This window comes from Podarcis melisellensis (assembly GCF_964234715.1).
Source record: "Podarcis melisellensis genome assembly, chromosome: 6".
NCBI lineage: Eukaryota > Metazoa > Chordata > Lepidosauria > Squamata > Lacertidae > Podarcis > Podarcis melisellensis.
This window is the reverse complement of record NC_138538.1, coordinates 54922060-56075492: the sequence shown is the minus strand read 5'-3', so window position 1 is coordinate 56075492 and position 1153433 is coordinate 54922060. Positions and strand designations below refer to the sequence as shown.

Below are 1153433 nucleotides of genomic sequence, written 5' to 3'. Positions count from 1 at the left end.
TTGAGATGGGGCAGGTGATTCTCTACCCCAGGGACATAGGCATGCCTGCAGAATACCAAATAATACAAATGTAGCAAAGATAAGAACTTTTCATTTCTTATACAGACATGAAGAGCATGCTACATGTATTTCATTTAACAAATATTTTCCCCATTCTTCATTGCTATTGAAGTGAAACAATTTCCACCTACCACAAAACCTTTAAAAAGAAGACAGTACACATTCCTGCAGAACTAGGATCAAAGATGTTATTACATGTCAATGATTTCCTGACAATTTTATGATGTATCATTTCTTCTTACTTGCACACTGTTTTGACTTTATAAGGGAAGCAGGTGGAAATAGTTTTCAAATAAATAAAGGACCATCACATCGACAAATGTGCAGAATTGGCTTTCACATGCAAACTATAATTGAAATATTGTAAGAGTTGCTACATGGCCAGCATGCTAATCTTGAAATTTTATAAAATGGGCTTTGGTTTTTTTTTAATCAGTGCACTTGGCAATGAATGGCTAATCATTCAGAGACTAAATGCTAGGAAAGAAAATGAGTAAGAACAGCCCAATAATATTAATGTAAGGTTAGCATGAGCATAAAGGTAAAGGTAAAGGTACCCCTGCCCGTACGGGCCAGTCTTGACAGACTCTGGGGTTGTGCGCCCATCTCACTCAAGAGGCCAGGGGCCAGCGCTGTCCGGAGACACTTCCGGGTCACATGGCCAGTGTGACATCGCTGCTCTGGCGAGCCAGAGCTGCACACGGAAACGCCGTTTACCTTCCCGCTGGTAAGCGGTCCCTATTTATCTACTTGCACCCGGAGGTGCTTTCGAACTGCTAGGTTGGCAGGCGCTGGGACCAAGCAACGGGAGCACACCCCGCCACGGGGATTCGAACCGCCGACCTTTCGATCAGCAAGTCCTAGGCGCTGAGGCTTTAACCCACAGCGCCACCTGTGTCCCTAGCATGAGCATACCTTGCTAGAAAAAGCAAGAACATGGCCCCTCCGCCTGCAGACCTATCTTGGTCTATGCTGGTAGATATCTTAAACGAAGATCTCACATGTGGACAAATTATTAATGAAAACTGTAGGGTAACTAAATGAGGCTTATTATGAGTTACTATTCAAGCCCAGTGTCTGCATCAGGCATCCTTGCCAGATATATAATGCTGAAATAATGCAATTGTACCTGCCCATGACTACAAGGGAACCCAGACGCCGAGGTGGTACACAGTCGACCCATGTAAAAGATCCACCTCTCTCATAAGCATGTTTAAGAGTCATGTGTAAAGTGCACACAAAAACAAGTTCCCAGGGACATGCGCAAAACCAGGGAAGATGATGCTTCAAAGGGCTTTGCAATGTGGCCCTTATTTAAAATGGCATCCTCTGTTTTGTAAGAAAGCCCCACATTGATCGAATGTGACGGATAGTTCTTAATTCATAACACCACAGTCCTAAACCACTGTGCATACAACAGTGTTCCAGGGTGAATTTTATTTATTTTTGTTTTGTAAGTGTGAATAATATGCCAGCCCTAAACTTACTGCTTGTGCCTCTTTTATAAACAAGGGGCAAGAAAAGCATCTGCTGGCACAGAGGGAAAAGCAGTGGTACCCACTGTAAATGTCACAAGAGAGGCAGAGAGTGTTGTAGATTAGCCAGATCTCACATGAGCTTTGAAAATAGCCTGCATGCTTTTCTTTATAGCTGCCCAGCATCCTCCTGTGAGCAGAAATTGCAGGTATTGTCTGCATTCCCAGTTGCAAGAATGATAATACAAGGAGCACTTAGTAGTTCTCATGGAGCATGGGTATTCCTTAGGAAGAAACAAATAACACACACATTCTTGATGCCAAAATCAGCTCATTGTTCCTTCCCCAACTTCCGAGGGGGAAGGGGAGCACATTTCTGTGGACTGAAATCTGGATTCAAATAATTTTCTGCTGCATTGGAGGGGGCGGCGGGGAAACAAGGAGGAAACTTTAATATTAGGCTCATTATTGATGGTTATTATTGTATCTACTTGAGCGTGAATTCATCTGCGAAATGGATCATCATGTACTCAAGTGGCTTTGCTAAATGATAGTAATAATGAAATATGAGACTCTGTGCCTGGAGAAAGTTAACTTTGCTTTCTAATGAGCAAACATAGTCGTGTTGGAAAATGGGTTCTGGGTCTTAGTCTCCAGTTTCCAGGTTCTGTTACAAGCAGAATGAAAATGTGGCTTTCATTGGGGATGGCATTAATGGGAACCAGTGTGGGAATGGAAATGCACAAGCACTTGCCAATGAAAAGGTCTGAGTCCAGTTGAAGTCAGCCTACAGGAAGAGGGAAGCAATGGTGAGCAAGCTCAAAGAGGCAAAGGTTAGAAGAGAAGGGTGTAATGTTGGCTGCCCATGCCCTGGACATTGCATCAATCTGGGGCATGGTGGATAGAGGGGCTATGGCAACCACCAGAAGCAGCCACCATGTTTTTGCTTCTATAACTATTTTGAATTTCTCATGTGTCCCAGACTGAGGGAATGTTTACGGCATTATGGACGGTAGGAGCCTTGAGTCTGATCTGCAGAAGGGCTCTACTGCCCCTTACATTATAAACTTAAAAACAACAACACAACAACCCACTCCCTACAAGCGTTACTGAGGACCACTCACAGCTGGAGCTGCCCTTTTACAAATACCTGTTCATAATAATTGGAATATTTTAGCAAGCAGCAGTGGCATTGTGAAAACATATGTACCTCACACAGGGCTGTGACATCTATCTGTTCTCAGATGAAGATGAGAAGTAGCTCAGTGCCTACAAAGGGTGACATAGACAATAATGAGCTAGATGGCCCAGTGGTTTGACTTGGTATAAGGCAGCCTCCCTTATACCAAGGAAGGCTCAAGCAGTATGTGGACCGAGAACTCCCAGAAGTGCAAGCTGGATTTAGAAGAGGCAGAGGAACCAGAGACCAAATTGCAAACATGCGCTGGATTATGGAGAAAGCTAGAGAGTTCCAGAAAGACATCTACTTCTGCTTCATTGACTATGCAAAAGCCTTTGACTGTGTCGACCACGGCAAACTATGGCAAGTTCTTAAAGAAATGGGAGTGCCAGATCACCTCATCTGTCTCCTGAGAAATCTCTATGTGGGACAAGAAGCTACAGTTAGAACTGGATATGGAACAACTGATTGGTTCAAAATTGGGAAAGGAGTACGACAAGGCTGTATTTTGTCTCCCTGCTTATTTAACTTATATGCAGAATTCATCATGCGAAAGGCTGGGCTGGATGAATCCCTAGCCGGAATTAAGATTGCCGGAAGAAATATCAACAACCTCAGATATGCAGATGACACAACCTTGATGGCAGAAAGTGAGGAGGAAATAAAGAACCTTTTAATGAGGGTGAAAGAGGAGAGCGCAAAATATGGTCTGAAGCTCAACATCAAAAAACGAAGATCATGGCCACTGGTCCCATCACCTCCTGGCAAATAGAAGGGGAAGAAATGGAGGTAGTGAGAGATTTTACTTTCTTGGGCTCAATGATCACTGCAGATGGTGACAGCAGCCACGAAATTAAAAGACGCCTGCTTCTTGGGAGAAGGGCAATGACAGGCCTAGACAGCATCTTGAGAAGTAGAGACATCACCTTGCCAACAAAGGTTCGTATAGTTAAAGCTATGGTTTCCCCAGTAGTGATGTATGGAAGTGAGAGCTGGACCATAAAGAAGGCTGATCGCCGAAGAATTGATGCTTTTGAATTATGGTGCTGGAGGAGACTCTTGAGAGTCCCATGGACTGCAAGAAGATCAAACCTCTCCATACTGAAGGAAATCAACCCTGAGTGCTCACTGGAAGGACAGAAGCTGAGGCTCCAGTACTTTGGCCACCTCATGAGAAGAGAAGACTCCCTGGAGAAGACCCTGATGTTGGGAAAGATGGAGGGCACAAGGAGAAGGGGGCGACAGAGGACGAGATGGTTGGATAGTGTTTTCGAGGCTACCAGCATGAGTTTGATCAAACTGCGGGAGGCAGTAGAGGACAGAGGTGCCTGGCGTTCTCTGGTCCATGGGGTCACGAAGAGTCGGACACGACTAAACGACTAAACAACAACAACAACAACAACAACAACAACAAGGCAGCTTCCCATGTTTCTGTTTGCACCAGGTCCATTATATCACCAATGGCCAACATAGTTCTCTCCAGGTGTTGTTGGACTCCAACTCCCATGTGCTCCAGCCAGCATGGCCCGTGGTCAGGGACCAGGGGAGTTGGAGTTCAGCAATATCTGGTTAGCTACATCTGCTTAATATGGAATAAATGCATTTAGATTAGGGCTTGAATCCCCATCTGTCACTGATGTGGTGGCCTCTATTATTATGCCTAAATAAAACTAGGTGTGGTACAAAACACAAACAGGAATGTCAAAAATGGGACTTGCAATATAATTTGGACAGATTAAAACCAAAAAGCAGAGGTGGAAAAATAAAAAAAGAAAGACAAGGGCTAAATGAAATGAATGAACCTCAAATCTTTTTTAGAAAGTGAATCAACTTTATTGGAAACTTTAAAATATGTTAATCATGGAAGGGGGGGATGATCAACTCAGCTTGCTAGCTTTACGAATACCTACCTTCTATTAATGTGTATATATTAACAACGGGGCATTTCCCACTTCTCTTAGGCCTCCAGCATTGGCTCTGGAGACACCAAATGCTTTCCCCTATGCTTGTGTTCCAAGTTGTGCATCTTAGGGTGGGACTCTCTCCAAAGCCCATCAGTTGTGCTTCTTAATTGGATGGAAGGATTGGTGTCCAATGAAGCAAAGCACCCATCTGCCACCTCCCTAAGGATAAGCAGACTGAGCATGCTCATGCAGCTGCCTTTTTTTTTTACATTTAGTCACCTTTTCCCTTTCTGAAGATACAGTTGCACTACAGAAACATCAAACACACCCCTTCCCCCTGCTTCCTGGCACTTTTATTATGGATAACGTCAAAACCTAAAATTCATTGTGAGCGGTTCCCCTATGAACTATCTGCAAACAGGTGTTGAGTCCAGTTCAAAGGTACCCATGGCAACCAGCCTTTATGGAAAAATACAAATTTCTGCACGCCAGACATGGGTTGACTTTCAAAAGAGCAAATGACAAATGTGCTATGGGCTTTATACGAAAAGCTGTGACATATTAATAACATGGCTTTAAAGTTCAGCCCCATGCTACTGTTGATTATCCAGGTGCCATTTACAGAGCGAGGAGTAAGGACAGAATACATGAATATATACAGAGCCTGAAATATTGATTTTTTTTCCCAGCCACTTATTGCTGCAAGTCAGGTACTGCATTCCTCAAAGAACCATTAAAAGCCTGCTAGAAATTCCCACTCAATCTGCACATAGATTAAAGATTATGAAATACATGGTACATAGCCATGTTGGTGGTGGTGATGGTGAAACACCCACTTTTTATTCACTATGAACCTTGGGGACTGCAATGTACAAAAAGTTCTGACTAGTTTTGCCCAGCATAAGCAGCTCTCTGAACTAAACTTACTTACTTCACCAAACCTTTATTAGGCCATCATAAAACATCCATATATAATTTTTTTAAATATACACAAATAAACAGCCATGTAAAATATATAATGACGAGGATATCTGAACTAACCAATAGCATCTGAGGTTAATTTGAACTATTCCCTTTGTTCAGAGAGATATTTAATCTATATTGTAGTAGACAAGTATTTGAACACCACCTGAAAGCCAAATGCCTTTTTTTATACAGAGAGTTTCCCTGCCACCTCTAAAAGGAATTCTTTATAGAATTCTTTATAGAAACATTACATCAAAGCCTTGGCATCACCATTGCAGATGCCCTTGCTCAACTGTACATCAGATGGCAGTGGAAACACAGAATAGAGCTACTTACTTGGCTCTTAGGGAAGTGCCATAGCTCAGGGCGAGAGCATCTGTTTTGCATGCAGAAAGTCCCAGGTTTAACTCTAAGCCTATCCAAGCAGGGCTGGGAGTGTTACCTGCCTGAAGCCCTGCAAAGCCACTGCCTGTCAGTGTGGATAATGCTAAGCTTGATGGACCTATGGTCTGACTCAGTAGTAGGCTTCCGATGTCCCTATGTACTGAAGACCTGTGTGTTTGGTTAGGCTCGTATGGACAGGTGCAGTCCTTTAGATACCGTGGTTCCAAGTTATACAAGACTTTGAACTGCGATCAGAAACACCGTACACAATATAGCTAATGGTATAGTTAGAATCAGACTTACATGATCCCCAAGCAGGCTTCAGTCCAAACTCTAGTCGCTACATTCGGAGCTGCTGACTTTCCAAACACCTTTCAAAGGAAGCCCTGCACTGATCATGGCACAATTTGCCAACTGGGTAGAAGCAACGTTGATTTGCTTTATTGATTTGGTCAATTTATACTCTGTTCTTCATATATTCCACTGATCCCAGGGTGAGACACACACCTTAGCACACTGTCAAACTATACAATTACATTTTGAATAACAAGAGCATGCTAAAATACAGCAGATAATAGTTGGATAATAAGATTGCAGCAGATCATTGCTTACTAGGCCATGGATTATTTGCATTTCAACCTTGCTCTTTCAGTACTCCAGCCTGAGCACTGCATGGAGCTGTCCAGGGTGCTGCCTGATTTCTGAAATCCCACCTCATGTTGTTCCGCCTTTGCCTTGAACTTCCCATTTGAACGGCAACCCCCAGACTTCTGATGGCACTGCTTGGAACAGCACATAAAAGCTGAATGGTTTAAAGAGAAAATAGGGGTGTGGGTGTGTGCGTAATTAAGCACTCAGAGGCACAACTTTGTACTTTTGACCTTGCAATAAGTATCCTTGAATATTTCTGTCACACTTGAAAATATCCGTAGGCATTATCAGGCTCCTCCATGATGTCTCAACACTATTCAGTTCAGTTCATAAGTTTCTTGTTCTGGCCAAAAGCCATGACAAACTTGCTTTAAGCAATAGTATTAATAAAATAATACAAAATATACAACCATAATATAAAAATCTGCAAAAACCTTGCCAAGGTCCTGAGCATTAAAACACAGATGTAGGTGTCCCTTTATATATATATATATATATATATATATATATATATACACACACACACACACACACAGATTTTTATTTTGAAATACAGTTCAAAATGCAACCAACGAAAAAAAATCTATGCATAACACCACCACGAGATCATGGAAAACCTATTTGTCTCAATTTCATGAGAAATACTGCCAAGTATGTGACCATGGGGAAGTGGCTGTTGCCATTCAGAAATATTTTGCTCATCAAATCTAGAGAATATTTGTGCTGTTTATTTATATTTGTTTGGAGAGCTCATTATGAAAATAAAGAAAGAATGGAGTATTATCCTGAAGTCAGATTTATAAGTTAAGCAAGGGGTGAAACACTCTGCTTCTAAACAACAACAACAAAATCTTTGTGGTGGCAGTGCATGGCTAAGAATTAGTCCTAAGACTTAGAATGTATTCCTTAGACTTAATGTAACTAGTCCTACGCCTTACACATACTACGGCCAGGTAGGCCATGAAGTAAAAGATGCAAAATCTTTTAGCGTGGCATAATAAACCTGCCAGCAAAAATAGCCTAAATTAACAAGAACTTATAAATCAGAAGTGAATAATATCAGGCTCAGAGTTACAAATGAGGCACTCCTGGCCTCAGAACTCTCATTAGGCTTCATCCCCTTCTGCCAGGTTACACCATTCACTGGCCCTGCTTCACCCCCTGAGTGTTTTTGCCTGGCTGGAAATTGTCCATCTCTGACAATGCCTCTTGCTTGTCTGGATGTAGGATAGAAAGAAGGGTGTGAGTGTGTGTGGAAACCAGCCTACTGTCCAAAGATCACATTTGTCAAAATTGCAAACCCAAGACTTCATGCAAGGGCAGGGCAACTCGGGCCCAGCAACTATGAGACTCAAGGGCAGCCAGTGGGGCCCAATTTGAAACTCTGGGGCCCAACTTGAATTTTTTTTTGTGGGGCCCCAGTTCACAGCCAAAGTCTGCAGAATCTTAGAGATATAAATATTGCTCCACCCACTTTTTCTGTAGCCCTACCCACCATCAGCATGTGGCCCCAAGAAGGTTGCCCAGAAGCAAATGTGGCCTTCAGGCTGAAGAAGGTTCCCCATTCCTGTTGTATATTATTGGCGTTTTCCATGCTTAACCTTTGCCTCTAGACTGGATGGAAAGACACGGTGACAAAAGCAGAGGAGCCAAACTGTTACAAAGCCTCTCTTGGGAGAACAGCCAAAAAACAAGAAGAGGAAGATAAATGGTGAAGGTAGATGTGCAGAAGTAAGAATCTTTGTTTTGTGTGGCTTTGTGCTCTTACCATGCATTAGCAGATCCCCCCCCCCCAGTTGATACTAATGTTCAATTAGGCACAATAAATCTTTCTGTCCTGCTTGGAACACCATGGCATTTGCAAGCTTGGGGCAGAAAGGTGTCAGCTGAAGTATGTCGGAAGCCAGTCCCAGAGGGGAAGACATGCCCTTATCCATTTATGTTTGTGGGGGTGATGCAAAGAATCAATTCCATTTGACAGGCACAATCACTGTTGGGTTTGTGCTTAAGCGCTGAATATATATAATTATTTTTCATGTCATTTATTTGTGCAGTCAGAAATGCTCAGAAAGGCAACCTTCTAAAATACATGATCCATAAAATAAAATTGTGAAAGTTGTCAAATGTGAGCAGACCTCTGTTGCCTACTCTCTGTTGTTTTTGTTGTTCTGTGGCTAGGGAATTTGTCACATTCACAAGACTGTAATCTGTGGTGATTACAGAAGCATTCATTTCGCAGCACTACATAAAACACCTGAGATGTGGGAAGCATCCATGCAGAAATGGAAGCCATGCAAGTCACTTAATGTAAAACTGGACCAAAATATATATTATGAAAGAGGATGGGACCTTAAGTTTGTTCCATTACATGAACGTGTGTGTGTGTGCACGCTGTGATGAAGTGGACTCTAGTCCATGACAATGTATGCCGCAATAAATTTGTTAAGTCTTGTTAAGCCACAAGATTCTTTGTATTTGCTGCAAAACATGCTAACAACTCTGGAAGTTGTTGCACACCCACAGAAAGCCAGCTAATGTGCTTAGCAGGCATTATCCAGATCTTAGCTGGGTAGAGAGGAAAAGGAGTCTCACCTGCAGTCTGGTAGTGAACGCCAACAGAAAATGCTGAGAGATGGAATTTGTGCATTGGCAGCCTTGTAAAATGCACCTCTGGGGTTCCATTTCTCTGTCAAGCACAAAATCTGCTGAAGCTCTAATTAATCCAGGAATTAAAATTATTTATGGATGGGGATGCCACCATCACAGTTACCTCAAAATGAAGGCTAAACTGGATTCCTCTTCGGCTCTGTGGCCTTGGACTTAAAAGAGGTGTTGGGGTGCCTTTCAATAACAACTGCTTCCCATGGAAACAAAGAATCATAAAGGCATGACATTAAATACAATCTAGATTGAGTAGTGAATGCAGTGTCCTCAAGATGCTGTTGAACTACAGCACCCATCAGTCTCCAACCAGCATGACCAGATGATGAGGCAAAGCCATTCACCATCCTTTTCCTGACTTGTTTTTATACTGACTTGTTTTTAAGAGGTGATTTAATTATTGTTTGATTTTATATCAATGTTTATGTTTGATGTTAGCTGCCCTGAGCCTGGTCTCTAAAGTTGTTGTTGTTGTTGTTTTCTCACAGATGCCTATAGAAAGCAGGACCTGACTGCAACAGCATTCTTGTCACTTGTGATTCCCATTATTGTTCTACAGGGCTCTCAAGTTCTGAAAGCAGGACAGATAACTGCAGTGCAGAGTGGCCATAAATTCAGCAAGACCATCTGTGCAAGTGCTCACAAAAAAACATGAATCTCTTATTCACATGTTAGGAGACAAATCTTTCCATGGTATTGTATCATCCTTTTTGTGCAAATTCTTGTGATGAATGGTTTTATTTGCTCCTTCTGTAGTGAATTCTGACAAGAAAAGCCATCATAAAAACAACGTGGAACTTCACTTTGAGATGAGGAAACAATTTCCTAAAATGATGGCATTCTTAACTGTGGATGGGTAAAAATCCTGTAACTTTTGAACTACTCAGAGAAAATAGTTCAGAGAAAGGAAACTATTGCTTGCAATTTCCTGGGTCATGCGAGAGCCAAAATGGGCATCTCCTTTGAGTTAGCAATCTTCTTTCCAAGCATTCTTGATATGGCTGTTTGGGTGATTTAAGAAGCTGGTGAGGATTTTATATTAATTCATACCATAGAGCTAAAGCTATGCTGTGTATCATTCCTTCTTCTTCCGATGTTCAGGCGCAAGTGTCATTGCCTATGTAGCCAATGCTGTACGTCCCATGCATGAGAGAGAAGTGTCAGCCGACTCTGAGGAACCCTGTGGGTTCCAGAAGTACAAAAAAAGTCTTTGAAAAAGAAACACAAATGAGAAGAAACTCTCCAAATCAACCCAAGGAAGACTGAATGTGCTCAGTCACTGTGCCAATGGATTCTTAGGGAGAGGGCAGAACAGTGTGTTGGGAAGGAAATGGCATGGAGTATCCTGAGGAAAGGCAGTGAGCAGTAATAGTCTGCATTGCAGCGTTTTGTTTCAGGTCCCATAACACCATGCCCCCCATTTTAAAGGGTGTTCCATAGCAGAAGACATTCAGAGGAAGACCTAACAATATTGGAAAACATTAATCTGAAGTAAACATACACCTTTAGCTTGTGGCCTGATCTAAACAGTGCCTTTTCATGTGTTGACACCAGCTGTTGTATGATTTTACAAATATATTCTTACTGGGAATGAAATATAGCATGCTGAGCAGCTTCACAGAGGGTTGCCTCCTCACTGAGAGCCCTTCAGAACACCTGCAGTTTGGGATATTCGGAGGTGTCGGTCCTTCTGATAAACTTCAGAAGCTGTTGCCAAATGTAATATATTACAGTACTGTTTGACCAATTTCAGTTACTGAAAGAGAACTCAAACCTCAATATTTCACAGCATTTTTCATCAGAATAACAGGCGGCAGTTATCCTGTGCATCCCCAATATGTTTACATCCTATGACAGAATGAATCAACTATCTTCCCAAGACGACTGATATGTTTCAGCTTTTATAGTGATGTCTCTGGTTCTGTGCTGTTTTACGCAAACAACCAAGAAAATGTATTCCCTGCCCAATACTGAGAAATATGAAACAAAGTCAGGATGGCCTAGATATATATTTTTTAAATTCTACCACATATAGAGCAACTCAAAATATAGCTTAATAACAAATGCCCAATAAAATTTCCATATGCAATAATATTATCAAACAAGTATATTTCTCTTACAATCCTGGGTATTGTGGGTTTTTAATGGGTGCTGAGACCCCTATTCCCCTGGCAGAGCTACATTTTCCAGAGTGGTTTAGCAGTCATTTCCTCTTCCCAAGTCTAAATGGAACTGAAGAAGGAAAAATGGTCTGGCAACTATGATTCTGTGAGACTCAGTTTATTCAAGATGTATTGAGTTCCTGTATGAAGAGAGTCATTTTCACTTTCAGTCTGATAACGACCAGGATGGAAGAGGTGAGCCCTGGTATCTCTGATGTTATCATCTGCAACATTTGTCAGTACACACATAGAATGCAAAATGTGCTGTGTCTATGTGGGTGCTGCACACACACTGACTTTGAAAGACAATGAGGATTAGAAGATTCATTTATTCAATCGAAGCTCCATTTGATAGATGCAGAAACCCTGAGCTAACTTCCTCCATTGCAATTTTAGTCTTTCATTTCCCAGAGTTTGACAAGACTTTGGCCAAGCTTTAATGGAGTATGTCATTCAGGGAAGTATACAATGGTAAATTACTGGGACACATAAAGCAGGTTATGACAATAATCTAGGGATAAATCTTAGGAATCCCATAGATACAACACTAGAAGACTTTATACACACCCAACCACCATGAGATATCATCTTTCCCCTTTCTCGGTATCATAAATGGTGAACATTTGTCTGAAAAGTTCTGAATGTTTTTGTGTTAGGTGGAAATACCTGCTGTTCAGTTTTATCAAGAAACTGCTAATCTTGTGGCAGTCTGAAGTTCAAACCAGAAGTAACATCATCTTAATGGGTCTCTTAAAAGAAAAAAGGATGAGTCGCTTCTAGAGGGCCAGTTGAGATAAGAGAAATGGAAGAGAGAAGAGGGATAAGAGGAATGCTTAATAGTTTCCATCGCTGTCATCAAAGGGAAGGTCCTTAGCTCAGTAACACAGCAACTGCTTTGCATGCAAAAAGTCCCAGGTTCAATCCCTGGAATCTCCAGGTAGAAATTAACTTCTAGAGACTATCTGATCTCAAATGAACCCACCATAGGGGGGGCAGGAGGCTAGCTGGCCAGGATATCACTAAGAAGTGTGTAGGCCTGAAGGTAAGAGAAGAGATCCCATTGCATGGAAGTGCATAAACCAGTAGGCCTGGAAACAAAGGAGGAAGACCCCCACTTTGGCAAGCCCTCACTAGGAATACTGTATAGTATACAGGTCTGATTGCTTTTTTAAAGGGAAAAATGGGATTCTTGTGCCTTTAACAGTTGTATGGTGAGAAGAAATACAGCAGGTGAAGGCTTTTCTAGAACAGAAACACAACTATAGGAAGAGCTCCACCATAAGAGTACTCTCTCTAATTTTGGTCTCTACCATGAAACCCATGACAGCCATGTTGTGTACTGCCATGGCTGCCATCTTTTGACTGGTGCACACAGCACTCTTTCAGATTTCAAAATGTGTCTACTGGTCCTAAAAGGTTGGTGATGCCTGGTCTAGTGCTAAGCTGGATGGGCCAAGTGTCTGACTCTGCATAAAGTGGCTTCCTATGTGAGTATATTCCTATTCCCACACACTAAGAGCTCACACGGCAGGTTTTTACCTTTGCAGAGGTTGAATTGTGATGGAACCTGGACTGTTTTTAGCTAAAGCCTTGTTCCTTCCTCAAAACTGTATTATTTTCTCCAGTATTTAAAACTTCCTTTTACGAAAACAGCCCACAGGTTTCTTTTTCTCATTAACATATAAGAATCCCTTCTTTAAATTTCCCCAAATGCAACATTTCCCCCTTTGAGACACCTGGCAGCTAGACTGATGGAATAGCCACCAGCTGAGAAGCAAATTTATTTTGTAAATATTCATGAAGCACCAGTTAAAGGCATTAGAATTTTAAAAAACAAACTGGATTTTTTAATTTAATGCTTATAAAACCAAGCTGCTCAGAACCAAGGATATTAAATTTAACCACACAAAAAAAGTGCAAGGAAGCCTGAGGAAAACTTCCCCATGGAGCTGTATAAGTGTGTATTTAATGTCTTCCTGAAATTAGCTGCTGTTGCTGTGCTAATCTAAATCACTGTATACATATTGTGTTGAATAAACTACTGTATTAATTTTCCATTTCTGTACCATTAACTTTTCAGCTGGACATGACAGTATCTCTGTTCATTGCCAGGTATCTGTTTATTTTTCAAACTAACTTCCAGAGATCTTTTAGAGGTATTTCTTGACCCAAAAGAAAAAGGGGCGGGTTAAAAGAGGGTTAACTAGACAACATCCTGAGAGATTTGCTTTGTCACTTTAAAACTACTGAGGAATCTATTTCTCTGCTACAACTGTTTATATCCTGCCTTTCAGGATATAAACATAACCAAGGTAGCTTACAATGAACATCTGAATACAAATTTTAAATAATTTATATGTTTTCAGTGTAAACTGCATCATTTTTAATTGCATGATTTACATATATAGGAATCAGCTGCACCACAATGTTTTATCCAGCATATGCATACTTAGGGGAGGAAACAATACACCCCATTCGCAATTATTTAAGTAGGTATTCTTACTCAAAAAAAGCACAGGGGTATATCATGGCTGTGAGGAAATCTTTGTGCATTTTCACACCCTGCTGATTTTGCCCAGTTATGTGCATTGGCAAGGCAGTTAACTCACCAATAAATTTGCTTTTATGGGGTGATGGTTGCTCTCAAGACCATCTTCCATGGCAAAAGAAATAAATAACTGAGGTATAAAAACATAAAAAGACCATTTATTGTCAGAAAACAAAACCGGTATAAAAAAAATTGCTAATAAAAAGAAAAACAACTATGTACAAGTCTTTCCCTCTAGACCCTTTTTCCAAGTTAGCTTTTACTGGCTGTGGAAAAATGCTCCTAGCTCTGCCTTGTCCCATGTTGCATGCTGCTGTATCAGGGTACTGACCATAGAAAGCTTTCCCTCCCTCAGGCGATCCAATATATACAGAGTAAAATAAAAGGCTGCCCTGAGTCTAGCAATCACATTTTTCAGATCCTAGGTCCAGTCTGCTAGCATCCCAGCAGACTTCTTCCCCTCTCAGCACAGTCAAATGATTGACATCCCAGACTGACAACTCACTGCAGGCTTATACGTCTAAAATGAAGCTAAACACATAATGCCGCTAATTAGGTAGACGCCAAAAGTGTGCATCTGCTGCCATAAGCAGGAGTCAGGTTTTGTCATGTCACTGGGGACATAATTTCTTGAATGATTGTGGTGGCACGTCCAATGCTGAGTTCATGATGAATGCTACGTATGTGGCAGGTGCACCCAGAGCCACATGGCTGTGGGCTTAAGTGGCTGTATGTCAAGTTGCACAGGGTTTCCCATCATGCACTATTGCAGTCCCATGAGCAGGTCTGGAGTTCTCACAGCCAAATTAATGTGCTAAGTTGTGGGTTGAGTGCACTTTTGCTGCCTCTGGAGGACAATTCACTCTACTGCTGGCTGCTTCTTTTCTTCCACCCAGATTCTGCTTCTGAAACATGCCAGCGCAAGGTTTTAAAAAAATCCTCATAGCATATACTTAGAGATGTTTATTTTGAAAGCCCATTTACGGTGCTTGTTCTCTGAGTCATAACTCTTACTAGTTATTTTTTAAAACAGACAGACAGACAAATGCTACCATGGGTGTAAAATCTTTGCCTACCTGGCTTGCACCACACGTCTGTTGAATAGATTCCCTCAAGCCCAAGCCACAATTTTTCAGGCTGCTGAAAAACCTCCATTGAGAAGGTTTCTGGGGACAGGCAATATTATTTTGGGGGCATAAGGTTAATGATTCGGAACACAGGATGCTCGCCTCAGGGCTCCTCCAGACAACCTGTTCAACATTCATCCTGATTTGCTGTTGTTTTTTGTTTTGTTTTGTTTTGTTTTTACAGATCTTCCTGTCAATCAATCATTTCTCACTCACTTTTCAGTGCATTTCCCCCATCACTTTTCAAACAACAAAAAGTTGATTTTGTTAAAAGTGGATTTATAGAGTGACAGAACACTTTGATATACGTGAATGAGAAATGATTGATTGAAAGATAGATCTGTAAAAACACCCTTATCCTGAGTCAGCACACTAGTCTTTTTAGGTCAGTATTGTCTACACTGAGTGGCATCAGCTTTCCAGGTCTTCTGACAGGGAATCTGTCCCAGCTCTACCTGGAAATGACAGGGATTGAACATGGGACCTTCTGCATGCAAAGCAGGTGAGCTAACTACTGAGCTACAGCCCTTCCGATGACTTACACCCAGGGGTGTAAGGAGCCATGGTTTTCCATTCCACTCTGTATTTGTCACATGCACCACTGTTTCTGTTCCACTGCAGTTTGGCTTCTGCCAATGTTGTTCACGTTGCTGACCACTGTGGTTAGATTACATAACTTACATTGCCATTGGATCGTTCCACACAAACACTCATTCATTTAAGTGCAATGGAAGCACAAAGTAAACAGGAGGAGGATGCAGTTTCCACTCCCATTTTTTGCTTTTGTCAAAATTCTCTGACAGCTTATCAAACATTCCGAGATGTGTCTACTCAATGACACTTGCTTCCAAATAAGCTGGTATAGGATTCCATTCTTAGTCTCTTACAATGCAATTCTGTACATAATTTCAATTTTTCCATTACTCCCTGGGAAGTGTGTTTCGAGCTGCAGCCCAAAACCACTATCCAAGTGAAAGAAAAGGGCCTTTTCCCAAGTGCATGATCATAGACTTAACTTGACTGCTTAACTTTTTGCTTCGATTGGTATAGAATACAGCTAAGTAGAAAGGGTGGTGTGAATTGGCCCATCCATATTTTGTAGGAGTTGCATGTTTTGCCATGAAATAGCTCAGACCACTTCCCTGCCATCTACAAGCTGGTTAGATTTTCTTGGCAGATCAATTTCATAAGTTCTGCACGCTCCAGATGGTGCTTGAAAAATATATATCTGACCAGTATTCATAGAGGGGGGGGGGACCACCGAGGAAATTACGGTCCTGTAAACAACGAGTGACAAATCCAAAATGGAAGAAAAACTGCCTAGTTAGCAGCACTAAAACTGGATTTTTAAATAAATAAAATAAAATAAAATAAGGCTTGGAAGCTGCCAATGTGGCATTTGATTATGAGTTTATGTAGCTATGGCTGGCTTTATTTATGGGCATAGTTTCTATTATAGATCCTAGAGACAACTAAGATTTATCACAGTATCTTTTTTTTTGTAAAGAAGAAGAAAAACCCAACCCTAACAACCAAAGGGATCTTCATTGCCCTTCGAAAGCCCATTTACTGTATTTGTTATCTGATTCACTGCTCTGGCTTTTATTAATAAAAATGACATTTATTTCAAATTACATTTAAGCCAATCACCAAATTAATCATGCAGCTACAATTGTATGAAGGGGCCCTTATCTGCTAGGACTGAAGACAGAACCTGCCAGGGGGCAAGAGCTGCCTCCTCTAATAATATCCTGCATTGATCATATCTAGTCTATTCTGGATAATGAAGAAGTATTCTGAATGTGTGTGGGAGGTGTGCTCATGTGAGTAGAGGCTGCTGCTACAATTGGGTGGGGCTGGATACTACCAGAGGAAGGCAACCTCTGTCCTATATTAGTTCTTTTAATTTCTTGCCTGTCATAAGATCCAGAGGTCTTAGCTGAGACCTTGCAAACATTATGTTTGTAGACAGATGACAATCCAATAGGTGCAAAATGATTGATTAAGCATATGTACACATTAGTGGCTTAAAATGCAGCAAGGTCCTCACAGCTCCACCGCCCTCACTGCATTTCAAGTCACAAATGTAGAGAATGCAAAATTTAAACATCGAAAAGATAAAATAACATTGTTGTCTACAACTACCCATCTTGCAATATTATTGCTATATCAATAGCATGGTGAAGACTTGGATTGTACACTTATAATTCTACTCAGAGTAGACCCATTGAAATGAATGAACCTAAATTAGTCATGATCATCCATTTCAAGGGGCTAATCTGAGGAGGAGGAGGAGGAGGAGACTCCTTTAAGGAGTCTCAAAGCGGCTAACATTATCCTTTCCCTTCCTCCCCCACAACAAACACTCTGTGAGGTGACTGGGGCTGTGAGACTTCAAAGAAGTGTGACTGGCCCAAGGTCACCCAGCAGCTGCATGTGGAGGAGCGGAGACGCGAACCCGGTTCCCCAGATTACGAGACTTAACCACTACACCACACAGGTCCTCCATGTAGGAGGACCTACATTGGATGCAACACTCACCCTCCCACTTTGGACAAGATAATACCCCTCTTCTAATTTATCCCTTCAAGTCCCCAAGTGGCCAGAAGGAATTGAATGCAATGTGTGCCAAAGCAGGTGAACATTTACACAGCAACACTTTCAGCTGGGAAAGAAATTTCACCTCACACTGAAATCATGAAGCAAAGTATACAACAGGAAGCAACAAGGAAGCCAAGGGTGCTAAAAACAGGTAATTAGGATGAGAGAACACCAATGTGTAAATGCACGCTAATCAGCTTTTCTTAGGAAAGCATGCCATGGAAAAAAATAGTTATTTCTGTTAACCAGAGTGTTCTCTTATTCATTAAATAATTATTTCATTTCAGTACAAGCATCATTGAACTTATACAAAAATGTGTTGGGATGCCGTAGTAAGGGTAGGCATACAAATAATAACTAAGCATGTTAAGTGGTTATTTTGTGTTAATGTGTTGGGATAAGTCATTAGTACATGACTGGTATCTTTTCCTAATGATGTTTTGTTTTCTAACTGGAGTGGGGGGTGGATAACCATTTTGGGAGTCTGAGCGTACAGCTAGATGTTTCTTTAAAGATTGTCGGTTACATATTAATTTCCACAGGCAATTGTCTGAAAATGGATGGATGCTAATTTATGGATTACTTGAGAGTATCAATTTCAGTCAAACTGAGATTAGATGACTTTTTTAGCAGCTGCAGCTAAATGATCATATTCACATTCAGTCTTATGATTAGGAACTGATGAAGAAGAAGAGGTGAGTTGAATGAATATCTTCTCAGTTCCAAGAGGGACAAAGAAACTTAGTGGTCCAGGGAAAAGCCTTGTTTCCCCCTGTTTCTTTTAATTGTGCAATGGCAACAACCACCTGCAAATTGGGGGGGGGTTTAACTTGGGGTGCTTTTTTCCATCATAAATCTTTTTTTAAAAAAAATTAACAGACATAATGGGTCAGCTGAAAACCTCTCATTCCACTGTACAGTGCTACCTCTGGTTACGAACTTAATTTGTTCCAGAGGTCCTTTCTTAACCTGAAACTGTTCTTAACCTGAGGTACTACTTTAGCTAATGGGGCCTCCCGCTGCCGCTGCACCGCCAGAGCACAATTTCTGTTCTCATCCTGAGGTAAGGTTCTTAACCCGAGGTACTACTTCCGGGTTAGCGCAGTCTGAAATCCAAAGTGTTTGTAACCCAAGGTGTTTGTAACCCGAGGTACCACTGTATTCAGCTGCAATAGATGAGCTCATTCATATGTGAGAATATAGATTTATCTTTACCTTATTGTGCAGCAAATCTAGAGCAAGATCATATAAATAATACAATAAGGAGAATGGGAGATTTTAGCCCGTGTAAGACTATACTCAATCATTGTAGGATTCCCATAAATGCTCTACTCAGCCACTATTCTTATTGAATGTTCAGGACCCTGTACATAATGTGAGCGATAGAATCACTTATCAATGGAAGTGCTGGTGTGATGATAGCAGACGTTTTTTGAACCTTACTCCTGTTATAAAAAAACAAGTTCACGCTATAGGAGCAACACTGTGGTAAATTAGTATTGCAGCATTCTGTGGTGTATCTGTGGCATTATTCAGCTCTTTGTTGTGGATGTTTATATGTTCTATTATTGTAACGGTATTGAAATGGCAAAATGTTGCCAATGCAAAGGTTTTCTACCACATTTGTACTCCTACTCCCAGAGCAGGAATATAGAAACTGAGCCTCCAGATGCTGATGGACTACAACTCCTATCATCCCTGTGCATCCCTATGCTGGCTGTGACTGATGGGAGTTGGAGTCCAACAATATCTGGAGGGCCACAAGTTCTCCATCCTTGAACTAAATGCACTAGAAGGGTCTTTAAACCTCTATAAGAGAGAAAAATGATACTCATTTCCCCAACATACTAAAGAAAAGGACTCTTACACAGTTGTACTCTGACTGACTCAGTGTAGACCCAGATATTTCCTTGTGGAGGGTTAAATACCAGTTACCTTTTACCCTTGAGATAGAAGCAAAACATTTTATTTAATGCAGGTAATTTTTCCGCTGAATTACGAATTCCAAAATAGCATTGAATAACCTTTCAAGCAGCAGACGTGAAGGCCAATTATTTATGTTCACTAATAGCTTCAAGTTTGGCATGATTTTTGTTATTAAAAATACCAGGGAATGAAGGTGTGCAGCATTTGGGAAGATGGATGGTTGCTTTGCATTTAAAATATCACTGTTTTGGAACCCCAGCCTCTTCCATGCCCTGAAATGCTGACCTAAACAAATAATTTCCTAATGTACCGATGAATTTGGGGTACATTTTGTCCATCAGTCTTCAAAATAACCTATTTCCTTTCGGATCTTTTATGGAATCACTAAAAAGATGAGGTCTCTTTTCAATTACCTGCCTCTTGGAATTACTCGTGCTGTATCATGGCAGACATCATTCTTAGTAAGTAGGGATTGCTCACTTGCTTATTTCTGCTGTGATGCTTTTGTTATCGTTGTGGCCATTAATCTGGATACAATATAAATGCTACTCATCCCCATCACTTCGGCAACATGGAGACAAATACTGTCACACTTAAAATTGTGGAATTAATGAACTACCCACAGCTAAAGAAAACAAGGCAAAAGCAAGAGGGAAAAGAGGGATAGCTACATAAACTGGAATGCAAATATTCACTCCTGGGCTTTAACTAAGAAAAGGAAAAGGAAACATTGAACATTGCGTGCCTGAAAATTCTACAGGTTGATAGGAATTGTGTCTATTTATTTATTTTTTAAAAAATTGTTCCATAACTTAGGCCTCTGACATTCAAAATGTATGTTAGAATATATGTCATAAATCAGTGGGTGTTTCAGGATTCTAGGTGGGCGGTAGGGGGTTCTACAGCACAAGCTGAATCCTCCTTCCATCGAGCACTGGTGGGCGGTAAATAAATTTTACCATCAAGAAAGATGCATTTGTGGGCGGTAGGTATAAAAAGGTTGACTACCCCTGCCACAAATAATTAGCACAAGCCAAAATATATCCAAAAGAGTGAAAATTTCAGCCATTTTGATTGAAATCCAATGTGATAGCACAAGCCAGCCTAAAAGGCTATCTGGTTAACTCCCTTTGTTGTAGATCAATTCAGGATTACGACTGTTTAATGAAAATAATTAAGAAGGCTGAACAATTTATAGAAAGTGTAATATTAGGGCTATTATAAAGGGAAATTATAGACCATGATCCTGATCCACCTGCAGTTGCAGTTGCAGACAAGTAGTCATGCATTGCAGGGGGGTGGACTAGATGATCCTCAGGGTCCCTTCCAGCTCGACAATTCTACGATTCTCTGTGTGCATCTGGAGCCGCCAAACGTTTACTCCTTGAAGGACTCCTCCAGATGATCTGTTTGTTGAGCAGTCATCCTGATTTGCTTGCAGAAAGCTTATGCAGAAGTTAATTTATGTCTGGTCTTTATTGAACATTTGTTTGGATTTTTTGCGGGGAGATTATACAACAATGTACATTCATCCTCCTTTACTTACCGTACACAGTGTTCAGATGTGGGGATTATTATGTTGCTTTTCCTGGTTATAATGCTAGCACTTCTGACCCAGTTTCTAACGTTCCTTTTACACTGTATTATTACCTGTTGCATTATGGAATGGTGCCTTTTTTTAATCGATGTCACACTAAATTTCATTCATACCAGTGGGTGTGCTGTGACACAACAGCAAATGTCACTGGACATGTTGCCATCACCTCCGCCCTTTATGTGCACATGCACTTATTTACCACCGTGAAAATGGCAGGAAAGAACTTTATGCGGGCATACCGCCACAAATTTCATCCTAAAATTTTCTGGGTTAACAAGGTTCCAAACAGATACAGGTATTTTCTGTGCACAATCAACACAGAAATGAGCATTAAACTTTCACAAGATTCTGCTAGATTGCCCAAAGTGGCTTTTATGGTGTGTGAAAGATCACACAAAACACAAAAATTATCAGAATTCTTGGGACAGGTAAATTGGTGAAAGTACTGGGATGTCTTAGAGCTTCTCAGCCTTCAGAACAGAAATACAGTCCCCAGGCACAAAATAGAGCAATGGCGGTAATGACTGTTAAACCAATTTTACTCTGTAGTGTAGCTATACCCTATGTGACTTCAACCCTGTGGCATTATATATCCTCTTTGCTACCCAATGGAATTTCTGTCTTCTGGCACAATATTGTGTTGTCATGAGGTAACGCTGAAGGATAGATTCTCTATAGCCCTGTGGTACAGTCCTAATTCAACAGTTGTCATGATAGTTTGGGGGCCTTTCTGTGAAATCTGCAACAATGAGAAAATGTAGGTTTTCCACCTGAGGGAGGTTGTGGGCTGTATACAGCTGTGTCCAAGCTAATAAGTCTACGTGAGGAGAAAATGAAATGATTCCCGCTATAACAGTAAGCTGCACAAATAATTTAAAGGGTACTTTTAAGGGAAGCGTGCTTTTTTATTTTAATACCAGTCCTACAAAAGTAGCTAATACCGTGGTCTTCTTTGCAACATTAAAAACAAAACAAACATGTAAGCAGCAATTGCAGAATGCTAGTGTATTGTTTCATATCTACTCTCATGAAGGTTTTTCATGCTGAGGTTCTGTTTCTAGGCATCTGAGCCAATTTCAGCTGTGTTATTACTTTTATCTTCCTTCATGTATGTGGGAGTTCTCTGCTCATGAGTGAAATATATGCAGCAGACTAGGACTGGTGGGGGCTGAGACACACAGCATTTAGTGGGGCTGTTAGGAGCTCACTGGCAGGCTGGAGGCATGGCCCATGAGGTCATGGGGCCATGATCCACTTGTTACTGTTTTCTCCCCAACTTCCTCCTTTGTAAAAGCACTGTGGACAAAGAGAATGGGAGACTGACAACAAAAATGTCGGCAGGAGCCTTTCCAAATTCAAATGGATAATAGGATGTGTAGTACAGGAAAAAATATGGCTTTGAGATCTCAGAGATTTATTTATTTTTAATGGCTTAACATTTCACTTGCCCTAGGGGCCCTAATAGACCAGCACTGTGAAATGTGTCACAAGGCCCAGTGAGGCCTGCTGCCATGAGGCCTGGCCTCTCAGGATTGATTGGGGGGAGGGCTGTCAGCCCCATCCCAACAGACTCGGGGGGGGGGTGCGCTGAAGACACCTCAGCCCTATGGAGTTTAGTGCCTTTGGCTTCCAGTCTCTTGAATGCCCCAAGAAGAATTCTTCCTAGAGACTGTCAGGTGCAAACTGATCACGAGTTAATTTCAGAATTCATTATGGCTTATTCTGCCAAGAGCTCAAGTTCCTCAGCTTATCAAAGCAGATGACAGCTTGCATAGGATTTTTAAAATTTTTTTAAAGGAAATTGAAATAGTGTTGAATTTGAAAGTGTGAGCTCTAGCAAATTCATATTCATTTGCTGTGTTGCTGTGGACAAGTTATGAGTTCAAAGGTTCTTACTCTCAGGTAAAGTGTGTATGGGATGTTCTATATTACTCCAATAACACCAGATACTGTTTCAGCATAGAGACAGTATAGCTGATACAATCATGTAAATTGTTCTGCACAGTATCAAGAATGAGGTTACACCAAATCTCAGAAGAAACATTTAAATGAGCTTTCCTAGAAGGCAGTCATGTGCTAATCTATATTTTCATATAATCAAAAATTATTCAAATTCTCCCAACAGGGCTTTATGTACATTACAAAAGAAAGACAGCCTTAAGTCATTCCAGTCTGGAGTAGGTCTTTTTGTTTTTCTTCTTTGTTTTCTTTTTGAATTTATGTAATTAAGGAACAGGATCCATTTCTCAAAAAGCATGTCAGCATTTTTGGATTCACACTACCCTTGATCTCAGATAGGACTTGCCAGACAGATTTTTCATTAAAATCAACAGATGGGCAAATGTGACAAAAAGTTGGAGTGTGGTGGCAGTTAAGAGATATATAAATGATTCTCTCTCTGTGTGTGTGTCAGTCCATCTTCTGCCTCTCTGTCACAATGTAGTGTGACATCCAGGATTGGTGTTGCTGATGAAAGGGCAGGACCATATAATTAGAAGGGTAGCTCAGTCCTCAGGCTTTTGTCAGAGCACAGTAATTGGGCCGCAGTAGGGACACTTTGGGGGCTCAAGAGCTAGATGGTCCTAATGCAGCTTTACCCAATTTTTACTTTTAAGAATTATTTTTAAAGGTAGTCAAGCAGGCTAAATCTATCTCTGATGCTTGTGTGCATGCTGATATAGATACGAGAACAATATCCTTTGGTTTCTTCAACATAATGAAATGTGTCGATTTAATGTAAATTGTGGACAAGCCCTGAGACTTAATTATCTTAATGTTTGTTTTTTTCCCCAGCCAGACCTATTTGCATTCTCAGATGGGTCCTCGCTATCAGCTTGCTAGTTTGTCTCTTCCATTTCTCCCTGTCGCCTCTGCCAACATTCTTGTCTGCCATCTATCAGGAGCTTGCTGAGTGTTGTTGCTGCTTTTCCCTAAGCCATGTTTGCATCGAGCACACAAACTTAAATATGGATGAGCCTGGATGGCTTCCAATTTGTCTTTTTCCTTGCACAATTATATGCTTGTCATAAACACTTTCAGGAGGATAGCCATGCTGAAATATTTAAGAGGCAGCTTCATCTTTCTAGGCACATTGATTAAAAGTGGTTAACTCCTTAATACTTTCTGTTGCTTATTTAGGGGCAGTTTATTTACAGGGTTAGTATGCAAATGAAATAAAAACAGAAATTGCAAAGCAGTAATGTTTGGATTCTTTTGCAATTACAGGATGCCTCTCCTGGCAGTGATAGCGAAACAAAACAAAACAAAACAGGGGGGAGACCCCATACCATCAGGAATAGTCTGCATTGTGATGAATACAGTTGGTGTCTCCAGGAGTCTTGAGGTGCATTACTTTCCCCCTAGCTCTGAAGTGTTTCTACCTACTGCTCAGAGACTGGTAAGTATTAAAGTTCAGCACAAGAAAATAACTGAATGTACCAGTGGGAAGGAGTGGCATCAACAATCTGTTTCACCACATCTCTCACATTCTGCCAACTATAAGCAGATAACTGACATGAAGGCAGCAAGGAATTTGGGAAAGCAAGGTCAGAATACATATTCATCCTTCTCATTAGCCACTAGAAGGTCCGTATGGTGATTATCAATGACAGAAACCGTAACGTCTCCAAATAGCCTCTAGTGAAGATGAAATCCTTTCTTCTTAGCATGTCTCTCAGGTTGTCTATGGTTCATCATTGAAGAACACTAAGGCAGATGGACCACAGTTTCCCCAGGTTGCATTGCAGCTTACAGAATAGATCTTTGGTGAAGATCCTAGAAGATTCTGTAACTGAACATCTTTGTATATTTTGGGAATCTTTGAGTCTTGCATTGAATATAAATGACAATCAAGTCATCATGGATTCTGCACACTTAATCTTTCGTTTTCTTGTGTGGGCATTGTACACAATGGATGTGGCATTTTCATTGCCTTGGGGTTGAGAAAGAGTACTTAATGATGCATTCAGAATATGGAATGCCTATGAATGTGAAAAGTAACCAATTATTTGTGACTCCCAATTTTATGTGGTATTCAGTTCAAAGACATCAAGGTTTGTCAGGTTTTGTGGCTGCTGTACTTTGTACTCTCCTGGATGGCTTAGCACATCTAATTAATATCTCCTCACTTGGCGCTGTGTGCCATTTCCTGTTATCTTCCATATGAAAGACGTTTTTCATCTCTTTTGTATTGTGAGATGTATGAATAGGTTTACTTATGAGACAATGGTAGTGACATTTGCTGGTGCTTTGATGGGAGACACACCTGCATTCCTGCTTGCTAAACCAATTTGAAAGTGAACCTTTATGGGTAGATTCCAAAGTCCAAAAGCAATAGATGAGTATTTGTGTGTGTGTGTGTGTGTGTGTGTGGACACGAGAGAGAGAGATGGAGTGATGGGACCGGGGAAGGAGGTGCTGTTACTGTAGCCTAGTGCTTCCTCACTCACTGTACTGTGAAATATATAATTAAACCCTTTGGACCAAGTAATTTCTTCTTTGCATTGTAAGAAGTATTTCTCCCCCCACCCCAACCTATGTTGCTTTTCTATAAATCAGGGGTGGTGATCTAATAGTCCCCCCTTCCTTCTATGCATAAAGACTCTTTTTTGCTTTTATCTTGCTTGTGGTATGATGGTTTTACATGGAATCTTTATAACATTAGTACTGTTTCACATGCTAGTGATGAAACCTCTTTGGATCGGGTACAGCCTGTGAACCATGGGGTTCAGCCACCCCTGTTTGAAAATCATAATGCATTTCAGAAAGGATCGGGGGAAAACATGCGGTCCAACTTTTTCACACTCATAACCAGGACACATGTCTTCTAGGATGCACTCCTGGGTGAGTCACATGACCTACGCCTCACTCTTGATGTGCTTTTGGGGGGTCGAGAACACAGCGTGAAAGTGCAGTGCAAGAGTGCAAGAGATCATGGCACCCAAAGTGGCCGTCACATTCTTGCGCACAAAAACCAGGCTGTCCTGTTTTATCCGGAGCACTTGGCAGGTATGGGAAAGACAAGCTGTTGTATATACAAGACCTTGAAGTATTATTCTAATTTTTGATTCAGCTAGTCAGCTTTTCATCTAGAAAATTAGAATGAAAAGACTGCCAGCAAGCACTTTTTTAATTCTTCATGAACAAATTGTTTCATAATAGAAATCTGGAAATTTATAGTACTTTTTTCAAGCAAGGTTCTCAGGAGAACATAGCAAAGCAGTGCAGCATTACTCTATTGACTCCAGTAAATGTGCTGACAAAGTGCTTTCCAGGAATGCAGCATTAACAATTTGACCTCTAAGCAAGGCCATAACCATACTTGTCTTCTGAGCTAGATGCCTTTATTAGCATGAAGTCAGGAAACAGCAAGATTATGTGCAAGTAGGCAAACAGAAACTTCAGCCCTATGGTGGAATCTGTGACCATCAAGTCCCTTGGCTGCAAGATCATTTTTGCCTGAAACAAGGGCAAATGTTTGTGCTGATGCAGACAGGACCTTGAAAGAGGCCACAAATGTCCATTAGAATTAGAGGAAACATTTTTGTCTGTGACAAGCAGGGGAGAAATCTCTTTTGTTTTGAGTCAAAAAAATCTCGAGTCTGAGATAAAATGTGAGTGCCGAGAAACTTACGTCTATTATTCATTTTTCTGACGCCAGAAGGCAGATTGGCAGTAAATTTTAGGTTGACCTTCAATCAACAGAAGGCTGGAGTGAACAATTCATTTGGAAGGATAACCGTAAAGATAAATGTTATCACAGTTCCTCTGGAGCTAGAGGCCAAAAATGGAAAACAAGGTGCCTCACATATAGCTCGATTCTGTAACAGGAAAATAAGGTTCTACATCTAGGACCCATACAATATTTGAAGGGACAGTGAGTGTCCATGTGCTAGCATCCATCCAAAGCTAGTCTGAATCAACAGGAGCATCTTTCCAGGCAGAGCTAACAATAGCCATTGTATACCAACCCTAGGTCCATCAGAACAACCTCAAGATATCATGTTGGTGTAAAGCTAAGCAGTGCCAGTGCCAGGCTACTTTGCATCCGAAGTAAGGCTAATTACTTGCATGCACACACCCCAAATGAGTAACTTCAATTTTAAAAAACAGATGTACTGCAGGAAAAATAAAAAGCACAAAACTTGAAACTGCTAAATTTGCTTTAGATTACAAGAATAAACAATACAACGTTCTTTGATTATCTTTCTCAAATACAAAAGATGTTTTAGCACACAAATCATTTTGAATAGCCTTACGAACTGTGGTGTTAAAATTGAAATCTTTAAAAAGTTTCAGTTTCAGACACATCAGAATCTCACTCTGCATGGCTTTTCCTTTGCAAGCGTTGTCACTAATTCCTTCAGGTCAAGCGCTGATGCTTGGGCAGGTTCAACTGATATAGCTGCCAAACCATGTCTAAGAGAACATAGTAGAAAGCTTCTTTGAATTTCTGCTTTTGGAACTTGCGGTGCCTCACCTTGGACATCATACTCAAACTGCCACTATTTTCTCCTTTTTTCTAACTTGTATCACAGTTTGGTAGTATATCTAGCTCCTGTGCAATCTCAGTAGCATCTATCATAACTTGTTGAAAACCTCATCACACCTGCAGCCCATAAGGTAATCCTTGGTCGCATGCAATTGGCTCATAGCTCGATTTAAACCAGCTTCCTTATTTTGTAGCAGCTTGCTTCTAAGATTAACTTCAAAAAAGTTGTACCATGTAACAAGAGACACCACACACTTGAATGTACAAATTGCATGAGCAAGGAAGGGCCTTAGCTTCAATTCAGGGAGTATTTTCAGATAAACCTTTTAAGCTTGTGTCATTGAAGATCGCTATTAAATCATCATATATACTACCAATATGATATCTCAGTGGTTTCAAAGCATCGATCTGACTCTCCCATCTTGTTCTGCTCAATGGCTTAACAGTTATGCCTAAGCCTGATACACAGCTGGTTAGAATTTGCCAATGCTGAGTTGATGCAGAAAAATAATAGCTCTGTTGAACCAAACTGAAGAAACTAGTTGCTTCCAGATAGCACTGGTGGGTTTATGTCCAGGACTCCCTTTTGTACGCCATTTTCTTTGCCTTTAATGTTACTCTCGTTATCATAAAATTGACCATGCAGATTCTTAATTGGTAATCCCACTTGTAAATCTCCACTTGTACCACAGAATACCAGGTTTTGCATCTCAAGAACTCTGACCAAACAATCAAGCATTTCAAGATTTGTCACCAATATTGTTTTTCTTGCCTAATTTTCTGTCTGTTAATATCAACTGTTTTTCTTTTATTTAGTTCAAAATTGATAAAATTATTCAAAAAGAGCACAGTATCAAAAAATTATAAGAATAACAAAACTGCACAAAACTGTACCCCTTAAAGGTCAGTACTTCACCCCTCTGAGGCCTGTACCCTAGGTGGCTGTCTAGTTTACTAATAATAATAATAATAATAATAATAATAATAATAATAATAATAATAATAATATATTATTTATACCCCGCCCATCTGGCTGAGTTTCCCCAGTGATAACACCAACCCTGATGCTAAGGCTGCATTTGGATATAAGACTAGACCATAGTTTAGTGCAACATGAACAAGCCTTGTCCTCCTTCCCCACTCCTCTTCTGGCATGGCTGAAAGGTGAGGTTGGAATAACCCACTTCCATTTTCAGCTAACCAGTTTGCTATTTTCCCCCACATATTACAAACTCTGGTTCATAGGCATGCACGCAGGGTGTTCTTTATGCTGTGAAGACTATAATTTTGTTTTAAAAATACAGAATAATAATATAAATTGTTGCATCTTATTTTAGAGTCAAGAGTGAGGCAGTGTAGTAAGTGCAATACAACCACAGCAAACTTCTGTATCATTTATGCCACAGAAGTATTTTAGTATATACATGTATTTTGTGAAGACATTGTGATAATATTAATGATATACACATGTCTCTCTTTGTTTTCTTGTAATTACTGTAAATTATACAGTATTATCACCCAGATGGTTGAAAACAGCTCTTGAGTGATAGGTTGTCTGCTAGGAAGAATGACTGAGTCATGATGATGAAGTTGAACAATCTCTTCAGAACTTTGCGGAGCTATTATTCATTCACATCCACCATTTGATCACTATGTTTGCTGTAGTGTTTACCGGGGATATAACAGCACTTTTACAGCGCTTATAGGAACATACGTTTACAGCCTGAAGAAGTGTACTTATTGGAAAGAAGTGGGTTTCTGTTTTAGTACAGGAAATTTTCAACCATGAGGTTGGTTGAGAAAGAAAGAAAGAAAGAAAGAAAGAAAGAAAGAAAGAAAGAAAGAAAGAAAGAAAGAAAGAAAGAAAGAAAACCATATATTTTACAGCTGACTACATGAGGCAATGTCATCAGACTGTTACATTACATGAACTGCAGAGTCTGAGACTAGTCAACATATTTTGGGTCCCTACCACCACCACAGCTATTATGTATTTCTGAAAACCTGGGGAATGGCGTTCCCCGGGACAACTGATACCTCCCTCTTGGATGGCGCTATTTTGGCTACATAACAGTTGGCACTAGGATAAGTGAATTTGCTATTAGCACAAATGTTGAAGTTTGGAGTGTTTCTGTTCAGGGCAGTTTCTATTCCAGCCATTCTATTTCATCGCCATTTCTGCTTTTCCTCCCACCACCTCAGCAGTCAGTCAGCATTTCATGCCCCCAATCCTCATTAGGTTGCTTCTGGTCTCCTCTCCTTTCTCCATTTTTTTTTGGGGGGGGGGAATGGGCTTGACACACGTTTACTCAATCCCAGCTAAATTATATTATTTATTATATTATTATTATTGAATATAATTTATCCACTGTTGTCTATAGACAGGGCAGCTCCCTCTACCATCCCTGGTGACACTGAAAAATTGCTTGGAGTGCACCAGATAGTGACCTGTCCAGACAATGAAATGGTTCTTTCAGTCCTTTATATGTATCTTTACATTTCTCTATCCTCCCATCACAGCCATTCTGTGACTTTCCCCTTTTCTATCCAGTTGTTCTCCCCCTGCCTCATTCAACATCCATGTCTCTGAGTTATAATGGACCTTTTTGGGGGGAAGGTGTTCTTAGATTTCCTTTCCACCACCATATATTTGTGCACACATGGAGGTAACCACCCCAAGTCTTTTGATGCTTTTCTCTTGTTCATTGGTGATGCAGTTTTGGGTCTGTAAGCGTGAGTGTAGACAGACATGCATTGGTGTTCATATATAGGCAATAATATGACAGAATGCCACTCAGGGTGGTGAGATCAGGCCAGTTATCAGAAACAGAATTCAGAAAGCTGTGTTTGTTTTTTATTTGTTTAATAAGAGCCACTTCGGCCATAACTTCATTTACAAAGCTGAATGAAATGAGCGGAGGTTTGTATCAGAATTGCTTTTTTGCATCGATGATTCAGTCATGAATATACAGCAGCTTCATTAGTGAGCTATCTGCAGGGGAGCTCACGCTTCACTTTACTAGCCCTAAAATGGAACGCTCTTTGATAAGAGGCATCAAAGAGCAAGGTGGGAGATAAAAAGGATGGCAAATGAAGGACTTTAAAAACAAGAGAGAAAGAGAGAGACCCTTTGCAGTCTGTGGACAGGCAAATTTCAAATGGCTGATTGATGAGAAAGCTCCCCTACTTTCTCTCTCTTGCCCTCTCTTACCAAATGAGGGAAGCAGGTTTTAATTTTCTACCCACAGTGCTAAGGGAAAAAATGTATTGGTTCCAATGACCCGGTGACATTTGTAGCATCAATTTCTATGTCATTTGAGCACGAGTCTGGCTAGCAGGATCAGCAATTCCATCTAGATGATGAGAACTGAGAAGCTTTTCAAGTATATACAGCAGCCGATAATAACGGTCTATTTAAGCTAATAATTGTATGTGAAAAGCTGGAATGGCTGAAATATCATCCTTTGTTAACATTTCTAAAACCAAACCAGAGCTTTTTCTGTGTATAAAGTCTGTAGCCTATCAGAATGGGAACAGACGGCATATTGGGAGAAAATGAATATGTTGAAGATGTGGCCAGCAGCAACTGTCAGGTTCATTTTAGACTAATGCTAATGCTAATTGGAAGCCCTCTAGACACTGACCGTACGGCTTCTGTGTTCTGCATAATTCTTAATGTGAAAGCTATGGAAAAGCTAAATGAAAAAACAGTGGCATTACTGGAATTTGGTTATCTTTTCCTAAAGTAGATTTCCAGGATAAATAATAATAGAACTGGAGGTCTGGAACTTGGAAGGACGGTGTCCATAGCAGCCAGGGTTTTGTGCTCAATATATTCCGCATTGTACCAGTATATACTATTTCGGAGGTCCAATCGTTTATGTATTTCTCCGTTTCTTATGAAAATGTCCCACACTTAGACAAAAAAGAGGTCTTGCTACTGCTTAGGTTTGCACAGCTGCATTTGCCCCCAGCTATTCTCTGTTATTCCCCCCCCTCTCTTTTTACCTTTGCTTCTTCCTCTCTCTGTGCTGTTTCCATCAACACTGAGACTGTAAGCTGCTCGGGGCAGGTGGCTGACATGTTTGCTGCTGTTAATGCCGCCCTGTACAGTGTTAGGCATGTTTATGCTGAAGTGTTAACTGATAGCCACTGTAATGCTAAATCTCTGCTAGGATTGAAAAGTATAATCCAGCTATTATGGAACGGAGGAAGTCTTTACGTACTCTGAACAAGCCATAAATGTGCCAAATCACAAAGCATACTGAATAGGGACAAAGAAGAAATAAGGCATTAAAAAACCAAATGTCAATGGTTTTATTGGAAGTGTGATGGTGTGGCTGCAATCATAGAATCAAAATCTAATCCTCCCCTCCATTCTGAAGGAGGAATTGCTATTCTTTATCATCCTTCAGGTTCTAATTTTCATACACTTTTAGAAGCTCTGAGTGATGGAAATCCCAATCCTTGGGACATGTTGTTTCATGCTGTAGTATATTCCTCCTAAAGGTATGGTGCTTGAGATATTTGAAACTTGCTCTCATGTCATTTCTCAGTCTTTGCACCCTGTGATAAACTTGTTCAGATTATTGAGCCTGCCTCTTCTTCTTCTTCTTCTCCCTCTTCCCTAGCTCTCCTTCATTTTTTTTTTAGAAATTAGGGGATTGAAAATATGCAGTACTTTACCCCAAAATGTTCCATGAACCAATGGCAGAGCTGAGGACCCAGATTTCTCCCAGGCTCTGCATAGACTCCCATTTACTCCTATTAGTTTGGGAAGCAGTGTATGCATGAGGTTAGCCACAATCCATATCCTGTCATTTCTAATGAAATACTGTGTTTTGATGTGCCCCCACAATCAGCTTCAATTCGATTTGAGAGAGAAAACACCTAGCTGTGTTTTAAGCTGGTACTGTATATACAGCCTCAGACCCAAATTCAACTCACTGTCTTTCTTCTGGCCAGCTTAAAATCCTCACAAACTTACTCATGTCCTACTTGAAATGTGGTGCCCCCAAACTGGATTCTACATTGGTTTCATGATTTCATTGGCTTCCACTCCATGTACCAGCAGTCACAGGAAAGGGCATGGAGACTTCTTTTATGATTGCATGATAGGGTTGGGTTGTGGGCATGACAGCAGTCTGAGTTGAGCCAGGAGGCTTAGATAAGCCATGAAACAAGCCTAAAGTAATGACCCCAACACAAAGCAGGAGGCCAGATCAAAGAACAAGTCAGCAGTCAGGATCAAATGGCACAACCTAAGGACAAATGAGGCAGGGTGAAAGACCAAGTTAAACATCAGGACTGAAGCACAACCAAGGATATAGCATGCCTGAGCTCCAAAAGAACCTGTTGTTGGAGCAAGACTCAGCTGCAAAGAAGCTCCCTTCCACTTCTTCCTGTCCCAAACAAGCCAGCGGCCATAGCCGGCTCTGGAAGGTTCTTCTGGCTTTTGCTCATCTGAATTGTAGATGTGGCCTCGCCAGAGGTTCATTCCCAGTTCTTGTGTTCAGTATTTCTGTGCTCTCATTCTGAAATTAATTTGTGACGGCATCAAGTTGCTCATTCATGCAGTCTGTGCAACAAAAAATTCCAGTTATTTTTCAGCTGTGCTATTTCTCAGTTGGACTTTCCCCATTTTACACATATTCATGTGTTTCCACCCTTTTCTGTTTTCTGTCAAACCCCCCACCCCCAATTTTCTGCATTTCACTTTGCTGGTTTTGTTTCCTTTCTCCAATTTATCATTTTGTAATAATCTAATCTAACCCCTAAATAGAGGCAGGAATCAATATACTCAGAAGATCTCTAGCAGATGAATATGGCCTGTGGCATAATTGTCATGCTGCAATATATTTTATTGTTAAGTGCTGCCATTATGCAGTAGTATAGTGGCGATTCTTTAATTAAAACAGAAATTAAAAAGGGAGATTTTAGAAGGGCAGGTTGTTAAAATTCATTGTGTAAGACAAAGGACAGCCTTTACCTGAAAGCTAATCTTAGGAATGTTAGGCACTGAAGATAACTATTATCCTGTATGTGATGATGGTGTCATTCTAGATCAGATAATTTTTTCCCCAGATACGACAGTACGTTTTTCTAATAGTCATAAAATAACCCTGATTTGACGGATTAAATTCCACATATACTTACTATGTTGCACATGTCAGAAGAAGGGAATTTTTAAAATCCCAAACCCCCCAGTAAAAATAAGGATTGTTTATGTCTATAAGACTTAAATTTATAATTATATTCTCTGCCAATGGCATCTTAGCATCTTTTACTAAGGGTGAATGGAGACTAAAATGTAGTAAAAGTGATTTGAACATTGGGACATTTGTTTTCAGTGCAGAGAATGGGTGATTAGACAACTTTCACTGTGTGAAAGAACATATGTCTTTACCCCTTAGTAGGGGAATTGGTTGGGATGCTGTTTTATGTTTTTATATACCTGTATTTATATCCAGGTTTCCTAAACAAATAACTCATTTAACAAAAAACATTGATTTGTACTTGTAGAAAAACTATTCCCATTCAGAAGTCTACTAGCTGCCCCAGACATGTGGTTATTGTGAAGGAGGGTTAAACTGTAGGCTTAGAAGGCACCTAACGGCTTTGCATCCCCAATAACTTCTGCTTGTCTGAGTACAAAGAGAAGATTTTGTTAAATAGTAGCAGCTACTCAAGTTGGACTCAGTGTGAAAAGATTAGGTTTGTCTCACTCACAAGCCTAACCTCCCCCAAGCAGCTATGAATGTGCCCAATGTGTTGGGTCATTCCGAACTGTCTCTGAAATAGAAAAGATGCGGGATAGGGTACCCAAAATGATGATGAGATTGGAGCACCTTCCCCATGAGAAATGGCAAAAGCATTTAGAGCTTTTTAGACTTTGGGGGGCAGGAGAGATGAATAATGAATAACTAAGATGATAGAGCTTCATAAAATATGCATCATGTGAAGAATGAACACATCATGTGAACTTTTCTCTCTCTTCTGTAATCCTGGAATTCATGGACACTCAATGGAGTCAATCACCAGTAGATCCAGATTCACATTGTCTGTGCAATGTGAACTGGTGGTGGTCTATGTTATTATTAGTATTATTTATATATTATTATGTTTTTGGTGTCCCCCCCCACATCCCGCTTCTCTTTCTTCTTTAATTTTATTTCATCTTTTTCTCTTTTTCCTTTCCTTGTTAAGGCATTAGTGTTATTTTAATAGAAAGATTCAGGACAGAATCTGTAAGGGAAGGACCCTAGCTCAGTGGTGGAGCACATGCTCTGTATGAATAGGATATTGGGTTCATTCCCCTGGCAACTTCAGACAGAGCTGCTTGGGAATGTCCCATGTCTGAAACCCTGGAGATCTGCTGCCAGCCTGTGTAGCTAAATGGTCTGACTCAGGATGAAGTATTTTGAAAATACTTCAAATGCATAGCTGTCTTTGGGAATTTACTGTCATAAGATGTGGTCATTGGCCTGGATGGCTTTGAAAGGGGATTAGGCAACTTCATGGAAGACAGATCTATTAATAGGTAAAGGGAACCACCAAATACCAGTTTCTGGGGTGCAAAAGATTCCCAGAATCACCTGGCTACCCATGGTTAGGAAGCCATGGACTACAGAGACCAGTTCGTTTGAGTCTTAGAATTAGTTCAAACATAGCCCCTAAATCAATTTGGGTGCTTAAGCAGGCAGAATATTTTAGAGCTCAGGCCTTACCCCAAAAATGAATGAGTGTCTTAAGGATTTGTCCCCAATATTGTGAGTAATGGAAGTAGGTGGTGATGGTGGGAGAAAGGGATTCAGTCTGGCGGCCCACACAAATTTGTGGATTGAAGCATAGGTCTCTTCTATACTTTTGGGGAGGAACTGAGTGTAAGACAAATCTTCTTCTTTTGCACTTTCCTCTACTAAATCTGCCACACAATAGCATCTTTTGCATGATGGATTATTATGCTCGAGCCATCCATAACTGCAATTAAAAACTTGACATAATATTTCCTGGGCAATATGCTGTTATCTAGAATCAAGCGCGGTTCCTTTTTGTGAGCATAATTAGCATAGTTAATGCATTATGTTCTCAGTACAGTTTTATTAAAGTCATATGTTTGTGCTCCCTTACCAGGTAGTGGCAAGTTGTTGGCAAAAGGCAGAAATGCACACCATACATTCAATGCACATTTGAAGTACATGACTTCCAGCATTCTTTGCAGGAAGTAGCTCTGTGAGAGAGAAACTAACATCCTGGTTTGGGGGAAGGGGCAATGTGCTTTAAATGTACACTGAATGGGTTTTTAATGTACAGTGTACCAGCGCCTACTTCAAAACCACTTTGATGGGGTACATTATTTAGAAATATCTGTGGGTCTATAGTGGGTCATTTTTTACGTTAATGCTTTTTAATATTTCATATCTGTGTTTAACTCTCACATTTCTTTTATTTGCTGGCTTCAAATATGCGTAAATATATGTCTTACAACCTTCTGCTATGTGGCAGTCTGGGAAAAGAATTGGTCATAAAGCCTCGTTCCCTTTTCTTGGATGGAGTGCATTTGGGGGAGAGAAATAAGCAAACTGTAGACATCATGTATTATAATACACAAAATTATAAGCCTTTTAAAGCTATGCATTTGGGAGTGGGCACTTTATGATATCATTTGGCGATTCGTTTTTGATAGTCTTCTTCCTTTTTACCACCCCTATTAATATTACACATCTTTTCTGCTACAATACTGTTGAAAGTTAAACTCGATTATGTGGATATCAGTATCTTGGTTGATATGACACTAAAGTCAAATTAGAGAACTTCAGAATTTAATTCCACTGAACCCAGTTATCAAAGAATGGAACATGGCAAAGAAAACGTATTAATTAGGCAGTATTCATTACTGACTGATGCTCGGCTAAAGGGCCTGTCATTTTTCCACTGTTTTCAAACAAAGGAGTGTGGCAGGTAGAGCTGGGAAATATCTGGTTTTCAACATCACGCTATATCACCAGCTAAACGTTGTGATATCTCTATATATCACGATATCTGAAATAAGGCTGGAGTTTATAATAATCTGGGAAAATATCGGGGGGGGGGATCTAAATTTGATGTGTATAATTAAATTAAAATTTACTCAGTGATAGCATGCTTAACTAAACCATTAAAAGATTTCTGGAGAGTATATTACTGTTCTATTAAGGCAGGAATCAGCAAACTTTTTCAGCAGGGGGCCAGTTCACTGTCCCTCAGACCTTGTGGGGGGCCGGACTACATTTTTTTTTGGGGGGGGAATGAACAAATTCCTATGCCCCACAAATAACCCAGAGATGCATTTTAAATAAAAGGACACATTCCACTCATATAAAAACACCAGGCAGGCCCCACAAATAACCCAGAGATGCATTTTAAATAAAAGGGCACATTCTACTCATGTAAAAACATGCTGATTCCCGGACCATCCGCAGGCCGGATTGAGAAGGCAATTGGGCTGGATCTTGCCCCCGGGCCTTAGTTTGCCTACCCATGTGTTAAGGGTTTTATACACCCATAGTAACCCCTTGAACTTGGCTGTGTAACAAATTGGGAAGTGGTTGTAGATCAGTGTTAGAAGGTCAGGTAGACAATCTAGGTATAACTTGGCACCTGAAAATTAGGTTACAGATGGCCATCCAACCTCTGCTTAAAAACCTCCAAGGAAGGAGAGGGTACCACCTACCAAGGGAGTCCTTATGCCTTGCAGATCCGGCAGGCAGGAAATGGCCATTTACTTTGTGCTGCTTCCTGCCTCCCAGGTCTGCAAGGCCAGCTGGGCAGTGCATTCTCAGGGTGAAAAGGTATGAAACCTTCATCACACTAATATGGGTAAGGAACAAAGTATCAATATATCGCCCACCCCTAGTCCTAGTGGCAGACATTCCATGCTTCTTTGGGCACAGTGAAGATATAAAACTTCTTTAACAAGAAAATTTTGAGCCTGGCAATCTCACCAATAACATATTGATACCATACCCAGGTGGTGTCTAGTAGTGCTGTTTGTGAGCACAGTAATAACCTATCATTACATACCAGGGATCGCTCAAACTTTTCATTAGTAGCTCGTTGTTCTGAGGAATTCAGTTGTTGTTTTCATTTACATAATAAAAAATATAATAGCAGGTTATTTCACTGAATATTCCATACTGGAGTCACTGAGCCATACATAGCCTGCATTGATTCACTGCCTACCTACCCATCACATGTGGAGAAATTCTAGAGTATGCAATGCATGGTGCAGACCACATGAAAGATCCAGAGATACCCTGATACAAAAATCTTCCCTCACTTTAAAATAGATGGAAAAATATGTCAACTCTCAACATTAAAAACAATGGGAAATTTGTTATTTTAAAATGCCCGGAAAATAAAAGGGACTACAGTAATAATTATTATTATTCTTTGTACCACGCCCATCTGAGTTTCCCAGCCACTCTGGGCTGCTTCCAACATATATTCCAACATTGTTCTGCCCGGATACTGAGGTCCAGCACCAAGGGCCTTCTGGCAGTTCCCTCGCTGCGAGAAGCCAAGTTACAGGGAACCAGGCAGAGGGCCTTCTCGGTAGTGGCGCCCACCCTGTGGAACGCCCTCCCACCGGATGTCAAAGAGAAAAATAACTACCAAACTTTTAGAAGACATCTAAAGGCAGCCCTGTTTAGGGAAGCTTTTAATGTTTAATAGATTATTGTATTTTAGTGTTTTGTTGGAAGCCGCCCAGAGTGGCTGGGGAAACCCAGCCAGATAGGCAGGATATAAATAAATTATTATTGTTATTATTATTATTATTATTTAAAACAAATTTAAAAATTAAACATTAAAAAGCTTCCCTATAAAGGGCTGCCTTCAAATGTCTTCTAAAGGTTATATAGTTACTCATCTCCTTGACATCTGATGGGAGAGTGTTCCACAGGGTGGGTGCCACTACTGAGAAGGAGCAGCAGTTCATTTTCCTCCTGTTCTGGGAGAATAGATTTTTTTAACATTTTACCATTTCCAACTCTGGCTGAGCCTGCTCAACTGGATTAAGGGTGAACTACATGTGTGTGAAATATTATAAAGTTGTTTGGATTTATTTATATATTTTGTAACCCATATGAAAATTTTATTTGTGCAATTTATGAACAGGGAACACTTTCAAACAGCTTGCGTGAAATTCAAAGCAATTCACAAGGATTTCATCAAAACGAAATGGTTAATGATGGAACCTTCTGGGTATACACCACCAGGCAGCCAGCTTTGAATGCCTTGTCTGATGAATCCATACTATAGCCATGCAGAAAGTCATTTATTATTTTGAGCCAGAAGAGAACTCCAGGACAGAATGCTATTTAATTCACATATCAGCTGACCATTACATCTGGTTGAACCCATTTTACCTAGGGTAATGACAAACTTTGGTATGGGCATGAACAAAAACCCCAAGCAAAGTTGTGGTGTTGTTTTTGACTTTGATTTGAGTCATGAGCATGGAAAACCAAATCTCCCTGTGCAGAGAAACCTTCAGTCTTTAACCACACAGTCCATGTGTTGCCACATTTTTCTCTTCACATAGAAGATTTAGCAAATTACTGGGTGTTGTAAACAAAATAGCAACCCACGTTTTGGATATTTCCAGGTTTTGAAATAGACAGAATATTACATGTCCAAAAGGCAGTTTCTAATCACAGCCAAGCTTAATTCCTAATCTGTCATCTATGTTCACACTATTGATAATACAGTTATTCTGTACACCAGTCATTCAACATGGTATCCTCCAGTTCCTGTTGTACTACAGTTCCTATCAATCGCAGCCAGGATGGCCAATGGTCAGAGATGATGGGAGCTGTACTCCCAACAATTTCTGGAGGACACCATGCTCTCTACCCCTGCTGTAAACTTTCATCAGTGATTGTACATGTGCATTCTAGGCCCACGCAATACACACTCATGTTCACATCTGTACGGTGTAAACAAATACATTTTGTTTTTCTGCTACACAGATCTGCAGTTTGTTAACGTAGTTCCTTTGTCTTGTATAAATGTGGCTTATTTCCCCTGAGAACAAAGAAATCAATGAAGATCCTGTAACTTTACAGAGACACAATGCAATATTAAATATCACCCTGGGAATATGCGTCAAAAGGACAGGACATCCAGCAGAGCAGATTTCTGCAATTAATTTCTCAGCTCAAACTTCTTAGATCACAGGGGGAGAGGTTTAGCTCACCCTCACCTCTGCAAAAAGAGGGCAAGACATGAGCTAATACTCAACTCAATGTTTAATTAGCCATGGAAAAATATCAATAGCGGAGCATCTTGAATGTCAACGATAATATGGAAATACAGCTTCTAATTTAATACAGTGAAGTTTCCAATCATGGCCATGCTATATAAATGTGACCTAGACCGGCATTAAATTGGAGAGAAAGCAAAATAAAGCAAATGGTTAATCTGCAATCACTTGCTACGTAGGTCGCTAAAAGCAATTAGGAAGAGCTACTCTTGATTTCACATTTTCCCTTTGCAAATGCAATATGTAAAAACACCGACTCTGGCCTGATTCTGTGCATAGTTCCTTTAAAATCAATCCCGTTGCGTTTTATGGTACCTAATCCTACATAATTGTTGGAATGCATTCATAATATGATGTAACATAAGCAGTTGCCCTATTCAGATTACCAGTCTATGTTGGCTGCACAAATTGAACCCACAGGAGTGCGTGTAAAGTTTCATCTTCTTTTATTGTTCTCTAGAGCCCAGTGAAACCCAACCATATCATTTCAAGTACGTTCAATGTGATACCCATGTTTATTTAGTTATTAGCCTTACTCTCTACCCATCTTTAAACAGGCACCCAACTATCAAGGAAACAGCAGGAGAAATAGCTACAAGGGAACTGTAAAACAATGAAGTAGCCAAATATGAAATTGCATCACTCTAGTTCAGGGCTGGGGAACCTTTTTCAATCCAGAGTATACATGCCAGTGAGGAACAGAGACAAAGACAAAAGTGGGTGGGTTTCAGCCACCCAAAAGCAAAGGTTTCTACACACATCCTACTTCATCCAGGCAAGCAAGGGTTGTTATTGCCACATCCATGGCTATAGGCATCGCATGACAGCATCAGAGACAAGGGGAGTTGGAGGAGCAGTGTGGCAACCTCTTACTATCTCTCTGACACAACCACCACTGCCACTGACTAGACCCATGCCTGTCTGAACATAAGAAACAGAGAAAATGGTTATGGCTTTATAAAAAGCACTGGACAATTAGCAAAAGGCCTGTAAAAACATTATCTTCTGCAGTTTAATCTTTGGGGTAAGTGGTTAATTACTAGTACTTTCAGTATGTTTGTATATTCCGATGCACTTTAATAAGAGACACTGGACATTAAGTTGCATTATCTACTAGTTGGATAGGAGCCTATCTACAGTCACCAGTAGCCTCCATTGTGCCACAATACCCTACTTTAGGGTTGCCGTATGTCATTAAAACCCTGCACATGTCCTCTTTTTGCGGGGCCTACATGACTCTCCGGGGAGATTTTTACAATTGTAAGCAAATGTCCATTTTGGGGGGAGAGGGATGTGTGTGCAAGAGCGGTTCAGGCTGTGTTTTGGGCTCTCTTTTGGGCTTGGTAGTGGAGGGGAGAGCAGGCAATTGCCAAAAAAAGCTCAACAACTTTGTTTTCCTGGATATTTACCCCGGGAAATATGGCAACCCTACACATGACTCACCTGCATGTGAACATGCATAACTCAAGAAATAAAACAACACATACACAGCCAAAGCAAAAAAACACCTTGTAAAAGAATATTCAGAAATAACAGCACTTTCCATGCAAGGGAAAAATGAAATGGAAAAGGTTACATTGAAAGTGGAGTTAAGAAACCTGTGGAAAAGCTGCATCAAGCAAAGTAGAATGCAATTAGCATAATTTATAACTTGACATCCTGCTAACAAGTCAGCATCCTCAATTGGGGGGAAGGTGATGTAACTCTGCAAATGTACACTTTGTGCATCGGTGAAAAACCCAATATGAGAGCCATATAATATGCACAGAACTTGTGTCTCGGGGGTTTATTTCTCTGAATTGTATACCTTCAGTTGTTTGTTCTGTGACTTGGAATGTGATACAACAAACCTCATTATTTGATCCTCACTTATCCAAATTCATCTGTGTTGTGCATCCACAGTATGCGCTGCTCCAACTGAGCTATGGCCCTTCACTGGAGCGCTGCCTGAATGTAATTCTAGGGGAAATGGCAAGTCAGATGGCAAGCCAAAGGTTTTAGATTTCTCCAATGGTTGCTGAATTGCATAATAAAATAACCCTTTTAAAAAAAACAACAGAAGAGTGTTCTAAGGGGAGTGCTTTGCATAGAACCAGAGCATAAATCAAGTGGAATGGAAAACAGTAAGTGCCTCAAAAATATTATTTTGTGCAGAGCAGGTATTTTCTTTATTATCATTTTTTATTACTTATTTAATTTGTTAGTGGCTTTATGTTGCCCAAAGTAACTCTCAGAGTAATTTACAACCAAACAATCAACCAAACCCCACACTGATACATTAAAACCGGGGGTGGGGGGTGGGGACATTAAAAACTTGTTACCTGCTTCTAAAAGGCACAGATAGTTAGAGGCCAAAAGCCTGGTAATAGAGGAATTTTTTTGCCTGGTGCCTAAAGATACATAACGATGGTGCCAGGTGAGCCTTCCTGGGGAGAGCATTCCACAAATCGGGAGCCACCACTGAAAAGGCTCGTTCCTTTTAATGGGGGATTGTGGAATTTCTCATCTGCATACAGGTGTTCTGCAAAACTGAATGGGTGGTTATATGTTACATCTTAACAAGTATGTTACATCTGTATGCCTGGATGTGCAAATAGTTGAGCTGTATGCTCCTATTGTTATCCACATGTAACTTTTAGTGAATGTATACTCTGTGTACATGTGTACACAGTAATTCAGCTGTACAAAGCAACATGTGTACACTCTTTCATACAAGTTCTTGTGTATGTGCAAAGACAGTTTGTACCGTTATATGTTCAGTGTAACTTTCAAACAGGCCTTATGTTCTTCTCTCATTAAATGGTTTCTCACAGCTTTGGCTCCTTAAAGCTTACAGGCCAGGTGGCTTCTTTGCAATGGTACCTACAACAAAATAAACTCTTGTCTAGAGTAGACCTTCATTTTTATTCCTTTTATTCCTTTATGTTGCTATTTAAGGCAATAGATTAAAAAGAGACTGAAAAGATTAGTCTGTTGCCCAGACCCTACTGGGCAGCATACCGACTTGTAACTCAGAAAACAGCTTTCTTCATGGTATGTGGCAGCTTTTCAATCCCACCGTGGTTTTAGGGCTTTTGTATCCAACCTCAGAGAGCTTCTTTGCTGCTAGGGAAACTTGATTGACATTACTTCCACACTGGATGTCACCAAACAAACTTCATGCATCAAGAGTGCTGCTCTGGAATTATTAACCTGCATCTTGACATGAGCCCTTAGATATCTGTTCAGAGAGAGAGAGAGAGAGAGAGAGAGAGAGAGAGAGAGAGAGAGAGAGAGAGAGAGAGATTTCTGAGGCATTCACCAGCTCACACGTGTATTGTTTTATTGCCCACACCTTAATGAGAACACAGTGTATAATACCAACTCGGTTGACATTTGTTCCTTCCTCAGAGCTTGAGGCACTTACTTTTCAAAAACTACCTTTCTTTTCACCTCATAAAGTTCGCTGCCTGCAAATGCTTACAAGAAGTGAGATGCTGATATTGTACAGCCAATTGTCCTTTATTGTTTTCTGCAACAACGGTCAGGCCCTTCCCCAATCAATCCTCCCCTCGGGTTAAGATTTATCTGGACGTTCCTTCCCTCAGTGCCTCCCTCTTTCGGGTAATTTGATAAAAGGTGAAGGGATCACATGTCCCTTGAGTCCCTACGCTTTGCAAGCTCCATGTTATTGAGATGGGATTTGTACAAACGGGAGCAAAGCAAATGCCTTTTCCCCTCAGAATCGCTGGGCTTTCTCAGCAATGGCCCAAGTAATGAGAAAAGTTGGTTAGGCTCAGGTATAAAGCACGCTGCAATATTAAGCAGAAAATTCTCCTAGGGCATCTGGTCTCATAAATGTTGTGGTCCGTATTCTTGAGGCAGAAGTAGATACTACAGTGACTCCGGTGGGAGCTGAGCTTCTGAAATTCTGTCAGCAAGACCTTCCTATTTGTAAGCTAATTGAAATGACTGTTGCAAATGTTTGCTTCTGCTGAAAAGCAGTAGACTTGTGTAGATAAATATTAGCCTAGTTTGATATTAGCATTTTAGTTTGTTCTAGACTGAATAGGAAATCTGTTGAACAAGGACTACAGCTCTTTGGTAGAGCACAAGCCTGGAATATACAAGGCAACAGGTTCAATCCCAGGCACTGTGTGTGTGTGTGTGTGTGTCCATTTATTTTAGTGGGTCTCCTCTGAGTACAGTGTACCTTAGATGAAATTCTGTGGTTGCAATCTTTCCCCCCCAGATTCTTCATGAGCCTCTCCACAAGTGCTGCAACTCTAATAGAGCAAAAATGAATGCAGCCTATTTTCAGGGTAGTTTTTGAGGAGATCTGCATTCCTTCGTGGCTGGATCTCTCTGTGTTTGAAGGATATGCTGCATCGCTTTAGAGGCACACTCTGATAGCCAGTTCTTAGAAAGCCCCTTTTGCTTTCTGTGATCGCTTTGAAGCCAGATGATTTCCTGGCAACACTGACTGTAAGGGGAACGATGCGACCGTGATTTAAAGCACACTGACAGCGATGACTTCTGAAATTTTTATAAGGGTGCCAGATATGCTATTTAAATTTTCATAAAGATTTGAAACTACATTCTTTCAGCTTCTTCTTTTTTTTAAGTATCATGGCTCAAATTGCTCACACAGGAGAATGCTTGCAATGGGCTGCTTAACAGATGTGAGCCTTATAGTTGGGATGTTAGGCTGCTGGAACTGTAAAAATCATTATGCCATCATAGGGTTGGTAGTTGCATAATGGTATGTACAAACTTGTGGATATGTCTTATCTATAATTCAGTACATCTTTTAATGAACTTGCAGGGCCACTGGGAGCCTGGGACCAAGCAAGGTGATATAGAACTATGAAAACAATGCCGGAAAAACCAAAGCAATGAATGTCTGCTTGGATTTTGGAGGGGGTTGAGGGGTGGCAATTTCTAGACAAGCAAAGGGACAAGGCTGTTTTCCCTTTCGGCTTTTATTTTCAAAGCTGCGTATGTCTTAGATGAACAGACAGGTTTTGTGGGAGCTGTACTCTCAGCTCTTCCAAAACTTGCTGAGTTGGGCTTTGCCTCCAGACTCCTCAAAAAAGCCGGCTTCTCTGTGCGTAGAGGTGCCTCCACCCTGGACCTCCTGTCATTTCCCCTGCAGCCGGTGTGACAGGGCTCTCCCAGCAGGCCCTGCTCAGGAAACAGAGGTGGTTTTTGGGAGATCTGGCAACCCTACAGGTACATGAATGAACTCCTCTGAGCTCCTCCCGATAAACTTGGTTTTTATTATGCCCACTCCTGATTTGCTTGCTTAAAATTTACATGAAGGTTTACATGGTCCGTATTGAGCATTTGTTCTGATTTGTTTGTGGAAAGGATATATGACAATGAACATTCATCCTGGTTTGCTTGTGTGTGGTGGTTGTATGCCTCCCCATTAATCAATTGTTTTTCCTGTTGTTGTTATAAAATTTACTACCTGCCCTTTACCCTAAGCTCCCAGGGCAGGTTCCAGCACTGAAACACAACATTACAGCACAATATTAAAAACAGTTTTAAACAAGTTCCAGTTATAGAAATAAGGTGGGTGCTAAAAGTATACATCTCATGTGTCAAAAGCCAAGTCATCTCTATCCAAAAGGGGACAAAACTGGCAAATCAGCCAGAGCTGAAAAGGGGCATTCCTAGCCACTGAGGCCATATGAGTCTCTAGTGACAGCATTGAATCCAGGAGACTCCTAAACTACAAACCTGCTCCTTCCAGGGGTGTGCAACCCCATCCAGGGCAGGCCACCTACCCACCTCCTGGATATGAGAACCTGGGACATATAACACCTCTGTCTTTTCAGGATTCAGCTTGCATCCAGCCCATCACCATATCCAAACATTGGTCCAACACCTCCACCACTTCTCCTGAGTGCATTTCCCCATCACCTTCCCAGCTGTAAAAAGTCTTCTTTTTTTGCACTGGCGTGCTTTAATTACGCAAACCTGCATTTGCATAGGTACATTGTGCTAAAATCTCTTCCACAAAATACTGACTACTTGGTGGCGACCTTTGTATGATGACTGAAAGACTGCAGATTGAAAGCATCTTAGATCATCTTGATTCTTAAGTTGATTTGAAGGTGATATACAAATCACTATGCAAAACAGATGGTATCCTCACCTCTTACTTCTGGTAAAGGCAACCTGGATTTGTTCTCTGCATGTTTTCTCCACATTAAGAAATGGTGTTGCCTTCATACTTGAATATCATCTTGGTTGATCTCAGAGCCCTTCAGCAACTGCAGCAAGCTTTCTTTTAGCAAGTCATAAATAAGACATAATCCTTTGTTTATAAATTGAATTGCATGGGGGGAGGAGATGTACAAGAAAAAAAATGGATGCTTATAGCAATAAAGCTGCTCTGTCTTTGGACTTACCATTCTTATCCTCAATGGGAGCTTTAAAATACATGTTTAACAGCACAATGCTTTATTTACTATGTTCAATGCTCCCAGGTAAGTGTGCATAGGCTTACAGCCTCACAGTTGTACATTGCACTGAAATTTATATATTGATTCAGCATGAATGGAATGGAGTTATTAACATTTATCCAGCCCTTCTTCAGAGCATCATTGCTCAGTGAAAGCCTATGCTTATTTACTTTACATAAACTGCAGCCTTGCAGAGCAGTTCTGACCAAGTCTACTCAGAGGTATGGTAAAGTGGAGCTAGGATCGTATCAGTCTTACTATTCTTTGAGATCACTGTGAGAGACAGTGACAGACTCAAAGCTACCCTAGGAGTTTTATAGCTGAGGAAGGATTTGCATATCTGGGTTCTCACATTCAAAACTGACACTGAACCCCATCCATTGTACAATGGGGGGTGGAAACTAAATATAGTGCTAAGTAACCATCCCATCAGTGCAATGATTTATGCTTCTGTATTGGGACATTCCTACCCTCCTCTTCCAATCTGAGGGAACTCCTAAAACAGAGTTAAGCCATGGGGGAGAGTGGGTGGAAAATTCCCATTGTGTAAGCATAAATCCTTACGCTGATGGGGCAGTTACTTGTCACTGCACTGGACTCAAGTCCAAGAACCTTGCATTTCCTAAAGCTGTTGCCACTATTATAGGATGTGTTAGGAAATTAGCAGGAGTAGTGGATATATATCCTTGAAGGTACTTCAGGATCACAGGTCAGCATAAAACTTACTGCTGTGTTCAGAAACACAACAGAGTGACACCTCAAAATGCTAACAAAATAATTATATTGTTATATATGATATATATGCAATAGGATATATAATGTTATATATAATTATAACCATATAATATAGAAAAACTAACTATATACAGTGGTACTTCGGGTTAAGTACTTAATTCATTCCGGAGGTCTGTTCTTAACCTGAAACTGTTCTGAACCTGAAGCACTACTTTAGCTAATGGGGCCTCGTGCTGCCGCCGTGCCACCGGAGCACGATTTCTGTTCTCATCCTGAAGCAAAGTTCTTAACCCAAGGTACTATTTCTGGATTAGCGGAGTCTGTAACCTGAAGCATATGTAACCTGAAATGTATGTAACCCGGGGTACTACTGTAATAAAAATAGAATGCATAACTAATAAGTATGCTACAATAAACGTGTTAAGTCTTTTTGGTACTAAAAGAAATTCTCATGTTTGCTGCAATAGACTTGTAGCTCCCTCTCTGGGAGCTGTTACCATATCCATGAAGCTCTATTGCACACAGTAGGTTGAAAAAAAGCACACCTATACCCCATCATTAGCTCAGGGCAATTATTTCTTGACTTATTACTGATTAACGGCTATGTATAGGTGCTTGGGAAATAATTAGACATAGCATTTTCATTTGTTGCCTAGACTGTATTTATGAGTTAGCCTGTGGATATGAATTTTAAGGTGTTTGGTTTTTTTTTTTTTGAAAAGCAGAGTCTTGTGGGCTTTTGTTCTTTCTTCCTCATTTTTCCTCTAGGAAATGTGACTGTTAGGGCTTCTGTGTAACACACTGCACATTCATTTTTCATGCAGACCAGTGACTGGTAGTCTTGGGTCAGCGAGGGCTTAATAATGCAAAGATTATTAATCCATCCAATAAACCAAGAAGTGAGCATGCAAAAACTCTCTGCGTTCGAAAATTGGACTTTTGAGTGTTTATTTTTCAGCGAAGCCTCCCTTCAAATATGTTTAATTTGCCATCCTGACAAGCGCTTCTATGTTCATTTACTTTTCTGTGTGAGAAGAGGAATTACGTGCCGCCAGTTTTGGAGGGTGTTTAGCATTGCAATTTCACCTTGTGTCACATTCAGGCAAGCCAGTATTTGAAGAGCTCTACCCTACCCTGGAAACCCTATTTAAACATTACCAGTTAATATCAATACTGAACAAGCATACTACTAGGGATTTTCTATTCGCTGGTGTTTCTGTACTTTACGCCTGCAAGATAATCCAAAAGACCCCAGACGTGGTGCAGACCAAAGCCCACATTCTACTACTGCCACTGCAATGCTGGAAGATTTGCGGTATGCCAGTGTCTGACCCCTTTCAATGGTACAGGTGGCAAGGAGAGCGGTCTGTTTCAGGGGAGGCCACACACCACAACTCCTTGAAATGTCTTTGAATGAAGTCTGCTGCATTCACCCAACTCAGCGACACAGATACAACTGAATCAATTGTCATACCAAGATTGTGTAAACACACTGATCTCCATTGTCACACCAAAGGTGACAGAGCAGCCTCAACCCACACCAGGGAGTGGTCTCTGTGCATTGTTTTCCTGTGATGCAATGTCATTAAACGGGATTCCTACCCGTACTTCTTCCATCCCAACAGCAGAGAGCTTTTTTGCTGCTATCCACAAGTGGTTTCGCTATCCATTCAACCTCATGAAAAAGCCCAATACAGACAACCACCTCTCCATTTGGTAAGGGTTTCTACCTTAAGATTTGAATTGCCTTCTGCATTAAGAAACATGGTGTGGTTTTTGCTGTTGCTCATCATGCATGTGGGGTAAAAGTGGGAGACTATAGTGAGGAGCAAAATCTCTCCACAACTACCTCTTGGAAATTTAAACTTTGGTATTCACGCAATGTCTGCCAGCATGTCAGTTACTCAGAGAATGCATCAACATAAAATAATGGAAATTCAGAGAAAAATGTGAGGCATGAACATCTTTGCTGGAGAGGCGGGTGGGGAAACCTGCTGTATGAATTGATCTGTGGGGAGCTATTAAGATGGTCGAGAGCTGTTACCCAAATGATATTCTGCGATTCTTTTTCATCTGTATGGGTGTGATCCAGATATTCCTGTGCCAAAATACTTCCATGTACACACTTGAATTTATGCAGTTTCCTCTTTCGACTGCAGATCCTTGTGCTGCATTGAATGTCGTCTTAGAGGACACCTGGACTTGAGTGTTTTTTCCCAAGCTGCACAGTTAGGAAGGGAGGCTCTCGGAAGCTCTGATACACCTGTGGAGGTTCTGTGTGGTCCTTTGCATCCCTCCCTCCGTCTGATTCCACATGAAATTTTGTGCACCATGTCATAAGAACAAAATGAGAGGTGCTACAGGTCTAATTAAATTCTGAGATCAAGGAAATGTTCAATTAACATGGTAATTAACACAGCAATCCCATCTCTGTTTTTTGTGCTGTATCCCTTCAGGAACATTGGCATAATGAAGAATCTAACATAACGGTGCCTGCTGGGCCTGAGCATTTTTAGCACATGGTCACCAGGGAATTAAGCAAGTGGCTCTCCAGAGACTCCAAGAAGTTACAAATCATTTAGTAATCAAACAAATGGCTTTGCCTGTGTTATGAAGAATGGGACGATCAATTGTAAGTGTCTGACTGACTTGTAATTTATTAGTCTGTATTGCTCTTTTCTGTAATTGTTGTTCATTGGTTTGCCTTATACAAAGATATACTTTCGAGTGCTGAGTAAAATCATCATTGATTTTAAGCTGGCTGGTGCTAAATCCAGGTTTCTGTGGAAAGTCTGTGTTTATTTTTTCCTTCTTCATTTTTGTCCACATTTCCAGCAAAGGAAGCATTGTAGCTAAATTGGGTTTATAAATACAATGCCAGTAACTTACAGCTAAAGCTGCTTTACCTCCATCAAGAGTAATCTCTAGGCTGTATGCTTTGCACATTTACAATGATATTATACCAGCATAATTCCATCGACTACATTGGTATTTGCTCCCGAACAAGTGATTTTGAAATGTGTGGAGCCAAATTGTAATTTTTGGACACTCTTTTTCAAATGTGGCAGGGCCTGATAGATTGTAATGGCTTAGAACAAATTAGGTATTTTGGCTCATTTATCACATGCTCATTTACCACAAGTGTGCTCTAAATCAGCATGCTGAAAACTAAGATAACATGTTTGAATAAATTGGTGTTGATACATAATAAGCTGTCAATGGACTAGTTACAATCAAAGGCAATAGCTAACTCCACAATTGATTACATTGTGTCAAGCTTATTCCTTAAAGGGAAAACATTAAGTTTTTTCCCAACCAGTGTGCCCCTATTTATTAATCTTCCCAAGACTGTGATTTCATGAATCTGCATTGCTATTTTAAAACTTTTTGCATATTTGATTGTTCCAAAAGTATATGAACACTTTTTTAAGAGTATGGTGAGTCTGCTTTAATTATTACAGGGGCATTTAATATGGAGCAGTTTTGTGATTTTGGCTAGTCTCTCACTGCACTATTTGCACTTATGGTGCACAATCACAGTTTGCACAGTACTCTAGTTTTGATATTTCAGTATGAAATGCAGGAGTTGTCTTTTTGTCTGTCCTCTTTTAAGTTGCTTGTTTTCATGAGTCATGTGCTTGGGCAGAGGAGGATACAGGGAAGAGTTTGGGGTGCCTCTGTTTGGATAGTCACGAGGGAATGGATATGAAAGTAATACTGATAAATATGGAATAATCAAAATAAGAAGTCCATCTCCAGCCTTCCTAGTGCCAATTTTGAACTGGGAAAGGGGAGGTTTGGAATCATAAAAAATCCCAATCTAAAAAATCAAAGAAAAATGTGTCTGGGACACAACCAGGATATTCAAGTCTACAAACATTAGAGTTCACATGTAGGTCCTCGGCAAATCCAGTGTGTGGCTGTCACCTGAGACAGGCTTGTCTGGGTGAGGTGTGCAGGCAGAGTGCAATCCATGCTCGCATACTACATATAGGCTCTGCACAGGGTGTTATCATCTGAACCATCCCATGCACCAGGCTACTTTCTGTAATAGCATTTTAAGTTTGCCATAGTCTTTTTATCCTCACAACAACCCTGCAAAGTAAATCATAGTAAATTTTTAGGATTCTGGGGATTTAGTTTCTGCTGTAAACCATGGCTATCTCTTTGATTGAAAATGTACCAGAATAACATAGCCAATGTCATACAATGAACCTGAAGTACAGAGGGGGAATTTAAAATTAGGCCTCCAGATCTTGTATTTTTTGAATTTTAAAGGGAAGACCCTTGGCAGCAGGCTTACTGAGAATTAAAAGGGGCAGACAGTATTCTATCCAATCAAAGCATGACACATCCCCAAGGGTTTAATTTGAGAAGTTGGAAGACATGATTAAGAATTCTGAGCCTCAGAAATAAATGACATGAGCATGCACAGAGTGCACCTCTACTCAGTTACAAATGTGTGCATGTGTGATGATTCTAGAACAGTAACTTCATTTTGTTCTAAATAACATGAGTGTCCTTTGTGTAAGGAACACATTTGGCAATCACTATGCAGTTTTGCACTCAGTCTCCCCACATCAACATTGACAACAGCACTCAGTACACTTGCACAATAAATACATCCCAGGTCAAATCAAGTTTGTTACCTCCGAGGATGTGGACAGGCTGCTTGGACGAGTGAAACCAACCACCTGTCTCCTGGATCCTTGCCCATCCTGGCTTATAAAAGCTAGCCGGGAAGGACTGGGTGATGGGCTTCGTGGGGTGGTGAATGCTTCCCTCCGTGAGGGAGCCTTCCCAGACCCGCTGAAAAAACCATCTTTAGATGCGGCCACAATGGCCAACTATCGCCCAGTCTCAAATCTTCCATTCTTGGGCAAGGTGATTGAGCGAGCGGTTGCCGAACAACTCCAGGCACGCCTGGAAGAAGCGGACCATTTGGATCCCTTCCAGTCGGGATTCAGGCCTCATCATGGGACTGAAACTGCCTTGGTCGCACTGGTTGATGATCTCCGGAGGGCTAGGGACAAAGGTGAGAGCTGTTTCCTAGTTCTGCTGGATCTCTCAGCGGCGTTTGATACCATCGACCATAACATCCTTCTGGACCTTCTTGAGGGGCTGGGAGCTGGGGGCACTGTCCTACAGTGGTTCCGCTCCTTCCTCCTGGGCCGTGTTCAGAAAGTGGTGGTGGGGGATGAGTGTTCAGACCCCTGGGCTCTCACTTGTGGGGTGCCTCAGGGTTCTGTCCTCTCCCCCATGCTTTTCAACATTTACATGCAGCCGCTGGGAGAGATCATCAGGAGGTTTGGGCTGGGTGTTCATCAGTATGCGGATGATACCCAGCTCTACCTCTCTTTTAAATCAGAACCAGTGAGGGCAGTGAAGGTCCTGTGTGAGTGTTTGGAGGCGGTTGGAGGATGGATGGCGGCTAACAGATTGAGGTTGAATCCTGACAAGACAGAAGTACTGTTTCTGGGGGACAGGAGGCGGGCAGGTGTGGAGGATTCCCTGGTCCTGAATGGGGTAACTGTGCCCCTGAAGGACCAGGTGCGCAGCCTGGGAGTCATTTTGGACTCACAGCTGTCCATGGAGGCACAGGTCAAATCTGTGTCCAGGGCAGCTGTGTACCAGCTCCATCTGGTACGTAGGCTGAGACCCTATCTGCCTGCGGACTGTCTCGCCAGAGTGGTGCATGCTCTGGTTATCTCCCGCTTGGACTACTGCAATGCACTCTACGTGGGGCTACCTTTGAAGGTGACTCGGAAACTACAACTAATCCAGAATGCGGCAGCTAGACTGGTGACTGGGAGCGGCCGCCGAGACCATATAACACTGGTCTTGAAAGACCTACATTGGCTCCCAGTACGTTTCCGAGCACAATTCAAAGTGTTGGTGCTGACCTTTAAAGCCCTAAACAGCCTCGGGTCCAGTATACCTGAAGGAGCGTCTCCACCCCCATCATTCTGCCCGGACGCTGAGGTCCAGCGCCGAGGGCCTTCTGGCGGTTCCCTCATTGCGAGTAGCAAAGCTACAGGGAACCAGGCAGAGGGCCTTCTCGGTAGTGGCGCCCGCCCTGTGGAACGCCCTTCCAGCAGATGTCAAAGCGATAAACAACTACCTGACATTCAGAAGACATCTTAAGGCAGCCCTGTTCAGGGAAGTTTTTAACGTGTGATATTTTACTGTATTTTTGGTTTTTATGGAAGCCGCCCAGAGTGGCTGGGGAGGCCCAGCCAGATGGGCGGGGTATAAATAATAAATTATTATTATATTATTATTATAAGTTGTAAACACAAACACCCACCCACCTTTCTTTATATGATACTCCTGTTCCAAAGCTTTAACCTTTAAACAACCATTCCCATCGAAAATCTCTATCAACAAGTTTCCAGGTTCAGAACATCCATTCCCAGCCAAAATGAAATACATGTACCAACATGCCTTTGAATAAAGTCACTGGGGGGGGGGGTTAATTGCTTGATATTCTCCAGTAGCACTAGTACAAGAGCCAACTTACACCCAGAGATGTATCTGCCTGGGAGGGAAAAGAAAAATCCTAATATTGTGCAATGAACAAATAGTGCAAATCATTATTACATATAACATTACATATACTCGTTGTCCCTTGTCATGGGATTTTTCTTTTAGATCTAAAGCCTGTGGGCAGAGACTGTCTTGTTTTGATAGTATGTAAGCTGCTCTGGGAGCTTTTTTTGGCTGAAGAGCGGGGTACAAATGCTCTAAATAAATAATCTATTATGTGCTAATCTGTATTTTTACAGGATTACATCTTTTGGTGTTTGATGTCATGGTTTCAGTTATGAAACTGAAGAAACACTGCTGCTTTCTAAGCTTGCCAGATCTTCCACCCCCTCAGCTCTCATAAACTTCATTAGGTATACCTGTTCTGCCTCTATACCTCCAGCTTTGCTTCCTTCTCATGCACCCACATAGTTCTGCCTCCTAAAACCTGGTTCACAGTTCATCCTTCCTTCTAGCTACATGTAGCACACCTATTAGGGCCAGACTGATACCACTGGTTGGGAGGTAGCTACAGTGGTACCTCGGGTTAAGTACTTAATTTGTTCCGGAGGTTCGTTCTTAACCTGAAACTGTTCTTAACCTGAAGCACCACTTTAGCTAATGGGGCCTCCCGCTGCTGCCGGGCCGCCGGAGCACGATTTCTGTTCCCATCTTGAAGCAAGGTTCTTAACCTGAGGTACTATTTCTGGGTTAGCGGAGTCTGTAACCTGAAGCGTATGTAACCCAAGGTACCACTGTATAACCAAATCGAGATTTGGAGTCTGTGTCTTCTAAGCCAGGATCTCTGAGCATTAGTTGTTGGAGATTTGGTAAAGGGCAAGGGCATGGCATGAAATACAGAAAGAATAACTGTAAGCTGATGGGGCTATTTTGCAAAAGGCTCAGGTAAAAAACAAGGTTATGGCATTTTTGTGTTCTGTTTTATGGTGTATTTATTTGTGCTTTTCACAAATTTCACCACAAACCTTTTTGGAACAAGGTTTTTCAGGAATGCTTGAATATCTGGATTCATTTCAGTCTGGCTTCATGCCTGGTCATGGCACCAAAACTACAATGGTCATCCTGGTTAATGATAACATTTTTCAGGAGTGAGATGTGGGGAGCATGACCGTGCTGGTTCTAGACCTCTCAGCAGCTTTCAGTACCACTGACCACAGTATCCTTCCAGAGTGGTTCAAGGAGGTGCAGGTTGGGGGCACTTGCTGCTGCTCTGCTCCTAAATTGAGGTGTGTTTCCAGAAAGTTATGGAGGGGCACTGTTCAACGCCATGGGGATTTTCCTGTGGTGTTCCACAGGGTTCCATCTTGTTTTGCTTTCTATTTAACCTCTGTCTGAAGCTTCTAGAAGGCAACCCCAGGAATTTTGGAGTGCACCAATATGCAGGTGGCACCCAAGCTTGTACCTTCTCAATCAGGAGAGGGGGCTGAGGTGCTAAACAGGTGTTTGGAGGCAATGATAGGCTGGATGTGGGCCAACAAATTGAAACTGAATTCTGAAATGCCAGAAGTATGATGTAATCCAAGTTTTCAAGTCCAGGAGGTAGTAACACGACTTGGAAGGAGCAGGTTCATAGGCTGGAGTTTCTCCTGAATCCAACATTATTACTTGAGGCCCAGGTGGCCTTGGTGCCTGTTGTTGTTGTTTAGTCGTTTAGTTGTGTCTGACTCTTCGTGACCCCATGGACCAGAGCACGCCAGGCACTTCTGTCTTCCACTGCCTCCCGCAGTTTGGTCAGACTCATGTTTGTAGCTTCGAGAACACTGTCCAACCATCTCGTCCTCTGTTGTCCCCTTCTCCCTGTGCCCTCCATCTTTCCCAACATCAGGGTCTTTTCCAGGGAGTCTTCTCTTCTCATGAGGTGGCCAAAGTATTGGAGCCTCAGCTTCACGATCTGTCCTTCCAGTGAGCACACAGGAGTGCCAATTTCCCACTCCAGCTGGTTCACTGGACCCTTTGGGATAGAGATGATACTCCATACACTGAAAACTTCCACACTGGAATATTGCAATGTGTTTGGGAGGGGGGCGGGTACTCATGAAGATAACTTGGAAACTTCAACTGGTCCAAAATACAGCAGCCAGATTACTGGCTGGAGTTTCCTTTAGAACACATTTGCATAAATTTGCATAATGTTTTATTGTTAAAACCATTGCATTGGTTGCCAGTTCATTCCCAATTCACCTTCCTGGGTGTTAAGATCAGCAGAGGAAGCCTTCATACATTGTGGGGGGGCATGGTCCAGGACAGTGCATTCCTTCCTCAGAGAAGCACGCCTGGCACTTTCACTCTGGAGCAGCTGCGGAACCCAAGCGGGTTTACACGTGGTTCCCAGGTCGTCACCCATCCAGGCTCCGAGCAAGCCAAAGCCGGCTAAGCTTCCGTGCTGGTGGCCTCTTCGATCACCCGGTGGGCGAAGTCCTGCTGGTTCTCCCCCCCTCCCACTTTTAGTAAAGAAACAACGGTGGGTTGCCTCCAGGAATCCTGCCGGAAGCGAGCAAGATGATTGGTGGAAACCGCCAGCAGCTGCCGCCCCGCGCACCCCACTGCTGGCTCCGAAGGCTTCCCAGCCCTAGAGGGGCGAGAGTGTGCCTTGGAGGGGGACTGGCTGTAGGGCTGGCCCCGCTTGCCTGCCTGCCTGCCTGCCGGCCGCCCACGTGGTGCCGCCTGCCGGGCGGGCGGGCCTGCCCAGGTCTGGCTGGCTCGCTCGCTGAAATCCCGCCCAGTCGGGAGCGTCACTGGCTCGGGCTGAAATGCACACACGCGGGAGGAGGAAGCAGCCGCCCGCAGTTCGCGCTCGGCTGGCGAAGGCTGCATGCGAGAGGCAGCCGCGCAGGGGCCCATAGCCGCCGAGGAGGGGACGCCATGTGCCGGCCAGCTCTCACCAGGTTGCTGCTCTTCCACCTGCTGCTCGTCAAGCTGCACATCGCCAAAGGTGGGTGGGTGGGCGGGCGGCACGGGCGGCGTAGCCGAGAGAGCGGGCGAGCGCCAGGCGCGCGCTGGCTGCCCCCAAACTCCTGGCCGACCCTCGGCTTGGCGGGTGGGACCCAGAGGCCACCCCGGAGGTGCGTGTGCGCGCAAAGGGGCAAGGCGCACAGAGCCACGGATATCCCGGTGCAAACTGCTCCAAGGGGATAATCGCTTTAAGCCAAAGCCGGGGGGGGGGGGGAGGACGACACCTCTCACCTGGGGACACCTTTTCCAGAGGACATCCTTCCTATTTAGCTGTGGTCCGATCAGCACCGTTTCGATTTGCCATCGGTCATTACCGCCCACCCCCCCCCCAACTGAGCTAATACAATGTGCCTTCAGGAATTGGGCTGAGGAAAGGTGACATATCTGCACCTTTGGCTCTCATCGCCCCCCCCCCATCTCTTTTTGAAACATTGCCGGGGGGTGAGGCTTATGTTTTAAGAAGAAACAGCGGCGGCTCCCGCACCTTCTCCCACTTGGCTTGAAATGACCCTTTGTTGTTGTTGCTGCTGCTGCTGCTGCTGTTGTCATCCCGCCTGAGCCATGCCTGCCTTCTGTTCCCGAGCGCGATCCGTGCCGCCTCCCCAAAATGGGCACGCGCCGGGTTGGGGGGGGGGCGGCGGAGCATTGTTTCCCGGCGGAGATGCTTCCTTGTATGCAGATGGGGCTTTGTGCGCTTTTCTGCGCCTTCTCGCCGAGAACGTGGCCTAGAACGCTCCGGGCTTGCTTGCCGTTTTGCAAGCGGGCTGTGGAAGGGATGGCTGGGGGATCGGAAGGAAGGAGGGAGGGAGGGGGTCCCCCCTCCACCCACCACCCCTCTAAACTCCGGGTGTCCCTTTGCCGCTTGCAGGCTCCGCCAAGGAGTGCGAAGAGGACCAGTTCCAGTGCCGGAATGAGCGGTGCATCCCTTCCATTTGGAAATGCGACGAGGATGACGATTGCTCAGATAATAGTGACGAGGCAGATTGCCGTGAGTATCAGGCGTGGGGAGGCGATCAGCCCCCTTTCAAATCCTCTCTTGCGAGCGGGAAGACAGCTGGCTGGGGGGGGGATGTGGGGGGGCATCTGCTCCTGTTCTGCCGGGGTATCTGCGGAGGGGGGGGGGAGATGAAGGCGCGACCCCGCTCGGTTTCGCCTGCCCTGGTCTCCCCCGATGGGCAGAATGGCGAGGGCAATGCTCTGCGTGCATCTCCCGAGAGACGTGTGTCATCAGCGGATTGACCCCGGTTGCAGGAAGGGAGTGGATTTCAGTTTATATCCTAGGTGAGACGTGGGCGTTTGTGTTCGAAAGGATTACATGCAGTTCTGTGGCTCCCAGCCTGGAGCGAAGCCGCGCAGGGCTTCATGGTTCCCTCTTAAGAAGCTCAGAATATCAGTTGGCCCGCTTGGCTTTGGCAAAAATGGTCCCGTGCGAGAGAAATCCCGTTTCAAAGTTTCGTGGCACTGTGTAAGATTACACCCTCTTCCAGTTTATGAATGAAATTGCCTCTTGTGCCGGCGACTTTTTGATTGGCTGCCGGGTAAACGCCAGATAGGTCACATGGTACCGGATCCCTTATAGGAGTGGCGCTGTGTGTGTGTGTGTGTGTGTGTGTATGTGTGTAGGAAGAGTTCTGGACACACATTGAACCAGCCTCACCTTTGCCCTGCCCCTGGAAGGCCACACCTCCCTGTCATTGGTTTAGGCTGAGAGGACATGGTGGTGTGTGGAGGCAGCCTGACAATCTAAATTTATACACTCAAAGCCGTTTAGTATTGCATAGTCATGATGAATCCTTTAGGGCAAGGGATGATTAAGCTCTTTAACAGCAAGTGCCAATGCAGGTGATGATTCATTCTAGTAGTTTCAGAAATACAGAGCTTTCTCTTAGTGTGCGGCAACTTTCTCAACTCTGCTGGGGAAATGGCTTTTATTGTTTTATTTGTTTTGGGGGTTTTTTAAAAATATATATCAGTTACTTCCCCAATTGCTTAACCTACCTTCAGGCTTATCTTGCGTTCCAGGAAACAAAATTTTGAAGTTGTTTTACGCAAGTTGTTTAATATTATTGTGATCTGGAGTGAACATTATTGTGTGTGGCATTTTATGTGTTCATCATCCTAAGTAAACCTTTTCTCAGATTGGGTTTTCAAAAACAGCAGTATGTTTATTATGTGCAGAAAAATGAATAGTTAAATTGCATGACGAGCTGTCCAGGTAAAACATAATCGAACTCTAGGCGGCTAATGCAGTAAGTTCTTTTTTTAAAAATTAGAAATTTATTGTGCATCTGGGGCTCCAAAAAGAAAGAATGTTGCCTTCTTCCTTTTATACCCATCTGGTGAAACAGCAGCAAACCAGAAATTTGAGTCACATCCACACCACCCTATATAAAGCAGATGGCTTTACCCAGAAAATCCTGGGAATTGTAGTTTGCTCCCCACAGAGCTACAATTCCCAGTTAGTGATTGGCTCATGGTCACCAAGTGAACATCATGGCTTAGTAGGGGTTTTGAACTCTGCTCTCCCCAGACCAAGTCAGGCACTTTTAGTTTATACTGCACTGCCTTTTCAGCATGTACATGTGTCAGGGTGCTTTACTGAGTAAATATGCTATGTAAGCTTGATGAGCTGTTGATTCATGCTGACTATTATGAATGGCAGAGGAGCATGAGATTAATGACAGATGAAGGAGAACATTATGCCTTTTGTGTTGAAGTCCTGCTTAATCTTCTGAGCCGTGGTAAAGTTTCCTATTTGATGGTGGAGCTAAAATACTAAGTGTGTGTGCCTGAAGACTCATGTTCTAGTTGTTTAGGGAAATTGCTACTGAATGAATGAATGAATGCTGCATTTGTAATTTATGAAGTCCTCAGTGCTGTTTCCATGAATCGTAATTGCTTATTCTGTGGAATAAGTTGATAGCAGGCACTGGGGAAATGGTTACTTGTGCTACTTATGCCATGCTTTTGCTTTGGTTACCTCTTATTGCTGAAGAATTTCACAATCTTTATCCCTGGCTAATGTTCAAGGCTTAGTTTTTGCGAAGAGAAGATGAGGTGGTACGCCTGTATCAAGATGTTTATTTAATTTCTTTACCACTTAATATATTTATACCTCTGAATGGTGTACAAAAAGCTGAAGCAACAACAGACAACTTAAACAAAATGCTACAAAAATATATTGTTATATATAAAAATGTTACATTGATACAAACTTACTTGTGCATATATAAATCAATATCGGTTCATTTTCCTTCTGACACTGCCTCTCAGCCCTGGCTTCTTACCCAGGGTCGAATCAAACTCTCAGCTCATCCACAAAAGTCTCATGGGAAGAGTTACTGAAAAGGTTACCATCACCCTAGTCTCTCACTGTGACTGGTACTTCCTCAGTCTGCCCACAGCTATGTCCCATTCAGCTGCACTCTCCACACCCAGTTCCAGGGGTTCAAAGGATGGGAAAATGACCGCCCTCTGCTCATAGCTCTTTCTTCGCCGTCTGGCCTCTCCTCTTCCAGCTGTTTTTTGCAGGTTGCTCTGGAAGTTCTTTGAGGGAGGGACCCCAGCAGGGAGAAGAGGGGCAAAGCCTCATTGTGCAGGTGGAAGTCCTTGTGCAGGGTTTCTGATGAGGGGGCTTGTTGGGGGACTCTTGCCTTCGATCTTTTTTAGTTTAAGCTTTGCTGATTTCGGAAGTCAAACAGAATCCATTCCGGAAGTCCGTTTGACTCCCAAAATGTTTGCAAAGCTTCTGATTGGCTGCAGAAAGCTCCTGCAGCCAATCGGAAGTCCCGTCAGACATCCAGGTTCCAAAGAATATTCGCAAACCAGAGCATTCAGTTCCCGGTTTGCGGCATTTGGGAGCTAAAACGTTTGATCGCAAGGCGTTTGACAACCAAGGTACGACTGCATTCACTCTTGCTTCCTTTTCCCTATTAAAAGTTCTCTCTTTTCTTCTTCACCTCCTCTGCTCTTCTTAAATGCATCTTCTCAATATGTGGTTGCAACATCTGATTAATGTAACTTGTTGTTTTGTGGCTGTATTGTTTGGAAGCCTGTTGTCAGGAAGAATATAACATGAGTGGTGACCAGATTGCTTTCTGGGTCTAGGACAGCATTTCCCAGACTTGGGTCTCCAGCTGTTTCTTGGACTACAACTTCCATCATCTCTGATCATTGGTCCTACTAGCCAGGGATGATGGGAGTTGTAGTCCAACAAACAGCTGGAGACCCAAGTCTGGGAAATCCTGGTCTAGGAGGACCAGAACTGGAGCAAAGCTTCCAGGTCTATACAGACACTTTCTATTTTTTTTGCTTCCTCCTCTTTTTTATTATTAAATTCAGCAAGCAGGTAAAAGTTAATTGGCATCTCAGTAATAAACTGTAAATTGCTAGGGAGAAGGTAATTCTCACCCCCAAGCAGCTTCAAAACGTATACTGTTTAGGGGCAAGCCATAAGTGAGCATTTTCACCCTAAATTTTAACTGCTTCAAAAAACATGAAATGTTTATTTTTGTTCAGGCTGTTACTTCTGCAAATAATCGGCTTATAAAACAAATTAGGCCTTGTAGGCGTAATGGTCTAAATATCTCCCAGTTTCAAAAAGAATGTGGTATATTTGCAATGGCAATAATGAGCAAATTATGCTGTATCTTGCTCTGGGGAGGGGGGAAAGTGGTGTGGGGAGTTGGCGGTACTTGCTGTGCTTCTGGAAAGCATCCTGCTTTGAACAGGCTCTTGGTGTTCCTGCACTCCTCCTTACTGCCTGTCCCGTTGCTTGTCTTACGCCAAAGGCATGCTAGATTTAAGAGAGTCCGTTCATCAGCCAACCACAAGAAGGTGTTTCTTGGCATATTTTGTCATATCCCTGCCTGACCTGTGGTAAGAGCCTGAGGTCTGCGGTTTGGGTTATAAAGACACTGCTGGATTTGCATCGGCTGTTGGGGTGTATTGTAGAAGAATACATGACTAAAGTAGGGAAGGGTGATCTCATGATGGGGAAAATTCTTTTGTGGAATTTGGTAGCTTTAACGTGGGCTTCCTCAACCTCGGCCCTCCAGATGTTTTGAGACTACAATTCCTATCATCCCTGACCACTGGTCCTGCTAGCTAGGGATCATGGGAGTTGTAGGCCAAAAACATCTGGAGGGCCGAGGTTGAGGAAGCCTGCTTTAACAGAACTGTTATGTACTGAGTTGAATAGGAGCCAAAATGCAGCAGTCTGATTGGTCCTAGAACAATGCAGCAGCATGATTGGTCCACAGGAGCCACCCAATCCAGCTCCAGGTGGAAGTGAATCCACAAACTGATTGGCCTATAGGAGAATCCCGGAATTAGCCAATCACGTGCAGCCCATTGTATAAATAATGTATATAAAGCAGATATTTTGGGGAAACTTCCATTCCTCCTCACCACTATGAGCTGAATAAAGAGCATGAAATCCACTCTCGACTCCGAGTATATTTCAGGAACATAAATACTTTGTGCATTCCTGCAAAATTCATTGGGTATGGGATGGTACATCCCTGCTTTTGGCCACTAGTCTTTCAGCTAAATACTGCTGGGAACATTTCTCTCCCTCTTCTCCCTTTTGAATAGGGTGGGGAGAATTTGATAAGAAGGCAAAAACAAAACAGATAAGCATGCATATTTGTCTGTTTGTAGCAGTTTTTCGTTACAAAATCATACACAATGAGGGTTCCCACCACAATAAGAAAAACAACAGCTAGTCAAAGAACTTCATAAAAATATATTTTAAATTCTCAGTTGCAATGCCCCATACAGACCATGAATAACCATGCCAATTACAGTACTAAGGAATATCAGTAAGACTCCATTCTGACCAGATGTCTTCTTTATCAAGTTTGTATAACAAAGTCCTATTTCCTGGGCTGGTATGCAGTTGTAAGCAGCAGTGCCACAACTTCATACAACACAGCACGAGTTTCACTAAAAAGTCCAGGCCTTCTATTTTCATAAGATGAGATGTTTATGATAAAAGATTCAGTGTCCATGGGCAAAAGCTGGTTGTAGACAAAGTATTCTTGCTGTGGAATGCATAGTATTTTATACATTTGAGTTGCAGAGATGAATAGGCTGGAGTGGGGGAGTTGGGCTAATTATTTCAACAAAAATGAGTCACTTGGTGCACATTCTTCCTTCAGCACACCTTGGAGCTGTGAAAAGGATGTGATAAAAGTACCTAGAGATCTGGAGCAAATTGCTTTCAATGGGGCTGCAAATGTTTCTAAGAGTCAGAGACATAAAACAGTGGAACAGTCTCTGAAGCAGTTGTGGAGCAAAGGCATAGTTAAATGTAGATCTCTGAATAATACCTTCTGAATTCTGTTCTGATACATTAGTTCTGGCCTAGTTGGCCAGGTAAAATTTGCTAGCATTTCTACCCTGCATAATAGTTGGACTGCTTGTGAAAAATCCCAGGAATGGCACAAGTAGAGAGAGGAGGTGGTGGCATTTTATCATATCACTCTTCTTTGGGATAACTGGGATGGGTTTTGCTCTTGGCTGGAGTTTGTATTAGCAAGATAGTTGCTATGTCTTGGTTTTGGTGAAGAATAATCACCTGGGGCAGTGTATGTTCACATTGCACCGTGTGGGTTACCTTGCCTGCAATAGTCATCTTCTGCTTTGTAAGTGCCTCTTGCAATGAACAGACTTACCTTGTCAGCCAGATAGTATCTAGAGCAAGGCCTCATTAGCAAAGCTTAATGCACTTGGATGCCTTCTCTCTGGGCTGCGTTCTGGGTTGTTAAAAGTGCTGAATGTATTGGTGTCGGTACAGATGGGCCTTTGACAATTTAGTGATGGAGACGATTTTGAGCAAGAGGCACTGCTAATGCCAGATACTGTACTTCTCTTTGATTGGAGGCTTAGTGTTGTACATCTGATTTGGCCAAATTAAAAGAGTACAAGACAAGTCTTGTTGGATTAAATCAGCCTGCCCCAACCTTCTGCCCTCCAGATGTTTTGGACTACAACTAGCTGATTAGAGTTGTAGTCCAAAACATTTGGTTGGGGGAAGGCTGCATTAGGCCAAACTCTATCCAGTCCATAATTCTGTTCTAAGCAGTGGTCCTTTAGCTTCTAGGATGCTTAGAAGCTGCTTGTAAAGGCACCATCTGGTATTCACCAGTATGTGGTTCTTCTATGGGCATTCTCTTGCCCAGACCTTGATCCCTCTGTTTGTTTACTATAATTAGTACTGGTTATGCTTTATTGTGACTGGTCCTTTGATTCCACAAGCACTGTTGGCAACCATTTGCAGCCTCCAAAAGGCCCTAATCACTGCTAATGCCATCTCCCAGTGACTCTAACTCATGAACACAATCATTACCACCATTTGTGGATGCATAAAATAACTGTTTTGAGCTTTTGTATGACCAGTACAAGAGAAATAGCATGGGTTCTACATATTTGGCATAAATATTGTGTTGCTTCTTGGCGATACTGTTTTCTGCATTCCCATCAACATGTTTTGAGACTGAGTGTGATTTAAAAAGCCCAGTGATGCATGAAAGATACATTGATTTACAAAAATATTGCCTATCAGTACACATTTTGGGCAATCTAGATCTTCTTCAGCAGACTACCTTCTTTATCATGTAGCTACAAGCCTTGGAGTGATGGCAACTGGATAGCTTGGCTTGTGTTTGGACTCTGGATGTCCTTATGAGTTAATTTATCTTCTGTCCACTCCACATTGTTTGCACAGCCACAACGATAATGTGTGTCCAGTTCTGGAATAGAGGAAAGGATAAATTCAAGGCTAGCAAAGGGCTGAGTGGATACTCCATCAGAATGTATACTATTTATCAAACTGCTCATTTTATGGAAGATGATGGCTTTAAGCTGCAATTGGCAATTTGCAACAAGAATATTTCAATAACTGAAAAAAAGATCACGATAAAGAAAATTTGATTGATTGTTGATTGTGTTGTAGATCACAGAATTAGCAAATGCTTCCATTAATTGATTTTGTTTACTTGGGTGTTTTTGGTACCTTAGGAAAGGTAAAGGTACCCCTGCCCGTACGGGCCAGTCGTGTCCGACTCTAGGGTTGTGCGCCCATCTCACTTAAGAGGCCGGGGTCAGCGCTGTCCAGAGACACTTCCGGGTCACGTGGCCAGGGTGACGAAGCTGCTCTGGCGAGCCAGCACCAGCGCAGGCACACGGAAACGCCGTTTACCTTCCCGCTGTAAAGCGGTACCTATTTATCTACTTACACTTAGGGGTGCTTTCGAACTGCAGGAGCTGGGACCGAAAGACGGGAGCTCACCCCGCCGCAGGGATTCGAACCGCTGACCATACGATTGGCAAGCCCTAGGCACTGTGGTTTTACCCACAGCACCACCCACGTCCTGCTTTAACTTTTCAAAGGGTGGGGGGGGGAGTATAGAAGAAACAGATATGAATTGCAGATACGATTTGGACCCAAAGCCTCAAGTGCCTGGTTATCAACCAGATTCATCAAAAGAGAAAGCATGAATAAACACTGTGGAAGTGTTAGAAATAATGAGTTATGTTCAGCGTGATCTTGCCTTAAAAGGACATGTCACTGCTTTCTCTCCTTTTTTCTTTGTAAATACTTAAATTTACAACCCTTTGAATTTTCAGTAGAATTCCTCCCACTCCTTTTGGAGACTGGCAAATATTGATTCCTTTATTTCTTTGTCTTAGGACAAAAGGCAGGCTGGCTTCATTTGGTTTGCCTCTCTTTTAGATCACCTCCCTCATTAGGGATGTTGGCAGGAGTGCAACAGGCCAGTTGGCATGAGCATCAGGGGCCAATTTAACCCGTGGTGTAACTCCAAAAAAGCCTAGAGTTCTTTTGGGAAGGAGAAAACATTCTTTCTTAGCTAAGGGTGAACTGGTTCATAGTCGCACACAAAGGCAGCTGTGTTGGCCCCTTAAAAAAAATTGAAAATCAGTAGTAGGGCAACACCTCTGTTAGGCCAACCAAGTTGTCACAAAATAGTGTGCAAGCCTTCAAGTCCTCTAGGACTCTGTTAGTCAACAAAGTAGGGCCGTTGGGTGGGTGGGTGGAAAGTGGACTGATATTGAAGCCATGGAGCCATTCAACTCAGAGTAGACGTCCTGAAATTAATGAACATGATTAAGTTAGGCACATTAATTTTAGTAGGTCTGAAACCCTCAGTCTGCATCTGGCCACAATCTCAAGAAAGAATATTAGAGAAGGTAGTAGACATGCCAAGGAAGCTCCAATAAGCAGGATTTACATTTCGAAGGTTGTTTACTACCTCCATATAAAATCCAGCTGTTATTAAGATTACTAGTACTGTATCCTTGTTTTCACTTAGTTTCAGTTTCCTAGCAATTGATTGAAAAAAAGTTATTGTATTGCCTTCTTTCAAAAATCATACTGTAATGAGAATCTTGCTACTTTTGAGGCTGATGGTTAGTGAATTTTGTTCTTGATTTCAGATTTGCATTTATGAAAAAGTGGCATAAGAGGGGTTTGACCAACTTTATGAGCTATAGAAGAACATAGCCCTCTTCTTAGTTTGTAACGTTCTAAGAATCTTTTGATTTTGCTTGGAATTCCTTTTCTTGAATGTTGCAGGTAAAAGATCAAAAGCAAAATGGCAATTTTGTTATACCACCTTACAAATAAAGGACACTGAGATGTTACCGTTATTTGAATTTGGTCATATTCTTTTTCCAAGTTTCTCATGGTGGTGTATTTCTCTTCCAGCAAAGTTTGCTAGGACATGATTGTAAACGTGTGGAGCTTCTATCAAGTGACTTTACTTTCCTTAAAAAAAAAAAAAAGTTTAACTTAAAATTCCAGTGGCAGTAACTGTGGAAAGCCAGACCAACAATAAGCTTCTTCAGCTGAAACTAGTAGTTTGATGGTGGTCAAATGTGCCACTTGGAAAATGAAGGAAGGAAATTATCCTGGCTTGCTTAAGGGAATGGTCAAGGAATCCTCACTCATCCTTAGGAAGTGGGAGGCCTCACCCCTGTTCATTCCTTGTAATTCCCTCCCCACTAGCCCTCGAAAATACATGCATTTTTAAAACACAGTCTGTAACTTTAGCTGTAACTCCCTTGGAATGTAACAAGTTAGAATAAACTTCTAAATAAATAGTTTTGGGGAATAATTAAAGTGAAGACAGTGCTTACGGAACATCTTTAGCTTAGCTTTTGTGCTGAAGGCTTGCATTGCTACTTGCTTAAACATTACAAATGCTGGTATGTTTGAGCTGATATCCTAATTGTTTGTGGCCTGGAAAGAGAAAGACGTCTTAAATTCTCATGTGTTTGTCCCTTGGTACCAACATCTGTTTCCTCCCTTTGGGAGGAATCCCAGTTTTAAGCTACACACTTGGGAAGATATATAAAATGACTAGCCTGATCTTTTAGAAAGTAATCGGTTTCATGTTAAGTTCATGAATATTTACATAAATTCAAGTACAGGAAGGGAAAGTTTTGATATAATTAATGCAAATTTCTCTTCAGCTGGTTAAAAAGAGGTCTGCCAGGAATAAAAACAGCTTAAGTAGTTTAGTAAATACATGCTGGAAACCACTACCCTGTGGCGTGGAACTTATAAAGATTGCTCAGAGTGAAGGAATATTTTACAAGGATTCCAAAGTCTGCTTCACGTAAGATACATTTTCCACCTGAAAGTCGCATCTATCTCAGAAGCAGCATGTAATTCTTTGCGTGTGATGATACAGTGTGGTGTCAGTAATAAAGAGTGCAAGAGAAGGACTGGGAAAACCTGGGTTCAAATCCCTGTCCAGTTATGAAGCTCGCTGGGTGAACTTCATATAGGATTGTTGTGTGAACTGAATCTTAGAGGCAGATGACTGGCTTTTATATGGTTTGGGGCTTGCAATCATGCCGTTGTATTGAGTCCCATATTTCAAGGCAAAATGACCCCTCTGAAAGTTGGTTTTTGAAAGTTTGTTCCCTTGAGTTCTTTCAAAATATGTGTGGGAACCATTGTGTTAATTCCTTGCTGGCCATGCCATTGAGAATGACTTTGAAGGCCATATTTTGAATGCTTCTGTGCATTACCTGGCAAAGATACTGCTCTCTAGCCTCCCCTAAGAATCAAGTCCTTTATTTGTCTGTTGCTCTGGGAGATTGCAATCTTAGGGGGTTTCTTCTGCCTGAGCTGTGTAGGGTCATTATACCAGCTGCTGGGCTGACTGATTGCGCTAGGATTAATTATTGTTAAAAGCTCCTGGCTTTGCTGGGCCAATTCCTACCAGATGTGACACCACTCAGCCTACTCCAAAGAATAGTCAAATGTCATAAGCTCAGGTCCTGTGTGTGCATCCGTTGTCTGCCCTCCCAATAATAGACTATTGTACATGGCTTTCTGGAGATGGATAAAACCGCAGCTTGAGCCCTGTTTGAAAAAGAAGGACCAAGATAAGATCATTTAACATGCTCAGCAGAGAAATGGAGGATGCTGACACATTTTACTGACAAATAGGTGCAGAGAATGTGGGCACGCATTGAATGCAGAAGGTCTCAGGGAACCCACTGGTGAAGAAGACTCCTGCAGAGAGCAGGATTGAAGTCTCTGATCATCAGCTGGTGAGCAGAGAGGTCAGTCCTGCCCATTAGCTCCCCACACCTCTGTGGGTCAGCTCTGACAGCTGGGTGGCCTGCCAGATAAAGACCTGGCTCAAGGCAAAAAATGTAAACAGCACTGAGCTAGCTGGACCAATGATCAGATTTAAATGTATGAAAACAGACTATTCAGCTTCTGTCCTTAGTCCACTGCTTGGCTTTTTGAAAGTGATGTCCCTCTACATAATAGTTTTTTAAATGACTGTCAGTTTTCTTAATATATATAAAAATTAAAAAAACTGTCCAGTAGCACCTTAGAGACCAACTAAGTTTCTTCTTGGTATAAGCTTTCATGTGCATGCACACTTCTTCAGATACACATGAAAGCTTATACCAAGAACAAACTTAGTTGGTCTCTAAGGTGCTACTGGACAGTTTTTATATATATTTTGACTGCGTCAGACCAACACCTGATGTCTATTACTTCATAGTCTATTTGCTCTGCTACTCTTTAGCTAGTTTAGTACAGCAGAATTTTTTTTCACTGAGTAAACTAAGACTAGCAGAAACAGCTTTAGTCTGATGAGCTGCATGCTCTTCAATGGGTTTTCAGCTGAGACCGAAAATAGTGACTTGCCAAAGGCGAAATCATAAATGCATAGGATATCTTTGCTGAGACCTGAACATGCTATCCGCTGGAGTGCACTGGCTCTTTGTTCAAATTTTCCGCCTGAGTGACCTCTTCCATACCTATCCAGTGTCTCCTTTTAACTCCCAGCTGTGATTTGCTATATTTATCTTGTGGTCTTATTCTGTATGTATGCCGCTAGTAGTTTCTCGTTTTCAACTCATCTGGAGCAGAGCAGAGCTCTTTCCTCATGGAAATGTTAGATAATGGTTCATGCTCTGAAATGGGTTCCGGCTCATAATAAATCTGTTGCTCTTTTAAGGTGCCCCAAAGCTCTCTTGTCATGGGAAGCTCTGTAGTTGTTGGTACTACTAATTCCAGATTTTTTAAAAAAAGAGGTATGGAATTTGGATGCAAAACTAGAATTCACAAACAACATGAATCAGTTTCCAACAGTGTTCTCCTCAGTGTGGTTGAATAAAGATTCATAATTTTTGTATTGATGTGAGGAAAGCTCATATTTGCCCTCTACAGGCTTAGAGGCTAGTTCAGCTAAGCAATATTGCCCTCGTTGCTTCTGCATCACCTGGTTTTGGGGCTCCTAAAATGGCAGCAGCTGCTTTTACCTTAATGCAAATAAGAGAAGAAGAAATAATGAGTTTCCTTCAAAGTTATGAAAACTTCCAGAAAGTTTTCTTTCTGGAGCATGCCTTCACTATTCAGGGATCATACCATCTCTTTGGGAATCCATGGTGTCAGACAGATCAGACAGAGGCAGGAAAATGTCAGGCTTGCAGGGTATCTACTTTCTGTTTTACTAAAACCCAGAGACCACCAACTGGATTTAGTTGCAAAAGACATACACCTAAAACTTAAGAATTCTGAGCCCAGGAATTTGTTTTGAGTATTGGAACCAAGCTATACGCTCAGAGTTCTTACACACTTTCTTTAGTTCAGTTGTATAATTTGGGTGGTGGGGGTGGAGAAAGCCATTTTGTTTTTGCCGTTGTTGAAACAGTTTGGAGTCAGATATTTTTAATGATGTACTCCAGATCACTCAGAGATCTTCTGGTAGATCCAGATCTACCTTCTGTTCACCACTGCTTTAGTCAAAACAGTCACTATAATAGCACTTGTGCAATAGGCACTCACCTCATTCATAGCTAGCCATGGCTTCTTCCCCCAATTGTTGTTGTTTAGTCGTTTAGTCGTGTCCGACTCTTCGTGACCCCATGTACCAAAGCACGCCAGGCACTTTTGTCTTCCACTGTCTCCCGCAGTTTAGTCAAACTCATGCTGGTAGCTTCGAGAACACCGTCCAACCATCTCATCCTCTAGTGTCCCCTTCTCCCAACATCAGGGTCTTTTCCAGGGAGTCTTCTCTTCTCATGAGGTGGGCAAAGTATTGGAGTCTCAGCTTCAGCATCTGTCCTTCCAGTGAGCACTCAGGGCTGATTTCCTTAAGAATGGACATGTTTGATCTTCTTGCAGTCCATGGGACTCTCAAGAGTCTCCTCCAGCACCATAATTCAAAAGCATCAATTCTTCGGCGATCAGCCTTCTTTATAGTCCAGCTCTCACTTCCATACATCACGACTGGGAAAACCATAGCTTTAACTAGACGGAGCTTTGTCGGCAAGGTGATGGCCCTGCTTTTTAAGATGCTGTCTAGGTTTGTCATTGTCTTCCCCCAATTATGACTGCCCTATTGTTGTAATGCTAAACTGGAAATAAGGAGGGAGAGGCTGCTCAAGAAAGAGTGCCAGGAAGCTGAGGCATTGTTTAACCTGTACTACCTGTGGTTATTTTGCTAGACTCCTATCTGGACTAGTGGAGACAAGGCTGTGGGGTTCACAGGTGCCGGATACCCTGAAACAGTGCAGCTGGCATTTGAAACTTCAAAGCACTTTGTGTGGAAGCTGCCTCACTGTGTGCCTGGCATGCCAAGCACAAAAATTCGAAAACTTCTATCTAGCAACTGCTATATTTAAATTCCCTTGCTTGTTTTTGTAAATGCTGCACCTCTGTCTGTGGTAATGGCAATTAGCATACAAATTAGTCCTGTTGTTAATGAGAGTCTCTTCCACCGGTGCTGCAGAGCATCTTTTGTAGACAAGTTTTCCTAATGAGCCAACAAGTTCAAGCAGAGGCTATGCAAAAACCCCAGTCAGGATCTGATTTTGCTGCCCAAAATTGCTTGCTTTATTATTGCTAAATGTTAGGGGTTACACCTTGGGTCAAAGACTGAAGATGTAGATACACAGACTTGATTCAAACATCACTTCTAATTGGCTGTGACTTCGCCAATATCAAACCAACCAGGAAAACGGTTGGGCACACTCTGAGTTAGGAAAGGGCTACTGTCAGGAAAGGGCTACTGTCAGGGCTGCCCCTAAGGGGTGCAGGGCCCAGGGAAAATAATACTGTTTCCTCAGCCCCATATCCCCAGTTGCCTTTCTCCCCTATGATTATGGGCAGCAAATCTGTTTTTATGAAATGTTTCTATGATATAGTTGTAAGGTTGGAATGGCAAGTGATGATGCAGGCAAAAAACTGGCTGTGTCCTTTAGTAATTCTTATCAAGGCCTTCTTGTTGGTTGAAGCTTAGTTGAAAGGGACCATACATTGCAGTCTTGCTGATCTACGTGGACACAGATGTAAGCGCAACTGGAAATAATCAGCGGGTCATGCTCCACTACTTATCAGGCTGTTGCTGCAAAGTATATACTGAAATGCTCAGTTCATTGTTAATTGCTGTAAATCTGAAGCATAAAGTTCACATTGGGGCAACTCTGGTTTAAAGCGAAATGTTTGCTATTGTGTTGATGGCTTAGATCAGTAGCTTAATATGGTTGGTTGGATTCTTTTTTCGGGATCTACTGACCTTAGTTGACTTCCTTATTGTTTAGCATAAAGCACAGTTTTCACAACTTCTGCTCATTGAGGGGGGGAAAGCTGGGATAGGGGTTAAGTAGGGGAGTTGTATGACAGGATGGGTCTGTGGTGGATCCTATCGGGAATTAAGACTGTGATCTTAACAGGGCTGTTTATGCTTACTGTATATGCTGTTGAAGATCTCTGATTGTCTGTTGGATATTATCAGTCCGCTAGTCCATTGTGTGTAATTTGGCAGTTAGGTAGGCAACCTGGATTTGACAGGTGAGTTTCAGAGAGAGGTTCCAACAAGGCAGAAATAATAGAATGGAACTTCAATTTGGTGTTTATGATTTAAAGCATCAAAAGACTGTTTAGCTTAATCTGAAGTGATTGTTCAATTGCAGTTCAACTCAGTGCTGTAAGGTTCAGAACAGTTTAGTTACCTACCTAATAAATAAAACATACTGTATTTTGGGCTGTTGTCACTTTCTTTATAAAGTTACACTTACTATAAATGTTGTTGTTGTTTCTGTCTGTCTTCCCTTGCATCAATATGCAGTGTGACTATGTGCCCAGCGCTGGATTCACTGAGGCTGCTAACTTCATTATGTAGTAGCAAACATGCCCCTTGACCAAGAATGCTGTGGGTCATGCCTAAGCCACTGAACCATATGTAACATGTGTTGAAGTTTTATGCGATGTAGGCCAGCCCAAAGAGCTGAGGTCTCTGTGACCCTGGAATCTGCCAAGTGCCAAATGGCGCAGAAGAAGCTACAATCTAGGGAGCAGTTATTGGTCTAGGCATCCTGTATAGGAGACATATCTACAGATTCTGACTTGGGGGGAGTTGGAGAAGTGCACCTCTGCTGGTTGATGCTTCCCATCAATTCAGCTTTTAACTTGTAAAGGAAGAATTTTTACAGCGAAGTTCTTTTTTTTTGCTTGGAAGTCTCTTCCTGGGGTTATAAAAATAAGAGTAATTGATCCCAAAGAAAGTAGAATAAGAGAAATTCGTTTTATTGTATTGCCACTTGCTGTGTACATTTCATTCATCATTTTGTCTCTGAAAGGCTTTTGTATCCCAAGACTTCTGAGTTGGGCCTGTTTGGCATCTAATTAGCATAGCCTGCTCTAGCCTCCTGCTTTCTTTGTTCTAAAGAGCTCAAAATTTATCCCTCTTGCAGCTTTGCATCCATTTACGGCTGCCAGAGAGCACTTGATTTTGGATAAGCTAATTTGGTCCTGAATTGTCACGCCAAAAAAGTATAGTGACTACTGCCCAAGGCCAATTAAGTATCTTTTTTATACTTAAGGGATGAATGTGTGTGTCATTATGGCACCTGTTTAGTGCAACTCCATATCCAGAGAGTGGTTTGCTAATTTGGACTGATTTTCTGAAGTCTAAGTATTGTTGATCCACCCTGTTTTTGGAAAATGAACAGTCCCAGCTTGTATCTGCAATGCAGGCTATCTAACTTCTGTAGCCTATTGTATGGATATTGTTAGAAGATGGACCAGGCAATAGTAGTCCTGGATCTTTTGCTCTGCACCCCATATTCCTTCCTTTCTTTTTTTAAAAAAACTTGACCATCTGTTTACTTTTATTTTTTCACTTTGCTTATGAAGTAACTGGCGTATTACAACATGCCATGCTGGTGAGATCCCATCCTCCCATCATCTTTATTTACTCAGAGCATCTATAAATTAGCATATGCAAATTTATGCCATGGGCTTTGGCCCCAAGTCTCTTTTAAGTACCTAGCAATGCTCTAAGCCTACAATATTGATTTGTAACAATTTATTTATATCTGGTTTTATGCTTCGTTTAGTTCTTCTATGTTGGAAGCATATGCTGTGTTTTGAGGTTGGGCACTTGCAGGAAAGCAGGGGTGGTGAACATGGTGCCTTCTAGATGTTTTGGGCTAAAGTGCCCATCATCCTTGGCCAATGGGCTAAAGGCGGTTGTAGTCCACAGCATCTGGAGGGAAGCACATTGTCTTCAGAGATGCAGTTGCTTCCACTGGAGATTCCTTAGTTAAAGGAAACAAAGCTACCTCATCACTGTCAGGGTTTTAGAATGACCGTTCACTGTTGCTGTGTTCCTTCCCTCTTGTCCATTTTCATAAGTTCAAAAAGCCCAGGTAAGATGAGATTTTTCTGCAAAAACATGGCTCATCACAAATGTGTGAGCTCCCAGGGAGAAGATTCTCGCCACATCATTCCTTCCTGGTTGTTTTGCTGCTGTGCCACACTGAGTGTCATCTAGACCTAGGCTCTTGGTTTAGCTTTGTCCTGACTAACCATTGTCTGTAACAAATATTTGTTCTCTGATTAAGAAAGGTAAACCACAAGCCCTGATTTGGATGATATGCTAAGCCAAATTATGGTTCAGCTCAGTGTAGTACAGCAATAAAATAATCAGGGGAGAAGCAAGACGTTAAAAGTATTTTCACCTGGATCCTTCAAACTAACACCAAGTTATATGTTGGCTTGGTGTGATGTGCGAATTAGACCACAGGGTAGTATCTAAGTCATACCCATTGAAATCATTGAACTTAAGTTAGACACATTTCACTTGGTGTACTCTGGCTATGACTTAGTTGGATACCACCCGCAGAACTGGTGATTGCTCTGTAATTAGCTGTAATTAGAATGTGCTAGGGATGCGGGTGGCGCTGTGGTCTAAACCACAGAGCATAGGGCTTGCTGATCAGAAGGTCACAGTTCGAATCCCCACTACGGGGTGAGCTCCCGTTGCTCGGTCCCTGTTTCTGCCAACCTAGCAGTTCAAAAGCATGTCAAAGTGCAAGTAGATAAATAGGTACCGCTCCAGTGGGAAGGTAAACAGTGTTTCCGTGCGCTGCCCTGGTTCTCCAGAAGCTGCTTAGTCATGCTGGCCGCATGACCCAGAAGCTGTATGCTGGCATCCTTGGCCAATAAAGCAAGATGAGTGCCGCAACCCCAGAGACATCCGCGACTGGACCTAATGGTCAGGGGTACCTTTACCTTTATACAAATGTGCTGGTTTCTCTCAGTGATCTGTATTTCCATTAACATTTGAGAGTCCATCATCCAAAGGCCTGTGAAGAGTTCTTTCTAGTTTAAATCCATATCACCATTTGTTTTTTCTCCTTTACTATTTTTAAAAATTCATTTCCTAAAAAGCTTGAACTCTTTTGTCTTTTCTAATACTAACTTTCCTGCTACTATTATTTTTGACTGCGTAAAAGCAGGGCTAATTAGGTTCCTGGAACAGATGTTCTGGAAGCCTGCACTGCAGTGCAGTTTATTGTTTCGGGCTACAGAGACCCCCCTCGTAGGTATGTTTGGCTCCCCACCCACCAAGATTTAGCAGAGTTGAAGCCTTGTAAACAAACAGGCTTACCCATATAGCAACATTTAAAAAGGTGGTTGTGTATGTTAAAGTTCTTTTGAAACCAGGCCAACAAGCATCTGCTGGGTTGTGCTTTTTAAGGACTGTGGTTTGATAAATGTTTGGCGCAGCTGCAAGGAGCACACAGACTTTGTTTTGGTGCCTTTTGTGTGATCTGAGATTTGCTTGATGGTAGGAGGCAAGGATCTCTACAATTTGCACTCTCCTCCTAACACTTTAACATGAAAATAATTTGCACCCTCTGCGCACCCCGGGGAGGCAGGAATTCCACCACTGTTAAATCTGCATTCTAATATGCTTTGGGTTGGCTACTGTGGAAATGTAAAAACAAAGGGAGATATAAATAGCATAACATTGAAGTGGATCTGGAGAAATATGGTGATTTGTGGACATCCCTTCTGGTATCATGACACAATTCCTCCCCCTTTTGTATAGCTCGTTTGCCTTTTAGATATCTTATTTGTTCATGTATGCATTTAACAATTCATAACCATATGGTATCATATTTATTTTGCATATAAGTTCTATGTGTGCGCAAACACACACATGCACAGGATCTTGGATATTTTTTGTTTCAGAGCAACATAGAATAGATCAAGCAGAATTGTGATGCAGAATGTTAATAATTTATCTGGTGGGAGGATAACCCCACTGGGATTATATCGCTTGAGATGGCAGATGGGAATTACCATGATTGATAGCTCCTCTTCACCACAAATCCTTGTTTTTGGAAAAGTAGCCTTTTGAAGAGAATGTGCTTATTAATTTATTTATGAAAATATTCATATACCCTATTTCATTAAAAATATAAAAACGGTTTAGAACAAAATAAAATAAAATGTACTGTACATTTAAAACCAAATAAAGAAGTTAAGAACAGACATCCGGTGACCATTGTGGAAAGATGTGTTCTTATCCCAGCCTTTACTCTGACTGAACTATGTGGCTCCCCTCACCTGCATTCTGAGGGTGTCTATCTGAACTGCATGCATTTTCCTGGATATGTATATTGACTACAGTTGCATATAATGCAGAACTATGGGCACCACTACCAAGAAGGCCCTCTGTCTGATTCCCTGTAATCTAACTTCTCACAATGCGGGAACCTCCAGAAGGCTCCCGGAGCTGGATCTCATTGTCTGGGCTGAATGATGGAGATGTTTTACTGAGTTTGAGTTTCAGTCTGACAACTCTTGAGAACCTACCACTTCTTAGAAGAGTGTAATGATGTACTGGAAAAGTCGTCACTTCTGTGCTTCCCGTCACATTCCTCTCTAAGTCGTGTTGCTCAAATTTCTCCTCCGTCTTCTGTGAAATACAATAAATGTAACACCCTGCTGGATTTAGCAAACTGTGGGTGGATGGTTAGGAATCAGATCTTCTAGAAATGGAATGAGATGTGTAGTGGTGGCAGCTTGTTTTGCTGAATCATCAGCGGTAATGACAACACCCCCCTCCCCAAGGTTGTAATATAGTAACTGATATTGAGATATCAGTCTGCTTTTGTTAAAGCCATGTTCATCTCTATTCTGATCCAGCAGGCTTCTGAGCGTGGTCTGAATGATACTTGGTTCCTATTGTGTCCAGGCATTAATCATGAAGAAGAGATGATTCAGGGAGTTTGCAGTTCCTTCTTGGGTTTTTCTCAGTCTTTGTAATGAAGCATGTCTTCAAATGCGTGACTGTTTCATAAGGCAGGGTTTTTCCTCTTCCTTCCCCCTCCCTAAGGAAAGGGAAAGAAAAACCTTGTGATCATACTTTTTCTTACAAAGATCAAACAGTATTGTGGTGCAGAAAATCAACATTTTCTATGGTGGAATGATATCTTGGAAGAATTAGGTCACATACAAGTTATCGTACCGTGTCAACAACTTTCTAGTCAGGAATCTGCTTCGCCAGTCCTCTACAAATTCTGTCTGAGGACACTGGGAAATATCTTAGACTCAATCAGAGGTCTTGCTACTGTAGAATCTTATTTAAAATAAAGCAGGAATAGAATCTGTTTAATTTAAGTCTACCCAGACAACATGGTACCAGGTTGTTTGGGATTCTATAAAATGACCTTGCTTCCACGCTCTGTGCTGCCCTCTGCCCTCCTGGCATCCACAAATTGACATGGGGAAACGCTGAGCACTGCCACACCTGCTCCCGCTCTTACTGCATCTTCACAGATAGCAACAAACAATTATCTTCTCAGGACCTAGGTTGGGTAGCTCCTCCCCACTACAAATCTGCAGCAGGCTTAATGTCCACTTGAACCTTGTGCTATCATCCATTAGTGAGAAGGGTCCGTGGCTCTGTTGAGGGCACATGCCATTGCTGGGAGCTAAGCAACTGGTGGGGAGAAATAAGAGGGGTAGGCCATGGGTAGGCAAACTAAGGCCTGGGGGCCGGATCCAGCCCAATTGCCTTCTAAATCCGGCCTGCAGACGGTCTGGGAATCAGCATGTTTTTACATGAATAGAATGTGCCCTTTTGTTTAAAATGCATCTCTGGGTTATTTGTGGGACCTGCCTGGCATTTTTACATGAGTAGAATGTGTGCTTTTATTTAAAATGCATCTCTGGGTTGTTTGTGGGGCATAGGAATTTGTTCTTTTAATTTTTTTTTCCAAAATATAGTCTGGCCCCCCACAAGGTCTGAGGGACAGTGGACTGGCCCCCTGCTGAAAAAGTTTGCTGACCCCTGGGATAGGCCCTGCTTGTAAGCATCTGGAGACATCTGGCTAGCCTCTGATTCAGGCACCAGAAACCTGTGGCTCTCCACATGCTGCTGGGCTGCAACCTCCATCACCCCTGACCATTGGTAAGGACTGATGGGAGCTGGAGTCTGTCAACATATGGAGGTCTATAGGTTACCCATCCTTGCCCTATTTGAAACATAATGCTGCATGAAGTGACCCATAGTCTGGTCCAGAAAAGCAGTTCTGGCATTGGCCCTGACACTGTATGTAGAAAGTTTCCCATGACAGATGTTATCAAGAAGCTGTAAGTTTTCAGAGTCCGAAACAGGGTTATACTGTGGCTTCATGAAATTCCAAACAGGTTACGAAGTTTCCAGTGTGACAAGGCCAAAAATCTTTGGTCTAGATCTATGTATCTTACATCTTGCTTTCGCTGTCTGGACTGTTCCACCTAAGATTGCAGACGGTGGAGTGGTTCATATAATTGAAAGTCTTTTTTAAATATAAAAAATAATCTTTGTACATAGAAAACTAGATGTTAAGGAGAGAAATTGCGGATTAGCCTTCCTGGCATGCGACATCTCTATTTGGAGAATTATCACCGTTGTCTCCCGGTGGAAGAACATGAATTCCATCATGTGAGCTGCCAAATATAGTCTGAAGTGGAACAGGCAGGCATAGGTTTAGTGACAGTATGGGCTAGTTTAGTTTGGAGGTATTTCATCTGCAAATACTATTATAATATCTTTTAAAATGTGTTTTATTGGTAAATGCAGTTTCAAAAACCATTAAGGTTAAATGTGACTGGTTTATGCTGATGAAGGTCTTTCTGATGGTCACAGCCTTGGTCCCCAGAAGACTCTTCTCAGAATTGATTGTTTGGGAAAGGCCCATCCCAAAATACTCTCTTGTTCACGGTCACCCTGAAGGTCTTTTTGCGTATGTTGCTTGCTTAGGAGGCTTGTTTCATGCTTGCTAGTGCCTAGCTTTAATTGTGCTCAACTTTTTGCTCTTGGTGTCCGATTTAATGAGTTGAACAATTCATCAAGTGCACTAAATAAAGATCTTTAAAAGAAAGACCATTTGTCATTTTCATCGCATTCTATTCATAGGTGTATTTGACTTCGCTGCTGTTCTACTTTAGCAGGAAGAAAAACCTACATAAAATCTCTAGCTAAGACAAAGTTAATACTACACTCTCTAAGAGCATTTGTACGCCAAGAGTTTTCTGATTAAGAAATTTATATTTTTGAAAAAATAATATAGGAGATTGGTACCAGGCCCTCCAAGTTAGGTTTTGATACCATTCTAGTATATACACAAATATATAGTTACAATAATTTTTATTGGCATTGTCCCATACAGAACAACGAAATTGAAAAATCTACATTTTTCAGAATCTACAAGCCTGCTATCCCAACCTGGTGAGCCCCCTAAAAACTCTGATACCCCATTTTTAAATACAATATACTCCCATACAGACTCCTTACAATGCGTTTAAAGCCAAAATCGCATTTGGGTAGTTAATGTTCTGGAGCTGTCCTTTCATCAGATTTGCAAATTGGTCTAGTTTCTGGCTTAAAATCTTACTTTGGGCCCAACTGCCCACATGTACAGTATCTAGTTTAGTCACTTGTGAAGCAACAAATTTACAAACAAACAGATAGATAGATGATAGATAGATACATAGATACATAGAGAGATAAAAAAAATAAAACCCCTGCCTGATAGCAGATCTTTATTTTATTTACAACATTTTTAAAATCACATTCTTTTTGTCCTGCCAATTCATTCTCACAACAACCCTATGAGGTATGTCGGATGGAGGGATGACGACTGGCCCAAGGGCATCTAGTGAACTTCATGGCTGTAGCAGAATTTGTATCTTGAAAGGAGGTCAGGCAAGTGCCTTTTTACAAGGCTTGTCTCTAAACAAACAACACAAACAAATTATGCCTTCAGCAGTAGCTTTTGAAGCCAAACAAAAATTGCAAATTAATTACGACATAGCCGGTTGGCTGAACTGTGTGTTTTATTCCAGTGGCTGCATCTGGACACTCATCAAAATTGAGCTGGTAAACAACAGGTATAGAGTAGAATCGGGCAAGAACTGGACTGTGGGAGCCGAAAATGTACCAAACAATTGTCATGTGCGTGCAGGTGAAACACGGACCTTGAGACCTTTCTGTGTAACACATAAGAATCCCAAACCTGCTTGTTTATGGAAATAGATTATTTTAGTAACCCTGCAACTATTTTTTTTTATTTAAAAAAATAGCATTCTTTTGCATGCTAAAAGTCCTTATTAAGTGTCTCTGAAAGTACTTGCAGCAAAGGACTTATACAGAGGTAAATCACACAAAAACTCTCAGAACAGCAAACAGTAGCACACGCATAGGGGTTTTGCATAAATGATATAATTATCATAAAATTAATGAAGCAGGTCATCCTCCTCCCAAAGTTCTGTCAGGTTGTATCACCATAAAAACCTATTCCTGAAGCCTGATCTTTCCGCTGGCTCAGTCACCTCAGCTCCTCGGCAGTCTTCTCAGAAGGGTTGGCACTCAGGAAACTTAAAGCCCTAGAGTAGGGGTCAGCAAACTTTTTCAGCAGGGGGCTAGTCCACTGTCCCTCAGACCTTGTGGGGGGCCGGGCTATTTTTTTTTTAATGAATGAATTCCTATGCCCCACAAATAACCCAGAGATGCATTTTAAATAAAAGGACACATTCTACTCATGTAAAAACATGCTGATTCCTGGATCATCTGCAGGCCAGATTTAGAAGGCTATTGGGCCGGATCTGGCCCCCAGGCCTTAGGTTGCCTACCCAGGCCTAGAGGAATGTGCAGTGTTGGGAAAATTTCAAACTCATTTTAAAACGTTAAGGGAAACCTCATTACTAACCTATTCTTAAGGTTTCTGGGCCTCACAGAAAAGAGGCAACAGGCACTATCCAACTGTTAAGGTAATAAGCTAGTAGCTCATAATGGTGGCTGCTGCCTGCTGCAACGCTCGCACTGAGCATATAAAGGCTTGTTGACGAGACATACGGCAGTGGGTTACAATTCTTTGTCCCTGTAATTATTGTCATAAGTTTGAGGACTAAAGAATAATCAACACTGCAAAACTAGTAGGTGTTAATTGAGTATGACGCCCCTTTCCAGCAGCTGTTAAAGAAGCGTATTTATCTACCCATGTGCGACCACGTTTCTAGCTTTCTAAAGGATCTTGCATATAGGTTTGAATGCCTATGGCTGATGTTTGAATGCCTATGGCTGATGTTTGAATGCTGCCTTCTTTCTTTGGCACCAAGTTGTGGTGAAGCCCACTGTGGAATTTAAGAAGAGAATTTAACCGTGATCAAATACATTGGAGTTATTACTATGCTCAATCATTTTGACACTGAGAAATGGCGGTAGTTCAGTTGATGAGGGAAGAGAGTGAAAGGAGTCTCTCTGGAGCTGAATCAGTCTGATGGAGTCGATGTTGTATAAATTGTGTGTGGCGTTGGGTATAAGTCTTTGAGCTACTACAGGTCCACTTAACAGTATTGTCATTGGTGCAGATAAGTATAGTGGGTGATTGTGGTAGAGGTCTTCTTCAGTGTGCTTCTCATCATTGTTTGAGGCATTAATCTGATGTTGCCATGATGTTTTACTAGCCCAGAAAGCCAGCACTGGCAGTGTAGCATCTGCAAATTGTGAGAACTTCAATTTATTTAATTCCACAACTGAAGGCCACCACGACAAATTATGTGGGAAATCTATGTCTGATTTCCCCCCCGCCACTCTGGCGCACAAAGATTCAGGCAGTGGAAGCAAATACTGGGCAGGAGGCCTAGAGAAGCAGGGGAGCTGTCCAGCAGGGAATGAGTAGAAGGAGCTAGATTGAAAGGCTGAGTGAGGGAGCTTCCTCCCCCAAAGCTGTTGAATTAACAGCTGGTCTCAGCTGAAGAGTTTTATAGCAGATCTGATTCCTCAGTTGTTTTCTGGATCTCAGCAGGGCCTTGTTCCAGCACATGCAGCAGTGCTCCTTCTGAGTAGGGTTGTTGACAGGGGATTCCTTGAACATACAATGCACACTACCTGGACTTTGAGAATGACTCAGTATCTCTAACGTTCTGGAGGTGAAAAGGTGATGACAGATGGTCCAGAGCTTGGGGCAGGGGTGTGTCTGTCTGTCTTAGGAGTAGCTTCTGGGTGTTGATTCCACAAGGTGCCTATGTTTCCTAAGGGATAAAGTAGAATTCTGCTGTCCTTTGGAAGAGGTATCACTCATGGGTTCACGGACTGTGGGTCAGCAGGCCCTGATAGAACATCCCAAAACTACTACTACTTATTCTTTTTAAGTGCAGCTGTAAGAGCTTCTAATTTCCATAGTAGAGACAGGCAGGAATTGGGGGGGGGATGTTTAACGTTTGTGCTGTTCTCCTAATCACAGCCACGCTTTCCACTGGGTCTTTGCCCAGCCTGAGTCCCTGACATGGTTATCTGGTGTTACCTATCCTCCTATAGTGGGTCCATTAAACAAAACGGAAATGTACAGTGGTACCTCAGGTTACATATGCTTTGGGTTACAGGCTCCACTAACTCAGAAATAATACCTCAGGTTAAGAACTTTTCTTCAGGATGAGAACAGAAATCGTACTCCGGTGGCGTGGCAGGAGGCGCCATTAGCTAAAGTGGTGCTTCTGGTTAAGAATAGTTTCAGGTTAGGTACAGACCTCTGGAACGAATTAAGTACTTAACCCGAGGTACCACTGTAGTTAAAAAAAATAAAGTGTATTGTGCTATGAAGTCTCTTTATTACACATTTCATGTGCTTCTGATAATCAGAATGCATAAATTAGACATGGCCCCAGGACACCATTGTCTGGAATCCAGCTACCATCATTCCCAGACAGCATGACCAATGCTCCAAAGTGACAGATGTAGTTCATCAACATCTGGAAGGCCACAGGTTCTCCTGCACTACCTTATACTGGGGAGTCTTATCCACTCTGTGAATGTATATACCAATGGCATAGACTCATCTGTCCTTTGTTTTTGGTTTGTGTGAAGAAATTATGTAGCCAATAACAGATCTGATGACCCTTTTAACTGCTCTGATCTGGCACTGGGTTACAGGCAAACTGATAGGTTAACCTGAAGCCTTCCAGAGTCTGGGCATCCAATAAGATGTGAAATTCCTCAGTGTATAGATATTCCATTAGGCAGTAGGTATGAAAGAAACTGCTATCAGTTGCTATATGACACAACAACTGCTGCTAGGTTATAAAATGATACAATATATTGCATTGCACTCTTTCACTGAACCTGCACTGGGCACTGGGAAATAAAAAGCATTTGAATCAAGGTGCTTCATGAAATCTCTGCATAGCCCATGCTATTATCGCTTACTCGCTGCTGCTGTTTGTTGCTGCTTACACAAAATCCATTGCGTATGTAATGATCGTATGGTGTTCTAATACAGCTGTATCATCAGTGCTGGTACTTAAGAGCTGAGCTAAACTCCCAAAGCAGCATTGCTTCAATGATCTGGCAATCTTGCAAGTAACTGCCTAACTGAGGTAGCTGAGGCAGTCACTGACAGAACACGTAGGTGTATTTGTGGCAAAACAAAATCTGATGCCAACTTCAATACCCAACAAGCGTACCAAATGTCTCTGTGTGTGTGTCAGCCATGCAGCAAAAGGAACAATTGCACTGGGCCTTGCATGCACTCAAATTGTAGCCAGTCACAGTTCCCTGCTGTGTGCACACATAGTGGAACAGATGCATGTCGCCACTTGAAAGGTGACACTCTTTGTCCTTAATGTGTGAAACTGCCCTTAGAGGCAGAGGATGAAACAGAACTGGTTGGAGCAGCTGAAGAGAACCTTGTAGAATTCCTGAGCAGGTCTGGGGCTGCAGCTTCGGCTGAGTTCTTGTCAGCCCAAATCCCACAAACGCTTACTTGGATGTGTTCCTTTTAAGCAACGGTGTTTACTTTTACCAGTTCCACCCCACTATAATCCTATCTAATGTCTGAGATCACACTACTTTCTCTTCTAGATGGTAGGGTAGGAGAAGTTCATTGTTGCAGACACAAAAATTGTTGACTGTGATTTTCTTTTTTTGACACTGGTGTTAAGAAGAGGGCATTCTGCCAAGAATGGCACGCTGAGCTGTTTATTGCTTGGATTATTTGTAGCTGCCTCTTCACTGAACACATGCCAGAATGTGTTTTGTCTTAATTTATAGCAAGCCAAATATACTTCACCTGGACTGATGGGTGGATAGGGAGCTTGCATATGGAGGCTTTTCTTTGCAGGAAATCCTCTCTCTGCAATCCCCCCATTACTCTTCTTTGGGAGAAAAAGCACATTAGCAAACATGTGAAGGTTCCTTTTCTCTCGCCAGTGTGCAGCCTCTCATATTGGTTCTGCATCTGTAGAAAACAAATCTCCAGACTGGACCAAAGAGCAGGGTGTTAAATATTCCAAATATGTAAAAAAAACAAAGATATTGGTTCCGTTTTTGAGAGAGATGGCAAGACATTACAGTGAGGGCATAGTTTGATTCTAAGGAACTGTCAGGAAGAGCTTTTGTAATGCTGGAGTCTCTGGAGAGTGTGTCCCCAGGGCATTGTAACTCCCAGGATAATGTCTGTGTTCGTCTTCTCTGCAATAGGTTAATCCATTGTAAAGCTCTATTATTTCTTTTATCTGCTAACTTGTAGTGGTGAATGTCATAGTCTGCTTTACTGTTCCTTTTTGTCATTTAAAAAAAATAAATCTTATAAGAAAAGAGTAATTAAGGCTGCATTCCTATACCACCTTACCTGGAAGTAAATACCACTGAACTCACTGGGACTTACTGTTCATTTGAGCAGACATTGCACTGTCCCTAAATCATTCACTCATGCAAGTGTAGAGTAGATTATAGCTAAAGGAGCCTGCTGTGCGACCTTATTTCAAAGGTGGTTGATCTGGTATCCTTCTGAAAACTCCTGCTTGTTTAAATTACTTCCCTTCTTAAATGAGTTAGATGAACAAGTCAACTTACTTACCATTAAACACAGTATGGTGTGCTAGATACTGATTGTTTACATCAAAAGTGTAACATAAACAGTTCATGAAAGAAAAGTGAATTCCTCCTAGCTCAGTGGTATTTCTGTGAACTTTGGGTTCCTTATCAATGTTTAGTGATTTTACCTGTTCAGATGTAGCACCAAAGCATGGTGCTTCTTTTTACTCAATTAAACCTGTGAACTGAGGTTCCTTTTTTCTTAGTTTTGTCTCAAGCTAGGATTATAAACCAAGGTTTAATCATTGTCACTACACTAAACGTGGTTTTGTGTTTCATCTGAACCACGTCTATGACTCATAGACTCATTGTCTCATTGTAATAGGATTTGATAGCTACATTGCAGTGTTTTATTGGTTGTAAACAACTTTATGAGATGATTGTTTTGCAAGAGCCTTTAAAGAATAAATAAATGCATTTCCACCATCATGGTTTGGCATGATGTCTGAATATGGCATGGTGTCTGTAAATCCATGATGTCTTGCCAGATTTCCCTTTGATAAATGAATAGCTACCTTTTAAGAGCACTTTCTACTCTTGGATTGTACCCATGCAGTTAATGTTGAAGTCTTCTCATTGATAGATGCTTCAGTTAGATAAAACTCTGGCTATCAATAAAAATGTTTCCTTGGCCAGATTTTTGTCTTGAGTGCTGATTTGTGAGGATGGAAGTGTGTGTTTCAGAAGTGTGGGCAGGTGTGCAGAAGATAAATGGATAAGATAGAGTATGTGAAGCAATGCAAAGATGTGTCCCTATCCATCTGCTCTGTGTTGAATTGTTCTGATGTGACGCCCTTCCTGGGTAATGTAATGAAAGTGTTGTCATGGCTGAGGAAGAGCCAGATAAATTTGTTCCTGGAGAATGGAAAAGGAAGGTAGTCCAAGTGGGTGACTATATATTAGCGGTGTCGTTATGTTGCCTCTTGTGAATTATATTGTTCAATAAAGAAACTGTTCAGCGAAGCAAACACATCATTTGGTTTCCCTTTAAAAATTTGACAATGATTTTAGATGTTTTAGAACAGGGTGGTCTAATACGTGGCCTGTAAGGAACAATGTAAAGGATGCATGGGGAATTGGATCTGGCTTGTGGACCAGAACCTTATCTCCTCCACTGCCCACAGGCCAAATCTGACCAGGGGGCAGGGCCACCTACCTTTCAATCAGTGGCGGAGGATGCCGCTGGAGCACCCAGACCTGCAAATATGACACGCACCCTGGGGTGCTATTGGCACCACGCCAATCCTCCCAGGGGTGCCAGCGCTGCCCCCCGTCACACAAATATGCCCGGCATGTGGCACTGGCTGCCAGGGATGTGAGCACTGCCCCCTGGGGGGGCCTGAATGCCACCTACTGGGGGTTGCATCTTCGCCACCTGCTGGGCATATTTGCACGATTGATGGGCAGCGCTAGCATCCCCAGGAGGATCGTTATGCCAGGGATAAGAGTGCCACCTGCCAATCAGTAGGCCGATTTTCGCAACGACGATCATGAAAATCCACCCGCCGGGGGATTTTGTCGCACCCCCCCTAGGCATGGCACCTGGGGTGCACCAACCCCTGCCCCCACCTTCGTCCGCCAGTGCCGTCAATGACCTCACATCAGAGTTTAGCCCTCATGCTGCTTCCGAAAGCTGGGTAAGCGAGGTGCTGGGCTTTGGGAAGGAGGAGTGAGGGCTCTAGGACCCTGCCAGAGCCTCATGCCTCCTTCCCAAAGCCTGGTGACCTACTTAGCCGGTTTTGGGAAGGCAGCGCAAAGGCTGGGGCGTGGGTCAAATTTGGCCTTGCTCCCCTCTCCCCATGAGCATTTTTTCCTCATACATAAAAATTATTATTCAAATAAGAACACGTGAAACAACGCTCAGTACTTAAATTTGGCTGTGTTTTTTTTTAAAGGGAGTTTGCATTTGTGTATAATTAAAGTTTTTGCAAAACTGAAATGCCTCCTTTCAGGTGGAACAGCCAATTATTGATGGCTACTAGACGGTAAAATGGCAACAGCCGCAAAACCAGAATAATTACTGTGTTGATGTTAATGACTTCCACAGCTTAGTGAACAAACCTAGTGGAACTTTATATACCCTCCCAGGCCTCAATGAAGGGAACAGATTCTGCCTGCCTTTTATTACCTAGCAAACTTCATTTTGTTGACACACTGGCTAAAGATGAGATTGAACTTAAAAGTTGAGTGGCTAGGTAGGGGAAAGTGGTCATTTGAGGATGGGCAGTTACAATCCTGAAGGTGTAAGTTTCAGGTGGAAAAGGCATACATTTCAACAGACACCAATGGGGGAAGCCCAAGTTCACATTATCACTTAGGTACAAATTTCACTGGGTGATCTTGAGTTGCTCATCCCTCAACCCAGCCTACCTTGCAGGGGGTTTGGGGGGTTAAATGGGAAGTCTTGTATGCCACCATGAACACCTTTGAGGAATGATTGTATGAAAATCTAGTAAAAGTAAAACAATTTGCCTCTTCTCAGTCATATTAGACCAACCTCTGTGTACAAAATAATTGAATAGTCAGAGGTGATGGTGGAAGAGTGGTGATGACAGAGAATGCCCCAGCTCTTAACATGTTGAATAGTTAACAATCCAGAAATACATTGACCTATTGAGGAATGTAAAGGAAATGGTTATGCTATTGGCAGCATAGCCATTGCAGATCAAGATTACAAATCTTTTGTGCAGTCCACAAAAACTAATATATTGCTTTTTGCATAATTTTGTGTCTCATGTAGAAACAGAATGTCCTACTCTTTAAGATAAATATGTAACTATTTAAAAAGCCTAGTTTTGTTTTAGTTGGAACCGTACTTGAATGTTTGTGAACAGGTCCCCTTGCCTCAAACCACAGACAATAGCATATATACAGTCTTTCAGGGCTGCCGCATTGGAATCTGGAATTCCTAAGACAGCTTCATACCTGGAGATAACTGAGTGACTGGTATCTACAGTTCTGCAAAAGGGAGAGGACTTTTTGTCATAGTCTGCAGTTCCTTGTCCAGCATTCAGTATTTAATCAGCAGGGAGAAAGGGGGTGGGGAAACCACCACATGCTTAGCTTAGGCTAACATCATTTAAAGTTTCTTACCCAAACAGATATGTGGTAATTAGTTGTTATTTCCATGTCTAAAGCTGCATTGAAAGATTTCTTTCCAGTCCAAGCAAGAACAAAAAACATCATTATTTTGGGGCATATTTGTTTTCCTGATAAAGCCAGCACATCATTATTGCGTCTGTGTCTGTCACATAGGATAGATATAGAAGCTTTGCTCTGCTTTTCTCTTCGCTTTGGAATACCAGACATTGCTGGCAGCATTTTTACCTCTTGAAGTCTGATGTATAATAGAAAGTGTCTAAAAAGTCAGCCAGGCTATCAAAATGGTGCTTGGGTTGCTCATTAAAATGTGGTGGTTGGTAGATGCTTGGCAATGTTTGTGATCAGAGACTGGAGGATAGAAGCCCAAATAAAGATGTGTTCTTATTTAGGAACGGGGTGGGGAAGATGCTGTGCTTTAGCTGCCCATAAGCTCTGTTTATAAGCGGGACAAAAAGATTTTTTAATTTTAATTGCGTGTCTGGTAGATATCTCTGGGATACAAATAGAATTTGTCTTGCATCTTTTGCTTCATGGAACAGTTTATGAGTGTGTTGAATAGCTAAAAAGGGATTTTACCAGCTTCTTTGCTCTCCTGATTTTTAAAATTTTCTTACTAGAGTTCATTGGAGATGAAGCCCTTCTGGGAAATGATTTATAATGAACTTTAAAAAATGTTGAAATATACATTTGTAAAAAATACTCCAGAAGCCTTCCTACTAGGAATCATAGGTAGAGAAATACACAGACAGGATAATACATTATTTTTATAAGCTACAGCTGCTGCGAGAATATTATTAGCCCAACGATGGAAACAGGAAGAGATACCATCGAAAGAAGAGTGGCAGATGAAATGAATGGACTGTGCCGAATTGGTGAAATTGACTGGGAAAATTCGGAACCAGTAGGACCAGAATTTCTTGAAAACTGGAATAAATTTATGTTGTATTTGAAAGACAACTGTAAACAACTGACATTGCGAATAGGGTTACAAGAAGCTTTGTAGGTTTAAATTATCATTTATTGCTAAATGTAATTCACAAATTGTTTATTTAAGATTACGATCTAATGGTAATATAAATAAGAATAAAATGCATATTAGAGAGCTCAGAATGGCCTCCAACTAATAATAATAATAATTAATAATAGGAAAATAAATTTAATTTATTAAGATACATTAATAAAAATTAAACCACAGCAAAACAAAAATAATTTACTGGGAAACTAAAAGCCATCAGACAAAAGGCTAGCCGAATGCTTGTGTAATAAAGAAGCTTGGTGGTGAAAAACAAAAATAATGGCAGAATGTTATTATGTGATGTCTCGAAGTAGAGTAGCCATGGGAAAACTTTGGTGCTCCAGTCATTGTTAAACTACAGATCCTATTAGCCATAACAAGCATGGACAGTGGCCAAGGATGTTGGGAGTTGTAGTTCACCAACATCTGGCGGGTCCAAGGTTCCCACACCTGTACAGGGAGTTCCACATATGACTCTTTCCTGATAGCCCTCTGTGTTAGATCTGGTAACTGATACTGCTAACTATGGAGCTTTTAAATTCCATCTCTTCCCATTTGTGGTGTATAAATTGTCTTGTTCTATGTCATATAAAGTTCATGTGACTGAAAGCTACATAGATTGTGGGAACTATATAAACAGAGGTGTGTGTGTGTGTGTGTGTGTGTGTGAACATGTCTGTTACTTGGTGCTGAAACAGTTTACTTCCATGGGTCCTTCATGGTGCTAGAGTTCTGTTTGGGTGGAGATTTGGCATTATCTGATCTCTAAAGATGGATCAAGCTGCCTTCATATATATATAAAAACAGTGGTACCTCAGGTTAAGTACTTAATTCGTTCCAGAGGTCCGTTCTTAACCTGAAACTGTTCTTAACCTGAAGACCACTTTAGCTAATAGTGCCTACTGCTGCTACTGCGCTGCTAGAGCACGATTTCTGTTCTCATCCTGAAGCAAAGTTCTTAACCCGAGGTACTATTTCTGGGTTAGCGGAGTCTGTAACCCGAAGCGTATGTAACCCGAGGTACCAGTGTGTGTGTGTGCGTGCGCACGCACGCACGCTGTAAAGAAATTTCTCTGCCCCATTGCAGAAGAAAGTGTGTGTATATGAGTAAAAGCAATTTTTCTGAAGCAGGAAGCATACTTTTTATTTTAAGATAATGCACACATGTTGCTAGTAGGCATCATCTTATGTGAGTGAACAGAGGGAGATGCCTCTCAAGATGGTGTTCGCCATCTGCCGTTTTTAGAAATACTTGTATTCAAAAAGAAAAATTACAGATAGATCATAATAATAATAAACTGCTACCTAATTATTTGGGGACAACTTGGATGGTATTCAACTAAGTCAGGCTTCCTCAACCTCGGCCCTCCAGATGTTTTTTGGCCTACAACTCCCATGATCCCTAGCTAGCAGGACCAGTGGTCAGGGATGATGGGAGTTGTAGTCCCAAAACATCTGGAGGGCTGAGGCTGAGGAAGCCTGCACTAAGTGTTCCTAAGAGTAAAGCCACTGAGATTAATACAGATAAGTTAGGACTATTAATTTCACTGGGTCACCTTTGAGTAAAACTTAGTTGAAGAAGTTGCTGTTTTTAAATCAATTAAACACTGCAGTCTTGATATTTCCCACTTTTTTTCTTTAGCCAGTGCTCAGTGAAAACTGATAAAGGGTAGCAGTTCAAAACACCTAAAAGCCTGGAGGACTAAGTGCAAGCTTCCAAATACTTGGAAAAGCCAAGGAATATCTTTTGGGACAATGTATTCTGGTGTTACTTTGGAAATAATATCATAAGCTTCCTGCTATTTGTGGAATAGATCCTCTGTCCATGGGATGGCTTGTGATCCAGCAAAGAATCCTGTTGGTGAAAGAGGGAGCGGGGGGGGGGGGCAAAATCATCCAGTGCCCCTCCCCCTACTCTTCTAGAGGGTCCCCCCCCAGCCCTCCAAAGCAGATTTTCATGGTGAGGAATCTGCAAAAGTCTCTAGCGTTCCTTCTACTAGCGAAAGCAACCCATGAGTTCTACTCAGGGGACTCTCCTGTTATCAGCAGGGAACTCTGTGTTCAAGGTTGAAGCAATTTTTTAAAGCAATGGACTCAACATTGCTCTGGAAATCCAGTAACATTTTTTTTATAAGGTAACATTTTTGTGTGTCATCCTCTCCATTTCAGAATGAAAAGAGGTGCAGCTGATTATTTATATGCAGTATACATACACGCTTCCAATAAATGTTAATCCCTGTAACCACTTAATGTTGGTTAATCATCTATCTCTTTATCTCTTCCTCACTCACAACCCTGCTCTAAATCACAGTGGAAATACAAATGCTGTATTTCTTCATTCCCAGTTTGGGATCTGATCCTGCCCTCGGTGCAGGCTCATACAGTTAATTGCCGTTGCTTATGTGTTCTAATCAGTACAAATAGCATGTATGCTTGGTTGATTTTTAAAATCAGTACTTTTATTTTAACGTTAGGGAAAATGTACAGATCTCCCCTCCTTTCCAGGTTGCTGGGTTTGGTAACAAAAATGAGATTTAAACTGGGGGAAGGGAGAGAAAGGGGTTGAGGGAAAGCCAGTTTTCATGGAAATCAGCTGCCTCCTCCATTCTACAGATGGCAGCCTCTCCTTTGAATAGGCACTGGCATTGCCCAAAGTTGTGTTTCCTGTCTTTTCTTGGCTCCCTTGGCTCATTGCCTCGGAGGGATGAGGCTTTTTCTTTTCTTGTTTTGTACCACCACAAAAAATCTACCAACTCCAAAATTTCAATCCAATTAACACAGCAGATTAGTGCTTGACTCCCCTTGTTAACTAGGGCACTTGTGAATTGAATGTTTTCAGAGGGGGGTGTTCACAAGTTTTATTGGTTGCTGCTAGATAAAAACAAAAGATCCCCTCCCTTTCCCCTCCTTCTGCTTATTCCCTTTGATAGCACAGGCCTCAAATTAGAATGATAATGTTCCCTGTTTAGAGTAGCAGATAGGCACCTGCCAAAGGTGCCAGCTGGTCCAGTAGGGCTACAGGGCACAGCCCTCCCAAAGAGAATTTAAGTATTTTTAAACCACCAGTATCCTGCAGATATCAAAGCCACAAACTCTTTCCTGCCCCAGATATACTTTTATTAGGACTCGGAGTTCTACAAACACTTCTGCCATTCTCCTGTTCTCTGGCCAATCAGTTCTTTGCAGTGCTCAGCTAATCCTAATCCAAATTTATAGCTATGGCCAAATAAAAGTCTCCTCACATGTTTTTCTGGGAAGAAAAAGGATGTGACATGTGAGTATCAGCAGGGCTGCCAGTTTTTCATCTCCATTTGTACAGGTTGCTCCTCGTGTTACTACAAGGCAAGTTCAGCCTCTGCATAGGAGCAGGTAGGGGCTGCTTTATGAGCAGTCCTGAGCATGCCTAGAGTTGTTTCATTTGAGCCCCCCCCCACTCCAAACAGCTCAAAGCATATTATTTGTGGCTACCCAGGAGAAGGGTGCGGTTGCTAGTTTCAGTGGCTTGTGTTCCTTATTATTAATATTTGCTCAGAGACAGCAATAGTGGACAGGGAGCATGAGATACAGTGCTTTTTTCAGGCAGTACTCAAGGGTACATAGTACTGGCACCTCTTTTTATTGTTAAAAAGTGTGACACTTACTGTAACAGCTTCGTAGAAAAAAAGGACCGGTGACATCTATTTTTTACTTATTCATTTTTATGTATTGGGGAGGAAGATCGGAATGCAAAATGGTGGATGGCTTCTGTAAGTGCTGCAACTTTCAACACTTGCATGTTATTGGAACTGTACGGTTTGTGTATGTCTCTAGGATTGAGAGAAGTGTGGAGATGGCGCCTTTAAGACCAGGCATGGGCAAACTCTGGCCCTCCAGATGTTTGGGGCTGGAATTCCCATCATCCCTAGCTAACAGGACCAGTGGTCAGGGATGATGGGAATTGTAGTCCCTGGTCAGGGATGATGGGAATTGTAGTCCCAAACATCTGGAGGGCTGGAGTTTGCCTGTGCCTATGATTAACCAATTAATGCTGCAATCCTGTGCATACTTAACAGGGAGTATTTCCCATTGAATTCAGTAGGGCTGGCTTCTGAGAAATGTATAGCTTCTTTGACATGAACCAACACTAGAACTGTTGACAGCAAGAACCCCTTCTGAACCAAGTTAAGACACTTTTACCAACAGTTATCACCCAAGTAAATTTAAAATTGCAATGAAGTGTCTACAGCTTTGCAGGGAGGAAGATGGGAATTAAACCAGAACAACTTGGCCACCTTTCACCACTTTGTAAATGTGACCAGGAAGGGAATGATCCCGTCTTCAGCTTCAACAAGACTGTGCCCGTTTGCTAGTGTTAACGGTAGACAATACTGCAGCCTGTTCCTTCAACAAGATAAAAGTGAGCAATAACAGTTGCAGTTTTCCCTGTGCCACCTGTCACAGTTTAAGAAAATAGCCCTGTGAGTATTTGGCAGTAAGGATAACATCACATTTAAATGTCATCCCAGCTAATGGTTATGAACTCAGTTTGGTGTGATAAAGGGGAAAGGGTGAGGTTGCTATCTCTGATCTCTTCATCTCCCTCCCTGATCCTAATGACAACCAGAATACCAATTGGGACCTGAGGTAATTTAGAGATGTTTAGGAACTTAAATTAAACACCGGCTGAGAACAGCTCTGCTAATTTGTTGGAACAACACCCCATGACTGCCTTCAGCTAGCCCCTAATATATTCTCCATTGTTTGTATGGCTTTCTCTAGGCAGTTGTTCCCTTTCTTATTACATACTGGGCATTGGGAACTGATCTGCTGACCTACTTAATTGAGGATCGCACATTCTTTTCTGGAAAATCAAATTGGTCCTTATAACTTTTGTAATCACTCTGTAGTTAATAAATGTGTATAGCAGTTTAAAGGATTAATCTGTAATCCAATGTTAAAAATAGTTGGATGCTTTAAAATAATTGCTGCAAGTGTTTGCTAAATACTGTGATTCAGGTTAAGTGGCATACAAAAGAGAAGTTGTATATTTATTAGCTGTTGGGGACCAGTTTTTATGCGAATATTGCTTTGGCACTCCAGCCACTTCCACAGATTGGGAACTAATTTATGCTTTGTTCATCTTTTGTTCCCCACCCTCCTTGTGTGAGAAATAGTGTTCCACACTGGCCTCAACTATAACTATACGTAATTCACATAAACACATAAAAATTTGACATAGAAAATTACTAACGCTTTCCTTTGAAGGAAAAACCAGGGCCCTTTTTCTTTGTTAATGAGAGGAAATCTCTTGGGAACAGTTAAAGCCCATGAAGTATAATAATACTTTGATAGAACTATCACTTCCCCAGTATTTTATACCAAAGAACATTTTTCCATGGGTCATCTCAAAGCACTTTGTTGAATTTAATTAAAACATTATGACCTTGTGTGAGGCAACTTGAGAGTGCTCTTCTATCATTTTTTACCAAGAGGTGTCCAAAAAGCCAATTTGCCATACAGGGCATGGTCTCTGTGTGTGTCACTGTGGCAAGGCTATATGGCATTTAGTAGTAGGAAGTCATCTTATTAGTATTTTGGTTTTAAATGTGGCCTTTTGGACAGATAGTCACAAAACATTTGTTGAAAGGACAGCAGATGTTTTCTCTTTGTAAAGCTCTTTGAGGTTTGTTTCTTTAAGAAAAAAAAAACGGTGTATTAATTTTATGAATATATAGAGGGGGTGGAATTGGGGGAGCATGGCCAATTTGGTCACACTGAGCTTGAGTCTCGGTAGCACCACCAAGGGCCCAGCAACTACGAATTACAACGGAGCGTGAGAAGCGGAGGGGCAACACATTTTGGCGTAACACAAGGGGCCACTGAAATTTGAGACTCCGAGATACCCCCACCCACATACACACATTTACACACACACACAAATAGTACTGCTCCCCTGAACTGAATCAGCAGACCAAACCCATAAGTCGTTGTCAACCAAGCTCTTGACAGCTTCCCTCGTCCAAACAAGTTTATTGTGTTCTGGGTTTAGGGTACCATACTTTGCAGCTAGGCTCCATTCAGTTTGTTGAGTCACACATTTTGTAGGCCTGCACTAGGTTTATGTTGTCGGCTGATGAGCTTTGTGGATAAGCTCAAGGGAGGAATTATTAGTCACAAGACAACAAAGCCCTGTTTAAAAGTTGGTGCTCAAACCCCTCAGGTGAGCAGATTCATGAGAAAGTGTTGACATTTTATTAATTTAGATTGCCTCTTAGTAGATATCTGCTCTCACTCCAGTGAGGGCTGTATCCCTAGTGTCTGCCATAAGATTGTTTTAGCCAGGCATCCCCAACCTTTGGCCCTCCAGATAATTTTGGACTACAATTCCCATCATCCTTGACCACTGGTCCTGTTAGCTAGGAATCATGGGAGTTGTAGGCCAAAACATCTGGAGGGCCGCAGGTTGGGGTGCCTGGTTTTAGCCATAATCTTGTGGTGTCTTGTGCTAATGCCAAGCAGTTAGGAACTGCTTTAAACATCTACCTGAAAGTGGAAGCCACAGAAAAGTGCTCCCATGTGGTGGGTGGGCACAGTAGTTTAAAATCTCCTTGCCTCGTGCATTGGCATAAGAACATGAGAAGAGCTCTCCAGGAACAGGCCAAAGGCCTATCTAACTCAGCATCTTAGTCTCACAAGTGACCAACCAGATGCTTGTGGGAAACTAGCAAGCAGCACTTCATGGTGAAATATGAAAGGCGTTTAGCATATCTATGCCAGTGGTAATTGAAGAAAGAATTGGATGTTATGTGTGCTCCCCGCCTTCCCCTCCTTTTCCTGTGGTGTGGGTGAGCTAAATTTAGCTATAGATGATCACATTTTAAATTCAGTTATTGTCTATTGTATATTCGGGTGACTTTCATTTAAATGTAGATAAACAAATTACTGCTTAATTTTTAATGCTTGATGGAAAACATTTACTAAAGTCAGCTGTTAATTTAAGACTGAAAAATGTGTTCTGTCCAATATGAGGCAGCCCCAAACATAGGATTTTACACTGCTGTAGATATATTATGTATTCTTTTTGTTCCTACGTTCTCATGAATATGACATGGATTCATTCTGCTAGGAACTGGCATTCCCCATGGTTAGAACTGGGCGCATAGATCAAGAATTTGAAAGAAGAAAAATGCAGAGAAGCCTTTACAAGAGCTCTTTGAATCAAATATATGTTCTAGGACCTATTTTGACAGTGGAGGAAAACCTTTGTTTTTGTCGCATGGGTTATCCAAAGAAAAATACACGTTACAATTGTTAGTTTTCCTTGCTGCTAGAAGCTGTTCCCAATTTATGCATAACCTCATTCCGTGCTTTTCATTGCAGAAACTTGCTATAATTAGCATGCAATCTCCCTCACATTCTAAGTCAAAGAAAGTGATTCCTAGATTTTGAATGGTACATTGTCAAGATAAGATGTTAAAATCCCTGAATTGCATGATGTGTGTATGTGTATTCTGCTTTGCTCACACAACTTCCAAATCTCAACTCTGATTGCCTGGCAGACACATTGTTTGCTAAACTAAGTCAGTGTTGGTGAGATTCTACAGGACAACTACCATATTTTTCTGTGTATAAGACGCCCCCATGTATAAGATGACCCCTATTTTTTTAACCCAAAATTAAGAAATTACTTTATTTAGCTTTTGGGAGGGGGAGGTCACTTCCACCAATCGCTAACCTGCCTGCCCGCCACTGCCGATCGCTTGCCACAGCCACTGCCAATCGCACACCTTGCCACAGCCAATTGTCTGCCCGCTTGCCGCCACCAACAACCCACTTGCCGCAGCCGCAAATCGCCCACCTGCCCGCCTTGCCATAACCCCCAGTTGCCTGCCCAAGTGTGGCAGCCACAGCCAATCACCGGCAGGCCTTGTCGCAGCCACTAATCATTCGCCCAATCAGCACTGCCAATCTCCTGCTTGCTGCTGCCATTAATCACATGTCCCCCTTCTGTATTCACCACCCATATATAAGACAAAAGCCTAACTTTTAAAAACAAAAAGCATTGTCTTATACACGGAAAAATACGGTATTTTTAATTGCAAATGTGTCCTCTGTATCACTCTGGGCCAATGCTTTGGGAAAGAGCTAAGTTAACGGATTCATAACACCTGAAAGCTCCACTTTCTATGAAAAGAGAAATTTAATAATCCTAATGATCACGAAGAACGATAATGAAGCGATGGGCTTCATCCATGCATGGTGTTGCACGCCACCCCAATCCCCAAGCAGAAGGAGAATCCAAGGGTTTCAGGCACTTGCCCAGGGTCTGTGTTTCTTTTTGGAAATGAGGCACAGTGGAGACAGTGGAGTCTTTATGATATATGGTTTATTTACACATTATACAACCTGAGCCTACAGAAACAAGTTTCTCTTGTTGCCTTTGATTCAAACAGAAAGAAACATTGTGCTCTGACCTTCTCACCAGATTGATGTATTTACCAGCCTGCAACCTTTTTACCTCTAGGTCACACCACAGCCAACCCTAAAGGCTCTACTTCAAACTCCAGTTTTATCTTCTAACTAACTAAGAACTGGAGGAGGGGTCCCAACCATTTGCCATCTGCACAGAGCCCCCCTCCTTTGCTCTCTTACTGGCCCATCTCTCGGGTGCTTGTTGCTTTTGCCTGCAGCTTTTAGCTCACATAACAGCTAACTCAACTCCAAACTCTGGCTTTATTCCTCGTATCTACAAGTTGAGGGAAGGGCCCCACCCATTTGCCATCTCCCACAGAGCCCCTTTCTTTTCTCTCCTTGCACCTTACCAGGAGGCTAGTCTGGCTGTTTCCTGGAATTTGAAGGCTTGGTTAGCTTTTAACACCTGCTGAGTTCAGGGATTAGGTGTTTTGCACCCAATGAAATATCAGAAAATATAAGCAGCTATGTATGTGAGTGAGATGCCTATTAATTAATAGAACAGAAAGTGTGGAGAAGTGAAGAGAAGGGAAAGGGAAACCAATACATCCTGCAAATGGTACTGATGCTTTATCCAGGGAATGCATGTGGGAAGGATGAGCAGAAACTATAACCTATTTCCTACATAGATATTAATGGGAAAGTGTGACAGAATGTCACCAGGGACTGTGGGTCCCATCAGACATTATTTTTATTGTGCATGTATGATTATTTGTGCTCATGATGGTGTTGGGACGATACATGATCCCTCTTCCAAGACTGTTTGTGCCTGCAAATTTTTCCAGGTGAGCATACTGCTCTGTTTCCCATCACGGCATGCCCCATAGCTTCCTGCTGAAATCCAGTCACTTCTCATACCACTTAGGTTCCAAGGGTTTCCCCCAGCTTTTGTTGCGCTGTAGTGCAAGAGTTATCCAGACAGCAATAATGCAGAAACATTGGATGAGCATTGCAGAACAACCCTTAAGGTGGGGCGATGCAGTATAAATGCAACATTAATGCAATATTATTGTGTAAGTGACATCATACAGTATCGTAGAATTACAGAATTGGAAGAGGCCCTGAGGGTTATCTAGTCCAACCCTTCATTTCAGGAATCTCAACTAAAGCATCCTTGAGAGTTGGCCATCTAACCTCTGCTTTAAAACTTCCAAGGAAGGAGAGTTCGCCACCTTCTGAGGGAGTCTGTTCCACGGCTAAACAGCTCTTACTGTCGGAAAGTTCTTCCTGATGTTTAGTCAGAATCACCTTTCTTGTTAACTTGGATCCATTGATTTGGGGCTTAGCCTTCAGAGCAGGAGAAAGTAAGTTTGCTCCATCTTTCATGTGACAGCTCTTTAGATGGTTGAAGATGGCTATCATATCTCCTCTCAGTCCCCTCTTATAAACCTGTGTGTGTGTGTGGAGGGGCTCTGAATAAAGTAATGCTCAGACTGCAACATTTATGCCTCCGGGGTTAAGCTACAGAGTACCATCATTTCAGGGACGCGGGTAGCGCTGTGGGTTAAAGCCTCAGCGCCTAGGACTTGCCAATCGAAAGGTCGGCGGTTCGAATCCCCGCGGCGGGGTGCGCTCCCGTCGCTCGGTCCCAGCGCTTGCCAACCTAGCAGTTCAAAAGCACCTCCGGGTGCAAGTAGATAAATAGGGACCGCTTACCAGCGGGAAGGTAAACGGCGTTCCGTGTGCTGCGCTGGCTCGCCAGATGCAGCTTGTCACCCTGGCCACGTGACCCGGAAGTGTCTGCGGACAGCGCTGGCTCCCGGCCTATAGAGTGAGATGAGCGCACAACCCTAGAGTCTGGCAAGACTGGCCCGTACGGGCAGGGGTACCTTTACCTTTACCTTTACCTTTACCATCATTTCTTTGCCCTTCTTCCCTGACTGGAAAATGTGAATCACAATAATAACTTGCCTTCTTGGTTTGTTGTGTGTGTAGGGGTTATTGTTTTTGGTTATTTTGTTATGTATGTTGTGTTTTTGTGTTCTAAACAGCCCTGTGATCTTTGGCTGAAAGGGGGTATATATTATTGGTGTGTGTACACACACACACACACACACACACACACACTTTTTAAATCATGCCAGTTAAACTTTGGTTTCAGAGAAGTAGGCATTTACTTCTAGGATAGTGTAAGCTCGCAGAAATAGAGGAATTGGTGTAGAGAAAACTAAAAATCAAGTCATGATGTGACAATTTGTAGCAATCTAAATGCTAAGTATTTGTGGAGAATCATAGCATTGGCAAACTTTCTGTATCTCACAAAAAAAAAACACCACAGGGTAATTAAAGGAGTTTGTACAATCCCATCTCTTTCATATCAGAATTGTTTATTCCTCATTTCTCTAACAAGGCAGATTTTGCAGCTGGGATTTTTGTTGCTGAGAGCTGTTGCTACTGTCCTCAGGCTCTATTCATAGGATACTGCGATGTTGCTTTTTTCCTTTCTCTCCTAGCAAGCTCTTATTTTGAGATCATTCACTATATGCTCACTCCCACAGCAATTATTACGGTAGCAAGGGCATATTTCTAGTTCATTGGGAGAACTATCTGGCAGATGCCACTGGTGTAGCATTCTCCCCAAATTCAATAGCAGAAATCTCAATTTTGCATTTGGAAAAGACTAAACAAATAAGACACCACCGGCATGTATTTTAACATATGCTTACAATTCTACAGTTCCCTTTTGGAAACATTTTGCAGCTGCAGAATTTCTAGAGTCACGCATTGTATCTTTTAGGGTGTTGGCTGAGATTCATCCTTGGAGGAAGAATGTATTGGGGACTTTCCCCTTTAAATACATAGTTACTAGCTGTTCCCTGACCTTAATCTTGTCAGTGCTTTCAACTCTCCATAGGTCAACTGACACAGAAAATGAGATGGCCTAATTGCTATTACAGATGCACAGTGCACAGCTTCTCTTGGGATTTGAGTCATACCTGCTTCCTTTTCTGCCTTGTGAAAAGAACACACAGAAATGAGAGCCGAAACTGTTATCTCTCCTTCTTGCCTCTCTCTTTCACGTCCAAGGACAGCGCTGCCCTTGCTTGGAAGAGTGAGCATGCCGCCTGGTATGGCCCGTCTCAAGGCTTCTTAACTCTAGGAAATCAGGTGCTCCTCTCCATCCGTCCTCCCTTGGGTTAGTCTGCTGTTAGCTGGAAGGAAATCTGGTTAGCCCTGTCACCTTGATAATTGCATTAGCTTCTAGCTGAAGCAGCAGTGAAAATTGTGTCATTTAATTTTCCTCTGAAAGACTAGATAAGAGGAGCCATGATTGCTCCTCTCAGGAGAAGATGGAAGATTACTGATAAAGCTGGAGAATTATTTCTCTTTTCCAGCTATTTAGATAGACAGGGTGCTAATAAGTCTCTTAAAGGTGTTCTTTCTCCTTATCACATTTCCTGTCCATTTTGCTTGTGGTTGTGTTTCAGCAGCTCTGCCTCTATCTGCCCTGTGTGTTGTGTAACATCTCCCCTCCAGAACCGAAAGGTTTTAATTTGAAGGATAAAATTACATTTCAGAGGGTTTATTTAAGGCTGTGACTGGAATGTTCAGGTTGGATGTGTAAGGACCTCAGGATCTCATTCCTGTTCTGATACTTGCCTTGTGGCGTTGGATAGGCCACTTTCTACCTGAGCCCCCTCACAGGGTTCTTGTGAAGCTGAACCACTGCTGTGAGCTTAGAATAAGGTTAGCAAACAAATGGTGCATTAAAATGCTTTATTTCGGATTGAAATGGAGCTTTGTTTTTCATGCCGGCCACAACTTGATTTCACGGCATCCATGTTCCCTCGTTGTGAGTCAGTAATATCCCAATTGCGCTGCCTTGCTCTCGGTTTTCAAATTCCCCCTCAAAGCCTGTTTATTCCACACAGTATCCCATTAAGTTTTCACTTCAGGCCCTAAATCTCCAGCACCATGTGTGCATACAGTTTTTTGTGTTTTTGTTTTTTTGCTGTCTTCATGGATAACTGTGATTTGTTTCTTACATTTCCATTCAGTTTTAGACTTCAGGCTCCTCTGGCTAGTGCTTTGTCTGTCTTTAAGTACCAGCTGGCTTGAGGGTGCTGTTGAAATGTTGGTGTGTAATAGTGATGTTTCAGTAGAACAATGGCTCATTACTCCTAAGCCATGCTAGAAAGAGGGGTTTCAAATCTGCTGAGGCACTGTGGTTCTTCAGACTTCATACCCTTTCTTTATCAAGTCATCTCTCCCATGGAACCCTAGAGGAAACTGGAGCATCTTCCAGGGTGTGGCCTGAGTTCACATTAGCCAGGCTTCTGCCCTGCGTGAACTCAGTGCAACCTAGAAGTTGACCAGCATGCACCTGCAGCCATGCATTGCAAACGAAGATCAATAACGGTAGGCAACCAGTCCAGCTGGAAAGTTTGTTCACCATTTTTGTTCTTGTCAGTGATGAACTCTCTTTTAGGAAGCTCCAGTTTTGAAAGCCACTACTTTGAGGAGGAGGTAGCATAAATTAAACTCTAAATTCATTGTTTTAAGAATAAAGGTCTGCTTTTCTGAGGAGGGACAATGAATCCCTTTAAAAATACAAGCAAATATTCCAAGATTCTCATTTTTATCTTTGAAAATATCCTAACTTTCTAGAAGAGGATATTCTTTTTTCCGTTCTTAGCAGAGGGTAAGTGGGGAGAATACTGCAATAATTTGGGTCTGACAATTCACGGTGAAGACTTTCCTGCCATGCAGATTAGCCTTACTATTATACTGCAGCAGTGAATTACTGCGAATGTTTTCATGTGTTCAGTATCTGGGAGTTACTGTAGATGGGAAGCTTTAAGCATTTATATAAGAATAATTTACATGGCATTAACAAATGCAAAACTTCAGAAAGATTTGCAAGATTGGACAAGTTAAAACAATGGGGAAAATGAACATTGTGAAAATATGTATCTAGCCAAAAGTAAATATTTTATTTCAAAACGTACCATGCATGTTATCTGATCAAACTTCGCAAGGATGACAAAAGAAGTTTATCTGGGATAGGAAAAAAGCAAGAATGAATTACAGTCTAATAAGTGAATCACAGGCTAACGGTGTGTTAGGGATTCCAAATATTAAATATATTGTTGTTGATTATGCAATAGTTTAAAGAAGAACAAAGTAAACATTTCCCCATCATCAGATGCAAAGTAGATTTGGTGTGGATTTCACCACAGTTTTATCCACCAAAGTTATTATGCCATAATTTGAATGAATGAATGAATGAATAAATTTATTACGGTCATAGACCAGAAAAAACATTAAAAAAAAACAACAATAGTTTACAAAGGGAATAATGGTGTCAATTAAAAATTGTAAAATTATACATAAAAGCAATACACATATGCACACACACACACACACACATATATACACATATATGCACTACAGTATATGTATAGACTTAAAAAATGGGGGGGCTTGTCCAGGGGTCAAGTCTTTTACTTTTTTACAGCTAATGCCCTCCGCTTGATCGCAGCCGCAGAAAATTTGGCCACTTTCAGTGTTACTTCTGGGTTTTTATCTCCTAGTAGGATTTTCAGCCACTGAGATTCAGATCGACCTGGAAATTTCTGAACGATAGGGGAGATAAACAGTGACCTAATATCCCCGTAAAGGTCGCAGTGTAACAACACATGTGAAGCCGTTTCCACCTCTTTCAGACCACATGGGCAAACTCGTTCAGCATAGGGTGTGCCCTCGTATCTGCCCTTTAGTAAGGCAGATGGCAGTACATCAAATCTGGTAAGGGTAAACGCCCGCCTGTATTTTGCGATTTGTAGATCCAGCAAATATGGTGTTAGATTAAACCCTTTTCCATAATCTTGGATAGCTGGATATTTATCTATCTTGCTCATATGGTCCTGAAGCTCTACATCTCCTATTCGCTGGCTCACCATCCTTTTAGCCTTTTCAAAACCTGAGGCTATAAGTTCTTGTGGGGAAAGCCCCAGGCCCTTCAATTTTTCATAAAGCGACAAACTCCATTTAGACTGGAACGGGTCTAGTAGAGTCAATGGAGCCACTCCCACTGGGAAAAATATGAGTTTTAGCCAGAAGTGAATCTTCAGGATCCATATCCTGGCATTAATAGGGAGTTGACCTACCTCCAGCCTGATGGCTGTGTTGGAGACACAGGCAGGTAACCCTAGTAGGGAGCGGTAAAATTTAGTTTGTACAGATTCCAGGGACTTGAGTTTTTGACAATTAAATATCTGGGTGCCATACATCAATTGTGGAAGTATTTTTGCAACAAAGACCTGGGAGGCAGCAGGAACATATTGACCTCCTTTTCTGTAAAAGAATCTTATGATAGCTCTGGAAGATCTTTGTGCATTTACAATGGAATTCTTAATCTGATGGCACCAAGATCCCTTCTCATCAAAAATTATTCCAAGATATCTAAAAGATGTTACTTGCTCAATAGGTTGGTTATTAATTTTCCATTTATGTCGGAGTTTTCTCTTGGAGAACACCATAATTTTTGATTTAGTGTAATTTATTATTAGGTGTTCAGCTTCGCAATACTCTGTAAGAGCTCGTAAAAGTTTTCTTAGACCCACACAAGAGAAGGAAATAAGTGCCGCATCATCTGCGTACAAAAGGACTGGGATTGGTATATTATTTAGGTTTGGGGGATGAGTGCTTGCTTCCTCCATCTTTCCGACTAAGGAGTTTATATAGAAGTTAAATAGAATAGGGGCAAGAACACAGCCTTGCTTGACACCATGGAAACTTTGGATTTCCTTTGATAAGTTCCCATAACGGTCGCATCTAACACGGATCCGAGTATTTTCATGTAGTCTACGGATAAGAAGCAAAAGACGTCTATCGATGTTTGTGGCATTTAATTTTTCCCAAAGTCTGTGCCGGGGTATCAAATCGAAAGCTGATTTGAAATCTATAAAGGCTACATAGAGGGAGCCTCCTTTCTTTGAGGTGTATTTCTCCACTAGATGTTGCAATACCAGTCCTTGGTCTAGAGTTGATCTATGTGCCCTGAAACCAGCCTGGGCTTCCTTTAGGATGTGCTCCTGTTCCAGCCAGTCCGCAAACTTTTCACGTAAGTGAGTTGCATAAAGTTTGCTAATGATGCTTAAGAGACTGATTGGTCTGTAATTGGCTGGATCAAGTTTACAGCCTTTCTTGAATATGGGGACGATGATTGCCAATCCCCAGTCCTCTGGTATTATTGCTGTTTGATCTATGCTGGTGAATAGGGTGGCAAGGACTGGGGCCCACCAGTCAATATTGGCTTTGAGAAGCTCAGGAGAGATATTATCTGCTCCCGGGGCTTTTCTGTGTTTGAGTGCCTGAATAAGCCTCCTGATCTCCGCAACCGACACCGGAGGCCACTCATCACCTGCCGCACACTGTATTAGTGGCTGTGTCAAAGGCAGAGCTGAATATGAAGATTGGAAAAATGCCTCCCAAGTCCCTGCAGGTATAGTATACTCCACTTCTGAGGAGGTAGATCGCACTCCATTTGCTACCAGTCTCCAGAAGGTGGCCGAATCTCTCTCTCTGGATGCATCTATTAGGCATTTCCATTCTCTTTTCTGTGCCAGGAGTTTTTTGTTTTTGATCAAGATTTTATAATTTCGTTTATCTTCAAACCAGACCGTGGGGAGTTGGGGTAAATTGGCAGATCTATAATTCTTGTATTTTTTCAGTAAGTTTAGCTTCATGTCCTGACATTCTTGATCAAACCAGGGTTTGGAGTTTTTATATACTGAGGATTGCCTACTTGACCTGTTCCTTTTTTCCTTCAGGGAATCTTGAAGGAGTGAAATTAACTCCTGAAATAAATTTATCTTTAATTCGTGGCTTGAGGAAGTTATAAGGTTTTCTCTCTTAGTGAGGAATTCCTTTGAGCATAGCCTACTTGAAATTTCCTTATGCAGTTCATCTGTCCATCTGATACGAGAATATCTGAGCTCCAAAGCTGTAGGGCTCGAATGTTCGATTTTCTCAGCGCAGGATAAATCCTTTCCCGCAGCTACGAGTGCACTTAATGGCAGATGGTCACTGTCTAAGCGCTCCTCCACTTTGCATTCCAGAACTTTGTTTTGAAGATCATACGACACGATTATATAATCAATTGTGGAGGCGCCATTGTTAGATATAAATGTGAATTCTCCGACCTTCTCCCCCTCTGTACGGCCATTTAGTATAACCAAGTCCAACTTGTTGACCAAGTGTAATAGGCATAAGCCGGCATAATTGCAGCCTTTATCCTTTGAGATTCTAGCTGGTATTGAGTGGGCTTCCTCTATAATGGGGGCTGTTTCATGGAAATGGGCATACAAAGCCTCATCAGATTGTCCAGTTCTGGCATTTAGGTCGCCTGCCACCACTACAGAGGCATCAGGAAATTGATTTGATAGTTTGTCAAGATACTGTTCTAACTGAGCCCAAGTATTTCTTATCAGTCTTTTCTCTCTTTGTGGGGGTAGGTATACGTTAATCAGCAGCAAGCTGTGGGTCCTCCACTGTACTTGCACAGCTGTGGCCAGATGGTCTAGTGGGTCTAGTTTTTTAAATATGGCCCTTAGCCTTGTTGAGATTAAAGTAACTAACCCACCTTTAACTCGCCCCCCTCTAGTACTTAAAAGACCTGGGAGGGAGAACGCAGAAAAGCCATTTAACTCCACTTCACTTGTGCTCCAGGTCTCCTGGAGAAACACAATGTCATGTCTCTGGATATATTTAGCAAAGGATTCGTCAGAAACCCTCTTTTGCCAACCTGCAATATTCCAAGTTAGCAAGGCAAGGTTGCACGTTGTCTTGCCAAAAGTTGATCTTAGTCAATTTGCCTTTGAAAGATTTTTAGGGCCTATCTTTTTATCTATTGGTTGAATTTCGTTCATTTTGGCAATGTCCATAGATGTATTATCGCCCAGGTACTCAATGGAATCGATTGAAGGGTGCAGCGTGCTAACATTAGTGATCAGTACTCCTTTTTTTGGCGAATCTACCTTGAGGTGTTCTATTTGACTGATACCAAGTTCATCCTCATCCAGGTATCTCATGCTGGTCCAAGAGCGCGTTGTGGTTGTCATAGGGATGGTTTCCTTCTTAGATGGTAGATTGTTGCTGTCCCTTACGCACTGTGTTAGATCTGTTGCTGTCAGGTTTATCTCTGCAGCTGCAGAGGTATTATAAAGGTAGTCTTTCATGGTTGCCATAGGGATGGTTTCCTTCTTAGATGGTAGTTTATCCCTTGCGCACTGTGTTAGATCTGTTGTTAACAGGTTTATCTCTGCAGTTGCAGAGGTATTATAAGAGTGATCTTTCATGGGGTCTGTCTTGGCTTTTTCAGAGAGGTTCTCTTTCTTTAATTGGTCCGTTGCCGGTTCTTTCTCTCTTACTTTTTCCTGAGCATTCATCTCTGTTAGCTTATTTCTAAGGGTCTCCAATCTTCTCAAGATCTCAGATTGGGCAAGGAAAGGCAACAATCCAAACTGATTTATTAATGCCTTTTCTTCTGGATAGAAGTTATCCGTCCCCTCATTAGGCAGTCTCATCTCCTGTCTTAGTTTCAAGGACCCTTGCTCAGTATGTTCCAGTTTGTCTTTTGAGTGTCCTCTCTCCTCCTTTGGTTTACAAGTAAATCTTATCTCAGCTGTCGTAAAATCATCAGGAAACAAATTCAAACATGTGCTGTTTTCAAAATATCTTGTTACCGTTATCCTTTTCTTTAACAGCAAATGTCTTGATCTATATATATATTTAGCCAAGTTTTGATCTTTGAAGGAGGCAATCACTCGCAGAGAGTATCCATTGTAGAATATGAAATCTACTGAGGTAATGTCATTTAATTTTATTTTTCCTGGCAGCATATCATCTAAAGTATTCACAAAATGCACCGAGCGTTCTTCCTGTGTAAGGAAGCCCTTTGGCTTTGCCATAATTTATTTAAACACCCTTTAGGTCACTTAAAGGTAAAGGTAAAGGTACCCCTGCCCGTCCGGGCCAGTCGTGTCCGACTCTAGGGTTGTGCGCCCATCTCACTTAAGAGGCCGGGGGCCAGCGCTGTCCGGAGACACTTCCGGGTCACGTGGCCAGCGTGACATCGCTGCTCTGGCAAGCCAGCACCAGCGCAGCACACGGAAACGCCGTTTACCTTCCTGCTATAAAGCGGTACCTATTTATCTACTTGCACTTAGGGGTGCTTTCAAACTGCTAGGTGGGCAGGAGCTGGGACCAAACGACGGGAGCTCACCCTGCCGCGGGGATTCGAACCACCGACCATGCTATCTGCAAGCCCTATGCACTGAGGTTTTACCCACAGCGCCACCCGCGTCCCTTAGGTCACTTGGGATGATGTAAATAAATAGAGGGTATGAGAGAGGCGAGTATGTGTGAGACAGAGAGAACCAGTTATTGCTTTAAATTTACAACAGTATGTATGCCAGCTTGACTGAATGTGACTGTTAACACACGTGAGCAGGTGAAGTTAACAAACTTGCCAGAGTGGGAATATGGGAGACAACCAAACATTTCATGTATCCTGATTTTTCCTGGGTGTTTGAGATGAGTAACTCCTGCAGCCATTCTAAACTCTGACCTTATGGTGCATAAGGTCCTGGGGTTAACCTGGAAAGTGGTCAGCATTGCTCTCTTGCAATAGCAGAGCATTTGTCAAGCCGTCCGCCAGGCATGAAATGAGGCCATGGTTGGACAGGTTCTTCAGAGCTGGGGAAGAAGGTGCTGCTGTGATGTATGCCTTTGAACTTTTTCTTTGCCTTGAGTGATCTTTATTACTCTTCCCCTCACCCCCCCAATCCTGGTTTCAATAAAGGTAAGCCTTATCTGTAGCATAGAGTACCATACTTGTCAGTGGAACTTTTTCACATGCTGATCTGTGAGAGGGGCTGCATGTTCCCTCAGGAAATGTTCAATTTTCATTAAGATGCCAGCAAGTGCTGCTGCAAAGTTTGACGCTTTCTGACGAAAGCCCAAGGCTTTACATGATAGAGTTTGATGAAAATTCACAGCCACACAGAAAGCGTAAGTCTCCTAAATCCTTCTGTCACCAGCTCTTTGTGTTTCCTCAGCCAGTGGGGCATACACCAGCCTTCATTCCCAGCTGTCATTCTTTTGATACCTGTGGCTGCCTTCATAGCTTTTTTATTTTTTTATTTTTTAAAAAAATCTTAATAGCATAAGCAGAATAGATGACTTCATGATCTATTAGACAAAATATTCAGTAGTTATCCTGTGATAATGAATGCCAGAGATAATGGAAGTGGAGTCTGGTTCATTAGGGTGAATGGGGCACTGCCCCACCTACTTAGTCTGCTCCCAACTGCCTGCTCTCTCACCTGTCAGGGGGTGGCTTTGTCTTTCACTGGCTCTGGCTCCACCTAGTGGTGGTCTCCCTGCCTTTTACCCTACCAGCCTTAATGTGCACCAGCCACCAGTGGAATATGTGGATGACTCTGGTTTTTATCTAAAATGAAGAAAAAAACTTTTGGGGTAATTGAGACATGATGCTCTCCGTTTCAGGAAATGTGATGAATGATGGGAATGTTTCTTTGTTAAGCAATATGATGAGAGACCAGGCTTCCTTACAGGGTAGCCTTGAGCAAATTGCTTCACCCAGCTCAGAGAGTGTCCTGACCAAAGTCTGTGAGACAATTTGATCCCTCCTTCCTTTCTGTAACTTCAAAAATGTGTGCTATTTTATTCGGGTAATTTTATTTGGGTGGCGCTGTGGTGTAAACCACAGAGCCTAGGGTTTGCTGATCAGAAGGTCGGCGGTTTGAATCCCTGCACTGGGGAGAGCTCCCGTTGCTCGGTCCCTGCTCCTGCCAACCTAGCAGTTCGAAAGCATGTCAAAGTGCAAGTAGATAAATAGGTACCACTCCAGCAGGAAGGTAAACGGTGTTTCCGCGACTGGACCTAACGCGAGACATCCGCGACTGGACCTAACGGTCAGGGGTCCCTTTACCTTTACCTTTAATTTGCATGAGCATTTGTACCCCTGACAATCAAGGATGACTGCTTCTTCCTACTTTAAGTGCAATGAAGTAAATGAGGAATTTGAGTGCCCTGTTTCCTGCAGCCTCTTGGGGGAGGGGGTGTTCAGACTTCACTTTCAGCCCAAGTCCCAATGGGCATCCCAAATCTAGAGTTATTAATTCAGCTGCTTTTTGAAACTTTACCCTCCCTGCATACTCCTCATGTTAATACTCAAATGTTTAAGCACCAAAGAATTTGCCAATCAGCTGTTACGCTTTTTCATGGAGCAGCATTGCTCGTATAAGCCTCCATTTACTGACAAAAGGTATTTCATGGTTTCCTTCTGCGTGGCTCCTCCTCTGGTACCTTAAGGCTATACTTGTTTTGATTCCTTTGATTCAGTGCACAGGCACAACACCTGGTCTCCAGCTCTGGGATTATGCTCTGTTAATATGTTCAGTCTCTGAGCTACCATTCGCGCGCGCGCTCTCTCTCTCTCTCTCTCTCATTTATCAGAGACTTTTTTAATCACGAAAGGCAGAAATGAAAACAGTAGCGTTGCAGTGAAATCCACTGGCGCAAGAACCTTAAGCGTACTTTAAACAATTTACAGGGCTAGCCTATGCTCATAAGGGCTAGATCTGCTCATAAGTAAGCCCCGCTGAATTCTTTTGGGATGTACTTCTAGGTAAATAGAAAGAGCTCCTCTACCTTGAGTCCACCAAACTCACTGATCTAGAAAGCAGAATAGCAAACTGTGGTTTAGTGCTACAAGGATGAGCCTCAGTGAGCTTGACACCCCCCCCCCTTTCTGGCACAGCTGTGAACAAGTTGACTTCAGTTTGTCGTGCTTTGAAGCAGCATGATTAGAATATGTTTCTGGCATCATATGGGCTTCAGTTCTGAGTTGGACCATACAGTATATCTGACGCTTAGAATCTTAATCTCCAGTTCCCTTCATACACAATACTTTGTTCTTAGATGTTCACACAGCTTTGGTGGTGATTTTTTTTTTTTACATTTAACTCACTTTAAGGGTCTTTCCCATTTGTTCAAGTTTGTATTTTAAACTGAGTATGGTATACAGATCCTGAGTTCTGCCCCCTAACAAAAGGCCTGTCCCCCATAACAAAAGGCCTGCCCCCCACATAAAAGTCCTGGCCATGCCCATGGCTCACTGCTTTTTCTTTACTATGTTCTATGCCTACAGCTTCCCCTTGCCTGTCCCTTGACCTCAACATGTCTATCCCATTGCCCTCTAATTGACTCAACTTTCTGCTTTTGACAGACTGGAACAAAGTTATCCAAGGCTTTCTTGCCTAAATCCTGCACCATTGAAGCTTATTTCAGGCGTATCTTTGTTTGCATAAAGTCCTGTCATTTGACCTGCGATGGTATGAAAATATATTTACTGGCAAAGATTCTTGTGGAAAACCTCATCCCTTTATATTCAGTTGCTGTTGTTTTAAAAAAACTCTCTGGTATTTCAGTCTTCATTCTCTGAATTGTGTGCCCCCTCACCTCCTGCCAATCAAAAGACGAGAGCTAGTTTGTTACCTGGCTGTGTATGAACAGTAATTCTTTCTTTCAGTGTCTTTGTCCCTGCACTATATTTATTTATTGAAAGCATTCTGAACAGAATCCATGCAATTTTTGACTGGGAGACACCTCACCTTCCTGCCAACTACAAATTTGCCAAGGAAGCTTCAAGAGACTGGGCTGATTCATGCACAAAGTCCTGGAAGGGATCACTATTTCTTGCTATAAACAAGCAATATTACTTATTGTGACTGAGGAGTCAATTAACTGGCTAATTAAAGCTATTTCTCATTGCATAATTGAATTCTTGTTCATCACTCTTTCTGTGCTGTAAGACTGTCCCAGAAATTAGAGCCCCAACCACAGTGCAAAGCTTCTCACGATGCAGCTGCTTAAACATTTGCTACTAGGTATTAACATTTTCACACCAAGGGACGTGGTCCTGATAAACAATGTGTTCTTTAGTTTGTTGGGCTAAGTATAAGGGGATGAAATGATTCTGTGGTTTCCACCATTTTATGGAAGCTGCCTGCTCACCTCATGCTTGCCAGCACATCTGAGGAAAATAGCACATTACTAACAAATAATAACTAAGCCATTATAAAGCCCAGAGGCCATTTCAAAGGGATTTTGCTCAAAAGGTTTACTTTTGAGAGAATAACAATGTACATTGTTGTTACCTTTTCGGGGGGGGGGGGATTATTTATTTCCCAACTTTGAATCAACCCTTCAAACTTGGCACTGGGGCCCATTTCTTCCTACACTGCCCACCCCATACGTTCTCCTGCTGGTTCTGAAATGCAGATATACAAAAGCCCTCCAGCCAAGTGTGTAGTGAAATCAACATGTAAATTCTGCTAGTATGGCTGAGGTTCCACTTGAGGTGGTGGAGAGCTCTGTTGGGTTGCAGCACTGTGAAGTTCTTGAGAGCTTTTCTGCGCATTATCTGAAACCATTCCTCTGTTTTGTTGTTCTGCCACTGAGGAGGGTCCAACATTTTTTGCTTTATCTAATGTTGCAGGTCTTCTGGTAGAATGGACATCTGTGCGCACAACAGAACTTTCTCCTCCTGTGTCCTCTCCTGCCCCTTGGGCTTGGGAGATCCTCTGGAACAGATCTGGGGGGCAGCGAAAAGGGGAAACTGTTCTGTTGGTTTAGCACAGGATGCAACCCTGTTTAAAAACTAAAATTAAGTTTGGAGGGCCCCCCCCAAAAAAAACTTTAGGCATCACAGTGTCACAGCAGGAAAGCTTTTGGAGGGGTATAAATAATTTTAAATGAAAAATTGGGAGACATGTCTTTGGGGACCACCATGGACTTCAGGTTGGCTACAACTTTGAGATTAACTTTAGGAAGGTCTGCTTTTGCAGCAAAACTCCAGTTTTGTGAAAGGGGAATGATAATAAATATAGAGAGGTGGGGGAGAAATAAAAGGGGAAGAAGAGAGGAAAGGCAGAGTGCATAGCCTGCAAAGGCCCCTTTTAGTTGGTGCAACATTGGGAAACCTGTGTTTTGGCTCTCCTGCATTCTCTCCCCCCCATCCCGAAATTCTCCCTACTCCTGCCCTCGTACTGTGTGACTTTCTCTTGCATGGTAAGTTAACTTTCCTTCCATAGCAGTACAGTCCTCCACCACCTGCCCGCCCGCCCAGTAACTTCTGGAATATAAAATGGAGTATCTTATCACGGAACTGCCAATGTCATTCTAAGCCTGCCTCTGCAGATCTGAAGAGCCCATCAATCTCCAGAGAAGCAGGGTTGACATTTTAACCAAAGGAGAATTTTCACCAGAGACAATATGAGGTGATGGTCAGATTGTGGCTTCTTGTGGGGCATCATTCAGTGCTTAAAATCCAGACCAAAAGGCAAATGAAACAAACATACGACAACACATTTGAGGCATTCTAGAGCTTGCCATAGTAGGGATGCAGGTGGCGCTGTGGGTAAAACCTCAGTGCCTAGGACTTGCCGATCGCATGGTCGGTGGTTCGAATCCCCGCGGTGGGGTGAGCTCCCGTCTTTCGGTCCCAGCTCCTGCCCACCTAGCAGTTCGAAAGCACCCCCAAGTGCAAGTAGATAAATAGGTACCGCTTTATAGTGGGAAGGTAAACAGCGTTTCCGTGTGCTGCACTGGTTCTGGCTCGCCAGATCAGCTTCATCACGCTGGCCACGTGACCCGGAAGTGTCTCCGGACAGCGCTGGCCCCCGGCCTCTTAAGTGAGATGGGCGCACAACCCTAGAGTTGGACATGACTGGCCCGTACGGGCAGGGGTACCTTTACCTTTAGAGCTTGCCATAGTGAATTTAATGTATGTGTGCATGTATATCTTAAAACTTTTCATTTATAATAATCTTAAAAGTTAATTTTTCACAATATTTTCCTTGCTTTTGTGTTAAGATAACACAACAAAAAGATTAAATACTGAGACCCCAATGTAATAATTAGGCAGGCTGTACCCACTTTTTTAAAAATAGTCCAGGCCCACCTAGAGATGGGAAGGAATGGGAAAAACTGGGAAGAGAACTGGATGAGATTACTGAAACTAACCATTCACAAATCATTATTACTTCTTTTATGAATGGTTTCCTATGAAGAAGCTTGAAGTGTTTTCATAGTACAATAAAAACCATAAATATAACTATGTATAATAGACTAAAATGTCTCTCTAACAAGAGCTTTCTAGGTTATGACTTTGTTTGCAGACAAGATCCTGTTTTAATTATGCTTTCCATCATACTGATACAAGGAATTTTTTGTAATTATATTAATTTTTATAACCAGTTTCCCCCTATTTTGCGTACTTATAAAAAATGTTGGTTACTTAACAGTATCTTCAGTGTCATGTGACAAAATTAAAGTCCTCATTAATAGTGAGTAAATACTTGAATTTAGTCCATTGTATGCCATCCTTTACTTCTTTGCTCAGATGGTCAGCAAAGGACGTTAACTGAAGTTAATTGGTCTGTGACCACCTCTCCATTAGGTTACTGGAAGGGTGCCACAATCTCCAGTCACATAGGTCTCCACAACAGCTGCCAAGTGGCAGTCGTGTTGCTAATTTACTTCATATCATTTCCTTCCCGATTCATCTTTAAGTGATGTTGAATTGGGCAAAAAGTCAGAACAAATGTAAATTGCAAGAAAAGCTAAAGGGCGAAACATGGAAACAAGATTGACCTATTTCTTGGCGACAGCTTTCTGCTAACATTTACAGAGGGAGAAGCTTGGACTGACTGTAGAGGGAAAAGTATCTTAGGGCACCGCCTCCGAAATAAGTTAATACATGCTTTTGTTCAGATATTAGAAAACGGGCTCATGACCCTTTATTATGCTAAGGAAGCTTGAGGTCTAGTAGGGATATTAAAGCTGACATACATTTTGCAAGACATTAGACAATACAGTAGAACTGCTGAGATATTGATTGGTCAACCAAACAACCTCCAAGCTTCATATGCTCTCTTCTACTCTTCCTCAAGCTGTTGCTACTGGAATCAGACATACTGCTGGGGGAGGGATAGAGACTATGACAGGAAAAGATATGGGATAGCATAAAGCCAGGGTGGGGGGAAATCAGCCTCTAGTATAATGTTTGCGGTATAAACATTATATTCTTTATGGTTGAAGATACTTCAATTAGATTGTAGCTTCAAGTAAATGAAGATGCTGCCCAATGAAATATCTAATCATAGAAATATAAATTTTACTTTTTAGACTTTTGAGACATCTTCTGCTGAAACCTTTGAATAACCATTGTGAGACTGACCTTTGATGCCTATCTTGAACACATGGCTTGACGTTCTGAGCCACTAGTCTGTTACACTGTATATACGAACTCTAATAGATTTATTTCTACTTTTTGAATGCTATCATTATTCTATTATATATGCTTTAACAGTTATTAGCCTACATGTTGTGTCTATATTTCTGTGATTGGTTCTCATTGCAACACAGAGGTTTGTTTTTGGCAATGAAATATCTATACATACAATCTCAGCAAATAATGCTAACATAGCCTTGGTTTAAACAGAACCACTAGTCATAATGGGAAACAGATTTCAGTTGGCCTCCTCACTGAGGAAACATTTTTTGGCTGACCATGTTTATGGAACACCTTGAGAGAAAATTCACTATGTATTTGGACGCGAGTTTGAGGATAGTAGCTAGAATTCAATGAACTTGGGTGGCGGTGGACAGAAATCAGACAAAATCCCCTTTGAGCCCATCACAACCTGATTGAAATACAGTGAGATGATTTAACTTATAATAATTAAAATAAACGGTCAGTCATTCAGTCTCTTAGCATCCGGTTAAGCATTTGGTTTAACTTTAAGCACTCAAATGTGTTAAATGTAGTACTTTGCTGGGTTGAAGCCTATCAGCCGCATTTGGCAATAGAATAGATCAGGATTATTTTGGAGTTCTAAGTGCAGAATGTGTATAGATGATGGACTGGCATGAATGTGTATAGATGATGGACTGCTATTCCCTATGTTGCGTTCACTGGGTTTGGGGGTGGGGCATGGTATGTCACACTTTAGTACTAAAATTAGGAGTGTGTGCATTTTGTACTCTTTAAAAGTGCAAGCTACTAATGAACTTTAAAGTTCCATCTGTCCGCTCAAATCATTAATTTTGGAGTAGTTAAGGCACTTAAATGCTCAGTAAAATTGTTTGGAATGGACACTAAAAGGTCCTTTTAGTGTTAGCCACTATTTTTAACAGAGTAACATTTGGAGTAATAATCGGTGTTATAATTTGAGTTACAATATTAATTATCAGAAGGTTAATGATAAACATGAACTAGATTTTTGTAGTGCTAATGCCAGGATAGAACCAAAAGCTGGAAGTTCCAGATTGTGCTTTATGTTTTGTGAAACAGATTACTGTAAAACAAGCAGGGAAGCAAGGAAATGAATTTATTTTAAAACAGAATACCACTTAATATAGTAAAAAAGAAGAAGCTATTTACATAAAAACCATAGAAATCAGCAAAATGTTATTTAAACCAAATGATAACACAACACGACTGCATATCACAAATAAAACTGAGCAAATAAGCAACCTCCCTGGGGAGAGTATTACACAAGCAAGGAACCACTGCAGAAAAGATCTGTTCTTGTGTTTCTGCTCTCCAGGCCTCTCATGGAGGAGGCACATGTAGAAAGTCCTCAGATGGTGATTGCAGGGTCCGGGGTGGTTCATATGGGGAGAGGCGGTCCTTGAGGTATTGTGGTTCTGAGCCGTTTAAGGCTCAAACCACCTTGCCCCAATGAGCAACCTGACCGCTGAATTCTGCACCAGCTGAAGTTCCCAAACTGTCTTCAGAAGCAGCCCTACATATAACGTGTTGCAGCAATCTAATCTATAGAGGTTACCAGAGTATAGACAACAGAAGTTAGGCCATCCCTGTCCAGATGCAGGTGCAGCTGGGTAACCAGCTGAAGCTGATGGAAGGCACTCCATGCCACTGAAGCCACCTGATCCTCAAGCAACAGCAAAGGATCCAGAAGGCTCCTCAAGCTGTGGACACACTCCTTAAGTGGGCAGGCAACCTTGCATCATTCTGGTCTGGACAATCATCCACTAACAGTGCCTCAGTCTAATCAGGATTGAGCTTCAGTTTGTTGGCTCTTATCAGGCCATTACTGAGGCAATGCAGGGGTCCAGCACATTCATGTTTTGGCATATTAAAGCACGGTACACTTTAGCCCTCCTTGGGTGAATCACACATGTGAGCATGAGTGTGGAGTGGTGTTGACTATCCCCATCCTGACATTACACACAGACTAGCCCTATGCCCTGATGTCCATGTGCATAGTGTTGATGTCTGCAGGGAGGGAGTTTTTGCATGATTTGGAACTTCAGGTGACCTGGGTTCTAGATTTCATGGAGGCTTTCGTGAATACAGCCATACGCATGAAGACTCCCTCCCTGCAGGTGTGTGCTGCGTGTATGCTGGGGCTAGCCAGAATGCACAATGTTGGCATGGGCCTAGTCAGCACAACACTCAGTTTGCCCAAATAGATCTTCTCATAAAGATTTTTTAAATGTTACAAATTTATTCTGGATATTTTACGCGAACAGCTTGTGCTCTCTGGTATGAATAACCTATATAAGCATATTAAAATTGGCACCTCAACTCCAACACTTGTTTAACCAGGCCTAAGTCCCACAGAGTTCAATGAGGTGGGAGTATATAGGATTAAAGAAGAAGAAGAAGAAGAAGAAGAAGAAGAAGAAGAAGAAGAAGAAGAGGAGGAGGAGGAGGAGGAGGAGGAGGAGGAGGAGGAGGAGGAGGAGGAGGAGGAGTTTGGATTTGATATCCCACCTTTCACTCCCTTTAAGGAGTCTCAAAGCGGCTAACATTCTCCTTTCCCTTCCTCCCCCACAACAAACACTCTGTGAGGTGAGTGGGGCTGAGAGACTTCAGAGAAGTGTGACTGGCCCAAGGTCACCCAGCAGCTGCATGTGGAGGAGCAGAGACGCGAACCCGGTTCCCCAGATTACGAGACTACCGCTCTTAACCACTACACCACACTGGCTCTGCAGCCACACAATAGCAGCTCAGAGTGGTGTTTATCTTAAGGGAGGTGAGGCTCATTTTGCTAAGGTGCATTTTAGAGTGTGGAGAAAGTATGGGAAAATATGCCATTAGGAACTTGGGGAAATGGGGGAGAAGTGACTGATGGGACTCCTCCGTATCCATCTTCTGGTTCACACTTGTGAATATTGAAAGACATTTTGCTGCATAACACGTGTAGTCTTCAGTTATTCTCTTATCTAATGAACTGAGGCTTGTTATTGTTGGCATGCTGAATGCTTTAGAAAGGGTTAGTGATACTCCGGTTTAATTTTCAGGCTGTTATTCCTTACTAAAGTCCTTTTGTTGTTTGTTCTAAGTTATACATTCAGTCCTTGTTCCCTTGCAATCACACTGCCCATAGCCAGACAAAACATTAGCCCTGGCTCCCAAGGTAGTTCTCCCAACAATGCAAAGAAGTCTCATCAGGGTGTTAGCAATTTCCACGGCTGCTTTTGTAATGACATTTTGATGCCAAGTGAAAACATACTTGTTTCAGTAGGGCTTTGACCTGAGTGGCTTGCAAATGGTTATCCCCTTGGCTTTTTAAAGTTGATTTTTAATCTGCCACGCTGTCTGTGTTTTTCTGTTCTACTCTTACATGATATGGTTTTTGTGTGCATTTGATAGGTGCCTTGGAATAAAAAGGCAAGCTGGATAGAAGTATTTCATATAAATCAAGAGAAGTCTCTAGACCTGTTGAGCTTTGCTAAATTAAGGACTCTGCTCATCTAGCCAGCAACTGAACCAATCACAAGTTTTAGGGTAGGAGTTGGCCTGCCCTTTCCCTTGATCTCCCAATGGGCTCACTTGTCAGCCAGCAGTTGCTGATAAGGCAGGACTCTACGTTTCCTGAACATTTGGGTCTGCTATTGCTGTTAAGATTCTTTGGCGTCCTTGTTCCTGCCAACCAAACTAACAAATGGAATTCTTAGCCTACCTAAACCACACTGGACAAGCCTTGAGCGGGCCTGTCTGCTTTACTTGTGTTCTGTTATTGGGTCCCATCCATACCAAACATTTAAAACCCTCTTATACTGCTTTGACCATCATGGCCTCCCTCCAAATAGTCCTGGCAACTGTAGTTTGTTAAGGGTGTTGGGAATTGTAACTTATTGAGGGGCACCTATTGTTCCCAGGATTCTTTAGAGGAAACTATGACTGTTAAAATGGTTTAATAATGCCTCAAATGTATGGTGTGCATGTGACCTATATTCAGCTTCACTGGGGCGAATTTTGCAAATATTGATACCAGCCTTTTGTTGTTGCTTGACAAGAGCCTTGCTGTATCAGACCAAAGGCCTTAGTCCTGTTTCCCACAAAGGCCATTAAGATGCCTCTGGGAAGGCTACTAGCTGGACATGAAGGCAACAGCCCTACCGCTTTCTTTCTCTCAGGAGGAGTCCTATCTAAAAGCTTTTGATTTCCTCAGCTGCAATGATCATTCCAGTGTAATGCTGGAGCCCACAGTCTTTGGGGACAAAAGCAAATGCATTAATGACTCAACCATATAGTCCATAAGCAGATTTTGGTAGTTACCAGCTGATATTGCTTGGCAGGGAAAGCCCAGAGTTCTTTGTACATACTCCGCACATCTTTCCTCCGATTCAGAGGGCTGGCTGGCATTGTACACTGTGAAATAATATGCTAGCTATCAAAACAACGTGGCGAAAGCAGTGTGTGCAGCCTATGGGCTCATTAACATCCACTGACTATGTGGCGTGACAGGGAAGCACTTGAAGTGCTGGATGATCCCTTCAATTAAGAGCCAGCGCAGCGATTATAGCCCATCGTTTCCTGAAGGCCTCTGAATGGCATGGATTAGAGGGGAACAGAAAAGTGGTTGATTGTAATGAGTGTGCATCATCCAGCACAATGTCACCAACTGCTCTATTGCCAGGGTCCAGGAAGGAACCAGTCCCAGTCTGAGCCAGCTGCTTGGCCTGTACATGTCAAGTCAGGCTGGCTTGGCTTGGCAGCCTGCCACAAACTTCTGAAGCATGAGGGCTAATCTGGGGGAAAATTGTTGTAATGTATGCAAAGAGCCATTACACTAGCTGCAGAGCAGCATAATACAAATGAATATGCATGGATGAGGGTGCAGTCTTAGCCAGCTCAAAACACTGCCTCATGAATTTTGTGGATGCAGGAGTTGGAGAGCAGGCTGGCGGAAGTTTTGTGGCTGTCTCTTGTAATCTTCTAACCAGACAAAGCTGCTCTCTTATAAGGAATACCGTTCTAACCTGCATGGGTTCATTGATCTAGTATGTACGGCCCATTGGTTTTGGCTGAAAACGCACAAGATTAAATTAATGTTTGCAAAGCACCTCTGTGGCTTAGCATCTGTTTTCCATGATGGCTTTGCCCCTGTAGCCTTGAAACTACAGACTGAGAGTAATGTGCTGAAATGTTTTATTCCTTAGGAAATGATGCTAGCCAGGCTGGTATTTCCCCAAGAATGAGTTTATGGAACTTTGTGCAGGATGGGTGTTTTGATGCGTTTTGATGATGTGATGCAGTAAACCACCAAAGGCGATTTCTGCTCAGCCTTCTCCTGCTCTGTTACCCTCTCTGTGTTATGGTTGCAAAGCATGTTTTTTCTGCATGCTAGCTTTCTTGCTTTGGCACTGACTCCCTCATGGGCTATGCCTTCCTCAAGACCTTCTGTGGTCATCCGCCATACAAAAATTCCTTGGCTCAAATTATAAGATAAGTGGACAAAATAAAGTTTTTCACTTGATCCCTGCATCAATCTGCAAAGCCTCTCTGGAGGGTCAGGTGAACAGGGCTCTACTGACGGAGGGGGAGTTATCTCATTCTTCAGGATCCTCTTCTTGTAACTTCTCCTATGTCTAATTTTTGTGTGTGTTTGGCCTTGGTAAAGTACAATCAGGACTTGGGTAATGGCATTGAAATAAAAGCAACTAGCCTCAATGTAGTTTGCAAATTTTTATGACGTAGCTGTCATCTGCAACAGCTGAGGGAGCTGCTCACTCATAACAATTGCTTGCTGTACTACAAGCCTCACATTGGGCAAAATATATTTGCATTGCAGGGGGTTGGACTAGATGACCCTTGTGGTCACTTCTGACTCTACAGTTCCATGAATATTGGAGACATTTGCTTCTCTTCAGAAGATGAGAACGTGGAAATCAGTTTCCACGGAATACTTAGTGCTAATTTATAAGAAAGGGAAAACAGCCTTGCTGAAATAAACAGCTGTTTTAGATGATCACAATCAGATGAAACAAGTGTAAACATTATTTTCTACCCTGGAGAGATCTATATGACTTCAACAGAAAGCATAAATATGTATTTGTACAGATTGTGACCTACTACAAATTCTACTTCGTTAAGGTTTTAAAATACAAATAATAAAAAACCAGTAAGTGCATATTGGAGGCTATCGTATCCTTATCTATCCAGCATCATCTGTTATCTCAGTTTTTAAAGATTTTGGAAGTGTGTCTTGAGTCTAGACCAGTGGTGTCCAAACTTTTTTCCAAAGAGGGCCAGATTTGATGAAGTGAAGGGCCATGGGGGCCGACCAAAGTTGCTGACCTTTTCTAGGATTGAGATTGTTGAGGGTTTTTTCAGAATTTTACCCCAGGAAATAAACTGCTGCAGGGGCAGGATTAAGCCAGCCGGCAGGGCAGATTAGGCCCCCGAAATGGACTTTGGACATGCCTGGTCTTTTAAAGCCAAGAGCATTTTTCTTCTTAGAACCATAATAAAAGCAGCAAAATGACAACTCTCCTTCCCACCCCTGTTATGCCACTTCTTATTTTTGGCAAGGCATGTGTCTGTGTGGTCCCCTTCCTGCCGCCTTCTTGGATTTATAGCGTTAAAAGTTCTGAAGAGACAAGTTGATTTGTCAGTTCTTAAGCTTCATCTCAGGTGACAGCAGCTGAATTGATGTAGATGGAATGAAGCAGATAAAACGATCACCCAGTGTTAAGATAAGCTTTAATAGGAACAATTTAGGTGTTGATGCGCTTGGTAAATAATACTTCTGTTTACTAATCCTAATGGCTCCCTTTGTAGCTAATCAGTCATAAATAAACAAAGCTGATTAATACACATTTTATTGGATTTCACCAGTTGTCAGAAAATATGGAGGTTCCGACGGAAGTTTTGCATTATTATTGCTGTTATTCAAAGGAACTGCATCAAAGCAAGTGGAACTGATTTGCGCCAAAGTAGAGGATGTGCAAGAAGGGAGGAGGGCCCTGTCTGAGAAACTGATCTGGTTTCAAGCACTTCTGCTTCTAAGGTCTGTCCCACTGTACTTCCTAGAGGCAGATGATTGTTGTATTTCTCTCCCTCCCACACCTCTTTTCTAAACTTTCACAGAAATGTACTGAATTGCACAATTGATTGCTGTAGGCTATCCAATATGGTTTCTGAACACATTCTTTGTCTTAAATTTCCCCTACCCCACGATGTGTATACTGCACAAAGATTTGGTTTGGGTGCTTCAGTTCAGAAGTGGGGCTGATCAACGTTATCACCAAAGGGCCTTTAAAAACTAATTTAAATAATAAAAAATAAAACTCCGACATAACAATGCAACACTGAACTGATAATAAGCTAATGTTACGTATAGCATTACCTGAATCAGTGATTCTAAATTTATAAAGCTGTCTAATCCCCACCCCACCCCCAGATTATTTGGATCAGGGTAGTGAGTCTTGGCCGAGACCCTTGAGACAAAAGGATTCTTGCTGGGGGATGGGTCCCCCCATAGCTGGCTGGGGGCAAGCACACAGCTTTCTCCAGGCAAATCAGTGGAAACATCTTTGCCTTCCTGGGGTAGGAGGAAAAGCTGTATCATTTAAACGGCTGCTAGTTGGAAAGCTTTCCCCCAAAAAAGGATCCCTGGGGCAGTGCAAGACTGTGTGTGTTTACTCTGAAGTAAGCCGCACTGCCTTCAATGGAGTGTGCATACTGTTGCAGCCACAGATGGTATTTACCTATTCTTATTTTTATTTTTATTTAGTTAGTTTCTATATTACTTTACAGAAGACAGAAATGTCTTAAATGATTTCGATGTCCCAGCAAGAAGGGAATCAATATTAGAAATTCACTATAGATTCCACTTTCAAAACCAAACAATACCACTAAATGATAGCAACAACTCTACCTAATTAAACAATAAATGTCTAAACAATTTACATAAGTAAAACAACTAAGAACAACAAAACCAAATCATAAACATCAAAATACATAAATATACAAAAAAAAACCAAGCTAGATCTTGTGTATTGTACCGTTAATACTAGGAATCATAATATAGAGCTGGAGAGTCAGCAACATGATTGAATACAATTTTGCAAAAGGGATATTGTTTTAGAATAATAAAAGATGGGCATAACCTTGAAAGTGATACTGATCCTGTGGTGTTCAAAGCTGCTATGATAGCCATTGGAGAAGAAAGGTGGAATAAATGTGGAAAAATAACAAAGAAGAGAGTTCGTCTTAAAGCATTGCCATATGGTTTGTTTTCATACCAGTTGGATATCTTTTTTTTTAAAATGACAAAAACACACCAGAGTTGTGATAGCAGGCAACAAACAACAGTAAATGTGCATACATCTAAATTAATTAAGAGATGCAAATAAATTAGAGGAACAGTTTCTTTTGGGGAAGGTGGAAGAGCCAATTAGACACTGTGCATACTTTTTCGAGCTGTCATCCTTTGATAAAGGATTCTTGGCTTACTAAAAACAGTTTCTTACATTGCCAGTTTTCAATTTCTTCAGCTCTGCAGAACTGTTCGTTTTGTTTTTCCTTTTATTTCAGCCCATTCATACCTCATTATTTCAAGAAACCCCCATGATATGATCTTGGGTTGTTCTTTTAATGAGCCTTTCATCATAGGATGAAAAAGGGATCCCAACCCAAGCAGCAGTTGCCTCCAGCATTCCATGTGATTACTTCTAATGCTGTCACTCGTGTCAAGTTGCTTAATTTTAGGATTGATTAAACTTGCCACTGTCTGGTTCTGAAACTACCTGCTAGGTGCATCTGTACAACACCTTCAGTTTATACAATTTATACACAGTGTTATATATGCAATCCATTTCTTAAAGAAAGCATTTCTACATGATGCCTCTGGCAGTGTGATATTCATGCTCCAGGATGCTCTTTATGGTATTAATAAATCCTGTAGACGCATCAGCATGGCTTTTACTAAAATCAAGGAAAATAACTGTGCTGTAATTAGGTAGCAATTAACCCTTTGAATTCAGAGTTTCTTTGATGGAAAAGCAATCTACATTTCGACCTCTCATGAGTTGCAAGATCAACTCTCTGAAGGAGGGCTGTGTATTTGAGACTGCTAGTTGGTGGTAAGGGTGGGCTGGCTATTACACTTCTCAACGTTTCCTTATGTGAGCATTTCTACATTTTTTTGGTGATCTTTCCCATGATGTAAAATCTAGTGGAAGTTTGTCCATGCTCATTGCTTCCAGTGGGGGGGGGGGGAATGCAATCCTGTCCACACAGAGAATTGCAGGAGTTTTGCGCTGTAATTTTCCCGCTGTTTTCATAGAGCATGAGAAGTAATGGAGCTTGCTCAGCTTTCTTATACATCCTGTTAGTTTACCAAGCAAATAGATCAAACACCTTTGTGTGGCAGATAAAGAGTGTTGGCTTCAGGCTTAGAATCATAGAATCATAGAGTTGGAAGAGACCTCAAGGGCCATCGAGTCCAACCCCCTGCCAAGCAGGAAACACCATCAGAGAACTCCTGACATATGGTTGTCAAGCCTCTGCTTAAAGTCAGCCTCTGCTTGATTCAGACAAAAGAAAAGAGAATTAGTTCACTTCTTGGATGAACTAGTTCCTGAGCTTGAATGCTCCGGAATGATCCATGCCATCTATTTACTAAAGTGCATAATTTTTTAAAGCATGTTTTCGCCTCAGCCATGTGTGTGTGTTTATTTTGCCTCCTTTCTGCTATAGGCCAAGAGAGAATTTGATCAAATACCAGTACCTTTTGGAGGATCAAAAGTACGTAAATTTGGATGAAACAAAATTCCTGTTTATTGGTCTGTAAGCAATTAGATGAGTAACTACCAAATTACAATTTTCTTGAAGGGCTTCTTGAAGGGCTTGAGACTTTAATAATTTTGTAAACTAGAGCAGAGTGCAGGCAAGGCAGGGAGGATTGTTGGCTTTTTAAAAGAAGCGTAGTAAATTCCACCTTTAATAGTTTTGTGATTTTGAAACAGGTTTCTAGCAAGGGCCTAGTGGCCCACCTGACACCATCCTGGGCACTAGGAAAAGTGGCAAGGAATAGCCACAAAGTATGAGTGAATAATTCTGGATCATGATGGGAAGAGTACACTTAATCTTAGAACTGGCTTCCTGTTCTACCTATAGCTTTTCTGCATGGATATTGCTAGGATTTTTATAAGAGGGGGCAAGTCTTTGTTGGGGGGGAGCAGAACCGACATGGTTGGTCAGTTAATTAAATATTTCTATTATTTTACTTGAGGGGGGGCAGCTGCCTTGGCTACGCCCATGCTTTTCTGAGTGTGAAATCTCTCCCTGAAGAGTTAATAATCCATTGGCAAGCCACTCTTTGCTATGTCACTGCTTTTGTGCTGTTCAGTTTATACAGGGACTGTTAAATTTTGACATCTATTTTTTGCTTGACAGTTTATAGCTTTAATTGTAGAAGGCAAGCAGGGGCTGTGAGCAGAGATCAGGGTGGTTTGGCTGACAGCAGTGCACACACAGGATGGGAAGCTTCTTTCTGTTGCAAAATAGGCATGCAACAGACCTCCACATTTCACATTGGTGTCATTATTATTATCCTTTTCATCCTCTCTATTTGTGGGTACATGGTCACACATATGGGGGTACAGCATATGCATCAGAAGTCAAGTACAGTAGAGGATTTCCAAATATAGGAACGCTACTCTTGTTACTTTACATTTAATATTTTTCAGTCCATCTCTGATTTTATGTCTTTAAGAAAGGAAGGCAGGGAATGAGAGAATATTCTAGCTGAATAATCTGAGTCACTCTATTATCAAAACCAGTATACCACCTTCCTCCTCCTCCTCCTCCTCTTCTTCTTCTTCTTCTTCTTCTTCTTCATTTATTATTATTAATTTATTGAATTTATATACCACCCTATACCCGGAGGTCTCAGGGCGGTTCACAGAACAAAATCAAAATATAAAACCACAAAATATATAATCAAAATGCATATGCTAGATACATTGCAGAGGATTGCAGAAGGGGAGTAGCATTAGAAAAAGGCACTAATTGGACATCCATGGTTAACTCTTCCCATTCGGAATTTGTGACCTTAAGTAATGACATAGACATATTGCTAACTCTAAAAGTCTCCAAGTATTCTTCATCATATTATTTATGTTAATATATTTATATTAATTGTGCAACTTGGGGTCACAATATCTTAAGGACAAGCTTAGTCTTTATGTCCCAGAGTGATCACTGAGAATCCCCCCTGGACCAGAAGCATAACTTACACCAACAAAGCGTCAGTGTAGTACACTCAATTCTGTGGAACTCTCTCCCATTAGAAACCAGACAGGCATTCTTCTTGCCAAGTTTCAGATGCCACATTAAAACAGTTTTATTTCAGAAGGCCGTTGTTCTGTATATGCTGTTCTAATGCTTTATTCTTCAATGTTTTAATCAATGATTTGATTTTTTAAAAGCTGCTTTGAGATCCAGATATGATAAAAGGAGGGGTATAATTATTAAAATAAATAATCAATAGAATTAACACTCTTAGATTAGCAGTTGTTGCTGTTTTACGGATAGATGAAAACCCAGGGGTAGAAATAACAACTTGCTCAGAGTTGGCAGTGTTGAGCTCAGTAAAGAAAAGAATAATTTACATTATTCATGTAATCTGGAATCTTGGGGAAAATGTGTGCACCGCTGTAGTTCCTTCCATATATATTTTTTACAAGTACGTGGCTGCTTTTTTGAATGAGTGTGCTAAATGTTACCTTGTAAATTTCATTTCTAAAGCTTCATATGGATAGATCTTGACAAGAATGATCAAGAGTCTGCTACATAACCAATAGCTATATTGGTTTTTTATTGAGTTGTATTGTAATCTTACTGCTTCACCAGCCTCTTATAACAACTGAAGACAACACTTCATATTTCAACCTGTAATTTCATCTGATCTGCTGATCGTCATAGACAATATTGGCAAATAGTTTCTCGCTGCTGAAATGAAGTATTGGCTACTTGGTGCCAATTAAATGGGAGGCTGGGGGAAAAAGCTTCCCAAGTGTAGATAGATGTCGTGGGCACATGCTTAGGGTAGCAAGTTGGCATTTGGAAAGTTGTCAATAGCTCTTAACTGATGGGTGTGATTAGGTGGGAGCTTTCTTTCGTACTTGATGATACCGGTACCTATAGCTGTGACACCTTCAAAATTCCTATAATTTTGTAGCATCCACTGTAATCCCTCTAATAACCCCTGTACACTGAAACTGATTGTTCTTTCTCCCTGTGCTGCCAGCTTGATCTGCTTGGCAATATCAGAATATGCTGGAGGGGGCACTGGGTGAGACTGATCTTGGAAGTGGAGCTTTCCGTTTTATTTTGAGAGTCTGATTCAAAAGGCTAAAAATGCTGTGAACAGGAAAGAGGGTTATTTTGCTTGAGCTGAAAGCTGTCAGTGTGTCATTTTCACTGTTGGAGAGAAATGGGTCGGCTTATGGTATTTAAAGCCTAGTGATGCCAAAGGGTGTAGAAGTGCCTCAGTCATTCTGCTTGGCCGCTGTGGGATACTTTATGGAGGAGATCCAGCAAATACATGCGCGAGGTACTGAAAATAATTCTCTCTATAATATCAGAGCTACAGCACATTTACCTATTAAGGAAAAGACATAGGCACAGATTTCCACCCCCCACCCCCGTAAATTGCTGGTTTTTTTGTTTTTAAACTATACTGGGTGGCCTTTTGTCTTAGCAGCTTTATGGTTATGTAGAAGGATTCACTCTGGTTTTTGATGGGTGCCTCTTAAAACTCATTCTGTCTACCTGCTAAGTGATATTGTGTCCCAATATAGACTTGGTACCTTCATTTTGTCACGGAATTATACTCAATATTGATCCAGAGCAGAACTCTTGATGTATAGTTAGCAGAGTAAAAACTTAAACATGTTGCAGGATTCCCCAAAAATGGACCAGAGCCAATTGTATTTCATCCAGCAGAGCTTTAGTGCTACTGAATACAAATGAGTATAATGGTCACAAATCCAATACATTATACAGGATTGGCACTGTCCATAAGAAATCCAGTTGCAGCAGACTTAACTTAAACTTACAATAACTTTTAATAAGTCTAAAACCTTAGCACTAAGCTGGCCTTACTATTATAGGGCCAGTTTAAGCCAGCTGTACTCAGCTTTCTCTGAAGGAATAACCCAAACATCATGAACTTTCTGCTTGTTTCTTTAACACAGAGGAGCTTCCAGAACCCTCTTAAATTAATTAGAATAGGAAATATCTCTACATATCAGATCAACACTTTCCTTACTTAAAAATGCAAACTGACACATTTGTGATATATCACCAAAACAGTAGCTTAACTAAGAAATTCAGGTACACTACAGATGCATTTTAAATACAGTACTGCTTTGGCACTATCATCTAGCACCATGCCACAGTAAACCAGATAGCTCCTCAAATGCCACTGTACACTTTCTGCTTCTTTGTCTTTACTCTCTGAATCACAGGCTGAGGGAGCTACCCAGGAGTGGAGGTCAGATGCGGATGAAGACATGGAAGAAAAACCCAGAATAAGTGGCTATGAGCCAGTGTAGGAGCAAAGAATGAGTATAAATCTGTAAGCTTCTGAAGCTAGCCCTGTTTTCCCAGTATTCAATATTTAGGGAATGGGGTGGGAGGCAATATGGAACTGTCCCCTGCACATCCAGACTGGGCCTAGTTCACAGGTAACACTAAGCCAAACTTTGGCCCATGTAAGAGCTCCTGGAGCGGAGAGCAAGGCCACTTCGCTCCGTCTTAATCCATTTGTTGCTGCACTGTGGTAAACTAAGCCATAGTTTGGCTTAGCACGTCATCAGAACCGGACTTGTGGTTTAGCTCTCTCCAGACAACCACGAGCAGTAACCAAAGTTTGTGTTTTGATTTCCAATTCATTCAAGCCTAGGTTTGGATAATACTTTAAGGCAAACCACACTTTAGCTCCATGCAGTAGCAAAACTATGAGGGAGAAGAGGATCAGCCTCCTCTCGGGAAGCTTCCAGATTTGCTCCTTTGTACCAAGCCATAGTATGGCTTAGCATTATGTGTGAATGAGAGCACTGTGGCATGCACCTGTCAGTCATAAAAGAATGTCATGCAACAGAATGGACCTGGAAGTTTTTTTTGTTTTTTTTTTCCTTTTGGGAGCTGAGATTCACCTGGCCATCTCATGTTGTACATTTCTGCTGGAGATGTGTAGTTAATGAGGGTGTTGTGCCCCCTATAGTGGAACAAGGGAGACTGAAACACTCTTTTCTGAAATCATTGCAGAACAGTCGTGCCAAGAGATTAATATCTCCCTCTAGCTAAGTTAGCTGAAAACTACCATACAGTGTGCATTAGCTGAGGAAGGAGTCTGAAGGGAGAGAAGTAGAAATGAATAGGATTGGCTTGAGTGTGCTGCTCTGTGCAGCAGGCAGCAGCAGTTACTATGAGACAGAGTAAAAGATGTGCTCTCTGTGTGTCAGCTGACAATGCAAGGGATTTGTGTTAACACACTGCAAACACAAACAGCATGTGTAATAACAACCCCCTTTTCCCTCTGTTCCTGCCAAGGTGGCAACGACAAAATGGAATTTGCAACCGGGTCTCAGCGAAAGGCAAAAAATGCATTGCGATGGTGGGTCAAATGAATGAGGGGCATTGTTGAGGTACATGCTGGATTAATGCGTTGCTGGGAGAACAGGGCATTAGTCTATTAATGGTCATAGGAAACCTCTGTGCGACAATTGAGAAAGGAGTTTGGACTCGGCAGCGAAGCATGGACTCCCCCCCCGCCCGCGCTCCCCGCCCCACGCCTTCTGCTTGGAGCCTGTGTTTTTCTATCGTCTGTCTGTCAGCATCCCTTGGCGATCAGTGCCCAGACACTGCTAATGCTGTGTGGAGAAAAGAGAAATGATTTGTAACAGACAGCTAAATACAGTCATTGTAATGCTCCATAGTAGGAGGGCGGGGAAGAAACAATCCAAATGAAAGTGCTTTAAAGCCAAGTTGGTAAATGTCTACTTCATAGATGTCTCCCCCTATGCCACTGTCATGACAACTTGCTTTTCAAAGACCTGGTTAAAAGTGCAAAAGGTCCAAGAGAAAAGTTGACTACTGCGCGCCTAGCATTCTAATACCTCTTGCCAGGGACCCCCTTGGTCACAATCTTGGTCACAAATTGTCCTTTTAATGTGGTCAGTGTTTTGTCGCTCCTCTTGTAGCTGAAAGCTCGGTGTGAATGAGGAGTAAAGAGGCAGAAAGGCTCAACTTTTGACCAGAGCAGTTTTTTCTTAATTGTTGAGGCACAGCATATTTATTATTATAGGATTATTCTTTTGGCTCCGGTTAGGAATTCACAAATAACTGTGATCTTCTAAGTTATAATTCCTGGCTACAAAAGAGAAGAACAGCTCAGCAGACATTCTGTTGAGGTGGACTGAGCAGTGGTGAAATATTTCTGACTTTTGAGTACAAGTCATCTAAAAGTGTGTAGTGAGCTCCGGAGTCTGGAGACTGCAAACTTTGTCATATATGAGACCTCTTCAGGAGAGTCATTCCTCTTCAATATCATTTCTACATGGATAACAAAAGCTGCTACATCAGGCATAGGCAAACTTGGTCCTCCAGATGTTTTGGGACTACAACTCCCATCATCCCTAGCTAACAGGACCAGTGGTCAGGGATGATGGGAACTGTAGTCCCAAAACATCTGGAGGACCAAGTTTGCCTATGCCTGTGCTACATGTTGTGAAAAGCTGGTTACTGAAATCCCCCTTGAGTGGCAAAGGGATGAAGAAAACAGCTGTGCCTTTTCTGGCATATTTTGGGTACATAGTTGTTTTGAGCATGTTAACTTAATACTACTAATTTGCCATAGCCCTTGCTAATTCCAGAATAAATCAAAACAACCCTGCACCAAAAGGGTAACTATGACAGCATAAGAGTTTGGCTTATATACACAATCTTGCTGCAAGAATGGTGGACCAGGAGAATTTAGGGTCTGCATGGATGGCACAGCCCCATGGTGGAAAGATGGTCTTATGCAGCAAGGTGCTTTCCTGAATATAACTTCCACTTTTACGTTAAGGTTCCACCCAGAGCATGGAGAGTCCATGGATTACAACTTGTATCCTTCTGGTCATTGACCATGCCAGCTGGGCTGATGAGAGTTCAGCTCCAACAACACCTGGAGGACTACATGTTGTTTATCCCTTACATAAAGTAGTGGTCTTCAATCTGGTTTCCCCTTTATGTTGAAAGGCTGCAGTTCCCATCATCCTGAACCAGCATGGTCAGTGATTTGGGGGGGGGGGGAGATACCGGTTGTAATGCCATAGAGTTGCAGTCCTAAACATCTGGAGGGCACTTGGTTGTTGAAGGCTGGAGTAAAGAAAAGTCTCTGAGTTGACATAGTGTTGTAGAAATAGTCTTGGGTTCGGGAGAAATTGAACTGCTGCTCTAATTTCTTCAGTAAACTAAAGACACTGCAAGCAAATAGGCACTACTTGGAACATTCCAGTTCATCTATCTTCTCTATGTTATATGGAGAACATGTTGAGATAGAAAGAACATACAGTTCCTTATGGGGTAAATGAATTCTCTCCACACTTGCTTCAATTAAGCATCTCTACAGGAGTCGGAACCACATTCTGCTCTCTTCCTGCTCTTTTCCTCTCCCCTCCCTCCCCATAGTCAATGAAAACAACAGTTACATTCTTGTGGACTCTTGAGTTGCTGCTAGATAAGGATATTTGTAGGTTTTGCTTGAGGATGACCAGATAGATAGCCTAGTGAAGCAAATGCTTTGCAATTACACAGGTCAAATGTAGTACCTTGTTCCTACTTTCAAGTTAGCTGTTTGGCTTTCAGTGGCAAAAGAAGATAATTCCCAACCTTTGATTGTAAATGCCAGCTGAAAGGGATATAGCTTTAAACCTGTGTGCTGAAGTTTAAAGGGGGAAGTGCCTTATGGCATTAATAATCACAGAGCAAGTGAACGGGTCTGTGGGCTAGATTTAAGTTTGCACTATATTTTGAAATTACTGGGGGAGCAGATCAATCTTACAACTAGCAGTGCAACAATGATAAAATCACATGTTTTCATTTTTATTATTTTGGTCTATGCTCCATTCAGCTGGTATGATCTAAGTCCTATTTATTAATGGAGATATCTGTGAACGCCAGGTGGCAAATAATTTTAGGTGCTCTATGTGTTTTTGTACCATTCCCATTAACATTTATACACTAGGGATCTGGTCACTAAAGTGATCCATTGGCTAACTGGAATTTGGAGCAGACAATAAGCATCTTCTGAGTAGTTTCTTGTAAATTTGATAATCTTATCAGATAGACTTACAAACTGCTTGAGGTGCTTGAGAGAGCCAGTGTGGTGTAATGGTTAAGAGCGGTGGACTCATAATCCGGTGAACTGGGTTCGCTTCCCCGCTCCTCCACATGCAGTTGCCGGGTGACCTTGGGCCAGTCACACTTCTCTGAAGCCTCTCAGCCTCACTCACCTCACAGAGTGTTTGTTGTGGGGGAGGAAGGAAAAGGAGATTGTTAGCTGCTTTGAGACTCCTTAAGGGGAGTGAAAGGTGGGGTATCAAGTCCAAATTCTTCTTCTTCTTCTTCTCAAGTATGTGCAGATGTGCATTTCTTTGACTTGGGCACAGTCGTCATTAGCAAACAGCATTGGAACAGAGAGAATGTGTTTAATAACTTAGTAGCAGCAGACTATCTAGGATTGTATCATATTAGATGTTTAGGTTTTCCTCCTTATATTCAGAGTGCTTGATCAGAAGGTAGGACTTCTAATTTGCTGGAGTGTATGGGGGTGGGCTGTAGACTGCTGTAGAACAGTCATCCAGTCTCATTGACTGTGGGTACCAGCTCAGATAGTGGAAAGGGCAAGAGTGCTGGCAGCAAATGTTGAGGAGCCCAGCCAGAATTGCAAACAGCCCAAAGCATCAGCCAGACGGTTGTTTCACTGCGGCAGACAAGTTGCTGGAGTGTTTGTGGGTCATACTTAGCAGCTCACTGTTGTGTTGTAGAATAGAATTGAAGTGTTCCTCCCAATGAAAACTATTAACATGGCAACCACAAGTGTGCCTAGCCTTTTCTTACGCACAGTAGTAGGCTGTGTCTGCTGTGGCTCTTCAACTGAGTTTGCAAAAATATCTCAACCCCACTGTTGTGGGAGAAGCAAGTTTGGGGGCACACACATACATTGGTTTTTAATAGAACCTTCTGATCTGTAAGTGGTTCTGTAAGGGGCTTTCCAGTAAGGGCTAAAGATAATAGAAAGCCATCACACCTGAGAGGCTGTGTAAACATTGATGTGCTTATTTGGCATATTGTGTGTGGGTTTCTTCGCTTTTCTTCTTCTTTGAAAATGTTATTAACTAGAGCATTAAATGTTGGCCTCCAGCAGGGTCCCTCCATATGTTTGGAACAAATGTTTCCTCTACAGAGATAGTGTATTGTGTGTTTGGGGGGAGAGGGAGGGAGGGGGGAGAGAGAGAGAGAGACTGTGCACAAGAGCGAGCGAGAGAGAGAGCACTCTTATATGTCCCAAAGCCAGGTTTCTCTATAGGCAGGAATAGATGTATTTGGAAATGTGGCTCCGTTTAGAGATATTCATACAGCAGCAGATTGCAAAGTTTCCCCCTGTTGTCCTATCCACCGATGGCAAAAAGAGAAGTGAGATATGTGGGACCAGATGTATCTTTTTGGTGATGCATGAAGATTGGCCTATCCCCTAAGGTAGGAATGAAAGGTTCACATTATTTCTATAAGACAGATACACTGAACGAAGATACGCTGGAGTGAAATGTCAGTATTCCACTTGAGTTCTCGTTCTCTCCACCCCCATCTGGTCCCCAACTTCACCTGCTCTTAATATATTCATTCTGCTCATACACATAGGCGTTGCTGATTTCATGTCTCCAGTTGAAACAGCATTGCCCTTTCACATGTGAGAGAGGGTACTAGCAGCTATAGATACTTAAAATTTGTTTGTCTATTCCACTATCCATCAGGCTTGCTGCAGTTTTGGCAACTGCCTTGATTTAGTTACTTGTCTCTGGAAATTATTTTTAAGATAATATGGTGTAATGGAGTTGGCCCGAGGAGACCTGCATTCAAATTCCCATTAACCTACATCTAAGGGTTGTCGAAAGGATAAAATGAAGATACAGATCCTAGATATGGATATGATTGATGATTTCATCTAATGCAATGTTTTATTTATAGCGTAAATAACAGAAAAACAATCTTCATCTTCTTCCAGTTTAAGGGTTCTAGCTTATAAACTTTACTTTAACTCCCTGATTTGGGCTACTGGAGGGAATTAGTATTGAGTGAGCCTCCACATATGTCAGTAGACCTGCGTGTGTCTCCTCCACTACGGAGGGACCAAATTGAAAGTGTGGGAAGACTTGTGGAGAGACCCAACATGGGGCACGGACCTGGCTGGCCATGGAACAGCTGGTACAGCTTCTGGAGAGAGGTCCCTCTACTGTACTGGCCTGGAACTAGCACAGCTGAAAACAATGTGAAAGCAGGGCTTTTAACTGAAGCAGTGGCTCCGCTGCTCCATTCCAACCCATTGCTCCTTGTCTAGAGTTTGGTTGGCTTAGTTAAGGTACAATTGTATGCACAGTTACCTGGACTAAGCTCCATTGAAAATAGTGAAATTTACTTCTGAATACAGTGGTACCTCTGGTTACGTACTTAATTCGTTCCGAAGGTCCGTTCTTATCCTGAAACTGTTCTTAACCTGAGGCACCACTTTAGCTAATGGGGCCTTCCGCTGCTGCTGCGCCACCGGAGCACGATTTCTGTTCTCATCCTGAAGCAAAGTTCTTAACCCGAGGTACTATTTCTGGGTTAGCGGAGTCTGTAACCTGAAGCATACGTAACCTGAAGCGTATGTAACCTGAGGTACCACGGTATAGGAATGCACTGTCAGGTACTTCTCTAACATCAGAATATTTGTTCTCCATTTGTAAATCCTGGATCCCAGGGCCATTCAAGGGAAATACTACTACTACCACTACTACTACTAATAATAATAATAAATAATAATAATTAATAATAATTAATTTATACCCTGCCCATCTGGCTGGGTTTCCCCAGAATATTAAAAATAGAATCAAACATTAGAAACTTCCCAAAATAGAGCTGCCTTCAGATATTGACACTAGATTGATTTTATTTTGTATATTGATACCCAGTGGGCTGGTTTCGATATCCTGATGAATCACAATTTGTCTTAAACTATGGCTTAATTCAGAGCATGCCTCCTCCTGTGACGTGAGTCCCTGCACAGCACTGCATGTTCAGACAAGACATAGTTTGGTTTGTCATGTTATCTGAACCTGGACCATGGCTTATTTGTTTCAAGCAAAGCGCTAATGGTAAGCCAGAAATAAACTAAGAACGGACCTTAGTTTATTTCTGGATTACCCTTCTGGGGTCTGGGTTTGAATGATATGAAAAGCTATGCAATGGCTTGTTTGAGCTGCGTGCGGGTTGAGGTGCAATGGCATGCAAGTGCCCTTGCAGCAAGGTGGAGGCAAGCTCACATTTAAACCTTGGCTTCAGACAAACATGATTCACAGAAGAGCGAGCTTAGGAAAATATTCAACTTAGTAAAATTCTCCCCACCAGGTGATTTGCCTTGACTGAGAAGCATTTCTCAGAATCACTCTAACAGCCCCACAGGGATGAGGCACTTGCTTTGTTGTTGTTCCCAACACGTTTCTGAAGACCCTGCCTCCATGGAGCTGCGGTGACCTGGCATGGAAGCTGGAGAACTGAGTGCATAATCAATGGAGCTGTCATATGAAATATGCATCTCTTCTCTTCTGAAGACTTGTTGCAAGGGGGTGAAAATCCTCCCTCTGAATGAAATATGCGTGTGGCGTTCCTTTCCCCTCTAGTTTTCAAATCTGTTTGATTGTGTGATGTTTCTTTCATTAGGCAGCTGGAAGACACATGATACTAATTGACATTGGCTTCTGTCCCTTTTCATACCAAAGACAAAACTAAAAGCCAGAACCCAAAAGGAAAGGAAAGATGGTGTGAATGAGGCCCCCTTCCCTGGCTAATAGACAAGACACAGCAGGGCAGAGTACAATCTGCCTTCCATATAGTGCTGTGTTTTCCTGTTCTACTGGTTGCGTATACAAAGGATAAGGATGGGTGAATACATCAACTTTAGTTTCTATCAGTTTCCCATTTTTTTTCTAAACTTGGGTTCAGTTCTCCATATTTCCACATTGGTTTGCATTTTTTCCTTTTAAAGGCATCGTGAAAATTCGTCAGAATTTTTGTGTGATTTTTTTCGTAATAAGTACATATCTCTGTGTAGTTTTGCCTGTTGTACACATTTTGTGGAACAGTTTCCCCAATATAATGCATTTTACGTTATTTATTTATTAATGTATGCACACGTTACCCTACTATATGCAGTGTTGTAAATATCACCTTGCTTGGATAACTGCATTGCGAAATTTGGAGAAGTGCAAATTTAAATGGATGGATGAATGGGTTTCAGAAAGTGTGAATTAGGGTGGCTCACCTTTAAATGCAAACTAAATAAAAAAATTTCCCCATCCACAACCAAGGAGGAAAAGCAGAAGACAAAAGTGCTGCCTACTAAACAAGCAAAGATGGATTACTGGTGGGATGTCCCCACTATGAGGCCAAAAGACAGAATATATACATGATAGATAGGTAGACAGACAGACATACAAGAAGATGGGTGCTGAATCATTATGGTGGGAGGGTCACATATTTTCTCATCAGTAAACTTTCTGTGTCAAGTAAGGGGAAAGGCAGGGCCATATGGGGTAGATTATTCTGCATTTAAACAAAACTATTTACTGTTACTTTATGAATTAAGGCTTTATATTATTCAGTTTTCAAAATCTAAATTGTTTCAGTATAGCATAAGCCAATCCTCCTCTGTATTGGTTCATTTGTGAAAACACACCAGTGGAATTTTATGTAATTTCACTCTTTCTTTTGACTGGACACTTGATCCTTCAGTAAAGCTCTTGTGGCCTGCTGGTTGGGCCCTGGAGAACTGGTACACCAATGACAGTTAGAGGTACAGTGGTACCTCAGTTTTTGAGCCTCTTGGAAGCCAAAAGTTTCGGTTTTCGAATGCAAAAAATCCAGAAGTATTTGCTTCCATTTTCCAACGCACCTTGGAAGTCGAACAGCTTCTGCTGTGTGTTTTTCGATTTTTCCAATTAAACTTACAGGCAGCCCTTTGCGCCTCAATTTTTGAACCTTTTGGAAGTCGAACAGTCTTCCGGAATGGATTACGTTCGAGAACTGAGGTATCACTGTATAGCAGTGTTGTAAGACTATACATAATTTTTGCTGAGGCAGTGCTACCAAATGTTAAAATTGTGTGGAAAGTGATAGTGCTTGTTACCAATGTTTAATTTTATAAAAAGGCACAAGTGTGCCTAGAAGCCCTTGGCTGGATACACACACACACACACACACACACAGAGAGAGAGAGAGAGAGAGAGAGAGAGAGAGAGAGAGAGAGAGAGAGAGAGACTGTAGTTGGTGGTGAACAAAGAAGGCTCTGCATGTGTTCAGAGGTGCACTCTTGAGTCTTGTTTCCAGATGCAAAGGAAGAAAAATCCCCCCTGCATCATTCAGTGTAAGACCTTAGGCCAGACATCATCTTCTGAAGCAGAATCCAGGGAGTGGAAATTGACCACTGAAGCAGGCATTTTGATTATTCTTGCCGTAAAAGTAATCTGGCCATATCAACCTACCCAGAGGTTATGATATGCCTCCTCTTGCTGGATGTGACCTTGAGTAATAGGTATGTTGTATCACATATTTATCTGTATATCACATACACACATACAGTTACTGGGTGGGATGGGGATAAATGCTGAAATGCTGTAGGTCATTTGTGAGAGTGGGCAAGAGAGATCTCATTTCTTCAGTCTTATATCTGTTTCGTGAGATGCCTATGTTGCTTTCCAACCCAATTCAAGGAACAAGTTAGGGCAGAGGGAAGATGAGCAGGGGAGGTGGGTAGTTAATGGGAAGGTCGCTAAGAGACAGTCCTGTTTCATGGTAACAATGTGAAGGCCCTAACTATTAGATTTTAAAAGAGAAACCAATTGTCTTCTTAAAAGCCTTCCTCCCCCAGTATTTTCGTCTGGGTCCTTGGCTGTGTCCTTCCCACCAACTTTTAAAAGACATTTTTGCTTTACACCTGGATTTTGCTGAACAGCTTGGGTATTTCTTTCATTTTAATTTTTGCTGCATTTAATGGCATTGAGAGGTGCTGTGTGTTGCTTGATAGAAAAGCAACAAAAGTCCTCCCCTGCTCCCCCGGTGTCGGAAATGCAATGTCAGCAGTTTGCGGCAAATTGTTTAACAGTCAATGCAAATCCTTTTAGGATCTTTTCTCATTTGGGAGTTGGGTGCTGAAAATAGTTGCAGGTAGGCAGCCCTGACCCAAGTTAACCCTTGCACATTGCTGAAGACCTCAGGTGAGTTGAGGACCTCAAAGTGGCCTAGGGCCATTTTTCTGAGGTATTAATGTGTATTAACCTTTCCAAGGTGGCATTTTTAGACATGGACTTTTAGGAGCAATTATTGTCTTTGTATAACATGAGCAGTTGTTCTGCATGTCAGGAGCACAACACATTATTTTTTCCCAGAGAGTCAAAAGCAAGTTTTTGCAAGTTTTTACTTTCTTATATTTGAATATTTCTGTGTTGGGTGGGCAGCATGCCATGGATGGTGTGAGTTGATACAGTAAGAAGAGTATGTTCATCCTTATTTACAGAGTGCATCCTCACCATGCCAGTTATGTCAAATATTTGCAGTCTTGAGTCTTAGTTAAATGGCCACAGTCTGCCATATTCTCAATAGTCTGATAGCTAGCATGTTATCCTTCTATTAATGATTTGTGAAGCACATGGCAATCCCAAGTATCTTTTAAAGTGCTCGTTTTCATAATGATATCCATTTGCCATGATTAAATAACATTTCATTTTCATTTGATTGCTCTAATAATGGTAACCATAAGGTTAATAACACAGGACCAGCAACATTAAATGTGCATTAGCATCTGCTGCTCGACCTAATGTCCTTTTTTTTGCTGCGATCCAGAATTGCACATGTTCTGAATCAATGCACAGTTCAACTTTGGACGGAAGCGAAACAAATGTTTAAGCGCTTGATTGCATTGTTGAGGGTAGTTTAATAATATGAATGAAGAAAAAAAGGCAGTTCTAGCTGGCAACAAATATATTAGTGTGACATAAATGGCATTTATTAAACATGACATATTTTCAGACTTAGGTATAAATTTTGCAAAAACAAATCCACTTGGAAGGAGCTGGAAGGGAGCAAATGAGTATCAAGACATTTGAGTATAGATCACTGGCCATGATGGGGAGATGTTTCAGAAGGACTGGAGGTAACAGAATGTGCTTTTAGTTCAGGGTTTTCCTTGGTTGGGTGCATTCTGTCCAATTCAAATTGAGCCTAGCCAAGCAGATCAGTCAGGATTCAGAAGATGTGTGGTGTTTTGCTTGTTCCTTCTTAGATGCAGAGGTTTAAAGAACTGCATCCTTTCCAGGTTATTCTGTCCTGCTTCCTGCTTGCTCTCTTTTTGTTCCCTGCTTGCCTCTTTCCCCCAGTCCATCCAATACAGAAACTAAATAACAACAGAAGCAACAGTTTATTATTATTGCTATTACATATATACCTTCTCAATCACCATCATTATCATCAATACTACAGTTAAACCTTGTCTTTCCATTAAAAAGGTAAAGGTACCCCTGCCCGTACGGGCCAGTCTTGACAGACTCTGGGGTTGTGCGCCCATCTCACTTTTTCCTTTCCATTAGGGTTGCCATATTTCAAACAGTGAAAATCTGGACAGAAAATTTCTTGAACTTTTTTCTTCGGCAAAATAACAAAAAATGCTGCTTTTGAGCTATTTTTATATCGGCAAAAACAGCACTGCTGCCATGGGCTGCTATTTGTCCTGGACATTTTGCCATTTCCCACCCAGACACTGCTTCTGACTGCTGTTTACCAGATATATCCCTACATTACTCAATGAGGCTTATGGCAGTATTTATTTAACTACATTTATCAACTGCCATGATTCCATCATGGAACTAGTCTAGGTGGGAATACATGGGGGTTTTCAGGTTGACTCTCATCCTGGCATTGACTGGACTTAAATTCGCTTAGCTTCAGCAATGTGGCAACATCATGTGCTCTCATGCCCTGAAACTCACAACCAGAATTATAAAAAGAGACCAGGAGATAGCAGACAAACCTAAAAAATGAAAGATTTTGCAATATGAACAGTTTCGGGAGTTTTTAACTGAGTCAGTAGAAGGCTATCAGGATAAGCAGGCCCCTCTCAGAAGGGACTCTTCTGTGACCCAGACAAATCTTGTGCCTCTTCCATATTCCTACAACCAGGATATCTTCTGCCTGGTTAATACACCCATGAAGAGGAGACTAATCCCCCCCTTAAAGATAATTCTTCTATATCCTGGGAAATAGTTTATAATTCATTTGCAGCAGCCTGTTTCCTTTAAAAATAATTGTTTCAACTGGCCCTGAGATTCAGCTAATCTGGGTTATAAATCAAAGTACCTCTGCAAACAAGCTCCAGTTATAACACATGGCATTGATTATATTTCTTTTATGTTTATCCCTTTCATAGGTTTTAATCTACAAGACATATCACAACAATGTAAAAAAGTTTTAACTTAATAGTGTATTTTAGTAGCTGAGCAGTGAATCACTTCTTTTATTTACATTCCTCCATTTCCAGAGAAGATTTAACCTTGCATCTGTCACATTAATATAATATTTTTGTGTATATATAACATGAATAAGCAAACAATATAGTTCGGCAAAAACAAATGTAAAAATTGGCTATAGAAGCTGAATTTCCCTAGCTGCTTGTAGATCACCTCTACGTGCACCATATGCAGAGTGCTGGCAAATATATGGAGGATGTCTAATACAGTTTATCTGTAGTAACCCAGTTTATCTGCATAAAGACACTTCCAGCTGGAGGGTTTTCCGGGTGTTGGGCACAAAGATTCAGTGCACCTGATGCCCAAAATCTCATGGGGAAGTGCCAAACCCTAGCTGATGTTCAAACAGCAAACTGAGTTCTAGCACAGTAAGTGCAGGTGGTATATCCCAATGGAGTAGCCAAAAGTGATGCCTTTCAGATGTTGTTGGACTACAACTCCCATCATCTCTGACCATTGACAAACCAACTTTTACAGGGCCCTTTGCTGGCTACTTTGTGCTAAAGTTCTAATTTAGTGTCACGGACAACTCAGTCATATGGAAAAGTGTTGTCGGGATGCAGCCAGCCAGTGTCTTTACAATTGAGTGGGATGAATAAACTGGGCCACAGAGGATGGATGGGTAGATAGATGGATGGATGGATGGATGGGTGGATGAATGGATGTATATTGTATCTTGCACGCTCAGTATATGGCTTTTTCAGATTACAAATCTTATGAAAACAAAAAGCAATATAGTTTTAAAATGTTCAGAAACCACGAAAGTGGAGCAAGTTACAGCAATGTAAAAACCGCCTAACAGCTAGTCCAGCAATCTAAAAATTTTCTGTGAACAATATTCCTTGTTGAGAATGTTTATGTTTTTCGTAAGTGTGAATTGGCACACTTACCTGTTTTTCTTTAGGCTTGTATTCATCGCAGGTTAACAGATTGCCTCTTTTTTCGTCATTTTTTAAAAACCATTCTGTTGGCTTCATTATGATTTTGTTTGCTTTATGCAACGGTTTTACTTCTGCTACCTATTCAGAGAATCTTTCCCATCTGATGTTTTGATAATCCATTTACATTAGGAAATAAATTTCTGGCTGGGTGCTCTATTTGAACCAGAGTTGCTGGTTGTCGCTCTGCTTTTCTTTAGATCAAACAAGTTCAGTAATCGGTTATAGAGCATTTGAGTAAGTGGGATTTAGTATTTGTAATTCAGTGACATTTCTCAAAAGTGAGAAAAATGTCTCAGCATAAAGAGACTTCATGCTTTTAGAGTTACAGTATCTTACCACATTTAGTACTTACATCCAGCTAAATTCTACATCCAGATTATACTTTTTCTCTCTGTGTATATCTCTTTCTCAAATAAAAGCTGCGGTATCCATTGTAAATACTAAAGGTAGTTAGAGTGAAATTGCTAGAGGGACAGTAATTAACAGAGTTTTAATAGGTTGTCAGTGGGTGTGTTAATTCTAACAAGCTAATTACTATGGGAACAGCAATCAACACATGATAAAACATAAAGCACCCAAAAGTAATGAAGCAATTTGTAGAACTTCTTAGTTCTTACGTTCCCCTTTCAGAGAAGCACATTAAGAGCACCTTTATGCAACTGAATAAAGAGACTTTAATTCTACATCCACTCACTGAATTTTTAATCAAGATGGTACACAGCTAGGTTTTTTTTTAAGTGTTACAAATTGTTTGTCTGTAGCAGCAAAAACAGTGAAGGTTCTTGTGGCACTATAGAAAGGCCAATAACTTCATTATGACATAGTCTTCTGTAGACCAGACTTCAGATGTAAGGTGGGTTCTCATGCCATTTCGAAGTTACTGATCTTTAAGACAGCCTACACACAACAGTTTGGTGTGCATTCAGGGTCCTCTGTCTTTTAGCACTGATGTGCACTACCTGCAAAGTATATGGGTACTGATGCACACTACCTGCGAAGAAGATGGCAACCTGTATGCATGGCTGGCAGCTATATAGATAACACTTTAACTTTTGGTGTATGGACAACTGCAAAGCGATGTGTACAGAAGTATTCTTGGGGGTGGAGTGGGGAAGCAAGTGCTGCACATTTCAGCCACTTAGTGTGTACACAGCCTAAGGTGCCATGTGACTTTGCTGGTCTTTACGGTGCTGTAACATGGTTTTGTTGCTGCTGTAACATATTACCATGGCTATCTATCCATCTGCAAAATGTAACCTAAGAAATTAGGATGGTACTGCCAACTAAATAAGGTGTACAGCTAGTGCAACAGAAGTCCCCCCCCCCAGTCTTCTTCCACACACACCCCAGGGCAAATTCCAGAACAGACTTAGGGGCATGGGGGTGGGAGAGGGGGAAAATGTTTCATGAAACAAGGATACACTGGCAGAATGTTCACCTTAGCACTATACTGAATAGAGTGCTATATTCAGTATACCTTAGCCGGTGTCTTGATTATGGCTTACATGAATTTAAATAGAAACCATCAAAGAGCAATGCTCCTGAGATGTCCCTGCCCCCCAAGTGGTGGAATTCCAGTTCATTGTAAAGACAGACAAGCATTCTTCTACATCATCTGGTAGATGTTGAATCTATCGGACATCTCCAAATATTACTGGACTTTTTAGTTCGGTTTTGTTTTGTTTTGTTTAACAAAACCAAAAGCAATACCCATGCTCTATGAAATAATAAATAATGAAATGTGTGAACTTTGGCCATGCCAGCTGAGGCTGATGAGAGTTGTAGTCCAAAGCTTCTTCCGGAGGGTACTAGTCTGTGAAAGTCTGTTCCACAGGGTAATCGTTGCCATTTCAGTGGGCATTCCTAGACATCTGTTTTCTGGATGGCAAGTTAAGACAACACTTCTTCCACACTTAGAACGTCTGTCTCTTGTCACCCTCAGTTGCTCTCTTATTTCCTCCTTCCTCCAGAAAGCTGACTCTTCAGGTTTCTTGCTCGTTTAAGGTAATTTAGTTGGAGAGAATGCCAGCTAATTGTCTGGCATAAATAGCCCTGTGCAAATTAGCCATCTGCGTGAGAAGCGGCACCTGAATGCTGCTGTGAAAGAGCACTAATTTTTAATTTGGGTATTCACTGGGGAAATGTTGCCAGAGTTGGGTTCAGGCACTCGCTCAGCGTGAACTATAGCCTTCCTAAACACACCATGAGCTAATGTAACATGGAGGCGTTCATGTGGGAAATTAAAAAGTCAGATGGACGGATGATGCAGCTTTGAGAACTCAATAAAAACTTATTACCTACTAGAGTGATCCTAATATCCCAGTGATAGAAATGCCGGTGGTATTGCAATGGCAGCAGGAGATTTTCTTTCCTTGTATTTTGCATGTGTGTGAGAGAGAGATAGAGAGGGAATTTTTCAGAAGAGATTAGAATTTAATTTCCTTCTGGATATAGTTAGATTTAAATGGAAATGTCCCTCTTTTGCCCTTTCACAAAATGCCTTGGTTCCTTAGTTGTACTCGTCAACCCTTAAGCAATATGGGGAGCGTAAGTGCACTTAATATTTGACAAAATTCAGGGCAGTAGTGAGAATAGTGGTTTAGGCCTCTCATGACCCTCATTAAAACCATCTCTTATGTGGAGTGATGGGAAAGAACAAAAGAAATTAATTGTCTCCTGCTAGTATGTGAATATTGCTAACATGGGCAGGTGCAGTCACACACAGACAGCACTGGGAGCAGATTTGGTAAAATATAAAAGGTTTAGACTGCTAAATTAGATTGAAGTTCCATTTAGTCCTCATCCAAAAGAGGTCTATAAGCAGAACATGAAGGAAGCACCCCTCCTTGGTTGTATGTCCCCAGCATTTGGTGTTCAGGAGGTATATGCATCTGCCCATGGATGTTTTATGTATCTAAACTGCCTAATAGGCCAGGATACCTCATGCAAAGCACAGGGCTTTGTTTTATTTCTAGGGTCTTTCATGAGTACCAGAGCCTTTTGAGACCACTTCACTCAAAACCGAAGTTTGAAAGCTACATGTTATGCTTGTAATCAGGGAAACAATGCTCAAAGGAGGAGAATGACAAAATGTAAATATTAACGCTGCATGTATTGTACATGACCAAGTGCCTCAGACTGATTGTGCCTGATGCACAGTTCCTTGTTTGCTCTGGAGGGGTAAGATTTTAATAGAAGTACCCAAAATGGGGGGGGGGGGAAGGCAGTTAACCACTTCTTTTAAGGCAGTGTTCTTCAACCTTGGGTCCGCAGATGATGTTGGACTATAACAGGGATGATTGACGTTATAGTCTAACAACATGTGGGGGTGAGCATTTCATACTACAGTATTTGTGACTAGAGAAAGGTCTGTTGGTAGCACTCAATTTATTGAAATAGTTATGGAAATCTTCAGACATGTTTGAAAGAACTCTCAGTAAAATGACATGACGAACATGGAAAGATCTGTTGGGGGGAGCAGGAAGTAGCTGGGGTATGGAAGACATTTGCCATGTGCTTTGGGAAGCTTCACTTTCCCTTTCCAGCTTGTGTTAGCAAATAGATAATAGGCTGGGCGTACAAATTTACTATCTGAGCATACATCACGCATGTAGCTTTCAAAAGTATGAATTTGTCTCTTTGAGCTTTCCAGAGTTACAGGCATTCAATACACCCATACCCTTTGTGCTGAATCAGGGTCATCGTGACTGGTGGCATTTCCTAGCTGATTATGAAGAGCGTGTGAACAAGAAGAGGGCTAATGTCTGCCTAATGTCTCTCCAGAGGAGGCTCAGATCAAATCAGCCACCTGTGTGAGCTATGTAAACAATTGCTTATATCTATTTGCCATTGGTTTTCAGCTAAATCTGTGTCTGGTTCCATTCTTTTTATAGTTTGTATGGATTGCTTGTCTAGAACTAATTGCACTTACTTTCCCATTCATTAGTTTATATCCAAGCCTCCGCAGAGGAATTTCTGTGGGAGTTACTTGTTGAAGACCACTCGGCTTCAAGACGATTATAGAGCACCTGTCAAAGTTGCTAGTCCTACAAGCCTTTATGATACACTATAATCTGGAAGTTATGGATTAATCTCCCAAGTGGTGTTGGATATGGAGTTATCTCCTGCTTTCAGCACAAGGTCTTTAGACCAGCCTGGCTCCAAACTTCTTGTAAAAGAGAACATATCACTGACTGCTAAGACTCGTTCCCCCCCCCCCCCCCATTGCCGATAAGAGCATTGAACTAAAAAAGCTGAAACTTTGGAAAGGATGTGGTCAGATGAAAATGTACGAGTTAAAAACCTGAGATTTCTGCAGGGAACCTGTTTTGCTTTTGATTTGCTTGTTTTTTAAGCAGAAAGCATTTTCTGTATTTCCCTCTCCTGACTGCTTTGATATGCAGAGGACTCAAGAGATACTTTGGGAATTTTAAATAGTGAAAGAGATTCAGGCATAGATAGTTATACCTTGTTCAGCTGTAATGATGGTTCTTAGGAAGAAGTAGCCTACTTCCGCATGCTATTTTCTACTACTAGAGTGAGAGGAGGCACCTGCAATTAATCATAATGGCAAGGAACAGTGCGGGGTTCCATATTTCATCTCAACGGAGGTTTGCACAGAGAAGTGTCTGCACTCTCAGTGTACCACATTTTCTGAAGGATTTATTAGATAAGCAGTTGCATCTGTTGAAGTTGTGAATGTTGGATAATTTACTGTATTGTGGGGAGCACAGTATGTGTGTAAATAAAAGTGGTAAATAAAGTTAGTGCCATGAAATAGGGGACATAAATCTATAAACGGCAGTAAAAGAGGGCTTGCGTTTTCTATATGCCTCAAAGAAGTTCACAAATATTTCTGAGTGAAAGGTGTGGAGGGTCTATGAAATGAGGTGCAGGTAAGCATGCAGGGGTGCAGAGAGAGAAAGATGATTCCTTGGGCAGCTACACCAATCCTACTTGGTAAATGTATCTACCAGCAGGAGGCTTATGAGGTATGCTGGTAGAGGATTGCGTTCCAAAAATTGTTACAAGGAATGACCATTTGTGCCACTTCTTAATCTTCAGATAATATTCTGAACATTCCTGTGCTCTGTTTTCAGCTTTCAGTTCTATCTCACTCTTGAAGAGGATTAGACACATATTTATTGGGTGCATCCCTGTTCATCACAGGACAGTAGACTATATACTGGGCCAGTTTTTCAACAGGCCAAAATTTAGTAAATCATGAACGCACCTTTCTGAGCTATTTGTGTCTTCTGTGCTAGTGCACAGAGGAAACAAACCATAATCCCTGATTTAGCATTGTGTCCCAACTAGGGAGCAATTCAGGCAACCTTCAATTTACGTGGGGGTTGCGTTCCTGGCTCCTGCGCATGTTGGCAGAGACATGTAAGCCTGCCCTGTTCCACACCCCTCTCTGACCACTTCCAGGTTGCAGTGATATGTGCCTGCATGTTTGCACCTGCTTTGAACATGCGCAAAACAGTCGTTGTCTGTAGTTTGTTTTGCTCTCAACATACCATGATCAGCAAGCCAAGAACAAACCTTGCCTGCGGATGATGGTTTGCAAGGAGACTGGTGGAGTGCTTTGAAGCACCAATGATCACCTGATTGGCAGGAATTGAAAGCACATTGCAGGGCTCTTTGCAAGCCCCTTTGAAAGAGTTCTGTGCTGTGCTTTGAAGTTCTATCAATCTGATTGGTGGGACTTCAGAAGCCTCTTTTAGCACAGCTCAGCTATCTTTTTACTTGCCCATCCAAACACCATATATGGCATCAGGTGACTGGCATGTGGGCATGGTTTGGCCAAAATAACCTGGCAGGATAGTTGCGGACACGATCCGTTCCGGGGTGCCGTTCACACCCCAAAAAGTCTGCAGCTAGAGTGGCACTTCTGTGCAAGCGTGGAGCACTATAGAGTGCTTCTGCGCATGCGGCGAAACCCAGAAGTATCCACTTACGGTTTGTCATGCTCGCAACCCGAAACGCCGCAACGTGAAGCAAACGCAACAAGAGATCTGACTGTACTGACATTGCATCATCCAAAAATATGGTTTGCAAAATCCAGAGGCTCAAAGACTGTAGTTTACGTCCTTCTGATAAAGGAATTTGTTAATCCAAGTGAACAGGAGCTTGATGTACTTTTATTATCTTCTCCATTTTTATTTGCTGATGATGATACTTTATTGCAAAGCATTTAATGCAGAATTGGGGTTGACTGTTTTTGCTTATTTACGTTGTTAGTGCTTCCTATGGATATATGTGTATAAAGTATATCAACAGCTACGTTTGCATTCTGTCCCTTCAGTTTTAGTCCTGGTATGCATATACACATTCTGTTTTGATGTTTTCTGCCTATACAAATGAGTCTGCTCATTAGCTCTCCCCAGCACTTTCTACCAATGACTGCAGATGCACCTTATCAATTATTCTCATTTATTCAAATGGCGGCTAGTAGCTGTCCATCTGAATTACTCCATAACATTTGCACCTTAAGCAGGCAGTTATTCAAATCCTAGAACAACACTGGTTCATCAAGTAAACTGGATAAGGTAGAGCTTTTTAAAATTGTGTCATAAATTTCTACGGTTTGTTCCTCATGGCTTTCTTCCACAAATGCTTTGGGCATGATCCAGTCTACTGTTAGCACAGTTCCTGCATGTGATGGGATCCCCATAACAATAATGTTATGTAAGAACTCCCAGGTTCTTACTGCATCTGGCTGCTGTGGGGACTGCTCCACTTGGTCTTCAAACACAATGTTTCCTGGCTGGACAGAAGGAGAAAGAATATAGGAAGGCATGAACAGTCAAAGACATTTGGGGAAGACCCGCTATCAAATCTCTGCTCAGCTATGAAGCTCCATGGGCAGCCTTGGGCCAGTCACTTTCTCTCAATGTGTTTGTTGTTATTATTTAGTCGTTTAGTCATGTCCGACTCTTCGGTTTAGCAAAAATAGTTGTTAGCTGCAAAAGCCGTTAGATTAAAGACTTTTTCAATACTAATTTTGATCCAAACACGTTTCTGTTTGTCAGAAGTACTTGCTGTACACAGATGCTGGGTATTTTGATCACACTACAGTACGATCAGTAGAGGCTCTGGGGTATATAATTGCATATGATTCTGTAGGCAGCACATTCTCTGAACCATGAGAGTATGCGTCTTGCTGTTTTCAGCTAATGGCTATTTCTGTATCATTAAATTAAATTAAAATCCGCCCTAAGCTCTCATGCCCTTTGGGCTGGTATAGTTAGGCATGCTACTTTCTGCAGCTTAGGGAGAAAGAACAGTATCAAACCACCACTTATTTTCCCATCTTGCTCTGCTTGAATTAGTGTATTCAGGGTTTGAAATAACTGAATCAATTATCAAGTATTACCTTGGAAAGAACAGAGTTAATAACTGTGGCCTAGTATTTGGCATGACATCCAAAAAAAGTTTCCAAATTGTGTGCACTTCCTCACTGCATGGGCAGGACAATAAGTGTAAGTGATGCCCATTTCTCAACTATTACATATGGTTGCACGCCACACCAATCTCCTAGCGGTGCAGGATTCCAGGGGTTTTAGGCACTTACCCAGGGTTTGTGTTTCCTTTTGGAAATGAGGCACAGCAGAGACTGTGGTGCCTTTAGGATACTGTATATGGTTTATTTACACACATATACAGTGGTACCTCAGGTTAAGTACTTAATTTGTTCCGGAGGTCTGTTCTTAACCTGTAACTGTTCTTAACCTAAAGCACCACTTTAGCTAATGGGGCCTCCTGCTGCTGCTGCTGCGCCGCCGGAGCACGATTTCTGTTCTTATCCTGAAGCAAAGTTCTTAACCCGAGGTACTATTTCTGGGTCTGTAACCTGAAGCGTATGTAATCTGAGGCGTATGTAACCCGAGGTACCACTGTATAGCAGTCTTCAAATATCTAAAGGGCTGTCATGATGAAGATGGAGCAGGCTTGTTTTCTGTTGCTCCAGACGGAAGGATTAGAACCAGTGGGGAGAAACTTCAGGGAAGCTGATTGTGGTTAAATATTAGGAGAAACATCTGCATGGTAGGAACTTCTCTATAGCAGAACAGGCAGCTTTGGGAGATCGTGGAATGCTTAAGTGATGACTGGCCATTTGCCAGAGGTGCTAAAGCTGCACCTGGCATTGCAGACTCTTCACTGCCTGAATGGTGGCACCCCACTTCACTGGCAGGCCACTAGGGTAGCCCACCGGCAACAGAGGTGTCATTGCATCAATCCCTTCTTGCCACAATGCATTGTAGCTTAAGGCAGTGGTTGTGGAACTCTCACCAATTCATCATTATCTCCTTGGAAGTAGGGGGCTTGCAAGTTGAATTCAAAGTCTCATTGGCGAAATCTCGTTGGCTTTAGTCTTTCACCCCTCCGCTTAATGTAGCCTAAATGATCTAAACAACATGGTCTCCAGATAGCGGTACAGAGTTCAAGCAAAGAGAAACCATTGCACCTTTCTGTCTGAATCTTCAGTTGTATGGGGCAAGTATGTGTTGAAATTCAGAATCTTCCTTTTGTAACTAACTTTGGCTTCTACATACACTCACTTATCTTGCTAGGAAAATCCACATTTTCTGAAGAGTTTCTTGGCAGGCTGCCTATGTAGACCTTTCAGCACTGACTATTAATTTCATGGGAGATTCTGTTCCAGAATAAAAGATGTGCCCGGTGTTTTTCTGCTGTGCGTTACTTTATCCTTCTGTTAGTTCGCTTCCTGTTATTAAATTACTCTTTTGTAGAGAATGGCAGATACACAAAGACTGTGTCTCTGTGTTGCTTCCCATATGTAGCAACTGTAGTGCCTGCTGTTGTTGCAGTGATGAGCAGCTATACTGGGGATAACAGGTTAATGTTAGACTTCTAAATATAGTTCTTTTGTTCTATGGCACATTCTGGATATTCTACAGAAATTGGGATGTTTGTTCAAAGTACTTTTTGCTAGAGAGTAGGAAAGGAATACTTTGTGTAGATTATTGGCGCAGCTAGAACAACTTTGGAAACAAGGGAAAGGCTGAACTATCTTCACTAAATTTGCCAGAAGTCTGGAATGTATCTAAAGTTTTGGAGTTGTAGCCTTAAGGTCTTTGGGCAAGAAAGGTCATCTCAGAATAAGGGGCTAGAATCAAGCAGGGAGCAGGTTGTTTTTTGCTTAGCTTGAAATTATTTCCTGTTTTCTCTGCTCCCATGTCCATCAGGCTCCATCCGTGAGATACTAGGCATAGCCCTGCTCTTCACGTGCCTCCATCTCCACCAGGTGCCACTATATCCACTCCCAATGCTTTTCTTCTAGAAAAAAATGGTTCCCGTACAGTGTACCCTTGAATTCCCCCAGAAAAAAGCACTGCCCACTCGTACAGTTCCAAGCTTCTTCCTCTGTAGGTCCCATACGCTGCCCCTTGAATCTCAGGAGGTCTTTTCATGACCGTTGCTAGCTGGTTGAGGCAACACATGAGGGACTGCTGCTCTCAAGGAGATAGACCCTTGTGAAGCAACCAAGGGAGAGTCAATGATAGGGGAGGAAATAACTTGGACTAATACCATTCTGGTTTCTTAAAGCTTAGGTACATTTGGGAATGGACCGGTTGGGATTTCTGGTGAGATCTGAATAAAAAGGGAGAGGGGGTACCGTGTACCTGGTCCTTAAAACCTTTGCTTCATTCTACTACATAAGGGCTGTAGGCTAGTACCTTCCAGGGCGACAGAGCATATGACTCTCACAAATAAGCCATTCTTGGGTAAGTGTTGCATGTAGCTATTGGAGATGGGGAAGATATAAAGCAGTCTTTTGCAGCTTAGTGCCTTCCAGATGTTTTAGGTCAAGACATCTGAATAGCACCAGACCCCTAGTTTCTGCCAGCTTTGCTCCACAGAAGGGCTAGCTTTTTATTCAGTCAACTACATACCCCCCAACATTTCAGGAGGGCAAATCAGGATGCAAACCCTGCCACCCCCACGGCACCCTCACTCGTGCCCACCACCCACTCACCCTTCCCATCCATCCATCCATCAACCCACCCACCCACCTACCCAATCACTTACTCCCTCTGCCCTTCGCATCTTCACCTGCTGCCCCCGCCTCTGCTGCCACTGCAGCCCTCCCAGAAGGCGAGCTGGCAATTATGAAAAGGTCACACCAGAGCGCTAGACATTGCCAAAGCGACTTCACATAAGTAAAAGAGTTGTGCCAGAGCGGAGACTCTTTGGTGCAACCCTTTGGCGATTGCCAAAGCAATCCTGGAAGGTGTTCTGATGTTCGTCAACAGGGGCGGGCGCAGCCCTGCTGACTCGTGCCAGGGTGCCAGTCTTAAATGGGACATTCCAGGATCCAAATAGAAGCCAGGATTGGCTTCTGTGATCCAGGATGCCCCACTTAAAACAGAACAGTTGCAGAGTATGCTACCAGAGTAGCCATTTTGAGTGCCTCTGTAGAAAGGTGGAGTAGAAAGAGAGAAAGTGTGCAAATATTGTATCCTTCAGTACTTCCCAAATTCTCAACAGGTTTCTGAGTTTTTTGGTAGCTGTTTTGGAGTCTTTAAACGAAGCCCTATTCAACAGCCTTAGATGCATAGCAGCTGGGCTGTGACTAAGCCTGAAGTCACTGTGATTATTTTGATGGTATAGAAATCATCTCAGCATTTTCTCGGAATGTGCAGTTTTAGCTTCTATTTGTAGGAGCTATTATTGTTTCTTCCTAGTACTCTCTCAGCATCCAGAATGCCAGGGCCCCTGGGAAATAAGAGGCCTAAAGTACAAGCGGTTAGTGTTAATCAAACCTCTAAATAATCCTTCCTCCTACCTCCAAACTTCTGAGCATGTTCCTGAGCCACTCTTCATGCTGTGAATCTGTTTCATTTTCTTATTTTTAAGGACTCTCTCTCCCCTGCCCCAGCTTTTTAAAGTTAGCTGAACTGTTTGCAAAATGGACTGTTTTTCGGTTGCCAGCAGATCCAGGGGAGTGGGAATGGCTTAGCAAGGCCTAAAGATGTCTCCCTTCCTTTATTTTATTTTTTTAAGAGCTGTACATCTAAAGCAAATAGGTCAGCTTTTGTGCTGAGATGCACAGCTTTTGGACTGAGCTCCGGTCCTGCCAACCCCATGCTGACAGATTCCAACTGAACTGCTCTGGGGTCTATTCCCAGGCCTTCCACAGGTGATTAGAATGTTTAAATTCTGTTTTAAAAGAGTTGGTAACACAGTTTCGACAGAGTTTGCAGAATACATTGTTCCCCTTTTATAATTCTCAGATGTGGTAGATTTGAATTCAGGTTTAAAAACAAAATCCAAAATGTGGTATCACATTTAAAATAAACACTTCCCCTCTTCAGAAAAGCAGATACACCCTCTCTCTCAATGAATTTGAGAAATGAGTATAAGCAGTGACAGACTGAACCCAATGAATAGCCATTAAGATTTTACAAATCTGGCTTACGGTGCTAAGGAACTGTAATTGTAGGTCGTAACACCAATATTGTCACATCTAAGATCTGATTCTGTAGTGAAGTTAGAATAATTGTAGTCTTTGGCTATCTGAAGATTAACTGTATAAATCACTTTTGGTCATGGTAGACTACATCGGTGGAGAGCACTGTATTGTCATTTATATTGAAATAGATTTTTCTTTGTAACCTGTGGGAGCTTTTATTTCTAAAGAATAACAGCACACACCTAGAGTTACCTACTCAAAAGTAAGCACCACTGAGTTCCATGGGGCTCATTCCCACATGTGAGTATAGAATTGCAACTTAAGGTGCTTGCAAATTTTACCAGTCCTTTCTTCTTTGAGTCCCTTACCCTTTCTCCTATACTATATTGTGTTCATCCTACACACCATCTTTATGACTGAATCTGCTCATCAATCAAGGTACGTTGAAGGGAAATGTAATTGAATTAAACTTCTCTGCTTGGTGCAGAAACAGGTCTTACTTGTGAAAGTATATTTGGGGTTAATACTCCTCCCTTCTCCTTTTAAGTTGCCTAATGTGTCTTGCAAAAGAAAAGAAAAAGGCTGTGCAGAAAAAACCATTACAAGTAAAAACCCCAAATAAACTCACTTGTATAAGCAGAAAAATGACAAGCACTCTAACCACTCTGTGCATTAAGCTGTTGAGAGAATAATTTCTTGAAACTTATATAAGCATATTAGGAGAAGCATTGGAATGAATAATACATGGAGTGCTACATTATTAAGAGAATATATTTTATTTGCATCAGGGCTGTACACTTAATGGCTTTTGTTGTGCAGAGGCATGCGTGTGAAACTGTTATACAACTGGCTTCAACCAATTTAAACTTTTTGCTGCTGAATCTGAAACTACGCCACCGTGTCCTCAAACTACCACCTGCACTCTTAACTTCCTTAGTTCATGTTTTCTTTCCATTACTGGGATATCAGGTGATGACTTGCAACTCAGCCCAAACTGAGTTGGTTGGAAACATATTATGAGTATCCACAGAAGACTAGATTTGATTCCAATCCTTCTCCAACACTTTGTAAAGTGGGTTGATTTAGCTGAGATCTCTTGGGAGGATACCAGCTTCCCCTGAATCAGAACCTTTCTTCAGAAAATCTGAATCTTCAGTCAACACATGGCTATAGCTTTTTTTGCTTTTTGGCAGAACTGGATGAAATTTGCACATTCAAGAATATTAATCATGCCAATTTTCAGGAAAGCAGGTGCAAGGGTTTTGTGCTAGGTGTCTTTAAATTTAAATTCTGATTTGGAGATAAATCATCTGTGTGCTTGGCTATTGTGGGTGAAGAAAATATTTGTTAGAACTATGAAACTTTCAGCCTCCTTTCTTTTGAAACATAATTGTCCTATACAGTTCTTAAGAACATTGCAGTTACAGTATTGTGCCATATGCTAGCATAGGAATCATTTATTGAACTGTATCTGCCTAAGCCAAACAGAACTAGAGACTGATCAGCAACCCCCCTAGAGCCTTACAGCAACTCCCAGGAGATCTCTGGAGTGTCGAGGAATGACACAGATGTGGGTGGCAGCTACGAGTTAAAAATGAAATGTAATGAAGTGGAAATTACTAGATTGAATTTTGAGTGGTCAAGTTGTTCCTTTGTATTATTTATCTTTTGGGATTGGGCAGAATAAAAATCTAAATATACATATTTATAATCTGGAGATTAATTATAACCAAGTTTAGCAGAGAAATCCAGTTATACAACAGATTGCAAAACTGAGCTGCGGTTGAAAGGAGACAGTGACCTGTAATATTGGCCTGTTTTCTCATCTCTTCACATGGGAGTAACTATAGGAAAGCACTTAATCTGTTCTGATTTGCTCTATCAAATTACTTAGTCTGAGGCACAGATCTTATACATTTTAAGAAAAGCCTTATTGAAATAAGCAATAAATTAAGCCAATAGGGATGTGGGATATAGGGTGAAATGGGCAGCTCTAACAAGATTATTCATTCTGCAGTAAGTTGCAGGGGCCAACCTGGGGAGCCCCATGAGATAATAACAAAAGGGATAAAAAAAAAGTGTCCTAGATTGCCCCATTCAAGGTTGTTAGGCAGATGTTCCTTAATTAACTCTGTAAAGGCATAATTCAATTTGAGGCGGATCACAATTATTTATTTATTTAGGCTTCTAAACCATTCTTAGAAATAATTTCAGAGCAGGGTACAATATAATAAAAATTATACGTAATAAAACGTAAGTTATATCTATCTCTATCTCTCTACCTGTATCAAAATTGTAATGCTGTTGTCACGCTGCACTTTGTGTAGCTGCCAACAGGCAACCCCAGCATGATGACAGACTGGCAAGCAGGCAGTCCAGGTCTCAGGCAGTCCAAGCATACTATATAAAGGAGGGTAGAAGGTGATTCAGAGAGCTGTTTGGCAACTACTGTATCTGGAGCACCTTCCCCCTTTAATTAAACATTGCTGGAGCTGGCTGTATGTAAGGAGGGGAGGGGCTTGTGGCAAGCTGGGAGGGGTGGGTGAGGTGTAAAGGGAGGGGTTGTGCAGGTCTAAAGTGAGGAGGAGTGGTTGGCTAGGTGGAGGAGGAAGGGACTGGTGGGTAGGCAGGGTTGGTTATTGGAACTAACAAGTGGCAGCCCATAGTAAAACTTTTGACCATCAACAGCAGCAAAAAATTCCAGCAGGGCAGGAATCCACCAATAACAAGATAGTCAAAGGCCTGGACACAAAAATGTGTTTTTAGCTGGTGCCAAAATCCAACCAGGATAATATATGTGGCCATACAGGTCTAAGGAAATATATATAAGTTATTTCTGTCTCCTGAAAAGTGACTTAAAACTGCTTGGTTCTTATTTGTGTTAGTATTTCTCAATGATGCTTTAAACTGGAAAAATCCTATTTTATTTCAGAGAGATTTCTCATGACTGATGAGTGAATGAAGGCTGTTGTTATGGTACAGTAATCTTCTCTGAAACATTTTGTGCAATTTCCAGAAACAGACTGTGGGGCAACAGGGCTGCTTAAAAATGGAGATATGGACAGGCAATCTTGAAAGGTCACCAGAGATTATGCAGGCATAGAAACATTTTTTGGAATTGGACATACAGTACTGAGTGTTTTTACTGTACACTGAGAGGGAAGATAATATGTCTAACATTTTTTGAAAAAAAGAAGTATTATTACTAAACAGCCACTGGTCAACACATACTGCATATATTTCTACTGAAATATATACATTGAAAAATATATGGTATTTTATCTGATCTTTCCAAAATATTAAATGCTCCTCACTTCTCCAAGCCATGGAAAGTTCCAGGGGAAGCACTATTGCAGGGGTAGTTCTTGCTTCAGATGATGGACTACAGTTCCCATCATCACACTGGTTGGGGCTGATGGGAGTTGGAGTTCAGCAACATCTGGAGGGCTACATAGGCTACCACTGACAGGCAGTGACTTCCCGAGATTCCAGGTCTTTCCCAATCCCACATGGAGATGCCATGGACTGAATTTGGGACCTTCTGCATGCAAAGCAGATGCTCCTCCACTGAATTATGGCCCTTCCCCAAGGCGACTCACATTTGTTGAATGGCAATGAAGCTGAGGATTTGTCAAAATCAAATATTAGCTTCTAAGGCCTCTCCGGGTAGTTCCTGTTTTCCATTCAGATCCGTGCATCTGTCACTCCCACTGCTGCTATGTAACCTGGGGGGGAGGGGGGGAGAGACTGCCAAGAAGGCACGATGTGCTGTTTCCGCACTTGGACTGCTGTCGTCTTCAACAAGTAGGTTTGAAAGATGTAAAGTGCCACTTGTGTTCATTAACATTGATCTGTGTCAGGCTGCATGTGGCAGTGCATATTTTGGAAGGATGATATGCTACAATGTCTCGTAAAGTGCCAGTCTTACGCTTTCATGAGAGGTCAAGAAGATGGGGGCGTATTCATCCAATCAGCCCTAATGAGTTTCATGTAAAGCTGCTCTGCTGCCTACATGCAGAACCCCAGCCAGGTTATTCAGGTGCAGTAAGTCAGAAAAAGGAGCTGACGGGCTCTCTTAGGACAACTGAGCTTTTGCCTTTCTTTCCCCAGAAGTTCTTCATAGTATAGTGATAAGGTTATGGTGGACAAGCAGCACATTATAAATTGTACAGATACTGAGAAAGGCACCAATCTAGATTCTTCTTTATCATGGCAGGGATATGGAGCTTAAACAACTCCACTTCCCTTACAGAGGTAGGAACTTCCAATCTGCTGTAGCTTCATGTTGTTATTTATGGGTCCATGCATCACACTGTGGTCATTAGGATTTTGGACCAAATGCTTCCAAACTGAAAAACTGACCGTAGAGGTATTTATTTGGGTAGGAAGGCAAAGATGATTCTGAGCTCTTTCCCTTGATGTCTAGACGCAGCCTGTAATTAAATGAAAAGCTTGTTAGAATTAGGAAGGCAATGTATTGTGTGTCTTTTTGCGGTCTTTCTTCACACAGCACACAACCTGCAGGCTTCCCTTGCTGCTGTGCTGCTTCTAGTGGAAGCTCTGCTCAAAAGAAGAAAGATGTTATGAAAATCTTTGGGGATCTGCACAAAATATTAACTATTTTAAATTGCAGCTTTCTCATATTTTTATGTTACATGGAATGATTTATATCGGCCCACTTTCTTGGATAGATGATAGATTTGTAGCTCTAACTTTCAAAATTAAGTTCAAAGTTTTTATTTTTTAACTTTAATGTTTAAGGAAATGATTAATCTCTCAGGCAAGAGCTGCAACCTTAAAGGGAATTAATTGGTGAGCAAAGTCCATCTACGGCTCTCCTATTACTGTGCCACTTCAGACTTTGAAATGCCGCTAGTCTGGGATTGGAAAGCTGCTTCCCGGCTTGCTTGCTATCATTACTGATGGTGTAACAGTGTTCCTAAAAGGACCAGATGGAGAACTGGGGTAAATTGAATTTGCCAGCATGTGCTCATCTTTCAAGCAGATTTCATTGATTCCCTAGTTTTTGTTCTCAAACTTTTTATTTAGCAGGTTTTTCCAGTAGAATTTTATCTTTATTCAAGGCCTTACATTTGAATAAATTTTGCCACTTACCAACTTGAACTGAATTTTGAATTCATTACCTGGAAAGAAAGACTCTATTCTCCTTTGCTTTTTTTGTACTTTGTCTGAATGTCTTTTCCCAGTGCTAATGTCCAGCAGGGCTCCTGCTCAATGGAAGACAATAAGGGCAGGACAAAGTAATCTTACACCGATTCATCATCACCTTTGTTTCTTTTCTTTTGGAAGAAAGGAACTGTAGGGGGAGAAAGAATTCGGACTTCACCCGCTGATTGATGATGTTGAAATTAAACTGCCCAGTTCCTGCTGCAACAGGACAAGCCCATTAGTGCAAACTTATTTCTAATTTGCCAGAACTCCAAAGTGATTTGCAACCCTTGACTTCTCTAGACTTCTTTTTCCTGAGGATTTTTCTGTTATTTCTTTCCTGCTGCTTCTGTGGAAATGTAGAAATGAGGGGGAGATGAAGTGATGCCCATTACCTACAGTTCTCCCTCTGCATTTGTGTCCTGCTGTTGTCGTCTGGCATGAGGGCTTGGAGAACATTGTTAGGATCTCTATAAATTGTAGAGATGGAAGGGACTCTTGCCTTGCTCCTTTCTCTTTTTTTGAATTCTAGCTGTCCTTTCTCTTTCAGTATCCTGTTATGCAGTAGACAGCTGTATTCATGGCGGGGCACATAATGGTCCACTTGTTCTAGGTGATGGTGCATTAAAAAATAGCTTCTCATTGCCGTATGAGAATCCAAATAAGAAAACTTTGTGCCACTTTTCTGCTTTCAGCAGATATTGATAACATGGCTATTAGATAGCCAGAAAGAATACCTTTTGGTGTATTTTCAGGCTTCTGAATTGGTGTTATGGCAGTAATACTGGTAGCATCATAAAAAGAGCCCTGGTGGAGGAGACCAAAGGTCTGCCAACTCCAGTATCCTTGTCTTCTCATGGCTAACCAGCTGCATCTATTGCCATGACTAACTGTAGTCGATAGGCCTATCCTCCATTAATTTGTCTAATCCTCTCTTTTAAAGCCATCTAGTGGAAGGATTAGGGGATGCAGGTGGTGCTGTGGTCTAGAGCCTAGGACTTGCCGATCAGAAGGTCACAGTTTGAATCCCCACAACAGGGTGAGCTCCTGTTGCTCAGTCCATGCTCCTGCCAACCTAGCAGTTCGAAAGCACGTCAAAGTGCAAGTAGATAAATCGGTACTGCTCCAGCGGGAAGGTAAACGGCGTTTCCGTGTGCTGCTCTGGTTCGCCAGAAGCGGCTTAGTCATGCTGGCCACATGACCTGGAAGCTGTACGCCGGCTCCCTTGGCCAATAAAGCGAGATGAGCGCTGCAACCCCAGAGTTGTACGTGACTGGACTTTACCTTTACCTAGTGCAAGGATTAGTGCTAGTGCAGGGGGATTTTCCCTCTCTCCTTCCCCCCATATGATACCCAAATTTGCTTTGGAGGTTTAGGGAAAAGCAGTAGAACAGATTTTGGGGGGCACAAGGGAAGGGGAGATGGTTCTGTTGTGAAAGGAAAAATCCATGTGCTGTCAAAACAGCCTTAGCACAATGTTGAATACAACCCGAAAGTCTTGTTGTTAAAGTATTGTTAAAGTATCGTAAAGTATCAGTATGTTTTCCTACCATGTATCATCCGAATACATTTGTCAGACAGGATTGGCTGCAGATTCCTGTTGAGAGTACACTTGGCTTGTTGTTGTTACATACAGTGTTATAAATGACTTTTCAAGAGTGAATGAAATAGATGGAGGGTGGCAGGTAAAAAGAATCAGCTTTCCTGTGGAACTTTGTAACCCAAAGGAGAAATTTAGCCTGATGAAAAGAATTTGGAAAAGCTGCTCAATCTCTGGGTCAAGGGAGTTTTATTCATATTTTTTTTTGTAATTTTATTTTATAAAGTATGTATAAAAAAAGTTAACTTACTTTTAACTCTGGTTTTTATGAATAATTTTAAGCCCTTCTTTTATGTTAGCTGCTTAGATGTTTTTACAATTAAGCGGACTACAAATTCCGTTAAATATTTTTTTTATGGTTGACAGCAAGAGAAACAGCTCCTGTTTCTGCAGAGGAAAACAGCACCTGCTATTTTCCTCTCCCAGCTCCAGGGGTGAAATTACCATAAAATTTTAATAACCCCTGAAGCCTCTAAAATAGCTCTGGTTTTACTTCTGTGCATGTCCAGACCCTGCCAAAGGGTAGCAGGGAGGAATGAGATGGACCACACAAAGACTTAGAAGGTTGTGAGGTCAAGTTAAAAGGCACCATAGCTACCAAACATTGTACAGCCTGTTTATAAGACACATGGGGATTAGTGAGCAATAGTGGAATGAAGCTTCCCCTCAGCAAATGCTTTCCAGTCACCTAACCGTTACCAAGACAACTATGGCCTTTGGAATACAAATTATGTTTTGGGGTGCCACAGCAAAGTTTGACAGCAACTAACCCTGCATGCAAATTTAAATGACAACTGAGTAAACAACAGCTACTATAAACCATCAGAAGAGTCAATGGGAGCTGTAGTCTGTTGGGGAGGGGGAATGTTACACAAAATGGAGCAAGTAGAGGAGGAGACACAGACATTCACGCACAAATCCATTGGCCTTGTAATTCATGACTGCTGAGACTTGGAGCTCTAACTCCCTAGGAAACATCAGTTATTCTTGTCCTGAAAGTCAGCCACGAACATGGCCTGGGGTTAGGGCTAAAAGCATTGGACATGAGAAGACTGCCAGTGCTCTGTGCTTTAGAAAGTTTGAAAGCAGAGGGGGTCATGGGGACGGTTGGTTTTGAGTATTCCTGAAAGACAAAGATGTTATTACTTTGCCCAGTTGGATTTGGTACATTAGGCAATCTAAACTTCCAGCTGAGCCGTTCAACTAAAGTATGAGACTGGCTTTTTGGACTCTCAGGCTTTCAGCAATATCACTTGCACCACTGAGCACAGCAGCAAGCACACAAAAAGTGACCTGAAACAATATCATGCCAAAACAGATGATGTCTATTTATTATTATTATTATTATTATTTTGTCCTTTGATTGTGAACACATACTCAACTGTGATAGAGATGTTCTCAAATGTTCAGTAATTTTGTTTCCCCATGTTTGATGAGGGACTTCCAAATTTTCATTCTGAGAGGAGTCTCTTTGTTTCATTAACAAATTTTACAGAAAACTTGAGAACACTTTGGTTGGCTTACTTAGTAATGATGTTATTTTCACAGCAGTTGTGTGAGAGAGATTTAGCCAAGGGCTCTTGAGACTTAACAACTTTGCAGGCGAGCAAAGATTTAAATAGGATTCCACATTCTCACACCAATTCTGACTCTCAATGAAAAATTATTCCAGAAGATACTGCTAGTGTTACTTGAAATCTATATCCTGTTCCGAGCCTGCTCTCCTCCCAGCATGTGAGTTGGCCTACCTGCTTGAGAACGCCTTCTTATAGTGGAACTTGCTACGTAAACATACATAGGATAGCATTGCATGGCTGAAATCCTAGGCATGATTAATTTGGGGTTAAGCACCGTTGAACTAAATAGGTCTTACTTCCAATAAACTGTGCATAGGATAGGGCTGCATAGCTTTTTGTTCTGTCTCAAATTCATCTCTGTGTCTATTAATCCAACAATCTGTTATCATCTATCCCACTGCTTTCTGTTTTTACATGTCTCAAACTTTAAGGAGTGGGAGCCTCAAGTAGCTGAACATTTGAGGTGTGTCTTTGGTGCCTCCGTTTTCCTCCTTCCTGAGTAATGATTCAAATCCCAGACACCTCTGAATGTTAAAATATACAGCAGACTCTGTTGCACTTGCCAATTATGCATCTATAATCCATGTTTTAAAACATATCTATCTTTCTGCAAAACCAAGGGAGTCACTGGCAGGCAAGCACTTGCATATTAAATATATTGGAATAAAAGAACCCCATTGCTCTTTCTTGGAATTAAAAAGATCTAAAACTGTCTTTGAAACTGTTAGTTGTGAGGGGGAAATAAGATGGTCCTCTGAAGCCAAAACAGCAGAAGAGTGCAGGAGAGCCTCAGAGATCTGAACCCCTGAAATATGAATTGGCAAGGCAGGTACCCCTTTATCATCACAAATATTTTGTCCTTGGTAGCTGCCCTTGTGGCTGGACAGAGCCACCCTTGCGGCACTGGCATCATTTCAGCTTACTTGGACATGGCTAGATGAGGCAGAGCTGTGTTGAGACCAGAGGTGCACCAGCAGAGCCTCAGCTATTGTGGCAACGAAGTGGGGGGTGTCAGTGGGAATAGAGAGAGGAGGAATGAAGGTGGGGTGAAACAACACAGGCAGCACAATCTCTTGCATTGCCCCTGATACGTTGGTAGATGCAGGAGATGTTAGAAAGTGATGATGGAATAACATAATTAGTACAAATATTTCTGAGTTAATGGCCTTATTCTGTTCCAAAGGGTCTGCTGTATGAGGAAGATTTTAGAGTTTTCTATGCAAAGGTTTGTTTGTTTGTTTTTAAACTGTGCTGAATCGATGTTCTTTCACTGTCCCAATATGTTCTATAGCAGAGAAAAACACTGTTTCTTTGATTACTTGCTTTTACTTTTGTGGAAACACGCTGAGAAGAAAGGGATGGTTTGTTAATATATGGTGCTTTATGGGCAGATCTTTTGGGGAAAGGGGAGATTATCTCACACTGGAGCAAAAGGGAAGAGGCATGTTGATTGTAGCTAGGATTAATTTGATGTAATTGCCTAAATTCTATAAACTGCAACCAAGGCTCCCAGATATAAATAATGCATTTTAATTAATAGGTTGCCAGGAGCTGTAATGAAACTCAGGTCAATCTGCAGAACTACGGCGCCTGGCATTTTTAATAACTGGAATTTATTTGTGATTTGACTGCGCTGTGTGTTCCACCATCTCCTGATGATCTGAAATATGGGGCCAAATCTAATTTCCTAATGTAAGTAGCCCTATAGAAGTCAGTAAGGCTTCTCGCCAGTAAGAAGTTAATCTTCAGTGTTAATCATCCAAAACTGAATGAATGAATGAACAGTTGTTTACCCTTCATGCAAGACTTTCAGGGTCGTAAACAATAATGTTAAAATTGCAATAGCCAGTGAAAAAGCTTTGTTTGTACAATGGAACTTCCCTTCCCTTCCCTCTTCATGTGTGTTGGAGGAACCCTTAGAACACGTAATGTGGGGACAGGGGCAGCTGATCCCATTTCACTGCCAAAGGGGCCTCCCCACCCCCCACCAGGGTGGGTGACAGCAGCTTCCAGGATGTGCAAGATCTTGCAAGAGGTGCACAGGTTTTTCCCCCCACCCAGAAGCTGGGAGTGGGGCGCCGCCTGCCATGGGAGAAGCAAAGAGGAGTGAAGTGGCGGTTTCTCAGTGGAACCCAGTAGCTTTTCCTGCTGCTGCTGCTGCTGCTGCTGCTGCTGCTTCTCTCCTGCAGGGTCACCACCCCTGGATTCTGTCGCCTGAGGCGGCTGCGTGGAGAAGAGGAAAGGGAGGGGAAGTTCCATTGCAAAGCTAGAAGCCTTAACACTAATGGAACTGCTTCCATAAGCACATCAACATAATAAATAACCACTATAGTGGAACCTCGGTTCTTGAACGTGTCCGTTGATGAACGTTTCGGAACCCGAACACCGAAAACCCAGAAGTAACTGCTTCAGTTTTCGAACGATTTTCATTTTGAGTTTCCCTATTGAACTGAGGCTTCCGCTTTCGGTTTTCGAACGTTTTGGAAGTCGAACGGTCTTCCAGAATGGATTACATTCCAAAACCGAGATTCCACTGTACAAATTAAATAAGCAGCACAAGCAAGAATAAAATATACTCACTTATTTCATCCCCATCCCCCCAAAATCTACCTGTTTTTACTTGTCCTCTGAATAAAATTAATGCTGATGCATGACTTACCTACATGCACCTAAATGGCTTTAGATCGCAGATAGATTTTGTGGTACAAAAGCCAGTGGCAGGCAGAATGGGACTCACTAATATGGTAAGCATTTTCATAGTGCTTTTTGAAATGTTCAAAGAGTTGTAGTCCGGCTACCTCTGGAGGGCCCTGGTGCCCCATTCTCTGCATTAAACTGTAATTTATTTTAAACTATAGTTTAATATGAATGAGTAGTGTGCTAGTACATGCTGCTCAGATTTTCCTAACCCACTCCACTCCTGCTAATCCTTTTCTGTGCAAGGGTGGAAATAAACCAGAAGCTAGCTTTCTTTACACGTGAACCAGTGCTTGTGGGGGTGTTTTTGGTGAAAATTAACCATGAGCATTGTGTTCACAAGTAACATGAAGTCAGCCTCTGGAATGTTTCCTTTCTGACACTGCAAAGGATTTTGCATTAAACCATAGTTTAAAATAAACTTTGGTTTATTTTAGTATGTGAACCAGTTCACACACCCATCAGCATATTTGTAAAGTGAGGGTTTTTTTGTTCCAGTGTGCATCACTTTGAATTTACTCTCTGCATTTAGGTGTGATAAAATTACTTTATTAATCTTTGCACTGAAATTGTGTAAGGTGGGACTATTAACATACTGTTTTGCTGAGGGCTGTAATGTAAATCCTTAAGCGACTCTGATTATTCAAGTTATTGCATGAGCACGAAAAACCAAGGAAACCAGCACTTTGTGTTAGAATAGTAATAGACATTTGCTTGGCATCATTCCACTGTAACAGGCTTGGGTTGGAAGGGAAACCTGCTGTTCGATTTGCAACTGATGTTGGCTTTGGAAAGGTTTATTAAAATAGCTTTTATATTTAATTCAGCCAACTTTATTGGCGATCAGGTTCAGTCAAGTCCAAAGTGAAGTGTGTCCTCATGAATAAACGGAACAGTATTATACTTCCAAATCTTTGTTCTTTATTGTATATGGTCAAGTTACGAGAGATGTCTGTCCTCATCTTGGTGTTCTTCATGTTGCATTTTATGTGTACAATTTCCATTCATTGGAAAGCCTTCCTACTGCAGATAGTTGCCATCATTAGCATCCATTGCAGGTGCTTCTTTTCCTTTTCTTTTAAAAACATAACCCATGTCTTATTTTAACTCAACACAAACATTTTATGTCAATTGTCTACATTCATGAGCACTTAAGTGTTCGATTTTGCTTAAATGGAAAACTTGGATTGTATAAAGTTTGAATATGCTATGCAAAATAGACTTGAGGGATACAAGCAGTTTTATGGTTGCATTGTTTGTTACTGCTTTGAACAGTGGCAAATTCCTGTAATACTTGTGGTTATCAAATTTGCACCTCTTGCATTGCGAATTCAGGATTCTCTTGCTTTCACCGTGAGAATGTGGCAATTGTTAACAGCTTAGTTTTTGAATTGCTTTAAAAATGTAATCCTTTTGTTACCTGGAATTATGAGTTACTAACAAACATTATGATTCAATTTAAGGTGACTGCATAGTGTATAAAGCTATTTCACAATGCCGTGAAATTTTAAAAAGCAAAAAAACTCAGGCACAGTAAGGATTTTTTTCTTTTCTTTTGCAAAGCAGAGTGATCAGGGCACATTGCTGCACATTTAATTTCCTATTCCATAGATTAGCCCAACAACTCATTTCCCAGTCGGCTGCTAGCAACAGATTCTGCTCATAACTCTAATAATGCCTTTTCTTGATAGTTCCAGACTGCTTTCTCATTGCACACAAGCATCTGGGAAAAGAAACAAGCATTTCTGTATACGTTTGTAAATAATACATTATTATATGTCTTGTTTCCTTCAGATGAGAGAACAGACTGAACTTTTAGTGCATCCATATGGTGAGTTCCAGTGTAGTGCAAGGGGGCACTCATCCATGGAATGGAATTTCTCACTCCTCTCTTCCTCCCTGCTGGCCCCCTCCCATGCATTACCAGTTTTGGGGGGTTCACGGGGGTGGAGGGCGGAGAATAGAAACAGGAAGTCCTGTTGCACAGTTGGATTTCTGCTCCATACAGTCCCACTTTCCCTTAGGACGTCCCTCTTTTCATTGGAGAAATGTTGAACAGCGTCCCCTGACATGACTCTTGTCTTTTGCACTGGCCTGAATTGGCACAAGTAGAAGCTCCTCTTGACATGGAAGTACCTATCAAATGTGTATGCAAAATGTGTGTTCCAACTCAGAAAAAAAGGGTAATAAGCCCTGGGCATTTTGTGTATTGAATTCAATTCCCATGGATTTATCCAATCATTTACAAGGCATATGTTAAAGTCTGGCATGCACATTTTGCCTGGGGACACACAAATATTTGAGTATGCAGAGACTGGCATATTAATTCAGAGGTCTTGTCGACCTGCTGCAATATTTTTATGCCTTTGGGAACAAGATGAGCAGACCTTTTAAAATCAAGTGTGTAAACTCAATTTATCCTGCAAGCTGGGATTTTATTGAACAGAGCAAATCTCAAAGTTGGGCTTAAATAGTTGCTGAGCAGGAATTCTTGTTTCCAAAATTTCAGACTGGACACAGACAGTGCAACAGAAGATGCTAAACTGAAGGCAGCTGTCATCTGCCGGCTTGAAACCTGCTGAGTTTACAGTCAGATGACATTGCTATTTTCCAATTTGAGGCTCTATGAAGATGCAGCTTTTGTACATGTCACAAACCTTGTCACAGACCTTTGTCTACATCATAGGTCTCCTGCTAACAAGGTGCTTGCAAGTATGCACTCAGTGATACTGTATATTCTCTCAGCCATGGCCCTTTATGAAGATGTTCCAGGAGACTGGATGAGTATTTCTTGTGGGGTGCTACAGAGCACTATATTATCCCCAATTCTATTTGACATCTATATTGGGTGTGGTCAGCAGGAGATTTGGAGCTAGATGTAATTAGTACATTGATGATATCCAGCGCTCTTTCTCTCTAACATCTGGATCAGAAATGGATGAAAAGGCCATGGACCAGTGTCTGGATGCAAGCAAATAAACTGAATCTGAATTCTGGCAAGACAGAGGCTCTATGGTAGAGTGGTTCCCAGGTTCCCAGGTCTGGGAAATTGCCTGCCCTGGATGGGGTTGCACTCTACCTGAAGGAGCAGATGCATAGTCTGGAGGTGATCCTAGATCCATCAGTGGAGCCACAGGTGTCATCGGTGACTAGGAGTGCTTTGTTTTACCAACTTTGGCTGATAAAGACAGCTGTGACTGTTTCTGGGCTGAAATAGCTTGACAACAGATGTCTGTGCATTGGTAACCTCAAGGCTGGATTCCTGCAATGTGCTGTATGTACAGTGTGCTGTATACTTGAGGTTGGTCCAGAGTCTGCAGCTAATGCAGAATGTGGCCCCTAGTTTGCTTGTGGGGGCAAACTAACACCAGCATATCACACCTTGGTTAGAGAATTTAGGCTTGCTGCCAATCTGCTACTGGGCCAAGTTCAAGGTTTTGATACTAATAGATAAAGTCCTACACCACTCAGAATCTGGTTATTTGAGAGATAGCTGTATGTTTTATATAGGCAGTAGGTTCCTGAATTTTGCAGGTGAGGCACCGTGTGTTCTACCAGTGCCTGGGCTTGGTAATGGAGCAGGAAACTGAGAGTTAGTCCAGACAAGACAGAGATATAGTTGGTGGGTGCTTCATCTGTCAAGGCTGGTAGTATTCAACGTATCCTGAATTATTTTGCTCTTATCCTAAAGGAGCAGGCTCATGGATAAGGGTGCATTGTGTGTGCTCCTAGATACAGTGGTACCTCTGGTTACGTACGTAATTCATTCCAGAGGTCCGTTCTTAACCTGAAACTGTTCTTAACTTGAAGCACCACTTTAGCTAATGGGGGCTCCCGCTGCTGCTGTGCCGCTGCCTGATTTCTGTCCTCATCCTGAAGCAAAGTTCTTAACCCGAGGTACAACTGTTTAGTATTGCGCTGAGCATCAGGGGGCTTGGTGGGATGGAGTGCTTTTGTCCATTTCAGCTGCAATCCTAGGTGAACAGAGATAGTATTGCAACAGCTACCCATCCTCTGGTAACCTCCCTGTTGGATTTCTGAAGTGTGCCTTCCTTACCTGCCCAGACCTCGAGAACTTTCTCAGAGGCCTGTCTCCAGGTTCCCCATCTAATGAAGTGAGGCGAATAACTGCGAAGGATAAAGCTTTTTCAGTGGCAAAATCCCAGAGAGGCTCAGCTTGTCTTCTAGTTACTAGGAGAAAAGCTTCCTGTTCCTCCCCGGCCTTCTTAATAATCCATTGATTGCTTTAGTTTTTGGACCACGTTCCCTTGGCTGGTTTTAGTGCCGGTTTTAGTTGTTTAAATCATTTTAGTGGTAGTGCCATGTGCCAATTCTAGGAGGTTTTTTGTTCGTCTTTTTGCTTTTGTAATTATTCTTCATGTAAACTATCCTGTGAACTTGGTTGGAAAAGCAGCACACAAATGTAAATAAATAAAATTCTGCCCTGAACTTTTCAGCTGCCAATTTCCTGCCTCTTTTCCTTAGGCTCTTAGCAGTTTCTCACCTTCTTATCTAACGGCAGTGGCACCTGCTTTTGTGACCCATTTCCCAGACCCTCAGACTGCCATCACCACAAATCTCTTTTCTTACCTGTTGACATTGTTTACGTCCTTCTTTGGATCATGCCTGTAATCTGATCTTTCAATTTCTGCAAACATAACCCATGTCTGATGGCAACAGAACTGTTACAGCTTGCAGGATTTGGCATTGCCTTGTTGAATGATCCCATAAAAACCAGAGCAGATGGCTGCCTTTAAAGCAGCCGTTTATATAGTGTAGCACCCTTTCTCTTTTATCTTCTCCTTGCATTTAAATCATTAAACAAAAAGAACTGCCCTTCCCCAGCAATTCCAAAATCACAAGCACAAAAGAACAGATTCAGCCCTTGGTAACTGTTTTGAATGGCCACTGAAATGCTCATTGGAGAAGATTAATTTACATTTGATGGGTGTTTGAAATTGCCTTGTGGGCTAAAATAAACAGTTGGGCTTTTTAAAAAAATAAAATAAAAATCTGTTATAATTTTGCTGTCAAAACATCTATAGAATGCTTGTACCAGGATGCACTTTCTCTTTGTCTCTAAGAATTGTTTTTCCTGTATAATATTCAATAGTCATTGATCAAGAGGGACTGTACAGATGCTGGCTGATCTTGAGGGTAACCAATTTGGTAATACTTTGTAAGACAGGAAGCTCAAATTTCTCTTTTCCAGGAACAACAAAGCCAAACTGAGCAGGGTTGTGTTTTTTTTGGGGGGGGGGTTGCACCTGTTTCCTGACAAGGGATTTAACAGGGAAGGAGTGGTAAGTGGGGTGACTATCTCTAGCAACCCATCCAATGCATGGCTCTGACTCTGGCAGGCTGATGACATTCTTGAAGAGGCACCATCTGCTTACCAGCATGGCTGGCAGCTGAAAAAAACCAAACAAACTCATTACACCTGTAGTAAAAGGTAAACTGATCTGACAATTGCATTTGTAGACCCCTGTCAATTACTGGGTATCTAGTGGTTTTAGCCAATGAGATGGGAGGGTGGGGGGAGTTGGCGGAGGAAAGGAATTGCAGCTTGGCAGGAGTAGGTGAGACAAAGAAAGGTTATTAGACAGCTTATATTTTTCCATGAAGCTCACTTGTTTTTTCCATAATAAAAAAAATCCTTCCAGTAGCACCTTAGACACCAACTAAGTTTGTTATTGGCATGAGCTTTCGTGTGCATGCACACTTCTTCAGTTTTTTCCATGTTACCTTTCTGTTCTATGTGAGGAAATATTGGGCAAGTCTATGATGTACATTTCCTTAGATCAATCAATTGAGATAAATCAATTTTCATATACAATTTAATATTCTGCATTCCAGGTGTTTAAAAAGTTTAAACTGGCACTGTGAAAAAGCTCATTATGATGCACAGATGATTAACTGATAAGAAATGGATAAACATAAATGGAATTTTATCTTCCATTTAAAAAAAAAATCAGCTGCAATTAGAAGTAAGACCTTCACATCCTTAGAAGTCATATTGATGCAATGGGCCATACCGCCAGGTAAATGTGTTCAGAATTGCAAATTTTCAATAAATATACATTTTTAAAAATGTACAGCAAAAATCAAGACAAAAGAATTCAGTTCAAGCCAAGCGTTCAAAACTCCCTGGGTGCCAGTCCCTGCTCCTGTCTCTCACTCCTGCTTGTGCAGCCTGCAGCTTGTGCAGCTCTTCAACCTGGTGGAGGAGGTCCTGAAAAACTTCTACTCCTGGTGGTTGGGCAGTAGTGAACAATGTTATAGTTAATTGCTGTAGCTTGTCTTTGCTTGCCCTACCCCACTGCCCTGGGGTTATAAACGGTCCGTGTCACCATTAAGAAAAAGAGGTAGGAAAAGGCCAATACATATGAGAACTGTCCCTGGATTAAGTGACTTTTCTTCTTTAAGTTATCAAAGTTCTTAACCTAGCTGAAGGTTGTCATCTGTGCTCGCCAGTAGTTTAACTGATAATCAATCACAGTCAGTCCATCATTCAAAAAAATAAGACTTTAAAGCCATCTTGCCCCAAAATGGCAACTAGACATTCCATTTTGGTGACTGCAACCTAGGTTTAAGAAGCCATTTGGTCCCCATCTTATATATCTGAGTTCCTAATACTATTCAAGGATGCTGTCTTACTGCCACATCAAATGTTGTCTGATCCCCAGCTCTTTGCTCTGCAAAGTTCATCTGAAAATGTTAATATATGAAATATACTTGGAGTCGAGTGTGAATTTCAGGCTCTTTATTCAGCTCATAGTAGCAATGAATGAATCTTTCCCCAAAACGTCTAGCTATATATACATTATTTACACAATGGGCCCCGTGTGATTGGCTAATTCTGGGCTGCTCCTGTAGGCCAATCAGGTTGCGGATTCACTTCCTCCAGAAGCCTGATTGGCTGCTCCTGCAAGCCAATCAGGTTGCTGACTCACTTCGTCCAGGAGCCTGATTGGCTGTTCCTGCAGGCCAATCAGGTTGCTGATTCACTTCCACCTGGAACTGGATTGGGTGGCTTCTGCGGACGAATCCGACTGCTTCATTCTGGATCCTATTGTTCTGGGATTCAGCTCAGTACATAACATACAGGTTATCTTTATTTCAAACAGCAGCCATTAGAAACTTGTTTGAGTAGCAAAGGAATCTCTCTGGTTCTTTCCTAGCTGAATTGGTTTCCACACAGTTTAGGGAAATGATGATTACAAAGGATTAATATCTTCTAATCTCATGCATTGTGTTTTACTCTTGAGCAGCAGAAACAGGCTCAACAGCAACAAATAGTAGCAGCGGGAGGGGAGCCACCCTTCTGCCATTAGCATCGTTGCTGCTAACCTAGATGAGCAAGCAAGTCGTTCTCCCCCCACCCTCAGTTCCCATCTATAAAATGGGAGGTCTCAGTCGCCTCCCTTACAGCTTTATTATGAGGATGACATAATTATGGCAAAGTAATTCAAATACAAATGAGTGACATGGAAATGTGATAAACAGTAAAAATAATAATAATGAAGAAATGGCCCACGAGTATAGTTTTGCCAAGGGCCTACACTTCCCCCGAGGAGCGTTATATTTAGTGATTTGGTAGCAAATGAATTGCCTGTGTGAAATCTTCCAAGGTTAATCATATTCAGCGGCATTTGTTTAAATATATTTGTTTTAATTAAGAGAAAGGATTTGCACGCTGGGGGTGTGTTCACATTTCAAGATCCCTGAACTCTGTTGCGGTAGGAATAATTACAGCCCGGGAGTTTTATGTGTCTCTGCAGTGTCCTTTTGAGATATTTAGATGGCTTCTGTTGAGATGAAAGACCGTATGGATTTCTTTTCCTCTATTAATCTGGCACAGAATACCAGACCTCCTGGGTCAGTTTGCTTACCAGCAGTGTTTGTCCCTGCAGTTTAATCTGCAGATGTTGGCTTGGCACATATGACATTGCAGAGAAGATGCTTCAGCCTGTCTGATTGTCGGGATGCACATCAAGCACATTAACATCTTCCAAAGGCCACCTTGTGGTTCATTGTCAACAATGTATTTCTTCTCGCCTTTTGTGATTTCTCATAATAAATTAGTTGTGCTTCCAAAAAAACAGTGCCAGGGGAACAAAGCAATCAGTGACACCATCTGCTGCCAGCAGGTTTGTGTGTTGAAGGAGCTGCATATCTCCATCACTCAGGAATGTCAACGGACCCTGGTGCTGGCAGCAGTCCCTTGCTTCAAAGCCACAGGCCTGGGCTTGTGTGAGTAGATCAGCGGGGAAATGGCTTTGTCAGACTAAGGTGAATAAATAGGTTTGGCAGTGGCAGGCTGGAAGCAGACATAACGGGCCCCTTGGGTGCAATGTTACTATCATAAGTTAGATGCTTAAGGCTGAAGCAGATCAAACAAAATGTGAAAAATTACTGGCCGCATACTTTATGAAGGCCATTAGACTTTAATGCTGTACTATCTAAATTCTTTTGATCTTTCCCTAAGAAGAAACTTTTGATCCTGAACATGGGAGTCCATTCAAAGGCAGGCGTGTGAGTGTACAATCTGAGAGCTATACAACCGTTTTTCAATAAATGCTAAGCCAACTCTATCCTTAACTCCGAAATTTAAGGTACAGCCTTGACACAGGTCAAGAGGGAGAATACCAACACCTGCAATTTTATTTTATTTTTGTATTTCCTTGTGTGCTGAAATTTCCCGTTGTCTAACTTAGCAGACAATTTATATCACCATGCACATAATGTCTGGAGATACCTTCACAACCGAGTTTATATTGGCTGTCTGCTCAAAGCGGGCTTCTTTAAAATGATGTAAGTTGGATATGGCTCATATTGCTGTCCAGTTTCAAAATCAGTGCCGGCACAAAGTTAAGCATTATGCACCCTCTGTTCCTGTACAAAGACTCTGAAGCACCTGGAGCAGTCTGCACCAGAGGTATTATTTGATAATCCCTGGAATACAAAAAATAAAAACGAAATGAAAGGATGCAATTCAGCAAACATCACTCATGGACATTGAAGTTTAGATTCTAACTTTTCTTCAGATGCCCTAAGTACTCAGCTGCCTGGCTTATGCCACCTTTGCTCTTCCGTGATGTTGAAATAATTAAGCCAATAGCAGCTAGAGGGTCTGTGACACTACTTTCTGCAGAATGTCACTGTGACGCCAGAGCAGTTCAGCCAATGGCATCAAGAGGGAGCAGATACTGAGACCAAGTAGAAAATGCTGTGTGAGAACAAGGAAGTGAATCTACAGGAGAATGAAACTTGCAGACCATCATACTGATGGACCGTTAGCTAAATTGTTCTGTATTAGTACAGAGCCATTATTGGTGACACTGAAGTAAATACCTGCTATTGTAAACTCATAATTCATATGTTGAATGCAAGGGAAAACAAATATACTTTGTTCTTATGGAATGCCTGTCTGAGTAGATTATGTTTATGTTTGATGAGGCTTTACAGCATTTATTTTTGGGATGCCACAGCAAGGAAACTGCATGTTTTATGAATCAGAAAATTAATGCTCCCATCACAGAGCCTTTTTCACCTGCGTGTCTGCCTCTCTGTTGACATACCATTCCTTTACAGCTTGTCAGTTGACTTTGGTATAACAAAATTAATATTTTACCAAGTGGGCCAGTGATCATTCTTCATCCTACATACCATATTTGTGCCTCTCTCTGTTTTTCTAGTGGTTTTACTGTTCATGCCTCCAGTGGTGGGCTTTGGCAAGGCATGGCAACAACTCTTTCAGTCCCAAAGCTGCATTAATGTTGAGTGTTTGCATCAGGATAGAGAGACTTAATCTCTGTCTTCAGCTATTGTTAAGCTCATGTTCCCCGGATCATTCACTCAGGCATGTCTGTGCAACAAATATAAACTACTTTAAAATCCTAGGAACTGTAATTCTTTGCAAGAGCTGAGAGACTTTTATCATAAAATCTCAGCACCCAGTTCCAAAGTATAAGGACGCTTCAGGAATTAGGTATTTTGTGTGAGTGTGTGAATGCTGTTATGATCTCCCCTGATCCAGTCTCACAGGATAATGTTTCACTTGGAATGCACGTTCTGCCCTAGGGCTGGGTGATATATTGTCCAAAAGCATTTTGAAGTGCATATTGTGATATCTGTTTCATAGCTTTTGACCTGGCAATATATTGCGAATCATGAGGTGTGTGCGCTATGCAAAAATCACAATGTGGGGAAAACCGTGAAGCCAGCCACGGTGGCTGAGACCATGAAAGTTAAACCAATAATAAACTGGTTTACATTTTCAAAATTTATATTTGTATCCTGCCTTATCCTTGCAATCAGTGAGTCTTAGAGCTATTTCATCAAATAGGTCATTGCATGTTTGGCCTGAAAGATCAAATGAGAGACAGACATCAAAGGTGGTGTGTACTGTTAGTTCTCCTCAGAGTAAACCTATTGAAAATAATGGACATGACTACCTTAATATCCATTATTTTTACAGCTCTACTTTGAGAAGCAGTGGAAAATAATTGTGTTGGATTGAATCCAACGGTCTAACGTTCCCTATTTCTTCTTTCAGCCAAGAAGACCTGTGCAGAAAGTGATTTCACTTGCAACAACGGCCACTGCATTCCTTCCAGGTGGAAATGTGATGGTGAAGAGGAATGCCCAGATGGGTCTGATGAATCCGAAGCCTCATGCAGTGAGTACTCCTGCTAACTGGTTCTGGAACATAGCTTTATAGCTGTTTGGAAAGTGGACTGATAAACAAAATAAATTATATATCATATGCACATGTGTGTGAGTTCCCCCTCTCCATACCGCTGTCCTGAAAGCAATCAGTGGTGTGGTTTCATTATTATGTCTGGCTGAGGACAACAAATGATATGCTGTGCGCAAGTTAAATCTTGCCTCTTACTCAGGACTTAGCAGTTTACCTCTAGAAACTTGCAAGGCTAACCCTAAGCCTGGGGTGGGGAATATTTGGCTTGTGGGCCTGATTAAGCCTGCCAAGCCTCTCCAGTTGTCCCAACAGGTCACTTTGGCCAAGTCATGTCCACTTGCTAGGGGGCCAGGCCAAAATGTGGGGCTTTTCAGTTGGATGAATTTTATGTGATTAGCCAGTTCCTTATGCCATTTTCCACTTTTATATTTTAATTATGTTTATTGTGATTTTTTATTTGTTGTGCACCACTTGATGTTTTCTGTAGTGTTTAGCGGTATATAAATATATATTTTATTAAATAACTAAAAGCTTTCTCCTTTTGCTGTAGAGAATTTCATTTGAAAAATGTGATTATGGGATTCAAAATAAGGAAGATTTTATGCTCAGACATTGCTTTGCATATGCACTCAGCTAATAAAAAAAACACCCCACCATTCATTGCTGACAGGTCTTTTTTTCAGAAGATTGATTGTAATTTAAATCTCCTTGGGCTTACGTTGTTTCCCAAAAAGCTGTGCAAATGGAAGACTACTGATGCAAATGTTTTCCACTGCTCATGGTTAGATTGGAATTATTGGAATTTCACCTGCTCCTCTCTTTTATATAATTCTCATGCCCTTAAATAGTAGTACTGTTGTCTAATTCTGTCATGAACCACTATGTTCAGTAAGGGTTTTTCTATAGATCTCATTAGCTTTGAGTGGCAACCTGAAAGGAAGTCAACCTCAAAAATCTTTTTCAGGTTACATGTTGTCCTTTTGAAACTGTACCATATTGCATCTCTCTCCTGTTGCATTATAATAGCTCTCCAAGACAGCATGGCATTTCACGAGCTGTGCTTGTATTGGGCAGCACAAAGCAAGCAAGCTGGAGACTTCAAGTTAAGTAAAGAATGCTTGCAGACAGTAACTGACATGGAAGCCAAATGTGGCAAATTTCCCCAGCAGGATAGACTCAATTGCAAATGTGACATTATTGTAAGTGTCAGGAAACACTCAGCTTTGCTTCAGTACCTTTTACCACATTGTTATTCTCATCCTGTGGGACAGATCATCTATTTCCCATTGATTTTAGAGAGTTATTAAACATTTACTGATACTGACTAGATTGGGGATTTAATCCAAATAAAAATTGAACTTAAATATTAGGTAACACACGAGTGTAAAAGTGTGTGTTTGAATATGATTGACATACTTTTCGTTTGGGAAAACAAACTCTATGAGTGGATACTGAGCAATGTGGATATAATGGACTAGTTACTTGGGTTTCAAGGTTTGCTTCAGATCACACGTGTTTAAAGTATGGAAAAGAATAGGTTGAACGTAAAGGTAAAGGACCCCTGGTTAAGTCCAGTCAGAGGCAACTATGGGGTGCGGCACTCATCTTGTTTCAGGCTGAGGGAGGCAGTGTTTGTCCACAGACAGCTTTCCGGATCATGTGGCCAGCATGACTAAACCACTTCTGGCACAACAGAACACCGTGATGGAAGCCAGAGTGCACGGAAATGCTGTTTACCTTTCCGTCGTAGCGGTACCTATTTAGCTACTTGCACTGGTGTGCTTTAGAACTGCTATGTTGGCAGAAGCTGGGACAGAGCAACGGGAGCTCACCCCATTGTGTGGATTTGAATCAATGACCTTCCAATCAGCAAGCTCAAGAGGCTCAGTGGTTTAGACCACAGCCCCACCCACTGGGTTGGGCAAAACACGTTCCACAATTGGTCAAAGGTTTCTCATTTTGTAAACGGCATAAGGATCTTACAATTTTAGTAGTATATGATGTTATTAATAACAGCTGCCTTGAAATGAACATGTGCAAATTTTAATCATGCCAGATGGAAGCATCAGGTAGAGAATGCTGGTGCCGTGTGTGTGTGTGTTTGTGTGTGTGTGATCAGAAAAGGAAGCATTCTGCATTATTCATTACTGGATGCCCTGACCAGCAAAACAGCTGGTTGGAAAGAGCAGGAAATGGTTAAGTGGGCAGTGCATGTGTCCAGCTAGAGTGCAGCTGCGGACATGACTATGGGTTTGCAGCATAGAATCTGAAGAGAAAGAGGCAACACAGGCCACAGAACATTTTTTTTTTTTTAAGGTGCTAATATATTCCTCTCATTAACTGATAACTAATCTCTTCAAGCTACCACAACCCTGTTGGGTCTTCTGGGACATTCTCCTGTTAGAAGAAACTGAATAGGCTCCAATAAGGATATACAATTGCCCTGTGATGACTTATTATATTTAATTTATAGGCCAATTTTATGTTAAAGATATCCAAGGTAGCAAAACAGGTGTCCTCCTCCTCTGTCCCACTCCCTCCAACCCTGTTCATTCCCCTCTGAGAGCCACCATGTGTTGCAACCTTTCTAAGTCCATTGAAGACAGTGCATTGAATTTTCAAATATATGCCATTTAAGTGTATTTCCCCAGGATGGATGCTCCTAGCAAAAGGGAAGATGGTTTCTTTGACTTTGTCAGTGTGCAGTGCAAAGAGGAATGTACAATTATCCACCCTCTTTCCTCTTTATTTCGTTAGCCAACTCTGCTTTGCTGCCTAATTAGGAAAGATACACGCTGCTTCCTAACAAAGCCCTCTTCTAAGCAGCCACACACAGTATCAACGTAATCATCTCAGCTGTGACATTAACATATTTATAATGCACTAGGGTTTGGTCTCTGCCTGCCTCGCTCCCTCTCAGCCAGAGTCTTCTTATTAATGCAATGCTACTCTCCCATTGGATGGGCTCAAATTAACTTAGCAGTTTCCTTCCCCAGAATTCCCTGCCTGCAAATCTCTCTAGCCTGAAGCAGCTATGTTTAGACTGCACAGTTCACTGTGAGGTCCATGAGGATTTCATTTGACCTCCGTCAGCCAGCAATGCAACTCTTCCTGTAAAGAAGATCAGCCTGCGTTATAGAAAGGCTGAGCCTTCAGCTACCTGAGCATTGGCTTCAGTTATACTTGCATGCCTCTGGCTTAGTAGTCTTGCAAGAGGCTTCCATTTCACCTTGGAGCTTACAGTGCATTGTGACTCATATTATGTTCCGGTTAGAAACAGGAAAGCTGCATTGAGCGGAAAAACTTGGATATGGCTTCCAACTCCAGCTTAGCCATGGGCTTCTTGGTTGGCTCCTTCAGCAAGCCATTTCCTCCTGGCTTTAATGTGAATTTTCCAATTGCTTCATAAAGTCGCCACTGTTTCACAGCCATCCCAGCACAACAGCTCTATGGCTATCACCTTCGGTTAATTCCAGTTTGTCTACAGAGCTAACCATTGGCAATGATGGGAGTTGGCAGCAGGTTGAGGAAGGCTTCTGTAGGCAGCTTTGTGGAAGGATTTGCCACTTCATAAATAGAAACACAACTGCATTATCAGATGCGGGTAACTTTCCCACAGAGATCCACCACATGCATCTACACTAAATCATGTGACTGCACCATGCTTATCAGAAGGGCAGCTGTTTTTGTAACTGGTGTGATCCAGTGTAAAAATGATCGGTTCTGAACTTGAGAATGCCTTAACTTTGGCCACTGAGTCTCCCAGGGGAACCACTATCTTTTGACCTGAGTTTTTTGTCTGTAAACTGCAAATAGTAGTTGGATAAAGAAATTTTGTGATCCACCAGGAGTCTTTGAGGACAGTGTAGCCTTTAAATCTATAAACCTACAACAAGTTGACTGAAGAATTGGGAGTCTTACTCTGGACAACTGAAACTAATCTGCCTCTGGTTTTTGAGGCAGTATATTTTCACATGTTTATTCATATGCACGAGGGCTAGAGATTTTACTTCACTAAAATAATGACAAGTCTTCTAAATGAGTTCCATCTTACTTTAAAGAGGTAAAGATTTAAATATTGAATTGTGTTTATTTAGCCCCGAGATCTTTGTCTGTGGTCAAAAATAAAATAAAAGCTCTAGGAAATCTAATATTGGCTAACGAATTGTGATAGTGCTAGTGAAAGCTCAAAGGGGTAGGACAAAAAGTGAGTATAAAAGGTGAGTCCAAAGGTCTTATGTGTGCAGGTGTATACAATGAAATCCAAGGATGTGAGCTGCATACTTTCCCCATCCACTTTCCCTCTTATTACATACACACAATGCTCTAACAGAAAACAGTAGAAATTGCTTTATGCAAATGTAATCTGAAGACCCGCAGCATAAATAGAAAGAATAGGGGGGAAATCACTATAGCCTTTCATGAATCCATATTAATTCCACTAGAGGATATAGCAGGCAACCATTGATGAATGAGTCATCTGTCCACAGCAATCGGTTCAGTTAAGCTGCACATTTATATGAACTAATGTATTTATGTATTTAAAGCATTTATAACTCGCCCTTCCTTTATACCAGCCTGACCCAAATCTGGTGCCCTTCAGATGGTTTGGACCACAATTCCCATCAACTCCAGGCAGTACATTTGTGCTAGCTGAGGCTGATTGGAAGTGCACTCTGGGTTGGGGAAGGCAGATACCATATAGAGACCAGGGTAGGGTATAGAACAAATAATAAAATAAACAACAATTAATATTAAAATGCACAGTCATTCACATAGGACAGTGAAAAACAACAGAGCAGGTTAAACAGTCAGCAACCTATGAAACTAAGTTTCGTCAGATTCTTGATTCACATAGCCTGGTATTGTCCAGTTTGAGGGTAGCCAATGTGGTGCCTACTAGATGTTGTGGTCTCCAACTCCCATCATCCCTGACAATTTGCCTTGTTGGTTGGAGCTGGTGGGAGGCAGAGTTGAAGAACATACAGTGGTACCTCGGGTTAAGAACTTAATTCATTCTGGAGGTCCATTCTTAACCTGAAACTGTTCTTAACCTGAGGTACCACTTTAGCTAATGGGGCCTCCCACTGCCACCATGCTTCCGCCACATGATTTCTGTTCTCATCCTGAAGCAAAGTTCTTAACTTGAGGTACTATTTCTGGGTTAGTGGAGTCTGTAACCTGAAGCATCTGTAACCCAAGGTACCACTGTATTCTCGTTGATGGGAGCTGAAGTCCAACACCAGCTGCTTTGACTGGCAGCTTTACTCTTGACTGGCAGCCACTCACCAAGGAACTCAGGTGGAAATCAGGGATTAAACCTAGAACTTGTCTCTTTCACTGATTATGATTTTTCATAATTATGAGTTATGTGTTGGTCTTCAACAGTGCAAATTGTGTTTTAGCTAAAGAACGAGGGTCCCTAGGTGAACAGTCCTATGGCATGCATGCCACTTTAGTCTGCTAATGGCAGATAGTAAAACAGAATCCTCCCTGTGGAAAGGACCTAGACATAAGATTTCAATACATAAGGGGTGAAGACTAAGCTGGAACTTCCTGGAGTCATCATGCAGGTCTTCTATGGGACTGATTATTTATAGATGTATAAGATTTTTAGACTACTTTTATTCAAAGATCCCAAAGCTGTTTCCAACAATAAAAATGCAGATTAAAACCAGATACAATTTGAATAATATAGAATAGGGCAACCTAAAGCACCGGGGCAAACTAAACAACTTTTCCAGAAGCCAAGGGAACTGATAGGTCTTGACTTGATGACAGGAGGCCAGCTACAACACTGACATCTGTACTTCTAGGGGAGGAGTGTTCCTAAGCTGGGGCAAACTCGCTAAGGAGGCACTGTCTGGTGTCTAGCATGGCAAGTAATACTCATGGTGATACTGCAAGCAAGACCTCCCTCCCCAATTGATCTGAGGTTCTGGGGTCACTGATATAGAGAAAGAGATTCCATCAGATATCCAGATTCCAAGTCAGGGCCTTATACATCTTTAACTGAGCCTAGTAGCATATAGATTTACCCTTCAGTATTTCAGCTACCCCTTTTCTCTCATACTATGCTATAGTGAAACAAAGTTTATGTTGCCCTTGCAATTCTTCCCTATGTCAGTTCTTTTTAGAGTTTGTTCATCAAATACTATGAATATAGTAGCAGTGTCAAATTTCTGTTATTCCACTAATGCATTTGAGTAGTTCATAAACAAGGACAGCAGTAAAAAGCTTGATGGGATCACTTTTATAGCTGTTATGAATCTTGCACCCATTCAAGTGAAAGGGTAGAGGATGTGAGGGCATTGGTGATTACAATTGTAGTACTATCCTATTTTTAAAGACAGAAGAGGCTTTGGGTTGTACCGAGACAAGTTTTAGGCATCAAGTTTTTAAACTGACACCCCCCCTCCCCCAGCAAGTTTAACATAATTGTCTCCAGAAAGGGGTGTTTATTTCATTGCTTTCAGAAGAATCCTGGCTTTGGTAGTGGCAAATGCAGTATGCTTTCAAGTAATAGATGGAAGCTTGGCATCTTCCTCTGAACAGGAGATTAATGCGACTAGGAATGATTTTCTGTAAATCAATTAAAATTTTGGCTGCATGTACAGATCTTGATTAATGGTGCACAAGAACAGTAAGTGAATACAAAAAGTGTGTGAGTTTTAACTGGGATAGGTAAAGTTACAAGCTGTAACCAATGGCAACTTGACCTTAATGGTACTTAATGAAGAATATTCAAGAGCCAATGATCCTTTACTTGTGGCTAGAGTGCAGAAGAGGTGTGTTTTTGAGTGGACAAAAACAGCAACTGCTGTTGCTGCTGCTGTGAAATCTGGTTGCATTTCCAAGCTTTCAAAACTTCTTCAGATATCTCTGAATGCACACGAAAAGCTTATACCCAGAACAAACTTAGTTAGTCTCTAAGGTGCTACTGGACAATTTTTATTTTTAATTATTTCGACTGCATCAGGTCAGCACGGCTACCTACCTGAATCTAAAACTTTTATGCTTTGTCTTCCTGGATGGTGAGGTGAGGCGAAGACTTCTGTCATGAGAGGAGCAGGTGACAATCATCTGGTTGTCATAGGAAGCTGCTTTGATGTAGAACCCTGTTACTGATAGGGAAGACAGTCCAAATGACATTGGTGGTGGAGGCTATCTAGGCGGTAGATAGGAAGCTGTGAAATGCTTTCTTTGTGTGGAACCAGTGAAAGAAACATCTACAGTGCAGAAGCAATTCTTAAAGTAAGAGTATGAGACTTCTTCTGATCCCTTCTAAGTCGATTCCCAAAAGCAAAGGAATAAATATTTGTCCAGGAGTGGTTCCCTAGAGCATGCGTGAAAAACTGGGTAGAGGAGAATATTCCCTCCAGAGGATATGACTCTTCTTTCTTTGCACGTACTCAGTTATATAAAAGCTTGACGTTGGTAGTGCAGTGGCACTCCTATGACTGACAACGTAATAGAATGGGCAAGTCAATGTCTCATTCTTGCTGTTTAGATACATTGACTTGCCCTTTCCATTATCTTGTTGAATCCCAGATACTGATAGAGAAAGTTGGGATAGGCAGTACTGAGCTGCCCCATTAGTCACATGTCAGCCCTGTTGGCCATAGTGCCATCATGTGGCATATAGCCTTGGTAAGCTAAAGTCAAGCCTTTGAGGTAATGTAACCTTGAATCCACAAATGTATAGCAGGATTTCTTTCCCACAGAGCAGGGGTGGGCCCCAGCTCCAGCAAGTGTGACCAGTTGTCAGGAATGATGGGAGTTATAGTTGAACTCTTGGAGGTTAATAATTTAGCCAACCCTGGCAAAGAAGTGTATGCCTTGATTATATGCAGCTTAGAGTTCAGTATTGTCTGTCATACCTACATTAGGCTTCCCTTGTTTTTGGTGGTTGTTTTCATTATGCAGTCATTGAAAAGCTAAAGGGAAAGTATTTTTCCATCAATACAAAGGAAATGCATTAACTATTACAATAGAAATGCATTAACTTTTTAATGTATTACTTTCCTGCTCCAGCAGATATCAGGCAGCTGGATAAAAATAAAATTCCCAGCCCATGAAAGGCAATTTAACTCCTGTGTTGCTGCTGATTTCATTGAGACCTGCACAATTTGCCTTCCTCATTTGATCACTTAGTTTGGTTGGTTTAGTTTTACATCTGGGGACCTGTTTTACAGGTAGTAATACGTAGGAAAATGAGAGGGCAGTTGTTAGGTTTGGGGTCTCAAAAACTCCAGAAAGTACATGCTAGACACAGACTCATGGTTGGCTTCTCCTTTGCATTTCCACAGGATAAAGAACAACTGTTCTTAAGGATGCATAAGCTTTCATAGTCTTCTCTTGGTTACAGTAGCTCCTTAATTGTAGAGTTAGGAAGGGGCTTGTAGGTTGTCTAGTCCAGTGTTTCCCAACCACTGTTCCGCGGCACACTAGTGTGCCGCGAGATGTTGCCTGGTGTGCCGCGGGAAAAATTTAAAAATTGAAAGATTTTTTTTTTAAAGTCAAATTTTCGATAGATGACCCCTGGGGTTCCCTCCCTCCCTCCCGCTCTGCGCCTCCCTCCTCCTCCTCCTCCGGGGAGGCCCTTCCTGGCTCTCGGCCAAGGCTTGGCGGCTGCCACTCACTCACTCACTCGCCCACCCGTCCCTCCATCCCTGCACCCGGCCTCTCCTCCTCTGTCCCCGGCGCAGGGGCTGCCGGGATCCGTAGTCCCCTCGCCCTTGGGCTCCGCGCCCGCACGGGGTGCGCGAACTACGTTTCCCAGCGTGGCCTGGCGGGCCGGGCATTTTATTTGAAGCGCTCTTCTCCCGGCCATGGAATGAGCGCAGCGGCGGCAGCCGGGCGGGCAGGGGCTCTTCCGCGCAGACCCCGCACAGCCTGCCTGCGCCCTCCGGAGATCGGGCGGCAGGATGGAGCCTGGGGATCCCCGCGGAGGCGGAGCGGCGGAGGCTGCCCCCCAGGTAGGGCTGCGTCGGGGTTTTTTTATTTTTGCAATGCTGCATCCGCGCCGGAGGGGACGCATCGGACCGTGGGGAGACCCCTTGGCGGGCGTGCAAGGCAATGCATGCGTGCAGGCGTTGCATGGAGTGCAGTGCAATGCAATGGCAACGCGGCGCCCTGCATGCATGCATGCAACTTCCACCGGCGCTCCGGACTTGGCAGGTGAGGGGGGTGCCCAGTGGGCGGCAGAGAGAGCCGGGAGGGCGAAGGGGAGCCGCGGGGGGGGCACCGGTGCTCCCCGAGCCGAGCCCGGGGGGAAACTTCGGCGTCGTTGCGCCGGGTGTTGGAAGCGGAGGCTGGCGGGGGCCCCTCACCTGCAAAACCTGGTCACCTCTCATATATTTCGTGCATTGCATTCATCGCCCGCTTTCTCCTCCAAGGAGCTCCCGGGGGCGCGCGTGGTTCTCCCCGTGTTATCCTCGCAACAACAGCCCTGCGAGGTGGGTCAGGCGAGTGGCCCAAGGGAGCACCCAGGGATTGTCCTGGCCAGGTGGGGTGATTTGAACCCTGCTCTCTTCCCGGTCTTCGTCCTCATTTAGCCCCCACATGTGCATGACTGTGCATGACTGAGGTTTTCCCCCCTCGTCTTGGCTATGGTGTGAGTCTGTGCTGTTAATTAATGGGGTTCTGCCTTCGGAGAAGATGAGCCAGCCCTCAAGGAGGTGATTATGTAATTTGCTAGCAATTCGTGTCCCTCCCGGCGTGACGCTGCGCGCTGACGTCACGGGGCTGTAATGGTGGTGTGCCTCGAGATTTTTTTCATGAAACAAGTGTGTCTTTGCCCAAAAAAGGTTGGGAAACACTGGTCTAGTCTGCAATGAAGGTTCTCTATCAGACGATTTTCCAGCCTCTGCTTAAGTATTAAGGGAACGCAGTGGATGTAGCCTACCTTGATTTCAGCAAGGCATTTGACAAGGTGCCCCATGATATTCTTGTAAAGAAGCTGGTAAAATGCGGTCTTGACTATGCTACCACTCAGTGGATTTGTAACTGGCTGACTGACCAAACCCAAAGGGTGCTCATCAATGGTTCCTCTTCATCCTGGAGAAGAGTGACTAGTGGGGTGCCACAGGGTTCTGTCTTGGGCCCGGTCTTATTCAACATCTTTATCAACGACTTGGATGATGGACTCAAGGGCATCCTGATCAAATTTGCAGATGACACCAAACTGGGAGGGGTGGCTAACACCCCGGAGGACAGGATCGCACTTCAAAACGACCTTGACAGATTAGAGAACTGGGCCAAAACAAACAAGATGAATTTTAACAGGGAGAAATGTAAAGTATTGCACTTGGGCAAAAAAAATGAGAGGCACAAATACAAGATGGGTGACACCTGGCTTGAGAACAGTACATGTGAAAAAGATCTAGGAGTCTTGGTTGACCACAAACTTGACATGAGCCAACAGTGTGACGCGGCAGCTAAAAAAGCCAATGCAATTCTGGGCTGCATCAATAGGAGTATAGCATCTAGATCAAGGGAAGTAATAGTGCCACTGTATTCTGCTCTGGTCAGACCTCACCTGGAGTACTGTGTCCAGTTCTGGGCACCACAGTTCAAGAAGGACACTGACAAACTGGAACGTGTCCAGAGGAGGGCAACCAAAATGGTCAAAGGCCTGGAAACGATGCCTTATGAGGAACGGCTAAGGGAGCTGGGCATGTTTAGCCTGGAGAAGAGGAGGTTAAGGGGTGATATGACAGCCATGTTCAAATATATAAAAGGATGTCATATAGAGCAGGGAGAAGGGTTGTTTTCTGCTGCTCCAGAGAAGCGGACACAGAGCAATGGATCCAAACTACAAGAAAGAAGATTCCACCTAAACATTAGGAAGAACTTCCTGACAGTAAGAGCTGTTCGACAGTGGAATTTGCTGCCAAGGAGTGTGGTGGAGTCTCCTTCTTTGGAGGTCTTTAAGCAGAGGCTTGACAACCATATGTCAGGAGTGCTCTGATGGTGTTTCCTGCTTGGCAGGGGGTTGGACTCGATGGCCCTTGTGGTCTCTTCCAACTCTATGATTCTATGATCACCAGAAAAGGAGAGCCTATCACCTGCCGAGGCAGTTGGTTTCATTACTGAACATCTATTATAGTTAGGAAGGGTCTCCATTTAATGTTTAGCCATAATATGCTTCCCGCCAATTTCCACAGGGATAAGGACTATAGCTTAGTGGCAGAGCATCTGCCTTCCATCTAGAAGGTCCCAGGTTCATCTCTTGCCTAAAACCCTGGAGAGCTAGTGCCAAGTCACTGTAGACAGCACTGAGCTGGATGGACCAATATCTTAGACTAGGACAGCTTCCTATGTTCTTATATTCCACCCATTTTTCTAGTCCATCCTTACTGAGCAACAGAGAACAAGTCTGTTCCATCTTCTGCATGACAGCCCTTCATTTGAAGATCACTCCCATGTCCTCCCCTTAATCTTCTCTTTTACAGCCGTCTACAACTTACCCAACTCTTTCAACAATTCATCATAGGATTTGGTCATCCTGGTCATGCTTCAGTTTGTCAGTGTCCTCCTTTGTGGTGTACAGATCTGGACACAGTGCTTTGTCTTTAGTCTGAGCAATTTTTAAAAAAAGTGCTGATGTAAAGTGGAAAAGTATGGACTATTGGTAGAGTTTTTTCATGCTCTGCATTTGATGTTCTGTTGGAAGGTTTTGGGGTGCCTCAATAGAGAGGAAAGGCAATAGACAATTATAATCTTCTATAACTGGGTGGTGCCAGAATGTGAGCTTTTGAAGGCTTTAGAATTCCTATATTTTACGCTTTATAGAAAATCTGTGTCAACAGTTTATACAAAAAGAGAGAGAACATAGCATAACGACATCCAGTCTTGACTTCAAGAGCATATTAATTATCTATTAATAGCGATGGTGTATAAAATGTATAATAGAACAATTTGCTTTTTTTTTCAATAAAAAATCCATAATGAAAACCTTTCCTCCCCATAATTATCCACTCATTTAATTGATGAAAAGCCATTTCCTTGCACATCTCATTACAAACCAGCAATGTAAAGAGCCTGTCTTAAAGGGATTGAAATACCACATACTTAAAATACATTATATCCTTTTACATTATACCCTTCCCCCCACCTCCCATTTGCTGTAATTTCATAATGTATAAAAAGGAGGCTGTTGAAGAGAAATTCAAAGCCAAACAGAGTCTCCCATTCACTATCCCTCTTCCAGTGTTTACTGAGTTTTGTCTTGTTTAATTATATTTACACTTAGTTTTATGTTTTGGTATCTTTAAGACCTTTTTCCTCCCAGAAGGGCTACAGTTCGAAGGACTTTGTAGCGTCCATGGATCTGTGCAGCCATTCTGTGCCTTAGCATCACAGAGTCTTAAGAGATGGAAGAGAGCCAAGGGTCATCTAGTCCAACCCCCTGCAATGCAGGAATCTCAGCTAAGACATCCATGACAGCCTTTCTGCTCCAAAATCTTTGTGCTAGTACAGGCATACCTCGTCTTGCATTCATGTTGCGTCTTTTCAGCTTGCGTATGCGGCAAACCCGGAAGTGTATACTTCTGTGTTTCGCTGTGTGCGCAGAAGCGTTCTGCACACATGTGCAGAAGTGCTCTATCGTGATCCGCACTTGCGCAGAAGCGCCACTCTAGTTGCGGACTTTTCGGGGTGTGAACGGCACCCCAGAACAGATTGTGTCTGCAACTAGAGATACCACTCTACTGATTTTACCCATGACAAAATAACCATGGAACTCCTAATGCCAGTACAAAAACCAACATCATGTTGTGCATCATGTCATTTTCCTGTGTAAACCATTCATTTCATTTGAAAACCCTGGTTTAAAGCAGTCATAGATGAAGACAGACAGCTGTTCTGAAATCGGTTTCATATCAAGGCATTTGTTTTCAAGCAAAGACTAGAAGTTCAAACTACTTCTGCCGCATTTAGAATGTATGTCTTTATACAGCATTTTCTTTACTTAACCCAGTATGCTTTAGAAGAAAAAGATCAGTTCTTAATTCTGTGCCTATATGGTCTGTCCTATGTAACAAATGGCAGCATCATAGAATTTGAAATAAAAAATATGACTGTTGTATTATGGTACTCAGTTTTGGAACTCTGGTCCATCAAGACCAAAGTGGAGCAAGCCGACTTGCTTGACATCTGTGCATTTCTGTAGTAGAGAAGCATTCCAATCACTCAATGTGGTCAGAAATAGAGTCATTTCAGATACTATATGTGAATAATTTTTACCCACTTGAGTGTGAGATTGGAAGTTTGGTGGTCTCCAATAATTTAAATGTCTCATTAAAAAAATGAAATCCTATGTGGCTTTCACAAATAATTTAAATAGGCATGAACTGTAATTTCTCTCTCTCAACAACCAAGGACTGTATGTAATAAAAAGATTTTGGAGAATTTAAATATAGCTCTCCTTATGCTACTGATTTTTAATAAGCAAAGCTATATTTATAGACCTTTTGTATTATTTATAAAAACTGTACTAGTTTCAGGAATTGTAGGCATCTGCAACACAAATTGCAAGTGAAAGCAGGACTGCAATGCAAATTCTTTATAGTTTCCTAGGGAAACCTGTTCCGTTCCATCTGGATATACAAACATTTGAGGAAATGTCTAATTCTGATGGCAGGGAGATCTTGACATTTAGCATAATGGGCCTTCCCAAATTAAGGAAATAATTGACTAGTCTTTCTATATACAAGATTAGCAAAATGTTCAGGAAGCAAGGTAAACGGTTGTCCTTCAGGAACAAGTAGATTAAAAAACCGGGATGGGGAAAGGGGACAGGGTTATACAGGACAATAACATCCTTCAGGCTGCAAGGCAGAGGGACCTTTGGAAATAAGACATGATTTCCACAGCTCTAGAAGAGAAAAGGATCAAACTGCATAGCAGAAATGTGGGAATTGACTTGTGAAGATAGTTGAGAAATGCAGTCACATGACACATACTTAGGTGGTTATATACAGAAGTCAGAAGTAATCATGCTTAATGTGTGTCTCTCTTTCCTTTTTAAAAATACTGTAATGTATTAATGTGTCTCTAGAAGCTACCACCCACTGTGCAACTTTCACACATGTTTTGCCCTGAACACACACAGACCCCTTGCATACATACCTTAGTAGATTTTAAAAAATGGTATGGAGACATACACATTAGTTGTTGGATTCATTCCTGATCATTACAGAATGAAAGCTGATGTTCTAGGACCAAGGACAGCTCCCTGGTAAAGCTGCAATCTGAATTGTTTACTGGAGCTGCATAGACATTTAATAGTCTCTCTAAAATTTACCTGTGGCTGATAATTTAAAATGGTGATTTTAAGTATATTATTACATATTTATCAACCAACAGAACATGATCTGAAATGCAAATTATCCCTAATTAATGTTTAATGTTTAACTTATATACTAGCTAATTTTCTCTTGCATGGTTAGGTAGAATAAGTTTACTATAACTTCTGTATTCTAAATCTACCCTGAAATATTTTCAGCTTCTAATTTATTAGATTTTCCCCCACCCCCACTATAATCAGGCCCATAGCAATAATGAAATTGAGAGTGTTGCTATAATATTAATTTGGATAGGCTTAGCCCAGTTCAACATAGATAACTAATTAATAATTTCTATCCTACTGTCTTTTGAAGCATTATAGAAGAGGACCATAACTCAGTGGTAGAACAAATGCTTTATATGCGAAAGGTCCCAGAATCAGTCCCAGGCACATACAGGTGGGCTATGAAAAAACTCCTGTCAGAAAACCTGAAGAGGTGCTGCTAGTCAGTAGATTGGGATAGGGAATTTGTGGCCGTCTAGATGATGGACTCCATATCATCCCTGAATACTGGCTATGCTAGTTGGGACTGATGGGAGTTGGAGCCAGCCAACACTTGGAGGTTCCCCATCCCTGGTTCAGATAATGCTGATGTTATCAGTCACTTCCTGTTTCATGTTCGAGCAGCTTCCTGTTTGAGGTAGCATACAGTAGTACCTCGGGTTAAGTACTTAATTCATTCCGGAGGTCTGTTCGTAACCTGAAACTGTTCTTAACCTGAAGCACCACTTTAGCTAATGGGGCCTCCTGCTGCCGCTGTGCCACCGCCACCCAATTTCTGTTCTTATCCTGAAGCAAAGTTCTTAACCTGAATTTCTGGGTTAGCGGAGTCTGTAACCTGAAGCGTATGTAACCTGAAGCGTATGTAACCCGAGGTACCACTGTACTTGAAATTGTATACAACAAACAAAGACAGGCACTATTTCATTCCACAGCCTCTTTTCCATAATGCTTATTACTCAGTTTTTTAGAAAAAAGATCCTCCATTAGCTATGGAAAAGGGCATCTCTAGCTCTCTATGTAGTATTTGCCTAGATTCTTCTTTCCTATTTTATAGATTTACTGGTGTCAAATGCTATGAAGAATAATCAGCAATAACTTTCCAGCATGTGGATTTGGACCATTTTCCCATACAAACCACAGTCCATCAAGCAACTGTCCAGCAGTACACAGTTTGGCACAGATTGTCTCAGTCTGTCACAGTGCTTTTGATATAAGTGGATCAAGGATGGTTGCAATCTGAATCAAGGGATAAAATATAAACTGGTATTATTATTTAAATGTGCTCAGGATGTTTCTTCTCTTGGCATGATAACTTTGATTAAAATAAGCTGCTTTAGGAGTGTAATGCATTTATAGAGGATGCAGTAACATTTATATTTCTATGCAGCCTTCAAATCAGTCTGCAGCTATTGAAACACACTGCTAAGTCAGTTTTCTTCTCTTTATTTAACTTCATGGACATCATTCTAAGTGAAACACTTTATGACATCTGTGGGCAGAGTGGGAGAGGTTGGAAGGGAAAGCCAGAATTATGCAAGCAGCTTTACTATGCCTTGCCAAACGAGGTGATTTTGCTTACAAGGGGTTTCTCTTACTCACCCATAAATACAGTCATGAAGTGGAAGGGGAGGGGAAAATGCTTATGGCTCAGTAGATACGAATTGTGTGCAGAGGTATAAATACCCCCTGGATCCTCTTTAAATGAGACTAGCCAATCCCAGCCAGCCCCCAGTAAGGTGTGCAGACAGGTTATCTGATGCGATAGCATGCTATATGTGCACCAGCACATGTTCTGCAGCAAACCTGCACATGGAAATCAGTTTCTCTGTGCAGATCAGTGGCACTGAATGAAGGACAATTGAATGTGCTTGGACAACACCCCTGCAGGGCTCTTTTGCCCATTTTTTCACCCTCCCTGAAAGTGGATCAAGGTTGGAAGAAGGTTTCTTCCCTACAGTCCTGATTGCTCAGTATGAGCAAAATCTTGACATGTGTAGCCTTCTGCTGCTTTCCTTTCAGGTCAGAACAAACATGGTAATCGCCTGCCCCCTGTCTGTCAAGGCACAATGTCTCTAAATACCAGGTGGAGAGAGGGCTGCTTGTGGGTAACAGGCTGGTCAGGGTGCTTTTGGCCTGACCTGATCCAGCAAAGCTCTTCTCAGGTTCTTTTCCCATTCCCTTGTCTGCTTTTCCTGCTCAAGAATAGGAAAAATGGTTTTGGTGGAGTTGCCAGTTGAGCCTTGGCCACCCAGCTACCAAACAAACCTCAGGCTTCATTCCAGGTTTGGAGCTAGGAGGTGGGAGGAATCACTGTACAAACTCCCAGATGATCCCTGCCCACTTCTGCAGCTTCAAAGTTGGAAGGAAGGCTGACTGTATCATGCTTGCCAGAGGGTGGTGCCACACTTGTCATTATTTGCTGAAGCCTGGCTGCAAACCTGGTTCTCTAGAGGCCAGTGACATTTGGGAAATATGCTGCCTATAAGAATACAGGGATCAAATATTAGATTGAATCAAGAGTCTTATGGACAAGGATTCATTGGCTGGGTCCTTTGAGGAAATAGTATTTTGATTATTATTAATTGCATCTTGTTATATTGTTGTTAAGAAAATGCTGCTCTGTCCTGTCTGTCAGGGTGGGCCCTTCTATCACCACCTGTGGGCAGTAAACAGCACCCCCACCCCCAACCCCGATCATTGTCAGGGAAACAAAAGATACAGAAATTCAAAATTAAGAAAAGTTTCACCAGTGAAATGAAGTCTGTTCCTTCCCTTTTGATAAGAAGAGTTTGATGAAAGGTGCAGCATGAATTCTTCAAAGGCCATAATTAATTGTTATATTTAGAAATGGCTAAGCATATATTAATTATAGAGAAACTCTGAAGCAGCTGTGTCCTTGATGAACGTCAACTATTGCAGCAGTGGAAGGTTGTGCAATTAATGTCATGAATATTCATGATGAGTTTTTAACAGGTACTAACCATTCTTAACTGTTTAGGTAGCCCACCTGTCTTAATACTTCACCACTTGGATATGGATGTATTGTATTAACAATGTCTGAATTTCAAAACCTGTCCTCCAGTTCCAGCCTCTGTTACAGAGTATAGAATCTGTTGCTCTGTGCTTAAGCAATGTGACTGGGTTGAATCCACATATGGCAGGTGCCCTTTGCTCATTGAAGCATTATTCTACATGTTGCATTAGAGTTTTTTATGCTAGCAATGAAATGAAATCCAAACAGTGAAACAAAATCCAAGTATGCCTACCATATTACAGAACCTGTTATAGTTCTGCATAAAGTCTTATGCACTCTAATTATCGTCATATATGGTCTATGGTACATATTACAATGCCTCTTTAAACAGTAAAATGTAGGAAATATCAGTTTTGATCCAGAGATTCCCTTCTTCTGATGGAGGAAGGTAACCTTTGAAGCCAACTCAAGGAGGACACACATTAGTGTTTACAAGTAAAATAAAAATTTATAATGAAAAACAATTATAATTAATGCCAAATTTGGCATGCAAGATAAATTTCAGAGGTGTGAGTTGTATTTACAGATGTTTTCCTTAAGTGAATGACTGATGCCACTACAGTCCATACACACTGATCAGTTCATTTTCTGCTCAGTACTTTTATACAGTGTGTATGGGAGATGGGGTGTTTTTGGAACATCTAAGACCTGGATTTCCAGTTATGGCCACTAGCATAGATACAATAAAGGCAGTAAAGTCACTGAAACGAGCTGCCATATGTCCTCATTTTCCAGGACACATCCTCTTTTTCATGGGCATGTAAAATAAGAGTTGTCATAGCGATCCATAGTTAAAAGTAGAAGTCGGCAAATGTGTCCTCTTTTTTGCTCTTCAAAATATGGCAACCCAAAATATGGCAATCAAGTAGGCCTGAGTTGCTTTGAAAGAGGAAAAGCAACTGGAATGAGAAATATGGTAGACTAGACCTAATAGAACTTTGCAAAGAAGGTTGTCAGTGTGGGTTGATTCTGATTGTTTTAGTGAACATATTCCAATTAAGATTTTAGACTTTGTCTGAACAAGAAGCGGGGAGGAAGAGAATTAGGAAGAGAATTAGGTTGACTTAGGGAACTGATCTAGAAGAGCAACAAAAGCTTTAGTTCAAAGTCTACCTCAGACGACTGCTGCCTTGAGGACTTTCCAGCTCTCTCCTTCCAATTCTAGGTTTGAATTGATTGATTGATTGATTGATTGATTGATTGATTGATTTCCTAGTGCTGTGCTTGAGTTGATTCCGTGTAAGGGGCCTGTACCCAGCAAAAGCAAGCTCACACCTCATGGAATTTGTATACATACATATGTAAGAGACTTTTTTATAATTACATTTTGTGAATAATTATGTTCTTATGTAGCTGCATTGTTTTATACTTTCTGAATGCCCCATGATTATGTTATAAAGTAGATGTGCGGGAGGCAGTGGAAGACAGGAGTGCCTGGCGTGCTCTGGTCCATGGGGTCACGAAGAGTCGGACACGACTAAACGACTAAACAACAACAACAAAGATGTGTTCTGTGCTATAAATCAAGCACTGCTAGAAGTTGCTTCTTTTTGCTTTCCTATATATTTATTATCAATAAAAAAATTGGTGCAGTGCAAGCAAATTTTTATTCTGAAAGTGATGCCCAGAGAAAAATGCTTGAGAACCACTGCTCTAGACACTGGATGGTACAATTCATCTCCAGGAAGAAGAATAGAACCTGAATACAGGTGACCTGGCAGCACCGTACTTTATTCCAGCTGATGTATAAAGCTGTATGTAGCTTCTGAAATGTAAAATGATTTGACACCAGTGTGGTGTGGTGGATAGAGTAGTGGATTTGGACCAGGGAGACAAGTGTTCAAATCATTGCACCCCCATGAAGTTCATTGGATAAAACTTGCTCCAGTAATAAACTCTCATCTTAACCTACCCTATAGGTTTCTTGTGGAGATAAAAATAGGCAAAATGCTATGTAAGCTCTCCTGTGGAGGTGTCGCATACAAATATGATTAAAAAAAGAAAAGAAATGTACAACATGAGTTTGCAAAGAATGTCCCTAAGGGTGTGCAGAAACTCCAGTCACGCGAGTACCTGCAATTACCGTATCAGTTATGATAAAACAATTTTTTTGTTCATTAAATGTTTTATGTACTTGAGCGCTTGTCCCTGTCCTCAAACCATCACTTAAGTCAATTAGCTGACTGAAGGATTCCTCTGCCCTTCTCCATGTGATGCTTCCTTTGATCATATGAGCTCCTCTAAGCCACATTCCCAGTATACTTAACTTACTCAAAAGCATGCTTCATATAGGCAGCTTTCTGGCTTTAATAATTACCTCAAAGTATCCCCAACTTTTCCAAAACAATTAGATTCAACCTTTAGTTCAAAGTCTACCTCAGGCCACTGCTGTTTTTTCTTTTCTTTCCTTAATTCCTTGGGTAATCCCTTAAGGCAGGTTTGACTGAACAATTAAAAGCTTTAGAATATGAGGCTTATGGGTCTAATTTGATTGAACAAAAGCAAGAAAATCCAGCATTAAACCTGCCAGAATGTAAAGAAAAAGCCCAGGGGCAATGTTCTTTTTTCCCCTCCAATTTGACCAATATTCTAGCAAGTTCATATAGGGCAGGCATGTCCAAAGTCTGTTTCAGGGGCCTAATCCAGTCTGCCGGTTGATTTAATCTGGCCCCGTGGCAGTATATGTCCTGGGGTAAAATGCTTTTTAAAAAGCTCAGCAACTTCAATCCTAAAAAAAACCTCAACAAATCACTTCATCAAATCTGGCCCTCTTTGAAAAAAGTTTGGGCACCCCTGATATAGATACCATCACAATGTATTCCTGATTAAAATTAATAAATAAATCTGTGGTATCTCTCCTAATGAATATGGGCTTGCCCATTGCTTAAATTTGGTTTTTGAGGCCATGCTTTGAGTGCCACCATTTTCCAAAGTTAGGTGGGTGGAGACTGGAGATGAGGCCTTTTCGGTGGTGATGCATGATTTGTGAAATCTCTCCCCAGAACCATTGCTGCCATCTTTTAGACAGCAAGTGTAAAACTGTTTTATTCATTTCAGCATCTGCGGGATGTCTTGCTGTTGAGTGTTGATGTTGTGGGCTGCTTTGGAGGCTTAACAGTGGGGAAGTGAAATAGAAATGTTTCAAATAAAATTAATAAAATAATAATAATGTTTATGTGCAAACACAACTTCAGCTCACTTCCTACACGTATCCTGGGCTATTTGAACACACACACACACTCCAGATTAATTAATAATGAATTATTTTTAATTAATTAGCCCTGAGCAACCTTGGCCTTGTCCATTTATTCTTCCTTTTAAATCATTGAGTTGAAGGGTATTTTTCCTTGCACCAACTATTACAAGGAAGGGTTTTCTTCTGGATATAGAACTTGCCTAGCTTAGCAACATAGCTAATTATTCACTAAATTACATTTTCTGCGATCTCACATGGGACAGATGAAGAGGCATTTATGAAGCTTCCAATTTGTGTAAATCAAAGAGTGTCAAATATGTACTGAAGCAGTAAAAAAGTAATAAGCCTTTCAACAAAAACTACATGTAGACATATCCATGCCTATGTGGTTTTTGAACTGCAAAGCTACAAATACCTCTGAAACAAGAGGATATATCAGAAGATATCTGACTGAGCACTGTAATATTTGTGTTGTTACAGCTGTATTTAAGATGGCCAGACTTTTAGCAGAAGGTAGTTCCAAGCTGCCTGAAAGACAGCATTTGTTTCTGATCCTGCATTTGATTCAGTTGTGTAAGAGCAGGGAGGTCTCTGGATGCAAAATGAATGGGGAAGTAATTGTTTTTAATTGAGCCTCGCTTTCAGGTTGTTACCTAATTTTGTAAAATTGTTCTTATGTTTTGCGATTGCATTATCAGAGTATTTTGTAAGTTGCCTTGACTGTTTTAGGCGTCTGATATAAAGAAAGAGGGAAGTCCAGTGCTCCACTTGACATCGGCACCTGTTGATGATTTGAGGTCTTAAATTGGTTTTGGTCTGGACAGGGAAGGTGAGGCCCTAGGCATGGGGTAGCCAATGTGGTGCCCCCCTAGCCAGATGTTCAATGTGGTGCCCCCCTAGCCAGATGTTTTGGACTCAGCTGTCCTCTTCCCTGACTATTGGCCATTCTGGCTTAGTACACGATATCTGAAGAGCACTTAGATGGCTACCCTTGCCCTAGCCACTACTTTGTCATCTGGGGGCAGTGCAGTGTATATGTGGCTGTTTTTCTCCAAGCAAATGTGGTTCATCAAGAGGCCCATCATGCCATGGAAATTGACATGCCTATGAGAATTACCGTATTTTTCCGTGTATAAGACACGCCCTATTTTGGGGGACTCCAAATTAAGAAAACACCCCTCAACACTACCCGTGTATAAGATGAGCCCCAATTTGAAACCTAATTTTTTGGTTAAAAAAAACACGAAAAAATACGGTATAACATGTCCAGAAGGCTTACTGGTCAAAGATGATACCCAGCCTCCCAAACTCAGATTGATTGATTGATTTTATTTGACATGATTTATATGGCACTTTTTTGTTGATTAACAAAAACCGCAAGTAGTTTACATCAGTGTTTCCCAACCTTTTTTCGACTGTGGCACTCTTCCAACCTTGTTTCCTTCCTGTGGCCCCCCATGGGTGTAGCCAAGGGGGGCAGCAAGGCAGCTGCCCCCTCAGTAAGTAAAAACCAATACAAATCAATACAAATCTGAGGTTCTGCCCCACCTAACAAAAGCCTCCACCCCTAACAAGCCTAAGTGACAATAAAGTTACCGGAGATCCATCTTTCTCACTTAGATCATTAGTCTCAAAAATAAGTTGATTTATAAGGCCTCAGTGGCATGTCCTGAAATGAATGCCTATCACTGTGTTCTAAGCTCCTGCTATAAAATGTAGCATTTCAGTGTTTAGGATTAAGTCTGGGATTTTGAATGCCTGATTATTTACTCTTATCTCCAATATGATAATTATGTGTGTTAAAGCAAGGCAAGTGATTGCTTTGTCCAATGGTTGCCATGTTTATTTGATGATGAACAAGCTTCAGATGATCCACAGAGTCAGTGAAAGGGGGATGGAGAGACTAGTCTGTAACCCTGGTTGACCAAATACAACAGTTTTGGCCACAAAATCCCAAGACTTACATTTGTGAGAGGGCTGTGCGGCTTCATCCAAAGGAATTAAGCTCAAGCAAATCCTTTTCTATTCTCCTGGGAATGTGAAAAAAATAATCTGTATCAAACAAAATCACATACTAGGAGCTAATATTTATCAGCCTTCACAGCTATGATCCTATTAATACTGTGCTCTGACCATAAAGTTTTGCTGTTCATGTTTGATATTTTCTCTACTTCTGTGGCTTCTCTGCAGTAATATGCAATTAAAGTCTTAAAGCCGTAGGTTAATTATATGAATCTGAAAATGTTATAATTTTCACCAGGGTGTGGTTTCCTATTAATCTGCCTTAGCATAGTCACCCACAGCTGTTTCATATACATATAAAGTTGTTAACTGAAAAATAAAAATAAATTACATGGGTTATGCCAGCACCAGCCTTCTCAACCTCCACAACAGGGCACCAGTTCAAGTACTTTTAACCCATATTGTGACCTTTTCCTACCACAAGCAATATTTGACTGATATTTGTGGTAAGCCTTGGCCAGCCTTCAGAAATGTGTCTCTTTGATATGCCACTTTGTTGAGGTTGTTGCCACAGCAAAACCACTACTGCCTCATACTAATCTATGTCCTCAGGAGAAATCAAGAATAGTGTTAGGGATTCTTAACATGGTGGTAGTGGGAAAGCAGGCCTCATTGTTCAAGATGACACATTTCCACAAAATGGGCCTTTTTTTCATGCTCCCAGATACTGTCTAGCCTGCTAATGAAGAGATCTGTAGGTTTCCCACACGTAGAATTTGCTGAATTCCCGTTTGTACGTGGTTGCAGAGTACCTGCATGGTGAGAACCTGACAAATGGTCTTGTGAAAGGAAATCCATTTTGTTATCTCCCCCTTTCCTTGAATATGCATAATGCTTCTATGCTTGAAAAGCTCAGCAGTGGCGTAAGAGGAAGCCAAGCAGTGGGGCGCCAGTTAGGCTCTACGATTTCTGTAAAAGAATTTGTAGCGTTGGGGTGTAAAGAAAACAAGAAGAATGAATGGGCCATTTGCTGTGGCTAGTCAATGGAATCGTCTTGTCGTCTTCGCTCTTGTCTCTGTATAAATAAAGCATTGTTGTCCATCCTTGGCATTTGTGCTTCATTGTGATAAATTAGTCTTGATGTGTCTGACATTTTTTTAACCAAGTCTTTTTCATTGGCTGTTTTGGAAAAGTCCAGCTTCCTTATACTTTGCGTCAACACAAACCTCAAGAGCCTTGATAGCAGTCACTATCAAGTACAAGTTAACCTTCTCTTTCTCTGCAAGATTAGGGAAGACCAGAGTAAAAGAGTGTGAGAAAAATTTGGGCAGACAAATTTGCGAAAGCCTAAAATAAATGAAAGCAAGCAAGCAGGCAAGCAAGCAAGCAAGCAAGCAGAGGAGATCTACACCTTCAACTCTACCCTTCTTTCATGACCTGTTGGCTAGTATTTTCATAGCATTTTTATTTGAAATGAAGCAATCCAAAGTAGCATTGACTTTTCCTCAACACTTTTGATTTGATTTGTCATTTCTTTGCCCAAGTTCCTTTCCTTACCTTTGCATTTCATAGTGAAAAACAAGAGTGAAATGATTCAGGCTTAGCTGCCAGTTGTGTTTGAACTCCCTATAGTTGATGTACACTGACAACTGATGGCTTTCTGCTTTGAGGGTTAACTGCTCAGATTTACTTTTCAAAATGCATCTAATTACTTGTATCACTGTGGTGATTAACCCGGTGTCCTTTTCGTAAACAGATGCTGCCCGTCCTGCCATTCTCATATCCATTATTCTTCCAAAGGTGTTTCTTGCCGTGGGCTCTGAGATCAAATTGATACTGAGATTCCTACATAACCTTCTTGCCACTTTGCTACATTTCATCATAATTTTATATTTTTATTGCTTGTTTTTGTTCCCCAAAAGCACAAGTTTAAGACAACTCTGAGCTATTTTACCTTCAGGCTTTTTCTGATGGCAAGAGAAATTTCTTCTATCACATAAACAGAAATGGCCAATTCCTCAGAGACTTGCTCTCAAATAAATTTCAGCTGAACAACTCTATTATGTTCTGTTTCTTTCCCAAAACTGCGGTCTCTTAGGTTCTTCTATTTTGGGAGAGTTGCAAGTAAGCATGTAAGTATATAGAAATTAAATTGCTTACATGTCAGGCCAGGAAAAAAACTTCCATAGCTGGAGGGTTTCCAGATATTGTTCTTCTATTCAGGGCACAGTGGGAGCAAAGTTAGAATACCATCACTCTGGTACTCCAAAAGTGTAAACGTTGGAAAAGCTAGCTGTTCAGACAGTCATTTAATCTAGTGGTTTACTAACCACATATGTTTCCAGCTATTTAGAAACTCCCAGCTGATGTGATCCAGACAAATGCATGGCTACCTCTGTGCACTCTGTAACTCCTTTTGCATTGGACACTGAGCTAATGCACAACATTTGGGGAGCTTTCAGAACTTCATTTTGCACTATTGTGGGGCTAGTGTTTGTTTGGAGAAGGGCAGGTGGATTAAGAGCCCCACTTGGCATGTACAGTTCTTTGATGTTCACGGGCAGTGTGATCATTTGTATATGACATTAATAGAGTTATATATCCATAACCTCTGAGAACCTGATTTATGGGCCTTGTTTGTGATGATGTGGATGCCTTCTAGATTCCAGGCCTGTGGCTGTTACGATGTTCATATAAATGCCCTCCAGATGTATTGGAAGCTATAATCTAAAATATCTGGAGGACACCAGGTTTGCAGAGGCTGGTCTAAAATGAAATTAGTTTATGTTTTCAAAACGGTTTCACTAAGTTAGGTAATGACCGCATCCACTCTATAATTATTCAGGGTTGGTTTTTTCCCAACTTCAGTAACATGCTACATTTTTAATGACAGCTCCTGGTGGCCTTTCATTCTCCTGTTAGAATGATGAGCTACCTAGAAAAAAAAAACCAGACGGTGAAGCTGCAGCTGCTTTGATTGCCTTCAGATTGGAAACCCACTAAGAAAATGTCAATGAGGGCAGTTTCATTCACTAGGCACTTTTATGGCCTCAGTGTAGGGATGGGAGTGGGGTGGCAGAGAAGCATCACCTTTTGGACACTATTAAATGCTTGATTAATCCCTTAATTTTCAGTTCCTTTTCAATTTCAGTGGTGCCCACCAGACACTTCTTTCCTCTTGTTATTAGGTCAGTGGTGCATTTGTGGGAAGCAGAGAAATTCAAACTTATGGATATGTATCTTAGTGTTGCAAAGGCAGATCTGCCTGTCAAACTTCTGTGATCAAAATTAACTTGTGTTCCAAAACAGTTCCATGTTAAATATCATCATATGAAACCACAATAAGGGAAGGGAATCTGGACTTGTATACTGGGTAAGAGACAGTGTCTCCAAAGGCAGCAGCCTGATCTTCTGCAATGGTACCCTCAAGAGCAAGAAGAGTAGTAAGGACTGCTTTTCACCACCCTTTCTCCTTATCCTGGAATAGGTAGCTAGTATTTGCATTCCTATTGGGATGCGGGTGGCGCTGTGGGTTAAAGCCTCAGTGCCTAGGGCTTGCCGATCGAAAGGTCGGCGGTTCGAATCCCCGCGGCGGGGTGCGCTTTCGTTGCTCGGTCCCAGCGCCTGCCAACCTAGCAGTTCGAAAGCACCTCCGGGTGCAAGTAGATAAATAGGGACCGCTTACTAGCGGGAAGGTAAACGGCGTTTCCGTGTGCGGCTCTGGCTCGCTAGAGCAGCGATGTCACGCTGGCCACGTGACCCGGAAGTGTCTCCGGACAGCGCTGGCCCCTGGCCTCTTAAGTGAGATGGGCGCACAACCCCATAGTCTGTCAAGACTGGCCCGTACGGGCAAGGGTACCTTTACCTTTACCTTTTTTATTTGCATTCCTAAATATAGTATCTCAAAGAAGTACTTTTAAAAAAAAGATTTAATCCTATTCTTTGGGTGTGTTCATCTATGGTATTGTAGTCAAGGACATTGCAATGGGTTCAAAGTGTTGCAAAAGAGATTTCAGACTGAAACCGATTCTTGTTTTTGTAATGAACTAGGCAGCTTTCCCCCTCCGCCTTGTTGTTTAAATCTATTCAGAATTAAATTCCTAAATTCTTTCTCCAGACACTCATGGTACACTGGGTTTAGCTTCAGTATAGTGATTTTGGGTACACTGTCTTCTAATTTACACCTGTTTATATTCCTTTATAACATCCTGAGGTTATGAGATTATTCAGCCTGCTATACTTGGAGGAGATCTATTCTTTTTAACTCTGTTACTGTGCTTCAGGTAGTGAAAATATATCAAACCAATAAACAGGAAAATACATGCCAGCTAAATTATTTGCATAGTATTTTGATCAAGTTTAGAAAGCATTCTAGAAAGCAAAGCAGCAATGAGAGTGTCTTGTACAAAGCTTTCAGATATAATTGTACAAAGCTTTCAGGGAATCATTCCTTCCGCCCACAAAGGACATCCACCTGTCTTTCTACTGTGTCTGCTGCCTGATGCAAATGTGGGGCACTCTGAGGTAAAGTTATATATAGGTTTTTTTTATTCATTAATTATGTTATTTTTGTGCTTCTTTTTTTAGCCAAACAAGTATGCTTAGCTGAAAAAATCAGCTGTGGAGACTCCAGCAACAAATGCATCCCATCTTCATGGAGGTGTGATGGAGAAAAAGACTGTGAAAGTGGAATTGATGAGGCCGGGTGCACTAATGGTGAGTCTGAATGATCCTGGGCCTTTAATACTGATGCTGTTATTTGACCTCAATGAACTCAAACTCCAAATTATCTGATGCCAGTTTTTGTATCCCTTCCCTCCTGTATTTCCTATCTACCCCAGCCTTTCTGATTAAATGTGTTTGTACTACATCTTAAGCCACAAAAATCAATATTTGTGTTTCCATATGCTGTAGGTTTTAGGAAGGGCGTTGAAGACAATCTTACCAACATTAGATTGTAGGGACACACATGCCACCCAGCCTATGCAAGCTCCACAGACCCCTCCCCCCCCCCAGAGCATAGATGAGTTGGGAACTAGTGTGGGCTGCAGATCCACTGCCTCTACCCATGAGTAGGAGTAGCGGTGGAGAAACATTGAATTGGCACTTTATTCCTTTAAGAGGATTCCATTCTATATTCAAACTTCAAACTCTGGAAAGAATATTCTAGGCAGGGTCAGAATCTACAGCACATAATAATAGCCCTTCAGGGAGAAAATGCCACTCCGTAAAGCACACTGCAAAGTTAAAATGAGAAAATAATTTGTGGGATTCCCCAGAAGGCTGGATATGTTTTCTGTTTCCCAAACACTGCAGTAAGCTGTTGAAGTCGCAGGTAATTCATTTTCAGCTATTAATATTTTGCTGCAATTCCACCTACATATTAGCTAGTACTTGGGAATGTGGACTGAGAGACTGATCTTGCTCCAGTACTCTTCAGCCATTAGCCACTGAATAGGTGACTGTTGTGTTTTTAGTAACCCACAAAGATCGAAAGGCAATATCTATTGTAAATGGTTTCAAGCAAGCAGATAGTGCTACTGTCTTTATCCTCCCAGTAGCTCTATGTACAGTATTGTAAAACCTCTGTGGGTGAGTAAAGAATCATACATAAAGGAACAAAGCAGTGTCTCTTGTAGGGACAGGGGGACAAATTCAATTTAGTTCATGCTTAAAGGCAAATCTACCAGATTTGTACATTCCATAGCAATGCACAAACCAAAACAAACTATCCTTCAGAATTCACACTTCAGCTAGCAATTCTCCAGACAAGTAATATGTACAAAAACATATATATTAGTGAAAATAATATACAAAAATAAGAACACAAGAAGAGCCTTGTGGATTGGGCTAGTGGCCCATCTAGTCCAGCACCCTGTTCTCACAGTGGCCAACCAGATCCTTATGGGAAACCACAAGCAGGATTCAGGCACAAGAGCACACTCACCTGCTGTGAGAGCCAGTGTGGTGTAGTGGTTAAGAGCAGTAGTCTCGTAATCTGGGGAACTGGGTTCGCGTCTCCGTTCCTCCACATGCAGCTGCTGGGTGACCTTGGGCCAGTCACACTTCTTTGAAGTCTCTCAGCCCCACTCACCTCACAGAGTGTTTGTTGTGGGGGAGGAAGGGAAAGGAGAATGTTAGCCGCTTTGAGACTCCTTAAAGGGAGTGAAAGGCGGGATATCAAATCCAAACTCTTCCAAAACTCTTCTGTGGTTTCCAGCAGCTGCTTTTCAGAAGCATTGGGGTCTCCATTCTTGGAGGCAGAGCATAGCCATCCACAGCCCTTTTTATGCTCTATATTGGGGGGGAATTGCTTTGCAAAAATGTGTACATTGGGAGGAAATGCAGGCAAAAATGTATGCATTAGCAGAAAAGTGAACTAAAATGGTAATGAATTTTCATGATATATATATAGTGCGTGCGAGCATTCGTGCGCACGCATGCAAACTGATGTGGAAATGTGTGAGGACAAGAAATAGGAGAAACCAAAATCCTGAAATCGACAGATTCCCCCATCCCTACTCTCCCTCCATTTGTGTGAATAGCTGCACAGCCATACAAGAGGCTGGTTTTATTCGTACAGCTGGGGGCTTGTTTTACACACTGCGTGGCAGACTAAGCATGGCAGAACCAGAGAATGGAAAGGTTGCTTTTGTGGCCTAGGTGTCCCCACATCTCTTCTCCGCCTTGGGTTGTGGTCAGTTCTCCTTTCTTGGAAAGGAGCACATTTGTCAAATCAAGCCATTCTTCTCCGAATGAAGATGACCCCCTCTCTGCTGTTCGCAAGCCTTCTGAGTTTTAAAGGATTGATTTCAATCCTTTCTGTTATCCAAATCTGATAAAATCCCTCTAAGCTTATCTACTGATACTCTGTAAGCATCCCTGTTTCTTCTCTGCTTAGAATCTTTGTCATCTTCTTTCTCATCTTTGCTGTTTGCTTGTCCTCAACATGGATGGGGGGTGAGGACAGGGGGAAAGAGGAGGTTTTACTTATCTCTTCATTCTTCCTGAGCTTACTTTGGGGGAGGGGGAGGAGGGGCCTTGCTTGCTTACTTGCTTGGAGTTAAATTTGAAGCTATCAAGCTCATCCTCTGAAATGTGACGTCTCCTTGTCACATTAGAGGCTGTGCCTTTCACAGAAAGTATCTGAATTTCAAAGTAACATCACATTTCATATATCTATTTGAAGGGGAGTTCATCATTGTTGGAAGTAATTTTCACATCTCGCTGTGCAAAACACACAGACACAAAACCCTTAAAAACCAGAGGAAGTGTCCAGGAAGAAAACTCAGTGGCTGTTTCTAAAATCCAAACAAACAACATATCTGCATGGAAAATAGCATGACTGGCTTTTCTGAGGGCTTTGCTAAGTTTCTACCTGAGACTTGTGCAAAACCTATGCTACACTGAATTTTAGTTGGAAGGTGATGAAGCAGAGCCCAAATGGCAACAAATCCGTTTGATAATGGCTGGCAAATACAGGGACTTTTCATATGGTGAGGTTTACTGGTGAGGGATTGTATAGCCATATCAGACGTCATGTCAATAAAAGCTCTGGTGTGGGAGAAAACATGTGTTTCACATTCAAACTTTTAAGTCAGAAAGTTGTGAATGAAGCAAATGCAGCAGCCATAAATGGTCTTGTGGAAGGTGGGAGGACAAAATCTCTTTGCAATGATAGCGCTCCCACAGGAAGCAGTGATGGCCGTTAGCTTGGATACTCTAAAAGAGGACTGGACAAATTCATGGAGGATAAGGCTATCATTGGCTGCTAGCCATGATGGCAGAGCTCTGCCTCTGTGGTTTGAGGTGGTAATGCTAATGGATAAAAAGAGCCTGCTTGATCAGGGCAATGGCTCATCTAGTCCAGCATCCTGTTCTCACAGTGGCCAAGCAGATGCATGTAGGAAGTCTATAAGCAGTACTTGAGTAAAACAGTGCTGTCCCCACTTGGGATTCTGAGTAGCTGGTATTCAGGAGTATATAGCCTCCAACAGTGGAGGCAAATCATAGGTTTCTGATGGCTGTAGGGGGAAGGCATCAGTTCCTTAAGAATGAAAGGAGATACAGGGGTTTATTGCAAGTAAAACAAAGCCTCTGGCAAGGCTCTAGAGCAGGCATAGGAAAACTCGGCCCTCCAGATGTTTTGGGACTACATCTCCCATCATCCCTAGCTAACAGGACCAGTGGTCAGGGATGATGGGAGCTGTAGTCCCAAAATATCTGGAGGGCCGAGTTTGCCTATACCTGCCCTAGAGACAGTGTGCTTGATGATCCTCAACCTCCTCCTGGGAAACTGCCAGTGCATAAGCACCTTAATTCTCCCGAGCATTGATTTGTTGGCTTAGTTATGCTAAACAAATATATTAAAAAACTGTTTCTTTATCCGTCTTTGTTAGGATCTCTGCATTTTCTAGCTTCAGTGATTTTATTCCAGAAAATGTGAAGGTAATCAGTGTCCCTTGCCCCTACCAGGTAGGAGATTCTGAGCTAAATAAGCTGTTATAAACTGCTGTATTTGATTTGGGAATTCCAATAATACAAAGCAAAACTTCCTTTTTAAGGAGTGGTTCTGCCGGCTTGTAAGATAATCTCCCAAAGAGATGGCAAAAGGCCTCCAATTGAGTTGTTGTAAAAGCAGCAGTGGGAGAGTAATCATCAAGCACAGTGGGATTTGTGCTACAAAAGCTGCAGTCTATTCCCTCCCTCCCCGCCAGTACCCACTCATGCCATAGTTAATTATAGACCCCTAAATGCTCCTTGCTAGGCAGCATAGAGACCTAAGCGCCAACCTAAGCAGGAAGAACTTCATCCCAAGTGAGCAGAGAGAGCAAAATCTTTCTGAAAGACTCAGGCGGCATCTTAAAACTATGTGTTCAGCTTCATTTTATGTCTTATGGCAAGTTTGTTCATGTGTAGGAAATTCACCTGCCCTGCTGCCACATCAGCATCCTTGAGTTGGAGCTTTCCTTACCTGGCATGCAGGGAGAAAGATGTAAACTGAATGTAAATATGCAGTTGCTGCATTGTAACAGCCCCTTTGTCTGATTCTGCATTGATCCTATCCTTCTTATTTGTTTATTTCATTTACTATTTGCATATATAGCCTGCCCCATTCACCAACTGGTCCTAGGACATCTTACAAAGATACTGCACTTAAAATATGTAAAATTCACATTTAAATCATGAAATAGAACCGCATAACAAATGTGGCAAAACAGTAGCACAGACTAGCAGTGCACAGCAACACCAGTGAAGGGAAGATAACCGCTTAGGCAAAGTTCTGGGTAAAGAGGTGCATCTTGGCCAATTGTCAAACTGCTTACAATAAAGGCACAAGATGCATCTCAGAGGGAAGTCATTCCAACACCTGGGGGCCACCATAGAGAAGGCCCTTACATGTTTTGCCCACAAAGCTTTCCCTGCTGATCTTAACTCCCTTGGCAGGTTGATGCCTAGTCATTTTGATTTTTGACATTGTAGAGATCCCCATCAGTACTTCTTCCCTGTTTAAAAAATACCTCCTGCACTTGGTATGTGAACCCACTCTACTGTGGGCCATAATCTTCCCTGAACACCCACAACAGAACATTTTGTAGCCTCATTCCTCTACCAGAGTTTGGTATAGTTCCTTGTAAGTTTGAGTTCAATGGCTTACATGTTGCAAGAATCCCTTCGGCAATGTCTTACCATACAGGCAACTAAGCTTGGAACTACACAGTGGCAAGTGTATATTTCCAAACCTGCATCTGTCAGAGCAAGAACATTTGTAGGGGAGAAGTGATAGGCAGGAAGAAGGAATGCTTAAGCTTTTCTGCTGCCAGAAGCTATTGAAACAGAGTGCAATAAGATAAAACAAGATAAAATACAAAACATCAAGCTCTTACAAACAAGAAAACAGTTTCTACAATTGAATTTCCATAAAATGGCTTCTTAAACAAAAACACCTTCAGTGGCCTGAACATCTTGTTTGCCTAATTTCAGCTGGTAACTGATTCCAAAGGGCTACATCCGGTTTCTTGTACAAATTAAGCACATCTCTGGGGAGTTTAGGTACTCTCAGTGCCATCCGAGGAGTGCTGTTGCAGTGCATGGCTATATATACAGTCATTTGCCAAGCAGTAACTTACAGAGTAATCTACTACCACCGCTCCTTACACCAGGCTGGAAATGTAGGGGGTTGGATTAGGTAGAAATGTTCTTCCACCCAGCTCTCTCAGCTCAGCTAATCAGCAGGAGGCCTGCTGGCTTGGACCAGTAGAAACATGGAGTTCACGGGGGCTGAGCTGACTTGAGATCTAGTGCTCACAAACTCCATGTGGTAGCATGGGGCCTGGTTGTCCTTCTCCCTACCTCCCACTGCCAGGAGCGGCTCTGACACTCTGCAAAGCCCCTCCTTCATGTGATGGGAGATACAATTGTGCCCTTACTTGAAAGGTATCATCCTGCTGAGTAATATGGAAGGTGTTTGCCATCTTTCTACAACTGATGAGAAATTTGTAGAAGCAGAGCAATAGTAAAGCTGTCCTCTTCATTTGGCAAGGTGATACAGAGGACTGGCTTAGCAGGTGGCTACAGCACACTGTGACAAATCTGTACTTGCCCATAAAGGGGAAAAAAAGAAGGCTAGTTTCTTCTCATATTAAAATGAGACATTCACTGCCTGTTTCCCTGGCCTGGAGGACTGATTTTAAGTACTCCCCGAACCATCTACTCTTTAGTTTTAACCAATGTGTACCATTAACAGGACACATCTTGTTTAATTCTACTCCAGAGACTAAGCCACCTACAGTTCAGTGGTCTCCTAGATTAAATTATCAATACTATTAATGGCTACAACTCTCTCTATTGATCTATTGAGTTGGGCATCCAAAGGGGTGTTTTTATCAAGGAAGGGAATCATTGAAGAGTAGCAGAAGCTTTAGATTGGTTTTACTGACAGCATCACTTACTAAAACTAGGAAAAGATTAAGCAGGTTCAATGCCCCTTCTTCCCTTCAGCTATTTCAGCATGAACCAGAGAAATATTGCACACTGTTTTTAGCATGTACTTGTTAGGGACTGGCTGGATGAGGAGTGGTGGGAGGCACTAGCCAGGGAACTCCCTAGGGAAGCATCAGGAGCAAAGATCAGAGCCCAGGGAGCCCAGGAGTGGTGGTGGGACACTGAGGACAGGTCACAGGGGGAAGGAGGGGAGGAGTGGTTGGATTCTGAAAAGGCAACAGACTTTAGTGAGCAAGAGGAGCCAAGGGCAGAAAGCAGTTCTGACTCTGCCAATGAAATATCCCAGGAGCTTGCTGCCCCTACTGTACTAAGCTTCGCTCCCCACTTGTCTCCAGTCCTGTTTGTCGGTATTGTTGTCTAGTGGTATGCTGTTTTCTTGAATAAAAGAGCTAACTTTTCTGCTTGTCTCTGCATCTCACAGTACGGCTTTATAGCATGCTCAAAGAGGTCTCTTAAAATGCCATGAGTGACTTCTCTGGAGTTGCCCTGCCACAGCACTACTGCCCAGCTTCCTAACTTCAAAGCACATTGGATCTTTCAAAGCATTCTTGTTTCGTCTCTGAGAAGCAGAAAAATCATTTCATAGGATTTTTTTGTTCTTCTGGTAGTAGGATTGTTATTATTTTATCACAACATGGGTACATCCTCGACAGATTTATGGATGAGTGGAGGTGTATCTTCTTCCACGATTTAGCCCTCAGGATAGCTCAGTCAGTAGAGCATGAGACTCTTAATCGCAGGGTCATGGGTTTGAGCCTCATGTGGGGCAAAAAGATTTCTACACTGCAGGAGGTTGGACTAGATGATTCTCACGGTCCCTTCCAACTCTACAATTCTAGGATTTATTTTATTTTTTACTACAATCTCTGTAATGCACTGCTGTATTAGTATACAAAGTGGTTTATAAGTCTTAATCTAAGGGCCGCAACACACAAGATGAAAATTTCCCACATAGTAGTCAATTCCATTTTTCTAAGCAGTGTGACTCTCCTGTGTAGATTTGTCATTTTGGATAAATGCACATGCATCTGTTTCTCCACAAGCATACACTGTGGTAAAATGCCTTGGCAAAATACACACGCACACACACACACACACACACACACACACACACACACACACTGAACAAACTATATGTAAGATCTATGGCCTTTCCTGCCTACCTAAAAGTGACTTCCACATACCAAATTTTGCATGGTGAAGCAGCCATCATTTACCTTCCCAATAACCCTGTTTCCTATTTTGAATAACTGGGATGAAAGAACAGTAACTTGCTCCAAGCCTTCCTGGAGGTCCAACGTCCTACGGTACTTTTCTGCTTCTGCACCTCCCTCAACCCAGTCCCTCCATTTCACATTAAAGAGAGTCATGCGGAGGACTTCTCTGTGCAAGAGAAACAAGAGCACCTGTGTCCCCGTTCTTTGGCAAGCGAGGTTGCTCTCATAATGTGCAAAGAAAAATTATTTGCCCAATTTAAGTGTCAGGCTGAATGCTCCATGAATGCACTGCTTTGCATTTAACTATGACAAACAGCTAATATGTTCATGCCAAAAGCACCCTCGTTTCTGTTTGTGAGTGTGTGATTACAGGCAACCACAGAGACAATTTTATTTTATTTTTTGCCTCTTTGTTGTGAACCTGCAGGATAAATCTGAATATGAGATGAGGTAGTAACTAAAGAACAATTTCTCCTGCTTTCTAAGGAGCTCTAATACCTTAAGCAGTGATAAAGTAGCAGCTGGCACACTATGTTTTAATTTCTGAATAGCCAGGGCATAATGCACAGCATTAATCCTTCCAGCTGTCCAGTAGTTAAACAGCATGTAAAATCGGTGGTGTAGTATTCTTTCCTGCCTTATCTTATTTATCAAAGACTTACACTTGATAAACCTGCAACTATTATTGTTTCCATCTCTGTGTTCCTTTTAGATTCTTCTGTGTTCTTTGACTGTGACAAAATAATGAAATGGGGGAATTTGGAAGAAACATTTTGCTCTAATGGCTTGGAAGAGAGCCAAGGGGCTATTCCAGTCTCCACTAGGCATAAGTTCAGATAATGAGATATGTATTGCTATAATGTTTAGCATCAGACTTCATATTTAGTTGGAAGTACTAACTGAAGAGCCCATTACCTTGTATTTTACTTGAAAACTATTTTTGAAGATAATTTCTTCGTAATGTCTCCTGTTTTCCTTTCACTCCTTCCCACGGGCTTTTTTCTCCACCTGTCCCAACCTTTTATGGGTAAAATTTGATGTGCCAAACTCCAGCTTTCTCCTGATTCTTTTCCTCTTTGCTTCAGTGGAGTTAATGACAAAATGTGCTAAATACTGGGGATATTTAGGCCTTGAAATGCAGCAGTCTTCATCTCTGCCCTAGTGGAGAATTCCCATCAAGAGAATTAAATTAGCGGAAGTAGAAGTTTTATGGGGCGATGACCCCACTTACTTGTACTAGGAGCAGTGCCTTATACATCATTATTCAGTAGAGTTGCACTGCTGGGAGTCTGTGTCTCAGTCGTTGTAGCTGCAAGGTTCTCTTACTGAATGAAGGAAGCTTTTCTTATTCCTTTTGATCAGCTTAGATTATTCTTATTCTGCTCATTGACTCAGAAGTTGACCGTGAGCGTAGAAGTTGGGAGGGAGTTTCTGCTCTGCTTCTGATAGATGGGTTTCCAGGGCATCCTGTATCTGCTTGAGAATTTGAAATCCAAAATGTGTATCATTTGGATATGGGAGGATAGCATTTTTCAAAGGTTGTGCACCTATATATTCTGTTATGTACTGAGTTGAATAGGATCCAAACTGCAGCAGTCAGATTGGTCCTAGAACAATAGGATCCAAAAGGCAGCAGTCTGATTGGTCCTAGAACAATAGGATCCAAAAGGCAGTGGGGACTTCCGGGTTAGCGCCATCAGCAATGGCGGAATTCCTCTGATCAAGAGGAACCCGCTCCGCGAAAATCGGGTCTTGCCGCTGCGGCGAAGGCAGAGACCCTTCAAAAATCCCAGGCAGAGGAAGCCTGGGAATGTGGGATTCGGCTGACACCAGGAGCGCCCCCCCTACTCGCAAGGAAACCCCTTTTTCGGGGATCCGAAGCGACGTGGGGTGAGCGGCACGGTGTTTTGAATCGACCGCTATTTTTACGGAGTGAAGCCGCACAGCCATTGCCGGAGAGCGCTGACTTTTTCCTGTGGACAATTGGACTCTAAACAAGTACCCGTGAGTAGAATGGAAAATTGGATTAAGAAACATTTTAATTTGGCACTGAAGCGGGAAGGTTCTAAACAGGAAGTCCGCCTTCCGCTTTTGTAAATAGACTGAAGCAAAAATTGTGCAAGCTAAAGTCAGGAAAGTCGTATATAAAGGTTTAAAATTCCTCCAGTTTTAACCATCAAAACTCCTCTTGGAAGCAGGAGTAAAGAGGGGGAATTTTGATTGTTCAAGCCTGCAGGAGAGAGAGTAAAGAAAGATAAATTTCTACCGTCTCAAACCTGGGAACGGGGTGTCAGAGACAGAGATTTTTGGGGAAGTTCATTGACTGAATGGAATGCCTTTTGACAGATAGTTAAAGAAGAGAAACAAATTGATTCCAATGTTGCCTTTTGCATTTAAAAGAAACAAAGATTTTGAAAAATGAAAGTAATTCTCTTTTGTTGGACCTGCTTTCAAAAGATGGATACAAATAGAAATTGTCTCCTCTAGAGGGAGCTTGTTAAATTGTTGCTGGAGTCTATCTGGGGATTTCACAGCTGTGGAGATTAAGATCGTGGGACCAGACCCTGACCTTGAATAAAAATGTGTTTGGAAGAAGTTTTGGTGCTTGCTTTTTGCAAGACAAGCGCTTTGTTGGAGCAGATGCATGAGAAGATGGATTTGATGACTGTTGCAGTCAAAAATTTTGGACAAACAGTGAATATTTATACAGAAACCATTCAGGAGCCAACGCAGGAACCTGTTTTGACAGGGCAAGTCAATAGAGGAGGTTGCTGTTGAACCTCAAGTAACACAAATAGAGAGACCTGAGGCCCTGCAGGAGCATAAACCGCTGTCCTTGAAGACTGAATTTGGAGTGGGCCGGGGGGGGTCTGGAGATGTGGGGGCCCTTAACTTTGGTGGGACTTTGAAACATGCTTTTAAATATTTTCTGGACTACACTGCTGACTGTGGGGAATGGGACTGTGGGGAATGGGCTGATCTGCTGAGGAGAGACGGAGATATTTTTGAGTTGGAGTATCCCCGAGACCTACTCCTCAACGAGAAAGAAAAGAAATTAAGAAAGAGATCAACAAAAGACAAGGTAAAGTGCAGGTACAAACAAGAAGAAGATCTGCAGAAGGGACATGGAAAAGACTTAAGAGTCTCGGACATAAGATTACCAGGTTGATGGACTAGATGGAATGGACAGTAAGGACTGACATAACCCGAGACCAGGAAGAGAAGAGGCGTGGGAGTTAGTGTAAAATTAATGAGCATTAGGAAAAATGTTGGAATGAAAATATTTGGCTTTAGTAGAAAGGATATAAGGAATTATGTACAAATAAATTTTAAGTTTTAAGCTTTAAGGTATTTTATGGTAAGATAAGGTTAAAATAAATTAAGGTAAATTGAATGACAGAATATAGTGAAAGATGGAAAGGATTTGCTGAGTTAATTAATAGGTTAGACTGTTAAGACAAATTACTCAATAAAAATTGAGAAAGATGGAAAGAATTTGCTGAAACAAATAATTAAACTAGAATACAAAAAGGGAGGTGTGAGGAGGTCGATGAAACAAGTAAATGAAAGATATGGAATATTGGATGTGTGTTTTTTTATTGTTATTGTTGTATTGTTTTTATGTTTTTTTTCCTTTTTTGATGTATTGTTATGTATGTTTTGTTAAATTTTTTGTTGTTTTCTTTTTTCTTTTTTCTGTAATTTTTGAAACTTCTAAGAAATATCATTTTTTTTAAAAAAGGATCCAAAAGGCAGCAGTCTGATTGGTCCTAGAACAATAGGATTCAGAATGCAGCAGTCTGATTGGTCCTAGAACAATGCAGCAGTCTGATTGGTTGGCAGGAACCACCCAATCATGCTCCAGATAGAAGTGAATCCACAACCTGATTGGCTTACTGTAGAATTCCGGAATTAGCCAATCATGTGCAGCCCAATGTGTAAATAATGTATATAAAGCAGATACTTTGAGGGGACTTTCATTCATTCCTCCTCACCACTATGAGCTGAATAAAGAGCATGAAATCACTTTGCGACTCTGAGTATATTTCATATTCATTATAAAAATGTGTCATTACTTTGTTTATATAATGCAAAACTGGCCTGTTTTTCATTAATTCATTGAATTCTTTTAAAAAAGAATACAACTTTTTAAAATTTACACTCAAACCTTCAATAACTACTCTTTTTAAGGCAGTTTTACAATTCAGTCAAAGCACTTGGGACGCGGGTGGCACTGTGGGTTAAACCACAGAGCCTAGGACTTGCCGATCAGAAGGTCAGCGGTTCGAATCCCCGCGACGGGTTGAGCTCCCGTTGCTCGGTCCCTGCTCCTGCCAACCTAGCAGCTTGAAAGCACCTCAAAGTGCAAGTAGATACCTTCCAGCGGGAAGGTAAACGGCGTTTCCGTGCGCTGCTCTGGTTCACCAGAAGCGGCTTAGTCATGCTGGCCACATGACCCGGAAGCTCCCTCGGCCAATAAAGCGAGATGAGTGCCACAACCCTAGAGTTGGCCACGACTGGACCTAATGGTCAGGGGTCCCTTTCCCCTTTACCTTACAATGCCACACTGGCTGCTACAGTAGCTTTGTTAATAGTAGTCTGTCTAACTTGAAAAAGTCCTTCTTGCGTTCAGATAGGTTGGCCAGAGCATGAAATGAAAGCTCCTTCCTTGTCCCTAACTCCTTTAGCTCATGTCCTGCTTTCCAGCTCCACTTCTGGATAACTCCAGTACTTTGGAACAAGTAGCACAAAATAGTTAACAGAAGGTTATGTGGAAGTGAAGCGTTCTTTACTGATTCCAGTGGAGCCATTCTGAGATACCAGACTAGCCTTCATCAGCCATTGATTTGATCCAGTTCATTTTCAAAATGAGTAATGGTTCTTTTGCATCCACAGTGTTTCCAGGGAAATTGTTCCAAAATTTTACTCTATGCATTTCAGGAATATGGTTTCCTGCCACAGTTCATATCACTGGACCATGTTTTATTATGTGACAAATAATATTAGCTGCTTCAACATGCCATGCCATGTACCAAATATGTAAGCTAATAGTCAATTACACGCACAACCTCATTTGTTTCTGGGAAAGCTGTTGCGAAATTGCTAGTTTAGCTGACAAGTCTCATCCAGACTGGAGAATAAATGGGCACATACCAAAGCAATTCAGTACAAACTGAACATAACACTCTGGGAATGCTAATTGTTTGTAATGCTGCACTTGTTGTATTGAGGGGTAAAGTGCATTAAATAACCTGATGGACCATTTTGTAATTGACAGATTGAAAAGAACTTGCCTGAAAAGCACCATTGCCTCGGAAACTATTTTGGGAAAAGTTCTTTTCACAACAATACATTACCTGTGATATTTGTGAGGAAAATTGTTACCTTTATTACATAGCCCAAAAGTGCTGTGGCATGTATATAAATGGGTTGATTGATTTACCAGTTAATTGGTTAAATTGGCTACAGTTAGTCAACTAAAAACAAAAGTAGGACCTTTATAGCAGTTTATAAACTTTTAAACTTGATATGAACTCTCTAAACATTTCTCACACTTAAAAAACCCAACTGAAAAACCCCAAGGGTTTATTACCACAACCCATAGAGATGTAGTCATCTCAGGTAGTAGACTGGGATGGTATTGAAGGAGAGTTTCCCCTCCCCGCTCTTAAGTGCTACAGTCTCTCAGAGGTCATCTTTCAGGGGTGACTTGCCAGTAATAGAGTCAAAAGTGAGCAGAATCCCACACTCACTCTGACACCCCCTTTCCTCTCTCTTTTTGACACCCTTTTCTCTCTCTCTCTCCTCCTTCCTTTCCTCCCAGTGGCTTGCAAGGAGAGAAACAGATCTCTCTTGCTAGCAGTCTGAGCTGATCCCTTGCAAAGGGCTTTTGAAATTAAGTCACATGTGGCAGTAGGACCATAGTTTGTCCATCCCTACATTAAAGTATGGTAATTTTGTCAAATTAGGAGTGCCACTCTTTGGACTTTCAGTCTCAAGTAGCAATATACCTAACATCTCTTCTGGAGCTATTTTCCCAGTATTGTTCTCCCCAGGGTTAATGATCTGACTAACCATTCAGTCAAAGCACTTGTATGGAAATTTACAGTTAGAGAAGCTTTTTTTGCTTGTCCCTTCTTTTATTACAAAGCACTCTTAAGGAAAAGAATGCAAGAGACATCTAAATGCCCTTACATGCATACTGAGTCAGTGCTTTTTTTCTTTCCTTCCATTTCCCCCCTCCACATACACACAGACAAATAACTGTAGGAAATGAGGTGCATTATACCAGTTTTCATAATATACTTTTCTTAACTGCATTATTTCAGTTTTCTAGTGAACAAAACATGTATGGGGACGTTTGGTCATAAGATATATATTTGTCTATAGATGAATAAATATGCTTCTCCATCTCTCTCTCTCTCTCTTCTACCCCACTCCACATTTTTCTTTCTTTTTAGAGGAAGAGGTAGGGAAAGTAAAGCTGCATTATTGTTTACTGCTCTCATTTTAATGCTCCTGGTACAACTTTCCTTGGTATCTAGGATCCTGAAGATTACTTTTGAGAGCTCTTTAAGTGGCTTCTTCAATTGCAATTGCAGCAGCTCTTTCTTGGAACCTTGAAGAACAAAACTAAAAAGAAATCCATATCTTTCCCCTCGCAAGTAAAGAAACTCATACCGTAATGTAATAGATAGCAAAATCAAAGAAAGTAAACAGATGGCTTCTGTTAAAGCCAGCACATCTTATTTATGATCATTTAGCATTGCATCCATTGGTTATGTGAGATGGCCTTTGATGTGAGAATACATAGGTCCATAAGCAGGCGCAGAGGAGATGAGGAAGAAGCATTATATTAATTTGTATCAGCTGCTGGTGGAGGGTCATTTTTGTGCATATGTGTGGAATGGTCTTACTTGCATGTTTGGCAGATTTCAATAGACAGAGAAAAGGTATACAAGCAGAAGGAAGGGCGGAGATGAACTAATGAAGAAAGAAAGAAATGCTTGTTAGACCCACAGGAAAGAGAAATAAATTCACAGCTGAAGTTTATAAATTGCATCAGCCCTGCCAAAAAAAAAAAAAAAAGGAGGGGTGCTTATGCAAACTTTGCTCATTGATTTGTAATCCACTCAAATGAAATCTACAAAGGCAATTTCCTCTATGCAACCTGGAGTGCTACATTAGCAGCGTACAGTCACTGCATCTTTCACGTTTATCACAACTCTTTGAACTTTTCAGGAAAGCTTTTATCCTTGCTACCGTAAATTATTATCTAATAAGGGAATGAGGCTAGTGATCCAAGAGGGCTGCTGTTGAGCTATTAAGCAAGATGAATAGGTCAGTTGAAAGTGCCAATTAAGTACAGGGTACTTGGGGGAACCGAAGGGAGAGATGGCCACTCTCTGGCTGTAGGAAAGTGTTAGCTACGATGGTCATGGGTTGGATCATGTCTGCATGATCATGAAGTTCTGAAATCTTAGACTTCTGGCGGTTTGAAATAAGCACCAGAAGGACTGGCATTAAGGTAAGTCATACACCCCTTTGTATAGGAGACTGAATTACATACTATGTAGCCCATGTGGACTTGTTTATAGGATTGAGGAGAGATTTCACAGCAACTTGATAATTCAGGATTGCAGTTCCAAAACCATCAGGCTCAATCTTGGAATGCATGAACAACCCCCAAGTATCTCTGATCCCCCCATCACAAGGAGCCCCCATCAGTATAAATACCATAATTTTTGCTCTATTAGACTCACTTTTTCCTTCCTAAAAAGTAAGGGGAAATGTGGTGTGCCTCTTATGGAGCGAATGCAGGCTGCACAGCTATCACAGAAGCCAGAACAGCAAGAGGGATTGCTGCTTTCACTGCACAGCTATCCCTCTTGCTGTTTTGGCTTCTGAGATTCAGAATTTTTTTTTTCTTGTTTTCCTCCTCCAAAAACTAGGTGCGTCTTGTGGTCTGGTGCGTCTTATAGAGCGAAAAATACGGTAGGTTTGTGGAACTGTTGCCAAAGCCTTCCTCCACTCCTGACCCAGTTGGTGCAAAGCTGCTGCAATGCTGTTGTCTTTAAGCTCAGCCTACAATCACAACAGAGGTGAGGGGAAAGTGCCCAGTTTTCTTTAGCGTCCTTCAGCCATGGGCCCGGGGCGTTAGGCTGAGAAAGGCTGCTATTCACTTAAGCAGACAGGAGCCTCCAAAAGAACTTCTTGTACCACCAGGGCCTGTGGGCAAAAGCCAGAACTTACAGGTGTCTTCCCCTGCTCCTGAGGATCCAAAGGCCTCTCACAGCACCTCTCAAGCCCAGTGGTGCAGGGAGTGTACCAGGTGGTAGGCAAAGGAATGGAGGAGGGAGTGCCTATCTTCAAGCCAGAGGGTTGGCCCCCTGAAGCTCTCAACAAGGGGGCAGAGCCCAGGAGAGGAAGTCTTGATGCTGAGGCTTAAAAAGGCTCAGTCTACTCTCAAGCTCTATTTGAGCAAGTTGGTCACTTGGAGCTTTCTGTGGTCAGGCAATTCTTGCCCTGTAGAATCCAGCGGCAGACCAGAACACCTTTTGGGAGCTGGGCTGGTCAAGGTGTTAATTAAAAAGGAAAGTGCCAAGTCTTTTCTCAGTATTTCAAAGGAAGTCTCCGATTGTGTTTTCATAAGTGGTGGGAATTAGGTGGCTTGGCAGCTTTTAGCTGTAATGGGGAACTTAAAGAGATTCAGGGTCGGCCTTTGTCACACCACACCTGTCTTGTGCCTTAGCTCACTGCACTCTACTGTTTTAAGCTGTTCTTTCCCTGCTGACTCACTTCTGGCATTGGAGTCAAGCTTGAGAGAAGCAGTTAGCTCAGTTGGTTAGAGCATGGTGCTGATGATGCCAAGGTTGCAAGTTTGATCCCTGTATGGGACAGCTGCATATTCCTGCATTGAAGTGGGTTGAACTAGATGATCCTTAGGGTCCCTGCCAACTCTACAATTCTATGATTTCTATGAGTTTAAAGCAGCAGAGTATGGTAAAGTGAAGTAGGAGGAGGGTGTGGGCTTCTCTCTCCTCTTCTACTGCTTCTTACATAAAACATTAACCCACCCCCTGCCTTAAAGTCAAACAGGCATGTTTCATAAACACTTCTACGTACAGTTTGACCCAATTCTGTGCACCTCCATCCTGCAGTTAAGTTGCATATCACAGTCTTTGGGCACAAGCCACCTGATGCTGCAAATGAAACAAGGAAAGAAATTTAGAATTGAGGCTTGCATCTACGGTAATTAGATACCTTGGCATAAATAAAGACCAGTGGACCAGTTGTGGGGCTTTTTTAACAGCCTCCTCCAGCTTAACCCCCCTTCCCCATATTGTTATTATCTCAACTACTAGTAAGCTGTGTGGGATCTCACTGGAATGGTACAGGAGGAGCAATGTTTACTTCAACTGTTAACAAAAAAAATGCCCTCTTGCGCCAATTAAAAGAACTTGTTTCCAAGAGTGATGTTTCATGTTGCATAATTTGTAAAAGTAATCATTTCCCTATGGATCCTTGAAAGTGCTGAAGCAGAGGTGTGTGTGTGTGTGTGTGTGTGTGTGTCTTAATAGCGAAACAAATTACACACAGTTAAGACTTTTCAATGGTAGCTCTTGATGGGGGGGTGAATTTGCTTTTGGTAAGCTAAGTGACCATTAGTTCCCTGCCACTAGGGCACCTGGAAGTTTTAATTTGAGCTACTTCCTCTAGTTCAACTTTGAATCAGGCATGCAGAGATTGAAGGAGAGAGAAAAATATCAATCCCAACTTTATAGCTCAGAAAACTCTCATTTGTATGCAAATGCCACACGGTGACTTCCAGGGGAAAATTTCACTGTGTTGCAAAGGGGCTTATCAGTGCAACTCAGAAGCTAAATCCCTGCGTACCTCACTGAGCATTTGCCCTATGCATACCTCTTAATGTGTTCAAAACAAGACATGCTGTGAAATTCAGAAATCTACTTACGTTTGGAGGGGAATGAAATTGGCACTCATGAAGGGCCAGAGCAGAGTATACTGTGGTGCAGATAACAAGCCTGCACACACTTGAGTCATCCCCTGGTCTTTAACTGAGGCATTCTGATATCTGGCCTCCCCAACTGGCTGCAATGCTGATCTCCAGCCTTTCTATGCAACTGATTTGCTCTTTTCCCCCCTCCAAATTTGTACAGTTGTTCCCTCTTACTGTTTTATTTGTTGTTGTTTAGTCGTTTCCAACTCTTCATGCCCCATGGACCAGAGCACGCCAGGCCCTCCTGTCTTCCACTGCCTCCCACAGTTCGGTCAGACTCATGTTTGTAGCTTCGAGAACACTGTCCAACCATCTCATCCTCTGTCGTCCCCTTCTCCTTGTGCCCTCCATCTTTCCCAACATCCCAACTGTTTTATAGTGACCTGCAATTCTTGGACTACTCCAGTTACATTTGCCACCTTGCTGCTTCCATGCTGGAAAGAGAGTTTGGACCATCTGGCCATTTTTTTCCTTTAGCTCAGCCTCAGTGCTAGACAACAAGCCATTTTCCCATTTGCATGCATTTTGAAGAGCGAGCATGAGCAAATGAGACTGAAGTGTTCTCCCCCTCTTGATGCTCCCTTGGGGGAGGGGCGAATGCACATTGCAGGGGCAACTTCTTGAGTTCCTAGTTGCATATTGCATTGCGCAGCTGAAGGCCCTTCTTCTCCCCCAGCCCCTTGACACTCTTGCACTCACTACAGACATAAAGATGGCACAGGACACACCATCCTTTTTGGGTTCTTGTTGGGTTAGCAGGCACTAGCAAGGAGAGAAGTATTAAAATGAACCTTTCCTTAGTCGAGTATTCAAGATATATTTTATGACCCTTCTGATCACCTGGAGTAAGCTGAATACCCCTTATTCATTTGTTTGCCATCTTTGAGACTCATCCACTTCTTCTTTGTTCAGTCCTGTAGTACACAATCAGGAATGCAAGAAGTATCCCTGGGAAAGACCAGTAGCTGATTTTCCCCCTGGCACTCTCTCTGCTGATGAGCAGGAAGCAGGCCATGGAAGCTGTGCACCCTTTGGTTCTGTAGTTACCATTATGAATCGGGTTGGTGTTGGTACACCTTATGGACCTTCCAGTCCCTGAAATAGAGGTGTATAGCTGTGCCCTTGGTGGTAGTGGATAAGAATGAGGATAGCAAGAGCAATCTCTATTATTTCTTTCAATGAGGAGCAGGTGGAAGCATCAGAATGGAACAGAGTAGGAGGCAGTGGTGATAAAATACACACATGTGCATGCAATAAAAATGCATGTTAATCCCCACCCCCATTGGGAAATAAGAAACAAAAAGAGATTTGGGTGACTCTTTGGAGAAAGGCTGAAATGCTGAAAATATGGGAGACTATGTCTGTTGGGTAGGCTTGAGCTCTCCTAACTCACCTCTTTTGCTTTTATTCCACAGTCTGTTCCCCTACTGAGTTCCAGTGCAGCAACAAGACCTGCATAGCTACAATATTTGTCTGTGATGGTGACGATGATTGTGGTGATGGCAGTGATGAGAGGAAGTGCCCGCCCCTCACCTGCAACCCCAACGAGTTCCAGTGCAATAACAGCCTGTGCATCCCAGAGATCTGGGTCTGTGACAATCAGCCTGATTGTGAGGACCATTCCGATGAGTCAACGGAGAAGTGTGGCTTCAAAGCCAAGCCACAAGCCACGAGCACCTGTGCAGCTCACGAGTTCCGGTGCGGCAATGGAGAATGCATCCATCTGAACTGGAAATGTGACGGAGATGAGGATTGCAAAGACAAGTCAGACGAGCAAGATTGTCGTAAGTGTCCACGGGGCATTGAAGGGCACATGGGGAGTTAGCCTTCTCATGGGGTTTTTTTGTGGGCCTATCAACAGTCATCTATCCTAAAGTGATTGCCCTTGCAATCCAGCCCTATGCGTCCTTACTTGGAGGTAACGTCCCACTGAGTTCAGAGGATCTTACTCCCAGAGATGCATAGAACTGCAGCCTTTCATGTTTACATGTGAATCAGTGAATCAGAGGTTGAAGTGAGTTGCAAAAGAGCTGCCACCACCAAGCCAAACCAGGGCTGCTTCTTTCATGCATCTTTTATCCCAAGATAAGGTGTCATTAGTGGATTCGGTTGCTGTTCCATACTGACCTGTGACTCACCCAAGATAATCAGGAAAATAGTGTTGCTGAAACTCTGGATTATTATTTCAAGGTAAAAATTCTGAAGTGCAGCCCCATGATAGCTAAATTATTATGGTAGAAATGAGCCCACAGGCTCCCAAGAGCAACATGCTATATTTTTAAAAGCAAACTTTATTAGTGTGTGTGTGTGTGTGTGTGTACGCGCGCACACACACACACACAGCAAAATACATACAATTTGTACCCAAATGTGACTTCAGCAGTTTTAGAACAGCATGTATTTTAGATAGAACCTGCTTCAGATTTCCCTTTTTATAAATTATTTCCTTGAAATGAAAATATTCTCACCATCTTATTTCTTTTTACATTTTCTTTCTACAGTCTGTAGGATTATACCCATTTGGGGTATTTCCGCTACTGTTTTGCAATTACTGTTATTTCCATTTTCTTTCTATGTACATAGTACAGTGGTACTTTGGTTGTCAAACGGCTTGGTTCCCAAACAAATGGGCTTCTGAACACTGCAAACCCAGAAGTGAGTGTTCCAGTTTGTGAACGTTTTTCGGAAGCCAAACATCCAACACGGCTTCTGATTGAGTGCAGGAAGTTCCTACAGTCAATTGGAAGGCGTGCCTTGGTTTTCGAATGGTTCTGGGAGTCGAACGGACTCCTGGAACAGATTAAGTTCAACAACCAAGGTACCACTGTATAATAATAATCTACACCCTTATTTATCGAATTACATATTAGCCCTTGAATCTATGAGCAACAGTTCTAGGCAAAGTGATAATGCTGCTAGCTTCTGTATAACATTTCTCCTGGCAGTTGGGTAACCAGTCAGAGTTGATGTGCTAGTTAATTCTCTTAAGGCTATCCACAGAAAAGCATTTGCAGTATACTTTTCTGCTCCTGAACTGAGATTACTGAAGAAACACTGCTATCTACAGCTGCATAAGTTTTGCATGCTAAAATAGAAGTTCCTCTCATAGAAGTCATCACGATGTTCACGGCCCCAAGTTACTGAATAATGGATTTCTTTCCAGTTAGCTTTGTACCTTCCACAGATTGCTGCAATGTTTAGGGATGTTTCATCCATTTTTCAGATGCTAAAAAGCTTAAGCTGGTCATTCACCCAATGACTGTGGGGGAGAGAGAAGGAAATGGAGAAAATGTTTCACTGAAATATTCATAATTGTGACACAGGAATGACATGAAATATTTACATCTAACAGCTACGCGTAAGCAGGATGGCTGACGAATGGCCATCTGTGAGGGCTGAATTTTTTCATTCCCTTTAGAAAGCCTCTTTCAATTTACCGGTACATACAAAACTATGGGGGAAATCACTGGATATCATATGAATAAGTCCAATAACTAAGCAATGCCTGCCTTCAGGAATTTAACTCTGGTTTAAAAATCTCCCTTTGGGCTCCTGCATATACCACTTATTTTTCCCATCCAATCTTTGTCTTCCATCTTGCTTTTGTGACACCTCTTTCCTATATTGTGGCAAGGAATCTTAACAGGAACAGCCTAGAATTTTCTTCTTCCTTCCATGCTTTGTTTTTAATAGCTTGTTTGGATCAGTAAGATGATGTCTTATCCAACATGTGTCATTTTGATGTCCTAGAGACAAACATCATCATCATCATCATCATTATTATTATTTATTTGTACCCCGCCCATCTGGCTGGGTCTCCCCAGCCACTCTGGGTGGCTTCTAACAAAGATTAAAAATACATTAAAATGTCACACATTAAAAAATTCCCTAAACAGGACTGCCTTAAGATGTATTCTAAATGTCAGGTAGTTATTTATCTCTTTGACATCTGATGAGAGGGCGTTCCACAGGGTGGGTGCCACTAGCTTAAAGGCCCTCTGCCTGGTTCCCTGTAGCTTTGCTTCTCGCAGTGAGGGAACCACTAGAAGGCCCTCGGTACTGGACCTCAGTGTCCGGGCAGATTGATGGGGGTGGAGACGCTCTTTCAGGTATACTGGGCCAAGGCCGTTTAGGGCTATAAAGGTCAGCACCAACACTTTGAATTGTGCTCGGAAACGTACTGGAAGCCAATGTAGGTCTTTCAGGACCAGTCTAGCTGCCGTATTCTGGATTAGTTGTCGTTTCCGGGTCACCTTCTAAGGTAGCCCCACGTAGAGCACATAGCAATAGTCCAATAGATAACTAGAGCATGCACCACTCTGGCGAGACAGTCTTCAGGCAGATAGGGTCTCAGCCTGCACACTAGATGGAGCTGATAGACCGCTGCCCTGAATACAGAATTGATCTATGCCTCCATGGACAGCTGTGAGTCCAAAATGACTCCCAGGCTATGCACCTGGTCCTTCAGAGGCACAGTTACCCCATTCAGGACCAGGGAGTCCTCCCCACCAGCCTGCCCCCTGTCCCCCAAGAACAGTACTTCTGGCTTGTCAGGATTCAACCTCAATCCATTAGCCACCATCCATCCTCCAACTGCCTCCAGGCACTCACACAGGACCTTCACTGATTCTGATTTAAAAGAGAGGTAGAGTTCGTTTTGACGTAGGCTATAAATAAGCATTCTGCCTGCATGTTCTCTCCTCTCTTTCCTTTTCCCTGTTTTTGCATGCCTTAATTCAATACCTTCTGGTTTGTTAAAACCACAGTTTTCTGTGACACTGAGCTGATAAATCACGATTTGATATCTTTGTTTGCAGGGAATGGTCAAGCCACAGTTTGAGTGTGGCTTGCTATTCTGGTGTATACGTAGTGCTCAAACCACAGTTTTCAAATGTGAACATAATACAGAGATTATTGAATTAAGGCACAAGAGAGAGGAGAGGAAGCCACAGGCATGCAGCACATCCCTGGCCCAACAAACCATAGAAACCATGATTTGTTGGGCAAAGACTGTCAGGTCTGAAGCAGGCCACAGTGATTTTTTTCTTCCTGAAGATTTATTCCCATGTACACATTCCAATACTGTGGACCATGTTCAACCTAGTAGAAGTGGAAGCAAGCACAAGGGCTCCTGCTAACACAAAGGGACTTTCCCCCTTTCCTCTCCCTGAGGACTCCCAGAATTGCGCATTGAGAAGGTTGTTCTGCTGGGCAAACAGAAATGCTTGAGCTGGCATAATGTTTGCTTTAGTGCAATACTGAATTCTTCCCAACATGTTTATTGTGTAAAGTTCAAAATTCTCCTTTAAAAACATTGACATTACAAGGTCTGCTCTGGTCCCACTACACTTCTTTGTAGTGCACGTAATACAGGGATGTCAGGAATTAAAACTGAATCTGTCCTGAGGCCAGGTTCGTTCACTTGTTGCTGTAATTACTTTGAAAGAATGAAAGCACTGGCTATGTGTTAATTATGATAAATAGTAAAAATGCTTTGGCAAGCAAACAAAAAGGGAGATGAGCAGATGAACCAAAAAATAGAAAAGGTTTGCTTCGGTGGGTGATATTTCTTCTTTCTGTAGAAGTATTAAATATTTTTTAAATCCCTTAAAATGTGCTTAGTGACAGAGCACTGTGTGTGGCATCTTCTGCAAAATACGGTAATCTGAGGTGATGGTACTGAAAGAGGCCTTTGCTTGAGATAACTGGAGAATGACTACTGATCTAGATAGACCCTCAGAATAAAGCAACTCAAAGTATCCCTAAAGACATGCATGTCTTTAAAATTATTCATATGATATACAATCCATTTATGTTTGAACAATATGAAATGTAATATAAAGAGTGTCTCAGCTATTAATGACATAGCCATAAGGAGACAGGCAGGAGATCAGCATGGATTGAATATGAGCAGCGCAGGGCTTGCAGCAGGTCTGATATGCTTAATGAGTGTGGCAAGCCTCTGGAAATAACCCCGTACAGGTGCATTCTTCACAGTTCCCATTTGTGCTACAAATTTTCACGTGCAACTTTGGACTAATTACTCCAAATGCCTCCATATGGCACATTTTACCAGCTGGCAACAGAAGCCCTAAGCAGTTTGGTGGGTAGGTTTTTCTGGCTGATACAGCAGGAGAACAACCTCATCACCAAACCCTTCAAGCATTTGCATTCCGTGATTCAAGTTAGTGAAGAATGACGCTGCATTGTCCCATCCTTCTATGTTTTCAACCTGCCTTATTTTGTTGTGTTCCCATATTGCTTCACATTAACAAGCTAAATGGATTGTTAACAGGCTGTCATGGACAAATAAGAACCAGCTTGGATCTATGGCTGCTCAGATCCCAAGGTGGCAATTTTCAAAATATTTGAATTGCTGATTTTTTGTTGAATTAGCTTAGTCCCATTGACTTCAATGAGGCCAAAGTGGCTTAAGTTGAAGAGGGCTGTGCTTGACAGCAGGTCCCCTATCCAAAACACGGTGATAAAACTGCAGTCCCCCAATGTCAGAAGGTAAACATGTAAAATGTGCCCTTTGGAATAAAAAATACCAGAGATGTTCAGGACAGTGCCTTGCAATGCAACATCCACTTTTTCTGGTGCTTTCTGCCACATGTTGCTGGATCTAAAAAGAATCCCAGTAGGATAATTGCACAAAGTCCTTTTTAAAGGATGTGCTAACATGCAGCACAGAGTGGAAACCTTGGCGCACTCCCACATCTGACTTTCAACATACCTGCAAAGACACTTCTGCACGTTTTGACACTTTGGCGAGTTGGGACGCATTTGTAACTTACTAAGGACAAACAGAAGCACTATAAAGCATTGTGCAAGCAGTCCTCCTTGCCAGAGCATGGTTCAACATAGTGATCTTGAGTCCCTGCTGTGTGTATGTCCAGCATGGGGGATTGTACCATATCATGTTATCATGCCTTATGGTGCCTGCTGTGCTTGTTGCTTGTTGCCTCCTTGCTGTGCCCCAGGGTATTGAGGAGCCATAATTTCTGATCTCCGGGACAGTTCACAAAATTGCCGCAGAGATTCTGCCGGGAGGCTCTTGGATCACATGAATTAGTGTCTGTGTCATATTGCTCCAGCAACTCAATGGCAGTGATTTTCTGTCATTTAGGATAAGGATGCAATTCCCCAAAGAGGAGGCACTCAAATGAGTGCTTTGAGATAGGTTTATTCAGGGACACTGCGGCAGCTGTAAGCTTTGAAATTCAGCTCGGAGGTTGCTGTTTTGCACCCTCTAAAACCTTCAGTTGTTGCTGTTTTTTACTGACAGTTTTTTTTGAAATGATAGAGACAATTAAGCTCGCTGAGTGAAAAGGTCCAGAATAAAAAGGGGTTGGAAGCAGCTAGGACAGAAGTAGATATCCCCATGGTAGAAGGAACTGTTGTCAACAGCAAGGCCTACTGAGAAAACCATTCCCAGCAGGAAACTGGTCAAGACCATAAGGAGAGTTAATATACTGAATAGGGTATTGGACTTTTTAAAAAGACAATTCAGACTTCCTCAATAGAATATGTCTATATTTGGAATGCTTTTTTGGGGGGGGTGACATTGATGATTTTTGATGGTGTTTTAGACTCCACCTTTCTCTTATATGTACCTGCATAAGGATTTTTTAAAATGATTTATAACATTTCACCACTCACTTCCTGTTCAGTTGACTGTTTTTTCACAGCCTCTCTTTTCTCACACTGGTGAACTTTTAAGAATTTTCTTCTTTTAGATATGTATTTATTTATGAATCTGTCCCCCACATCTCAGTATAAGTATGTATGTATTTTTGTTTGCATTGAAAATTGAATAAGGAGGAAGTACGGTAATCAAAGAAAATCTATGCTCAGCTATGAAGCTCGCTGAGCGGCCCTGGGCTATTCACCCTCTTTCAGCCTAACCTCCATAACTGAATGGCTGTGAGGTCAGAATTGGGCAAGTCCCTCTCCCCATGTATGCCGCACTGAATTCTAGTGTGGTGAGCAATGGTGCCAGTCCCCACGGAAGAAACTTCAAAAGAATAAAAAATATAAACAGCAATGTAAAATACAAGATAATTTCTACAAATCGCTCTCAGCGCCAAATGACCAGCAATAATAAAAAAGCACCCACTCAGCCCAAAATATAAAAACACAATTCCTCTAACTCTTCCTTTTCTAATAACAGTGCAGCAATAAAAATATGATTCACATATTGGTTACCTGAAGAAAATAATTACTTTAGGTCCTTTCCAACAGATGGGAGTGCAGTAACTTTCCAGAGGTCAAATGGCAATGAATTCCAGAACCCAGAGACTACCGCTAGAAACAGAACTGTTTATTTTGTTTTATTTAAGTTTTCATTTATTTAAGTCCTACTCTTTAGGACTAGTCTATCCAAGGCAACTCACAAAGTACAGTGGCACCTCAAGTTACAAATCCCTCAGGTTACAAACACTTCAGGTTACAAACTCCGCTAACCTGGAAGAGTTACCTCAAGTTGAGAACTTTGCCCCAGGATGAGAATGAAAACCATGTGCTGGCAGCGCAGTGGCAGCAAGAGGCCCCATTAGCAAAAGCACACCTCAGGTTAAGAACAGTTTCAGGTTAAGAACGGATCTCTGGAACGAATTAAGTTGGTAACTAGAGGTACCACTGTAATAAGAAGATGAGTTAATTACAATAAAATCACAATCTGTTTTAAAAACAGCATTAACACTGAGGCAGAAAACATGTGTCAAAATACTCAGAAGTGTGTTAATTTTTATTCCTTTTTTTCCCCCAAGCTCTGGTGACCTGCAGCCCTGATGAGTTCCAGTGTGGCGATGGGACTTGCATCCATGGAGCCAAACAGTGCAACAAAGTGCATGACTGCCCTGACAACAGTGATGAGGCTGGCTGCGTTAACGGTAGGTGCAATCGGTGTCCTTGTATGGGGTATAGCAGAAACCGTTGCTCTGGAAAAGCTCACATAGATGCTAGAGATGGCATCTAGTCCATTTTTCATGACTCTGCTGTTCATCACTATGAACTTCTGGACCACCCAGCAAAGATGGCTTCCTCAGGGAAATACCCCCCCCAAAAAAAAACTTTAGTAGGCTTTGCTTTCGTCATATGTTGCAGCTAAATACCCCATTGCCTAATCCCATCCCATTTCTTCTAAATTTCCTCCTCTTGCATCTTTATGTCCTTTCTTCATTTTCACGTGCCTAATCTAACATCATCTGCTTTCCCTCCCTTGCCTGATGCAACAGAAGCGGCGTGCGAGAATCCCACCAAGTTTCAGTGTAAGAGTGGAGAGTGCATAGAGGAAGTCAAGGTGTGCGATTCGCACAGGGACTGCAGGGACTGGTCTGACGAGCCCCTGAAAGCATGTGGTACAGTACACTACTCTTCTTTATTTTGTCCTCCTGTTTTAACAATCCCTCACATCCTCTGTCTGCTTAGGGCCGTCAGAACAGGGGCATATGGCTGCTGGTGATGTGCCTAATGTAGTTTTTCTGCTCGCCTTGTTTGTGTGTCTATTGCATGGGTGCAAAAGGAACTGGAATCTAATAGCTTGAGTCATAGGCCAGGCATTGTTCTGAGGAAATGCCCTGTCACATCAGGAAATAAATCCAGGTTGATTGCAAAGAGGTTTGAACTCACACATGATATGGATTTCCCTCGTCTCCTGACCTCTTGCTGATGCTAATTATTTGTTGTAGCTATCGTAAAGTATAAGACAAGGTTTATGTGAATGTTCACATTTCTCTTACAGTTAGGTCTTAGAAATGGGTGGCGTGAAGTCAACACACAGGCTCAATTCATTCTTCCATACATTTTATTTGTATGCCTTTTTTGCCCAAGCGAAATCATGCTCAACACTGGTTACAAGAAAGAAAACAGGAATGCATTTCAAACGAACAGTACAAAAACAATTTCACAATAATATAGCAAAACAATAGCAAATATAATAACATACCCCAAAAATACATTTCAATACCATAAGTATAATATGGTTACTTCAGGGGTCACCAACTTTTTTAGGAGGGGGCCGGTTCACAGCCCCTCAGTGGCAGGCCAGACTGCGTGCACACACAACACACACAGTGGATAGGGGCTTCCCTCTCTCCCCAACCCCTCTCCTCCCTTTCCTACCTCCTCCGCTGCTCTGCCTGCAGTTGGGAGCCGCTGGCGGCGGTTGCACCTCTCCTTTCTGGGTCACCAGCTTTCCTGGGTGCCAGACGTGGGGCCAGCAGACATGCCAAGCTCCAGCTGAAGCCCCACGACACTACCATCACGATGTGCCCGTCACGATGCCCATAGCACAGCCATGGACAGAGAGGCCGGCGGGCGGGTGGCAAGTCTGAGCCACACCTCAGCGCATGGGTAATGAGGCTTCGGATTGGCTGGCTGCTTGCACCAATCAAAGCCCAGCTCCCTTCCTCCTCAGGGCAGGGAGAAACCAGGAGGAGGGAGGAGGCATCGCCATGGTGTGTAGGGGGGGAATGGTGCCCAAAGAAAATTGCAGAAAAAAATGGCGCAGACCGAATGATCATGCCAATCCAAGTGGCGATTCCAGGACCGTCCACGGGTCATATCCAGAGGGCAATTGGGCCTGATCCGGCCCACAAGCCTTAGTTTGCCAACATCGGGGTTACTTAAACAGCATGCAGCATCCAGTAGCAAAAATAGCGCAGTCCCGAGCTTCACCTTAGTCCTAGGAACACCCCTCCTATGATGTTGTTCAGTGTCCCTCTCCTGCTGCAGCTTCTTAGAAGACTTCCAAGGGCAAGGGGTGGGGTAGCTGGAAACCCCCCTCCCACGATGTTGCTTCAGATGTGCACCCAGGTAGTGACAGCATACATGTGGTAGAGAAGTGGGCAAACATGCCCCACTCTCCAGTCCACAGATAATGTCACACACAGCTCCAGGCAGGGCATTATTTACACAAGCCCCACTACTCTTTCCTAAGGACCACACAAGTCAGGCATCCACAACAGCATATACCTACATGGGCATCACTGATATGCATGAAGCTGTTAGGGGCAGGAGGCTTACCTTCTCCCACGCCATGTGAGAGGTGTTGGCACCTGGGTAAGTGCCTGAATGGGACTGTGCAAATGCATCCTCACTTAAAATTTGCCTTTCTTTTGATTGCACTCAGCAGGGGTGTGTTTATAAGAAAAGGCCTCCATGGAAGAACAGCAGCTGATTCTTTCCATAAAAATGTATCACGTAAACTCATTATAAAAGCTCTGAGTGATGAGGCGCTGGGCAAATGTCATTAAGGTATAGGAATAATTCAGTTATCTGTGACTTAGAGGTGTATTCAAAAATAGCAGAATCCTGATCACGTCATTAAATAAGCCAAATATGTATTGACTGAATAATATTCACCAACAGAGTCGTCTCTTTTGGCATGTTTTTTTATTGACAAGTGATCATGAATTCAGAATAGCGTGTTCCCTTAGAGCAGAGAAAGTATAAGATCTCTTTCTAGGATGATCAAACAAAGCTATTCTTATTGATGTGGACATGACTGAACTGTTAACGCTGCTGAATACGCTCTTGGCCAAGAACAGAATCAGATTCTCTCTGAATACATTGTCAAGAAGGGGATTGAACAGGCTGAATCTTACCATTATGACTGTTTTTACTGCTGGTACCATACATGACTGTTTGTTTTTGTGACATCTTGAAGGCTCTGGTTATTTATTATTTATTTAGCATCAATGATAAGGTGCTGTGTAGAACATTCCTCTGTGCCTTGGCCCCATAGTTTCACATTTTTACCCCAGTTTCTGTTTCTGGGCAACAGCAAGTCTACCTTATTTGTCTTTGGTAAGGATTACCTTAGTGCAGGAATTGGGACCCTTGGACCCTTGTTGGATTCCGGTTTCCATCTGCCCTCGCTGGCATGGCCAATGGTCAGAGGTGGTGATAGCTGAACACCACCTCAGTTCCATACCCCTGCTGTTGGGCTGGGTGAGAAGAAGAAGAGTTTGGATTTGATACCCCGCTTTATCACTACCCGAAGGAGTCTCAAAGCGGCTAACATTCTCCTTTCCCTTCCTCCCCCACAACAAGCACTCTGTGAGGTGAGTGAGGCTGAGAGACTTCAGAGAAGTGTGACTAGCCCAAGGTCACCCAGCAGCTGCATGTGGAGGAGTGGGGAAGCGAACCCGGTTCCCCAGATTACGAGTCCACTGCTCTTAACCACTACACCACACTGGCTCAAGCTGAAGCTTGACAAGCTGAAGCTCAGTCCAGAAAAGTCAGAGATGGCTTAGCAATTGTATGTACCATCTGTTCTGAATTGTGTCAAGGGTATTTGGGGGTTATTCTTGGATTTGCTTGTGCTTCTGGGTGGCTAGGTAGTAATGCTCATCCAAAGTAGCTTTTTCCACGTTTGGCTGCACCTTCTCTTGGGAGATGGGGACCTTGCTGCAGTCATGTGTGCCTGGACATCCTCAATATGGGACTGTTGTAATGCACTTGACATTGATAACCCTTGATAACTATTCAGAAGCTTGAGTTGGTCTGGAATGCAGCAGCATGATTACTTGCAAATTACAAAGGTATGGAAAATAATACTGCAAAAAACATAACGCTGTTATACGATCTATGCCACAATTGTACATTGCGTACAATATTTTCTAAAAATAAAAACCAAACCACACACACAAGGTGCCTCCACAGCTATCTATGCACATGCCCTGTCTGTACTTAATTGGCATAATAGAAACAACACATTAGAAAGCAGGACAAACACAAAAGAGAATGCCTGCTGGTATGAATGGGCAAGATCAAAGTTGTTCCTCATTTATAAATTCAAATACATCTGTGGACTACTCTGGTCTAATTTGAATGGGAGAAAAGCAGATAAACAGCCAAATGCTCAAGTGTGGACAAGCCCTAAGTACAGAGACAAGCCCTGAGGCAGAGATGAGGAGTTCCTCTGTTCTCCTTGCTAACCTCTGAACAAGACCTCCAACATTAATTATTTCCAGGCGCATGAGCACTCCCATAAGTCATCCCAGTGTTTCAGAATTAGTGTTAATCGTACCGTTTGACAACAGAAGCATCTATTCAGTGTCAAGAGCCCAGAGGCATGACTTTTTCAGTTCAAAGGTTTTGTATTGGTCATTGCACCTGCTGGAGCACTTGATATACACCCAGTTTGAAGCATGAGAGTGACTTGCAGAAGCGAGACTGCTTTAACAGATGTGGCTGTGTTGAGTAAACCTGTCATTCTCCTCGTTTCAGTAAGACGGTTATAGAACTTGGCATACTATGCTGCAACGACCTACTGTAAACAAAAATAACAATATTGAAGACCTTCTTCACATTCCAGCAACCTTCAGTAGTGTTTCACTATGCGTATGGCCTAATTGGCTAATGTCCAGTCTAGCCAATAGTCACAGCAAGATCAATCTAAACAATGGATAGCAGACAACATGCACCACCATCATAATCTGAGGGATTGTTCTGGTCTCTGTGTACTTCCTCCTGTTAATAACACTGTTAACTGTAACATTTCTGTTCAGATAGGGTGAGAATGCTGCACCAAAGCTGTTGTGGAAATCTTTCCAGTGCAGTGTTTTCCACCTGTTACATTTTCTTCCAAGGTTCACGTCTTACCCACTAAATAACTGAATTCATGAAAAGACGGGTAGTTGGACAGCGAGGCTCAGGGAGAGAATGCATCAGCAGCTTTCCCCCCTCATGTCTTAGATTCAGACTGGTCCCAACAAATCTTCTTACTGTGGGATTCCTACATTGAACTGTACAGCAAATCCCACACTAGGAAGAAAACATTGTTCCTCACTTTGTGTAGGTTAATTGAAATGGCAAGCGAAATGTTGTTTCGGGCATTGAAATGACCTCCTTCAACCCCCTCAGCAGTTTAGAGTTGCCAGGATAAAATTGTAGTGGATTTTCAATTTCAGCTCCTGCCAATGGGGGAACAAATGGTCTGGAGTCCCCACCCTCCACCCCCTACAAGTTGTCAGGGTTAGACAGGATTATTACTGGCAGGGTATCTGGAACTGCAGAGTTCCTTTGTTCCTCCTTTCATTGCGTTCCTCAAATGGAAAAACTGACATAGATTGGCTTAGTTAATTCACAGTGTAGTTGGTTAGAGTGCCAGACTGGGACAGAGGAGACCAGAAATTTCAGGTCCAAAAACTGCATCTATTGCAGAATGCTGCTGCTGGAGTTTTTGCAGGCACTTTGTGGAGGAGCCATCTTACACTTACTTTGTGGGATGTGCCGTGGCTGCCTATATGTTAACTGGCCCAATTCAAGGTGTTACCTTGAAATTTAAAGTGCTGGACAACTTGGGACCTGGACATTTGAGGCAGCAGCCTCTCTGCATACCAGCCATCACTGAAATCGATCAAGGGGACCTCACTTGTAGTCCCACTGACTTCTTTTGCTCATTGTCTTGGAATGTGAGACAGGGCCTTCTTGGTGATTGCTCCCCAACTCTAAAATTCATTTCCCTTAGAAGAGCAGACAGCAATGTCACCTAGTTACAACCCATCTTCTCCCCAGGCCTTTGGGAGTACTAATATTGCCTTAGTGCTAGGCTGTGTACTGTATTGTTTTAGTTGTATTGTAATGTGTGGAATTCATTTTAATTTAGTTTGTATGCTGTTTTATTACCATTGTACACAACTTTAGGACTGTTTTTTGTTAAAAACAGTGATAATTTCTATGAAATAACTATAAAAAACACATCTGGAGGGCTAATAGGTTTCCCACCACTGGTGATCAGTGTGATCAGTGTATGTCTGTTTTTTGCTAACTTGCTTATTATTTAAAAGTTCCATCCTTCTTCTTTGGCTTTTGGAGCACATAACAGATCATAAACAAACAATAAACATAATTTGGACAAGGAGATGTACGTTAAGGCGAAGTTCTGTGAACAGGTCTTCTGTTCAAATTGCTTCTCTGGGGAAAAAGAGATTTGGTGGCTATTTCTGTTTAGGACATCTTATACTGAGGGAATATCATCAGTGATACCTGGTAATATTTAATCATTCTAGTCTTTTTGAAATTTGCAGTCTTAGGACTGAACCTTTTGTTAAGTCTAAATAGCCCATACCTCTCTTCTAGGAGTGAATGAATGTGCACTCAACAATGGCGGCTGCTCCCACATATGCAGAGATTTGAAGATTGGCTATGAGTGTGAGTGTCCTCCTGGATACAAGCTTCTTGACAAGAAAACATGTGGAGGTAATTTGCATAGAAGCAGCAGCTCTTTGTGTTTCTCTGTACAGCAGCACATAATTATAGTCGCTCCAGGCTCACACCACATCCTGATGGGCTAAATTACAAGTTACTGATGATTTTTAAACTTCCCTTCCAGACATAGATGAATGTGAGAATCCCGACGCTTGTAGCCAGATCTGCATCAACTACAAGGGAGACTATAAATGCGAATGCTATGAGGGTTACGAGATGGACACTCTGTCCAAAAACTGCAAAGCTGTAGGTAAGGAAATGCTCTCATCCATTCTGCATGATCCATAGAAAGCCAGGTGCAGGCTTGAGAACCCACAAGTAGAATTGACAAGTAACTCTGTTGAGATGATTGCTCAAATGTCAAACATGATAGATGACTCAGTTTGCAGAGTGGAAGGAAAGTGCTTGTTCTAAAATCTAGAGGATGCAAACAGCTCAGTTTGGACTAATTCACATGCTACATTCTGCAGAAACAGGCAGGAACTGCTGTTCCATGTACTTGCAAAGGAAAACCTAATGAATGAATTGTTACTTGCAGAATTCTAAAATGAATTCTTACAACGTTTAGTTTTCTTTGCAAGGTATATAGAATTTGTTTTCATCCAGCTACCCTCTTGCTTTCGCATTATCTGTGAGGTGGTAGTCAACATATGCTGTAATACTCAAATATCCTTTATTAGGCATAGCAAACCACACATTATCAAACAAACACCGTCTACAAATTGTGCAAAATACAAGCTTAATATGCTGTAATAGAATCTGTACTCCTTCCTAAATGCCTTGGTGCCATCTTAGATTAATTCTCTAGACCTGCCCTTTTGAGGAAGTTTTGGAGGTGTGCATGTGTGTGTGCATATATATATCTCTAATCTAGACGGGGTGGGGGGAATCTCCCAATTATTTCTTCAGTAACTAGATATAATAATGGTTGCTTGAAGCATTTTCTTTCTAAATTTTTAATGACAGAAAAATCTAATTGTGGAACATTGTCTGCATTAGGACCTCATGATAAACCATAAATATCATGATGGAAGTAAGCCTAGATCCCACTCCCAGGTCATGCACTCCTCTCATTTTCTTCCAGCACATCTGCAAGGATGAATTTGGAAGCTTTGCCTTCCATTTTCAATTGCCCAGCCAATATTTCATGAAACTTGCCCTTGATTTTATTTTTTAATAGACAGATTTCACTGCAGGGGAGATTCCTGTGTTACTCTTAATGCAATGTTCCCAATCCTCCCAATGTTCAGGTGTGTGAGTGACTCTTCCATCTGCCAAGTTGAGAGAAATAATGTGTGAGTTGCCACTTAGCTACAGCAAATGTGACTTGCTAGTGCTGGTAAGAACAGCAGCCACTACTGATCCTTCCTGTTGTTCTAGCCAGTTTCAGATACTCCCAAAGCTTCTATTTTCCTTCCAGCTCAGACATGCTCTTATGACAAAGCAACAGAAGTGAGATCTAACTCTGCACCAGAGAGCAATGCTATTTTGTAAGCTGCTTAAAACAATAAAAAAGTAACTTCCTGAGTTCTGTTCCATGCAGGGAAGAGCCCGTATTTGGTTTTCACAAATCGCCATGAAGTACGCAAGATAGACTTGGTGAAAAGGGACTACTCTCGCATCATCCCCATGCTGAAGAACGTGGTTGCTTTGGATGTGGAGGTGGCAACAAACAGGATATACTGGTGTGATTTATTCTACAGGAAAATATACAGGTGCGGGGCTCTCATTTGGCTACCCAAACAGCCACATCTTATGTCAACTTAATTGCAAGGTCTTTCAGAACCCAGATTTTTTTCCCCTCTTCAATGTGGCATCAGAAATGTGCCTGTTGAAAGTGTGCATCTGTGTGCCTTTGGGGTGCAACGCCCAGATGCATGTGCTGAGACTGTGTCTAATTACACAGTGAAACAGCATTTGCTTGATGCAACAAAGCTGACCGCCTCTCTTAGGCACTCAGATCTGAATTACTATTGCCCCCTGCTGCACCATCTGCAGTTCCTCATGCTTGTTTCCAGCTAATAATCAGAGGCAGGTTCACTGTGACCTGCAGACTAGGAAAGGTGATTTCAAAGATCAGCAAGCCAACTCCGGGAGAAGAGGAAGCTTTTCTAAGATAATATTTCAGTTAATAACACTGAAATAGCTGGCTGGGGATTCAAAGAGAGTGATGGAGCCTACAAAAAAGAAAGAGCCAGCAGAAATGTGGGGGAAGGGAGACTTGCTCTGTAAACTGTGAACCTTGCAAAATGTATAGTAAAGGACAAAGCTAGGATCTGCCCTTTAAAACCTGGATAATTATTTAACATTGCACTTCTCCTATACCCTACTGGCAGCAAATATCTTTCAGGCTTAAGATCTGAGCTTCTTTTATTGCCAAGGGTTTATTCTCCTCGTTACCAGCAACTGTAACAGTTTTGCCCTGAGCTTTATAGCTATACTTGGTTATGGTTATTGCTGTTGTTTTTCCATCCGTGCCCATTTGAAGCCCATGGCATGGGCAGCTGACTTTTGTCGCTTTCAACAAATAAGCTACACTTCTATTTTTCTGCATAGGGATAGAGGAAGAGAGGTGATTTTCATGCCCTAAGTTCTGCTTTTGCAGAAACCATATATTGTTATTGCTATATATTGTTATTGCTGCTTCCTCTTCTAAAGCACCCCTCTTCCCCCCACTCTCCATGGAGAAAAGAAGGGTCCGGCTTCCCCTTCCCATTGGAATTCTGCAGGGGGCAGCAGCAGCAAGGCACTGGAGAAAATGGGTAGAGAACAGTTATTCTCCCTGACTTATAACACTAGAATTCATAGATATCCAGTGAAGAGGAATGTTGGAAGATTCAGGACAGATAAAAGAAAGTACTTCTTCACCCACCAATTGGGATGGCCACCAATTGGATATGACTTTAAGCGAGGATAAGATGAATTCATGGAGGATAAGTTATTGGTGGCTATTAGCTATGATAACTATGCTCTGTCTCCATGGTCAACGATGGTAATGCTTCTGAATGCCAGTTGCTGAAAACTGCAGGAGGGGAGAGCACTGTTTTGCTCAGATCCTCTTTTCAGGTTTCCCACAGGGCTCTGGTTGGCTACTGTGAGAACAGGATGGTGGACCAGGCATGCCAAATCTAGGTGTGCCTGATATAGACATAAGCTCCAGGAAAGTACAACAGGGTGAAAGCCACCTCTCCTTTCTTCCACTGTGGAGGAAAGACGAGAGAGTTTTGTTTCCACAAAAATTTTAAAAAAAAAAAACCTAGCTGTGCCTTTCTGCCTCCTGAAAAAAAATTGGGGGAGGTCAGAAATAAATGACCACTTCTTTTCCGCATGGGGTGTAGGGAATATAGAAGATGTGAATGTGTCTCTCCCCTCCATCCCCATTTGTTTTCTGCAAGAGAACAGCGAGGCATGGCTGGCAATTTATGAAAAACCACAATTCAGAGCAAAACTACCTGTCCTTCTTCTTGAGAAGGAAAAAGAAAAGTGCTATTTCCCCCTGCAAGTTGGGCTTTGGGAGAAAACACCAGAAGCAGCATCTGCCTCTGTCCTGCTGCTAAACAGTCTTTCTCTAACAAACCATATCTCAAGAATGGAAGAGCTGGCCGGTAGAAACAACTGTGCATGTTGAGAGCTGCCCCTATCCAGGAACATGCAAATGTGCATAATATGTTTATTTGATGAATAAGCTTTCCTTTTTTTAGTATGGCTTTTCTCATTGTAGAATGTCAAACTGGGCTGTATTGTGGGTGCAGAATTCTCCTATCATGATCCTAATGGTGAAGTTCCGTGCCTTGTTTGCAACTCTTTTCCTTTCCTTCTGCATAAAGGTGGCCTTTTCTCCACCTCCCTGAATAAATACAGTGATAATTTTAGTCTCCTCTCCGCAGTGCCTACATAGACAAAGCCAGCGACACAGCTGAGCAAATGGTCCTAATTGATAGCCACTTGAACTCTCCTGAAGGCCTGGCAATGGATTGGGTTCACAAGAACATCTACTGGACAGATTCGGGAAACAAGACCATTTCTGTTGCCACAGCTGATGGGAGTAAGAGGAGGACACTTTTCAGTACTAACTTAAGTGAGCCCAGAGCCATTGTGGTGGATCCAACACGGGGGTAAGTGTAAAAGAGGGAACACTCATGTCATATATTGCTGAACATATTCCCTGCTTTGCCTTGGTCCTTCTAGCTTGCCAGAGTGTAGAACGCAATGCAATCAGAGTTTATTGTCTAGGGCGCTTTGCTAAGATAATCAGTGCATTACAGCATACAGAAGTCTGATTGCTAGGCGGAATGATTTTTAAATGACGGTATCAGCAGGACTGATTCATACGTTTCTTCATGATTAACCAAGGGATTGGAGTTCGTGAAGTGTTAGAAACATTAGAGGGTGTGGGATCCTTCCTCAGAACAGGAAATTGGATCAGATGTCCTTTTGTATTCTTCCCATCTTTATAGTTCTTTTTAGAACCCAGATTGGCCCATTCTACTCTGGTTCTGTTCTATGAATTCATCAACTCTATCTCCCAATTCTGCTGAAGTGATATGAAGAATGCTGCAAATGGCTTTCTTCCTCAGTGCATTTATGCCAAATCAGTCTTTATAGTCAGAGGCTCATCACACAGCTGCCTTGCTAGATATTTGTGTTAGGCAGCCATTGGTTGACTTGCTGCTTCGTGGTTAACCTAGGCTTTTATGAGAACTACTACATGAATGTAGGACCATTCTCGGCCAAATTAATCCTCCTTACAGAACCCAATCATCTGAAATAGTTTAAGTTTTCAGAAGCAGTCTGCAGCAACTCAAAATTAGCACCACATTTTTAAAAACAGCTCAGTTCAGTAATTGTGTGAGCTTTGTCATAGCACGTGGCCTTCTCTCATCTGCTTTCTCTGCCCTTCTCCGATAGATTCATGTATTGGTCTGACTGGGGTGACATAGCAAAAATTGAGAAGTCTGGCTTGAACGGCGTAGATCGGCAAGTGCTTGTGATGGACAACATTGAATGGCCCAATGGCATCACACTAGGTAAGGCTACAATCCTAAACCCATTTGCCTAGGACTAAACCCTGCTGAATTTCAATTGGACTTACTTCTGAGTAGACATGATTAGGATTTTTCTGTAGGGTGCATAAATGGGACCAGATCATTGTAAGTTACCAGTGTTCCTGGAAATAGGAACATAGGAAGCTGTCACATACCCAGCCAGACCATTGGCCAAGCAAACTCAGTGTTGTCTACAGTGACTTCGCATTGGGTTTCAGATAGTCTTTCTGATGCCCACCTAGAGATGCCAAAGATTGAACTAGGGATCTTCCTTTTGCATTCAGAATAAATGCTCTACCACTGAGCAACAGCTCTTCCCACAGACTCCTCATATCTGTAGTTTTTAAAGCTAACTAAACAAGGGGGGGAATAATTGTATTAGTCTCAGGTGGGTTTTTTCACCACTCACTTATATATATGGTCAGTCCATTCAATCTAATCAAAAGGTTTGCTGACGCAGCTCCTCCTGAATTCCTCCTGTTGATTCAGCAATTCCTGCTCCCTTCGAAGCCTCCTTCAAAACCTTTCTATAAGGCCAAATTAGACAATACATGTTTTCAAAAAACTGAGAAGCATCATCAAATTCTGTACTTGGGAGCAGAAAAGGGTAGGTGGGAGGAAGCGGCTAACTAGTCTGTCTTCCTGCTATTTTTCCACTCAGTATCACCTCTCACCTGTTTCTCCACTTACAGAGGAATTGATACAACCCTCTCCTCCCATTTTTCTCCCTATGCAAGGGGGGGGGAATACTTGAGGAAGCGGGGGTGGGTCTCAAGCAAACAAATAGCAGGAAGGAAAAGTTCTTTGCTGCCATTCCCCCTTTCCTCTGCTGAAATTAGCATCCTCTCACAGCTGCTGTACAGTTTTTTTAAAAAAAGAAGAAAAGGCAGGAGACTACCCCCCGCCAAGTATTGTCTAGTTTGGCCCTTACCTGAATTGCATAGGAGATGTTTGTGGAACAAGATTAGCAACTAAGTTGGTAAGCTATTTAGCCAAATGAACCATATAGGTAGTTAATGTCGTAGACTAAAAATAAGATATGATTAAAAAATGCCAACTGTTGATGTTAATGAGAGTTCAGATAATATGTCTATGAATTTATTCAGATTCTCTGTTTGGATCCTCCCCCACAATCCAAAAGCGCAGAGAAAAGTCAGCCCAGAAAGTGAGGACAGTATGGCAAAGGGTTGCCTCATTCCAACATTGTTCCTGTAGTTATTTGGCTTCTATTCAGGCCTGACTCTTCCTTGTATGAAGCATAAATGAACAGAGAATTAACCTGGGTCCAGACACCACCACTCTATCACGGGGGGGGGGGGGACGACCAGTGGGTCTGTGGATCTCTAAATGTGACCCACAAGAACGTTTGGGGCAAACCATGCTCACTTAGCCTATCTCCACACTGGACATCATATGATAAGGGATCTCCATCTCAGTGCTATGCATCACATTGCTAATAAGCCTCTGCTTGCTCTCTGATGGTAAATGGCAGCAGCAGCAGAGATTTATTTCTGATCTTAGTGCTCTGATCCCACAGTGCTAAGATCAGAGAGATGTTAGTCTCTGCCTGGTGCATTTGAAAGAGCAAGCAGAGGCTTCTGCCTCTGATCTTAGTGTTGCGGGACTACAGCACTAAGCCTGGAGTTAAGCCTGTTCCTGTTTCAGCTTGAACTTTCAATCACCTGATGTCAGGTGACTGGCTGGTGGGTGGCCCCACACACCTGTCAGAAATGTCGCATGCAGGATGAGCCAGTTCTGGGTCCATTTCTCAGACGTTGAAAAAGGTTCCCCACCCTATGGTGCATGGTAGTCGAATACACTGAGATTATTAAGAAATTCCACCTGTAGCACATGAACTCACTTTCAGGTTCTGTCCTCAGTTCGTTATTTGCAGAAATGGCTTATTTACGGTTTTCCAAAATTCTGAAGCAGTAACAGTAGTAAGTGTCAAACAGGCAAATGTACCTAGATATAATTCTGCCTTGATGTGTTTGCTCTTCAGATTTGTTAAATCAGCGCCTCTACTGGGTAGACTCCAAGTTGCACTTGCTTTCAAGCGTAGATTTCAATGGCAGCAACAGGAAAGTTCTCATCTCTTCTGTGGATGACCTCAGCCATCCGTTTGGATTAGCAGTCTTTGAGGTATGAGATGTGGAGGGGAGACCAACACTAGCCAGTCAGTTATCTAAGTCAAGGGAGCAATGAGAGGCACTATGAGCATATGGCTCAACAATGGTTGAACATGAGATGAGGTACAAGCCATATTTCCCATTCAAGAAGTACAGGGATGTGTGTGTTGTGTTGTGGGTGAGAGTAGCACCAAAGAAAGGAATGAGTCAACATCAGAATTAAAGAAAAAAAGGAGGAGACCTTAGCATTAATTTGCAACAATGAGAAGAGACTAGGACTGAAGTTCAAGAGTGTCCCTTTCAGTTTGAAATGAATTGGGCACAGTAATAGTTATGTAATAAGAGGTCACATCTTTCTTTTTTCCTTTCTCGCATCAGAACTGGTCAAAAGTTGTGGCTGAAACTTTTTCTCACTCTGGTAGGGATGGAAAATGCTAAACAACACACACACACACACACACACACACACACACACACACACACACACACTGGATTCATTACTGTTTAATTAGGGCCAGATTTAGTTAGTTAAGAATTTCTATGCTGCCCTACAAAGCACTGACAAGGCAGCTCACATAAAGATAAACATGAAGCCACAGTCTAATTAAGTGAATTTAAGAGTGTGGCTTCCTCAAATTCTATAACTTACACTGAGTGCAGCACTCAGGGTTACTGCTTCCTTCTCCAAAATTTAGAGTTTCTAGCCAGGATTCACCTAACTAGTCCTGTTAGCATAAGCCCTGCAGAAGAACTTTCCTCTGTGTGGCCTCCCGCCCCAACAATTGGCTTGGGGCAGTGCTGGATTACCAGATAGGCACAGTAGGCACTGGTCTATGGGCTCCACACCTTTTAACAACAGATCAAAATAATATTGTGTAGCAAAACTGATTTATTAAAATGGTTGGTTGGTAAAATCAAAAACGTTGCCACAATGTGTAGGTCTCTGAATTAAACCTAAATATATTATTATCAAATGTATTGGCAGCCAGAGAAGCCAAGGGATTTGATAACAAAAGTATTATGCCAATATCACCAGTCATGTTAGAAAAATTAAACCCCTAAATCCTAACTCCCCCAAGTTTCCATTTTCACTTCTCCCATTCAGCTTTACCATGTAATTTTACCATTTCGCTGCTATCTTCACCGTTCTACAATGAAATGCAGCTCCTTATTGAATGGTAGGCTTTCATATCTTCTCTGTTCTGTTATCTCATCTCCTCAGCATGTAGGAGTTGCCACTAAGTGTGTGTCACTGTCGAATAGCAAGGCAAAGTTGTTTTGCTTCCTCTTGAATTGTATATCTCTACAGTCTATCTCGAGCCACAGAGTTCTCCTTTAAGAAATTGGCAGGCCACACGTTTGGACAGAGAAAGAAGATTAGCCTGGGATGCCATTTTTGCTGGGATGCCAGGGATCACTCCACTTTCTAATAAATCCCCTGAAATCCTATTCATGAACCATTCTGACCACAAGTCAGAGAAATGCAGCCCAGAGCACAAGCTGGACTGCTGATAAGTAGGCCAGGCACGTCTGCATAACTGTTAGGGTTATGTCAGAGGAAGTATCATCATAACCTGATTATACAGACGTCACCTTCTTTGCTTTTTTGCAAAATATAATATGGGAGGGGAGATTTGTCTCTGAAAGTGAAGGATAAATTCAAAGTAAAATTTTCCTTTCACAAAGAAAGCAGGGAAGTTACCTTCTTCACACCTTTCACTTCTTCACAGTCTAATTCTGGGCACTGATTGCTAATCAGCCTGAATTTTCCCGCACTTGGTATTGCTGCATTGTTTATAGATTGCCTACCATTACCAGGAACAGTGCAAAAATCAAAACAAACCCTGGCTGGAGGTTTCCAGCCTATCCTCTTAGTGGACTTCCATCTGCTTGTGATTTTGTGCATCAGGAATTACAAGCATAAATTGGATGTGCATCTTAAATTGTGAGTGGTGTCTCTCAGCAATATGTTGCTTTGATAAGATGCGCATCTGAAGGTAAATGGAGATGTACGTCCAAATGTTCATCCTAGTGGGGAAAAGGCATGGCAAATAAGGAGCAGCCACACTTGGATGCACCTCCAATTTGTGTCAGATCCAGCAAGTAATACGTGCGATAAGAGAGCCTTCCTCCTTGAATGAATCTCATTTGTTGGATTGGGGTAAGGAAGGTGTGGCTAGAGAGAAAGAGTGAAAAGGAGAAAAATGTTGTCCTCTTTTTCCTGTTACTCTTCTCCATTGAAACAGAAATATAAATGTGTGTATTGTCACTGTTGTTTGCTGTTATATAGGCAGGTCCCCCACAACTATATAATAAAAAGTTAATCCGATATGCATAACACATACACAACCGATAACATTTCCCAAGGGCCTGTGTAGAATTTTCAAAGCCCAAATGTCAAGCTAAAGTCACTGCTCCATGGGACAGAAACTCTTTCCTTTTAAAGAAGAAGGTGGCCACCCTAGGCAGCAAGAGGAAGGACACTACTTCAAGTAGCAGCATAAAGAGGGAGGAATGGAGGTGGGAACTGGTGTGTGAACGGTGCCGTTTTTAAACTCTAGCCAGTAGTGGGAGGCGAATGTCATTTGGACACTGATTAAAATGGCTTATGTTAATTCTGCAGTGAAGGACCCAGTCATTTAAATTGCATGATGGTTAAGTCTATGGGCCTAAAATATACTGGGCACCATCCATTTCAATGGGCTGTATGGTATCTTACAACAGGGGTGGTTGTAAGGTAGATTAGGATCTACTGGTAGAGATCCCTGAATAATCTGCAGTATGTCAGCAAAGATTTTTGACTCCCAATTGTTTAACGGTAGCAGCAATGAAATGACTCCCTCCCCAAATGATACTGCTGAGATGATGAAATAAGGGTGTAAGCAGAAGTAGATTTTTTTTTTATCTAAAAGGAGCAGTGGTGCAGTTTTATGGTGCACACAGACCATCGTTCCATTAGCACATGTAATTCTGCTGGCCAGACAGAATGATCTACCTGATCCTCCCCATGTGCTGTTCTGAGAGTTCTGCTAACCCTCCAGAGCAGATTTGGGGAGAAGCATAAGGGGCATGTCGGCGGAGGGGGGAAGCCCTGTTGCACTAGCAGGGGTCCTTGAGCTGGCTTCCACTTGTACACCAGACTAGTAAAATCTGGCCCTATGAGCTCAGTTCTGAAGCTCAGAACAACTCTCTGTGCTCAGCAGCTGTTCAGAGGTAACATGTTCTTTACATGTTTTTCATATTGGCTCCAGCTGCTGGATCTTGAGGTTCTGCTAAAACACAATGTAGATCTGGCAAGCCTGAAGTGTGCCTCCCCTGCCTCACAATACTCAGAAAAGACCTCATTTATTTTTATTTAGAAAGTATTGTACATGAGTTGGTTGTTAAAAATGCTAAAGTTATTGATGCACTCTCAAAAGGCTCCTGTGATCTCTGTTCTTGCAGGATAGGGTATTCTGGACTGATCTAGAGAATGAAGCAATCTTCAGTGCCAATAGGCTGAATGGTCTGGACATCTCCATTTTAGCGGAGAACCTCAATAACCCTCATGATATTGTAGTCTTTCATGAGCTAAAGCAACCTAAAGGTAAGGTCTTTGAAGCTTAAACAGTCCCGAGAGCTTGTGTAGCTGTCTCTGGTTCACTGAATGGGGATAATTAGCAAATACAGTCATTGAACCAGTACAGGAAAAAATAGTCTTCCCCAGCCAGGGGTCTTTCAGATGTTATGGGATACAACTCCCATTAGCCCCTGCTAGCATGGCCAAAGATTAGATATGATGAGAGCTGTCATCCAACATCTGGAGGATAACAAGTTTGAGGAAGTCTGGGGTATGAGGACCATTCAGTTCTGAAGTACTAATAGTCTTTACTTATGACAGTCATTACAATTTTAAAATACCAAATTTAAAATACATTTGAAGATTAAAAATATATATATCAGCAAAAAGTGTTCATAAAAGGGGCAGATCCTATCCCTCTCAACTAAAAGGTGAACACCAATTAAGAGCAAGATGTGAGGTGAATAGGAACATCTTCACCTGGTGCCTAAAGATTGATAGTGATGGCACTAGACACATATCTCTGGTGACCTTGTGTTGGAGGAGACACATGAAGAAAGAAAAGACCTCAGACGCTGAACATGAAGTCTGAGTTGGATGTTGTGGGGAAAACATTGGTCCCTAAGGTATTGGGGTCCTGAGCCGCATAATGTTTTATAGGTCAAAACCAGAACTTTGAATTGAGCCTGGAAATTAATTGGCAGCCAGTGCTCTTGGGTCAGGATCAGTGTTGTATGATAAAACTTCCTACTTCCAATTAACAATCTGGCTGCTCAGTTCTGCACCAGCTGCAGTTTCGAAACCATATTCAAAGACAGCACCACATATAACGCATTGCAGTAATCTAACCTACAGGTTACCAGAACACAGACATGGAGGCCAAACCCAGAACTAAATTTCAATTGAATTGAATCTAGAAAATCCATCTCATCCAAGAGAGCCTGGGTCTTTAGAAGCCATGTAACTAGTTATGGATTAAAGAAACAATAATCTTCTACTACCTTGATATTAGGAGGGCTGCAGGATCTTGTTAGAGGCCTCACGCCTCCTTCCCAAAGTCTGGGAAACTTCTGTCTGGCTTAAGGAAGAAGGTGCAATGCTCTGGCAGGATCTGAGAGCCCTCCCTTGCATGGCGAGTTCCAGCACCACTTTTTCTAGAAAAAAAAGCACTGACAAGAATGTTTAATTGACCTTTTTCATTTTCTCTTCTCACATATAGCTCCAAATGCTTGTGAGCTCAGTTCTCTGCCAAATGGAGGTTGTGAATACCTATGTCTTCCTGCACCCCAAATCTCTTCACATTCTCCCAAGTATACCTGTGTTTGTCCTGATAATATGTGGTTGGGTCCCGACATGAAAAAGTGCTATAAAGGTAAAAAGCATTAGCCTTTACTCTGTGAACCTTCCCGCACACTGTTTAGGGCAAATCCACTTCTGCTTTTAATAGACACTCCACCATTTCTGCTTTTCAGAACTCTGTGAATAAACATGTTATGTTCATTGTTTTTATTCTACACTTTTCATGGCATTATATACACTTTTTGCTTTTCCCTTCAGTCGTTTCCGTTCAGATGTAGGATGAGTTGATAGCTGACATTTTTTCCTCCCCGTTCTCCAGCTGCGCTATATCCCTAGAGACACTGAACTTCATTCATCAGTGAACTGGGATGGGTGGAGACAATTATGATTGGAGAGGGTTCATGTTGTATGTCCTTTATCCCCAGCTGTAGAATTGGAAAGTGGGAGGGTGGCTTCTCTTATTGTGAAAGATCTTGGAAACAGTTCAGTAAAACAACAAATCCTTAAATAAGTGAATTAGATTTCTTGGGCAAGATTGCATGCAGTATTCTAAGCCAGGAGTCCTTGAGTGCCTTCTCTTTAACTAGATTTCCAATTAACTTCTATGTGAAATAATTCCCTGTCTTCTGGAGAAAATGAAGCTGTTCTGTGTAGCTGTTGAGGTGACTGTATATCGCTTATGTTTTCAGAGCTTCCAACTACCTCAACTAATGTGCCTACTACTCCTGCTACTACTGTTGCTACTGCTACAACTCACTTGTCCAATTTTACTGCCATCACTACGGTTGTTATGACTACTACTACTACCACCACCATTACAACTGGCAACAACAGTAACGATAGTACAGAAGGCCAAGAGACCACATCGCGCATCTTCCTGGGCACTACAAGCCTACATTCACCCACAACCACATCCAGCCTAGCAGACTCTAAGATAACAACAACAGGAAACAGCAACCTCTCCCAACACTGTAAGCAAAGTGGCTTTGAACCGTTTTTCTTTCTGATTCTCCAAGGCTCATAACTTGGGCAGTTAGGCTAGTAATGGTGCAGTTTGGTTGAAGTAGTTGGCATTGCACATCTCCCTGCAGAAGTAAAATTGGGAATCTTTTGTCTATTCCCACCCTTTATTTCATAAAATTCCTATCAGTTTAATATAAACTCTCATCACCATAGTAAAGAATCTAGCTTCAGGAGTTTCTTCAAGAACCTTGTTTTCCTGTGGGTACCACAGTCTGTTCTATGGTAATAAGAGCAATATTTTAATTAATTAATTAATTAAAATGGAAGATCTGCCTCAGGAGTGAAGAACCTGTGGTCCTCCAGATGTTAATACATACCTGATTTGTTTCCATAGCAAAACTCAGAGTGAATACTGAAATTCGTTCCCAACTTCTTTTTTACCTCAGGCTGCAAGCCAAACCAATGAGGCCATGTGCCTATTAAAATGTTGGCGGGTGTGGTAGTACTTATTAGCAACATTATTTCCTTATTAGCAAGCTAATGTCTCTTGTTAATAGCCTTGTGTGTCATCAGGATTCTCTTCAGATAACAATTGGCCTTTTAAGTTCTTTCCTACAAAAAAATAAGAGGCACCAGAGGCTCCTTACTTGGCACTTAGTGATATTTTAAATGTGAACAAATGCTTTTGGAACCAGTGGTCTACAGTCTTTACAGTTTTGTGAGAGCCTGTCACACTGAAAGTAGAAACTCCAATGTACACTATGGAAAAAAGCCAGTTTTGAACCAAGCCAATGAGCCCCAAGAAATCACCACACAGGAATTGCTCTTCCTTGCAGGCCTTGGAAAACATCAGCAGATGGTAGTGTGTCTGAATCCAAAGTCTCCATTCACATAAAGAAGCAAATGCCTGGCAGATATTAGTATTCCTTGTTTCTCAGCTCTGAGATGGAGCTCCCATTTGCCTTTCCCATTGTATTTTCAAAGCTAGTTCACATGCATGAATGGCTTCAAGAGTTATCTGCATCCATTCTTGTGTGAAAACACACAACGGTCTGTTACCCTTCAACTTCCAAACACACATGGCACAGTAAATTTTCATACAATTTTCTGCCTTTTCAACAATGGGGTTATTCCACTAGTGCACACCATGCAGACACAAAGGCCTCTAAGCAGACAGGCTAATGAATCACTGACAGTTACAGGGCAGTTACAGGGGCCTGACCCTTGCCTAGTGAGATCTATTAAATTGGCTATACCTGCAAAGTCTGGTGGCATTTCCACCTGCTCCCTCATTGGAGTAGATCCTCATTGGAGTAGTTTGAAACTTGCTGCGCTACATAGAGGATTATGGCTACAGCAGTGATTTCTCTGTACTTTAACAGCAACATAATTCTGTTTCTAGAAAAGCTGGGTTCTGTATATTCTGGTGCATTTGTTTGATTGAATCTTCTCTGGTTGCAGATGCCAACAGTGGGCAAGGTTTCGGATCAACGGTGATGGCTGCCATTATTGGAATTGTGGTTCCTGTTGGTAAGCATGTTTTTACTATATTTAAAGAGTGAGTTTTCCTGTTCACTTCCATTTTGTGGACCTGAACTGGCATTATTATTATTATTATTTATACCCTGGGCTAACAACCGATATAAAGAATTAAGAATGGAAACACCCATGGAGAGCCAATTTGAGAACTATAGTCTCCCTTGTGGCAACCATATATGCTTATTCCCTTCTCTCTTTTACCCCCCTAGTGGTGATTGGTTTGTTGTGCATGGGAGGGTATCTCATCTGGAGGAACTGGAAACGGAAAAACACGAAAAGCATGAACTTTGACAATCCTGTGTACAGGAAAACTACAGAAGAGGAAGATGAAGATGAAATCCATATTGGGAGAACAGCACAGATTGGGCATGTGTATCCAGCAGTAAGTATCTGATTTTATCTTTCTGAATGGTCTCCTGGTATCCGCTTTTATAAGGTATGTGGGTGTATATCAAAACCATTAACTATTTTAGCTTCACAGTGTAGAGGAAGGAGTGTGAGTGTGAGCCACCAAAGTGTGAGCCACCAAAGACTGCATTGGCCATGTTCATTATATTGTCATGACACTGACCATCACCTCCAACAGCTGTATCTACAAATAAGCAGAACAAGCCAAAGCCTCAGGCACACACATGAGCTATATGGATCATTTGGGTGCTGCAAAATTATATCAAGTCCCTGAAATGCATCATGCAGATGTGCCTTTAAGGCTACAATTCTAAGCATAGTTATTGGGCAAAGTGGTATTCCCTTGCATACACTAGGAATTACCTTCAAATAGAAATGTATAGGATAGATGTCTTTTGAGGTATAGAAGAGCAGGAAAGAGCAAGAGCAGCACTTCTTCATTTAATATGGGTAAAGATTAAGAGTCAGGTGCTTCCCATCATCCAGACTCTTAAAACGTGAATATTTTTACAGTACTGTTGTCCTCTACCTTGTGAGCAGCCACACTGAAACCACTGCACATAAATGAGGATGTCAGAATTTGATTCTGAATATTAAAACATTCCACTAACCCAGGGCTGGGGAACCTGTGGCCCTCCAGATGTAATACTACAGTACCCATCATCCCTGACTGGCCTCCGCTTCAGCCTCCAAGTCTGGTCTGCTCTCTGCCACAGCCTCTTCCTGCTCAGCAAACCCTGTTCCCTCTTCAGCTTCCGACACCTCCTCCTCCTCCTCTGCTCCCTCTTCTGTCTCTGAACACTCGTCGCCGTCATCCCACCACCAAGCCCCTCACTCTGAGCCTCTCCCTGGGGCTTCCTTTGGGGGTTTCCCAGCTGGTGCTTCCCACCATTCCTCTGCATCCAGCTAGCCCATGACACCAGTATTCTGCCACACACTGTGATTTCCAGGAAGCAATTCCTTTCTTTGCCACATCACACCAAAACTAGAGGCACTGACTGTGGCGTTCGTACGGAGCCCCCGGTCGTCTCACAGACTATTGACCCGTACACCACTAATCCGCTGCCACCAACCAGGTCCTCCCTGGTAAAATCATTTCAGTCTCAGTCAGCTTCTCAACTAATAAAAAGAGTGTATTTTATTTAAGACACAAACAAACTTTTACGGCATTCCAAACGTTGTTGCTCTTTACTTTCTTAGTCTTATTTTCCCTCTCTCTATCTCTTCCACCTCCCCACACTCAAGAACCCACTGCCCTAACTGTCTCTCTATTACCAACTGCCTTTCCCAACCAGCCAAGCCACTAAAACCAACCAACTACCCACCAACAACTCCCAACAAACTCCTCCCAGAAGTGGTTTTATAGTCCCACTGACTCCAACCCCCTGGATCCTGTCTGTGCAACCTATTTAACTATTTCCCCTCCAGCACTCTCTCATATATGTTAACGTCACACTGACACCTTTCTGTTTTCCTTCCCAACAGCGTGTAGCATTAAGCCTAGAAGACGATGGGTTACCATGAGGACCGCACCTGCACCAACCCCACAGCCGGTGGATTGATAGATATGCACTGAACACGCCTGCTGTGGATCACGGAGTCCACTTTCTTTTATCTCCTTCTCTCCTTTAACGGTTTATTTATGTTGCAGAAGGGTAACCACAAAGTAATAATGAACTGCAAACATCCAAAGGATGTGAGAGTTTTGTATGTATAATCTTTTATACACCTTTTAAGCTTCTTGCACTATCCATCCGTAATGGCGAGGAGGCTGCTCTACTGTGGGGCTACTAACTCGGTGTATAGAACCAGCCAGACCCAAGGGTCGGTAGCATATGTGTCATTTTTAAAAGCTATATTTATAGAAATTTTGTAAATATGTCGGACATACTTTGTGGCTATCCATCAACATAAGAAAGAAAAGGGGGGGAAAGGTCTATACAAGCCGTTTAGGATATTTATTAACAAATTATGGATATAAGGTTTGTTCTGTACATACACTTAGAGGATGAGAGTATTTATTTTTTGTATGCTTGGCTCACTGTGCATAGATTATCTGTGTATATACCTATCTACACCGGATAGGTATATAGACATACGCATATATAAATAAGTATATATATATATAAATATATATATATATGAATATATTTTAGAAAGACTAGCCCAGCTTTATGGGAACTAGGGTAATAAAATTCTTAAGGGATGTTTTGTGGAAGATTTTGCTTTGAAATCTAAAGCCTCTGAGTAAGGATTACAGCTGTTACAGTAGGATAGTCCATGACTGTCAAAGAAACAAATGTGCCCCCATAATGAACAAACCAAATTCTGTCCTGGCAGATGAACCAGCTCATGGCTTAGACGTCTTTGCACAATTGTTGCACTCCAGGAAATCCTCATAGGCACAGGAATTCTCACTCACACACATGGTGAACCTCCCAAATACGATTCCCCATTCATTGTAAATGGAGGGAACAGCTTTGCACAGAAAGGGCTGTGTCTTCTTTCCACTGAAGTGAATGGGGAAGCCCAGAACCTCAGCACAGACATCGAGGGCAATGCCTGCAATCCCAAACCATTAATCTGGCAGGTTTAGACATACGTTAGCAAGTTTAGGGTGCCAATCTTAGCATCTATTCAAAGAAGTCTTGTTAGGTTTAACTGAATATAATTCAAAGTGTGCATGTTTAGGATTATGCTTAATGGGAGTGAGTTGTGTTGCTCTGCCCCATGGACTATTCTCAGTTTTGATTTGGTTATACCTCCCACCCACCCTTCAAAAACAAAAAAACAACAGCACACAGGACAAAAAAGTCAATGATAAAGGTGACGGTGGTATCCAGAGAGGTCATCTGAACACTTTCCTATGACAGATTTCTGTAGCTTTTGAACATTAAGACAAATGGTGCTGAGTAATATTATGCCCTCAAGGGTATGTCTACACCAGCACAACTTTACATTGTTTTTTACTTCACTCAGATTAGCTTTGTGCTTTGTTGTACTGGTCTTAATTTGTACCCATTTCCCTACATTCATGCAATTCCTCATGGATTTCCTTTGTGGGGTGGTTTAAATCATGGCAAATTCATGCTGCTATAACAATTCACCCTTGCACCCATCTCTGTACCAATAGCTTTAGTATGAGGTGGTGGGAGAAACTTTAATGCAGCCCTATGCATGTTTACTTGGAAGTAACTGAGCAATCCTAATTCCCAGTCTGCATAAGTGGAGGGGTTTAGGATGTAGCTTCCATCTGCTGTGATCAGTGAACCTGAGGTATGTCTGTGGGAATGTCAAGGAGCCTAGATTATTCAAAAACAGAAATACCTTTTTTCTCTTTCTCAAAAAAGAAATGAGAGAGGTATATATTTGGGCAACATTAACAAGGTACTAACCTGCATGTGAAAAACACCTGTAGAGTGGAATGCTAGCCAGGGTGCCAAGATGCAAGCTATGACAAAGGCAGAAGTTGAAGAATTCATGAAAATATGCTGGTGCAGACATACATCACACTTAATCATAGTTTAGCATAATGAGAATGAGCTGCAGCAAACCTCAGGCTCATATTCTTCCTTTCTCCTCCAGAGCAGCTGCTAGGAGGAGTTTGGAAGCTTTCACTTCAGCTTATAATTAATCATAGTTTGGTGCATCATCTGAACTGGGCCAACTGTGGTTAATTTTAACTGTGGCTCTTTTGAAACAGCCAACTTCAAACCATAGTTAACACTAACCATAGTTTAGGGTGCAAATGACACACTGAACTGCTGCTCATTGAAATCAGAAGCAAAGGCTCCCAAGCTTCTCACAGCCACACTGGAGGCAGGGAAGCACTTATTCATCCAAACATGTTGATCTGTTTTTATACACACCCTGTGCTAATTTCTGAAGACTGGTTCATACTATTAGCTTGTGCGTCGGGACTTCACTTTTTTCTGTGCAATATGCAGCAGCTTATCTCGTCATTGCTTGTTTATATAAAGCTGTTGAGTTTCTTCCTGCAAACCTTTTATCAGTAGTTCCTCAATGAGAAGATCAGTAAGGACAAACTTTCCCTGAAAGGCATCTTGGCCACCACTACTGATCTTCCCCTGCATTCCATGCCTTGGAATGTGTCCTGGGGTGCATTTTCAATAGATGGGCTGTGAGGACCAAAAAGATCCAGGAGGTTGGAATATTCATCCTTAAACATGTCCCCAGAATCCCCTGCAACATGCGTAAAGTTACTCAGTACACAAGTATTCAAAAGGGTCCATTGAAGGTAGAAAGTTTGAAAATTGTTGAGCTAGCAGATATGGGAAGGCAGAAAATGTACTCCCCCAGAGTCCAGGACAGTCTGGCCATGATTCAGCCCAAGATAAAAATTTGTTATCATTATCTTCCCTTCCCCCAAAGAGTTCAGGGCAACACATGTGAGTCCCTCCTCCTTTTATCTTCTCAGCAACCTTGTGAAGTAGGTTGGGCTGAGAATGAGCGACAGAAAGCTTCCTGACAACAGGAATTTGAACCTTTGAGGTCTAATTAAACTTTTGGCTGAATAATATATTATTTGTACCCCACCCATCTGACTGGGTTGCCCCAGCCACTCTGGGCAGCTTCCAACAGAATATAAAAAAACACAAGAAGACATTAAAAACTTCCCAATTCAGGGCTGTCTTCAGATGTCTACAGAAAGCCATACAATTGTTGAATTCATATAAATCTGTAGCTGTCTACGGCCACTGAACCTCCAAACTGCAATCATTCTGGTTATTTTCCCTGTAGTTACTCTCCTGCAGCTCCTGTAAAATGCAAAGTTTCCAGTTCATCTGTAGTCTTTTCAGATTGATCCATTAGCACAAGAATCCCACTAGAACTGAACAGACATTTTGTACTGCTTAGTAGTCTCAAGTTAACATCAGTAACTTAAAACCCTGGATTGACATTATGAAGGAATCTCCATCTTGCAGGAAACACTTAACATGATGTGGAATCAGGCCTTTGATTTGAAGTTTAATCGTTATGAATAAAAATTTGCTGTTTTTATACTTGAGTCTATTACAAAATGTGACTGTTTGATTTATAAAGGCCACACTGTTGTTTCTATATCACTTTCAGAAAATAAATAATTTTGCAAACATAATGGCCAACCCACTTTCATAAAAGAAATCCACTTGCACAATGGATACTTTTCTTATGGATTCTCTTCTCCTCCTTCTAGCCCCTTATTTGTCCCAAAAATTCTGCTTTGGAGGTCCGCTACCTCTCCAGAGCAGAATTTAGGGGACATGCAAGGGGGAGTGATGAGAAGAAGCAGCTCACTTCCACTGTGTTAGATTTCACCTCAAGTGATTAAGTGATGACTTTTGTATGTTAAGCAGCCATTGCATATGAAGCCCAGCCAGATGAAGCCCAGCCAGACAAAATGCCTCATATGTTCTACTGCAGACATGACGTGATATATGTATATATTTATGTGTGGACTCGGCATATTACACACTCGTGGTTTTTATTTTTTCAAAATCTACTGCAGAACACTTCCCAAACTATTTGATACTTGAAACTCAAGTTTGCATTCTTTCTCCAACAGATGCTGGTCTAACAAGGCCTCTCTTCTCTACTTTTTGACTGCTTTTGGCATACATGACAGCTTGGCTTAGCATGATGTGCATGAGCTGGAACAAACCCAAATGAGCAGCAGGCTCACGCATTCTCCCCTCTCTTCCACTAGTGTGGCTGGGAAGAAGACTTCGGCACTGTTTACTTTCATTTTTACTGCCTCTCAGGCTATATGCGTATTAGCAGCTTAAAACGCAGCAAGGTCCTTTTCCCACACTCCTTTTCGAGTCACTTTTCTTTTGATTTTTTACACCACTATACACCTCAGAGATGGAGCAGGGATGTCTCCACCCAATGCTCATTATCTGATTTGTTCCCCTGCATCAAACTATTCAGTTAAGTTGTCATCTACACATGTGCAACAGTTATCTCCAATGTACATATCTCAGCTTAAGCACAGTTTATACGTTCAAATTAGATAGAAGCTGATTTGAGAGAAAGTGCATTAAATAGCATTATTTTTCAAGATACATATTGCGGATAACATCATATGTATTCGGCTTCAAACACCAGTGGTGTGAGCATACTGGAGCAGGAGTAAACATTAATAAATACACAGTCCCAGTTGATTGTTGGATGCAGACCAAAAACTGAACTGTAACAAATGGGTCAATTTCAAAACCAGTCAATTTCAAACCATGCGTGATCTGGCTTGTTAAATTAAAATAAATTTAATTAACCAGTGTTTGTTATAAACCACAATCCCGGATTCGCATCCAACAGCAAGCCAAAAAATAAAAAGTAAACACTGCTGAAGTCGTCCTTCCCATTGTGCAGGAAGAAAGGGAACAAGAGGTGCTTGTTTTCTAACATGCATATTGTACTAAGCCATGGTTTAGCATGACATGCAAACCAGGTCAGAGTTTCCCATGTTTTCTGATATCCATGGTTCATCTCCCAGTTGCAAAAGCAGTTTATTAAGCAGCACTTGGGAGGAAGGCAATAGTAGTAACTCATAAAAATGTAAGGATTGCTACACCTGCAGTACTCAGTGCACAGCCCTTTTTCTCAGTCAATCAGCTGTTTCACACATGTCTATACATCAGGTGTGGAGAGCCTTTGGCTTGCCTGACATTGCAGAATTATAACTTCCATCATCCCAATGCTTGCTGGGACTCATGGGAGTTGTAGTTCAGCAACATCTGGAGTGTCAAAGGTTCTACACATCCACTATATATTACTTGTGTGGTATGATGACTCTCCAGCTGAATGTTTGAACTGTCCTCATGGAAAATATTGTTTTATATGAAATCTGTGATAGTTCATTCACATGTGTGAGTCATCTCTTAATGACAAATGAGTGATGAAATCATGTTTGAACTGGCCACACAGGTCCCATTAAAAGAGTGTTTGTTTGTTTTTTAAGGATGTAGTATAATTTGCACTTTCAGAAGGATATGCCCTTTGTTTATAACATGTATCGAAAAACAAATATTTCCCATTTCTGCTAGATTTTGCAAACAGAGGCCTATGAGTAAATACATACTTTTGAAGAAAGCTGGAGAGGGAGAAAAGAAAATGCGATTCAATTGTTAATTTTACTACAAGGTCATGCACTATGTGCATGAAGAACAATAACAAGGAGAGATATTTGTATGTAATAACTGTAACTAACCTCAATCTGTAAATAGATTTGAAGGCTCTACAGTTTTGATACTTTTTTAAGAAAAAACAATAAAAACCTTGTATAAATCCCATGTGTAAAAAGGCTGGAACTCCCCACCCCCCAAATCACTGTAAATTACTATGATGTGTTTTCCTGCTTTCCAACTTGACAGATTTGTAACTAAATCAAGTCAATAACCAAATTTTCTTTTAAAAAAAGAAAAATGATTTGTTTTCCATGTGTTAATTGGGAGCGTTATAATCTTGTTTAACATTGTAACCATTTCTGACCTCTGTCTTTGTCATATGGAAGTTCCATTAGGATGCGTTCTTGCTTGGTGCCTTTTGTGTTTCTGTTTTTCTGAACAAAAGGTCTAGGGATTTGGGATGCGGGAGGGCTCTGCTATTTATAACATTTGCTGTACTTACATCAGTAGGGGGTACTGAAAACCAAATGAATACATTTGTAAAACAGTGCACTGTTTCTATAGAGATTAAATTTTTTTATTGGCAGATTGTAATGTGTTGTTTTGTTTAATGACACCCACCACCGCTGAAGAAAATATCAAACTGCTCCTAAGTCAACTTGACAGATTACACACACAAGCCTACTTGTGGGTTTAGCACAAATGGCTAATTTCAGTATGGACACAAACCTAGGTTAACCATTTGTAGGGTGTCATTGGACTAAGTTGGAAGCAAGCAGGGGGACTAACGCTTCCACATTTACAAAAATTATTTGCCTTGATTTATATTTTACATGTCACAGGTGGTTATTTACAAGCTGGTTCTGACTCGTGGACTTTAACATCACAGTCTTCCTCTCATGAAACTAGTCAGTTCTCTCAATAACTGTACCTTTTAACTACTTGCAAAGAAAAGCTACTTAGGCTACAGTCCAACATATATTCACTTAGGAGTAAGTCTCATTAAAGTCAATCAAACTTTATTTTTTTTAAAAACCCTTTATGCCAGTGCTATTTTTCTAGAAAAAGAGACAGACAACATCAATTGGCATAGCCAACTTCAAAATAATTAGAAAACAGTCTTGTTTTCTAATGACATCTATATTTAGTAAAACTTGTTTCTCTCATTTTTTAAATTGGCTGTGGATTTCCTATCACGTACATCTGCACTGGGTTTTGTTTTGTTTTTTAAGTATACATATGCCAGGGGCAGGGCGACTGTAACACCAGTATAACTCTCTTCTCTACGTCCCCACCCTCCAAATGTGCTGTATCTGAACTGATGAAATGGGACATACATTCCTTCATCAATCCCACAAACACACCAAATGGGATTTATAGTTTTGGATTCAATACAAATTCAAGTGCTCAATGCAAATCCTAATTTAATCCAGGTTATCCCTACTTGGTGACCCAATTAAAGTCAATTGAATTCCTGGCACCAATTCCTGTACCCTGAAAGACCATAAACAGTTCACATATCCTGGCTGAAAAGTGAACAATATAGTTGCCACATTGTCTGTCTCAGGACTTCAGTACCTTTAGCAACTTTGCAGAAACAAGACACCATACAGCCTTCTCCATCGCTACATCAAGGAGGCACTGGATAAATTTAGGGTTGCTCCTGAGCATATACCAAACGCCTTCCCATCCTGTGTAAAAGGGAGAGCACGTCTGAGCATATGTGGGGGGCAGAAGGCTCTTTTCAAAAATAACCACCAGAATTTAAAGCGCACCCGCTCGCGGATTTGTAACCTGTCAGGCAACTGCCAATATGAAATTTGGGCTAACCGGACAACCCCAACTGAATCACTGCCAGTCATCTCGGGTTAGGACCCTGCCTAGGTTGGCACCCCAGAAATGCTGACGCTCTTCCCTCGCTCTCTTCTGAGCGCTGCTGGGTTTAACCGGAACGTTTAACGGGGCTGGAAAGCGATCGGTAGAAGCATTTCTTCCCAGCAGAACCCCATTCATTATTTTTAATGGGGCTCCCCTTTGCTATAACTTTTCAGGGGGCGGAGGTGCAATTCACAAATACAGCACGCTAAAATCCTGCTTTGAAATAATAATGATGATGATGATGATGATGATGATAATTTGCTTTTTATCGCTGTTGATAACAATTCATCCCCCAAAAGATATAGAATTCCCATACTCTATTTTGCCCTGCAATAAACATGCAAAAGCGGGCAAAGAGCCCGGAAGCTAGGCAGCCTATATGAATCTAACCATAAATCTATACATCGGGCTGAGTCTAGCGGCTCCGCTTTACTTGACCCTCGTCATCACTATGGCGAAAGCCCTTTGCACTTCGCATTGGAAGTTAAAGCAGGGCATTTAAAGTCGGAAGTGAACATAGATATTGACAGCGATGGCGTTTGACTCTATAACTCTTCTATCTCTATGGTCTTTAAACTGCGCGGTAAGGCCCGCGACAAGCAAAACCTTGAGTCGTCCGTGTGCGCCTGCGCAACCCTGCCCTTCGATGACGCACATTTCCCGCGCTCGCTCGCTCGCTTGCAAGGAGCTTCCCGTGCGCGGTGCATGCTGGTGTCTCGGCGGGCCGGCGGGGCATATGCGGCCATGGCGAGCGACTTCTATCTGCGTTATTACGTTGGGCACAAGGGGAAGTTCGGCCACGAGTTTCTCGAGTTCGAGTTCCGCCCTGACGGTGAGGCTCAGGGTTTCCGCTTGGGGAAGGCGAGAGAGGAGCTCCCCGGGGATCTGAAGCCTGGCGGGACGGAGGAGCGAGGGAGCCCCTTGCACCCGGGAGGGAAGAAGGGGCCTGTCGCCTGAGGAGGGAGAAGAGACCCCCAGGGGGGTGGTTGGCGTGGAGGGAGGCGGGAAGGGGGTAGTGCTCGTTGAGAAAAGGAAATGGGGTCGGGGGAAATTAGCCATTGCCCGAAGAGAGGAAGGTGGCTCCTGAGGAGACCTGCGTTTCAGTAGCAAGAGGGGTTGGTAAGTGGCAGGCAGGCATCGGTCCGGTATATCTGAAGGAGTGTCTCCTCCCCCATCGTTCTGCCCGGACACTGAGGTCCAGCGCCAAGGGCCTTCTGGTGGTTCCCTCACTGCGAGAAGCAAAGCTACAGGGCAGAGGGCCTTCTCGGTAGTGGCGCCCGCCCTGTGTAACGCCCTCCCACCAGATGTCAAAGAGAAAAACAACTACCAAACTTTTAGAAGACACCTGAAGGCAGCCCTGTTTAGGGAAGCTTTTAATGTTTAATACGTTATTGTATTTTAGTGTTCTGTTGGAAGCCGCCCAGAGTGGCTGGGGAAACCCAGCCAGATGGGAGGGGTATAAATAATAAATTATTATTATGTGAAACCCTCAGTGGGGTAAAGTAAGTTACAGTTTTTGACGGAGGGTTTTTGAGAGCTGTCTTTTCCTGCCGGTGCAGGAGTGCTAGAATAAGATCCTTCTTAGAGTTTATGGGGAGAGGAAGGGAGAGGGAAATTGGAGAGAAAAGCATCCCCTCTGCTGTGAAGGCACTGAAAAGCTGGTCGCACACCCTCCCTGTTGGTTGACTGAGGAGGGAGCAAGTCACTCCTTAATGTGGTCCAGAACACTTCCCTTTGCAGGGAGCAGACTCTACTTGTGAGTAATGGTCTTCGTGAGCCTGCAGAACTTGGGTATATCTAGGGTGGGTGTATGCTGAACAGAAAGGGGCTCAGAAACCAGGTTACCAACAGTTATCTCTCTGGCCTGACTTTCAACCCATTGCCTTCTTTAGCCCCTTCAAGACTTTGCAGGCACAAGTTAAAGGGGAAAATGTAAATTAAATTAAGCCCATGTTCTGTGTTGCTTTGTGTAGTGTAGTGTTGAATGTCATATTATCTCTTTCAACAGGGAAACTGAGATATGCAAACAACAGCAATTATAAAAATGATGTCATGATCAGAAAAGAAGTAAGTTGACTGTGTTTAAATAATTTATAGAATTTTGTATTCTACAGCATGAGTTCTCTGGGTACCTCACAACACAAATTAAAATATAAACATAATATAAAATATTAATTTAATTTGTATTCATTTAGTTAATAAAAACAAATTAAGCAGGTGGAAAAATCTTGACATCTCTTGTATTTTAGCTGTATCTTTGATTTAGAGTGACCAGTGGATGTCTTGAGTTTATATAACTGTGTATTCAATGCAAGCCATTAAATTTGCCTATTATTGTCTTTTACTACATATCTAATGTTCCCCTTTTAGCTGCATTATTGAAACTTGGACTCAAAATATTAAATTGTAGCTAGTAGGATTTAGCTTTTTGTTTCTCTACATATCTCCACACATCTTAAGTGTATGTATTTGGATAGTAAAAATCTGCAAACTACAAAAATGTCATAAATAATCTATGTCTGTATCTCAAAAGTTGTATCTAGTATTCACTCTATAAATTTGTTTGCAGGTGTTTTGCCCAATATATGCTGAGCTCATTCCAGTGGATAGCAAAGCATGTATTTAGTTATTGTTCAAAATAAATTAATACACATACTTCAACAAGCAGGTAGTGGGCAAATGACACACACGTATTTCTATACTAAACTTTATTTTAAAGTTTAAATGCTACTATTTACATGCTGCTCTAGGCCTACGTACACAAAAGTGTGATGGAAGAGCTAAAGAGGATAATCGATGACAGTGAAATCACGAAAGAAGATGATGCATTATGGCCACCCCCTGACAGAGTTGGCCGGCAGGTTAGCAAATTCACAGCTTCCCATATAAATATTTTAAGTTGACAGGTGTACAGCAGTTAATGTGTACACTTGAAGCTGCTATTTTTGTAAACACATGGGTGGAAATCTTATATCTGTTTCTTGTGAACAGAATATCTTGTTGGAGTAGATCTTGAAAGACATCTGGGAGAAAGTTATTGGAGGTGGGAACGAGCAATCCATAGCTCTCTCCTCTCTCTCTCTCTCTCTCTCTCTCTCTCTCTCTCTCTCTCTCTCTCTCTCTCTCTCTCCCTCCCCCCTCCCTCCCCCTCCCCCCTCCCTCTCTCCCTCCCTCCCTCCCTCCCTCCCTCTGGGTAGGTGTGAAATGGTCATTTTATTATTGATCTTCAAACAGTGCTCTGAAATTATTTATTTATTTTTCCAGGAGCTTGAAATTGTAATTGGTGATGAACACATCTCTTTTACCACATCAAAAATTGGTTCTCTTATTGATGTAAATCAGTCCAAGTAAGTGCTCTTTGACCAGCCGCCACAACCGTTGTAGTGCTCTTTTTGAAGACTATTCACTAAGCTAGTTTTGTTAGCGGATTGGGAAGAAGGTGAGGCAGAAGCAGTACAGCTCTGTCCAGTTGTCTTGCTTAAGATGCCTCTATAAATGCTGTACCATGTATTTGTGGCCAATCTGGAAATACAGTTATTACATTGATTTTAAGTAATAATAATTTAGCAAACCTGAAGAACAGCATATAGAATTTGTCTCAGCTGTGGCATTGCATTATTTGCTCACTCATTTAACTCAATCTACCTTGAGGACAAACAGAACCTTTCATAAATGCCCTACTAAAGCCATCTGGTTTATCCCCAGCTGCTAAAAGCCAGCCAAATAAATCTTGCAGTACAGTGGTACCTCAGTTTAAGAACAGCTCTGTTTACGAAGTATTTGGTTTACCAACTCTGCAATACTGGTAGTGTCCCGGTTTGCGAACTTTACCTCGGTTTAAGAACGGAAGCTGAACGGTGGAAGGACACTGGGGGTGGGAGGCCTCATTAGGGAAAGCGCGCCTCAGTGTAAGAATGGTTTCGGTTTAAGAACAGACTTCCAGAATGGATTAAGTTCATAAACTGAAGAACCACTGTACTACCAAAAGATGCTTGGATTTTGATAAGTGACTAGGAGATTCTCATACTGAGTTCCTGAAACAGAGTATGATTATGAGTTGGCCACAAAATATTTTTTAAAATATTTTATTTCTATTTGTTTTTCCTTTTGCACTTCAGGGATCCAGAAGGTCTAAGAGTGTTTTACTACCTTGTCCAGGACCTCAAGTGTCTCGTCTTCAGCCTCATTGGATTACACTTCAAGATTAAGCCAATTTAAATTGTATGGATTTAAATTTGTACTGTAAAGTTTCTTTTGGTGGGGTCACTTTCCATTCCTTATCTCTCATTGGTTTTATGTGTGTCAGATTTTTTACAGAGTGAATTTAATAAATGCTAAAAAGCTTTTTTTCCCTTTTTATTTAAAATGTGTTTGTTATCAAGACTAAACTTTTGGGAAAGCATTAAGATTTTTTTAAAAAGTATGGCTGGCTTAATTTCTGCTGGGAAGGGAAAATGAGGGTCAGCAACACAACAATATGGACATTTTTAAGTATCTGTTGACCCCTCCCTTTTTAATGACGTTTTAATGAGGATTAGATAGTTGATATCCCTGTGCAGTATTGAGGCTGATTCTCGGATGCCAACACCATTAATACATGGAAGAGCTGCTTCATACATTTCAATGAATGTTTGTCTACTTGCTTTGAAACATTACAGCTGGGAGTAGAATCCCTTCTCCAGAGTTCCAGAAAAGTGAAAAAAGAAGAAATTTGCAGGGATCGAATAACAATCTCCACTAAAAGATTGTTGAAAGAAGGTGTTAGGTACCAAAGGACAATAGATATGAAACTTGTCTGATACATAAAAGGAGCGATGAGCAGTGAAGTCGTCAGGTTTGCTGCTGAAACCAAATTGCTTTGGTATCAGGGTGGTTAAAACAATAAGGGGTTGCAGAGAGCTCCAGAAGAATCTCTCCAAATTTGGCAGATGGACAGTTAAATGGCAGGTGCAATTCAGTGTAAGCAAGTGTTACACATTGGGGCAAAGAAAAATAAAAACGTTTTGCATATATGCCCATGGACTCTGAAGTGGTGGCTTCCGACCAGGAAGAAGACCTTGTAATTGATATCTCAAAGATGTCAACACAGTGTGCAACAGCTGTGAAAAAGGTGAATATTATGATAGGAATCATTAGCAGAAGGACTGAAAGTAAAACTGCTGTACCAGCCTTGGGTGCAAGTGCACATGGACTGTGTTACCTATGTTTTTAAAAGCACCCTCTCCCTTTTGAAACTAACAAAAATGGCACAAGTATTGTTAGGGAAGTGGGACTCTGGGGATACTGTACACCATGCAAAACATGTCTGCAAGACTGCTGCCCACATTGTACTCATTGCAATGGCACCACTAGCTGGGAAATGCACTTTTTCAGAGACTATTATATCTGAAGGGCTAGGAAAGGAGAATGTGGTTTTCTGTATGAGCAGGGTAGCTAGGTCTACAGTATTTTAAGCTGGAAATCTTTTATCATAACTGGCCAAATCCTAATATCCTGAATCGTAAGTATGTTGCTGTAAAAAAAAAGCCTAATTGAGAAAGCAAGTATGCCTAAGAGTTGCAGCGCTATGCAACCACTTGGTAAAGCCAACCGATAATTTATCAGGAACACTGCTAAAGTTTGTGTAGATTATAAAAGATCAAAAAGTATTAGCTCATTTGCAGACTATTTTTTAGGGTTTTTTAATTTTTTGATAAGAATGCACATCCACCCTCCACCTCAAAAAATGCAAAAATAAAAACAAGACTTGAATCTTACAGGGAAATGGACTGCAGGGTGAGGGTTGTTTTACAAAAAATAAAAAATGCTGCAAATGTAACTACAGGTGACACTCAATTTATGCTGGGGTTACTGTCCATGGTGGATAGCACCTAAAGCCAGAATCACTATAGTCAAAACACATTAGGTTCAGTGGTGTGTAGGCAAGTGCTTTTAAAACAAGAGGCATTTTCCTGTTTAAACTCTGGGTGGCTATCTATCGCTGGCATGTAATCCACCTCACGCAGTATTGAATCTCAACCACCTCACCCTTGTTTCCTGGACGCCTCCTCAGGATAGGCTGGCTAATGGATCGACTATCTAGTTTAGCTGAGAGGCAGCCATCTTGAGTAAGGGCAAGTTCCAGCTTCGGCGCCCTTTACAGACGAATAGGGCTGGGCAACACGGGAGGCGCAAGAAAACGGCAATGTATCAAGTCTCGCGAGGCTTGATTCACAGCGGCCCCGCCCTCTGAGAGGACCCCGCAGCTCCCGTGTGATCCTGCAAGTGCCCGTGTTTGGGAAGGGAAGCAGGCTCGCTCGCCTCCGAGGTTTTCCTCTGGCCACCTGAAGCCATGGGGGTAAGAGAAAGCTTCACCTGTGCAAAGGCGACGTGAGCTGGGGCTGGGGCTGGGAATGCCTCGAGTGCATGAGCTGACACGGTGACTTCTCTTTGCAGAAGATCGGGCTGCAGCTCAAAGCCACTCTGGAAAATATTACAAATCTCCGGCCGGTGGGGGAGGATTTCCGATGGTATCTGAAGGTAGGGCCTTCGACGGGTGTTACCTGGGCACGCTATACACACACACACACACACACACACACACGCAAACGCCCCTTGCACTTGGTTTGCAATGACAATATTTCCTGTATTGCTATTAACGTGCACGTCGATGTTGTTTACTGGCCGAAGGATTTCTTCTTCGTTTATACTGAAACATTAAAACCACATAGAATTTAGCAGTGTTAAAAGTGGCAGGAAATGTTATTACATGACCTAAGCCTTCAGTTAGTGGGATTTGCTGGCTCTTGGTACATTGTAAGTCTTTGCAAAGTACCTTTCTCTCCTCACTAACCACAACCAATATCCCATACATCTGGTATTAAAGGTAAAGGGACCCCTGACCAATAGGTCTAGTCATGGCCGACTCTGGGGTTGCGGCGCTCATCTCGCTTTATTGGCCGAGGGAGCAGCGTACAGCTTCCAGGTCATGTGGTCAGCATGACTAAGCCGCTTCTGGCAAACCAGAGCAGCGCACGGAAATGCCGTTTACCTTCCCGCTGGAGCAGTACCTATTTATCTACTTGCACTTTGACGCACTTTCGAACTGCTAGGTTGGCAGGAGCAGGGACCGAGCAACGGGAGCTCATCCCGTCATGGGGATTCGAACTGCCGACCTTCTGATCAGGGATCATTTTATTAAATCAGTGGATATGGATATTGTTTCGTAGCTTGCCTTGAGCTACACTACAAATGCTGCTATAGACATTTTTTTCACCATTGCATTGTGTACTATGTTCATCTCACTGGTTCTTTTTTTGCCATCTTATTGCTCTTTGTTAGCATTTCTGCCATGCAGTTGGCAACTGGCATGCTTTCAAATGAATATGCAAGCAATGCCCTCTCATGCTGCCCCATCACACCTATGGGTGCTGTGCACTTACTGTTGGAAACTCAATGGGACTTGTTTCTGGATAATCATACCTATGATTGTGTTGTCTGATATATAAATATTGTAGTCATGATTATAGTGAAAGTGCACACTTACAGGTTTGGACCAATTTGGGCTGCAGCAAATGCAGTTGTATGTCATTTCTGCAACATAAGGGTGGAAATTCCTTCCTTGTGCACCACAATAGCACATTTCCCTTCTATAATTCATTCTAGGAAGCCTCTCAGATCTGTTAGACTGCTTTTGTGCTATATATGGGGCTAATTTCCAACCATATGAAAATTGTTGGTTTAAGTTGTTGTGGTGTTTAAGTTGTTGTGGTCTTCATTTTCATGGGAGTGTTACTTCTGTGATTCGTGTCCATTGCATACCTTTGTTTTTGAATCTTAACATCATTATTATTTTTTGTTTACCTGTTCTGCTGTTGACTCCACTGTCTCATTATTTGCGTCTGGTTTTCTTTACTTTTTCAGTTGAAGTGTGGAAACTGTGCTGAGGTTTCAGAAAAATGGCAGTATCTACGATTAATGGTAGGTCTCAGAACTACAACACAAGCATGCTAAGTTATCCATTTGTTGTCTGTGTGACATACACAGATCTATATTTGACTCAAATGATGCTGGAAAATGATAAAGTTACTTCTAGAAAAATGATTATATATAAATCTTCGGTGGCAAATCAACAAGTCTGAACAAACAGATTCAGCCTGAATCTAGAAGGAGCCCTTGGGAGGTGTGACCTTCATAAATATAAAAAATGTATAATTGTTACCCATTTATATAAGATGGTATCTAACACTACAGCTCCACTGTAGCAATAGATTTGCATGTGTGCAACAGAGCTTCCTCTTCCTTTCTTGCCCCTCCAGCTTCAGTCTTCTCTAGAGTAGATCTCTGGAGCACATGAGGATGAGGGGAAATGGAAATCCAGCTGATGCTGTGGAAGCCAACTGGCACAGCATTCTATATATCCCATAGTTTATATGTTCAAAAAATCTCCTGCAAATTAACTGCATGCATGTGGAAGCTTAACATCCCCTCCAACACATAGGGAAATGGACTTTTGTTATATGTACAGGGTGGACTGGAGTTCAAACAAACAAACAAACATCAATGGGTTGTTTTTTAGGCATTTTCTAAGGTAATTGCAGATGTTTTAGACTACAGTTCCATTAGCCATAGCCAACACTTCACAGGATTAGGATTAGCCATTATTGCTGGGGAAAATAACTTTGTTTCCTGATGTCTCTTCTCTAAACTGTGAATGCCTTGATCTTGATGCCTCCCTTTGACATTTTTTTAGGACAGCCACCCTCTCAAAGGAGGCAGAGGAAGTGCCACAATGGTGCAGAAATGCAAACTGTGCTCCCGAGAAAACTCCATAGGTAAGCCTATTCATGCACATCCATGCCAAAGGCACAAAGAAGCCAAAAACTTGATTCTCTGCAGGCTGTGGGACCCAGTTAGATTTTCAAAATGGAGGGCAGAATATACTAAATTAGAGGGCTATCTTTTAAGAAAATACAATGTTGGGGTAATATTCCCCCAAAGCCAGGGACTATTTAGTACGAACTTTTCAAGCTTTATTCCAAGCTGGAACAAGTGGCATTCCATTTTTGCTAACCTTATAAGGATTTTCACTTCTGTTGTGTAGTCTTACTATTAAGATCATCCTTACCATGCAGCCTTTGCCTCCAGCAGTGCTGGTTCCATTTGCTTTATGCTGTATTTGAGCCTAGTTGTCTATTCTTCCCTTGTTCCTATTTTTGAATGCACTTGTATTCCGCCTCGCTCCTCACCCACTTTCAAGTGGACTTCTATTATTATTATCAACATTTTCTCACAGACTTTGCAGTATTGCCATGCTACAAGCACAATTGTATGACATCCAAGGGGCAAAGGGGAAGTAGGTAAGAAATGCTGTCTCCTAAGGACACTGTGTGCAGCTTGTGGAAAACAGCCAGACCCAGTTTGTGTCATTCCCATCCACACACATTTTTTTTGTACCCTGACAAGCTAAAGTCCCATGAAGTTTGCCTAGTTCTGACAGGCAGCCATTTTAAGGGGCGCTGGGCATGCCAGCAGTGATGTTTGCAGTACAGATTGTAAACTCTCAGTTAAATGCTGAAGGAGCATGTAATTGGAACTGACAATAAACAGCAAATGACCGCAAGGCCCAAGTGACTATAAGTGCTGCACAGCTAAACAGGACTTAACTGTTTGGCATAATAATGCTCAGCATTAGTTCCAGTGCAGGTTTTTTTGCACAATTCTATATATGTCTACTCAGAAGTGAGTTCAATAGGGCTTGCTCCTAGGTAAGTATGCATAGGATTGCAGCCTTTACCCCCATGTATTCGTTCACATTCTATTTTTGAATGGGCCAAATGTGAAGTAGCTAAGCGGTTTTGTTTGTTTTTATGTGTATACAGTGGTACCTTGGTTTACTAACTTAATCCGTCCCGGAAATCCATTCTTAAACCAAGGCGTTCTTAAACCAAGGCATGCTTTCCCATAGCAGCGGGGGACTCAATTTACAAATGGAGCACACTCAACAGGAGGCAGAACATGTTCTACTTCCAAGGCAAAGTTCACAAACCAAAACAACTACGTACGGGTTTGCAGTGTTCTTAATCCAAGTTGTTCATAAACTAAGCTGTTCTTAAACCAAGCTACCACTGTGTGTGTGTGTTCCAATGATTTTATTTCCCATTTAAACTAAGATTTACAAGCATCCTGCCAAACTGTTGCCATTTTTTTCCTCCCTTCGGAAGCTTGCCATTCTTGGAAAGGGAGAGCCAACAGAACAAGCCAATTGTCTCTCCCCCGATGCCGGGCTGGGAAGTGGTGGTGGATTGAGCAGAGGAGCCTCTCCACTCTGCTTTACTAGCTAAAAAAACTTCTGTAGTTATAGGGTATGTGGGCATCCTCACTGGCAGGAGGGAGAATCAGGATCACAACGTAAATGGCTCAGGTTTCGGTCTTAAACTCGCTTTCCAGAATTCAGTAGAACTTACTTTGTTTAGGAGTGCACAGCTACACTGTACTTTTTCTCCTTTTCCGGATTTATAAGTGGAGACATCTGGTTTTCAAAACTGGTTGATACAAAAGGAAATGGTGTCCACAATGTGATTGGCACTGTTCTTTCATAGATGTGCTTCATTGCTATGTATTTTCCACTTCTTTCAGATATCTTAAGTCATACAATGAAGCCTTACAATGTAAGTTTTGTTGTATTTTTGTTATTGTGGATGTGGTATACTGGTCTTATTGGGCTTGATCCACACAGCCACAGTTTTGAATGACTCTCTGCATGTGGCTAGTACTATAAATGGGAGATAAACACAAGTACCTGGATTTACATATGGGTATACATTCATCTTTGCATTATGATTCCCCATTGTAAGCCTCCCTGACAATTTTGTTGGAGCTCAGCCTATAGAGAACCAAGCAAATTATGATGGATACTAATTATTCATATTGTGTTGATATTCTGTCTGCACATGGAAAGCTGAGTGGCAGATGTGTTCTTGTTTTCCATGTATAGTGAGATCCCCTTAGAGTTGTACATGCGGAACAATTCTGCAATGTGAGGAAGACAATTGGGCAGATTAATTTAGTCTTCAATCCTAGAAACACTTACCTGGAAATAAGTTCCATTGAACTTGGAACTTACTTCTGAGTAGCTATGCCTAGAATTGCTTTGTAGGTGTTTCAATCACAGGACCTTCCCAAATGTTTGCATTTTTGCCACTCTAGGATACAGAGGGAAAATATTTGTGCTGCTTTACATGAAACATTATTTGAGCATGCAGAACCCTACAGAAATGTAGTGATACATTCTGAGGATATTTCAAATTGGATAGGAAGATGTAACCTATTTTATTAATTTGTCCTACTCAATGCATGCTTGATTCAACAGATATTTGATTGTTGATTATTTCGCTACAGCCTGTAGCTTAAAATGAGCTTCAGTGTTCAAGGTAGAATTTTCTTTTACCTTTTTGAATAACACTTGAATGTTTGCTTTTCTCCTTTTCCTGGGAGACTGAAACTATTCATGGAGACCAACAAAAGTTCCTGAGTAACTTATTAGTGTTAGAATCATTGCATTATTTTGTATCTTTATGGGATATGATAACTTTGGAAATTTTGTGTTCTGTCTATTTTTATTCCTCTGATGTTACTTTGGCTTCATCCTAGGCTGAAGACAATGAGACATTTAAGACCATAGTGGAGTTTGAGTGCCGTGGCCTTGAACCAGTGGACTTTCAACCACAGGCAAGTTCTCATGAATGTTCTGCTGAGCATGAACCCTAAATTATAATTCAACTTGCTTTTCAGTAAATAGTCCCTTTGAACCTAGTAACACAACCAGGAGGCAAGAGACAGATGGTGATTTCCTAGACATGTTTTTCTTGATAAAGTGATATGTGCAATATGTACATTTACAAGCTATTGGGTAGGATTCCACCGACAGTGGAAGCTCATGCAAGGACTTCTGCTAGTGCAACAGGACTCCCCGCCAATGGAGAGGGTTGGGGAATCCCTGGAACAGAGTGGAGCGGGGGAAGGAGAGGGCAGATTGTTCAGTTAGACAAGCATAAATGCTTCTGCTGATGGAGCAAACTGCTTAGTGCTTCCTTGAATTCCTCCCAGTACAGTATTCTGAAAATCCTGAAATTATGCGGCACCCAAAATCCTACAAATTTTCAGCAGGTGGTAGGAAATTCTGAAGCTGGATAAGGGAGAATCAGGACAGCAGACTCCACATGTTCATGTAGACATAAGTTCTAGTTTTATATCTGCACAGGCCACAAACCTTGCAAGGTCAGTCGCCCTGAACTTTTTCCTTTTGTCCAAAGGCAGCCTGTTTAAAAAAATGGATGAAGCACTGTATATTTGCAGAAGGAGGTAGGGTAGTCATTCTATTAGCATCTACCAGGAAACAAGGAGTATAGGTATTGGGAATTATACATTGTATTACACTGTATACATTATTTACACTGATCATTGCTATTTCCTCTGTAATATGTTTGAAGGCTGCTTGTTCCTTTAACAGCCGGCAGGGGGCAGCTGGCCCATTCAAGACACTCTAGCAAAAATTTCAGTTCTCTACTAAACAAAATACTGTGTTTGGATCTCTTTATAAAATCTTACATAATACAAAGACTTAAGATTTCTTGTAGCACAGAGCATCTTTACGCAATAAACAAGTTGTGCTGCAGTAAATCTGTTAGGGCTGAATCCAGCACTAGTCATAGATGTAGACTAAGTTAGATTCATCCTTGTCAGGATGAGCAAAACTTAGTTGGATGTGGGATTTAGACTTCAAGGTGCCACAAGAGTCTACTTTTTGATGTGACAGATCAGCAGGTAGCCTTCCAGGGTTTCAGCATGGAGTCTTTTCAAAGCCTTCCCTAGACATGCCAAGAATTAATCATCATCATCATCATTATTTGGCTGAGCTTCCCCAGCCACTCTGGGCGGCTCCCAATCAAGTGTTAAAAACAATACAGCATTAAATATTAAAAACGTCCCTAAACAGGGCTGCCTTCAAATGTCTTTTAAAGATAGGATAGCTGCTTATTTCCTTCACATCTGAAGGGTGTTCCACAGGGTGGGCACCACTACCGAGAAGGCCCTCTGTCTGGTTCCCTGTAGCCTTGCTTCTGGCAATGAGGGAACCACTGGATCTCAGTGTCCAGACTGAACGATGGGGGTGGAGACGCTCCTTCAGGTATACAGGCCTGAGGCCATTTAGGGTTTTAAAGGTCAGCACCAACACTTTGAATTGTGCTTGGAAACGTACTGGGAGCCAATGCAGATCTCTCAGAACCAGTGTTATGTGGTCCTGGCAGCCACTCCCAGTCACCAGTCTAGCTGCCGCATTCTGGATTAATTGCAGTTTCCGGGTCACCTTCAAAGGTAGCCCCACATAGAGTGCATTGCAGTAGTCCAAGCGGGAGATAACTAGAGCATGCACCACTCTGGCGAGACAGTCTGCGGGCAGGTAGGGTCTTAGCCTGCGTACCAGGTGGAGCTGGTAGACAGCCGCCCTGGACACAGAATTAACCTGCGCCTCCATAGACAGCTGTGAGTCCAAAATGACTCCCAGGCTGCGCACCTGGTCCTTCAGGGGCTACCTTCATGCAACACAGCTGCTGAACCAATGAGTAATTTTCTGTACCACACACTGTCCCCATGGATGGCATCTCAGCCATGTGTTTCCAGGAATTCAGATCTGGTGCAGGAATGTATAGTTCTATATAGATCTATATAGTTATGTATAACTCTCCTTTGTCACACAGGAGAGTTCATTCGTTGTTTCTTTCCACCTGTATTGTTCCATATATATATATATATATTCCATATATATATATATATATATATATGGGGCTGTGTTCTAAAGAGATTTCTATGTTTATAGGCTGGGTTTTCTGCAGAAGGCGCAGAATCTGGCACACGTTTTGATGACATCAACTTGTTGGAAAAGGTACTGTCTCTGAAAAAAAATATATATTAAAATAACCTCACCCACCCAAACAGACTTTTCAAACTTTTCCATTTGAAAAGTTAGCCCTGCATCCTTATATTAGATGTATCCACCACTATATGAAGTTTTTGGGGCCAGAAGAGATTATCCTGCTTGATTCGTGCTAAACAGGGGAGGGCTCTCAAGTAAAGGCAGGATCACTTTGAATCAAGCCTCTCATCTTCTGGGCTTTGTGGTTGTCAATATTCCTTTTACCTTCTTGCAGCCAAACTAGATGTAATGTTAACGGAAATAAAGGGCATATTTTAATTACAGAACTAGCAGCCAGAATGATACCAGGGCAGCCTCAAGATTTCTGGCAAGGGGTGTACGAGCTCTTTCTCAATCACAATATCAGCAAGAATATCGTTCTAACACTGCTATTTATGTACCAAAGAAAGCTCCCATGGGAGCGGCATGAGAAGCTCCAGAGATACTCCAACTTTGTGGTAGTATAATGTAGGGACAGGTGCAGCCCTGGAGTATTTAATATATGCAAAAATACAAGTCCCGGGAATACAAATTCAGATTGACTTCACTGTTGTTCTCTGTAGTGTTAGATGGTGTCAGATAAACTCTTGGAAAACTCAGGCTAGCCAATCTTCACTCATAGCCTTCCTCAGCTGTGAGCAGCAGTGTCTGGATCAGCTCCATTTCTTGGCACAAAGATCAGTCTGTCTGGTGACCCACCAATAGCTCAACCAATTTAATCCTTTCAACTAGGGGAGATGGCAAGTAAGACTGTGAACTTCACACAGAGAAAATCTGATTCCTTATACTAAAGATGTTCAACGAAGCTATTTTTTTTTAAAAAAATACTAGGGTTGCAAGGAAGTTCATAATGTGCCTGAAATTCAGGCGGGACTTCTAAGCAGAGAATTCTAAAATTGTAATGTGTTTTTAACTCCACAGGACTGGAATGACTACGATGAAAAAATAAAGGAATCTGTTGGCATCTATGAAGTGACACATAGGTTTGTCAAATGTTGAAGCTTTTGTTTTGTGTGGGATCATTTTCTAAAAGTCATATACTTTCTGCAGGATTTATTTTTCAACACTTGTGGGCTTAGCTTTATTATTATACCGAACTCTAAAGAATAAATGCAAATAAGAATATTTATGCAGAAAAATATACTAGTTTTTAATCATGCTTACAGTTTGGTTAATGCTGGGATTGCCTCTTCAAAGAATTTGATTAACGTTTATTCATGTAAGGCCCAAGAGCTTTCATAGGAGGGTGGGAAAGATGCTCGCTCACCTATTGTAATAACTATTATTGCCATTAAAGTTCTTGGCTTCTCTCACATTTATGTATAATTGCAGGTGCCTTATACCTAGAAATGTATTTTGAAATCTTAAGAAGCTATTGGATATATCTAATTAGATTTCCAAGGTTAGCTGACTAAACAGTCTTAATTAATAATACAATTCCATATTGTTCAGGTGCAGCCCCAGGCCTTCTAGAGAGGCTTTTGGGGTGAGGGATGCAGATGACTGTACAAGGGAGGGGAAGATGGGAAAGTTGAAGTTCATGCAAGTAACGGTAGTATCCAGGCCGGCATTTTTTAGACTGTTTATTATAATAAAAGTACATTCTGCAACCATCTGAATATTTGATGGAAGATTGCTAACAGTTCACATTTGAGTTTCACTTTAAACTTTCTGAAGCAAAATGGTTTCCAACAAAGGCACGTTTTAGATTAACATTCTGCTTGATCAACAAAAATAAGACAGCTGTTTTTTTAAATACGTATATTTCATGTGCAGGTATTTAGATTCTTACATGGGAACGTTTAGGGCTGAAACTCAGTTCCGGCACCTGTCAGGTGGGTGCCATTTGCCATTACAGTGGTACCTTGGGTTACATACGCTTCAGGTTACAGACTCCGCTAACCCAGAAATAGTGCCTCAGGTTAAGAACTTTGCTTCAGGATGAGAACAAACCATGATCCGGTGGCGCAGCAGCAGCAGGAGGCCCCATTAGCTAAAGTGGTGCTTCAGGTTAAGAACAGTTTCAGGTTAAGAATGGACTTCCGGAACGAATTAAGTACTTAACCCGAGGTACCACTGTATACAGTAAAAGGACAAGGGAGGTGTTCATGGTGAGTTCTGGCACCTCTTTTTCTAGAAAAATAGCACTGATATCACCGAGCCTGAGAGTATGCCAGTGTAGTTAACTAGCAGAATCAAGGAAGCTGTTAGAGGTAAGAGGTTTCTGAAAATGGAAGCCTTGTTCAAATGAACAGAAGAAACATAAAATTGGGGGGAAAGAAATGCAAGCACACAATGGGGAATTTCAAAAAGAAGCATGCTATCCCAGCAAAGACTGACAAAACAATTATTTAAATACATTAGAAGCAACAACAACAACAAAAAGACTAGGGAGGCAGCTAACCTTTTAAGACAAGGAAAAAGAGATTACAGGAAGCAGAGTTAATTCTTTACATCTGTATTCACTGTTGAAGATGGAGGGCAGATCCCTGAGTCTGAACTAACATAGCAGTTTAGAGATCATTAGGAAAGGGACTGAAAATAAAACAGCCAATGACATGACGCCATTATACAAATCTACGGTGTAACCACACTTCAAATATACTTCTGGTCATCAGTGCACCTCAAAAAGGATGTAGAGCTGGAAAAAGTTCAGAAAAGGGCAACAAAGATTTATCATTGGGCTGGAACAACCCACTTATTAGGAAATGTGACAACATTTGGAGCTTTTTAGTTTAGAAAACAGGTAAACAACATTATAGAGGTGTATAAAATTATGCATAACGCTAGAATTTGGGGTCATCTAATAAAGCTGGATATTGGAAGAGTCAGGACAGACAAAAGGAAGTACTTATTCACATAGCACATTTGCTACCTTAAGATGTAGCCATAGCACTCACTTGAATAGCTTTAGAGAGGATTTAGACAAATTCATGAAGCATAAGGATATCAGTGGCTACTGGTAATGACGGCTGCAGTGCTATCTCCAGTGTTGGGAGTCAGTTGGCCTCTGAATACCAGCTGGATGCTGAATTGAATGGGCTTTGGTCTGATACAGAAGGGCTGGTCTTAAACATCTGAATGACGACAAGAACATTAACTATATATTAAGATAATAGTCTGCGTCCTCTAAGTCCACGTAAATTATTTGTGAGGAACGAAGGCTATGCAATACCTCGTGCAACCTAGAAACTTTGACTGTGAGAACATGTCTTTGCTGACAGGTACCAGAACAAAGGCAGAATTATTTTATAATCAGTATTCTTAGAATGAGCTGTGCATGCAGAATCAAATTCATGATTTTCTCCCCTGGGAAGCTGCACACCCCGCCCCCCAGGAATTACAAAGCAATACAAAAATTCTAGGCTGAAGATTCATTTCAGAAGACTAGCCCTGTTGTGTCTTACTTGCTACCAAGTTTACCTTCCAAAACATTGAAAATATCCTCTAGTGACTTGTATACACACTGGAGGAATTCTTGCACGTTCCTAGCCGGGTAGGCAGAAACATTACATCCAATCCAGTTGTCATGAACTCCATATCCGACACCAAAACCATCAGGCACCACTGGTGCAAATCCACCCATATTCACAGCAGGACTGCTCAGAGTGCTTGTGGAGAGAATGTTATGATTAATCTGGGCATAAGCTTGGTCCTTGTAAAAGTCTGGCAGAGGGATACCTTTGGATTCTGCCAGATGCCGCAAGCCGTACAAGTGTCGATCAAATCCCTGACCTGTCAAGACAAAATGCAGTAATGAATGACACTGCAGAGAACAATGCCTGTATTTATGGCTTAACTCAGGGGTCAGCAACCTTTTTCAGCCATGGGCTGGGCCACCGTCCCTCAGACCATGTGGTGGGCTGGACTATATTGGGGGGGGGGGGGGATGAACGAATTCCTATGCCTCACAAATAACCCAGAGATGCATTTTAAATAAAAGCAGACATTCTACTCATGTAACAACACGCTGATTCCCGGACTGTCCGTGGGCCAGACTGAGAAGGTGATTAGACCGCATCTGGCCCATGGGCCTTAGGTTGCCTACCCCTGGCTTAACTCCACTTCCAAAGCCACAGAGTTAATAGACAAGCTGCTCTTGCTTGGTTTAAAAAATAAAAGCGCTATTGTGCCAAAATACGTGCACATCTTTCTCATTTGTTCAAATACTAAAACCACAACTAAACTATCCAAAGTTGCCCTTTTTCTTTGCTGAAAGGCCTTGCAGTAGAGAACTCTTCCCCAACCTGGTACCCTCCAGATGTTTTGGACTACAACTCCCATCACCCCAAGCATCAGTCATGCTGGTTCGGGGAGCTGATGGGAGCTGTAATCAAACAACATCTGAAGGGCACCAGGCTGAGAAGGCTGCAGTAGAAACTCAAGCAAACAAGGGAGTACCAAAAAAAAATTCAGCCATTTGAAAATCTTCTCCAGAGGACTGGGGAAAACCATCAGAATAGCCTGGGAAATGGGATGGAGAAATTGGTGGTAATTACTCTCCAACCTCCTTTACAGAAATAAGTCCTTGTCATGAATAGAAAAACACCTTTAGCTCCAACTCACTACAGTAACACAAGGATAAAATTAAAATGTACCTGGAAAGGCAGTTTTGCATATTGCGAATAAGTATTTTTCAAACATTCATATAATGAAGTCAGATTCTGGATAAGTCTTTTCAAAACGCTATTTAAATGTAGGGAATGTATTTAACTCTGCAAACACGCTGGCTGTGTGAGTGAATGTGATGCAAAGGTCCAGCAAGACACTCTGCATCATGGTGAAAATTGCTCTGGACCCATTGTCTACCTTGACTGAAGCCACCGGGGAGAGGGACTGCGTCCGATGCTAAAAAATGAACCTTGCCACTTACCCATAGCAGCTTCTTTTGTGAGCTGGTTGTGGAACTTGGAGCACTCTGCAATCATCTGCTGCAGTTCTGCAGCACTGTGCTTGGACAGATTCCTGACTAAAGCCTCTGAACACTTTTTTGTATGAACCGAGGCAGGACGGATGGTTTCAGTGCGACCGTGTTTGAATGCTGCTGTGCTGCAAGATTCATAGGTGGCAACAGTTTGGCCATATTGCCGTAGAAAAGCCACCTGGAAGGCAAGTTGCGTTATAGCATCAGGACTCAGCTTCTGCTTCTTTAGGAACTCCTTGCCTCCTTTTTCAAACTGAATGGCCTCCAGAGTCAGCGTTTTCACAGTGGCGTCAAAATTCTGTTTGGCCTTGGTAATTCCTTCTTTTAAGGCATCGTTCAATTTAAAGCTCAGCTTCTGTACAGCTGCAGCAGAATCAACCGCAGCAGGCTGAGATGATGGAGCAATTGCAGACGTCTGGGTGCTGTCTTTAAACACTTCGTTTTGGAATCTGAGTACAGCTACACCATCTCCCCAGGCGTGCTCAAAGTGAACTGCTGCAGTGCCATCTTTGGCTAAAATAAGGTTGAAGGATTTGTCATACCACCTGTTGACTCCATCACCGTGCAGCATGGTATGGGACAAGTGGTTGAGATCTTTAATTGGAAAGTCATCAAGGCACAGGCAGAAGATTGCAGAATCCACCTTTGTTAAAGCTTCCTTATTGCCATTCTCAAGTAGCTCTTGTCTCAGCAGTGCCCATGTGTCCCTGTTTTCGCTAGTCAAGCAAGCAAGAGGGAAAGCTGGAACTGGGCTGCTGTCGGAAATGATGTACTTTAGGTGTGCTTGAATTTCTGAAGGGGCCACTATGTTCCCATCTCTATCTAGAACATCAAACACATAGAAGTTTCCATTTCTAAGCACTAATAAGTGCCGCTTACTTTCATCTGTAAACAGCTCATCCTTGCTGAGCTTAGGCAGCCGTGTGGAATTAAAAAGCCTGAAGTACTGGGACATGTCTAGTGGGTAGGCATTCACCATATAGGCACCAAACCACGAGAGAGAGGAAGGCACAAACCGAATGAACCTTTTGAAAGCTTGTGTGTCGCTTTTGGATGGGTTGAGATGAAAAACCTCTGGCTCTAAAAAGCCAGCCCTGAGAGTCTTCAAGAAACGCAGAGCAGAAACAGTCATGTTAGTTGCTCTCACAAGCTGGTCGTTATATTCAGCTTTGGGGTCAGGGTTGAAAGCCATAAAAGGATTGAAGTTCAAAACCACCGATTCACGTGCCCGTAAGTACATGTCAAACCAGGGACCTAAAATCGAGAGGCGGACAGAACAGATCAACACAAAGACCATAAGACAAACAAGGCTCATAAACATGAAATGTGGGCAAATGTTTATGAGAGGGACCTTCTTTTTTTTAATTTGTGGGCCAGGAGGTATGGTAAATATGCTAGGTTTCTAAGCTCCTGCAGTCCAAAATATAACACCCTCTGATTTCTTCTTTGTGGAATTAACATGCATCCTTTATGTTTATTGCTCGAGGGCTACAGTTTTGCATCTACGATCCATTCACAATTCGCTCTCCTCTTTGACATACCATTGTGTTGTGTCGTCTTGGGAAAGGGGAGGGGGAAGAGAGAGAGAACATTTACTTGTTTACCTGCCTATCCACTTCTGCTCTTTCCTCACCATCTTCCTCTACCTTTTCTGTTCCTTCCTCTTCCTCTTTTCTGCAACAAGTCTCAGTTCCTCAGCCACGGTTTCATGTCTAATCCCTGTCTTCATTCTAGCCACTAAAGTAACTGAATTTTACACTTGGCTTAAAACCTGTGGTTTTTCTTCACAAATACAGGGGCTGCAAAGTAAATTTTAGTGGGAGATGAAAGGCAACACTCTGCACAGTTCAAGCAGTAACATAAATGCATTAGAATAATTTTCAAGCTGATGTTTTGAAAATTCTTCAGTTTTATAGCTTAGTAACATTCAAAGTTTACAGCAGGATAGTTTTTAAATAGCAATACAACAAAAAGCCTAGGGAAATCAACAAAACCAATGAGCTGTATGTTTTATATACAAGCAATAATGGTATGAGATACGTATGACAAAAGAGTGGCAATGATGGGGGGCAATGGAACATACTGCCCATATCCCTGGAGACCAAGAAACTGCTCTGCCTCCTTTCTTTTAGCAAATGTTTTGTGCCACTGGGGAAGTGGTAATTCTGTATTGATTTGTTTTGGATGTTTGTATGTGATGCCAATAAAAGGTTTGATGATGATGATGATATTGCACACATTTAGCCCACCAATTCCAGTCCTCAGGGGATTGGGCAACACTTACACCTTCACTGCAAAATAGTTCAGCTCTATGTTGTGTGGTGATGGCTTGAATTATTTGCAGCCATTAGGCTTGAATGATTTGCTCTTTCATCTGCAAATGCCCACTTATCCCTGTATCAACATCAACTAGGTCACTGCCTGTTTACTAGGAAGGGAGACCCTTACCTTTCATTCTCCTAATCATCACAGACAAATGAAAAATGGATGAATGTCTTAGAATCATAGAACTGTCAAGTTGGAAGGGACCCCACGGGTCATCTAATTCAACCCCCTGCAACGCAGGAATAGTCAGGCACTACTTCATTTTCAAGTAAGATCAAATGAATAAAAAAAGAGAACAGGAGTCTCCTCTTTCACATGACAACTGCAACAGCAGAACTAACATGTAAATCCCCCCCCCAATTTGAATGTCAGCCATATTCAGTGTAGAACCTTTTCAATTCCCGCCCGGGAACCAATGTCCCCACTGTGGAAGGACGTGTGGGTCCAGAATTGGCCTCCACAGCCACTTATGGACTCATTGTTAAAACCGTGTTTATGGAAGACAATCTTACTCAGCTACGAGTGATCACCAAAGAAGAAGAAGAACCTTTAAATCCATGGCTATAGCATGGACATCGCCCTTTGGCATACCTTCAACATCATTTTAACGTTCTTGAGTATCAAAAAAGGAAAAGAAAGTATTACAGTTCACACTCACTAGTTTCACATTCATTTATGTGCAGTGCAGAGTGTCTTGGGTGTCAGGCATCGCAACCACTCAGTAGTCAGTGAGCTAATTTGATGAGAAATTACAATAGTGGAGAATATGGTGGAATTTACAGATACCAGGTTTGCTCTGTACATAAACACTTCTGCTCTCCATCAATCTCCTTATAAGCTACAACAACAACACGCCTTAGGGAGCTAAATTAATAAAAATCACTAACCTAAACACTAGACATTCTCTTGCTTGCTTTCCTCTGTCTCTGTCTCTCTCTCAATCACTTCTGTCCTATTAAATTTGCCATCTCCTTTTCTTTATTCTCTGGTCTTGCTGTCTGCATCTTTCATCTTTCTTGTTCTTTGATAAAAGAAATGCTGTTCTCTCTCTGTCATCCTGCCTGCCCTCTCAAAGGCAAGAAATTTTATAGTATTGACTAAGCTGGATTCTCCAAAGGTGGTACTTGCTTCGACATCCTGAAATAGATTTACATATGGTTTGAGTCACTCATTGGATCACCGCACCAACTATTTCCCTTCATTGTGCTTTCTGTTTAAGAATTACACAGGCGGCATTCAACTAATTCATCCCATCCACCCACACTGCACCCTCACCAAATTTGCTCCAGAGGTTCGGGGAGCCCCTAGAACAAATTTAAGGGGCACACAGGGGAAGACTGTTCCATTGCACAAGCAGAGATCCTTGCACTGATGGAACATTCACTTAGTATTACACTGGATACAATTTAGGATATTTTATTGTAGTGGTAGCTTTCCTTCCCATTTCCTTCATCGCCACTTTCCAAGGCAAGAGATGAGATACAAGAGGTTGTCTTATACCACTGACCCATCTAATTCACTACTGTCTGTTCCAATTAGCAGCATCGTCACAGGCAGAGGTGGTGCCTATGTACTACCTGAAATCATTTAACTAGAGATGCCAGGGATTAAACCTGAGGCCCTCAGCATGCACAGTGACCTAGCAGTTAGCCATGACCTCAAGTTCCAACGCTGGAGCCATCAACACAGCTCCAGGAATCTGCCTATGCAACCACTTCTCCCTCTCTCTGCATAAAATGACCTTTCAGTCCAAGACATCATATTCTTATGGGATTAGAAGTCCATATTAGACTTTGTAAACCAAGAAACAAGGCGCTGCAGAATGAAGTCTTCAGAACCAAATGTGCCTACAGTAATGAATGGTGCTGTGATCAAGGGACCATGCACTCTTTATGTTGTTGATACTTTGATTCTGGTTGTCTGTACTTTAAAGAATATGTCTGGGTCAACATTACTTGCCAAGTGAAGATGTTTCCATGACATCTTGCTATTTCAGGGAAAAAGATAAGTCAGTTGTTTTGGAGTACTGATTGTAACATTGTCAAGAGCATTTCAAATCAGAGAGTATCCAGCTTCATTAACCTGAAACTAAGGTTAATGATAACTAAGGTTAATGATAAACATGCCTGTTTATCACTTAGCTGGCTAAAGCATCGGGGTGACTTGCAAGTGTGAATGAACTTTCATACTTACTACCTTCAACACAAAGCTTTTTAATGACATCAATGTAGACATGCCACAGAGAATCAAATGTTGAGCATTCAAAAGATGCATGCAAGTAAGCAAGATGCAGCAAGAGTTAATGATCAGAGTGCGCCCTCTAACACGCCAAATTCTAGTCTGTTCTCAAGCAAGCAGTTTTAGGAACAGATAGCAAGAATGCAAAGCAGGTTTCACAATTACTTCCTTACCTGAAATATAACTAGTGTGCTTATTTTGCTTGTCTTGTGCAACCAACTGCTCATGTAATTCTCTACCAATTCCATCCCTAAAATTGACAGCGAGTTGTTCTGTTTTCCTTTAAAAAGAGAGAGTGAGAGAGAGAGAAATTAAGTAAAATTGTGATGCCTTTCTGAGAGTCAAGAAGAAAACATCCCGTGTGGCTGGACTGGTATGACTTCTCCCTTCTCCACCCTTGATGTTGCAAATGCTCCTGGCTAAGAATGAGGAAAGGCTGTTGTTAATTCATTTTTTTTTTTTTTATAAAAAATTTTATTAAGATTTTTTACAGATACATATTTAACAAACAGAATAGGTTTCATAACATCCTTTCATTCTATTGCGGACTCCCTCACGTCTCCCGCTTCCACTTTCATCATTAAAAACGAATTTTTCCAAGCAAATTATCATCTTGTTTATGCTCTTAAGTGCAATATTTAGGTTAAACTCAAATAAAAAATTATAATTTAATGGTAGACAGTTATTTCTGCTCTGGCTTCCTTGTTAGGATTCAACCAAATTACAGTACTTTTGTAAATAAATCTTAAATTTCTTCCAGTCTTCTTCAACCCTCTCCTCTCCCAGGTCGCGGATTCTGCCAGTCATCTCAGCCAGTTGCATATAGTCCATCAGCTGCATCTGCCATTCTTCCAGTGTGGGTAGATCTTGGGTTTTCCAGCTCTTAGCAATAAGTATCCTTGCCGCCGTTGTAGCGTACATAAAAAATGTTCTGTCCTTCTTTAACACGTTCTGGCCGACCATGCCCAGAAGGAAGGCCTCTGGTTTCTTGGTGAAGGTATACTTAAATACCTTTTTTAACTCATTGTATATCATTTCCCAAAAGGCCTTCACTTTAGGGCAGGTCCACCAGAGGTGAAAGAATGTTCCTTCATTTTCCTTACATTTCCAACATTTGTTATCAGACGAATGGTATATTTTAGCCAATTTCACTGGGGTCATGTACCATCTATATATCATTTTCATTACATTTTCCTTCAGAGCATTACATGCTGTGAAGTTCAGCCCGGTGGTCCATAACCTTTCCCAGTCCTCAAACATAATGTTGTGCCCAATATCCTGGGCCCACTTTATCATAGCCGATTTAACCAATTCGTCTTGTGTGTTCCATTTCAGCAGCAAGTTATACATTTTTGAAAGTACCTTGGTCTTAGGTTCTAGCAGTTCTGTCTCCAGTTTCGATTTCTCCACCTGGAATCCTAACTTTTTATCAATCTTAAACACTTCCTTAATCTGAGCATAGTGTAACCAGTCTCGCACTTTATCTTTCATTTTCTCTAAACTCTGCAGTTTCCAATTGTCTCCATCCCTTTCTAGTATTTCCCAATATTTTGGCCAATTGGCCTCCATATTGGGTCTTTTTCGGGCCTTAGCCTCCAAAGGTGACAGCCACCTCGGTGTTTTGTTTTCTAATAAGTCTTTGTATCTTGTCCAGACATTAAATATTGCTTTTCTGACAATATGGTTCTTAAAGACCTTGTTGATCTTAACCTTGTCGTACCATAAATATGCATGCCATCCAAATGCATTGTTAAAACCTTCCAAATCCAGCACATCCGTGTCCTCCAGAAGTAGCCAGTCTTTTAGCCAGCAGAAAGCTGCGGCTTCATAGTACAACTTTAAGTCTGGCAGGGCAAAGCCCCCTCTTTCTTTTGCGTCCGTTAATATCTTAAACTTAATTCTGGGCTTTTTGCCCTGCCAGACAAATTTGGAGATATCTTTCTGCCACTTCCGGAAGCACTCCGTTTTATCTAGGCTGTTGTTAATTCAAAGGCTGAAGTTGATCCATTCTGGATCTACACTGGAAGAAGGTTCTGTAATCACTATGCTGAATGTGTAAGGATACAAGAACTAGTTTGGACTGGTGCACTGTGCTACTATGGTATCATAGATACCTGTCAGCTCAGGCAACCTGGTGTGATATAAGTAAACTGAAGTCTACAGTTTGAAGACTTGCATTTCAGAAATGGGTAATATTTCATGGAGGGTTTGATGTTCTAGGCTCACAGCTGCCACTCAGGGAGCAGCCAGGCAATCTTGGGAGAATACAGATTTTTTTAAAAAAACATTCAGTCCAGTTTTCAGCCCAGATTCAGGGCAGAAACAGCCTTGGTTTTCCTGCTGGGTGATGTATGATGAACTGGACAAGGGAAGTGCAATTCTATTGATCCCCTTGAATCTCTCTGTTGCACTCGCTACTATCAGTCATGGTATCCTTCTGGGCCATCTTGCTGGGTTGGCACGGGGAGCACACTATTGTGTTGGTGCCAGTTCCTCATGGAGGATCAGTCCCGGAAAGTTGTGCCCCTTGGCCGTTGGCATCAAGGTTCTATTCTGGTTTACACCTATATGAAAGTGCTGGGAGAACTCACCCAGAGGTTGAGTGTCACCAATATGTGGATGACAGCTAGCTCTACCTCTCTCTTTCAGCTGTTAATCCCAAGGAGCCTGTGAAACCTGGAAACAGTTTTCACTGGATGAGGGCAATTAGCTAAAACTGTATCTAGGCAAGGCACCTGTGCTGGGTGGGGAAGCCGAATTATCTGGCTAAAGAGACAGAATCAAACTCTCCTGAACGACTACATTTGTTGTTTGGCAGTTCTCCTAGACTTGGCACTGTCTGTGGAAGCACAGGTTACATCTGTGATTAGGAGCACCTTTTTCCTACTGAGGCTAGGATGCAAGCTATTGCCTTACCTAGAGAGATCAGAACTTGCCTCAGTAATCGACACACTATTCACATCTAGGACAGACAACTGTGGACAGACTGCTGCCTTTAAGTTGAGAAACTTCAGCTGGTGCAGAATGCTGCTACTTGGTTGCTAGATGGTGCATAGTAATCACAGAACGCAACTCCTATTCCATACCAGTCGTACTGGTTGCAGGTTGTGTTTCTGAATCCAATTCAAAGTGTTGATTTTGACCTTTAAAGCCACCAGTGGCTTGAGCCTGTGTCCTCTAAAAGACCAGGAACACAATACAAGTCTCCTAGAATACAGTCATACCATGGAAGTCAAACAAAATCCATTCCAGAAGTCTGTTCGACTTCCAAAACTTTTGGAAACCAAGGCACAGATTCTGATTGGCTGCAGATTAGCCAATCAGAAGCTGCGTCAGACATTCAGGTTCCAAAGAACGTTCGCAAACCGGAACACTCACTTCTGGGTTTGCGGCATTTGGGAGCCAAAACATTTGACTTGCAAGGTGTTCGGAATCCAAAGCATGACTGTATTGAGATTTGCCTCAGAAGCTCTGCTCATATGCCCACCTGCCAGGCTGATGGTACTGCTGGGCCTGAGAGACAAGGTCCTTTCCATGGTGGCCCCCAAACTGTGTAACTCCCTCACTACAGAGGTGCATAATCCTTCAGCATTGCTACTGTTGATATATATACTGTCTTTGGTTTCCTCTTTTTTCTTACCTGAATTGGGCATCATCTAAAAGAGGCTTTTGAGCATTTAGGTATCTTCTGATTGTGTCTTCAAGTTTTGGAATAGGCAAACTAATAAGGCAGGAGAAGAGAAGCAAAACAATATAAGGCCACACCATGTTAAACATTCCAAAGGAAAAGGCAAGAATAATACTGTTCTGTGTAATAACTAGCTTTCCCTAGCAATTTATTGTAAGTTAAATGCAGGTATGAAAGGACCTCAGTCTAAAACAATCCCTTACTAACTACACATTAACCTTTTGTACACTGACCCCATTTCTCTTTAGATCAGGCTTTGCCTGGTACCTTCCAGACATTCTGGATGACAGCTCCCATAGCTATCATTGAAATCCCAATTAGCTGCTCTGAAGTTAGAAGAGTAAATAAAGAAGGTTCTGAAAGTTACAGAGAATGTTCATTACCATGGTACAATATACAGTATCCTAGTATATACAAATAGCAAACTTGTTTTTCAAGTGCCAATATTCAGGTAGCCAAACCAATAACATACCTTCAACAAAGCCTTGGGGAAACCCAAGGATTGCTAAAGTCCCCTCCCCCGAAAAAAAAACATTTAGCAGGAAAAACCTAAATGGGAGGGGGAATCAAAAACAACAGCTCAAAAGAAGTGTGCATTCACACGAAAGCTTATACCAGAACAAACTTGGTCTATAAGGTGCTACTGGACAATTTTTTTAATTTTTATTATTTTTATTTCGACTGCGTCAGACCAACACAGCTACCTACCTGAATCTACAGCTCAAAAAACAGCCACAAAAAAACTGACTATTCTCAGTGGGCACAGAATGCTAACAGGGAGGAGATGGAATGGACTATCCTGGAAAAGCTGAACTCTGAACAGGAGCACTGCAATATTTTGCTGCAGGTTCTACTTTTATGTTAACATTTTAAGGGGCACCAGATCTCCAGATCTTTTACCAATTTTTGTAACTTGGAAGTTTGCCTACTTATAAGGAACTGCTATATGACAAATATACTTCTAAACATATTAGTCACAATCCAAAGATAAGTAGATTCCACTGAATTTCTCTGGTACTTAGGCACACTAAGAATATAACTATTATCTTTACAGTGTGATCCTAAATATGTTTATTTAGAAGTACATCACAGCAAACAGTACACAAAGCAAACAAGCTGAAACAGTTTTATTTTCTCCAAACTTTTCCATATGTTTTTGCCTGGTACTCTAGGCAAAAAAGCATGAGGGAACTAATATATTAGTGTAAATTTAAATATAGATGGCAATCATGAAAATCACGCCCTGCTTTTAGCACTGACCTTTCACCTATATACTGTACCTTTATCTCAGCCTAAATGAAGGCAGAAGGCTTTGCATTACCAGTTGTATTACATATGCTTCTCCTCTTTCTCTCTGGCAATGGAACTGTGCCCTCTTCCAGAACTAATTTGCTTTTGAAAGCAGTAGGAACTAACATAAGGAAACGTTCTCCAGATCACATTAACATATCAAATCCTTTTGCAGCTGTACTCACTGAAACACTGTACCATTTCTATCCATGCAATGTAATTTTGTGAGTCAATCCATGGGATCTTATCTATGTCAAGTTAATGAATGTAACCCAGGGGTGATAGTGCTTCCTGACTGATTGAACACTGAGTAAAAGGGCACAATCTTGTTTAGGGGCAGGGGGGGAGACACCTGGAGTTTTCAGGCAAAGAGGAAGCCCTCCAGTGGGTGGCTGTCTGAGTTATTTAAAAAACCTGTGGGATACCTGTGCCCTCCAGATGCTATTGGACTCCAACTCCCATCAGCCTCAGTCAGCAACATCCAGTAGGTAATGTCCCCCTCCCCTCTCGCTGATCTTCTTGTGACATCCTTTCAGAGGGTAGGCAAACTGTATTCCCTGGGCTGCAGCTGAAAGGTCCAGATGTGAAAACACACCTGTACCTTTTAAGACTCGCACTGATTGTCAAAAACGCAGCGTTTCCATCTCCCACTTCACCGTGATGGAGAACTGGGATCCTACAGCATTCTCTTTTTCACCTAATGGGGTTCTTACTAAAGGTCTCTTGTGACCTGGATTTGGCAACATCTAATTAGAAATGCTTCAACGCCCAGCTTAATTACAACGTGGCTTGTCTCCTGTCTCCCTGTAAAGCCCTGCATGTATTGATTTATTATATTTATATCCCATCCAAGGCGCTCAAGGCGGTGCACATGGTTGTTCTCCTCCTCTCCATTTTATTTTCACAACAACCCTGCTAGGGAGGGAGGTTGGACTGAGAGTGACTAGCTCAAGGTCACCCATCGAGCTTCGCGGCCGAGGGCGGTCATTTGAACTCTGGCCTCTCCCAGGCTCTAGCCACTCTGCCCCCTGCACATGCTCCAGAGACCCGCGCTCCGCTTCCCATCTTGGCAAGGCTGAGCACCGAAAAGCACCGCCCTGCTCAGAAGGAAGGAGGCGGAGCCAGGAAGCAAACTTGCTCTAGAGGCGCCCTTGCCAAGAAACCTGGCCGGCAACGGGGGCGCCTCAGGCCAAGCCCAGCCCTCTCCTCCTCCTCCCGCCGCGGAAGCGCCACCTTACCGGGGAAGGCTCTTCTGATAATGCATGGTGGGCACGAGGCTGCGGTGCAAATACTGGGAGACGGAGCCGTCCTGGCTGTAGTTTCTCCGCGGCCCGGCCAGGGCAGGCGGGAGCAGGGCGGCAGACGCCCCGCAGAAGCGCGGCCAAGGAGAGAAGAGCAGCGCCGCCGTCGCCATGCTGAGCTCGTCACTTTCCCGGTGCGGCCGCCGCCAGCTCCTCCTCCCTCCGCGCCGCAGCCAACTCCTGCGCCGCCCCTGGGAGGAGTCAGCTCAGGCCTCCCTGGGAGGAGGAAGCAGGAGCAGGGCAGCTGTAGGCCGCAGGCTCGGAGAAGGAAAGGGCTAGGGACCGCTTGGTGGTCCGGGACACTCAGCCTACCCAGCGTCATAGCAAACACGAGACCCTTTTGCTCCGCCTGCATTCAGCTTCCCAGTTCCTGAAACTGCAGAGGCTTTGGGCGCTTCGTGCTGCCGAGAAGGGACGGGGAGCCGCTCTCAGCAGTGGCCTCCCTCCCGCAAGGGGATGCCGCTGTTTATTCAGCTGGGAGGCGGCCACCAGCTGGGAGGCGCCCTGCCCTGCGCCCTCCTCAGGCGCACTTCGCTCAGCGGGCAAGGAAAGAAGCTGCTGTGCAGGTTTCCGCGCCCTCCGCGGGCAAGGGCCGCTGCCGGCAGCTTGCTTTCCAGTTTCCAGAGTTTCCAGGCAGGCGTCCAGGAGGCTTCCGGGGAGCACCGTTCTCGCTGGCTGCTCCTGCTAATAAGAAAAGCTCGACGGCAGCCACGGAGTTCCGAGAAGCGCTCTGCTAGCGGCGGCCCCTTCGTCATCCGGCTACATGCACAGACGTCCGTCAAGGCGCCCACCGAGCCTTGCAATGCTTGGCGGCGACATCCCCCTTTCTGATCCGTGCTGGTCGCTAGTCCTGGGGTTTCCTCTTCCCGCCCTTGGCCTGACGCAGCAGGCTGTTCTTATGTGCTTACCTGTGGGCTCTACTCACCATTTGGAAACCTACGTGATGCACAAACATCTTACCTGCTGAAAAGCATTGATCTTGCGTGACATGTTTGTGCAGAGGCATATCGAGGGTCCTTTGCGCCCTTGATAAGGGACTGTATCAGCACACACATCCCGGGGGGAAATCACTTTGTTACAATAACCACAACCACATTAAAAATTGTCATTTTACGCAACCAAACTACTTGGAGCATCTGAAGTGAGGGTGAGGCAACGAGGAAGGGGGGGAAATGCATGTTTTTGTGCCGTGGTGCAAGAAGGACCGGAAGCTTCTCCCATGTTTAATCATCCTTCAGTAGCGGCAGTGCATCAACATGTGCATATACATCATATACTCCATAGTGATTTTGGGGACTCCCAGGGCTTGCACCCCCTGCAAGGGGCCCTGCAAGTAGGAGTGGAACCACGTCAACCAACTCACATCCTACTGAGTCACATCCCAGGAGGATACCATGACTGATGATATCAAAAGCCACTGAGAATTCAAAGAGAACCAAAGGAGTAACATTCCCCTGTCCCTCTCACAATAACAATCCATCGGTCAGGACAAGGAAGGCTGCTTCAGTCCCAAACACCAGTCTGAACCCAGATTAGCAAAGGTGCAGAAGTTGCTGGACTACAGTTACCATAATCCCTGACTATTGGGCCATGCTGCTGAGGCTGCCAGGAGATGTAGTCCAACAACATATAGGAACCCAAGCTTGGGAAAGGCAGGTCTAGGCAATTGCTTCTCCCAAGAACGTCTGAAACAGTGTCGTCACGTCCCTCTTAAGCACCCTGCCAAAAAGGGGATATTAGCAACTGGCTGGTACAGTGGTACCTCGAGTTAAGAACTTCATTCGTTCTGGAGGTCCGTTCTTAACCTGAAACTGTTATTAACCTGAGGTAACACTTTAGCTAATGGGGCCTCCCGCTGCCGCCATGCCATTTCTGTTCTCATCCTGAAGCAAAGTTCTTAACCCGAAGTACTATTCCTGGGTTAGCAGAGTCTGTAACCTGAAGTGTCTGTAACCTGAGGTACCACTGTAGTTGCTACATAAATTGAGAATGTGCCCTTATGGAGTGGTCGCACTACCACTGCTTTCAGGATGCAATAAGGCATTCACCAGATATTGAATCTGCTTGGTCAGGACTAGACAGTGTGCTTGTTAAGAACTGTATTAAACAGCATCCAATTCAGCACAGAGATGAGGGATTTGTCCCTCCAGGTATCTTGAGTGTTCCAATAACCTGTTGATCAAGGCTGATGATAAAAAAACTCCCTCACCACTGGAATAATTCTGCTGGATGGCTACCAGTGGGGGAGGGGGGAAATAACAGCAAATACTTTTTACAAGAGAGGCTCCCTAAATGCCATAGTAATCATTGTCTAAATAAGTGAGACAAACCCTTTGAAAAATGTGAGCCATATTTGTGGCTGATAATCTTCATAAATTAAATTCTTCTCTTCCTTTAAGTGAAGATGGTTATTGAGTTAATGTTATTGTTCTCCCAAACTAACCACAAATGCCAGTTTTTGTCAGTAGCCTCTATATGCATTTTTACTGGTTAGGATATGTCTTAAATCATGCATTTACAGGTGCACTTGCCCTTTTCATCCTGATACTAATAGTGAAAAGCAAACCTGATTAAAGAAGCCCAGTCTCTTCCCCTAGTCTGTCCTATTGTGATAATCCAGCACTACTCACCCAGCGCTTGAATTGCTGCATATCCTTTTCTGTTCCTTTTATAGCTAACATTGAAACTGAGTTTATAACGAATTGTGCTTGCTTTTCATATAGGGTGTTGCTTTGCTTAGAGATCACTCTTGTTTCAAAAGTACTACTCTACTCTGTTCTAATTTTCCAGAGTCGGTAATCTTCTTCCAGGTTCTTATTGATGTAGTCACTAATAGGATTGTTGGTATTAATTTGGAAATAATGCCAGCTACATGCTTGGTGGCTATTGGCAGAAGAGGTGACATTGCAGGTCAGCTAAGCAGCACTAGAAACGCTTTGATCTAATCTATACCAAGCCAGAGCTGGCTATTCTAACAAGAGAGGCTGGTGAGGTCTCTTTCTCTATGGGATGCTGATTCTCTTCCAGAGAGCACTGAGGACAGCATGGCAGTGGCTTTGGATGCAATGCTGGCTCGGGTCAAGGATGTGTGTAAAAGAAATGGTTTGCTCATTCTCTCCGTGTTATCCGTCATAGTGGGATGTCTCCTTGGGTTCTTCCTCAGGACCAGACGCCTCTCTCAGCAGGTCAGTGAGATAAGCAGGTGTTGCAGTGGTGTATTTTTAAAAAAGGTCTTTGTTACATAACGAAATAGGAAATAAAACAGTGTGTCACAGTGCAGAACATGATAATCTGTGAAGCAAGTTGTCTGGTTCTAGTGTTGCTCTTTGTAGGAAAGAACGTGAATTGCTCATTTTAGAGTTTTTAATATGTTGGCTATATAGACTATAAAGCTGCAGGTATCACAAGGATCTCACAGCTAACACCAACATGAGCATAAAATGTTAGATTCTGGAAGAGAAGAAACTGCAGGAGAAATGATTCCTAACATCTTTAAGGTGCATTTCTGGTACACTTGGGTGTCTTAATTTTTAATGAAAACTAAGTTCTTTTGTCTTGGTGGCAACAGGTTTACAGCATGTAAAAAGCTTATGCCCCCAGCTCGCCATTTACCCCAGAGCAGTCCCTACAATTTCAATAAGGTTTTAGGGGAAACACTTCAAGGTCAGTGGTTTGGTTTGTAGCCAAAATACTATTCTGGAATCAGGGCACAAAATTCAGTTATTTCAAAAATACATTCCAGCTGTTCGAGCAATCTGACGAATTCATCTGTTTAACAGTATGGATTTCCCCATTCAGAATAAACTGGAAACATTGAACAAGCCAGAGAGAAATAGGCTGTTGAATGTTTTTTTGGCATATAATAGGAATGCTGTGTTGCTGTTTTGAATGTATTATATATCTAGACATAAATTATTTGTTACTGGTAACTGAAAACTGAATTTCATTCCAAGGGGTGTCATTCATACAGAGTAAACATTAAGTCAAAAGAAAATCATGTGTAGTGTTTGATGCCAGAAGTATACCCTTATTTATAGCTTGTTTTGCGCTTCATTTTCAGGATTAAGTTTAATTAATGTAAACTGTCCTTCAGGTCATTGTGATATTAGTAGAGATATGGACAGATGTCTTTGATTGGCAGAAGCTTTAGTGTTATTTCTCCTAACAGCGCTTAAGACCAAATTTGTTTCTGTATTCAGATTGTCTGTCATACTAAACACATGGCGTTCATCTGATCGCTTTTGAAAACCTTTTCAAGTTAGTACAGTAAAGACTGGGTTCATTATTTTGAATTATCTAACTGTGAGAGAAAACTTGTTATTTCCTCCCAAGCCATAGTGCTATCTCCTATTGATTTTCATGTCTCTCCATCATTTGAAATGATATGCGATGAAATGAGATGAAAGTAGCAGTAAAGAGTTCAGCACATTTTAACTGTGGTTCAACAAAGAGATACATGTGTATATCTTCAAATAACTGATTCACCTCCTTATTTTATAGGAAATAAGCTATTTCCAGTTTCCTGGGGAGTTACTGATGAGAATGCTGAAAATGTTGATTCTACCACTGGTTGTTTCAAGGTAAGCTAGTGGATAGCGAACCGTAACATGATCTACCCAACTTTGTTCCTTTTATTAAAGAAACAAAATTAACTTTCAAGTTGCTTGTCCCTTAAAGGCACATGCATATTTGTCATCAATCGATTTAGCAAGAAGTTATGGTCTTAGCTGAAAATGTCACAGGATTACCAAGCAGGGTATGATAATACTGTATAAACATGTAGAAAATATCGTTGCAATTCTCAGCTAAATCAGATTACTTTTAACTCAAGGCAAACTTGTGTTTGAGACGTTTGGGGGGGAGGGGAGAAGTAATGAGAAAGAGGAGTGGTTTGGGACAAGGGTCTCCTTTCTCGCTACCACTTCCCTCTCCTAAGACTGTTTTATATTAGGTGGGGTCTCTAATATAAATGCATTTGTACATAAAATGTAGTTAGTGCTTCATTGCCTGTGCTTGCATTGTAGTTAACACCTTCCTATATGTGTTTTGGATACAATGCATACCTAGCAAACTAAATCAAGTATGTTAACTAACACAGACTGTTATATAGAAAATGTAATTTGCTGTTGTTTTAAATAATCCCTTGTTTAGGTAATAACGCTGAGAGGAAAACATGTTATATAATGTTTGCCACTATGTATTACAAGGCCAACAACATTGTTCCAGCTCCCATCTGTTGCTGTATAACATAGATATAATATAACCGTAATATATCATTTTTATGGTGTCCTAGTAGTTGACAAAGATTGATTACTTTATGGTATGTGGCTTGTATTTAAGAATATACTGTACTGATAAATATTGAGTGTATTTGACTTCAAATAAGTCATAACAAATTCTGTCAGTAACAATGCAAATGCGACAAACTTTGTCCTTCCACACAAATGAATTATTATTAAGGTGGATATTGTGATTGTACAATAGACCACACCTATTCTATGATGCTTCCTGCAAAGGTATGCTTTCTTCTCCAGAATACCAACATAAAAAAATGTAGGTCTTGTACAGAATGTTTTAGTCCTTTTCATAGAATCATAGAACTGTCAAGTTAGAAGGGACTTCCTCTAGTCCAGCCTTTCTCAACCTGTGGGTCCTCAGATGTTGTTGAACTACAACTCCCATCACCCTAGCTAGCAAGGCCAGAGCTCAAGGGTGATGGGAGTTGTAGTCCAACAACATCTGGGGTCCCACAGGTTGAGAACCACTGATTCTAGTCCAACCCCCCTGCAATGCAGAAACACCAGCTAAATCATATATGACAGATGGCCATCCAAACTCTTCTTTAAAACTTCCAAGGAAAGAGAGTCCGCCACCTCTCATGGCTCCAAACTTTGGGTCCAAAGTTCTTAAGTTTTGAACACGCTGTCCCTGGCTGACCTTTGACTCCTACTGCTGCCTGTTAGTACTGCAGTTATCATCATATTGGAGTTTCAAAATGTCATTGTTCTATGCCTGCCTTTGCATGCACTTACTGAAAACTACCACTGCAGATCAAGAAATATGATAGTGGTTTCATACTTGTGCAGCACACACTCAGCAGAAGATTTGAACCAGAGATGTCAGCAACAATAACAGATGCACAGCATGCTTCCATGCATGGGGGGCGGACAGGGAGGGGCAGCTGCCACCTAGATCAATAAAAATCAATAGAAATATATAGCAAACTGAGGTTCTGCCTTTTTGGTGGTGGCACCTGCCCTGTGGAATGTCCTTCCATCAGATGTTTATTATTATTATCTCTAACAAAAATCCTGGCTATGCCCATGATACTCCATCTGATGATTGGCACTCCAAGGCCTTTTTGCCCCTCACCTTAGCTGGAGGGGACGTCACCTAAGCTCTGATAGTGTCTCATTCAGAATATTCAAGAGAGATCCTCAACTAACAGGAGACCATCTGCTATCATTAATTTTCATTGATGAAATGTAAACTGTCCATACTAGGACATAACAACTTTTCACCCTTCAAAGAGCATTTCTGTAGACCCTTATCTGTATCTAACAATTCCTTGCAGTTATAATGTCACTTGGCCAAGTTTAGAATTTTGTCCATCTCCTCTGAGATGGAGACTTCTAACAGATTAGTCAGCATCATCCAGACAATAGTCTGCCATATGCTCAATCCTCATGGGAGCAAGATGCCCTGAGCCGAAGGACAAGGAAAGCATCCAGTCAAACATAGCTTGATGGCTAGAAGGAGTTTCATTGGAAAAGCATCTGATTAGCACTGGTGTCTTCAGAATGGGTTTTTTAAACAGGTTTCTTGAACTAATAGCAGTTCCATTCATAATGTTTATCAAATAGGCATACATTGAAAACTTGTATGCAATTGGCAACATTTACAATTTGGTAATTTAATAGCCTATTTTCAGGGCGACAGCTCAGTTGTTGGACATCTGCTCTGCATGCAGAAGGTCCCTGGTTCAGTCACCAGCATCTGCAGGCAGAGCTAGGAATGCCCCCGTCTGAACCTCTGGAGAACAGCTGCTAGATGCAGACCCGCATCTAGCAATGTTCTGATTCAATGTAAGACAGCTTCCCATGTCCCTAAAAGAAAACTGATTAAACAGGACAACTGCATTTTAATGTAGTAGTTTTGAAGAAAATGACTGAAGCCCTAGGCATATTTATGTGGGGGTAGGATCCACTGTAATAAATGGGATTTACTTGCAAATAAGCCTGCACAGTGTACCGTACCTCTGAAAGAAGTATGAAACTTCTGCAGTAATCTTCTGCAGTAATACTTATGATCATCTTTATTATTATATATTTTAAATAAACAGCACTTAGAATTATTTTGGACACGCTTATAAAGGAAGTTAGAATCCTATATATAAAGTTCTGGGTCAAATGAACATTTGTGCATTGGAGACACTTGGAGCCAAACTAGCAATAGCAGACAGTGTGATGTTTGGTGGTGCTCACCTGACCTCCCAACAGCACCATCACTGCTGCTTACCAGGAAGAAGAGGGGGGGCAAGGTGTCAGGAAGTTTAGTGTGGTGCAAATGCACCAGCAGAGTGCTCCTGATGGTGCATTTGTATTATGCCAGCCTCCTTGTTCCCTTCCACTCTCCTTCCTGGTAAGCAACAGCAACTCCGCTATCAAGAGGTCAGGGGCCACCATGCAGCCCACTACTACAAACTGTATGTAATGGGTCCATCATTAATTTATCTACCCTATTCACGTACAAAGTAAATGAAGAGATCTAAATGTAAGAGGAGTCCCATCCTGCAAACCTTACTTCCTCTTGGTCCATTGGTAGCTAAGCTTTTATAGGCTGAGGATCAGAGTCACCCTTAGCCAACCTTCTTGGGGTTGGTGGGCGTGATCTGAAGTGAGTTTAGCACCTTACACATTCACAGGCACAAGACACACAGGCACAGAACCCCCTTCTTCCTACCTTCTGCTGACAAGGTAGAGCTGATGTGCATCTTCATTAGGGTGAAGGGGTGCATGAAGAGGTTTATACTTTAAAAGATTACTTGAAAAGCATTTAAAATTGGTGGAGGAGGTGGCAGAAAATTTGTGGGAGAGGGGTTGTGGGTCAGGCCCCCAGACCAGAAGTTAGCCATCCCTGCCACAGTCCATTGCTCCAAGAAGGTCTCTCCATTCCCAGCACACCTCAACTTTCAACACCTCACCAGGGATAAGAGGAAGTTGTAATTTTGATAAAATCCTTAATATATATGTATAGTATTATAGTATAGCTTGAAATCTTCAGAGACACGCTAATGAGGAGAGCCACATTTTGCTTTTTGTTTCTTGATCCAAATTCTAGATAGCTAAATGCAAAGCAATCTTCTTTTACAAGATGGGCCATAATGCTGTCATGGTGATAATTCTCTGTATTTCTGCTCAGATTCCCCAAGTTAAGCAAAATGTGTGTTTAGTTAGGAAAACACTCCACCACCTTAAGCATCTTTCTGTAATGTTTTACAGCACTGATATGCACTTGTTCTGTCCCAGCATACCTCCCGTGGGCTTTTCATATTTGCAGATATGCAATTTACATGCTCATAATAGGGGGAGTTGTATTTCTGTTGTACATAAACTTAGATTGCTTCTTTCAACCATATGTGAAGAGTAACATTTTTTCCTCCATGTCCAAAGCCGCTAACATGTGTACTAGTATAATACAGGCTTGCCACATTTTGTAAAATGTTTTGCGGGTATGTTTATATTTGAACTGGCCTGACAATAAAGTGTCTTTAGGAAAATAAAGGCATTTCCTACAAACTCTTTCTGTTTGTCAGAGGTGGGGAACATCAGCCCTTAGCCATGCTGGCTTATGGGAACTGGAGTCCAGAGAACTTCATGTTCCCCACTCCTGTTTTATATGAATTGGTTATGATCCAGAGATGAAATACATCCTTCTCTCCTCTCCACGAGACCTTAAAAAATGACCTTGCAGTAGCAAACCAGGGAAGCTGGTGTTTCTGTTCTGCCAATGATAATCATGCTACATTTAATCATCACTAATGTTGTTGACAAAGGGGAACCTCGCTAGTAACCTCTTACTTAGGAAGGGCTTTTCCATAGCAAGCAATTAGGAAATGAGAACATGACCGGGAGGTGAATGAATGAAAACAAACAAGCATCTTCTAGCGACTGCGCTGGTGGTTAATACTTGACCATTACTTCTTGACAAGATTAATGCCTTTCTAATCACACTAATCCCCTTTGACAACTGTATCCATAATCCATCTATTTCAAAGCAATATCCAGATGGCTTCTGATGGAGGAGGAAGAGAGCAAGAGAGAGAGGCATGAGATGAATGGGCTTTGCAGGCAGCTCCTTATGTTTCCCTTTCCCAGGGTTTATGGCATTTGAGGCTAACCCCATTCAGAAAGAGACTGACAGTTATTTAAGCAGAGAGCCATGCGGATTAAAACAACTGCACTTTATAAATAAACTCACTTTAATCTTAAAAGTGCAGGAGCTCAACTTTGTGAATCATTTGGCCAGTTTTATTGTCACATTCAGAAATAACGTGAGAAAAGCATGAATGATGGTTGTGTTCCCATCAGCACCTGAAAATGGTTTCCAAACCAGGAGCTTCCAGGTAAAGATATATCTGCCACGTTCCAATAACCTTTTAGCTGAATAGAACAGACAAGTAGATGGTCCATTATCATTCTGTCACCAATTTGAAAGTATTGCCAGCTGTCATTGTCAAAGCAGTAGACCAGGAATAACCAGGAGTTTGCCTTTATTAAGGCTGATGTATATGAAGATTGGGCTCTTTTTCCATCATGTGTCAACAGATACTTGAAGCCAAGTGTGACTATGTGACAACTGAGTTGAGTTTAATTTAACACACGTTTCCTTTTCTACATGTGTTGCTATTAACTCTCTTGTAAGACCACATTCACACCATACATTTAAAGCGCTATGGTATCTTTTAAACAGTCATGGCTTCCCTCAGAGATTTCTGGGACCTGTGGTTTGTTAAGGGTGCTGATAGTTGTTAGAGATACCTATTCCCATCACAGCTACAATTCCCAGAATGGTTCAGTAATACATTCCTCTTCACAGGGAATTCTGGGAACTGTACCCTTGTGAGGGGGACTTTCAACACTCTTAGCAAATGACAGCTCTCATCATTCTTTGTGGGAAGTGATACCATAGCATTTTAGTATAACGTGAATGTGGTCTTAGCACTGTGCATTACAGAGAACAACCGATTTACACGTGTCTGATTGACATGCGATTGTGCGTGTGGTGCCAAACCCGAAAGTGACCTGGAAAAGTCACTGAAAGGGTGTTCCAGGGCAGAATGTTTTACACAGGCACCGCTGACGCATACAGGGTGGTGATGTCCAGAACATAACCGCCACACAAAACAAGGATGGCCTGTATATGCAGTGGCCTTAGTTGTCATCTTTGGCAAGTAGATTTACTACTTTGTTATTCAGTGTAAGCCACCTGTCTTTATTAGGCTATACTGTATATACATTCATACATACACAGAGAGAAATACCTTCCCCTCACCTTGGGTTGCGTTGTTTTTAAAATTTGGTTTGCTATTCCTGGGTTCCGCACAGAATTCTGCATTTAGATTAGCAACATTTAGCCTTAGTTTGACTCTCCACTCTTTCAGGAGGCACCCCTAATTAACCGCTTCTAAACAGTTAATTACTTTTGTGGACTTGCCCCTTACAATTCTAACTCTTCTCACTACATTATCTGGTGACAGCGTAATCTTATTACAGATGATGAACTGGGCAATCTCATTATTAGACCCCTCTAGGATTTGTCACCTTGGAGCTAATATATGACTGGACACTAACTCTAGACCATACCATGATTGGTGATCAAGCATCATCTGTAACCAAGCTGCTGTAAATATGTGAGAGATGTGGCAGGCCATGCTGCACCTTTTGTTAGATTAGTATCTGAACTGGCCATCATTTTCTTCTACCTTAATGTTCTTTGCAAATTGTGGAGGATAAGTCTATCCATGACTCTCTTCCATGATAGCTATGTAGTAACTCCGGTTTCAGAGGCAGTTTGCCTTGGAATACCAATTGCTGGGAATCAAAAGGGGGGAGAATGTTGTTGTGATCATGTCCTGTTTCTGGACTTTCCATTAATATCTAGTTGACCAGAACGAGGAGAGGATGCTAGACTTGAGGGGCCTTTGGCTAGATCCAGCAGGGCTCTACTTAAGTTCTTATGAATCTGATAGGTCAAAGTGAAACATTTTCTTTATTGTTTTAGTATTTGGGGTGAATTATATCCAAATTTTCCTGCCAACCTAGCAGTTCGAAAGCATGTCAAAGTGCAAGTAGATAAATAGGTATTGCTCCGGCGGGAAGGTAAACGGTGTTTCCGTGTGCTGCTCTGGTTCGTCAGAAGCGGCTTAGTCATGCTGGCCACTTTATTGGCCGAGGGAGCTGTACGCCGGCTCCCTCGGCCAATAAAGCGAGATGAGCGCCGCCACCCCAGAGTCAGTCACAACTGAACCTAATGGTCAGGGGACCCTTTACCTTTTATATCCAAATTTAACTCATCAGAAAGTCTATCCCTAGAGTCCCCATGGTGGTGGGATATCATGTGAAAATTTATTTTTGTCTTTCTTTTCCTTTTCTGAGACCAGAACAGTAGTACTGCCTTGGGTTAAAAAAGAGACAGAAGAAATCCCTGTCTCCATTTCCCTCTACTTCCTCTGTTGTCTCTCTGCTATGTCTTTTGGTTGGGCTGTGATCTAAATCACAGAGCCTAGGGCTTGCCGATCAGAAGGTCAGCGGTTCAAATCCACACAACAGGATGAGTTCCCATTGCTCGGTCCCTGCTCCTTCCAACCTAGCAGTTCGAAAGCATGACAAGTGCAAGTAGATAAATAGGTGTCACTCCAGCAGGAAGGTAAATGCGCTGCTCTGGTTTGCCAGAAGTGGCTTAGTCATGCTGGCCACATGACCCGGAAGCTGTCTGCAGACAAATGCCGGCCTCCTCAGCCATTAAAGCGAGATGAGCACCACAACCCCAGAGTCGTCCACGACTGGAATTAATGGTCAGGGGTCCCTTTACCCTTTACCTAGTCCATTACGGCAGGACCTTTCCTCTTGCAAGGCTGTGTACATATCATACCTTTAAAGCACATCCCCGCCCCCCCCCCAAGAATCCTGGGAATTGTAGTTTATCCCCCAAAGAGCTCCAATTCCCAGCAGCCTTAACAAACTACAGTTCCCAGGATTAGCCACTTGTTTAGTAAGTAACAGCTCCTTATTACTTCCGCATTATGACCATGTGATTGTAGTAAAGTCACTCTAGATTGCATGGTGTTCATATCCTGGCAATCTGACTGTAAAACAAATACACTTCATGCAGAAACAGGAAGACTTTGTAAGTGGATGTTGCATTGGGAGAAAATAAGTGACATGAAATGCTACTGGGATCACAGTGAAACTGTAAAAAAACCCCTCAGCATTGGTGGACTCACATATACTGCATAGTTTCACTGAATAGACATTCTGCTTATTTTCACTGATGTCATTATGGCACAAAACAACCTCATTGTGATTTACTTTCTTTCAGAGTAGCCTGGCAGGCCGGATTATAATGCAGATGTTCTCAGAAGTTAAATATGTTAAGCAGACTTTCTGGAAAGGGTTTATAGTGACTTAAAAAAAAAAAAAATGTTGCAGGAACACTCTGAACACCTAACAAATTTGCTTCCAAGGCCTTGATCCTTTTGCTTTTTATCTCTTCCTTTTATCTCTTTAATTGAGCGATACAATCTAGTCTTTTATATATTGTATGTGTTTGGATTATTAATGGATTTGGATGACTTTTATTATTTCACTTTTTAAACTTATGGTGATAAATGCAAAAAAAATTGAACGATACTTCTGCTAATGTTTTTAATGCATTTGAGTAAACAGCAATTTGCAATTTTCATTAAAAAAAATCTGACAAATGCCATCTCTTAAGAAGGTATCTCTTTAACTTGCATCTGATAGCATTCGCCACATTTGAACACAGCAGTTAAAATATAACTGTGAATTAATCACAAGTTCCCCTCCAGTACCTGAGGATTAAAGGAGAGGAATTCTAGGGCAGAGAGTAAAAATACAATACAATGAAGCTAAAAATCTGTTCCCTCTGTCCCCGCCCCCTGCCCTTCCCCCCCAATGCATCGAACTGAAAACAAAACCTGCAGGATTAAAGATTGGCAAGCAGTTAAGCAGTGCATTTTCTTAATTAATTTACTGGATGAGTGGAACCTGATGGCTTAATCCTACCACTATGTTTTCACCAAATTTGTTATAAAGGTTAAGCTGCCTTTCAGCCTGACCTCTAGACAAATTCATCAAATGACATTTGTCATGTTTGGGGAAATGTTGGTGTCTAGAATAAATTAATAATGTTTGTTTGGTTATTGTTAATAAATAGTGTTGAAATCTTTAGAAGACAGCCCCGTCCTGGAAGCTTTGTTACATATCTTACAAAATCATGCTGCTGTTTGCTGCCGCCCATTCATATTTTTGCTTATACAGTGGTACCTCAGGTTAAGTACTTACCGTAATTCATTCTGGAGGTCTGTACTTAACCTGAAACTGTTCTTAACTTGAAGCACCACTTTGGCTAATGGGGCCTCCTGCTGCTGCCGCGCCACCACTGCTCAATTTCTGTTCTCATCCTGAAGCAAAGTTCTTAACCTGAGGTAATATTTCTGGGTTAGCGGAGTCTGTAACCTGAAGCATATGTAACCTCAAGCATATGTAAGCTGAGGTACCACTGTAAAAGGAAGGTCGTGTGGTGCTCCTTTCAATATCCCACACCTTGAGAGTTTCTAATATCCCCCTCTCTGCCCACCTCAGATGTTCACATCAGCATGGCTTCATTAGTGTCAAATTTGTTTCTGTTTGTGTAGACACCAGGGAGTATTGGCGGGCAGGGGTGTCTTTACCCTGTGCAAAGGTGTTCAAACCTTGTCTAGAGAGAAATTAGGACTCCAAATGGTTTAAGAAAGGGTGCATCGTTCAGTAGTCTTTTATGACAAAGCACAGGATATAAATGCATTTCAGGCAACTTTGTGCAAACATGGATTAAAAGCCAAGTGCTGGAAGTGTACATTCCAGTTTCCTCTCCTACTTTCATGTAAACCCGTACGGTGATACCTCACTGCATTCCCAGAAAAATGCTAATTCCGGGCTGAGTTTGTGTACACGATCACATTATCGCGTTGGCCTGATCTGAGGTCTTATAGTTTACAGAATATATAGGAATTACAGAGATGCAAAAATTGCAATATTTCAAACTTACCTGTGATTTAGGTCATATTGCACAAGGTGGTGCTTCTTTTAGATATGTGCCAATGTATTTTTGAGTTTGGAAGGGGCTGTAATCATCTGTATATCTGTACTCATATCAGCCCACATTTGAAAAGAAATAGCATCCCAAGCCCCACTACTCAATCTGTAATAGAAGAAAAATGCAGAAAACTAGGGAGCAACATAAATTAATAATTGCGTTTTTTCTAATAATATTTATGTTATTAGAATATTTTGTTTAAAATAAGATGCAGCCTATTGTCTTTTTTTTTAAAGGATGACTTTTGCATTTATGACTTACCGTGTACTAATCCTGATCTGCTTTCAGGACTGCCAGCCTAAGTTAACTAGCATCTGAGATATATCTTTACCGTGTCCATTTCTTCTCACAGCCTAGAGCAATAGATCTCATTCAGAAAACATGTGGAAAGGGTAACACATATCTTGCATTTTCTTTCAACAGCTTGATGTCTGGGCTAGCAGCCCTCGATGCGAAGACATCTAGTCGATTAGGCATCATAACAGTCACATACTACCTTTGGACCACTTTTGTGGCTGTTATTGTGGGAATCATTATGGTCTCCATTATCCATCCTGGTGGGGCAGCCCAGAAGGAAAACACGGAGGAAAGTGGGAAGCCTATCATGAGCTCTGCAGATGCCTTGCTGGACTTAATTCGGTAACTACATTCATTCTTACTGCTTTTACGAAAGGTAAAATCTTACGCATCCTGTAACTTTGTGGGGCATTTTAAGATCCATTTTGAAGTCTGTGAATTCTCCATAGGGTAGATCAAAATAATCACCAGTTTCTGAAAATACAGGAAATATAATTCTAAAATGCTCGGGGCAAGGCATATTTTTACATCCTGCATTTATGTGAATTGCCACCAAGAACCTAAATGACTGGCAATGACAGGTGTAACTGTGAGACTGCTTTGCATACAGGATTTTAGCCTGTGTGAATTGGGCTTAACTCGGAGAATGGGAAGTACTGAACGGGACGACCCTTCTTTCTTTGTGGCCACCATTTGTCTTAACAGCTGAAGGAAGATATCAGGCTATTATCTTCCTGCAACTTATGAGGAGAAAGTAGAAGTGGTCCATTGTGCTGGTGGCCCTGCTTCGATTTGTTTGAATTCCCTCAACTCCTGTTGTTTTCATATGCTTTTATACTACTTTTATGTTATGCTTTTGTTTTAACAATATTGTTGATTGCTTTCATGTTGTACACCACTTAGCGATTTTTGAAAAATACTAAGCAGTTTGGGAACACTTTTAAATAAATGAAAACCTGTAACCCGGGCATCCAAGTTGACCTTGTCTGGTATGGCAAGAGAAAGTGGCCTGTCTCTTGGCTGACAGAGAAGAAATCAACTTGGCTGAGAGCTGGACTCCTGCTGAGGAGGCTAAGCCTCTCTAAATATGAAGCGACAGCAATAGCTGGCTGCCTGGGACAGCAGCGTTGTTGCCAGATAAACAATCCCCATCATTTGTTTCACTAGCATTCGCAACAGGCACTCCACAATCAGATCTCCCAAATATCAGTTTCCAGATTACCCTAATTTACATTTTAACAGTTCAGACTATTTGTCCATCCAGCCAATATCATCTCCTTTGCCTGACCGTGATCTCATCATCTGTCACAGGTCTTTCTTGTGGGTTTCCCAAAGACATCTAGTTGTCCACTGGGATAATAGTTTGGTGGACTCAACAAGCCTTCGGTGTGATGCAGCAAGGCTGTTCTTACAATCTGTTTAACTGGAGGTGCTGAGGAATAAACCTGGGGCCACCCACGTCCAAAGCATGTTCTCTGCTACTGAGTTATGGTCTCTTCCCCAATATATCAGATTCCCCTCCAATATATAAAGACATATAATTGTCTTATATTGTAGCTGAAGTGCAATGAGACCCCTTAATTAACTGTCCCTTTAAATTTACCTTTGTGTTCTCTCTCAAAGGCTAAGAACGCATCCTAAACTGAACAGAAATTTGACTGTTTTTACAAGACAAGAGAATGACCGCTCCCCGCATAAAACGGGGGCGACCTTTGTGTGCACGCGTGCAGCCCCTGGATCTGTAGCAGCTCCATTCAGCATAGGCTTGGCTTTGCCTTTCCTCAGGTGGGATACCTGGAGGTCTCCCCTTAGCCAAGTCAGTTGTCCAATCCCACCTGGGGGAAGCGTTGCCAAGGAGATCAGGCCAGATTGCTTTCCCCTGCGTCGGTGGCTATCTCTGCTTGAACATATGTTCTCCAGAGCCGGCCCATCCCCCACAAAAACACTGGATAACCCTGATGCTCCCTAGGTCCCGGGCTGGAGACTGGGGAGGGAGAACGCCCAATGCCTGAGCCAAGGTCTACCCACATTTGAAATTTAATAAAGTTGTGGCCAATTTAATCCCATAGCACGTTGTCTTGAGTCGTTATTCCACATGACGGGGGGGGGCCGCTCGGGACCTGGGGACTCCGCCTGTCCACACAAAGTTTTGATTGTCATTGTTGACTACAGCTCAATGAATTCCCTGTTTGTCCAGAACCTGAAATTGTACTTAAACCATTTATAGCAGAAGACAGAGGTGTGTGCTGATAAAACATGACGCCTTCAGTTAGATTTCTTTTAGAATCTGTTAAAATATTGAAGGAATTAAGGTGCAAGTGACCTTTTTTTATAGCTATGATCTGTTTTCTGAGCTGACTTGCCTGCTAACTCTAAATCATACTTTTCAGCCTTGTGGAATACTTTGTCCATGGACAGTGGATGGACTCCAACCCCGGATCCTTTTTGTCGGCTGGTGTAAACATTTTTATTCTGGCTGGGTTTTCTTTGCAAGCTGAAGTAATTTTTACTTTTATTTGTAAAGCTTCTTTTGTATTATTTTGTTTTATAATATATATAAAACGAAGAGAACAATTATAACAAGAGACAAAAATTAAAAGATGAAAAACAAAAACTATAAAATAGGCATGTAGAATGAGTAGTTGCACATGAGTTAAAATAACAAAGCCCAAGTAAAGACTATCCACTTTATCAGATCAGGTATAGTTCCAGATTTTCCAGGCTTGTGAGTAGCATTGTCTTTAAAATGATGGCTCTGCTTTATATGTCATAAAAGGAATGCTAAATTATATAAAAAGTGTCTGGAGCTTATAGTTCTTGTTGAAATCACAAATTATGTGTGATTTTCTCCAGAGTGAGCAGTACCAAGCAATCAGTGTAAGATCTGGGACTGTTTTCCATTAAACTGCAATTGCTACTTATGCTGCCAAGATTATATATGAGACCAATTATTTTGACAATATATTTACATTAGTTTCATCAAAACTATTCAATAACATTGATGATGAAGAAGAAGGGTTTGGATTTGATATACCGCTTTATCACTACCCAAAGGAGTCTCAAAGCGGCTAACATTCTCCTTTCCCTTCCTCCCCCACAACAAACACTCTGTGAGGTGAGTGGGGCTGAGAGACTTCAGAGAAGTGTGACTAGCCCAAGGTCACCCAGCAGCTGCATGTGGAGGAGCAGGGAATCGAACCCGGTTCCCCAGATTACGAGTCTACCGCTCTTAACCACTACACCACACCAGCTCCCGATGTCAGAAATTATTAAAATTTGTATACTGCCCTTCATCCAAAGATCACAAGGCAGTTCACAACATAACAATACAAAATGAGAACACAAAATACATAATAAAACAAAAACAAACCAACAATCCTCTCCCACAAGAACATTTAAAATGACATAGAACCTTGTTCCACAAGAGTATTGTCACCATTACTCAATACAGATTAACAAACTGCCCCTATGCTTCCTGATAGCCAACTGTGGATCCTGAATCATCATTCTGGAATTTGTTTCCTAATGTATTCCAATATGTGTGAGAGCTACAAAGTGCTGAGGAACAGAAGTTGATCATGTATCTGATATACAGGTTTCAGTATTGGTCAAACAGTGCTAAGAAGAGTGTTGAAATAGATGTGTGGATCATCCTAACTTTACTAAACAGGAATAAAACATTTTTATATTTTAAAAAATTAATATTTCATGCTAAAACTAGGTATTTGTCTGGAATTTCAGCCAACAAAAACTCTTTTCTGTTTTATGCACCATTTTCCTTCCCCTCACTTGTACTTCTGTGTGATAAAAATATTTGTTATTACTTAATTTTTTATTGATCTTGGGCTTCACTGCAAGCCAGACAATACCTAAACATGGGACTTTCTCTCAAGACTCCATTTCTTCCCCTGAGGCATCAGATTGTCAGTCAGTACAACATGAATTACTTTATTTTATTTTATTTATTGAATTGACATTCTACTGCTGGCGTGACATTACGGTGGTGTACCAGGCGGAGTAGTGCAAATTCCCTTTCTTTCTTTCTTTCTTTCTTTCTTTCTTTCTTTCTTTCTCATATATTTTGCAATCATATGAAGGCCATCCTTTTACCTGGAAGTGATTCTTTTTTGGTCACTTCAAAAAAGCTAGTCTCAAATAATGTTTCTTCACCATAGAAATAAACAGCAATCTATTTAAAATATAGTGGAAGTATTCCAGATCCCTGTATTAAGAGGAGCAGTTGTAATTCCTGCAGGATAAAGAATGATCAAGAAATAAAATGCTGTAATCCTCCACGAATTTGGCTAACATTAAATCTAGCTACTAACCATCTGATATTTCTTCTCCTGTGGAGTCCCAGTTGCATTTTAATGCTGCCAATTATGGTTTAGGGAGCGAAGCCACATTCAATTTATTTTCTGCTCTCAGAGCTGCCATGGGCCACATGTGTCGTTCTTCTTCAGTTCAGGTTGAAGGGAAATCCTCAATGGGAATCTGCTGCTCCAGATGAATTATCCATCGCAAACTAATTTAATCAGTGCAATAATCCTTTATATGTCTGTAGCACCTCGCATCCAAAAATTGCATGACAAGCATGAATTAGTTAATGTGTGTGGATGGAATGCAGGTTTCATGGGGACTAATTGTCCCGGTGAAGTCAGCATCATTTGAGAGGCAAGTTAAAGGGAAATTCTCGGTTTTGTAAAGGTGTAGCTAGATGTTCATGCATCCCCCCCCCCTCAAATAATTACACTGGTACCTCGCGTTAAGAACTTAATTCGTTCCGGAGGTCTGTTCTTAACCTGAAACTGTTCTTAACCTGAAGCACCACTTTAGCTAATGGGGCACCCTGCTGCTGCCGTGCTGCCGGAGTATGATTTCTGTTCTCATCCTAAAGCAAAGTTCTTAACCCGAGCTACTATTTCTGGGTTAGTGGAGTCTATAACCTGAAGCGTATGTAACCCGAGGTACCTCTGTATTTTATTACTCAAGAAGTAATTAATTGCACAGATGTTATTCTCTTGATGTTGGGGAGAAACTCAACATCTTTCACATCACACTTTCTACCACTCATACCACAATATATATTTTTTCTGCTTTTTCCATTTCTGGATTACTCAAGTGTTGGCTGACTCTTAGCAGAATGTGTGACATGACTGCACTGTTTCAGATGGTAAGACCGTTGTGCCTGCACTGTTTGCTCTTGGATGGTTCATCATCCACACATGTGACACAGCACATTAACTAGCAGTTGTCATGCGATGAACATGCATGTATGAACAAAACTCAGGCTGCAGTCCTATGCACATTTACTCTATGGGGAGAAAATCCCATTGGAGGATAAGGCTACCAATGGCGACTGGCCACCATAGCTCTGCCTCTGAATGCCAGTTGCTGGGAATCACAGGCGGGTAGAATTCTGTTGCGCTCAGGTTCTGCTTTTGGGCTTCCCTCAGGCACCTGGTTGGCCACTGTGAGAACAGGATGCTGGACTAGATGGGCCATTGGCCTGATCCAGCAGGGTTCTTCTTATGGTCTTATGAAAATTCAGTGGGACTAATTTCTGAACAGACGTGCATGTAAGTAAAACTGTCTGACATGTTTGCCTAAGATGCCAGGACTTGATTGAGTCTCCATTGTATGTTCGGTCACATCGTTGTGGAAGAGCTATAGAGTTAAAACATTCTGACTGCTTCCTAAGATCAAAAGGGGAGGACCTTCTCTGTGTATCTTCTAGGGTGGAAGCATGTTTGACTGCGATAAGAGAGAGGAACTTCTCAGTGTCTGCTCCCTGATTGTGGAGACTTTGCCCTGTGAAATGTGGCTGGCTCATTCCTTTGCTTTTTTTTTGCAACAGTTGTTGGAAACCATTTTATTCCAGCAGGTTTTTGCTGTATGTGAAAGGTGATGTTTCTATGGTTTTAACAGCTGACCTTATCTCTTTGGTTGATTGTTTTATACTGTTGTTTAATAAAATTTGTTGTTGTTTAGTCGTTTATGTTATGTACTGAAGTTCTCACCCTGGGCCAGCAGGGGGATACTGTAGATAGTTATGCAAATGAAGGATCGAAAAGTGACGTTCAGTGATTGGATAGTTTGTATGCAAATGAAGGATCGAAAAGTAACGTTCAGTGATTGGATAGTTTTAGAAAATGGCAACAGTTACATTGTTCTGGAGCTCTATATAAGCAGGCTGACTGAGCTCCTCAGTTAGTTCTGTTCCAGCTTACAATAAAGAGCTGCTTTGGAAGAATCGCTGTGTCGTCTGATATGTTCGCCCACAACTTAACAGTTTAGTCGTGTCCGACTCTTCGTGACCCCATGGACCAGAGCACGCCAGGCACTCCTGTCTTCCACTGCCTCCTGCAGTTTGGTCAGACTCATGTTTGTAGCTTCGAGAACACTGTCCAACCATCTTGTCCTCAGTCGTCCCCTTCTCCTTTAATAAAAATAATAAAATAGGGATGTCTAAATGATGAATGCTGCTCTTAGTGATAGTTTTGCACCAGAAGGGTGATATATAAATATTTTAACAAGTAGAGATGGACAGACAGTAGTATCTCACTAAGTTTGGGCATGCAGGATCCTACTGAAATAGGACTAGATGATTTTCAGACTTTTTCCAGCACTTTGATTCCAGTGCTTCTGTGTGTCTACAGCAGAGGAATAAAGCTTTTGAAGAAGCTGTAGTAAGGCTTCAATTAACAGAATGTCATTTAGCTCCTGTTTGGCTACATATTGCAGGTTGCAGATATTACAATGGGAAATATTGGAATGTGATTGATTCCCAAATAAAATGCCACACAGATAGAAGTGGCCATCTAAAAGAAAGCAGCTTATAAATATTAGTGGCCCAATGAGTTCAATTTTTATCTAATACCTTGGCAAACATCTTTCTTATATCTTTTCAGGAACATGTTCCCTGCCAACCTTGTTGAGGCCACTTTTAAACAGGTGAGTGTCTGGACCACTATTAGTTTGAACACTAGGGAAATTTCCCCTTCAAATAAGCAAGGAGTTAATGAATCTTCAGAGGCATTCCGTTATCTGTTGATAAAGTTCCATTCATGAAGGGAACTTCAAAGTAAGAAAATATCCTTCTGCATGTAATGGAGATGTGCTTCCGCTCTTTCAGTACCGAACCAAAAGCACCCCGATTGTGAAAGCCAACAAAGCCGCGTCTGAAAGCACCACACGCCGAATCATTATCTACGGGGTTCAGGATGAAAATGGATCCAACATCCAGAATTTTGCCTTGGACATCACACCACCACCCGAAGTTATCTACAAGTCAGAACCAGGCACCAGCGAAGGCATGAACGTGTTGGGGATTGTAATATTCTCTGCTACCATGGGTATGTGGTTGTAATCTGTGAAGTTGTCCTTTGATGTTGGAGAATTAGCCTTTCTGTTTGGAACCCCTGGTGCCGTTTCTGTTCTTTCCCCACCTCAATAGCACCCACTTGAAATAGCTTTGATCATTTGAGCATTGGAGCCAAACTTCCAGTCACCTGCGAAAGAGCATTCTGCAGTTTTCGCCTGTCCTGCGTTGCTCTGTAGTTTCCTCATCTGGTATTTTTACTTCCCTCTGTAATTCATAGAGCTTGTGTGACAGGGCTAGGGGCCTGAGGGCCACATCTCTTCATGGAAACCCTGAAGGAGGATGTCTCATGTTTGCTAGGGGACTGCACTGAAAAATTTAGCACTGAATTTAGCACTGAAAAATCTAATGGTAAATTTAATTTACCATTAAAGTGAAATTTGTTAGTCATCACTAAGTTCTACTCTATGGATTTCAAATTTTGGAACGCATATTACAGTGAAGACCAGGCTCCCGTACATTGTGAGATTGCCCACATACTTACTGATTTTAAACGCTACAGGAGGCCATGATTTGGCTAAAAGTGGGAGGAATTGCTTGTGGATTGTATTAAACCCCCCCCCCATCTGCCCCATCCCAATTCAAGCCCAGTTTTCAATAAGATTTACTATTTGCTACTATTAGTTAATAACTGCATTTATATTCTACATTTCCTCCAAAGAGCTAAAGACAGCATACATTGTTCTCCCCTCCCTCACAACATCTCTGTGAGGTAGGTTTGGCTGAGAGATCATGATCAAATGGTAGAATGTTGGTGTGAGGTGGTTGTTGTTATTATTATTTATTACATTTGTATACTGCCCTCAGGTCTCAGGGTGGTTACAACATAAAGTCACAACATAGAATCACAAAATACATAATCAAAAGAAAAACAGAAACAACCCAATAACCCCCACCCCCACACACATTTTAAAAGGGCATTGGATGTCAATCAGCCAAAGGCCTGGTTTAAGAGGAATGTTTTTGCCTGGTGCCTAAAGATTCTGAAATGTCCTTCACGTTTTCCTGTTGGTGAATTTTCATTGCACTCCTATATTAGGAGGTTCGGTGGAATAGTTCACAGAATGCCCTGCAGGGAGCAGTGGAATATTTCAGTAGCTGAGCACTCTCTTCTCCTTGATTTACCCCCAACGCATTGGCTCCGGTCAAAATGATGTCAATTTTATTTTAAGCATAAATCTTGCTGGCATGAATTATCACATGATTGTCACGCTGAAGACTGATTCATGTACTGGACTGCAACTTCACAAAGAGGAAAAGTTTGTAGCATCCTAAAGTAAAATTCAGTTTCTGGAGCAAGCATGCTAGCAGATTAATCTAAAATGAAAAGCTGTTTAGCCCTTTCCAAAGAGGATATTGTGAAGTTGGAAAAGGTTCAGAAAGGGAAAATCAAAACGATCAAGGGGGTGGAGAATACTCTGCTGTGAGGAAAGGTTTGGTCCTTTTTGGGTTAGAAAAATGGTGAGTAAGGCTGCAGTCCACCCCCATCCCCTACATTACATTGGCCTTTGTGGGGCTGCTGGACTGAGCAGAGGCCTCCCTCCACTCAGTTCTTCCAGCCCAGCTGGCCTCCTGTTCAACCACCGTCTTCTGCTCACCGAATGGGTGGGTAAGAGGCCCTCTGCCAATATCCCCACCAGATGAGTTAAGTGGAAAGCCCCCAAACAGGACATTCGCAGGGAGGGTCTGGGGCTAACTAGCCCACAACCCACTGGATCCCAAGCCAGCCTCACAGCTAATTGCGGGGCAGGATTGAACCCTGCTCAGTTTGGCTGTGCACACCTGTTCCCTGCTTACTATTCTTTCAGAAAAGTGAATGACAGGGAAATATAGCATGCAAAGAGTATTGCAACAAGGGCAATTGTGAGAAAGGGTAGGTTGGATTTAGGCTGCAATCCCAGTGGCGGCCCTGAACCTGCATCACTTCTCCAACCCTGGACTCACATCCACCCAAACCTTTCATTCATTGCTTTATGTCTTGGGTGAAAGAAAAGGAGATATGAAAGGTAGGTGTTGAGGAGGGACCAATCCCCACTGGCCAAATTGAATGGAAGTGATATGAATCTGAACTACAGACATGGACATTTCTGTCAGTCACATGGAGAAATATGCCCAGGCCTGCTATTCATTTGCATGTGGCCTATAGCCTTGCCTTCTCTGTCTTCTCCCTCCACCTTTAGATTATGGACAGGGACCATTTCCACTTTTCAACATGGAATATCCATGTTCTCCTGAAGCTGCCATTTCATAATAAGCCCAGACTGGATTAAAATGCTGAAGTGCCCTTCAAATTTATGTTAAGAGGAAGGAGCAACATAATTCAAAAAACATATTGCAGATTTGAAATTTATGGCGAGCCAAAGATTAGCAAGTGTTGTTGTGAAATGGCTGCATCTTGACAGCAGATCAGCTTGTTTGCCATTAAATCAAGACTAGTGCTGAGACCTGGAACCTGCTGTACAAGCACAGACGTGAGCTCTGACACTCAGTTCTTGGCTGGGATATATTTGCTGTACAGACTGATATGAGAGTTCACTGAGACTTAGAAAAAACCAAAATCACTCTCACTAAATCATTTTCAAGAGTATTTTTTGTTGTTGTTGAAATGGTTCCCTGAATGTGGATCCTGCATTTTTTTCAGTGACTGATCTATGGGCTTCTCCTTCAGACTGTCCCACTTGGTTCTTGGCAAGGGACCTAACTGCGTTTCCTGCTGCTGGATCATGGATCTATTATCTCTTTATTTTCCCCTCTACTGCCACATGTTTATCAGGATAGACTCAGAGTCTACACATATACTAATGTGTGCCTGTAGGATCTCACATAGGGACCCTGCATTTTCTCCAGTGATTATCTTTGATTTCATGTACATATTTGTACCCTGATATGCTCTGCTCTGACCTACCAATGAATGTGTGGAGGTTGGAAGTGTGGCCCATGAGTGTGACTCTGTTCCTCCCACTCTAAGTAGTCAAATCCACAGGTGTGGTTGCATGAATTGCTGAACAGGTTTGTGTTGCCGGGCGTCCATCGAGCTCTTGCCCTAAACCTCCAGTTTCTGTTGACTTCAACCAAAGATTGGGGGGGAAAGGGGTGTGGTGGGTTAAGCAACAGGCAGGTGACAGTACCAAGCTGATAGACCATGTTCTGTTTAATGGTGATGTCCAAAGCATTCAGGGTAATATCCAACTAAGTCTTGCTAGGAACAAGGTAAAAGTAAAGGGACCCCTGACCATTAGGTCCAGTTGTGACCGACTCTGGAGTTGCGGCGCTCATCTCGCTTTATTGGCCGAGGGAGCCAGCGTACAGCTTCTGGGTCATGTGGCCAGCATGACGAAGCCGCTTCTGGCGAACCAGAGCAGCACATGGAAACGCCTTTTTACCTTCCCCCCGGAGTAGCTTTCAAACTGCTACGTTGGCAGAAGCTGGGACCGAGCAACTGGAGCTCATTCTGTCGTGGGGATTCGAACTGCCGACCTTCTGATCTGCAAGTCCTAGGCTCTGTGATTTAACCCACAGCGCCACCTGCTCAGAGTAGACCTACTGAAATCAAGGAACATAAATTACTGAAGTGTATTGATTTCAGTGGGTCTGCTCTGAGTATGCTTAGCATTAGATGCCACCCTCAGACAATGATCGTTTCCTCTCAGGATTGCAGTGACATTAAGCTACAAGGGAGCTATTCTCTTTTTGATAGCACCTCCTGTGTACCATGCTGAATGGCATGGGCAGTTAGCCAAGTACACAACGTCATAATGCCCTTTGGAGTGCTACGTGTTCAGTCCTGGCTCCTTCAGGTGTTTAGTCATGATATTTGCCTTCTGTCAGAAAGTCACTTCAGCTTGAACCTGGGCATCTTATACTCTTTTAAAGGACTCATCCTGTAGAAGTAATGTAGACACTTTGGGTGGAATCCAACCTAGCACTAAACCCCTCATTCCATCCCCACAAGGATTTCTGCTTGCGCAACGGGACGTTCTCCGCATCTCCTTCCCCATGAACCCCCTAAATTTGTTCTAGGGGTTACCCCAACCCCCTGGAACAGATTTGGGGAGGGCATGGGCTGTGCATGGAGGGAGGAGAAAGGTCTGTTGCACAAATGAAAACCCTAGCACTAGCGCAACATGGGCAATGAATACCGCCATTAAGTGCTTTGGATAGTTAAAGCAGACACATTCTTGTTTTTATAGTTTGTGATGCCTTATTAAAACATATTGCTACCAGCCACAACCCTTCGTAGCAGATGGACCGCTTATTGAAATAAATAAACAGGAGTGTCAAATCCCTCAAATTTAAACCCCACTATATGGAAACCCAGCAATACATAATTATAATGATTTTACCTGTAGCAGTTCCTGGCCTTTGTCAAGTTCTTGTTTGTCTGTTCTGCTGTGTAGAAATTAGACATCTGGGATTTCATACTTAGTTCCTTTATGTCTGCTAAGGTTGCCAAGCAAAAAAGGCAAGTGCAGTTAGGAATAGGATGCTGGCTTTTTTTCATCTAGTTTTCATCTAGAATCTGGACTGAAACTTCCAAATTCACTTTACAGCGACCACAAAGTTATAATTTTGTGTCTAATGGGTATTATGGGTCAGTATTATGCCCACAGTAGGTTTACCGTTAAGTCCAATGTAGGTTTACTCCTATGCAGAAATAAGTCCCACTGCAATCACGTACATATTTACCTGGGAGTAAATCTCATTGAACTCAGCATAACTTACCTCTGGATAAACATGCATGAGATTCAGCAGTATTTTTCCTTTGGGCAGTACAATGAAGAAAAGCCTACATTCCATTCAGAATAATAGAGACTGGCTTATATTACTGCAGAAACCTCTGCCATTTTTCAGGTTAAGGTGCACAGCCAATGTGGCCTGTGATGTAAATCCATATGATGGTGAATAAAATGAAACAACATTTATCTATTTGCAGGAATAATGTTGGGGAGGATGGGCAACAGTGGCGTTCCCTTGGTTAGCTTTTGCCAGTGCTTAAATGAATCTGTCATGAAGATAGTGGCTGTTTCCGTATGGTAAGTAAATGCAGTGTTAGGAAAAAATAAAGCTTGCAAGTGAAAGTTTGGCCCTCATCTGCAATATATAACTTTCAGTGGTTGGAGTCAGGCACAGGTCAGCAATAAAACACCTGCTGTCAGTGAAGTTAACTCTTTATTCAAAGAAACGAAAACAGCTCAGGCCTAGTGATCACAGCAACTCTTCTCAGTAGGTATTGCCCCAATGAAGCAGTTGCAAGGACTGAAGGTCCTCACCTTCCTGCCGCTCTCTAAGGATCCTCCAGCGTCCTTCCCCAGCAACCGAAGGCTCTTTTCTTCTTGTGTTACTTTCCTCCATCCTATTCATTCCTCTGCTGGTTCTGGGAGACCAGGGAGGAGGAGAGCTGGTCACAACAGGATGGAGAAACTCCCTGGCTTCTTCAACAGCCTGTCTCCACTCTGGACTGCTGTCTGCCACAGCCTCTTGCTGTGCACTAAACCCTGTTGCCTCCTCAGCTTCCAACACATCCTCCTCCCTCTTCTCGCTCTGACTACTCATTGTCTTCCCACCACCAATCCCTTGGCTCTGAGCCTTCTTCTGTTGGAGTTCCTTTGGGGTTCCCCACCTGATTCCTCCCACCATTCCTCTGCTTCCAGCCAGTCCATGACAATAGCTAAAGCAGTATCATACCACTTTAAACAGCCATGACTTCCCTCAAAGAATCTTGGGAACTGTGGTTTGTTAATGGTACCAAGAATTGTTAAGAAAGCACCTATTAACAGGAACTCAAGCGCTATGTTAGTATCGTGTGCCACAACCACTATTCTATGGGCCAAACTACATGTGATATGGGAGACTCATGGTTCTGATTTTATTTTTTTTAACCACAGTGTGTTATTTGGGAACCACAAATTTAATTATAGCAGCAGCTGTTGGGCGTGCATCAATGGTGCTATTAATTAGGTAATTTTAGACTTTGGGCGTAACGATCTACTGCAGTGGGTGGGGCAAGTGGCTTTTTAGATGGTCTTACTTAATTTACCTCAAAATGTGGTATGCCAGTTCTGCTGCATGCTTAACCTTTTAACTGGGGGCAGTTCTTGTAGCAAAGTTCACCATTACAGTTGCTTTTTCATCCACAGGGAAAATCACCCACAGAGACTATTAACACACACACACCAGCATCACTGGAGGAAAATTAGTGGCTTAGGGACTCGACTTGGACTGCAAAAATGGCCTGTAGTGGAAGAAATGTTCAGCATATACACCACACAATGATGCAAATAAAACTTGCAATGCTCCAAGGGTGCATTTCGGGTTAAAAAAACTAATCAGGAGACTAACTAATCACAACTCTCCTGTTTTGTATGCAGTTTGGCTCTAAAAACTTCTGGAACTGGCCAGAAGGGTTATAGTAATAGATGGCCTGTGTCACAGAACTAGTTCTGTATACATATAAGTTCCTTCAGTTTTTGGGCGGAAGTGTTCTTTCACATTGAATATCACTGTCTCCTTCCCCAGGTATTTTCCATTTGGAATAGTGTTCCTTATTGCTGGTAAGATCTTGGAAATGGATGATCCATCAGCCATCGGGAAGAAGCTAGGCTTTTACGCTATTACTGTGGTTTGTGGCCTGGTGGTACATGGACTTTTTATTCTGCCAATGACATACTTCTTCATCACCAAGAAGAACCCCATTGTTTTCATCAGAGGGATTCTTCAAGCCTTGCTTATTGCTCTGGCCACCTCATCCAGGTACCATATAATGAATGAAACACTGGCACAGTTTTACCTTGCACTCCTTATTTTTGTCTAGCTCCCTTACTCCCAGTTCGCTAAGGCACTCATGCTGCAGGGTCCCCAAATCCAAGTCTCCCAATCCCTGGATTCTAAACAGTGACATATCCAATCCATCTGACTACAGCACTGGCATTTTCTCCACCGGCCCCACCATCTCCCCCCTGCCTTGCTCAGAGAATTTTCCTGGATCTGTCAGCGGCTTCAATACCCATAGCAATCCTTCTGGATTACTTGGATAGGGGACACTAATCTGCAGGGGGCTTCCTCTTGCCACTTTGGTATGTAGCCAGGTTTGATCTGGAAATCTTCTGCCCATCCCATAGAAATCATCCTTTGTGGTGTCACTAGACAAACAGAAGCTCAAGAAGGGTCCTGGCAAGAAGCCCAATGTTGTACTTTGTGGCCGGTCCCTGCAATACTTCCCCACATTCCCATAACACAAGAGCTGCTCTACAGATTAACTTCATAATCCAAACTATAAATAGAGAGATCAGGGTCAAACCAGGTGTCTCATACCAGCAGTCTTCTGCCGTTTGAGAAATAGTGCAGAAATGCAAATGGCCAGCATATGTAGTCTTCTTATAAGAACATCCCAATACCCAGTTGAAGATAAAAGTCCTATTATGGGGGGGGGGTTTTATGTGGTGCTGATGATGCCCTGGTAGAGTTCCAAAGACAGCCATGAGAAGGGCAGTTGTGATAATGGAAGCATTTGCTTTTATTATATTGAGATGGATGAATGCTGGAACTGAGTACATTGTGGGCAAAATAATATGCACTCATTCTTCTTATTTTTTTAAAAATCAGAGCTATGTTTTTTGTTTATTAGGGCGATATCTTTATTAGGGCAACCAAAACATCAAAAAATAGTGCTCAAGATTTTGAGTTCCTCAAAATTCTTTGTCAGCTTGATGATAAAAAGACTACAAAAGGGGTGCGGAAAGACCAGTAATGGCTGATCAAGCCATCTGTGCCTACAGCTGCTAAGTCTTAAGATGGAGTGTGGGAGACATTTGAGTTAGGTCATATCAGGCGCTTTGCAGGTTTGGGGTTGCACCCAGGCCTCCTGGAAAAGAGAAAACACATAATGGCTGATCCCCTGTTTCTGCAAGTGTGACATCAAGCTGCTACTCAATTCCGTCTCCGTGTTTCTGGGTAACATTAGAGAAGAACTAAGGCTCAGGTTTAAGCACCTCGCAGAAGCTGATTATCTATATCCATTTCAGTCTGGCTTCTCATTTGGCATTAGGTCATCACAGCTCATATGATGGCAAAAGAAATCCTGAAAGACTTGTTCTCCCTGGTGCATTCTAGAGAGTGACTACCTTCAGCAAGGCTTCTTCAGCTAGTTATTTGAACTGCACAAAAAATGCAAAGTGACTGGAATGAAAGGCAATGAGAGGTAATGACAGTAGATAGGAAGCGCAGCTGAATTTTGGGATTGGGGAGAGAGAACACCAACTTTTATTGCCATCTGTTGTTGGCCAACTCATCTTCCTGAGTACGGCTACAGTCAGTACTGACCCTGCCAGTAGGACCATAGTATTTTACGGATGCTTCTTGGCAGTGCCACCTGCAGGTTTGAGATAGCCCCCCTACTTCAGACCTTATGGTGTTGCTGACTTCACTCTCTTTTTCTCCCCATTTTCCTTACAGCTCAGCCACTCTGCCTATAACCTTCAAGTGCTTGTTAGAGAATAACCATGTGGACAGGAGGATTGCCCGATTTGTGCTCCCAGTGGGGGCAACAATCAATATGGATGGGACCGCCCTTTATGAAGCAGTAGCAGCTATTTTTATTGCTCAAGTAAACAATTACGAGCTGGACTTTGGGCAGATCATCACCATAAGGTAAAAAACCAGTTTACAAAGGGGGTCCCATATTTAGCAAGCTTGACTTGCAGATATTTCCTGCAAATCTGCGTACTGTGCACACTGCTGATACATGATCCAAGCACCCTCATTCATAATTACATATGGGAAAGCGTAGAGTATATTTCTTTGAATTGGTTAGGAAGGCACAGTGCTTTGTGGGAAGTGAAAGTTCAGAATGGATGCCCCATGGTAAGCCTCTCTGTTAGCATTATGATGCTTTTATGGGATCAAATTCTAGAGCTGCGCATTTACCTGGGAGTAATCCTCACTGAGGGGGACGCAGGTGGTGCTGTGGGTTAAACCACAGAGCCTAGGACTTGCTGATCAGAAGGTTGGTGGTTCGAATCCCCGCGACAGGGTGAGCTCCCGTTGCTTAGTCCCTGCTCCTGCCAACCTAGCAGTTCAAAAGCATGTCAAAGTGCAAGTAGATGAATAGGTACTGCTCTGGTGGGAAGGTAAATGGCGTTTCCGTGCGCTGCTCTGGTTCACCGGAAGTGGCTTAGTTATGCTGCCACATGACCCGGAAGCTGTACGCCGGCTCCCTCGACCAATACAGCAAGATGAGCGCCGCAACCCCAGAGTCGGCCACGACTGGACCTAATAGTCAGGGGTCCCTTTACCTTTTACCTAATCCTCACTGAACACAATGAGACTTGCTTCTGGGTTAACATACAAAGGATAGCACTTCGGACCAGAAAGAAATGTAGTAGGAAAATATACAATTTTTGATCGCCACCATAGGTATTCTCTGAAACTGCATGTAACTTCAGAGACTTGGAGATAGCTTCATTCATTTGCCCCGTTCTGTTACCCTGCCTGCCAGAAGACTCTGTGTGCTTTGAGCTCTGTTCCTTGTAAACTAGGCCCAGCTTACATTTGTCTTATAAGCAGATTCCCAGTTGTGAATTTCTAAAATGAAAAAAGCTCAAGGATCAAATGAGCCTGTGAGCTAAAACATCTGATCTGGAAGCTCTTTCTCATAATTCCAGAAGTGTGTGGCTGCTTGTGGTCACACAGTGGTTAGAGAAAGACACTCTTCATGCTCCAAGACGTACTATGATTTACTTATTACTTTGCATGTGCCAGGGCTGAATCCTGGGATGCTAAAGGGCGGACCTGGTGAAGCCTAGCTTCATAGTTATGCGCTGTAAATTTCACAAGCTTTTAATGGCTAAGAGTCCAAACTGTGGAGTGGGTAATTTAAACACAGGATGTCTGGTGTTTGGGATGGAGGTACAGTAAAACAGACAGGTTTCCAGTAAAGTAGTGGTAAATGAATTATCAGACCAAAAACAAAACAACTCACTACTGAATATTTAAATCCATGACTGTGTCATTTCTAGATCCTTCATAATTTTGTTCAGACTGAACCAAAGTAATCAGCTTTATATTAGACTATGTTTTTATGTAGCTGTGATTTGCCATTTCAGTTCTTGTGCTCACTGGGATTATTGTTAAGAGCAGGGGGATTCCTGCCATTAATTTTATTGCAATTAATTGCTTTGTTCTATGCTAAATGTCATACTGCCCAGTGTGCAACCCAGCCAGACAAATGGGGGTCATGTCTGGCAGCAGCCAAGTATTAGTATGGCACAATACATGGTTGGTTTGTTGGTTGGTTGGTTGGTTGGTTGGTTGGTTGCATTCGAGCTTGATGGGTCACAAGTTGCACTAAGGTGTAATAAGGTGTGTAAGGTGTATTGAAAACAAGGAACTGGATTCCGACTCTGCAGAAACCTTCTGCTGATGTTATCCCACTGACTTTAACAGTGTCGCTTGAGAGAATTATTGGGAGCTGTACAGAAGGAGTCAGTCTTTCAAATATTTGGGGCCTAAGTAATTTAGAGCTTTAAACACTAACGTGAACACCTTGAATTAGGCCTGAAAATGAACTGGCAGCGACATTGCTGGCACATTAATTGTATTCACACAATATCAAGTTGAGTTTGGCAGCTTCGTGTGGTGGGACAGCGGCACAAAATTTCCCCATCAACTGTTTCTTGTGAAGGAGGGCCCAGGTCCAGCTCTAGTAGTGTGAAGCCTGTTGCATGAAATGGCTCTGGTGGGCCCCAGATAGGGATGTTCATCACCATTCACATCAAAATACCCCATCCAGCCTATTCAATGGACTTCTGTTCCAGCTCAGTTCAGATTGAAGCATATGAGAGTTACTTATAGGTGTGGATCAAATACAAGCATGGATGAAAACTCTCTGTTGGTTCCAAAGATGTATTCTTCCTTGTTAGATCATTAATATCCTTCTCTCTCTCTTTGGTAAAAGTATCACAGCAACTGCTGCCAGCATCGGTGCAGCTGGAATCCCGCAAGCTGGCCTTGTGACTATGGTTATCGTCCTTACATCAGTGGGGCTTCCTACAGATGATATCACTCTAATCATTGCAGTCGACTGGGCCTTGTAAGTAACGGGATGGTGTGGTTCTTTTTAGACTTTTCTCTCATCTTCAAACCAAACTGAATGTGTGACTATTGAACAGCTGCATTCATAGCAAACTACAGTGCACTGTGAGCTGAAAGGTGCAATAGAGGGTGGTCATGTCATGAAAGTCACAGAATTGCTTGGCTGAATCAAACCAAAGATCTGTAGTACAGGACACTATTGCCAACAGTGGCCAACTAGATGCCCATAGGATGCCCATAAGCAAGACATGGCAATCATCCTTTGATGAGACATACTGATTGTGAACTTGAAAATTAGATCCAATAGATTATAGATTTTATGATGGGGAGAGGGAAGGAGTTGGAGCTGGATGGTGGGCTGATCCAAAACTCTGCCCCCTTCTGTAGGTCACTTTGACGGGTGGGTGGGGCTGCTTACCTGTCAATCACATGACATCAGATGATTAAACTGAACCTCTGGCCTGCAAAGGAAGAATAGTACACTCTTGATTCTTCATTTCTTTGTTTGTGACCCTGGCTTGAATTAAAAGAAGAATTCATATCGCGGCTACAAATATTCTTACTTGTAGCGTCAGCTTGAATTCAATCTACAGCTGCAAAGAGAGACATGGGAATGCACTCTGAGTATGCCCCCTGTTGTTGCTAATAATAATAATAATAAATTTATATAACACCCTTCATCCAAAGATCACAGGGCAGTTTACAACATAAAGCCGTTCGTCATTTTCAGCTGTAATTATGCAATTGTTGAATTTGCTGTCTTTTTCTGTTGCCTCACAGTGACAGGAAAAAGAGCCAAATTTAAAAAGTGAAATGCCTTTGGCATAGAACTGTGGCATTATGGGAAACTAAAATGGCAGCTAGCAATGCTGCTGTTCACTGCCACTAGGGCTCATGGATGTGGGAGGGGATTCCCAGGGAGCACTTTGCTGAGGGCTGCCGTTAACATCTTTTCTGGCTTACAGCTTTGACAGGGGGACAGACTGTGACTGTGGGCAGATCTAAACATTGCAGTGGCAGAGCCATGTTTTCACCCACATACACATATCTACTTAATAACATATGGTTCAACCTAACCTCCATTAAGAAGAAAGAAAGAAAGAAAGAAAGAAAGAAAGAAAGAAAGAAAGAAAGAAAGAAAGAAAGAAAGAAAGAAAGAAAGAAAACCTGGACAATGCTGATCTTGGACCACCCTTTGCTTTTTTAAGCCAAACATCTGGATGTTCCTGGATTTCAGCTTTATGACCCACATCAATATATTAACCAATGTGATTGAGTTTTCAGATGTGCTTGTTTGCATTGGAAAAATAAGGAAATCACATGATGTGTTTCAGATAGATTGCAGCTCTGCCAAGATGAATTTGACTCGGCTTCAAATAATGTACTAAGAGTAGTTCCAGCTAATACACCTGCCCTTTCACCTCAATTTTGTATGTTCAAAGCAGCTTAAAAGCTGCATTTTACAAATGTTTCCCTTTCAGTTTTTGCTCTGTGAAAATGAAATGGGTTTTACCTTAGGACTACAAAACAACCTATGTGCAAAGAAAATAAAGTGGGAAATATATCATTTTAAAACAAAAATGTTACCAAGAGCTAACACACACAGTAATAGTAAATGCTAATAATGGAGAGTCATGTAAGCTGCAGTGCCAAACATACTCTATCTTCTCCCACTTCATTCCTTTAGCAACTCGAGGAACTGAACTGATCACTTGCAAAGAGCTTTCTTCCATTGCTCAGTCTACATCAGATGCCCTTCTACTTTCCCCTTCTCACCAGTGGAAGCTGGTCCTTTAGGGCACATGGAGCACTGCTCCGCCAACCTGGGTTTGCCATCAGCCAGCTCCCCAACCGCTGCGTCCTTCTTACCATCAATCCAACAGGTGGCTCTGGCTGTCAGCGTCCTCCTCCTTAGTCTCAGCTTTGCTTGTGTAGGACTCAGCAAGGAGACAAACCGAGAACTAGTCGTCTCTGCCTGCCATTGGTTATAACTGATACAGTTGGCATCCTTGCTTTTCGCCCCACCAGTCCTAAAGGCCACTAGCCACCACTGCCTCCCACCTTCCTTCTCCTCTCTGAGCTCTCCCCACCACCACAAACATTAAATTAGGGGCCACGTTTCCTCATCCCTGTTTTAGCTCAACCAACACACTCCTGGCCCCTGAAGTGCCTTCTCTTTTCCAAGTGGAATCAGAATGTGTTCTACTCTCCATCTGGACATGCTTAATGGCTCCTCCTGCTTATGTCTTATACAAACACCCCATACAAAGTACACTTTCCTTCCTTGTTCTCCTGTTTTTGTCTTTAAAACACATTCCAGTTTTATTTTTATATCCTTGGCATAGGATTGCTTCCTTCATTATTCACAAAAGGTCCTTAATATTTCAGGACTGATAGAAGTCTTTTACAAACTCTTTAAAGCTGCTGCACGGGATTCCACACTTTACAGAATTAATTCCAGATCAACCCATTCAAGACATTTCTGGTGCCATTTAAATAGAATCCAGAGACCAGAAGTGCAATGTCAGTTGGGGGAAGGAGGTTGATTTAGGGAAATCCGGAGTGAATTTAGCCACTCAGCTACTACCCAAATGCTATTTTGCTCCATGTTTCTTGCTTTCGCATTCCACCATGCATGCCAATATTTAGAATGACAAAGAGTAGAGCAAACAAAATGTATAAGGGTTTTTGCCCCACCGAATTGACTTTTTTGATCCTTGGGGAAAAAAATACATGGGGGAATTAAATACAAAATGCAGGTGCAGAAGAACAGACAGTCATGGCGTAGAATCACAGGTTTGGAAGGCACAAAAATGTTTATTTTTGGGTGATATCCTTTTACTTTTTTTGGCATTCATGGGATGCTTCCAGACTGCCCCTATTTTTGAATGGTTTTAACACACATACCAGAAAATCCTGGTTGATTGGAAGGTCTTGTGCAAGAAACCCACATCCCTCAAAGATTATGTTTTTTGCAATAAGGAAAGTGATGAGGATATGCACTGGAATGTGTAGGATAACACTTGCTTTGACTCACTGTTGTCTCACCTCCCTGCTAGCAAATTGGGATGAATCTATCATAAGATCAGTTCAAGGTGCTTCCATATTTGGCCCATTTGGTCTAATATTGTGATATATGAATTTACACTCAGTAGGTACCTTTATTTCCTATTCATAACTGGCTGTTTTAGCATGATATCAGATTATATTCATGGACTTTTATTTTGCATGGGAGTATAACAGAGAGAAGTCTAAATCTGTGAGCATTTGCATAACAAAAGGAAATGGCGTCCTTAATGTCCCCACTGTGTTTTGACAGAGACAGATTCCGAACAATGATCAACGTGCTGGGGGATGCTCTGGCTGCTGGAATCATGGCTCACATCTGCAGAAAAGAATTCACCAAGGATGGGTCTGAGGTGGGAGAGAATTTAACAATGGAGTTATAGTGTTGCACTTTCAACCAGAACAATAACAAAAATGGAATGTAGCGGTAGGCACATTGTGTGGTGGATTATCAATGTTTGAGGGCTAAACTGTGTGTTTAAAATTATATTTATCCCGTGTTAACAGCCTTTCTTGCACTATACCACTTCAGACTGCAGATGAGTATGGCGCAAATACAGGAAGCTTTGTTACACCGTAAGCCTGCAACTTACGCGCATTTAACTTGTGCGCGTTCAGCTTTACGCACATGGCAAAACATAAATAAAAGGGGGCAGGGTTCCAGGGGGGAAGGCTTTGGCAGTCCCACCTGCCATTGACCCAAAGTGCTTTGACCATATGTGATTTTGGCTTTAGACGCAGTCCCTGAAACATAACCCCCCATAAGCTGCAGGTTTACTGTCTTGAGTCAGACATTTGGTGCATCTAGCTTAGCACTGTCTACAAGGACTAGCCGTGGCTCTCCAGGGTTTCAGATGGGAATCACTCAACTTGGAATTGAACCTGGGATATTCTGCATGCAAAGCAGATGCTTAACCACTGAAATATGACCCTTCCCCATGTGTTTAAATGATTCCCCTTACTTCAAAACTCTATACTTTTGGAGCCTGCTTTATAGTGTGCCTTTCAATGTGCAGGAAGTTATTGTTGTTTTAGTGTAGGGAACACCCGCACATGCACCCCCCCTAATCTGAACTGGTACAAGTCCAGAAGGGTCATAGATTTCTGAATTTGTAGCTTCAATCTGGATTGTAAATCCTACCATTTTGAAACATGGCAATGCCCTATTGGATTTTGACAGCTGTGTCCCTTGTGACCATAAATATATACGGTAATTCACAGCACACAAAAGTGAGTGTGGTTCAATTCCTCTCCATCTTTTGAAGGCCCCAAGTTTCCATACATGTTAACGATACCACATGTAATATTTTACCATCTCTAAAATAGTAATGGGAATCTCCCTGTTCCATTCATAGGTGCCTTTGATCTGTGAAACAAAACCCATCAGTATCCACCAGATCATGGCTTACCAGAGAAATGGCTGTGTGAAGAACATGAATGAGCCTCATGGACCTGAACCATCAAAGACATTCCAGCATCAAATACCTGTTCAAGTGGAGCAAGAAGAAAACCCGACAGAAACTCATACAGAGAAATCTAGCAGTAAGGACCACTGCACTATTGAAATCAATGAACTGGAGACAAATGTGTAACTGTTATTCTGGAGGTATTTGAAACCTAATGACTACCTCGCAGCTGGAATTGGGAGACAGCCTTTTGCCTTGAATGGGAAAACATGGAAGGACTGCCATGTGCGAATTACGGCTGTGAGGCCAGCTGTGAACATCTGTGAAGAAGAAGAAAGAAGGCTTCAATGAGCGTGGGGGTTTTTCAGTAGCTTGGTTGGTTTTGGTACAAAAGAACTGATCAGTGGACAACTTTGGTTTACTCTAGGCAACCTTATGTGACTCTGCTTATGATGCTCTTTAAAGGAAATCTGACCCCTTTAAAATGATTCATAAGAGCTAACCATCTCACTGTCCTCCTAATCATGAAGATAAGGTCAATATTCCCAATTCCTTTATTTCACTGAACAGCTTCAAAATTAACATTAGCCTCAAACAGTAAAACTTTTGCATTCAATTAACAGGGCAACAAATCAAAAAGGCATTTATCTTAGTGAAAGGCCAAAGTAATACTATTTCCCATTTGAAATGGGACGTCATTATTATAAACCTTACCAAATTAAATATGTTTGCACATGGCAACATCAGCTCATGGAGTCTTCCCTCTCCTCCAGAGATCATGATCTCTGCAAGGAGATCATAAGCATGTGCTTTCATTTTCAGCCAGCTGCTGATTGTCATTATATGCAAACCTTGACAAACTGTGGTTAGGGTTTGCTATGGTTTACTGAAAGAACTCAACTTTAAACCATGGTTATTGATCTGGCTTATCCTCCTTGTAGCATGCCAGAGGAGGAAAGAGAAGACTCGTATGATTCATGTGTGTCATATGAAACAGTGGTTCATGTGAATCACGCCAGTAAGTTATTATGTAGCAAACCACTCTGAATTGCAATTTAACTCTCCATGCTATCCATTATTCTGTTGAAATATTAGTCTCTCTGTACTCAGGTTGACTCACTATTCTGTGAGAGGAATTCAAGCACTCTAGATTTGTGCAGTTAAAGTGGTTTAAAAGGACCACTTCACATCAAATCCATTTTTTAAAAAAAATAATCAGACCCTTTGCAGTTTGGAAACTGACAGAAATGTATTGAAAAGTGAGGGACGAACAAATGACTAACGGGAAGATGTATAAATATCGTGACAGCAAATCAGGATGAATGCAGGACTGATACTCATTGTTGTATAACTGCCCTGCAAATAAAACAGAATGAATACTCAATAAAGGCCAGTTATAATCTAACCTCTGCATAAGCTTTGTGCAAGCAAACTCAATAAACTGGTTTTCTAGAGGAGCCCTATGGAAATTTCATTGCATTTCAGTAGCTGCATTCTCCTATATCACCGTTGGCTGTGATGGTAATGACTGAGTACAAAAAAGGGATCTGTGCAAATCGGGGATTCTCAAAATCCTTTTCTCTTTTACTTCTTTTGCAATACAGAGTGTTTGTTACTTGGCTAATCATTTTTTAAAGTTTTTCATGTGCATGTTGCCATGTATATTACCTTTTTGGAACTAATGAGAAGGTTGTTTGTTTGTTTCTTTAACAAACCTGTTATTTGGAAGAGGGTCTCAAAGGTAGGCATTAAGTTTGTCTACAAATATCCCATCATGTTTGCCTTCCAAGTGCCAGATGCATGTGCTTCTCTTCTTCGTTTTCCTTCGTTTAAAAAAATCTTGTTCCATTCTATAACAGCATCCACAGCATCTAGACTGCAGGAGTCCAGACACACACACAAAACCTGGTGCTACAGAAGAGTACGTAACGTTCTCTTCTTTGTATAGACTGTATATATACCATGACGTTTATGGCCCAGATCGTTTGACTAATATAGAGCTTGTGGTCAGAGAGCAGACTAAACATAGGCTGGGATCCAGTGTACATGACTGGCACATTTTCATTGTAACGCTGTCCTCACTTCCATAGTAAATGTTCTTGTGAACTCCCATCCTTAAACTTGTTTTTCTGAATTAATAACCATGTTACACACACACACACACACACACACACACACAGCTAGACCTTCAGCTCCATTCCAAGTATCCAGCCACACATTCCTGTGCTTCTAATAATGGGAATGGAAGTCGAAGCAGCTTGAAGGATGGGGGAAGACTGTGGCTGTTGAATAGGCTATGCCAATTTCTCAGTCTAATTGGCAGAAGGTTATTAGAGGCAGCCAAGACTCCCATAGTCTTGTTGCACAGAAGATGGAATTGATTCTACTCTGAGAGCTAGTGTGATGTAGGGATTGTATCCAAGTGACTTTTACTCAGAGTAGGCCCATTGAGATTAATGACCATATCTAACTTAATTTCAATGGGTTTCTTCCGAGTAAACGTTAGGTGTCTACAACCCTAGGATTGTGACTGAGGAGAGTCGGGTTCAAACGCTTTCTAGCTAGGGTTGGGCCATTTGGTGTCACCCAGCCTAAAAAAATTCTTGAGATTAGAAAGGTGGGGAGGAACCAAGTGTGCCACCTAGAGCTCCTTAGAAAGGCAGAATAAAAATGTATTAGAAACCTAGCAGGTGACGTAGCTTTATTCTTGCCCCCTGCATGATGACAAGGTATGTCTGCCAAAATTCTCCTCTGCAGAACCATTAAAAGTGTGGGAACCCTTTTCTCTTCTGTCTCTGGACAGCAGATGTGGGATCAGCAGGTTCATCTGGTAGGCCATGACTTAGGGTCGGATTCTGAAGAAGAGGTGACTGAGTGATTGGAAAGCTGCCTGCTTCTGAGACTGGAAGCTATTCTCCTTTTCAGTGCCTGCTTTGGAGAAGAGAGGTCCTTTTATTTCCCTAAACCCTTCTGTTCACTTTGAGCTGACTTCACAGTTGTTCTCTCTGCATCTGCTTTCGTTCTCTTTTCTTTCACTTCTTCTTCCTTTCTTTTAAAAAAAACTTTCTCACGGATCACTCACTACGCTGGCATTTCGCTGGTCTCCCACCCCTGCCTTATTCCTTCACTGGAGGGAGGGAGGAACTTTTATGTCACATCGTTTGATGAGAAATAGAGACGGGGCCTTTGGGGGAAGGAAGAAACGATGACACGATCTTTGCCACATCAGAGCCACCCCTAACATTTTTATATTGGTGGGAATTTGCTGTGGACCCAGGCTTCTTATTTTTATATATAGGTTGAGATACTTTAAGAATGTTTTCTTTATTTCTCGAATCCTTAAATTATAAAACAACTCTCCCTGTACAACCAGTATGACCAATTGTACCATATATTGATTACCAGTGTTTTCAGTGGGAAATGTTTTTAATAAACATACCGTTGTGAAGAGGTTTGTCTATGTGCTACTTAAATGAGATGATTTTTCACCTTCAGACAGAGATTAATATTGTCAGATATCTGACAAGATGTTCTACAGCTCTTGAATTAGATATTTTGAATATAGCTTTCAAATTTGCATTCTCAGAGAGGATTTATTATTATTGGAAATTTTAAATTTGAATACTTTGGACATGTTGCCATCTCTCAATTGTCTTGATCTTTGCAGGGTTTGCATATGAAATCTAACACGTTGTCAGATACTACATATAATTACATGTTAATGAAATGATGTCAGATTAATAACATTGCATCATAACTACCAAATATTGTTCAACATTAAAAGCTACTGTTTGCCAACAATCAAATACAGTCAAATGTTATATACCAAGTGGTTTTCAGAGTGTTTCTGGGGAACCATGAGTTCCTCAACGAGAAGATAACTAATGGGGGACAAAATAAATTTGTGTACATAACTACTAATTTTCCAGTGGCGTGCACAGTTGTAAGAGAATGCTAGATGTATTCTAACACACATTCTCAGTTAACAGTAGTGAGGCCCAGCAGTGGCCCAGGTGAACTGAGTGTGCTCTTAGACATGACCCAGATCATTCTAGAATATGCAAGAGCTTTTTTGGTTGATGCAGAGAAAGTTGCCTGAATTGTGAGATATCATTGCATAGGACAGCAGAGTCTTGTGGCACTTAAAGACTAAACTATTTGACATAAGCTTTTGTGGACTGCAGAAGACTTCATCAGATACATATTGGGCTAAAACTGTCCTTATACTAGTCATACTAGTAGCATTTATTATTTCATTATATCACTCTTATTAGTATGAAAAAAAAACCCCACTCCATTCTGCAAAAAAAAAGGGGGGGAGGCTGTTTTGCTTATTCCTTTATGACATGGATTTGGTGCATGTCTCTCCACAATTATAATTTCCCACAGTTTACTGTTTAAGTGATCTATAGCTAGAGTCCTGAAACATATGGCTGCCACAGAATTTGCTTCTATTCTCTATTTGTGCACGCCCAACAGAAACCATTTCAGTAGTGTGGAAGAGGGGGCCCAGTTAGGTAGGCAAACTGTGAATTCAGTCTCACATTAAAGCATATGGCTCGGGTCTCGTTTTCCTGCAATATATCACTGCAGCTGTTGATTATGTAAGTGGTATGTGTAGACACTTTGTACTGGTGAAAATGCTTCTCATATGTTCTCCAGGAGACAACAAACATGTGATCCCCGCAGGCTCAGAAGATAATATAAAGCAAACCATCTGCAAATCACAACTGCATTCTGTACGGGAGATACCATACCGCTCAATGGAAGGGAAATAGCTTTGAATTGGCAACGTTTGCTGCTGTTTCCTTCTGCCTTAAACCCCATCCCCAAACTGAAAAAGTAATTTACATTTTATATAAACAGGCTTGGAGAATGCAGGAAGGAAACACAGGAGAGAGAAATACTAAATGGAGAAAATAATAGAGGAAATCAGATCAAATAAATAGGCAATGTAACACTCCAAGAATTCATTATTAGGGAAACTTTAGGCTGGAGTTTCATTTGCCTTACAAGTGGAGCAATAAAAGTGAATTTGGCAACAGCTTTCAATGCCTGTCTGAGAGATTTCCAATATTTCCTGCAGCAGACTAGGTGCTGCAAATTCCCTCTAGCCTCTCTCCAGTTAGATCGCATATGTAGCTGGGGAAAAGTGATATGTGGACCCGTCCAAGTGTATGTGCATGATAGGAATTTGTTTCAATGCTATTTTTATTAATTTTCTTTAACTTTCTGGGAGCTGAGCTGCACCACTGACTCAAGATCCGCATGTTGTGTCTTGATGTACTTGATGTACTCAATATTCTTACGTAAGGGTGCAAACTCAGGCTAACTTCACATACATTAGCTACTGATTAACTGTCAAGAGATCCTGAGTGTTCATTCTTGTTTTTTTAAAGTGGATGTGTTGGTGGACTGTACAGATTTTAGTTAAACAGAGAGAGGGAGAGAGGGAGAACATGACACATATTGAAGCCACTCCTTCCCTGTTCTAGGATTCTAGGAGTAGCTAGGCTGAGGCACAAAAAAGGGTTGTTATAGCTATTCCACAGATATTTCTTTCCCTGCTCTAATTTCAGGCAGATCAAAGATGATTGAAGGTCAGGATGGGGGGGGCAGAGACAGGAACAGCTCACTTCCTTCTCCTCTCATGTGGTTTTTAAGTGTATCTGGCTGGTTGCTCATCTATTCCTGAGTGAACTAAAGGCATCCATCTAGCACTCAAACTTAGAATTCTCCTGTTTCCCAGTGACATTTTATGGGACAACAATGATACCAATGATGATGCGGCATTATTTTGACCTACTAACCCAATACTTATAAAACCATGCTCCAGAGAACTCCACTGCTCCTCAGAAGCTTAGCAAAAATTCATGACTGATAAACATGACTGGTAGACAAGCTTGGCTAAAAGACAGCTTGCCTATCACTAGGCTACTAATCTTCCGCTGCAAACTGCAGGTATAGCAATCTCAAGTCTCAACAGGCTGGAATATGGAACCTGTGGGCCTCCAGAAGTTGTTGGACTACAACTCCCATCTTCGGTGACAACTGGTCATGCTGGCTGGGTCCGACTGGAGTTGAAATGCAACAGCACCTGAAGGTCCACAGCTTTCCCCTCTCTGATATGAGCAATGATGAAGTCTCCCAGGCCTGACCTGTGCTGACTGTGCACCTGAGAACACGTCCCAGCATCTTCTACAAAGTGGGTGTGGAGCAAGGCAAGCAAGAATGAAGAGAGTCTTCTCCAAAGATAAAAAGCCTGAAAAATTCCACACCATGGTTCCCAGGAGGATAATCCTGTGTTAAAATTATATTTTATATGAACAGCTTTGCTTGTTAATCCTTGCTTGTTTGCTTGCAAGAAAAAGAGAGAAGGAATAATTAATTGTCTTTGTAAGCCAATGCAAGATGAAACACGTTTATTTATTACTTTAATCAAAAGCTTCTAAGACACAGAGTTTTAGCCCAGCAGTGTCAAGAGACAGTAGAATCTATGCTTCCAGGAGGAAAGCCCCATAGTAAAGGAAACCCCACTGAAAATAACCTGTTCATCTAAGGTGTAAAGCTGAAGACTATGCTTATAAGTCCTCTTGCCACCATGGACTAAAAGAGCACAATTCAACCAAATGAAGCTGACCTGCAGATTATACATCAACAGCACAAGCCTATGCTCAGAAGTAAGTCCCATTAAGTTGAGCGGACCTTACTCCCTGGTGTTTATAGGATTGAAGCCAAATGTGTTACACACACATTTGCAGCATAGTACTAAGGAATCAAGCATTTAGAAAACATTACCACAAACTATTTACTAAATGGTTGCCTAGAATGTAATCTAAATATTTAATTTCTTAACAATAATATTTACTTGTTTTACACATGAGAAACACATAGGCTAAGCATTTATGGGGGGAAAAGGACAGTGAATCTATTGCAGAGATTTCAAAACCAACGCAAAGCAAAAGTGAGCCAATTTAACCACAGAATACAGGTCATCACAACATGGCATAAATTCAAGGAATTAAGCCCCTGAAAAATATTTACTTGCTGTACGCACACACAAACCCTTTCATACCAACAAATAAACAAACTGTCAGAGTCACCCGTTTGGTCCCAGCTCACAAGAGACCCAACTCCGATCCGGTTTATTTACAGAAAGTCTTTATTGAAGATCATGGTTGCATTTACACTCCATCTCTGTGACTCTACATCTGTACCGTTAGATCGTTGAAGTCCCCTCTGAATCTGTCCCGCCTCGGCACCAATTTAAGAGGCTAGCCCTGGACCACCTCTTCCTCTCCTTCCTTTTCCGCAGGGTCTTTCTGCCCCCCTGAGTTCCCCCTCTCCGGGACTCGCCCGAGGCTGAATCCTCTGACGCCTCTGCCCCCCTCCTTCTCGCTTTAGGGCCGGGCTCCTCCCCAGGGCTCTCCTCACTTCCGCGCGCCTCTACCTTTGAACTTGGCGCGCGTACGTTGCTCCTGACCTTTCTCTTGACCGCTACACTGCTCTCGGTGCTGCTCTCCACCCCTTCCGGCTGAGCGCCCTGCTCCGATCTCCTTCCCCTGTCTCTCTCCTGCTCTGCTCCCTCTGACACACTTGTAACTCCACCCCCTTCACTCCGTTCCGGCTGAGAAGCCGGCTCCTGCCTCCGACCCCCACTGGGGCTTCTCCCTTCTCTCCCCTGCTCCTCACTGTTTCCCCCTTGTCCCCCTTTCGGTCTGGCCAGGGGAGCCCCCTTTTGGGAATCCTCTGACTCACTGGTCAGACTCATGGAGAACCTTTGGGCATCGTCATCCTCCTCCTCATCTCTCTGGGATTCTTCCCCCTCGCTCTCTGTCTCCTCCCCCATCTGCTCTTCTCTCCCTGAAACCCTGACATCCATCCCCCCCTCGAAGCCCCCCCTTCCCCCCTCCCGCTCGCCGGGGGCCGGTTGTGGAAACTGCGGCTCTTCGGGGGTAGGCTCAGGATACAGGTCGTCTACGTCAATGTTCTCTGCTGGCAGTTCTGTGTATGTGTGTTCGAACTCGGGTTCTTCCCCCAAATGCTTCTCAGTCTCTGCTTCCATCGCTACTTCCTCCGGTGCTGCCCGCCAAGGACCTATCAGCCACCTCTTACGCCATTCCTCCTCTGGCTGCTCCTCCCACCAATAAGGGGTTTCCGTGTCCACCCCCGAGCACGATCCCCTGGGCGGGCTTGATTCTGGTGTTCTTCCCTCGGGGGAAGAGAAACCCCTGAACGTGCTATCTGACAATGTGGGTGTGAAAAGCCAGTCATCAAAGTACTCAGCTGGCATGGGTCTATGTGGGAAAAGTGCATGGAACTCTTCTTTCAAAAGGGGTTCGTCTAACTCGTAGCCTGGCACCCAACTATTAGCAGTGGCTGGTGTGCCCTCCCTGGCGAGAAAGTATTCAACCCCCTCCTCCCCCCATCTCGAGTCCAGTATCTCTGTGACCTCGTTAAGGGGTTCGGCTCTAGGCGACCCCCCCTTCTTTGGTGCCCCTTTGCGTGGGTCTGGTACTGTTACTGACTCCTGAAACCTGTGCGGGGCCTTGTAGGGAGTGAGCACCGACCTATGAAAGACCGGGTGCACTCTGGAGCCTTCCGGAAGGGCCAGGCGAAATGCTACTGGATTGATCCTAGCCTCAACTTGGTAGGGTCCTAGCTGCCTGTGTCCTAGCTTCTTCTTGGCTAACGATTTGGCTGGCATAGCTTGGGCTGCTAACCATACCCAGTCCCCCACCTGGATGTCTTCTCCCGCCCTTCTGTGCTTGTCCGCCTGCACCTTATAGGCCTGCTTGGCCAGCTCTAAATGTCTCCGCAGCTCCTCGTGCACCTCTTGCAACTCTGCTGCGAACTGGTCGGCTTCTTGAGGCACCCCCTCCTCTGGTGCTATAAGCCTCGGAAAGGTTCTGGGATGACGGCCATTGTTCGCGAAGAACGGTGTCACCCCGGTCGATGCGTGCTTCGTGTTGTTGTAGGCAAACTCAGCCATCGGCAGGTAGTCCACCCACGCTGCTGGTCGCTGATTGGCGTAACACCTCAGGTACTGCTGCATGATCGCGTTGACCCTCTCTGCTTGGCCGTTGGTCTGCGGATGTCTCGCCGACGCTAGGTCGATCTTGACGTGCAGGATACCCAGAAGCTTCTTCCAGAAGTTGGAAACAAATTGGCGCCCCCTGTCGGACAGGACGGACTGCGGTAGTCCATGCACTCTGAACACGTGGTCGATGAAGAGTTTGGCGGTCTGTTCTGCCGTCGCCACCTTGGCACAAGGAATGAAGTGCGCCATCTTGGTGAACAAGTCCACAACCACCAGCACCGCCGTCTTGCCCCTGGCGCTGGGCAGGTCAGTAACAAAGTCCAGTGCTACCCTCTCCCACGGTTGCTGCGGCGTTTCCAGCGGTTCCAACAATCCCGCCGGTTTCTGGTGTACTGGTTTGGACCTCTGACAGGTGTCACACCTGGCGACGTAATCCGCCACCTCTCCCCGCATCTGGGGCCACCAAAAGTCCCTGGCCACTAGTTCTATCGTCTTCTCCTTGCCGAAATGTCCCGCACTGGGAGCGTCGTGCAATTGCTGCAGAACCTTTGCGCGAAGTTCATCGCTAGGCACGTAGAGGGCACCCTTGCGAGTTAAGAGTCCGTCCCGCAACTGGAACTCATTGTCTCTTTGCGACCCGCTGCGGAGCTCCTCCATCTTGGACTGTGCAAATTGATCCGCTTGCAACGCTCGTCGCACCGCGTCCAGGTCGACTGCGATAGCCGCGCACGCCCACGCCTGCGGTGCGAAAATGTGCTTCGCTGCAATTGGTGTCGTCTCCTCCAGGTATTGCGGTTTCCTGGAGAGTGCGTCTGCTATAACATTGGAGTCCCCCGGGATGTATTCTATCTTGAAGTCGAAATCTGCAAAGAATTCTGCCCAGCGCATGTGTCTTTGGGTCTGCAGCCTTGCCGTTCGCCAATACTCTAAGTTCTTGTGATCCGTGCGGACTTGCACTGTGTGCTTGGCTCCTATGAGGAAGTGCCGCCACGCTTTGAAAGCTGCATGAATGGCCAACAGCTCCCTGTCCCATATGGTGTAGTTCCGCTCCGTCTTGCTGAGCTTCCGGGAGTAGAAGGCACCCGGCCTCCAATTGCCTTGCGGATCCTCCTGCAGAAGGACGGCTCCAACCGCTCTGTCGGACGCATCGGTTTCCACTCGCATGGGTCTGCCGGGATTCACGTGCAGTAGCTGTTCCTCGGAGGCGAAGAGGCTTTTAAGCTTCCGAAAAGAGCGCTCTGCCTGTTCCGTCCAAGCGAACCTCTTCTTTTTGGAACTGAGGGTGTCCGTGATTGCTGCCGTCTCATTGGCAAAACCTTTGATGAATTTGCGATAAAAATTGGCAAATCCGATGAATCTTTGGACCTCCTTCCGATTGCGTGGGCTCTTCCAGTCCAACACCGCTTGGACCTTGATTCTGTCCATGGCCAGCCCCTCGTCGGAGAGCTTGTAGCCAAGAAAATCCACCTCCGTCACATCAAACTGGCACTTCTCCAACTTGGCGTACAGCCTGTGCTCCTTCAACCTCTGTAGGACCTCCTTTACATCTTTCTCGTGAGCCTCCGGCGATTCCGAGAAAATCAGGATATCGTCGAGAAAACATACACACTTCTTGTAGAGGAGTCCCGCCAGCACGTGATGCATAAATGCTTGGAAAACGTGGCTGCCATTTTGGAGACCAAACGGCATAACTCTGTATTCATACGTGCCTAGAGGCGTGAACATGGCAGTCTTCCACTCATCGCCCTTCCGGATGCGGATGAGATTGTACACTCCACGCAAATCCAACTTGGTGAAGATCTTACCCTTCCTAACGGTCGCTAGGAGGTCGTCAATCTTGGGCATGGGAAAGGCCTTGGGCTTAGTCAGTCTGTTTATGAACCTGTAATCCACCACGAGTCTTTTTTGGGGCGTGTCTTTTTTCTTCACAAAGAAAACAGGACTGCCTCCCACTGCCTTGGATTCCCGGATGAACCCGCGCTTCAGATTCTGCTCTATGAATTCTCTGAGCTCTTGCATCTCATCCTCAGACATGGAATACAGCTTTGCAGTTGGCAGCTGCGCCCCTGGCACCAGGTCGATGGCACAGTCGTAAGGCCTGTGAGGCGGCAACTTGTCAGCTTCTTTCTCGCAGAAAACCTCCAAGAATCCCTCGTACTTGTGAGGCACTGCCTGCACCATGCCCAGGTGCAGTTGCTGCTCAGCTCCTTCCTCCTGATTGGGTTGGATGCAATGCTGAGCACAATACGATGAGCAGAAGGTGATCTGCCGCTGGTACCACGCTACAGCGGGACTATGTCTCTCCAGCCAACTCATGCCTAACACAATGGGTGTGTCTGACAGGTGGGTGACATTGAAGCTAATGACTTCCCGATGATTTCCAATCTGCATCACCATGGGAGGCGTCTGCTGCACAACTTGCCCTCCCAGCAATTTCCTGCCGTCCACTGTGACCACGTTCAGAGGGGTCGTTGCAGGCAGGAGCGCTATGCCATGCTGCTTGACAAATTGCATTCCCACAAAATCCGCGTTGCTTCCTGAATCAACCGTGATCGGAACTTCCAGGGATTGTCCATTTGGCAGCTGAAGGGTTGCAGTGAGTTGCACTGCTGGCTTGGGGGGTAAAGGGTCTGTGCGTTGCAAGGGTGCTGGGGACTGTTCTACAGATCCGCCTGGCTGAGCCCCAGTAGCTCCGCCTCCAGCCAGGCACTGTCGTTTCCCTGAGGCTGCTCCGTTTGCACCACTTCCGCTGACACTGTTGCTAGAGCTGCAGTGTGCTTCTGGAGCCTCTGGGGGCACTCTTTCGCCATATGGTGTGCACTGTCACAGATGTAACATTTTCTGGTCCCTCTAGGCGGCTTCGCCTTCACTGCACCGGAAACAGGGGCTCTGGATGGTGTCTGAGCCCTAGCACCACCGATTTCCATCGGCTCTTCACCTTGCCTCCCCAAGGGCGAGGGGTGCGACTGGTTGAAGTCCCTGGGGACAAAAGGGGGGGTTCTCGCTGGTGCACGCGCCTGGGGTCCCTCCCCCTCGTGCCACGGGCGTCCCTCATGTCGGATTCCAATAGCCAAAGCCCGATGCACGACGTCTTCCAGGGTCTGGGGTCTATCCCCCCTGGCGATCTCATCCTTGACGGGGGGGCTAAGCCCCTCCCAGAAAAGATCTCTGACTGGTTTACTATCCTTCTCCCAGCCCAACGCAGTTAGCAATGCAAAGAACTTGGAGTGATATTGGCGCACAGTGGCTTTGCCTTGTCGTAGTCCGTGCATCTGTCTACGTGCAATATCCACATCCACAGAGGACTGGAAACAAGCATCCATCGCTTTAATAAATTCATCAGAACTGCGGCGGGCAGGGCCATCTTCTCGCCACAAATTGCGCAGCCAAGCTCTGGCCTCCCCATGCAGATGCGAAATTATGAACCCCACTCTCTCCTCCTCATCCTTAAAATCATGACGGAGTAAATGCAGTGCATACACGATGTCCGCTCTGAAGTTAGGGTAATCTTGAAGGTTGCCATTAAAGTGCGTAACTAGGGCGCCCCCCCGCCGTCCAAGTGCAACGCCCTCCGATCTGGACCCCGGGACCCCTGCCCTGGCCGCTTGCTCCCACCTTGTTCGCAGGTCCTGGCAAGCCTTGTCCAGTTCGTCATTCTTCTTCTGCGATGCAATGACTGCAGCTGTGAGCTCGGTAACTTGATTCCTCAGCGTAAGCAGCTGTTCCTCCGCGCTCATGGCTGCTCCCGGTGGTGAGCTTTGCAAAAAAAAAATTTTTTGCGTTCAGGCGAGGGGACTTACTGTCAGAGTCACCCGTTTGGTCCCAGCTCACAAGAGACCCAACTCCGATCCAGTTTATTTACAGAAAGTCTTTATTGAAGATCATGGTTGCATTTACACTCCATCTCTGTGACTCTACATCTGTACCGTTAGATCGTTGAAGTCCCCTCTGAATCTGTCCCGCCTCGGCACCAATTTAAGAGGCTAGCCCTGGACCACCTCTTCCTCTCCTTCCTTTTCCGCAGGGTCTTTCTGCCCCCCTGAGTTCCCCCTCTCCGGGACTCGCCCGAGGCTGAATCCTCTGACGCCTCTGCCCCCCTCCTTCTCGCTTTAGGGCCGGGCTCCTCCCCAGGGCTCTCCTCACTTCCGCGCGCCTCTACCTTTGAACTTGGCGCGCGTACGTTGCTCCAGCCCTTTCTCTTGACCGCTACACTGCTCTCGGTGCTGCTCTCCACCCCTTCCGGCTGAGCGCCCTGCTCCGATCTCCTTCCCCTGTCTCTCTCCTGCTCTGCTCCCTCTGACACACTTGTAACTCCACCCCCTTCACTCCGTTCCGGCTGAGAAGCCGGCTCCTGCCTCCGACCCCCACTGGGGCTTCTCCCTTCTCTCCCCTGCTCCTCACTGTTTCCCCCTTGTCCCCCTTTCGGTCTGGCCAGGGGAGCCCCCTTTTGGGAATCCTCTGACTCACTGGTCAGACTCATGGAGAACCTTTGGGCATCGTCATCCTCCTCCTCATCTCTCTGGGATTCTTCCCCCTCGCTCTCTGTCTCCTCCCCCATCTGCTCTTCTCTCCCTGAAACCCTGACACATACTCTCTTATAAAACCATTTGCACACACACAGAGACACACACACACTTGCCTAATGCACTACTCCAGTTGCTAGCATCTGGCGTGATTGCAAGGGAGGCGAGGACTGCTCAGAGGAGAGAACTATTGGGCTAGTGGTAGCAGTAAGTCAGGTGGCTGGCTCCAGAGAGCATAGGAAGCCAGTTAGCCCGCTTAATACACTGTGATGTCTGCCTTCTACTCAGTGTACTCTTCCATAGCTGCTAGGCACTGAAGCTTAGAATGAGGAGGAAAACAGAGGCCTAGATTCATACCAGAAGCAAGGTTACTATGGCACCACAGAGGACTCATTTCAAGCTGGCTTTAGGCCTTGTTTCAGGACTTAAACAGCCCTGATCTCCCTTATTACTTGTATTGAGAGAGAGACAGGAAGAGTACAATGTTGTTATTCATTGGTCTCTCAACAGCCTTTGATACCATCAACCATGGTACTCCCTTGAGTATATCTGCAGGAGTGGGAAATGGTTCCCCTCCTACCTGCAGGGATATTTCCAGAGAGTGGCAGTGGAGGACTTTCTGCTCAGCCATTGTTCAACCTCTTGCCACCCCAATGCTTCTTAACAGCTACTTGAAGCCACTGAGAGAAGTCATCTGAGGACCTGGGTGCAGAATTACCAGCATCTAACTCTAGCTCTCCATGTCATTGGAATCAGGTGGGGTTCCTCAGGTGCTGGGCCAGTGCCCAGAGGCAGAAAGGGGCTGGATGAGAGTCAACAAAGGGGCATCAACATGACAGAGGGATGGGTGGTTCTCATGTCCAGGAACAGGGAAGATGTCCTGGGTGCACTCCCCATGAAAGAGCAGGTACACAGCTTGGGAGTACGTCTGGGATTCATCTCTTTCATAGAGGCCCTCTTTCCAACACCCAGTGAGACACAAGCAACAGCATTCCTGGATCAGGATAGCCTTGCCATGGTGCTTCATGCTTTACTAATTAGTTTATTGTCCTGTGCTCTAAATGGGAATGACCATGAAGATGCTCCAGTAATTGCAGCTGCTGCAGAATGCAGCTGTCAGGGTGTTGAGTGGTATGCTATTTGAAGTCATGTAGCACTGACCCTGCACACACGACACTGGCACCAATAGCTTACTGGGCCCAGTTTAAGGTTCTTGGGTCTCAGATAGTTGAAGGAGTACCTGTCCTGATATCTACCAACCCAAGCATTAAGATCTGCCAGGGTGAGAGGCTGCTGCACTCCCAGCAATACGTGGAGTTCACCACGGGCTGATGCACTGTAGGGTGTTCTGGGTGGTGGCATCACATCTTTGGAATGCCCACCCCCAGGACATCTGATTGGTCTCCTTAGTTCTCAGTTCTAGATAGAGCCTGAAGACACATCTCATTACCCAAGGATCTGTGAATGTTTGATGTATTCTAGCATCAGATATTGTGATATATTTAGCTGTTGTGAGATCTGACTGATATGATTTCATTGTATTTATTCTTGTATTTATTATGTATGCCACCCTGGAATATTTTGATGAACTCCAGCTAAATAAATTGAGCAAATAACAAATAAATTTGCACACTGGTGTCACGATATTATTGAGCATCTAAATATATATTAGACAAAAAACACACCAAAAAATCCCAACCCATCTGGCTAAAAGGGTTGTTTACATCCATTGTTATAGAGATTTCTCTTCTACTGATAGCAGCAGTGCTGTATTGTGAGCAGATGGTCAGGGCTGGAAGTGTGCTGCCTTTGGCAAAGGGGATTACAAATGAGACCCTTAGCTTTAGGACTACCACAGCTCAGCTTCTCTGGGCTTAACTTAAGGGACTTTGGGATCAAGTTGTGGAGTATTCTTTGTGGCTGCTAAAGATATCTAGGCTACATGTGACACACAGAGAAGAAACAAGATGTACATAGAGGTCTATCACTATGTATGGGTGTCTCCAGGATGTTGATACTTTACAGGAAGAATTCAAGTGCATGTCAAACTTTTAGGCTGGCATAATTAAAGCACTCTTGTCCTGGCTCAGCAAATTTGCTTTTAAAAAAATGCAAGTGAAGGTGAAATGTGTGAGATAAACTAATGATTAACAGAGAGATGTGAACACACCCTGCAGATCTGGATGGATGCTGGATGAATAACTGTCCTGCGAAACAAATCAAAATCAGTCCTCAATAAAGACTAGATAGAGTCTAACCACCACATAAGCATTGTGCAAGCAAATCAGGTTGAATGCTCAATAAAGAAGTTGTCTGGAGCCCAAAGTCTAAACAAACACACACACTTACACACATAGTGAACTTTTTGGTGAATTTAAGGAAAAAGCAGCAGGGATTTTACTACTGAGCTGAAATATAGCACAGGAGCAGCTAACATGCTGTCCTCCAGATGTTTTGGGCCACAATTCCCATAATCTGTGACCATGAGCATCAAAATTTTGAAATAGTGCACTGGTGGTATCACTGAAACTCATCAAAATGAAACTTTGCACCCACATTCTACCCTGCCCTTCAGAGATTGCAAGTGGCTCTGTAGTTGCAAGCAGATATTACATTTCCTAAAGAAAATATTACAGTTAAAGGGTTAAGAAACATGAGGCGTCCCTACAACAGAAACACCCCCCTCCCCCCTCCCCATATCCTTTGGTCAATTGAGTAACAGCTGCATTTGCATTGTGCAATAACATGATCATTTGGAGAGGCCCAGGTTGGGAAGGAAGTAGCTGGCCATCCTAAAGTCAAGATTTATTGGCAAGGTTGGTTGGCACAGATTTTTATCAGGTGTTTTCCCTGCTGGTCTACAGTTAGAAACTTCTCTTTCTGGATTTCAAATACTCCTCTTGCTCCAAGCTCTTTGCTAAGCCCCAACAGAAACAGTGCTGCTTATCCACTAGTCAAGAGATGTAAAAAGCTAAACTGTGTTTGGGAAGGAGGGGGAAAACACACACACACACACACACACACGAAATTGTGCACAGGAACTTCAAATAAGGTTGTGAGCGGTAAAAAGAAATAACTCTCCACTGTAAAATCAGATTTCCACAGTTAAAGTCACATGCACATTCAACTCACATTTAAACCCCATGACTTTCCCCAAAGGATCCTGTAGTTCTCTTAAGGCTGCTGGGAACTGTTGCCTGGTGAAGGGGAAATTACAGTTCCCAGGATTCTATGGGGCAAGTCACGGGCTTTGAATGTGCTCTGCATGGATGGTGTGGATCTACCCGTTTGTTAGACAACCTGAACAAGCTAACGTAAGACATGATTTGTCAACAAACACTGTTTCTCAGTGTGTGCCCATGTGTGGAAGCTGAGAACCCAAATGAGAAGAGCCATCAAAGACAATATTTCTTAAAGAAAAAGTAGGGAGAGGTAGATTCCAAAAATGTACTTGAGGATCCACTTCTCTTTATCCTATATTTGTACAGTGTTGTTGTGACCCGCCTTAGGCCAGACTGTAATCCAGTGGTAGGTCCCGACCCACTAACTGAAGACCAATAAAGTTGGTTAGATGGACCAACTTTATATGTCCATATAATTTCCTTTGTCCAAGGGATATTAGCAACCACCCAGCACCCACACACACAAAGGAACAAATCTCTCAAAGGCAAAAATATATTTTAATTTTCACAAAACATAATAATTTGATATTTTAAACCTTCATAAAGGTGGATGCATATTGCAGGCTTTGGGAATGGGGATAAATTATATATGGGATCCAGCCGTAATAGGATTTCTTTCTTAATCCAAATATACATACTGAACTGAACCAAAAAAGGGGACAGAAATGTCCAGTGTGGTAAGTCAGTCTTATTGCCATCTGATGGTTCGGAGATGCTTCAGGTTGTTCTACGAAACAAAACCACACGGGATGCTCTCCCTTCTCCCATCACTGAGTGCAGTGGTTCATTGAAATGCAGTGACACTGAAACACTGTTTGAGGGAACTTGCTTTAAAGAGTTTCGCTTTCATTTGCATAGGAAAACTGTGAGAGAAGTGAAAGAAGGGGAACAAAAGCCAGCTTTTGAAAATTCCCCCAGAATCCCTGATGATCCAGAAAGTACTTGGACAAGATGAAATATAAGACATGGGGTGGCACTTGGGGGTCTCCCCCCAACATGAGCAGACTCTCTTCAGCTGGCCTGGCCAAGCACCATCACATGAGCCAACCGCCTGCATGAAATTCATTGCACTGTTTGCTCTCTGTATATCTATGGAGATACAGATATATATAGATACATAAACACAGGGATGCATGCCGCTTTGCTGAAGGAGTTCCTGAAAAACATGAGAATCAAAATTTTAATCATGTATTTGTTGCATGTTCATCCCAGCTCATTATTCATTTATTTTTATCCCAGTTCGTAACGCTGGCAGCTACCTTCCAAAATGCAGTCAAGAACTTAAGCAAAGAATCAGAACTCAAGGCAGAAATGTAGTCGTTTAGATTTTATAAAGCCTGCTCTATCCAGTTATCCGGGACACGAGTGGCGCTGTGGGTTAAACCACAGAGCCTAGGACTTGCCGATCAGAAGGTTGGCGGTTCAAATCCCCATGACGGGGTGAGCTCCCGTTGCTCGGTCCCTGCTCCTGCCAACCTAGCAGTTCAAAAGCACATCAAAGTGCAAGTAGATAAATAGGTACCGCTCCAGCGGGAAGGTAAACGGTGTTTCCGTGCGCTGCTCTGGCTCGCCAGAAGCAGCTTAGTCATGCTGGCCACATGACCCAGAAGCTGTACACCAGCTCCATAAAGCGAGATGAGCGCCGCAACCCCAGAGTCAGTCACGACTGGACCTAATGGTCAGGGGTCCCTTTACCTTTACCCAGATATCCAAGGTGGTTAGTAACAAGGAAATCAGAAGCAAAGGACTTAAGAATCTCATTTAAAATAAAAGCTTGAATAAATACAAGTCTTCCAAATAATTCCCCGACTCGGGCTTTTACAGGCCTTTGGAAAAAAGAAGTGTTAAAAACTGGGAAAGGACTATAGCTTAGTGGTAGAGCACTTGCATGCCCAAAGGCTCAGGCTGAATTCCTGACATCTCCAGCTATATGCCAGAGAAACTCCTTTCAAAAATACTGGAGAGCTGCTGCCAATCAGTGTAGACAGCACTGAGCTAGATGGACCAAAGGTTCATTTGATTCAGGAGACCACAGCTTCTTACATTTTATGCTGCACAGCAGCCACAGAAATACCTCTTTATGTGCCGTTGCAAGTATGGCCAGTACATAGAGACAGCCACAGAGAGGCTGTTTTCTATGCTCCCAGGACACACGCATATAGGAATAATGCTATCCCACAGTGGTTATGCACTGAAAGTACACCTGAGCTACAGGATCAGGAATGAAAACTGATGTAACTACAGCAAACATACAAGCACCATGTGTGAGTTAACTGTGCCATTCCAGAAAGCCACAAGGGATTAGGCATTACTGCTGGGGCACATATTGCTATCCCTATGCAACACTTGGTCACCTGGTGATGTATCCACTTCTGTCATTGTACCAGCACACATTCATGCACCTACATATATATTTATCTGTCAACCCAACCACTAACAGAATTGGGTCACAAATATTATTTTGTGTACAGGCTGGGGGTGCCATAGAAAAGCAGGTTGTGTAAAGAGACAGTATAACTAGAAAAGCATTGAAAGTAATTTTCTACCATGTGATACACTTGGTTCAATCGAAGTTTATCTTCATTATTCTTCGACCTCCTGTTCTTCCTCTTCCTCTTCCTCCTCCTCTTCCATTTCCTCCTCCGAATGGTCCCTATTCTTCAAAGGGTCGCTGAATTCAAAGTTTCCTTCTATGTCCAACACCTGTAGATGTTTCAGCCTCTGGAATGTGCTTTCTTTTACTGCATTGAATGCAATCTTGTTAAACCTTGAAGATAAAAAGAGAGAGTAGGAACTTAACCCCAGGGTTGCAAATAGGGCTCTCTCCAGAGGCTGGATTCAACTAAGTAGTCCCATTAGCCGGAGCCAGTGCAAGTGCTCCTGTTTGTACAATTCCCCTCACCCCCAAGTCCCCTCAATCAGCTGTGGGGACGTCAGGAGAACCACCAGGAAAACACATGCAGGAGGAGTGAGGGGGGAGGTTGTTCCATCATAATCAAACTGTTATTAACCCAAAGATTTACCAGTAGATCCCAATCCACCTTCTGGACAATCCATCTAGTCTCCTAGACGGACAAAATGAAGTATTTCCTCACATACTGCATAGCTAAATGATGGAACTCACTTTCACAAAATTTAGTGATGGCTCCCAACTTGGTTGACTAGTCATGATTCAGAATGCATCTTGATACCAGTTGCTGCAGAACATGATTAGGGACGCGGGTGGCACTGTGGGTTAAGTCACAGAGCCTAGGTCTTGCCAATCAGAAGGTCGGCGGTTTGAATCCCTGCAATTGGGTGAGCTCCCATTGCTCGGTCCCTGCTCCTGCCAATCTAGCAGTTCGAAAGCACGTCAAAGTGCAAGTAGATAAATACGTACCACTCCAGTGGGAAGGTAAACAGTGTTTCCATGCGCTGCTCTGGTTCGCCAGAAGCAGCATAGTCATGCTGGCCACATGACCCGGAAGCTGTACGCTGGCTACCTCGACCAATAAAGCGAGATGAGTGCCGCAACCCCAGAGTCGGTCATGCCTGGACCTATATGGTCAGGGGTCCCTTTACCTTTACCTATGATTCAGAGAATGCTATCATGCTCATGTTCTGCTTATAGGCTTCCCATAGGCATCTAGTTGGCCACTTCTGAAAGCACGATGCTGGGCTAGATCGAATTTTGGTCTGATCCAGTAGAACTCTCCTTATGTTCACATCTGGATTAGCAAAAGTAATCTGAATGTTTGGATCGTTGGTCATTTGTACTCTGGTTACCTGCAAAGGGCTATGGCCAGAATTCAACAATCACACAGCTAGGTTCTGCATGACCAAGAGGGCTTTAGACTTCTTGAATTGCATCCCCTCATGCCACATAATCAACTGCTTATAAAACAGAGGAGACTCTTAATGATAATTTTAGATACAACACTGAGTGGGTGGTATGCCGTTGTTCAATTTAACATGCAACAAATCCCACCAGGCCTGTCTAAACACTTTAGGTGTTCCAAAGAAGAGTTTTCTCAGCCTTGCCCTTGACTGGATGCATCTCGGTCAGGCAGGGGAACCTTTCTTCTGGACTACAAACCTGAGATAAATTCCCTTTATGTTGGGTGTGGATTCAAAGGCATCCTCTGGCACTGTGGTAATCTTGTTGTTCTGGAGGTACAAATACTCTAGAGATTCTGGCAAATCAGATGGAATAGAAGTAAGCTGATTGCCAGCTATGTCTAATATCTGAAAGGAAAAACAGAGAGCACAACATTGGTTGAAAGTAATTAATGGAAATCAGTTTGCTTTGAAACGGGCTAGATTGATTATACTGTACAAAAATGTTGATTACCTAGGCACTTGAAATTTGTGTAAGCAAGGGTACAACTGGTGGAACTCTTTATGCAGGTTCTGCCAACACGCACAGGGTCTGGAACATAACCCCCATGCAAAACAAGCATTGTGTGTATTGTTTTGGAAAGCACAAATTAGGTAAGGTTGCCTTTAAGTGTGAACTGAAATGGATTTCTCCCCTATTCCTAGGGAAGTCTCTCATCCTAGTCAATTACCCTTCCTTTTGGCCCACCTAATGTTGGACATTTGTATTGAAATGTGGCCATAGCAACAAGTGAGCAGCAGCCCCAGCTTCCCTCCTTGGTTGCCTCTGCATCAGCTTTCTTCCTCTTGGCCCATTTCCTGTAGCTTTGCTCTGACAGCCTGGCCAGCTGAACAGTAACAGCTGCAGCTGCTGTTGAATCTGCAGCACGCACAACAGTGTTTGGCATTTGATGCTCAGAATTCTGAGAATTCTCAGAATTCTGGACACGTGATTAGGGCACGGGGAAGAGAATGGCCTAGTGACTTGTGACTTCAAACTATGCATTTGAAGTTTGATTGCTCCTACTGTGGACTTGGAGGGCTTTTCGCCAGGCAAAAACTTGAATATTCTCCAAACACAGATACAGTGGTACGTCAGGTTACAGACGCTTCAGGTTACAGACGCTTCAGGTTACAGACTCCACTAACCCAGAAATAGTACCTCGGGTTAAGAACTTTGCTTCAGGATGAGAACAGAAATCGTGCTCCAGTGGCGCGGCAGCAGCAGGAGGTCCCATTAGATAAAGTGGTGCTTCAGGTTAAGAACAGTTTCAGGTTAAGAACGGACCTCCGGAACGAATTAAGTTCTTAACCAGAGGTACCACTGTACTAACCTCCTGAGTGAACTGTCTCACAGTAACCTCTCCAGCCTGGGCCAGTGAAGTCGTTCATGAAGAGCACAATTCACATACTTGCATGAAGCATTTTTACAGAGAAACAAATGTTATTATAGAAGAAAACACTTGTTTACTTGCAAGTAAGTCTAAGTCTGCGTATACACCATACATTTAAAGTCCATGACTTCCCCTAAAGAATCCTGGGAACTGTAGTTTGCTAAGGTGGGGAGGAGGGAAAGGAATTGCAGCTCTGTGAGGTGTAGAGATGGTGGCGAAATGTGCTACAAGTGGGCTGAGGACTCAACCAGCCCAGAGTTTGCTTACTTTCTATCTTTGTGAAGTGGTCTTGCTTTCAGTGACTTCCTGCAGATTGTCTCAATATCAGATGTATTTTTATTTTTAGACTATTGTTAACATTATTACATCTTTTCTTATATTTTTAGTCAGCTACCACCACCGTCAAAGTTTGATCTTAACTGTCTGCTAAGTGGGTACAGCTGAAATGTGTATTCACTTTAACTTCTGCCTCATTGATTGACTGTTGAGGTGATGACGTTAGCCATTAGCCAACATTAACATTGATCGTATGGTAATTCAACTCCAATGAACTTACATCATAGGCTATGCAAGGTTCAAGTTAATATAAAATTTATGATGAACATCAGGAATTAAATGAATATCCAATGTGTGTGTGCGTGTTTATGTATATATTAATAAGAAAAAAGGAACAGCCCATGGGGAGATAATTCCACCTAGCAAGCTGAAATGTTTGCGCTGACATAATGATTTACACATAGAGCAATGCTGAATTCCTCCCAGGCTGGTTTTCTTCAGGACTGGTGATGTTAAATGATTGTGATCATGAAAAATCCACCCTCAGTCTGGGAAAGTGTCAAGTGAGCAGATCTTTGGGGGCTTAAATTGCTCCTGTTCTTAGAACAAGCGTCATTCTTTAAACGGTGTCATTGTCTGTCTTCTCAGAAATTTATTAAACAAACAATTCCCCCCCTCCTAACCCTATGGGTATAGGCAAAGCAAAGCTCTGCAAAAGGCAGTGCTCCAATTCCCCCCAATTCCTACAGGGCCTTACTCAAAAGAAAATGAGCTAAATATTAAATTCATATAATTAAAGGATTCTGCCTTGCTGAAGAACATTCCAGACTGGAATCAGCAGACTGGAGAAGCAGCCAGAAGTTCAAGCTCTCACACAAAGATTACTCAATATATTTGGCTTTGGAGAAACAGAGCTGGAAATCACGCAAAAACATCTTTCTATGAAAAACTAGTTCAGCCAGTTTCTGGCTAAATATGCCACTTGGGCACTTTTGCTTTTTGGTCCCAACTGGAGCCAAGAAAAGCAGAGTTGTTTAAAAGGCAAAATAAATAACAATAAAACCCATGGTTGACACCTAAACCCATATTCATTAACTTACTGTTTCTCACCTGTCTCATCTGGCAGGGGTGGGGGTGGGGCAGTGTAATAATCTGCATCTTCAATAACCACTAACTTTTTAATATAGATTGCAAGACCACAAAGTTGTGTGTGTGTGTGTGTGTGTGTGTGTGTGTGTTTTAATGAACTACAGAGCCTAGCATGTGAGCCATTTTAACATATGCCCTCCTCTCTACCGTTTTAACCAAAGTTACAGACAATGCTTCCCCAAAAAAGCTCAGGTTCAGAATCTGGGGGGTCTCCAGGAGAGTTTAATGGCTGTGAAGAAGCCACCAAGAATGTATTTTCATATAACTCTGGTTCTCTAAACTTTATGCCAGTAGGACCTTCTCAATAGATCTTTATGGAAGAGCAACATAAGAAATCTGTGCAGATGCTGGAGTCTTCCATTGACCATCCTGTCTCAGGAAACCAGTAAGTTCTAGAGCTGAGCTTAAATATCTCTGAAGACACCTTTTCCTGAGAAAACTTCTGATATTTTTCTTCTTTTCATATCTGGAAACAGCTCTACAGGCTTGTCATCTGAGTGAAAAGTAGAGATGTAAGGAGGCAGTGACTTCTGTCCCATCCTGGGTTCATTGCAGTCAGCACTGTTTCCTTTGCACTACAGTTCAGCTTTCACTAAACTCTATGTTATTATTTGTCTCACTATCTGCTGTGGCCGAAACTTAGGAAATTAATTACATAATTAATTTAAATGCATTTCATTGGAAGGTAAATGACAAACACTATACAGCAAATAATGTAATTATGTACGTAACATTTGTGTACAGAAAAACCCAATGACACTGAACACTGCTCATATTCACTTACGTGATTTCTGTTTCTAACCTCTAATGAACATGCAAACTGTGGGGATTTCCACTCTTGTTTCTGATGGAATTCTCCAACATCCCATCTGAAAACCAACTTCCAAAACATATAGCTTTTCTGCACCAATACTATGCCATCCTGGTAGAATTTCTTACATCTGTAACTAGCCCATTTGGACCAATCTTCAGATCAGAGGAGATAAATATTTCCCAGTTCCCTGCTTCCATTTCCTTGAGTTTTACACACAGTGTTCACTCTGATCCAGAGATTCACAATCTTAGCTGAAAACTGTGTACTTCTGCAAATGAAGTCCATTACCTCAAACCAATTTCAAATTTAAATTATTACACTTGAAAACTCATTTGCATGTACTGTTAATCATATAATTGCTAGTCTCATAAATCAAACTGGAGGCCTTGAAAATCTCTCTTTGAAATGCTATTGTACAACACCAACTGTTTGTCTCTTTATAATTCTTGCCACCCATTTTTTTGCATCTCAACACACCTATGCCCCCCGCCTTTGCCTTTATGTACTGCCCTTAGATCTTGCCCCAAACCTCCAGATTCTGTGGTGAAATAACACAACATTCTACTTCCTTTTCTTTTCATAGTAAGTATACTTGCATAATTCCTTCTGTTTGCAAAATCTATTTCAATTACGGAAGTTGGATTTCTTTGCTGACTTTTTTCTGTGTTTATATCTAAATGAAAGAGTCACACAATATCAGTGATATGCTTGTACCTTGAGACCGGTGAGATCCTGCCACGACCCACTGTATATTGAACCGACTTTCAATTTGTTGTTGCTCAAATACAGCTCCTGCAGCTTTGACATCCCAGATAATGTGCGCCTGGGAATAGAGCTGATCTCGTTCACTTTCAGTTTCAGGCTTAGCAGGTTCTTCGGGAAGCCGTAAGGCATGGTATGGAGATTATTGCCTGAAAGATCCAAAGATTTCAGTAGCCTCAGCTTACGGAAAGCTTCCCGATGAATTTGTGAGCTGGTGATCTTATTGTAACTAAGGTTTAGCTCCTCCATAAAATAAGTGGTAGCAAAATCATTTCTGTTAATTTCTGATATCTGGTTGTGAAGAATCATAAGAGTTTTAACCCGTCTGGGCAGCCCACTGGGGATCTTCTCCAGCTGGTTGTTGTACAAGTGGACTGTGTGTAACTTCTTCAGGCCATGGAAAGCCTGAGGGTGGATCCCCCGTGCCTTCAACTTGTTATTGTGAAGCAGAAGGTATTCCAGGTTCTTGATCTGGGTCAAGACATCCCTGCCTATTGACTTAATTGCATTCTTCTCTAGGTGGAGAAGGACGATGTTTCGAGGTAAGCCACTTGGGATCTGGGAAAGGTTATTGCTGGACAAATCCAGGTACTCAAGGCTCGAAAGTTTCCTTGGAAGAAAAAGGGGTGAAATGAATGTTCTTAGTTAAACATTTTTTTAAAAAAATGAATTGAAATCTATAAAGTGGGGTGAGAAACTTGTGCCCTTCCAGCTGTTGCTGGGCTCCATCTCTCACCATCCTTGACCTTTTAGTTTTAGGCAAGCTTGCTGGGGTTGATGTAAGATGGGGTCTAACAATATCAGAAGCAAGATTAGCCAATTGTTGGGTTCCATCAGCCCCAGATAGCATGGCCAACAGTCGGGAATGATGGGCGTTGTAATCCAACAACATCTGGAGAATATCACTTTGGCTACTCCTGATCTGGGGTACAAACATGATCCCTACCCTTTGTATAAATCTATTGAGCCTCTTGCTCTATATTTCCTACCCACTGAGCTTGCAAATCATTGTCGCACCAAGGATCCTACCTTACATCGCTGCTTAAATTTGTCACACCCATTACTGTTCCAATACTGGAAGTGAGACAGCTATGAAAAAAATCTTCAAGCAGCTAGAACATGGAGAGGGGGAGGCAAGGAGGGAAGGTGAGTTTTGCTCATATCTTCCACATGTTCCATTTAATGATAAAACTAGACCCACCTCCACTTTATAGCCTAACCTAACAACTTAGTAGCTTTTCATTTGAACTTAAGTGTTCTGCAAAAACATTTGTGCTCCCTCCTCTAACTACTCATATGATCTACTGAAAGACCTCCATAGTCATTAAGCCATAGTTTCCCTTTATATCCCAGTCAGGAAACTGTGGTTTAATCGTCAACTCTAAACTAGGAAACAAAATCAGAGTTTGATTCTGGGTGCTTGGAAGCATAGAGTGTGGGATTATTTTCCAAGCTTTGCATTGGCTCAGAAAATGAACAGTTGTTTTCAGAGATAACTTAATCGATTTCTGAGTCAATTCAATTGCAGTGTCTAACAAAAATAGAGGGAAAGTTATTCTCATATGCAGCCCTGTTTTGGTTATTTTAAAAAAAAGCGTCAATGATCACATATTGATAATAACGTTGTGCGTGCCAGCACAAAATGGATACCATGGGCAGCAAAGAAATAAGAGGTGGCAGTACTCCATAATATCACAAAAAACACAGCTTATAGGAGATTGGATGTGTTGTAATTGTTCTTAATGTGTTGACAAATTATTAACAAAGTAGAATAGCTGTAAGGCAACATGTGGCTGGCATCCACTAAAGAAAATCAACAGGCTCACCAAAAGGTTTCATTGTCCATGCCCTCATTTGTCAGTTTGTTGTTCTGCAAATACAGCTCTCGAAGTCCTGAAAGCTCACTAAACGCTCCTTTAGGAATCTTCTCCAATTTGTTGTTCTGCCATAAGAAACACAGGAAGTAGATTATGAGTTTGTTCATCCTAACATCATAGTCCTCAAAGTACAGGGTGGACATCTCTGAGGTGGTACAGTGATATTAGAGTTGCCAAAAACAGTTTTCTGCAGCTAACAAATGCCTGGATAAATAGAAATGTTTTCAAATTCCTTCTGAAAATTAATAATGATGGAGACAGATGCACCTCACTAGGGAGGGCATTCCACAACTGGGAAAACACCACTGAAAAAGCCCTGTTACAGGTCAGCGTCAACTGGGCAGCCTCTAGTGGCGGTACTACCAGCAAGGCCTTCTCTGCCAGTTGTAGGGTCTGAGGTGGTTGGTATTGGGAAAGGTGCTATTTTAGCTACTTGGGTCCCAAGCAATTTGTGGAAGTTGATGATGATGAAGATGATTTATATGCTAGTACTGACCCCTTGATTTTGGCCAGTACAGTGCTTTCAGGACCTGTGTCACATGGTCCCATTGAGGTACCCCACTTTCCAGCATAGCAACTGCATTCCACGCTAGCTGACAGCTACTAGCTGCAGCCTCTAGACAGCCTTCAAGGGTAGCCCCATGTAAAGTGCATAAAGTAGTCAAAGCAGGTCACTAGATTGTGCACAGCTGAGGCCAGGCTATGCCAGTCCAGGAATGGCTGTAGCCGGCAAACAAGCCTACACTGGGCATAAGCACTTCTAGCCACAGAATACCTCAGATACTCTTGGGCAGAGAGCACAACCCACAAACATGATAGACAGAAAAACAGACCGACAGCTAGACAGACATGTGGTGATTTCAAAGGAATCAGATTTACAAAGTGTGAGTTCCTGCTATGTGAAGAAACATAATCCCATCCCCAAGGAGAAGAACTACTGTAATAGAATTGTCATTTTACCTTTAGATGTAGTTTATACAGTGCTGATGGTAAATTCTTTGGAACGTATTTTAAGAAATTGCTGGACATGATCAAGACCTCCACATTATCAGAACCATTGAACATGCTTTCTGGTAACCCAGCATCTTCCAGTTTATTGTTGTGAAGGTACACTGACCTACCGGAAAGGGAAATAGACTAAGTTAGGAATAAGTACAGATATAGCTACTTGGTTTTGTTTCATAAAGTTTTCTGAAAATGACCTCTAAAAACTGTTGATCAGGAGCTCCTCCTCACCTAGTTGAGCCTTGGGATCAATTGTGAGGGTGCAGATGGGAAACCTAGGGGGGCTGGGCTGAGCCCCCAGGTCATGTTGCCTGCCCTTGCCTTGAATACAGGCTGATGACTGCTACCCATTGCCATCCTTTTGAATGAGGGGCTACTAACCCACCCTGGTTGTTGGAGTACTGAGAGCCCTGAGACCTCCTAAGGAGCCACTCATTGCTTTTCATTATGATCCACTAGTTTTATTCCTTCAGATCCTGAACCTTAAAGACTACATAAGACTGAAGCTCTGATACTCACCTAGTTTTTTCCCCAATAGAAAGCTTTACCACCACCCCTAAACCAAACTCCCTAAACAGAAGGTAACCTCAACTATAAATTGTGGAGGAGAATTCTGTATCAGAGTTCATTACTGGATAGAGAAAATGCGGTCCTCCAAATGTTGTACCCATCAGCCTCAGCCAGCATGGCCAATGATCAGGCATGATGTGTGCTACAGACCAACAAATGCTGGGCCACATACCTGATCTATGTAGTCTTCCTTATTCTTATTTATGAAGTATTCACTAGCAAATCTTTGAGGGGTGATGTTGGGAACCTCCACTCCTGAACAAACCGACCACAAAACCAATGAAATGAATTTCTGTTACAGTATTCTGAGACACTTTCCAGCCCAATTGCTATTTGCATGCAAACGACATCCAACAGAAGCCACCAGAATTAATTCGTCTTCAAAGATAAACAATTCTCTTCCTCTGGCTACAAGTTGTAGGCCGCAAGTGGTTTTTACTAAACAATTGCTTCCCCCATCTGCCACAGAAGCAGTGTGACATTCTTCCTCTTACAGTTGCCTCTTAACCCCTCTGTTTACCTCAGGTTTGGCTTCTGTCCGAATGTGAGCTCATAAATCTTAGTGAGATTATTGGCTGCAAAATCAGCACTGATCAAGGTCCTCGGGAGGCATTTCGGAGCCGCCGTGAGCTGGAAAACAAAATATGGTGCCAGAAGAGGATATTGTGGTCTGAGACACAAGGCTTCAAACCGCCACCATTGCCAGTTTTGCAACAAAAGATTATCAGGCTATTTGTTTCAATGCAGAAACCTAACAAGGTCAAGCTCCGAAAAGTGGAGCTCCCTCACAGCAGTGAGGATTTCTGTCTTCCTCACAAATATAAGTAAACACTGTAGGAAACAGTTAATTTTTTTGTTTCAGCATCCCTGGAAGGAGTTTTGTTTGTATTGAGACATATTTTGTTTTCTTAATATTGGGGGGAAATAGTGGATTCAGAGAGTAAATAAATGTTATGCTACGTTTATAATCCTTTCAAGAAATAGTTCAGTGGCCTTTCCTGGAAAAATCTCATGAGAAAACAAGAGTATATGACAGGCTCCCCCTCTGAGTTTTCATCAAATTTCTGAAGGGTACTTCTTCTCACGCTATCTTTGAAAGACACGGGTTTTACTTTGTGAGCTGTAACCTTGTCTGCAGGCATGTTGGATTGTAATGGACAAACTATGAATATATTATTCAATATTTATTTAGTGTCTGTTGGAAGCTGAGCATTGTACAGAACAGAGGAAAAACATTGTAAAAGAAAATTATTCAGAGAGAATATGCTTTTAATACAAATTTGCTTGTGGAAAATTTAAATGTGTGCTCTTCTAATGTGGTTTATTTTCAAAATTCCTACTTATGAATCCTGTTAGTTTTAAGATTTTAGTACCATACTGCATTTGACAAGGTGATTGCTTAATAACATTGCCAATAACACAAGGTTGGGGAACTGGATCTGAATTGCTTTAAGTTTTAACATATATTATCAACAGGAAAGACCCAATAAAAATAAATAAATTAACAATGAGTTTGGAAATTAAATTCTGGAGATTCAAATTGCAAATGTGTGTACAATATTCCCACTATTTTTTTTTTACGTTCAGCTTATGTAACTTTTAATGTTTTGCTTTCACAGCCAAAACGGTACTACCAAAAAAATGTATCAACAGGCTCAGTGAAGCTCCAAGGTTCACAGAAGTACAAAAGCAATTTCAAAGGGGGGGACCCCTGAGGTGAGGGTGATTCACCCCAAACAGTCCAATGAAGGCTGAATATGCTCAGTTTCCACAGAATGCTGGTTGACATTTTGGGACAGAAATGGAATCCAGGAGAAGGGCATGGCAGGCTGCCTGGCATCCCAACCAGAAACACTCCACGCTGCAACATTTTGTTGCAGGTCCCACTTCTAATACTGTTTCAGAAGTTACATTTTCTCAGATGAATTTTAGATTTCCTGCTACAGAGATTTTTATTTCCATTTGGCATAGGTATATATATTATCGTCAAGCCTTATATGTGGTATTCTAGTCAAAGTTGCCAAGCACATAACAGTACATGATCCTCATGAAAGCACCCTGTCTCCAGTATATCCTTGCCCTCATGCTAAGTATGGGCCTTGGCTTTACTGCACTGTTTACTTCAGTGTCCTGGTTCTCAGTATGTTCACCGTGGTTCTGAATATATAAAGCCACCAAGCTATGTTTGCATGTGTATACCATCTTCAAAGTTTTGCTTCTATTATTCAGATACAATTTTCTTCTGCAGCAGGAACAGGGAGGTTAATGGCCATTTTATCACATAGAGCTGGGTGAGGGGGTGTGTGGAATTGGACAGAAACGTTCTGGAATATTAGTCACAGCCTGGCTCGTGTTCTTCTTTTATGCAGCTGTTCACTGCCAAAACTGTTACATGGAAAATTGCTGTAAATGGGAGGAAAGGACATGATGTTACTGGAGAAGCAGTTTGATACTGCACCTAACCCACAACAGGGTAAACTCATTTGAAAGAGTTGGTGGAGTCAGTGCAGTTTCCTTTGATACGATGACCACTCAGATTGTCAATGATCAGCTACTGCTACACCAATACAGTCGGTGCTGTGGAAAATGGAAGTTTCAATGGCCACAGCTATGGAACACCATGAAACTGTTTACTGCTGTCTGTCTGTAGCACGTCACGGTCCCTACTGCATCTTTAAAGTTCTAACACTCTAAGCCAAAAGAATACAGTTGAAAAGCAAGCCACTGTCAAACTACTCTTTAGTTATGAAGAAAGGGATGATTCGGTCTCTTTCAACTCATGTCTGTTTCACAGGTGCTTTTTCATAATCAGTTCTGTCTTGTTTCTGAATTCATCTACATTTCTAACTTTAAAACATGTGAATTTAAATAAGTATTTTTCAACATATTTTCTCACAAAATATTCATTTCCAAATGTATTTTGTTCTGAAATGGGCATTTCATAAGTTTTATATGTTTTTCAAGCCAAGAATTGCATTGCGACATAGATAACTCTGTCCTGATTCACACATTCGTCTCTCTGGGATCAGTCAGTTCATGCAAAGAATGAATTCCTCAAGCAATACTAAATGAAGAAACTATGTGAAGTGTTTATCTCAACCAAGGGTGGGGAACCTCCAGCTCAGGGGCCAAATGTGACCCTCTGGGCCTCTCTGTCCAGACCCCATGCCATACCCCTCATTGATTTTGCTCCACCCACTCCTTGTGTGCTCTTGCCTGCCCAGATTGTGGCCTTGAAATGTCATCACTCTTCTTATTTGCCTGGGTGGAGATGGGGGTGTGTGGGTGTAAAACCCTGTGAATACAGTATAAGTGCAAAAGAAATATCTATTGCTCCCACCACGGTTCCCCATGAGGGAATGTGGCTCTTGGCTGAAAAGGGTTCCTGGTCCCCAGTCCTTACACACATAACCAACAGCAGCTCTTGTAAGACCACATTTGCTTACCTGATTATTGGCAAGATACAGGTAATTCAAGTTTTCCAGCTGATCAAACACTTCTTCTGGAAGTCCTTCAGATAGGAATATTTTGACAATTAGTACCCCTATGAGCAACTAAAGGATTTTAATCTATGATCATCATTCTTTCCCTTTAAAAAATGACTAGAAATATCAGGTTCGTATTTAATTTTTATCTTTACGTAAGTTGGAACCCAAAGAGATACTTTAGGCACACCCAAAGGTTTCACCATTTCCAGTGAGAATTTCTTTCGTGTTTTGAGCAGCAGGTCATTCCAGATTACAATTTGCTTTTGAAAGTCCCCTCAGTTTCAAATGTAGCTTCCTATGCAGCTCCACCCCACCCCCGCCCCAAATATAAGCCCAAAGCCCTCTTTGACACATAGAACTAGCTGTGAGCATGCTTGCATCCCAAAATAAAAACAAGTCGTTACAAAAGATGTGGATTAGACTTAGCCTTTAAGGGTCTGCAGAGTAGGCTGGTGTAGGTTAACATTTGTACTTGTGTCCATAATCAGGGTACTATTTTCTTTTTGTAGTGAAGCATTTTCAATGGATCTCTAAAGACCGACATGTACATGAAGCCCATGCTATCTGGCAATGCCTGCCCTCAGACAACCAAAGGTCTCCTATTCTCTTAAATGTGGTCTCCAGTAAAAGGCTTTTATTGAGGGTGTAGACCTGAAGTTTCTCCACCAACTGAATTTTTGGAATGTTGCTTCCTTCACGTAGAAGGAAGCAACAAGGTGCTTCCAAACATACGCTTGGACTATTACCGGTAATTGCTTTTCAGTCCCAGACTTGAACACACATAAGCACACACCTGGATTCTCCTCAAGATTTCTTAATTGCAGCAGCATAATTTGGGAAGGGGTGCGGTTAGAGTTAAGCTATAGTGTGGATGTGACCTCTGAAAATTATGTCAATCTGCTACAAATCATCCAGAGACAAAGGCAACACAAAGTGTTCCACCAGCATCCCTCTCTGCTCCTTTCCCGGCTTCCTTGTTAATTGTTTTGCCACCACTAATGAGCTGGCACCAGTGGCCATGCTATTGCCTCTGGCTCTTCCTCCCCTCGGCCTCACTCTGAAGGGCCCAGATTTCCTGCGCCATCAGAACTTTGGATAGAGATTTCTCCATCTTGCCCAGAACACCTTCTCTGAATAATCCCCGGCCCTTCCTCAGAGTAAGACAAACAGGAGAGGGAGCAGAGGTATGGCCAATGCTGCCACTGCTAAATTAGTAGCAGCAAAGCAGTTAATGAGGGAAAGAGGTGAGCAAGTGGGGGCCATGGTGGTGGCAGAGAGGGGGAAAGCAGGGAATGGCTCTGCAGAACTACATATATACAGTGTGAGTAGCTGTGTAGGCAGCCAGTAGCTGTCTGGCAAGGCCAGTGGGTGAGGGGGAGGGAGGCTGGGAATGCAAATCCACACACACACACCCATTGCCTGAGGTAACTGCCTCATTTTGTCTCAATGAGATCTTACCAGAAGTTCCCAAACCGCCTTCTGCCTACCTTAAACAACTCCACAGTCCCTGCACGTGCTCTCTCTCTCTCCCCACTTCAAACCCCTCCTCAAAACCCACTTCTTCCATGTGACCCACATCCCTTCAATCTTCATCCCCAGCTATAGGTAGAGGTAAAGGCAAAGGACCCCTGGATAGTTAAGTCCAGTCAAATTTGACTATGGGGTGAGGCACTCATCTCCACTTTCAGGCCAAGGGAGCCGGGGTTCATCCACAGACAGCTTTCCGGTCATGTGGCCAGCATAACTAAACTGCTTCTGGTGCAACAGGTCACCGTGATGAGTGTCAGAGCACATTGAAATGCCGTTTACCTTCCTGCCGCAGCAGCACCTATTTATCTTCTTGGGCTGGTATGCTTTCAAACTGCTAGGTTGGGACAGAGCAATGGGAGCTCACTACGTTGCCGGGATTCGAACTGCCGACCTTACAATCAGCAAGCCCTAGAGGCTTGGTGGTTTACACCACAGCGCCACCTGTGTTCCTTCCCAGCTACAACTGAGTTCTGAGTATACACAAAAGTATTTGCCTTCATTCTGTCTTTCCCACCCTCTTCTCTCTGTATATCTGTATGTACGTAGCTCTTTTACATATCATGCATGTGGATAGCACCAAACTTATAAAGTTCCGGAAATTAGGGCTTTACAATACTGTACTATCAAGAGTTACTTTAAGCCAAGGAAAGAGGGGATCAAATTACATTTCACTCCTCCTAGTGGGTGATATGCAGTGTTACTCATTGGTAAGCATCAACATTCCTCCTAGTCCAATGAAAGACAGCGAATCAGGAGTTAAGAGGCCAGTCTGGATTTTTGCAGCTTACCTTTGGAAGTGAGTCTATTATTTTGCAAGTTGAGTGTTTCTAGCCTGTAAAGACGTGCCAGCTCCTCTGGAAAGATTTCTTCTATCTGATTGTTCTGAAAGAAGTGAAAAGATTTATCAGGACCTCGAGGCACATGGGAACATTTCCCATTGAAACGAAAGGGCGCTTCCGAGAATCTTCACTTGGTTTTGAATGGCAGGATCGCTTCTCTCTAAAATGGACTGGTGGGATGGAGCTGTTCAGCCTTCTGCCCTGTTGATGCAGCTGCTTTGGAGCACAAGCTGCGGGGGAAAAAATGCACAAGACAGAACCAGGCAAATCATATGGGCCAGAATCAAAGAGTTGCTTTAGAGGCACCCAAGAACTTGGGCTTGCCCAGCTGATTTTTAAAAAACCGAGTATTTTCTTTTTGAAGTGCAAACACCCACGTCCTATTTCAAACTGCTTTGAAAACCCCCTCAAAAAGAGGATTGTGGGTGGCTATTATGTAAGCCCAAGCATTCCTTAAGCATGCAGACAAGTTGTGCAGTTCTTTGGATGCAGGCCATAGTGGATGTGGAAGGTTACTGAATTTTACAACGTATGTTTGTGCAGAATTTTGCATCCTGACTGATAATATAGCTCAGTGTCTGGGGGCACTTCCAGACTGAATCCTGCAGCCTGACGACAGCAACACTCACATGACGTTAAATTGAGGATGTGGAGGACTTGCACAGCAACCCCGTCTCCCCAAAAGATTGGACTTTTTGCGATAAGAAAAGTGATGGGGAAATACACTGGGAAAGGTGTGATAAGACTTGCTTTGATGCTACATTATCTAACCTCCTGCAAATAAGTCAGAATGAATGTTCATTAAATAGCTGTCATCTCGTCTCCCTGCAAACAAACCAGGATGAATGTGCAGTAAACAGGCTATTTGGAAGCACCCTGTATGACTAGTACAATAAGCTAAGAATGCCTTAGCTCACACTGCACTCTTCCACAAATCAATATTTTCATAATACCTTTTCTTTTAGCCAGACTCGATACCTTTGCTTTAGGCCCTGCATTGTACAAACATCATTACAAACAGCTACAAGAAAACTGTGGGCCTGGTCCCACAAACAGTTTGCAGTCCATGTTTAGTTTTACAGTACCTGTAAGGAAAGGTGGCTTGTCAATTCTGGTACATCTATGGGAAATTCTTTCAACGAAAACCCTCCACAATCCACAATTCCTTCTGGATTGCAAGTGCATTTTTTAGGACAATCTGGAGCCAAAGAATTACGTTCTGGGTCGATTAGTTCTGATGAATCTTCTGGGAACTCATTGCTGTCTGCATTCTTCCGAGCTTGAATCCTGCTGGAGCTAAGTGCCAGGAGCCATAGCACAGGGAACAGGGACCCGAACTTTAAGTACATTTCCACTGAAATCAAGGAAACATTAGTGAGTTGGGGATCAGTTAATAGCAGCTCTTTTTAAAGGTAGGCTTGAACCTCTACAATGGCACAAAGGAATACGGACATCTGAAAATTCATTTACTACCAGACCCTGAAGATTAAATGCTTGGAAGTGTGGCTTAATTGCTACGTCACTGGTAAGGGACCTCCAGCCCATTGGCTCCATCATGCCTGGGGGTCGGTGGGTTCTGATTTGGCCTCTGAGGCCATTTCACCAAGCCATGCCCACCCCACCCCACCCCATCTATGACAACATACAACTGCAAAGAAACAGTCAGAAGTCTTAAAATGCACTTCTGATTGTCCCTTGGCAAGTGCAGCTTGTATTTAATGATTTTGAAATTTGACACCAAATGCAAGCCCCACTGGGATTCTTTCCACTGAGGAGCTACCAAACCATGGCGACACTCTGGAGCTTAGGAGTTTTGGAATGGGAAATCTAGTCTAGCTGATCCCAGCAGGACTTCAAGCTTTGCTTGGATCTCCTTTCTCAGTTCAGCTTTGCAGATGCCATCAGGAGTTGGGGACCTCAGGGCTGGGGTGAAAAGATTCCCCAACCTGGTGCTAAGTCACAGGTCGACATTTCTTCTCACATTTCTTCCCATTTTCTCTTCTCCTTGTATTCTTTCCTTATCAATTGACAGTGTTGCCATTCACAACAGGCCTGTTGCCTTTGTTCTCCATACTCAAGCCACAGACACGGCGTGTTGCAGCAACACACTTTGGTCTTTCAAATTTCAGCAATACCCTGTGTAAGGCCAAAATTCGGAACGCACCCCCTCACCTTCCGTTCTGCTCAATCCACATCATAGCAACACCCTGCAGCGCCCCCTAGGCTCAGAGCCCAGTGTGGCAGAACCAGTCACGCTGCCCTAAGCCTGCTTTTGTTGTGTTGCATCACCTGTTGCAGCATTGCATCCTATCTGTTCCCTTGCAATCACTCTGATCTGCATCTTTCTTGACTAGGCTACTGCATTCTTATATTTGGCCTTGCATTGCCTCACCTTGGTCCCTTCACCTGTATCCTGCACTTCGTTCCCAAAATCATTCACCTCTCATTACTCTGGCCACGTGTCCCCAACTCCTTAAATCGTTACACTAACATCCTGTCTGTTCCCAGATCCAGCACAAACTCCTTGCCCTTGCCACTGCATTATCTTTCTTTTTCACTGACATTCCTAATATATCCCTGCTGCCTGCGAGCTTTGCTCCTCCAGTTCCAACACCTGGGTGGTGCCGCCTCTTCCAATTCTTCCTTGAAACCCACCTCTTCTGTAAGTCCTTTCATACAACCTTCTGATCTCATGGCTTACTGTAACTCAGCTTGTAACTTTATCTAACCATGTGCAACAGATGGCCATCTGTCACATATGCTTTAATTGAGATTCCTGCATTGCAGGGGCTTGGACTATAGGACCCTCAGGATACCTTCCAATTCTGTGATTCTATGCCACCAAAACAATTGCATGTTACTTCCCTGTTTATTGTTTTCTCCATTTTCAGAAAGAGAGGCTTTTGCCCATAACAACTCAGTAAGCATGTGACAGAGCAAATAGTTAAACCATTGTCTGCAGAATATCCCCAAAGAGGAGGATTTTGTTCTGGCTAAGTTTCACGAACCAGATCCAAGCTGTTTGTTGTCCGCAATCCAGTTTCTATCATCAAACCTTAAATGACTTCCTTTTCTGGGACTGCAACACCCACTACTGCGTATCTTCCTGACATACTGTGTATGCTGCAACAAATTTGTAAATTTCTGAATGTGTCAGATGAGTATTTGATGGCAATTGCACTCACTTTAAAGTGGGAGCATCTCATTTGACCACAGGTGTGCTTTATTGGAGTATAAAGTCATACAAAGATTATTCAATTTTCCTTCTGGCAGAGTTTAGCCTGGTCCACACCAGTATGAAGCTAGAAGGAACCCATGCCACTGACATCAATCTGTCTTGAGCTTTTGTAGCAAGACACTACTCCGGTACCAAAGAAAAACACTTGGGATAAAAAAAACATCTGCTGGCAAGACTGACAAACCCGGCAAGCTATTCTGATTTCTTTTGCAGTTTGAAGAAAGCCTTAAGATGGGTTTCCCCCCTCCTCTTTAAGCTGTTACATAAACGTATCCTAGGTTTGTTGTCTCACTTTGGTTTTGTCTCTGAAGAGAGTCCACCAAAGTTTGGCTCAAATCCTGCGCCTGTCTCAGCAAAGTACAGCGAGAGAGATGTATAAAGTTTCTTCTGCTTAAGAAGCCAGAACATACTGGTTTTGTTTTGAGGTCCAGAATAGCATCTCTGCCTCCCAAAGCCCTGTATCTGCAGCACCGGTGGTGAATTCTGTGCCCAGCAGCGCTTGGAAGGTTCAGGGGTTGTTTTCCAGAAAAAGCAATTAGACATGCACAGTGCCTGTGGCTCTCTTGCTGTAAGGTGCTGTTACACCCTCCAATTAGCAAGTTATGCACGTTTAGGTGTGCATAATGAGTTTTAAAGCAGCCGCGGCAAAAACAAAAATCCGAGGAAGCTGTTCTCTGCCCTCCAAGTTGTCATGCTATTGTCAGAGAGTAAAAAGTGCAGAAAACAAAAACTCACCTCTGTTTAGCTGGTAGTGATGAGTGTCTGGAGAAAAGCGTTTCTCTTGTTGCCCCCCCAAAGGCTCCGCTTGCTCATGCCATGTCAATTACACACTCGAAGCGCCGAACACTTTCCCCCTTTCCCAAGTCAGATCCTTTCCAGATGTGATCAGCAGAACTAGAAAGGGAGAGGGGGGGAGAGAGGAATAGGCAACTCTCTCTCCCAAAGAGAATTTCCTGTCCTTTCCTATGCAGAGAGGAATTTTCCAAAGTCACCATATGGGAAAATGTAAGAGAAGAGAGTGGAAGAGGGGGCAGGAGGCAGAAGAGGAGGGAGAAATTAATAGCTGTACGTATTCAGTGGCTTGGACAAAGATTAAACTTCCAGTCACTTTTTATCAGCACAACTTGTAGGAATAACAAGGAAAAGGAGAAGGAGCAGCAATCTATACATGAGGCAGACAGAGCAAAGGGTTTCAAAGAGTGTGTGTTTTCTCGACAGTCCTGCCTCCTGAACTGTTTGACATTGTTGCCTGACAAATTCTGGATTCTACATTTTGGTGGTTACCCAACTTGGATTGCCTGAATAAAGTAATATTCTTGCTAGTTTTTAAGGTGTCACAATATTTTCTCTTTGTTTTTGAATTTTTAAATGGGAACAGATGTCATTCATTCATTCCTCCCATCCCTTTCCTTTGGGTTTTCAGTACACTGACAGGTCTTTATTATGTGAGACTTCAGGCAACTTGGGATTCCCCTTAGTGAGAAATTTCCCTCCTATCCTGTTTCTGCCACTTTTTCTTTGGGATACCATAATCAGCAGCAAGCACTATCTCCACATTGTCATTTTTTCCATGGGAGAGATACGTTTTCACTGTAACATAACATGGTTTGTGAGCCACAGTCACAGCGGCACTTGCAGAGACCATGCAAATTTAAATGGGAAAGAAATTTCTTTCACAGAAACGGCATGCATTAAAAGACACCATGCACTCCAAATAATTTCCCCTCTTGTAACCTTAACATACCTGTGAGAAGTCTGCAGGAAACCACTCCCCTTTGGGTTCTTGCTGGGCATCAAAAATTCCTCAGTCTTCCTTTCCCAATTCACATGAGCATTTGCTCAGACTAAAGTCTTATTGTTTCTTCTCCCTCCACCTTCCCCACCCCCAAAATCTTGGCTTACTTTAACTGGAATGGATCCACCTCTGGACCATTAAGCTATTCCCAAAAGCTGGTGAGAGGGAAGTGCATATTTGTATAAAGCAAACTGGCTGCTTGATGCAAAATGACTCAGATCTAAGGTTTATTCTGAACTCTATGACCTCAGGACCACACATGCAACAACAGTATCAGAAAATGAAAACACACACACACTATGTATGGTGAGTTTGGAGGGCAAGGAGGCCTTAAATCAGTGATGGCCAACCTCAGCCCTCCAGATGTTTTGGGACTACAACTCCCATCATCCCTAGCTAACAGGACCAGTGGTCAGGGATGATGGGAACTGTAGTCCCAAAACAGCTGGAGGGCCAAGTTTGGCCATCACTGCCTTAAATCAAAACAGGGAAACATTTGGTATAGTATAGCCTTAGCCAGTTCCCCACACCTGACAATCATACTAGTGCATGAAAAAGATGCCCTCAGTTGGCATTTGCTTTAAAAGCATTTCTCAAACTTTTTGAACCCAAGCAGCATTTTTAAGCTTCCTCTTGCCCACACCTCAATATGGGCAAACTGAGGGCTCATCCATACTTTATATTGTGCTGTTTCTAGGCACAGGTCCATGCTGCAAAGTGCTGCATCTGAGCACTTACTTTGGGAAACACGAATTGCCATTTGTTCCAATTTAGCATTAAAGAGCAGGCTTTTGTGGGGAAAGCGCCGGGGTGTGTGCTCAGACCTGTGCCTAGAAAGCGAGGAGCATAATGTAAGTGTGGAGGGAGTGGTGGCAGGGCCATTACATGATTTCTATTTTACCTCAGGCAGTAAAATGTTGTGGGCCAGCCTTGCTTCACCCTATAAGCATCTCATCTTACACAAAGTTCTAGCCCAGGCTTTAAAGGGTATAAAGATTATTCTGGGATTCTACTGTCCTTATTTTGAACAGTAAAATTTCTATCTGCTTCCTACATCCATTATTTAATACTGTGGAACCTTGGTTGTCGAACATCTCCTTAGTCGAACGTTCGAACGTTTCGGCTCTTGAATGCCAAAAACCCAGAACTGCTCCAGTTTTTGAACGATTTTCTGAAGCCGTACTTGCTATGCAGCTTCTGTTTTAAGTTTCCCTATTGTATTGAGGCTTCTGTATTGAGTTTTCGGTTTATGTTTCAGAAGTTGTACTTTCTTCCAGAACAGATTAAGTTTGAAAACAGAGGTTCCACTGTATTTTGATGGTCAGTTTTGAGTCAACAGCACCTACAGTTTACTTGAGGTTTTTTTGTTTTTTAAACACACCTCTCATTTTGCATACATAAAGTGTTTGTGCTGCATAACTTTGCTTCTGCCACGGCAACAGGCCTTACAATTTTATAACAGGGACGAGATCACTACCTCAAGTACCAAATGGGTTCTGAAACCTCTCTTCCAACAGATTGCAGAATGCTTGAAGAGCGCTAGTGTGAAATTGGCTGAGTTCCTGGCAAATGACTACATCCGATTTATTGTGTGGAAGGAAGACACATTACAGAGCTGCAAAAAATGTGTTAGGCAAAGAATTAGTCTTTCCTAATGTGTGAAGTGGGCAATAATCAGTTGCTGTGCATAAGTCTCTACCACATAGGATTAAGAGAGGAAGATGGTTATTTGGCAGATTGAATAATGCTATTTTTCTGAGGCTGAGAATGGGTCTTCTACCACAGTTGTTGCACCAACACTGACTACCTTTACAGCACCTTTAGAACAGAATGCCAAGCTGTGGCACAACCAAGGCCAAAGGTGTCCAGCATTTTAAGCTGCCACTTTTCACAAGTTACAGAGACTTCAAGCTAAACTCTAGTGCCGCCTGGACAAGTGGCACATCTGTTTGTGTTTGCGAAGGATTACACAAATTGGTTCCAGACTACATGGGATTTGTTTTCAGTGTTTGTCTTCCACATGTGGAAATCTTACTTGTCCCTGTTGACTGAGTAGCTTTAACACCCAAGTTGGCACTTTTATCACAACCAGAAAGAATAGCTTTTCACTAAAAAGATGCTATTACTCAAATATTGGTGACCATTTCAGCATACATGTTGAAAGGAAAAGAAAGCTTATATTTGAAGCTTTTAGACTTTGACATAGTAAGGTCTCCCCATCAGACAATCTACAAGAATTTGTTTTTGTTTTTTATTTGCCAGAATTAAAAAAAAAAGCTCTACCAGCTTTAAATGCAGTTTCTTCCCCTCAAAATATATAGGTACAGTGGTGCCCCGCAAGACGAACGCCTCGCAAGACGAAAAACCCGCTAGACGAAAGGGTTTTCCGTTTTGGAGGCGCTTCGCAAAACGAATTCCCCTATGGGGTTGCTTCGCAAGACGAAAAAAATCTTGCATCCCCCCCGTGGGTTTTTTTTTCGCTTTTTTCGCCCTTTTCTTAAGCCGCTAAGCCGCTTATCAGCTGTTCCGCTGATAAGCCGCTTAACAGCTGATCGCTGGAAGCCGCTTGACAGCTGTAGCGCTAATCCGCTAAGCTGTCAATGGGCTTGCTTCCCAAGACGAAAAAACCGCTATACGAAGAGCCTCACGGAACGGATTAATTTCGTCTTGCGAGGCACCACTGTAGAAAGCACCTCAGTGAGTGGTTCCTTACGTTTTTTCTGCTTAACGTGAACATAGGTCTAGATTGCCGAGAGCTGTACACAGCTTTAAGCAAAATAATTCAGTCTGCTCTTCAGCGATACCAAGCGCCTCAAAGCCTGCACCTGTACATACACCTTCATACTTAGTCTCTTACCACTTAATCACTGTTGCCCAAACACATTAGCTGCTTTCACTGAAAAGTACAGTACAGTATAGTATTGTGTCTGAGCTGACATCAGATAACATGGTGGGAATGTGAGCTTGGGAGAGGGTATCTTTGTTTGAGGCCCTGTGATGCCCAAAATCTTCCTGATGCAGTGCATATGGAAGGCATTGAGACATTGCTTCTAGCAGTGTAAGCTCCCCACAATTCACTTCCATAAAGCAGCGTGCTCAACATGGAAGTATGGTAGACCTTCATCTTGGTGTTGGATATTGGCATCACATTCTCCCATACCCTTCTGGAGAGGCAAGCCATTGCTGTAGTTGCCTATCCAATATGCTTGTCCAACTCAGTATCAATGGAGAGGTTGCTGGTTATGGTGGAGCCCAGGACAACAAAATCTCAAACGTGTGGTCTTCATGATGATGCATGGAGTGCTGGTGACATCCTGACCCAGAATGTTCGTCTTTGTCAGGCTGAACTCCATGCAGGCTTGGGCAAAACAGTTGATGCTTCTCTAAAAAGCCTCCTCGGAGCTTCCTTCTGTCAAGGCTGCATCATCTGCAAACAACATCTCTTGGGCAAGAACCCACCACACTTTTGTCTTGGCATGGAGACATGCCAGGTTGAACAGAATAGAGGTACACATCGTCTTCAGTCAAGCTGAAGCACAGGAGAGCAACAGGGAGAAGAACATAACAAAGAGTTGAGGTGAGAACATAGCCCTGTTTCACACCACTCTTTATAGGGAAGACACCAGAGGAGGCAAATTAATACTAAGGTTTTAGTACTGTGCTAGCTGCATGCAAGCAGCTATGCTAAATGGTAGGGTAGAGTTATATTTTTTAAAAGAATCTAGAATTATGCTGATAATACCCATGTATTCAACTCTACCTCATAGTAATTTAAAGGGGATATCAAGTTAAGCAAATTTTAATTCCACCAGAGCATAACAGAAAATCCAAGCAGGACCAGGCTGCACTGAATTATAAATTGAATTATTATCAAAATGATCTTTTGCTAGCTTAAAATTTTGGAACCTGATGCTTGCGCTTAGAGGCACATGAACTTCAACATGTTGGGTTCCCATCACTATTATCACTTTAGGAGGCTAGAAAATGAAATAAAGATGTGACATACAAACTTTATATGAATCTGACTTCAGTTGGTATAAGGACACCATTGTTATTTACCAGGGTCAAAAATGTGTGGTCAAATTTAACCTAAGAAAAGTGGCCATCCTAGTTCTGTAATGCAGTAGGCAGTATCCCAAGCCATGGTCTTACTGTTGCTTCACACCAAGTTCTGCACTGATATACAGATACCCGAATCATAATATATGAATTTGTGTGACAAAACCAACCATGTTTCCATTAAATTACAGATGAGACTCAATCATTTCCTAGTCTCAAGTTCATGTGTCTTTAGATGGAACATGGCTATCAGGTGCCTAAAATTACAATTTAAACTATGCTAAACAGCTGGTTCCTGAGTCCATTACATTCTCTACCTAACATGAAGACAGGTATTTTTCTGCTGAAACATTCTGTTTATACACATCTGTTTCCAATTTACCACAATATATAGTCTACTACTGAGTACAGTTTCTCTTTTTCCAAGATTCTCATAATTATACAATGCAAAGGCATTTAAAAAAAAGGATATATATACACATCACACCTGTCAGAGCAGCAGCAGGGAAATGTTTTTGGCAAGAGGATTACTAAAGCACAGAATGTAGAAATGCTTAGGGATTCCAGAGGCATTTCAATGTGGAATTTAAGAGACGCATTTGACTTCTGACCCTGGGCTGCTGTTTAGAGCAGAACAGAAGGAAAAGCAACTCGTTTCACTGGCCTACAATGCAGTTTCAGTTTTGAACAGTCTACTCCATGAACTGTAACACTGAGGCCTGCATAATCTACAAAGCACTGCAGTGGCTTTCCATGCTAACACGAAAGTAACAGTCTGTTGAACCAAATGCTGCGTACATTCCAGTGTCATCTGATCTTAACCATGCAATTTCTATGTAATGTGCACTCCGTTATAATCAAATAAAAATTGCCAAAAACCCCAGCTCAAACTGAAAAATCGATTTAAATTTAGTATGGAAACTTTCAGATCAGAACACACTGCTGCCAAACAGAATGACTTAAAAATGAATAGTATTTATATATGAATTTATTAAAGAATTATCAGTTTCCAGAACTCTGTATAGCACAGTTAAAACCAAACAAATGCTTAAAAAGTGCTACCCTTTACCCTTGTAAGCATATGTTAGGGAGAAAGCACTACAATTAAATGTTATTGCAATTAATGCGAACCATCTGATTTCCAATAGGATAAAACAACCCTTCATATGGGAATTTGGAAATTCTATTCAATGAAGGCTAGGATCCAAAGAAATCAATATAACTAGTTCTCCTTTCTTATGGGAGCTTTGGAGTTCTGTTTCTACAGCATTCACCCCAATACCACCACCTTCGAAACCAGGTAGTGTTTCAATAGCAGTCTGATATGACAGGCATGTGTGTGTGCCTGTTACTGAAAGAAAGAAAGAACCTCACTTGAGTATGTCCAAGCCCTAGGGCCTACCTAAAATAGTTCTCTGGATCCCAGCCAAAGTAAAAAAGTATTTCTTTGAGCTGCTATGGAAGTATTCTTAAGATACAAATGAAATTGTTTAAGAATTGTTTTGCCAAACAGGTGATATTCTCTATCACTCTTCCTACTTTTTAAACTTCACAAGAATTTATGGGAGGCTGATCCCTTGATTTAGATTTTTTTTGGGGGGAAATGGTTTCAGGTGAGATAAAATCAGGGCTTGTTATACATCATGCTGGTGTTAACCATTATAAACAGTTTAAGGCTATGCCAACCACTAATATTTTATTCACTTTGCGATCGTTTAGGCTGATTTATGGAACACAGGGCCAAAATTTCCATTGAACAGAGGCCTCAGGAAAGCTAGAGTTGATCACACCTATTCAGAAAACCTGTCCCATGCTACTTCCAACATCTAGTTCCTGCTTAGTTTTTATATATATATTAAACACGTTGTTCACATCTAAATTGCATCTGGAAGTCGGTGGTTCAAAGTTTAGCTTTGACCGGTTGAAGCTGTAGGTTCTGTAGCTTCATAGCCATGCCCATGTTCCCAGAAATCTTCAATTTGCCTTGAAAGAAAGCCTAGAAGAAATTTAAAGAGAGATTGAATTACATTTTCCAAGTAAATGCTTCTTATTTTTCCTCCTTGGATCACTTCTTCCAAGTTCAAATCCAAGTAATCTGAGGGACTGCCATAAAATATTTTACATTTTTAGATTGCCTTCTCTAAATGCGTGCAAAACCTCCCACAGACAACATATATGAAAAAGGAGAAAAAGATCAAATGCAATTAGAATTGCATATAGATTAGTCATCTGTGATGACTACATGACTTTGAGATATACAGTGGCCCCTTCTGCGTGTCACTGTAGAACATAAACAATGCCCTGACTGTGAACTAGTGGTGGACTATTGAACACTTGAATTGCAACAAGTTACAGACCTTGGCCAACTCTGACATGCAAACCAGTGCTCATGGTTTGCTTCTCCAAAACAAACCACAATCAGTAACCCACGAACAAAACTTGGCTTACCATGAGGTGTGAATGCAGCCAATGAGAAAAAGCTGTTAGTTTGTCTAACTGTTCAAAATGGCCAATATGGTGCCCTCCAGGTGTTGTTGGACTCCAACTCCCATCAGCCCCAGCCAGCATGGCCAATAATCATGGATGATGGGACTTAAGTCCACCAAGATCTAGAGGGCACCATGTTGACTGCCACCAGTTTTCAATATATTGGACAGAAATCACACAGAGTTCTATCACTGGCATTAGTGACCTCAGAGGAGAATTTTCTGTTTGTTCATACTGAAGAAACAATGTTGTAAATCAAGCCAACTAATAAAAACAAAAAAGCCTTTTCAAAAAGGAACATTTCCATCTGCACAAATGTGACTGCCAGCTAAGTGCTTTGCCAAATGCTTTGGAAATACTTTTAATGAAAATAGCCTGTGTTTGCCCATCTGCAGCAATTCTGATGTGAACAGGTGGTGAATTAAGTCAACCATCATTCAGTCTAAAGAACTTGGGAGGAAAAGGAACACAGGTTGTTCTCATTAGTTTTCTGCTATAAAATAAGCCTGTAGAACAATTAAACTAGAAGGATAATAGCACTTCCTCTGAAATGCACTTACTGTCTGTGGATTCATCTTGCCAGTCATCAGAGCCAGCAAATCAGCATCAGCCATTGTAATTGTACAGTCAGCTTTCTTATCTGTAAAAAGCGGACAGATGACTTGAAACAAAATGGTCAGGAATTTATTTTTTTTTAAAGGACTATTTTAAGGTTATTTTGCTTTCTAACAGAGACGCCTTAATGCAGATCCGCTCCCCTTATCAAGGAAGTCACTCTTAGCTTCATGCATTGCTGATACTGCCGATTCATAGCCACAGAAGCCAAGTTGTAAAATTCAGCTCATTTAAATATTGTCATTGACTTGGATCCAGAAACTCCACTCATGGGACCCTCCTGCCGGAGGAAGTGCGGAGGGAGAAAAAAGGAATTCTCTCATATTTCTCCACTCCCCTGCAGACACCTGTGTATCCTGAAAAACTGCTCTGAAAAGCCCTTGCGTCCTGCTTGTGAGCTTTTCATGGGCATCTGGTTGGCCACGGTGGAAAACAGGATGCAAAACTCAACCGGCTTTGGTCTTACTAAGCCTCTGTAGGATCTCAGTCTCACCTGTGAACAGAAGGAGCTTGCTGAAGGGACACTCTGGGTCTAAACCATTATGTTGTTATAGGTTCTGGGTGCCAGAGTTTGTGGGTGCAAGTCACCTGTAACTCTTGGGTTCAGAAAGTTAGAATTAATCAAGGTTTGACTGAATGATGGTTGGAGCTTCTTGGAATCCAAGGCTGCAGCAATGGGAGGAACAGGACTCCTTTGGCATGTGAAAGTGCTATTTTCCCACAATCTAGACTAAGTTGTATATATGTGCAAATAAACCATATAACATAAAGACCAAAGGGAAAATGGGCCCAGGGGTAAGTGCCTGGAACCCCCTGAAATCTCGCACTGCTGTGGAGATAGGAGTGTCAATATCAGTTTCATCTGCAGCAGTAACCAGAACAGGCTTCAAACCTTTTCATTACTAGTTTAACAGCAGTATCATCCACAGGATTCCATGATTGCAAAATGGGATTAATTTCCTAGTTAAGTGTACATAGGAATGCAGCCTTACTGGCATTTAATAGAACAGGCAGGCCTTGTTCTTGCTGCTCTTTAACCACATGTATTGCATAAACATTTATGGGTTGCAGAGTATTCTTTGAACAGATGCTATCTTGCCAATGTCATTTTCGAGCAATGCAACTGATCTATGTCCAAGGGCAAATCGCCATTTATCTTCGCCTGATAAATGGGGCCCAATCCAAAGTCCAATGGAAAAAAATGCAGTACATATTTCTTTCCCTACAGCAGTATTGGCTCTTTTCAAATGATTATTTTTGCACAATTAATATACAGTTGTTACTCACGTGCCACCCTTTAATTAAACATGTTCCTATTTTGCAACCAAACCTACAGTACTTAAAGTAGTATTACCTTACATTGCAATAAAATATTAATATTTTGTGGTGGCAAAAGCAATACTGACCTGAGTCGAAATCCACACAGCCTTTACCATTTTTCACATCAACTACCCAAGTTGCTTCTTTACCTCCAGGGCCCTCTTTTACTTTGAAGGCAAATATACCACCAATTTTCTTGACATACTGTTCCCCTTCCTGCAATCAGCATGAAACAATAATATATCACAGACGAAAAACCAACAGCATTTTCAACTTACAGAATGCATGAAGTATTTCCACACCATGCTAAATGTTTGCATGCTTGGACTGCCCCATGTGCTCTTTTATGGTTTGCAGGGCCCAGAAGGACTTTTGTTTCTGTGTCCTTGAACTGCAGCCTAGTCGCCTCCCCCCCCCCCCCGCATGCTGTACCATAGAAGCCTCCTGAAAAGCCTTGTTTCAGAGATGCTGTTAGCCCCACCTCCCCCTCAAAAACAAAACCTCAGACAGTACAACCCCCTGCAGATTTCGAGTGCAGTGGTAGGCAAAATGGTGCCCTCCAGATGTTGTCGGACTACAACTCCCATCAGCCCTGGACAGCATGGCCAATAGTCAAAGATCACATTTGCAGTCCAACATCTGGAAAGCACCACATGGGCTACTGCTACCCTAGGAAGCAAGTCCCATGGAACGTAACAGGATTTACCTCTGAGGCAACACATGAAGCATCATTTGGTTATCTGGATTATGACCTCTATGCTAAACTTGAAACCACTCAGGTAGTAATTTATTTTGCTTAATTTCCCAACTCCAGATTTCATGCTCAGGCAAGAATAAGGCTAAATCAATGACGGCAGAGAATGCAAGCGGAAAAGGTTGGTTTAGAACCCTCCTTCTTTGTTACAGGTTTTTTGATATGCAGAGCAATGGCGTAAGCAATGTATACAAGCTCTACCAAGTGCCAAGTTTGAAAAACAGCATTACACACACTGCTTATTGAGTGTTTTCCCCTCCTTCTATTATTGGAAAAATTGCAGGCTTTCCCAGTATTTGAATTCTAAGCCTAGGAAAATCCATGTAATCTTTCCCCCAAGCTGTTCATATCAGATTGCTGGCATACCCCAGATAAATTGGAAAATTAACTAGGGAAACACTGACACATGCCAGCAACTTGAGGCCAGTGTTTTAAAGCATTTTTCAATGCAAAGTGGCACTTTAAATGTTGGGCTTCTCTTAGAAAACCAGTGGAAATTAAGTATAGGAAAAATTAAGCGCAGGGGTCTCTTAATACTTGTTTTCTTTTAAATGCTATGGGGGGGAGGGGGAGTTCCGAGCTTGAACAGAAAGCATAGCAACCAAACGCTCTGAAATTAAGTTTGAATTGCTGCTGACATGCTGAGGCTGCAATCCAAACCCCCTTTGCCCCAGGGGAGAGGCTGAGCCAGCCCGAGATCTGCTGGATCCTCATTTGCCCCACTGCCATCATCACTTGATGGTATCAGACGCACTCATGGCATCAACTTTAGGGCTGGTAGGATTTGTCTTCCCTCTCTCCCTCCACCCTGGCTGGTGTAAGCAACTGAGCTACGGATGCAGAAGCGACTCCACCATTCTATAAAGCTGCTGCCTCGGGACTGGAATTCTAACTAGAGTTTGAGAAACCTAACTTAGAGAACCCACGAGAAACTTAACAACCATCTGCAAAGCAACCATTTGCTAGGGCCGATTCATAATGGACAAAATACCTGACATAGCATTTTGCAAGCTTAATCTCTGGGGGGAAAGTACAATAGGGATAATAGATAAGAATGTGAAGAATGGTTTTATGTCAACGCATAATGCCTGCCAGAGGACACAGCTCACCCCCAACTCTTGTGCATGGTGGAGTCTGCCTTTCGTATAGCCTCTAGGGAGATGGGGAGCTGGATCCAGCAGCTATGCAACCATGTCAAATACTTCTCATGGCAGCAGAATGTGCATATGCAAAATAGGAGGGATTCTTTGTAGATGCTTGTTTGTGTGTGTGTGTGTGTGTGTGTGTGTGTGTGTGTGTGTGTGTGTAGAGGAGGCTGCCTCCAGGGGTAGGCTATATGCTTTTATGTGGGGCCCCTCCCATGGCAAAAGTTGAATTATCCACATATAACCCAATTCCCATACCTCCCAAACTTATACTTTTAAAATTGATTAGTGACACTCAAACCCACAAAGGGTTATTTTAGTATGATGCCTGCTATTGCACAAGTTGCAACAGCTGAATTTTTTTAAAAAGCTGTAAAGTTCAAGTTGTACGTCAGAGGCCTCAGTCAGCTATTTAACTAAATACAAAAATCACTATGTTGTTGTCTTAAGACAGAATTGTGCCCTGCTTTGGATAACCTTCTTTTTTTGTGGGTAAGGGGGCAAGGAATCATTGGAAATAAAAATGTTCAACTTGACTATTAATTTGACTTCTAACCGGAACAATAATTGGCAAACAAGTTTCTTTCAAGGAAAGTAATTGTTTGCATGTTTTACCGTTAATCCTTTGCCAAAACATGAACTGCAACTTTGCAAAATTATTCCATAAACATGTTTTGTTACTTTACATACCTCTTGAAGCTTCTTTTCGATTTCTTTGAAGACAAAATCTGCCTTAAACCCATCCACAGCTGCCCTGGTGGGAAAAGCTTGGATTTGCCTATTCCTGAAATGGGAGAAAGTCACATAAAGATTTGTTAAGCTTACTTGAGTGACTGTAGCGCACACCCCAAAGTGTATTTCGTGTACCCATGTGTAAGCATGGGAATGTCATCTCTTTCAATTATTTCAAATTGAAGAACCATAGATGTCTCTGTGATAAAGTGGGTAGACAATTAACATGACCCAAGAAGTGTGGTAAGGCGGTAACCATGACTCCACTTATATTTTTCAGAATATTGCCCACATGCAAACAAATAAGGGTCACATCATCAAATTCTGCTGGGGTTTTTGAAACCCCTCCAGAATCCCACGGGGGGGGGGGGAGGACATTAAAAGGAACTGAACTTCTATCATCCATGTAATTCAGAAGGATGGGGAGATATTTCTCTAGTGCTTGCCCTTGCACTCACTAGAAACACAGATGAGAGAGGCATTTTGCATATTCCTTTCACGCTAATACGAGTATTTTGCTTTTTGGGAGAAAAAAACAATACACCAATATTGGGTGTGGGGACACACAATTCTGTCTGTTCACACCACATAAGTGAAATCCAATTTTCTATATTGATTAAAATAATTACTAGAGGTAATCAATCTCAGCATAGTAACTTTAACAGTAAACAGTAATTATGGCAAGTGTACAATGAAACTCTGGAACAAAGTCACCTCTCACCTAATTACCTGCTATTAACTCCCAGCTTCAGTTGCATAACCAAGCTGCATAATCAGGGAAGATCTAACAACATGATTTTGCAATTAGATAGCCAGAGGCAGCTACAATACAAGCAAAATCTAACCGATTTTATCTTCTGAAAAAGCACTTGATTTAGATGTCTGAAATTCACATTTGGTAAATCACCGTCTCTGAGCCTCATCTTCCTCAGTGGGTTGCTGTGATGAGAAAATGCAATCTATCCTAAACCCTTGGGAAATATATCAAGAACTTAGGATAGATTGCATTATATATGTTGGGAAAGAATCTAAATGCATCAAATGTTTAAAGGTTCATTCTACTAGTTCAGCATGAGAAACACCATATATTGTACTATGATGAAGAGACTTCAGCAATTATATGATCCCAGGACTATTTAAAATCCAGAACATTACGCGTGGAGATAGTGGCCTCAAAACATAAAAGCAGTCATGATAGATCAGGCTAATGGCCTGAACCTGTTCTCTCAGTGGCCAAAAAGAGGACCATGGGAAGCCTAAAAACAGGACCTTACTGCAACAGCATTCTCCGCAACTGTGAATCTTAGCAACAGGTATTCAAATGCATGCTACCTTTGACAGCGGAAGAACATAGAATGCTACCATAAATTTGTCCTCCTCCTCTTTTAAAGCCATCCAAGTCTGTGAGCATCATTATATGTGTAGGACAACCTTTTCAGTGTTTTCATCATACCTTTCAAGGAAATATCCTCGCACTATGCTACATCTTTGGGTTTCAAGTCCCAACTTATAACTGCTCCCCAGCCATTCTTTTAACCCTTCCATGCTTGCTTTTCCGGTAGACCTTGGTAGCTGATTGCCCAGACTGTGGAATACCTTAGATGCTCAAGTGTCGTTTTAAAATTAAAATTTTCCTGTTGTAGTAAGGAGATTTCTGGTGGATTTGTTTATTTACCGTAAACCCTCATTTTGGAATGTTTTTAATCTGCTAAGCTTGGTTCCATTTCCAAGCTGTTTTATTTATTTTAAGGAATTGTTTTTGTTTTTAATTGTTGTTAAGGTGGGAAATGCAAATGTATTAGAAAGGTGGAGTGTAAGTTTTCTAAACAAACAAATTATAGGGCATCAAAAGAACTGATCTTGTATCATAGGCCAGTTCTTATTCGGGCAGCCTGCTATGAACTATAGAGCAGCCAAGCCTATATTCCAACACGCCTTCCAACATTTATGCCATAAAAGAGAAGCATTTGTGAATCAATAAAGAGAATTATTAGCATAGATTCCAGCACTTCAACATTGAAGAGAAAGTTCCTCTGTTCTAAAATGCAAAGCTTACTTACTTACTTACTTACTTTATCAAACCTTTATTAGGCATTATGGAAATAAAACCTTAAAAGAGAAAATAACATATAAAAGCCTGAAATATATATAAAAAGGCAGCAGTTTGCTAAGTACATATATATATATACATATAGAGTCAGTGGTTTTCCTTGTTAACCTGCTCCTTGGAGGACTGCTGCCAAAAACTCGGCTACCCCCGCCGTTACCCTTTGGTCAACGTCGGATAGGTAGAATCCCACACATTCACCTTGCTGCGGTTCCAGACCACCCAAAAGAGGGGACAGCACGCGTTGACGGAGCGTACTGTACAATGGGCAATGAAGGAGAATATGCTCTACAGTGTCCGGGACATTCATAGAGCATCTGCAGAGTCTCTTGTTTCTAGGAATGTTTTGATATCTTCCCCTGACAAATGCTGAGGGAAAAACATTCAAGCGGGCCAGCATAAAAGCCCTACGTTGGGCTGGGATTATTAGTTTAGTGACGTAATTGGCTCTGCTATCTAAGATATTTAATTCATAGAATATGGGGGAGCAAATTTTGTTTACAGCTGCCATAATATTTTGTCTCTCGACATCCTTTAGTCTAGTTAGGATATTATGGGAAATATATTGCTCATTAGAATTGTACAGGGACTCCAGCTCGACACCTAAAGATTCAATCTTTTTTTCGAGGTGCTGATACCATCTTGATTTATAGGAGTCTTTGAGCAAATCAGCGAGCAGACTTGATGGAGGGCAGCGGAAGTGGCAGCGTAACCAATACTTTATTGAGGTGGACCATGCCCAATATTCCATTGTGTGTATGCCTATTTCTGCACACATTGTTTCATATTTGATCATAGCTGGGAGTCCAAGAATACGTCTCAGAAAGCTAGAGTGAATCTTTTTTAAATCATTGTTATATGCTTGGACCCATAGCGGGATTCCATAGAATATCTGGGATTGCACTTTTGTTTGAAATATCTGATTTGCCGCAGGAATAAATTGATTACCTTTCTGATAATGAAAACGGGCAACTGCTGATGAGATGCACTTTGCCTGTTTTATGGCATTTGTGCGATGGGTTGCCCACCCTAAATTGCTCTGGAATAAGATTCCCAGATACCTATAGATTTTCACTTGTTGGATTTCTTGCCCTCTTATTTTCCATTTCTCTAATTTCCAACCATTCGAGAAGACCAAAATTTTTGTCTTCTCATAGTTTATAGAGAGTTTGTTACATTCGCAATAGAGGATCAGTGAAGATATAAGACGTTTTAGACCCAAGCTCGTTAAGGATAGTAGGACAGCATCGTCTGCGTATAGTAAGAGAGGAACTGGTTTCTGATTAAGTTTAGGGGCATGTGATTCTATTTTCTGAAGGTAATCTGGCAAGTCTGATAAAAATAAATTAAATAGAAAGGGGGCAAGAATGCACCCTTGTTTTACCCCTTTCGAGATTGGGATGTCTGATGAAAGGTGACCTTTGATGTTAAGTTTGACTTGACAGGTATTGGAAGAGTGTAGATTTTGGATTAGGATCAATAGGCGCTGATCAATTTTTAATTCTGCGAGTTTCCTCCACAACTTTGGGCGGTCAATTGAGTCGAATGCACCACGAAAGTCTACAAAAGCAGCGTATATCTTAGATTGCCTTTGGGATCTGTATTTTTCAACCAGATGCATAAGAATAAGACAATGGTCTAGTGTAGAGCAACCTTTGGAGAAACCTATTTGTTCTTTCCCTGGTAAATTTAGATTTTTCATCCAGGTAAGGAGTTTAGATAAGAGGTGCTTAGCGTAGATTTTCCCTATCACTGATAGAAGGCTTATCGGTCTATAATTCCTTGGTTCTTTTGGGTCGCCATTTTTAAAGATTGGAATAATTATTGATCTTAGCCATATCTCAGGTATGATCCCATATTTATCTATAAGCGTAAACAGTTGGGCTAAGGGTTCTGCCCACCAATCTATATAGGTCTTAAATAGTTCTATTGGTAGACCGTCTGGCCCAGGAGATTTCCCCGATTTGAAATTTTTTACTATCTCTCTAATTTCCTCTTCCTCTACCCTTGGCCACTCCTGGAGTTTAATAATTTTATTTTTAGTGGTTTCATTTCCTTTAAGTTCACTATGTAGATTGTTAAATACAGATGTAAAGTATTGGGACCATTTGGATTCTGCAATTGGTGGTAGAGTTAGTTGATTTTCGGCTTTCAATCCTCCATACACTAAGTTCCAGAACGCTTTGTTGTTTTTACTCTGAATTGAGTCAAATAATTGTAGCCATTTTTGGGTTGCGTATTTCTGTTTCTTTTCGGCCAGAATGTAATGATATTTTCTTTTTTCATCAAGATAAGAGGGCTCTAGTTTAGTGCGATTATTTTTAAATGTTTGGCGCAGTTTTCTTTTTAGCTGGAAACATTCATCATCAAACCAAGGGCTAGCGGTATGTTTAAGTACCCAAACTTTAGGTGGAGTACTAAGCTCTACAAACATTTGAAAGATTTCATTATAAATTTTTGGAATATCACTGTAGACATTAGTGATCTTTAAGTTGGATAATACTTGTTTTCTCAAATTGGCTGTAAGTTTTTGCCCCACTGCTACACTCATTTCCTGGGACCATTTTAATTGGGTCATTTGTTTGTATTGAGAAGGTTCTATGGTATTGTACTTAGTGATTTTGGTTTCGTCCTTTAAGTTAATAGACAACGATAATGGCTGATGGTCGCTTTCAGTGCGCGTTCCAATTTTGAAGTCCATGATCAAATTTATAATATTATAAGGGACAAGAATATAGTCGATGACGCTGCATCCTCGGGGGGAGAAGTATGTAAACTCCCCGCTACTATCGCCTTTTGTTGAACCATTTACAATCTGCAAATTAAAGTTGTTACATAATTCAAGTAGGCGTAAGCCTTCGTTGTTAACAACCCTGTCTCTGGAGAATCGTCCTATTTTCAGGGCATGTGCGATATCATTATCAGTATTCCAATTTAGTTTGCTACATAGTTGTTCATTGTTGGTTCCTACTCTGGCATTAAAATCACCTGCTATTATCAGTGAAGCATTTGGGTATTTATCGGTCAAGTTTTCTATATAAGAGGTTAGTTGTGACCAGTTTTCACTGCTGCTGTTATTTTTGGTTGGGGGGATATAGACATTTACAAGTAGCAAAGAATCTTTGTGTTGGGTTAAAAGTAGAGCTTGTGCAAGTGGTAAGCATTCTTCTAGTTGCTTGATTTCAAACCCTAAGTTGTCTTTGATCATACAACAGAACCCTGCTTTCGGCCGGCCCTTCGTGTTTGTTTTCGATGCGGGTTTCGTATAGGAGGTGAATCCGTTGATTTTGATATCTCTAGTTCAGTGTTTCCCAAACGTTTTTGGGCAACGGCACACCTGTTTACTGAAAAAAAATCTCGCGGCACACCACCATTAAAGCCCCGCCCCGTGACGTCAGCGCGCAGCGTCACGCCGGGAGGGACGCACAAAAGTGAAAGTTTTTTCCCTCCCCCTTGCTGGGGAACCTCCAAGCTTTGGGGGTGGGAGGAGGCAGCAGAGCGAGGGACTGAGGGACGGCGGCAACTGAGGCGGCGGCGGCTGAGGCAGAGCTGGGAAGGGGGTTTCCAGGGGACACGGCAGCTCCTCGAAAGGCTTCTCTCAGCTGCGCTCAATCCGCCTCGGAGAGGATTTCCCCTCCGGTCCCATGCGTTCGTTTGGGGCATCGCTCCGGCTGCTCCCTCTCCCGCCGCGCAGGAGCGATGCCTCTCTCTGGCTCTCCCTCCGCGCAGGCTGAGGGAGGGAGGGAGGGGCGCGTGTGACCCGTCTCTGCTGGGAGACCAAACCCAGCGAGGCAGAGTCGCGCGGAGGCGCCCAGGCAGCGCTGCCGGCTGCGAGGAGGAGCGCCAGGCAGCAGCAGGAGGCGCGGCCTCTCCTCGCCGCCGCCGCCCCGCCTCTCGCCGCCCGACTCGCCCGCCTCCCTCCAGGCATCTCGCGGCACACGAGGCAACGTCTCACGGCACACTCGTGTGCCGCGGAACACCGGTTGGGAAACACTGCTCTAGTTGACCATGTTTCTTGTAGAAGTATTAATTCAAAATCTTTAAAGAAGTTCATTAGGTCTGGGTCTCCGCCTTTGTTTCCCCATCCTGCGATATTCCAGGACAGCAAGCGTAGGATCCGTTTTTGAGTTGGTGGCTGGTTGACAGCATTTAGTCATTCTAGTTCTGTTATTAAGTCTAGCGAGGGATTTTGTCTTGTGCAGATACAGCCATTTGTCGCTGCTTTCGGTGGGGAACATGGTGGTGGATCTCTTAGATTTTTTTTTAAAGTGCGGGAAATTAAAATTTCCTCCCTTTCTTGATTTTCTTCCTTAACTGTTCCTTGTTCCTGAGAAATTTCTGTGGCTGGTGGGCTGTTATGGACAGTTGGACTGTTTTCAGTCTCTACTTCCATTTCTTTGGCCTCATTTGGTGTTAAGCTCAGTGTGTCAGGTCTGTTGGAGGTCATCTTTTGTTCGGCAATGTTAAGGTCCTTTGTAGTACTTAAAGTAGGGGTACCTATTTCGTTTGGAGCTAATATTTGATATCTCAGCCAGGAATTTGTGGTTTCATTACTGGAGTTTTTCCTTGCCATTTCATATTCTAAAGGCGGCAAAGCACTTCTGTGGAACGAAAGCCTGCAAATCCAGTGTTATGAGTATTGTTAAACCCAGTTTTGAAAGCGAGAGATCTATAGATGAAAATGGAGACCAGACTGAATGCATGAATGTGCATGTGAGTGTGCAGAAGTGTGTACAAAGGTGCAAATATGAGTCCTTAGGAGAGGCCAGCTGAAGATTGGCAATTACTCCCACACGTAAGGGCTTTCCAACCCTGAAACAGCCAAACCCAAACAGCCTCCGCTCAAAGAAACCTTTCATTAATTTGATAGCAATCAATCAGTGTTTCTTACTCTTGCTCATATGAATTAAACGTCTCTAAAGAAGTTTATCTTCTAGCGTGGGTGGCTCTCACTTGACTTGAAAAACATTTCCAAGATCCCACTGAATCTCCACAAAACCCAAGTTGGAATACAGGAGGAGAAAAACCCAGGTTGCAGTGTAAAAGTACGCGACAAACACCTGTGACTTGCTTCACTATCGGCAAGAAAATCTACAAAAGAATTTATGAAGCTTAGGTATATTTCCTGCAATCTAATTTTAATGGCTTTTAATGTGGAACCTTTAGGATGTTATTTGAATCTTCTCAGCAGCCAAATAAAATAGAAACCCACAGGCAGTGAACTGTGAGTAATTTGCAAGTCAATTTCCTTACAATGTATGCAGAAGTATTGAGACATTTTTTTAAAAAAAGCACGCAGATTATAGCCCTCGTCTCCATTGCCTGTTTTTAGTTTTCTAAATCGTTTTGAAACTGCTAGCTCTGCACATTCCTTTAACTGTTGTTTACTTTTAAGTTTTTGTTTTCTTGTTTCAACATGGAACCAGGCTTCAGAGAACATGATTAAGACACAGCAATTCTAACCATAACCAAAACCACAATTAAAGTTTCTAGTGGCTGAAGAAACCAGAGTAGCTAGCCCTAAAAAAATAAAATGCTGAGCCACAGATTTGCATTTACAAGCAATATCCTGCCTGCTATAAAGAAACAAAAGGACCCCCAACTTTCTCCTTGTTTAATTAATTTGGTATTAAAGCACAACACATATGCAGAAATAAGCCACTAAGATCATGCAACAGGACATGGGATTTCAAACTATTTAGTTCTGTATGGCAGTTGTCTGGATACGATTCTATATTCAAAGTAAATGAGATAAGCTGAGTAAGATTACAAATAATAGGTCTGGAAAAGAGGGTGCACACACACAAAAATTAAAAGCTCACCTTGCAGCCTCAGGAAAGCCCATTCTGTACAGAGTTATGACCACAGCACCTCCAAGGCCCAAGTTATGCTGCAAAGCAACCTTTGCACAGGGAACCTGCCTCTTTCCGGCTTCTCCTCTTAGCTGCCAGCAGAGTTCAGCACACTGAGCCAGACCTAATGCATCAAATGCAGAGAATGTAGATCAAGCTGTATTATAAGAGCATCGTGCTGTTTCATTACGCCCAACCGAGAGGAAGCAAAAGGAAGTGGGTCAAATGTTTGAGCAATCAGAATGAATCCTTTATGCTTAAAAGATACATTAAAACAACAGCTATTAACACGAGCCTTTAAACAGTAAATGTTTCAATATACACCGAGTGACTGGGAAACAAAATGCCGTCCCAAATTTCATGTGAGGCTGGATCGTAGTATATTTTTCCTGTTTATTAAAATATTGGAGCTCAAGGCCAAGCCTGTACATGTTTATTCAGAAGTAAGCTCTGTTTTGTTCAATGAGCTTCACTCCTAGCTTAAATGTGCATCAGATGGAAGTCTTAGAAAATGCTCCATACAAGTTTTTAGTAACTTCAAAATTTTAAGATAGATGCCTCTTCTTGCCACATATTTCAGAACAGCTTATTTCAGACACACAACCACAAAAGAAAGCATAATAAAAATCACCACCAGTGAAAAAACAGAGTCTGAATAAAGCCTCTGTATGGCTTAAAGTTTCCTCTAAAAGTTTTCCTCAGAAAACAAGCCTTCTGACTCACAGCAGGCTTGGAGTTGAGGTATTCTTTAGAAAGAATTTTTCATGACACTGAGGCAACTCTAGTGAATATAACCTAGCTAATACATTGTTTTCCTAAGACGTCCTATCAGTCTCCTTAGGCTGGATTCTTAGACAAATTAATTCCAAAGCTTGTAGTCCTCAAGATATATAGCTGAACAGCAACTTCCACTACCCCTGAGCACTGGCTCCCCTGGAATCTGGCACGCTCAGCTGGGCCACCACAGTTTAGCCACCCTTGCTGCAAACAATAGATCTGCCACTTAACTTCAGCTGTGATCGCATTTCAGCTATTTAGGGGTAAATGAAACTTGGCAATGAGATGTGGTGGTCCAGGAAACTCAGATTTTTCCCCCTCCCCTTTTTTAATTAAAATTTTTCTTGTTTTACAGAAGTATGTGTATTGTCACTCGTATTTTTTCCATGTAACATTTTTACAAATCCATTTCATTTGTTGAGACATTAGGGGGATAAAAAAAGGGGTGGAGGGGTAGAAGATGGGTGGGGTTGAGTGGCAATGTTTCTATTATGCTTAATGTATGTAGGGTTTGGTGTCAGTGTTGCTTGTGCTGTTCACCTGTGTTGCTTTGGTGGTGAGAGAGGTTGGGGTTGGCCTAGGGCAGGGGTCTGCAACCTTTAAGACAAAAAGAGCCACTTGGACCGAAGAACTGGACTGCGACATTTAAAACAGTGTTGGGGCACACAATGTGGCTCCTCCCCTCGCTAGTATCCGCCCCGGAGCCGCGGCAAAGGTGTAAAAGAGCCACATGCGGCTCCGGAGCTGCGGGTTGCTGACCCCTGGCCTAGGGTGTGGTTGTTTGTTTGTGATTGGCTGTGATGATCTTTGCTTTCGTGTGTGAGTGGGTGTTTTGGATCAGGTTAGCCATATTGATTTGTATGCTGTTGGTGGATTATTGTCATTGTCTTGTTGGGCTGTGCATGTGATAAAGGGGAGCCATACTGGGGTAAAGGTGTCTTCTTCTGTTTGTCCCCGTGTCAGTTTCAGTTTATTGGTTAATTTTTCTTGTAGGGCTGTTTCCCATACTATTTGGTACCATTGTCCATGTTACTCCTGACAGGTCTCTCCAGTGTCTGGTTATGGTGTTTCTGGCTGCTGAAAGTAGGTGGGTTATGAGTTCTTGGTGGTGTAAATGGGCATTATTGTCTTGGAAGATGCTTAGTAGGGCCAATTCAGGGTGATGTCTAATACTTGCTTAGTTATTTTACATATTTCTCGTGTGGCTGTTGTCCAGAATAGCTGGATTTTGGGGCACTCCCACCACATGTGGAGGTATGTGCCTGTGGAAGTGCACCCTCTCCAGCATTTTGGTACGGCAGGAACCTCAGATATGACACACCCATTTCATCTCTTTCCTCCTTACTGGCACCTGTTGCAACCCCTCACTAATGCTGCCTGGTCATTTGTTAGGAAGAAAACTGGTGGGTGTGTTAGCAGGGAGTGCAGCCGCTCCTTCTCTTCACTGCCATACTTCACTCAGTTGCCTACCCTGGGCTACAATAAGGGTGGGAAGAAGCAGGAGGAAAAGCAGCAGCAAGGACTCTTGACTACAGACCCCCTTGCAGAAGGGTGGGCCTTTCCAGGTGCTCAGCCATGCCAACCCCTGGCATGGACCCTGCCAAAAAGCACTCCAATAATGAAGTGTCAATCAACCCAACGGCCATTTATGCTAGTTAATATTGCAAAACACACCATCAATTGCTAATGGCAGGAAAAGCCAGCCATCTGAACATGTACTCCCCTTCACAGTTAATAGCGCTGCAATGTATTTTCCCATTTAAAGGTTTGTTTTGTAAACTCGAGACTTGAATTTGATCCAAGTTCAGGATATGTGCAGTCCATTTAGAATCCTCCTACATGTCACAGATAGCCCTTCTAACCCTCCTAAATCCTATTCTGTGTCACAGCACCTGCTCAATTTCCACTGTGATCCATTAAGAGAGTCAAGGCTACGCCAATGTCAGTCCAGAGCTTTTCAAGTTCACCTTGCAGGATGTAAGACAGTCACCTCTCCCAAGACAAATGAGGAAATAAAATAGCTGCCTTCCAAGAACCACCCATGGAGTCAGAATGCAATTATTAGAACACCCAAAGCAAGTCTGCCTTCTCATAGTAGCTCACCAACTAGGCCATTGCTTCTTGAAGACATCCAGCTTCATTCCTGGCCAGGATGTGATCTCTTTCAGAACATCAGGAATAGGAAACCTGTGGCCCTCCAGATGTTAGTGGACTTCAACTCCCATGAGAGTTGGGATCCAACATCTAGAGGGTCATAATTCCCCATCCTCCAACTACACAAGTGGAGGGTATCTACTATAAAGACTAGAAGCCAAACCATAATGACAAAGCAGTCAAGATGCTACTGTGTGCTGTACCATCGCATCTCTCAGGGGGCAACTCTTAGCTCTCAGGATGTTGCCAACAGACTAGCTTCAAGAAGGTGGAGGAAGATCACCTTCTGCACACAGACTAAGCACTAAAAAAGCTGTGGAGTGACAAAGTTTCTACAGCATAGGAGATTGCATCACTCTGACCAAAGAGTGATCTCCCTCCAGGATCATTGCTGAAGTCAGCCCAAACAATCATGCAACTTCTGTCAAACCCTTGTTTGCACAGAACTGCAGGGCTGAAGTCCAACTTTCTGCACACCAGCAGAATCCTTGACACCTTTAACACTCTAGCCCTCAATGTTCAGATTACGAGGAGGCCCAGTAAGGATGCACAGAAAAAATTGTTCCATGCTAGTGATCATAACGAAGCTAATAAACTAGTTCAAATGTATGGTTCAATATTTTAAAGGGCTGATAAATTAACTGATAAATTCCTGCCACCACTTTTGAAAGAACAGATAGTAAATTAGAGGGCCACATTGCTTATTGAGGAGGTAGACCGCAATCTACTATAGCACAAGAGTCCAAAGAATCCATGTCCAAATTTAAGTTATTGTAGTAATGGGGAGGGGGGCAAAATGTGACATTTCTACTTTAGACCTTTCTACAACTTCCTATTAAATTTTAAGAACTTGGCTTTCTTTAAAAAAAAAAGTTTCCAGTATTATTTTTACAATTTTTATTATCACTGTTTAAGGTTGTTAGTCACTTTACACCACTGTCTCAAAGTAACTTACAAATAATAGAAAAATATGCAATATATGAAAAACAAGTTAATTAAAAGCAAAGCACAGTAATCAGGCCATAACAACAACCCTTCTATCTCAGGTCTAACCACAAGAGACAGCCCTCAAAAGGATGAATATATACCCCACCGACCGCTGTAAAGATAAACAAAATACTCAAATGCCTGGGGAAAGAGAAACATCTTTGCCCGTGGCCAAAAGGATATCAGTGTTGGTGCCTGGTGAGCCACCCTGAGGAACAGCGTTCCACAGGGCCCATGGCTGCAAAAATAGGTGGAAGAAATGATAAACAATCTAAGTTAAATCGCCAGGAGTCCCAAGTCTTGAAAGTTTTTCCAAAACAAAATCAAATCATATCTTACAGCAATCTTTAAAACAGGATTAACTCTAGAATAAGCACAACTTTATCCATCCATGATGTCCATGAATAGGGTGAAGAATAGGATGGAAACTGGAGAAACATCAGCATTGTGCTGAAACTCATGCAAAAAGTCACAAATTATCTGCAATGTTTCAGTTCATTCTGAGTTCCTATTATGGGCTGTGCTTTACTAATAAACCAGCTGTGGACTTCTCAGTCAGTGTAGACAATACTGAACTAGTTGGGCCACTGTCTGATTTTCTCCCTGAAACAATGGCAGCTTCAATCTGCTAAAAAGCATCACATTTTTGATAAAGAGTTTGCAAGAGCTTCAAAATGCTAGCAGATCAGTTTTTGTTTAGGATGAAAACATCAAACACGGATGTGTGAAATTTTTTCCCCACTGCTATTCCATGGGTGGATTTGTGACAGAAAGAGACATGATGCATTTCTCAGTGACACTCAGCTAGGATTAATGCTAATGTATGAAGGGATGCGGGTGGCGCAGTGGGTTAAACCACAGAGCCTAGGGCTTGCCGATCAGAAGGTCGACGATTAAAATCCCCAAGATGGGGTGAGCTCCTGTTGCTCGGTCCCTGCTCCTGCCAACCTAGCAGTTTGAAAGCACGTCAAAGTGCAAATAGATAAATAGGTACCGCTCTGGTGGGAAGGTAAACGGCGTTTCCATGCGCTGCTCTGGTTTGCCAGAAGTGGCATAGTCATGCTGGCCACATGACCCGGAAGCTCCTCGGCCAATAAAGCGAGATGAGCGCCGCAACCCCAGAGCCGTCTGCGACTGGACCTAATGGTCAGCGGTCCCTTTACCTTTAATGAAGTGTTAAAGCATGGAACAAAGCTGAATAATTCAGAAGCCTGTGCAGCACTCCCAGTCCAAGGGAGGTCATCTGGTCCACAAGTTGCCAGGGCAAGACACTCAACCTGCCTCCCCCTAGCCTACTAGAAGCAGATGCCCGTGAAAGCAGGAGAGTGGAAAACAAAGGTTGGTATTCAATTATTGCCTTTCATCAGTGCAAGGATTTCCATTTCTGCAGGGGACTTCCTTGCCCTCAGTGTGTGCCCCTCTGCAAATCTGCTTCAGATGGTTGGGGATGAGAGGGAAAGAATACTCCATTAGAGAAGCAGAAATCATTGCATTGCTGGAATTTTCACTGAGCATTACGTTGGACTCCACCCAAATAAGGATTTACCGGCCTTGTGCTTTAAGAGTGCAGTTTGATCCATGCCTACTCATCACAAGTGAAATCCCACTGGGATTTACTCCCAGGTTACAGAATATAGGACTGTAGTTCAGGAATACCTGGAGACTAGGGCAGGCGACAAAGTCTCTGCAATTCAGCCTTGTCAAAATGGCAGATCAGCAAATCCAGTAGTTACTGGCAACTGTTCTAAATCAAATAAAAGGTGGACTAATAAAAACCTGGCTCAAAGTAACACAAAAACCTGTTTCCCTTATGCAAATACTAAAAGCACTAGATAAAAAGATTACCGGTACATTGAGTTACCTGTGGCACCCAGTGGGTGTCCTTTTGAAATCAAGCCGCCACTTGGATTTATGACCCATTTTCCACCATAGGTATTGTCTCCTCGGTCAATCAGCTCACCAGCTCCTCCTAAAAGAGAGAGGGGGGGGGATAGATTAATAATACGTGCATCTTAAATTAAATCCCCTAGGTACACATAGATGTTATCTAGTTGAAAGGATTATAAGACTCGCCCTATTCATCAATATAAGTTGTTGAGCTCCTGTCTGAACTGGATGGGCCCCTGGTCTGATCCAGCAGGCTCGTTTTATGTTCTTACATAAACTTGTCCAACACACATGATCAGATGTCAAGCCACACTTCAATTAACTGTTCTAATGCAACTTATGCTTTTGTTTTGGGGGGTTTTTTGCGTTAAGAAAAATCCTAGGAGGCACAAAGGTTTGTATTAAGTTCAATAAATCTGACACTCTTGCAGTTAATACAATGTAATAGTGGGGAGATGAGAGAACTTCATTAGGCACTATGGCATAATGGCTTTAATTTGAAGCATATAGCCTGTGATCCTGCCACCAAGTTCTTCTTGGAAATAAACCTTCCAGCAAAAAAATATTATTTCCGAGAAATGTTACAGCTAAGCCTATGGAAGCCTTTCTGAGAAGCAGAAGCTTTGGGAAAGTTCTCAACCCTTTGCCTGCCTGTCACAATTAAAAACCCTGCAGGGAGAAAACTGGGACGGAGGAGCAAGAGGCAGGAAAAAGGTTAAGCATCCCTTCAGTCCAAACTGGCTCTGCTCCAGGTATCCACTCCAAAACCAGCTTGGTGCTGGGGAAAACAATCACAAGGCATTTGTCAAGGATGCAAAACTGAGGGTCTTTGGCTGGGATTAGCATTTCCTATACAAGATGCCACATCATCAACAACCTACGCAAAACACAGAGAACAAAGTACCATGTGCACTGAATGAAGTGCCATTTCTCAATAATTCCCAGACACTGAAAGGACCAAACTGACATACTCCACAGAATGCAGGGAGAAAGGATTAATGGCTGGCAGAGGATTACAAAGCCAAGCATTTTAAGATAACTCACCATCAACGTAGGAAAAGAGGGGTGTTTATATATTGATATTGATAAGCTTTGCTAAGAAAAGTAGGTACAGATCATGTTTATGTAGCCTTTTCTGTTGGATTCCAAGTGTTCTCCTTTATTATGACCATGTACCCCCTAGTGGCATGAAGAGGAATAACATTCAGAATTGTTTTTTGGAAAACGATAAGGGATTATTGACCATAGACCTAAGTATGTGCAGGTGATGTTGAACGTGACAGGCAGGAATAATTCTGCAAATGGCAGGTGTGTGTTTATGCCTAATTGTGTCTCCCTAGTCCAAATTCACTACTCGGTCCTGAACACCATACTAGCATAGTGCATATAAGTTGCAAAGGTTGCTTTCTGATGCCCACGCAAGCAGCCTGTCTGCCCCACAAAGATTTCCCACAAGAGATTGTGGACCTCTATCTCAGAAGGTTCAAAACCCATGCTATAAATCAAATTAGGATTTTTGCCCCTGTGTGTACACAATGCTTTGCATTTACTTACATAGAATCTCACTTGCCATTTTGTTGCCTGTTCATCCAAGTCTGGAGAGTTTGGGATTTTTCTATCCTGAATCATTTTGTGTCCTCTGCAAGCTTAGCTAGAGGACTGGCCATTGTGAACTAAATAGCATTTTTAAAAAGTTGAATAGAACTTGTCCTAATTAGGGTTGGGGGAGCAATTTGATTCAGGCCTCATTTAAAATCTCATCTATTGAATTCTCACTTTCCAAAACAATATGAAAACTGCAGCACAGCTATTCACACCTCTGAATTTTGCTATGCAGTTTGCCAAGCAACATTCGTTACAAAAAGGGAGAGTGTGCATAAAAATGTACTGTGAAAGTAACACAAAAATTAAGTGAAATCGTTTGCAAAAATATTTCTACAGTAGTCAAAACAGCATTGAAAACGGGTTTATTAGGAGAAATTTGCACTAAAATACTTGTGAATTTTAGTAAGGATTAAAAAAGAGTCACTAATTGCTGCAAAATGTGGAAAACTAAATATAAGTCTGGAAAAATGAGACACTAAGAGAAGCAAAATTCCCTAGTCTCAATACAGACCCTGGGGAAAAGCCCAGTGCCCAATACTCCCCATTGCTAAAGCTACACATTATTGACAACAAGAAAGAAAGTGTAAGAAAGAGAAAAAAGCCCAACTTCAGGAAGCATGTGGGCAGGGCCTCAGGCTGTATGCTTCTGTCAACTTACTTTTCTTCCAGAGGTCAGCTTTGAGGAGTTACCGTATTTTTCGCACCATAGGACGCACTTTTTCCCCTCCAAAAATGAAGGGGAAATGTGTGTGCGTCCTATGGTGCGAATGCAGGCTTTCGCTGAAGCCTGGAGAGTGAGAGGGGTCGGTGCGCACCGACCCCTCACGCTCTCCAGGCTTCGCACACCTCTCCGCAAGCAGCGGGAGCCCAGCGCTGGACTCCCGCTGCTTGCGGAGAGTTGCCAGCATGCCAAAGCCTGCGCGCGCTGAAATCAGCGCGCCCAGGCTTCGCAGACCTCTCCGCAAGCAGCGGGAGCGCTCCTGCTGCTTGCGGAGAGTTGCCAGCATGCCGAAGCCTGGGCGCGCTGATCTCAGCACACCCAGGCTTCGCGGACCTCTCTGCAAGCAGCGGGAGCGCTCCCCCTGCTTGCGGAGACTTGCCTGCATGTTGAAGCCTGCGCGCGCTGAGCTCAGCGCGCCCAGGCTTCGCGGACCTCTCCGCAAGCAGCGGGAGCGCTCCCACGGCTTGCAGAGAGCTGCCTGTTTGGGGGCTGGGGTTGGGGGAAGCTCGAGCTTCCCCGCCCCAGCCCCGCCCCTGGGGGGGAAAATAATTTTTTCCCCTTTATTTCCCCCCCAAAAAAACTGGGTGCGCCCTATGGTCCGGTGCGCCCTATGGTGCGAAAAATACGGTAACTGGGGACTTAAGTGAATTTAACTGTAGGCTGGATTGTGCCCAATGTTAATATTTAAAGAATACCTTCAGGACAAAGTCCCAGAGCTTCGTAAGTTATTAATTCATTAGCAGAGAAACAGTCATGAAGTTCTATCACGTCCACATCTTCTGGTTTCAGGCCTGCTTTTGAATAACATCTTTTTGCAGCCTCCTTTGTCATATCAAAGCCAACCTATTAACAAAATATAACAGACTTGTATTTGAACCAATAGTTCTTATTCGCTCAACTCCTGCCAAAGTTATTCCTTCGCAAACTCTGAAAATCCAGGACATATCCCATCATTATAATACTTGTAACAAATAAATGGCCTGCACAAATACAAAATGTCAGTATCCAGACATTTCTCCAATCGAGGGGTGCTGCAAAAACCATGTGTGCCACATTAAGATGCTTGGCAGAAAGATGGGATATGAACGTAGCAATAAATAAACTATTCTTTTTAGTCAGTGGGTCTCAAACCCTCGGTGAATTAGAAGTGTCAACTGCATGCAAAGACAGGCTTGGGTAGATTGAGCAGACGAGACAAGAAGGTGGTTTCTGCACGTGCTGTAGAGGGTAGCGAGGGGCGGATGGGGCTTGTCAACCTGGGAAGGTAGGCCATAGGAAAAGGAAAACTTTGACCCTAAAGCTCTGCTGTCTTGCAGGACACCTTCAGGAGAAGAAAAAGCTAAGAGTAAAGCCTACAAAAATCCGGAGTGCAATCCCTAAGACAGGTGGATGGCGCCTTGCACACCTCCTTCCAGCAACTCCTGCAGTCAAGCTGGTGGAGCTCTGCTTTCCTTTGGACCACATCAACAAGGCCAACAGAGGGGTCTTGTTGTCTAGGACCTCCATACACACTGCTCAGGCATGCACTAGGGCAAGGGTCAGCATACTTTTTCAGCAGGGGGCCGGGTCCACTGTCCCTCAGACCTTGTGGGGGGCTGGACTATATTTTTTTGGGGGGGGGGAAATGAACAAATTCCCATGCCCCACAAATAAACCAGAGATGCATTTTAAATAAAAGCACACATTCTACTCATGTAAAAACACCAGGCAGGCCCCACAATTAACCCAGAGATGCATTTTTAATAAAAGGAGACATTCTACTCATGTAAAAACACGCTGATTCCTGGACCATCTGTGGACCGGATTTAGAAGGTGATTGGGCTGCATCCAGCCTCCAGGCCTTAGGTTGCCTACCCATGCACTTGGGGGGAGGTTACTTGGGTGCTGCAAATGCAAAAGTTTCACTTCACCCCTGGAGACGCACTTCACTGTCTCTCAAGAAAGAAAGATGCCAACCAACCAACCCCACTACCGCAGAGATCACACGCAAGTACCTTGTGGCTACCAGGACTACCATTATCTGTGCATCAGCTGCAAGCGCCTTTCTTGCCACTTCTAAGTCTCCTCAAATGCAGAACACATTAACTGAAAGCAAGTGCCAATGCATATGTTAGAATAGCAAGCCTACCGCTTTAATGCAGCTGTTCTCTACAAATGTGCTTGGAAGATCAGTCATCATCTCCTGGGCCACAATTTCAACGGCTTTTGACTCCAACCCATTCTTCCTCACAAACTCTTCACTAGCCAGCACCGCTGCTGCTGCCCCATCAGATGTTGGGCTAAAAGAGATGGAGAGTTTGAGAGTCACTTAATCAATATATACTGAATTTCACATCCAGAAGAGGGGGAAGGGGCAATTATCATTCACAATGCAAATTGAATCACCCGTTAAGAGCAAAAGAAAAGTCAATTACTGGTCCAAAGAAGCTTAACAGCATCACTCTGAAGATCAAACTGATCATAAAAGCGATCACACTTTAATCCACACAAGACAAAGAAATGGGGTTGTCGACGACCAAATCATACTGCAAGTAAGGTAAAGGTAAAGGTACCCCTGCCCGTACGGGCCAGTCGTGTCCGACTCTAGAGTTGTGCGCCCATCTCACTTAAGAGGCCGGGGGCCAGCGCTGTCCGCAGACACTTCCGGGTCACGTGGCCAGCGTGAAGAAGCTGCTCTGGCGAGCCAGCACCAGCGCAGCACACGGAAACGCCGGTTACCTTCCCGCTATAAAGTGGTACCTATTTATCTACTTGCACTTAGGGGTGCTTTCGAACTGCTAGGTGGGCAGGAGCTGGGACCGAAAGATGGGAGCTCACCCCACCGCGGGGATTCGAACCGCCGACCATGCGATTGGCAAGCCCTAGGCGCTGAGGTTTTATCCACAGCGCCACCCGCGTCCCTTATACTGCAAGTAGACACACTAAAATCAATACACATAACTAACTTTATTGGTTTCAGTGGGTCTACTGTGGGTAGACTTAGTTGATACAATCCAATGTATATAGTTGCATGTGCTATAAAAGTCATTACCGTATTTTTCGCTCTATAAGACACACTTTTTGCCCTCCAAGAATTAAGGGCACACCGATCCCTCTTGCTCTCCTGGCTTCGCTTCGCTGGAGAGGCGCTGCACAGCTTTCCCTCTCTGTGCAGTGCCCCTTCAGCGAAGCTGGAGGAGAAATGGAAGGGGCTCCGTTTCTCCTGCTGCTTCACTGAAGGGGCGCTGCACAGAAAGAAATTTTTTTTTCTTGTTCTCCCCCTCTAAAACTAGGTGCATCCTATGGTCGTGTGCATCCTATAAGCTTCTGGGACAAAGGCATTTATGTTATAACAAGCTTTCCTAAGTCAATGAAAAGTTGAATGACATTCCATAATGTTAGTGAACTGAAATTTAGGCAGGCAGCTCAAGCAGAAGCTCCCTTTTTCATCTCCAGAGAAAGGGCCACTTCATGCGTTGCAGAAATCAGTACTTCTTTGCAGACCAGAAGGGCTCCCTATAATATATGCCTGCCCCACTCTTTACTGCACAACTGGATGCCCCCAACATGTGGCACCCCGACTTATGAGCAAGAGCTCACACATTACACTTTCTTCTCTACCACAATGCACAATGCACAGGTGTAGGGTGGGGAAGAGAGAGAAATGCCCCATCAGGAGCAGGGCTTGCTGTGTGTCCTGCTCCATTCTCTATACATTTATGCCACACACACAAGCAATGCATGAATAAGGCCCTTAGGGACGGCACATGGAGATGGGCCATCAATCCCATTTCTTGCATACAGAATGTCCCAGGTACCATCTCCAGGATTTCCTGTTTAACAGATCATAGGTAGCTCAGAAATATTACTTCTGAGAGCACTGAATCCTTAACAGAAGAAAGAACTGCACAGGGATAGAAGGAATCACATATTTTTCGTTAGGAAGACCTAGCACATATTTTGATCTATGGCTGGATACAGTGAGAAAAGGTATTTTATAAAAATAAGACTACAAACTAGCAGAATAAAATTAAGAAGTTGAGAGGGGTGCAACACTATTAAGACGCCATTCTTACCAGCACTGTAGTATTGTTAAGTAATCAAAAACTTTACGTGACTGCAACACTTCGTCCAAACTGTACTCCTTTTGAAACTGAGAATTCCTAAGGGGAAAATACAAAGGGAAATTCCATTTCAATTAATATAAAATTCCTCAATACAGAGAAATTGGCACCTTTTATTTATTTATTTTACAATACAACAGCCTTATGTGAACAGAGTGTGATAACATAGGAACTGCTTTGCACATCAAGCCCAAAGTCCACCTCGTCCAACATAACATTATGCATGATGGACAAATAGTTTTCCTCCCTCTCCCATATACTAGAGTCTATAGGAACACCCAAGCCATGCATGGAGGCTATGGCCCACCAGAGTTAATTGTTCTCTGACTCTTGTTTTCTGTGTGCCACTGCTTCGCGACATCATTTAAGTATTTTTCAGGGAGGAAAATGGCTGCTGGAACTCATTACAAGATCAGAAATAAGATGGCCCCTACCCTATGGCCTACAATCGAAAGAGATATGATAGGAAAGGGAAAGGGGGGAAAACAAACTTGGAATCTAGACCTTAGTTACACATTCCAGAAAGTCATAACAGTTCAGCAGGTTCAACCTGAATCTCAGCACAAAAGATGAGCCGCTGCTTCCTTTCCCCCTCAACAGCAATAGCGTTGGCAGCTGGTGAGAGGGCACTCTCATCTGGAGGTGCATATAGGCATGGCGGAGGGTGCCTGAAACTTAGCTATAATGGGATAGAGCCATTTACCGTATACATCAAAACTTCCTAAATTTATGCTTTTCGGCAATGAGGAGATAATTGGTCTGTCTATAAAGCTGGAATCTTTTGAAGTTTCACGTTTTCCTATCATGCAAAATCTTTTCTTGGTATTGTTACCTAACATTCACGATACTTGGAATAGACTATATGAAATTAATGGACGGGACTAACTTAAGCTCCATTAATTTTAGTGACTTGCTGCAGGTAGAAATGAGTTGGATGGAACCCTAAATCTAGGTTCTCCGCAGAATTCCACACAAATAGTGTACTTACGGATTGTTAGTTGAATGTTTATGATTCTTCCATGCAATTTTTGCGAAATGTTCTTGTTTTGATCCTTAATAGAGAGAGAGAGACAAACCAGTCAAAAAGCTTGGGGGGGTGTAGGACAATATTACTTATATAAAAGATAACCCCATACTTCAAAATGTTCATAGACCTAGTATAAAAGCTTCCTATTAAATGCTTATGTCATAAGCTGCTTTTGACTCAATTCCAGCTCACAGGGTGCTTAATTTAGCAGTTACAGATTTGCAGGAGCTATATTGTATGAAAAGCAAGTAATAGCCAACAGCACAAAAGCAAAAGATATAGCAGGCAGCAAAGATTGCTGTTGCTACCACTGGAAAAAAATTGCAAGAGGGAAGACCATACTATACATTTAAAGCAGTATCATACCACTTTAAACAGCCATGTCTTCTTCCTCCAAAGAATTATGGGAACTGACGTTTGTTAAAGGGTGCTGAGAGTTGTCAGAAGACCTCTAATTCCCTCAGAGAGCTACAAATCCCAGAGCTCCCTTAGAAGGATTTACTGTTAAACCACTCTGAAAATTGTACCTCTGTGAGGGGGATATGAATCTCCTAACAATTCTCAGCACCTGTCACAAACTACACTTCCTAGAATTCTTTGGGAGGAAGCCATGACTGTATAAAGTGGTATGAAACTCCTTAAAATGTATAGTGCAGATGGGGGCTACAGTCTCAAAAATGACCTGCTCTGGGAGTCAATTATTTCTACACACAGGTCTTCAGACAATCATCCAACACATCATTAATTAAAACAGGAAGGAGGTTATTGAATGTGTCTTCTTGCAATGGTACTATAGTTGGCAAACATAAGTAATACCGTATTTCTCCATGTGTTCTTTGCCGGCATTTCCAAAAAGCTGTGGGGCAACTGGAGCTGCTGCGAGACTGTATTTGCTTATCATCACTTCCATGTGCTTGTCCATGGGATTCACCCTGTCCATGAACTGAAATCAAAAGACAAGTTGTACGTTTTTCACACCACTGCACCTGTACATCACGATCACCCAAGAGAGGGAGAAAATATGGCAAGAACCCCCTCATTGCCTAGCATTTTCAATGCATCGTTTTCAAAGCCTTCCTTCTGAACGTACTGAACCAATTTGCTTGAAACATTGGGACCACCCAAGCTGCATGAGACTACACTACAAACCAAATTTCCCAAGTTTCCTGCAAGTTCAGGGTTTATAGAGTGGCCTCTATTTATAATTTTCACCCTTTAAAAAAACCAAAAAACCTTACGAACAAAAATCTGCTTAAAAATGGCATGGCCCTCAAGAATAGAACACCAGATTTATGAAAGGTTTCACTACACACACATACATACAGTGGTACCTCGGGTTACAAACGCTTCAGGTTACAGACTCTGCTAACCCAGAAACAGTACCTCGGGTTAAGAACTTTGCTTCAGGATGAGAACAGAAATGGTGCAGCGGCAGTGGGAGGCCCCATTAGCTAAAGTGGTACCTCAGGTTAAGAACAGATCTCCAGAACGAATTAAGTTCTTAACCTGAGGTATCACTGTACAAAGCACCCTTCTGGATCAGGTCAAAGGCCCATCTAGTCCAGCATCCTCACAGTGGCTCATCGGAAGTCCACAAGCAGGAGCTGAGTGCAAGATCACTCTCGCCTCCTGTGGTTTCCAGCAACTGGTATTCAGAGGCACACCGCCTCAAACAGTGGAGGTACAGCATAGACACCATGCCTAGTAGCCATTGATAGTCCTATCCTCCATGAATCCCTCTAAACCTCTCTTAAAGTCATGCAAATTGTTGGTCAGCACTACCTCCTGCGGAGCAAATTTCGTTGTTTAACTATGTGCTTTGTGGAAACAGTAGATATCACACACGTTTGACGGGGGTGGGAAGCTGTGGCTTTGAATATAAGGGTTGTTAGAGAATGAGAAGAAAGCTGAAGGAATCGGTAAAAAGGCTCTGAGATTGGGCAATGCTATAGGAAGGAACATTAGAATAGTAATAATTACTACTCACAATCCCATTTCGCCACATGTTGCATCTTGCCGTTAAGAACCACTGCATGCAATACTTTGTTATGCTCTTTGTAAATGTGTTTCTAAATAGTAGTTATGACATGACTGTCAAGTTCCTTCACAAAGTATGGCACTTTACAAGTACAAAAAAGCTACTAGGGGGAGAAGCTTACAATATTTGCTTATTTTATTTTAAAAATCTATTCTGCCCTTGTGGCACAAAAGCACCACTCAGCAGGGCCTACAGCATTCACAGCTGTAAATGGTGGGGTGAAGGTTACAAGCAGAATTACATTCAGTTTCAAGAGTGGAGAAAATCCTGTATTCCTTCTGCTACAGTGAGTTTGCCCAGTGCTAAAAGGAAATGGATATTGAGAAACCTCTTAATTTCCTAGTAAATGTTTTTTATGTAAATGCCTTGTGTAGATGGTACATCATTACATACACGACTTTCTTCTTCTTCATTTTGCAAATGATGTATTTGAATAAGGAGAGCTGGAATGATCCTATCTGTTTCCCAAATATGCCAGGCAAAATTGACTTTGGTTTCAATGCATTAAAATTGCTTCGATACTTACTTGAGATGAAAGGGACCCTCTTGCCATCTTCTCAAATCCAAGAGCCAGGACACAGTTAGCCATACCTTAAATACAAGTTATTGAATACTTTACACTGTAGATTTTTTTTTAAAAAAAAGACAAAAAACAAAACCCATAATTTCATATTATACACTTGAATCCAGGCAGGAAGCCTGGACCTGCAGCTAAGCTTTTCAAACATTTGGCTGAAAATATTCCAAAGCATGCTAAAAGCTGGTTTTTAAATTTCCTATAGTCAATGATGGAACTGATAACACTAAGCCCATATGCATTTGCAGTAGGAAATAAAACAGAACTCACCTCCCTGGACCAATTGTCTGGCCATGAACAAAGCAGTTGATCCGGTAGAGCAGTTGTTGTTCACATTCATAATAGGAATACCCGTTAGCCCCAAACTATGATAAATGGCTCGCTGACCACAGGTTGAATCACCTTTGTAATGAAAAAGAAGATGCAGAATCACACAACTGGCCAGAGGAGCAGTGCATTCTCTATCCTCCTTCTGAAGCTGTTAAAGTACTCCAAACTTCTTAGCACTATGACAGGAAAATTCAGTCCTAGGTATCTCCAGGTAAGGCTGAGAAGACTCCAGACTAAAACCCTAGAGGGCCACTCATTCTGTTTTTAATATTTAACAATACCATACATCCATTTAGTGTTCAGGAGCACATAAGCAAGTATATTTTCTCAGGCAAGCTTTTCATAATCAGCTGCCTATGCAGTTACAAATCAAAAGGTATAGGGTTAAATTGATTTCCACGTATTTTATGCCATTTAAAACTAAAATTCTAGCCTTTCCTATTTTATCACCAGACACTGAAGTTGAAAAAACTAGAATAAGAGATTCATCTTACCCCTACAACCATACAAGACACAAGACACATAGAAATGCCAATATGGTTATATAAATTTGTCAAATCCTGTCCCCGCCATCCAATCTCAGAACAGTTTAAATGCCACAGCTAGCAGTTAATGCCAGAACAGAAAAACTGCTGCCTCAGTGATGCATTAGGTTAACAAGCAGACATTAAGAGTGGCAGATGAAGCCCAGGAAGAGAAGCCTTGAGGTCTTAACAGTAGCATTACTTACCATAAACATAGCCCACACATGCCTGCTCCACAGAAGAATAAGGGACACCTGCATCAGCAAGAGCCTTCTGACCTGAACATTTGAAAAAAAATAGTTACAAAATCTTACCTAAATCTTTCAGTGGGTATTTAAATAACACATGAAAACACTGATGGACTCCATTTCGAGAGGTACGTTTAAAAAGCAAATGGATTGCAAGTACACTTCTGTACTCCTAAACAGATTACATTTTACAAGATTTGGCCAGTTCAGGAAAGATACAGTACCTGATGTTCTTTGAAATATCCCCAGCTGCCTCAAGGGACACGTTCACAGGGTTACCAAGTCATTGGAGTTAGGTGTACAGTGGTACCTCGGGTTACATACGCTTCATGTTACATATGCTTCATGTTACAGACTCCGCTAACCCAGAAATGGTGATTCAGGTTAAGAACTTTGTTTCAGGATAAAAACAGAAATCGTGCTCTGGCGGCACGGCAGCAGCAGGAGGCCCCATTAGCTAAAGTGGTGCTTCAGGTTAAGAACAGGTTCAGGTTCAGAACGGACCTGCGGAACGAATTAAGTACTTAACCCGAGGTACCACTGTACATGGATGCAGCTCCGAAATTATAGTCTAATCCAGAGTTTTCCAAACTGTGTCGCGGCATGTTAGTGTGTCGGCTGCTGTATGTGGTGTGAACACTCCCTCAGCAACTCTCTGGGCTGGAAAGGGGTTAGTTTAACCACCGGTTTGCTAGCAAAACTGAACTACTGTGTTGCGACATGACGCATGTCTAAAAAGCATGTCATCAACATGAAAAGTTTGGAAAGCTCTAGTCTAATCATTAGAGCAACAAATAGATATGCAAACCCTGATGGTCAACTGATTGTTGGGCCTTGCAAAGCACTGCAAACTCTATGCAAGTCACAGCAATCAGCTCTGTCGGTGCTTGCAAAGCGTCATACATAGGGCTTTGAAGGCGCCATTGATCAGCTGACCCGTGGTGCCCCCTTCTGGCTGCTCTGCACCTGATATAAAAGGTAGGGCAGCTGGGTGTGGTTTGGCCAAAACAGTTTAGCAGGCCAAATTTGTATTTTTTTATGTTGCAAACTGTTCTGGAAGGGCACTATGTAAATTAACAACAACGATTTATGCTACTCTAGCTACTCTAGCCAAAATAGTTTCTTGTTGGCATTTAAGGACTCGCTGACACTATAGTGCAAACAGAACACAAGCAAATCAGGTTCTATTCCCCCATCCCATTCTTGTGCAGCCGGTTAAGCTTCGAGGCATGCCTCTCAAACAGAAGCTCCCCACTTTGCCAGGGCAATCCTCCCCACCTCCCTGATGTTATCCTACCCTGCCAAACCCTGACAACACCCAGACGCACCTGGCAAACAATTGGCCAAGCAATAGGGCTTCCTAGGCCTGTGGCTCCTTGCCAAGGGCTGTTGCAACTGCTCTCACAAAGCAGCATTACAATATTGTACTGGCACAGCAGCTGAGTCATGCTATCTCCAGACCCCTCAAAGTGCTCAGTTTTCTCTAGGGCACTGCCCCCTTCCCCCAGTGCAGTATAAGTTGTGAGCCAGACCCCATTATGATGAACCAACCTGCTTCTTTAGCCATGTCGGGGTAATCAAAATTTTCACGAGACCCAGGCTTTTCAAACTGTTAGAAAGAAAAGCATTTTTTTAATTAAAAAAAGGAAGTCTATTTTCTTCACATTCGTACTCATATAACGTCTAATCACACAAATTCTGCAGAGAGTGAAAGGACAAGGAAGTACACACTACACATGCACATGGCAACTGCCTTTTCAGATGTTATTATATTTTAATATAGCCACTTGCCATTACACAAATTCAGCAACATATAGCGGTGCAAACAAATTATATGTTTAAAATTCCTGAAGTTTTGCTAAAGAAAAAAATCATGTTGCTAAAAGGAAGACAGGATCTCTCTGTCAAGCTATAGCATTTTTGTTTATCTTTTGATGCACTAGTGGTAATGCCATTAAAATAACAAGAATGCAGGTCTGTGCCACAAGGTAACAGTCCCAAAGGTCCTTGCTCAGCTATTGCATAAACTATCAACTTATCTTCCAAGAGGTTGTGACATTCCTCATTTTTTACATGCTAACCTGACATATGCCAGACCAATAGGTAAGATTTAGACTGAGGAACCATACGAATGCTTAGAGCAAAGGAGAGAGGTCTGGAGCTAAATATTATGCTTGTGAACAGAAACTTCGCCCATTCATGTGGAAGGGGCCCTTCAGATCCAGTCTCTAGTCCAGGCTTCCTCAACCTCGGCCCTCCAGATGTTTTGAGACTACAATTCCCATCATCCCTGACCACTGGTCCTGCTAGCTAGGGATCATGGGAGTTGTAGGCCAAAAACATCTGGAGGGTCGAGGTTGAGGAAGCCTGCTCTAGTCTCTTCCATATTAATCTTCTAATAAAAACTTTCTGAAGTGGTTTTATTTATTTATTGTTGCAGTTACGGTAATTCTATCATACACCCCCCACACACACACTTTGCATCAAGGCAGCTACAGTAACAAAGTCGCACAAATAATATATACCCACCGAGCTGCATGCATATACACCCACACCCAACCCCCACATGGAAATAGCATTGAAAACAATCAAGTCAGACAATAAAGCAGCAATATAAAATTAGAAATATCTCAGACTTTACTAAAAGTCAGTGACAAAGAGAGACATAGATGTTTTATGTCTCATTCCAGATATTGGGCAATCCCTAATGTTAGCCATATTCAGAGCACACCCACTAAAAAAAAACCAGAGTCAATTTACTTCTGTGGGTTACAATGGGTATGCTTTAGTATGATTTAGTTGGCTATCAGGCACTGTACCTGTGGCAAAAGCCATGTAGGAATTTGGTTAATTTAGTATAAGCAACTGTCATATACACATTCCAGTCTTTTGGGGACCCTGACTATTGTTCCCCATAATTTCCCCTTGCCCCCTGTCAACAGAGCCTATACCTATACCCATTGCCTCCAATGCCCCTTTCCTTGCTTTGTTTGTCGGCTTGCATTTATTTCAGTGGATCCCTGCCTTGACAACTAACATTCACAGCATTCTCTTTCCTCCAGTGAACCTTCTGGTTTACTACTGAAAGCAAGAGGGAGATTGTAACTCACACTGTCATAATATTCCTCCCTTTTAATTAGGCTTTCCCAACACAGGGGTGGCAGCGCTGGGAAGACTCTACCTGTTGAATTTCTTTCAGCCACACAGCTACCAAAGGGGCTGATGGCTAGTATTGCGGGGTGTGGGAGGGTGTCCCGTGCGGGGTCGACCCAACCTACCTTGCAGGGTTATTGCAAGGCTAAAACAGGGGGTTGGAAGCCATGCAGACCACGCGGTTTCTTGGCAGGGATAGAAATGAGGTGCAGCCTGAAAAGGGGAGCAACTCTGAGCGCTCTCATCCCCCCCCCCGCACTCCTTTCTCAACAGAGCAACCCATCCAGTACCTTAGTCATGCCGACTCCCACCACAAACACTCTCCTTCCTAACCGGGACGGAGCCATCGCCGTTGCTCAGGATCGCCCTGCGCCCCCAACTGCAAGCCCGACGACGACCAGAAGACGAGCGCGAGTCCTCTACCTCCTCCCTGGCACTCGCGCGCGGGTCGTTGGACAGGAGGGAGGGAGGTTCCAGCCAAAGGTCGATGGCAGGGGCGGGGCCGCCCTGAGATAATCGCTCCGCCCCCCGAGCTCTTAAAGCAACAGTGTCTCTGAATCGACAAGCACCAATCGCGCAAGACGGCAGATGAAAATTAGTGGTTGCATATACAGTGGTACCTCGGGTTAAGAACTTAATTCGTTCTGGAGGTCCGTTCTTAACCTGAAACTGTTCTTAACCTGAGGCACCACTTTAGCTAATGGGGCCTCCTGCTGCCGCTGCGCCATTTCTGTTCTCATCCTGAAACAAAGTTCTTAACCCGAGGTACTATTTCTGCGTTAGCGGAGTCTGTAACCTGAAGCGTATGTAACCCGAGGTACCACTGTACACCTAGAAGAACCAGTGCCGAATTTACGTATAAGCTAAACAAGCTCTATTGGGGGCCCTCAAAAATTTTAAAGGGGAAGAAACCTGGATGTACATTTCCAAAATATAAGATAAAAAACAAATAAAATAAAACTTACATACAGCAACAATGTTTTGTGTTGTGTTTCCTATGATGTAAGTAATGGGCCGTGCCTGCTAGTCTGCCTGCTCCCTAAAATATAACTGGTTTGCTCATTTCTATGTATAGGGTACCTACATTCTGCATGGACTGGTTGTATGGCTTTAGATACCTATTAGGTCCATAAATTGCCATATAGCATATATTCAACACAAAAAACAGCGACAATTTGTTGACAGCTGGACATATATAGGGCCCCATTACCTTCAGTAGCTTAGAGCCTCATCAAACCTAAATCCGGCCCTGAGAAGAACCATAGACTGTAGAGCTGGAAGGGCTCCGAGGGTCATTTAGTCCAACCCTCTGCAAACTCAGGAACCCTGCCCTCCAACCTTCTGGTTAATCTTCTGTGAAGGTTGTTTTTGCAAAGGTGGTGTTTTGAAAACCCTAAGCCAAAAACTTTGGGAAGAAAAGTTGGTTCTTGAAGGTTCAATTCCATAGCTTTCCCCACTTGCCTGGGAGTAAGCCCCACTGAATTCAGCAGGGTTTGCTTCTGAGGAGCCGGAGTTAGCATTGCCCTGTCAGCTTGCACCAGTTTAAGCCACGACATTGCAGAGAGAGACGCTGTTTCCTCGGTTCGACCCCCAAACTTAACAGTTAGCAGGCAAGGAGGCGGCGCCTTGCCACTCGTCCTCAGCTCCCGCTGCAAGGAAGTGAGCGAGCGCTGCCTGAAATCGATCCGCCGCCGCCGCTCCTTTCAGACTTCCAAGAACGAATAAAAAAAAAAATAGAATCGCGATGCTCCGCTTGGGCAGAGCAGCCGCCTTGCTGCGGACGCTTCCCGCCCAGCCCCCGGGGGAAGGGGGCAAGATCCCCAGGAGAGCCGCGTCTGCCGGGAGGAAAAAGGAGATCCTGCTCGAAGTGCACGGAGAGGCTGGCGGCGGTGAGTGGAGCCCAGCAGCCTCCTGAGGGTGTCCGGGCCCAGTTGGGGAGGCTCAGGGCGGCTCTGCAATAAACGGGAGCTTCGCAGACGACGTGGCCGGGGCGGGGGGTCGTAGCTATTCCTGTAAGTTGTTGCAAGGGACGAGATAACCTCCCGTCACGTCCAGCCCTTGGCATGTTTGCTTGTTAACTCGGAAATAAGTCCCGCTGAGTTCCACGGGGCTTATATTCCGAGGTAAGTAGGCGCAGGATTGCAGCGAGGCTATGGAAAGTGGATGGATGGATTTCATAAAATATATATGCCGCTTGAACCTCAGAGAGCGTTACCCCAAAAAAAGATAAAGCAAGAAAACCATCACTAAAAAGTTTGCAACTGTAATTATAAAAGACAGAGGTTAAATCCGCAGTAAAATAGGCTGGAACAAATTAAAGCTCCTGCAAAGATTCCTTAAACATCTCTGAAGAGAGAGCAACTGTAGTCTTCTATCAGAACCTGGGAAGCCCCGTCAATTATGATGTCGTCCTCCAATCACAAGCGTTGTTCGTGGGCAACGCCCTCCCAGTAAACAAAGATTAGCCGGACATGAAAGGCTCCATTGGGCGCGTCGCAGCTTGAAGGAGCTGCCTAACCCATTTCAGAAATAGATGAGAGATCTGCTCCATTTGGGAAGGCTGCGCCTGTTGACCTCCAGTTGTTTTGGACTACAACTCCCTGGCACCTGGGTGGCTAAAGCTGCACTAAACACAACAGGGATGGGGAACCTGAGGCCTTCCGGATGTAGTTCAGTGACAGAGCATCTGTCTTGTGTGCAGAAAGGGCTGGGCTGAATCCCCCTGCATCTCCAGAAAGGGCTGGGAGAGACTTCTGCCTAAAACACTGAGAGCTGCAGGAGGTCAGAGTAGACAGTACTGAGTTAGATAGGCCTAATGGTCTATTTCAGCATATGCAGCTTGCTGTGCTCCTATGCTATGCTCTAACTCCCACTAGCCCTAGCCATCAAGGATGGTGAAAGTTGTGGCTCCGAGAACATCCACAAGGCCACTGGGTCTGTCTCTGGGCTAAGCCTAGCCTTGGTCATTGGGTTTGTGTCCCTCTCCCTCTCATTTGCATTCCACACACCCTGGAGTATTGCAAGCTGCCTTGAAAGCTCTGGCTGAAAAGTGGCTTCAACGTTTAAAATCAACAATAAGAAGTGGAACTACCTCTAAACAATAAATGAAAGAGAGTTCTTTATTTTATTTTGGAGTACAGGTATTGCAGAAATTCTGATGAACAGACCACATGCCAGAAATTCACTGGGGAAAGTGTTCGTGGATGAGGTGAGTGAAGATTGTCTTCCATCGTACAGATGATATTTGTATTTGTATTGGGGTCCCAGGTAACTTAGTATCTTCTTAGACCTTAGTAGAACCTAGAGTTTTTGAAGTGGAGACAAACAGCACAGTCCTATACATATCTAATAAGAAGTAAGTCCCATTGAATTACATAGGAATTACTCCCAGATAGGTGTGAATAACAGCGATAGCATGCACAATAATCGGGTATGCGAGCTGTAGTCCAGTGATCCCTGCAGTGGTGCTAACTTGAATAAAAGATTGGGTAAGCTCTGCCCCGCCTAATCACAAGACACAGTGCATGTACACCATTTGAATGGCAATGCCCATCAACCGGGGGGGGGGGGGGAAGGAACCTTGGCCCCTAGGAGTTGGCTCCTATGCCTGGAGGACCAGCTTTTCCATCCTTGATATAGATAGGTTTGCAACTTGCATCTGCAGGATAGAGCCTAATATTTACATACTTTGCATGGAAATGCTTCTAAGTACAATAGCAACACAATGGGTTGTATCCAATGCTAGTCCTACTCAGAAGAGGCACACAGACATGATTGAATATGACTAACTTTGGTCCATTAATGTCAGTGAGTCTCTAGTCTGAGTAAAACCTATTTGGATACAAGCCAATCTATCAGCATGCTGAATATTTGATCCGCTTAACGTGCTTGTGTGTACTTTCAATTTCATTTTTTCAGTTCAGTACTCAGCAATGGTCACATAATAAATCAAATGAACTGGTAGAATTTTATATTAACTGAAATCTTGTGTTGCACCCACTCTCTCCCGCTCTCCCCCTCAGCTGTTTGAAACCCTTGAAGTTCTCCATTTTGATGAGAGTATTCGCGTGGTGATAATTAAGAGCAAAGTGAAAGGCGTTTTTTGTGCAGGTGGGTAGAGGCATATTCTGATTTAAGATAATCAGAGGCAAATATATATATATGAATAAGCACAATAAATATATTTTAAGCAATTATATACCCCACCAATCATATGTTTTCCCCCACTGGATTTAATATGTTTTTGTTGTGTGCTGTGTATCCTTGTGATTACAGAAATTGCTGCCTCCAAATCTAAAAGCTGAATTATTCTTACCACTAGGTATAAAGATAGGTTTTTTTTGGGGGGGTGTAGTTTTACTGCTTTTCTCATCGTATCTCATCCTCGTTCATATTCCTGGCATTCTATTACCAGCAGCAGTGCAAACTTTAAATCCCAGAACATCTTGATTTCTACACTGTACTGAGATCGTTTGAACCTTGTGAAATGTAGGACAAACATGATAGCCATTAATATGTGTAATTGACACTGGGCATTTGAGTTTTCTATTAGGGTATATCAATTATGTAGGAGGAGAATGGAACATGTATGCATTATTCTGTCAAAATTGATTAATAGACTGCCAAAGCTAACAAGGCTTCCTGAAACCAAATTACAAGTTGTCACTATCACAACCTAATCCTACACAGAATTAGGTATGTTTGCCTCTACAAGGGATTGAGCTGTATTGTAGTTTACAGGGCAGTTACTAGTGCATTGAAGCACTGCTGTTGAACCCATTGTGTTTCCTTTCTCTATCTCCCCAACTGCCTTCTGCTGTTGTAAATTCAGGTGCCGACTTAAAAGAGCGTGCTAAGATGAGCAATACAGAAACTGACCATTTTGTTCAGAGGCTCAGAAGCTTAATGAATGCCATTGGTAAGTACCTCACCGTGAACTCCTTTGCATGTGATTGTCTTTTTAACAGGGGTGGGGAACCTTTTTGACTCAGTAGGCCAGATCAAAGGGACACGGGGGGGGGGTGCTGTGGTCCACAGAGCCTAGGGCTTGCCGATCAGAGGTTCAAATCCCCACGACAGGGTGAGCTCCCGTTGCTTGGTCCCAGCTCCTACCCACCTAGCAGTTCAAAAGCATATCAAAGTGCAAGTAGATTGGAAGGTAAACGGCATTTTCGTGCACTGCTCTGGTTCGTCAGAAGCAGCTTAGTCATGCTGGCCCCATGACCCGGAAGCTGTACGCCGGCTCCCTCGGCCAGTAAAGCGAAATGAGTGCCGCAACCCCAGAGTCAATCACAATTGGACTTAACAGTCAGGGGTACCTTTACCTTCAGGGCCTGACTTTGACAGGTAGGAGGGATCACTCACTTGTCAGTCATCTGACATCATGTCAGGTGACTGATAGGTAAGTGGTCCTGCCATCAGTTTACACATGGGGTTTGCTTATACAACATATCCCCCACAGGAAATATGCCGGTGAAGCAGCACACTGCAGGACTGAACTCTCTTCAAGCCTAAACACATCTAGAACAATGTTGCATTCATTTAAATGAAGCATTGCTTCCAAGTATTTGAGATCAGGGTGTTAGATTTGAATTCATATGAAGTTACTTCTTTCTTCCGTCTGAAATTCCTAAATGTTGCCTAGAACTGCTTCAAAGACAAACATTTAATGAAACAACCTTGTTTGTGTAGGCTAAACTAACTTTTTTTAAAAAATAAAGGCCTAATTCATATTAAGTCTCCCCATTCATCACTATGCTATCTTGGATAGATTTACCAACTACTGTAAATGGTGCTGCACTGAACGTCTTGCTATTTAATTTTTACAGCTGCTCTGCCAATGCCTACCATTGCTGCCATAGAAGGCCATGCATTGGGTGGGGGCTTGGAACTGGCACTAGCTTGTGATCTCCGCGTGGCAGGTGAGTCCACCAGCACAACCGGGGTCTTCTACTCTCACTGCAATGACACTTAAAGTTAGCAATTGGAGATATTCTCTTGTGCTAAAATTCCAAGTGCTAACATTTAGTGCTTTAAAGCACGTTGACACTGTACTATGTGCTAAAGTAGCTTCTCCCCTTGTGTTCTTGTTATAAATCAGCATCGTCGGCTAAGATGGGCTTGATTGAAACAACAAGAGGACTTTTTCCTGGTGCAGGTAGTGTAGCTTCATCCACTTTTTTTTTGCTGCTTTTACATTAATTATGTGTCCTATTGTGAGGTAATAATGCTATAATTAAGCTAAAACATCCCAGCAGTCCCCAAACCCCTCCCTAGTTCTGCCAGTTATTTAAGCAAGATCTGATCTTTTGTTTTTCCTTTTTTAAAAAAAGAAATTGGATATGTGAATACTCCCTTCTCCAGTTTTAAAACAGAAAGACTTCTATACTTACCATTTTGACCTTAGGCGAGAGAGCAATATAATTTTAAAGACTGGCAGCCTGACATCTCAGTCACTTCGCCAGTTAACAGTTCATCCCAGCAAAGGAATGCTGCATCTCCTCCTAGTAATTTTTCATCTGTAGCTACAAATATTTCCTGACATGTAAACTAAATCCCAGCTATTTTGGAGTACTACAACATTTAGACACTATATAGAGAGGGAATTCGAAGATCTTATGATATTACATTGTGGAAATTCAGTCTCTGAGGCAGAACTTAATAGCTTTTCCACAATCTAATTTTTCACTTACTTAAAACAAACAAACAAACAAACATGCCCTCCAGTTGTGGTTGAATTCCCAACTTCCACCAGTCCCAGGACAGGGATAATGGGAGTCCAACCACATCTAGACAGCCGCAGGTTCCCCGTCTCTGAACTATAGCAGTACAGTCGTACCTTGGTTCTCGAACGGAATCCATTCCGGAAGTCCGTTCGACTTCCAAAAACGTTCGAAAACCGGAACACTGACTTCCGGGTTTGTGGCGTTTGGGAGTCAAAACATTCTAGAACTAAGCTGTTTGAAAACCAAGGTACAGCTGTATCGTTTAAGCATGGAAACCATAAAGATGTGCATCCTCTTTAAAGTATGTTATGGATTTGGTGGTTTTTCCTGTCTAGGTGGAACCCAGCGCCTACCACGCTGTATTGGACTAAGCCGTGCTAAAGAACTAATTTTTACTGGCAGACAGATTGATGGACAAGAGGCGTTCTCAATAGGTTTAGTTAATCATGTAGTGCCACAGAATGAGGAAGGGGATGCAGCTTACCAAAGAGCGCTGGCTTTGGCTGAAGAGATTGTTCCTCGGGTCAGTATATCTTTGCATTTGCCAAGTAATGTCAAGGTTGCTTTATGTAATACACTGAATCTGTTGCAAAGTAAACCAGGTTAGAATTCTTTAGTTTCTGCCTTTCTGAATAATTTGATGTCCTCTGTAAAATTAAGCTAGTTTGCTGTTCGTTTAAAAACAGATATTTGGAGAACATTGTGCATACTTTCTGTATAGTGATAACTATCCCCATCTTCAAGAAGGACACTGACAAACTGGAACGTGTCCAAAGGAGGGCAACCAAAATGGTCAAAGGCCTGGAAACGATGCCTTATGAGGAACGGCTAAGGGAGCTGGGCATGTTTAGCCTGGAGAAGAGGAGGTTAAGGGGTGATATGATAGCCATGTTCAAATATATAAAAGGATGTCACATAGAGGAGGGAGAAAGGTTGTTTTCTGCTGCTCCAGAGAAGCGGACACGGAGCAATGGATCCAAACTACAAGAAAGAAGATTCCACCTAAACATTAGGAAGAACTTCCTGACAGTAAGAGCTGTTCGACAGTGGAATTTGCTGCCAAGGAGTGTGGTGGAGTCTCCTTCTTTGGAGGTCTTTAAGCAGAGGCTTGACAACCATATGTCAGGAGTGCTCTGATGGTGTTTCCTGCTTGGCAGGGGGTTGGACTCGATGGCCCTTGTGGTCTCTTCCAACTCTATGATTCTATGATCTTGGATCTACAAGAGACTCATCGTATGCTGGTATACTTTGGAGCTCTTAGACCTCAATAAGGCAGTCAGTCAGGAACTAGACGGGGGGTGGATTACTGTGTGTTTCCAATTACTCACAGAAGTTTGTCTCTGCATTGGAATGTAGGTGAAATGATTTGTTTTTCTTGATCAGTTTGAGATGTTTCATCGGAAGCAATTCATAAATGGAAATTATATATATAAATATATATATATATATATATTCTCTTTAAAGGCTCCCATAGCTGTGAAAATGGGAAAAGTGGCTATAAACAAAGGGAGTGAGGTAAAGTAGTCTTTTTATAACCATCTTTGTTACAGTTCATTATTAATCTAGCAGAACCCCGCCAAAAGTTGCTTCTAGAGTGGCATAACTCATATTTTTTTTTTTTTTTGCTAGTAAGCTTGATCTTTATTGATCTGTTGCAACAGGGTCCTCACTCACCACACAAAGGAAGGAGGAGGACCCAGAACAATGGTGCGCAAGGCCTTATATAGATTTTTTTAAAAAAATATTTTTTATTAAGGATTTTCTTGTTTTACAGAAGTGTAGTGCCTCGTATTTTTTTTTCTTCTTCCACGTAGCGTTTTTACAAATCTGTTTCATTTGTTGAGGCATTAGGGGGAGAAGAAAAAAGAAAGAAAAAAGAAAGGGGGTGGAGAGAGGGAAGATGGATGGGGGTGGGGTCGGGTGGCGGTGTTTCTATTATGTTTAATGTATGTAGAGTTTGGTGTCAGCGTTGCTTGTGATTTGTAACATAACTCATTAGAAGCTGTTTGTCCTTGGCTCCTTCCTTCACCCTCCTATGCTTTTCCTCAGGCCTGTCATTTCTTCACTTCCACCCAATTAAATATTGCCTGTAAAAACAGGTGGACAGCAATACAAGCAACAGTGAGACAGATATTTGTTTTGTTTAAGCAAAGACAGGATTATATTGGGCACATATAAAGTAGGGTCCAGAGAGGTAACCTTATTAGTCTGTCTTTTAGTACCTTAAAAACTAAAGGACCTGTTGTGACAGCAGCTTCAACAAATGCTTCTATCTGACGAACGGGTTCCTAGTCCACAAAAAGCTTTTACTACACGTTAGTCTTTAAGGCCCACAACCCTTGCTGTTTAAAGTGCAGTTACTCATTTTAACATAATGGTGAAGACTGATACCTTTCAGTCACTTCATCAAGTCTGTCATGATAGTGCTCTATTGTTAAACTTGCATCTTGCAAAATTGCTATTATTTTAAGTGCGCACTTTTTCACATGCAATTAAGATTTCTCTTTTTCCAGGTGGATATTGCCTCCGGAATGGCTATTGAAAGAATGTGTTATGCCCAGGTAAGCTAGCCTTTAATTAAACCCTGCTTTCCCCCACTTAAGTGTGCACTTCATGCATATTAAAGTGCTCAGCTGTGAAACACTTCTCATTCTGAAGATCAGTGAGAAGAGTCAAATGCTTCTATGATTTGGCTCCAAAAGGTGCAATTGCACTCAGAAACTTACTTGGAATGTTTGATTTTCCTCAGTTCTTACCTGAGAGCATTGTTTCTAGCATCCCTCTACAAACAGCTGTACACTCAGAGCATCTAATAAGGCTGCTCAGGATTCATCAGTTGAGAGCTGTAATGTGCAATACATGTGCACACCACTATGATATTGATTGGGAAAATAGATGTGATGGGATCAGCAGACTGAGCACTCTACATCTGTTACTTCATAAAGGAAAGAGTGAAGGGATATGTTTGTATACCCCCCCCCAAGGATGGTGGCAATTAGGAAATATAGTATTAATTGGTGTTTCTGTCTTTTAAATACAGAATATCCCTACGAGAGACCGGGAGGAAGGGATGGCAGCTTTCATAGAGAAACGGCCACCTAAGTTCATTGGGAAGTGACTTTTGTCCAACATCGTTCAGGTGACTGAAGACAATTGCAAGAAGTTACGAGAAGGCTGTGTCTTATTACAACTTTTTTTCTACATAAATTTTATATTCAAACATACCGTTTCACTTGTTTACTCCTTTTCAGTCAGAAGTGTATGTGTGTAATTAATGCTTGTAGTAGGAATGTAGATACATGCTGGGGATTGAGTATAGTACCAATAGCAGAAAGGCAAAGTCATGCTGATAATTTAAGAGGATAAGAGAAGACCTGTCTTAGGATGTTCATCCTTTATTCATAGCAAGTTGCTCATAATTGGGCTATAAAATCATGACTGCTTACTGATCCACAAGATAAATCTTTGAATAATTGTGATTCATATGAGTGTGGAATATAACTTTGGCCCAGAATGGGCTCCAACAAGAGTTGTGCAATGGGGCCATAAGGGACATCTTTGTCATATCCATGAGCATCTGCATCACCAACTACAGCTATTACACATTACGCCAATTGCACAATAAGAAAGATGACTTGTGCTTAATTTATAAGAGGGGAGATGAGCAGAATTATCAAGAGCCTATAGTACATCAATGGGTGAAACACTTGCCTGAGCTCGTTTTCCCTCTTTATCAGTGAGCAAAGGCCAAACTAGATGTTATGGCTGCACAAGGCGGCTGTTCTGTGCAAGCTCTTCTATGAAGTGGAGGGGGCACAATTTAAAAGCACATCGCAGGAATGTGGAGCTCTTTGACTGCCTGCACCAGGCATAGGCAAACTCGGTCCTCCAGATGTTTGGGGACTCCCACCTTCCCTAGCTAACAGGACCAGTGGTCAGGGATGATGGGAGTTGTAGTCCCATAACATCTGGAGGGCTGAGTTTGCCTATGCCTAGCCGGCAATTTCCATCTAAAACCAGTTGCCTCCATCTGTTTTTCAGAGCGGAGAGGTTAATACATAACATCTAGCTTAGCCCTAACAACCTGTCACTCCTTTGGAAACTCAACACCAGGCATCCCCAAACTAGACCCTCCAACTGTTTTGGGACTACAACTCCCATCATCCCTAGCTAACAGGACCAGTGGTCAGGGATGATGGGAATTGTAGTCCCAAAACAGCTGGAGGGCCGAGTTTGGGGATACCTGCTCAACACAATGGATGAAAATTTTCAGCTAAGCCTGCTCTACTACAAAGTTGCTGCTTTCCATAATAGTATGATAATTCTTGTGAAGCCTCCATTTCACCCTTCATGCCAACCAGTTTGTTTAAAGAAAAAACTTGCAGTCACATCTCTGTACCATCATTGGACATGCCTTTTATTTTAAGTATTAAAACCTAGAAAGTATCTTGAAAGATTTCCCCCCTCCAAATACAAAAATAGTTTGCGTACACTCGTAAACAATGTGGATGCACAACTGACAAAGCCAGAATCTCCCCTGTACAACATGCACATAGAATGTGTGTAAGCCCCTCACAAACGCTTTGGACTGGCTTAACAGCCTGTTGAAGACTAATTCAACATTTTAGTTGAAACAGCCTACCTCTCCCTTGCCCAGGATTTTCAAAACCCCTCTGTCTTCACCGCATGGGATTTTAAAAATGTTTCTCCAAGGCTAAGCCAATCCTATTTTCTCTCGGCTACCACAAGCAATACAGAGTTTACTGTTGGTAAGGCATGGACAAAAAAATGGAACAGTTCCTGGACTGACAAGAAGAAAGATTACTGGCACGAGAACAAGTAGCTTTTAAAGCCTCCGTTTGCAGTGTCCTTGACCACCACCATATGAAATTGGTGACTTACAAAACCAACAGACTCTTTTCAAGACCTGTACAGTCAGCTACTAAGCAGTTTTCTCTTGGGACGGTGCCCCGTTTCCCTTTTCAGAAGGCAAGTTACAAATTAAAGCTACTTGTCGGAGACTTCCAGATGTGCATGCCATACAAGTACCCTCAGATCTTACAAGGAGGACCATCTTGATCCGAAATGCTTGAGAAAGCATTAAGAAATCACCATCGCAGCTTCTGCACATGACAAAATGAAAGAAACAGCCGTGCCCTCGGTTATCCATTTGACTTGGCTTGTATCTCCTTTCGCTGTTTAGGCTTCCCATAATATTTCATGTGAGTGTCCACGTAAGATAGTATCTCGTTTGTTAGATACTGGACATCTGGATCACTCTGGTCATTTTCTTTAATATTATATAAATGCTGTAGCCCATTCTCTTCTATTAACATGGAACAGTACCTGGCAGCTGAAGAGAAACAAAAATCTGTTTATTAGATGATCCAACATGAATGGAACATAACACTCTAGCTTCACTTCTACACTTCACTCCTGACTTCGGGACATTGAGATTCCTCATTTAACACAGAAGTTTTAAGCACAGACATAGCAGAGTCATACCTTGGTTTTTGAACAGCTTAGTTCTCAAATGTTTTGGCTCCCGAACGCCACAAACCCAGAAGTGACCGTTCTGGTTTGTGAAATATTTTTGGAAGCCAAATGCCCGAAGGGGCTTCTGCAGCTTCCGATTGGCTGTAGGAGCTTCCTGCAGCCAATCAGAAGTTGTGCTTTGGTTTCCGAACATTTTGGAAGTCGAACGGACTTCCAGAACAGATTCCGTTCAGCTTCCAAGGTACAACTGTATTCAGTTTGCATTTTTGCAGAGAAGTACGGAGTTTAAAAGGTGTTCATTGCTGCAGTTTGTGTGACATAACTGAAGGTAAGAATGCCCCCTGAGGGAATTTTAAAGTTTGTTTCCCTACACCAAGACAGGGTTCTCTAGACACACAACCCTCCTAACAGAATAGCGATTATAGTGTCGCACAAAGAGAAGCATGTTGTATGCTGCAATTACCTGGTAAGAGAGAACTGAAGTCCATGTGTGTAAAAAGGCACCGGCAAACCTAGTTACCTGTTCTACATATCTGGGGCCTGGTAGACCTCACATACTTGCCAGGAAAATTCTAAAGATGCATTTGCTGTTAGAGGCAGCAGGGACTTACTCCCACCACAATTCCACAGTATTAATTCCTTATTGCAATAATGGGAGGAGGAACAGAGAGAAGGGGAGCAGCATAAATCACCCTCTGAGCTTAGAACAAATGCAGGGACAGAGCTGATCACCAAAGCATTTGGTCTGAATAGCTACAACATACATTGCATCTTCTACCAAGTTTTTTTGGGGGGTGGGGGGAAGCTACATGGACATTCCCAACAGGCTTTACAGGTTGAACTTGAAAGTCATAGGTTTATTAAAAGAAAACCATCCATACGTACGGGTTTTGCAACAGATGTGCAGAATGGCCCACGCTGCCCAAATCTGCACTCCAGGTAATGCAAAGCAGTCAAGTAATGGGTAGAAAGGCTTGAGGGACCTATGGATTGAAGAAAAGTTACCTAAGAATCATGATTAGCATTAAGGCTGGCAGAGAAAGGTGGGAGGAACTGGCGTTTGAGGCAAGGAAATGGAGATGGATTGCAGAACTACTTATGTACATAGCACTGATCTAGTAAAAATAATTACAATTGTTCAATAAATATATTGGGATCTATTTAATAACCTCTAACAAGTCATAAATGTTGGTTTGTTGTTCGCTTGGCAGATACATATTGGCAACAGGGTTCAATGTTGAGCAAGTTATTTAGAACATTTGAGGCTATTCCCTTCTGATATGTTCCAGAGGGTCCCTGCTTGCCAGGTAACCATATACAGTATACAGAATTACTGGCCAAGGCATATTTTGTCTAGAGGTATACCTATAGGCTGGCAGTGCTACCATCTTGCATTCTGGTGTCGGCCACTTCAACAGAGCTGCATGCTGTAACAGAGAGAACCAAGTGTCAACATTTCAATAAACACTCGAAATATTCGAAATAACTATGGACTCTAAGTCACCATACCAGTTTTTCAATGAGGGATCTTCTCAGTGTTTGACTCAATGCCCAGGATTGTTCGCCTCTAGATAGCAAGTTTGAAATAATCCCGGCTGAGAAGTAGTTCACTTCCATTTCGGCGCTGCTTAGCAGATCACTGACACGATCTATGAAGTCCTTCTGCATTAACTTGGACTGCAGCTCTCTCACTTCTGCTACATTGTTCTGATGAAGATAGAAAAAATACAACCGTGAAAATCACGAGCTGGCAAATGCCGTGCTAATTTGTTGTCACTTTATTACTGAAACTGAATAAATTTCCCCTGAAAGGAGGATGGGCCAGCATCTCTTTATATGTTGAGAAGTGTCATGCATCTCAAGTCAATAAAAAAAATCAGAAGTATGTATTTCACTGCTATATCAACGCTCAAGGAAATTTTTCTACTGAAGAAAATCAACTTCCTTTTCCCACCTTTTCATGAAGGCCAGAAAAGTGAACAGCACGGAGGATTACTCTAATCATAAATGACAGATTTAATACCTTTAAAATGCACACATTAACTTTTAAAACAATTCTAGTACATTGCACTTTATTCTGCTCTTACCAGAAGGCCAAGAACTTTATGCTGTATTGAAGAGTCAGATGAAAAAGTCTGCAAAAAGAAATAGGTTTAATTATTAAGCTTATGTAGCTGGAGGAGACTCTTGAGAGTCCCATGGACTGCAAAAAGATCAAACCTATCCATTCTGAAGGAAATCAACCCTGAGTGCTCACTGGAAGGACAGATTCTGAAGCTGAGGCTCAAATACTTTGGCCACCTCAAGACTCTCTGGAAAAAACTCTGTTGGGTAAGATTGAGGGCACAAGGAGAAGGGGACAACAGAGGACGAGATGGTTGGACAGTGTTATAGAAGCGACCTACATGAATTTGACAAAACTCTGGGAGGCAGTGGAAGACAGGAGTGCCTGGTGTGCTCTGGTTCATGGGGTTACGGAGATAGGACACGACTAATCGACTAAACAACAAAAGTGTTGTATTTGTCAACTGGTTAGAAAGGTAGCTACCACGTTTACCTCTAAAACTCTCATAAAAAGCTCCAACCCTTTGTTATCAATGAAGTGCCCACACGTAGTTGGCGCTTCATCTGTGAGATTCCAAAGTGCGCTCAGTGTAAAATGGAAAGTTGTATCTAATTCATTCTGATTTATTTTCTGTTCAACAATTTCAAGTAGTTTCTGTAAAGGAAGAAAACGACACCATTACCTACATAGAATACATGAAGTGCAAATTTCAACACTGCACTCTCCTCCCCAAACCGTCTTAAAATATTGCTCACTGTTACGGGGAAAGGAGATGCAACAACTCACCCCAACAACAATGTAGAACTCGGCAGCAAGCTGTGCTGCTTGCTCGTCTGAAAGCTGAAAAACAAACCACATATTTGAAATCCGTATGTGGAAGAGCTTCTGATAATAAAGATGAACTAGATGAAAATGTAAAATCACATACCTTAAGTGCTAGGATAGAGATTATATTAACAGCAATTCTTTGTATATGTTGGTTTTCCTGGTTACAAAGCCACTGGACAACAAATTTGGCAGCTGCAAACCTAAAATTTAAAAGCATTGTCAGAGTATACACTTTGCAACTCTAAACCAGGTCATAGTGAAAGAACAAGATTAATAAAGCAGTTTCCCCCTTACACTTTCACCAGTTTTTAAGCAGATATTAATCCTGTCCTGGGGCAAAGTGCAGATGAGAGAGGCCTGCTTACAACCCAAACCTAGCCGCCTTGTATGCAGAAATGAAAGGAGAACCAAACTGACCATTCCTAAGAAGTGCTTAACTGATCAAGGCACTGACATCAGAGCTATACACCACTCTTCAATAAGTCATTGCTGTGCATTTGCTGTATAAACATGATAAGTACCTAGGCTTTCTTGACATTCCCCACCCCACCTTATCAGCACAAAGAGCACCAGAAGTTTTTGCAGTGGTCTCTCCTTACTAAGCAACTGAGCCATTAAACCCAAGGCATAGGAAAAAGGAACAAGGTGCAGTTCTGTCTACTCAACTCGCAAGAGTACTCCAAAGTCTCAGATTTTCTAGTCCTGCTACATGAGGTGTGTTTAACTAGAGATGCCTGTGACAGAAATTGGTACATTCTGTATACAAAAACCTTACCACTAATCTATGGCCTCTTCTCTCTCCCTCCCTCTCTCACACACAGAGAATGAATAGCAACAGAAGTTATGTCAGAGTTATACACCTTGGCCGCTTACTCCCATTTGTCTGGGTCCTGGCTAATGTCCTTCATCAATCATTACTGCATGATCCAGAGAAGCAACCGAGTCACATGGACTGCCATTTGGGTAAGAAATTTTAGTTTATCTGGCATCATATTTGCACTGGCCTTCAAGGCAGCATGTGGGAACACTCTACCAAAGCCTCTGGAACTCCTCCTACTGAGCAGGCAGGGAAATTAAAAAGTTCTTTTTGCCCATGTCTCAAAGTGAATGTGTGTCTTCATCAGAAAGGAGAAACCCTAGAGCAGGGGTCAGCAACCTTTTTCAGCCATGGGCCGGTCCACCGTCCCTCAGACCATGTGGTGGGCTGGACTATATGGGGGGTGAATGAATTCCTGTGCCCCACAAACAACCCAGAGATGCATTTTAAATAATTGGACACATTCTACTCATGTAAAAACACGCTGATTCCCGGACCGTCCACAGGCAGGATTGAGAAGGCGATTGGGCCTTAGGCTGCCTACCCCTGTCCTAGAGACTGAGCGAGGGGGCAGACAGACTATACTGGGAAGAGCTGTCTATCCCTACTGTACAGTAACAGATTGGAGTCACTTGCCTGTTAAATGGAACGTCTTGCAGGATCCTGACACTGGATAGTGAAAGAAGACAGTTCTTCTGGAGCTATATGGAAAGAGAGAATTCAGCACCATAGGGTTCTGTATTTGTTATTCTTATTCAAGTTATATACCACCCTTCGTCAAAGGCAGTTTACAGTATTTGAAACTAATTATCCATTTTTACAGGACAGATGGTTCAAGAATGCATGTTTTCAATGCTTTGCAGCTTAAGAGCATGAGTTTAGGTATCTGAACTCCATTGAAATTCATGAGTATGACTAATTTAGGATCATTGGTTTCCATAGGTCTACTAGGAACATAACTTAGTTGAGTACTACCCTACAGCTCAAACCCTCCAAATGAAACATCATTCTCAAGTCATCAACATACGGAACAACAAATTAAAACAGATAGTTATCTAGGACAGGATCAGATTATTCAGCATTATGGAAGCAGAGGTAAGACAATTTCTGAGCTATACTTCTGACAGAACTTTGACTTTCCCGAAGTCAAAGACTGGGCACTAAATGGAAGAAGAGGTATATATTGGAAGAGTTAACAGCTGCATGGAGAACAGGCATTTTCTATTTTCTAACATTAAACCCACACTGGGCCACTTCACAGTCACGCCAATCAGAACCCTGTGTATGTGTTGAGGCAGTGAGTGTGTCACCTCACTCATGTGAGAGGGCAACAGTTGTGTGAACTGAGCCTGTGTGTTCTACCATGTGTGGTGCATCACACATGCTACATCTGCTGCCCTCCCCAGCCCCCAAATACAGTTCTATAGATTTAAAAAACATAACACAACATCATAAGCCAAGGATCTAAAAGAGCCAACATTTCACACCTCACACTCCAAACTGTGGCTACAGCTGGCATTTTAAAAACTGACAAAAAGTTAGGGAGAATAGAAAAGAAATCCATATAATTTTTTTGTGTGCACCATTTGTTCTATCATTCATGTGCCCCGATTTGAGCAGCAAATCTCCTACTGTGCTTTCGTACTGGTATAACAGATGTTGTACGATCTGCTCTCTTATTAGGGCTGTTGAATTGTAACTGTATCCTACCCAAAACCCTTACCTGCTGCTGTTCAGGAAAGGTTTCCATGGCTTTGAGGAGCAGCTGGATTACGCTGGAAAGCAGGCGAACAGGCATGCCTGCTGCTAAGCCTTGTCTTGTTAAGTTAAGGGCACAGGCACTAGCAGTTAACTGTACTGCCAAGTCCAAAGGATGATTCCTCATTCCAATGATCACAAGCTGCAGCATGAAATATGCAAAGAACCAATTCAGCACAATACATAATGAAATCAAAAATCCAATAAAAATAAGGATGGATGAATGAGAATAAACAGAGGTCTACATCTTTGGGGAATGCAGATAGGAGCTAATGGACGAAGTAATATTTGTAAAATTTGGCCACAGTGGAATAGTTTGCAAGAAGTTATTGCATTCAAACTAATCTGGCTTACCTTTAGGATTTCAGGCTTTGTAATTCTCATAAAACATGTTTGCGTAAAAAGGTGAAAAAAGGCTTCTTTCACAAAGCATGCCCTTTCACTGTAGCGTTTCAAAGCTTCCGAAATCTGCATTTCATTTTCTCCTCCCGATACCTTTGAACATAAAAATAATTCATTATTTTCACTAACTAGGCTCAGAATGGTCATTTCAGGTCCAATAAATTCAGTAGCTAACAAAGCCCGGCAGTAACATGGTGATCCACCAAGCATGAAGATCCAAACCTAATCAGAATGTGTTTTACAAAAACAAACTCTGGAATGAGGTGGGGTTGCAGTTCTGGAATAGATCCATCCCTTGTGATGCGCAAGCATGACCCAAAATAACTACTATAGTGTGAATAAGCCAATGTGTTGTCATGCCAACACCCTTCTCACTTCTGAGGGTCCATATAAGTGGTAAGTGAATATGCCTGAAGACTAGCCTCAGCTTAGCCAGAGGGCTTAGGCAAAAATGGAGCTGAAGAGTTTTAATGTGTGCTATTTCTTTCCAGATCTACTCCACTCTATGTGCTGCACAACTTGCTGTGCACACAGACAGGAACCTCCATTTTCCTTTTAAAATTTATTATTTCATTTAAACTCATTCTTTAATATCACACCTATTTTTCCAATTAAAATAAAAAAAACTCATGATATAAACATTGTTGAGTCAAGGCTACAAGCAAACTGGAATAAGAACTGCCCTTCCAAACAATTTGTTAGATTTTCATGTATCATTTTTGTCACGGCCACCCAGATCTGGTCCCAGCTCACAAGAGACCTCACTCCGTTGCAGCTTATTTACAGGAAAAGTTTATTGAAGATTTCTGCTTCTCATACAGTTCAGCATTGTGGCCGTACGTCTGCCACGTTAGACCGCTGAAGTCCCCTCTGACTCCTCCCCTCTTCCGCACCAACTTAATAGCCTGGCTCTAGACCACCTCTTCCTCTCCTTTCTTTTCCGCAGGGTCTTCCTGCCCCCCTGGGTTCCCTCTCTCCGTGACTCGCCTGAGGCTGAATCCTCTGCCGCCTCTTCCCCCCTCTTTCTGGCTTTAGGGCCGGGCTCCTCCCCTGAGCTCTCTCCACTTCCGCGCGCCTCTACGCTTGAACTTGGCGCGCGTACGTTGCTGCTGACCTTTCTTTCGACCGCTACACCACCCCCTGCTCTGCTCTCCACCCTTTCCGGCTGAACACCCTGCTCCAACCCCCTCTCTCTGTTCTCTCCTAATCCTGCTCCCTCCGAGAGGCTGACGACTCCACCCCCTTTACTCCGTTCCGGCTGAGACGTCTCTTGCTTCCTCTGTCTTCCACTGGGCTCCTCTCCGCTTCTCCCTTCTCCTCCCCTTTGCTTGATTAAGGTAACCCCCTTTTGAGAATCCTCTGACTCGCTGCTCAGACTCGTGGATTCCCTCAGAATTCCGTCATCTTCTTCCTCATCCTTCTGCCCCTCCTCCCACTCGCTCTCCGTCTCCTCTGTCATCTCCTCCTCTCTCCCAGAAACCCTGACATCCATCCCCCCCTCGAAGCCCCCCCTTCCCCCCTCCCGCTCGCCGGGGACCGGTTGTGGAAACTGCGGCTCTTCGGGGGTAGGCTCAGGATACAGGTCGTCTACGTCAATGTTCTCTGCTGGCAGTTCTGTGTAAGTGTATTCGAAGTCGGGTTCTTCCCCCAAATGCTTCTCAGTCTCTGCTTCCATCGCTACTTCCTCCGGTGCTGCCCGCCAAGGACCTATCAGCCACCTCTTACGCCATTCCTCCTCTGGCTGCTCCTCCCACCAATAAGGGGTTTCCGTGTCCACCCCCGAGCACGATCCCCTGGGCGGGCTTGATTCTGGTGTTCTTCCCTCGGGGGAAGAGAAACCCCTGAACGTGCTATCTGACAATGTGGGTGTGAAAAGCCAGTCATCAAAGTACTCAGCTGGCATGGGTCTATGTGGGAAAAGTGCATGGAACTCTTCTTTCAAAAGGGGTTCGTCTAACTCGTAGCCTGGCACCCAACTATTAGCAGCGGCTGGTGTGCCCTCCCTGGCGAGAAAATATTCAACTCCCTCCTCCCCCCATCTCGAGTCCAGTATCTCTGTGACCTCGTTAAGAGGTTCTGGTCTTGGCGATTCCCCCCTCTCAGGCGCCCTCCTACGTGGCTCTGGGGGTGCTCCTGACTCTTGAAACCTGTGTGGGGTTTTGTAGGGAGTGAGCACCGACCTATGAAAGACCGGGTGCACCCTGGAACCTTCCGGAAGGGCTATACGAAAAGCCACCGGATTGATCTTAGCCTCAACTTGATATGGCCCTAGCTGCCTGTGTCCTAACTTCTTCTTGGCCAATGACCTGGCCGGCATCGCGTGGGCTGCTAACCACACCCAGTCCCCAACCTGGATGTCCTCTCCCGCCCTCCTGTGCTTATCGGCCTGCACCTTATACGCCTGTTTTGCCAGCTCCAAATGTCTCCGCAGCTCCTCGTGCACCTCTTGCAACTCCGCTGCAAACTGGTCGGCATCTTGAGGCCCCCCCCCTCCTGGTGCCGCAAATCTCGGGAAGGTTCTGGGATGACGGCCATTGTTCGCGAAGAAAGGCGTCACCCCGGTGGAAGCGTGTTTCGTGTTGTTGTAGGCGAATTCAGCCATCGGCAGATAGTCCACCCACGCCGCAGGTCGCTGGTTGGCGTAGCACCGCAGGTACTGCTGCATGATCGCGTTGACCCTCTCCGCTTGACCGTTGGTTTGTGGATGCCTCGCCGATGTCAGGTTGATTTTGACGTGCAAGATGCCCAGAAGCTTTCGCCAGAAAGTGGAAACAAACTGGCGCCCCCTGTCGGACAAGACGGACTGCGGGAGTCCATGCACTCTGAAGACGTGATCGATGAAGAGCTTTGCGGTCTGTTCTGCCGTCGCCACCTTGGCACAAGGGATGAAGTGCGCCATCTTGGTGAACAAGTCCACCACCACTAACACCGCCGTCTTACCTCTGGAGCTGGGCAGGTCTGTAACAAAGTCCAACGCTACCCTCTCCCATGGTTGCTGCGGTGTCTCCAGCGGTTCTAGCAATCCCGCCTGCTTCTGGTGCACTGGTTTGGACCTCTGGCAGATATCACACCTGGCGACGTAGTCCGCCACCTCTCCTCTCATCTGGGGCCACCAAAAGTCTCTAGCCACCAACTCCATCGTCTTTTCTTTGCCGAAATGGCCTGCACTAGGGGCGTCATGCAACTGTTGCAGAACCTTGGCTCGAAGATCGTCGGTGGGCACGTAAAGGGCACCCTTACGAGTCAAAAGTCCATCTTGTAATTGAAACTCATCGTTGTGTCGCGACCCTCCGCGTAGCTCCTCCATCTTAGACTGTGCAAACTGATCCCTTTGCAACGCGCGTCGCACCGCGTCCAGGTCGACTGCGATGGTAGCGCACGTCCACGCCTGCGGTGCGAAAATGTGCTTTGCTGCGATTGGAGCTGCTTCCTCCAAGTATTGCGGCTTTCGGGACAGCGCGTCTGCAATAACATTGGAGTCTCCTGGGATGTATTCTATTTTGAAGTCGAAGTCCGCAAAGAACTCCGCCCAGCGCATGTGTCGCTGGGTCTGCAACTTAGCCGTCCGCCAATACTCTAAGTTCTTGTGATCCGTGCGGACCTGCACCGTGTGCTTGGCTCCTATTAAGAAGTGTCGCCACGCTTTGAAAGCTGCATGAATGGCCAACAACTCCCTGTCCCATATGGTATAATTGCGCTCCGTCTTGCTGAGCTTCCGGGAGTAGAACGCACCCGGTCTCCAGTTGCCTTGTGAATCCTCTTGCAAAAGAACGGCCCCAACCGCTCTATCCGACGCATCGGTCTCTACCCGCATGGGTCTGCCGGGATTCACGTGGAGCAGCTGCTCTTCGGAGGCGAAAAGACCCTTAAGCGTCCGGAAGGACCGCTCCGCTTGTTCGGTCCAGACGAACTTCTTCTTCTTGGAACTGAGGGTGTCAGTGATCGCCGCCGTCGCGTTCGCAAAACCTTTAATAAACTTGCGGTAAAAATTGGCAAAGCCGATGAACCTCTGGACCTCTTTCCGATTTCGAGGGCTTTTCCAGTCCAACAGCGCTTGAACCTTAGCCCTGTCCATGGCCAGTCCCTCGTCGGACAACTTGTAGCCAAGGAAATCAACCTCTCTGACATCAAACTGGCACTTTTCCAACTTGGCGTACAGCCTGTGTTCCTTCAGCCTCTGCAGGACCTCCCTCACGTCCTTATCGTGATCCTCCGGCGATTCCGAGAAAATCAGGATATCGTCGAGAAAGCAGACACACTTTTTGTAGAGGAGACCTGCTAGCACGTGGTGCATAAATGCTTGAAAAACGTGGCTGCCATTTTGGAGGCCGAAAGGCATGACTCTGTATTCGTATGTGCCCAGAGGGGTGAACATGGCGGTCTTCCACTCATCTCCTTTCCGGATGCGGATGAGATTGTAAGCTCCACGTAGGTCCAGCTTGGTGAAAATCTTGCCCCTCCTGACGGTCGCTAAAAGGTCGTCAATCTTGGGCATGGGGAAAGCTTTGGGCTTAGTCAAGCTGTTGATGAACCTGTAATCCACTATAAGCCTTTTTTGGGGCGTGTCCTTCTTCTTCACAAAGAAAACAGGGCTGCCTCCCGCTGCTTTAGATTCCTGGATGAAACCGCGCTTGAGGTTATGGTCTATGAACTCCCGAAGCTCTTGCATTTCGTCCTCCGACATGGAGTACAGCTTGGCAGCAGGCAATTGCGCCCCTGGCACTAAATCAATCGCGCAGTCGTAAGGTCTATGAGGCGGCAACTTGTCAGCTTCCTTCTCACAGAAAACCTCCAAGAAGTCCTGGTACTTGTGAGGCACTGTTTGCACCATACTCAGATGCAATGGCTGCTCAGCTTCTCCTCCCTGATCGGTCTGAAAGCAATGCTGAGCACAATACGATGAACAAAAGTTGATCTGCCTCTGGTACCACGCAACCGCGGGACTGTGCCTCTCCAGCCAACTCATGCCTAACACGATGGGTGTGTCCGATAAGTGGGTGACATTGAAACTAATAAGCTCTCGATGGTTGCCAATCTGCATCATCATGGGAGGGGTTTGCTGCACCACTTGCCCCCCCAGCAACTTCCTGCCGTCCACCGTGACCACGTTCAGAGGCGTCGTTGCAGGCAGGAGCGCCATGTTGTGCTGCTTAACGAACTGCAGTCCCATGAAGTCGGCGTTGCTTCCCGAATCGATCGTTATTGGAACCTCAAGGAGTCTCCCATCAGGCAACTGGAGTGTTGCTGTGAGCAGAACTGCCGGTTTGGGAGGCAAAGGGTCCACGCTCTGCAGTGATGCTGGGGGCTTGTCTACAGATCCGCCTGGCTGAGCCCCAGTAGCTCTGCTTCCAGCCAGGCACTGTCGTTTCCCTGAAGCTGCTCCCCTGGTTGCACCTCTGCTGTTACAGTTGCCAGTGCTGCAGTGTGCTTCTGGAGCCTCTGGGGGCACTCTTTCGCCATATGGTGCGCACTGTCACAGATGTAACACTTCCTGGTTCCTCTAGGAGGCTTCGCTTTGGCTGCACCAGGGACAGGGCTCTGGGATGGCTTCTGAGCCCTAGCACCACCAATCTCCATTGGCTCCTCTCTGTCCTTCCCCATTGGCGAGGGGTGCGCACGGCTGAAGTCCCTGTGCCCAAAAGGGAGAGTCCTTGCTTGCGCACGCGCTTGGGGCCCGTCCTCCTCATGCCACGGACGCCCCTCATGTCGAATTCCAAGAGCTAAAGCCCGTTGCACCACGTCTTCTAGGGTCTGGGGTCTGTCCCCCCTAGCGATCTCATCCTTGATGGGGGGGCTCAATCCCTCCCAAAAAAGATCTCTGACCGGTTTACTGTCCTTTGGCCAATCTAAGGCGGTGAGCAATGCAAAAAATCTAGAGTGGTATTGGCGCACAGTCGCTTTCCCCTGCCTCAGCCCGTGCATTTGACGGCGCGCAATGTCCACATCCACAGAGGATTGAAAACAAGAATCCATCGCTTTGATGAACGCAGTTGAATCGCGACGGGCCGGTCCATCTTCGCGCCACAAATTGCGTAGCCAAGCCCTGGCCTCCCCATGCAGGTGCGAAACAATGAACCCCACTCTCTCCTCCTCATCTTTAAAATCGTGACGGAGTAAGTGCAGTGCATATACAACGTCCGCTCTGAAATTGGGATAGTCTTGCAAGTTGCCATTAAAATGCGGAACTAGGGCACCCCCCCTCCGTCCAAGCGCAATGCCCTCCGCTCTGGATCCTGGGGCCCCCGCCTTGTCCGCGCGCTCCCACCTTGCCTGCAAATCCTGGCACGTCTTCTCCAAGTCGTCATTCTTCTTCTGCGAAGCAATGACTGCCGATGTGAGAGCGGTAACCTGATTCCGCAATGCAACCAGCTGCTCCTCAGCGCTCATGGCTGCTCCCGTTCGTGAGCTTCGCAAAAAAAAATTTTTTGCTTTCAGAGAGGGGACTTACTGTCACGGCCACCCAGATCTGGTCCCAGCTCACAAGAGACCTCACTCCGTTGCAGCTTATTTACAGGAAAAGTTTATTGAAGATTTCTGCTTCTCATACAGTTCAGCATTGTGGCCGTACGTCTGCCACGTTAGACCGCTGAAGTCCCCTCTGACTCCTCCCCTCTTCCGCACCAACTTAATAGCCTGGCTCTAGACCACCTCTTCCTCTCCTTTCTTTTCCGCAGGGTCTTCCTGCCCCCCTGGGTTCCCTCTCTCCGTGACTCGCCTGAGGCTGAATCCTCTGCCGCCTCTTCCCCCCTCTTTCTGGCTTTAGGGCCGGGCTCCTCCCCTGAGCTCTCTCCACTTCCGCGCGCCTCTACGCTTGAACTTGGCGCGCGTACGTTGCTGCTGACCTTTCTTTCGACCGCTACACCACCCCCTGCTCTGCTCTCCACCCTTTCCGGCTGAACACCCTGCTCCAACCCCCTCTCTCTGTTCTCTCCTAATCCTGCTCCCTCCGAGAGGCTGACGACTCCACCCCCTTTACTCCGTTCCGGCTGAGACGTCTCTTGCTTCCTCTGTCTTCCACTGGGCTCCTCTCCGCTTCTCCCTTCTCCTCCCCTTTGCTTGATTAAGGTAACCCCCTTTTGAGAATCCTCTGACTCGCTGCTCAGACTCGTGGATTCCCTCAGAATTCCGTCATCTTCTTCCTCATCCTTCTGCCCCTCCTCCCACTCGCTCTCCGTCTCCTCTGTCATCTCCTCCTCTCTCCCAGAAACCCTGACAATTTTAGTTATAGAACATTTAAAACCTTCAAACCTTCAAGGTTCCTTCTCCTGAAAGGAACTCTGTGTACCCAGCTTCAGTCCCGAGCAATCCCACAAACCGCATCGTTGGCCGTTGTCTGACAAAAGCTTCAACAGCCTCATCGTTAATGTATTTGCTTCCAGAAATGTCCAGAGACACAAGATTGGGCAGAATATCTTTTTGGCCTAGCAAACGAAAGGCAATATCTGATGTGGAATGCTGCTCGTCTGAGATGTCAAGGTGAATCAGATGCTTTAGTTCTCTTATTACATCTAAGAACTTTGGTGTAGGCATTTTCAAGCATTTCAAGCTATGCATAGTTAGAGACTTAAGTCGATGTTTGCAGGCCAGGAGTGCAGTTATTTTTGTGACTGAAGTATTGGAGATATCCAAGCTTTCTAACCTTGGCAGGGTAGCAACCTCTGCTAAATCTTCATCACGGAACAGCACATTGGTAATGCTCAAAGAACGAAGACCAGACAACTGACTAAAGCACCGTTCATAAGGATTTGTAGGGGAAAGAGTTAATGAGTCCAAGACAAGGCACTGAAGGTTGTTCTGGATCCATGCACTGCTGCCTAGCCCACTCACAACATCTGCAACAGTAACAGTGTCATTCATCCCTGCAGCATCCAGTTCTACTAGTTTGTGGTGGCAGAAGGCTTTTCGGAAAGACTGGGCTGAAATCTTCGCTTTGCGGATACAAGCTTGCTTCAGACGCATCTGGTTGCCTCGGAAAATGCCCACAGTGCCATCATTCAAGAGTTCTATTAGGAAAGGAAAACAAGCCTATGTCAGAGCAAGTAAACTACTGAAATCTGGTCGTTTGTAAAGTAGGCTGTATTACTACATGGTAGGCAATAGTCCAAAAAGTGAGGCGAGAAACTGGTGAGTAGAAACAGAACCAACTGGGCAGGAAAAAGAAAATGGATTGGCGACTATTCAGTGTGATGGCGACTATTTCCTCAACTCTGTATTTTCTGCCTGTGAACACTAGATGGCAGTATAGCCCAGATGGACTATCTTCCAAGGTGAACAGACTATTCCTGACAGAAGTACAGTGGTACCTCGGATTAAGTATTTAATTTGTTCCGGAGGTCCGTTCTTAACCTGAAGCACCACTTTAGCTAATGGGGCCTCCAGCTGCCGCTGCACAACTTCTGTTCTCATCCTGAAGCAAAGTTCTTAACCCGAGGTATTATTTCTGGGTTAGTGGAGTCTGTAACCTGAAGCGTCTGTAACCTGAGGTACCACTGTATAACACAGAGTCATAGAGTTGGAAGGGACCACAAAAGTCACCTAGTCCATCCCCCTGCAATGCAGGAATCTTTTGCCTAACGTACGGCTGGAATCCATGACCCTGAGTCTCATGCTCTACCAACTGAGCTATATGCAAATATGCTTAACTTGCACAGTTTATTCTACTGCTGTTTGTCCTAGCATGAGGTATATGCTAAGCAGCATGTTTCAGACCACTACTTGACCACTGGAAATAAGCACATTTTAATCTAAACATGGTGGTGAAGCTAATGTGACAGCTAGGTTACAGACTGGGGCTCCTTTGGGAGGAAGGGCAAGATGTAAATCAAATAATCAAAAAAATCAAAAAAATCTAGGGCATAATTTTTAATGTTATCCTTATCCATTTTTTTGCTCCTTTGAGGATTTCATAAGACTTCTAGCCCAATATGGTCTAGATATGCATACTTTATATAGGAAGGGAAACAGCACAGAAGAATGAGCTAGCTAGAACAAGCTGTTCTTGTCTGTGAATGACCTCATGTTCAGATCACTTGTGCTAGCACAAAAAGAACTGTTACCTCGATATGCCATTGTCTGCAGCAAGCGATCGGCCACTTCTTGAGGAAGCCTTTCAGATTCTTTCAAGCACAGTGACCCATCAGGCCGTTCTATACAGAATTTTTCTAAATCGGCAACCAAGGCATTCAAGCAGATGTCAACTAAGGAATATGGAGATGCTTCTGCCTATCACCCATAAAAAAACAACAGCACATCAGTAAGAAACTCCTTAGGATCACAAAGTGGCTTAATACATGGCTTAATTTAGTACAAATAATAAACTTACATATCTGCACTTAGTATCCACCACTAAGTGAAACACACAATATTAAAAAAGAGCCAGTACAAATTATTATTATGACGAATGAATGAATGAATAAATTTATTACGGTCATAGACCAGAAAAATTATTATTATGTATTATTATGACTGTTCCTAGCAGGTCACTACTCAGGATTATAGAATGTTTATCCTTGGATTGTTAACGCTCCTAAAGCAAGTTCCCATACGACTAACGTTTCCCAACTGGGTATAGTAAATACACTGTATGTCTCCAGCCACACTGCAACAGGAAGACTATCCCAATTACTTACATGGGATACACTGGGGGCAAGATCTGGTTTTAAGACAAAGTATCTTCTGCACTTCCACTAAATCTTCATCATCATTTGAGGAGGAAAGTTCTTGGCAACCCCCAGATCATCGGAAGGAAGAATGTTTTTAACTGTTACAGAGTTTTGAGAATGCTTTAATTATTTTAAGAGTGTTTTACTTTTTGTTTTTAAATTGTGGGTCTATCCATCACTCTGGGCAGCTCCAGGAGGAAGGACAGGATGTGAGCAAATTAAAAAACAAATTAATTCAATAAATAAACCAACAGCTGTCGCAATCAGGTGGCTAAGGCTACAGCCATCTGTGGGTAAGCCCCACAAGGAATTTCTTAGGGCTTACTCCTGCGTAGCCATGTTAGGATTGCTCTTGAGCAGCGCCTGGCAGCCCACAGCAGAGCAACCCGGATGGATGAGCGTGGTATTATCATTATCATTCTGGCAAGCGGACCTATGAAAGAAGCCCCCGCTTTTTCCTCCTCCCCTGCGAAGAGGAACCCTTTCCCCAAGCCAGCCAGCCTCGTGGGAGGGACCTAAAGTTTTAACCCAAGTTTAGCAGGCTGTGTGCGCAACCTCTCGGACCCACCAGATGGCCCGTAGCCCCCTAAGAACTCCACCCCTAACAAAACGCACGAAGGTCTTTCAGGGACCCCAAGACTCGGGGGTCTTTTTACCACAACCAGCCAACGCAGCCACTTTTTGGAAACCCGAAAAACTCGGGGGTGCCAGTCGGTGGTGCTTTGGGCTCAGTCACTGGAACTACTCCGGGGCAACTTCCTCCTCCGGGCAGAGTCTTCTCCCCAAAGGCTCCGGCCCCTCACCGCCCTCCGAGTCCTCCCTTTCGAAACCCCAGCGCTTCTTCCCTCCTTCTCCTGCCGCCCATTGTTTCCGCCGCCTTGCCTCCCTCCCCAGGCAACCGTTCCTCAGGTCCCCCCCAGGAAGCCAACCCCCCCCCCCGCCTCCCCACCCACCTGCACGGCAGGACAGTCCCCGCAAATGGTCAGCGGGGCTCGTTGCCGGTTCTGGATGTGCAGGAACCGCACCATGGCGAACCAGGAGCCAGGATTCACTCCGCCAGCGGGAGCGGAGGGGGTGGGGTGCGCGGTGCGAAGTAACCGGAAAGCGGGCAAGGGCTCACCGGAAGCGGCGCAGCACGGACTGAAGAGAGAGGAACGCGGTTTAAGCTCCGAGGGAGAGGGTGCGAGTAAGGCGCATGCGCGCTCCGAGGAGGGTTGTTTCCCCCCTTCCCCCTCCTTTCGATGAATGGTGGAAGGGGAGGGGAGCCGTCTCCCACCACTAGAGAGCAAAGTAGATTGCAGAGTAATGGATGCAGGGCGATGGGAGCAGTCATTGTGTCCCTTTCTTGGGCCACGAATTTGTAAATACTGTACAGTCGTTTGTGCGCTAGACCTTGCTTAGCACACATTTTCTTCTTACATTTTCTTTCTTTTCCCCTCGAGTTTAATATTGAAATGGCAAATTTAGTCCAGGCAACGACCTAAATTCTGATGAATTAAACCAGAATATAGATTCAAGTAGGTAGCTGTGTCGGTCTGACACAGCCGAAATAAATAAGAAAAATTTAAAAATTGTCCAATAAAATTGGTCTCTAAGGGAGGCGTTCCTGGCAAGTTCCAGCATCTCTTTTTCTAGGAAAAAAAAGCACCGATAATAACAACAGCTCTTTCATTTATAAACTAATCTTGGGCTGTACAAGGACAAGGACACAAATGTCGTATGCAAGGTGATTCATATCAATGCCTTGTTTGTTAAGAGCCCCTACCCACAAGGTAATTTTATATATAGAAATACTAGTCACACAAACTGTTTTGCCACAGATCACCAGAATGAAGTAACCCTATACTTGCAACAAAATGAAAATAACTGCTCCAAAGTTTGGATGCCAATAGGATTGCTGCTTGGCTGACCTACAGTCCAACCATGATCAGAACTTGGATGTTAAATAACAAGCACTTCAGGTGCTCAGTCTAGGAGAGCTTAATCTATGTTTATTCAAAACTCCCATTCTAAGCAGCTCCCTTAGCAGCTGAGGTAAGTTAACCAGAGCTTTAAATTTAGAGAAGTGGTAAGGACCCTCCAGTCCACGGCCTAATTAAGTCCATGAGAAGTCCTAATGTGATCCATGAAGCTGTTTCCTCAAGCCATGTGACATCAGGTTTGGGGCAGGTAGTGATGCAACTGCAAAGGTACAGTTATTAGCTAAAAGAGTGTCTTTAAGAATGAGGGAGGTGTTGAAAAGGAGATTGTGTATTTCAGCTTTTAAAAAGCTTACGATAAAGTACCTCACTAAGTAAGTTTAGCAGTCATGCAATATTATTTCTGTATACATGAGGGGGGGATCTTGCAATAAAGAGGTCTTCCTGTGGGTCAGAAACCAGTTAAGAAACAAAGTAGGAAAAAACGAACAGTTCTCCCAAATGGAGGGATATAGAAAGTGGAGTCCCTCAAGAATTGTCACTGGGACTCATGCTTTTTAACTTGTTCATAAATAATGTAGCATTCATGGTGAGCAGTGAGTTAGCAAAGTTTGCTAATGATACAAAATTATTCAAGGTGGCTAAAATAAAAAGGGATTGTGAAGAACTTCAAAATAATCTCTCCAAATGGAGTGAATGGGCAGAGGAATCCCAAATGCAATTCAACATAAGCAAGTGTAAAGTATATTTGGAATACAATATACAGTTCTGGCCACCTTAGGAAAGATTTTAGACCTAGAAAAAGCAACCCAAAATTACTCCTGTTTTAGAAAAGTATGGACACAACATGTGAAACTGATTTTTCTATTTTGACGACTGGACAGATGGAAGACCTACTGCATTTCTTACTCTCTCCCCCCTCAAGTATACAGAAATAATCTTGCACATAAATTTTCACTGGCCTCATAAGCTTGTAGATATGTGGTCCAGTTCTAACAATTATTCATAAGGTTGTTTAGGTTAAAACCACGGCTGCTAAAATTGCACATATTTGTATTAATAAAACTGCATTGCATCAGGGTTCTGTTACAAACTTGTTTCTGTTAGTTTGTTGCTGGTGGCAACAGTTATTTGTAATTATTATTATTATTTCAGTCTCTGGCTGAAATAATATTTATTCACTGTTTCTCCATTTCCCATGACAGCTAGCACAGTACTACAGAGCTCATCAAACAACAAAATAAGGCTCTCTTTTCCTATATGCCATGCCCCATTATTTTAGGAATCTTTAGCTTTTTTGATTAAAGTGCACTCTTAGTGTGAAAAGTTAATAAAAAAGCTTCCTTCTTTTAAAGTCCTGTTTAAACACATGCACATACGCTGCACACAATAAACAGTTATTCCACTTTCACCACCCATAACAAGGCTATCCCTCCAATATATGGTACCATGCTAAATCAGAGCTTGCATGAGCAGGGAAGACTGGTGTTGGTTTTTTCCTCATTTGTGAAGCAAGTTACAAAGCAACATATTAGAAAAGAAGAAGCTTAACTCATGGCATAGTTTGCTTTCCACCAGCTCTACTTTATACCATGCTTCTGCATGCTGTTACAATTTCCATTTTGTCCCATAAAACATTCACAGATTACACACATCAGAGTAAGTTTTTTAACCATGGAAAGTTTTATGTAAAACCTGAATACTCCACACAACAATGTAATTTACACCAGACTTTACATAGGATGTTGGATGAGATTTTGTAGGAGGGGGGTGCCTTGCACATACAGTTCACTGCACAAATACTGACAAAAGAGTATTTACGAGAAACAGCAAAGCAAGTAATAGTCTGTCATAAATAAGGTGATCAGATATTCTTGGTCTTGTGTGATCCCATAAGCTGAGGAAGTTCTTTCCACCTTAGCCATCCTTTTGGTGGAGAGCTCCATAGTTTTCCTACCCTTTTTGTTAGGCATACACTTAATGTTTCAGTAAGTGTAAGAGCACTGTTGTGTTTTTTTTTTCTTCATTTAAAAATATGCAATTCACTCCTTTCCCACCCATGCCTTTGGCTCCCCTGAAATAGAACCTAGTTTCTTCCTTTAAGCAGATTCTCACTACAGCATATTAGGGGAAGATAAACTGTCAATTCATAACTCAGGTGCCCTTGCTAGAGTGTGTGTAAAACCAACAAATTCTGAAGGCTCCATATGGATTGAAAAGGTCCCTGGAGGAACAAGACATTCTTGGTCACCTTACTCATAACTAGTTGTGTTTTAATGCGTGGATACATAACATTGTTTTGAGCTCAGTAGTGCTGAAGTTACAAGCACAAGTAGTTCTATTCAAATACTGAGTTGGTGAACAGTTCTATTTAAAACACAACTATTCTGAAGGGATGAAGCAAGCAGAAACAAAATTTCTGTACTTGGAACTCACAAATTCCTAGAAGTTTCATTTTGGATGTGCATTTGAATTGTACAGTCTCCACTTTTCCACAGCCAGAGGTGATCCAATACACACAACCAGTTTAGGAATTAATCCTAGATCCTTGTGAAAACTTTCAATTGCAGAGACCATTAAAGACCATGTTTGCCAGCTGTGTGCTGTACCTGCTTCCACAACAGCTGGCAAATAAGCTTCAAAGGTGATCAATGTAACAGAAGCCATTCCAACTAGAGATACTTCATAAGGGATTATTAGAGGATAATTTACACACCTATTCCCTGTTACATTTTTCTTTCAATTTGGCTTAGCTTCTGTCTGTTTTTAACATGGAGGTGGCCGCCCATGACGCAAAATATGTTTTTCTAAACTATCTAAGATTGAGATAGCGATTCGCTGAACATCTGGATCAGTCTGGCTGTTTTCCTTGATGTTAAACAAGTGGTGCAAGCCGCCTTCTTCTATCAGCATACTGCAGTACCTGGCAGCTAAAACAACAACAAAGAAGAGGGAAACAAATTCAGTTAGGTCAAGAATTTAGATACTTCCCATCACTTTTCACACAACTCTTCCAATTTAAGTTCTGGTTCTAAGTGCAAAGGGATTTTGCAAAAATTATTTTGCAAACTATAATAAAAGCAAGTGTTCCCCAGTCCTCCTCCATGCTCTTCTTATTGAAGGGATAGCAGTTGCAAAGCCACCATTAAGGATGTCCTCACGTGACATTCGTAGGTGCCGATTACATGCTTCAGGAATGGAAACTGTCTCTTCCACATGCTCAGACTCAGGAGGGTGGTGTAGAAGAGAGAGAACAATAACTAAGAATCCAATCCAAAAGAGGCCAAGGGACAGCTTAATTCTCCCACATGCCTGCAATCCTACCTCCGTGGATTTAGAGAGGTGATGAACAAAACTTCTAAACTCCTTCCAACCTGATCAAGCTCCTTGCTCTTTCAAGCCCATCTTCCTACATCACAGAACCTTCTCATTTCTCCCAGTCTAAGCCTCCCCACTCTTTAAATCTGGCACCACACCCCTGCTGTACCCGTAATGGCTTCTTGACTGCCATTCAAGGACTAGCTTTCTATTTCTTTTTTATGGACCCCTGTAGTATTTCTCTAAGGAGGTAAGTTGAATATATTTGTGTCCTATCCTGGGCGGTGACCAAGTGAGCAGTTAGTGCTAGCTCTTTTTTCGTTTCTGAACAAGTGCTAACTTCCAAGTGATCCAATTTATCAATGCATTTATCATTGGTTCCTGCGCTGCAAGAAGTGAGGTTACAAGGAACCAGGCAGAGGGCCTTCTCAGTAGTGGCGCCTGCCCTGTGGAACACCCTCCCAGCAGATGTCAAGGCAATAAACAACTATTTTACTTTTAAAAGACAACTGAAGGCGGCTCTGTTTAGGGAAGTTTTTAATGTCTGATGCTGTATTGTTTTTAATACTCAGTTGGAAGCCGCCCAGAGTGGCTGGGGAAACCCAGCCAGATGGGCAGGGTATAAATACAGTGGTACCTCAGGTTAAGTACTACATTCGTTTCGGAGGTCCGTACTTAACCTGAAACTGTTCTTAACCTGAAGACCACGTTAGCTAATGGGGCCTCCTGCTGCTGCCGCGCCGCCGGAGCACGATTTCTGTTCTCATCCTGAAGCAAAGTGCCTAACCTGAAGCACTATTTCTGGGTTAACAGAGTCTGTAACCTGAAGTGTATGTAACAAATTACTTATTTTATTATTATTAATTATTATTACTATTATTATTACATTTGTTTTCAGGTTTTATTCCAGTAGTTCAAAGCAGCATGCATGCTATTCTCTCATTTTATCCTCACAATGATTCTGTGAGGTAGATTTGAAAGAGAGAGATTTGTCAAGTGTGCTTCATAGCCTGAGGAATTTCAGCCTTGATTAAAGTCCAAGACTCCATCCACTGATTCACACTGCCACATAGAAACATATATATTTAGAACATACACACACCAACAGCAACAACAACTCTGCATTTTTAACCTGTGTTAAAACCCATGAGCTTATCTGATATGAAGTTTCACATATAATATCTAGAATTGTTGTCAGATTGCTTTCTCTAAAGAAAATCGAGTGTTAAAGCAGAGACATGGCTCAAGATCACAAAAATATAGAGTCTGGAAATCACTCCAACTACAGGTTGAAAGAGGTGCTTAAGATGTAGAGTTTTGTCTCAGTACATACGGTTTTTGCTGCAAACGTGCTGCATGGCCCACACTGCCCACAGCTGTACCCCAGGAGTCATGAAGCAGCCAAGCAAGGGGAAAAAGGGATTGAAAGACCTGTTCACGAGAATAAAAAGCAGAGATGCCATCACTCTATGGTTGCAACATGATTAAAACATAAGCCTATTTTGTACTAAAATATCTACCTAGCTTGTGAAAAAGAGGGTAATCAAAGAGGCCTGAACTGCTTCCATTTTCTTCTGACCTACAGTTCTTGTTCCAAACTGGAGTACATGAGGAGACAACATCTTAACCTATGGGCATAGGAATCCACGCACAGCCTGGCACCGTCTGATGTGCAGCTAAATCTCATCACTGCACCCCTTCAATATCATTTCTACAGGGATATGTACTTCCAAAAAAGGAAGGGAGAGAAACCAGGTAGAAATCTTTAGACACAAACTAGATGCAATACGTTGCATGTATTTTTTTAAACAAAAATCACACTCTGGAGGCTGCAACCTCGAGCAGAGGGATGGTGCAAGGAAAGGGTTGCCTGCATCTTCTTTGCAGTAAGGAAATCAGCCAAAAATTGCAATTTTGAACAGAAAAACTGTCTGAAGGTAAAGCTTAAGCAGCTCTTTTCACACCCTTATTGCTCCAGATGTTGGGGGGGGGAGAGAAGCAAAAACATTTTACACAGATCTGTGTAGTAGTTCATCCCCCAGTTAATACTTGCCAGGCAGAATTACAACAGCAGCAACTAATTATTAGCCAAATGGTCCTTCATGTCCTGAATATTTGTGGCTGGGCGGCAGTTATCTAACACCTCAAGGTCTACGGCGGTTTTCTTCAGAAGACTAACATACTACAGTACCATTTTCTTCAACACCTGCCCAGTCAATCCCTCCCTGCTAAAAGCCGCAGTGGGCCTCCAAGTAGAAAATGCCAGCGTAATTTTATGTGCCTGTTCATAGCATTAGAATGTACGGCAATTATATTAATTGCTGTAATCTGTCTCAGCAGCATTAGTACTAAATTCAGTAGGGCTATGATACTTTGCATATTGGAGCAAAACCACCACTGAACACAACTGGAGTTACTTCTGAGTAAGCATGCACAGGATTGCACTGCAGAGGCGTTGCAAGTGAATGGTGCAATCCTGCACACATCCACGCAGAAATAACTTTTCCTGAGTTCATTGGGCCTTATTCCCAGGTAAATGTGTATAGGCTTGAAGCTTTAATGCATAGGTAGGCAACCTAAGGCCCGGGGGCCAGATCCGGCCCAATCACCTTCTAAATCCAGCCCTCAGGTGGTCCGGGAATCAGCGTGTTTTTCCATGAGTAGAATGTGTGCTTTTATTTAAAACGCATCTCTAGGTTATTTGTGGGGCATAGGAATTTGTTCGTTTCCCCCCTAAAAAATATAGTCCGACCCCTCACAATGTCTGAGGGACAGTGGACCAGCCCCCTACTGAAAAAGTTTGCTGACCCCTGCTTTATGACTTTGTCATAAGCCAGAACACTTGAACTAAGGTAGAAACAATACAATGTGCAGCAAGTCAACCTTCATATTTCCTCAAGGTTTATGTCAAGTCTGTAGTTACCTGTAAGCCACCATTTCACATTCTGGTGTAGGCCAGTTCAAAATGGCAGAATGCTGCAAGACAAGGGAAGGAGCACCGTTACTAACAGCGTTAACAACATTGCTCTGGAGTTAACAATGGGCAGTGTTTTCAATTGCATCTGTACCAGCTCTTCTAGGAGCGAGGTTCTCTGGTTGCGGCTCAATGTCCAGGCTTGTTCTCCTCGTGATATCAAGTGAGCAATGATCCCTGCTGCGAAGTAGCTCACCTCCACCTCAACACTGCGCAGCAGCTTGCTGATGTGGTCTATGAAGTCTTTCCACATGAGCTCCGAGTGGAGCTCTTTGACCTCTGCTATGTTGTTCTACAGGGGAACAAGAAGGAGGGATTTCAAAATGAACGAAAAACAGTTGCGTGTGTGTATACAAAGGTATCTGTCATTAAAATGCTTGTTCTCTTCATAAAAGCTGAAGCCATAATGAACGTCAAACCTGTCTCATGTCAAATTAGACTAAGCTGGGATCGGCCTGCTTCAACTTGTACATTTTCAATCATTACTACAGATAAGTTATCAGAGTGACAAGTGCAGGAATAACTCAGAGAGGCCGGCATGCTTTGCCACCACCTGTCCATGAATGTCACTGCTTGGAGGCCATTGCCGGGGGGAGGGGGGTTTAAGAACACAGTGGCTACATCTTCAGCAACGTAATTTTAACAAATAAAACAGAAAAGCTGTTCCCATCACAACTGCTAAAGGTAAGGGCCTCCCACTGTGGCAACAAATCTTGGCTCATAAACACTGAATGTTGGGGAAATGCCCCACTCCCAGCCGTCTGTGAGCACGCCTGTACAATACCAAGGGGGGCGGGGAAGGATCTAGACACTGGCACAAAGCCCACACGTGCAGCCTCTCCTAATTCAGATGTTAAGAAGAAACAGAGCCAAGTGACCTCAGAAAAAATGATGGCGCCTTGCCCTAAATTGCCTAATGACTGTTCCCAATGGTTCAGTCTACATGTTAAATACCACTTGGGGGGTGTCTTCTTATATTCTCCTACAATAAAATTGAAGCTAATGGGAATGGTGCAGGAATAAGGTTTGGTTGAAAAGTAACAGAATGGCATGTAAAGTAATTTATCCTGTGTAGTGTTAAATGTCAGGATGGTGAGGGGAAGACGTTGGCAGAGAGAAGAGAAAACCGGCATTTCCAATGCCCTGGTAAAATATATATTCTTCCACTCATCTTACCAGAAGGCCAAGCACTTTCTGTTGTACAGAAGACTCCGATGGAAAAGACTGTAAAGTCAAACAAAGTATATGCAACCATTCAGTAAGTGATTTGTAGCCAATTATTATTTTAGAACAAGCAGGTGCCTGCGAAAAGTCTCAGGGAATTGTGGGGTTTCTGCACATTAAATAGTTCATTATTGGCTTGACAGTGCAGGTTCAGCCCCTACACCCCAGCTTCACTGCCCCCAAACTAAGAAGGGCTGGGACAGGAAGAAGCATGCACCAAAGAGCACTTGCAAGCCTTTTAGTTAAGGGGGCTACTGTGGGAAGGGAAAAGAGCAGGATCTGGAGTGAGCCTTAAGAGGAATGGAAGGGGGCGCATCACTCTTTTGCTATGGCTGCTTCTTGGGAATGGGCACATTCATGAAGGCTCTCCTCCTTTGCTTTCCTCCAGTGGTCCCAGAGCAGAGGAAGGAAGGAAGAAGCCTTCCAGAAAGCATTTTCCTCTTAAGGAACAGCTGCCGGAACAGAGGTGAGACAACCCCAATTTGTCTCTTCTTCTCCTTCCTCCCTCAATGCTTTTGGCCAGGCCCACCAATCCCCTTTAGCCTATGAAACAATTGTTTTGGGAAGGGGAATTGGGCATAGAGGATGTTTAGCAGAGGATGCACCTCATCTGAGCCCAATAACCCCTGCAATTGCTTTCCTCCCGCCTCCCAGGGCTAGCAGCAGCCTGCCCAATCTTATTTGCAGTGGGTTTGGCAGATACTGTTTTATGGCAACTATAGGTTTCTATCTATCACGAGCAGAGAGACCCTACCTGATGCTGCCCAGACCTACAGACTGCAACCTACAGGGTCCCTGTGCAGATGCTGGAATCTGCAGATACAGAAATAGACAGGCACATACTGGCAGAAAGAACTGTCAGCTCTCACCTCCAAGACTTTCATGAAGAGTTCCAGCCCTTGGTTTTCAATAAAGTGCCGACATGTGGTTGGGGACTCATCAGTAAGATTCCAAAGTGCACTCAGTGTAAACTTAAGAGTAGTGTCTACTACATTCTGGTTAGTTTTTTGCTTCACAATTTGTAGTAGTTGCTAAAAGAGATCGAGAGAAAAAAACAGGTGCCTTTGCAAATGACATTCACATTTCAAAATCCAGCTGTTGGATACAAGAAGCCAAATTCTCCTCCAATTTAGAAGATGATATGTATGAACGCTAGATCCATCACAGATTTATGGGTCCAAGGCCGACAAGGGAGTGGGTCACGTGGAAGTTAGTCTAGAGGGCCACAGGTACCAAGTCCACAGGCTGTCTGCCTGCACATTAACCTGCACATTAACTTATTTGAGCAGCATGGTCTACCCCTCTAATGTCACACTGTTAGTCCTGCTAAGTAAAACACTGAAGAGCACTTTGTCCTCTTGAGCACAATGATTAATAAATAAAGGAGATTAACCTTTCAACACCAGAAACAGCAATACATCCACAGATGCTAGAGGTCAAAAGCAAAGTTCAGGAGTAAACTCAATGGATATTGCCCCCACCCTGGATTTGAAGTAATCACACCAGTCTCTTCTGCCTGTACATTTGCCGCTAAGTGGGGCTACCAGGCATATGGGTTAATATTTATTAGAATACTTTTAAAGAACATAAAACATTTAATATTCTCATTTTTCCAACACACATTTTTAAGTTGGTCATACCAAGGCCCATTTTTTATTTTGTTTAGAAAAACACTGTTAGCTGGAACAACATTGCAGATGGAGTGTTACAAATCGATAGCATTTCAGAAGGGTGCTAGCACTTCACTTACCTTAACAATGAAGAGCTCTGCACCAAGTTGAGCTGTTTGTTCTGTTGAGAGCTACAAGCAAAAAAAGCAAACAAGCAGAAATATCAGATTACTGTTAGAAGGGCCTTGGGACTTAAGTGCAAACATTGCATTGGGGACGCCCTATGTCTTCATCTTTATGAAGCTAGTAGAGTTGTCATCAGAGGATTGAGGACAAGGTGCCACCAGTACACAGATGACACCCAGCTCTGCTTCTCTTTGCCACCTGAATGAGGTGAAGCTATGTAGATGCTTGATCACTGTCCTAGAGGCAGTAACAGGCTAGATGAAGGCCAATGAACAAACTGAATCCCAACAAGAAGGAGATACTCTGGACTAGTGGTTCCCAAGTCCAGGAATTAAGTAGGTGGCTTATTCTGGATTGGGGTGCACTCCCAATCCAGATTCATAGTCCAAGGGTACTCCTAGATTCACCTTGTCTCTGGAAATCAGGGTGGTTTCAGTGGCACAGAGGGCCTGTTTCCAGCTAAAGCTAGCTTGCCAGCTACAGCCGTTCCAGGACAGGGTAGCCTAGCCACAGTGAACCGTGCCCTAATAACCCTCTCTTGAAATGACTGCAATGGACACTCTACTTGGAGTTGCCCTTGAATACTGTTTTTATGTGGCAGCATGCAAAATGCAGATGCCAGAGTTTTGTTAGGTTCAACATTTGGAGACCATATAGCATCAAGTCCTAAAAGATGTGTGTTCCTATTTGCTACATGCTTTTGGCATACAGAACCCTCCATGGCTTGGAATCCAGGCACCTGATGGGAGTGCTTCCCGCCATACTGTCCCTGCCCATGAGTTGAGATTGATTGGGAAGGCCTTGATGATAGTGCCAGTGGGGAGGGAAGTCAGAGTGTCATTGACACTATCAGAGAGCTACCTTGGCCCTAGAGGCTTGGCTGGTGCCATTATTGTCTCATTTTAAACACCAATTGAAAGCTTGTTTTTTTCTCCAGGCCCTTTTTCACTCAGGGAAACTGTTCAGCAGAAAATTGATTTCTAACTGTGTTTTATGCTTCTCATTTTAGGTGTTTACAGCTGTAACCCACCCTTACAATGAAGGGCAGGAAACAAGTTTTTAAAACAAATAAAATAAAATATCCCACCTTTGCAGCCAGAATGGAGATGATAGCCACTGCCATTCTCTGCATATTCTGATCTTCATGGTTACAAAGCCACTGCATGACAAGCTTGGCTGCTTCAAATCTGAAAGGCAAAGGAAAGTTCACAAATCTGGGGGTGGGGGTGGGGAATAAAACCATACCATCTGTTATTGGCAGTGAAACAGAAGTGACTAGGTTACTGCTACAAAGACAAAAGCAGTGTTTTTTTCCTACAAAAAAAAATGTTTAGGGATACTCTCATTTTGACTCAAGAAAATCGCCATTTAACACTTCAAATCGGGAAAAATAAATACAGTAAATGGACAAAACTACAAAGATTCACAAAATGTTTAGCGGTATGCATCCCCCCAGAAAAAAAGCACTGGACGAAAGTATACAGAAAAACTTTAAAACGCCAGCCTTAGATACTTATAATAAGCAAAATGGCTTCCTTTTGGTTTTCTTTATCAGACTGTAAAAGGAGCATGCCATTTCAGCGCAGCAACGTGACAGAGCTGGTCTTCGCACCACCCACTGTCTCCGTCTTCAGGGGATGGCCTTGGATTGAGCTGATAAGCAACAAGTGCTAAAAATCCCAATTTGTCAGTGATTGATGAAAGGAGTTTTTACTAAACCGACACATTTGGCATGGGTAGTTATGGACTTTTTTAGCAACTCCTCATGACTGAAAGATATGGAGCTGGGTTCTGCATTGTGCTTTATGATTTGTCACAACCTATATAGTACCAATAGTACCATTGTACCTATATGGAATTTAGCCACAAGGCTAAAGGCTTGATGTTTCGAGAAGCAAGGAGGAATGGGCACCCAGTCTCCTTAAAACACACACATTGGGGACACAAACTCCCTGAACTTCAGCTGGGGAGGGATTAAAAAAAAGTCTCAGAGGTGTGACAAAGTAAGCAAACCAGCCTGCATTGGCTCCGTGCCAACATCATCTTCCTCCCAGGTCATACAAATCTGCTTGTGGTCAGAATCAGTAGCATATTTCCCAAGGGTTATACTCTCATCCTGCTGGCTTGCTAAACCCACTGCTATGCTTCAGGCTGCCCACAAAGTTGGGGGGCAGTTTTCAACACACCAAGAATGTGTGCTTGCTCCTTGCTCCCCCATTGTGCTGTCTGACTTGAAGCACAACCAACAACACTTTTCACTCCTACTAGCCTCAGACTAACAACAACAACAAAATATTATTATTGGGGAAAACATGTGCTTTGTACATCCACATATGCTCAAAAAACCAAGGAGAGAATTAAACAACTTTTCTTGTATTACTGAGGGTTAGAGATTCAGATCTCTTTGTCAAAAAGAGGAAAGAGTGCAGAGACTAGAGTAAGAGGGAATGGATACATGAATCATGAGAGAACAACTTCTGGAAACCATATCCATCCCCCTTTCCAAATCTTTTCCAGTAAGTGCTCAAAACAAAAAAGGCTAGAAACGTTTGCATTAAAAGTGAGATTACAAGAGCTATGATGCACACGTCTTTAGGTAGCATGTAATTACACGCTGCTATAGCATAAGGCAGTAGGTGGATTTTCTATTATCTATAAATAGGGACAATGGCTCAAACGTAGTCAGAAGTTGGCAGGTAACAATCTTCATTGGCATTTATGCTTAAGTATTGCCATCCCTACTAGGCAGACTTCTGCATATGATACAAGCCACTTTCATTAATCCACAAAATCCACAGTCTCTTGATGTACAGTGCAGTCAAACTGTACACCCTTGCTTAGAACCAAGTTTTAAAAACCAGCATCCAAAAAGAAAATGGCAATCCACCTGGATCTAACAAACGGACACATGTATTTCATAACAGTGTATATATGCAGTCAAAATTAAACTGTTACAGTTATTTAATAATTGGTTCCCAAGTTCTGATAAGAATTTGTTCTATTCCAAGGAGGAATAAGCCGTTTGCAAACTGCTAAATGAGACATAAGACATTCAACAACCTGAAATACTTTCCCTACTTCTCTGTAACTTGGGAGGTAAAACTAACCTGTTAAATGGAACATCCTGAAGTATCCTGTCACTGCACAGTGACAGAAGGCAGTTCTTTTGCAGCTGCAGAAAAGCAAAGCAAGGTTCAGAACAGAATATTTCTCATGCAGGAATTTTGAGCATTTCCTTCTTTCAAGATGAATCTAAGTAATCACAAATATTCCTTTTATGATTTGATAATGTCATTTGCAAATGTATTTGCTTAGAAGTGAAATACAGTGAAACAGGATGGTGTGAACAGGTGCATAGACCTTTATAATTTATCAGAGTCTACCAGGCACTTAAGTTTTTTAATTTCCTTTTTTGAATTATACTCTATCATTTATAAAATCTTCTCACAAAGTGACTTACAGAAGTATATATAAAAATACTAAGATACCAGCAACATAGTCTATATATAAAAAGGAGCATGCCTAAAAGGATTTATAAAAGTTAGTTATATACACAGATTTAAAAACCAGTAACAAAAGATGTTCTTGAATAAAAAGGATTTCAAGTGCGCTAAGAAATGCAATTAATTTAAATTAGAAACAAAAGCTTGCAGTCTCCTCCTCCTCATAGGTATACCTGAGCTCAATGCGTACAAGTTAAATGTTAGCAAGTTGCAGGCTTACTGTACTTGCATAGGCAGAACATTCATCACAGTGTGACATTGAATTCTATCCTCAGGGTTGATTTCAATATTTATCATACTCGGAGTAAGCCCATTGAAATTAATGAATATGACCAATTAGGTCCATCAATTTTTATGGGTCTACCCTGAGATTGATTAACATTGGATAACTTATGGTTTCAAAAAGCAGAAGCCATTTGGCCTGAAGACATTTCCAACTAGACATCATTCACTTCTGTTCTTTGCAGTCAGTTTTAACATTAGTTTCTTCATCTCATTAATTTCATCTTGTATAAGAAGTTTGAACTCAAATACTTTTTTTTAAAAAAAAGTTCAGCGTTCAGAAATATTCAAGCACCTTATCTTGAAAGAGAAAAGGAGGCTTACCTGTTGGTGATTGGGAAAGTGTTCCATGGCCTTAAGGAGCAAGTGAGTGACATCTGCCAGGACCCTAACTGGCATGCCTGCAGCTAAATCTTGTTTTGTCAAGTTAAACACACAGGCACTCGCTGCTAATTGCACTGGCAAGTTCAGAGGGTGATTCCTCATCCCAATAACTACAAGCTGGAAGAATCAATCAAAACAGGTCAAATTAGAATTTCCTAATACACATAGTCACATGTACAGAATCAGCCACCAATATCCTAAGCAAAGTAAGCTTAACTCGTCCTGAGGCCTTTTAAACAAGCCATTGCTACAGATCTACACATTGCCACCCAAAACCTGTTGCAGTACCATTAAAACTTCCAAAGCAAAGAGGAACAGAGCAACCATTTCATTCCCTGAATGGAGACTACATCAGTCAGATGGCCTGCCCTCTCCTTTCTCCTTCTTATTTGCCAGGAGTGGCAATTATGAGGAAACTGTTATGGCAGTGGGAGAGAAATTCTGTCTGAGGAACATTTGAGAAGGAAAACCCAGAGTACTCACCTGCAGGTATATTGTGCTCTTTGCATATATTTTCTGATCATATACATTAGATTACATCCAGGCATTCTTCCCCACCTCCCAGCCATGCTGAACCACTAAGACAGAGGGGAGGGGAGGATTCAGCAATCTCTACTTTTGGTCACAGCTGTTTGGCAGTGACCCACATTCAAAGACAGAACTAAATGGAGTTGGCTACCATTTCATCACAAAAATGTAACAGCAGCCCTGCCAGATGAGACCCAAGGCCCATCTAGTGCCACTTCCTGTTCTCACAGTGGCCAACCCGATGCCAGTGGCAATCTTATTAATTCTCTTCTCTTCTCTCTCTCTCTCTCTCTCTCTCTCTCTCTCTCTCTCTCTCTCTCTCTGCACAACCCATCCCTCATGCCCCTCAAGTAAGTATAACCCATGTAAATAGTATATCCATTTTTATCTGAACTTCTATTTACCTTTATTGTATCCTCTTTTCTCTCCCCACCCCCTGCAAATTTACCAGCGTGCGCGCACATTTTGTTGGATTTTATCTGCAGTTTAGTGAAGACAGCCCAAGGTTACCTTTACAAAGTGGTGCCTGCAAAGGGTGATTTCTTATCAGTCTCAAATAGCTTTACCTTTAGAATTTCTGGTTTGGTTTTTTCCATAATATGCGTAAGGTTGAAGAGATGAAAGAGTGCCTCCCTCACAAAGAACGCTCGCTCACTGTAACGTTTCAGAGCTTCGGAAATCTGAGTTTCATTGGCTTCTCCAGACACCTTGAACAGAAGAACAAATACTAGAGAACATACTGGAGTTTGCAGTAGTTTTTTTAAATATTTATACTTTTTTATTGATTTTACAAAATAAATTTCACATTTACCACATTTAAATTTTAAAATCAAACAAGATTCTTCTGAATCTTAGGACCTCCCTCCTCCCCTCCATGGGTGCTTTACATATCTAAATCAACTGCATATTATAGTTCTTCCACATTATGGTCCTCCAAAATACCCCAACATTGCAAGAGTTACTAAAAGCCTGTCATAGAACTCAAGTGATTACAGTGTTCTTTTAAGTACAGTCTATATTTGTCCCATTCCCTATTGAAGTTTTGAACCTCCTGAGTTCTGATTTTCCCTGTCAATCTTGCCATCTCTGCATACTCTAATAATTTCATCTGCCAGTCCACTTTTGTCAGCATTTTCTCCTCTTTCCATCGCTGAGTTTGCAGTAGTGGCAAAAGAAAGTTGAAGTAATTAAATAATATAAATGTTTCAAGGTTTACTTGTTCTTGTTGTTGTATGACAATTTCTGCTGAACTGAGGTTTCCACTCAGTTTTATATGACAATCAAGCATAAGTAAAACAGTCTTTGCTCTTCATGCAATCTACAGTGCCATTTATATATTGTATGCACGGCTAACAAATTGCTACCAATCATGTCTTTACCGACCTAACTGAGCAGTACAGTTCTATAAATGTAGATGCAGTATTTCAAGAATTATCAACTAGGCAGAGAGGTAACGTTGATCATGGGCTGCAAAAGACAACATACTAACAGGTACAGAATGACCATTTCACCATTTCCTTTGCTGCTGGGCAAGGAATTATTCTCCATTTCTTCAAGGAGAGTAGCACAGCACCAGGCACTTCTCCCTGCTGTGCGCCTTGGCAGGAGGTGGTGGGTGGTGGGAACAGCTGAGCAATAGTCTTCTCCCAGCCAATAAAAGCAGCTGAACTTATGGTCATTGCTATGGTTAACTAATTTTATACACCATAAGGAAAGGAAAGTGACAAATGAGGCTGCAGAAGAAGAGGTAAGCACTCTTGGGGGACTAGCCTCTCTCATGCTGTGTTCTACAGGGGCAAAGAAAACACACCATCTGTGAGCACTTGCATTTCTCTTAAACTTTTACCCTTAAAAATGGCATCTCAGAGAAACTGCAAAACAATCAGATAATGCCCCTCAAAACCTATACACCACAGTTTTTCCTCAAGAACTGTTAAGGAGCAGAAAAAGAAAAAGAAAATAATAATATACATGCACACGTGCCATTTCCCCTCTAAACAAGCCTCTATTTCCTACGCAGAAAGGGCCGTTTGAGAGGTTTTTTGTAGCAATACCTTTGAGTGGAAGATTCTCAGGAAAATGGGGTGGCATGCCTGCTGCTTTGATTCATGTTCTACACGAGCATAATTTTACTATGCATTTATGAAATTTCTACCCTGTCATATGTCCCCACTGAGACCTCTGAGGAACTTACAATGAAAAACAACAACAGTAACCCAATCTAACAGGCAATGAGTGATGTTTATATGAGGAAGAAGCAGTGCCCAGAGCCTTAGCATAGCTGTCCACTTTTCCCTTTTCTTACGAGGAATCCTATTCGGAATAAGGGAATTTTCCTTTAAAAAAGGGAAACTTTGACAGCTATGAGCCTTAGTGAACCAACCAACTGAATCCCAGAGTAAAGAGGGCAGTAGAACAAGCAGAATACAGTAAATTGCTGCTGAGAGACAGAGAGACAGGGATGGCAGTGGCTTGATTTCCCAACAATACATTTTGGAAATGAGGAAAGCCTGCAGGGCTCCACCTCAGTCCCAGCTGCAAGATTTGGTGGAGGGGGCAGATTTATTTCTTTTCATGCTGCAAAATGTGAACGATGACACTGTCAGAGTGGTAGACCTTTTGCTGATCTAGGGGCTCGGTGGTTTAGCAGCACTCTGAAGCCAATGATCTCTCTCTCTCTCTCACTCACACACATACTCTGCCATTAGAACTGACCCATTAATCACCAGGATTTGAAGCTCTGAGCCCCGCCCCCCGGCAAGTCAAACTTAGTTGACAACTATTTAGAATTGTGTAACAAACAAATACCAACCTTTAAGTTTCCTTCGCCAGAGAGAAATAATGAGTAGCCAGCATCCGTAGCCAGCAGGCCCACAAACTGCATTGAGGGTCGCTGTTTAACAAATGCTTCTACAGCTTCATCAGTAACATGCTTCCTTCCTGAAATGTCCAAAGATGTAAGGTTGGGCAATATGTCTTTCTGTTCCAACAAACGAAGTGCAATATCAGATGTGAACTGTTTATCGTCCGAAATGTCAAGGTGATTCAGGAATTTTAACTCTCTGATGACATCCAGAATCTGAGTGGTTGTCATTTTCAAGCATTTCAGGTGGTGCATGGTGAGAGACTTGAGGCGATCCTTGCAGGCGAGCAGTGCAGTTATGTCGGTGACTGAGGTGTTGGATATATCCAAGCTTTCTAATCTGGGAAGCGAAGCCACGTCCGCTAGGTCTTCATTGTAAAAGAGAACATTGGTAATGCTCAAAGCACGGAGACCCATCAGCTGACTGAAGCACCTTTCGTAGGGGTCTTCCAAGGAAAGAGTTAATGAGTTCAGCACAAGGCATTGAAGGTTTTGCTGGATCCATTTATTGCTGCCAAGTCCACTGATGATGTCTGTGATCGTAATGTCTGCATTCACTTTAGTGGCATCGAGCTCCACCAGCTTATGGTGGCAAAACGCTTTCCGAAAAGCCACTGCAGAGATTTTTGCTTTCCGGATACAAGCTCGTTTCAAGCGCATCTGATTCCCTCGAAAAATGCCCACTGTCGCTTCATTCAGCAGTCCTGGGGTGGGGGGGAAGAACAGTAAACAAACAAACTTATCACAGATTTTGTTTTTAAACTGGAAAAAAGAGACTGGGCCTAGAACAGAAGGACAGGCTTGCCAGAGAAGAGGAGAGAGTTTTATGCACTCCTGATTCTGATAACCTCCCTTTTCCCCCTCAAGAGTGGTTTCAACAGGCATGTGGTACTGGAGAAACATCATCAACATAATCCTACCATTTGCCATGCTGAAGCTTGGTACCCACAATGTATGCCAAGTTTCAGCATAGAAAAGATAAGATTGCCATACAGGATCCAGCTCGCAGTGCCCATACGACTCCCATAGAATCAATGTGCAGTCTCAACTGTACAATGCGAGGGCTTTTTTTCCAGCAGAGAAAGATGTAAGCAAAGAGGGGACATGATAGGGAGAGATACTGAAGTTAACTGAGCCCTAAATATTATGAAATGAGTGCAACTCTGCATCCAGGATTTTCAACAGCACAAATGAATTTTCAGTAGTTAAGTGTAGCAGAGTCTTGTGACTCTGCCTTACTTGCCTAACCCAGAGAGCTCAATTAGATCTAATGGCACAAATCTGACTTGTGCCACAGCTGCTGAAGCAGCGCCAAAGAACGATGTCATGTGTCCAAACATGCAGGTAAATCAAATCACTATTTCCAAACATTCCATTTAATCAGAACCGCCAGGTGAATTCGTTTACCGTGAAATGCCATCGTTCGCAGCAATCGGTCAGCCACTTCTTGTGGAAATATTCCAGGCTCTTGCAAACATAGTGAACCATCATGCCTTTCTGTACAAAACTTCTCTAGGTCGGAAGTTAGGTAATTTAAGCAGATGTCAAGCAGAGAATATGGTGAAGCCTCTTCCTGTTACAAAGAAAGAAAATGCCAGATATTTTATTGTTTTTTAGGAAAAGCAACAGTCCATCACAAAACAAGTAACTCCCCACAAATCATTTGCAGTGGGGGGCAAGCTCCCATCACTGTCAGAAGGGTCTGGGTGAGGGGTGAACAATTCCAACCACCGCTAAAAGGATCCTTTGGGAGGCAGAAATTGGACTCGAAGGGTGTTTTATGTGACAATGATAGGAATAGTCTTTTACACATGCATGTAAAAAGTTGAGACAATACAAATTGGCTGAAATGAAGTAATTGCAAGTTACGGCCCTAAGAATCATTTATTGTCAGAGTGGAAATAAATTACGACAAAGCCATGGAGGATATAAAGGTAGCAAAGGCTACCAGGCACAATGGCTATGCCCTCCCTCTAGTACTCTGCCTCTGAATACCAGTTGCTGGGAATCACAAGAGGAGAGGATGGTGTTGCACTCACTTCCTGCCTGCCGGTTTCACAGAGGTAGTTGTCTCAATCCTTATATTCCTGACTAATGACTGCATTCTGCAGAAGGGGGCACCTTGAGGAGGCCATTCTACGAAGAGGTTCATTGCGCATGATGTCAAAATTGAGTCTTTAGCGTGGCAACACCTGCCATTTGGTACTTCCCCTACATATTAGACAGACACCATCCCTTGTCCTCAGGCTACATGTTAAAGACTTTCCTCTTTGAACAAGACTTCTAAGTGGACTTTTTATCCTTGTCAGCATCTGTATTGGATTTTATGTAGTTGCTTTGCATATTTTTATTGTAATTTGAAATAACTTTGAGGTGCTTCATAGGAAGCAATTTATAAATGAGATAAGTAATGATAAGCACTTATCATAATTATTAGTTGCAGGAATAGCAAAAAGAGAGAGAGAAATCTGGCTGGCCACTATGAGAACAGCACAGGATGCTGAACTAGGTGGGCCTTTGGTTCAGATTCAATAGGGCTCTTCTGTAGCGCTGGGGCTAGGAGGGATGAGAAGACAAGGTATCTTTACCCTGTCCTTCCCCAATTATTGCAGAAAAATATAGAGGGGTCAGAAGTGGCAGGGACCAAGAATTATGCATGCATAATGCTCTCATGCAAGTGGCAAGGATATTCCCTGGCACCATGAGAGCCAGGAAATTCTGAAGAATAATGCATAGAATTGTATTTAAGTGCAAAATTAGTAGTAGTAGTAGTAGTTGAATTATTCATGTCTCATTGCTATACGACTATATTTTTAAGAAAACATCTCAAAGCGGTTTACAACCTTCACTAAAACTTCACATAAAACAATCTATAATAAAACATTACACAAGAAAGTTGAATATAAAGTATACATTCAAAGCAACATAATTAACAGGAAACTAAAACGTTATCTTAAAGATTTCAAAATAAAACATCACAAAGGGGGTGAACTACAGAATGCACATTTAACTATGAGCCTGTCAAGATGGTGTCTGGCCTCTTCAGCAGCTTCAGCTTTTGTAGCTGGAGTCAGTCAAGGTCCTGCTCTCCTTCCAGGCCAGGTGGGAAAAGGCAGGGAGCAGGTCTTCCAGGACTCACAGTCAATATATAAACGCTACAATTTTCTGCTGGAAGTACAATCCTGATTTGATGACTAGTAGTACAGTAATATGTTCAACTAAACTGGCTCAAGCAGTTTAGAGCATTACAACTCTTTTTTTATTCCATGGATTATGGCTTTTAAGATAGGATTCAGTTGCTCAAGCTCACCTTTCTCTTCCTATACCCTAAGGCTAATAAACCATGGAAATTATCATGTATAGCAAATAAAAAAGCAAATAAAAAAGGCAAGAGAAATCCTATATAAAATTAATATAGGAGGTAGAGTTGTGGAAAATCCTAAAGACAAGAGATCAATTCGTGAGTTTTTATACAGAATTATAACAAGTGGAACAGGGCAATTTAGATGAAATACAAAAAATATCTAGAGGACAGTGGAATACCTAAAATACCAGTTGATAAAATGACAATTTTGAATGCACCAGTGACAATCATGGAATTACAGCAAGTTGTAAACAGATAAGAACACTGGCAGGATTATTGTAATAGCCTGCAGTTTTATAAGAGTATATATTTAAAGTAGATGAATAAATGAGTAAATTAAGTTAATTTGGATATGCAGAAAATATTAAAAATAAAGTTAAGGAACCTCAGAAAGAGGGGAAAGGAAGTAGAGTTTAAAACTGTTAAAATGATTGTAAAATTATTGAAATGTATAAAACTGAAAATCATAAACAAACTATGCCCTAATAAGTTTTTCATATCAAACCGTCAAATGTTAGTGCTTAAACCAGATTTTCAAATCTTTTAACAAAGTTGCTGAAGTAAGATGTCAGAAGACACAGCTGCAAATAAAATGTTTTAAGTGTGTTTTAAGTGCAATATACAATGTGACACTAGATGGTGATGGTGAGCCTTAAGGAAAATTCAATGTTTTTTTTAAAAATGCTTTAAAGCAAGCATTTTCAGAATGGTTTTTAAATGTGTGTAGATTCCACCACAGAACACAGGAAAGTTATTCAACTTCCCTTTTGAAATATAGCTACAATGATTCCTTGGCTTTGTTTCTTTTCCCATTTCCATGGTCTAATGATGCATGTATCATATTAAATTAAGCCAAGATAGTCAAGGACTATAACATCAGGCCGCCTTCTTAATACAAAGAATTGCCCAGGTTATTTACTATTTCACTTACATATCCTATATGTAAGCCTGCGATCTTCAGTACTTTCGCTTTCGCTAAAGCTTTAAGGGAATAATACAAACACTGTGAATCACCTTCACCACAGACAAAAAGCAGGCTCAGTGGGCTAGCACATACTCCCCCAGCCAATTTTAAAAATAGTAGTGCTAATTTCTTCCCAATGCACCGACTTGGCTTAACAGCACTTCCCTTTTATTTCAGCTTAATATCTTCTGTTATTTTGTTTCATCTGCCTCACATAAGTGTCTTTATAAACTCAAACCAGCAGTTAAACAAAACACATTCAGTCCTTATAAAGGCACAGCATATGCAGTTCCCTTCAATTTGAAAAAGAAATCTCTCTTAGCTACATGTGCAAGGGAATTTAAATTTCAACCACACACATCTCCTGCAGAGTTTCACCGTTCCTCCAGAAAACAACAACACTGCTCAATCTTGGTTTTTGAACATGTATTACAATTGTGCAACATTAAAAAGTATCTTATTGCTAGAAGAAGAAAAAGCAATAAGAACTTACTTTGAGTTATCAGCATTGTGGCTGTGATAATTGAGCAACCAACGAACTGCACAAAAACAGATTGTGGTCTGAAGATTGCACCCATAGGTCACAGAGCAATAACACTTGGGGGGGTAGGCTACCACTACTAGGAATTTCTCCCCCACTGATTAAATAAGCTACAGTGAGTCAGCAAGGTGGGTCAAAGATTAGAAGCTGAATGGATCAAGAGAAAAAGTTCCACCTACTGATAGCAAGTGTGCTTTGCTCATGAAAATAATCAGCACTAATCAGTGCTCTGGTCCATGGGGTTACGAAGAATCGGACACGACTAAACGACTAAACAACAACAAATCACACATTGCTGCTTGAAAAATCTAATGAGATCAGCAATGATTGTCTGGCTAAAAGGATATTCTCAGTCAGTGATAACTTGAAAGTAGGCAGAGAATATCCATTTGGTAAAAAACATGTGTTTTGTGATTCTGATGAACAATAATGTTTTCAAAAGTTTAAATAATTATAAAGTAATAGTCTTAGAAGCTTCAAACTTATAGCAGTCAATTTATTATTCTTGTGGGAATATGTAGCTAATAAAAATAATTAGACTAAATAGCAGCAGTCAAACTACCCACAAGCTATTTTTGTATATAAATCACAATTTCATTCTACAAAACCTTCCAGCACAAAGAAACATACCAGCAGCACAGACATATTTTGGCTTGTGAAGGAATGTAAAGTTTTAATGCAAATTTATTTTCAGCTTGATTTTTAGATTTGGCATTCTCTGCCAGCAGCTGTGGTAGGACAACAAAAGAAGAAGAAGAAGAAGAAGAAGAAGAAGAAGAAGAAGAAGAGGAGGAGGAAGAGGAAGAAATAATAATAATGTTTGGCAGAGGAAGTAGAATTAATGGCCCCTATGGAATGACAAAGTCAAGAGTCTATTAGCATTAGGATATTCTCAGCACAGGCCCTGTATTTGGTCTACGCTTTAAGCAAAACATTGAGCAAGGGAGACTGGTGCAACTGTCAACTATGAAAGAAGTATGTGTTTATAACTGTCGTCATTGTAACAAACATATTGATCGCAATGATGGTGGTATAAAAGTTTAAAGGGTTTAAAAGAAGACTGGCATCCATTAAGATTGCACTGCTGCAGGATCAGCAGCCCTTGATAACAATCTGGTTCATGGGGAATGGGTTAACAGAATACATGGATCAGGTATTAATTCCCTGAAGCACAACCAATTGAACTTGCCCTCCTTGATCAAGCTGTTCTAAGAATTGAGGATGTTATTCAACTTCACTTTCTCAGAACAGTTCCAGGCACTCATCTTAAGAAAGTGTTCTATTTAAATAATATATCCCAAGTAAATGTATGTGTTTTGACAGAATGCTTTCTAGATTATATATTAAATAAAAAATCATTACTTTCTTATGTTATGCCAAGGACCACAACTCTCTGATTAATTGCACAATAAGGGGGGGGGGACCTCACCAGCCAGCCTCTATTTTTAGTAGCTGAACTATAAATTGATCTATGGCCACCACCACAGCATTCCCAAATTCATTAGAATTGTTTAAAACCTTCTTGAAAAGCAATAATTCTAGCTGTGATAAAGCTGTGAAACTACAATTTTAATGTTTCTCCTTCATTCTGAACCAGGGAGTGAGTGAGTGGAGAGGGGGCAGACAAGAGAACTTAAAATGCAGCTCCATTCTGCCACTTAATATATATTCATTTAAAATCAGATTTGCTTCAGAATCTTATTTTTTAAAAAAAAAAATAAGGCAAACTACTGTGCCTTCAGAAATGCACTGCTAGTCTAACTGCAATTGCATTCTTTATGTAGCAATTTCTCTATGGAGAGCAAATGGAAAGCTTCAGACTCATATGACTGTCCACATCCCAACACCGTGTTGTGTCTTACACTCAAAAGTACAGTATTTTAAAAGCGTAACTATTCAGTTTAAAAACAACAAAATGGTAGGTTATATTTTCTAGCATAATTGTCACACAGATAAGGACCATTTTTGTTCATCCTAAGGTGCCGAACTCTAGGGGCAATAAGCATGTTCAGCGAAATTGTATGACAGAGTTCTACAATATTAAACTGCAAATGGGGGGGGGAGGTTGCATTTTAGCAAGAATTTGGGGAAAGAAGGTTGGAGCAAGATGCCATGCATGCTGATGGTCGGACCAGCTGTGTGGAGGAGACAGAGAGATGGTGTTTTGGCTACCTTTGAATCCAATGCTACGCTGCTGTGGGGAGCAAAACCCTCTTGAGATGTGATGCCCGGAACCCTCTTTCCAGATGGACTCAGGTGTAAATTTGTGTAAATAAACCATATTTCATAAAGACACTACAGTCTCTGCTGTGCTGAGACTCCTGGAATCTCACACTGCTCTGCAGAGATTGGGGTGGTCTGAAACATTCCAATAGACTGCAATGTCCACTTCACATGATCTCGAAAAATCTGCTATTTTTACGACCATTTTTATATATCTATGTGATTAAAATGTGACATGGAAATAACTGATATATTTTAAACATTCCCATACACATTGTTTTCCAGTATAAAAATTATGGTTTAACTACTATTGTTAATTGTTCTCACACAGCAGATACAATCAGATACAATGCCAAAGCTGACCATACAGTCAAAGATTCCTTCTTCTGCAAAACTATTCAGCATATAGGGACCCTGTCTTCCTAGGCATCTAGCAACCCAGTTAACACACTAGAGTCCACAGGATTCCTCCCCTTCAGTGGCATGAAGTTACAACATGTAAGCACATGGAGGCTGCTGTGTGAAAAGTGGCATGACATTACTAGAAGCTGCAGCGATAATGTATAAAAGAGGTTGTTAAATCAGCCAGTCCTAGTACTCCAATACATCCTCCGTTCAACAGGGTTATCCTGTGTGGTGAACAGTTTTCCAAACTGAATTTTTCTTTGCAGCAAGTCTGTCACTCTGCAGCAGTGTCCCACAAGTGGCTACTGTAATAATGCATGATATGGCCCAGTCAGTCTTTGCCCGCCCCCTCTCAGTTTCCAGGAAGGCTGGCGATTATTTTCTCACCACACGGGGATGCCTGGCAACAAAACAGCACTACAATAGCTACAAAAACCAGACAAGCTACTAGGCCAGTGGCCTGTCAAAGTCTCCATCAAGGTGACTTAAGAGCAGGTCTTCCCAGCCTCAACTTTCAATGTTATGTTTACAGCAGGAATAGTGTTTCTAAATTCGCAGCAGCAAATGGTGCGTAGGAATGGGGGGGCAGGTATCTGTTGGTCGAAATGCACAGCCTTCTCTTGAGCATGCCATATTCCCAAGCACTTCCCTCGGGGAATTCTCCCCTGTTCCAATCGCCTGACCCTAGCGCTACCCTCCAGTTCCCACCAGGTTTATTCGCATCCCGCTCTCCTCATCCCTATTCAGGTGGGCTGGCAGAGATGAACCACCCCGCTAACACCCATTAACCACCTCGGGGTTGATCAAACTGGGCAGGCTTCAACGCGCGCAAAAATCCCCCTCCCCGTCTGGGTAGATGGAGGCTGACGGGTAAGCGATTCCTGCCTTTGCCAAAGCAAGGTCCGCATTTGTGACGGCTCCGATAGGTATACCGGTGTAGGGGGAGGGAAGAGTATTCCGGATTTTTCCATCGATCTGAAATCCAAGCGGCTGCTTCTCCCACCCCTCCTCCCTCTCCGTACATACTCGGCGCTCTCCGCTTCCCACCCCCGAGCCACGCTCTCCCGGGCCCCCTCACCATTTCTGCGCCGGGGACCCTCCGTCCTCAGTCTCTTGCGGCTGTTGCTGTTGCTGCTCTTCAGGGGCGGGCCCCGACCAGCGACAGGAGCGAGCCGGGGCCCCCCAGCCCAGCTGCCACCCTCGACCTGGAAGTGAATTTGCCTCGGCAGAGCCGGCGGAAAAAAACGAAAGAAGAAACACCAGCAAACACCCACACAGCTCCCGCCTCCTTTAAAGGAGACGCGCTCCGGCACCCGGGAAGCCTTCCAACATGCCCGAGCAAAGATGTCATTGGTCGTGCAACGCTATCAGACAGGAGTTCCCACTGAATTCAGTGCTCCTTGCTCTTCCCGATAAGTGGGTATAGGCTGGCAGCCCGCCTGAGTGATGGACAGTCCCCCCGGGTTTCCGGGGCCATAACAGATAACTGAATGATGTCATTCAGTCAAATCATTCAAAATAAAGAAAAGAAAACCCCTTGGCCTGTACAGAGTAGTTCCCCTTACTGCAGAGTAACCGCGAGACAGGGATCTTGACTTAGATAGTGAAGCTTCGAGGCAGATATAATCTCTGACACATTAAATACCGGTAAATATTTTGTAAAATTTCTAGGCCACTTTGTAAGAGGCTTACACGGGGAGTTTAAAACACCACACGCAGCAAAACAGTACGTATAAAACCAGAGTTTAGATGCAATCGCTGTTAGTAAAGAGTTTAAAGAAAATGAATAGCAGGAATGAGAATAAAACCATTAAAAATCCTATTCTTTACCACTGAAGTACAGTAAAACAACCTCCAGGCAATAAATGCAGTAGATTAGAGAAAAACCAGTTCCCTCTTCTACTCACATATTTTGAGATTCATCATTCATACAAGGTGTTGGTGGGAATTCAAAAGCCGTATTATCATAATTATTTCAATTAACCAAAATGTCACAAATTTGTGAGCAAGCCTCTGAGTTCTCCAGCCATGTGAGAAACTGCCTCTGTTATGGTCCTAAAAGCAACTGCCATCAGAATTAGCATTCAATCTGAATTTCCTTATATATTTGCAGGAGCATATTCAAGGTGCCCCGCCAATCCAAATATGCAAGAAGTTTTGCACGTCTTTGGTTTCCTTTTTGGGAGCCTTACAGCAAGTTTGATGTATTCATTATGGCATTAACGGCTCAATCAAAACCAGGGATTTCTCTTCCAACGCATATTTTAAAGCAGCATACCAAAGGTGGGGTGTTTTGTTATTACTGTACTAGTAACCGCTGTTTTGAATTGTCACTGTGTTCATTTAGATTTGAGCCTTGCACAAAAAAATTAGAGACTGTTGCTATTCTACTCGTGCTTTCCAGGTAGGCTTAGAGTCCGTGAAAACAACCCATCTTGCTACAAGCAGGGGGTTTGGGGTGGCGGGATTTCTGTTTTACAGCGCGATCCTATACATGTTTACATGTTTCCGTGGAGCTTACACTAATATGTAAACATGCATGTGGCATTACTTTCCTGGGAGTAAACGCGCTGAGCACAATGAAATTTAATCCCCGGTAAATATGTGTAACACAGCTTAACACAGCTGCTGCTGCTCTACAACTTGTCACTGGGACGAGCAGTTTCAGCTATTTCCGTGTAAATGCCTATGCTTATAGCTTGCGCTGCAACTCAACAGGCTCCCACCCGCCTCTTCAACCCCTTCGCTTCCTCCATAGGGCAGAGCGGAAGTTGCCTGTGCCGTGTACGTCGCTGATTTTCTTCCGCCTGGTGCAGGGGGGCAAGATTTCCTGGGACGCTTTCACCTTGCAGGGAGAAGCGCAAGTATATGCTGTGCGTTTTCCTTCCTCCCCTTCCCTTCTTTGCAGAGAAATGGCTGGGCTGATCAACTTCGAGGATGAAGAGGAGGTGAAGGAGTACTTAGACAATCTGGGTGTGGAGTTCAGCTTCCAGTGCTATAAGGAGAAAGATCCAGACGGTAAGGTGGAGGTAGCTCCGTGGCCAACATTGTTTGGTCTACGACTTTTTCCCCAGCGCTGGACATGCAGGCTGCAGTCCTCTTTGTCCAGTTACCTGGGAGTAAGCCCCATTGAACTCAGCGAGATTTATTTCTGAGTAGACGTGCGTAGGTCTGCACAATTAATTCAGGGTGTTTACTTTTGAATATGTGTTTGTTTTCTTGGGTGTGTCACATAAGCATAGGTTACATAAAGATAATGAAAGCAGGTCCCACATTTATTCTGCCACCTTGATTTATCTGTAACCTTGCGGCAGACTAAAAAAATATATGGGTATTTCATCCTCAGGTTTTTGAGTGGAAGCTTTACCATAGTATCTGCAGTACTGAAATTATGAGCAGCTTTCAAAACAAACACTTGCTGCAAATTTAAGCAGCCTTAATCTGAAGCAGTGGTTTAGTAAACCATTACCCTCTAGATGACTACAACGCCCATCTGTTCCAGCTATCAACATCTCGTTCTCCATCTTTGCTCTAAAAGAAGTTGAGCAAAGATCAGCAGGCCTTTCAAATAGATTTAGGTAAAAGTTCTCTGGAGCTTATAACACAAAGGAAAGGACTACTGGGCAAATCAGTAAAAAGGTAAAGGGACCCCTGACCATTAGGTCCAATCGTGGCCGACTGGGGTTGCGGCGCTCATTTCGCTTTATTGGCCAAGGGAGCCGGCGTACAGCTTCCAGGTCATGTGGCCAGCATGACTAAGCTGCTTCTGGCGAACCAGAGCAGCACACAGAAATGCCGTTTACCTTCCCACTGGGAAGGTAAGCTATTAATCTACTTGCACTTTGACGTGCTTTCGAACTGCTAGGACTAGGACTGAGCAACCGGAACTCACCCCGTCACGGGGATTCGAACCGCCGACCTTCTGATCGGCAAGTCCTAGGCTCTGTAGTTTAACCCGCAGCGTACTGTATTCTAATTTTGTTACCTGTGCACGCAGCCCCTTCGCTCCTCCCTTTGCTGAGCCAGCAGTCAAACTTCACATAGTTGCCTGTTTCCACCAAACCAGGAAATTATGGTTACCAGCATTGGAACAAGCAAGGAACTTAAGCTAACTTTAAAGCATAGTTAACTCTCCCCATATTTTCTGAAACTAGTAACCCATGTTTCCAGAATTCAGAAGAGACAGGAAACATGGCTAATTAGAGACTTCCTGGTTTGATTTTTTGCACCTCAAAGTGATGGTGTATGTGTGAATAAAGTTTTCATTCACATTTTGGCTTTAAGATTAAATCATCCAAACTGAGTCAGTAGGGATCAGTCCCTTTTTACTTTTTTATTTTATATGGAAATATAGCATTAGGACCTATTGGTCAATCCTATTTCAGACTCGGAAGTCAGCCCATTTTATGCCTTTCACTACATTACCAGGTAGCAGATGTTGGAGGCAATCAACACCCTGTCCTAACTGATAAAAACAAAATCAAACAAGGAAGAAACCAAAGATTGCAAGTGAAGCACAAAAATGGGGATGGCATGATCATACCTTAAGTTTCCTTCATTGTGAAACCACAGGTTGTCACCGTCTTGCTGAGTACCTAGAGGGAGTAAAGAAAAACTTTGAGGGAGCTGCTAAAGTACTAAAGGACAATTGTGAAAAAAACCTGCACAGTGAGAGCTGCTACAAACTTGGAGCCTACTATGTTACTGGAAAAGGTAAGAAAGAACATCCCTCTCTACAACCCATTGTATCTCTATGTAAAAGGAAAAGCAATCCAAGTAAGGTTATTGAAAGCTTATGTAGCGCAGTGTAGTGGATGGGTTTTTTGCCTCAGCTCTCTTAGCTGCAGTATGGGAGTAGCACTGGACTTACTTTCAGGGATGTTGTACTGCAGGGGTTGGACTACTACATGATCCTTGTGGTCCCTTTCAATTCTATAATTCTGTGAAAAGAACTATGTACAGAACAAATCATTTTCTCCCTGCAGGTGGGCTCCCTGCAGATTTGAAAACTGCCTACAACTGTTTTTTGAAGTCTTGTGAGAAAGGTGGGAAGAAATCCATAGATGCTTGTCACAATACTGGACTGCTGGCACATGATGGACGGGGCAATGATGATGAGAAGCCCAACGCACTCCTAGCCAGGGATTATTACACTAAAGCTTGTGATGGCGGTTTTGCCCCCAGCTGTTTCAACCTTAGTGCAATATATCTCCAAGGAGCCCCTGGGATACCAAAGGATATGAACCAGGCTTTGGAATACTCTCTGAAAGCGTGCGACTTGGGACACATATGGGCATGTGCCAACGCTAGCCGAATGTACAAGCTAGGGGACGGAGTTGAGAAGAATGATGCCAAGGCGGAAACCCTAAAGAATAGAGCAAAAGACCTGCACAAAGAACAACAGGCAGCTACAAGATCCTTAACATTTGGAGAGTAAGCCCAGTCAAGTGAATTATAGTTTTTTCAAGAAACATACTTTGTACAATAGTGCACAGACATTGGGTGGAGTTCAGCATTGCAGTATTGCAACATTGCTGCTTGCCAGACAGAATGATTGCCCCTCTCCTCGCCCTGCCTGCTGTTCAGGGGGTTCTCCAAACACCTGCCGTGAGCCAATTTCGGGAGGCACCCAGCATGAGGAGATGGGGGGAAAGGAATAGAATTTGATTCAAAAAAATTGTGTGAATGGGTGTCTCTTTTTGCCTGTACAAATTATTGTTTTGTAAACACAATAAAAACCAATATTTTTAGGACATGTGTGATTTTTTTTGGGAGCTCAATCTTTAGAGGAGAAAATGCTGTATTTAAAACTGTAACGTGAAAACTGCTGTAAACTAAACCATTGTTTCCAGCATGTAATTCTCAAATACATCAGGATTACATACACTGAGTTAACAGTCCAGTGGGATCTGTTGTTTCTAAATAAACTCTTTTCTGCAGCAAGCCCCTTTATTCATTTTCAGAAAGCAGAAATTGTATCTTTAGAAAAAGAAGCAACTGGCCAACTCCACTCATGTAATACTTTGCAGATGGGTAAAGGGATGTGCTAATATGCTATTAAAGCCATCAATACCAAATGCATTAATTAGGAAGCATATTCCATTAATTTCAGTGGCACAAGCTTTGAGGGGAATATGGTTTGAATAACTGTATTGAGTGATAATATAATTGAATATCTTATTTCTTGCTTACATGGGGAATAAGTATGTGAAACTTTACTTTTTTAACCATGCTGTTTCTAGGCAACTCCTATACTTACTATGCACTAATCTTTATTTTGTGATCTAAGTGTAGCAGATTAAATTATTTTGAGCTGGGTTTTGGGTTTTTTGCAAGTTAATTTATATAAGCAGTCTCCCATTTACTATTGCAAATGGATGACTACTTATATAAATTATCGGGGGGGGGGACTTAAAGAAGTTGCCAAAAGAAGGGACACTTATGATCATAATTCATTTTAAATTCAGGCCCAGTTCACAAAATATTGAGCAACACACAAGCATGCATTTCCAGGAATAAGCTTGTGATTTGTCTGCTCACAAATGCATCTGACACCTTGCCTACGTGAGGTAGGGCAGTATGTTTCACAACACAGTTATTTTTCCCTGTGGGCAATTAGGAATGTTCATGAAGACGACAAAACTATTCACTAGTCCTCAAACTTCTACACATCACTTCAGAAAACATGAGAATCAAAATGGTTTCTGAACACCATTCAGCTCTCTTGGCTTGTAAACTGTTTTCTATAGAGTTTGAGCGGTTAATTTGTATTCTTTCCTATTTCTGAAGGGTTCTTTAATAGCTGAATCCATGACTGATTGTGTAGGATCAGTTTGTGACATCAGTCAGTGCACGGTTTATTACTTTAATTACCGGTAACTTCTTCAGAATAATCTGCTACATTTTTCTGTCACTAGGAGGCACTCTAGTTTTAAAATTCACATTACATTTACCTTTTTAGTCTCATATGTTTGTGTATAGAAAACACATTTTTATTCCCTTCAGGGTGGTGTTTGAATTCTGAAATAACTGTGAGTGTAATTTGTAATAATTAGGTTTGGGTCCAAATAACAGTTGTAACTGATAAAAGCAAAAAATAAAACATCTCCCAGGTTTCTCGGCAGTATTTCTTACATGCCTTCCTTTTAGCCTGCAGTTTTCTATCATGAGTGTGGATAGTATAATTACTCAAACATTCCTTAGTTCTATTAGTGTGCCTTATTTCCGCATCATCCCACAGGTTTGACTTCTGCTGAGTACCTTCCTTTCATTGCTGCCTTGTGCTTGTTAAATGTTGAATTTCTTATATAAATATTCAGTGTCCTGTATCTTAAAAATGAATATTTTATCAGCACCATCAGGAAGGAGCTCAGCTATTAACCCTACAACTTGTATCCTATGCATCTTTATAACAATGGTATCAAATTCTTCATAAACAAATCAAAAGAGGGATGAGACATTTTCAAAGTCAGTAAGAAAATACACAAATTCCTCAGCACTTCAGTTTTTTAATCTATGCCATTCCTGATGGGATTTAAGAGTTGCAGATGTGTCTACTCTATTTAAATATAATTGTTCAACCTGATTAGAACCTGTATCTGTTTCTTGAAGCAATGTATATACTCAGATGGTGCTTTGGAAACTTCCTTGTTGTTTACCAAGACTTCAGTATTGCCTGTTTGGTTCGGAACAAAAGGAGTGACATAAACCATCAATTCTAATTATTTGATGCAGATGACATGGAACTAATAGGTGTGTTCCTTCCAAATGGAGAACGTGGTCAGCAGAGGAAAACATTTGTAGCTACTATGTAAGTGACTTCCAAACACTAGTAAATAGACATGCTCACTCAAATTAGAGCAAGCAAACCATCCTGTTTACTACAGTTACAGAATTTCTATAAAAGGAAGGGGTACCAGTTCCTTTTCCATGCCTAAAAGCTTGCATTGAAATCCTGTAAGGGTGCTTTACTGTGGAGCTAGGTTTACCGTATTTTTCGCTCTATAGGACGCACTTTTTCCCCTTCAAAAATGAAGGGGAAATGTGTGTGCGTCCTATGGAGCGAAGACACCATAGCCCCGCGACCCTCTCCCGGTTGGAGAGGTGACGCGCGGCTCAGGCAGGTGCCTCCATAGCCGCGCGTCACCTCTCCAGCCGGGAGAGCTCGCGCGGAGCTAAAGCAGCCCCTCGCGACCCTCTCCCGGCTGGAGAGGTGACGCGCGGCTATGGCAGGAGCCTCAATAGCCGTGCGTCACCTCTCCAGCCGGGAGAGCGCGGACGGGGATAAAGAAGCCATAGCCCCGCGACCCTCTCCCAGCTGGAGAAGTGACGCGTGACTATGGCAGCAGCCTCTCCGCTGCGCCTTTCCGCTGCTCCCAGACCTGCTCTTTGGGGCTGGTGGTGGGCTTCCCCCCGCCAGCCCCAAAGAGCAGGTCGAAAGGAACCTGAAGCCAGGAGAGCGAGAGGGGTCGGTGCGCACTGACCCCTCTAGCTCTCCAGGCTTCCAAGGTAGCCACCTGAACGCACCTTAAATGGCACCTTGTTTTAGAGCGGGAAAACAAGAGGGGGAAAATTCTCCCACTCTCTGCGCATCGCTTCCTGCCGCTTTGCTGAAGGGGCACTGGTCAGAGAGCGGAAGAATTTTTTTCCCTTGTTCTCCCCCCTCTAAAACAAGGTGCGTCCTATTGTCCGGTGCGTCCTATGGTGCGAAAAATACGGTAATAAGCAACTCTTAAAAAAAAAAGAGTCTTCCCTCTGAAGACTTTGTCTCTACATCGCTTTTTGCTTCATAAATAGTGACTCAAATGTATGATCTGTTCCAGAACAAGATACTTTAATTATTTATACTTTGAGTTTATTTTGGTTTGGTTTTATTTAGTGTCATTAATGCTCCGCGTGCTTTTCAGAGCATGAGCGGACAGCTTACAACCCCAAAGTTTACAGCCTAAATTTCAATGCAGGGGAAACAACAGAAGTAGTAGTGGATAGAGGCAGGGGTATAAACAGAAAAGAACATGCATTTATTTCTCTTACACATATTTAAATTTAGTTCCAGTAGGGAATGCAAGCAATTAATACTCATCAACGTTACTCTTCTGACAAAAGGCCTCTTAAAAAAAAACCCAAAACTCAACACCATTCTTAAGAGACAGTGGCTAAATTAAATTCTTTAGATTCCAGTTAAGGAAAGATCATCCACTGTTCCCATTGGGATGCAGAATCAATTTAGCTCTGATCTATTTGAGAATAGTCAATTAACTTTGAAGTAATAAGATGGATGTCCACAGTTGGATACCACTACCATTTATTGAGTTCACTGGCATTTTAAATAAATACTCTCTTTGGAATCAAACATGAGAAGTCGGTGAATTGAAATTTTGCCTTGATTATATCCATTACAAGGAAAACATGAAGACTGGTCTATCACACTGAAGGACAATATGAAAACTGGTAGATAGTAACAACAGATGGGAGCAAAGATCCTTTATCTGCTAGCTGTTGAACTTTATTATACTTTCCCCCAAGTGGCACAAGTACCCCCACGTGGAATTGTTTTGGTGTTTCTGTTGACATTGCATCATCTCCCTTTCACCGCAGAATCTACAATGGTTACAAGGATGACCAGAGGTGGTGGGGATTAGGATATGTGGGTTAAATTCAGTGAAGTCATTGCACTTGTGGAATGACTTCTGCTTACACATTAAAACTTCCCTTCCCTTTCCCCACCACACTCCCATTCTAATATGGGAATGTGAAATAATGAGAAACGAGGAGACAACTTGCTAGCCACAGGTAGAATTGGGCTTCTAGAAGAACTTTTCAGGGCAGGAGAGAGCTGAGTAATTGCAAGCAGAGATTGCAAGGACATCGAAAGAGACTGAAGATGAGAGAAGGGGACACAATGGGATGGGGCAACAGTTGGGGAGAGGTAGGAGTAGTAGTGATAAGGGAGAAGCAAAGTGAGCCAGCTTGAAGGGTAATCAGCGTTGTTCAACTTTGGGTCCCCAGATGTTGCTGAACCACAACTCCCATCATTCCCAGCAGGCTTAGCCAGTGATCAGGGATGGTGGGAACTGTGACTCAACAAACAGAGTATACAGATTGTACTGGTGAAGGAGAACTGACACCCAGTCTTGCCAACATCCCCCTTGCCAAGAGTCTTAGTGTCAAGAGAGGAAATAAAGTAGAAATTATTCTTCAGATTTACCTCTGGAAAATCAAATCTTAAGAAACAGGTTGTATTAAGGTGTATATTAAATAGTCAAATCCTATGGGATTATTTAATAATTTTGGGGACACTAGGAATTATGGGTTATCATGGGCATGAGCTGAGGGCATAATTTTTTATATATTTGTGTAAACATACTATGAAATAATTAATATGTATATTTCATTTATCTTTGAAGTGGTTGGATGATAGCATTTCTTGAACTCTTGCTGAACTCACAGTAATGTTTTTTCGACCGTTCATAATAAAATGCAGCAAAATCAATGCAATTAGGACTTCTGAGAGGTTTACATTATTGGATTGAGCTATGAAAAGAAGCAGAGAACAACACTCTTCACAATATGAAAGAACCTGCTCAAAAACAAGTAGTTGAAAATTAGCGTAACAATTTAGAAACATTCATTAGGGAAGATGTTGTGAAGTACTCCTCTAACATAGGTGGGTATCATCAACCTTTTAGACCAGGGGTCCCCAAACTAAGGCCTGCGGGCCGGATAATGCCCCAGGGACTTGTTTATCCGGCGACGGCAGCCCCTGTGGCCCGCTGCCGCCGCCTGCTCTTACTGGCGCTGTGCTGTGCGGCTGCCCACTTCCGGGACGGAGGAGCACCGGAAATAGCTTGTGCGCATGCGCAAGCGTTATTTCCGGTGCAAATCCAGGTCAGAGGAGGCCTGTGCACATGTGCACATGCTATTTCCGGTGCTCCTCCAACCCGGAAGTGCACTGGAAATAGCGTGTGTGCATGCTTATGGGCATGCACTCCCCCGCCCTCTGGCCCACTACGCAATCGGCGCTGGAGACACCGGCCAGAGGCACGGTAAGTTTGCTGACCCCCGTTTTAGACCCAGGACCCACTTTTAACCCAAACATGCATTTTGGAACCCATTCCTTAATCTTTTACCACATATTAGTGCTTCTGTTGCGACCATGCTTGAATTGGGCTACCACCCTCTATTGAGTCCTGACCCACCAGTTGAAGACAAGTGCTGTAACAGATGCAATGTCTACAACAGGTTTTCTTAATCCTTGTGGATGGCTTGCTTCCGAAGTCTCATAACTGATGCTATTCCTTTTTTCCATGCTGCCTTCAAAAAGACAAGCATTTGGTCGTGCAATTTAAGTAATAGTGTAACCCTCTTACATGTCAACTCAGAAGCAAGCCCCATTATTCCCAGGTAGAATTTTAATGGGAAACCTTGTTTGTATCCCTTTATTTAATGCAGAAATAATCTCATTTGGAATTTATACAGCACATTTTCCTAAGTGCTCGGAGCACTTCACGGCTGCTATTGCAGTAATCTTTTCTTTTTAAAAACTGTGTTATTGTGAACATTCGCATCACAGATGCAGGGCTGAAGCTCAGTGATAATCGCCTGCCTAAGGCTACCAAGTACATTTGTGACAGAGGGGACATCTGTACCAGAAACTCGGTACTTATGCACTGAACCAGTTTGCACTAGTTATGATACTGAGGAGCCCCATGGGGGTGGGGGCATAAGAACTGCAATATGTTGACTATAGTGTATTTATAACAATTCTTATTAAATATACCAATGTGATATAAGATGTGCAAATAGAACCTGTAACAAAATGTTGCAGTGTTGAGTGCTCTTGTCCAGTGTGCCACCCACCCACCCATACCTTCCTCCAAGGTATTTCATTCCCCCCTCCTTTTTTCTTTTCTGCAGCTCCCAACAGACAGCGTCCTGAGCTCATTGTGCAATCTCAGTCTCATTGAAGTAGGTTGGGAGGGGGGGATTTTCCTGAATATTTGTTGTGCTTCTGCAAACAGGATTGATACAGCCCTCTTGTATATGGATGCTGCCGTTTTGGTTTCAGTAAGCAACAGCATTCACCATTCAATGCTGGAAATGTAAGGAAGAATAATGAAACAAGATACAAAGCTATTGCAGTTTACAAAGCTATTAGCAATATGGGGGGAGTTCCATATCTCAGTGGTAGAGCATCTGTTTTGCTTGCAGAAGGCCCCACGTTCAATTCCTGACATTTCCAGGGAGGGCTGGGAGAGAACTGCCTGCCAGGGGAGACCATACTGAGCTAGATAGATGCATGGTCTGGCTGTATTTGGCAGCTTCCTATCATATGTATGATAAACACAGAGAAAGAAAAATGCATTTCTGTTTATGCCCTAATTGTGTTTCCCCCGTTTAACAGATTTTTAGTCTCCTTGACAAGTTGTCAAGCAGATAGGCTGTTACAGCATATGCTTTTTTTTATCATAAGAGAAAATGAACAACTAACATCCATCCATATCCCACTGGGATAAAAATGTAATCAGTAAGTATGGTAACTTAAGCTGGTTTATTAGGAACCCCACAGTGAGATTCTCTTTCAAAAAATGTGTCAGTAAAATCCTGTTCATATATAAATGTCTCTTTATTACAGTTCGCAACAAGCTAGTAGAAATATCATCTGGCAGACACCCTGCATTAACAGCTGAGTAATGCCCAATTCCTATGGAGGATTTCCACACACACATGTCCCATATTTGATGGATTACTACTGAGACATTACTGTATCAGAAATTTATCTTTGTTTCTATGGTGCTGATCCAAAGAATCATGCAATGAACCATTTTGTTGCTCATGATAGGCCTTTAAAAAAAATGAAACTCCAACAATCATGTATTTGGAGGAGGAGAAGCAAAGGGGTCTGAATCCAGCCCTTCACTCCCTCACCTGAGTAACTGATTGACAGGATATATACCCTTTCTAAAAGAGTTTCACATATACAGGCCAGGTATTGTATCAGATATTAGAAAATGGAAGTACAGTGGTACCTTGGGTTACATACGCTTCAGGTTACATACACTTCAGGTTACAGACTCTGCTAACCCAGAAATAGTGCTTCAGGTTAAGAACTTTGCTTCAGGATAAGAACAGAAATTGTGCTCTGGCGGCTCGGCGGCAGCAGGAGGCCCCATTAGCTAAAGTGGTGCTTCAGGTTAAGAACAGTTTCAGGTTAAGAACAGACCTCCGGAATGAATTAAGTACTTAACCCGAGGTACCACTGTACACGTTAAACCTGTTTGCACAGTGGTTTCCCATTAGAAGGTATAGATGGCCTCTGACTAGATTGTAAATAAGGTTGATCGTATTAATGCAGGGATGAGGAACCTGTGGCTCGTCAGCTGTTTCCGGATACCAACTTCCATCTGCCCTAGATAGTATGGCCAATGGTGAGGAATTATGGGAGTTGTAGTCCAGCAGCAGGGACACAGGTGGCGCTGTGGGTTAAAGCCTCAGCGCCTAGGACTTGCTGATCGAAAGGTCGGCGGTTCGAATCCCTGCTGTGGGGTGCGTTCCCGCTGCTCGGTCCCAGCGCCTGCCAACCTAGCAGTTCGAAAGCACCTCCGGGTGCAAGTAGATAAATAGGGACCGCTTACCAGCGGGAAGGTAAACGGCGTTTCCGTGTGCAGCTCTGGCTCGCCAGAGCAGCGATGTCACACTGGCCATGTGACCCGGAAGTGTCTCCGGACAGCGCTGGCCCCTGGCCTCTTAAGTGAGATGGGCGCACAACCCCAGAGTCTGTCAAGACTGGCCCGTACGGGCAGGGGTACCTTTACCTTTACCTTTAGTCCAGCAGCATCTTGATGGAGGATCCAGAAGGCTTTTATGTTATCTCGTAGGATTTTATGTCCTTTGCTTTGGACTTAGATGCTCAACATTCACCATTCTTGCCAGCTCAGGAAATACAGATGTTTCAATTTATATTGTTGTCCAGCAGGAGTTTTGTTAGCAGGGCAGGCTTTTGTTATTATTTGTACTGATGGGGGGGGGCAGCTGCCCCTCCACCCCCCTTGGCTATGCCTATGACAGGTTCCACATCCCTCCTCCACTTAGATCAGCAATCATCAGAAAGGTATTACCAGGAAGCAAGCAACCAAAGATTCAGCAGCGAGTTCATTTTCATGTTTTTTTGAATCCTCATGTAAAGCTGGCTTCAGCCCTTCATGACAATAGGCAGCCCACCTGTGCTTTTGGAATTGAAGTTGCCCTTATTTCATTTCATATCCTTGAGAGAACATTGGTTTGCTGTGGACACTTGAGGAACATACGGTACTTGACTCCCTCACGCCAATACCAATTTAAGCCTGAGTTGTATCTGGCTATAAGGGAGGCGGGGGCAAGCAGGAACGCAATGTGATTCTGTTGCAGCTGAAAGGAATGGAGTTCTCAGAGACAAATTGGTAGGAGACCTTGAGACTTCAAAAAAGAAACGGGACCTTTCTTTCCTCTAATGAAAAGAGTGGTGGAGAGTGCTTGAAACATAATTAAGTAGGTTGCTTTACTTTTACACCTGAAAGAGTTTATTTAAAGATATTGATTGTATCCAATATCCAGTGAAGAGGCATTTCATGTTCCCATGGTTGGAATTCACCATTACCAGTGGTCATGGCAAACCTGCTTCCCCCCCCTTAAGGTTGCTATTTTAAAAAATGCCACTGCAAGTGGCAGCAGCAGGAGGGGTAGGCATGGCTACTATTTGTATTATTGCACCTCACCCCAGTCTTTGAGAAGTGTGAGACTTAAGGGATTCCAGGCACCCAGGGTTCGCTTTCCTTGGAATGACCTGGAATCAGGTGTGGCTCTGTCTCCAAGTCGCCTAGTCTGCAGCCTTCTCACTTCTAGCTCTCGCACCTTAACACTCAACTCTGACCTTTCTCTTTCTAACTCACTCCTTCCTTTGTTACCTTAACAACCCATACTTTGGGAGCCATTATCAAGAAGCTTGTCTGGCTATCCCAGCAATTGGATCCTCAGGTGGATTCAGGAATTAGAAGGGACTCAGGCATACAGCCTACCCCTCTCCACCCCAAACTCACAACAGTATCCTCCACAATGCCTTGCACCTATCACCATTCCAGGGCATGGATGTGTGTGTGAAATGGTAGCCACCACAAGAGATGATAGGGAATATTTGAAGAACAAAGTGGTCTTGTTTTCCTTCGGTGGGTGGGGGGCAGAGGAAAAGAAAAGAAAAGTATATGAAGAGTTTTGTATCAGCTCTACATACTTTTTTGTGTTTGACTCTTATATCATGTTGACTCAACCATGATTTCTCTAGTTTTTTGTTTTTATTTTCCAAGGCTAACTGGACTTAAGAACTAGAATATTTTTTTTTTTTTAATAAAGTATTCATTTGTAAGCAATAAATGCTTTCATTTATTTTATTCCCATATATGATGGGACAGAAGGATTCTGGTGGTAAGTACTGTTTTTGTCCATCTTGTTTGGTGATGGTACATGTATTTTGACCCTGATGTTGGGAAAGACCCTGATGTTGGGAAAGATGGAGGGCACAAGGAGAAGGGGACGACAGAGGACGAGATGGTTGGATAGTGTTCTCGAAGCTACCAGCATGAGTTTGACCAAACTGCAGGAGGCAGTGGAAGACAGGAGTGCCTGGCGTGCTCTGGTCCATGGGGTCACGAAGAGTCGGACACAACTAAACAACAACAACAACAACAACAACAACAACAACAACAACAACAACAACAACATGTATTTTGAACTTAATATTGTCAGTTCAGAAAAAGTACCGGCATTGCATTTATCTAGATAATACCCATAGTTCTGAACTGAGATACCCATTACTTTGAGGACCATAATTGAATATCCAAGCAGAATGAAAAATTGCAGACCTGCCCTGTGCCTTCTTCAATAGAAATTGTTGATAAATTGACCTATTGAAACTAGCATTCAACGAACAGTAGCCCTCTGTGTGGGCAAGCCGCATGATCTTAATTTTTTAACTTATTCACCTTTTAGCCATATTGAACAGTGCACTTTAGAGTTTATTTCAACATGGAGCTGCTGGATTCTGAGAATTAATGGATTCTGAGTATACTTCAGACAAATAGATAAAAGCTGTTATAGCATAACAGAACCTTTTGACCTTTCTACTGCGAGACCTTTCTACTGTGGAATGTGCACTCATAACATAAAACCAGAAATGCTTTGGCCTAAACCAGGGGTGGGGAAACTGCAGTATTCCAGTTGTTGGGCTCCAACTCCCATCAGCCTCAGCCGGCAGGGGTATGGGAGTTGTAGTCCAAGAGCATCTGAAGGACTACAGGTTCCCTATCACTGACTTAAATTTTAAGCTAATAATGAATGATTAACAATCAACATGGCTGAATTTATAAGTCAGTAATAACAGATGAAAATAAGAATTCATTATAGTGCTGGTAGCAAGCATTTTCCCCGAAATCCTTTCCCAACCAGCATTGCCAATAGTTATGTATGATGCGATTTGTAGTCCAACAACATCTGGCTACACATTCCCCATCCTTGCCAAACGTGAAGACGAGGCATACGTGTTGCCCTCAAGCTTACATATAAGAAGACAGCGTATACAAAGCAAAGGAGTGGAAGAAGAAGAGTGAGGAGAAAAGTTGGTTTGATAATGTTATATCCACCTGGACCAAGGCTGAGTGGTGATGCTTGGGCAGAAGTGTTGAAACTGCAAGATGCTCTTGTGGCAGTCACACAGGGTCCCTGAACATTTCACCGTCTATTGATCCCTGTGCCACCACTTTATTTCCCGCTGCCACCACCCAGGCCCTACCTGGTACAATACTGAGTCCAGTCAGGGTTAAATTGGAACATAAACTTTTGTTTATTTATTGCAGTTTAACAAGCGTGTGGTTTCATCAATGGTATAGGTCAGTTATATTCATGGGGTGCCTATCCAGACCTATAACTTCCGCTACGTGCTCTTACTCACTAAACCACCTCTCAGATATTTACTTGTCTTCCTAGCCCCTACTATTCCTGACTCAGCTTATTTCGCTACACTAACTCATCCTCCCCACAAACTCTAGCCCACTTCACCCCCACTCCAACCAACCACCCAACTCCCAATGAACTCCTCAACCCCTCCCAGAGCTGGTTTTATAGTCCCTCTGACTCCACCCCCTAGGTTCTGATTGGGTAACCTGTTTAACGATTTCACCTCCAGCACTCTCATATGTTAACGTCACAGCCATTACTTCACTTGCTTGCCAAGAGCCTATTCCCTTGTTTTTATAGTCACATGAAAATACTGAGTGGCAATTGTAGTACTGTAGAAGTTTTAGGTACCGTAAATTTCGCTCCATAACACACACTTTTTTGCTCCTAGAAAGTAAGGGAAAATGCCTGTGCGTGTTAAGGAGCGAATGCACGGATCGGAGCCATGGCTGCCGTCAGTCAAGCAAAGCGGGAGCTGCTTACACACTCTACGAGGCTCTCGCTTTGCTTGCTTTAAAGCGACCTGGAGCCGGGGAGGAGGGAGGGAAGGAGAGCCATGGCAGCAAAGCGGGCAGCAGCCGCTTACACGGGAGGAGGGACAGACGCTAGCAAAGGTCCGTGAGCTCTCTAAACAGAGCAATGAGGCTGCAGAGGGACGGCAGGAAAGATAAAATTTAAGCAACCAGCAGCAAAATAAAACCAACCCCGAGCTCTGAGCCACGCAGTGAAAACCAGGAAGTTAAAGAAAAAAGGCTGGGGATGAGGGAGAGGGGAAAACTTCGCAAATCCCCATGTCTCAGCTGATCCGCTGGGAGGGAGCAGCTTGTTTTCAGGCAGGATAGATTCGAGCATTGTCTGGGTCCTAGTGCCCCTACCACTTTTTTGTGCTCCATTCTATTGCTGCTGGTGGCTGCTTATCACTCAGGCTGCAAGGAGGAGCACTTTTACACAGCTAATGGTGAATCCCCTGCAATCCAAGTCCTCCTCACTTGCTCAAATCTATTCTGCCTCAAAACAAGGAGTGGAAGGAAAAGGCTGCAAACTGTTAAATGGAAAAAAACCCAGGCACAGGGCAAGTACCTTAAGTATACCTTTAAAGCAACAGTGCTCTTTCCCTCCCTCCTCCCCGCTCAGCTCACCGAAAAGCTCCTTCTCCACGCGTGCTCCCTTGAGTGCTTTTCCTTCCCTCCCCACTTAAAACGTGGTTACAAAGCAAGGATCCACATGGATCCTCAGGATTTTTGCATTGGGCTACCCCAAACTCACCATCAGATCACATGTCTGTGGCCACAGCATGAACCATAAAAATCATGCACCCACTATTTCGTTCAGAATATTTTTTTCTTGTTTTCCTCCTCGAAAAACTACGTGCGTGTTATGGTCAGATGCGTGTTATAGAGCGAAAAATACGGTAACCCTTTGTTTATGGACCAACTAATAGCATTTCTCTCTTGCAAACGCAAGTGAATAAAATGAACTACAGATTGATAACAGCAAAAAAATGTATAGCGGAAGAAGTAGATCGCCTACCTAGTATGTGGACTGAAATTTTGTTATAGATGGAGATCGAAATTCTTCTCTCAAACTTCAAAACTATCTTTTTAAAATGTGTACAGGACATACTTCCAAGGATCCTGAAGAAGTAAACAGCACGAAATGAGAATGCAGTGATAAATTTGGCACCTAAATGTCCCCACTCTACAGCAGCCCCAAGTACAGCACTATTTTCCTCATAGGAGTGAATGACAACCTATACCAAAAGGGAAATTAAAGGGGGGCACTTAAGGAGACCTTTGGAGTGAGGAGGAAATTTGCTACTTATCCCAGGTGACCCTAGCCATAGAGTATCAAGGCTGCTCCAGAAGCAGTGTAACTTTATTTGTTACCAAACATATCCTAGTTTGTTGAACGCTCTCTCCAGGGAAGCGAGCCTGGAGCATTCATTACATATCTTTAGGTGCCAGGCAAAAACATTCCTCTTTCCCTAGGCTTTTGGCTAATTAAACAATCTATGGCCTTTTAAATTGTAGAGAATGCTGTTTTGTCTATTACTATGTTACATATTTTTGTTTTTATATTGTATATCGCTCTATGATCCTCAGATGAAGAGTAGTACAAAATTTTAATTAATAAATAAATACTCCCAATTGCCCTTCCTTATTTTAATTATATGATATGGACTTCTATTTTCCTCATTGTGTTGCATGTCTGTTTTTCCCGGCCAACACACCAAGAAATGTAGCCTTATGAGGCTTTGCCTTCGGGTGGGAAAAATATTGCGCCCGGGAAAGGGAAGTGGGAGTCAACAGACACTCAAGGAATAGTTTCAGAGAAAAAGCTTTATTTCTACCATCCATGAACTGGTAGAAGGAGCAAGTGTGGTAACTCACAAAAAGCATGCACGAGTTCACAGTCATGTGCACAGAGCATATATACCCCTTTCCAGTTCCCTCCCCCTTTCTCCTCCTTTTCCAGGAGTCCTGCCCATGAGTTCCTCTGAGCATGAACAGAAAGCTGGCTTGGGACTATTGGACTCTTGGCACCCTTCCCAGGGAAGGGGCGTGAGAGCCAAGGGGTCAAGGAGCCCTGGTGGTTCAGCATGTCCAAAGATGTTGCAATTGAATGAGATAAGATTCGTTTCTCAGGCCTGCTTTGAACAGAGTCTATTCATTACCTTTTAAAAGTAACATTTTGCCTATGCACAGCATCTTGTGAGAAAAGCAGAGAAGAGCAGAGAAAAGCTGTTTTGGATTTTTAGAAGACAAAAGGAATTTTGGACAGTTTTGAGGCCTGGTGGGGGGGGGACTTCGGGCCTAGGTGGGGTCACCTGTCCTCACCTCCTACATCTTAATATATTTTAGGTAGCATCTTTTTTAGGTTCCTCCCAAACAATTATTTCAAATTGTACACTGCTTTTATGTGTTTAATAGACAACTCCATTAAATTATTAAGGCAACGGCATCTGTCTCCAACTAGTCTGGCTAAAATATATGGTGACACTATAGTTAATTTCAAAGTGTGACATGATTTTTGAATAGCTGATTTGATTTTTAAGAGGGGGTGTGGGGTAACTCTGGCTCCACCCCCAATGCTGACATGTGGCCCCCGATAGAGGCAATAAAACAGAAGCACTGGATTTTATATATACTGCATTGAACTAAGCAGCCCAAATTTGGCAGGTCTCTAGTCATTTTTCTTGAGTGTTAAAAATAACTGCTAATCTACTTCAACAAGGAGGCAGGAAATGCCATTTCCTTGGTAGTGGTGACGATGATTAAGGCAGACAAATCATGCGTGAGTAGCAATTTGCTTTCCCGCTGCACAAAGCAGCCCTGTATTATTTGCTATCTGCCTGTTATGTATAATTTTGACATGAATCCCTTGCACACCGTGCCTGTTTACAGGCCAGAACAGAGGTGGGGCCAGGCAAAGCAATTGGCTTGGGCCTACGATTTTGAGGCCTACCCCAAGCCCCTCTGGTAGGCGCAAAGGAGGACCCTTTGGTAAAGATGGTTGAAATGTGGCCTACATTTCCCATCTGGCCTGGGCCTATTACCTGTCTGTGCAGTTTGTGTATTCTGAAATTATTCTGATTTTTCACAGTAGGAAGAAAATAGCTAATTTTGCTGAAAATTGCACTAGTATGTCAGGCAACTTTGTAACATTTAGAGAAGAAGAAGGGGGTGGGAGAATTAAGATTCCTAATCGGATTTATTTTGTTTGCATGATTTAAATGAATGCAGAACAAAATATGCCTAAAAATAAGATAGTAACATTTCAGGATTTGTCTGCGGGAGAAAGAGCTGGCCAAAATTAGCCAGGACGTTCTCTCTCTCAGTTTTTGCAGTTGGATTTGTTACAATCATAATGACCAAATGGCAAGTTAACTGGTGATATCGCAGAGAAAACAAATATAGGAGATGGAGTACAGTCTTCAACAATGCATAATGGTGTGCCTTTGGAGTATGCAGAGAAACTCAGGCAGTGATCCTTGGTATGGAACTTGAGGTGATGTAAGTATGTCACTATCGTCATCTGTGAAATATTGCTGGATGTGTTTTAGTAATTCAGAGAAATGCAGCATAAATCCATGATGCACTGGAATCATGGATCTAAGAGTTTTCTAGACGCCCCCATGTATAAGACGCCCCCTATTTTTGGGGACTCTGATTTAAGAAAATGAGGGGAGATGGCCCTCATGTATAAGACAGCCCCTAATTTTGGACATCATCTTTAAGGAAAAAAACCTAGACTTATACATGGAAAAATACGGTAAGTGTAGGATACGTTTAAAAATACTACACTCATCTTTATGGAAAGGAAAATACGATCTTTCAATTTATATTCAAAATTTCATTTCCCCTCAGATTCTACCCTCCCCCATTTTTCTGGACCTTCATACCACTGAGCTTTGCCCCACTACCTATAGTTTATCCTTCTGCAGCTAGCAACCATGTGACATCACAAGGCTCCTGCCTTGTGACATCACTCTGCCTTGTGACATCACCAGGATTTGGGAACTAGCAATTTTAATTAAGGTTTCATAGCATCCTATTACTATCTCTCCCACAAAAATCTATAGATGTTCTAAATAGGGGGTTCATAAAATTCACCTGTTATTTTTATAGATGCTATGGCCACTTTCAGAATAATGAACATCCTATTTGAGATTCCCCCCACACACACACTCTAATTGAAAGGGTATAATTTGGATTTAGCAGTGGCAAAAGAGGCATATATTTCACCTAAACACATCCTAGTCACATTATGATATTTTTGTTCCTTAATATGCATCAGCTGAAGAAACAAAATATCCCCATTTCTTTCTTCAGAAATTGGGCAATTTTCGGTACTTTGACTGCTAAGTCATTTAATATTTAAGGTTTAAAATGCCATTTTTTCAGTGAATGAAAGAGAGAAGATTACCTGCTGTTCATTTGATTAGATGAATAGGCCATGCTGAAGGAGGTCTCTCTTAACAGTGTGTGACCAAAGCCAAGCCTTGTCAAGAACTAAAGCCAGCAAGGGAGGTGTTGAGATGTACCCTTAGCAACTAGTGATGTCTATCAACATAACAAAGGCTACTTGTGATGTCACAAAGGTAACCTATTATCTAAGGGCCACATATGAGGATTTGACCCAGCTGACTTTTTCAAAGTGAAAACCCCATTACTCACTGTTTTTTAGAAGAAGAAGAAGAAGAAGAAGAAGAAGAAGAAGAAGAAGAAGAAGAAGAAGAAGAAGAGTAGTAGTAGTAGTAGTAGTAGTAGTAGTAGTTTGGATTTGATATCCCGCCTTTCACTCCCTTTAAGGAGTCTCAAAGCGGCTAACATTCTCCTTTCCCTTCCTCCCCCACCACAAACACTATGTGAGGTGAGTGGGGCTGAGAGACTTCAAAGAAGTGTGACTGGCCCAAGGTCACCCAGCAGCTGCATGTGGAGGAGTGGAGACGCGAACCCGGTTCCCCAGATTACGAGACTACCGCTCTTAACCACTACACCACACTAGCTCTTTTTAAAGAAAGCAATTTACGCAATCATGGTTGGAGGGTTTGATGTGAAATGTATAGTGTGTTGTTGGTGCAGTTGTTTCAAGGATGTTTTTTTTTTGTCAGTCACACAGAAATAAACCTCCAGCACTGCTCAAAAGTTGAGTCTAGCCCTTTCACAAGATTTGAGACTGTGAGGTTATAGGTTTGAATCCTATGAATGGGTAGCTTATTTGAATAGCCTGCAATATTTCCAGCTGAAAATCTGGCAACTATAAAGGAATCTCTAGTATTAGGCTCAGGAAAACTTCCTGGAGAGAACCCATTGGAGAGGTGCTTGATGGGCCAATGGTCTGGCTGAAGATAATTTCAAACCTTGGAATCCATAACCTGATGTTAATCATCATGCTATAGTTGTTAGACTGTCTTCTCACTGGTTTAAACTACTGTTTCTTCTGGCAATCAATTTAGAGTTTGAAATACTGAATTAAAAATATATAATATGAATTTACATATTATTGTTTTGTTTAAAACCAGTTTCAGAAGTTTTACAATCTGAGATAAGGGCCTAGGGTTCCCCAAGGCTGAACCTGTTTTGAAAGCTCCAGCGTATTATTTATTCATTGATTACAATTTTTATCTGCTTGTTACCCAAAGGTGCCTAATCGATTTAAAACACATTGGAAAACATAAACATAAATACATTATTATACCACACACACACAGAGCCTCCCATGATAGCCACAGGAAGCTTTGACAGCACACTAGTAACAAAACAACACTATCTCAGTTCATCAAAAGCCTGGGAGAAAAGAGAAATCTTTACCAGGCTTAGGCTTGCAATATGTGAATTAGCAATGAAAAGGGCATCTTTGAGCATGTGCAGAGTGCATTTCCATCACATTATACAACCTCACCCAGCCCTTTATATATAGGATTAGACCAGCTATCTCAAAAGATCTGAAGGCACAAGATGTAGTTCTACTGTAGATGCTAACCAACTCTGGCTTCTTAGCTGCCTGAATGGGAGAATGCTTGAAGAATCTTGACTGAAGATATTTTAACAACTTAATATGTATTCAATGTATATATGCAATCTTTTAAATGATGGGATTTTTTTAAAAAAGGAGTGGAATTCATGCTTGAATTCTGACTTTTAGACACACTGATTTCCAGTCAAAGGGGCAATTTAACAGATAACAGTTCACAGCAGGAGCCTGTATAAATCAAAGGCAGTGATGTGTGATGCGTTTATCGGAGGCTTCCTTTTATTTTGTGAAAGTTTCCTACTCGCCAGAAACAAAACAATATGCTCTTATCTGGAATGAACTGTTTCCTATCTGCAGAATGCAGCTGACAATTTGTAATGGTAATGGGTAAGCACACAACACTTTCAGATAAGAGAATAGATACTGTTAACTGTAGACCCAGAGAAGCAGATTAGTCAACAAGAGACCCACTATTCTGTTGAGAATAATGAATATTGTGCCTACACTAAAAAAAAACTGCAGAAAGCCTCATTGGGCTAAAGTGGATGATATATGCAGCTACATGTATCATTCGCAGGACTTATGAGGGAGAACAGGGAAGCAGGGTCATTCAATCTGATCTGTGGAGACACCAGCTCTTTTTGAATGGTTTTTTTCCCCATGCTTGACATCAAGGACTATTTTGAGTTGTGGTTGTTGTTTTTAAATAATCTGGAAGCCACTCTGGAAGCCTTTTGAGTTGAAGAGCAGGTAGAAAATGTTCTTAACCAACAGCAACTTTGGGAGACTGCAAGTCTGAGTGGGAAAGAGCAGGTGTGAGATTCTGAGTAGGGGAAAGTGACTACTTGGCGAAGCAGCCCCTCATGTTAAAAGCCACAGCTTACTTCTGACTATTGTCCATCTGCAGAACTCAAAATGGAGTCCCACAGTGCTCAGTCAGGCTTTATCCATAGGACTGAAGTCCTCATCCACATATTTTCCTGCTGAAAATCCTCCAGTTGCTATTTAGCCCCAAATCTGTCATTTGTTGCAAACAGCAAATTTGCAGGAATTGACTTGGCTATGGTCTTCTGAAGTAAACAATAGCCTTTGGAGGGAAGCATTTTCAACAGGAAGCTAGTGGTAGAAGAAAGGATAGAAAGCTCTTCTCTCCCCTGCCCCCACCCCTTCTGCAGTCCTGAGATGGATTGCTTGCCCCTGTGGCTGTTATTACTTCAAAAGAAGAATCCCAATCATGAGATTCAAATATGACTCAAGGAAAAGCTCCCTGGATCCGTGTGCCATCTAATATCTATGTAAATAGGACAGGTACCAAGAATAGAGAGTATAGGGCAAAATCAGCATCCCTATACAGCTTCCTTGACCTTCATCCTGATACTGGTGATAAACTATGTGCTCTAATTGTCAAAACAAAACAAACAAATGCTAAATATTGCTTGAGGTTGCACTGCTAAGTGCATTAATGTCTCATGACTCATGCTGAAGTACTCTGTGCCTTTGTATCCCAGGGACAATTTGAGTCAGAGCGTAATTATCCTCGACTGTATATTGTGCATACAGATCCTATGTATGTTTATTCAGAAGTAAGCAGTAGTGAACTTTATGGAGTTCCTGTTCAGGTAACTGTGCAGACAATTGTGGACTCGATGGCATATTGTGCTAAAAATGTGAGTACAATAATAAAACTAAGTGACGGTGCCTGTTATACGCCAGCATACGTGCACACATATGCTCAATGTGATGTAGGAAGCTGCTTCCATAGGATGCAATCCTATACCCCTGGGCAGGGAGGATGTGTCCACCATGTATCACCATCGCATGGGCAAGGTTACTCACAGAGGTTCCCCCCTCCCAATCATTAACTTCCCTCCAGTAAGAGGATCCTCCAACATGGTTATCTGCTTCCCATAAATAGGGGCATAATCCAGACATAGCACTACTCTAACTGGAATTCCTTTGGAGAAAAGAGCACCAGAGACTTTCTGGGGGTACTTTTGTAATATTTGCAAACAGCATGCACACTCCCAATAAGGCTGCTAGGCAGCAAATCTTCTGTCCCATACAAGATTACCAGAGAGAGGCTTTTGGAGGCGAGGCATATTCAGCTCACAGCTTTCTTTCTTTGCATTTGTCTCTATAGCTTTTTTCAATCATTACACATGCTCACTTAAAATCTATCAATTGATTTAAGTGAGTACAAGTTGTTGGATCTCATCCACAATGAAACTGAAGGTTGCAGGATTCAGGACAAATAAAATAAAGCACTTCTTTATGCAGCAAATAGTTAAAATATGAAATTCACTCCTACAGGAGGTAGCAGTAGCCACCAACTTGGATGGCTTTTAAAGAGGATTAAACAAATTAATGGAGGCCACGTTGGTCTCTTGTCAAGATGTTCTTACTGCATGGCAGGGGATGCAGTCTCTCGGTAGCCCTAGGCCGCCTGACTGTTGACTGAGAACAGGGTGTGCCTCTTTCCAGCTTTGCAGTCCAGATAACTGGTAGTTGGAACAGTGTGTTCTTTCCTGTAGATGAGGTTGGGGAGCTGTCTGCTGCTGCTGTGGCCGATGGATGAACTGACATTTGAGGGCTGGCAGGTCATAGCTCTTAATCACTACAATTACTCTCAGCAGCTTTCTGGGAGAATTTTTTTTTTGTATGGATATTGCTGGAAATGACACTTTTGGATAGGTGCCCTTTTGCATGTTTGGGAGCATGGCACATAAAAGAACTCATGGTGGTTTTATTCACAGTAATACAGCTGTGAATCCAGCCTACACTAAAGTGCACTTTGTAATAATGAAGATCAGTGTCAATCCAGAAACATAGGAATAAATAAAGATGCTGGTTCTGGAGTCCCCCCCTGCATCTTCATATTCCTTCAAATAAGAGGATTTTAGCCACTCCTGCAACAGGTGGTGTCATCACTTGACATCAGCACAGATAAGATTGTTGTCAGCAACTCAAGCTTTTAAAGCTTCCATTACCTATTTCTTTCATGAATGTTGAGATGGCAATCAGAAATCTCCATCTTGCTGCTTTTAAAATTCACTCTTCCATATTCGCTTTCCCCTAAATCATTATTTGTGAAGCTTCTTCTGTTGCAAAGCAGTCATCAGCACAGGATATGTTCCTGTCATATATTGGAATCCACAGAGGCAAGGTGTTGTTACATAAACCAATCCCCCTACTATTATTTCCGCAATGGTGCTCATGGTGGAAAGTAGAAGCTCACATTACTGCTGTGCCAAATATTTGCAGTGGAACATTTTTGGAATGAAAAAGATGTTTTCATGACCCCTGACACCATCACCCTCCTCTGCTTTCCACTTTCACAGTTGCTCAATATTGACTCATAGTTCCAGGATCATATTTTTCTTTGAACTGCATCTTATTCTTGCTGGCTACATCATTCAGCCAGCATGATAATGCCACAATGTCCTGTAATCCAATTGGATTTGATTACATGATGATGTCACAAAATCGGTTCAACAATTCATTCTGAAAGGGTGTTCAGAAGGGAGAGGTGTTATCAGCATTTTTGCTCCTACGTCAATAATAGAAAGTGCTTTTCACACGTCTGTGGAAAATATTCCCATGTTTTGACCTAATTCTGTCCTCTCTCCATTATTGGCTTGTTTCTATCCTCTCTTTGTGGACAAGCAAAAACTTGTCCATAGCCACTTTTGCTGCCTTGCCCTCCATGTCTTTTGGACCCTTGAGAGTGGGAATGCTTTTCTTTATTTTGTGTGTCCCATTTAGGTTGCAATCCCAAACACACTGACCCTCACTGAATTCAGTGGGGCTTAGTGGCCACATCTTAGATTGCATTGTTCATCCTTTGTCTTGGTTTCCATGAATGGAGAAAGTTACATTTATCTACTCCCAAACTGTTTTGAATATTTGTTAGCACTTACAGAGCACTGTGAAATAAGTGGTGCTTTATGAATGCTATGAGTGACAAAACATGTAGCCTGGATCGCGGACAATTATGTGGAATCTCAAGGATCTCCTGGGAAGGGGAGCCTTCTATGTTTCTGTAATGTTGCAAAAGGAAAAATAAACTTTAAAAAGGCATAGCATTCATTTATGAAAGGGTTTAAATGTCATGTTTCAAGGTTGTTTAGAAAATGATGCTGCATAAGTTGGCTTGTCATCAAATTCAGAGCTACGAACAAACAATGAAACTGTTTAATATTGCTGGCCTATACTGTGTTTACATATTATACTAGCACAGAATGTACAGAATAGTAATTTGCATTCTAGATTTAAGCCACCACTGCTACAGCTAAGACATAATCAAATAAGGAATGAACATATATCTGGAATGTATAGCTGTATGTATGTTTGCACTTGAAATTTGTATATTTGGTTATTGGTGACTGCAATAATGAGCTGCATGTCTAGAGCTGCCTTCAAGTACTTGTACAAAAGTAATATTTGGTGCCTTGGGTAGAAAGATGCAGTAGACAGTAGGTATGTCTTAAATCAAAATATGAACTCACAGTACTATTTCAAAACTATTGTTTTGAATGGCAGTGACTTAGCAAACTCTCCTCATTTTCCTATGTGGAAGGCAAGTTGGCAAGCATGACTCACTAGAGAGAAGTGCATCCATTATGCCACCGGAGATTTAACTTTTTGAAAACACTATTCTCTTTCACTTTCTTGAGAAACTCCTTTCCCATCCCAAATACGTCCTCCAGTGTGTAATTTTAAAAATCTCATAAAATCAAGTTTCAAGTTGGAACTTTTTTCAGTTGCTGGAACAATGTCTGCTGTGGGTGATATTCAACTATGTTTTACTCAGGGCAGAGACATTTAAATTAATGAATATGACCAAGTTAGGTCCATTAATTTCAGTAGGTCAGTTCTGAGCAAAACTTAGGGCTGATCCACACTTCCTCTTGTTCTGCTGCTTTACCCTGGCGAAAACCACTCATTGGCGTTCAATTAGAGCAAAAGTCAATTTGGGTTTTCTCTGGATTACGTTTGCTCCAGTTTTGCACTACAGAACAGGTTTTTCCTGGGAAAGACGGGCAAGGAGAAAACTGCTCAGACCCATACTTTCTAGGCATGGGACAAGTATGGATGAGCTTAGTTGAATGTCTTGTAACTACAATTAGTAGGGAACCAGCAGCTAGATAAATAACTTGGGACAGGGTGAAATGCACATCTTGCCAGTCTTGCACTGGTTTCACTGGCTTCTGGTCCATTTCCAGTTCAGACTTCTGTCAATTTCCTGCATTGAGAGAGAGACTGAGCATTGTCCCTGCCACTTTTGGCTTTGGTTCTGTTCATCGCCAGCACGTGGCTCCTGACAGATTATCCCTAAGGATATATGGCCCTCAACAGAAAAACAATGTTCATTGTTTTTGGAATAAATATTTTACAATACTGTATCATTTGTAACACTTTATAAACTGCTTTTGGTGTATTTTATGAAGGAAAAACCAAGCAAATTACTTTTCTAAAGTGAACACACATGTAACCCTTTGTAATTTTGCCAGGAGAACAAAGGCATTGGGTGGGGTGTGATAATCATAGTTAAAGCACCTTCCCAAATGGAGAACACAATTTTATTTAGTGAATAAGTTAATTATTCAGTTCAAAAAACAAAAAATTGCAAGCAACATAAATAAAATGCAAAATAGTGTTCCTAGCTTATTACTTCACATAACTATGAGCTGAATAAAGAGCATGAAATCACTTTGCGACTCTGAGTATATTTCACATGCCTCCCCTAAAAATAGTCAAGTAGTTTATTATAGTTTGCTTCCTTGCAAATGATGCACAGCAAGCGCCAATCAATTCTAAGAAATCCATCAGGATTCTCCTTTACAAGTCAGAAGGGAGTCTCTGCAGGGAATCCAGAAGGCATGGCTGCACGTCTCAAAAACTTGCATTCCATATCCTGAAAGGACAATATGATCTGGCAAGGTGTTATTGGTAGACCAGAGCAATTCAAGCTTCACACAACAGATAGTACACATCTGGGATAATCTGGAGTCTTGCACTCTGAGAAAACAAAAGTTAGAAGCAAACAGTAGTTAAGTACAGCTTGAAATAGGGTAAATTCTGGCCAGACTTAACAGTGAAATATTTTTGAATTGGACATCTTTACCCAGGGCATTTATTGAGCGTATATCCTGATTTATTTACTAGGAGAAAGAGGCACCAAATTTAAAAGTGACAACTGTGATGGAAAGTAAGAATCAGGAGCATACTTAGAGGGTGTGCTCTTGATTCTTTCTTTGCAGCCCTGGCTTGATCCTGGCTCCCTTTGCATCTTGGCTTTGAACTGCAGAGGTTCCTTCCCAGGTACAGCTATTTTGAGCCACCATGTGAAAGAAGAAATAAAGCACACAAAAAGAAATAAAGAGCAGACGTAGATTCTTTCTTTTGAAGCTGAGTCACCTGACGTCATTGTACCTCAGTAAAACAAAACAAAAAATAATATATATTCAGAAAAAGGCATCTGAATGTAATCTAGTACTGCTGCAGCCTTAAGACAGAATCATGTGCATATAAAACCATTTTGACATACCAAACCATCCAAATTATAAAGCAGATAAAGAGAGAAGTGCCCCAGATGCTCACTTCTAGCAAGCAAGTCCTAAGAATTACCATAGCCAGTCAATCAAGAGCTCTAAGCTGCCACTGTCAGATCTAGAGCAAGATAACATTTTTATTCAAAATATTGTGGCCAGTTAACCTTTAAATGTGAAAGAAATAACACCCAGGAAATATTTCAGATGTGCTGTGGATGCAGAAGAACAGAGGGGAAAGTGCATTCCATTTCCTGTTCCTTCACATCTCCAACAATTCTGACAGAAGTTTTGCATCTTCTGTGCTTGGGGTATATATAAGGTGTCCTCAGGTACAGAAGCTGTACATCTCTCAGGTGGGGGAAGTTTGAAAGTTCTGTTGTGGGCATAGTAGAGATGCTGGAAAACTGGAAGGACAAGTCCCTTGCGCTTTCTGCTCTCTCCAGATTTGTGTCACAGCCAAAGCCACTCTAAGGATTCCTAAACACACACATTCTTAGTGCCTGAGCATTCTGATTTCCTGTTCTGTATTACAGTGGTGACAACTCACCATCGCCACCAGCATTCCAAAGACTTCCCATTGGAAGAAATCAGGCATTCTAGAGCAACGGTGGGATAATTAGTGGATCTAAGAGAAACAGTTTTTAAAAAGCCATATCATTCATGACATGTTTTTCCTTTAAAAATGACAAATAAGGTTTTAAGATGTTGGTCTTGTGACAAACAAAAGGCTGAGTTTCTTAACATGTGGTACTTATGTATTCAGTGTAGTACTTCCTGAAAAATGGCAGCTGAGACTATAGCTAGATTTATTAAATATCCATTTACCATTAGATCCTTAAGCTTGAGAAAGTACATATTGTGCCTGAAAAACTGTTTTGCTATTTTAGCATATCTTCTGGCTCTGTGAAGGATTCAGGAGAGATCCTCTTTATGCCATGAAAGCATCACTCAGAGATAAGATCATGCTATGAGTTTCTGCAGCCACCACCCACTAATCCTGTAGTCCTCTTGCTGACTATGCTCTTTAATCCTATTTTCCTCATTCACCTCAATTTCTCACTTCCTCCCGTCATTTTCAATGCTAGTACCTGACCTGGGTCAAAACACAGTGTGCTATTTTCCATCCTAGTTTCTTCCTTGTGGTGGCTTCTCTTCCCTCCCCTCCTATAAATGCCAGTTACCAAGTGAGTGTGTACATCAATAACATAACATGTAGCTTGGTCCTTGCTCCCATGTGCTGCCACAATCTACTATGTTCCCAAATTCATTGCTGGACTTCCATTAGTTTAACCTCTTCTCTCCCTATTCGCCTTGGTTCAAATGGTAATTTATTGCCCTCATCACTTTGCTGGAACCACAGATTTAGGGCAAAACTAGATATAATAGCAGCACATCTACAGGTTTGAAGAACTTTCTGGAACTTTCAGGAATAATTTTTAGGAATAATTTTCTGACATTAAGAACTGTTTGACAGGGGAACGGACTCCCTTGGGAGGCTGTGGACTCTCCTTCCCTGGAGTTTTTAAGCAGAGGTTGGATGGCCATCTGCCATGGATGCTTTAGTTGAGATTCCTTCCTTTGCAGGGGGTTGGACTAGATGACGCTAGGGACCCTGCCACTTCTATAATTCTATGATTCTATGCGCCTGCCCTAATGGTGTAGACCAAGGATAGCAAAAGTGGCGCCATCTAGATGCTGTTGGACTGCAGCTCCCATAATCCCTGGGTATTGGTCATGCTGGTTGAGGCTAATTGGAACTGTACTCAAACAACATCTGGAGGGCATCACGTTGTCTACACCTGGTGTCAACAATGAGAAGGGGAGAGTGCAATTTTAGCAGCAAAAGGGATAAGTTGGTAAGGGGATCCAGGCTCTTGCCATATTTTTTTCCATTCAGTATATCCTCATTGTTTTCCCAATTTGCCCCAACTTGAAATTGTCCTGCTGTGTCAAAATTCAGCTTTATATTACCAGTTGGGGAAGAGGTTCCATCCAAGGTTTTAGAGGACCTTCAGTCCCTAGGACACCAAACCGCTACTTTCAGTATGGGGGGACTGAAGCTGCAAGTAAGCAACTTGCTGAAGGTCACCCAAACTCAATCACAATCAAGTGGAAATTCGACCTCACATTTCCAATATTCACTGCGTCGTATTATGCTGCCTTGCACTTTAGCCTCTTAATGGCTCTGTGAGTGGAGAAAAAGCACCACTAGACAATTGCTTCTAATGGCAGACAAGAGCAGGCACTGAAATGAAATAACTTCAGCAGTATTGAACAGGCATTCACATAACTCCTTTGAACAGCACTGAACATGATACCTCAGAACACAAGAGCCCTGCTAGAGCACCTGCCTTCCAGCAGCAGCAAGATACACAGAGCAACAAATCTACCCAGCCCAGGTTAAGGTGTACTGATCCCTATGCAGGTCAAGTTACTTCAGCACTGACCCCACAGGTGCTTCTCCGCCTCTCTGGTAGTGTGAATGCAATAATAAATTGACTATCTAACAATGTTGCTATCTTTTCATGACATCCAAAACCTGAGGGCAACACTTCACTCTACCTTAATGGTAGGGCTGCCATTTTTAATGTAGCATGCATACCCTGGTGGCTTCAGGTGCAAAGAGCTCACTGCAGTATTGATAGTTCATCAAAACAATCACATTGATTCAGTGTGAGTTCGATGAACTAATATGGGAAAGCTGTTTAAATCCAAAAAAACAAAAACAACCCAGCCTGCATGAAAGCATAGCTGTGAGCTCTACAACCAAAAGAAATTGCCCTTAGTGGGTTGCAGGCACTGGTATTGATCAAAGCAAATGTATTCTCTCCAAGGCAATGCCCTTGTGCAACATTTATGATGGTTCAATAAGGGAGGTGGACACACAGAGTATCGACTGTTGGTTTCCCAGCTGGCTCCCCTTCTCAAATAGATAGATAGATAGATAGATAGATAGATAGATAGATAGATAGATAGATAGATTCTTTATTGTCATTACACGAGTGCAACATTGCACAAGTGCAACGAAATTGGATGCCATCCCTTAAAAAACAACAAAAGCAAAACAACAACAACAACCAAACAAACCACATTCCAGCCACACCACACCCACACCCATCAAACTCCCAGGTCACACTATCGAGTTACAGCATTCAAAAAGGCCACAGCTCTTGGATAGAAACTATTTTTCAGTCTATTTGTCCTTGACTTGATGTTTCTATATCTCCTGCCAGAAGGCAGTAGTGCAAACAGACTGTATCCCGGGTGAGATGAATCCTGCAGGATGTTGTTTGCTTTCCTAAGACAACGGGAACCGTACAGTTCTTCCAAAGATGGGAGAGGATGACCAATAATCCTTTGGGCTGTGGTTATGACCTTCTGGAGCACCTTCCTCTCCCTAGCTGTACAACTGGAGAACCAAGCACAAATACAGTATGTGAGAATGCTCTCTATGGAGCCTCGGTAGAAGGACACCAGCAGTCTCTCACTCAGATTGTTCTTCTTTAAAAGTCTGAGGAAATAAATTCTCTGCTGGGCCTTCTTCACCAGAGCAGTGGTATTTGCGCTCCAAGTCATGCCCTGATCGATAGTCACTCCCAAAAACCTGAATTCCGCCACCCTCTCCACCCGTTCCCCGTTGATATACAAGGGCTGAATGTCCGCCTTTTTTTTCCTGTAATCCACCACCAATTCCTTGGTCTTAGCCGTATTAAGAGCCAGATTGTTCTCTCCACACCAAACACAGAGCCGCTCCACCTCGTCCCGATAGGCGGACTCATCCCCTCCTGAAATGAGCCCCACCACCGTAGTGTCATCAGCAAACTTGATGATTTTGTTGCTGGAATAGATGGCTGTACAGTCATACGTATAGAGAGTATAGAGCAGGGGACTCAACACACAACCCTGTGGTGAGCCGGTGTTAAGGCTAAGGGCTTTGGACATATGTGACCCTACTCTAACCCTCTGAGAACGTTCTGACAAAAAATCCAAAACCCAGAGACAGGTGGAGTTGGAGAGTACAATCGCCTCTAGCTTGGACACCAGTCTATGGGGGAGGATAGTGTTAAAAGCAGAGCTAAAATCCACAAACAGCAGCCTCACATAACTCCCCGGCTGCTCCAGATGGGACAGAGCAGCATGGAGAGTGGTGGTGATAGCGTCTTCTGTGGATCTATTTGCCCTGTATGCAAACTGGTAGTTGTCAAAAGTTGATGGAAGACAGGAAATAATGTGACGGCGCACCAGTTTCTCAAAACACTTCATGATGATTGGAGTCAGTGCAACTGGTCTGTAGTCATTCAAACTACTGATTGTGGGTTTTTTTAGGCAGAGGAACAATAGTTGACGACTTCAGGCAGGGTGGGACAATAGACTGGTGTAAGGACTTGTTGAAGATCTTAGTAAAGACCCTCGCCAGGTCTCGCCAGAAATATCTTCCTGTTGTCGTTATTTCAGCATCCTTAAGCTGAAATGCTTTCACAAATAGAAATAAGAATCTTTGAGCTTGTGACAAGTTGTGTTTGGGGTGAAAGGACACAACTTTGTTAAAATCAAAGAGCTTCAGAGGAAAGAGCTAGGAAGATACTGCAGCCAACACTATTGGTGAAGTGTGCCAAGAAAGCACCCACCTGGGTGATGCTACCTGGTCACATTCACACTGTACATTTAAAGCGTGTGGCTGCCCTCAAAGAATCCTGAGAACTACAGGTTGTTGATTTTTTAAAATAGTGCTGGGAATTGTTGCTGTGTGGTGGGTAAAGTATAGTTCCCCAGATTTTTTGAGGGGTGGGGCATGGTAGAGGAACAACCACACACGCATGCCCTGCTGTCCAGTACTGAGAGGGTTGGTCCCATCAGTGCCTGAAGTATACCCATTTCCACATCTGTACTTTTTTGGAGCCAGAAACTATCATAGAATTCAGAGAAGTGCAAAATCTGAAGGACAACAATGTTTCAATTTTCACGTTGGTTTGGGAGGTGAGGATCAGGCCAATTCACGGAAACCCTCAAGCACCTCAGCCACCACTTGATGCCAACTGAATATTGTTTTCACCTATATTGTACTCAGCTATGTGATCACACCCTAAACTACTGTTCCCCTTCAGCAGAGTGGCCTGCCCAATGTCTGTTGTTGTTGGCATCCATCTTATCTCGAGAGACAATGGAATGCCCACGGTCACACAACAGATAATTGTGTTGCAAAACTTGTCAGAACTTGATTACCATCCAGCATCCAATATGAGAAGTATATGTATGTTTCTCTCTCCCTTATGCCTGCTTTGTATTAGTGCTGTTTTCATTTTGTTCATTTTGGTGTGCACTGAGATGTACAAAAGCAGTCTAAAAATCCTGACAAACCATCCATCCATGCACTACAGTACATGATGGGCTGAAGGGATCAGGCACCAACAATGAGGATTGAGATGGCTACATCTACCTCCCTGAAGCTTAGCACTGGCACCCCACAGGGATGTGTGCTAAGTCCCTCCCTGTACTCATTGTACACATATGACTGCATATCATCTGATCCATCCACAGTAATTATTAAGTTTGCAGATGATACTGCCATAATGGGCCTAATTGCAGGCGGAGATGAAACAGCTTACAGGGGGAAGGTTCAAAAAGTATCTACATGGTGCTTAGAGAAGAACTTGCACCTATATATTAGTAAGACAAAGGAGATGGTGTTGGACTTCCAGAGGAAGAGAGGGGAACCTGCCCCATTGTATATCGGGGGGGGGGGGCTGTGTGGAGAGAGTCTCCTCCTTTAAATTCCTGGGAGTCTACCTTAGCGAGGACCTCACTTGGAAAATGAGCATAACTCAGGTGGTCAGAAAGGCCCAACAGAGACTCCATTTCCTCAGGGTCTTGCAAAAGAATAATGTTAAACAACAACTGATGAACTCCTTCTACCGGTCCACAATAGAAAGTGTCCTTTCATATTGTATCACAGTGTGGTATGCTGGCCTGACAGCCATGGACAGAAAGTCTCTACAGAGGGTGGTGAATACAGCACATGATATCATGGGCTGTCCCTTGAGTCTGCTAGATGACATCGCAAGGGATCGTTGCCTTAGGAGAGCGAGAAAAATTCTCAGGGATGACTCACACCCCAGCCATCACCTCTTTAATCTTCTACCCTCGGGCAGGAGATATAGAAGTATAATCAGCCGTACAAACAGGCTAAAAAATAGCTTCTATCCATGGGCTGTTAGCCTGTTGAACGGAAAAAAACACAGCGAAATTGACTTGCAAGGTGGTGTGTTGTTTGATAAGAGATTGAGTGTTTGGGGGGGGAGGCTTGCTTAATTTCATTGTACACAGGTTGTACAATGACAATAAAATTATTATTATTATTATTATTATTATTATTATTATTATTATTATTATTATTATATCCTACATTTGTTGACCTGGGACCTGCTTTTTCACTACCTGAAGTGAAAAGAAATAAAGCAGGGAAATGATGCTTGTGTCCCAAGAATCACCCTGCCAACAAGTAACCCTGCATTTTCCTCCTTGTAATACTCTTTTCAAACCTCCTTTGTTACTTCCCATTTAATGACATTTGAGACATTTGAGAAACCATGCAACTGTCTGGAAGGAAGCAAACCAAAAGCATTGGGGCGGGTGGGGTGTGTGCAGGAGAAAGAAAGCAGCCACTTAATCTTAGCTGGAGACTCAGACTCGACTACAATGTGTCACTGATTAAATGACAGTTAAGAGCTTGAGCATACAGCCAGAGGCATACACTGTCTGTATGCAAAGCTGGTACCTTTCTCATGGGAGAAAATTATGCCTATTGCGCACATAGCCCTGATAACCCGTAAGGCAGACAGGATTTCCTGGGACCTTTTGTTGGCATCTGTCTATCTCAAGAAACAATGGAGTGCACCTCTTGGGGTGAAGTCAAACTGCTGCGTAAGCAGTATCAAAGTGACCTCCCCAGAGTACAAGCCTGGGCAGTGTGTATGGAGGTCTTGAGCTGCCCAGATAACAAGGCCCTCCTCTCAGCCTTGCTGATGTGGTCCAAAGGAAAGCAATATGCTTGGCACCGGCTTGGCTGCAGGAGGTGCCAGAAGGAGGCATACAAGGTGTCATGCAACCATCTTAGATTAAAGAAAGATGACTAAAGAAGCTGATGGGGTAACCAATAATTTCCACATTTTAATTTCCATACAATCACCAATTTGAATCATTTGCATACAATTCACATAAGCATGGCAGAGTACCAACAATAGCTTTTGAAGTTGCCCCTTTTCTGTGATGGCAAATGCACATTTTCCGGAGGTAAGAGCAGCAGGTCCTTAGGGATTCTGATGAAAACAATTGGTTGAGATCTCATTCTACATTTTTAAAAACGTTTTGGCAATAATGGAGTGGACAGATGGAGCAATTAGTGTTGGAGTACTGGCATGATGCATGGAGCATGCAGAATAAGATGCTAGACCATTTCTCATGCCAAAAATCAATTTAATATGACACTTTAAAAAAAAAACCTACCACAAAAGCACCTGTGATGATGGGGCATGTTGTCTATGACTATTCATATCAGCTTCAGCCCCTAAACTATGGAATAGAAAGGAAAAGTACACAGAGAGGAAAACAAAGTGATGTGTGGATGCAGACAAACTTGTGAATAAGAAAAGAGAGGATTGGTAGACTAAAGTACAGAGGGGGAGCAGAGAGATAATGAATGGAATTCAGTGGAGGAGAATGTGGGCAAAAACAGACGAGAAACTGAGTGTACAGTATCTGGGGAAAGCAAACAAAATGCAGACCTGTGATTGTGCAGAGAAAGAAATAGTGGAGAAGGGCTATAGTTTAGGGACAAAGCATCTGCTTTGCATGCAGAAAGGTCTCAGGTTCAATCCCCAGTATCTCCAGATAGGGGTTTAAATGTCTCCCTGCCTGAAACCCTGGACTACAACTCCCATCAGCCCCAACCAACATGACCAATGATGAGGTATGATGGCACTTGGAGCCCAGCAACATGTGGAAGGCATAGCCTCCCCACTTCTGGGATACAGAAAGAAATGACAGTGTACTATGGAACAGAGAAAAAGAAAGAAAAGGAGGAAAAAAGATCAGAAATTAGAGTTCGGTATTAGTGAAAAGTGAGAAAGCACTGCGTAGCACAGAAATGAAATGGAGAATGAATTGAAAAGATGACAATGAGTTAACACTGTAATCAAATTACTTTTCTATGGTTCACATAATGATGCAGCTCACTTGAGTTAGCAGAACTACAGAAGTGGCCCTCAAAGTGATGTGTAGCCGTGATCTAAACAATATGCCTTTCCTGCTATGAATGAAATATTTATTTATATAGCCATGAGTTTTCCACCCCATGCAAGTTTATGTCTATAATATAGGAGAGTTGATCACTGTAAGCCTTCAAAAATAATAGTGTGAGCTAAACAGGCTTGCTTATCGTTAACATGATGCATAGAAGACTGTCAGCCTATGGTTTAATGAGAAACAGCTGCTCCGATGAACAAAGGTGTCACTAACAGATGTCTTTATAAATCATAAGCCACTGAAGCAGATCCTGTGGGCCTCAAATGCTCCTGGCAAATTAGTAAACTGTTTACTTACCAGCTTTTTAATTTTATCAAGCCAATTTCATGGAACTGGTTTTAATTGCTAATTGCATCTTTCTATTTAGGATTATGTAATACATTGAGGAGTCTCTTCAATTTGGCTTTGAGCATGCACTTTTAACTCTTGCTCATGTTGGTGCCTTGAGTGAAGCACTGCTGGTTTTTGCTGCAATTTGAATTGCCACAACTAACTTTAATAGTATATATAGTGAAGTTATTGTGCCTTCTCAACATCTGCCTATTTTCAACCTAAGAGCTGCAGGGGAGGCCCTGCTCAGGGTCAGTGAGCATGGCCCATTTGGCAGTGACATTGAACAAGACCTTCTCTGTGGTGGCATCCCAACTGTGGAACTCTCTCCTGCTAGAGCTGCATTTGTGCCCCCCTTCCTGATTCTGCCAACAGCTAATCCAGGCCTTTGGAGTAGAGTGAATGAAACTGATCATTTGTAATCCCTTGACTGATGTACTGTGAATTCTGTCTTTTAAATCATTTTACTGATATTACTTTGTATAATGTACTTATGGTTTTGATTTGGTTTATATTCTTTGCCATCTTAGACCCCTGGGAAGGAAGAGTGGGGCAGAAATAAATAAATAATATGTATGAGCAGATATCATTAAAATGTGTTCCCATAGTACACGATGAAGACACAAATGAAATGTTAGGAAGGGGGTATTGTCTCTTCAGAAAGAACCATGTGTTTAACGCAAAAGTTTGCAGGTACATAATTCAAAGAAAATATTGGGGCACAAAAAATCACTTTCTTAACAGAAGTTGTGCAAATCAAAATATACTATTGCATTTGCATTTTGTGCATGTAAGATGGTCTGTATGAACAACAGGTTAATTTTTTTTAAAGCAATATTATCTCATTTAATTAAAAGTTAACATTCCTGCAAATATAAGACAATACATACTTGTAAAACAGAGGGCGAAGGTTGTCACTGGATCAGGGCCTGCAATGTACATGAATGGTGACAATAATGATTTCATTTTCCTGGATACTTGTCCAGGTTGGCCCCTGAGCATTAATAGCTTTCACAGCAGCAATAGAACAGCTTTCAAAGTGCTCCTTGGCTTCTTGAGTTGGATTATTCCAGTCCAGCTTAAAGACAAGAGACTCCTTTTGTTTCTGTGGGGCTGTGTAGACAGTTTTGCTGGTGTGTTCAGAAAGATGCAGTTTTCTGCTATGGAAACAAAACAGAAACCACTGTTAAAAACTCTCTCTCTCTCTCTCCTGAATAGATTTGTCTTTGTCATACTTGAATCTCACTGTTCCTCCATGGAGCTCAGGATTGCATACATGGGGCAATCATATTTTATTTGCACAATAACTCTGTGACTAATAACCTTAGAAGCAAGAAATAATGTTACCCCAGCCAAGATCAAGGGCTAAGCAGGAATGTGAACCCCAGGCTAGAATCCTAGATCTGGGAATGCCCCATTAAAGTCAACTGGACTTGCTTCCAGAGAATTGCACTATCCGTTTCCTACCCAGGAACACGTTAACTACTACAGCTGTAGCTCTACACATGCTTCATAAGTATAAGCTTTTAAAAAAGACAAGACAAGAACACTGAGTTAACAATCCAGTTCTGTGATGAAGCACAGAAGGTTATTAATACTAGTCTAAAAGAATGCATGAAGAAGATGACAAAGATATCTTGGCACGGGGCCAAATCAAGTGTGATGTGGAACATCCACAATTAGGATCTTTCAGCTCCTGTTTTGCTTACAGTGACTTTGAAGATCAGCTCTGGGAAAGTTTCACCCTTTCTCTAGTGCAAATTGCTTTTCCCTCCCAAGCTATTATTAGCTCCAAAAGGAGGCAAAAGACAGGAAACTATTAGCAGCTCCATCAGAAAAGGGGCATGGGAAGAAAGGGTTAAACAACATTCCTCAGAGCACTACTCTGCCAACCTCCAAAACAGCACAATAACAAAAAACGTGGGAGAGCCTGTTAGTGGATTTCCGACCTCACATCTAACTTGTCACTAATTTAGCCAAATCAACAGCTGCCTGCCATAAGCACAAACAGATTCATCAACAGATAGTAGCTGAAGTAGGAAAATGCCCTCTTGCATTCTGCTGGGGACAGTGGATCAATAATGCCCAAGGTTAGAGTGCTAGGAAGGCTTGCACTTCAGCAGCTAAAACAACCATGAAACATCACTCCATTTGCCTGTATAAAATCCCCACTCATTTCTCAGAGCAATGCTGATACAAATGCCATGCACAGCCTTGCCTCTTTCTCCATCGTTTTTGCCCCAAGTCAGTCTCTTGGATGCCAAAGCTGCTCCATGAAAGGGGCTTGCAGGTTTTCTTTCTGGCGTAGCTGAGTAAGATTGCCTTCCATGAACACAGTCTTAACAGTGAATCTGTAAGTGACTGTGGAGGCCAATTCTAGATCCACATGTCCTTCCACATTGGGGACATAGGTTTCCGGGTGGAAGTTAATCATGGTGAGGGTTTGCCAAACGTGCCTTTCTCTTAGCACATTTCTCCCTTTTGTCCTGAGTTCGAGCATCTTTAAAGTCCATGACATCTTTGGTAAAGGCTGTTCTCCAACTGGAGCACTCACAGGCCAGTGTTTCCCAATTGTTGGTGTTTAGATTTTTTAAGATTTGCCTTCAGAGAGCCTTTAAACCTCTTTTGTTGACCACCAGCATTACGCTTTCCATTTATAAGTTCAGAATAGAGTAGTTGCTTTGGAAGACGATAATCAGACATCCGAACAACATGCCCAGTCCAACAAAGTTGATGTTGAAGAATCATTGCTTTAACAATGATCCTTGCAGGTACTGCTGCTACAGTGTCATGGCTTCAGCTCCTCCCCCAGCAGATGGAGTAGGGCAGCCTTGCAGTGGTGGAACAAGGATTTCATTTGCACAGGGACTAGTCAGTGCGAGAACAAGGCTTCCTGTTACACCAGCTTAGTGCTTGATGTAGTGCTATGTAGCTACAGTATAACTACATCGAATCAGGTTTCAGTCCCATTGTTGAATCAGTGCTAGCTCTCACACAGTTGGCTACATTACATTCTGTCATGCTGTGCATCAAAGGACGTAGCAATACAGGTGTGCATCAGAGAGGTGCATCAAAGGCACAGCAGAAAGATCTGATCAAGCCACATTTCAAATATGTACTAATAAAACATATCAACAGGCACAAAGTGCAAACAGAAGGAAACAGCCAGCTTCTTCATGAGCAGCAGAAGACTGTAAAGTGGCATCCGGGGGAGAAGGGGAGGACAGTTACACTTCTATAATATATGCTTGAGAAGACTTGCTTTTGAAACTCCAAGGGCTCTGATTTCAAAAGCAATATTAAACTGCATGGTTTTTCTTTCTTTCTTTCTAGGCTATCAAGCTAAGTACCATAGAAAGCATATGTTACATATGCATTCCTCTTTGGCCATGGATTGATCTGTTCCCATTCACAATTCTGCATTAAGCAAAAACCATAGAAATTTATGGTAGCTGCTTTCCAGCCCTCTTTTTTATCTGCACTGAATTAGGCATCAGATAGTTTTCCTCATCTTAAATACACACGTGGACATGGAAGAAAGAAGTATATCTACATAAACTCTAAGCTCTGCTTCAAGACCCAGAAAAACAGCTTGGAGAAAAAGCCCCTGCTATTAATAATTTTATTATCTTCACTTTGATCCTGCCTCCCATTTTCATCAATATACCAAGGATTTATATTGTTTCACTGGTAACATAAGAGGAAAATGACTGTTACTCATATTTAATCTAAGCACAAACACAAGGGCTTCTGATCACAAGGTGTTTAGCGCTGCAATGTTGAACGTTATCTACCCTGTTTCCCCCCCTTTTTTTTTGTTTAAAACAATTCACAAACCAAGAACTTACACACTGAACACTAATAAAGAACCATATGTTGAAGATATTACACATGACAAGAAGACTTGGTCTATTTATTTGTATCATTTATTATGATCCTTGTTTATAAAACCCAATAAAAAGTTATTTTTAAAAATGCACCCTGAAACTCACAAACAAGATTGTAAAGCCAACCAAAGGAATGCAGTATATTTCATTTGTTGACTAAAGCATGTTTCTTTTATCAGCATTTTTAGTTCAAATCCTCATTGATCAGCCAGCAACATTGTGCTGCCTCCCTTTCAATAATCCACAGACAAGTGCACTACAAAAATAATTTTCTTCTGTCCAGATGAATCAGTGTTTATTCTCAATGGCTAAATCCTTCTGTCTCAGCTGAATTATGTGCTCTATGACGCAGACAGCTTGGCCTTTCACCTGAAATGTTACTACTGCAATACAACATACTATCTCCCCATCTCTCTGTGGAAGAAACAATCCACACTCATTATTCAGGAAGTAGAACAATGCTAAGCTACTTAGCCCAAACTTAATTTCCTGTCTTACCCAGGGGTCCATGTCCCAGAATATTTGCTTTCATGAAAATGTTTCATTGACTGTTTCCACAATGAGTTTTAATGCTTCCAATTGTCAGTTATGAAATTCATTAGCATTGCATAAGGGTGGGAAAGGCAACTGGTGGCTTTCAGCCTAATTTCATGGGGTAAGGGGCAGGGCCGGCCCACCCATGAGGCAAGTTGAGGCAATTGCCTCGGGTGACAGGATCTAGAGGCAGAGGATCCTAAAAGGGATCTTTATTCCCCCTTTGTTCCTGATGTAGATCTTCCCTCACCCCTTCTTCCCTGGCAGGGAGCAGAGTACCATTTTGTGGTTTGCCTCAAGTATCAAAATGTCTTGAACTAGCCCCAGGTAGCTCAGAATAAGAAAAGGAGGATTTGGGTAGAACCTCTGCCAAGTGATCGGTTCAGACCTCTAAGAAGAGTGATTTGTCCTACTCCCAGCAGTCTGCTAGAGAGAGAAGGGGGTGACAGAAAGAGACTTCTTCCTCTCCTCTGTGCACCTTCAAAAGATGCTTGGAGGGGCATGTCTGGAGGGTGCACAGGGGTCTGGAGAGGAGGAATGGGGAAAGTTCCTTTGTGCAAATGAAACTCTACTGCACTAGTGGAACATCAGTACTGGGTATAACCTAATGTTACCTAATCCCTGCATTTCACAAAAGCTAATATTTGACCTGAATGGGCCTTCTCAATGAAAGTCACAAAGATGGCAAGGACTCTTATGGACTAAATAATACAGCAACAAAGTAGGCATACAAATGAATAATCTTGCAAGTTCCATGACTGCACAAGAGGGTTGTGGGAACACACCCTCCGCCATTGTACAGGTGAAGGGGTTTGTTTGAACACACCTATACTGCCTTTCAAATAGCAAACAATTCTCATCGATCCTGAATTCAAAAGCAAACATTCCCTCATCTACAAAGAAGAGACTGGGGGCTGTAACGGGAAGAACACTGTACCTGTTTGCTTGCAGAACTGGTCCGTACATGTCCTGTTCCACACACCTTTCCTTAACATAAAGAACCTCCTCTAGTTTCTCGACCTGAAAAACAAAAAGGACATCTTTCCCAGTCAACCTGAAATGAAGGAGGCATCTTTCAGTCACAGGATCTAATGAGGATGCTCTGCTGGTATGGTCTGAAGATACATGAAGCCATCACCTTGCTGAAGTTAAGAGAGTCTGATCAATATCTGGATAGGTGACTGCCTTGGGTCCAATGACAGGGGGGAAAGGGGCTCTAACTCTAAGAAAATAAATAAAGGATGCTTCAGCGACATAGTTAGCAAGAGCAGGCAGTGCAGTGGGGAGGTGTCTTACCAGGGCAAGGCAGCAGCTAGAACAAGGCTGTGTGTGCACACTGGTGGGAGAATCCATTGGTGTGCTTGCACAGCCCCAACCTTGCACACTGCCCTGCCCTGCATCATCCCAGTAAGTGACGGTGATTACTGGGTTAGGTGGGTAGCTCTGCAGCACTGCCCCAACTACTCCTGGTAGTTATTCTTGATGGGATGAATTAGCATAATTTCTTTCCAGATCTGATCTCTGAGCTTCTGACAAAGCAAGGTTTAGGAAGGCAATGGCTGCATAAGCTGAAATTGGGTTTGCTGCTTGGTTCTGAACTTGCTCTATTGTCACAATTAAAATGCATCTTGTACTATTCTAGTAAGTTGGCAACCCTAATAAGCACCAAAGTCAACTTGTTTATTTGGCCTTTTAACACTTACTGCACAGTGTCAGCTGTTCCTCAAAGCCTCATATTTATCACTTAAAAAGGCCAAGTAGAAAGTTTCAACAGCTTTACTGTTTCTAATTAAGCGGATTAGGGACATTCAAAGGATGACTGACTAGTTCCAAAGGAAATGAACAGATATCCAGTTATGATAAAGCAACTTGATCATCAGCTAACCTTATAATTAAGAGAGAGATAAGAACAGGTATCAACAAATTTAAGTTAACACACTCAAGAGTATAATAATCATTTTTAACAAGCTGGAAAACTTAAAATTCACATACATATATTTCAAATCAACCTAATTAAGGTGGTCATAGTTACCAAATGTGCCACTTAGTGATCTTTCCCCAGGTAATTCTTTTAAGGGAAAAAACAGGAAATAAACGAGTTTATCTGATTCTGAAGTTCCTTTAATAATTAGACCAATATATCTGCTGCTGTATCTGTACCCATAAGCAATTGTTGCTCAAAGACGGACATTAAAGCTTATTCCTTTTCTAGTCCATTGACTGCTAAGTCATCTTTGCTGCTGTGACCTGGTGTTTTTTGATGGTAGATAAAGTTCCACAAAATCAACTGCTTTACCATAGTTATGTCGACATATGAGGCAGAAAGGGGGTGCTTCCAGATGGGAGGTTTTGTCATGGCCTCACTGAAGGAAACCTCTTTGGAGGATCTGGAGAAGCAGCCTACATCATAGGGCCATGAAGCAGAGCAGAGGAAGGGACCCTCGGGGTTATCTAGTCCAACTCCCTGCATTGCAGGAATCTCAACACATGCCCCCCTCCCATACAATTTGAAACCATCCTAGATCATGCTTAGCTTTGCAAATGTGCTAGCAGTCTTATTGCTGCACCACTAGTTGATAGTATATATGCTGCTAGAGCTTTAGTGAAACACCACAACTGCCCCCCCCAATTTCAAAAGATTGAAATAATAACTAGAAAAATAGCTGGAGACTGATGATGGGTTTAGTTCCAATTTCAGAGGATAATCAATACAGTTCCCTTGAATTCACAGAACAAAAAGTTTTCATCTGGAATTGAATTAAATTGAGTAGGTCTGTTGCCTAAGGATGAGACAACTAGGACCAAGAATCTCTTAATTAGCAGGCTGATATGCTTGCCATCTCTAAAGAATGTCCCATTAGGAACCTTTTAACAACAAAAAAAGGGAGTAAAGAAGGTAGCTTGCTGTTTCTGTCAGGCTCAACTTTGCCTTTCAAAAAAAAAAGAGTATTAGGTGTTTTTGCTAATTAAAATAAAATAAGAGAGCTGACAGAATTCTCTATAATATGATTGCACCTCAAAGATATTTCCACACCTCTCTGTTGGGATCAGGAAATCTTTCATATTAGAAAGAATTTCTCTGCGGCTCCTGCAGCATGGATTATAATACTCTGCAAGAAGGTGAACAGGACGTCTCTTTTTAAAGAAATGTTGGCTCCTGTCATTTATGAACATTTTCAATATGAGCTTTGATATGAGTTTGTTTGGTCTTATTTTCTGTATGTCAGCAGTAATGAAGGAATAGAAATAGGTGATGATTAGCCTGAACCAGAACTTGCTAACATCAATGTTAAGGCATAAAATGAAGCCAGACCAGGCAGTTGTGGTTATGGGCAAGGGAGCTGCATGCTTTGTATAGTGTGGGGATGCCCATGATTAAGCTGGCTACCATGGATTTGGTAATCAGATTCGGCATCTGAATGTAGTCCTGGACCCAGCACCAGTTTTGGAGTTGCAGAGCACTAACAGTGTGGGATTATGACCACACTTTGAAATCAAGGATCTGTCAACTATCATCCATGTTCCCCTAACTGCCAGGATGAACGCATCAGATAAGTCTTCTGATATTGTATTTAAAGACAAGAAGACACTGTGGCGATCAGTTTATAGGTCAGGCCAAAGCTCTCAAATGGTGATAAGGTCTTCCCTAACATGATGGAGGCAAGATCTAAGAGAACTGCTAAGTCCTCCCAGTCCAGGTGTGCATCTTTTCCAACAAGCTATACAACAGCCCATTCCCTTCCTTTCCTAATGAGCATAAAATGAAGCCCTGTGATTGGCTTGCTCCTTTTCACTGTTGTGCTGAGTGACTGTTCTATTGCCCAATGGACTGCTTGTTCTCCTGCTACATACTGTCTGAATATTTTTTTTGCCTCTAGAACTTCAAGAAGGAATAAATGTTGCCTGAGCCATCTGAATTTCGAAGACTCAGAGAGCTTAGTGTTGATTTAGAGAGAGGCTAAAATTTGAGACTGCTTGATATCAGAACAATTAAAAAACCCAGGTGGTGATGAATCTTGGAACTACTAAGGAAACATCTGAATGTTCTCTGCTGAATGAAGAGCTCTTACCTGCTGACTGTAAGCTTAAACTGAGGCCTCTATCCAGTTTGCTTTGTGGCTTCGTGCTGATAAACAAGTAACAAAGAACGCACACAGTGATGATAAAAGCCAGCAGGACCACTGCTGCAATTGACAAGCCAATAAGTGCTCCAACACTGAGAAAAGAAAGCAACAGAATTTAATGTGCTGGACATTCTAGGAGCATTGTCAAGCACACCACAACAAGAAATCATCAGCATCACATGTACTTAAAGAAGGAAGACAGATGTTTTGACAGAATAGAGATAAACTGATTTGTCTTTAATATTCTCATGGGAACTGAATTTGTCATGAAATTCTACTCTTATTGATCCAGAGCAGAACTCCAACGTATAGTTAGCAGAGTAAAAACTTAAACACGTTGCAGGATTCCCAAAAAATAGATCAGAGGCAATTGTATTTCGTCCAGCAGAGCTTTACTGCTACCGAAGGCAAATGAGCATAATGGTCACAAATCCAATACAATCAGGATTGGCACTGTCCATAAGAAATCTAGTTGCAGCGGACTTAACTTAAACTTACAATAACTTATAATAAGACTAAAACTTAACACTATATACAGAACACCACACCAGAAGGAAAAGAGAAAGAAAGAGAAACTGAAACCCAGGCTCCTTCTGGCCTTACTTTTATAGTCAGCATGACCTTGACAGAAAAGAGATCCAGTTTAAACCAGCTGTACTCAGCTTCTCTGAAGGAATAACCCAAACATCATGAACCTTCTGCTTGTTTCTTTCACACAGAGAAGCTTCCAGAACCCTCTTGAATTAAGTAGAATAGGAAAGATTTTTACACATCAGAACAATACTTTCTGTACTGAGAAAATGCAAACTGATACTCCCCCCATTTATTAGGTACAGGAAGTATTGATATGCAAAACGCCTATAGAAAAACATTGCATGTACACCTTCCTTCTACAAGAATAAATCCTAGCCTTTTGTTGCTAGACCTGCAATTTACAGCAAACACATTCCTTCACTATTCCCGGGGAGATAAACATAGACTCAGAGAGAGAAGGGGACTAAAGCTATCTAGTCCAACTTTCTGCTGCAGGAAGGACAATATGTCTGTCAGCCACACATACCCATTGTGATATTCAGTTCTAAATGGACTAAAACAGAAGTGGTGTGCTGAAGCAAATGTTTTGCCACAGGCCCCCATTGTAGATTCCACGTTGCTGGTCTGGTCTTCGCATGCAACAGAAACAGGTGTAGAGTCCCAAGGTATGGACTGTACCACTTCAGACCATATGTGGAGGATCATTATTTTGAATGATCCTTTGTATAAAATTATTACTTTTTAATAGGAAAAAAGTGAAATTCCGCAGGTTTCTTTTTAACTCCTACACAGTAATTTAATTCCTACACAGCCTTTGCTGCAGAAATTTTGTATTCTGTGAGGTGGACTTCTCTCACATGAAATGTAGTAGCACCATCTGCCTGCATAGATTAGTACCTAAATTCAGTCACTGATGATTGATATTCTGGTTTTGAGATGGCATCTGTTACATCTGAGGAAGAAACTGGCAGAGGAGAGAGTGCAATGAGGAACTTTAAGTGTTACGTTGCTATTCCAACCATAGTTGACATCCCATCCCTAATGATGCCGTCAGCATTGAAAGTGCTGCTGTTTTTGACTAGTCATGACAATAAAATAGCTGTTCTTGTCAGTAGCTATTTGGTCTGTCTACTTTTCTGAAATAACTCAGCATGGTGTCAGAAGTCTAAGCCTTAAAACTCACAATTGCTTACTATGACAGTTTTAAGCTCCAGAAAGCTTCAACTTTGATGATACATTTGCAAGGCTATGCCTCCTAGGAGCCACTTATTTGGCCACAGTACTTAGTGATGTCTGCATGTACAGTAGGTGTCACTGAACACATGATGGGGAGGCAGGATCCCACCCACAAGATGTCATTTGCAAATACTCTTTTACTCAATATCCAGGTGATCACAGTTGATACTCCTTAAAAATATAAACTTATTCAATACTTTGGTTTCTCTTCAGATTGGAGAAATCTTTTTATCTTTTACTCATACAAACTTAGCAGTAACATAGAACTTTTTTAAAAGTGTTCAAAGTGTTTTCTGTGTATTAGTACAGGCTTGTTGTAAACCACTCACAGGGTTGGTTGCCTGTGACAATTATTAACCAGGCAGGGAAACCTCTACAATAGTTTGTTCCTCTTTTGAGCACAAGTAAATACAATAATATATTGAAGGACTAGACAAGGGATTCTGCCTCCCCCTGCCCCCTCAGCTTGTTAACTCAGGTGGACTTTTCCAAGGCTGCACAAAGCCTTGCCACAGCTACACTATCCATATTGCAAATGCGACATGGAGGCTACAAGCTTATACTGTACCCACTTATCTGGGAGTAAGCCTCACTGAATTCAACGGGATTTACTTCGAAGTGGAAATGCATAGGATTGCACTGTGAATATAACATGACTTGCCTAAACCCACCTCGATTAAGTTTGAACCAAATCAGATTCTTGTTAAGAAAACTCTTTCGCCAATTATTAATGATGAGTTATTTCTACAAAGAGACAAATCATTCATTTGGATTAATTAGACTAGACTAGTAGCTACCATTCTCCTGTTCTGTACCACTAATATTAATTAAAGTGAATGAAAAGGCATGCGTTGGAGTCCCAGAGAACCCATCATTTTGTCACCCTGGTTGTCGCCAGTAATAGATATACAATGATTCAAAGGACAAGAGAGGAAATTATTATATGTTAAGTCGTCTCTTGAGCATACCTCTTTGTCTCGCTGCAAAGTGACGATCCTCTCACACTGCTGCTGCTACAAGGTTGCTAAAACAGGGGTAAAAAATCCCCTCCTAAAATAATGCAAGCTCTAAGCAACCGGTTTGGATTCCAGAAAGTCCCCATATTTGGTTACATTACCAGTTTTCACATTCACACCCCTGCCACACACATTCCCTCTCTGCTAGTGGCTCAACTTAATTTAGTGCCAAAGCTTAGCCTGGTGCTAAGGCAGCACTGAAACCAGCACAGAATCATTATACAACCTCTGAGCGTGTGCAGAGCGCATTCCACTAATTCCACACACACACTCACACCAAAGGGTCTTGGCACTGTGGTGGACTGGGCGGGCAGCCCCCCAGCCTGCCTCCTGGTCTCACCTGAGCCACCACATGTAGTTGTGCTCGTAGGGGAAGAAGCTGTTCGGGTCATCGCAACAATACTTGAGGTCCTGGAAGCCGCAGCAGTAGATGGAACCGGGCTCGCCTTCCTCCCCCGGGCAGCTGAAGGCGCTGACCAGCACCTTGTCGGCGTTCATGTAACTCGTGCAGTCGGCGCTCATGGTGCAGCCGAGCGAGCGGAGTCTGCGGCGATGCAGCTCAGCTTCTTCTTTCAGAAGCGGCGGGGAATTGGAATCGAAGGCGCCGCAGAGCAAGGAACCGCGCGCCGGAGGCAGAGCGGGTAAAAGACGCCCGCGCTAAGGGAGGAAGAAAGGCGCAACCCGAGGGCGCAGGAGGAGCCGGCTCGCCTTTCCTGCCACTTCTGAGGCGCCACAGGCGCGCCCCCTTCCCCCTCCGCCGACGGACTCTCTGCTGTCGCTAAAGCGGAGGGTTTCTTTCTCCCTCTCCCGCCACTCCCGCGCTCGCCCTGTGCGACGCCCCGCCTCCCTCGCCCGGCTGAACAGGACTTCTGGCCATTGCTAACGCAGCAGCGATACTGTGAAGGGAAGCGAAAGGCGAACTGAGAGATGGATCACGCAGCCTCGGCGCAGTGGGGGGATTTCAAGAGAAACAATTTCAGGGCTTATTTCAGACCCTTTTTCTTGTTAGGAGGGTCCCATTCATGGGTACCTATATATCCACATCAGCGCCCAACTGTGTTTGACGAACCAGGTCCGGCAGGCTGCAGCAGCCTGGAAGATTGCCGTCGTCTGAAAAACTGGCCCAGCCAACCAGTTAAAACGGTGAGGTGACAGACCACGGTCTTTGGACACCTGCTTTCCAGTTTTGACATTTGATCAGCAAAAGACGCCCCGGAATCAACCACCCTGGGATCACACGGATAGTTTTGGATTGATCCAAGAATGGAAGAGGCAGGGTAAGAAGGAGCTCAGGGTAGCTAAGAACCAGCTCTGAACTGTGGAGGCGGCACCTGTGCTAGGTGACAAAAGTGTCACTTCAGTCTAGACTCAGGATAAGTTTAGGGTTGGCCCTAGCATTAGGCAAAGTGAGGCAACCGCCTCTGGTGGCAGATTCGGGGTCACAGATTCCCCTCTACCAGAGGAGAGAGCTAGGTATGCACCCCCTGACTTAGCCTCCTTCTCTTGGGTGCCATGGAGGGTGCCATCCTGGTGCCAGTACTGCAAGTAACATTTCACTACTGATTTTGTTGACTTCCATATATGGCAGTCAACCATATCAGGCACCACCTTGCCTCTCTTTCAAAGCAGCTGACGTTGCACACCAGAGAGAGCCCCCCCACCGCCTCCAACCCCAGTTCCCACCCATCAGCCCTCCCTTCCTGGTTTCTACCTCCACCTGCACTGGGGCCTTCCAACCCAAGCCTGATCCTAACACTGCTGCAGGGCTTGTGACAAACAGCATTTTCAAACCGTTCTTAAACCAAGGCGTGCTTTCCTTATGAGGCCTCCCGCTGCCAGTGCCCTTCCGCTGTTCAGATTCTATTCTTAGACCAAGGTAAAGTTCTCAGACTGGGACACTACTTCCAGTTTTGTGGAGTTCGTAAACCGAATAGTTTGTAAACAGGGCTGTTCTTAAACCGAGGTACCACTGTAAAGCTCTACAGTGCTAAAGTCAGGTGGGCCAAAAACATTGAGGGTAAGGAAGGAATTTGCTCTAAATCACACACCCACACCCATTTATCCAGGGGACTGTTTGTTTACTCAGCTAAATATCAAAGTCATATTATCTCAGTTTTACTTTAAGGCAATAGCAGTGAATTTTGGTGCTACAGAGGCTGCAAGTCACCCTACAACTGGAGCACAGAGCTTTAGCACTATCAGGAAATTGCTATGCAGTAGGGCCACAACTTTTGCAAAGGTTACGTTTAGGGGATTGTGCCCAAAGTCAAAACCCAAAAAACAACAGCAACCAAAGTCAAAATTGTGCATATAGTCAAAACGCATTGGTTTCTATAAAGCACACAAGTTAAATGTGTACAAGTTGCAGGCTTACTATATTGCTCTGAGGTTGTACCTAATTAAGCAGTATGTTCCCAGTTCACTCCTATAATGCTCAACTTCAGGGTGACATTAAGAATAAAAAGGGGGGAAACAAAGAACACATCCATGCCAGCACACACACGGATGCAAAATTGTAGGATATAATCTTCAAACAGAAATGCTAAACTAATGCAGAAAATTAGGCATTACTGACAACTGTTAGCACCATCACGTGGAACTATGGAAGCCTGGGAAATGTTTACATCATGCAACAGAACGCTCAGTCCCAGTTCCAGACTGCCACTGATGCTATTTAAAAGAACACAGAGGTTCTAAACTGTTCTAACTGTTAGAGAGAAACGAGTAACGTAGCTACGAAAAGGAAAGCAGCAGATCAAAGAGCTGAATCATCCAGAATGGTAAGTGAACAACAAGAGGAAGTCGGATAATAAACTGGGCTAATATTGTTAAAGATTTAAAAAATAAGTCAGTCGCTAGTAACAAAAAGCGGGGGGCAATTTCTTGTTGCAACACAACATAGGACCCCAACCCCTTTTTCTCTTTCACATTAAAGAGCAGGTATTCACCTGCCTCGGGGATGGCAAAGACCTCTTCTGCCTGCAATTCATTTTGGAAATAGGACCATGAAAACATACCTTTAACTAGATAGCAGTGTTGGGGCTAACCAGTAGGGCCACGAAACAGGACCCCTCACGGATAGGGTAGCAGTTTCTGTATATTGGAGGTGGGAGCGTCTGATATAAGCAAATACTACTTTGTTACAAAAAAGGAGATAATCATATTCCCCTGCCAATCCACTACTGATATAAATCTGGCTTATTACTCTTATATACTTTCTTTAAAAAAAACTTCCCTGCTATGTCTTGCTGTTAACACTTAGATTTTAATTTGGCAAGCCACTTTGAGTTTATAATTATTAAAGAGAAAGGCTGATGAGAGTGGTGATGGTGGTGATACAATTTTTAAGTTCTAATTGCACAAAACAAATTTTTCTTATCAGTCCTTTAAGAACATGTTCTCTCATGTTCTTGTTCAACTTATTTATTTGTTATTTAGAGCATTTGTACCCCACTCTTCAGCCAAGAAGGCTCCCAGAGGGGCCTTTACGCAGTCATATAAAACAAGAGAGTCCCTACCCACCATCTTGCCTGGAAGACACAGCACAAAAGGAAAGAGGAAGGAGGAGGCAAGAAAAGCAAATTCAGGTGCCAATTCTTAAAGATCAGTTGTAGTTCTTATAACTACCAGATAGAATATAAATACAATTTTTTTATCCTTTTACTTATCCTCTATCCTCTTTCAGTGTTTCTCATATAGCCAGCTCATAGGTGCAGTTTTACTAATATGAAAAAACTATCTAGAATTTGTGGGAAATTATTAGTTATTCTTCATGTTGTGATGGTAGATTATCCAGAAGCTTTTTGATTTTCCAATAGGAGTGAATCAAACACCCCCCCAATTGCACCTTCCATGCTATTGCTGATCAAAAATAAGAATAATTAAAATCTGTGTTAGTGGATAAAAAAGGATAATGAAATGCCTAATGATCCTTCTATTCTATTTCTTTCTTGGCTGATTCATGAATGTAATTCTCTCAATTACACTGAAAGGACTACCACAAAGAACAGCACTTCTGTTTTCTGTCACTGGATGGAAGTACTGAATAGTTCTTAGAAGCCAGCCATTCCATCTTCCAGGAACAAATATCACTAAGTATTAAGGGTTGACATTTTCATTATTTGTGTAACTGGTTCTTTTTAAAGGATATTTGCCACAAATGACATTTTTTAACAAAATAGATCAATAGATCTCAAATGACATCTGCCTATCAACCTCCAAGGTCATCTTAAAATCATTAACAAGACCATGTAAAATTATTTCCATTTCTGTCTGCCTCATTGATTCTCCGTTCTTTTAAATATTTCATACAAAAGTATAATTTGCCTGGTTTCATGTGAGCCCACTAATATCATTTTTTCCTCTCTTGTTGTTAACTCAGTTCTGAAAAAGAAAAAGAAACCCTTTGCAGGCACAAGTTGTAAGATGAATTCTATAGAAATAATATATTGGGTTAAGTTAGGTTTAATGCATTTGCCGTGGGGAACTTCAGGAAAAGCCACCCTGATTATTATTATTATTATTATTATTATTATTATTATTATTATTATTATTTATTTGTACCCCGCCCATCTGGCTGGGTTTCCTCAGCCACTCTGGGTGGCTTCCATAGAAACCAAAAATACAGTAAAATATCACAGATTAAAAACTTCCCTGAACATACATTGGGACAATACATTGTTTTATAAGGCATATTAGGAAAACTAGTTTTTTTCTTCATCAAATTCTGTGTTTTTTAAATTTTAATCATTATTTTATATACAATCAAGGTGACCAGAGAGCTGCTAGTACAGATAACCCCCCCCAAAATGTTTATTGGCATGTAAATAAAAATCAGGCCTTCTCTTTACCAGGCTATCATATTTCATATCTGAGACTTCTTGAACTATGTTTCCAGCACTATGTGGTGATCAGCACACTGTTCAGCAGTTGGCCTGGTTTTGCTTTGTGGACTGAGAATTTCAGTCTCCGGGATCAGACTTGCACCCGTTATAACTATAACTTTCTGATTTCAAAAACCTTATGAAGTAGGGGATTAACTCTCCTGATCTCATTGGTTTTTTGTGTTAATATGTTAGAACCACTGTGACTAAATGGACTCAAATGAGAATATTGTGAATGAGAGACAGCCACTGAGGGTGACATACCACATCAGCCGAAAAGTGTACAATGAAGAAGAATTCCAACAAGATCACGACCAAAAGATTTATGCCACATCCACCAGGGAAGTTGATACCCCTCCAACAAGGCGGAAAATCCAGTGCAGGTATTGTAAACTGGGACTCCTATCCCTTTGAAGACTACCTTTGACACTTTATATTATAAGTGAGCAGCGAAAGCACTGAACCCAATAGATCCCCATTTCCTGTATATATTAGAAATGCAGTTCTCCAACCAAACAATAATGCAAAATTAGGGGGAAATGTGTATAAGAATGAATATGTTAGTAAAACAGCATACCAAAATGCATTATATTAGGATAAATTGCTTGCAAAAATGTGTATATTAGTTGAAACTGCAGGCTAAAATGTGTTTATTAGGGTAAATTACACACGATTTAAAAAATATTCATTTTGATTCACATGGGGGGGGACCCTTAAATTTCACATATACACTTATGGAGTCAGAACTGTCAGTATCATCTCAATGAAGATGTCAACCTAGTGTGTGGCAGCTGTGGAAAAAGCAAATTCCTGCTGACAAGGCATTGATGGTGTGATTGTATTTGGAGTGCTGTGTTTAGTTCTGGTTCCCTCACCCCTGAAAGGATACTGTAGGATTGGGAAAAGGTTCAGAAAGGGGCAACCGAAATGATCAAGGGATAGAGCAGCTCCCACCCCCACCATGAGGATAAATTTAGTTTGAGGATTTTTAGTATAGAGAAATGGCAAGTAGGAGGAGACATGACTGAGGTGCGTAACATTATGCATTGTGTGGGAAGTGGAAGAAGAAAGGTTTTTCTTTTTCTTTTCATAACACTAGAACTTATGGACATCCCAAGAAGGTGGGTGTTGGCAGATTCAAGGCAAACAAAATAAAGTCCAGTGGTACCTCAGGTTACATACGCTTCAGGTTACAGACTCCACTAACCCAGAAATAGTGCTTCAGGTTAAGAACTTTGCTTCAGGATGAGAACAGAAACCAGGCTCCGGCGGCGAGACAGCAGCAGGAGGCCCCATTAGCTAAAGTGGTGCTTCAGGTTAAGAACAGTTTCAGGTTAAGAACAGACCTCCAGAACGAATTAAGTTCTTAACCCGAGGTACCACTGTGCTTATTCACACAGTGCATTGTTAAACTATGGAATTCACTCCCATGAAAGGCAGTGATGGCCACTGACTTGGATGGCTTTGAAAGAGGATTAGACAAATTCATGGGGGATATGGCTAGCGGGGCTACTAACCATGAATAGCAGTTGCTGCAAACCAGAGGAGAGGGCTCCTGTGCGTGCATCCTGCTCGTTGGTTTCCTACAGGCATCTGGTTGGCCATTATGAGAGCAGGATGCTGAGCTAGATGAGTCAATGGCCTGATCCAGCAGCTTCTTCTTTTGATCTTTTTATGTGTTCAAATTTCTGTCTCCTAGAATGAAACCCTCACATTTTTATTTATTTTTTATTTTGCAATCATGGATGTAAAATTGATATTAAGCTGAACACAATTTAAAGGCATCAGGGATATTGGCATTTGTCACCAAACATAAATGAAAGCACAGGGCTGAGAAGTATTAATCCACAAAGGTGTTGATCTAGTTAGTGGAGAAAGTCATCCAATTGATGAGTTGCAAAGCTTTTTCTTAGAAACAGCACAGTTCAATTTGTTTCAGATTCTCGTGGGTACTCTTCCGGAAGTTCATTCTCAATGTGTTTCCCTTTCTAAACTGGCTTTGTTCATATCGTGTCACTGAATGGATTTTAGGAGACATACACGCTGGCATAAATGTAGGGATGGTGCAGATTTTTCAAGGTAAACCAGCTGTCTTTATTATTTATTTTAAGTTCTCTCCCCTTTCCCTTAGGAAATACTTAAGAGTTTCCGCCCTTGGATAACACAAGCTTAAAAAGTATTAGGGCTGGGGTGGTGAAACTGGGGTTCCCCAAATGTTGCTAGACTCCAGCTCCTATCTGCCCCAGGCAACACAGCCAATGGTCAGGGGTGTTGGGAGCTTGGTCCAAAAACATCTGGAAGATTGCAGGTTCTCCATCCCTGACCTGGAGTCCGCCTTATGCAGCAGGGCTGGTCTGCCCATGAGGCATGGGGAATCGGTCACCACAAGGTTGCAGGCTCCAGACAGCTGAGAGGGGCACTGCTGGTGCAAGCATGTGGTTGTTGTAACCACCACACACCCTCTTCCCACCCATGCACCTGCCACGCACTACCTGCTCCTCTCCAGCTTTCTTTGAATACCTGGGCAGAGGAGGAGGGGCATTTTCAGTTTTGCCTGGAGCAGCGAAACATCCTGGGCCAGCCCTGCCCTTACCTTACTCCAGAGGAGTAGTCCTCCGTTTGGCAGACCAGAAAATATGGGAGCTAGAGAATCTTCTCCTTCACCGCTCCTTGACTCCTAGGTGATAAGGGGAGTCATTAAACGTTGTGCTACTTTTAATTTTATTTGTGTACGGCTGACCGAGAAAGCCAAACCGAGAGGAAAGGCAGATCAATGCCATAAGCACACCCAACATGTATTTAAAGCACCTGACTTCCCTTCAAAGAATTTTGCAAACTGTGGTTTCCCCATCAAACAGCTACAATTCCCAATGCCCTTAAGAAATCACAGTCCCCAGGCTTTTTTGGTCATCTACTTTTAATGTGCATTAGCTGTGCTTTAAAAGTATGGTGAAAGAGAGGCCAAAGAGACTCAGGAGGGAGAAGAAGTGGGCTTTGAAGGCCAAAGGAAGACCTTACTTTAATTGCCCAACTAGGAAGCCTGCCAGGGAAGGTTTTTTTATTCAGTTAGAGGGCATGGTTGCACTTACATTGAAACCACAGCATACACGGAGGGAAGGTTCCTTAATTCAAATTAGAATCACCCCTTGCACTGAAATTAGCCTTAAGGAAAATCTCCTGTTGAGACCATTGTAAAGCACTTTGTGCACAGAAAAGTGCTATAAGAGTAATTTATCACTTATACTAGGCTTGGTTTGCTTCCAATACTTAATGAACTGTCTGCTTTGACACAATCTGTCTGATACTTTTGATACATTATTTATAAAACACATTCTTCCAGGGCTATCAGGAATAGTGATAACTGGACTACCGCTACCAGTTATCAATAGTTTTTATTCTGCATTTTGCTGCTCTCTAGCATATGTCATATTTGGAACTTCACGTCATATGTCCATTGGTGAGTACTGTTTTGCCCAGCTATTTCAGTCTTCTAGGAAATGTACTGTTTGCCAACAGAGATTGTAAACTTTGTTTTTATTAATCTAGGGGTCATATCCATGTGGATAGGAGGTTCTTTGCTCCAGCAGAGGCTTCTATCAGTAGAAGAGGGGGGGGGAGAATTTTGCTGATGGCCCCTCCTCTCTGAAGCCCCTCCACTCCCAAATTTGCTCCAAAGAATTAGCTGACCCTTTAGCACAGTGTGGGAGGTGGTGTGGGGGATTGTAGTGGGACAGGAAATTGCCTCCCTCCCCATTTTGTTGATAGAAATCTCTGTTGAATCACAAGGGCCTTTAATCTGCATGAGTAATACCATTAGATTTTACCCTGTGTCTTCTGACATATCATCTTCTGTTTCATTTTGATTTATTGGTAATAAATATTTCACTCACAAGTCACCAAGCCCCTTAAATATCAGCTGTCTTGTTTTTACTGAAGTGTTGTTTGATCTCTTTTCTGCTAAAACCTGTAACACGTGAAAAGGTTTGCAGAGATATTCAAAACAGTTTAATAATGTGTCAAAATGGATTATTCTCCTCTTCTTCAAGATTCATTAATTATAATTTTCTCTATACATGCCATTACCATATGGAAATGTATTCATATCTGTGTCCTCACCTGTTTGTGGGGAGTGATGCATGTCCTCTTCTTTGACAATGTGTAATGGGCCACCCCGTCTAGTAGATGATGCAGACTGAGGCCTAGGAAAGCTCTGCTTAAACTGCCTGGCATGGCAGAGGAGAGTAGGAAGTATGTTGGAAGGAGAACCCCATTCCCACCTTCTCTCTGAACCTGGAAGAACAACACCAGCTCCAGGTTTACTGAGGCCCTTGAGCAAGCTGGTCTTGGCAGGCTTTCTTCCTGACTGGGCCCACTTCCTCTTTACTGCTGCCACCAATTCTCATTCACTCGCCCTCTCCCTTTGGGCCCTGTTGCAACGCAGCCAGGTGAATGGAGAATACTGTTCCTTGCTCCTCCTGCCAATGTCCACTTGCTTAGGGGAGACAGGCAGAGGAACATCAAGGAGAATGAGCAACAGAGGCAGGGCCAAGAGGTGCCATTGGGGCATATTCTGGGACGTAGGCTTCTGCAGGTGCCCAACAATGCCAACCCTGGACAGTAGCCCTGTAGAACCAGGAAGGGGAACTTCTGGCCTATGAGCTAAATACAGCCCTCTGGGCCTCTCTAACCAGCCTTCAGGATTCTTCCCTAGGCCGGACCACTCACCAGCCCTGTTCTGTATACTCTCAATTTTTGCCTGGCTAGCATATGTCCTACAAGTCTGATGATGCCTCTTCCTTGCCTACACAGACAGGTATATGTGTGTGAAACTTCCAGCTGTTGAAGGGTTGTAATGTGGCTTACTGTACAAAGTTAAGAGTAGCTGTCCCTGCCCACCATAGGTGTGTGGCCCCTGGAAGGCTGCCCATAAGGGAATGTGGCCCCTGGGCTGAAAAGTGTTTCCCCTTCCTGCTTTAATGGAGCAAGGTTATAGCTCCAACCTCTTGGCAGCCCAGGTCAGTCATATACCGTAAATGCAGACTGGCTGTCCTTATGCCTTCTGTGCGGGCCAGAACAGTGGGAGTCCAACTGAAATGGGCCAACAATTTTGAGGGCACCTACTCAAATCCCCCCATAGAGGCAAAGGGGATTGAAATGGGGCCTACATTTCACATCTGGTCTGGGCCTGTTACCAGCTTTGCACAGCCCTGCTACTGTGAAACCTATCGATGGACATTTTACGCCTTGAGCTCCCTGGTGGAAAAGTGGGATATAAATTTAATTTCAAAAGTGGTTGTTGGAATTGCTTTGTTTTTAGCTTTGGGTTTTCTCCTTCTGTTGGTAACAGGTTCTTTCAGCATTTTGAATGCAATGGTGGCAAATTTTCAGAACACCCTTAATCTTAACTTAAGAATGCCATTTAACGGAACTGTGGCCAACTTCTCAGATGCAGCGTTTATGGTCAGTTATATGGAAGTATTAACATACACTGCATCTACAACATTTTTGGTTGGGATTATACAGGTAGGAAACACACTTGGTTATTGGTTATCATTTCTGAAATGTTACATTTTTCTGCAGAAAGCTTTCCATTCCTTAAAACTGATTTGTGAAATTAACGATTGACATAGCATATGGCTTCAATACCAGTACATTGGGCAGTTTCAATGTTGTAAGTAACTTCCCCCAAATAACCATATTTCCCTTCCCATGTTCCATACATACATTTTATATTGGACGAGAAGAGGCTATGCATGCCTAGGTCTGTCCTTGCTACCAGGAAAGGTGCCACAATTGGGATTCCGGATCCCACATAGAGTTGTATGGATATAGAACACATTCTCACACTCCCCTCCCTGTGAGGAGGATATGGACAAGACAAGCAAGTATGATCCTTCTTCACTCTTGATCAAATAGGTGGGAAACATGAGAACAGGGCTTATGGTCAGAAACTATACTAACATTAGCTGAGTATTAGATTATATAGATACCTTGTGCAGATACTTTAAATAGGTGAACATTTTCCAGTGCCTTCATGCTTCTCCTTAGAACTTAAACCAGGGATCAGCAACTTGGTGCCTGCAGAAGCACATGCACCCACAGATGCCCTTCTCTGGCATTTACAGGGTCTTTGGTCCCCCACCATGCTGAAATTATATTGATTACAACTGTTCTTCTCATTTGCAAATGTGCCTTCTTTAGGATTGGACGTTAAGAGCAGGGCGGAGTGTGAGTGAGATTTAGAATTATAAGGGAGGGCGGGAAGTAGGTCTGAGGATGGGGGGGCAATGGTCTCCGAGGTTAGATAGAAAGAGGTTGCTGAAAAGTGTGGGGGATGGCAACAATAGACTTACTTCAGGCAACTGAAAGGGTGGACTAATTTGGAGACTCCCAGAACAGTCTCTTCCTGCCTTCCTTGCAGAATGGACAGCTGGAAAAATGCCTGCCTGCCTCTAACTCTAAGCAAGTAATATGGCAAGCTTTTATAAGTAGACTTGGCACTGCAGAAAGTTGGGGTGTACGACTGGGCCTTAAAGGTGCCATTTTCTTTCTTTGCCTCTCTTCCTTTTAGCTGTTCTTGTGCTGCATTGGCTTGGGATTTGTCACAACATATCTGTCAGAAAGTCTCATCAATGCTTACCTCACTGCAGCAGCGCTACATGTTATTATCTCCCAGTTCTCCTTCATTTTTGGTATTGTAATTGACTTCCATTCAGGACCCTTGGCATTTTTTTACGTGAGTAAATCCAGCCTTTACTCAAAGCTAATCCCGTTTCTTGGCAGGGGACAGGGAGATCAGTTTAAGAAGTTGCAAGCAGAAAGTTGTAAGCCACTAGTTGAAATGTCTGTGAATTGCTGGGGGGGGGGGGAATTAATGCAGTACCAGTTCCCTCCAGAGGCTTCCCTTATGTCTCCCTCATGCGTTGGATGTAGTAATGCGGAAGGAATTGATTCACTTCCCATTTAAAGGCAAATCTACCTAAATCTGCCTGTACAGACTTACACAATGTTGCTAGAGTGTTTGAACATTCCCAGTGCATTTACTTGTGTAGAAATGTATATGTGACTGAGGACTGTGCTTTTTGCATCTGATGTAAAGTCTGGATGCACACAGGGGCTGTACACACAGTCTAAGGACACTGCATAAATGGGAATTAGGTGCAGATAGGATCCCACTTTTTATTTTTTAACTTAGGTCAGCCATGTTTCTTTTGGACAATCCCATCTGAAAGTGTTAGAGCACCACCAAGTCCCATTGCTCCCAGGGTGGACCGAAGTTGTGCATGATAGCTGCTCCAGGTTGTGGGCAGATAGATAACCTTCCTTGAGCCTTAAAAAACAGGGTTTTAATAAATCCCGAAGCAATAGATTCAACTTTTTGAATTTTTTTTACTAGACATTAGGAATAACTTTCTGGCAATAAGAGCTGTTCAGCAGTGGAACGGACTACCTTGGAAAGTGGTGGACTCTCCTTTATTGTAGGTTTTTAAGCAGTGATTGGATGGCCATCTGTCAGGGATTCTTTAGTTGTGATTCCTGCATTGCTGGGGGTTGGACTAAATTAGGGTCATTCCAACTTTACAATTATTTGATGGTGGTTGTTTTTTTTAATAAAGAGAGAGACAGAAACAGTTTGTAGCTCTTAGACCACACTGTAAAGGGATGAGGACTGCAGATTCTGAAGTGGACACATGATCCAATCTGGAATATAAACCACCTAGATCAAATCATTTGAGTCTGCTTTTGAATCTGAGTTCTGCAAATTTATTCCCCATCCCTGGTTGTGGAACACATGAATGATGAATACAGATTTCTTCTTTTGTAATATACAGAAATGTATAGCAATGTTGTGAAGAAAGCCATACTTGCCTGCAATTGCTATATTTTCTGTGTGCATGTTAGTGATTTTCCATACTACTGAATTTGATTTCCATGCTACTGAATTAATTAACCCTTATAAAAATTCTTCTCGCTGAGTATTTTCTTTTCCCCTCAGAACTTGGTGTATTATTGCATGGGCCTCCCAAAAGCTAATTCCACCAGTATCCTGCTCTTCTTGCTATCTGTACTAATGCTGAGAGTCAGCAAATGCATTAAGATAACTTACAAGCATAGTCCCGTTGAGTTTCCTATGGAGCTTCTTTTGGTAAGTACCTTACATTCTTTGAATAAGAAATATGTTAGGCTTCACAGACAGTCATTTCCTCACTAGATGGAAAATAACCTGAGTGGTGTTTTAAGCATAGAACCTGTCCAAGGAACAATATCTGTGAACCTTTGTATTATCTTTAGGCTTTAGTATAGAGAGGAGAGTTTCACCAAGTAAATTCAGCTTCTCTGAGGCTGAAATCCTAGGCACACTTACGGAGTAATTCAAACTACCAGATCTGCTGGCTGGGAGGGGTCAGGATGAGCAGGAAGACACACACCTCTGGTGGAAATAGGTCCACACCAACAGAAAATCCACATGCTGTTAGAACCACATCCTCATACCAGTGGAAAGCATGATAGGAACAAGAGATGCCTGGGAAGAGACAGAAGAGAGATAAAAAATGGGGTGTGCTAAGGGTGCATTTAGGGACTGACATTTTGCCACTTACAAACCCCCACCAGTCTTGCCTTTGGAATGGGGCAAAACTGAAAGAGAAGGATTAATGAAATTCAACTCTACAGGACTAAGAAGCTCCACATTACAGGAGTACTAGGGATATGGCTGTTCTCAGTTGCCAGTCACAGCACAACAGAATATTAGCCCTACACGTGCCAGCCACAACTCCAGTGACTGTTTGCATGTCATGGAGCTATGCCCAACATTACCTTGTTGTATGGGCTTTGCTCTCATGAGGTGGGACCTTTGATGAAAGGAGACCATGGTGAAAGAGCACAAATACAATGCACTTTCTGCAATAACACAGAACCACGGAGGAATCCCAAAGATGGATTTCAATGGGTGAGTTCAGAGTAGGCTCAGTCGCCATGGCTGTCTGAAGCAGAGTCAATGTTAGAGTTGGCATTAGAATTTCAGGATAGCTTTTTAAAAATTCCTGTAACATATTGTTGGAAGCATCCTCTTTGAATATGTACATATCACCCCACAGAAGAGATTTGCATAAAATGTGGATATGCATATTTGTATGCATGGATACAGATTTAGAAATAGCCGCTATAATTTAAATACAGCACATGTTGTCTTATTGAGAAAGGTTGTGAACAGGCGGCCAAAACGCCTTCTCAGTTGGCTATCCAGGTACCTTCAAGGCTTCTGCTTTCCTTTCTTAAGGTTCTTCATCTCTAAAATCTGACCAGATATCTCTTCAGATAGAGGACTGTCCTCTGTAAAATGGACACACATGGCGACCCTAACAGGGAAGGTGAAATGGTATTCCTGAGAAATTTCAAACTTTAATCAGAGCATGATGTAGCAATTGTAGGGATGTGTTTCTAATTACTTGGTTAGTATTTTGTTACCTGCTCCAAGGTGGGTAGGTAGGTAGATATTATGCATTGTACATAAAATAAAATAAATCTGTTGGTTAATTTCATTTTCTTTTACAGATTATTGTGTTTACCATACTTTCCACCCACACCCATATGTACGCTGAATCCAGTATGGGAGTTTTTTCAATGGCCCCACAGAGGTTGGTAATCTACAACTTAATATATTGCTTTATTAAGTACTCTCTGTTGGGAGAGAGGCAGGGGAAATGTGCCCTTGTTAATTCTCCTCAACCTTCCAGCAGCTTTCGATACCAAACCTCTAGGACCACCTCTCTCCATATGAACCTCAAGTCCCCATGAACCTCTAGTCCCCTGCATCATCATCTGAGACTGCTCTTTGTGTGCCTCTGTAAGAGGTCCAGAGGGTTGCAATACAAGGGTGCGCCTTTTCGGCGGCAGCTCCCCATTTGTGGAATGCTCTCCCCAGGGAGGATGGACTGGAGCCTTCATTATACACCTTTAGACAACAGGTGAAAAGGTTCCTCTTCAACCAAGCCTTTGGCTGATTAATATGTCTGTGGGAGGGGAGGAAGGGGGGGATTTTTGTTTTGTTTTGTACTTGTTTTTATTTTGTGTTTTTATCTTGTATTTTATGCTGTCAACCACCCTGAGATCTGCTGATTAAGGGCGGTATACAAATTTAATTAATAAGAAATAATAAGAATAATTAAGAATAAGAATATTGGTCTCTGGTCACTGAAAATAGTTTTGTGCCCCTAGAGTCAGTCATGTTCATGCACCCTCAGTCATCATGAAACCTGTATTTTTTGTGATGCTCCCTCTCCAACAACACTGGGTCACCAGGCTAGTTTCTGTTAAAAGTTGCTTTATGGTTTTTTATTGATTTTTTTATTGCAGATTTATTTTAAAAAGCAGAGAGAGAAAAAAAAACCCAAACAAAAAATAGGAAAAACAAAAGCAAAATCGTCAACTCAGTGCAATAAGCATCAGTACATACATCTTAATTTACACATACAGATCAAGACAATATATGCCATTCAAATGTCTGAATCCAGATAAAGTTAATGTTTATAGAACATGCGTTCAAATGCAACAAGGGCATTTAAGGTCTGTTTTATAGTAGATGGTGAGTATTTATCTCAGGCCTGAAGTACAAGTTGCTTAGTGACAACAAGAGGTCATAAAATCCATTTTCGTTGTCCTTCCATTAGTCCCCATACTACAGTCTATAATTTGAAAGTACACAAGCACCCGCTAATATAAAGGATTTTGCCAATACAAGATGAATACAGATGGCAACTTCAGGCCAAAAATGGAGAAATCACTGGAAAAGCCCACCTCATATGCCTCTATAAGACATTTCTATCATTACACCTTCATTTATTTCATGCTTAAAAGATTTGTGCCCCATGTTTTGGCCAAAGCTTCCAAGTTAGCTAACAATAAAATGATTTCGTTGCAGCATTCAAGGCTTAGCTCATAATTCTCACTACAGACATCTCCACCGGGTAGTAAAGGTGTTTGTGTTTAAACAGAAAGAATAAATCCTGTACCTAAATAAAGCTACAAGGCAGAGTTCTCAGGAATGTTCACTGAAAAATGAAGAAGGCAATATTTCTTATTTCAGATTTCTGCATCCTACATTACCTGACTTTTCAAACCTGAAAAAGATTTTATTGCACGCTTCATCCCTGGCCATAGTGAGCTATTTTCTTCTCATTTTTGTGGCAAAGAAGTATGGAAATATCCACAACTATCACATCAGACACACTCAGGTATAAATTCAATGTCATATGCCAAAAACTTTGAGAAGATTTTGTTGCACAGGGAGATTAAAGCAATGAGGATTACGTATAATTTCCTGTAGTTTTGCAGGATGACTGCAGAAAAGATGCAGATCTTCAGTTATTACTAGTTCTCTAAGCAAGCTGGGGTGCACACTGGGATATGTTACATGATAATTATAGAATTCATTCACCAGTGTTTGTTTGTTTAATTGATTAATTTGGTCCTCAGGGCAACTCACAATCAAGGCTATTAGAAAGGTATCAAGCAGAAGGCACAACAGATAAAACCATATAAAGTAGCATGTCCAAAAAAAGGGCGGGATTACATTAAATGCTTGGGTAAATTGGATAGTTTTCACTGTTCCCATGAACAATTTTACCCATGCATTCTCCTTTAAGATTTGTAAATGCATCATACTTCAAAAGAAATGATTTTTTACCACTGTAATCTGATTGTGATTAATTTTTATTTACCTCCTACAGGACTTGATGGCAATTGGGCTATGCAATGTCACCAGTTCATTTTTTAAAAGTTTTGCTGTCAGTTGTGCTCTATCTACAACTGTTATTCAGGAGAAGACAGGTGGAAAAACTCAGGTGTGTTGGTTGATTGTTGAAACCCGCCGTTTCTTTTAAACCTCCATTAATAGGATGGGCAACCCAAAACATGTTTAACCAGAAACAAGCTCTACTGAGTTCAATGGAAGTCTGAGTAGGGTTATTGATGAGGGCTTATTTTTTCCTCTGTGGAATGTGGAACTAAAATAGCTTCAGAGTCAACACGTATTGATTTTACATAAACCTATTTAAAATGGAGTGTGGATGTTGTTTATTTAATGAGAATAAATAATGGTGGAATAAAAATGTTCACCTAAAAGGCAGCAAAGAAGAGACCAATCTGACTTGAGATGGAGTTTCACAATTGTAGTAACACCATCAAAAAGGTCCTATCGCTTGTTCTTGCCAGCTACACCTCTCTTGGCTACCTTATTTCCTATATCCTAGTGCCAGATAGTTTAAGACTTTCTATGTAATAGTCATCAGCACTTTGAATTGGTCCCAGAAGCAAATTGGTTAACTACTGTATGTGAAAGGTGAAATTGGCACGTCATAATTTTGCTTTTTGAAACTTCTGCTATAGATCCAAGGCTCTATACTATTACATTCTTATCAAATTAATAAAAATACCTATCCACACAAACTGAAATGTCAAGGTTTTAACCTCCATCAAAGTCACCACTTTGAATGTATTCTCAGTAAGATGGACTGTTGTACCTGATAAAAACTTTGATTTTTTTAAACCACTGAACACAGCACTGGAGCATCAGTTCCAGAACACATTTCTAATGCAGTATTTATTTTTAATTAGCTTGCAGCTCTCATTGGAGTTTCCTTAATGTTGGCAGTTGTGTTAAAGCTGGGAACCTACTTCCAGTACCTTCCTAATGTAAGTTAATGTGAAATGCTATTTCAGTAAACATTGATTCCACACCTTTGACATATTTCTATTGTATTCTATTATATAAAAAGCACATCTTTTGGCCATATAAATGTTGACACATTCAATGTGTCACGGTTTTGAGGCTATAGGGAAGATGGCTGTAGCAGATAGGGCAGAATCAAACAAGCAAGACATGGTCTTTCAGGACCCTGGACAGAGCACCATGGAAGGCACTGGCTCCAACATTCACACACACACACCACACACACACACACACACACACACACACACACACACACACGGGAGCAGATTGCTGAGGCCCTATGAGTTGGCAGGGGCTTCCTTACTGTTTACCCACCTCCATTATTAAAGGGCCTCTGTTGGCTCCTACAGCATGGGGAAGGTGTGGACTGCACTGAGACTGTCTTCTGAGTCTTTGGAGTCTGGCAAAGTCACATCTTCTGACCTTAAAGATCCTGAAGTGGAGGAGAGGCAGCTCCTCCATGTTTTTCTGTGACCTCACAAGTGGCTGAGAGACTGCAGAGCTACAGTGCTTCCTTGAATAGCTCTCTGGGTCTGTTTCTACCACATGTAGGGAGAAGCAACTAAAAGGATTGTTGGCTTCTCCTGGGATAGCACCATCTTTCCACCTTGGGCAGAACTAGGTTAGTGGAAATACCACCTCTGAAATTACCTGAAAGTGGTAGGAAAATTATAATATGTACACATAATGGTTGAGGCTTTAGAGTTATACAACATGATATATTGATATAGCATTGGCTTGCTAAACAAATAAAACTGTTTGTTCCTACAAAGCCATTTTTAATGAGCTGTGTATCCTTGGCAAAAGAATAGCCAGTTATTGTTGTTTTTTCCACAGGCTGTTGTGGCTGCTATTGTACTGGTCAACATGTTCCCATTTCTTGAAAAATTTATGGATGTCCCTTTCTTGTGGAGGCAAGATAAATATGATTTTGTAAGTGTCGTATGATCCACATGGGGTTGGAGAGGGGAATTAAATGGGGTATCACCTAATGTTACAACCACGGCAGCAGAGGTTCAATGCCAGTGTAGATGTGCTGTCATACATATATTTGCATGTACAGCTGCTCAAGATGATTTGAGGATCCAGCTAGACAAATTGACAGAGAACTGTTGTCAGATTTCAACATATCTTTAAAAACAACAACACAGCCATGGGGTGTCCCAGTGTGGATCTGGACCATGGAACTGTGGGAGATGTAACTCTTCCCCCTTGTGACATTTTCCTCAATGCAAACAAAGCTTAGAGGTGTATTTAAGTTTTCCCCGGTGGTGGTAAGTAACGACCTCCCAACCAGGAAGCTGTGGTTAAAGGGCTCCCTCCAAACCAGTATATAAAACCAAGATGTGATGCTGGTTTTGGACATCATGGGAAACTGTGGTTTAAAATGCTAGGATAGCTTTTATGAAGCAGTGCACAGGAGGAGGGGTGAGGAGGGAGCACATAGGCACACTACTTATTATTGGATCAGTTATTGTTTATTAAACCAATTGTGACTCTGTAATGTTAACAGTGCATAGATCATTTCGAAGTTCTAGTAGTTTTGAGAACTGTACCCTAAATTCAAACACAGAATCTTCATAGTTTAAATAACCAGTACTTCAGATTTTTTATTCTTTATATACAAAAAACGGCAGAGGGGTGTCTTGTCACATTGACACTGTACTTTGTTTTATCTTCAACTATGTCCCTGCTAAGTAGCTTATATTGCCCCTATTTCATTTTTTCCTTAAAGGGCATTTGGATTGTGACCTTTCTGTCTGTAATCTGTCTTGGTCTGGATATTGGCTTGGGAATTTCTATGGGATTTGCCTTCTTCATAATAAGTGTGCGGTCACACAGGTACTGTCTCCTATGGTAGTGTTGTATTATAGAGCTACAGGCGAGTGTGTGCTGAGAAAGGGAATTATATTGCTACCACAGTATATTAGAAAAGTTTCTAGAACGATGAAGTCTATGGGAAGGGGCCACTACTAAGGAGACTGTTGTGATAATTACAAAGAATAGTAGCTGGGTTGTGACATTCTCCATATATTGATGTCAGTTGTGACAGCCTAACAGGATTATTGAAAAGAAAAGAGGAGGACCAAGAGTAGCCATTAGGGTGCCACCACAGAACCTTCCACTGCTACTTGCCAGGATGGTGAGGGTGCAGGGGCTCAGCAATACCAGGATGTGCTAATTGCTGAGTTGGCAGAGTCAATCCAGTGCTCCTGTTGGTGCTCCTATGCTGGCCTGACTTATCAACAGCCTGTGCCACACCATCCTGGTAAGCAGTAGTGATGCTGCTACTGGGAGGCTGGATCTGCAGTGGTGCTACACCAAAAGCTCTTAGTGTATCCCATAAATTCAAAGTTAACAAGTATATGAATTATATATAATTAGATATAATATATAACTATCATTTAGTTAATTACGGTAATTAAAAGTGCCTTCTCTAACTTCCTTAGCTCATTTGTGGCCTCACTCAAGGCATACAACAAATTCTAAAATTCAAGTTTACTGGCCATTAAATATTATAATGAGTAAAGAAGCAGAGGAGAAGTAAGCAGAGTGCAAAGTGAACTAACACACAAACTTAGCATCCAGCTGGCCTTACCCTTGAGCAAGCCATGAAGTTCAAATAGTATGCCTGGAATATGCATTGTTCTTCAATGTATATTGTTCTTCAATGCAAAGACTAGTAAAATCCTCTCACCATATATTGGGGTAGCAGGGTGGTGGAAGAGAGAGCACAAGCAACTGGGGCTTGAGACAGCGTGAGCAAGGTCACATACGCTATAAACCTTTGGAGATGGGTGCTTTGGGCAATAATTGCTTTGCCCAAATTGGGGAAGGTGTGTAACTTGAAAGGATCTCTTCTTGGGTTCCAGTCAGATAGACTTAACTAAAGAGAAAACACTGTCATGTATTTGTGGTGCTTGCAATGATTTTGAGCAATGATCTAAGGAAAACAGTGAGTGGGTGGAGGGGCAGGAGTTTCTGCAAGCCAACTAGAAAAAATAATAATCACTGTTTTCTTTGATCTGTGCATGGCAAGGGCAAAGAGAGAAAGATGATAAAACACCTTCCCTACAGATATAACTGATGCTCATACAACTTGTGGTCTGGCACTGAGCCTGGAGTAACAATATTGTATGTATTCTTATGGAGAGACATACTGCACATTTGACTAAATGCTCTGTTTCCATACTACAGCAAGATTAGGATCAGATTTTACCTGCTCTTTTCTCATCCACTCTCCATGGAGAGACATGAAAGTAAAAAAGATAATTCAAGGAGAGCTGATGACTATTCCATTCTTTAAAACTACATTCAAAGTTGGATAGTTGTCTCTGTCTGTCATGGTTTCTTTCCTTGGCTAAAGGTTTGGCTCTACTCAATTTTTAAGAAGGGAGTCTAACTTAACATTTTGTTTCAGAATGAAGATGTTGACACTGGGTCAGATTCCAAACACCAATATTTATCGCAGTTTTTCTGACTATGCTGAGGTAAGGGTGGGAGGGAATAAATATTATTTTCTGTAACCAGTCGCCTTCAGTAGCACACTAGCAGCTGACGCATCGGGTTGAATTAATTCCAGGAATGGTGTTGTGTATAATTACCACCTTTATGACTCGTAACGAAGAGCCATACTTGAAAAGACAGTGTTGCAGGAACCCCACAAGCATCTCTGAAAAATACACAGCATAGTGATCCTTCTGACAGGATTTAATTAACAACTATAGCTTGGTGACCCTGACATGAGCAATGAAAGCAGATTTGTAGCACAAATGTTGTGTTATATACTCTGTTCAATCTCTGCATGGTCCAAATGTTGTTTTATATGTCTGGCTTCCTCTGGTATTAGATAGTGCAAATTATTCTTCTGTGCAAGGTGCCAGTTTATTAGCAACTAATCTCAATAAAAATGTGAATTATGTAGCCAAATGGTGTCATCCGTGCACAGAAGAAAGGTATTGGTAGGACTGGGAAAAGTTTGCGGAGATAAAAATTAATCCATGGAGCAGGAGGGAAATCGAAAAACAGTTCTGCTGTGATTCTGCATACTTATTGGGCAATGAATGCTGATGGACTCTTGGGGCTACAGAGGAATGGTAAACTGTATTCTGAGAAAGATCGCAGCAGGAATCCTGAACAGGGGCACTGTACACTGCAACATTTTTTTTCAGGTTCCCCTAAGAAAGACTTAAATTTTATTTCTCTTTTTAGGCTATTGAGATTCAGGGGGTGAAAATGTTCCAGTGCTGTGCCTCCATTTCAACTGCAAACATGAAACATTTCAAATCCTACATTTTACATAAGGTAAATGGTGCCCTCCAAATGATTATCAGATAAAGATCCTTCCAAAATTGCACTTTTCTGAATTTTGAGGTGCAGTTCTTCTGTAGTGTGCACAAACGTGCATATACTGGGAAAAAATGTGCATTTAATACACATATTAGTATAAATAATATACAAAAATGCATTCTAATGGAGAATGTTTCTTTGCAAAAATGTGTATATCGGGCAAAGCTGCATACCAAAGTGTGTATTAGGAGAATTATACTAAATGCTTATGAATTTTAATGAGGACTTTGACAACAGCATATAATCATAAACAGATGTGGAAATGTGGAGAACCAAATTTAAAATCGGGAAAAGGAGAAAATGAAAATGACAGGTTTGCCCTCCCTACTCAGAACCTCTGCAGTAGACAAAGCTGGCCATATCTGATAATCTATCCTTCTTTCTATTTCAGATGGACCTGAAGGCTGTGCCACTTGATGAAAATGAAATGAGAGCTTTGATCTCAGTCAGTATGTCTAGCGTTAGGCAGAAAAAGGATTTAAATTGTACCTGTGTTTGTGAGCCACCTGAACCATTACCCAGGGTGAGAGATTTCTTTCTTTCTTTGTTTTACATAGAACTCTCTTAGAATTCCCATACAGGGGTCACTTAGACAATTGCTTCCACCTTGCCTAAATCAAAAGCCCATACCTGCCTGGTGTATACATCTACACATCACTCAATGAAAAATACCTAAGCTCTGGTTATCTCTCGCTTGGACTACTGCAATGCGCTCTATGTGGGGCTACCTTTGAAGGTGACCCGGAAACTACAACAAATCCAGAATGCGGCAGCTAGACTGGTGACTGGGAACAGCTGCCGAGACCACATAACACCAGTCTTGAAACACCTACATTGGCTCCCAGTACATTTCCGAGCACAATTCAAAGTGTTGGTGCTGACCTTTAAAGCCCTAAACGGCCTCAGTCCAGTATATCTGAAGGAGCGTCTCCACCCCCATTGTTCTACACTGAGGTCCAGCGCTAAGAGGCTTCTGGCGGCTCCCTCACTGCAAGAAGCCAAGTTACAGGGAAGCAGGCCGAGGGCCTTCTCGGTAGTGGCACCCGCCCTGTGGAACGCCCTCCCACCAGATGTCAAAGAGAACAACTACTACCAGACTTTTAGAAGACATCTGAAGGCAGCCCTGTTTAGGGAAGCTTTTAATGTTTGATGCCTTACTGTATTTTAATATTTTGTTTGAAGCCGCCCAGAGTGGCTGGGGAAGCCCAGCCAGATGGGCGGGGTATAAATAATATATTATTATTATTATTATTATTATTATTATTATTATTATTATTAGCTCCATTTATTAGTTTATATAAAACATGGCATTCCTTAGGACCAAACTAGATGTTCAGTGGAGGAATACATGAAGAAGAGATGCCTATCCTACGCTGTGCTTACATGATTTTCTCGAAGTGTAATTGAGCTAATGGCCTCTAATGCAAGCAAACCTCTGTTCCCTTGCTGTATTGGTGGCAGCAGGTCCCACTGTGAGCCACAGAAAAGGCTTTTTGTTGTTGATGCTTCAGTTCAAGCAGAAAGCCTGTATGCTGCAGAGGAATACTGTGCATGTAATAGGGAAGGGAAGAAAACTTCCTTTCAATCCCTTCTTCTCCTTTAGGTCAACAGAGTGGGTTTTCCATTCCCATCATAAATGCACCAAGGTTTTTATTTGATGCATTTAGACATTTGAGCTTTGGTGGCCTTGCAAACCTACAGCACTCAAACCTATATGTCAGAATGAAAATTCCACATTAGTTTTTTCATCCAATATCTGGATCAGAATTCCTGTTGAAAAATCACCCCACAGTAAATGGGACAGGGTCAGATGGATTTCTCATCCAGTTCACAGTTTCTTTTTCTATTGAAATAATTGGGGCTGCTGGACATTAAACTCAGTGCAAGGGTGTTTTTACAAAGATAGTTTCTAAAATTAATATGCTTTTGATAGCACTAAGAGGCATGATTAACAGTGCCTCCCTATGCATATCCACTCAGCAGCAAGGCTCAGTGAGTTCAGTGAAATTTGTGTGTAGGATTGCAGCCTAAATTGAGAATGGCAGAATTCTTGGGTGCATGAGGGTTCTTCTTGCTTTAGCCAAGCTATGCTAACATATCTTTGTAACACAGGCATAGTTTTCTTAAACGTATTTTAACAGGAGAAAGGGAAAATCCTAGCCTGCTCTAGAACCTCATCTCTCCTGTGTTTCTAGGTACCTTACACAGAGAAGCTTCTAAGGCGGGTTCGTACAGCTAATGAGATATCATCTGCTTCTTCTTTGGCATTAATACGCTGGTCAAGAATTGAGAGCAGATACCCTTCTGAGATTCATTACATAGAAAGGGAAACAGGACAGGAGTATGTAAAGAGGAAAGAAGATCTCAACAGGTTATGGTTTTGCTCAGATCCCCCTGTCACGAGATCCACAACTCATTTGCACCCACTTGAATCAGAGACATCCACTTACATGATCCACACCATTATTTTAGACTTCAGTATGGTACACTTTGTAGATCTACAAGCTTCCTATTTGTTACGAGAGGTAAGTTGCCTCAACTATTGCAGCTTAGTGGTTTTTATTTTGCTATGGTATTCATTTAAACGAGTGCTCTCGTGCACTCATGCTCTTATTTTTAAAGGTCCTTTAAAAAAAAAATAATATGGGTGGTCATGAACACGTTATACGAGAGCAGAAGCAAGATCAGCTGCAAGCAATGTGGCAAAACTAAGTCTTAGGAGAAACTAGAATGATTCAGATAGCCAGTTTCCTACCCATAATGGTGGGGGGGAATATTTTAATACAATAGCTTTTCAGTTACTTAAAGGAGGATTGATGTGCAATATGATCCTGCCACATGTTTAAGTCCCAAGCCCACTTACATTCAGCAGGTGAGTTTTTCAGGCTTGCAGGAAATGTCTTGGTAGCCAAATGTTTGATAAGTTTCTTAAGAATTGAATTATTTATAAATGCCAATTACAAAAAAAAGATGATGGGGAAACTGGGAGCATAACCTGGGCTTCTAGATACAAATGAGAATTGATGTTTGCCAAAAGTGTTAGGATGTAAGTCTGCCTGGATTAAGGATGGAAGGAAGGATTAAAGAAAAAAAAATCCGCCAAACATTAAGAACCACACAGGGGTCAGATCAGATTAAGAACGTAACTGAGTCAGAAGAGAGAAAAAAAAAACTCCACAAAACTGAAAAAGCAAGTGCAGTCATATTAGCATGAAGCATTGAAAATGAATGTCCTAAAGCTTAAGAATTGGAAACAACAAAAGGTACTAAAGAGGGGTTGAAAGAAGTTACATCATCAAAGCAATAGTCATTTTGTTGAAAAGATGACTCAGAAAAGAACAAATATCACTGTGGCAAATTGCCCAACAATATATGCATTTCACTAACATAGGTTTTCATATGGACTGTAAACACATTACTGCTCACCTAATGGGCTACAGATTTGACCTTTCTGTTTTTCATGCCTTTCCACCATTTAGTACCCATTCATTCTTCCAGTTATTTGTATACCTGCCTTTCATTATTTGTACACAGCCTTTCATTAAAAAAAAATACCAAAAGCAAGGGGGGGGAGCCAAAACCATCTTATCAAATGATTCCTCTGATTACTAGGAAGTAGGGATGTTGGAAGGCATCATTTTCCATTCTGCTCTGTATTCGTCACATACAGTACTGTGTTCATTCCGCTGCAGTGCTTCTTACACTAAAAAAACTACACTATTTGTCTCTCTGTCTTCTGTAGCAAAATTACTTAACTTACATAATTCATGCATAAATTATGCTGTCTATGTTATGCCACCCCATTGCAGAGGAAACACAATGCCAAGCGAAGGAAGGAATGTAATCAATTCCATATTGTTTGCTGGGATGATTTCTATTCTGGATGTGGGACAAATAAGCAAACACTGGCAATTTCTGCTCCCACTCCTGTTTTTGTTGGAATTCTCCAACATCCCTACTGGGTAGGGAGCAGTTTGAATCCCCCATCAGGGCTCTGAATTAGGTGGATAAGTTTGAACTTCTCTGCCCACCCCTGCACCATTTCTGCTATAAATTGTTTTGGTGTATGTTCACTGTTGCCAATATTGGTGGCATGCCAGGAAAATTTGCTTGGGATACGGAATCAGGCCCCAGAACCAGGCGTTAGTCACCCCTGATTTAGAGACTGAAAACATCACCCATTTTAATACATTGTTTCCTCTTCTACAGCTGTGTCACGCATTTCAGAATATTGGGATCACACTCCTGATAGCTGCCTGTCATCGTGAGTATAGTCACTGCAATTTTTAAATTAGCAATTTTGGATATTGTTTGTATGATTAATGCTGTTGTAAAGCCACATCATACTGTTTTGTGTGATTATTCTTTCTTTCTTTTTTAATCTTATAGCCACTGTAATAAGGACCTTTGAAAAGCATGACTTTTTTGACCAGTGTGTTACTAAAGCACGGTTCTTTCCAACCTTACATGACGCAGTACTCTATGCAGTGGAGCCAGAACTCTTGGAAGAGACTGTGCCAGTGGAACCTAGTATTATCCTGCCTGAGGAAGTGTTGGCTGAAGTAACTCTAAATGAGGAAAAGGTATAATAGTTGGTTGAGACCCGTGATCAATGTAATGACCTGACAAATGCTAATCCAGAAAAGCAGTCGCTATGTGAAATGCATGGGACGCGGGTGGCACTGTGGTCTAAACCACTGAGCCTAGGGCTTGCCAATCAGAAGGTTGCGGTTTGAATCCCTGTGTCGGGGGGATCTCCCGTTGCTCGGTCCCTGCTCCTGCCAACCTAGCAGTTCAAAAGCACGTCAAGTGCAAGTAGATAAAAAGGTACCACTCCGGCGGGAAGGTAAACTGTGTTTCCTGCGTTGTTCTGGTTCGCCAGAAGCGGCTTAGTCATGCTGGCCACATGACCCGGAAGCTGTACACCAGCTCCCTCAGCCAATAAAGCGAGATGAGCACCGCAACCCCAAAGTCATTCACGACTGGACCTAACGGTCATGGGTCCCTTTACCTTTACCTTTATGTGAAATGCACAAGTGTCAGGGATCCCTGTTACCGTAACTAGTGTAATTTTTGATGGGGGGGGGGATGCCCTGAGACCAGCCTCCCGATGGTCTATCACCCCAGGCACCTTTGGCCCAAGCTGAATCTGACACCAAAGTTTAACTAGGCTGGGACTAATATGCCTGTGGTAATAACCAGCTGACTGTCAACCCTCCCTTCTCCGGTGCAGGTGGGTGTGGTTTGGCTAAAACAGCCTTATGGGCCAATTGGGGAGGCATGGTGGGTCAAAAGTTGCCCACAGGCTTGGATTTCCTCACTCACTCCTGCTTTAGCTATAGTACCTACCTTCTCCCTGAGACCTCACATTTAATTTTTCTGTGCATTTTGGAAGACCAGGGGGCTAACACATGTAGTCACATAATGTTCTGAAGCCTATAAATGCCAGCAGCATTGTTTCCCATTGTCCCTGTGATCATGATGTTCAATATTAGTATGCTGCCCAAGGCTGGCCGTATCATTCACCATCAGGTAAAATGAAGTGCTAATGTCAGTTGTGGGTGGAGAGAAGTTGTACAAGTGCAATGTATGTGCAGGGAAAGATACAGTCCTATCACTCAGAAAGTAAGATTTAGCTGTCAGCACAACCAGCCCCTGTGCATGGAATGGGAATGGGAAGGTGTCATCTTATCCTTTGCCTTGGGCTGCAAAGCGTATTGGCCTGACCTTGCGGCTACCAGCCAGCTGCCACAGCCTGATAGCTCCTCCCTCCTGTGCACATGAAATACTCTTGGAAACACTTGGACTAACCGTTCTTGAAATAGCATGGTCACATCCAAATGTGACTAAATGCATGGGCTAAATTTACTGAGTCAGGATTTCACTGCTAGTCCTGACCCCAATATCACCATGTCATTAGGCCCTATCCCTAATGTCTGCATATTCAGCCAAAAGGTTTCTATCTGTACAGTCCTGATGTTGCAGGTCTTCTGAACATGTGGTTTCCCCTTCTTCCACCTCCACCCATTCTTGAGCCCTGTCTGGAAGGGGACATATTCAGGGCAGAAAACGCTTCTGGGCATCAAGCTAGTCTGAGAAGAATATCATAAAAGCAGCCTTTAGGAATCAAGCTGCCTGTTTACTCTGCATTGCCAAAGAGAATCCAAGAGATTTGGACTAATATGCAATTAGTAAGGCACAGATTAGCCGTTGTGTCAACAGGAGTTATTTCTAAGTAAATGTGAAAAAAGATGGTAGCTTTCAGAAACTCTGAAGGTTGCCTGTGGTCTTTTAACAGGACAGACTGAGCATCTTTATTTTAGCTTCCTCAGCTAAATTGCAAGTTTTTGGAGTTATGGCTTTCTGCAACGGTGCATGGCCATGGGGACTCTTACGAACATATAAGATGTAGTACCTATTTGGCAACCAATCAGATGGACCAGCAACATTAACTGGGAATATAATATATATATAGGCATTGTGCATTTTTGTGTGTTTCAGGATAGGAGTCAACACTCAGGGAGGAGTCCTCATTCAGATAGGAGGAGCATGCAGTCCAATGGGAACAGAGAAACTACCTCAATCAAAAGTGCACGGAGCGAAACTTACATTGATGAGCCCATATCAGATCTTTTCCGCACTTATTCTCTCCAGAGTGATATAGAGGCACTCCCTCAGCTTGAAACATCTCCCATTGAGGAAGATGAAGATGATCAAGACTGGGATGGAAAATGGAAATATAACAGTGATGTCTAAATTATGAGATCTATTAGAATTAGCTACATAAAAAATGGTGCATATGTGACATGATTCAGGTCTGTACTGCTCCTTTTTGAAATTCTGCATTTAAATTAATGTTGTTAAAATAGCTAACCATTTTCCCCCAGATATTGCTGAAGGAAATGATGTTGTACATACAGAGCAGATCAGAAACACATTGAGAAAGAGTGAGAGAAATGAAATTAACTATGACACTTAGAACCATTAATTAAATTGTTTAATTTCCAAAGCTTTTGTGCATTTTGCCATGTGTTGTTGTTGAGTGCCTTTTCACAAAAAAGACTCTCTACTTTTAGTCTCCGGAATGTCTAGAAAAGGAACTGTCTTGTAAGAAGCTGTGCTGCTGAGAAACCTTAACTAACCCTCCATTAGAGCCTATTTTGAACAACTGAATGAGCAAAAGAGAAGCCATGAAAGACCCACTGGTGGCCAAATAACAGTACCATGTTTCTCCTCTGCTGGCAATAGCAGTGGATTCTAAGGGTGTGCACCAGATTCATTCAGACCAATCCCAAACTGAGCCAGGGTGCCTTAAGATTTAGGACTTGTCAAAGGTGAAACAGAATCTGTACGATCTGTACACAGCTTTGGCAATGCAGTGAAAATCTCTGGTTAGCGCAATGGTGGATCTGGAGTTCTTTTGAGAGACAGCCGTGTGATCTCTTCCAAGAGCATCCTGATAAAGGGGGTGGGGCTTGCTATGTCCTAATATATACCAAGAAGACAGATGCATCAGGAATTTAAAATGAGAGAAAAAGGAGAAGCATGAGTTGCTGTGGATAATGAGAAGCCTTTCACCTTTAGACTGAGATAAAAGTATAGTATGTAGGTGACAGATTAGTGCTAAAAGCAGGAAGTGATTTCCATTATTGCTATCTATATTCAAATTTACACCAACTCAATAGCTCTCTCGTGCCCTTTTGCCTACTTCATGATGAGTACCAGGCAAAAACATAAGAAAAACAGTAGGGGAGAAATGAAACTGTTTCAGCTTGCTTACTTTGTGCATTGTTTGCAGTGATGTACTTCTAAATAAGCATTGCTGAAGTAGAGTATTTAGTGTCACTGGACCCATGCTGTGGAACACACTTCCAGCACAGATTCAGCAGGTATCCTCACTTTTAATTTGCATTTCTTGAAGACCTTTTATGCCAATAGTCCTATGGAGCTTAAAAGTTTCATTGAAATTAAAATGCCATTTTAGTGATTGTTTTGTACTGCATTTGAAGATTTTTACATTGTTGAACACTGCCTTGATGTTTTGTGAGAGGGTGGTTGTTTTTGTTGGCTTCCGTCTGTCTTGGGAGACTGGAGGAGTACGCCTTTGCAGGTGAGGTTAAGCTGTTGGAAGTTTGCAGCGCCTGCTGTGGCTGTAGAGGCCAATGCTGGAGAGAACTGTTTTTTGTTGCAGCTGGGGCAGATGAAGGCATCCAGTTTTGCTGCTGCAGATGCACCCTGGGGGTTTTTTCTCTCTGTGCTTCTCCCAGTAGTCATTTCTCCTCTGCCTGTCTCCAGGCTCTGTGGTTGTCTGCAAGGGATTCCAGCATGTCAGGGTTGATGTTGCCAGCCTTCATGTCATGTTTGCAGTCATCTTTATAGCTTCCTTGGGGATCCTGCCATCTTCTGTTCTGTGAACAGAATGTACAGCCAGTGTAGACATCGTTGAGATAGGAGTACAAACATACTGAAAATATAGGCTTGGGAGAGCACATCTTTGTTTGGAATTCTGTCCTGCCATGTGATACTCCAAACCCTCCTGATGCAGCAGATGTTGAAGGCGGTGAGGTTGTAAGTTGCCCACAACTCACTCCCATAACGCAGCGTGCTCAACACACAGACCTGGTTGACCTTCATCTTGGTATTGGACATTAGGAATACCTTATAAATAAAAATCTATTGTATTTGAAGGTGAGAAGGTTAATGAAGCCCTGGTGTTGTGACGCCATTAGGTCCTGTAAGAGTTGGCATGGTGAGTTAGCAGCTGGGTCTGCCACACGGTCCTTGTGTCTGTCTCTCTGTTACATAGCCTGTAGTTGCTGGCATGAAGTGGACTGAAGTAGCTGCCTCAGGCGGCAGAATCCCATGAGCCAGTACTCCCATGGACATCCAGCCCTGCTGCTGCCAGAGAAGCTGTGGTGGCTTCCGGTGAGATATTTCTATGAGATATCTCATAGAACTCTTGTGAGAGCTCCATAAGATCTCACTGAAAGCCACTGCTGAACCCCCCCCCAAAAAAAAGAGATGGTGGGGTGGGGCTGAAGACAGGCTAGGGTGCCACTGGTTGCCTGTGAGCAGCTCTTTTTAAGTTGGGGGAGCTGTCTGTAAGCAAGTCAGGTCAGCCACTCAGAGTCTGTGTGAGGGATGTATCATCATCCAGATTAGGCTATGAGGTGAGAGCCTGTGTGGTGTAGTGGTTAAGAGCGGTAGACTTGTAATCTGGTGAACCAGGTACGCTTCCCCGCTCCTCCACATGCAGCTGCTTGGGCTAGTCACACTTCTTTGAAGTCTCTCAGCCTCACTCACCTCACAGAGTGTTTGTTGTGGAGGAGGAAGGGAAAGAAGATTGTTAGCCGCTTTGAGACTCCTTCGGGTAGTGATAAAGCGGGATATCAAATCCAAACTCTTCTTCTTCTATATATCACAGGTGATACATTTGAGTGGTTTTAACTGTGGGCTGTAAGTAACATATGCCGTGACAACACACCTGAGCTACATTGCCGTTTTCTACTGATCATTGTGTAAGATTTGGTGTTTGGGGCTTTGGGAACACAGGTCTAAAGGCTCCCTTCCTAGAGATGGGCTCCTGGGAAACAGAGCTCAGAAATGCCCCCTACAGGTTGACAGACTAGGGTGTTGCAGGAGGATCATCCCGCTTGGTGAGAACCTATTGTATATATTTTGAGAGGGGGGGCTTATTCAAAAGGGTAAAATTGTAAAATTTGTCCACTGACAAAGGGTTCCTGACAAGTAATTCAGTTATAGAAGACAGTAGGCAGGTTGCAAATTTGTCTTTCACCAATTTGGGTACCCTCTATAATATTTTGTGGAGGGTGTAAGGGAGGAGTGTCCAAAGTATTAATCAGCAGGATCAATGAATAATGGTCACTTTCAACTCTGTTACTAGGCAACAAGTTATTATGAGCCAAGCTATTATGAAAAAACTTGGTCTCTCTCTTCAAGGTGCTTGATTCTTTTAAGATTCTAATGGATCACATTCAAGCAAACTGTGTGTAATGTATGGAAGTTCGCAAACATCTGTTAAAATGATGTAGGAATCTCCTTTTATTCTGGTTCAGTCAACAAAAATTCTCCATTCCTTTCACCAGTGGTTATAAACTGACATATGTACTTCCTTTTCTGAGTCAAGTCACTTAATTCCAACAACACGGATTACAACTGAAGGAAATCTATGGATGCTTCCAGACAACAACAAAAATATTTTTAAAGCCCTATGTGAGCTCTAATTCACTGTTTGAGCATTACCTAGTTTCTATCCCATGGGAAGCCAACTTGGAGGCCTCCAGATGTTGTGAACTTCAATTCCCCTCAGTCACAGCTAGCATGACTAATGGTAAGGAATGAGGCAAACTGTAGGCCTCAACATTCAGATGCCACCAGGTTGGTTACCTGTTCTATGTGAAGGGGAAGGCAGCTCTTTCAGTGGCACCTACCCATCCCATGCTGAATCTGTAGAAACTTGGTGAAACTCACAACCCTTTCTAAGCCTCCCTGTGTAAGTGGGGTGAAAGCCTTAAGTCGTTCTCAGATGTAGATGTGCACAGCTGAGAAAGCTTTTCCCAACATCTGCAAAGTTTCTGTTTCACCAGGCTTCTCAAGGCAAGCTGCAAAGATGATTGAAATCTTTTGTCAGTTTCAGTAATGATTTTTTTAAGGGTAGATGCCTCTGGAACTTGAGAGGGCCAGAAAGGTAGGAAACCAAAAACACATGCCATCAAGAACACCACCAACCACACCTCTGCTCTAACAATGCTACATTTCAGTTCACACCTAAGAGGACTTTGCAGCAATTGAAAGGAAGTTGCTTATTATTATTTTTTTTTTAAATCACAATAAATCAGCACATGCAAAATGCTGAATGACAACAGACAGAACACAGGAATGCAACAGTTTGGGATTAATGGGTCCAAATGTTTCCTTCCATTCACAAAAGGGACTTTGGTCCAATAGGGGCTCCTGCTAACAGGATTCTTGTCCTCCAACTATAGCCCCCCAATACTCTCTTCCATTCTGTTCGAGCGGTTCCGACAATCCTCTCAAACAGGTTTTTAAAATAATAATAATAATAATAATAATTGGCAGGAAAAATCTCATTTTCATTGAATAGAACTACAGTCACAGGATTCTTAGATCCATCCTAGTGTATGCATTCTCAGGGATAAATGAATGTGACTGGTGTGAGTGCAGATACAGATAGTGTCAATGTGCTCTTGTTTCCCAGCATAAAAACTGCATCTTAAAACCACATGCAGGTTAAGATCTATTATACCTGTTCTGGGTTGCATTTCATAAATGCCCTTGATGAACAAGTTCATGATAGAGTAACTATTAGTAATATTTCTCTAGGAAATCCTAGAGTGCTGAGGTTATTTGCCTACAGAGAGATCCTAATTGGTTCTTCACCTCACCACAATCAATAAGTGACTTGAAATGGGAAATAAACCCCAGACCTTTGGTGTGTTTCCCCTGAGAAGAGAACCAGTTCCTTCTGGCTTGAATAATGGATTGAATGCAAGACCAAAAAATAAAATAAAATACAGTATTGTACTTGGAGGATGGAGCTAACTCATGTTGATGGAATTCATATTGACAATTTTTTAAAATTACATTTTCTTTTAGGAATGAAAAAAGTGAAAATAATGGTCCAAATGATAATCAGAGGTTAAAGAATTAGTGGGGTGTGTGGGTGTGGGTGTGGGTGTAATCACAGTTCATCTTTTTTCTTCAGGATGATATTCCTCACAAGTTCAGTGATGTGAGGTTTTATTTCCTCAATAGTGACAGTAGAGTCCCAAGCCTTGACCGTTTTCCCATTTGGATCTACAAGGTATTTCCAGAAATTCCAGGTTGGCTCCTCACCAGTGGAATCTACATAGGAAGGGGAAGTGACATATAATTTGATTATTATTCAGTTATAAAGAAAAAAGATACGAATGATGGATTTGATTGTCAAAATCAATGCAGAAGTTAAGCAAAACAAAAATGTAGGCTAAGCAAAATCTTAGGAAAAACTATGGGCACACCACACGTTTAAAGAACATCCAATCTACTTTCTTATTATTATTATGTATACTGCTCTATACCCGTAGGTCACAGAGCAGTTCACAACATAAAATTACTATATATGTAAAAAGCACAAAATACATACATAAAAATAAGAACAAAAACAAATCAATAATCCCCTCTTCCACAAACACATTTAAAAGGGCATCGTGTCAATCAGCCAAAGGCATGGTTAAAGAGGAATGTCTTCGCCTGGCAGATGATGGTATATAATCAAGGTGCCAGCTGAACCTCCCTAGAGAGAGCATTCCACAAATGGGGAGCTGCTGCAAAAAAGGCCCATTCTTGTGTTGCCACCCTCTGGACTTCTCATGCAGGAGGCACATGAAGAAGGGCCCCAGAATATGATTTCAGGGTCCAGGTAGGTTTATACGGCGAGAGGCGGTCCTTAAGGTATTGTGGTTGTGAGCCATTTAAGGCTTTCTAGGTCAAAACCAGCACTTTGAATTAGCCCTGGAAACTAATTGGCAGCCAGTGAACTTGAGACAAGATCAGTGTAATATGATCAAACTGTCTTGTCCCTGTGAGCATGTGATTTAAATCACATGGCTTCCAAAGCACATGATCCAACATCTTCAACAAACAGTAGTTCCCAGGATTATTTGAGGGAAATCATGGATATGTATTAAATGTATGGTGTTGATCTGCTATAAGGGCTTATCCACCCTTCCTCTTGTATTGCTGCTTTCCCCCAGAGAAAACGTTGTGGGACACAGTGCTGAGGTTTAGTATTTTTATCCTTAATGCCCCAAACTTTATTTTCATTGACAGCTTCTGCGAATAATCAGGAGCTGGAGCATGCAAACCCTTTCTCTGGGTACAAACTATCAGCCTTCTTCTAGGGAATCTCTGGGTTTCTCTCATCCTGCTTTTTGTTGAGCTGAAGAGATCACTTAGCAATTCTTACAAGAGCTCCTTTCAGTCATTCTGCTTCTGGTAGAAGGCTAGAGGCAGGATGAGTTTCCTCATCTTATAACTCTCATTTTTGTAGGGGCACTTTCAGACTGTCGCTATTCTTGGGTGAGATTCAGTTACATACCAACCAATTCAGGTTGCTCAGTTATAGTTGATTGGGAAGTCCTGTGCAATAAATCCACTTCCCCAAATGATTGGACTTTTTTGCAGTAAGGAAAGTGATGGGGAAAGTGTGGGGTGCACTGTTGTCTAACCTCCCTGTAAATAAATCAGGATAAATGTTCAATAAACAGTTGTTCATCCGGACATAGTCCAGGAGGCATAAGCTCCAACTGTTGCTTACATTCAAAAGACTGCACAAACAATATCTGGAAAAGTTTAAGTGGAACCTGCAGAGGAGGCCATCTACACTTTTTCAGGAACACATGTCTGTGATTTGAATGTTTTTGTACTACTTTGATTTGAAGGACAAGGCAATTAAACCTCAACTGAATTCCTGTCATTCCTATTGAGTTCCTGGGAGATAGAAAAGAAGAAGATAGAACATAATCACAACAGATGCTCTAGAAAGAGATTGCCTTTTCACCATTTAACCTTGACTGAATTGAAAAACTAGCCCTTACACCTTGTTGAATATTGCCAACCTCCCTGCCGCTCCCCCCCCCCCCATCTGAAATGGCACCGCTAGCTATCATAAATCATCTACGACTTTGGGGGCAAAGCAGATTCAATGTCAGCTGCTTTAGAACGCCTGCTGTACTCACCAATTAAATATTTGAAGGCTGGATTTGCCCCGGTGCCCTTGACTGCTATCTTGCTGAACATGGGAAAGGTGACTCCGTATGTTTTCCTGGCAAAACTCTCAATTTCTTTGTTGCTGCCTGGTTCTTGAAGTCCAAATTGATTACAAGGGAATGCCAGCACGTTAAAATGATATGAGCCAAGTTCTCTCTGCAGCTGTTGAAGGGCTTTGTAGTGGCTGTCTGTATAGCCACACTCACTTGCAACATTGACAACTAAGGCCACCTAAAGGGAAAATAACAATGAGGAGACATATTATTTAATTCACTTATTAGATAGATAGCTAGACAGATTATAGATATAGATCCCTGCATTTTTAAAAACCCAGGGCAATTCATAGTACTATAAATACATTCTCACTAAAATTCAAACATTAAAATACAGCAACCAACATTTGCAACAATGCCCACAGTAAGCCAGACCCAGCTACAGACTTGGCATTAATGGCCAGATAATGCCCAGGTAAACAAATGAACCTTCAGCAGGCATTGAAGACTCATCCCTGTTGATGCTTGCTTTGCTTCAGAGGGGAGGTGATTCCATAAGCTGGGTGCCACAACAGATAAGGCCCTCTCAGATTGCTGCAATATTGATTTCAGCAGGAGAGCCTCTGCAGATCTCAGTGAACAGGTAGGTGCTTCACATAACCTGGCCTTGGCCTCCATGAATTTCTTTAATCCTCTTTTAAAGCCATCAGAGTTGGTGGCTATGGCTACCTCTTGTAGGAACGAATTTCATAGTCTGATTATGTGCTGCATAAAGAAGTGCTTTTTTGTTTGTTTGTCCTACAACATTCCACTTCATTTGATGTCCACGAATTCTAGTGTTATGAGAGAGGGAGATAAACCTTTGTTGATCCACGTTCTCCACATTGTGAATAATTTTATAAATATCTGTCATGCCATTTCTTGCTTTCCTTTTTTTAAACTAAAAACTCCAAAATGCTGCAAGCTTTCTTCACAGGGGGCTCACTCTATTCCCTTGGTCATTTTGCTTGTCCTTTTCTGAACCTTTTCAAACTCTACAATATCCTTTTTAAGGTGAGGTGGCCAGAACTGAACACAGTATTCCAAACGCTGTTGCACCATAAATTTATAGAACAGCATTACTACACCAGCAGTTTATTTTTAATTTCTTTCCTAACAATCCCCAGCAGAGAGTTTGCCTTTTCCACAGCAACTGCACACTGGGTCAACATCTTCACTGAGCCATCTACTACAACCCCAGAGAGGTCACTCAGTACAGTGGTACCTCGGGTTAAGTACTTAATTCGTTCCGGAGGTCCGTACTTAACCTGAAACTGTTCTTAACCTGAGGTATCACTTTAGCTAATGGGGCCTCCTGCTGCTGCCACACCACCGGAGCATGATTTCTGGTCTCATCCTGAAGCAAAGTTCTTAACCTGAAGCACTATTTCTGGATTAGCGGAGTCTGTAACGTGAAGCGTATGTAACCTGTAGCGTATGTAACCTGAGGTACCACTGTAATGATTTTGTTGACTGCCTGATACATATTGTTAGACTACAGCAACAACTAGAACCCCAGCCCTATCTGCAGAAAATTCCCCATAGAGCATTCAGAAATTCCATGGATTCCATACATCTCTGGGGGCAGACCATTCTAATGGGTCCCTACCCTTGTAGGAGAATACTCCTGCCCTGGGACCAAACCTCACCAGGAAATGGTCTGAGAAGGACAACGGAATTTCTCCAGCCCTCCTTTTCCAGACCTATCTCTTTCATCTCCTGGGGCAAGAGGTATATTGAAGACATGCCCTGCTCTATGCATCAGGTCAATGACAAATAGAGACAGTTTCATGGTTGTTATGGAGGCCATGAAGTCCCAAGCAGGCCCACTTAAGGCGGCCTTGGCACAAATGTATGAGTTAATTAGCAGTAATGTAGTTGCACATTTTGAAGTGCAGGTCATCATGACACAGATTTCCCTCTATTTTCAATGTTCTGAAGAGGAAGGCATTAGCAGACTTGGGAACTGCCATATTTTTCCGAAGTATAAAATATATTTAAGGGGGGAGAGAAAAAACTAAAATAGACCAAAAAGTATTCTCAGTGGACATGGAATGATGGCTGACTATTGGAATGGGAGAATAGAAAATTGGATGAAGATTCATGCATTGGACTGGAATACTCAGCAGTGCGAAATCTTGTTGCAGGACTCGTGTGTATGCATGTGCGCACATGTGTGCAAGTAACATTCTCTGTGTGTGTGTGTGTGTCTCTCTCACACACACTCATTTTCTCGTTCAGGCGACCAATGTGACATTGATAAATGTAGTATTTACAATGAGATGTAGTTTTATCTCTGAAGCTAAGCAAATCTAGATCTGAACAAGAGCTGAATTGAAAACTTCCTGAGAGTCCCATGTATGCAGATATCAGGTTCTTGGAGAGATCCACTTAAGATACTTTGCTCCTTCATTGCCCCCCTGGTTCCCCCCCCCCGGTGCCGCCCTTGTTGTGACCCATGACTTCTTTGCAATAACTGCTTTTTACTCTCAGTGTGATGCAATTTATTTATCTGCACGATATCAGACCTCTTTGTTCTCTTTTAAAACTCATTAAAAATTCCAGAGCTTTTCAGCCTAGCTTTGCTATCCCCAGACTGGGAGCATCTCTTCACAAAGGGCAGAGGGAGGGAATCTGTGGCCCTGCACATGTTGGACTCCAATTCCCATAAGCCTAATCAATAGAGTCAATGGCTGGAGATGATGGGAGGGGACATCCATAGGGCTACAGGTTCCACATCCATCACAGAGTTAGTTAGGAATGGCCTGCCAATATGAAGCCTATAGTTGTTGCTATTGGCATTTACATCCCAACTTTCCTCCAAGGACAGGCATAGGCAAACTCTAGCCTTCCAGATGTTTGGGACTACAATTCCCATCACCCCAGCTGACAGGACCAGTGGTCAGGAATGATGGGAATTGTAGTCCCAAACATTTGGGGGGTCGGAGTTTGCCTGTGCCTGTCCAAGGAGCTCAAGGTAGTGTACTACATGGTTTTCTTCTTCTATGTTTTATCCTCATAAAACTCTGTGATTGGCCCTGTGAGCTTCATGGGTGAGTGGGGATTTGAACCCTGGTCTCCCAAGGGCCTAGTCCAACACTCAAACCACTACACCACACTGGCTCTAGGCTTGTCAGTGAAGTCTGTGTCCAGATGGCCACAATATATCATAGCTTTCTAGGAGCTGGGTACGGCCGACTACAATGCTGGACTAGGAGCATGAGAATGTTTTGTCTGGACATGCTCGTAAGGGCAGTATGAACGCATAAACACTCTTGAGCCACAAACAGGACTGACTTTGTCAACACTGCATTAAAAAAACCCTGCCAGGTATTTTCAATAGTTTTTCTATAACAAGCTCTCTTGTGTATTTGCTTCCTTGGGTTGGGGGGTGGATAAGGGATATATAGTTTCTGAACACATTGTGGGCAGTGTCTGAATGCAAGTGTGGGAGTGAGTTTTGCAGAAACGCAATGTCCTATGCAAAGCACTCTGTCCCTAGAGGATACCTTTCCAGTTCAAATTAGCAGTGTCTTTATTTGTTATGCTGAACAATGTATTGTATATACATCCAGGGCAGAAAGGGAAATCCCAAGTTTTTCTCTGGGAGGTGGATTGATTCTGTCCCTTAGAGCTCAGATTCTCAGAGCCCTAGGAGTTAGAGGGAGTTTCCAGTGGGATCATTCTTTGCAGTATCCATAATTTCCAGAATTAGTTTGTCCATTTAATTGAAAATTACCCATTTAGAGGAAAATCGGGTAATTAAAAAAAAACCTGTCACCAACAATCAATTTGTGATACCTCAGCAACCAATATGCAAGATTAAATCCGTCTGGAAGCACCCTAAATTCAGGATGTAATGGACCTTTTCTAGCTTCTGACAGCAGGTAAGAGCAAAAGCAATTATCTGCTGATATACTTAGAATATCCTAATTACTGTGAATCAAGTTTGCCATCTAGTGTCCACTGTAAGCACCTCACACGTTGCTCTTTCAGAAATGTCCAAGGGTGTATGGGTGAAGAAAATAGGGAGCAATAGCTATGTGAGGATGAACCTAAAGCAATTAATTTGTATGTAGTACCAGTTGTTTATACCCAGAAAAGGGAAGAATTATACCTAAATACAATAGTTCAAGTTGTCAGAACATTGATGGCCAAATGTTCTGACCACCTAAACTGTTTCAGCATAGACAGAGGTGGGAAAGAGGGAAGTCTGGAGGAAATGATTTAGCTAATCTAGTCTAGTGCTCTTCAGATGTTTTGGACCACAATTCCCATCATCCCTAGCCAACAGAGCCTGACTGTGGTTGATAAGAGTTGTTCAAACCATCTGGAGGGCACCAAGTTGACAAAGGCTGAACTACAGCCTGCTGTCTTAGAGAGTGTTAGAACTGGGGGTTTTTTTAAGTTAAGTATTGCAGAAAAAGATAGGCTTTTCAGCTTCCATTGCAGTTTTTTTAAAAAAATAATAATCTGCAAATATACATTACTGCTTATGTTAAGCAGCACATTTCAAGAATATGAATTTAAGGGTTGAATCTAACGTGTATCATACTCAGAGTAGCCCCACCTAAATTAATGGGCATGACTAACTTAGCGTCATTAATTTCAGCGGGTTTATTCTTAGTAGAACCTAGTTCAGACCTTTAGAAAAAGAACATATATAGCATCTTTAATATCTGTAACAGATAAATTAAGTGCCTCTTCTTCAAGTAATCCTCCGCATCACATAACACCAATGTTAAAATTTAAAAGAGCAGCGGTAGTTTGACAGGGTTATAAAATGTCAAATTAGATGTTTCCTGTTGAATTCCTCTGTAGCACTGGGCCTCTCCCTCCCACCGGTTTTTCTCCCACCCTGTTAAACAAAATTTTCTTAAGAAGGCAGCGACATATTGCAATGACAATCTGTAACTATTTTTAAAAGAGAGGAGGGAAACCCGCACGGATCCTGATGATGGTGCTTCAACAAGTGGCATAGCCAGAAAATAACGTGGGCGCTGCGATTCCGAGTGAATGAAAGGCGTCTTGCCTGCCTGCCACGTATACGCGGAATACTGTGGGGGGAAGGAACATCTCATGCAAGAACAAGCAGAAAAGGGACCTGAATGCAGCAAACTTCTTTCTAGTGCTTTAATAGAGATTATAGCAGAGCCGTGGGCGCCAATCCGCAGGCAACGCGCCCCAAACGAGACCGTTCCCAAACTGGTCAGGCCAGTTAAAAGATGCATTATCTCCCCCCACACCGTCCGTCATGCAGGCATGCCGATGAGACTCGCTGGTTAGCTGGGACAGCAGCAGCAACAGAGGCAGCTCTCCTTGCAAACTTACCGAGCCTCTATATTTGTCCAGGGAAACTAGCTTGCCCCTGATGTTCACCACTTTATAGGAGTAAAAACTGTCCTCTTTCTGTTCGGTGGCGGAAAATGCTAAGAAGAGCAACGCTCCTATGACGATCAGCATGGCTAAGGGGAGAAGAAAAACTTTGGGGAAGGAGGGATCCGCTTTGTGCTCTACACTGCCCTCAGGGTCTAACATACTGCACACAAGCCCGGCACTGACGTCCTCCACCATCGCAAAGCACAGCCGGAAAGAAGCGTCGCCTGCTGCAAAAAGAAATTGCAACAGTTTTTCCTATTTCCGTGTAAAAGCGATCCACATCTTCTCTCTCTCTCTCTCCCTCTTTTCCCCCCCAAGGGAATCTCCTAAACAGTTTATTAGTGATCTCGCCTATCAAATGCCTGATTTGAGATTTGCAGTTCACGCTTTTCGTTTTGCAAAGGGCTCTAAGGCTAATAGTCTCTTTTCAGACTAAAAAACTCCAGACTAGTACAGTAATCTTTCTGGCCTTTTATACAAGACTGATACAATCTCTACACATAAATCCAATAAATCAAATATGCATTTTAAGTGAACCATAAAATACCAAGCTAGAGAAAAAAGCTGTCATCATTATCCAGTTTGAGATGTATATTTGAAAGTTGTTTTGACCATGACTGATGATTGGAGTGACCAGGAAGCACAGGTGTCTCTTGCTTCCGCTCCATGAGGCCACTACATCCAGCAGTGAAGAAGCCCTTTAGCACCACCAAGGGCATGGGCGTAGCCAGGGGGTGCAGGGAGGGGCAAATGCCCCCCCCCAAATCAAGTAAATAAATAAAAATACTTAACTAACTGACCAACTGTGTCACAGATAACTTGGTTCTGCCGCCCCCCCCCCCACATAAAGCCTGCCACCTCCTAAAATAAATCCTGGCTACGCCCATGACTGAGGGTATTGCTTTTCTGCATTTAGCAGGAGGTAAAAATAAAATGGAAAGTTTCCTATCCACTTCCCTTTTTGCAAAAAGTCTGATTCCAAGAGGAAGAGGATTTTTTATGCAAGAGCTTCAAATCAGCTTAAATTGTGTAACCTGAACCTGCCAGTAAGTGATTGAATCTCAGCAAGCAACAGTCTGGAAACAGCATTTGATCCTTGGACAGAAGCTGTCCTTGTATCCAGGGTCACTGGGATTTCCTGTTCTATCCACATTCATGTTCCATCTACATCTAAAGCCACTCTTAGTTTTATAAATGAAGCAGGCAGAATAATTATGTGTATGCAGGATTTATTTATTGCAATATTGATATGGCATTTATATGTATTTTTTCAATCCCTAAAGCAGTTTGCAATAATAAAATACAATATACGATATATTTTGGAAAGTTCACCATGCATTTGGACACCTCTTTTAAGATATTGTAACCAAATTCTGCATCATGGTTCCTGAGATCAAGCAGTAAGTTTTCATCTATGTTTGGACACAACTGAGCACCATTTGAATAAAGATGGCAGACTGAACCTTTCAAAATAACTGATTTTAATCACTGCTTTTTAACAACTGCTTTCAAAACTGCACTGATTTTTGGGGGATGGGGGTTAGAATTCCCTGTTTCTTTCTTGCTTTCTTGAAAAATAAAATGAAAGAGTGAGAATGTAGTGGAGTCACTGACCATGATAAATCCCAGTGGTGCAGTGAGAGAATGTTGGACTTGAAGGAGAGCTGAGCTCACATTTATTTACAGTGGTACCTCTGGTTGTGAACGGGATCCATTCCGGAGGCCCGCTCGCAACATGAAAAGAGTGCAACCCGCAGTGGCACATCTGTGCACACGCGGGTCGCAATTCACCGCTTCTGTGCATGCACATGATGTCATTTTGTGCTTCTGTGCATCTGCGAACGGCGAAACCCAGAAGTAACCCATTCTGGTACTTCCGAGTTGCCACAGGACGTAACCTGAAATAACGTAACATGAAGTGGATGTGACATGAGGTGTGACTGTATAACATTTTTATCCCTCTGTCTTCCAAGGAACTCATAACAGCATGAAAGCTGTGCCCCAGTTTATCCTCACAATAATTCTGAAAGGTAGATAAAACTGAGAATGTGAGTGGGTCAATGAGCTTCATCATAGCCAAGTGAAGATTTGGACCAGGATCTTCCTGCTCCAAGTCCAACATTCAAGTTAAGGGTGCTGGAAATTGCAGCTCTGTGAGGCGTAAACTACAGTTCCCAGAATTCTTTTTTTGGGGGGGGGACTATGTGTTGTACATGTGTATTGTATATGCTTTAAATGAATGCTGAGGGTGTGACCCGTGCTAGCTCTCAAATTCTTATTTAGCTGTTAAATTCCTTGGGTGGCCTTGGACAAGTCACTAACTGTCAGCCTAATCCAGGCATGGCCAAACTTAGCCCTCGTGCTGTTTTGGGACTACAACTCCCATCATCCCTAGCTAACAGGACCGCAGGTCAGGGATTATGGGAATTGTAGTCCCAAAACAGCTGGAGGGCCAAGTTTGGTACTTGCCCTGCCCTAGTCTATCTAACCAGGCTATTGAGAGGAGAGTAACCCTCTATAGGCAACCAATCTCTATGGAGGAAGGACAAGAAGAATATGCATGCATGTGTATGAAAGGAGATAAGATTTGTTAGCCTTTAGTGTGCATCTTGGCCTGATCGCACTGAAAGTGTCCTGAAAAATCCTGGAGACTGCTGGTGTAGAGGATAAGTGCTACAATTCTGTGCTCGCTTGCTGGAGACTAAGTGTCACTGAATTCAGCAGCTGGGAAACAATGGAAGAGTGCACCTTTGGGGGTGAAGTCAAACTGTAGGAAGGTTACAGTGCCTGTTGTGGCTGTGGAGAGAGAGACATGTTTTGTTGCCGCTGGGGCAGATGAAGGCATCTAGCTGTGTGGCTGCAGATGCACCATGTTTGCAGACATCTTTGTCATGTAGAGCTGATCTGCCAGTGGGCCTGGTGCCTAAAGCCAACTCCCTGTAGAGCACATCCTTGGAAATCCTGCCATCTTCCATTCTGTGGACATGACCAAGCCAGAATAGACATCGCTGACTCGGGAGTGTGATGTCCCAAATCTTCCTGGCATTGCTCCTGGTGGTTGTAAGTTGCTCACTTCCAGAAAGCAGCATGCTCAACATGCAGGCCTGGTAGACCTTCATATTGGTATTGGACATTAGCATCATGTTCTCCCATACCCTTTTGGAGAGGCAAGCCATTGCAGTAGCTGTCTTGCCAATACCCTTGTCCAGCATCGATTGAAAGGTTGCTGGTAATGGTGGAACCCAGGTAGGCAAAATCTCCTCAAATGTGTGGTCACCAGAGCTGATGTATGGAGTGCTGGTGATGTTTACAAATTCAGAGCAGAGTCCCTAAGATGGTTGGATGGCGTCTTGTACGCCTCCTTCCAGCAACTCCTGCAGCTATGCTGGTGTCAATGTATTGCTTTGTTTTCCTTTGGACCACATCAGTGATGCCATGAGCTGGGTCTTATCATCTGAGCAGCGCAGGATCTTCATACACATAATAATTCAAAAGAAATACATGTACGGTCAGGCTGTTACAAACATTACAGCCCTTGTGAGAAGCACTGGTGCTAGGAAACAGTCTGGGTGGCCTTCATGATTGGATGCACCATATGAAATGACTCTCAGCATGCTTATCCCACAAATCCCTCATCTATCGGACTGTCCTACATTGCCCTCTCGACCCACGATTTAAAAAAACTGAGCAGATAGTTGGCAATGGAGGTGGACTGCGCTTAATCCCTTTTTGGAATCTGCTTTTGAGCGTCATCGGGAGGATCTGTTCCACAGCTACGTGTTTGTTTGTTTGCTTGCTTGCTTTCTACGCCTCAAGTTTTTAAGGTCCGTGTTTTGTATTAAGGAGGCAAAGCAAAAGTCCTGGTGCGAGAAAATGTTTGGATGATTAGGATGTGCGGTTTCCTTTCAGCAAAAGCTCACAGTCGGCGCAGAACCGACTTTAACCCGGGCTTCATTTTATTTACTTCATATGTTTGCGTGGAGGGGACTGTCAGCCGTGGTACAGAAGCCAGCTTCAGCGGGCCGAGCCCGGTCCACGGTGCAAATGAAACCCTGCAGGCAGCACCTCTCGGCCCTGAGGCGGCGCGCAGCTCGGAGGGCTGCTCGGCCAAAGAGTTTCAGCCTCCACCGTAAAGACACCTCTCTCCTCCTTCTTTTTGAGGCCTCAAAGGAGAAGGGAGTTGAGCTTTTCCTAGGGGAAGAGAGGGGGCTACCGGGATTGTAGTTACAGTGGATAGGTGGGAGGGTGGGGGCAGAACAGCAACGGCTGCCGCTGCCTTGAGGCAGGTTGGCGGAAAGCAGCCTCCGCCGCCTCCCTCCCTCCGTCCCTCACACCGCCCCCCCCCCGCCTGCCGCGCGCGCGCGCCTCCTTTCCCCTCCCCCACAATGCAGTGCGCGCCGCGGCTGACATGGCGGCCGGCCCAGATTGAGGCGCTCGCGTCGGGGCCTCCCAACTGCCGGAGCAGGACATGGAGGGGGACGCGGCCGGCACATCCCTGGGCTGACAGCCAGGTACTTGAGTCCTCCGAGAACGAGAGAGAGAGAGGGCGGCGGCGGCGGCGGCAGACGGAAGCGGGTCCCCCCCCCGCGTCGCTCTTTCGCCCTCCTTCCGTGCCCGCTCCTGGCTTCTACCCTCCTGGGGGTGGGGGGAGGGGGCTCTCTGCACCAAGGCCCTTCGCTCGCCTCCGCCACGGTCTCTCCCCCCCCCCCGGCGCCCACTTTTTAAAGTCTTCTCGGAGCGCCTCTTTTTGGGTAGGTGGGTGGGGGTCTGCCAGGCGCCCTCCTAGCTAGGGTCCTGGTTGGGACCCCACTTCCCCATCCCCTGCTTTTGTTTCTCTCCTGTCTGGGTGGGAAGAATAGAAAGTTTAAGGAAAAGAGGCCCTTGGATGAGGACTGTGCCCAGAGCGAGTTGTTTTGGTGTGTGTTTTTGTGTGGGCGGGGGGTGGTGGTGTTGATGTGGTTGGCTAATTCGATAATTTAGAGGGGGACACACCAAAAAGTTGATCCTGCACGTGTACTTCTGAGGGCTAAGAGGGGTGTTGTTTGTTCCGTGGGAGCTCTATAAAGACGTTGGAGCGTAGCCTATAGAGGCATGTTTTTGGGAAATCGAGCTGTTTTTCTGACAGTGGGCTAAGCTGTTAACACAACTTGATGGGTTTCCTGCGAGGAGGGGCTTGACACGGATCTCCACAGAATAGCCATTTCGCACTTGGGGCTTTTAACCCGAGTGCCGGTTTTAGTGTCTCTGGTGTCTGGGAGCCTCTCAGCAAAGCAGATGGGTGAATGGTGGGGTCAGTGTCATCACTTTTGTAAATTATTATGTAGCACCATTAGCCTACAGGGCACATTAAAGAGCTTAGTAACTACTACAACATATAGGTGTCTACCTTAAGGCGATTGCACTACAAAATAGCAGAGCATATTGTGCTATTTAGTGATGGTGGGTAAGGCTTCTGGCTTTCTGCCTTAGCACTGGGCCACTTTCACCTGGAACCTTCCCACTATAAAGTGATCTCTGGTCAACATCTGGTTAAAAAACTAATTAGTTGTTTACATTTTGCAAATAGGGAAAATCAAGGGTTCATGCTTCAGTAACAGAAGGAGGCATATATTAAAGTTACAGCTTTTGCTGTTGTTGCACATTTCAAAAGCACACTATGAGGAGCCATGATTGATATGCAGATTTGAGTACGTATTCAGTTCCATTGTAAAATGTGAAATTGGTCAGTTTCATAGTAGAGCGAAAATAGAACAAAAATACTTATTGGGCCTGTTGTTAAATGGTCCTGCTTCTCTTCTATGTAATCATCTTAAGTATTATGACATTGTAATAACCTTTTGAAAGTAAGATTTCACCACATGAAGGTTGAAATTTTTTTGATATTGCTTGGGTTCACTAGGACTGGCCTTTTTAGGTGCCAGTCCAATAAAGAGCTGAAAATTATGTCAAATACATTTATGCTAACATCAATTTTTAAAAGGGCACCTGATATTTTTATGGTGGTGTTCACATGTATCACTGGCATAGAATTATGGAAGATTCTTCATTATTGCAGTGTGAAAGAAGCATACTAGCTGATGATTTCTCAAAATTTGGGTTCATAGTAGAAGTTATCTTTTAGGTTTTAAAAGAATGATCTATTGTACACATCTTGGTAAACCATAGTTAATAATATTATGTTAGCAAGGAGATTTATTCTGCTTCACTCTTCTTTGTAGAGTCAGTGTGTTGATGATGATGATGGTGGTGATAATAATAATAATGATACAAATACCATGAGTTGGGGCAACAACCCAAACTCCTTGGCTTAGCATTTTGTCTGAATTGAGAATTATGGTTTGTTTTGTGTCAAATAAACCATGATTGATAAGTCAAGAACAAATCTTGGCTTTACATTGTGGTTTGTGTGGAGAAGAACTAACCACAATCCCATTTGGACATGATGGAAGCCAGGAATTAAGTTTTGTTACTCCTGTTCACATGAGGGAGAGTGAAGCAGAAACTATCTGCATTCCTGGTTTAACTGTGGTTTACTGTGACACTGTAAACATAACGAGAGTCTTTCTGACAGTAGGCGATTGCCATTTTGTAACAAATGTAGACTTTCTGTACATTAGTATTTATGCAAATTGGGTAAAACCCCAGTTTACAGCTGTGTGATACACTACCCTTATTTTGAGAAGCTGTTTGTGCAGTTTATGATGTGAGAGACTACAAGCAGCACATGTCTTGTATGGAGATTCTTGAATGCTGCCAATGAACCCTGAACAGGGTAATGTTTGTTAGGAAGTTAAAGTTCATTTTGCAGTAAGTTCACATGATTTAGTATTTCCAAATACTGAAAGAATCAAAATTGGCTGAGCTAGGCAAGAGTGTTAATGTCACATTTAATAGTTATTGTGACTATCAGCCACAGGGAATAAGATCAACAATGGCAAGGTTATCTGTCTCCTGTCACCAGATTCCACTCCAGTTTCTCCAGTGAGTGCAGAGTAAATCTAAAGAAAACTTTTCTGTCATTTTGCAGTATGTTTAGTAAAATAAATTACCAGTACATTACGTCAGTCCAGACGTTCTTTTGATGAAGCTGTCCAAATTACATAGAAAAGGAAAGTGATTTTAAAAGCAAAAGAGGCATGTGGGTGAAGGGTGCAGAACTCTTCCCTCACTCCACATCTTATCTCCCTGCATGCCATTTCTCCAGGCACTAGTTTCTGAGCAGAGGTCACATACCATGTCTAGAACTGTACTCAGTTATCCAAATGTGGCCACATCACAGATTTATACCGCCTTGTATTTAAACATTCACCTAGTAGGCAACCAAGAATTCCATACACATGAATGAGAGGGCTGGTGAAAGAGTGAAGGACTGCTTCCTCCCTCCTCTGTGCCCATGATAGAAATCAAACAGTCAGAGGAGGGAAGCCTGCTTCTCTGTGCTTATAATAGAAATGTAGTGGGCAACTACAGAAGGGAAGGTACTAGCACCTTTGTGGGCTTATCTACAAGGCTGGATTTACATGAGGACATTGCTATATAGCATTTACAAAAGAGAAGGCCATTTTATCATAAAAGCCATCAAATTGTTGTCTTTTCCAACAGCTGCTATGTTTACTGAGGAGCTTTTGGTAAAGTGTTTTGTCAAAAGCTTTTTGAAATCTTGGATGCAGTACCTACTGGATCACTGCATGTTTGTTGTGCTTTCAAAGAATTCAAAATCATTGGTAAGGCCAAACTTTCTGTTGTAGAAACCATGCTGATTCTTCCCCAGGAAGGCTTTTTCATCTGTATAACTGTACCTTTGCTTATGCTTTCTATCAATTAACCTGGTATGGAAGTTAGGTCTCTAATTCCTCCTGAATGCATTCAAAGAAAAAAAACAACCCTATTTTGAGTGACAAGCTGCACATTTTTCTTAGAGATCATGTGTTGTGTTTAAAGAAAGTCACATTTAAAGAAAAATATTTTTGGCAATTTGCTAAAAACTACTTGTGGGTTTTTTGGGGTTTTTTTGCTTACTACTGCCAATTTACATTCGTTTTGCCAGAATCTGTGGTACTATATGGAGGAATTTGGGCAAGAATTCTTCTTTTCAAAGGAAGTCTTCTTGCCCTGCATTGGTTTCTTCAGCTTAAATTGGATGTGTTTGGACAATCGAATTTTGTCTTACTAAACTAAGATAAAAATGAACTTTGTGCATCTACATTCAGTTGCTTTGCTCCTCACTTCACACAAGTGGAAACACAAGCTAGAATTTTGCTGTAGCTTCTTGTTATATTTGAAGTGGGAAATTACGATTAATGTTTTCGAAACAACCCTGGACGTGAAAACCAGCTTTAAACAATTACTTCATATTCTGGCTTGCTTGCAGGCCATTTCCTAGTCCAGACATAATTTCTCAGTTTGGAAGTTATGGTTAACTGTGGCTCTCTGGCTTATTTCCCCACTTGTGTGAAGGGAGGAGCAAAGCAGCTGCATACATGAAGCTTGTTCACCACTTAGCTTACAAAATAGATATTTGATTGTCCCAATGTGGCCATTTTCTCTGGGCTTCTATAATAATGGGTTTAAATAGCATTCAAATGTCCTGATACTCATTCTCTCCCCCCCTCCCCAGTTTCCTCCCAAGAAATGAAGTGCCACTGTACTGGATTGTAGCTGCAGTGCAGGGATAGTCCCCCTCACACACCTCATGCAATTTTTCTCACTTTAAAATAGCCACATCTGCCCAAAGCTTGGATCTGCCCTCTCAAGGCAAATACCTTTTAGGGATGGGTGAATTGAAACTAGGAAAAATAGCACTGAGAGAAAGGGTCCCCCCTTCCTGCCCCAAATTAGGTTTGTTAATAGGCAAACTCAGTTCATTAATCATATGCTTTTTTAATGAATTAATATTATTTAAATGGGGTGGTGGGTAGAACCTGTGGTCCCCCTGATGCTCCCAGCCAACATGGCCAGTGATCAGCGTTGATGGAAGTTGTAGTTGTATGGAGAGCTACAGGTTTCCCATCCCTACTTTTAGCTCTCGACAGGTCTAATATTTTAGTTCCTTATTTCGTATTAAATGTTATTAAGCTTTTTGTATGAGTTGTAGTTCAGTGGGTTTGGGTTTAAGTGGTTTTGCAATAATTCACATCTTGATATTACACCCAGTTGGTAGTGCTGGTGGAAGATAACTGAGATTATGAAACCTTAAAAACCAACAGGAAACGAAAGTGAAACTTATGTGCAATTGTCTGAGTCAAATCATAATATTAATAGAACCTCAAACATAGCAAGTTTCAGGTTTAAGCACCAGGTGGCTAATACCTTTCTCTCTATATAAAATTTTAAGTAGCTTAAGTTTGTATTCATGTTTTAAACACAATAAAGAAATCCCAACACTGCTGTGTGTTTCTGTTGTAGCAATGTAGTTGTCATTCCTTTCCTATCAAGGCAATATCAATGGTTAATGAACGTGGTTAGCCCGCCAATTGATCAATTTCCCCAGCTGATGTCAGCATTTATATAATAATAATAATTTGCTGCATGTTCTGAGCAGGTTGAGGTAGGTTAGGGTTACAAATATGAGTGAATTAACAAATAACTACGTAAATGAAGGATAGTTTTTATTCTGAAATCATTAATTGTTATTTCATTGCTAAAGCCAATGTTGTCCTTTTATTAACATTTGAGATAATTTTAAAAAGCAATATTTATAAGATATATTTTATTGCAACTTTCAAGTAGTCATTTTTGTGTTACATATCATTGTTTTGACACTGTTGCAATACAGTGTACTTTTCTCTCTCTCTCTGAAATTACAATGAAAAAACTGAAGTGAAAGCAAACTTATTTTGGAAGTTGTAGAGGTATAAGTAAAGCAGAGGCCTATGTACGAATGCTCTGAAATGTTTTTTTAATGTTTGTGAAAACATTACTAGTTGGCAACATTTCTACAAAACAATTGTAAGAGTTTGGAGCTCTAAAATGTGGCCAGTAAGGTAGAAGTCCCTCGGAAGCCTCAAGGAAGAGCATGCCTAGCATAATGTGCTGAAGGATATTTCTCCCCCTGCTGCTTTAGTGCTTGTGTTGCCCCAACAAAGGGCAAAGGAAAATCTCAAAATTAATGGGCAGAGCAAGCTTAGCACAGGGCCTGTGAGGTGCAGAGGCACTGCCACATCCAAAGCGTTGCTGGTTCACAAGCTGCAAGCTGGCATAGGAACAGAACCTTTGGAATATCTCCAGGGTTTTGGATTCAATATCACCTTGTTATGGGGCTCTCTACACTCTATGATTGTTGGGAGAGCAACTAGCGCTAGCTTACCATCCACTTGGTCAAAGCTAGCTGACCCTCTTCCCCTGCAGGTTGGTGTAGAGAATCTTCTCCATCCTAATCACCCCCAGCCAACAAAATGTGGAGGAGGCTTTGGATTGTGCTCTTATTAAACTAATAGAGGATATTTCCATCACACCATGTGAATGTTCCCTCCATTATTCTCCCCTCCCCCCGACATGCTTAGCTTTAGTCTCTCATTGCAAGCATTTTTAATATTAATTTAATTTAGGACTATGTTTAACAATGTAAGAGTTTCTTTTTGTTCTCATTCTCAATTTTTCTCATCAGACAATCAGCCAGATACCCTGCCTGAACAGAGGATTCTGCTCCACTCCAGTTGTTGCAAAATTATATTTCAAGTAGTCTCAAGTAATAGACGAAGCAGGTCTTCTCAATAATGGAAGAGGGCAAGAGCTCAAAAACTGGAAATCATGACACAAGAAAATCTGCCCGAATTGTCTGTGAAGAAAGCAAAGCTGTCAGAGTTACAACCAATCAAAATTATAAAACTAACAAAAATGACAAATCTATAAAAGAAGCTGGAAAAAGTTCTTCAGGTGGGAGCAGTTGCAAAAAGAATAAGCAGAATGATGTTTGTCCTGAGAAGTCAGGAGAAAATAAATCATGTAAGACAAATAGTTGTATTGCTGGATGTAAAGACATGGGGTCAAATATTCAAGATCAATGTAAAGCAAAAAGGTTACCAAATGTACCAGCAGAAGTAGATGATCCGAAACAGATAAGCGCTCAGCACATGGTTGAAAATCTTTCAAGCTCCCATATTTCAGAGAATGGTGCTAGCACAGAAAGCTTACCATCTGCCCAGAGAAGGAGTTCTGAATTGGAAAATCCACCTGGAGATGATATATCCAAAATTAATCAGCCTGGGGACTCAGTCAAAAGTGGTTTGGATCTGGGACCAATGGAACACAAATCTGAAGACTCCTGTGAGTGCTGGATTCAGTTTTTATTTTTAAAAATCCAACAGTCTGAAATGCATTTTGAATGGCTTTTGCTTTGTGCATGTTAGTTATATCTATACTATCAAGTGTGGTAGAAAAATGTGTTTTGTAATGTAAGCTTGCTCCACAACCTTTAAAAGTACAAAAATATTTTTTCTGTGTTTCAATGCAGAAATAATTATATCTCTGAAATAAAACATTCTCTTGCATTTTGCTCAGTCACTCTAAGTTGCTATGATAGTTTCTAAGCAGCTATTATGAACCTAGTTTTTAGCTAATATATAAGAATAGCTTGTGTCCCCCCCCCCATGTATGCCTACTCATACTCCAGGAAGAGGTGATAAAATGGAATGCAGCACATCAGATGGCAGGTGTAGGGTCACAATTTTCAACTCCTCTATATTAAAAGCAAACAAATAAAATACATATGCATGCATCTCCATTCAAATAGAAAATTGGCATACCAGGCGAAGGCCTAGTCAAATCTTGCTCCTAAGTCTTTAAAGAACAAATCAGGGGCATAATTCAAATGTAGTATCTCCCACATGCGGCCTAAAACATGGCAGTCCATTTTTCCACCCCATTCTGTTACATGTGTAGACCCAGTGTGGATCAAGTATGTCACTGCTGTCTCTGTGTGCTATAGCATTCATTTCTTTATTTGGTTTTTTGTTGTTCAAATTTTCAATCCCTCTTAATCCAATCAGGATACCTGGGCAGTTTACAAAATACTAATTAAAAGTAATAAAAGTAATTTTAAAATACTAATAGTAATAATAATAATAATAATGCTAATTAAAGCCAATAAAAACAAAGTAAAACAGTAAAACAACACACAAATTTGAAAAATAAGTACAGTACGCAGTATAAATACAGTAGCAGGTAATAAGTCCATGAAGACTTTGGGCAATCAATTTCCTCCAATCGCCCGGGTGAGCAGATGCTGTAGCACTGAACTATATGTCTTCCTTTGAAGTGATGTGTGAACCAGGCCTAAATATAACATGCAACATGCAATTGAAGGTAATAAAACATTGCATATTGGTTTATAATAATAATAATTTCATATACAGTAGTGCTTTCTGAATTGCTCTACTTGTTACGTTATCTCGGTAATTCTAATAGCTCAAGGGTATGATTCTTGTTAATGAGTCTGAGAACAATAAAAAAGATTTACTTTTTAAAATTCAGCTTTATTTCTATGCTTAGTTTCGCATAATTATCAAGGAGAGAGCATATTCACATTTTAGGATTTCCAATTTATTTAATTTTCCCTTAGCTTACATTTAAGGTAGTGTGGAGAAAACAAGTTAATAATCAACTTTGCTCCTCCTTTCATTAGGTAAAATAAAGAATTCAGATTCTGCTAAAGAAGCTAATTCAGAGGCGGATTATTTAGAAAATATTGCTGTAATTGATGAATCAACATTGACGGCCGAACAGCAGCTAGGCTTGAAACAAGCAGAAGAGCGACTGGAAAGAGATTATATTATTCGCTTGGAAAAAGTAAGCAAACTACAGTTTTCTTTTTTTGGTGATGATTTTTTTCCACTTACCATAGCATGTCACATAATTCAGAAGAAATTAATTAGTTACTTAATTTCTTTAATAACGGTGGAGTGTGAGATGGTTCTCTTTAAGGAGGTAGAAACAGTTTCTAGAAAAGATAGAGGCTCATCCTTTGCTTTTTTCCCCTTATAGCAGATGTTGATTGGCACTGTGTGTTCTCATAAGTGGGAACACAGATTATATGCTTTTCATTTCAGTTGGGGTCTAATCACATGACATTTTGGGTGCATAGTAACCTTGGGGGAAAGGCAGTTGATCCATGACAAGCTAACATTTGTGTGTTTGCCACCACTTGCCTAATTGATTTTGGGTCATGTCAGGAGACATTATTTCTGAGCAATTTTGGGTGATGTGTAAAAAGCTGAATTTTGTGCATGTTAGCCAGTGTGCATAACCATTCTGGCAAATGCTGTGGATCAATGCACAGGCTTTTTTCATGGCAAAGAGAATCTTTCTTTCTTTCTTTCTTTCTTTCTTTCTTTCTTTCTTTCTTTCTTTCTTTCTGACTGAAGGCCAGTAAAGTATCTGCTTTTTGTTGCCCCTTGCCTTCTCTGGGCCCCTTTTCCTTTTTTTTATAAAAAAAAAAAACTTACTTTTTCATGGGGCTTACTGTGCTTTTTTTCCTATTTGGCTGGAGAGGCTCAAAACAGTCTCCCACCTTCATATCCAGGGTAGGTCTCACTATTGCAGAGCTTTGGAAGTACCGTATTTTTCCCTCTATAACACGCAGATTTTTTCTTCTAAAAGGGAAGGGGAAATGTCTGTGCGTGTTATAGAGCGAATGTGTGGTCCCTGGAGCCGAAAAATCAGGCAAAAATCAAACCGCGCGTCGGAGAAGGGAAACCTGAAAAGAGGAAGCGGCTGCTTTCCTGCATTCTGCCTCAGGGTCTTACTGCCCACCCTCCTCTGTTTCCTTGCTGTGTTTGCTCAAATGGAACAAAGAGCAGGGAAAGCCCCTCCCCTCCAGGCAAGCAGAGGGGAAAGCAGAGTGCTGCTGAAAACATGCAGGAGGGAGAGAGAAAGAGAGCGTGCGAGCTGGCTGGCTTGGGTGGGTAGGTGAGGGAAAGCTTTTGCCTTCCTTTCCTCCCTGCCGTTATACCCCTCTCCTGCATTCTTAGCCAGCTGCTTCTCTGCACACCCCTCTCGTGCTCCTTGTCCGTTCTGTGTTTTTCCTTCCCTCCCCACTTAAAATGTGGTTAAAAAGCATGGATCCACATGGATCCTCAGGATCTTTGCATTGGGTCACCCCAAATTCACCAACAGATCACATAGCATGTCCATGGCTACAGCCTGCCCCCCCCAAATCACGCACCCACTGTTGCCTGGGGCTGCAGTGGTGCAAAAATGTGGTTAAAAAGCATGGATCCACATGGATCCTCAGGATCTTTGCATTGGGTCAGCCCAAATTCACCATCAGATCACATAGCATGTCCATGGCTACAGCCTGCCCCCCAAAAATCACACACCCACTGTTGCCTGGGGCTGCAATGGTGCAAAAACGTGGTTACAAAACATGGATCCACAGGGATCCTCAGGATCTTTGCATTCGGTCACCCCAAATTCACCATCAGAGCACATAGCATGGCCATGGCTACAGCCTGCCCCCCCCAAAATCACACACCCACTGTTGCCTGGGGCTGCAATGGTGCAAAAACGTGGTTACAAAGCATGGATCCACAGGGATTCTCAGGATTTTTGCATTGGGTCACCCCAAATTCACCATCAGATCACATGTCTGTGGCCACAGCATGAAGCACAAAAATGATACATCCACTGTTTCATTCAGAATGTTTTTTCCCTTGTTTTCCTCCTCTAAAAACGATGTGCGTGTTATGGTCAGGTGCGTGTTATAGAGCGAAAAATACGGTACTTTTCTGTTGAACTCCTCATGATCCTAAGTCCTTTTACTTGCCTTTCCATATACGTCTCTGAGCCTTAGTGCTCTGAATCTTTCTTTTGCCAGTTCTTCAAACTCTGCCAAGAATTTTTTTTCTCTTCAGAATGAGCAAAATTGAGTGCAGGTACTGCATCTTTTGTTAGGATTTAGCTGATTCTAGGTTTCTGGTATTTTAGGATTTATAGCATTAAACAAGAAGAGCTGTGTTAGTGGCGTCATGGAAATATGAAAAATATAAGTCTAAACTATTTAGAAATGTGTGAATAAATTCTTCATAGTGTGTGAACAGCACAGCCAGTGTGAACAGCAAGGACAATCCCCATCTACTATTCTCATTGCTTAGTGGCATTTTATTATCGTCACAATGGAAAATAAAACAGACATAATTAATTGGCTGCTGAATTTTAAATGTGTGGTTTTTCCACAGCGCTCTCCAGAGTACTCTAATTGCCAGTACCTATGCAAGCTCTGCTTAGTTCACATTGAAAATATCCAGGGAGCTCACAAACATATTAAAGAAAAACGTCATAAAAAGAATATCATGGTAAGTTTTAGATCAAGGCTTGGAATTTTTTTACCAGAATTATATTTACTTTAATTGCTTCATATAACTTCTAAGAATTATTGGCCTGAAACCAAAGTAAATAGTTAAAGCACTGTAATCATAAGACTATATTGTAGATGGTGGAAAAAAAGTATTTTCCTATTGTCTATTATTGTGCAGATAATTCTGTCTCTAGCTCCCTCTGCCTGCCCCCATCTGTTGCACTTAAGGTATCTTGTTAAACAAATAAAAAATGTTAAGCACATAAAATATTAATTTACATGAACTGCTTCAGTGCATCACTGCTGCTCCTCCTCATCTCGAGACAAAAGGAAAAATAGAGCTGAATGTCATCAGCACATTTATAATATCCAAATACTAACAACATGGGTGACAACACTGAACCTTGCAGCATCTCTATAAGATAATTCATGATGAGCACTGGAGCAAAAGTTGTGCAACCCTATGTTATGGTGTTTCTCAGATATCTTTAATGACCTGTTGACATTATATCATGGACAGTTTTTGCTATAGGCTGGAATTAACAAGATTTAAAGAAGCAAATGAAAATGGGTTGAACCTGAAAATTCTTCCAGTGGTAACACTATCCTTTACCACTCATAATATTTTCAGGAAAAGCAAGAAGAAAACGAACTCCGTGCTCTCCCTCCCCCTTCCCCTGCACAAGTAACTGCCTTGAGTTTTACGCTGATGGAGGCAGCAAAGGAACAAGGCATATCGGATAATGATTTCAAAATCCGCCAGGAAATTGTATGGGATATGGAAAAGATAATTCAGCAACACTTACCAGGTACCTAATGTAGATTCTTAGTTTTCTTTAAGGAGATTGTTTGCTTGTTCGCTTAGAATACATTTTGGGTCTACAATCAGCTTGACTTCCATGTATTCAATTGTACATTAAAATACCAGTTTTGGAAAGTTGTAGTACAGGATGGTATTGGTGGTTTCTGACATTCTTGTATCTTTACTTTCTCTTCCTTTATGGAATATTAAAAGGTTTGTTGAAGATTATTATTTTAATTGAGGTTTTCATGTAAAAATTTTCAGGCAGATGAAGCCCAACCTGATTTTCCACAGTTTCTCAGATGTGCATAAATGCTTTGCTTCTGAGTCTATAAAATGAATAATTTTTCTTTTATGGTTATAAAGTACTTTATGGTTAGAAAAGCAGAAATGTAAGTATCTTTTTCATATTAGGAAAAAAAAGCATTGATTCACCAGGCATTGCAGATCTTCTAGTTAGAGACAAAACCAGAACATATAGTTGAATTGATGAGAGCAAAATACCCTCAACATTTGGATGGGAAAGCTTCACATTTTCAGTAATGAAGCTGTCTGTATCTAATACCAGTGTCTGGTAATTGCATTTTATATTGTTTATTCTTTCCATACCAGTGCAGTTAAATGTAACACAGAGATGTAGTAGACTGACAGATAAAAAGCTGTCAAGTGTACAGTGTTGTACCTTATAATGTGGTATGAATATACATTTGTCTATGTTACACATGAAGGGTTCCTGTAGCATCTACCTTCAATTAAATAGGTAGGTGTGCATTCATCATACATAAAAGTGTTGCACATGTTGCTAAGCAGCATGGAGTTCATGCTTATACACCCTAGTAGTAAATACATTTTTTTCTTAGAAGTAATCCCATGATTACACAACAATTCAATGCTGAGAGCATTTGACTTTATCGGGGGGGGGGGTGTGTGTGTGTAAAATAAAGCCTGTATCTGTGTCTGTTGTGTGTCTGGACTGGAAGAGACCTGTAATGGCACATGAGTCAATGCTGTGTCAGTTTGCACTTGTGGGATTAATTTGAGCAAACTATTTAATTTTTGCTTTTCTAATCATAAAACGCCTTATAACCAGAATTAAAATTGTATTCTTTATACAGTCAGTTGCAGTAGGACTTATTTCTTGTATGTTTGCTTTCAGATTGCATCCGTAGTATTTTGAAAATGGTTCAAAATTTTGACATGGTTATGAATGCTACATGATTGCTTATGGAACCCTTTCTTTATTTTCAGAATGCTCATTGAGGATGTATGGATCCTGTCTAACTAGATTTGCTTTTAAAACTAGTGATATTAATATTGATATAAAATTTCCCTCCACGGTAAGTTGAAGAAATGTCTGTGACATTATTGAGCTAGAAATGTTTTATGTCTATGGTCTCAAAGATTTTTCTCACTAGTATAGCTTTCTGTGATGTTCTTGACCTGGAATTAGTAAGTGAGCACTCTCAGAAAGTTCCATGATAACTTCCATTCTTTCTCACTTATGAGAAATCTTTTCCTCACCAGTTTATTTATGAGTTGATAAAGGAGTGAGAGAGAATTCCCAAGGATAGGCCCTGTCCCAACTGGACACAGTTGATGGCACACCCATATGCATGCTTAAACTTGGAGTAACTGGTACAGTGGCATAGCTGTAGCACAATTAGGGATCTCTTCATTGTACATAACTGTTGATTAGATTCAGGTTCCAGAAGCGAGCACATCTGGCTCTCTGGGCACTGTTGGTACATGTTAAGACCCTGTACTGTGCTTGTTATGCAGGTAAGCAGAGGTCTGGATCATACTTGTGACTATTAATAATACAATTGCCTTCCTTCTTTTGATAGAATTAAAATGAGGGTAAAATAACCTTCTTCCTCATTATTTTAGATGAGTCATCCAGATGTTCTGATACAAGTGCTTGATATTTTGAAAAACAGCGGTAAGAGCTCTCCCCCCCTTTCCCCCTCACTTACTTCATATTCTGATTTATTTAAGATGTTTATATGCTGCTTAAGTTTCTGCATTGCTAAACAGTGTCCATAAAAACAATAATAGAGAATAGAGGAAAATAGAGAATAGAGAACAATAATAGAGAATATTTTATACAATAAAAATTTATTGTAATTAATTCTGGGTATCTAACAGAGGACACAGTAACCTTCTAATTGCTTATATTACCCAGATAGATTTGAATCAATTTGAGAGAACTATGGAAGATTCTTTTATTTCCTGATATGCTCTTCTGTTTTTCCTCTTACAGCTTCTTACTCTGATGTGGAATCAGATTTCCATGCCAAAGTTCCTGTTGTTTTTTGTAAAGATGTTAAGAGGTTTGTGTACTTTTGTTTTACGTGTTCAAGTTAAAAGGATTATTGATGAGACACCATCTTACCTTTGGCATTTTACAATCGATTACAAAGGATAGAATGTAGTTCTTTACTTTGAAGCTAGCTCCAGAACTGCTTCCTCCATTTTCCAGGTGTAGGAGCTTTTAACAAATAGCACAGAAGCAACAAAGAGCGCAGTTCACTCAAAATTTTAAGCACTTTCAAAGTCCTGTTGATTTCAGTGGTACTTTTGAGCATTCCCCCACCCTTCTATTGAAACTGTTGAGACTTAAAATGCATAATGTTTTGGCTGGATAAATAGATTTCAGTATCTGGGGTAAGCAATCAGCATGAGGAGAGAAACCAATGCAAGACTAAACATATATGCTGAGAACTGCATGTTTTTCTTTTTGATCACTCACCGAGGGACAGTGGTTTAACTTGCAACTTTTCTTAAAATTTGTTTCAATCTCAGTGGTTTAACTTGCAAAGTAAGTGCTGGAAATGATGTGGCCTGCCTTACAACTGATCTGCTAGCTGCGCTTGGCAAACTGGAACCAGTTCTCGTTCCTTTGGTGTTGGCTTTTCGTTACTGGGCTAGAGTAAGTTTTAAATGAAAATATTTATTCCTTGCATGTGTATTTAATATGTAAATGCAATAACCTTTTACAATGCTGATAGGAACCTGTACAGATTAGATTAGATTAATTCTAAAATGATATCTCTTTTTCTGAATCTGAAATAGTACAGTATTTGGATAAAATGCAAAAGGCTGAGCACAGAGCCTCCATGTACACTTAGAGGCTTCTGGATGTGCCTTGGGGCTTCTCAGGCATCCCCTTCTCACTGAAGCTCCTTGTACTCTCTAAAAGATGCACTGGAATATCAGAGGACCTTTTAGCAGCCTCTGGAAGTGGAGCTCTGGAAATGTTTGTTGTACATTCTACAAAGAGGAATATTTGAATTTTTTTTCTCTATCCAAATTGTGTTACATCTTTTTTTGTACAGGCAGTGACTATTTTGCATGTGTCTGATTGACGCACAACTGCCAACGCACGGGCCGTTTTGGACCCAGATGAGGGAGGAACTGGGGTGGGCTTATGTGTGCTCTGTCAACATGCACAGGGACAAAGGCACCAAACCCCTGTGCAAAATGGTCACCACCTGTATCTGAAGTAGTCAATTGAGGACTTCCGGTCGGCGCCAGCGTTAATGGCGGTCCTTGCTTCGAGCTCCGAAGCAGGACTGCTCCGTGAGTTCGGGTCTGACCCGCTACGGCGAGCGGGGGACCCCTAAAATCACAGGCGCTGAAGCCTGTGAACAAGGAGATTCGGTGGGCACCTTTGCGCCCCCCGGTATCGCGAAAGAGCCTTTTTAAAGGCTCCGGAGCGGCATCGGGTGTGAGCGCGGTGCTGAGGATCGCAACCCAGCTCACGGAGCGAAGCCGCGTCGCCATTGACGGAGAGCGCCGATTCCTTCCTGAAACTACCGATTGGAAACAACACCCGTGAGTAAGAACAATAAATAAAGGGAACGGGACTTTAAAATTTGAGAAGATTTGGCTGAAAACGGGAGAGGCAAAAAATAAGGAAGTCTGCCCCCCGGAGCTACATGATTGACTGAGCAACGAAAAGAGCAAGCTGTGTTTAAAGGGGACGTTTTTATGCTTTTTAAATTGGTTAAACTTGACATCGGAAGAGGACCTCCCCCCCCAACGAGCAGGAGAGGGGGGGAAGAAATTTGACTTAATTTTATCTGCTCAAGAAGGGAGACTTGAATGGGAAACCTTCCACTGCCGATACTCTGGCCAGGCTGCCGGGGAAGTGAGCGCCTGAAGTGAGCTGTCAAACTTGATTTGAGGATACAAAGTAAGATCTGTCTGACATAAAATAACGGGACTTTAGCGGACAAAAACTGTAACTTTTTAAACTGCAAAAAGTAGGGTTTGTATTTGGACTTTCGCTTTTGGAACTTTGCATGGCTATTTCTCTCCCTGTTTCTTTGTTACCGCATTGGATACAATGTACTCCCTCTAGAGGCTTAAAAGAGAGACTGTTGCATTGAGACATAAACAGTGGGATTTTCCAGCTGCAACTGTTCCTGTGGGAACGACCTTGAGATATGAGCGGCCCACTGGATGAAATATCAACAAGATCCAAGGCAAAACAGGCTCAGGCTCAAAAGAAAAGAGGCTCCTTGACAGGAGCAACAGCAACACAGGAAAGAACAACAACGGTATCAATGGATTCCATGACACAGGCTCTACTCAAGATAAATGAATCTCTAGAATCGCTTACTAGGCAATCTACAGAGAATTCCAAGAAACTGACGGAATTGACAACAAGATTGGATTTGAACACGACAATTATATCGACAAATACAGATTCTATAAATCGATTAATTCAGGAAAGTGCAGAGACGAGGAAAATAGCCGAAAACGCGAGGACCACGGCCGAGGAAACCAAAGGGAAATTTGTCCCTATTGCAAGGAAGGTACATGAGCATGATGAAGCCCTGGCCCTTATGGAACTTGAGAGGAAAGGCAAGAACTTGAAATTGAGGCTGGTACCTGAGGAGGAGGAGGACAAGCTTGGGGAATTTCTTACAGATAAGTTTCAAGAATTTTGGAGTGAAGAGTTGGGAGAAGAGGAAGAGGAATTTACAATAACTACAGCCTTCCGGATTGGAAGAAAGCAAGGCAAGAAGCCAAGGGATTGTTTAATAACTTTTAGATCCAAGGAAGAGAGAGATAAAATATTGAACCTACATTTCCAGAGGGCATTGGTTATCAAAAATTCCCAAATACAGATCTTCAAAGATATTCCCAGATACTTTTTGGAGGTGAGAACACAATTTAAAGACCTAGTCGAAATATTAAAACAAAACAACATTCAATTCAGGTGGGAATTCCCACAAGGACTGTCCTTTAACTTCAAAGGGAAGAAAATTAAAATAAAAACAATTCAAGATAAAGAACACTTTTTGGAGAGAAACCTTGAGGACTTTCAGAAAGGAACTGTAGAGGGGGGAACACTGGACATTACCAACCTATCGTTTGGATTGAACCAAGCACCGACGGACGAGGAACAAGAACTTGGAGCAGTGGGTGGGAAAAGTACCCAATAATAAAAATGTCTCTGCAACTTCTGAGTTGGAACTGTAATGGTCTAAACCATCCCCGAAAAAGAGATCAAGTTTTTCATATATTAAAGAAAGAACAATTAGATATAATTTGCTTGCAAGAAACCCATATCGCCAGGATACACAGGAAACTTCTGATAAATAAGAGATTAGGACTGGAATTTGTTTCCTCGGACAAAGTTAAGAAAAGAGGGGTGGTGATTTATGCCAAGGAAAAATGGGAACCAAAAATGATCTTTAAAGACGATGAAGGAAGATACCTGGCAGTAGAAATTCAAATTCAAGGAGAAAAGATCTTAATTGTTGGAGTTTATGCACCCAATGAGGGGAAGGCAGAGTTCTTCAAGAAGTTGCATGAGACTTTAATGGACTTTATGGATCTTAAAATTATAATGATGGGAGATTTTAACGGAGTTGTCTCCACAAACATGGACAAGGCACAAAGAGAAGTAATATCCAAGGATGGGAGACTACCAAAGACCTTTTTCGAACTCACTGACACCATGGACTTGATCGACATCTGGAGAACTAGGAACCCTCTGGAAAGAGAGGGAACCTTCTTCTCGGAAGCAAAAATGACCTGGACCAGAATTGATCAAATTTGGATTTCTAGCAGTCTGGCACCAAGAGTGAAAAAAACAGAAATCTGCACAAAAACCTGCTCCGACCATAATGCAGTCAAGATGGAAATGAAATTAACAACGGCTGGAACCTTCAGATGGAGAATGAATGACACCCTATTTAGAGATGAAGAAATCTATCATAAGGCCCAAAAAATATTGAAGGATTACTTTGAGATAAATTTGAGAACTGAGGTTGAAAAAAGAATAGTATGGGACGCAAGTAAGGCCGTGATGCGTGGATTCCTAATTCAGCAAAATTCTATAAAAAGGAAGAAACAAAATGAAAAGAAGGAAAAGATTTTGAACCAGATAAAGGAAGGAGAAAAGAAACTGAGATCTAAGCCGAAGTCTCATGAGATTTTAAGAGAAATAAAGTACCATCAGACCCAATATATGGAATTGATGAATCAGGAAATAGAATGGAAGATAAAGCAAATGAGACAAAGGACATTTGAATCGGCAGATAAATGTGGGAAACTGCTGTCATGGCAACTGAAAAAGAGGCAAAAGTTAAATACGGTGACATCCCTGGAAATAGATGGGAAAATTATCAACAAACCAAATGAAATAAGCAACTGTTTTCAAAGTTTCTTCAAAAAACTTTATGCACAAGGGCCTACAAATGAACAAGAAATAGAAGAATTCGTCAAAAAATATGGACTATCAAAGATTTCAGAACAAAATAAAAGGATTTTGAATGAAAAAATCACAGAACAAGAAATAGAGGGCGCCATCCAGAATACGAAATTGGGGAAATCACCAGGACCAGATGGTTTGACTGCAAAATACTACAAAGATCTTAAAGAATGGCTAATACAGCCATTGAAGGAAGTATGTAACCAGATATTAGAGGGGAAAAAGGCTCCTGAATCGTGGAAAGACGCATTTATCTCACTTATACCGAAGACAGAAACTGAGAAACATCAAGTTAAAAACTACCGCCCTATATCACTCTTGAATGTGGATTATAAAATTTTTGCAGATGTCTTAGCAAAAAGATTTAAGAGAGTTTTGATGGAGGAGATTCATAAGAACCAAACAGGCTTTCTCCCAGGGAGACATATGTCAGAAAATGTGAGGAACATTATAGATTTTTTAGAGATGCTAGAGGTGGACATTAATAGGAAGGCAGTTCTGATCTTTGTGGACGCGGAGAAGGCCTTTGACAACATTTCTTGGAAATTTATGAAAAAGAATCTCCATGGGATGGGGGTAGGCCAAGGGTTTGAAAACGGTATAGGTGCAATATATTCTGAACAAAGAGCGAAATTAATTGTGAACAATGTGGTAATGGATGAGATACCAATAGAGAAAGGTACACGACAGGGATGCCCTATATCCCCTTTACTGTTTATATCGGTCCTGGAGGTTTTATTAAACATGATTAGGAAGGACCAGCTGGTAAAAGGAATACAGGTCGGATCCAAACAATACAAGTTAAGGGCATTTGCAGATGACTTAGTGCTAACTTTGCAACAGCCAGAAGCTAGTACAAAAAGAGTTTTAGAATTAATGGAGATATTCGGCCAGGTCGCAGGATTTAAATTGAACAAACAGAAAACAAAGGTGCTGGAAAAAAATCTAACAAAAGAGGAGAAAGATAGGTTTCAAAGTGAAACTGGGTTGGAAATAGAAAAAAAGGTTAAGTACCTGGGGGTAAATCTGATGTCAAAAAATGTGAACCTATTTAAAGACAACTATGAAAAATGTTGGACAGAAGTTAAGATAATGTTTGGAATAGATATAAGGATTTATTGGAAAGTAAAACTCCTAGGTGGTTGTCACCAATGGAAGCGAAAGCAGTGAAAAAAATTAATATGGACTCTAATTGGCCTAAGTACTGTGAAATTTTAGAATATGATGGTGAAAGACTGAAGCTACAAAGTTTTGAGAAGCTAAAGCATAAAGTTCGAGACTGGTTACACTACCGTCAGATAAATGAGATGTTTAAGCAGGACAGGAAACTTGGTTTTCAGAAGGAGAGGTCAAAGTTAGAAACAGAATTGCTAGAATCCAATACTAAAAACTTATCTAAAATGTATAATTTGCTGCTGAAATGGAATACACAGGATGAAACAGTGAAATCAGCTATGATTAAATGGGCACAGGACATTGGTCATGACATTATGTTTGACGACTGGGAACAGTTATGGACCACCGGTGTTAAATTTACGGCATGTAATGCCCTGAAAGAGAATATAATGAAAATGATCTATAGGTGGTACATGACCCCAGTCAAACTTGCAAAGATTTACCATCTGCCCAATAATAAATGTTGGAAATGTAATGAGGCTGAAGGTACCTTCTACCATCTTTGGTGGACCTGCCCAAAGATTAAGGCCTACTGGGAAATGATCTATAATGAAATTAAGAAAGTCCTTAAGTGGACATTTGTAAAGAAACCGGAGGCTTTTCTCTTGGGCATGGTCGGCCAATTGGTATCAAAGAAGGATAAGACATTCTTCATGTATGCAACCACGGCAGCAAGAATCCTGTTGGCAAAGTATTGGAAGATGAAAGAATTACCTACTCTGGAAGAATGGCAATCGAAGGTGATGGAATATATGGGACTGGCAGAGATGACCGGCAGAATCCGTGACCAGAGGAAAGAGACAGTGGAAGAGGACTGGAGGAAATTTAAAACATATCTAAAAAATTACTGTAAAATTGTGGACTGATAAGATGTTAAGGGGTAGGAAATAAAGAACTACAGCTGTAAATTTTAAACTTTAAGGAAATTCAAAAGGGGTTTAACTAAAGACTGATTGATGAGTTGCTCGAAAAATGGTAAAACAAGGATGTGGCGAAGGGAAGGCATGGGGAAGTCGATTTTTGTTGTTTGTTTTTGATGTTTGTGTTTGTTTTGTATTGTTATTAATATGTGTAAAAACTAATAAAAATATTTAAAAAAAAAAATGAAGTAGTCAATTGAATTCTACAGATAGGGAAACAATATACTGAGAGGGAAATTAGCATCTCAAAGGTGAAAAGATGAGCTAAGTCTTGAATTGAGGGAAGATGCAGTTGATGAAAGAATGAAGTAGTGCAGTTCATAGCTTGAGTAAGCATAGAAAAGAATGGGTAATATCAAAGTTACCCTCATACTCAAGGTAGACTCTGATTAAAACTTGTGAATATCTGGATTTAATGTGTGTCTTCCATGTAACCCATGTTTATGTAAATGGGAAACTCTGGATGTTGTCCAGGTCAACTGATCAAGTGAATGTGTATTAGAAGTATTAATAATATTTAAAATGACCACTGTTTAATTTTTTGTACTTTTCCACATTGGTTTATAGATAACAGACATTTGTTTGTTTGTTTTACTACAGTACATTTGTATCCTGCCTTTCTTCCATATTGGAATTTAAGGTAGATTACATAGGGTTCTAAAGGCTGAGCACAGACCTGCTTAGCATCAGTAAGGTTGTTGTTTTATATGCCTTCAGACCTGGTTATGTAGGCCTTTATTCTATGACTGGAAAAAATGCTGGCTAAATTCAAAATTTGCAAGATCTACTATGTGTTGCTGGAAATATATACAAAGCACCAAACGAAACCTTTCTTCTCCCTTTTTGTAGCTGTGCCATATTGACTGCCAGGCAGAAGGCGGGATACCCTCATATTCTTTTGCCTTAATGGTGATATTTTTCCTTCAACAAAGAGAACCACGTATACTACCATCATATTTAGGCAACTGGGTAAGTTGGGGTTTTTTTTTAAATGCAAGTGAAGTGTCTGGATTCAAATAAATTTGTGATTAGTTCTGTGGACCCAAATAAGGAAGTCACAACTTCTAAAATAGCTTTTGTATCTCCATTGGCAATTTATATCTAAACATAATTTATAGCATAAAATAAATGCTTATATATTTGAATGTCTTATATGTATAGCACTTGCTCTTGTTCTTTGAAAAGGCTTCTGTTTTATTTATTTTGCATTGTTTAGATTGAAGGTTTTGATTCTAAGAAGGCTGATGATTACCAGCTGAAGGGCATAGAAGATGAAAAATTGGTAGTATGGGAATACAAACCATCAAACAATGGAGCAGGGAAAAATTTGAATGGTGTAGAAGGCAAAGCTAAAGGTGAACAGCACAGAGGTGGTAACAAGAGTGCAGCATCCTTAGAAACAGACACCCAAACTAATCCAAAGGAGAAGAATGGCAAGGTAAGCAAGTCTGTTTAAATGGAAATTATTCTTTTCTTTCTTGACTCTTTTCTTGATAAAATTTAATGACCAAAGAACCAGAAATTTAAGCTTCCATTTTCTGCTTCTTTCAGTCTCCTTTAGCATTGGAAACACCACACCAGATATCTCTGGGACAACTGTGGTTAGAATTGTTGAAGTTCTATACACTGGAATTTGCTTTGGAAGAATATGTTATCAGCATACGGGTACAAGAACTTTTAACCAGAGAGAACAAAACCTGGCCTAAAAGGCGAATAGCCATTGAAGGTGGGGCACTGCATTTTGTAAAGAGACTTTGGGAACTCTTGCCTTACTTATCTAACTTTTTGTAGATAAAACACTGTCTTATACTACATTAGCTACAAATGTGGAAAATACAGCTTTTCTTTGTATAACTGTCATATACTTGACTTTGTTGACTGGCACTCATCTGCCCATAATAATTTGGAAAGGTTAGTTTAAAAAGTTTACTTTGAATTTGTATTCAAATATATCTGTAGTTAAATATATTGTATTTCTAGAGGAGAAATGGACTCAAGTTGCTGGTCTTGAACTATAAGCAATAATTCTATTGGGGCGGGAAACGTGCCATTCCCTTTTATTCATTTTTTTATGCCAGAATATTGTGGCTGGAGATAAATCCCTAATGAGTGATAGCCTTGTTATTCCTGTATTTTTTTTATATTAGGCAAGCTAAGCCAAACCATAGGTAAAAGTGAGTGAGCATGCAGGTATTCAGAGGGAAAAATCACAGCTGGTTTGCACCAAAATTGGTCCTGCTGCTGCTATGTTATGCTATGGTTTGGCTTTAGCATTATAGATGAACCACCAGCTGTAGACAAAGTTGATTCTTGGCTTACCATTTACCTGGGAAGACAAACGGTACGCCTGAGTTTGGATGTTACATTAAGTGAAACCATAGCTTAGCTCTGGGTAGCACAGCAGTAGCAGGATCTGGGGAGGAGCAAAGTAGCTCTGTTTTTTCTTCTAAGTATCTTAACACTCGCTTGTTCATGTGTAGCCATTCTTTGACTCAGTGTTACGTATGAACCAAACCACAATACTCAACACTGTAAGAAAAATGGTAATATTCAAATGAAGTTATTCTGCATAAAATCTGTGGATAACAGTATAATATTTACATAATTTCAGATCAGGGTTGTGACCTGATTAATGACATCACATGATTTTTTTCAGATTTATTATATTTATTATGTTTTATATTTATTAAGTTTGAAGGGTTTGCATTGCAACCATGGGGTAAAAGGCAAGATAGAAATACTGCAAATAAATAAAAATGAGAAAAAGTTAATATGAAGGAGAAAGCTAAAAAGGGGGTACTTTCTTTGTTTTAAGATGATTCAGGCATATGTCCAACAGGAATAATTCTGAGAAACATACATGCTTGCATATGGAATGCCATTTTTTAATATGGCAGTTCCCATCTGCAGTTTTTTAAATTGCTTTCAAAAAATTTTTATAAAAAAGGTGTCAGCTGATTAACCAGGTACACCTTTTTAGTAAAATGAAAATGTTTTCAATAATTACGCTTTAAGTGATTAATAAAGTAAAATGTTGCAGCCCTATTTAAAATATGGTATGTTGAAGGTCCTATTGAACAACAGCAGCAAATGTATTACTGGTTTGTCTTTTTATAGATCCTTTTGCACTAAAAAGAAATGTTGCACGGAGCCTGAACAGCCAGATGGTATTTGAGTATATCCTGGAAAGGTTCAGGACAGCATATAAATATTTTGCATGTCCACAGAATAAAGATGGGAGTAAGTCTAAACTGGATACCAAGAAGAAGGAAAAGGGAAAAATTGGCAGCAAAAAAACTGGAGAACCTGTAACCAACTGTTGCCTTCCACAGCAGGCCAACATTACAGAGAAGCAGAACACAGGCCATGCTTGTATTATACAAGAGTCTAACGAATGTAGTGAAATGGAACCTACATCCAGGAGATGTACTGAGAACTTGGAAAGTTTATTGGTAAAAAAGCCAGAAATTGAAAACATAGACTCTCAAGACAAAGAGGAAACTGTGTCCCTAAGTACTAATGAATGCTGTGAACTACAACAAAAATCTAAAGCAAAGAACGATCAAGAGCCTTCAGATGAAGAGGAGCTAAGCCAACATTGTGTTTTTAGTGAAGATAGGTCTCTTGATGCAGATTCTGTTAGTGAATTATCTGATGCTGAAAGTCTGCAGATTTCAGTAACGGAGTATCCACAGAAGAGTATGTGCTCAGGCACCAGCACATCAGCTACCTCGCACAACTGCAAAGCAGTAGCAGAGATTCAAGACAGTAAAGATGAAGTCACCACAGAAGATATGCATTATGTGTTTGATAAATTTATTTTGACTTCTGGAAAGGTAAAGCAGACTCAAAACTTTAACTTTTTAAAATAAAATGTTTTCTCTAACTGTGTTTTAAGATCATTGCTAAAGAAATGTTTTTGTCAGCAGACAGATTCCATTGACTCTCATTACCAGAAGATCCTTGATATTTTCTAGCTATATGGCATCAATTTTTCCTCAAATCTCTCTTGACATTTTTAAGTGTCAAATTGTTCCTACTTGACTTAACCTTCACTGCAGTGAATCCTAAGAACAGTGAGGAATCTCTTGATGAAAGAAGAATGAATCTGCCTTCATGAAGCTTCAGTCCTTTCTACCAGTCCAGCTTTCTTCAGATAACTAAAGCGCTTCTTTTAGAGGCAGAAGGGCCACTTTCTAACATTCTTCCAGAAGCCAAGAGTTGTTGAATTCACAGCAGAGCCCTTCATGGATTCTCTGTATTTTCCTTTGGTTTGATGAAATCAAAGAGAAACATAATAGTGCTAGAGAGAATGCCTCTGTCTTACCTCTAAAGCACATATTTCTTGAAAAAGTATATTTTAATCTCACTTTCATGTGAACTAGTTTCATTCCTGAACTAGTTTTAAAAAACCACCCACAGTAGATAAAGCCTTTATGTATTGTAGCAGTGTTTAGCGTTTTGACCACTATTCAGAGTTTCTGGAGTTTTTGTGAGCTATTATGCAGTAAGGACTAAAACTCAAAATGCTATGTCTTTCACTCCACCCTCAAACTAACATGTGGTTTTTCTCCATCTTTCCCATTCGTTTCTTCTTTCTTGGGCTAGGAACTTGTGCAGTTTGGGTGCAGAGGTAGTAATTATTGAACAGTTTTATCATTGGGCAAGGCAGGGGACCCGGGACTAATTGCAGCATTATTTGAACCAACTGAGGAATATGAAATATATATGCAAATTTGCTGCCTTCTTAACATGTGAAACAGGCTTGAAAAGATAGTGACTCCCCTAAAACCGACCAGTGAGCTTGCTGCTTGCATCTTGTACTTTTCCCGTTGGAACATTGTTGTTGTTGTTGTTCAGTTGTTCAATCGTGTCCGACTCTTTGTGACCCCATGGACCAGAGCACACCAGGCACTCCTGTCTTCCACTGCCTCCCGCAGTTTTGGTCAAACTCATGTTCGTAGCTTCGAGAACACTGTCCAGCCATCTTGTCCTCTGTCGTCCCTTTCACCTTGTGCACTCAATCTTTCCCAACATGAGGGTGTTTTCCAGGGAGTCTTCTCTTCTCATGAGGTGGCCAAAGTATTGGAGTCTCAGCTTCAGGATCTGTCCTTCCAGTGAGAACTCAGGGCTGATTTCCTTAAGAATGGATAGCTTTGATCTTCTTGTAGTCCATGGGACTCTCAAGAGTCTCCTCCAGCACCCTAATTCAGAAGCATCAATTCTTTGGTGATCAGCCTTCTTTATGGCCCAGCTCTCACTTCCATACATCACTACTGGGAAAACCGTAGCTTTAACCATACGGACCTTTGTCAGTAAGGAGATGTCCCTGCTTTTTAAGATGCTGTCTATGTTTGTCATTGCTTTTCCCCCAAGAAGCAGGTGTCTTTTAATTTCGTGACTGCTGTCACCATCTGCAGTGATCATGGAACCCAAGAAAGTAAAATCTCTCACTGCCTCCTTTCTTCCCCTTCTATTTGCCAAGAGGTGATGGGACCAGTGGCCATGATCTTAGTTTTTTTTATGTTGAGCTTCAGACCATATTTTGCGCTTTCTTCTTTCACCCTCATTAAAAGGTTATTTAATTCCTCCTCACTTTCTGCTATCAAGGTTGTGTCATCTGCATATCTGAGGTTGTTGATATTTCTTCCGGCAATCTTAAGCTTGGGATTCATCCAGCCCAGCCTTTCGCATGATGAATTCTGCATATAAGTTAAATAAGCAGGGAGACAATATACAGCCTTGTCGTACTCCTTTCCCAATTTTGAACCAATCAGTTGTTCCATATCCAGTTCTAACTGTAGCTTCTTGTCCCACATAGAGATTTCTCAGGAGACAGATGAGGTGATCAGGCACTCCCATTTCTTTAAGAACTTGCCATAGTTTGCTGTGGTCAACACAGTCAAATTCATGAAGGAGCTGTTGGAATATGCTGCATATATTTAAGGAAAATAACACTTTTAAAAAAATATATTTTAAAATAAAACATTTTTGTTTGTTTCTTCCATAGCCACCAACTATAGTATGCAGTATCTGCAAAAGGGATGGCCATTCCAAAAATGACTGCCCGGAGGATTTTAAGAAAATTGATCTAAAACCACTACCACCAATGACAAGTAGATTTAGAGAAATACTTGATCTAGTATGTAAAAGGTGTTTTGGTAAGTAAAGTTTTGCTATTCTGACCTGGTTGTGAGTACTACTTCAATAGTTAATAATAGGGTACTGAACTCTAACCACATTAATCTGGGATTTTCCCTGCTTAAATCAGTGGAAAGAAGGCATTCTTCTGTGATTGGAAGTAGTGTATACTCATATGTTCTAGTTTACAGTAAGGTCACCAGGATGTTTTAGACTTTGCAGTGGGTTTGGCAAATGTAAGTTTCCAAAGCGTCAAGGAATTGCATGGTATTGTTAACCAAGGTATCTTTAGTAATGGACAGATTTTGCAGGGCCAACACATAAGTTTGTTTCTTCTTTTGCCTTCCTTTCAGGGGTTTGGTCTGATATTTAAGATGATATGGTTGCATCCTAAATGTAAAATACCATCACCAGATGACTTTAATGAATTACAGGGATCAGTAAAATATTCAGTGAGAGAAATGTTTGAGGATATTTAATTCTGACACTTGGATGTTGCTGAATGGCTTACTTAGGTTTTTGTTTGTTTAGATGAATTATCGCCTCCTTTCTCAGAGCAACAAAACCGAGAACAGATTCTGGCAAGTTTGGAAAGATTTATTCGAAAAGAATATAATGGTATGCAACAGGAAACTTTTAAAAACATCCAATTTATTTGTTATTTTGCAGTTGTCCAAGAGAGTTATTTTCTAATTGTATTTATTTATTACATTGTATACCATCTTTCCTTGCACTTGAGGACAAAACATTATATACACTAATACTCAAACCAATGTTTTATATTATTATAGGAACAACACAAAAAAGAAGCATTAAAAAGAATCTAAAATCAATATTGGCAGCAAGTTAATAGAAGATATTAATTTTTGAAATTAAGTGCATGTGCAATAGTTCCTTCCTCACTTGGATCTTTCCCTGGCAGACAGGTATCTGCAGGCTGAGAGTATATATCAGCCAGCTAATGCCAAGGAAAATCTAGTTTGCCATGCCTCATCCTTTAGGAAGATATCCTAAATGTTTTCAGTATGGAGAAGAAGGTTAGAAAAGGAGTTGGCGTCAAGCCCATGACCACAAATGAGAAATTGAGAGAACTGACAAACATATTGAGTAACAATATTAAAACAAGAATCAAGATTTGTACATTAATAGAACTTGAAAAATAGTCTAAAGAAATCAGAAATGTGTTTTTCCTCACATCTTGAATTTATTTATTACTGAAAAGTGATGGAATATATGGGCATTAAAACATGCTTTGTTTGGGGCACTGGAAAAACTATTGTGTCTGACAGATGTGGCAAGATGACACTTGGGTGGTTATACTGGGTCTGCAATAATCTGAATCATATTGTTTATTTTGTCTTACAAAATGTAGTGGAATATAAATTCAGTTGTTCTCGAATTTTGTGGAAGTTTAAAGTTAATGTACAATCTGTTATATTTTGAATGAGTCTAAAGTTATTATTTTAAAAACCCTCTTTCTTTTGATCAGACAAGGCCAGACTGTGCCTGTTTGGCTCTTCAAAAAATGGATTTGGATTTCGTGACAGTGACCTGGATATTTGCATGACACTAGAAGGCCATGAAAATGCAGAGGTATTTTATTGTTGCTTTTATTTTATTTATTCAATTTGTATACTGCCCTTCACCCAAAGATCACTGGGCAGTTCACAGCATTAAAATACTAAATGAGAACACAAAATACATAATACAGTCGTGCCCCAGGTTACAAATGCTTCAGGTTACAAACTCCACTAACCTGGAAGAGTTACCTTGAGTTGAGAACTTTGCCCCAGGATGAGAATGAAAATCATGTGCCGGCGGTGCAGCGGCAGCAAGAGGCCCCATTAGCGAAAGCACGCCTCTAGTTAAGAACAGTTTCAGGTTAAGAATGGACCTCCGGAACGAATTAAGTTCGTAACTAGAGGTACCACTGTCAAACAAAAACAAAAGGGAAACAAACCAGTAAGCCCTCTCCCACAGACACATTTAAAAGGCCTTAGAATTGGCCAAATGCCTGATTATAGATAAGCTTTATTGCCTGACGCCTAAAGATAATGTAATGAAGGCGCCAGGTGAGCCTCTATGGGGAGAGCATTCCACAAATGGGGAGCCACTGCAGAAAAGGCCCATTTCTGTGCTGCCACTCTCCAGATCTCTCATGGGGGAGGCACCCAAAGAAGGGCCTCAGATGATGATGATTGCAGGGTCTGAGTCGGTTCATATGGGGAGAGGTGGTCCTTGAGATATTGTGTTCCTGAGATGTTTAAACCTGCTCTTTGGAGTTCTTTTTAAAATACATTTTATATAGTTGAAGGAAGATTATTGTAGCATATATGTTCAAAGTACTTGGTTACTCTGAATTCTTTGTGGGAATATGTAGGTAACACAGGCTTTTTATTTATTTCTTCTAGAAATTAAACTGTAAGGAAATTATTGAAAATTTGGCAAAGATTCTTAAGAAGCATCCAGGTATGTGTATGGGACTTTGTGCTGCTTATATGCATTTTTATGTGTTCTTTGGCTAAGGGGAGTATTTCACATCTTGAAACATTATCTTATCAGGTTTAAGAAATATCCTGCCTATAACAACAGCCAAAGTGCCTATAGTAAAATTTGAGCACAGACGAAGTGGCTTAGAAGGGGATATCAGCTTATACAATACACTGGCAAGTATCATCTTCAGTAAAAGTCCAGATGTTTGGTCAAAAGTTCACCTGTATGTTTCACTCCTTTAAATTCATCAAGAGCTGTTATTCAGAGGGCATAGGGGCCTGCAATTGTTGGGATTCCACACATTGCTTGGAAGTGTGACCTCTTCCTCTGAATTTGTTTTTGGCTGTGGTTGTGACCTGCCTGAAATTTTGTAAGAATGTAAATATGCATTGTTTTGCAACATTTCTTACGTTCAGTCTGCAAATTGAAGTGTGCCTGATACCCAAAGCCTGATACCCAAACCATTGGACTTGTTTTATAGGCACAGCACAACACAAGGATGCTTGCAACATATGCAGCCATTGATCCGAGAGTACAATACTTGGGATACACAATGAAAGTTTTTGCAAAGGTAAATATAAATAACGTGCAACTTTAGCTTATTGCCATGTGTGCTCAGTGGTTTCTTTCCCCAAGAGGTGATGACAGTTCAAGTGCAACTTGTTTTTTAAATGGTTTTCTGAACAGTTACAATTCTGGAAGCTTATGAAATTTCTGATTTCAAACAGCGTCTGAAATTTCTGCAGAAGCTACTGGTAGTATATATAATCATACTGGCCTATACAGAATTAGGTTTTCAAAGTCCCTGTTGATAGTTGGATTATATCTGTTTGACAGATTACTTGAGCTGCAATAATAGAATGTGGGTTTATATGTTGGCTTTAGAACTAGGTATAGTAAATTAGTGCCCCATTAATCTAAATGAAATCCATAGTTACCAGAATCTAAAGCTGTACTTTAATCCATAGTAGGATTTTTTCTTTACCTTTTTCCTTGAAGAGCAGACATACATGCCATATATGATATTTGAACTCTGATGAGTTTCAAAAGTGGTTTCTAATATAACATAGGTACTGCTGTTTTAGAAGCATGTCCACTGTCATCAGGGGCATGTCGAAGTAGTCACACAAATGAGCACTTTCAGAAATCGTATCCTTGTGCCTGTTTGACTTAGCTTATGTGCATGCCAGAGGTTGACAATATCATTCTCAGAAACGGCAGCATCACAAAATACTTCTTTTCTTTTTTCATTGTTATATCTTGTTAAATGCTCACTATATTCAAAATGTATTTGACCAGCGCTGTGATATTGGAGATGCATCCAGAGGAAGTCTGTCTTCATATGCCTATATCCTAATGGTGTTATACTTCTTACAACAGAGAGATCCACCAGTAATCCCAGTTCTTCAAGAGGTAGGTTTTCAGGAAAATGTGCTTTGGAAGATTGGCTAGAGAATTATTTTTCTTTTCAGTTCATTTTGTATGTGAGGCCAGTTTTGACTCTTGTTTTTTGGGGGAGGAGTTGAAGTTGCAACTGCATATCTCCCATGCCACTTCATGGGTTCTGTCTTATCACACTGAGCCACTCTTCCAGCTTCTTCACACATCACAGGATTCCACTGCAGAAGGAATTAATGTGCTCCTCAATATTAGTTTAAAAGCAGCATACATAATAATTGCACACAAGATATTGTTTTGCTTTTCAGATGTGAAATATATGTGTGGGCAATCATTGTATTTGATGCTTTGCCTTGAGTAGCATATTAATTCCAACGGAGAAGTACTTTTTATGTCAGAACTTTTATTACTGTTATAAATGAGGAAGAATGTGAGCATTCTCAAGCAAAGTAGTGCACGAAATGTTCTTTATCTTGATTATTTTAAAGTTAAAAATGGTGAGCTATTGCCCTTAACCAAATTGAGGTGTCACAAACAGGTTTAGTGCAAGTCTCCTTTTGAGCTCTATATGGACTGCATTCCTATCACCACTAAGTAATTTAATAAGCATTGTAATTTAATAATCGTGTGTCCCAGCATTGTTTCAGAACTAACTGTTAATGGTTTGCAAATACATCCATCTGGGCCCTAGTAATATTTTCTGTGATATTTTCATCCTTTTCAAAAGAGAGAATACTTTCTGATTTTGGATTTGTTCATTACCCCCTCCTCCCCCACCCCACCCCATTTTCTGCCTTTATTCTTCATGATGTTTTAGATATTTGATGGACAACAGATCCCTCAGAGAATGGTTGATGGATGGAATGCTTTCTTCTTTGATGATACTGAAGAACTGGTAATGTTCTAATTCTGGAATAGTAATTGAGTTCTTAGGTGTAGTAGTATTATATCACAAGTACATATACATGCTTAATTATTATTTTTTATAAGACCACAAGCAATATATTTGGCATTGCACAAATGAAAAACAAAACACCTTTCTGCAGAATCTGTTGGACAAGGGAAGGGTAAAGAAATGAAGAGCTGAAAGTCTCAGAAGTACAAAATTAGATAGTGGCAGCAAGAGCTTTAAAAAGTTATAGAATTAGCATTTTGGCAACTGTTAAACAGGAAATGTGCCACTTTGGTTTTTGGTTACAGAAATAGCACAGGGCTATTTTTATTGCCAATCCCAGCATTCATCTTCAGCAAACCTGTTTGTTAGACTCTTCTACAAACAAATTTAACTTCTTGTATCCAGCTCATGTGTTCTGGTTTTCATAGACATCTGTTTGCTACTGAGAATAGGATGCTTGACTAGACATGTCTGTGGTTTCATCCAGCAAGGTTTTTCTTATTCTCTCATGCCTATTTACTCCTGATGATCACTAGTAAGCAAGATGCTCAGTCAACATATAGTGCAAAATGGAAGTGGGCTAGTCTTCTCTTTTCAATGCTTCTTATATCCAGTGAATTATCTGCCTCTGCAATGAGCACATTAAGAGAGGAAGTAGCCTTACCTGAACTTTCACAGGTAGAGAGTTTCCTATGAATGTAAAAGATGCTTTTATTCCTTTTCCCTGCTACCACATAGATGTACATTCAGGACGGCCCAGCTTTGCAATAGATAGATGCCACATACTTCACAATGTGTTACTTTGGAGCCATCCCAAACTTAAAAGTATCATGTTCACAATAAAGTACTTTATCTGCTATAACTTTTATACAGAAAAACCGTTTACCTTCTCTTGGGAAAAACACAGAATCACTGGGAGAACTCTGGTTAGGGTTACTGCGATTTTACACTGAAGAGTTTGACTTCAAAGAATATGTCATCAGCATTCGTCAGAAGAAGCTGTTAACCACATTTGAGAAACAGTGGACGTCCAAATGCATCGCCATTGAAGGTACTTATGGAATATCTAACATAAAGGATATATCCCCCTGAAAGAATTTCTCACTTATAAGTGAACTTCTATTAATGTTAGTGAAAATGTTACTTGCGTGTCTTACACCAGCAGTATTTGTTAACAGCAAAATTAAGTGCTGTTGGAATTTCCCCCCCTGCTCCTTTAATACTGTGTTTATTTCTTCTGTTCAGATCCTTTTGACTTGAATCATAACCTAGGTGCAGGAGTATCCAGAAAAAGTAAGACTTGAAAAATGTTCTATTCAGTGTTAATAAATTTCTAAAGTGACACTTCTTTAATTGCTTTTTTCTCTCCTTTCACAGTGACCAATTTCATAATGAAGGCATTAATCAATGGGAGAAAATTATTTGGTACTCCTTTCTATCCGGTGCTGGGAAGAGAAGCTGTAAGTTTTCTTATTTTGTAACTTGTACTTTTCTGCTGTGGTCACAAAGTACCTTTATTGCAGTTCTATGGGTCCTTTTGAGTACATGTAATTTAATTTCATAATTGGTTTAGTGATCTTGGTCATAATTGTTAATCAGTAGGACTGAAAACTCAAGGCTTAACAGTTAGGTCTTAACAGAACCCTAAAATATCAAGTTGGTTCTTTTACTTCCAAGATATATTACTTACATTTTGTGTATGTTTGTATTGGTGTTGAACAAACAACAGCAGGATATGAGAACTTCCACTTTTAAGACTGTGTTTAACACAGTTTCTCACAGCTTATCTTGCATAAACATGCAAGCATACACTGAATGTCTTACTCTTGGACTCAGTTCTAATGAACTGTTGCTCCTCCTTTCCTCCCTCTCTGTCCTTCTTCCAGACACTTGAATTTCAAGTCATGTACCTCAGACAAATAGCTAAAACTCATGCATTCAATCCCAGGCTGCTAGTCGACAGTTGAGAATAGTGTAGAGTAAATGCTATCTTAGTTCCTCGTGACCACCACAATGATTAGGTTTTGCAAAACTTGAAAGTTTGTATTTAGTTGGTTTGTTAGGGTAAAATATATTGCTTCTTTCACTTACTTTGTATTTCTTGGAAAAATAAGGCTATAAAAACCCCTGTCTGGTATTATTACAAATATATTTTACAAGACTGTAAATATGAAAATATCAACCTTGTCTTTTGCCTTTTCTTCTTAATGAATGCCTTACTTAGTGAGATATGCAACTGCTGTTTCTCCTTCCTTTCCCCCCTGTTCCCCATTTCTCTTCAAATAAAGTGAATACAGAGAGCTTGTAGATAATAGCTTGTTTTCCCCCTTGTAGGAGTACTTTTTCAACTCTAAAGTATTGACTGATGGAGAACTGGCACCCAACGACAGGTGCTGCCGTGTCTGTGGCAAAATTGGTCATTACATGAAGGACTGCCCCAAAAAAAGGAGGTTGGGAAAATAAACACATGAGCTAGTTTAAATTTTTTTATGCTGAATGCAAGAAAAGAGGAGAAAATAATTTCGTTTGCCTCAAGGAATGCACCTTACTCTCTTAAATTTTCTTTCAAAAACTGTTTTTAAGAAAATCACTTTATCTTTCCAATGAAGGAACGCATAACTAGGCAGAGGAGTTGGTGTAAAACAGTGCTGAGTATTCTAGTGAATTACTTACCACTTGTGTATTTTTTCCTGTGTTTTCATGAACAATACCATAAATGTTTTGTGCTTTGAAGGGCAAGTGCAGTGGCTACTTGCCTATGATAAAGCAAAGGGGATGGGAGGAACCATGTGTGGCAATTCAGAGCTGAGGTTAACTTGAGGGACCATTTGGGTCCTGTAGGCTTTGGATGAAATAGCAGCAAACAGTACATCTCATCTTTCCTCAGCTTACTGAGCAGTATAAACTTCCTTTGCACCATGCTGCAGTGGGTGGGAAGGGGTTGGATTATGCCCTGCTGACCTGCACTGGATTCTGACTGCCAAATGACACCCGCATCACTTTCCTTTTCTGCCCACTGCTTTGGTAGGTGGAAGACCCTATGATGGGATCTCACAGTGGCAGCTAACAAAAAGACCAGAAACATAGCTTTCTGGGTTCTGGGCTAAGCCAGCCAGAAATCCATTGCAGTGCAACCATTATCTTGCCCCCCACCTTCTGCCCAGCTGGAACGTGCAGCAGCTCTGTAAAGCCACCGCCATGTTTTGGATGATGCGATTATCAGTTTTTTGTCCACACAGGGACATTGAAATGAATCTTAAGGCTTTGGCTGCCTGTTTGAAAGTCACACAGCTTCAAGGATACTTTTAAGCAATGCTTGCATACCTGTCCCCATTTAGAGTGAAGAAAAAGGAGAATGAGAGAGATGATGAAAAGGAAGTCAAGGAAGAAGACAGAGAGACTAGAGAAAAGAGATGTTTTATCTGTGGCGATGTGGGACACGTTCGAAGGGATTGTCCAGAATTTAAACAGTCAAGACAAAGAAGCAACGGTGCTCTCGGTAATGGAGCTTACTTCTGAGTAGATATGCATTAGCACTGCACTGTTTGTCCTTTATTCCAGCCTTGCTACCCATGGTCCAGCCAGTGGAATTGTTTGCATTCCTGCTGACTGATGCAGGATTTGCCTCCTATTCTTTAACTCTCTGGTTTTCAGCTGGTGGGTTGAGACACCATAGCCTGATCCAAGGTGGGTCATAACAGGAGCGACACCACCATATGGTAAAATATTAAGAAATGGGTCTCAAAATGCATGTTTGGGTTAAAAGTGGGTCCTTGGTCTGAAAAGGTTGAAGATATCTGGTCTAACCCTATTCACAGGAGCCAATATTGTCTTCCTTGGACCTCTCTGGCAGAGGACATAGTTGCAATAGGTACAGCAAATAAAGTTTTGGCTGCATAAATAATTTTATTTGCACATATCATTGCTTTGGACCACAGCCTGTTGGTTTCTTAATCTGTATTAAACACATTCTTTACACTTTATCACTTAGGGACTCAGTTAGTCCGAAGCCTTGTAAACACTCAGCAAGTAACTGGATCAATTCAACAGCAAGTGGAAAGACCCTTACGTGCTAGACAGACATCAGAATGTGTAAGTTTCATTTGATTCGGTATTTCTGAATTAAATTTTATATAAGAAATCAATTTCGATTGTGTAAGTAATATAACAATAATGCTTGTGAAGTGTACTGCTGTAAAAAGGCCTCTGTAGAGTTCAGAAGTACAGATTCTTGCATATTTAAGGATTGAGGCAACAATTTAGAGCAAATGGAAGAGCCAATGAATTAAGATGCTATTGGTGACTGAAAATTAGTAGGACATTTTTAAAGTTACATGTTTTATTCCAGTGAGAGTTCAAGTGACTGTTTTATCAGTGGTAGGGCTTGTTCTACAGAATGATTTTGTTCAGATGATAGTACCTTGCTTTAATAACCAAAATCTTTGGCCACACACAGTCCCTTTGTATGACCAAGGAAACAACCTAGGAAATTAACCATAATTTCTGGTTTTATGAACCAGCAAACTATGGTTAAGAGCTTTTGAACAAGTCAAAATATAAAGCCAACTTCAAACTATATCTTAGATTGTTCTGAAGTTTGTAACTATAGTTCCATGATTCAGATGAACTGTAAAATTGAAGTTGCCGGTAGGTAGCCGTGTTGGTCTGCCGTAGTTGAAACAAAATAAAAAAAATCCTTCCAGTAGCACCTTAGAGACCAACTAAGTTTGTTATTGGTATGCACACGAAAGCTCATACCAATAAAAAACTTAGTTGGTCTCGAAGGTGCTACTGGAAGGATTTTTTTTTATTTTGTAAAATTGAAGTTAACAAATGGATTGTTTGCTCCCCCAATGAAGTGAAGAACAAACAGCAAAGCTTGTTCATGTTTCATATATTAAGTTAAGGTCATCTGAACTCTCCAAGTGAATATGGTGAATCTGCTGTCAGTTAAACCTTATACTTTAACTCAGGCTTCCTCAAACTCGGCCCTCCAGATGTTTTTGGCCCACATCTCCCATGATCCCTAGCTAGCAGGACCAGTGGTCAGGGATGATGGGAATTGTATTCTCAAAAATCATCTGGAGGGGCGAGGTTGAGGAAGCCTGCTTTAACTGAACTTGCAGTCATGAAGAATTTAGTTCTTCATAAAAAGTCCTCACAATGGATAGTCCAGCCCTATATGTAGCCTATCTCAACTCAAAGACAGTAGTTGAGTAAACCTAGAGCTCAAGAGACTCCTTTGTGAAGACTTTTTAGCATTAAGTGCTTAAATGGAACACTTAACTAACTCATGAACTAATACGAACTACATCCTTTTTTCCCCCTCTCCAGTCTGATTCGCGTCAGTCATCTTACTCTCCACAGCCTCAGCAATTTACTCAGAATTCCTCTCCACCAACCTCCATTAACCAGACTCAGCCACAACCAATATCCCAGTCTAAGCATGCTCTGCAGCCCCAGCAAGGGGCACAACCACCCCACCAGGTCCAGCTGCCTTTGTTTAACTTTCCCCAATCTCCCCCAGGTCAGTATGCCACCTTGCCTAACCTGGGACTATTTCAGATGCACCCTCACCACCACCACCACCATCACCACCACCACCAAATCCAACTTCCTAACACCTCGTGGCCTGTTATTCACTCTGCACCGGGTAATCCTCCTCCTCACGCGGCAAATGTTCCTTTTTCTGTGAGGGCTGGCAGTAGCAGCAGCCCGCCCAATAACCAGAGCAGCGTAAGCCTGAATGATCCCAGTATCATCTTTGCACAGCCTGCTGCCAGGCCTGTAGGAATCCCCAGCAGTACTCATGAGGGACACTGGCACAACCCTGTGACTCTAAGCTCACTGGTGAACAATGGCACGGTGGGGAACTCAGGTAACTCTCCTGTCTCCTCTTTTGTACAAATACTGACTGTTTCTTTGCTTAACGTTTCTGAACCTGTTCATTCTGACAGTGCTGTATATTCTGGGGTGCAGATGAGGAATCTTTTAGGGAAAAGATGAATCGCCATGTATTTGCTTAGGCTACATAAAAAGTGGGTTGGGTTTGGAAGGCTATTTTCATAGCATTTGACAAGTTATTTAAAGAGATAATAGTTTGAGCTTTCTGTCAAGAAACTTTGATTCCAAATCTGAACTTCAATAGGGATGGGCTTCAAAGAGTTCTGTGCAGAACTTCTGCCCAGTTTCCTTTTGAGCTGCGTCCCCTTGTGCTGCATTTAATACTGTGCTTCAGGAGCAGCTTGAGGTCTGTGTGTTAAGGAAAAGGACCTCAGTGTATGAGCAGAACATTAAGTACAGCCCTTTGGATCCCATCCAAGCTAATTAGAAACCCTGCACCACCTTTCCTTAAAAGATCAGTGTATTCTGAGGCTCAGTTTGAGCCAGGGCCAGAAACTAGCTTTCAGTGCTAGGACCTCAAAAAATGAATGGTAATAAAAGCGCCTCTGAGTAATAGAGTACCTGTCCTTTACCCCTGCAGAACCGCAACTGTATCACCATCACTTAGTGAATAATGTAAAATGGAGCAGATTGTCTCCTGTTGGTTTTACATGACTCTTTAATTTTAATTTTTAATTAAATTTATATTCCACCCTATACCTGCAGATCTTCAAGTGCTTCTATTGTATTTCTTATCTATGTATGCATATTTAAGATTGCTTTCTGCATGCAGAAGGGAACTACGTATTATAGCACCATGAGCTCTTGCAGCTCAGCAGCAATGGATACTTTTAGTCTATTCATGGCTCCTTGGGTCCAAAATCATCTTGTACAAGCAGAAAGGCACTTCCACAGGGGAGCCCTTCTAAATTCTTCTGATTTCCCTTTCCTAGTGCAGCTGCCCATGTCCCATCCCATGCTGTTCCAGAGGGCCCAAAAATAAAATTAAGTAATTAAAAAAAATACTTACTGCTGTGCATTTTGCTTTGCAGGTTGGTGATTTCAAATACAGTAATCTTTTATCTCCTTTTCATTTTTGAATGAAAACTAGATCAGGGCTTCCCAGGACAGTTTGGTAAAGCGAACCCTCCTCCTCCTCCTGTTCCTTGGGACCATGGCACCCCAGCCCATTTTCCTCTCCTGCGAGGGACGTGGCCTTACAATATTTCTCCGAACTACATGCAGCAGGGAAATGCCAGCTATCCATTGAATAAACCTTTCTACCCTCAAGGTAGTATCTTCATGAAGCAACTTTCTCACCTTTCTGCTATTATTTTTATTGGTTTTGGTTTTAGTTGTTGTGATAAGAACAGGTCTCCTAGGAACAGCTGTTGTGCTAGTGCAATGCCATACTGGGCTCTCACTCAAAAGATCTTTTCTAGGTTGCTTGTCTATAAAAAGCTGCAGTCTTTTCTGAATTTACCTGTCTGTATATCAACTGTCAATGTATCTGTATAACAACCACTTCCACTTCCATTCTTTGCTGTGCACTGTCTGTTCTCTGCCTGTTTAATAGGAAAAGAATTCATTGGTTTAACTAAATGTGAACCTGCTTGTGCAAGTAGATATCCCAGATACCAAGCTTTAGGGGCGTCTTATGAAGCTTCTACCTTGAGGTGGAAAACCTGTGGCCCCCTAACTCACATCACCCTTGAGGATCGGCCATGTTGGCTGAGGGTGATGGGAGTTTGCATCCAACAATATCTGGAGAACCACTGTTCTTTCACCCTTGCATTTTTTTGTTCCATCTTGATAGTCATGCCTCGGTCCACAAGTATTTCAGCCTATTTCTTTTCCATAAGTGCCCCTTTCTGCTGTTAAACTTGCAGGAATTTAAAAACTCAACCTAAATGTTAAATTGGATTTGGATAGTTTCTGCTAAAATAATTGTAACCTATTTTCTTTCAGCTGGCTTACTGATGCAGAACAACCAGCGGTTTTCACTTCTGTCCCAAGGACACCCACATTTGAACATGAATTTCATTCAGCAGAAAAAATGAAGTTTAATTAAGGGGATGGGAAGAAATCAGGTTCTGGATTCAAATCTTATTGCAACATGTTTAGATAAGAGATTATTTAAAACTGTTTTTAACTGTATCATTTGTACATAGATATAAAATATAGTTTTTACCAGTATCACAAGAAGTGATACAAATGTCATCTATTTTATTACCCTATTTTTAAGGGGAACTGTGTTTTATTTTATCTTGATAAACTGTAAAGAGAGTTTTTAAAATTAAGTTGTTTATTTTCTATTAGCTTTATCATACTTTGGTTCAGACTTTATATCTATTGTTCTAAAAAGAAATTAGAAAGGGATTTCATGTGTTAAAGATTGTCATTTCTTTACAGAACAATGTAGTGCCAAAAACTTTTTAAAAGGAAAAAAATAAAATTGCAAAATTAGAAATCATAAGTAGAATTTTTCATTTGTATACACAGCTGGATTCTGTTAAGCCTTTTTAAAGTACTGCAGACTAGGGTGAAATAGTATCTTGGACTCCATATAATTGGCATCTAAATATATAAACTTCACAAAGTTTTACAAGTCTTCATATAGTGTTGGTGAGCATTTATCCAAAAAAGAAAGGAAGCCTCATGCTTGTGAAACTCATATATTTCCCCTTTGAAATTCTTGTGCAATTAGATTACTTGTCATTCCTTGCCCAGCATCTGTGCCCAAAGGAACATGGTCCCCAACAAAAAAAATGTGTTTGGACACTCCGCATTTACGCGAGGGTTATATTCCAGAGCACTGAGCATTTAAGTGAAATCACATATATTGGGAACACAACTGAAAAACCTGCAAACACCACAATCACTTGTTCCAAACCTCCTTTCTCAAACTCCAACTGGTCACCGGCCTCAAGGATCAGTGCAAAGGCTCATGGGATTGCACTTGCAAAGGCTCATGGAATTCATAGACACTGTTTTCACACTATTATGGCTGCTTTGCCCCCTTTCACGCCACCTCTGGGTTAACCCCTCTATTGTGTCATCATTTTCATTTAATTCTTGGTTAGGGGATGGGGGAAGATTGCCCGGAGGTGTTGTCTAGACATACAGGGTTACACTATTGGGAGAAATAAAGGTGCAAGTATCTTAAATCACAACACTGCATTCCAACCTTTTGAAAATTAAGCTCATCAGTACTTGTTGAAGCATCCTTGAATAATAATTAGTTACACAGCACATTTGTTCTGCAGCTTGTTTATCAAAGATTTTAATAAAGAAGTTACAATAGTACTTTCCTGCTTGCCCCACACCTGAAGTAATTCTCTACAGAATTATGTACATTTTTGAACAGCTTGTTGGCTGATAAAATTATGAGTTACATAAAAATTGTTATACAAATACTCCAAAAGCAAGACTTTCATAATAGGTTTCACAATGAATTTAAACAATTCATTGTGCCTTGCTCTTATATAGTTTTAAGCAAGTACGGGCTGTCAAAAGAATTTTTTACACAACACTTCTTTTAGGGAAAAAACATATGAACATACACTGAATAAATGTCCCCTCAAGTTAAACAAAGAATATTATGTTGTCAAAGAAAACGTTGTGAATACTAAGTGAATACAAAAATGATTAGCTGTCACAGCAGCTTCTACCCATCCTGATGCCTGATATCTACAAGAAAAGAAGTGGTGGCTCAGATTCTTGAACTCTCTAGGTTCATTCATTTCCCCGACGACTCTTCTTATGGCTCTTTTTAGATCTGAAAGAAGAACAAAAGCAACTCACTGTTCAGTTGACACTCAGGAAGAAATTAATTGAACATGTAGTGATAAATTCACCTCTGGATATTAATACAGTGATTATGATAATCACAAGAGTCCTAAAAATATCTTTCCAAGATACATACAATCTATCTTGAATACATAGATGATACAAAAAAGTTGTTGGCGGATAACAAAATCTAGCAAGAAATCTGTAAGCAAGACCTCTTAGAATAATATCATTTAAAAGTAATATGAACTATGTACCTTTCTGGGGACTTGGAATGACTTCGATGTCTATGGCTACGATGATGCCCTGCTGAGACAAGATACAAAATCTTTACTTTGATTTCGTTCTCTACAGAAGATTCCTCCTGAATGTAACATCAAGTAAAGCAGAGCGGTAATAGGGGATTCAATCAATTTTAACTTCGTTAGGGGCTTGAATCCTAGTTTCTGTGAGTAGAACTCTGCTCAAGGGTGCTCCAGAATAATGTCGTATGTGGCACCAAGGGCAGCAATGGAAAGGAATAATTTCACTTCCATGAACAGAGCTGGAACTGAGGATCCAAGCCATCATATTATAAACAGATTGCCCCCCCCCCCCAATACTGGTAGAAATGGGAAAGTAAATTAACAGATGCCAAAAAGCCACCTACAACTCCCTCTCCCCAAAATAAAATTACCTGGAGATTTAGATCTTGATCTGTGGCGTCTTTCCCTAGATCTACTTCGGTGTCGCCTTGGGCTCTTGCTGCGATGCCTTTCCCGACGTGGTGATGGACTAAAGGGACACAGGTTATTAGTATAAAGTTCACACAATTAATTTTTTTAAAATCAGCTTGATAATTTAGTAAGTCTCCTACCTTCTCCTCTTCGGGGATCGGCTTCGCCTAACGGAAGGGGGGAAAAGAAATGTTAGTTTGACAATAGTTTTAGGTACAGCATTAAGTTGGTTAAAAGTATTTTGCCGGCTCCAAATATGTTACCTTCTAGGAGATCTGCTTCGGCTTCTTCTGTAACGCAGAGTTGGAGATCTGCGGGGTTTGTCTAGATCCCTGTAGCCTCTTCTCCTGTGATCAGGTGAGGGAACTCGCTCCATCTGAAAATATTGCAAGCAAAGCATTCTGGAAAAAAAACCCCTTATGTTCAATGCAACATCTCTAAAATGAACTTTAAAAAAGATTTTAAAGAAGCACAAAGGACTCAATGCTTTAAAAAAAAGTTCTAGGAATAAAGTAAAGCTTGGACAGTCTTCTGATCCTCCTTTTGTAGAACGTCAGAACTGAACCATTAAGAATAAAATAACAATAGCTAAAGCCAGTTCTAAAGCTCTTTAGCAATATGAGCACCATATAAGAAATGCTTTCTTGCACTGTGTAAAGTCAATGTCAGTACTCTTGTTATAGAAGAGGCCCTCAGGGGAGCTACACAAATGTTCAACCTTTTCGTCCTCCTCCTCCTCCTCCTCGCTGGACTCCACATCATCCATGTCTTCTTCCAAAGCGCTAATTCGTGGTTCCAGTTGTTCAGCCTCTTCTAGGACATATCGTTTCTAATAATGAATGAATGAATCTTAATTTGTGTCAGCCATTGGCCATAGCAATAAAACAACAATACGATATACAAAGAATAGAAATAAAAAGTCAATTATATAAAATGCATTTTAGGGTTTTGAATCAATAGTCAAATAGTGGATCTTATTCTGACTGCTCCAGCTAAAAACCTTGCAACCTTTGCTGTCACCTACTCCTCTTGAATCGTTTCTAACAACCACCACCACCACCACCACCATTTCTCAATGGAAGCAATACACATTTGGAGGACATAGGGTTGGATCACAAAGGTCTTGTTTTTCCAAATTTAGACTTGGGTTGCCCCCTCCAACCATTATATTCTGATGTGTAGTATTTTAGGGTTGATTCATATTTTTATTATTAGCATGTTACAAGCCATTACACACCTGTAGTCTAGGTAAAATGACATCACAAACTCGCTCATCATGGAGCAGTTGATCAATAAACTCATCCACGTGCATTAGTTCAAACTCTGGAAAAAAATATTTTAGAGAACATCACTACAATATCTACAATAAAAAAAATTAAAATGGGTATGGCTGAAGATCAAATAAACATTGAACAATTTAGTCCTATTTTCCAAATAAAAACCACAGTATAAAAGGAGTGGAAATATTGCAGTTAATATTTTGTGGATACTGTGCTTCTTGGTCACAAAAGCAATAGTTCCTTACAAAGCAAATAATTTAATAAGTGTTAATTAAGACTATAACATCAAGACTCCTACACAGCATATTCCACAGATGCTATCTACATTGGTAAAATTGATTAAATACCACCCAACTTAATGACTTCTTTGTGGATGGGCAGGAGCTGATCAGATAAATTATAAAACTGAGCCACTTACCCCCATTTCTATTTTGGCTTTTTATTTTTCGATAATCATTGTACAAAGGTTCTAGGTATTTGTAGCAATCTATAGCAGTGCCAGTCAGTCTCATGTACAATGCACCCAGCAATCTTACATACCTAAAAATTAGCAGACACAAAAATAGCAATTTAGAATTATTATTCTTCCAGATAAAGTCATTGGAATACATGCTCTCAGCTCAGAATTTGAAACTATACCCCAAAATTTTCATTAATGTAACCTTCATGTACCACATAGCAGATTCTAGGTGCAGGAAGAATTAGAGAGGTACAATGGCAACAAGATTACCTCCAAACAGGCAAAACATTTGTATCAATTTGTATTAAAAATTAGTAGATGTAGAGATGAGAGCTGACTAACGTGAACCAAGAAAGGCTTTTGCTAATAATTGGAAACCACAACTCTAGACTACTTCTCTAGCTATTTTCTCTTACTTGAAATCTTCATTCTTTATAAATTCAACAATGATATCCTTTTCAGGCTGTATCTGCAGCATCTTCAAAGTCAAGCACAAGAATGGTGTAGGCTTGATATTTCCTCCATAAACTCCACCAGTGTATCTCAGTTCCATGGCTTTATCCACCACCAGTTCAGCTATGAAAGGAATCATATGAAACTCAGATTCTGAAGTTAGAGCAAGACCCGTTGCTCATGTTTAAGCTGGAAGTTGCATTTTTAGTCAACTAGGAAGGTTTACTGTTACTAGAGAATTTGCTACCAGAAAATACTATGACGGTGATGGAACTTTAAACATGCATAGGATTTAGATTCTTAATAAGCGTTCAAATGACTGCCCAAGCTTTCGATACTTCAGGTATTACCTCAAGTGGTTCAATCACGCGATTAAAAATATTAATAGGTGACTGCTTTTTTCCGGTGGGTACGCCTGCCCCTAAACTTTTTGTGAATCTAAGTTTGGCCTCATTGAGGCGCAGGCAGTATTTCAATATGAGTAGGAAAATGAGAGTACCCCTACACATTTTTATTTTTAGGGGGGAAAGCACTGATAGGCAATATAAAGGAAACTAACATAACACTGGTTAGTCCAGCATCTTTTGGCCCTGGATGAAGGGGTGGCATACAAATGTAGCCACTTATGAAATACACAGCGTGGTTGTACATCTTTTGTGCCCTCGTTTCACCCGCCTCTCCCCCGGTGTGTAGTTTCCAAACTGCCCCACCAAAGTGGCAGGTATTCCCCAGCTTCCCCCCACGGAGTGAGCCCCTCCTCTTCCACCCCCAGCTACCCAGACGCCGTAGGCCTCACCTGTGAGGCCGAAGCACTCCTCCTTCCAATACTTGGATTCATAGATGCGAGTGCGGATGATTTTCTCCACCAGGTATTGAGGGTTAGTGCCGTGGATGCTGTGCGCGTCCTTCACTGTCCGGTTTGCCATAGCCGAAGTCCGGCCCGGCACGAACCCGTCCGCGTAGAGGCCTGGCGAGAGAGGAGGGGGAAACAGAGGAGGGGAGACAAAGGAAGTACCGGACCAGCGCACCGAGAGACGCGTTCCCCCTTTTTCACTTCCGTTTGGGGGGGTTCACTTCCTCTAGAGGCGGGTTCCCACACCTACAATGGTTTCCGGCCTGCCATCTTAGCAGTGGGCAAAAGAGCCGCCCTTCCCGAGCTTCGCCTGGCCAGAAAAAAACATGGCGGCCGCGTCGCTAACCAGCGGCTCATTTCCTCCTTCTCAGGGGGCGGGGCGAGTCTGCTTTGGCGCGAAGTTTCATCCTGACGTAGGGAAGGAACCGCGCGCGCGCCGCACCGGGTCCCGCGGCAGAATCTCGCTCTCCGGGTTTGTGGAGCAGCTGTGGGCTCGTCGGCGAGGTACGGTAGTCCGAACCAGGTGCGACATCGGAGTGTCAATGCCATAGTTCAGCGGCCGGCGGGAGAGCTGCGGGTGGGCTGCAGAGGCGCCCCCCCTCATACTCACGTGCATTGGTCTCTGTGTGGATTCTTTTAAGAATCGAGTTGGGGTGGGGTGGAAACGGATTAAAAATCGAGAATCGGATTTCTTGCTTTTTTTTGCATCTTTGCACCTTCATATTTCTGTTTCTTCACAGAAACCATGAACACGAGAAACCAGAAAAAGCGTATCTACTCGTGGCTTGGAAAAGCTATATCTGAAGACGAGCAGCTGCAGCTTTCCTCTTACAGGTATGTATTTTTTGGTCTATATATTGTTAGAGGGTAAGCTGTGTAGGCTTGAGGCCAGTGTATAAATGTAGCATAAACTGGCAATCTTGGAAATTATGTTTTGCATAAGGCTGAATGGTTTTTACTGTATTATTAATGGAGTACTAAAAGGTGATTATGTAACAATACTGTTGTAATTATTATTAGTGGAATGTGCTAATGTAGCACCATCTGTGTGCGTGCAGTTTGCAAAGTAAGAAACACAGGCCCCTGCCCTGAGGAGCTTACAGTCTTAAATTTGACTGAGTGGATATAGTAGATAGAAGGGAGGAAAAAGGAAGTGTGAGTAACTGGGGAGGAAGTACTACATATTTAGGGAGTGAGGGCTATGGCTAAATCCAGACTTTGTGAAAAAGTTTGTTCTTCTGAGGAGAGTTTGAAAGAGAGGGAGCAGTGTTATGTTGATCTGTGAACTAATTCCAATTATAAGAAGCAATAAGGAAGAAAGGGTATAATTGTTTGAAGAAGCAGCTTCTGAAAGCTGAAGGATGTAGATCTGGAATGTAAATTGGGGGTGGGGGGTAATAGAGGTAAAGATTAAGGCTGAAATCCTAACCCTATTTTCCTTGGAGAAAGTCACACTGTATTCAGGTAGACTTATTTCTGAGTCAACATGGTTATGACTACACATTAAACTGTCAGTCTTCAGTGTTGTTCCTTAACTGTAAAGAATGTGCAATCAATTTATACCCTTCATCTCCTAGGGGGATATCTGTTAAATCGAAAAATGTCAGTGACACCTGTATTTTCCCAGGGGAGTTTATTTTAATAGAAGGTGAGAATGTGGATCAGTTCCTTGTCGCAAGACTTTTAAAGTTATATGAAGATGGTAAGTGGGTTTTTATTATTATTTTCTAGCTCTAATTAAGATGTCACACCACTATTCAACATTTATTTTATAAAAAATTGATCAAACAACAATTAGAAGAATAGAGAAGCTAAGCAACTTTTGTGATACCATAATTTTTGTTAAATATGTATTTTTGGGCTATAGCTTAACATCTGTAGTACTGTACAAAGGATTCGGGGCCCCATGCAATATAAATATGTTATAGGAGTTAACTACAGTATATGCTAATTTGGGGGCTTAATAATTAAATATTCATTATGTTTCCTCTTATTAAAAATATGTTGGTATACACTTTATATGTATATTGGATTTCTGATTTTGGCTTTTTCCAAGATAGCCAGTAGCAATACTTACTCACTCTTTGCAAGGTATTACTCTAGGGTTAGCCAGTGCTCCAGATGATGTTGGACACCCTCAACCTTGGCCAGCATGGCTCGTGGTCAAAGATGATGGGAATTATAGTCCCATAGCATCTAGAGGAACCCACATTTGCTACCCATATATTATTCCTTCAAGGGGAATGAGAAATCAAGAAACTTTGGTTGTGAAGTTTCTGTTGAATGTTACATTGGTTATTAATCTTTATTGGAACACACTTCCATATTGCAAAAATGCATTTTAAATTATGTGCTTTAAAAAAACTTTATGTGTTTTAAATGGCCTATGTTGCTTTCGTAGATTGACTTGCATTATCAGTTTTGTAGCTTTCAATGTTAACCTCCCTGCTGAGTTCAGGAGTGAACCAAAGATGGATTTGGCTATAGTAGATGGCCATAGGAAGTGACCCTCTTGTCTTGACCTTATGTACAGTCCTATAGTTTATTTCTTTATGCTTGAAGTCATGAGAATCTAGAAAGTCATTAGGAAGCCAGGTTGTAATAATGGTAGTATAGGTTATTATTAAACAAAAGGCACCAGGTGTGGGATGATATTCCAAAGCCTCTGCTTCAGACTCAGGAGACAGGCTCTTTCAACCAACAGGGAATATGATAGAGCTGCAAATGTAAAATAGATAGAACAGTGGCACAGACATCCTCAAGCCATAGTCATTGTTCTCAAAATGTAAATGCACTCAGGAAGGCCATTCCCCCAGGGCAACCACCTGGGTCAGTCATCCCTGACTAAGTACAGTAATCATAGTCATTGTTTTCAAAGTTAATTCACTCAGGAAGACCATTCCCCCAGGTCTTCTTCTCCTTCATTATGCCAACTCACCTAGACAGACTTCTGGATCTCCTTCAAGTCTGTTTAAGACCAGGAGCATCACCTGCAAGATTGAAGATTATCTCTCCCTCTGAGCAGCCTCTGTGTGCATTCCTAGAACATCTTTAATTCACTGCTGAACTTCAAACCTAAGACTTGGGGGAAACTCTCCCCCTGTGATCCTGTTTTAATAAATACCTGGAATAATTTCAGGTGTAAAACCCTGAGCTCAGTGCCTGGGTTCCAGCTCTTCTATCATCTGCTCACATGTTTCAGGAGCACTTTAACAGACACTAAGAGAAGAAACTTGCAACTATTTTCTCTAGCTATTCCCCCCCCCCTTTAGTTTAGAACCCTTATTTCTGTAAGTTAGATATGTGCTTGCATTAGAACAGGCATAGGCAAACTCGGCCCTCCAGATGTTTTGAGACTACAATTCCCATCATCCCTGACCACTTGTGCTGTTAGGGATGATGGGAGTTGTAGTCCCAAAACATCTGGAGGGCCGAGTTTGCCTATGCCTGCATTAGAATATTATTTTCACATGTGTGCCCAGTACTGCAAATGTATGCTGCTGTGGTTTATTGTTAAAACTACAGTCATACTTCGGAAGTCAAATGGAATCCATTCTGGAAGTCCATTCGACTTCCAAAAAGTTCCAAAGAATGTTCGCAAACTGGAACAATCACTTCTGGGTTTGTGGCATTTGGGAGCCAAAACATTCGTCTCACAAAGCGTTCGACTTCTGATGATCTTTATTGAATTTTTAGTTACATACTATACATACACATACATTATGTTTCACATTTGTTCTTGCTCTCCCAAGCTGACTTCTTCCTTCTTCTGGCTTTTTTATGTCGTCTTTAACTTTTTGCATTGTCTTTGTCCATTTTATATATAATTGTTCTTCTTCATTTTTCCCCATTCATTTACAAATATTGTTCAACAATAGTCCTAATATACATTTTTAATTCATTTTGATATTATCCAATAAATTTCTTGTGTTTTCCTGTTATGAGGTTTATTGTGTGAGGGTGTCTTTGGGACCACATGGGTGGTAGTTTCACACAGGATTCCAAAATCCATGTGTCTGTCCTCCCCCCTTTTAACAAGGCTTGCATAAAGGCTGCTGGGGGTGGGGGCTAGTTGATATTGAATGCCCTCTCTGAAAATACCAAGTTTGACTGTTTGACTGCTGCCATTGACTTTCTCCTTAATTTAGTGAAACGTAAGAAAGCATCAAACTGCTAAAGGGCTTCAAGTGCTCTTGCCATCCCGGATCTGAATTGTGTGGGTTTTTTTACCTACTCCAGGTACTCATGAAAAGCGTGCAGTTGTGGAGTGGTTCTCCCGCCTGCTAGAAATACCTCTCAATCAACGGAAATCCATGGGAAGAGAGGATCTACAGGAGATATTTTTGAATGAAAATCCTGAACGGGATACTGACATAACAGTTACACATATCATTGGCAATGTCACAGTATGTACATAACATGTTAGAAGGCAAGAGAGGAGGAAGTTCCTTGGGAGCATGTTGAAATGTTATAATGCAGATTTATAGTAATGAAAACTTTTGGGGTTTTTTGGGTGGGGGAATCCATGGGGGTTTAATCTTTGAGGCTGGCAACCTCTGTAATAGCAAGTGTGTGGGTTCATGCTTAGTTGCTATCTGGGCACAGCAAGCCATAGAATGAGCCTAAGAATCCCAGTAGAGTTCATAGTCTTCCATTGGCATTGCAGCTTGACTTACCTACAGCTTCAGGAAGTACAGTGGTACCTCTGGATGTGAACGGTCTCCGTTCCGGAGTCCCATTCGCATCCTGAATAGAACGTAAGACGCCCGTGCGCAGGTCGCATTTTGCCACTTCTGCGCATGCGCGTGACGTCATTTTGAGCGTCTCTGCATGCACGAGCGGCGAAACCTGGAAGTAACACACTCCGTTACTTCCAGGTTGCTGCAGAGCGTAACTTGAAAACGCTCAACCTGAAGCACATTCAACCTGAGGTATGACTGTACAGTGGTACCTCGGGTTACATATGCTTCAGGTTACAGACTCCGCTAACCCAGAAATAGTACCTCGGGTTAAGAACTTTGCTTCAGGATGAGAACAGAAATTGAGCAGCGGTGACACAAGGCCCTATTAGCTAAAGTGGTACCTCTGGTTAAGAACAGTTTCAGGTTAAGAACAGACCTCTAGAATGAATTAAGTACTTAACCTGAGGTACCACTGTATTGATGGTCCCCTGCTGTAGCAAAGGATGCTTATATGGTGTTTGCTTGGCTGATAACCTTACAGTATTCATGGAGAAGTTCAAGTAGTCCATGAGCCAAAATATTCACTTTGACTTAGCAAGAAGGCAGAGGTTTCTATCTCACTTATGAGGCTGTTTGAACTCAAGTGTTGCAGGCTGCTTTACCAGCAATATATGCTGAACTTTGGAAATGAATCACCATTTAAATGTAAACACATTGGGTTTGTTCAGTATTCGTTTTCTAAACAGCTAGTACATACCATACAGGGCAATTAGGTTAACTATGATTAATTAGATTAACTATGGCAATTAGATTAACTTTGGCAAGGCCATAGTCCCAAAGCTGTGTGCGCTGGAGTAGATTACACAATACTTGGAGCCACAGAATACTAAGCTCCCCCATTGGTGCTTATGGGAGTGGTAGGTGGGAAGCAAAACGGCAGACAATAATAAGAAAAAGTCCCCCCTGCCCCCTTTTTGCTGGCAGGCTTAGAACGTGGCAGTTCCTCCATCATGAAATCTCCACACATACACCCTTTACAGCACTGGTTCCAAATTGGGGGTCTGTGGACCCCTGGGGTCAGTGGCACATATCTGTCAACTGTCGGGGACATTCTTTTTTGGTGTGCCATGCTCGTGTGGACCATGTGACTCACGAGGGAACGTGGCCCGGTTATGTACTGGGACATATTGGAGGGACGGTGGCACCATTCACATAGCAAAAACTACCACAGAGATATCAGTATTTTCAAAAGTAGGGGTTTCATGACTTGGCTTTTGGAAAACAGAGTGTCTGCAGTACTTAGCTGACTGGGAACCACTGCCTTTGGGTTTTTCAGTAATAGTAAGAGACAGAATTATGCCCTAGGAAAACTGCAAGTTGGTGCCATTACTCAAACCAGAAAGGTAATTCTAAGGATAGGAGTTTACGTTATTGTAAGAAAATGTTAATAGGTGTGTGGGGAAAGCTTTCCTTTTGTCATTGTTATGCTTTAAACAATAACTGGAGAAGTTTAGTACAGTGGTACCTCGGGTTACGTACGCTGCAGGTTACATACGCTGCAGCTTACAAACTCCACTAACCCAGAAATAGTACCTTAGGTTAAGAACTTTGCTTCAGGATGAGAACTGAAATTGTGCTCTGGTGGCGTGGCAGCAGCAGGAGGCCCCATTAGCTAAAGTGGTGCTTCAGGTTAAGAACAGTTTCAGGTTAAGAACGGACCTCCGGAACAAATTAAGTACTTAACCCGAGGTACCACTGTATAGCACTGAAGATCTATTGAGAGTTTTGCTATATTGATTGCATCATATTTTCACGGTTCTTAAGCGTTGAATATACTCTTTTGAACAAATAATCATCTGATATTTTGCTACCTTTCTAGGTTATTCCACTGACCACATTGGAAGCATTGCCTGACCTATCAAATGATGAGCACATTTTCTTTGTAAGAGAATCTTGGGATGGAAAAAAGTTTAAACCACTGCCTCTTAGCTTACTGGCAGAGTTGAAAGACTCTGTGAAAATGAAAAACAACAACACTGATTTTGCAGACGTGCACCACCGGACTCCTTCACGCAGAAATTGCTCTCTGGAAGTAGAAACCGAAAAGGTCACTCGAAGTACAAGAAAAAGCAGCGCCGCCATGATGGAAGTAGAATCAAGACATTCTGCCTCCAAATCCTCGCACTCTAAGCAGAGATGTTCCCAAAGACTAGCCATTGGCACTGAGACTCCGGGAGCAAAGAAAAAACTGCAGCTGAATAGTATGTTCACAAATGATCTTGCACATATTTTTGTCTGCAAAAACATTGTTAGCTCTGGAAGCTGACAAATGTTTTACCTAGGGTTGAAGAGACAGAATTTTATGAATAGTGATGTAAAGATTATAAATCTAAATACCCTTGAACAATTCTAAAGTAGGAATTAATGTGGTAAAATGGTATAATATTTCTCTTGTTCTGCTTGGTAGTTTCGGGGGGAGAAACTGATATGGTAGGGGGTTTTTTCCTGCTTAGTGTAGATCAGGGTCAGCAAACTTTTTCAGCAGGGGGCTGGTCCACTGTCCCTCAGACCTTGTGGGGGGGCCGGACTACTTTTTTTTGGGGGGGGGAATGAATGAATTCCTATGCCCCACAAATAATGCAGAGATGCATTTTAAATAAAAGCACACATTCTACTCATGTAAAAACACCAGGCAGGCCCCACAAATAACCCAGAGATGCGTTTTAAATAAAAGGACACCTTCTACTCATGTAAAAAAACACTGATTCCCGGACCACCTGTGGGCCGGATTTAGAAGGCGATTGGGCCGGATCCGGCCCCTGGGCTTTAGTTTGCCTACCCATCGTGTAGATACTGTCATGAGGTCTTTGGATGAGGAAGCTACTGTGAGTCAGACTACCTGTGATCCTTGAACTGGACATGTTCATGATTGGACCTTAGTCATGAAAACAGGTGTTCTGTCACAAGTAGCTAATACACTTGATAGTAGGAACCATGGTTAACAAAAGGTAATAGCCAGTGCTGTACTCAGACAAGGGGTAAATCATCTGTTTTCTGCTCACTTCTGCTACCGATTTATGTCCCCTGAAAGATATGTATTGAGTGTAAGAGGACCTTTCAGAAGGTGGGATGGGAATGGGGAAATGGCCCAAAACTGGGTAAAAAAAAGCTTGCATTTCACATCTTGGGAATTGAACCCAGCAAATTACAGTGGTGCCCCGCAAGATGAACGCCTCGCAAGACGGAAAACCCGCTAGATGAAAGGGTTTTCCGTTTTGGAGGCGTTTCGCAAAACGAATTTCCCTATGTTGCTTCGCAAGACGAAAAAATCTTGCGAGTCCCCGCGGTTTTTCCCCGCTTTCCCCCCTTTTCCTAAGCCGCTTAACAGCTGATCCGCTGATAAGCTGCTTAACAGCTGATCGCTAGAAGCCGCTAGACCGCTGTAGCGCTAATCCGCTAAGCTGTCAATGGGCTTGCTTCGCAAGACGAAAAAACCGCTAGACGAAGAGAATCGCGGAACGGATTCTTTTCGTCTTGCGAGGCACCACTGTAATTCCTGTTCAACTGATATTACCTCAGTTTGGATGCCTGTTCAAGTGGTGTTGGTGGTGGTGAATCATAGATTTGTAATCAAAACTAATGTTTTGAGCCCCTGTTGAATAATGTCAATAGTGGTGGTCTCCAAATTTATGACAGCAGTTGTATGTGTTCAGTGCAAATAAAGCTAATCAAATACCTGACATGAAATCTGTGTCATGTTGGATTATGTCTTATTTAGCACCCAGTTTTATATCATTTATAGAAGAGCAATCTTGATTTTGTGGGGTAACAGTGGAGCTTCTGTTGCTTTGCCACAAAGGTTTGGAAGCTTGTGATTGAGAGGGAATAGAATTCTGTCCTGCCACTTTATTGTACTGGACATAGAAACATAAATAATGAGATTGCGTTGCTAGGAACTGTGGGATCAAGTGTGCTACGTAAAAACCACACAAACCTATTTGTTTTCCAAAAGCAAAAAAGTGGTTGAACTCTGAGCCATATTGCAGCCGACCTGTTTGAAAGTTCTGTTCTGTATTAACTGAGTTCTCTTAACCAAAGGAAAACCTTTTGTTAGACCATCTGGCACATGTGAATTCTAAACTGATTGTTGCCTTGCTAAAAACTTACTCATTTTGCTACTTTTGGATTTTAGGTCCAACAAAACCTAGAAGTGTGCTGGCAGAGCAAGATATGATTGAGCTTCTAGACTATGGTTTCTTTGAGCCTCTGGAGCAATCTGCCCTCAAACGAAAAGTGACATTTACTGGCATTAAAGGTTCTCCTCCAAAAATACCCTGTGCTGCTGTTGCTGAGGGAGACCTCTTCCTAGACATCAAACCACTGGGAAGAAAGTCTGAAAGACCCAACAAAAACATATCATCTCCTTGCCAGAGTGACCAAGTTTCTAGTGTGAAAGCCAGGAGTTCTGCTGTGAAAAGGAATGCCAAAGAGTAAGTTGCAAGTGTCGGCTTTCTGTCCCAAACACTTAAATGTGGCCATCTGTGTGACATACACTAATCTAACAAAAAAATTCTGTTGAAATAAGAGACAAAGATTCTTGAGGTAGAATACCTTTGCTTGAGAAATTAATATTAATTTGCTTTTGTTTGTGCAGCAGATCGATAAATGTTCAAAAAGGTTTATTTTGTAGTGGTAATAATAAATCTAAGATACAAATAGCACCTGCCCTACAGGGGTAGCTTACAGTTCCTGTCCTCCCTGGCCATCAGCCATGCTGGCTGAGGACCAGTTATACATAGTGACTAAGATGAAGATCTTGTAGAACAACTCTCTGGGCTGCATGACAAAATGCTTTTGGAAATTGGGACTTTCCAATATAAGTTTATGATCTGGTACATGGGTCTGCTTTTTAAAGAGAGAGTGAAAAAATTTAAATCATGTACAAGGTGATTCTGACCAGTCGATATTGAGAAATCCAGATCACTTATTTTTCTGCAGTCAAAAAGCCTCCCAGAATCTGCTTCTCCATCTTACAGAAAACAGGTATTTCCAAGTTGTACCTCGGAAGTTGAACAGAATCCGTTCTGGATGTCCGTTTGACTTTCAAAATGTTTGGAAACGAATGAGCAGCTTCCAGTGGGCTGCAGGAAGTTCCTGCAGCCAATCGGAAGCCCCGTCAGACGTTCGGCTTCCAGAGAACATTCACAAACCGGAACACTCCCGGGTTTGCAGCGTTTGGGAGCAAAAACATTCGGTTTGCAAGGCATTGGGGATCCAAGGTACGGCTGTATTTTTATAGTTTTATATGTAAAGCATATTTTACTCACATTGGCTATTTCCTTCTTGAAGCAACTACTCAGAAATTATTTAAAAGGCATTAAAGGTAAGGATGAAAAGTTAGGAAATGGACAGTGCAACCCTACACAGTCTAGTAAGAAGTAAGTCCCACTGAATTCAATTGAGACTTACTTCCAGGTAAGGATGTATAGGGTGCTATTCTCTAGAGCCAGGCTGCTTGCGGGTATTTATTTTGAAATATTTTAACCCCTCCTTCATTGCAAAGTGATCCCAGAGTTGGGATACAATTTTTAAAAATGTAAATCGCAGTATCATCAATATGTTTTCCTATGGTAAAACCAGGGAGAATTTACTGAAATGAATTTTAACATTTATTTCCCAAAAAATCTCTTAGAGGCATGTTTTATGTTTTTCTTTCCCATTAGTTCAAATGATGTAAACAAACAGGATAAGATTTGCAAGGCAGCCAAAGAATCCAGAGTCTCAAAGAGCCAAGCAGCCATTCCTAAGGTCAATTCAAAGACAAGGTGGGTGATCTTTAGAGGTGTTTGTGGATCTTTTATTTGTTTGCCCTAAGGAATATCCCCTTCTGTTTTATTAAGCAAGTGAAATTTTAAGAAGGCTTAAAAATATATCACTGCAGTTTTACATCAGTTCTACTTATTATGTGTATAAATTCATATCTAGGACAATATAGTATACAGAGGTTTGGTAATTTCTGTATCATGTAACCGGCAACTTGGCTGGATGACCCTCCTTCAGCCAATATAGATGCTGCCCAGGTTCACACGTCACAGGATGCCCAGCTCTGCTTTTGCAGCACTGCACAAATGTGTTGGCTGCTGGAGGGGAGTTTGCAGCCACTTTGCTCATCCCCAGTGGGTTTTTTTTACTCTTGCACCTTGCTGAGCTAAGCCAGTGTTTGGCTTAATGTGTTGTCCAAACTGCACATTTGCATGGCCCCAGTATAGTTTGGCTTGTCATTATGTGTGATCCAGGTCACTGAGTGATAACTGATTTCTAGACTACATGCCTAAGCTGAAGTGCTCTGAGCAAGAAACATTGGCTTCACTGTGTGCGTTCTATAGCTGACTTTTTTGTGGTGCTAAACTTTACAGTAAGATGCTGAAGTGACAATCGATGGGAACTCAGAAAGCTAGTGCTTTCTGTCAATCAAGGCACAGTGTCTTATCACTATGAAGAAGTCAGAAAAACCTCCCATTTTCCCTTGCAGATTGGGTGAAGAACCAGAAGCCGTGAGCCCAGCGCTGACTCCTCGTTCACGCAGGAAATGTGTGCAGGCGACTTCTGCCCGCATTGCAAAACACCTTAGGTAAGAATATATTCTTTTTAGAGACAGTTTGGCTACATGCAGTTCACAGCCCAGGGGAGCCTGCTTTGTTACAGAAATGAACGTGCAAGGATTGTCTGAGTGTTTCTGTGTGCACTTGTATGCACACACAAACACATATTAAGCCAGGGAGGGTAACCCAGCTTTAACCTAAAGGCCACATTTCCTCATGGAGACTCTTCCGATAGCTACCTTCCAGTGTTGGTGGAAGACCAGAGGCAAAAGTGCACGGGGCACCGGCTGTGACTCATGCCTTTGTACAGTAGGTTACATTCTGGCCACAAAGAAATCAGAGGTTTCTACACCCACCCACATCTCTCCATACTTCATCCAGGCAATCAAGAAGCATTTTCACAGTTAAAGGGCACATTCTACCTGGCAAAAGCACCTGAGGAGGGTGGAGCAAGACTGGTGAGGTGGGTGACCTAAGAAGATTCCCTGAGGACCAGATTAGAGAGAGCCGGAGGGGCTGCATTTGGTGCTATCTTTGAATAGAAGGGCATTTGTAGCTTTTTTCAATAACACAGAGTTCACTTCTAGAACAAGAGTTTGGGATCTGCCATGAGAAATTTCATGTCGCTTCTGTTTTCTTATCTAGAGCTGATGTGGACATAGTAAAAGAACCAACAGTGTATATTTTCATCATATGGGGTGTACCTTAATGCTATCACCCCCTTTTTCTCTTCTTCTTCTTCTTCTTCTTCTTCTTCTTCTTCTTCTTCTTCTGGTTTCTCAAAACTGTACCATCATTGTAAAAGTATTGATCTTTGCTGTCACGGCCACCTCAGTTTTTGTTCGGCTGGTACCGTCCGACCAAAGAACTTGCAATTATTTAAAACACATTAGTGTATAGGACATAAGAGGTGATAAATCCATTTGCCTTAAGTTTTTTTAATACAGTTGAGAAGGATGAAGAGGAAGAGGATGACATTTTCCCCTTGGAAAGTTCTGGTTCAAGTAGCAGCGATGATGAAGGTGAAGACTTCAAGGTGCTCCGTACACCTAAGAGGCAAGCGAGGTCTACTCCAAAAATCTCAAGGAAAGCGGCTGCTGGGACTCCTGCCAAGGGTCCAAGCAACAATGTAAGTAGAGACCTCTGCCATTTTTTGCTGATCTCTAATTACTTTGAGCAGTTGTATGAACTTAGTGAACTGCCTTGTTCAGAAGCTTGGGTGCTCAAGAACATAATAGCTGAGAGCAATCTGTGAAGACAGTGGCTCTGTTTCTTAGCTGTATAATGACATGGAAGCATGGGCGCCATTTTTGCATTGTGACTCTCTGCTGGGGGGAAAGTAAGACCACCTTTGTTTTATTACGCTGAGCTTTGCCACAAGTAGCACATAGGTGTTCATAGGACCTTAGGTTTGTAGGGCTGGAAGGGACCCTGAGGATCATCTAGTTCAGAGGTCAGCAAACTTTTTCAGCAGGGGGCCGGTTCACTGTCCCTCAGACCTTGTGGGGGGCCGGACTATATTTTGAAAAAGAAGAAGAATGAATTCCTATGCCCCACAAATAACCCAGAGATGCATTTTAAATAAAAGGACACATTCTACTCATGTAAAAACACACTGATTCCCTGACCATCCGTGGGCCTGATTTAGAAGGCGCTTTGGCCGGATCCGGCCCCCGGGCCTTAGTTTGCCTACCTATGATCTAGTTCAACGCCCTGCGATGCAGAGGAAAATGCAGCTGTCCCATACAGAGATCGAACCTGCAACCTTGGCGTTATCAGCACCATGGTCCAACCAACTGAGCTACTCCAGAGAGGAAGGACTCAACATTATTTCTTGGGACCCATTATTTCCTCTTACCTAATCCTGTTGCTTGAAATCTAACTTTTGGATAAAGGTGAAATACTTAGCCATGGTAGTTTGCTGCAGCAAAACCAACAAAGCCTTGTGGTGCCTTAAAGACCTGAAAAATTTATTTGGCATACAATGAAAAGCTTAAGCCACAATACAATTTCAAAGCACTACAGAACCCCTAGTTACTTTTTGTTACTTCATTCAGTTGCTTTTTGTTTTAAAGTGTTTTTAAGATTTTTAAGCATAATAAAATATAAACATTAACCAGTTAAATAAATTTAAAATATATCTGAATCTATAAATATCTCTTTACTCGGCAGCTTTGGAAATGTATTAGAAAACAGAGAAGAAAGAAAAGCATCCTATTTAAAATAAATATGTAACTGTTTATGTTTAACTGGTTCTCCATTCTGAGCATTATTACCTTAGTAAATGTGATGAATGGTAAGTTAGACTGCAGTCCCCTCTTACCAGGAAATAAGCTCTATTGAACTAATTACTTCTGAATTGAGACATGTATAGGATTGCACAGTTAGGAAATTAACAGAACAAGCCATATCCAATAGGGTTTTCATTTGGTGTGATATTTTTTCCAATAGGGACAGGCCCCAGAATTTCTCATACCATTTTTAAACAAACAAACAATCTGTTGCTTCCCTGTTTAACTAACTCCTTAAGTTTGGTTGCAAACCTAAGTACATCTCAGCTGTTTTGGGATCTTAATATCTTTAAATGTTTGGTGTATACAAATTTTGAGACCAGTTGTGCTCTGGCTGATATTCAAAACAATAGCACTGATATTTATGGATATGAGTTTTCTCTGCAGCCTGAGCCGAGAACCCCCAAGACCCCACGTAATGCTACCCCCAGAATCCGCAGCCGAAATCAAACCACACAGAAGCCTGGCAATGTGTTGGAAGAGGCTAGGATAAGGTAACGTGAGGGGTTCTTGATATTTAGCAAAGAGGGGGGGGGGACGTTATATATAAAGTGAGGAGAACTGGGAATTACTTTTGATGGGTTGTGTAAAGGGTATTTATGGTTCCAGTGCAAGTCATGTTTCTCTCTCTTAAATAGATGCATGCTTAGTATTCCAGGTCACATTCTTCCTAGTTTCATGTTTGATTGAGAGGTCTTTGAAAACTTGGTTTCAGTATTCAGTCTCAATTTCATTTTATTTTATTTTGTCCCGGGGCACTAATATTTAAATAATCATTCTTTAGAGTATTCTGCATATCTAGATAAGAATGCATGACCTCTTCTGGGATTTAGAAGCTTGTAACAAGGCACTCGGGTAACCCTCTTGCCCTTTTGTTTTCCTTTAAACAGGCTGCATGTATCTGCTGTCCCAGAGTCCTTGCCCTGCCGTGAAAAGGAGTTCCAGGATATCTATAACTTTATAGAAAGCAAACTCATTGATGGGACAGGAGGGTGAGTGTCTTAGGTGGGAGGGAGCGGGATTAGCTCAAATGAGTGAGAAGCATAACAGCTGCTTGTGAACACCTGGGTTTCATTTAAAAAATAATAATGTGGAGATCATGCCAGTCCCCCCCCCCAAGTAAATAGTTTCTGAGATTTATAATAAAGCTTATTTGTGGCACTGTGCTTAGAGGCAGATGTTTTTTAAAAGATACATGTGGGTTCGAAGGCTTTTAGGAGTGATTAAATAAGCACGTCCTGTTTCAAACTTCTTCAGGAGCTAATCAAGAGAGAAAAAGAGAGCTTATTAAGTCCAGTGCAGAAAAGTGGCAGAGCACCTGTTTCATATGCAGATGCTCCCATATTCAAGTTCCAGTATATCCAGTTAATAATAGTATTATATAGATTGAGTAAAGGTTTCAGGAAGAGGCTTTCTGCCTAGGGTGCTGGAGAGCTGGTTAAAGTCCTAGCAGGCAAAGTTGGGCTAATGTAGAGTAAGGCCACGTTTATATCAGGAACACAGGATTCAGGATTCTCCCTGCCTTTCAGATTTACATGTTTACAACATAGGTGCTCTTCCTGTTTCAGGTGCATGTACATTTCTGGGGTTCCCGGAACAGGTAAAACAGCAACTGTTCATGAGGTCATTCGTTGTCTTGAGCAGGCAGCCGAAAACAATGAGTTGCCATCTTTCCAGTGTATAGAGATCAATGGTATGAAGTTGACTGATCCCCATCAAGCCTATGTGCAGATCTTGAACGTGAGTGCCTGTTTTGTTATGTTTGGGAAGAGATTTTCCAAGTCTTTTAACTAAAACTGCTCAAGCAGATGGGCCCTTATGCTTGACTTACCTCTGCAGATCAGAAGAGGGAGCTAAAACAATTCCACCGAAAAAGCACTCCAATCACTACTAGCCCCCTAATTCAGCCTTTGTCAACCTGGTGCCCTTAGATGTTTTGGACTACAACTCCCATCAGTTCTAGCTGGCACTCCAAAAAATCTAGAGGGCACCAGGTTGGCGAAGACTGCTCTCATTCTACAGCTTGCTTGCGAAAACATTTTTTATTATCATTACCTTATTGCATTTATATGCTGCCTTTTTTGCCAAGGCACCCCAAAAACAGCTTGCAGTTTTAAGATACAGTAGTTGGATTTCACATATGAAATGGATAGGATTGTGCTATTGGTATAGGATTGTGCTATTGGTAAAACAGAATGAGTTACTACTTATTGCTGGGTTGTAACTTCAGAATCTTTTTAATCGTGTTTAGTTACTGACAGGCCAGAAGGCAACTGCAGTCCATGCTGCCGAGCTGCTGGAGAAGACATTCTGCAAGCGAGGACCTAAAAGGAAAACTGTAATACTTGTAGTAGATGAGGTAATGCGAGGATTTGTATAGCATCAGAAATAAATTTAACCTGATGTATATGTATTCCAAAACTAGGGGATTGTTGCCTTTTTGATCTGTACCATGAAACTGGCTTAATTGCAGCCTTGGGATTCAGCTACCCATGAGGTTGTTTGTTCTGCAAGGACAAATTTGTTGCTGACAAAAAGGAAACATCCCACATTTAGCTATATGTAGAGAGGGTAACGGGTGGCGCTGTGGGTTAAAGCCTCAGCGCCTAGGGCTTGCCGATCGAAAGGTCGGTGGTTCGAATCCCCGCAGCGGGGTGCGCTCCCGTTGCTCGGTCCCAGCGCCTGCCAACCTAGCAGTTCGAAAGCACCCCCAGGTGCAAGTAGATAAATAGGGACCGCTTACTGGCGGGAAGGTAAACGGCGTTTCCGTGTGCTGCGCTGGCTCAACAGATGCAGCTTTGTCACGCTGGCCACGTGACCCGGAAGTGTCTCCGGACAGCGCTGGCCCCTGGCCTCTTAAGTGAGATGGGCGCACAACCCCAGAGTCTGTCAAGACTGGCCCGTACGGGCAGGGGTACCTTTACCTTTACCTTTTAGAGAGGGTAAACGGAGCTAATTTTTTAAAACAACACAATGTACATTTAAATGCTGGCTATGTCTGTGTTTTATTCTGTATCCCCCTTATGTGGCCATCTGTAACGGATCAAGTCTTGCCCAAGGTTACATAAATCTGTTCAAACCTGTGATTGAAACCAGATTTCCCACATATTTTGTAGACCATTTTATGTGAGCTTGTAACTTTGTCATCCCTTCTTCCTTGTTCCAGCTTGATCTCCTGTGGACCCGAAAACAGAATGTGATGTACAATCTCTTTGACTGGCCAACCAAGAAAGATGCCAAACTGATTGTCTTGGCCATTGCTAACACCATGGATTTGCCAGAGAGAATTATGATGAACAGAGTAGCTAGCAGGCTGGTATGTATTTTTGACTTTATTGCTGTAGTTATGCAGAATTCTTTATTGTGTCCGGAGATCAGAGCGTTGGTAAATTTCCTTGGATGTTAACTGATACCATTGATCACTCGGAGGAAGGATGGAGTGATGCATGAATACTCAGGCTACATGTACTAGCATGCAGCAGATGCACAAATTAATTTCCCTAACTATAGTAAATGTCCAGAATTGTGTCTGAACACACGCACTGGAGCAGCCAGAGGGTTTGTCAGTCTTGTTTGGATAGCTGGATTAAGACCATCTGTATATTATGGAATGGACAACCTGTGACTCCCATCACCTCTGACAGTTGGCCTTGTTATGTATTTTGTTGGTTCCATGAAGATATAACTTCTTTGTACTTGGATATGCCTCTTTTCTTGTCTTGTGAGCGGAATACCATGGTAAAGATAAGAATCGCTTCTGCCACTTGCTTGTAGGAAGGTAGGTGGCAAGCAATAAGAGTGAGATCCAATGCTGTGCCTAGTGGACATGGCAGGGGCTCCCTCTGCAGCCTCCATTCACCCCCAGCATCTGCTCTGGAGGTTCTTCCAACCCTTAGGAGCTAGTTTTTGGGGTGCGGAGGTGGGGCTGCATAGGGGAGAACTCATCTACGCAACCAGAAGTCTTGTTTTGCAAGCAGGCTATAAACACTGTTGGCTGTCGCCTTAAATGTCAGAATTCAGTCTGAAACGTCTCTGCTCACAGTGGAGAAACATGTTTTTGGGTGTTAAGCAAGTTCTTGAGATGTACCAGCAATTAAATGTTCACTGTTTTCTTCACTGGTAGGGTCTTACCAGAATGTCCTTCCAGCCATATACCTATAAACAGTTACAGCAGATTGTCTCATCAAGGATGACCCATTTGAAAGCATTTGAAGAGGATGCAATTCAGCTTGTTTCTAGAAAGGTAAACTTGGGTGTACGGACAGGCATGTCTATGTTGTTTTTATACAATGGTACCTCAGGTTAAATACTTAATTGGTTCCGGAAGTTCGTTCTTAACCCGAAGCATTCTTTTTTTATTATTTAATCATTTTTTCAATACAAACAACAACCAGAAAAAAATATACAACGAAAACCACAATAACACTAATAACACAATTTAACAATTCAGATTTGAGTACTGATATACCTATAACTACACCTTTTTAACAATATTTCCCCACCTCTCCTCCCCCTACTTCCCACCACTGTCTGCCTTGTCGCTTAAGTATTCCTTCCAGATTTCTTCATATTTATCCATTCTTAATTTGCGTCAATATGTGATTCGTTCATAGGTAACTAGTCTGTCCATATTGTCAATCCATGTGCTCAATGGGATCTTTTTGCGGCTCTTCCAATTCATCAAGACAAGTTTTTTTGCTTCTAATATGGCACAATACATTCGGGGGGGTTTTTTTGACCCCTTGTAATCTCCCACATTTCCAGTATATAATTTAGAATTAAATTCATTCTTGCTGCAGAGCTCCTCGGCGTGTCTGCTTACGCCTTCATCTCAAAAGCAGAAGTGTCTAACCTGAAGCATTCTTAACCTGAAGCACACTTTCCCATTGAAAGTAATGGAAAAGTGGATTGATCCATTCCAGACAATGAAAAACACCCCCTAAAACAGCAATTTAACACAAATTTTATTATCTGACAAGACCATTGATCCATAAAATGAAGGCAATAATCAGTGTACCGTACAATAAAATAAATAAGACAGCATTGTAGATGAAAAAAATTAACGTTTATTTTTTTTCTTACATGCACTGATGATAGTCATTGTTTGGCTGGGGAGCTTTTATCCATTTCTGCATTCACACAATCAGCCAGAAGCTGAACTGGGCTCCACACGATCCCCAAAACAATGGCAGAAGGCAGAGTCCCCCAGAAGTCCCCCAAACGAAGGAGCAAAGCAGAGACAAAGGCACAGGGCAGACTCACATAAACAAATCCCAAAATCCCCTGCAGAATCCCAAAGTTTTCCACCACCCCCTCCCATAGGGTAGGTGGGCTTACTTGGCTAGGTGCCACCCACCTTGCTATAGCTGGGGGTGGGGCAAGGGTTGGTAAAGGGCTTTTCAGCCCAGGCTCATCTTTGTTTTCATTAACAGCTTCACTGCTCCTGGTCTTTGTTAGGTAAGTGTTCCTTACCTAACTTTGGGGGTGGGATGTGACCTGCTGGGCATCCTGCAGGTGTCAGGGCCTGGCTCCGGGCATTCGTGGAGGCCTCAGAGAGCTCCCATGGCTGGAGGCCAATCGTGGAGCCTCCGCAGGCCCCGCGGATGTCTGGGCTTGGCTCCAGGCAGCGGCAAGGCCTCTGAGAGCTCGGAACACTCACTTCTGGGTTAAAAAGTTCGTAACCCAAAAAAGCGTAACTTGCGGCGTTCGTAACCAGAGGTACCACTGTATTTGAAAATCTGGTGGCAGTTAGTACTGGCCTTAATAATAAATTAAACCACTAGAAATAAAGAGACCACATATCAATGGGCAATAAACATGAATTTTCTATTTTGTCTGAATTCTAAATGCCTGTGTTTGAAATGACTATCAATGGTTGGCCAGAAAATCATATAAAAGTCATTTGAGTAGTGACGGCGTATATTTTTATTTTGCACATAAATGATGATGTGCAAAAAGGCAGTTCCTTGTTCCTAGCGAGATTGACAATTTAAACTGTGGGCGTTACAACAAGAGTGAGAGAGGCAAAGTTAACAAGGGTGAATGGAAGAGGCTGGAAAACCAAGGGATTTAAGAATAAAGAATAAGAATCCAATAATAAATGTAATGTTGTGGGGAAGAAGCTGCTCAACCAGCTGCTTTCTTGTGAGTCGCCTGAACTGTAATTAGCCTGGAATGGCTGCAGGTGGATAAGGTAAGGGTGGGGTCAAGAGGAGGCCCCAGACTCCTCCTGGTGGCTATTTATAAGCCTCATAGAGAGATGTTGAAAGAAGTAAGGAGGCAGCAGTGCCTGTTAATGGAGGATGGAATAACTGGTGGGGAGAGTTAATTGAGTTATCTCCTTCCTTCCTCCCCCTTCCTGCATCCGCTCTGATCTGACAGGAAGACAGAGAAAGGATTACAGTATTACCTTTTTCGGAAGGAAACATTGAAAAACTGCACTATGCTTTGTGGGACACTAGGACTGCAACAACTTTGTCATTTTAAAATTTTAATGTTTTGTTTTAGGTGGCAGCTTTATCTGGTGATGCAAGACGTTGCCTTGATATCTGCAGAAGGGCCGCTGAGATCTGCGAATTTCCTAGTCAGAAAAGTGTCCGTGGATTGGTCAGCATGGCACACATTATGGAAGCCATAGATGAAATGTTCTCATCCCCTTATATACATGCCATTCGGTAATGGACAGTAGTTCATTAGCTGTGTAGCTTCTCTGCTTGAGGTCCCAGAGAGCAAATTCTGATTATCATTCTGTAGCAGCCACCTATGAACTTGTTCTACAATGATTGCATCTGTATGGGGAGCACGTTATTCTATAGCATCTAATCTGAAGCAAATTCTAGTGATTGATTTAATGGCTGTCACAGCACAAACTGTGTTCTAAAATTTTAGTGTAGCAAAACTAATTTAGTGGTTCAGTACTAACATGTCAAACCAGTTTGTGCTAACCTGTACAACCCATATCCTTGTTTCAGCTTCTGCTTCCTACGTTGTTGAAAGTGGCAGAATTAGGAAGCTCGGATTTTAGAATACAGGTGCGCTCTCTCTCTATTTGGATAGAGCAACACTGAGAATTGCAATTGTAAAATAAAATTTTGCAAATTACAGAAAGTTCTCTTCTGACAAAATAAACAACCTTTGTATGCTGGGTGTTTGTAGTTCTTTCAGACCTATGGTTAATTAAACTTTCTGTATACACATATTTTAGAAGCAAATACCGTTACATCAGAGGTTTAGACACTGCTTTTCAAGCCAAATTATATCTGTTACACAGTAAAATCTTATATATGACTAATTAAGCTTTGGGGGCTTTTTGTTCTCTTTCAGGAACGCTTCACTGTATGAGCAAATTTTCCTAAAAGCAACAATTGCAGAATTTCGCAGGTCAGGACTGGAAGAGTCTACAGTTCAGCAGGTAATCTAAAAATATTGCATGTTGAATTTGTTTACTATCTCAGCCAGAATGCTTTAGCTATATTCAAAGAGTGCACCTTTGACTGTTGCTATGCACGTATGTAGGTCATTGCAATTTAACCTATTGTACATGTAGGCTACAGTTCACATATATGCATAGACAAAAAATTCCATGCTTTTTGCTTTTGTTAGTTTAAAATATTATATGCCTCTTCTTGGGGGGGGGGGGAAGCTCTCTCAAAATGACTTCTAACAATCAATATACAATGTAAGTCACAAAGCTTCAAATACAGTAGATCCATAATACTAAAAGGTAAGCTCAGATGTTGCAATTGTACAGTAAAATTGAAAAATTACAGAAATCAAACCAGTAATAACATTAAAAGAATATCCAGCCCACCTTTTTTTAACCTCTTCCTGTTCAGCTATCTTATTTAAACTCATAAACCTGTTTTATACTAGCAGGGAGTGCCTGGCACTGTGTGGGAATTTGTAGAAATGAAAAAAATATTGTGTTTTTTAAATGGATAATGCAATTTGTGAGTGTGGATCGCCATGCCAAAATCAGGCAAATCACATTTGGTTCTGCCATCTTGATTCAAGATTGTGCCTGGCATTCAAATGGCAATGAAGTCTGGCACCCCCACCTTGGGAATCCCTGTGGCTGAGTTTGGTAAAGATATTGCCAGAGGCAGCTGAACCTATGCCAAAAAAACATGGGCAAAGTCATGCCAAAGTGATGTTTTGGTCCACCATCTTGATTCAAAATGGCATCTGGTGTCCAAACATGGACAACTGCAACCCCCATCTTGGAAATCCTCGTGCTGTGTTTGGTAGCAATACCTTAGGAGGTGTGTGAACTTGTTAACAACAGATGGATGGACAGACAAACCACTTTCCAAAATATATCATAGATGTTGAAAACAAGTCAGTTTACTGGATGGTGGCTGTAATAATAAAGCAGTCACAGACTCAGTGTTGGGAACTTATTTAAAAACTTGTGGTTCAGAATATACAACAAATGGTACTGGTTTGAATTCTATTAGCAATTGTTCACCATTGAACCTCAGTACTAAATGCATGGGGAAAATATGCTCTACTACTATTGAGCTATAAATATATACAGTGGTACCTCTGGTTACAAACTTAATACGTTCCGGAGGTCCATTCTTAACCTGAAACCATTCTTAACCCAAGGTACCACTTTAGCTAATGGGGCCTCCCACTGCTGCCGCGCGATTTCTGTTCTCATTCTGGGGCAAAGTTCTTAACCCGAGGTACTACTTCTGGGTAAGCGGCATTTGTAAACCGAGGTGTTTGTAACCCGAGGTACAAACTGTATATAACTCATTGGTTTCCATACTTTTCCAAGAAAGGAAGGAGATCAGTTATTCGCTTTGATGCTTCCTATGTTTTCATAAACCAAGTCCCTCTCCCCTTTTTTTTGTTTCTTTAGATATTTCATCAGCATGTTGCATTGTGTAGAATTGAAGGCCTGCAAACTCCTACTGTATCAGACGCACTGGCAGTTGTGTCACGGCTTAGTGCCTATAGACTCTTGCTAACAGATTCTAATAGTAAATATATCCACATGCGAGTTCGACTTAATGTTAGCCAGGACGATATCATGTATGCACTCAAAGAAGATTAAAGCAACAGAGCACTCGTTATTGGTACATGTATTGTGATTAAAGCTTGAAACATCCATGTTTATTTAATTTGTTTTGAATTTTCTTTTCATATACCTTTGTATTATAGCATTTGTAATTGCACTCTTCTAAAATAAATCTGTTTTCTTCAACTGTTCAGAAGGTTTCCATTTTATTAAATTCTTTCAACCATCCTAAAGCTCAATTCAGCAGGGGAGGGGGTTCTGATCAGGAGCTTCCCTTTTGAGCTAATTCACTGTCCTTCTTACCTTTCATCTACTCCCTGGTTTTCAACAACTAATTCACTGGGACAAACTAGAATTTTGGAGAAGGAATGGCAGCTCAGTAATAGAGTCAGGGTTTTGCGTACAGAAGGTCCCAGCTTTAACCTCTGGAAACTCAAATCCTCTACTACTGGATCCTTTTAACTGGAAAAGTCTCTGCCTAAAACCATGTGTGTGTGTTTTTACCAGTCAACATACAAAAGCAATACTGGGCTAGGAGAAACAATCTGACTTGATGTAAGTCAGCTACCTAAGTTTCTTTGACATCCATGTTAGCAAACTGCTTGACGCTAACATCCAAAATATACTTTGCAAACATACATCAGATTGTGGTTGGAGGCAAAGTGCTAATATAAATTTGTCAGTTGTTTGGGCTGCCCCTAGCACCAGCACCATGGTTCATCTCAGTGGGCCACGGCCTAGCATGCGCCATGATGCACCCTGTGACATAGTCCCTTGCCTGGTGAGCCTTTGTTCATTGAATACTCCATGACATGGACACTACTGTTATTAAAAACAAATTTTGAAAAGCTCACTGGATTAAAACAAAAGTGGGGAACCTGGCCTGAAGGCTGAATGTGGTGCTCATTGGCTCTTGGCTGTGGTTTTGCCTGCCTTGAACAGAATGTATCATCCTTGTCTGGACAGAGAGATGTGTGAGTGTGTATAGAAACTAGCCTGTTCAACAAAGGTAACATTTGCCAGTTTTTCTTCTGGTTTTGCCTACTGCTGCCATGTGGCCCCAGAAGGGAAAATGGGCATTGGGCTGTGAAAAGTTCTCCATCCCTGGTGTAAACAGGCTGTGATTTTATGAACATTAAAGGTTACCACTACAGGATTTCAGAGCAGTAGAGGAAACTAGATGGCATTTTATACACCCTTTGGATGAGTTTTATAGGAGGTGAATATATGCAATGCCATCACATCTATATGCTCATAATTGCTGAAGTAGGTAGCTGGTTAGTATTTTCCTGTTGAGCAGAAATTGCTGTTTTTAAAAATTGGGCAGTAGGATTCAATACTGTAAAAAACAATGGTTCTTCAAGTAACTGCTTAAAAACCATAAATAAGTGGTTCCAGCACTGCATTTCAGTAGTAAGAGGGAACACTGGAAACTGCCTTGCATCGAATCAGACCAATTGGTCCATCTAGCTTAGTATTGTTTACATGGATTCAGCTCTCCAGGGTTTCAGGCAGGGAATTTTTCCCAGCCCTACCTGGAGATGATGGAATTGAACCTGGAACCTTCAGCAATGGCCATACTGATAGTACTGTTAATCTCCAAACTGATGTAGCTATGGGCACTGGAGGCACATCAGCTGGAAATCTGAAAACACCTCCTAGGCTGCAATTGTACACAGCTTTACCTGGGCAAAAGTCCCATGAGTGGACACGTGTAGCATTTCGTGGAAGCTGGTTACGGAGAAATAGGAACGCCTATGAATAAACTAGATTTTTACTTGAGGGACCGCAGGTTCAAGAGAACCATCCCTATTTGCATTTTCAGGTGGGAAAAGAAAACACGAGTGCAAAAACCAACCAGTTATGTAGGGTGAAGGCAGAAACAGTGGTATAATATTTTTTTAAAAAAACACAGGTGTATTTGGATTGAAGCGTGCCCGCTTGGGCTCTCGGCCATGGGTATCCCGCGCGCGCGCGCGCTCTGGCTCTCCTTCCGCCTCATAGCTCCACCCCTTTTAGCCTCTCCCTTTTTATAAATAAATAAACCTCCGCGCCTGCGCGTTGCTGGGCCTCTTGGTGCAGCCCCTAGCAGAGTCGGAGTAGGCGGGGAAAGTTCTCTCCTCTCTGGGTCCGCGGCTTCCTGTCTGCTGCGCTGGAGCCTGTCGGCTGCGGCAGGAGGTGAGCTCGTGCCTTCGGGCGCCGCCCGTCTCGGCCGGAGGGGTAGTAGGGCAGCCCTGTCCCCACCGCGATAGGGCTGAGTAGGGAGGCAGCTGCCATGGTTCCTCCTCCTCCTCGGTGGAAAAGGGTTGTTGCTACCTGAGCCTCAGAGCATAACCCAGCTCCTCCCTCTTCCTAGCCTTCTCTGGCGCGGTTGAGCCCTTAGAAAACAGGGGTGTGTGTATGTGTTGTGTGTGTGTTGTGATCATTGGCGAGCTGAAGAGCCTGTTTGACTCAGCGCGGGGTCCATTCACACATGCAGGCACGCCATTCGACTCGTAACTGAACGCCTGAGCAGCCTTTGTGGAAGCGTCCTGCATTTGATGTCAGCTGGTTGTAGCGGCGGGGGGCATCTGTGGTGGTCGTTTCATATACGCAAGCCATTTATGTAGTCGCTGGCGATTAAGGTGTCCTTTGGAGTTAATGGTCCTGGAGCGGGGAAGGGGGCATGTCAACACAGCTGAGTCCAATTGATGCCCCAAAGGAATAGTAACTTTGCAGGAGGATATCTCTGGCCCTCACCTTTGCTTGAGCTGTAGAGTTTAATTTGAGCCAAGATTAGCCTTGGAACTGGTTTTGAATGCAAGAGCTCATGTGAGGCATGTGAAATTAGGAATAAAGGGCATGCCTCAGGAGTTTTGTAGGAGGATCTGCTCTATCTCAGAGTGTAAATATCAAGGCACACCTACACATCTGAGTCGATCTTTGCGCTGGGTCACATCACTGAGATTCCTTAACTGGAGATGTTGGGATAGGGAGCCCTGTTGGATCAGACCAAAGACCCATCTAGTCCACCATCCTGTTCTCGCAGTGGCCAGCCAGATGTCCGAGGGAAGTTTGCAAGCAGGGTCTCAGTGTAACAGCTCTCCCTCCTTGAGATTCCTAGCAACTGGTATTCAGAGATATACTGCCTCCAACAGTACAGGTAGAACATAGCCATTGTGTCTGGTAGCCACTCATATTCATGAATTTGCCTAATTCTCTTTCAAAGCCGTCACAGTTTGTGGTCATTACTACATTTTGTGGGAGTGAATTCTATAGTTTTAACTGTGTTATGTGAAGAAGTGCTTATTTTGGTCTGTGCTTAATCTTCCAACATACAACTTCATTGGATGTCCCTAGGGTTCTAATATTATTTATGGGGGGGACACTTCCCTATCCCCTTTCTCCACAACATTCATAAACTTAAGCACCTCTATCACATCCCAGTTTACTCTCTTTTTTTTTCTAAACTAATACGTTCTAAATGTTGTAACCTTTCTTCCTCCAGCCTCTTGATAATTTTGGCTATCTTTTTCTAAATCTGTTCCAGCTCTATAATATCCGTTTTAGAGATGAGGTGACTAGAATTGTACTTAGTATTCCAAGTGTGTGTCACCATAGATTTGTATAATGGCATACTTTTATTTTCCTTTCCTATTGATCCCCAACACGGAGTTCATGTTTTTCACAGATATTGCACACTGGGTTGAGCTACCCACTATGACCCCAGGTTCTCATTCCTGGTCAGTCACCACCGGTTCAGACTCCATTAACAAATATGTAAAATTAGGATTCTTTTGTCCCAATGTGCTTCACTTTACAGTTATTTACATTGATTTGCATTTGCCACTCTACTGCCTACATACTCAATGTGGAGAAATCCTTTTGGAGCTCCTTGCAATCCTTTCTAATTTTAACAGCCTTGAACAATTTGGTATCATCAGCAAACTTGACTACCTCACTGTTCATACCTTCCTCTGGATCACTAATGAAGAAGTTAAAAAGCACAAAATCCAATACTGATCCTTGGGGGGCTCCGCTTTCTAGGAGAACTGTTCATTTTCCTCCTTTAGTACACCTTTGACTCCTTTGTCATACAAAGGTCAAGCTGCCTTGAGTCGTGTCCAGGGGGGGAAGGCAGGATATTAATAATAATAATAATAAATAAAAAATAAAAAAAACCCAGTCTCCTGCTACTAATGCATTTCAATGTTTTTCTCGTAGTTAAGTCTTTGTTTTTAGCAATGTGCTCCTTCCATTCCTTTTTGCAGGCATTGCTTTCCACTTGAAATTCTTTTTCCAAGGTGTGTGTTTCTTTTTGTTCTTCTCTTGGACAAGAGTTCCATTTTCTAAAGGAAGCCTTGCTTTGATGGCTTCATTGACTCTGTACACCTCAGCTTCCTCTTGGCACTTTCCTTGATTTGAGGTATACATTCTGAATGAGCTTCTGTTGTGGTGGTTTTGAACAACCTAAAGCATTCTAAAGAGATTTGACCCTCTTCACTTTGCATTTCAACTTCCTTTTTACTATTCCCAACATTGGGGAGGAAGTTTCTTATTTTGAAGAAAAATGTTACTGGTTTGAATTGGTGAATTATTGAACCTCAGTACTAAATGCATGCAAAAAAATGTGCACTGCTACTATTGTGCTATAACCCCACTTCTTTCCTTGCCAACCCCCCCCCCCAAAAAAATCTGGGAATACTGTGGTACCTCGGTTTAAGAACAGTCTGGTTTAAGAACGATTCGGTTTACAAACTCCGCAGAACTGGAAGTAGTTTGCGAACTTTACCTCAGTCTAAGAATGGAATCCGAATGGTGGAAGGGCACTGGTGGCAGGAGGCCTCATTACAGAAAGTGTGCCTTGGTTTAAGAACGGTTTCGGTTTAAGAACGGACTTCCTGAACGGATTAAGTTCATAAACCAAGGTACCACTATAGTCCGTTGGCAGGACTTCCTGCTCAGTGGATATGGTTTGTAGACAACATTGAGATTAAGGCTGCCCTTCATTATTTTATTTTATTAACTGTTGGGTGGCCATAATCTAAATGGTAGCAGTGACTTGTTTCCATCTATTTTGGGGTAGGGAAGCTCAGGCAATAAAGATCTTCTAGAAGCCAAAGTGACAAGCTTTTCCACTCATATATTGGCTATAGGAAAGTGGTGGGTGGGAGAGAATGACAAACTGCCTGCTAGAATAATATCTAGGAGATGACGGCAACAAGCTGGTATCATATTTTTTTTAATTAAAGTTTTTTTTCATTTTGTAAAATATAATGGGATCGACATGTTTAAATCCACAGTGGCAAGTTACCTGAATACCAAGCTTGTATCTTTTTGACCTTGTTTCCAGTCAAGGTAGTTTCCATGTTCTAATTGAGAATGCTTTTCTTGTCTGTTATGTTTGGGTATTATTGTCTGTAGGTAACTTTTGTGGACTCAGCAAAACCATAAGCCAAGATGCTTGGCAGAAGACCCAAGAAAAGCCCCCAGGTGAAAGGTCAGGCAGCTGCTGCTGCAAAACAGGTATATATATACATACCTTCTCCCAATTCTGGATGTACTTGTTAGAACAGTTTAAACTTTAAGTCCATTTGCTTAGCCCAAGTTGTTAAGCTGCTATGATTCAAAGATTCTTTGGAGTGTATTGTACTTTAGTATCTGTAAGAATAGAGAAGCAGGGCCTTTGATTACCCATATTTGAGTTGCATCAGGAATTCACTTGCAGATTTTGCTCCAGAAAGACTTGAATTATACAAGTATCTCATCTTTCCTGTACTTTGCAATGGTAGGCTTTCTTAGAATTAAACCAGATCTGACAGATGTCTAGCCAATACTTCTTACGAAAAGCTGTACCTCTGCTAGGGGCTTTATCCTTGAAGTCTGTGCCTTGTGACCTGATGAGTCATTGTCTGATTAGCCTTTTAAGTTCCCATCAGAATTTCCTGCCAGCTCTTGGATGCTGGGGAAACATTAAGATACAGGGTAGTTAAGGAGCAAACGGCAGCCCTTTGAGAGAAGCAAACAGAAAGTTGGAATGCCTGACACCTACTGAACAAACTTGGTTTCTTTCTCTGTTGTCATAAGTCTTGCTGGTAGTGCCAGGCGATTGCCTCCACAGGCTAAATAAGTGTTGCTGTTGCATGTCACAGGTAATAGAGCTGTGCGATAACAGCGGCAACTGCACTCCCCTCAGCTAAGTGGTTTCACGGAGCCCCCACCCCACTGCTGACTCACGGGAGCCAGCACCAGGCTGGGGGCTCCTCAAACTGCTCAGCTGAGGTTAGGGCAACTGCACACTCCTCAGTCAAGCAGTATAAAGATACAGAGGGAGGAACAAGCTGTATCGGTGCCTCGCAGAATGCAGTGGCGGTTTCACTCAGCGATATGTCGCTGGTGAAATCGCCACCGCTCTTGAGTCCCTCTGCTAGCAGCGCCACTGGAGGAAGGAACTCTAGTGGACACTGCTAGGAGAGGGACTCAGGACTGGTGGTAGTTTAACCAGCAATATACCACTGAGTGAAACTGACATCACAGTTTGCTCCTGGGCAATATATCACTTAGGCCTAACAGGTAACTTAGGTACGAGTGTTCATATAATAAATGAAGAGGGCAAAAGTAGTCAGTACTTAAAAGCAAATACATATGGAATCAGAGCTGAGAGGTGCCACAATGCTGCCCAGGGCAACCTCCTCTATGAAACAGGATATGCCAGTTTCCCACAGATTGGCTTATGCACCCAGGACACTATGTGCCATGATCAAAGAACACGTATGGTTTAGAAAAGTGCTAGCTGAACAAACTCATCCGTGCAAGTAGGAGACATTGCATGCTGCAGAAGGAAAGCAAAACCTTCCCAACTTGCTAGCCAGCCTTGCTTTATGGAAGAGAGAACAGGTCTTGTTTCTCAAGAATGTGATCCTTATGAAAGTGTCACATTTTCAAGCCAGTTGCAAGATCTGAACCCTTCACGAGTCAGAGGGTTTCAAAACACTGATTAGAAAACAAGAGGGAAGCAGTGCTGCAGGGTAGAAGTGCCAAGAGCAAACCATCAAACCAACGATTTAGAACTGTGCACTGTCATGACTGGAAATTGCATTGGGAGCTGGTATGAATAGGGCGGGCTACCTGCTTCAGGATTTATTTTTATTGTTATATTTTTATATCCCACATTTTCTCCAAGGAGCTCAAGGTGGTATACATCCTTCTCTTGCTTCCCATGTTATCTGCACAACAACCCTGTGAGGTAGGTTGTGCTGAGATACTGAAACTGGCCCACATTCACCCATTGAGCTTCATGGCTGAGCAGGGAATTGAACCCTGGTCTCCCAGGTCCTGGTCCAGTGCTTTAACCACTACACCATACTGGCCCTACAGACTTACCTACTTCAGTGCATGCACAGCAGTGAAGCCGGGAAGTGAGGATGTAATGATTTGGACAAGGCCAGTGAGTGTCTTCCTCTTCTCCCTCCTTATGTGATGTGGGTCAGCACCCAAATAGGGATATACTCTTCTGTGTTTTCCAGAGTAAGTCAGAGCAAGCCTGCAGAGAATCTGTTTGCAAGATGGCTTGGTACTAGATGATTTTTAAAAGAATAATAATGAATGCAACTTCCTCCTTATGTTGACAGGTAGGAAACGGGCAACAACCAACTTTTTGTTTGGTTGTTAACCACTGTGGTATGTGTTTTCGTTAGCTTTCACAAGTTAAATGGGAGCGCTATGACACAGCAGCATCAAATCAAGGAAACAGATCTTGTTTTTTCAGGAAAGCACACCCTCCATTCACTCATAGAACTTGCCAGATCAGCAGGGCCTTACTGTTTGAGAGTATATCCAACATTCCCCATTCCTGACTATTGGAATCAAAGGTGGTGGGCAAACTGTCTTTCACAGGAGCTTGTGTTACATTACTGATCTTCTCATCATGGAACACTTGATGAACTTCAGAGCAAACCCAGGGATCTGAAAGCCACTGAGCTAGGATTATTAACGGGCACTGTTACAGGGGCCACATAACAAATAGATATTTTAGTGCATCAGCACCTACACTTTGGAGCTTATTGGCTGTCGACACCACACAAGTGCCTTCCCTGTATTCTTTTCACCACCTGCTTTTAACATTTTTGTTCAGAGATGCCTGTCTGCACATGTAGAAGTTATATGTGTTTTATCAGTTTTTAGCTGCTATGGGTTTTAACCCATCAGCTTTCAGATTTTAAAACATACATTTTTGTGTGTGAGAATTTTAATGTTTTATGTTTTTGTAAACTGCTTAGAGCTTTTCTTCCAATCAAGTGGTATATTCATTTTGTCCAGTAAATAAATAAATACTCCTCCCTTCTCCCGCGACCAAAAAATGCAATTTCCTAACACGTATGACTTTCCTTATTGGTACACTGTTCTTTTCCGAACAGATTCATACTTAACAACAACCAAAAATCCAATTCTACCAAGAAAAAAGCATTCCAACTGAGAGCCAGTTCTAATCAGAGTGTTGGACAAGATTCAAACTACCCCTCAGCCATGAAGCTTTCTGGGCCAATCACTATATCTCAGCCTAACCTGATTCCCAGGGTTTTTGTGAGGCTAAATGTTGAAAGTGAAATTATGTACACCACCCTGAGCTCCTCAGAGCAAAATTACAGTGTAATAAGTGTAATGGATAAAGAAGACAAAGGTTTACATATATTTATTTTCAAAGCTTCTTATTAAAATCTGTGTATAATCTTGTTTGTTTGTTTACATCTATGTTTTGGCTGTAATATCAATTCTATGTTTTAACTCTTAACTCCAGTAATGTCAGTTGTGTTTATGTTTGGACTGTAATTCAATTGTTTATATCCTTTCTGAATTTTGGCTGGTTGTAAAGAACACATCAAGGTTTAAAATGCATATATATATTTTTTGGGAAAACATAAAGTTTACCTAATTTTGCATAATATTGTAAACGTAATCTTGGCACATAATTTAAGCTTTTTCTTCAAACTAGAATTTGGTAGCTTCAGTTTGTCAGCATGACAACATCAGTGTAGAGCTCATGTGATCTGGAAATCTTAACAAATCTCTAGGCAGGTGATCTTCATTTTTATAATCTAAGGCTGAGGTCAGGCCAGAGAAGTTAACAAAGCCTTGGTTCAGAGCAAGCAACACCTGTGCTGGTCTTTCTGATGAACGACCATTGTAAGTAACATGGAGATTATATGGCAGTTGTCTTAAGCCTCCTCACTGAGCTGGTTTCTCTTTTGGCATCAGCTGGGACTTTTCGTAGAGTTCAATCCTGAAGAGATGATGCTAGACCTGGAGGATGACGGGGACCTAGAAGCAGAACTAGCTGCTATCACTGGAGAGAACTTGCCCGCTGGGAAAACAAAACCCAAAGGAAAAAGTAAGCATGTGCACTGGAAACTTTGAATTGTTTAAGATAATTAGAGGTTGCATTTGTACTTTTTGCCTTTGCGAGGCAACTGATAATTAAGAGCCCATACACAAGATGGATTTTTTTTTTTGCAGTACCGTACAATCCTATATATCAGGGATGGGGAACCTTTTGCAGCCTGTGAGCTACATTCCCTCATAGGCAGTCTTCTAGGGTGGTGGGTGGAACCAGAGGCAAAAATGAATGGAGCAACAGGTGTTAACTCTGAACTTTATAGAGTAAATTCAACCATGTAAAAGACAGAGGTTTTTACCTGCCCTGCCCCCAGTCCCCCCCTTCCAGGTAAACTATCACAGTTCAAGGATGTATTCCAGCCAATCAAAAGCCCCTGAGGAGGGTCAGTAAAGGTTGTGGCCTGGGGAGAGTCCTGAGGGCTGTATTTGACCCCTGGACCTTAATTTTCCCACCTTTGGTATACCTGTCTGCTGAAACGTAAACCCCTTTGAGTTCTTCATTCCGGGGAGGGGGTTGCAGCCTACTTGTGTAACTGGATCTGTAGGGAGCCAATCAGAATGAGAGAATAAAGCTACTCTTGTTCAGACACGGTGGAAATTGGTAACCTGAAGAATTACGATGCATATGTTGTTACATGTTATTGTGACAGTACAATCAGATGTTCTTATTTATTTATTTACTTATTTACTTACTTTTGCCGGGTTTCTAGTAATACAAGTTCTTTGGATGACGTGTAACAGCTAAGTGTAAAACAGAAGTAAAGCTTAAGCATAGAATAATACAAACAAACATAGAAGAGTACAAACAAATTCAGTTTTTAAAAACAAAGGTAAACCAGCCTTATCATGTGAAAAAGGCTAAGAAGGGAGTAAAGACTAACCAGCCACTATTAAAACAAAGACCACTTATTGTTAAACAATAATTCAAGTTTTATATATATATATATATATGCGCATGCAGGAGAGCATATGATGTTGGACTTTTATATCTCCTTGCTTGCCTTCCTTGCTGTTTTAATTTTATACTTCTGTAATGATGCAGAATGAGAAAGGCTGAAACTGGTGTGGAAGCTATAGTAACAAACAGTGAAGTGAGCAATTGGAGTCAAATAGAGCAGTTGAGAAAGAAAATTGGGCAGATGGCTGAGCATGATGAAGGCGATGATGATACAAAAGTGGGAGGGGATGAGCTGTATATACAAACTTTAAGACTCATGACTGAGAGTTTAAAAGATAACAGAAGAGGAGTGGACTGACACTGAAATGATGTAATAGTGATCATTCAGCAGTCATTGGGCTAGAAAATAGATTGTTGAGGACCAGGTTTTCTATCCCTGCTTAGCCAAAGGTATTGTTAGTTTTTTGCTTTCCTGCATTCCCCATTTGTAGAAGGACCATAAAGTCACTGTGTCCCAGGCTTCTGGTGGAGACGAAAAAGGCCTAACCCGTAGTGCACTTTTCACATCAAAAGTGCTTCATAAATGATGATCGCTTTTAAAAAGCAACAACAACAACCTGTGTATAATCACTCCGCTATCCTGCAGGTGGTATAATGAGGGCAGAAGATGGAGTTGAGAAAGACAAACAAATTCCTTAGGCAAGGTACCACAAGGCTAGCGTGGATGTAGTCTTCCACAAGTTGCATTTTGACATTGTTGCATGCAATACAGAGATCCTGTATTGCTTGGAATTCTGCTTGGAAGAATAGGTCTAAGTCAAAATAACATTGTGTGGCCATGTATCTTTGTGCTTCTGGATGAAAACTTTGAAAGATCACTGTGCTACACAATAGGCTGGTTCATACAGAACACTAACCCATGGTTTTAGTACAACCTAGAGTACGTCCATTGCACACTCTGCTTTGCTTCTCTCACAGCATTTGGTTTCTCTTTCACCCTGACCTAATGTTATGCACAGATTTTAGTGCTACACAAGCGAGCCTCGTGTCAGGCATGTACACCCGCCTCCCCCTTCCTCCTCCCCTCCCATCCCATAGTAAAATTGATGCCAAGTTTACTTTCATTTTCAAAGACACTTGGTTTGGGGGGGAGGTTTAGGTCTGGTTTGCTGAAGATGTGTTTTTGTTGGCCAGGTTTATTTCCTAAATTGACTGTTGAGACTTTGTTTCCTATAATAGCTTAGGATTGGTAGAGAACAGGGGTTGCCAACCTTTTTGGACCAGTGGGGACCTTTTGAATTTTGGAAGAGTGTTTTGGGTGCCAGTCACAACTTGCCTGCCACGGTGCACATAGTTTAACAGAAAATTTAAGAGAGAACAGCCATTCCTCACCACAATATACAATATTGATTATGTACTCAAATTCAACCATTCTACTGTTGTGTAATAACAACAGTTAACATTCCTCGAATGACCATGTTTCACTCACCCACCCACCCCTTCAGAACCCCCCCCCCCATGGGAGAAGGAAGTATCTGCAATTGTGGGTGGGGGGAAGCAATTTCTCTCCTTGCACCCTGAAACAAAATACACAACAACAACAACAACAACATGAAGTCCACAAACTTGATACCCACAGTCACCAGTTTCATGACCCCTACATAAAGAAGGAAAACAACGTGATAGTTTAGTTATAACTACTTAATGTCTTTTAATGGCTAAAACCAACAAAGTGGCCAAGATGAAGAAAAGTCTTTTAAAAACCTGCCACAATGTTAGGGTCACAGTAATTGTTTGTCTGAACCTTAGGGTTCCTCCCTTAGGATCTCCTTTTTAATTGTGTTCTCCAGCTCCCCTGCCTATGGATCATATTGAAAAGATGGCCGCTGAGTGCATGAAGGACTTGGATGAAGATGATGATGAAGGTCTGGAAGAAGATACCGAACTTTTGGTATATATGGGATTCCGTTGCAAGGCTGTTTTTCTTGGTGTAAAGGAAGAGGCATCGTCCCCTTATAGGAAAGACTGCATGTGATAACACTCAAAATTCTTGTGGGTCTGGAACACTGAAAGGGAGGTGCAAGCAGTTCTGCCTAGTAATTGGCTGTAACCATTAAAGCTCAGAATTTTCCAGAGAGCAACGGCAGGTGTGTGGGTTTCACCTTTCCTGCTTGGTACTGGCTCTATTTCCTCAGGCTGGAGTAGAAGTGGTGTCTGTTTGTAGCTGCCAGAGGGGAAAGAAGAAACTTGTCTGGAAAAGAAATTGTGACATTCCTGAGGTTTGAACTGGGCTGCAGGTGAATTAAATTTAGAAGTTTTTCCCATAATGTTTGAAGAGATAGTAGCATCTGGCAGTACTACTGATAAACTCCATGTGCACCAAGACCCACTCACACAGGTTTCTTAAGGATTTTGGGAAATAAGGCTGAAAACTTACTACCGTATTGGCCTGAATATAAGCCGCACCCGAATATAAGCCACACCTTTAAAATTTATGGGGGGGGGGGAAATACTTGAATATAATACCCAAATATAAACCGTTCCCTTAAAATTATGCAGGCACTCACACCCGTTCCGTTTTACCACATGTCTGTTTCAGCAGCAATATTGTAAAAGCCAATTTTTGTAAGATCGCAAAGATAAGCCACACTTTAGCTTTACATGGTCAGAATTTGGAAAAAAGTGAGGCTTATATTCAGGCCAATGTGGTATTTCTCTTGGAAGTTGTTTTTAGAACTGCTTTGCACCCCCTAAAGTGATTGTGTCCTATCACACATGATCCTTATATTAAAATCATTTCCATATTCTTTAATACAAGGCTGTGAGAGGCAGGAGGAAATCGTAATCAAATGAATATGATGTCATATACACTGGAACATCATTAAGGCCTCTTGAAAAGTAATGTTTTCTCTCAACAACTGCAGTATTTGGAGTTTCCAGATTTGGAATTCAGGCATATCAGGAAGGCTGGTATATAAGAACTTTTACTACAATCTTGTGTACAAAAAACACTTTGAGGTTTTGTTTTGTTTTAACAGTCAAGTAGTATCTAAATAACATTATGAAATATAAAATACAATTGTGTTTGGTTAAGTCCCATAGGACTTCACTGGGACATAATTGTATGCAAGATTGTGGCTTTTGTTTGCTTTACAGGCTCTAGAGTTCTTCATAGGTGTGTGTTCTTCAGAATGGTGCAAGTTCCTGGTTGCCTAAGGGGCCTTTAAAAGGCATACAGGAAGTTTACAAATCACAGCATAATTCTACCCATCCTAAACCACACACATATAAGAGGTTTAACCTGAATTATTTTGCTGCCAATTCAAATTAGCTAAAATGTGGTGCATCACTTGGGACAGCATGTAGGTTTTACATGAAGCTTTTAATCTCTGATAGGAAGCTGCCACAGAGGAACATAAATGAGGCAGCCTTATTCACATACAACAGTGAATTTTTGTAAAGAAAAAAGTGCAGTTGTTTTGGCATAAGAAGAATGCTCTTTGATTCTAAGTAAGAGATTTCCAGGCCCCACCTTTGAATGATAGCAGTGGAAAGTACCCCGTGGTTCATTTTAATGCAGTGCTCAAAATAGAAGTAGCTCTTCTTTAGCAACAATTGCACTGTTTCATGCTCTAGGCAGAGTTGCAGGAAGTCCTGGGAGAGGAAGACGGAGGAGGAAGCGGTGAATGTGAGACGGAAACAATAGAAGACTCTTCTGTAGCCGCAGAGGAGCCCAGCGATCTACCAACACAGGTAAATGAAAGCTTTTGCTTTGAGCCTGGAAAACTGGATTTTAAGGAATGTAAAGGTCAAGCCCTTCAGTGTATGAATTGCACTGCATTTTGGGGGTTTTTTGGGGGGGGTTGTTTTTTTTTTAAAAAAAACCAACAACCTGCCCTCTGTACTGGGAATATAGCAAAGTGTTTAGCTTTCATTTAAAGTGAATTTGGAAGTTGGTTAGAACCTTGAAAGTGAGAATGTGATGCAGGCAACTGAGCGAAGACAATGGCTGTGACCTGGGCTCCTGGAGACAGCGGATTTTAACAGCGTAGTCAGTCAGGCTGTAGACAAGGAATGGAGAACCTGTGAGCCTCCAGAGGTTGCTGAACCCCCAACTTCCATCAGTCCCAACCAGAATGGTCTGTGGTCAGTTATGATGGAAACCTTAAGCTCAACAACATCTGGAGGGCCACCGGTTCCCCACTCCTCCTACATAGACGGTGTAGGATTGAACAAAACCACCTCAGGACATTTTCCTTGGCTGGAGTTGTGTTTAGGGCTTGTGTTTGGTTGCCTCTTCCCTTTGAACACATTTTGTGAGTTTTCTCTGTTCCGTTAGAGTTAGGTTTGATGAGCAGTGCTCATTTACTTAACATTGGCAGCTTCTTGGCAGAGTGTATTTGTAAAGTGAATAAGTGCTAGTGGCATTTCTAGTCTCTTGAATTTGTAGCGTTTGTCTGATGATTTTTTCCATCCCCCCTGCGGAAGGAGAGAACTTTGTAAGCAAACAAGTTGAAGAAAACCGTTAGAGAGCTCACAGCAGAATAGAGAAAACATTTTCAATACTTCAAAATAACTTTGCAGTCGGTCTCTGTCTGAAATGACGAAGACCTTCCGACTAAATATGCCCAGTGGCTGTGAATGTTTCCTGAGGTGTTCCACCCACCCACTTCTCTGCTGCTGCTTTGGCAGAAAGCCGAGAGGTGACTTGTGGAATTTTTGCAGAAGAACAGACACTCATCTGTTCAAGGGAGGTGGCTCAGCCTCTTATGCCTTGAGTCCTAGGTGTGCATGTTCCAGAGAATGTGGTTCTCTCCCGCCCCTGATACTTGAATGTCTGTTTTAGAGTTCAATTCTGGTGGGCAGAATACTTGTCATCTTTTTTGGTCTCATTTCCTTTATCTTCTTTGAGATGGCGCCTGCTGTTTCCAGTGGACTGCAACAAACAATAGAAGAAAGGATAGTTAACTATAAGGCAGCTATACTCAATGCAAAGGAAGCCGGCGAGAGTTCCAAAGTGCGACGGTATGAACGGGGCCTGAAGGTATGTTGGGACCACAGATTCTCATCCTTTTAGCAGAGAAGGAAAAATGCTGTTCAAAATAGGCTATGAGTATTAGCCATTAATTCAGTGCAAAGATGTATGCAGGAAAGAACAGAGGCGTAGCATTCATTTTTTTCACTTTTGTAAATGAGTGCTAGTCTTGTTCTGTCTAAAATCTTTGTATAGACAGAATTGTCTAGGTTAAATTAAACATTCATTAATGCTTCTTTAGTATGGTATCATGACATTAATCTGGATGAGGTTCTCTCTCTTTTTTACTGCTTTAGTAGGTGGGAGTTTAATTGAGGTTGTTTTATCTTCTCTAGACTTGTTGCTGTTGCTGTTGTTGTTGTAATTGTAATCATTACAGTTTCATACACTAGCACTCATTCCCAAGCAGCAGTTCATTCAAATGGAAACTTTTCTTACAGACTCTAGATATTAGCGATAGCTACCATGTAACACACAAAATAGAACTGATTTTAAAAGCTATTGGCTCCAGCGGGCAGGGTATTTATGTTAAGGGAAAATCAGGTGAAATCTTGTATTCAATAAATACCTGGAGGCAGGGAAAAAGCTAAATATTGGTCTTGCAGGCTTAATTATTGGTAGAGTTGAAGATTCAAGAGGATGTGTGAGGATTCTCAGCTAGAGATCACTAATTGAAATGTGTAGCATTCCTACATTAGAGATTTTTTTGTTGCAGTTGGGGTTTTCTAGTCACCTGGTGGATGGACATAATTTTGTGTGTAGATTTTCTGTGCCTGTGCTTCAGAAGAAAGCAGGAAAGTTCATTTATTTATCATTAGGACTTGAAATTCAGCAAAATGGGTACAGTTTCTCTTCCTGTTTTGATGCATGGGTATTGTCAGAAAGTTACTGCATTCTCCCATATAGTTTAAAGTCACGTTGTTGAGTCTTTGCACAGTCCAGTGGAAGATGAATTGCAAAGCTTTATAGCACTACAGCTCCCATCATCCGTGACACTGGCCATGCTGGTTGGAACTGATGGAAGTTGTAACCCAGAATATGACAGAGTTTTATCATTTTGTGTGTGTGGGTTGGGAGTGTTTCATTGATCTTGGAACATTGCAAAATGCTGCAGCTCCCAAGAAGGCTGTAGAGTGTGAGATTCCAGGCACCTAAGAGATCCCAGGTATAGCCTGAAGGTACATGACGCCATCATCTTGCTGTAGCTAAACTGATCTGGACGAGTTGAGCACCTGGATGGGAGACTACATGGGTCAACAAATGAAAGACACAGCTTGATTGGAATGATCATATAGGGGATAAGTATTTAATCTATGCTGGGTAATTGAAATCACCACTCAATCACTACTAGGCATTGGAAACCATGCTGACTGCAGTGAAGAAAGGGAAAAAAGTGAATGAGGAAGAAATGCCACCACCTGTAGCATCCGGGAAGAGCTCTGCCACAACTCCACAAGCCGTGCCTTTGAATGACTTGCCTAAAAACTCAGGCAGCCAAGATGAAATAACTGTTCCTGAAGGGGAGGAAAATGAAGGCTCTACTACAGACCATGAATTAAAGAACCCCAGCGATCCGGAGCTATCTGTGAGCACACCTGATCTCCAGAGCCAGGATGCAGATTCAGGTGTTCTGGGAACAAGTAGCACTTCTGAAAACAGTAAGTAGTTTGAGTGTGGCCCTTTCCCCTGCAGCATCCCTATTCTGCATATGCACAAAAAAGTGCCACTTTTCTGCTTGTTTCTTCCATAGGGTGGATGGCTGGTGGACCCAGGTACCTAAGGAACTATGGTCCTCATGGTGTTTATAGTAGATGTTTTATTGGCTATATAGTAGGTGTTTTTATGTTTTGTTGTCTTGTTCAGATTCCCCAGACCTTGGCACCCGAGCACTGCTTGTGACAAGGGAGAAGGAGTACAAACTAGCAGCGCTCAAAGCTAAACAGAAAGGCGATCTTGAGAAGGCAAAAGAGTACATGAGGACTGGGAAGGTGAGGCGTCATTATTTCAAGCTAAAGCAGGTTTCTGCAAACCATAATTGGTCTTGATGATCTTGAGGATTCTCTAGAATATTTCTTTTTCTGTGGGTAAACGTATATGTTACTTTCACTGTGGGGATTTGCACCCCCATGGCAAACTTCCAACCCCAAGCGTACATGAGTTGGAGCCACGGCATATTGAGTTTTCCAACCTCTTCCAGTGGGCCACCATGGAGCTAAATTGGAAAAGAGGCAACTCAGTATAATGGCCCTGACCCACGCAGTAAATTCTGCTTTGTAATATGGCTGGGTAATGGGGAAATCACCATGAACTAACTGATCTCATGGTAAATGTAACATATGGACCAGCTCCCTGTTCCTTTCTTTTTAGAGTGAAAGTCACAATTCTCTAGCTTTCTTGTGTCAGGATCCCTAAAGCAGAATTGCACTAGGAAAATCTACATTCTTTGACCAGATAAATAAATCTACGCAAGTTAAATATTGATAGAGATCTAAAAGAACTGTATCTACCTGCATACAAGAGTACTGAAGGGGAATGAGGTGATTTGTGCATGTGCTGGGGACTGAATGAAGGATACATCCATCAAAGAGAGAAAGTGGGGACTTAGGGTCACAGGACTGCATCTTGCTAACATCTGGAATCCACATCTCATCCCTTCTTATTTTTGAATCCTAAACAGAAGTTCTCTGATTCAATTCAAGTTGTTCAATGGCTAGAAATTTGAGAATGCCTCTCCTATGGGAGGTCCAGAGAATGGACCTTTTCCATGGTGGCTCCCTGTTGGTGGAGTGCTCTCCTCAGGGAAGCTTGCCTGGCGCCTTTATTACGTATCTTTAGGTACCAGATGAAAACATTTCTCTCTAACCAGGCCTTTGGCTGGTTAACAATCTATGTCTTTTTAAATGTGTTTGTGGGAGGGAGGTTGTTGGTTTGTTCTTTTTCCTATTATGTGTTTTGGGTTCTTATTTTGTTTTTTTATGTTGTGAACCACCCTGTGATCTTTGGATGAATGGTGGTATACAAATGTTAATACAGTGGTACCTCGTGTTACAGACGCTTCAGGTTACAGACTCCGCTAACCCAGAAATAGTACCTCGGGTTAAGAACTTTGCTTCAGGAGGAGAACAGAAATTGTGCTGTGGCAGCCATTAGTTAAAGTGGTACCTCAGGTTAAGAATAGTTTCAGGTTAAGAACAGACCTCCAGAATGAATTAAGTTCTTAACCTGAGGTACCACTGTAATAACAATAGTAATTTCAATTAGAGTGGGTATCTGGGATGCTGGACAGTGGTACCTCGGGTTACAAACGCTTTGGGTTACAAACACTTCAGGTTACAAGCTCCGCTAAGCCGGAAGTAGTACCTCGGGTTGTGAACTTTGCCCCAGGATGAGAATGGAAATCATGCAGTGGCGGCAGCGGGAGGCCCTATTAGCGAAAGCACACCTCAGGTTAAGAACAGTTTTGGGTTAAGAACGGACCTACAGAACGAATTAAGTTCGTAACCCGAGTTACCACTGTGTGTGTGCTAGTTCTGTGGTCAGAAGCACCATTCTGTGAACCAAGTTGAGATCAATGTCATAGAGACCCTTTGGCTTTGCATTTTTGTTGTAGAAGTTCAGCCTGGTTCTGGAAGCACTGGACAGTGGGCAGCCAGTAGACCTCAGGGATATGCCTCCAGCACCACAGGGTAAGAGCAAAGGAGATAAATGATCTTTCCAGTAACTAGAATACACTGAATTGCAGATAAAAGATGAAGGTTTATCACACTGACTTCAGATATCCTGCGGTAGAAACCCTGCAAAGGATCTGTGATGTTGTGAAACTGTCAGACTTTCATAGTTTCAGTTTTCTAATAGCATCCTGCTTTCGCTTCCAGATCATTAAAAAGAAGCAAGTGAATCTATCTAATATAATGTATTGCATGATGATTTTTTTTTCTGTCTTAAGTAACTTTGCAGTCATTTGTTTTATTTTTCAAAACCAGGTATTCTCCATATATTGAAATATCCTATTCTCATAAATTGAAATATCCTATTCTCTGTTCCCACTGATGTCTCTTTCTGTGGATTTTTTTTTCAGTGAATGCATCTTCATTTGCCCCCTGCATGTCTCTGCTTAAGGTTAAGTGTCTGCTGAAGGGATATTGTGTTTCTGAGCAGTCCAAAGTGCAATATCTTGCGCCTGAGAGAATGCATTTGCTATGTACTGTTTTAGTGTTATGGGACTCCACCTTTTCTTTTTCCTGGTTGCAATTACTTATAAACATCAGTTTCATGCCCGTGCTATTACGTAAACTGAATTTGAAACTGATTTTGTTTGGGATGTTTCTACGTTTCTAGGATTTGGAATCAATTACATAAAATTAGTTGAGTGGTTGTCCCTATTTACTGAGAACTGGAACTGCTTGGACAGCTAACAAATATGTAAAGGAGTTGCAGGAAGCGTTAGTGTATTTGGTAGTTATTCTAACAGTGGAATTGTGGGAGTTAGGTGTTGGTGTTCTTAGATCACAACCACACTGCAAAAACATTGATGCAAGACACAGATCCTCTTAGATTTCCGTAATTTTCAAATAGGGTGACAACAAAACCGCTAACAAATCACAGAATCCTTCTGTGAATCTATGATTTGGTGGTGGTGGATTTGAAGGAATTCATGTTAAAAAGTATGAGGCCCCATTAGAATCCATACCTGGGATCAAAGCTTTTGTGCCACAACACTGAAAAGTGTCATTTTTTTTTAATGCTTCAGTTGTGACATGGGTGGGAACCTGTGAAAAGCTTATGCAATTTCAATAGGATCCAGTGTGTCAGGCTTATCCCTCTCTCTCTCCCTATCTTCCCCTCTCTCACTCCACATTGCCTTTGTCTCTCTGGCGTGCCATTTCTTTCCTCCTTCCCTTCTCTCTATCTCCTGTAGCACCCCATTTTCTTTTGCCTAGCAGCTTAATCTTTTTCTCCCTAGTCTCCCAGGTTACTCACCTATACTTCTCCTATCCTCTCAGTTGCTCTGCTCTCTGTTCAGCTGCTTTAGGTGCTAATCTGAGCCTTGAAAAGCACACAGAGCTGAAAGAAGCAGTAGGGGCAACTTCTCTTCAAATTTCCTCCTTCATCACTTTGTACTTTTCAAGAGAGGGAAAGGTAACCATCCTCGCCACCCCATAATGATGGCAGTGATGGGTGGAGGGCAGTGCCATTGTGCCTGTGGGTGGCATGCTGGCAACCCCAGACTTAGAGCGACATTTGTTCCCATTGGAAAAAACAGCTTCTCTTTACAGTACCAAATTTTCTTTGGCTCTTGTTGAATTATGTTGCAACTGTAGTGAAGAATTTGTATCTCTACGCTTCCGTGCCTTTTATAAAATGCATTAAATTCTTTTCCCTTGACACCCACATTTCCAGACCTTGAAAGTCCAGAAATGATACAGCTTCCCTCAAAACAGGCACCATCTGTAGCTGTGGAAACCACCCTTCCTGTGACAGCACCAGACAGTCAAGGTAATAAAGCTTCGGCTTAGATGCGTTTTAAAGCAAAGCCTCTCTCTTGTGAGGTGTATTGTATAGATTAGAAACTCAGATCTTACAGTATAATAGGTATGACCAGCATTTCTAATCTATATAAGTGCAGCCTGTGAAATTGTAGCGCAGAATTGGAGAAACTGAGAAATACCTAGATTGGACGACTGGTTACTTAAAATTTGGCATATCACTTCAGTAGTTAAATTAACAAATATTAATTAGGTTCAGGTAACAAATTAGGTAACAGATATTAATTAGGCAAACTAGACAGAGCAGCAATACTTCTATTGAAAAATGAAGCTTATCCATTCCTTATTGGACTGACAGAACACGAAACAAGATTCGTCTATATATGCTTTTGGTAGATACGTCATCAGTCATATGCTTGGGTGAAATTTAATGGTAAATTTAAAAAAAATTAATGGTAATTTGCAATTCTGATTTTTGAATAAGTATACAATCAAATGAGTAAACGGTTAATTTTTAATAAGCAAGCAAGCAAGCAATCAACACTTCATGGTAATATATACATATACAGTATAGGTTACAACTTTTTGATAGGTTATACATATGAAAAAGGCAGGGAATGATCTTAAATTGATGGACCATAGTTTCTTGTTTGAAATATTCCAATTATATATATATAGAGAGAGAGAGAGTCTTAAGTATGCAGGTATTTGTACTGTGTTCTTTTTGTAATGTGTGTGTGAGAGAGACAAGAATAAAGTGTGCCTTTCTTTGAGAGACACAAACACCAGAAGCATTTTTTCATTTTGTTTTTTTAATACTGTTGCATCTGTTTGTGTCAATGGGAAAAGGAGAATGGATTAAAGCACTGATGGGGGAACCACTGACCCTCCAGAAGGTGTTGGGCTCCAGTTCCAACGAGTGTGGTCAGTATTAAAGGCTAGTAGAAGTTGTGGTCCAGCGACACCTGGAAGACAAGACATTGTCCTCCCCTAGGTCAAAGTGCAAGAAGCAGGTGCCTATATTGTGGCTGAGCTCATATGATACGTTCTTTGGATGCTTTTAAAGGTCCCTTGCCTCAGCCAAAAACAGTGATGGAGGCTTTGCAGCAAAGGCTGGAGAAATACAAAGCAGCAGCCGCTCAAGCCAAAGCAAATGGAGATGATCGGAAGAGCAGGATGCACGAGAGGATAGCCAAGGTAAAGAAGAAGCAGCTCTGTGTGCTACCACAAAAGTCCCTTGGTTATAATCATTTTGTTGTCAGCCTCTGCTGTGATATATCAGATCACAAAATATACTGATTATATAACAGCAGTGAGAGGATCTTCTCCTGTTTGAACGTATTACACCAATCCGGACCTGACTGCGTTGGCTACCAATTAGTTTCCAGGCCCATTTCAAAGTGCTGACTTTGACCTTTAAAGCCTTAAACTGCTCAGGACCATGGTAATTTAAAGGCCTCTCACCATTGGATAGTGTTTTCGAGGCTACCAGCATGAGTTTGACCAAACTGCGGGAGGCAGTAGAGGACAGAGGTGCCTGGCGTTCTCTGGTCCATGGGGTCACGAAGAGTCGGACACGACTAAACGACTAAACAACAACAACCACCATATGAACCAACCTGGACCTTATGATTGTCATCCGAGGCCCCTCTACAGGAGGTCTGGAGGGTGGCAACATGAGAACGGGCCTTTTCTGTGGTGACTCCCTGCTTTTGGAATGTTTTCCCCAGGTAGCTCGCCTGGCGCCTTCATTACATATCTTAGGGAGCCAGGCCAAAACATTTCTCTATAACCAGGCAGTATACAAATTTGATAAATAAAAATAATAATTGTTAGACTTGTGGAATACAAGCTCGTTGGGTGGTGAATTTCAGCATCACATATTTCACATTACACTCTGAGAATGTCATTATCAAATTTGCCTGCATTAAACTCAGAAAGACCTACTTCTGAGGAGACGCATATAGAATTGCACTCTGAATAATGTTAACCATCATTTCATCACATTTACTAAGAACGTGGGGCAAATATTTCAGCCCTTTTCTTAAAACCATATGGAGGGGTTGTTGCATCTGTATACTGCAAGCCCAGCAACAGATGCAGTACATGGAGGAAGGTTTGCATTTTTCTAGCTATGAAATGTTCTGCCTGGAGTGCTCTTAAAATGTTTTCTAATCCTTATGGCATAAAGGGAAACACAACAAATGAGTGACAAATAAGTATTTATCTCCCCACAACCTGTGAGATGACTGTATCCTCTAACCAAATTTTCTCCTTAACAGCAATACCAAGATGCCATAAGAGCCCATAAAGCAGGAAGGAAAGTGAATTTTGGCGAACTACCAGTCCCCCCTGGTAAGTATGCAACACTGTCAGGGCTGTGTGTTGAAATGTGAGATACCCTCGTGTAAGTGCTTTGCTCCTGGCACATTTGCCAAAAATGCTTCAGGAGACTCCCTCCTACTCTGCCTTGTCAGGAGACTGGCTTGGCTCCATGACAACACTACAGAATGTGCTATGAAACTGCTTATTGTGACTGTAAACTTTCATGAAGTTGCACGATAACAGCACAGAGGGCCTCTTGAATTGCAAGTTAGCTCGTTGGTTTTCAGCTGGTGGGTTGGGACCCACTACCAGGTCATGACCCCTGAGCTAAGGTGGGTTGCAACAGCACCATACAACATATGACCCTTTTGAGGAGCTGGCTGGTTGAAATTAACCATAATTAGCGTTAAACACAGCTCCCAGTTCACAAACAATTTAACTAAAATTGAAAGCTTCCAAACTTCTCCTCCTCCTCGGCCTGAATGTGTCAGTGATCCGTTTTGTGGGCAGCCGCTGGAGTTCATGCTCAATACTCTCAGAACTTGTATCTTCTGAGTATAATGATAATTGTCATTTCAACTTTTTAAATCTGTAGTTCTCCTCATAAATGTGTGTTGTGTTCATCTTCATTTATTTTTAAGGCTATCTTCTGGGTTTTTTTCTTCTCTCTTTTCAGGTTTTCCTCCGATTCCTGGACTGGCTCCTGCAGATGACAATACTGTTGCTGCCGTCCTTGAAAATGCTAACAGGCTGGTTAAGATGGAGGAGGAAGAGAATAAAGAAGAGGAGGAGGAGGAAGACGAGGTGTGTTGCTTAAAAATCTGTTTGCTTACAGATGCAGAAGAATATTCTTACCATTTTAAAACACAAGTTACAGCCAACTATTTCAAAAGCTGCTATTGCTGCTGCTGTTGTTTTTTTAAAAAAATCCTACTAACCTAGTATTACATACACTGAAACATTTCTAGTCACCATTTTCATTGCTTTTAACCCATCAGGTTAGTCATGTTCATGCTTTTTAATGGGTCTACTCTGAGTAGGACTAGCATTGGCCACAACTCAGAAGCTCTGGTCGTTAAAACTGCTTATTCCCTTTAATTTCCTAATGCTAACTGCTGAACTGGTTAACTCACAGACTTTGTGTTAGGGTACCTAGTAGTAGCTCATCTCCTGTTAAGCCACACTCTGCACTAGGACTTCAGATGATGAATCACTCTATAACCCATTTTGTTGAAGACGGCCTAGTGATGATGACTACAGTGCTGTTATTAAGTTTTTCAGCCTCTTAAGATGACTTTCTGATCCCTTTAGCACAAAAAAAGGTCTCTCTTCTGTAGCACCACAGCAGATGGCTGCTGTAATGGGATCCATTTGTTTAGTATCCGTCCTCATCTTGGGCCTATATCTGAATTTCCTGCTCATTGCATTCAATTCCTTTCTGATCCCACTAGGGTGAGCCTTCCATACAGGCTCCAGCTCCCAAGAAGCCCACTCAGCTGCCTAAGAAGCCAGTGCAAGTTGTTCAGCCGATAACTGTGCCATCTGCTGTAATCCCGGAAGAAACCTCTCCAGAGAAAGATATTTCTCAACCCACCCCAGTAGCAGCCCCAGAGAAATCTGCATCCACTGAGCACATCTCTCCAGTTGGTAAGGACTCAAAAAGCTGGCTGAGAGTTGTATTTATTTCATTTACATCAAGCAAGACTTAGGAGGTGATGTATTTTAGATACTTAAAGGATGTTAGGAAGGAAAAGGGGGAAACAGTTGTTCACGCTGAGGATAGAACAAGACAAAAATGGTACGCAAGAAATAAGTTCAGTGAGGCTTAACAGAAGAAGCCATTGGGACAAAGCCCTTGTTGGCTTTTCGTTTTCTGAGCTGTGAAATGCTGTGTTTGGAGTGCTCGTAAGATGTTAACAAGCCCTCCCTTTCAGTAGAATAGAAAGGTATGTAGAATCTGGACAGCAAATGAGTGACTAATACGGATTCCTATTCTGACCTTAAATGTGCACATAACAGACAGACCCCCTGCTGTAATCAAGATAACTACCAGGACACTGCTACTTGCACTGGTTCAAGCTAGTCAGTGTTTTGTCTTCCTCCTAAGCAGTTCAATGACACATGCTTGACAGTGTTCCGTGGAGACATGCCACACATTTCCACAGCTTGGATGCAGATGGCAAGCTTGCATTTGAGAAAACAGGACTACCTCTTGGCTAGGTCTGTTTTTTCTCTTACTTTAAGGAGCTTGGAAGAGCTAGTGTGTGCTCTCTGGAAAGGACATCATAAAGATACCTGGCAGGCTTAGTGAAAGTTCTTGCCTCCCTGAGAAGTGTCCTTTCTGCCCCTCTTTTTTCATGTCCTCCCCCACTGCTTGCAAATGTTGAGCTCCCCCACACAGTTCAAGTATTCCGCCTGAGTCAAAGCCTGGCAAGCAAGGCTTTATCTAATGGATGTGGCTGTGGATGACTGGGCAGATTGCGCACCGGAGAAGCTACGGTGTGAGGGCGGAAATAAATAGAAGCCACTGCCACACATTTCTTTCTGCACCATTACTGCCTATTCTGTGCGTCCCTGGGATGAGAAAACCTTCTGTTTCTCTCATACAGCCTCGTGTGCAGAGTGGGAATACAGCTAATCAGGAAATGGCTTTCTATAGGTGTTACTATTAGTATATCAAGCCCTTAATAACTTGGGACCAGTTTACCTGCAAGATCGCTTTACCCCCCTATATTGCCCACTCACCTTCAGTCTGCAGAACTGGCACTGTTACAAGCAACAACTGCTGCCCATTTCACAAGGAATCAATCTGATAGGGTCTTAGCGCCAACACATTGGAACTCCCCGTCTGTTGACATCAGGCAGGCAGCTTCGCTGTAGCTTTTATGACGCCTGCTAAAAACATTTTTGTTTAGATGAGCTGACCCAGATGTGTAGAATGTGGGTGTATGTTTTAATATCTTTTGGGTTTACTGCTGAATTTATTACTTTATTGTTTAAATTAGTTGTTTTTACTGGTAATTTTATTGTTTATCCTCATTGTAAACTGCTTTGAGGGAGTGTATGTGTTTTTTAACAATCAAGCAGTTTATAAATTTTATAAATTTATAAATAAATAAATTCTCTCCTCCCATAGCACAGGCACACTTTGTTTTATTGCGCTTCTCACATATTGCTTGTTGCAAGGACGCGGGTGCCGCTGCAAGCGGCCTGGCTGCTTCCAGGGGAAGGAAGCCCTGCTGCCAACAACAATGACAACACCCCTGTTGTTTTGCTTCTTTGCAGCTTTAGAGCACCTTGAATTCCTGGAGAGTAGAAGGAAACAGTACTTAAAGGCTGCAGTCCAGGCAAAGAAGAGAAATGATCTGGAGCAAGCCAAGGCCTTCCTAAGAACAGCCAAGAGCTTGGAGCCAAAGATCGAGCGGGCAAAAAGTGGCAAACTGGTCGACATTTCCAAGGTTAGTAGAAAGATTCCTAAGAGTGTATCAGGCCTGCTTTGAAGGAAGCACTGTTCACACCACTATCTGTCATCTGATGTCCTTTGTTGCCTTTGAACACAGCTCTTGTGGATTTAATTTCAGAAAAGCTTGTAATTCTTTTAAGAGAGAGGCAAGCTTTTCTGCAGTTGGTCCCGACCATAGGCCTGCACTCTTATCCTGGCTGTTACCCTGCCTCCTCTCCTTGAATTGTAGGAGCCTTTTACATTTTTTGAAATTCTGAATTTGTTCAGTTGCACCCAGTCTCTCTCTCTCTCTCTCTCTCTCTCTCTCTCTCTCTCTCACACACACACACACACGTATATGTATTTGTACATATGTATATTAATTATATAAAATCTCACTTAAACGTGTGGTGCATTGGAACGTAACCTGCATGTAAATGGGAGCTTGCTTGTATGTTTTATTCTCAGCCATCAAAATTGCCTCTTCTGAGTTACTATTTTGTACTTTCTAGCCACTTCAGAGTAGGGAATAAGGAGAGGGAGGCACCTAATTCTGTTGCCTAGATGGCCTTCATTTATGCAGTTTTCATACATATAAAAATACATACGTGCAGGTTACAAAAATGAGACTTTGTTTTTACATATTGCCTTAAGTTACTTTGGGTGCCTCCAGTTTGGAAGATGAACAGAACTGACTGGGTTTATGGTTGTCCCTTAACATATATGAATGTAGTGCAAGGGTAGTCAACCTTTTTATACCTACTGCCCACTAATGCATCTTTCTTGATGGTAAAATTTCCTTACCACCTACCAGTGCTCGATGGAAGGAGGATTCAGCATGTGCCATAGAACCCCCTACTGCCCACCTAGAATCCTGAAACGCCCACTAGTGGGCGGTAGGGACCAGGTTGACAACCCCTGATCTAGTGGGTCAATTTTTTTCATATGCATCAGCTGTAGTCAACTATTTATATTTGCCCTGGAATCCTTTGGTCTTCTATTTTCTTGTTTGGTATCTTGAAGCACTGCTGTGGTAATGATCAGAAGGGTAGGGCATTTCAAGATTTTTTTAACACCTTACTTGTGGAATGCGGTAAACTTGCAGTCACTAGTTGGCTTTCTCCATTCTCATATTGATAAATGCTTGCAGTGCTGTTGGAAATTCAAGACAGTTGGATGTATCATTCCTAGTCGTTTCCTGCAGGTCTCAGAAAACTGATGTATTGGCGCAGCCTTTCCAATGTGGTTTGGACTACAACTCCCATCAGCCTCAGCCAGCAGCCATGCAGTGATGAGAGTTGTAGTCTGTAGCATGTTGAGGACACTAGATTGGGTGGGGAAGAGTGCATTAACAGCATATTAGCTCAGTATGGCAGGAACCTTGAAAGTATCCTGCTACCCTTTCCTGATATCCTTCCCCCACCCCTTTTTTTATCTGCTCTGAATGAGTGTCCCTGTGCTCACCTTTCTCTGTCACAATTTTACCAGATAAGCTCTGACATGTATTGCGTGTTTCTGTGTAGCTGCCATCACCACCTACAGATGATGAAGGTGACTTTATTATCATACATCATGAAGATCTCAGACTCTCTCAGAAAGCAGAAGAGGTGTACGTTCAGCTCATCAAGCTAATGAGAGACCAGCATGAGGTGTGTGACTCCTTCCTCTCCTATAGCATTATTGATAGCTAAGGGTCCTGTAGTGGAAGCAGAATGTTGTGTGGCGATCCCCCCCCCCCCCCGTTGGAATAAATGAAGACACTCAACACCAGAATTTAGGTTAATTGGGCAAAAAATGGCCACAGCTTTATTGATTACAGGTAAGAGCGGTATTGGCTTTAGGCATTGGTCCTATCAGACTATCTGGCATAGAACCAGAAAGGGTTAACACCAACAGGGGGAGACCCTGAGATGCACATCCCTAGGCGCTCCCCGAGGAGTGCGCTTTAGGCCCTAGCCTCCATAACTTTCGGCTGAGGCAAGGCCCCCTGGAGTCCTTTATCAGACTATCCCATAGCATTTGGGGGAGGTGATGGCGCTCCTCCCCCCCAACTCATCCGCATAACAATACGCCTACCAATGCCTAACCGCCAAAACCAAAGGCGTTGTGACGTTTTGCTATGAGGTAGGCGAAAAAACCAAATGGCTTCCAAAATAATGCCAATTAGCCAAGTGGAAAAACTCCTACCAGGCCCCTTGCGGCGACCAACCGAGGTCCATAGCAAAGTCCGAGTGAAAACCTAGAGGGTGGGTGGATGAGAGGGAAACCGCAGCTGGCTGAGGGAAAGAAAAGGGGCGATCCCGGGCTCCCCCGACCTTAAATGACCCGCTTAGCCCCGCCCCTGTCGCCAGCTGATTGGCTGGTGCAGGGAATGACGCGGCCTGAGGATTCCCAAGTCGCGCGGGGCCACAGCCAGCCCCGCGCGGATGTAGGTGGGCGTGAGCCCGCAACCCCCCCTCCTTATGTCGGGAGTGGCTTTCTCTATACTTTAAACTGGCCTATTTTTCATACAACTCTAAACTGTTGTTCTTTTGTGATATATGCACAAGCATCAGTGACCCTCTCTCTCCTTTCAAAAGTGATTTGAAAATAAAGGTGCTCAGAAAAAGTTGCTGCCTTCTTTATATGTCCTCTGTATGTGTGTTTTAGAGGAAACGAGAGAACTTCTAGTGGCAGTGTTAACATCTGTGAGTTATTGTACTAATACTATAACCCAGCAGCAGATTTTATGCAGATGACTGCATACTCACTTGTGGAATGCTTCATTGGAGCTGGGTTGGGTTGCCCAGAAGGCAACGACTGCATATGTTTATTTCAGCTTATTGAAGAGATTTGATGGTCTGAACATGGCCAGCTTCTCTCTCAGATCAGTTTTTGAAGGTAGCTTGTGGTCTGACTTCCCCCTCCTTTTTTCTCTTAATAGAAATGTTTGCAGTATTCAAAGCAGTTCACACATCTGGGAAATGTATCTGAAACTTCCCGGTAGGTTTATTATGAGTTTAGCATTGAAGGCACATCTCAATTGGGTGCAATACAAATTCCACTTGGCAGAATGAATTTTGCTTTTATGCCTTGGGTCTAGTCATTTTGTGGCTGGGGAAAAGGTTGTTCCTCCCATCTTAACTATGTAAAGTGTAACTTGACTTTTTCACTTGAGGGGAAGCTCAATGGCATGTCCCTACGTTGGGTGGGCTGGAGAATTGCAGCCTACATGGTGGGTGTCTCCATATGTCAAACAAGAAGGAAATTTCATGGTGAGCAACCAGTGTTCTGCTCCCTGTGCTTGCTTGATGAAGGTAGCTCTCAGATCCCATCAGTAATGAAAGCTAAGTCCTTCTGGTGCTCCACCGGCTTGATCAGTTTCTAGACAGCTTTCCCATTGACCTCTGGCAAGGAGCTATTTCTGCTTTAAGTGGAGCCCAGCCATTCTCTCATTTGAGTAGGAGCTGCCTCCATGAGTTTAGCAGCCACCCACTGATAACATTAATGAAACCAGAGCAGCTCTGGCAATGTGCTTCCTGATCTTTCTCACTTTTACTATATGTTGTGTATTTCTGTGTTGCGTTTCAGGTTTGAGAAGCTGGCTCAGATTTGTAAAAAAGATCTGGACATCTTACAGCTTGCAGAGGCCCAGGGGCTGGATCCCCCAAGCCACCACTTTGAAGAGAGAACCTTTAAAATTGTAAGGTATGGATGTCCAAAAGTTGGGAAGGTTTCAAATGTCTTATCTCTGTAGATAGATGAGCTTTACAAAACCTTTCTGAACCTTACAAGAACAAGCAACCTGGAATACTGTGAATTTCTGTTCCCAAAAAAGTGACCAATGTTTTATAGTGGAAACTAGGCATTTCAGTAAATGTGGGGCCGCCACGAAAATGGGACCATTCTCCCCCAGCCCCTTGAGTCAAAGGGCTTTAACTTTGTTCATATCTTGATGTTGCCTGTGTTTGCATATGTAATACTAAGTTGCAGCTTGTTCAGTAGGCAAACAGACAAGGCTAGTTGGTTTTCCAGCTACTCTTGCCTTGTGCCTCTGTAGCCTGGAGAGTGCCTGGGCTGCAGTGACCAAACAAACCATGATTAAGCAAGGCTTTGTGGTTCATAAACTAACAACAAACCATGTTTTCACCCTGCAATTAGTTGTCAGAAAGCAAGCATGCTGTGTATTTCTTCATGATTCCTATTTCTACATGTTCACTACGTTTGGTATTGCAATGTGAAGTACTTCCGGATTGCTGGAGTAAACTTTTTCTTTTTGTTTGCTTTGTAGAATATTTTCTGAACTCAGTAGCACAGAAATGCATCTTATCATTGTCCGAGGAATAAATCTACCAGCTCCACCAGGTAGTCTACCATTGACATGAATTTTTAAGATTCCTTCCTGCTCTGCAATCTTCCCTGCAGCTGATAGAGCTGAGAACTTGACCTCTGTTAATCAGTAGTTAGGATCATTTTGTTTTTATCAAGCAAATTGGGTCACAATCAGGAACAAACATCTCTGAGTAGAGGCCTCTTCTTTCCTGTGAGATAATCAGCAGTCTTGTGTTCATAAGATTTGGCCCATTTTTCTTATTGTTTCTGCGGCTGTTTGCTCAGCTAAATTCCTCTCTTTGCACAGGTGTGGCACCCAATGATTTGGACGCATTTGTGAAATTTGAATTCCATTACCCGAATACAGTGAGTACACATCAAGGCTTTTGCTCCCTCCTTAATTTTTAGGCCCTAGGGTGACAGTTCCCTATCAAGTATATTCAGATGCAAACCCTCAGTTTGCCGCCATGTAATATATGCAAAGATTGGGAGAATGGATGACTTGTGCATTGCTTCTGTGTTAAGCAAGCAGCCGTGTAAATATCAGGACAGGGGTAGAAGCAGAGCATAAAATAAAGGTGCAGAGAAGCCCTATCAACTTTTGAAGTGAGTGGGATAACTGAGACAAAAGAGATTGGGACAAAGCAAGATCTATGGTGCTGCAAAGAGACGATCATGGGTGTTAATGAGAAACAGAGAGGAAAAAACAAGGATACAGACAGATCAGGAGGGGAAAGAATGTGCTAAAGGGGGTTAACAAGGCTGAAAAGAAATCACTGAGGTGGGGGGGGGAGATACACAGAAATGAGCTTATTACATTTATATACCACCTGTTCTCCCAAGGAGCTCAAGATGGTGCACATCGTTCTCATCCCCGTTTTATCTTGACAACAACCCAGTGAAGTAGGTTAGGCTGGGAGATGGTGACTGGCCCAAGGTCATTCAGTGAGCTTCGTGGCTGAGTGGGAATTCTAACCCTGGTCTCCCAGGTCATAGCTCAACACTCTAACCATTATGCCACCCTTCAGCTCTCTTGAATTAACGAAAGTGAAAAGGTGGTACTCTGGAGTGGCTTGACTTACACATCCCTGCTTTAGAGCAACCAGCCCATGGTGGTGCGGGGGGGGGGCGGAGCTTGGTCTTCACAAGTAAAGGCAAGGACAGAGAACCCCACTGGCTTTTCTGAGAATAGTTAGGAAGGCAGGGTCACTGGTGGCATCTCTGGTGGCCTTATCACAGTAGAAAAGAGACTGGCATTTCTAATAGGGTTGTGTATGTGATGCTTGAGAGGCAGCTGGGGAAGGAGCTGCCTCTGAAATAGAGAAAGGGCTATGTTGCTTGATAACTAGGATATCATCTAGAAGTGCTGGCAGTAATTGGGTCACCTTCTCCTTGTTCACTCCCTAGAGACTTCTTCTGTGCGTTGGGCTAGAAGTTAATTTGTTTTGTTGTATGATTGGGTTGTTAAAAAGAATAGTAATTGCTAAACAATCTCTTTGGAGCACGTTTGTTGTAACCTCTGAAGATCCATACCCATTCCCTTCTTGGGGACAAGGAAGACAAATGAAAAGGTCCCGGAGAAATCTACCTGCACCAGGCTCTTGTTCTACGGCAAAGCAAAATGACTGAATGGTGGTTGCAATGCTAGCATTGGATCTAACCTATCTTTTTAACATCCCCATGCACCGTTTGTTTCTATCTCTTGTATATTTCGTATTGAATCTCAGTATTTGCATTTTGTTCCATATTGAATGGGCTGTGCCCAAGAAAACTTTATCTAGACTTATGCAGGACTTTCTTTCCAAATGAAAAGCAAACAAAGATGTTGTGATTTCTGCTGAATATTAATGGTGTGTGGCTGTAGGTGTTTAGTTTTAGGGTTTTGTTAACCCATGTTTTGCTTTTATTAAAACAGGAGCAAGCTCAGAAAAGTAAAACATCAGTGATAAAAAATACCAACTGCCCAGGTGGGTGCATATGCTTATACTATTATTGCCATCGTTACGTTGTCTTTTCTTGGATTTTCATTTCAGAGCTAGGCTGAAAAGGGTTTGTTCCATTTTATGTTTGCATCGGCTACCTGAACAGAATTCAAAGACTCTCATTTCAGAGCAGTAGTAATTTTGTATTGTGGGTTTCTTAATTAAGCGATTTCCGCATCTGTGACGGTGTTAACCTAACTTGCAACACTGCTCTGTATAGTGGCAGCAGCTCTCAACAGGCTAACTGGAGATGGCCAAAGGCTGGGCCTAGAACTCTGTGCATGCTCTGCTACTGAGCTATATGACTCCAGAACGACTTGCCCCTGGAATATTTGGATCCCTCTGCTTTCTGTCCCTTAGAAATCCAACATTGCTGTTCATTTTGCCACAGAAAAGATGTCACCCTCTTACCCCCAACTGCATAGAATTGTTTGGGATCTATTATTTCACAGCTATTTAGCATGAATCCTGTAGCACTTTTTTTGCAGGTTCTTTAAAATAAAACTTACTGAATAGGGTAATATACATAAGGACTTGCAGTCCTTTGTCTTGGCTTCTTCTCGCAAAGGAAAACGTAGGGACCAAGTCACTGTGTCATTCAGTACAATCTGTACCTCTCAGACATGCACCTGTGGGGCCTACTTGATTGAAAGGTTTTTCCATGGCAAAATATCTCCCACCTGCTTATTTTGAGGGGTTGACCACATGCTTTTCTTGATCTTTTATTTGGTTCAGAGTTGTCTCATCAGCTGTTTGTATCTGATTATCTGTCTGTGCATTTCCAGAATATGATCAGCTGTTCAAGCTGAACATTAACCGAAATCACAGAGGTTTCCGAAGAGCGATTCAGGCTAAAGGAATTAAATTTGAAATCTTCCACAAAGGGTGAGTAGGGGTTCATGCCTAATGGGGAAACAGTTTGATTGCTTGAGCTCAAGGACTTTGTTAATTCTGCTTTAAAACAATTCCCAGATTTCTTTTGGAGCTAAAAAAAATGTAGCTCTTTGTCACATACAATCTGTAGGCATCATTGTGTGTTTGAAATTTTTAGCTACAGGGTAGCTGAAGATATAATTGAGAATATGGGAAGGAACTATTTTGAAGTCTTTGTAGAGATTTGCTCATATGCAGCAGATACATCTTTCAGACATTTGCAGTGCTTGAACTTTTAGACTACAGTCGCGTAATATTGGTCTTCTGCTTGATCTTCTTAGATGACTGACAGGCGCTGTATTTGGGTGTTGTTAATACTCTACTAAAGCCAAAAGCTGTGAAAATTCCTGAGAATGTTGGCTCTATACTACTAGACCTGTATACTAAGGCTGGCAGTTCAGCAGGGATCAGGGGCTGTCAATCTTTTCATCCTGTAGACCTTAATGCATTTTTGTGCTGATTCCATATCAAAACACAGAATCCCCTTTGCCAAGCAGGCCAGTTCACTGCTTCTGATGCCTGTTGCCCCCAAGGGATCTAAGCCACAGCTGAAACAGAACATGCACCCACATGACTGTTGTGGTGCGGGAGAGGGGAAATCTTCCATGATGAACTTCAGATGCTTTTCTCCTTTTGGTTGAGTACTACAAGGCTACATCTGTATCTCACACTGAATATCTTAAGTCAATTTGGCATATAACAGTAAGAATAGCTGCCCTTATTTGCAGCGTGGCCTTTAGTGTCAAGTTGTCTGGCGTTAAAGAAACTGTTTGAAAGGATTCCTTAGTGGCCAAAATAATTTGCTTATAATAAGCACTATAATGTATAATTGTGATATAGCATTGACTACAACTTAGTTCCTGTTTCACGGGTGTATGGTTTTAAGATTGTACAAGTGTCTTAATTGGGACGGGGTGCATGATTGTTTAGGCTAGAAGAAAACAGTGGGAAAGAATATTATTAGGATCTGTTTGCGGGAGTGGTCTCATGTCTCTTGTAAGCATGCATCCAAAATTTCTAGTGGCCAAAAAGTGTGGAAGGCAGTACTATTTTTAAGCTGTAAGAGGGAGGGCCATAGGTGAGTTTGCTGTTCTTAAGTTCACACTATGGCAAGCCCCACAAGTGGGTTTGATTCAGATGAAATGACAGGCCATTAGCAGGATTGCATGCTCCTTCCTTTACATGCAAGGGAGAGCTTTTCTTTCTAGTTTGCCCCTTTGTCCAAATGCAGCAACCAGAACCTTTGAATGTGATTTGAGGGTGAGCTCTTCAGGAGCCATTCACATGAAGGGTGTAGCAGGGCTGTACATTTCACCCCACCTTCCAAAGTCACATGGAATCTCCCACCCTTGCCATGTTGGGGTGTAATTTCTGAGGTCTGAAGCCTCCACACGCGGAACAGGACCCCCACTTCAGAAGTTGTGCTATGAACTTCAGGGACAGAAAGACTCATATGGCTTTTGACGGTAGTATTAAAAACGTGTCCCTGCCACAGCCCCTTCCACCACAGTAGCCCTTTCATGTGACTAACAGCTGAAGAGCACTTGCAATTTGCTGCAGACTAGAAGCAGAAGCCTCTAATCTTTCCTTGCACTCAAACAAATAGGAGTAGATAAGCTCAAGCCTTGCTGTGGCTCCTCCTAAGAGAAGGGGTGGGGGCAGAGCTCATAGGGAGATAGTTTATTACGCCTGACATGTTTTGAGGAAAGTCTTCAGAGCCACTGAGAAGCAGTACTGCTCTGCTTTTCTGCAAGCTCTGTCTCCAAATCTGTACTCACTTGAAAGTGAGGGAGCCTGCAGGAAGCACACTGCTGCTGCTGCTGCTGCTGCTGCTGCTGCTGCTGTGTTTACAATTTTGCCTCTCGGTGCTGCTGAAGACTTTCATCAAAATGCATTGGGCCTTTTCCCTGTGCACCTGGGAATCCCCTCCGCTTCTGCAGTGTTCTGCACTGTTATTTTTTTTGTGAACCAAGCCATGATCTTTAGGCGTATTTGGAAATAAATAGGTCATTCCATTCAGTTGCTTCCTTAGCCTAAAACACGTCTGATCACTGAACATAACACTAGCGATTTTTGTTCATTTTAACATCATTCTGCTCTCTAGTTTATACAGTGCAAAATATTTTTTACCCCTGCCTACGGCTTTTGTTGGTAGCACTACTGAACAATGGCATTATAACCCGCTTTTAACCTTGGAGGTATGAGTTGGGAAGGATCTGTGTCTCAATTTGAGATCCTGAGAGTTTTTGGGGTTCTTTTGCTGATTCTCATCATGGAAGATAGGAGAAGAAACTGAATCTTGCACTGACATGCCTCCCCCTTCCCCAGGTCCTTTTTCAGAAGTGACAAGCAAGTGGGGACAGCACACTTGAAACTGGACAAACTGGAATTTGAATGTGAAATCAGAGAAATTATTGAGGTACCGTACCTTTCATGTTCTCAAAGAAAGCTGTGGTAAGGACTACCTTTTTCTTCTTCTTTGCACAGTAGTCCTGCTGAAAGTGTGTTTGTAAAACAGGATATGCTGCACTGACTTTCCTCATTCATAGGGGTTTCGTTACTTGCACAGCTTTCGTCCATTCTCATGCAGATGGTGCTGTACCTGCCATATGCTGATATAAATGTGCTTGGAAACTAGGGTTGCCCATGGGGATGCAGGTCTTCCTTAAGGCACAACTAGAATTTTCCAAGGATGTTGTTGGGGGGTAGCACAAAAATAGTGTGCTGACCAACATAGCTCCCCAAAAGTCCTAAGGAAGGGAGGAGAGCGATGACCACAGGGAATTCTGGCAGCAAAGGAGTAGGGAAGCTTGGAGAGCCAAGTTTGCTTCTACTGGACTGTGGCGGAGAGATCCAGTTACAGTCTCTCTCCCTTGTGTGTATGTAAACACCTCTGGAATTAGCTTTTATGCATTGCAACTGGTGCTGTGCCACTTTGAAAAAAGTGGTACCTATGTTCAGATATTAGAGATACACATTATATTCAGCTTAATTCCAATTTCTGATGCGATACGGGATGCCTTAGAGAGATTTTTTTTCCTTAGGCAAAGCAGGAACCCCCAAAGGCCTTTGTGACACCTCAGTCAGTTATTTTTAGAAAATGCTGCTGAAAACAAAAGTCATGTCTCTAAACTTGATTATGCAACAGGGAAAAGGAGAGCTTATATTGTGGCTGACATGTCAAGCTTTGAATCAGAGGGAAATATTTTACCTGGAAGGTCCCCCTACTTTTAGTTCTTCCCACCCCAAAAGGTGCTTAGCACAAAAGCACCTAGCTCTATTTGTCAGTAATCTGGCAGGTTTCCTACTACAATGGCAATTACCCACAAAAAAACCCCCAAGGATATTAAGTGATTTTTTAATCCACTCTAAACTCTACCTATTAGTCTTGTGGGGAAACAGCTGCAGCTTCTGAAATTTGGTGGGATTGCTGCCCTCAGAAAGGGTAAACCTTCTTGCAAATTTCATCCAATTCTGAAAAGTTACATTTCATATTTTTTTTAAACCATTTTAAAATGTTGCCTATTTGCCTACAATTTGGCAATTTTATCCTCTCCAGAAGGGATGCCATGCCAATGGATTTAAACCACTTCTATCAATGGGGAGGGTAGTTTGTTGGCTTCCTGTGACAAATCAGGATCTGAAAGGAATTAATGATGCTAATGTTTGGCCATGTAAACTTTGTAGTATCATTCCCTGTTTGATGCTCCAACATAATCACTGTTGGTGGTCTAGGCCATCCCCACCCCCTGCCACCTCCACCAAAGAAGAAGTACTAGCAGCTACAGGGAAACACCAAGGTTGGCAAAAGTAGGGGGGAATATAGTAGTGAAAAAAACCTACGGGCACGAGACAATCCCCTTTGCAAAAAAAACCAACCCAATGAGGACCAAATGTGCTCACCAGCCAGGAAACGCTGACTAACAGGGTTTTTTTTCCATATCCTAGAGAATATGACTGAGCAATCCACACTGAACTTTTTGTTTTGGATCCCACCTGCCATACATACAGCTGCCACAAGTGAAGTCCAAAACCCTACTGAATGCTCAAAGCCAATTACAGGTTATGTCTCTTGTGATTAAACTTCTCATGTTGCTTCTGTGTCTAGGTTTTGGATGGCAGGAAGCCTACTGGAGGGAAACTAGAAGTAAAAGTGAGACTCAGGGAGCCACTAAGTGGGCAGGATCTTCAAACAATTACAGAAAACTGGCTAGTCCTTGAACATTAGTTCCACCTAAGGTATGTACATCTGTCTTTTAGGATGGCAACTGGCATGAGCAATCTCAAGATTTTGCTTTGATTACCACAAATGAATGTATTCTATAGATACATGCATGAAGCAGTTTTCTTTTTAAAAATATGCAAGATAGCAAACGATTCATCTTTAAAATTAAAATGAGTCACTATCCAACAAAAGGACAATGTAGCCACAAGAAGGAATCCTTAAAGAAGGGTTACGGTCCCTTATAAATTTCTAAAACTTTATACTTGAGTGGTTTTAATGGACTTGGCTTCAGTTAATGTTTGAGAGCACACTAGGAAGACTCTGTACTTCTATCATGGATGTTTGATCATCTTTCATTAATCCTTCCATTATTCCTCTAAAGCAACATTCCTTTTTTTTTTTCTTGTCACCCACAGATACAGAAATGCTAAAAGCTGCAGAATGGACTTTATACATAGAGCTTCTGCAAGCACCAAAGATGTTCAACGAATGCACTACTGAACATAACATCTTTATTTTCATAACTATCATATAGTATGAGTTGGTAAGCTTTGTAAGTCTACTACTGGGAAAGAAGGTGCTGATCCACAAAGATAGACCTACCTTAAACCTTGCTGAAAGTAGCAATGTTAGTACTACATGACTGTTACCCATTGGGCTGCTGTCTTATGCAAAGGGCATGTTTGCAGGCGAGGGCAAAAAGGTTTGGTTTTAATGGCTGACAATATACTAAGATGGGCTGCAGCAATGGAAGTTTATCATGTAAACTTGCAAATAAGATTGTGTTTCCTAGCCCTGGAATAAATTCTATTCTTGCACACAGCATTAGGTTAAGCATATTACTGTTAACAGCAGCATGAATATGCATTTGACATTGCCTGGAATGAATTTTTTTTAAAGCCATCACTGCATTCCCCCCCCCCCCTTTCTCTGTAAGTTTACCCATAACCTTGCTCTAAAGCAACATTATCACGAGCCTTTTGGAAAGGCCCATACCATATTGAGATGGCTAGTAGCTGATTTATTATTAAGCTGTTTTCCTCAATCTGCCCATGTTCTTGTGTTCTTTTTCAGTGGAGAGGAAGAATTAAACTTTTTACTGCTTAAGGATTTTGAGAAGCACAGCATTTGGGTGTAAGTTGAAACAGTAATTTGACAAAAGAAAGAGTTGCCTGTTTCCTAGAATGTTAAACCTAGGTGTGTACCTGAATATAGAACTAAGTCTGCCAATCAGGCAGAGTTTGTTTATCTTAAGTGGATAGAGACAATACAATATTCAGTTTTTAATTTTAATAAATTTAATATACAAAACTACATGTTGAAAATAAAAATATAATATGCAGTCTTTTGCAGTGTAACTGAATTTTAAAAGTACATTTTTCTCTTTAAACAAGTACTCATTTCTTAACAATATGGTAAATTTTAAGGTCATTTTAAAGGCTATGGTTGAAGCAAACCAGTCAGTCAATAGCATTTTGCACAAACATAACCCAAACAAATGATTTTCTGCAGGGGGGAAAGGAGGAAGGAAAAGTCAGTATTTTCCCTCTATCAGTAAGTTTAATAGCAAAACAAAGTCATTGAAAAAGCTACTTCTGTGGTGAAATTGGAATGCCATCTCTTGAAGTAGGAATCTACTGCAGCCATGTAAAATCTAAATAGAGTTGAGCTTCCATCTGTAAAATTGAACGTTGTCACAGAAGGAAGTAAAATTTAAAAGCAACTTTTTATATGCAAGGAAAAGAAAGAGCAGGAAATGTAAGGCCCTTCTTCTGCAAAGGAGCCTCTTTATGCCCACCCTGTCTCCCAGGGCAGAATATGGAGCACCTGAGTTCTTTTCAGGTTCAGCATGGGCTAAGAATTTAACTGTCTTCATAGCATATGGCCCACCATTAATAAATTCAGTAGAAGTGTTTGTATTCAGGTGGGGTTAACTTCTCCAGCCATTTAATTTGGGGTCTAGTTCTAATGCTTTGACTTCCTTATGTTCTAGTTGCAGTTTACATAGGTTGTACGAGGAGGGCTTTTTTTGTTATTACTAATCTTAGGCAAGCAGTAGCACCTTGCTCAACTATGATTTCCTACCCACAGAGGAAAGTTAACTATTACAGCTCTCACTGCTATATGTTTGCTTTTAAAAAATAATTTCTTGACAGGCTTGGAGCAACTGCTGTCCCCTCCTTACCCTTGAATGCTCACCATTTTGCCCATGCTGCTCCAATTTTAGATTGCTCTTTAAAAGGCCAGACTGTCCTCCTTACCCATGGAGGGGGGTGGTCAGCCTTGAATAACAGCAGCCTGTGTCTTGTTAAAGCTTAGGTTTGCTTTCTCTCTTATGTGGACACAGCTCTTTCCACAGGGCTATCAGTTGCTCAGGGATGGAAATTGGATTTAATAGGAACGTGCTCGTGTTCTTTTGCTTACTCTCATTGCCAGCTTTGTACGCTGCAGTGAAAGGGCTCAAGCCGTTCTTCTCATAAGTGCCGTCTTAGGTGAGACAGAGTGCAAACTTCTCAGCCTGAAGTGAAAGCAAAACATGCAACAGCAGCCAAACTATTACAGTTTTCACAGGCTAGCTTTACAGAGTGCTGCTACTATAAAGTGTTAGATAAGTGCAGGCTTAATGGTGGGGATAAATGTACACCAAATGGGAAAATAAAAAGTTACCTAAAAAAAAAACCCAGGGCCAAACTACAAAAAGAACAAATTTCCATGGTAACTTATTTTTTTTAAGCCTAACAATTCTCATGCCTGTGACAGGCTCTCTCAAAACTTACGAGGGCAGATTTTTGCTATGTCATCAGGCTTAGGGAACAGTTTTATCACAAATAAAGAAAAATAAAGTTAAACTATCCTATTTATACACACAAAACTGCAAGCGTAATTTACATACAGCTTCTAGAGAGATTCTGCTTTGCTTGGGACAGACGTAGAAGGTACCCTCAGTCATGCTGCTTTCTTTCTCTGTACATCTCTATAGAATATTCCGACATGTCTTGGAGGTACTTCAACCAATAATCTGGTCAAGATAATGTAAACGATAATTTCAATGTCTAGAGAAATTAACCATAAGCGGCAGTATAGTGAGGTCAGAATGGAGGTCTTCATAATAAGTTCATCTACAAACATCAGAAATGTTTACATTTCCTTTCCTTTTATTTACTCCCCAGTGATCTCTGCACCCGTTTGAGCATTGAATACATGACTGCAATTGTCTTAAAACATGACCATTGTTTTTTTCTAATCTGTAACAGAAGTGTATTAGCTGCAAAGATAGCATAGCCATTTTGTAGTATAGAAGCTGCCCTGATCCTGTTTGTTGACAAATGCATAGACGATTCAGAATTATGGAACAACTGTTCTCAATCACGCACCCACCCCCTCATAATAGTGTTAACAAAAGCTTAATTTTTCCAGTTTTAAAGTGCAAATGATTCAGATACAGCTGCTGCTGGAACAGGTCTGAACAGAAAATGAAATCCTTATGAGATGTTTTCCAGAATATAAAAAATAAGCTCCATTATGACTGGGCCCTCACTCAGCTGGCATGCCCCTCCATGAATCACTGGAACTAAGGCACTGTCCAGGTCATTCATGTACTGAGCAGGCAGTGGCTGCCCATTGCTCCCAGCCTGGTAGCCAACCTAAAAAGTAAGTAAAGAGAAAATATTATTTTCTTTTGAAACTAGAGACTAAAGCAATCCCTTAGCATGACGGAAGAGGTTCTCGGCTAATAAAATTTTATCCATGGAAGAATGCAGGTAAGCAGACCCACCCTGTGATCTTGAAGCAAGCCTTCAAGATTACATGAAATAGGCTCCAACTTGGAGCTTTTCAAATAATCACCCTCAGAAGTTTAAAAGAGGCTTTTTTCAGCTTTCTGAAATACAACAGACAGAAAAACAAGTGCAAAAGGAGGTCCTTTCCAGTTCAAAAAAGGGAAGTGAGGTCCAGGAAGAGCTTGTGAAGAAGAAGAATCATTTTCAAGAAATGAATAGTACAGTAACCTCAATCTGCATGTTTTCACATCAGGGTCGCAGCAATTCTGTTAGAAAGCATATCTCCCCCACCCCCAAAATAGGTCCCAGCTTATTTAATTTCCAATGCCAAAGATGTGGAGAGAATTTTCCCCACAAGATGTGTTCACTTACTTGATCAGCATCAAGCGTAACACGTAAACCCAGCTTGGTCATCCCGTCTTCCTTCAAAAGCTTCAGGTGAGGGCACAAGGCCAGGCAGAAAGCCTTGGCCACATTCTCAGTCAGCCTGCTGTGGTCAGCAGGGTCACTTAGGCCATTGTGTTGGTCATCATTTTCCAGAAAGAAAACCTGAAGAAAACATAATTTTTCCAGTCTCTAAATTTCTGTACCATAACATACTATTCTTGTAACTCATGATCACTGTGACGAGGGCAAGCTTTCTACTCTAATTAATGGCAGGGATTTTGGCCATTGAGGGAAAGTAGTTAAACCTAGAAGGGCACCAAACCAATGATGAAACGTTTGGGCATTTTCCAGTAGGACATGGTGGTGGGCAGATTTCCTTATATCATTGGGAATTTTTATCTCTGCGGAGTATTTAAGATCTCCTTGATAATCAGATCTAGAAGTTTGTCACATTTTAACAAATAAAAACTCAGCCTCAGGTTTCTGCTAATCGCATCAGTATGAAAGAAATAGCCAGAATAATTAGGGTAGGTGGACTGCCAATAAATGTATCAAGAGTCTTTTCTAGGATGCCTTCTATACAGTAGTGTACTATATCCTTCAGAGCTAAGTCCCAAGGCTATGTTCAAGGACCTGTATAGTAGACCCCACACAATGAGTCTCAGCCTGGGCTATCTAAAAGAACACATTTGCATTCAACCAGAGTATTTGGTGAGGGATAACATGGCTTCCCACCCCCCCCCACCCCAAATCAAGCAATACTTCTGCATTAACATACAAAAACAATTTTGCTTCCTCACCTCTGTCCACCTAATGACCTTCCCATTTGCTTTATACTCTGAGCCATGGAATATTTTCACGCTTGTGATAGACTCCATTGATTTTCCATCAATGGGACTTACAACACTAGAAAGGAGGAAGTAAGAAACTTTTGTTAGCAGAATTTAAGAATACAGACCCAGATCAGAAGACTATGCAGAAAAATTAAGTCCCTTCAATCAAGACAATTTCATATACATTGGGGAAATTGCAATATAACACCACAAGCAGTTAAACGGACTGTGTGCAGACACACAAAGTAGTATGAGAGAGCCTTCTGTATACACCTTTTTTGTTACCACCATTACTGGTCAAATCAATTTTGCACATGTTAACGGTGTTTCCAGTTGTACCACAGAAAAGCCAAAGCCAGAAATATGATTGGTACAGTTGCAAAGCATGTGTATGGTACTGAAGCAGAGCTAAATGGTGTACTGGCAGGGATGCTGCCATTGCCCTTTTGTATTAATCAGGGAGTTGGACTAAATTACTTCTAAGGTCCCATCTCTATACAGTAAATAGATAACCATTTGAATGCTTATGAAACCTTTTAAAAATAAAAACACAGTTCAAAGCTGTCTTTGTCCCCATACAAATACCACATTTCAACACTTTGGACAATGTATGGCTGCGAGGGCACAGAACTTTTTCCAACCAGACAACTGCATTTTCTCGTGAGAGGCGTGTCAGTGGTGGGTGGGGCAGGAGATGAGTCTTACCTTTAGGAGCAACTGGAATGTAACTTACTGCACAAATGTGAAAGGTTTCTACACCCTTTCCCCTCAACATCTCTCAATGCAGGCAAACGAAAGAGATAACAATTCAAGGACACATTCAAGCCAGACAAAAACACTCAAAGAATACATGGAGCAGGGAGGATGGGGTGGGAGGATGATACAAGGGGTCTGGAGGGCTATATTCTGCCCCCAGACCTAAGGTTCCCCACTATTTAGTGTAAACATTTAGTGTTTGTTTTAATGCAGAAGTCTTTTTCACACGGTAGCAAAGCTCTTCCCTTTTTCGTTTTGGTAATCATCAAGCTACTGAAGCAAGATTAATGCCACTGTAAAGGTAAACAGGAAGCTGCTCCCATCAACCTACAAAAATAATTGTCTGTGTGAAACCACAGAACACCCCAGGAAGTCATCTGGAATACTACTACAACGGCAGCATCCTGAATAAATGCCTCTTTGAAGTAATGTCCCTGCAGTGGGGGGATGTAGCACATTCTACTACTGCATTACACAGAAAAGCATGAAGACATTCTAGGGAAGCATAATAACTGTAACACAGTTAACACAACAAACAGTGTGTTAACCCCTGCAACTGAAAAGTAATTGCCACCACATGTGGAAGCATAAAATGCAGTTAGAGCTGTTAACATCCCGTGCACATATCTTACGTCAGTGGTTCAACATACCTTATCTATTTCTTTACAGCAATTATTTTAAGACAACAAAGGATATGTCTCCTCCTTGAACACTCGCACACATGCTGACAGAAAGCACCAGCTGCTGCGATTTCCCTCAGTATGTCGACACAATGCCTGTGCATTCATCTCAAAAGATGGTGCATACACAAATTTCAAACACCAAAGATACTCATGTAGTACATACTTTAATCTCTCATGCAGGTTGTAATGGGTAGCTTGGTTCCTATACCATTAACCTTCAATAAGTGTTCAGGTGATGTTGTAGAGCAAGATATACATATGATAAATTAATTCGTGAGACAATTGGCCTTAGCAGCAGGCTTTTTTAAAATAAAAAACACCTCTGGGGAGTCAGATCAGCTAATACCCTCTGCTAATTATTTTGAAGGTGCTAGTTCATACCCCTTAAGAATATCACCTCCTGGAATATGAACATGCACTCCATGCAAACAGGTAGATGAATGTGCCATCTTTTCCTTACCAAGAAAGCATATAAAACCAAACAAGCTTATTTAATATCAAGAAAAGACTCCTATATTTACCCCTTGTTGAAGTTTTTGTCATCATCCACCCACTGAATGTGCACATGTTCTTGAGGCTCTTCAGCATCCACTTTACCACAGGCAATAGTGAAGTCTTTCATCTCCCTCAGAGCCTGCCTTAGGGAGTCCATATTTTCAGCCGTTATCTGGACCATGACTCCATCTAGGTAGGACAAGACATAATCAGGACAACAGCCCACAGCTGTATTCTTAACCAGAGAACAAATGTACGGTGGATTCATGCTGCAAACATCCAAGTCCTAAACCAAACTTTTGAACATACACTTGCTAATAGGAGGTGGGTGGAATACTGAGCCCTGGATTTCAGATTTGCCTAGGGGTTTATATGTAGACAGTGCAGCCCGCACAATCCATACACTACAAAAATCAAGGCATAAAATTATATGGATTAGGCCTTGGTATAAAAATGGAATCAAAGCCTGGATAGGACAGCACAATCGCAATCTCCAACACACACACCCTCCAAAAGAAAACATTCCAGGATGTACTCTGTGTGCTACATTGTGCAGCACATTATACAAAATTAGCCTAAACTGAAACATCAGGTGTTTATTTCATTATTTATTTGTTTTAAATTACTTCTATATTGCCATTTCATAAAAAAAGCAGTTTACAGAAATTATATATACACAATATAATTGGTATTGACAGCAGGAGTACAAATTAACTTTAAAAGAGCCTTTTTCATAACTACTACTTATCTATAATCTGTATGCCTGTTCTAGTGTTAAAATCCTCACAGACATTTTCACTCCTTAAAAAAAATAAAATCACATTATCCACATTCAGTTTTCTACCACCGTCTGATAGTATAAGCACAGGCGTCAGTACATCCTCTTTCTTGTTTATTTAAGCTTGTCTCTTGGTCTAAGATTCTAAGAACCCAATACTTAGTTTAAAAATAGCAATACGTTTTGTAAACAAGGGTAAGTGCTAACTACCACCGAAGCACTGTTACATTTAACCAAGAAGAAACTAGTGTACATGGTGAAAGGTGACTCAAAACTTACCTTCTACAATGCTGGACTTTGCCAGATAGCCTGAAGAAGACTTTAGAGCTCCACTGAACACAAAGAAGCTAGCTCCAGTCACTGCAACAAATGGGAGACGTGAATAAGATTCATATTGTTTGTTTGTTTGTTTAAGTCAATGACCAGTAGAGAAGATAAAAAGAAAACACATAAAACACAATAAAATATATTAAGTATTACATGTGGAGTTAAAAACAATGTAAGATAAAATCATGAGAAATATAATTATATTAAAATGTAAAAAAATAAGGTAATGTGTTAGTAATTCTAAAATTAAGACACTGTATATAAGAGCCAGGTTTCAGAATTAGATCAGCAACAAAGCAGCCAATAATCCAAACAAAGCCCATGTAAAACAAATGTATGCAACTACCAATATTCAATGATGGAGGAAAGCTCCTTCCAATAGCGTTTTCTAAGCCAAGTAAAATACTTTAGCAAGTCCAAGTATTAAAAAGAAACCCACATTTTCCACCTAATCACTAAAAGTAATCCTACAGCTTTAAAATTTGATGTCCTGGGAAAATTACTACTTCAGCACAGCCCTGAGTAATGAGTAGTTCCAAACAGGTTCTGCAAGGGGACTTTCCTTGAAGAATGAAGAGGTGTGTGCTGTCTTCATGAAAACCTCTTTACTTACTAAAATTTAAGCATTAGATAATGGCAAGGAAATAGAATACAAGTTCTCTGTGCACCACTCTGATATTTTATAATGTGAGCAATTCATAGAACTTTTTTTTTTAAATCAGCCAGAGGCAGAATCAGTGCAATGCCCAGAATCCAACTAGCTGTGGGTGAAAGGCGATTTTACTTCCAGCATCTTTCAGCCAGTTCAAGATTAAAGGTAAAGGTACCCCTGACCGTTAGGTTTGCATGCTCATCTGGGTTTGCATGCTCATCTCGCTCTATAGGCCAAGACAGCTTCCGGGTCATGTGGCCAGCATGACTAAGCTGCTTCTGGTACCTTCCCACCAGAGAGGTACCTATTTATCTACTTGCACTTTGACAGGCTTTCGAACTGCTAGGTTGGCAGGAGCAGGGACCGAGCAACGGGAGCTCAGCCGGTTGCAGTGTTCAAGATTACTCACAGTCTTATATAGAATTCCCTCCAGAAAACGTATTTCATACAACTGGCCAGTCAAAAAGCTTAAATGGTTATTTGCTCTCCTTCAAAAAGGAGATCTGTGGGTATTCTTAGGACTTCAGGAGCAAGTGACAGTAGACCCCCATGCTCAGTATCGGCTGCATCTGGTTTAAGCAGCTGGAACAAAAGCTTTCAAGCTTCATAAATCGGATTATTGCAAGGATGTTTACATGGAGCTGCCTTCAAAGGCTGTTTGGAAGCTGGTACAGAATCTACCACCCATCTGTTAACGTAAGTGGTGACAGGATGATCATTACTAGACTTTAGCACCAGATCAAGTAAACATCACAATTGTGAACTAGGAGTATGTATCTCTGCAAAGGGGATCTCCTATAGTGATGAAAAGACAATTCATTTGTGAGTGCTGCATTCATATATACCTAGAATGTAAAGTTCAGCTGAATAAATGCTAATCATTACTGGCTGAGAAAGGTTCAGAAAGCAAATTAATTGGCCTGTTTCAGATGCAACACTAAAGCATTGTTTAGCAGGAGAAGATCAAGCCACAAAAAAGCTTCACACTGTCAATAAATCACAGAATTGTAGAGTTGGAAGGGACCGTGAGGGTCCAACCCCCTGAAATGCAGGAATCTTTTGCCCAAAGTGCAGCTCGAACCCACAACCCCAAGATTAAGAGTCTCATGCTCTACTGACTGAGCTATCCCAGCTATGTATACCATTCCTCCTCCACACACGTGGAGAAGAGACTGAAAGCATTCGCGTTTCCCTTTATCTCCTGAGTTCAGAAGCTGTGATAGTACAAAGAATCCAGGATCTCAAATCACAGTATAGCTGATGAATCCCACCATGGTGTGTAGCGTAAGAAAGATGAAAAATGGACTTTTAAAATGGAGAGGCAAATGGAAACAAGCAGTGAAAAGCTGCATAGTATTCAATGTGTTTGCACAAAGTGCTCCAATTAATATTAATACTAATATTAAAATTAATTATAACCCATAATTTCTCAGGGCGGTATAACACCTTTTATTAAGGTTCAAAATTACAGCTATGACATTAAAACCATGGAGACTGCAAAATAGTAATCCAGCAGCAGAGAAGCAACTTCTTTAAATCAAACATCTCCATAGGCCTGAATGAAAAAAATCTCTTAACATAAAACTATTAATGAGAGGAAAAACTGTTTATGAGAGCAACAACTGTATCTCCTATGGGAAGGAATTCCCCACCCAGTGTGCCATTAAGGCCCTGCTCACTGTTAGCATACAACCAACTGCAGTTGTTCATGCAACTGCAAACAGGACATCCCTCACATATCTTAAAGAATAACGTCAGCATATAATGGGATAGTTGTTCCTTTAAGTACTTAGGTCCCAAGCTGTATATGGCTTTGTACACCAAATCCAGCACCTTAAATTGGGCCCAGGCAGCCAGTGTCAAAGATCACTTACATATGAACCTGTCAAGACTTTTGCAGCCACATTCTTCACCAACTGCATCTCCAAGGGCAGGCCCATATAGAGCACACTGCAGTAGTCTAAGTGTGAGGTTACCAGGCCATACAGCTAGGCTGCCCTGGTGACGAACCAGCAGAAGCTGGGCTGAGGCACCTCTTGCCATTCAAGCCTCGTGAGCTTCTAGAAGCACCCTCAGCTTATGAATCTGTTGCTTCGGGAAGGGTGGCAGCTTCGTTCAGAATAGGCCATATACCCAATTCTCACCTGTGAACCATCACCAACAGTGCCTTTGTCTTATCAAGATTCAGTCTCAGTTTAGTGGCTCTCATTCAGGCCATAACTGCCTTCAGGCACTAGGGCTCTTTGCTCATCATGCACTTATAAAATTAAAAGGGCTTACAAGCAAAAAACAATGAACAGAAAACAATGCAAACAGCAGACTGTTTATGGGGGGGGGTGTGAATACATTGTCAGCAACTCTCACCTTTCCGCGGTTGATTATGAATACTGATGGCCTGTGTCTGATAGTTCCCATCATCATTCTGCACACACACAAGATGAGAGTCTGCCCTGTCATTGAAGCATGCCCCACCTGCTAGAACATGCTCATTGGACTTGTTCATGGCTTTCATCATCTGCAACCAAAACATTTGCCATTACCACATAATATGAGACCACCACCCAAGAAATATGAGAACTGTCTCCACAGGTGCAAACCCTGAAGAAAAATGACATCTGTACAGGGCAGATGGAGGCAAACTTTTTTTTTCTGTCAAAGAACTCCTTTCAGGGATAACTGGGAGGGGGGCGGGGCTAAACTCAGCAGTGGCCAAGGCCAGAGCCAAAGGTAGTCTCTCTCTCTCTTTTCCATGGGGGGCACTTCAGTCTTGCCAAGGGTCTGAGGTGATGCTTGCCAACGATCACATAAAATCAGGCCAATGGCTGTGGAGTGCCCATCCCAGGAATAGGGCCAAATTAAACTATTTGCAATGCTGTTTCTTGGCTCTTTGGGGAAAAAATAAACATTTAACAATCACTGAATTAAAATTTTAGTCCTCCAAAAGAAATATATCATTTATGGCATACAACATTTTGGAGGAGAAGAACATGCAAGACAGTTTACGCCTGATCTGCCATATCAACATGAGATATTAAGGTACGTCATTATTCATAATTTTTCAGATGGGAGACAAGGTAAAGAGATATCGTGGCTTAACCAAAGCTGCTCCCTCAGTTCCTTGCTGAGCAAGAATTTGAAACCCGATCTCACAGATCCAGTTGTATTCACCCCTCAAGTAACTCCTAGTTCGTTCAATATTTGATCAATAGAAGAATCACTGTGATGCTTCTTGGACATGTGTGTTACATATTTATTCACACTACATACCTCATTGTATCTGTTGCTGGGAATTTTGATGCTGGTTTTCCTCACTTCCATATCAACCACTAAGCCTTGGACAACTGGCAATGTATACTGGTAATTTCTGAAGTCCTATCAGTGCACAGAACAATGAAAATCACAATTGCTGCTGGCATTTGAGTTTCAGCAGCGCAAGAACTATGGGTCAACTTTGAAAAATTACAATAAAAATACTAAATCCATTCGCAATAAGCAGTATTCTTTACTCATTATTTTGTTTAAAATATTGCAAAATACATTTTGTTTCAGGAGCAACCTAACCCATCAGTAGGGGCTCTGAAAACAACACTAAGTAGAAAGAACTGATATTGTACCAATGAGTTTCATGAGATGCAATGTGTATCAGAGTAAGCTGGGTACGTTTAGCTGTGAGAAAATAGAAATTGCCTTTGGATGAACAAGAGGAGGAAAGGAGCACCTGATAATCTCCCATTCCCACCCACTCATCCACCTCTGCTATATTCCTTCCTGGTGTCCAATAACACACTTCACATTTAGAACAGGTGCCTGTTTAAGCTCCTTAAATGCTATGGGGCATCAGCACCACTCCAAGGTATTATTTCTGTCTTAGAGCGCAGCTGTGCTCTTTCTCTAGCATACAAAAAAAATTACAGGACACTAAACTGGGGTTCCTTGGTGTAAATGTACAGATGAAATGCTTAGGTGGTTTTTTTTAACAGTAGTGTGCCTACAGCTATATGATGGTCCAGTTCAGAGATGTTTTTAAAAAAGGACCTTTAATGTTCTCTTGATTAAAAATAGATATTTGTTGCATAAAACTGTGTATTAGATTCTGCATGATATTGAGAGCAAACCTCATCCCCACCTCCTTTAAAGACTTATCCTTTTAGGGATAAGGGTTAATAGTCTTTAGGGACTAATTATAATCTGAGCTGTAAAATTGGTATTGTGGTGTTCTATGGTATTTTTGTTATGCTCAGAAATACTTGTTTTTGTGATGTCTTTTAAATTATCTTTTGAAATCATATGGATGTTTTAGCCAGTTTTAAATTATATTTTTTTGTTTACGTTTTAGTATGTAGTTTGTAAAACACTTTGAGAATAATTTTTTGCTTGAAAACTGTATATAAATTTGTTTACTAAATAAAGAAATAAATAAATTCTACTCCATCATATCTAGATTTAAGAAATCTACACATTATTATATTTTCAGAATAACAGTGCATATAAATTAGGTGAGTGAACAGAACACATAAATTTTTCTATTTACAAAATAATCTTGTAACCATCACTTACTGCAAGAAGATTCATAATTGTGTGTCCAGTCTCTCCAAACAATGGCTTACGAAATCTGACACTGAAAAGTGGGCACGGGTACACTAAGAAAGTAAGAAAAAAGATCTCAGATTCAAACATATCTATGGAGAGGTTCACTCGAAAAACCTTGCATTTGGTTGCTAGAAAATCAAATTTAGAAAAATATCAACAGTAGGAAGATCAAAATAACACCATAGCTTGTATGCAGACATGCTCAGAGAAGTTCCACTTGCACAGGAAGAAGTTCCATTTGCACAACAAAAACCACGGTCCCCTCTGCAAATAGAATGAGCCCTTTTTTGCAAAGCATCAAGTCTTGATCCAACCCAGAGTTCTCCCTCATTGTGGTTCTTTGCCAGTGGTCCACATATAGTCACATGCAAGGGAGAAATCATTCCACCTATGTTGGTGCCTGTCTGGTCAAGGACAATTGTAAGAATAGAATAATAGGATGGGCCTTCAGATTTCTACTTGGAGCACAGACATGTGCCAAGGAAAGATGCTCTGCCTTTCTAGCAACACTTTCCATATTTTTATTTGTACACTACAGAGCCAAAATGGGAGCACAAGAAGTCACTGTGTGTGATCTAACACTAACCCCAACTGACTTAAACAAATGATTGTTGTGGAGATCTTAACAGCTTATATTCAGTACTAGGTTTTTGTAACCATTTTTAATTTTCAAGTTTGCCTAGGTTTCAGTTACTTATGAAAGTGGTGCACACACAAAAGAACCACTGAATACAACTCTGAAAACCATGACTCCGCCAGTTACTCCAAGCTCCCATGTCTGGTAGGGAGCCACAGAGCCCTCCATCGCACAGAAAGCCATTTTAAACCCACTTCAGACACTGTTCCCACTGTTCCCATATAACATAACCTACTGTGCATTAAGTGCACAAGAAACTACTTTAATGTAGGTTAATTTGGCCAACAGAATCACATTTAGTAATGTCCTTACAACGGTAGCTTGGACCCTAACCTTTTGCTCCATGAACAGAAGACTCCCTTTGCTCACAAAGCAAAAAGTTTGAATCCAAGGCAATGTGATTACCAGCAACAAAACGGTAAAATATGTATATATTACACTCTGAAACCAAGGCTGGGATCTAACGGGACACTGAAGAGTAATAGGACTTACACCTGTATTCAGCTCCAAGTCTCAACATCAGTCGGATGGGAAATACTTTGGCCCAAGGAGTCTCCCATTTCTGGATAAGAATTCCAAATAAATATGGTGGAGTGGGGAGCACCAAGTCCTGCAGCGACTGATACACAGGTGTAACATACAAGAAGCCACCATGCTCCTTACTGCCGAGAAAACTCTGACTGAAAAATGAATGTCCTAAATTACCCACAACACTGCCTATGGAAACAAGAGAAATAGTTATTATTAATGGCTATATATCAAAAAGGCAAGATAAAATTGCACAGAGATCCTACTTCCTCTTGTACTACTTGTTACACAAAAGAAAACCTTTTTAAAGAAGTGTTAAGGTATACTAACTTAAATTACCCATTTGCAGCAGATATACCAAATAAAAGCAAAAGGAATTTTATTCAATAGTATATAATGCTTTATTTTTCCAGTTTAATTAGAAAAGTTCTGCACATACTTATTTATTTAATTTCTAGGTATTTGCAACTGAAATCTCTACAGTGTAGATTCCCTGCCACAAAAAAACCCAACAACCCTGATCCCAAAGGGATACGAAAAAAGCAACTCCACTAACATTGGAGCATTCTAAAGCAGCCATATGTTGAGTCTTAGGCTAGAGATGGAATATACGGTAATTTTAAGAAAGTGCTTTGAAATAAATGTTGCACTTCTCATGTTTAGTACAAAATACTTTAAGTTTGACCTCTTGTCAAACAGGATTTGCAGGTCTTAGAAATGACACCAAATCCTGCCAAGCAATTTTATTAGATGTGAAGGTGTGATGAGTATATACATACCATGAGCAGCACACTTAATTCACTCCCAACTTCCTGAGAAAACTTTGCCTCTGGGCTTAACCTGATAGATTATTTATTACTATTATATACATTACTATTATTATATACAGAGAAAACCTTTGTTTCAATAGTGAAATTATATGTCACAGGTTTTAAACCAGTACCAATACCATGCTTTATACTGTTGCATTTTAACAACAAAGGATGTTAATGAAAAAGATAATGCTTAAAAGTTAATATGTGATGTTGAAAATGTTGGATCTAAGATTAAGGACACTCAGGTACAAATTTCTACTCAGCCATGAAGCTATGACCTGCAGGTACTAGATATGGAGCCCAAGCACATACAACTCTTAAAGCTCTAAGCCCTGCTGAAAATTTATCCACTGTTCTATAGCAGAAATCCTTTACAAATTTCCCACTCCCCTCAGCTTTTCAGAAATAATTACACACAATGTACCCTCTATTTAGAGGCATGTTTTGCCTTATAAGAAACCAGCAGCCTTCTACCTGGCGTTACTCAGAAATTTTAAGAAACCTCAAAATGAGCACCGTTTTGAAAGATTCAGTCTGCTATCTTGATTTGAAAAACCTGCTCCCTGATCTCGGGAACCAGCAATTTTTTTAAATGCTGTGTTAAGAGGTGTTCCAAAGCGTAGCAAACAAATGAACAACTTTCCAAAATATATAGCAGAATGGTTAAGACACAGTTGTCTTATTCATTGCACTTATAGTAAATAACTTTACAGCAAGCTGTTTCTGATAACCCCCTAGCAGTGTTAATTTAGTGTACTGTACTGCATCCCTCCACAACTCTCTCTCAACTACTTACAATGTCAGAACATAAGCAAGCCACATACTAAGAGTGTATTATAGACCACTGCAGAAATTGATTTAGAGTGCTATGAGTCATGAAGATCATCCGCTCACAAACAAGAATCCTTTTTGTATCCAGCACAGTAACTCATGATTTATATGATTTAATTTGATTGCCTTACATTTCTGAACCACAGAAACAGAAAATGCCCCCTCCCCAAAAAGAATGATAAAAGTCAGCAGTACTGGTATTAAATTTTGGCTTTTGATTAAAAATAACAAAGCCCCGAAACCCTGCTTCCCTCACAGCATTGAAGGACAGTATATCAAAGAATACCAAAAATAGAATTCAAATACACATTATGTAGAGGTCATAAATTATGCAACACTGTAGTGAAATTGCACATAGTAATAACTGTAGTATGCTGGATCAAAGTTCAATCACCATCTGAAGAAAAGGCAGAGAGCCCTTTGGTTACTTAAATATTATTTAATAATGTACAAATATGGACTATTTTATAAAAGAATCTAGAAGGCACAGCTACACAACTGTGATGACTTAATAATTCAAGTAATTCAGCTGTCAGCAGTCATCACAATTTTCAAATAGGCAGTTCTCTCACCTGCCAAAGCATCTCTATAAAGCTGCACAAAGTGGTTGAAAATATCCTTCGGCAAACACTTCTCATCAGGTAAGCACTGGAGAAGAATTACTATTTCTGACTGGCCTACAGCATGCATTCCTTTTGTAGTGAAACACCAGCACTTCCTGTTCACATCTGTAGAAGGGAAAGCGCAATGAGGGTTTGTAAAAATAAACATATGGAGTACAGTCATACCTCGTATTGCGTACGCTTCATGTTGTGTCTTTTCGCGTTACGTCCCGTGGCAACGCGGAAGTACCAGAACAGGTTACTTCCGGGTTTCGCCGCTCGCGCCTGCACAAAGTGCTAAATCATGTTTTGCACATGTGCAGAAGCGCCAAATTGCGCCACATGCCTGTGCAGACACAGAGCTTCAAGTTGCGGGCATTTCACGTTACGGAGAGGCCTCTGGAACGGATCCCGTCCATAACACGAGGTACCACGATAAATGCAAAATTACTGAAGACATTACTGTAGGCTGCTTATTTGCCAAGGCCAAACTAAACACAACAGAGCTCTCTGACTCAGGATCTCATTTATATATAAAAAAACCATGTATGGTTTTTGTGTATGGGTTGTGTGTAGATTTTAGGCAACAGTACTGGGTGATTCAGGGTTTGACCCTTCTTGCAATATCACTTTCCTCAATTAAAATCCTGCCCAAGTTATTCACCCTGCAGGTTAAAAGTCTTAAGTTACTATAAGGTTGTGTTTCTGACGCAATATGGTAACCTCTGCATTTGCTAGTCTCTCCTCTCAGCACAGCACTTGGGGAGGAATCCCTCAAATTGGCAGGATTATGGCTTGTGTCTGCCATTGTGCGTCTGTGTGCCTGCCTGTGTGTGCACAGGCTTGGTCGGGGAGAGGCACAAAGCTAGGGGACACCAAAGTTCATTTTGACAACATCCTCCACTGACATGAAGCCCTTAGACCAAATAAGGTTAGTCACCCCTAGTTTAACCACATAGGTTAAACTAGGCATTCATCTAAGCTGCTAGCATGCGTGAAATGAGGTACCTTGCACAACAGGACTACTCTCCACCTCTCCCACCTGTACTTCCAAAATCAACTATGGAGCGTTTCAAGGAACCCTCAGAACAAGTTTAGGGGACAAATGGGGAGAGAAGAGCAGGGGAAGTCCCACTGCATGAGTAGACCTTGTTCCCTGTAGGTGTACCCCTCTTAGAGTTATGCTGAATTACACCATAAAGGTAAAGGTAAAGGTACCCCTGCCCATACGGGCCAGTCTTGACAGACTCTAGGGTTGTGCGCTCATCTCACTCTAGAGGCCGGGAGCCAGCGCTGTCCGTAGACACTTCCAGGTCACGTAGCCAGCGTGACGAAGCTGCTCTGGCAAACCGGCACCAGAGCAGCACACGGAAACGCCATTTACCTTCCCGCTATAAAGCGGTACCTATTTATCTACTTGCACTTTCGAACTGCTAGGTGGGCAGGAGCTGGGACCGAACGACGGGAGCTTACCCCGCCACGGGGATTCGAACCGCCGACCATGCGATCGGCAAGTCCTAGGCGCTGAGGTTTTACCCACAGCGCCACCCCGCATCCCCGAATTACACCATAGATAATCTTAAATCCTGGATATTCTGAACTGCATCTTGTTATGCTCATAGGAAGTATGATTTTATAAACCCCATCATTCAGCGTACTGAAGTTCCACTGTAATATCATGCTGCTATTAAATCAAGAAATCATCAGTAGCAAGACCAGCACATCTTTTAAATATGTGAATTCATATATTGGGCCTCAGAAAATAATATCCTGGATTTTGGCACACAATCACTTCCAAGACACAGACCAGAAAGACAATTCACCACTGTTACTTGATGGTGATTTTCTGCAGTGCAAGAAGTTTTTCACAGGGAAATGTTTTATAAAGCAAAGGAAATTGATTCATTGCAAGATCGTTTTATCATCATCCAAATAAACTGGACTTACAGTTCACAATTTTAACCATGGACAGCAAATTTGCATTTAAAACAAACACAAGGGGGTCAGGGCCACCATCTTCCAACTGCTGCATCACTGATATATGAGATGGTTTTTCTTCTACAGCATAATCTGAAAGCAAAAAAGGGTAGCTGTCAAATGATGGTTGTCAAGTTTCTTATGCAATTTGGCAATAGTATACCTCTCATATTTAAGTACTGTGTGGTCTGTCACCTTATTCAAATGGATGGGTGGAGGATTTTTAAAAAATGAGATTCCCCCATTCCCCCCCCCCCCAACATTTCATTGGGTTTAGGTAACATCTGAAAAATGCATGCTATCAGTAATACCTACAACAACAGTGAAAGTATTACTGTGAAATCAATTACTGAACACTATTGCCTGTTCTTAAAAAATGAAATAGCATTTGTTTAACAGACCCATAATAAATACCTTTGTAAATCTTTATTTGATAGTGCAACAAAAATAGATTTCTACCCTGGGGCTTCTACACAACATACCTCTATGTCAAGCACAGTATATGGCATTAAACATAACCATTATAAACCAGTTTTGGCATCTCCGTCATGTATTGCAAATATATGCAGGCCGACCCTCAAAATGATCAAAAGGATTGGTGGGGTTTCCATGGGGAAGACCAGCTTATATATGCTAAGGAAGCCAAGGAGTGCAGTATAACTATGTGCTTTGCATGTGGATATACATTCCTGTGTGATCCTGTCAATAAAAGTTCAATAAAAGGGGTAGAATGCAGGTTCTCACTCCTCAATCAAAGTCCTTCATTTTTCCTGAGAGGAGCAAATGGGAATCCTTCACTGCCATGGGAGATATTAAAGGTATGCACACAGGGGTACCACTGGGTAAGATATAATTTTTCTCCCTATAACTGTGGACCCTAGCCACCGATCACCAAGCCTGCTTCTATCTGCATAGCCCTGGCCTTTCTTCTGTTCCATGCTAGAGTATGATGGAATATTGGGAAGTGGCTTTTATTTGCTTATGTTTACAGTGCCATTATATATAACAATATCAATTAATGAAATCATATTTAAAGGCTATATTCTGAAGCATTCCCATAAACACAAATTCATGAAGCCCTTCTAGTTTTCCTTTTTAAAAAACTTTATTTGACTATCAGGACTTTTGACAGAATGAAGTGTTTGTCAGGTATAAGATTTACTGCAAAAAATAACTTGGAATTTATCCATAAATTTGGAATATATCCATAGTCATTGGTTGTTAATTAGTGAGTTTATCAACTGGTCAGTTTTAGTTGTTTAAATAACTAAACAAATAATACTTGCAACTCGTGGTAGTATTTTATGAAGAGTTTTATTTCACAGGCAATCATTTAGTTTTATCTATTGCAAACAAGTAGCTACACATAGATATTATTCTCCACTGCTTCAAATTGCAGAAACTTCATGACATTGATATGGAAGATGTAAACAAGAAAAATTGGCAGTATGCCAACAGATCAGACTAGGTACAGATATTAGGTACTTGCTGTATGTGTGACCACACACCGTAGTGCTGATAACGTCTAGCCCAGCTCAGAAAAGGACTACCCCAGAAATTGGTACTTTCCTAGAAATGCAATCCCTTCTTCCAATTTCACATGCATCCAAGTCAACCTTTTGAACTCCCATCACTATTCAGTACACCTGAATGATTATATGTACACAGAATCCCCATTTGTGTTAGAGATAACAGATATTTTATTAAGCCTGACCTTGCCTATTAATATTCAGCCCACTGACAGTCAAGACTATTTGACCTTGATCCAGAAGACTTTGGTTTCAATATGGACTGCTCTAGGATGGAATGTTACTCATTAAACCCAAAAACAGACACACCACAGTTTAATTCTCACCTCCTTTCACCCCCGTAGAAATAAGAATTGGAGGAAGCCCATCTTCTGGAATAAGATTCATCGCACTGCCAACTGGACTTCCAACCTGAGTAATGCTTCTTGAAAATGCAAGTGTGTTTTCAGTCTACAAGAAGCAGTAAACAACAACACTATGTAAATGCATAACTAGACATATTTTACTCTTCATTTTGTAAAATACAAGATACAAAAAACAATCTGTACTATAGGCTCTCATGTAAAAATACATTGCTAGGGAAGCTACTTCTGCCTGTACCCTCTGACCAAGAGACATGTCCAACATATTACAACAAAAATCAGAGCTTTTCCTCACCTCTACGGGTGAAGTAGTGTTGCTCATGGGTTTGCTTGGATCATGTGACACTGCTAGCGCTCCAGGGGAGGTTGTTCCAGCCACTGTCAATTTGGCTGCATCAGCAACTTCCCCATTGGGTAAGATGCCATCAGCAAACCAAACACGTCTTTGTTCTCTGGGCTGAGCCACTAAGGAAGAGATGGGAACAACTCATCAAAAGAAATGCATGCATGAAAAGAGAAGTGAAGCTAGCTGGCTTTAATTGAGATACAGAAATACACTGAAACACAAACTAAAAAACAGCAACAATAGGGATTTTGAATATTTACAATGCCACAACCAAATGAAGAAGAATCTGATTGTGGTTCAACAGTTCCCATAGTGGTTGTTTTTTAAGGCAGCTTGTCTTTTCATCAGCAGTTGAAGATATTTTTTAAAAAGAACATTGTAAATAGTAAGTTTATCTTTAGTGATAACCAGATTAATATTCAATCATTTAGATCTAAGCATCTTGATCCTATAGTTAATCTCTAAACTGAATAAATACCTCCACCAGATACATTGAGTTAAGGAGGCTTTCCTATGCAAATAAAGAACCAGTTTGAGCAGTTCTCAAACACTGACATTTACACGGGCAGATATAGCCATTTCATTTTCACTTGATGAAAATAAACTGCTTTAGAGTGCTGAGTAACTATCAGACCATACTTCTCATCAGCCATGGGTGTTTCATATACCCACTTGCCTTTGAGTAAATCCCATTGAATTGGGATTCTACTGTTATTTTTACACAAACTATCACAGGTACTGGTCATCTGAAAGACCCTATATGCCAACAATCTCTTTATAGGTAAAAACAGGTAAGGTTGTAAAATGTATACAGTGCAACAAAGATGGTTGAGTGGTCAGATTTGCACCACTGTTTAGGAATTATATGAAGAAGTATCAAAGGGAAACTTGACATAAACTACTGACTTAGATGTCTTTTTTTCAAGTCACTTGGGTAGGAAAAATTGCTACAGCAGAAACAACAAATGAAGTTCAGGCTTCGCAAATAGTTTTTCCTTATGTGTGCATGTCACTTATTTGGATTGCAGCCCAAGTAAATAATACTAATCAGCATTAACACTAATCAGCATTTTGATAACACACTTAGAATTCAGAATACTCTGTATGATGGCAGAGGTCATCATACAGGGTGACTAAAGCAGTTTCTGTGCCAAAACTGGGCTTAAACCTAGATTGAAATGGATCCAGAAACTCAGTTTCTTCCAAAAGTGCCTGGATCTGGTCTGCAACCACTTGCTCCAGAACCTTGCTCAAGAAAGGGAGATTTAGCAACTGGCTGGTAGTTAGCTAGGTTTTTCAAATCCAAGAAAGGCTTTTTAAGGAATGGTTTCACCACTGCCTCCTTCAAACAGGCAGGGACCACCCCCTCTCATAAAGAGGGGTAGTAGGGAGATGGAATCTAAGCAGAAGAAAAGAAGATCCCTACCTTCTGCACCTGGATGCTTTAGGACTCCCACAGGTACCATAACAGTAGGTGGTGGAGAGTTCAGAGCTCCAGAAGCCTGTGCTTGCTGTAAGGGAGGAATGGTAGAACAGTACTCAGCAGGATTGTTAGGATTAGGGCTCTGGCTTGAGGCACTCATCATGTTCTCCCAGGCTTGTGCTAAGGAAACACAAAACACACAAAAAGGCAATCAGTACACCAGAAAAATTATGCAACCACTGTAATTCTAAGTTTTGCGATATATCAGATTAATGGCTCTTTTCCTTCATCAGAAAATATATTTATGCAACTATAAGTCCTGAACCTATCCAGGTGTGGTCTAAACATCTGCCTCTGCTCCCTAAGATGAAGTAGCAATCTGAAGGAGGCAATGTAGACAGCTCTGCCTTTTCTAAAATATTTCATGCTCACATCCATACTTGTTTTTTTCATCAGCAATACTGGGACAGAGCTACTCCTTGGATGTCCTCTGGGTGATTGGCAGAGATAGTGGAGCTGTCCACTTATGCCAATAGCCCAGTACCCCATGCTCAGGAAAGCACAGAACTAGATTATAACTTTAACGAAGTCAAAAATAAAAAATAAAGACGAATCTCAAAATATTAGATGAAATCCACTGAATAGTTGGCACCTTTAGCATATGTTGTGTAACTGAGAAATATGATTATTATTAATACTGGGAAAATATTTTTACTACAAAATACTGACTCAGCCTAGAGCTTCAAAGGATACCTAAAAGCTGGTGGCATGTTCAAGAGTCTGATCTTATCTCCTCTTGGGCCTCTGTGGTTTGGAGAAAATATAACCACTGTAAAAGGGATTCCCATCCATCCAACTATCCAACTTTCCTTTACAATCTTTATGAATTGTCTGGCAATGATTTTTTAAAAAATAGGAACGTGTCTGGGACTGTAAGTAGATGAGCACCAAAACACAAACACCACACTTCTCTATTCCACCCCATGCACTTCAACATTCCCACAAGTCAGTCACCAATTGAACAATCACTACTTCAGCCTCCTGAAGCAAAGAACGATGAAGTACTTGTTGTACTGTACCCAAATACACCAAAGTAACCAACTTACAAACAACAGGAAAGCAGCAGCTTGGTTCCAGGCACAGAAATACATGCACCTACAGACAATGTGGACCCTCTTATAAATACTTTTTCTTTCCCATCACTAATGAGTAATGGAAAGGAAAGGCTTCTGAAGGGAAATTACAGCTCAATTAATTTTATTAGACCTTGTTAACAAAAAACGTTCAGATACAAATGAACCTATATCAGGTTCCAACCTTGCACAAGTACAATCCAAAAGTATTATTCATTAACCAAATGGAGTCAGCTACCTTTGTTACAAAAGCAAGGGTGTTTCACGACATACTCTCAGGGCATCCTTAAGAAGGGCTTAGCTCAGTGGTAAAGCATCTGCCCTGTAGGCAGAAGGTTCCGGGTTCAATCACTGCCATCTCCAAGAAGGACTGGAAATGTCACCTGCCTGAAGGCCTGCAGAGCTGCTGCTACTCAATGCAGATGACACTGTGCGTGATGGACCGCTTTTCTGACTTGAAATAATGCAGCTTCTTATGAAACTCCCCCCTCTTCTCAGAGAATAATATTTCTTGTCCTCAAAAATCAATGTCACTTTAGTCACTACTTTTTAATTCATAGTTGCAATAAACCCACCATTTCCTGTCACATTTCTATCAGCCTATAGGGAGAGATGTTAATATTTAATGCTTTAAATAGCACTGCACTTAAACTGCGGTAGCTCATTGTCAAAACGCAGTACAAATTTTAACAACATAATTCTTAGAATCCTTTTGAGACAGATAAGAAGTGACATTTCTGAGCTTATATACTCAGCTTTTTAGACCAGGCACCAAAAATGTAATGTACGAGGCACAAAATGTCTGGAGCTACTGTCAAGATCACTGCCTTACATAAATCACTTGCAAGCGTTTATTCTCTCTCATCTTCTAAGTCATGAAAGCAAGATTTACTGTGTTTTTGTGTGCTCAAAAGGAGTTTCCACAACCAGGAACACTGTTTTGGGACAGAAGATTAAATCACAACAAATCGTACACCTACCTCTATCTCTACTTGTATAGGAGGTGCACGGATTTCTACCTGGAAAAGTGAGTTCAAGTCATCTGACACTATTTAAAGCTCTGATGGGATCCAGAACAATCAAACTCCATGCACAAACATTGAGCCTGTCTAGTTTCTTCTATAAATCAGGAATTGTGGAAATAGGTTAGTTTTGAAATAGCTCATGAGTACAGATAGGCTTTAGATTGGGACATCACTTTAGATAATAATTATCCATATTGAAATAATTTCCAGTATGGAAACAAAATGCACTAGGCCACATTATTTATCCCACTCATGTACATGGTTGGTTCTGTACAGCACAATGTTAGTGGAAATTACATTTGGTTCCTACCCTGTTACTTACCATTCATTAGGACCGAATGGCAAATTACACACACTCTGGCTTCCTTTCTGTCCATATATAGCAGTTTGCATTTTAGACTGCAGCAGGCTGCACAGAAGACCTTAAGTAAAATAGGGAAAAACATATTCAGTCACTTAGCACTCTTTTATGACTACAAGTTTTCAGATTGAATTCTGTACCTATATAGCCAACACTCACCAGTGCTGCTATATCCTCATCCTACAAGAAAAGTGCTAGAATGACACCCCCCCAAAAAAAAACCCCAACAACAACCCAAAACAACCTTAGTACAATATTCCTGTCTTGTAATGAATTACGGGATTTATATTGATCAGACAGAATATAACATAATAAAACTAGAGGCACCCATTATTCACATTATTTGATTATGCTGAAAATAGGAAATGTCTGAGTTAATATTGTGGTATCATCCTGTGCAGAATATCAAAATCTTACAGTCTTTATAACCTTGGCCACTTTCCCACTTCATAAAATTAAGTCATTAGAGGTCTGAACACATTTGTCCTCAACTCTGTGTTGAGGTCTCAATGCACCTACACTGAAACAGTTAGCCAGTCAACATTTACAGTTTCATAGCGGCCAAGCATAACTTCACCTTTATCAAACAGCAAATATACTCAAGCATAGTCAAAATGCACCCAAAATAGCTCCTGGTTTTAATTCAGGAAGTAAGGCTGGTTTTGTTCTATTAGTTATTGCCTTATATTGCATAGACCGTAACATTTCAATTTCTAATGAGGTTCTTGTACTCTTTCCTTCCTGTGATCTAACAATATATATTTAATGAAAAATTAAACAGCCACTCAACTTTGAATGAAATTTTCCACACTCTAAAAAAAATACAATATTTTATATTTTTACACTCATGGAGGGGTTGTTGCTGGAAAATTCAGCTCAACAGTAAACTAGGATGGCAATTTAAATTTATGAAAAAAATCAATGCCCTAAGCTGGGAAATGAAATATTAACTTTTCATTCATAATTTACTATTCCAAACATCCCTACTACTTTAAACAAACCAAATATTTAACAATAATCCTTTTACAGAAATGAAAGCTTTAGATTAATTGCTGAAAATTCTTGTAACATGTATGGAAGATGTCTCTTCCCTCATTATCTCATGGAGAAAGAAAAATACAAACTGGCCTAATCTCTACAGAGGATCTCCCCAAATCAATTGTTACACCTTTTTTAACCCATGTTCAGGACCATCTTTGCTAAAGTTGAATTCAGTAAGGTGCAAGTTCTTATGTAATTTATTCACTGGAGAAAAAGAGTATCACACTGGATACAGTAATGCTTATTCAAACAAGGTCAAGGTCAATGAAAAATCTGCTGCCCAGAGGAAATGAACTGTAAATAAAGCAATGCCAAAACGCTTCATGTAAAGGAAAACATCAGCTTAGTGTTGGGTGTTATAGTGATTATTACCTATACCAATTTGTGCATCAGCATGAAATATTAAGGGAGAGAGAGGTTCTTAGACAGCAAGAAACTACAGTGGTGCTATCAGGGCAGTGACATGCAATCCCACTTTCAATACTGTTTGTAACTGCAAAGATTTTGGGGCAGCCACATTTCTTCATTTTCAACCAGTGCATATCCTGTAACTGTCTGTTGAAACCCTGTTACTTTTTATACTGCAAATGTTCTGATTTTGTTGCACTATACCCCTCCGTACAACAATAATGAGGTAGCACTGGGGCAGCATCACAGAACAAATTTAAGCAAAATAAATCCACCACTTTTGCACTATTATTGTGCCAAGGATACGTTGCAGAATAAACGTGTGATAAAACACCAGCCTGAAGGGGCTCTCAGTGTAAAACAATTTTCAAATGGGAAGAAAGAGGTGTCTATTATAGTTAAATGGTTTAAAAAGCCCTAACTACAAGCAGGAATCCCACTGAAAGAAAAGCCCCTGTGCTTTCTTTGATAAATAAAATGGATAATTGCTAAATAAAACACTGTGACACTCCATTCCTACAGCACCATGCACAGCTGTGCTGATTACAGATCTTTTATTCTCTTAATTCTACTTTACCTTGTCTTAGCTGAGAACAATATTCGGGTCTGTATTTTTATAAGGCCCCAAGATATCAGGCTTATTTTACATCCAAATTAAAATGAAAGCACAGAAATCCTAAATGCCACACATTTACCTATTTCTCAGGAATATTTAAAAAAACAAAATATTTGTATTTTTTCAGCTGAAAACCAGATAACATGATACAAAACCAGACTTACAAATGACGTTTTGTTTGGTCACTTATGCTAAGTCAGCATTCCTTTCAGGCAACCAGACAGAAAATATTTTTCATCGTCTCTAAATCTGCTAATGAATTAGTTACACGCAGGCAGGTGGGGTATAAAGATTTTGAGGGAACATGATGTTTGTGGACTTATTTCTACTTATGTGTGCTAAAACCACTTGTAAAATGGTCCAACCTATATAAGAAGCACTTGTACAGAGAAGTGCTTTACCCAGAACCAACATCATGTATTTTTAGCTATCACAACATTCCCTCTCAACCCTAGAGTCTTCTAAGAATTTGGAGTGGTGTTATATTGTAATAGTGATACCACAAATGTATGAAATAACAAGCAAATCAGTTAATTTTTGGCTGATCAAACATTCAGGGCAGAGATTGCTTACTGCTTGCAGCAACGGCTTGAAAGCATGGCAAGCACCTTTAGAGAACTACATACAACACTCTACTTAAAAAGGCAAAGGCAACTCAGGAAACAGCCACTGCCTGAAGACACCTCTTTCCCCCTCCCTCTGCTTTCACCCTTTCTGATCTGGAGCAGGAAAGGCCAGCAGAAGGGTTGCCAATTTGGTCTCCATGGCCGGGCTCACCAGCTGCCAAACCACCTCCCAACCTCTCATCATGGACCACCCCACAGCTTGAAAGCTGGGGTGAAGGTTGGCTGTTTCTTACTCTTGCCAGAATGTGATGCCACACTCACCACGGCAAGCAGCCTATAGTGAAAAGTGGTTTGTCCAGTGGGGCAGAGCAGCACCCTAGATTCCCATCAGCTGGGCTGCTGCTGCTGCTACTTATCAGGAGGAGGAAGCCAAGGTATGAGGCATCACAGAAGTTGGTGTGGTACGTCCACACTGGCAAAGCTAATCCGGCATTCCTGCCAGTTGAGCCACACCACACTGACCTCTCTGTCACCTTGCTCCACTACCTCCCAGTAAGCTGCAGCAATAACACCTCTGCCATAAACCTAGTGCTGCAGCTCTGCTTCTGCCTATACTTAATCACAAAGTGTGCTGGGGGGGACCCCATAAGATTCAAGAAGTTATTTATTTGGGGTGTATACTGTTTTCTAGCTTGATGCAAAAATAACAATTAATAATACCTTTATCACTCATGTTATTTTCAGTAGCCATTAAAATAAATAGATATCTAACCTTAATTTGCTAAAAACTACAAAATGCTTACTAAAAATATCCCCCCAATTCTGTGGCTTCAATCATTTGCGAAAATATTTCATTAAATATAAACATACCTTTCCACAGGCTCTGCAATGGTGTCGCCTTTTAGTGAATGTAAATCTGGCCTCACATTTCATGCAGTTTGGTGCTTGAGAATCTGGAACCCAGACCGGAGCCACTTCACCCAAAGTAGTAAATGGCTTTCTTGTAGGAACTCCAAACTGGCCAGCTCCAAGGTCGTTGTCCGGACTATCTGAAGCTGCTGCAAGGCACGAACTACTAGAAACCCCAGACTTATAATCATCAGAATGCTCCCCGCCAATATCTGTGACTGATGCACTCAGTGATGTTTCATCAGAAAATACATTTGCTATGTTTTCACCTACTTTTACTTTTCCAGATACATCATTTTTGTTTTTACTGTTTCCTCCACAGTTTGGGGGAACCAGATCATTTTGTAAATGGTCCGATAATGGCTTTGGAATTTGTAGTTTAAGATTTGTAGGCTGTTTGGGTCGGGCACCACCAAAAGGAACACTGAGAGGTTGCAGACTAGCTGCTTGTTTTGGTGATGCTTGACTTGTTTCGGATGGTACCTGACTGCAGAGATTATGTAAATGTTTTTTTTTAATTTGGTCACCAGTGCAGTTCAAAATGAGCCCACTTCTCTCTGTGGCCTCATTTCCTCTTTGTTCATAAACATTATTGTAACATTCTGATTTGCTCTCCTCTATCTCCTTTTCCTCAGTCACTGAGTCTTCCTTGGAGGGTAAAGTCTTTGGAATATGAGCAAGAATTGGGTTCTGTATTCCATAGGAATCACAACAATTGAGCAGAGCACTTGATGCCGATGTACTCATGACATCAGTGGGGCGGGAATCTTCAAACTCATCCATATATGCTCCCTTTAAGTCCTGACTTGCTACTGTCATGCCATCGCTGCTATCTCCATTACTACTACATGCTTCCTCCCGCTTTGCTGTATGCAACAGTGTTTCATCCTCCCCAGGTGTTTGCTCATTACTGATCTGATTTTCTTTAGTCAGTTCCCCATTTGCCATCTCCTGAGATTCTGATAAACAAACTGTCGTGCTGAGCAATTCAGTTGAGCTGAGTATTTTTTCATATTTGTCAGCTTCGTTGTCAGCAGCACCAACATCCATAGAGGCCAAATGTCCGTCAGAACTTTCACCGTGATTACCACTTTCAAGCGTATTTGGCTGACAAGTTGCAGAGACCTCACATATCCCTGACTGAAATGGCTGGGCTGCTGGTTCTGCAACAGAAACCTCTGTGGAGAAACCACAATTACGTGAACTAGGTAAACAGTTTCTAGTTTCCAGCTGAGCAACAGCATCAGTATCAAAACCCTCACCTGACGCACAGCTTTGCTGTATTTTAACACTAGGGCCAAGTGGCCTCTGCAATGTCATTACATTCATCCCTGCTGCTGCAGTTTCTGAGAAATGAAGGTCTTTATTTGAATTATCATTCTCCTTTAACCGAGAAGAATATCCACTGGATAAGCAGGCAGAAGCAGCAACACTACAATGGTTGAAAAAATCTTCTTCTGCAGGTAGCCTGTTTGCTTGTACTGCATCTTTTTCAGTATCTGAATCTTTTTCAAGGGACCCGTTTACAGTAACATCAATGTGATCAGTTTGTTGGGTTTCATTATCCAGTGTAAAGCTAACCGTATCCATTCTGGGGGAATTGCTGTAATTTCTACAATCTAACAAATCACTTTGCAGTCCTTTTTTGTCACAGTTATGCATGACTGCTACTACAAGAACGTTTTTTTCCTCTGGTTTCTTTTTCCTTCCTTCTTCATCCATCAAATTGTACAGGGCATTTCGATTGCTATTTCTCTTAACTAGCTGATGATCATCTGTTGCTGCCTGATCATCAATCCACATGTTTGGGCTTTCTTGTCTTATATTAAGATTCTTTCCATTAGAACAGCAATCTCCTCCTCCTGTTGATGCAGTGGCTAACTGAGACAGGGAGAATGACTTCAACTTTTGCGGACACTCATTAGGAATTGTGGATTCATTCACGTTGGCCAGAGCTGGGTTAAAAGACAGCCGATGGGAAGGAGGATCTAGGATCTTATTCCACTTTGCATCCAACAAAGCAGGTGAAACAGCTTCATCTGAAAAGATAAGTAACTTAAATCAATATGCAATAAATTTAGCATATGTAACTTGTACTTTGCACAAGAAGTTCAAATGTTTGTATATCAAAGGAAAAATACATAATACTGTATTGGCCTGAATATAAGCCTCACTTTTTTTTCCAAATTCTGGCCGTGGAAAGTTTAAAGTATGGCTTAAATTTGCGACCTTACAAAAATTGGCTTTTATGATATTGCTGCTGAAACAGATATATGGTAAAACGGAACAGGTGTGAATGCCTGCAGAATTTTAAGGGAGCAGCTTGTATTCAGGTATTTTCTTTTTTCCTCCCCCCCCCCCGAATTTTAAAGATGCGGCTTTTATTCGGGTGCGGCTTACATTCGGGCCAATACGGTACTAGTAGAGGCAGCAACACACACCTAAGCTTTGTTTATCAGCAGTTGGAAGGGTTGTTTTAATTAGGTCTTACACTATAAGCTTTCGCTCATTTCATTATCATGGTATGTTCCAAAGAATTCCAAGAACTGTAGACCACAGAATTACAGAGTTGGAAGGAACCACGAGAGCCATCTAGTCCAACCCCCTGAAATGCAGCAATCCTTCACCCCTGTGTGGGTACTGCATTGCAAGTGTATTGCATAACAATAATTATAATTATTATCTTATTTTGCAAGAAGCAATTATAGTTAAACTAGCTTAAACCCAGGTTCAGACAAGATCCCAGTTTGCATGAAAATTACTGTATTTCCATCTTTTGAAATGTATGCAGTTTTACGGTCACAAAGGTCTCAGTCTAAATCAGAACCACAGTGTAGGTTGGTTTAACACTTTACCTCTTGAAGTTTCCCAATGAAAACCACCCATAAGTTGCTATTTGCCCTAGAAGAACACACAAATGAGTGTCATATGTTTTTCATTCCAGAGTGAATAGCAGCTTAAGGGAGAAATTTTGTTAGGGAAAAAGCACAGAGACAAAGTATAAAATATTCCTTACCCTGTGCTGGAGACCCAATGCAGATTAGGTACTCCCACAACTGCTATTTTTTAAATCAAATTCAAAAAGATGAAAATGCAGTCATACATTTCTCTAGATTATTAGTTTGGCTCCCAAGTTAGATTTCTGGTTTTGATTAGTCTCTAAGGCCTGGAATAGAAATATTTCTTTATAATACACATCTTATGGGAATACGTCATCTTAACATCTTGATTGATATATTTAGCTGCAAACCAGAGGAAGTACAAAACAACAGCATTAATTAAGACAAACATGTAAAACCCAAACAAGAACTGACATCATACAAATTGTTCAAAGAAGCTGGGGACAATATAGCACAGCAAACTGAACTGAATGTCAATTCTGGAGACTCAAAAGCACATTGAAATTCCTGTTTAATCTTAAAGCTAATTGGGTGACCTTGGGCAAGACATCATCTTGCAGCTTTAGCTAACTTCACAGAATTATCGTAAGCATAAATGAGATTAAAATAATTGCAAATAGCTTCTTATACTGAAAAATATTGTGGAAGCAAAAGCATTTCTAGTTACTGTTCCCTTTGTAGATGGCATTGTTAACAGTATTCCAATTCTTAAGTGTTTTACGTAATTATATAGCTTAGGAACACTGCAGAAACACTCGAATAAACTGCTTTATACATTCTCCAGTTGCCAAAATCAAAACAGAGATCATGTAAAATTAAATAAATGCATGTTTGTTCCACATATAATGAAAAAAAAATCATATACTATATTGAAAATCTCTGTAAAGATAATAGGGCCCAAGCACAGAAAGTCCATTAGTTAGTATACTACTGCCAACTGTATATACTGTTCTGGGTAAAACGAGACAAAATGAGAAATGCATGGTCCCATTTCACATGTCTTTTTTTGGGAGGGGGGGAATAGCAAACATTAAGAAGCTCATCAGGACTGGAGCTGCAATGCTTAAAAACTGGAGTTTGTCCCTTTCCCCCACACCATGGTTCTTTTTATACACATGATACAGATGCTGCTATTTACCAGAAAGGAAAGTTGCCACTGTCACCAATGGCAGCTTCTCCCTCAGGGCAAATAGCAGTGGAGGGTTCACACCCCTTCCCCCCCTCAATTCATTTTTTAAAAGCAGGCCACATTAAAGGAGAACATGCATTTCTAATATCATCTGGCTTGGCTGCCAGTTTGCAATCTAAACCATGGCCAAAATATAAATACTTCATCAAAGTGCACCTACTGCCTTTTATACACGCACACAAACATAAACCAATCAAACCTATTTTGGCATTCTTATGGTAACAAATTTGCAGTGCTATACCAGTTTAAGGTGGTGAGTGTTTTAAGAACTCTTCAGCTGCAGTAGTGACTGGGGAGGAAGCAGAGACCCTTTCTGGGGAGCAAAATCTGTCACTACAGCATTCAGATGAACTGCCCTGAGATCGGTGGATGAAGGGCAGTATGCAAATTTAGTAAATATAAATAAAAAATGATAAATGAAGAGCTGCAACTTCTCTGCCCACTGAAGAACGGCTGGATAAAGAGACAGATTCACCCAATTCAGCCACATGTGGCTGACGATGGTATCGTCTTGGTACACAATGCTCAATGCCAGCAACAGCAAGAGCAAAAATCCTCTCAAAATTTAGTCCTCACACTCCCCAAAAGGGGCTGCTTTTTGCCTCTTCAACCGTCCTTCTTCCAGCATCCGCCCTTCAGGCTGCTGTGGTGCTTTCTCAAACAGCAATCCAGGAATCATATCTGCTTTTTGCAAATACATCATTTAGCACCGTAAAAAGGGAAACCACTCAGGAAAGCAATTAGTCTATGAGTTATACCCACAGACTAAAACCATTTTCGTTTCTCAGAAGAATACTACAGCATGGATAAGTCCTAAGAAAGCCATTTCTATCAGCCCAACTAGCGAATAAATGTTGGCCAAAAAAGGTAACCAAATCACATTAACTCTCAAATAGCACTTTGATTGCTTCTGTAGTTGGAGTCATTAAACACCAAAGGTTGTGTTTTTCCTTATAAAAGCTATTTATTTATTAATGGCATGTGGTGCCACAAGATGACCATTAGCTGTGATGGCTTTAAAAATGGGATTAGACCTTCCATCAATTAGTCTAACAATGCTTATTAGTTATGATGACTATATGAAGCCTCCATGTCTGGAAGCAGTATACCACATTACTAGGTCTTGGGGAGAAAAAGTGGGAGTGGAAATAGCCTACTTATAATCTCCCCAAAGGCACCTCTTTAGTTTATGTGAGAAACAGGATGCTGAACTTGACAGACCTTTCATCTAATCCAGCCAAGCTCTTTTTGGGTTTGCCTGTTTCCATTGTTACACTTTTCTTGCCAGTGAATGCCCTACTTGTACAAATTATACAATGATAAATCCTATCGTTATAGCACGCATTCACAACAGCGGAACAGTGAAGTAGCATAGTATAGGGAGGAAAGTGACTTAGCTACATACAAATCACGTAACAGGGAATACAGCAATCACAGACAAACAGACCACTTGGGAATTTAATTTTACAAAACATGTCTGATGTTTCAGTATTGTGTGAATGCCATTTTTTCTTCTCTCTCCTCAATGTACACATTTAGTAATGTAGTTAGTAAGTTAATAAGCTCTTGCATTCCTGCAACTAGTATTCCCCCCTAGTTATTTGTGATTACTCAGGGAGTTTACTGTTATTATTTTGTGATGTAAACTAAATGCTAACACAAATGACAAGCTGTAACCAATATTTGTTCTTGGTTTACCACTCATGGGTCATCTGGAGGAGACAGACCATGAGCCTGGGTTCAAATGCAAGGCTAAGCCGAACTATGGCTTAGTCCTGGGTAGCGCAGTGGCAGCAGGAGCAGGGGAAAAGGGCAGTGGTCACAATCCCCTGGACCCACACATTTGCTCATTTGTGCTAAGCCACAGTTTATGTTAGTATTATGTGCAAATTTTAGTCATCAGTTAGCAAAGTCATAGGTATAGAAAACGAACAATTAATCAGTGTTGTAAAAGCTAGTTAAGACTTGTGCTAACTAGGAGCACAATGAAATGTAACACTGAACTTAGTGTAAAATGGGGGATTGATCTGGGAGTATGTGCATTCTAGGTGGCAAAAGAGCAGATGGAAGCCGATTACTTCTTATCCACAGACAGCTAATCTTATCTGTACTAGCTCTAGCTGCAAGCAATTCTCACCTGTGAATTATTTATCTATGCAATTGTGCCAATGTTTGACACCCAATTAATACAGGGATATCATTCATGTAATCACTGAAATTTTTAAGACAATTATTTTAACTGTTTCTACCTAGAAAAAAATTGTAGATTTCTCAATATCCTTTTCAGACTTTTATTCCCAGCAAATTCATAACAGATGTTAGTTACAATTGAACAGGAAATACAAAGAAATACAACCAGAGTCACAGATCCAGATATTAGTTTGCATCTCCAGCCCTAACAAAAGTTACTCACCTTCATTTTGTTCAAATTCATCTAAAACCTTATCAAGGTTAAAAGCCTCTGCCTGGAAATAGTTCTCCATTTGTCAGGAAATGCCACCCAGCTCCTTGTCTGAACCTGTCAAGCAGACAGCCAGTTATGAACTTCTAGCAATATTCCAATGTCCCATCATAAGATTTAGAGATTATTACCAAGCTTAAAATTTAAGCTAGTTTGACTATTTCCTATAAAATCAAAAGCATTTCCCAGTATTACAAAACTGTGATGATGAAACTGTATTGATCCTCTAATTCCTAATGCCTCATCCATATCAGCCAGATATACAAATAAATTAGAAGCCTTCTAGACTAAAGAAGGGACTTAAGGATTTATTTTGGTTTTATTAGTTATTTGCTGCAAGTATTATTATTATTATTTTTAAAAACCCTAATAAAATCATATTGTTCCTTTTCTTTCTAAAGACGGGAAGGGGAAACCTAACTCACAGATCTAATGGATGGAAAGGGTTAGGGTTGCATGGAGGAGTCCCTCTGATGGCAGTGAAGATGTCTCCAATGGGGAGGGGGGACGTTATGTGGGAAAGCTCCATAGGCACAGTTCTATTTTCACTAGCAGTAATCAATGTTAGGCCCTGAAACAAGGCACTCCAAGGGCAGAGTATGACTGGCCGAGACACGATCAGGTCTGCATCCATGCCACTCTGGAACTGGTATATCTAATTTCCCTCTCCATTAGAACCAATGGGGTGATTCTTTTAAAAAAGAAAAGGCTCCCTAGGAGCCAAGAAGAAGACAAGTCTGTCCTTACACCTCCAACCTTGCCAGTGCTAGCCAACATAGGATTAAAAATAGAATACAGTCACTTCACACCCCAACCTACAACTCACTTGGAATCACACTCTTAGCTAACTTTTGGAAATAAAAGTCTTTTGTAAGCAACTTAGAGAGTTCTTGTTTGAGTTAAGTAGTACAGTGGTACCTTAAGAACAGTCCGGTTTAAGAACGATTCAGTTTACAAACTCCGCAAAACCAGAAATAGTGTCCCGGTTTGCAAACTTTACCTCTGTCTAAGAATGGAATCCGAACGGTGGAAGGGCAACGGCAGTGTGAGGCCTCGTTAGGGAAAGCGTGCCTTGGTTTAAGAACGGTTTCAGTTTAAGAATGGACTTCCAGAATGGATTAAGTTTGTAAACCGAGGTACCACTGTATATAAATTTAGTTAAATGACAGCAGGATGACTGGCATGATGATAGAAAATGTACCAATCTATTCTTTTATGTATCCACTAAAACTAAGATCCTATGTAAAATATGAAACATTGCAGGACTTCCTAAATGAACATATTCAGTGAGCTTCACAATGGCAATTATTAATAACTTTGAAACAAAATTAATATGTATCAACTACTGAAACCAATTTACTGCCTAACACTGCCAGCCTCCATTAGTATCTACTCCTTCTACCAAAGCAGAACTCCCCCATTCTACCCACCAGACCAGGTGTGTGTGCTCTAGTGCAGTGTTTCCCAACCTTTTTTGGGCAAAGGCACACTTGTTTCATGAAAATAATCTCGAGGCACACCACCATTAGAAAATGTTTAAAAAATTAACTGTGTGCCTATATTGACTATATATAAAGTAACTCTCTTTAATAGGCATCAAATAAACACAAAGAAAGTATTTTATAATTACTTTATTATGAAATAGGACGCACCTACTTTTTTGGGGGGGGAAATAAAGGAAAAATTTTTTTCCTTTATTTCCCCCCCCCCAAAAAAACCAGGTCGGGGAACAGTGGGATGGCGGTGCTGCGCCTCCCCGCTGTCCCCCGAGCTTGTGGGGCTGGCCCATGTCTGCCTGGCGCGAGGGGCGCTCTGCTTCAGGACGCCCCGCGCGTCGGGCGGCAGGCTACAGTCCGCAGCATGGGGAACCCTCTGTTTCAGGGCGCCCCACGCGCCCCCGGGTGCGCAAGGCTTGCCAACACGAGCGCGGAGCACGGGGCGTCCTCCGAAGGGCGCCCCGTGCTCCGCGCTGCCAGCTGCCGCCCGCAAGCCTTGCGCTCCTGGGGGGAGATCCCCCGGGTGCGCAAGGCTTGCCGACACCAGCGCGGAGCACGGGGCGTCCTCCGAAGGGCGCCCCGTGCTCCGCGCTGCCAGCTGCCGCCCGCAAGCCTTGCGCTCTCGGGGGGAGATCCCCCGGGTGCGCAAGGCTTGCCGACACCAGCGCGGAGCACGGGGCGTCCTCCGAAGGGCGCCGCGCTGCCAGCTGCTGCCCGCAAGCCTTGCGCTCCTGGGGGGAGATCCCCCGGGTGCGCAAGGCTGGCCAACACCAGCGCGGAGCATGGGGCGGCCTCCGAAGGGCGCCCCGTGCTCCCGCCCGCAAGCCTTGCGCTCCCGCCGCCCGACTCGCCCGCCTCCCTCCCACGGCACACCAGGCAACGTCTCGCGGCACACTAGTGTGCCGCGGAACACCGGTTGGGAAACACTGCTCTAGTGGGAGAGGGGGGAGGGCACTAAGCTGGCTCAGGAGCTACTGGATCTTCAGTGAGCCCCAGTGCCATCACATGATGGCATCAGTCCTAATCTAGACCCCACCTTCTGCATCGCCTAGCGTTGTTTTAATTTTTGTAAGCTGCCTTGAGCCCTGGTTCTGGAGAAAATGTGGGGAATAAATAAACAAAAGAATAAAAACTAGATTTGTCCAGAATGTACAAACACAGCTAAAACACAGAAAGCTAAAAAGTTATAATCAATAATAGTTGAAAAGTAATTAAACAACAATGGAATTAAAACAATGTAAAAACTAAATCTATTAAAATACAGACAGTAAAAACAGCACAACACTATTAAAAACCCCTTCCTTAAAAGCAATCAGCTCCCAAAGGCCTGCTGGAATAAAACAATCTTCACCTGCCAGAGGAAGGACCACAAGGACAGAGTTCAGTCTAGGTTCACCAGGAAGGGAGTTCCAAAGCCTGGGAGCAGCCTCTCCCGCGTTCCCACAAAAGGTGCCTGTGAGCGTGGCAGGAATGAGAGAAGGGCCACCTCGAACTTCTCAAGAGCCCAGATAGGTTTGTATGGGGAAATACCCTGGGCCTTCCGATAGCCAAGGCCTAAGCAGTATAAGGTTTTATAGGTCACAACCAGCACTTTGAATTGTGACCGGATACAGACCAGTAGCCAGTGGAGCTCCTTGGGCCCTTTAAAAGTTTTCTAGCGTTTTTCAAAGGCAGACCCATGTAAAGCATGTTACAGAATTCAAATGGGATGTAACTAAGGTGTGTGTCACTGTGGGCAGATCAGACATCTCCAGGAACGGGCACAGCTGGCACACTGGCTTTAGCTATGCAGATGCACTCCTGGCCACTGCAGAAACCTGGGCACTAAGGCTCAGGGTTGCATCCAGTTACTAACTCAGACAGAAATCAGCAGGATTTCAATTAGTAGTGACTAAAGTATCAAATCAGGAAAAATTACCGTATTTTTTCCGTGTATAAGACTAGGAGGTTTTTTTTAACCAAAAAATTAGGTTTAAAATTGGGGCTCGTCTTATACATGGGTAATGCTGAGGGGTGTTTTCTTAATTTGGAGTCCCCAAAAATAGGGGGCGTCTTATACATGGGGGCATCTTATGCACGAAAAAATATGGTAATCAGTCTTCCGACCACACACACAACTCCATATTTATGCTTGACCCAAGAATGCTACCAGTCATTTCTCATCCATATAACAGATTTGAACTACAAGGACGCTTTGGGATATGTTACCTAATAAATATATCATCTTGGTAACTCCCCAATGGCAAGTAACTTTATAAACCATCTCTACATAAAAAAGTTTTGAATGGATGAGGTGAAACAATAATTGCAAAGAAGAGTAGATGTGACAGTTCAGAAATCTTCACTTTATACAAATATATATTCCTTTCTTTTCTACAGAACATTAAACAACCCCACAGGAAACAAAGCTATACTGAAAATCACTGACTTGTCCAAAGCTATCTAGTGAGCTTTACTGTAGTATGGGCTCTTGAACATTTCAGTCAAATAAATTATATAATGGACTTTGAAAAAGATGACTCCTGTTAATTCAATAATATTTTATCTATTGTGCTTTGCATTCTTGAATCTGCAGCATCTACAGTATCTAACATAGATTAATGCATGACAGGATGCAGCATTTAGCCTAAGCTTTGCCAATCACATATTCCTGGTGGACTGGAACAACAACTCAAAACAAGCCAACATATTAGCCAAGGAAGTAATACTATTTCACACTAAAGTCTTAAATGCAATGTGACTGATATGACTTATTCAAGATCAAGGACCTCATAGAAATTAAGAGAGAGATTTGAATATCTTACAACAGTATTTATTATATAGGGAAGGAAATCTGAACACAGAATTTTAAAATTAACACTGTAACGATAAAGTGTAGTGCACACAACTGACCTGTTCCTGCACACAGTCAGGAGATCAACCAATTCTTTAACCGGAAGCAAATCCTGCAATTTTTAATGCCACCATCCAAATAAACATTGAAGAAGTCTGTGCTGGTATGCAAAATAGTAGGCCTTGCATGCACACAATGAACCAGACAACCCAGTCATTCAATATATGTAGCCTCACAAGTGAAACAAAAAAGCTAGCTTGTTATGTGCACCTTTCTAAAACTTTCTCCCAAATCTATCCTGCAAACATTTGTGCTGGAGAAAGCAACCAAAATACATTAAATCAAGAACTTAGTGACAGTGCCTGATTCCACAGCTAGGTTTCAAGGAAAAAACCAGAACAGAGTCTAAAGAAAAGGCAGGCAAACTTGGCCTTAAATACACTTCAGTTCACAATCCAATACATTAGTAAGTATGTATTATTCACAGCACCCATTTACTGCAAAAGCACAGCTAAAAGTTGTTAAATGGCAACCATTTCATGTGGGCGATCCACTTCCAACCTGTGTACATTGGCATAGCACATATAAGTGCACCACCCCTCCACCTTCTTCTGGGTCCAAAAGGACCAGTGTGTCAGCAATCACGCCCAAAATGGTCGCCGCCCATAATAATTTTCTTACAAACAGGAAGCTCTAAACTTTAAATTTAAAAATGCATGATTCTATTGCAGAACACTATTGTGGCCAGCAATGATAAAAGTAACAATATATTGAGGGCCACAGCTTCCTTGTCCTTGCTTTAAACAAAACACCCTAGAAACATTACTAGAAATTAGACTGATTCATTACTCTTATTGTGGAAGGCTCTGGGATGAAAAAAATGTTTTCCTGCTTGGTTGTTTGTTGCCCTAGAAGGAACAGCAGGCCAGAAACTCAATAAATAAATAAATTTCTGATCTGTTGAGGACTGCAATATAAGAAGCATACCAAGGATGCAAATTTAAAGGCGCTCTCTTAATTCAAATATTCCAGATGTATACTGTCATTTGCCATCCTCTTACCTTTTTCTCCTACACATGCATAAAGAAACGAATGAACCAATGTCTATCCATGATATACACTGCCCAATCAGCTAGTTGAATTGAATCTGTATATTCTGCTTGATCCTAAAAATGAAACAAACACCACATTAGAATTCCTAAAGCTGCTATTAGTTGTATGTAGTTTAGCTATTTTCAGCCTGCCTCATCTTGAAATCCAAGTTAGGGTAAGATTCCCCCCCCCCCGAAACCTATTAAAAACAATTTGATAACATAACCTTCGCTCCACTACATTGAAGTGGCCACCAAAGAAAGCCCCCCACCAAAAAGATACCAATTATTCCCTGTCTCCAACACATGCTCCCAAATCTCCACAGCAGTTACACAGATGAACTATCAACTATCCTTTCCCAAATAAGGTGTAGACAGCACACATCTGATCTCATGAAGAGGCAGGAGGTAAGATGGGCTTAAACTAGTTTATTATCAGTGTCCTGAACTGCATCTAGTTTCTTTATGAGGCCATGCATCCTTATGTAAATGTGCTTCCCGAAACACAGTCAAAAGCAACTTTAGAAGAGTAACCAAGCCCTAAGACTACAAAGGCATCACAATAAGCTGCTAGATACAAACTTGAAAAGACTTGCCATTTTCTCACTAGCTTAACTGGTAACACTTGCTTATGCCTACAATAGAAATTTGTACTTATTCATCTCAGGTAATAAAAGATTTGGGCACCTTATAGCACCTAATCTATAGTGGTTCTCACTTTCATTAGGAAACATTACTTTCTTATTATAATAAACCAAGTTTTCTGTGATAGGATTAACTTTTTACCAGACTAGCTGGAGACTAACACCAAAGTATGGAGGAAATAGTCTTAAGGAAATAACCAGGAATACGTTTTTGCTACAAGTACGCAGAAGATGGCAAAACATGAGGGCTGCAACTTGAGCTCTTCAATGTATCCTTGTTTCTAGATTGTGTACATCAGGCCTGTCCAACTGGTCGATCACGATCTACCGGTCGATCTGACCTCTCTCCCTAAAAAATGCTCAACTTCTCTGATCTCTCCCCCCAAAAAAGCTCAAATCCAATGGGTAGATCACTGCCAGTTTATTTATAACAAAAAAAATTCCTTCCAGTAGCACCTTAAAGACCAACTAAGTTAGTTCTTGGTATGAGCTTTCATGTGCATGCACACTTCTTCAGATACACTGAAACAGAAGTTTATTTATAGTGGGAGTAGATCGCAGTCTCTTGGACACCCCTGGTGTATATCTTTCCACAGAAGCATTCAACTAAGCCACCTAGTGACTGTCCCTCTGGTTAGTGTACCTTCCCTCCTCTCTGACTCAAATAAATAGAGTGACATGAGAAATTAAATACCAAAACCAAATAAATACAAATGTGTAATGTGTAATGGAAAATAATAATACAGAACAGGACTATTAATTTGACTGGCATACTTCGATGCCTGCAGACATTTTAAAAATGGCAGATCCAAGTGACTTCTCCGGGGCAAAAGTCTGGGCAGGTCCTAGGCTGCCCAGACAACAAGACCCCCTCTCAGTCTTGCTAAGGAAAGCCGAGCAATATGTTTGGTACCAGCTTGGCTGCAGGAGTTGCCAGAAGGAGGTGTACAAAACATCATTCAATCATCTTACAGACTCCATTCCAGATAGGTGTAGGGTTTACTCCTTAGTCTTTTCTTCTCATGAAGATGTACCATGAGGCTGTGGGTATGTGCCCACCACACTACAAAAAATACATTTTCAACACCACAGAACCACTGTGTGTATTCACTGACTACAATAAAACAAGAAATTATGCCAATGGGAATGGGCCCTAATCACTTCATTCCTACACACTGTTCTTTCCCTAGGGCTGGATGATATCTGGTTTTCACCATCGTGATATACCAGCTAAATACTGTGATATACAGATATATAACGATGCCTGAAATAAGGATGGAACCATGTAGAAGCAAATGGGGTAATGTCCTGGCAACTGCTACCCAGACAGAGAGAGGTGGGGAGGAAGAAGCAGCCAAACCTCGTGTCAGTTTCTGGATGGGGTGGAATAGAAAGGGAAAGCAGAAGAGACAGACCCTAGAGGGGGAACCCCCACCCCTATATTCAGAGTCTTAGCACAGGGAGACAGACAAACACATGCATGCATGCACACACACGCACATGCAGAAGACGAGTAACAGGAATTGAGAAGCATTGACTAGCTTCACGGTTTTTCCCACCTTGCGGGAAAGCTGACCACAGAACTGAGGGCATGGGAGAAGAGCTAGTAGCAGGGATGGGAGCGGCAGGGGTGGTAGTGGGGGAGCAGCTCTGAGACAAAGATGCACGTCTGCCGCCTCCCTCAGTGCAAGGAGAAGGGACTGTGGCGCTGGGGAGGGAGGCGAGCAAAGCAAGGAGATGGCAGTGCGCTGTTTGGCCTGCCCCTCTCCAAACTTGTGTGTGTGTGATTTGGGAGAGTCCCCTTCCCTCTACATCAGGGGTTGTCAATCTGGCCCCTACCGCCCACTAGTGGCCATTTCAAGATTCTAGGTGGGCGGTTGGGGGTTCTACGGCACAAGCTGAATCCTCCTTCCATCGAGCACTGGTGGGTGGTAAGGAAATTTTACCATCAAGAAAGATGCATTAGTGGGCAGTAGGTATAAAAAGGTTGACTACCCCTGCTCTACATATTTTAATCCCAGCAGTAGCGATTCTCCCCTTCCTGCAGAGAAAAGTCTTGGTTCAGCCGAGCCACCCCATGGGGAAGTCATCAGTTTCCAATCCTTTTGTCCAAATTTCTCTCATGATATATTGCCAGGTCAAAACAGTTATCACAATGTGGATTCAAAAACAGTTTGGGATGATATACTGATTTATCACCCAGCCCTACTCTCCACCTTTCCTATGCTATGATGCAGTCCCTGGTCAACATACCGTATTTTTCGCCCTATAGGACACACTTTTTCCCCTCCAAAAATGAAGGGGAAATGTGTGTGCGTCCTATGGGGCGAATGCAGGCTTTCGCTGAAGCCTTGAGAGTTCGGGCTCTCCAGGCTTGCGGATAGCAGCCTGCACCTCGAAGCCTGGGGCGCACTGAGTAGTGTGTGGGGGGAAATAATTTTTTTTCTTTATTTCCTCCCAAAAAAACTAGGTGCGCCCTATGGGTCAGTGTGTATACGGTATTTTGTGTTGCTTTTTCCTATTCCTGGTTCCATCATCAATAGAGACTTTCAACATTGTTCTCCCTTCCTCAGTAAGTAGAGCATGAAACTCTCAGGGTCATGGGTTTGAGCCCCATGTTAGGCAAAAGATTCCTGAATTGCAGGGGGTTGGACTAGATGATCCCTTGCCATCCCTTCCAACTCTACAATTCTATGATCAATAATTACGGAGACCAAACGTGGAGAGGTGGAGAGAAATTAGATCAGAGTTAAGCATGAGTAGAGCAAAGTGCAATTATGTAGTGAAAATGAGTGGTGGGTGTTATGCCAAAGTGGTGATAAGTTGATTAGTGTGCATATTTTGTGGTGAGTAGACATTTTACTAAAAGGCTATCTGGGAAATGGCTTATTTTGGTGTTTCAATGTGCAGCAGGCATATACATAAAACATTTCTTCTCATGAAGATTATTCATGACCCAATAGTCCCATGAGCCAATGTACACCAAGGATGCAGAATATCCAGCAAAAGGGCATGGCAGCATGACAACAAGGTGAAGAGATAAACAACACAAAAGAATCATTATGCCATCTTCACTCTCAATTTAATAGCAGAATGAATAGGAGGACAGGGAGCGATGTAAGGACTGGGAGATGCAGAATAATTAACTTCAGTCTTATGAATTTTTGAATGTTGGTGCGAACAGTACTGCAAACATAAGACAACTAAACATCTAAACAAGCTTTCATCCTACTGATCCTACATAGTAATTGTATACCAAACAGTGTACAGCCAGCTAGGTGAACACAGCTAGGAGTGAGTTCAAAGCAAAATTTTGACACAGCAAAGTGAAATCAGAAAATATGAAAGTACTTATAACGAGGAAGTGTCATTCATAGCTAGGCACAGCTATTAGGAGATTTGTACAGTACTTTGATCTGCCTTTTACAGGGAACATTACGGATTTCTATGTTTGCTATATTATGGGGGGGATCAACACAGAGGTTTCTGACAGTTACAGATGTTCTAACAAAAAAGGCTATATACCAGAAGAGACATTTAACATATCTAGAAAATTGATGTATTTGAATACTGTGCAATAAAGCAAAATACAACCAATTCATAGGTTTACTTCATATATTTATATGAATTTCAGTCAATTTAGAAGATGATTCTACAGCATACATTAGCTCAAAATGTAATCATCTGTATAAAATTTTAAGAGTGCATTGATACAATAAACATGCTTTTTATTACAGAACACTCAAGAAGCACACTCAAATGAAGTCTAATTTTAAGATCATCAGCTGATGGTAAATGCCTCTCCCCCATAGTCAATGTATGCGGGAATGTAAGAGATTCTGGTTTCCCATCTGCCACTTCAGTGACAAAACAAAAGCTATTGTGCTTGAGACATGCATTTAACCCTTCTTCTTTTGTACTGGCCTAGATCTGCACTAAAGCAATTGAAAGTAATGGACCACAAAAAGTAAACAATGCTCATCCAAGAAGTCACAACAGTATGCAAACACAAAAAATATATAGGACCTCCTATTTTAGTTTATAAGTACCAGTTGCTGTAAAAACAGCACCTCTAGGCCAGCTGTTCCTCTCAACTGAAACAAATGTGACAGATAACTGTATGAGGTGAACCAGACAGGAATTATCCTCCCCCCACATACACACTATGCAAAATTTGCAGCATGAGTACTTGCCTCAGGTACACTCACTAAGAAGCTGACATATGGACCAGCTTTCTTAACATTTGCACCAAGACAAAAACACACACTGCCTTTTATTACATTTCTGGATACATGCTTTGTTTTCCACAGCACATAAACTAATCTCTGTTTTTTTAAAAAAATATTTGTAAAGTAGCAGTACAATCTCACTGTAGGAGCTGACAGACTGGACTGAACTAAAACAAACCTTCCACTCAACTTCTTAGTTAATTAGATGGAGGCAGTGAAGGTTTGGTTTAAAAAAAATTAAATGGGTCATTTAATGAAGCTCAATTTCCACAGCTATTACTAAAAAGATGTCTACAAACAGAATACAAAGGCCGGACCTTCTGAGGCCAGATGCCTTTAAGGAGTTTGAGAGCAAAGCATTCTTTTTTCTACAAAAGTCCATTATTTTCCCATTATTCAAAATAGGCTTAACCTACCAGTACTGAATCTTTGAAGTACAGTACAGTACTGGTAAGCAAGTCCCATTGACAGGAACTTGCAAAGTCTGTATATAATTAGGGTCTTGCTCTTAAAAGCTATTTTTGTTTAATCAAAAACATACAATATATATTCCGTTGGGAAAGCGTAATTGCGCAAACTTCTTTACAATTCCAGCTACTGTTAATTACCTTTATCTAAAGTTTTATTATTTAATCTAAAGGACTCCCTCCTCCAATCAGAGCAGTCCTCCTCATTAACATCTCCAGGAGAGATTATGTTCTACCAGTGGAAGAGAGGTTCCTGGTTGAGATGTGGAAGACAACCTTCTTGGGATCACATCTAAGCTGTGAAAGTTCTTTCTCAAAGGAGGTTTGTTTCACCCAAATAATTGTCTAGTACATAGTGAAGACACTTGTGTTCTGGGGCAAGTTTGGCCTGTTGGACGGATGTGTTTATTGTACTGACTCCACACACTTTTATTGTACTGACCCCACAACCCTGCTGTGATATTCCCCAATCTTGCTTGCATAAAAATATGCAATTTTGTTTTGTTTCTTTCATATCCTGAGCACTGCTTTTACAATGAAGGGGCAGGAAATAAATACTTTAAACAAATAAATAGGTCACAGTACTTATGACTCAACTATTTTCCTCATATGCTTATTGTGATTGGTCATCTTGAAGAGAGACTTACTGTGAATTAAAATAAACATACATGTAATCATAATCAATCACACCCTATGACTCTACAGTACTTCAGTAGCAGCTAAACCTGCATCCTAAGCTACATAGCTGCTAGAGCTTGGCTCTAGGGAATTTGCTCTCCAGTGTTTCTGTCAGGAGTCTTTTCCAACCCTACCTGGAGACACCATTAGCAGCAATACTAAGCTTGGTGGACCAATGGTCTGACTTCTATAAGACAGCTACCTATTGTCCTTCTAAACACACAATGATGGAGAAAATTAAATACTGTATTATTCTGAATAGAATTCAGTTGGTGTTGCTTCATTGGTGGAGAAAATAAATTCCCTCCTGCAAACCCCCAGAAATTTGCTCCAAGGGGTTCCCCAAAACCTCAGCAAATTTTGGGGAGAAGGCAGGGAGGAAGAATTGCCGGCCCTCTAGTTCTATAACAAATGCCTTCCATCGGCAGAGAAACACTGTTTGCTTCCACCTTTCACATCTTCTTACATAAATTAAAAGGTTTAGGCAACTACTGTTCACTGAGCATTTCAAACAGTTTCCACAATTTCACTCTTGGCCACATGCTCCAAAAACCTTTGCATCAACTCCCAGGTTTCATTTAGCAAAACGAAGTCAAAATTACTAGAGACTTGTTTCAACACCTTTGTATAGGGCTTGTAAATAGCCACTTGGTCTCCTGTGTGAGTAAAAATTGCCTTCAAGCCACTTGATAAGGATATTTACAACAAATAAACTGTGTTTATTTTTACTTTAAACTACTAACTTAAGCATGCTTGGGCTGGTGGCTTAAAAACTGCCTTAATACCAGCACCATGAAAAAAGTATAATATAGCACCCTAATATCCATAACTTTGCTTATACAAAGGTGGTATAAACTGAGAATTTTAACATGGCTTATGGGCTTCCATTAGGGCATCTGGTTGACCACTATGAGACAGGGTGCTAGACTACATCCAGCAGGCTCTTATGCTCTTATTAAAATGAAGCAGATTAGTCAAGTTATAGCCTTCTAGCTCTAACAATGCATATTTACCTAAAAGTAAATCCCACTATGTTTAATTAGGTTTATTTCCTTGTAGGTGTGTGTTAAGACTGCAACTTAAGTAGATTAAAGTACTTCCATAACCCTTCGCACAGGACCATTCACAACTACAGGGATACATACATATTTTATCACTGTTTCTGCTATTCCAATCCTAAATATTTACCTGCAAGCCTGTTTTGAAATATTATTCCAAAATAAATATTGTTAGTTATACTTTATCCAAACAGTTAGATGTTGACATAAAAATTCTTAGCTGTTAGCAATCCTGCTCTAGTAAGGCATATTATTTGCCTGTTGACTTCAGCATATATTTCTGCATCCATTTACGTTTTTCATCAAAGGAGCCCAGTGGTCTAGATATACACTATCATTTTCAAATGTAAAAGAACAATGAGAACATAAATGCTAGAATACATGCTGAAAAGCATCTGCTCTGAATAGTTCATCCTTTACTTATGCACTAAGAATTAATTTATTAAAATAATGTAAAGCCTGTCTAAGTTATATGTTAAATTTTATTTGCTTAGATTTAGAGCTGCATGGATTATGGAAGGATTAAATATTTTGCATTTTTAAAAAGAAACAGCATAGACATTCACAATCTTTAAATAAATTTCAGTAAGATTTCAAGCATGAGACTAAACCAAAGCCTAGATTTGATGCCATGAGACATGCTGCAATTATCAGTGAAGTAAAGTTGCTTTTAAAAAATCAGATCTCTATGGGGCCCTTTAAATTTTGGTCAAGTGAGGGCTGCTTTTTTAATGAAATGCTTCTGTGCAGCTGAGCAACATTTAAAGGACCTCTGGGCCACTGAAGAACCCTCTTAATTGTGCCAGCATTTACCAGATATCAAAATCTAAAGTTTTTTGTCTACTGTACTAAATTTAATCAAGTGTAAATACATTTTTAGTTTAGTAAATCCTGGCCATTAAATTATACTGATATAAGGCATGTGATATTAAATCCATACCAGAGAAACAAAACATTAATTCACTACCACATATGTGCATCTTTGTGTTGCTGATCAATAAAAGCAGTTTTATCTATGTTGGGCCAAGCTCAGACAACCTAACGTTTTCAGTACAATCCAAATAAGCACTCCACTTTCATGCATCTATATTCAGATTTTGATATTTTACATAATAAATATATTATCCTTCTAGATGTCTATGTGCTAAAAATAATCAACCTGCTGTCCTTATAACCTTTAGTGTGACCTCCATGTTTCCCTTACTCACTCTACCAGGCTCTTTGAAATTTTGCATCCATCTTAAGTCACAAATAAATAGCAGCAGGTTCAGATATGAAAATCTGCACTAACACCACAAGACCATTCAAGTTTTGTGGACATTTTACATGTGGAACTTCACCTTGTTTAAATATATTAATAAATATATTCTGTTGTCATATATACTTCTATTTCAGTACATGAAAATACTATTTGTTTACATATATGCAAAATACCTAAACATTCAAACTTATCAAGGTAATTCCCACCAGTTATTCATGTTACAAGATATGCATTCCCTCCATTGCAACCAGTCATCTGGACCTACTTACCCACATCCACAGAACTAAAAAATACCTGAATTTTATCACCAAGGTGAGTATCACTTAAGTCAGTGCAACAACAAACACAATTAAAAGTAACCTTGCCTCCTGGTAAGCGCTCTAGTTCGGCAGTTATGGCACGTTTCAAATTATTTAAATAGTGAGCAGACTGCAACAAACGACGCCAGAGCAAAGGAAGGTACTTCGGCACAAAATAGGACACCTTGACAGCAATATTCCCGTAAGATCCAGTATGAGAAACTTGGGCTGCGAACAAATGGGAGCTGCCTGTAAAGCAGCAGGACAGGAAAGAAAGGAGATGCAAGAATGCACAACTGCAAAAACAAGCAAGGACTGGGAAAAGGCGATGCATATGCTCTACGGTGGGGGGGGGCTGGATGTATGGGGGAGGGGAATCCACTAATTAACAGAAGCGGTATGAGAAGGCTTGCTCGCTCGTTTGTTTGTTTGGGGCGGCGGCGCGGGGGGCTGCCACGTCTTCTCCCTCGCCCCCTGAGATATTAAGAGGGGTGGGAAGCGCTATAAATGGGAAGCCAGGCACTCCTCGCCGAAGGCTTCCCGGTTGCCATGAAGGGAACAGGGCTCTCTTCCTCCCAACCCGCTCCATCAGGACAAGCCAGACAAACAAGGCGAGGGATAAGGAGGGACGAGAAGCTCTTCGCCTGCCTCTTTATTCTCAAGGTCCCAAGGCTTTCATGGTCCCTAGTAGGAAGGAGGGAAACTCGCGCCCCTAAGGTTGGGGGGCGGCGGAATTGACCCAAGGTGTGCTGTGGGGGAACGCGCTCCGACCCTCCGACCCTTTTGGGCCACCCTCCCTGGGGGAAGGTTCCCTCAGCTTCCTCTCCTCAGGATCCGTGGGGCAGCCCCCCCACCCTCCACCAAGAGAGGCTCCCTTCTCACGCCGCCCCACAGGGGCCTGGGAGAGGATGCCCGGCCTTAGCGGCCCGACGGAGACCGGCTAAATCGGGAGGCGGCCAGCAGCTTACTCACCTCGGGAGGCGGCGGCGGCAGCAGCAGCGAGCGCCGCCGGGCCTGCATGTCGGAGAGGCTCCCCTCGCTCGGCTCCCGGGCAGGCCTCTTCCCGAGCTCAAGGAAGGCCAGCGCGGCGCCTGCCCGGCCTCCCGCTTGCCCGCCTGTTCCCGACGGCGAGGGCTGCCTCCTCTCCTGGCTGGCTGGGCTCCCTCGCCCGCCTCAGCTGCCGGCAACCAGCGCCCCCTGGCTGGCCTCAGAGGCAGCGCACGGCACTGCGGCACAAGCGGGGAAGCCTGGCCGGCCTCCTCAGGCGCGGCTGCGTGGTAGAGCGGCGCCGCGGGGAGGGAGCCGCCGCCGCCGCCGCTCCACGTTTATTTCTCCGTTTCCAAGCGGAAGCCCAGGCGAGGCTTGCTAGGTAGGCACCGGTCCGCCTAGGGAGCAAGCAGCCGCGCGAGCCTCTGGGAGGCGGAGTCGCCAGAGGGCAATTTGGATGCTTTGGGGAAACCCCTCTCGGCGCGCGAGGAGGACAAACAACTGGCTTGCCAGCCGCCTAAGAGGGGAGGACTCGGGCATTGCAAAGAAACGGAGGGGGAGGCGTCAACCTCCCGTCGCAAGCAAGGACGCAGCTGGAAATCACTGCGCGTGTAACCTGCGCGCGCGCAGCTGTGTGCTCACGTTCGGAAGAATGTGCTGCACGTTAGTTCATGCAGGATCCCTGTTGCTTGATGCAGATCAAACTCTCATGCAAGCACCCCTTTGCTTTTCCCAAACCCCTTTTTTATTTTTGCGTTGCGTCCCTTTGTTCCTAAGAGATCGGCCAGTGTGTGCTTTATCATCCCTTGGCCCCTTTTGGTGCATATCTGGTCAAAATAATCAGGTTATCCTGCAAAGTTTCAACTCGATGTCTGCTATCTAATTCTTAAAGTAAGCTTGTCTGGAGTGGACACAGATAAGATTTGTCTGCAAATCCTAAGCAATTAATGGATGAACTGTAAAGGTGAGTCATGCTGCGTATGACTTAAGTTTAGCTTATATGCTGACATTTTGGTAAACTGCCTTGAAGTCATTATGAAAAGCGCTGTATAAATGTTGTAAATAAATAATGCATATCAAATTATTACATACTATCCTTGTGGATCGGGGTGGTTGTCTGCAATGTATTGCAAGGCAGTATTTTGTGGTACAATAAAATATCCTTGTATTGTATTTGATTTGAGCACACTTGTGATGCTCACAATAAACTGACTCTGTTTAAAAGCATTGCAACGATATGTGACACGGTGGGCGATCCGACTCTGAGATGGTGCAATTGCATACACATCACACAATGTTGCAGTCATCAAATGATACTGTGTGTGTGTAAATGCTTGAATGTTATCAGCCCTTTTAGCTAGGTCCAAAGACAGAAATGTATTGCACGGCAACCTCACACTGGTTTTCACCCAAGACAGATAAAGGATCTTCAAGGATATGTCATCAGTGTTGAGTAATTTTGAGTGGAATGGCATGTTAAGGTTCATTTTAGATAATTATAGGAAGACATATAATGGAATTCAATAGAGGAGTGGTACAATCATAGCAGCAAGAGGAAAAGTTTATTTCTGAAGTATCCTGTAATTATAGTGCCAGGGAGGAAATTGAGTAGGGAGGTGGTTACTTGAGCATGGACAAGTATTTCAGCAGTCTTTAGAACAGAGTGGGGAACCCTCCAAGCCTGTCTGCCCTCTGGGGCTCTCCCCATGCCACACCCCTTTCCCAGACACATGCCCTTTCCTCAGGCCACCACCAACTCTTTCCATGACAGCTTAATGCTTTTGCTTGACTAGAATTTGTTTTTGAACTCCAATAATACCTCTGGCTTGCCTGGATGGAAGACAGAAGAACTAGCTTACTGTACAAAGCTACTTCATATTTGTTGCTCTGCCCATGTTTGCTTCTGGCCCTACCCACCACTGGCATGTCCACCACCACCATGCCAAAGTTTGACAACAAGCTCTCCCAGTCCAATAAACAGTCCCCAAACTAGCAAATTTGTTTAGGATTTCAGCCTTGAAAGTCCTATTCCTAAGACATATATCCCACTGAAATCCACGAGAGACTCCTCACCCCTGCATTAGGTCATGTTGAGGAGTGAAAAATAGTTATCTGACAACTTTGAATGTGAGGGGTTGGGGAAAACAGAGTGCAAAGAGACGAAGTGGGGTGGAAGAAGCAGCTAGGTATGTAAGAGGAGGAAGGAAAGTGGGGCATGATGTAAAAACCTGAAAACCTATAGTTTGTAACATTGTTAAGATGAATTGCAGGGGGCCAATATCCTTCAGCCTGAATAAATTTTGCAAATTCAAAAGCTTACTCATGACTTTGTGGCCTTTCAGTTAGTCTTAATAACAATATGACCATATCGTGACTTGCTTCCAAATAACTGTATTTAGAACTGGGATGTTATGTGCACCTTAGTTTGCTTCTCAATAGAATCTAGGAAACATACAGTACAGTATAGAATTCCCTACATAATATAGTGAACAGCTGTTTCCGGCATCTACAGATACAGCAGCTAAATCATGCCCACTGAAACTCTGTGACTGTTGTAAAGCTTGTACAGTATTGGGCAATTCTGGATGAAATTGGAAAACAAAGTGTAGGTGGCATCTGTCAAAGGCCGCGTTCAAGGAAACAAGTTTATAAGTATCTACTATTACTGCATCAGCTTGCTGGCTGGTTTTGTGTGTGATGTGACTGTGAAATACAGTTCTTTGATTACACCATGGTGAATATACAAACATGGCAGGGAACATACAATGAAACATGGTGATTAGCTTTCTCCCTTGGGAATATATCCCTGAAAGGTGGCTGTTTTTAGAATTACTATAATGAGGGCTAAAAAAAATCTGAATACAGAAAAAATACACACTGATCTTTTGCTTATTTTTAGCATTAGGATTTTGTTTGCTGGTTTTACTCAGACAATTGTTTGTGATTCTGATTTGATCAGCTTCCAAATACTACTCCCAAATCAGTGGCAAATATAGTTTGCAACTTTAATAGCATGCAAAGCTGCTTCTTATCTCATGATAGGACCAGTTCTGCTACCATTTTCTATTCAAGGAAATTAATTAATTGAGCCACCACCACCCCATGAAACTGGAATTTGGAAGAGAATTTAAATTTACTGATCTTTATGTTGAAGATTAATAATGTTGTGGTCAGATCCTTGAATGTCTACTTTATCATTGATGTAGCATCCTCAGTCAAAATGTCTTCCCCTTCTGCAGACAAATGCTATGAATGCACATATACATGGAAGCAAGTCTCACTATGTTGTGTTGCAACCTTCATACAACCGATTTAACCCCTTAATTTAAAGAGAGCAGGAAACTATGAAGGTTTTTGCCTGTTATTTGCTTTTTTCCTTTACAAAAACCATCCCCCGAGGCTTACATGCACAACAATCTATAGCTTCTTATCAAGCTGGGACTTTTGCCACTGCCACTTCTCCTCTGGTCCCAGGGGGCAGATTACAACATTGAAACACTTATGCCTCAAGGCCCAAAGCAGAAGCAGTATAATGGAAGCTTACCAACAAAGTGATCTCTCTTTGGACTTGCTTTTGGTGAACATCTCAACACCAGAGGAAACAGATCAAAGCAGTCATGCATCCATAGCAGTGACCAGAGGAGAAATGACCGCTGGGAGGAGTGCAGAGACAAGAAACACCCTGGTGGATGTGCAGCAGCACAACTGGACGCCTTCATCTGCCCCAGCTGCAACAAAACATGTCTTTCCCACACTGGTCTCTACAGCCACGGCAGGTGCTGCAACCTTCCAACAGCTTGACCTCATCCACAAAGGCACACTCCTCCAGTCTCCCAAGACAGATGCCAACCAAGCAAGCCACATCATATGGATCCAAAAGATGCAGTGCAAGTAACCTGGGGAAGTGTGAAGCCAGCAAAAAGGCTGTTGCTGCATGAACTTGTGGCACTGATCATTCAAAGTCAACAAACACAGCCTCCAGTGCAGTACTGTTAAGGGAATGATGCTGTACTTGCTGCAAGAGGTGCTTCTTATGTTGAGAATCTTTAATCTCGTGGCTAGGTAATTCATTAATATTACTGCAGAAATTCCTGGGTGTTTGGATAATGTATTGAACTAATGTAACCCTACAGAAGGCTTAACAGTAAAGAAAATTGCTGATTTGATCTCAGCTGTCATATTGTACTCCAAGCAGTCCAAAATCAACCATATCTGCCTCAGATGTTTTCACATTATACAAATATAATGCACAACACATAATGCTTATCCAGAATATACTGTCATCATTTTAAATGAAAATATATTTCAGTGGTACGGTAAATTGGGAAGCTATGTTTTCTCCTTGGATGTTTTCCAGATGGCTAATTTATGTCACCAACCACAAAGCGTGTCCATTCAGGATCAGCATAATTTTATACCCCTTCTTTTTCTGGTACGTATCTTGGAAAATACTTGCAAGTCTGTATAGGCACTGGTGGTGTATGTATCTGCACCATGCTTCCCGTTGCCTTTTTAAAAAAAAAATTGTATGATTTTCAGGTTTATACATTTCACTAATTTAACAATAATGTTAACATTTCAAAACTTAACTTCCTTCCCCCTTTTCTGCGGTTCCTTAAATTTATTTTTAATGTCTTCTGCATATCCTAATCTTGAACATGTTCATTTATTCATCTACTTTAAATATATACTCTGATGAAACTGCAGGTTATTACTATAATCCTGCCAATGTTCTTATCTGTTTACAATTTATCTGTAAATATTCAATACTCCATTTCCATTCTTTTATAAAAAGTTTGTTATATTGAGTTCTTATTTTTCTGGTAAATTTTGCCATTTCTACATATTCAATAAGTTTTTGTATCCATTCTTCCTTTGCTTCTACTTTTTTCAATTTTGGGGTAATATTCTTGCCACTGTAGTAACATACATGAATAGTTTCTATACGGTTTAAGTGGTTCTATCCCTATAATTTCCTGTTGCCTCTCCTACAATCAGAAAAAAAAAATCTGCAAGAACACACACACAATTAGTAATTTTAATTTTGCACTTTTATTTGTAGTAGCTTTGTGTCTTATTTGCACATGTACAGCTATCCAAGGATCTTAACAACCGTACAATATATACTGGTAACCTGCATCAGCTCTTATGTGCAACAAACATGATTATTCTTTCCTTCTGCTCCCTTTTCAAAATGTGTAGTGGTTATATTGTCTTTCTATCCCTAGACCCGCTTTCCCTCAAATTAATATCTGTGAAGGAACAGGAACACAAGATAAAACAAAAGGACAAGGGCAAAATAAAGTTCATCTGCTGACAGGAAGAGAAACCCAAGTTCTCCTGCAGTCACTACAACACAGATAAGTATTATGCTAGCAGAATGTGATACCGTAAACACAGGGCATAATCAGAATTCTTCAGACCATATTGTCCTAAAACCACATTTCATGAAAAATGCACAGCAACTAGATTTCAGCAGTGAGATGTTTAGTATTCAGATGTGCTCTCTGGCTCTTTTGAGTTTCCACAGGTTACGGAGACGGGCTATGTATCTCAGTGGATCAGCCCACACCTTGCATACAAAACATCCCAGGTTCAATTCCTGGCACCTTCAGGTAGGGCTGGGAAAGAATCCCGGAATATTGGAAGCCCCTTACCCAATCAGTTTCATCAATATTGAAGAAGATGGACCAATGGACTGTAATATAATTTCGTGTTCTAAATAATGTATTCTTTTAGAAATAATACATATTGATTCTACTGAGATGCTGGGAAACAAGTTGACAAGCTAGTTAACTAGTTGCCTTGCAACTTACAAGCATTTAACTTGTGCAAATTCAGCTTTATGTATTTGACCACATAAAAATAAGAAGGGGGGTATCACTTGAAACAGCACTGGGAGCTGCAGGGAGTTTGTTCAGTGACCTTGAGCACGTTTAGAGGTGTAAGGAGTGTGTTTTGACTACTGTAGAGGCAATTGTGGCTTTATATCGGCTACCCCGGTAACCCCTGCGTAAGCGGAGTCGACTGTACTATGATCTAATACTTTTTTTCAAATATAAGTGGGACTACACAAGTGCTTCTGCAGAGGGCTTAAAATATATTATGGCTCTCTGCACTGAGGTTAAACTATGCTAACAAACGGAGTAATCCTATGTTCCCATGAGGAGGAGATCTGTGGTGGAGTATTTGCTACAACCATAGCCCTGTGACCAGGGGAGAATGTGGCAGGTGTAGACCTACAAGGTTTCCTCTTCCCATCAACCTCTTTCCTATTTTCATTAATGGTAAGGAAAAGAAGTACACTCGGTGCAAGGGGAACAAGGAGGGTTTGGAACTAGCAGATCCGAGGCCTCCCCCAAACCCCCCCATTTCTGGTTGAACTGGCTCAGGACACTGCCACTCCAGGGAGCCCTATGCTCATAGAGGATGTTCTCAGCATCCTATGGCAGCATCCTGCCCCCTGGTTCTAAGAGTCATAGGAAAACCTATTTAAACTGATTCTGCTTATTAGACCATTGATTCAAATAAAACACACTCAGAAGTAAGCTCCATTCACATCAATAGGACCTACTTCAACATTTAGAAGTCTAAGACCAGGGTGCCAGCAACGCATATTTTATATTTCAATGAACTGCTTTAATAATTGTTTAACCTTCAAGACACTACATAGTATCATAGGTGCCAATACATTGCTAAATTAATGAAAACTTTATGGGGGTTACAAATTATTTACTCAAATATTTGACATGAACAAAAAAGCAAACAAACCCTCTACAACTGTGTTGCTGTGTCTAATCAATGCATCTCATAGCACTGGAAGTGGAAGGTTTGCCTTGATGGTCAGCTCCAGTAGGCTGTTGGGTCTCAAGTGCCAAAAGGAGACTAGGTGGTATCAGAACAGTCTTAATAGTTCACGTCTTCAGTTATGATCAGTTTAATGGTTTTCAATAAGCTATAGAAGGTCGGCAAAAAACAATTAAGTGGTCAACAGTTCTTGGCATACAGTAAAAAGTAATCACTATGCAAGATAATTGCTGATTTCCAAACACAAGTATGAATAAGGATTACAAATAAATTGGCAAAAGGAAAGTTTAAAGCTGGAGATTTGTGGGTGTGCGCTTTGTTGGTAAAAGGAATTGAAACTTATTCCAAATGCCTGCCCTTTACTATTCTGAAGTATTTCCTAATTCTGGACAAGAAATTAAATTTTTGTTTCAGATCTTCATTAAGTAAATTATTAACAGCTGAACTAAAAATGCTAGTTATAAGGACAGAATAACTGTGAAATTATGTGAGCTTCAGCCATATTGATCAGTTAAAAACTCTCTGCAAAAACATTTCTACATGTTCATTTGCTGTCTCATGGGACAGCAAATATGCTTAAAGGAACTATGCCTATTATTTGCACATGTGCAGAAAGAAGAAATATTCAAAAAATATAGCATGGCAAGTGTACTGCTGGTTAAAGCATCACCTGTAACCATGTTCTGTCCCTCTATCAGTGTTGTTGTTAGGAGGAGATAACACACAAGAGGGAACATTGCCTCTTTTGAATTATTTTATTAAGATCCACGTTTTATATAAAATAGAACAAGAAAACCAAACAAATCTATAAAATCAAGTGAGCAGTCCAGGTGACAAACCACTAAAAGCTCTGCTTTCGTGGTTCAGCTTGATGTCACTAGAATGCTGACATACTGATAGCCTCAAACTTTATAGTCGCTGGGTGTATATAAACAGAAAGCAGATATGTCTCAAAAGTACACCAAAGAAAGGTAAGAAAGATGGCTTTCCCGCGCCGCAGCTGCCCTTGGCAAAGGTTAAAATGATGCTCAACTGCATTACACCAATCACCTTTGAAGAACCGCTAGGAAGAGCTTCACATTGAGCAGATTGAAGGAAGGTTCAGAAAATACTGCACTGTACCTGTGATATAGCCACTATCCTCTGCGCCACCAGAGGAGGGCTTTTGTTTTCAAAAGTGACCGTAACCATTGTATCCATCCAAAGTAGGTTGCAGATAACAGGTTCCAAACCTCAAAATTAATGTTTTAAGCCTGTTGCTGGACAATTTATGCAAAACACAACACAATACAAGCAATGGCACTTTCCTTGTCCGTTCTGTATAATCCAAACTACACTTCCAGATTCTAGTGTCCTGAAATATGACAGTGGCTCATTTGCCCTTGGGAGCTGTCTGGTAACATCCACAACAGTTTTACCTCTTCCAATAAAATTATTTTACAGTGCACCATGATGCACTATCTCCTACTGAAAAACAGAGGATATGAGACAGACTCCTCTAAAAGTAAGCAACACCACTGGAAAATATGCCGAGAGGCACTGCTTATCTGAGATGAAAAGGGTGAAACAGCATTCGGTGCTTTGAAGAGGTGTGTTTGAAAAACAGCTAATTGTACCAAAGAGAAGCTACCAAGGCATCTGATTCAGCACTAGAGTAGACTGTAGCCTCCAACCTTTATCAAAGTCTAGGACATTCTTATCTTCTCCCAGAAACCCAGAGCAAGAATATAATCAGGCTTCTTACAGATGTTTACAAAAATTATGCCGTAAGAGCAGGGTTGGCACTTGCTCGGCATAAACAGGCAGGACTTCACAGGATAGGCTGTTTATCCAAGGCAAAGTAGATTACTCCATAACATGTGAATGCAACCCAAGTTAAATATTAAGGTGAATGAGCGAAGGGTTTTAAAATGGATGGGGAAAACCAAGCTCTTAAGTATATATATTTTTTAAAAATGTTGCAACAAACATGTTTGTTAATTAATACCCTGTCTTTGGTACAATTTAGAATCAAAAGGAGGCGGGTGGAAACTGCACATATACACTGTGAATATGGAAGAGAAATACAAATGTAAATACAATAGTTAATGAAGAAAATTAAACTCAAATGTTAATTAGTAAATGGTTTCTGGAGTTCATGAAATGTGGACAAGCAAGACTTAAGTTATCACTATTCTATGTGAACTGTTTGGTTGCAACAATAAAGGTTCCTTTAACCAAGTTAAAGACTCATTTTATTTCTACTTTCAAGGGGGAAGGGAAAGTCGAATAGATCTGTTCACCGATTTCCTCTCCACTGTACGCAAAGCCACATACACACATACACACACATGCACACATCCCTTAATCTGCACTGAAAATGTATTATTTGTTTTTTTCCTTTTTAACTGAAAAGGTAGATCCTGGGAGTAAGTGCAAAATGCAAAAATCAACCAACAGGAATTGCTGAACAAGCAGCATAATTAAAATACAAAATATTTTATATTATTGAACTATTAAACGGGTAATGTTCACTGTTTCTGTAAAACTTTGGAACCACACAGCTGATTTCTTAAATCTAGTCCATGTCAACTTCCAGAACTATTAATGAATTAATTAGCTTCATTTTTTGATGCTTCATCGAAGTTTTCTACAAGATCTGAAAAACATGGAAAGTATAATACAGTAACATTCAATAGGAGAGCCAAAGAGAAATGTTTTTTATTAAAATGTATGTTTTATCTAAAAGACTATGGTATAATGAACATTCTTCCTATATCATTTTTATCTCAAAACCTCAAAGCAATTACAAGACATTCTCTTTTGTTTAACGGTGACTAGGCCCTAGTATTTCTATGGGGTGACTTACAATTACATCTGGTCAGCACTGGAAAAATAATTCTGTTAGTCTCTCCCTATGCCTGCTATCAGGCAACACGGCAGCTCCTAGACTGACGTCTGTTGTTATGCTAGCAAACATGTAGGCATTAAACAAAAATGATCTATAGTACAATCCAATGCTTGCTTACAAGGAAGTAAGCCTCCCCGCATACAAAAGAGCTCACTCCCATGTCAGGGTGCATGGGACTGCAACCCCTAAACAAATCAGGATGATAACAACTATGGCTTATAGACAATTGATCTCTGAGCTGCAATCAACACATGCAACCTGTATTTTGCCTTATATTAATTTCTCAAGTGTTCACCAATGATGGCTACGCTTCATGAAATCTAGACCTATTTGAAAATTATTGCAGTCTTGTGTGAGACCCTTCTACAAAATTGAGGGGCTAAATGACTCAAACTCAACTCAACGTTTAATTTATGTAGCGAGCAATATTTAAAAGGATTTTGAAAGACAGATTATACAACACAGATACAACCATTAATAGCCTTCCTATTCATTACAGTAAACCTCTTTTTCTGCTTGTTCTTAAAATATTATTCCCTCACAGAATCCACTAGTTAAGTTTCTCACCCCATCTGAGAGGTGCCTAAGTCTCTAGGAACCAAAGGCATAGCAGCAGATACAAATCCTTCTGCAAAAGCTTGTGGTTTCCTGGGGTCGGTCTCGTGACAGTTATGTGCTCCAGGATGTACAGCATGCAATTCCTATGAAGCACTTTCCCTTTGTATCTGTGATTAACCCACCAAGTAGATTCTCAAATTAACAAAAACATTGTCACGTGCTCAGTCAAGCAGATACATGGTAAATAATTTAAAGGTTAAGTAGAATAATCTTACCAGGAACGTCATCATCTTCTTCATCAATATCTTCTGATTTTGGTACTTTGCTATCCAACACTAGAAAAGAAAATACAATTATTGATATAGTAATTAACAAAATTCTATCAATTTAAGAAACAAATTCAGCATGCATAAGGAAAGGGTCACAGTTTACAGCACAAAAAAGAAGTGCAACTTTGCAAATAAAATAGGTTTTATGCAAACAGTGGCAGTGGAAAATGAATAAATTACAAGCAGAAATTTACAAGAATCATTATTTTTGCAAACTTCTATGAAGTTATCACTCAAATGTTTATAGACAACAATTACTGGTTCTGACTGAATAAAACCTCTTTATAAGTAGTGCAGCAGACACACAACTGGTGATGCCATATACCCTGTGATATTTAACACAAAATGACCAATACATAGAATATTACACTGGAACCTCGGTTTTCGAACGTAATCCATTCTGAGAAACTGTTAAGACTTCTGAAATGTTTGAAAACTGAAAACTCAAACAAGCTGCCGTTTCGGAAGTTCGACTTCCAAGGCACGTTCGAAAACGGAAGCATTTATTTCTGGGTTTTCGGCGTTCGGCTTCTGATACATTTGTCAATGGAGACGATCGAAACGCAAGGTTCCACTGTATCTCCAATTTAGTCAAGCAGCAAGCATCTCTCCTGAATTATACCCAACATCTTACAACATTTCCATGTAACAGTCTACCCAGTATGCTTTCTTGGTGTAAAATCTTTACAGTCTATGCTGATGTAGGTTTTAGTACTTCCCATCCTAAATGCCAATGGAGCAAGTCTTTGGATTGGGCTTTGAGGCTGCAATACAAAAAACTGAGGAAAGTTTCACTAATATAGAGATAATTCAAATAGATGTATGTGAGAAAATCCATAACCATGTAACCAACGTGGTGGGGTTTTTTGTTCTTCTATTAGGGTAATATTTTTATAATAGCTTCCATTGCTCTGTACAAGTGTCAAGTGATAAAGGAACTGCCTTCATGATTTTATTCTGTGAACCACCCTGATACCTTATGATGAAGAGCAGTACTGTATATAAATCTAATAAATCAAAATAATAAAAAAGAGAACTCTGTTTACCTTTCAATGTACCCTGTCATGAAACTCACTAAATGGCCCCAAGGGAAGTCACTGTCTTTCATCCTAACTTTCCCTATAAGATTGCTATGAGGACAAAATAGGGTTTACAATGCTTGCCCCCCTGAGCTCTTGAAAAGCAGCATCTGTGATAGTTCCCTTTATACATGTATCTGGGAGCAAGTCCCACTCATGTCAACTGGACTTACTTCTGAGTAGGCAGGCACAGGATTATGTTGTTGAGTCTTTAATCAGACTGACAATTATTATACTGTTTTTAATCAGACACAAGTTCAACACTCAGGTTATACCCCCAAACCTTCATTTTCTCCTTCCGTTACAACATTCTGCTCATGGAGCTCCAAAGTACATTCACATAGCTATCTGATGGTTAATGCAATTTTCAAAGCATTTCCCACATTTAGAAGCCTTTAGTTAATACAGTGGTGCCTCGCAAGACGAAATTAATCCGTTCCGTGAGGCTCTTCGTCTAGCAGTTTTTTCGTCTTGCGAAGCAAGCCCATTGACAGCTTAGCGGATTAGCGCTACAGCTGTCAAGCGGCTTCCAGTGATCAGCTGTTAAGCGGCTTATCAGCGGAACAGCTGATAAGCGGCTTAGCGGCTTTAAAAAAGGAAGAAAAAAGCGGAAAAAACCCGCGGGGGGATGCAAGATTTTTTTCATCTTGCGAAGCAACCCCATAGGGGAATTCGTTTTACGAAGCACCTCCAAAACGGAAAACCCTTTCGTCTAGCGGGTTTTTCGTCTTGCAAGGCGTTCGTCTTGCGGGGCACCACTGTAGTTTGGGGAAAGGACAAAGCAATACAAGGTATCCATATAGTTATTACAAATGAGGAAAGTAAGGGAGGGGGTGGTGGATTTATTGGTCGGGGTTTTTTTTTGTTCTTGTGTCTATTATTTATTTTATGTTTTCATCTTGTATTTTTATGTTTGAACCGCCCTGAGATCTACGGGTGAAGGGTGGGATACATATAATAATAAATAACAACAACAATATTAACAATAATAAGGAAATTATGGAAAACTTGATATTAAGTAAATGCTGCAATCCTATGCATACTTATCTATCAACAAGGTCCACGAAACACAGTGGGACTTCTAAATAAACATGCACAGAATTGCAGAGTTCTATACCAGGGTTGTTCAACAGGTTGATTGGGATCTACTGGTCGATTGTGGGCTCCCTTTCCTTTGTGGTGGCAAGAGCACCTGCCCCCCTCCCATTTCCACTGAAAAGGAAGATGGAGCCCTAAAGGAAGTTCAACAACTTTGACCTGAACCCACCCCCAAGGGGTAGATCACTGCCAGTTTTTTATTCTGTGAATAGATCGCAGTCTCTTAGGAGTTGGACATCCTTGTTCTATACTATTAGAAATGCTCTAGTGAAGTTAGGAATGTGGGGGGGAGGGTGGAATAAAAAGCAGAAAGTCCTACGCACAAGAAAAGCTGACCCTTACTATTGATCAGGAATTTTATGCTAACAAACAAGGCTGAAAAAAACCAGCTCCATGTCTCAGACAGGGATACCTACCTTGCCTTGGGAACTGTTCAGCTAACTTTCTGAGACTTGTTAAGCTGTCAGCACCCAGCTGGCTTAAGATGCCAGGCAGCATTTCCGTAATTGGTTTAGCTTCAGCATGACCAGTAATTGCAAATGTATTTGCAGAAAGCGAAGCCTGGACCTTGGGATTGTTGAAATGAATAACTGTTCCATCATCTTTTATCATATTCACCTGTTTTAAACAGAGATCTATTAAAATTCATTCATCTTAATTAATATTCAAAAAAAGTACTATCAAGGAAGAAAAGAACCACCATTTTTTTTATTTTGTAACAGTTAGCATCCACTCTAAGGAGTTGCACACCCAATTTTAGGCCTGACTAAGTGTAAAACAGATTTATAAACACTATCATCAATGTATATAGTTTATAATTACATCAGTTGGAAGTGTAAGATTTTGTAAAGCAATAAGAATTCAGATTAACACATAACTGAAGTATCAGAGTCCTAAGCATTTAACTAAGTCATGCCAGTTCCAAAAAACAAAAAGGAAAGTAACATTTCTCAAGATAAAAAAAGAAATAAGAGGCACAGCTTTCATACTCTGGAATTTTGATGTAAATATCACACTTTACACTTCCAAGCTAAGAAACATAAGGCATATAGGCATAAGGCATCTTTACAATACCAAAATAAACTAGTTTCAAACATGTTTTAACTGCCCTTGCTTTCCATCCATTGCAAAGAAGTCTGGAAACTAATATAATACAGCGGCATAGTCAAAAATTTCTGCACTTTATATAAGTGATCATTATTATTTAGTTCACAGATGGTGTAAACTTGGTGTTATTATTTTTTTAAAAGCGCACAATTATTCTATGGGTGTGTTATGCCATGCTCAATCAGATATGCATGTGCACAGCAATGTCTGAAAATGAGCACTATATATTAGTCCAGAAATGTTGTATATTTGGTGTTTTCCTGAAAAAGCACATGATCATTGTGAAAGACTGAGCTATGCCATTGCACTGATATATCCTCAGCTTTCTCACAAAAATAACAAAGAGCTCTGAGGATCTACAAAACTAAAATTCTGGAGAAACTATGACTTTCAAATTGGTTTAAATGATGGGTGTCCCCTGGATAGCATTCCACTCTGCCCTTTGTTTAATGCTCCTATTTATTGCTCCTATATGGACACATGTCCAAGTGCCACCCATACTCTTTCTCCAGTCCATATTGAGGCCCATCATGTCCTCTTCAGAACACTGTGACCACTACAGAACAGGGCTGTCCTCTGGAAGTGGGCCAAAACACTCAACACAATAACAAGACTTGTTATAGCAGGATAGCAGCCGTTTCCCTGCTCTCTCAAACATCTGCTTAAAGCAACTTGCCTAGTGGAAGGAATGGCTCCCTATCATAGCCTGGACCCTGCTGAAGCTAAGCAGGTCTAGATCCAGCCAGCTTCTATCTGGAAGACTGCCTGGAAACACTATTCATGCTGCTTTGGGGGGAAATGTAATGTAGTAAACAAATATAATACCATTCCACATAATACTATTTCCACATGTAGATAGTGGGGCAAAAAGGTTCTACTTACTCATCTAGGAGACTCGCAGTTACTTTCATACAAAATGCCTTTAGAAAAGGGACGTAAAGTTACTTAGAATAAAACCTTTTGTTTCAAAGGAACTTGTTTCCAAGTAAATGTGCCCAGGATCACAGTTAAGCAACAATCTGACTTGTGTTTTCCAATTAAAACTTTGCATCTTGTGTGTATCTTAATTCAGACATAATGCCAAAACACAGTTTGTCCTTTAGAGAACGAGCAGTGCCAATCGTCAGGCTTGCAGATGCCCTCCAACCCTTCTCTCTTATTTCATACATGAGATGAGAGTAAAGCTTCTGCTTCTAGATTGCAGCAACCCGTAGTGTGCTGTCAAGTGAAGATCCCAAAAGCACAGCAGGAGGTGAAGATAAACCATGGTTTGTGTGTATCCTTGTTTTGAGGACAAACCACAATTTGCTGCAAGCCAGAACAGGACACTTCTACTCTTCCCTCATTTTAGAAGAAGGGGATGGGGGGGAGCAAATGAGGCTGCATGTGAGCCCAATACTTTCTACTGCTCATTCTCATAATAAAAATACCCTGATTTATGTAATATGGAAGTTGTGCTAGTTTATTATTATATACATATTTGACAGGACCTTGAGATTACTTCTTAGTAAGCTTTTTATTGCAAATTGGCATGAGCTTTCATAGCCAACAGCCTACTTCATCAGATGCCAAGTTGAATCTTGAGAGAGCAAGGTAGGAAAGATAGAAGTGGACTATTTTGTCACATGAACTGCCCCTTCCATGGGACTCTGTAATATCTGCACCATCCCACACAAAGTTATGGAACAAATGTCCTCAGTTATACAAGGGAAATCATGCATGAAACTCCAAAAGAAGTCTTATTAAAGGATCTCTCACACAATGCACACACACATACACTGAAATCACAACAAACTCTGAGCCACACCTCATTTAAAATGAGGTAAGGTTGCCAGAGACCAGGCACTTCTCTTTAGGTGGTCTGACTTGGCCCACAGGCCCCATATTTCCCCTGCTGATAATCCCATTTTAAATCAGAAAGATTTCACATTATTCCTTTGATCAGTTGGTAGATCATGTATATATGACTGAAAATGTTTTATAGTGATGTACCTCTTCAATCCCAGCAATATTGTTTACTGCCAATTTTTTGAGTGAACTCTGAAGCTTTTTATCATCAGCTGTGGCTGTTCTGTGGACTACCTTCTTCTTTCTACGAGCTGTACCCTGAGAAACAGAATTGAGATAAATAAATCATTGCTCCTAGAGGAGGAAAAATGGATCTTACACAAATGCTTATCAAAAACAACAAAATAATCTCAAAGTACCTTAAAATGTAATACATGTGCTGCAGTAGGAGGGTTTTTTTAGGCAAGAACCTCTTTCATTACTGTATAGTTTGTATAATCCTACTCTAACTTTCCACTCCAAATTTTCTCACTTATTGCCGCCAAGGAAGGGAGGTTTGATTCAGTGACAGTTTTCATGGGGGATTATCATTAAGGAGACAATGTGAGGATGCAAAATAGTAGGCTAAAGGTGGTGGTGGTCTTCAGACCACAATGCATTTCCTGCTGCAAGGACCAATTCCATTTCTGCTGCCCTTCCTCTTTTCTGCCTGTGTCCCCAAATACCAGTAACAACTCCTTCGGCACCTAAGATATACTGTTTCAAAATTACATAATATGGTGCCATTGTAGAAAAAATGTTCATCTTTTAAGAAAACAGTTCAAGAACATAACATGAACCTTTTTCTTCTCCTCAAAAGAATGTAGCCAACAGTACTAGAGCTACATACTCAGAACCAGCCTGAGCACATCAGAATGGGCCTGAGGAAAACAGACATTCCCTACAAAACCCTAAACTTTGGAAAATACTAACATATGTATTATTTTTATATTATATATATATATATATCTATGTTTCTATTTACACACATACAATAATTATAAATGGAGTGGGGGAAGTTATATTCTTGCATTCATACCTTTCCACCTATTCGGACCTGCGCCTGAAGTTTAGCCAGCTTTTCTTGATTCATCGTGCTTTATCTGAAAAATAAATACATACAACATACCGGTAAATGCTTATAACATATTCAGATCTCTTTTTACTTCACTGTCTTTCAAAATACCAAGCATCTGTATCTGAATATACACAAACAACCTATCAATAAAAGATACGTTACCTCTCTTCCAATTCCTCAAACTATCTCGGGGGTGTGCGGGTGTGTGTGTGTGTAAAAGCTCTTCCCCTTGGACTGCCTTCAAGGAGAGAAGACTGCTTTCCACACTACCCCTATCCCTGCAGCTGGTAACTGGTTTTGCAGTCACCATATCATGGTTCCCAGCACGTACTTCTCCACACAGGAATGAGCAGCTGCCATTTGCTCATGAGAGAAAGTAAAGGCATGCAGTTAGGAATACCAGTGTGCATATACACGCACACATGCTAAATCTGACATCTGACAGGACAATACCTATATCTGGAATGTTTGCCTTCCATGTCCCAAACTGAACTGTTTATTTTTTCTCACAGAACAACAGAAGCTATTGAGAACTGAACCTGCCTCTTTCTGCATGGTGCCACATCTTAGTCTCTGCATTTCCATCTACATAACATTTGTTAGTCATGATAGTGTATATCAGGAAGTTGGGAGCATGTGACAAAGAATGAATCTTGGAAACTGCATATTACACCCATGTTGGTTACATCTATATTATACCCTTTCACTAAGGAGCTCAGAGCAGTATTTTGTGGCTCATAAACAATCCTGTGGTGTAAATGACTCTAAGAGACAGCGACTTACTTGTCCAAGGCTACCTGGTGACCTTTATAGCTGAGAGGAGATATGACTGTAGAATTATCAATCTACAAGGCAAGCTCACTTTTTCTGAAAATATTTATGGTGGAAGGGATTCACCTAACTTGTTCCATCAGCGGAAGCCCTGTCAAGGACTTCCACTTGCACAAGGTTTTCCCCTCACTCTTCGTTCTTAGAACCCCCTAAAATTAGTTTGGGAAGGGTCAGGAGAACCCCAAAGTAGTGTGCAGGGCAAGGCAAGGGGAGAATTGTTCTATCTGGCAAGCTGACATGCTTGCACAGAGAGAATGTTCAAAACAGCACAATGTTGAATATCAGCCAGGGTCCAAAAAGTGTGCATAAGATAATTTGCAGTCCTAAAAACACAGCCCTAATCCAAAACGCATATACATGCAAGCAAAATTATGATTTTGTACTCGGAATACAAACTACTAATATGCATTTACTGTATTATAGAAATGCCAACTTGAGCATTATGTCCTAGTACACAAATGAGGAAGCAATCAATCAAATCATGAAAATATACAGTCATTGAGCCTTTTCTATGTTACATACCACACCCTTAATAATAATAATAATTTATTTATACCCCGCCTGTCTGGCTGGGTTTCCCCAGCCACTCTGGGCGGCTTCCAACAGAATATTAAAATACAATAGTCTATTAAACATGAAAAGCTTCCCTAAACAGGGCTGCCTTCAGATGTCTTCTAAAAGTCTGGTAGTTGTTCTTCTCTTTGACATCTGGTGGGAGGGCGTTCCACAGGGCGGGTGCCCCTACTGAGAAGGCCCTCTGCCTGGTTCCCTGTAACTTGGCTTCTCGCTGCAAGGGACCCACCAGAGGCCCTCTGCACTGGACCTGAGTCCGGGCAGAATGACGGGGGTGGAGACGCTCCTTCAGGTATACTGGACCAAGGCCATTTAGGGCTTTAAAGGTCAGCACTAACACTTTGAATTGTGCTTAGAAACGTATTGGGAGCCAGTATAGGTGTTATGTGTTCTCAGCGGCCGCCCCCAGTCACCAGTCTAGCTGCCGCATTCTGGATTAGTTGTAGTTTCCGGGTCACTTTCAAAGGTACAAACACTTGACCAATCAATCCCATGTCTTATCTGCTTAAATGAGATTTATGGAAACATTTGCTTAGATCTATGTTTTTGCTCACTATTAAGTCCCAAAGATGCAACTATGTCTAGGACCAGGACAGAGAGAGTTAACAACCAGCAGCAACACATAAGTCAAATAACTATTAAAAACCTAGCACTTTGGTCTGCAATGTGTTTACTTTGGGATATGGGTCAGATTCATTTTCATTTCATTTTAAAATATGACATTCCATATCAAGTAGCATGTGCATGCATCAGGAAAAGTTAAAGCTGCGGTGTGCCATTTTATTCTCTAACCCATAACCAGTTGTCATGTTGCAATTGAACTAAACAGAACTAAGTTAATCAGCAGCTTATACTTTGCAAACCAGAATTCCTGCAAGTTGAAAATAACGAGTAGCTGAGCATTTGGCAATGAAGAAAATGGAAAGGCTTTCCTCTCTCAAGGCCATTAGCGTTATCCCTTTGATGGGTTGAAGAAAGAGAAATATGTTCTCAGAAACAAGCCACAATTTGTTTTATTAAGGAATGTGATAAAAGAGCCACATGATGGATTCAACCCTGAGAGTACAAAGAAGGTCTGATTAGTAGAAGCAGAGAAAGACACAACAGGAATGGTCTTTATTTCAACCTTGAACTAAAGAACCTTTAGTACATCTATAAAAGAGGTGGAATCAGCAAAAGTACTACCAGGAAGAAGAAAAACTAATGGCTAGAACTGGGTAACAAGAACATCCACCACAGCGTGGATGAAAACATTCTTGCAGAGGAGCCTCATCTCCATTTTCCTCACTGGAATTAGAGAAAAATTAAACTATTGATACTGAGAATGTTAAAATCAAGGAGTTGTGGAAGGGGAGATTTACATCATTTAGTTTTGAAAGCAGCAGGCATGTTCCTTATTTCAGAATTTTGCAGCTTCACAGACGCTTATTCTATTATTATATCCAAAGTGTAGGTTTCCATGCCCTTAAAAAGAAAATGGTGTGAACAAGAACTCTGCACAGCAGAGGAACCAAATCTGATAATATACAGCCTTTGATACAAAGGAACGTTCAGTTGCAAGCAATGAACAAAACAAAAAACCCCAAGGTCTCCAAAATGAAAACATGGCAACTGATGCAACACAGAAATGTATTAAGCGAGCAGTAAAATCTACACAGGAAGGTAAAAGAGCTCCAGATTGCCAATTCCTGTTGGAGGAGGGGTGCGGGCTTCCCTAGAGGATTAAAGGGCACGTATTATTCCAAAAAGTAACATCCCCAGTACACTAAGGGGCAGTAGGGAAGCCCTCCTCAGTGTCCTACGCCCAGGGATGGGAACCCCGTCCAAGGCGTAACCCACATTTTGGGTGCAGTGCGACTTAGGCCAGCGCAGGATCCTGCTGGCCCTAAAGTGCTTTGGGCGAGGAGGTGGAGCTAGTCCTCAGCAAGCCCGCTTCGGTTGCGGGAAGGTGTCCGCGACGGAGGGTCCGCGCCCACCAACCCTGACCGGGGGTGGGGGGTGGACTTGAACGGGCGCTGTGGCGGCCGGGGGGGGCTCTGCTTCCAAGGGCCGGACCTCGGGGAAGGCGTTCCCCAGCGGAGCCAGGGCTCCCCGCAGGCGCCCAGTTGCCAGGCCCACTCTCTCCGGCCCACCAGCAGCCCCTCCCACCGCCCATGGCGCTCCGCGCGCGCACAGCGGAGTGTGGGGCGGAGGAACCGCAATCTCGACCTGTGGGGACCGTGAGGGGCGCAAGGGCAACGGGGCGCGGAGGGGGTCAAGCAGGAAGTTTTCACCTCAGTCCGAAGAACCCTCCGAAGGCAACACGCGGCAAGAACAAGATGGCGGCTTAGGTGTGGGGGTGGGGTGGGGGTAGAAAGGGGCCCAGAGAAAGGAGGCCTCGGACCACGGGACCATGGCCCCGCCCTCCTCACCCGATTGGAAGAAAGCGAGGCTCGTTTGCATAACACGGGCGGCGGCGGAGGAGGACAGCCTGGTCCTTCCTTTCTGTTTTTCCCTATCTAGACAATAAAACGGCAGCCCTCAATGCAATGCAGTGACCGGGGCTGGGGAAGAGGGACATAGAGAAAAATGCCTCTGAAGCAATGTATGCTGGGAGCATACATCCTTAGGAGCAGCTAGCAGGAATGGAGTGGTGCTTTTTTGCAATGCGCACAAGCTGTTCTTTAGCTTGGGGTGGAAGAATATTAATGTTTTAGTAGCGCATGATAGGAAAGAGATTGTTTGCGTTTTGGGATTACTACCCCCCCCCCGGCAACCTCCTCCTTTCGTTGATCAGAATGAAGCTGAAAATTGACTTAACCGGCCTTTCAAGAATCAGTTCCCCACCGCTTCTGACTTTCCCCTTCCAAGTGCCACTGAGTTTGCCTACGGCCCCAATCCTACGTGGGCTCTTCCTGGGGAACAGGCTTCGCTGAACGCAGAGGGACTTGCATCAGAGCAAGCCTGCTGCAGGACTGTGCTTCGAACTGGGGAACTGATGTTACATTTGCCTTTCATGAACCGTCGGACCAGAGTTAGGATAGTTCGCCTTTTAGAAATACACGAGAAACGAACAACTCTGTAGACACTTAGAAATTCCTACGTAGATTCCGAGCGGAGAAAGAAAGATACTCTTCTGCACAGCGTGAGAACTATACATGTGCGTATATAATAATACCCCGGACCCAAATCTCTGAAGCGCCTCCTATATCCTTCCGATAACATCACTTCCTCTTAAACAAAGAAGCTGACTTGGGTTAATCAGATACTATTGCTTAAGTGGATCGCTGTGCGGAGCTGGAGTAATTGTCCTGGTGAAGATCTTGGCAGACAGCATGAAGGTTCAGTTAGCAGCGCTGTCGACTTTCCTACTTTGCCAATTACTTGTCGCAGTTTCTGCTGGGGAAGCATTAGGAAAAGGTTAGATACCAATTCTTATTTCCTCTTTTGTTTTTACTGATGTTTTCAAATGCCTGTGCTTTGCAAAAAAATAAGCAGAAAGGTTTAGGGTGTGATCATCCCTAAGCTATCTGTGATAACAAATACGATTCTTATAGTTTGCATCTACTATTGGGAAAATAGTTGATTTCAAGAGAGTACTGTAGTTTCTCTAGTCTAGGCCATGAGTTGCTCAGTGTGGCAGTTTCCAGGGCCCTTTTTGTTTTCAGAGTTCAGTTCAAATAAAAAGATATGTATAAATCCTTTAGGAAAGAGAATTGCTTGCTTTGGAATAACTTCAAACTTCAATGATGTTCCTAGGAATGGTATCTTAGATTGCCATTCTAAAAGCATTTATTTCTTTGTATGTGGTGATATATAGAAAATTGTTTTTATCTTCTGTAACTGATGCTTTAAATTATGCAACATATATTCCCCCTTTTCTTTCAAGGTTTTGGAGATCATATTCACTGGAGGACACTGGAAGATGGGAAAAAGGAAGCAGCAGCCAGGTATCTTGTGCAAACGGATCTACAACCTTAAAATTGGCTTATTTGGAAGTTAATTTTCCTGTTATCCATAATAATTGCTTCCAAATAAGTGAACTGAGGTGTAAATTTCATAAGGTTAGCTTTACTATTAAACAACGTCCTGGCTTATCGCTACACTCAAAGATGCAGAGTTTATACATAAAAACCACCTCTGCCATACCAAAGTGAGTTTGCTTTAGGTTGTGAGCTGCATATGCTGCTTTTCCCCTTCTGATGAAAGAGATACTACAAAACACACTTGGTTTAGGTTTGGACTAAGTCCTAGGAAATTCAATTGAACTTTTCCCTCTCTGTTAGTATTGTTCAAAAAATTCTAATAAAATTAAAACCAACAGGGAAAAAATATTCTGGAAAACTCTCAGTTGACTCCCATGCAGAATTAGGCCTGTCTAAACGTGTTTGGAACTGGATTACTTAAGCAAAAGAATTGCAGTCACAACCTAAAAACCTGAAGGTGCAGATTAGTACCAGTATTAGCCTTTTGTAAGAACTTGATTTCCAGCCTTACACAAGAAGACGTGAAATTATTCAGAGACTGACAAACTGATCACCTTGAGTTCAGCCATACAGCTGGGATTTCATGCTGCTGCTGCAATTAATTTGATACTTTTATTTAATTGTTTTTTAAGTTAGCACATGGAAATAACATGCTTTAAAGGAACAATCTGTGCTTTGATATGAAAATGTTTTAGTGATGATCACTTGTATACCTGAGTACAGGTTTTGTTTGAAACGAAATAGAGATTAGGGCTGTAGTCATATTTACAACACTTGGGTGGCACATTGTGAATGCTACATGGCGCCTTTCGACTTCTGTTGTTTCCAGCTTTTAGTGTGACATATTTTGAGGATAGATTTTCACAGGTGAATGTCAGGAGTGTGAGATTCAGGGGAGAGTATGCTTATTTTGTGCTTGGAACTAATAGCAGCTTCCACAGCGGTTTCTCAGCTATGCCATGGTGCATTTGGGAAAAGAAACTGCCCCAGTTGAGTAGCCAGTTGCGACCTGTGTGGTTGTGTGGAGCCGCCCTCCTTACACTGGTGTCACTGTAGCTTACCTGGACAGGGCTGGGTTGAGGTGGTAGCAAGATTGGGGTGGATGCACCAGTGGAGTCAATCTTGTCCTCCTGCCAGCGCATCTGTACAGCCCCCAGCTTCAGTAGCACTAATGTTGGGATGATGGCTCCACCACTGCACACAGGCTGCTACTGTGGGCAGCTACTATACCTAGCTTGCATCTTCCAGTGAGGAGTTAGAAGCCTTCAACTTCAAAGGCTCTGGGACTAATGACACTTTCCTTGGCCAACTGTCAAGGTGACCTCTGCCAGAGCTCTGGCATGCTTTGGAGAGGGATCCAGCTATGACCTATCTTATTGCACCATTAACAGGAGCTGACATTCTTCCGTTACAGTTGTGCTGTGGACAAGAACTTTGGATAATGAAAAACCCAACTAGCTCACAGATGTAGAGACCTTTAGAAAATTGGCTTCTTTATTACAACACTGAACTCCTTGCACATCAGCTGATGCTCAGTCTTGCTTTCTGCAGGGATCAGCTGTGTAAGCAGTTGATGCAGGATCCATCCAGGACATGGGATGTCAAGTGTGGGGCAGCTGGACGTGGTTTGGGGGGAAGCAGTCTCATGGGTCAAATGGGGAGGAATGGTGGGGCAAATTTGGCCCACAAGCCAGAGGTTAGCCACCCCTACGCTAGAGCTATAATCCTCTGCACACTTACTTGGGAGTAAGGCATAAATGTTTTCTTCTAGTGTTTTAATAAGGTAATATATAAAAAGGGATTCTTTCCCAGCTGAGTACAGTGATCTTCATAAGGCAGATGTTGATGAACCCCAACTCCCATCAGCCCCGGCCACCATGGCTAATAGTCAGGGATGATGGGAGTTGGAGTCCAACAATGTATTGAGGACTACAGGTTCCCCAGTCCTCCCATAAGGCACAACAAAATAATAATAGCAAGCATATGTGGGTTGTGGGCAAAGCAGGTGATGTTCAAAAATGTAACATTAGATAAATGGGCAATATGAGTGAGGGCTGGATAGAAGATGGCTGGGCAATTAAGGCAACACATGAAAGACTTGCACTTCTTGGTCATTGTCCATAGAGTTTAGTGTGCAGCTCTTAGACCTACAAATATTATTCGTGATCTCCCTTTTAGGTTTGCTTAGATATTTTTTTTTTACCGCACCTCTGACAAACATAGTAGTGCCTAAGAAAGCTTTTCACATTGTGAATTCCAGGTTTAATCCTATAAATCATTTGCATATCTGAAGGTGAAATCACTTGAGTAAACTACATCTCCTTTTCCTGTAAGGTGGACAGTTGGCTAATCTTTTATTAGGTATAAAAGAGTAGGACATATTAACCTTGTTCTTAATAAATATTTAATCTTAATGAAGCTACAGTGGAACCCCCTTCCTTTTATAAATTTCATTCTGCAGTTGCACCTTATAGAACAATATTGTGCATGTTTACTCAGAAGTAAGACTTAAGAGTACTGGAGTACATTAATGGTGCATTTCAATGTCTTTTTTTTTTAGTGGGTTGCCTCTCATGATAATCATTCACAAATCCTGGTGTGGTGCTTGCAAAGGTAAGATAAATTAACATTCCCTGAGAGCACTCCAGAATCTTCTAATTGGATAGATACACAACATTTGTAGGAGAAAGTATAATTTTACAGAGAGCATAGCATGTATGTATTTTCTTCATAAATAAAACTATACTTATAAGGTAGGTTTTTTTTTCTAGATATAGCTGTGGCTAAATGCTAGTTGAAAAGCTGCCCAAGCTTTTACTATTTGGATTCTGTGAGCCAAAGTTCAGAGAGTAAAGACTAGACATGTACTACACTGATGAACAAACTTACTTCAAACACCATTGAAAATGTAAAAATACTTTTAGTTCAAGAGTGACCATTTATTTTGTGTTTTTTGTTGAAAAAACAGAGCATTGCTCATGTTTCTTGGGCTTTTTATACAGTGGTGCCCCGCAAGACGAACGCCTCGCAAGACGGAAAACAGGCTAGACGAAAGGGTTTTCCGTTTTGGAGGCGTTTCATAAAACGAATTTCCCTATGGGCTTCCTTCGCAAGACAAAAGCCCATAGGGAAATCTCCGGGACAGCGGGGAAGCGCAGCGCGTCTTACCCACTGTCCTCGGACCTTCTCCGAAGGCTGGCGGTGGGGCGGAGAGACCTTCTCCCTGCGCCAGCCTTTGGATGGCTGCTCCGAAGGCTGGCGGTGGGGCGGAGAGACCTTCTCCCCGCGCCAGCCTTCGGAAGGCTGCTCTGAAGGCTGGCGGTGGGGCGGAGAGACCTTCTCCCCGCGCTAGCCTTCGGATGGCTGTTCCGAAGGCTGGCGGTGGGGCGGAGAGACCTTCTCCCTGCGCTAGCCTTCGGATGGCTGTTCCGAAGGCTGGCGGTGGGGCGGAGAGACCTTCTCTCCGCGCCAGCCTTCGGATGGCTGCTCCGAAGGCTGGCGGTGGGGCGGAGAGACCTTCTCCCCGCGCTAGCCTTCGGATGGCTGTCCTGAAGACTTGCGGTGGGAGGAGGGCTTTCCTTCCCACCGCCAACATTCAGAATGCTGTTCTGAATGTTGGCGGTGGGGAGGAAAAACCCTCCTCCCACCGCAAGCCCCAGGAACAGAGGAGAAGCGCTGCGCGCCTTCCCCTGCCTTCCTCTCTGTTCCCGTACCTGTCCTGAAGGCTTGCGGTGGGGAGAAAAGCCCTTCTCCGCACCTCCAACCTGGCAAGCGGTCTCCATAGGAACGCATTAATTGATTTTCAATGCATTCCTATGGGAAACCGTGCTTTGCAAGACGAAAAACTCGCAAGAAGAAAAAACTTGCACAACGAATTAATTTCGTCTTGTGAGGCACCACTGTACTTGTATACAACTGTTTTGTATCACTTTTTCTTTGTATTAGGTATATTAACAAAAGTAGCAAGGGCTGTTTCTGTTTCTTTTTATTTATATGCGAGGATTTTGATGACTGATTTTGGCTGTGATCTAACTAAAGTTAGTTATGCTTAAGTCCTACTGAAATCTAGAGTGCAAGTTAGGTATGAGACAATTGTTCCCATGAGACTGATTTAGCTCGGTTAGGGCCCCTTGTGATTAGAAGCATGTGTGTAAGAATTATGACACTTGTTCTCTTTCCTGATTAATTTTTCCTTTCTATGCTTTTCTTAGCTTTAAAACCAAAGTTTTCGGAATCTAAGGAAATCTCAGAGCTTGCCCATAATTTCGTGATGGTCAACCTTGAGGTAAGTTTCAGTTGGATAGTTGCTAAGATGCTGAAATGAAGCATTTCCCCATATTCTTCCTTGGAACTTTCTGAGACAATTTATGAAGATACAGAAAGCAAACATAAAACATTCTCTGTATTTCGGGGGGGGCACAACACTTCCATTGATTTATCCCTTATTTTACATTGCACATCCTTAATACTGTGGTACCTTGGTTCCCAAACTTAATCCGTTCTGGAAGTCTGTTCCAAAACCAAACCATTCCAAAACTAAGGCGTGCTTTCCCATAGAAAGTAATGCAAAATGGATTAATCCATTCCAGACTTTTAAGAACAACCCCTAAAACAACAATTTAACGTGAATTTTACTATCTAACAAGACCATTGATCCATAAAATGAAAGCAATAATCAATGTACTGTACTATAAAATAAATGAGACAGTATTGTAGATAAAAATTAAAAAAAAATATTCCTACGTGCACTGATGATAGTCATTGTTTGGATGGGGGGGCTTTTATCCATTTCTGCAGACACACAATCAATCAGTAGCTGAACTGGGTTCCACACAGTCACAAAAACAAGTCACAAGTCAGTGCCATAAAATGAAGAACAAGTCACAGTCAAAACAATGAAAAAGCCACACAAACAAAAACGCAAAAAAAATAGCAAAAACAAAAGTTCTAAATATCACTTCTGTTTTGCGTGGGTGCTCGGGACTGAACAGCCGACACACTCAACAGGAAGCCTCTGATTAGCAGTGGGGGACTCAATTTACAAACAGAACACACTCAACAGAAAGTGGAACATGTTCAGCTTCCAAGGCAAAGTTCACAAACCAGAACACCTACTTCCAGATTTGCAGCGTTCTATTTCCAAGTTGTTCATAAACTAAGCTGTTCTAAAAGCAAGGTACCACTGTGATGTTGAATGAATGAACAAACTATTATTGTCAAAGTAATTGCTGTTTTCACAAAGAAATATTACTGATGAACAATTGCAGTGACTTGCCCTTCTTTCGAGGGGTGATATCCTGCTGTGGGGTCCATCTTGCAGAATGGATCTCGAAATGTCAAAGGTTGAGCTTGAGAAACTTTGCATCCAAGGCAGTTGCACTTCCACAGAGCTGTGGATCTTCCCTTTGGTTATACGTATAGAAACAATAAGGATAGATTTCTGTGGAAATAGTCCTAATGTTCCTTTACTTTATCTTTTTAACTTTCAGGATGAAGAGGAACCCAAAGATGAAGCTTTTAGTCCTGATGGTGGTTACATTCCCAGAATCATTTTCATGGGTGAGGCATGAGGCAGCTTCTTATCCCTCTTGGAGAACTGCATTGCTGTTGTCATCACATGGATGTTTTCATTTGTTCTCTCTGTTTTTTGTAGATCCCAGCGGAAACATCCACCCAGAGATCATAAATGAGAGAGGAAACCCCAGCTACAAGTACTTTTATACCAATGCTGAACAAGGTACATGTGAATTAAGTTCAAATTGGGCTTTATCTCAGATGGCTATAGTAGCCCTGGCAGCTCTCTGACAACTTGTATTTCACTACAGGTGTCCTGATTAATTTACAGTTCAGAACTATATTGAATTATAGCCGATTACCATTGCGTGTAAATGGTGTAAGTTTAAGCATACACGTTTAGGATTCTGTCAGACTCTTAAGTTACATCAGAGTATTGGCCAAAGAGAGGACATTTGACAGACTTGTTCTTTTTCACATCTTCTGTTAGGGGGATAATGGAATAATTGAGCTTAAGAAATGGGAGGCATTTCTAGAAATGGGGGGATGTGTCTATTTTGCTTTCTCGTAGGTCAGGGTTCATCTGACAAGCCCTGTTATTCTGCTTCCACAAGGCTTTCCTCTCTCCTTCCCCTGTGCCCCCCAAAATTGGCTGGGGTGCAGTGAGGAGAGCCCTCAGAGCAGCAGACTGTGGGAGGAGAGAGCAATGCTTAGACAGATGGGATGTTCATCATAGTGCAATGTTGAATTCCACCCTCAGTTTCTTGTTTTCATCTCTCCCGTTCTCCAAATTTCCACAGCAATTTGTGATTATTATTATTTTTTTAAATACTCATGAAGATTCATTGGCATAAATGATATACACCTTTTTGCACAGCAAAATGTTATAATCTTATAGGCTGTTTTCACCAATATATGCATTTTTATGTACACTTTACACTAGTATATACAGTATTTTTTGTACATATTACTTGGCTAGAGAACTGCACTGCAAAATTCAAAATAAATGTGAAGGTTGGCTGTGTTTTGGTTTGCATATTGTCTCAGAAAATGTGAATTAGGCAAGTTTTAAATGCAAACTGTATTGAATTTCTAAGCATCTTTTATGTTTAATATTGCAGTCATCCAAGGCATGAAGGAAGCCCAAGAGAAGCTGGCAGGCGATGCTTTCAGGAAGAAACATCTTGGAGATGAATTATAATACACTGGGGATCCGTTTTATATAAATTCAGAATCTAAAATGATATATGACTCTTTCCCCCCTCCTTTTTCCCCAATGAGGAATTGTAGATGCACTGATACGATCTTTTTCCTACTGATAACTTGTTCGATCAAATACTATCTAATTTTTCAGACAGTGAAATCAAAATAAATAACTCTGTCCTCTCTTGTTTACATTGAAATGCCTGTTTATAGGATAAATAAAGCTAAAATACTTACTGATGAATGAATGTTTCAACCTTGAGCATATTATAAACCACAGTTTCAGTGGAGTTTAAGGCCTAACTCTAAATTGCTTATTCTCTATGAGGTGAAGGCTGGTATCTGGTTTGTGATGAGGACATTGGTCTTAATAGAATCATCTATTCCTTTTATCATAAACAGGCTTAGTCTTGCTTATTTCAGTAGGAACTTCTAGATATTAATGTTTAGGATTACAACAATCTTGCTTTTATTGTTCAGTATGAACTTTTACCAAGCCCACTGTACCAAACTAATAATTCTGTCATGAACACTACACCAAGTAGAGTTATTTTCCTGCCTGCCCAAGGAGCAGCATGAAGAACATTGGAAGTACAAAATTGTTTTTTATTTTCCTTACAGAATTGCCTGCTGCTCCTTTGGTTACATTTAGACAGAAACATAGCTTTCCCATTTGTGCATTTGTCTTTTAATTCTTTTGTGAATAGAGGAGAAAATGTAATGAAGTATTTGGTGTGAAAATCTCTTAACTTGCTGAATGTTCTCGGTGGATGCCTTGCTTCATCATATTGTACTGTATTTTTGTATCTGGGTAACCAATAAAATGGATTTTTATTTTTCATTTCATTTTGAGATAACAGTAACTTCTATGAGGGGCTAAAGGCATAATGTTGAATTTGTGAAGTTACTGTTGAATGTTTCATTCTTTTTCCTACATGTTTTCATGCATAGACATCTGTAGTTTTTAAAAATCCCATTACATTCAGTAGTTCTGTACCTAACACTATTTTCTAAGCATTTAATTCAGCAAAGTTAAATGAGAATGGGTCTAACAAATTTGCCTGTTATTATGAAAATAAAATTACTTTTAAAATTTCTACAGTAATAGTGCTCACATCTTCCAGTGACAGCACAATCCTAAATATGTATACTCTGTTGTAAGCCCTACTGAATTCAGTGGGACTTTCTTCCAGGTAAATGGGGCTAGTATTGCAAGCTTTGTAACAATTGTGTAAAAAGTTTTTAGTAAGAGCTACCAACTTACTGCACACAAGGGGAAAACCTATGTTAGCAAGCTATAGTGAACTTATTGGCATGCTTTCCTTGATGTAATTATGAAATGGTGTGCAATACATTTCATTTCAAGACAAAAAAAATCTCCAAGTGGTTTACAGTAATAAAATAGCGTAACAACAACATTCCAGTAAAATCATAGCTTATTATAGGTAACTGATTTCTATTGCCTTTCTTGCTGAATGTTGAATGAGGAGCTATAAAAGTTTTTAAAAAAAACACCAAGAAAACCTTCAGTGCGTAAATGTAAAGACCTTTCTGGCATAAATAGTATGTTTTTAGCAGATTCAAGCTGCTGTGGTCAGATACTACTTTATATGTACTATATCCATAAAAACGGTTTTTTTAAATGAAGAGTTGCCTTTATACACATTAAATTTTTCAATAATTTAATACAATATATAATTTTATTTTATTGCTTTAAAAACTCTTCTACCTTAGTTTAGTGGACTGTTCTCTACATCTGGAAATTAGCTGATACTTTGGCCAAAGGTGGCATGACTTTCTCAAGAAGGCACTATTAGATTCACTCTTAATAATTAATACCATGCATTTATCAAATAAATTTAATGGTGTGTTTACGTACCATTTTTATTTGCTCAATCCACAGAAGATCATAGCCCTGATACTTTGTTTGGGCTCACCATTTCTGTAAAACAGAAGTTCTGTGTAAATTCTCTGTAGGCGCCTGTCTTAGTTGTCCAGTCATATCAATAACTGGGAAAAATGCTACAGCCATCATGGGAACCAGAGTAATTATGATGTACAGAAGTGGTATATTCATATGAGCTTCACCCAATGCAGTAATGTGGTAGCTGTTTCTATGAACAGAACCTGGGATTGTAGTGACTGCTGGTTTCAGTATGTACAATAAGCCACGGTTAGTTATTTCATACATTCTGGTTCTGACTTTTAGGGAAAGCTTGCACTAGTTAGCTTGCAATTAAGCTTGAAACAATTGATATGATAAAAATAGCTATATACAAAATCATATACAGGTCAATTAAAAATAAGTGCAAATTTTGATGATGTGAATAAGTCTTTAGGGTCGTCTACTTAACGACACAAGAAAGGCCAAGCAGAGTTATTGGGAAATTAAATTCCAGAGGTTTGTACCGCCAGTCTGCTAGACTGACCTTAGTGGTGAGTGTGAATAGGGTTGCAAAGAAAAATCCATACAGATAGAAAGGGTTCTTTAGATCATCTGATTACAAACCAGTCAATGTTTTAAAGGTTAGTGTCAGCACTTCCAGACATAAGACGAGTAACACAACTGAAAATTGCCTAAAGCCCTGCCTTTCACATGAATTCTAGTGTTTTAGTTTGCACCAGTCCAAGTTTCTGGACTGTTGTCAAAGGCAGACCTATGAAAAGAGCACTACAGTAATCTAAGCATATGAATTTGGCCAATTTCTGCACTTGCTGCCAAGTGCTTAATTACTGTCGTCTGGCTCTATCTTTTGGCTTATGTGCATGGATTTATTTCAGAAATGAGTGTTGTAATCAAATGGGTTAATTTCCATTCTGGAAGGGAAAAAATACCTTGTAAAGAATCAGGCAAGAGGAGACAATCTTAATATGTATTTATTTCCACCAACATCATCATCATTCTTATTAATTTATCAATTCTATACAAGAACTCAGATTGGTAGAGAATCTCTGGGATGTGGGTTAAAGCCCCATATTGGGCAAAATATTCCTGCATTGTAGGGGGTTGGACTAGGTCAGTGTTTCCTAACCACCACCCCCCCCCGGATATTCCAAATGAGATATTGGTGAACATCACATAAATGGGGGGCTGCAGCACAAGGCTAGAGGGCAACAAAGGGAAGTGAGAAGTGAAGGAAAACATTCTTTTTTTAAAAAAAAAAAATCCTGATTGGCTGGCCAATCACAAGCGCTCCCCACCAGGGCCTAGTGCTCCTTTTTGCTGCATGTGTTTTCTTGGAGCAGTCCTGATTTGTTTCTGGAGGAAGAGGGAGATCCTGTTTTGATCAGAAGAGCCCGCAATCCAGAACTCCCAGGTCAGGGGGAGTGGTGGCAATGGGTAGGGCTGGGTGAGCTGGAGCTGCATGTGGCTGCCGCCAGTGCTGGGCTCGGTGGCAGCCTGCGCCTGACTCTGCAAGGTCTGAGCCTTCGGATGTTGCTGAGGGGTGCAGGGCCAGTAGGCAGTATCGGCCCAGGTTTGCAAGGTGCGGGGTGAAATCCACCCCAGCACCTAGCCATAGGTGTAGCCAGGATTTTGGGGGGGGGGGAGATCTTTTTGCACCAGAACCTCAGATTTGTGTTGATTTTTACTGATTTTTACTTATGGGGGGTTGGGAAACACTAGACTAGATGACTCTCATGATCCCTTCCAACTCTATGATTCTGTGAAGTATCTCAAAGTGATGCACAATAAAAAAGCAGAAAACTGAAAAACCAAAATGATATATTCAAAAACAAGACAATATGAGATAGGTAGCCGTGTTGGTCTGCCATAGTCAAAACAAAAAAATTCCTTCCAGTAGCACCTTAAAGACCAAGATACAGTGTATCTGAAGAAGTGTGCATGCATACGAAAGCTCATACCAAGAACTAACTTAGTTGGTCTTTATGGTGCTACTGGAAGGAATTTTTTTGTTAAGACAATATGAAATAGACACCCATGGCAGAGACCCATTCATGCAGCTGGAAAAGCCCATCAGAACAAAAAATGTTTCCACTTGCTTCCAGAATGTGTGGATAGTTGGCGCATGTCACCTCTGGATAGGAATGTTTTCCCACAGAACGGAGGCCGTCACACTGAAAGCCCTGCTGAGTTACTGTAGAATAGGCTTCTGATATCTTTGGAGCTTGCAGGAGGACCTCTTCCGCAGACCACAATTATTTTCCTACTGGGTATGTAAGGCAGAAGAGAGCCTTCTTGGTGGCTGCTCCCAGACTTTGGAACTCCCACCCCAGAGAAGTTCCTTGCTGTCCTTCTGCCGGCAGGTGAAGACTTTATACGGGCTTTTGGGAATTGACTGCTTTTAATTAAAGGGCTGGTGCTCTACTGTTTTTATTGTAATTACTGGTATGTTTAAAGCAGATTTTATATATCTCTATAGTTTTAATTCCGCCAATGTTTAATTGTATTTCAATGTTTTTTAAAATGTTGTTAGCAGTTCTTGTTTTTAGCTGTAAGATGCCTTGAGTCCCGTCAGGGGGGAAAGTGAGATATAAGTAGGTAAGAAAGTAAATACTGTAACAAGATAGTCTCTCAAGTAACTTGGTCCCGAGCTGTATAGAGAGCTGTATCTGCTATTACCAACACCTTGAACTTGGCAGGATTGCAGATTGGCCCCCATGCAAATCTCGCAAGCAAGGCACCAGTTGCAGCCTTAGGACCCACCTCAAGGGTAGCCCTATTCCAGATTATTTCGCTTGTGAAAAACTATTGCCTTAAAAACGTCTTTCCCTGCATAAAGTAAAGAAAGTTTTAAAATTTGTCATTTTAAAATACTCCTCGTTCACCACCAGGTGGAGGTACCCACTTGCGGGTTGTAGCTGCACGCTATATGTGTGCTAAACTAGCCAACCCTGAAATCATTTTCAGCCTGCTAACTACTGTATAGCTAATTCAAACCAGGTTGACCCAGCAAACCAAGACGAATGGAGCCAAATCCAGATTAATAATGTTATTTACTCCTCGCATCCTTGTAGAATATTACTTCATTCCCTTCAAAGGCCTTTAAAAAACACACCAAAAAACAAGGAATGATTGGTTGTGGGGTCAACTTGGAAACCCCAGTTGGACAACCCACGACCCTCAGCTGCTTTAGTGGGGCCTCCTGACAAGCCCTCGAAGTCCCCAACCTATTTGACCTGCTGCCCCTCTTATCCTCCCTCCGAGGGGGAGAGCGCGAGAGGCGTGTATGGAGCTCTACGGAGACAAAGCGAGAAATGTAAGACTAAATCTAAGTGAATCAATAAGAAAGGAGGATACGATGGTATGGAAATTAGACGGGCAGGTTGAGATGACAGGAGGGGTTGGGATGGATGCGGCTCTGTAGCAGAGAGGGGCAACCCGGGCAGCGGCTGAGAAACCCGCCGCGTCCGCCGGTTTCCACTTATTCCGCCCCGCGTGGGGAAGAAGGCGGGAGGCCTGTGGCAGGAGCTCCGCCCCGAGGGTTGTCTTCTGCTGCGCCGGGTGAGAGGATCCGCGGGATGTGTCGCTAAGCCGGACACACGCACGCTCTTCTCCGCCCAGAGGTCCGGGAGCGCACGCAGCTCGGGCTCGGCTGAATCTCCCACCAAGCGCCTCCTGCTCGCCGCTGCTCTTGGCTCCAGCCTCCCTCGCTTTGCGCGCCGAGCGGCTCCCTTCCCTGCGCCGCGCCCCAGGTAAGAAGAGCGCGGAGGAGAAGACGGGACCCACCGGTCCCCCGCGCAACTTTCCCCCGTCGCCCGGCAGCCGCCTGCTTCGCATCTCCCCTTCCCCGCCGCAAAGAGCGAGCCTCGGAAGCCCCGGGATCCTCATTGCAAGGCGCAACCAGGGTTTATGTGCGCGCAAATCTCCTAGCGCGCGTGGGAACGGAGGGACGACATTAGAGCCTCAGATTAGCCTTTTTAGTGCTAAGGCTCAACTCTGGAAATTGGACGGCGTGCCTCTGAGTATATGCAGAGGGCTTTTACTGCAACGTCTAATGTTTGATTTCCAGACAGACCTGTCTCCCGGGCTTATTAAGCGTATCTTATTAATTTAATTAATAACAAACAAACAAACAGGGAGAAGTGGAGAGGGCTCCTCAGTCTTTCTCCTTGCCTTAGTAGCCCAGCACAGTATAAAACCTATTGGAGGAGACCAATCAGGAAATGATTTTTTACAGAATCAGTCTAGGTTTGATTTCTTTCTGCATCGTTTTTCTTTGTTTTGGATAAAATGGAGCAAATTTTAAAATAGCCCTGTCAACAATTGTGTATATGTGTGTGCACAGAAACACACACAGTTTCTTTGTCAAGGATGGTGCTAAGCCCTTAGCAGCTGAGTGATGGTTGGCAGCCACTTGTAGTATGCTTCCTTACCTTTTGCATCATCTCATTCACTGGAAATGTGTAACAGTTTTCTAGAAAAATAGTCGAGTGTAATAGGTTATGCTTCAAATATAGCCAATGCATTTTTCCCATTTCTTGGTTTATCAGAATTAATAAGTGAATTGCTATACCTGGCTTCATTAACACACACACTCACACTAAATTATTTGAAATCCCAGAGTTTTGCATTAAATTATATTCTTCTAATTGTTTGGGGCCTTGCTTGTTTTTCAGAATCTCTTCTTACAGATTATTCATGGTGTATTTGACTGCAGTTCAGACTTTAACTTCATTTATACTGTAATAGAAAAATACTATGGGTCTTGCCTAATGCATGTATGCTGTTAGCAGTGTATGAATGCAAACAGCATGAAATATTGAGAGTATGTGAGCAATATTGATGCAAAACTAATCTCAGGAGTAAAATGTGAGCTATCTTTCCAGGATAGTAGGATTGCCACATTAAATTTAAAAAAACAGTGGACAGCTACAGCTTAGAGCTGGGAAGATTTTTGTGGAGCTTGTGTTCTGATAAAGGGCATAGCTTTACAGTTTGAACTAAGCTGAGTAGAGGAGGGTGAGTGATCAAAATCTAGTGAATGTATTTGAAAATATATTCCATTTGAGTGTGTGTGCATGTGTGTGTATGGATATATATTACGTTAAAGTTACCAGGGCTGTGAAGTTAAATCAATAAAATAATGGAGGTTCGTGTGCGGGAATCTGTTAATATTACACCAAAACATCCAGGCTTTGCAAAACACAGAAACAAAACCTGTAGCTAGAAAATTCAGAGAATGTGTTAAGAATATATTGTGGTCATCATGACATTACACAAACGAGAGTTTCAAATAGATTATGCTGAAGAATAGCCTATCTATGTGTCTGTAACTTTGGTAGAATTTCTGGGGAAGGTTTCGGATGTTAATTGGAAGGGAGGCAAGCACCCGACTATGGAACCAGGGAATAGAGCAATGTGGAATGAGGAAATAAGCTTGAAGGGAGTGGGCATTGATCTCAGCTGGTATGTGGCAACTGGGAGCCAGAGAAGCTTGGTCACCCAGGGATAGTATTTGTGGACAAAAAGTCCCCAGTAGGAATTCTGCCATAAATTTTGTAAAATAGTTAACTGAATTGCAAAGGCAAAGATGGTGATATGGTGCCAACATAGGAAAAATGGAGGAACGTTAGTGAAATGCTCCTTGAGTTGAAGGATGATCTGCAGGGAGGATTTTTGCTGTTGCTTCTCTTACACACACCCCCCGCCTAGTTTTGTATTAATTTTCTCATAGTAAAAAGGCAAAATTATAAGTAATAGTGAAATTATATTGTATTTATATTTGTTATCAGGCCTTCTATATGCTAAGTTTGTTTTAACTAATGCTGTTCTATACCAATGATTTCTATGCAACCCAACATGTCACTATCACACTAGCTGCAATGTCTCAATATTAAAAATGATCAATGTGCAGGTATCTACCTCTAAAATTATTAAACCATATTAAACCAATATTGAAACTTGAAATACTTTGTATTATAATATGGGGTGTGTGTGGAGAGGAGGATTTAAAGATCTGTCTCATCTTACACACGAGAAAGACACCAAACCACATGATAGGAGCATAAGAAAAGAAGCTACAATCTGTGTTGGAGATCTTGTTTAGTAAATTCCTTTAGGCTGGTGGGTACAAGATACAGGGCCTTTTCTGTGTTGGCCCATGACCTATGGCATTCAGTCAACCAATGAAAAGTTAGGCAGGCATATTGAAGACATGTCTGCATTTGGTTTTTATATAGGGAAGCTGGAAAGTAGAGGCTATTGTCCCTAATTGATTTTATTGTTTAAATGTAATGACTTTTTGTTTTGTTGTTGTTTTAACTGTTTTGATGAATTTATGGATTATACACTGCTTTGTGTATTGATTGTCCTAGCAAGAGGAATAGAAGTCTTTTAAATGATGATCATGAGAGCGCTGCTAGATCAGACCAAAGGCTCACCTAGTCCAACATCCATTTCTCACAGTGGTCAAAACCCACAGACAGGACATGAGCACAACAGCATTTTCCCAGTCATGTTCCCCAGCAACTTGTATTCAGAGACATAAATCTCTTCTTCTTTAGAGGAGGAACTCTCAGATATGAAACCCTCTACAGTATTGCAGTTTGAATCAGTACACACCAGGAAGGGTTCATTCTACACAAGTGCTATTTCTGCACATTTAAAGCTGCTTATGGTCAGAATGTGCTCTGTCAGTTCCAGTGGTCCCTAGGCAGGGGCAATAAACTCAAAAGACTGTGGAGATTTCTAATTTCCCCCCACCACAAATGTCCATAGGTCAGGAAAATTATACTTCAGAATCTTTGTTTAGAAAAACCAGGCAGATAGAAAGAATCTCCTTTTGCTAGACTGGAAAGTACTTGTGCTTCTAGATTGACCTTGGTGCAATCACTAGTCTCTCCAAAAGCTGTTGGATGAGAGAGATTTATAATAAGGATTTAAACTAGATTACTGTAAATGGCAGGTAATCCAATTTTATAATCAACTCTGTCTGGTGGTTGTAACAAAGCTGGAAGCTCTCTGCTTTAAAATACTTTTGGATCTGTTATACATTACCCTCCAAAATGATATATATCAAGAATTTGTTATTGACAAATCCTTTTATTGATTATTAGTTGCCTCTAAACCAGGAGTACAAAACCTGTGGCTCTTCAGATTTTATTTATTTTTACATTTATATCACACCTTTCCTCCAAGAAGCAAAAGTTGGTGTACATAGTTCTCTGTCTCTCTACATTATCCTTACAACATAGGTAGAAATGCTGAGAGTGAGTGACTGGCCCAAAGTCACCCAGTGAGCTTCATGGCTGAGTGGGAATTTGAACCCTGGTCTTCTAGGTCTTACTCCAACCCCCTTAGCTGCTATACCACACTTCCAACTCCCATCCACCCCAGTCATCGCGGTCATGGGAGCTGGAGTCCAGGAACATCTGGAAAGCCACAAGCTCCCCATCCTTACTCAGCTATAGAAGAAAACTATGTGGGGTACACATCGAGATCACAATCTGGGGAAGAGCAGCCATATACTTTTTCCTTGTGAAAGGGCATGCTGGGTGCTAATATTTATTGCAGAATTCTTAACAACTGCCTTCTTCCAACACATTCCAAAAGTTCAGACTCCTAAGATCATATAGCAGAATCATAGTCAAAAGATGGGAAACAGTCAGCCTCAGGAATTTTGCGCTGACACCTGTAAACAGCAAATTCGTATGTCCATTTCGAGGTCATCCTCCTTAGTTCATGTCAACTATTTTTCTCTGTAGGTGAAATGCAGAAGTGGCAGTCCAGTTGGGAGCTGTGTGAAAAAATCTGCACCACTGATCACACACATAGACCAGTGATTTGTGCTTGTGGCAACATAGACATTTGAAGTCGCTGTCTTAATCATCCCCTTTGAACTAGCGAGCACTGCCTCAATAAGTAAATGTAACCAAAGCCAAAATGAGATTTATGAGCTTCTTTCATCCTGGAATGCAAAGACATACTGTTTAGGGTTTTTTGTTGCGGGGTGTCATACTTGCAGTTGTTATTGCTGCTTTATTGTATTATTATTTTAGTTCTTGTGATTTATGTGAAAATTGTTCAGTTTGGTTGTGGTTTTTAAAAATGTTTTATTTATTGGAACGCTGGTGGCACTGTGGGTTAAACCACCTAGCCTAGGACTTGCCGATCAGAAGGTCGGTGGTTCGAATCCCCGCGACAGGGTGAGCTCCCCTTGCTCGGTCCCTGCTCCTGCCAACTTAGCAGTTCGAAAGCATGTCACTGTGCAAGTAGGTACTGCTCTGGCGGGAAGGTAAACAGTGTTTCCTTGCGCTGCTCTGGTTCGCCAGAAGCGGCTTAGTCATGCTGGCCACATGACCCGGAAGCTGTACCCCGGCTCCCTCGGCCAATAAAGCGAGATGAGCGCTGCAACCCCAGAGTCGGCCATTACTGGACCTACTGGTCAGGTGTCCCTTTACCTTTTTACTTTTGTTATGTTGTACTTACATATTTTTTATGTTGTAAGCTGCCTTGAGCATGGTTTGAATTGTGGAAAAGCGGCATGCAAATTAAGTTATATATGTATCTATGTTATGTATTCTCAGCTCTGCTTTGGACCTGACCTCTCTGCTGCTCTTCTTCCGTCTGTGTGATTAGGCTGATAGTGAGCACAACAGCACATTATTTGTTTGCTGCAAGAGAAAACGTGTTGATACGCCAGAGACTGCACCCTTGGTATAATTTTTTTATATCAGCTGCCCTCTTGTACAGAAATACAGAATGTCAAATGCATAATGCATCTTATGACTCACAGTTGTACCACAAAACAGGCTGGGCAGTGATTTTATTTCTCTGATCAGTTTCTATTTTTATTTTTATATATAGCTAGGATATGTGTTTCATATTAGACAGACCCACTAGCCTGTAATTGGGGGGTAGGGGTCAGATTGTTGGTTGAATTCTTAATAGTTGATCCTGATCATTATATAAAGGACTGTTGCAGCACTCGTTGCTGCTCACCCCAGCCACATATTCCCAATGGACCATAGCTCAGGGCTCAAGCACAAGCTTCGCATGCAGAAGTTCCCTAGAGTAGCATCAGTCACTGAATGCAGCATGGATGTACTGTTGATGAGTAGAATTCATATGGATGCTGGCAGGTGAACATTCTGTGTCTGAGTAGTCAGTAAACAATTAGTATTGTCTGACTTGCATAGAATCATCCCTACACTGGGATCTCCCTAAATCTGGAATGGGGAATTTGTGGCCTTTCAAATGTTGTTGGACTCCCACTCCCATCAGCCCTGGCCAGCCTGGCCAATGGTCAGGGATGAGGGATGGGCAAATCAGTTATTTTCGCTTTTCAAAATTTCTCATTTTAAATTAGGTTCTCCACATTTCCATAGCAATCTCTGTATTACTTTTTTTTTTAAATCCTCATGAAAATCTTTAAGCATTTTAGTGTGAATTTCTCTCGATAAACACATTTTTGTATGCACCTTTGACCAATAGACACGTTTCCAACCAATTTTCCTTTATATAGGGTTGTCATATGTCTGAAATTTCCCAGACATAGCCAGTATTCAGCCCTTGTAAACAGTGTCCGGGCAGAAATTGCTGGAATGTCTGGGAAAATCTGTATATATAGCAGCCCATGTTGGCAGTGTAGATTTTTGTGAATTTAATAAAAAATAGCTCAAAAACTAAAGCTCAACAACTTAATACAATGCATATTTGTATGCTATTTTCACTAATGTACATTTCCTCCTAATACACGCATTATTGTTTGTATTATTTGGCTGGAGAACTGCATCTCAAAATTCCGAAACGTGTGAATTTTTAAGGATAGCTGTGTTTTAGTTCACATATTGGTTCTGGAGGCTAGTCAGGAATCAGGGAGTTATAATCCAACAACATTAGGAGGACTGCAAGTTCCCACCTCTGCCCTAAATAAAGGAGGAAGGTTATATAAATCTAATAAGTAAGTACCATAAGTATTCAGAGACGTGCAAGTAATAATAACAGAAGCAAGCACCTAGTATTGTACATAGAAACTCCACATATATTCAGGCAAGCTCTGGGATTAGGGAATGGAAAAGACAGAAATCTTACCAACCTGGGTTGTTGTTTTTTGACAACCCTCTTTTCAGACTTTCCTCTGCAACTGTGATTAAAACAACAACAACTATTCCATATTCTGAATTCCAGGCTGACCATTGCATATAGATTCCGAACTATATACAGGCCTGACTATTTGAATAGTTGCCATTTGAAGCCATTGTTTCAAGCCAGGAACTGTTGCCAGATGAAAAGAGGTGAAGACCATAGGGAGCAGATGTCTCAGTTATAGTCTGCTTAACAATGCGTGTAAACATTTTGTGCGTTCATATTCATGCATTTTTAGTGTGTACAGTACTGGTGCAAAAGATGGGAGGGGAATATTATTCCTTTACTGCTTAACCCTTTTATTAGTTTACATTTACATTTATTAATTTAAACTATCTATTCCCTCTTTTTCTTTCCGCACCAACTTCTAGGTGGGTATATTAATAAGCTGTTCCTCACCATGTTCATGCATTTCTGCTTTCATTGCTAAGAAGCCCAGTGCTTTTTCCTAAGGGAGAAATGTACAAGCAATAAGCTTTGCAGTGCCCAGTTACAATGAAATTGACATGGCAAATTGGACTCCACTATATTGATAAGAAGTAATGAATTTCCCAGTGGGGAAATTTGCAAGGAGCAAGAAAAGAATAAGTGCCAGAATCAAACTGACTAGGTAACTGGCATTAACACTTTTAATGAGAAAGGTTTTCATCGGTCACACTTAAGTTTTCTCCTAATAGTCTTCTATAAGTCAGTTTTATTGTTCATCGTATCTCCACAATGACTATCTTATTTGGAATCCTTTTTATTAGTGAGAAGAATTAGCTTATCATCCTGGGGAAATTTCAAAATATAATATCCATGTGGTACCTGAATGAGAAAATGGCAGAATACCTCTTCTTATAAGAGTGTCACCTGTGACATTTTGATGCACTCGGATTAACATGGGAGCGGGAATCTATCACTTTAGCTGCTGTTCAGTAAACAATGCAATAATTAATACAATCTGGGAGCCAGGTGGCTCCATTTAGCCTTGGCACAAAGTAGGATGTTTTTTCCTTCTTCATTGCGAAATGTTAGCCAACGACACTGAATTCTAATAATGAAACTTGGTCTGTTCAGTTCATATCAGCACCTAATGTACGCAGGATTAATCATCTTTAAAATGTGCTATCTGTTCATAATCAGTCCTAGGGATAGGGTGAATATGGCAGAGTTATTCATAAGCTGTGTTTCTAAGCTATTCTCAGTTTATCTTGATCAGGGCACTGTCAACACCTGTTATCAAATACAGTACTCATTGAGTAGTCTATAGAATTATCCACACATGTATTTTCTTTATAAATCTAAACAGAAATAAAACCACATGCATCCCTCACTATGTTATGATTATGGAAGCAGGTGTTATGTGCAGATCCACTTCTGAATCAGGTCCTGCAAGTATGAAAAAGCAATTGCTTACTCTTGATAGATCCGTGTATGTATTGCTCCTGGAATGGAGCCATGAGTTCCACATTATACAATCACTGCTATCAGCTTTGATACTCTTGGTCACCTGGAGATGAGGGCACGTGAGAGGGGATTGCAAAGTGCATATTCTGTTCCTGAATAAATTAAATCACAGAGACAAATGTGCTACTCTTATTTCCTTAGATGGCTTCCGTAACAGATGCTAGATATGGACACAAGGATGCTTCCGACCAGAACTTTGATTATATGTTCAAACTCCTGATCATTGGCAACAGCAGCGTGGGCAAGACTTCCTTCCTCTTTAGATATGCTGATGACACTTTCACACCAGCCTTTGTCAGTACTGTGGGGATCGACTTCAAAGTGAAGACTGTTTACAGGAATGACAAGAGGGTAAAACTGCAGATTTGGGTGAGTATCATTTATTCTGGAATCATTAACCTTATGCACAAATGTCATGGAAAGTGGATCAAATTGTGGTTATGGCATATTTGTACTACACAGGCCTTTTGCTTGCATTTTATTTAAGCAGCAGATGTATTAATTATTTGTTTACCTTCTGTCCCTTCTTCTAATGGAAGGGCTTCCATTTGTGGTAGGAACTGAGATCCAGGGGAAGCCTTCTGCTGGAGGGATGAGGATGATTTTTGCTGATTCCCCTTTCCTCTGAAGTTCCCTCACCCAATAACACCTGACATACTATTCTGTAAAGTTTTCCAACCCTCTGAAACAGCTTTTAGGGGGCACAAGGAGGAATAAAAATCATCTCCTTGCCTACCCCTAGTGGAAGCAACCCATGAGTAAAGTAGGCTGGATCCAACCCAGAAACTGGATCTCAAATTATTATCATTGCTCTTTATGGGTTACTGAGATCATTTGGGACAGCTGTTACAGTGTGTCTTCTTGTGTATGAAATCAGATTCAAGTGATCCTTCTTTCAGGATGCCTTCACACTTTTTTCTCTGGAACTGCCATGCTTTGCTCATTTAGATGATGTGTTGTTCTCCTGTGTTTTCTGGCTTGAGCTTGAGACTGTTTTCTTGCAATCAAATGAAGCTGCAACATTAGCCTGTCTAGTGTGAAGAGGCTTGTAGGGTTCCTGTTCCTTTCAACTAGGGTTAGCTAACCTATGGGCCTCCACATGTTGTTGGACCCTTAGCACCAGCCAGCTTGACTATTGGTGGATGATGGGAATTGTAGGCCAGCAAGATCTGGAGAGCCACAAGTTAGCCATTCCTGCTTTAAACACTTATTATTTGCAAATTTAGTTACTCTAATTACTTCCATTTTATTATTTCTTGTTGGTCCTGGTTGGCAGAAGAGCCTCTCAACTGCTCCTTAAATCACTTACATGAACTATTCCATATCAGTTTCTGTTCCCACAGTGGGGAGGAGGGAGAGTCTATAGAAATCACTTTCCTCTGTTTTTTGTGTATTGTATTTAATAAAATGGCAGCCCATATCTTCCTGCATTATCTCTCTCTCTTTCTCTCTGAGCAACATTCATGGTAACTGGTGGGGGCAGAATGGTGGAATCATACCTATTTTTTTCCTTGTACCATCACTTATCACCAAGCAAATCTTCACCTCAGAGTTACACACAGCAACCTCCTTGACAGGCTATACTTCTCCCTTTGTCCATACTCCCTGTACTATCATTGACTCAACCAAACTTTGGGCTGTGTTCACATTACTGTCTTTAAGTACAGTGAAACTATCCCCCCTTTCACAGCTCCCCCCTGCAAGCTGTTCACAACAGCATAACCTTATTGGTGTCTGATGTTTTTCTGATTCTGGACACGTCAGGGGGCATTAATGCGAAGCTGTGCAGGAAGATGTCTTTACCCTAAACAAAGATGTTCACACCTGATGGTACATGAAGTATGTGCTGTGGAATCCTAATCATTTTGACATCTGTAACTGAATCTCTTGATTACCAGACTGCAGCATGTAATCCCAATGGACGCATCATTTCATTCCTCCCACCCAAACCTTTGATAATCTGAATATTTAGAATCTATTTGTGATGGAGTTTTTTGTGTGTTTTTCTAAGGTAGTTAAAAGAGCATGCAGTCCTCATGCTTTTGTTTTGTTTCTTATCCCCCTCATTGTTCTACTTGGTTAAAAGATCTGGGTTTTGTATATAAGTGTGACTTTTCCTCTTAGGCTGTGGATGAGGGAGGAATTACAAAAGGAAAGAAAAAGATTAATGGCGCCGCTTTGAAAGTCTCACTTTTGTTGAAAGCTATTGTGGTTGTGCTGTGTAAAAATAGCCTGTTCCACCTCAAAGGCATAAACAAGATATATAATAAAGAATGTATTTTTACATTTAGTACTCTTAAGGTATTTTGATTTGTGAAGGTGATTTGGTTCAAGGAACTGAATAAACATTTCCGAAATTGGAATAGTTTAGTCTTTTTATCTGGGTGATATTATTATTTCCTTGTGTTAGTGGGGTTTTTTTTTAAACACATGGTTCTTGCAAGTTCTTTTGTGCAGTATAATTGTTTGTGACACTTGCATTTTTAAATGTGTGAATAATAAAGCTTCGCAACAATAGCTAAGATCCAAAGAACTGTGAAACTAGTTTGATGAACCCAAGAGACTACACAGCACAATCTTTTGTACTGTGTAGTCAGAAATAAATGGGACCTTAATCCTAAATAAGTGTGCTTTAGCAGGGACAGGGAACCTGTGTCCCTTCAGATATTGCTGGACTCCACCTCCCACCAGCCCCAGCCAGCATGACCAGGGGTCAGGGATGATGGGAGCTGTAGTCCAGCAACCTCTGGAGGGCCACAGGTTCCGCATCCCTAGTATATAAGATTGCAAGCTCTTAACTAAGAGCAAGCCCCACTGAACCTAAGTAGAACACTGTTAGGCACCCCCCTCAAACAGCAGGACCCCCGCAACACATGGAAAACCTTGAAATGGAGAGGGTTTTGAAGTTTTGTTGTTGTCCTATATTCTATATCTTATTATCTGCAGTTGTTTTCTTGTGACCCATGCCTTTGGTGTGCTTCGATGTAAAAAAAATTCAAACAACATACTAGGTCGATTTTAAGAATTAATCTGTGTTTTGATATGGGGGCTAGCTGTACAAAGATGAAACGAGCCCTTTTGCATGAGCCCAAGTCAGGGATGAGGAACTGGCTGCCCTCCAGGTGTTTTGGAATGCAGCTCCCATCAGCTCCAGCTAGCTTGGCCAATGGTCAGGGATGATGGGAGGTGTAGTGTGGCAACATCTGTAGGACCACGAGTTCCCTATTCCTGGCCTAAGCAGTCCTATGGGCTTGGGCATGCTGAGCAACTCTGTGCATATTTACAGTGGTACCTCAGTTGTCAAACGTAATCCGTTCTGGAAGACCATTTGACATCTGAAACGCTTGACAACTAAGGCGTAATGGGCAGTCTGCAATTTTAATTGAAAAAAATGAGAAGAATACAACGGAAGTCATTCAACTTCCGAGGCACGTTGGAAAACGGAAGCAATTACTTCTGGGTTTTCGGGATTCAAAAACCAAAACGTTTGGCAACAGAGACGTCTGAAAACTGAGGTACCACTGTACTTGGAAGCAGGTTCCACTGCATTCATTAGGGGTTACTCCCAGATAAATGTGTTTAGGATTGCAGCCTTATGTGTTTAAGAGCTAAATTATAATCTCCCTTTGTCTCCTGGCTAAAAGCCTTCTGATATTCAGTTCTGAATATTAATTACTGATCAGAAAGGAAAGCTTGGATAGCAGTGTTTTCCCATTTTTTATTTTTTTAAAAAAAATCAAATCGAAGAGTTAAGTTAGCACAGTCCATAGCAGATGGCAACAGCATTACTGTACACTTAGGTTGCCTAGCAGCCAGAGAAAAGTGTATTGAAAAGACCAGGAGGGAGCCAGAGTGGATGAATAGAAATGGACTTTAAGTGAGAAAAGGACAATGTTGCTTACTTTGCACTGAAAAGCAAAACTGGGTCCTATATATTTATTTGGTTACAGGAATGCTGCTATTAAATAACTAAGGGTAGATCATATGAAAACTTCAGCTTTTCATAATCTCAGAGTTATTACCAACTCACATCTCTTGGCCTTGCCAACCTCACAGGGATGTTGTGAGAATAAAATCGGGAGGGGGGGACACCATGTACATTACCCCAACTTTTTTAGAGGAAAGGTGGAATATAAATGAGTGTTTATGCTGGAATTTGCTCTTGTTGATGTAATACTTAATGATTACATAGGTATTTCGATGCTTTCTCTGTTTTTAAGGTGCTCAAAGAACATGGTTATTGAGTGGCATATAAATGCTATAAACAAACACATATTTTTTCAGCATACCAGAATGAGGCCCATTTTAACTTGGCATGTAAGCTTGAGAAGGGGAGCTGTGATGAATTTTGTTTCCTCCACTTCCCTAACAAACCACTAATACCGAAAGTTACTGCTTTTCTACCTGCCCTGGAAGCTGAACACATCCTCAGTTGGACCTGGGGCTGTATTTCTTAATAGCCTGGTTTGCACATAACTGTAAAATATGGTGTCTGGCAGACAATCACTTTGACTTTGGTTTTTTGTGTCCCAGAATAGCTAAAAAGGACCTTCAGAATGACTTGCAGCACTTTGCTTATGCCTCTGTAGCTTCTGGGTGGTGACAGCTCCTTCGCTATAGTTAAAGAAGAGGTTGGGTTCTCACATAATGCTAAGCTATGGTTAATGTTAGCTATGGTTTGTAAGCCAACTACAAACCCTGGTTAATGAGCTATCTTTAACCATAGGTAATAAATCATAGATAAGCTGCTGGATTGGGTTCACACATTGCACTAAGCCATGGTTTTGTAAACTATAGTTTAGTGTTACATGTGAAAAAGGCCATTCCATGAGATTTTTTAAAATCAGCAGTAAATTCAACATCAAATTTTATGCTCAGGGAAGAAAAATACAGTATTTTTCCATCTATAAGATGCCCCCATGTGTAAGATGCCCCCTATTTTGGGGGACTCAGATTTAAGAAAATGGGGAGGGGAGATGTATCCGTGTATAAGATGCCCCCTATTTATTGACATTATTTTTTAGGGGGAAAACCTAGTCTTATACACTGAAAAATATGGTATATATCCAGATTTGAGGGAACGAAATTTGCCTTGTGTCATATCCATTAAAAAGATTCAGTTAACTAGATTTATGGGCAATATTAATAATTTTCATGAATGGTAGGGTGATACAGTTCCACAGCAATCATGCACAGCTGCTACCAGAAATATCTAACATCATCTTATTTTTGTAGAGATAATTAAAGCAAATTGAAACTTGACAACCACAAATTATGCTGGATGACTGTTTCTTTTTCCTTTCTTTTGCCAAAATCAATTTCGATGCAGCTGCCTACATGTAAAATATGTTAACAATTTTTTTCCATGCATGTACAACAATTGATGTGAAGCACGTAAAGTGATGCAATGATGAAAATTTATTTTTGTCTGAATGAAACAGAAATTCTGTAGCTGTGATTCTGTAATCAAGTGTGCCAAATTTTATACTGCAAGGTTAGAAATATGTATATTTTATTCAAAAATAAATAATTATGTATCATCTGTTCTCAAACTCGAGAGTTTCCCATTTCTATTGCAGCTGTGAAGTATTCATCATGAACTACTCTAGCATTGCTGCTTGCACCAATTCATCTCTAAAAGAGACGCACAGCTGCTAATCTGGATGTATGAAAAATGAGTAATACTGTACATAGATGATAGAATGTACATACAACTGAAACAAGAGGAACTAAGGAGGTTATATAGTTATAAAATCAATATGCAAGATGAGCTAAGAATGTAAGATGATTTAGGTTTTTAATCCATTGAAACTGGAGAGAAGATTTAGGGGAAGATGTGGTTACGGGAGCTCAGATTCCCAGTGATCTTTTTGTACCTCTCCCATCAGATGTCAAGGCAATAAAGAACTACACAATTTTTAGAAGACATCTGAAGGCAACGCTGTATCGGGAAGTTTTTAATGTTTGACATTTTATTATTATAATCTGCTGGAACATCATGTAGTTATTATTATTGTAATTGTGCTTAGTTACCAGAATATGATCCTATTAGGACATTGCTTTCACATCTTTTATTGACTCATTGTAGTGATCCTCTTGAGCAAGCGACATTAATAGGTGAACCAGAAACACACTGATCTTTGCAGTACTGACCAGGGCCAGCCCTCCCATGAGGCTGTGTTAGGTGACTGCCTCAGGCAGCAGGATCTGCCCAACTACATAGATCTGACCCCCAATACATAGGTTGGTTTTAGTTCTGCCTCCTATTTGCCTGGAGGGGCGGGCGGGCGGGGCTGCTGTGCAAGAATAACGCCTCCTTCTTTTCACGGAGGCCAGAGAGGGCAAGAAGGAGAAGCCAAAGCTGCTGCTTTACTCTCAACTACCAGTATTCCCTCCCTCCCTCCAGATGCAGATCTTCACTCTCAACTTCTCCCTGCCCCCCATATTGATGCTGCCTCCCTTTTCCCTGATGCTGATCTTTATTCCAATAGATGGAGGCTCAAGGTGGGGTTTCCCTCCTCGTTTAATGCATCACAATCCTGTGACTCAATTATAAATGAGAGTTATGTCCAAACTGCATATTACATGTCTCATACCAAATAAACACCTCATGAGTAATGTCTGAACCATGCCAGGTCTATCAGTCGGATCAAACTAAGCACATACTTTAAAGCACTTTCATGGAAAGCAGTTGCGGCTCTGGGGGGTCCCTCTACTCTGGATTGGTATTACATGGCACAGCGAGTGGACTCTTTCCTCCCTGCCCTGTTTTCCTGCTGAAAATTGGCTCCTCATATAGCTGTTTGCTCCCAAAGGTTCTGTTTGCTGCAAATATTTGCTGATTTTTTGCTATTAGGTATCTTTTAGACCATGCTTGGAAACAGGGAAGAGCGCTGCCATGATTGGAAACAAAACAATGGCACTCACCTTCAACATTTGATGGTCTAACATACTGTGGCAACTTTGTCAAGGTCAGAATGTTGTTGGCATCTGTCTGTCTCGAGAGACAATGGAGTGCACCTCTGGGGGTGAAGACAAACCGTTGGAGAACCACAGCGTCTGCTGTGACTGCAGAGACCAGTAAGTCATAACTGCTTCCTCCTGCGTTAGCAGCACTGAACTGATCTCTCTGAGGTGCAAGCTTGGGCAGTGTGTATGGAGGTCCTGGGTTGCCCAGATGACAGCAGGGAATGCAATATTTGACCCAACTCCTTTTATCAATATGTGCAAGAGGTGTGGTTCACTCTCTGCATCTTTCATAATACACCATCATGCTGTCATGCTATAGTAAACAGTCACCTGAACAAGCCCTACGAATCAATAGGCAAATTTACCACCACTTCACCATGGGGTATCTAAAAGGAGCCTCCTACAAGCATTGCTCTTGAGCAAATCTTGTGAATTTGGACCTACTGTAGAAGGAGTTTTATGGATCAGAAGTAGAGCAGGCTTTGAAATGCACTGTTCCTTGTGCCAGATTTTCCTGTCAAACACCATGTTGTTTGCACTTCCAAATGAACTGCAGTCACTACTGAAAATCCCTGGGGCTGCACTTGTCAAACACTTTCCCCCCCCTTCTGGAACCAGAAGCTCTTATACCTACCCTTTGTTCATTTCTCAGTTTTTCAGCTATGCTAATTCCTTATCACTTGCACAACCTCTAGCTGACAGTGACTCATAGCTAGAAAATGAAATGTGCATCTGTGATACAGTTATGGGAGTATCTTTTCATAGTAAGCAAAGAAGGGTCACAGGGAGATTCATGTCAACTTTTCTTAGACCACCAAGGGGAGAATGGAGCCTGAGGTAGAGAGGATGCAGACCTGGCATATCCAGGGAGAGGGGGAGGGAGGATTGATTTCTGTCCAAATCCAAGGCTGTGGCTCTGGGGGAAACAAGACCCTCAGAGTATTAATGCTGCTAGTCCTTCCATCATGTGCTCAGGTTGTAGATATATGTGTGTAAATGAACCCTAGACAATAAAGACACCACAGTCTCCAAAGGAAATATGAACCCTGGGCAAGCACCTGGAACCCCTGGAAACTCTCAAAAATCTCACACTTCTCAAAAATTGGGGTGCCATGCAGCAATAGGGGGGGAAAGCTCATTACTTTATTTGAGGGGGTCAGAAATACACAGCACTTATGCTACTATTGCTGATGGAGCTGCATTTCTGCTTTTTTAAATAAACGAATGAGCAGAGTTATCTTCAGAGTGTTCCCCCTACCCACTTTATTAACTTGAGACTAAGGATGGCTGTAGGATTTTTATTCACTTGTGTGTGGGTGACTAATGGACTTTTAATAGAAGTCACGAAAGGGAATGTGCATGAACATTATTTGGGGAAAATATCTTATATTACTTGTGGAAAACAGCATGTAATATTGCCTTTGAAATTAAAATCCGGGAAGTTTGCTCAGGCATACCTATTTCAAAAGATGATTGAATTCATGCTCAGAAACAACGGGCAATATGCATCACTATTTTTATGAAGAGGTATTACTTTTAATGATGCAAGATTTTACTGTCACACTAGCTTCCGCAAGATATTGATTGCAGAGTGGAAATAGAGGGTTAGATTCGGATCTCCAAAACTGAAGCAACTTCAATCCAGGAATTTTTTTCTGAAGGCTTACGTTCCTGGGATTAAGTTTATAATCTGATCCTGGTTTTATGTTCTCAAGGTAGTGTTCTTCCTTGATTTCCATTTTCACTCTGGTTCTCCTGTGTGAAGCAGTGGGGCCCAGTAGCTCCCTAACAGGAGACTGAGGCTGATCTGTTATGAATTTATTGGCTGGGGATTTTCTGTTTAATTGCTGCTCTGGAATCATTACTGATAAAGGGTGACTAATGAATCCAATAATTAACCAAATTATACTGGGCTTCTTGCATCTTTCTTTTTTTAAATAAAGAAATTGGAAATCAGCAATTGAAGCCTTCCTACCCCACCATCCACCCTCCCATCCCTGAACAAACAACTCATTAAAGCAATTACTCACTAATCCCCTAGCTGTAATAACAGGACAAGAAAACTGACAGAATCTGGAAAGAGAAAATATGGGGTTCCTGGAAAGTCTTAATAGTTTTTTTTTCTACACTGTCCTGACTTAAGCTGCAATTCTGTTTTTTTCATAAAAAATAGAATAAAATGTCCCACAAAACATATTTGAAAAAAACATTGGGGGGGGGGGACAGCCAAGTGCTACTTATAATTTATCAATGACAGGATGGTTTAGAAGTTCCTTCTCCTGCTGTGTTACATGACACCTTACTATCTTGCTTAACGCTTCTCATGGTACATCTCTTGTAGCTTTAACCTTTGCCTTCCTACTCTTGGGACAGGTCTGCTCCTCTTTCTAACTAAGAATTCCTTCATGGGATGACTTATAGGTTCAGTTTGGACATAACTCTCATTTATAATTTAGTCTGACATGAATGAGCTTCAGGCTTGTGTGTCATCACCTTAAAACCCACTCCCAGGTGGTCACAAGAAGCAGCAGCTTTCATTTCCATTTTCAATGAGCCAGAGGTTATCATTGTGTCTCAACCCTTCATCTTAACCACGTTAATCTATGGCTTTGGAAAACAAGCCAACTTCATAAACCACCATTTGAAGCATGCTTCTTTCAACAAATCCTAGTTAAGAAGTCTGTGGCATCACTTCCCTCTACCCCAGAGGTCGGCAACCTAAGGCCTATGGGCGGTTCCAGCCCATGAGCTTCCTTGAACCAGCCCACGGCCGTTCCATGGATTGGCGTGGGGATTCCATGCTCCCCCCGGCGCCATTTTTTTCTTGCCACGGGGACCGACTTCTGGGTTGGAAGAGTGCCAGAAATAGCATGTGCGCATGCGCATAGTTGCTCCTCCATCCTGGAAGGGTGCCGGAAATAGCTTGAGCGCACGGGCGCGCATGCTCCGGCCCACCAAGAGGTCTGCCAGGGAGTCGACTGGACCGGCCTCAAAAAATGTTGCCAACCCCTACTCTACCCCTAGTTTTATGGTAGATAGGGTGGTGCTTTTGGGCACATCCCCGAGGGGTAGGAGCAAGCCCAACTTGTTGAGTTAGGAGAGGGTGCTGAGTGGGATGCTTTAAAGAGCTCTTCTGCCCCAAGACATTGTCTTTTCAGCCTTCAGCACAGCTCAGCACCCACCTCCGAGGACACAGTGTTGGTTGCCGGTTGATAGGTGTGTGTAGGAATTTTAGATAGCGCTGCAGGGTTTTCCCCACGTACACCACACTTACCAGAAAGTGGACATATTAGTCTCATTTCTAGTCCATGTCACTGTTGTTTATGTTCATTCGTAAGGGCACTCCAGCCCATTTCCAGATTAATCTGTAATGGTGAAAAAAAAAATCTATGAAAGTTCATGTCTAATCACAAAATGACCATGTATCAATGTAGCTCAAGATGAGCATTTTAGGATAAAACACATTTAGAAATGCATACTTTCATGAGACTTAAATATGCATTTCAAATGCATTTTATAATGAGACTAAAAGGCTCCATGTTTGTGTGCCCAACTCACCACACAAAGGCAGGAGGCTTGAGGAGAGGGGCAGGTGATACAGGCAGATGTTCCTCAGCACAGCTTTGTGAGAACTATGAGGAACCAGGGTGCATGAAAAGCTAGGAAGGGTAGCTTATCCGGAACGGTGAAAGAAGGAAGGCTGCTCTTTGTCTGTCTTACAGGGAACCAGGGCTGGATGGAGGGAGTTAGTTATATTGAAGGAGCTGGAAAAAACCAGGGCTTGTACAATGCTAAAACATAGTTTAGTGTAGCATCCAAATGAGGCCATGGATGTGTCCAGTTTCAGATCCAGCATGTTGGTACCTCTGGCACATTGCTGGCTTTGAGCTACTGTTAATTTTCTAGAGAAAGAAGTTGGGGTTCAGGTCTTGCAGGAATTACTCAGAAGTGAGGGCAGCACACTTCACACCTGCTGAGAAGCACTTTAATATATTTTATTTAACAAGATTTATATATCACTTAATTTGAAAACAAAGCACTGAACAGTTTACGTGAAATAATACAAAATATTCATGAGAAAATACCAATAAAAAGAACAATCTTAAAAGTAAAATTGTATGCCTGAGTAGACTTGCCTAAACAGAAAAGTTTTTAGCAGGCACTGAAAGCAATACAGTGGTTGCAATATTAATATTCTTACTTCATATGTTCTAAAGTTGAACTCTGATACTGAAAACAGATGGTAAATTTAGAAAGACACATGAGATTGGAAAGAAGACCTAAGGGTACAGGTGAGAGCATAAGCTCTTTCCACCTTGTCCCAGCTGGCTTGATTCTCTCTTGAACTACAAGCTCCACTTGGCTAAAATGAAGATAGGGTCATAGGCCAAAATTAACAGGAGTGAGTGCTGCATCTATGGGAAAAGTGGTGTCAAAATAAAATGCCCAGCTATTCAGGTCACCTGGCCACTAGCTCTGATCTCAATTTTTCATTATACTTCTTGCCCCACCCTTTCCTTTTCTACATCTGGGTTCTCCACTGTGAAGCTTGGCACTTGTCTTTTGACCTTCAGGCTCTGCATGCCTTTTGCAGTGTTTGAGAAAAGGTCAGGTGTCACAGGACTTAAAACTGATGAATAATGTAATCTAAACCCTGTGAGCTTTCGATCTAGGCTGTATAATCACAAGTAAATATGAGCAGGCTTCATTATATCAAATATTTGGTTCCTGTTTTTGAAGTGGCTGTCAGAGCCAGAAACGTGTTTTTGAATTAAATGAAAAGACTTAAGAATGGTAGAAATAGCAGGCTGTTGCTGTTAGTGTCTACACTGAGGACTCTCACGTAACATTATGCATATGTGTCTGTGTAGGGGTGTGTGTGTGCGTGTACACGCACACACGCGCGCGCACGCACACACACACATCCATGTATCCCTACAGGCTAACTTACACAGATACATGTATTATTATCGTATATTTACATCAGCACCTATAGGAATCCAGTCCTTTTTTTGAAATTAACATCTTTGATTGTACGAGTTTAAAAAAAATAAATGTACGAGTTAATCTGGTCTGTGACCGTTTAATAAAATTTGATTTGATTTGATTTGATCTTTGATTGTCAATCTGTCATAATTCATTGCTCACCAATCCACAGTTGGAGAATGGAGACTCTGGAGTTCAGCCATAGCCTTCCCAGAAAAGGTGGTTTGGACAAGGGAACTGATGGAAGAGGGAAGTCACACTGGAGTTCTTTGGATAAAGGGAAATACTGGGAGTTACTCTGAGAACACATCAGAGTTACTTAAGAGAACAAGTGCCTGAGGATGGAAGAGTTGGAGGAGCAAAGTTTGTGGAGAGGATGTGACAATGGGAGTGTGACTTTGCTCCTGCTTCTTGATCTCTTACCAGCTTTTAATACCATCAACCATAGTATCCTCCTGACAGCGGCAGAGCTTCATGCTCCAACATCGGGGGGGGGGCGGAGAGCCGGCGGGGGGGGGCTGTTGTGCGTCCTGGGGGTGGGGCACACCACCTGCAGGGGCGTGGTGTCCAGCGCGGGCTGCAGGGGCAGCCGCAATGGCACCCTACTGGGATCGCGCTGCCGGGGGCAGTGCACTCCCCCTGTACTCCTCTTCCTCTGCCAGTGCCTCCTGGACCAGTTCTGGGGAATGGGAAGTGGCTGCAGTCATACCTTCTGGACCAAGTCCAGAGAGTAACATTAGGAGAGTGTTTTTTGGCACCCTGGCAGCTACGTTATGAATCTGTTTTAGTCTATTCCCCCCCCCCAAATAATTTTTATTAGTTTTCAGTTACAAAAAATCCAAAACAGACCTCATTATATGCATATCGAATCATAATACCAAATCAAATAATTAATCAAATATCCAATTATATAATTTGGGTGACCTCCCGCTTGCTGGATTACAGGTTCAGTAATTCTTTTTTTTCTTCCTGCTTTCAACTTCTTATTTATTCCAGTTGTATTCCAATCTTAATCATAGTCTCTTGTTCAACAGCTGCAATTTTTCTGTTTTAGTCTATTCTATTGCGGTTTTAACTTTTTGTATGTTTTAAATTATGGCTGTAATTATTATTTTTTAGTGATAATTTTTATCATTTTATCTTTTTTTGTTAACTGCTTTGAGGTTTTCTTCTACAGTCAAGTGGCTTTCCTCTTTTCCTACTGCTTCTTATTTTTTCTCTTTCACCCTCTATCACTATCTCCTATTTATTTTCCAGAAGTACATTTCTTCTGCTTAGTTCAAAAGTGGTGAACACCTGATAAAAGGATGCCTAGTATGAGATCAGATCAGGACACTCCAATATGTTAAATGATGAGTGAGAACAGATGTGGAAGTGGTTTGTGTTTTATAGCACATTTCCTGTGATGCAAAGGATTCATTTCAGACAAGACTGTTGTTTCATTAAAAATAAAACTGAGTAAACATAGTCCAACAAGCTAATGAGCCTTGTTGAGCTCATTTTAAATGAAGCTTCAGAGATAGCCTTTTGTAATCAGTGCAGGATGAATTTCATTCAACATAATGGATAAGCCACAATATGTTGACATTAGGACTGATGGATCTGCTCTATATCCATTGGTTTCACCTATAGTTTATTTATTAAATGAGCAGTTATTCTTAAGTATCCAAGTCTTAAAGGGCTTTTCAGACAATCAGAATAACTTGAGTGAGTTCCACTCCTGATCCAATACCCTGATTGCACATGACAGACCATGCAGGTTGTGGTGCGTAGCCTTACTGTGAGGAGAGATGGGGAAATTAGCCTTCCCACTGAGCATTTCTGGGTGAGCATGTTTATATAGGCTTCCGATAATACTTTGGTGCTGGTGTTAAACAGTGTAGAAGTGTAAGGAAATAATGAAATAAAGTTACCTGAAAAGTTGGGGCATTGCATGGGGAAGTATGAATCTCATCTCTTTTTGAGCTTAACTACAAATAATAGTGAAGCACTAGTGCTGTAGTTGTACGCTGAGGCACCCTAGTTGGAGGAGGGTTTGGGTTGTATCCAACTAAGATCTACTCGGAGTAAACCCATTGAAATTAATAGACCTAAATTTGTTACGTCCATGAATATCGGTGGGTCTGCTCTGAGTATGAACTACCATTTGATACAGCCCACTGAATTTTATGAGTGACTCATGAAATGTTGCTGTTTGAACTTGAAGAAAGGTTGATAGTCCTGTAACAGAAACAGTGCCTAAGGGAAAATGTCAAGAGTCCTATTCAAGCAACATATAAAAGTGGTGTGCTTACTACTCCTCTAACTGCTAAACTGGAAAGCCAGAGGCAAATCTAGTTCTGAAATGACTTAAAAGAGAAAGAGCCCCTGGCTAATAGAGCTCTTTTCAAACCTCAGTCCACTAGGGCTACAATCTTGTGTTCTGCCACTCACAATTCTTGAACTCATCTATCATTCTGCCTGGAAATGAACTACAGTCAGAGCTAAAGATCCTGCAAAGGTCATTGCCAACATCCTTTTCCTCCAGAGTATGGAATTCAACCCGGATAGATCAAGCTTTTCCTCCTACTAGGAGAAATGAGGTGTGGATTTGGATGGGCTGCCCTGTGCTTTGTATCAAAACCAAAACCGCCCAAGACATTTTGCTGCCTGAGGCAAAGGACAAGATCACGTCCCATTCATTTGACATACAGAAGCTGGTCAGACTGGCAGCTCAGGCTTATTTTGACATAGGTGATGGGCCAGCATCCTCTTGAGGGCATCAGGCTACTAGGCATGTGCACACACATTTCTGTCTCCTGACACCTCACTACACTGCTCCACAGCACCCATCACCAGAGACAACTATCTCACGCTGCCAGATGGTAGGATCACCCCTGTTAAGAATGTTCTTAGTTTCAGTGAATAAAAACTGAAACTAGAATTGTAGTCTGTGCACAATTCCTAGTTGTTCTTTGGCTGTAGAATTCAGTTGTGATGTTTGAGTGTATTTAGAGAACTGCACAGTATACACAAGAGTAAAGTGAAGAATGGAGTGAGAATGGAGCTCCTAGGAACACACAGATGAGACATGTTAAATAAATAAGACTTAGGATAGCAGAAAGAAAAGGTGGAAATTATGAGTGGAACAGTCAATAATTAAGCTAAATGCAAGTTAATCTATAAAGCAGGGGAAATGTTTCAGATGCTTCTGCTTTAAGACACTGAGATTTTTGGTCACAGCATTTGACTACCCTTATCAAAGATAGATCTTATTTTAGAATAGAATTTTCAATAAAGAAAGTTCCAGGCAAAGTTTCTGATATTCACAGATCTAGGAAGGAAATAGAAAACAGTCATTTATTTTAAGCCAACTGGAGGGGTTGGGTGGAAAAAATGTAGGGAATGGTTTTCACAAAGGTAGCTTTAAATAGAAAGACAAAAATTACATCAGGTGAGTTGCCTAAAATAGTCTGTGAAATGACAGATCTTTCCCATATCCCCACAGGCAGTAATAACCACATGGCAGGCTGAAACATAGCCTCTGAACCAAATTGTTGAAAAGGGACAGAAGCAGTTTTGACAATGGTATATTGCAGAGGTTTTTAGCCTTTTGGGGTCCATGGCTCCCTTGACCAACTACGTTCTTTCTGCGGCACCCCTGTGGGGCTCAGGAGCCCAGTTACATCACCCCTTACCTGCAGAGCCAGCAGCTCTTCACCCCTTTTCGAGCACCCTCCCTATAGGAGTGTTTCCTCAGCCTCTTCTCCTCTTCCCTCTCCTTGGGAGTTCTCTGGGCAGCTGCTGCTGCCGCCCCTGGTCTCTGAGCTGCCCCCCACCCCAAAGAGAGTTGCCTCGTCACACTACCCCACAGGGGCCTGGGAAGCACCCCTGGCCAGCCCCAGAGGGACCATTCGCCTGGGGTACTTGTAGCCAGGACTGTTGCAACAAAGATCTGTGCAAGCCTTTGAGAGGCAGAGACACGAGAGGGCATCAGAGGGAAGGAAAGAGGGACAGAGGTCAGTGTTGTCTGCAGCACCCCGACCATCATTGAAGACACCCCAGGGTGTCACGACACACGACACACACTAGTAAGTGGTACTGGCTGGAATGGAATCTATCATACAAGGATAAGAATCACATATACTGTCCCCAGAGTGGCTGGGGAGGCCCAGCCAGGTGGGTGGGGTATAAATGGTAAATTACTATTAAATTATTATTATTATTATTATTATTATTATTATTATTATTCCATCCACTTTGGCCTCTGGCTCGCTCTCCCCACCACCAACATGCACCTCCCTGAAAGTTGGCCGTGAAGGAAAAACGTTCCCCACCCCACCCTTATACGAAGTAAATAATATGTGACATGTAGATCCAGCTGTAGGTTTTCATAACTAATACCTCTGAAAATATAACTTACTTAAAAGAACTGAGAAGAGACGCTTCTGCGTTGCCACTGGAAATCCCAGAGGAGTGTGGGCCGAGTTCATTTATGACCCTCTTGAACATGGGTGAGCTTGGAACATTCTCAGCCAAAATGCCTCATTACCTCATGAACCACCTTCTGGGGGCTGTGTGCCTGTGGTGGTTGGGGTGGATGATACTCTTAACTTTGTAGGAAGGGCTACATTCCTGTCATGCCATGCCTACATCTTTCTCCCTTCTCCATCCAAGTCAGCAAAGAGGCATTATAATAGTTGAAGAACACATTCTGGGCTTGGTAAGAGCACTTGAGGGCCCAGAGCAAGGCCCATTAGGGGTGTGGCTTGGTGGATAGAGAGGCCTGTGGGGCCTTTTGGTTCGCAACACCTGTTCTTGTCTATATATATTTGGGGCCCATGCATCTCCCAGTCCAATTTAAACCAGCCTTTAGCTTGAAATGAGAAATTTCCCAAATGCTATACAGTGTGGTGCCAAACTGCAAGCAACAGCTATGTTTTCCCTACAGATATAACTGTTGCATCTGTTCAGTGTGAATCAATATCCCTTACCTGCTTCAGATGGGTGGCGGCTTGGCATTTTTAAATAAATAAAGGCAAAATATGTCTGTATCTAATACTGCTGTTATGTCATCCTTTCAGAATTTGAAATAATTACTTACCCAAACATGGTTTGTACTACCCTAGTCACAAACTGATCGTTCACATTGATTGCTTCACCCTCCGCACCGCTCATTTCTTGTACAGTATATGCTAACAGTTTCCACTGTGCTTTGGTGCTAAAGAGAAACCGATGCAGTCAGACCCTGAATAGAATCAAAATGTATTTTTGCATCTTGTGGCACAGCGTGCTTTAATAGTGAAGACAGAAAATGGCATCCATTTCAAATTGCTGGAGTTTTAATCCCTGTGTATAAACCCACTTTTCAATCAGTTTAGAAATCAGCATTAAAGAAAGAGCAGCAATCTTACAGTCTGATCCTAACTTCATCTCACGGATGCCAATTCCACTGATATTCAAGGAATTTATTTTCATGCATATGTAGGTTTTATGACCCAAATCTGCCCCCACATATACACACACTTCACTGTGTATTCTGTTGTAGTTTTTTCTTCTTCACAGCACTGTTTTATAAATCCTATAAAATCCGTAACAGGCCAGTAAAGTGATAATCAGTGTCAGAAGATGTTTGAGAAGGAAGCAGCTGTGTTTTCTACCTCACTTGCTGTTTGATCGGCTGAACTAGCAAGCAGTAGCTAATCCCTTCTGTATTCTCAAAGCAGCAGCACGCCCCCCCCCACTAAAAAAAAACCCTAAAGCATTTTCTGTGTGATAAGTCTTAATCAGATTTTCACAGCCCAGTTCTGTATTGAGATAAGAGAAGTACTGTACTTTATATTCACAAATCACTCCCATCCCTTCATTATCACAGGCCCAACTTTGTACTGATTTTGTGGCATTTAAAATGAGGAAATAGAGAAAACAAACTACCATTTTGACCTGAGTTTACTTTCCATGTGACAAAAATGGCCCCCATATCTCCCATGTTGGACCAATCTGTGGCTATATACACATTAGTAGGGGACGCGGGTGGCACTGTGGTCTAAACCACTGAGCCTACTTGCTTGATCTCCCTGTGGTTTTGTGAAAATGAATGATTAGTTTTTAGAAAGAAAGAAATCACACAATTAATTCCTTTGAAATGAAGTGTTTTCAGGAGAGCTAAGCTCTGTAGCGACTTTGACATTTTCTGGTAGTGACCGGGTGGGTGTGGGGTTAATTTGCTGCTGCTGGCAGGTGAAATCAGAAAGCAGCTTTCAAAGTGATTCATAACATCACTGCTTCTCATAGTAGCCATTGACTCATCCTCCCCTCCCCTGAATATTTCTATTTCTAGATTGTAGCAGGAACAAAGGTTGACCAGTGCCCACCAACATAATTCTTTGTTGCTAATTTGGTAGATTTCGGTGAGGGCAATGTGGGACATCGAAGTAAAAACTGAATACTTAAAATGTTTCATTTGGTATGCTGCTTCGTATTATTAGTGATGTGCATCCTTTGGGTTTTGCAGAGTACCATGAGCAAAACAAAAACAAAACCCCAACAACAAGTCCCTGCTCAAAGGAGCTTTCAATTTACATTTTAAGCATGGGGTGGGGGAAGAGGCAATGGGAGGCAGTAGGGAAGGGAGATGCAAAAGTGGCAAGACATGAGCAAACACAGTTATAACTGAATGATTGCTGCTGCTGCACTTTGAACAAAAGCCAAGGTAGATTTTGGAAAAATAGAGTGTTGTCTGGTGAAGGGGTCCACAGGGCAAAGAAGGTCACTGTTGAGAACTCCAGTTGAGCAACTTTTAACAACAAAAGCTAGAAGTGGACTGAGGCCGCCTGAGTCACAGCTTCCATTCCATCTCTCTCCATATGAATATCCATTTGTTTTCCCATCTGAGAGAGGACAACCCCTCAAAATGCTGAAGCTATTGTATTCACTTGCCACTTCAGAAGCAAGTGCCATGGACTGACTGGATGCAGAGCAGTGGTGAGAGGCACCAGCTGAGGAACCCCAAAGGGAAGGCGGCTCAGAGCCAGGGGATTGGTGGTGGGATGGCGATGAGTAGTCAGTGGGAGAAAAAGGAGCAGACTGGGAGGAGGAGGAGGAGGTGTCGGAAGCAGGGTTAGGGAGCAGGAAGAGCCTGTGGCAGAGAACAGTCCAGTATCGGAGGCAGAAGCAGGGGCAGGGCGCCAAGAGGCAGAGTGGAGGCAGGCCTCTGAAGAAGCCAGGGAGTTTCCCCCTCCTGCTGTGACCAGCTCCCCTCCCCCTGGGAAGGGGGGAATGGAGAAGGTAGAGCAAAGAGAGATAAGACAAAGGAGCCTTAGGCTACTGGGGAAGGAACCAGGGGAGGAAGCTTAGAGAGCTGTGGGAGGGCAGGGACATTCAGTCCTCACAACTGCCTCAGTGGGGCAAGTCCTACTGGGAAGTGTTGCTACGATCACTCGGGTCTGTGTGATTTTGGTTTCTTTGAATAAAGAGTTGACTTCACTGATACCAGATGTTTTATTGCTGAGCTGCCTCTGACTTTGGCTCCTGACAGCAAGGCATCATGGGAGAGATGAGAATTAAGGGATGGTTGTGAGTAGTTGGACTTGACATTCCAACATATACTAAGTGAAAAACATATAGGCTTATACCAGTCTAGTTACCGTGTATATATATCTTTCTTGCTACCACCACAAATGCATGCCCGTCTGCCACTAAGAATCCTTCCTAACAACCCAAGGATTGTTCAGGTGTGTATAACTCCTGCTTTTATCCATTCTGTTGCAAGTGTGGCTTGTCCTTTTTGTCATTTCATTCCCGGCTGCCACAAATGCCTCCTCTTGCTGTAAATGAAGTGTGATTTAAGTGTGTGAATGAATAATTTTTGTGGTGCTTTCCACTACCTATATGAAGTAGATTCACATCCATCATTTTACTCAAATTATGGGGAAAGTCCTATTTTCAGACTTTTAAAGGTGGACTCTGTGGGACTATCACTAGGGACTGGTTGATTAATAGGTATGGGCTGGTTGATTAATAGGTATGGGCTTATTTTAATCAATAAGGGTGAATTTTAATTGGCTGGGTTGTTTTGGTTCTTGTGTGTCACCACAACAGAGAATTGCAATGAAATGATGAAAGATGGCCTATCTTCCTAACACTGAGTTTAGCATCCTTCAGGATCTCTAAAAAGCACCTATATTGAGGTTTTGGTGAAGAAACTTAAAGCAATGAATTAACCAATTCATTGGCTTAAAAGCATTCAATTAATCAACTACACTTCTTTAATTGGCGGAAGCCCTAACAGCTGAGCAGAGGTTCACATATATATAACCAAGGTCTACATTCTTTGATTGGATAAGTATTTATATTCAAACTGAAAGGGATTTCCAGTAAGGCTGTGTACATGGGGGCATTATCTTGCAGATGGGTCATTCAGATCCATTTTTTAATGTATGTGCGAAGAGCACATTAGGGTCGGCACACTTATGTGTTTTCACTCAACACATTAATTGCATATTCTGCTGCTTTCCATTCACACCAGTGGGTGGAACCCAGCAGAAAATATGCCAAGTGTTTCATGCCCCCCTCCACCTCCTGCTCCTTGATCACTCTCCCCTTCCTCTTCCTGTTAGCTTACAGGAGTAAACTGTAGTTTGTTCTTTAAATAAATATATATTACTTTTAAACAGAATTGCAAAAGATCCGTAATATTAAAAACAAACTGTAGCTACTTGGTGATCTGAGTTGGGTTTATGTGTGTGCCGGGCTTTCTGCAAATTAAGATAATTTCTCTCTCCCAGCCTTCGCCAACTGATGTCCAACTTCAGCTTCATGAACCTTAGGATTCAGTCATGTTCATGAGAGGAGAGAGGGGAATTAAAATCTGCCCTGAATCTTTCTGTTTTTTTCAAATCTCTCCAAAAGTCTCCTGCGGCATTGTAGAGGCTTGCTGGAGTAAGTTAGCGTCTGTCTTTTGGAGATATTTGGGGGAGAATGATGAAAAGAGGCTGGACTGATGAGATTCCTTTCCCTTTTTCAGCAACATAATTGGATTCCAAGGTGCTTTAAGCTGAAGTTGGACATCAGTTCGAGAAGGCTGTGAGAGAGGAATTACTTTAATCTACAGAAAGTCTGGCACATGCGTTACCCCTACATTCAGAGCATTAAGCAACCCTAAGCATTTGCTTTTATTATTACAGAAGTAGTAGTATGGCAACAAAGACCGCTTGTTGAAACATCAGCACTATGGTTGGGGAGAAATTTGGTTTGCATTCAAGGGCAAATCTATCAAATTTGCACTGTCTGAAAAAATTCTTGTTGGCTTCTGTCTGTATCAAGGAAATAGAGTGTACTTCTGGGGGTGAACTCAAATAGCTGGAGAATCACAGCACCTATCTAATAATTGCTGCCTCCTATGCTGTTTTTGCTGCGTTAGCAACACCAAAGTGATCTCTCTAGGGTGCAAGCTTGGGCAGTGTGCTGCCCTGACGAGAATACCCACCTCTTGGCCTCACTGATGTGGTCCAAAGGAAAGCAGAGCAATACATTTGGCATCAACTTGGCTGCAGGAGCTGATGGAAGGAGGCAAACAATGTGCCATCCAATCATCTTAGGATCTCCACTCCTTACAAAAAAGTGTACATTAGTCAAAACAGCATACAAAAATGTGTTTATTAGCAGAAAATCGCACTTAAATGCAATGTTGATAGACCACAGCTCTCATCAGCTCTCAGCCAGCATGACCAATGGCCAGGGATGATTAGAATTATTCTCCAACCAGAGAGCCACAGGTTCTGCCACCCCTGCAATTAAAGCTCTTTTGGCAGTTGCTGAATTTCCTGGCTAAGTTATCTGAGGCGTAAGGACCTTTCAGTCTCCGTCACTCCCTGGAGTGGGTAGAAGAAAGAGGAGACTTCTCTATTAATCATATTCAATGCCTGAAACCTTTTAAAAAGCGGAGCTTGAAAACCTGTACACTGCCATTTGATTTTTTTAAAATACCACCAGCACAAACCTGAACACAGCAGGGAAGAAAAGGTGCTGTACCCATCAGGTGTGCGCCTCCAAGATAAGGCCCTTGTTTTTTTCTGCTGCTGTTTCAGAGCATCTCTCTGCTTGCTGAGAAATGGATGAAATATGTGCAAATGGATTTTTTTAAAAAAACAAACATGTATTTGTAAACACTTTGAATGTCTGGTCTACAGGTTGCACTTTGAGGGGAAACAGATTAAATGCTGTCAAAGCTTTCTCACTTCTAGGTTGCCAGTTCAGCTGGAGAGCCATCTCAGAAAACAAGACCTTAAAACTGCTAAGCAGTCTGTTCCAGTAATTCTCAAATATTTTCAAACCATCACCTCTTGAGGCATCGTGAAAGCCAGAAAGATTAATTGCAACCACTTTAAATAACTGTTAGGAAATAGGATTACTGGGTTGTCCTCAAAAGTGTCATGATGTCTCTGCATATCCCCCCACCCCCAAGATCACCTCAAGGTAAAACATATCTGCCTTCAACAGCCAAACGCTAACTCCAGGTCTTCCATTTTACGTTGTCATGAGTAACAACAGGCAGACTGAATTATTATAATAGTTGTCATGTGTGGAAAATTTTCCAGTGGAGAATTAACTTCTTTTACCAGACACCAGTCCAAAGTGATGTGATTGTTAGAGTATAACATGGACATTCCTAGTACAACAGATATTGATAGCAATAAGGGGCAAACTTTATCTGAAAACATACTATTTGTCTTTTGTTTTTTAATTTTGAAGTACTGTATTGTTTTTAATTTTTTCACTGGAGATGTTCAGTGTTTGCTTAGGCACAAGGGTGCTCAGAATAATATAAGTATGATTAATCCTCAAAGCAAAATAAGAATCTCATGAAATGTTTCCCATGGCATGTGTATTTCTATCCCTTTCCATAACCCAATAGCATAATCCCTAGCAGTGTATTGATGTCGTAAGAAGGCCATGAGGTTGGCAGACTTACACTCAGGAGTCACTGTTTATGGAAGCAAGTAGCTCATTTAACCAGACATTGGGGAAATAAAGTGGTAGGGAGACGGTGTTGCTCAGATGAATGCTGCTTGTTCTCTTCTGATGACGCTGCTTCTGCCAATATTACAAGATCTGGAAACCCTACAAACACAATGATAACATAAACAGAGGAATTGTGGTGCCTTTTGTGATCAGGTGAAGTGCTTGGCGATGCTGCAGGACCCGGTCCTCCTTTTTGAAGGGTAGGCTGAGAAGAAAACCCAAAAGTGCTAAAAGGGTTTTCAGGAAATGGGTAACAGAAATCATTTTATTGGGAAACAGAAACAGTGCTATCGGTTGAAGGGTGAAAGAAAGGCACAATGATTTTCTGTATAATGTTGCTAGGGAGAGAAATCAAAGGAGCAGAGCTGTTTCTATTTGTTTAACTATGGATATTCGCAGACACATACTAAATATACTTCGTCAGATATTGCGCAAGTGGCACCTAATATGTCTACTTTAAAAGAGACAGAAAATATCAAGGTACAGGCAGTGGGCAGGGAATGAGAACATCCCAATTGAAAATACTGAGGCAGTTACAACTACTCTGCAACTTCAGCGATGGCAGAAGCTTGATATAGATAAAAAGCAAAACCTCTATCAGATGAATTAAAACTTGAGCTGCTCACACAATGCTGGACCCCTAAAGCATGTTATGACCAAGGATGATAGTACAGGTCCAAAAGCATTTCCCCATGCATGACTATACTGTATAAATATTCTTAGTTAGCACACTCTGCTGTTTTGGTACGGCATTCTGTTTCCCCCCAGCCAGCAACACAAGGGGTGCAAGTCACGTTCATTGCCAAAATTTGTACTAGGTACAAAGGCATCAACGAAGCTGTGAGAAAGCACTCACAGAGAGAATGACAGGGGTTCACCTCAAGATTCTTCTAACTTCCTTTCTGCCCTGAACAGGGAAAAGGTTTCAATTGAACAGTAATTTAATAAGTCATATGTAAGACTTGTAAATGTCTCGTTCTTGGTCAGACACTGCCAGTTCAGACCCCATGAGCAGATATGTGAAATAATTATTATTATTGTCCCTGTATGTATTACTTTATATTTGTTTGCATTGAATTGCATTTGTTGTTACTTCCCATTCACGCAGTTTGGAGAGGCCGTTTTGGAGCGCTTTGCAATCTCTTTTCATTTTAATGATGCCAAACAATTTGGTATCATCACCAAACTTGTCCACTTCACTGGTCACCCCTAACTCTAGGTTTTTTATGAACAATTTAGAAAGCACAAGTTCCAATACTGATCCTTCGGGGAACTGTACTTTCTATATTCCTCCATTGGAAAAACTGTCTTATTTGGTCCTACTCTCTGCTTCCTATTACTTAACCTATTCCTGATCCACATGAGGGCATTGCCCCTTCCTTCATGACTGATGAAAATCACTCCCATGCTGCCATTAGCAATACCAATGAAAGCTCCCAATGGCGTCCCATCTCCCTTCCCTAAATCTTTATTCACTGATAACCAGCCTTTACATAATAATAATGTTTTTTAGCTCTATGGTCCAGTCTGGACAGGGCTGATTTTTCAGTGCTCTAGTCATGTTTTTATCCTGTGCAAAACCTATAGATGCAAAATGCCAATACAGAAATGATTTGAGAGAATTCCAAGAAACACAACACTTTTTGACAAAGGTCTGATTAGGTTCTTTGTTGTGCAAGGTTTTATTATATCTATTATTTAGTATTGTATTTATGATAACTTTGTAATTTGTTTGTTGTTGTTTTCCATTTCCATATTGTAAGGAAGCTGGTTTAGAAATCCTTAAATCAATCAATCAATCAATCAATCAATGACCTCATTAAGGAAAGAAGTGTGGCAGACCCTCTGCTGTTTGTGGCAGACAGAGCATACAATAAAATCAAGGATGTACACATAAGTATACAAGTTGCTTGCATGCTGGTGATTGGCGTTAGAAGAAGAAAATACAGTAGTTGGTGAGGTTAAGTTTACCATACCTCAAAGTCAGGCCAGTATGAGTCTATGTTACTTTTTCTTTCATAGATCATAGTATAGGGAAAATGCATTATTCAACATTTATCTTTATTGACCTCTCCAGTTCATGTACAAGACTAATACTGATACTAGTATTCAGACAAAGCAATAAATGGCCATTTTCCTACAAAGAGATTGCCTCTACATAAGTAAAACTTAATTTATGAAGTGCCCCTCAGGCTGATAAGATAAATGGGTTTATGCTGTTTTCATCAAGAGTACTTGATGCCTAATGCTTCTGTTTCTTCTTGTTGTTTAGGATACTGCTGGACAAGAAAGGTACAGGACAATTACCACTGCCTATTATCGAGGAGCAATGGGATTTATCCTTATGTACGATATTACTTGTGAAGAGTCCTTCAATGCTATTCAGGACTGGTAGGAACAGATGATTGCTACTTCTGTAATGGTTTCATTTTCCGGTTACCATGCAATCCACTCAGTGATCAACTCACACCACATCTTATAAGAGGAAAGAAGGAAGCTCAAGAGCTTAACAAAACATAGTCACAATCAAATTATTAATACTACTATTAATTACTCTGCCTGAGTCTATAAAAAACGCACACGCACAATTTAAAAAGTTCAGAGCCCAGTCCTGCATTTCTTTACTCAGAAATAGCTGCCAATGAATTTAGTAGAACTGATGCTTCATCCTGAGTAAATATGCACAATATTTCAGCCTTATCCTCAAAGATGCTCCATTACTGCACATCAGGACAGTTTTTCCACCCTGGAACAATTTTTCAGCCAAATTATTCTACTGATGGCATTAATTGCCAAGCCTGAAGTTCATTTCACAATGTCAGTGAACATCAGTCCTATCTAATGTTTATTTATGAGATCACAGTGTCATTCCAATTATGCAGAAAGCTTATGTATTACCAGAAGCTATACATCACTTTACCATCTGTGTGACAGTACATGGTCCAACCTTCAAACACTGCAACAACCTTCCCAGAAAAAATAATTCTCATTCTAACCATCTGATTCTGATCCAGTGTAGCTGATTAGATGTAAAATTCAGAGGGAGAAGCATGTCTTATACCACTGGTCAAAGAGCTTGGAACCAGCCAAGACTCCAACTTATAGGATCTCTCAAATGACTAGCCCTTATAGCAAAATACATTCGAAAGCATCTCAAAGCGCAAGTAGATAAATAGGTACCGCTCTGGTGGGAAGGTAAACGGCCTTTCCGTGTGCTGCTCTTGTTCACCAGAAGTGGCTTAGTCATGCTGGCCACATGACCTGAAAGCTGTCTGAGGACAAACGCCGGCTCCCTCGGCCAGTAAAGCAAGATGAGCGCTGCAACCCCAGAGTTGTCCGCGACTGGACCAAACGGTCAGGGATACCTTTACCTTTACCTTTAAACATCTTAGGCTAGGTTCCTTAAAGTACCTAAACAAGGCTGCAATCCTAATTAATCTTACCTGGGAGTAAGACCATTCAAATTTAATTAGACTTCTGGGTAAATACAGATGGGATTGTTCTGCTAGACATCAGTAGCCAGATCAAAGGAGCTTGCCTTCTGTGCTATCATGCTAGCCAACTAAGAACAGCAGCATTTGTCTTGCTCTCTGCCACCAGTGTAGCTGGCCAAGAGATGCTGTAGCTGATTTACACATCTGTCAAATGACGCAAGTAAAAATGGCAGAGAAATCCAATGCAGTTTGCATTTAAAGACAAACATACCTAATTTGTATTTCATGGAACAATATGCAAACTGAAACACAGCCAAAAGGGAAAATGCATATACTAGGGGGAAGTGTGCATAAATAGGAACTAGGGGGAAATAAGATTAAAAATGCAATTAAATGAAAGGAAATTGCTTGCAAATGTGTGTATTGCAAAATTATATACAGTATATAATGTACATATTAGGAAAAATATGCTAAAATACTGACAATTTTTCATGAGGACTTCCACTAATATATGCATTCGTATGGACACTTTACAGTACTATATTCATTTTGCACATGTTACTTGACTGGAGAAGTATATTGCAAAAGTTATAAAAGTGTGTGTGTGTGTGTGGCTGTATTTCAGTTTGCGTATTGCTTTGAAAAGTGCAGATTTGGTTGATTCACCTCCAAATATGAACTGAATAAAATTTGTTTCCTATCCCTACCTGGGCATAAGCCACACTGACAATGAGACATATATAGGATTACTGTTTTAATGGTGTCAATCAACTTTGACAGACAGTAGTACATATGCATTACAGTAAGAAAACTTGACTATTAGTCTATTTCCCCAACTCTTTTCTAGCACGCACAAAAAAGCCAGTTCAAATTAGTAAAAGTGTCTGCTTGTTGACAAACTGTTTTTCTTTTTATAGGGTTGCCACATTGTTTTAAAACTCCTCTGACTTTTAAAACACCTTTGTATATAAAGACAAAAATTCAACAAGTGCAGCTTACCCCATCATCGAGCAGCAGATGGTGAAAGTACACCCATTGAATTTCTGCCTGTCAGACAGCTGTTAATGATATGGGAACCAGAAAAAAGTAGCAACTCTGTATCTGTGACTGCCAATATAACACTTCCCAAGAAGCTGACATCCTTTTCTCCTTTAAATCACACCTCCTTGTAATAATTATTCCACACAGCACAGTAGCAGCTCTAATTAGAGCTATGGCTTTCATTAAATGAGAAATATTTTTCTTGTAGTTCAGTTGTACTATGTCAATTAGGATGAAGTGATCACTGCCCTCTCTAATGCATGCAGACAGAGTCAAACCTTCCCCATTAGTCGGCGTAATAGGATCACTCTGGGTCAGAAATACACCGTGCAACATTATTTGAAGCCTATGCCTATATAATCTACAAAACAGTATTGCTTATAATCGAATTTGAGACATTTTAGGGTAGATTTTATTTACTGTGTCTCCATCATGTGACAATGGGGGCGGGGAGGTAGGGAAGAGAAATTTCTGAAGTAGAGAAGTAAGCTCTACCCATTTCAATTGAAATGTACTATTAAGGGCCAGTCTTATGCTGCACTGCTGTATACACTTCTTAAGAGATAAATCCCATTGAATTCAGTGGGATTTGCCATTGAGTAGATATGAATAGGACTGTGCTGTTATTAGAGGTGGGGGAGGGAATTCAGTTCAGATTGCATTTAAAGGCAAACCCACCTAATTCGCACTTTCAGAAACAACATGCAGACCAAAATGTAGCCATCCTTCAAACTGCACAAGCTATGGGGAAGTGATTGATTATTTAAAAATAAAAGCAAAATCCTGCAAGGCGAAAATGAGTCTGAGGCTAAAGCATCCTGAATGTTTATAGGACACACACTTCACAAGTAGCGCCTCTTGCTATATAAAGTTAAAATGTGTGCAGTCAGTTTTCAAGATGCGCCAAACATCGTGGTTTCTTCCAGAGCCGGAAAAGCACATGATACGAATGAATAATGGCAAAGGCCAAATTCATTTCTCAGTTTCATCATCTTGTCATTCTGTGGAAGTGACTTGAGATTGTTCAGGCGAGGGCAACTATTGCTCGCAGCTTATTTCTCCTCTCTCAAGTGCCAGCTTCCTTTCCTTGGCTGACAATGCAGCGCTCTTGTCTCCACATGTACAAGATTTTGTAAAGAGATGGTTGCAAATCCCAGAAGGAACAGAAGGCTGGCTGACACCTAAGGCAGTGGGGATAAATAAATAAATAAAATCTAAAAACACTTCACTAACCAAAAGCCAGCAGGGGACCTATCAAACCAACTTTGAAAACATAGCATTCTAAGTAACTTCGGAAAACAGCTACACATTTTGCCTATACAGTATATAAGAAAAAATTCTGCAAGCTATTTGAGAGAACTCACACAGTTTTCTATCTCCTGTGATGTGAGCTTTTTAATGCCTTTGTAAGAGATTGCCATATGTCCTTGAAGAAATCTATCGTTTCGGAGCTAAAACATTAAAAGCCTGTAAATTAGCTGGTGCACTCTTGTATGATTTAACTTAATTTGTTTCTGAGAAATCAGGGGAGCAGACTTTGAGAAAAATAAGGGATGGAAATTTTAAGCTATTATGAAGCAAAACATTTCTTTTGAAATGACTATTGTATTGAAGACAGGGTTTTTTTTAATGGAGGCAGGTGGCTTGCATACAATTTTATGGGTTAACACCTTGTGATGGAATGTGTGATGGTGCCGAAATAAAAAAACAAAGCATGCTATAGCTGATGTGTTAAACCAGATTGGAATCAGAAAAGAGAAACAAAAGCAGTATTATCTATACAGGTATATAAAGTATTGCTTTTTTAAATGGCAAATAGAGCTTCTATAGCAGAGTGGCAGATCATAGGATCATATAATTGTAGAGCTGGAAGGGACTTTTAGGGCCATATGTCCAACCCCTGCATTGCAGAAATCTCAACTAAATGACAGATGGCCATCCAACCTCTGCTTAAAAACCTCCTTAGTTGGAATCTCCGTTCTTGAATGCATTGGTCCAGGATAAAACAAGTTTGCTCCATCCTCCATATGGCAACCCTTAAGATATCTGAAGATGGCTATCATAACTTCTCTCCTTCTCCTCTTTACCAGGCTAAACATATCCAACTCCCTCAGCCGTTCCTCATAAGGCTTGCCCTCCTCTGCACACATCCCAGCTTGTCAATATCCTTCTTAAACTGTGGTGCCCAGAACTGGACAGAGTATTCCAGGTGCCGTCTGATCAAGGCAGAATAGAGCAGGACTGTTACTTCCCTTGATCAGGACACTCTACTTCTGTTGATGCGGCCTAGAATAGCATTAGTGAAGGAAGGTGAGGATAGGTGACCCCACCTAGGCCCGAAGTCACCCTCCCACACTCAATAATCACACCAGGCCTCACTGACCCATGTTAAGCTTGTGGTCTACTCAGGGGTGGAAGAAAGGGGATGCGGTGGGTGCGGACCACCCTGGGTGTCGCCACTGAGGCGGCACTCACTGCGGGGCCTGCAGTGCGTCCGAGCCACACGTCTCTCCTGGGAGAGATGTGGTGGCTTGGGCGCATGCAGGCTCCACATTGCCCAAACGGTCCATTCGCTGCTGCCCCCCAGCTGTAGGACGGCTGAGTGGGAGGAGGCAGGCATAGCTATGTGTGAAGAACGGTGTGTGCATAGGAAGAATGGCAGGCACAACACCTGTGTTTGTGTGTGCAGAATGGTGGGTGCAGTAACTGCTCCAGCGTTCTCAAAACCCAGCAGACTGCCCAGAAAATGAATGGGACAGACAGGAAGTCCTGGGGAGGAGACTTTACCTTCCTCAGAGAAATAAAACAGCAGCTGATGGCAAGGGAAGGGAAGGTTCTGAGCTGAGAAAAGAGACTGAAAAGGCACTTGAAAGAAATGGGGAATCAATGCATAATGTTATAAGGTTTTGCGGGTCAGAGTCTAGGTGCAAGTCACCCTTAAATCCTGAAATTAGTAAAAGTTATAATTAATCAAGGTTTCATTAAACTGAGCTAAACACGGAAACCACTGGATTTGGTTTATGCTAAAGAGCTAGGCCAGCTCAGCAGACCTACATAGGCTCCCAGCCCAACCTTTGAGTATCAGAGCTTTATAGTTCTTCTAGACAGCAATGAAGGCTGCTTATAATGTTTAGGCGCCTGCAGTGTTGTTCTCCCAGGTTATCACTGTTTTTACTTACTATTTCCCATCAGTTTTGCACTGGTGAAGCAGGAAAGAGAGCTTAATCATAATGTGATTTCTTTGGACTGGGCAGCAGTCATTCATTCATTCAGTTCCACACTGAATGAGCCTACCCAAGGTATACAGAAGGGGAGGATGAATTGGAATTTTCAAATCAAAAGACATACACGTGTGTGAGGAATTCAAAACTTGTCAGGTTCTATCAGTTTGGATGCCATTTTTAGGTCATGCCCACAGCGGGCATTCAACCTGAACGTAGCCATTCATTCATTCATTCAGTTCTTAAAGAGCAGACATGGTAAGGAAGCAATCCTAAGGAACCTCAGATACTGGCCGGTGAGCCACAAGTGGAGGTGCCACTTCACATGGAGAGACAGGTCTGGCATTTTGCCCCAGAGCCTACCCCCCTCCCCCGTCAACATGGCATCAGAAAGTTTGTGGGCATAGATGTACCTGCCCATTATAGAACCCGAAGAGAATGTGGGCATTGGTGTTCCTGCCTATGATAGAACCCGAAGAGCATTCTGGAGGCAAGCCAGTGGTGGTCTTGAATCTGCAGGATCCTAACCCCCTCATTTCTTCTATAGGATTACAGCAGGGGGAGGGGAACACACCACAAATATTTGATGTTAATGACACTTTGCAGATTGCTGAAAGTGCAAAGATGATTTTAGCATTCTGGTTTAAAAACTATCGCAGCTGGCTCTTTTTAGATTAGCTGCCACAAATTCCGTTCCGCAGCGGAGTTTATTTAAGGTAAGCTTTGCCATCCATCACAGAGCATCCTGCCTTGTGAATATTCATGGACTAACTGACTGACATTGCTTTTGGTATGAGAGGCATGACGTGGGCTGTCCAGAAGTAATTAAACATTGTCAGGAATTAATCGGAAGGTGGAAGTTGCTTCTGAATCAGAAATCAGGCTCCACAGGCATAATCCATCAGCAGTCTTACTGGTGCAAGCTTTGTTGAAATAAATGGGAACAGGGAGATACAGGGGGATAGGGTTGCCATATTTCAAACAGTGAAAGTTTGTTGAGCTTTTTTTAAGCAAAATTGCAAATAAATAAATAATAATGCTATTTTTATGGGGGGGGGACAGCAAAATTGGCACTGCCAACATATCCCTACAGGGGATATGCTGAGTGGATTGAGCTCCATATCACTGAAAGGGATGTATCCAAGAATAACATTAAATATGGTACTATTGAGGAAATGTGTGCATTGTGTGTTCGGAGACCACTGCTTATAGCAGTAAGCAGCATTTACCCAAACTAAAGATTCATGGCAGACAAAAGTTCATAATTAAATTTTGACATTCGCTCCCGCAAGATGTAGTCATGACCACAAACTTGGATGGCTTTAAAAGAGGATAATGCTATTTCATGCAGAACAGGCATAGGCAAACTCAGCCCTCCAGATGTTTTGGGACTACAACTCCCATTGAATTGAAGTACTTTATTGTCACTTGTACAACTTATATACAGTGAGATTACATGAGCACCCCCCACTCAGTTCTCTTAGTCTTAATTCCCCTCATTTACTGACACACACACACACCAAACCCGAAAGTCAGTTGCCCTGTTGTTATCTTTTCATTCAGCAGCCTAACAGCCCACGGATAGAAGCAGTTCTTTACCCTGTTGGTGCGACTGATCATGTTTCTATAACTTCTGCTTAAGGGCAGGAGATCAAGAAAGTGCCGGCCAGGGTGTGAATCATCCCTAAGAATTTTCCTCACTCTCCTGAGGCAATGTTCTTCCACTATTTCATCCAGCGGATTCACGAGACAGCCCATAATATCTTGTGCTGTATTCACCACCCTCTGTAGGCACTTCCTATCAGTTGATGTCAAACCAGCATACCACACCATGATGCAGTATGAAAGGACACTGATGGGAGTTGTAGTCCCAAAACATCTGGAGGGCCGAGTTTGCCTATGCTTGATGTAGAAGAAACAAGGCTATTGATGGCTACTAACCATGGTGGGACGCAGGTGGCACTGTGGGTTAAACCACAGAGCCTAGAACTTGCCGATCAGAAGGTCAGCGGTTCGAATCCCCGTGATGGGGTGAGCTCCCGTTGCTCGGTCCCTGTTCCTGCCAACCTAGAAGTTCAAAAGCACGTCAAAGTGCAAGTAGATAAATAGGTACCGCTCCGGCGAGAAGGTAAACGGCGTTTCCGTGCGCTGCTTTGGTTCGCCAGAAGCGGCTTAGTCCTGCTGGCCACATGACCTGGAAGCTGTACGCCGGCTCCCTTGGCCAATAAAGTGAGATGAGTGCCGCAACCCCAGAGTCGGTCACGACTGGACCTAATGGTCAAAGGTCCCTTTAACCATGGTGGCTATGTTCTGCCTCCACTGTCAGAAATGATATACCTCTGTATCCTAATTGCTGGATATCACAAGTGGGAGAGCACTGAAGATAGGATATTGCCCTCATGGCCTGCTTGTGGGCTTCTCATAACCATCCATTTGAACACTGTGAGTACAGGATTCCTGGACCACATGAGCTCTTCTGACGTTTTTATGTTCTTAAGATGAAAGGAACATTTTTTACCATATGTTTAGGTATGACTACAACAACTCAAGATTCCTCCAAACTGTGATAGAATATTCCACTGTAATTCAATATATTAGAATTATATATATGGTTAATTGATAGAAATGAATTTGGGATGAAGATGATTCATCAATTTTATATCTCCTAGCTCCCCCTGCTGGATTTGGGATGCTTTGGCTTGTTTCTTTGACCACAGATGCATTCCAAAGCCAAAACTGTGCTGAGAGGTGCTGCATTTCTATTTAAATTATAGCAAATTCTTTCTAAATTTGAACTGATACATATAAATTAGCACAGACAAATTTCATTCAAATATTTGTCTTTTGCAGTCTCTTTTGGTGATAAGATTCCTCTATTTTTTTGGAGATGCATATGTAACCACCCTAAAATTATGTAGAAATGTTGTTAAATTATTAACATTTTAAACTGATTAATCTTCAAATTAGTTAGTTAATTAAAGATATCCACAAGATACCAAAATGTCAGTGGATTGCTAGATGGAAAGGTCACCTTTAACATTTTCAGCTCACTTCTTTGTTCTAGCGGAAATTAACAGCTTCAAAAATAAACAAGTGAGCCATTAATTTGGAACTACAACTAAAAATTGAGTTGCTTAATATACTAAACTAAATTGCCAGAGCAATTCTAACCATCCTATTGAATTCAATAGGGCTTCTTCCCAGGTAAGTGGGTTTAGGATTGCAACCTAATGGAAGCTTATGATTGTTTTAAAAAGGTGCAGCTTCAAGATATTTTCATACAACCTAGGAGAAATCCTTGAAACTGATCTAGAAAGCACTGATGCTACTGTGACTGACTCTGAATTCCCAGAAACAGAAGTTAAAATGAACGGGATCAATAAGTAGTCACTGGCAAGCTATAATGCATTTGTGTGCGTATGGAATATTAGGCACATCTGGGAGCTCTGATCTAGTTTTAGCTGAAGATGGACAGCACCCTACTTTGAAAAATCTTACAAGAAAAGCTGAACATCTGAGTTCAATATACAGGCTACTTTTATTAATAATTATAAGCTTTCCTAACTAAACTATAGCCTTCAGGTGTAGAACTGGAACTGTCAGAAGCCAGCAGCTCAGCTGAAGGCTGAATATATCTTTTAGCCAGTGTGGTGTAGTGATTAAGAGCGGTAGTCTCATAATCTGGGGAGCCGGGTTCGGGTCTCCGCTCCTCCACATGCAGCTGCTGGGTGACCTTGGGCCAGTCACACTTCTTTGAAGTCTCTCAGCCCCACTCACCTCACAGAGTGTTTGTTGTGGAGGAGGAAGGGAAAGGAGAATGTTAGCCGCTTTGAGACTCCTGAAGGGGAGTGAAAGGCGGGATATCAAATCCAAACTCTTCTTCTCTTCTTTCAAAGCACACTTTTCCATATTATATTCCCCAAAACAGGGATCAGCAAACACACCAGTGGTGTGCTGTGAAATTTTTCATAGGGGAACAGTTAGGATCAGAGCCACCAATTTACGAGGGCCATGGGGGGGGGGATGTCGTGCACACAAGCCTCTGGCCCTAAGCCCAGCAGAAGTTTCCCAGGCTTTGGGAAGAAGGCACCAGTCTTTAATACTTTAATTTAGCGAGATATTGAAAGGACCAGCATAGTCCCCCTGGTGCACTGACTGCACACCACTGAAATGCACAAAGGTTTTGGCTAAAAAATTTCATTGAAATTCCTAAACTGGGACGATTGCATTGCTTTTGCAAAATCAACAATATGTTAACTGTCAATATTGTCTTTGTGTTTTGTCATTTGGGAGTGGAGGTTTTCACACTGTGACACATTATTGGCTACTACTCTCACTGCAAATCCTTTCTTCTCCCACAGGGCTACTCAAATAAAGACCTACTCCTGGGATAATGCCCAAGTCATTCTGGTTGGAAACAAATGTGACATGGAGGATGAGAGAATCGTTCCTTTTGAAAAGGGAAAACATCTGGCTGATCAGTTGGGTACATGTTAACATTTCTCTTTTTTTATCCCTTCTCCCTCCAGTTATAAGCAGGGATGGGGAACCAATGGCCCTCCGGATGTTGTTGGATTCCAACTCCCATCAGTCCCAGCCAGCATGACCAATGGTCAAGGATGATGGAAGTTGTAGTCCAGTATCATCTTGAGGGCTGGGTACCTATTTATCTACTTGCACTTTGACGTGCTTTTTAGTTGCATCCTAATTGCACCCTCATCTACTTTCTCAGATAATTGGGTTTCAATATTTATTTATTATTTATGTAATTTTATTTTTTTATTAAATGAGTGTAACACTGTTCACCTCAAGATCCCAGGGTGGTTAACAGCATAAAAATACAGAATAAAAACACAAAATACAGAATAAAAGCAAGAAGAACAAAATAAACCAATAACCCCCCCTCCCACAAACACATTTAAAGGGACATAGACTGTTAATAAGCCCATTGACTATTCCTCTCTGTTTAGCCTACTGTCTCAGTTGCAGTGAAAGATGTTGTCAATGTACAACCCAACTGCAGGTCTAAAAGGCTTCTCTTATGTGTAATGGGGAGGGGCACCATCTTGCCTTTTGCCTCACCCAGTAAAATGTCTTGGTCCAACCCTGCCTGCTACCCAAGTGAACTGAGTTGAACTGTAAGCAGAACATCCCCTTTGGTCACGGCTGAACTTTTTGCTTCCTATCTTTTTTCCTTTGGGCACTACTGTCGAGTTCTGTTAGTTGGATGTTTGCTCCGATTCCTGTGTGACTTGCTGTCTGTATATGTCTGAGTGTGCAGGAGAAGTGAGTTTTGTCAGGTTTGGATCTGGTTTTATATATTGACTGGCTGGATATTGGTAATTCCAGTATTCCTAGGGAATGAAGAGTGCAGAATGAGTTTTTTTAAAAAAAACATACTGTGTTTTGCTGGCTTTCAAGTGTCATGGCTGAGTGATGGAGACTTAATGGCTGTTTTGAGATACGTCTTTGGGAGTGATGGCATCATGAGAGACTGTGAGTGTGTGAAAGAGAGAATGAAATAAACTGTGGGATATGAATGTTTGTGGGTGTTATGAGTGATGTGTGACCTCATGCTCTATTATTTATACTCTCAGTGTTGTCAAGAGAGCTGCTGAACAAGGGTCAACCAGAGAGCCTTATGGCTCAGTGAGAGAGCCTCCACAGTCTTAGCCTGACACTCTAATTACTGGGTGCTTTCAGACTGAGGTATAATGTTGCAAAGCTTTCATTTATATACCACAAACAGGTCATGGGCAAGAGGTTTTTTAATGTATTGTATTTTCAGTGAAAATGATGAATCTGGATTCAGTTGAGGTGGGCAAGGCTGGCATTTTGTGTAGGCACTGTGAAAAACTTGTATGAATGACCAGTACCAATGCTAATATTAAAAACCTGTCTGGAAGCATCATTTATCTTTCTGCTGCTACTATTTGCAGCAGATGCACAGCTTTGTTCGTCAAATAGTTGGGAGCACTGGGAGCTGTTCTGAGCTTCACAGCAGTGAGGATTAGAGATACCCAGGCAACCATAAAATATAATTTTCCTCATTTAGCTTTTCATTGGTTGGTGTGTTAACACTGATTGTTCATTTCAAACAACTGGTCTGATGAAGCAGCCCTGTTAATAACCTTATGAAAATATTTCAGTTAAGTCATTCCATTTTCCATTCTTAGTAGCTGACATACGGATCAGCATGACATTCAACATTCAAATTACTATGACAGTTAACTGCTCATAATTTCTCAGCAGTGTATTTTGTTCTGACTCTTCCTTATATACCTTCTCAGATTTTTTAGAACATCAAAAATTATATCAAATACCATATTAAGAGCATTCCAAACAGCTCTGGAGTGTAAACATTTGCTTTTTTGTAAGAAGAGTTATCAGTGTGTTTATGGAAATTCCTTAATTCCTAATTTTATTCAAACCTCTCATGTTGACCCAGTTCTCAACTCCCAAATCTTCACCTCTGACAACACGGTTAAAAACAAAGGACCACAATAAAACGTTATTCCTAATTTTAGCTGGTTCCTGTCTATGACTTTATGATTACCAAGCTGCTATTATCTACTGCTCTGCCTGTACCTGCATCCAGACATTATAAGACAGCAATATTTTAAAAGTGTTTTGTAAGCTTTAAATATTGTTAGTAGTAGTTGTAGGCTTTTTTCTTCGTGGGCTTCAATGCCTGATTTAAGATTTGTTTATTTAATATGTGAATAGAGCTATGTATTTAATATTTGATGTGTTAAAATTATAAAATATGTTTTTTTAAAAAATGGGGCAAGGAAAAAATGCAATACAATAGAAAAGAATACAATAGAAAAGAATAAAAACAAACCCACCCCAAAAGACTATACAACACACATCAACTAAATCAGTCCACCTAACCTGAGGACCATTTACATACCCAATGCTTTATAATAATAATAATAATAATAATAATAAATCCCCTTTACAACTGCGCTATACTTAGGGCTTTTTTCAGCTGGAACTCACTGGAACTCAGTTCCGGCACCTCTCAGGTGGGTGCCATTGCCATTCTAAGAATGAGGGTGGTGTTCATGGAGAGTTCCGGCACTTCTTTTTCTAGAAAAATAACACTGGCTACACTCATATAGTGCAATATCTTTCTGAACTTAAACTGATTTTATTTATTTTAAAGACCATAAACTAGAGATTTATACAGCATCACTTATAATAAAACCTTCTTATCTATTCTGAACTTGTTGTTGTTGTTTAGTCGTTCAGTCGTGTCCGACTCTTCGTGACCCCATGGACCAGAGAACGCCAGGCACCTTTTGGTTTGTCTGTTTTTTTTAAAAAAAAACCAGAGAAACCAAAATGAACAGTTAAATATGACCAACAGATAATTTAAAGCCAGTTTAACATGAGAAGCAGTTTTGGGATAACCAGATATTGATTTGTGTACTTTTTTAAAAAACAAAAAACAGGGTTCGATTATTTTGAAGCTAGCGCCAAGGAGAATGTCAACGTGAGGCAGGTCTTTGAGCGCCTGGTGGACATCATCTGTGAAAAGATGTCGGAGAGCATGGATTCGGAAGCTTCTAGGACAACTACTGCCGGGAAGAACGTGCGTCTCACATACAGCCCCCCTCCATTGCAGCAGAAGTGCTCCTGTTAATGCCTCAAAATCTCTAAGAAAGTTGTTGTTGCAGGATAGGGGGCAGGTACAGTGCATCTTTTAAAAGAGATGTTTCGGTGCTGGTGGAGAGGATATGTTTGTCTGATGTTTTGCAAAGTCTCTTTATATATTTTATACAAAAACAGTGCAAGCGCAGCTAGTGTTCCAGTGAAAAGTTATGCTACGGTTTAAGTAGTTTATATAGTCTGTCACATATTTCTGTGTGGTTCTCAATGTTACCATTGTTTTGCCGCTAGTCAGGTAATCCTGACTCAAAAACACTTTATTAGCATCTGATAGCTAGAGACCACTGTTAACTATGGCACAAAAATTTAATTAAAAAAAGAAAGGACAGCAGTTTGAACTATCTCACAAAAAGATCTTCAGAAGGAGAGGCAATATTGTTCTTTGTGTAATTAACTGGTATCTTTGCTTAAGAAGAATTGCACAGGAAAAGCTGCAGCTCAGTGGGAAAGCATGCAGAAGGTCCTAGACTACAGGTAGGTAGCTGTGTTGGTCTGCCGTAGTTGAAACAAAATAAATAAATTCCTTCCAGTAGCACAAGGAATTTGTTTATTATGTTTCATTTGAACCAGTCATTTTCATTGAGGCAAAAACCACCAAGCTCAGTCACTCCATACCACAGCAGCCACACCATTCACATGAGCATGTGTCAAAAAGAAAGGGTGGTACTTTAGAGGGGCATATTGCCAGAAACACTGGGAACAAGTCGTTAGGGGTATTTTTCCTATAAAGCAGCATTTGAAAAGCCTTGGTATGTGCATGGAATTCTGGACATGGTTTCAATTAGACTGCAAGTACGACAGTGATAGACATCCAAGGCCATTCAACGAGTTTATGGCTTAATTGCTCTACAGATAAATATTCAGACTGTTTAATTTTTTTTGCACTTGTGGACGTACATTAGTTCCCAAGAAAAAAAAGACATATGTAACTGGGAAAAGGTTGGAAAAAAGAATTCTGTGGCACTTTAAGGACTAACAAATTTTGTATAGCAATTAGCTTTTGTGAACTAAATTTCACTTAATCAGAATATATCATTTAGGACCATTCCTATACTATTTAATATTTTAATAATCATAAACGGCATGTATTACATGTTACATAAAAACTACTGAAAATGACAACGGCTACTAAAATTGACACACTCTTAACTTTTCCTGCCAATATCCTCTACCTTCACTGAGGTCAGCTAAGCTCAGGAAGCAATTCGTTGTAATTGCAGGATCAGGCATTTGAAAGTTGCCCTTGACAATCTTGCAGCTACCTTAAGATTGCAATCCCACATAACTTGATGGGACATACTTCTGAGTCGACATATAAGATTGCACTGTTAATGTTCACACACAACCTCCACTTTGTCATAGTAGGAATATGAACTGTGATAGTAAGTCAAAATATGTTTAGTAGAGAGTTTGAATTTGTATTAATTATAATGAGAAAGTTCTATTTTCTTGCACATTTGTGATTTGGTGTTTAGCAGGCACTTTCTGTGTAGTGTTTGAATGTACATGTTTCTAATTATGAAATCATGACAAAATAAAGCTGTTCTTTAGTCACCCTGATCTGATTTGAGTGTTAATTTACATTGCTAATAGACATAAATAGCTCGTCTAGTTTTTCAGTTGTATCACTGTGAAACCATATAGTTATAATGCTTATCCATAACATTTATTATTAGTGTTGTTGTTGATAGACAGACTAAGCAAGGTTATAAAGATAATGCTACATATTATTACCATTTGAACATTAGATTGTTCAAATTACTTCACATACACTGCATCAATAATTGTTACCTCAGTTCTGTAACATAGGTCAATACTATTTCATTCACATAGGCTGCTGAGCTACTCTCCAGATGATATAACCTGGGCCCACTTTTAATTATACTCAGGCCTTTTTTTCAGCTGGAACTCAACAGAACTCAGTTCCAGCACCTCTCAGGTGGGCACTATTGCCATTCCAAGAGAATAAAGGAAGTGTCCGTGGTGAGTTCTGGCACCTATTTTTTCTAGAAAAATAGCACTGATTCAGTTAATTGGGGGGTGGGGTGGCTAACTTGTGATATTCCAGATATTGTTGGACTTCAATTTCCATCATCCCCAACATTGGCCATGTTTACAGGGGCTGATGGAACTTTGAGTGTAACAGCAGTGAAATATAAGGACAATTAATGATACAAAGAAAAGTATACAATATCTGAATCAAATAATTTATTATTACATTTATATGCCATCATTCCTCCAAGGAGCTCAAGGTGGCATTTATGGTTCTCCCCTATTTTATCATTGCAAATCATGTGACCCAGGTTAGATTGCACCTGGCCCCAAATCAGTCTGGCTCCAGATTTGATTAGCTGCTGAAATGGTGAATAGTTTCCTGCAGTTTCTTTTTCACAAGTACAATATCCAAATTACATATGTACCATAGCAAATGGTGCATTTCTCCTCTGTTCACAATGGAAAGGAGGGTTGGGTGTTCAGTCCTGGCTATCCAATGAAATGTTGGTAAGTCTGGTGTAACAGAGGACAACCCAGTGCAAGCAATTCTAGCATGGTGCAGGGGAACCAGGTTCCTATCCCCAACCTATGTAAGCCTGGCTACTTGCAACTCTTGTGAAATGGAATCGTCTAGTTTTCTATTCTACCCACTCTTCAGTGCCCGAGATGCAGCTAGTCATTTGTAGATTAGGAGGGCAGGCTCGAGTGTTTTTGGAAGACCAACAAAGTTGTCTAATAGGTTAGTTAAAGGTTGTAGAAGTGGTGCAGGCACGTAAATCAAACTGTAGTGACTGCAAGTATCACCAATGTTAATCTTGGAGATCGCAAGGTGGATCGCTCGGACAGACTTCAAATTTACAGTATCTGTTTTGTTTTTTACTAGAATACCAAGATCCATCCACCAGAGCAACGGGGCAACTCGAAAATGCAAACTACAACGCCACAGTCTTCCATAGTTTGCATGCCAAAAACCTTTAGAACGTAAAAGGAACAAAGTTACAAAACACAAAAAGAGAAACAGCAGACACAATCATTTTTACTTCCAAGCCAAACAGATACATATACATATATACATAAGTATACTCTTCCAGCAACCAAGTTCACTATACTGTCATTTAGCTCCAAGCAGCCTTACATATCCCCAGTTCAACGAAGCGCAGAATGGTTCCCAGACGTTCTAAGCGTAATTGCGCTCCCTCATTCGCTGTCACAGATTATTGGCTCCTTTTCTACGAGTGAGAGCTTGTTGAACCAATCCAAAACTACTCGTCTTTAGAAAGACGTTTATAAGGCAAACCTCAAAACTAAGTTTTGAAGGAATCAGGGGTGAGATAAGCCTACTACTCCATCCTACAATACCTTATTCCCCTTCCCCGACTCTCCGTCTCCCCTCCATTCCTAACGCTAATGGTTTGCCCCATTCCCACCTCCTCAGGCTCCCGGCAGCCTGTTAGAGTCAAGTGATGCCGGTAGAAGCTTGGATTTGCGGGCGTCCGGCGCGTGGATGCCGAGCCGGGCCCTGATTGGGCGACTTCGGTGGCTTCCGGTCCTGAGCACCGGCCTGCGGCTGAGGGCTGGAGCTGCTGGGCCGGAGCTGGGCCCGCCGTGGATGCTGAGGGCGGGAGCCGCCTGGCCGCGCGGGACCTCGGTGGCGAGCCACCTTCGAGCAGGACCAGCCCTCCACAGCAGCCGCGCCGGCAACCCTCAAGCCAAACCCCGAGGGATCCTCAGCGGGCCTCGCTCTCCCTCAGCCATGCCTGGCCGGGCCAAGGCCTCGCTGGGTGGCGGCCCCGAGCAGCCTGAGGACTTGGAGAGCAGTCGCGGGGCCAAGGCCGGCACAGCCCAAGAGGAGCCTGAGGCGGAAGCGGGAGGCGAAGGAGACAAGGCCGCGGCCGCCAGCGAGCCCAGCCCCAACGTGGGGGATCCCGAGATCGTCAAGTCCCCCAGCGATCCCAAGCAGTACAGGTGGGCGCGGGGAGGAGGAAAGGGGAGGGCGAAGGCGTAAGGATGGGGAAGAGCCTCCCAGGTGCGTCAAGCGTAGCGTAAATGAACTACACGAGACATTTCTTGTGCCGGTCAGCACCGTAGTTCCCCCTCCTTTTATCCTGATCGGCCGCCAGAGGGTTGGTGGTTGGGGAGGTTGGGTAAAGCAATCCCGGGGAGAAGGGATGTCGCTTTCCGGCGTGGTAGGCCCGGTTATCAGAGGCAGGGGCATAGCTGTCAACTTTCAGATTTGAAAATAAGGGATCAGCAGCCTTGAAAATAAGGGATCAGTAGTCTCACCTGTCCCAGGGACAGTCTACGGGATAGCTAACAATCCAGGATAGCAGCGGGAAACGGTGCTGGAATAAGGGAATTTCCCACAAAAATGGGATGGTTGACAGCTATGGGCAGGGGAAATATATTCATGTTTCTTTTAAAAGTCATGCAAACCACAGGTCATTGCATTATGTGCTATAGAAGATGCTACTGGCCGCTAGCTTAGATGCATTTAAAAGGCGAAGTTGGCGGAGACATATCCCGCATGACTCTATTGGGTGGCTCTTAGCCAGGATGGCAACATGAAACTTCCATGTTCAGAACATAGCTGTCAACTTTTCCCTTTTCTTGTGAGGAATCCTATTTGGAATAAGGGAATTTCCCTTAAAAAAGGGAAACCTTGACAGCTATGATTCAGAAGCAGTTTATCACTGAGTGCCAAATGGTGTGACATTCCCAAAGGCATGTGGTTAGCCACTGTTCTGGATTAGGCAGACTTCACTCTGATCCCACAGGGTTCCTACGTACTCTGTATTCGTAAAATAGCTTGCCACCTTTGTCAGCTCAATTCCAGCAGGTGCTCTTTGGTAGAGAGCCAGTGTTAGATGAGATAATTAGATCAGACCAGTTACAGGTAGGTAGCTGTGTTGGTCTGCAGTAGTTGAAACAAGACTTAGGGTCAGTTCCTTACTCAGGCATTAAATTCACTCAGTGAGTTTAGACAAGTCATACTCATGGTCATTTTGAGACCAAAATGGGATAAGGCACATATGTGGTAACTTCCTGTGAGATTACTCACTCTTTCCCCATTTGTGTTAGCAGTATGTTGTGTTCCACTTCTCAACTTACAGAAAGAGGACTTTCATAAGGACTTTTGTTTCTTACATATTTGTTGCCTCTTGCAACTAATCTTTAGTCATAGTCTTGAGATTTTATCTGAATCTGCTGGTAAAATAGAACTGAGAAGAAAGTTTTGAGTTACTGGGGAACAACAGCAGGAGAGGGTTGTTGTCCTCTAGTCCTGCTTGTGGGGTTAAAGTAAAAAAAAAAATATTGCATATGTATTACAAACATGGAATTTTATCCCAACCATTAAATGTAAAACTGCACTCTTGTAACCATATAAATACCAAGTGCCTGTTAAAAACATAAACATTAGTGTACTTTAATAATAAAGGTAAAGGTAAAAGGACCCCTGACCATTAGGTCCAGTTGTGACCGACTCTGGGGTTGCGGTTCTCATCTCACTTTATTGGCTGAGGGAGCCAGCGTATAGCTTCCGGGTCATGTGGCCAGCATGACTAAGCTGCTTCTGGTGAACCAGAGCAGTACACGGAAACGCCGTTTACCTTCCCGCCAGAGCGGTACCTGTTTATCTACTTGCACTTTGACGTGCTTTCGAACTGCTAGGTTGGCAGGAGCAGGGACTGAGCAACGGGAGCTCACCCCGTCGCGGGGATTTGAACCGCCAACCTTCTGATCAGCAAGTCCTAGGCTCCGTGGTTTAATCCACCCTTTAATAATAAATAGGTATAAATTCAGAAGCCAAAACCGAAGGTCAGCTAACCCTTGTGCTGGTTGCAGAAGCCTGCACAAGGCATCCTGCAAGTACAGCAGGGCTATGTGCCTCCCATAGATCCTCTCTAGAGAGTCAGAAGAACTTCCAGAACTGTGCATGAGGGAAGGAAAGAGGAATTTTTTGTTTGGCAACCAGAAATGCTTGCACTGACAGAACGCTTATATTAGTGCAATGTTTAATTGCATCCTATGTAATTACACTTGTAAAATGTAAATCTTCACATTGAAATTGCAACTTGAATGTGAGTATAAATGCTACATCTACTTTGTCTTATGGAAAACAACCTGCTGTAGAGATAGAAAAGGTCTAACCTGAATTTCCAGTATTAAATAGAAAGCTGTGATTGACTGCGATTTTGTGTGGATAAATAGAAGAGCATCGTGCTGTAGTTACATTTCTGTGATGAAAGCTTTACTTTTCTTGCATTGGGGTTTAGAGTGGTAACACTTTTGATTTAAAGCGGAACGATCGCTAAGGATTGTGTGTAACTCTCCTTGCTCTTACCACTTTTGCCTGTGCTGAATTGTGAGTGCACAGCTTTGCCCTCATCATTTTTAAGGCACCTCTCCCAGGAAGTGAGAGGAGCATCTCCTAGGAAAGAAGCAGTGGTGCAGCTCACATTCTGAATCCAACCACTTTTAGTCTTGGAGGCTGCTAGTTGGCCATCCATTCAAACAGATGTGACCTACAGGCTGCTGTTGAGCCTTCACCATTCCTCCCCAAAACCCCAAGTAGAATTTGTTCCTTTTCCATTGTTGTTATGCTATCTATATCTCTGTTAGGTGCCCTAATGTAGAATACTTCATTAACACCAAAACAATCCTGGCAGCATTGTGTCTTCTCTTGCAATGTAAATGCAAATACCTTGCCAAGGTAAATGCATATTTTTTTTTAGTTCAGAAAGGCAAGAATTACTGTTTAGCAAATATTAATGGGCAGTATACGACCAAGTCATACTCAATAGGCAATTGAAATGTATACTCGTTAGTCATCATGATACAACCCTTATACATGAACAAAGTTCGTTGTTATTTTAAATTGTTTTTAATATTGTATTTTAAAGCTGTAACTTGCCCTGAGACCTTAGGGTGAAAGGTAGGTAATTCATAATAATTATTATAATGATGATAATAGTAATGATTGCAGAGGCACAGAGCAGTTATGGCAAATACAGGGATGTTCCATTTTATTTTATTTTCCTAAGGCGTTAAGGAGCCAATGTCATCATCCTGATGATAATATTACCTGTCACTTTGTAGGTACATCAAGCTGCAAAATGGCTTATGTGCATTGCTGATTTCGGACTTGAATAACCCAGATGGTAGCCCTTGTGCAGTGTCAGAGGATGAGGATGACTCTGAGGAAGGCACGGATGAAGATGATGATTCTGGAGCAGAAATAGAAGATGACCAAGAGGGATATGATGATGAATGTGGATATGATGAGGATCTTGATGACCCTGACAGTGAATTAGAAGAGCTAGGAGAGAAAGAGGAAACGAGGAAGAGGAATAGCACAGAAAAACAGGTATGGTTTGAATAATGATAACGACTGACCATGAGTGGTTTGGTGCAGAGGACAAAAAACCACATTGCTACTTTGGATATTTTATTCATTTCTGTACTGGAAACTCATATAAAATACATCTACAGGGTGTATAAAATTCCAGCTAAAACCCAAACAATATAACAAATAAATTCCAAAGGAAAACATGTTAATGAAAGAGAAGTTCAAAGTGAGTGACAAGAGAGTTAAAAAACCCCAATAAATCATTTTCAGAAGATGTCTTGCCATAATATGTTAAGCCGGCAGGTTCACTTCAGAGTTGCAGAAGAGATAGGCTTTTGGCCCTCAGATAAAGAAAGCATTACTTTTGTGTCTGGCTTAAACAGATTCTTAGGTCATCCCCTGCAGTTTTATAATTCAGATTGTTTTCTGTCTTGTATAGAATTGAACAGTGTTTACATCACTTTTTGTGATTCCCTTGCAGAATTGTTTTATAGTGGGCAATTTGGTAATCTTATAAGATAGTAATGTTTTTTTTTCTTAAAATGCTGTTCTTGTTTTTCTTTTCCCAGTCTGCAGCTGCACTTTGTATAGCTGTTGGCAGTTTCTCTGACCCTGAAGATCTGCCTGGGTTGGCACATTTTCTGGAACACAGTATGTTTTTTGTTGTTAAATGTTACCTTGCTGTGTTTTAGCAAAAATTAAATTTTCTGGTTTTGCATCTGTGGAGCTCTTTGACGTAAAACCCTGAAAATCAGCAATGTAGGAGTCAGCTGCATTATGTTTGCATATTTGCAAAGTTAGATATGATATGTCCATAGAATAACGATAGAAAACCAGAAGTTGCCCTGCTGATCTAAAAAAAAAAAAAAAAAAAGTTTGTCAAATGTATGCAACTTGTTATTTCCATTTGTTTCCCTTTAATACGCCCAAACTTATTTTTGAACTCAGGGAATTTCAAGTTTTTGCCATTAGAATTAATACCTGTCTCTTTAACTTTCATTTTTTTCCCCAGTGGTTTTTATGGGCAGTGCAAAATACCCTGATGAGAATGGTTTTGATGCATTTTTGAAGAAACATGGAGGAAGTGACAATGCTTCAACAGACTGTGAACGAACAATATTTCAGTTTGATGTACAGAGGAAATATTTCAAGGAGGCTCTTGATAGGTATTTTGATTATTCTGAATAAAAAGCTGGATTTACTGCTTCCTATCTGAGTTGTTGCTGCTGCATTTGATTTTTTCCAGTTTTCAAGTAGTTTGAAAACTTTGGATGGTATCCACTAAGTCATACTCAGAGTAGACCCATAATTGCATAAATTAGGCTGCAATCCTACCTGGGAGTAAGCCCCATTGAATTCAGTAGGACTTCTGGATTGCAGTAATGACTAACAAGTCAATTGGTTTCAGTAAGTATGCTCTGACTCTGACCTAGATACTTCCCAAAGGTTGAAATACTTCAGGTAAATATTAACAAAAAATATGATTCATTGAAGAATGATATATTTTTAAAGGATGTTAAAAGTAAATAGTTCTATGGGGTACAATTACACTGAGTATTGAGACTTTTGTGGATCATTTGCCTTAAGAATACATTTTTGGCAAGAAATACCATTCACTGCCAACATTGGGTCATAAAATTCGAAAACAAATTCATACCAATCTAGATTTTTATTAGAGCAGATAACCAAGACACACATCAAAGCATAACTTCCATTGGGAATAAAAATGTAACGAATATTTTAAGCCTTTGCTTTAGGATAGAAAGTTTAACCACAGATGCTAGAAGCACTTTTTTGTGTTATTACTAAAGCTTGAACTTGGTAAATATTTTATATTGCAACACTTGTACACCTGAAAACTAATTTTTGTGCAAGCCTGTCAGACTGCCTGGAAAAACATAAGTCCAATATTTTTCTCTTTCAGGTGGGCACAGTTTTTCATTCACCCTTTAATGATCCGTGATGCAATTGATCGGGAAGTTGAGGCTGTGGATAGTGGTAAGAATACTGATTTCTCTTGTTACTTGATATTTAGATTTTTGGAAAAATAAATTTTGTTTGGCATAAAAGTATTGAAAGCATCTTTCATGAAGCAGGGCATTTATATGTGCTTTTAGTACCCAGAAGTCACAAACGTGTTACTTGCGGGCACACATGTGCCCACAGAGGCCTTCCCTGGCGCCCACAGGGTCCCTTCCCCAAGCATTCTGTTTTGTGCTTGGTTGAGGGTTGCATGTGATGCCCACAACAGTTTTTTCTGCTTTTCAAATTTGCCCATGGATTCCAAACGGTTGCCAGACAAATAAGATGCATTCTGAAGTTTTCAACAACTTACAGAGGAACTTGAATTTCTAATTGAAATAAAGGATCCACAGTATCTTTTTTAGAAGTTCATTTTAACTTGGAAAGGAAGGTGGATCTTTCAAAATGGACAGACAAGTTGACGATGTTTTCTTATTACATGTATCCAACTTAAAACGTATAAAGGAAAAATTCCTCATCTCATCACTTAAGTTGAAGAGAAGCAGGTATTGTAAAACCTGCACATTGATCCAGTAAGGGCATTTTCCACACAGGAGCTGACTTATGTTTACCACTCATTCTCTTGAATGGGTCTTGTGCATTCAGAAGGGTGCTGTTGTAGATGATAAAAAGCACCCTGCATTATGCAGTTAGAACAGCATGTTGCAGGGATTGATTTTGGGTTGACTCCGTACATTTCCATCAACCAAATGGCTGACATTGTCAAAGTGAACCCTCTTCAGCCAGTGCATCTGCAGGATTTTTTTTTAATAGCAGGGCCCTTTACTAGTTTTGAGTGTTGTTCTTTTTGATGTAAAAATAAACACACAAGCCATGCACACAAGCTAGGTTAAGTAGTTTTGGCAATAGTCCTTCTGATCTGTTCGTGCTGTTTTGAGCAAATGAACATTTTAATGTGCATGGCTTTGTTATATTCCTATAGTCAAAGCTGGTTTGGAGGTCTATATTAGTTTGAATCTGAAAACCTTTCTATTAAACAAACAACAGAATATCAGCTTGCAAGGCCCTCTGATGCAAACCGAAGAGAGATGTTGTTTGGAAGTCTGGCCAAGTCTGGCCATCCCATGAAGAAGTTCTTTTGGGGTAAGTATTATTTATTATTATTTTAAAGTGTTTTTATCCTGTTGTCCAGCTGAAAAGGCTCCCAGAGCAATAAAAAGCAACCCCATCCCTGCCCTCAGGCATATCTCTTGGAACTTTGAAGTGTCAGGCATAGCCCTATTGGCTTTAGCCCAAACGTAGCAGAGTTTTCCTGCACAGCGAAGAAGCTAGTTGCGGCAGTAATGACTAGTCAGCTAGACTCAGAATAACTATTTACAGGATTTATTAAAAAGGAGAAAATAAAACCAGCAGAGTTTCTGCATACAAATAAAAGCAAAATAAATCCTCTCTTTCTCTCTCTCTACACACCATACACAGCACTTCTACTCCTAACACACCTCACATCAAACTGAGCTAGCAATCCCTAGTTAAGAGTTGAATGCTGGTCGTTAACCAATCAGAGTAAGCAGTTTCTAGGTCACGCTGACCTGGGCTTTCTGCCAAGAGTAAATTGACACTGCCTTGAGTTAATTGTTTGAAGCCAGAATCTGCAAGTTTCCCATGAGAATCAATTAACAGAAACTGAACACCCCCTCACAGATTCTGCTGGACAATTAACATCAAATACACCTATGTAGAAGATCATTTTTCCAGCAAACCTAAACCCTTGCACATTCGCTTGTTCTTTACCTTTGCCAATGGTTTAGTTAACACATCTGCTACATTTTCTTCACTTGATACATAAGTACAGGTGATTATATTGTCTTGTACACAGCAACGCACATTTTGGTATTTTACAGAGATATGTTTAGAACGTGATTTGAAACCCTCTGTTTTACTTAAAGTTATACAAGCTTGATTATCAATGTAAACTTGTACTGGTTCTCCACAATTTACATTTAAATCTGCTAACAAATGCTTGAAATAAATCACCTCGTTGCACAATTCACTCAATGCGGCGTACTCTGATTCCGTTGATGACACACTTACAACGTCTTGCTTGCGTGACCGCCAGCTGATTAAAGCTCCACCGACCATTATGACCAGTCCTGTGACAGATTTTCTATCCGGCAAATTTCCCCAGTCACTATCACAGAAGCAACTCAACATTTCATCCTCTGAAGAATTTAATTGTAACATATAGCCAATTGTCTGTTTGAGATACCTCAGAACTTGTTTTACCCCTTTCCAGGCATTTAGTGTGGGTTTTGAGACCAATCTACTTAATATGCCTACTGCATAACTAATATCAGGTCTGGACCACTGTGCTAGATACAATAAACTTCCAATTACAGAATGATATACATCAGGATGTTCAAATTCAGGACTCTCATCTGTATGAAGTGTTTTTATGAAACCTGGATCCATAGGCACCACTGCCCCTTTGCAATCCTGCATTCTGTATGTAGTCAGTAGTTGTTTAATTTTGTTCTGCTGACTAATTAGGCAGCTGCCATCTTGGGCCCAGCACACTTCCAACCCTAGATATGTCCTAACCGGGCCTAAGTCTTTCACTTTGAACTTACTGGACAATTGTTTGGCAAACCTCTTAGTTTGTTTATCTGTTTTGCAGGCATACAATACATCATCTACATAGATCAGACAAAACTCTTGATCACTGCCTGTACCACGTACATAAACACAATTGTCAGCTGTACTCTGCTTGAAACCAAATGACACTAAGGCCTCATGGAAACATTTGTTCCAAGATCTTGCAGCCTGTTTGAGACCATATAGAGCTTTGTTTAATTTTAACACTCTATTGGAACCTGTCTCATAACCAGGCGGTTCGGCTAGATACAGGTCTTCTGATATTGATGCATGTAAATATGCAGTCTGGATATCAAAATGGTTTAACAGGAGTTTTCTCTTTGCTCCAAGCGTTAGAATCAGCCTTACACTGTCCCCCTTAGCAGTAGGGGAAAAAGTCTCGTCATAATCTTTTCCAGGCCTCTGAGAGTATCCTTGAGCCACTAAACGAGCTTTGTATTTGTACTTTCCTGTCACCAGAGGTTTAAGTTTGTACACCCACCTGCAGCCTACAATCTTTGCCCCCTCAGGCGCTGCTACTGGTGTAAAAACCTTGTGCTCATTCAGAGAGGACATCTCTTCCTCCATTGCCTGTTTCCAGCGCTCTGCCTCCTCTTTTGGTAACTTTAACACCTCCTGAAAACTCTTGGGTTCTGCAATCACACTAAAAACATTTGCAGTATCAGGAGAAAAACGCACTGGAGGCACTCCTTTGTTTTGTCTTTTAGATCTTCTGGGAGAAAATTTTTCTTCTGACCCACTTTCCTCTTCAGAACTACGACCTCTCTTTTGTTGCTTAGCAATTGGTCTCTGGCTAACTCCACTTTCTTGAGAGCTCTTATCTGAACTTTCCTCCCCCTCAGACTCTGACTCCCTGTGTCTACCTTCAGAGTCATGAAGCTCCTGGGAAGGTTCAAACCAAACCTCAGTATTGGCATGTAGTCTCTCCCAGCCACTATGTTCACAAAAACTGGCATTCCTGGAGATCACAATGCCATTTGTCCCTTCAGCAAAGCGGAAACCTTTTCCCAGCTCCTGGTAACCCACAAACACTAACTGTTTGGTCTTAGGATCTCCCTTCTTTCTCATTTGTTTTGGAATTAATACCCAGGCTTTTGATCCAAACACATGCAAATGGTCAATTTTGGGTTTTTTCTGAAACAATTTAAAGTATGGGGTTGTACCTATTGTTTGATGAAAGAGCCTATTTTGGAGATAACACGCGGTGAGCATGCTCTCCCCCCAATAAGACATGGGCAAATCAGCATCATCAAGCATGGCATACATCATATCTTGCAAAGATCTGTTTTTTCGCTCTGCAACGCCATTCTCCTCTGGGGAAAAAGCGTTTGTTTTTCTATGCCCAATGCCACGCTTTTGTAACCAATCTCTAAAAGCATTTGACATAAATTCGCCACCTCTGTCCGTCTGAATCCTTCTGAGTTTAGTGGACAGAAATCTTTCCACAGATGCCACCCAACCTTTAAACTTAGTGAACACGTCACCCTTATTCTTCATGGGAAAAACCCAAGAATAACGTGTGGCGTCATCCACAATTGTTAGTGAAAAACGCGATCCACCCCTGCTTACAGCAAATGGACCAATTACGTCCATGTGAACCAGCTGTAGCGGTGACTCACTAACTCTGTCACTTCTGGGGTAAGAGACTCTGTGGGTTTTAACCTTTTTACAAACATTACAATCAAGGTACTTGTTACAACTCTTTAAATCACCCCCATCAGCCAATTCAGACATTTTTAGTACACTTTTCCAGCAAGCATGCCCCAATTTCCTATGCAATAAGTGCACACAGTTGTCATGTATAGCTTTGTTGTTCACTGCAGGCTGAGATTTACTGACTACTGCTGCAACTTGAGATCCTGCTTTAAGCCAAAACAAGCCTCCCTCTGACTTAGCAGTGCCTAAAATCTCACCAGCCTTCTTAATAATGCAACTGTCTCCTTCAAAATACACTTTAAACCCAGCTTTTAGCAAACAATCTACAGACATCAGATTGCTCCTTAATGAAGGCACACACAGTACATTTTGCAGACATTCACGAAGACAAGGAACAAAAACTGCACCCCCTGAAATCACTTTGGAAGTACTTCCGTCTGCTAGAGCCACCTGGCTGCGCTGTGCTGAGTTCTTGGAAACAAACAATTCATCTGAGTTTACGATGTGGCGAGATGCTCCCGAATCGACCACCCAGACCGCTTGTTTCTCATCAGCAATCTTGACCTCGCCGGTCACCAGCTGAGCCGACTGTTTTCGTTTGAAGAATTTCTTTTTCCACTGCTGCTGCTGATCTCGTCTCTGCTCCTGCACCGGCAACTGAGACTTGACCAACTCCGGACATTGTCGTTTTAGATGCGCTGAGGACCCACATCGGAAACAACGCCTAACAGCAAACGCTGACTCCTCACCGGTACGCTGCTTTTGCTTCACCTCTGGCACGGCATGAGAACTCCCTCCAAACCGCCCGCCTGTAGAAGCCTCTGCAGCCAACGACCTTTCTTGCCTCTTCTGCCATTCTTCAAACAAACGCCCAGTAACATAACTGACTGATAAATCACGCTCCTGTATGCCTTCTAGAGACAAAACTAAATTATCCCAGCTTTCCGGGAGAGAACTCAAAATAATAGCCACCTTCTCCTGCTGGTCTAACGCACAGTCTCTTTCCTGTAGCGCAGTAAACTTTAACTGTAAACTGTGTAGGTGTTCCTGCATTGTAACCCCAGGCTGTAACATTGCCTTGTACAATGCCTTGCGAATGAACAGCTTAGAAACCGCTGTCTCACGCACATGGAGTTCTTTAAGTGCTTGCCACACACCTCTAGCTGTCTTGATTCCCCTCACATACGGCAACTGGGAATCTTCCAGCCCCAAGACAATTGTGGCCCTTGCTCTTTGGTCTTTATCGAGGTCTTCATCATCAGGCTTCGCAGGAAACTTACTCACCACTTCCCAGAGACGATCCCTCTGCAGCACTGCCTGCATGCGTTCCGACCACAGCAAGTAATTGGAGTCATTCAGACGCTCAAAAGCTATCTGAACTGGTTGTGAGGCCATCTTGAGAGCGATGTCCCTGGAACCCGGAACCAGCTACTCACGACCACCGAGAGAGAAAACAGGAACCACAGCACCCAGCACTCACACGCTGCAACTGTTGTCCTTGTGTCCACTGCGTCACCAGCTCACAGCAGTCAGGAACCAGCCAGTGTCCATCTGCTGCACCAACAGGAACAACGACTTCTGGAACTACTGGAACCAACACCGTTGATGCTGACACCACCACAACTCAGGCTGGCAGCACAATACCCATAACCTCTTGGAACTTTGAAGTGTCAGGCATAGCCCTATTGGCTTTAGCCCAAACGTAGCAGAGTTTTCCTGCACAGCGAAGAAGCTAGTTGCGGCAGTAATGACTAGTCAGCTAGACTCAGAATAACTATTTACAGGATTTATTAAAAAGGAGAAAATAAAACCAGCAGAGTTTCTGCATACAAATAAAAGCAAAATAAATCCTCTCTTTCTCTCTCTCTACACACCATACACAGCACTTCTACTCCTAACACACCTCACATCAAACTGAGCTAGCAATCCCTAGTTAAGAGTTGAATGCTGGTCGTTAACCAATCAGAGTAAGCAGTTTCTAGGTCACGCTGACCTGGGCTTTCTGCCAAGAGTAAATTGACACTGCCTTGAGTTAATTGTTTGAAGCCAGAATCTGCAAGTTTCCCATGAGAATCAATTAACAGAAACTGAACAATATCACCTAAAAACAACACAAAGGAAAAAGGGGGAAAGCGTTAAAAAGCAAAATTAAGTACCAGTTCTTAAAGTTGCAAAGTTCTTACAACAACTTAACTCAGTCTGAAATGGTTTAGGGAGACGAGGAGCTAAAAGGATCAGGTCTCTTGGTTTACTTAGTAGTTTTCCTGCTTCCCATCTCCCTCGGTAATGGAATGGCTGCTACTAGTTTTAGCCCAAAGGCTAAACGAAAGTTCCCTCTGGTTGGTCAAGGAAGGTCTCTAAAAAACAGCCGGCGTTTTCTCTCTTTCCTGATCTCAGTGCAGAGATAGAAACTCTACCTGCTCCTTAGATTTCTTTCTGAAGATCGGGCAGAGCACTTTCATCTCCTTCCTGTGAGCTGGGGGGCCAGGTGTGGCCTGCAGGCTAGTCATCAATGGCACAGAGAGCCTGTTGGATCTTGTATGGTGATAGAGAACACATGTGGCCAAGTTAGTGCACCACACTGAGAAGATGACATAACTTGTTTCCCACAAGCTGTTCACACACAGATTATCCTGAACCTTGCATGTGGGTGTTGCAGAGATTTCCTGTCCTCATACCACTTCTCTTTGAGTCCCGCCATAAGTGCTTCTGTGTTGATGTTCTGCACAGCTTGTTCCAAGCTGTGGACAGGGAGGAAGGAAGGCACATAGTGGGCACGCAGGCAGGAGGAAGGATAGCAAGATGAGGGGGATACCACTTTGTTGCAGCTTAAAATTTATTTTTCAGCAAGTGGGGTGAAGGAGGAAAAACGTGGACTGGCAAGATATATATTAATCTGTTAATGCACAGTATGTTTTTAATGACTTTTGCTATGAGAACTATTAGTTTTAATTATAACTAATTTGGGGCCAGTGGGAAAAAATATTTCGTCTTTGAATTCCTAGTAGTTACTTTTGTAACTACTGTTGTTACTAGCAGAGCAGAACCCTGTTAAGCCTTTGGATCAAAAGCATAAGAATTTTTAATAATAAGCAACCTTGGTTTTCAACATTATTTACAGGTAATGCAGACACGCTGAAACATGAGCCGAAGCAAAATGACATTGATACTTATACCAGGCTGAGGGAATTCTGGCAGCGCTATTACTCAGCTCACTATATGACTTTAGTTGTGCAATCTAAAGGTAATGTCTGTTAATTTGAAGCTACAGGTGCAAACTGTGATACACAGTTGATTATTGTCTTTCAAGAGCTACAAGAACTCTTCTGCATCTGCTTGTAATGTAAAGAATGCCACAATAGTTTACATTTCTAGTCAGAAGTAAGTCCTGTTGAATACAGTGGGGCTTGTGCTCAGGAAAATGAGTAGGATTGCCATTGTGTACAATGAAAGTAAGCCCCATTGAATCAGGACATATTTCTGATCAGCTATACATATGACTGCACTGAAATTAAAACAAAACTAGATGTATCTAGCTAAATATTTTCAACCTTCTACTTCTGAATTTAAATATTGAGTTCATTTTTATGAAATAGGTGTTCTTTTTCAGTGTCTGGTCACCTTTTAAAATAGAGGCTTGTATTTTGGACCTAGCAATTCATATAAGTTTCATTAGTTGCGTTACCTAACCCTCTTTTTGGTCCTTATTAGTTTAAATGAAGTTCACAATCTTAGATAATTTATTTCTCTTTGTAAACAAGGAAAGGATTTATTTTGAGCCAAATATAGTGTTTTCTGAGTTTCCAGTAACACAGACTTGGTATGTGAATTTTCTCTGTTTGCCATTACTGACATTTTAATGATGTCTTTTTCTCAGTAAGGATAAAAATCTGCTCCTCCCTTCCCAACCCTGCCCTAAGGGGCCAATCTGTACACGCACGACTCCTACATGGATGCTTCTTTAAGTGTGGCTGCCATCACAAGCAATATTTCTATGCTGCCAGAAGCATCTAACATGGAGGCTGTTTCAGATAGCTTTTGGGCGCGGCCCATATCATGTAGACCAGCCGTAATTTTGTTGTGTGTAAGTTTTAACTGATACAACCAGCTTGGGAGGTTGTAAGAATGCAAGCTCAGCTGCCACATATGCCTGATATAGGAAGCAGAAATTGTACTGGTGCAGCCACACCCCAAAGTAATCCAAGTGCCAAATGCATGTGCAGTTTAGGTATACTGAGAGAATTGAGCCTTTGGGCCTACAGACTTTATAATGTTTGCACCTCTTCTTTAATTAGCTGATTGGGTTCTTGAGAATGAACAGGTTCTCCAGCTTACCTTTGTTTTACTGAGAACAAGCCTTTCTTCTTCAGTGAATTGGCTGTTGAGCTTTCTCTCTCTCTCCCTTCCTCCCTAGAAACCTTGGATACTCTGGAAAAATGGGTGATTGAAATCTTCTCAGAGATTCCAAATAAGTAAGATTTTTCCCCCCTCTACCATTTTTGTCATAAGTAAGATGTAAAATTATATGCACAGTTCTGCATTCAAGTCATATGAGAAGACCACAAATATGATTTCACCTGTTTATCCCTAAACTTTCCCTGCTTCTTACCCTTTCCCCTTCTTTCCAGCCCTGCGTCTTCTTCCTTCTCTTTCCATGTCATTGCCTGTTACTGCTTTTTAATTATAAAAACTAATTTGTGGCATAATTTATATAGAATATGTTGCTGTGTGGTGTTGGCTTAAAGGAATAGCATGCCTGACTGGGGGTTGGGGGGAGTTGAACAAGCATGCTAAGGTGATAGTTTGACTGGCCAGATGGAATGATTCACCCCCTCATCCTCCCATGCACTGATGTGGGTGCTCTCCTGACCCTCAGAACCAATTTTGAGGGGTGTTTGTAGGGAGCGGGTAGGGAAGCCCCATTGCACAAGCGTAAGCCCTTGTGCATGGCTTCCACTATCAGAAGTCATTAGTTGAAACCTACTTTAGGACTTGGGTCTCCTCTTCTCATGTACAGAATGAATGCTTAGCACAAATTTGGTGGGGTTGCTATGCCAGTGCCAGTGCTTTGAATATTTAATAAAATAACAAAGTTCTGTTTGATGTTTAAAATACAGTGGTGCCTCGCAAGACGAAAATAATCCGTTCCGCAATTCTCTTCGTCTAGCGGTTTTTTTGTCTTGCGAAACAAGCCCATTGACAGCTTAGCGGATTAGCGCTACAGCTGTCAAGCGGCTTCCAGCGATCAGCTGTTAAGCGGCTTATCAGTGGAACAGCTGATAAGCGGCTTAGCGGCTTAAGAAAAGGGCGAAAAAAGCGAAAAAAACCCGCGGGGGGATGCAATATTTTTTTCGTCTTGCGAAGCAACCCCATAGGGAAATTCGTTTTGCGAAGCGCCTCCAAAACGGAAAACCCTTTCATCTAGTGGGTTTTTCGTCTTGCGAGGCGTTCGTCTTGCGGGGCACCACTGTATTGATTTCTCAATTTTGGGTTCAAAAAAATAGGGGTCGTCTTATACATGGAAAAATATGGTAATATTTTTAATGGACATGTTAATCCCAATCTGTAGATACTGGTTCATAGTTTTCTACCAGACATAAAACACAATAATACCTGTTGCAACACGTGAGGTGCCAGTCCCTGGAATTGGTACTGTTCCCGCAATGAGTGCTGGGTACAGAAGGATATATCCAGATTAGTCATTGATACACAGGATTGTGATGTCATATGGGGAGCATCCTAACAGAATTAGAACAATGATACATAACTTATTTTCTTTTGTTTTTAAAGTGATTTACCAAGACCAACTTTTAGCCACCTGACAGAACCTTTTGACACACCTGATTTCCAGAAACTTTACAGAGGTGAGTAATGAGTAATTCTTATAGTGCTAATGGTTAAGAATACATATTGCATTCTAAACTTTGTAACTTTCAAAGTTTAAAATACTGCTCTTTGCACTTTTCTTTTTGAGAGAAATTATTATGAGAAAGTTGATGAAGGCAGATAACCATGTTTTTACATTTTACAGTAAACATTTCTTTATTTTTAGTTGTTCCAATCAGAAAAACACACTCTTTAAATATCACTTGGGCTCTTCCTCCACAAGAACAACATTACAGGTAAATTTTAAACTCTTGTTATGGTGGAACCCTTTCATGTGGATACCAAGAAACTGAGTTAGTTGAACAAATTAAATTGTTGATAAAAGAAAAAGCAGGCACTAGTGGCTTTCAGCTGATAGAAGGGGCTCCATCAGCAAAATGTGGAGGGAGACAATTTTGTAGTGGTCTGTGCTCTCTAAATCTGCTCTAGAAGGTTGGGGGAATCTTGAGCAAATTTGGGTGGGTACAGCAGACAATTGTCAAAAGTTGGGCCCTTCCTTGTTCTGTTGATGGATTCCTTTCTGTCAGCAGACAGGCACCACTGAATACCACACATACTTTATGGTAGCTGTAGTAGTTTGTAATGTGATCATCACTAAATCCCAGCATTTTGGATATGCTTATTTTACTTGCTAATTTGTATAATGGCTGGAAACCAATATTTTCAAGGCATGTTTTATGACCTCCATTTTTAAACTTTCCCCTCTTTTTTTCAGGGTCAAACCTCTTCACTATATTTCATGGCTGGTTGGACATGAAGGCAAAGGCAGTGTTCTTTCATTCCTTAGAAAAAAGTATGTATGAAAAAATAAATTATAATAGTTTGAATAGTTAATTGACCCATTTAAAAGATATATATGCCACGTGCCTTTGTATTACTTCTGTAATGCAGACAGTTGAGAAACATGGCAGCTTAGTTAGTGACCAAGTTCAACATATATTTGTTATAACCAAATATTGTGCAACATAAACATTGGATAGACTTGACATGAGCATTTTGAAAAGTTTCTCCAGAGTGCCTACCCTTTGCTTATACTGTATTGTGATTCCATCATGTGAGGAGATGGAAAAATCAGAAGTTGGTAACTCCCTATTCCATTGGGGCAGGGGGAGTGATACAAGCAACACTTTACTCGCATAGATAGGACTATGTTGCTGCTTAGCCCTGTCTAGGTTATTACTTGAAGTATGTCATCTGTTCTGCATGCTAAAGCAGGGGTGTCAAAACTTCCTCTTGCTAAAAGCCAGAAATATATTGGAAATCTGTATCAATAGCTCTATCTTTGATGTGTTAATATTTTCTGATAGATTCTGGGCTCTTGCATTATATGGAGGAAACGGTGAGACAGGATTTGAGCAGAACTCTACATACTCTGTCTTCAGTATTTGTGTGACTCTGACAGATGAAGGTTATAATCATTTCTATGAGGTAAATTTGAGCTCAGCTTGAAGTGTTTGTTGTTCTTGCTTATTGCAGACGACAGATACCTGAATGTGCTTTGTTTCCATTTTCAGGTTGTTCACGTCGTATTCCAGTATTTGAAAATGTTGCAGCAGACAGGACCAGAGCAAAGGTAACTAAGGCCTGATTCTAGTGAGCAGTTGGTGCTACTGAACTTTTTTTATTCCTAAATGTGAGCAAAAGTAGCAGGTGGGAGGAAATGGCTGTTAAAAAGAACTGGAGGAATTGGTAAAGGTAAAGGTAAAGGTACCCCTGCCCGTACGGGCCAGTCTTGACAGACTCTGGGGTTGTGCGCCCATCTCACTTAAGAGGCCGGGGGCCAGCGCTGTCCGAAGACACTTCCGGGTCACATGGCCAGCGTGACATCGCTGCTCTGGCGAGCCAGAGCTGCACACGGAAACGCCTTTACCTTCCCGCTGGTAAGCGGTCCCTATTTATCTACTTGCACCCGGAGGTGCTTTCGAACTGCTAGGTTGGCAGGCGCTGGGACCGAGCAGCGGGAGCGCACCCCGCCGCAGGGATTCGAACTGCCGACCTTTCGATCAGCAAGTCCTAGGCGCTGAGGCTTTAACCCACAGCGCCACCTGTGTCCCAGGAGGAATTGGAAGTCACCCTAAAATGTCAACCCCGTGAAAAAGGAAAATTAGCTATTAAGGTGGTTGACGATTTAAGAATTGGTTTAGGGCAGAGCTTTCCAAACTTTTCATGTTGGTGACACACTTTTTAGACATGCATCATTTCACAACACAGTAATTCAGTTTTACTAGCAAACCAGAAGTTAAACAAACCCATTTTAGACATGCATCATTTCACAACACAAAACTCTGGTTTAAGGGAATATTCACTATCCTGAAACGTTCTCTCTATGTGAAGTATTATTAGTTACTATATATACTGCTTTTCTATATAAATTTATTTCAAAGTGGTTCTCAAAAACTTACAAATACATAAAGAGTACATTGTTATCCGTGTCATCTTCCTAATAAAAACAATACGGAACAGTTTCCTAAGAGATACATAATAAAACCTCAGTATTGATACATCAAAACAATTCATTCATAATTCTTTACTAGTAGGAAGTCAGTAAGACAGCCTCTGACCTAGGAGGTGGTAGCAGCAGAATGAATCTTTCTAAAGAGCTGCAAAAGGAAATGGGGTCAGCCCTCAGTCCCATGTTAAGATGGGAAATGACAAAATGTTTCCTCTGGCCTGTTGGTCAGGCTGCTGAGAAATAGCCTTAGAGTCATAGAATTGTAAAGTTGGAGGGTCATCTAGTCCAACCCCATGTGGTGAAGGAATCCTTTGGAATGTTTGTTCTGAAACCTTGTTTCTGGAAATGGTCCCTTTCTTGACAAATGTGACTGATTTATTGAGAAACATATGTTATCCTCCACAGAATTTGGGAAGAAATCCAGAAGATTGAAGCTAATGAATTTCATTATCAAGAACAGGTATTTCCTCAACCTTGAATATTTTCAAACACCATTTTATAGATCATCATTTTATCTTGGCTTACGGAAACTAATAATTGCTAGGAATCTAATTGTGGTGACTATAGTAGGCTCATTGCGAATTTTAATAATATGGGATTATTTTACTGAGATGCTTTTGAAACAATCATGATTTGTGATGACTTTCTGCTTTGGAAGATGTGCATCTTCAATCTTCAGAGCTAAGAACTTGAGTTTGGAGCCCTATTTAGGAGCCGTTCAAATGAATAGCTTTTTCCAACATGAATGAAATTCTTATCTTCTTTTTCTTAACTTTGATTCGTAGTGAGCCCAATGGGGATTTCAAGGAACAAGTTTTCTTGTCCAAAATCTACATTGATTTTTGCTGTTGTCGTGCATCTGGGAATCAAATGAATTGACTACTGCAGATGATTGGCGCAACTGCCAATGCACATTTGGAAAGCAGCCAAAATCTAGGATTTTTCACTAGTTCCACTTGATTCTTGGCACAAAACAACTGCAAAAGTCAGTGCACAATTATGTGGGGAAACTGACGACCTGGATTCACCCTTAAGCTTAAGCAGAAGTAAGGGTAAGGGGGGAAATGTTCAAATGATCGATAGTGAACTAGAACTGTTTGTTTTACAGACTGACCCAGTTGAATATGTTGAAAGTATTTGTGAGAATATGCAGCTGTTTCCAAAGGAGGACGTTCTGACAGGAGACCAACTTCTTTTTGAATACAAACCAGAAGTAAGTGCACTCTTTAGGTCTTTCTTCTTACTAGATGAGATGATTACGAAACCAATTCTACCAATTAGGGAATCTTATTTTCAGTCCTTCATGCTCTGCTTACAAAGTAGTAGTAGAATAAAGCGCCTTAATTTTGCACAAATAGGGACACATAAGAATGTATTTGAATCCTTCATCTTTGCAGATCATTGCTGAAGCTCTTAACCAGCTGACACCTCAGCGAGCCAACCTGATTCTGCTTTCTGCTGCCCATGAAGCTCAGTGTCAGCTGAAGGAGAAGTGGTTTGGTACACACTACGGTGTTGAAGGTACAACAACTTTGAGTCTTCGTCAAAGGAATTTCAGAGGTGGAGGGAGGCTATGGAAGGAACTGCATTGTGTTATGTTGGAGTGAGGTTGGCCTATAAGTCACTAAGTCTCCTAATAATTAAGGAACCTCAGTGCCAGGAGTGGTGAACTTGTAGCCCTCCAGATGTTTGTGAATTCTGGCTCCCACCAGCCCCAGCCAGCCTGACCAATGGTTAGGTATGATGTGAGTTGGAGGGCAGTGAGAAGATATTTCTGTCATGGTTAGCAAAGTATGTCATGTTGGATCTATGAATGGTGAAGGATTATGTCTAGATCAGGTGTATGAGTTCCTTGCTGCTGCTACAGTGTGGAAATCTGGTGTGTGCATTAGAGAAGAAGAGGATAGGAGCTGTGTGCCCTGTCAATACAGCTTTCTGCAGCTAAGTAGAACATCTTCATTGGCTTCAGTTGTACTAAGTTTGTCTGCTTTTATCATTAATTTTCAGATATTGATCAATACTGGAATGATATGTGGGCCAGTGACTTTGCATTAAATCCCGACTTGCACCCACCAGAAGAAAACAGATACATTGGTGAGTGAATTATGACTTCATACATGCCTAAAATAGGGTTAAATGTGACTAGATTATTTTGCTTACATGTTGTTAAATAAGCTGTCCTAGGTTTTCTAAATGAAGGCTACCTCTTCAGTTACAAGTGAATTCAACAGATTTATGTAGTTGGGTTTCTATCATGTTGTATCTCAAAAAAGTAAGGAGCAGTACTTTTTTCAGGGATACTCAAGGGTATGCAGTACCAGCACCTCTTTTTTGTTGTTAAAAAGTGTAACACTTACTGTAACAACTTCATGGTGAGTACTGGCACCCATTTTTCTAGAAAAAAAGCACTGGTACGGAGTGTTATCCAGCCGAATCAGAAATTTATGTTGCTGCATCAGATCAGCGATCCATTTGTGCAGCAGACCATAAATAACTGTTAAGCTAGTAACACTTCAATCCTTACAGTGTTGCTTTGGCACTTAAGCATACAGTTTGCATAATTTATTTGAGATTGCTGTGTACTTGTTCCATTGACATGTGGGTGTGCAACAGTAACTCCTCCTCCTTAATTTTAGCAACTGATTTTGCTCTGAAGGCTCCTGACTGCCCACAGACAGAGTATCCAGTCAGTATACTGAGCACCCAACAAGGCTGCTTGTGGTACAAGAAGGATGATAAATTCAAAATCCCTAAAGGTAACCCCTTTATAGGTCTCTTAATGAAACTTGTTAATACACTTCTAGGTTACAAAACACAGGACATTCGAGATTGCATTTATCTCCTTGGGGCTTTTCATATGGCTTATTTTGAATTTTGTTTTTGTTTTAGGGCAGACACACATCCTTACACTGAATCCAGATGCAACTTTAGAACATCTGTTTCAGTAGTGACATAGATAAAAAAAAAATGACATGTCTATGCATCCATGTGCTGAGATTCTTCTCCTGAAATGAATGTCTGTGTTTGTATATACATTTTTAATCAAACAGTAGCAGCCTTTACACCAGTAGTAGTGAACCTGTCGCTATCAAGATGTTGTTAGATTCTAAACCCTATCAGCCCAGCCAATACGGCCAGTGGTCAGCAGTGATGGGAATTGTAGTCCACCAGTATCTGGAGGACCACAGGCACTCCATCCCTTCTTTCGACTAGGCAAGGCAGTATATTGGCATCATAAAGCACCAAGTTATTTTCATTTTGCTGGCTTAGCTTGCTGGTGTCTGGAGTTTTAGAAAATGAAGATGTGAAACATTTCAGTTGTTAATCTAAGCATTGTGTTTGGACTTGGGATGTTTAACTCTGGCTACCATGGTTGGGAATTTTTGGGCAGTGTTTGGGCAGTGTTTCACTGATCTGTGGAATGGCACTGCTCTACAGCTGCCTTCTGCTAGCCAGTGGTGGAGGTGCTGACTCACTCTTCCTGTACGGGGTCGGAAGCTGTGTTTCTTTTATCCAGCAACATACAGACACCATTCCTTTTCACTGTTCCGAGAGACTACTTGCCAATCAAAAGCCTCCTGGCTGTATATTAGCATGCCCTTTAGATTTCTTTGTATTTAATCAGCAGTGAGTAGGTCTAATAATCTGTTTAAAAGAGATTGGGAACCATAGGTCAGGAGGTCCCAAAGAGAAATAATGGCTTGACGAAAGCTCCCCATTGTTTGCTATAGCTCATTATAACCATTTCTTTCAGCTTATATCCGTTTCCATCTAATCTCACCGGTGATCCAGCAGTCTGCCGAGAAGTAAGGGTTGCAGTCTTTTTGTCTGTCCTTTCGGTTAGCTTATTTTTCTGCTGTAACAAGCATCTGTGGTGCTTCAGAGCATCCCTGTTACTAATAAACATGAAATACTAGGTGGTGGGTGATGGTAAAATATCAAATGCTGTGTTTGATTGCAGAAACCATAATGTCAAGTGTGCAGGTAATTGTCTAAAAGGGTCTGGGATTGTATACTCCTATATAAGTTAATTTAATGAGTGACATTTGTCTTTTGAATGCGTGGTGTAATTCCACAGAGCCTTTCCATGAAGGGCTCTCATTCACATTCTTACTTTTGTTTCCCATCAAAAAAATTGCTGTGTGCAGCATTGTGCTCTTTGATACATTTGTAAACATCCTCGCACACAACCTCGCTGAGCCTGCTTATGAGGCGGATGTTGCTCAGTTGGAATACAAGCTGGTAGCTGGAGAGCATGGACTGATCATTCGCGTAAAAGGATTCAATCACAAGCTTCCCGTAAGTGTTGGCGGGATTTTTTCCTTTGGGTTCCTTTTGGGAAAATGATCCTATTTAGTCTCCTGCTCTAGGGAATCAGCATTTTACTTTGTTCTCCCAGCTGCTGTTTCAACTCATCATTGACCACCTAGCAGACTTCAGTTTTACTCCAGAAGTTTTTGAAATGATAACTGAGCAGTTGAAGAAGACTTACTTCAACATCCTCATCAAACCAGAGACTCTGGCCAAGTAAGTGTTTGAAACGGTACAGACAGGCTTGGGTTTACTTTCTGGGAGAAGTCCCAGTTCTGATTTTATTATTTATTTGTGTTTTAAATAAGAATATTTTCAGTCCACTGTATCACAGCAGTTTACAACAATATAAAAACATATACAGTATTGTTGATTTGGGGAGAGAGCATGTCATTGTGGAAATGTGAATGAACTTTGCTTTTTGTCCATTTTCATTGTCCTTTGTAGGGCATTCTTGGCAAGGAATTGGGTTATAGGAACAAGAAAGGAGCAGGAACAAGAAAGGAGCAGGAAGTTTTGAGGGTGTTCAGTGTGACCATGTGTTGACTCTTGTGAACACCTGGAGGCTGTGCTTCCCCTTCCATGCTTTCTGTGAAAATGGTGTGCCTTTCTAGTCCTTAGGTGTTCTGAAGGTAGTTCGAAACACAGATGCAGCATGAACGTCTGATTTTGGGGGTCAACCTCCGATAACCATGGTATTGTGCGCATTGTACGGGTAACCTGTACTGATGCTTTTCTCAGCAACATATCATTGTGATTTGTTTACAAGCTGCATTTGCAGCATAATGGCTGTGATCCAGAAAGCAGTGTGACCTGCTCCACGCACACAATGGAGCATTTGTATTCCCATCTCTTCTGCTGCCCAAATTGAAATCCTCCTGGGCTGTCTGATAAGCTGCCTTTGGGAAGGGCTGGGGTTTGCAGTGTAGTGGACCTGAAAGCAAACATCTGTCACCCTTAAAGGAGCTGTCTGAATCAGAGTCCATGATAAGGAGAATCTGTAGTAGAATTAGCTTTGCAATTGCCTGTCTTTCTGTCTATTAGGGAAGTGGCTCATCTGCTGGGAGTCCACAGGGGGAGGGGAAATCGCTACTGATCATAAAGATTCCTTAGCTTTGCAGGAATATATTTGGAAGTGGGTGGGGGTGGGTATGCAGATGGGGAACCCTGAGAAGGGAATGGAAATAATTTGTCCCAACCACAAGGAGCTTCAAGACCCACCTCCTCACCAGTTGCTTTAGGGGTGGTATGGGTCTGAGCGCTCCCTTTTCTTGAAATAATAATAATAATTATTATTATTATTATTATTTATTATTTATACTGCACCCATCTGGCTGGGTTTCTCCAACCACTCTGGGCGGCTCCCAACAGAATTAAAAGCACACAAAACATATGGCAACTGTAAAAATTGTACCTAACACCATCAGAACCACAATTGGCATGGAAGGGGTATTAAACCGGGGGGGGGACGGACTCTCATACCCTAACTGTTGCCCTCAGGCAAAGAGAGACTGAGATGGCATTCAGGGCCTAAGTTTCCTGCCCCGTGGGTTTAGTCTCTCTTCACCTGTTACAGTTATTATTGAGGAAATGGTTCTTCCCACCCACAAATAGTTCAGTTCTCCATGTGCATTTGGACTCTTAGCATTGTTATTTATGTACAATAGGTCATGCATGCTGCAGGGTTCATTGAGTAAAAGGAATGGCAGGTTTCTGTTGTAAGGGAGATTTTGGTCTTATAATGAAAAAGAGGAAAGGAGAAAGATTTGAGCATCCGCGTTTCAAATGAGTGCAGTTGCACATTCTTTGCTTCCTTTCGGATTGGCTTATGGGGGGGACTTGAGAGGCCATCTGTTTTCAATTATGCATTTGGCTGTATTTCTTATTGATCACAGAGATATACGCCTCTTAATACTGGAGCACGGCAGGTGGTCTATGACGGACAAATATGAGACACTTATGAAGGGCCTTTCAATAGATTCTCTACTATTGTTTGTGAAGGCTTTCAAATCCCACCTCTTTGCAGAAGGCCTTGTCCAAGGAAACTTCACAAGCACTGTGAGTATAGATCTATCAGCTTCATCTGCCTCTCTGATTGATCCTTTATTTTGATGATTAACAGCTAGTAGTAGCATAGGCTTATTCATCTATGACTTGCCACGCTAGTACCACAGCACAGCAGCTAGTGGTGTTTGCAACCTCCATGTTGATGGTATCTGTTTGTTGTTGCTTTAGGACCAAACCTTGCAGAATAGAGTCCATCAAAAGGCCATGGCTAGAAAATCCACTCAACGTGAGAGAGCAGTTGTGCAGCTTCAAAGGAAGGCTACTTTTCTGTGCAAGCAGTCAATGTGAAGGGAATTCATATTACTATCTGTTCTCTGCTTGTGCTGGTCTAAGTGCCTGGAAGAGTCTCATGCCACTCTGCTTATATTGCATGTGTTTAGACTGATACCTGGGAAAGTGTTTCCACATGAGACATCAGTCAGATTTCTTTGAAGTTCAGAGAAGGACTTGCAGGATGTTTTGGAATCCACGAAGCTTTGCTGCTGTAGTGTGCTCTCTCACAAAGTATTTGTTGTGTGGTCTGGAACAAAACGATTGGTGTTTACACAGAGTGGCCATTGGGTTGTCTCTTGGTCTCAAGGTTTTGAGGCAATACTGGAAGGGCTTTTTTTCATGGTAGGAAAGTATCCTTAATAGGCTCATGTAAAGGCCAGTAAAGAATAATTTGGAAAATGACTAAGGATTGTATATTGGTGGTAAGCATGAGTTGTTTCTTAGAGCCAGAAACCACAAATTGTTTCTATCCAATTTATTTCTTCAGTGCTGAGAACACCAGATTTAAGTGTGAGCAAAATACTTTAGTTTTGTGTGGACTAATTTTGGCTTTGGGTACATATATTCAGAAATTAAAATACATATCATTTATCTTTAAGGAATCAAAAGAATTTCTGGATTATGTTGTTCAGTAAGTATATTTATACATTATATTAGAATATATATTAGGCTGTGAGGCATGACCAAAACTTGAATGGGAAAGATACCACTGAAAACTAGGACTGCAGACCAGTTGAAAAGAATGCTAATTGATCTCATGAATATGATTGATTACCCTTATCAGTTAAAATTATATATGAATAAAAACAGTATTCCTGAAGCCACAAGCATATTCTCTTGGGTTTTAGATGGCATACAAGTGTTGTAGCAGGTGTCATCTTAGAGGTGTTCCCACCTGTGTGAAAAAAAGGTAGCAGTGCCTCTCTTAGGATGGTGTTTATATTAAACACACACTATCTGATCAACTTGGACACTTGCTTAGTCAGTTAAAAGGTTCTCTAAATGAATCTAACCAATTCATTTATTAAACACTGCAGCCCTATTACAAAAATAACTTCTTCCTAAAATTAAGACCCAACCTATACGGGTCATCAGCAACTGCCTCAAATTTAAGTTTTTCTCTTGCGAGTCTTCATTGATGTGATTTTTGTATTTTATGAAATAGACATGCTCACGTGTTTATGATATCTAAGCCTAGATCATACTTTGTATTGGGTTGAGTTGACAGCTGACACTTTGATCTGTGGACTTTTTCAGAACATTGAGATTCCTTCCTTTGGTACATCCCTGTCCAGTTCAGTTCCGGGTGATGGACTTGCCTGGTGCTCATCTGCTGTGCAAAGTGAAAACCCTGAACAAAGGGGATGCAAATTCTGAAGTGACCGTCTACTACCAGGTGCTGTGGTGCAAAGAGTGGGTGTATTAATTCCTTTATTGTGCATTTGCACCTCATAGTATGTGACCCTCCTTTATCACTTGAGAACTTGTTTTATAATCTGCACTGACATGGCAAATACAGTGGGCTTCTGCCAGCAGATGGAAACTTTGTACATGTAAACATGTAGTTAGGAATAACTTTTGCTGCTAAACTTCCATAGAATGGAATCTAACATAGAAACTTTACAAGAAAGTGAGTGGCATAATCGTGCCAGTGGTTTGTCTACGGTGCTTACAAAATTCAGTAGCCATTTAAAAAGGGAGTATAGCTCAGTGGTAGAGCATTTGACTGTCATTTTAAAAAACCTATCACATGGCAGCTTTAATCACATAAGGAACCTGTAGTCTCTAGCTGAGCGTTGCCATTGCCCTACAACTTTTTGGAAATCCCAAGAGGTTGGGGGCCATGGTGACACCCTGTCCACATACTAAACATTATTGTGTCTTCTATTTCTCCGTACGGGTAACTCACAACTTAACTCACATTTAGCTTTTGTGCATGCAGCTTTACGTGCTTGGCAAAAAATACAATTGAAATGGGGTGGGTTTCTGGGAAAGGCAATCTCCACTTTGGAGCTAAACATATAGCAGAACTTAAAACCCAAGCCTCATAGTGAATGAATTCTTTGTTGCTGTTTCCTTTTAGTCCGGAGCTAGGAGTTTAAGAGAATATTCTCTCATGGAATTGCTTGTGGTAAGTTTGGATTGCTTTCTAAGTGCAACTATAAAAATCACAACACTTGAGTGTAAATTCAGTTGGACAGCATAGTTGTTGCAAATCAAACCATAGACCATGTCTGGGGATGTTCGTGCTGAAACTGCAGGGATAGTACAGAGCGTTGATGGAGAGGCAGAAGGGTGATTAATATGGGAACTGCTTGTTATACAAGGGAAGGACAATGACTCAGTGATAAGAGTACATGCTTGGCATGCAGAAAGCTCCTGGTTTGATCCCTGGTGTCTGTTGGTAGGTCTGGGACACCCCTAGTTAGACCTAATGGTCTGGCACATAAGGCCATTTCCTGTTACATGAAGCACACCTTGTTGACCTTTTTGAAGGGTCTTCCCAAATAATCAGTTCATTACATAGTCAATGTGCATTTCTAGAACACAGCCTACAACCTCAGCATTCACTTCCTGTTATGTGAAGATACAAACTTTCCTACCACAGGTGGGACTAGACATAAGTGATATAGTGCAAATTTATTTGGGGCAAGTATTCTGTATCTTAGGGTGATAAGCTGTTCTAATAGCTGGCTTAAAAATATAAATCATTGCTTCATTTTGTTCCATCTGCCCTGAGCCTTAAGTACTGCTTTTTATGTGGGAGGAAAAATGCAAAAATCTTGCTGTGATTGAAATACTTCGTTTCAGATGTACATGGAAGAGCCTTGTTTTGACTTCCTGCGAACAAAGCAGACCCTGGGGTAAGTTTCCATTCAGCTGCCCTTTGGAAGTGAGATTCATCAAGAAGGGTGGGAGTGATCCAGTAGACAATGTGTACTTGAACTTTCAAGAAACCTTTGATAAAGTTCCACACCAAAGATTCCCGAGTAAGCTTTAGCAGTCATGGGATGAAAGGGCAGGTTCTCTTATGGGTCAGTAAATGAGTACAGTAATAGGAATCAGAGACTAGATGGACCATTCTCACAATGGGTATTGGGATTAGGGGAGAGCTCTTTCCAAACTGGGTGGATAAGCTTCAAAAAATGCAAATTTGGTTCAATTTCTGTAAGTGAAAAGTGATGTAGATTGAGGCCAAAAAAGTCCATATAGAACTGGCAGTGACTGACCAGGAAAGAGATATTGGTAGACAACTTGGTGAAAAGGTTGACCCTCCTGACTCCAATGAAATAGAGAGACCTGAGAATCAATAGCAGATTGATGTCACCTCTCTACTTTTTATCTGTAGTAACAAAATTAAAAGCCAACACTAAAATGTTGAGGGTTGTTTGCAGTCTTCCTTCTTGGTAGAATTTTTAGGTGGCATGTGTACTGATGAAGCATTGAGGATAGGAATCTTAAGTTAGCATTCTTAGCTCATTATTATAGCATTCACATGAAACTTGCTTAAGATGTTTTGAATCATGCTTATGGAATGTGTCTTCTCTTTGGGCTTTAGATACCATGTGTACCCAACCTGCAGGAATACATCTGGAATTCTTGGTTTCTCTGTTACAGTAGCAACACAGGCAACCAAATACAAGTGAGTTGCACATTCTGTTAAAACTAATTTCACTGTTTTCATCAGGCCCTGTAAGCTCATTAGTTCTTCAGACATGACATTTTAGATACAGCATTCTCAAAACAGGAAATACAAACTCTGGCCTGCATATTCTAATGTATTCATCCTACATGAATAGGATGAATAGGATAGTGGGGGGAGTGTGATAAGTAAAAAAGTTTTTTATTCTATCTTGCCTATGCAACAGACACTTTTTTAATCATAAAATATTCCTTTTTTCTGTGTGTAACTTCCTGCCTCAGGACAGAAATGGCCATGAGCTACTCATTTATTTGTTGCTTCTGCTCCACACACCTGTTTTTAACATGTCTTTACATCGTATTTCACAGCACTGTGGCTTTGTTTTTGTTGTGAGAGTAGTTTACAGTATCTGTTTCATGTACCTCTCCAGTGATAGGTACCCTGTAGCCTTCCAGATGTTGTTGGATTCTAACTTCCAGCCAGCATGGTCAGAGATGCTGGGACGTGTAGTCCAACAACATCTGGAGAGCCACAGGCTATGCATCTCACCTTTGGTGCTGACAGGGCAATAGTCTATCCACCTCACTCCTGTTAACTTACATACCTACATGCTTACTCTAGGTTTAACTGAGTATGGACTGTCTGTTGCTTTAATGTATTGTAATTTATAAATAAGGATCAGCAAAAACAAGCAAACAAACATGGACTGCAGAATGAGGAATAAATACTTGCTGTTTGAATTCCTTGTTTCTACATTCTTCGCAGTCCAGGGTCTTCCTGCGGTGATAGGAGTCTGACAAAAACAGCATGGGGTTGCCCTTCTCCTTCCACTGCAATCCAGTGATTGCCAATGCCAGCACTTTTAAACCCAGCGGATGCCAATTAACTCCACATAGCTGGTTCAAATAGGGACCCTGCTGGCGCTAGGAGTATGTGTCTGGTTCATCCTGCCCCACCAGGCTATGGGCAGAACTTATGGCATGCTGATCTTAGCTCTCTAATGGGGATGTATTATAGTGAGCACACCACCTGTTCAGCACAAATCAATACACAGGTGCCAATCCTGACTTGCACTGCCTTGAGGCTTGGATGCATATGCTAGTGGCAGGATAGTGAATGTGGACTGCAGGTAGCCCTGTCCTGCTATTTTAAGGGTTAGATTAGGTCTCTTCCAACAGTAAAACTTGTCTAGCTTCTCCTTTATAGCCTCCACTGGTAATCAGCACCAGTCACAGGGTTACTAATGTAAAATTAAGCCTTGTAAAGCAAACTTAGGGACTTATTTTACCTAGGAGTTACAGTGGTGCCTCGCAAGACGAAATTAATCCGTTCCGTGAGGCTCTTCGTATAGCGGTTTTTTCGTCTTGCGAAGCAAGCCCATTGACAGCTTAGCGGATTAGCGCTACAGCTGTCAAGCGGCTTCCAGCGATCAGCTGTTAAGCGGCTTATCAGCGGAACAGCTGATAAGCGGCTTAGCGGCTTAAAAAAAGGAAGAAAAAAGCGAAAAAACCCCGCAGGGGGATGCAAGATTTTTTTCGTCTTGCGAAGCAACCCCATAGGGGAATTCGTTTTACGAAGCGCCTCCAAAACGGAAAACCCTTTCGTCTAGCGGGTTTTTCGTCTTGCGAGGCGTTCGTCTTGCGGGGCACCACTGTACTTTCCTGGAATGCTGGATTGCAGCTCAATTTTCCCATGGTGCAGGAAATAGTTTCTCTCTACTCCCAATTGAGATGGTGGTTTCCACAAGGGAATTTGTTGTGGTAAACTGGTATTCACAGTTAACATTCTGATAACATGCAAAAGCAAAATTCTAGAGCAGTACTCCAGTTTCTCAGAAATAGGCTTATACTTTTAGTAGAATTCAGCTTCAAGGAATAGACGTTGGAATATAAATTGTTCTTGCTTTCAGCTCTGAACTAGTGGATAAGAAGATAGAAGAATTTCTTTCATGCTTTGAAGAAAAACTCAAACAAATGTCAGAAGAGGCATTCAAGACACAGGTAAGGGGTTTAATAAGATGCTTCTTTATTGGAAAACATTTCTGGAAAACTAATAAAGGGACAGCTTGATCAGGTCATGCTCTTCTGTATATCCATCTATGTGCCAGTAATAGTTTCAGGTTTGTTTTACTTATCTGAGGACCAGAAACTTCACAGCTGGTGATTTGCAGAAATCAAAGTGGAGTCTTTGTCTGGTGGAGCATTCCACTGCCATAAAATGCCTAAGTGTGCAAGAGTCCTCTTGCTGCCTATGTTTTTGATGATGTGAGTAGAGGACATACAGACTAAAAAAAGGAAACTTAGCTCCAGGCCACCTTACATTGTAACTACTGTTTTTGCTGTAGTGTGCTCAGCAAATTTTAATACACACCTTTCTCGGCCATGTACCAGCTTCTCAAAATTGTCTTACTATACTATAATTTGATTGCTTACAGATATATGGCTGGAAACATAAGGTGGTGCTATGAACATGCACCAGCAAGGAGATAGTTTAGTCCATATGTTCCACTCATTTACTTAAAGTATTTTTATATTTCTTTTCAATAAATTCTCAAAGAGGCTGAGAACTGTACTGCAAGTGTCCAAAATTTAGCCAAGAGAAGAATTAGTGTGAATGGGGCATCTTCAGTATTTTTTTGTAGAAACAGAGACTGTGTGTGATTAGCGTGGCTTGTCTTTTCTACCCCAGGTCACAGCTCTCATTAAATTAAAAGAGTGTGAAGATTCTCATCTTGGTGAGGAGGTAGATAGAAACTGGACAGAAGTAGTGACTCAGCAATATCTGTTTGACAGACTAGTCCGGGAGGTAAGTGACTTCTTTATTTTTAACAGCAGAATTCCTGCGTGGTTCAGGTTTCGAAAATCTCTTTAGACTAAGGTCTAAAGACTCCAAATAAGTACTCCAAATAAATGTATCTAATGCTACTGGAATTATAGCCATTATGGTGCCAGTGTGTCCCCAAAAGGTCTCAGTAAGCACCCCTTCATAAATCCACAACATACATTTGCACTGACTGGGCTTCTCTGACACTGAACATGCCATGTTTAACAAGGTAAATAGGACTGGACAACCTACCCTCCATCTGTTCTGTTATAATAATAATAATTTATACTCCGCCCATCGGGGAGAGCAACAGAGTTTTTCTTTGTGAAGAGTATGGTGGTTGCTAATGTAGACCCCTTTTTTCCTACTGATGCAGGGAGCATGTGCACACAATTTATTGTCTTTTTCTACTCTTTTAGCTAATGTTAGCGGTCCTGAGAAGAGCAACTCAGAAGGCATCCCCTTTAAATATTTACAAGATTGTATCCCAGCATTGAACTTGAACAACTGCAAAGGTCTATGAGCCAGCAGAATGTTTCTGCTAATTTATTTAATTCAAAGCCCACCTTTTTGCAAGGAGCTCAAGGTATAGGATTTTCCCCTTCGATGGAAGGGGAAGAGTTTTTGCCAATTTACTGTTCTCCCTGCACCTCTGATGTTCTAGAACTGATTTTGAGGGTACATTTGGAGGCTGCAGGGGGAGGGTAAATTGGCAAAAATAATACTTAAAACATTCCTCACTGTTAGTGAGAAGAATAATGGTAGGTTCAGCTGTGTTCTGTACAGAGTTCATGGATAAAAGAAAATGGCCGGTGCTTTGGGCTAATTTACAGCAGTTGCATGTTAGGGTGTTATCATTTTAAACTATTCCATCTTTTTCAGATTGAAGCTCTAAAATCTCTTTCACAGTCTGAACTAGTTGACTGGTTTCAAGCACACAGAGGTAAAGAAAGGAAAGTGCTTAGTGTACATGTGAGTATTTATGCTTTTAAAAATTTATTTGTCAGGGTCAGCTGAGACTAATCTGTGTTGGAAGTCCCTGGCTTAGAGGTTGAGCACATATTTGTTGTTTCTGCAATTATCAGGGCAGAGGTAGTTGAAGCTCTTTTTCTGCAAGGCTAGAAAGAAGCATTCAATCTACCCCCACAATACTTGTTTACTTATGGATTGTGTTTTTTGGTGGGGGTGGGCAAGTAGGTACAAGGCTTTTGAGCTTCCAGTAAACAGTAGAAGCAACCAAAACGTTCACTCAAAGGTTTAGCGTTACAATCCTGGTTCTGTAGTAACTTGGATGTAGAATTGTATATATGCAGAGCAGCTGAGTAAAAGCACTTGTAGCAGAGTAGAATATTAGCTGTTATTAAAGGAGTCATAGATCATGCAGGTACCCATGCCTGGTTTAGGGTGAATTTAGGAAAGTGAATCATAGTTATGGAGGTAAGGCTGCATTTTGTTTGTTGTGAAATTTATCAGCTGGTAACTTTGCTGTTTTGAAATTGCAGGTGGTTGGATTTGGAATACATGAAGGTGATACAGAAGCTTCATCTCTCACTAATGTTCACAGTCCCTCATGCAATGAAATACCTCAGCTAATGTTTTTGGACTCTTCGTCTTTGACCGATATCACTTGTATCAAGGACATCAAAGTGTATACATCAGCACTCAATGTTCTCCCATACCATAAGATATTAAAATAACTCATCTCGGAGTGCTATAACGTGTAGTACAACTTCACTACTGAGCAGCTTGGGGAGTCTGCTTTACTACAATGAATCCAACCTATCATGCTTTCTGGAAAATACGTAGCATAATACCTTCCACTGTCTTAAGTAATCTGCTACATGCATGTCCTTGAAGAGAGAAGGCATAAGCAAGTGTGTTCTTGGTGAAGTGGGTAAAATATAGGAAGATTAAAATCTTACATCAAAATAAAGGGCTGGACCCACCAGCAATCTAATGTATTAGGTCTTTTTGTTTGGAGTGCTATTTACTTAGATAAAATGGGGTCAAGTTGAAGTATCGGGTATCAAGTCCCCAAGACATTTTGTGTTTTGTTTGGGAACAGAAGTGATTTAACAGGAATCTCTGGAGAGTAGTTGATTACTTAATAAATCTGCCTGTCTGTAACAACATCCTTGGCCTTAAAAAAAGGAAGTAAGAACCATTTGCATGAGAATTCAGGATGAGTGCTCAGATACCATGTGCAATAAACTAATGAGATCTCAAGTTCTGGTTTTTTATGTACAGGCTGTTAGATGGACTACAGAACCCCTTAACTTTGCATTAACTTTAATTTTAGAAAGTGTAGCCCTTGTTGAAGGAAATGCAATGCTGTTAATTTGATTACAAGTTTGGAAGACAGCCTACTTCAGCTCACAAGACCCTCCCTATATAAACAACTATATATACAGCTCAGGCCCCATAGATCATTTTCTGAATTGATTACCTGCAAGGGGACACATTCAAATGTGCATTCTCTTGTGGGTAACAGTTTGTCATATAAAGCTTTACAAAGACCAAAACAAGCTAGACAGTTCTACTGAGTTTTTGAGGGAAAGGAGAACTCACATTCTGTACTGAGAGAATGGGTGGGATAGGGTGCCTAGGGCAGGCTAGCCTATTTGCAGCTTCTATATGCCCAAGCAACACCAGTGCATTCAGCTGGGGTGAAGAGGCTCTATAGGCAAAGTAATGTACACCTTCTTACCTAGTCAGTCCCCATCCTTCAGTAGACAACAGTAAGAAACTGGACAGAAGGAAGTAATGCCTCAAATAACACTACCACCTATTTTCAGTGCAGAGTAGGGGTTGTCTGGCTCCACCCCACCTCAGAGAATCTGCTAAACCCAAAACACAAGCTTGCATATGCTATATAGCCCCATTATACAAAGACTATAAAATGAGGCAGTGATTTTGCACAGAATTTAAGAGCAACCCATGACAACTCTTTAATCAGCTTGCTTCACCCAGCTTTCCTATCCAAATCAGCTCACCTAGCTAACTCAGCCTGTTGCACTCGCAGACTGTCTCATAAGGGAAACAGCTGGCTATATACATTTGTCCCAGTACTACAAGAGTTTTCAATAGTGATTCTACAGTGGGTATTAGATAGCTGCAGCACCAGAGTAAAAGCACAAGTCACTCAGATTACCTTGATTCTGGATACAGCACATATTAAAGCAGTAGGGTTTTTTGTTTTGTTTTTTTGCTATTTAATCATAACTGGTCTTAGATAGGTTGGTCACCCTACCAGAGCATTTATGTTTTGTCTATTATTGCCTATATAATAGTTACGTCTAGAAGACGAAAGGAAAAAGAGAGGCCAGTAAAAGCCAGCCGACTGTGTTCAGCGCAATTACCAGAAACAGGAATGCAGTAAAATTGGTTTCAACACAAGTGCTTGGGTCAAATTGTGACCAACCATCTTCTGAACTACTAGCACTGCTGAACAGAAGAACCTGGTTACTTAGTTTGTGTTTGTAATCATATTTCAGATGACAACCATATATATAAGAGGTTGCATTTGTTTGCTTGTATCTCACAAATTGCCCTGGGTTTTCAAGTGCGTATGAGTATATCCCTGTTTAACAGCAAAACACATTCTTAGCATTGTTTAACTTGAATATAATGCTCTTTCAAAGCATTCTTGCTGTGAAAAGGTTTACTCTGGAATAAAACAATGCATACAATTGAAAATCTATTTTATGAAGCATTATAGATGCACCAGCAGGAACCAAATGGTAATCTAAAATTACATTTTAGTTTCTAAAAATACCAAAGTTATTTTGGGGAAACAATGAAATGCCAAAAAAATGATTTCTTAAAAAAACCCAAAATATACCAGTTGGTACATTAGAATCTTGCATTTTCTAAACTGGCAGAATGAATCCTCATATTTACACAAATTAACTGGCTCTAATGAAATAAAGTCATGTATTTGTAGGATGCCAGAATCATATGTAACTGGAATCAAATGCCCCATTGCACCTTTTACAGCAGTGGTTAAAACATATATGATGGGGATCAAGCCCAGGTTAATTCTTCTAGAAGCATGGGAGGTCAGACAGGAAAGGCCAATATAAATTACTGCTACACAGTCAAGGCTCTTCCTGTTTTAATTGTTCGCTGCATCAGTGAATCCAGTATCCCTGAGATAGGAACTGTAACTGGAGGAGACAGGCTCTCCAAAAGAAGAGTACTTGAAAGTTACAACTATCGCCACTAAGCCAAGGCTTCAACTTCATACAGGTGGTCCACTTAATATTTACTGGCAGCAAGCCGCTTGAGTAGTGGTTCATCATAAACCCAGCATTCGCCATCTTCATGGAATAGCTGGAAGAGAAGAGTACTCAATTAACAGTGTGACGGGAGGAACAGGGAGATTTACAAAGGTACCGATTATTGACTAAAACGTACCCGTGTCTCCCATGGAATCTCTTTCTCCTTTCTGGCTCTGGCTTCGGCTCTTTGTCTTTCTTCAAGCCTATGCTTTGCTTCAGTAGCTGAATCAATGTCTCTGATCTTTAAGTTGTAAGTTACATCTTTCCATAAGCTAAAAAAAAATTAAGAATATTTATACAACATGATACAAAACTCATTTCTTATCGCGGGTTCAGGAGAAAGATTTTAAACTAAGATGAGGGGAAAATCATCCATGAAGGAAGATAAATAGGCACATTGGCTCCCAGTACGTTTCCGAGCACAATTCAAAGTGCTGTGTTGACCTTTAAAGCCTTAAACGACCTCGGCCCAGTATACCTGAACGAGCGTCTCCACCGCCATCGTTCTGCCCGGACGCTGTTGCCCAGCGCCGAGGGCCTTCTGGCGGTTCCCTCATTGCGAGAAGCAAAGCTACAGGGTACCAGGCAAAGGGCCTTATCGGTAGTGGCGCCTGCCCTGTGGAACGCCTTCCATCAGATGTCAAAGCGATAAATAACTACCTGACATTCAGAAGACATCTTAAGGCAGCCCTGTTCAGGGAAGTTTTTAATCTGTGATATTTTAGTGTATTTTTGGTTTCTATGGAAGCCGCCCAGAGTGGCTGGGGAAACCCAGCCAGATGGGCGGGGTACAAATAATAAATTATTATTATTATTATTATGGCCAATTTTGTTTCAAAACCTTGATGACTGACATTCATCCCATGTTACTGCTCATAATCCACGTTATATGCAATAAATAAATAATGATTTATTTCCTAGTATGTGAAAGTAGATTTTTTTCACATAATATAGCTAAACAATGCACTTGTTCTATCAAAAAATAGAGGTGAAGTAACTGATATTTAATTTCCAAGCAAATTACATTTATGAGATCCAGAGTCTATTCTGCAAATATAAGGGCTCCCATTTACAGAAAAGACAGATCCAGCAGAGGCTATTGCAGGAGGAAAGGAGAAGCATTTTGGTGATTCCTCTGTAACCAGCCCCCTGCCCCACTCCTCTGTTTTAGGGAACCTAGGTGGAAGGAGGAGTCTGCAAACATACCACCTTCCTCTCCCTGCTAATTCTAGTAGGAGTGTCATGTGAGGGAAATTCTGCTGACAGGAATTCAAGATCCAGGCCACTAACCTCTATTTACCTGATGGTCTGGGTTTTAGTAGGAAAGGGAGGAAGAAGAATTATGCTTACCAGCGGGATTCGTATTCTTCTTGATCTTCTAGTTTTCTTACTTTCTTCTTAATGATAGGCATTTTCTTGGTATCTATAAAGACTACATTCTCCTAAAGAAAGAATAGCACTATTATTGTTTATATTTTTCAGCTTCAATTTGTTCACCATCTAGGTTTTATTCATCATTAAGTTTTGCAAAATTTCTCTAGCACAATTAAATTTCACAGCAGAGATGCCGTCAGTTGCCATGGTCTAGCATCAATATCAGCCCCCAAATATGCTGAGCCTCAACCAGCAAGAAGCACAATTTGCTTGGTGGCCCCCTGGGATGTTAAATCCATTAAAAAGCTTTTGGGCTGAAGCAAATTAACTAGCAACAGGAAAAGGAATTCAGATGACATGCTTTGGATAATCAGTATTTTCTTTGAGTGCCACAACATGTTCCTCTAGTCTAGCCTATTGATTAAAACAAAACAGAAAAAAGGATGATTTACCCCAGTTGCATGTTTGGCATACATGACACCATTCCATTCTCCTTCAACTGAACAGAAAGATTTCTTGTCATTAGGAGAACTGAAAGAAAAGATAAAAAACAGGATCCATCACTGCTAATAGTATTCATAATTATAAAACAAGATGAGTACCTGTCCAAAGCACTGGCTTAAGCTGCCAGTAGCTCTACTTCCTGTCTTGTGTCTTATTCTCTGACTACCACAAGTATGAAATAAGTTTGTTGCTTAAAACCCCTGAATATACTTACAAGATTTCTGCTGTAACTCTGTGCTTTTTCCCACCATAGAAAGGTTTCGTGTGGAAGATTATGGTAGCATTATAGCCTGTCTTGGAGCAGCTAATGTTGCATTCTCCTCCCAGCTCTATCCATGGCACTGTGAGAATAGATCTGTCAAGGTAACAGAAGATGCCCTTAAAGAGTTAGGAAAAGAAACATTTGCTATCATAAAATAAATTGCCGATAAGTGTGAAGTCACTTACCTCCCGTAACCATTGGGGAATGTTAGAATATAGTGCTCGTCATAATCTAGGCATGATACACACCCTGCAAGAGAAGAGGGCATTATGAGAATAAGACAGTATTTTCATATGAAATAAGATGACAAAGGACCACGGAAGAATAAAAATGCTGCCATGAAAACCTTGGTTGCAAGTTATTTTCCATTGAAGAACTAAGCCAACGGAATCAGAAAAGAGAACCTATTCTCCTGCCCCTTGAAATGTTTTGGGCATTTCACAGTTCTTCTCCCACCACCTTTGTAGTCCTTAATTTATGATAGCATAATGAAAAGAAACGGCAGCATATCTGAATCTTTAATCATTGTTCTGTGAATTCCTCCCGAAGGTCCAATAAATCAATTTCCTGTTTGCCCCATTACTTTTTGCTCTGCTGCCATGTTTTAACAACAAACATGCAAGACAGTGCAACAAAGAAACAGCCATACATTCAGTATTATCAATTGCAGCAGCTGCACTCTATGAGGTCTGGGTAGACGACTTTCTGATCCCTGCGGCCCAAGTGGTTCCCTTCCCCCTTAAAACTGGAAATGGGGATCTTCTACAGATAATGCACATGCTGAATTATGTGCCCCATAGTCAATGCCAGTCATATTGTGACTTCAGTTCTCTTGGGTCAGTTGATGCCTTGTGGACTTAAAGCCAAAAATACATGGCATCAGAATGGGCTGGAGCCTTTGCAAACATTGCTGCAGGCAATCAGTGCACAGTGGGACCTTTTTTATAATGAAAAGCAAGACCCAAAGGATTCTGTATTGGTTTGTGACTACTGCTGTGATTGCCACCAGCCTTCAATGAGAAATTTATCCAGCATGAAAAAATAATTCATCAAATACTTTCTCATAAATACATTTATTTAGAGAATCAGGAAGTAGATACACATTTCTGTGACAGTAGACATACCTTGGCCTATATTATGAACGCCAATAGACATTCCCAGGAACTTTGACTTAGTCCAGATGTGGGCATTGAACTGTATTTTCTTGCTAGCGCATTCTGCATAAAATGCTGAAACTTAAGGACAGAAAAAAATGGTAAACTATAAAGCAATCAATTCAGGATAAAACACCTGCAAAGAGCAAATGGATATTTATTATTTACTTCCCAAGTAAAAAATCAGCAGCAAAGCCCAACACTGACTAAACACCAGCATTAAAACAGAGGTTTTAAAAATCTGCAATAGGCTTCTTCACTTACTTGGAGGATGGTGAGAAACTTGTTCCGCTACAAACGTTACACTGTTCTGAGTAACCCATGGAAGTGGTCCATCTGCCAGAGTTTCCTAGAAAGACATATTCCAATGTTACATGATATACAGTCTTTTTAACACATATACCGAGGTATTCAGATGTGTTCCCTACATAAATCTTCCAAGAATGCACAAAATAAAGGGTAAAATACACAAGGGCACAATGTATGCTATTACCTAGGATGTGCATGATTTGTATGCCTAGGAAGAGACTGTGAAATAAATCTGGGCACACAGTATGACTTGCACAGTAGAGGAAGCGCACTACAGCATGATGTGTAGACATCACATGGGCATGGTCTATGTAATCAGCATCTATGGGTATGACAAGGAAGGCGGGCCTGAGCATTCCAGGTCAAATACCATGGGTGGTGTGGGAAATGTCTGCATAGGATTAGAAGGCATCATCAAGTGGTGGACAAACTTTGTTCCACAAAATTTACTCTCCGATTGGATGCACCAACTAGGAAAGGTCATTGTATTTGCCCACATATAAAGTATCATTTAGAAAATGTGCTCTCCCCCAAAATGAACAATGTGAAGCTAACTAGTCTGGAAAGGCCCTCAATGCTATCTATAAGTCCCCCATGTATTAGACAAGGATGGTGATCAAGTAAAATAAGTGGTCCTAGATGGAAGGGAAGAAAAATAAACCCATTGTAAGAGCTAGCTCACATTATCACCAAAGCCTTAATAATAATAATAAATAATAATATATTTTTATTTATACCCTGCCTCCCCGGCCAAAGCCAGACTCAGGGCGGCTATCACCAATAAAATTACAATAAAACATAATGGGGGGGAACCAGTTTATTAAAATACGGGTTAAAATACAATTCAAAATGCAGCCTCATTTTATTAGTAGCCCATAAATCAAAACCATAAGGGGAGGGAAATGTAAGGGTCAGACCGAGTCCAAACCAAAGGCCAGGCGGAACAGCTCTGTCTTGCAGACCCTGCGGAAAGATGTCAAGTCCCGCAGGGCCCTAGTCTCTTATGACAGAGTGTTCCACCAAGTCGGGGCCAGTACTGAAAAGGTCCTGGCCTTAGTTGAGACCAATCTAAACACTTTGCGGCTTGGGACGTCCAAAGTGTTATTATTTGTGGACCTTAAGGTCCTCCATGGGGCATACCAGGAGTGGCGGTCCCATAGATACGAGGGTCCTAAACTGCATAGGTCAATAAAGTATGATGTAACTCTGGGAGACCTAGATTCAAATATTCACTCAACCATGAAGCTCAGTGGGTAACCACGGGCCAGTCACTATTTATTCTATCTCACAGGGTTGTGAGGATAACATGGGAGGGGGAAAAACATGTATGTAGTCTAGAGCTGAATGCTAGACAAATTACTTAGAAAGATATCCTGAGAAAGTGATCAAAAGACAGATGGAACGGTATGAGACAGTATGAGGTCTGACGCTGAATAAGAAAAATTTAATTTCTCAAGCTCTGGGTTATTCAAGGCACCTTGAACTTAAAAATGGTGAACTGTCCCTTCCTCTCAACAAAATGGAAATGAGAGTTAAAGCTCTTATGAAATGGCTGAGATTTTAAAAAGTTGCATTTTGTAAACAAGCTGTTAAGTAATTTTTACTAACCGTAGTTTCTTCTTGTTCCACACTTGGCAGCACCCAGTGACACCGGAATATTTCTCCCAGGATGGGATTGTAAGGCTTTTTAGCAACAGACCCTTTTCTTCCTGCATGGAAAGCTGAGAGGTACCACTTTACCACCTGAACCATTCGGTCCTTTGGATCTTTTTGGTCACTAATACTAGAGAAGACATAATAGGATAACAAAAGATTTTTTTAAAAAAATTGAAACCACAAAAAAGTTATTCAAGATGTTTAAAACTGGGCTGAGAAAAAAAAATCTAACTGATGATTTAGCTACACATAAAAGACCTTACCATTCCTACCTGTAAGATAAAATGCTTTATCAGCAATGTAAAACTAACTGTCCAGTTTCAGTCCCAATACAGTGGTACCTCGGGTTACATATGCTTCAGGTTACATATGCTTCAGGTTACAGACTCCACTAACCCAGAAATAGTACCTTGGGTTAAGAACTTTGCTTCAGCATAAGAACAGAAATTGTGCTCCGGTGGCGTGGTGGCAGCAGGAGGCCCCATTAGCTAAAGTGGTGCTTCAGGTTAAGAACAGTTTCAGGTTAAGAACGGACCTCCAGAACGAATTAAGTAATTAACCCGAGGTACCACTGTATTGCTAGAGGCAGCTGGATCCACCTAACAAGTAGGCAACAAATCATGTATATATTCAAACTAGATCATGATCCTTAGACAAAAATGCATCCACTGAAGTGGAGCTGTGCACCTACGTGCTTGGATTCCATGCAAATGAATATAAAGCTTGCACTACTGCAGGTATATAAGCTGTATGAAAACAAAATTGAGAATACCTTACAAATAAGTCTGGATGTGCAAAGAAGTCTGCATACATTTCTAAAAGTGATCTTCTTTCCAAAATAAAAGTTGGAAGAACCACCTGAGGGAAGAAACACACAAGACTCTTAAGCATTTGATTATCTAAAAAACACTTAAGTCTTAACGCTGCTCAAAACTGCTTAAGCATAATTTGACATTTGTAAGGGTCAGCACTTACTGCTGGTACCACACTTAGTTAAAAAGCAGATGGTCCTTTGACTAAGCTTTCCAGTACAGGATGATGATGATGATGATAATGATGATGATGATTTTACACAATACATCCAAGAAACTTTAAAAGAAGGGACATAATATACTTCTGGTTTGTGATCAGCCTATTGCAAAAGAAGGAACCTATTATATGCCCAATATTGTTTATTAAAAGAATGGCCCAGAATGTTGATCATGGGGGATAATCCAAAACAGAAACAACATTGGAAACTCTATTCATTTCACCTGTTTGGAGATGTGTGAAATCACTACTCATCTCAGTTTAAAGGCAATAAATAATGAACATGCTGCTCAATTGGGCCTGATTTGCTCTTCAGTATGTAATGGTAAGCCAGCCAGGTAACTGGCTTAGCATTACTAAAAAACCAGCACTCACCGTGAGCAGAAACCAAGGCTTGCTCCTTGTACTTTTTGAATTTCATATTAAAATTCTTTACTTATTACTTGTGAGTTTTTTTAAGACTATGACTTACTATCGTATGTGGATGAGATCAATAAAAAACCGTAAGATTACGCCTCCATGAAATCAAGTTCAGTGCTCCAGTCAAATTAATTTCAATGAGACTGAAACAGGCCTAACATTAAATGCTGAAGCAACTAGGGCGGTTCTATGGCACCCCGCCCCCCGCCCCCCCCGGTCAGGAGCCCTTAGGAGAGGGAGAGCTTTGGGCTGCAGTGTGGACAGTGCATCTAATGTAAATATCATTGTTAAGAGTGCAGCAACTAGATGCCACCCTGTGTTGAATTTGCGCATGTAACTATCATGCCATTGAAGAGATTACTTACAAACAAGTTTGTGCAGGTTTAACACATGCAGATTCAACAATCAGGATTTGGGATAGAGGAGATGCAAAAGTGATTTATTTGATGACGGAATACTCTTGCACTCAAAGCAATTAAAGGCACTAACTGCTCAAACTCCATGAAGCTCCTTTTGACTCTTACCTTGGTTAAGTCCATTCCTAACCTAACTTGTGACAAAAGATGCATGATAACGCTCTTGTGTTCTTCCACAGACTCTCCTTCGTTATCGTCATCTCTATCGTCGTGGGGATCAAACATATCTGTAATAATAAACTGCATTCAACACAAGCTTTACTGAAGAAGTAGAAAACATTCAAATAATTAAAATCTAATTAAGGGGTGGGGAACCTGTTTGCCTTAATTTCATGTGTGTGAGAGAAAATGAGGAAGAAGGCGGCAGAAAGAGGGAGAATAAACAAGGGCTCTGGGCCCACCCACGGTCAGCCCAAGTGGGGGAAAGTCCCCCACACCTTATCAAATACGCCAAGATAGGCAAACATTGTTTTTTCGCCTTAACAATAGCAGAGATATTGAAAGCAAGCATGCAGATAAAGATTAATTTATCCTCACTACTTAGCATAAAGAAGAAAAAGGAGTCTTGTAGTATCTATACACGCTGCAATTTGCAGCAAAGTGCTGTTGGGGCCCTGGACGGTTTGCGGACTTCTCTTACCAGCATCATTTGTCCCATTAGACATGGAAGAGTTGAGGGACTCTGTTGTGTCTGGGCGCTTCATACTACTTCCTGTGCTGCTACGAGTTAGGATGGCCCCGGGCCCTGAAGAGCTACAGAAAGATACAAAGCATTTTAGACCATTACAAACACGATAAGGATGTGAAGAACTCCCACACTTGGGGAATGGCTGAGAAACAGTAAATTCCAGGGCAGGTAAAGAGCAGCTTTAAGGTATGGAAAAGAGACGAAAGGAAGGCCAATAGTTCACTATCATTTAGCATTTTAAAAGATTTAAGGATTGTAACCAGAGGTTAAGCCTCCAAGAGTCTGCTGACCCACAAGAGAGGCTTTTCAAGGCACACAGGGGGCTGTAGTCGGTAGAAAAGGAAACCTCTGTTGTGTTCAGCAGCCTTTCACTTCCTTAAGTTATAAATAAAACTTCTATACATATATTATCAGAATTTACCTGCCATTACTCTATGTTGTTGGTCACTTTGACAGGCAGGTCAACTGCCTGACATCATAGTGGCCCAACTACAAAGGGAAAAAACTGGAGCACACTCAAAGGGCACTGATTCTTTCCTTACAAGGAAAATACCTGCAGTGGGAGTTGTACTTAGTGCTGATTGGAACCCCTACTTTTGGCAGGGACCACCCTCAGGAGTTCCCAAGTGGAACCAATCCCAGTGAAGCCTGTATTTGTCACCAAATTTAAAGGGCACCAAATCAAAACTCTGCCTGCCAGGAGCACTCTTAAGACTCTCATCTGGTTCCTTTGCAGCTTTGTTTTTGCCTGCCATTGCATTTGACATCAGGGGTGGGAGGAACTGTCTCTGCTGAGCAAATTAGGACACCCGCCAGGCCAAATTAGGCCTGTATATGGTGGGTCAGATTTAGCAGAGTTTAAAAGCTAGATGGCTACAGGCAACTCACTTAGTTGATGGCTGAAGTCTATGAACTAAGGAACACCTCTGTGCACCACACAGCAGCTCATGAATAAAACGTCAATTTCCATTAGCTTCTATAAGAATTTGTGCAATTTTCATATCCACGCAGGGCATAATGTTGGCACATTGTAGTTGCTTCATTCACAGTATGAATTTTTAAAAGGGGAATTGTTCTTAATTTGTATTTTTAAGAAAATGAGAAAGTGGAGTAAAAATCCTGGGTTAGATCCAACACAGTTTGATCTGTTGCCCACTTGTACAATGAAGCTTATCTTTCCTTTCTCGCTCCCCTGCACCCTCTAAAATCTGCTCTGGAGGGTCTGGGGATCCTGTGCAACAGATTTTGAGGGGACAGAGGGAGCTGAGGTAAGAAACCATAAGTCCTGTTGTGCAAGCAGAAGGACATCACTGAGCACTGCCCACTGTCCTAATGATTTCTGCTACATGCATGGAATGTGGTCAGTATATGTACCGACTTTGACAGTTCTCAAGGGAAAATAGTGTTCGTAGGCTTCCCATTACTTACTCCAAACATCTCTTTGGGGATGAGCTGCTTTGATAGAATTCATCAGCATCATAAAATTCATCTTCACTGCTGGAGTAAGAGAAATCTGGAACTGTATTTGGAGAAATATTGGCATGGCTCGGAGAAGTTAAACTGCTGCTAGGTGCTGACTGGCCACTTCCTGTAACGATTATGCGTATAAATGTAAAAAAAAACAGTTTGTTGTTTTCAAACAAAACATAAGTGGTTGAACTTTTATTAGCTCATGAAGTTCAAGATCAATAATGATTTATAAATAGATCTAAACACAGTATCTTTTAAAAAGTAACGACAACAAACAAAGGAAGAGACCTGTAACAGAGGTGATTGGATGTAAGGCATGTCTCTCCCAACCAGCACACACCAACCAGCATTCCTGATTGGTGCAGGTTGGGGCAGATAGGAGTTCGAGTCCAGCAATGTCTGGAGGGCACCAGGTTAGCCACTTTGGTCTAGAACATCACCAGGGTTTTATTCCATCCACTTGGAAATAGTGGGAGCCTATGAAATCACCAATAAAGCATGTGCATCATGAAAAGGGGTAGCATTCAAATCCTGATGTTGTGGTACTACAACACCCATCTGTTCCAGAGAAAACAGCCAATGGTCAGAAAGGATGGGGGTTGTACTCCAGCAACATCTGGAGGTCCACAGGCACCCCACTCCCACCAAACTGTGAGAGTGTATTTTGAAACAAGATAAGAATTTGTGCTATACCTGTACTATTTGGTGTTGGAGTCTGGTGACTTCCAATTAATGCTACAACTGGTCCAACTGCCAAGGATGAAGGTCGCTGCTCTGATTTGCAAAGCTGGGTTGGTTCTAAAAGTTATTACAAAGTGACAAGTGAAATGGTGTAAGCAAAAATCCTGACGTATTCATGGTATCATCCTAGGCACAGAATGTATTCTGCTGTTCTACTCTCCATGTGGGAAGATGAAAGCTCACTGCTCTACCACATTCCTAGTTTAGCTGAGTATCTTTAATGCAAAGAACAGGCAATGACGATAGGGAATGCAAACACACTACTATGTGAACTGATTATAAAAACAACGCTTGTAAAAAGAAATCAATTAATTTGAGTGCAAGAGGAAAGAGTCAAATATACTTCAGCACAGAGAATAAAGTTAGCTCATTTCCAAAGCAACAGCACAGCACAAATAGCTTATAAGCTACGTCCTTTATACAACCACATTCAGCGAATACAGTGGTACCTTGGTTCCCGAAGGCCGCAAACCCGGAAATGAGTGTTCTGGTTTGCGAACATTTTTTGGAAGCCGAACATCTGACACGGCTTCCGATTTGAGTGCAGGAAGCTCCTGCAGTCAATTGGAAGCCGTGCCTTGGTTTTTGAACCGTTTGGGGGTCAGACTAAGTTTGAGAACCAAGGTACCACTGTATATGCATTCTACTGGGGTGGTTGTCCTTGCAGCTCCACTCAACAACCCCACGTACCTGCCAACTCCCCCTCCCCCCACACCTGACCAAACCCTCCTCCCTTTACACTTCAACGCTTGACCCCAAGCCCCATCCTCTTTTAAAGGGGTGGTGCTTAGCCAAACCGCTTCGTGAAGCATCTCCCCTCCCTCATTAAACAGCTTCCTTGGGTCGCCTGCCACTCACACTGCTAGCCTGTCTGCATGCTGTTCATCATGCTGGAATTGGTGTGGCGGCAGCCTAACATTTTTATGCATGTATGTAAGAAATAAAGGGATGCGGGGGGGGGGGGAGTGGGAGAAAGTGTACATAAAATAAATCACATTTGAGCTGAAACACTGTATCTACTATTAATACTGAATATTACATTTTCATAAGTTTCAGAAACAAACATTTCCACAAGTAGCTTACAAATACTATACCTGAAGGTAAGACAGTTTGGGTAGGCATTGTGCTGATCACTGAAGATTCCAATAGACTAGGTTGATATATTGCATCAACAGGATTAATAGTGCTCTGCGACACAAAAAACAAATTAAACCTTTTTTGAGAACCACAGCGGAGTGTGCTCTGTGAAGGAACTTTCTTAATGCAATAGCAAATTCCTGAGAGAAATGCAAAGTGACAGAAGTACAGCAAATGTTCTCCAAGCATTAGTGGTCTGTACAGAATAGTAGTAGCAAGTTGAAAGTGAATTTAGTTAAGTTTAAATATAAATACTCTATCATAAAACCCAGGAGTCCCAGCTTTAATTTTGAACGTACTGATGTGATAGCAACCCTAAAAGATGACAGACCATCTAGAGATTGTGGTTTACTCCTGCTTTCAGAGAAGATACTCAACAATTCCAGAAGTACTACTGAACATGGTGCCATAAGAATTTGTCAAGAATCTGGAACAGGAGTCACTATGAATATGTTTTATGACTCAGAGATTTAATTTTGCTCCTTTGCAGTTTGAGGGAAAGCATAATACATTGTCTGATCTTGTTTCACACTAGTTCATTCTACGCTGAGACACAGTTCCGTTTATCTTTCCACCTTCAATTTTCTTTTTCAGAAAAGCAATTGTCCCTTTAATAATACCCCTTAAGACCTCTTCACACACTACCACACTTGCCAGATTCTGATGCAGGACTGATGTCACTTTGATCAGGACAGGAAATTAACATAGTGTATCAACTGTCACTATTTTAAAGGGGAAAAGACGATAAAACTTTCAGCAAGTTGAAAAATTGATGAAACTGAAAATTTCCAGTATATGGTGGGCTAGGTAGTCATATGTTAGGGTTGCCACACATCCGGAATTTCCCAGACATAGCCAGTATTCAGCCCTATTAAACAGCACCTGGGCAGAAATTGCTGGAATGTCCGGGAAAATCCAAACATATGGCAGCCCATGTTGGAAATGGGAGATTTTGGCAAATTTCATTAAAAAGAGCTTGAAGCCTCTCTGTTTATTTAGATTTGGGGGTGGGGGAGAACAACTTCAGCAAAAACAAAAAAAGCTTAACTTTTTTGTCTGGATTTTCACTTTTTGAAATATGGCAACCCTATCATATGTGCCCTCATTATACATGTAACATCTACTAGGATAGATGTGCTTCAAAGAGTAGAAAAATGAAAGCAGTTGGGTATATGATGTGTACGGATGTGTGGCTCTGGTCACATGTTATGTGGTACAAGTGAAGGCATGCAAAGATCCACCATACGAAACAAACTGCAAGTGAGACCTTTGGGAAACAGCTGACTTTTCATTTTGTTCAAACTCTGTCAGCAGAGTTCTAAATGTGTGGGTTAAATACAACTGAAATCACCTTTACTGATATTTAAAAACTAAACCTAAAACAATCCTGCCATTTGCAGAGCACACGGTCAGAAATAAAACAAGGTAAGGCTAGAGCAGTCAGCAACCTGAAAACTCAGCAGACAACCCAATCTGATAAAATCCATTTAAGAGATATTGTACAAGATTTCATATCAAAGAAAGATAAACCTAGAAAAACAGTAACTCAGAAGATTAGACACAGACTAAACCGAACATGAGCTTCTTTCTGGAAAAGTAGGACAGCAACAAAAATAATGAGGAGTTCTTGAAGATATGAAGAGAAGGGAAGCATTTGAGGGTAGTACAAGCAGATAAGTTTTTCCTTTGCAAATGATTAGCAAGTGTTAGCTGGCTTTCTGCACACACATTGAAGGACTGTTGTGATAATATATGGGAACAACTCAAAACTTGAGAAATACGGTAACTTCAGAGGCAAGAAATGTTTCTTGCAGCAAGTAATCTCTTCCTGCTTTTAAAATGGCAACAATGGCTAAACTTTGGAATTAGCTTCCTGTGGAGGAAGAACTAGATATGGAACAGCTTTAAATCTATGCAGCACAATAAATTTAAGTAAAGGAGGGCATCTAATACAATCAATCTACTGATGGATGGAATCTGCCAGTGGAATGAGAAGCGAGACAATCTTCAGCAATCTCCCTCCCTTCCAGCCTTCTAAATCTGCTCTGGGTGATTTGGGGGGGGGGGCTCCAGAGCAGATTTAGAGGCAACGTGGGTGGATAGAGAATCTCCAAACGTTGCCTCCCTCTCCTATTCTGTGGATGGATTCCTTTCATCAGTTGATGAACAGTATTGGATACCACCCTAAATACTGGACAAGACAAAATTGCTGTCGGTAAATGAAATTAATTAGAGCTTATTTTGTTCATTGCCATTTTTAACTATTATAAAATAGCATTTGACTCTAATTTTAAATGTACTGAGGTTGTTTGGAAACTGACTTTATACAATACAATTTGCTGTCAAAGATGAATGTTTGTTATGCCTCTTACTTCCAACATATTGGAATGATCTCCTTGATATTTTGCCCAGATCCTCACTGTTCTAAAGCTGTTCTAAAATGGTGGTGGCCCTCCAGTTGTTGGACTCCAACTCCCCTCTATCCTGCCTAACACGGCCAATGGTGAGGGCTGATGGAAGTTTGAGGTCAACAACATATGGAGGGTCACAGCTTGCCCACTCCTATTCTAAAGACTTTTATGGATCTTTGAGAATAATGCTTTACTGTTCAGTGTCAAAATGAGTTGTGTTTAAAAGTCAGTATTATTAATTCTACAAACACAAAAATCATGCCAGTTGAGAGAATGGGTGTGATCTAACTACCACGACATTAGGTATAATTACGAGCACGGTTAGTTACTAATATTTTTCCCCATAATGAAGGTGAAATCTTGGTCCTCTCCTCCCTCTCTAATAAATACTATCTCTAGTTAGAAAGAAGATTTCCACAAGAAATTTCCTTCCACACGAAAGCTCATACCAAGAACTAACTTAGTTGGTCTTTAAGGTGCTACTGGAAGGAATTTTTTTTGTTTTATCTCTAGTTAATCTCAGAAGAACACTACGTAATGTCAATACAAAGGCTTTTATTCCACAGTCGTCAAATCTAGTCAAGGTTTTGAAAGACATTATCAAAACCTGGTGATAATTCAACAGAGAACATTGACAGACTTTCAGACATCTGAAGTGATGACACCAAAATATTCATTTTCAGGCATTTCAATTTCATTCACCTCAGTTCCTTATTACATTATGATTATATTGGTACACCAGAGGATCTGTACTACATACTTGAGGGGAAAAGACTAGTCAGATTGTTACAGAATTAAAGAATCATGTATTTTACTATGAGTACAATCAGGAAACAAGTTTTCAAAATTAAAACTACAATAGATGATTAGGAGGCTTTCATACTAAAAAAAAAAATCAAGCTAATTCAACCCTGCAAATATCACGGTATGTTTTTAAAACAGATACTCTTAATGCATTTTAAATTACAATATACTCATCTGAAAGTTATTTCAGACAAGTTAGAAGCACTATTGGCTGGAGTTTTAAGGACAACGGACCAGATATTCGGCTTGTTTTGGATAGAGTTGAACTCCTTAAACAGCATTATAGCTTTTCAACTTACATGATAGATTATTGGAATTTGCTTTACATAGCACTGCCCCTTGAGACAATTGGGAGCTTCAATTGGTCAGAAATGCAACAGTGAGGGTTCTGATGGGAGCTGTCCATTTTAGATCACATTGCACCTGTCCTCTACCAACTTCACTGATTACCAATTTGCGTCAAGTTTCAAGTCAATGTGCCACCTATTATCTTCAGAGCCCTAAATGGTTTAGAACCAGAATCTCTCAGGAAAGTCCTTTCCCTATTCCCAATATGAACCTGTACAGGACGCTCTACTTTAGAGGGCCTCACTCAGGTTCTGATTCTGTCTGAGACGAAGCTGGATACACACGAGAGCACCCTTTCAGTCATAGCACCCAGGATGTGGAAAGGCCTCTGAAAAATGCTCGGCCTCTTGACTGTCTGTTTTCGGGTAGGCAGACCTTTTTAGAACTGCAATTTTATCACATACTTTGCTGCTGTCTGGGTTCTTTAGTTTTAGGTTGTAACTGTGTTTTGTATTATACTACTATTTTATGAAAGCATCTTGTACACTTGTCTAAAAAGGAAGACCGTAAGTGAAGAACAATAATCAACATGTTTCTATAGGCAACATGTTTCTATACACACAAGGCAGCTTTGTGTATTTTACTGGTCATATTTATTAGTTATAACAGTGTTGTGTCAAACTAGCTTTATTGGGAGGTTCTTGGCTGAAGGTTTTTCATGAGCTGGTTCCTCCAAGTCAGAGGGGGCAAGGCTCTTACAAGTTGTTAAATATATTGCAAGATAGAAAATTGTACCAGCGAAAACTGTACAAACAGAAAAGATAGCTAAATTAAGCCTACAGATGCAAAGTTTAACAAGTCTTTTTCAGCATTTTATATTGATGATTGTTACATCTTTGGATATCATGCTGTACTGTGTATTTATATATAGTACTTGGATTTTCTTCTCTCTAAAGTTGTTGTGTTTATTGTCCCTGGATTTTTTCTTATGTAAACTGCTTCGAGATATATTGATAACAATCTATAAATGGCTTAAATAAATTAAGGCTTCTATGATTTCAAGTCAAATGTTTTCTCCAGGTAAACTAAATGAAACTGGATCATTCAATGTTGATGTTTTAGAAAAAACTTGTTCATGTTAAGGACATTCAATCCTTTCTACTAGCTCTTCAGTGTTATTTTTAAAAGGTGTGTGTTATGCTATGTTGATTTCAAGCTTATCGGAAATAACATCTTGTGTTCCATGTGTTTGAAAAGCTTTCATTTAATTATAAACTCTGCAAAGTTTCAATATCCAGTCTTCACAGCCAGTCTCCTATTAATCTACAAGCAACACCAATTAAAACACTAGGAAAGAAGAAGATTAACACATTGTGTATCTAAGTGTTCAAGCAAAAACAGATAAACATGACCAGAAATATTTTGAATTGTAATACAGTACAAGTGAGTTTGAGAACTGGTAGGAGCTCAGTACTGTTTATATTGGAAACTCAAGAGGACCAAGGCCTTGTTTATTATGCTCATCACAAGAAATCCTGGCAATCGAGTTCCTTAACTGCAGATCTGCCATTCCTGAGTAATTACTATTCATCTTAAAACTGTATTCTCCATTGCTCCCAGAATGCTGCAGTGTTTAGAAGTTATTTATAATCTATTGATTTGATGCTATGCACCCACATCTTATTTTCAAACTTGTAGCAGAAAGAACTTGCTTTGAATTTCCACTTTTATAAGACAGAATCTCCTTTGAGACCATTAATGAATGCACATGAACTCATACAGTTAAGAGGCTATCCTTAAACTTTGCAAACTAGTTCACCAACTTTTCTTTATTTATAGGGGAATTCTCACTGTGACTGTCTTGTGATTCACTAGTGATATCATATATAGAAGGTACTTTATATTCCCTACTTTATGGCACGATGAGAGTTTTCTTAAAAATAGACCTACACTTACCCTACCAGACTGCAGTTACACTCGTGTCTCATGGGGTCCAGCACTACTTTGTTTCCTGTAGTCCTAAGGGTCTTAAAATGTGTTTTTTTAGTTTCAGCAATGAGGGAAATGGGCCATGAAGAAAGGTCCCAACTATTTATTAAAATGTAGGGTCAACTAGAAAATAAGAAAAACAAGCTACTTCACATAACTGTTCTGCTCGTGTTTAAGCTAAAATGCCAATATAAGTTCCTACCAATTTACAAACACTCAGAAGTCAGGAAAATGTATACAAATGGAAGACAGAAGTAAAGTTACATGAAGTATATACAACAAAGCAACGTGACAGAAACTTCTAGCATGTATTTCAAAGGCAGTATTATAAAGAAATGTTATTCTGAAAGCACATGCATTTCAGGTACAAGAAGAGTGACCAAGTTATCATCCCAGTTTTTCCCCATTGCGGGTTTAAATTTGCTTCATTAATAAGAAATAGTGGTGATAAAAGCAAAGCTGGAATTCAATATTCTTAATTGTGATTTTTGAAGCTTAAGGAAAGTGACAACATATTGAGGAGACACCAGAAGATGTGACTAAGAAAAAGAATGTCAAAATTGAATGGAAGTTCAAGCCCCTGTGGCCACATGACTGCAGCTTTAACGTTCTGCCGAAATAAAGGGAGACTGAAAGATTAGATTTAAGATTTAAACTTACTATAAGTCCATCTGCGTGCTTCTCCTCATTACTTTGGTCCTTAAGGAAAAATGTTACAAATATTAACATATCAATTTTTTTACTAGATGCCATGTCTTTGCTTATATGAGAATAATTGTTTCTCTCCAGAATTTTTTACTAGATGCTGCGAAAGTGAAATGTCTCTGAAGGAAAAGAAACCGATTAACCATTAGAAACCTTGCACTTTATAAGCCATTGGTATCTTCTTACAATAGCTAGCTATGTTTGCTATCTTCTGAAGATAATAAAGGCTAACATATCAATACTGAAAAACGCTTTCTGTCAGAGGAATACAACACTGAAGAAGCATGCTGCTATGTATCTACTAGTTCTGTTTATTACCAAGTACAGTATCATGAAGAGGCCTGCACAAACGCAAAATATTGCAAGATATTTCTGTGACATGCAAGGTATTTCTGTGACATGCTCCTTGATGTTTTGGAAACTATCACCTGAAAAAAATTACAAGTCACTTAAAAGAAAAGCACGATAGTGAAGGGTTTATTTGGCCCTTTGACTAAATGCCTCAGTACCAGTTAAATAAACCCCTCACAGGTGTCTGCTTTCTCCTACCACAGGTCTTATATCTGTGGTCTAGAGTAAGTGTAATGCTAGCCAACCCTTCAAAAATAGTTAAAGGATTAGGTATAGGCTGTAGGATCATGTATTTTTCCTTCTTTCAGGTGCAAGGTTCCATCCTACTCCTCAGCTATACCTTAGCTGTGAATGAATTGTCATTCATCTTACATTCAAACTGCATCTCCCTATACAGTACGAATAATCCGTAGTTAACCAGAGTACACCAACATTTAGCAGATTTTCCTTTTATGAAGTCTAGGATTCTCCTCGATACGAACAATGAACCAGACAAAACAAAATTATCCTACCCTTCTTCCAATGAACTCAGGGTGGAGTCCAAGGTTGTCTTTTCCCACCCTGTATTAGTTTCATGGGCTGAACCCTGTTGGGCTGTACCACTGGCCAAAGGTCACACGGTAAGCTTCATGGATTGAACATGGTTTAATTGAGGAAGTGCCAATCAGAAATATCAGCTGGAAATTACTTCAAAATTTCATCACTGAGTAGGTACCAAAAGAGCACAGTGAAGGGACCTACTTGCCTGATGTCACTAGGCAGTGAGACCCAAAGTATAGCTGCTCCCACACTAGAAGATTGCATATTATGTGGCACCTTTAACAGTGCCAGTTCTGGGGATCAAAGCAGCTGAGTGGGCACACATGGGGCAAGATGAAGCTGAAAGTAAAGTGGTACCAGGTTGCTAAAGGCTTTACATACTAACAGTAACACCTTGAACTTGGCCTGGTAGCAAACCGGCAACCAGTGCAGATCTCTGAGTAGAGATGTTACATGCTGAGAGGGTCTCAGTCCTGGCAGCAACCGTGTTGCAACATTCCTCACGAACTGTAGGCTTTTGGATTAATAACAAGGGAAACCCCACACAGAGTGTACTGCAGCCATCCAATCTTGAAGTCACCAGTGGCTGAACTACCGCGGTCAAGCTCTTGTGGTCCAGGAACAGCCACAGCTGTAGCACCAGTCACAGTTGGTAAAAGACTCTTCTAGCCACTGATGATACCTGGGCCGCCAGGGACAGAGCTGGATACAGAAGCAGCTCTAAACAATGGATGTGATGTTGAATAAAACTGCCAGTATATCCAAAGCCATACTGAAGACTATATGGTAACAGAGGAATGCAGGGAACCAAGCGTAACATGCATTAACAACTTTATTGGGTCTGTAATTAAATGATGAATATTAGTGTGTTATTTAATACTTAATCATAGAATCATAGAGTTGGAAGGGACCCTAAGGGCCATCTAGTCCAACCCCTTGCAATGCAGTAATTTCAGCTAAAGCATCCATGACAGATGGCCATCCAAACTCTGTTTAAAAATCTCCAAGGAAAGAGTGTCAACCACCTCTTGTGGGAGTCTGTTCCAATGCTGAACAACTCTTACTGTCAGAAAGTTTTTCCAAATGCTTAAGTGGAACCTCCTTTCTTGCAACTTGAGTCTTATCCTCCAGAACAGGAGAAAACAAGCAGGCTCCCTCTTCCATGTGACAACCCTTAAGATAATTGCAGATGGCTATCATATCTCCTAATCTGTGGCATATGCATATACTTGAGAGATGAGAGTTCCTAATCAGATTATTCTAAAAGAATATATGTAATTTTTAATGTTGAAACCTTAATTAAAGTCATTAACATAATATACAAACTCCGTGGTGGAGTACAGCCAATCATCCATTGCAGAATCCACAGAATGGAAACAAGATCCAATGCATAATCATGTAATGACAAAGGCGATTACACTAATCCCAAATATTCATTGAAACACGCACACACATATATTAAATGCACAGTGATCATGCTCTACGCTCTTTTTTTGTGGACCAGGGAGAGGAAAAGGCTTGCATTTTGCTAAAATAAAGCTGCTACAAAAACGAAGGTAGCTTTGTTTCCTCAACCTAAAGCATAATCATACAAAGTCCATTATTCCAAGTCACCCAAGGTCCTATAACTTGAGTAAAAAAAAACAAAACCTAGCTACTTTGATTTCTCTTGTACATTTCCCATGGAACCTATTGTGGGTTTGCAGTAGCTGAATTCCTAATTCTTTCAAGTAAATGCTGCTCAAAGCATGGCACTATTTTTAGAGCTAGGAGGGAATAGACGAGGGCCTCAAACATCAGTTTTTATCTTGATGATTTTAAAATATTATAAATGGATTGAGAAGACATAAGGTTGGCAGAGAGTTATGAACAATTCTATGTTAGTAGGAACGCCATTTCTTTATCTGGCCCACGGGACTCTACCCATACAATGCCCCCTTTCCATACAATTCACCGGCATTGCTCCACAGCCTCAACAGAGTCCTTGAATTGGGATACTGCCTCTCGATCATCTGACTGGAAGTGGAGGGATGCATATATAGAAACCTTTGCCTATTGCGTGGCTAGGAGGCCTATAAAAGGTGAGTGTCTCTACTCACATTTGCCTCTTCCCAGACCTACTTTCACCTCTGATCTTGCTCACCACTGGTATGCATCTCATGGAAGCAGGCTTATTAGGGAATGTGGCACAAGCTGCAAAAAGTTCCCTATCCCTATCTTAATGCACTATGTCTGAGATAATGGGCTGGATCCAGACTTTACAGCTGCAGGCAGGAGTATCTCGAGTGGCATTTCACTCAGGGGATGCTCCTACTGTTGGTAATAAGGGAGCTTCTGCCAACTCTCCCCTTCTGCTGCAGCCCCCAGAACCCTCAGAATGATGTGGGACACTGGATTGGGGTTAAAGGGAGAGACAGAATTAGCAAAAGAAGCCTCCCAAAATTCTGCCAGATCAGAAGCCTTCAGTATTGTCTGCCTCAGGTTTGCATAGGTTTGCAAGGCAAGGTATGTTCCAAGAACAAAACTGGGATAAGGGTGCACTAAACATTATAGCAAATGGGTTATGGGGAGAGAGAGCAGCAGCAAAGGTCTCTTTTGTGGATGAATGACTCAAATATTCTCTTCCCCCATCTTTCCTTTTGCACTTTCTATAGAAGCTTTCTTAACTGGCATGGGTATGGGGAAATTTGGAAAGCGAAGGAGAAAAGCCTAAGCATCAGATACATTATTAATAGATGCATTTTACAATCTTGTGCAACTGCCTATTCAGAATTCTGAACAGAATATTTATAAATCCAACTTATTCCAAGGCAGATCAACAATTTATCTGACCCAGAACTGCCTACCCTGTCCAGCAATGACTTCCCCGAGGACGCCAAAAGAGATATTTCCTGACTTTCCTATTACTAGAGGTCCTTCAGCTGCAGATGCCAAGGACTGAATTTGAAATCAAACATGCAAAGCATGGGTTCCATCACTAAACTACAACCTTTTCCTCATTTGTTTTTCTTTAGTAAATTGGCAAGCTTGGCCAGAGACATATGGACAACAAACAGCACTGAAGGTGTTCTGTTTCTTCACCAAAATAAAATTTTAGAATATAAAATCACAGAATGGTAGAGTTGGAAGGACCCGCAAAGGTCATCCAGTCCAACCCCTTGCAATGCAGGAATATTTTAAGTTGTGTGCAGTGTAGAATGTGGTTGTGTTCATGTCACAAAGATTCACAGGATAGCGGCATATGACAAAGATTTCTTCCAGGCTATTCCTGAAGTTTTTAAGTGCTAGCAACACTTGTACATTCTTTCGTTACTCCAGAAACTTTGTTTTATTTATGCTTATCTTCAGATTTGCAGATGGTACACTCTCTCTTCAGCAGTGAGGCATGCATATCTTCCATGTTTTCACAGAAGAAAATGAGCAAAAAGTATCCTTACACCACAAGCAAGTCTCACCCTCTTCTCCACCTTGTTAGTCTATTATGTATGGGAGCTATATACAAACATAGCTCTCTTTGGAGAAACCTGTTACAATGTTGTACTACAGCACAAGCGCACTGGGGCTCACCTTCTTTGATCATGTATAAAAGTTCCATAATCCAGTTTACGATTAGGATTTTAAGATGCCCAGAAAAACTTAGTGGGTTTTTCACTTCTGATATGGCAGGAACTTCAGTGCTATAGGTTAGGAATTATTAGGCCTATTAAGATTAGAGAATAAATCCAAAATTTTAGAGTAGATTAGTACATGCAAACCCATTTGGTGAGTAAGGGCTTTAACCATACATATGCAATATCTTTTCATGCCAACAATTGCTCCATTTTATCAATTCTCTATCCATGGAGGACATGTTTTAACTCAATTATCAGACACTGATATTCAAGATGAGTTTTTGAAGGCACAAGCACCCTCAAATTTCAAGATCAATCTTTAATAGACTATAATTCTGTTATTTATACTGTTCATGTACAACCTAGCAGAGCGCTTTTTTAAACATTTGTTTCGCCATACTTCCAACCTGGGGGCTTCGACGAAATAGTTGCTTGTGAATGTTTAAAACACCAAAAGTAATCAAACCAATGTAGGCACTGACATAAAGAATCTGTTTTTATGTATGCTCAAAGCATGAAGAGCACAGTCACATTTGAGATTATGGTAAACACCACTTTGTCAGGATCAATAGGACAGTATGATCACCACTTTAATATGAAGAATGGCACAGCACTGAGTATGCTATTGTATGTATTGTATAACTTATACAATGTACATTCATATACCCCTGGCAATCTATTTACAGTATTTATCAGTCTGGCAACAGGAGGGGAAATAATCAAGTCATATAAATGTACATATATCTATACCTTCCAATTCTTATTAACTTTGATGGTTCAATGCCTCTACAATATAATAGCACAGAACGATTTCTTCCAAAAAACATTATACTGCAAACACTTTTTATTGTATTTTCCAACAGAGATACTTACTTTAGCAATCTGCAGCAACACAATGCAGTGTTTTATTGATTCAACCATGCTCTAAGGGGGGGCAAAAATAAACATGTTAGTATTTCTACAAAACTTTTACTGCTTAGAATAGAGTGTTAAGGAAGCAAAGTACTTCCTTTGGTTCATTATCAGTTTAGTACTTATTTGCCATAGATATCTTGTAAGAATTCATTTATGATAACATTTCTGCACTTGAATGAGTGAACAAGGTGGAGAAAATCAGTAACTATTTTGCTAATAGTTTTAATGGATCATTATTTCCCCAATTTATACAGCTAAAGCCACACAGGGAAAGAACATTTGATGGGTGAAAGAAGCTACTTCTTTTTCTAAGAGCAGTTAACTTTAAAGTTAACTGACATCCTGCAGGTTATTGCACAAGCAATATATTGTCTAAACCAGCCTAGGCACCGGTGCCCTGCAAAGGTTTTGGACAAAAGCTCTCCCTGGCCCCAGCCCCCTGGGATAATGGGAGCTGTAGCTCAAAATATCCGGAGGGCACAAAGTTGAAAATACCTAAACAATATCTTCACAACAGAAGGATTAGAGCTGCTTTTGTTGCTCAGATTTTATCATTAAGTTATGAAAATACAATAAAATATATACTCCAAAAAGCAACAGGACTAGTAAATGTGTCAAGTTATTTTGTGTCATGCTTTCACAGACCTGACTGTTAAGCAGGTTACCATCAAGCATACAAATATTCTAAAACACTACTGTATTTTCTATTTAATATAAACAGGGAACATAATTGTAGGGCACAGTCTCAATCTCCATTTCCATCAAAAGACAAATATGAATATAATTTGGACCACAGAAGTGAGAGCATGACCCCTCCCTCCTGAACATATGGTACAATCCATTCCCCCTCCTCTAATTAGGTGGCATAAGGAGAAGCAGGTTCTCTGCATTTGCCAGCAGGCCACTTGGGAGACTGGGGGGCAACTGATCTCCCACCATTCCATTCTAAGTGCCTGTCAGCAGAGCAAGTAGCTAAAGAGGAATTAAAGATCCAAGCCCTTAAGTTGCTTTAAAATATGTAATGATTAAACACATACTTACACTGGTTGTTTCTTTGAGGTCTTCAATCTTCTGGAGGAAAAGAAAAGAAAAGCAAGGTCTTTAGCAATGTGAAGTTACTCATCTTCAAGATTGCTTCTTGTTAGTTATTGTTTATTTAAAACATTCACATAAAATATAAGCTTAATATATGAAGCAGCACTGTGCAGAGCTATATGGACTAAGCATTGTCTACTCCAACAGCTCTCCAAGATCGAGGGAAAATGTCTTCGCTGCCTCTTGCACCTGAGATCCTGCTGAATGAAAACAACAGGATCCTTACTGCAATCAAACCAGACATATTCCATTATTACACTGTGACCACTTTGCAACCATTTCTAGATAATTAAAAGAGTACCAGGAATGCAATTTGCTTTAGAAAAGAGTTGCCCAACAGCACTAGAAGACGACTTTAAGCAAAAGGTGTGTTGTGCAAATTGTAAGGGTAGTGCTTTTTCTAGCATGATGCACTGTTAAACCATGCCCTGCTGAACAACCAAAGATTATTAATGCTTGGTTTACATTCCCATCTCACCCTGCAGATAAATAGTCTAAAGAGAAAGCTTGAAAGCAAGTACTGTACAAGGCGGCTTCAACTGAAACATGTTCATCCAGAAAATTTAATCTTCATTCCACATTTATCCCAACTAAGAGAGATATATGTGCATTTGAATCAGTTCAGACACTGTATTCTTATACTTGTGTGTGAAATCATGCAAGTACAGAATTGTTCAGACAGCGGTGATTCATCTTCATATTGTTAATTGTCATAGTTTGTTCCAAACTGCCTCACACTTGTCCAATACAGTGAAGACTCAAATCTGCCTTTTCCCCATCTATGTAGACCAAAAACAAACTTTGGTCAAAGCTCAGGTTTGTCTGAAGAAAGATAAACTATAAGTGACACACTAATCCAAATCATGATTTAGCTCTGGGTAGTGCAGCAGCAGGAGGAGAACTAGGGTCGGAGTGCAGCAGCTGTGATCCCCTCTAGGAATCTGCAGTTCGCTCTATATCATTGGCTTAGCATTATGTGTTGTCCTCTTGTGGCATCTATTTTTCTACAGGGTCTATAGATGTGACAGTTTCGACACAACTTTCCATAAAGATTAAAAGGAAAAGAGAAGTGATGTCATGGTTTCCAGTAACATTTCTTTAAACTACATTTCTACAGGAAGCAGCTGCTAGTTGTCTTGAGTCAGGGGAAATAACTACCTTATTGCTTAATCAGCAAATGTCTAGCATTACTGAAGTTGTTAGCCGCCCGGAATGGCTGGGGCAACCCAGAGGAGCAGGGTAAATAATAATAATAATATCATGCAGATTTTTAAGAAATACTTTGGGGTGAGTGTAACTGGAACCTCTTCCTTCTGCATGAGAGGAAGCAGCTTTAAAATACTGAATGCCAGAACAAATCAGGAAGAAAACAGCTCATCCGTTGCAACACTAATCTGCCATTACAACAAATTAAGACTAGAGGCCAAACAAGTACAAGGTCACACCCCAGCGGCAAGATTGTATAATGATAAGACAGTGCCAAGTGCTAGATTACAATCTAAAATATGAAGTACAGTTAGCAAATTACCCTGTTCTAGAACACAAAAAGCCAGCTACATGGCTAGTTGGTTTAGAATCATTCTAACAGTGCTGGAAGTTATTGCAAAGAGAGGCCCAATTACTTCTCAATAATTGACTAAAGCGTGAACTTAATTTTATTCAAATTAGATATATAATTTTACCTGACATGTGTAGAATCATAGAAATGTAGAGCTGGAAGGGACCCCAAGGGGCATCTAGTCAAACCCACTGCAACCACCAACCTTCTGGTTAACAGTCAGACGCCTTGTCATTTGATGCTCCTTATTTCATCCATATATTACATATTTCATTAAGCCCTATGAACTATGCTAATGGTACAATAGTTCATGAAAAGTGAGTGGGGCACAAGGCATTGCTAACTGAACTTCCAATAACTGACTTCTCCAGGAAGCTCTCAGAGAAATAATATTTAAAACAACTGCAGCATGAAACTTATTGAAATAAAAGGATAAAACCTTTTCTATGGCTCTCCAAGCTTGTTTTCATCTTTTTAATTATATTCCACTGTAATGGAACAATTGAAGACCTGTTAGCAATTATTAATACAAGTGTTTTCCGTCCCAACAACTTAAAAAAAAAATCTATAAAGCAACGCTCAATGCTAGTTATCAGCTGTATATAAAAGGAGTGCTTAAATTGCATTTTAGACAATTACAGGAAGGCTGAAAAGTGAACTTCAGGGAGAGGAAGAAGCAACATCTATATAAAAAGTATACTTGCTTTTCTCTGTTCGTCATCTTTGCAGTTCTGAAGCTTTTCATCAAAGAGCTAAAAAGAAAAAGGCACACAGTATCAAACATTGCTAGTAAAGCTTTTAAAATGCAAACAGGATAGTAATTTATTTATTTATTTATTAAAAATCCAGAGTCTGCTGATCATTTGGTTCCATCTTACCAGAAACATGTTTAAATTACCAGTGGTCTTAATCATCAGTATTTCACACAAAAATAATAATCAATATCACATACTAAGTCAGGAAAGATGTTTTGTCTTTAACCCAAACATGAAACTATTTGGAGGGGGTGGGGGCTTCTTTATGATTGCAGAATTACATTTAAAAAAAGCCAAAGAAAGTGCTTAAAATTGTTCTGCGTTCTGTTGCTTCTGTCTCCTTAATTATCTGTTTCCAGTCAATATAATGTCTGAGCTAAAGATCTTTAGACAGTTTCTTTACAACACAAAATAATGTGCTGCATGTAAAGCAGAGATGGAGACTCTGTGTCCCTCCAGATGGAGTTCAATGATAATTCCCTTCAGTTCCAGCCAGCATGGCCAATGATCAGGGATGGTGCCAGTTGGAATCCAACAGCATCTAGAAGGTTACAGGCTAGCCACCACTCTGTAAATGATTGAATAAGCTTTAAGCCTTCAAGGCAATGCAAAACAGAACCTCTCTTGCACATATTTTTACTTCTCAAATGCTTACCCCATTTCAAAGATTAAATATGTTAAACATATCAAGGATAAATCACAAGGGCAACATTTACTCTCTCCCTCTCCTTATATATATAATAAACAGTACAGGAACTACTGTTTTAAAACAGCTTTTTTAAAAAAACCAAAAAACTGAAACCATTTCAAGTATGCTTGTGATCCAAGTCTCTACAGTTGACTTGTGTCATAGATGACTGGGAAATTTTAGGTTTTGCCTGATTTTTAGTTTTAATTCAGTATTGTACCAGCAATTTAAAGATTGCACGACACAAATTAGATTGTATTCAAGCTACTTATCGCTCCTAGCTTAGTTTCACTGTTCTAAGGAACAAGTTAGGAATGAAGAACTTGAATACTGAAATCTTCATCCAGACTCCCTAGCCAGTGGTGTCCAAACTTTTTTCAAAAAGGGCCAGATTTGATGAAGTGAAGGCCCGTGAGGGCCAACCAAAGGGCCAACCAAACTTGTTAACCTTTTTTAAGGATTGAAGTTGTTGAGGGTTTTTTTTAAGTTTAGTTAGGAATTTACCCCAGGAAATAAACTACCACAGGAGCCGGATTAAACCGACTGGCAGGCTGGATTATGCCCCCAAAATGGACTTTGGAGATGCCTGCCCTAGAGATATAGTCTTTTAGCAGGAACTGATGTTAAATTTCTGAAACCCATCTAACTACTTAGCGAAAACATGGATCAATGAGCTTCAATGATGACAATCTTTCATAACCCATTTATACCATGGAGGTTAGGGAGAAATCAAAGTGCATCTTTACTAGATTATTGTAAGTCCGGTTACAATAGCAAGTTCAACATACCTTCAATTGGTCTATCAAAATTTGTAGATAAGCATCAGCTTCTGTAAGTTTTTTATCAAAATCTTGGACACTGGGAACAAATCCAGGATCCACACCCTATGTAAGAGAAATGCATTACATTTGAACATATTTACAGAACACACAGAACAGCACCTCATTAGCTGCAAGATTGAACTGGGCAAATTTCAAAACCATGGAATAACCTGCCTAGATACACTTTAAAGAATGAAAAACGCTAGAACATTATATTATTCCTACAGATATATGTCAGCAAAGTGAAATGATTAACTCACTGCAAGGACTAGGGGTCTCCTAGCACTATTCTAAAGCCTAAATATTATGTTCTTGTGAGGTTAACTATTTTGCTATGTAAGCCACATCACAGCAAATTTGTTACTAAGGTGAAGCATCCAATACTCTCCCAACTAAAGTTTCCTTGTAAAACCAGGCCTTACAAATGAATTCTCAAATAATAGAAATAGAAGCAACAATCCAGAGCAGCTCAATTGTTCAAGCCTATATGTGTTTACTCTGAAAGAAGTCCCGCAGTGTTCAATAGATCATATCCCCAGGATAAACACACACAAGACTGTGCTGAAAATCTACACTGGATTGTGACCACAGATGAATAAAGAAGAAAGGGTATTTCCACACCTCTGCTTTTTTCTTGCTTTTTCATTTACTTCATTTAAACAGCCTCTCTTATCCTCCTCCAAAATGGATAAAAAGGTAAAGGTAAAGGACCCCTGACACTTAAGTCCAGTCGCAGACGACTCTGGATTTGCGGCGCTCATCTCGCTCTACAGGCTGAGGGAGCCGGCGTTTGTCCACAGACAGTTTTTCCAGGTCATGTGGCCAACATGACTAAGCCCCTTCTGTCACAACGGAACACCGAAACCAGAGTACACAGAAACGCAGTTTACCTTCCCGCAGAGCGGTACCTATTTATCTACTGTACTTGCACACTGTGTGCTTTTGAACTGCTAGATTGCAGAAGCTGATCCCAAGCAACGGGAGCTCACCCCATCGAGGGGATTTGAACCGATGACCTTCTGATCGGCAAGCCCAAGAGGCTCAGTGGTTTAGACCACAGCGCCACCTACGTCCCTTCCAAAATGGATATAAGGCTTAAAAAGTTATTGCCAACTAGAAAGGCACACTTTGGACAGAACATCAAGCACATAAACTGATACATGTAAATCTATAATTCACTATGTCAAGATCCCTTGTAAGGAATTACATGGAGGGTGTTTAAAATTTCTAGGTTTTATGATTGCGGATGACAAGTAGACAAACAGAAATTCATTATGTCTTCAATTCTCACAATTTAAAAGCTATAGCGTAGGTGTTTTAAATGCTAAGCAACCTCCACTTTTAAGAGAAGCAATTTTAGAAGACACATACTTTAACAAAAAATATTTAAGGAACAGAAGATTCCTAACAGAATCCAAACTGTCACTCTTTCACTTCCCTGCATCTGTTTCCACAATAATGTGACCTCTAGTGAAATATGTGCAGTGCTTCTATCATAGCTATCTATCACATGCATGTAAATGACATAAAATGCTACAAACTTCATTCAGTTTTAAATGTTAGTTAACTCATTTACATTTTATGTATTTCAGTGAGCATTTGCATTATTTCCAATGAAAACGAAGTTAAATATACCCAAGTCTTAGAGGTATTTTAAAAAAAGTAATTAGGCTATTAGCATTATGTTACAAGTTCTGCACTACATACCTTTTTTAAACTAGTATGATTACTAGGCTATTTAAGTACCTCAGCTTTCATTAGAAAGCAATTCTACCTGGCCAGGTTATATAAAAGAGGCCTTATAATAAGCTCACTCACCAGAACATGAGAGCCAATTGTGACCTCTGAAATGCATAAATCCCCTCTGAAGTACCACAGAAGTGCACACTGAATGATCAAAATGGCCACAGAACAGTGCTTGAGTCCCTTTGGGCATCCTGTACATTTGTTACTCTTTCCTTCCTGTGAAATGCCTAAAGGTATGTGATCCTTGTTAGAGTCATACCTTATTTCCTGTAGAAGTCTGAATGATCCTTAAAATGAACTGGGATGTTTGCCCCACATTATGTAACATTTAGGACATAGCATGACCACTACAAGAAATACACTACAAATGCTACCTGCCCAACGTTGCTTCACCAGCAAGTATTTGGCTCTTGAAATTCTTTAGAAAAATATCAGGGTCTACACATCAACTGTAGTGCCTACCCTCTGGCCATTGTTTCTAGTACCAATTTTCCTAATCTGCAAAGAAATACACCCACTTTCCAAAGAATCATGGAAACATGTTGGGCATATGCTGAAGGAACGAAGGATCACAAGATCCTTTAGTTGTGTGAAGCAGATTGGCTTCCACGTCCATTCTGAGCTACAGGACCAAGTTTCTATGACCACTTGGAAGTAACATGCATTTCAGTATGTCTTCTTATTTCAATAATGTTGTATGCTTTAACAGTGTACACTACCTTGATGTTCTCTGACACAGCGATATAGAAATCCTTTTCTAAATACAATGTAACTCAAACCTACATACTGTGAAAGAAGCTGATTTCAATGGGATGTGAAGAAAGGAAAACTAAGTTTCCTGCAGCCAAAATACGAACTAGGCTAACCATCGAGTGGGTTTTAGAAACGATCTCCTATATCACGGTCGAGGTGATCAAACTGGAACTGCTTGTTTTTAAACAGCAAAGTCAGTGGCAGTAATTAGCCACTTCCACCAATGGCAGACAATGGAGCCTGCCGGACTGAAATCAGGCAGAGCTGCTGGGGGGGGGGGTGAGTGCGCCCCATGGTGTAGCGCGCACACAAGCGCCGCGCTCTTCCTCTCCAGCGATCAATGGCTAGAGCTGCTGCGTGCGATCCCCGGCCCCGGCTGCAAGGTACAGGTTCAGGGCCGCGGGCTTCGCAGCACGCACCCTCTCCTCCCCACCCACCCCGATTATACACGGGGTCGACCACAGAACCCAGGCGTCCGGGTGGGCCTCCGTAAGCGCAGGCCGACGGGGATCGAGGGCGCCCCCCTTCTGCCAATGTCGACGCTGCGCCGCCCCAACGCCCGGCCCTACTCACGCAAGCCATGCTTCCTCCCCTCCCGGGCACGCTGCCGGGCGGGGTCTGTCGTCGGCTGGGCCCCCTGCCCGCAGGGAAGCCGCGTCGCCAGCCCGCCGCTCGCAAGCAGCGAGGCTCTCCTTCGCACCGAGCCGGCTCCCGATTGGCTGCGGGTCAGGTGCCTCCCAGCCCGGCCCTTTCCTCTCCCCCGCCCCGCGCACCGACTGAGAGGGGGACGCATAATAGCCATACACACCGGGCTGCTTCCTTCCAGCCGGCGCCGCCGGCTTCCTCCCGCTTTCTCTCGAGGGCATCCTTCGTCCCGGGAATCTCCCGCCTTCAGCGGTAGCCTCTACCCAGCAAGGCTGCAATCGGGGCAGGAAGACCAAATCGCCGCGCGCTGAAAGGAAGCCCTGATTGGAAGGGCTGGCTTGGAATCCGCAGCACCGACTGACTTCAGCCGCCGCCTCGCTACCCAGCGGGCTGCTTGGAGTCTAACCTCACGCGCAGCGCCACGGAGGACACGGGCTCATCCGGATATTTCACCCGCCCCCTGCCTTCTTGCATCATCTGAAATGCCTCCGGCAGCTTTCTTGTTATTGGCTACAGCGCCGATCGCTCTTTTCCATTTCGCAATCCTGACCCCCGTTTTACCTACGAGCGGACTTACTTCTGAGCAGGCATGGCTAAGATGCTAAGACTAACTTTTCGCATCCGCCTAAGATTTCTGTAGCTCACTGTCCTTCACCACCTTAAGGGCAGCGTGTGCACAGTTTCTGCAGAACGCAGTTAAGAACCTTTGCAAGGCTAGGGCTGCGAATCCTGACTATTTGGAATTAGGTATCACTGGCGTGGATCCAGGCTAGACCAACTCCACGCTGCGCATCGGGGTTTTTCCGCCCAGCAGTCCCTTACACTGCCTGGAAAGCTGCTCCTGTCAGAGGAATCTTCACCATAGCAGGAGGCGGGGCTGCGGCCAGAGGAAAATCTAGTTTCCCCGATTTCCAGCACCTTTTTTGGGGAGGCGACACACGGAGCAGCCATGAGAAGGGGAGCATAAAACATCACCTGGCCTGAATGCGGCTGAAGCCCAAGTAAAGCATGCTTCAGTGCCAAGCTGCCATTTTCTAACGTTTCTCACTTCAAACGTCACTATGATTGATGCCCATTAATATTAGGCAGTTGTGCCTCTGCATTTGCTCATTACCTTAAATATTAAAGTGCACCTGCTGTTATCCATAGTTGGTGCCAGTGTCTCCAAAGAAATCCCTTTCTGTGATAGCACCTTGGAGTGGCTAATATTCTCAGGAGGAATATTTACATAGCAAAGGTTTCAAAGCAAGAATATGCAGGTTTAGTTTTGTTTGGTTCCCTTTCCCCTTCTGCCAATGTGCAACACAGACAGCACTAATTTCTCCATCATTATGCACTACAAAAACACAGGAGTTGGGATATGTTTCTGTATAGTTCAGTGTTATTTGTATGCTACCATAAGCAATGCTTGATAAGCAAGATTTTGGCAAATAGTACAGGTTCATTATTTGGACGAACTGGAGATCCAGAGGGGCAGTGACTTGAAGATTCCTGTAATGATCTTAACATTGCCTCCATTCTATTATTATTATTATTTTAATCCAAGGCTTTGTTTCAGGTAAAGAAAATAGAAATTAAAACTGCAAACAGGTCATTGAGTAGAGTCCACATAACAATCATCCACAGGAATCTTCCCATCATTGTATTCTTAGATCTCCAGTTCAGTTACAAAGGTTTCTCATTCACAGACCGGCAGTAATGTAAAATTTATCAACTGAGGTGCTATATTTGCAAGATGGAGACATGATATATGGCTTAATTTCACAACAAATGTAAGAACAAATATACACTCATGGAATAGAGATTAGTATGGATTACATTTTAAACAGGTATTATGCAGAACATATGCATCTCTTTTAGCTTAGGCTAAACCAACCAACGCACCTGAAGCTGAAGAGTATGACGAAGGATGGTTTCCTCTAAAGCATGAATCCATTTCTCTCTCTCATCAGCATCTCGAGCTGGAAGAGTATCAAAAATATACTTAAGTGGCCTTAAAGAAACAACTGGAAACTTAAACCAATCCCAGGTCAATAATAAAATGTCCTGTTAGTTAAGCAAAGCTAATCAAATGAAAATTGCTTGCTGAGAGACAAGCCTACATTATAGCTAATGAGAAAGTTTGAAGATATTGTGAAAAATAAGTACATGACTGAAATCCAAACACAGTTTTTATGGCAACTACAATACAAATACTCCTGAATATTAGATAAACTGAAATAATTCACAATTCCATACTAGTATGTCCCAAGCAATAGCTATCAGCTTGTGCTTGTAGCCATCTTAATGATGGAAATATATGGGAACAGAAGTAATGAATGATTCAAGGTTCTCCATTTATAAAATGACAAGACAGCCAGACAGCTGCAATGCTCCCATCCTGTCTATAATATTTCTAGTCCACATTATATTACTTATTTTAGAGAATGGAGCTAGTTTTTACATAGTTCACTTACATGGTAACTTCCAGCAGTTCTACTTCCATTTTAAATTCATCAAAATAATCCTATACATAAAAAGCAAGCTCCAGCATTCAAGATATCACAAACATGGATTCCAGACTAGTTCATGCAGATTAAGAGGTGGGACTATGCAGGTAACAGCTGCCTCAGAACAAAGTAAACAAGCTGCAATCTGGGAATAGCTAAAAGTGGAGAAGGTACAGCATGAATATGCTATCAGAAGTCCTGCACTATAGGCACCTCCTTTGCTGAGGACCCTCTGGTTTTGACATTCTGCTGTTCTTAATGATAACTGAGTCAAAATTGAAACTGATCGGATCTTCAGAGTTTATTGGAAGTACATCTGCACACTTCTAAGCAATAAAAAGTCTTTTAAAAAAGGCTATGTAAATAACTCAAAGTGCAAAGGTGGGCAATAATTCAAATGGTGAAATTTTGTTTTCCTTCAGTGAATCAAGCACAGATATAGTAATCAAAATAGCTCACTCAGTGCAATAGATATCTGGGGGAAGAATCACAGTTAAGCAAGCAAAGATGCTGAAACATTGGCCTGCCTCCAGTCCAGTCACCCTAACTCAAAGATTCACAGCTGTCTGTTTCACAGATGAAGTAGGTCAATACTCTGCCAAGAAACTGAAAAAATCAGCATGTGATATGTGAGCCAGGAAGGAGCTTGGTGTACTCCTAAATACTGCCCAGACTTCTATGGGAAGGATGTGGTCACACTTCAAGCATCCTGAAACTAGTCTGCTTATAACAAAGTCCTATGGCACTTTAAAGATTAACAAGTTTATTCTGGCATAAGCTTTTGTAGCGGGAGCAGCTACAATATTAAAAGCAGCTTCTAATATTGTTAGGTTTATATATGTAATTAATAAAAAGACAACACACATCTAGGTCCTGCAAAGCTCACAGGGTCAAATCACTGCTTGATCATGAAGCTCAGTGTATGAGTGTTCACACAGATGGGTCCAAAAGTCAGTAAACTAAGTAGATTCAAAATGCTGTAAACAAATGTTACATTCACATTTGCCATAGCAATTACATCAAAGCAGCTATTTACGTTACTGCAAATATTCAGATTTATCCTGGTATGTTCAGCCTTTTAATTATCAGTGCATATTTTATTGTGGTACTGCATCAATATTGCAGCAGCCTTGTAGTAGCTAAGTGACAGTTCAATTTATGGAAGCAATATTACAGTGTTGTTCATATTACCCAGTGAGGGAATAGATGAACTGTAGACAGAACAGGCCCACAAAACCAAGATAAACATCACGAATCCCTAGAGACTGCCAAGAGCCAGCAGCCTTCTCAAGCTAGAACTAAGCATTAAAACTGAGGTATGATTCACAGCTCATTTTTCCCTCTGGCACCATAACAACTAGAGATAAAATTTTGATATTATGTCAGTATGATGTCAAGCTTCCCCCATCTCCACAAGTGGCAGCCTATGAAATGGAGCAGTGGTGGGATGTCTGTCAGTACAGTCATGTTACAACATATATATCACACATGGAGGAGGGGGCAGATTACAAACTGACTTCAACAGCCCCATAGTAAAATATGTGACCAGGTAAGAAATTATGAAGACATGTATAAGTACTACAAGGTCTGAATCAGCCCAAAAGGATAGCAGTTTTCTCATTGGCTAGTGTTGGACAAAAGAGCACCTAATCACCATTAAAACCCTGATTTCTAGGTACCACAATAGAGCCACATATACTTAAACTAACTAACTAACTAATGGAGGTTCATCTCTATTAATTATAAACCAGTGTTCCACTAATCCCTATGTCAAAGGTACTGATTCTTGGTCTTCCTAAATTTAGTTTCAGTATGCTTGCTTTTAGTTCCAACCACTGAATAAACACAGATAATACAGGTCTTAGGGCATGTAAAAGTGGTGATACTGAGCTCTTTTGTCAGTCAGATGATGAAATGATGACACCCAGTAGCATCATATACTTGTTTAACAGGATTGGAAACAGGAGCAAACACTGCAAATTTGGCACAGGAAAGATAAGCAACCATTACTCACTGGGGCCTCCCTCCCAGGAATCTGCAGGCACAGATTGGAAATCTACCCCACCCCAATAGATTTCTCGGCATCATCATCATAATTTCAGACACACAATCAAGTGATGAATGTTAGCAATCCTGAAAAGAGCAACTCAAAAGCCATCTCATTTAACCCCCGCCAGTGCCCGCAACTGCACAAAGGCTGCATCTCAAGGTAGTGTGAGCGTCATGATCGAGAACTCTTGCAGTAGCACCTAAGCCCTACATATCAATTTGGGACAATGGATATATATTTATTATTTTAAACTTGCCCATTGGTATTCACCATGCTGAGGATTAACATACAGGGACACTACTCCATGATCAAAGTATCATTTCCATTACTGAACCATATCTGAGTTAAGAGGCCTCCTAAAGGTAAAGGTAATGGGACCCCTGACCATTAGGTCTAGTCGTGACCGACTCTGGGGCTGTGACGCTCATCTCGCTTTATTGGCTGAGGGAGCCGGCGTACAGCTTCTGGGTCATGTGGCCAGCATGACTAAGCCGCTTCTGGTGAACCAACGGCAACGCCGTTTACCTTCCCGCTGGAGCAGTACCTATTTATCTACTTGCACTCTGACGTGCTTTCGAACTGCTAGGTTGGCAGGAGCTGGGACCGAGCAACGGGAGCTCACCCCGTCGCGGGGATTCGAACCGCCAACCTTCTGATCGGCAAGTCCTAGGCCTCCTAGTTTGTGCCAAAAGGCACAAAGTACATGATGGGTCCTGAAGTTACCGAGCCATTGCATGCTCATCAACCTTCCAAAATATCAACTCATTTGGAATTGTATCCAATTGTGTGCATGGAACAATTTCTGTGAGAACATTGGAACTTCTTGCTCTCTTTTCTTACTCATCCCCAGCATTGTCCCCAAATCTAATCTGGATGATTAGTAGAACCACCAGAGTAAATATGATGAGTGTACAGGAGGAAGAGAGGCAAAGAGAAATTTCGTGTCATGCAGACAATTGTTTAGTTAAAGACAGCTTTTGGAAAATAACACAGAAAGAAACTGAAGAAAACTAATTTCCTTTACACATAATTAGAAGCTATCCTGTGCCCTAAGCTTCCTGGAGGAAAACATTTAAAAACCCCTGCCCCAAAAAGAACAGTTTTCCCTAGTTGTCTCTTACCAAGCAGGGCTGGTGTTGCCTTAGCCATTCACTTACATGCTTCCTCTGGTGACCCCTGATGTCATTAACTGACATGTCTCAAACTCCCATCATTGCAAGAAAGGTATGGTTTCTGCCTGTTGCATGGCTGCTAAGAGCAATTCTCAGGGACTATTTAAAAGGGAGTATACAGTAAATGGATGATGGCGATAAAGGGACTACTTTGTAGTACACTGTGACTGTGCTGTGAAACACTGAACAAAGTTGTTCCACCTTGGTTTCCACAGCAATTAGAAATTCAGGGGATGTATAATTGAGGACTGCTTGGTGTGTGGATTATTTAAAGTTTGCATAGCTTGAGGATGTGGACAGGATTCATAGACACTGCCTTCATTGCAGGGGGTTGGAGTAGATAACTCTTGGGGTGCCTTCCAACTCAACAATTCTGATTCTATGAACAGAACAAGTCTATGCCTCCTATGTCATTAATATTGATGCTTTGGTAACGCAGAAGTCCCACATCTAGCCACAACTCAGAGTGAAGAGAGGGTTGTGTGGTCTCTCAGCAAGCACAAAGGCTGGTAATATTAGGGGGACCTCCTCCCAAAAAGAAGTTTCTAGTATAACAATATGTATAGGATCCATTTTCTGTGGGCAGGCTACATTTAATGTTACAATAAGATAAATTTAGTGAATATATTATGATTAATGTATATATTTCAGATTTGAGGATATTACTTCAGAGATTTAGGTTAGGGGTAGGCAAACTGTGACCCATAGTCTAATTTCAGGTGTCCCTATGCACTTTGAGCTCTTTTCCCACCTATTGCTAGCTTTGGCTCTACCCACTGCTCACATATGGCTCCTAACAGATTGCCCTTGAAATAATATGCCCCCTTCAGAGTTCTTCATCCCTAATGTATACTAAGTTCACTGCAAGAATTCTCTATTTCAGTTTATCCCTCCGAATATCAACAGAAATCTTGTCTCAGAATAAAGGTTTCTCTGTTACTGAACAATGGACCATCATGTATCAGTAAATGTGACATTTATAAAGCATACCTCCAATGGATCTGCAGAGAAGACAAGATCGTCTTTAAACACAATGACAAATGTGACACCAGTTATGGTGCTAAAAATGCAAGCTTTTATCTATCTGAAGGCCCAATATAACCAAATAAGGGAAGGTTCTTGAGGATGACATCAGAACACATTTCAATAACCATATTCCAAAAGCCATACAAGTATTTTCAGGGGGGGAAATTACAACGTAGCAAAGGATGAAGTGTTCCCCATTTTCTTCTTAGAAAAGTAGTGTTCAGTTGGGCATAGGCAGGGCCAGGATTGGCAAAGCAAGCAGGCCCTCATATCTGGCTCCAGTTGTAGTAAGGGAGGGAGGATGTACAGGTAAGGAATGGCATTATGATAAGAGACTAGAATTCTCATTCCTATTCCATTTTACCCAAATCCATCAAATTCAAATGAAGGCACTGAGTAAGGACAGCTAGACGCTCCAACATTAGTAAAGCATGTCCTCCCTCAAAGAGGGCATGTGTTGCGGTGAGACCTAGAGACTGCCCTCCTGTGTTGTGGGTGGGCATAATTGGACAAGCGGCAACACCCGATTGGTAGGTCCCTTGTTGCTGGGTTTAATCTGGCCAATGGAGTGTAGTCTAAACAGATCGAGGAACCTATATATGCCTATGCACGTGACCCAGAGCTTCCTCTTTCGGCTCATGCATCGGAACACCCGCCCACCTCTTCCTATATTTAGGATATTTTGCGACTGACCTTGCTATGCCGTTGTGTGTCGTCTGTCGTTGGGACAGGGGCATAGCAGGAATTTTCCCCACTTGGCTGATTGGCTGTTGCCATTTGGGATTCGCCTGCCGCGTAGCAAATCATCACAATTCATAAGGTTGCGGATAGACACTGGTTCAGGTGATAGGGATGGGAGTACTGTCTCGCCATCCCTATGTGAAGGGTATTCCGTTAAAGGAATCCAGGGACTCAACTTGGTTTGGTCAACCCCCAAGCGCAGGTTGTGCCCGTGCCTGAGACCAGGGGAGAATCTGGGGAGTGGACATAGTCCGTTCCTGGGCTTTCCGCCAACTTCAGGTGTTCACCCTTGGCTGACCTATGATAGAGCTCTGGGTCAGCGCTACCTGCAAGGGTGCAGGGAGCTATTCGAACCAGAGCCTATGCAACCGCTCACTTTCTGTAATAAAATTGTGGCCTAAATTCTGCCAAAAACCAAACTAACATTTGAGTCAAATGTGTCTTTACTGTATTTAGGAGGGAGGTCTCTGGGTCTCAACACGCAAATGGCCAATTATATTCACAACTATCTAATAAAAGGAAACTTTCCGGTGACCAAATTGGTTAGGCACAGTTACATCATTCCTCCTTATGAGTAAGGCCGAATGATTTCCAACAACAAAGACTTCACAAGTTAGAGCAAGAAAACAAAGTACATAGGACATAAAGTTCTACATTTATTCAGCATAAAATACTATGCATACTTTCAAATGTTAAGTAGTTCTACTGCCACTTGCAAATAATGTGCAAGCACTGTGATTCAAGCAAGTTAGTATTTTATTTTTATTATTTTACTATGGGGAAGGGCCTACTAGAACATGCAGTGAATGCAAGCATTCAGTATTAATCAGCACCTTGATCCAGCAGTTTCCTGGTGGTGCAGAAACAGTAACATGCACACTAAGTCCCCTGTCATAAAGCTCTTCTCCACTTGCCTCAGTGCGGGGGAGACTACTCCAACATTAGGAACACTGGGCATAAGGTTACATTGATAAAGGCAGACAATATTCAGTATCAGCATTGGCCATATACTCTGAATAAATCTGTACTTGTAATCTCACCTCTTGTGAATATACTGAAGTGAACCAACATTTGATAAAAATGCTACATTCCATAGAGGATACATGTCATCATACAAACTGTATGTGTTGCATACAGATACAATTTTTTAATGTGCATTTTATTTTACATTCAGTCTTAAATTGATAATGCACCATTGATATTCGTAACTTCTAGTACACATCAGTAACCACTAATCCATATAACAGCAATTTCCTAACTATGGATTGCCATCTAAAATAATTTACTTCTAAAAAATGCATCATCATCTTCAATACCTAAACAAGCCAGCAGAAATGCCAAATCATAGAAAAAATAAATTTCATTGAATTAAGCCAAGACCCTTTAGATACCATGTAAGTTGAATATGTTATTTAAAGGCAACATTATTAAATACTACTTTGTTCTGCTATAAGGTGTTTATCTCTCAAGAGGCTTTCCTTTCTGCAGGCAGCGAACGCAAAAGCTAGAGAACTGCTGCAAAATTAGAACTGCAGAAGGTATTCCTTTAATAGCTGCAGTTTTCTACTGCAGATTTCAGCCTTTATCTGCATCATGATACACAATACAGCTGCTACTTTTTGAAGAATGCATGTGATGTGGTCTGTTTGTATTAACAATTAATTAGTTTGCTCTCAAGAATAAGTTAAGAATATGTTCTCTTTTTGTGTGGAGCTGTAAAAAATTATTAATGATGCTTAATGCAGCTACTGAAAAGCCACATGACAGCAGAGTCATTAAGACACCATAGCAGAGGATACACAATTTGGATCGTAAGGTTTATCACTGGTACTATTTGAGGAATACTTTGCCAGAATATTAGGGTCCTCAGTACTAAATAATAGTGCTGAATATAAACCACCACAACAGTTTGCAGTTCACAAAAACTAAGTAAAGAATAGCATGAATCAATCTAATTTCTACAACTGAATTCTCACTGTTTCAAGTAAAGCATTTTATCTGCAACTGATCTGACACTGAAAAGTAAAGAAAAATATCCGGTGTCAACAGCAGAGTAAATTACAATTTAAAGGAAAGATGATAACCAAAAAAAATGGGAGCATTTTATAACAAAAGACCATTTATTAGGAATTTCAAAAGGAATTAAGGGAATATATAGAAGTACAAATGAAAAATACAGTACCTTACCCTTTCTACTGGTGAACCATAGCATGCAATGACGAAACATAGCAGTAACAGATGGCATTGGAGTTGTAAATATGAATAAAAAGATAAAATAGCAGGAAAATGATGTTTGGCAGACAAGAACAAAGAAATAGAGATGAAATGAATGAGAACTTGGGGATCCTGAAGCAAAAATCCACCTTTAAATCTGTTCCCTCTGGTCTCCTCACATATTCAAGCCTTTAAGTTCAATATCAACAAAAGCTGCAACCTCACGCGATCTCGTGGCTTTCTCCATGCAGAAAGGCACAACAGAACATCTTGATAATAAAGATCGGTGGTGCTTTTTTTGCAAGCAAAACCCATCAACGAAAGCCCATTATTCTCTCCCCCCCCCGACTGATATATCCTTTAAATTTTTAATCTCCAGATCCTGCCAAAGCTACCGTCCTTTCTAGCACATATGTATACACTGCAGATATAAATCCCTGCCTAACCCACAGTGCTCCTGACTCCAGAATGTTCCCTGTACATTGATTCATGCAGTTCTGATTATAAAATGCTTAAAATTAGCCCACTGAACTGTAATTCAATATAATTTTCTGTTATTTATTCTAATATAAGAAATCCTCTTCTTTCAGCTCACCCTGGAAATGGAAGGTTTTCTGATCAACAGTTATTGTGAAGGTGCTGTCGTCCTCATCATCTATACCAATCACAGCTCCCTGTGAAACAAAGAGCAAAAATTCTGATAAGGCAGAGCAGTGACATCAGCAGCATGCAGTCTATTGCTACACGACCAGAATGCAAAATTCATGAACAAATTTTTGCAAGGCTTCCAGAGTCAATACTTGAAAATTAAATGAGGAATTTACAAAACCAGTTTTATTCCTTCTTTTGTTAAAGCCCCATGTGCATTTTTCTTCTGTGTGTTTTGCTTTCTCATAAGAGGATAAGGAATTTTGCACTTTAAAAACTTGCATTCTATAAAGGAAACAAATTTACAATTAAAGAAAGCCTCTGGGAATTTATGCTATTCAATCTATAAAACAGAGCTATGAGTGCCCAGATAATCATCCATATCAGTGCAATGCCTTTATTAGGCCAACCAAAATATCACACAGCTTTCATGTGCAAGCTTTTTAGTTCTTCATAAGACTCTTCATCAGCCTGGAAAATACCAAGCTTGCACACTACTTTTGAGATATTTTGACTGGTATAATTAAAGTATTTATTTAAGATGGAACGTTTAATATTAGTCAACACTGTTATTGTTACTTTTTGCATAAAATCATGCAACTCCATGTACCTGAGAACACCATCGTGTATAAATTTCAAAAAAGAATTTACATTTCAATGTAAGGCAATTGTGCTGAGATTCTACAAAGTTCCATCATGTTCTTCCATACTACTGAACATCTATTATAGGCTTGCAGAACTGAACCCCTCCCATCCATTAGTAGATGTCATGAGTGACATCAGCCAATTGATAAGTAGGCTTGGTTTGAGGGGAATGGCCTTATTAGCTAACCTGGAACCCCTGAGGGACCAAAACTGAGCCATGGGCTGGAGGTTTCCCACTCCTGATCTATATGATGCTTCTGGGGGAGGTTATCAGCAGGGCCGAAGTGCTGTGGGGATGGAAGCAGTGTCAGCAATATGAAGATGACAATGCATAAGATCCCTATTTTCTAAATCAGGTGAAGTTCTACAGTTGATGGACTATTGCCTGGAGGCAATAATGGGCCAATAAATTGAAACTGAATCCTGACAAGATGGTGATACTATGAGTTACTTGTTCTCAGGTCCAGAAATTTGGTAGATGGCCTGTCCTGGACAGGATTGTACTCCCCTTGAAAGAACAGCATTCGAGGAACTTCAGTAATAGTTGCAAGGTAGATATAAGAAATTAGATTTATTAAGAATAAGTTTAATTATGATAAAAGTGTGTATTGGCAATAAGTAATATGAATTTGAAATATGGAATATGGAATAGACGGGAGGTTGGGTCTTTAGTGTTAAGACCAATAGATGTTTTAATGTTTGCTAAGAAAATTATGTGTCTATGGCTATTCTTGTGTGTAATTTGATATTTGTGTTTTTTTTCTTTTTTTCTTGTTGTATCAATAAAAAACTTTAATAAAAAAAGAAAGAAAGAACAAATATAGAGTTGGTCCTGGATCTGCTTTGGTATTGGAGCTCCAAGTGTTCTCTATAGCTATGAGTGTTTTTCTGCAATAGTGGTTCTCAAGCTACACCCACTCTTGGACTGTGATAGCTTTACCACAGTGCCCCATGCTCTGGCAACCTCCCAATCAGATTACTGCAATGCACTCTACGTGCTTTAAAACCACCCTGTGATCTTCAGATGAAGGGTGATATATAAATTTAATTAATAAATAATAATAAATAATGTGGGACTATCCTTAAAAATGGCTCAGAAGATGCCACCAGGGCTGGGTGATATCAGCTTTTCAACACTGCAGTGTATCACCAGCTAAACATTGTGAAATTATAATACATCATCATGTTGAAAAGGAAAGAGTGTTATTCTGTGCCAGGGTGAAGCCAAATCGCCTCAGCTCCTTCTGCTGCTAGCACCTGGCGTAGAGAGAAGGAGCATCAGCCACAGCCCCACAAAGTGCCGGGGTGAAGTCAAACTGCCACCGCTCGCTCCACCACATCACAAAAAAGGAGGCGACATTTTGAAGGGAGAAAGGTGTTCACAAAACAATTCACCACCCACTTTACCATAAGGTATTCACTGCTCAGGGAGAAAGGAGGCAGCCAGAGAAGGTAAGGCGCCAGGCAGCAGGCAAGCCCCAACTGCAATATACCGCCAGGTATATTATGCTGTGGCCCTCAGACCTGTCCTGGACGATGTACTGCTACATCACCCAGGCCAAGCTGCAACAAGTGCAGAATACAGCTGCCAGGTTGTTGAGTAGTATAGCTAGTTAGAACTACATATCACCAATTATGAAGATCCTTCTCTGGTTGCCTATACATTTCTGAGCCCAATTCAAGCTGTTGAAGCTAGCATATTTGGACTGGGAGCCCAAATTTTTGAAGGAACACTTTTCTCTCTATTACTGCACTTTAATGGATTAGTGAAGGAATCCTTCCTGTTGTTCTACCATTGGGAAAGTACACCTATGGTGGAACCCATCTCTGGAATGCCCTCCACTCAAAGGTGCATCTGGCACCAACATTACTTAGTTTTCATTTCCAGATAAAGATGTCTCTTTTCTAGTGGCTGATCAGTTATTATTTGAGTATATTTGCATGCTGTATTACAAATTGATTTAGTGAATACGATTGCTGTGGACTCGTTCTGTTTTATGTTGGCATTTATTGTAACCCACACAAGGATCAGTACAATGAAAGGTGGACTTATAAAAAGGAGGAACTATAAAAATAAACATCATCTCTCATTATGTACTCTAGGGCTACAAAAGTTCCATGCACAGAAGCAGAAAGATCTCCTATAAAGCTATCCTTAGCTCTCGGGTCCCAGAGAAGTGAAAACAGGGAATATATTTTCCATGGAATAGGGAGGCACAATGGGTACTATCTTCCTGGCAATTCCATTCAATAAGGTCTTTAAAAAGTTGCAGCGGTGGCAAGAGGATGGCAGGTGCAAAAAGGATGAGTGACTGCCCTCTCAGTTGCAAGGCTGCTCAATCTCCAAAAGCAGTTTGAACTATTATCTGTGCCTGCAGGAAATTAATATAAATCATTCAGTACAGGCTCACAGGCTCAACACATAACCCACATTCTGCCACAAGAGTCATGGCAATCAGTGCATGGATGGTGCATGATGCAGCTTACAGAAGGACAGAGAAAAACATACCCACAAGTTGTACAAGTGATGAAAGGTCCTGGTTTGTGGGTATCTCATAGGCATTTGGATAGCCATTGTGTGAACAGGATGTTAAGACTAGATTAGCCATTGGCCTGATCCAGGAGAGATCAATGTTCTTATGTGCTTACACACTATTATGTTCTAGTTATGGAACAGTATTTATCGAGGGGGGGACACTTCACATTATTCAGAATGAGAATATTTCACATCAAAATCCACTATTGAAAGACTGGACTTATTTCCATTTATTTTTTCTAATATTTTCCACATGTTTCATTTTAAATACATTAACAATCTAGTCTGCAAGTCCATTTTTATCACTCCTGGGGCTTACTCCTAAGTGTATATAGGACTGCAGCCTAAGGCACTTCTATACACACTTACTTAGGAATAAGCCCCACCAACGTACTTGAACTTATTTTCAAGTAAGCATGCACAAGACTGAGCCACAGAATGCTCAACATCAAAAGGCTATATTTTGATCACACTGTGTACAGATTAATTCCCCAGGGTCCAAGAGCTTTTCTTGTTATTCCCCAGCTGTGCCTTGTGAAAAATTGATCCTACCTGCAGAATTGTTTAGGCAAAATCTCCCTTTGGATTTTAAGATCCAATTCAGTGGGTAAGATCAGATTTTTGCAAGGCACAACAATGGAAAATGAGAAAAGCTCTCAGACTCAGGGAATTAATTAGTCCACAAGACAATCAAAATATGGGTCAAGTGAAAATATGGAGAAGCCTTTGAGCTACAAACTAAGGTCACTATTGTAAATTATTCTACTGTGACAACTGAATATTTTGCAGCAAGAAATTACATCTTAAACTACAATATGGAATTTAAACTGCAATATAGAATCTGTTTGATTGTATGTGAAAGGCTATTTTTACAATGTATACACATCAGGAATTTTGAAAAGCCATATTGCAACAAATGACAAAAAAAAAAAGGATTTTGCTGTTCCATTTCCAAGATACACACAGGTGACTTACCAAATTCCAGAGATGGTTAGGCCTTAAATACATTAGCACCCAAATTATTTACTATTTACTACAGTTTCAGGTTAAGAACGGACCTCCAGAACGAATTAAGTTCTTAACCCGAGGTACCACTATACCATTGTATTTTAAAACAGCTTGAAAATATGACCTAACATGCTCTTGACAAAAATAAAAAGCTTTTACCATGTCCTTTTTGGGATTCATTATTTTACAAAAAGCTAACATATGCTCAGGACAGAGACAAAACTAATTTAATATCAGCTATAAAACAAACTGTTTAAGTAATCTATACAACTCTTCCCTTTGTTAAAAACCAACTTCCAAAATCAGACCTAAGATCTTGCAATAAGCTAACATGAATTACAAACTATTACAGTAAAGGCGTGTACAAAACAGTTATCATGCCAGTATATAACTTCTATCCTATAATACTGAACAAAGCTGAAACTCCCCATCCCTGAGCCCTCTGGTCTGGTGCTGCTGCTGCTTATGCCAGATCACTCCATAAGAAAACCGTGCTCATTCACAATTTGATTGGGACAAGCGGACTGATCCGGCTTGCATTACTGACTTAGGTGGATGAGCTAGATGGGCCTTGACCTTACCTAGGGCTGGGCAATGTATCATCCGAAACCAGCTTGAAGTCCATATGACCTGGCTATATATCACGCGCACACACACACACACACACACGCTATGCAAAAATCACAATGTGGGGAAAACTGTGAAGCCAGTCAATGCTTCTCTCCATTCCTGCAGTCCCTGTTAACTCTGCCGGCTCAGCAGAGTCTGGTAGATAAGGCAGAGTGCTTAAAATCACTTTCTACAGTGGGGAAACCCAGTGCAGAGTTTTTAAGCTCTCAGAATTGCTAAAGTCTGAGACTTGCTAAAGTCTGAGAGTTCTCAGGCTCTGGGAAGGTCTCATGTGGGCTCTGGTAGGCCGTCACAAGATCTTGGACAGCACAGCCCCACAAGATCTTGCAGGGGCATCCCAGAGCTTGCACGAGAGTCTGGTAAGCAAGTGTGAGAGCTTAAAAGCTCATTTCGCAATGGAAAAACCTGGCACAGAAAGCGCTTTTAAGCTCTCCACCTTGTGCGTGTTTAATTTGTGTGATTTCAGCTAGCAAGTTGCAAGTCAACTGTATACGTACAAACACAAACATACCTATCTTAATTCAGTCCAACATCTAGCATAAATGGCTGTCAACTATCAATAAAACCTGAAAACAGCCAATAACTCAAAGGGACAAGTGTGCAGTGATGACAAAGACAACTTGAGAAGCCTGAAATGTCAACTAACATCACCGCCATAAGTTTTTTAGCTGATTTTGAACAAATACACAAACAGAACTGTCATAAAATGGGCAGCAACCTGCCTCAATTCCAATCTTAAAGGCATATAGACCTCAAAGAATTATGTAATGAAGAAAATATAGATTGCATTTAAGATATGGAAGGAAAATATAATTTGTTCCTCGTCTTTAATTGATCACTGACAGAACAAAACAAAAACCATCTCAGAGGCTAGCAAAGTGTTTGTCAAGTATATCACACAGCACACATCTAAGAGATGTATAAAAACAGATACTTACCCTCAATCTAACACAGCCTCTGCGTGATCCCCGCATCATCTTATCCTTTGACTGAAATAGAAAAAGAAGTCAGCTAAATAAAATTTCACCACTGCAAATGCTTCAAAATTGTTCATACTCTTGTTATCTACACACCAACTGTCTTGTGATTCTTCACAATATGTAAAAATGAAAGGTATCTACTTAACCCATAAGATTTACCACAGATATGAGGCACTCAGATTGTGTATGCTAAATTTTATCATGTAAGTGCTTCATAAAGCTCTGTTGAGCAGAAAAGTGGCTCCAAAATATTAATTTCTTACTCTTCTCCAAGGAAAGACGCTAAGAAGAAACTAAAGAGCACAAATAAGTGGTTCCAAAGCCCACTCTCGTGATTATGAAGTGGGTAGCCCAAAAACACTATAAACTCCTCCCAGTCCCGCTTGCATGCGTCTTTATGGAGCAGGAGTCAAGCTACCTAACACCTCACCATTATGCCTCTATTTTTTTATTAGTCCATCTGTAATCCACCCCATTTGTTGTTTAATAATTATGGGTTCTCCTAAAACCAGCTTCTGCTGCCCTATAGCCCACTACATGCCATAAAAATGCCCCAAAATGACACTGGCCCATTTCCCATGCAGCTTTAAATGAATGGATTAGCAATATGTATAAACCTTGCCTAGCAGTTTAACTATGGTTTGTTTACTGCCAACAAGCCACAATAGGAAGCCACTGTTTGCTAAATGGCTTACAAACCTTGGTTTGCTTTAACTATGGCTTACCATTATATGGGAACCCAGCACCATGGTTTGCTTGATGATCCCACCCCAGAAACTCACCAAATTACAAGCGCATGAGGCATTAACAGCTGGAAAACAAATGCTGGAGAAACAATACATGGGTTGTTTGATTGTCTGTGGAACAACCTGGGGTTAATTTATGGTTTGATAAACAATCCACAGCTAAAACAAACCACAGTTTATGTGTGAACTAAGCTGCTGGCTCAATTTGCATGTCACAGTAAACCACATTTAATAGTTTACCATGAACATGCCTTTCTTAGCTGTTTGTCTGCTGTCTGCTATTGCTCAAAAGAAACCAACAGCTCAGAAAAGTGAAATCATAGTTTACTATGACATTCTAGTAAGGCCACTCTAGTTTGAAAGCTACAGGAAAAACATTTGTCTGGAAGCGGAAAAATTAATAATCAGCCACAGAATCCAGGACTGGGGAATAAAGATGCTTAGCAGCCTTTTGTTCTAAGTTGCAACTAGGCTAACAGACTGAAACAAAACTATACAGAACATTATGTTCCACCACACAGAAGACTGCAAACTCAAAATAATCAAGAAGAGTACACTAGTACACTAGTGTACTAGTGTACTATGCAGCTACAGCAGCAAGAGTAATGCTGGCTCAGATGTGGAAAAGGCAGGAAACACCAACGGTAGAGGAGTGGAGATCTAAACTACTAGATTACATGGAAATGGACAGACTTACAGGCAAAGTAAGATATATAAGAGACCAAAAATTTACCAAGGATTGGGGAAAATATGTAGATTATCTGGAACTTATTAGTCAAGGGAAAATAACGCTAAAGGGATTCAGAGACGCACTGTAAATGAGTATGAGTTATTGTTTGAAGACAATAGGAGTACAAATAGTGTATAAGAACAGTATATATTAAGAAATACATATAAAAAAGAACAATGACAATATGTACTAGGAAATGTGTAACTTAAAGTATTACTTCGAATGATTGTCGGGAGAGCTAAAGGAAGTCCTGAAAGTGATAATCAAACAAGGAGTATACGTGAAAATTAAGTTTTTGTATATATTCTTTTTACCTTTATTTTCTTTCTCTATTGGTGTATGATGGTGTAAGACTCTTATTTTTATCTGTTTATGTGTGTGTATATATATCTTTTGTCTTTTTTCTTCTTGAAGTAAGCAATAAAAATTAAATGGAAAAAAAACCAAAATAATCAAGAAGAGGGCCTCTCCTATTTGTGTTTAAGAATTCAAAAAGCAAACTAGACTATTTAGCTCTAAGGGCACAGGCATATGACAATCTATTCAACAGAGGCAGTAAAAACTGAGGCAAGATGCAAGCTGCCATTCCAAACAAGTTTTTCTTTACTTAAAAAGTGGTCTCGATCAGTTATTTCCCTTCCTATTAAACTAAAATAAAAGTTTAAGGCTGTTCTCATAGAAGCTAGAGCTCCTTTTGATAAAATGTATTCTAAGGCAGACTCATGCCTCTGTTCAAGTTTTTTGCAAGCAAGCTTGGGAACAACAGCACCATGCCATCATACATTTTATTTACTGCAAGTGTGCTAAGTTCTGTACACAACACCAGTGCTTATGCCCAGAGGATTTAGACCTAGTTCTCACAAACAGCAGATGGAGTCATAAAACCTGTACTAAGCTGCCTCACTTCAAACTGAAGTTAAGGGTTGATGTAACTGAATGCTTTTTTTTTATCTAGTTCCCCATCCAGCACATTGAAAAATAGGTATCAGTGAGAAGAGTTGTAGCCTAGCCTCTTCTACACGCAGGAACCCTTTTTTGTGAAGACTTACAGTCTGAAGTGATATGGCTGAACACTGACCACTTCACCTGCTGTCTGTCAGAACTAACTAGCCTTAGATTAATAGGATATGAGGGAGAAGCCACAAGAGGCGACCACTGATGTATGGAAATAGCTGTATTTCCTCACCTTCTGCTACCATACTATCTGTCCTCCTAGATCATATGCATTATTCTTATTATGTATTGAATTTATACACCGCCCTATACCCAGAGGTCTCAGGACGGTTCACAGAATAAAGTCAAAATATAAAACCACAAAATACATAAAATGAAAACAACCCAATAACACCCCCCCAAAAAACCCCACATTTTAAAAGGGCATAGGATGTAAATCAAATCAACCAAAGGCCTGGTTAAAAAGGAACGTTTTTGCCTGGCACCTAAACGTGAATAATGAAGGCGCCAGGTGGAACTTCCCTGCGCATTCCACAAATGGGGAGCCACTGCAGAGAAAGCCCGTTCTCATGTTGCCACCTTCCTGACCTCTAGAGGAAGAGGCACACAAAGAAGGGCCTCAGAAGATGATCTCAGGGTCCAGGTAGGTTCATGTAGAAAGAGGCGGTCCTTGAGTTATTGCGTTCCTGAGCCATTTAAGGCTTTATAGGTCAAAACCAGCACTTTGAAATGGGCCTGGAATTGGTAGCCAGTGAAACTGGACCAGGATCAGTATAATATGCACAAACCGTCTTGCTCCGGTGAGCAATCTGGCCACTGAATTCTGCACAAGCTGAAGTTTCCGAACCGTCTTCAGAGGCAGCCCTATGTATAATACATTGCAGTAATCTAACCTTGAGGTTACCAGAGTGTATACAACAGTAATTAGGCTATCCCTGTCCAGATAGGGGCATAGCTGGGCCACCAGCCAAAGCTGATGGAAGGCACTCCGGGCTACTGAGGCCACCTGAGACTTGAGTGACAGGGAAGGATCTAGGAGTACCCCCAAACTACAAACCTGCTCCTTCAGAGGAAGTGTAACCCCATCAAGAGCTGGCGATCTCCCACCCATCCGGTCTAGGGAACCACCCACTAACAGTGCCTCAGTCTTATCTGGCCTGAGTTTCAGTTTGTTGGCTCTCATCTAGTCCATTACTGAAGCAAGATACTGGTCCAGCACTTCCACTGCCTCACCTGCAGATTTAAAGGAGAAATAGAGCTGAGTGTCATCAGCATACTGCTGACAACGTACTCCAAACCTCTGGATAACCCAGTGGTTTCATGTATGTTTTTCCAAACAGGCACCTTATCCTTACACACATACGTTAAGAAAGATAACATCTAAAACAGGTCTGTAATAGTCAATCAATGAATCTAACCAATTGTTTAAAGACATGTAGATGGCTTTTTATAGAGCACTCAATTAACTGGGCATCATTTCAGAGGGGTGTTTATCCAAGCACTTACAGTATAGGCTCAGACCTGGCTGAACAGTTTGGGCAGTCTATGCAACTAATAAGACAGCTGCTGTGAAAGTTAGAGAACAAATACCATCCTTCTTTTGGGTGCCAGTATCCTGAATGCCTGTGGCTGACAGCAAACTGCTGCTTCTTCAGTCAACTTACACTACATGAACTTCATTCCTTTGGTTAATGTGAGAAGCCCTAGCCTTCCCACCCTTGGAGAACCATCAATGCATTTGCACAAAGATCCTATTTAGCATCAAGGTTTGGAGGAAGGCTGGCATTATATAACCATTTCATTGCCAAGGAACTCTGAGAACTTCAGAAGTACTATCAGACATACAAGCCCCTGCAGTTCTTTCCACTTCCCAACTTAGAACTGGAGAGTAGAACAAGGAATTGCTCTTGCCCTCATAAGAAGACGTGAAGTCAAGGATCAATGGAGATGCAGGGTTCTCGCAACTAGTTTTTGGCTTGATTGCCATGATCAAATAACTGTCTGAGATGCGGTTTTAGAAATAAGAAAGAAAATATGAGAAATGAGTGAATAATCTAAAGCAGGCATAGGCAAACTCAGCCCTCCAGATGTTTTGGGACTATAATTCCCATCATCCCTGACCACTGGTCCTGTTAGCTAGGGATGATGGGAGTTGTAGTCCCAAAACATCTGGAGGGCAGAGTTTCCCTATGAAAGCATTTACCAAGTAAGTGTAAATACTAGATGAAGGTTGCTATCTTGACAGAAATAAACTAACATGGAAGCAGTTTCAGAATGTAATCTACTGCCTGGGATTTTTCCACTGCATTGACATGAAGAGGAAACTCAAAAACAATGGGCCTAAAATTCCCAAGCCAAGAAAGGAGAATCTCATAGTTTGTCTCCATCTTGTGGATACTCAAAGCAATAGCAGCAGTTCTATTCAGTCCTCTTGTGCAATATATTTCTGTAAAATAGCAAATACAGAATTCATAACATTAATGAAGAGTGACTATATACTAATATAGGCATACACTGCATATTTATGAAGGCAAACCTCTTTAAAAGCTAAGCCACAAAAATCCATTTTAAAAGCACAGAAGGACCTAATTCATCCCAACAGAAGGGGATCAGAGGATGGGAACAGGAAAGATTTCTCTAGAAAGAGAAAGTAAGCTGACTACTGAACTATAATACTGTATAGACCTGCAAATATGTCTTACTGAGCAACCCTTGAGAATAAAATTCAAATAAAAACATACCATCTAAACATACTATGGCTGCAATGTTATATTCACTTGCCTTGAGTAAGGCCCTTCTGAACTTAGCAGACTCCCTCAGTGTTTGCCATAAATGACCAAATGATTAAAGCACTGTTTGTGAATATCTTCCCATTATTGAGCAATAGCAATATATTTACTGCAGTATTAACTGCAGTATTAACTTTTCCAGATAATGCCAGGCCTGTGAGAGGTAGACAAAAAGATTAAAACAATATACATATTGAAATCTCTTCTTTCTCAATTATAGCTTAGGGCATGGCTAGTTCTGGGGATTCTTTACTGACCTCTTGGTTCAGGTCTTAAAAGGTGCGCTTGAAAATAAAAAATAAAAAAAACTTTCCTGACAGGCCTATGATTGTGATATTAATGACACCTTTTAAGACCTGAACCAAGAGGTCAGTAAAGAATCCCCAGAACTAGCCATGCCCTAAGCTATAATTGAGAAAGAAGAGATTTCAATACAGGCACTGATAACTCACATCTCTGTTAATGATGAAGGGGAAATTTAGCACTTTTAAATAACTGCAAGCTTATTTCTGTTTTTCTACTCACTTTTTTATCTTTCAGGAGCTCATAGATCATTTGAATACATTAAAGTTTAGTTGTTTTTAAGGTCTCTGATATGACTATATTAGGACTATATTAGGACTTTAAGAGCCCTGCTGGATTGGGCCAAAGACTGATATAATCCAGAACTCTTTTCTCATAGTGGCCAATGTCAGGGACTGGATAGACACCGGAGGGCACTGAGGGAGGAGCATCCGGATGCTGCCACTGCTGCCACTGCCCAGAGCCTGAGGTGGCACCTCTTTCCTTTCTTCCCTCTTACTCGGTTGCCCTCCCCTCCCTCTCTCTCTCTCTCTCTCTTTCTCTCTCTCTCTCTCTCTCTCTCTCCTTCCCCCCCCCACCTCGCTTCTCACTCCCTCAGCCTCCCGGTTGGTCTCTCCCTCTTTCGCGCCCAGCGGGGATTTTGTCACATACCCATAGGCCTGACACCTGGGGCCCACCGCCCCCTGCCTCCCCTTGTGATGCCCCTGCTTACAACCTCTTTTTGTTTTAACCAACTTGTTCAAATTTGGTAACATCAGCAAGCATGGCTACTGCATCCCTAACTCAAGTAACCCTAGGGCTACAAAATTAGGTTAAACAGCACAGATCCTCATACCAAGCGTGGGGACTCCACCTTCTATATCCCTCCACTGAGAACACTGTTTATTCCCACTCTCTGCTTCCTGTTTTCTCAACCAGTTACCAATCCATATAAGGACCCTTTCTCTCATTCCATGACTATTAAGCTTACTTGGGAATTTTTGGTGAGAAACTTTAACAAAAGCTTTTGAAAAGCTTTCCTAGAACAGTCATTAAGCTAATTAGCCAGTAATTTTCCAGATCCTCACTGAATCTTTTTTTTTTTAAGTTGATGTTACAGTGGCCTCTTTTCAATCTTCAGTAACGGAGGCTGATATTAAGTCAAGTTACAGTGTGACCAAAACAGCAGTTGGTGCAGAGTTATGCAGAACATAACAAGTTTGATTCTCAGGACCAAAGTACACATTATTCAGAAGATCTATGACTGAATCTCATGCATAGGGCAGGCAATTTGATCAGAACAGTGGAGGGGGCAAGATAATGTTTAACCTTTTTCCATGCAGTTCTCAGAGTTAAAGTTTCCCTGCAATATGTTCACTCCACAGGGTAAAAATCACACTCACACAAGCATCAGCTTGGAGGAGCAATTTGCCTGGAACTTACATGGAGCGGGCAGTGTTGAACATACAGTAGGGCTGTTTCTATGATCATATTGGCAGTTTTCCATGGCTGTACAGTGTTTCAGTTAAAAAAACAACAACACGCACACACCAGAAAAGCCAATCACAGATCTCCTACATCACATGAAATTTTATCTTCAACAGCTGGAGTTAAACAGAGACAAGAAGTGTGACCCCACCCCAATGTGCCTCTGCATTCAGAACAGCAAACACAGACTTAGACCATGCAATCTACAAGCTTCTGCAACACAAACTACCCATCATAATGATGAGCATTTCCCTATCACTCTGAACTATCACAATAAGAGTATCATAGAATCATAGGAGGGTTGAAAGGGACCATGAGGGTCATCTAGTCCAACCTCCTACAATGCAGGAATATTTTGCCCACCAGGCAGTTCAAACCCACTCTGAGATTAAGAGTCTCATGCTCTCATGACTGAGCTATCCCAGTTACACTAGTAGTTACACGGAGGCAATGTGGCCCATCTGGCTACGTGCAAAGGAAAAGCACAAAAGATAGGAGTTGGAAGACAGGAGGAGAGGGTATCCTCCATATACTTCTCACATTTTGCACGCAGTAGCCATAAACCTTAGCTGTCAACACTATACAGTAATTACGGTACACTACAGCACTTAATTGGGACGCGGGTGGCGCTGTGGGTTAAACCACAGAGCCTAGGACTTGCCGATCAGAAGGTTGGTGGTTCAAATCCCCGCAATGGGGTGAGCTCCTGTTGTTTGGTTCCAGCTCCTGCCAACCTAGCAGTTCGAAAGCACGTCAAAGTGCAAGTAGATAAATAGATCTGGCAGGAAGGTAAACAGCGTTTCCATGCACTGCTCTGGTTCGCCAGAAGTGGCTTAGTCATGCTGGCCACATGACCCAGAAGCTGTCTGCAGACAAACGCTGGCTCCCTCGGCCAGTAAAGCGAGATGAGCGCCGCAACCCCAGAGTCGTCTGTGACTGGACTTAATGGTCAGGGGTCCCTTTACCTTTACAGCACTTAATTACCAAAGTTCAGGCCTACATGAGCAGGAAGATACTCATCTAACCCCAGGCTCACCAGGCTCATACTACTGCATTATGCGAGAGCTTGCCAAAATGCTTATCTGCCCCCTCCCATTCAGGATTCCTTGCAACCCCCCGTTAGTTGAGGACTGAAAGCAAATCACAAAGATTATCCAGTGCAGAAGTGTGCACATCTGATTTCCTAACAGGCGTTTATACTTTTGTCTGTAAAACAAGCTCACCAAGAATCTTGTTTTGAACAGATGTGAAGTATCAGGTTACTTATTGCAAGCAGAGGGAGAGTCCAAGGTACCAAATGAGAATGGAATGCAGTTACCTAATGCAGAAGATTTATGTAAACAGTACACTGCTTATTTTCCTTTGTGGCAAAGTAGCATCTTGCTGAAACAGAAAGAAACTGTATCTAAAACCTGCAGTGGAGTTCTCTGTTTCCAGTTTTGTGTACAAGACATAATGAGGTTGTTGTTCTACAGCAATGTGTACAGAAGAAAGCCTAAATTGATCTTGATGTATTTCTCATACAATTAAATTCTTTGCACATTTCCCCCCTGAAAATTTAGATCCCTGGGGCAAAAAAATTAAACCAGAACTAAAAGTTACAGCTGGCAATGAAATAGAGTTTTGCTTAAGGACTCTTTCAGCCATTGGGTTTGCTCACTTTATTTTCTCAGGCATTTCCATTCTCCCTTATGAACTCATAGAAATGGCAATTTCAGTGTTCTCCAAAGTACCTGGAATGGTTTAAGATGAGCTATACCTTTAACACCCCAACATCAGCAAAATTATAAAGACCAGGTGAGTTTACATTTACCCACTATGCTTGCCTGTTCTTTTGTTGATGAAAATTTAATGTTCTGCAGAACCTGAAATTTTTGGACAAAGAATATACGTGTAAAAGGAATAGAGAGAAGTTATTCTCTCTTTCTTGTAATACCAGAATTCAGGATCACCCAATTAAGCTCTAACTCAAATTAATGGAGGCTAAGACTATCAATGTCTGCTGGTCATGATGGCAATATACCACTTCCAGAGTCAGAGATGACATGCCTCTGCATACCAGCTGCTGGGGAACAGCAACAGGAGAGAGCTGTTACCTCATGTCCTGCTTGTGGGCTTCTCGTAGGCATCTTGTTGGCCACTGTGGGAAACAGGAAACTAAACTAAACTAGGCAGGCCTTTGGTCTACTCCTGCAGGGTTCTTCTTATGTTCTTAAGTTTCAATTGGAAAGCAATGAATTCAATTAGAAAGCAACATATTGTGAACATATCCTCACATTAAATTCTTTTTCTTTCAGAAGAGCCTTCCTATTCAAAGCTCATACACCTTAAGAAAAAAGATACAATAACTATGATAAAGACAATCACACTGCATCATGTTGGCAAATTCAAATTTTTAAACAGTGTATATGAGTTTGAAACATAAGCATATTTGAACTGTTTGCCTGCAAAGTGAATATATTCACAAGCCAACATCAAGGCAAGTACTTTTACAGCTTTTCTTCAGGCAATGAATCACCGTGACTGCTATTTTAACCATGGTTTGTTGAAGAAACCATGAACCATCTCACAGAACAAGTCACATCTTATTTCTTGAAAGCTTAGTTTGTTTTCCAGTGGCTCTTGCGTCATGCCTTTGTAGTTTGGTGAGTGTCTGAGGTGCAATGATGAAACAAACCATGATTAAGCAAGGCTGCTGGGTTTGGCAGTAACACTAAAACCACAGTTAAAACAAGTCATGGGTTGTAAGCCAACAAGTTGTGACTCCACAATGTTGTTTGCTGATAGAAAACAAATCATGCTTAGTTTGTTGGGCTGGGTTTGTGTGCTCAACAAACCATGGCTTTAGAGTTATGTGCAAATTGAGCTCTTTGTACAGTACTAGCACAAGAGCAGAACACCAAAACACAGATCTCCAGATCTCCATCCTTAGTCTCTTATATTCATGCACCCAGAAAGGAAGCCACACAATACTACTCCATACCCACTATGTTAATTGTTCCTTATAATATTCCTACTTGGGAGAAAGAAGAATGCAAGGGAAAGAAGCAGAGACAACATCAGTGTCTGCTCCAGTCCGACTGTCCTCTCCCCACACCCAACTTTACATGTTTGTCTTAATACTCCAAGATTGTAAAAATGCCTTAAATGCGGCAACTTAATTTATTATTATTACAATTTATTACCCACCCTCACTCTAAGGTCACAAGGCATTGGTGTAGACTTTGTAAGGAAATGTACATCAGTACATTCACATCCTGTTGGAAAAATCTGGGGAGGGGGGAGAATAAAGGGTCATCTAAATTAAGAAGTGATATTAATGGTTCCTGCATCCATATTGGAGAACTGCAGCCCCTCATACCTCTTGCACTACTGCAGCAGGAATTTAATGTTAGTCCTATTTTTAAAGTACCGTAACACCTCTTCCTAGCACAGGTTCTTTGCCCTTGTTATATAACAATAAGAATCTCTACATTTTCACAGCAATATATTATCATTTCATAAGAAGTGGCAGCTCTTACCTACTAACTTGTTGCACACTCAAAGCAAAAAGCATCTGCCAGTAAAGTTGCTGACAACTCTCTTTAAGAATGCTTTTATCTGAAATATTACCCCCTAAATGGTTATCTTCCCACTCAATATACATATTATAATTTCCAAATATGACCCCAAGGACTAGCTCATCTGCCCAAACTTCAAAATTCTACCTCTATCATCATGTTCTATTCTTAAAGTATTAGAACTGGACATTCCTACTGCTTTACCCACCCCACTTCAACATTCCTACTGCTTTACCCACCCCACTTCAACTAAACCCATATGGCAATTCTATGGTGTAAGCCTTAAAATACATAGATGCCTCTATTCCAACCAAAGACCACAATGGTAATCTCATATTTCCACATAACACTCACATGATCAAACTTATAGCATGTCATAGTCTTAAATGTTACTAACCAATCCCAGTCTCCAGCTTAGTCAAGATGCCAGGCTGCCCTCAACAGGGGTTTTTTTCTGTTGTGGTTGGAATTCCTTCCCACTGAAATTTTGGCAGGCACATTCTCTCTTCTCAGAGGGAGTGGTAATAAAACTTACCTTATTCACTGTCACTTCTGCAGCTAGATTAAGTTATTTGTATTCCTCTGTTGTTTATTCTAACACTGTTTATCCCAGTGTTTCCCAAACTTGGGTCTCCAGCTGTTTTTGGACTACAACTCCCATCAACCCTAGCTAGCAAGACCAGTGGTCAAGGATGGTAGGAGTTGTTGACCAAAAGCAGCTGAAGACTCAAGTTTGGGAAAGACTGGTTTATCCCATGCTGCTACTATGTGATTAGAAGTTTTCCCTGTTGCTTCTTAGAATTGAATTGGTTTTTAATAATGAATTATTTTTATTTATTTTTATTTTAAGTCACATTGAACTCAGTATATTTATAGATCACCTTTCGGCAATAATAAGTAAGAAGCAATAGAGTGACCTTGCAGTTACAATGGCTTGTTTATTTTACTTCATTTTATTAATTTTTATACTGTCCTTCATCCATAAATCTCATAAACATAAAAACAACAACATAAAAAATACATAATAAAAATAAGAACGCCCCCCCCATACACAAGCTAATAACCCCTGCCTCTGCCTTAAGATTGTTCACACACACAAAAATCATATAGTATACTGCATTGGTGATTATTAAGAAAAGGTAAATGTTTCAAGTGGCAACTAAGTAAAAACAAAACAAGTGCAATTCTATACATGTCGACTCAGAACAAAAGCCTATTGAGCTCAAATTACTCCCAGTTAAGTGTTAAAAGACTGCTACCTATGACTAACCCTGAACAAGTTACCTGTCTATAATGTTCTAATTGAAACCATAAAATAAATTTGGATTAAACAAGTTGTCTGCTAATGAGAAGTTTTACCACACAAAGCACCTGCTAACTTGCAAAGTTTACCACTATCAAAGACTACTACTATCCGAAGCAGCAACACTCAATTTAACTGAATCTTAAATAATTTACTGAATCAAACCTATTCTAACTTTGTTTTAGTAAACACCAGATTCGTGTGTTACTGTATTTTCAAAGATACAGTGTAACTAGCGTGGTATAGACGGCGAAACAGACATCTTCTATTGTTTTGTCCCCAATGTCCTGTTTGTAAGCTGCAGAAAGAGTGCCTCAGTAGTCCAACCTTGTGTCTGATCCTGCCAAACAACTCTTTACGCTTTTAATTAATCCCCTGTGCTGTGCAGATTTCAATTATCGAGATGTCTCCCCTGAAGTAGACACAGTAATGGGCAAGACCATAAGCAGAGCCTGTGTTTTGTTTGTTTACTAACGTCAATGAAACTTGCTCTCAAGTTTGGGTGCTCAGGATGGAGTCACCATCTGACAGAGAGGGGGAGAAAGTTACTGCTACTTCCCTTTTCTGGTCTATCCCTACTTTGAAAGAGAGGAATGGTTGGATTCCGCCTTCAAATGCGGCACAAAAGCGGCCTTGGCTGCCAACGTTTATCACGCGGAAGCTCTACCTCGCTTGCCAAAAGGAGTCAACCCCTCTTTCCTCGAGCAAGGAGAGTACAGCTTGCCCGCCCCCAGACCCAAAACAGGCTTGTGCTCTCGAGACCCGCCTCCCCCTTTCACAAAGTAAAGAGCACTTAGCACCACCAGGCCCTTCGACTCCCCCCACCCCACAAAAAACCCCACTTCAGTCGCCTCAAGTTAAAACGCGGCCCGACCCCACGCCCCCCTCCACATAAATCTCCCAACTCTACCACCCTATTGGCTAGCGCCAAAATCTCTGCCATCCCTATTGGCTTCCTCCCGACCGCGACACTCCCTCTCTCAGAAACCCCTACCCCTGGCAAGCGGGCATCCTGGCTGTGCTCCGCTTCGCCCCCCCACCCCACCCCCACAGCTCCGTCCTCCCGGTTTGCCCCCCTTCCCTCCCTCGGCACGCACCGTATAGTAGGAGAGCAGCCCCGCGTTGTAGTCGAGCACGAACCAGCGGTACTGCCAGCCTTTCATCACGTTGGTCCATTTACTCAGCGGGCCTTCCATGATGGACGCCATCTTGGGAGCCGGTAAGATGCCAAGCGGCCCCGCTGAAGCGAACGCCGGTCGCGCGGGCGGGGCTGAGGGAGGAGGAGGAGCGGGTTGGGCTGGGGGGGGGAGGAGAGAGGAGGGACGGAGAGAAAGAAAGAACGCGCGAGCGGGCGGGTGCGCGCGCACCGTCAGTGGGCTAGGCCTGACTGAGGCGGCGCGAAATTAAGAGGACAGAGGCGGCGGGCGCGGCAAGAGAAAAAAACACCACACACACACAGAGCCTACGCTACTAACGAGAGGGAGGAGATAAAGGCTGAGGGGGCGTGACTTGTGTACTGAGGGACGCAAGGTGGAGGGGGCCCCAAAAATAATAATAGTTAAGGGGCGCACGAGGGTTTTTGGAAAAGTCTTGGGGAAGTATTGTTGTTCAGTCGTTTAGTCGTGCCTGACTCTTCGTGACCCCATGGACCAGAGCACGCCAGGCACTCCTGTCTTCCACTGCCTCCCGCAGTTTGGTCAAATTCATGCTGGTAGCTTCGAGAACACTGTCCAACCACCTCGTCCTCTGTCGTCCCCTTCTCCTTGTGCCCTCAATCTTTCTCAGCACCAGGGTCTTTTCCAGGAAATCTTCTCTTCTCATGAGGTGACCAAAGTATTGGAGCCTCAGCTTCACGATCTGTCCCTCCAGTGAGCACTCAGGGCTGATTTCCTTCAGAATGGATAGGTTTGATCTTCTTGCAGTCCATGGGACTCTCAAGAGTCTCCTCCAGCACCCTAATTCAGAAGCATCAATTCTTTGGTGATCAGCCTTCTTTATGGTCCAGCTCTCACTTCCATACACCACGACTGGGAAAACCATAGCTTTAACTATACGGACCTTTGTCGGCAAGGTGATGTTTCTGCTTTTTAAGATGCTGTCTTAAAGTATAGCGAAGCATTTAAGGCTGCTGCCAGTATGGGCTTAAAAGTGCCGAAAGCTGCATTTCTGCTTGCACGTAGGTGACCTGGAAGAAAGCCTTGTTGAAACTCCTTTTGAGTGCATTCGGAGTTACAGAACTTCATTTGGGTGTCACTCCGAATAGAGACGGTGGTTATTATCCTGTTCCCACTACAGATGTGGAATTCACTCAGCACTGACAAGTTTTCTCGGAACCCTGGAGCTGTAAAGGTATTTTGCAGACATTCTAGTTCTGATTGGATTGCCCTAATCTATGCTTTTCGTCAGCAGGTATGTAGGAAGGGGGGGCGGGGGGCAGGCTGCCCCAGGTGCCATCATCAGGTGACAAATTGTCATGGAACAATTACTGCCCTACTAGGGCGGTTCATAATTACTGCCCTACTAAGCCGGTTTTTTAAAAAATGCCTGCTCCAAAGGTCTTATCTTACTACACTAGGGATTATATAGCTATATATATTTCATGCATATCAGTTAATATCTTGACCCTCCTCCACGAAAATAGCTGTTTACTTGGCCGTTTTCCTATGTCATGAAGGCTGAAATTTCAATTCAGTGGAGCAGGGTCAAGCCTCCTAGCTGCCTGCTTTCCTATATAGCCAGTCCAACTGGTGGCTCTGGCTGTCTGCTTCCTTCTCCTTACTCTCAGTTGTGCCCTTGTAGAATTCAGCAGAGAGGAGGATGGAGACAAGCCTAGAAAAGTGCAAAGTTGGATTGGGGTATGTTCTTTACCATGAAGCAAACTGTGCATTTGAGCACTTTTGCAATCATGTTCACTAAACAGGAAAGTAATGGTCAGAGTTCTTCTTGGCATGTGGCAATATGCTTCAGTATTGTGGTACATTGGGTTACATACGCTTCAGGTTACACACTCTGCTAACTTAGAAATAGTGCTTCAGGTTAAGAACTTTGCTTCAGGATAAGAACAGAAATTGGGCTGCGGCGGCAGCAGGAGGCCCCATTAGCTAAAGTGGTGTTTCAGGTTAAGTACGGACCTCTGGAATGAATTAAGTACTTAACCCGAGGTACCACTGTACTACTGTTGATAGTTTCAAAGACCTTAAGGAATTCACATGATTTCTCAGACCTTTTGCTCAGTATTCCTGGGACTGCAGAGCTGGAATGGGGGGAAATCCCTATTAAAACTTTCTACTAACACCACTCCTCCACAGCCCGATTATATCCATATTTATATTAGAGGCCAAAACAACAAGGTTTTGTGGCATGTTAAAGACTGACAAATTTTATTATGGCATAAGCTTCCATGCATTACGTGTTGTCAGAATACTTGAGAATATAAGCCATTTGTTCCTGTTTAACTTTAGGGTGACAATCCTGTGCACACTCAGTGATTGTTAATTCATCTCTGAGAAAGTTTGCAAAGGATCAGAATACATCTTTCCCCAATGTTAGAATAAAACATATTGTTTGGGAGCTATTTTGTGCACACTAATTGGGAACTTATGGTGAAGGGCTGCTTATAAATGAAATTAATAATAACCAACATAATTTTTATGTGAAATGATTAATCAGCTCCTAAGGACGCGGGTGGCGCTGTGGGTTAAAGCCTCAGCGCCTAGGGCTTGCCGATCGAAAGGTCGGCGGTTCGAATCCCCGCGGCGGGGTGCGCTCCCGCTGCTCGGTCCCAGCGCCTGCCAACCTAGCAGTTCGAAAGCACCCTCGGGTGCAAGTAGATAAATAGGGACCGCTTTCTAGCGGGAAGGTAAACGGCGTTTCCGTGTGCAGCTCTGGCTTGCCAGAGCAGCGATGTCACGCTGGCCACGTGACCCGGAAGTGTCTTCGGACAGCGCTGGCCCCTGGCCTCTTGAGTGAGATGGGCGCACAACCCCAGAGTCTGGCAAGACTGGCCCGTACGGGCAGGGGTACCTTTACCTTTACCTTTAAGCATGCTCAATGGAATCAGGTGTTTTTTTAATATACTAAGGCTATAATCCTAAACTCATGACTGGAATTACTATGGATTTATACAAATTAGAGAAATACAGTGAATAGTCACCAACTATAACAGGACTACAAAACCTGAGCCCCAGCCAGTATGACCAATGAGCAGCGATGATGGAAGTGGTAATTCAGAAAAATCTGGAGGTCCTCTGGTTGGCCACCTGTGTTTGGTTGCAATCTTGTTTAGAAATTATATGGTAGAGGGGTGATTCTGCATAGTGATATAAAGCTTGTGTCTGCTGTAATTCCTTTAGTTCAGAGATGACTAACCTGTGGCCCTGCACACATTGCTGGACTCCACCTACCCATCAGCCTTAATCAGCATGGCCAGTATTTGTGGATGATGGAAGTTACAGATCAGCAGCACCTGAAGGAACACAGTCTAGCCACTCCTGCTTAAAGTTGCAATCCTAGCTATGTCTACACAGAATTAAGTCCCACTGAATTAAATATGGCTTACTGCCAGGTAAGTGGGATTGCGGCCATAGTTTCTAATCAACTTCCTGCTCTTGTAGATTACTCATGCAAGCCTTTGCAGCTTTACTCCTTTTTATGTGAGTGGGGTATACACACTGATAACTAGCTGAATATGTGGAGTAGAGACCACAACAACGACAATGTAGTCAAATTGTCATGAGCTGTCACGACCAGCTTTTTCTTTTCTTTTCTAGAATGCTGCAAACCACTTAGTTTATTTTCAAAAGGGAATCTAGTGTGGGAATGGTAACATTTCAGTTGCGATCGAGGCTATTTTGACTGAGATGAATACAGTATATTTACTTACAAAAACAAGGTGAGCTGCTATGATGTACTGAATTCTAAAAAGTTCTGCTTGCTACGTTCTCAAATATATTTCAAATGGCAGAACGCTAACAATACTTTCAAAGAGTAGTCGAGTAAGAAGGCAATACGCTTGCTGGGTGTGAATTGATCTGAATTAGATCCAGACACCTGTGTCTTCAGAATCCATTTCCTTTGAGACATTCCAGGGAGTTTCTGTGCTAGCGCAATTGCGTGGTCCCTTCTGATTGGTCCTTGTAGCTCAGTTATTCATGGATGCTAACCAGTGGAAAAGACCCTTCTGTTCAGCATGATTATCAGTGTGCTGACTGTTGTGGTTGTAGATTAGGAGAAGTGGGACAATATTTCAGAGGGGGTGTTACTATAGTCTTCTCAGTGCAATTTAAAGAAGCCTCCTACCACTTTCAGAACGCTGAGTTCCTATGAAACCAGTAATGCAGCTGATTTACTTAGGGACCTTCTTGATAGGACTGGTATTTGGGGAGCAAACTGACAATGACAATGATGATAGCCCTTCTACTATGTTAGAGACACCACAGCATACAATAATAAAGGAGTATTTTAGGGAAGAGTTTGATGATGAAGGTAAGTGATACTTTGCTGTTTCTCTGTTCTGGAAGGAAACCGTTGACTTCCAAATCTTCTTTCATTTATGTAGCCTTACTCTAAAGAGTTGCATTCTTGTTTGATTTCATTTTTTTACTGTTTAATAATAAAATTAATTGATAAAACACTATGAAATATCTATTTTGTATGGTATCCCGTCTTCTAAACTATCAGTACATTCAGTACCACTACAGGAAAAAAATAAAGGATAGAAGCATGAAAGAGAAGACTGACCTTTTGCAATTTCCCCCCAAGTTTAGGAAAACTAATAATTAAAGCAGTTGTCTTGCAAATATTGTGAGGCTGCTGTCCTGTTCTGCTGTCCTACCTGGCAATATGTCTCACTGAATTCGGTGGCCCTTACATCTGAGTAGACATGCATAGGATTTCACTGTGAGTGATGCATGGAAGGAACAGAGATAAACCAGTTGAACATGAGGAGTCAGTCCTGATGCATTTGGAATCCTAGAGCACAGCTAATTTATAAAAGGATGTATCCAAAGTTAAGAGTTTCATCTGTTTAAATATGAAGAAAAGGTAACCCAGATAGAAATAGTTTTTACTGTCTGTTCTGAAACATTCAGCAACTGATGTCCTGATATAGTATAGTGTGTTTCCTTGCATAAGAGACTGCACAGCTTTAAAATTTGTGCTATGTGTCCTAATTTCAATATCTCTTCTTAACAACTCCTAAGCAGACTGCAATTTTATTTATAGTGCTGCTCTATATGGAGGTAAAGGCAAATGCATTCGCAGTACTAGGTTTCTGGGTTTGGTTAATATTTTGATTCTGGTTAATCATTCTTGAAGGTTTTTAGTGCTGTTTCCTAGGAAGAGAGCGTATATTACATGTCCTCATCTGCCTCCCATACAATTTCCTCCCTTCTTCCAATTTCTTATTTCTATCCCATGGGAAGATCAGTACAGGTGTTATTATTGTTTATTATTGTGCCTGCTTGTACCCTTTCTTTAGAAGACATACTAAATGACACCAGTCTTGTACTGAAAGTCCATTACAAAATGGCTTGAAAAATAATTGAATCTGGTTTATATTACATTTGTTTGAATTTTGAGCCCTATGATCAGTGTTATAAACATGACATAAACCAGGCAAATCACAAACATGATTCAACATGTAGCGAGTGGTCTCTTGGGATCATTGAGCAGTTTTCTCTAGCTCCAGATGGAGTTAAATATAGGCTTTTGTGATATTCAGCTAAGCATTCTTGAGTAAAATACTTTTGTAAGGTTGTTTTTAACCAAATGTAATTCAAGATATATCAAGAATGCCTTTATAGGTTTGCTGCCAGGTTTTATGCCTATGATGAAGGTTGCATCACTTGAATGATCTTTAAGAAAAACATAGGTGCTCTAGTATGAGTGCTCTAGTATTATTCCTTGTCAGTGGCCACATTTAAATATCACTCTAAACCACAGTATAGTATGATGAGACTGAGCAATGGTTTGCCTCTGATACATATGCTCTTTCCCTCCCTTTTCTTCCTCGGGCACAGTAGCACAAGGGGAAGTTCAGAATCTGTTTGCTTCTGCTTTTGCTTAACCACAGCTTGTTGTGTTATGCAGATTGAAAAAATGTGGTTAATGTTTAGTTTTGTTGGTTTAAAACAACTCGCCTTCAAACTGTGAAGTTATTTTGTTTTTGGTTTAAACAAACCATAGCTAACATTGACCGCAGTTCAGGGTTTGGATTAAATATCTGGAAAATTACTGCTTGTTATATGGCTGTTAAGTCCATGTGTGGTGCAGCCATGAGTTAATTTGCATAGTACTGTACAGTGGTACCTTGGGTTAAGAACTTAATTCGTTCTGGAGGTCCGTTCTTAACCTGAAACTGTTCTTAACCTAAATCACCACTTTAGCCAATGGGACCTCCTGCTGCTTCCGCACCGCCGCTGCACAATTTCTGTTCTCATCCTGAAGCAAAGTTCTTAACCCGAGGTACTATTTCTGGGTTAGCGGTGTCTAACCTGAAGCGTCTGTAAACTGAGGTACCACTGTATGTCCTAAAACATTCATTCTATTTTACATAATGTGAAGTAGTTGTTGCATGTTATTGTTTTGCTATACCTCATTGCTACTTCTTTCACTTTTTCAGATGAATGGGAGAAACGGTGGGTTCAATCTAAACATAGATCTGATTATGGTAAATTTCGTGTTGCATCAGGAAGGTTTTATGGAGATAGAGAAAAAGATAAAGGTAAAATAATGCATTCTCCCATCCCCCAGTTTGTGAAAAATGAGATTTGTGACTGAATGCATGTCTTCATTCACTTTTATTCCATTATTGACACAATATTGGCTAGCATCAAAACATCTACATAACTGTCATTATGATTCCTAGTGGTGGGCTAGAGAGCAGGGCTTCTGCATCTGAGCAAATTTGTATGGGTGCAGATAGATCCTACAAGTAAAGTGATCCCACACATCTGATTGTTGGGACTGACTGCACTTTGAAGCTCCAATGATCAGCTGATTGTCAGCTGTACAGGGCTTTCTGTTCAAGCACCAACAATCAGTGGTTATAGGTGCTTGAACTTTTGTTTTCCCTTTTTCCAGACATCTCCATTTTCTCTTTGTTTATTTCCCGATCGATGTACAGGCTCTGTAAATTGCTTCTTGACTAATATTTATGCAAGTTTCTAACTTCCCAGAGTAATCAACAGCAGTATTTTGTATATTGGTGGTTTCTGCTCTTGTTAACAGTATAACTGGCAAGAGGTTATTTAATATCCATATCCTACATAATGCCAGACAGTCTTTGCGGTTATATTATTATATCCATAGTAAGGACAGGATTTTGTGAAAGTACAATAAGTCGTTTAAACCATAGTTCTAGATCTTTGATTTAATTTTACAGGTCTGAAGGCAACTGAAGACACTAAGTATTATGCAGTGTCAGCAAGGTTTCCGCCCTTCAACAATGAAGGTCAGACGTTAGTGCTTCAGTATACAGTAAAATATGACCAACATGTCGATTGCGGTGGTGCCTATGTTAAACTTTATTCTGCAGACCTGGTTCAAGAGGTTATGAATGAAGATTCTGAATATTATATTATGTTTGGTAAGTTCTCAACATGTCTTTTTAGTCAGCAGTCAAAGCATATCCATTTGTACAGTGCAGGCCAAGAGAGAATTGGGCTTAGCACTATAAGGAAATTTCTGTTTTCATATTTTTTGAGTCTGCATCACTGTATATATCAGTGAGAATCAGTGGCTGCACACAATGCCAACTTATGGTTTAGTCAACTATCTGGTGCAGAAAGCTCAAGAGCGCCTACCATACTCTTCTGGTAGTCAAGTGAGGAAACACACAACAGAGCAGATGGCTTATCATTACACTTGAATCAGCTCCTGTGGTTTGTTTTTCTCCAGAAAACCAAAATCTGAAGCCAAGTTCTTGATTTCCCAAACATTGTTTATTTGGAGAGAAAACCCACAAGAATTGGTTTGGGGAGAATGTTAAGCTCAATGGTTTGTTTCTCCACCCAACTAAGGAAGAAGCAGAGTGGGAGCACATGGGATGCATGCACCTTGTGGACTGGTTAGCTTACTAAGCCATAATTAATAGCTCAGTATTATGGGCAAACACAGCCAGTTTTTGCTTCCTTATGTTTTGCAAAGTATATTCAATGAGCTGACAACAAGGTTGCTGGATCAGGGTGAAGTCTTCCAGGGAGCTTACAAGCAGGGCATGAAGTCAACAGCTCGCCTCTGCTGCCCCATTGTATGGTGCCAACATTTGATATTGTCTCTGAAGATTTAATTTAGCTATACACAGCATTAGACCATGAACATAAATCTGAACTTTTTAAAAGCTACTGAAAGTAGTAGCTATCAACCCTTTTGACATCTTTTTTTAAAACTTGCTGGCAATCAACGTGTCTAACACTTTGCTTATTACTTACAATTTTTGAAAACTGCTCTTTCATCTCCCATGTATGTTGCCTTGAGAGTTAGAAGTAGTGGGATTAAAATGGTTTTAATATTAAAATGTTGGCTGCAAGGGACAGGAAGTAAGTAAGTCACCTTCCACGTTTGGAGGAGGAGGAGGAGGAGGAGAAGAAGAAGAAGAAGAAGAAGAAAGTACTATTAACAGCAATTTCTAAATCAGTGGTCAAACTATCATTAACTGACTTATATTTGTGCAGGTGGAATGCTGATCCAAGTCAATTGGGTTTTTAGAGCACTGTTGTTTTCTCCTAGGTCCAGATATATGTGGAGAAGACAAAAAGATAGTGCAGGTTATCTTCAACTATAAAGATGATTATTACTTGATCAAAAAAAACATCACATGCGAGGTATGATCAGTATTTTTTTGGTATCTGAGAAGCATTGTTGATTTCTAAACTTTGTTGCTAGTTTTCCTCTACTAATTGCATTTTTTTGTATCTTTCTGTCTTGCTAAAATTCTACTTTCCACACACAAGCAACAGTGAAAAACCCATAGCTGAAGTCTGGGTCAAGTAGTGTTTTTGAAACTAATAGTAACATATATTACAATTATGTTGGCGAGTAAGCGATAGTTTAACTATGGTTTAATGTTAATGAAAAGTGCTAGTGCATGCTGCTCAAAAAGTCCTCAACTAATTCACCGCAACTCATTCACTGCTGCTCCTGACCACACTGCACCAGGACCAACAAGCTACAAGCATTGGCATGTTATATTATCTAAATCAAGATTGTAGTTTGTTTGGAGAGAACATAAGCAGCAGGTTTGTTTCAGGGAAATCAACTACAAGTCTGGATTTCACATTCCATTTCTTTTGTTGATACGTATTGTTACTGGGACCATGCAAGCATGCTGGAGCTTTGTTCTGCTTTGCTCTTCCCTGGACCTTTTAGCTGAGTGTGGTGCAGCAACTAAGCCAAAGTTTTGCTTAATGTGTCCTCTGAACCCAGGATCATGGTTAAGTTGTAGCCAAGAACAAACATTGGCTGATGGGCACCAATCATTATGGTTGCCACTCTTGCATCCTAGGCACCATTTACTTTTGACACACAACCCAAGAAGCAAGGGAAATAGCTCTCACCAACCAATAATAAGTACCATGGCATGTCCTCAATTTTCTGGCCTCCAAACTCTTCAAGCAGTGATTGAGTAGATAATCAGTATGCCATTTTTTTATTTAGTTTATACTCTGTTGCAACATTTAACAGGAAAAACCAGCAGTCAGTTTGGAATATGAGAAAAGAACTCTCTACTTATGTAATAATCTTTATTATTTTTCTTTTTCAAGACCGATGACTTTACCCATCTCTACACTTTGATACTGCGTCCAGATTTAACATATGAAGTGAAAGTTGATAATTATGTTGCTGAGGCTGGCTATCTAGAAGATGACTGGGACTTCCTTCCTCCAAGGAAGATAGTTGATCATGAAATGGCAAAACCTGACTACTGGGATGAAAGGGAGCTTATTGAAGATCCCATGGACAAGAAACCAGATGTAAAGTTTCAGTATCATGGTTTCTCTTTCTATATAGATATATATGTACATTAAAGCTGTCTACTTCCCCAGTTGCATTCTGTCCACTGACCATCTCTTGTTGTCTCAGTTGAAGTCAGTGGGTGTTGCAGCTGTGCTTATAATTCTATGATTTGCTCCAACAACAGTCTGATATCCATCATTCCCTTTCTATTATTTCTATTATTAAATAATTCTTACTTCAGTCAATTTCACAATGGTAGCTAATTATTACTTCCATTTAGCAAATGGAGGAGCTGAGGCAATATATGATCATTTACTTGCCTGGGGCTGAGTTGGGTTAAACTCTAAAATAAATTCTGCATCTCAGTGACATTTGTCTTCGCCTTTACAGACAAATGTCTGCACCCAAGCAAACATTTATACATTCTTTATACACAAAGCAGCATATGTCACTTTTGCCAGGACTTCTTACTTCACCTGACCATAGATAGTTCCCCATTCTGGACTCAAAGCCCAGCACCTCAAGCCCACAGATAAGGATAACATCAAAACAAGCCAATTAACTTATATCAAAGGAAGTGAGCATGAACATACATGAGCTCATTGTTACATCAACTACCAATTAATTGTGGGGTTATATTGACTACCAAGATGGTGTTTGCAGTGCTTCTAGAACAGTTCACCTTTGGTTCAACACAAAGTTCAATACAGTATATGTCTATCACGGGATTAATACAAACAAATTTCCATGCCTGGTAGTAGTTGCAGTGAATTTTGTTGAATGCCACAGAACCTAAAAGCTTGTTAAGTGTGGTAACATATGAAATGCTAGATGATAACAGAAAACAATATAATAACCAATAGTTATTTTTATGTATTTATTTACATTTATATTTTGCTACTCTTCCAACACGGAACTCAACTTACTAATCAGTCAATGTGATATTAAATGAGCAAGCATTTTAATAAACTGTCAGGATTATCTTGCTGCTAAAATACATGTTTGAGAAAACAATCTTTATTGATTATATGAATGCATACTGTTTTAGGATTGGGATCAGCCAGAAAGAATTCCTGACCCAAATGTCACGAAGCCAGATGACTGGGATGAAGAAATGGATGGAGAGTGGGCACCACCATCGGTTCCAAACCCGGAGTACAGAGTAAGCTTGGTATAGGTCTGCATAATAATAAATGCAGAGACTTAGATGGTAAACAGTAGGGGTCGTATACCCAGAGTAGAGCCATTTAAATGGATAGATTTAAGTTAGTCAAGTCCATTGAATTCAGTAAGTCTCTGAGTATGACTTAGTCCAGGGATTGTCTACTTGGTGCCAAGTTTGTTTCCCTTGAGCATCTTTGGTTTTTGGTTTTGTTTTCAAAAAATATGCATTTCCTTTACCCATGGAGGAACTTTTCTAACGGGTGGGGTTTCTCAGTGATATTCTGTGTTGAGAGAGATGTATTTGGGGGGGGGGGGAGTCACACATATGGCATTTGTGTGAGGTCCAGGGGTGAGGGAGCAGCAGTGACTGCACTCTCTAATTTTGTCTTATGCCATACCCCCGTAGCAGCCATTTTGTAACAGGCACCCACAGCACTTCCTCAGAATTCAAAGTGTTCCCACTGGTCCAAAAAAGTACCATGTTTAACCTGAGGCATTTTATCTTACTACCTATTCTCCTGTTCAGTCTTCCTGAATCTACCTTCATCTGGCTTTGCCTGTATTTCTCAAGTCCCCCATCCTTAAATGCCATCTCTTGAACCAGTATCTCCCTTCAAGCAGCTATATCCCATCACTTACTAAGCCCTCAAATAGGTACTGCTTTCTCTGTTTTTCTTGCTGCTCTCTTTTTGACCCACTGGTTTGGATTCCTCTTTCTCTTTCTCTCTCTTTCTTTACCACTTCCAAGTAGTTGCTGTCTCCAGCCTGCTTTTCATCCTCTCTACTGACTGTTGAAATCATTGTCTATGCTTTTCTTCCATTATCACAATTGTCACATAATATTTTTAAGTCCTTGCAGAACTTTTACCCACCTTATATTATCAGTTTCAACCCTTTAGTTTTGTAGCTTTTAGTTTTGCAGCTCAAATCCCTGCTTGTGTCTCCACTTTCACTGCTCTTTCCATCACTTCTTGCTTTCTCCATTCTATTCACACCTCATCAGCTCCCCCCGCTCTCCTGTTTCCATTCCCGTCCCCCTCTCCCACTTGTATTCAGGGGCGTGTGGAGGGGGCGGTCTGCCCCGGGTGCCACTCTGGGGGGGGTGACAAGATGGCCCCTGCCTCCCCCCAACTGTAGAGCGGCCAAGGGCGTGTGCAGTCCATATGGGCTGCCGCTCTCATGCACCGTCCATACGGGCTGCTGCACGTGCACACGTACAGCCACATCCCGTACGGTTGTCACACATGCGCAGTCCATACAGGATGCTGCACATGCGCAGTCCATACAGGCTGCCCCACCCCAGGTGCCGGAGAGGGTTCCTCCGCCACTGCTTGTATTATCTTCAAATTAAGACAAGGGTGAGGAATCTGTAGCTCTCCAGTTGTTGCTAGACTCCAACTCCCATAAGCCCCAGCCAACATAGTATGGAAGGGATGTTGAGAAGTGGGAAACCAACAACATATGGACGGCTACTTCCCCATCCTAGTGAAATCATTGTTAAAGTACAAGTCAATGGTATGTAATTGGTTTTACTTATTGTAAAATAAAGCTTCTGTTGGCATTATCACTATGAAAGGCCCACACTCAAAACTGTAAATAATGTGTCAGTACATATTTAGCAAATGATGATAATACATTCCATATTGTTATTTTTCTTTCACTAGACTTAGCAAATATTTATTTTGACTAAATTGGGTTTGGGGGGAAATAAACTTCAAGCTTGTCTCAATTGTTCTTTTTTAGGGAATTTGGAAGCCCCGTATAATCAAAAATCCCAATTATAATGGCATATGGGTTCAGCCATTAGTTGATAATCCAGAATACACACCTGATCCTAATCTTTACAAGTATTTCAACATCAGTGTCATTGGTTTAGAAATTTTACAGGTATGTATTTTATAGAGTTTTCAGAAATAATTCCTTAACTGGAAAGATTATTCTTATTACAGAGTCTAGTTGTATTCTGTACCATTATGAGGGAAAAGCTGTCCAATTTTCTAATTTGAATCATTCACAGGAGAAAAATAGCATTAGCAGCCCATTCATTTTGAAAATATGATATACAGTGGTACCTCAGGTTACAAACTTAATCCATTCCAGAAGTCCGTTCTTAAACCGAAACCATTCTTAAACCGAGGTGCGCTTTCGCTAATGAGGCCTCCTGACGCCGGTGCACTTCCACCATTCAGATTCCGTTCTTAGACCGAGGTAAAGTTCATAAACCGGGACACTACTTCCGGTTTTAAACAGAATCATTCTTAAACAGGACTGTTCTTAAACCGAGGTACCACTGTATTGTGTTTCCCATTTGCAGCATTTGCAATTAATTCAAACGGCTGCATGGTCATCTATAGGATTTGCTTCAGTAGTGATCTTCACACCATGTACTCTGGAGTAGGATTATTGTGGAGTAGATAATTTGAGAAGAATGGCCTCTGATATTAGAAGATTATGATATAGCTGGATTGATGGGATGGCAAACCTGTGTACTGGCTTTGAGTATGAATGCAATGTTAATTATGAATTTATTAGAATAGGTGCATGCTAAATTGGTAGACACAGTGGAACTTACTTTTGACTTACATGTATATTGTTGAAATGTGGGGCTTTTAATGCAAAGCCTATGACATCTGCAATCTGAAAATCATTTTTCATTACAGTGGTACCTCTGGTTACAAACTTAATTCGTTCTGGAGGTCCATTCTTAACCTGAAACTGTTCTTAACCTGAGGTACCACTTCAGCTAATGGGGCCTCCCGCTGCCACTGCCGCACGATTTCTGTTCTCATCCTGAGGTAAAGTTCTTAACCCGAGGTACTACTTCTGGGTTAGCAGAGTCTGTAACCTGAAGCGTATGTAACCTGAAGCGTATGAAACCCCAGGTACCACTGTAAAAGGCTCCAGATACCGTAACTAGATAAGCCTTCCTTATACAGGGAAACAGAAGCATTTTGAATCTGGCTTCTAGTCTTCAGAAAATGAGACAGTTTCCTAAAGAAGAAATGGGGGCATTCACCTAATTCCGTACCCTTTGCATGTCATGGTTGAATTCCAACCCGTTTTACCTAGACCATGGCAAATAGAAATTGAATTTTTTTTAATCAAAATTCTACAGAATGAAAACATAAATACAGGAGAATAAATATAAACTTAATATAGATAAGAAGCAACAGCTTTGGGACTGTATATATTTGCTTTCATCACAAAATGTTGAATTTCTGGTTGAAGGAATTGGTTACTATGTTATGCATGTGTGAGCTAGGAAGTTTTCCTCAAAATAACAATGAAATATTATATAGGCACGCTGCCATTTTCTATTGCTGTTCATATTTTATATTATTTTAGTATATAGCAGGAAATAATATTTTATATTATTATTTTAGTATATAGAAGGAAATAAATTATTTTAAATAAATAGATAGCCACTTAATACAGGCTTGAGAAGAAAATAAGGCAGCTTTGTACAATCTTACTTCTAGAAACCATGTATCACCCATTATTGCAGCATTCTATTGTAGCTATAGGGAAGGATTCACATAACCAGCCCCTTCAGCAGAAGCCCTGTACAAGGACTTCAACTTGCGCAATGGGGTTCCCTCCTCCTCTCCCTGTCAGCCCCATAAATTGGATGGAAGGAGGTGAGGAGGAAAACCCCCAGAACAGCATGTGATGGGAGAAGAGAGGAGCTTGCTCCGTCTCAAATTTAATTCCACCCATAGGCTTTTGGGGTTTTTTTGCATCACCTTTAATAATTGTATCCAATGTTACACCCAATTTATATTGTGAGCTTTTTCTGGTAAAGCCAGGCTGCACCATTCTTGATGATGTTAAATTCAGGCAATGGAGAGTCATCTCCATTACCTAATAATAAATGTCACTGAATTCAACAGGTCTTACTTCTGAGTACACCTAGTTGGACTTCCATTATCATATGTGGCTCACAAATCTAGCTAGATTGTGCTTACTTCAGTAACTCATTTTCCCCTTCTACCTTTTTAATTCCAACAGGGAAAGTCTGGCACAATCTTTGACAATTTTCTTATCACAAATGACGAACAATATGCTGAAGATGCTGGGAATGAAATGTGGGGTCCCACATTTGTAAGTAACGTAATCACCATACAAGAGTGGCTGGATTGAGATGGTGCAGAAGGGCTTTTGCTAGTATACCTGCACAGCTCCAGGTGTCCAGGCATTTGTATAATTACCAAAAGAGCCTTGAACCCTGCAGCAGTCTCGCCACTACATTCTGCACTACCTGGTTCAAGACCAGGCTCAAGGACTTCCCCACATAGAGTATACTGCAGTTATCAAGTCTTGAAGTTACTTATGCATGGACTCCTGTTATCACGATCCAGTTATTTCCATAGCTGGTGTACCAGACAAAGTTGGTAAAAGGCATTCCTAGCAGAGGTCACTTAGACCTCTAACCACAGATTTGTATCCAGGAATACCAGTACCTGGTTCTGATTGCCTTATGAAGCACCTGAGCCTTACTGCATTGGCAGAAGAATCCTCCTGTGAATTGATCCAGGCTGTTGGTTGCTGTTATCATTAGCTCTCAAGAGAATTCCTCTAGCAATACAGTAAGGCTCAGATGCTTCATAAGGTAAAACAGGACCAGGATTCAATGGGGTATCTTTGCTGGTCTGAGGTACACCATCCTTGGGCCTGAAGGACTAAGGAAAATGTGGGTGAAAAGGGTAAGTTGTAAAGCAAGCATAATTTGTGAAGGGTACACAATATTCCATTACTATTCAAGAAATATGCCAAGTTCCTTATAGTCTGATCCTTACACATATCTGCTTGATACTGTATCTTGTTAAGTTCAGTCAGTCTTGTTCGAGCAAGCTGTAATCCTGTGCACCCTTACCTAGAAGTAAATCTTGTTGAACATAGTAGGATTTACTTCTGTGTAAACATGAATAGAATTATTAGACTGCACATCCTGCAGAGTTTAGTTAACCATAACTAGCACTAACAGGATTCATAAAATCAATACTATATCTACTGTACATAATATTTTTATACATAGAAGTAGCCAGTAAAGAACTGTAGAAATGCATGCTTCCATTATTACAGTGTAAGAAACAAAACTGATGTAGTTCCAAACATATTAAGATCTGCTTGAAAAACACAATCTTTAGGTGTTAAGGGTTAAATTCTTTTGAAATTATGAAGAACTCACTGAAAACTAAGGAATAAATGTACAAATGAAGCTGTACAGATTGCACAAAAATAACAAAAAGCCCAGCAAGGTATATACAACACTAAAGAAAGTGACAAAAATATCTGAGGGTGGAAAAGTTTTCAGTGTTGCATCACGTCTGATTATTAGGAATTTTCATAGTGACTTTAGATTGGGGAAAAATACCTTCAGAGTTAAGGCTTGAACCTACATTTTCAGTTTGAGGCCCTCTTTCTCACTGACTCTTTGCCAAGAAGGAAAGGGAGGCAGATTTCAAAAACAAATCTCTTACGGAAACTTATAGAAGTAAATGTCTGCATTTCATATTCTGGCTGTGACATTTACATTTTTTTAAAATTGACTCGAGGTAATGTATTCCTATAACCTTCATTTGGTCTTAACACATGGAATACTATTGAATAAGTTATTTGCAGCTTATTTATATTAATATTTAACATGGTTTTTCATCTTGCCAACATGCTTTACAATTCTTGTTTGAATAAACAGGAGAGAGAATGGAAGAGAAGACAGGGACAAGATGTTGTGTATAAAAAAATTAATGAAAACGAGGAACCGAAAGGAAAAGAAGGCAAGAAAGAAAAAAGGAAGAAAAAAGATCGCAATGTTAAAGATGAGCTCTAATCAACCAGATTTTATTGCATAGTTACTGTAACTCATGGTGGAATTTTTTTCAACTTCTAAATATTGTATTTATTTTCTAAATATCTGTTACTGAAACTGAAATGCAGTGGCAGTAAAAAGTTCTGGCAACAATTGTTATGCTAATAAGTGTGGGTAATGGTGGTACAAGCAAAATGGTTGGGTCTCTTATTTAAGTCCGGAGGGGACATCGACACATACAGAGACACATAGATGGATGCAACTCATGTACTGTGGGGATGTAGAAAATAGCAAAGAACCACTGGCTCAGTCAGAGGTCATATTCCTTGATACCTAAACTAGGGACAGATTGAAATGTCTATAACAGTTTACTACATCATTTGCAGGTGGCAATTTGATTGCTGAAATGGTTTTACAGGGAGGGAATTCCCACTGTGGTTGTGGGTGGCTGCTCAGCTTTCTAAAATAACTTTTTAAAACTCACCAACTTTTAGAAATTAAGCAAAATGGAAGCAAAGAAGGCCTGTTCTCATGGTAAGTTGACCCTCTATAACTACCAACCCCAAGTTAGCTAATTGTATTGTAGTGCCCCTTCTCTTTTTTTGGTTACAGGTTTCCCCTGACATCGCTTTTTTCTCCCCCCAAAGTCAGGCATATTGTAAAACAAATGGAGACTAGCTTTGCTGTAAACTAGGAATGTTGCATGGGCTGCTTTTTCCCACTTTCTCATTCATACATCTCCCCTGCCCTTCAATGGGTTCTGTAATTATACTGTAGCATTGCTTCTGCACAAAGGAGACAGTGATATCCCAACAGTTGAAACAAAATTCTGGCTGAAACTCTGCCCCTTTAAATCTCTACCTAACCTCTATTTTATACATGTTTTGGGTAGACAAGCTTAAAACATGCAGGTCTGCAGATATCAGGTGTAAATGGCACCTCACATGACCATCATAGTGATTCAACCATATACCATTATACTAATTCAACTACAACTTACAGCTGAGAATTCACATGTGCACCTCTTACACACACTGAGGTTCCTGAACTATTGTGAATCGTTCCATTCTTTATAAGTTCCCACCATAAATGCACATGGAAGCATTATGTAGTCATATGGCACAACACTAAGAGGAGAGATAGTTGCCTGGATTTCCACCCAATATATTTCGAGTATGTAACTTTCCACTATCAATGTATAGCATAAGTAGACAGTGACCACTGGACTGTGTAGGGTTCCTAGGTCACAGAAGCATGCTCAAGTTGTTCCTGTCTTCTGCCCATCCTCCTCCTTTAAAAAAGATACTATGGTACAGTTGTACTTAACAAAACAGAAAGGACTTATGTTGGTTCAGAAGGGCTTCCTTCTCTCACAGTTGCTTCACTGCTCTGAGAAAAGTTACGTTGCCTCCACCTGTTCTGTTTCTCCCCGTCCTTACCCTTTGCAAAGAAAGAGTGGACACTTAAGCATTGAAGTTTTTTAATACTTTAATCAAGGTAAGGCACTTACGTGCTAAGTGCAGATTCATACCACAATAACTACATTGCATGGGGATTGAAATGCATAGGATTGCAGCTTGAATTAGTTAAAGGTGCCACATAGGCCTTAACAAAGGACCCCATCAATTTCCAGACCTATGGGAAAATATTCTACCCTCTCCCCACTTACTTCTTTATCTTTTCCCAAGAATGTGGAATAAGGTATAGAGATACTAACTGCACTAGGACCTGAGACACCAGGGTTAAAATCACCACTTGGCCATTAAAAACTCACTGTGTGACTTTGGGCCAGTCACTGTCAGACTAACCTACCTCACAGGGTGGTTGTGAGGATAACATGGGGAAATGAATGAATGCATGCCACCTTGAGCTCCTTGGAGGAAAGGTGGAATGGATATAAATGCAATACTGATAAATAAGGAATAATCATAATAAAAAGTCTATATCCAGCCTGCCTGTCCCTGATTTTGAATTGGAGGGTTGGGGTCAGATTTTGAATCATGAAAATAAACCCAACTCAGAAATCAAAGAAAAAATAATCTGGGATACAGCCAGTATATTCAGGCCTATGAACATTGGACCTTACATGTTAGGCCCTTGGCAAATCCAAAATGTTTATAGTCTCTTTAGCCTCACAGCAACCTTGTAAAGTAGATCACAGAGTTCGCTTAATCAAATGAATCCTTCTTGGTAATCCATGAAAGTTTATGCAATAATACATTTGCTAGGCCTTAAAATGCAATTGGACAGTTGTTTCGTTGTTTCTGTAAGCCATGGCTAGCTGACCAACCCCCTTGATTGAAAGTGTACCACAGTAATGTACCCAATGCAATACACTGAGCTGTGGCGCAGAGGATAAAATCTTAATTAGTCTCAATATCTTATGGTGGCTTACTGAGAAGGAAAATGTGCAAACAATATTTAATCAAAAAGTGATGCTGTCCCAAGAGGTTTACCTTGAACAGGGGAATACATGATTAAGAATTCTAAGCCTCAGAAATAAATGGCGTGTGCATGCACAGAGTGCACCTGCTTCTCCAATGAAGAATCTGTATTTAGTTCTTCCATAACAATAACTTCAGCCTGAAATAGAATTGCTTCATTGCCAGCCAGCCACATTATGCTTCGACTCACTGCTACTCTTACCAAAATGCCAAGTGAAAAGTAGATCTTAAAAAAATCAACACCTCAGGAATCTAGGCCTTCAGGTAGTTGGAAGAGAGAGATTTCTGGAGACCCTTTCTCATATGTAATGTGCATTCCAGTTTGTTTTAAATGCACTGGTTTGGTCATCATTCTTTGTGCAGAGTACATCTTAAAATCACCACTAATCTGTTCACAGTCTCCCTACACCAAACTGGCAATAGCATTCAGTTTACTTACACAATAAATAATCCAAGGTCAAATCAAGCTGTGAACAACCTCACACCCCTTCTCAAACTGTATTTTTATATGGTGTATACTCGTGTATGATACGTTCGTATGGTGTTCCTGAACATGCATTTGTATCAACAAGTTGCCAGGCTCACAGCATCCATTGCTAGCCAAAAAGGAAATGCATGTCCCAGCATGTCTTTGAAGACACACAAAGAAAGAAAAAGCAAAAGCCCAGAGTTCCTTGGGAAGGATTGAATGTTAAACTACTCTGGAAATTGTAAGAAGTATAGGGTGTCTCTTGATAACTCTCAGCACCTTAACTACCCTACACAGAATTATTTGGAGGAAGCCACCACTATTTAAAATTGTATGATACAGCTCTAGATGGGGCCTCATCCGGTGAAGTTCACTCTGACAAACAGAAATAAATAAACAAGCAACAAAGGGGGTCAGGAAAGTTGAGGCCTGAGCTTTACTACTGTCTACTACATTCCTGTTCCGTCTCAGGTGACAAACTGGGAGGACGTGCCACCCCTGGGCATAGCCATTACATTCAACACTATACTGTTATGCAGGTAGTATACAGTATTGCAAGGGACACTATTCGGGAAGACACTCCTAAAAGGGAAGAATGGACAGCAATGACATTACATGCACAGCCACAACAATTATTTCTTCTAGTAAGTAAAATGGAAAGACAATAGTTTCTTGTGTTAAAACAGCTATCATGTTTTCACATACAGCTGAACACACAGATTGTCTAGGCTCATGTTTAGCTCCAGAGCTGGGGCTCATTCAGAAATACACAAGCTGGTTTCCTTCAACGTTGGACTCCACTACCAAGCTATCTAGGGAAAACAGCAAAAAAAAGCAGGCTTGTCAAAAGAACAATACATGACATTTTGCAGCACACATCTGCCTGTCTCGGGCAGCATGACCATTATGTATAGTTTGAATTCTATCCTATGTTTCCTGAGAAGTAAGGTCATTAACATACACCCAAGGAGACCTTTGTTCTTGCCATGAGTCAAATAATTAGCACGGCCATCACAGGCATTCTCATTCAATTGGACATGCAACCTATCAGATATGACACAAATGAATCACTGAAGACACTTCAATTTTCAGCATTAAAATTCTGGTACATTCATATACTTTGTCTGAACATTATTGTGCATTAGTGAAGTAATACTGCAATACTTTTTTATTTATAAAACAATAGAACCAAACATTACAGAAGGAAGTTGTACATAAATGTAATTGAACAGTCTAAGCTTATAAAGATCTTGCCCAGAGGGTGCTAGCCCTTTAATACCCAAAAGCACACTTAAAAATTAAAACTCATTCCAATAAATTCCAGGGCAGGTAATTAACACAAAATGGCTTCTTTGACTGGAAAGCAAACACATCTCAGCAAGACCTTGTAGTATCCTGATGGCTTAGGGGTCAAGGTTCTGTGAGGCTTTTCACAATTGGATATAATGATATTTAAATCAAACAAGACGTCAGATATTCATCCTGCTAAAAAGCGCTACCGGGTCCTGACCCTACACCATACAATGGGCATGGTGATTCAACCACCAGTTACAATTTTTAGTATATTCTAGCTATAGTTTAAAGCTAGCACGGTTTAAGATAAGGTTTACATTTTATTTTGGTGCTTACGGCCATGAGAGATCAATGGCAGCAACCTCCTGAGCATGTGAGCTTGTGTTTTAGCAAAGTGTGCAACAGGGCTCCATGACCTTTGGGCTTTATTTTTTTCTGTGTGAAACATGGCAATGTGCTCCTGGATCAACATGTGGGAGACTGGTTGCATCTGTTTCCACATGGATCATGTTGCCAGCACTGTCCTCCATTGGTAGTTTCTTGGGATGTTGTGGGCACGTCTGCCATTCCTCACAACGTTCTGTTTTCATTTGTGCATTTTCTCTCTTTGCCCAGGCTGTGGACAAAAATAAAACCATAGGGAGATCCAGTTAGAGATCCCCTGGTTTGCATGTACCTTGGCCCTCCAGAGGACAGCTGGTTTGCAACCAATACTTTATTGTACATTGCTGCAACAGTGTGTTGACTTTGTATGCATGTTGGAGATATCTCTCTGCCTATGTGTGCACACATGTGTTGCCTAATTTGAACCTAGAGTCCATGCAACTAACTAGGGATCTTTTTCCTTTTCAGTATCAGTTCCTGCTCCCGCCCCCCACGCTGTGTCAGTTGTTTTAAAGTTCAATGTGTTACATGGACAACTTTGTAAAATAAAGAAGAAAGCCACTTCTATGATTTATGGTGTGTTTAGTGAGAAAAGGCTGTTTTCAGCAGAATGTATCAAAGCTCCTTGTGCTTGTTGAAGATAAAATAAACAGTACGGCGCTAGTGTGCAGGCTGTTGCTGATTCTGAAGCGGTATCATTTCATGCTCTATTTCTGTCAGAGTACATTACTGAGTAGTGTGTGAGCATTGGCTAAACCTCTGGCAGTTATACATTGCTTGAAGGTCATATGATATTTACTCAAGTTTGAAAGTTTTGTAGTGACTTTAAATGGCAACCTTGGGGCTGAATATGTTAACCTCTGCTACTGGGCGACTTCCATTTGTTTCAGAGGAATGGAGGAATCTGTAGATATGTTCCTGGCCTACGTTCAGAAGTATCACAGTCTCTCCAGCATTTCACAGATAAAAATAGGGACACTTTTGTGGACTATTACACATTGCTGAAGGCTCTTCTCTGCCTGCTGGATGCTGTATTAATTTGATCTGCAATTGCCTGGCCTGCACTGGCACTGTCTCTTAATAAACTAACAGTCAGCTGCCTTTTTATTTTAATTCTATTATTATTATTGTTATTTTCTAAATTGCTTATTAGTCCTCTTAAGATGGGCAACACAGATGGACAACACAGTCTCCCACCAGATATTGTCAGACACCCACCGGCCACTGCCAGCACAGCCAGGGGTCAGGGATATTTATTAGTATTTATTAAATTTATTAAACAAAATGACAAAGCAAAACCCCCTATATTAATTAAAATCTGTGGGGGGGGGGGAATCATTAAAAACAACCCATCCGCTTTAAAAGTTCATGGATTGTTAACAGCCAAAGGCCTGGTTGAAAAAATGGTTTTGCCCGGCACTGAAAAATATGTAGTGAAGGCACCAGGTGAGTCTCCCTGAAGAAAGCATTCCACAATGGGGAACACCTCAGAAAAGGCCTGTTATCAGGTTGCCACCCTCTGGACATCTCATGGAGGGGGCACGCGGAGTAGGGCTTCAGTTGATGAGCACAGGGTCTGGGTCAGTTCATATGGGGAGAGGCAGTTCTTGATTATGGGAGTTGTAGTCCAGTAACCACAGGTTCCCCATTCTTGTTGTATAGATTTAGAATTTTGTTGATCTTGTTTGTATTTTGTATCCAACTTAAGTCCAAAGAAGCCATTCAGGCAGCATCTGCACTTCTGAATAAAATAGGAGCAAGGGAAACTGCAAAAAGCAGTCAGAAGTAGGTTCCACGAAATTCAATGGGACATATTTCTAAGTAAATATGCATAGGGTTTTAGGTGTTTGTTCTAGAACTGCTATCTATACTGAGGCAGGAGGAAAAGAGAACCGGATAATGAGCATTCAGAATACTAGAGAAGATTGAGATACAGGCCGCCTAACTGATAAAAGAGCTTCTCTTCGGAAGAGCAGAAACGCAATTCCCTAACAATTCATTTTGAGCTTAAGCGGATCTATCCTTGAGAAAGGAAAATGCTTTGTGGCTTGCAAGGCTTACAATTTGTGCTGTGAGATCCTTCACCAAGGAAATGGCCCGTAAGGCTGCCATCGTAGGGCGTGCTTACTCGGGAGCAAACAGCACCGAACACGGCGAGATCTACTTTATAGAGGTTAGCCACCACAGAGCGTCCGCCCAACGAGAAAGCTCTGCCAAGTTCTCCCTCTGCAGGACTCCAGTCCGCATTTTCGTAGCCGCCGAGCTTAACTGAGGTCGAGCCGAACCCTTCCCGGCCGGCTGGCTGGGAATCCGGGCCAGGCGAGCGTAATAGTATTCCTCCGAGTGGAGGCCGAATTGAGCGGTTGATCGGTGGTGGCTCCGCTCCAGAGGGGGCCGTGCGGGAAGGGATCCGGGCGCCGGGCTTTGCTGCGCAGCAGGGCGGGGCCTGGCTGGGGGTGGCTCGGGAAGTTGCCGAAGTTGGGCAGAGAGTGGAGGGACGGAGCCAGCGAGCGCCTGCCTGCCTGCTCGGGCCGGGCCTTCCTGGGTGCTGCTCTTCCCCCTCCCGCCCTCTCTTCCCTGTCCGGCCGGTGCATGATGGAAGCAGCATGGCCGCTCATCTTTCCTTAACGCAGGTAGGGACGGCTCGCTTTTCGCTCGGTGGGGAGGGAGTGGGGTGGTTAGCTTGGGCGGGGAAGGCAGCCGGGGGAAGCCTCGCCTCCGCGCTCCCGCCGTCTCCCCTATGAAGAGTTTCCTTTGTGACCTGGCCGCCTCCCGCTCCCATTCCTCCTCGTAGCCCTTTCCCTGCCCGCGTCTCCCCTCGGGGCGCTTCCGCCTGCGCCCCCCTTCGCAACACCCACCCTCCATCTCTGCCTCTCTGGGACGCCCCTTGGAACCCAGCGGGGCTTACTTCGGAGGAGGCGCCTTGTTTATGAACAGCCTCCCCTGTTTCCCTGCTCCCCAAGCTCTCTAGTCTTCCTCCCTAGTCTCCTCCCCCTCCTCCCAAGTTCTGCTGTTGCCCCAAAGCTGCCGCCCTTCACTTCGCCGGTGGTTCCCACGGGGGACTCCGCGCCTTGTTTCGCAGAAGCGGACGACGTGGGCTGCGCCTTACGCAAAGCTCGTAGCGCAGAGAACGTGTCTAGCGGGCGCCCGGAATTCCGCGGCTCTTGTCAGTCTCCAGCCGGTGTGGCGAAGAGTGACGGGCTTAGGAGCTGGGCTGACAAGGGGTCAAAGCTCCACTCACCCGGGAAACTTTGTGCTTATTCGCTGCCTCTTCGCCTAATCTTCCTCACGGGGTTGTTGTGAGGAGAATATGGGGAGGGAAAGGGCCACGGACACCGCCTTGAACTCCCTAGAGGAAAGGTGGGCCAGAAATGTAGTAATAATAATATTGGTGGGGTGGGTGTGTTATGGCTCCCTGAGTCTTTTTCTTTTTAACCCTCTGTAGGGTTTCCTCATGTTTCACCTACTGTGCTGTTCTTTGTTGTATTCCCCACTCCATACATTCAGACAGACAGACAGACAGACAGACTCTTCTTCTGTAGGACTGCTTTCCAACCTAATACCTGTTATTTATTCTCCAGAGGTGCTCCCACCCATGACATGGGGTGAAGCGGCTACCTCAGGCGGCAGAAGTGCAAGAGGCGGCACTCTGCCTGCCCCACTGCTTCTGCCATCCAGAGGGAGGTGTTCCAGCGCTCAACATTGCCACTTGTCTTCCCCCACCCGGGTGGAGAGGCAGCGCGAGAGGCAATACTTTGAGGAGCGCCCTGGCTCCTGCCAAGTTCAGTCAGAGCCAGGGCATTCCTGCACACTAGTTGTGATCAGCAGTGTTAGAAACTGAGATATGAAAGCTAGGAGCTAAATGGCACCTTAAACCTAGGTTACTGCAGCTAAAATATTGTGTTCATTTTTCACATGGTCTAGTCCTTTCCCTGCCCACCCCTCTAATATTCTTAGGAGGGTCTCTTCTCCAGTCTTCAGAGAGCAGCTGGAAGTAGGGAGGTAGAAAAAGGTCCTCCTTTCCTTCCACTTGGCAGTTTTAGTCTGAAATCTTAGGTGCAGCCCAGAGCTCAGAAACTGCTCACACTAATGAAATTCCCTGTCACAAAATGTGTCTAGAACAATGGGACTCCCAAGGAGAAAGCCGTGGCAACACTTTGAGGAGAACCTTGGCTCCCAAGTTCAGTGAGAGCCAGGGCACAGTGTTGACAAAAGTGTGTGTGGGGGGGGGGGGAGGCAGCAATTCCCTTTTCACTGGGCTGCCCTTGTTCTTCTCTCTTTTTCCATTTTGGCTTCTGTGATACACTTTTTGCAAACACCTTTTCTTTTTTAAATTTTATTTTTTCTAATTGAAAAATTTTCAGTTAAACAAAATAAAGTGAAAAACCAATAGAAACAAAAGGTGCATTAGAAAATACAAAAATGAGGACCCCCTCCAATTCTATACATACTTATCTAATACAATGGTAAACATGTTCTTTTTCCTGTGTCCCAGAACAGACTAGGCTTGCAGTCCTAACCCCACTTACCTGGGAGTAGGCCCCAGTGATTTTAGTGGGAGTTGCTGATTTGTTGGCATGGTTAGGTTTGCACTGTAGGTGCTGCAAAAAGTTTTTCCAGCACAATGGCAAGAACCCACTTCAACATGGGTTAAAATAGAGTGCTACAAATAAGTCTAATGTACTCTTAATTCAAAGATTATATATGTAGAAATAGCCCTCTGTAATAATAAATTTCAGTTCAGTTAATATAAAATCTATTTTGGGTTGGTCTTGGTTACCTCACTTCATGCTAATTGGTCTTATATGTGTAAACAGGAAGTACAATCATCATGAGTGTAGGTGTTGTGTATTCATGTTCTTGTTCATACCCCCTGTACCTGGTGCAGTTCTTGGAAGTAGAACTCAATGAGTGGTAAACTATAGTGCCCAGAATTCTCTGAGGGAGAGAACGTGCTTTGAATTTGTGTTAAAACTATAGTGTATACACAGCTGCAGTCTTTGGTATGCTGAAAGAGGAATTAAGAGTTGCTGTAGCTGCACTATTTGTAGTCGGGGAACTAATAGTTGCTTAACTTCAACTATGCAGTTAGCATAGCAGTGTGTTTGCAAATGAATATAACAACGAAGTCTTTGTTTATTTGAAATATTGATGTACTGCTGCTCAATAAAATAACACCAAGGTGGTACAGTATATAATACAGCAATTCAGAAATGAAAGCTTGAGGCTATAGTCCTATCTGAACTGAGCCCAGAGCACAACTCTGTACATGTCTCATTTGCAGGCCTCCCTTGTACATACTTACTTTGAAGTTGGTTCCACCTGGTTGGTAAGCATGTGTAGTTCAGGTGTCATGGCCAACTCTTGGTTTTGCCTTTGAGATCTGCAAATCACACACTTGAAGCCATAGTTTCTAGTTCTGGTTTGGATGTGAATTTATCTGGATCTGTTTCATTCTGGGTTCAGGTGCAGTTTGGGAAATGATCAGTTGAGAGTGGGACAGGGAGAATGTGACTGCTTCTCAGTTTCTTGGTGACTTTTGACATCATTAACCATGGTATCCTCCTGGACTGGCACTGTGGGATGAATATTATGGGCACTGTTTTATAGTGGTTTTGCTCCTACCTGCAAGGTCTTTTCCAGAAAGTATAAATGGGAGATAGTGTTTTGGCCCCATAATGCTTGTGCTATGGTGTACTACAGGGTCCCAGTCTTGTCCCCAGTGCTGTTTAACATCTAATGACCACACCCAGTGCCTTCATATAGGAGTTTGGAAACAAAGTGTCATCAGTATGCTGATGACATGCTGCTGTAATTTCTTTATAACATCAGTATGGGGAGACACTGTGAATGAACTGGACCATTGTCTGAGTGCAACAGTGGACTGAATAAGGGCCAGTAAGATGAACTTGAACCCTGAGAAGATTGAGGCACTGTTGGCTTGTGTTCCCTTGTATTTCCTGGATGGAGTTGCACCTCCTCTGAAAGAACAGATTTGGAGTTTGGGGTTGCTCATAGATCTGTGTTTGTCGCTAGACACGTAGGTGGCCTCATTGGCTCGGAGTGCCTTTTAGCAGCTATGCTTGGTTCACAAACTATGCCCATCCTTGGACAGGGATAGTTGGGCCACAGTGATTCCTTTAAATGCACTTTATGTGAGGCTACCCTTTTGCTTGGTCTGGAAACTCCAGCTGGGGCAAAACTGCTGCTAGATGGTTGATGGGGACAGACTATCTCTAGCATATAACTCCAGTGTTCAAACACTTGCGCTGCTACCGATGCTCTACTGGGCCAGGTTCAAGGTTCTTGTATTAATGTACAAGCCTTAACAACTTGGGCCCAGGAAACCTCAAGGACTGCCTGATCCCTGAGGTTGCGGTGGAGTCACTGTTAGTGTTCCATGATGGTTTGTATCTACCAGGAACTGTGCATTCAGTATTGTGGGACCAATTTAATGGAACATCCCAGTTGAGATCAGGCAGGCCTCCTCCTTCTTGAACTTGCAGTGCTTACTGAACACATTATTATTATTCCAGCTAGCCTTGGACATCTTGACTAACTATGGTTACTGCAAAAGATGGGAGAAGAGGGAGCATCTGAGCCTTAAGCATATTTTAAAGATTCAAACTGGGGTGATCAAGCCACCTGTATTCAAAGCGTACAGTTCCATCAAAATAACTTGATAGTTTTGTCAGAGAAGAACCTGTAAGTGGCTAAAATTCTGAATGTAGATGTTGAAATCCCAGTTTAGGATTTTTGCTCAGTTTTGAAGTTCCCTAAAGAGAAGACAGACATAAGAGTGTGGTGCAAAAGAGTGTGGTCCTGAAAACATGTCCCTTTGAATGTACTGAAAGTGCAATTGCATCACTTACACAACATTTAGATATATAATATGGGTCCACTGCGTTCTAGTGTATTTCTTCCCCAGTGAGAGAATCTTTCACTACACTCAGTTCGGCATAATTCTTCCTCAGGTTGGGGTGGCAAGGCAAGGAGAGTTAAGTTCTGCAAAAGCAATGTCTTTGATCAACTAACTAACTGGGTGAATTGTATATAGTATTTATTTATGTATTTAATTTTCATGCTGCCCTTCATTCAAGGATCACAGGGTAGTTGACAATATAAAAACACAACAACACATAACATAATAACAAACAAAAGAATAGTAATGATATGGCACTATTTATTCAACTTCCAGTGTCTCCAGTGCTAAGTTCAGGCTGCCTTTCCATTCATTTTGGTATTCTAAGCTGACTGGGTTTTAATTATCTGCTATTCCACTTCTGGTTTTTGGCTTTGTTTTAATTGTTTTGTATTTTGAATGTTAACCACCTTGAGCACTCCTTGTTAAGCAGGAAGCTGGGATGTAAACATATGCAGAAGCATGTGTGGTGTTGCAATTCTATTTTCATTAATTGCCTATATCATCTGAACAGAGAATTTCCATTTAAAATAAAGTTTCAGCCTGTTTGTTTGAAAGGCATAGCCTTAGGCATGTTTTCCTATATTCTTTCATGGTAAGGGACTTTGGTGTGTATTACTAAAAAGTAGACCCACTTAATCATTGATCGACATGCTAGTTTTTGAGTCTGTAGAATATATTGTCACAATGTTGTCGACCTTTACTTTGATAGAAAGTTAGAAATTTTTTATTCCTTAAGGATTAGAACATATATTTTTATGAATTGGCCAATGAAACTTGGCTTAGTTGTTGTCCTAATGGGGCTTGGCCTTGTTGGTAGTTAAAAGTTTTGAACTTTTCCTTTTGTATTCAAAGGTATAATATGCAATTTTTATTCTCAGTATAGATTTATGCTTCATGGGACTTTTGTGCACACAGAGCTTTCCCACCATTTTCTTTTTTTACTGTGGATGTAAGATTGTATGCAAGTGTATAAACACACTGACATAAATTTGGAAAGCTGTTTGTCTGGAGTTTTGCTCTTCATAAGTAATGTATATACACTGGAGCTGCTGTACTAGGGCAGTTGTACCATGGGACTTGCTTTTCCTGGCTGTTAACAATACATCTGCAGTAAAAATGTGAATGCAGGCATTTCAATAATACTGTTCAGATGCTTTCTTATATTTTTTTTTAAAAAAATATTTTTTATCTTGCCTTTCTACACCCACGTGTTTGTTTTTCAATGAAATATATTGGCTCTTGTCATTTTAACCGTGTCTCTGTGTGTGCAGGTCACATCTGCTTGCTACTAAAATGAGCTAAACTGAATGAGTATTAGTTAAAGCAAAATGGCCCTTTATAATATATAAACAGTTTAGGTTTGGGGGTAAGTTGGACCGCATCCTAATTTAGCTAGCAAGTTGGATGTCTCCTACAGTTTGAACACTATGACATCTGGTATAGTCAGCTGATCTTGACATAAATCTCAATGAAAGTTAAATACTTCTCTGCAATAAAATAACAGGATGTAGTTTTAATTTTGCATGTAGAGTGGCTGGCATGCTTGCACTATAATTGAAAACAGAAGTTATGTTGGAAATATACTGTTATGAAGCATGCAGGAAACTCTGAAAAATGACAGTCTTTCTAAAATGTTACTTAGGAGCATATCATTTAATTTCCATTTTATATATAGTGCACTGACTACCTTATATGCACCTTTTCCCCTCCATTTTTGTTCAGCTGTGGGAATGCTGTATATTGTGCCTGATCAGTTGGTGGTGGCTGTTTGTATGCAGAGATCATACAAAATGTACTGCTTTTTCTCTGTAAAACTGAGTTCTTAAGGTTGTGGTGTTGGATTGAAGCAATGCTTGTGAAAACAAAGGGTAAGTAGAAAGGCTAAGAAGCCATTTTTGGAAGTAAGAAGTGGGATGTCAGTGCCCTGCATAACCCTCTGTCCTTCATGACAACACGATCAGGCATCAATCCTGTACCTGCATACCTGAGTGAGAGTAAACTTCATTGGACCCAACGTGGCTTTACTTCTTCTGAGTTGACATAGGGTTGCTCTAGCTAGTACTGTACAATAAATTGCAAAACAAGTAAATAGATGCATGCTGATAACGGGGTGTAGAATTCAGATTCTCATAGTGCATACGTTTAAGTGCAGGACACATGGAGACTCTTCTGTACATGATTTCTGTATGAAGTAAATAGGGAGCAGCAGCATACAGAAAAGTTTTGCAATCCAAGATCCCTAAATACTTTCTCACAAAGTTTAGAAACATGTTAACAAAATCAGGACTGAGAGAACTAGATTTTCACATTTAAAAACAAAGTTCAGTCGGTACACTGTGTAGTGGAGAGAGATACTCTGTTTTGCTAGATCAAGGGTTTTTTATGGTGCTAAGCTAAAATCCTTCCTTGTTCACTCTCCTTCACTTCCTTTTTGGAGTGAATCACCATTAAAATTCTTGGTTTCTTGTAAGGTTGAATTGCAAATATAGTAGTGCTTTTCTTTTAAAGAGAAGAAAACAGCAAGTTTGAACCAGTAGATCATCTTCAGTAAGGAATTTAAGTTCACATTTCTTCTGGCATACTTTTTTTTTATATAAAAAAAATAATCTACAATTGGCAGAGATGCTGATCTGGTTGGAGTAGAATTAAAACCAAAACCTCATTTTATACAAGTAACTAGAAAGCTAATAAGGTTTGGTCCTGCTTAGTGATTTATAGACCATCTTAAATCGCTGAATCATTAAGTTATTTTTTTTGCCAGTCTTTATATCTTTCATTTGCCATGAAAGTGCCTGCTTAAAAACACTTTATGTTTTTGGAATTCTTGTCACATAGAAAGAGAACCCTGGGCAAACATCCATAAAGGAAATACCTGCAAATGTTGCCTTAGTGAAAGCAACAGTGTAGTGTATGGAAGAGAAGAGTTGTTGGGCCAAGTAGGGCTCACTTGAAATGAAATGGCAGGTGAATACATTGTATTTTCAGCTGTTGTTTAAGAACCTGAATTAATATTTGTTGTTTTTGTTTTGCTGTGCCATGAGTATTAGCTCTTCAAGCAAGTGGGTGAAAACTTGTATACTGTGTCAGAAAACTCTCTTACTTGCTCTTTGACTTTGTGCCGCTGAAACCGTAGCTTTGCCATGGTCTTCAAGACTTGAAAATGATGTCAAATGTGGGCACTGAAGGTCATGGTAAACTTGGAAACGAAGGGAGGTCCTGAAAGCCCCCCCCAAAAAAATTAGGATTGCTATAAAATGGACTCCTTTGAAAGGGAGTTAAAGACTAGAATACTATCTGTAAGATAGCCATTAAACACTGTTGATCATTCACTAATATTTCCCTGGTTTTGCTTCTCCTTAGTTTAGAATCAGTGTTAGAAACGCATATATATACCTTACCTCTCTCGCCCTGACCTAGCCATTGTGATCCATGCGATGGTCACCTTCAGACTTGATTATTGTAACTTACTCTACGTGGGGCTGCCCTTGAGACTGCTCAGAAACTCCAGTGGGTTCTCGCCGTGGGATCACATTCACCCAGTGCTATACCAGCTGCACTGGCTCCCGGCGGAGTACAGGATCAGGTTTAAGATGCTGGTTTAAACCTTTAAAGCCCTATACAGCCTAGGACCCTCGAACCTATGGGACGCCTCTCCTGCTTTGTCCCACAGAGGACCTTACGGTCTTCAAACAAAAACATCTTGGAGATTCCGGACCACAGGGAGGTTAGGCTGGCCTCAACCAGAGCCAGGGCTTTTTCGGCTGTGGCCCCGATCTGGTGGAATGCCCTGTCACAAGAGACTAGGGTCCTGTGGTACTTGACATCTTTCTGCAGGGCCTGCAAGACAGAGCTGTTCCACCAGGCCTTTGGCCAAGGCACAGTCTGACCCCCTCCTTTGGTAATCCTCACAGAACTCTAGCCCAATGGTTGCCATTAATTTGATTTTGAATTGATTTTAAAATGAATTGATTTTAGAATGCTGTGTTACTTTTATTGTTGTTAGCCGCTCCTAGCCCGGCTTCGGCTGGGGAGGGCGGGATATAAATATTTTATTATTATTATTATTATTATTATTATTATTATTATTATTATTTGCCAGTCGCCAAATGGCACCTTGTAGGTTACAGTCACCACAATGAGATGTCTAGGCACTATTCCCCGCAATGCAGTTTTGTTGTTGCTGTTGTTGTTTTCATTTGCTTTATATTTTAAAGGGGGGAAACCAAAATTGCTTACAACACATTAAAACATCAAATAAAACAACCCAGAATCAAATAAATAATAATCAAATAAATTCAAGCTTCATTCAAGGAAACTATTTCACATCCTTCTCCAAGTGACATTTTGCTTTCCCCATATTTATTTGCCTACTTAATTTAGTATAGCTGCCCCATAGCAGAAGTACTCTAGGAAGTAGACTAGGACCTGGGAGGCCAGGGTTCAAATTCCCACTTAGTCATGAATCTCACTGGGTGACCTTGGGCCAGTCACAGGCTCTTAACATATCTCACAGGGTTGTTGTAGGGATTAATTGAGCAGGGGAGTGAACCATGTACTCCTTGGAGGAAAAGGTGCGATATAAATGCAGTAAATAAGCTCTTCTGCTTACTTGCTTAAGAAAGTTGGAGGGACCAGCCGGATGGAGATGGCAGTCACCAACCTGGAATACAGAGATCACCACGTGGTCACAAATGGGCCTGCACCAGTTGCAAAATGCACCTGGCCAATTTCTAACACTGTTTAGAATGGATACTATGGGTTACCTTAGCAATAATCACAAATGCCTATATTGAATCTAGTACTGCTAGAATTCATTATGCAAGTGAAATCCAGTTATAATATCCACTTACCCAAATACATTTTTTACACTATAGTGATCTTATAAGTGAGAGATGAATTGTGGATAAGGCAATATGCAGAACTTTGGGTTGAGTCCATAAATTTGTTCTGGTTATGCAAGGACTTGTGCTTTTTAGAAAAACATTCCCTCTTCCTGTGTCTTCCCCAAATCTGTTTTGGGAGGGAAATCTTGAAGGTACACGGGGGCAGGAGAAGGAGGGGAAGTTCTGTTGCATAAGCAAAAGTCATTGTGTGAATACAGCAACTTTGCTGGATACAACCCTTTCTCTTGGGTTACATACTTGAACTATTCAGCAGCTGCCAGCCCTGAATATTCTAAGCCAAGTAGTAGGTCTTGAAATTTTCTAGTACATAGTCCTGACATAAAGCTGTAAAACAAATAGATTCATTTTTAGCAATGTATGTATATATCATGAAAAGTTCATCTAGGTCCTTGGTGTTTTGCCCTGCCCGTTGCTAGACTGCAGCATCTGATGTAATGTAGTTCTCCCACTCCTGATGTAGAGGGAAATGTCCAAGTAGCCATTCTTTGCTAAAGTCAGTGACAGGGTAGATAAGTATATTGCTGTCCTACTGCTTTTGTAAGTACAATTTCGTACCAACACTTTCCAAAGATGAACTTCTGGAAGAACTAAAAGAGGAGTTAGAGGATGAGTGAGTTGGCATTTGAAGGGGAAATTAATGTTGAATATCCAGTTTCAGCAGTGTGTTCACTCTGGTTAGTGAAATTCCTTCCTCAATATGTTTGAAAGCTTAATTGGAAAAAGGAAGTCTGAGCTATTCTGTGTTTCAAAGATCAACAAGATGTCTTTTGTAGCATATGTGCTACAAATTCTGATGCTACCAGATGGCTGGAAGAACTCTCATTGAAGGCAAGTCAGCAGTTGCCAAGTGCTTGGTGGGGCTGGGGTGTGGGTGGATTTGGTGGTGTTCTTGTGTTTGTAGTAAGGAGAAAGTAAGGATATTGAAACAAGATGGTGGAGGGGTGATGTCTTTCTATCTGGGTGCTTACCTGGGTGGGAAAACAGGGCCTAGGTGGGAGGGGAGGGGCATTGTGGTGTAGTATGGCTAAGATGTCTTGATAGACACAAGTTTATAGTTAGATCCTCTGAATGCATTGCAAGTGGTTTGAGGAGACCCTGAATTACAGTATTCAGGAAGGTGGTATAGCAGCAAAGGGCTTGTGCTTGGCCTTGCAGTTTAAATAGTGACAGTGTAAACTGTACAAGAATTTTTGGAACAGCTGAGGTCTAAAGGGAAAACATATATTAAGAGACAGCTTTGTTACACCACATACTTGGTGTTTGGAGGGCGCTTGCAGTTTAACTCATCCTTGTGTAAGAAATAAAGAAACTTACCAGTCTTAATTCCAAGAATTTTATTTTAGGTATATAATATTTCTTTACCTGTGATTTCCAGAAAAATCTTATATTGCTGTACGAACAATTCTATTCACTGTAAGAGAAATCTGATTGTCTTGTTGCCCAGTTAGACTTTTATCTTAAAATGGGTCTCTTGCCAGTGAAAGCAAAAGACCTTCCAAGCTTTCGCCATTATACAGAAAATGTAATTTGCATCTGTTGTTCAGATGTTAAACTGCATAGGAGAGACTGGATGGAGAGACTGCTTTGGAATTTTAGAGTGGTGAAGGCACAGGATGTGAACCAGCATATGTTTCCTATTCAAGAGTAACAATAGGTTTGGCTTAGTAATGTTTTGCTAACAAAATGATGACATTGCTATAGTTGAACGAAGATGTGAGATTATTAATTGCTCTATTGGGGAAAAGACAGAGTACTGAACATTGACTTAATGGATCGACTTCCACAGTGGTTTAAGCAAAACTATTTTCCCTTCCTGGTATTTGTGGATATCTGTTAATGTATTAATCCTGAGCAATACTTAACAAATTTGAGTGTATTTTGGAAGAGCAGCGTCAGATTATTATAGAATGTACTGCCTAATTACTGCACAAATTCAACCTAATGTTCCAAGTGGACTTAAGGGGTTGTTTTGTGTTACAAGCAGAAAGCGAATTCTGAGAGTTGCACAAGTACAGCATGACTTACTTAAAAAACAGAAGGGGACAAATGCACACCCACTCAGGCTTTTGGTGTTGGGTCAGTTGTTCACCTACTAACTGGCTGTTCACAGCAATGATCAACGGATGATCTTCTTCTTTCTAACACCCTGCCCATACTGTGTCTTTGTTCCTGAAACATCTTAATATGTTTTAGAAAATAATTGTGCTAAAAAGAAAATAATTGTGCTACAAAGAATTCCTGTTTAAAGCTGGCACCTTTTATTTTTTTAAAGACAATTCATTTGTGCAGCATTCTTCTTAGGCGATCACTCGTAGCTGAGTAAGATTGTCTTCCATGAACATGGTCTTAACAGTGAACCTGTAAGTGACAGTGGAGGCCAATTCTGGATCCACACAGTGGAGACATAGGTTTACAGGTGGGAGTTGATCATGGTGAGGGTTTGACAAGCATGCCTTCCTATTAGCATGTTTCTCCATTTCATCCTGAATTTGAGCATCTTCAAAGTCTATGACACCTTTGCTAAAGGCTGTTCTCTAATTGGCCAGTGTTTATACTACATTTTTTAAGATTTGCCTTGAGAGAGTCTTTAAACCTCTTTTGTTGACCAACGTTACGCTTTCCATTTTTAAGTTCAGAATAGAGTAGTTGCTTTGGAAGATGATAATCAGGCATCCAAACAACATGACCGGTCCAAAAAAGTTGATGTTGAGGAATCATTGCTTCGACACTGGTGATAATTGCTTCTTCCTGTATATGTACTGGCATTAGTTCGCCTGTCTTCCCAAGTGATATGTAAAATTTTTCGGAGACACTGTTGGTGGAATCTTTAGAGGAGTTGGAGATGCATATGTTGCTGCCAGCTGGTCGAAGTTGCTGTGTAAGCTTGTTCTGCTGTAGAAACAGTTTCTTCTGGGGAATTTCTGTCAATGTGCTGAGTAGAGTCACTGTTTTCTGGAAATGCAATTTCCCTCTAAGCTCTTGAGTACAGTTAAGAATGTTAGTAACTGTGGTGTTGCTGTTTATTTATTTCATTTATCATTTCATTTCATTTCATTTCATTTATGTCTTTCCTTTCTCCCAGTACAGCAACCAAGGCAGATCACAACATGAATTAAAAACAGATACAGCTAAAACTCACAAAAGTTATAAATATAAAAAACCAAATAAATTACCATATTAAAAATAGCACTGAATAAAAGCAGCTGAAAACCATTTCAGTTTTTATCCCACCTTTTTGCATCTTCACCCACCCAAAATGTAACAAAATATCAAGATAAAGTGGCACCAGCAAAAAGAGTAGCAGCAATTTGTACAGCAATTCTAATCTGCTGTAGACCCGGGGGGTGGGGGATATGTGCCAGAAATACTGAATTTTGAATGTGTTTCAGGTAATCCAGATTTGCATTTCAGTGAGAATGCATTTCACTTAGAAAATGATAGAATTATGCCACAGAATGGACCTTACCTCCCAGTTTAAACCTGTATGGAGCTATGTCAGATCTAGGACTATTTCAACCCAATCAGTTTAGATTATATAAAATTTTACAATTTAAGGCACAGCTGTCTTTCTAAATAGTCATTTTAAAGTTGTAATCCCAAAGTACCCTTTAGGATTAAGCCCCACCGAAAACCATGAGACTTGCTTTTGAGTAAATGCATATAGGATTGTTCTGCATATAAGGAATACCATGGCAATACGGAATCATTTACTGTAATTTCTGTCTGAATATCTTTGACCAAAACTGCTTTGAAGTTTGGAAGCTGCAATACTTGATCCTTCAACCTTGGGTCCTGTGGTGCTGTTGCATTTGCAAACTCATATATTCCACAGCCAGTTTAGCCCGTGATCAGGGTTATTGGAAGCTCTAGTCCAACAATATCTAAGGACCTGAGGTTGAAGATTGCTGATCTCCTTCATACGTTTGCTTCATTGATAGGTAACATTGTGTTAAGAGTATTCATCTTATTTTAAAGCACATTAACCAATCTTGTCTCAAATGCAATGTGTAAAATAAGGGAGGAAAATAGAGGGGACGTAGCGGGGGGTCAGCTTTTAAATTTGTATTAAACTTGTATTAATTTGGTGACAAATTGTTAACAATTATGGAGGGGGGAATCGCAAATGCAGTGTGTATACAGTGCTGTGAAATTGGCTAGCTGTTGATATGACCTGAAGTTATGTGCCATTTGTTTTTCCACTCTGAAACATTATATAAACCGAACACTTGCAGGCTTTGGGACTAGCAGCATTCCACATGTGTAACAATAATTGTGAAACACAAAATCCCACTGACTGAAGCCAGGACTGATGCTCCCATTCCACAAATTCTGCTATGTAAGAGTTGAAAAAACACGTACAAACTAGGTCAAACAGCAAGCTTGTGTGTCTCGATGAATGACACGCCTATTTTACTTGAATTCCATGCCAGACCAATGAATAATCAAATCTAAGGTTTGCATTCAAAGACGCCATGATAACCACATGCTTCAGTACACACAGCCAAACCTTAAATGTAACTGCAGCAAATTCCAGAGTCTGTTTTAGCAAAAATAGTCTTACGAGTCTTCAAAATGCCACCAGTGTGCTGTGACATGAAGTTTCATGGGCAAGAAGATGCATCTGAAAAAGTAGGTTTCATGCCTGTAAAAGTTTGTGCCTCAGTACATTGGTGAGCCTGCTGTAGGATATTTTTATAGGTTTAGTGGTTTCCTATGAATGCGAATCTCTAGCCACATAAGACTTTGTAATGTACTGTATATTGCTCTTCTATGCAATAATGGATAGTCTCTGTTTCTGAACACTTACCTAATGCCATTCTTGAAGTCTAATCTTTGATATTGACAGAAAAAGCTAATGTATTCCCTGTTTAATTACAATCTTTAAAATCGAGCAGTATTTTAAAAACTTTTTCTCTCTCTTCCCTCCGACAAAGCTGTCAAGTGCAAATCCTGTGTATGAGAAGTTCTATCGACAGGTAAGTGTGGCTGGCTTCCTGGGCTTATACAGTATTTGCTTTTAGAATATCTCCTCACTGGGTAGTTATGGATGGACATACTAAAGAGGAGAATAAAACAGATAATTTCTTCTTGCCTTTAGGCAATAGAATGAAGTAAATATTTTGGGTGTAAAGTTAATTCTTAGGATATTTCAGTAGCTTTGCAGTACAATGGACTGTTTATGACATTCATATTTATACAAACAATCACTTGTACCAGTACAAATCAGCAATTATTGCAAAAGCTAATTGCTCTAGGCCCTACCAACCTCTCGTACCAGACAGTAATGGATTTATACCATTACAAGAGGAATATACTGTGGCTCATTATGTCGCATTGTTGAAGCAACTAAACATATCTTCAGTAAAAATTCTGTCCAGTAGCTTCTTAGGCTGTGTCTTTGAATGCATAGTTCAGCTTAACTGACTGTGCTTTAAGCCTGTCAGTCTGGACAGCTCTCAAAGTTTAACGTAGTTCCAATATTTGTAAGTACCAGAAAAGAAAGGCCTGGTTGGAAACTGAAAGCACAAAATAAATAGATTAAAACCCTTAATATATACATAACAAGACAGCTGTAAATACATATTCCCTTCTGCATGATGAATATATACCTCTCATCAGTCCTGCATTTCTTTATGTTAAGATGAAATGAATTAATGATAACAAAAAAAGACCTGCCTTGGGTACTATGATGCCCACAAGAAGGCAAATGTCTCTGTTCTGATTACCTAAAAGTTTAAATAGCCTGCATTGCCACAAGACTAGCATTGCATCTAAATTACTGTTTGTTTTGGCAGTCCTAGCCATTAGGTCTGTACCACTGAGCTTTGGTAGAATGGAAGTTCCCTTTTGCATTGTTACTGAGCTAAATGAGGACTGTTTATGGATTATGGATTCCCAGTCTTTTTTTAGATGCAGAGATATTTAACGTCTAACTTAAGTACCTATTACTTAGCAAATATTCATTACATTGATGCAGAATATAGAGAGAATTAGTAGTAGTTAATAGGAACTTTTATTTCAAAGTAAATTCATAATAGAATAATATTGTAAGAATTGCATGGCTCCTCTCTAGCACAGTCTGGATGACTGAATGCTTCTATTTAAAAATTCAACATTTGAATGAGCAAAACACACACTAAGCATGCTAAAAGAAATTATAAACAAAGAGAAGAGGAGCTTCTGGCTGGCAGCTGTAGGGATCTTGCAGAAGGCAGGGAAGGGGATTAAACGGACCATGGTTGTGTTGAGGTACCCAGTGTGAATGTTGTTGGACTACAACTCCCATTGGTTCCAGCCAGCGTGGCGAATGGTCAGGGATTCTGGGAGTTGTAGTCCACAACATATGGAGAGCACCATAGTGGCTACCACAGTGTAGAAAAATGTACAAGTCACAGACTAGAATGAAGCAAAGCAACGCTCTAGTGTTATTCAGTTGAAACAAACTAAGATAAACATTGGATAGCTGCTCTAGTCACAGTGTATCTGCTCTTCCTCCTGGTAAGGAAAATGTAGTGCTGTGCTGACAGCTGCTAGCTGCCTGACGTTGTCAGTCTTTTTGACCTTAACAATCGAAATTAGTGAGAAGCCTCGCAAGTACTTCCAGGAAAACACTGCCAGTTCTGTACCTTCCAGCGTTGTCCCTTGCTCTTCTAGGGTAAAGGTGGTGTTGGGGAAAGGACCTCACAATACTTTACTGTAGTTTGTTTTCCAGTATACAGAGCCTGGTGTATCAGTAGCTTCGAAGTACTCATTAGTTTTAAAAAGACCATCTGGCTACAGTATTTGGCCACTGTATCATTTGTAGTTGCAGATAAATAAATAATTTTGCAGAGTGTTGTACCCTTAATAGTAGTTCAGCAAGTCGTTCAAGTAAGTCAGTAACAAAACTTTTTGTAAGATATTTAGTGTGCAAATTGCTACATAACAAATCTTCAATATGCCTTCTTTTTGCAGGTTGATCCTAGTAACTCTGGGCGGGTGTTGGCTTCTGATGCAGCTGTCTTCCTTAAAAAATCAGGACTGACAGACTTGATACTTGGGAAGGTATTAACTGTGAATCAAATATGGGGGTTGGGGTGGAGAGATACTTCCAATCCTTAAGCCTTTCTATCTCTCCAGGAGAAGGCTTCGTACGATTGTAGGCCTGAATGAAACAAAAATTGGGTGTTTTGTGGAGCGCTCAGTAGTCACAATCCAGCCCATAGTTAGGTGCGCCGAAGCCAATTTAAATAGGCTTTGTCTTGCTTATCTCTCTGGTGCCTAGTGGCCTCTACATTTACTTTCTCTAAGGACTGACCCAGTTGCAGCTTGGAATATTTTTCAACATAGGACACTTCAGAATGCTTGAATATGCACTGGTTATAGATAGAAAAACATACTTCCCTATAATGTATGAAAGTGCCTGCAAATGAGAGAAGAGTAACTTAGAGCACTGAAATGCATGGGTGAAAAGTGATTGCACATATTTTGTGTATGGATGTTTTGTTTTGAGGTTTTTATACGCCCTTCAGTTTGTTGAGCTATTAACTTTGTTAGAGCTCTGTTTCCCCTTTTGCCAAAACTAAAGCCTCAACATTAAACTGAAATTCATACTATTGCCCAAGGTGTCAGGTATAGAATAAATAACACTTTTCATCAATGCACTGTTAAGATAATGTGGTTAAACTTTTGGGGTTATTATTTAAAACTGTTGCTCGTTCAAGTGGGGGAAATATATTTCTGGGAGTACTTTAAATGCTTCTTTCATCTAACTGTTTAGGTTTGGGACCTTGCTGATACAGATGGCAAAGGAATCTTAAACAAACAGGTAAAAATATGATATATTTTTCTTCAAATGTATATGGTGAAAGGATAACGAGAGTAAAAAAGCATTTTTATAACAGTTTATAGCAAGTTAGATTCTGTTAGAGACATCTGTATCTTCATAACACACTGAGACACAACTGGATCATTAGTGAAATGGGCTTACAAATTATAGTGGATGAAAAAATACTTTCTTGAGCAGGAATCAGTTACTTGGTGCAGTAACTCAGTTACTACACTTCTAGCTGAAGGAAAACAGTGGAACTCAGTTAAGGATGATATACAGATGTAATCTTCTCAATCTTTTAACCATCCTTAGAAGATCAAGCATGCATTAGCAGTGTTTCCCAACCTTTTTTGGGCAAAGGCACACTTGTTTCATGAAAAAAATCTCGAGGCACACCACCATTAGAAAATGTTTAAAAAATTAACTGTGTGCCTATATTGACTATATATAAAATAACTCTCTTTAATAGGCATCAAATAAACACAAAGAAAGTATTTTATAATTACTTTATTATGAAATAGGACGCACCTACTTTTTTTGCGGGGGGAATAAAGGAAAAATTTTTTTCCTTTATTTCCCCCCCCAAAACCAGGTCGGGGAACAGTGGGATGGCGGTGCTGCGCCTCCCCGCTGTCCCCCGAGCTTGTGGGGCTGGCCCATGTCTGCCTGGCGCGAGGGGCGCTCTGCTTCAGGGCGCCCCGCGCGTCGGGCGGCAGGCTACAGTCCGCAGCATGGGGAACCCTCTGTTTCAGGGCGCCCCACGCGCCCCCGGGTGCGCAAGGCTTGCCAACACGAGCGCGGAGCACGGGGCGTCCTCTGAAGGGCGCCCCGTGCTCCGCGCTGCCAGCTGCCGCCCGCAAGCCTTGCGCTCTCGGGGGGAGATCCCCCGGGTGCGCAAGGCTGGCCAACACCAGCGCGGAGCACGGGGCGGCCTCCGAAGGGCGTCCCGTGCTCTGTGCTGCCGGCTGCCGCAAGCCTTGCGCTCCCGCCGCTCGACTCGCCCGCCTCCCTCCCACGGCACACCATGCAACGTCTCGCGGCACACTAGTGTGCCGCGGAACACCGGTTGGGAAACACTGCATTAGAGGACTGCGTGCTATTTCTTCCCAATTCCCAACAGCCTTAAGCCTTGAGTAAGGTAAATATAAGCTAGAGTTCCCTCATCACAAGGGTTCATTCTGAAGCATTTAACCATGGTAGAGGCCAACAGAGAAGGGTGAAAATAATTTGTGTAAGGAGAGGGGCTGGGGGATTAGAATGTGCAATTCTGAGGCCTGCTCCTTACCCATTGCTTAAAAAGGTAAAGGGACCCCTGACCATTAGGTCCAGTTGTGGCCGACTCTGGGATTGCGGCGCTCATCTCGCTTTATTGGCCAAGGGAGCCGGCGTACAGCTTTCGGGTCATGTGGCCAGCATGACTAAGCCACTTCTGGCGAACCAGAGCAGCACACGGAAACTCTGTTTACCTTCCCACTGGAGCGGAATCTATTTATCTACTTGCACTTTGACATGCTTTCGAACTGCTAGGTTGGCAAGGGAGACCCATTGCTTAATCACAGTTAAATCTGCTCTGCCCATTATGTTTATTTGTAATGCTAACACCAAAGTGTTTCTTAGATGCATCCAAAATATTTTGCTGTTCTGTATGTGCAGTGGGTGCCTTTATCCACTTGCAGCCTTTTGCACCATATTGCACTCTACTTCTGAATTTTCCCTGCAACTTGGGAGCAGCTGGTTGGGTAACATAGTGAGCTTCTTTTAGGAAGTGGATGAACAGCTCAAGCTTCCCCACACAAGCCATGGATCTAGCCCTTGATTACTGCCTTATACAGCACAGAATACTTAGATTGCAGAGTAAACAGCATAACATTGTGGATCAAGCTGGATTTTTAACACAAAAGAGAAAAGCTAGGCCAGTGAGTGATGTGTTGTGCATTAGAGGAAAGTTTTTAAGAAGCAACGCTTACTCTCCCAGCTTAACCTTTTGGAAATGTGAAGGATTTATAATAAGATTAGAACGCAGAAGAATGTGTAAACAAATGTAATGTCTTTTAAATTACATCACCTCGGTGTGTGCTCTCCCTTCTTCCAATGCTGAATATTGATGCATTTTAAGAACTGTTTAGGAAACCATATCAAGCTGCTTTGAGGTACCTAAACTTTTAGCATGCCTCTAGTAGCCACATCAAGATTTGCAATGGAAGGAAGAGTACCCTGAAGGTTAAAAGAGGTTGTTTTTGCTTTTTTACTTGAATTGCGGTGTGTGTGTTTTGATACATTTTTTGGGACAAAACGGTTCTATGTTAATTTAATTTTCTTTCCTTTTTAGGAGTTTTTTGTGGCTTTACGACTTGTTGCCTGTGCACAGAATGGATTGGACGTTTCACTGAGCAGTCTTAACTTGCCTGTTCCTCCACCTAGATTTGTAAGAACTTTAAAAAAGTCTTGCCTTCAGTATTTCCATACAATAAAACCTGAAAACATTATGCTATGTAGCATGTGCTATCAATACACCATTGAAAAAAATCATCTCATGCAGCATCTTACATAGTGCCTTAATTGTTGTCAAGTGTTATAGTCTTACAATACATCTTTAGTCCCCTTTTCTTTTAAAAATATACACAAATTATGCTCAAAATACTGCAAAATGTGCAGTGTTGGTGATAGTAATATTCAGAGTACAGAATTCAAATACCGATGACCTAACAGGTCTTAGGTCCTCACTGACTGTTGTACCTTGAACCGTGTGAACCATGTTACCCCACCTCTGCAGCCCTTTGGCTATGGGGCAGATATAAGTCCTATCCCATATATTCCAATTCATTCAGCAGCTACTCTGGCAGTAATTGGAACTGGCCACTCCTTCAGAAAAATAATGTAATTCATTCCACCCTGTCCAATCAGTATACCTCCACCTGCATCACTCAGCCTGGACAATGAGTCCTCCTCCGAGGGTCTTCTGCTGGTTCCCTTACTGTGAGAAGTGAAGTTACAGAGAACCAGGCAGAGGGCCTTCTCGGTACTGGTGAACACCCTCCTTTCAGATGTCAAGGAGATAAAGAACTATACAACTTTTAGAACACACCTGAAGGCAACCCTGTATCGGGAAGTTTTTAATTTTTGATGCTTTATTATGTTTTATATATTCTGTAAGCCATCAGAGTGGCTAGGGAAACCCAGCCAGATTGGCATGGAATTATTATTATTATTATTATTATTATTATTATTATTATTATTATTATATTGTAATAATATATTATTATTACTATTACTATCAATCCAAGCTGGTTCTATAAAGTTTCTTCCACAATATTCCCTTTTACTTGTGTCAAAATTGGAAAAGCAACATATTGCGCTTTCTTTGTTATATTTACATGTTGTAAGATAATGTGAGTATCAAATTGTTGAATAACCTGACATAAAGTTTCCTTATTAAAAAAAATAACTGGGTATGCACTAAGATGAGAAATTGAAATTGAGAGCCGATTCTATGTGTGTGAGAGAGCATAAAATTGCTGCTTTCAGAAGATCTTTTTAATATTAATTAATACTGGATGATTAGATGTGCTAATCACTGTTGGTCAGTTTCTAAGAAGCCTTAGAATCCTTTCCTTTGACCACATTTCACCTTTGTGGGTTGGTAATTAGAGCTCACAGCAGTTTTTAATTATCTTATTTCTTCTGGCACACACTATGTCTTCGAGCACATAGTAGGGAATTATCATTGTACACAGTGCACTTTTCAACATAGACATTTTGGGAATTATTAGTCCACATTTTGGCTGATATTGCAAGGTATTCACACCATCATATTTTCCTTAAACAATATGTACATACTGTAATGTAAGCTAAGTCATCTTAGCTCACTGCTGAAATCATTCTTCATTAATACAGATTCAGGCACTCTGACTTTATTTTACGCAGCAGGAATTTACAATAAATCTGAATGACAGTTGCTTGTCATTTCCAAGTAAGGACAACTGAAATAATTCTTCTTTCCACTAGAATGATTCCTCTAGCCCTTTATTATCTGGGGGAGTGCCAGCTGATATCCCATGGGCTGTTAAGGTAAGGGAAGAGAACTGGAATCTTAGCTGAAGTGAATGCTTTTTTCAGTGTATCTCAGCTTCTGCCTATTAAGCTTCTATTTGGAGTTGATGCTCCAACTTTCCTTGCTATGCCCCTTCTTTGAAAACAAAACCTGTTACCCAACTGAACAAATACTTCCTTGCAATGTAGCACTTCCTCTCTTTGTAGTAGCTTGGCTGGGTTTCATGACTGTTGGTTGGTGTAAAAGCACATTCACATCTCTTGTCTTGGATATTTGGCCAAGCTCCTGAAGGGTGTGTGTGTGTCTTTCTCACTTGATCAACTATTGGAGTTAACTATGGAGTGGTAGATGCATCCGTGTGTGCATGTTATTTTTGTTGGCTTCTCCCGAATGTGGTTAAAATCATGTGCAAGAGGTCTAAACCATAGCTGGCACAAGCTGCTGCTTAACATAGTCATTAGAAATGGCCCTTCTCTCCAAAAACTCTTGAGTCATCTCCTACTTTGACTACTTCAGCCTCTTCTTGCTTCTCTAGTCATCTCTTATTACACTTGGCTCCTTCACCCTTTTACCAGAAAGCTCTGTCACCAGAATCAGTCGCTTCTCCGTCACTCTGGTCATATGATATCCCTACAGTAGCTCCCTGCCTGTTTCCAGCACAGATTTCTTTAGCCTTGCTGTCGAGAGTCCCATCATAGCTGTGTCAACTTATCTGCCTGCTCTTATATCCCAGTATATACCTGTGACCTTTGTTCCTCCAGACATATTGACTTTAGCAAGCATGAATCCTTGAGGTTGGCACAGTAGGGGAAAGGAGAATGAGAAAGAATTTTTAAAAGACCCATTTTCCACCTTGCATCTCTGAATGGTGCCACAAAGCTGCTGCTGGTTTTAGGGACTAGGGCTGCACTGCAAAATTTTCTTGTCCACCTGTAACTGTATAAATAAAAATCTGTGACGTATTGCAAGGTTTCCCATGAGGCAAAGTCCTTTCTCTAGAGAGTTCACCAGCACCTTCTGGTTGACTTGCAGCTAAATGGAGCAACAGAAGGAATGCCTCTACTTTTCAGACCCATTGAGATTCTGGTACAAAAATTGTTTTAAATGGTGCTTCCTGGGATGGTTTCTACAAACATCTAAGGAGCAGTATATGTGGATTTTAAAAACAAAATAGTAGAATGGAGCTAAAAACACTATTTACCTTCTGATTTGATGCTCACTTATTTACTTTATATTCAGATATTCATACTGAAGTCATCTCATAAGAGGTCCACTGTCTGGCTTCTCCCACTGTCCAGTATTCTTTTTTTTGTGTGCTTCTTTCTGTGTGCACTCTGCCTGTTCTCATTTCATACTGACTAGTTAATTTTTGGTTGGGTCAATATTCCTGTGAAATTAAGTGTGGCTCTTTTAATATGATTTCTAAAACCAGGTAGAAGACAAGGCCAAATATGATGCTATCTTTGACAGTCTGAACCCAGTGAATGGATTGTTGTCAGGCGATAAAGTGAAACCTGTTCTGCTGAACTCCAAACTGCCAGTTGACATCTTGGGAAGGGTAAGAATGACAAGCTTTTTAGCAAGGCAAAACATGTGTTTACCCTGTGGAATCCCATAGGATGATGATTCGTAACTTTTGGAGCGTCCCTGAAGGTCTCTATCTCATGCATGGTTTTCACACATAGATTATAAGAATGAGATCTCTACAAGGGGCAGCTCTTTATAAGCAAACCCCTTCTGTTTGGTTGTTGATCTGCCTTAGTGGCAGGGGACCTGTGGGACAGATTAGGCCTTGCAGGAATCCATGCCCACCTGCCCCAAACCCCGGGGCGTACATGATGGGTGTGGAGCAGGTAAAGATATGAATGCAGATGAATAACAGGGAGCCTTACAGTGTACTCTAACTGTGCCTTAGCAAGTAGGACTTCCTGCCAGTGCTGATCAGTTGATTCCATTGGCCATATTCTGTTCACCGCCCTGTTTTACATGTTACACAGAGTTCTGAAATAGTTCCCCCTCAAGTTGCTTTTAAATAAGAAAATGACCTGCTTGAAGCTTCAGTTAGGAACAGAGGAAATGATGCTTTAGCTATTTATCTTCTGCCGTTTTCCCTCTTGAAACCCTCTGTAGCGAGAAAAGAACATTGATGAGGGTGTTTTTGGAAGGGAAAGACTGCTGCCATCCATCTGCACTTGATTGCAGCTTCAAGTAGCTGCTTTTCATGTATAAAAAGAAGCATCTGAGGGAGTCGTTTCAAGGAACTCCATGTAATTAGCAGTTTGGCCCTGAGATGAGTAGCACAAGCATAATAATATGGTTCGTAGGGTTGCTGTATTGCAGTTTGAATTGCCAATAGATGTCATTATGGGCCGGATGCAGTAATAGTGAAAAGGTGTTCAGGCTATTCTAAAATTTTAGATTTTCCTAAAAGTTAGTTAATAATCCGGTGTTGAGAGTTAGTCATGGTCCAGAAGTGGCAGGTTTGGTTTTTGTTTTGCTCAGAGAAAAAACAGATTTCCAATGTCTAGTGCTGTTGGTATTTAACAGTACAATGAAAAAAACATTAGGGATATGATGAAACAAGGGTAGAATGTTCCATTGTGTCCTGAATGTAGGCATGTGCATTTTTTGTTTAGGTTTGGGAGCTCAGTGACATTGACCATGATGGAATGTTGGATCGGGATGAATTTGCAGTTGTAAGTATAATGGTCCTCGTGAGATTCTAAACACACTTTTTAAAGTTTCCGGAGGTTGAATAGAGTATAGTCTACACTTTAAGTCATACTGTACTTTCTTAGAGGAATGTGAATCCAAAGATCAGACAGGTTCTTGGAATAGAGCAGAAACTAAATTTACCACCACCTACTTAATTGCTAGGTGGAATGATACCCCCCTCACTGTTCTAGGGTTCTCCCTAACCTCCAGACCCAATTTTGGGGACATTGTGCAAGTGAAGATCCTTGTGTAGGGCTTCCACTGACTGGATTGGTTAGATTAATCTCACCCATAGGGTTGTATCTTAATGCTGTCTATATGTGAGCAAAACCGATTTCAACTCATGGAACATTGAATTATGCCCTAAGCTGCAAAAACTGAAAATGCTTTTAAGTTGCAGTATTTGATGAATTGCCCACTCTTGGCAATGTAATGCCTCTAAATGTAACTTTGAAAAGATCAAGTTAGCAATGGAGGAGTACATGAATGTTTTAAAGGTTGAATGAAGGTTTTAAAGGTTTTGTTCTTCCAGGTTGCTGTGTTGATTATATAAGCGTTGAAATTGCTTAATAATAAGCTAATGCTGTGCCCATCTTTTGTACTTCTTCAAAACTATTTTTCAGGCCATGTTCTTGGTGTACTGTGCTCTTGAGAAGGAACCTGTGCCAATGTCTTTGCCTCCAGCATTGGTGCCACCTTCTAAACGAAAAGGTGTCAGTATTGCAGGTGGAGTGCATTTGTTGCCACCTTCAGCATCCAGTAAAGAGTCCCATCAGTCCATGCCACCTGTAAGCCTCAAAGCACCATCACCACAGGCAAGCTCACCAATGATCAGTATTTTGTTCTATATTACTAGATGCGTAATGGAAAAATGACCTCTTTTTTTCTCCTCAGTGGGTTGTATCACCTGCAGACAAGATAAAATACCATGACATTTTTTTGAAAACTGACAAAGACATGGATGGCTTCGTCTCTGGTGTGGAGGCCAGAGAATTATTCTTAAAGACCGGCCTGCCTTCTGCCATACTTGCACACATCTGGTAATATATTTTTTAATGGCACAATCATAATTTCCATTTTTAAAGTGTTGATGTAGGGTAACTGTAGTTATCTGTAGAGAATTAAGTTTTTAGGGAAGAATTACTGTTGTATGTGCATGCACAGGACTTGTCTAACTGAATTGGCTACATGTTTTAACAGGAGAATTCAGGGATTTGTGTCTACCTTTGGTGCCTATGTCCTTTCCTCCAGGAGAAGGTTCCACAAACCGATGGAGGCCTTGTGTTTGTAGAAGTGCATGTTGGGACTAAACCCAGATAGATTTCTTAATTTGAGATGGGAGGCTGCCAGATTCTGATGGGGTTACACACCCTCTGAAGGAGCTGGTACACAGCTTGGGTGTACTTCTGCTTTAAAATGTTTTAGAAGAAACACAAGTTTACATATCTGCTTACAGTATAAAAGTAAGGAAGATGCTACACACTCTTCCTTGTAAGAGTAGCCATGCTGGGTCAAAGTGCATCTAGGTGATGGGCAACTGCAGTTCTTTGTCCCAGCTGCACCTACTGCTGTTTGCAGTACAGTGGTACCTCGGGTTAAGTACTTAATTTGTTCCGGTGGTCCGTTCTTAACCTGAAACTGTTCTTAACCTGAAGCACCACTTTAGCTAATGGGGCCTCCTGCTGCTGCTGCTGCTGCTGCTGCTGCTGCTGCTACCGTGCCGCCAGAGCACAATTTCTGTTCTCATCCTGAAGCACAGTTCTTAACCAGAAGCACTATTTCTGGGTTAGCGGAGTCTGTTACCTGAAGCATATGTAACCTGAAGCGTATGTAACCCGAGGTACCACTGTACTGAGAAGACTGTTGTGTATCTGCTAAAATACTCAAAAGTTTCAATACCAGCATCAAAGTTCCATAATTCTTCTAATGAATGCATAATTTTTAAGCGGGAGAACAAATGTTGAATCTTTCTCCCTTTGGCTTCTACAGGGCTCTATGCGATACAAGGGATTGTGGGAAGCTTTCCCAGGAACAGTTTGCCTTGGCCTTCCATTTCATCAATCTGAAGTTGACAAAGGGCATTGATCCTCCTCAGGTGCTAACTGCAGATATGATCCCTCCGTCAGAGAGAACTGCTCAACAAAAGGTGACATTTTTGCATATTTTATGATATTTTGGACATACTTTAAGATATCCCCTTATTTTTTGTGTAGCAGGCCCTTGGGTTAGTGTGCCTAATGACATGTAAACAATTCTGCTGAACAGAGAGTTGAGTTCACTACCTTATATCTATTTTGTTGGTTTTCCCTTCCCCCTCCCATAAACAAAGAAAGCAGACAAGTGATTTTTTAAAAAAAGAAAGGAAGAGATGATTGAATTTGGAGCAGGGGGAAGGGATTGGGACCTGTTTATGAGTACTGTCAGCAGAAAGAGGCTCTGCTTAATCTAGTGCTGTCATAAGCTCATAGAGTTTCTCATCGGCTCTTAGGGTTAGGCTTCAGTACAAAGTTGTACAGGATGAGATTTGGTAAAAATATTGGGGGCAGTTCAATACACGCAACAGAGGCATACACATGGAAGTGTCTATAATCTTGCACTGAAGGGGAGGGGTGGAGCTGCTGCATGTTCAAGAAACTCCTGGCCAGGAAGTACTGGCACTGTCAATACATAAATTCTGTTGCCCACCTTTGTAACATTAAAAATGTGCATTTCATGTTAAGGACTTGCATGATTCCTAACCTCCTTGTTTTAACGATGACCTACTATAATAACAAATTTAAATAGGGTTAAGTCTCGCATCATTTTTTGCGGTTTATTTTTAATCAGTATATGCCAGGTAAAAACAAAAGTTTGGTGAAATCAGATTTGTGTTGATAGTGTTCTTTGCTCATTTGGCCGTAGAAAATTTCTTTTTGGTTGTGCTAAACCAAAATGAATCAAACTTCCTGCCCAGAAATGATTCTCAAGAAGTTCTGCATTTTCTTTGAATTCAATAATATCAGGTTTATTTTTGCATTATTTTGAAAATCTGCTTTTATTTCTTGCTTTACTAATCTTTTTTGTATGTTTGCTTTCCTTCTATGTCTTTCCTAGTTTGGACTATATTTTCCATTCTGCACCATTCTGCTTTACATCTTTATTATACTGTCAGTTTCTTAAATCTGCCATCTCAAGGTTAGAGATTCTTCACTTTTCCAATATTGACTGTTTAATAATGAGCATCTTTCTCATGTCACATTTTATTTGAAACAGCAGAATGCTGCTTAATTCTCAGAAGTAGTGCTATTATCATATAGCTTTTGTCATCCCAAGGTCTTTGCTGTACTTGAACATTGATAGAATAATATACAGTGGTGCCTCGCAAGACGAAATTAATTCGTTCCGCAAGTCTCTTCGTCTTGCGAGTTTTTCGTCTTGCGATGCACGGTTTTCCATAGGAATGCATTGAAAATCAATTAATGCGTTCCTATGGAAAAAGCCTTCCCCCGACCTCTTCTGGCGGGCGGCATTTTAAAATCGCCCGGGACAGCGGAGGACTTCTCCGCTGTCCGGGGCGATTTAAAAGCCCCTGGGAAGGCAGGCAGGGGGGACAAAGGCTTTCCCGCCCGGCCGCCCGGCTTCGGGACATCGTTCCGATGCCGGGCGGCTGGGGGAGGCTTTCCTGCCCCACCGCCCGGCATCGGGGCGATGCCCCGATGCCGGGCGGCTGGGGGAGGCGTTCCTGCCCCACCGCCCGGCATCGGGACGATGCCCCGATGCCGGGCGGCTGGGGGAGGCTTTCCTGCCCCACCGCCCGGCATCGGGACGATGCCCCGAAGCCGGGCGGGGGGGGAGGCTTTCCCGCCCGGCCGCCCGGCTTCGGGACATCGTTCCGATGCCGGGCGGCTGGGGGAGGCTTTCCTGCCCCACCGCCCGGCATCGGGACGATGCCCCGAAGCCGGGCGGCTGGGGGAGGCGTTCCTGCCCCACCGCCCGGCATCGGGACGATGCCCCGATGCCGGGCGGCTGGGGGAGGCGTTCCTGCCCCACCGCCCGGCATCGGGACGATGCCCCGAAGCCGGGCGGGGGGGGAGGCGTTCCCGCCCGGCCGCCCGGCTTCGGGACATCGTTCCGATGCCGGGCGGCTGGGGGAGGCGTTCCTGCCCCACCGCCCGGCATCGGGACGATGCCCCGAAGCCGGGCGGGGGGGGGAGGCTTTCCCGCCCGGCCGCCCGGCTTCGGGACATCGTTCCGATGCCGGGCGGCTGGGGGAGGCTTTCCTGCCCCACCGCCCGGCATCGGGACGATGCCCCGAAGCCGGGCGGCTGGGGGAGGCGTTCCTGCCCCACCGCCCGGCATCGGGACGATGCCCCGATGCCGGGCGGCTGGGGGAGGCGTTCCTGCCCCACCGCCCGGCATCGGGACGATGCCCCGAAGCCGGGCGGGGGGGGGGAGGCTTTCCCGCCCGGCCGCCCGGCTTCGGGACATCGTTCCGATGCCGGGCGGCTGGGGGAGGCTTTCCTGCCCCACCGCCCGGCATCGGGATGATGCCCCGAAGCCGGGCGGGGGGGGAGGCTTCAAAAGCCGTCCGGGGGCTTTTAAATCGCCCCGGACAGTCCCGGGGCGATTTAAAAGCCCCCGGTTAGGCAGGCAGGGGGGGCAAAAGTCTTTGCCCCCCCTGCCTGCCTTCAAAAGCCGTCCGGGATAGCGGGAAGCGCTTCCCTGCTATCCCGGACCGCTTTTAAAATGCTGGCGGTGGGGAGCAAAGCCTTTCGCCCCCGCCGGCCTTCCTGGACCTCTTCTGAAGTCCGGAGGGGGGGGGAAGGCTTTGCTCCCCACCGCCAGCATTTAAAAAAAGGTCCCCGAGATTTCCCTATGGGCTTTCGTCTTGCGATGCAAGCCCATAGGGAAAATCGTCTAGCGAAGCGTCGCAAAAACCGAAAAACCCTTTCGTCTTGCGGGTTTTTCGTCTTGCGAGGCATTCGTCTAGCGGGGCACCACTGTACTGCCACGTACTTTATTTTGACACCTAGACGAAGGAAATAGTGTTAGGTAAAAAAGTATTTAAATACAGATTATACTATCAGTTTCTTGGGGTTATATATGCCCAGGTGTAAGATGCAATTACTCATCAGAATTGCACATTTGCTTCAATTATCATAAATCAATTACACTGTAGAGTAATTAGCTTATAGGTAGGCACATTCAGTCTTAACCAACTGACAATCTAAGTTAGCAGTGTAGACAGCAATTGCATTTTTGGCTGTTAAGGGAAGAAATGTTATCAACTTTACTGCGACTATTGAATATGACATAAGGAATTCAGCAATAGCGTGTCTTTTTAGCAGCGCAGCACTGTACTTCTAAAACTTGGATTACCTTTTAAGCTTGTGTCTTTCCCTGGTTAAAATTGTACTCTAAATTGCACCTTGTCAGTTACATTTTCTACTCACATCTTCATATCGGAAGGTGAATAGCATATATCTGTTGCATAATGTCTTCTTTTTACAAATACAGCTATGGTGTCACTATTGCAAGTAAAGCAGTAGGAGACTTTCTGCAAAATTCTGACTAACATGAATGAGGCAACAATTATCAAGAGAACCTCATTACTTCCTAATGAGTTAATATGCAAATTATACTATACTGTTTGTAGCCTTTGTGCTGGTCAGGGCCATCTTTAGCATATGTGCCACTGGGGTGCAAAGATCCACCCAGTGTTCTTTTGTGGGGTGGGTGAACTCAAAGTTGTGGAGCTTTTTTGTTTTTTTTGGGGGGGGGATGGCTCACCTATAACAACACAGCAGGAAAAAACTGCTTTTGTTTCCTGACACATCAGGAGTATTTGACGGAAGAGTGGGGTGGCCGCCAATCGAGAGGGACCAGTTTGCAGTGGCTAAACATTTGGCGCCCCCCAGAATTTGCACCGCACCCCTTGCACCCCCGGGTAAAGACGGCCCTGGTTCTGGTGCTTATCCCCCTATAACAGCCCTGTATAGAATGGATTGGGCAAGCCCCTTTATACCTCCACTGTATCCAGTCCCAACATCTGAAAACCTGATAGGATCAAAGGAAACCCAGTGCAACTATTGTACCTCGACTTGTAGTTAGAGCACAGGTGTGTATGGGCAGTGTGCTGTAGACGTTTCTTGCCTCCTTGCCATGGATTGGATGCTACTTCAGCTACTTGCACCACTACAAATTGGGCTGCTTGTTTTGATCCATGGCAAACCATATTTTCTCCTTTGTCTTGCAGAACATGCTAGGACCAAGTCCTGTTGCAGACTTTTCAGCAATCAAAGAGCTGGATACTTTAAGCAATGAAATAGTTGAACTACAGAAGTAAGTAAATAGAATTATGCATTTTGCTTGCACTGTTTTCATTTAATTGCCCATAACTTCATTTACACTACATAGCAGGAAGGTACAATTGCTTTAAACAAAATGCACCCCCTAGAACCCCACCATGTTATGTAGCTTGTCATGTTTACATGAATGAAATGCTTAATGGGTACCTCATATGCCTTCAGGTTCAAGGGCATGTCTCCCATGGGCTCACCAAAATCATGAACCTGGTCTTTATGATTATAGACGCAAGATATTGAAGATGGATTGAAAGGGAGAAGTACAAAATGATTTATGAAGTGATGAAAGTCAAAGTAGCATGTTTAGGTTAGAGAAGGGGGAAATAATTTTATTTTATTTTTTATTAAATTTGCCATCCCATCTGATGTCAGGAAGCCACTCAAAGTGCCCCAGTCTGTTTTTGATTGAGCTTCAGTTTGTAGGCTCTCATTCAGTCAATAACAGGGACAAGGCAACGGTCTACCACATCCACTGCTGTACCTGCACTTTACAGAAATGAGACAGTTTACAGCTGATGGAAAAGAGAAGAGGGTAGAAGAGGTGGATAGAGAAGTGAGAGAGAGAGCTGGTGCGGGGGTAGATGGAAATGCAAAATAAGACTTGTGAAACTTTGACTGAAATGTAGAGTCAATCAGTTGGAAAAATGAACGGGGGGAAAGGTTAGAGAATGAACTTGTAGTCTGTCAGTATTGCCTTTATCAACATCCAGTTGCAGAGGAATATGTAAGGTGCCTTCTACCTTATCTTGCCTTTAATATTGCATCTGTCTACTAATGTAAGATTTATTTGAGGTTACTTGAATTTTTATCATTTAAAAGTCTACCATGTTTATGTGCATTATTCAGATAACTTCTTTCTGTATTTTTATGTTCAGTGCTAAGAAATTATTGGCTGCGACTGTGCCTATCTGACCTAGATATAACAGCATGCGCTAGATAAATTCTTCCAAGTGGATTTACATTTGTTTCTTAAACAAATGAAAAAAGTCCTTACCTTAGGAAACTGAATATCTGTGTTCTTGATCAGGGGAATTTAAAAAACCCCTGTACAGTACAGTTCAATGTATCCGTATTTACACAGTGGTTAAGAGAAGGCTGGTATGTGTTTATATACTTGTTTTGAAATAATTCAATTGTGTAGTGTTTTGATAAAACACATTTCCTTTTCTAATTTCAATCTTCGCCTTCAGGATTTCAAAGCAGTTGGTCATAATAGTCAGGCACAGTATTTGTATGGCAGTGGCTTCTGGTATTCTCTGACAGAGATAGGACCAATAGCCTTGACAATACTGAAATAATGAAATTAGTTATGTTGAATGAAAAACAAAGCATATGTGATGCCTTGCAAAAGAAACCTGCATCAATGTCAATGCAGAATTGTGTGAATTTTTTTCCTTTCGGCTAGGGTGCTCCTTCAGTTGACCTCTGCTGTTCTGTTTATTTTAGTTTCTTCTGTGTTGGCTGATTATAAGCACATTCATCTCTGGTGCTATTTATGGATGTTGTCTGTTGTGGAAGATCTCAATAGTTGTAATACAGGAAAGAGCTATAGGAACAGATGCAAATCTGCATATGAGATTTTACTTTGCCTTGAATATCACAGCAAGGGAAACTTGTCAGTCGTTCATCAAGTGGCAGGCCATGTTACCTGTTGAAAATAATGAAATGCATGAATAATTCCCAAGCTTGAGAGTATCTCTAAGGATTTGGATACTTCTTCAATCTTTCGTTAATCCCCTAAACTATCTTTGGAACACTATGAAGTGTTTGTCGCTGCAAAATTAAAGAACGAAGAGGAAACCTGAAATGCTAGCATACTGGGCACCCTCATACTTGCTGGTTCTCCCTTTCCCCCTCCCCATCACAATATTAATCTCCTGAAATAGTTGCGTAAAATTGTTGTTATTATACAGGCGGTGACCATTTTGCACAGAGTTCCATTCCTGGCCCCCACACGTGTTGGTAGAGCGCACATAAGCGCCCCTGTTCCACCCTGCCCCTGTTCCGTCCTCTTCCAGGCCCAAAAGGACCTGCGCCTCAGCGATCATTCTTCAATTGGACTCATCTAAAATGGTCGCTGCCTGAAATTATTATTACAATTCACCATCAGGTCCCAGGGCGGGTCACAACATTGTAAATGACAACATTAAAAGCAGTTTATAACCAATTACAATCACTGCTGGAGAGGGTCCTAAAAAGAACTATCTCAGTATATTATCTAATGATCCACTGAGCTATTGTGTCAATATAACTTTCCTGCAAAGTATAGCAAAATGCCAGCAGGGGAAGAGTGGAGGACAGTTCCCTGAGTGAAGGGAGTGTGCGAATCCAGGGTAAAAAGATCTGTAAGGTTATATTAGCACAACCTGCCCAAGTATTTGGTCATATATTGGGGAAACTGCACCTTGTAATGGTTTATTGGACACTAGTGTTTTCATGTGGCTTCATGCAGTCAGATCCAAAAGTCCCATTCTATGCACAGGATGTCTCTTCCTCACGGATAGGCTATTAAAACCTTGTTCTAGAGCATCCTATGAGGGAAATAACACCAGATCCCAAGATGCTTTTTTCACTTAAGAAAATATGAAAATTATAGAACCTTTGTATCATTTCACTGCATGAAATCTGCTAACACTTGCATGTATGTGTGTGCAAAATTATGCTAGCAGCAATTTTCCTCCTGTTTATGGCCCTGGATCTAACCCATGATTGGGAATCTGCTATTTAGCTGCTTCCAGATTTATGTTTCAAAAAGAGGAGAAAAATGCTCACTCCACTGTTCGTTTTTATCCATATTGTAAAGATCAGATTAGTATTTTCCTAGGAAAAAATAATCTGGTTGCTCAGGTCTATTAAATTATAGTTCTGGTTCTAAAAGGGTTAAACAGATGGAAGCTGATGCAATCCCTCCCCCTTTTCACCAGACAATTGCTCCATAGCAACAGTGAGATCACTGAAGACAGTATTTCATTGATTCTCCCCCCCCCCTCCCTTTCATCTCTGCTTTCTCTTTAAGCTGTTATTTCCACCTACCCATGTCTGGGGGAGTGAAAATTGTATATGTAGAATATTTCCTTTTTCTTCTTCGTAAATAAAGGAACAGAAACGCATTCCTATAAATTTAATGTTCCACTATGTATTTAAAAAGAGAGACTGGCTTAGGGGGTTGGATAACTGTACCTGGTGTAGCTGATGTGCTTAAATATTCCTGCATTGTTTGCTGGTCTTCTAGGGAAAAGAATAACGTGGAGCAAGATCTAAAGGAAAAAGAAGACGCAATCAAACAGAGGACAAATGAGGTCCAGGTAATTTCAGTGTAAATTTGTGTGGTTTTCTTGTGCTTTGAACAATGTATTGGATGAACTGACTTAGAGCTTGTTGAAAAATATATTGCAGTAAGTGTCCTTAGCAAATGCACTGCAAAAAAGGGTTCTGCACCTGCTGATGTAAGAATTTTATTGTCTTAGGAATTTTGAATGGGAATGTCATGTTAAATGCCTGCAGGATATGGTGCTAGAGGAGAGATGAGGAAAATGTGGCATGTTTGCAGAGGAAGATACTGTTCTGGTCCACAGTATTACAATTTTAAGCACTGTATACCATAACACATTTAGGATTTTGTTTCCTGTAGATAAAGGATTGCACCTAGGCACACATCTGCCAAGCTTCTCGTTTCTTACCCATAAATGCCATTGAGTTCATCGAATTACCCAGGCATAAGTGATACTAAGATTGCTTCCTAACCTATGCTGTAGCTGGAGGGGTGGGACTCCAGAGCATCTAAATGCTGAGCAAAAACTGCTTTTGCTTAAATTTAAAAATCCGTCCAAATTGGCTATTGTCATTCAGTGGCAACCTCTTATTTGTTGAGCATTACAGTCTTTTCTGGTGAAACACAATCAGGCGGTGTCTTACACAGAGCAGTTTATTTGTGAGCAGTTTTTCTCGCTAGATGATGGTGAAATCTGTTTTCATAAGGTGATGAGAAGTGCACTTCTTTTTAATGATAGCAAAAAGTGAAGCCTGAAATGGGCCATTTATTATAAAGTAAAATCATATTTCTCTAAACATTTTTAATGGTTATTGATTTTCCCTTTCCTTTGGTAGCTCCTTGTTATAGAAGCCATATAGTACTGAAATTTGATTAATAGAAAATGAATTACAGGATTTGAAAGGGGTGGCGTGACTGGAGATCTTCTTGTCTTCATGAGCTAAGGCAGAATTTTCAACTAGGAATTGGAAGTGGTAGTCTTTTTTTAAAAAATGGATTATGGACTCCTGAAATGCTTATTCCTCTACATATACCTATTCAGTTATGTTAGTATGAAAACTAAAACTACAGTTTTCCCCAAGAAACTTGTTGAAATACAATATTAGGAGGCCTACCGTAGGGTTGTTTGCTTTTCTCCTAATGAGGCAAGCTTTGGTAGGAAAGCAGATATTTTTAATACGTGTGTGAGAGTAAGGCTTCCTTTTATTTAATCCAATAATAAGAATGCTTTACATATTTGAGTAACAAGTTAAGAACTTTCAGTTATGTTTTATGTTTAGAGGCAAAAACAGACTTCCTGCCTTAGTATGCATTGAAACTTTTGAAGATGAGCTTTGATCAGAAGTGCAATAGTTTCCATGGTTTGGTTTCATACCAAGAAATCAACATTGAAATTAAATTATGTAAGAAATGTCTCTGAAGAGTCATATGTAGCTTTAGAAAGGGTGAAACTGGACATTAAGAGAATGGCATTTCAGACACTCAAAATGAGTTGTGCAAATCAATGCAGTATTTACTGAAGTGGAGTAAATTGAAATGTTATTATATGTGCTATAATAAAAGAAATGTATGGCCTTAAACGTGAAAGCATTCAATACTTCGTTTAATTCAGCATATAGAAAAGGCATTGAACAGATTGAAAGATGTCTGTTCTTCTATAGATCTGTTTTCACATCTATGAACCTAATTTCCTTTTCGTAATTAGGTTTCTAAAGTTAATTATCCTTGCTTATTTTTATTTTGGAAAGGTTGTTTTGATCATCTCAAAATGCTATGCTTTATAAACTTCAAAAAGTGTAGTGGCTTTATTTAACCTTGCTTGCGTGCATTACTGTAGCAATATATTGTCTTGTGGGCATACAGAGCAAGTATGTGGAATATTCTCCTTAATTCAAGTGTCTTGTGCAGGGGTAGGCAGCCTAAGGCCCGAGGGCTGGATGCGGCCCAATCGTCTTCTAAATCCGGCCCACAGACGATACGAGAATCAGCGTATTTTTACATGAGTAGAATGTGTCCTTTTGTTTAAAATGCATCTCTGGGATATCAGCTAACATTTTTTCTGAACATGTTACAGTACTTACTTTGTTCCTTTTCATGTTATTATTTTTAATTCTGTGTCAAAATAGACAATTCTTCTTTCTGAAAATGTGTGATATAAACATCATCTGCTTCATTTTTGTCATAGAATACAATTTATATGCTTTCTGTCTTGTTTTCTTGGATTTTTCCATTGCCTCCTGCCACCCCTTCAATTTTTCTGCATATATCATATGGTCTAAATCTTCAAACTGTCATACTTTTTATGGACATGAATACATTAAATGCTTTTTTTAAAAAAAACTTATTTGCAAAATTCCAGGATCTTCAGGAAGAAGTAAAAAGGGAGAGCAATAATTTGCAGGCGCTGTTGGCTCAGAAGCAGGAAGCAGAGGAAATCCTTAATAATCTTGATGACGAGAAAGCCAAGCTGGAACAGCAACTTAATGTAATCCGGCAGAAATGTGCTGAAGAAGCTGATTTGGTAGGCAGTGGTAGCTCACTTGTGAAAACTCCCCTAAGTTTTTTGCAACTCTTCACTGGAGCAATAGTAATATATATATATGTGATGTGAAAAAGAAAATAGCTGGAAGGGGAAAATGTTGCTGTTCTCACATTATAAAGAACAATTGACTGAAGATTACTAAATTTGTTTGAAATTTAAGCCTTAAAGTGAGGGAGAAGAGATATTGCCATGATTGCAATGTAACTCTTATTGGTATGCTTCAATGGGTGCTATATCCTTCTAAGAATCCATATTGTTGCCTTGTTTGGAACATGCACTGTAGGCTCCTCCTCGAAGCTATGTTAGACATTTTGGACATGGTTATGGTGCTGTTTTAAGGCCAGTTGCTATTAATCCTGGCCTTAGTTTGGATGGGCGCAGTCTTAAGAGTCTCATGCCCAAAGCAATTCATTTCTAAAACATAACAGCATATTCCTACAAAAGAAAAGGAAGAAATAAATAAATATGGTTTGTTGTGGTTTGGCTAACCCTGTCATAGCAATGTAGTGCTCTCCAGATGTTATTCAGAACTGCTAAGCCCAAGCATGCAGTCAGTGGGTCAGAGCTGATGGAGATTCTGCTCTCCAGGTACTGTCAGATCACCAAATTAGCTACTTTTTAATTTAGTGTGCTCAGGTGTGGAAAAATCTAATAATGAGTAAACTTGAAAAGTCACTGGCTCAGTTCAGAATCATGTGCCAAATCCTCAGAATCATGGTGTGGAAGATCAGGAATGTGCTACTTGCACTTGTACTCTTTTCTGTTCCTTTCTTGAGCAAGCAATGATTCTCCATTGCATCTGAAGGGGACAGACTATGACTTCTTTAAACAACAATAAATGGGAATAAATTTCAGTCTGCGAAAGATGAAGGAGGCAGGCAGCAACACATTCCTGATCCTCTGCAAACTGGTTTTGCAGATCAGGAACATTGCATTTTAACCGTCCAATTCAGATGCCATAGTGGAAATAGTGTTTATGTAGTCCAGCTCCTTTCTTTTATTTATGCAGTGAAAACCATGCTTCCGCAAGTACTTCTTCCATAGTAAATAGCCATACTGCTGTAATATGGAATTTTTTGAAACCGGAAACTACTAGAACTAGCATCATCTGTTCCTAAAGGCAGATCTTATGGAATCTATATTCACCAATTCAAATTAATCTGTACCTGTAATTAGACATGCTACTTAAAAAAAAATGTTTGGGGGCAAAGTTGTGTGGTTTCTAACTTATTTTGCTTTCCGCTCTGCAGATCTCATCACTAAAGGCAGAAATAACTGATCAGGAGTGCAAAATCTCCACATATAAAGATGACTTGAATAAAGCTCAAGAAGAGCTTGGCAGGCTGCAGCAGGAAACAGCAGAGCTAGAGAAGTGTGTCGAGACAGGGAAATTGCAGCTGGGGCCTCTTCAGGAGGGTCTTCAGGAGTCACAACAAGAAATCACTTCAGTAAGAAAATAAGAGAACCCATTTTTCCTTGTTGCCTTTTCTACCTGTCCCCAAATTTTGCTGTTTGAACCAGCCGCCCCCCCCCATTTCATTTATATCTAGCAAGGATTATCACAACTAACTCTGCTATTTAAAACTGAAAGAGCAGTGTGTAAGGTAGAGGTTCACAAGCACATGGCAGGCAGCCTCCCTCTTTTGCCACAAAACAATCAGGAGTGCTCTTTAAGGCTTCAGATTGTTCCTTTGCAGCCTCAACTGTGCCCATGGCAGTCCATTACTTAGGACATTCTAACTAGCTCTTTTATTTGCCTTTGAAAAGCTTAAATTCATAGTTGTCATGTGCATTAGTTGGACCAGGAAGATATAAGTTCAAATCCTAGGTTGGCCACAAAGCTTATTGAATGGTTTTGGGCCTATGACAGGTATGTTCCTTAGAAAGACATACCTGTCTGTGTGGTTGTGGGGACAAATGAAGGAAGTTCTTTGGTGACAGGGCTGAGTAGAAATAAAATTATATTGTGTAGCTGCTCGCCACTAAAGAGAGGATTTGGTGAGATAGTAAGAGTGACATTGTGTATTCCCCAATTCACTGGATACACTCCTGTTTCATGGTGCTTTCTGTACTACCACTGTCAGTCACTTGTAGTTTGGCTTCTTTGAATAAACCAGGAGTAGGGGACCTGTGGTCTTCCTGATGTCATTGGAGAACAACTCCCATCATCTCTAGCCAGTGACCATGTTGGCTGGAGCTAAAAGGAGTTGATGTCTTAACAGCATTTGGGAGGCCAAAGGTTCCTCAACCCTGAAACAATCTTTTTAAACTCAACACAGCCTGGCCTGATTCAGACCTAATGACAAACTGCAGGATGCTTCCAATCTCTTCCTTGCAGCCACACTGGATAAGGGTGGGGAGCACTTGCCCCTGAAGCTCAAGCTGTTTAATTCCTGTAGTTCTGGGTTCTGTCTAACCTGGAGCAAAATATACTTTTATTGGATCACCTGGTAGTATGTTAGGATGTTGCAGCATTAATCTTCCCTTTTTACTGGAGCCTCTTTTTTTTTGCACTGAAGTACTTAATACTGAGAAATGTGCAAAAGAGTACTATAGTCGTTGCAGAAATTGGTCAAAACAGGCATTGCAAAGCAAATTGCCCAAGTGATCAGAGTTTCTAGTGAGCATTGTGTATAAGTGGCATATTTACAGATAAAGGACCATCCTAATTTTTGCTCATTTTTGAGAGGTTGAAGTACTTGAGTTCCTACTCAAGTAGGAGGGGGCGGATAGAGGACTTATTTGTAAGAAACATAGGAGGGTTGCTCACTGCAGACTTTTAACATCCCACGGAAGGAACTAAAATGAAAACTTGATCCTGAAAAGAGGCATGCAATACCTTAAATATGTGAGTTGGGTAGAACATTGCATATGCTATTTTTATGTTATTAAGTATATTTATTGTTTTCTCTTCACAGGTGCAAACAAAACTATTTGAACTCAAAGAGTTGGAAAACGGCCTCTTTAACTGGGAGCCTCAGCCACAGAACATACTACTTAATGGAAATGGCAACCATTCAAGCCTCAGCAACAGCAGCAGTGAAACTGCTAACTTTAATGAGAATGCCGAAAGAGAGAATTCAGCAGATTCTGAACAAATAAATCATGAACCTCCTGTGAGTATTTTTTTTTTGGTTTGTTTTATTAAACAATTAGATGCAAAACACATTATCAAGCTTGAGTTTACAAAAATAGCAAGCTTGTCTGCCAATAAGGTTTCTGTTCAAAAGTCAAGATTTATTATTTTGAGATGCTTGTATAGATTGGTGCATTGTTTATCCTTTTCCAATATGCTGCCCTCAGCCAACTAGTTCATAGAGATTTGTGGGAATGTGCTACTTCAGTTTCTTTTATTTGTTAACGCTATTCAGAGAATTCAGTGTTCAGAATGATATTTGGGGAGGAGGCCACAGTGTATGAGACCATAGGTTTCCTCCTTCCAAAGTTCCATTCTATTGAAGGTATTTTTCTTTCTTTTTTTTAAGCCTTCAGTGTTGCAGAGGACAACCTTTTTTACCTTAATGTTCTCAAGCCATCAGAAATGGCAGAGCTGCTAAAATGCTTAACTCCATATACTAAAGCTCTTTTCAAGTTCCTTTTTATCGTTTGAGGTTGGTCTACATCAGTAATGGAGAACCTGTGGCCCTCCAGTTCTTGCTGGACTGTAACAGGATTCCTATTGACCATGCTGGTTTGTTTGGGGCTGATGGGAATTGGGAGTCCAGCAACATCTGAATGGCCACAGGTTGCCCATTGCCTGGTCTACATCTAATTGCAACCTATCCCAACTAAACTTTGATAGCATCACCCACCTTTGGGAAATGTTGCAATACAGTTAAAATATGCATATTTCCTTAGTTCTTTGGCCCCAAGTATTCTGATGCAGCTCTTAGTGATAATTGGCCACTTTTCATGGTTTTGGGCAATCTAAATTTATTACTGGACAGAATGTGCCGTATCCAGTGTTAGTACTACTCGGTGTAGACCCATTGAAATTGAAGTACTTAAGTTAATCATATCCATTAATTTTAATGGATATACTGTGAGGAAAACCTATGTTGAATACAACCAATTAACGTTGGTTTGGTTTTGTGTCTTATTGTCCTTTCCAGATGTAATTCTCAAATGTTTCAGAAACAATATAGCACATCCCTTTTTATATAATGTGCTTGCCTACTGTCTACTTGTAGTTGCTTGTAAGGATGACGTTAGCTGTTGCTTACAAGGTTCACTTCTTAAAAGAATACACGAGTTAGCATGGGCAGCATTGGTATTGAAGGTGAATGTGTGCCAGAAATGAACAGATTGTGAACAGCAATTCTGTAAACAATATTGCTATATAGACTTGTCACTAATGGTTAGATGTGTTCACAAATTGAAATCATTACCTTTAGTACATATCTTTTCTCACTTCAGTCTCTTAACTTTTGTATATCACAGTGTAAACAGAAACTTTAGCTCAGTCAGTAGAGCATGAGACTCTGAATCTTAGTATAAGTATAAACATACTTTCCCCTTCAAAAGGCCAGGAATATTCCAGAAACAACACATGCAGAAGCAGAAGCAGAAGTAGAAGAAGCGGAGGTTGTGCCACCAGATGTTACCAAAAAAGTGAGTTTGTAGAGCACTTTAAAATGCCTCATTACATATAGTATTGTATGAAACAATGCATTCCTTAATTCTGCAGGAATGGGTGTCAGGTTAGTGAAGTAATTTGGTGCTGACTCACTGACTTGGATCCAGAGTAGCCCTTTTGCAAATGGAACTGTCTATCCATTGAGTTTTTCCCATTCTTCCTGCAGACTTCTGTGCTATCTCTAACGAAATGAAGCAGGGTTTATTGGGGGTGGGGGGAATTTGAGGAAATTGTTCCTTTCTCCTCTCCCTCCCAACCCCCAGTGAGTGAAAGATTGAATTTAGACAATTAGAAAGTGGGATGGATCCCGTGAAGTTGCATCCCTCTCATACTTAATTCCATGTATGTAAAATAAGTGTAATTACTGACGTCACAGATGGGATGGGAGGAGATTTGTACAGTTGTGCATTATATTTCTTTATTACTAGGGAGATCCATTTAATGAAGAATCCCATCAGCTCTCTGATCAGGCTGAAGGCTCCAATTTAGACTTCTTTGAGGCTGACCCCTTTGTTGGTAGTAAGTTATCTTTCATTCTGTTTCTATTTATTGTTTATGACTGCTTTTGTGTTATCTGTAATTATGTAATTTTTTCATGTTGTAGGTTGCCTTGAGCATGGTTTTAACTATGGAAAGGTGCCATGCAAATAAAATGATATATGTATGTAGCCATTCATTGAAAAAAGTGTTTAATGTCAGTAAGTTGACTTTCCATTGGGTTATGTGAACATAGGTAGATAGCAATAGATATTCCCGCCCTCCTACACACACACACACACACACACACACACACAGGCGTGGAGTGCTTAGCACTGTCTGGGAATGTGAAGAAACAACAACAAAAAGTGATTCTGAACCCATCATGCCAAAAAATGGGTGAAATAACGCCAAAGTCACATTTCAGTCCGGTATCCCAAACTCAGTGTGGACCTCCACCTTGGGATGATATCTTGAGAGGAGGCTAAACCTATGCAAAAGAGCGTGAAGTCACACCAAAGTCAGATTTCAGTCTGCCATCTTGATGCAAAATGTTGTTTGGCATCCAAATGTCAATTAAGAGTGCTGCCCCCTTCCCAGGAACCCTCAAGAGGCGTTACATACAAGGGCATAGAGAGAACAAATAAACAAATGGACACATCATTTCCTAAAATATATACAGTAGTAGATTATGGTACAAACTGATATTCTCCAAAGGCTTGGATTTCATTCTAAAATGTTAGGTCAGTTCTGGTACTGTTCAATTTAAGTCTGTCTGAGCAGTTTACAGCTAAATACAATAAAATATAGAAATGAAACAAAAGAGACGAATGAGAATAAAAATAAAAGAGCAAAGCATAAGGGGAAAACTTCAGTGAAAATTCTAATTCAAGTGAAAGGTCTTGGGGGAGGCGGGGGAGGAAGGAACCCTACCTTGGGCAGGTTTTCCTTTTAGCTCTGCCTTGTTTTCTCAACATCACCTTTCCCCCTTGCTTTCTCCAGTTTTCAAAATTGCATGTGCATTGTTGATAGACTGTTGTGTTCAGGAAGTAAAATAACTGGTATGCAGAACCTTCTCTGTGGTTACCATTCAGTGATGTGTATTTGGCTATAATATTTCTTACTAAATGAGGGAAATAACAGCAGGAAAATGGTTCTTTTAAAATATTGATACTCTTGAATTGCTGTTTTGACCATCTTGTGGTTAGCATTTGTGAGGTGAGTCTTGGCAGATTGTGAGGGCCTAACCATGTGTGTTGCATACTAATGCATATCAAAGTGCTCTAACTCTGGGGTGTGGGAGGGAGAGCATAGCCAAGACCTTTTCAAGAACTGGCAATTTAGAGCAGAGAAATAGCAGGGACAGAAATGTTTTAATAGCCCAGTGCCTTTCCCAGGGTTTCAATAAAAGGGTGTGTGTCCTTGCCACCCCAGGGAGCTGTCACATGAAGGAGAGGATCAAACCAGCCCCATAGGTATCAGTGCCACAAAAGTGAGCAGTCCTTTGTTCTTTTCATGATGCTTCTCCCTTTACCTCCTAATAGGCTAGCTCATCTCATTTTGAAACTGTATGAGAGCACTGAAGAAGAAAACAAGGTTGCACTTAGTTGTAGGAGCTGTTCAAGTGGTTCTGTGCAGGGATGCAATTCCTCCCATGTCCTTTGATGTCGAAGCTCATAGCATACATACCTGAGAGCTTCTGCAACAGTTAGGTGAAGGAAATGAAAGGAGGATGAAGGGCAGATAAAATTTTTAGATGAGTGGGAATACAGATTGAGCTCCCGCAATACTCCATATATGGCCTGTGTTGTATACAGCTGCACAGAACCATTTGACACTCCTTTACAGGTAATTAGAGGTTTGGTTTTGCCCCTAAAGGTCTGTACAAGTGCTAGGGGAAATATTTACATGTGATGTTTCACTCTTTAAAATAGGTGATCCTTTCAAGGATGACCCTTTTGGGAAGATTGGTGAGTTACTTTTTTTTTCTTTAAATGCACAAGCAGGACATTTGAGGAACTCGTTGGGGACTGTAATTTTTTATTTGGAGTAGAAATGGAAGAACTGGAGCTCTATATGAGTTCAGCCTTAGCAGGTTTCCCAAACAAATGTTACCTGTGATGGAGAACTCAATTACATTAAGGCAACACAAGGATGCTCACTTTGCAGAGGAAGCTATGGGAAATGCTGAGCTTATTAGAACAAGGAGTAACCCAACTTTGGGCACACAAGTCTTCTAACATCAGAAAGTTCTTTCTCTAGGAAGTGCTTGAGGCTGAGACCCAACATCTTCTACTAACTGGCATGTGGTTATGGCATCCTATTACTTGCCTATTTGTACCATTTAAGGGAAGCAGAAGGGAGTTCTCCAGAGGTTCTGTGAACAGATTTTGGGAGGGGGAAATTCTGGAATAATCCAGTCCAAGCTTACCAAGCAGCTAGAGAATTCTAAATGTTGTTGCCATGAGATCTGTTTTCCTTCTCTTCTCCCAGTGCATTGACGCCATCATTGTAGAATGTTTTCTTCAGAACCTTTTCATAATGTTTACTCCCTTCTGCTTTTTGCTGATTAATGGTGTGGTCATCTTTGCCGTCTTCATAGAGGATAAAGATCAGTTGCTGGGAATTGCAGGTGGGGAGAGGGTTGTTGTGCTCTGGTTCTGCTTGCCAGCTGGTCTCTATAAGAACAGGATGCTGGACTAGATGGGCTTTTGGCCTGATCCAGGAAGGTCGGTTCTTGGTTTCTTACCTTCTCTGCTTTTAAAACTGCTGAACATACACCCTCTGCCAAGCTGATGTTCCTAGAGAATGCTACCTCTCCCCTCCATTCACCCTCAAATTTTCCTAATTATTTTTTAACTCTTCTTCCTGCTTCAAGCTTTTAGAGGTTAGAAGGTATTTATGCAATGTGTGTCTTGTACATGCAAGGAGCCCCAGCTTTTTTCTGTGTCAGCACTAACAACAAATTTTAATGTGTGATTCAGGCAATAAATGATATTAACCCAGCCAGATGGGTGGGGTATAAATAAATTATTATTATGTAAGCTATTATGTGGTGCCATGGACTGCAGAAGAGGTAGTTGAAGCAGTAGCTAAAGTTCCTGTTAGCAGGGTGAATATCCAAACATGTCATAGCATATGCTCATGTAAGTGCATACTCAGAGAAGGCAAGGACTGCTTACATTGACATTTTGTGTAAGCCATATTTAGGTGAGCGCTTCAAGTGAGAGGAAGCATATAACAAGCTAGCCCCTATACTGGGCCTTTGTGCAAAACAGAGCATTGTAGTAGATAGGCGCGACTTAAATGAGCAAGATTACTGTGCTCGTAGTTCTGTAAGAGAATGCAAAACATTTTCAGCAAGTGAATGCAAAACATAATTTCAGTAATAAATCTTGACTTGGTTTTCTTTAAGATCCTTTTGGTAGTGATCCTTTCAAAGGTTCAGATCCTTTTGCAGCTGACTCCTTTTTCAAGCAATCATCCACAGATCCTTTTGGAAGTATTGACCCCTTCAGTGCAACCAGCAACAGCAATAATTCCACGGTAATTCTGGAAGAAGTACATGTACATCTATTGGGGTATTGAACTGAAGCACCATCATAGTATTTAAATAGGGAATTCTGCTAGTTTCTCTAACTCAACAAACGTGTGTTTTAAATGCAATAGGCTGTTGGCAATTGATCTCTGCAGCTGTATTGCCATTCTTTTATGACATCTTGAAGTGAAGTGCTTTACCTAGAGACTAGAAATATTAGATCATAAGATATTTGGAAATGAATAAATAGGTGTTGTAACAGGAAATGTTCAGAATGACTGTTCCCAGTTCCCATTTTTAAAGAAGGGTTTACTCACTTGGTAGCTACATTGATCCATGAAAGATGTAACATAATATAACCAGCACTTGACTGTGTAACAGTTCAGGTGATTTCTGCAGGGTGCTTGTGTTTTTAAAAACTTTGCATGGATAGCAGCTGGGCTTTGGTTGACTTAGCCAGCAATTCATCTGAGGTTCTGTTGAGACTTAATAAGCATCTCTGGATCCTGGCAGCTTCAAACAAAACATTTGTTTTAATACTACTGATTTGAAAGTAATTTTCCAGGTAGTTTAAGTAACAATGCCTGGAAGGAATATACTTTAAAAGGCACAAGGGCAGCTGAATGTTCAATCTAATGGGTGATTGGTTTCTTAAAGAAAGAAATCTCTGCCTTCATGGGAGATTGATGCAATTTTTAAGAGCAAAACTAATATTTTCTGTATTCTTCAGCAAATAATTAAGAATGACATTAGTATAGGATTTTATTTTATTTTTAAAAAATTTAAAATATTAACCCTTTGTCAAATAACAGCTTATCTAATTAAGAATCTTGATGGTTTGAAGCAAACAGCTTTAATGGATTTTAACTTTTAGACAGAAACACTGAAGTATAATGATCCTTTTGCTCCTGGTGGAATTGCTGTTACTACATCAAGTGATACAGGTAAGGCTTGAAGTGGGTTCTCAAGCTGTGGCTTCTGGTGATCATGGCCTATGGATTAGCATAATATCTGAACTGAACGTTTTTCTTCATGGAAAATTCTGTGCTTAGATAGGAATTAACAAACTGAAAATGAAAGCAGATAAACACCTTCAAATTATGACTTGTCTGTGTTTGGCAGCTCACATTCATGATTTGGGTTCTGAGCTATGGTGAATACATAATGAGCCTTGCTGTGATGTCTGAAAGGCGCTTTTCAGGCACATGCAAAGAACACAACTTAACACAACTGAAGTTGTACAAACCTGTACAAAATCATCCCACAACGCTTTTCTGTGGCTGCAGATCTAGTGTTGTAACAGAGATTGAGTTGACAAGAGAACCCAAATGCATTTCAGTTAGATGCATAATGAAGAGAGCTTTGTAAATGACCATTTGTCTGCTTAGTTGAGCACAAATAAGATAACCAACTTATGGGAAACAATTGAAGTTGATGCTTGCCACTCAGTTCAAATGACTGACATAGAGGTATAAACAGGATGGCTGATACTATTTTTGTGGGCTAAAACTTAATTTGCAAACCTGGATAAAGATGTACCCGTTTCTGGGAGCAAAAGGGGATTGTGGCTGTCTCCCTCATGCCCTGCCAGTGTGTTTGTAAAAGTAGATACACCTTTTGATCTGATTCAGCAAGGTAATATTTATATTCTTGGTTGTGACAATGTACTAATGCATTGCTAAATATATGGCACGGAAGTCAGAGGTTTATTTCACTGATAATAGCCTGGCTTACCATTCAGTTACCAAAACTGGGACACTGAAGAGTTATGTATAGTTTCTATGAAATATAGAAAGTAAAAGAATCACCCACCTTGAGACTTCATTTCAAATCATGTTTATAACACTTCGATGAGGTCTGCATGTCTTGTAAGAATTCTGCAAAACTATTTTCTAACTATTGCTCTTTAACAATGTATCCAGTACTGTAGCGAACAAGGCTTGATCCTTATCAAATCTCATTGGTTTGAATTTGAATGTGAACTTTGAGTAACATTTATGCCACCTTGTGAATTTACTTACACTGAGTTCATTTACCACCTTGTAGTTTAAATTATAGTAATTGTTGTTGTTGTTATTATTATTATTATTAAAATTTCTATACTGCCCTTTATCCAAAGATCACAAGGTAGTTTATAATATAAAATCACCAAAAACATAACATAAATAAGATTATGGTGGTGATCAACCCTAACTAGGTGTTGCCTATAACTGGTGTAAGATCCAAAAGATTCAATGTAAAATAGACTCATCTCCTCTCTTGTCTAGCTTATGTTAGTCAATGAATTAACTTTTCTTCTCTTTTGCTTATTTTAGGTACAGATCCCTTTGCCTCTCTGTTTGGAAATGAATCATTTGGAAGTGGCTTTGCTGACTTCAGCACATTGTCAAAGGTAATTTGAAATGATTAATGCCTGTGGAAAAAGCATAAAATTGCCGCAGTAACCAACACACTAGAGGCTCCTACATACGAGGATACAAAACACAACTTTAGCAGATGCTGAATCTAAATCAACAGGTCATGACTTCTCAGACTGATTTCCCCATTTTAAGCTACTGTGAGCCTCATTATTTCTGAGGTTACTTGCTTTGTGAACTGCCATGAGCACAATTCAATTAATGGAAAACTACACCTACTATGAGTATAGGCGCTTGCATAGTCTCATTGACTACCTTACTTTCTTCTGCTTCCATTCCAAGATTTATATATCCTTTTTAGAGTGTTTCTGAAGCTGCTATATTTCAATTCTTCTCAACAACAGGGTAGTCAAGCAAGTAAGCAAGTTAGCTTTCAAGAAATGAAAATTGCTCCAGTCGTAATCATAATTGTAATTTATTAATACCCTGCCCATCTGACTGGGTTGCCCCAGCCACCCTTGGCAGCTTCTAACCAAAATGCAGGCAAAGCAGCTAAACAGCAACAACAACATAAAACATTAAAAGCTTCCCGAAACAGGGCTGCCTTCAGATGCCTGTGTCATGTGAAAGTCACTCCACACACATGTTGTTATACATGGAATAGCTCTCACACAGTTCTGTTTTTCTTGTGGTGATCACGCCGCTTGTACAGCGAATCCAGCCTCATCTTTAACTGCTGTGAAATTATATAAGAGCAACAGAGCATGTATGTGACTAGTTCTGACTACTGCAGCTTGTATACAAGACCACAAAAGTTACTAGCCTGCAAAAGCATTTAGTGATGGCTTGTGTATGCTCTTCGCAATAAACACCCTCTGCTCACTCAGAGAGATATTTTTACAGTTCTTTATTTTACATATATACAAGCAGCACATTACAATCATGCGTCCGAATCAACCGGTTCAGATTTGGGGAGTGGTCTTCTTCGGCTTCTCCTCCAACAGAAAAGGCAGGGAAGTTTCATGGGACGTCTCTGGTCCCTGCGCTTTAACCCTCTCCCTTCCTGTGCAGACGGCACAGGCACAGGCTCTACGTCTGTTCCTGAACTTCCTGTGCACTGCTAGGGCTCTGCTTCAGCATCGGAGAGCCTTCCCGCCTCCTGGCTCTCTCCCTCTTCCCCTTCCGTCACTTCCTCTCTGTTTTCCTCTGACTGTTCCCGCTCTGACTCTTCTCCTCCCCCCTTCCTCAAAGGGGTTCCTTGGCAGTCCCGTGACAGTAGCCTGCTGTGTTTCTCTGCTTGGCACAAATGAAAGTCCATTTTTTGCTCCTGCCATTACTCTCCATGGCACAGGAATATAATTTAAAAAGTACATGAACACCTGCAGACATCTGCAGTTTGCCAGTGCATGAACTCCTGTGTTTTTATGGCGCTTGAATAGCACTGTTTTATGGTAGAAAACGAAGATGATAGCCATGTCCTCCCCGCAAGCTATGTTGTTAAGCAAAACAGTAGCTTTTCCTGTTTTTGTTGCTGTCTGTTTGTTTTTTAGGCAAATAATGAAGATCCATTTAGTTCATCTACAACAGGCTCTGTCAACAATGTGGTCATAACTAAAAATGTGTTTGAGGAACCTCCAGCCAAAAATGAAGATGTACCTCCTGCTTTGCCTCCTAAAACTGGAACACCTACCAGACCTTGTCCTCCCCCACCTGGTAAGAACCAGTACTAAGTGTCTGTGTGCTACTCTTTGGTTTAAAGATGTCTTTATGGCTGTAAGAGAGCAAAGAGCTTCTAATTTAGTAACCAACTAATTCCTATACTACTTCTATTTCTTACATAATTTTAAGTTGTCCTTCTTAATTTAGGTAATCTTTACTTAGTTACATGTTGGGAGCCATAAATTTGGAAGAGAGGCTGTAACTTTTAAATTGCTCTGACAGTGCTACTGTAGAAGCTGGTTGCTGAGTAGTTTATTGAATTTGATAAAGCACGTTGTTTTAAACCAGTTTTAAAATAAAATTAAATTAAGCATATATTTTTTTAATTTGAATGAAAGAACTGTCTCTTACCCACACTGAACCACTTACAAAATGGAGAAAAAATTGGGAAGAATGTACATACAAACAAACCCTGAAAAACGTGAAAGGTTTTAGAAATCAGATTAATTTATGACTACCAGCACTAAGGATTTTTTGTGGGGGTTTTTTGGCTATGTAATGAGATGGTGTAACCTAAAACACTATTGTACACTGGATAAATATTTCTGCCACACTCATAATCATGCTAAAGTGATTATTTTGATGTAGGAAAAAGGCCTATCAACAAATTGGAGTCTTCGGATTCCTTTAAACTGAATGATCCCTTCCAGCCCTTCCCAGGCTGTGATGGTTCCAAAGAACAGGAAGCTGACCCATTTGCTCCCACTGGTGTGTGCAAAGAGATGGACACCAGCAATTTTGCTAATTTCAGTGCTGTAAGTAAACAGGATGGGGAGGCATCAAGCTAACTCTAATGACTTATTTTTGTGAAAAACAGTGAACATTTCCAGACTTAAATTGAGTGAAATGGGTTTCATACCGCAATGCAACGATGTAGCACATATTAACGTTAGTAGTGCCTCTCTTAAAAAAAAGGGTACATTACCACTTCCTTCTGGGACAAATGCAGCCAGTTGCAGCAGATTCTTAGTTGCACATTTATGTATTATTTAGCTTCACATGAATAATTGTTACCTTTCCCAGTCTTCGTACAAAGCTGTAAGTACACATTGTGCCTCAGGGTTTAATGTCTGTACAGTATATCAAACTGCAGTGCATCATTTATCTTCAAAGCATATGTTAAGGTCACAGTTAGGCAGTTAGAAAATAAGCAGCACAACCTTTACATTGTACTTGTAGCTACCATTTGAAGGCTTAATCCCCTGCAAGATTCATAAATACAAATTGATAGTGTGACAAGGAAATCTTGTCCCTGAGCTCCTTTTTTGGCAACCAGCCATACAGCTAGGCCCTGCCTGCTGCCTCTGCTGTAAGATTAGTCTGGGGGAAGGGCACAGGCCCAGGGACAACTGATGCAGCAGCAGGCTTTGTAGGCAAGGCATCTTAAAGGCCAAAACAATAGGGGAGGGTGGTAAGGATTTGTTCAGGAGACCGACTCAAGGGAATGAACAGCCCTAGCCATAAACTATTATAAAAAGGGAAACTACCAAAAGTAAACATCCTCGTTGTATAGAACACTTCAAGATAAGGCACAGATCTGTCAACTTGGCATGCCACCCGTCTCCTGTTAGTGCTGAGTGATCTGTAAATGAGCGAACAAGTACAATGCACATGAAAGAGAGATGTTATTTTCCAAGGAGTGCAGAATTAAATTTCAAGTACTTGAAGGTAGGAAGCATGGAGCAATCAGTCAATCAATTAACACTGTAAAGGATTTCTGGGTCAAGTTAGTGAGAACATGTATTTATGTCAGTTTTTATCCCGCCTTCCTACAACTGTGCACAGCCCAAGGAGGAATGACAAAACAAAATACAGCAAAATAAAACTTATGTAAAAAATTTATAAAGCAAGCTGTTAAAGGCATAACTAGATGAAGCTATCTGCCACCAGCAGCAGAGCACACACAGCAGCCTGAGGGTCTTGTCTTAACAACATCTTCATCTGCTAGCAGAATGTCACTAGACAGGAGGCTAAACAGGCTTCTTTAAGAAGGGAGTTCATCAGCCATTGAAAAGACCATTTCTTGCATCCCCAGCAAACCTGATGTTGACTGGATGCAGAAAAGGGTGCTCTCAGAAATATTACTAGCCAGGCAGACTTATATTGGAGGAGGTGGTCCTTCAATCAGCCAGGTCTTTAAAAGTCATAACTAGCATACTGAATTCTCCCTGGAAACCAATATTCCCAGTAACTGGCTCCTGGTCAATAGTCTGGCTGTATCATTCTAGAACCCCTGTAGCATTTACTTTTCAAAGACTGCTTCCTATAGAACACATGACAGTAATCTAATCAAGATGTAACTAAGACATGTGTCAAGATGGCCAAATCAGATGCTTTAAGGAATGAGTGCAGTTGGCACACCAGCCTCAGCTATGTAAAATCTCCTTTCTTTCTTTCTTTCTTTCTTTCTTTCTTTCTTTCTTTCTTTCTTTCTTTCTTTCTTTTATATCCCACTTTGCCTCAAATGATCTCAAGGTGGTGTACATAGCTCTCTTCCTCCCCATGTTATTGTCACAACAATCCCATGAGGTAGGTTAGGCTGAGAGTAAGTGACCGGCCCAAGGTTACCCAGTGAGCTTCATGGCTGAGTGAGGATTTGAACCCTAAGTGAGGATTTGATCCTAAGTCTGACACTCCCAACCACTACATCACACTGGCTCTCTGTGCCAGCACCTGAAAAAATGAACTGTGTCGTATGTTACCATAACATTTTCCTTAATAAACGGAATCATCTTTATATCTTGCTACTCTGTTAATCAGTGGGTCATAGCGGTGGTGGACTTGGGATTTCTTAACTTGCTTTATTGCATGACGGTCACTGGGATGTAAACCTTTGGGGAGGAACAGTAACGTGGTGCTCTTGATTATTTTGAAGGCCTTTCTTTAATTAAATCTGTGTACTTGGATTGTCGGGTGGTTTTAAATAAGCATTATATATATATAATATAATCCTTCTCTTTAATTAACAGTTTAAGGTAACTGTGCCAAAGATCCTATAGTCCAAACTCTTACAGCGGACTTACATCTTTGCAAGCTACATCAAATGCACACTTTCAATTTTCTTTGAGTGTTTGGGGCAAATGAAAATATTTTTCTCCTCTTAATTAAACAATTGAAACAATGAACTAGATAAATCATAGATGCTGACCAAACACCCATTTAAATTCTAAGTGATGGTAACAATAATTTAAACCAACTGGGGACAGAATCTTCTTTAAACACTTGATTTTTACCTCCTCAGTTAACAAATCCATGGTTTCTCTATTTTAGTATCCTACTGAAGAAGATATGATTGAATGGGCAAAGAGGGAAAGTGAGAGAGAGGAGAAAGAGCGTCTTGCAAGGTTGAAACAACAAGAACAAGAAGATTTAGAACTAGCTATTGCACTCAGTAAATCTGAAATATCAGAAGCATGAAGAATTGCCACAACCATTTGTCCCTTGCCCTGTATGTGTATAGCTAATCAGAAGCTGCTTATGCACAGGGAAGTACAAAAGGCTTTAAATTCCTGCAAATGTGATTTTTGAGCAATGTAATGTCTTATTTGTAATTTTTTTCATATTCACTTAACTCATCTGGCTACTCTTTTTTAATAAAGCGAAGTTCCATTTGTACTTACCTTGATATTCTTGTGTACTATATAAACCATTACACCAAAGTAAGTTCTTATAATGCAAAAAAGACAAATCTGTATTAAGGCACAGCAATGCATTTTTGAAAGATCTCAGAAGGCAATTCTGACTCCAAGCAAGTTCCCCTTTGATACATGCCTTACGCAGTGTTGAAGATCTAGAACGTGCAGGTGTGTCTAACAACATAAAATGAGTGAGTGCATTGTATTGCCTTTAAACAAATGGATAGGTCATGTGTTACTGATATTTCCCTTAAAAATATTAGATGGCTTGTTCTAAGTCTTGATTAGCTTTCTTTTCGAAAGGGCCAAATTTTGCCAATTACTATAATACCGAATTATTTAGGTCTCCCAGATGGCCCAGTTAGCAAAGTACATTTTCACCTTGTAATCAAATCTGGCCATGTAGCCAACCAAACTGTAGTTTATGGCAAATCTTCATGTACTTAAAAATTGCTGATAATCCTGCTTCTTTCTTGCTAAAATGTTCAGATCTGGTTATCACAGGTATTAGAAATCTATTGTATATTTTAGAGATGGTGATAATTGAGGTTAGGCCTATGGAGTGCCTTTATGTCTGTGGGCTTCCTTTTAATGAAGGCTCTTCTTCTAGAGTGGATATCTAACAGAAAATCTAGATTCCAGATGCAACTAGTGTTATCTGAAACTTTTAACTGCCATTTTGCCTACTATCAGGTTTTTTAAAATGACCTTTTAGGATTGTTCCAAGGAGATTTCTAAGATTACACTGTTTGGCCAAGTTCACTGTTAAGAACTCTGATGCCCCACTGCTAATTGAGCCAATTTCTTATGTGAAATATGCAACTTAAATTGGCAAGTTGACAGCAGAATTTGAAATAGGGTAGGAAGTAGACTACATAAAGATATAGTTTACAACAGTCGATTGCTGTTGTGTATAATTTATTGAATGCCAACTGATAGTTGCACCTTAAAAATAAATTTCCTTTTATAGTAACGAAGTCAAAATTGAATGTTAATGAAAGTAAGTTATTATCTAATATGTTCTGTTCTGCAGGATGTTAAACTCATTCCAAATGACTCGTTTCACTTCCATCTTCAATACATGCATAGTTAGGCTGCAGCCACACAAAACTGGTGGTTCTGCTTCCCCCCTCCCAAAACACTGTGGTATTTGTGCCTCGAATTAAGAGTTTTAAAATGATTTTTCTTCTGCTGCAAGGAGTTGCATAGTTACCACTATCAGGATGAAACTTTTCCAGTTACCTGTGGATGCTGCTGCAAGAGACTTTTTAGGAAGGTAGTTTTTGCTCAATTTTCCTATAAATTGAGATCAGTTCTGAGAAAATTTTGCACTAGGAAATGAGCATTTTAAAACACCTGCTCAAAAAAGTAAGCTAGCAAAACCTCTTGCAAGTATTAATGTTCATAATTTATCTACCCAAATTTTGTATTAACATTAATCGTGCATATTGTATGTTTAACTGGACTACATAGATTTTTCCTTATTTGTTAAATGTATACTTTGTGGACCAATACAATATCTGTGTGTATATATTATACATATAAATATATATATATTCAAGCTTTCTTGTATAGGATTTAAAGTTCTGAGTCACTTGATGTTACATTTCATGTTACTGACTGATCACAGAACCTTTACTCGAAGGCTTCTAAATAAACCACTGCTGTGTCAGCTTAAATGGCATTACTGTTAAAGTTTTAAAAGGCTTTTAATAACTTGTTCAGGTGGGGTTAGCCTCTATTTATAGACCTTTGTTTAAAAATTCTAAAATAGCTTGTAATTATGAATAAAACAGTTTAAGTATATTATGTTTCGTCTGGTTTTTGTTTTTACTTTTAAGTAAACTGGACAGTGTCTTGTGGAAGTATACAGATATGAAACATCACAACTTTAGTTTTGGTTTGAAAATGAATTTTAAATGAACTTTCCATTCCCTAAAGTATGTTTTTTTGAGAAGCTACTCAAATGTATTATTTCTGTACAGAGTTTGGATTTTGTAGTTCACAGCGGGTGGCGCTGTGGGTTAAACCACAGAGCCTAGGGCTTGTCGATCAGAAGGTCAGCGGTTCGAATTCCCGCGCAGTGGTGAGCTCCCGTTGCTCAATCCCAGCTCCTGCCAACCTAGCAGTTCGAAAGGATGCAGTGCAAGTAGATAAATAGGTAGCGCTCTGGCGGGAAGGTAAATGGCGTTTCCATGCGCTGCTCTGGTTCGCCAGAAGCGGCTTAGTCATGCTGGCCACATGACCTGGAAGCTGTACACTGGCTCCCTCGGCCAATAAAGCGAGATGAGCGTTGCAACCCCAGAGTCAGCCACGACTAGACCTAATGGTCAGGGGTCCCTTTACCGTTACCTTTACCTATTCAATAGCTCAAAGTGGGTATTAGCATCATAGACATCAGACAAGAAATAGATCCCTATCTCCAAAGCTTTTGAAACCTACATGGGGACAATAGAAACAGCAACAAACGGTGGGTGATACCTGACTATGTCATTCACATGAATTACATCTATCAGTTACTTCTGAAATTCAATCATTTGTGGTTAAGTTCTGATACAGATCTAGCCTCCAAATTGGACAGTGTCTGCTTGCCTCTACTCTCATAAATACATATTTAAGAGCACAAAAAATGCATCATGTATAAATGAAGAAGTGCTTATTTGCAAAGGCTTAGCAAAGCTGCCCTGTGATAGAGACGCTGAAAGCGGGAGAAGGCGAGTTGGGGGGAAAGAAAGGTGGCAAGTGTCCATTCTGCAAGGGAAGAGGGGAGGAGACGTTATCGCTATTGTGAAACGTTTGCAGAGAATTGGGAAAGGGGGGCAAGCTCTGCAAGATCTAAGTAGCCTTGGATAAGGGATGAACTGGTTTAAGCATTGTTATGGGGGGGCACAAGGGGAAAAAATAAAGAGGAGAAGGAGAACAGCTTCCCTTGGGAGTAACCTGGCGATAATAATAATAATTTATTATTTATACCCCGCCCATCTGGCTGTCTTGGAGTTTCCTTCCTGTCCTGCCAGCCCAAACCTAGAAGCTCCCTCCGGCCTGAGCTGGCGTCACGCCCTTGACCCGAGGCGATGAGCTGCAGCTGGGGCTGGTTTCCTTTATCACGCCGGTTTATCAAGTACGCGGCTGCCTCCGAGAGACCTGCAGGGGGCGGTCGCTCGCCTGAGAGGCCTCAGGATGAGGAGGGAACAGGCGGCGGCCGGCAACTTTCTAGGGGAGGAGCCGCCCCCCAGCAGCGCGGGGACCTTGCTCTGGAGCCGCCTGCCTCCACTTTCCCGGCGTTATGAGTTTGCCGCTGACTATCGAGGCGGAGCGGGCTTTTTTTTTACCTCAGCAGCACCTCGCTTCATCTCGAGACGAGCCTAGCGGAGCCTCATGGACGCGCAAAGTAGCCGCAGAAGCAGCAGCGGCAAGAAAAAAGAGCTGAGGTACTTACTCTGGGGGAGGTGGATCATGCCTTCGGTCTAGCTAAGTTGGCGCGCTTGTGTTTCACGAGCAAGCTGCCTTGGCAGGCAGGAAACCAACAGGTGAAGCTGTTGCCGGCATGCAGGTCGACATTTGCAAATAAACCTGCCGGGAAGTTTGCATGGCTGGGCCATGTAGCTGCTGAAGCCAATATGGGTTTGTTTGTTTCAGTTGTTGTTGTTATTATTATTTCTCGTGTTTTCTTCCAAAGGAGCTCAAGGTGGTGTGTGCCTGGTTCTCCCCTGCCTCATTGAATCCCCACAACCGCCCTTTGGGCTGAGAGGCAGCGACTGGGCCAAGAGCCCTTGCCTCCCAAGTAATAATAATAATAATAATAATGTATTTATACCCCGCCCATCTGGCTAGGTTTCCCATAGCCTGACACTCATAACCACGACACCACACTGGCTCTCATATTTAGCACTGTTATGTGGATTGAGTGTATTTCCCACCCCGCTTCCTGACTGTAAACTGCTGGGGTTTGTGTGTGTGGAAAAGCATTAAATGTAAAAAGAAAAAAGAAAGGTAGTAACCCTGAGGTGAAACTGAAATGGAGTGTGTATGAAACCCCTGGAGAGCTGCTGCCAGTTACTGAGCTAGATGGACTAACAGTCTGACTCGGTGTAAGTCAGCTTCCTAAATTCCTAAGGCGGTTACATAAATGTTTAGAAATGGCAGGTGAAAGGGGATGCACTACAATATTGCCACTTTATGTAAGTTAAGGCGACATATATTGTAGGTACATACTTTCCTCTCTTTATGTCAGGTGAATCTACTGCCAGCCTGAAAATAAATGTTGCAAGCAAGTGGGATTCCTGACCTCCCTGCTATGTGTGTGCAAATTTCTTATTGTGAAAATAAGAAATATTTAGGGTGTGTGCGCTAAATTTTGTTCTTGCTCAGGTGCCATATTACCAAAGTCTGCCCCTTGTTTCTCCTAATGTTCAACTGAAATCTACCCTTCTGTAACTTAAGCCCCATGTCCAAGTGTTTTTGTTCTGTTTTGTCTTGTATCGATGGTTTCCCCTGAAAAACCTGCATTTTACTGCTGAATCAGAGCAAACGGCAATCCAGGGAAGACTTGATTGCTGTTGCTCCAATTCAGCGGTAAAACACAGGTTTTCCCGGGGAAAGTTCTAGGAGAAAAGCAACAACAACACTTGGGGGCATGGAGCTTTAAAGTCTGGACCTGTGCCCACTGGGTAGTGAATGGTGATCCAGAAAAAGGTGGCAATTCCAGGTTTTCCCCATTTTGATTGGCCCCACTGTGTCCACCTTCTGATTGTGGTCTCCAGTATGTTCAGATCAAATTACAAAATTATTGCTATATGAAACTGGTTGCTAAGTTATGAGGAGAAAGCACTTTTCACGGGCTCAGAAGGTACCCTTTTCGTTTTTACTTCAAATATTTTCAGGGCTAAGCTTTGCTGTTGGGGGACAGGAGGTGGGAATGCTGGAAACAATGTTCCATCCTTGTCCCACAAACCCAGTTTTTTAAAACCCTAGAATATTTCGCTTCCATCACTGCCAAAAGCTCAGTGTGTTTGTGTGTGAGAGCCTGCTTAGGTTGAATGTGCTGCCAGCTTTCTACAAAGCACAGGAGGAGATGTAGACCTATTAAATGTTAAACAGGACTTGGTAAAGGACAGGATATGCCAGAATTGATGATCTCTTTAATGTGCTTATTTGTTATTGAATTATTTATAAGCTTTTCAGCTGGCTAAAATGACAAAGACAGTTAAAGAAAATTACACTTGATCTAAGTCAAAAGGCCGAGAAGAAAATTAACAGTTGTGGGGGACCATTGTTCATTTTCTCTCTAGTTTTGGCAAGTCATGAGTTGGCTGCTCATATTTGGATTACTATGGTACCTCGGGTTAAGAACTTAATTCATTCTGGAAGTCCTTTCTTAACCTGAAACTGTTCTTAACCTGAAGCACCACTTTAGCTAATGGGGCCTCCCGCTGCTGCCGCACCGCTGCTGCGCGATTTCTGTTCTCATCCTGAAGCAAAGTTCTTAACCTGAGGTATTATTCCTGGAATAGCAGAGTCTGTAACCTGAAGCGTATGTAACCCGAGGTACCACTGTATTGTTAAGTTTGCTCTGTTTTCATAAAGCCTTCAGAGGGTTGAGAAGGGCTCTGTGCAATAGGTCAAAAGCTGTTGGGCACTTGAATAGGAGAGAAAGGGTTTGGGCACTATGCTGTTTGAAGGAAAGTCTTTCATTCGAAAGCACGTCAAAGTGCAAGTAGATAAATAGGTACCGCTCTGGCGGGAAGGTAAACGGCATTTCCGTGTTCATCAGAAGCGGCTTAGTCATGCTGGCCACATGACCCGGAAGCTGTACGCCGGCTCCCTGAGCCAAAAAAGTGAGATGAGCGTCGCAACCCGAGTCCACGACTGGACCTAATGGTCAGGGGTCCCTTTACCTTTATTCTTCAACACTGTAGCTAAGAGTTTTCCCATTTTAGAGATAGGGTGCCATGTAATCACTGATAAATTTGATCCAACTTGTACAAGGTTGAACACTGTTGGATTAAGTTCTATAAGGTGTGTTTTTTTATTTCCAATCAGCTTGTAGCAATCTACTCAAAATATTTTTAATATTTAGTATCATTCTACTATTGAAACTCCTTGATCTAGATCTTTCTCCCATTTGTCTTGTAAAGCTGGAAGACTGAAAGTTTTAAATTTAACAGAAACAAAAAAAGTTTGTCTGTTGTCAGACATATAATGTAATAAGTATTTTCTACTTTAAAACAAACAAACAAACAAACTCAGAGCCAGGCCTACGTTTTTCTTGCTACTCTGTTCAGTTTTTTTCCTGCATGCTGTGCAGCATAACAGCAGCATATTAAATGGTTGTAGGTTGTCCAGAATACACTTCCTTTATTTTTAATCTTTAATGTCTGTTGCTTCTTACTTTCTCTGCTTTATGACTGTATTCTGTGCCCCAGGCAGGTGATAGAGGTCAGGAGGTTCTCTGTCATGTCCTCTGGGATGCTGAGGACACTGTCTAGCCTGGTAGCCGCCTTTTGCACTTCCTCCAAATGCACAGGTATTGGCTCATACTCCAGTATGTTAGTGGTTATGCTCAATGCATTCAATCCAAATTCAGTGTGTTTTTCCAATATAGTATTTTTTTATGTCCTGAACAAATCCACTGCCTGTTTCTGTAAATCAAAATCACAAGTCAAAGCAGTCTACTTTGCTCGTGATGTTGCAATAGCTAACCCATAAATTAGGTTAGAGAAGTTTTATAATTAGCCAACGGACTGCATAATCTCTGCGCAACTTCTGATGGAAAAATGCACAGTAACTATACTTTGAAGTGGAAATAAACTTTGATAGGAAATAAACGTTGCTATTTCAAAGCCATGTTGTAAGTCCATTACAACAGCTGGGAAATTTAAAAGGAAATAAATATTACTTTGCATACCAAAAAGTACAATAGCTGATACGTTTGCTAGTTTAATAGTTTATCCATAATCATCATTGTGTTTAGGACTTAAGAAATACACTAGGGTTATTGGCTAAAGCATTTCATATTTATTTAAAAGTAACTGAGCTATTCAAATGTCTTTTATCTGGGGGCAGTGATGGGCCGGATGAGGGCTAATAAACTCAACCTCAACCAGACAGTGGTTCTATGAGTCAATGTGGTTCCCAGTTCCAGGCATTAGGTGGACAGCCTGTTCTTCAGTGGGAGTGCTGCCCCATATAGGAGCAGATTCATAGATGAGGGTGATTCTTGATTCCAAGCTGTCACAAGAGACCCAAGTGACTTAAAATGGTGAGACTTATCTGCGCCCAACTATTGCTGGTTCACTAGTTATAGCCGTTCCTGGACTGGAACAGCTTAATGCCAGTTATCAATGCTCTAATAACCACCCATATAGAGAAATGCAACATTCCAGAAGCTGCAGGTGGTACAGAAAGCTGCAACCTGGCTGTTGGGCACAGCTGACAGGGTCATGTTACTTCAGTTCTGAAGATACTGTAGTGGCTGCCATTCATATACTGTACCAGGCCCGCTTCAAGGTGTTGGCATTAGTCTGTAATTAGTTTTTTTTTAAATAAAAAAATAGTAATCCTTTTATGTATTTCCTAGTATGTGCTACCCCAAACCTTAAGAACTGCTGAAAAGTCTCTGCTTGTAGTCCCACTGCCTAGTGTGGTGAGTAAAATAGTGATATGAGGCATGGCATTTGCAGCAATGGCGCCCCTTTTACAGAGCTCCTCACTGAGATATGAGAGTCCTCCACATTAGCTGTTTTCAGACAACAAGCAGAAACATTCTCTCCATCCAAGCTTTTGGAACCTGGTGCCTCCACTGGGAACTGCCCAGTTGGTGTTAAACTATGGCAGGGCCTTTCCAGTAGTAATTCCCCACTTCTGAAATAGTTTCCCTGGTGAGGAGAGTCTGTCTTCCTCATTATTGACTTCAAAATATTTCTGTTCACCCAGGTATTAGAAAGCAGAAAGATACCATTCCTAGCAACCCTGAAATAATTCATTGAGAGACTGGTTGTATTTAGAATATTTTAAATATTATTTTAATGATGTGTTTGCCACCCTGGACTCCTTTGGCAGGAAGGCTGAGATATAAATTGAATGAATAATAATAAGTATCATGTTGGTGTTGATTCTGGATGGAATTGAGGTCTAGTGCTGCAGTTTTTTTATAATGGATGTACAATTTAATTTTGTTACATGTTTTATATTGTTTATACTGCATGTTGTGCTCTGTGCTCTGATTTGGGGGAAGGGCAGGGTATAACTGCTGAAATAAAGCAATTGAATAAATACTAGATGCTGCAGTGGAAATTAGCAATAAATCCATTGCTAGTCAAATATTTATGACTTTTTTTTAGTTGCCAACTGCTGTAGTAGTTGAAAGAAAGAACCATATTCCTGTTTTGTGTGTTTTTTAAAATGATATCGTAAGAACTTGCTTCTATGTTTGATGTGAATGTGTTCGTGTCAATTAAATACTTCTGGAAGTGAGCAAGTTAAGTTTGGTCATGAATTATGAGATGCTATCCTTTGTGTTTTATTTATTATTTCCAGATAATTTTTGAGTGCACAAAATGTTTTGTAGTTCTTATCTCATTTTGCTTAGGGAGGGAAGCAATTCCAGTAGGTGCACTGAGGTCTATTGCTTCTTTTTAGTAGTTAATGTCTTAATTTAATATGAAATTATGCTAATGGTATTTTAAGGGCCACTACATTTGGATCAAAGGACAGAAAGATAATGACATTACTAGGGGAGCATGAAGAACATGGAGAAGGAAGCAGTTGAGTCCATGTGAGCAATTGAAGATAAGTTGCTTGTTAAAATACCATGGAACAAGAGCACGTGAGACCCATCTCTATGCTTATATCACAATCACAAGACATATTGTAAGAACATAAGAAGAGCCTGCTGGATCAGGCCAATGGTCCCTCTGGTCCAGCATCCTGTCCTCATAGTGACCAATCAGATGCCTGTGGGAAACCCATAAGCAGGATTAGAGCACAACAGCACTCTCTCCCAGCCACAGATTCCAGCACTGGCATTCATAAGCATTGCTGCCCCCAACTGTAGAGGCAGAGCATAGCCTTCATGGCTTGTAGCCATTGATAGCCCTCTCCTCCATGAATTTGTCTAATTCTCTTTTAAAGGTTAGTGACCATCACGGCCTCCTGTGAGCTGCATGAATACGTAATTTCTTTCATTTGTCCTGTAAAGCAGGTGTATATACTGCTAATTGTTCTGGAGGTTAAAACTTTATCTCAGACTCTCTGTATCATAGAAAAATGGTGGAATAGTGCTACTCTTAATCCTTTTCCATAATTGAACAGTGCTCAGCTTCTGACAATCTATTACATATGTTGTGTAGTGCATTAAACTATTTGAGGATTTTTTGTGTTTCAATGAGTTGTTATGCATTTCAGGTTTCTCTCTCTTTTTTAAAAAAATAGAGCCTTGAACAGGAGCACTCATAGGGCATAAGAATCCTCTGGTACATTTTGTTGCAAGTCCCACTTGTAGATGCACAAGCACAAAATGTTGCACCTTTCACATATTTTTTTTTTAAAAGCCATTTCAAGCAAGATTGCCTGATGTTATTTTCTAACATGATGCTGATGGAGTAATTGTGCTTCGTATGTGAAAACTAAGGGTGCAATCCTATGCGTGCTTACCTGGGAGTAAGTTTTATTGAACTGAATGATTCTTACCTCTGACTAGACATGTACAGAAATACACTTTAAGAAAAGCATTCTAATAGTTAACATGCTGACCTTTGGGAGGATGGGACTTCTTTATCTCATGCCGCATTGGAAACAGAGAAGTTAGCATTAACTCTTTTCTCTTTTTCCAGATCATCTGCACAGGACTTGAATGTTGCTCTCAGTGAATGTATGGCAGCTGTGGATCTGTTTTTAAATAACAAATTCCAGGATGCCCTTGTTTCTCTGCAAACTAAGTAAGCTTGTTTATTTCTTTCTCTAATTATTGTTAGCGTTTCTGCTATGGTGCTAAAGTAACTAGCTTTTACAAGTCTTTCTGTATTGTTGCACGCCACTCCAGTTTCCAAGCAGTGCAAGATTCCAAGGGTTCTAGGTGCCTACCCAGGGTTCGTGTTTCCTTTGGAATGAGGCACAGCAGAGACTGTGGTGTCTTTATAATATATGGTTTATTTACACATATATACAACCTGAGCTTTTGTGATGGAGGAGTTCACAGCATTAACACCCCAAGAGGGTCTTGCTGCACCCATAGCCACAGCCTTGGATTCAAACAGAAAATAAAACATCGCTCTGTCTCTCTCAGTTCCTAGCTTGCTACTTTCTGGGTTCTGGCTTCTAGTTCACATAATTCAACTTTCCACTCTGACCTATTGTCCTTCAAACTACCTACAAGTTGAGGGACTTAATGTGTTGTCTGAGCCTGGGTTCATGGTTAAACTCACTCCTTGGTAACCACTAGCTGCAGCCAAGAACAAACTATAGTGTTGTGTGAACCAGGCCACTAAATAGAGAAATGTGGTATTATCAGTCTGGTGGTTCCTAATGCTACCCAATTGTTGGTCTTCCAATGTAAGCTATATGTGGAATTGAAAATGACTAGGCATAGCCACATGGGCAGAGAAGGGATAGAGTATTAATATTAGCCTGCCTGGTTAATGTTTATTTGCAAAACGAATACAAATATTTTCTTAAAATAAAAATTTGCATTAAAATGTTTTTATTTAAAATTAAATTCTGTCACACAAATATTTCAGTTTCTTTTTTTTAAAAAGGAAGTCATTTTAGTGCAAATTAAATAACTGATTTTTAAAAAGAAAATAAATATGCCGATAAAATAACACCAGAGCAAAAGATCATAGTGAATGTATACCAAAGAAGATGCCTCATAAAGGCTTCATTGCACATGTCAAAATGCCTCTTTAAAAAATGCAAAAAAAGAGCACTAAGTTGATCAGTACCTGCACATATGTTGCTACTGTTGTGTTCCTTAGCAATAAGAATTTGATTTTGTTTGAAGTCTGGAAAGAGATGGAAGAACTGCAGGAAAAAACAGAAGAACAATGATATGATGACAATGTATTGTAGGTGCCTCATAAAAAGTGAATGAAGACAACCTGGCTGTTCTGCAGTAAACAACTTATTTTTATTTATTTTATTTATTTATTCAATTTATATACCGCCCTATACCGCTTTATAGGTCAAAACCAGCACTTTGAAATGGGCCTGGAAACTAATTGGTAGCCAATGCAGTTGGACCAGGATCAGTGTAATATACTCAAACCATCTTGCTCCGGTGAGCAACCTGGCCGCGGAATTCAGCACTAGCTGAAGTTTCTGAACTATCTTCAGAGGCAGCCCTACATATACCGCAATGCAGTAATCTAACCTTGAAATTACCAGAGATAGACAACAGTAATTAGGCTATCCCTGTACAGATAGGGGCACAGCTGGGTCACCAGCCGAAGCTGATGGAAAGCACTCCGGGCCACTGAGGCCACCTGAGCCTCAAGTGACAGCAAAGGATCCAGGAGTACTCCCAGGCTACAAACCTGCTCCTTCAGAGGAAGTGTAACCCCATCAAGAGCAGGCAACCTCCCAGTCACCTGGTCTTGGTTGATAAGATGTTGGCAATACTCTAACTAGAGCAGCAAAGGAAATAATGTGTGTCCCCCTTCATTAGCTTTGGTAAGGTGGCTGCTTCTATAAAAGGGAAAATACCTGATTTTACAAAGCTGGAAGCTGCTACAGTGGTACCTTGGTTTACGAACTTAATCTGTTCCGGAAGTCCGTTCTTAAACCAAAGCGTTCTTAAATCAACGCACACAAAATGGATTAATCCGTTCCAGACTTTTAACGTAAAGGTAAAGGTTGGCAGGAGCAGGGACCGAGCAACAGGAACTCACCCTGTTGCGGGGATTCAAACCGCTGACCTTCTAATCGGCAAGTCCTAGGCTCTGTGGTTTAACCCACAGCGCCGCCCGCGTCCCCTCCAGACTTTTAAAAGCAACGCCTAAATCAGCAATTTAACATGAATTTTACTATCTAATAAGACCATTGATCCATAAAATGAAATCAGTAATCAATGTACTGTACTATAAAATAAATAAAACAGTATTCTAGATGATAAAAATGAAAATTAAAAAAAATTCTTACCTGCACTGATGATAGTCATTGTTTGGATGTGGGGCTTTTATCCATTTCCTCAGTCACACAATCAATCAATCAATCAATCAATCAGTAGCTGAACTGATCCACACAGATTCCCCCCCACACACACTGTTGCAGGAAATGTTCCCTAGAGAGCGCGTCTCCCACAGCGGCATGGGGGAGAGTTGCGAGCCTTCCAACCAGTTGGCTGGCAGGCGTGCAGCCTCCCTCCCAAGCCTCTGCAGGGATTGATCTCCTCTTGTAGCGGCATGGGGGTGAGTTGCAAGCCCACCAACCAGCAGCTTCCTTCCTCGCAGCTGCGGGAAACACCGTGACAACCCCGTTCTCCGCTGCTGGACAACAGAAGTGTGGCACTCAAAACGGAAGTGCACCCCTGAATGGAGTACGTTCGTATACCAAAAAAAATATGCAACCCGGAACACTCATTTCTGGGTTTGAAGTGTTTGTAATCCAAAAAGTTTGTTAACTAGGCTGCTTGTAACGTGAGGTACCACTGTACTTGCAAGTTACAAAGTTCTTGAAATGCAGGTACGCCAGTTACTGTTTCTTAAAATTCTCCAATGGTTATTTGTTGCTGATTTTAATTTACAACTACTACTTCAATTTGACTGCATCTTTCCCTACTAAATTATACTTAGTTGCTGTGAACAATTTTACAAAGAAGGACATAATTGAAAATGATTGTTCAAAGGTTGCATGATGTTAGCCAGCTTTGTCTCCCTATTTCCTCTCCTCCCTACCCACCTCTCCAATTTTCTGTTTTACAGTAGTCCCCTGCGGAATGGAATATGGTGTACAGTGGTACCTCGGTTTAAGAACAGCCCTGTTTACGAACTATTCGGTTTATGAACTCCACAAAACCGGAAGTAGTGTCCCAGTTTGTGAACTTTACCTCAGTGATGGGAGGCCTCATTAGGGAAAGCACGCCTCAGTTTAAGAACAGACTTCTGGAACGGATTAAGTTCGTAAACCGAGGTATCCCTGTACCCAATATATATGACAAAAAATATATATATTTTATTGAATTGGAATGTCACTACATTTGGCAGAGACAGCCATAATCTTTTGGCTAAGCTCTGCTCATCTAGCAGCAGCACAAGGAGCAGGGTGGATACATAGAAAAATGGCAGCTCTAGGATATCAAAACATATGTGGTCTAACCTGGAACAGGCAGGACATGGAAACAGATAATTCTCTTTAAACGACATCCAGTCTTTTTGGATGCTATGTGCAAAGTGGAAAATATTACTGGGACCTGGGAATTAATGGGAAAATCTGCATTTATTTAAACCTTTATCTATATATATAAAATAATTGCATATAAAACTTGAGGGGAGGCGCCTGCAAAAGTGATGGGAGCCACATCCTTTGTTTAAAAATGTTATACACTTCATCACAGATGGTTTTGATTATTGCTTAAATGAGCCCCTGTTGAATTGGTTTAATGAGATGACTAGGTATCCTTGGATTTTACATGTGAATTTATTTCTCACTGTTAAACTACTTTAACTTAGAGAGTCAGTCAACTCCTTTTTTTGTCTTTGAATACAGTGATGGCCTCAAAGGGAGAAACAGGGACCTTAATTTAACTGCAAATGAGCTTCATTATTGACACACTCCTTGTGTCAAGGGAATGGTGGTAGAAGTGGGGCAGGCATATAATAATACACAATATTTTCTTTCAGAGACATCTGTTCCTCATCATTGACTCTTTCAGTGTCCTGTGAATCTAAATGGGTTTTCACGGTCTATAAACACACACGTTCCCTCTCTTTCTCCTAGTGGAAAATACTTACTGCCTTACTTTATCTGACAGCAGGCAAGAATTTATCTTTGATAATATTTCAGGTTTATTACTAAGTACCATTCTTGTAAAGCCACTGAAATAACTTTTGATGCACCAGCTTTGTTAAGGAAAAAAAATACTAGCAATATCGATAGGCTGGTGATTGTTATTTCTTTTGTGTGGTGGTGTCCATAGGACTGCATCCTTGTGGAGAAGGAAAAGCAGAAGCTCACTGGGGAACTATGAAGCATATAGAAATATCATATAAAATTAGCATATTCCATTTGTTTGATAAAATTTTCCCTTGTGCCAGAATGTTGTAGCTCCAGATACCACTTCACCTAGGGAAAATGAAGTATTAATTATATTCTGTATAACCATAAGCTGCAAAACTTTGAAGTGTGTGTGTGTGAGAGAGAGGGGGGGAGTGATACAGGATTCAAGGAGCAAACTGCATGAGTGTGAAGGGCTTTGTAAAAATAGAGAAGTGGGTTCTGACAACACTGGTAACCCTACTGCATTTCAGCTTTTTGTCCTTTCAGAGCCCTGTATCCCTTGAAAGGTGTATGAGAGGTGGTGGTGCTTGGGGCAGTAAATGATTCTACATCTGTGAATCCCTAGGTGTGGCATAGTTACACTATTTATATTTCAATCTGCCGTGTATTTGCTGAAAGAGACACTAAAAGAAAAAGGTACCCCTGACCATTAGGTCCTGTCGCAGATGACTCTGGGGTTGCAGCGCTCATCTTGCTCTGTAGGCCGAGGGAGCTGGCGTTTGTCCACAGACAGCTTCTGTGTCATGTGACCAGTATGACTATGCCGCTTCTGGTGAACCAGAGCAACGCACAGATATGTCGTTTACCTTCCCGCCGGAGCAGTACCTATTTATCTGCTTGTACTGGTATGCTTTCAAACTGCTAGGTGGGCAGGAGCTGGGACCGAACAACAGGAGCTCACCCCTTCATGGGGATTCGAACTGCCGACCTTCCGATCGGCAAGCCCTAGGCTCAGTGGTTTAGACCACAGCGCCCTGAGAGAATAAGTAACTGGCTTCCTACTAGTTTCAGCCTCCGAATGACACTGTGGGTGGTTAATATCAGTGCCACTGTGTATGTTGGCTGGTTGCCTGTAGATGCAAGAGACACACAGAGATAGTGATGAATAATTGGTTGCATATTCTTTTTAAAAAAATGTTTGATGTTTTGTTGTATTTTTATATATGCTATAAGCTGCTGAGAGTGGCTAGGGAAACCCAGCCAGGTGGGTGGGATATAAATAAAATATAATTAATAATAATAATTAATAATAATGTGATTGACCATTCCTGTGACAAGGTACTAACTAGAAGCTATTGGCAAGTGATTTAAGGAGTGTTGCCATTGTGTTGGTGTTCGCTTTCATGTCTCAGCCCCCCTTCCCACCGGTAGTCCCATTGGAATATGAGTTAGAGATTCACCTATTGGGAAAGATGATGCTTCCACCAAAAATGACCATTTTCCTCTGTCCTAGTAGGTGTCTATTTTCTCATTGAGCATGCATAAAATGAAGTTAGGATCACTCTGTTAGCTGCCTAGCTCTGTTTCCTTTGCCAAATGCTGGTGGTGACACACCAAATCTGGTCGCTTCATGCAGGGAGGACTTATGAATCTTTTAGGAACAGGTAACTCAAAGGAATACAAAAGGTTACTTTGTTCCAGCTCATAGAAGCTGATGGGCAAAAGCTATTTCAGGATTTAACAGTGTAGATGAAAGCTTCTTTGTAGTCCATATATTGTAGATTAAATGTCAGATCTAGTTATTAGGTTTCTCAAATTCTGATTTCATTGTTTTGATATGAATCAGAATAATGCACTGAATTTCCTGATGGTATTGAAGATAACTGATCTGAGTGCCTGCCAGTCCTGACAGAAAAGCACTTTGCTATCTTTTTATTGAAAGACCAAGACTATAACATAAATGCTATTTCAAAGTTTTTATATTGCCTTAGTAAATTGAATTGGTATTCATGCATCATGTAATGCCTGTCTTGAATGCAGGAACAAGGAAGTATTTTATCTAATTTATCTAGGTTTTGTGTTTGCCATTACACACCATAGAAAATACCTGAGAAATATATAAGCTGTAGGTGCAGCACAGGAATACAATAATACATCTTATGGAGAGAGAAAACAAAAGCAAAGGCAAAACAATGCTTTTATCTTGCCCAAACGTAAAGGTAAACTAGTGTTTCCCAAACTTCTGAGTTCATTTGTTAAAGATGTAATGAGGCTCAACCTAAATTCTTAGGAATGTAAATAAAATAAAGTAAAATAAATCAGTATAAAATCCACATTTATTTATAATCAACCACCATTCCTAGGAATCGCAGGATGTAAAAATTCTATGATGCATTGCAGGGGGTTGGACTAGATGACACTTGGGGTCCCTTCCAATACTATGATTCTATGATTATATAAAAAAGGAAACTAAACAACTGAAAAATAACAACACCTGTATACATTTTTTAGCAGTAAAACAGCAAGATATGAGAATACTGCAATATTGTGGAATCAGCTTATTAAATGCAGAGGTTATTCATTGGCAAAGGAGATTCACCCTGTACATTCCTGTGCGCTTTATTTATGAGGCTCATAGTAAAGGTAAAGGGACCCCTGACCATTAGGTCCAGTCGTGACTCTGGGGTTGTGGCGCTCTGGGGTTGTGGCGCTCATCTCGCTTTATTGGCCAAGGGAGCCGGCGTACAGCTTTTGAGTCATGTGGGCAGCATGACTAAGCCACTTCTGGCGAACCAGAGCAGCACACGGAAACGCCGTTTACCTTCCCGCCGGAGCGGTACCTATTTATTTACTTGCACTTTGATGTGCTTTTGAACTGCTAGGTTGGCAGGAGCAGGGACCAAGCAACGGGAGCTCACCCCGTCGCGGGGATTCGAACCGCTGACCTTCTGATTGGCAAGTCCTAGGCTCTGTGGTTTAACCCACAGCTCCACCCGCGTCCCTTATGAGGCTCATAGTTCCTTGTTAATTTGATTGCACTATACATCCTAAACTGCTTTTCAACCTCAGGCCTTTTTCTACCACTTCTGACCCTCAACCCCAGGAGGTCAGTATATGTTGGCAAGTCCGAGTAGACAAGCTAATAAGTTATTGGCTTCTGTACCACTTATAACACATTTTATGATTGCTCTGTGGTATCTAACACATCAACTATCTGTACAAATATACTACAAGAAGCAGTAGCAACCTTTCATTAAATGGTTGTATTTACAAGTAGCCTGATGGGCTAGTAATGGGTTTGATTTTACAATGTCATAAATGTGAGGTGGAAAGGCTTTTGCCACAAGGAGAAAGTACCTCTGTGGACAATCCTTAAGGGTATGCTGTGATTATCTCCAGTTTAACATATAAATAAGATCTCTTTGTGAGTCAGACAAATCCCTCTCTTCCCTCCCAATGCAGATTGTTCCCTACAGAACAGTTTGCTATGCTTTATCTAGAGTAATTAAATGTTGATTAATAGCTCCTCCTTTCCTTACTTTGGAGACTGTAATTTAATTAAGGGTTTGTCCCATTGTTGGCTTCTGTGTTAGTGTAGCTTTGCTGAATGCAAGGTCTCTAGCTTGAACTGCAGTTTGGATGGTGAGGAATCAAATAATGGAGAGATGAGAGAACCTGTATGTCTTAGGGTGATAAACAGGGGGGCTGCATCTTTTGGATTTAAATTTGCTTGAAGGAGATAACTGTTTGGAGAAAAAAATGCCCACAGATAAGGAGAGAAGTTGCTTTGACAGGATCCAGTAGCAACAGTCAAAACTAAGAGGTTCCTAGAAGGACTATTTAGGATGTATTAGATGACAGAAGGCAGCACGCAGGTCTTTGTGTGCTTTCTGACTGGTAGCCCAGTCTTTGCTGCATTCCCATCTTTCTATTTTTTCATAGTAGTGCAAATAACTAGATGACCATATACCAGTGCAGTCAATTGTGTGAACCTTTACAAGTGGTCTAATAACAAAGGATCATAATAGATGACCCAATCCTTAAAAATATCTTTTAAGATAGTCTACTTGAGTTTCCACCACCATCCAACACATGCAGACATACTTGTGGGGGATGGGAGAGAAAACCCATAGGAGTGGATGACAAAGGGAGTACATGTTATAAGCACTGAAAACCAAATCCAACAAAAATTATAACCAGAAAATTCTGTAGAGCAGACAGAACTTTAGTAAAAATTTGAGCTTGGTCTCTTCAGTATTTCTGAGGTAAGCACACATTACAGTAATAGATGTTAATATTAGGGATTCCATTTCTGGTGCTAAGATTTTTACTTCAGGAGGTATCCTTTCAATGTGTGTTGCAGGATGTACAGACACAGCTGTTTTGTTTTCAAACATGTGCAAGGGCTAAAGTAAAGCCAAGACCATGTACCATCATGCTGCCTCTTAAAAGCAGTTCAGTATCACCTTGGCCGCCCTTCTTATATCTCTGCTTGTCTGATCCCTTCAATCTTGATAGGATTGTTGGACTGAAATTTAAGAAATGAGGTCTACAGCAAGACTGCAGTGTTTACTCTGTGGTATTCAGAGAAGTGGTTGTGTTGTGAATGGCACTGTGATGTTCAAGGACAAAGTCCAGTTCTTTAAGGGGAGGGGAATCTCCAACCCGTGGACTGAATGTGGCCCTTTAGGCCTCTCTGTCCAGCCCTCAGGTTTTTCCCCAGGCCATGTCCCATCACACCTTGCTCTTCACCCTCCTAGAATGCTCTTGCTTGGCTGGAATGCGTCCTTGAAGTGTGGTAATGCCTCTTGCTTGGCTGGATGGATTTGTGTGCATGGAAACCTGGTTTTTGCATGGCTGGAATGTAGCCAACTGTACAAAGGAAAGAGTCCCACCTATTCTGTACCTTTTCGCTCTGGCCCTTCCCACCACTGACATGTGGCTTGCAGGAGGTTGCCCATGAATGAATATGGCTCTTGGGCTGATAGGTTTTCCAATCCTGCTTTTAAAATATCCTTCAGTGATCCTGGGTGTTGCTGCTTCTAACTCTCCACTCCCTTGACCTCCTACCTTTAAGGCCATTGTTTTTGTTTTCATTCCTTTACTCTTTATTGTGGCTTCTGTGAATATCATAGAATAGATGTATCTCCCTTTAACTTGTTTCCCACAGAACAAAGGGGAGTATGTATCATGCATTGACATATGCCACCATATTGGAAATGCAAGCCATGATGACCTTTGACTCTCAGGACATACTGAATGCTGGAAACACAATGAAAGAAGCTCAAGCCATATGTCAGAAGTAAGCACAGAGAATTATTCTAGATGGTCAAAAGCATAGAATAAGTACATAAGACAGCTTTGCAACTGTAAGAATGAAGAAAATGTTTTAGTAGAGGAAAACGCTAAAGGATTCTTAGGAACCATCATGTGCCACCAATAATTTTTTTTGACAGTTGGATTACACCATGTATAAATGCAGTCATCTACATGAAAGTTGAAAGGTATAATTTTACTTGCACTTTACCTACACATGGCCACATGTAAGCCATTTTGGAAATATTTATTTATTGTCATGCAGCCAAAATGACAATTGTGGCACTATAAACACTATAGAATAACATACCGCTTTAAACAGAGATTAATGTTTATGTCAGAAAATGCTTGAGGTGACCACATAAAGGCATTGAGTCCTAACTGTTGCTAGTCAGAAATTTTAACACAGAGAAATATAATGGCAAAATTTAGCATGCCGAAGTACAGTGGTACCTCTGGTTACATACTTAATTCGTTCCAGAGGTCCATTCTTAACCTGAAACTGTTCTTAACTTGAAGCACCACTTTAGCTAATGGGGCCTCCCACTGCCGCTGCACCGCCACCGCGCAATTTCTGTTCTCATCCTGAAGCAAAGTTCTTAACCCGAGGTACTATTTCTGGGTTAGCAGAATCTGTAACCTGATGCGTATGTAACCTGAGGTACCACTGTAATGTAAAAGATAATTGAAAATAGTATATGAAACCTTTAATTATACATACAGCCTTTTCTTAAATCGCTTTGAGCATAATAACATATTGTTCTGTGTACTTGGCATTTTGCAGAGTAATAAATTTAAATTTCAAGTCTGTAATCTCCTTGGATTGGAATCTAAAGTTTTGACAGAGTGGAGGAAAGGCACTGAAATGAAATAAAAAACACAAAGGTATTGGAGCAAGAATATATGCAAATATAGTTTAGATGTATTTAGACTCCATTCCTCTGTCTATTTAGCTTTCAGCAGTTGGACTTGCTTTTGATATTACATGCATAAGATTGCATTGTTAGGCTTAGTTTTTGAAGGCCAATATGACTAAAGGGTTTTGCCAATATGTTCTACATTTCCAGCCTCTTTTGTTTTTATGTAGGTTTCGGAAGAAATCCACCGTGGCCGATTCACTCAACAATTTAGTGCACAGACACAATGTTGACCAATTAACTGAAGGTAAAAAAATAAACAAAAATAAACATTAGCTCCTGTTTCTGTCCACATGACTGCCTGGTAAAATAAATAAATATTCACCTGGTGCTTAAAAGCAGCTGGTGCTTAAAAGCAGCTGGCAAGCCTCTGGGGAAAGAATTGCATAGGTGGGAAGCCACAACTGGAAAGGTCACCATCTGCCTAATATTCGAAAACAAGGGCATCCAGGCAACAGCCTTAATATGACATCCTAATGTGGACATTTTTGAGGTGTGCTTGTATTATAATGTGGAAGATTGTAGTGGTTATGATGACACTGTTCCATTTGGTGGTGGAGCTTTCCTGCTATGCACTTCATATCTTTTTCCCCCTTTCCCCCTTTTCAAAAAGAGGAAATTCATGCAGAAATTTGCTATGCCGAATGTTTGCTTCAGAGAGCTGCTCTTACATTCCTTCAGGTAAGAGCATTTGTTTTTGGAACATTGTTGTGGAAACAAGAATGTGAGGCCTCAGTTAATTTCAGTAAGACCGTGGTTACTGAGATCATAGTGAGTTGGGCAGGTGATGTTAATAAGAATCTCTTTCTTCGTCCACCCACACCATGCAGCTTTACTTTTATGCATTTTGCATAACATGTAGCTTCTCACACACTGAGAAGCGAGTTTAATAAGGAAGTCAGAATGTTTCCAGTTCATAATATGGGGACTTAATAAATCATTCTGTAACTGAGTGGAAGAGTACTGCAGCTGGTACAGTATTCTTAGTATTATTATTTTTAGTATTCTTAGCATTATTATTTTCAGCCTAGTGGATCTCTTATGGGATATGGATAGTGGGCAGAGGGAGTAGCTGAAACTTTCTGGTTCTCAGAATCTCATATCGTCTAATTCTGCATTCATGTAAAAGAGGACTGGATAGGCTTGCTAAAACTCCACATTTGCAGAGATGTATACAGCTTCATTTGCAGGCTTATACTTCTCATTTCATTTCACATGCATGGACAACTACTTGTAAATTAAAGGGAGTTCCATATTTTAGTTATAACCTTTTCGTAAGTAGGTTAGCTTATTTTTTGTACAGCAAATTCCATTTAACCCCCCTCTTAAAGGCAGCCTTGAATCTTGAGGCTCCCTGCCACTCTTTGTGAAACAAGGGATCGGTGGAAATCTCATTGAAACTATGGAACCAACCCTTTTCTTAAGAAATAATAACTGTTGTATTATCTTATTCTATTTTGTTTTTCCTACTTTTTGGAAAGATAACTGCTATGCTCATCCTCTTAATCAAAAGCAAATAGCAAAACTGAACTGAATTTGAAATACCCATCTCTTACTACAACCTAGATATGGCCCCAAGTGACATCACATGATTGTCACTTGCAGCGTCACCCTAGAGTAACTGCTATACTTAACAAATGGGGAGTATCTCTCTTAATTGCCACTGTCCTGCCCCATTATTTGCATCTGTAGCAAAGTAGGGTACCTTTGTTTTTTTAAAAATACAAAAGTAAGCAATGTGTGGCCTATGAGCCACATTCTACTCACTAGGTGGTATTCTTAGCCTATGCTACAATGTCTAATTTATTTCTTCATATTCTCCCTTTTCCTGACTTGAAGTATGAGTATTGGAACAAAGTATTGGAACAAATATGTTCTGTACGTAGCATGATGCTACCTCCTCCTGGAAAGGGAGCACAATATAACTTACAATTCTTGTTGCTGTTTCAGAAGATATGTAGAAAATTTAAACTTTTTATTGCTGACAACATTTTAAGCTCAGCCGAATACACTGATAGCCATATTCATTCACAGCTCTAAAGACCATCCTAGACAAGATTAGCATTACGTGACTTACTTTTAAAAGATTATCCAGATTGAGACCCCTATCCATCACACCTGGCTCATCATCTGCATAAGGTCCTCCCACACTTTTAGTTTTTAAAAGCTATTTACATACATAGCTTCTTATTGTGTGGTTGGTGTCTTCTCTAGTTTGACCCTAATATACCTCTCTTGGAGTGGACTTTCCCTCTCCTTTTCCCAGAGTTGCATTTGGCTGCTCTCAAAGGGCCAGTGATAGATTAATAGCCAATGAAGGGAAAACTCGTGGCAGAATCTAATTACTTTTCACAGAGATTTCCTTGTCCTCGATTTGAGATGGAGACAGCTTGTTGGATCCTTAGCAAACTCTACAGTGTCAGGGTGGCCTGGTTGCATTTTGCAAGTTCAATTCAGTCGAACACTGATCCTGATACCTGCTTTCTCTAAGGTTTCTGATGCCTTTGCAAGTGTCCAGCATGTGTCTTGGATTAGCTAAAGCTGATGGCCCCATGCTAATCATCGGTAGTCCAAATCATTACAAAGCCTATGACATAGCATGTAGGAACAGTGGCTTTTGTGCAAAGTCAGTAATAATAGGTTCTTCTCTGATGAAATACTTCCTGCCTCATTTTTCTAGTGTTAATTAATAAGGAATACTACTTTCTGCTTCTGTTTTACTTGATGTATCCAAACTAAGGGCTAGAGCTTTGAAATTTGTGTTAGGTATTTAACAAGATCAAAATTTTAAAGATTTTTTTTAAAGGTATATGTGCATGTATTAGAAAAAGGCTGACCCTTAAGTATTTACCAGTCTAGATTTTGTAACTAACTTTTAGTCATTGTCCCCAAAAGCAAGAGGATTTTCAAGTACACGTATGCTGAAATGTGTGATCTATTGTATTTTCCTTAGGATGAAAACATGGTTAGCTTTATCAAAGGCAGCATCAAAGTCAGAAACAGTTATCAAACATATAGGTTTGTAGCATTTTAATATTTTTTTTACAATTATTATGTTCCAGGCATCCATCCAAATCAAAAGTTATTGCTTATTATGTTTGGTGCTCTGCTCTTCTCAGGCTTCACTCTAGTCTGAATTGATTCTGGCTGATATTTTATTTTATTTTAATTAATTAATTAATTAATTAAATTTTAATTCAATAAATCAATCTAATGTATTTATATCCTGCACTTTCAAAGTAAAAACTCTCATAAAGCAGCTTAGAGTGGTTACTAATAAATACAATATATGACTCTAAAAGCAAAACCAGTAAACTCACAGTTGAAACAACAGCAATGAATCAAAAAGATTAGTGAGGCCATTAATAAAAGTCTGAGTAGAATAAACTTTTTTTACTCCTCTTTAAAATCACCAACAAGTGGGTGATGTGCACCTCCCCAGGGGGGAGGGAATTCAAAAGATGCAAGGCCATCTCTGGTACTCTCTTCATACCATGGGTATTGAGTAAATGGTATATTAGCAGTAGCTCTTAGTGTCATGTATTTCAAAGTGCTAGACCATGATTGGTATTAGAACTGGATTACATTCTGGGTTTTGATGAGATCTTTTGGTTTGATAGGGAGCTGGACAGTCTAATACATTCTCCCCACTATGTTAAAGGAGAAAATCATCCCCATTTTGAAGGTGGCGTAAAGCTGGGAGTTGGGGCATTTAATCTGGTATGTATCACATTTTTTTTGTATACATGGTTCTGGCTAGGGCTGTTGGGAGTTGTATTCCATCATCTGGCTTTATATTTGACTGTTCAAGAGATTATTTGAAGTTGGCATCTTTTACGTAAGAATTGGTTCCAGCGGCTGAAAATGCTGCTATGTGGTAGTAGCTTCATGTAGTGGCTATAACATTTTATGAGCTGCTTTCTTATGAGATTTCCCACCACCTGTAACTCACTCACTGCTCTGGCTGCCAGTTTGCGACTGAGCCATATATAAGGCCCATGTACTGGCTTAGAAGGCTCTAAACAACTTGAGATCAGGCCATTTTAGGGAGTGCCTTCTTCAATATCAGCCTGCCTGGCTGTTGAGGTATGCGAGTAAGGCCTTCCTGATTGCATTGTGGCCTGCAGCAGAAGGGCTGAGTCTCAGTGGTAGAGCGTCAAGTTTGCATGCAGAAGGTCCCATGTTCAGTCCTCAGCATCCCCAGGTGGGGTTGGGAGAGACAGTAGTGAGTTAGATGGACCAATGGTCTGACTCAATATAAGTGGAACCAGAATAATCTCTGACCGGCTAGCATTTTAGTTCTTGCTTAAAGCCACTTTATTCCCAAGCCTTTGATGGTGGTTTGTTCTTAATTTGTCATGCTGATTGATCGTTTTATGACTATTATTGTATATTCATTCATTCATAGACTATTGCACTAGCCCAAAGGCCATGGCATCGTTCACAAGGGGAACCAAAGGAAAAACAGCAATAATCATAAAAACATTTAGCATTACCAGTGCAAAAAACCACGGCCAAGTCTCCTAGAAATTATTTGTTGCATAAGCTAGAATAGCAGGGAAATCTCAGGTAAAATATGCCAGCTTAATTGTCCGAATCCCCTTTGCAGCTGACTGCTATTTTATCTAGCTCTTTTCTCCTGATCTTCTTAGCTGCCAACGCATATAGTGCCACTTTATAGGTTACAAAGTCATCAGTATCACTCAGCAGCCATTTCACCCTTTCCACCCCGTTAGAGTGTATTCCATTCGTAAGCAGGGGTTTTATAAATTGGTCTCTTGGATCTATATATAGTGGGCATTGCAATAAATAATGGTACAGATCCTCTACACAGGGTTGCCCACATATACAAAGTCTCTCCTCGTACTGTACTTTGCTGTACCGAGCATCCAACACCATCGAGGGCATTGATTGGAATAATAATTCTGTAAAAGCGATTCTTAGTACGGCAAGTGGGAGCTTTGTCAGATATCTAGCTTGGGTGTGCTCTGTTTTAATAAGTGGGAGCCATGGTGAGCTTTTGGTAGAGGCAATCGTGGATAAATCCCTTTCTTCATCGGACCTAAAGAGACAATCTCTTAGGTGCCTCCTATCCATCGTCATGGTCACCTGAAGATCTTGTAATTGATATTGGGACAAGAAGCTTTGGATGTCAGCCTTCCAGCATATGGAATGTTCCCCTTCAGTGTGGGACATAGCAGGGAATCTCTCCTCCGAGAGAGATTGGAGTCTTTTCACATAGCTTAGACACAGATAGTCAATTCTAGCCCGTATTGTTGTCACATCTGCTTCAACGCGGATAAGAGCAGCTGGGGTCCCCTTGGGGAGCGAGAGCACTTTTCTGAGAAATTTGTTCTGTACTATTTCTAAGGCTTTGTTAGCATTTGGGTCCAAGCCCCATATCACTACTCCATAGAGCATTTGGGAAACCACTTTACTGGTGAAGATTTTCAGCACAGGTTCTAATAACTGGCCACCCAATGTAAAATAGAATTTCATTAGTGCCCCACAAGCTTTCTGCATTTTGAGTTTCGAGAAACTAGTCCTCGCCATAATTTCCTGTATGCTTTTCACCTGTGCAAATTTTATAACAAGATACCAATTATAAAGAATGTTTAAGCTACAGTGATTAAAATCACAAGCACTTCAGGAAATGAATTAAGCTGTGTGAAGGAGTGAAGGTCTTTTCAGGGAGGAAATGTGTGAAACCTTACAACATGTGCTTGAAGCTCAAACTCATCAAGTTTACAAGAGCTATATTTGTCACACTGGAAATGCTCAGATTATTCTATTATATATAGCTTGTTTCTTGCCAGTAATCAGAATGTTATAAGGGCAGCATTATGTATTGAAGAGCTGCTGTGCTGATGAAAAGCTTTTATGATATTGCAATTTTAATTTGCAGGAAGGTTCCCTCCATTATGACCCTTCTGATTTTATATTTTATATCAGTATCTGCTTGTGAGCTACTTGTGAGCTGTTTGTAGAATTTGTAGGGGCTAGCTAACTACAAGTTATATTAATTATGTGATTAGCAATTGCACTGTGGTTTTTAACAATGGAAATATTGGGAGTAGGGGATGGTAGTTTCATCGGTACCTTCAGTATGCAAGAAAGTAACATTTAAGTCTTCCCTCTCCAGTAACACCTCATCCTCCTCTGTTCAGCAACAGAGGAGTAACTTTACATGTTCCTCCCCTGATGTTTATGCAATTATCTGTGGGGTGGGTGTTTTGCATGTTTAGTTGTACATGCAGAAGGTTTCCTGTAATCTGGAACTCGGATAGTTGCTGAACCATGATTTTTACTCATAATGCCCAATAGGGCTCCAGGTATAAGTACATCAAATGTCAAGATTTTCCTTTATAAAGGTGTCTTGAACAAAAATAACAGAAGTGGCTCCTTCATACTGGAATCTTCTTTTCTGATGATTCAGCTCAGAGCTTTTTTTCTTTAAAAAATGTTTAGGAGTACTCTCATTTTCCTATTTGTATTAAAATACCGCCCCTCAATGAGACCAAACTTAGATTCACAAAATGTTTAGGGGTATGCGTACCCCTGCGTCCCCCCAGAAAAAAGGCATTGGTTCAGCTTCACTTCTAGATATGCTTGTTAAGCTTATTTCCAAAATAATAAGACTGTAAGGCACCACTTTATACTGCTGCTTTCATAATGAAGGAAGGAAGAGCAAAAACACACACAGAAAACTAACCCTGCCTACTGTTTGACCTTCCTCACTACCATGGCAGATTGTAATTACCAACCTCAAAAGCTGTGTTGTTTCCACTCTGGTATAAGATGACTTGACCCATGACTTGCTCATCTCTAATTGGCCCAAGGCTGTGGAAGCATCTTCCCACACCTGCCCCATTATTTCTTCTGCTGACATGGGAACTCTCCACATTATGTGTAAATAATATGCCTTAGAAGAATTTGCCCTAAAATATGGCTTAAACATGTAGTACTAAATAAACTAACAAATAAGAAGAAATTGCATTGTGCTCAGTGCTATTGAGGGGTGTGTGGTATGGCAAACATGACATATGGAAGCCATTTTAGGTGAGCTTGATATGAAACTTGTTCTGCTCCTTTTATTTGTAAAATATCTTTTCTGAGATGTTGCAGGTAAAATAAATGTATATCTATATATAATTTTCTTCCCACAAATTTTCTTTGGTTTTTATTTCTATAGACTTTGTCTATGTTACCATCAAGGATTGTACGGTTACTGGAGTTTGTTGGGTTTTCAGGAAATAAGGCAAGTATATGTTTGTTTATGTTGTTTCATTTATTAAAATCTTTTATATGCCACTTGTCATTTCAAAAGACTTACCAAGGCACTTCTCTGAGCAATAATAAAATACAACAATAAAAATCCTATAAATAAAAACCTGTAAAACATCAATATTGATTGCAGTAGCCAGAAATGCCAGGAGTCAGTATTAGCGGTCAGCAAATGCCTGGGTAAATGAGTACATTTTTAGTTGCACCCCATAGCTGGCTCCCAAATGCTCTCTAAGCTAATATAATTTCAGGGTAGGAGCCACCACTGTGAACATTTAGTCGGCATCTATGTTGTTGTTGTTGTTGTTTAGATGTTTAGTCGTGTCCGACTCTTCGTGACCCCATGGACCAGAGCACGCCAGGCACTCCTGTCTTCCACTGCCTCCCACAGTTTGGTCAAACTCATGCTGGTAGCTTCGAGAACACTATCCAACCATCTCGACGTCTGTCGTCCCCTTCTCCTTGTGCCCTCCATCTTTCCCAACATCAGGGTCTTTTCCAGGGAGTCTTCTCTTCTCATGAGGTGGCCAAAGTACTGGAGCCTCAGCTTCACGATCTGTCCTTCCAGTGAGCACTCAGGGCTGATTTCCTTCAGAATGGAGAGGTTTGATCTTCTTGCAGTCCATGGGCCTCTCAAGAGTCTCCTCCAGCACCATAATTCAAAAGCATCAATTCTTCGGCGATCAGCCTTCTTTATGGTCCAGCTCTCACTTCCATACGTCACTATTTAATTCAATTAATTCAATGGTGTAAAGAAAACAATCTTATGCTTAACACCAAAAAAACCAAAGAACTCATAATTGACTTTAGGAGAAAGAAAAGTGTATTTTTACCATTGCACATAAATGGCGAGGAGGTGGAGAGGGTTGGTAGTTTTAAATACCTGGGCATTTATATCTCTGAGGACCTCTCATGGACTGCAAATATTAATATGGTTGTGAGGAAGGTGCAGGGGAGGTTGTATTTCCTGAGAATGCTCAGGGGACTGAATCTATCTCAGCACCTACTTCTGTCCTATTACCACAGTACCATCGAGAGTGTCTTAACCTATAGTATATTATCGTGGTATGGGAGCAGCTCTGAAATGGATAAAAAAGCTTTACAGAGAATAATTAAAATTGCCCAGAATGTTATTGGGCTCCAACTACCAACCCTGGATGAGATCTTCACGTCTCGCAGCTTGAAGAAGTCACACAATATCCTGAGAGATCCCACCCATCCTGCTCACAACTTCTTTGAACTGTTGCCTTCGGGCAGAAGATATAGGACAATGAAAACACGAACCACACGCCTTCTGAATAGTTTCTATCCAAGAGCTCTGATTGCACTAAATAATGATTTCAGGGCCAGTTGCAAGAAATAGCAAGCAGGGAGTAGGAAGGAATGAGATAGGTTTTAGGTTATGTTATGCCTTTAATAGGTTATGTTATATTCTGGATTATGTTATGTTTTATAGATTATGTCTGAATAGGATGAGAGTGTTGGAGATACGTGCAAATGTGTATGTGAACCCGGTCTTTGGGTGTTTGATTTTCGTTGTTGTGTATACTGTGTATATACGGACAATGACAATAAATTTATCTTAATCTTAATCTATTGGGAAAACCATAGCTTTTACTATATGGACCTTTGTTGGCAAGGTGATGTCTCTATTTTTTAAGATGCTGTCTAGGTTTGTCATTGCTTTTCTCCCAAGAAGCATGGATCTTTTAATTTTGTGGCTGCTGTCGGCATCTATACAGTACAGATAAAACTAAGAACTGCTACACACACACACATTACAGTAAGATAAGATAAATAAAACTTTATTCGCATTAGTCAATGGCCATAGTAACAGTAAAGCATTACAGTATATGCAGAAAAGGAAATCTGATATAAAAACACAATTTAAAGTCCTGAACCAGCAGTCAGTTAGTGGCCCTTATTCTGATTGCCTCTGCTATGAACCTAGCAACCTTGCTGTTATCTGCTCATTTTGATCTGATAGAAGAAAGGACATTGTGGCAGTGGTTGAGCACTCTGGGATGGTTAGTAGGAGTGGGGTGATGATCTCGTTCCTCAGGTCTTTGTAGAGAGTACAGGACAGGAGGACGTGTGCCGCTGTTTCGGTGCTACAATCTCCACAGGGGCAAAGACGTTTCTCAGGCGGAATCTTTTGGAATCAACCCTCAAGTACCGCAGATGGCAAAACATCCAGTCTTACAAGTGTAAAAGCACGTCTGTATTTTGGGATAATAAGTTTGTGTGGATATGGGGCCAGAGAATCAAAATGGGGAGATGGAAACTGAACATACTAAGGACAGAATTTCCATATAGTGGCCAGGTTATTCTGGTGCTCCTTTAGTGGGGAGCTTCTTTAGACTGTTGGCTTTAGTGGGGCCCAAAGTGAGTAGGTGTTGTGGGGATAGGCCACAAGAGTGAAGTTTTTGATAGACAGTTTTAAGCCAGGCACTTTTATGGGAGTCTTGAAGTACTAGGCACATCTTCTAAGGGGAACACATGTTAATTGCTGTTGCATTTTCTGTAACCACTACTTCATTCATTTGGTGTTTTGTGAAAGAGATGTCTGATAACTTTATTGGGCACTATGGTGACATACATTGATATTGTTCTCCTGTACTAGCTGAGTAAACCAATTTAACTTTCGGTGTTGGAAGATACTTCTCTCCTTAGTTACAGTGGAACAAATAGAGCAAACCACAGGTGTAATTAATTTACAACCATTTATCTGACTGTGATGCAGGAACATGGTCTGCGACAGCTTCAAGAAGGAGCCTCAGTGTACAGCTTTAGGTCCGTGCTGTGCACTATGCTACTGCTCTGCTATCATACCTTCATGACTTTTGTGCTAGGTAGGATTCATTTTCTTCTCTAAATGTTGACCCTTCATACATCCAAAATGGTATGGGGATAGGAAGGAGTGTGTTCATCACTTAGCTGGTTGTGAATTACTTATTCAGAATAGCTTTAGAATTTTTGATGTATGACTTAATTCTTCACAAACTTTTATTTTCTTCAAGAAACACTTAAGATGGATATGATATATGCATAAAGATAAAGGTAAAGTGACCCCTGACCATTAGGTCCAGTCGCGGATGACTCTGGGGTTGCGGCGCTCATCTTGCTTTATTGGCCGAGGGAGCTGGTGTACAGCTTCTGGGTCATATGGCCAGCATGACTAAGCCGCTTCTGGCAAACCAGAGCAGCGCACGGAAACGCCGTTTACCTTTCTGCCAGATCAGTACCTATTTATCTACTTGCACTTTGAGATATATGCATAGCTCATCCCAAAATTCTGTTTAAAACATATAGACAGTTTTTGAACCAGGCTAATCCTAGCAATTTAAACAAAAACATAACATTATGAGCTATAAATGCAAGCATTTTGTTAGGTGTTTGCTGTTCCCCTAACCACTCTTTAACTTATTTTAAAAACCTTAGCACAGGTCTTCCTAGTCACTGGGATCAGATATGAGGCCTTTATAGGGATGCAGCTTTAGGGAGCTTGGGGTTGCTGATTCTAGAAGTGTGACTCTTCCTGCCCATAGCTTCAGTTTTACAGGATCCCCTCCCCAGTGAAACCTGTAAATGCCCAAACTTGTCTTAATGAGTTGCCTAAAAGTCACCTATCTTTGGACTATTTAGGAGCTGCTCAGTTTTGATGAGGATTTCCCTGTAATCATTTGCTTTTAATATTTTTGTGTCACCATTATTTTTGAGCTAAATTAATGTTTATATTTGGCCTTGAGAGAAAGTATGGAAAGGACTCACAATGTAAACTAAGTCTGGGCTACCCCCACTTTCTAATTTTTTGTTCTCCCAATTAATTTAGGGACAGGAAAAGGAAATGTTGAAGAAGCAGAGAAACTTCTTAAGCCTTACTTGGCTCGATATCCAAAAGTAAGATATATCTTAAATAGGCCTGATATGTGTACCAATGTAATATCTTACTGTAGAAAGATGATTAAATGCACATTAAAATTGTTGCCAATGTTTATTCTTGATTTATTCCAGGGATCCATATTCCTGTTTTTTGCAGGGAGAATAGAAACAATAAGAGGCAATGTTGATGGAGTAAGTAATTTGTTTTTATCCTTCACATACCTTCCTTGGGGCTTAAGAAATCTTTGTCCTTATGATCACAGTTCCTGGTGGGTTTTGCTCTCTGCAGTACAGTACTTGGCCACACTAAGAGTGACAAATGGATGTTGGTCTGAAAGAAGTAGAAGGGCATGCAACTGGTTGACCTGGCAGATTTGATAAGAAGGATTCAATAAAGATTGTAAGGAAATCACGGTAGAAAAGCAAGGCTATTTGCCATCTTATTTTCCACATGAACCTGACCATATATGAAGGTCATCCTCAGAGGTCCTTCTCCACTGGCGCAACCCTGTCACTGGATGAGATGCCCTTCAGCTGTAATGTCTCTGCTGTGGACTACCTTCCCCACCTGGTGCAAAGCCTGACATTTTTGCCTAGGCATTTTAAATCATTTGAGCCTTCTGGATTTAGATTTTGGACTGGTTACAGCTATTTCTGCTCTGCTGTGTGAGTGTAGTGGTGGGTTTTTAAATTTTATTATTTTAAGTTCATTCAAGCCTCTCTGAGCATTAAAAATAGAATATAAATACTTGAACAAAAATAAATTGAGCATCTATTATTGTTAGGTACTGAGTGGAAACAACACTAAATTATACTAAACTGTGAATTGGCTCTTGGTTTGAGAACCAATATGATGTGATAGTGTTTTGCTAGGACTTGGCATACGCAGATTCAAAGCTGCACACCACCTCGAACCTCACTGAATGCTTTTGGGTTAGTATTTTCTCGCTCAGCCTAACCTATCTCACAGTGTAGGAGGTGTGGAACAATATATGCCTCCTGAACAACTTGGAGGAAGTGTAGCATCAAAATTGAATTAAAAGAAAGAAATAACGTTTCTAAGCAAAGTTATTGATATCTTGTGCCATTTCTGTCTCCCCCTTTCCACGGAGATACAGACTGTCAGAATTGATTGAAGTATGTGATTGATACAGTAGTGTATGGCTTCTGGCCTGAGTGCATGCTTGACAAGGATGTTCAAAAGCTGCCCTGACATTTTTGAATGAGGGGTGTAGTCCTTTAACGTTTTCTTTTGATTTTCTAGGCCATCAAAAGGTTTGAAGAATGTTGTGAAGCCCAGCAGAATTGGAAGCAGTTTCATCACATGTGCTATTGGGAACTCATGTGGTGCTTCACATACAAACGTCAGTGGAAGATGGCATACTTCTATGCAGATCTGCTCAGCAAAGAGAACACCTGGTCCAAGGTGAGTACAAGGAAGATGTGCTGACGAGCACATCTGATAAAGAAAGGTAATGTTATGGTGTGATTTGGATCAATCAGTTTTTGAGTAGACTTATTCCAGGTAGACATTAAAATATGATTGAAAGGCCACTGAAGATATAAAACAATGCCATTCCTAGTTGTACTTTAGCAGCAGACACTTTGTCCTCTTAATCAAGCTCAAGTGGCATATGCTGTTGCATAGAGCCAGAGTCCTTGATAGGCCTGTAGCTTTGGTCTTCTCTCTTGTTCTGAGCTGTTCAGTAAGCATATGAAGAGAAGCCATGTCTGCTGGCTCATTTCCACTGTGTCCCTGATTGCTATCTTTTTAATTTCCCCCGAAGAAGTGATTGCTTTCCACTGAGAAAGTTTAGGGGCTTCTGATGGAAATTGTCTCCATTTTTATACATTTGGTCAGCTTAACCTGTCCAGGTCTGCCTTTTGTAATATCCCAAATCTTTCTCCTCCCTTCAAGCAGCTTGTTTTGATAATAAATGTGTGTTCAATTTCCTGTGTAGGAATCTTGTCTCGCTCAGATAGCAAGATGTGTACTCTTGTGTTGTCTAGAAAAAAAGGCTCACATTTGCATGAAATTTGAAAGCCTTCTGTGCTTTTGCTTACTCTTCAATAATTGGGTAGTTTTTCTGTTCTCTGCTTGACTTGCTAAAAGCCTTTCTTTGCTAATTCTGATTGGATACACTTTCAGTCCAAATAAATGTCTCACAGCAGAACCAACTGCTGCTTTGGCAAGAGAAATTCCGGTTGGCTGTAGGGTAGATGTTCTGCTTCTCTTTTGTTCTGAGACAACATGTGTCTTCATTTTGAAGTGGCTTGAATAAATGAGTAGTTAAAACCGTATAAGTTTGGGCTCCTTCTTATGGTAAGATATTTAGCTGGGCAGTGTAGGAATCTTGTATTATTATACTTAGTCATGTGTGTTTCCCATTTTTCTAAGTTTCTTCCCCTTATGCTTTTTAAATGCTATGTAAATCAGGATTTTCTTACAAAAATTCAATTATACTTTTTCATGGTATAATGTGCCTGGCAGGGTAGGGGTGGGGGTTGTGAAATATATTGCTAGTGGGTCTTGCTACCTGATTTGGACACTTAGAACATATTAGCCCTATTGACGTGTTATAGTAAATGCAGTTGCAGCAAGGCTTAGTTCCTACTGACAATGGGTAAACCTTTGTCTTGACTGTACCACTTTAGACTACAAGTGAGTGCTCACATGCCTGAATGCTTTTCCTTACAAAAATTGCCCACACATATAAACTTAGCCATTTCCCTAGTTTCATGTATGGAGTGTTGTTTTGTATGAATAAGCATTCAGTCTTTTGCACCTCCATCTTCAGTCTGAAATGGAACCATTAAACATAGATTTACCACTTTAGATGAGGACAAAGCCTAAGAATAGCCTGCTTTGGGGGCAGGGCTAGGCAAATGGCAGTGCTGTTGGATTACGATTCTAGACTAATGGTGCCTTTTTTGAGCCTATAAAAACAATGTTAATCAGGATAGATTCATGCCATCCTCAGGAGTGAGTAAAGGAATAGGAATGACCATAGTCATGTACTTTTGACTTAACTTCCTTGAAACCAAGTGCCCAAAAGCTGTTCCTTGGTGTAAGATCTGTTTTCTTCAAACACACACACACACACACACACACACACACGTACTAAACTGTAAAATCAGGGCTTTTTCCTGGCCAGAAATCATCGTAACTCAGTTCTGGCACCTCTCAGGTGTGTGCCATTGCCATAATAAGAGAACAAGGGAGGCATTCATGGTGCATTGCGGCACCTCTTTTTCTAGAAAAATAGCACTGTGTAAAAGTATGTATCTGTACACACATATTCTTTGCAAGTAGAAAAACCTGGATACAGAAAGAATTGAGTTCTAGTATATGTTTCTGATGTATTTACTTCCCTTTTCTGCTTTGTTTTGGTTACAATATCCTAATGCAAGAATATATGTTCTAGGTAATTTCACTTCCAATAGTATAAGGCCATATCCCTTAAATGTTTCACCATGCTGTCTTAGATATTGAAGATGACACAGGAATCTAAATTACAAGAAGGATTTTTAATCATACGTAATTTTCATTTTAGGCTACATACATATATATGAAAGCAGCTTATCTCTGTATGTTTGGACCAGATGATCATAAGCCTTTTGGGGATGATGATGTTGCACTATATCGGTAAGATTACCTGAGTCTTCACAAGGTCTGTATATTGACTGAGATTAGTCATGAAAGAAATACCCATTGTATTCAGCCCAGCTCTACACCTAAAATTGTAACTTTGTACATTCCTCTGTATTTAACACCAAGCCATATTTTAATTTATGGCCAATGGGATAATTCAGCAACATTTCTTGAACATAGTTTTAATTCTCTCCTACTACTTGAGACATAGGAATCCTACCCACAGTAACATTAAGTGAATCCCTTCTTCTGTGTCACATGGGACAGAGGGTCAAGATTAAATGTATATGGAGCAACACATGAAAATCTTAACATTTCTATATAGGCTACATTCTAGCCACAGCAGAGATGCACGTTTCTGCACCCCAATTTTGCTCCATTCTGGCATGCAACAGGCGTGATCACAGTGTTAAGGATACATGTGAACCAGACAAGGCAAGCCCTTAAGGAGGGCATGAAGCAGAGCTGGAAGGGTTGTGGCCTATGGAGAAGCCTGCAGGGAGCATTTGGTGGTCTTTAACTCTGGGGCAAGACACGGGGTGGATAATTTGAATTGGATGTGCCATTACTGCAGCTACTGTAGTACCATCCTCAGGTATTTGTTGAAGGAAACTTGGAAATGCCAGAATCCTCTAACTTCTGTAGCTGCCACAAAGTGTTTTTAAATTACGTACAGGTTTAAGGGGCCGTGAGATGCATGTCTGATTCTGTCACTAAGCAGCAGTAGACACATTTTGTTAAAGAAAATAAGTACTTCTTCAGAGCTGATCATCTTTAGAATGGAATCTGCTGCTTGACAATGCAGATGGGAAAATATAGGGGAGAGTTTTCAGTTCTGATATTGTCTTTCTAGTTCAGAGGGCTGCAGTATGTAGTAGATAAAGCAAATGAAATTTTGTATGCTTCCTTTCATCTCCCCCACACCTCACAGGGCTGTGCCTAGTTTGAAACTGAAAATAGCAGGAAAGTCCCTGCCTACAGAAAAGTTTGCAATTCGGAAATCCCGCCGATATCTGTCCTCAAATCCTGTTCCACTTCCTGTACCTGTTTTGGTAAGATGAAGAGGCTTCCCCTGCCCATCCATTGCTTAGAGATCTCATTATTTATATAAAAACTTCCCTGGTTATTTCTTTTTTAAATGAAATGGTTGTGTGTGGGGGGGGAGAGGCTTGAAATGCTCCTGTCATGGCAGCTAATAATGGACACTGCATGTGCATACTTTCATGCATATGCTCTGCTGTACCAGGGAAAAACAGGTGGGTGGATCATGTGGACAACAGCCTAAGTATATAGAAATGTATGCATCCAGTTGCATAACACATTGTAGATAAACCATATTTTTATGGTTCTTTGGATTGTCCTGAATACCACCATTTGGTAGCTAAGCCCCAAACCAAAAGTCCTGTTTGGAATGCATTTTGGCTTGCTTCCTGATGAAACTGTGTGTGATGATTGTCATTTATCCGTTTTAGACCCCCTAATTAGTAGCAGTTGCCAGGACATTGTCCTGTTCGCCTCAGACATTGTGGTAGATTGCAGTGTTTAGCTGGTGATAACATTGCAGTGTTTAGCTGGTGATATTGTGAGGTTTAGCTAGCAATAACATTGTAACGTTTAACTGGTGAGTTATTGCAATGTTGAAAACCAAATATCACCCAGCTCTTACACACATTGTGATTCGCGATATATTGCCAGCTCAAATATTATGAAACAATTATTACGATGTGAACTTCAAACCAGTTTTGCATGATATATTGATAAATCACCCAGCCCTAGCCTGCATCCAGTGATTATGGCTACTGGGAGCAAATAAGCACCTACATTACATCTCTTTCAGGTCAAAGTTAGTGGAGTCTAGTATTGAAACATGTGATTCTTGCAAGCCACCTTGACTTCTATGTGTCCTCCTTTTTCTGCTGAACTTGCACCACAAACACAGCAGATGGTGCTCTTTAACAATTCTCTCCATTGAGGAACTGGAAGTGGGTATTGAAGCTATTTATAGCACTCTGTTAATAGTTAATTGTGCTAGGTCTATTTGGTTTGGATCAAAAGGTGCTTACTGCTGGAAGCTTCTAATTTAAAGTGGGGGGGGGATATATTTTGTACTGCAATTTTTATTTTTATTTTCTTCAAATCCCTGCTAGAATGATCTTGACAAAAACACAGTTTCTCCATTCAGTTACAGAATTGTTCAGTACAAAATATATAAAGCTGATGTACAAGGTGATGCTGCTTCAGTTGAATCTGTTCAGTCTAATCTGCCAAGACAGGAAGAAAAGTAATGTACAGAGTGGCCTAACCCAGATAAAAAGTAGCTAAGAGGAAAAAATAGTATAGGATCAAATGTTTTGCTTTTTATTTGTCCAAGGAGACTACAGACCTTGCAATTTTTCAGTCATTGCATACCTTTCTATATCAGTGGGTGTTCAAAAGTAGATAGAAATAAAATGGAACACTTTCTTGCACATCTCGGCATAATTGGGGGTGTGGCTATTGGCATTCTCTAAGAACAAAGGAATTCAGCTAGGCTGTATGGACAGGCTGAACATTGTTTGCAGGGAAAAAAGGCAAGGCCTGAAATCTGGCAAAAAGTGTAGCAGTTCAGTTGGTCCAGCAGTAGATAAAATGTTCACTGCTAACTACGTGCATCATGCACATTTTTATAACATTCTGATCTTTGAAAAAGTAGTTGTAAAATATATTTCAGAGGTTACCTAGTTCACAAGCATTATTATTATTATTATTATTATTATTATTATTATTATTATGAGTGCTTTTTCTGGGGGGATGCAGGGGGACTCATACCCCTAAACATTTTGTAAATCTAAGTTTGGCCTCATTGAGGGGCCTTATTTCAATATGAGTAGGAAAATGAGAGTACCCCTAAACATTTTTTTTAAGAAAAAAGCTCTTCTTCAGCATTTATGCATACTCCTTGAACAAACTGAAGTATACCAGATCGATCACCTTTGTAATCTTTATAACAACCCTGTAAAGTAGGGCAATATTATCCCTATGTTGCAAGTGGAGAGTGGGTAGACTATGACTGAAATATGGTGGCTTGCCTAAGAACCACATTGTATTGTGGTTGAGGTGAGATTCAAACGTTAAGTCTGCTGGTTCATAATTTAGTCAACCTGGTATTCAACAACATCTGGAGGACTACAATTCCCATCAGCCTCACCCAGCATCAGTCAATCATTTTATTTGTATGCCGCCTTTCCGAAGTGCTCAAAGCAGCTTACAACATATTTTTAAAAATAACATAGCTATCAGCCTAACAAAAGTAGCCATAAACAATAAACAAAACATCAAAAAGTACGTATCTAAATTGAACAATTTCCACATAAATCATAAGATTATAAAAAATAATATCAATGACAGGAACAATTGCTCCTAAACAATGCCCCAGCATGTCCTGTGGTCAGGGTTATGGGAGTTGCCAGTGGTGTTCTGTTGTACAGCATTGTTTTGGTGCCTCCTGCAAGGCAGGACCCAGTGCAACCCCACCAATCCTGCTACCCTAAACCCACCTCTGGAGTTGTTGTAGTCCACAACATTGACAGGAACTTTGCAGCTACCCCTGTCTTAGTCTGTTGAACACTTCCCCCATGTTAACATCACTTGCTACACTTCTCATTTGAATTTTAAATGGAAAAGCAGCTGAGCTTCATTTCTGTGTCTCTAGTCAGACCATTGATAGGGAATGGAGCCAGAATATTATGATTATAATAGAGCTATGTTTATTTGGGCTACAAATTATAGAAAGGAGAGGCTTTCACTAGATTTTTTCCACAGAACCCTGAGTTCTTTTAAGTATTATAGCCAACTAGCTTCAAAACCCAAATGCAAATATGGGAAATAAAGTTTAATAGCCCATTAAATTCATTATCTCATGCTTCCTTGAGGTCATCACATGGCACAAATAGTCCTAGTAGTTCCATCTTCTCTGGTTCCTTTGGAAAGTTCTTTCTGTTCCTTCTCTGCTTGCTTCTTTTTTGTGTTGTTCACTCATATGCTAGGTAAGATCTGAAATAGAAATACCCATATAAAAGTTTCAGCTACTATATTCCTGCTTACCCACCTTTGCTATCCCATTGCTCTTGCCATTTCACTATTGATCACCTGTTTTTAAGGTCCAAACTAGAAAAGACTGGAAAGAATTATAAATGTATGTATATTTATATTTATTCATATACAGGCAACTTCCCACTTATGCAGGGATTACATTATGGGTCCTCGCATGCATAAGTTAAATGTACAGTGGTGCCCCGCAAGACGAATGCCTCGCAAGACGAAAAACCCACAAGATGAAAGGGTTTTTCGGTTTTTGCGTCGCTTCGCTAGACGATTTTCCCTATGGGCTTGCTTCGCAAGAAGAAAGCCCATAGGGAAATCTCCGGGGACCTCTTTTAAATGCTGGCGGTGGGGAGCAAAGCCTTTCCCCCCCCCGGCCTTCAGAAGAGGTCCAGGAAGGCCGGCGGGGGCCGAAAGGCTTTGCTCCCCACCGCCAGAATTTTAAAAGCGGTCCGGGATAGCAGGGAAGCGCTTCCCGCTATCCCGGACGGCTTTTGAAGGCAGCCGGGGGGAGCAAATACTTTCGCCCCCCGCCGGCCTTCAGAAGAGGTCCTGGACCTCTTCTGAAGTCTTTGCTCCCCCCCGCTTGCCTTCAAAAGCCGTCGGGGAGAGCGGAGAATCGCAGCGCGTTTTTCCGCTCTCCCGGGAAGGCAGGCAGGGGGGAGCAAAGACTTTTGCCCCCCGCCGGCCTTCAGAAGAGGTCCAGGACCTCTTCTGAAGGCTGGCGGGGGGCAAAAGTCTTTGTCCCCCCTGCCTGCCTTCCCGGGGGCTTTTAAATCGCCCCAGGACAGCGGAGAATTCCTCTGCTGTCCCGGGGCGATTTTAAAATGCTGGCGGGCGGCAGCGCTGCGGCCCGCCAGCATTTTAAGATCACCCCGGACAGCGGAGAATTCCTCTGCTGTCCCGGGGCGATTTTAAAATGCTGGCGGGCGGCAGCGCTGCCGCCCGCCAGCATTTTAAAATCGCCCCGGGACAGGGGAGAAGTCTCCGCTGTCCCGGGAAGGCAGGGGGGGGGGAAGCAAAGACTTTCGCCCCCCGCCGGCCTTCAGAAGAGGTCGGGGGACAGACTGTCCCCGGACTTGGTCTGAAGGCGGTTTCCATAGGAAGGCATTGATTGATTTTCAATGCATTCCTATGGGAAACCGTGCTTCGCAATACGAAAAACTCGCAAGACGAAAAGACTTGCGGAACGAATTAATTTCGTCTTGCGAGGCACCACTGTATGTAAGTTGGGTACACCCTCTAAAAGCCTTAATTCTAACACTAGCTTGATGGAAATTTAGAGGGGGCTAGCATTCACAAACTAATAACAATATTAAAGGAGATATATGTGGGTGCACTTGTGCAAATTCAGCATTTGAATTTTAGAAATTTAGCATTTGAATGTTAGAAAATGCAACAATATTATGTCATGGTCATCAGGTGGTTGAAATGAAATGTGACAAGAGTGTCAGTGGGATATAGGCCATTATTCTTCAGTTCCAGTGTAGTAATTAAGTACTCAGTGATTCAGATCAAACTTCCTAGAATCAGTTTTCCAGTTGGCCCCATATTGATAGCAGCTCCTGGATTTTGTGATTACATGTTACACAGGTGATCTCAGCTTAGCAAAAGAGCAAACTAAATGATGGTATTTATGTCTAATTCTTACCATTAATATTAATCAGAGCCAATATGTTACTTGCCATGGGAGCTATTTGCTTCTCCCCAGGGATTTTTTCCTTTACTGAGTTCGCATACCAATATCACAAAAAAATGTTCTGTTGCTTCTTTCTCTTATCCTTTGGCTGAGTTGCTATAGACATGAATGTTCACGAACATTCTGCACCATCAGAGTGAATGAGTCAGCAATTTTCTGTCTGGTCAACTTGAAGCTTCCATGATAAAACAAAATAGTTCATTTTAGAGAGAGCTTGTGCAGACCAAAGGTTGTGAGAACCAGTATGAGTAGGTTGGAAAGAAGGCCTAGGAGGTAGGGTGACTGAAGAAGAAATGAAACCATGGAACGAGGAGCAGGAACCTTATGAAAAGGTTGGTAGAAGAAGCAGACTTGAGAAAGAGAGAAAAGGGATTCTGGAGAAACCATGAGAAAGAGGATCTCATATTTCTTTGGGACAAGACGCTATGATGAGAGAGAGAGAGCAGTGTTGGTTTACCTAGGAAGCTGAACAGAGGTTTGAAATCCAGAAGGCTAAAGTGTGGATAGTGTAGGCAGATGGCTAAAGCTATCTTGATTTTGAGGGAATTATGAGTGGGGAAGGTTGAAGCAAGGAGGAGCCAAGTTCAAAATGAATATTGAAGGAAAATAGTCAGTGAATGAGGGAAGCCAAATCCACCACTGGGAGGTAAGAGGTGGGGGGGGGGCAGAAGTTACAGTCTTGCAGTGTTGTAAAGACAACCAAATGAATGAGTTGGCTTTCTGAGGAGTTAAATGGTTTTTTTGTCTGTTTTTGCTGAAACTGGCTAACTCTGCTTCCAGAATATTTGAACTAAACCAGCTAATTGTTTGGGCTTAACACCTCTAGTTTCCAGTAACTACATTTCTCTACTGCTGTAACAACATGCTCTACTCTGTGATCGCTTCTAGGAGATGATGTATGTCTGGAATGGTTATGCAGTGATTGGGAAGTGTCCTGACCTGACTGGCGGTATGTTGGAGTGCTTGGAAGATGCAGAAGCAGCCCTGGAAAGGAGCCCAGGTAACTCATGTCTAATTTCAGAGGGTGTGGTCCGTGAGAGATTGTGGTTGTCCGTCGAGTTGTTAGACGGTAAACCTATTAGCCCATTTTTATTTAATCAGCAAGTGGATTATGGGTCAATGAGTTGATGATACAGATGGTAACAGTATTTTTACTGTTGCTTTGGCCACCCCTCCCCACTTACTACCTTATTAAATTGGGGGGGGAATACTATCGTATTTTTCCATGTATAAGACTAAAAAATAATGCCAAAATTAGGGGGCGTCTTATACATGAGGCCATTTCCCCTCATTTTCTTAAATCTGAGTCCCCCAAAATAGGAGGTGTCTTATACATGGGGGCATCTTATAGCCAAAAAAAATGCAGTAATCACTTCCAGGAATATATTTACAACTATTTTTAGATTTGGATGTAAGTTTGGGAAGTTGACTTTTCTTGACAATAAATTGACTGCCTTCAGTCAGTCTCTGTGTTGGGAGAAGTTGACTACCCTTTAAGGATGCAATGGTATAACTGCATGTATGTGGGTCAGCATAGTGGGGGGGGGGGCGAATTACAAGTAATAAATGACTCTGACAGTACAAGGGACACAGGACTTTTGAACAAGATGCAAGGGGAAATATGTATGTATGTCTCAAGCAAAGCTCTTTTTTTTGCTTAATTATGTTTGGTTGTATTCAACATAAAACTAAGTAAGTCGTTCCATCAGCACAAAAATTTCTATTTGCACAATGTTGTTGCTTGTTGTTGTTTATTAAATCTGTATACCACCGTTCATCCATAGGTCTCAGGGCAGTTCACAAGATAAAACTGCAATATAAAAGACACAAAATACATAATAAAAATAAGAACAAAAACAAGCCAATAATCCTCCCTCCCACAACACATTTAAAAGGGCATTGGATGCCAATAAGCCAAAGGTCTAGAACTTCTTCCCACCCCAATCTGTTCTAATCTGCATAGCAGATTTTGGGAGTGTACAGGTTACATGATGGAGGAGGAGAGAGTGGGAAATCCCACTGCACTTGCAGTAATCCTTCCACCCTTTGTTTTATCTTAGAAGGCTTCTGATCAGTAGCATGTTCTTGGCTGCTACATGCTAGTTCTAAACAACACTTGGTTTTATTTTTAATTGAGCATTGATTGATGACATTCTAATTTGACCAGTCTGGGATTTTTTTAAAGCTCAGATATTTATTTCAGATACACCAGTTAATGAAACCTAGCAATAAGGAATGCCTCTTTACAGCAATTGGTTTCCCCTGCCATTCTTATCAAAGGTTGGATGAAGCAAAGTTGTACTCAGAATAGATCCATCAAAGTCAATGGATAACTTAGTCATATCCATTGATTTCCGTGGGTCTGCTCTGAGTATAGCATAGGCAGGTGCAACGCAGAAGTTTCTTCCCAGTGCATCAAACTACATTTAGTGAAAAGGAAAGAAAAGAAAAAGAAGTGCATTGTCGCCTGGGCCTTTCTGCAGTACAGTATCTTACAAGGAAGTGCTCTCTCTGTAGGAAGTTTTGTACCTTGTGAAGTAGGACTAGATGACCATTGGGTCACTTCCAACTACGATTCTATGATTCTATAAGTAGCAATTGCTCTCAATGGCAATTGGAGTAAAAGGGCCACAGCAGGGTATCCTGTAAGGCTGCAAACAAGCAAGGCGCAAAGAACTGTATATAGCCAATTATCGGTCAGACATGACAAACTAATGCCCAACTGGATACTTAAACCAGACAGGAAAGGTCACTGTCTTCCCAGACTCTATTTTTGGAGACACCTGTCAGCAACACCCCCTTTTTGCTTGCATGACTAGACATTTTTTTGCCTCTCCTCCCTTACATCATTTAGCTTTTATGTGGAGTGATTTGGGTCAAGCACACTTCATTTTCTCCTTCAGCCAACAACTTTAGGTCCTCTTGTAGGCATTTGTGTGTCACTGCCTTTTATCTACAGATAGCATGGGTTAGCCAGAAACAATCTCCTTTAATCTCTTGCTAACCAGCAGTCACTTCAGTTCAGTAAAAAAATCCCTCTCTCAAGTTTAAAGCCTATGTTACTTTGGATCCCAGCAACCATTGCCATTTCCCCCATAATTAGTGACAAGAGGCAGTAGAAACAAGCAAACAAAAAATGTGGTGATTTATGATGTATGTGTGTCACTGATGTAACTGCATATTCTCATCACACATCTGTTCTGTATTTCTTTTCAGCTTAAACTGTGCTAAACCTCAGTTGTACTATTCAATCCATTAAGCTTTCCTTAAGGATCATTGGGGAGAAATCTCAACAGGCTGATACTTAGATAACATGCAGCGGGATGGTTACTACTTTAATTATGGTCACACTTGATGTATGGCATAGGGCAGCTTTCCCCAATCTAGTGCCCTCCAGATGTTTAGGACTGCAACTTCTATTAGCACCAGCCAGCAAAGCTGTTGCAGTTCAAAATGTTTAGAGGGCACCAAGTTGGTGATTGCTGCTGCTGCTGCTGCTGCTGCGCTCGCGCTCTCTCTCTCTCTCTCTCTCTCTCTCTCTCTCTCTCTCTCTCTCTGTGTGTGTGTGTGTGTGTGTGTGTGTGTATTGTGATGGAAAAGTTTCTTTCTCCCCCTTTTCAAAGTTTACAAAATTGTCTCAGCTCAGCTCCCTGTTGCTTTATTTTTCAGCTACAGATTTGTTTGTTGATGATCAGTGTGTAATCAAGTTACTGAAAGGGTTGTGCTTGAAATACCTTGGCAAGATTTCAGAAGCAGAAGAACACTTCACTTACATTCACTTAAAGTAAGTGTCCTAACTAGAAAAGATGACAGCACAATAAGAAATACTGAGCCACATCAGCTTATCAAAACCTGTGATGATTTCTCATTGGAAAGTGATTCTATAGAGATGTTTCAAAATTTGGCGTAGTTAATGGACAACCATGCAGTTATATAATTTGTTGTACATTTCTGTATCTCACTATGTGCCTAAGTGTTGAACTTGCACCTCTGAATGTTCAGGATATAACAGAGGTCAGGATTATGCCTATGTGGCACAGTGGAACTCAGCACTGATAGTGCTCTTTACAGAGGCAGTCTGTCAGGAGTGGGACAGCCGTAAATCACATGACATCAGTAAAGTTAACTCTTTATTCAAGAAAAGGTCAACTCAGGAGGCGAGGCCTAGTGAGCACAGCAACTCATCCCATTAAAATGGGGGGTTCCCCAACTGGCACCTCCCACAATTTCTTTGCATGCAACCAGTCCATGACACAGGCACATCCAACCCACAAAGCAGGTTCCAGTATTCTACAAAAATCCTCAAACATTGAGGAGACCCTCCTCCTGTTTCTCTGCTGATTGACAGAAGAGTATAGGAGAGAGGCTGTCTGCATCTGCCACATGAGTGGGTAAATGTGCTTTGGCCACTTTGGCCCTGCCTACCACTGCTATGCAGGCCCCAGAGTGTTGGCCAGGCCTCAGTGCAGCCTCAGGTCAAAAAAGGTTAGTCATCCCCTGCCCAAGTTGAATAGAGACATAACCATCATGCCACAAATTTTGCCAGAAACACAATTTAGCTGTGTCCTGGAGCAGAAAAACTATATAACCAGCCCCTGCAATATGATATATATTTGTACAAATATGCAGATATGGATCCATAGTTATATCACACATATATGACTACAGTGGGGGTCACTTATTTAATTGGCTTCCTTAATCAGCATATCTGCCCTGACATTATGATGTTGTTTCATGCCAGTAATGTATTAACTATGCTGAGAAGTGATGAGGTCAGCACCCAGGAGATTTGGAATCTGTGGCTGATTTAGATATTGATTACAAGCTGAGGCTGAAAATGTAGAAATCCATCTGCACTTCTGGAGCCCCATTTGTATGACCTGGTGCTCTACTCTTCAAAATAGAAAATGAATGTGGGAACAGTTGCATTTCCTGTGCTTTAACCACTCCTTTACTGTCATAAAACTTTACATTGAAACAAGGGTATAGTACATGTATCTGTACACAGAATCACCCTTACTGCGCAATTCTGTCCCCAGACTGCAAGATAATATCAATCCCAATTACAGATGAACATGGGACACTCCATGTTCTGTTATTATATGGTAAGGAAGCTATAACTGCATTGACTTGTTTCCTGAAAATTAAGTCTCTGGCCAAGCCTGTGATGTAACTCTGAAAGCCCCATGTGCAGGTGCTTGTAGGTATTATGTTCAAGTAAGGATCTTGAGGAACCTGAGTGATGCCATACAAGAATGGCCATGGGATGTTCTTCGGTGCCAAAAATGTAGATTATTTAACAACCTAGGATACATTGAAACAATGTGAATAATCCGTGTCAGCACCAAGTGACTTTATTATTTGATTGTAGATAAAGCTGTTGTTGTTCATTAATTGCTATTTCTTCTTTAAAGTGAAAAGAAGATAAAGTATGATCATTATTTAATTCCAAATGCACTGCTTGAACTTGCTTTATTATACCTGGACCAAGACAGAAGAGAAGACGCTGTGAAGATCCTGGAGAGAGCAAAGTAAGCCTATAATAAACACTTTATTATTAGAACTAGATAGAGCAGGGGGCTAAAACAGTGGTGGTTATTTAAGTGGAGTGTTGCAGAGTTCCGTCTGGGCCCCTTGTTATTCAGCATCTGTCTAAACAACTTGGACAAAGGAATTGAGGGGATACTCATCAAATTTGCAGATGGCATCAAGCTGGGTGTGGTAGCCAATGCCACAGAAGACAAAAGCAGGAATCAATGTTGCCCTAGCAGATTGGAGAATTGGGCCAAAACATAACACACTGAATTTCAATAGGGACAAATTTAAGGTTCTACACTTATATAGGAATATGGCATGAGTTTTGTATGCTTGTGTAATACCTTTCTTGAATATTCCTTTCTTCCAAACGTTTTCTCTGTGGAAAAAGAGAAATATTAATGTTGTCATTTATCCTGAGCTTGTTTTCTAAATTACTTAAGAATCTATTTCCTCCCCTCTTTAGCCAGTAGGGGGAGAATAAGTGACTAACATGGAGCAGGGGCGAGCCAATGGGCTTGGGGAAGAGTATGTGATCATGCTGACTCTTTAACAAGGCTTGCTAAAAAATATGGGGGTGGGGGAACCAAGACTTGCCTTAGCTGACCTAAATCTATATACTAGCACAACCCAGGTTCTGAGACAGAAGAGAAGCCAATAAAAGCAGCTGTAAACAAACACACACCCTAATTCTGTCTTCATAGGTTAAAAATAACAGGTGCAATTCAGGTACTTTTTTCAACACTGATTGTGGGTTAAAAAAATACAGGCTGCATTTTGGAGACTACTAATTTTGCTATCACAAAATGGATTATAAGATAAATAATGTAAAACTGAAAATCTGGATTCTTTTCTAGTTGTACCAAATGGTGCCTTAAGAGTTAGCAGGAAGTACCTGATTTTTCTTCTTCCACCATACCCCATAGTGTTCTGGAGCATCCGCTTCAACCCTCTAAAGCATCCTTGAGGGGGGGGCGGGGGCTACCAGTGAAAACTAGTTATTTCATATTGCACAAACAAAAGTGCTCTCTACTAGTAAAAAGTCAGAATTGGATAAAGGTAAAGGTACCCCTGCCCGTACGGGCCAGTCTTGACAGACTCTGGGGTTGTGCGCCCATCTCACTTAAGAGGCCAGGGGCCAGCGCTGTCTGAAGACACTTCCGGGTCACGTGGCCAGCGTGACATCGCTGCTCTGGCGAGCCAGAGCCGCACACGGAAACGCCGTTTACCTTCCCACTAGTAAGCGGTCCCTATTTATCTACTTGCACCCGGAGGTGCTTTCGAACTGCTAGGTTGGCAGGCGCTGGGACCGAGCAGCGGGAGCGCACCCCGCCGCAGGGATTCGAACCGCCGACCTTTCAATCGGCAAGTCCTAGGCGCTGAGGCTTTAACCCACAGCGCCACCTGCGTCCCTCAGAATTGGATACTCTTCTTTAAACACCTCACATTCTATGTGTAGTATACCAAGCTTTTTATGTTAAGTTTCTAAATATGTTCACTTTCTCACTTTAAAAACTGCCATATCTATAGGACCTGGCTAACCATTTAACTCCTCAGAAAGCCAACTCATTCATATCAAGGCCAACCTGTCTAGAAAAATAAACACCAAGCTTTATCAGATTATTAATTAATTGAATGAACTTAATGTAGAGTTGAAAATAAAATTCTAGGGCCTAATACATTAAATATTTTGTGTCTTGCTGCATTCACCACTGAAGCTACTTTCTTAGCTCCTTGCAGTGATATCTAGGAAGATGTATGAGACGCTTTTGTTGTGTGAGATCCCTGCCCATTTCTCCATTTTCCTGGCTGCTGTAAGCAGGGAAACTTGTAATGTGATGACACTGCATCCCATTATAATTACTCCTAAATGAGATTGTAAGGCGTGCACTTCCTATGGGGATGCTACTTTCAGCAGTGGTGCTGTGGCCTACACAATATGAATCCTGACAGAGCCAAAATGAGGTATTGGCTAGTGTGCTGAACTTGGGTTACAAAGTTCTATAGTCTAACTGCAGCATTCAGGTAAAACTCTCAGGTTAACTCTTGGGTCCCTGCCAAGGCCCCTTGCCATTCCAAGTTTTCTTCTAAGTTTGTTTAAGATTTAAGTTTGTTTATTTTTAGCTTGGGCAGCAACTGGGCTGGCTGAAAAGACAAGCTTAAATCTTAAACTCTCTGGGTTTATTTTGTATTGAGGGGGAAGATAGTTTAGATTTCTTTTCTCACTTTATACTCACCATAAAAGAGCAACATAGAGTTGCCTTCGTGTGTGTGTGTGGATCCTGAACTTTAGATTTATTCATTTTTTGCACAATGGACACTTACCGGTAATATAGACTTGCTGTTTTGTTTTCTGGGCTGGGGGGCAGGGATGAGTAAGCATACATTTTCCAGGGAAATGTTAAGACTTGGAACTACAAAGAGATGCATTGTCCTGTTCTCTGTGTCTCTATTTCAGAGGAAGCAAGGAAAACATTTGTGAATTAAGTTTGGTTTTTCTACCTTCGCTTTGTAAAAATTGTTCTTTTAAATATTGCAATACAATGATGATGGGGAGGTGCAGTATTTAAGTGCCTATCACAATATATTTCTGTTTTGTTTTAGGCAAAATTATAAGAATTATTCCATGGAAACAAGAACACACTTCAGAATTCAAGCTGCTTTGCACCAAGCCAAATTGTCTCCAGAAAATGGTGTTCTGGAAGCGGAGGTTTCATGTTAACTTTTAAAAAAGAAATCTTGTTTGGTATGCAAACTGCCACAAGAGGACATTACAGGCAATAGTTTTAAGGTGGTCTTTGTCAAGTTTAGCACAAAATGTATTTAATTTAAAAATACTGAGGGGTTGACAAACCAGTATTTCATTCCATGACTGTTTATAATATATACAAATGTGACTTACTTACTTTATAAGTTTTTTAAATAAGATTTTCATGTTTGTTAATTTGGCAAAGAATATTTAAATGGATGAAATCATGAATTCTATAGAGTTGCTGACAAATACCTAGATCACACTTGGTCATGAATATAACGTTTATTTTCTACATAGACTGAATTTTTAAAACTACTTTTAAAATGAGGTAATAATTTTCCTGATAGAAGGAACAACCAGTTAATAACCTTCGATTCAGGTTTAATATTATACTGTACTATTCTTTAATCTCACTTTCATTTTTCCCTCTTCTAATGTATTCTATTTTACTAACACTCAAGATGCTGACAAATTACCAATGCAGCCAAAATCCAGTTGCTTAGTAGTTTGAAAGAGTTATCAATGTTGAAATAACCAAAGTAAATAAACCGGAATCTCTCTCTTTCTGAAGCAAAAGTCACGTTTAGACTGCATTAAGAAAACTGGAGTCTTTTAAGAAGTTTAGTGTTGGTTTACTCTTTTTGTTGAACAGCACATGGTTATTTGATTTCCCCCCTAAAGTGGCATATGATTTGGAACAGGGATTGCCAGCATGGTGCCCTCCAGCTCTTGGGACTCCAGCTCCCATCAGTCTCAGCCAGCATAGCCAATGGCCAGGGATGATGATGCAACATCAAGGTGCCAAGTTGGCTACTCCAGTTTTAATATTCTACTGGAAGCATTGTGAACATTCATAAGCCATTTTACAGTACAGGATTTTTTGAACTGGAGCATGTCCAGTTTGGATTAGCCATATCATTTGGGAGAGTGTTAATCATGCAGTCCTTCCTAGCTGCTGGAACTCTTTTTGTGGGGGGGGGGGGGTCTGCTAGAAATTTAGAGAGCACCAATGACCTATTTGGCAGATGGTTGGATTCACTCTCCCCTTCTTACCAAACAATTGATTGGTTCCATCAGTGGCTACTATTTTGATAGGACTGCACATATTGATCAGCCTCTCTGTGGTACTACAGAATGCCCATAGGTTCTGGAAGTCACCAATTTCCTAAGCAGGGTTAGAAGCTACATAGCAGAAACAATGTACCCACTATAGATTTAAGGTGGCAGGAAGTTTGACACATTCTGTTGTACAGTAGGGGGATGATTTGTTACTGCATTTCTGTTACTTGCAGGACTTTCTTATGGAGTATGTCAAATAGATTTGTGTCATTTCAAATTTCACCTTTCTTTAGTTTCAGTAGAGAACTGAAAACATAGCTTTCACATGTGGCTGATTTCTCTCAATGCAAACCTAATACATACCAGATAACCCTTTCGCTGACTAGGCATTATTAATCTTTTATCAATACAGTATACTAAAGACTGTTTATATTGGATGCAGAATATGTGTACAGTGCAACTATAAAAAGCACAAAATCAAGCTAGCTGTTCTTCGTATTTTTGTTGTATCATGTCTTCCCTCATACTCTCCCTCCCCTTCTTTTCAAAATACCCATCTTACTGAATAGACTTCCAGCAGCGTTCAGAAAACCTAATTGTTGCATTGGAGACTGTTTGAAATCAATGGAAATGACAGCTTGGACATCTACAGATTTATAAGTAAATCCTAAGTTCAGTGGAATTTACTGTTAATTTTGGATGTTTAAGATGGTAACAATATAGTTCCATAATTCTATTGTTTTTAATAGAACTTACAGGCAAGTAACTTTTGAAAGTTATGCCTATTCAGGAAACTAAACTAAACTTGAATGTTCTGTTGAAATTGATGAAGGTTGTGCAGGAGTATTGCTTTATAACTTAAGCGTAAGGTTAGAGGCGATGTTGCTTAAGCTACAATCTGAAAAACAATAATCTTTTGTAGAATAATTTGGGAAGTTTTGTAGATTCACTTAATTGTCATAGATTTTTGTGAATTTCATCCCTTGTTCACATCCTCTTAACACCCAGCAATAAAGAAAGCTTAATGGTCTGTTGAATTGCTAATGTCCCATTAGATTTTTTTATTTTATTTTACAGTAGGTACAAAATATTAAGTAGTGCACCCAATGTTCTATTGCAAGTGTTTATGCAATATTTTTGTCAAATTTCAGTGGTCTTCCTTTGTTACCAAGAGCATTCAAACAACCTCAAATTTCCCTTTGCAATATGGTTGATATTTACTTCTACCTATTTAAACTTGTTGCGTTCCCCCTGAAAGATCCAATTCACAATTTGGCGGTTTTCATGGAGAACAGGCAAGTTCTTTAATATATGGTGCTCTGTTTTGCATTAACTGTTGGTGTTTTAATGTCATAATTTTTTCATTTTTTCCATTTGGAAAAAATGAAAAAAATACTGTAATGTTATAATGCCTTTATTTTGCAGTGTTGTTTTAATGATATTTTGCCATGAAACATGGCATATAAAGAAATAATTTACTTTCCATGCAATGTACAACTCATATTTACAATAGAGTTTGTTTTAGCTAGAGGATCATACGATAGAGTTTTAGAACAAAAGTTAAACTTAAATATATCCAGTGCTGCTTTTCTATATTAAAAAAAACTGTTTAGGGGCACTCTCATTTTCCTATTCATATTGAAATACTGCCCCTCAGTGAGGCCAAACTTAGGAGTATGCATACCTCTCGTCTCCCCCAGAAAAAAAGCACTGAATATGTTATGAAGCTCTGAGGGTTTAAAATCAATTTATATAAAATTGGTTTGGTATTTGAGTAAAAGGCCACAAGGCAACACAAATATAAGCAAAACTCTATACTCTTAAGGGCACTTAATTATGTATTTAGCATGTTCTTTTGAAAGTCTCTTACAATCTTAACCCTTTAATAAATGGTTTAATAAAAAGTAGGAGGTTTGTGAAATTAAGTTGGGAAAACCAGTTACAACTCACTTTCTCATAACATTCCCTGCCTCTGTCTTTTGAAAATCATCTTGGGAACAAACAACAATGAACAAGAAAAAGGTGTTTAAAAAGTGTTCATTTGTCGATTTAACAATCCAAGGTAAAAGAAGAAAAGTCTGGCTATAATACTTGACAAGATAGACATCAACATATATGGAAAACAACAGGTGGAATGATAAGAAAGGTAGTATGATTTACTACTGAAAATATTGCACAACTTCATATTTTTCTTTCTCAGATTTACTTCCTGTAATTAAGAATAACTGAATTAAAGTAGGGGAACTGGAAAACGTTTGCAATATAAATGCAAATCAACCCATGACTGTATACTGCTAGGTACTTTCTTCCAACAGTGCACCATTTATACTTTAACAATCATCCCAATCCAGCAGTCTTTTGCAGGTATGTCGATTCTGATGCAAACACTGAAGTCCTCCCAGCCTTTGTTCTTTTCACTTACAAGGGCAATTTGGAGTATGCCCGAGTCTGCCTTGTCCAACAAAACAAATAGGAAAGGCTGCTTGCATAGGTGCTGTGTATACACCACTACACACCATGGGATATGGAAGGCATTTGAATGGAAATAGTCTACAGCGTCTTATACAGCAACTTCCACAGGTTAGTGGATACTTTTGCAATCTGCCAACTAATCCTGTAGAAACTATTTTACATGTAATTGCTCTATTCTGTATCATTGAGAGAGGAATTCCACATTGTGCTCTTCTGATCTTACCATCAGCCCAAACATTTCAGCTTGCCAGATGGAACAAGCCTCCCTCTCCTCCCCTTGCATGCTGTTCTGGGGGGTCTCCTGACACACATCCAGAGCCAATTTCAGGAAGCATGGGGTGAGGAGAGGGGTGAAAGCCCTGTTGCATAAGTCCTTGTGCACAGCTTCCGCTGATGGAATTTGTTAGGTGAATGCTTACAGTCTGCGGTACTTATACTGTAGACATAGTCTTCAGTGCAGTAGTTGTTTACATACAGTTTCTTCGAATCATGTAGCCAAAACAATCAGAACAGTCCTTGATACATTGCCTGCATCTCATGCTAAACTAAGACGTTTCAACATATTGGCTTTAAGTCAAAAGTATAAAGGTCACATTAAAGAATGTTTTAAGAGAACAAAACTCCACATCCTAAGTGGATTTTTTTTTTTTACAACTACCCTCTCTGCAAGACTGCATCTATCAAGTACATCACTTTTCTTTTTAGTTTCATAAATGTAAAATACTTGGAACAGCCCTTACCTGCCGTAGGATCACTAACTTGATCAGTTTTATGTAATTATTTGCCAAATATGAATTTTGCATATAAAACATAAAATATAGAATATTTTAATATCTGCCGATAGACTGCTATACCAACCAAAAGAATACCAAAGGTACACTTAATACACAGAGACCGAGACACAGTATGGTCTTGAGAATCTAAGAACTACAAAAACAAGAGATGCAGTATTTTTTTTATATGATCCAAGATGAAACTTTTTAAAAAGAATGCATCCCCAACAAATTGCGTTTTTGAGATGCAGGGTAATCTTTATCTTGTCTTCATCATGCTCCATTTTAACTTAATAAATGTAAGATCAATTTTAGTATTTGAATTCTGCACTCTGTTTAGAAAGAAAATGATGAAAGGAAACACTAGAAAGGCAAATACTGGTTTGTGTTGGTTTTCTTTTAATATTGTCACATTAAAATGTCTCATATAGAAAAAAGTGCATCTCAAGTTTGCTTACAACCTAGGAGATCTTCTCAAAGTCCACATAATCCTAACTGCAAACAAAATATAGCACTTTTATAACATGTTATAAATAAACTGGTTTTCAAGCATAGAGCCAGCCTCAAAATAAGAATACACTATTTTAGAAGACCTAAGGCAAAATGGATTCCATTTCCAATGAATAAAAAAACTGTGCAAACAAGCTTGAAACTATTTTTGTGCCAGTGTTATAAAATGTAGCTTTTTTTGTAAATAGAGCATTGACCCAAATACCAGGAACTTGTGAAGCAATCTGAACAAAAAATGCAGTTTTCTTTAGGACAAAGGATACTCCAGCATCCCTTTCTCCTTTTTAGCGCACGCGCACACACACACACACACACACACACACACACACACACACACACTCACCCCCCCCCAATAGTATTCTTGTCATTCATCTCAAAGAAGCTTGAACAGGAAACTTCCTGGTGGGCTGCATCCACACAATTTAATTTTTAACATATTTTATTATTCACACAGTTCTTCTGTATGGGTGTGCTAACAGGCTTTCTTAAGGAGCAACTATTTGTAAGCACTGGATCAAGGCTTTACATAAAAATAACTTCCTACTTTTTCTATAGTCTATAAATGTGTTTCTTCTTCCTTCCCTCCCTCCCTCCCTCCCTCCCTCCCTCCTTCTGTCTGCTATTCAGGATATTTCTTTATTCTCATGAAATGAGATTTTATTGTGCATGATTTCGTTTCCTAATCCTTGGTTCTTTGGGCAGATGGCAAAGGATCAAACCCCTTTAAAGTGGATGGTTTCCTTGACAGGTCAGAAGAGAAGCTCTGGCTCAGTTAGTCTCGTAGGAGGACAACAGTGCTGCATCAACTGGCTCCATGCAGGAAGGACACGTGAAAGATCTCATCAACCAGTCATCTATACAGTCCAGGTGGTAAATATGCATGCATGGCAAGAATCTGATAGGGTCCCCGTAAACAAAGTCCATCATACAGATCACACATCTGGAAAGGAAAAAAGGAAACAAGATGGAGAGAATCTGAACTCAGCTGAAATATTAACCTGCCCACCTCTTACCAAAGCATAAGGGGAAATGCTTGTTGCCGAAGCACCCATCCGTTAAAACAAATATATTAGCTTATTAACATTTAAAATTTAGAGATGTAGAACCTTCCTAAATAATTTTGAATATTCTTTGGTTCTACTATTATTGATTCCTATGTTTGCTTATAGAACCATACCTTTTGCAGGGGTTTCATATCCACAAGTTGCTAAGTAATAGAATAAGTGGACGGAAACTGCACTTGCTTATATCTGATGCAGCACCTAAAATTAATCTATAGTTTTAATATAAAACTACTTTGTTTCTCTTTTTTACTTCTACATTTTATCTCACAGGGAACATGTATGTGTTATGCCTAATGTTGGAGATAGTGCTATTTTTTGAAAATAAAAGGTCTTGAACCTAACAGTCATGGACATTTCCCCCCCCCCCCCCAGCAACCACTGATGTAACCTGAAATCAGTTAGCAGAGGCTAATCCAAATAAGTCAGCAGAACTCTAAGGCTGTTATAACTGCAAATTTCATGGCAATATTATCATGCCAACTTTTTTCTTAATCCTTTTTCTGCTTAACATTCAGCATCATGAAATGCTATACAGAACTCAGAAACTTGACCACTATTTTGTGGTCTTTTGGTTGGCCCTAAGGAAGGTCTTTCCCTCCTGTAGATTTGGAGCCATATCAAACACTTGTTGTTCCACTAACAGAGCAGACTTCTGCTTGTCTAACAGAACTTTCCCTTGCAGCCTCTACACACCCTCCATCTGCTCCTGAAGGTGAGAGGAAGCTCAGGAGATTTTGAGGGGGGCAGGGCGGGAAGAAGCTTCATTACCTGAGGGCAACTCTGCACAGGCAATGCTAGATACAGTACAACTCTTGATATTTTCCCCCCTGGTGGTCCAAAGTTTATTGTGACTCTTTTGTAGCTTGCTCTGGAATCATTTTCTATGGTAATACCTTAAAGTTGCAAGCTGCTTTGAGCCATGAAGGAAAGCAAAATATAACTCAAATTCAGTCTAGAAATACCCACAGCATGAGTCCCCCCCCTTTTATAAGTGTGTTTGCCTTGTAGTGCCATTACGGAAAGAGCATATCCAATTACTAGGAGCACTGAGCTGTACAGGTGTGAAGGAGACATGTGGAGGGAAACTGCTTGCTGCCATATGAAGTTTCTTGGTAACAGAGGGAGGTCTTCCTGGAAACAAACTTACTACTATATTCACTTGATATGACCTTCCCTATAGGCCCACCTTCAAAGATCAGCAGGCAATGTTGGAACTTAATTAGAAGTATCTTTTTGCAACCAGAAAGGGCAACCCAGTTTCTTAATTAATCCATTGTGAATTAGACAAAAATGATGTCATGACTGCTGTGTGGAGGACTGGCTCACAGTATCCACTAGGTCAGGGGTCTGCAACCCGCGGCTCCGGAGCCGCATGTGGCTCTTTTACACCTTTGCCGCGGCTCCGGGGCGGATACTAGCAAGGGGAGGAGGCGCACTGTGCGCCCCAACACTCCCCACTGTGGCGGGCACTGTACTGGCTGTGACATCGCATGGGGGCGGTGCGTGCGTTAGTCACGCACCGTCCCAACGTCACCTTTCTGCCCGCCCGCCCGCTACATTGAAAGGGGGCATGTACGCTGGTCACTGTTTTGAAGGTTTGGGGTAAACAGAAATAGGGGTCCGGAATTACAGGTCACCTATTGAAACAGCATTTTATATTTAAGAAATCACTCATCCAAAAAATGCACTAACAAGCATCTATGCCATTAGTGGCTGCAGATGTATAATACTTACATGATTTTCTATGGTGGTGAAAATCCAGTTTATAAAGTGAGGGGAGTATGGGCTGGGAAGGTTTTGACATTAATGTCACATGGAATGCATGAAAAAATTAGCATGCATGAGCAGCACTAATTCCACAATAAATTACTGTCTGGAAGCAGCCTATGTCAAAAAGGTTCTGAAGAAGACTGAGAATATGGGTGTTCTCAGTAGTGGCAAAACTTTCCCCTGGTAGCATGAACAACTACATCTTCGTGGTTCCTTATCACTGCACGATAATTCTTATTCAGCAAAGCCTGTGGTGGATCTGCTTAACTTTATCTGATCTATGAGATTTTTCTTATGAGATTTTTTCTTCTATCGTATTTTCTGATGTTTTCACATATTGCATTATCTAATTTCTTCTTTGCAACAATTATTCTGATGAGAAGCAACTTACACATTGATGAAAACTGATATGTAAATACACGAAATAGCTGCACGAAAAGCCATTACTTAAGTGATGTTACCACAAAAAATGGCACTTACTCTCTGATCTTTTTCTCAGAACCATCTCTTCCTGGATCATAGACTCCTTTCGGCAGGTGCTGTATAAGGCCTATTCGTTGCGCTATCCTAATTTGTTCCTCTTCTGTAAGCTGGGTTGCTAGGCGGGTCTGGCTGGGAGTTGGATGGTAAACTGGAACTGGAACCTGTTCCTAAAATTAAAAGAAAGAAAATGAAAACAAATGCATTTGCTTTGTCAGTTTTAAATTAATGATAGAAATGGAGTTCACAGTATATGGAAATTTAAACCTCTTTCTTTCTGGGAGGAAATTTGTGTAACACTTCATTCTCCTTTTTAGTCTTATAAGCCATAAAATGGGGCAAACTGCAGTGCCATCATGGCTGGGAAGTTGGCATGGATCTATTTTAGGATGTTCTCTGCACAGACAATTTGACTTTTGTTTCCATTAGTTGCCTATGGATTAGTTAAAACAAATGCATAAGTATGACATGAGAATTGGAAAATTATGCTTGCAGGCTGGCTAACTGATGAGCATATGGCCTGCCAATACAGAGAAAATTATATATTTTAACTATTACTTGACATCAATCTCATCATCTGCTTAAAGCAAACAGTAACTTGATGTTGTAAGTTAGCTTAATAGAAGTGAAAAGTAACAGAACGCTCAAACATCTGCAATACTGAAGGTTTTTGAATACCCTTGTGCCCAGACAATACAACTAGTACTATTTAAATGGAAAAAACACCACATACACACACATTTTAAAAGTTTAAGTGAAAGTCTCTATAAAATCTCCAGGCACATTTATTGTAGCAATATCTCAAATACATGCTCCTTTTTGTGTGGTGTTAGTGCAGCTACATCACCCGCTAAGGTGTGCCATCCCAACAATCACAGGTACAGGGTCTTGTGCACAACCACTTCAATGTAGTTTCAGTGTTGAGACACAACTGTGTTGCCACAAAGCAACAGAAGAGCTGCACGAGGGCAAGGATAAAATGCACCTCTGTGCAATTATGATTTTTAGCTGACTCACTGTGGGCTGCATTTTTTGTTTTCTTCCATCTATACCCAGTATGTATGCACACTGTGAATAATCACATAATCTATCTGAACACACTAGCACGCATTAGCACACATATAACACTCAGCATCTTCTATACCGAACAGTCAACTCCTCAGAACAGTTCCTGTAAAAAGCTTCCCTTTGATTCACCCCTCTTCCCACATTTATGCTGTATGTAAATGGCAGGTTACCATGCAGTGATTTTTTTAAAAACCAATTACTAATGGAAGGGATTCCTAGTTTCACTTAATCCCCGAAGCCCCCCGCCAAAGCTATGAACAAATGGATACATGAGAGCTGCCAGATGGACATCTGTTAATCTTCAGCAGAAGGCGCTTACGGACTGTAAAATGGAGACTTTCCCATTCCACTTTTCTTTGTGCCCTTCATTTATCATCCAGAAGCCCTTGTTTATCCTTGGACAATTAGTGTATGTTATTTTACAGGGGTGTAACTATTGAGTATCTTCCATCCCTTTTTGCAAATAAGAAATCAAATTAAAGAACAGCAATATTCAATAATAAAGGTCAAACTGGATGCATTTATCAACTTTTTATGACAGGTCTGTGCATTTTGCAGCATGTCATCCACATTTGCATGTCACACTAAGCCAAACCATGGCTTAGTGCAAACATACTGGTTTGCGAGGAGTAGATTTTGCTCCTCCCTGGTCTTTTTAGGTGATAGGTGGGTGGCAGCCAAGCCAAGGTTTTGCTCAGCATGTTGTACAGACCCACAACTGTGATAAGAGCTCTCCTCTTTAACCATGTTTTGGGGTTACAGGGTGTGGTTAAGTGGAGACCTTATCTACAATCCCGGATGCAATGGCATTAAATGGCAAATGTGGATTCTATGTAAGAAGTTACATTGGGGGGGGGGGGGCGCAAGTATAAAGTAACACATGATAAGGTTAAAAAAAAACACCCACTTCACAATTATGCTAATTGGCAACTGACTAGGAAAGAGATATTGGGCTTAGGGGAACTAGATAAATGAAAATGCTAACCCAGTGTGCAGCAGCTATGAAAATTAGAATCCCATGAAAGAAAGGGATTGAAAATAAAATTGCCTATATCATAATACTACCATTATACAAATACTATGTTCAAGTTCTGCTTGCCATACCTAAAAAAAGGATATAATTGACCTGAAAAAAGTGCTAAATTGAGAACCAAAATGTTTTGGGAGCTGGAGAGGAAAGGTTATGTTAAACGTGTTGCTTTAGTGGGGAAAGTGAGTAAAGGGTGCGGGAAGAGAAATGATAGAGGTATATGCAATTATGTGTGGTATGGGGGAAAGTTGATAAAGAGCAAACTTCATAGCATGCATAGTTAATGTTAAGTTTTCTAGTGTTAAGAAAGAGGTTAAATTATGAAAAATAATAAAGACTCTTCAAGTGGCTAGTTCAGCCATCCACAGCCAGGTGCTCTCCTGGATTTTTGGACTACAATTCCCATCAGCCCCAGCCAGCATAACCATTAATAATGATATTATAATACTTTGAAAAGAGGTCAGTGGTAGCTGGGAAACTATTAATCCTTGTATAAAGATAATCTGAAGATTATATAAAAAAATCAGAAAATATTCTAATTGCTGTTCAAGTGTGTTGTCTGTCCAACTGATATTGTGCTGTGGTACAAATACTAGTTAAAAATAGGTATACTGATTGTCAGACTGTTACAAATCATAGCACTGACTTTGGTGTACTCAAAATTTGTTGGCTCAAGGAGACCATTCTAGGCTAGATTGTGGCCCATTGAGCTGCTTCAGATATTTAGAATTGGAGCTTCTAGACCACAACAGAGAAGAGAATTCTGTTTTTACTCCTGTAAGACATATATGAGCTTGAACCCTTGCATGCAGTAGCTAAAATTGAAAGAAAGTATATGCTATCAGAATACAAAAGCATAGTCAAGAAGACAGAAAGAGCCTAATCATGACACCTGAAAACAAACTAGAAGGGAGTTTGCCCTGAAACATACCACTCTTGGAGTCTGTTGTGGAGGCTAGGTATGTAGCAGAGCAAGGCAGGATAGGGATATAGCAAAAAAACAAACAAACACAAACTGTATAGTGAACTTTATAAAAATTGAAGGGTAGTCATTTTTCTTACCCCCACCATTAAAAACATCTAACATGATTACAAAAACATTTTCCTGGGCATATTGATGTAGAATATTATACCAAAGAAAACCCAAATGCCAATTTTGATTTTTTAAAAAGATATATTGTTTTACCTTCTTTTGTTTACCCAAACCTAGTTCCTTAGGGTGCCTGCTGTCTACTATAAATAAAAGGCTGTAATTTGAGAGCTTTTTTCTACAATTTTCATAACTGTGAGCATAACCCTAACCACCTAATGTTGATGGTTGAATAAAGGCCTGGGGAGGCCTAGACCACTGCTGGCTTTTGAGGCCCCTAGCCACAATAAATGCAGACACAAAAAAAGATTGCTTAGAACATGATCTTTAAAGAATGGCAAACCACAGCAATAAACAAGCAGATGAAGTGTGAGGGAACAGGACAATCTGGCACTTAAAAACAACAAAGGTGGTACCTAGCAAATGTGCTTAGAAAGTGCCAAGGAAAGGGCCCCTTTGGCTGCCACCTGACTGACCTCAGGGGGCTGGGGTCCACAAGAGGACCCTTAGACTGAGTTTGCCTATAAATCAGATATACCAGCTTCACAGATTGCTTTGAACTCTAATCTTACTGCATTTTCCTGTAAGTTATTTTATTAAGTAGCTTTCACCCTGCTTCTTCAGTCATAACAGTCCCCAGAGCAGTTTACAATCCTCTAAAAATCCATAAACCAATAAAACATAAATTGGAATGTAATGAACAGCATTCTGCTACAGCATTGGCTAAAAAAGTAACAAAACACAGAAAAAAACAGGAAGACATCAACCTACATAAGCTGCTGTGTCCAAACAGCATTACCTTCTTTACCTTCTGTCCCATATTTATTTATAAAATATTATTTACCACTATATATAAAAAAGGGACGCGGGTGGCGCTGTGGGTTAAACCACAGAGCCTAGGACTTGCCGATCAGAAGGTTGGCAGTTTGAATCCCCGCAACGGGGTGCGCACCCGTTGCTCGGTCCCTGCTCCTGCCAACCTAGCAGTTTGAAAGCACGTCAAAGTGCAAGGAGATAAATAGGTACTGCTCCAGCGGGGAGGTAAACGGCATTTCCGTGTGCTGCTCTGGTTCGCCAGAAGCGGCTTAGTCATGCTGGCCACATGACCCGGAAGCTGTACGTCGGCTCCCTCGGCCAGTAAAGCGAGATGAGCGCCGCAACCCTAGAGTTGGTCATGACTGGACCTAATGGTCAGGGGTCCCTTTACCTTTACCTTATATATAAAAAAATATCTAAGGGGTTTCTGCTAAGTGATAGAGGGAACCAAGTAATGCAGGTGCCACTACTGAAAATACCTGACCACGCATAACTTCCCTACCCCACAAAGCAACGGGATGTGCAAGAGGATGTCTGTGGATCTCAAATGTGTGGCTGGATTCACACAGGGTCCTGCACTAAACCACCAAGCCACAAATAAATTTCTATGTAGATAGTTATCTGTCTCTGTGTTATTTACATAATTGTGATTCTTTCCATGTCTCGAGACTGTATACTTATTTTTCTCTTCCTAGAATCTAAACTCATAGCTAATCTTTAAAAGGTAAAAATAATAAAATCTATTTTGTTTGTATTGCTGAATGCTGAATGCATTTGCAGCTTGGTCAAACTCATGTTCATAGCTTCAAGAACATTGTCCAACCATCTCGTCCTCTGTCGTCCCCTTCTCCTTGTGCCCTCAATCTTTTCCAACATACAACTACAATAAACTTCATTAAATTTCTGCATTTTAAAAAAATATGAATTACCCCAAGACAATGGGGCTGGAATCTGACTATTCATCCATCCAATGAAAATTCTGGAAACTGGCAAAAAAGAATTAAGTGAAGAGCAAGAAATTATAATTATTTTAACGAAGCATAAAGCTCCTTGTTACAAGCAACTGATTTCTGCACTTCAATTATTGCACAGCATGCTCCCTCATTCCAGGATAATGTCTTAGGGTACAGTTCAGCCTGATGAGTTTAGTGGCTCATCAGTGCTGCTCTTCACTTGGTTCCTGTCCCTACCAGGTGTGATAAATTTCATTTTATCTGGCAAAAGTCCCATATTCAGCTTCATTGGAAAAGAACATGCAGCCGTATAGTTCAGATCCAAATCTCCAAGGTGCTTCACATGGACATCCCCAGCTTGTACCTCTTTAATGAGGTACAAGCTTTTGTGAGAATAAAAAATTCAGGAAACAGAGTGCAAACAGCGATAAGATTCACAGGATGTGGTGTGGAGTATCAGAAGCAATTGCATAAACAGAAGTGCTGGTCTGAATGCATCCTTAGAAAGTTGTTTTGTTTTGAAGTGGAAGAAGGGAAGGGGCTACATAAAATTCATTGTTATCAGGAGCTACTCCTGAAAATCCAATAAGTCACGATTTACACACTAGAAAAAAATGTTAATTTTAAGCACTGCAAATTGAGAAAGTGCTGTGTTTGCCAAGGACAGCAGAAAGGTTGCACAGCCTGGTCTGGAAGTCAAAAGCATTTGTCTTGAGAAAGCAGCAAAAACAACTCATTTCCAAGGGGCAATGAACAATACTGCCACAATGGATGTGGCCCCTGCTTAATCCCTGCTTCCTTCCAAATCCCAGCAGCCTTTCTATGGAAGTCTGTTCATGCTTCCACCTGCCTTGCATATTAACTGTAGATTTGCTTCTTGGACTGAAGAAACCATTCCTGTTAACAGCAGCCTTGCCTGGGCAATACAAAATATTGTGCAAAGCAGCCAAGTTAAACACTGCCTGGCAGGACTGGCTTTACCACGAAGCCAATGGGATAGAGTGGCATCATTTTACCCTGTAGAAAGTATTTCCTTCCTTAATAGTTTATTTACTACTGCTGTTTGCTTGCTCCTCTCCTCCACCCACCCCCCAACTCTGCCATCAGCCAGTGCTTGTGTCACTTCAGGCAGGAGAGAACAAGCCAAATCAAACAGCCAAAGTAGCACATGAATCAGGCCACAGGCTGTTTCTCCATATTTGTGACGTGGTAACTATGAGATATGGAACCAGTAACTCATTCCACATTTGAAGCTACTTAAGTGAAGAGTGAGGGTTATGCCAACATTGTTAAAATTGGCTAAACTGTGTAGAAAGTTGCCTCACATAAACAGCTTCCTAAGTAGAATGGCACCCAGACTATTCCAGTGTTTTGATAGATGCTACCACACAGCAGAAGTATGCATGCAACAAGAAGCAGGAACAGAACCACTGCAGTTACCTTGTATGCAATATATCAGAGGGGCATTACTTCCTTGACTGTTTAGATTTAATCATCAGCTTTCACTTTTACAGAACTATATCTGAAACCTCAGATACAAATACAACTCTCTTACTAAGCATAAAATCTACCTTCCAAGTATCATAACATGCGACAAGAGTGGCCAACCTATGAACATTCAGGTGGTGTTGGGCTGTAATTCTCATCACTGCTGATCAGTGGTTGGGAGGTGAAGTCTAACAACATCTGTAGGACTACAGAGTTAGCCAACCTTGATTCAGGGACTCTAGAACAAATTGGCTTAGAAAAACCCAATAACTGTGCTTTGATGGTGTCAAAAGCTGCTGAGAGGTCAAGGAGAATTAACATCGCTACATTTCCCTCTATCTCAATATATGTCATCATTCAAGGTGATCAAAGCAGTCCCTGTGCCAAAACCGGACCTAAGCCCATTTGAAATGGATCTAGAAAGTTGATTTCTAGAAAGCCTGGATCTTTCCAAGAAAGCCTGGATTTGATCCATGATTTCACCCCCTTCTTAACAGTATGCATTTTTTAAAAAGCTGGCTTGATGATCAGACTACTTTCAGAACAGAAAAGTACATTATTTCAACATTTCTGCAAAGTTGCTCTACAACCAACAGTTTATCAGCTTCTTTGGATGATACTGGGGATGCACAAACAGAATCAATATATACAAACCGCACAAATTTAAAGAATCAATGAAATGGACAAATCCCTCCCTTACATCCCTTCAGAACAGAGTTGGCAGGAATTCCTTGCTTTTGGAGATTGCAGTCAGGGAAATAGCATATAATATCTATGTACAGTATGTCCCCACAACAGTTGATAGTTTAGAAATGTTGCCATTTGTGTTTCCTACAAATTCACTTTAATGTGAAAATTGTTTCTGTTTGAGGAGCATATATACGATCCCTAGGATTTGTACAGACTGAGCATCTCCATGCTGGTTGGTCATATGTCTCATACTCATTTAACCTTAATCAACAGATGGGCATTTCTGGCAGATTAATGCCTATCTGCATAAATAGGGAACCATGTGTGAGGGATCACATTTGGAGAGAGGCCATAGCTTAAATGATAGAGCACATACCTTGGAAGCAGAAGCTCCCAGGATCAACCTGTCATATCCAACTGAAATATTCAGGTAGAAAGATCTTTGCCTGAGACCCTAGAAAGTTGCAGTCAGAGTAGGCAGTACTGGCTCACTAGATGGATATTCTGACTTGGAATCAGGCAACATCCATGCACAATTCACTCTCAGCACCAACCTAGTCCAAATATTTCCATCCTTGTTCTTGGGACTTTTATTTTATACACTGTAGGAGTTACCATCTGATATGTGTGCCTGTGGAAAATTCTGCTGTTTCTTATTTAAACCAGATCACCCAACTTCTGTCCAAGATGGAGGTGAAAGTTACTTAAGTGTTTTGTGTGTAAGACCAAACCTCCCTAGTTCTTCCCTTTTAAAATTGGCTAGATATCTTGGTGGAGCTTTTTTGGCTGCAACACTACTATTGTTTAGCATTATGTGCACAAACTGGAATAAGCCTTAGGCTTGTATAATCTCTCATCTCTCTCTGGCCATGGCAACAAGATCTGGAGCTGACACTTCTACTATTAAAATAACCAGAGCCCCCTACTTGGAGGGACTCAGCAACAGCAACTAAGACACCATCAATTCTGTGAGAATCAATGACCAAACAAGACAAATGGTGTTGTATGGTGCTACACAAAATGGACCCCATTTACCCTAAAACATTGTATATTGAGTTCATTTTAGTTCGCTAGAAACAGAGTAAAGTAGATACAAAAAAAAACCCCACACCTTGCTTGATTAAAGCAATTACCTTGTTAATTGGTAAGGCTCCAAAGTGGACTATCCTGATGTAAAAGAGGGAAGGGTTTCTGCTCCTTTAGCAGCAGTCATGCAAGTTACTCCTGCTGAAATTCCCTTTTTTGCGCAACCAAGGTGCCCTAGTTTATCCCCTAATCCAAAGATGTAAAATGTTTCTCTCAAATTACAATAACAATTCCCCTCACGGATGAGGGAAGTAGACACTCCAATTTTACCATACAGCTTACAAAAATTGGTTTTTTGTTTTGCTTATTGCAACAGCTGAACAGCAACCAAAAAGCACTTTGTATGTTGAATAAAATGTGTTTACACTAATGTATCTGATATGGGAAGCGTGTACAGTGGTACCTCGGGTTACATATGCTTCAGGTTACATACGCTTCAGGTTACAGACTCCGCTAACCCAGAAATAGTATCTCGGGTTAAGAACTTTGCTTCAGGATGAGAACAGAAATTGTGCTCCAGCAGCATGGTGGCAGCGGGAGGCCCAATTAGCTAAAGTGGTGCTTCAGGTTAAGAACAGACCTCCAGAATGAATTAAGTTCTTAACCCGAGGTACCACTGTACTATATTCCTTTTTGTGATAACCCAAAGCTTATCCCTGCTGTGACTGTGCATTTTCAGTTTCCAGGGCACAAGTCCAAGAGTGATCTCATTCAGAGCTCAACCACTTCTAATACAAAATATATGTTTGCACTAAGGACACATGCAAGAAAGAAGTATATTCATTCAGGTGGTTGATAATACTTTAAAAAACTTCCAAAAAACTGGTCACTGGTATTTTTTAAAAAAAGCTGTGCCTGGAGACAGATAATCAGGTTGCATATCCATTGCAGTGACCAAAGGAGGAATGACTGCTGAGAGGACAGCAGAAAGAAGGAAAGCCATTGTACACCTGCACCAGCACAACCAGACACCTTCATCTTCCCCAGCTGCAACAAAACATGTCTCTACAGCCAAAACTGGTGCTGTGTAACTCTCCAATGGTTTGACTTCACCCCCAAAGGGACATTCTTCCATTGTCTGCCGAGACAGAGAGCTGCCCACTCTAAAAACACAGATTGTCTATGTTCAAGAAAATATTTTCTTAGCTGCTAGGATGGTTAATAACATGAACTGTGAAATTCCTGGTTCAAATATAAGACCAGTCTACCTTTCACTGCTGTTGTAAGGAATATCAGGTCAATGTATGGGAATTGTTTTGTGTATTTATAGGGCAAAGCAATATGCTGTATGCAAAGGGTTAATTATTTAGCTATATTAGCATATAACCAACATACTGTAAACTGGGTGGATTAGGACTTTATTCAGGTTCTAAATAAATAGAGCATTTCACTCCAAACTTTAGGTTTTGATCAAATACAAGTACTGATGACATTTCTGATGGGAGAATGGCTACCGCAGCCTCTGATCTCCCACTGGTTTGAAAGCTGACTGTTTTGAGTTCAGAAAGTAAGACTCAAGTGCAAACTAGCAAAAAACATAACAAAACCATTTCCCCCAAAATAAAAATACATTATATTGCTAAATTTGAGAAAGGTTTATTTATACAAACAACGTTCCTTTAACATCATGCATGCTAGATTTTTAGTTTGCTGTAGATTGGTTAAAGAAGGTGCTTTCTATATGAACACTCCTATATTTTGATAGTGTTTAGCACAACTGAGATCAAATTATGATCACTACTTTTCCTAACAAGTAAACCAAAATTATCATGAGAATACTTTAATTCTAGCCAGTATCTCTCTAGCTGTACCACCTGAGGAACAACATAAATGGAGCCTGACATCCTCCACAGTGCATTTAAATACACTTAACCAGATTCGGTATTTTAGTAAAGTACCATAGAAATGAAGCTATTGAAACTGAGTTTTGGAGGATGATTGTTTAAGAAAAAATAATCATCATCAAAGCTGTTGGACAAGATGCACATAAGAAAGACACTGCAGTTCTAAAATCACAACCCAAGTCTCCTGACTCCCAGTCCACTGCCTTATTGCCTGAATTACTCATTTTAGGCTGCTGTAATACTGCACTATGAAAATATCATTGCCAAAGCACTAACTGGAATTTTATCTAAAGGAAACATAAAACAACTGAAAAAGCTGATTGTTCATTCTGGTCCAGAATCTAGCTAATGCTGGGTGTTCCTGGTTAGATCCTCAGGGTATTATGTAATGTTTCCCATAGATCAGTTAGAAAAATGCAGGCATCTCAGAAATTGGCCACCAACGGAGCCCTGCAGAATAATCTTATCATTTCTCTTACAATCATGAGGGCAGAAGGGAACAAAAACTAAATAAATAAAACCAACCTCCACAATACTGCAGAATCATCCATGTGTTAGACCACAGATCAACACACACACAATACCACCATACCTATGAACCACAGACTTGTGATTTTCATTTATAACTGCAGTAATGTCAATAAATCTTGGCTGTGAGTCCTGGAAGATCTGCTCCTTTACGGGCCTGGGAAAGCAGGGTCCTGACTGACTCCACTTACAAAGGCTGAGGCTGCTGGAGAGACAATACTGACTGTCTTAGTGGAGACCAAGGTCATCAAGCCTGAGCCACTATTGGCAGTAACAGCAAAAATATATGTTGTATGTTTAAGATAATATTTTATTCTCTTGCCAACAAATGTGCAGTTTATTTGACTTCCTTTAGTAATGTTTTCTTTTGCTATATTTAATTTTTTTTTGTTAACTTTGCTGTGTTAAATGCGCATACTGTACATGGCCTTCTTTGTATTATTTTGAAACTTATAAAGAAATGTGATAAAGAAATGAAATGAAATGAATAATAAATAAAAAAGCACTCACTCTTTTTTAAAAAAACACCCACCCACCAAGGCTGCAGATATCTGCCCGAAGTGCGGGGTGCTCTGCTTCAGTGCGCCCCGCGCTCCGGGCAAGCAGGCTGCTATCCGCAGCCTAGGGAGCCCTGCGGGAACTCTTGCAGGCTCCCCAGGCTTACGGATAGCTTCCTGAAGCCTGGAGAGAGAGAGAGGGGTCGGTGTGCACTGACCCCTCTCGCTCTCCAAGCTTCAGCGAAAGCCTGCATCCGCCCCATAGGACGCACACACATTTCCCCTTCATTTTTGGAGGGGGAAAAGTGCATCCTATAGGGTGAAAAATACGGTACTTTCTGTATTATTTTTCACATATGGGGTGACTGTCAAATGTCAGTTCTGTGACTCTTGTATATACACATATATAGATTTAGAAAGTCTCAAAAGAATTCCAGTGTTATCGAGTTCATGAATCAGTGACTTGTACTAATTAAAAAATGGTGATATGGAAGTAACTTGAGCAAGTCATCTCATGCCTGCAATAAAACATGAAAGAAACTCTATGTGACATCAGCTTGGAGGCAGAAGATGTAAAGTGTTACGCCAGTTTCAAGACAAAGTATTGGACACAATTTAAACAGACCACCACAATGCAATATGAAATTGCATTATAGACAATTACCGTACTAAAAACCTCACACTCATTAATACCCAGAAGTAACACAATATACCAATATTGCTATGCTGGCTACTCAGCCTAGCACAGATGTGGTGCTGGTTCCCTACAACCATAGCTTGCATATTAAGAATCAGCCTTAGGAACATTCACAATCCATCTCTTCCCAGTGTGAAATGCTGCCCTTCCCTCCATGGTTGTTCTATGTTTGCACCAACTGATCAGAGAAACACAAGGGGAAGTTTTGCTACAAAGGTGTAACTTTTGCTCATGCTTTTCTAAACAACATAGCATCCTGCACCACAGAGTACATGGTGCTGTTTAAATTTCTTTGTGTGTGTATATATTTGGCCACACGGGAAGGAAAAACTGGATAGCTTCCTCACACATCTCAACAGCCTACACCCCAAAATACAATTCACTATGGAAATAGAAGCCAACAACCAACTTCCCTTCCTTGACGTCCTAATCTACAAAAAACCTGATGGCTCCCTAGGACACACTATCTACCGGAAAAAAACACACACCAACCGCTACTTACATGCACAATCACACCACCACCCTGCACAAATAAACTCCGTAGCCAAGACTCTCATCTCCAGAACCAAACGCCTGGCTGACAAAGACCACTTGACAACTGAGTTACAGAATCTCTCAAATGTGTTAATTGCCAATGGATACCAGCAAAACAGGGTTACGAAGCTAATCCAAAAAGAAACACCCCCCAAAAACCAAGACACAGAAGAAAACAATGGCATGGCCCTCCTTCCTTATATCAAGGGCACTACAGATAAAATTAGCAAAATCCTCCATAAACACAATATCAAAACAGCCTTTTGCACCAGCCAAAAAATAGCCAATATCCTCAGAAACCCCAAGGATAAAATCCAGTTGGAAAACCAAGGGGTCTATGAAATACCCTGCAAAGTCTGCCCAGCCACGTACATTGGACAAACAAACAGACGAATAAATGCACGTATCGCAGAACACAAGAATGCCGTCAAAAAAGAAGAAAAAACTTCCTCTCTTTTCCAACACATGAAAGAAACAGGACACGAAATTAATTTTGCAGATTCCAAATTGCTCTTTAACATGGAACATCACCACAAGAGAATAATCATGGAAGCCATCGAGATAGAGAAACACCCTCACAACATGAACAAGCGTGACGACACATCCCGCTTGCCAGACATCTGGAAATTAGCCCTCCCCACAAAAACTGACACCAGATCCAGAGGCACACAGAACGCCATCACCAATCAACCACACCAGACCCAAACCCAGACCCTCTCCACAGATAAATTACAGACACCATCCAGTAGCCAAACCATGGTGGCACCTCCGGATGCTGCACCCCCCTGCAATCCCTACACAGATCTGGCTGACACAGGCCACAAAACCACAGCTCGCCCCTATACACGAAGCCAAGCCAGAGCACAACTAAGTGCAGTACAGCCATCTTCTCAGAAAAACTCTTCACAAAGTTCAAGAGGTCAAGACACAAAGACTTTAGCAACTAATCCACACCTAATGACCCACCTAAGTGGTACTCAGGATATCACTCAAGAAATCACTCAAGATATCCCTCAAGTAATTAAGGAACAAAAGAAGAAAAGGCACACTAGCCTGGGAACTTCCTCTCTGCCCAGAACATTGGAGGCTATACACCACACCCCCTCAACAGTATTTATAGGAACTCAAACACTGAGATCCTGCTCTGTTCCAGTAACAAGAAGCCGAAAGCACCAGCCTGAAGATGACGAGTGAGACCTCGTCGAAACGTCGCCTAGACACCCCAACTTTTACACGGGAAGACACCCGAGGACACCAAAACCTGCATTCCTGTACCCGTGAAAATCTACGAAAGCATATATATATATATATATATATATATATATATATATATATATATATATATATAGGGGCTTGTTGGCTTGGGACTACTTGTTAAGTCTAGTCAATGTCCTTGTGTGTACAAAAAGAGCTCTATATCTTGGCAATGAGAGCTATATAGTATATTTCAAACAATGCTGTTATGTTTTGGCTGCTAGAGAACGAGTATAATGGGGCTATTAAACCCCAAACCAAAAACCAGTTCATCTTATACAAATTTATGTGTTAATTATAAGATTTTTACCCTGCCCTTTCTTCCTTAGGAGCACAGGGCAACTTACACTAATAAACAGCAAAACAACTAATCATACCATAGGGTGCTCAACACTGGCTCTATTGTCAGTTGCAGCTCCCCCATTTGGCAGGCACTGCGTATTACTTCAAAATTCAGTAAGCCAGCCCTGTTCATTTATCTGAGTGAGACCCTGTACTTCTTCCCCAAAATCGTTCCCTGATGGCACAACTGTGTGAATTGTGGTTCCACTTATTCCATAGTTAGTCCTAGTAGTTCCAACATGACTCTGGAAGATGTAGTTTGGTGACTACAGGCTTAGTCAACTATCTTGTTGCAGGCATTTTGGCGCAGTATCAAGCCTGCAATTTGGCAGCTTGTCATTTTAGATATCTTAGCTTAAATAGAGGAGTGACTGAGAATAGCTGTTCTGTATTAAACTACAAGGAGAATGTAGTTAGCCAGAATACAGTTGTGCTACCAAAGTTGGAGTTCAGCCAATACATCTTGTTGAAACATGAGATTTTTGAAGTTCAGTCAAACAACAGTATCACTTCTGCTGTAAATTCATTGTCCCAATATAAGAGATTACGATAGAATAGCTGAGTAGATTACAGTTTCTTACAGCAATTCAGCATCAAAGTGGATTAATAAACTCTACCTGGAACAGCCATACAAACTAAAATCATTAATAACCTTTGTTTTCCCCTCATTTTACCACAGATATGTTGGGACACCAGAGCTTTAAAGCAGGCTATCACCCTATTAAAGAAAATGAATACTGGAACTCTTTTCAAATTGAAGGGCAGCATATAAATTCATAAAATCAATTAAACATGTTAGAGGATGCTAATTTCTCTTAAAAAAACAACTACTACTCTAAACTGTACAGTTTTCTTAGTCCTTGAGCTATGCTGATACTATGATAAACAGGGATGAGCATGAAACTGAGCAAGTTTTTTGAAGCACTCGAGCACCTCTGAATGTAAGTGATGACACAGACAATGAAATCTGAAGAGCCCACAAACCAAATTAGGTTTGTAAGACATTTGGTTTAGCTCATTTTTAAAATAATACTGGAATGGCAATCATATGACATAGTTTTTATGCTCCAAGAGTCCTCAGGGACTGAATGCAGATACAGGCAGTGTGCAAACCTGGCACATGGCATGTCTCTGCATGCATGGAGGTCACTGCATTCTGTCTTCCATGCACAAATACAGCTGGAGTGTGCTCTCCATAGCTAGAGACTCGGAATTAAGCATTTTCTGCTGTATTTTCCCTAGAATAGAATTACATTTTTGATCAATATAAATCATTTGCTGTGAAAGCAGACACAAGTTCTATAAGTGATAAAGCAAAACTGAGCATCGTAAAAGCACAATGTGACTTAAGCATTTTGAAAACACAGCAAAGCTCCCACTCCCCCACCCAAGGCCAACCCTTTCCAGCACTCCACTATTTACCAAAGTCTGTTGCTGTGGAAACAAATCTACTGTAATAAATGACAGTTTTGAGAAGAGAAGGAAACACAGCCGAGTCCCATGACAGAAATGAATGACGTTATTGTAACCATCGATGTCTCGTGAGTTTATCACCCGCTTACATACATCAAAACAGATGCAAATACCCTCTAAATAATCTTTCACCAACATATGAAGACCTGATGACACACTTACTGTAAACTGCCCAAAGATGCTTAATTATTGGTGAGTATATAAATAGGGATGTGGGTGGCATTGTGGGTTAAACCACAGAGCCTAGGACTTGCCGACCAGAAGGTCAGCGGTTCAAATCCCCATGATGGGGTGAGCTCCCATTGCTCGGTCCCTGCTCCTGCCAACCTAGCAGTTTGAAAGCATGTCAAAGTGCAAGTAGGTAAATAGGTACCGCTCCAGTGGGAAGGTAAACGGCATTTCCGTGCGCTGCTCTGGTTCACCAGAAGCGGCTTAGTCATGCTGGCCACATGACCCGGAAGCTGTACGCCGGCTCCCTCGGCCAATAAAGCGAGATGAGCGCCGCAACCCCAGAGTCGGTCACGACTGGACCTAATGGTCAGGGGTCCCTTTACCTTTATACAAATATTATAAATAAATACAATTTCAAATATTAGTATTTTTACCTTTCAGGATCATACTCCAAAAGTAATGTCCTTTTCCAGCACATGGTTACTGGAAAGCTTGTATTTACTGCCAATGTCATACCATGCAGTGAAAGTGTGAGAACAGTCAAAAGTGCTGACTTGCAGCTAAGGGAGGAGTGGAACCCCGAAGGAACTGAAAATCCCTCTTCCTATGAAGAAGCCAGAAAGAGCTTGCCCAGTTCTTCTATCTCATACAGAGAGTGAACAAAGACAACCATTAGGCAAGTGATAATCTACCGAGGTGTGCATGTAACCACTTTATAAGCTGGTCATAGAATCATAAATTGAAAGGAACCCTGTGGATTATCTAGTCTAACTCCCAGCAATGCAGGAATATGCAGCTATCCCTTACGGGGATCGAATCTGAAACCTTGGCACTATCAGCACCACGCTCTAACCAACTTAGCTGTCCAACTGTTGTATTGTCATTTGTATTGTCCTGCGGAGTAGTGAGGAATCTTGTCGCGCCTCTGAACCCCATCAGAAATCTAGGAAAGCAGAGGAATGGCAAGATTCTCTTCACCAGCTGGCAGGATGATAAAAGAGAATACAGACAAAAAACCAGCTTGTTAAATGGTTATTCACTCATATTCACTCACATCCAGTGCTGTTCAGGACACAAGAAATAATGGAACTTTCTCCTGGTAACCTCTTGAATAGGATTACTACAGGGGTTGGGAGCTGTTGACCCTCCAGATATTGCTGAACTACAATTCCCATCAGCCCCAGCCACTGTGGCCAATGGCCAGGGATGATGTTAATTGTAGTCCAGCGACATCCAGATAGCTAGAGCCCTAAAATTTTGAAGTAAAAAGTGATATAAATATTTAGAATAAATAAACTACTGCTGAAGAACTGCTATTGATCTTCAGTGTAAATAGAGCATGAGCAAAGAACATATAATTAACAAGAGAACAATACTGAATCAGGATTTTGAAAGTCTGCCTTGAAAAAATAATGGGAGGGGCTTTTCCCCCTAAAAAGCAGCAGCAGCTTACTTTAACATAACTGACTGGCTTGATTTGTCCCATTAACCTACTTTGTAGCATCTAAGTGAGATGCCCCAACATTGCACAAATACACTAAAAAAAGTAAATCCTATATAAAGGGTTAGGGTTAATAACTAAAGGGTTAGTGGCTAATAAGGTCCCACTATTTCATCTTTATTTTTAAATTTTTCCTACTGAAATCTACCATACTGTCTCACACATACACATCTGGCATTTAACAGATATATTTTATGACTACAATTCTCTGAACATTATGAATGGGTAAGGGCAGTTTTACATAAGGCTCTCTAACCTCCCTCTAAGAACAGGTCTGAACCCTTAGGGATGCTCTTTTCAGTTGGCAAGAGAGGGAGAACTTTATGTATATAAATGCTGGGTCCAATCAAGTTCACTGGAATGTGACTTTTTCCATTACTAAGCCATGAAGTTATTGAGCTGGAACAGCTGCAGAAATTGAACTTTTATGACATCAGAAAGCTTCAAACCTCAGAAAGTTGAGCGCTAAAAGTGGAGCTGGAAACAACAAAAGCTTGAATAAACTGCCAAATATAAAATAAACTAGTTTCTAAATGACAGTTGTTCTTCTACTCAGAGTTCATAAATTTAGTATGATCAAAAGGAATTTCATGAAACAATCACCCTGAATGGGCCTTACTGAGACAAATGGCATTTGTCTGAAATGTTACCCTACCTCACCTACTAACAACAACTACTCAGATGCAAGTCCACTGAGTACAATGGGGTTTATAACCAAAGGATTACAGTGGTACCTCTGGTTACATACTTAATTCATTCTGGAGGTCCGTTCTTAACCTGAAACTGTTCTTAACATGAAGCACCACTTTAGCTAATGGGGCCTCCCGCTGCTGCTGCGCCGCTGTCACGCGATTTCTGTTCTCATCCTGAAGCAAAATTCTTAACCCGAGGTACTATTTCTGGGTTAGCAGAGTCTGTAACCTGAAGCGTATGTAACCCGAGGTACCACTGTATAGCCAAAGTGATGTACACCATTCAAAGGGAGGGGGGTGCTGTAGTGCAGAAAGGGTTAAAGCGAAGGCCCAGCTGTTACAGCATCCACAGCACCACTTGATAAAATTGTATCATGTTACTTGGTTAGAACAATGGGCTTCCAAGAACAAACAGTATTGTTCCTAGAATGTCTATTACAATAAGAAGTGATAGTTGCACAAGTGTGAAGAGCGACTTACTGGATGGTGCCTGTGACCTCATTGGTGAGGAAAGACAAACTGCATTATTTCTCTGTTACGGCAGCACCATATTGCCACATTAGGAGAATGCAGTTTTACTATATCGCTCAAAGGAATTACCTCATGTAAGTCTTTCAAATAAATAGCAAACACCTGCAAGGATACCCCATTCTGGTAACTTTTCCTCTTTGTAGATTTTTCTATTTAGTCCTTACAATGTATTTCACCTCATGTCTTTTGTATAACAGTTGTTAGAGGATGAAAAATGTGAGCGTTCCTCTGCTGTCCCACTCACCCCTACTTCCAACCCAGGAACAGGACATTGTGCTGAGTAAAAGTTAGTGCTAATACAACCCTTTGTGTATGTATAAAAATACAAAGGAAATGATATAAGTATTAGGGGAGACCCGTGCTAACAAATTAAGTTTGCAAGTCCAACCTGAATATGGATATGGCACCTCCAAAAGAATCAGTGTTGGCATTCTATGTTTTGGGAGAATGTGCTTTTGCTGTTAGTCAGCCTTGTACTGGTGGTTACAGCCTAGTTATGACACAGTGAATAACACAAAGGTTTTATAACAAGAACAGGAAAGAAATTATAGACTCACAAAAAAATATTTAAAATCGTGATCTGATCTCTCTAGAACTTGCATAAATCAATACAGCCTTTAGATTTTTTTGCAGCTGGAAATGCCGTAACAAACATCACCATGGGTGCAATCATATGCCCACTTACCTGGCAGTAAACCCCTTTAACTTGATAGTTTTCCTTCTGAATGAACATGTATAGTATTGCTCTGGATATATGACTTTCTATAGGAATGCAATGCTTTTCTAGGAGTTGATGGCAGTTTTTTAGGCTGCAGTCTTATGCTCATGGACACTGAGTTAGCTTAATGTACTTCTGAATGAAACATGCACAGGACTGAGCTACATTATCCACTTCATAATGAAATATGCACTGGTGACTCTGGTTTTCAGTTATTATAGCCTATTTAATTAAAAGCTCCTTATGTTTAAAAGCCAGTGTTAAAGTATCAGATGAACCAGATCCAGCAGAACAATTATGTCAAATGCAATCTCAAAGTCTATTTTGATAAAGCAACACTATTTCAGGTATTCACCATATAGTTGGATTAAAACACACACACACACACTCACTCAATTAAATGGAAAGTATTTAAATATTCAAGTTGAAACTAGCAATATGAATTCAACTTTCATATATTTGCCAAAATTAAAGTGTCTCCAACAGCAACTGAACACATTTTTCCATAGTGCTAATAGTTTTCAAGCTTAGCTCTAACAATGGATTCACCATTTGTGCCACAACAAAGAACTATTTCAAGCAGCACAGCAAAGCACACTAGCAATAGTTGTGGCTTCCAGGCACAGGTGTACCTGGCACACCACAAAAAGTGTGATGAGCCCTAACTCTGGCCAACAGGGCCAGAACAGGGCAGCAAGAAACTAGCCAGACAGGTTCCTGAATGCCAACAGGCTGACAAACTCCTAAATAAGTGTGCACATAATTGCAACTGTGCAGAGCCTATCCTATTCATGTTTATTGAGATAACCTACTGAGTTCAATGGAATATACAGTACACGCAAGTAACTGTGCATAGGAAAAGCAGCCTTACATAGCAATACTCAGAAAGAAAAAGTCTCACTGTTTTCAGTGCCATCTATTACCCAAAAGTGTGCAAAGTTACGCACAAGATTCAGATATTGGTGATCCTTCTATAACATCCCTCCATTCTCTTCGTTTGAATCATTCAAACAATCCATCAGAGCCAACCTATAATTATCATCTAAAGCACCTGCAGGTGACCGATATAAATTAAATACTTCCTGTAATTTTGTTAACTATGAATTATTTGAATATTTTGAATGACTTTACATCCTGATATTAAATACATGGAAGTAAGTCCTTGCAACATGATAGTTGTGAATGTGATCCTGATTAATGCACATGCCAGATACATGCATGCACCCAAGGTAAAAATGAAAAACGCCAAATGAACAGTCTCATACATGCAGATATAACTTCACTGGATGCCTGCTAGTGTTTTTAGGAGCAGCCTTTTATCAAACCTCATTCCAAAATACCAAGGCGGCAATCATATGCATGCATACTTCAGTTGGAAATGTATCTCACTGAACTCAATGGGAGTTCAAATGGCCTGGTCTACATGTCACATTAAAACCATAGTTAAAAACAAAATATGGTTTCATGTGATTGTGCAGTATGCTTTAAAAATTCTTGCTCCACTCCAATGTTTGAAACACAGATATATAAAGTAGAGGCCAAATGGCCCCTTTAATCAAGGTTACAGTCACCAAAATGGAATGTCTAGTTGCCATTTTGGGGCAAGATGGCTCTAAAGTATTGTTTTTCAAATGATGAACCGACTGTGGTTGATTATCAGTTAAACATCTGGCTAGTGCAGATGACAACCTTGAACTAGGATAAGAACTTTGAGAACTTAAAGAAGAAAAGTCACTTGACCCACATATATAGTGGCCTATTCCTGTCCCTTTTTCTTAATGGTCGCTTGGACCACTCTTAACATAAGAATATTCTTCATAACTGAGCAGGGAAGTGGGGTGGGGTAAGTGAAGACAAGCTACAACAGTTAACTATAGTGTTGTTCACTGCTCCTGTCCAAACATGAGGAGTTAAAGTTTTGCAGGACCTCCTCCATCAGCTTGAACAGCTCCAAGTCTTGGCTTTCCCAAGTGAAGGCAAGCTGCGCAAGCAGGAGTGAGAGCAGCAGGGACCGGTGCAGCCCCGCCACAGGGATCAGGCAATGGGGCAAGCGGGCAGGTGAGAAGCTGGCCTCCAAGCTGGGCTCAGCACAGCTGTTTGTAGCAGGACCCCAGCCCTGCCTCACATAGATGGAAAAATGTGGAGTGGTACATAATGCTCTACAAAAGATGCAGTCTTCTGCTGCTACGCAACTGCGCAAATCAGCTGGCTTGCAGAAGAAGAGACTGCCCTTTCGCTGAAGCACTATTGTGACTTGCGCCATAGCATAGCAGCAAAAACCCCCACTGCTGTGCACCAGCCTGCCAGATGGTGGAGATATCGGGCGCCATCCTGGTGCCCAGGCATCAGTGGCCGAAAGCCAAGCGCAACAAATTCCGGGGGAATTTTGAACATGGCTCCACTCCTGCTGTATCACCAGGAAACAAGTGACTCTCTAGCTTGCTGTGATGCCTGAACATGGGTTTGTGGTTTGTTTTCCCCAAACACATAATTGAGAAGTAAAGTAAGCCAAGATTCACATGTCACAACAAGCCAGACTGTCTTGTTTTTCAGTGGGTCAGCAGCGGACAAGCAAAGGAAGAACTTTTGAGCCGTGTGCACCTTGCTTTTTTACATTAAACCACTGTTTGTTTTTAACTATGATTTAATGTGCTAAACTTACCAGGCTTATGTTTGAGATAAGGGTGCAAGTCACATTTCAAGATTCAGTGCTTGCTAAGAAAACATCTCATATCCTGTAAAAATAAAGTGATGGGGGGAGGGAAGAATCAAGACTTCCTTTATCTTAAATAAAATATGGAAATATAATTGCTTGAAATCCAAGCCTTATAGCTTCATAAAATACTTCATTCTGTTTACAGCTGTTCTAATACCAAGGAATAAATCTAGATTAATACACTGTTATATGTAAATCAATGAGACAAAAATAATTTATTGTTTCTCCAAAACAAAAATAAGTGTGTTTTCTGGTTATAAAGTGAACGCAAATACAGATTAAAATTTCTTCATGTATTTTGACATCAGCAAAAATATTAATGAAAAACAATAAATAGCTAATAATCCCAATTCTAAAACTTGCAAATTCATACCAGAGAGGACACAAGGGAGAGAGAATAAGAGAAACACCCAGGAGGAAAATGTCATTGCCCTGGCCTGCTGTCAATCACACTTGGGAGAAATAGGATCTATTGCCATAAGAAAGTTCAAAATTAATGATTGGAGTTACTGCTTTTGCATATAATGAAAGGAAGAATAAAGAAACTGAGACAAAGATACTGTGTGTGTGTATACAGTCTTCGCCTTAACAAGGTAATGAGACAAGAACAACACCAGACAGTGATGTCACCGCATGAAGAAACAAAGGAAGCTGCACAAGCTGAAAAACTAGAACCCCTGTTCTGTGGCCTAAATGAAGAGACTATATCTGAAATCGTCATTTTAAAATGTCATAATTAAATTATCAGGTCCAGAAAAACAGTGTCATCAATTAGGTGTGAAACATGCTTACACAGAGGTAATCCCCACTGAAATTTGGAGCTTGCTTCCAAGTAGAAATGGTTACAATCTGTTTTATTCAACCCAAGATGCAGTTCTGTTTTATTTTTGTTGCCATTATTTATATTTTGCCCAGTACAGTGTTCCAAGCTCACTTCTGAAAGCTGTTTTCTATATATCTGCCTTTTAAAAAGGGAGCTCGGCATATTAAAAGACAAACACAGCAGCATTTTAACGCTGAAAATCAGACAAGAGAGGCACAGAAGAAGAAACAAAGAAAGTCTCCCCCATCAGGCTGAAAGCAAGAGGTTCAGCTTCGAGAGAGGTCTGGCCAGTTGTCAAATTCCAAACCTCAGGAGTAGAATAAGCACTGGGGGTGGTTAAGGTGGGGACAGAAGGGAGGCCCCCAATTTCTGACATTCAACTCACGAGGTATACGTATTTTGGTTAATATCGATTCCTAGCCGCTGCATAAATGACACAAGTATGAGGGATTTTCATTTAAAAAACAAAACAACACCCCCAACAAAACTGTGTACATCCACACAAACATCAATAAATGAAGCCTCTCCCCACCAGGTTGTCCTGTGTTTTTGTTTTTTTGTAGCCTTCCCGTCCAACTTTTAAATTCCTCTCCTTCCCTGCCCCGCAACCCCAGCCCCGGGTTTGCCCGTCTGACACGCACAGCCGTTCTCACGGCGACCCCGACCTCATCTCAATTTGTTGTGTTTCCCCCCTGCCCTTCTCCTCACCCCCCAACACACGGTACCTGATATGGCGGCGGCGGCTCCTGATCCGGCTCAGTCCCATCCCCATAGCTGGCCCTGTCCGACTGGGACTCGTGCAGCAGGGAGATGTCATCCGAGGTGGGGGATTTCAGGCAATTCCCCATCTTCCCCAAAGGGAAGTGGGGGGTCTCCTCCTCCTCCTTCTCCTCAGAGACACAATGGCAGCAGCGGGCGACGGCTTTCCTCCGGCCTCTCCTCAGCAGCAGCAGCAGCCCAGCTCAGGAAGCTCATGCCAGCCTGCCAGCCTGCATAAGCAGCTTAGCCCCGAGTCGGCTCGCCCCAGGGACCCGCTGCCTGCCTGCCTGCCCGCCCGCCTCCCCCTCTTCCTCGCCGCACTCCGGCGGAGAAATGGCAGCGGGCTTGGGAAGGAAGAGCGGTCTTAGCCCTCGGCCGCCATCAGGGCCTCGGCAAGGGGCTTGCTTAGCTCTCCGGCGGGGGAACGGGCAGGGGAAGCGGCGTCGGCGTCCAGGTATATACACAGAGCGCGTCTCCTCCCTCAGCCCCAAGCGCGCTTCTTCTTCCTGGTCACCAGCCTTCTGCGCACTGAGCTTTTGTCAGGCAGGCCTCTCTCGCTCCGGAGCTCCTCCTCCTCCCCTCCTTCCTCCTCTCGCCCTGATGTCTACAGGCCCGGCTTCTCTCGCTGCACGCCTGGCCCCCACCTTCCCCTCCGAGCCAAAGGGAGAAACAAGCACCTTCAGGATCTGCGGCCGCGTTGAAGCCAGCGGCTTTTTCCTTTCGCCAAAGGAGGCATTTTGTCCCGACATGCTTCCCGTATTAAGTTCCCGTCAGATTACGTGTCTCGTTCTAAAAGAAGGGCCTCCCCCCCCCCGACACAGCTGTAGCACTTTTGTCTGGAAGGTGTAACGTTGCATCCCCTCAAATAAGAAGCAGCTGGCAACCTTTCTCCGTTAAGACCGTCGTTTTAATTCAGGGCAATTGTAGGGAGCCCGATCCTATGTATATACTTCCTGAGAAATCCCAAACACTTGCTGCCAGATAAAGTATGTTGGAGATGACAGCGTTAATATGTTGGCTACTTCCCCATTGCGCTGACAAGTGTTGTTTTCTCCCACTGTGTTGTTAGGTGGGGTGCATATTCTAATTCAGACTGGTAATGGCGAGCATAAAACCAAGAGGCAACAATGGTTTTGTATTAAAAAAACAACACTAGTGTTTATAACAAAAAAAAAAAATTGTGAGACACCAGAAATTATTCTCTAGCTTTCTTAATATTGTTGTAGGTTGGCAGGGAGCAGATTTCCCTAAATGGCTGAGTGCCAGATCCTCCCCATAATTCCTAAATTTAGTAAAAGTCAGAATTAATCAAGGGTTGGGTAAACTTTGCCAGACACACACACCTTCTGGATTTAGTTATGCTAACGAGCCAAGGCAGCTCTGCAGAGCTAGCTGGATGGGCCATTAAAAAGGTAAAGGTACCCCTGCCCGTACGGGCCAGTCTTGACAGACTCTAGGGTTGTGCGCTCATCTCACTCTAGAGGCCGGGAGCCGGCGCCGACTGAAGACACTTCCGGGTCACGTGGCCAGCGTGACAAGCTGCATCTGGCAAGCCAGCGCAGCACACGGAACGCCGTTTACCTTCCCGCTGGTAAGCGGTCCCTATTTATCTACTTGCACCCGGAGGTGCTTTCGAACTGCTAGGTTGGCAGGCGCTGGGACCGAACGACGGGAGCGCACCCCACTGCGGGGATTCAAACCGCCGACCATGTGATCGGCAAGTCCTAGGCGCTGAGGTTTTACGCACAGCACCACCAGCATCGAATGGGCCATTAGTAGTGGACAAAACCATCAGAGGGCAAAACTGCCCTCTGCCAGGTGAGGGAGAGTAGGACCTCTTCTTTGCTGGGTGCTAGTGGCCAAAGGCAAAGGCCAGGTTCAGGGTTTCAACTCTGAATGCTATTGGCTCTGAAGGAGGTCCTTGAGTCTGTAAGCAGGGAGGAGAAGGAGGGGCAGAACTCCATGTGATCTGGGAATGACAGCCAGGAGAAGAGATACACAGAGCAAGGCTTTTTGCTCTTCTTTGAATCAAATGCTGCACTTACGAAGGCCAGACCTGCTTGGAATGTGAATTCTCACAAATTAGCCCTCATCTGGGTTTAAGTTGTATATATGTACAAATAAACCATATATCATAAAGATGCCAGTCTCCACTGTGTCTTATTCCCAAAGGAAACACAAAGCCTGGGTAAATGCCTAGAATCCCTGAAGTGCACCACTCAGCAGAGATTGGGGTGGTTTTGACCTATAAAGCCATATGTGACTCACAACCACAGCACCTGAAGGATAGCCTCTCCCACATGAACCAACCTGAACCCTGCATTCTTTACCTGAGGCCCTTCTCCTTGTGCCCCCTCTGAGGGAGGTGCAAAGGGTGGGAACACAAGGATGGGCCTTCTCAGTAGTGGGTCTGTTTATGGAATGCTGCCCCCAGGGAGGGAGGCCTAGCAGCAGCACTGTTTTTAAACACCAAGCAAAAACATTCTTATTTACCCAGGCCTCTGGGTCACAAGCCAGTGGGACCAGGGTGGGCTTTTTGAAGAGTGGTCAGATCACCGCCTCTTTCAGGATGGCCAGAACCACTCTCTCCTGCAAGGATACATGGATTTACCCCTGGACTCATCTGGTTATACCATTCCAGCAAGTTCTAGCAAGGCAAGGGGGCAAGGGGCAAGAAGATACATCTGCCACATTGTCCTAAGCACCTTATCTGCACCGGTAGGCTGCATCCACCAAAACTGATCCCATAATGCTGCAACAGACATTGCACCTCAGTGGAGACTGCAGTGGATATAGCATCAATATTGCTATAGAGGTGACTTTAGCCTTGAAGTGCCTTGCAAAGTATTCACAGTGGGTTTCCAAAGAGTCTAAAACTCTATTCCCTGGAGTAGGTGTTAATAGACATTTAGCAGGCTGGCTACTATCTTTGAAACTGGGAGGCAATCCACTTCACTATTGCTAGTAGGATTTCAAAAATGGCTTCAGTTCAGTTCGATTTGGAAGTAGGCTGCTTGAGACCAGATGGAAAAAAGTAGCATAAAAACTTAAGCTGGTCATCTCAGTGGAGGTATTAGTACCAGACATATGCAAAATAAGGACAGGTTATGTCATGCTAAAAAATAACCCACCCATATTTCTACTACCATAAGCCAGGTAGTAAAAAGACAGGAATTCAAAATTGTGTCTACTCTTTATAGATCAATTCTGAGACTATAGCAAAAGGCCACCTTAAGCCCCATCAAATATATTTATAAGCAGTTTTAAGGAGAAGGGAATCATACAGTGGTGCCCCGCAAGACGAACGCCTCGCAAGACGAAAAACCCGCTAGACGAAAGGGTTTTCCGTTTTGGAGGCGCTTCGCAAAACGAATTCCCCTATGGGGTTGCTTCGCAAGACGAAAAAAATCTTGCATCCCCCCGCGGGTTTTTTTTGCTTTTTTTGCCCTTTTCTTAAGCTAAGCCGCTTATCAGCTGTTTCGCTGATAAGCCGCTTAACAGCTGATCGCTGGAAGCCGCTTGACAGCTGTAGCGCTAATCCGCTAAGCTGTCAATGGGCTTGCTTCGCAAGACGAAAAAACCGCTATACGAAGAGCCTCACGGAACGGATTAATTTCGTCTTGCGAGGCACCACTGTATTTTGCCTGCAGTATGTTATCAAGTTTCAGACTGACTGTCTAGAAGAAAGGAACTGTCTGAGAAGTGACAAAAGACAAGGGGCCTGTTCGTTCATCAGAGATCACAGGATGAGACAAAGGACAAGGGGCCTGTTCATTTGTCAGAGATCACAGGATGAAGGGAGATCACCATGCTGAGATTCAACATTGTTAGTTTGTGGCCAAGGTGGTTGTTAGGGCTGTTGTGGGTTGTCTTACTCACCCTCTCCATCAGCACCGCAATCTTCAAGAATTAAAAGTCTACCCTGCAAGAGGCTTGACAGGCCTCCATCTGATCACAGATCCCCTATCCAGCTGAACATACATATTTTCTACTACCCATGTGAGAGGGCAAGATTTCAGTAATCCATTTGATTACTTCATATGACTACGAGATGGCACTGTGGACGAAGGCTGGCACAACAAAACTGACAACACTTTACACCACAAGTTAGAACATAGATGGAATGCACAACCCTACCAACTTCAGTAGGAACACAATATTCTTCCTCCTTGTGTTAATTTAACATGGTGACCACAAAAATATTAACTCAAAAACATTAGTAATTGTTGAACTTCAACAAGTATCACAATGACCCTGTGAAAATTCTACACACAGGTAAAGATGGCACAGTATCATATACAGGTATCTGTGATTCACCAAGGAAAGGGAAAGAGACAAAAAAAAGTAAGAAAAGAAGAACTGAAGCAAAAATCAAGTTCTCAGACCATGTGCAACCAGTGGAGCAGCAGCAATTATTTGCCAGCACAAGACTTCCACTGGGCCACTGCTGCCATACGTAAGTTGATGTACCATCATGATTAAGAGTGTGTTTTGAACCAGAATGCCACTGGTTCATGTCTCATGGCCTCATCCTGGTGGCCTTGAACTTCCTAGGTAGCTTTAAGCAAGTCACTATTCTCTCTCAGTATATTTGCAATATGACAATACTAAAATAATAACACCTTTAATGTCATTGTACAGCCTGTGTGCAATGAACGAGCCTCCCCCCCACACACTCAATCTCTTATCGAACAACACACCACCTCGCAAGTCAATTTCGCTAAGGCAACGATCCCTTGCGATGTCATCTAGCAGACTCAAGGGACAGCTCATGATATCATGTGCTGTATTCACCACCCTCTGTAAAGACTTTCTGTCCGTGGCTGTCAGGCCAGCATACCCACACTGTGATACAATATGAAAGGACACTTTCTATTGTGGACCGGTAGAAGGAGTTCATCAGTTGTTGTTTAACATTACTTTCGCAAGACCCTGAGGAAATGGAGTCTCTGTTGGGCCTTTCTGACCACCTGAGTTATGTTGATTTTCCAAGTGAGGTCCTCACTAAGGTAGACTCCCAGGAATTTAAAGGAGGAGACTCTCTCCACACAGCCCCCCCCCCGATATATAATGGGGCAGGTTCCCCTCTCTTCTTCTGGAAGTCCAACACCATCTCCTTTGCCTCACTAATATTTAGGTGCAAGTTATTCTCTAAGCACCATGTGGATACTTTTTAAACCTCCCCACTGTATGCTGTTACATCTCCCCCTGCAATTAGGCCTACTTTGCAAGGTTGTTACATGCAAAGATTATTGCAATAATTTATGGAAATGCTATAAACAGCAGAAATGGTCTAAATTGTTCTCATAAATGCTACGTTATTTTTAGATTTTCCTACTAAAATCTGAATGGTTTAATCATAAACACATTCTGTTAAATAACATTCCTCCAGAGGAAAATGGGATTTGTTCTGCTGAGGTTTTGAAATTTAATTTATGCCCCTATAAGTATTTGTCTATTCATAGCCATCTCTATCTTGATCTGAGAAGGGAAAACCCAAATTATGTCCATACTAGGAACACTGGGAGGGACGCGGGTGGCACTGTGGTGTAAACCACAGAGCCTAGGGCTTTCCGATCGGAAGGTCGGCGGTTTGAATTCCCGCGACGGGGTGAGCTCCCATTGCTTGGTCCCTGCTCCTGCCAACCTAGCAGCTCAAAAAGCACACCCAGAGTGCAAGTAGATAAATAGGTACTGCTCTGGCGGAAAGGTAAACAGCATTTCTGTGTGCTGCTCTGGTTTCGCCAGAAGCGGCTTAGTCATGCTGGCCACATGACCCGGAAAAACTGTCTGTGGACAAACACCAGCTCCCTCAGTCAGGAAAGCGAGATGAGCGCCGTAACCCCAGAGTCATTTGTGACTGGACTTAACTGTCAGGGGTCCTTTATCTTTACCTTTTTAGGAACTCTGGAAGCTCTGCCACTGAGCTATGGCCCTTTCCCACATGCTGTCCACACAACAACCTGAATACAAAAATGTCTGCCATCTCTCACCTAAATTAAAATGACTTCCAATAAATATGTTTAGTCAGTTTTAATTTCTGAAAAATAATTCAGAATTTATGTTGCCCAGTATGTATACATTTTTTTTTTAAAAAATCTTAAGACACATTACTACTATTCAACGGCTTTTTCGTCACAAAACTCAGATTGTAATTTCTCCACGTTTCATGTAAGCATATTCAAAGAATTTGTTTGGTGGGAAATAGAACCTTCAACATTTGTGAGAAGAGTTAAAATTATTCACCAAGATGTAAAATACCGATCATGGATTTTGCACTGTAGAAATCGTGGTCAATGGCTGGTCCACTTGTGATACTGTAGTAGAAGAAGGTGGTATGGTAGTATTGTCAGGTTCTGACTTTAAAATATTCTGCGTCTGGTCTGATTGTGATATTTCAGTGGAGAAGGGCCCTGTGATAGCATTGTCAAGTACTGGCTTCGAAATTATCAATGCTTGGTCTACTTGTGATACTGTGGTAGAGTAAACCCCTATGACACCACTGTCAGTTTCTGACATTGAAATTGCCAGTGCCTGGTCTACTTGTGATACTGTAGTGGAGAAAATCCCTATGACAGCATTGTCAAGTCCTGTGTTAGAAATTGCCTGTGTCTGGCCTGCTTGTGATACTTCAGTTGATAAAGGCCCTGTGATAGCATTGTCAGGTTCTGACTTCAGAATTGCCTGTGTCTGGCCTGTTTGTGATGGTTCGGTAGAAGAAGGCCCTGTGATAGCACTATCAGGTTCTGACTTCAGAACTGCCTGTGTCTGGCCTGTTTGTGATGCTTCGGTAGAGGAAGGCTCTGTGGTAGCATTGCCAGGTTCTGACTTCAGAATTGCCTGTGTCTGGCCTGTTTGTGATGCTTCGGTAGAAGAAGGCCCTGTGATAGCACTGTCAGCTTCTGACTTCAGAATTGCCTGTGTCTGGCCTGTTTGTGATGCTTCAGTAGAGGAAGGCTCTGTGGTAGCATTGCCAGGCTCTGACTTCAGAACTGCCTGTGTCTGGCCTGTTTGTGATGCTTTGGTAGGCTCTGTGATAGCACTGTCAGGTTTTGGCTCTGAGATGGTTGGTTTCTTTAGTGTCACATCCTTTGAGGTACTTGGTTCTTTGACATCATATAAACAATGGTCTGGCTGAACTCCTTGCAATACTTTACTAGATCTTGTGAGATCATCGTCAGATTTTGATTTTGAAATAGTTTTCTTCAGTTGTGGTGACACATCATTAGAGGTACTCTGCTCTTGATTATCTGGCTGTTGTGGAACAGGAACCAGGTCGTTTTTTGGGGGCACGGTGTTGGAACCATTTTCCATGGTCACGGATTGTTGGGAAGAGACATCATCACGTACATCATCACGTACATCAAATAATGATTGTATGCTGTCACTGGACCGAGAGGGAAGCACAATCGCTCTGGATCTTATAGTCAAACCTCTACATGATATTTCTGAACTGCCTTCTGTATCAGAGCTGCCATATATTTCCTTCATAATAACAAATTCCTCTTTGGAACATGTTTTAGTAGCTGCAATGAAAAGGGTCACATTGTTCATTAGAAGTGCATGATTTAAAAAATGTAACCATATCATAAATTTTTATTAGATAAAATGAGGAAGGGGATGAGCAGAAGCTGTCTTTACCAGCCCTTCCTTTCACTGGCAGTCCCATGACATCCCTAAAACGACTCCCTCAAGAGATGGAGGACCCTGATGAATGGAGAGGGCTGTGGCACAAGGGAAGGGGGAGATAGTAAAGGTCAAGGAGAAGCAGATTCTGCTTACAGATGCCTGATTTTCAGTGATTTTAGTGTATTTGATACAAGCAAATGAGTTCAGTGTTCCTTCTACACATGTGCATGGACGTAGCTAGGATTTATTTGGGGGGCAGGCCTTTTGTTCGGGGGGAAAGAACCTCAGTTTGCTATGTATTTTTATTTATTTGTATTGATTCGGGGGGCAGCTGCCCCCTCCCTGCCCCCTCGGCTACTCCCATGCATATGTGCTATTTTTCCTGTGGTGTAACTAATTATTAATATTTTTGTGTATTCGTTAATTATTTGTATTTCATATCTTCAGCCCCTTGAAAGGGTCCTCGCAGTATATAGGAAAACATGCACAAGCATAAAAGGGCATAAAAACATATTTAAAAAGTAAAGAATAAAGCAACAAAAGCAATTCAACTGATTCTTGCCATGAAACGAAGTAGCAAGGCCATAATAGAGATTTGCCTAGCTGTGGTGAGTCAGAATGGCAAATACACCCCAAACTTAGGTAGGGTGCACCACAATTCATTACATTTGTCAGGCAAAAGAGAAATGGAACGAATAAAAGTAGCTGAAAGAGAAAGGTGACAGAGAAAAGAAAAGGAGAAAGCAATATAGGACAAAATTTTAAAAGTTGGTTATAATTTGCAAGTTGGAGTTTAGGGTAGATGTATTGAAGACTCAATACATCTACAAAGTACATACATACAAAGTACAATACATCTAAAAAGTAGAGACATCACCTTGCCAACAAAGGTCCGTATAGTAAAAGCTATGGTTTTCCCAGTAGTGATGTATGGAAGTGAGAGCTGGACCATAAAGAAGGCTGATCGCCAAAGAATTGATGCTTTTGAATTATGGTGCTGGAGGAGACTCTTGAGAGTCCCATGGACTGCAAGAAGATCAAACGTATCCATTCTTAAGGAAATCAGCCCTGAGTGCTCACTGGAAGGACAGATCGTGAAGCTGAGGCTCCAATACTTTGGCCACCTCATGAGAAGAGAAGACTCCCTGGAAAAGACCCTGATGTCGGGAAAGATGGAGGGCACAAGGAGAAGGGGACGACAGAGGATGAGATGGTTGCATAGCATCTTCAAAGCTACAAACATGAGTCTGACCAAACTGCGGGAGGCAGTGGAAAACAGAAGTGCCTGGCGTGCTCTGGTCCAGGGGGTCACGAAGAGTCGGACACGACTAAACGACTAAACAACAACAACAACATTGAAGACTCTCTTATTAAAACAATTATTATTGGCCAGCTTTTCAAAAGCACATACAGTGTGTGTCTGAAAAGCTCCATTTTCACTATACAGTAACTGAAAGTGACCAGAAGAGCTAGAATCTGTTATGGGTTTTTTTGTATCCTCTTCCATACTGCAAACTTGTATTTTAACTGTTAAATTTATACAAACAGAATGCAGCTGTAAAAGGAACTGTGGGTTCTGAGTATTAATGAGACAAAGTGTTGTTTTATTCCTTTTGGCACTTTTTTGTGAAGAGATCAAGATTAGATGTTCCTCATAAGGAAACCCATGCACTTTAGACAATATAGTCTCTGTGTAAGAGCCCTTTCTTGTGGATGGACAATACAACATGGTATGATGACTTCATCTGTTTGTTTCATCTATTTGTTTACGTTACATTTATTTCCTGCCCTACATTTATTTCCTGGCCTAAGCATCCTCAGTCAGACAATATTATTGTATGTAGGGGTATATCACATTGTTACCAAGAGCCTTTTCACAAAATGTTTTGCCTGAATCTAATTTTTCTCGTCTTTAAAAATAGACAACTGATAGCAGGAAACATGCCTTTCCACATAGTTAATAGTTTACATGATTTCTACTTTGTTTTATTTTACAAGCGATGTCAGTAGTATAACAAATTCTCAAACTGCACTCTTAAGAAAAGTTTTAATACCTGTTGCCAATATATGATTCTTCCTTGATTCCTGTGAGACATAAATGGAAAGATTATCATCAAAGCACCATGATTATTATATTAAAAAATGATATAAAATAAAGTACTTTCAACTGTAACTTGCTTGGTTTATACCTGGCTTGTAACAGACTCAGGAGCCTCTGTATTCCCATCCTAGTGGATCTGTCCCTGCTCCAGCCCCTGTTCTGCCAAAACTCACCTACTGAGACTTCTGCTCCAATGTACTTGGTTTCCTATGGCTCAGAGTTGCCATCTTGCAGAAAGACCTCCCTTGCTAAACTAGGTCAAATGTCTTTAGGGTTAAGGTATTAACTTGGCCTCAAAATATTACCAGTGCAAAAATGCCACATATATTAACAGTTCATTTTCCATTAGTATATTTTACCTGTGGTTGTCCAAAATGAAAATTCTGCGAAAGAGAAATAGGCGGACAACACTGAGAAGCAGTGTGTTTCCATTCCTTTTTGGATTCTTCGCCTTTCAAACCAGCTTCAAGAAATGGAACAAATTGCCTGAAATGCATTTTAATACATAAATATTATGGTTCTCTTTGACATAGATCATGAATCTAAAGAACTAACATGTAATAAAATTAAATAGCTAGGTTTTTAAAAATGCTTCGCTGGTATATTTCAGAGGTGGGAAGCCTAAGGCCTAGGAGCTGAATGTGGTCCTCTATTCCTCTCTACCTGGCCTTCAGAACTCTCCACAGACCACGGCCCTCAATGACTCCAAGTGTTTTTGACTGGCTGGAATGAGCTCTTGAACTCCAATGATGCCCCTTGCTTTCCTGGATAGAGGATACAAAGTGGTATGTGCTCATGGGTAAAATTTATATCTGTTGCTCCACTTCCTTTTATCTCTAGACCCATCCACACTGGTGTGTGGCCCTCAGGATGAAAAAGGTTTCCCCAGCCTTGGTATAGATGGATGAAAAAACACTTGGCAATTTTTAGCTGACCTGAATGGTGAAAAAGAAGTAGAGACTATGCAATAAATCAATCTCTTTAAAAGCGGTATTGCAAAAATGATTTTGATAAAGATGAATAACTTGTACAATGATCAAGAAAACTGATTAAGGAACAATTCTGGGATTCTATTTAGTTGAATTTACTGTAATTTACTGTAATAACCATTTTTGCACTTTTTAATTTATGAATCCCCCCCCCAAAAAAATTTATATCAAGTAGGAGGACTTCAGTGGGACACATTTCTATTAAAGGTGTTTAGTTTCAGAGTGGTAACCCTCTTCATAGCACCACGAGACAAAGGCAATATCTAATTAAGTCAATGGGGCTGCTGAGATCAAAGGTATTTGTTTATTTAAAGTATTTTTATACCACTTGTAATTTAAAACTCACAAAGTGGTATAACCACACTTTGGGGGTGCTGTATCTTAATGCAGCGCCATGGCTGCTAGTCCCATGGCCTTCTAGTGAGTCCTGAATGCCAGTCAACAGCTGAGCAGTGGCTGGGCAATACTTCTGCATTAACATGGGAGCTCTTTTGTGGCTCCAAGGCTGGTGGGGGCAAGAGGAGGAGGACAAGCCCCCACTGCAGGGCACCTGTATTCAAAAGGCAGCTGGCAACATTGCAGAGGGAAGGAATAGAGACCACCACCATAAGGCACCGGTTGTGGTAAATTGAAGAACCCCAAATTAAACAAATCTATATTTCTCTGTAACAGGGAATGGAATTCCAGGGTTATTTGGATCTGGTTGGCAGCTGTGCACCATCTTCTTGCAGAGAGGAGGGGAGCTTAAAATGTTTGGTATGCTCATAGTCATAAAACATTCTGCTTGTGGCCCTTTCCCAGTCACTGGCGTCCCAGTTTCTGATTTGATCCTGGAATGTCCTGCTTTTCCCTAGGATGTCCCTATTTTCACTGGAGAAAAGTTGGAGTGTATGGAATTGCCCAACTCCCGAGTCATCTGAAGACAATCCTGTATAGAAAAGTTTTTTAATGCTTAATGTTTTATTGTGTTTTCATATATGTTGGGGCAAACCAGTAAGATGTGTGGGGTATAAATAGTAAAATTATCATTATGGAATGGGATGTCCCTATTTTCATTGGGGAAATGTTGGAGGGTATGCACCACCTGCCCTGTGGAGAGGGAGGGAGGCAAAGACAAAATCAAGGCCTGCTTCAATTGGACGGTCCATCTCCCCACCTGGCAAAATTTCCACGTTATATAATTTATTTGTCTTAGTAGCTAAAAATTGTAAGTCCTCTTGGGTGCCTTGGAAGGAGGGTAGTATATAAATGCAATCAATCCATCAATAATAAAAATTCCCCAGTTCATGGAGATGTAAGAGGTGCGATACTCAACCAGGCCTTGCCCTAAGCCCCACACATCCCTATCATGGAAACAGTACAGAAGGGTTGTTAATTGTGACTGTCTGGTATGACTATATTATGTCAGTCCTTCCAGTCCATTTCCAGTCCATATTAACTTTTAAAAGCCCTAAACAACTTGCAGTCAGTTGACTTTTAAAACTGCCTCGACTTTAAGAACATATTTTGATGCCCTTCTCAATATACCACCACCAAACATGGTGCAGAGAGTGGCTGCTAGAGTGAGAGCCTTTTCAGTGGTGGCACCCTGGTTGTGGAATACTTAACCCAGAGAGACTTTATTTGTGGCGACGCTGTGGTCTTTTTGGTACCTTTTAATTTTATTACTCTATTTTTTATTTATTTATGTCTTAAAACATTTAGTGCCTTTCAGATCTTTGGGATTTTTAAGATACATTGTTTAGAATATATATAACAAGATGAACTACTAAAACCTTGAAACCTACCTTCTATTATAGTACAGGTAACCTGCTGCTAATGCCAAAATAAACAGAGCTAGTCCAAAAATAGTGGCACATGCTATAAGGGCAGAAGTTACATGCGTCAAAACATCTAAATAGAAAAAAAAATATTTTGAAAGTTAATTGTATGTACTCAACATTTACTTTGTGGGTGTTTCTTCTTTAAAAAAATACACTTCTTCTGTTACAAACCAGACACTTTGAATGTGCAAAGCTAATTAGACATTTATAGCAGCATATCCATGTTACTGAGGGACGCGGGTGGCGCTGTGGATAAAACCTCAGTGCCTAGGACTTGCTGATCGTATGGTCGGTGGTTCGAATCCCCGCAGCGGGGTGAGCGCCCGTCTTTCGGTCCCAGCTCCTGCCCACCTAGCAGTTCGAAAGCATCCCTAAGTGCAAGTAGATAAATAGGTACCGCTTTATAGCGGGAAGGTAACCGGCGTTTCCGTGTGCTGCGCTGGTGCTGGCTCGCCAGAGCAGCTTCTTCACGCTGGCCACGTGACCCGGAAGTGTCTCCGGACAGCGCTGGCCCCCGGCCTCTTAAGTGAGATGGGCGCACAACCCTAGAGTCGGACATGACCGGCCCGTACGGGCAGGGGTACCTTTACCTTTACCTTTACCTAACCATGTTACTGAACACAGGTCCCTTACACAGCTGTAAAGCAGAGTGACGTAGGGCAAATAAAAGTAGGCGGGATATGGGTGCTGACCTCTCTTCCTGTCCTTCACTTTTGACCATAACAATCCCTTCACAAAGTTGTGTTTTTGACCTTTTGACTCCAGTACCAGAAATAAACCTAGCTAGCAGAAATTCTGCCATACATCTAGGGCTGAAAGGAGCAAAAGCAACGGGAAGAGAAGGGTCTCTTACTCCCTTCCTCCTGGGCTGTTTCCTCTGCTTTAAATTACCATCACCACTACTTTACAACAATCTATTTTTCCCCTATGGGCCAAGAGACAGATTACTTTAGGAGTATACATTTCATTCTGTAATTTGTCTCTCTGCCCATAGGATAGAAAAATACTGGCATTTTAAAATTCTGTTTAAAACATAGATGATTATTTAAAAGTAATATTAGATCCAGCTGTATTTTTTCAACAATTTTCAAAATCACCCTCTACAGTACTTTAATACATTTGGCATAGATTGTTTTGCCAGTATGACAGAATGCATGCTGGTGCCAAATGTATTGCTCTGCTTTCTTTTGAACCACATCAGCAAGGCTAAGAGTGGGGTTTTGCCACCTGGGCAGTCCAGGACCTCCATACACACTGCTCAAGCTTGCACCCCAGGGAGGTAACTTTGGTGCTGCTAATACAGTGGTTTGATGCACCCACGGAGGCGCACTCCATTGCCTCTCAAGGCAGACAAATGCCAACAACAAATTATTGCCATCTAACTGACAAACAGAACTAGGTTGTTTAGACACATAATAGAAGCAGCACTTCCCAAGGTGACACAACATAGTGAGCAGGAGAATATAAAATTAATTAAGGATATGTTTCCGTGTTTCTGCCAGATTGCAGGCCTGTCTATCTAACAAGGCTTACGATATTACCAATAAAATACTTATGGATTGTAAAAAAAAGTACAGAATCACTCAAGGCAAGATGACTTGCCATTGCAAGATGACTCATGGGAAGTGCTTCATGAATGAAATAATGATGATGATGATGATGTTTGTCTACTCCATCTCCAGCAAGTCTATCATATCAGTAGCTAGCACTTCAGAGACTAAGAGTAAGCTCTGTAGCAGAAGTCCATAAACAGGACCCTGTAACCAGCAAGGAACTCAGAAATTGCAAGGCTCAATATTATGTTCCTTCCATTTTGAGTGAAAGCAGCCTTACAGAATCTTCCAAGGCTTCCAAGATTATACAAGCTCTATTACTCAGGCCACAATCTAGCTCCATCAGCAGTATGGGGCATACTAACTCTTATATTTATGCAACTTCATATACAGTATGTAACAATTTACTGATATGCCAAAAAGAGAAAGCACAGATGTTTAGAATTTAGTGTCAGACTAGATATCCTTGAATACAATTCTAATTTTTTTATTTTATTTTTTTAATTGTGTTAACATTTACAAGACATTTCCCAACTAAGAAGAGTCCTCAAGGCAATATTTAAAAAAAACAGCAAAGAAAATGAAAGCAAACTTAACATTAATTTAGCACTGCCAGAGCAAAACAAGGACAAAAGTGAGCAAAATCAACAACAAAGGCAGCAGCCTCAGCAAAACCAGCAGTCAGAGAAGATAACTTATCAATCCTTAAAACCTGTTGGAAGTATGACATCCTTCCCTAAATATATGAAGGTTCATAAGGGGCCAGAAGAGCCTTTCACAACTTTGGCTTCACTTCCCCAAATAAAAATATTTTAAATATAAAGCAAACATTTAATATCAATCAAGCTGTTTTTAATTTATTAATCTATTAAATCTGCATAAGTTTGCATTATTAAACATTTATTATGAAGAAAAAAATACTTCCTTAGTGCAAGAGCACTGCCATGATTTTTTTTGGGGGGGGAGGCAGCCAAAGTTGTTGAGCTTTTCTTGGGAAATCACAGGTAAAATACCCCTAAATAGGACATGGGGGGCAGGCTTCTGCTGGGAGGAGCAGAATCTCAGATAATTGAGTACTTTCAATGATTTTCAATAATATTTGTGAAGTCCCCTGCCTTGACTACGCCCTTGCCTTAGTGTTTTGGATAATGGATACATATTCTGCAGTACCATCTCAAAAAAGGCATTTTCTGTGTAAGAGGGAATGACCTTTCTAAAATGGTGTCTGCCATCTTCACTTTTGCATAAGTACGCATATTAAAAATGTTTTAACATTTGGAGGGGAAATACATTGCCCAATTACTCAGGGACGCTTTTAAAAATCAGGATACATTTTTAAGCTATGCCTCTAACTAAGGAGTAGATTGCAACATCCAGCCAGCATGGTCAATGGTTAGCAATGATGGGAGCATCAGTCCAACAACATCTGGAGTCACAGATTCCTAACTCCCAAGCTTGCTATCAATTAAATGTTATAGCCTTAACTCTTAAAAAATATTATTTTCTATTTTACATGTAAATTATAGCATAAATAACAGCAGCGTAAACCTACCTACAGATATTGGTACCGTTTCTGCTTTTGCTGATCGTTTCGTTCTTCCAACAACCGATGGACCTTTAAAAATGTGTTTAAAGAGATATAACAAGATTGGTAAACTCTCTTCCGTATCAAGATGCTTTCTTGCCATGAGTGCTTTTAGAGGCAAAATTCTAAATCCCCTATGAGCAACACTCAGGTATTTCTTTTTTATTCTCTTTGAGGGTTGCATGAGATATTTCAGCACTTTTGTCATGTAGATTGATGCCTTTGCTTCATCCATTTCTGAAGTAAATACTACATTGTTCACACCCACAGCAGTTTTAATAGCTGGAAAGGTAGGACTTATTAAGGAAGGCTGCACATAGTAAATTGTTGATAAAACTTCTATTCCATTTTCCCCAGGTTTATTTTCTTTAGCTCTGAGCCACTTGCCTAATTTTATTAATTTTTTGCTTCTGTACATTTTTATTTGAAATGCAGACTCCTTTATTTGTTGAATGTTGGGCATTACAGGTTCATGTGCTGAGACTATTTTCTGTTTGCTGGCACTACTTCTTCGGTAAGTAAATGCATGTATAAATGGAAACTTCTCATTTGCATTCATATAACTTTTAGTTCTTGTTTTCCATTTTTGCAACTTGATATTTTCTCTGATAGCAAAGCTTGTCCACCGCTGAAAACTTTTAGAGAACTGACCATATTTTTCAAATCCCATATATGGACTGCTCCATTCTACATTTAATACTTTCTTCCCATCAGTCATTCTGAATTGTTCTTTATTGTAAATATTTGTGTTCTCTTTAGAAAAGACTCTTTCTTTGACAGAAGTGAATATTCTATTACTGTTATTCTTAGATTTTTTCTTTTGTAGTACCTCAGCTTCAGTAAGCACTTTTCCTCTTGGTATCTGTGGTTTTACTAACTTTATCACCATACTTTCTAAACCTTCCTGATCTTTTTGGAAATATGCTTCTTCAACGTTTAACATCATATTTGTTTGACATGCTATATAACCCAATAATGACCCGGCTCTTATGGGTTTGTGCCTATTTTCAAAGTATGTGATTTGCAATTGCTCCTTTCTTTTAGTTTCAGATTTATTTCTAGCACCATTCAAAATACTGTGCCAATTCACTTTTACTTCATAACCATCACATTTTCTGTTCAGAATATTCCTGAGTATGTGTCTTAAATAACTTTTTCTTCTCAGAATTAGTTCACTTCTTCCTAGATGTTTTCTTGAAATGTGTACACTTATGCTTCCATCCATAATTGGATATGGATTTCTTTTATATAATATTACATATTTTAGCAAGATTTTATGCTGATAGTTCCTGTAAGCATTCTTCCTAGATGTTTTCAAATTTGTTCTGAAGCCGCTGTAATTTCTGATTCCCCTTTTCTGCGCTGACTGGTCTAAGATCACATTTCCTGATGTTTTGCATGAACAATTTTTTGCCACTGGTACTGATACTTGTTGATACTCTAGTACATGTCCTGCAACAAAGCAAACAACATCATTAATTTAATTGAAATATTTTAAGCTGCACCAAGTTCTAATTATTATAAGGCTAAAGCTCAGTTACGTATAAAGCTAATTTTTCCAGTGCACAGTTCTTTAGGACAGGGTTTATATGAACAACTCCCTCAGCGCAGAAAACGTTACAGTATGGCAGACTTTCGTAAATTTATAGTGGCATTATGTATAATCACAACTGCTAAGGACTAGTCCATATATGGGGGTCTTGTAGTAAGGTTAAAGCTTACTGGTGAATGATATATAATGAATTGAAAAGGATGTTCAAAATAACTTTTATTTAAAAAACCCAGAAGCTTTTCTTTTAGGAATTATAGGGACAGAACTACCTAAATTGTATAGAAATTTATTTATGTTAGTTACTGCAGCAGCAATAATGTTACTTGTCTTTAAGTGGAAAGAAGCAAGAGTCCCAGTAAAGGAAGAATGGATACAAAAACTTATGGAATATGCAGAAACGGTGAAACTTACCAGAAGAATAAGAAATCAAGATAACAAACTTTTATAAAAGAATGGAAATGGTTTGTTGAATATTTACAGATAAATTGTAAACAGATAAAAAAAAATTAGGAGGATTAGTGTCATAACCTGCAGTTTTATAAGAGTATATATTTACAGTAGATAATTACATGAGTAAGTTAAATGAGCTTGGGTATGCAGAAGATATTGAGAAATAAAATTTTAAAACCACAGAAAGATGGGAAAGGAAGTCAAATTTTGGAATGTCAAATTGATTGTAAAACTAATGAAATGTGTAAATTTGAAAAGTATAAATAAAAAACTAAAACAACAACAATGGATAAGGACTAGGATTGTCATAAATGTAAAAGCCACATGATGCCTTCTGTCTCTCTAGCTTGACACAGAGACACGGTGCCCAGACAGGGTCTCCATGAAGTGCCTGTTTTAGGAGCTATGTAAAAAGGGGGACTTTTTCTCTCAGCATCCCTTTCATCAATAAGACCAGTAACCACTAATGGTGCCTGTGGTGAGGCAGAGCCCCCCTGCTAAAAGAAGCATTGCTACAGCTTACCACGCTGCTGGAGCTAGGGCAGTAGCGAGCCATCGTGACCACCAATCTGCCACACCCCTTGGTGCAACCCCATGGCCCAGTGCAATCCAAGCCATGTCTGCTCAGAAGTAATTCCTATTGAATTCAATGTAATACACTCCCAGGTAAGTGGCACCAGGATTACAGCCTTAGGCCCTGGTCCTCCTGCTGCTGATGGACTCCAACTCCCATCAGTCTCAGCCAATCACAGACAATGGCCAGGGATGATGGGCATTGTAATCCAACAACATCTGGAGTGCCACAGGTTAGACCAGGGGTCAGCAAACTTTCAGCAGGGGGCCGGTCCACTGTCCCTCGGACCTTGTGGGGCGCTGGACTATTTTTTTTGGGGGGGGGGAATGATGCAAGAGCACCATGAGCCCCGGTGGCTGCTTACCTGTGTCTTGCGAGTGGCAGGGGCTGGTGGCGGTGGAGGGACGATGAGCGGCATGCGAAAGGGCTCCGGAGAGGGGCTGGTTAAAATGGCAGTCGCTCGAGCGCTGCTGCTACTGGCACCAACAAAGCCCAGCCCCCTTCCTCTTCTAGGCAGGGCAGGGAGAAGCCAGGAGAAGGGAGGGAGGAGGTGCCGCCACCACCGCCATGTGAGGGAGAGCGAAAGTATGTGCTTGCTGGTGATCCATGCGGTGATTCCTGGACCATCCGCAGGCCAGATCCAGAAGGCAATTGGGCCTGATTCGGCCCGCGGGCCATAGTTTGCCTACCCATGGGTTAGACGCTAAGGGAAGTTACAATAAATTATATTTCTAATCAGCTATCACAGCAGCCATTAAAATATACCCAAATCAAGAGGAAGGCCTGCCTATAAGGAGATTGGAACTGCCAGCAGTTCCTTATTTGGTAGGAAATAGAAAGGATAAACACACTGGAAATTTAATGTAGATTCATTTGAGACATCTCAGAATTACTATTGTTTTTTTCTTGTTTGTTCAATTCAGATTTGACTTTGTATCTATTTGAATTCCACCATGGGTCTGGCAGTTGTATCTAACCAATAGTGATTTTTGTTATGTCTGAAATATCGTTTCCTTTAATTCTCAGGTTTGAAAGTCAGAGAGTAACTCTAGATTTATATTGTTGGGAAATGGCAGTGCCTATGAAACTTGGAGAAGGTATTGAAGTCAATATATACCCCTGCCATGCTTATTGCGTTGAGGGCAGGGCACTAAAACCTCAGCCCCACCAAATAAACGCTACCCATAACTTAAAGCCCTTACCACACAGTCTTCCCACTTTTTCCTTTCAAATACCAGGGACAGGGTGGGCAAGGAAGGAGCCCCCTAGTTTCATTTCGCAAACCCCATTCCCAGCTGTGTCTCTATGCCTTCCTCTCACCTGGCCACACTTCCCAAAGGACAAGCAGATGGCCCAGAACAGGTGACCCTGTGACTGGCACCAGAACCAGCAGTGTAGCCATAAGGGATCTAGTGCTCAGCATGGCTTCCTCCTGGCTGGTGTAGAGGTAGAGTTGTTGTTAATGGTATGTTCCACCGTCGTCGCTCTGTGATTGTTGGAATGGAACAGTTTGAGGGGGGCCTGACAGTTGAAAACAGTTGGAGCCTGCAGCTGTTATGGTTATGTTGTGCTTGGCTCAGAAGAAGTGATCAGATCTATAGGGGAGCCTTTGCAACTCCCAAACACACTTGAATTCATTGGGCTGTAATAATCAGCGGGGATGCTGATAGGATGGAAAATCTCTATATGGAAATACAGAAGCAACTACATCACCTACAATGTATTATTCCTCTGTGTGAGTACCTGGGAATCTGTGGTGGAGAGAAGAAGGTGGCAGGGAAAGATGAATGGCATTGCTGAGACACAATACCTCAGCAGTAAAGACATTACTGGCCTAGAAGATCAGGGACTGCAGTTTATGGCTGCATTCCTAGTCCCACTTGCCTGGAAGTAAACCCTATCAAACTCAACAGGATTTATTTCTATTATAGAATAGGCATGGTTAGGGTTGCACTGTAAAATACAGCGTAGCCCACCTAGTAAGCCCACACTGGAAAGATATGGCAACAGTAATGTCTGCAGCTAAGAAAAGCTTTCCTATTTAGGAGAGAATGTAAGATGGCTGAAAAGCTTGTGGTCCTGATTTTACAAAAGTATGGATTTCTGTTTGTCTGCTGAATCAGATTTAAGCAGGATGGAAACAATGAAAGCAGGAGTTAAAGCATTTACCCCTCAAACTAGTTTGAAAAGCTATGTGGAAGCACAGCGATCCTGCCTAAATTAAGAACTTATTATCAAAGGGAAGATTGTCACAGAGGGATATGTCATATTGTTTAATGCTTCCAAGGGAATTAGAGAAAATGTTTTAAATTATCTGCTTTAAATTATCAAAATATTTAGTACAAAACACATCCCTTATTTCAATTTTCGTAGGGTTTCAAAGTCGTGTTGTTCATACTATTATGAGTTTTTTGAGGGAGGCTGTATGCCTGAGCCCCTTTCTAATTCCTAGATCCAGCATGGATTCAATTCCTGGAATAGCCAGGCTAGCTTCACAAAGGAAGCGGCTCTGTGCTAGACAGCAAATGTGTGGGACCCTCTCCCTCAACTTGCTGGTAGTTAGAAAGACAAGAGCCAGAGTTAGAAGGTAGAAGCAAGGCTACAGGCTGGGCAGCTGGGAGATAGAACCAGGCCTGATTTCTGCTGGACACTGAGGCTGTGGCTATGGGAGAAAATATACCCTCGGGGTGTTAATGCTGTGAACCCCTTCATCATAGGTTCAGGCTGTATATATGTGTAAATAAACCATATATCCTAAAGACACCACAGTCCCCATTCCAAGGAAACACAAACCCTGGGTAAGTACCTGGTCCCTCTTGAATCTCATACCGCTCAGAGATTGTGGCGGCATGCAAAAATATGTTAATGTTCCATTACTTGCAAGAGGAATCACTCACTGATGAAGTTCTGCTGCAGAGATTTGGTATTGTTACTGGCTGGGAAATAGAGAAACAGTGGAATATGTCCACGAAAGGAATGCTGGTGAGCTCCCATATAATGGCACAAGTTTCTGCTGGTGCTGATTAAATGACTCCTGAAATTATGAGCACCACCAAGAAAAAGAAAAAGAAAATCAAGGTGAGTCAGTGGTGAAGATTTCTGCTATCAAGGGGACCCTTAAAGAACTTGATATCAAAAGGTAGCAACCAGGCTTAAGTCCATCAAAAAAGGGTTGTGTGAAGTGAGGAAGCTCTAGGTGTCAGCAGGTTAACCCAGAATATACTTGCAACCATTGTTTCTGGTTTAGGAGCAGGAAGCACTACCAGGAAGGATATCATTCAACCCAAGAAAGTTAAGCAGCTGCAGGCCAGCAAAACCACAATGTTACTCTGAGGAGACCCAGAATGACCCATGCATGTCAAAGGTCTCAGGCACAAGCAGCATGTAAGGTCAAACACATGAAACATGAATGCATTATTAAACAAAAGTGCAATGAATGTGAATACGGGAATAATGAGGTATCAGTTCTTATGTTTGTATGGTAAGTCATTGCTCATTTTATATTGCATTTGTTAGAGATAATTCATGGATAGATAGATATAGTGAGGTATAACTGGCACACTCATTCCCCAATCCAAACTGGCAATTAAGGGATGGGGGTAAACCTTTTCCTCCAAACTGTCTTCCTAACAAAAAGCCTCCTTCTCTCAAAGATGCCCCACAACCAAAACATATGACTGTGGCAATCTTGCTGGCTAATTCCCTGGCCTAACACACAACACCTGATCCACAGTGTAAACATTACAATTTGGACACCTGACCCAGCAAGCAGGCTGTAAAAGAAAAAGCACAATTGGGCTCCATAGAGGGCGTTCACACTCGATGACTTTTTTATTTACTTAGGCTCAGACCTCCTGGGCCTTCCTAACATAACTCCAATTCACCTTCATGGCAAATATCATCTTAAGAAGGATTTAAGCCCCCACCCACCCCAGTGGTGCAGTTTTAATTCAAGCCTAGGCTTGTAGGAGCTGCTGTTTTTAATTTTATGCCTTTTACATAAAAATTGCAATCACTGATTTCTTGTCATGTCCAGTTTGGCCCATAATGGTCTCACTACCATGGAAGTTTGTTTGACAACTCAAGCCTCTTCATAGCTGATTTTAAAAGACTTGTGAGCATCTCCTCTGAGCTCCCAGAAGGAAAACATAATTGCTGATTTACTCCCAAGTAAATGTGAACAGGATTTCAATTGCTGTTTGAATGGTAAAACTACTTGTACTTTGAAAAATCAGACATCTGAAAAGTTAATACAACTAAACTGTAGCAGTGTATCAAAAACTTTAAACAACACTCAGAGTCCGGTGTAAAGGAAAATTATTCATGCAGGAAAAATACCACCAACCCAACAGGAAACCCAATAGTCATTGAAGAAGAGCCAATACAAATACCCCCCAAAGTCCCAGCCACTCGAAGAGCAAGCCGTAATACACTGTGGCCCTGCCATATTGACATAGGCTATTTCCCCGGCAATTCCTTGGATTTCATAACGGTCTGGATTTTTAATAAACGGGTAATTCCTGTTCAGCTTTACAGAGGGCTGAAGACTGCCATGAACAGTGGTGAGTAGCACCACTGACCAGTATAGGTATTATTTTCCACAGCTATGTAAAAATATAAAGATTTCATCTATATATCTTGCCATACTAGACCTGATGCAACATGACAAGGAGCCAAAAGGTTGACTAAGATTGATAAGCCAGACATAAACATAAACTTATTAGTAATTAGAGGAACGAAATTACCATTGTGTAGGTCTTCTGGGAAATACTTTAGTGAAAAATGTACAATGTAAAGGAACTCAAATGCCTCTTAATTGTTAATAACTTTCACTTTTGTCCTCTAGAACTAATCGGCTTGTTTTCTATTTGCAGAGTTCTCTCCATTTTTGTAGCTTTTCAGCCTTTTGTCATCCCATTTAGGAACATGGCTTCAAGAACTGGAGTTCAAATAACCCTAACCCTAACATAGATTTTCATTCTATAGCTCTGCTACTTTAGTATTGAATATAATGTACAGTATCATTTCTGAAATAGTTAAAAAATATATACCAACTGCAGAGTGGTGATGATCTTAACTGGCTTTTACCAGTAGCTTTTTATTGTCCACAAGGTGGTGCTCTGTCAAACAAGTAATAAAACAGAAGGGGATATGATCTTGACTCTGGGTGTATCATGTTGTTCACTCTTAAGCCAAGGACTTTAATATTACACACACACACACACACACACACACACACACACACAGAGAGAGAGAGAGAGAGAGAGAGAGAGAGAGAGAGAGAGATGAGAAATGCATAATGTAACAATAATTTATTAGACATAAACACACTGTAAAGAGCTATTGTTAATGATTAATGCAAATATTATATGGAATTGAGATATCATTTAGTTTGATTTCACACCCACCCTATCCCTTAGGCTTAAGATGACAAACATCAGTTTTAAAAACTGCATTTGCAAAATGCATAAAACATGGAATTCAAACACTTACAAACAGAAAACTGAAATGGCTCTGCACTCATCATCTCCGATCACTACAATATGCATTTGGGGGAAATTCCTAGCCTAAGCTTTGGCTTGTCACCAGATACAAAGTTCCAGGCTAGGGATCAGCTGCTAATAACTTGTCTCTGTGGGCCCAAAACAATTCAAACTCAGGACAATTTCAAGAGGTCCATTCTCTGTTAAATATCAAGATTGCATATGGGAAGGTGCTTGCTAGGTAGTATAGACACCAAGGCGTTCCAGTTTAGCACCTATCCAAATGGTGCCAAGTGTGTGCCATTTTAGCCATACTTTTTTTAAATTACCATTTCATTATCACTCTTTTGCCTTAAATAAGTTGAAATATTTAAGCAATAGTGCTTAATTTTGTAAAGTACTTTAGCACATATTTAAAAACCTAGTAAGAACAGTGTGTGTGCACGCGCAAACACAGAGCCTTTCCAGTTAATACCATTTTATCAACACATGAATCCCCTCCCCCACTTTTACTGTTTCCTCCTTAATGCCAAAGTATCAACGATAGCTTAGAAATTTAAAGAGCACTTCAGAAATTATTTTTTAAAATTGATCTGGAACAAATGGCATAAAAAAATGGCATACTCTGGTTAATTGTTCCTTTGGCATCCACACAGTTGTTTGACACCCTCTGTGGAATGTAGAAGAAAGCAGAGAGAGAGAGAGCTATAACTCTCAATATGTGAAAAGAAAAGTGCAATTCCTCATATAGCTTGCAATGACAAAATAAGAATAGGCCAGGACTAAGTGCTGCCAGATCTGGAAACACCCACAGTCTCTATGACTATAGAACGTTTTTTACATGTAACAATTTAGAAAAATAATAATTATTGGTGATAGCTTACTTGTTTTATACTGCAGTGTATTTCACAGTAGTGAAGTTCCGTGGCCAATGCTTAGTGCAGCACAAAAACTTTAAAAAATATATGCATATTGCTAACAGGAAGGAATTTAGAGTTGTAGCAGCATCCTGTAGGATGTGTATATTTCATTTTGATACATGATGATTTACAGAGGGCTGTGCTTTCAGCTATACGTTCTAGTCATTGTGGTATTAGGATTACTGCGGCTACATCTAAACACAGGAAATAAGTACAAGTATATTGGTAGATATGATATCTATTTCCCACTTTTTAAAAACGAACTGTTTCAATGTCTACATATTACAATTAAAAGAAATGGATTATAATTTGCAAAAACAGGTCACCAGCAAAAAGAACTAAAGAACACAAACTGGGAGTCAATTTTATTATAATACAGTGGTACTTTGGGTTACATACGCTTCAGGTTACATACGTTTCATGTTACAGACTCCGCTAACCCAGAAATAGTACCTCAGGTTAAGAACTTTGCTTCAGGATGAGAACAGAAATTGTGCTCCGGCAGCAGCAGGAGGCCCCATTAGCTAAAGTGGTGCTTCAGGTTAAGAACAGTTTTAGGTTAAGAACGGACATCCAGATCGAATTAAGTACTTAACCCGAGGTACCACTGTATTAGCATTGATTTCCAGGCTGAGAGCAAACTACCATTTACAATGGAAATGAATGACTATACCTCTGTTTTTAATTACAAATAGCAGTGGTAGGGGGGCAGGAGAAACTAGGACTAGCCTGTGAGGGATCAGCCGTTTTTTCTCTGTACTTGGAGCCTCTATATCTCAGGAGGAAAACACAAACCCCACATCAATTTCCCTTAGTAGCTAATATCATAATATGCTGATGCTCGGAGCTTATATAGAAATCAAGGAGAAAGGAGACGGCCTGCCTGCCGTCTAGGTACTGCCTCTTTAGTGGACTCATGGTCAGAATGCACTACATGTGTTAGCAGCATACAGTTCTTAAAGCAAATAGACTTCCAGCAGCCACCTTGGCTGAAGAAGTAAAAAGGCAGTAATTTCAGAGGCAGTAGCTGTTGGCACAGACTCAACTCAGGGACAATTTGGTCTTGTCAATACTGCCGTTTGTTTCCTGCCACCCTTACAAAAGGGGATTCCACTACAGCCATATTGTTATAGAGCTGTCATTTCAGTTCATCCCAGTCACTCAACGGTTCAGCAACCCAAAAGAGTCTGAGAATAAAACTGTAACACTGTAAATATGGACATGAATACCATGGATAGAAATATTCTCTGTGTGAAAACTAGGTCTCCGTAGATGCGTACATTGTATCTTGAATTTCTGTTAAGGCCTATGGCTACTATGCAGATAAAACCAAACTAACTGTGTTAATTACTGAAAAGCTGAGAAGCAGTAGGAGGAATTAAACACAGTGCTCTTCCAACCACTTTGTGGAGGGGGAAGGAGAGCTTGCACTGACAGTGTTCTAGGGAGAGGAGAGGGTTTTTTTTGGGGGGGGGTGTACAGGATGCACAGAGGGAAGAAAGAGGAGAAAGTCCCATTGCATTATCAGGACTTGCTGTGCTGACTCCCACAAGCACACCTAGTTAGTTGAATCTGGCCCAGTTACTGTACATTGCAAATTTGCTTAATTTTAATTTTTTTTTCTAAAAAACACAAGAGTAGTATTCTAAGCCTACTACATTGTTAACGAATCATTGAAACCTAAATATTATTGCTTTGTCTATTCTCAGTAGAACCACAAGTTACTAACATGATACAAATGAGATAAACTTCACTCACACAGCACCAAATAATATACCGGTATGCCAGTCAAATGACAGACTCTACTGACAACAGGTATTGTTAAGCACATTGTTGCATATTTTATGCTGCTTGACTCATCTTAAAAAGTGGCATCTGATAAAACCCACAAGCCGACTCACTGACTAGCTTGGGATACAGGCCCAAGCAGGCTATTGACTGATGGCTCTTGACAGTTTCTGGTGAAGTAGATCAGTTTGATGCTAGACTCATCGTGGATAATTCATACTCTTATCCATAGGCCTCTGAGAATTAAAAAAACTGAGCAAATATCATGGGTAGGAAGGAGACCATTTTCTCACACTGCTACATGGGAACAAGGCCTAGGGCACTCTGATGTAAAATAAAACATACACAAGGGGAACTATGTTTTATATACATTGGGGGGGTGCCCTGTCAGTTGGGGTGCAAAAGAGGCCCTTGTCTGAACTGCCAGTGGAGGTCGGGTTGGACCTCTCTCTCTCTCTCTCTCTCTCTCTCTCTCTCTCTCTCTCTCTCTCTCCCCCTCTCTTTTTTCTTGTCAGTTAGTCAAGGCATTACTTTTCTGGCAGGCTTCTGGCCTGCCATTTTCAATAGTATTTAGTGAACTAGACTCCTGCCTGAGAAGTTTTTATCCTCAGCACTTGTCTCTCTTTATATTTTAGTAGTTTATTCTTTTTGGGGTTTGTTTATTTGGTAATTTTAGCAGCTTGTAAGATGCCCAAAGTATTGCTACTGCAAAAGGAGGACAAGGTATAAATTATCAGTACTGGGAAGTATCCAACTATGCCCTGTCAGAGCAAGGATTTATGCTTAACGCCACAGAACTCTCTCTTCCTCCTCCCGCCCGGTGCCGGATTTACGTATAAGCTAAACAAGCTACAGCTTAGGGACCCACTCTCTCGGGGCCCCCCAAAAATTTTACAGGAAAAAAACCTGGGTATACATATAAAACAAATAAAATGGCTATTAGGTCCATAAATTACCCTACAGCATATATTCAACACAAAAAACAGCAACAATTTGTTGCTGACAAAGGACAGCTGGACATATAAAGGGTCCCATTACCTTCAGTAGCTTAGGGCCTCATCAAACCTAAATCTGGCCCTGCTCTCGCCCACATGACCCACTCTCTCCCCAAATCTGTTCTAAAGGGCTGAATGAAACTCAACCCCAAATAACAATTGTTGCTGTTATTATTTTCAGACCAAATATTCAAGATAGCAGTTGAGATGCAACTTTAAAGGCAGTTGCTGGCTTTGTTTCTCCAGAACCTTCATTGTGTAAGTTACGTTTGTGAGGCTAGCTGTGAAACATCCCTCTGGGTTCATCTGCCTGCAGCTATCATAAAGCTTCTTCAGCCTTGACTCTCTTTGCATTAAAGATTGTATAGAAGGACACAGCACTGATGTGTATGCTTCCTCTCACCAAAAATATTGAGGCCAAATGCAACTCTCTTAGATCTGCTCAACTGGTTTCATTTCAATAATGCTTTCTGTTTTACAGTTACAAGGAAAACTGTCAGTAATCTGCTTTTTCACAATCTGCTCTTTTTTATTTCTTCACTTGAAAAGAGAGTATTCTATAACAGTCTTTGTGTGTATGTCAGAAATATAGCTATTGCATGCCCTGGGGAAATATAAACAATCTGCCATATGGCTCATTATTGTTTTTGTCATTACTAGATTCCCAATAGCATATTTCTTCATTTGACACAATTGCCAAACAGAACACAATTGTGTTATTGAGATTATACAATCCATGCAGACAGTGTGTGAAACCCTGATTCTTAGACTTTCCTCTAGCTTGTGTAGCTTTAGTGGTTTAATAAGCAACTACACTGGTGTCTCAGTTCAAGTACAAATAGGTTTTTTATGCTTCAAGGAAGGGGAAAGGGCATATTGTATACAGCACTTGCTATTTTAACCTCCAGAGTATTTTTTAAAAAAAAATTGGCATTGTATAGGTTTTTTTAAAAAAAATAGAGAATAAGGCTCAAAGGTTAATAATGAGTACATACTCTATGCAAATAAAAGCACGTAATATAAAATATATTGGGTTACTGTATTAGAAAAGCAAGATATTTCTGAAGTAATGTACTCTTAACAAAGGCCACCAAGTTACAGTAACTCTTTTTCTCTTGTTAAACTAAGTAACAAAAAACTTCTAGATGGCTTTTCTGGCAAAATTATATTCAATGTGACATGCAAACAATTGCTATCACTAAAATAATAAATATTAATTAACCAATGTAATCACTAAGGCCATGATCCGGCACACACTAGCATTTAAGCAAACAGGTTCGAACAAAATACAAAATGTCCTTTCTCATTTTGTGCTTTTTTTTTCTTTTCTGTTTTTTACAGTGGAATAAATATAGTTGTTCTATACTATAAAACAGCAGCAACATCACACCAAATATTTTAGAGATGGTCAAATGAGTTTTATCTAAAAGTTTCCAAAGTGACTCGTGCTGATATTTAGCAGTTATTGGAATTTCTTTTACTATTCAGTTCTTTGTGGAGGAATGACCAACTGTTCTGATCTCCATACATAAAAAAGGATTTTGCACAAAAAGGCAAATGGACATGATAAATGGGTATACAATTGCACATAATGCTGAGAAAGTGGGAAAAGAATTTATCTTCTCCCCTCATAATGCTAGAACCCAGAATCATCCCATGAGGCTGAACAGTAAGAAGCTCAGTACATGTCAGAAGGAAATAATTCTTCTCACATTGTACAGAATCCACCTGCACAAAGTGTAGTGATGAAAACCAACTTGGTTTTCTTTACTAGGGGATTAGACAAATTCGTAGAGGATTAGGCTATCAATAACTACTGGTCGTAAGGGCTACATCAGTGGCAGCACATGTGATGCAATGGAGCCACCCTCCCAAAACCAGCATTCCTTACTCGAACAGGGAAAAGTGCTGGTGAGGTTGGACCTGCACAGTGGCACCAGAGAGGCTGCCACTGCCCAATCCAGCATTGCCGCAGGTGCACCTGTGTAGCCCTCACCTGGCTGCCCCACAGCACATCCAGGTAAGCTGCAATGCTGCCATGTTTGAAGCATGAGTCTGCCCCATCACAAACATCACTACTGGTTTATATATCACCCATTAACAGAGGCAGTACACATCTGAATACCAGTTGCTGGTTGGGGAACATGAGCAAGAGACTGCTATTCTGCCCATGTCCTGCTTGTGGTCTTCCCAGAGGCATCTATTTGCCCTCTTGGAATATGAACTAGGTAGGCCATTGGTCTGTTCCAGCATAGTTTTCTTACGTTATTAATTGATTTGAGATGTTTGTTTTGTGCATTTCTGAAAAGCATTTTTTTCAAAGTGCCATACTCTTAAAAATATATATATATCAATACGATGCAGATTGCTGTAGGAACACATTAAAGTTTATGCGACAAGTGTACTGTTACCGGTAATTGACAGTAACCAAGCATAAAAAATGAATCTTACAAAGCACTGTTTGCATTATGAGTGTATGCAGATCCAAAGCATATACTGTGTATTCTCTTGTTTTCTCTATTACATAACAGCAGCAAAACAGGGAATAACATAGCTGTGAGTGGAATCATTTTAACTTGAAATGACATATCTCCAAGAGCTAGGCTCTGTTCCCACCCCCCCACCCCATACTGATTTTAACAAAAGAAAGAAAATGCACATAATATAAATAAATAAATCAAAACTAAAAGAAAATTTAATTCCTTTTCTTTTTTAAAAAAGACAAATAGTACCTTGAGCAGATATGAAGCTCCCACAACAGAGTTGTTGTGGGTATGAAATAGGGAGGAGGAGAACCATGTAGATGGTATATGAATGTAATAGTAAATAAATATTATAAGAGGGAATGTCTAGGAAAGCACACACTTGCCTTTAGAGAAGATTGTCCTTTAAAAATAAATCCAAATGGGTTTTCATATTGGCCAGTAATATAGATGTACAAAAGTGAGAAAGGATGTGAAATACGATGTAGTAATCTCCCAGACCTTTGGTCACAGTGATGAAAACTAGAGGAAAAGCTATATATATGCGCACAATGAATATACTCTTTTCAAACTGCAAAGCAAAGAGCTATGGAAAGCCCACTTATCAATGGTACTTAGCTTTGGGGAGGGAATAATAAGGAGCTGGTCTGCGCTGCATTTTTTCCTGAGATTTCACCACATATTGGGGTCATGAGTCAGAAATGCACAGCGCCACATGAAATTGTTGGCAAACTGAAGTCATGGCAATGCACTCTGATGACTAGGGTACCTTGGGCAACCCTGTAACGCTGCTTCAGTCAGCCCACACTCTGCTGTGCTTCCAGGGTTGTGCGAACTGACCTTTAGTTCCATATACATGCCATTTAGGCCTGGGTGCCAAAGAATCTTTATGATTGTTTTTCTTTCTTTTTTTAGATGTAATGCAAACATTAACACCTGCATGGCTCAAGTTAGGTTTCTCTAACCATAGTTGAGCAGCTAAATGAAAGCCTGATTCTTTACTGTGTTTTTTTACAGACACCTTCTGTGGCATTTATAAGAGGAAATCTCTTCATAACAATCCCATGAGCTACGTCCTGGGCACAGCAGTTCACAGGACCAGGAACGAAGATCCTGGCTCTGATGCTATGACAACACAACTGGTGTCTTTTTCCTCCTATTTGGGGTGAAATGGGCCTTCCTGGCCAATCTGAGCTAGTGAAATCCTAGGCTTTTCTGGGTAGATAAATTTGGTTACCTGACAAATAGCAGCAGAGCCAAATAGTACTGGATTTGTTGATGAAACTGTGGAAGCTGCTTTTTTCAATGCTGTGGTTACAACAACCTTTTCAGATTTCATTCCTTGCTCAATAAAGCATCAATCTGTAATGAAATAATGAAAGAAAAGCCACTTTAAATGAAAAGGAAATTGGCAGCAACGATTTGTAAAGCATGTTATAACTGTTTGCTATCGTTCTTCTCGAGTACACACTTAGTAAATTACTGGAACATATTGTTAGATGAGTTATATATATTGGGTGGTATTTTACTAAGTATTTTCAGACAAAACAATTTTTTCAAAAAATATTTATAGCCACCTTTCCTTTTGCTCTCTTATTTTATCATCAGAGGAACCCTGTAAGGTCAGCTAGTGAAGTTCATGCCTGGGATTTGAAGCAGAACAGATCCAGGGAAATCAATTTATTTAAGCAACTCAGTGAGCCATGACATGACCAGATACCACCACCCTTTGTAAAATGCAAGCTTTAACTGGGAGCAAGTTAAGTGTGGCTTCTCTAGAGGCCATAAAGAAATTAATGAGGGTGATAGAATGGACTCAACAGTATATAAACATGGCTGCCAATATGCCTTCATTAAGTTTTAATATGTCTATTCAGTTTAGTTACCAGTTGCTACTATAGAGCAGAACAATCCTTACAGGCATTGTATAAAACAAAAAACAAACAGAACTAAACACCCAGAGGTCTGTATAGGCAAGATGCTAAATGCGGCTTATATACGTTTTCTTCTTAACCAGATATCAGTAATCGAGACTGACAGAATGTTGGCTCCTGCTACTTCTCTCATCCCCACGGTCTTGCTCCACCATCCCTATTTTCTGTTATGGTGGTATGAAAAATTAGAGCGCAATTGGCATTAAACAAATTAGTTAATTTTTAGTTAATACAAAAGACAGACAATATTTCACCAAATACAGTGGTACCTCAGGTTACAGACGCTTCAGGTTACAGACGGTTCAGATTGCAGACTCCGCCAACCCAGAAATAGTACCTCAGGTTAAGAACTTTGCTTCAGGATGAGAACAGAAACCATGATCCAGTGGCGCGGCAGAAGCAGGAGGCCCCATTAGCTAAAGTGGTGCTTCAGGTTAAGAACAGTTTCAGGTTAAGTACGGACCTCCAGAACGAATTAAGTACTTAACCTGAGGTACCACTGTACATAGGTCTATTACAAAAAAAAGCTAATGAGGCATTGAGGTTCATCCAATTACTTGATGTTATTTTTCACATTCAAGGCCGCAGTTTTGCCTGGAAGTAAGCTCCAATGAAACCAGTGGGACTTGCTTCTGAGTAAACATAACGGACAAGACTCACAGTTTAACTGTCTTTCAAGCAACCAAAACCGATGGCCATAATCAAAAACATCTTCAGAAATGAGCAGCTTCTTACCCTGTACTGCTGAAAACAAAAGCTCTGTTTGATATTTATGAAGATTCCCACATAGAGATGGAGCTGATGAAGCCATTTAAACAGCAACAGTGAACCTCTCCTCTCAACCTTACAGGAAGTTGGGTTCTCAGAATTATCGAGGTTGCATATTGCAACTCTGCATATGTATATCATTGCTTTTCGAAGCACAGCATTTCTTAGCACTGCTTTGAGAGGCAAAGGCTCAAGAATTAGTTTTCTAAAACGTTTGAATGTTTTCTTCTTTCCTTTTTTGTCACAGTAAACACTTTCAGGGATTTCTACTTTGAACAAAAAAAGTTTTGTTCCTCTGTTATCTTGACATTGCACATTTCTTTATTATGCAGTAGCTAATAACTGAAAATCCTGTGTGTAAAAAAAGAATAGGCTACTTTCAATCTGTGGAAAGTTTGACCTCAAGGGCATAGAAACTGTTGACTCATTGTTTTTACTGCATATACTATTATCCCTTTGTCACATTCTGAGAATGACATCATCTTCATCGCAGTTAGTAGCAGGTACTGGGTAAATTAAGAGCCCTCTGCTTTGCCAGGTTTTTTTTTAAAGGGTATACTTCTCGAATTAACAGTATATTTCTAGTTCCACCACTTTAGGCTATTATTTCTGACTAATCACATGTAGGAAAAGCTTGTAATCAGAATAGGAGTTGCTCAGAGTTTTCACCCTCCCCCACTGCGCATTCTGTTGCAAAGATCTAGACTTCTAGGCATGTTGCCAGGGAGAGCAAGGACTGAAGGATGAGTGCAATTGTCAGCACTTGCCTCTGCAAAAGAGGGTGGGGTTTGAGAGAGGAGAGGGTGGGATCTGGTGCAGAGGGGACTAGGTCTGTACCCTCTTCATGGCTGAGCAGCAGCAGCAGCAGCAGCACACCCTGAGCTCCTCCCAGAATCTGTTTACTTGAAGCACAAATGCTTTCCAAATTCTTGCTGGTCTCTGCATTAAAATGTAGGCAGAATCAAAAGTGGGAGACTTTGTCAAGCAATGCACATGCTATGTCATATAGCAACTTGACAGCAGTGGAAAGATGCTGCATTCCAAAGGCCCAAAACTTGAAAAGGATACGGACAGTGCCTTAGAGCCTTGTTTTACCCTTAGTTTGACATGTCTTCCAAAAATTACATTAAAGAATGTTATTTCAGGTTGCCTGGTCAAAAAGCGAGTCAAAATAGGAAATGCCAATTTTATGGTTACCCATAAAATACTTACTTTCTCTTGCCGGTGAAGATTTAACGTGAGCGAAGCTTGGGAACTCTGTGACAAATAGCCTGCTTCAAACTAAAAGTCAATCTAGAATGCCAAATCTAAAAATCATAGTGAGACTGGTGCTAAGTTGCCATTTATGCAGAGACATTTTTTCATGGAAGGAGCCTTTGAAGATCTTAAACTTCAGTGGCAATTCCACCAACATATTTTGCTTTATTCTAATACTTAATTCAATGATGACTCTTAACAGCTGAGGCTATTAGCAGCACTTTGGCAACTTTTAAGTTTTTCTGGCATAATCCCAAAATAATGGTATAGTTTGAGATTTCTGGTCTAAAAGGCTTTTAAATAATTTTGCACAGGTTTTGTATCCCACTTCTGTCAAAGGAAAAACAGTGCTCTAGTCCAATAATCCAATTATACAATGACAAGATTTGGAAAGGGCCTAAATAAGCAGCTTCTTTAACATTATTATTTTTAAGCAGGAGGTTTGCTAAACAGAGGTTAACTGAAAATATGTGTGAGAGCATGTGCATAAGTTACTGAGGCAATTGTGTTCCCTTAGCTGTAAACTGAATAATATACCAGAATGGGAGGGGGGGACTGCACTCATTTTAAAATATGTTGCTTCCTCTTTCCTGAGCACTGAGACATACTGGGTAGCCTTACTAGAGTCAGTTTCCTTCAAAAGAGATAGAGCAAAAATCTTACAGTATATTTAAAATGGTTTATTTACAGATTTGCAAGTAAGTAAGGTATGATGAAAAGAAAGCAATAAGCACAATATTCATAAGGCAGAAGACAATCACATCTCAACTACTGGCTTACATCGCCTGTAACTGCATCCTTTTTAACCTGCCAAAATGGAAGAAAGTATTCTAACTTCAAGAAAGTTAACTTGAAGTGCTTTGCACCACACAGAACTGTTAAGAGCATCAGGTGGAAGTTCTGTTTGCAACATCCTTGTCTTGGCCACAATACCATTTAAGGCAAGTTCTTAATAAGTGAACGCCCCTCGGAGTTAACATCTGTGCATGGGCGGGGCGACTTTTGGTATAAAACTAAAATACTAAGATTTAAGCATCACTCCCTTTCTCTCATAGACATCATCAGAAACGCTGCAAATTAGTCTCTGAATGCAATTAATATCAACATGATAATAATTCCTTTCTCCTTTTCTTTTTTACTGCATTAAATTTCTGTCCCAAACTTTCAGCACACAAGATGCTTAACTATAAAAATATCCTGAAGAGCAAGAAACAGCAGAAACAATATAAATAAAAACTTGATAGGCCAGAACTAGTAAAAAAAACAAAAACAAAAAAACCTTTCACTGTGACTTGAAAGGTCTAAAAGGCCTGGGAGAATGAAAATATATTTGCCCAGCACAATAAAGGCAAAAAAGTAGGCCCTGGCAAGAGCTCGAACTTTCTAAAGGCATGGTGCTACAACTGAAAAGGCCCTTTCCTCAATCCTCATGCAAAGTATCTCAAAAACTGGAAGCACCTGCAAGAGAGCCTCAAATGACAGTCACAGAGATTAGCGCATGGTTTGGGGTTAGACCAAAAACAGTCTGGGCTGCCTTTCTAATCAAGCAATACAGTGATCTCTTTTGCTCAACTAGCTGTTGCTTTGACATGAGAGCGAGAAGGAAAATTCCAAAGCTAAATAATGTATGAACGTTATGCAACAGGGTGTTATCCTGACCCAAATGCAGGTATGTTTGTTTGCAAAATGGCATTGTATGCAGCTAGAACTATACAGGAGGGAAAAAATGCAGTAACAGACTTCTAAATCATGGGCCAGATGGGGATGCTTATCATAGTCTATCAGGTGCTCTAGAGCAGGGTTCCCCAACCTTGGGCCTCCAGCTGTTTTTGGACTACAATTCCCATCATCCTTGCTAGCGAGGGATGATGGGAGTTGTAGTCCAAAAACAGCTGGAGGCCCAAGGTTGGGGAACACTGCTCTAGGGTGCCAGAATGTACCGAATGAGGTTCACTGCCCCATTTGTGCAGGCAGGGGTGACAACGAGGAAGGCAGAAAGTTCCCCAGCAGCCCCCATGTTTTTCAGGCCACATGTGTTTCTCGATAGCAGCTGTGTTCTGTTTATTATCAACTGTACTATGAGGTACAATATGTGATATTTAAAATGCACTGCTTTTTGTAATTTAATAATGAATAAATACAAGAAGGGGCCGTTGAACCTTGCTGTGGCTCTCCTCACTCCTGTACTCTAACCCTGTTTAGGGAAGCTTTTAATGTTTAATGTTTTATTGTATTTTTAATATTTTGTTGTAAGCTGCCCAGAGTGGCTGGGGAAATAATAATAAATAAATTATTATTATTATTATTATTATTATTATTATTATTATTATTATTAACCCTCTCCTTACCCACCTCTCCTTACCCCCCCCAAACCCACTGGCAATACTATTCCAGAGTGTTTTTCCACATACACTGGGCACTGCTTTGTGTACATTTGGCCACTTGTAAATCACATAATTAACAATACATGAACAACTATGGAACAGGACTGTTTACATTTTCTTTTCTCTGTATCTCTGTGGCATACAAAGAGGGTAATACTGCCTTCATTTGATGAAGTGATTTCTTGTCCGTGAAAGCTTATGGTACAATAAACATTGGTGTTTAAGGTGCCCTAAGATTAATTTTTTGCCTCATAGAGTAGACTAACATAGTAGTACAGAACTATATCTGCTCCCATGAACGGCATCAGTTATAGACTCACAGAGTTGCAGCATTGGAAAACACCATGAGGGTCATCTAGTCCAACCCCCTACAATGCAGGAATCTTTCGCCCAACGTGGATCTCGAACCCAGGATCCTGAAATTTATACTCTCTTGCTCTACCAACTGAGCTACAGGTGACTTAATTCTCATTCAAATTGTGAACATATAACTACATTCCAAAATGGGCTGGGCATATTATATCTTATGACAACACTATTCCCCCTCTAGGGAAGACCTATGAACATACTATGGTAAAAGCTACTGCTCTTTGTCTCCAGCCACAAAGGGATACATATTAAAGTAAATATGATAGTACCTAATGTACTCAAAACACCATTATTGTTTTCTAATACCTGATTCCATACACAAATAGGAGGTAAGTACCACTTATTTTAATGGAACTTGCTTCTAAAAGCAAACATGCTTAGAGCTATAACCTAAATTAGAAATATCATAGCTCGTCCCCCTCACCTAAAAAATACTGTTTATCTTAATCCATGTTGTAATCAATATTATCAAATGATAAAGGCAGGCTTCAAAATCCACTATGCTACACTTAAAAGAGGATAGGAATCTGGATCTCAAATAGGTGCTTTACCCCCCCCCCCCTTTTGCAGCTTTGTTTGCCAGGAGACAGCTATGAACAAGTAGAACTGAGAACCCCACCAAGTGTAAATTCTATTAAACTGTTTTTATTATTATTAAATTGGGCTTTTGCTGACCAACTTTCTTTTTCTTATTGGAAGACCTGTTTAAGAATGGACTGTATGGGATACTGAGGAAATTTTAATTAATAGTCCAATAGTTCTGCTTTTCTTCCCTTAACCACTGGAAACTTTTCAAACATCGTGCGTTCCTTGTTCAGCAGCAACCCAAAATAGAAATAACAACTGATATTTGAATAGACAGTACTGCCAAGATGCAGTCTCTATTATAGTCCTGGCTATAAGATGTCACCATGCAAAACGGATGCAGGATCACCTTTGTACTAGCACACATGTAGGAGAAAATGCCCTTGCCAAGGACATAAATAGGGCCCAAATGCCATGTATTTCATTTAGTATGAAACTGAACAGGAAACTTAAAATTCAAGGCCTGAAATGGTGTTTCCTACTTAAAGCTCCAGTAAAATGGCTGTTACTTGAATATAACTGTTTTTGCTCTGAGTTTCAGAAACAGGGGATAAGAAAATTTGAATTACATGTTGCACTATATTGTCGTCTAAACTCTGAAAAGAATTCCACTGCAAGGTTGTGGAGCTTATCATCTTAAAGGCAACTGTAGAGTTCTTAAAATGTCAGCTGCTGCAGCACTGCAGTAAAACTAAATATTTCCTTAACGCAAGTCAGCACGCTCCAGTACTGACCTTTAATACCAACCTTTCTCCTCCCATGCCTTGAATCCGTTAGCTGAAAATCCTTATGGTTATAAAACACTTAATTCTGAAGATTGGATTGTATCTGCATCTCCCCCAGGGCTTATGTTACATAAATGATTGCTACCTTTATTGAAAATAAGAAAAGAACACCAACGCTGTGCTGGATAAACCCCTAAATCTGTTATTTCAGAAGTAGCAAAAAATCGGAACCCCAGAATACTGACTCTTCAATGAAAATGAAATTTAACTAGGAGCACTGAATTAATCAATTGAGCTTTCAGCTTACTTCTCAGTTGCAATGCCGTTGAGAGGATAGGCTGAAGAGAATAGGTACACTCTCTTCCCAACAGTTAATAGTCTTCATGCTTTGGATATTTCCCCCCAGATGTAACATTATGTCAGTTGATGCCTTAAAAAGAATAGGCACTACCCTCTGATGTTAATCTGGGTTTTTTTTTAGATTTGGGGGGGGGACTCAAGTCCCAAAGCCATTAAGGGGTATGGAAATGTGCATGTTTAATAATATCCTGCTTCTTAACACTGTTTCTCACTTTAAAAGGTGATGCAACAATGAAAGCTTGCATAGAGTGATATTTGACAGTCAAAACCTAAAACTACATTGGCTACATCCAGGTAATTCAAAGGTGCAAAAGCCTTGGAATCTTATTTCTGGTTGCTTTCTAAAAATGGCATGAGATCCCACAGATTTTTAACCACCCTTAATTCCTTTCAGCACCCCATTTGGCTCTTATCACTTGGGCATCGTCTTAGGATGGTGACAATGACAAGCGAGCATATTTCATCTGGAATTTGAACTGAGAGGGTTCCCCGCTGTTTATTTATTGAATTAATTTGAATTTATTGAATTAATTAATTGAATTAATTTTATAATGAATGATTTTAGAGTGGTTTTTTGTGCTGTACTTTTGCACTGTTTTATTGTTGTTAGCCGCTCTGAGCCCGGCTTCGGCTGGGGAGGGTGGGATATAAATAAAATTTATTATTATTATTAATTTATTAACTTGGCACTAATGCTGGGAGCAGAATTTGACATAAGCAAGTTAACCTGACTTCCAGGGAAGGCTGCTGTTTTATAGGCATGTAATATTATGACTTGATGACATCATATTTCACATGTCAAATCAATATTAACGTTTGTGGGTCAAATTTATTTTTATTATTATTATTATTATCTGTAAAGCCAGAGTAACTTTAAAATAACCAAAATCAGAAGAATACCTCACTTGCCGCAAACCTGAAGACAACGCTGCTTCCTTTCTCTCTCCACGGGATGAACCCGCCTCGAGCAAGGAGAGGCTGCCGCCGCCGCCGCTGCCTGGCATCTCTCATAGTTGGTTTTGGCTTTCCCAGGAGGAAGAGGAGCAACTCCCGCTTCCCAGAAGTGCGCAAATGCACACCGCCTCCTCCACGGCATCTTCACTGAAGGAAAACGGCGGAGGGATGGAGTTTCTTCTCCAGAGTTTCCGGCGTCTTTGGCTTGGCTTGGCGCGGAGCGAGGGCGGGAGGGGAATAACAACGTCTCGCCCGATCCTGCGTGGCAGCAGGTTGCAGAGGCGACCTGGGAGCTCCTCGCAGCCAGGTGGGCCAGGCCAGAGGCGAGGCGAGGCGCGCGGCCTCTCTCCCTCGGGGGTCTCTCCTGCCTCGAAGAAGGGGCTGCAGCCCGCTCACGCCGGGCAAGGGGCGGAGGGGAAAGTCCCGCACGCACCAGAAGGGCGAAGCCCGCGGAGGAAAGGCCGGCAAAGCCCGCGGAGGAAAGGCCGGCAAAGCCCGCGGAGGAAACCCAATAAATAAAATCGGCGAAGGCGCGGAAATTTAAAAATGTTTGGACAGGAAGAGCAGGGGGAAAGAAACCGTCAAGGGGAGGGACGGGGGGAAAGTAACGGTCCAGAGGCTGCCTCTTCTCCTCCCCTTCGGCCGCTCGGCTTCTGGACACGGGTCGCGGGTGGGCCCCGTCTTCTGCCCTCGCGCCACCGGCCACACGACCACCGCCGGCAGATTCGCTCCAGGAGGCGCGAGAGGAGGGAAGGAGGCGCGCGGCGGCGGGCGCGTAGGCCATGTGAACACCGACATTTTGAGCGCCTTGCCTCTGGGCCAGAGCGGCTCTTGGGGAAAGAAGCCGGCCTGCCATGACGGGGTGGGATCCTGCCCCCCACCCGCTTACAAAAAAACAACAACAAACGGATTTATTAAGCGGGGTGCAGGTTTCAGGAGCGCCATAGGCGGGCAACTGTTGGCTGTTATTCCTGCGCCATACCTGGCCTGGTGGAACCGCTAAAATTACGCACGTCTCCTTCGCGGGCGGAGAGCACCCAGGAAGGGCGAGGGGTGTGGATTTGTTCAAATGCTTGGGAAGCTGCACGTTTTCAGTTTTGTGATCGAGCAGCGCGCCGTTGCCAAGCCTGTCAGGAACCTGGACATGAACTTTATATGCCACCCGGGCAGCTTTATTATGCGCGCTTACACCCCGTGGGATCTAAGGGCTGCTAGGTGTGCTGAATGTGCATTGGATCGCTGCCCGTTTTACCGGAGCATGCCATGTATTGACTCCCACGCACACTCACACCCAGCCTTAATCGCTCCAGATTTGACTTGCACCTCCATCCTTTTATTTAGAAGCAAGTGGCGTTGCTTTCAGCTGAACCTGCTCCCACTAAGTCAGCTTCCCCTAATCCTAAACACACTTTCTTGGCAGGAAATCTTGTCGAAATAAATGCCACTTTCCTTCCTAAGGCTAAGCCATAGGAGTCCACAGGACTTTTCTGACCTCATTTGCTCTCCCATGGAAGGAAGTTGTGCGGAAATCTATTGGTCCTGTTTGTAAACGCTTTTCCTGATGGTGCTTTCTTGAAATTAAGTTTAATGGAAACTTTTGCTAGTTACTTTCCAAGACTACAGGAGTTATCTTGTAGCAGGCACACGCTATAGTGCGTGCACGCACACACCCCTCCGCCCAGCGCATCGCAGCCAATTGACATTTTCTTCCTCCCTATCTATATTATTAGACTGTTTGTTAAACATTAACCCCAAGACATATGTATTCGTATTCGATTTCAGTGTGTGTGTGTGTCGGATATTTGGTTCCAAGGATCAGCACGCTAAAATAAGCACCTCTTGGGCCACGATCCTGCGCATACTCTAATGGGGAGTGAGTGCAATTGAAAGGAGGCTTGCTTGCGAAATATGGCTTCAGCTTGCTTACTTGGCAAAACGCGCTCTTAAAATAATAGTGTTCATGGTATTGAGGATCGTTGCCACTCACCCTTCAGCAGTGCTCTTGGGTTCGTAGCTTAAGACTGCAGTCCTATACACACTTGTCTTTATGTAAGCCTCACTAAACTCAAGGGGACTTACTTCTGAGTAGTCATGGGAAGAACTGGGCTGTAAAGCACTTTTTAAAAAGCCTAACATCTTCAATTGCTTATGCAATATTTTATAAAGGTTGGTTCGGTCTGTCCTCATGACTAAATCCACATTCTTTGCTTTTAGACGGACAATATCCAGGGCAAGAGTTCTTGTAGGCTAAAAATAATGCTGAAACTTTGGGGTTTTATTGCTTGTTTGAAAATGAGTGTTCCTGTTCTTCTGGCCTTACAGCCCTGGAACCGTAAAACTCATTTCTGAAACCACGCTGAGTTCATAACGTTTCTTTTGCGCGAATAATGCAAAGCAATGACAAATTTGACTATATTTTGTGTCTCTCCGTGTTTTGTTTTTGAACCCATTAGCCAACTCCTGTCGCTTGTTAAAAGGCCTGTCACTATATATACCACCAGCTTCGAATATTAATAGTTTAGCTTTTTGGCTAACCAAAGCTAAAACTTTTAAAGCTCATTAAGCTGGTATAACTGCATGCTTAACCGACCAGAACTCTTCACCCCCCCCCTTTTAAAATAAATAAATAAATAAATCAGATTCTTTATCAAATGGCAAATCCAGGGTTAGCGTTTGGCTTCTGGTTTGCTTTTAAATGGCCACAGTTTGATTTCACAAGAAAAAGAGACCATTCAGTAAAGGATATGATTGGGTTAAATTCTGGCTTGCAGTAAAGGTCGCTGTTTTTATTAGCGGTGGAACTCGCTGTTTTTTAATCTGACCCTTCTGAAACCTCGGTTCAGTGCAGAATAAGCTCGTGCAGTTCAGATAAGACACTCATTTCAGCAGAGAACAAAACTGTCCGGAGCCACTTCTAAAACTCTTTTTTTTAAAAAAATGGGGAAGGGGGCAAATATTGCCAATTTCTCATGCCTAATATTACAGTTTCGCAGACAGGGAAACGACACCGAGCTGGCTATGTTGCGCTCTTGGAAGTAGCAACCCAAAATCTTGAATTAAAACACTTCCACATTCCCCCATGTTTATGATAATCACATCCTTCAATGTGTCCTTTCGTTCACAGGGCCACACACCCCGTCCTGCGACATGTCCGATTTTTTTAAAAAAGAAGTTATTTGCTGAACACGGTGAAAATAAAAACAGATATGCTCCAAACTTCGCAACACATTGAGGCTTTTAATCAGAAAGCAGTATCAGAAGTGAGAGCATTTTAAATATGTGATAAAACTCTTATAGATTTTGTAGTTTATTCCTATGCAAAATAAATTTTTAACACCCTTCCTTTTTTTCTACTGGAAAGCTTAAAAACCAGAACTAAAACAGTCCATTTTAAATCACTTCCCCCCTTCTCATTTTTACTTTTAATATATGTTTTAAATCCTTCAGCTTTTATTCAATATAATGACGTTTAAAGTGATTCACTGACTTTCTAAAAGCAGGCTTTGACCTCGGTTTTCAAATCTTAACCCATAACAAGACATTCTTGTTCTGGCTTCATTATGTGAGAACAAATGGAACTATCTGGAGTAAATGGTGTTCAACCAAACAAGACTCGTTCTTGGAGCACTCCCCAAAAGGCAGTAAACACAAGTTAATCTTATGAATTAATCTCCATATTGCAAGGTCAGTTTTCGAAACTGCTGTGTTTGTGGTCATAATATCATTTTGTGAAAAGCAAATTGGTAAAACCTTATTCATGTGGAATTCAGCGAGGGGAAAACTGATCTTTATAAACAAATCTATAAAAAACAAATACTTTTTTCTGATGAATTTCTGAACCTTCGACATTAAAACAAACACCCAGACACGTTTTGCTTCTCTCCCTCTCCTGGCCCCAGCACAGACACACTCTGTTAACCCACTAAACCTCAATCCTAAACACGTTTACTCTGAAGTAAATCTCAATGATTTCAACATTACTTTCTTCAAATCAAGGCTGCAGTCCAGGATTTGGCCCCCATTGAACTCAGTGGGACTTCCTTCTGAATACACACATATAGGACTGCACTGCAAATGGTTTAGGATGGCAGCCACAATCGCAAGAAATACAAAATCAAAAGCTTTTGTTAGTGTCACCATCTAGTTAAGTATCTAGATGTATCTAAACACAAGCAAAGTTCTTATTCCCCTCCCTCTTTCTCCCCCTTTTGGGCAAAGGAGCCCTTTTCACATCATGTCACACACTCCTTCATGTGTTTTTTCATATTCTTTTAACCTTTGTTAGGCAAGATGATATTCAGGGGAGGGGAGGAGAAATCACAGTAAACATTCAAAGATCTTTAAAAGAAGAAGAAAGAGGAAAGTCATCTGCAAACATAAAGACGGTCCTTATGCAAGTTGTGTTGGCAAGGGAGGGTTGTTTTTTGTTTTTTTAAGGGACGGAATAAACCAAGTAAAAAAAGAATTAAGAGAGACAGAGGCACAGAGCGAGAGAGAGACAGAAAGAGAGAGAGAAAGCCACCGGCCGTCAGGCTGGTTTTATTCTCCCGCCTTTGAGAAAAGCTGCTGCTACTGGCGTGATATTTCTTCTTCTTCTTCCAGAGAAAGAAAGAAAATCACCCCCACGTCTGCAATGGAAAGAGACCTACAATATTTACTGGTGTGGTTTGGTTAAGATGGAGAGACGGGACAGGGGGAGAAGGGGCGGGAGAGGGTGGGCAGGGAAGGGAAGGCAGAAGCTCTCCCTCCTTCTGCCGGAGTCCGAGCGAGCGAGCCAGGCGCGGCCAGGGGCTTCAGTCCCCGCTGCCGTCGGCGCCCCCCGTCCGCCCGCTGCCTCCTGCGCGGCCCTCGAGCAGCTTGGCGACGGCGCTCCTCCTGTAGAGCTGAGCCAGGTCGTAGGCGGTGTCGCCCTTCCTGTTGCGGTGCCCCACGCGGCTGGCCGTGCGCTCCAGCAGGAAGGCCACGACGGGCAGGTGGCCCTCCTGCGCGGCCAAGTGCAAGGGCAGGTTGCCCTCGGCGTCCTCCACGTTCACGTCCGCATTGAACTCCAGCAAAGTCTGCAGCGTGTCCAGGAAGCCCGCGCGCGCCGCGTCGTGCAAGACGGCGAAGCCGGTGCGGTCCTTCAGGTCCGGGTCGGCGCCCCGCCGAAGCAGCTGCCGAGCGATCTCCGGGTTGCCCAGCTTCATCACCTGACGGGGGAAGGCGGGAAAGACAAGGGGGAGGGAAACAAAAGCACACGACTGAGTTGCGTTCACACGTTACGCGAGCGTGTACCTCACCGGAGCACCCTAGGGCGTCCTTACCTCAGAGAGCCGTCGCTTGACCTGGGTCGGAGAACCCAGCCTATCGATTTGTATTTCACTGGGTCGAGGGCTCGTGGGGGGGGGCGCACCTAACGATTATCCTCTGCCTTCCCTACACCTTGAATACAAGCATTTCGGTGGAAGAAGGTGGCGCCAGCTGCTATCTTTTTCGAGCTCCCCTGACTGCTCCGTCCTCAGGGCTCCGCTGCCTCCATCCCGCCCCAGCCCGCTTTTAACAGCCGGGTGACAAAGGCAGAGGCTCAGGTCTTTTCCCAGGCAGGTGATGGAGAAGTTCCACCTGCCCAGTCACCGTTGCCCCTCAGAATTCCTGTGCTGGGAGGGGGAAAACAAAATTAAAGGAGAAAATTCTACTGAGGCGATGGGGGGATATTCCTTCCTCTTAGGGTTACGAAGGATTCAATACCCCAGAAGAGTCGCGAGGGAGGGTACCTGACGCACAACAGGGATTAATTGAAGTGGCAGACCTACTGGAAACGTGCGGGTGTGTGTTTCTTGGCAACATGCTGACATGATTTCGACGGAGGATCCTGAGGGCGGAGGGCGGAAACGTTCAGGGAACCTCCGTCTGTTTTCCCCGCCAATTTGATTCCCCTCAGCCCCTGCGCGCTGACCTCAGCCTTGGGGAGCCGGTCCCACTGAAACCCAAGGGGTTTTATACCCTAGACGCGTTTCCTCGAGTGAAATAACGAGGTCTTGAGATAAAACTGTTTCCCATCTTGATACTTCGTCCTCATGATGAGGTGGGGCGGACAAAGCGTCTGTTTAGCAGTTGGTTTATTGTAATTAAAAAAACCCCCAAAACATCCTACCACGGTCGGGAGTCACGTAAGCATTCAATAATCCCACTCTTCACACCCACCCCCTTGTTAACCTTCAAGTGCGATTTAGTCATATCAGAACAGATGATATCAGAAGTCAAAGGGACATAAGCAGGTTGAGATAATACATTGAACTGCACTGACTTGTTGATAGAAATGCAAGCTTTGGGGCATTTAATTTAGATGGGGGGGGAGTGCGGGGGGGGGGGGAGAGACCATGACACACGGAAATAAAAAAAAACGGAGTCAGACCCAAAAGGAAACTCTGTCAGACTGAGCCAGGGAAAGGAGAAAACTTCAGTAAAGATGAAAGTCAGTTCCAATGATGAGATGAGAGGGCTGGAATAGTACTAGGAACAGAGCTCTTCTGGTCCTGCCTTGGCAGTGAGCTACAACACAACCCTATTAGGTCTATATTTTAGACTAAAAAGTTTGTTTTTGTTTTTTTTTTAAAAAAGATGACACATGAATAATTGAGAACAGCAGGTGTGCCACACCTGTTGAGAGCGCACCCTCATGAATGTCTTTACTCAGAAGAGTCTTCTACTGAATGCAGTTAGCCTTAATTTCAAGTAAGAGTGCATAAGAAGATCACAATCTTAGTTTCATTTGGTATCTCTATAATCGCAAGAATGCAAATGAACACACATCCTGGTTTCCTCTAATAATTGGAGAGGGACAAACATATTCCTCAAATTCTTAGGCTTTGTTTGAATGGAAAAGTTTTCAAAGGTTGCTGGCTTCCCTAAAGGTCCCCCCCCCTTTTTTTTACTTTTTGTGAAAGCACTCCAACTGCAACTAAAAGGATGGCTCTGATGATTCAGCATCATTCATACAGCTTCCTGCTAAGGCAAAGGTAATCTGATATTGCCATTTTAAAATAAATAATTTTAAAAATTGCAATATGGAACCTGCATAATATTTTTCAGCACAGGAGCAGGTCTGCCTCGTTCAGAGAGACCCTCAGGCATTCTGAATCTTCACAATGACTCCGGGGGAAATTGCAGTCAGTTCTTTTGTAATATCACACATTGAAGGTTATGTTTCGGTCAAGTTCTTTTCTTTTTGGAACATCCAGTTTTGAAGCATGATGTGTTCCTTATTTGCTTTCAATTCCACCCCCCACCCCCAGCTCTGTTCTACCCACTCATCTCGAAAGGAATAGCTATCTGTCTGTCTGCCTATCTGCTCCATACAATTTTCTACTGCAAGGAATTTTGCCTTCCACTCTTTGCATAAACAAGGGGGAACACTTACAGTAAACAAAACTGGAAAGAGCTGTAAAAATAAGTACGCCCAAACTTTGTTGAGGTGGGTGGGGAAGTGAGAGCCAGATGATACAACAGCAGTAAGTGTGAATGGCATCTACAATGTGGAATATTGACTAGGCGATACCTGCATGCTTTGCTGTATAGCATCTGACTTCTCTCAGGCAGGTCTGGGCTGCAAATAGCCAGGAGGACTGCTAAGTCTTCTGGAAATTAATAGTAATGTTAAGTATTTGCAAAACACTCAGCAAGGTGAGTGGCTTCCCAACACCTCCAACACAACAGGTACTCCCAAAACATTTTAAACTCTCACTCAGCAGGGCCTTATGACACCTTGTGCAATTTGAGGTAAGTAAGGAAAGCAGGATGTGGAACAAGTTTCATTTAGTATACCATTTCAGATGTGCAGGTTGCTGATGTAGTATTGTTTTGACAAGGGAAGGGGACAGATACGAAAGAAAAGGCCTAGGAGCTTGGCCAAATCTAAAAGAGAGAGAGGCCTGCTTTAAAACATGCATATTCAAAATGCAGAAGGTGAGGAAGGAGAAAAGGTCAGAGAAAATAATAGCGAAATGCTGTCTGGATGAGCTAGAGGACCAAAGCCAAAGTGTGTTTTCACTTTCTTTGGTATAATATAGAGTAAGCAATATTGGGGACTGTGTTGACTATCAACTTTCTCAAATTCTATCATCCACCCACTAGTTTTCTCTGGATTATACATACTGAAAATAAGCAGTCAGCCTCTTCTATGTTTAGCTTTTATTCTAGAGGAGTGTGTGCGTTTGTGTGTATGCACATTTGGTAGCGTGCGTCAAATCCTTGTTTACGATGAAGGAGCAATAAAAAGTGGGTGTTGGAAAAGATACACGGGCAGCCAAGAGAGTTCCCTGATCCATCTCTGCCTAGAAAATACACCCCTGCAATTATTTTTAAAAATGGCAAAATGTGCCATTCAATTGTTGTGATCTGCTCCTGCAACAACTTGTTGGTTCTGCATTCGGAAGAGAAATTGGAGATCCATTTTAGAGGCAGAAAGCTATACACACACACACACCCTGCTTTACTCAACAACCTCCTGGCCCTGTGGGCCTTGAAGCTTTCCTATTTGTAGGTCGGTAGAAGAAAAAGAGCCTAGAAGACCTCTGGGCATTGTCATCGCTCTCAGAAAAGGAAATAATTTAAGGATTATTGAAAGGAATTGTAAAGTGGGGGGGAAGATAGCTCACAGGCAGGGTTATTATTATTTTTTAACTCCCTTACAAAAGGGGGCTTCTCTCTCTCTCTCTCTCTCTCTCTCTCTCTCTCTCTCTCTTTCGCACCCACCAACATATGAGACATGTGGATCACCTTTTTGTAGTTTAAAGCACAAATCCTTTTTCTTTGAGAAGCCTAATCAGTAGTCCCAACTGCACTCTTGATCCTCTGCCTGGCACAAAAAAACACACCAAAAAAACCCAGTCGCAGGCTTTCACCTACGTTTCCACATCTCTTGCGTGACTGTCCCCCCCCCCCACTTTTCTTTCCCTCGTGCATTGTAACACTTTCAGCACCGTTATACGATGTTCTTAAAAGAAAACATCTTTCAGCGGGTCCAGGATTTTAGGAACTGGAAGGGCTCCAGCTGCCGCCTCTAAATCTAAACAGTGGAAATGGGTGTATACAAGGATGGTACCTACGGCAAGGAAATCTTCGCCGCGTAGCGATCCACCAAAACACTTTAAAAAAATAATAATCCAGGGAACTGTCTTTCCAGAGATTCAGATCGCCCAACTATTTTAATGTACATCTTAGCTATGCAGTGCAGATAGTAAACTTGGGGGGGGGGGGTAGCGATCACCGCGGGGAGAGAGAGAAAGAGAGCAGGAGAGTGAAGCCCCAAACTGACCTCGCTCCCATCAGCAAGAGAGCACCCCCGCTTTTAGAAAGCTAAACACATAATCGGGATTTCAAAGAATAGAAAGGAGGTGTTTACCGACCTGCAGTGAAAGACGACCTAGCCCGGATGGTTTCGTTCCCTCCCCCTCCCCCCTCCGCCACTTGCTTCCCTGCCCCAGAAAAAGAGTTGTTTTTCCTTTTTTTAAAAAAAATCGAATTAACGTGTGGACGAGTTAGTCTACAGAGATTTTTTAAAAAGCATTACTGACCAGTTTTACTTAAAGTACGTCACTTTAGGGAGTTGGAGCCGCTAAAGTTATAAAATATGGCAACCAACTCGCTTTTTTAAAAAATGCTGGGTGTTTTTTTTTTCCTCCCCTCTTAAAAACGGTTCGCGTCCCCGTCAAACCAGTTCACCTAGTGGCGAAAGATTGCCTCTGTCCGTCTGGATACCAACCTGCAGCGCAGTCCTCCCAAATCCATTTTGTGCATTGACGTTTACATTATTTTCCAACAAATTTTTAAGTTGCGCTAGGTCCCCTCTGGCAGCTGCGGACGCCAACTCATTCGCAAAAGGTTCGGCCATTCCTTGCGGACGATCGGCAGCGAGCAGACGACTTGCGCTTGCAATTTTTATTGTTATTATTATTATTACTATCGCTCTTTTTAGCCGGGCATGGCATCGGAAACTGACAGAAGGAGTGGGGATGTTAATCTTCTGGAGTAGACCTTGTAGTAAATACTCGTAAAGAAGCTCCTTGCCAAAAGCCCGCCCCTTGGGTTCACACGTGACGCACACTGCTGCAGCTCCGCTTGAAAAGCAGATCTCTGCACCTCTAACACGCACAACGCTCCCCCCCCTCCTGGAGGACCTTGGCCAGTGGGAAATAAATTGATATGTACCCTTGCAGCCAGTGTAGTAGGCGGCCAGAGAAACACGGCCGCGCTAAGCCAAACGTGCGAGGAGAAGCAGAGAAGGTGAAGAACAAGGTGGAGGCGGGGAGGGAAGGAGGGAAGCGGAGATGGGGGGAAAAGGAAAGGACTCACCGTTCTTTCCAGCGGGGACGCCCGAGATCCGACGCGCGCTCCTTTCCGCCGAAGAACCTCCCCTCGTAGTCTCGCGGGGGTCGCACAAACCAGCCCCCAGCACCTTCCTTTCCTCCAAGCAGCGGCAGCGAAGGAGTTAACCGCAGCCGGAGCTGCCAGATCGGCTGCCCTCCCTCCCTGCCTCCCTTCCCCGAGGTTGCTGGAAGCGCAGGAGTCCCCCCTGCACCGCGCCACCCGACCAAGGGCGACGGGGGCTCTGTGGACCCGGCGGCGGCATGCTTCGGGCGGAGCTCTCCAGCCTGTGCACAGGCGCGCGCGGGAGAGGAGTCGCCGCCGTTTCTCTGGAGCGTCCGCGCCTCTCTCCTGGCGTCGCTCCGTTGCTGGTTTACTCGCCTTCATTCAACCGCGGGCGGCAGCGAGGGAGAGAGAGGTGCCGGGGGGCGGCGGTTCAGGAGCTGCCGCCGTTTCTTTGACAGGAGCCTTTGCCTCGCATCGCTCTGGAAAAGGCTGCGGAGAGGCAAAGGCAGCTTCCTGCAAAAAGCGCCTGCCGGGGTCGCCACTCTTCGCCCGGCTCTTTGCAAGCAAGCAGCCCCCTCTGCAGGAGCCCTTCGCCGGTCGCAGCCCAGGGAAGCCGGCTCTTCCTCCTGCTACTTCCCCGCTTCTCGGTCTCCTTCTTCTTTCTTCTTCTTCCTCCCTCTCTTTCTCTCTCTCTCTTTCCTCACCCCCCCCCGCATCAGCTTTTTTTGAAAAGGAAAAACATTTGAGCGCTCTTTGACTTGAAACACCCGCCCACATTCTAACGGCAGAGATTTAAGGAGGCGCCAGCGAGTTGCCGGCAAAAGCAGGAAGGCCTTGCGCGGGAGGGCGAGTCCCGCCGAGGGCGCCTCCCACTCGCCTCTTTCCCCCGATGCTGTTGGCGGGCAGCAGCAGGCCTCCCTTGTCCCGCGTTGCCGGACGAACGGACGGGGCCCTGCCTGCTCTCGCGGAGGGCCTGCCGCGCACTTGAAAGGAAATCGCGCGCCCCCCCACCCCAAGCACAAGCTGGCGCGCGCGTGCCCCTTTTCTTGCTGCTTTGCCATTGCTGCATCTACCTTTCGTACCGATCCCAAACCCCCAAGCCCCTGTCATCTCCAGGGCTCCCTATAGGGTTTTGACGTCACTGAAGACCTCTTCTCTAGCCCTAGATACAAGCCAAGCCGCCAAAACGATGCAAGCACGCTTCTTTTTTTTTATCTCTCTCTCTCTTAAGCTTGCAAGGATTTTTTGCCAGATCAGCGCAGAGAAGGGTAAAGGAGGCGGGCCAAAAGTTAAGGCTACGTGTAGTGAGTGTGCCCTCCGCGCCACAATCTTATTTTTTCCTACCCGCGCCGCGAAGCAAAATAGCCAATCTCCTCGAAGATTCCTTTCCTTTTCCACAGCCCCCCACCCACCCCTTGCCACCCGGGAATAGTGACATCAGACCGGTAGAAAGGTAGCTAAAGGAGGCGATCTGCAGGTTTTCTTTCGCTGGGTCTCCGTTGCTAAGGAGACGGCCCAGACAAGGTCACGTTGAAGGGTCAATGTCAGATTGCTCCGACTGTAGCAAACGAAAAAACGTTCACTTCTCTCTCTCTCTCTCTCTCTCTCTCTCTCTCTCTCTCTCTCTCTCTCTCTCTCTCTCTCTCTCTCCCACCCCACCCCGTTGCCCTCCCGCCAGACTTGTGTCTACTGCTGCACCTTGGAGAAAATGGAAAGCGGGTTTGTCAGCATTGCTGCTTATTTCCAGTGCAGGAACGAGAAAGAGAGGCGCCCTGGTGTACAAGACAGAAGGCAGTAGGGCAAAAAGGGTTTAGATGCCCCTCATATAGGTGGATTGAAATGTATTCTAAACATTATGAGGCGTGGGAGCTGCACCAAACCTAAGTGAGCTGCAGAATCAAGTGAATTCAACATGTCCATTTAAAATAAGTAAGAAACAGAATCCAGGAATGAACTCCAGACAGGTTGTCCTCTCTGAAAGGTAGCTTGACTCAAAAGTGCTAAATAAGTCCAAATCAGGGACTCCCAACCATTTTTGGGCCTGGGTTACATTTGGAAACCTATAATGTAAGCACCACAAAATACCCAGAAACACACATCACAGCTATAAGTAACACCAACACACCCAAAAACGAAGCACAGACAAAATAAGGAGACGCACAACTGAAACAGGCAAAACCAAGCACTGTTAAAAAAATAACCCTCAAAGAAACCAAAGGAAAGAAAAAGCAGGCAACACCCACAAACAAAGCAGGTAAAACATGCCCACATGGGACCTAGAGCTAGAGGCCTTCTAGGGAAAGGGAGGAGAGGATGGCTACATGCCTGCATTTTGCTTTCCAGACAGCCAACCAATGGTGAAAAAAGAAAAAGAAAACAAAAGAAAATAGCAGTGCCCTTGCAAGCTACCAGTCTCAAAAACTCTTTGGTGCCCACAGGAACCACATTTGGGACCCAAGGCCTAAAGTACATCTAGTTTGTGTCAGTAGGAATAAACCCAGTACTGTAGTTAATATATAAGGCTGGACAATAATTGTTACACTCAATATATTTTCAGAGACATTTTCTTTATTGTTATTTAACATGCTCCAAAGCTGAACCTCAGCACCAAAACAGAGTTGGAGAGTTCTGGACAAACTTTTTTTTTTTGCTGCAAATAAAACTACCAACATTCCAATTTTTGTTGTCCCTATTAAGACATTAATTCCTATACCCTAGTCTTTGTGTTGGTAGATGGGTCAGGTGGGTGAATCAAAGGCCTGAGAGGTGAGTCAAGACTCTTAACACTCCAGTGCTAAATATATTTACATAGAGGTAAATATAATTGATTTCAACAGAGTCTACTTGCATTTCAGTTGCTTTCGAAGGAGTCTACTGGCTTCAGACACCAGGCCCAAACATGACACAAAGGCTGTCAACTTGAAGCCTATTGTGGGGGAATACCTTGTAGACAACCACAACAACTGGAGGCAATCAGTCTGGTTGTGTATTCACAGCAGTGACCAGGGGAGGAATGATCGCTGGGAGGAGCACAGAAAGGATAAACACCATGGTCCACCTGCATCAGCACATCTGCCTCAGCTGCAACAAAACATCCTCTCCCATATTGGTCTCTACAGCCACAGCAGTCACTGTAACCATAGGAGCCAACTCCGAGGGGCTGAGGTCCCTTTGCCCCCCCCCCCAATAAAATATTTTCAGGGGCACCACCCCCAAAGTTGATGGGCATTGAAATTCAGATGGTGTGTGTGCACCACCTATTGTAATTAATATGCAGGGTGGGACTCACCTGCCCCCCCAATATATTATTCCAGTTGGCATCCCTGCTTCCATGCACTCTCAAATTTTGCTCCAAGGGTTGGGGGACCACCTGGAACAGTTCTTGGTGGTGTGTAGGGGGCTACAGGGGGAAAGCGAAGAATGAATGAAAGTATGGTTGTAAGTGTCAGATTGCACCCCATGATTGGTAATCAAAACAATTGTTCTTCTAGTAGCATATTGTGCGGCTTACAATGAGTGACGTCTTATGTCAGGTCCATTGAACTTGACTGTCAGTTGCAATTCCATTATGCTTATTATCCCACTGAAATGATGTAGGCTGGACACGCAAATGTAGATCAGTTCTAAAGAGGCCTCCTTAGGATAGAACATGACCCAACCTGATTCCTGTTGGTGCAACTGTGTGACCTGCTCCCGATTGTGCTCCTTTTCTACACTTGCTGTATTATATCTGACAGAGGAGAACAATGTTGGCTCAGTAATATCAGCCTACGCTGTTGTGCTGATGCAGCGTTGTGGCTCAGCCAGTTCCACCAGCATAGTGGCACAAGCAAAAGTGCTAGTGCAGTGATAATTGTGTCCTATCCTGCATCTGATATCAGTTGTGCTAAGGTTGGTGTGGCCTTAGGTAGTTATGTCCAATTTATTGTGCTTGGTTGGGTGCTGCAAGAGCCATAGGATTGGGTCGTAAACCTGGAAGCTCAAATAGCCAAACTAGCATTTGTATTTGCCCTTTCAAACTTTACTTTCAGGTGCATTTTATAGGGTTTGGGTCCAGGTTGTGACTAAATAAGCCAGGGGAAAATACTGTCAATTTGTTTATTTGCGCTAACTTTTTTTAACCAACATTCTTCCTGTGAAGCAAAATATAATAGTAATAATCAGAATTGAACGTACTGTTAGGGAGCAGTTAAGGAGAGCTGCTGCTGGGAAGGTGTGGGAGTGGGAAGCAGTGGTTTTTGCCTCTTGATTCGCTAGCAAAGTATTTGGGGATAGATGATACCTGAACTAAGCTGTGTGTACAGGAAATGGTTTGTATAGTAAAACTGGTGAGCCACTATCTTCCTGGAATCAGACAGCATTACACCTCTTTCTCAGTGTTGTGGTGGTGTTGGGGAGAGTGCCCGAGGCATGCTACCACATACGGTGTACATCTTGCGCCAGTTTCACTTCCTCCTCCCCATCTTTACTCTAGTGGGCTAATCTCTTCCAATTCTCATTATAGTGGGGCAGACCTCTGGTAGCACTCTGAGGTCTATTAGTTATTTGTAGTCATGTTTTATAATGAAAACAACATTTTAGCAACATTTTTCATATTTAATTTGGGGAAAAAAGATGCTGAACTTCTCTTAACTAGTGATCCAAAACCTTTTTTTTTTTTTTGTCTTAGCTCCAATTCAGGTTCAATAAGACGGTTCCAATTATGGTTCAAGTTTGGTTCTCATTAGAATAAAAATACCGTCATTCTGTTTCGACTTTGAATGTAGTTCAACTCCCTGTAGCAATGTGGAATATGCCCACATATAAACTTCATGTACTCTCAAGGCTTATTCACACAGGCAACTATATTACTCAAAAACATCACAGCTGAACATGTGAACTGCTTCTATTGAGTCTAAAGTAAAAGCAGATGTTCCATAATAGTCTTTCCACACATGCAAGACATCATTGGGTTTTGCAGTCTCTGACTGATACAAATGGGAACTCACTCTTCATTTGGCACTTTACTGTGTGGGAAATAGTACCTGAGAGAAAACAAGGTATGGTGTACTCTGGGGTTTCTGTGCTGACATAAAGTAATTTCCTAGTGTGGACTGAGTTACTGCTGCATGGCCAGAGATGGCTGACACTTGGTTGCTGTGCAGATAGCAGGAAGTGTGAATAAGAAGAATGCCATGTAGCTTATAGGAATCAGGTGTGTTGGATGAGCCTCCCCCACCCAATGTGGTCATGGCCTTATAACTGTGCTCTTACATGCTCTTTGATCTCTTTATGATGTTGCTTCCCTGAAAGCAATAGCAGAGGCGAGTGTGATGTGTCTGGGCTGCTATTGTGATGGGGAGAAGGAGGTATGGCATTGGAAGGCAGAGAAGTGTGGTTCAGAGAAGGAGCGGTTGTTACGTGAAGACTATCACTCCTTATGGTCTGCCCTCCAGCTAGTAGAATTTGGAGATACAGTGGTACCTCGGGTTAAGTACTTAATTCGTTCTGGAGGTCTGTTCTTAATCTGAAACTGTTCTTAACCTGAAGCACCACTTTAGCTAATGGGGCCTCCCTCTGCTGCCGCGCCGCCGGAGCACGATTTCTGTTCTCATCCTGAAGCAAAGTTCTTAACCCGAGGTAATAATTTTGGGTTAGCGGAGTCTGTAACCTGAAGCATATGTAACCTGAAGCATATGTAACCCAAGGTATCACTGTACACACAATCAACCTCTCGCCCGGTCTAGTGGTGCTATTACTGAAAGCCAGGTTGGTCCAAAATAAGTAATTCATCATCCACAGTTTAATCATATATGAGGGGACCAACTTGGCATGTTTTACTGACACCTGGGTGAATAAACTGGGGAGGTATTCAGCGCAGCACCAGGCCAGTGAGATGGGAGTAGGGAGTTGTCATCCACAAAGATTCCATTGCTCTGTGATTCAGGATTGTTCCTGGTGTTGGGTCTGACAGACAGAGTAGGGATGTTGCTGATGTATTGCCCTTCTGCACAGCCCTGCTGAATGGAGGAGATTGTCTCAGAAGTGTATTGTAAATTCGTTTAATGCTAGGAGCAGGATAGAAGAGTCTGCTTATGACCTTCATTGCACAATTGTCCTTCAAGGTAGATCAATTGTGTGCTGGCAGGCAGGGTGAAAAGCTGTTGGTTCCAAAGATACTCTGAGATAAAGCACCACAGGGAGGTGATTGCTCTTGATGCTGTCTCCCACCTGAAATATTTCAACCTGGTTTATCAGAGCAGAGGAGCCTAAGATGTAGTTGATCATGCTACTTGCTCTCCTGGAGACGAATGTGAACTCCCCAAGCTGGTCACCTGGTAAGGAACCATTCAGGATCACTCTGTCGAAATGTACACACAAAGCTCAGGCAGGTGATCCTCAGTGTCGGAACCCAGCTCTCTTGCAAGCTAAAAATTGTCTTTAACCACTCTTGCATTGAAATTGAAATTGAAAGAGCCAGTGTGGTGTAGTGGTTAAGAGAAATAGATTCATAATCTGGGGAACCGGATTCGCGTCTCCGCTCCTCCACATGCAGGCTGGGTGACTTTGGGCCAGTCACACTTCTTTGAAGTCTCTCAGCTCCACTCACCTCACAGAGTGTTTGTTGTGGGGGAGGAAGAGAAAGGAGAATGTTAACGCTTTGAGACTCCTTCAGGTAGTGATAAAGCGGGATATCAAATCCAAAATAAATAAATAAATAAATGAAATGAAATGGGCTGCAATTAGTAGATCGATGTTGGTCTCCAGTTTTTCCAAAAGTGATGTGAGTTGGTTCCAGTAGCCCACCAATGTCTGCTGGTTGGGGCAAGGGGGTATATATACGTTGATTATAATTAGATCCAAGTTTGAAGATCTCAGTAAGAATGCCTGGGTAATGCCACATGATTGGAGGTAAATGATTTCAAGATTATGCTCCTGGGTGCATAGAAGGGTTAGTCCTACTTTATATTGGCCCATGATGTTGGATTTATGAGCTGGGAAGGAGTACAAATTGAATCCCTCCAAGTTTATTCCACAGTGAGCTGAAGTTAGCTGAAGCTTTGTGGTTAGGGAATAGTAAATGCTTCATTATGGAGCCATTGGCCCTTAAGGAGATGGTGGTGTGCCCTCTTCTCAATAAGACCTCCATGGACCCAGAAATGTTGAACAGCTATTGCTCAGTCACCAAAATGCACTTTGGGGGCAAGTTGCTTGAGGGTGGTGGTGATCCAATTGTCAGCATGCTTGGAAGATGTGGATTAATCTAGGATAGGGCACTGAAATTCCCTTGGTGAACTTTGTCAGAAAACGGAAGTGCAAACTTATTTCTTCCCTCTGATCTCTAAGTGGATTTTGAGATTGTTGAAATCCCTTGCTCATGCTCAAGTGCAAACTTATTTCTTCCCTCTGATCTCTAAATGGATTTTGATACTGTTGATCATCAAGTGGCTCCAGAGTTTGGGAACTGGGGGGCACTGTTATAATTATTCCTGCAAGTCAGAAAGCAGCAATGAAGGACCATTGCTTTCTGCCTTGAAAGCTGACTTATGGTGTTTCCCAGGGTTCAGTTTTGTCCTCCATAGTCTTTAACATCTATACAAACCCACTAACAGATATCATATGGGAATTTTGAGTAAGCTGCCACCTGTATGCTAATGACATCCAGCTCTATCTCTCTATTCCATCTGAATGAGGAGAGGCAGTACAGGTGCTTAACTATTGCCTAGAGGCAGTAATAGGCTGAATGTGGACCAATAAATTGAAACTGAATCTAGACAAGTGAAAGGCACTATGCATTTCCTGTTCTAAAGTCTGGGAGACAGCCAGTTCTGGATGAGGTTGCACTTCATGGAAGAAACAGGTGCAAAGCTTGTGGGGGGTGTACTTATTGTCATCTGAGGCCTACGTGCCTAGCAGTGCCTATTTCCAGTTCTGGCTGGTTCACTGTCTATGGCTCTTCCTGGGCAGGGATAGCTTGGCCACAGTAATCCATTTTCTGATAACTTACAGATTGCACCATTACCATCACTTTACGTGGGGCTGCCCTTGAAGATAGTTTGGAAGCTGCAGCAAGTGCAGAATGCAGCTGCAAAGCTGTTGGTGAATGTCTCTGCCTGGATATATATTATGCTGTTCTTGAAAGCTTTGCACCAGTTACCAATTTGCTACTGAATCCAATTCAAGGTATTAACATTGCCATAGAAAGCCCTAATGACTTGGGCCCCAAATATCTGAAATAATGCTTCCCCTCACACCAATGTGATCAGGTATTAAGAACAGCAGGGGCTACTGTGTTGGTATTGCCCCCCCCATCTGTGGTTTGAGGAGCAGAGGTGCTCAAGAGATCCTTCTCTCTGGCAGCCCCAGGGTTGTAGAATGACCTCTCCTCTGAGTGGCATCTTACACCTTCACTGTATGCTTTTCAATGATTGGTGAAGATGCACCTCTTTGCCCAACATTTTGGCTGCATGGATGTCTTCTCATCTCCTGCCTTGTTGTGCACTACTATCCGATGCTGCAGTTTGCTTTTGTTATCTTGTCACTTTATAGTTTTATTTTATCATTTAATGTGTTGCATTTACAGTATTTTAAATGTGGCATTTTCGTAATCTGCCCTGGGACTATTTGGTGAAGTGTGGGCTGTAAGTAATAATACGTAATGTTCATGTTTATGTATATGGATGCATATGTGCACATATATGTATATGCACACTGTATCAAATACCAGCATTAAAACTATAAGAAGTAGTTTTCTTCTTGCTGTGCAATCCTAAACATTATTTCTTAGCCTTCTGACATTCCACTGTGAACTTACCTCCTAGTAAAAGTCTATAGACTTACTGATGGACCAATCCTTTGCATGTTTACTTGGAAAGAAGCCACAGTCAGTTCATTGGGACTTACCTCTGAAGAAATGTGCACAGCTCAAGCAGTTAACACATAAATGTTTATTCAGTGACATGACTTCACCTTTTGACACCGCAACCACTACTAAACATTTATTGAGCACCTTGATCTGGTAGGCAATTCCTAGCAGCTAGGGATTGTATTAAAACACACATATAATGTGAGTCTTGCACAGAAGACATACAGTAGTCATGGGGAACATGTGGTCATAGAATCATACAAATGCAGAGTTGGAAGGGACCTAGAGGATCCATACAGGGATCATGCCCATGACCTTGGCATTATCAGTATCATGCTCTAACCAACGGAGCCATCTAGATGTAGATAGGGACACGGGTGGCGCTGTGCTCCAAACCACTGAGCCTCTTGGGCTTGCTGATTGGAAGGTTAGTGGTTTGAATCCACAGGACGGGGTGAGCTCCTGTTGCTGTCCCAGCTTCTGCCAATCTAACAGTTCAAAAGCATACCAGTGTGGTTTCCGTGCACTCCGGCTTCCGTCACGGTGTTCCGTTGTGCCAGAAGTGGTTTAGTCATGCTGGCCACATGACCCAGAAAGCTGTCTGCGGACAAAGGCCGGCTCCCTTGGCCTGAAAAGTGAGATGGTCGCTGCAACCCCATAGTCGCCTTTGACTGGACTTAACCATTCAGGAGTCCTTTACCTTTACACCTTAGTTGAACTCCAACTCCCAGTAACCCCAGGCAGCATGGCCAAAGGTCAGGGATGATGGGAGATGTAGTCCAACAGCATCTAGAGGGCTGGTGATTCTGTCTCTGGTTTACAGTTTTTGTCCTGGGGTTCATCATGACACCAGAGGGGTGGGATGAGGCCATTAAGAAGAGTAATATGGATGCTATGAAAATAATCATTATTAATTTTCTTCTTATTCTTCCTCTTCTTTACCACAACAACGTCTTGGGAGAGATGGTTGTAGGACTTGGCTAGGCTTGGGTACTATGAACCTTGAATTCTTTTTTCTTTTTGAGTGGGGTATTTACTGTTCCATCTCAGACACCAAAATAACTTTGGTCAGCCCTGGGTGGGAGGTTAGGGGCTGGCAGTGAATAATGAGAATTATGATGAAACCACCCTCTTCACACACACTCATTCTGAAGGGTAAATAATAATTTTTCCTGTTTTCTGGAAAATCATTATTTTGTATTGAATGAGAGGGAAAAGACCTCCATTTCTATTTACAATAAAATAAAACTGCATATGATTTACCTATTATGCATTCACCTCATTTCAGTTCATTCTTTGCATTTTGGAACCATTTCAGTCATTCATGTCTTAGAATGGCTATAAGCTTTCTTTCAGTGTTGCCCGTAGGAACTAAAAATGACTAATTCTCAACCTCAGCTGATGTCTGTGGAAGATATTGCAACGTTGTTGACAATGCAACAATTTTAAAGGCTGACAGGAATGGAATGGCTTTCACCCAATTCTCAAAACTTGCTTTTCAACTTTTAACATTTTTTTTGTTTTAAATAGCCACTTTGTAATAACGTGTGGGTGGACTTATTTGCAGCTAAGTATATATACGCTGTTTGGCACAAAGATACAGGTTGTGCATATCACGGAATGTGTTTAAAGCCAAACCCTGATGGAGGGCACTACAAATATGTAGAAGACTCTGGGCAAGAGCTGTATCAACTGTCAGTTCTAATAAAAGTTACCAAAAGCCTGTAACAGAAACTTATATCAAGAATTACAACTGTCCTTCAATTATTCTTTTTTTTGAAATTGGATCCTAAAGGACCTTCTTATTCTCCAACCTATGTTCTGGTCCCTTTTTGTGGAGAAAACAAATTGCTGAGCATATACTGTATACATAACTGGTTTAATCTTGTACCCATTTACTTTGGAGCAAGCCTTATTAAACTCAGTGGAACTTAATTCTGAGTAGCCACGAACAGGATTGCACTGTTAACCTTGAATTGCCTTCTCTGTTTTTAGTTTTCAGCTCTGTCATATGCCTCTGCTGTTCAGCAGGAAGCATATGGATTCTGGATGGGTTTGTATACATCTCTTGATAAAAGCATCAAGAAGTCATTAAAATGCCAAAAACAAATCTAAACCTCTTGCAGCATTTTGTCATTCCTGCAACAGTCGGAATCAGCTAGTGTCTGTTTGTTATTTTACCTTGGGGGCTTTTGTGTCACCATAGATTACATAGAAGATTGACCAAGGCAGACAGGATTAATGATACTGTACTAGCTATAGAAGCAGACTTGTTATATGTGTACAAAGTTTCCATCTGCTTCCTAACATAACCCCCCCCCCGGTATTTAAAAACACGGGAGACCCAAAGATTAATAATTTTTCAAGAAGAAAAACTTAGGTTACTCTTTAGAGCATTTTCACATGTGAGGCTAACAAGCACATGGAATCTCTCCCGCAAGTTCCACCTTGTGTGAATTATGTTGATGCAGGACAGAGAACAGAAGAGAAATGAAAGGTATGCTCCTGCCCAGGGTGGTCCAACACACAGCCCTGAGGCATTTTTGGTGGCCATATGAAAGAACCCCCCCCCCATGCTGCCTTCCCAAAGCTGGGTGAGTGAGGTGCTGGGCTTTGGGAAGGAAGCGTGAGGGCTCTGACAGGGTCCCAGAGTCCTTCCACCTCTTTCCCAAAGCCCTGTTTGTGCTTTCTCAGCTTTTGGAACTAGGTTGGAGGGCTCTAGGACCCTGCTAGAGTCTTGTGCTTCCTTCCCAAAGCCTGGTACTTTGCTTAGACAGTTTTGGGAAGGCAGTTTGAGGGGAGGGGGCATCAAATTTTGGCCTTGCTCCCCCTTGTCCAACAAGGCAGTGAGCAGCCTGCAGATTCTGTGCCAAACTACTCTTGTGGCCCAGTTGGTATGAAAAGTTTGGTCATACTGCTCTAGCCAATGAAGGTTTAATAAACACATTATTGACAGATTTAAGAACAAGGCTATTTATAGCACAATCTTATACATGTCTACTCTGAAGTAAGCCCCAATGAGTTTAATGGGTGTTTCTCCTAGGTAAATGAGCATAGGGTTGTCCTTAATTAAGATCACTACAGACTATTTGGGACGCGGGTGGCGCTGTGGGTTAAACCACAGAGCCTAGGACTTGCTGATCAGAAGGTCGGTGGTTCGAATCCCTGTGATGGGGTGAGCTCCCATTGCTCGGTCCCTGCTCCTGCCAACCTAGCAGTTCGAAAGCACGTCAAAGTGCAAGTAGATAAATAGGTACAGCTCTGGCGGGAAGGTAAAAGGCGTTTCCGTGAACTGCTCTGGTTCTCCGGAAGCGGCTTAGTCATGCTGGCCACATGACCTGGAAGCTGTACGCCGGCTCCCTTGGCCAATAAAGCGAGATGAGCGCTGCAACCCCAGAGTCGGTCACGACTGGACCTAATGGTCAGGGGTCCCTTTACCTTTACCTTTACAGACTATTTGAGCAACAGGCATATCAAACATACCTATCTTTTTAAGTGAGTTCCACTAAAAGGAAGAATCTTAGTTCAGTGATAAGAGTACCTGCTTTGCCATGGAGAAAACCCAAGTTCAGTCTCTGGCATTTACCCAGATAGGATGGGCAATTTCACCTGTTTGAAACTCTGGAGAGTGGAGACAATACTGAACTAAATGAAGCAATGTTTTGGTATAAGGCAACTTCTGATGTTCTTAAGTGTTCCAGGAGGTAGGTTTTTCTGTATCAATTCCTATCATCATCATCATCATCATCATCATCATCATCATCATCATCATCTCCTTTTGTCTTCCTCCTCCATAAATAAGTTTTGTTTATCTAAGACAAATTCATAGATCATCATGTCAGCTGAAGGTATGAATCAGTATATTTCTACCACTGACATTTCACCTTTAATTATTTGTAGATCCAAACAGATGATTCAAACATTTCACCACCCTCACAAACTCTGTGAAAATACTTCTGTGGGGTGCGGCCATAATATTTGTATGCCACTTATTGTGTCATTCAGCTCAATTGTGTGGGGAATAACCATTCGAGCACCACAGGTTCCTGGAGGTAGCTGTGCTGGCATAAAGCAATTCCACACAACTGGGTGGCAAATAACCCAGTTGTGTGTAGAATTATTTTTCACTGCCTCAACATGGCCCTGAGGGGATTTCTGTATCTTTAATAGCAGCATAGCAGGAAAAGTCACAGCACGTAGGGCTTTTCTAATCACCTTGTTGCAGTGATATGAAAAATTACACCAGGTGAAATGTTCACTTCAATGTGAATCTAAAGTTACAGAAATTTTCTGTAACTGGAAGTTCTAATTACTTGCTTTACCTGGGCAACATATACTGCAGTGGAAGATCCCATTATCGCTCTCTGTGCCTATACATAGATGCCTAAGAGGAAGGCATGCTTGGTAAATCCACACCATGATCAACTCCTGCCCAGAAACCAATGTCCCCACTGTGGAAGGATGTGTGGGTCCAGAATTGGCCTCCACAGTCACTTATGGACTCATTGTTAAAACCATGTCTATGGAAGACAATCTTGCTTGGCTATGAGTGATTGCCAAAGAAGAAGAAGAAAGATGCCCCTATGCTTGGACCTCATGTCTGTGGCACTCTGAAGCAGAGCAGGAAGATAAATTACAGTGGAAAATAGGAAAATGCCTTACATTGCATTGGACAATTGGTCCATCTAGCACAATACTGTCTATGCTTATTGGCAATGGTTCTCCAGGGTTTCAGAGAGGGATCTCTCCCAGCCCTACCTGAGGATTCTGGGGATTGAATGTGCGACATAGCTGTCAACTTTTTCCTTTTCTTGTGAGGAATCCTATTAGGAATAAGGGAATTTCCCTTAAAAAAGGGGAAACGTTGACAGCTATGATGTGGGACCTTTTGCATGCAAGGCCCTATTGGTGCTGCTGCTACTGGGTATTGCCCAGTTGGTGTTGACCTGTGACAGGGCCTTCTCAGTGGTGGTTCTCTATTTCTGGTATGACCTCCCTAGTGAGGTGTGGCTGTCCCCCTTCATTAACTTTCAGGACGAATTTGAAAACATTCCTATTTTCCCTGGCATTTGACGGCTGAAAGTTTCTGTTTCTGGCGGCCTTGAAACTATTGCTATGAAAGTATGTAATTGTTATAAGGTTTTTTAAAAAAAACATGTTGCTGTTTTATTTTTAATTGTATTGTTTTTACACTGATGTTTGCTGCCCTAGACTCCTTTGAGAGGAAAGGTAGGATATAAATTTAATAACTAACTCAAAAAGTATGTACTCCTTCACTGAAATATGACCCTTTCCATGGTACTGCAATCTTACACAGAAGCAAATCCCATTGAGTTCAATAGGATTTGATCCCAGGAAAGTGTGTTTGTGCCCAAACCTGTCTTACTCACAGGAAAGTGTGTGCATCTGATATCTCATATTTGCTTCTTCCCCCAGGACTCCAAATGTCTAGATAAATTATCAGAAAGAGATACATTATTTAGATGTCAAGCAAACCAAGCACAAAGATTTTCCTGTTTGCTCTAGTAACTCTTTGCTTAATCCTAGTTATATCTTAACAGCGCATACATGAATATAATAACCATGTAAACAAAACATGGAGACTGTGACTTTGTTATGTTTGACAGGTTCAGCTCGCTAGGCAGGTAAATCCAGGTCTCACTGAAAGCTGTCAGGAAATAGATGTGAAATAATAATATGCTTTCATCACCATCCAAAAGGTGAGCTGTCGTTTAGCAATGAAATTAAAGGAACAACAATTGGAAAATGGGTAGTATAATCTGAATTAGTGTACAAACTGGCATACTCATGCATATGTCCCACTTTTTCAGTGAGGCAAACTAGCAAAATTCACCACTTGGAAAAGCTCTGCTGGATGGGTCCTTGCAGATGCACTGATGGCAGAGAAGTAAGCTCTGAAGTAGGCATGATGGTGTAGTCTCATCTGTTTCCAGTCAGATTCAGAGTGAGTCTTATGCCACTTGTGCTCTAGCCACCTACGCTCCTCTTTCATCACATGCAGGTCACTAGAATACAAAGGCAATCTATGTGCTCTCTACAGCAACACTGAGGGCAATCAGGAGTGATTGTGTCAATGACTCTATGCATCTTAGCATTCAACAGTGGGACAAGAGCCTTGACAGGAGCACCAGCCATATCAGGAATACTGTATTAGGAAGACTTTGGGCACAATCAGCTAATGAAATCCACAATTATTTAAACTTAAATATATCAAAGAAATCTACTTCCACATTAATTCATTTAGGACTGCAGTGCAAATCTATGTTAGCACACTTAGGTAAAAGTAATCAACAGGTTTTGATTTTTGAAAACTAAATTCCCGCCAGAACCACTGTAGTGTAGTGGGCCTATGGCTCCAAGCATCAATGTGACTTATCTCTGACTAAACCTGCCTATAATTTCTTAGTATGTCTAGGTACTGGTACAGTGGTACCTCGGGTTACATACGCTTCAGGTTACAGACTCTGCTAACCCAGAAATACTGCTTCAGGTTAAGAACTTTGCTTCAGGATAAGAACAGAAATTGTGCTCCAGTGGTGCAGCGGCAGTAGGAGGCCCCATTAGCTAAAGTGGTGCTTCAGGGTAAGAACAGTTTCAGGTTAAGAACAGACCTCCGGAATGAATTAAGTACTTAACCTGAGGTACCACTGTATTAGTAGCATAGTGCACACCAAGGCACTTTATACATTCCAGACATGAGATCTGGTATTGAAAATAGGTTGTGGGCTTGGTTCAGATTAAGTACTTCTTTGTTCCTCCCTTTTCAGTCACCACTATTAAAGTCTTACTTAAAGCTAGGTTATATTGAGTCACCTTGAGAATTGTCACAGTAGTAGTCTTTAGTGCAGCTATCAAAAAACAAATACCATAACGACCCAAGGCACACTCCTGAATTGGGGAATATCAGGAATTTAGTAGTCATTTATTTATTTTTAGTGTCTTGCCATAGCAAATCAAAGCAACTTACAATATTTTAAGCAACACACACACACACACACATTAAAAGCAGCAGTTTAGAAAATTGGAAAGACAATTTTATTTTTAAAAAGCTAGATTAAAAACAATGCACCCATGCAAAAAGGCCACAGATAAATAAAAGCCAAAGGCCTAATGAAAAGGGTATGTTTTTGCCTGGTACTTAATAATGGTCCCAGACAGTGCTCCCCCCCAAAAAAAAATGTTTAGGGGTACTCTCATTTTCCTAAGTGAAACTTTGATTCACAAACTGTTTAGGGGCATGCGTGTCCCCAGAAAAAAGGACTGATGCCTGACAGTTGTTGGGGAGAGCATTCCACAAGTGGAGAGCCCCACTGAAAAGGCCTGTTCTCATGTTGCAGCCTTCCAGACCATGTGTGGAAGGGACACATGAAGGGCCGCCGCAGATTCAGTCAGATCAAAACTTAAGAATCAAAATGTTGTATCTTCTTGAACTCTGGTTCTGGCCAGAAAAACAGTGCTGGAAGTAGAAATATATAAATATATATAAATTCTAGATACAGCCACTTTATGATGAGAATGATTGCCTTTTCACTGCAGTTTGTGTTAGTGCTTTACAGTCACTGCATGGTAATCCTGTGGATGTCTCAATATTAATTTAGATCTGACACTCATTCAATAATATGCAATACATGTTGATCCATCCATAAGATACAGATGGGTGTGGTTATCCCCCCCTGTAGGAAGACACCAAGAGATTGGTGTGGCTAGAATGATGTTTGGTAGTGATTGGTACAGCTAAATTCACATATGTTCACCTTGAGTTGCCACCTTTTTCCAGGAACGGGCTGTTGCTCCTTTATAAGCTACACAACATGCAAAAATTCAACAGGTAAAGTTCCCATCAGCTTGCATTGCCAGGGAAAAGCATGACCTACGGAATTCATGTCCACCATGCAGGCTAGGCACAGAAACACTATTAAAAAGAAGTGGCAATCCTTACACCTTCTATTTAAAACGTGGCCTCTGAAGCCACCCTGAGATCCACAATTTATAAAGCGCTCTCTACACATTTAGCAAAAACAACAAAACGCCCCCTCCTTCCCAAAAGCTGCAACCTTTCCTACTTGGAAATAATCCCCACTGAATTTTACTTAGAAGTTGTACTAGCTTCTGGAGTAACGGTGCTCCTTGGGAACAGGATAGCACCCTTTACTTACTTCCTAGAAACACGCATATAGGCTTGAGTTGTTGGGAGTCTCTGTTGCATTTCCGGATATAGAGTCTTCGTCGTTCTCTCTGCTGGAGAAGGCCTACACTACAGTAACCCCGTGGCACAGGACAGAGAGCACGTGAATTTACGACAGCTCTTCTGAAAGCGCACCACAAAACCCTCCTCTCCTGCGCCTGCAGTTCCACCAGCAGCAGCTCTTTGCCGAGCCCACCTTTGCAGCTCCTCCGCCGCCGCCCCCTTCCCTTCTGCAAGGAAGCAGGAGGAAGAGGCAGCGGAGGGAGAAACCCGCCCGCGCCAGCCTTCCTTTTCTTTCCCTGCACCATTTTAGGCCAGCTCCTCGGGGCGCCCCCGGTGCAATCTGCCCTGCTCATTCTGCCGCTCCTTACACAACCCGTTCCTGGCCTCCCCGCCCCCTCCCGGCCCGGCCACTTGCGAGCATTTGACAGAAGGACGAGTCACGTGGCGGCCGGAAAGCGTCTCTTTGCGACCTCAATGACAGGCAAAATGTGCGACAGCCGCTTGCAAGGCAGGGAGGAAGCTGCTCTGGAGTCTCCTCTCCTTCTTTAAAGGCAGGGCTGGCTGCTGCCTTGCACCCTTCAGGTCCGGAGTCCTTCTTCCCCGAGCTCCCCAGTAGCCGGGACAGTGGATTTTGGGAGTGGGGAGATCTTTGGGGAGAGGCTCCGAGGGGTTTGGCTGAGTTTGGAGTTTTAGATGAGCTCTTAGCCTCCCTTTCTCTCTCGTCCCCCCACCCCCCGCCCCAGCCCCAACTCCCTGGAGCCCGGTTCTCGCCAGCAGCAACCTGCAGGTGCACAGTTCAGATAGGAGGAGGGGACACTACCGGCTGCAATGGCGTCCAACATGGATAGAGAAATGATACTGGCTGATTTTCAGGTAAATTTCAAATTCCACCACATCCACCACTGCCATATTCTGATCATAATCTTTCTCGCTCTTTTTATTATTATTATTTTTAAAATGGTTCCTTTTCTCCCCGTTTCTCTGCTTTCTGTGCTTTTGTGGGGAGATTTTCGCTCTGGAAACGTGAGTCTCAAACAGCAGTGGGATAACAAGGAACAACAACAGCAACAACAACACTCTGGAGGCTGTTTATCCATTGTATCCAGTTTTCGGTATTCAAGGGGAATAAATAAGACAAAAAAAGCTCCTCCACTTATAAACAAGGCTTTTATCTCTGTGCTTCACAAAGAAAAAACCACCTCAGATAATATGCATATGTCTTTGTTTTGTCTTTGTTTTGTTTTTTTAGGTTTGTATCCTGATCTCCCTGATTCATTCTGACCATCCCTGTGAGCTTTTAATAATAAATTGCAAGGGGCAGGGACTAAGATGCTTTCATTATAAGGGGCTTGCCAACATTCCAGGGGCCCATACCTGTTTCACTCATGGATATGAGAGGAAAGATGTTAAAGAAGGGGGTAGGGGTGGAAAAGACATCTGGAATGAGAAAATCCACTGATTCCCTTTCCACTAAAATTGATTTTCAAAACATCCAGTTTCAAAGAGATACATAGTACTTCTGTAGGAGCTTCACTTCATCCATGGTGTGTATTTTTTGTGATATTTTGATATTCTTCCATTATAATTTCAGTTAATAAGGCAGTTTCCTTACCAACTTCCGGTCTGAGGAAATTTCCTAACAAGAACTTGTTCTGAGTCCAAATAGGATACAGTCCAAATCTGAAATATGTACTTTGTTGTACATATTTTAAAAGTATAACTAGGAAAAAGCAGTGCTCTCTTGTACCATGCTTGTTCATAGGTATTGGGATCTTATGTATGTATAGTGTGTATGTATCTGCATAACATTTAAAGATGTACATAGTACTCATAGTTCTAGGGACTTATCTTTATTTCTGAGTTAAGGCTAAAACCCAGTATCTTACTAAAAGTGTACCTTTAATAATTTTCTAAAAAATATTTTCACTTCTGCCTTTCTGCATATGAATGCATGCTTTTAAAAACAATAATCAATGTATATTTAATTTTCTTTTTTCATAGAAAGTTGAATGGGTACATGTTTAGTATTAATACTACATATCACTTAACAATGCCAAAAATCTAATAATAATAATAATAATAATAATAATAATAATAATAATAATAATAATAAATTTTATTTATATCCCGCCCTCCCCAGCCAAAGCCGGGCTCAGGGCGGCTAACAAAAATAAAACAGTACAAAAGTACAGTACAAACAACACTCTAAAATCATTCATTATAAAATTGATTCAAATTGTAAATTGTAAAATGAACGTAGAATTTTATTATTGACATCCTAGTTCCAAACAAACTCATTAGCATGATTATCATCAGTGAGACTTTTAAAGAACATGAGTGAAATAAGTTACACATAAGTATTTTTGCAAGGCTGCTGTTCTGGGCACCCTTACTTGTTGTACATACGTCCCATGGAACTCACTTCAAAGTGAACCCGCAGTGAATTCGGCTAATTAGGAACAGAAGTCAACTTACGATGGCCAAACACATATATATACTTCAACATTTTAATGAAAACTCAATGGAAATTGCTTTTTTTGTTGGATCTTAAGAAACCATTATTACATTAACAGAAAACTTACTTGTTTATAACACTAATAATATTTGAGGTCAGTTTTAATATTTACAACACATTAAAATGTACTGTTAAGATCTCATTCTAGAGGATCAGAAAGTTGTTAATTATGTTTGGAAATTTTCAGAAATTCACTGAGCTTGTTGATATTGCCTGTTCTACCTGAGCAGGGAAGTTCTGATCTTGTTGTACCAACTTGGTTCTGAGCTTTTGATTGAAGTCCACATTTACTGTATTTTAAACTTTTATTATATTTTATTAAACATGCATTTTCATGTCTGCTTGTAGAGATGTTCTACAATTGCAGAGAATGTCTGCAAGGAATTAAATACTCTGAATAAATGTGTTGACAGCTGTAAAGACAGACACCTTATAAATAGACAGAAAAATCTACCTATATTTAATCTTAGTCTTTGAGCTGGTAAAAATGTGGCATTGTTTGGCAAGCTGCAATCCTCCTCCACATATACAGTACATTGTATTTTTGGATCAGGGTTTAACTAATGTGTCCCAAGCTAGTGTAGGAAGTTTAAAGCTTATTTCCCCTGCTGCAGCTCTAATTTTGTCAGGTATTTAAATGTGATTTAAGAACAACAATGATGAACTCAGAATTGCCTTAATTATAGTTCTGTAGGTTTATAACTTTCTGAGGTCCATAATTTAATAACAATTTATCATATAGGGTTGTTTCATAATGATCTAGTCATTTTAGGCTTTGTTAATCCTTAAATCACTGTTTTGTGCAATATTGTTGCAGATATAGTTTACTAGTTCTCAGGACTTATTTGGTAATCATTCTCATTTTTACCGATTGCAAAGGTAAGGATTAATGACTTCCCCAAGGTCACCTGCACTTCAGTCATAATAACCCCTACATAGGTGTAAACTCCATTGACTTCCAAGTATGTGTAACTAGGACTGAAGCCTTCTTCAATCACCCTATGCATAAGTACCTAGGAATAATTCCCATTTAATTCAGTAGGATTTGAATCCGAGTTCTGCAAATGACCTAAAGTGGGATGTGAATCTAGGTCTTCCAGGTCCTGGTACACTACTTTGCAAGTTGACCACATCAGGGTTTGATCTTATTCTTTAGGTATTATTTTAATATGTATTTTTAGATGGATTACTATGTTTGTACATATTTAAATTGGGATTTGAGTGTTTTGGTTCTACAGCTTCTAGGATTAACACATGACTTTTTTGTCATGCATTATTAAAAAAAAACCTCTCAGGATTCCCATATCTCTTGTTGACTGAACAAAGAATGTGCTGAGTTAATGATGTGGCTTCTACAGCACTCATTTGTAAATAGGGGGACAATCAAAATGCTTTCTTGCTGTTTCTGTTTCATGTCCTTTGTTTAAACAGCTATTTTCACAGTGCAAACCTATACATGTCTACTCATAAGTAACCCCCATTGAGTTCAATGGGAGTTACTCCAAGGTTAGTGTGTAATAGGCGCTGCCTGATAATAGCAGATTGTCTTATTAGTATTTTTTGTACTACAGTAGGTCTTATTAGTAGGATAATTCATTAAATATATATACTATACTATCTCAGCTATGCATAGACCTCTAATAATTCAAGTGTGGAAGTGTCTTTCCCCACCAGCATACAGGTAATATGATTTTTTTTAAATTGCCAAGTATTTGCTTTTTCTGAATTATCAGTGCAATGATGCTAATTGCAGTATGCAGACATGAATACTAAACTTGTCCTCTAAAACATGTTTTTCTTCTGTTTCTGGATAACAACTGTCTATGAACTATTTCTAAGCTCAAATAATAGAACGTTGCTATAATGCTAATGGTTTGTACTTTCAACATTTTCTTTCTGCTTATTTGCAGCATGGCAAATGTTACTTTAGGGTGCAGAAACTTACATCTCTGACTCTAGTACTTAAAGTTGTACTGTACTTTGAATAAAACTTAAACAATTTGTTCATAAATGTCCAGCACACATCATGATTTTACCATATGATTGCATGCACTTTATTTTCACCTACTTAGGAATAAGTCACATTGAACTCATTGGGACTTACTTCTGAGTAGGCATGCCTAGGATTGCACTGTCAAGATTCTAAATCTAATAAGACATTTCTGAATATACTACTTCATCCCCCCACCCCATTCTGTTGCATTGACTTTAATGAATGAGATTTACACACATATTTAACTCTTCCAATGACATCAGTTGGATGTAAAAAGTTGGTTCATGTTCTTTATCTTTAAAGATTGCTATGGGATTTAGCTTTTGTCAGAGATGTGATTCCCAAAGGGTTTCTACTTAATAATTCACCTCCGTAACTGGCAAATCAGGGAGCGTGGAAAAAGTAGGATCTTGGCCAGCTTTCTTATGATTAGCAGGCATAGATTCCTAGTTTGTTCGTGTTTTGGTTCTGTCCAGTGCTTTTCCCCCCTAAAAACATGTTTAGGGGTACTCTCATTTTGACTCAAGAAAATCACATTTTTATAGGTCAAATGTGGAAAAATAAATACAGTAAATGGACAAAAGTACAAAGATTCACAAAATGTTTAGGGGTATGTGTCCCCCTCCGTCCCTCCAGAAATAAGCACTGGTTCTGCCCGATTGTGTGGTTTGCATTGGGCTGGTCACCCAAGTCATGTCCCTAAGCACGTGACCCATTTAATCTAAACAGCAGGTTGGAATGACCACCAGTGTAATAGCTTTGCTGCAGTTGCTATCCAGTTGAGAGATGTGTTAGTGCAAGATCATCCTGTGCCCCGTGTTTCTGCTTAAAATGTACAAGATACTTTGTAATTCCCCTTTCGGCTGCCTGCCATGTTGGAAATTAAACACACAGGTGGATTTCCTCCCACTTACTGCCATGTTCTTTCAATTTCATTGCTTTTCTTGATGTGGAGAATGATCCATTAAGAGGTAGTCCTGCAAAAGGGTACAGTAAATCAGTAACAAGTCATTTTCACAGTGAGTGCCAAACATTATTTGTAATTCAATGACACTTTAACATGGGTGTCTGCTTTATATAGGGAATATCAAAACAAAGACTTGGATAAAATTAAGGTAGATTAATAATCCAGTAGGGATGCAGGTGGCGCTGTGGGTTAAAGCCTCAGCGCCTAGGGCTTGCCGATCGAAAGGTCGGCGGTTCGAATCCCTGCGGCGGGGTGCGCTCCCGCTGCTCGGTCCCAGCGCCTGCCAACCTAGCAGTTCGAAAGCACCTCCGGTGCAAGTAGATAAATAGGGACCGCTTACCAGCGGGAAGGTAAACGGCATTTCCGTGTGCGGCTCTGGCTCGCAGAGCAGCGATGTCACGCTGGCCACGTGACCCGGAAGTGTCTCCGGACAGCGCTGGCCCCTGGCCTCTTAAGTGAGATGGGCGCAAAACCCCAGAGTCTGTCAAGACTGGCCCGTACGGGCAGGGGTACCTTTACCTTTACCTTTAATAATCCAGTATTGCTTTAATTAGCATAGCTTTGTAAATGGTGTATTTCATTATAATCTCTTTTTCTGGCATTTTCTGAGTATGTGCTGCACCTATAGCTTTGTATATTTGGAGGGAACAGGTCTGGCTTGGTCTAAGAGATGCATGCTAGGAAAGCCAACATTGTCACCATCCTTGGCATGGCAATGGCAGTCTGAATATATGGTTTCTGACACTAAACTGGAGCAAGGATGGATGGCATTATGGTAAGAGGCTGAGAAACTCCTATTTAGCAGTTTGGTGTAGGAAGTCAGGAGGTTCAACTGAGATTAAACAAATGGCTGGTTCTGCTTCTCCCTGGTTACTGCAAGTGCTTTTCTGGTTCACTATTTGTCCCAGTTTTTGTAGGGGAGCTCTTGGGGTAAACTTAGATGAACTGCAGCTGTGTGGAACTTCACATTAAAAAAAACAATAACCACACTTTTTTAATTTTAAAAAAGGCATTTTTATCAGTCGCAGTACAACACTAACTCTCAGCAGTTTATTTTCTGTATGAACTAAATTCTCTAGTATTTCTCTAATAAAATTTCTCTAATACTTAATCTTGCCAAAATATTGTTACTGTAAAACAGGAGTTAGCCTGCCCTAATGTCATGTTCTCTTACGGGCTACCTCTGAAGGGCTCTGTGCAAGTGGTGTTTGGGGCCAGAAGCAAAAGTGGGCAAAACAGGAGATGTGACTTTTACCTTTGTATGGTAAGCTATATTCCAGCCATGCAAAAGTCAGAGGCTTCTGTACATACCATCCAGGCAAGAAAGAGGCATTATAGTTCAAGGTCGCATTCTGGCCTTGTAAAAGCATTCAAAGATGTGTGTGGAGAAGGGCCCAGAGACAGCTGTAACTTGCCTTGGAGAGAGGGGCTATCGCTTGGGGAGAGGCACGTGTTCAATGGAGATTCTCAAGAGCAGGACAGGATATATAGGCCCAGAGGTTTCCCACCCTTGATGTAAAGGGACATTGGTCTACTTCAGACATAAGTAAAGCCTGCTGGATCATCCCAGTAGCCCATGCTGTTCTTATAGTGGCCAACCAGAACTCCTCAAGCAGGATCTGAGCACAAGAGCAGTCTCCACTCCTGTTGTCTCCAATAGCTTTCTCCTCCTTAAATTTGTCCAGTTGTCTTTTAAAGCCATCTAAGTTGGTGGCCTTCGTTGCCTCCTGTGGTACAGAGTTCCATAGCTTAACTGTGTGCTGCTTTAAGAAGTAAAGCAGGTACATGAATGTCTGCCCTATGTCCACAAGTGTGTTCTGTGATATGTTGGTGGCTTTGTTGTCATCCTATGTAAAAACCATTTGATGATTCTTGTCTTAGATCATTGTTTTCTGTGGTGTTGGTAAGCACCAGATCTGTTTTTGCTTTTTACTAATTGTGTTATATGTACCACTATAAGCTTTAAGTTGAAATTATTTTGGGGGGGAGGGGTCCCCCTCTTGAACAGGATCCATTTTCATTCTACTGGATCTGACTGTTTACCCAAAGATGTGTACATATTTCCTGTCTACCTGGGAGTGGAGTGGCACAGTGGAGGGGATGGGCCACTTCCCTAAAATCTGAAATGTGCTCACAGGCCCCCAAAGGCTAGTGGCCCCTTAGATCAATTGACTATGCATTGCCTCCTTCCCCAACTGTAGCCCTCTTCTTTAGATGGTCAGAATGAACATGTGATGGGGCTCTTATACATGAATAGGCTAGCTCCACTTAGATGCTGATGTGTGCATTAGCTCTGCTCTCTGGGCAACACACGATCACCATTAGTCTGAGAGCAGGGGGTTACATGCTTGCATTCCTGTGTGTAGAACCAGCTTCACATTGATCCCAGTCACATGTCCTATGGGGCATGGCCAATGCATGTGCACCAAGGAAGGAGTTAGAAGATGTCATGTTGGGAATTAATTCTGTAGCTTTGGCACACCTGCTGAAAAGGGCCTCTTTCTTGTCCCCATTCGTTGCAGTTAGAGGCAAAGGCTGTTCTTTAAATTTGTTTGTTTCAGGCTCTTCAGGGTTTCAGAGGCCACTACCACCACATTAAAAATGGTGGCAATGGTGTGTTGTGTATGTTTCATGCACAGCTCCAACTAGGATGGCTATTTGCACGTCGCCCCAAAAAAGAAAAAGAATAAGGAATAAATGTATTGCCCCCTCAAAGAGGACATGGATTAGCATGAAATGCATACCTGCAGAGAAGTACATTTCATCATGGTGCAGAAGACTGCAATCAGATGGCCTCTGTTTCTTCTGCTTTCTAGGTGTCTATTAACTCTTGATGAGCAGCTTTAAGGCTCCTGCTCTGCTTCCTGATGGTTCTTTATCTTTAAACCAGATTAGGACCAGTCAGCCCTTTGAATAGAGGACACCTTCAAATAGAGGACAGTTCTCTGTAAAATAAGACACATGGCTGCCATAGAGCCAACAATATTATATGCATGTATGAATAAACTCAAAAATCAGGGAGAGAACAAAGCTTTTGTTTCTGGCTGAGCCCTAAAGCTTCCTTGCTAAATTACAGCAAATGTGATGGTATGCCTGTTCCCATACCACATGTGATGTCGTGTAGTAGATGCTTGTCTACAGAGGTTCATGCCACAATCAGTGTTGTTAAGGAGAAAAGAATTGTTTGTTTCTGGCAACAGATTACTGCAGCTACTCTCCTAAAACCAGTGCAAAGATAGGTATTTAGGGCAAATAGTTCACCAAAGCAGAAGTTTAGCTGGAAGCTTCCTTCTCCCCTTTTATTATCATTATTTCTTGACTGTGTTTACACAATTAGCTGTGACTTTAGGAATGTAGGGGTTCCCTTTCCTTTGTATGGGATTTAATGACTCTGCAGGAGCAGTTGATGAATTGTTATTGTTGTGAAAAGAATGCTGCTCGCTGCAACAGCACCTTGTATTATGTGTCATATCTTCACATCTAGTAAGAGGCACTTTGGTTGTCTTCTCATGATACATCACAACCTTTGAAATTTTCCTTCCAAACCGATAGCCGAATGACAGTGCTAACTTGGTGGCATTTCTGTCACCCAAATAGGACTGGAGAGTATTCCTGTAAACCAGATTATGCTTGCTTCAGTTCTGCCTATATTTCATGTGACAAATTTTAGGCGACGTTATTGTGCTACACGGTATGAGTATAGGTTGCTGAGAAAGTGGCTGAATCTACTTTAAAAAATATTAATATGTTAAGTAAGGGCACTGTGCTTGAAAAGAACCCATTTCTCCAGCCCCTTCCATTTATTGGGAGTATTGCTCCCTTAAATCATTCATTAAGAATTAATCACTAATCAGATACTATAGGAAGACCAGGTTGAATTAAAAGCTGACTCCAGTCCTCTTTCTCTACATTGCCCAGGTTAAGTGGGATGTCAAAACACCAAAAATCACTTAATGCAGTATTTCAAACTTTTTTTTTTAAATGTTCTTTTTATTCATTTTTATTTTAAAAGAAAAATAAATTTTGCATTGATTCATTACATACAAAATCTGCATTCGTTTCATATATTTACCTAAATAATATTCCTTATTAATTCCTTACTACTGTACTCTGGTAGCTGTACCCTCTTCCATGCTTTCAACAGAAACATTAGGAATACAGTGTTATAAAGAAAAGTGCTTTCAGTCTAAAACGGGAAGGGCAAGATTTGATTATCTCACCTAAGGTGCTTAGGTCCCCTGCATATTGGAGGAAGGGTAATATTATAGTGCAGTCCAGACCCCAGATATGCACAAAGGAGTGAGTTTGGGCTGAGCTGGAGTGACTGCCTCATCCCAGCTCAGCCAGGGATATGCCAATGTTAAGTCACTCAGTGTGTTTGAGCTGGGTTATACTGGCTCAGCCAGCGGGTCTTAAACTGGTGGAACTCCTCAAAAAGGGGTGTGGCATGGCAGGACAGAGTAAGGGGAGACATCTTTTAGCTCAGTCTTGTGACCTGGCAACATAGCTGTTAATGTTTCCCTTTTTAAAAGGGAAATTCCCTTATTCCGAATAGGATTCCTCGCAAGAAAAGGAGAAAGTTGACAGCTATGCCTGGCAACCTATTGGAACTCAGGGTGGTATAAGTCAAACTCTATTTTAAAGACTTGTTTCCCCTCTGTTAGACTTGGGTTAGCTCAGCTGGAGGTAGCAGCGCTGCTGCTGAACCCACTTTGAAATAGGGGTATTTTATGCCAGCTTAATTTAAATTGGTGTTCATTCCAATAGCTTCCTGCACTTAGGATTGTTCTGTTAGCCTCACTCCATCACAGAGATGTATTTATCGTCCACTGAGAAGGTTTAATGGCATGGAAACTTCAGCTACTGCCCTCAGTCCCCAAACACCACAGGTAGGTTACTCTGCTCTTGCTCCTGACACTCTGAAGGGCTGCTCTACACTGTCTTGGTGTGTTCCTTTTTTTGACATCTAGAGCTGATGCTTGAACTTTCCTATTGAATTTTGCACTGGTAAAGACCTGTTATGATTGTAGCAGCATCTCAAAGAGCAAATTTGTGATGAAATAGTAGTGCGAACACAGCCTCAAATAGAAGCTTTCAGAGGTATAGCTGTAGGATTCTTTGTAATGAAGCAACTGGTTTGAATACATTTAAGAGTGCCCCCTGAATAACAGACACTAATTCAAAGCAATTCTGCTTCTTTATAAAATATTTTCCCTTGCTCTTACAAAGAGGATGTGCATATGGAGAGCATCAGTTCAGCATGGTGCTTGGTTTTTATTTAATCAGCTTCTGCTTCTTATTTTCTAATGGAAAAGTTGCAGTTGGGAGTTATGAGAATTCCATTGCAAACGGCAATATAAATACCGAGTATAAGCGGCACTCTTAAATACGGTTTTATGAAGATTCGTTGTTAATGAAGAGCGACTGAAGGGTAATGAACATCTGTTTCTTTGCCAACACACTTCTGAATGCTATTCAGTAGAAGAAATGCAAGTTGTTGCTGGAAAGAGCTTTTTTAAAAAATATAATGCATTTTCAAATACTATAGGAGCAGGTGGTTGGGAAGTGCAATGATCACCTTTTGCTTCTGACTATATTCAGGCTTTAATCCTGTGCACACATACATGAGAGAAAGACCCACTGAATGCAGTGGAACTTAACTTCTTAGTAAGCACTCATATAATTCAGGTTTTCTCAACCTTGGCCCTCCAGAGGTTTTTGGCCTACAACTCCCATGATCCCTAGCTAGCAGGACCAATGGTCAGGATGCTGGGAATTGTTAGTCTCAAAACATCTGGAGGGCCGAGGTTGAGGAAGCCTGATATAATTGCTCTGTCAGTGTAATTTGAAATTTTCTTCCCATGTTTTTCTTTCAAATAAGGAGAGTGACCCAGTTAATTATGCTTTATGGGTTTCATAAAGGCACATAACAAGTCAGAGGAAACATGGGAAAATGTTGAAGAAAACTTAATCCTATGTCCTCTGTGTGTGGTGTGGTGTAGTGGTTAAGAGCGGTGGACTCGTAATCTGGTGAACTGGGTTCGCTTCCCCGCTCCTCCACATGCAGCTGCTGGGTGACCTTGGGCTAGTCACACTTCTTTGAAGTCTCTCAGCCCCACTCACCTCACAGAGTGTTTGTTGTGGGGGAGGAAGGGAAAGGAGTTTGTTAGCTGCTTTGAGACTCCTTCGGGTAGTGGATAAAGCGGGATATCAAATCCAAACTCTTCTACTCTTCTTCTTCTCTTCTCCCATCCAGGAGGCCCGGTTCTTTCAGTATAGTTCTCCTAAGAGTGATGGAAAGAACTGATATTTTCTGTTTGTTTCTTGATAATGATTTTTTTTTTTTAAATTGTATCCACTTCTAATTTTGTTGGCCTCTTTGAATGCCTAATGTAGAAAGATGGGGTATACACCTGAGAAATGAATACTGGAGATTCTTTTAGTTGCATATGCCAAGATTTGCCTTTCATGGAGGGAGGGGGATTCTTTAACCTCCACCGTCACTTATTGTATAGTACTATTTGCAGAAAATAACATCTAGGAGCTTCCTGATCTTAGACAAGCCCATCATAGGAAAGATGCATCCTGGTTGCTAGGGGAAAAGAAAGGACAAGCTAAAGAGATCCCAAAGACTAGAAAATGAGAAGTAAACAGGAAAATTGCACTAAAGGGGGGTGGGGACAGCAACTGTTTAGGGTCCCAGGGATTCCTGTTGCCTGGTGTCCAAACAGCTCACTTATCAGTCAAAGCTCTGACTTCATTCATTGCCTGAAAACAGTGATAAGTTGGAGCAGCCAAGCTGGCTCATTTCATAGAAATTTCAAGGCTTTCATGGGTGTCATGGTGGTTCCTGAGTTGGTGACCGCTGTCTTATTTTAATGTTTAAAGAATTAATACTTGAGAGATTTCTTCAGCTGAACCCTTTTATTTATTTTTTTCATTTTAGGCATGTACTGGTATAGAAAATATTGATGAAGCTATCACCTTACTTGAACAAAATAACTGGGATTTAGTGGTAAGTACTGTTTTTTACTGGTCGTATAGGAAAAAAGAGAGCCAGAACAAAACTTGTTGCCAATCAGCTATTAATTTCATGATCACCATGCATCTGTCCAGTAGTGCATGGTGCAGTGGGTTTATGCTGCTTACCTGACCTCCTTCTGGCTGTGTTGCTGCTGTAAACTGGGTCAGAGAGGGGAGGGGTGAGGTGTGCATGGTGCAAACACCCTAGCGGAATCAATGTGATTCTGTGGCTGGCATGTTTGGTCCACGTCAGCTTCGCCATTACCTTGCCCCTCCCCTCTGTGGACATCAGTATTGCTTACTAATTTAGATGCTGTGCTCCTCATAGTAAACCATGAGTAGTGTTTATTTAGTTTTGATCAGGTATTGAATGACCCCGTGCTTTCATACTAGTCTCAGTACTGACACTCCACAGCTCAACCAAGTGCAATATTGAATCTGCTTGGCGACCCTTACAATATGTTGACCACCCCCAGGTCCTTAAGCAAAGTTTCTAGAATGGCTGAGGTTATGATTGAACAAATTAATGTTAACACCAGGTTCTTCAGGTATATAGTGAAGGACGATTTGTTTGGCAAATGCAGGGGTAAAAAGCTAGTATTTTGAGAGGGTCAGTAAGCACCTATTTGCATTTGAAGTTCCAGCAAATCTTTTGCAAAATTCCTTACCGAAACGTCTCAGAGCTACCTTACCTTTCCAATAAAGGGAAGGCATTTTCATGGGTTAGTGTAAGGTTAAAAAAATGAGAAACAGGGAGTGGGTATAACACATCACACATTACAATGGCATCATAAAGGTGAAAAGGCCCAGCTGGTTTGTATTAGGATCTGTATTCTTTAAACTTTCGTTGAGAAACTGGAAATACAGCAAAACATACAAATGTACAGTAGAAATATATGAAATTAAAGAGAGAAGAATTGACTCCAGACAGTTGATTTTGGTTTCTGTTGAAAACAATACAAGAAATACTTAACTCCTACCCATTTCAATGGGAAGTAAGTTCAGCTAGCTCTGTGCTGGATCCAAGCTAAGGGCAGTATCCAACAAAGTAGATCTGGGTTTCAAGGGTTTCAGTTTACATAACAGGACTTCCCTCCCTCTCCTCTTGTTGTGCCCCATGTAAATTTCTGCATCAGGTATTTAATTTTTCCTTTCAAGAACACTGATTTTGTGACCTACTTTTGTTGTATTTCCCCCACCATAGAATTAGGATGTAGCAACTTGTTCAGTGTTCCTCAGACTGTGTGATGGGACCACCAGAGGGGCTTAACACTGCAGCCTGCCCAATGCTGCCTCACTTGAACATCCTGCTCCCAGCTGCTACACCATGAGCAGCATATAGGTACATGTGGGAGCAGGAGTAGGTTAGAGAGTTGTCCTGTAGCATGCAAAGTTGGAAAGGAGCCAGGAGAGAGGAAATGGACAGCAGCGATTACAACAGCTATCTGAGTGTGAGGAAGGAAAACGGGGATGGGGACGGTCACATTGAGTGTGAGGAGGAGAAGATGCACCCAGGGGTGCTGCTATGCCTTTGGCCTTTCTCATTCATATTCCCACACCCCAGGCTCCCTCCTGACTCAAGAGGTCTTTCCTGGCTGACTGAAGGTGATAGTTTCTTCCTCCCCCTTAGAAGAAAAATCTGGTATTGAGGAACTGCCAGAATTTGGATTGTCAGTGTGTGCAACTGCATGCCCATGTAGGGTGGGTGAGTAGGAGAGAGAAAGTGCCACTGAATAAAGATGGCAGTAGATTAAGGGGTTGAGGAAGGAGAGAAGCAAAGATCTTCCTTTTTTGAAAGGAAAATGCTAGAGGACGCTATGAAGAAAAGCAGAAAGAGATAATTTAAAAAACCCCAAACAGCTGGAAATTGAGAGGAAGAAGGGATGTTGTTACAGGAAGAAGAGGTTGAGTGGGCAGATTGGAGTATGGATGAAATAACTTGTACCCTCTCCACTCCTTCCAAACTATCTGTCCGTGTATGAAAGGAGAAGGGAAGATGAAGTGAGAGGAAATGGTTAAAAATTATTGGAGAGGCGTATGTGGGGGCGGGGATAGAAAATAAATAGCCATTTCCAGTTAGATCCTCTGAATCAGCAAGTTCTACCTAAAATGGGTAGGTTGAGTCATGATAATTTCAGAGCTAATTCCAGAACCTGAGGAAAGCACTACTATGGAGCTCAAGAGTCCCAAGGAAATTGCTATGTGAAAGTTATTAATTTCCAAAGAGGGTTTAAGTATCAGTAAAAAAAAAATAGCACTAGTTGTCAGCTGTTCATGCCAAACTCCACCTCCATCTGCCACCATTTTGTGGCTGTCTTTGCCCCTGCACTGCCATTTTGTGACTAGTGGGCTTCAGTTATTCTCAATTTTCTCAAATGTGCCCTGGAGTTTGAGAACCCCTGATGTAGCTCTTCAATTCGCCCTAGTATTTCAGATGTGTGCTTCTTGGCTTTGTTATTCTCAGTTTGAGAAATACTTGACACTGAATTTGCATGCTTCATATTGCAAACTGGTTAACTTTATTTGTAGGAAGGACTATTTTTCTGCCTCAGGGAGAGTTGTACAACTTAAAGTTGTTGGTTTTTTACTTGTGCAGTTAATCCTGTAATAAAGTATTGTCTGAATCAGTTTGACTGTGCTTTAGGAATTAAGAGCATTTTCTAGTGAAAAGATCTTGCCATGTTGGTAAGTAAAAGTTTCCCTTTTGCTATCTGGTTATTCAAGTCAATGGAGGTTAATGAAAGCTGTGGTATTGCTAAAACTTGAGGCAACTCATAAAATATAGTCACCTTTATATCCTTTTCACTTGCTTTCCATTTTTGGGGTCTTTGGCAAGTCAGTGTCCTGTGTTTTCAAACTCATATTTACAACCATGAGGGACAAAAAGTAGAGAGTTTCAGGATTTTATCAAAAAGCACCAGGGTACACAAAATGGCCCTCCAGGGCCTTGGTAGCCTGCTGGCTGCATGTTGGCCACTTTTCATATGATCTGCTGTACTTGTTTACACTGTACTGTATTTATCTCTGGTAGAAAAGTAAATGCTATTTCATATTAATGTGAATTTAGCCTCCATCTACCCATTTGCAAAGAACATCGTTTCATTGTAGAAGCTCCGCAAATGGTTATGATTATCCCGGTTTTAAGCATACATTCTCTAAAACGTACATTTCAACATTTGCTGAAATGTCTGCTTTACTGCTATATTTAACTTCTTTATCCTTTTTGCTGGCAGTGGTTCAAAGCAACCATGTCTTTGCAGTAAAGTCAGTGGTTTAGCACACCTGTTAATGTGATGGCTTGCAGCTCCTCCTGTATGTTGTTTCTAAGGATCAGAAGACAGAAACTGCTCTGTGCCTTGTTTTTATAATACTTCAGTTTCATAACTTTAATAATTTTATGGACAGCCTAATAATAATATTCACTCCTTTTGAAAATGGAAAAATGGAGAGGTCTCCTCTTAGAAACTAGCACATTAGAGAGGTTAGATAAATCCTGCGTATAAAGAAGCCACTGTTTAAAATGTTCTTTTTTCATTTTTGGAAAAAAAAATGAACAAATTCATAGGGCTGAAAATCCACATAGCAAAAGGGAAGCTTTTAATTAATTCCCCCTCATTCCTAGAGACAGTTTGACCAGGTGTCTCTAAAGCACTCCATGGCATTCTCAGATCAAATTTTAACTTTTATCTCTCACCTGGATAATCTCTCCACTCAGATGTGTATGGCTATTTGATATCTTAAGAGAATTTGAAGAAGGTTGGGTTGACCTACCAGTCCAGTGAGTCATGGAAGTGACTTCTGAAGTCTGGTATTTACGAGGGACTAGACATATCAGGCATCTTAAAGATGCTCATCTTCATCCAGCAAGAGAAATCTACACATGGAAGCAGGCCTCTACTTCTGCAGCCAATATGGTTGCAGATGTGCATTTGTAGCATATCTTGCAGTTTTCATCCAGGTCCTGCTTAATCTGTTTGAGGTCATGTTTTGACGTGAAATATTCTATTCATTATTACGTTTATATACCAATTTTCATACAAGGATTTCAGAACGAAGTACATGGTTATCCCTCTCCCCATTTTATCCTTGCAACAGCATTATGAGATAAGTTAGGTGACTGGCCGATGGTGGGTTTTATGGTCGAGCGAGGATTTGAACCTTGTTCTCCCAGTTCCAGCACTGTAACCACTACAACACACTGTGTTTGGTTTAAACACATATGATAAATTTGTTGTAATACTAATATGCCACCCCCCCCAACAAAAATCTCATTAAAAATGAAGTTTTTGAGACATTTTAAATGAAATTTGCCAAATCTACACTTCCGACATGGGTTGCCATATGTCCGGATTTTCCTGGACATTTGCAGAGATTTCTGCCCAGACACTGTTTACCACCACCGAATCCCAGCTGTGTCCAGGAAATTCTGGATGATAGCAACCCTAGCTAGAAGTCATGTTAATGTAGACCTTGAAGAAGAACACACAGGAAATTCACATACCCGAATTCTGTATCATGGGAGTTCTGCTGTATCAAGACATAAAAACGGGCATCTTTTTAAAATACACAGTTCATATTGTGAAGAGGACAGTCTAGAGTCGATGAAAACACAAAAGAAACCTGGGCAAACTGAAAGCAGTTACGTAGTCATATTGAAAGAGACAAGACTCATATTTCTCTCTAACCACAAGAATATTAATGTTCTGTGACATGGCCTATGTGCATTGTGTGATGCCATGCAGATGCAGAATTTGGTATGGTTAGTGATAAATCAACAACTTGAAAAGATTTGTTTTATTAAAAATGAAAAAAGCATGTCGTTAGTCCTTATAGCCATTAATATCGGTTTTCCAGAATATGGGTTGCTAGTCAAACTTCAGAAGCCAGCAAGGGATGTTTAGGCAGGATTTTTAGAGTGAACTTTTGCATAATATTTTGCCCTCTCCATTGCTATAAAATGGGAATAAATTATGCAAGTTCACAAATATATCCACTCTTAGAAACTTACAGAATTTAAGAAGCAGGGCTCTTATAGTCTTAATTTGTATAGTCACTGGCTTGAATCCAATGGACTTGCTCCATTTTGTAAGGTGCTTTCACTTGTACATGGTCAGTCTCTGAATTTAGCTGCTGCAGTCTTGCTGAATGCCTTTCCAGAGACTTCCCTTGGCCTTTTTGGGGTGCAGAAGAGAATATGGCAAGCCCCAGAATTCTTAAGGACTCAAGCAGCAGAATTTACAAAAAAACCCCGCCTTTAATAATAATAACAACTGGTTGTAAATGTAAAATGTTGCTATATATTCTTGGAATGTGGCCCTGTGTGTTTAAGGACAAATTAAACAGGCACACATGTGAGGTGAAGTTGTCTTTGCTTCTGCACTCTAGTCATCCAGCCGCCAGGTAACAGAGTTTCCCAAGGAAGGTTGGAGAACAATTCAAACAGGCTCCAGATTTTAATTGTTTTTACTTGATTCAGACTTTGTTGTTTGAAATGTGCTTATGAACTTTTCTGGAGTGTTTGTTTCTTTTGCTGTTACAAGGAAAGAAGAGGGGCAAACAATTCCCAACATTTGGAGCAAGTCCAGGGCTTTTTTTCAGCCTGAACTCAGTTCCGGCATTTCTCAGGTGGGCAGCATTACTATTACAGTGGTACCTCGGGTTACATACGCTTCAGGTTACATACGCTTCAGGTTACTGACTCCGCTAACCCAGAAATATTACCTCGGGTTAAGAACTTTGCTTCAGGATGAGAACAGAAATTGTGCTCCGGTGGCGCGGCAGCAGCAGGAGGTCCCATTAGCTAAAGTGGTGCTTCAGGTTAAGAACAGTTTCAGGTTAAGAACAGACCTCCGGAACGAATTAAGTACTAAACCCGAGGTATCACTGTATAAGGGAACAAGGGAGGTGTTCATGGTGAGTTCTGGCACCTATTTTTCTAGAAAAATAGCACTTAGCAAGTCTATAAAGAAGTCCAGTTTCAGTATATATTGTTTTGTGAAGCTTTCGAGTGCTAGAATGTAGAGCTTGCTAGGTCACACCGTAAGTTTTGATGTCCTCATAAAGCACTTAGTAATAAGGTCCATCAAGTTTTATGTGAGGTATGGTCTATCTCCTCTGTCTTTATGTGAAATGGTTTATGACTTGGCTAGCCATGCAAGTACACTTTGGCAATTATGTAGGGTTTTGTTTTGTTTCCGGGGGCATTTGAAAGGAACTGCAGACAACTCTCCTATGCCTTTTGCATTTTTTACTTAAACGTTCAAAATCCAGTTCAGAATTGGTGCCTTACTCATTGTTGTATAAGTTTTATTGGGAAAAGATACAATCACTTTCCTGAAAACGTATGAATTTTCTTAAATCAGAAATGCCCCACATGGCCTACCAGGTGGCTCTGGAGAACCTTGTAAGAATGCTGTGAACACAGTTGCTTTCCCCTCTTGGTCCCAGAAGCTGGAGTGGGGATATACAGTACAGTGCTGACTCTGAACATGGAGCTTCTATTTTGTAATCATGTCTGTCGTCATTGCATCACCGTTTTTTCTAATAGGGTTTCTGTACTGTTAATAGGTACATGAGAGAGAAATTCAGAAGATGAAACTGTTCAGTTTTCCAGCTGTGATGGAAGACATTTCATTCACTCGTTAAATCCACAGCCCCTGACCCGCAATTAGCAAAGGCAATTGTTTTGCCAGAAAAAGTTGACAATTCCAATACCTCATTGAGAACTGGCAATATCTGTAACTCTCCTGTCCTCAAAGTGAAGTGTTTATCAGTGAATTACTATGAAATGCATTGTGTGGTTATTTCCTGCAGTCAGAATCTGGAGACATTGGAGACATCAGTAGCGTTCACAAGTGCACAATGCTAGGTGCCTAGTATTGCTTGTTGGATCTGACTTAAAGTATCAATATGCCTTTCTAATTTTGTTGTTGTTATGTTTGAATCTCCAGCTTTATTTAATTTTCCCCCAAGGTGTGCTTAGGAAAATATAATGCAATCAGGGTGCCGGCAGCATTTATTTTTGCCACCTAACTTCTTTCTTGCCATTAAATCACATATTCTGTTAGTATGTGGCCTACAATATACAGTATTAGAACAGAGGTAGGAGTTTGGTTAGGCTTGGTGTCAACGTTATGAAAGTAATGTAAGCAGCATGTGCAACCTTATCTAAATAGTAGTTGAAATTTCATTACTGCAGTAATGAGCTCTTTCGACTTCTATTATCCTTGCACAGCTGCCAACCAGAAATGCAGAGTCATCAAGTGAGCAGCGAGGCTAATAAATGTCAATTTCTTTTTATGAAGAAGCTACTCTATTTCTTGTAATAGAGAGTTCTTTGTATTCACAGTCCACACAAAAGGCAGCACCTGAGAGTACAGAAATACTTGGCAGTCTCTAACCAATATCCCTCCCCCTTCTCCTTTAGCGTTTCTCATCACAAATTCATATTTTTGGTGTACTAAGCTTAAATCTTGATTATGAAACTTTTGATACTTTAGTATATATAAATATAAAGTCCAATTTTAATATTAAATATTGTTAAAACCTTTAGTGTTCAAAACCTCAAATCAGAAACAAAATAATTATGGTGGGTTGCTTGGCTGATTTTAAAAAAGAATTCATAGCCATAAGTAGCTTTTTGGAATGTGGTTTTCCAAAATGGTCCAGTTGGCATGTAACACTAAGCCAAACCATGGCTTAGCACAAACAACCAATTGTACAGGTCCCTGGAACAAAGATCACAGCCACAACACTCCTCCCCCGATCCAGCTGCTGTTGTTGTACCCATGGCTAAGTCATGGTTTGGCTTAATGTTGTACCTGAACCTGGGTTTGTGGTTTGACTCATACCACAGAAACCATGAGCAGTAAACAAAGAACGAGCTTTAGCATAGCATGTGAACTGGATATATGAAAGCTTAAATTCTAAATTATTATTGCTGCCTGCAAGTTCATAGCTCTCTTTTCTCAAAGGTTTTAGCTTACAGCAACAGAAACATGGTACTTTTCAATGATAAAATTATGTGGCAATTCATTAACCTTCTAGTCAATAAGTTTTACTTTTCAGAGGACATATATAGGATTGCACAGTTAGTTCTTGGGATAGGAGTGATGCAGTGTGGGTTTATTGCACATCAGACCTGTAACATTATATGGATTTTGCAAGCACTTGGCATCTGGGTGTAAGGCTGAGGCTGCAATCACAGGCCTATTTACTTCAAATGAAGTCCTATTGAAATCAGTGGGACAGTTCCAAGTAATGTTCAGGCTCCCACTCAAAACACACAGGCAGAGGCTGTTATTTGTAAGAAAGAGATTTTTATTCGGGCAAGTACAGGGTCAGCAGCAGACACAGTGCTCAGGAGTCATGATTCAAGAGTAGGGCAAAAAGTTCAGAACTGGATGGAAGCAACAAAGATGTCCCAACAGGTTTTCCCACCCCTCCCTCCAAACCATTAACCATGAGGCATGGTCTGCTCACCTGCAAGACTCTCTCACACTGTGGGAATGTCAAGCTTGCAAGCGAACATTCTGTTGGGGGTGAGTGGGTCTCCTCTCACCTGTGAAGGCAGTTCCTGGTTCTAGGTGACAAAGCTGCACTTTCCTGTTCAGACACCACCTGCTCATCTCCGTTGACTGATTAAAGTTCTCCCCAGCCTCCACTGAGGCTCTCCGCTCTATAGAGCCTCAGAGGTCAGAGCCACCTTCCCTTCTTCCTTTTCCAAGGTGACTGACATTAAGGGTGTGGGATCCCCCATAATCCAACCCAGGGCCACACAGTTAATCTCTCACGTCTGTTTCTTTCTCCTTCTCTTTCTGGGGCTGCTAATCCAAGCCCAAGCCTGACAGTGCTGTGGGGCTCATGACAAGTAAACCCAGTGAGAATTGGGCTGTAAGTCTCAAGTTTCTTCGGGAGTAAAAATCGGAGGGAGTAGCTGGTGTGACATGGCACTTACACAGGTCACAAATGGTATGTTTTCCATGATAGTAGGTTCCAGAGCTGTGTCCTCAGTGGCCATTCCATCTGGTTATGAAACATTTATGTCATTACGAAGAACTGGAACCTGAATATGTTTGCTTTTCTATCCTCTTTACATTAAAAGCCTGCAGGCATGGCCTGTTTTCTTAATTTTTGTACAGCACCTAGAAAAAAGTAGTAGCAGCAGTAGTGATGATGATGGTGGTAATTAGATTTTGCAAAAGGATCTTGGAACATACTGGGGAGTATCCAATGGTGTGGAATCTGCTTCCATTTGTGTCGTGAGACTTTCCCTTCTCCCTCCCACATGCCCCCCAGGCCTGCTCTAGAGTGTTGGGGAAATGTCAGGGCAGATTTGGGAGTGCATGAAGGCTGCAGACGAAGGAGAAATATGTAACTCCAATGCTGGATAATAATACCCACTGCATTGTGATGTATGTTTGCTCTGAAAGCATTATATATATATATATTTAATTTCTCAAGAACATTGGCCTTTTACATAGAAGAGGATTCTGAAATATGTGGCACAGGCCACTGCATTTCAAAACAGTGCAGCCATTGCTTTGCTTTGGTCTGAATGGAACAAATGTTGTCATTTTCATGGTAAAAAAAAAAAGAGTATGTGCCTTTGCATTAGCAGTTGGAAGACTTTGATGTTTTAAGCCTTGAAGTCTGAGTAAAGCTAACAGTAATAGATACTCTACTGTTTTGGCTGCTCTGGGCTGCCAGGGATGATGATTTGCTTTTACCCGTTTGTTTGGGAAGCACAAGTGGACATCATTTCCTAAGGTTAATTACAAGGTTTTTATATATAAAAAAGTTGACTAGAAACCAGCTGCCCAGATAGTAAATTTATTTTAGGTCAAATACCAATATTGGAACATTTGTTTGGCTTGCAACTGATGAACAGGAAGGACTCTACAACGTATCCTCCTATAACATTTCACAGATGAAAATACAGTCATACCTTGGAAGTCGAATGGAACCCATTCCGGAAGTCTGTTCGACTTCCAAAACGTTCAAAAACCAAAGCTCAGCTTCTGATCGGAAGCCCGCCAGACGTTCGGCTTCCAAAAGAACGTTTGAAAACCGGAACACTCACATCCATGTTTCGATCGTTCAGGAGCAGATTTGTTGTGGAGCCAAGGAATTCGAGATCCAAGGTATGATTGTACTTGTCATGGCTCAATTTCCAAGCCAAAGATCACTGCTTGAACTGCCCCACCCCAGCAATTTGGCACATTACAGAAGGCTCTGCCCTGCTTTCTGTATGCTTTATTCATTCATTTCTGCATTAGACCTGTCCTCAATTGGTTTAATAGTTGATAGGATGTTCTGAGGAAGCTAAATTCTGATGAATGTACTCAAGCAACTTGCTTCCTCCACAGACAAAAATAGAGATAGTGATTTATTAGGCAGAGAGAGTAGGGAATAAGGAAGCATGGAAGCATATGATACAGTCTAGCTACCACTAGTTATCTGAAAGTCTTGCCCACTAGGGTTTCTCCTGAACTGGATGGTATCACTGGTAACTCTGACTAAAGATGACAGGAGTTAGTAGCCAATATTTTAATTTCCTGTGGAGCCATTTGAAATGATTTTTATGTTCTGTGGAGAATCAATCTATGTACCTTCAGTGGCTAAGCACAAAAAAAGAGTCTTGTGTTTTTACAGCTGAACTTAATAAACCTTAGTGTTATGAATCTGGGCTGCTACTGTTAGGAGTGCCCCACCTATTGCAGTAAGTATGTGATTATTTTAGTGCCATTCCATGCACTTTGCATAAACATCTCTTTAAAAAACAAACCATATTTGTTGGCAGTTAAATATTAAACCCAGCCTCTGGAAGTTAATATTAAACCTAGCAAGAACTGCTTAAACTCAGAATTAATATTTTAGGAAGAGGTCAGTTGGCCAGGGAGAGTGTGTTAGATCTCTCTACTTGTACTTACAAGGTGTGAATGGAAAAATAAGAAGAAAATGAGATGTATGTGTCCTATTAAGAATGTAAGATGCATTTCTATCATGTGCAGTTCACATAAAGGAAAGTAGATAACATTTTTATTACATTTAGATTCTATATGGTGCTTTTTCTGAGCGTTTGAGTTGTAATTCTTACAACATTCCTACCAGGTAGTCCAGTATTATTATCCTCATTGATGACAGATATGTGGTGGAGAATAATGGTACCTGCCAATAGAATCTGAATAGTCTGTCACAGCAGACTTATCAACACACTTGGTCAGTCTTCCCCATCTTGGTGCCCTCCAGATGTTTTAGGCTATAGTTCTCACCATTCCCTGCCTGTCCACCTTCGTTTGATCCAAACAACAATACTTTGAAGTTCGTTAGGAAGAGAGTTGGTGAGTAAGCTTCATGGCTAAGGCTGTTATCCTAACCTCAGGTTCCCAGGAGTAAACCCCATTTATGTACATAACTAGAGGTACCACTCTATCAGTAGGCTTTACTTCTGACCAGACATAGTTAAGATTGCACTACAAGTGGGGATTTGTAGCTGGTTCTTCCCAATTGTAGTCTGAGCACTCTAAGTGCTCTGTTAAACTGGCTTTCAGTGTACTATCCTGACTCTACTTTTACTCTGATTGGATGGTGACTTTGGACAGAATTATCTGGGGGCCTCTTACTAAAGGACTGAACCTAGAGCACAGTTAGAAAATTACTTCCTGTAGTTTTCTTTCAGGATTACTTAGATGACGTATATTGCATGCTTTGAACGCTCATAAGGACTGTTGTTATTTATTATTTTGAGTTTAAGGAATAGAGATTGGAACGTGAGTATCCCTCGAGCAACAGAGACCACATAACATGGGAGATTTTAGTTGGGCTTCGGTTTGACCTGGACTGTGTTCCTCTCTGTCCATGCTAGCCGTGTGCTTCTTCGCCTCTATTCAACACAGGGAGGAAAGGGCCACTGCAGGATGAGAAGTATCCTGTGTATTGTATGGGTTGGATGGTCTCCCCAAAAGGGCTTATGGAGTTTTGGTGCTGGAGCTTGAAGACCTAGTGTACAAAATAGTATAAAGTCATCACTTTTTCAGATGCATTTTGTTGCAGAAATGTCTGTCTATCTATCTATTTGAAGCCAAGCAGAACTAGGGCAGACCAGTAGGTGGATGAGCAACCACCTAAGAAGCCAGCTCATACTAGCTCAGGTAGAAAACAAGCAAATTGGGTTATTTTAATTCTTTGCAGTCTGTGACTGTTCCCCACCCCCACAACTTTTAGGATGGCTAGATGCACTTTTTAAGTACCGTATTTTTCGCCCTATAGGACGCACTTTTCCCTCTCCAAAAATGAAGGGGAAATCTGGGTGCGTCCTATGGGGCGAATGCTGGCTTTCGCTGAAGCTTGGAGAGCGAGAGGGGTCGGTGCGCACCGACCCCTCTCGCTCTCCAGGCTTCAGGAACACATCCGCAGTTTAGGCAGCCCTGCGGGAGTTCCCGCAGGGCTGTCTAGGCTGCGGATAGCAGCCTGCTTCCCGGAGCGCCGGGCACGCTGAAAGCAGAGCGCCCAGCGCTTCGGGAACACATCCGCAGCCTAGGCAGCGGATAGCAGCTTGCTTCCCGGAGCGCCGGGCGCGCTGAAAGCAGAGCGCCGGGCGCTTTGGGAACACATCTGCAGCCCCTCGTGCCGGGCAGACATCCGCATCGTGCTGCAGCCTGCTGCCCGGCATGAGTGACGCCCTGAAGTAGAGCGCCCCGCCTGCCGGACAGACATCGGCCAGCCCCACAAGCTTGGGGGACAGCAAGGAGGCGCAGCGCTACCATCCCGCTGTTCCTCGACCTGGTTTGGTTTCCACGACCTGGTTTTGGGGGGGAAATAAAGGGGGGGAAATTCCTTCATTTCCCTCCAAAAAAACTATGTGCGTCCTATGGGACGGAGTGTCCTATGGGACAAAAAATACGGTAGTTATCTAGAATTGAGGGAACTTTTGCAGGTGCAACTTGTGTATGCGTGAAAATGCCACACCTATCAAAATATCCTCTTCTACACAACCATTGAAGGCAAGAATCCATCTTCCTTTGCATTTGGTTGGTAGCACAAAGTAGGGAGGTGGTTTGCTGGGTGTAACCAAGAGCAACCATGGTGATACAGTGAGGAGATGCCTTCACGCCTGTACCATTCAGCACTGGGTAAGCAGGCAGTTGCTAAGAGGATAGTGCAGGTTCCAGCCATCTGTGCTTGCATAGTGCTGGCTGTGGCTCCATCCCTGCCTGCTGGCTCTGAGAGATAAATGGAGGAAAATCTTGCTGTACTTTGGCCACTTGTAGTTTTGCCTAATTTACCTCCCTCACATGCTGATGCTGTTGGTTACCTTTCTCTGCCTCTGTCCTTTTCTCTTGATCTCCCCCTTTCATTTTAAACAGAAACTCAAGCAAAGAAAATTGTGATGTCTCTGCTGTGATCCACCTTAGGCTCAATATTCCACACACACACACAAGGTCAAATGACTGAGGCAGTACCATTGTGTGAATGCTGCCATATGTCTATAAGTTACAATAATTTGCTGTAAATGTTAGCTGCTCTGCTCCACCATTGTTTGTTTGGTATCCACTTATTTAGATTGAATAACAGATATATGGTGAATGCTTATAATCCTCTGAAGAACATTGAGATGTTCTAAATAATAATGGTGATCTACTGGAGCAATGTAAGGTTGCTTGCTAGTTATATTAAAATAGATAGCATAGCCTGCCGTGATACTTTTGGTAGGACACACACATCTTCCCTCTGCACTTCAAGATGCAGATTGATCAGTTAGCAAATGCTGGAACATTTAAGTTTTATTTAAAGAAGCTTTCTTATTTAATTTTGTGGATATACTAAATGCTTTATGCTTTTCTTTTTCTGCAGGCAGCTATAAATGGTGTTATACCACAGGAAAATGGGATTTTACAAAGGTAGGTGGCAAACTTTCTCACTATTAGTCCTTCTAGTATATGGAACAAATTTCTATTGTTAGTGAGCTGCTATTGGCACCAGTTGTTCCTGTATCTTGCTGTAGCTTTCTAGGTTGGAAGAGCTTAATAAATAGTGGACCACTTTTTCATTTTTCCTCCTGCTTACCAATACAAATCCCCTTCTTCCAGACATGGGGCTACTTGCATTGTGCTTCTATATCGGCACCCTGCCAAACAGATAGGTCAGTATGGTTTGGGGAGGATAGTGGGGCTAATCCCTTCTCCTTTCCTACTTAGCTCTGAAACCTCACAGCCCTGGCCATCTGTTTAGCAAAGATCTTCACATGCAGTAATGCTCCTGCAGCCCACTTCAGCACACACAAAATCTCTGAATTGGGGCCAATACAGTTTTGCATGGAAATGTATACACCTAAACACAGCACATCCATTGTTCATCTTAGCTTTGAAACGGCCCATGGCTTCAGAGTTGAGAATTGCTCTTTGTTCTCCCTGATGAGCGAGAAGGAAAAGAGGCCTCTGTATAAGAGAGAATCATAGTGCTCTATTTGTTTGTTGACCCACCCACCCTGCGCGACACACATACAATTTGGGATGCAGAACGATAGGAATTACCCTACCGGACCGTTGAGATGACAAATGTTCTAAGGCTGAAGCAGTGCAGATGTGAAAGCAACCACTCACAGCACAGTTCAAGCTGGCAACATCTGAGTTTGTTAACATTTTATGCTTTTATTTTGCACTGAAGCTTTGGGACATTTGAAACATACAAAAGGTCAGCATGAATTTCCCTTCTTTTTTTAAAAAAAGAAGAGACATGAGAAGGGACAAATTTTCAGCTGCCGGCTTATAAATATAAAGCTTCTTAATTTAGACATCATGGCTTGATCATAACTAACTACTTAGAATTTCCACTGAAATGTTGCCTACTTAAAACGCTCTCCCACTTCTGTGGCAACGCTCACAGTATTTTTTATAACTGAGGAGAAGGAAAAGGTAACAGAACACTCTATTTTGGCAGAGCTACTAATATAACTCCCTGCCTATCCCTGATTAGATGCTTGTCTAAATAAAAACACTTTATATCGATCTGTTCAGTAGTTGTTTTTATATATTTATACATGCTTTCAAGGGAAGGGGGTTCCAAAGCTGGGGAGAAATGTATATGCCCATACTACTGTCTTCTTTTCAGCGAGAGTTGAATCAAAGACTGCTTTCAAACACATAGGGATCATAATAGGACATAGCAAATATATGGCAGGCCTAAGTCATCTAGGGCTTTCCAAAACTGATTTGTGCTGGGTGCGTGGGACAGGAAGCCAATGCAGTCCCAAGGGCACTGGTCTAATATGCTTCTGGTGACCCTTGCAAAATGGGTTGTCATGTTCCATATTGGCTGCAGTCTCCTGATATTCTTTAGCATAAGATACTGTGAGTGAGCATACGGAGTTCACTCTAGATGTTTAACCTGCTAAAAGAGACCTATGCATTTTTATTAATGTGCAGTACCTAGTATCCTTCAACTGCATTTGTAATTAATCTATGAGGAGATGCAGAATATTTTAAATGTGTAGTAGTAAAACCCTGCAAGTCGTGCCCAGGTGAAGCTGCAAGGTCTGGGATAGCACATCAAAAGAACCATTCTCTGTGTTTGCATGTATCAATAAGTCAGGGTTTCTGACTTGTGGCTTAACATGAATGGTAGCGCTGGTTCATGGTGCCCACATGCTGCTTTTTCATTCTTACCCTTTGGGATGAAAAAAACAGGAAGCTTTGGCTTCCCATCATGTCTGAGCTAGAGAGCATAGTTTTTTGCTGCCTAACAAACCATGATCTATTAGCTATTGACAAACCATCGTTTAAGATTGGGTAGTGATTGTGGCTTATTAGGGAGTAACCAACCATGATATCTGGTTCAGACATAATGGGAAAGCAGGTTCATTTGCATATGTTACTCACACACAAGAGAATAACAAAGTGGGAGTGTTGCACCCATAAACTGCTTATCCATGTCAAATCACAATAAGCCAGAAATCCTGCCTTATCTTTACACATGTTAGTTTTTGGAGTAGGGTTTCACCCTTTATCTTTAGAGTGAATTTGCTGAATCACTCATGGGATATCTTGGGCAGGAGGAATTGCTCAGTCACCAATTGTAGTGAAGAAGTCTGGCAAATATAGTATTTCATAAACATTTAGCTTTAATATTTTAAAGATGACTGCAAAAAGTAGGGCCGACCAAGTGAGTGCTGGTTGTAAAGGTGGTTTTTCATCCCTTTTATAGCTGGAATGGTACCTTAATAAAATGTATTACGTCTAAAGGCACCCAGAGTAGAAAAGGTCCAAATCCTGACAACTTGATGAACTATTTCAGGATGCTGGAGGAATTCATTTCAAGCATGCCAGCTTGTGGCTAATAACTCCTAGAATCAGAATGTCTTGAAAAAGAGCAACATGCATGCTACTTGAACTCTAGCTTCTGTGCCATTCCTGGTTTCAATCCCAAGATATGTTCAGAGAACCCAAAAAAGTTGTTCTAACAAACTAACTGCCTGTGTTTTCTTAAAAGCCTACCTATGTATGTTTCCCTCCCCAGTGAATATAGTGGAGAGACTTCACAAGGGCCAGCCTATGGTCCCGCTAGCCATCCTTCCTCCTCATCGTCAACACCTTCTTCATCTTCTGCGTTTCGCCATGTAGTGCCATCCAGACAGATAGTGGAAAGACAACCACGAATGCTTGACTTCAGGGTTGAGTACAGAGATCGAAATGTGGATGTAGTACTTGAAGACAGTTCAACTGTTGGTAAGAAAACTGTTGCAAGAAGGGACTGACAAAATTAAAATGGATGTGTGCCTAAACTACAGCGCAAGTTCATTTCTTTGAGTGGCTTGTGGGGAGAGAGGATGTTTGAAAGCACCACTTTTAAAGCCAGTGATGCTCTACCTGTTCTAATAGGGGGAATGGGAGCCAGTTCTTTGAGTGAACAAATCTACGTGACAAACAGGACATAAATTTTCTTGCTGCACAACAGTGATGGGGGCCTGTAAATGTGATAATCTCCAGGAAGAGTAGTGTCTAGGATGCGAAATATGTTTCTAAAATTCTTCCCTTGCTGGAGCAGCATCATTGGAGCCTTTTTTTTTTTTTTGCAAAATAAGGGACTCTTTTCTTTCTTTCTTAAAATTTATCATTATCTCTTTGGTACTCCTACAATCCTCAAAGATAACTAAGCAGTACCAGTTTGACTCTCAGTGAATTTACTCTCTTCTTAAGTCACTTTATATAAACTGGAAACATATGGGATTTACTAAATATTTCTGTGGCTTGAGAATATAACTAGAGACATTCATATTCTGTATAACCCCTTTGGCCAGATAATTTTGGAGGAGGAGAATACAATTGTTTTCTTGTTTTGTTTGTTAAGAACATCGTTCAATGATCTCTGATCACTGAGGTGGCATACAAACATTTCCTTTTAAAAAATGTATTCAGATTATGATAACATATTTGGATTTGTTATTATTCAGTGCATAAATACACCTATAATTTTCTAATTTCTGTACATGTACTATAAGACAAATTAGTCTCTGCCTACAGTCTAATAGATGCAATACAATGGAAAAAGGAACGGGGTAGGAGAGGAAAGACAGCATTGGAGCTGCTTCTCCACTGGCCAAGGCCAGGTTTGTCTTCTTGGCCTGCTCTTCCTGGGATGCAGGGGGTGGAGCCTACCAGTGGCCCTGGGTCCCCTGACCTGGAGCAGAGGCCAGAGCATGATTTCCTTTTGGTGCTTAGTGTATTTCAAAACCATCTCTGTATTGCTTATAGTATTTGCCCCACATCAGCTAAGGTGAAGCATCTCAAAACTTTAATTGTAATATATGATCGAAGAGTGACATCTAGTGGCATGTTCTAATTACTGGCTGAGCATGTACTTGTTTGGTCAGTCTGTATTTCCCCCTCCCAGTCCCACCCCCCTTATTATGTATGCTCAATTCTCCACCTCATTTAGTTATTTGAACTTTTTTTTAATGGGGGACATGATTTCATAAATTCTTCTGGCTCACTATCCTTCACCTTCTTTTTGCAGATGAGAGAACAATATTCAATATGCACAACTCTCACTAGGATGGTGCCTAGAGCAACAACATTTAGTCAGTCCTGATACTTTGATAAGGTTAAAAAGGTGCTCTTGCTTAATGAGGCAGCAGGTTTTTGAATTTTTGTAAGCGTCTTCAATACAAGGCTTTGATCTGAGAAAGAGGGGAGGCGGCAAGATCTGCCTTAAGAGGCATTCATGCTTGTGTGTGAAAAAGAGAAGCCTCTTCACACAGGGTGATTGCTGCAACATATCTTAAAATAAAGGGTTGGATCCAGATAAACACTCACAGGAAGGGTGGGTGGAAGGTGACTTTGCATCCCTCTAAGCCCCTGAAAAGGCTTTTCTACTCAGTGGGTTAGGGTGGTCTAGTCTAGCCTGTGATGAAGAGGGAATGGGGAATCACTGAAAATCACATGAATTCACCTTCTGCACTTGGTTTTGGGGGATCCCTCTCTTTAGCCCCCATACCACAGTTCTCCCCCTGAGTGGAATCTTCTGATCTTCAGGAGAGGCTTTTTCAGGGCTGCTAAGAGACCCAAATCGTACATTGCATTCCTAGATTGATTTTGTGGGGAGGATGACTTGGTGATTTCAGCCTGTGTGTTCTGGCTTTTATTCATGTGCATCTTATTTTAAACATTACAGTGATTGTGGGGGTTGCCCAGGAGTGCCATAAGTGGAGCAGGTGTGCTCAGTGGGCAGATCAGAGAAGGCATAATCTTGCCTCCCTCCCTCCACCAGTTGTAGATAGGGAGAAAGTAAAGGTGGATGCTATCCAAGCCAGGCCACTGCTTTGTTTTGGTATATTGCCCAACTAGTAATTAAGATAGTATATTAATCCAATGTATCATTAGAATATTATTCCAGATGGTAGTATTTGGACCAGTAGCTGAACTTCACAGGAGGATGTGGGTAGTGTTACTGAATCACAAACACACAAATTTACCTTTTACTTTATCTGGATAATTTTTTATATTTATTTCCCTTCCTCCCGCAGTGTAAAGTCACCACGGTTACATTCTCCTTTCTTTTTTAAAAAATTCAAAATAACAATACCTGTAACCTGGAGTGGGGGGGGCAAGAACCTTGAAGATGCTTCTGATATGGAGAACACATTGAATAGACAAGAGAAAACCAGGGAAACCTTTCCTTTGGCTTTTGGATTAAAGAACGACCAGTCTTCCTCTTGCTTCATTGCAATATTACATAGACATAGTTATGAGATATGTGAAAAAATCAGACACTTCATTTGCACCTCTTAAATGCCACTGCAGAATCCCTTTTTAGCTAATCTTTGTTATTATAACACCAACAGTGTTCTGGACCCCTCCATCTGCGTTGTGCTCAAGGCCCATTTTCCCATTACATGTATGCAAACCTTGATTTGCCATCAAGTGCACCCACCAGCAGGCCACTCAGATCCCCAATGAGTGTGGCTTGATGATGTACATGTTTACAACTATGTACATGTCACATTTGTAGTATTTTGAACTAGTATTTAAAATTGTTCGCCCATGTGTAGCAGCTGTTGCACAAAATGTCCGCTAGATGGAGTTATGCTACACCACCAATGAATAAAGATGTAATTTTCATTACAGTCTGACTTGTATGACATCTACCTAATGCCACGAGACTAATAATTTTTCCACATATTATTGCGAAATGATTGCTCTTTTGGACAACGCTTAATGTAATTCTGTACGGTGAGGCAATTGCTTGCTTGTAGGGCGTTTTCAGGAGAAAGGCGATGGCAAACCTAGACAGCATCTTAAAAAGCAGAGACATAACTTTACCAACAAAGGTTCGTATAGTTAAAGCCATAGTTTTCCCAGTAGTGATGTATGAGAGTCCCATGGACTGCAAGAAGATCAAACGCATCCATTCTTAAGGAAATTAGCCCTGAGTGCTCACTGGAAGGACAGATCGTGAAGCTGAGGCTCCAATACTTTGGCCACCTCATGAGAAGAGAAGACTCCCTGGAAAAGACCCTGATGTTGGGAAAGATTGAGGGTACAAGGAGAATGGGACGACAGAGGACGAGATGATTGGGCAGTGTTCTCGAAGCTACAAACATGAGTCTGACCAAACTGCGGGAGGCAGTGGAAGACAGGAGTGCCTGGCGTGCTCTGGTCCATGGGGTCACGAAGAGTCGGACACGACTGAATGACTAAACAACAACAAGGGCGTTTTCAAGGAGGGCATGGGGGAACCACAAACCTGTCTCGGAATCAGAAAAATAATACAAAGACTGTTAAGGAGATGGTTGTCTTTCTATCTTGGTATCTTCCAAACATCTGTACATTTGAAATCTGCAGTGCTGTTCACAGAGATAGATAAGATTTCTCAATTGTGGAAAGATTTTGGCAATAATAGGCAATGGGAAACTGTTTCTGCAGTGACATTGTAGGGGGCCAATGGTTAGTGATGTAGAGAAAGACTTTTTCATAGCTGTAGAGTTCAGTCCTGGCACCTGAGTTGTAAAGGTTTGAAGCAGGTGACCTGGGAAAAGCCATTAACAGGCACCTTGTCGTTGCTTGCCTGTGTGGACAGAACTTGGCTAAATAGACCTTTAGTTCATTCCCTTGTAAAACAGCCTTTTATTTTCCCTATAATAGGGATGGGAAACCTTTTCTTCATTTCCTCCTGGGGACCACTTGCCAGTGGTGGGAGGAGCTGTGTTGCTATGTTCCAACCTTGCAAAAACCAAAGGTTTCTGTACACTTATACATACATCTCTCCAGCTCCTCACTCTCCTATCCAGACCAGCAAGGGGCATTTTTCACAGTTGCAAGTGCAGATTCCAGCCAGGCAAAAGATCTTGAGGAGGGCATGGAGAATGGCCAGTGTCTGGTATGGTGTCAGGAAGAGGTGTTTGGCCCAGGAAGGCAGTGCATGGTCTAGGGAGAGGTCCGAGGGCCAGATAAAAGGGTTTTATTTGACCCCTGAACCTCAGGTTCCTCACTTCTGCTTTATAAGATGGTAAATGAGTGATAGTATTTTGATCTTAATCTTTGTGAACTTTAAACATATACTTAAGCAGTACTTACAAGCAAAAGTACTGACTGACATATTAAAAATCAATAGGAGTTGAAGGGTTGCATGTGAACTATATATGCCGTACAACAAAAATTATGCACTACGTTGTCGTTCATTGTATGCCATTTGGGTTCACTGTATCTATCTTTTCTGACATTGGAAAAACAAATAATTTTAAAGCCAATAAATATTTGTGACATAAAATGATAGTATTTGTTTTTGGTATATTTTAAGGTTTTGATAGTTATTATTGCTTTGATGATTTAGAATTTATCCTAAATAGTATTTTAACATTCTATTGTTTGTTTTATGCTATTATATACGCTGAGAGAAAGAGAGAGAATGTTACCTCTAGATTTGTGTCTTATTAAATTCTTCAGTAATGTTGAAACTACAGTAACAGTATGGAATGTTTGGGCTTCTCAGGCCTAGTAACTTTTCTTTTTGCCAATGTTTACTAAAGATGAATGCTGAAAAAACATAAATATGGACAATATTTTTGTTTTGCAGGAGAGATCAAACACATTTTAGAAAATGAGCTTCAGATTCCTTCATCAAAAATGTTGCTAAAAGGCTGGAAAACTGGAGACGTAGATGACAGTGTAAGTTCCTATATTTGTCCCAGAATCAAATGCCTGGCTTTCTGCTACACTCAAGTTAACCTACTTCATATAGTTGCTGTGAAGAAAAAATAGGAATTGGGAGAATCGTGTACACTGCCTTGAGCTCCTGGGGGTACACTTGTTATTTTTTTAGAAAAACACAGACATGAACGCTAATGATTCATTTATAGATAAACCCAAATGGCCCTTGCTTTGAGGTGAATGTACCTGATGCAAAATGTTTCTAATTTCCAACATTTTTCCCTATAGACTGTTCTAAAAACTCTACACTTGCCAAAAAACAACAGCCTCTATGTCCTAACGCCTGATTTGCCACCACCTTCCTCATCAAGTATGCCTGGGTAAGATACAATTTTTAAAAATACGTTTGAGCATAGTAAAATAGCACAGCATGTGAGGGGTTTGCATTAATAATGTTGCCAAATCACAATTAGACTTCCGTTGCCTTTTGTTTTAAAATAATATTAATACTTGACTTTGTGCTCACTTCTCCCCATAGTAAACATTTATGTAAAGGTAAGGTAATAAATGAATGGGACGCAGGTGGCGCTGTGGTCTAAACCACAGAGCCTAGGGCTTGCCGATCAGAAGGTTGGCGGTTCGAATCCCCGCGATGGGGTGAGCTTCCTTTGCTTGGTCCCTGCTTCTGCCAACCTAGCAGTTCGAAAGCACGTCACAGCGCAAGTAGATAAATAGGTACCACTCCGGCGGGAAGGTAAACGGCATTTCCGTGTGCTGCTCTGGTTCGCCAGAAGTGGCTTAGTCACGCTGGCCACATCACCTGGAAGCTGTACGCTAGCTCCCTCAGCCAATACTCCCCAGAGTCGTCCGCTACTGGACCTAATGGTCAGGGGTCCCTTTACCTTTACCTTAAAGGTAATAAATACTAGAAGGGATATATTTTTTCTGTCCAATTTCTTCAATGATAATTGTTAATAGATTTTTAAATTCTTGTTCTTGACACACTCTAATCTGGGTAATTAAAATTGGTTGGTGGGTGTTCTTGATGTGTAGAATGGATATAATATGAACAGGAATCATCCTGTAGAGTGGGAGATCAGCCAAGATTATTTTATGGTTCCTTCAAGCCATATCTATCATTTTCCCAAGGTAGATAACTTAAGGGCAAGGGTGCAAAGTTGAATGAATTATTTTTTGGAGGGCAGATAAGCCCCACCCTCAAAACTGAACCCAAGACATGGCACACATACACCATTTGAATTGCAATGCCCCTAAACTTGGGATGGGGCAGCCCCCTTAAATATTTTAGGGGGGGGAAGCGGAGGGACCTCATCCCCTAGAAGTTGGCTCCTGTGCTTATGGGTGTGAATACCTTGAACAGCATGTAGATTACAAACCAGTTGTATTTTCAATTAACACTTCAGTTATTAGCAATTGGAACTACAAAATAAAATATGAGTGCTTATTACAATGTATGAGAATTTATTTTTAAGTATGGACCTGTAACACAGCAAGTGTCTGCACACACAAGAGTGCAGTTAAATAGAAGCAGTCCACCATCTTAGGAATGGTGTCAGTTCTTTCCCTTCTGTATACAGGTGAAAGATTTTTGCATACAATGGATAGCTGAAGAAGACAGAATTGGGATTCAATCGGGATTGGAGAACAGCATGGTGTCCTCCATATGTTGTTGGGGTCCAACTCCCCTTGGCCCCAGACAGCATGTTCAGTGGACAGGGCTGATGAGTATTGTAGTCTAACAACATTGGCTATCCATGAACTACTTCAAGGTGTTGTATGTGGAGCTGTCTTTGAAGCCTCTATGGAAATTCCAGTTACTTCAAAAGAGAGCTGCTAGACTGCTAAGTGGGATCGGTTGAAGGGAACACAATCCTGTCATTTGTTAGCTGCTATGCTGGCTACTGATCTGTTTTCAGGCACTGTTCACAGTGCTTGTGCTTACCTTTTTTAAAAGCCTTAAGTGCCTTGGAAGTTGGGTGGATAAGGACCACCTTCCTCCTCATGAGCTTGGCTGAATGCTGTGAACGTCTTCAGAGGTCCTCCTTTGAGCCCTCACTCCCTGTTTATAGATAGGTGGTCCCTGGAGAGGGGACCTTCACAGTTGTGCAGGACTGCCTGGTGCTAAATTTTATGTCTTTTGCCTGGCACTGAATAACCTTTTCATTTGTTCAAACCTTCCAACATTTCCCCCCTAAGCTGATGTCCCCCCCTTAGCTGGGGATATGAATCGCCACCTTAAATTTTGAGGAGGATGGTCAGTACCTACTACTAGAGTTGCCATATTTCAAAAAGTGAAAATCCGGACACAAAATTATTGAGCTATTTTTGACAAAGTTGTTGAGCTTTCTTTTTTTTTTGCAAAACGTCAAAATGAAGTTTTGGAGCTATTTTTAAGGAAATGCACCAAAAAAATCAATACTTCTGACATAGGTTGCCATACACCTGACATTTTTACCGATTTTTGGAAATTCCACCCAGACACTATTTATGATGGACGAATCCCGGATATATCCGGGAAATCCTGGATGTATAGCAGCCCTATGCACTACGCTACATAATATTGGGGAAAGTTATTCTGATAAAGTCATCATGGCAATTTGACATTGAAATCAGTGGTACTTACTTCGGAGTAGATATGTATAAGATTGAGCTGCACACGTTTTAGTGACTGTACACTTTAAAGTTTTTTTTTATTTCAGGCTTTTTATGAGACAGTTTAGAAACTCTCAAAGTTTAAAAATGTAAACAAGCAGAAACCCTTCTCATTTATCATACTAGCCAGATTTTCTGACTGATTGATGTTTGAGACTAATCTGCCATCTCCCGCTGCATTAGCTACAACAAACATTACATTTACATACCAAGCTCATATTTTGTTTTAGTGTAAATAAACTGTAATTATAGTAAATTTGGATGTCTGTTGACACGAGCTTGTATAAATCGGTATGTTTGCAATAGAAATGTTGATCATTATGTGTCATGATATTTTGTTAAAATTTAGATGTTTGAAGGGAAAAACGAATCAATATGAATAATGAATATTTTTTGTTCTGAAATTCATGAAGAGCCTTTGTGGAGCAGAACCTAGAATAATGGAGGTGGTAAGGCATTGCCCCAATCATGCTGATTTTGAAAACATTGTTTTATTTTCAGAGACAGATTTATCTACTAAATAGCCAAAATAATTGAGATTAGATGCTATTCCCAAGCACTGAAATAGGTGAGAATTTTCCAAAGTATATTAGGAACATCTGGAACAATAACATCAATATCTAAATATGCAACCCTTGAAAATAATAATACTAATAAAAAGCCAACTTAGATTTTCTGTATGTATTCCAGTTTCCTCATAATCATGATCATGCAGAAAAATTCCCTTTTGTACAGTGCAAACCATAAAAGAACACACCTGAATCAAAACATACCGTATTTTTTGCTCTATAAGATGCACCAGACCATAAGACGCACCTAGTTTTTGGAGGAGGAAACAAGAAAAAAAATATTGTGAATCTCAGAAGCCAGAACAACAAGAGGGATCGCTGCACAGCGAAAGCAGTGATCCCTCTTGCTGTTCTGGCTTCTGGGATAGCTGTGCAGCCTGCATTCGCTCCATAAGACGCACACACATTTCCCCTTACTTTGTAGGAGGGAAAAAGTGAGTCTCAAAAAACACGGTAGTGATAATGTTGGCTTACCTGCTGCCCTCCCATTTATTGTTGGACTCCAACTCCCATTAGCCTTAACCCGCATAGCCAGGGATGATGGGTGTTATATTACATCTAAAGGTAAGCTACTTTAGCTGTAGGATAACCATGGAAAAATTAAACTGACTTACTGCTTTTTTTCTTATTTTTATCAGCAGCTGAAGCAAAATACTCTTGCTTTTTTGGGCTGTAAACCTACACCCACTTACTGTAAAGTGTAAGCTCCATTTAATTTGATGATATTTACAGCACAATCAGAATTACATAGTAATGTGTGTAGTGACTGGTGTGTCAGGGAATGGGTGAGGCATTATGGAGACGGAGATTGAGTGAGCTGCTCTGGGCTTGAGGTGTACAGAAAAACAGATTTATCTGTAATACTGTTACAGAGTCAGCAACAGGCAGCCACTCTGTCCACAGAGATACCATACATCTTTGGGGGGAAATGAGGCTTTATTCCCTCTCTGAAAAGTTAAAAGACCAGAGCAGCTCAGAACCTCCATGGGTTCTGGAGCCTCAGATAAGTTACAGTAAAGGTCTCATTCCTTGGTGCAATGACCTCAACTTTGCATTTGCAGACATATGATACAGAAAGTGTGCCCGATAACATAGGCAACAATTAGGCTCCATCTCCTTATACCAGCCTATTAGATACGTGGGAGTCCCAAGCTCTGAAGGGCTTTAAAGATAAAAATCACACCTTGAATGGGTTCTGGTAGATAATTGGTAGCCAGTGCATTTGTTGGCTACATTGTATCCCATCCTTTCTCACTTTGCTAAAAAGAGTTTCTGTCCCTGTCTGGTACCAACAAAAAATTCCTTTCTGAAGCTTCAAATGAAGTATTCAATTGGCTTTAGCCTTTTGTTAGGATTGTAGCAGAGAGACAATCTCTCTCTCTCTCTCTCTCTCTCTCTCTCTCTCTCTCTCTCTCTCTCTCTCTCTCTCTGTCTCTCCTCTCCTCCATTGTCTGGGTTTCCAAGACTGTTTCTCATATCTGCCATTTTACATTAATTGCATTGGTACAAATATTGCCATCTCTAGTTGGGCCTTAAGTGCCTGGCTTTTCCAATGTCCATTGGGTCATACCTTGTTGTCTGAGAAGCTGAACACTTGAGTACTTCTCAAAATGTGGTTGCATGTGAATGAAGGGATGTTTACAGCTGTATCCTGCATTTCCGAAATCTTGTAGAATTCTTACTTTTAAAAATGTAATCTTGAGTCCCTTGAGCTGCAGCAGGTTTGGGCTAAGGCAACAAATGTTTATACCATATGTATCAAACTCTGGATATGTAACAGAGCCATGCAGATATATATGTAGCTATCAGTGGGGTGTTCATCAATGTCTTAGAGCAATGTCTAGATATCAAAATGATGCTTGACAGCATTGGAATGGAAAGAGAAGTAGGGGAAAGAAAGGGGATCTGGATTCCTGAAATGGAATAATCTAAGTAAAGAAACTGGCTCCCTGCTTTCCTAACAGGTGATCATATAAGCATCAATGTATCTTTCCAGTATAGGTGGAACCAAGATGTAAAGATTTAGTGCTGAGAACTGTTCATGTAATTTATCCCTTTGCCATGTATAGCTTATTATTCAAAAAGGAGCTCCTTATGGAAACCTGCTTTTACATGTGCATCATTTGTGTTGGATATGATCAAAATAAGTGTCAAAATAACAGATAAGAAATGAGTGGAATTTCCCAGAAAGTACTTCCCAATTTAAAATTGTGTACAATAAACCCATTCTACTAAGATGTACATTTTTGCTTCTTCCTTGCTATGATCATGCAGAATAAATATATTAATTCTTAATATTGTTCTAAATACTTACAACAAATATATAGTACAAGCTGGTGAAGAAGTGCTTGCTGCTTTTTTTTTTTGCCACTCTGAAAGTATTTTAATGGGTAGTTTTATTAGAGTTAAATCAGTGATGCTCACTATGCATTCATTAGGCAAGGCACTTCCTCTAATGCTGAGTTCTCACTTGGACAAATTACAGTATAATCTAATTTGTCCTCTAACCAGCATAATACATGTTGATTTAATTAATTAAAGAAAGACCAATTATTGTCTGGCTTTACACCAGCAGAGAATCCTGGTGAAGTTCAAATACATTTTGCTGGTGGAACCACTGTATACCACACTTTTCTATCCCATGCTTTAGTGTTAGAGAATGAGCCAGTTTCCCTTCAGGATCTTGCAGTTGTCTCCTCCACCTCCAGACCTGCCACAAGGAGGTGGTCAGAAGCTTTTACTCTTTTTTTGGAGTCACTGTGGTTCAGTGTGTTGTCCAAAACCCCAAACAGTGGTTAATTGTAACTATGGTTAGTGCAAAGAAGTCAACTTCATAAATTGGGACCTGAAGCTGGTTTGAATCTGTGCAAGGCACTTCAAGACAATATGATGCAC

General features: G+C 41.6%; 31 protein-coding genes and 11 long non-coding RNA genes across 88 annotated transcripts in view; 22 read left to right on the top strand and 20 right to left on the bottom strand.

Moving 5' to 3' along the window:
• The first annotated feature begins 56512 nt into the window (after positions 1-56512).
• LRP8 (LDL receptor related protein 8) lies at positions 56513-251687 on the top strand. 4 transcript variants are annotated; one of them, XM_081915270.1, is made up of 19 exons: positions 56513-56701; positions 57590-57709; positions 174671-174793; positions 201947-202075; positions 221017-221385; positions 228373-228495; positions 228841-228963; positions 234692-234811; positions 234945-235070; positions 236364-236535; positions 238708-238935; positions 239729-239847; positions 241868-242007; positions 245439-245580; positions 246773-246925; positions 247542-247823; positions 249277-249345; positions 249564-249736; positions 251248-251687. In XM_081915270.1, exons 1-19 carry the CDS (start codon positions 56632-56634, stop codon positions 251284-251286), a joined length of 2820 nt encoding a protein of 939 aa, XP_081771396.1. In that variant the 5' UTR covers positions 56513-56631; the 3' UTR covers positions 251287-251687. The 4 variants fall into 4 exon arrangements, with proteins under 4 accessions (XP_081771396.1, XP_081771398.1, XP_081771395.1 ...); XM_081915272.1 differs by lacking the exon at positions 228841-228963; XM_081915269.1 differs by lacking the exons at positions 56513-56701; positions 57590-57709 and adding an exon at positions 172008-172365.
• Positions 251688-259427: 7740 nt separating this feature from the next.
• MAGOH (mago homolog, exon junction complex subunit) lies at positions 259428-263111 on the top strand. Its single transcript, XM_081915309.1, has 5 exons — positions 259428-259599; positions 260776-260834; positions 261518-261628; positions 262032-262114; positions 262886-263111. Exons 1-5 carry the CDS (start codon positions 259473-259475, stop codon positions 262983-262985), a joined length of 480 nt encoding a protein of 159 aa, XP_081771435.1. The 5' UTR covers positions 259428-259472; the 3' UTR covers positions 262986-263111.
• Positions 263112-264993: 1882 nt separating this feature from the next.
• Positions 264994-273721, top strand: CZIB (CXXC motif containing zinc binding protein). 3 transcript variants are annotated; one of them, XM_081915310.1, is made up of 8 exons: positions 264994-265104; positions 265203-265286; positions 266670-266726; positions 267499-267580; positions 269385-269416; positions 270399-270476; positions 272626-272691; positions 273643-273721. In XM_081915310.1, the coding sequence occupies exons 1-8, from the start codon at positions 265099-265101 to the stop codon at positions 273718-273720; spliced, it is 483 nt and encodes a 160-aa protein (XP_081771436.1). In that variant the 5' UTR covers positions 264994-265098; the 3' UTR covers position 273721. The 3 variants fall into 3 exon arrangements, with proteins under 3 accessions (XP_081771436.1, XP_081771437.1, XP_081771438.1); XM_081915311.1 differs by lacking the exon at positions 265203-265286; XM_081915312.1 differs by lacking the exon at positions 265203-265286 and having other exon boundaries at positions 264994-265136.
• A 568-nt stretch (positions 273722-274289) lies between these two features.
• Positions 274290-288686, bottom strand: CPT2 (carnitine palmitoyltransferase 2). Of its 2 annotated transcripts, XM_081915283.1 has the most exons (5): positions 288425-288686; positions 285849-285929; positions 282382-282488; positions 277595-278899; positions 274290-276456 (listed from the first exon to the last, which is right to left on the bottom strand). In XM_081915283.1, the coding sequence occupies exons 1-5, from the start codon at positions 288598-288600 to the stop codon at positions 276125-276127; spliced, it is 2001 nt and encodes a 666-aa protein (XP_081771409.1). In that variant the 5' UTR covers positions 288601-288686; the 3' UTR covers positions 274290-276124. The 2 variants fall into 2 exon arrangements, with proteins under 2 accessions (XP_081771409.1, XP_081771410.1); XM_081915284.1 differs by lacking the exons at positions 282382-282488; positions 285849-285929; positions 288425-288686 and adding an exon at positions 279250-279624.
• Positions 288687-289043: 357 nt separating this feature from the next.
• Positions 289044-327020, top strand: SLC1A7 (solute carrier family 1 member 7). 2 transcript variants are annotated; one of them, XM_081915290.1, is made up of 11 exons: positions 289044-291672; positions 292988-293067; positions 303290-303505; positions 310075-310117; positions 310299-310518; positions 315478-315577; positions 317061-317294; positions 318996-319190; positions 321496-321630; positions 324952-325051; positions 326054-327020. In XM_081915290.1, the coding sequence occupies exons 1-11, from the start codon at positions 291532-291534 to the stop codon at positions 326288-326290; spliced, it is 1701 nt and encodes a 566-aa protein (XP_081771416.1). In that variant the 5' UTR covers positions 289044-291531; the 3' UTR covers positions 326291-327020. The 2 variants fall into 2 exon arrangements, with proteins under 2 accessions (XP_081771416.1, XP_081771417.1); XM_081915291.1 differs by lacking the exons at positions 289044-291672; positions 292988-293067 and adding an exon at positions 297608-297665.
• Positions 327021-343328: 16308 nt separating this feature from the next.
• On the bottom strand, positions 343329-365533 carry PODN (podocan). 5 transcript variants are annotated; one of them, XM_081915286.1, is made up of 12 exons: positions 365391-365533; positions 364382-364540; positions 361494-361762; positions 360358-360451; positions 357998-358062; positions 355072-355181; positions 353937-354093; positions 352926-353041; positions 351052-351709; positions 346925-347073; positions 345396-345616; positions 343329-344005 (listed from the first exon to the last, which is right to left on the bottom strand). In XM_081915286.1, the coding sequence occupies exons 3-11, from the start codon at positions 361755-361757 to the stop codon at positions 345433-345435; spliced, it is 1797 nt and encodes a 598-aa protein (XP_081771412.1). In that variant the 5' UTR covers positions 361758-361762; positions 364382-364540; positions 365391-365533; the 3' UTR covers positions 343329-344005; positions 345396-345432. The 5 variants fall into 5 exon arrangements, with proteins under 5 accessions (XP_081771412.1, XP_081771411.1, XP_081771414.1 ...); XM_081915285.1 differs by having other exon boundaries at positions 364382-364609; positions 365391-365477; XM_081915288.1 differs by lacking the exon at positions 364382-364540 and having other exon boundaries at positions 365391-365472.
• A 1438-nt stretch (positions 365534-366971) lies between these two features.
• On the top strand, positions 366972-371090 carry LOC309372081. Its single transcript, XR_014169400.1, has 2 exons — positions 366972-367770; positions 368132-371090. It is a non-coding gene; the product is annotated as an uncharacterized lncRNA (long non-coding RNA).
• SCP2 (sterol carrier protein 2) lies at positions 370471-405103 on the bottom strand. The gene is made up of 16 exons (XM_081915292.1): positions 404934-405103; positions 403042-403099; positions 401449-401520; positions 400659-400790; positions 400338-400402; positions 398590-398716; positions 397735-397798; positions 396699-396785; positions 394772-394922; positions 393339-393486; positions 390292-390399; positions 384483-384636; positions 376512-376605; positions 374009-374138; positions 372548-372627; positions 370471-371496 (listed from the first exon to the last, which is right to left on the bottom strand). Exons 1-16 carry the CDS (start codon positions 404988-404990, stop codon positions 371401-371403), a joined length of 1623 nt encoding a protein of 540 aa, XP_081771418.1. The 5' UTR covers positions 404991-405103; the 3' UTR covers positions 370471-371400.
• An 857-nt stretch (positions 405104-405960) lies between these two features.
• On the top strand, positions 405961-414590 carry ECHDC2 (enoyl-CoA hydratase domain containing 2). The gene is made up of 10 exons (XM_081915308.1): positions 405961-406532; positions 407784-407851; positions 408666-408753; positions 409475-409561; positions 410472-410564; positions 410744-410800; positions 411704-411891; positions 412833-412883; positions 413882-413929; positions 414409-414590. The coding sequence occupies exons 1-10, from the start codon at positions 406388-406390 to the stop codon at positions 414484-414486; spliced, it is 903 nt and encodes a 300-aa protein (XP_081771434.1). The 5' UTR covers positions 405961-406387; the 3' UTR covers positions 414487-414590.
• Positions 414591-415764: 1174 nt separating this feature from the next.
• Positions 415765-433516, bottom strand: LOC309372065 (protein zyg-11 homolog B-like). 2 transcript variants are annotated; one of them, XM_081915280.1, is made up of 14 exons: positions 433350-433516; positions 431791-431956; positions 429983-430737; positions 422687-422827; positions 422298-422474; positions 421211-421275; positions 419858-419957; positions 419716-419769; positions 419422-419583; positions 418952-418999; positions 418374-418571; positions 418230-418291; positions 417750-417847; positions 415765-416721 (listed from the first exon to the last, which is right to left on the bottom strand). In XM_081915280.1, exons 1-14 carry the CDS (start codon positions 433422-433424, stop codon positions 416531-416533), a joined length of 2292 nt encoding a protein of 763 aa, XP_081771406.1. In that variant the 5' UTR covers positions 433425-433516; the 3' UTR covers positions 415765-416530. The 2 variants fall into 2 exon arrangements, with proteins under 2 accessions (XP_081771406.1, XP_081771407.1); XM_081915281.1 differs by lacking the exon at positions 433350-433516 and adding an exon at positions 433053-433173.
• Positions 419964-421601, top strand: LOC309372084. Its single transcript, XR_014169403.1, has 2 exons — positions 419964-420720; positions 421517-421601. It is a non-coding gene; the product is annotated as an uncharacterized lncRNA (long non-coding RNA).
• Positions 433517-435975: 2459 nt separating the features above from the next.
• ZYG11B (zyg-11 family member B, cell cycle regulator) lies at positions 435976-459924 on the bottom strand. Its single transcript, XM_081915282.1, is given in 15 exon segments — positions 435976-437081; positions 437085-437245; positions 438967-439064; positions 440557-440609; positions 440702-440899; positions 441784-441831; positions 442701-442862; positions 443582-443632; positions 444715-444814; positions 446735-446799; positions 447737-447913; positions 448891-449031; positions 451137-451891; positions 452595-452760; positions 459763-459924. Coding segments are annotated over 15 exon segments (2205 nt in total). The 5' UTR covers positions 459766-459924; the 3' UTR covers positions 435976-437054.
• On the top strand, positions 439073-444743 carry LOC309372083. The gene is made up of 3 exons (XR_014169402.1): positions 439073-439388; positions 442220-442297; positions 444637-444743. It is a non-coding gene; the product is annotated as an uncharacterized lncRNA (long non-coding RNA).
• A 1523-nt stretch (positions 459925-461447) lies between the features above and the next one.
• On the top strand, positions 461448-464627 carry COA7 (cytochrome c oxidase assembly factor 7). The gene is made up of 3 exons (XM_081915316.1): positions 461448-461702; positions 463257-463397; positions 463670-464627. Exons 1-3 carry the CDS (start codon positions 461597-461599, stop codon positions 464119-464121), a joined length of 699 nt encoding a protein of 232 aa, XP_081771442.1. The 5' UTR covers positions 461448-461596; the 3' UTR covers positions 464122-464627.
• Positions 462653-481270, bottom strand: LOC309372082. Its single transcript, XR_014169401.1, has 5 exons — positions 481171-481270; positions 480594-480839; positions 477198-477301; positions 463228-463279; positions 462653-462732 (listed from the first exon to the last, which is right to left on the bottom strand). It is a non-coding gene; the product is annotated as an uncharacterized lncRNA (long non-coding RNA).
• Positions 481271-495842: 14572 nt separating this feature from the next.
• Positions 495843-509519, bottom strand: SHISAL2A (shisa like 2A). Of its 2 annotated transcripts, none has more exons than XM_081915315.1 (4): positions 508998-509519; positions 505818-505963; positions 502685-502767; positions 495843-498483 (listed from the first exon to the last, which is right to left on the bottom strand). In XM_081915315.1, exons 1-3 carry the CDS (start codon positions 509177-509179, stop codon positions 502736-502738), a joined length of 360 nt encoding a protein of 119 aa, XP_081771441.1. In that variant the 5' UTR covers positions 509180-509519; the 3' UTR covers positions 495843-498483; positions 502685-502735. The 2 variants fall into 2 exon arrangements, with proteins under 2 accessions (XP_081771441.1, XP_081771440.1); XM_081915314.1 differs by having other exon boundaries at positions 495843-498486; positions 508998-509517.
• A 1778-nt stretch (positions 509520-511297) lies between these two features.
• Positions 511298-537629, top strand: SLC26A8 (solute carrier family 26 member 8). 5 transcript variants are annotated; one of them, XM_081916130.1, is made up of 22 exons: positions 511311-511437; positions 512096-512244; positions 512650-512752; positions 513736-513923; positions 515480-515619; positions 516881-516997; positions 518888-519063; positions 520112-520276; positions 521537-521686; positions 523096-523178; positions 524627-524774; positions 525270-525383; positions 526156-526233; positions 527108-527203; positions 528006-528112; positions 529692-529761; positions 530483-530575; positions 531012-531143; positions 532816-533145; positions 534830-534884; positions 535010-535203; positions 537122-537629. In XM_081916130.1, exons 4-22 carry the CDS (start codon positions 513751-513753, stop codon positions 537374-537376), a joined length of 2676 nt encoding a protein of 891 aa, XP_081772256.1. In that variant the 5' UTR covers positions 511311-511437; positions 512096-512244; positions 512650-512752; positions 513736-513750; the 3' UTR covers positions 537377-537629. The 5 variants fall into 5 exon arrangements, with proteins under 5 accessions (XP_081772258.1, XP_081772255.1, XP_081772256.1 ...); XM_081916129.1 differs by lacking the exon at positions 512096-512244 and having other exon boundaries at positions 511305-511437; XM_081916131.1 differs by lacking the exon at positions 512650-512752.
• A 3029-nt stretch (positions 537630-540658) lies between these two features.
• GPX7 (glutathione peroxidase 7) lies at positions 540659-550042 on the bottom strand. The gene is made up of 3 exons (XM_081914702.1): positions 549775-550042; positions 544381-544642; positions 540659-542506 (listed from the first exon to the last, which is right to left on the bottom strand). Exons 1-3 carry the CDS (start codon positions 550015-550017, stop codon positions 542343-542345), a joined length of 669 nt encoding a protein of 222 aa, XP_081770828.1. The 5' UTR covers positions 550018-550042; the 3' UTR covers positions 540659-542342.
• Positions 550043-554206: 4164 nt separating this feature from the next.
• TUT4 (terminal uridylyl transferase 4) lies at positions 554207-594025 on the top strand. The gene is made up of 30 exons (XM_081917443.1): positions 554207-554333; positions 560429-561087; positions 562445-562608; positions 564996-565112; positions 565746-565923; positions 567165-567253; positions 567804-567855; positions 568177-568246; positions 568719-568845; positions 575589-575708; positions 575956-576177; positions 576291-576465; positions 577857-578575; positions 580750-580900; positions 581412-581498; positions 582370-582473; positions 583292-583349; positions 583443-583546; positions 583855-583944; positions 584673-584786; positions 585589-585666; positions 586540-586717; positions 586912-586959; positions 587044-587126; positions 588001-588116; positions 589005-589165; positions 589658-589758; positions 591001-591544; positions 592661-592840; positions 593518-594025. Exons 2-30 carry the CDS (start codon positions 560538-560540, stop codon positions 593607-593609), a joined length of 4872 nt encoding a protein of 1623 aa, XP_081773569.1. The 5' UTR covers positions 554207-554333; positions 560429-560537; the 3' UTR covers positions 593610-594025.
• Positions 563770-564543, top strand: LOC309373333. The gene is made up of 2 exons (XR_014169978.1): positions 563770-564100; positions 564269-564543. It is a non-coding gene; the product is annotated as an uncharacterized lncRNA (long non-coding RNA).
• Positions 565162-577827, bottom strand: LOC309373332. The gene is made up of 3 exons (XR_014169977.1): positions 577066-577827; positions 565921-566110; positions 565162-565197 (listed from the first exon to the last, which is right to left on the bottom strand). It is a non-coding gene; the product is annotated as an uncharacterized lncRNA (long non-coding RNA).
• Positions 594026-594803: 778 nt separating the features above from the next.
• Positions 594804-599179, bottom strand: PRPF38A (pre-mRNA processing factor 38A). Of its 2 annotated transcripts, none has more exons than XM_081917447.1 (10): positions 599044-599179; positions 598211-598370; positions 597753-597874; positions 597292-597377; positions 596773-596883; positions 596318-596430; positions 596195-596221; positions 596015-596112; positions 595596-595647; positions 594804-595327 (listed from the first exon to the last, which is right to left on the bottom strand). In XM_081917447.1, the coding sequence occupies exons 1-10, from the start codon at positions 599171-599173 to the stop codon at positions 595285-595287; spliced, it is 942 nt and encodes a 313-aa protein (XP_081773573.1). In that variant the 5' UTR covers positions 599174-599179; the 3' UTR covers positions 594804-595284. The 2 variants fall into 2 exon arrangements, with proteins under 2 accessions (XP_081773573.1, XP_081773574.1); XM_081917448.1 differs by having other exon boundaries at positions 595596-595644.
• A 240-nt stretch (positions 599180-599419) lies between these two features.
• Positions 599420-621896, top strand: ORC1 (origin recognition complex subunit 1). Of its 3 annotated transcripts, none has more exons than XM_081917444.1 (18): positions 599420-599604; positions 599841-599934; positions 600678-600802; positions 603340-603506; positions 605662-606043; positions 607975-608272; positions 609506-609607; positions 610315-610413; positions 611318-611513; positions 613063-613169; positions 613566-613667; positions 614244-614415; positions 614927-615034; positions 615842-615991; positions 616799-616918; positions 619183-619349; positions 619999-620086; positions 621542-621896. In XM_081917444.1, the coding sequence occupies exons 1-18, from the start codon at positions 599427-599429 to the stop codon at positions 621734-621736; spliced, it is 2850 nt and encodes a 949-aa protein (XP_081773570.1). In that variant the 5' UTR covers positions 599420-599426; the 3' UTR covers positions 621737-621896. The 3 variants fall into 3 exon arrangements, with proteins under 3 accessions (XP_081773570.1, XP_081773571.1, XP_081773572.1); XM_081917445.1 differs by having other exon boundaries at positions 609506-609624; positions 610335-610413; XM_081917446.1 differs by having other exon boundaries at positions 599531-599623.
• A 1868-nt stretch (positions 621897-623764) lies between these two features.
• Positions 623765-661054, top strand: CC2D1B (coiled-coil and C2 domain containing 1B). 3 transcript variants are annotated; one of them, XR_014169260.1, is made up of 26 exons: positions 623765-623878; positions 627104-627205; positions 630935-631067; positions 633821-633921; positions 635607-635723; positions 636883-637014; positions 638357-638663; positions 638869-638993; positions 640616-640691; positions 642406-642501; positions 643558-643688; positions 644774-644846; positions 645493-645620; positions 646268-646463; positions 648102-648274; positions 649782-649907; positions 651182-651240; positions 651829-651945; positions 652529-652602; positions 652877-652935; positions 654485-654536; positions 655337-655436; positions 657813-657903; positions 659593-659723; positions 660126-660253; positions 660784-661054. XR_014169260.1 is itself a non-coding variant. In XM_081914613.1 (25 exons), exons 2-24 carry the CDS (start codon positions 627140-627142, stop codon positions 659710-659712), a joined length of 2652 nt encoding a protein of 883 aa, XP_081770739.1. In that variant the 5' UTR covers positions 623765-623878; positions 627104-627139; the 3' UTR covers positions 659713-659723; positions 660126-661054. The 3 variants fall into 3 exon arrangements, 2 of the variants coding, with proteins under 2 accessions (XP_081770739.1, XP_081770740.1); XM_081914613.1 differs by having other exon boundaries at positions 660126-661054; XM_081914614.1 differs by lacking the exon at positions 623765-623878 and adding an exon at positions 623924-624092 and having other exon boundaries at positions 660126-661054.
• ZFYVE9 (zinc finger FYVE-type containing 9) lies at positions 660985-709804 on the bottom strand. 3 transcript variants are annotated; one of them, XM_081914610.1, is made up of 18 exons: positions 709677-709804; positions 700039-700143; positions 688060-690137; positions 684520-684619; positions 682043-682219; positions 680566-680735; positions 680235-680358; positions 678350-678472; positions 676373-676528; positions 674119-674343; positions 672957-673039; positions 671667-671771; positions 670764-670914; positions 667700-667780; positions 666669-666831; positions 664676-664781; positions 663861-664037; positions 660985-663353 (listed from the first exon to the last, which is right to left on the bottom strand). In XM_081914610.1, the coding sequence occupies exons 3-18, from the start codon at positions 689899-689901 to the stop codon at positions 663192-663194; spliced, it is 3945 nt and encodes a 1314-aa protein (XP_081770736.1). In that variant the 5' UTR covers positions 689902-690137; positions 700039-700143; positions 709677-709804; the 3' UTR covers positions 660985-663191. The 3 variants fall into 3 exon arrangements, with proteins under 3 accessions (XP_081770736.1, XP_081770737.1, XP_081770735.1); XM_081914611.1 differs by lacking the exon at positions 700039-700143 and having other exon boundaries at positions 709677-709760; XM_081914609.1 differs by lacking the exons at positions 700039-700143; positions 709677-709804 and adding an exon at positions 694601-694705.
• A 6504-nt stretch (positions 709805-716308) lies between these two features.
• BTF3L4 (basic transcription factor 3 like 4) lies at positions 716309-730389 on the bottom strand. Of its 2 annotated transcripts, none has more exons than XM_081916523.1 (6): positions 730280-730389; positions 726426-726489; positions 725552-725665; positions 722869-723070; positions 720222-720281; positions 716309-719136 (listed from the first exon to the last, which is right to left on the bottom strand). In XM_081916523.1, exons 2-6 carry the CDS (start codon positions 726477-726479, stop codon positions 719090-719092), a joined length of 477 nt encoding a protein of 158 aa, XP_081772649.1. In that variant the 5' UTR covers positions 726480-726489; positions 730280-730389; the 3' UTR covers positions 716309-719089. The 2 variants fall into 2 exon arrangements, with proteins under 2 accessions (XP_081772649.1, XP_081772648.1); XM_081916522.1 differs by lacking the exon at positions 730280-730389 and adding an exon at positions 730142-730273.
• Positions 730390-730454: 65 nt separating this feature from the next.
• On the top strand, positions 730455-739396 carry TXNDC12 (thioredoxin domain containing 12). Its single transcript, XM_081916521.1, has 7 exons — positions 730455-731267; positions 731737-731797; positions 734394-734446; positions 736045-736118; positions 737323-737392; positions 737487-737570; positions 738469-739396. Exons 1-7 carry the CDS (start codon positions 731183-731185, stop codon positions 738546-738548), a joined length of 507 nt encoding a protein of 168 aa, XP_081772647.1. The 5' UTR covers positions 730455-731182; the 3' UTR covers positions 738549-739396.
• A 2361-nt stretch (positions 739397-741757) lies between these two features.
• RAB3B (RAB3B, member RAS oncogene family) lies at positions 741758-791928 on the top strand. 3 transcript variants are annotated; one of them, XM_081915531.1, is made up of 5 exons: positions 741758-741867; positions 752190-752417; positions 777277-777395; positions 787062-787186; positions 790158-791928. In XM_081915531.1, exons 2-5 carry the CDS (start codon positions 752190-752192, stop codon positions 790346-790348), a joined length of 663 nt encoding a protein of 220 aa, XP_081771657.1. In that variant the 5' UTR covers positions 741758-741867; the 3' UTR covers positions 790349-791928. The 3 variants fall into 3 exon arrangements, with proteins under 3 accessions (XP_081771657.1, XP_081771655.1, XP_081771656.1); XM_081915529.1 differs by lacking the exon at positions 741758-741867 and adding an exon at positions 743423-743769; XM_081915530.1 differs by lacking the exon at positions 741758-741867 and adding an exon at positions 743423-744205.
• On the bottom strand, positions 760275-769275 carry LOC309372210. Of its 2 annotated transcripts, none has more exons than XR_014169428.1 (3): positions 769087-769275; positions 762292-762382; positions 760275-760802 (listed from the first exon to the last, which is right to left on the bottom strand). It is a non-coding gene; the product is annotated as an uncharacterized lncRNA (long non-coding RNA). The 2 variants fall into 2 exon arrangements; XR_014169429.1 differs by lacking the exon at positions 769087-769275 and adding an exon at positions 768406-768609 and having other exon boundaries at positions 760276-760802.
• Positions 791929-793858: 1930 nt separating the features above from the next.
• On the top strand, positions 793859-827688 carry NRDC (nardilysin convertase). Its single transcript, XM_081913923.1, has 31 exons — positions 793859-794334; positions 797467-797734; positions 798286-798367; positions 798729-798882; positions 799641-799714; positions 800747-800842; positions 807129-807251; positions 808422-808479; positions 809798-809871; positions 810060-810129; positions 810609-810686; positions 811201-811321; positions 811408-811466; positions 812751-812805; positions 813454-813558; positions 813743-813866; positions 814353-814439; positions 814982-815101; positions 816100-816151; positions 816494-816644; positions 816745-816872; positions 818552-818714; positions 819596-819627; positions 820254-820392; positions 821080-821127; positions 821808-821860; positions 822556-822639; positions 824549-824639; positions 825328-825444; positions 826345-826434; positions 826965-827688. The coding sequence occupies exons 1-31, from the start codon at positions 793874-793876 to the stop codon at positions 827157-827159; spliced, it is 3552 nt and encodes a 1183-aa protein (XP_081770049.1). The 5' UTR covers positions 793859-793873; the 3' UTR covers positions 827160-827688.
• Positions 827689-829559: 1871 nt separating this feature from the next.
• OSBPL9 (oxysterol binding protein like 9) lies at positions 829560-889832 on the bottom strand. 6 transcript variants are annotated; one of them, XM_081913937.1, is made up of 24 exons: positions 889666-889832; positions 876675-876725; positions 870865-870943; positions 862462-862538; positions 857401-857496; positions 855874-855921; positions 853558-853584; positions 852475-852525; positions 847055-847093; positions 840860-840953; positions 839718-839822; positions 838983-839142; positions 837507-837619; positions 836975-837093; positions 835774-835859; positions 834954-835128; positions 833301-833385; positions 833007-833117; positions 832068-832131; positions 831835-831975; positions 831569-831647; positions 831093-831184; positions 829879-830014; positions 829560-829794 (listed from the first exon to the last, which is right to left on the bottom strand). In XM_081913937.1, the coding sequence occupies exons 1-24, from the start codon at positions 889774-889776 to the stop codon at positions 829720-829722; spliced, it is 2214 nt and encodes a 737-aa protein (XP_081770063.1). In that variant the 5' UTR covers positions 889777-889832; the 3' UTR covers positions 829560-829719. The 6 variants fall into 6 exon arrangements, with proteins under 6 accessions (XP_081770063.1, XP_081770062.1, XP_081770065.1 ...); XM_081913936.1 differs by having other exon boundaries at positions 853558-853587; positions 889666-889831; XM_081913939.1 differs by lacking the exon at positions 847055-847093.
• Positions 889833-893788: 3956 nt separating this feature from the next.
• Positions 893789-908446, top strand: LOC309371395 (calreticulin-like). The gene is made up of 9 exons (XM_081914011.1): positions 893789-894052; positions 896190-896291; positions 896952-897155; positions 898298-898392; positions 899332-899541; positions 900573-900686; positions 902432-902575; positions 904697-904789; positions 906384-908446. The coding sequence occupies exons 1-9, from the start codon at positions 893890-893892 to the stop codon at positions 906516-906518; spliced, it is 1260 nt and encodes a 419-aa protein (XP_081770137.1). The 5' UTR covers positions 893789-893889; the 3' UTR covers positions 906519-908446.
• Positions 908447-909823: 1377 nt separating this feature from the next.
• LOC309371432 lies at positions 909824-913311 on the bottom strand. Its single transcript, XR_014169108.1, has 2 exons — positions 913149-913311; positions 909824-910222 (listed from the first exon to the last, which is right to left on the bottom strand). It is a non-coding gene; the product is annotated as an uncharacterized lncRNA (long non-coding RNA).
• Positions 913312-913342: 31 nt separating this feature from the next.
• EPS15 (epidermal growth factor receptor pathway substrate 15) lies at positions 913343-967817 on the top strand. 4 transcript variants are annotated; one of them, XM_081913932.1, is made up of 25 exons: positions 913343-913720; positions 927851-927892; positions 929871-929960; positions 930676-930723; positions 933056-933151; positions 934732-934794; positions 936210-936335; positions 937414-937473; positions 938116-938307; positions 938387-938532; positions 939482-939638; positions 943728-943813; positions 947069-947141; positions 949467-949628; positions 950900-951097; positions 952568-952765; positions 954174-954260; positions 954714-954804; positions 956697-956732; positions 958178-958308; positions 959175-959244; positions 960616-960692; positions 962208-962370; positions 962965-963131; positions 965647-967817. In XM_081913932.1, the coding sequence occupies exons 1-25, from the start codon at positions 913694-913696 to the stop codon at positions 965791-965793; spliced, it is 2733 nt and encodes a 910-aa protein (XP_081770058.1). In that variant the 5' UTR covers positions 913343-913693; the 3' UTR covers positions 965794-967817. The 4 variants fall into 4 exon arrangements, with proteins under 4 accessions (XP_081770058.1, XP_081770059.1, XP_081770056.1 ...); XM_081913930.1 differs by having other exon boundaries at positions 913584-913720; positions 938116-938280; XM_081913933.1 differs by lacking the exon at positions 962965-963131 and having other exon boundaries at positions 913583-913720; positions 965647-965790.
• An 844-nt stretch (positions 967818-968661) lies between these two features.
• On the top strand, positions 968662-1017156 carry TTC39A (tetratricopeptide repeat domain 39A). Of its 4 annotated transcripts, XM_081913962.1 has the most exons (19): positions 972398-972537; positions 974700-974787; positions 975845-975949; positions 985114-985245; positions 986347-986423; positions 986790-986857; positions 989130-989194; positions 989797-989896; positions 993369-993434; positions 996204-996312; positions 997293-997360; positions 997475-997534; positions 998607-998768; positions 1000897-1000988; positions 1001926-1002046; positions 1007662-1007773; positions 1010443-1010557; positions 1012188-1012304; positions 1014913-1017156. In XM_081913962.1, exons 2-19 carry the CDS (start codon positions 974753-974755, stop codon positions 1015028-1015030), a joined length of 1722 nt encoding a protein of 573 aa, XP_081770088.1. In that variant the 5' UTR covers positions 972398-972537; positions 974700-974752; the 3' UTR covers positions 1015031-1017156. The 4 variants fall into 4 exon arrangements, with proteins under 4 accessions (XP_081770087.1, XP_081770088.1, XP_081770089.1 ...); XM_081913961.1 differs by lacking the exons at positions 972398-972537; positions 974700-974787 and adding an exon at positions 968662-969442; XM_081913963.1 differs by lacking the exon at positions 974700-974787 and having other exon boundaries at positions 972400-972537.
• On the bottom strand, positions 1012112-1014906 carry LOC309371430. Its single transcript, XR_014169105.1, has 2 exons — positions 1014634-1014906; positions 1012112-1012687 (listed from the first exon to the last, which is right to left on the bottom strand). It is a non-coding gene; the product is annotated as an uncharacterized lncRNA (long non-coding RNA).
• Positions 1017157-1018140: 984 nt separating the features above from the next.
• On the bottom strand, positions 1018141-1047058 carry RNF11 (ring finger protein 11). Its single transcript, XM_081914043.1, has 3 exons — positions 1046456-1047058; positions 1023189-1023358; positions 1018141-1020814 (listed from the first exon to the last, which is right to left on the bottom strand). Exons 1-3 carry the CDS (start codon positions 1046576-1046578, stop codon positions 1020643-1020645), a joined length of 465 nt encoding a protein of 154 aa, XP_081770169.1. The 5' UTR covers positions 1046579-1047058; the 3' UTR covers positions 1018141-1020642.
• Positions 1047059-1052507: 5449 nt separating this feature from the next.
• LOC309371359 (uncharacterized protein) lies at positions 1052508-1086069 on the bottom strand. 5 transcript variants are annotated; one of them, XM_081913925.1, is made up of 7 exons: positions 1085697-1086069; positions 1077652-1077776; positions 1062137-1063621; positions 1058996-1059101; positions 1056579-1056705; positions 1056173-1056203; positions 1052508-1054015 (listed from the first exon to the last, which is right to left on the bottom strand). In XM_081913925.1, the coding sequence occupies exons 3-7, from the start codon at positions 1063392-1063394 to the stop codon at positions 1052754-1052756; spliced, it is 2784 nt and encodes a 927-aa protein (XP_081770051.1). In that variant the 5' UTR covers positions 1063395-1063621; positions 1077652-1077776; positions 1085697-1086069; the 3' UTR covers positions 1052508-1052753. The 5 variants fall into 5 exon arrangements, with proteins under 5 accessions (XP_081770051.1, XP_081770054.1, XP_081770053.1 ...); XM_081913928.1 differs by lacking the exons at positions 1077652-1077776; positions 1085697-1086069 and adding an exon at positions 1066066-1066226 and having other exon boundaries at positions 1062137-1062199; positions 1062821-1063621; XM_081913927.1 differs by lacking the exon at positions 1077652-1077776.
• On the top strand, positions 1066342-1077657 carry LOC309371415. Of its 3 annotated transcripts, XR_014169080.1 has the most exons (5): positions 1066342-1066480; positions 1068052-1068129; positions 1074113-1074189; positions 1076036-1076159; positions 1077432-1077657. It is a non-coding gene; the product is annotated as an uncharacterized lncRNA (long non-coding RNA). The 3 variants fall into 3 exon arrangements; XR_014169079.1 differs by lacking the exon at positions 1076036-1076159; XR_014169078.1 differs by lacking the exons at positions 1074113-1074189; positions 1076036-1076159.
• A 2898-nt stretch (positions 1086070-1088967) lies between the features above and the next one.
• Positions 1088968-1097711, bottom strand: CDKN2C (cyclin dependent kinase inhibitor 2C). 2 transcript variants are annotated; one of them, XM_081914031.1, is made up of 2 exons: positions 1096083-1097711; positions 1088968-1090939 (listed from the first exon to the last, which is right to left on the bottom strand). In XM_081914031.1, exons 1-2 carry the CDS (start codon positions 1096479-1096481, stop codon positions 1090544-1090546), a joined length of 795 nt encoding a protein of 264 aa, XP_081770157.1. In that variant the 5' UTR covers positions 1096482-1097711; the 3' UTR covers positions 1088968-1090543. The 2 variants fall into 2 exon arrangements, with proteins under 2 accessions (XP_081770157.1, XP_081770158.1); XM_081914032.1 differs by lacking the exon at positions 1096083-1097711 and adding an exon at positions 1095493-1095758.
• A 1682-nt stretch (positions 1097712-1099393) lies between these two features.
• Positions 1099394-1113508, bottom strand: LOC309371428. Its single transcript, XR_014169103.1, has 3 exons — positions 1113123-1113508; positions 1110336-1110393; positions 1099394-1099500 (listed from the first exon to the last, which is right to left on the bottom strand). It is a non-coding gene; the product is annotated as an uncharacterized lncRNA (long non-coding RNA).
• Positions 1113509-1113673: 165 nt separating this feature from the next.
• FAF1 (Fas associated factor 1) overlaps positions 1113674-1153433 on the top strand; it is a 166837-nt gene continuing 127077 nt past the window's right edge. Inside the window, exons 1-6 of the mRNA XM_081913955.1 lie at positions 1113674-1114027; positions 1125576-1125644; positions 1139507-1139553; positions 1142168-1142376; positions 1147223-1147314; positions 1147585-1147676. Coding sequence (XP_081770081.1) covers positions 1113983-1114027; positions 1125576-1125644; positions 1139507-1139553; positions 1142168-1142376; positions 1147223-1147314; positions 1147585-1147676 — 554 coding nt within the window. The 5' untranslated portion in view covers positions 1113674-1113982. The remainder of the gene's footprint in view (positions 1114028-1125575; positions 1125645-1139506; positions 1139554-1142167; positions 1142377-1147222; positions 1147315-1147584; positions 1147677-1153433) is intronic.

Excerpts from the sequence above, each read along its gene's own strand:
- LRP8 (XM_081915269.1), top strand. The coding sequence starts at position 172,098 with ATGCACATCAAGCACATTAACATCTTCCAAAGGCCACCTTGTGGTTCA. Across the intron at positions 172,366-174,670 it reads AGCCACAGGCCTGGGCTTGT|CCAAGAAGACCTGTGCAGAA; the intron begins GTGAGTAGATCA and ends TTCTTCTTTCAG. Across the intron at positions 221,386-228,372 it reads GTCAGACGAGCAAGATTGTC|CTCTGGTGACCTGCAGCCCT; the intron begins GTAAGTGTCCAC and ends TTTTCCCCCAAG.
- COA7 (XM_081915316.1), top strand. The coding sequence starts at position 461,597 with ATGGCTGGGCTGATCAACTTCGAGGATGAAGAGGAGGTGAAGGAGTAC. Across the intron at positions 461,703-463,256 it reads TAAGGAGAAAGATCCAGACG|GTTGTCACCGTCTTGCTGAG; the intron begins GTAAGGTGGAGG and ends GTGAAACCACAG. Across the intron at positions 463,398-463,669 it reads CTACTATGTTACTGGAAAAG|GTGGGCTCCCTGCAGATTTG; the intron begins GTAAGAAAGAAC and ends TTCTCCCTGCAG.
- RNF11 (XM_081914043.1), bottom strand. The coding sequence starts at position 1,046,578 with ATGGGGAATTGCCTGAAATCCCCCACCTCGGATGACATCTCCCTGCTG. Across the intron at positions 1,023,359-1,046,455 it reads AGCCGCCGCCGCCATATCAG|GAACAGGTTCCAGTTCCAGT; the intron begins GTACCGTGTGTT and ends TTTTAATTTTAG. Across the intron at positions 1,020,815-1,023,188 it reads TCTGAGAAAAAGATCAGAGA|ATGTGTGATCTGTATGATGG; the intron begins GTAAGTGCCATT and ends TTTCCTTTCCAG.
- RAB3B (XM_081915529.1), top strand. The coding sequence starts at position 743,740 with ATGGAGCTCTACGGAGACAAAGCGAGAAAT. Across the intron at positions 777,396-787,061 it reads TTCAATGCTATTCAGGACTG|GGCTACTCAAATAAAGACCT; the intron begins GTAGGAACAGAT and ends CTTCTCCCACAG. Across the intron at positions 787,187-790,157 it reads ACATCTGGCTGATCAGTTGG|GGTTCGATTATTTTGAAGCT; the intron begins GTACATGTTAAC and ends AACAAAAAACAG.
- CDKN2C (XM_081914031.1), bottom strand. The coding sequence starts at position 1,096,481 with ATGAAGGCGAGTAAACCAGCAACGGAGCGACGCCAGGAGAGAGGCGCG. Across the intron at positions 1,090,940-1,096,082 it reads CGTCCCCGCTGGAAAGAACG|GTGATGAAGCTGGGCAACCC; the intron begins GTGAGTCCTTTC and ends TTCCCCCGTCAG.
- ORC1 (XM_081917444.1), top strand. The coding sequence starts at position 599,427 with ATGGCGGCCGCGTCGCTAACCAGCGGCTCATTTCCTCCTTCTCAGGGG. Across the intron at positions 603,507-605,661 it reads ATATCATTGGCAATGTCACA|GTTATTCCACTGACCACATT; the intron begins GTATGTACATAA and ends CTACCTTTCTAG. Across the intron at positions 610,414-611,317 it reads CGCATTGCAAAACACCTTAG|TTTTTTTAATACAGTTGAGA; the intron begins GTAAGAATATAT and ends ATTTGCCTTAAG.
- TXNDC12 (XM_081916521.1), top strand. The coding sequence starts at position 731,183 with ATGAAGGTTCAGTTAGCAGCGCTGTCGACTTTCCTACTTTGCCAATTA. Across the intron at positions 731,268-731,736 it reads TGGGGAAGCATTAGGAAAAG|GTTTTGGAGATCATATTCAC; the intron begins GTTAGATACCAA and ends TTTTCTTTCAAG. Across the intron at positions 736,119-737,322 it reads TCGTGATGGTCAACCTTGAG|GATGAAGAGGAACCCAAAGA; the intron begins GTAAGTTTCAGT and ends TTTAACTTTCAG.
- PODN (XM_081915286.1), bottom strand. The coding sequence starts at position 361,757 with ATGTACTTAAAGTTCGGGTCCCTGTTCCCTGTGCTATGGCTCCTGGCA. Across the intron at positions 351,710-352,925 it reads ATGGACAATGAAACCTTTTG|GAAACTTTCGAGCCTTGAGT; the intron begins GTGAGCCTGTTG and ends TTTTCTTCCAAG. Across the intron at positions 347,074-351,051 it reads AGGATCTCACCGGTCTCAAG|ATATTAGACATAGCTGGCAA; the intron begins GTACAAGCATAT and ends TTTTCCTTTCAG.
- EPS15 (XM_081913932.1), top strand. The coding sequence starts at position 913,694 with ATGGCCGCTCATCTTTCCTTAACGCAG. Across the intron at positions 930,724-933,055 it reads AAGGAATCTTAAACAAACAG|GAGTTTTTTGTGGCTTTACG; the intron begins GTAAAAATATGA and ends TTTCCTTTTTAG. Across the intron at positions 934,795-936,209 it reads ATATCCCATGGGCTGTTAAG|GTAGAAGACAAGGCCAAATA; the intron begins GTAAGGGAAGAG and ends TTCTAAAACCAG.
- SLC26A8 (XM_081916132.1), top strand. The coding sequence starts at position 513,751 with ATGGACTCAAATGAGAATATTGTGAATGAGAGACAGCCACTGAGGGTG. Across the intron at positions 525,384-526,155 it reads AGACAGGTGGAAAAACTCAG|CTTGCAGCTCTCATTGGAGT; the intron begins GTGTGTTGGTTG and ends ATTTTTAATTAG. Across the intron at positions 526,234-527,107 it reads ACTTCCAGTACCTTCCTAAT|GCTGTTGTGGCTGCTATTGT; the intron begins GTAAGTTAATGT and ends TTTTTTCCACAG.
- ZFYVE9 (XM_081914609.1), bottom strand. The coding sequence starts at position 694,670 with ATGGAGAACTATTTCCAGGCAGAGGCTTTTAACCTTGATAAGGTTTTA. Across the intron at positions 684,620-688,059 it reads ATTGCAGAGCCTGTGGAAAG|GTCTTCTGTGCAGCCTGCTG; the intron begins GTATGTTTATAT and ends ATTTTACTTAAG. Across the intron at positions 664,782-666,668 it reads GACAAAAACTTCAACAAGGG|TGTTGTAAGTCCCATTGATG; the intron begins GTAAATATAGGA and ends CCTCCTTTCTAG.
- TTC39A (XM_081913960.1), top strand. The coding sequence starts at position 974,824 with ATGGAACAAGAGCACGTGAGACCCATCTCTATGCTTATATCACAATCA. Across the intron at positions 989,195-989,796 it reads AACAGTTATCAAACATATAG|GGAGCTGGACAGTCTAATAC; the intron begins GTTTGTAGCATT and ends TTGGTTTGATAG. Across the intron at positions 1,010,558-1,012,187 it reads TTCACTTACATTCACTTAAA|TGAAAAGAAGATAAAGTATG; the intron begins GTAAGTGTCCTA and ends TCTTCTTTAAAG.
- CZIB (XM_081915310.1), top strand. Across the intron at positions 266,727-267,498 it reads GGCAGTATCTACGATTAATG|GACAGCCACCCTCTCAAAGG; the intron begins GTAGGTCTCAGA and ends ACATTTTTTTAG. Across the intron at positions 272,692-273,642 it reads ACATCAACTTGTTGGAAAAG|GACTGGAATGACTACGATGA; the intron begins GTACTGTCTCTG and ends TTAACTCCACAG.
- SCP2 (XM_081915292.1), bottom strand. The coding sequence starts at position 404,990 with ATGGCTCCGTCCCGGTTAGGAAGGAGAGTGTTTGTGGTGGGAGTCGGC. Across the intron at positions 394,923-396,698 it reads TTAACAATACTACAGTGCTG|CCCAACATCTGATGGGGCAG; the intron begins GTAAGAATGGCG and ends CATCTCTTTTAG. Across the intron at positions 393,487-394,771 it reads AGAACAGCTGCATTAAAGCG|GTTGGCTTTGATATGACAAA; the intron begins GTAGGCTTGCTA and ends TTTTGTTAATAG.
- CPT2 (XM_081915283.1), bottom strand. The coding sequence starts at position 288,600 with ATGGCGACGGCGGCGCTGCTCTTCTCTCCTTGGCCGCGCTTCTGCGGG. Across the intron at positions 278,900-282,381 it reads GCACACTAGTTATATTTCAG|GTCCCTGGTTTGACATGTAC; the intron begins GTAAGGAAGTAA and ends TCTCGATTTTAG. Across the intron at positions 276,457-277,594 it reads CACAAAAGAAGCTGCTATGG|GTCAGGGATTTGATCGACAC; the intron begins GTAAGTGGCAAG and ends TTGTCTTGACAG.
- GPX7 (XM_081914702.1), bottom strand. The coding sequence starts at position 550,017 with ATGGTGGAGGACGTCAGTGCCGGGCTTGTGTGCAGTATGTTAGACCCT. Across the intron at positions 544,643-549,774 it reads TGGACAAATATAGAGGCTCG|GTGGCCTTAGTTGTCAATGT; the intron begins GTAAGTTTGCAA and ends TTTTCCCTTTAG. Across the intron at positions 542,507-544,380 it reads AGCCTTCAAATATTTAATTG|ATTCCACTGGTGAGGAGCCA; the intron begins GTGAGTACAGCA and ends CTTCCTATGTAG.
- LOC309372065 (XM_081915280.1), bottom strand. The coding sequence starts at position 433,424 with ATGGTGCGGTTCCTGCACATCCAGAACCGGCAACGAGCCCCGCTGACC. Across the intron at positions 431,957-433,349 it reads GGGACTGTCCTGCCGTGCAG|GCAGAAGCATCTCCATATTC; the intron begins GTGGGTGGGGAG and ends TATGGGTGATAG. Across the intron at positions 421,276-422,297 it reads CCTTTCCTGAACAGCAGCAG|CTCCAGAAGAACTGTCTTCT; the intron begins GTAAGGGTTTTG and ends CTTTCCATATAG.
- BTF3L4 (XM_081916523.1), bottom strand. The coding sequence starts at position 726,479 with ATGAATCAAGAAAAGCTGGCTAAACTTCAGGCGCAGGTCCGAATAGGT. Across the intron at positions 723,071-725,551 it reads ATATTGCTGGGATTGAAGAG|GTGAATATGATAAAAGATGA; the intron begins GTACATCACTAT and ends TGTTTAAAACAG. Across the intron at positions 720,282-722,868 it reads TGAACAGTTCCCAAGGCAAG|TGTTGGATAGCAAAGTACCA; the intron begins GTAGGTATCCCT and ends TTTCTTTTCTAG.
- SLC1A7 (XM_081915290.1), top strand. The coding sequence starts at position 291,532 with ATGGCAGTGGCTTTGGATGCAATGCTGGCTCGGGTCAAGGATGTGTGT. Across the intron at positions 310,519-315,477 it reads AATATTCTCTGCTACCATGG|GAATAATGTTGGGGAGGATG; the intron begins GTATGTGGTTGT and ends ATCTATTTGCAG. Across the intron at positions 317,295-318,995 it reads GCTCTGGCCACCTCATCCAG|CTCAGCCACTCTGCCTATAA; the intron begins GTACCATATAAT and ends TTTTCCTTACAG.
- CC2D1B (XM_081914613.1), top strand. The coding sequence starts at position 627,140 with ATGCTTGGCAGAAGACCCAAGAAAAGCCCCCAGGTGAAAGGTCAGGCA. Across the intron at positions 651,241-651,828 it reads AATGTATCTGAAACTTCCCG|GTTTGAGAAGCTGGCTCAGA; the intron begins GTAGGTTTATTA and ends GTTGCGTTTCAG. Across the intron at positions 652,936-654,484 it reads AATTCCATTACCCGAATACA|GAGCAAGCTCAGAAAAGTAA; the intron begins GTGAGTACACAT and ends TTATTAAAACAG.
- LOC309371359 (XM_081913924.1), bottom strand. The coding sequence starts at position 1,066,168 with ATGCTGAGCACTAGATCCCTTATGGCTACACTGCTGGTTCTGGTGCCA. Across the intron at positions 1,063,622-1,066,065 it reads CCTTTGGGAAGTGTGGCCAG|GACATGTACTAGAGTATCAA; the intron begins GTGAGAGGAAGG and ends GCTTTGTTGCAG. Across the intron at positions 1,056,706-1,058,995 it reads TACCTGTACTATAATAGAAG|GCAATTTGTTCCATTTCTTG; the intron begins GTAGGTTTCAAG and ends AATGCATTTCAG.
- LOC309371395 (XM_081914011.1), top strand. The coding sequence starts at position 893,890 with ATGAAACCAGTAATGCAGCTGATTTACTTAGGGACCTTCTTGATAGGA. Across the intron at positions 897,156-898,297 it reads TGAATATTATATTATGTTTG|GTCCAGATATATGTGGAGAA; the intron begins GTAAGTTCTCAA and ends GTTTTCTCCTAG. Across the intron at positions 900,687-902,431 it reads TTCCAAACCCGGAGTACAGA|GGAATTTGGAAGCCCCGTAT; the intron begins GTAAGCTTGGTA and ends GTTCTTTTTTAG.
- MAGOH (XM_081915309.1), top strand. The coding sequence starts at position 259,473 with ATGCTGGTGTCTCGGCGGGCCGGCGGGGCATATGCGGCCATGGCGAGC. Across the intron at positions 261,629-262,031 it reads CTGACAGAGTTGGCCGGCAG|GAGCTTGAAATTGTAATTGG; the intron begins GTTAGCAAATTC and ends TTATTTTTCCAG. Across the intron at positions 262,115-262,885 it reads ATTGATGTAAATCAGTCCAA|GGATCCAGAAGGTCTAAGAG; the intron begins GTAAGTGCTCTT and ends TTTGCACTTCAG.
- SHISAL2A (XM_081915315.1), bottom strand. The coding sequence starts at position 509,179 with ATGAGCGCCGACTGCACGAGTTACATGAACGCCGACAAGGTGCTGGTC. Across the intron at positions 505,964-508,997 it reads AACTACATGTGGTGGCTCAG|TGTTGGAGCACTTATTGGCT; the intron begins GTGAGACCAGGA and ends TTCTTTTCTCAG. Across the intron at positions 502,768-505,817 it reads TTTAAGCTTACAGTCAGCAG|GTCGAGAAACTAGAGGAGGT; the intron begins GTAAGAGCTCTT and ends TTTGTTTTTCAG.
- ECHDC2 (XM_081915308.1), top strand. The coding sequence starts at position 406,388 with ATGCTCCGCTTGGGCAGAGCAGCCGCCTTGCTGCGGACGCTTCCCGCC. Across the intron at positions 411,892-412,832 it reads CTGAAGAGATTGTTCCTCGG|GCTCCCATAGCTGTGAAAAT; the intron begins GTCAGTATATCT and ends TTCTCTTTAAAG. Across the intron at positions 412,884-413,881 it reads CTATAAACAAAGGGAGTGAG|GTGGATATTGCCTCCGGAAT; the intron begins GTAAAGTAGTCT and ends CTCTTTTTCCAG.
- PRPF38A (XM_081917447.1), bottom strand. The coding sequence starts at position 599,173 with ATGGCAAACCGGACAGTGAAGGACGCGCACAGCATCCACGGCACTAAC. Across the intron at positions 596,884-597,291 it reads TCATTTTACCTAGACTACAG|AAACGATATGTCCTAGAAGA; the intron begins GTGTGTAATGGC and ends ATTCATTATTAG. Across the intron at positions 595,648-596,014 it reads ATCAAGATCTAAATCTCCAG|CAGGGCATCATCGTAGCCAT; the intron begins GTAATTTTATTT and ends ATCTTGTCTCAG.
- OSBPL9 (XM_081913936.1), bottom strand. The coding sequence starts at position 889,776 with ATGGCGTCCATCATGGAAGGCCCGCTGAGTAAATGGACCAACGTGATG. Across the intron at positions 870,944-876,674 it reads GAGGCTGTGTTAGATTGAGG|GGAGCTGTGATTGGTATAGA; the intron begins GTAAGTATCTGT and ends TTTGTTTCACAG. Across the intron at positions 855,922-857,400 it reads TTTTGATAGACCAATTGAAG|CTCTTTGATGAAAAGCTTCA; the intron begins GTATGTTGAACT and ends TTTTCTTTTTAG.
- NRDC (XM_081913923.1), top strand. The coding sequence starts at position 793,874 with ATGCCGAGCCGGGCCCTGATTGGGCGACTTCGGTGGCTTCCGGTCCTG. Across the intron at positions 794,335-797,466 it reads AGCGATCCCAAGCAGTACAG|GTACATCAAGCTGCAAAATG; the intron begins GTGGGCGCGGGG and ends GTCACTTTGTAG. Across the intron at positions 797,735-798,285 it reads GGAATAGCACAGAAAAACAG|TCTGCAGCTGCACTTTGTAT; the intron begins GTATGGTTTGAA and ends TTCTTTTCCCAG.
- TUT4 (XM_081917443.1), top strand. The coding sequence starts at position 560,538 with ATGGAAGAGGGCAAGAGCTCAAAAACTGGAAATCATGACACAAGAAAA. Across the intron at positions 565,924-567,164 it reads AATTCAGCAACACTTACCAG|AATGCTCATTGAGGATGTAT; the intron begins GTACCTAATGTA and ends CTTTATTTTCAG. Across the intron at positions 589,759-591,000 it reads CTAGACAGACATCAGAATGT|TCTGATTCGCGTCAGTCATC; the intron begins GTAAGTTTCATT and ends CCCCCTCTCCAG.